Here is a 1,153,433-nt window from a genome sequence, read left to right on the forward strand (position 1 = left end):
ATAGAGTATTCTCAGGAGGGGGCACAGGGTACAGAGCTCTGTGTTAGGGCTGATGTTCAGGAACTACCAAATCTTGATTCTAGCTCTGTATCTTCTGCGAGAGCAACAAGAATGGCTGGGGTGAGGGACATACAGAGCAAGGACTGTACCTTCCTGCCACCTGCTGCCTGAACCTCCTCATTTCCTCTTTTGTGAAGGTTCAGGAGCAATGGGACAAAGATTATTCAGGTTGTCAGTGGGAGGATGTGACCCTGGTGGGTCTCTCCCAGCCTTCACAGTGTGGGGAGATCCCAAATTCCCCCCTTGTCCTGCAGGAAGAAACACCACAGCTGTGAAAACCTCTATCAGAAACCCCAGATTGGAAGTGTGTGTTTCCCAAATACTTGGCCCTAAGTGTGAGAATGAGTGATTGGATGCCTAGTGGTGACAGCTACACATGGGGCAGTTTTAAAGAGTTGCTCCTCCTGGAAGTGGACAAATTCCTAATTCCACATTTTTGTGGCACCACTGCCAGAATGACAGTCAAGAGAGCTGGACCAGGCAGCATTTAAAGGATAAAACCCCAGTTCACATACAGGTCCCTGTGCTCGGGTATCAGGATGCCTGGAATAGGAAGTCATCCCAGTCTTGTGCGTGACTAGAAGGCTATGGGTTGCTTTTGTCATCTCTAGTCGCTCAACACAAGAGGTGAATATGGTGTGTAGGTTGGAAGTCCCAGGAAGAGAACATCCAAGGATGAGCAAGTATTAAAGTGGTTTTCTCATCACGTAGTTGCATCACACGGTATCTATTGAATATAGACACATCGAGAGGGGAAAATTTTTTTGTAGTCTCTACTTCTCAGTACAAGTTGCCCGTTCAATCAATAAATAATATATTTTTGTCGCTCAAGAATGACAAAACCATATGCTGTTTCTTTCCATCAATTTTTGCCCATTATTTACCCTGAACCAAATTGAGAAAAGCGTAATCACAGCACTCAAATCGCCAATACAGTTAGATATATACACTTGGTAAGACTGATGTGTGAGTCTGCTGTACTGCTCCTCCAAGGATGGGGCTCTGTGCAGCATGACTTTACATGAAACCCAAGAAAACTGTCTAAATAAGGAGCAGCTATGAGGAAAGCAGAGCAGATTTTCAGGTATACTAGGAAACTAGTCTCTTCCTCTGGAGAATATTGCTACTTGATGGAAGAGGCAATCTCATCACAGAGGAAGGCTCTCCTTGCAGTTGGAGCAGAGAAGCCCTTGGGCTCACAGTCTCTGGACTGTAGGCTGATGGCATAACACCCCTTTTGTGCCAGAGCCCTGGTTTTGTAGCAAAAGCAGCTTAGGTCGGGAAACATCAGGGCCCACCGTGAATCTTTTTTTAAAGATATATTTATTTATTTGAAAGTCAGAGTTTCACAGAGAAAGAAAGAGAGGCAGAGGGAGAGAGAGAAGGAGGGGATTGACCGCAATGGCTGGAGCTGCTCCGGCCCAAAGCCAGGAGCCAGGAGCTTCTTCTGGGTCTCCCACATGGGTGCAGGGGCCCAAGGTCTTGGGCCATCTTCTACTGCTTTCCTGGGTCATAGCAGAGAGGTGGATCAGAAATGGAATGTCTAGGACTCGATTTGGCGCCCACATGGGATGCCGGCACTGCAGGTGGTGGCTTTACCCCACCATGCCACAGTGCCAGCCCCCCCCCCTGCCATGAATCTTAAATGTTCAATTAAAGCTCTTGAAATGGCCATGCGCCTGGCTTTTATCATTGGTTTCCCAGTGAAACAATAATCTCCCTTGTCAAGCAGGGTGCTTATTATTCATGCAAGCAAAGAAAAGGGACTCCTCTAACCTGATAAAGGATCTGAAGCTGGCTATCAATTTATTGTATCTCAGCTCCAAATTCACCTATTTGCATATGTTCTGATATTGGAGGTATTCTTTGAGCCTCTCTCCTGCAAAGTAATGTCAAAGAGCAGGATGTTACATTTTCTTAGTAGAGGGTAGTAGAGCTACACTGATCCACAATGTGGCCCTTTGTGATTTCTGGCGCTGAGGTGTAGGCGTGAGGATACCTGCACACTCTGTCCCAGGCATGGGCCCAGAGCAACTGTCTCTGAGCAAACGTGTAGTCATAGTGTAGCCGTGTGTTCTGCTTCTTGTAGCCCTTTTGATAGGGACATCCCGTGCTCTAAATCCCTTGTGCACTGCTTCTCTCTCTCTCTCACACATACACAAACACACACACACACACGCAGGGCCTGCCTGATGTTTACATAGTCCTTCCAAACCTGTAGCCTGCCAAATCCCATGGTTGACTCCAGGTCTCCAACTGAACCAGGACACCCCCACCTCATCATACACACTCACACACCTACTATAGACACTACCCACATACTGGCTACCAGCTATGACTTGTCCATATTGCCATGTTGACGACAGTTGATTCCCACTTGCCCTGTGACTGGAGACAAGCTCTGTTACTGACAAACCATTGGAAATTCTCTACCGTCCACTGAGTTTTTCTACAATTACGTGTGAATTCCAGCCTTGGGGAGTGTATTAGACAGGGTTCTCCTGGCATACAGAATTGATGGGATATTCATAAGGATATGGGAAAGAGAATTTATTAGGGGGTTCGTATCATGTGATGGTGGCAGCTGAGAAATCCCACAACAGGTCTTCTGCAGGCTGTAAAGCCTGGGATGCTAATAGCATGGCCCAGTCCAACTCCAAGGGCCTCAGTATCAGAGAAGCTGAGGGTGTGAGCCTCCATTTGAGGCCAAAAAGCCTGAGTGAAAATAAGGGGGGAGAGGCAGGTGTAGTCCTGAAATCCCAAGGCCAACAACTGACATCAGAGACAGGAGTCCAGTGGGTCCCATGTCTCTCTCCCTTAGAGGCCAAAATCACCTTCCCATTTAATCCGTGTAGATCCCCAGACCGTTGAAGACGTCCACCCATATCCACCTCACAGGGTAGTCTTATTTGGAAGCAACCTCACAGGCACACCCAAAGTAATGCTTTTCCAGGCTTCTAGGTTTTTCTTACTCCAATTGAGCTGACAACATAGTGTTAACCATCAGAGGGAGGAACCTCCATTCTAAGTTTGTCTTTCATCTAGGATTTTACCTCTGCCCCAGAAGACCCCATCCAGTGTTCCTTTAGTTCTTAAATAAGAGTTACTATCAGAGTTTAATAATTCTTTATATGTGATTTCCCCTGCCTAGATTACTGTGTACTGCCCATCTCCTGATTGAATCAGATCCCTACATGTATGGAAAACACCCTTCTTACAGAGAATCACTGGAAGCTTTCTCTTTGACCATCACACCAAGTAAGGCGGGCCACTATCACCACTTCTGTTCAATAGTACCCTGGCCTTCTGAGGTGGGACTGGGAACTATTGAGAGAGACCAGTGAGGCAGAGAGAAAAAATTTGAAAGGAAGAAGAATGATTGGGATTATTTGCAGATGGTATGATTGTGTACATAAAATTATAAAAGTGTTTACACACAAATTATTGGAATCACTGTGAGAGCTTAGAGGCATGTAAGTTAAAATTAACATAAAAACTCAATTACATTCTATTTGCCAGCAACAAATATAGAAAATTTCAAATATAGCATCTACAAACTATGAAGTACCTAGTGTAAGAAGTCACCTTATGGAAAATGTATACAATATTATTGAGGCATATTAAAGAAGTTCTTATCTAAAGGAGACACAGGCCATGGGCATATTCAATGTCGAAATGACATCAAATCTAAAACATAAGCACAATTCTAATTAGGACCCCAAACAAGCTTTTGGTTGAACATTTTATGATGAATGATGAATTGATTATCTAAAAAGAATTAAAATGGGCCCAAAATAGCCAAGACACTTTTGAAGGCAAAGTAGAACAGATTCGCCTTATCCAAATATCAGGATGGACTATATAACTGTAGTAATTAAGACAGTGTGGTACTTTAAACAGACACATAGGGCCACGACACTTACTAAAGAGTATAGAAACTACCCCACACGCATGTAGATACTTGATTGAAGGCAAACGTGGCACTTCAAATCAGCTGGAAATGAGCAGACTTTTCAGGAAGTGGTTCACTGTGGACACTGCATTCACACACACACACACACACACAGAGAGAGAGAGAGAGAGAGAGAGAGAGAGAGAGAGAGAGAGAAATGGAAACTTACTCAACACTATACACAAATATAACTTGCAGGTGGGTTAGGACATGACTGTGAAAGACAAAACTATACGTATGTTAAAAGGTAATGTAGAGGAGCCGGTGCTGTGCCTCACTTGGTTAATCCTCTGCCTGCAACGCTGGCATCCCATATGGGCGCCGGGTTCTAGTCCCAGTTGTTCTTCTCCCAGTCCAGCTCTCTGCTGTGGCCCGGGAGGGTAGTGGAGGATGGCTAAAGTCCTTGGGTCCTAGCACCCGCATGGGAGACCAGGAATAAGCACCTGGCTCCTGGCTTCGGATCGGTGCAGCGCCAACCATAGCGGCCATTTGGGGAGTAAACCAACGGAAGGAAGACCTTTCTCTCTGTCTCTCTCTCTCTCTCACTGTCTACAATTCTACCTGTCAAATGAAAAAAAAAAAAAAGTAATGTAGAGAATATGTTCATGGCCCATGTTACTTAAAACATAAGAAAAAATATTTCTGAAAACAGAAAAGCACTACCCGTAAGGCAAAGAATGCTACGTTTGACTATAACTAAGATCGTCTGTTCACAAAACACAACACAAGTCAAGTGAAAAATACAAACAACAGAGCAAGGGAATATTTTGGCCACTTGTATGGAGTGGTATTTAACAAACCCATTAAATCAGTAAGCCACACAAGGTGTAAAGTAGAATAGAAAAATGAGTTAAAATGGTTGAATTAGAACAGTGCTTTCACAACAGAGAACATTCCAAAAGGTTCATCAACACGAAATTATGCTAAGGCTTAATGGTAACTTGGGTGTTGCTCACCCACAGTTCAGCAGAAACTATATTCTGGCAATATGTGATGTAGTGAGTACGTGGAAGAGCTGGAACTTCCCGTGCTGCTAGTGGGATTGAAAATTGACACAATCACTACAGAAAATAATTTGGCATCTGCTACCAGAGCTGAAGATGCGCATACCCCCATGGCCCAGTGGCCTTGTGTTCCTGTTGCCAGGAACTTCTGCACATGTGTTCCATGAGAAATGTGGAAGAATGTTCACAGTAACAGTCAAACAGTAGAAATAACTCCAGTGTCCATCCACTGTAGCATGGAATGACATAATCACACCATGATCACTTTGCTATAAGCATACACTGGGGTGGATGCTGCTACTCCACAATGACGATAGATGTACCTGCAGTTACTAGGAAAACCATGGATGCATCTCTCAAATATATTATACAGTGAAGTAGCCACCATAAAAGAAACCATGCAGTGAGATAAAAATTTCTATAACTTCAAATAAGCTGCATTGTTTAGGGACATGTACCAAAGCTGGAAAGCTACACAAAAAAGCACAGAAATGATTATTGCGAAGTGCAGATAATGATGATATCCATATGGGAAGGTGTGCTTTGTGACTGGAAGGAAGACAGTGGCTGTTTTCTGGAAGGGTGCAGGTGATCTATTTCTCCACCTGGGCCCTGGTTATGTGGGCACTTGCTTTTGTAAATTATCTTAATCATACAGATATATTTTATGCACTCTTCAGTATCTCAAATTTGAAAAATGCTTTCCCTCTAAAAAAAAATGTAATAGAAAGAAAAGTATGTAAAGTAGAAATTTTATCGAGGTTTGGAATGTTGTATATGAACGCTGTGTGGTTTTCCAAGAGACAAGCGCGTTTCCATTATAATTAAAAAAAAATGAGGCAGGGTGGGGCGAGCAGGGACTAGTCAAGTGATCGGTGCCTCATAATCTAGTCATCACCCTGAATTTGTGTCTTACTAGACATTTTGACCTATATTTGTGTCAACTCCCAATTTATCGATGACAGACATATTGGAGGATTGCCACCATCAGTAGGCACCACAGGTCGAGTTCATTACAGGAAGATTGGGCCTCCACGCTTAAATGCTGCAGCTACACTGGGGCTTTTGAATAAGGTCATCTGTGCATTTTACTAGGAATAGTCCATGGCAGTGACTTGGGGCTTCACCTTACCACATTTAACTGGAACTTCTGTCCAGAGACCACAAAAGTGATAGAGAATATGCAGTAAGCTGAAGATTATCGTCATCATGTTGTGAGATTAGAATTGAAATTTATCATGGCATAACCAACCAGTGGCAGAAGGGCAAAGATTGAGTACTGTATTGGGAGAACCCAGGAGCCGGTTGAGTTTTCCAGCTTTCAGTATAAATCATCTCATCCTCTAGACTTTGCAGTTCTAGGCTGAACAGAACCAATCCCATCTCTCACTCATTCTAAATCTCTGTACCAGAAGGACAAAAATGTAATTGTGCTGTACATTTGCCTCAGGATCTTGGTCAAGAAGATTCTGAGTGTGATGTTGGCCAGGGCGGGGGAGGGGGGAGAGCAGAAGGTGGTGGCAGGGACTGGTGCGGGGGGGGGTGTTTTCACCGGTTTGGCAGTTTAATGTTGACACAGTTTACTTTCTCAGGAGTTTTCTCTCTGCTATCAATCCAGACCGCCAGCCAGCCAGCAAACAAACTTTTTAGCACGTGAAAAGTACCGGAGAAGCTGGAGTGTGTTTCGTTTGGTATATATAGTGAGGTACGGATTTAAAGTGCTTTTAGAGGAGAGATACCAAGGTATTGCAGCACCATTACCGAATGAGCTGTCGTTTCCCCATTACCTCATAAGACCTCCTTGATTGCTTACTAATATTAACTGTGGGACTTATTTATGTACACCAGGTATGGCCCTTGGGCTTTCTATTCTGTCCCAGAGACCCAGTACCAAAATATTTAAATCACTGTGGCGTTAAATACGTTTTAATATCTGATAGGGCCAGTTTCTGCGCATTGCACATTTTTTTTCCCTTTCAGGAACGTATTCGGGCCCGCGGCAGGGGGCGTGGTCGCGCCGCCTCCGCCGCTCCGGTTCCAGCCCAGCCTCACGGACTCAGAGATGGAAATCCCGAGGCCGCTCCCAGCTCACGGGACACCACAGGGCGGCAGCGGCTGTGGCGGTAGCTCCGCGGGCGGCGTCCGGGTCCACCGAAGTCCTGACCTGTCGGCTGGTCAGACCCCGGCGCGCCGCCTCCTGCTGCTCCGGGGCCCCCAAGATGGCGGGCCCGGGCGGCGGCGCGAAGAGGCCCGCACTGCCTCACGGGGCCTGGGCCCGAGCTTGTTGGCGCCGAGGCCGGATTCTGCCGGCGGCGGCGGCGGCGGCGGCGACGACGACTTCTTCCTGGTGCTGCTCGACCCGGTGGGTGGCGACGTGGAGACCGTGGGCGCGGGTAAGGCCGCAGGGCCCGTGTGGAGGGAGGAGGCCGAGGCGGGGCCGGAGCCCCAACGGGGCGAGAGCGGCGCGAGCCCTGCGGCCCGGCCTGCGCTGGGCCCCCGCTGCCTGTCCGCGGCCCCCGTCCGGTCCCCGGCCCCGGCTCTAGGCTCGGGCCCCGCGGCGGCCTTCGCGGGTACCATCACTATCCACAACCAGGACCTGCTATTGCGCTTTGAGAACGGCGTCCTCACTCTGGCCACGCCCCCGCTGCCGGCTTGGGAGCCTGGGGTCGGGCCTGCCCCGCAACCTAGGGATCTGATCGTCCCTCAAGCTGGGCTGCCGCACGCCACGCAACCTGGCGACTGCCCAGAGCTGCCGCCTGACCTCCTCCTGGCGGAGCCGGCAGAACCCGCGCCAGCCCCTGCGCCCGAGGAGGAGGCAGAGGGCCAAGCTGCCGCTCCGAGCCCCCGCGGGTCACTGGGCCCAAGCCCAGGCGTGGTGCTATACCTGTGCCCCGAGGCACAGTGTGGGCAAACCTTCGCCAAGAAGCACCAGCTGAAGGTGCACCTGCTGACACACAGCAGCAGCCAGGGCCAACGGCCCTTCAAGTGCCCTTTGGGCGGCTGTGGCTGGACCTTCACCACCTCGTACAAGCTCAAAAGACATCTGCAGTCTCACGACAAACTGCGGCCCTTTGGCTGCCCTGCGGAAGGCTGTGGCAAGAGCTTCACCACCGTATACAACCTCAAGGCACACATGAAGGGCCATGAGCAGGAGAACTCTTTCAAATGCGAAGTGTGTGAGGAGAGCTTCCCCACACAGGCCAAGCTCAGCGCCCATCAGCGTAGCCACTTCGAGCCCGAGAGGCCCTACCAGTGTGCGTTTTCCGGCTGCAAGAAGACATTCATTACAGTGAGTGCCCTGTTTTCCCATAACCGTGCCCATTTCAGGGAACAGGAACTCTTTTCCTGCTCTTTTCCTGGCTGCAGCAAACAGTATGACAAGGCTTGTAGGCTGAAAATTCACCTGCGGAGCCACACGGGTGAGAGACCTTTCCTTTGTGACTTTGATGGCTGTGGCTGGAACTTCACCAGCATGTCTAAACTCTTAAGGCACAAAAGGAAGCACGACGATGACCGGAGGTTCACGTGCCCCGTGGAAGGCTGTGGGAAATCTTTCACGAGAGCCGAGCATCTGAAAGGCCACAGCATAACCCACTTGGGCACAAAACCTTTCGTGTGTCCTGTAGAAGGCTGTTGTGCCAGGTTCTCCGCTCGAAGTAGTCTCTACATTCACTCCAAGAAACACCTGCAAGATGTGGACACTTGGAAAAGCCGTTGTCCGGTCTCCACCTGTAATAAGCTCTTCACCTCCAAGCACAGCATGAAGACCCACATGGCCAAAAGGCACAACCTTGGCCAGGATCTCTTAGCTCAGCTAGAAGCCACAGATTCTCTTACACCCAGCAATGAACTTACCAGCCAGGGACAGAATGATCTCAGTGATGCCGAGATAGTGTCTCTCTTCTCTGATGTGCCTGGCAATAGTTCTGCTGCAGTGTTGGACACAGCATTAGTGAACTCTGGGATCTTGACCATCGATGTGGCTTCTGTAAGCTCATCTCTGGCAGGGACCCTCCCTGCTAGTAATAATAATTCCTTAGGGCAGGCTGTGGACCCCCGGGCCTTGATGGCCACCAGTGACCTTCCTCAAAGTCTGGATACCTCTCTCTTTTTTGGAACAACGGCAGCCAGTTTTCAGCAGAACACCTTAGATACGGATGATGTCTCAGGTGCAGCTGCCGGGCCCTTGGGATCTCTGGGTTCTGTGGCTATGAAAAGCTCCAGTCCTGAGCCCCAAGCTTTGACACCCAGCAGTAAGTTAACAGTGGACACAGAAGCTCTGACTCCTTCCAGCACCCTTTGTGAAAACAGTGTCTCAGAACTACTGACACCAACCAAAGCAGATTGGAATGTACATCCTGACTCTGACTTCTTCAGACGGGAGGGACAAACCCAGTTTGGATTCTCCAATCCAACAGGAAACCATGGTTCTCAGAAAGAAAGAGATCTTACCACAGTGACTGGCAGCTCATTTCTGGTATGAAACAACTGTATTCATTCCTCGCTGTGTGGCTTAATTTTAGTACATACACTCAGTTCTGAGGGTGTTCTGGATTAAATGTTTAAATACTGTCATGTTCTTTTGGATTTGCAATAGAACACAGCCCTGGACTACTAGTTTGGGGATTTAAATTCTGATCTTTAGTCTGGAACTGACAAGCTCTGTGGTCCTGAGCAAACCACTTAACCTATCTGATCTGAATTTACTTATTTATAAAATTAATTCTTTTCGATTGGTTTTTGTAGGGTTGATTCAACTCTGTGATTCATTGATAACATCCTTTCCTTCTAAATTATTTGAATGTTTTGCAGTTATGAGGTTGCATGTTGATTTTTTTTCAAACATGTATAAAAATCGCTGTGTACTAATTAACACCCATGTGCTATTCACCCATTCTCTTAAGTGTCTGTTTCTTTTGTATGTATCCCCTTGAGATCTTGTTTTTTTCTTGGTGTTTTACTGTTTGAATAAACAGGTTGTTTCCCATGATTTTGCCTAGCTTTTTAGCTGTTTGTAACTGTTTTCCTATGGTGGTATTTAATTTTTTTCATCAATTTTGTAGTTGGATGTGGAAATTTGATCAGTATGTGCTGAGTTTTTACATGAATATTAGAGTGATTGTGTTTTGTTCTTTTACCATGTGTCCCATCCTTGACTGATTTTCTCTTTTTGTGATATTAGCAGCTGCCTCTGATTAATGCATAAATTCATGTTTATATTTCTTTTTGATCAGATGAATTTTCTTGGTAGAGTTACTTAAAGAGTGTCATAGGAAACATTTCTTTTTAAGGCATTTATAAAAGTTTACAGAAATTTTTTTAATGCCAAATTATTTATTAAACAGTGATAGGATGAGAAAATATTTTAAAAAAAGTTAGCTGTTTTCACTGTATATTTTCCTGACCTCTTTTTATGATGGGAGGCTATGTTGTATAATTGCCACATAAGACTTTGTTATGAAACAGATCCTTGATCTAATTTGGGTCCTATGATGCTGGATAAGTAATCTGGAATAATTTAGTCCCACTAACCTCCGTGTTCTGGCTGTTTAGTGGTCATAATAATGCACATATGTGCATACAATTTGTTAGACATTTTTCTTTTCCAGTTTTTCACCAGTAAGAAAAGTGTTAGATGTTTTGGTGTATCTTGATTAATTTAGTCATCTTTTTACCCTCTCAGTCTTTTCTGATGTAAGGTGGAAATTGGGATAATTTATCTTATGCATGTGAAGATAGCAATGGTTTTTGACATTTTGGGTGAAGCATTAAAGAGAATCTCTTTATTTCCCACAATGAATAATTTCCCCTTAAAATATTACTGTGGAAAATGCCAGGAGTGGAGACATTGCTCATATATGTATCTGCATACCTCTCCATTCAATTTATTTCTCACCATTTTTGCTCTGTTTTTGATGTTAGGCTTCTCTGTGACTGTGTAGCCTGCTATTCTATTTAAATATGAAAAAAGATGCAGAGAACATTATTCCTCTATGTGATTTGTCTGGAGAGTTTATTGTTTACAGTTTCCCATAATTGTAAAGAAGTGTTTATTCTGAATATTGTGTAAAATGTATTAAATGAGTGTAGCATTTTTCAGTTTGTAGAACATCTTCACAAATGGTTTTGTATTTCAATAACTCTGAAATAATTTTGGCAAAGTCAATGTTGTGTTTCGTGTCATAATATAGCCAAAACACATTCCAACAGGTCTTTGGCAATGACTGACAATTCTATAGATAGCTAAAATGAGGAACAGAAATTCTTTTAACATCTTCTTTCTTACCCATCTTATTACCCATCCAGCATTCATGATTAATTTCAGTGTTGTAACTTGTTTTTTTCCACTTCTGCATACTCTCTTCCCACTCTACTGCCTTGCGTTGTGCATTCCTATCCTTATAATGCCTTTCTTTTTTATTTTTTCGTGGTTAGATCTCTTTTCTGCCACTATGCCTCAAACACTGTCATGGCACAATGCTTATAGTTGCTGAGTATACAATGCAGTTCTATATATATAATAAGATGTTATTTTCTCGGCTTAGATAATAATGTGTCTATATATAATTCAGATAATAAAGATTATTTTCAATACTGTACAGATAAGAAGTAGATTTCTGTTTCATTATTTCCATTAAAAATTTTTTTGAGAGGGAGTTCTGATACTTTCATATTTGCTCTATTGTACTAGTACAGTAGTGTTTGCATGTGGATGTCTGTGAATGATAGTTTCTGTAGCACTTTGGAAGTGCACTAAATTTTTTATGTATAAAGTATTTCTGTATTGCGTGTGTGTCTATACTCACACACCTACATATACTTTAAAAGTCGTTGTATTCATTTAGTGTAAAAGAAAAAGTAGACATACTTTTGTAAATCAAAGAAATGTTTGAAATTTTATTGTGTCTACATATCAACAGTTTTCCTTCTTTGCCTTGGAAATATTTGTATCTATACATTTCATAAATTTTATTCATTATGGTCTCATAAATTCACTGCTATTTTTTGTGTCTGGCAGATAAGTATGTTGAGGATTGAGATGAACACTCAAGTCATGAAAATCTAATAAATTGATAAACAAGAGAATTTAATGCTGTGATGTCTTTATTTCCTTAAAGCAATTTCCTCCTAATAAAAATGCATGCAGTATTATTTTGGTACAAATTTTTGTAATTTTCAAAGGACAGGTGCTAATTTTTTCAAAGAATACAGTTTTTATTTGTCCATGGACTCACAAAGTTTCACCAAACAAATTTGTTCAATTGATTTCTTTAAACACTCTATAAAAATGGTTAACAGCTTTATACTTTGAAGTAATAAGTTTAATTTGTATGGGTGGTAGCATAAAGTTACCATCACTTTTAGTATTACTTGTTTTAATTTCATCCTACCTCCATTCTGCTTCTCTTCAATCATTCATTCATTCATCCTCATCGTGTGAAAACACAATGACATGATGGCTTAAAATGAAGTCTGTTTATAGGGGCTGTGTTGATCATGTAGATAAGTAATTAAAATGCATTGGCTTTTGTGGGTTTTGCTAATTAGTATAACAAAAATCTTGAATAGTAGGCATGAATCATGGATAGGTATTTTTCTCTGTGATCTAAACTTATGTGCTACGCAGAAACATATATCAAGAAGGCAGATAACTGCTGTGGCCCGGGAGTGCTGTGGGCCCTGCACCTGCATGGGATACCAGGAGAAGCACCTGGCTCCTGGCTTCGGATCAGCGCGGTGCACTGGCTGCAGTGGCCATTGGGGGAATGAACCAACGGAAAAGGAAGACCTTTCTCTCTGTCTCTCTCTCAATGTCCACTCTGCCTGTCAAAAAAATAATTTAAAAAAATTTTTAAAAATAAACAAAATACAGCATAGCATGCTGAGAATTCTATGAGAACAATATCACATACTTCAAAGATTAAAATATAAGTTTATTTGTGTACAAAAAATTGAAATCCATGCATAAGAGCCTGAACTTTAAGGAGATCACAGTTGATGTGAAGAGATGGAAAACTAAATAAACAATTGAAGAACAAAAACAGGAAAAAAAGTAGTTTGGTACCAAAATGACTGAAAGTTTTTCTTAGAAACCTGTAAGAATAATGAGCTTATTCTGGACACGGAGGAGAGTCAGTGAATATGTTATAAGAATAATAACAGATTCTGAAAATGCTATAGAAATGTTAATGTAATAGAGGTGTGCAATGTGGATTAGACGGACAAAAATGAAATACAAAAATTAGTTAAAAACCTTTTATAGCAATCAATGTATGATAATGATGAAACATGTAGCCAAGGGTAGTGAGAATGTGATAGAGAAAACAGATATTGGAGATATTCAAAAGTATCTCAAAATATTGGAATGGATGAAATCTTATTTGATGCCTTAGTAGGGGACAGATGGATATATAGAGCTAAATGACATCATAGAAAGAGATTGCTAAAGTTTTATTGGGGATTATAAATAATCATAGGAAGATAAGGAGAGTATTTTTTATAAATGAATATACAAAGATGATGTCTTTACTTAAATTATACTTTTATTTATTTTTTAATATTTTTTTATTTGAAAGACAGAGTTAGAGAGAGGTAGAGCCAGAGAGCGCGAGTGAGAGAGAGAGATGGGGGGGGGGGGTCTTCCATCTGTTGGTTCATTCCCGAGATGACTGCAACAGTCAGAGCTGAGCTGTTCTGAAGCCAGGAGCCAGGAGTTTCTTCCGGGTCTTCCACATGGGTGCAGGGGCCTAAGGACTTGGGCCATTTTCTACTGCTTTCCCAGGCCATAGCAGAGAGCTGAATTGGAAGTGGAGCAGCCAGGACTGGAACTAGTGCCCATATGGGATGCCGGTGCTGCAGGCCAGGGCTTTAACCCACTGTGCCACAGTGCCGGCCCCAAATTATACATAGTTGTCTTGTATAAGCTATCCATATTGAGGTTTATTTGCTTTCCAGAAGACAACAGGAAGTCACTTCCTCTTTTTTGGTTCACTTAATCCTTCTCAGAACTTCCTACATGGTTTTGATCCTTTTATTTCCTTTTGAATTACCAGAAGCCTCTTCATCTTGTCTTGAATGATCTAGATCTGATTCACTAGCATGGTAGCTACTAGCCATATGGACTGTGTAGTACTTGAAATGTGGCAAGTGCAACTGAGAGAATGAATTCTTAATTGAGTTTAATTCAGTGCATTTTTAATTTTGAAATTGAAGAAGTTGAAATTCTTTTCTGTTAAACACAACTCTGTTTTGATAGGATTAAATTTCACTTTATCCACTGAAGATAAAGCATCCAAACCAGAATGTAAAATACAAACCAGATTTTTGAATGCACAGTACAAAATATAAATGTCATTAGTATTTTAATATTTATTTTTAAATAACATATTAATGTATTTGGATAAAATATGCTATTTTTAGTTTACCAGTTTTGTTTTATTTTTAATGTGTGTACTAGACAATTTAAAATCATACATGCAGCTCTTGTTACAAGTGAAATTCAGAAAAGTAATATTATGTATGTGCTTCTGTTTATAGAACACTGATCTGGATGTTACATTACCTCATTCTACTCACTACAAAAGTGAGTTATGTTAGGGTGAGCATTTGATGCAGCAATTAAGTCCCTGCTTATGATGCCCACATCCCATATTGAAGTGTCTAATTGAGTCTTGGCTATACTTCACTTTGATCCAGCTTCCTATTAATGCCTACCTGGGAAGTCAGCAGTCAAGTACTTAGGTCTCTACCATCCAAGTAGTAGTCCTGGATTGGATTCTGGGCTCCTGGCTTCAACCTGCTCTAGCCCTGGCTGTTGTAGGCATTTGAGGAGTGAACCAGTGGATGGAAGCATGCTCTTTGTTTCCCTGTCTCTCAAATAAAATTAAAATGAATAATTTTTAAGTGAACTGTGCTATTTCTTCATTGAATATCTTTTCTACTGCTTTTATGATTCAGAAGTTATTTTAAGTTTATGGTAAAATGTATGATAAAAGACTGCACCATATTTTGGGGAACAGCATGTTGTCTTGAATTCCAGCAGTTCTTCATAAAATATTTATTGGAATGTGTAGGATAAAAAAAGTAGTATCTCTTGGTCTGGATAAGCCCCAGTCGGCTTCTGGCTGCCATTTAACACAGGGAATGTGCATACCCAGGATGATCCCATTGGCAGGCTCTAGGACCTGGCACAGTGCGAATCGCAGGCACACAATGCCTGACTAATGGCAGTAACCAGCCTGAGGCCCTGCTGGCGTGACCTATCCCCGGAAGCTCTGTATGAGGAAATGCATCACACATGTGCAAGTTTCTGGCTTGTGCATGCACGGTATTTTCTTCCTTCTGGGCCCCAGAGAATCTCCCACGGGTTGGTCAGGTGATCCCCTCCTCACTGGAAGTATGGAATGGTATGTGGTCCCCTCCAGACCAGAAGTATGGGCTACTCACCTGATTCCCTCATGACCCAAAGTATACAGCAGCCCATGTATCCTGCGGGAACTACCTTGCCTGAATGCCTCCAAGCAGCCTTCTGGGATACCCGGACAGCCTGTGCCCTCACTCCATTCTGTCTGCATAGCTAGAGTTGCAGGGATGTCAGGTTTCCATTCAGACAGATGGATCATGGCACGCATTCCCAGAAATCTTGGCTTGCTGGGAGCAATTGGACTAGACATGGGGTTGATCATAATCTCTCCTGTCACTAGAGAGAATTGTAAGCCTTTTGACAGCATGGGAACATAGTCATGAGAACCCCTACCATAGCCTTTCCTTTTTATAACTCCTCAGTTGGTTAAAAGACACAACGAAGGAAAGGCCACAATCTGCTTGGAAATTGGCCAGAACAGAGAGCCCTGTGAGAAACTGCAGTGGATGAAGCAGCAGCAGTTCATCTTTAACTAGTTCCAACTTTTATGCTGCCACAGTGAATCCTTTGCAGCCGAAAGTGTCAGCACTGCTTAGTTAACACCAACTAAAATTTGAGTCTCTACTATTTCTAAGATGACTTATCATTTTTCCTTAAATTTACACATGATTGTGTGCTTCTTGGTGCTAATTATTGTTATTATCTTAACTGTAATTTCATCAGTTATCATACCTTATAGATTATCTTCCATTAAAATTTGTTTGACTAAATTGAAAAATATGTGGGGGCACATTTTCTTACACTATTTGAGTACTGATCTGCTTCAGAAAATTCTTGGAGGGGTGGGCATTGTGGCCCAACTGGTTAAGCGGCTACATGGAAAGTCCATATCCTTCCAATCCAATTTCCTACTAATGCATCCTTGGAGGCAACAGCAGATGATGTCTCAAGTTTTGGGGCTCCTGACACCCATGTTGGGACTTGATGGAGTTTTAAACTCCTGGATTCTACATTGGCCCAATCCTGATTGTTGTGGGTGTTTGGGTAGTAAACCAGCAGATGGTAGATCTCTTTATCTGTTGCTCTGCTTTTCAAGTAGATGAAAATAAATAAATAAATAAATAAATAAATAAATAAATATTTTTTTAAATTATGGAAATGGAATTAAAAGATAAGTTTGGTATGGGTGTTTGGCACAGTGGTTAAGACACTTGTTTAGGAAACTTGCATCCCATATCAGAGTGTCTGGGTTTGAGTTCTTTTTCTGTTTCTGAATGTAGCTTCCTGCTCATGAGCACATAGCAGACAGCAGTTTATGGGTCCATGAACTCCACGTAGGAGACCTAGATGGAGTTCCTGGTTCCTGGCTTAGCCTGGCCCAGCCCTGGCTGTTTGTGGGCATATGAGGAGTGAGCCAGCAAATGAATATATCTGTTTGTTTCTGCCTCTGTCTCCCTACCTTTCAAATAAAAATTAATTAATTAATTAGAAATTCGAAATTAATTAGAAATGGTGAAATCCATTCACTTGATAGATCCTCGAAAAGTTTGTGGAAAATGCATATGGATGAAAAAAAAATCTATGGAGGGATTTCAAAAGATGTTTGCACCAAAATAAACTTATCTTTTAATTCTACTTTCCACAAATTTTTGAAGTACTCTTATATATCTCAATCACCTCTGAGTGTTAGAAGTAATAAAATTTGGAGCTAAGTTAACATTTTTAGGTAAACATTTAGAGTTATAAATTTAAAATATTGGCTGTTTTGAAAAAGGAGAAAGTTAGGCAGCTTTCCTCATATTCATAGATCAGTGATAGAGCTTCTAGAAAGAACTGATGGAGACATGAAGTAATACCACTTTTTCCCCTCTGGCAAGTTGCCATTCTACTATCTGCTTCTACGAGATTTCCTATTTTGAATTCCTCATATAAATGGTATTATGTAATATTTTTCCTTCTATATTTGACTTATTTCGCTCATTATAATGTACTCCAAGGCCACTCATGTTGTCAAAAATACCAGGATTGTCTTCTTTCTACAGTGGAATAATACTCCATTGTATGGATATATCAAATTTTCTTTATACACTCATCCATCTGTGTATATATAGGTTACTTCCATGTCTTGGCTGTTGTAAACAATGTTGTAGTGAACACAGGAGTGTAGATCTCTTTTCAAGATCCTGATTTCAATTCCTTTGGACATATACTCAGAAGTGGGATTGCTGGAGCATATGTTAGTTCTGTTTTAAAATTTTTAAAGAATCTCCAGAGTACTTTCTATAGTGACTGAATCAATTTCCATTCTCACCAATAATAACACAAGATTCCCATTCTGCATATCTTTTTTTTTTTTTTTTTTGGACAGGCAGAGTGGACAGCGAGAGAGAGAGAGAGAGAGAGAGAAAGGTCTTCCTTTACCGCTGGTTCACCCCTTAATGGCCGCTGCGGCTGGCACACCGTGCTGATCCGAAGCCAGGAGCCAGGTGCTTCCTCCTGGTCTCCATGCGGGTACAGGACCCAAGGACTTGGGCCATCCTCCACTGCACTCCCGGGCCACAGCAGAGAGCTGGACTGGAAGAGGAGCGACCAGGACAGAATCCGGCGCCCCGACCAGGACTAGAACCCGGTGTACCAGCGCCGCAGGCGAAGGATTAGCCAAGTGAGCCGTGGCGCCGGCCTCTGCATATCTTTGTTAACACTTCTTATCTTTATTTATGTGGTTTCATGAGTCATCCTAACAATTGAAAGATGATAGCTCAATGTATTTTTTTAATTTATATTTTACTGACAGTTATGTTGAATGTCTTTTCATGTATCTGTCAACCATTTTTATTTCTTCTTTGGATAAAATTATTTCATTTCTTTGCCAATTTTAAGTAGAATTATTACATATATTCGCTTGTTATATTTTCTTATTGAGTTGTAGGAGTTTCTCATATATTTTCGTTATTAACCCTTTATCATGTATGTGATTTGCAAATATTTTCTCCCATTATGTAGATTGCCTTTTCATTTTCTTGCTCATTTCCTTTGTATGAAGAGCTAATTCACTGTTTCAAAGAATTATTTATTTATTTGAAAGACAGAGTTACAGACAGGTAAATGAAACACACACACACACACACAGAGAGAGAGAGAGAGAGAGAGAGAGAGAGAGAGAGATTTCATCTGCTAGTTCACTTCCCAAATGGCCACAGTAGTCGAGACTGGGCCAGGTCAAAGCCAGGAGCCAGGAACTTCTTCCAGGTCTCCCACGTGGGTTCAGGGGCCCAAGCACTTGAGCCATTTTCTGCTGCTTTTCCAGGTGCATCAGCGGGGAGCTGGATGGGAAGTGGAACAGCCAGGACTCGAACTGGTGTACATATGGGATGACAGCACTGCAATCTGTGGTTTTAACTCACTGTGCCCCAGTGCCAGACCCCACTAATTCACTTTTCAAAAGATTTATGTATTTGAAAGTCAGAGCTACATGGAGAGAAGTAGAGAAAGAGAGAGGGAGGGAGGGAGATAGAGTATCTTCCATATACTGGTTCACTCCCCAGATTACTAGCTCTGTGCCAGGCCAAAACCAGGACTCAGGAGTTTCATCTGGCACATCCCAAACACTTGGGTCATCTGATTTTCTCAGGCCATTTAGAGGAAGTTTTATCAGAAGTGAAGCAACTGGGACATGAACTGGTGACCATATGGTATGCTGGCATCACAGGAAGTGGCTTTATTTGCTACACCACAGTGCCAGTTCCACTAATCCATTTCGAATTTTTACTTATTTTAATTTATTGATTGTTTTTTTTTCAGTATGTAATTTAATGGCTGCCTATGTGTTAACATTTTTGAAGCTATATTTTTAATAACTTTGAAATTTTGTTTTAAAGATCTATGGAACATTTTTACATATTGTCCATTTATACAACTTTAAAAATATTTTTCAAGGTTTTTGTTCAAGAAATATGTTTATTGGGGCCAGCACATGGTGCACCGGGTTAAAGCCCTGGCCTGAAACGCTGGCATCCCATATGAGCACCGGTTCTAGTCCCGGCTGCTCCTCTTCCCATCCAGCTCTCTGCTATGGCCTGGGAAAGCAGAGGAAGATGGCCCAAGTGCTTGGGCCCCTGCACCTAAATGGGAAACCTGAAAGAAGCTCCTGGCCCCTGGTTTTGGATCTGCTCAGCTCTGGCCTTTGAGGCCATCTGGGTGTGAACCAGCGGATGGAAGACCTCTCTCTCTGTCTCTACCTCTCTCTGTAACTCTATCAAATCAATTAAAATAAATCTTTAAAAAAAGAGATATATTTATTGACATATAATATTTGTAAATATTTATGGGGTGTAGTGTGATGCTTTGATATAAGTTTCTCAAAATAGTCTGTAAATATATTGTATAAGAGTTTAAAATGCTTGATGTCTTTGTCAACTATTACTGTTTTCATCTTCTTAATTTTACCTATTATGGTAATATTTCATTGTGCTTTAAATTTGCATTTCTATGATGACTGATAGGCTTGAGAATCTTTCGATGTTTATTGTAGACTTGGATATCTTCTTTTGGAAATTCCTGTTCCAATATTGTGCTAATTTGGTAAAGATTTTAGGAGATTTTTAATTTGTTTAACAATATGGAGAGCCCTTGAAAATAAATCTGATTTCTATCATGGTGTTTTTAGTTTGCAAAAATGCTAATTATGATTACTTAGATGCAATCTAACGGGTATTGTGTACAAACATGTTCTAAGCAATAGATCCCATCAGAACTCTTATATAAAAATAATTAAAGTATATTCAATTAAAAACATTTTTACCATACTTTAGCCTTCATATCTGTGGGAGGACAACTGGCATTTTAATAATTTACCTATACTTTAATCTTAGTGAATATTTCAAGATGCTTGTTTAGCCACATAAATATCATTGTTTTCCTATTATAAGAACTCAGATAAATGCTTATCACTTCCTTTGTGTAAGTAAATTTTAGTATTACAGGGTTAATCAGGTCCCAGAACCTACGTAAAGATGAATAATATAGACATGTTTAGTGTTTAAGGTTTTAGTCATGAATAAATGCTTCCTGAATTAATCAGATTCCTTTTAAAATAGAAGTTCTGTATCTATTAAATTTCCGTTTATTTATTATGTACTGAAGTCCAATGAGTTCTTTTCCATGTTTTATCTATAATGTCTATTGAATTTTATATTATTTTTTTCTTTTCAAACACTACTATTGTAACATACATTCATTCTTTAGAATAGCCTCTGCTTTTTCAATCATATTATAAAAATTTCAGTTAATTATTTTTAAAAAAAGTCTGAATTTTGTGTTCTGCAACTTACACCAACAAATATGATGATATGTGCAAAGAGTAAAAGAAAAATTAAAGATATAATGCATTTATTTATTTAAAGATTTATTTATTTTACTTGAAAGGGTTACACAGAGGCAGATACAGAGAGAGAGAGAGAAAGAGAGAGAGAGAAAGAGAAAGAGAGAGAGAGAGATGGAGGGAGAGAGGTCTTCCATCTGCTGGTTTACTCCTCAAATGGCCACAACAGCCAGAGCTAGGTTGATCTGAAGCCCGGAGCCTGGCAGGGGCCCAAGGACTTGTGCCATCTTCTACTGCTTTCCCAAGCCATAGCAGAGAGCCTGATTGGAAGTGAAGCAGCCGGGTCTCGAACTGGTGCCCACAGGCGGCGGCTTTACCCACTATGCCACAGTGCCGGCCCCAAGATATAATGCATTTAACTCCACTTTGCAAGAATAACTGAAAAATAAAATGAGCTTCAGCAAATAACAATACTGACAAAGATTTTATGATATGTTGAGAATATCTGTATATAATTTTTTCATTTTTTTCTATATTTCTAATTTTTTGCCAACTTGATTTTGCTGAAATAATTATTGAATTCACCTATTTTTTGTCTTTCCAGTGTCATTTATATAAGCTTAGATTTTATAAAGTCACTTTAAACTCAGTCTATGAAAATCTAATATTTTAAAATATCTCATTGTGTCAGGATCTCCCCCTCAGGGAACTGGCCAGGTTGCCACAAAGGAAGATCAAGGAGCCTGAGGAAGGTCAAGCTAAACACACTTTATTGATACTCTAGGCGACTAGGAGGAGAAATCGCTCATGCCTACTCCTGTGGGCACTAGGCACTACAGACCAGGAGCTTCTCCCCGTGGGCACTAGGGACCAGGGAGAGAGGCTGAGCAACCTCTGGTTTACAGCATCTGAGGGTCCCCTTATATACAGTTTCTAGAGGCTAGCCCCGCCCACATTCCGACCTCCCAGGGTCCCGTAGTCATGGCAACGACAGTTTGTGGTTAGGCCATCTAGTTAGGCCATCCCTTTTCAAATCTTACCAGATAGCTTGGTTACCTTTCTACTTTTCTTTCAAGCTGTGCTACTGCGCAGTTACTTTCTTTCAAACGGTGCTACAATTACTTTCTCCATGAGTGGTTCCCTAACACATTGAATGATAAGTATGTCTCTCAACTGAACAAGCTAATAATCTGGATGTCGTTATTACCTGATTTTTCCCATCCAACATTCATCACCATGTTCTGTGACTTAAATGTCATAACCATCCTTTCAAAGCATCTACACTTCTGCGTGATAAGTGCCACATTCTTGGGTCAGTGTACTGTTTTCATTAGGTTGGAACTCAATATATTGAAAACTCATGTTTCTGACTTTAAACTCCTGCCAATGCAACTTTTCTACAAAGTCGTTAGAGTGACCTTTCTGAAACATAAGTCTGAGGTTTTTTTAACTGCTTTTAACAAATACCCTTCAATTTCTTACTGTTAATCCTGGAATAAAGTATAAATTTCTTATGACTCCAGTTATCTCCCCCTTATTCTATGACTGTAATACCGCTATGCAAGATTTCTTTCATTGTATGGAAAGTACTTTAGACACATTGCTTCTTCTGCCATCAACTGCTCAGTGTTTACATCTCAGCTTAGAATTATATTTTTTTCCCAGAAAAATATTTTGCTGGCCAGTGCTCAGCAAATATGCATTTGATGTATCCTTCTGTGATGGTTAACTTATTTCTCAACTTGGAAGATGTGTTTGGATGAGATCAACACTTAGATTAGTCAAATTTGAATAAACAATTTCCCTTCATAATGAATATGACCCTCATCTAATAAGTTGAAAGTCTGAATAGAGCAAAAAACCAGCCTCCTCAAAGAAGAGGAAATTCTCCAGTAGATTACATTTGGACTGCATCTGTACTATTAGCCCTCATGAGTCTGGAACTTGCTGCCCCACACTGTTTAGATTTCTTAATCACAATAACTGCATGAGCCAACTCCTTACCACAAATTCTCTTTCTCTCTCTCTCTCACTCTCCACAAACACACACACACACACACACACACTCACAAACTATTGGATCTATTTCTTTGGATAACCATACCACCATACCATATATTATTTTTCTCACTAAAACACAAGATTCTTCAGAAGACTTATGTGACTCTATTTCATAACTACAAGAGTATTTCTGAGGGATCATGAAAAATGTGGAATTAAAAGATAATTTTGTTTTGATGTAAAATTGTTTTGAAATCTATGCATCATTTTTCATAATTCATAATTTTCCATCAATTTTTGAAGTACATTCATATTATTTCTCCACCAACTCACTTCACAAGCAGACTAATTATTCCAAATTATAATTGATAATTGAATTATCCAACTTATTATTTTAATGCAAAAGAGTGACATTTCCTCCATAAAAATGATCTGTGGACAATGAATTTCATGTAATATTTAATAAAATGTTGTCAAATAGAAATATGAAGATTTTCACAAACTGAAGTTAAATCTGAAGTCTAGACTTGAGGTCTGTTGGAGAATGTTGTAAAACAAAATGTAGATATAGATCAAATTTATAGTAAGCTTTTTCACCTATGCTACATAACTCTTTAAAATCCTAGCATATCAATTTTATAAAAGAATTAAGAAGGTACAAAATACAAATGGGGAACTACTGTATGTGTTTGTGAGTGACTTATTCAGTAATTAGAATAAAATGGCACATTTTATAGGATATTTCATAGCAAATATTTAGAAAAAAAACCCTCAATATTGTGAATGACTCAATTTCATTCATTTCAAAGTGGAATACATTCATTTATATAGAGTATTTAATGTTCATTTGCCACGCTTCACAAGTCAGAAGTTAGTAAACCCACAAAACTTATAAAAATATTAGACTTAAGTTTTTATCTCCTGTATGAAAAGAGCATAGAAGCTTTTACCCCACCCTATAGAAGAAAATACATGAACAAACTAAATATCAATTACTTTTCTTGGGCCCATCCCAGCAATAAGTTTACATTTCTGGGGATTGCAGTCTTAGTAGGGCCCTACCATATTTGTAGGTTTTAACTCTAGGAATCTCACAAGTTCTCACAGTGAAGAATCAAGGAAATTCCTCTCATAGCTAGGACAGAAAAAGGGAAAAGAAAAGGAAAGCGAGACAAATGGGATTACATCACACTCAGAATATCCTGCACAGGGCCAGCCCTGTGGTGTAGTGGGTAAAGCTGCCATCTGAAGTGCCAGGACCCCATATGGGCACTGGTTTGAGTCCTAGCCCCTCCACTTCAGATCCAGCTCCCTGCTGATGCACCTAAGAAAGCAGCAGAAGATGATCCAAGTAATTGGGCCCCTGCACCCATGTCGGGTACCTGGAGGAGGCTCCTGGTGCCTGGCTTGGGATCAGCCCAGCTCTGGACATTGTGGCCATTTGGGGAGTGAACCAGTGAATGATTATCTTTCTCTGCCTCTGGCTCTGCCTCTGTAATTCTGCCTTTCAAGTAAACAAATAAATCTTTTTTTAAAAAGATACTGCACAACAAAGTAAGGAATCAACAGAGTGAAGAGATCTCTGAAAAAAGATGAGAAAATATCCATAACATACTGATCCAACAAAGGATTAATATCCAGGAACTCAAAAAAAAAATGAACAGTAAAAACACAACTAACCCAGTTAAGAAATGGGCAAAGGACCAGGGTCTACAGTTCTCAAAAGAAGAAATACAACGGAACAATAAATATGCGAAAAAAAAAGTTCAGTGTCTGAAGCCATAAGGGGAATGGAAATAACCACCATAAGAGATATCTCTCACTCCTGTCAGAATGGCTATTATCAAAAACACAAACAGTAACAAATGCAGGCGAGAGTGTGCATAAAGGGGAAGTATTATACATGATTGGTGGCAATGAAAATTTGTACAGCCATTAGGAAAAAGTATGAAAATCCTAGAAATAGAATTACTATATGGTCCTGCAATCCCATTTTTGTTATATATCCAAAAGACTCGAAACCATTGTACCAAAGAGATACCTATTTTGCTGTTTTTATTTCAGCACTATTTACAACAGCCAAGATAGGAAATCAATCAAGATGTCTATCATCATAAAAAAAATGTTGTGGGAGGACCCATGATGGCTCAACAGGGAGAAGTCAATCTGACTTCAGCCACAAAAAGATACCAGACAAACAGGAAGGACCACATTTCCAGGGGCTGACTGCTAGAAATTTTCAATGGATAATGAACAGAACTGAACAGATTCCATATAGCTGCAAGTAGACAATACAGACACTCTGACGGCAGCCACTCCTGGATTTACACAACCAAATCCCATCTGGCAAGTACTATCTTCTGAGGCAAGATGAGAGGAGGTTGCTGCAACCCACACCACTGGTGGCTTTGGCTGAGGGAGAATGCTACAGTTCTCACTGGCTTCTAGTCTATCCCAGGGGACTGGTGGTGATCTGGGTGACTACTGTGCTCTGTGAAGGGAAACCACATTGCCTCCTTCTCTGCCAAGCGAAGTGCCAGACTCAGTTCCTGAGGTGGAGCTGTAGCTGAACTCTTTTCTGACTCAGGGAACAGCAGGAAATTCTGTCACTGCCAGAGGCTGCCAGGGTCAGGACAGCTTGTAGGATGGAAAATAGATCACTTCCATCCTGTTACTGTGGAAGTTCTGGAATAGGCCATGAAGGCAGAGAAATTAATTGATTGCAATTGAGTTTCTGTACACCTGTCCAGTTTGATTGTAGACTCAGAGCTCCATGAATGCTGGGAATGGATCTCATGGAGGAGTTTGAGGTGAGTTGGTGCTCCCTGTGGTATGTGTACCTCAGTGGGTGTGGTGTGCACATATTTTAAGTTCATTCTAGGCTGTCAATCAATTGGTTCAACTTGGCAGATTAAAGGGCTGACTGTGAACATAGTAGCTGGCTCCAACACCCACTCTCTCACTGCCTATAGCCAGATGGGTTCAACCACACCCAATGTAATTGTCAATCTGGACTCTTACAACACACAAAAATTATGGCTAGAGCTCCCCAGCCTCACCCAGTACACAATCCTGGAAAACAAGAGTAAACCTTAGGCACAACAGTCATCCCCGTAGGGCACATTTCCAGGGAGTAAAGCCTTCAATAAAAAAAATGCTCCAAAGGAGATAGTAACAAGAGATCCCTTAAATCTGCAAAAATCAGTATAAAAACAAATTAAAAAGTCTGAACCAGAAAGGCAATATGCTTCCCCCCAAAATACACAATAATTCATTAATATTGTACTGTAAATAAGGGAAGATTGATGAAATTACTGATAAAATTTAAAAGAATGATTGTGACGAGGAAATCCACATGACCTAAGAGGGTATAACCACAAAACAGTAAAAATGTTTAAGAAAAGAAGACTATGTGGGACAAGAGGAGAGCAGATAGATACCATTGCAGTCAGCTGGTGATGCTGACATCTGCCAGCTGTGAGCTGTCATCTTGCCACATTAAGGTAGGAAAAAATTGCTGTGTGCCCCACTGCTTGCAGTTTTAGCTGAAGGGAATTCCATAGTAACAAACTGACTTTTGCTTGAGCCTGGAGAGCTGACTGGGATCTGAATAAGTGCCAGGCTTGGAACAGGGAAGCTGCGTTGATTTCTTTTCCTCCCCTTCCGCACCCACACAGAGCATAATATTTGGTAGCAAAAAGCTCTGCAGCACACCTCTATTCAGCTTCAACCAGCATTGTAGTCAGCGTCAGGGCAACATGTAGGACAAAGAACTGATCTCCTGCATTTTGCAACTGTGAGAACTTAGGGACATTAGCTCCAGAGCTACACTACATGAGCCAGGAGGATTTGCCTAAGCTGCTGAGAGCCAACACCAGAAGCAGCCCATAAAAAGTCTGCACTACAGATGCTCTGCACCCTGTGCATGTGAAAGTCTTGGATACTGTCACTGTAGGAACTCTGTACACAATAGGACGGTGGGTGTATCTGCGTCTCTTGCCATAGGCTCAGAGATCCCTGATTGCATAAGGCAGGTCATTGCAGAAAGAGCCATACTCATACTAAGGTCTGCAGAGATATTTTGTGTGGGTCATGTGGCAGTGTAGCACCCACTGCGGGCTAACCCCACATTCATCAGCGTGAGCATATTGCTTTCTGCAATGACCATTACCACCATGGATGAATATTGTACCCTCTAAGGGCTAAAAAACAAGCATTAATCACCTTGGAAGAAAGGAGGTGAGTGTGTGATTATGCCAACAGAGATGATCATATCCTCCCCCCTGGTGACAGGAGAACTATGACCCCCAACGTGGATGTCATCCTAGGTACACACTGCACCGTGGAGCACTGACTACAGCCCATGTCCACACCCAGAAAGGCCTCTGGGTATTCACTAAAAGAGCAGACACTCCACTAAGCCACAAAGGAAGAGGTGTAGCTCAAAGATAAAATCCATTAGAAAAGAAAACCAATAAATATTACCAAAAATACCTAAAATAAATGCAGAAATTCAAGAAATAGAACATGAAGACAAAAAGATTGATGAAATACCTGAAAAGAAATTTGAAACAATGATCATAGCAAAAGCATTGATAAGCAAATTCATGAAGTAAAGAAGTCTACACATGATCTGGAGGGAAAATTTTTCCTTGAGATTGAGATTTTGAGTGAAATCAAAAAGAAATATTAGAGATGAAGAATTCAATATTCAAATAAAAACTACGGTGGAGATCCTTAACCACAGACTTAGGCAGAAGAAATGACTTCTGAACTAAAACACAAATCTTTGGAAATATTTGTTAGACCGAAAAAGAAGAAAGTAGAAAAATTAAAAACAGAGTTGGAGATTTATGGAATACTATCAAATGACCCAAAATACATGTCTTACGAAATCCCAAATGTGTGGAAAGAGATATTGGATTAGAAGGCTTATTCAGTGAAATAATTATAGAAAACATCTCCAATTTGGAGAAAGAAAGGAAGTCCAAGTACACGGGACACATAAAACACCTAACAGACATGTTCAGAAAAGCCTTCACCATGACACGATGTAGTCAACTTTCAACAGTAAAACTCAAGAAAAGATTCTAAAATGTGCACAGAGAAATGCCAGATTAATTTATACAGAAGGAACATTCCTTAACAAAAAATCAAAGCAAATTATGACAAACCCACAGCCAGCATCTTATTGAATGGAGAAAGGTTGGAGGCATTTCCACTAAGATCTAGAAACAGCAAGGATGCCCATTTTTATCATTGCTATAAAATATAGTCCTGCAACTTTTAGCCAGAGCCATTAAGCAAGAAAAATACATCAAAGGGTGAAAATTGGAAAGGAGGAAGTGAAAGCATCCCTATTTGCAGTAGACATGATTATTCATTCTTCTTAAGATTTTATTTACTTATTTGAAAGGCAGAGTTACAGAGAGGGAGAGGGAGGGGGAGGGGGAGGGGGAGGGGGAAAGGGAGAGGGAGAGGGAGAGGGAGAGGGAGAGGGAGAGGGAGAGGGAGAGGGAGAGGGAGAGGGAGAGGGAGAGGGGTCTTCCATCTGCTGTTTCACTCCACAAATGGCCACAAAGTCCAGAGCTGGGCTGATCGGAAGCTAGGAGCCAGGAGCATCTTCCGGGTCACCCACTTGGATGCAGCGGCCCAAGGACTTGGGCCATCTTCTACTGTTTTCCCAGGCCACAGCAGAAAGCTGTCATATAAAAAGAGTGACAATTTGACTTGCTAATTTTTATGCCCTTTATCTCTTTCTTTTTCATAATTTCTCTGACTAGATCTTCTACTACAATATTGAATAAAAATACTAAAAGTTTACATCCTTGTTTTGTTGCAGTAATTATATAAAATGCTTTTAAATTTCCCCATTTACAATATTAGTGCCTTACATATGGCTTTCATTATTTTGAGATATGTTTCAACTAAACATAGTTTTTCAGAATTTTTTTCCATTAAGGAATGTTGCATTTTATCAGATACAATTTTGTAGCTATAGAGATCATGGGATTTTTGCTTTTGATTCTATTGATGTGACATATTGTTGCATGAATGGAAAAATATTTGCATTCACAGATGAAGCTGATTCAACATGATGATTAATCCTTTTTAAAAAGATTTTATTCATTTGAAAGATAGAGTTACAGGCAGAGAGAGAGACAGAAAGAAAGGTCTTCCATCCGCTGGTTCACTCCCTAGATGGCCCCAATGGCCAGAACTGAGCCTATCTAAAACCAGGATCCGGAAGCTTCATCAGGTTGTCCCACATGGGTGCAGGGACCCAAGCACTTGGGCCATTTTCCACTGCTTTTCCAGGCCATAAACAGATAATTGGATTGGAAGAGGAGCAGCCAGAACATGGCCAGCACCCATATGGGAGGCCGACACTGCAGGCAGAAGCTTAGCCTACTGTGCCATGACACCAGCCCCAATATCACATTTCTAATAGTCTGTGACTATTTAAATATTTGCTGTATATAAGTGAAGTTGGACATCTTTTAACTTGAATATTGCTTATATTTCTGCTTAAGTATGATGTTTTTATCTTTTATTTGTTTAATTCTACTTTGAGGATCATTAAGCATTTGACTATAATATAAATTAAAATGTTATCTTAAAAATAATAAATAAAATATTAAGAAAAAAAGGAGAAATTTTCCCCTGCTGTGGGTACTGCAATCAAAACAAAATGTAAAATCATAAATACACACATATCCATGCTTGCTAATATCTGTTCTATAAGCTCATTAATCCAATCATGAGTGTTCAACCCTAGTGGCCTCATCTAAGCCTTAATATTGTCTGTAAACATGCCTTAGTCTTTTCATGCTGCTATTACAAAATGTTTAATTTATAAACAAAAGAAATGTCTTGGTTACAGTCATGTATGCTAGAAAGCCCAAAGTTAAAGCACCAATATAGATATTTCGGCAAGATGGCAGAATAGGAAGGGAGCACACTGATAGTCCGGGGAGAGATAGTTTAATAAAAGTGGAGATACTGCAGGTTCAAGGAAGAGTAGGGGAAGAAACAGCAGAAGAAACTCTTCCAAAACGCCTGATTCACAGCGGACCTGCGTGGAGAGCGTGGGAGCCCACAGTTCGGGACACCAGCGGCAGACTCAACACACAAGCGCTGGAACGCAAGGTGAGCCAAACCTCAATAGCCCGAGACACCGGCAGGCAAGCGGAGAGAGGAGACTAGAGGGAACAACCCCCGGGGGGGGGGGAGTTCAGTAGGCTAACTGGAAGAGAGAGAGAGAGAGAGAGAAAAAAAAGGTGACTGGTACGGACACGGGTTTCTCTCTCTCCGCTCACCTCTCAAGGGCGAGCAAGACAAAGAGCAGACGCCATCTTGGACATACGTCATAAGCAGAGCGACCTCAGGTCTGCACCGGCCCTGAGCATAGCAGAAAAACCTGACTCTGGGCGGGGCAAATTAACAGGAGATTAGGACCTAGTAAATTTGTGGTGCTACTGAACTGAGACTGTGAAAAAAGAGACGATGGGGGAGAGAACTCACGGAATTCACGTGAGCACTCTCCAGAGATGCTACAATTCCATAACTTTGGCAACCCAGTGGGAGACTGAAGGAGAATTTGAGCCCACTCTGAGGGCCGAACAGATTCCCTGTGTGGTCCTTGGGAAAGAGCTTCCGATCTCTGGCTCCTGTGGGTATATCATTTGCCTGCTAACTACCTCCAACTTCGTTCAGCTGTGTGGAATTACTTCCCTTTTGAATCAAAAAAAGAAAGAGAGAGAGAGAGAGAGAGAGAGAGAGAGAGAGATTTACCACGCCTAACCTGGGAGTGTCACCTTTGGCACACCAAACAGAGCTCTCAGGCCACACCCATCTCAAGCCCTAAGGCTTCATCAAAAAGAGATAGTCCACTTAATCTAGAGTCATAGTATAACAAGAAAAAGCACCACAGTGAAGAAACCAAATATCTCCAATATGCCAAATAACAAACGCAAAAACCGAGGTAATAAAAACAAGGAAGTCACCATGAAGCCCTCAAATGAAAAAGACAGCCCAATTCAAGATTATGAAGATGATGAGATAGAAGAAATGCAAGAAGCAGATCACAAAAAATTGATAAGAACATTAAGAAGTTCTCAAAAACAAATTCTTGAACTACAGAAATCCTTAATGGACAAGATAGAAAATCTCTCTCGTGAAAATGAAATATTAAGGAGGAATCAAAATGAAACGAAACAACTAGTAGAACAGGAAACTGTGATAGTGACTAAAGTGAAGAATTCAATAGATCAAATGAAAAACACAATAGAGAGCCTTACAAACAGAATGGGTGAAGCAGAAGAGAGAATATCAGACTTAGAAGACAGAGAACAGGAAAAGATACAGTCAGACCAAAGAAAAGAAGAGGAAATTAGAAATCTAAAACATATTGTCAGGAATCTTCAGGATACTATTAAAAAACCCAACATTCGGGTTCTAGGAGTTCCTGAAGGCATGGAGAGGGAGAAAGGATTAGAAGGCCTTTTTAGTGAGATATTAGCAGAAAATTTCCCAGGTTTGGAGAAGGACAGAGAAATCCTAGTACAGGAAGCTCACAGAACCCCTAATAAACATGACCAAAAGAGATCCTCATCACGACACGTTGTAATTAAACTCTCCACAGTGAAACATAAAGAAAAGATCCTAAAATGTGCAAGAGAGAAATGTCAGATTACTCTCAGAGGATCTCCAATCAGACTCACAGCTGACTTCTCATCAGAAACTCTACAAGCTAGGAGGGAATGGCGAGATATAGCCCAGGTACTAAGAGAGAAAAACTGCCAGCCTAGAATATTCTATCCTGCAAAGCTCTCATCTGTGAATGAAGGTGAAATAAAGACTTTTCATAGCAAACAGAAATTGAAAGAATTTGTTGCCACTCGTCCAGCCCTGCAAAAGATGCTTAAAGATGTGTTACACACAGAAACACAGAAACACGGTCATCAATATGAAAGAAGGTAAAGGAAGGAAACTAAGGAAGGAAACCTCACAGCAAAAGATCACAGGGAATACAAAGCATATATTAGAACTTATCTTTGGCAAATGGCAGGGCAAAGTTACCACTTATCATTAGTCACATTGAACGTGAATGGCCTGAACTGTCCAGTTAAAAGACACTAATTGGCTGATTGGGTTAAGGAACATAACCCATCTATTTGCTGCTTACAAGAAATACATCTTTGCAACAAAGATCCATACAGACTGAAAGTGAAAGGCTGCAAAAAGATATACCATGCCAACAGAAATGAAAAAAGAGCGGGCGTAGCCATCTTAATATCGGACAACATAAACTTTACCACAAAAACTGTTAAGAGAGACAAAGAGGGGCACTATATAATGATTAAGGGATCAATACAACAAGAAGATATAACAATTATCAATGTATATGCACCTAACTACAGGGCACCGGTTTATCTAAAAGACTTGTTAAGGGACTTAAAGGGAGACTTAGACCCCAATACAATAGTACTGGGGGACTTCAATACTCCACTCTTAGAAATAGACAGATCAATAGGACAGAAGATCAACAAGGATACAGTAGATTTAAACGACACTATACCCCAAATGGATCTAACAGATATATACAGAACTTTCAATCCTACAGCTAAAGATTTTACATTCTTCTCAGCAGTACATGGAACCTTCTCTAGGATTGACCACATACTAGGCCATAAAGCAAGTCTCAGCAAATTCAAAAGAATTCGAATCATACCATGCAGCTTCTCAGACCACAGCAGAATGAAGCTGGAAATTAGCAACTCAGGAATCCCTAGAGCATATGCAAACACATGGAGATTGAACGACATGCTCCTGAATGAACAATGGGTCATACAAGAAATTAAAAGAGAAATCAAAAATTTTCTGGAAGTAAATGAGGATAACAGCACAACATACCAAAACTTATGGGATGCAGCAAAAGCAGTGTTAAGAGGAAAGTTTACATCAATAGGTGCCTACATCAAGAAATTGGAAAGGCACCAAATAGAGGAGCTTTCAATTCACCTCAAGGATCTAGAAAACCTACAGCAAACCAGACCCAAATCTAGTAGGAGAAGAGAAATAATTAAAATCAGAGAAGAAATCAACAGGATTGAATCAAGAAAAACATTACAAAAAATCAGCCAAACGAGGAGCTGGTTTTTTGAAAAAATAAACAAAATTGACACCCCATTGGCCCAACTAACTAAAAAAAAAGAAGAGAAAAGACCCAAATCAATAAAATCAGAGATGAAAAATGAAATGTAACAACAGACACCACAGAAATAAAAAGAATCATCAGAAATTACTACAAAAAGACTTGTATGCCAGCAAACAGGGAAACCTATCAGAAATGGATAGATTCCTGGACACATGCAACCTACATAAATTGAACCAGGAAGACATCGAAAACCTGAACAGATCCATAACTGAGACAGAAATGGAAACAGTAACAAAGGCCCTCCCAACAAAGAAAAGCCCAGGAACAGATGGATTCACTGCTGAATTCTACCAGACATTTAAAGAAGAACTAACTCTAATTCTTCTCAAACTATTCAGAACAATCGAAGAAGAGGGAATCCTCCCAAATTCTTTCTATGAAGCCAGCATCACCTTAATTCCTAAGCCAGAAAAAGATGCAGCACTGAAAGAGAATTACAGACCAATATCCCTGATGAACATAGATGCAAAAATCCTCAATAAAATTCTCACCAATAGAATGCAACAACACATCAGAAAGATCATCAACCCAGACCAAGTGGGATTCATCCCTGGTATGCAAGGATGGTTTAATGTGCGCAAAACAATCAATGTGATACACCACATTAACAGACTGCAGAAGAAAAATCATATGATTATCTCAATAGATGCCAAGAAAGCATTCGATAAAATTCAACACCCTATCATGATGAAAACTCTAAGCAAACTGAGACTTTCTTCTCAGATTTGGAAAAACTGGTGCTTAAATTTATATGGAGGCACAAGAGACCTCGAATAGCTAAAGCAATCTTATACAACAAAAACAAAGCCGGAGGCATCACAATACCAGATTTCTGGACATACTACAGGGCAGTTGTAATCAAAACAGCATGGTACTGGTACAGAAACAGATGGATAGACCAATGGAACAGAATTGAAACACCAGAAATCAACCCAAACATCTACAGCCAACTTATATTTGATCAAGGATCTAAAACTAATTCCTGGAGCAAGGACAGTCTATTCAATAAATGGTGCTGGGAAAATTGGATTTCCAGGTGCAGAATCATGAAGCAAGACCCCTACCTTACAAACCTTACACAAAAATCCACTCAACATGGATTAAAGACCTAAATCTATGACCTGACACCATCAAGGTACTAGAGAACATTGGAGAAACCCTTCAAGATATTGGCACAGGCAAAGAGTTTCCAGAAAAGACCCGGGAGGCACAGGCAGTCAAAGCCAAAATCAACTATTGGGATTGCATCAAATTGAGAAGTTTCTGTACTGCAAAAGAAACAGTCAGGAGAGTGAAGAGACAACTGACAGAATGGGAAAAAATATTTGCAAACTGTGCAACAGATAAAGGGTTAATAACCAGAATCTACAAAGAGATCAAGAAACTCCACAAAAACAAAACCAACAACCCACTTAAGAGATGGGCCAAGGACCTCAATAGACATTTTTCAAAAGAGGAAATCCAAATGGCCAACAGGCACATGGAAAAATGTTCAAGGTCATTAGCAATCAAGGAAATGCAAATCAAAACCACAATGAGGTTTCACCTCACCCCGGTTAGAATGGCTCACATGCAGAAATCTACCAACAACAGATGCTGGCAAGGATGTGGGGAAAAAGGGACACTAACCCACTCTTGGTGGAAATGCAAACTGGTCAAGCCACTATGGAAGTCAGTCTGGAGATTCCTCAGAAACCTGAAGATAAACCTACCGTTCGACCCAGCCATCCCACTCCTTAGGATTTACCCAAAGGAATTTAAATTGGCAAACAAAAAAGCGGCCTGCACCCTAATGTTTTTTGCAGCTCAATTCACAATAGCTAAGACCTGGAACCAACCTAAATGCCCATCAACGGTAGACTGGATAAAGAAATTATGGGATATGTACTCTTTAGAATACTATACCGCAGTAAGAAACAACGAAATCCTCTCATTTGCAACAAAATGGAGGAATCTGGAACACATCATGCTGAGTGAAATAAGCCAGTCCCAAAGGGACAAATACCATATGTTCTCCCTGATCGGCGACAACTGACTGAACACCAAAAAGGAAACCTGTTGAAGTGAAATGGACACTATGGGAAACGGTGACTTGATCAGCATAGCTCTGACTGTTAATGAACAACTCAGTACATTATCCCTCTTAGTAGTTTTTTTGTCTGTTCTACTTAATATGACTGCTTTAATTCTGCAATTAATACACAGTTATTCTTAAGTGTTAAAAATTAACTGAAATGTGATCCCTGTTAAACATAAGAGTGGGAATAAGAGAGGGAAGAGATGTATAATTTGGGACATGCTCAAGCTGACTTGCCCCAAATGGTAGAGTTAGAAACATACCAGGGGATTCCAATTCAATCCCATCAAGGTGGCATGTACCAATGCCATCTCACTATTCCAAGTGATCAATTTCAGTTCCATATTGATCATAATGAAAGGACTAAGAGTCAACGGGAGCTCATAAACATGTCTAGTACCTGCTAACACTAACCGATAGAATAAATAAAGGGGAGAGTGATCCAACATCGGAAGTGAGATACTCAGCAGACTCATAGAATGGCAGATGTCCTAAATAGCACTCTGGCCTCAGAATCAGCCCTAAAGGCATTCGGATCTGGCTGAAAAGCCCATGAGAGTATTTCAGGCATGGAAAGCCAAGACATTCTGGCAAAAAAATCTCTGTGAGTGAGATCCCAGTGGAAAGAACAGGTCTTCAAAGAAGGAGGTACCTTTCTCTGAAGGGAGGAGAGAACCTCCACTTTGACTATGACCTTGTCTAAACAAGATAAGAGTCGGAGAACTCAAGGGCCTTCCATAGCCTTGGAAACTCATGACTGGTGCATAGGGAGATTACTGATGCCATAGACAGGAGTGTCAATTGGTAAAGTCAACAACAGGAGTCACTGTGCACTTACTCCTCATGTAGGATCTCTGTCCTTAATGTGCTGTGCATTGAGATTTAATGCCATAACGAGTACTCAAACAGTATATTTCACTTTGTGATTCTATGGGGGTGCAAACGACTGAAATCTTTACTTAATGTACACTAAACTGATCTTCTGTAAAAAAAAATTATCAATTCCCAACTTGACTCTCACTGGGATTAAACATGATAATAGGTCTGATCTGATTTCATCATCATTTAAAAAATCATCTATTATTTTTCACTTTATGTTTTGTGTGGGAGCAAACTTTTTAAATTCTTACTTAATGTATACTAAGCTGATCTTCTGTATATTAAGATAATCGAAAATGAATCTTGATGTGAATGGAAGGGGAGAGGGAGTGGGAAAGGGGAGGGTTGTGGGTGGGAGGGACGGTATGGGGGGGAAGCCATTGTAATCCATAAGTCGTACTTTGGAAATTTATATTCATTAAATAAAAGTTAAAAAAAGCACGAATATATTAGTTGAAAGGCTATTTCTCAAAGATGGTAACTTGTTTCTGCATCCTCACATAGTGGTATGGGTAAAGAGGCCTGTTAACCCTCTTTTATAAGGACACTTATCACACTCACGATGTTGGAGTCTTCATTACCTAATCACCACCGAATGACCTCACCTCTTAATGCTATTATCTTGGACGTTGAGTGTCAATGTACAAATTGGAAAGGGCACAAAATATTCAGATAGCCATGTGCCACATCCCTCAAAATTCATGTTCTGAATATATTTTCTTCATTATATCTAAATAGCCTCCAAAGCCTTTACACATTCTGTAATCAATCTAAAATTCTGATGTCCAAAGACTCAGCTAAATATCATCTAAATCAGATGCAATTGAAACTCAAAGTATTATTCATCCTCATAAAAGTTCTCCAGCTGTGAATCTGTGAAATAAAACAAGTTATATGCTTCCAAAATATAATAGTGGTGCAGGCATATAGTAAAAACTGTCATCTCAAATGTAGAAATAGGAGAAATGAAAGGGGTAACTCCAAAGCAAGTCCACAAACAAAGAGGAAAAATAAATCTTTTTAAAAAGAATTATTTGAAAGGCAGAGTTACAGACACACACACACACAGAATCTGCCATCCACTGGTCCACTGGTTCACCCCCAAATGACCACAAGGGCAAGGGCTAGGCCAGGCTAAAGCCAGGAACCCTAAGTTTCCTTTAGGTCTCCAATGTGAGTTCAGGGCCGCAAGCACTTGGGCCTTCTTCCACTGCTTTCCCAGGCCATTATCAGGGAGTTAGATTTGACATGTAGGGGCAAACAGGCACCCATACGGGATGCTGGTGTAGAACGCTAACCCCAGGAAAAATAAATCTTTTTTTAAAGATTTATTTTATTTATTTATTTGAAAGTCAGAGTTACACACATAGAGGAGAGGCAGAGAGAGAGAGAGAGTTGTCTTCCATCCATTGGTTCACTCCCCAATTGGCCACATCGGCCGGAGCTACACCTATCTGAAGCCAGGATCCAGGAATTTCTTCCGGGTCTCCCATGTGGGTGCAGGGGCCGAAAAACTTGGGCCATCTTCTACAGCTTTCCCAGGCCATAGTAGAGAGCTGGATCGGAAGTGTAGCAGCCGGGTCTTGAATCAGCGCCCATAAGGGATGCCGGCACTTCAGGTTAGGGCATTAACCTGCTAAGCCAGAGTGCCGGCCCCAGAAAAATAAATCTTAAGACTTGAGAATTATTTTTGGCTTTATGTCCTCCCTTCTAGACAGACTGGAGTGCAGACTGGACTCCCAAAGCTCTTAGAAACAATCAGTTTGGAGTAAAGGACTTGTAATTTTCCCAATGTGAAGTCACATTCTGGTGGCTCTCCCAGTTTGGGGCTCTGGGATGATCTGTTCCCTTCATAGGCATGAAGCATTTTCCTAGTCTCTGACTGGGCTCTGTGGTTCTCTGAAGTATCCAATGAAATCTAGGTGCAGATAGCCATTCTTTCACAGCTCCTGCATTATGCACACCTGTGGAGATGGCACTGCATGGCGGCAGGTATAGTTTTACCACTTGTGTCTCTCAAATAGGTGACCTGAGACACACGTGGCCAACAACTGAACCGCAGCTGAGACAGGCCAGGAATGATTAATCAAAATTCAGAGAGTGTAGCCTTGAAACCACCGTGTGCACAAGGCTTTGGCATTCTGCATTTTTGCCTTGTTCTGAGAGAGGCAGATCCAGGGATATCAGATGTTTTGTGGATCTTTCTTCCACTATCTTAATCAATGACAACAATCTTCATACTAACCTTATCAAAGTGTTACTTGGCCCTATACTTGATATTCTCTCCCAAATATGCTTCTTTATTTTGTCTTTATAAAAATTACCTCAAATAATATAGGTGTGTATAAAGAAGTATTAAATGAGCACACATAGTTGAAACAATTTTTAATATTTTTCAATTTTTTTTAACTTTTATTTAATGAATATAAATTTCCAAAGTACGGCTTATGGATTACAATGGCTTACCCCCCATATCGTCTCTCCCACCCACATCCCTCCCCTTTCCCACTCCCTCTCCATTTCCATTCACATGAGGATTCATTTTCGATTCTCTTTATATACAGAAGATCAGTTTAGCATACATTAAGTAAAGATTTCAGCAGTTTGCTCCCACACAAACATAAAGTGAAAAATAATAGATGATTTTTTAAATGATGATGAAATCAGATCAGACCTATTGTCATGTTTAATCCCAGTGAGAGTCAAGTTGGGAATTGATAATTTCTTCTTTTTTTTTTTACAGAAGATCAGTTTAGTATACATTAAGTAAAGATTTCAACAGTTTGCACCCCCATAGAAACACAAAGTGAAATATACTGTTTGAGTACTCATTATAGCATTAAGTCTCAATGTACAGCACATTAAGGACAGAGATCCTACATGAGGAGTAAGTGCACAGTGACTCCTGTTGTTGACTTTACAAATTGACACTCCTGTTTATGGCATCAGTAATCTCCCTATGCACCAGTCATGAGTTTCCAAGGCTATGGAAGCCTTTTGAGTTCACCGACTCTTATCTTGTTTAGACAAGGTCATAGTCAAAGTGGAGGTTCTCTTCTCCCTTCAGAGAAAGGTACCTCCTTCTTTGAAGGCCTGTTCTTTCCACTGGGATTGGGATCTCACTCACAGAGATCTTTCATTTAGTTTTTTTTTTTTTTTTTTTTTTTTTTTTTTTTTTTTTTTTTTTTTTTTTTGCCAGAGTGTCTTGGTTTTCCATGCCTGAAATACTCTCATGGGCTTTTCAGCCAGATCCGAATGCCTTTAGGGCTGATTCTGAGGCCAGAGTGCTGTTTAGGACATCCACCATTCTGTGAGTCTGCTGAGTATCTCGCTTCCCATGTTGGATCACTCTCCCCTTTATTTATTCTATCGGTTAGTGTTAGCAGGTACTAGACTTGTTTATGTGCTTCCTTTGACTCTTAGTCCTTTCATTATGATCAATTGTGAACTGAAATTGATCACTTGGACTAGTGAGATGGCATTGGTACATGCCACCTTGATTTGAAGTACATGCTAGAGAAAGCCAATATTTCCATGAATAGACCATAAAGGTTATCTGATTAGAGTTCAGAAGACTAAGTCTTTATTTTTTTTGACAGGCAGAGTGGACAGTGAGAGAGAGAGACAGAGAGAAAGGTCTTCCTTTTGCCATTGGTTCACCCTCCAATGGCCGCCGTGGCCAGCACACTGCGGCCAGCACACCGCATTGATCTGATGGCAGGAGCCAGGTGCTTCTCCTGGTCTCCCATGGGGTGCAGGGCCCAAGCACTTGGGCCATCCTCCACTGCCTTCCCGGGCCACAGCAGAGAGCTGGACTGGAAGAGGGGCAACCGGGACAGAATCTGGCGCCCCGACCGGGACTAGAACCCGGTGTGCCGGTGCCGCAAGGCGGAGGATTAGCCTAGTGAGCCGCGGCACCGGCCGATTTTCAATGGCTTTTACAAACATTCAACCTTTACTGATTCCTCAAAGCAGGCTTTTAATACCCAGTTGTACACATGGAAAAACTGAGACTTAGGGGAAATGATTTGCACAAGCCCTCATTATGAACGAAAAGTTGAGGCAAATTTTGAATCCAATACACTGGTCTTCTACAGACTGGTTATAAGTGTCATTAATGGCTAGAGTGCTGTAGTCTCAAATAATAGTATGATCACAACCAAGCAAACTACTTGCCAAAAATGAACATAGTAATTTAATTGAGTTGAAAAATATATATGCTTTTAATAAAGTCAATTTCATAATCCATTTTACTATATCCTTTAATGACTGATATCAAATGGATGTCTTCCTTGTATTTATTTATGAATTAACCTCAAATTACAGAATTCTTTTGACTGATTTGAAATGGACAGTATTCTATGCAAATGTTTTCAAATTTGTCTCACAACTACTGATTCTACTTTATATTTTCAGGGGATTTTAGCTCTGGATATATGGTGTGGAGAGGGAGAACATTTTAGGCAAACCGTGTGCTATATACTAAAATGGAAACATTCCCATCACAGACAAAGATGCATGCTCTTCGCATTTCATTCGTATTTTATTAACTTCATTATTTTTCTCCTGCTTTCTGATAGAACCTTAAAAATATATGCTAAGTTCAACTTGTTTCCATATTCTCCAGTATGTTTTTATTTATTTATTTTTGCTGTTGAACTCCATAATTTTAATATCGCCATTGAATTCCAAATATTTCATAATTTTCATTGGAGAAATTAATTTTGCTTCCTTCCAAGGTGCATTTAAAAATTTTGTTTATATAAGGGGAATAAACTTCATGTATTTCATACACATAGTTTTAAGAACATAATTATGCTTCCCTTCCAATACAAATTAATGAATAACAGCAGAAATATGGAGAGGTACCATTAAAAATGACACTACTCCAATTAGTTAATAAATTGACCTTACAATCTCTGTTGTTGAGACCCTAGTGGAAAAAAGTGGTCATCAAACAGACTCATAGAATGGCAATCACTTTAAATAGCACTCTGACCTCAGAATCAGCCCTTAAGGAATTCTGGTCTGGCTGAAAAGCCCAAGAGAGCATTTCAGGAATGGAAAGCCAAGACATTGTGGCAAAAAATGTCCTACATGGAGGATCTTTGTGGGTGAGAGCCCAGTGGAAAGAAGTGAACATCGAAGAAGGAGGTACTTTTCTCTTAATTGAGGAGAGAACTTTGAACTTGCTTATGGCCTTGTCTAAATACTAAACAGAGTTTATGGATTCAAAAAGCTTCCACAGCCTATGTAGCTAATGTCAAGCACCTTGGGTGATCACTGATGTCACATATAAGAGTGTTAATTGTTGGGCCGGCACCGCGGCTCACTAGGTTAATCCTCCGCCTTGCGGCGCCCGCACACCGGGTTCTAAGTCCTGGTCAGGGCGCCGGATTCTATCCCAGTTGCTCCTCTTTCAGGCCAGCTCTCTGCTGTGGCCAGGAAGTGCAGTGGAGGATGGCCCAAGTACTTGGGCCCTGCACCCCATGGGAGACCAGGATAAGTACCTGGCTCCTGAAATCAGATCAGCGTGGTGTGCCGGCTGCAGCACGCTGGCCGTGGCGGCCATTGGAGGGTGAACCAACGGCAAAGGAAGACCTTTCTCTCTGTGTCTCTCTCTCTCACTGTCCACTCTGCCTGTCAAAAAATTAAAAAAGAGTGTTAATTGTTAACTTAACAATAGGAGTCACTGTGCACTAACTCTATCCTCAAAGAGTTGTGTTATGAGAGGTTTAGTAAAACTTGTTCTCAAAGATTTACTATGAAGTGAACGATAGAGTTATGTCTAGGTACTCTCAAAAGACGTATTATTCTTGGGTTTTTTAAAGTTAATTAAGTTTCTCAAGAAAAAGAATGCTTTAAAAAAATAAGTGAAATCAACTTTGAGATATAATGACTTTGAACAGTCCTCTTCTCAACTGTTGAGGAACAGTTTTTTTCACATAATTTGCTGAACTCTTTACTTAGTGTAGAGTTAATATTCTGTGTATAAGGTTAATTTAAAATAGATTTTAGTAAAAATAAGACTGGGAATAGGTGAGGGAGGAGGAAGAGGGTTGGGGGTGTGGATGGGAGGGTGGGTATGGTGGGAAGAATCACTATGTTCCTAAATTTCTGTTCATGAGATGCATGAAGTTTGTATTCCTTAAATAAAAGGCTTCGTTGGGAAAAATAAAGTGATCTTAGTAGATGAAATAAGCTAGGCACAAAAAGACAAATATTACATGGCATCACTCTGTGTAATATGAAATAGTTCAATTAATTGGAGCAGCATGAAGAAAATGGTGTCGGCCTATAGGCAGAAAGAAATAGGGAGATGCTGGCAAAAGGATACATTCAGCTGTAAATTCTGGAAAAACAATCTACAGTTTAGTGACTATAGTTAATAATACACTACTCTAAATTTTCTGAGTAGATCTTAAACGTTATCATCTTCCCAAAAAATTAATTATAAATTATAAAATTACATGGTCACAGATATGTTAATCAGCTTGCTCTTGTTAATGATGTGATAATGTAGATCAGAACATCACAATGTATACTTTAAATACATACAATTTTTACTTGTCAATTATACCCCAATAAAGCTGAAAAGGTACAATAAATGAATTTTTTGGCATTCTATTTCCCTCAAACAGAAATTTCAAGAAATCTCACTATTAAAAATTTTTCAAGTAAATTATTATTTTTTAAAAAATTACACACTTCAAGGTTACTTCTATAACAATATATGCATCAATTCCTGATTTTAGGTGAGAATTGTAAATTAAATCTACAGTTAAATTTCTGTAAATTTATCTCAGGCTATGTGAAATAAACAAATTATCAGTTCTTGATGAGGTTGTGAAGGAAACAGAATTTTCATAACTTATTGTTGGTGTATATATTAGTAAAATCACCTTCAAAAATTTCATGGCAGTATTTACTAAAACTAAACATATCAAGCTCCTCTCACGGGTATGTAAACCATAGAAATTCATACATTGTTCCACCAAAAGAAAGAGGTGTGTTTCAGTGTTTATAGAAGCATGATTAACACTTGCCAATAATTTGAATATACATACATTACCTATAAATAGAATCTAAAAGTTATAGTAAAGGCATACCCTATAACTCCGTAAATAATGAATGCACTTAAGTTTTTACATCCAAAAGTATGGCTGAAGCTTATAAACAAATTTTGAGTAAAAGAAGACAAACACACAAAAAATATGCATTTACCATAAAGTTTAAAATAAGGAAAACTAATGTGAAGTTTTAATGTATACAAATATTTTATAGCAGTATTATTCATAAAATAGTCAAAAGGTGGAGACAGGTGTCCAGTAATTGATGAAATAATAAATAAAATGTAGTCTATTTACATAACAGAATATAATTTAACTACAAAAGGAACAAAATACTGATATATGCTACTTTTATGAACCCTGAAAGCATTAGTACTAAGAGAAACCAGACATGAAATATTATACAAGTGTATTATTTAATATTATATTAATAAAATGTAAATAAGTGGTTCTAAGAGGAGAAGAAATGGAGAATAGCTACTTAAATGGCCATTATTTCTTCTTATAATGATGAAAATGTTCTGGAATCACATAGCTGTGGATTCCACAACACTCTGAATTTACTAAAAACTGCAGAATTGTATGCTTTGAAATAGAGAATTTTGTGTTATGAGAATTTTATCTCAATAAAACAACAAGCCAAACCTAAACAAAACAAATTTATGGTTTTACAGAACAAAATAGTATTTATTTTTGCTTTAGGAAATTAGTGATTAGAATAGGATATTAGGAAGTTTTGAGGTCCTAGTAGTGTTCTGTTACATCTGAGTAGTGATTTCATAAGTGTACTCACTTTGTGAAAATTCATGAAGGTATATCTTTATGATTTATTTACTTTTGTAATGCTATGTTCTGATAACAATTATAAAAATAACAAGTTAAGGATGTTGTATAAGGTCACTTATAATTCAATATATGGTAGCCTAAAATTAAATAAATGAATGATTAAAAATATACAATACAACTTCAAAACTAAGAACCTAGAGGTTATCAGAATGTTTACTGAATTGAATAATCCATCAGTTTACTTTTAAATATTTACTTATTTTATTTAAAAGTCAAAACTACGCAGAGAGAGAAGCAAAGGTAGACAGAGAGAGGTCTTCCATCTGCTGATTCACTCCGAAATTGGCCGCAATAGCCAGAGCTGCACCAATCCGAAGACAGAAGCCAGGAGCCTGGAGCCTCTTCCAGGTCTGCCACGCAGGCGCAGGGGCCTAAGGACTTGGTCATCCTCTACTGCTTTCCCAAGTCATAGCAGAGAGCCTGATTGGAAGTGGAGCCCAGGGCTCAAATCAGTGCCCATATGGGATGCTGGCACTGCAGGAGGTGGCCTCCCCCGCTATGCCACAGCACTGGCCCTGATCCATCAGTCTTTAAAATTTAAAATCAGTTAAGAATTTCAATGGCATGAATCAAGGGTTCATACCTGGGAAACATTCAGGGAGTATTTTAGGTGGAAACAGTTAAAAGTACAACCTACTAATATTATCACATAAAATTATCAACAACATTCAGTTTGATGATTTCATAGTCAGGGCATAAATTTGGTAATTTTTTCTTTTTACTACTTATTGTTTTCATGAATCTCCCAAAAGTCAGGTGGTATTATGGAGAAGATTAACAATATTACAATAATATTTACTTGATTTTTTTCTAACTGTAACTGGACTATGATTGCTCTGTTTCAAAATCACCACTTGCTTTTATCCAATTGTATTTGAGACACTTAGACAAGTCCTAAACATTTGTCTACAGAAAAAATAACTTTTCCTTTGTTTATATGTTATTTTTCAGTTCTATTCTAGAGAAGAATCTGTGATAAACTTTATAAATACAAGTAACATTTCACTTTAAGAACTCTTTGGCCTCAAAGCAATCTGTAACAGAGGATAGCGAGAATCACTTTCCAAGTAAGATTCTATGCAGGGTGTTTTTACAATATTTAGTAATAATTTGGCATACAGATTTAAAACTGAAAAGGAGTATCAATGCCTACTGTAAAAAATACAAGTCAATCAGATTTTTAAGATCATAACTAAAGACTCAATGCTCACAGAGTCTTCTAACATGGGCAATTATGTGCTGAATAATAGCAAAAATTGGATTAACCAGCAAAAGTAGTAAATACAAAATATGACTTAATAACAAACATAAAATCTGTTTCCAGTTAATTTTTCCTTTTTTTTAATTCTTTGGTATCTAGGAAAGTATTACAGCTAGCCTAGTTCTCTCCATTTTCACAGTGGGCAAATTTCTAGAGAAATTTGGGAAAGTGGGTGGGAAAGTGGGAAAGTGAGTGCTCACATAAAAAAGAAACAAACCTTATTTAATCAACATTTTGAAAAGTGACACAAAAATAATACTGACTCTTCTTTTTCATAATACCATGTCAAGACATCTCATGAAATTCCTATTGATATTATGATTACTGATAATTAATAAAATAATAATTCTATATGGAATAAGAATGTAAGATGACATTAAGGGGAAAATTCTTGCATCTCCTTGAAAATACCAAGTGCCAAGTTTAGCATTAACTAATGTCAACAAGAATTTGGAGGAAAAATTAGTACTTTATGCATATGGAAGCACACATTCTAAAATTGGACCTAGCCTGAGTCACTGTTTGTGGAATTCCCATTTCAGTTCTCTGGCTTATTGCCCCACAAACACAAGACCAAGCTTCCTTGTTCCACATTCAACATTATGTAGTTTCAATTTTAGTATATGTGCTGCCGAAGCGAGCACAACATTATGTAGTTTCACATTGCAGTTACATCCCTCCATTGTTTGTGTAAACAGGAAAAGGAAATGAATCCTGATAAAGGTTAGTCATTTCTTGCCTTCATTCCAAAGTGAGAATGCCTGAGAACTGGAATATTTAAAACTTTTGCTACCATTTGTGACTGTGCTAGATATTGTAAACAGTATTATTTATCATTTGTTTCAAGTGTTATAATGGACTTTGTCTTCCTTTCCAAATGTGTCATGCTACTTGATTTTATTTAAAATCTGAAAGGTTTACTTGGTGATTACAATGTCCCTTGCCCACCTGATTGGAGACATCTCAGAATTCTGTATGCTGAACTCCTATTCTCAGTCTTAAATATCATGTGAAGCTTATATATCCTTCTTTTCATACACACTTACAGGAAACAATTATAATCTAATTAAAGTGGTGGTCTTTTGTGTCAGGAAATTAAAATATGTCTTTGTGTCCTACATGAGGAAAGGCAATTTTATTTAGAAAAATATAGGCTTATTAATACTTATTTATGTGCTATGATTTTCTCATTTGAAAGTAACATATTTGTCTTATATGGTTTCCAAAATAAAAGTTTCAGGTATAACAATACAAGAGTACTTTAACAATTCATGGAAAATAAATTAAAAGATAAACCTCATCTATAAAAAGGTAATTTTATGTTGAGACAACTTTTTTTAAATTCATGCTTAATTATGAATAAGCATTTCCATGATTTTAATGTACTCTCTTATATCCAAAGATTTTGATCTAGAATAAATCAAAATAAAGCATAATTTATAGTTTCTTTCCCAAATATTTTGTTCTAATTAGTTAAATCTACCACTCAAAAATTTTGTTTAAATTTTCATTTAAGACAGTTTACATTAGTTGCCATATCCCAACTTTAACTTTTAAAACTTTGTGAAATAGCTTTCCATAATCTGTACACTGAATTTTTCATTACAATTTCCGTCCATACTGTGAGAATAATAATCTCTATTTAAAACTGTATAATTATAACCTATAGTATTTTATTTGATTGTATATATTTTTCATTTGCTGATTTTCACTTTTCTACATGATATATATGAGTAAAGGACAGAATTTGTCAAATATATGCTCAGATATCTGAATGAATTAATGACATATACTTCTATGTTATACTTTACAGTGCCTCATACAGCTAAGCAAACTCAATAACTATCAGCTGCTTAATCTGCTGGTGACATGATTCTTATGACTGAACTTTCAACAATACTTGACCTATCATGGTAGCTAGTAACAGAGAGGATTATGAGTAAGGAACCTAAGGTTCACATCAAAATTAATTTTTAAACAATCCTAGTCCTGATCATCCAATTTGAGATAAAAATAGGTAAAATTCAGTCTAACAAATTTTATCCTGAGGAGCTCCTAAAATTAATGACTAAGGAACATCAGTTACAGAAAGCTGATTTGATATATCCCTAAATACCACATAAAACATCTGCTGAATATCCATAGTAAGGAAGAGAATAAGAAAAAAAATGGCAGCCAGAGGTAACATAGCTCAGTTTGAGTGAATAATCTGAAAATGAGTTGTATAATGCTGAAAACGTCTATAACTACTTAAATGGACATAATGTGAATCTCAGAATATAGATGAAGCCAAGTAAGATGAAGTGGCACCACTGTCCAATACTGTGCAAAATTCACAATATACTGTTTACTCATGGAAAGCTACATCACCTTGCCATAAACATGTCCTTAACCAATCATTTTCAAAAATAATCTTGAAAAGATTTCACGGTGCAATTTTATTTATATTAATGAAATGAAATGTTTATTGTATCTAAGGAATCCTTAGCTATTTTGTATCTTCTGATGAATGTCCTATATATTCAGAAGTCTTATATGGTATTTGTTTCCTCAATGAGAAACACCTTCTGTATCTGCCCCTTTCTGCCACCATTCCAGTCCAAGCCTTTATCATATCACTCTGGAATTATTACAGTATTCCCCTAAAGTACTTTCCTAATTTAATCACATTTCCATTTAATACTCAGAAGTGCCTTCGAATAATCATTTTTTCCATCTCCAATACTCAATATCCTTAACCATGTCCAGATAGCCCTCCAGAATTTAGCTCCATGCTGGCAGTATAATCCTAACACCCAGCACTTAACCAAACATGAGCATTTTAGCGAGGCTCTCTTTCCCAGTGCAATATGAACAAATCCTTTGCAAATTCTTTCCATGTGCTTTTCTCCCTAGATGAAATTCATCTATGCGAATAAATCTAATCATACATTAAACCTTAGCTCCTGCCCCTTCTTTTCCTTTAAGTCATTCATTTTGCGTCTGGAAACATTTTCTTGTATTCTTTAGTTGTGAAAGGTTTAATATGCGAATTTCTATGTGGTCTGCAAAATTAAGATAGGATTCATCTTTTACTTATCTACATCTCTAGTACTCCACATTACTTTCTGCATATAGTAAGTAAATTAACTTGAAAGAATGGTGTCCCTAGGTTAAAAGTTGTTACTGAAAGTCACATCAATTTAGACTTGATAAATCTATAAAATTAATTTTTAAAGAATACTTGCTTTTTTCTTTTCTTTTCTTTTTTACATACATTCAATGTACTTTATAACCACAGGCATAATGGTCCACTTAATATTTTCAACGAGATGATTGCTTTTCTTCTTTTAAAGATTTATTTATTTTATTTATTTATTTTGAAGGTCAATGTTAGAGAGTGATAGTGAGAGAGAGAGTGAGAGAACGAGAGTGAGAGCAAGAGAGAGAACTCTGCTGTTTCAATTCCCAGATGGCCACAATGGCCAGCACTGGGCCAGGATGAAGCTAGGAGCCAGGAACTTCATCCATGTTTTCCACGTGGATGGCAGGGGCCCAAACACTTGGGGCATCTCCTGCTGCTTTTATCCAGGCCATTAGCAGGGAGCTGGATCTGAAGTGGAGCAGCCAGGACTAGAACCAGCAACTCATGGGATGCTGGTATCAAAAGTGGTGGTTTTACCAGCTAAGCTACAAACCTGGACCCAGATACTTGCTTTTTATATGTAAATTTGTGCTTAAGTAATCTGTTCAGGAAACTCCCCCAACTAATTTTATTTTTAAAATTTGCTAAGTAAACTTAGATCTCAAAAGCAATAAACACGTAACTCTTGGTTCAGCTTTATATTTCAATTATCATATATTTTGAGTGCTGCATCTAAATTAGTTTTATTAATTTCAAATCATTAAATGAAAATACTTGATACTATGGGGAGTATGAATACTCCCAAGCAGGGAGTTAATAACTATTTTATCTATTTTAATCAGTATTTAATTTTGGAATAGTCATAAATGTCCTGTTATGCTATGTATTTTTCCAGAATACAAATATGAAGTATTTATTCACCAGAGAAAGATGATTCTCATATTCTATCATGTTTCACTTCTACTACTCAAAGCTTTCATTTATTCAACACTATTATGAAGTAACTGATAGAAATGTCAACATTTTTATTTTATACATTTTACCTCACAATAAATATCTTCCACTGGGTCCCCTGGATTCAAGCCTTCCTGCCAGACATTTTTATTGTGTTTTCAATTGGCAAGATTTTAATAAATCAGAGGCTGAAGACCACAAAGAGCAAATGAGACAGAATTAAATAGTACCTCATTGTTTTACAAAAGGCAAATCCATACCAACTTCAACAGAAATGTAACCTTATATTCACAAACTTTTGACTGTAATTCCATATAATTTCTACCAATAAGCTATGAAAAAATATGGAACATATCTTTTGAAAACCATCAATTAAAAAACACTGTAAATCCAATCACAAGACTTTTATCTTCAATTAAAATAAAATTTATCCCTTGGGGCTGGCACTGTGGCTCAGTGTGGGTTAATGCCCTGACCTGAAGTGCTGGCATCCCATATGGGCGCCGGTTCGAGATCCAGCTGCTCCACTTCCAATACAGCTCTCTGCTATGGCCTGGGAAAGTAGTAGACGATGGCCCAAGTCCTTGGGCCCCTGCACCCACGTGGGAGACCCGGAAGAAGCTCCTGGCTCCTGGCTTCAGATCGGCGCTGCTCCGGCCGATGTGGCCAATTGAGGAGTGAACCATTGGATGGAAGACTCTCTCTCTCTCTCTCTGCTGCCCCACCCTCTGTGTAATTCTGACTTGCAACTAAATAAATCTTTTTTAAAAATTCCAGATATTATAACAAAAATATAGATTAAGATCATTTTAATGGGAGGAAATTGGTATGAGGCATTAAAAAAGTAATAAAGTTTTAAAATATGTATGTGGTTTTTTCTCTTAGTGAGACCAATGACTTGTTGGATAACTAGCGCTCCCTACATTCCTACCTAGAGTAATAGGGTAATCTTTTTAAGAACAGTTATGAATGGGACCTGTGCTATGGCGCAGTGAGTTAAAGCCCCGGCCTGCAGAACCGGCATCACTTTTGGGCGCTGGTTCGAGTCCTGGCTGCTCCACTTCCAATCAAGCTCTTTGCTATAGCCTGGGAAAGCAGTAGAAGATGGCCAAGTCTTTGGGCCCCTGCACCAGTATGCGAGATCCAGAAGCAACTCCTAGCTCCTGGATTCAGGTCAGCTCAGCTCTGGCCATTGTGGTCATTTAAGGAGTGAACCAGTGGATGGAAGACCTCTCTCTCTCTGGCTCTACCTTTCTATGTAACTCTGTCTTTCAAATAAATAAAATAAATCCTTTGAAAAAAAGAAAAGCTATCAAAGGACAACATATTTTTCTAAAATGGGTTTGACATCTTTCCAAATACTGAGAGGGAACTTTTGAATGGTTTAATATAATACAAATCTGATTATTTTATCACAAATTTATGCATATTTTTGCTTTTTCAATAAGTACAACCAATTTAAAAATTATGAAGAGACTATAAGTGCATTTCAAGATAAAAAATTACAAAATGTCTTACCAAACTGCTCTACTTGTCATCTTCAAGCATCCACATGTAAACAGAACTGGCTGAAAATGTTTCAAATCAACTAATAATGTTTGCTAGCAGAACCATATGGTGAAAATTTTCACAAAAGTAGTACTCTCACTAAAAACCCACCTAAAACACTCATTATCATCTGATTTATAACTAAACAAGCAGCCATTTGAATCCACTAAGTAACTTCTCAGTTCACATGCAATCTATCTGTTAGCTCGATCTCCAAATGGTCATAATTGCCAGAGCTGGGCCAGGCATAAGTCAGGAGCCAAGAACTTCTTCCAAGTCTCCCACATGGGTGCAGGTGCCCAATCAATTGAGCCACCCTCTGCTGCTTTCCCAAGCACATTAGCCAGGAACTGGATTGGAAGTAGAGCAGATGGGACTCAAATGGGTGCCCATATGGGATACTGTCGGTGCAGGCAGTGGCTTAAACCCCTAGGCCACAATAATGGCCACAAGTTAGATGAATATTTTAATATATGTTGTAGTTTATACATTACCACAACAACTCATTGGACTGTGTTGATCAAATAAAAAGTTTTAAAAGTGATACATAACTGTAAAATGTTATAATCATATAAGATAGATGGTATCTACAAAAATGCAGGCATGGGTCATCAATTATATTTCCAAATGATACAGGGGAGAAATATCATTTTGATCCATTCCCAGATTTCATTAGAACAGTAGACTCTAAATTCATTTCATAGGCTTGCTCTGAATAGACAACAAAGACACTAGCATCTAACGAACATGTAGACAATGTCACATAAGAAATGTGTGAAGAAAAATCCTTTTTTTATCCATGGAAGAAATAAATTCCCATCTCTGCATCTTGACCCTCATAAACCTTTAGTGCCTGCATAAAAGTGGTATTATATTATGATAATTTATTGCCCATTGAAGAGGGAACTAGAGTAGTGAAATAAAGCAGATTCGTCGAAAAATTCGAAAGTATATATTTTTACTTCATTACTAACTTTTGAAACAGAAAAAGGAGTATAAGATACACCAATATGTATACATTATCACAACTGTCTTACACCTATGAACCAATACCTAATAAGACTAAATAAATTAGTAAGGCCACATATTCAAACCACAAAGCCATTGTTTCAGACTGGGTCAGCATGGTGTAAAAGACATGAAATTTTCCACAACAAATTCTGTGAACCAGAAAAAAAAAGGTGTGTTTGTGGGTGTGAGGCAGGAAGGAATATAAAGGCTGCAATGGTAAAAAAAATGTAGTTTAGTTTTTTTTTTTTTTCTTTTGAGATCCAACACTAGGTTTTGGCAATGTGTACAAGTTCTATTACATTTTAAAAGTTAATTAAAAACAGTTTCTAAATCTATGAACATTTAATGCTCAAAGGGCTGAGAGGCCTTTTCATTACAACAGAAGCACATGAAGCAAATGATCATTGAAATACATCATTTTTTTTTTACAGAGAAAGCACAGAAACATGAAAAGACAGAATAGAAAATGCCTTACAGTTTATTCAAGCAACATGACAAATAAATAAGTAAATTAAGGCTCAGATAGGTTAAGTGGTTTGCTCAGGACCACAGAGCTTGTCAGTTCCAGACTAAAGATCAGAATTTAAATCCCCAAACTAGTAGTCCAGGGCTGTGTTCTATTGCAAATCCAAAAGAACATGACAGTATTTAAACATTTAATCCAGAACACCCTCAGAACTGAGTGTATGTACTAAAATTAAGCCACACAGCGAGGAATGAATACAGTTGTTTCATACCAGAAATGAGCTGCCAGTCACTGTGGTAAGATCTCTTTCTTTCTGAGAACCATGGTTTCCTGTTGGATTGGAGAATCCAAACTGGGTTTGTCCCTCCCGTCTGAAGAAGTCAGAGTCAGGATGTACATTCCAATCTGCTTTGGTTGGTGTCGGTAGTTCTGAGACACTGTTTTCACAAAGGGTGCTGGAAGGAGTCAGAGCTTCTGTGTCCACTGTTAACTTACTGCTGGGTGTCAAAGCTTGGGGCTCAGGACTGGAGCTTTTCATAGCCACAGAACCCAGAGATCCCAAGGGCCCGGCAGCTGCACCTGAGACATCATCCGTATCTAAGGTGTTCTGCTGAAAACTGGCTGCCGTTGTTCCAAAAAAGAGAGAGGTATCCAGACTTTGAGGAAGGTCACTGGTGGCCATCAAGGCCCGGGGGTCCACAGCCTGCCCTAAGGAATTATTATTACTAGCAGGGAGGGTCCCTGCCAGAGATGAGCTTACAGAAGCCACATCGATGGTCAAGATCCCAGAGTTCACTAATGCTGTGTCCAACACTGCAGCAGAACTATTGCCAGGCACATCAGAGAAGAGAGACACTATCTCGGCATCACTGAGATCATTCTGTCCCTGGCTGGTAAGTTCATTGCTGGGTGTAAGAGAATCTGTGGCTTCTAGCTGAGCTAAGAGATCCTGGCCAAGGTTGTGCCTTTTGGCCATGTGGGTCTTCATGCTGTGCTTGGAGGTGAAGAGCTTATTACAGGTGGAGACCGGACAACGGCTTTTCCAAGTGTCCACATCTTGCAGGTGTTTCTTGGAGTGAATGTAGAGACTACTTCGAGCGGAGAACCTGGCACAACAGCCTTCTACAGGACACACGAAAGGTTTTGTGCCCAAGTGGGTTATGCTGTGGCCTTTCAGATGCTCGGCTCTCGTGAAAGATTTCCCACAGCCTTCCACGGGGCACGTGAACCTCCGGTCATCGTCGTGCTTCCTTTTGTGCCTTAAGAGTTTAGACATGCTGGTGAAGTTCCAGCCACAGCCATCAAAGTCACAAAGGAAAGGTCTCTCACCCGTGTGGCTCCGCAGGTGAATTTTCAGCCTACAAGCCTTGTCATACTGTTTGCTGCAGCCAGGAAAAGAGCAGGAAAAGAGTTCCTGTTCCCTGAAATGGGCACGGTTATGGGAAAACAGGGCACTCACTGTAATGAATGTCTTCTTGCAGCCGGAAAACGCACACTGGTAGGGCCTCTCGGGCTCGAAGTGGCTACGCTGATGGGCACTGAGCTTGGCCTGTGTGGGGAAGCTCTCCTCACACACTTCGCATTTGAAAGAGTTCTCCTGCTCATGGCCCTTCATGTGTGCCTTGAGGTTGTATACGGTGGTGAAGCTCTTGCCACAGCCTTCCGCAGGGCAGCCAAAGGGCCGCAGTTTGTCGTGAGACTGCAGATGTCTTTTGAGCTTGTACGAGGTGGTGAAGGTCCAGCCACAGCCGCCCAAAGGGCACTTGAAGGGCCGTTGGCCCTGGCTGCTGCTGTGTGTCAGCAGGTGCACCTTCAGCTGGTGCTTCTTGGCGAAGGTTTGCCCACACTGTGCCTCGGGGCACAGGTATAGCACCACGCCTGGGCTTGGGCCCAGTGACCCGCGGGGGCTCGGAGCGGCAGCTTGGCCCTCTGCCTCCTCCTCGGGCGCAGGGGCTGGCGCGGGTTCTGCCGGCTCCGCCAGGAGGAGGTCAGGCGGCAGCTCTGGGCAGTCGCCAGGTTGCGTGGCGTGCGGCAGCCCAGCTTGAGGGACGATCAGATCCCTAGGTTGCGGGGCAGGCCCGACCCCAGGCTCCCAAGCCGGCAGCGGGGGCGTGGCCAGAGTGAGGACGCCGTTCTCAAAGCGCAATAGCAGGTCCTGGTTGTGGATAGTGATGGTACCCGCGAAGGCCGCCGCGGGGCCCGAGCCTAGAGCCGGGGCCGGGGACCGGACGGGGGCCGCGGACAGGCAGCGGGGGCCCAGCGCAGGCCGGGCCGCAGGGCTCGCGCCGCTCTCGCCCCGTTGGGGCTCCGGCCCCGCCTCGGCCTCCTCCCTCCACACGGGCCCTGCGGCCTTACCCGCGCCCACGGTCTCCACGTCGCCACCCACCGGGTCGAGCAGCACCAGGAAGAAGTCGTCGTCGCCGCCGCCGCCGCCGCCGCCGGCAGAATCCGGCCTCGGCGCCAACAAGCTCGGGCCCAGGCCCCGTGAGGCAGTGCGGGCCTCTTCGCGCCGCCGCCCGGGCCCGCCATCTTGGGGGCCCCGGAGCAGCAGGAGGCGGCGCGCCGGGGTCTGACCAGCCGACAGGTCAGGACTTCGGTGGACCCGGACGCCGCCCGCGGAGCTACCGCCACAGCCGCTGCCGCCCTGTGGTGTCCCGTGAGCTGGGAGCGGCCTCGGGATTTCCATCTCTGAGTCCGTGAGGCTGGGCTGGAACCGGAGCGGCGGAGGCGGCGCGACCACGCCCCCTGCCGCGGGCCCGAATACGTTCCTGAAAGGGAAAAAAAATGTGCAATGCGCAGAAACTGGCCCTATCAGATATTAAAACGTATTTAACGCCACAGTGATTTAAATATTTTGGTACTGGGTCTCTGGGACAGAATAGAAAGCCCAAGGGCCATACCTGGTGTACATAAATAAGTCCCACAGTTAATATTAGTAAGCAATCAAGGAGGTCTTATGAGGTAATGGGGAAACGACAGCTCATTCGGTAATGGTGCTGCAATACCTTGGTATCTCTCCTCTAAAAGCACTTTAAATCCGTACCTCACTATATATACCAAACGAAACACACTCCAGCTTCTCCGGTACTTTTCACGTGCTAAAAAGTTTGTTTGCTGGCTGGCTGGCGGTCTGGATTGATAGCAGAGAGAAAACTCCTGAGAAAGTAAACTGTGTCAACATTAAACTGCCAAACCGGTGAAAACACCCCCCCGCACCAGTCCCTGCCACCACCTTCTGCTCTCCCCCCTCCCCCGCCCTGGCCAACATCACACTCAGAATCTTCTTGACCAAGATCCTGAGGCAAATGTACAGCACAATTACATTTTTGTCCTTCTGGTACAGAGATTTAGAATGAGTGAGAGATGGGATTGGTTCTGTTCAGCCTAGAACTGCAAAGTCTAGAGGATGAGATGATTTATACTGAAAGCTGGAAAACTCAACCGGCTCCTGGGTTCTCCCAATACAGTACTCAATCTTTGCCCTTCTGCCACTGGTTGGTTATGCCATGATAAATTTCAATTCTAATCTCACAACATGATGACGATAATCTTCAGCTTACTGCATATTCTCTATCACTTTTGTGGTCTCTGGACAGAAGTTCCAGTTAAATGTGGTAAGGTGAAGCCCCAAGTCACTGCCATGGACTATTCCTAGTAAAATGCACAGATGACCTTATTCAAAAGCCCCAGTGTAGCTGCAGCATTTAAGCGTGGAGGCCCAATCTTCCTGTAATGAACTCGACCTGTGGTGCCTACTGATGGTGGCAATCCTCCAATATGTCTGTCATCGATAAATTGGGAGTTGACACAAATATAGGTCAAAATGTCTAGTAAGACACAAATTCAGGGTGATGACTAGATTATGAGGCACCGATCACTTGACTAGTCCCTGCTCGCCCCACCCTGCCTCATTTTTTTTTTAATTATAATGGAAACGCGCTTGTCTCTTGGAAAACCACACAGCGTTCATATACAACATTCCAAACCTCGATAAAATTTCTACTTTACATACTTTTCTTTCTATTACATTTTTTTTTAGAGGGAAAGCATTTTTCAAATTTGAGATACTGAAGAGTGCATAAAATATATCTGTATGATTAAGATAATTTACAAAAGCAAGTGCCCACATAACCAGGGCCCAGGTGGAGAAATAGATCACCTGCACCCTTCCAGAAAACAGCCACTGTCTTCCTTCCAGTCACAAAGCACACCTTCCCATATGGATATCATCATTATCTGCACTTCGCAATAATCATTTCTGTGCTTTTTTGTGTAGCTTTCCAGCTTTGGTACATGTCCCTAAACAATGCAGCTTATTTGAAGTTATAGAAATTTTTATCTCACTGCATGGTTTCTTTTATGGTGGCTACTTCACTGTATAATATATTTGAGAGATGCATCCATGGTTTTCCTAGTAACTGCAGGTACATCTATCGTCATTGTGGAGTAGCAGCATCCACCCCAGTGTATGCTTATAGCAAAGTGATCATGGTGTGATTATGTCATTCCATGCTACAGTGGATGGACACTGGAGTTATTTCTACTGTTTGACTGTTACTGTGAACATTCTTCCACATTTCTCATGGAACACATGTGCAGAAGTTCCTGGCAACAGGAACACAAGGCCACTGGGCCATGGGGGTATGCGCATCTTCAGCTCTGGTAGCAGATGCCAAATTATTTTCTGTAGTGATTGTGTCAATTTTCAATCCCACTAGCAGCACGGGAAGTTCCAGCTCTTCCACGTACTCACTACATCACATATTGCCAGAATATAGTTTCTGCTGAACTGTGGGTGAGCAACACCCAAGTTACCATTAAGCCTTAGCATAATTTCGTGTTGATGAACCTTTTGGAATGTTCTCTGTTGTGAAAGCACTGTTCTAATTCAACCATTTTAACTCATTTTTCTATTCTACTTTACACCTTGTGTGGCTTACTGATTTAATGGGTTTGTTAAATACCACTCCATACAAGTGGCCAAAATATTCCCTTGCTCTGTTGTTTGTATTTTTCACTTGACTTGTGTTGTGTTTTGTGAACAGACGATCTTAGTTATAGTCAAACGTAGCATTCTTTGCCTTACGGGTAGTGCTTTTCTGTTTTCAGAAATATTTTTTCTTATGTTTTAAGTAACATGGGCCATGAACATATTCTCTACATTACTTTTTTTTTTTTCATTTGACAGGTAGAATTGTAGACAGTGAGAGAGAGAGAGAGACAGAGAGAAAGGTCTTCCTTCCGTTGGTTTACTCCCCAAATGGCCGCTATGGTTGGCGCTGCACCGATCCGAAGCCAGGAGCCAGGTGCTTATTCCTGGTCTCCCATGCGGGTGCTAGGACCCAAGGACTTTAGCCATCCTCCACTACCCTCCCGGGCCACAGCAGAGAGCTGGACTGGGAGAAGAACAACTGGGACTAGAACCCGGCGCCCATATGGGATGCCAGCGTTGCAGGCAGAGGATTAACCAAGTGAGGCACAGCACCGGCTCCTCTACATTACCTTTTAACATACGTATAGTTTTGTCTTTCACAGTCATGTCCTAACCCACCTGCAAGTTATATTTGTGTATAGTGTTGAGTAAGTTTCCATTTCTCTCTCTCTCTCTCTCTCTCTCTCTCTCTCTCTCTCTCTCTCTGTGTGTGTGTGTGTGTGTGTGAATGCAGTGTCCACAGTGAACCACTTCCTGAAAAGTCTGCTCATTTCCAGCTGATTTGAAGTGCCACGTTTGCCTTCAATCAAGTATCTACATGCGTGTGGGGTAGTTTCTATACTCTTTAGTAAGTGTCGTGGCCCTATGTGTCTGTTTAAAGTACCACACTGTCTTAATTACTACAGTTATATAGTCCATCCTGATATTTGGATAAGGCGAATCTGTTCTACTTTGCCTTCAAAAGTGTCTTGGCTATTTTGGGCCCATTTTAATTCTTTTTAGATAATCAATTCATCATTCATCATAAAATGTTCAACCAAAAGCTTGTTTGGGGTCCTAATTAGAATTGTGCTTATGTTTTAGATTTGATGTCATTTCGACATTGAATATGCCCATGGCCTGTGTCTCCTTTAGATAAGAACTTCTTTAATATGCCTCAATAATATTGTATACATTTTCCATAAGGTGACTTCTTACACTAGGTACTTCATAGTTTGTAGATGCTATATTTGAAATTTTCTATATTTGTTGCTGGCAAATAGAATGTAATTGAGTTTTTATGTTAATTTTAACTTACATGCCTCTAAGCTCTCACAGTGATTCCAATAATTTGTGTGTAAACACTTTTATAATTTTATGTACACAATCATACCATCTGCAAATAATCCCAATCATTCTTCTTCCTTTCAAATTTTTTCTCTCTGCCTCACTGGTCTCTCTCAATAGTTCCCAGTCCCACCTCAGAAGGCCAGGGTACTATTGAACAGAAGTGGTGATAGTGGCCCGCCTTACTTGGTGTGATGGTCAAAGAGAAAGCTTCCAGTGATTCTCTGTAAGAAGGGTGTTTTCCATACATGTAGGGATCTGATTCAATCAGGAGATGGGCAGTACACAGTAATCTAGGCAGGGGAAATCACATATAAAGAATTATTAAACTCTGATAGTAACTCTTATTTAAGAACTAAAGGAACACTGGATGGGGTCTTCTGGGGCAGAGGTAAAATCCTAGATGAAAGACAAACTTAGAATGGAGGTTCCTCCCTCTGATGGTTAACACTATGTTGTCAGCTCAATTGGAGTAAGAAAAACCTAGAAGCCTGGAAAAGCATTACTTTGGGTGTGCCTGTGAGGTTGCTTCCAAATAAGACTACCCTGTGAGGTGGATATGGGTGGACGTCTTCAACGGTCTGGGGATCTACACGGATTAAATGGGAAGGTGATTTTGGCCTCTAAGGGAGAGAGACATGGGACCCACTGGACTCCTGTCTCTGATGTCAGTTGTTGGCCTTGGGATTTCAGGACTACACCTGCCTCTCCCCCCTTATTTTCACTCAGGCTTTTTGGCCTCAAATGGAGGCTCACACCCTCAGCTTCTCTGATACTGAGGCCCTTGGAGTTGGACTGGGCCATGCTATTAGCATCCCAGGCTTTACAGCCTGCAGAAGACCTGTTGTGGGATTTCTCAGCTGCCACCATCACATGATACGAACCCCCTAATAAATTCTCTTTCCCATATCCTTATGAATATCCCATCAATTCTGTATGCCAGGAGAACCCTGTCTAATACACTCCCCAAGGCTGGAATTCACACGTAATTGTAGAAAAACTCAGTGGACGGTAGAGAATTTCCAATGGTTTGTCAGTAACAGAGCTTGTCTCCAGTCACAGGGCAAGTGGGAATCAACTGTCGTCAACATGGCAATATGGACAAGTCATAGCTGGTAGCCAGTATGTGGGTAGTGTCTATAGTAGGTGTGTGAGTGTGTATGATGAGGTGGGGGTGTCCTGGTTCAGTTGGAGACCTGGAGTCAACCATGGGATTTGGCAGGCTACAGGTTTGGAAGGACTATGTAAACATCAGGCAGGCCCTGCGTGTGTGTGTGTGTGTTTGTGTATGTGTGAGAGAGAGAGAGAAGCAGTGCACAAGGGATTTAGAGCACGGGATGTCCCTATCAAAAGGGCTACAAGAAGCAGAACACACGGCTACACTATGACTACACGTTTGCTCAGAGACAGTTGCTCTGGGCCCATGCCTGGGACAGAGTGTGCAGGTATCCTCACGCCTACACCTCAGCGCCAGAAATCACAAAGGGCCACATTGTGGATCAGTGTAGCTCTACTACCCTCTACTAAGAAAATGTAACATCCTGCTCTTTGACATTACTTTGCAGGAGAGAGGCTCAAAGAATACCTCCAATATCAGAACATATGCAAATAGGTGAATTTGGAGCTGAGATACAATAAATTGATAGCCAGCTTCAGATCCTTTATCAGGTTAGAGGAGTCCCTTTTCTTTGCTTGCATGAATAATAAGCACCCTGCTTGACAAGGGAGATTATTGTTTCACTGGGAAACCAATGATAAAAGCCAGGCGCATGGCCATTTCAAGAGCTTTAATTGAACATTTAAGATTCATGGCAGGGGGGGGGGCTGGCACTGTGGCATGGTGGGGTAAAGCCACCACCTGCAGTGCCGGCATCCCATGTGGGCGCCAAATCGAGTCCTAGACATTCCATTTCTGATCCACCTCTCTGCTATGACCCAGGAAAGCAGTAGAAGATGGCCCAAGACCTTGGGCCCCTGCACCCATGTGGGAGACCCAGAAGAAGCTCCTGGCTCCTGGCTTTGGGCCGGAGCAGCTCCAGCCATTGCGGTCAATCCCCTCCTTCTCTCTCTCCCTCTGCCTCTCTTTCTTTCTCTGTGAAACTCTGACTTTCAAATAAATAAATATATCTTTAAAAAAAGATTCACGGTGGGCCCTGATGTTTCCCGACCTAAGCTGCTTTTGCTACAAAACCAGGGCTCTGGCACAAAAGGGGTGTTATGCCATCAGCCTACAGTCCAGAGACTGTGAGCCCAAGGGCTTCTCTGCTCCAACTGCAAGGAGAGCCTTCCTCTGTGATGAGATTGCCTCTTCCATCAAGTAGCAATATTCTCCAGAGGAAGAGACTAGTTTCCTAGTATACCTGAAAATCTGCTCTGCTTTCCTCATAGCTGCTCCTTATTTAGACAGTTTTCTTGGGTTTCATGTAAAGTCATGCTGCACAGAGCCCCATCCTTGGAGGAGCAGTACAGCAGACTCACACATCAGTCTTACCAAGTGTATATATCTAACTGTATTGGCGATTTGAGTGCTGTGATTACGCTTTTCTCAATTTGGTTCAGGGTAAATAATGGGCAAAAATTGATGGAAAGAAACAGCATATGGTTTTGTCATTCTTGAGCGACAAAAATATATTATTTATTGATTGAACGGGCAACTTGTACTGAGAAGTAGAGACTACAAAAAAATTTTCCCCTCTCGATGTGTCTATATTCAATAGATACCGTGTGATGCAACTACGTGATGAGAAAACCACTTTAATACTTGCTCATCCTTGGATGTTCTCTTCCTGGGACTTCCAACCTACACACCATATTCACCTCTTGTGTTGAGCGACTAGAGATGACAAAAGCAACCCATAGCCTTCTAGTCACGCACAAGACTGGGATGACTTCCTATTCCAGGCATCCTGATACCCGAGCACAGGGACCTGTATGTGAACTGGGGTTTTATCCTTTAAATGCTGCCTGGTCCAGCTCTCTTGACTGTCATTCTGGCAGTGGTGCCACAAAAATGTGGAATTAGGAATTTGTCCACTTCCAGGAGGAGCAACTCTTTAAAACTGCCCCATGTGTAGCTGTCACCACTAGGCATCCAATCACTCATTCTCACACTTAGGGCCAAGTATTTGGGAAACACACACTTCCAATCTGGGGTTTCTGATAGAGGTTTTCACAGCTGTGGTGTTTCTTCCTGCAGGACAAGGGGGGAATTTGGGATCTCCCCACACTGTGAAGGCTGGGAGAGACCCACCAGGGTCACATCCTCCCACTGACAACCTGAATAATCTTTGTCCCATTGCTCCTGAACCTTCACAAAAGAGGAAATGAGGAGGTTCAGGCAGCAGGTGGCAGGAAGGTACAGTCCTTGCTCTGTATGTCCCTCACCCCAGCCATTCTTGTTGCTCTCGCAGAAGATACAGAGCTAGAATCAAGATTTGGTAGTTCCTGAACATCAGCCCTAACACAGAGCTCTGTACCCTGTGCCCCCTCCTGAGAATACTCTATGTTATCGTATGTTTAGTTAGCATGTTTGAGTGGTTTGACTCACCAAGAGGTATTTGAATTTACGGCATCGTCACTTTTTCATTTTCTCAGCAATGAGATCCAGAGTTCTCCCTACACATCAGGCTTCTATCACATAACTCTGCCCATGAAAGGTTCATGTTGGAATTATACAGGCTCCTAGCTGTAACAGTGGATGGCAGGACCTGGATTGAGATACTCTTTTACTAACAGTGAAAAAAAAAAATGAACACATTGAGAGAAAATGAAGAAGTATTTTGAAATATGATCCAGAATGTGAAATGTCAATGGCAGAGTAAAATAAATAAAAGGCAATAAGCTTTGAAGATTTTGATTTATTATTGTTTTTTTAAATTAAAATGTAACTGGCAAATACACTGCCAAAGGCTTCAAGTATTGCAGGCCTTCAAGCATTGCTTTGCTCCAAAACATGTGTTGGCATTCCTTACATTAAAAACAGAAAGTCTATGTGCGTGCAATCATAGGTTCTTACCACAATCAAATGGAGACCTTTTCTATCACCTCCAAAAGTGTCCCCGTTTCCCTTTGTGTTGTTCTCTTCCTTACCCATCCCCATCTCTATGCCGAGCCAAGCACTGATGTGCCTTCTCTCACAAATAGATTGGTATGTGCTTACAGAATTTCAGAGAAACGGACTCATACACTACACAGATGTTTCAGTCTCTTACATCAGTACACTTATTATGACATTCATACATGCTGTTACTTCTCTCAACAATTAATTAAATTTTGCTACTGTGTAATACTTCATTGTCTGATTATTTTTGTTGTTTTCAGTTTTTCCTTGCTATAAACAAAGCTGCTATGAATAGTCACATAAGAGACTATGTGTGGACCTATGTATTCACTGCACTTAGATAAAAGTTCAAGAGCACTAGAGCATGGTTAAGTGTATGTTCAAGTTCAAGTTAACACTGCAGATTGATCTCACCTTGCTGCTTACAGTCTTCCTGATCATACAAATTGAATGGATTTACTCTTAGACCCTGTCAGATTGAGCAGCATGGTTAAGTGGCATATTGTCATAACAGTGGATTAAAATTGGCTTCTGTATATTGGCCCCGGTGTTGCTTACTTCTTCACAGCAGGATAGGCCAATTAACTCAAAGACTGCTAGCACCAACACTGATTTTTTTTTTACACATCCACATGCTCTAAACGTTGTCCAAGTAAGTATATTTGCAGGCAGTTAAGAGTTTACCTGCTTTGTATATCCCACAAATCTGCATCCAGCATCTGTTAGCCATACTTATGGCAAACCCAGAGACAAAAAAATTTTTAAAAAGTAATAAATAATAAAAAATAAAAATAATTTAATAATAATAAAATGCCACTATTTGCTTTCAGAGCTCACTGACCCGTAGATTTCCCCTCTTGCTGATGATCCATGTCACCCAGACACCTAAGTGTCTCTCCTATTTCCCTCCCCTCCAGGAATTGCCATCCCCTTCTGAGTGATGGACCTCTGCTGCCAGGTCTGGAAGTTTCCCTATTCTGAGAGATTTTCCCACTCCAGCAACCTAGGGAAGCACCAGCAAAAATAAAGCTTGCAGTGTGCTACTGCCCTCTTGTGGTCCCATCTTTCACCTTGATCGGCCCTAAAATTTTGGAACCCACTTCCCCAGCAAAGGGTGAGAAGGATTGGATCTTGGTGATAAAGAAGAAATTGACATAGTCTACCCAGTCAGTAGGACAATCAATTGGAAAATCAATCCTGGGCAGTCTCAAGAGTTGAAGCAGTCGTTCATTGATGCACTGCGCAGTATACTTTTTACAGTCTCCCTCTGCGTCTCACTGACCAGGACAAGCAGTAGCGCCAGTAATTAAGTGAAGCCAAACCATTACTACTGACCTTTGAGGGCAGAGGCGATGATCTTGCAGGAGAAGGAGATCAGTTGCTCACATGTGGCCCCCACTGGGTAGGTGTTGGTCTTTGTATGGCTGATGAGCCCAACTAGAAAAGCAGGAGGCATATAGGCCTCTGGAATAAGGATGAATCACTCTTAGCCCCACAACAGATTACAAGTGAGAGGAGCTTCCTATAGCTCGATTGAGAATCTGGAGTACTCTGGGGTGTGAGGAGACTGCTAAGCAGGTAAATGAGCCAATGAGACCGACACATCTCCCAAGGGGAGAGCCCTTTGCAAGCAGCCCACTGTCTGATGCTTCTCTGCAAGATGCCCCTGAATTGTGACCCTCAATTATGCTGTTGCAGATGCCATCATTCTATACCTTCCCTGGATACATATAAATATCACAGCCCTTGGGCTGAGCCAGCTAAATTGTTACTCAAAGAAATTATCACTTGGTTTTCAACTGGAAAGGAGATAGGAGCCCAAAGTCCTTGCAGAATCAGTAAGGAAGAGAGGACCCAGAAGAGGAGCATTGGTGCTCCCCAGAAGAAAAGGCAGCACCGAGCCACCATAATGGGGACTGGGATAGTCAACCTTCTACTTTGCCAGTAGCCATCCAGGAGGTAATCAAGACAGAAAATACAAAAGGAGAGACCAGAGCCAAGGAGGGACCACTTCTGGCATGGAGGAGAAGACTCATCTTCTCTCTTGCCTGAGGCACGATCACTCCTGAAGTACTTGGGCCAGGAAACAAACAAACAAGGAACTGCATGTATGCATCTGGCAGGGAGTGAACTCTGTCTAATGGGGAAAGAAATTAAACAATCGTCTGCCTTAATACAGGATGAGAAAATGGTGTCCCTACTAAAGATCATGTACAATTAGAGCAGAATTTGGGAGTGACTCACACAGTGGCTCTGGGGCCTGCTTCAAATATATAATGTTGGTGTCTGTTTTCCTGGCTTGGAAGGTTGCCCACCCTATGTTAGCCATCACAATGGCCTGGGAAGACAATGCAGTGGAAAATGCTAGCCAAAGACAAAGATTTCCTCCAGTTGGGGATGTTGCAGTGGGTTTCTCAGGCAACAGGTGAATGAGGTATGTCATGATAGCTTGACAGTTCTGGAGGGGGCTGAATTGAGTCCTGCATACACCCAAATGTTTCTCAAGGGTCTCCAAACGACTTGGAGTCTTCTTTATTGGGCATGATGGCTAGTGCTGAAATAATTCAAGAGGCCAGAGCTTCCCTGGATTTAACAGCAATGCATAAAAGGAAAACCCAGAGGCAGGTGTTGCCTGTCAACACTATAAACACTATCCTATCTGGTGTAAACCAAAAGTACTATCAAAGTGAGGCTGCCCTTTCTAGTCTAAACAGGTCACCTATAGCCAGTCCCCAGGAGTAAGCATCAACTCCACAATGAACAAGAGAGTTTACATTGGCCCCTAAGAGAAAAGGGGGTCCCAAATTGGATGGTGTCTAGTGATCGTTGATGCAGTCACTATACCTATTATGGTTAGATTTTGATGCTCAGCCGGATTTTCCTTTGAAGGCAGCCTTATCTTCCACGTTGTTTGCTCTATGATCAGTGTCAGTGGCTGGGGATGCTCACTCACACAGGGATCCTGCAGTCGTGGAAGGCCCCCTTGTGTCAGAAAATTGCACTTTCACCCTGTTAACTGCAAACAGTAAACAAAACTGGATGTCTCAGTCAGTCCAAGGTGCTCATATCTCCCTAACCCCAGGGACCACTCACACTTTATAAATAGGCTACCCCCTGCCGGCGCTGTGGCTCAGTAGGCTAATCCTCAGCCTTGCGGCGCCGGCACACCGGGTTCTAGTCCCGGTCAGGGCACTGGATTCTGTCCCGGTTGCCCCTCTTCCAGGCCAGCTCTCTGCTGTGGCCAGGGAGTGCAGTGGAGGATGGCCCAAGTGGTTGGGCCCCGCACCCCACGGGAGACCAGGAGAAGCACCTGGCTCCTGCCATCGGATCAGCACGGTGCGCCGGCCGCAGCGTGCCGGCCGCGGCGGCCATTGGAGGTGAACCAATGGCAAAGGAAGACCTTTCTCTCTGTCTCTCTCTCTCACTGTCCACTCTGCCTGTCAAAAAATAAATAAATAAATAGGCTACCCCACCCCAGGAGGTCATCTGCTTGAGAAGAGGGTCAATTAAAGGGGTAATTCCCCATGTAACCATTTTTTCAAATATTTTATTTATTTATTTGAGAGGTAGAGCTACAGACAGTGAGAGGGACAGACAGACAGAAAGGTCTCCCTTCCGTTGGTTCACTCCCCAAATGGCCGCAACGTCCAGAGCTGCGCTGATCCAAAGCCAGGAGCCAGGTGCGTCTTCCCGGTCTCCCATGGGGGTGCAGGGGCCCAAGCACTTGGGCCATCTTCTACTGCTTTTCCAGGCCACAGCAGAGAGCTGGATTGGAAGAAGAGCAGACGGGACTAGAACCGGAGTCCATATGGGATGCCGGCGCCACAGCGCCGGTCCCTCCCCCCCCCCCCCCGTAACCATTAACATTGGCTCAGTTTTGCTAAAATGATGCTTCTGCCCCAAGTCCCTCCTCCCAGCCCCCCAAAGACTATCCATTTTCCCTTTTAGTGAATGGATCTGCTCATCCATCAGGTAAACTTATGGAACAAGACTAAGGCTTTTATGCTGCCACCAGGCACTTCTTGGAGTGAGGAACTCTCAGACTCAGCCCGAAGTGCCTCATCACTAGAGAGGCAGCTGTGGATGTCAAACAGGACCCTTGTCGAAATTGAAACCTTTACTGGAGCACAGTTAATTATCCCATTGCCTGAGGTTCCAGTTATGCCCTGCATAGTGGAGAAAGCTCCCTGCAAATTTTGATTCACTACAGGAGATTGTTTATTATATTGAAAAGTATATCTACAGGGCTGAGCTAAACCTAGCTCTACCAGAGTTTCACTGCTGTAAGAAGAAAGAGCTGCAAGCTTTGTAACTGAGATGAACTTACCAGCCCCTCCCCCCCACACACTCTGCCAGCTGAGAAATGCCTCTGGATCTTGCTCACTAGGGACTGAGGGAGACTCAAGACAAGAACATTAACAATTTCTTAATCAGTGGAATGAGCATAGGGTAAAAGGGATTCGGACGATTATACAGCCACCGACCACCACCCTTATTCAAATAATTCAATTTCCACATAGAGGAAGGACCAAAACGTCCAGCAGGCCCAGCTGTATGCAACACTTCCAGAAATAGAAAACATCTTTGACAATTTTTATAAGGTTCATGTTTATACCAACTTCTGTTTAGTGACTAATGGACTGATTGCTTGGTCGGGGCTTGGACAAAATCAGGGTTATAAAACATAAGGGCCAGATACTTAGGATAAGGCAATTACCCCAAATTGGCTCCTACTCTGCCTGTATTTGTACACCATTCCTCAGCCCACACCAAAAAAGACAAGAAAGATGTGGAGAAAGTGCAATAAAACACTGAAGGTGGTGAATTCAAAACTACAAAAGTTGCTAGGCCTTTTGAAGAACGGGGCATCCATAGAGCTTTGGGAAGAACAACCTCACACCCTCTATTGGTAAACACCACACACATGAGAGGTCACGGCATTTGAACATCTTGGCAACATGAAAACCAGGTGTAAATGCGGAGTCAACCCCCCAGCAGAGACATCCACAAGAAATTAGGGAGTGTATTACAGGCCACGTCAGAACTGACAAATCAAATCGAGTTCATTGGGCCTCTCTCTTAATCAGGATGAGTCAATAAATATGAATGGTCTTCGGAAGGTCCATCAGAAATGGGTACTGTGCAAAAACTATGCATGGATTTCATAATTTTTGTGACAATGTGACTTTATTTTTAAAAATGCATGTATTTATGTATTTACTTGAGAGGCAGAAAGACAAAAGAAGAGGGAAAAAGAGGTGTGGGGTAGGGGTGGGGTGTTGTGGCACAGCAAATCAAGCCACTGCCCGTGATGCCAGCATCCCATCTGATCACTGGCTGCTCCGCTTCTCATCCAGCTCCCTGCTAATGTGCTTGGGAAGGCAGCAGAAGATGTCCTGAGAGCTTGGGTCCCTGCCGCCCACATGGGAGACGCAGATGGAGTTCCAGGTTCTTGGCTTTGGCAGGGCCCAGCCCCAGCCATTGGGGCCATCTGGGGAGTAAACCAGCAGTTGCAAGATTCATTCTCTCTCTCTCTCTCTCTCTCTCTCTCTCTCTTCAGCCCCTCTCTTTCTAACTCTTCCTTCCAGATAATAAATAAAGCTTTTCTAAAAGATAAAGAGACAGAGAGAATGAGAGAGCTTTCACGTCCTCTGATTCACTCCCTAAATGCCAGAAATGGGTGGGGTAGACCAAACCAAGTCCAGCAACCGGAACTCAGTCCAGGCCTCCCACATGGGTGGCAGGAATGCAATTGCTTGAGCCTTCACCATTGGCTCCCAGGGTATACATCAGTAGGAAGTAGAAATCCAGAATGGAGCAGGGAATCCAATGCAGGCACTCTGATATGGGATGCGGTATCCCAACCTGTGACTTAATCGCTAGGCCAAACAGCCATTATTACATTATCCACAAACCTTTTGTAGTATAGTCATAAGCCTTAACAGTGTGGTAGTTACTTTTTGCTTACCCATATAAGGCATCGATCTCTGCTAATGTCATTGAGGTGTTGATAAAAGAAAATGTAAAAATGGACATCGTAAAACAACATTGCTTGAATTTCTCACTTATTCCAGGGATCCAACCTTAGCAGGTATCATAGCATGACATCATGGGACTGTAAAACAAGGAGTATTGAGAGAACGTTCAGGACAACGTCATCTCAAGTGGCTAAAAATATTGCCCTTATCGAGATGACATTGGATCCATGCCCGTAGGCATGACTGCACCATATTTTAATTCACAGAAAACAAAGAGACTACTGTTAGGGTCTGAAAAAGCCCACCGCCCGAGGAACGACTCCAAGAGTCTTATTCTCTCATGCAACCAGCAAAGGGTTAAATTTATTGATCCAACATGTTGGGGCCCTCTGACAAGGACAGAGGAGCAGTGAGGAACTACAGCATAGGGTTTATAAAGGCAAAAACCACAAAATCGGGAGGGGGGAGAGAATACACGGTTGCTAAGTGGTTGCTAAAATCTTACAATCAGCAATTATGATCTTAAGACATAGACAAATCACATCTTCATTATTAGCCCAGGTAACCCAGGTGCAACCTTTTTACTTTTAGGCTTGAGCAATCATGCTAGGGGGGTTTTGTGCGTTGCCAAGGGTGATGTAGTGCACTGCTATTGTCCGACTATTTGAGATCATAGTTTCAGACCAGAGTCTCACAGTGCGGGGGTGCTTTCCCAGAATGGAGTCTCAAGTGCTCCAAAAAGGAGTCCCTACTGTCAAGATGCTACTTCACTCTGTCTTATTTTCACAGCTGCACCAGGAAGGTTTAAACCTATAAGCTTAAGCTTTACTTTTGACACCCGCACATATACAATTTTAACTCTTCACTACCAAGAGACACACTGCAATCTCTGCTGATAAATCACCTTGCACAGACACAATGTGATTACCAGTTTTCATGGACATGGAAGCCCTGAGATTATTACCCACAGCAAAAGAACCTTCACCTGATACTTTCTCCCTTTCCTTCTCTCTCATAGAACATCCTGGTAATAGCCATTTTTTCTTCAATCCTGACAAAGATCTTTGGTGGACCATTGAGCCCGAGTCCATTCTTCATCTGTTTCTGTTCATGAGCAGCATAAGCCAAAGAAACCCCCTCTCACTACTTTTCTGCCCATGTCCCTTGTTCCAATTTTGGACACTTTGGGCCAAACCTTGACCTGCTCGGGTAACCTAAGGGGTGGAACCAACCAACTCCTGATCCTGTAACATCATTCAGGTGATACCAAGGGGAGAATCTGATTCCCTGCTGCTGGCCACAAGTGGCTTCCAACTTTTAACTCTACAGTGTTGCTCTTCCCTCTCTTTTCCTGAGAATGGCCCACCCCTTACCAACGTCAATTACACCTCGATTGACAGATCACTCTAACCCTGGTGATGTATACCTGATGCTGCCAAGGTGTATACGGAAACAGTACTCCTAACACACACCACACAGAGACACAACGCAGGTCATATTGGCGACAATGGGAGCCACACTGTTGACTGCTTCCCTCATTCAACACTACTAATACATCACGGACATTAACACTGGGACCAGCACTCTTCCTCCTCCAGCTAAGTCGAATGACAGTATTGCTTCTTGTTCATTGATGTCTTCTAAGGTCTGTGAGTCACGATTTACAGAAAAGCAGAGGAAACCTACCATTATCAACTCATGCCATTAAACAAATAAGAGTTACAGCCCGCTATTTATCTAGCCTCATTTCAGGAATGTCTTGCCCAGAGACAGTATGCACGGAGTAGTTTAACCTATATGCTTGTTGATGAAACAAAGACATAAGCCTCTTCCATAGTGTAACCTATATGCTTGTTGATGAAACAAAGACATAAGCCTCTTCCATTCTAGCACATTGCCCAAAAGAGAGATAAAATCGGAATGTATTCCTTGTCTCTGAATTTCAGTTCAGTCTCACACCCCACTGTCTTCACACACCCCTCTCCATACATACATTCTTCCCAGGATTGGAAGTCCAAGGGCCAAACTTGAAAAGACATGTATGAAGGAATTCATCCCCCGCCTGCTGCCCCCTACCCCCACCCCTACTCCATCCTGCCTAAGAAAGAATATAGAAAAGCCCAGCTCCTGGGATCCTTGGGGTCAGGGCCCTCTGCCACGTGTTCTTTCAGTCTGTGTACACACTGGCAGTTGGTCACCCATCTCTGCAGATTTATTCTCTGAATAAACTCGGTCTGGCTGCAAGTTCGTACTCTGTCTCCTTTCTCTTTTCTGCACTCTTTTTTCTTACATGTGTGATTGCTGCACTCAAATTAAAAATGCTGTAATCTGGATCCAACTTCAACAAGCCCTATGAGATGGCATACAAAAAATTATAGCTCTTTCTGGGGCCAGTGTCATGGTACAGCAGATTGAGCTGCTGCTTGTGACACTGGCATCTCATATCTGAGCACTGGTTCGAGTCCCAGTCACTCTGCCTCCCATCCAGCTCCCCGCTAATGCACCTGGGAAAGCACAAGAGGATGGCTCAACTACTGGGGCCTGTGCCACTCATGGTGGCAGACCCATAAGGTGTTCCCGGCTCCTGGCTTTAGGTGTTGTGGCCAGCTCGGGGAGTGAACCAACGGATGGAGGATCTCTTTCCGTCTCTCTCTCCCTCTCTACTCTCTCTCTACTCTCTCTGTCAGTCTTTCTTCCAAACAAAGAAAAGAAAAATCTAAACAAAATCTAATTCTTTCTGTTCCTTTGATTTATGATAAATTCAAACACAGAAAGCAACGTACTCCCTTACGCAGGTCTTTTCTTCCTATTTATAATAATCTTTCTGTCCTCCCAGCAGAAGCCCCATTTACCGAGATGGAGTGAAACTATATTATCTGAGTGGCCAAGGGCACCCAGTCATGGACTTCAGTATGTACAACGAAAGCAATGTATACTACATGGTATTACCTTGGGCCAAGGGACGGCTGAAACAAACAAACGAACGAACCAACCAGCGAAAAACAGGGACTACAACTAGCTTGGGAATTGTTCCCTAACCCAACCTTCTTGATATACCAAATGCAAATTTTACATAATGTTCAGTGTAAGCAGTCTTTACAGCAATTACAATGCTGGCTTCCCACACTGGATAATCATAGCTCCTGGGTGTAGGAGCAAAGATGATTCTTACAAAAATCATCTGATCCTAGGGAGAAACCTAACTGCTCTCTTCATTAGAGTTTATCCACCTAAATTGGCAATCAATGCCTCACAGCTATTACAGAATTTGCCAGGCCTACCGAAACTATGATTATTAAGGACTTAGAAAATGTTTGAGGGAAATTATAGTACAATGCTAACTTTCTGGGAACTCCTTAAAAGAACATACACATCACAACTTACAGAAGCGCAAAACAGTAATGAGAAGCTCGGGATTGAGACTAACCTGGGAGGAACTTTATTCATGTTGTTGTTAATAAAATAGTGCCATCTTGTCTGTGGCGCCATATGCCCCGGACAACATCATAGGCTCCGGCCTTTGTAAGCCACGTTGCACAGTAGGCTTTGGTTCTAAGCCTCATGGTCCAACCACCAGTGTCAGCTCCACCCCCACGCTAGTGGGATTCGCTACTCCTACTTCCCCACCCACCCCTCCGGACAAAGGTATAAGAGGACCTGTTTCCGGAACACGTGCTCTCTCTTACCTTCTTCGCCCCTTCCCTCCGGTCTGTCAGGTTTCAACCCCCACCAATAAACCCTTTCCCTTGGTCCGATGTTTGGTGTGTTTATGGCGGTCTCACAGTTGTCACACTGGCACCTCCCAAAGGACCACACCTGAGGCTATTAAAGGTACATGAATAACTTCTCTATGAAAGTTTTCCCTAGAATGGAGTCAGTGCAGACTTTGGTGCCCCACTAAAACACAGCAATGTCACAATATGCAGGCACTGAAATGAGCCATGTGACATACTACAATTGATATCTACTCTTTCAAATAACTTGCTTCACCTGTGAGGATCTTATCTGTGAATACCTCATAACTCAGGATTCGATTTGCTGTATGACCAGACAATTTTTTTTCCCTTGGGTTGCTGAGAGTATCTGCAAAACTTATCCCATGCCCACAGGAACACACTGATACACCACTTAACTTAAGGGAACTCAGTAGGAAACTCAAGCACAGTGCACGCCAATCTGAACAGGGAGGAACACACAACTGTACTTCAAAGCAAACCTGCATGTAGCCTTAGCCACAGCAACAGACAAGGTGGTAAATCTAATCACATGTAGGGCTTGCTTCTGCCAATCCAGTTTTCGAATACATAGCATAATATCTCTTCCCTGGACAACCCCTCCCCCCGCCCCCACTCCCACCTCCCCAGTATAGCTGACTTGTCAAGATGAGCCTGTTCTCCTAATCCTTGACAACCCACAAGAGTACACAGAGGCTAATTTTGCACAAATGCATAGGCAATTTTTTTGCTGAGCCCCCAACAAATTTAGTTGACCTGGGTGCTGAACAAAAGGTGAAAAACATAAGCCTCTTGGGTTTTAACAGCTTCTGCTCCTAATAATAACACCTGGAATTTTACTAAGCCACACAAATATCCCCTTCTGAGCAACACAGAATTTAGGCAGCTGAGGGAGTCCCATGGTCCTCTAAGGGAACTGAATGATTTCCCCCATCATAATCTTCTCCTGATCCAAAGTTGAAGACTATTTCTTGTTCTTGGGTTTGGTTCAAAGTTTCATTAGAGTTTTACTAAGGAGTGGAATCTCTTCTCTTAATTCTTGACTCCTCCTCAACCACACCAGTTGTAACTCCTCAGTGACACAAATGAGCTTTTCAAATAACCTCTCAGGTAATAATAATTCTTGGCTGAATCTCACTGTGCATTACAGGCCATGTTAAAAAACAGCATAGCCCTAGAATATTCATTGGCTCTTAAAGGGAGTAGGGGTGGTGTAGGGGTGGGGCAGGGGCCACGTCTAGTCAATTTATCTTGCTGTACGTGTGTAGATAACACCAAGTTTTACAGATAGCCAGGGACATGTACAAGAAGGGCCACAAATGCCACTCTCTTGACTAAACAGATCGACCAAATCAACATCATCTCCATTTCTCATCTATTTTACAGACTTCCTCACATCTAATGAGCAGTCTGCCTGAGAATTGGCTTTGAAATTCTAGTCTGTACATTTATCGGGTTCTGGCTCCCAATTCAAACACTACGAAATCACATACAGTTTAGATTATGAAATAACAATGGGCCAGGGCATGAATTGTTACATAAATGGGATAAACGTGGCTCTTGTGTATTATCCTCTGTGTTCCTTACTTGTTTCCAAAAGTTTAAGGTCATTAGCTCAAATCTCACCTAAGCCAAAATCAAATTTTTTGCACACAATTAATAACTTCACATATAGCCCAAATAAGCATGTTTCTAGCCATTTAGAATCTGGACATCCCTGGTGGAACTGCAACCAACATCCTCTAGCCACAGAAAAGACCTATTATAGTGCCAAAATGGTCCCAAGCTTCTGCTATCCTTGAGAGCTTTCTGATTCAAACACCCCCCCACACACACACACACAGATCTCTGCTGAGTGACACCACAAAGACACACTAAACCTCCTCCCCAATCCTTCTGTCCTTCGGTAGTGCATTCCACTCTTCCTCTTCTGGGTATTACGCCCCCACTTCCCACCCCTCTGCCCCTAGCAGGTGTCCTTTCCCCTCTCTAGTAACCTTTCAAGCACTGTTCAAATTAAAGCTCCAGAGCCATTGTCGTGCACTACTGCCATCTTGTGGTCATGTCTTTTTCCCTTGGTAAACTCAGAAACCCAAGACATCACCACACACATTTATGGAAAAATTTTACCAGAAGACAAATAAGTGTGGGAAAAAAGAGTGAATATTATTGACTTAATTCCCCGTGGCCTTTCTATGTTTCTTGTTATAGATTTAGTTTCCCACTACATATCTAGAAAACATTTCCAGCTCAACATTCCAATGGCTGTCCCTCATTTTTCCTGTGGTATTTGAGGCAGGGAGGGGGCAACGGAAACTAATGCATGCATCAGCCACTACAAACTCTGAACAAAGAGTTACAAAGTTTCACATCTTTGCAAAATATCTATGAAACAATGGCATGCTAGTTTGTGAGATTGAAGCGATTATAAAATCTCAAATATTTCACAATCTGTTTCTGTCTGTTTCTCTCTTTGTCTTTCAAATAATTAAAGGAAAACCTATCCTATGTCAATTTTTGACATTATAGAATATTTATATTCTGCTAATGGTGTGCACTTGATTGTAAAATCCATTCAACAGTGGACTAATGATGCAGACATTTGATGGACTACCAATGAGTCTTTCTACCACAGACATCTAATATTGTTGAACGATAGCATGGTGATCTTCTTTAAAATTGACTCAAAATACTTCTCTCACTATCTTATCATTTCCTGATCCACACATCTTAGTAAGCTAACTTGGTTACTGAATTTTGCTATTTTGAGAAAAGCATCATCACCTCTTTAAGGTTTCCTGGGTATTGATTAGGAAGAAATGAATAGAGTGGCTATGTAGTCATATTTGGAAAATTTATGATGACTTCCTGATCGTTCCCAGGCCTGTTCTTTCTTTCTTTCCCCTGACAGCAATCTCAGCTTATGCGTGGCTTGTAAACCCCAAATTTCTTGCCAAATGGAGGCTTTGGGAATTCAGATTTGTTGACTAAGAGGCTGGTGGTTGACCCAGTAGTTAAGGTATAGCTTAGGATGCATTCATCCCATATCAGAGGGCCTGGGTTTGAGTACCAGATCTGCATCCAAATTCAGGCTCCTGCTGATGTGCGTTTTGGGAGGTAGCAGGTCATGGCTCAAGTAATGGGGTCGCTGCCATCCATGTCAGAGACCTGGATTGAGTTCCTGGCTCCTGGCTTCAATCATGACCAGTACTATCTGTTTTGAAAATTTGGGGCAGTAAGTGACCCTACTCTCTCTCTCTCTCTCTCTCTATATATATATATATATAATAAATACTATATACAATAAATATATATTTATTTATATATTCCTATCTTTCTAATAAATCAAATAAACAAATCAAAGTTTAATTAAAATTGAAAATAAAGATACTCTGTGTCTCATGATCTTGCCACACAGGATGAAAAGTCTGGGTGTCAGTAGAGAGAAACTGAAAGGTGTTGAAGTTATAGTTCCTGGAAAGTAATGTTCAAATTTTATTGAGGTGGAAGCAAAGCCACCATCCTGGTCCTGGGGAGGAAACACCTTAGGACACAGGAGACAAGGGTGAGAAAGAGAAGTATTGCTGATCTTTCATCTTTCTTAACTACCCTTGGAGTCTTTCTCACCATGAAAAACCATACGATGCTAAAAACAGTATGTAGTTAATTTGCATGTTGGCAAATGCAAGAATTTTTCTGACAGATTTACCATTCCTCTCCAGATGGGCTCTTACCAAATCTGATCATTATTCACCTTGATGTTATCAATGTTTCTCTGGGAACCTGGAGGGGAACATTGCAACTCATGAAACTTGAAACGTTATTATTAGTTGCATAAACGTTTAGGAATTGCATGACTTCTGGACAAATTCAGTACTTTGTTTTATGAACTGGTTCTGTTATTTCTGTAAAATATTTTGTTGTAAAATCTAATTTATTTCATACTAATATACATATTGTACCATGTTCTGATGAATGATACACGCCATACATATACATTCTATTTTTACACAGCTTTAAAGACATGTAATTCAAACATTTAAAGTTCATCTATTTAAAGTGTATAACTCAGTGGTTTTTAATACACTGTAATATAATGTTGAGGCTCACCTATATAGTCTGTGTTCCTCTCCTTTTACTTATGAAAAAGAGTAGTGGGTATAATAGGTCAGACTGTACATTTTAAAAGATTTATTTATTTTATTTGGAAGACAAATTGAGAAAGAGAGAGGGAGGGAGCTGAGAGAGAGAGAGAGAGAGAAAGAGAAAGAGAGAGATCTGTCTGCTGGTTCACTCCCCAAAATAGTGGCAAGGACCCAAGTGTTTGGACCATCTTCTGCTACTTTCCTAGGTGCCTTAGTCGGGAGCTGTAAGGACTCTAACTGCCCCTCCAACAGGGAGTACCAGTGTTGCAAGTGACAGCTTAAGTTGGTGCATCACAGTAACTGCTCCGGACTGTACATTTTTTTATTATATGTGCATCATTTTTGGCTTTAAAAATTAAAATTTACAATTGTTAAAGTTTTGCCACATTCACTTCAAATGTAGACATTATATACATACACATATAGACTATCTTTCTTAAACCAGGTATTAATATCACAAAGTCAGGGATTCATGATGATGCTCATAATGTGGTGTAAAGAAGGGTATGCTGTCCTGTACATAGTGTGATTGAGTGAAGCAATGTTTACAACTATATACCAAGTTATATGACATCCACATAATTTTTATGCTCTCTAAAGATTAAACTTCCAGAAATAGAAGAAAACATGTGATATTTTCTTTCTGGGTGTGGTTTATTTTACTTAGCATCGATAATCTCCAGTTCCATACGTTTGGTTGCGAATGTTAGGATTTCATTCATTCTTTCTTTTTTTTTTTGATGGCTGAGTAATATACTGTTGTCTCTCTCTCTCTCTCTCTCTCTATATATATATATATATATATAGTCTATATATTGAGATTCTATATACATGAGAGTGTAGTTATCCCTTTCACATGCTGATTTTTCACTTTCTTTGGCTATATTCCCAGGAGTTGGATAGCTTGGCAGTATGGTAGACCTATTTTCGGTTTTCTGAGGAAGCTCTGTACACTTACATAATCTCTGTACACTTACGTAATGGATGTACTGGTTTGCATCCCTACGAACAGTGTGTTAGGGTACCTTTTCTTCCACAGCTTCGCCGGCATTTGTTATTTTTTGATTTTTGGATAACAACCATCCTAACTGGAGTGAGGCAATACTTCGTTCTGGTTTTTATTTGTATTTTTCTGATGGCTAATGATCCAGAGCACTTTTTCATGTGTCTGTCAGTCATTTGCATTTCTTCCTTTGAAATATGCCTGTTCATGCTCTTTGCCCATTTCTTAACTGGATTGTTTGTTTGCTATTGTTGTTGTAGAGTTCCTTTTATACTCCCGATATTAATCCTTTCTTGGGTGCACCGTTTGTAAATATTTCTCCTGTTCTGTCAGTTGTCTCTGCACTTTGTTAGGTGCTTCTTTGGCTGTGCAGAAGCTTCTTAGCTTGATGTAATCTCAGTTGTCTAACTTTGCTTTAATTGCCTGTTTTTGGGATCTTTGCCTACACAAATAACTGGCAGTGTTTCCCCTACGTGCTCCTCTGGAAGTTTAACTACTTTGGGTCTTAAATTTAGATCCTTGATCCACCCTGAGTTGATTTTTGTATAGGATGTAAGGTACAGGTCTTGTTGTAGACTTGTGCATGTGGAAATACAGTTTTCCAAATACCTTTTGTTGAAGAGACTGTCCTTTCTCCAGGAAGTGATTTTATCACATTTGTCAAAGATCCTATTGGTCACAGATGTGTGAGGTAATTTCTGGGGTTTCTATTCTGTTCTGTTGGTCTACACGTCTATTTTTGTGCCAGCACTATGTTATTTTCCTGATAATATCCCCGTAGTTTGTCTTCAAATCTGATTTTGTGGTGTCTCCAGCTTTATTTTTATTGTTAAAGATTGCTCTGGCTATTTGGAGTCTTCTGTGTTTCCATATGAATTTTAGGATTTTTTTTTCTAGTTAGGCATAGAATATCCTTGGATGTTTCATTGGGATTGCACTGAACCTTTAAATCGCTTTGGTTAGAGTGGTTATTTCAGTGAAATTAACTGTTTCCAATCCAAGATCATGGAAGATTTTTCCATTCCATGAGTTGCCTTCTATTTCTTTCATTGATGTTTTCTAATTTTGAAGAGGTAGCTGAGAGAACAGGAAGCAATAGTTGCAAACTGTACATCTGCTAAAGTATTAATACCCAGAATATATAAGGAGCTCAATAAACTCAACAACCACAAAACAATCCAGTTAAGAAATGAGCAAAGGATATGAACAGACACTTTTTCAAGACAAGAAATGCAAATGAGCAACACACACATGAATAAAGGTTCAAGATCACTAGCTACTAGGGAAATGCAAATAAAAACCACAATGAGGTATCACCTCACTCCAGGTAGAATGACTGTTGTGCAAAAAAAAAAAAAATTAGCAAAAACTGGCAAGGTTTTGGAGGAAACGGTGCCCTGATCCACTGTTGTTGAAAATGCAAATTGGTATAACCATTGTGGAAAACAGCACATGGAGATTCCACAAAAAACAACATAGGTCTACCATATGACACAACTCTTCCAGTTCCAGGCATATATCCAAAGGAAATGATATCAGCATATGAAATAGATACCTGCACTCTCATGTTGATAGCAGCTCAATTCACAGTAGCAAAGATACGGAATTAACCTACATGTCCATCATTTCATCTGATGTTTGGAAGAAGAAAATGTGGTATATATACACTCTAGATTTTACTCAGTCACAAAAAATATTAAATCCTGACATTTGCAACAAAATAGATCGAACTGGAGATCATTATGTTAACTAAAATAAGCCAGACTCAGAAAGACAAATATCACAGTTTCTCTTATTTGTGTAAGTTAATATATTGAGAGAGCATAAAAATTGTTTGGATATCATGTCATTCAGTGCATAGTTATAAATATTTCTTCACTGAATCATACCATGTGCATGCAAACATAGCCTTCTTTCCCCACATCATAATCATTGCCATGAATCCCTGAATTTGTGATAGTAATATGTGTTTTTAAGAAAAAATAGTATATATGTGACTGTGTATAATGTTTACATTTGAAGTGAATGCAGTAAAACATTAAAAAAAATTTATATTGCATAACAACTTTATCATAGAAAAGAGAATAGTCCAAGTTAGAAGAGACAAGATCCAAAGAATACAGAAACTTAAAGGGATCACAGTTCACCTGGCATCAGACACCTCAAATGAAACCGTACAGGTCAAGAAGCACTGGGATTATATTTTTACTGTGGTGAAGAGGTGAAAAATACCAGCCAAGAACATGGTATCCAACAAAGCAATCATTCAGATGTGTGTGAGAGAGATATTCCCAAACAAAAGTTGAGAGAATTTATAGTTTACAGACCAGTGTTAAACGGAATGTTAGAGCATTCTTCAAACTGAAAGAGAGATGCTACCAGGTAAGAACAAAGTAGCAGAAGGTAGAAAACTCACTTGTAAGAGTATCTCTACCAACAAGCCCAGAATGCTTTAGTATCAGTATCATTTAATATAGTACATACATCATTTAATGTCATTATTGTGAAGCCATAAAATACAATTATTACACTAAAATCTTGAGACAGGGAATATGAAAAGAGGTAAAATGTAACATTAAAAGTCCAAAAGCCGAGGAGGAATGCAGCACACAAGTGGAGTATTTTATTAGGGTTAATTAACCACTGTTTTGTCCATTATTATATTTTGTTAAAGATTCATTTATTTGAAAATCAGAATTACAAAGAGAGGGAGAGGGAAAGGGAGAGAGAGAGACTTAATCTGCAAATACACTTAATCTGAGATGGGGAATTTGATCAAGATCATTGAATACAGAGGAACGTCAGTTGCCCCCGTCACAGAAAACCACCAGAGAAATAAAGCATGGGTTGCATTTCCGGGAGACTGACTGAAAGAAAACTTCAATGAAAAAATGGCCAGCAGAAGGAAAGCACTGCGACTCTCATCATCAACAAAGACCAGTAGTCCAGAGTACAGGAGATCCTCGCTGTGCTCAGTGACTTTCAATCCAGTCCACTAAGCTAAATGGTATCTGAGCAACTCCTCTGCTCCAAAAACAGAACTCACATTGCTGCACTTTTCCCACAATGTGCCAAACTTGAGCTGCTATGGTACTTACAGCTCCTGCTAAACTTAATTCAGAAGAAGGAGACAACAGACACCCTGGTTGCTGCCAGAAGTCCCCAGAACTGGAGACAAGGTGCTTTCCAGGATAGAGAGCAGACTCCCTGTTTCCTCTGAGCACAAGCCCTGGAAGTTTCTCTCTCCTTAAAGGCTGGCAAATTCCAGTTAACAACCCCCAGCATAACTGGCACTCCAACCGCAAGACTTGGTTAAGCACTTCACTGCATCCTGTAGCTCCAGAACTGTGGCTGTTAGTACTAGACTTCTCGGATTCACTGTATTCTCCCCTGTGGGACCTAAGTAAGAATCAACCTACATTCCAGCACTCCAGATTCACACTTGATGGTGCACAATCCCCAAAATAATCTGGATTCATCTGGTAGGACTGCAGCCAAGTCCCCTTTACATCCCTAGTGGTGGGGCTTGACTAGGGCCTTTGTCATTTTATGCCGCAGCATCAGTCATGACTATCAAACAGAACCCCAGCATTACTCTATTTTCCCTGACAGGACAAGGGGACAGCCACTTCTGTGTCCAACAGCACCAGAAATATCATTTCAAGCGTCACAAAACTTAATTTGATTGACATTCAACTGTCTGCGGACTGAAGGTGTACACCACAGGAAACTCACCTCCAGTTCAAAGTCATACTGCTACCCGCAAGAACTGCTGAATAGTAGACAACTGTGGCACTCTTAGACACTGATCACATTGGCTACAACTGAAAAAAAAAATCACTCTGAGGTTATACTTTTGGTGCACATAAAACAAAATTCAAAGCAACAGTCCAAATAATACCCTCTATTTTGTCTAAACTAAAAAGTATTTTCCAACCAAACCTTCTTTATAATGAAGGAACTATTACACCAGATGTGTGGATGCCAATCTAGGAACAGAGGGAAAAAAAGACACAAAGAAGAATGACACCTCCAAAACAACCCAACAGTTCTACATAAATAGATACTGATTTGATGAAAAGCTATGAAATGACTGAAAGCCAATTCAAAGTAATGATATAAGGAAACAACGAGGTGAAAGAGAATCCCCAAAGTTTAAAGAAATGAAGAAAACAGTACATGGTATGAATGAGATTTCAATGAAGATATAAATTTTTTGAAAAGACAAGAACACCTTTTAGTGCTGAAAACGTCAATCAATGAAATATGAAATAAAATTCACATCTTCAACCAAAGTATAGACTATACGGAAGAAAAAATTCTGAATGTGAGTAAAAGACCTCTGAAATAACACAAAAGGAAGATAAAGAGAAAATAATTAAAAAGAATAAAGAGAGCATATGAGGAAACATAAGATAATATTAAGTGAGTATGTATTTACACTATAGGGAATATCAGAAGAAGAGAAGGAAAAAACATTGGAAACACACCGAATGAGATATTTAAAAATGCTTCAAGCCATGAAAGCCATGTTGAAGTGTACCTACAGAATGCTCAAAATACCCTAAAGAGATTAAATCAAATAAGGCCTTCTCCAAAGCACACTGTATTCTTAGCATCAAATGTTAGGGAAAAGGAGAGAAATCTAAAGACAGTGGGAAGGAAACATTAGTTTGCATACAAAGAAAACCCATTACTCTAGTACAAGTCTTTTAGGAAGGGATCCTGTAGGTCAGAGGACAGTCTGATGATGTTATCATATCTTTGAAAGAAAAATGTGCCCATGAGTTTGGCTCTGTGTGCAGCAGATTAAGCCGTTGCTTGAAATGCAGGCTTTCCATATGGGCACAGGTTCAAGTCCCAGCTGCTCCACTTCTGACTCTGCTACCTGCTGGTGTGCCTTAGAACTTAGCAGAAGATGGTCCAAATATTTGGGTCGCTATACTCCCGCGGGAGACTCAGATGAAGCTCCTGGTTCATTGCTTCAGCGTGGCGCAGCCCTGGCTGTTGCATCCATTTGGATAGTTTATCAGCAGATGGAAGAGTTTCCCAAAAAAGCAAAACCTAAAAAAAGTCTATCCCAGAAGAGTCTTATAAGAAATCCAGATGAGAATAACTGTCATGAAAACACATGACAGAAAGAAATTCAGTTTATAGAGAAGATGAAATCAGTTTCTAATGGACAAAATGTTATAGTTCTTATCTATCAATAATAAGCCTGAATGTATGTCGATTAAATTTTGCGGTCAGAATATACAGGTTGACTGAATGGATGAAAACATAAAGACTCAAAGATATGCTACCTGCAAGAATGTCACTAAAACTATAACTGAAGGGTTGAGAGAAGATATACCATGCAAATGGAAACAACAAGGAGATGGAGTAGCTATACTCATATCAAATAAAACACATCCTAAAACAATAATTGTAAAAAAGAGACAATGAAAGATCTCAACTCAGCTAGAAGATATAACAGTCATAAATATATATGTACTCTTTTTTTTTTTAAAAAGAAATTATCAATTCCCAACTTGACTCTCACTGGGATTAAACATGACAATAGGTCTGATCTGATTTCATCATCATTTAAAAAAATCATCTATTATTTTTCACTTTGTGTTTCTGTGTGGGAGCAAACTGTTGAAATCCATACTTAATGTATACTGAGCTGATCTTCTGTATATTAAGATAATCGAAAATGAATCATGATGTGAATGGAAGGGGAGAGGGAGTGGGAAAGGGGAGGGTTGTGGGTGGGAGGGACGGTATGGGGGGGAAGCCATTGTAATCCATAAGTCGTACTTTGGAAAATTATATGCATTAAATAAAAGTTTAAAAAAAAAAAGAAAAAAAAAGAAGAAAAAAAAATATATATGTACTCAGCACAAGAACATGTACTAAAGTAAAGCTAATATTATTAGACTTAAAGGGGTAGACTCCAATACAGTAACAGTGGAGAAATTCAACACCAGACTGTCAATGAGGAACAGATCGTCCAGAAGAGAAAATCAACTGAAAATGCGTCAGAGTTGAACCATATTTTCATACAAGTGGAAATAACAGACAATTCTAGAACATTTCACCACATAGCTGTCGATTACAAATCATTATTATTAGAACATGTAACATTTTCTAAGATAGACTGCGTTGTAGGCCACAACTCAAATCTCAGGGAATTTTTGAATCAACTAAAATTTGAGACCAGGAGGAATAAAATTAAAAATCAACAACCAAAAATTTAAAAAACTGATGGGCATTGAACAATATGATATGGAAATACCAATGCATCATTGAAGAAAATAAATAGGAAGTGAAAACATATCTTGAAACAAATGAAAATGAAACCAGAGCATATCAAAATCTGTGGGATACAGAAAAATAGTATTAAGAAGTAATTTTATAGCAAAATGTGCTTACATTAAAAAATGAAGTTATCAAATAAACAACCTAATAGTGCATCATAAAGATTTAAAGGACAAAGAGAAACCAAACCCTGAATTAGCAGGGGGCGAGAAATGATGAGAATCAGAGAAGAAATAAGTGAAACTGAAGCTAAACAAAAGGACAAAAAGGACAAAAGAACAGCAAAATGAAAACCTGTTCTTTGAAAAGATAAAGAAAGACAAACATTTAGCCAGACTAACGAAGAAAATAAGAGATAAAAACACAAAAATAAATAAAATTAGCGATGAAAAAAGACATTACGACCTATTTCAAAGAAATAGGAAGGATCATGAGAAAGAAATATGAACCATGGTATGCTAAAACTTGGAAAACCTGGAAGAAATGGAAACATTCTTGGGTATATATAACCATCCAAGATCAAAGTAAGAAGATATGGGAAATCTAAACAGATCTGAGACAGGTAATGAGATTGAACCACCAATCAAAAGTCTCCTGTCTAGCCTGGACACCCATTTAGGACTGTGAGATGCCCCCATCCTCTCAACCTTTCACAGACCCTGGGGCTCAAAAAAGCTGAAATCATATCCTGCATCTTTTCAAATTACAATTCATGAAGCTAGAAGTTAACAACTCAAAAATCTCTAGAAAATATGCAAACAAATGGAGACTGCACAACATGCTCCTGAATGAACAGTGGGTCACAGAAGAAATCAAAAGGAAATCAAAAATTCATAGAAATGAATGAAGATAACATCAAAACATATCAAAACGTATAGGATTCAGCAAAATCGGTGTTGAGAGGCAAGTTTTCAGCAAATGGTGCCTACATCAAAAAATTGGAAAGACATCAAAGAAAAGAGCTATCAATGCATCACAAGGACCTAGACAAACAATAACAAACCAAACCCCAACCTAGTAGGAGGAAATACATAATTCAAATTAGAGGAAAAAGAAAACAAAATTGAAACAAAAGAAAGGAATCATCAGGAATTACTACAAAGAGCTATGTGCCAACATATTCAAAATTGGATAGAGGAAATGGATAGATTCCTGGACACATACAAATTACCAAAATTGAGTCATGAGGACATTAGAAAAACCTAAACAGACTAATAACTATGACGATGATCGAATCAGTAATAAAGACCCTACCAGCAAAGAAAAGCCCAGGGCAGGATGGCTTTGCTGCTGAATTCTACCATACTTTTCAAGAAGAACTAATTCCAATTCTTTTCAAGTTACTCAAAACAGTTAGAAGGGGAGGATGACTCCCAAATTCCTTCTATGAGTCCAGCATCACCTTAATTCCTAAACCAGAAAAAGACACAGCAGAGAGAGAGAGGGAGAATTATAGGTGGATATCGCTGATGAACATAGATACAGAGGTCCTGAACACAATACTAGATAATCAAATCTAACAACATAACAGAAAGATCAGTCAAATGGAACAAGTGGGATTTCACGCTGGTATGCAGGGATGGCTTAATATGTGCAAATCAATAATTGTGATACATCACATGAACACACTGAAGAATAAAAACACATATAATTATTTCAACAGATGCAGAGAAAGCATTCTTCCAGGATGAAAACATTTAGCAAACTGGATATAGAAGGAACATCCCTCAGCACAATCAGGGCAATTTATGACAAACCCACAGCCAGTATCCTTTTTTTTTTTAATAATTATTTATGCTATACAAGTTTCATGTATGTCACCCACACAGATGTAGGAAGATAATATTTCCTACCCTATGCTGTCTCCTGTCCAAGCTCCAACACTTTTTCCTTCTCCTTCTCCCTTCTCACTCTTAATTTTCACAAAGATCTACTCTTAGTTTACTTAATGATGATAAAATTAGACTTACACTAAATAAAAGAGTTCAAAAAATAGTATGAAGAAAAGACGCACTGTTCCTCAAAAGAAGAAACGAGCACTGTAAGCAACCATCGAATCTCAAATGTCCATTTCACTTCTATACATCACATTTTAGGTGCTCTATTAGTTGCCTCAGATCAGGGAAAAGATATGTTATCTGCCTTTTTGGGACAGACTTATGTCACTGAGTATAATGGTTCCCAGTTACATCTATTTTGCTGCAGAAAACAGGATTTCCTTATAAGCCAGTTCCAAAAAGGACGAATTTGTGTTTTCTCTGATCTGTGATAACAAATAGAGTACAAATATAATGTACAATGATTTGCTTGGCAATCTACATAAAATTCTTCCTGTACATATACTGTTGACATGAAATGGCTTAATGTCTAAACAAACTTAATTGTTATCTTATAGCCACATAGGAAATATTTAGATGTTACATTGGCCTCGGTGTATTTGATTGAAAGGAATTATGAATGACTGACAAAATACTCTATATGGGTGAAATGAGCATTTGTACAATCAATTATTGACTGTTGCCACTGTCTATATTCCCACTGAATTTGGAACTTTTTTCCTTTGTCATGTTAAACTTCTCATTCAGTGAGGAATCAACCCTTTTTATTTTAATGTAAATTTTAAATATGTTATCTCAAAAACTAAAACAAATGACAGAAAGAAAGGTAGAAGGAAGGATGGTTGGAGGGAGAGAGGGTGAAGTGGAATATCATTATATTCTTAAACTTGTATCTAAAATTCATGTTGAATCTATTCTAAGTAATTAAAATAACAATAACAATGAAAAAGAAATTAAAAAATATAAGTCTTGTGAAAAGTTAATTTGGGAACCTGCTGGCTTTTCATATGAATATTTCAAAAAAATTTATAGAAGAACTATGTCAAACACTCTTCAAACTATTCCAAAACATGGGAAAGGATTGAACTCTGCCAAACTATTTTTCTGAAGACAAAAACCAAACACAAAACATAAAAATAAAAATAAGTATTAATATTCTTGGTAAGCATGTAAGCAAAAATTCTCAACAAATTATTACCAAGTAAAATCCTAACATCATATCAAAATATACCTTATGATCAGGTGGGATTTATTCCTGGGGTGCAAGTCTTTACCAGTCAGAAATCAATGAACATCATAATTTGCATGAACAGAATGGAGAACACAAACCATACTATCATCTCAAGCTTTTGATAACCTTCAATATACCCAAATGTTAAGCATAACCTCCCACAAATTATGTAGAGAATGAACTTACTTTAGAATTACAGAGGCTATATACGACAAACCAAAGCTAATATCGTACTGATCTTCAGCATTTCCCCTCAGATCTGAAACAAGACAAGGATGTCCACTTTCACCACTCTTATTCAATATAATATGGAATTATTAGCAAGTGCAATTAGGCAAGAGTAAGAAATAAAGTGTATCCAAGTTGGAAAGGAGGGAATTAAAATATCAATTTGATGTTTGCTGATGACAAGATTTTGCACATGGAAAAAAAAAAACCCTAAACACTCAAAGATATATAAATCTCTTAGAACTGAAAAACCAGCTCAGGAAAATTTTTATAATACACCATCAACATTAAGCCCCCCTCCCCCTCATCATTATGTACACCAATAATGAACTTGCTGTAAGAAACCAGCAACAAGAAAAAAAATATTTAGGAATAAATTTTGATCAAAGAACTAAAAGATATGTACAGTTAACTTTAAAAAACACTGATGAAAGTTATCATCAAGGATATTCCCTGTTCATGGATTAAAAGAACTAATATTATTAAAGCGTCCATATTACATAAAACATTTCACAGATTCAATGTAATCCCTATTGAAGTATGAGAAGCATTCTCTATAGAATTAGAAAGAATGATCCTAAAATCCATATGCTCCATGGAAGACCCACAATATTTAATGTGTTCCTGAGCAAAGAAAATCAAGCTGGAGGCATCACAACATCAGATTTCAAACATACTATAAAGCTACAGTAATTAAAACAACATGGTACTGGTAAAAAAACTGACACACAAATTAATGGAACAGAATAGAGAGCCCAGAAATTCATCCATACACTCAACTGACTTTTGACAAAGGTGTCAACAACATACATTGAACAAAGGATAGTATTTTGCAAAAATGGAGCTGGTGAAACGGTACATAAATATGTAGAGGAATTAAACAATTAGATCTCTCTCTCTTACTATATGCAAAAATTATCTCAAGATATGTCAAAGACCTAAATGCAAGACCTGGAACTTTGAAGGTATTCAAAGAAAATGTAGGGGGAACACTTCAGTACCTTGCTATATGGAATGATTTTTCTGAAGAAGACCCTCAAAGCACAGGTAACAAAAGAAAAACTAGACAAATGAGATTTTATCAAACTCAGAAACTTCTGCATAGCATCGGAAACAATCAACAGAGTAAAAAGACATATAGCTGAATGAGAGAAAATAGTTACAGGCTACTTATCTAAAAATAGGATTAATATCCAGCATATATCAGGGACTAAAAAAAATACAACAAAATTAAAAAAAAAATGAAAACAAACAAAAAAAAACAAATGCAGTTAAGAAATTGGAAAGACAAATGAATAGAAATAGTCTCTTCCAAAAATAAGCAATACAAAATATGAAAGATGCTCAAGATCAGTAGCCATCAGGGAAAAGTAAATCAAAACCACTATGGGATGTCACCTCCCCCTTATTAGAAGAGTTATTATCAAAAAGACAGAAAGTTAAAAAAATGTTGGCAAGGATATGGAGGAAGGAGAACACTTATACACTATTTGGGGGAATGTAAATTGGTACAGCCACCATGGAGATTTCTTAAAAATGTAGAAATAAAACTGTCATATGATCCAGCAATCTCACTTCTGGGTATATATCCAAAATATATGAAATCATTGTATCAAAGCGATACCTGCTCCACCTTGTTTATTGCAGCACTGTTCATAATAGTGGAGATATGGAATCAACCAACACATATTTCATCATATGAATGGATAAAGAAAAATATATATACACACAATCAATACTGTTGATCCATAAAAACGAATGGAATCTTGCCAATCTTGTCATTTGCAGTGACATGAATGAAACTGGAGGACATCATGTTAAGCGAAATATGTTGGACACTGAAAAAGAGGTACCACCTATTCCCCTTATATGTGGAAGTTAAAAACTATTCAATCTTAGCAGAGCATGTGGATTATTAGAGGCTGGGAGTGATGGAGGATGCAAGAAATTTGTATAAAAGATAAAGAAGGTAGGTGTGGTTCACTCATTGTGGCAGATATGTTATACTAATATGATATGTTAATAATAGAGGAAGGCATATATGGTATATAGACAATGGCAAATATATCATAGTAAATGGAGAAGACGGTGTGTGATATATGGGAACTCTTTGCTGTACTTCACAATTTTTGTCTTATAAGTTTATTCTGAAATTAAAAGCTTAGAAACAGAAAAGGATATCAAAATAGAGACATTGCCACTGACACCACACGAGTACAAAGAATTGTTAGAGATGACTATAGACAAATTTATGACAACAAATTCGATAACCAAGGAGAAATGGACATATTTTTGGACACATACTCTATACATAGATTGAACCAAGAAGAAATATGATACCTAAAGAGATCAATAAATGTTAATGACATTGAACAAACAATAAAATTACTCTCAACAGCGGAAAGCTCAGGACCAGATGGCATTACTGATGAATTCTGCTGAACATGTAAAGAAAACTAAACTAATCCTTCTCAAATTAATTTTAAAAATTGAAGTAGAGGTAATCCTTCCAAATTCATTCTCTGATGCCAGCATTCCCTTTATACCAAAACCAAACAATGATGTGACATAAAAGCAAAATTACACACCAATATCCTCGAGGACGACAAATGCAAACATCCTCAAGAAAACACCAACAGCAAATTGAATAGGGTAGCATATTAAAAAAAAAAAAAAACCATTATCCGTGATCGGGTTGGAGTCATCCCAAGGCTTCAAGAATGCTTCAATATACAAAAATGAAATTCAATAAATGTGGTAATGCACCACGGGAGAATGAAGGACAACTATCATATGATCCCTTCATTATATGCAAAAAAGGCACTGGTATCTTTCAACATATCCTTCTAATAAAAACTTCGACCAATAAAAATGTAGAAGGAATATAAATCAGCACAAACATGCACATGTAAGAACAACAGGAGAATCCAAGCTGACTGAAGAGGGTGAAGTCGTACTGTTTAAGATGAATGAAAAATACCAGAAAAATAGTGGAGGAGGGGCATTCCTGTAGGACAGTTGGAGAGAAATCTGCAGTGGAAACTCTATAGAAAAAAGAGGAATGGCTTGGATCAGTGTGGAAGCTGCACAGAGTAACGGGTGCAGAAACAACACACAATCCCCACAGCTGAGAGACAGACTATGCCAGCTTTGGAGAGCAAGGGACCTCAGCAAAAGGCAAGGAGAACATATGATTTGGACACCACTAGCAGCTACAGTGACTCTTGTGCACATGCCCAGCAACCAGCTGGGAGACAGCACCATTTTGAGACCAGTAGTGTAGTGGCTGTGGTGGCTCTTGTGCACACATGTGATGAGGGGATTAAAACAGAGAGAAGAATCTGTGTTCCCCACTGACTCTGAGTCTGGCTGGGAGGATTGACAGGGAACTGGCACACATGGAACATTGTGAGATACTCCTAGCTCTCAACATATCACAAGCTCTGGGTTCAAACCACTAGGCAGGAGCACCCACGGGCAGTTGGCTCTGGGAATGTCTCTGCCTCTCCATGGACAGGACAGGTTAGCAGAACAGAGCAGATCTTCTGCAGCTTGAGACTGTGGGAGCCTTCTGTGTTGAGACTGAAGGATCCCTGTGACTGCACAAGAGGGCACAGGGAGCAGGGGGTCTACGGCAACCACTGTGTCCAGCGACAGAGGCTCAGAGATTCCAGATTGCCTGAGATGGGGCATTACAGCAGAATCTGCGCTCACACAGGAGATGCCACAGATCATTTGTGTGGTTCATGTCGCAGTGCAGGTGAGTGTTGCACCCACCGTGGGCTACCCCTGGCATTGATCAACCTGGAAGAGGGGAGGTGAGGGTGAGATTATGCCAACAGAGGTGATCATCCTCTAACCGCTTCTGACAATAAAAGAGTCTATCACGCTAACTTGGGTGTCAATCTGGATGCTTTACCCACACTTTAGAACTAACCAGATCTCCCTGGCCACATCCACATGTCTGAGTATTCACTGAAAGAGCAGACACTCCACTAAGCCACAGAGGAATAGAGGAATAGTCCAAAAATGGAATCCATCAGATGAGAAAAACAACAAGTGTTTCCACAAATGTTAAAAATAAATGTTGAAATTCAAGAAACAAGAATAAGGAAGACAATATGGCTCCCCCAAAAGAACACAACATTTCTGTACTAGAATGTGAAGATGAAGAGACTCATGAAAAGCCTGGAAAAGAATAAAAAGTTTGACATAAGATTCCCTCAGAAGCAATGAGGAACAAATTCACAAGTGGAAGAAATCCGTCAATGACACAGAGGAAATTTTTTCCCAGGAAACTGAGATTCTGAAGAGAAATAGAACTGAATTATTAGAAATAAAGAATTCAATATGTCAAAAATACAATGGAAAGTTTTAACAACAGACTTGTTGAAGGAGAAGAAGGAATATCCAAGCTAGAAGACAAATCTTTGGAAAGATCTAAGAAAGATGAAAAAGAAGAAGGAGAAGGAGAAGGAGAAGGAGAAGGAGAAGAAGAAATAAGAAAAGTTATAAACAGTATTGGAAATTTTATGGGAGACTATCAATCACCCAACATATGGGTCTTAGGAGTTCCTGAACATTTGAAAAGAGAATGGATGATAAGGCCAATTCAGCGTAATAATTCAACACACACAATGTACCAAAATTCAGTCATGAAGATATAGAAAACCTAAAGTGACCAATAACCCAAACAGAGATTGAATCTGTAATAAATGCCCTCCCAATAAAGAAAAATCCAGGACCGATGGCTTCCCTATTGAAGTCTACGAAATTTCTATTGAGGAATCAATTCCAATTTTTCATATGAATCATTAGAAAGTACTGAAAGGGAGGGAATCCTCCCACCTTTCTCCTATGAGTCCAGCATCACCTAAGTTGCAAAACCAGAAAAAGACACATCAATGAAAGAGAATCACAGAACAAATTTCCTGGTGAACATAGATGAAAAAGTCCTCGACAAAATACGAGCCAATCAAATGCAACAAGACATCAAAAATATCATTCACATAGACCAAATGGACTTTCTCCCTGGTAAGCAGGGATGCTTCAGCATATGCAAATCAATATATCTTATATATCACGTTAATTAATCATTTGAAGTGTAAAATCCATATTATTATCTCAATAAATGAAGTGAAAGCATTAGATGAAATATAACATCCTTTCATGATAAAAACCTGAAGCAAATTGTGTATAGAAGGAACATTCAACATAATCCAGGCAATTTATGACAAATCCACATACAGCATCATATTGAGTGGGAAAAAGTTGGAAGCATTTCCACTGAATTCAAGAACCAGACATGGATAACCTCTTTCACCACTGCTATTCAATGTATTCGTGGAAGTTTGAGCCAGAGCCATTAGGAAAGAAAAAGAAATCAAAGAGATACAAATAGGTTAGGAGGAAGTCAAATTGTCCATGCTTCCAAATGATGTGGTGCTATATATAGGGAAACCCAAAGACTCCCCTAAGAAACTGTTGTGACTCATAGGAGAGTTTGTAAAGTGGTAGGATATAAAATCAACACACAAAAATCAATAGTCTTTCTATACAGAGACAATGCCATGGGTGAGAAAGAACTCTTAGGTTGGTCCCATTCACAACAGCTAAAAAAATTTAAATACCTTGGGATAAATTTAATCAAGGAGGTAAACATCTCTTTGATGAAAGTTACAAAAAGATTAAAGAAAAAAATAGAAGAAGACACCGAAAAATTGAAAAACCTTCCATGTTCGTGGGTTGGAAGAATCAATATCAGCAAAATGTCCAAACCATCAGAAGCAATTTATAGATTCAATGTGATCCTAATCAAAATGCAAATAACATTCTTCTCTCATCTAGAAAAGTGACGCTGAAATTCAAATGAAAACAAAAGAGACCTTGAATAACTAAAGCACTCTTAAACTGCAGAACCAAAGCTTCCCACTGAAAGGTTTGGGCTACTGCCACCCATGTGGGAGTTCCAGAGGAAGCTGCTGGCGGCTGACTTCAGCTTGGCCCAGTCTTGGCCGTTGGGGCCTTCTAGTGAGTGATCCAGGGAAGGGAAGATAGCCCCCGCTCTGGCTCTCTCTGCCTCTCTCAATCTCCTTCGCTCTCCATAATTTAATTTTCAAATAAAAAGATAAATCTTTAAAAAATCAAATAAATAAATCTTTTAAAAATATTTACTGTTTTTTTGAGTAAAATTGGCATCTTTTCTTTTGGTTATTGCTTATAGTGTTTGTGAACATTCCTGCTGGACCATGGTCTTTTTAAATTTTCATTTTAATTAATTTTAAAAGACTCACTACGACATGTAGATGCGAGTCTCTGAACATAATGATATTCACTTCCTCCACCCTTCCAACTCGCCCTCCTTACCATCCTCTATCCTTCTACCTTTCTAGGTTTTTTCATTTTTAAAATAAAAAAAATTAATTTGTATTTTATTAAAAGACTTAATACTCCTCGAATAAGATTTTTAAAAAAGTAAAAAAAAGACACTAGTTTAGTGGGAATATAGACAATGGTTATACAAATTATTTAATGTTTAAGTGACCATTTCACTCATATACATTTTTTGGTTATTTATTCATTATTTCATTCAATGAAATACAATTGACGACAATGTAACATATAAATATTTCTTCTGTGGTTATAAAATAATAATTTACTTCATTTATAATTTCAGTCATTTCTTCTCAACAGTTTATGCACAGGAATAATTTTATGCAAATTGAAATGAAAACAATTGTATATCACATTTCTTATATTCTATTAGTTACCGTAGATCAAGGGAACTGTGTGGTATTTGTCTTTTTGAGACTGGCTAATTTCACTAAATAAAATAGTTGCAGTTTATTGTGAAAGAGAGGATTTCATTATTTATTATGACTCAATATTCCATATACATATGTATATATGGAATATACATACATATATATATATATATATATATACACACACACACATTCCACATGTTCTTAATCCAGTCATCAATAGATGGGCATATGGGTTGATTCTGTGTCTTAGCTATTATGAATTGAGCTTTAATAAATATTGTGGTACAGATATAACTCTTTCATACGCTGATACAAATTTCTTTGGGTAAATTCCTGGTAGTGGAATTTATGATTTTCTTTTCTTTATTTCTGGATGAAAGCCATTCTAATTGGGGTGAGGTAAAATATCATTGTGGTTTTGATTGGCATCTCTCTGACACCTGGAGATCCTGAGCATTTTTTCATGTGTCTGTTGGCCATTTGAATTTACGCTTTTGAAAAATGCCGGTGGGGCCACCACTGTGGCACAGTCAGTTAATCCTCTGCCTGTGGCGCTGGCATCCCATATGTTCCCTGATTCTATTCCTGGCTGCTACTCTTCTTATTTAGCTCTCTGCTATGGCCTAGGAAAGCAGTATAAGATGGCCCAAACACTTGGATCCTGTACCCATGTGGAAGAATGGAAGAAGCTCCTGGTTCCTGGTTTTGGATCGGCTCAGCTCCAGCCATTGTGGCCATTTAGGGAGTGAACCAGCTGATGGAAGTCCATTCTCTCTGTCTCTCCCTCTCACTGTCTGTAAATCTACCTCACAAATAAGTAAATATAATCTTTAATAAAATATAAAAAAATGCTTCTTCAATTCCTTTTCCGTTTTCTTAACTGGATTGTTTGTTTTGCTGTGCAGATTCTTATTACCTTGACATATTCCCATTTGTGTATTTTTGCTTTAATTACCTGTGCTATTGGGTTCTTTTTCAAGAAGTCTTTGATATGACAATGTCTTGTAGAGTTTTCCTAATGTTCACCTCTATTAATTTTATGGTATCAGAACAACGATTTATATCCTTCATCCCTTTGAGTTGATTTTGGTATAAGGTGTAAAGTAGGATTGATGTTTCATACTTTTGCATGTAGAGATCCAATATTCCCTGAACTATCTGTGGGAGAGACTGTCCTCTCTTCCAGGATTGATTTCTAATACTTGGTCAAATATTAGTTGGTTTTATACATATGGATTGATATGGGGGATTATATTATGTTCCACTGCTCTACATGTCTATTTCTATGCCAGTATCAGTCTTTTTTTATTACTTCCCCGTATTATGTCTTGAAATATGGTATTGTGATGGGTCCAGTTCGTTTTTCTTGTTTAGTCTTGCTTTAGCTCTTTGGGGTCTCTCGTACCATTGAATCTGTAAATTGCTATTAGTACTCTGGACATTTTGATATTAATTCTACCTATCCAAGAACATAGCAGATTTTTCTATTTTTTGTGTGTCTTCTTCTATTTCTTTGTTTAGGGTTTTGGAATTTTTATATAGAAATCCTTTCCTTCCTTGGTTAAATTTCTTCCAAGGTACTTATCTTTTTGTAGCTGCTGTGAAAGTGACTGATCTTACAAGTTTTTTTCTCTGCCATGGCATTGCTGTTGTAATACAAATGTTTACTGATTTTTTGTGATATTTTTATATCCAGCAACTTTACCAAGTTGCCAAATTGTCTTATGAGTCCCAATAATCTCTCATTGGACTCATTTATTCTCAAAAATACAGAATCATGTCATTTGCAAATAGGGATAATTTAACTTCCTCCTTTCCAATTTGCATGCAGGTTATTATTTTTTCTTATCTAATTGCTTTGACTAAAATTTCAAGGACTATACTGAACAGCAGTGGTGAAAGTTGACATCCTTGTCTGGTTCCAAATATTAGTGAAAATGTTTCCAGGGATAAATTGCAATTGAATCGGGTGAATGATCTTTCTTACGTGTTGTTGGATTTGATTAGCTAGTATTTTGTTGTGGATTTTTGCAACTATGTTCATCAAGGATATTGGTCTATTGTTCTCTTTCTTTGTTGTATCTTTTTCATCTTTAGGACTTATGGTGATGCTTGTCTCAAAAAAGGAGTTTGAGAGGCTTGCCTACCTTTCCATTGTTTTGAATAGTTTGCTCAGCATTAGAATTATATCTATTTGAAAATTTTGTTAATTCAGCACTTAGGCCATCTGGTGCTGGGCTTTTCTTCATTGGGAGAGTCTTCGTCACTGATTAAATTGCTGTTTCTGTCTTAGTTATTGTTCTGTTGGTGTTTTCCATGTCTTCATGACACAATTTGGTAGATTATATGTGTGCAGGAGTCTGCCCAATTTTCTAGATTTTCCAATATGTTGGCATATCCTCGTTTGTATTATTTCCTGATGATTGTGTTTTATTTCTGTGATATTCCTTGATACATTTCCTTTTTCATCTCTGATTTTACTGATATTTGTCTTCTCTGTCTTTTTTGGGTTGTTGGGCCAATTGTGTATCAATTTCTCTAATTTAAAAAAAAAAACAGCTCTTTATTTCACTGATATTTTGTAATTTTGTTTCAGTGTTGTTCATGTCGGCTTCCGGATCGTTAGCAACTGGCCAGGAAGCCAACGACGGGTTCAACCAAGGAGACTGAGAAGATTCAAGTACACACCTTAAAGCTCTTTATTACGGCACCTGGCGGGAGAGACTACTCAGCCAAACTCCTGCGGGCACAAGGTGCTATGGACCAGGAAAATCCCCGTGGGCACAAGGCGCTAAGGACTGGGAGAGAGGCTGAGCAACCTCTGCTTTACAGCGTCTGAGGGTCTACTTATATACAGTTTTTAAAGGTCAACCCCGCCCATGCCCCAACCTCCCAGGCTCCACAGTCATAGTAACACTGCCCTCCCAGGTCCCCTATTCATAGGAGCGTGGTTACATAGTTATAACAACAGTTTGCGGTGCAAGCTATAGCACAGTCTCTTTCTCCGATGATGCGTTTTGTTCCTTCATGAATGGAACCCTAACAGTTCATTTCTTCTCTGATTTAAATTATTGCCTTTCTCCTACTAATTTGAGGTTTGGTTACTTGTTGTTTTTCTGTATCCTCGAGATGCATTGACAACTCACTATTTGATGCCTTTTCAATTTGTTTATTTAGACACTAACTGCTAAATTCTTCCTTCTTAGCAGTGTTTTTGCTGAAATGCAGGTTTTGATGTGCTGTCATGTTCATTCGTTTCCAGGAATTTTTTTTTATCTCCCTTTTGATTTCTTCTATGACTCAATGTTCATTCAGGTGTGTGTTGTTCGGCTTACACATGTTTGCATATTTCCTAGCGATTCTTGAGCTGCTAATTTCCAGCATCATTCCATTGTCAGAAAAGATGTGTGATATGTTTTCAATATTTTTGATTGTGCTGAGAATTGTTTTATGGCCTAGCATGTGGTCTACCCTAGGGAAACTTCTATGTGCTGGTGAGTAGAATATGTATTCCGTAACCATGGGATGAAAAGTTCTGTTAGGTCCATCTGGTCAAAATTGTATATTAACTCTTATTTCTGTGTTGATTTTCTGTCCTTTTGTTGTGTTCATTTCTGAAGGTGGGTCCCACATTACTATTATACTGGAGTCTATATCTCCATTTAGATCCATTACATTTCTTTAATTTTTTAAAAGCTTTATTTATTTGTTTGAACGTCAGAATTACACAGAGAGAAGGAGAGATGGGGAGCGGTCTTCTATCTGCTGGTTCACTCCTCAGCTGGCCACAATGGCCAGAGCTGCCCCAATCTGAAGCCAGGAGCTGGGAGTCTCCTCTGGTTCATCCCACACTGGTGCAGGGGCCCAAGGACATGGGCCATCTTCTGCTGCTTTCTCAGGCCATAGCAGAGAGCTGGATCAGAGCGGAACATTCGGGCCTTGAAGTGGCGCCCATATAGGATGCCAGCCAGCGACTTTACTCACTATGCCACAGTGCTGGTCCCTACATTTCTTTTAAATATCCTGTGCCCTGTAACTGGGAGCATATACATTTATTGTATTCACCTCTTCCTTTAGAATTGATCTCTTATCATTACATAGTTCCTTTATTTGTCTCTTCTAAAAGTTTTTGTGTTAAAGTCTATTTTGTCTTATCCTAAGATGGATGAACCTGCTCTTTTTTGGTTTCATTTAGCATGGAACATCTTTTCCCATCCTTTCAATTCCAGTCTGAAAGTATCTTTGTCGGTGATTTGTGATTCTTATAGGCAGCAAATAGATGAGTCTTTCTTAAATCCATTCAGCGAGTCTGTATCTTTTAATTCTCCTCATCTTCCTCCACCTCCTTCTCTTCCTTCTCCTCCGGGTTCTCCTCCTTTTTTCCTGGTCTGAGATTTGCCTTCTAGCTTGGATATTCTTTCCTCTGCCTCACCAAGTAAGTTTCTAAGGCTGCCCATTGCATTTTTTATTTTTCATACTGAATCATTCATTTCTGGTGCTTCATTTTTTTTTCACTCCAAAATCTCAATCTCACAGGAACATTTTTCATCCATGTCATCTATGGATTTCTTTAACTCATAATTTGGTTCTCATTGCTTCGGAGTAATCCTATAGTCATCCTTTTGAATTCATTTTCAGACATTTGATCAATATATTCATCCTCACATTCTAATATTACAGTGTTATTATGTTCATCGGAAGGTCATATTGACTTCCTTGCTCATTTATTATATTTCTATGTCTATTTTTAAGCATTTTTAGAGACACGTGCTGGTTTTCTCCGATGATGAATTTTATCATTGAACTATGCCCCTGTCACATAGTGGAGTACCTGCTCCTTCAGTGGGTACCTAGAGACATGTTTTGTCTGTGGCTAGGAAACTCTGTCAATGCTCAAGTGTGGGGCAAGAATACAGGCAACACCCATTGTGTTCATGGTTGATCTCCTCTACTGTCAGCAGGAGGGTGGCTATGATCATATCTGTTGGCATAATCATGACCTTACCTCCTCACTTCCCATGTGAACAAATCCTGGGCTTGCCCCACAGTGGGCACAATGCTCACCCACACGGTTGCATGAACTGCACAAAGTATCTGTGCCATCATCAGATGCACAGATTGGGGGATTACCCACCCCAAGCAGTCAGGCATATCTGACCCTTTGACCACAGTCATGGTGATTGTGCAGAGACCCAGCTATTCCTCACTACCTATTGTGCAGTAACAGGGTTCCCACAGTCAGAGCATGCAAGGGTCCCAAAATCACAGGTTGCAGAAGATCCCCTCTCTGCCCTAACATGCCTGTCCCATCCACAGAGAGAGTAGAATCATTTTTAGAGCCAGCTGCCTGTGGATGCTCTCCCTTGGCAATTTGGGCCCCATAGTCTATGAGAGGTTGAGGGGATGGTGTCACTTCACAATTCTAAGTAGGTGCTCAGCCCCCGTCAACCCTTGCAGCCAGACACAAAGGTGTTGATTAATGCAGATTTTTCACTCTGTTAAAACCCCTGGGCTACATCTGTGAGAGCCACCACAGCCTTTTCTTGTGTCAAGATTGCTACTTCTCCTTTCTGATTGTTGGACATTCCTGTGGGAAATGGGCAGTATTAGGGGGTAGGGATACCATGCTCCTCCCCAACCCCGTGTTTCCATGCCAGACACAAACACAGTGTGGCCCAGAAGGCACTCCCTCTGGCAATATCACCAGTGGCTTGGCTGCCACAGTTTCCTCTCAGCTGACTCTCAAAACCTAGCATCTCCTACAGTCTCCAGCTGTAGGACTTGTGGATGTTGTTCTTACTTGCTGCACATCTGCACCTCCCAAGCTGCCTTCTTCTTCTTTTTGTAGAATGTCCAATGTGAACCTCTCTCCAACTCTTTCCTGGGAATAAACTAACTTCACTTTTTTCCCCTATCTTCTTCTGGTCAGAATCATCACCTCTTCTCCATTCAGCCATTTTGGAATCCCATCAATATTTTTGATGTATTAAATTGATACAATTTTCAAATCAAATATTAAAATTGTGATCATTCCAGAAATGGTAGAAAAGGGAAAATTCATAGAAAACCTTTTCACGGGGCTGGCACTTTGGCATGGCGGGTGGGGCTGCCGCCTGCAGTGTCGGCATCCCATTTGGGTACTGATACCATGGAATTGCAAAGGATCAAAAGGGCCTGGCAAGAAGTGCATCAACAGAAATGGGAATCAAGAAAAAATGGACATACTGCTGGACATATAAACAAGCAGAAATTGAAGCATGCAGAAATGTGAGACCAGAACAAACTAAGAACAAGACATGTGATTGAGTAATTAAATAAATCTTCCATGAGGAATAGCCCAAATAACATGACTTCATTCATACTAAACCTTTTTACTTGTTGAACTGTATATTTGGTGGAGCATTAAGCCCTTGACTGTAATGTAGATTAAAAACGTGCTGTCTCAAAAAACAGAGAGAGAGAGAGAGAGAGAGAGAAAGGAAAGGAGGGAGGGAGGGAGGGAGAGAAGGAAGGAGGGAAGGAAGGAAGGAAGGAACGGAGGAAGGAAGGAAGGAAGGAAGGAAGCAAGGGAGGATGAAGGAAGGAGGAAGGCAATATCATTATATTCTCAGAATAGTACCTATAAACTATGTTGAATTTATTTTTTTGGATTAATATCACCTTAACATGAAAAATGAAGTATCAATCTTTAATATTGATACTATCAAAGTAATTTAAAGATTCAATGAAATCTTCATCTAAATGGCAATAGTATTCATTCTTTATAGAAACAAAACGGAATAGTTTAAAAATGTATATGTATATTCCATTGATACCAGAGTCAAAACAATCTTGAGGAAAACAATTAAGTTGAGGCATCACAAAATCTGAAGCTAGACGTTCTTTATTTTAATAAACTTAAAAAGGGAAAAAAGACACATTATTTAATCAAATTGAATTTAGAAGGATTAAATCCCCCAATGAAAAGATATGCATTGTCCAAATGTATTTATTTATTTATTTATTTATTTTTATTTATTTATTTATTTTTTTGACAGGCAGAGTTAGACAGAGAGAGAGAGAGAGAGAGAGAGAGAAAGGTTTTCCTTTTCCGTTGGTGCACCCCCCAAATGGACGCTTTGGCCTGCATGCTGCGCCAATCCGAAGCCAGGAGCCGGGTGCGTCCTCCTGGTCTCCCATGCGGCTGCAGGGCCCAAGCACTTGGGCCATCCTCCACCGCCTTCCCGGGCCACAGCAGAGAGCTGGACTGGAAGAAGAGCGACTGGGACAGAATCCGGCACCCCAACCGAGACTAGAACCCGGGGTGCCTGTGCCGCAGCCAGAGGATTAGCCAAGTGAGCTGCTGCGCTGGCCACCAAATGCATTTAAAAAGACATGACCCAACTCTATGTGGCCTACAGGTAACTGACTTTACTGGTAATGCTACACATAGACTGAATTTGAAGTATTGACAAAAGATATACCATGAAAATTATAAACAAAAGCAAACAGGGGCAGCTATCTTTATATCAGATAATAGATGGAATAGACCCCAAGGAAACAACATCAGAATATGAAAGTTATCTTACCTCCATGTTTTATAGCTGCTCAATTCACAATAGCTAAGATATAGAATCAACCCAAAAGATCATCAGCTGATGACTGGATAAGGAAAATGTGGTATATATTCATGATGGAATACTACTTATCTGCAAAACTTAAATCCTGACCTTTGCAATACAGTGGATGCAACTGGAGACCATTGTGCTTAGTAAAATAAGCCAGAACCAAAGAGATACATATGATATGATTTGTCCGATTTTTGGTAGCTGATATAGAGAGTACAAAAACTGAATATGTGATTGTATAAGAGTATCTTATTATTTGATTAATATTTACAACTCTTGTCTATATTCCTGTGGAACAGTGGTCTCTCTATTTTATATTTGCTGAAAACTATATTTAGTTGTGCATTAAGTCTATGTTTATAAAGTAAACTGAAATATGTTATCACAAAAATTAAAAGAAAAAGAAAGGAGAAATTAGAGAGTGAGTGAAGGAAGGAAATATAATTATGCTCTTAGAATTGCATCTATGAGATACTTGAAATCTGTTCTCTTTATATTAAAAAATGTGACCACTTTGATAAAAATCTTTCATTATATATACATACTGATAATAAAAACTGGAGGTACATTTGTTAAAACATTTCCATAAACTTTAAGTGTCCATGTACAATGAGATCTTTCTAAGCAGATTTTCTGTATTTGACAAATGATCTATAAATTTCACCCAATACCAAACCCATGTTTATAGCAAAGTCAGTCTTTAAAAAGATATATTCTTTCATTAACGCAAAATTTTATTGTATTACTGAAGAAAATGAAAAGAAACAAAGAAGGACATTCTATATGGGAAAGAGGCTGATGCAACCAGAAAATGTAAAATCATAAATATTGATGCACCCAAGACAAGACCACCTAAATATCTAAGACAAATTTTTAGACCTAAGTGGAGAAATAGGAGAACACCCTGTTGTCACCAATGTACAGATAGCTACACAGGAAATAAACAAAGATACACCATACTAAAGAGAACATGGACTTAATAGACATTTGCAGAACATGTCTAATAGCTGGAGAATACAAAGTCTTCTCATCAGTACATGAAATATTTTTAAGACAGGTCTTATATAGGGTTGCATCTCAAGTTTCAGTAAATTTAAATTAATTAAAATCGTGTCATTTATCTCCTCAGACCACAATGGAATACAATAAAAAAATGAACACAAAGAGGAACAATAGAAAATCTAAAAATGTATAAAAATTAAACAATATGCTCCTGAATGAGCAATGGATCATTTAGAAATTAAAAATGATATCAAAATATTTATTTATTTATTTATTTGAGAGGCAGAGTTACAGACAGGGGGAGAGAGAGAGAGAGAGAGAGAGAGAGAGAGACCCAGAAAAAAAATTCCCATCTTTTTGAGTAACTCTCAAAATAGCTGTGAAGCCCTGATCTTGAGCCAAACCCAGGAGCAGTGATCTCAATCCAGACCTCCCATGGGGATACAGGTATCCAACTACTTGAACTGTCACTTCTCAGGGTGCACATTAGCAAGAATTTCTAATCAAGAGCAAATGAAGGGTTCAAATATAGGCAATCCAGGTGTCCCGGCCTGCACCCTGAGGCTAAGGCAAACACTCAGCTCTTAGCTTCTTAATATAACTTCTTCATAGTAAGTACCTTTAAGATTTCATTTATTGATTTATTTAGCAATTTGTTTACATTCAAAAAGGGTTTTGTACGCTTCTATAGTCAGAGCTTCAACTTTTCTAAGTTATTAATGATACTAATTTTTCTGATTAATAACCTGAATCTCAGAAAGGAAACTTAGGGGCCAGTGTTGTGGCACAGCAGGTTAAGCTGCTGCCTGTGATTCCAGCATCCCATATGAGCATGGGTTAGAGTCACAACTTCGCCACTTTGGACCTAGCTCCCTGCCATCCCATCTGGAAAAGCAGCAGAAGATGGCCCAAGTGCTTGGGCCCCTGCCAACAAACGTGGGCGACTTAGGTGGAATTCCAGGCTCCTGGCTTCTGCCTGGCCAAGCCCTGGCCAAATGGCCAGTAGACAGGATGACAGGTTTAATACTGCTATCCTTAGAAAGACTTGCTTGAAATATCAGATCTTTGTTGAAATACAAGAACCTGCATTTAGGGGGGGTTCCCAAATTTAACTGGTAAGAATAGATCAGGTTGTGCTTATGGTTAAAATTTACTTTAGCAAAAGATTACAAATTAATCAGCAAAGGTAAATGGTAAATCAAGTAAAGTTTTTAAGAAATCAGGCATGAACTTCCAAGAATCTTGTCTGACTGAAGTAAAACAGAACATTTTTAATTCCTCCAGGATTTAATTGCTACAATCTTATGAAACATTATCTCTCAGGAAAACTACTTAGACATTCACTCAAAATTTTTGATTAGGAACCAATCATGTATGTATTCACTGTTTAAGCATGTGCCCAAATTCCAGACTTCCAGATGTAAACCAGATTTTGAGTTTACACCACATTGTATGATTCAGATGCAATCAGCCATTCTTTGTCCCATGAGTTCTCCTTGCGAATCTCTGAAACTTGGGGTGGTATTTGAGATCCCCAACACAGCCAGTGTTTCACAGAGCCTACACTAGCTATTAATGTATATTTGGATGACGTAAGATATAAGAGTTACTTCACTATGTAATTTTGCCAGACCTACAGGATTTTCTCATTCCTGACAGTGTTTTCCAAGGATACCTACAGGGTCATCTGGTCATAAGCGACATAATTACTTATTTATGTGACAGATAGTTAGACAGTGAGGGAGAGAGAGACAGAGAGAAAGGTCTTCCTTCCGTTGGTGCACCCCTCAAATGGACGCTACGGCTGGCGTGCTGCGCCAATCCGAAGCCAGGAGCCAGGTGTTTCCTCCTGGTCTCCCATGCAGGTGCAGGGCCCAAACATTTGGGCCATTCTCCATTGCCTCCCGGGCCACAGCAGAGTACTGGACTGGAATAGGAGCAACCGGGACAGAATCCGGCGCCCCGACCGGGACTAGAACCCGGTGCCCATATGGGATGCGGGCGCCGCAGGTGGAGGATTAACCAAGTGAGCCACCCTGCCAGCCCCGACATAATTACTTATATCTTTCTCTCAATTCTGCTAGTGATATACTCTCATCTACTCAAAACACCTAGTGTCAATGTTAATATTGATGGTTTCTGCAATTATACAATTACGCATTCATGCTTAGTGACAAATATTTTGTTTTCTCTAATACGTGGCAGGTACGTAGAGTAACAATATATTGGAATGAATGGATCATTTGGGGATATGATTGTCATTTTGAGCCCTTGTTTATGCTCATGTGGAACTGTCGTCTGCCTTCTTTTTACTTGCTGACTATTATGATTAGTGGTTAATTAATTCTGTGACCAGGGGCTGGTGTTGTGGTGTAGTGGGTAAAGCTGCCGCCTGCAGTGCCATCATCCCATATGGGCGCCAGTTTGTGTCCTGGCTCCAGCTCTCTTTTATGGCCTTGGAAAGCAGTAGAAGATGGCCCAAGTCCTTGGGCCCCTGCACCCTTGTGGTAGATCTGAAGAAGCTCCTGGCTCCTGGCTTCGGAGCGGCTTAGCTTTGGCCATTGCTGCCATCCTGAAAATGAACCATCAGATGGAAGATCTTTCTATCTCTCTCTCTGCCTCTGCCTCTCTGTAACTGCCTTTCAAATAAATAAATAAATCTTTTTTTTAAAAAAATTGTGACTATAGAGTGGATTAAAATTATGGATTTGCAAAAAGTGATGAAGAGGGGAGAGGGAGGGAGGAGGACTGGGAGGCATCAGGGGATGAGGGAAGTGTGATTGTCTTCTTGGAAATTGGAACTGCACCTGTGGATTGCATGCAATCTGTTCTCTTTGTATTAATAATAATTTAAAAATTATGGTTTCTGGTATTCCTTTTTAAAAAGGACTTACTTGTTTTATTTTAAAGGCAGAGTGGAGTGATGAGGGTAATAGAGAGAAAGAGGGGGAGAGAGAGAGAGAGAAAGAGAAAGAGAGAGAGAGAAATATAGTCCATCCTCTAGTTCACTCCCCAAGTAGCCACAATAGCCAGGCTGGGAGCGGGCCAAGGCTAGGAGCCTATAATTCCTCCCAGGTCTTCCACATAAATGGCAGGGACACAAGTACTTGGGCCATTATTCAGAACCATACAGGTATATTACCAGGATGTTAGGTCAGAAGCAGAGTAGCTGGGACTCTCTTCAGAACTCCAGAATGGGATTCAAGTATCCAAAACAGCAGCTTAATCTCTTGTGCCACAAAGCTCACTCCTCTGGAACACTTTCTTCTGTTGCCAAGACTTTGATATATAACAATGGTAATGACTTAAGTCCATTTGTATTTGAATTCTCATCAGAAAAACCCTTATATTGTGGTATTAATTTAAGGCTAATAGTAGGCTCCTAAACTTATTGGGGGGTCATTGATCAATGGCCTTAAGAACATTCCATCCTCTTATCAGGCAGAGTCTTTACATGTTCTAGCATATTTTTTAATCCTCAAATCCTAAATTAACAATCTTAGAACTTTTACAAATTGAATATTCAAAATTTGAAAAAAGCCTGTGAATAAAAGCAAGATTGCACAGGGCAATTTAATAATCTTTGATATTCTACAAAAGGCTGCCTAATCATTCAACAGATATGACTGCCCCATCTTCCTGAAGTACCTTACTCAGTGTCACATAGAAGCAAATGGATGATGATAGCAATACAAAAATGATTGTCACATTCTATATCTTCCCCAAAATAACTGGACATCAATGCTCTACAAACCACATCTGGCAATCCCAACGTATGAATAAAAATATAAATAATTAGGTAATATTTACTCATTTGAGTATTTCTCTGGGCCTTCAAAATCAATAAACCAATTCAGTTCTTTATGGTTTACTCTAATTAATGTTTCATTTCTCACTATTTTTTTCTGGATGAACTAAGTTCTATTCTCAGTAAATGTTAACCATCATCATTAGGAGATTTCAAATGATCGATGCACTGATTTCCCTAGAAAGATTCAAGGAAATCTCAGAAACATATCTGTCTCTCTCTCTCTCTCTTTCCCTCTCCCCCTTTCTGTCTGTCTGTCTGTCTGTCTCTCTCTCCCACCCTCCCTCCATTCCAATTGAATAAAATAAACCCTAAACAAATGCAGCCAGCATTTTGGTACAATGGGTTAAGCCACTGCTTGCAATGCCAGCATCCCATATCAAAGCACCAGATTGAGTCCTAGTTGATCTGCTCCTGATCCAGGTCCCTGCTAGTGTGCCTAGGAAATATTGTTATTTATCTGGGAAAATATATGGATATACAAACACATACAGATAAATAACAATACAAATTCTGTAAGTCATAGAGAAAACAAGTCATATAGCAAACTGAAAGAAAATCACTAAATTATATACTATATAATGTAAAAGCTGGCATTGTTCGAATATTTAATACCATACATTATGGAGTACACAACAGAATAGTTAATTGCAGGTTTTACCTGATGACTGGATTCCCTCTTGTTACATTGTCCCAATTTAAGCCACATTTGCATCACAGTTTCTTCAAAGGAGAGAACCTTCTATTTTGTCTCAACATTAGTTAGTTATTATAGAATTGGTCTGACGAGTAAATTTTCTCTCAGTTCCTTAGAAGTATAGTGTCATTTCAATTTGGAACATGGCGGTTGATTGCAAATGAAAAATAAAAGATGCTAGCATCATTTACTGTTTGGTTTGACAGCTATTTCTTGGAATTATAGTTTCTCTTCACAGATAGAAATAAATGAAAATGAACGGTAAGCATTTGTGATGTTACCATATCCTTTATATTGTGTTCATTGGCCATCTTAATTGTGTTTAAATTAAATAAGCATTTCAAGTCTTCAAAATGCTAATATATTCATACTGATAAGATTATCAGCTTCCTGTATTTTCTGATAACATAAACAGGAAATTACAGGAAATATATAAAGTGAAGTTCAGAACAACACTACCCAAATTCATTACCACTTGTTCTTCATCCTTTTCAAAAGTCAGGATTTTATAACCAGTTGTTTTGCTGAAGCTTAGCTTTCCACTAGAATAAAAATATGCCAAGGTTAACCTGAAGGCAGATTGTGTACAGGCAGAACCCTCACATAGCTGCCTGAAAGTATTTTGCTTGAAAATTATATAATGGCTGGTAAAGATGGCGTCTAAAGGAAAGCCGAAGTTGTAACCTGACCATTTCCAAGAGTATCTTCCATCCTTGACAATCCTTTTACCACATCTCATGCTATATCCTTCAAGTTCTGCTTTATTGATGTGTTCAGGCGCAATTTCCCTGCACTGCTGTGCTCGTAGGAAGGAAAGCCATTTTTATTTGTAAACAGTTGATAACCACTCCGAAGGAATTAGAATATCTCATTCAAAAACTCTTGTGGAGGCCAGGTCACAGATGATATGCTGAAACCTCAATGTTTTAAATACTGGTCAAAATATTATGCCTTCATTTGTTTCAAGAAAAGTGATGTTATTGACTTGTTCCCTGTACCTGGAAAGCCAGTTGTTAGCAGTAACTAAAAGATGTTTCTGTGAGTGTTTCCATGCTGGGTTGAAGCGAAGGAACACCCACTCTTTAAGAGTCATGTATATATCCATTTCTTTTTGCATTACTAATAAATTGGGAGAAGAGATGAGAAGATTCATGAGCTCTATATCAATTTTTTTGCAAAGCTCAACACTTGGCTGTGTCATCAAATTGTGAAGAAGCCATTCAAAACAATTTTTCTTTACAGAATCTAACCCATACGTTTCTGCTGCTACATAATAACAACACACAGTTTTCCCATTGATTGTTTCTTCCATGGTCTCATCACATTGTTGAATTAAATCCTCTAATTGAAGCAAGTATGCAGCTGCCAGAACTCCTGAAGCCAGGAGCCAGGAGTTTCTTCCGGGTCTCCCACGTGGGTGCAGGGGCTCAAGCACTTGGGCCATATTCCACTGCTTTCCCAGGCCATAGCAGAGAGCTGAAAGTGAAGAGCAGCAACCGGAACTAGACCTGGCGCCCATGTGGGATGCATCGCTTCAAGCCAGGGCTTTAACCCACTGCGCCACTGCACCGGCCCCACGACGATCTATTTTCAGTTGACTTTATACTCATAAGATTAAACTTGCAGTAAGTAAAGGGTTCAACAAAAAGTAAGAAAAAAAAAAAAACTGTTTCTCAACAGTAGAGACAAGGGGCAGCTAAAATTTTCATATCTCAAAATGTCAATTTCAGTGTTATAGATTAACTTTTAGGTACTTAATTAGCTACCACAGATCATGGAATTTGTCTTTTGGAGACTAGCTTATTTCACTAAACATAATTGTTACCACTTGCATCCATTTTGTTTTGAAAGAAGATTTCATTATCTTTTACGGCTGAATAATATTCCATGGTATATATGTACCACATTTTCTTCATTGAGTCTTTGGTTGATGGGCATATAAGTTAAATCCATATCTTAGCTAGGGTGAATTGAGTTGCAATAAACATGGGGGTACAGATAACTCTTCCATTGATGATTTTATTTCTTTTGGGAAAATTCCCAGGAGTGGGATGGCTAGGTCATACAGTAGATGTATTTTTAATTTTCTGAGATATCTCCATACTGTCTTCCACACTGGTTGCACCATCTTACATTCCTACTAGCAGTGGATCAGGGTACCTTTTCCACCATATCCTCACCAGCATTTGTTCTTTGTTGATTAGGTATGTGAGGCATTCTAACTGGGGTGAGATAAAACCTCATTGTGGCTTTTTTTTTCACATTCCCCTGATAGCTAGTGATCGTGAGCATTTTTTTTATGAATCTGCTGGTCATTTGAATTTCCTCTTTTGTAAAGCATGTGTTGAAGTCCCTCTTCAGGTTCTCTTTTGTTTCCATGTAAATTTTAGCATTTTTTTTCATAATTAGATAGCTGTGTCACTGGAAATTTGTTTGGAATCGCATTGAATCTTTAAATTGCTATTTGTAGTATGGACATTGGATGGTATTAATTCTTCCAATCCAAGAATGTGGCATATTTTCCCATTTTTTTGTGACTTCTTCTATTTCTTGTTGAGGGTTTTATACTTTTCATCAAAGAAATCCATCACATCCTTGATTACGTTTGCTCTAAAGTATTTAGATTTTTGTAGCTCTTGTGAAAAAACTGAACTTACAAGTTCCTTCTCAGCCATGGCATTGCGGTGTACATAAATGCTATTGATTTTCTTTAACATTTATTTAATGAACATAAATTTCCAACGTACAGCTTATGGATTACAATGGCTTCCCCCCCATAACTTCCCTCCCACCCACAACCCTCCGATCTCCCGCTCCCTCTCCCCTTCCATTCACATCAAGATTCATTTTCAATTCTCTTTATTTGCAGAAGATCAGTTTAGCATACATTAAGTAAAGATTTCAACAGTTTGCACCCACATAGAAACACAAAGTGAAAAATACTGTTTGAGTACTAGTTATAGCATTAAATCTCAATGTACAGCACGTTAAGGACAGAGATCCTAGATGAGGAGTAAGTGCACAGTGAGTCCTGTTGTTGACTTAACAAATTGACACTCTTGTTTATGGCATCATTAATCACCCTCGGATCTTGTCATGAGTTGCTTATTGTGAATTGAGCTGCAATAAACATTAAGGTGCAGACAGTTTTTTTGTTTGCCAATTTTATTTCCTTTGGGTAAATTCCAAGGAGTGGGATGGCTGGGTTGAATGTTAGGTTAAATTCAGGTTTCTGAGGAATCTCCAGACTGACTTCCATAGTGGCTTGACCAGTTTGCATTCCCACCAACAATGGGTTAGTGTCCCTTTATCCCCACATCCTCGCCAGCATCTGTTGTTGGTAGATTTCTGAATGTAAGCCATTCTCCCCGGGGTGAGGTGGAACCTCATTGTGGTTTTGATTTGCATTTCCCTGCTTGCTAGTGATCTTGAACATTTTTTCATGTGTCTGTTGGCCATGTGGATTTCCTCTTCTGAAAAATGTCTATTGAGATTTTTATTTTATTTTATTGAGGTCCTTGGCCCATCTCTGTGGGTTGTCTGTTTTGCTTTTGTGGAGTTTCTTCATCTCTTTGTAGATTCTGGTTCTTATTCATTCATCTGTAGCATAGTTTGCAAATGTTTTTTTCCCATTCTGTTGGTTGCCTCTTCACTTTCCTGACTGTTTCTTGTGCAGTACAGAAACTTCTCAATTTGATGCAATCCCAATAGTTAATTTTGGCCTTGATTGCCTGTACCTCCATGGTCTTTTCCAGGAAGTCTTTGCCCATGCCAATCTCTTGTAGGTTTTCTCCAATGTTCTCTAATAATTTAATGGTGTCGGGTCATAGCTTTAGGTCTTTAATCCACGCTGAGTGGATTTTTCTGTAATGTTTAAGGTTGGGGTCTTGCTTCATGCTTCTGCACGTGTAAATACAGTTTTCCCAGCACCATTTATTGAATAGACTGTCCTTGTTCCAGGAATTCGTTTTAGATCCTTGAGCAAATATGAGTTCATTGCAGATGTTTGGATTGATTTCTGGTGTTTCAATTCTGTTTCATTGGTCTATCCATCTGTTTCTGTACCAGTACCATGCTGTTTTGATTACAACTGCCCTGTAGTTATGTCCTAAAATTTGGTATTGTGATGACTCCGGCTTTGTTTTTGTTGTACAAGATTGCTTTAGCTATTCGAGGTCTCCTGTGTCTCCATATGAACTTCAGCATCATTTTTTCTACATCTTATAAATATCTTTGGTATCTTGATTGGTCTTGCATTGAATCTATAAATTGCTTTTAGGAGAATGGAAATTTTGATGATGCTGATTCTTCCAATCCATGAGCATGGAAGATTTTTCCATTTTTTGGTATCCTCTTCTATTTCTTTCTTTAAGATTTTGTAATTCTCATCGTAGAGATCTTTAACGTCCTTGGCTAAGTTTATTCCAAGGTATTTGATCGTTTTTGTAGCTATTGTGAATGGGATTGACCTTAGAAGTTCTTCCTCAGCCATGGAATTGACTGTGTATACAAAGGCTGTTGATTTTTGTGCATTGATTTCATACCCTGCTACTTTGCCAAAATCTTCTATGAGTTCCAATAGTCTCTTAGAAGAGTTCTTTGGATCCTCTAAATAAAGAATCATATCACCTACAAAGAGGGATAGTTTGAGTTCTTCCTTCCCAATTTGTATCCCTGTAATTTCTTTTTCTTGCCTGAGGCTAGGGTAAAACTTCCAGAGTTATTTTGAATAGCAGGGGTGAGTGGGCATCCCTGCCTGGTACCAGATCTCAGTGGAAATGCTTCCAACATTTCCCCATTCACTAGGATGCTGGCCGTGGGTTTTTCATAAATTGCTTTGATTGTATTGAGGAATGTTCCTTCTATACCCAATTTGTTTAGAGTTTTTATCATGAAAGGGTGTTGAATTTTATCAAATGCTTTCTCGGCGTCTATTGAGATAATCATATGGTTTTTCTTCTGTAGTTTGTTGATGTGGTGTATCACATTGATTGATTTGCGCACATTAAACCATCCCTGCATACCAGGGATAAATCCCACTTGGTCTGGGTGGATGAGTTTTCTGATGCGTTGTTGTATTCTATTGGCGAGAATTTTATTGAGGATATTTGTGTCTATGTTCATCAGGGATATTGGTCTCTAATTTTCTTTCAGTGCTGCATCTTTCTCTGGCTTAGGGATTAAGGTGATGCTGGCTTCATAGAAAGAATTTTGGAGGATTCCCTCTTTTTCGATTGTTCTGAATAGTTTGAGAAGAATTGGAATTAGTTCTTCTTTAAATAAGTGGTAGAATTCAGCAGTGAATCCTTCTGGTCCTGGACTTTTCCTGGTTGGGAAGGCCTTTATTACTGTTTCAATTTCTTACTCAGTTATGGGTCTATTTAGGTTTTCTATGTCTTCCTGGTTCAATTTAGGTAGGTTGCATGTGTCCAGGAATCGATCCATTTCTGATAGGTTTCCCTGTTTGCTGTCATACAAGTCCTTATAGTAATTTCTGATGATTCTTTTTATTTCTGTGGTGTCTGTTGTTATGTTTCCTTTTTTATCTCTGATTTTATTGATTTGGGTCTTTTCTTTTTTTAGTTAGTTGGGCCAATGGGGTGTCAACTTTATGCATTTTTTCAAAAAAAAAAGCTCCTCATTTGGCTGATTTATTGCAATGGTTTTTTGATTCAATCCTTTTGATTTCTTCTCTGATTTTAATTATTTCTCTTCTCCTGGTAGATTTGGGTCTGGTTTGTTGCTGTTTTTCTAGATCCTTGTGATGCGTTGAAAGCTCATTTATTTGCTGCTTTTCCAATTTCTTGGAATATTTCTTGCTATAAACTTTCCTCTCAACACTGCTTTTGCCGTATCTTATAAGTTTTGATATGTTGTGTTGTTATCCTCATTTACTTCCAGAAAGATTTTGATTTATCTTTTTATTTATTGAATGACCCGTTGTCCATTCAGGAGCATGTTGTTCAGTCTCCATGTGTTTGCATATGCTCTAGGGATTCCTGAGTTGCTAATTTCCAACTTCATTCCTTTATGGTCTGAGAAGCTGTATGGTATGATTCTAATTCTTTTTTTTTAAACTTTTATTTAATGAATATAAATTTCCAAAGTACAGCTTATGGATTTCAATGGCTTCCCCCCCATAACGTCCCTCTCACCGACAACCCTCCGATCTCCCGCCCCCTCTCCCGTTCCATTCATATCAAGATTCATTTTCAATTCTCTTTATATACAGAAGATCAGTTTAGCATACATTAAGTAAAGATTTCAATGGTTTGCTCCCACACAGAAACATAAAGTGAAAAATACTGTTTGAGTACTAGTTGTAGCATTAAATCGTAATGTACAGCACACTAAGGACAAAGATCCTACATGAGGAGTAAGTGCACAGTGACTCCTGTTGTTGACTTAACAAATTGACACTCTTGTTTATGGCATCAGTAATCACCCGAGGCTCTTGTCATGAGCTGCCAAGGCTATGGAAGCCCCCTGGGTTCACTGACTCTGATCATTTTTAGAAAAGGCCATGGTCAAAGTGGAAGTTCTCTCCTCCCTTCAGAGAAAGGTACCTCCTTCTTTGATGACCCATTCTTTCCACTGGGATCTCACTCGCAGAGATCTTTCATTTAGGTGTGTGTGGTTTTTTTTTTTCCCAGAGTGTCTTGGCTTTCCATGACTGAAATACTCTCATGGGCATTTCAGCCGGATCCGCATGCCTTAAGGGCTGATTCTGAGGCCAGAGTGCTTTTTAGGACATCTGCCATTCTATGGGTCTGCTGTGTATCTCACTTCCCATGTTGGATCATTCTCTCCCTTTTTGATTCTATCAGCTAGTATTTGCAGACACTATTCTTGTTTATGTGATCCCTTTGGTTCTTAGTCCTATCATTATGATCAATTGTGAAGAGAAATTGATCACTGGGACTAGTGAGATGGCATTGGTACATGCCACCTTGATGGGATTGAATTGGAATCCCCTGGTATGTTTCTAACTCTACCGTTTGAGGTAAGTCAGCTTGAGCATGTCCCAAATTGCACATCTCTTCCCTCTCTTATTCCCACTCTTATATTTAACAGTGGTCACTTTTCAGTTAAGTTTCAGCACTTAAGAATATTTGTGTATTGATTACAGTATTCAACCAAAAGTATTTAGTAGAACAAACAAAAAATACTAAGAGGGATAACATATCAAGTTGCTCATCAACAGTCAGGGAGAGGGCTGATCAAGTCACAGTTTCTCCTAGTGTTCATTTCACTTTAACAGGTTTCCTTTTTGGTGCTCAGTTGTCACCTATCAAGGAGAACAAGTGGTATTTGTCCCTTTGGGATTGGCTTTCTACACTCAGCATAATGTTTTCCAAATTACTAACAGGGATTACTTTTCAGTTAAAATTTAAACACCTAAGAATAATTGTGTGTTAATTACAGAGTTCATCCAATGCTACTAGAACAAAAAAAATATTAAAATGGATAAAGTATTACATTGTACATCAACCGTCAGGATAAGAGCTGTTCAAGTCACTGTTTCTCATAGTGTCCATTTCATTTCAACAAGTTTCCCCCTTGGTGCTCAGTTAGTAGTCGCCAATCAGGGAGAACATATGATATTTGTTCCTTTGGGACTGGCTTAATTCACTCAGCATGATGTTTTCCAAATTCCTCCATCTTGTTGCAAATGACCGGGTTTCATTGTTTTTGACTGCTGTATAGTATTCTATAGAGTACTTGTCCCATAATTTCTTTATCCAGTCTACTGTTGATGGGCATTTGGGTTGGTTCCAGGTCTTAAGTATTATGAATTGAGCTGCAATAAACATTAATGTGCAGACTGCTTTTTTGTTTGCCAATTTAATTTCCTTTGGGTACATTCCAAGGAGTGGGATGGCTGAGTTGTATGCTAGGGTTATATTCAGGTTTCTGAGAAATCTCCAGCCTGACTTGCATAGTGGCTTAACCAATTTGCATTCCCACCAACAGTGGGTTAGTGTCCCTTTTCCCCACATCGTCGCCAGCATCTATTGTTGGTAGATTTCTAAATGTGAGCCATTCTAGCTGGGGTGAGGTGAAACCTCATTGTGGTTTTGATTTGCATTCCCCTGATTGCTAGTGATCTTGAACATTTTTTCATGTGTCTGTTGGCCATTTGGATTTCCTCTTTTGAAAAATGTCTATTGAGGTCCTTGGCCCATCTCTTAAGTGGGTTGTTTGTATTGATGTTGTGGAGTTTCTTGATTTCTTTATAGATTCTGGTTATCAACCATTTATCAGTTGCATAGTTTGCAAATATATTTTCCCATTCTGTCGGTTGCCGCTTCACTTTCCTGACTGTTTCTTTTGAAGTACAGAAACTTCTCAATTTGATCCAATCCCAAATGTTAATTTTGGCTTTGACTACCTGTGCTTCTGGGGTGTTCTCCAAGAAATTACTACAAGGAATTGTATGCCAGCAAACAGGGAAACCTATCAGAAATAGATAGATTCCTGAACACATGCAACGTACCTAAATTGAACCAGGAAGACATCGAAAACCTAAATAGACCCATACCTGAGACAGAAATTGAAACGGTAATAAAGGCCCTCCCAACAAAGAAAAGCCCAGTTCTAGATGGATTCACTGCTGAATTCTACCAGACATTTAAAGAAGAACTGACTCCAATTCTTCTCAAACTACTCAGAACAATCGAAAAAGAGGGAGTCCTCCCAAATTCTTTCTATGAAGCTAGCATCACCTTAATTCCTAAGCCGGAAAAGATGCAGCATTGAAAGAGAATTACAGCCCAATATCCCTGATGAACATAGATGCAAATATCCTCAATAAAATTCTCACCAATAGAATGCAACAATTCATCAGAAAGATCATCCACCTAGACCAAGTGGGATTTATCCCATGTATGCAGGGATGGTTTAATGTGCGGAAAACAATCAATGTGATACACCACATTAACAGACTGCAGAAGAAAAACCATATGATTATCTCAATAGATGCCGAGAAAGCATTCGATAAAATACAACACTCTTTCATGATGAAAACTCTAAGCAAACTGGGTTTGGAAGGAACATTCCTCAATACAATCAAAGCAATCTATGAAAAAACCACAGCCAACATCCTACTGAATGGGGAAAAGCTGGAAGCATTTCCACTGAGATCTGGTACCAGACAGGGATGCCCACTCTCACCACTGCTATTTAACATAGTTATGGAAGTTCTAGCCAGAGCCATCAGGCAAGAAAAAGAAATTAAAGGGATACAAATTGGGAAGGAAGAACTCAAACTATCCCCCTTTGCAGATGATATGATTCTTTATTTAGGGGATCCAAAGAACTCTTCTAAGAGACTATTGGAACTCATAGATGATTTTGCGAAATTAGCAGGATATGAAATCAATGCACAAAAATCAACAGCCTTTGTATACACAGTCAATTCCATGGCTGAGGAAGAACTTCTAAGATCAATCCCATTCACAATAGCTACAAAATCAATCAAATACCTTGGAATAAACTTAACCAAGAATGTTAAAGATCTTTACAATGAAAATTAAAAAACCTTAAAGAAAGAAATAGGAGAGGATACCAAGAAGTGGAAAAATCTTCCATGCTCATGGATTGGAAGAATCAATATCATCAAAATGTCCATTCTCCCAAAAGCAATTTATAGATTCAATGCAATACCAATCTAGATACCAAAGACCTTCTTCTCAGATCTGGAAACAATGATGCTGAAATTTATATGGAGACACAGGATACCTCAAATAGCTAAAGCAATCTTGTGCAACATAAACAAAGCTGGAGGCATCACAATACCAGATTTCAGGACATACTACAGGGCAGTTGTAATCAAAACAGCATGGTACTGGTACAGAAACAGATGGATAGACCAATGGAACAGAATTGAAACACCAGAAATCAATCCAAACATCTACAGCCGATTCTAATTCTTTGAATTTGCTGAGGCTTGCTTTATGGCCTAGTATGTTGTCAATCCTAAGGAAGATTCAAAGCACTGCTTAGAAGAATGTAAAATCTTTAAATGTAGGGTGAAAATTTCTATAGATATCTGTTAGATCCATTTGGGCTATAGTGTCGATTAAATCTGCTGTTTCCTTGTGGATTTTCTGTCCTGTTGATCTATCTATTTCTGAGAGTGGAGTATTGAAGTCCCCCAGTACTATTGTATTGGAATCTAAGTCTCCCTTTAAGTTCCTTAACATACCTTTTAAATAGACCAGTGCTCTGTAATTAGGTGCACATACATTTGTAATAGTACATCTTCCCGTTGAATGGAACCCTTAATCATTATATAGTGCTCCTCTTTGTGTTAAATTTTATTTTGTCTGATATTAAGATGTTTATATAAGCTATTTTTTGTTTCTGTTGGCATGAAATAACTTTTTCTAACCTTTCACTTTCTGTCTGTATTCATCTTTGTTAGAAAATATGTGCCTTGTAAGCAGCAAATAAATGGGTTTTGTTTTTTAATCCTTTCAGCCAATCTGTGTCTTTTAACTGGAGAGTTGAGGTCATTTACATTCAATATGACTATTGATAAATAATGACTTTGCCCTGACATTTTTCCAAAGAGATTCCTAATTTATACTTTTAGCTTTGTGAACTTTTACTGGGAAGTTTTCTTCCTTTACCTTCTTTCTTTTTGTAACACATCGTTAAGCATGTTTTGAAGGCTGGATGTTCTGGGATGGCAGTTTTTTTCTCTTAGTACTTGGGCTATATCTCTCCATTCCCTCCTATCCTGTAGGGTTTCTGATGAGAAGTCTGCTGTGAGTCTAATTGTACATGCTCTGAGAATAATCTGGCATTTCTCTCTTGCACATTTTAGAATATTTTCTTTATGTTTCACTGTGGTGAGTTTGATTACAACGTGTCATGATGAGGATCTCTTTCAGTCATTTTTATTGGGGGTTCTGTCTGCTTTCTGTACTTGGATGTCTCTTTCCTTCTCCAAACCCGGGAAGTATTCTGCTAGTATCTCACCTTCTAATCCTTTCTCTCTCTCCCTGCCTTCAGGAACTTCTAGAACCCAAATGGTTTTTTTCAATAGTATCCTGTAGATTCACAATATTTTTTAGATTTCTAATTTCCTCTTCTTTTGTTTGGTTTGACTGTATACTTTCCTGTGCTCTGTCTTCTAAGTCTGATATTCTCTCTTCTGCCTCACTGATTTTGTTTTTAAGGCTCTCAACTGTGTTTTTTATTTGTTCTATTGAATTCTTCATTTCATTTTGTTTTTTCTTCAATATCTCAATTTCATGTTCTTCTAAATTCCTCTTTTCATTTTGATTCCTTCTTAAGATTTCATTTTGATAAGAGACATTTTCTTTCCTCTCCTGTGTGGATTTCTGTAGTTCATGCATTTGTTTTTGATAACGTCTGATTATTCTTATCATAATTTTTTAATTCCATATCTTGCATTTCTTTTCTCTAATCATCTTCATAATCTTGTATTTATGTGTCATGTTTTTTTGGGAGTGTCATGTTGTTCTTCCATATTCTTGCTTTTTGGGTTGTGCATTTTTTGTTTGGCATTTGTGGATATATTTGTTGGTTTTTTCTTCTTTTTCTCCTGTGGTGTCTTCTCTCATTGTACTATGACTCTGTAGATAAGTGCACTGTCTGCTTTCAGTGCATCTCTAAAGACTTGTAGTGGGTGTGACCAGAGAGATTTGTTCAATTCTCCAGGGTTAAGGGTGTGCCTAAGGTGACACACCCAGGTTTGTTGTGGTAAATCTCTCTCTCTTTTTTGTTAATCAGAAGGGATGTAATTCTGCTCAACTGATCTCTTCTCAATGATGACCAGTGCCTGAGCGCTAGCCCCAATGTGTACAGTATTTGTCTGCTCTGTCCCAAGGACCACACAAAGGATCCATGCAGTCCTCAGTGTAAGTTCAGATTCCCCAGAAATGTCTCTCACCGGGTAACCAGGACTGCTTGAGCTTGCAACATCTCCCACCTAGACTGTTGAAAGTCTCAGCCACACCGTGAGTTCTTTCACACACCCTCAGTTTTTTTTTCACAGTCCCAGTTCAGAAGCTTCTCACAGTTACAAGGTCCTAGCCCGCTATTATTTCTACCCACCAGAGTCATCTTTCTCCACTCAGCTGATTTCTGGTGTGCACACTTCAACTTCTGTATTGGTTGTTGATCTGTTTAGGTTTTTTTTTTTTATTTCTTCATGACTCAATTTTAGTAGGTGGTATGTGTCCAGGAATGTATCCATTTCTTCTAGGTTTCCCAATTTGTTAACATACAGATCTTTGTAGTAATTCATCTCTGATTGTATTGATTTGGGTCTACTGCATTCATTTTTAGTAAGTTGGACCAATCAATTTTCTTTATTTTGTTTCAAGAAAACACAGATTTTCATTTCAGAGATCTTTTGTTGTAATTTTTTGTTTCAATTTTGTTTAGTTCACTATAGCCTTATTTTTTTCCTCCTAATAATTTGGGGTTTGGTTTGTTATTGTTTTTCTGGATCCATGAGATGCATTGATAGCTCATTTATTTGGTAGCTTTCCAATTTGTTTATTTAGGCACCGATTGCTATGAACTTCCCTCTTCACACTGCTTTTTCTGTATTCCATAAGTTTTGTTATGTTGTATTGTCATCTATGTTTATTTCCAGTAATATTTTATCTGTTCTATGGCATACCATTCATTCAGGAACATGTGGTTCAGTCTACATATGGTTGTATAGGATCTAGAGATTCTTGATTTATTGATTTTCAGCTTCATCTCATTGTCATCAGAGAAGATGTATGGTGTGAATTCCATTTTTTGAGTTTGCTGAAATTTGCTTTATTGCCTAGTATATGGTCTATCCTAGAGAAAGTTTCATGCACTGATAAGAAGAATGCATATTCTTCAACTGTGTGATGGAAAGTTTTATAGCTATCAGTTAGGTCCATTTGGTCCATAGTTTAAATTAGCTCTGTTGTTTCTTTGTTGATTTTCTGTCTAGTTGATTTGTCCATTGATGAAAGTGGAGAGTTGAAGTCCCCTGTTACTGTTGTATTGGAGACTATGTTTCCCTTTAGGTCCATTAAAATTTCTTTTAAATAGCAAGGTGCCCAGTTACTTGGTACATATACATTATCACATCTTCCCATTAATCATCACATTGATCCCTTAATCATTACCATGTTCTCTTCTCTGTATCTTTGAATAGTTTTTGTATTAAAGTCTATATTTTTTCTGATATTTGGATGTCCACTCCTGCATTTTGTTTTCTTTCTGTCAGTATAGGATACCTTTATCCATCCTTCCACTTTCAGTCAGCATGCATCATTCTTGGACAGATGTGTTTCTTGTAGGTAGCTAAGAGATGGATCTTTTTTAATACATTATGTCAGTCTGTATGTTTTAACCGGAGAGTTGAGGTCATTTACATTCAAGGTGACTATTGATAGATAATGAGTTGACCCTGCCATTTTTCATAAATATTCCTGTTGTTTACTTTGAATTTCTTTTGTACTTATACTGGAGGATTTTCTGTCTTCATATTCTTTCATTATGGTGGCTAAATTTCTGTGTTTCAGTGAGTAGCATATCATTGAGAATGTTTTTTTAATGCTGGATGAGTGGTGAAAAATTCTTTCAATTTATGCTTCTTATGGAAGTTCTTTATTTCACCTTCATTCATAAATGAGAGCTTTGCAAGGTACTGTAATCTGGGTTGACAATTTTGTTCTTAAGATTTGGACCTTATCTTGCCATTCTCTTCTAGGCTGTATGGTTTCTGATGAGAAGTCAGCTGTGAGTTTAATTGGAGATCCTCTGAAAGAAATCTGGAATTTCTCTCATGCACATTTTAGAATCTTCTATTTATGCTTTACTGTGGTAAGTTTGACTACACTGTGTAGTGGTGAAGATCTTTTCTGGTCATATCTGTTAGGAGTTCTGTATGCTTCCTATACTTGGACCTTCCTTTATTTTTCCAAGTTAGGAAAATTTTCTGTAATTATTTCACTAAGTAGTCCTTCTAATCCCCTCTTTTTTCCACTTCTTCAGGAACTCCAAGAACCCATATGTTGGGTCATTTGATAATTTCCCATATATCTCAAACACTGTTTTTAAGTTTTCTAATTTCTTCTTCTTGTTTTTGGTATGACTGTAAAATTTCCAGAGATTTGTCTTCTAGCTTGTATATTCTTTCTTTTGCCTCATCAAATCTTTTGTGAAGGCTTTACACTGCACTTTTTGATCTATTGAATTCTTTATTTCTAGTATTTCATTTTTTAAATTCAATTTCATGGGAAAATTTCCATTTATATCACATATGGTTTTCTTTAGCTTGTGGATTTACTTCTGATTACTTTTAGGTACTCCTGTGATTAGTATTTTGAATTCTAATTCTAGCATTTCATCAATCCCCTCATCTTCACATTCCAATATTGAATTGTTGTTGTACATCTTTGCATCATAGTGTCTTCCTTATTCTTGTTTCTTGAGTTTGTTTCTTTTTCATCTGATGGTTTTTTATCTTTGAGGTATGGCTCCATGGTTTAGTAGAATGTCTATGTTTTCAGTCAATACCAAGAGGTGTGTGGTGCGTGTGGCCAGAGATTTCTAGTCAGTGCTTCAGGTTGGAGTAAGTATCCAGGGTAACACCGAATTGGTAGCTTTCCTCTGGTTAACTGGATGGAGAGGAATGTTCACCTCTGTTCATACGACCACTCCTTCTCCAAGCTGAAGAAAGTCCAAGTGTTAGTCCCCAGAGTGTCCAACACCCATCTGCACCTCTGTATGAACCATACTTATGATCTGTGCAACTCCTTATGTGAGCACTGTTCCCTTTGCTATGAGCTGCTCTAGGCAACAAAGGAGCTCTGAGAGTACGTCACTGCACTCTGTGGTTTCCCAGAACTAACCTACACCTTTCTCCTTTGACTCAATCACTGTGTTTTCTCAGTTTAAAACCCAGGACTCTCAGGATCAATGGGGTGCATGTAGAGCCTTTCCAGCCTGCTAGCCCGTCCTGACTACAGGGGGACTGAGGCTTTCCAAGGACCACTGTCCACATGTGTTCCAGCCTGCTGGATGGAGTCCTGTCTTCCCACCCACATTTGATGCCAGTTGGGAATGCCAGTTTTTCTCTCTGGTAAACTCTCTGGATCACAGGTGAGCACAATACCTACCAGCTGTAGCCCTGCTCACTTCACAATTGTGCTTGGATCATAAGAGTTCCACAGGCAGCACTTCCCTTTCATAGAGATGGATCCCTCTCCTTTCCCATTGCTGAGTGGGGAAATAGGTTGCTCTTGCACTGCTGTGGGTTCCCTCACCAACTGGGTGGAAGGCAACCCCAAAACTTTCTGAGGTAGCCACTGTGCCTATGTCCAAAAATGACACCAGCCCTCCTATTGCTGGCTGCAGGTCCCTGTGTAGGAGGGAGGATGGGAGACAGAGAGACAAGCTGCTTTTTTTCCCCATCTGGGTGAGCAGTTGTCCTGCTGTCCTGAGGGATCCAGGCTGGCTCAAAAGTGCAGTTAACTAACCTCTCCTCCTGCTGTATCAACAATGGAATGGGCCCATGGAATCCAACTTCACCTGGTTTGCCAGGGAGGGTGCCTTCTTTCACAGATCCAAGCCACTGAGTCTTCTGTTGTCTTGCTGTACCTTGTTGTGTCTCTTTACTTTCTCCACAGGTTTGGGCTGTTTCTCTGCTCTCACAGAATCTCACACTGCAGTTTCCCCTGTAGCTTCACCCTGAGAGTGTACTTTCTCCACCTTTTTACATTAATTTTGCCCTACATAAATGAGATAAACTTGTCACTATTCTGCCTTCCTGGAAATTATCAGATGCTACTCTTTAAATGTGAAGGAGAAATAAAATGTTTTCTAGATATGAAAAACTGATAATTCATGACCACCAGACCAGCATTACAAGATATTCTGCAGCGTGTCCTGCATTAGGAGTAAATCATAGGGGGAGATCCCAAGAAGTTGGATTAGGAGATGATGTACTGTTCTAGGCTAGAGATAAATAGTAAAAAATAAAAAATTAGGAAGTGTACTTTCATGGGAGAATTACAAAAGGAAGAGAAATGTCAAGGATCTGTGCGAAATGTGCAGATGTGTGGCACAATCACAGACACAACATACGACTGCAGCAGCCAAGCAAGTGGCAGCTTGGAGATGGAGGTGAGACAAGACTGCAGCTACCCATGATGGTATAGCCAGAGGGAGAGTGAGGCATGAGTCTAGACTGGAACCCTAAGTGATAGCAGTTATTAGCAGACCCAAGGGAAGTAAAAGGGGAATGTTTATCTCATCCAATCTTCCCAAAAGCAATGTCTGCTGCCTAGCTGAAAAATGGTGGGCTCCACTTTGGGCTCTGGCAACAGCTGCAGAAGCATTTTGTGTGCAAACAGCAACTGGCTGAGACATGATGCCAGCTTCTTGGCAATAATGGTGGCAGTGGTAGGCAGAAGGCAACATTAAGCCAATGCTCTTGTATATGTGTGTGATCCAGAGATTCTAGCAGAGAGAAAAACCTGCAGTCTCCACTGATTTGAGCATGGCTGGGAGAAGTGACAGGTGACTGGGCATCAACTTAGGACCATTATACAAACTGAAAGTAGATCCTTATAAAAATTAGAGTGGGAATGGGAGACTGAGGAGGAAGAAAAGTGGAGCATGGAATGCAAGGAGGGTAGAGTGGGATGAAATACATAAAACTTTTGTTTTAAATAAAATTTTAAAAAAGAATGAAACATGAAACACATATTACCACCAAATTCACTAACAGAACAAGTTAGAATCATTATCCAATCAAGAAAAAGGCAGGTCTTAGTTATTATCTTTCAATAATAACCTTGAATGAAAATGGATTAAATTCACCAAACAAAAGACTTAGGTTAGCTGAATATATAAATCCAGGGCCCCACTATATGCTAATGACAAGAAGCTCACTTCACAAAGATACACACAGACTGAAAGTGAAACAGATATACAGGTAAACGGAATTCAAAAGACAGCAGATGAAGCAATCCTGATATCAGCTAAAACATACTTTAAATTTAAAAAGCCATTGTAATCCATAAGTCGTACTTTGGAAATTTATATGCATTAAATAAAAGTTTAAAAAAAAGATGAAAAAAAAATTATTATCTGGTCTTAATGTGCTGTTATTGTAGAGATCATTCTCTGGGTTTGTGATATAATCTCTCAGTTAAATTAGAATGTCAAATGTATAATAGAGTACCTGAAAATGTTATTGAATTGATGATAAGGAGACAGAGTAGCAAATGTACTACGTCTATTTTAAAATTGCAACTTTTCATTTTATATCTGTATATTTATACTATAAAAATTGAACTCATTATAATAGTTGCAAATTGCTTTTAATTTTTAGTTTGAAAAATTCCAAACAGGTACAAAGGTTTGCAGAATGGTATAATGAACCATCATACATCCATCATCAGCAATTTCAATGCATGGCCATTCTGTTGTTCCATATGCTCATTCCTTATAGTCTAGTTTTTTGCTGCTTATGATTTCAGTAACTTAAAAGTCAGTTAAAGCATTTGCTTTGAAAGCTTTAATGTGTTAATATTGCTTTCAGAGAAGTTAACATGAATGTAAATATTCATATTATATGATATATTGTGATGCAAATTGTAATATCATTTCATGCATAAATATTTCTGTGTTAATGTCTAAAAGAGACATTTTATATAAATAAATATGTAAATATAAAAAAAATTAAAAAATGGAAAGACACCAAGAAGAACATCATATTTTGATAAAAGTTTCAATTCAGGAAGCTTATGCAACAGTCTTAAATATATATGAACCTGGGGCTGCTGCTGTGGCATGGCAGGTAAAGCCTCTGCCTGCAGTGCTTGCATCCTGTATGGGTGCCGGTTCGAGTCCCAGCTGCTCCACTTACAATCATGCTTTCTGCTATGGCCTGGGGAAACAGTAGAGGATGGCCCAAGTCCTTGGTCCTCTGCACCCATGTGGGAGACCTGAAAGAAGTTCCTGGCTCCCGGCTTTGGATCAGCGCAACTCAAGCCATCGCAGCCATCTGGGAAGTGAACCAGTGGATGTGACCAACTTTCTCTCTCTTTCTCTCTCTCTGTCTCTCCTTCTCTCTCTGTGTAATTGTGAATTTCAAGTAAAATAAATAAATAAATAAATAAATCTTAAATAGATATTCTATATATAGGATAACCAAAAGATTCCATAAGAGGCTATTGGTACTCATAAAATAATTTGATAAAGTGGCAGGATACAGAATTAACACACAAAATCAATAGCCTTTGTATACACAGACTATGCTATGGCCGAGAAAGAACTTTAAAGTCAATGCTATTCACTGTAACTAGAAAAATTATAATACCTTGGAATAAATTTAACTAAGGAAGTCATTACCTAGGATGAAAATTACAAACATTAAAGAAAGAGAAGACATCAAAAAATGGAAAAATCCTCCATGGTCATGGATTAGAAGAATTAATATGATCAAAATATCCATAAATGGAAGCAATTTAGATTCAATGTAATCCCAATCAAAATACCAATGACACTCTCAGATCTAAAAAAAATGCTAAAATTCATATTGGAACAGATATCCCCTATAGCTAAATCAATATATATAACAAAATAAAGCTGAAGTAATCACAGTACCAGACTTCAAAACAGAAGACAGGGCCATTATAATCAAAACAGCCTCCTCCTGGCACAAAAATTGATGTATAGATCAATGGAACAGAATAGAAACTCCAGAGATCAATCCACACATCTACAACCAACTTATATTTGACAAAAAGATTCAAAATCTATCCCTTGAGCAAAGATATTCTCTTCAACAAATGGTGTTGGGAAAAAGCAATCTCCTCATATAGAAGTCTGAAACAAGATCCTTACTTTACAACTTACTCAAAATGGATCAAAGACCTAAATCTATAACCCAATATAATCAAATTACAAGAGAACATTGAAGAAACTCTGGAAGACATTAGCATAGGCAAAAACTTCTTAGAAAGGACCCCAGGGGCAGGTGCCATGGCTCACTTGGTTAATCCTCCGCCTGCAGTGCCGGCATCCCATATGGGCGCTTGTTTCTAGTTCCAGTTGCTCCTCTTCCAGTCCAGCTCTCTGCTGTGGCCTGGGAGTGCAGTGGAGGATGGCCCAAGTGCTTGGTCCCCTGCACCCATGTGGGAGAACTGAAAGAAGCTCCTGGCTCCTGGCTTTGGATCAGCGCTGTGCCAGCAGTAGCGGCCATTTGGGGAGTGAGCCAATGGAAGGAAGACCTTTATTTCTGTCTCTCTCTCTCTCTCTGTCTATAACTCTACCTGTCAAATAAAAAGATAAAGTAAACCACTGTTTCTTTCAAAAAAAAAGGACCCCAGAAGCACAAGCAATAAAATTGACAAATGAGACTACATCAAGCTGAGAAGCTTTTGTGCTGCAAAAGAAAAACTCAGAAAAGTGAAGAGGCAACTGACAGAATATAAGAAAATATATGTAAACTATGTAACTGATAAAAGATTAATATCCAGAATCTCTGAAGTGCTTAAGAAGCTCAAAAATAATAAAGCAAACAACTAGTTAAAAAATAGGCAAAGGATTTGAACAGTAATTTTTTTTAAAAGCGGAAATTCAAATGGCCAGCAGACACTTGAGAAGATGTTCAGAATCACTAGCAATCAGGGAAATGTCAATTAAAACCACATTGAGATTTCATCTCATCCCTGTTAGAAGGGCTCTCATACATAAATCAATCAATAAATGCTGGCGAAGATGTGGACGGAAAGGTACTTTAATCCACTGTTAGTGGGAATGTAAACTGGTGTAGCTATTGGAGAAAACAGTATGGAGATACCTCAGAAATCTCAGTATAGAACTACCATATGACTGAGCAATCCCATTCCTGGGAATTTACCCAAGGGAAATGAAATTAGCAGATGAAAAGCTTATATGTACTCCCATGTTTACTGCAGCTCAACTCAAAGTACCTAAGCTATGGAATCAATTCAGATGTCCATCAACTGATGACTGGATAAAGAAATTATATGTCTATGTGTACAATATGGTATACTACTCATCAGTAAAAAAAATGAAGTCCTAGCTTTTCTTTTGCAACAAAATGTATGTAACTGGAAAAGGTTATATTCAATGAAATAAGCCTGTCCCATAAATGCAAACACCATATGTTTTCCCTAATAAAGTACCTATAATGTAAAGTATAATAGTGAAATTAACATTGTGTAATCTGATGATCATTTACAGCCCTTTATCTACTGTTTACAAATAGTTTTTATTTTTCATTTTTCCTTCATAATTTTTTGTTATAAACACTTTTATTTAGTAAATATAATTTTCCAAAGTACAGTTTATGGATTACAATGGCTTCCCCCCCCCCATAACTTCCCTCTCACCCGCACTCCTCCCATCTCCCGCTCCCTCTCCCATTCCATTCTCCTTCATAATATATGTTGAGTGGCCGGCGCCGTGGCTCACTAGGCTAATCCTCTGCCTTGCGGTGCCAGCACACCGGGTTCTAGTCCCGGTCAGGGCACTGGATTCTGTCCCGGTTGCACCTCTTCCAGGCCAGCTCTCTGCTGTGGCCAGGGAGTGCAGTGGAGGATGGCCCAAGTACTTGGGCCCTGCACCCCATGGGAGACAAGGATAAGCACCTGGCTCCTGCCATCGGATCAGCACGGTGCGCCGGCCGCAGCGTGCCGGCCGCGGCGGCCATTGGAGGTGGACCAATGGCAAAGGAAGACCTTTCTCTCTGTCTCTCTCTCTCACTGTCCACTCTGCCTGTCAAAAAAAAAGAGAGAAAACAAAACAAAACAAAAAATAACCAAAAAAACATAATATTTGTTGAGCTCTTAAAGCACTGTTCACCTTATGATTATAAACTAAACTGAAAATAGATATTTGCAAAAATTAAGAATGATAATAAGACAGGTAGCAGGAGGAGGATGAGAGCATGAGTGGGAGATAGGGTAGAGTGGGAGGTATCACTATGTTCCTGAATCTATATTTCCAAAATACATAAAATTTGTATACTTTAAGAAAAAAAGATGGAATCTTTTTACTTCCAGTTGGTGGACATACACATATGAGCTGCCACACCTGCTACTTATGTCAAAAATGGCACCTGCCCTCACAACCAGTTTCTGGGCTCTGTTGTGGGGGGCAAAGGAGAGAGAAAAGTGCTATCTCTTTTAGCTGGTATAGTGGTACCTTGTTCCCCTTAAGGATCCAGACAGCCCTCAAAGACAGTGTTGTCTTCCAGGCTCTCCTTCCAGCTATCTCATCAGTGGCATGGGCTGCTGAGTCTTATCTCACTCTGCTCTGCAAAGGTGGCCTTTTCTCTGGCTCTCAGTTATCTGGATTGTGTGTTATGTCCGTGCTCATTGCTGAGTGTACATACCTTCCACAGAGACCTATGATGTCCCTCTTCCTTCTGTAGAATTTCCAATGTAGTTTTCTCTCTAAATATCCCCTAAGAATAAAAAAAGAAACTTTAAAAGCTCATATGTAATCACAAAAGATCCAGAAGTGTTCCTGAGAAAAAAAATCAACTGGATAAATCCCAATACTTGATTTCAAAGTATACTATAATATGATTAGTTAAATCTGCATGATTCTTATATAAAAACTGGCACATAAATCCATAGATCAAAATGTCTAACCCAGAAAAATTAATTCATGTACATGCAGCCAATTGATTTTTGACAAAAGTCTTCAGAATATACATTGGAAAAAGATAGTGTTTTCAGTAATGATGGAAAAACTGAATGCATCTATATAGAATGAAATTAGATCCAAATCTCTTAGTATGTAGAGAAATAAACTCAAGATTTATGGAAGACCTCACTTTATGACCTGATACTATAAAACTGCTAGTGGAAAATATATGTGCAACAATTCACGACTTTGGTATTGGTGGAGGAATCTTAGATAAGTACCCCAAAGCACAGTCAACAAAAACAAAATTAGCCAAAGTGGCAGAATAGATACTTGATGTGACAGAGAGAAAAGAGGACAGATATGTCACCATGGCTGACCATACCACCAAACATCCACTGGCTTCCGACTGAGAAATTTCATCTTCACAATAAAATGTAGAAAGAATATGCTGCAGTGCCATGCCACTGGTGGCTTTAACTGCATAATTCCACAATCCCACACAGATTTCTAATCCAGCTTGAAGAGCTAACTGGAATCTAAGCAACAATGTCAAATCCCATCCCTTCAAAGCACCAAACTCAATTGGATGTGGTAAAATCACAATTGGAATATTTTCTGACTCATCAGACAATGATCTGTCATGCTATAGCCAGAAGCAACAAGAACCAGAGTTCTTGTTAGTGGAGAATAGACCAATGCAGTCTGCAACAGTAGGAATTCAGGGCTTAAGCCTCAGAGCTATGCTCACACATTCTACATGATCAAGGGAATTTTCCTAGGCTTTTTGAGGACTACAACTAACAACAGCAAAAAAAATCCAGATTCAACCTGAGGAAGTTTCCTCTGTACCTCATACATAATCATGTTAGTGGGAGTCCCAGGCGCAAATGTCAGCATGCTGTGTGAGAACTAGGGACAGCCCCATCTGTTACTTGCAAAGCTGGGGCTATTGATGTTGGTATTGCCATCTTTGGAGTAATTCGCACTCACTCACTTGTAGTATCTACATTGGATTATCTACATTGCTCTTCTTAAGACAGTGGCTACCACCATCCACAATGCCTGGTGCCTGACCTGGGAGACCAGAGTAATGGTCCTACTGTATCCTCAACACCAAGACTATAACAATCAGGATTGATTTCCTCAAATGTACTGGAATTTACAAATGGTGCCTAGGAAAATCCTTCCTTCATTCCAACTCTATTTCCAAACCCACTACTGAAAAATCTCCTGTATGTCTTGTAATCACCTTTCAGGACTGCAGCAGCATTCAGTTCACAGTCCTCAGTACTGAGAATAGGGTTATTGGTGCTATAAGATCCAGCTCCAGTTTTCTCTCTCAGCAGGACCTTCTGAACGTCTGATCCACATCATGCAGTCTTAGAGGCATAGCTATGGGTGTCACAAAAGCCTGCATGGGGGGGGTGGAGCCAAGATGGCGGAATAGTGAGGGCGCGCACTGATAGTCTGGGAAAATTTAGTTTAATAAAAGTGGAGTTACTGTAGCCTCAGAAAAAGGATCAGAAAAAAACTGCAGAGGAAACTCTTCCGGATCTAGTGACTGTGACTCAGAGGACCTACGGGGAGAGCAAGGTCGCCCAACGCGCGGAAGCCGAGCCGCAGGAGCCACAGGATCTGCGCGTCAGTGCGGGAAGGGGAGTGGATGTGACACAGATGACCAGCAGGGAGAGCAGGGACGCTCAGGGCTCCAAGTCCAAACATCGGCGCTGGAAGGTGAGGTGAGCTCACTAACCCGAGACATTGGTGGGGAAATGGTGGTTAGAATCTAGAGGGAAGTGCGCTTGAGGCGGGAAAGTTCACCAGACTGAATACCGGAGAGAAGAAAAAAAAAGGTGGGGGGTACCGGTACAGATGAGTTTCTTTCTCCGCCAACCTTGCAAAGGCGAGCAAGAGACAAAGAGCAGGCACCAATCTGGATATACATAACAAAAGGGGAGAGCTAAGGAACTGAGGTGCTACAGTTCAGTAGCCTAGGCAACCCAGTGGGAGTCCGAAGGAGAAACTGAGCCCACAGAGACTCTTTGGGTAGAAGCCAGAGATCAGAAGCTAAATACCATCAATTCTGCTCAGCAGTGTGGTATTACTTACCTCCTGAATAGAAAAATAAAATAAAATAAATAAATAAATAAATAAATAAAAAGAGAGATTTACCATGCATAACCTGAGGGTGTCACCTTTGCACACCCATAACCCAGAAGAACGAAGCAGAGCTCTCAGACCACACCCACCTCAAGCCTCCAAGGCTCCTCCAAAAGCAGACAGTCCACTTAACACAGACATAGTATTAAAAAAAAAGAAAAAGAAAAAGAAAAAAAACTCACAGTGAGGGAAGAAGAATTAACAATGCCAAGCAACAAACACAAAAATCGAGGGAACAACATCAACGATGACACTATGACGCCTCCAAATAAACAAAGTACCCCAAGCCAAGATTATGAAGATGATGAGATAGAAGAAATGAAAGATAGGGATTTCAAAAAATTTATGATAAAAACATTTAGAAGTTTTCAAAAGCAAATCCTTGAACTACAGAAATCCTTATTGGACAGGATTGAAAATCTCTCCCGTGAAAAAGAAATTTTAGGGAAGAATCAAAAAGAAACACAGACACTAGTAGAACAGCAAAGTGTGATAGTGAAGAGAAATCAAAATGAAATGAAGAGCTCAATAGATCAAATGACAAAGACATTAGAAAGTCTAAAAAACAGAGTCAGTGAAACAGAAGAGAGAATATTGGACTTAGAAGACAGAGCACAGGAAAACATACAGTCAAACCAAAGAAAAGAAGAGGAAATTCCAAATCTAAAAAAGATTGTTGTGAATCTACAGGATACTATTAAAAAAACCAACATTCAGGTTCTAGGAGTTCCTGAAGGCATGGAGAGAGAGAAAGGATCAGAAGGCTTTTTAGTGAGATACTAGCAGAGAACTTTGTGGGTTTGGAGAAGGACAGAGACATCCAAGTACAGGAAGCTCATAGAACCCCTAGTAAACATGACCAAAAGAGATCACACATTGTGATTAAACTCACCACAGTTAAACATAAAGAAAAGATCCTAAAATGTGCAAGAGAGAAATGTCAGATTACTCTCAGAGTGTCCCTCCCTTGCCCACAAAGGAATGACAGTGTTCGCAGCTTATCGGTTTTCAGTAGACTTTTAATAGGAAAATAACAGTGACAGAGAAAGAATGAAGGGAGGAGAGTGGACAGAAAAGCCCCCTCCTTCCTCAGCACACAGCTTATATACAAAATCTGGCCAATTGCAAGTGGGCTCAAGTCCATGCACGGAACACTCCAATCCACTGTCTGTTCACGAAGTGTGCACGCGTCCTCAGGCCAATCAGATGAGGTGTCACGCAGCAGGCAGGCTCACCGCGCGGTCCTCAGCGCCATCTTGTTGTTTACAACATTCTCAACTCCTCTGGAAAGTCCCGACCATGGGAAATCTTTGCCCTAACCGAAACTAGCAACATCCGCCTTGTGATAAAGACACAGCAACAGCTATCAGACCGAACTTGATGTGGGAGCTCCATGGCTGCGCATCCCGTGGAGCCCCACACAGAGGATCTCCAATTAGACTCACAGCAGACTTCTCATTAGAAACACTACAGGCTAGGAGGGAATGGCGAGACATAGCACAGGTGCTAAGAAAGAAAAATTGCCAGCCCAAAATATTATATCCTGCTAAGCTCTCATTTGTGAATGAAGGTGAAATAAAGACCTTTCATATCAAACAGAAATTGAAAGACTTTGCCACCACTCGTCCGGCCCTGCAAAAGATACTTAAAGATGTTCTACACTCAGAAACACAGAAACACGGCCATCAATATGAAAGAAGGTAAAGGAAGGAAACCTAGCAGTAAAAGAGCATAGGAAGCTCAAAGCATATACTAGAAAATATCTCCGGGAAAATGGCAGGGCAAAGTCACTATGTATCAATAGTCACATTAAACGTTAATGGACTTAACTCTTCAGTTAAATGACACCGATTGGCTAATTGGGTTAAGGAACAAAACCCAACTATTTGCTGCCTACAAGAAACACATCTCTCTAACAAAGATGCATGCAGACTGAAAGGGAAAGGTTGGAAAAAGATATTCCATGCCAACAGAAACCAAAAAAAAGCAGGTGTAGCCATATTAATATCAAAACTTTAATACAAAAACTGTTAAGAGAGACAAAGGGGGGCACTATATACTGATTAAGGGTTCAATGCAACAGGAAGTTGTAACTATTATAAATGTATATGCACCTAATTACAGGGCACCAGTCTATTTAAAATATATGCTGAGGGACTTAAAGGGAGACTTAGATTCCAATACAATATTACTGGGGGACTTCAATACCCCACTATCAGAAATAGACAGATCAACTGGAGAGAAGACCAACAAGGAAACAGCAGATTTAATCGACACTATTGCCCAAATGGATCTAACAGATATCTACAGAACTTTGAATCCTATATCTAAAGACTTTACATTCTTCTCAGCAGTGCATGGAACCTTCTCTAGGATTGATCACATACTAGGCCATAAAGCAAGTCTCAGCAAATTTAAAAGAATTAGAATCATACCATGCAGCTTCTCAGACCACAGCAGAATGAAGCTGGAAATTAGCAACTCAGGAAACCCTAGAAAGTATGCAAACACATGGAGACTGAACAACATGCTCCTGAATGAACAATGCGTCATTCAAGAAATAAAAAGAGAAATCAAAAACTTTCTGGAAGTAAATGAGGATAACAACACAACATATCAAAACCTATGGGATACAGGAAAATCAGTATTGAGAGGCAACTTTATAGCAATAGGTGTCTATATCAACAAATTGGAAAGGTACCAATAAATGAGCTTTCAGCGCATCTGAAGGACCTAGAAAAACTGCAGCAAACCAGACCCAAATCTAGTAGGAGAAGAGAAATAATTAAAATCAGAGAAGAAATTAACAGGATTGAATCCAAAAAAAATTACAAAAAAAATCAGCCAAGCGAAGAGCTGGTTTTTTGAACAAACAAACAAAATTGACACCCCATTTGCCCAACTAACTAAAAAAAGAAGAGAATAACCCAAATCAATAAAATCAGAGATGAAAAAGGAAACGTAACAACAGACACCACAGAAATAAAAAGAATCATCAGAAATTACTACAAAGACCTGTATGCCAGCAAAAAGAGAAACCTATCAGAAATGGATAGATTCTTGGACACATAAAACCTGCCGAAATTGAACCAGGAAGAAATAGAAAACCTAAATAGCCCCATAACAGAGACAGAAATTGAAACAGTAATAAAGGTCCTCCCAACAAAGAAAAGCCCAGGACCAGATGGATTCACTGCTGAATTCTACCAGACATTTAAAGAAGAACTAACTCCATTCCTTCTCAAACTATTCAGAACAATCGAAGAAGAGGGAATCCTCCAAAATTCCTTCTATGAAGCCAGCATCACCTTAATCCCTAAGCCAGAGAAAGATGCAGCACTGAAAGAAAATTACAGACCAATATCCCTGATGAACATAGACGCAAAAATCCTCAATAAAATTCTCACCAATAGAATGCAACAACACATCAGAAAACTCATCCACCCAGACCAAGTGGGATTTAACCCTGGTATGCAGGTATGGTTCAACATTCATTAATCAATCAATGTGATTCACCACATTAACAGACTGTAGAAGAAAAAACATATAATTATCTCAATTGATGCAGAGAAAGCATTCGATAAAATTCAACACACTTTCATGATGAAAACTCTAAGTAAATTGGGTATAGAAGGATCATTCCTCGATATAATCAAAGCAATTTATGAAAAACCCACGGCCAGCATCTTATTGAATAGGGAAAAGTTGGAAGCATTGCCACTGATATCTGGCACCAGACAGGGATGCCAACTCTCACCAATGCTATTTAACATAGTTCTGGAAGTTTTAGCCAGAGCCATCATTCATGAAAAAGAAATTAAAGGAATACAAATTGAGAAGGAAGAAGTGAAACTATCCCTCTTTGTAGACGATATGATTCTACTTAGAGGATCCAAAGAACTCTACTAAGAGACTGTTGGAACTCATAGAGGAGTTTGGCAAAGTGGCAGGATATAAATCAATGCACAAAAATCAACAGCCTTTGTATACACAGGCAATGCCACAGTTGAGAAAGTACTTCTAAGATCAATCCCATTCACAATAGCTACAAAAACAATCAAATACCTTGGAATAAACTTAACCAAGGACGTTAAAGATCTCTACGATGAAAATTACAAAACCTTAAAGAAAGAAATAGAAGAGGATACCAAAAAATGGAAAAATCTTCCATGCTCATGGATTGGAAGAATCAACATCATCAAAATGTCCATTCTCCTAAAAGCAATTTATAGACTCAATGCAATACCAATCAAGATACCAAAGACCTTCTTCTCAGATGTAGAAAAAATGATGCTGAAATTCATATGGAGGCGCAAGAGACCTCGAATAGCTAAAGCAATCTTGTACAACAAAAACAAAGCCGGAGGCATCACAATACCAGATTTCAGGACATACTACAGGGCAGTTGTAATCAAAACAGGATGGTACTGGTACAGAAACAGATGGATAGACCAATGGAACAGAATTGAAACACCAGAAATCAACCCAAACATCTACAGCCAACTTCTCTTTGCTCAAAGATCTAAAACCAATTCCTGGAGCAAGGACAGTCTATTCAATAAATGGTGCTGGGAAAACTGGATTTCCACGTGCAGAAGCATGAAGCAAGACCCCTACCTTTCACCTTACACAAAAATCCACTCAACATGGATTAAAGACCTAAATCTACGACCTGACACCATCAAGTTATTAGAGAACATTGGAGAAACCCTTCAAGATATTGGCACAGGCAAAGGGTTTCTGCAAAAGACCCGGGAGGCACAGGCAGTCAAAGCCAAAATCAACTATTGGGATTGCATCAAACTGAGAAGTTTCTGTACTGCAAAAGAAACAGTCAGGAGAGTGAAGAGACAACCGACAGAATGGGAAAAAATATTTGCAAACTATGCAACAGATAAAGGGTTAATAACCAGAATCTACAAAGAATCAAGAAACTCCACAAAAGCAAAACAAATAACACACTTAAGAGATGGGCCAAGGACCTCAATAGACATTTTTCAAAAGAGGAAATCCAAATGGCCAACAGGCACATGAAAATATGCTCAGGATCACTAGCAATCAGGGAAATGCAAATCAAAACCACAATTAGGTTTTACCTCACCCCAGGTAGAATGGCTCTTATTTAGAAATCTGCCAACAACAGATGCTGGCGAGGATGTGGGGAAAAAGGGACACTAACGCACTGTTGGTGGGAACGCAAACTGGTCATGCCACTATGGAAGTCAGTTTGGAGATTCCTCAGAAACCTGAATATAACCCTACCATACAACCCAGCCATCCCACTCCTTGGAATTTACCCAAAGGAATTTAAATTGGCAAACAAAAAAGCATTCTGCACCCTAATGTTTATTGCAGCTCAATTCATAATACTTAAGACCTGGAACCAACCCAAATGCCCATCAACGGTAGACTGGATAAAGAAATTATTGGATATGTACTCTTTAGATAACTATACCGTAGTAAAAAAAATGAAATTCAGTCATTTGCATCAAAATGGAGGAATCTGGAACACATCATGCTGAGTGAAATAAGCCAGTCCCAAAAGGACAAATATCATATATTCTCCCTGATCGGTGACAACTGAATGAACACCAAAAAGGAAACCTGTTGAAGTGAAATGGACACTATGAGAAACGGTGACTTGATCAGCATAGCCCTGACTGTTAATGAACAACTTAATATGTTATCCCTCTTAGTATTTTTTGTCTGTTCTACTTAATATGACTGGTTTAATTCTGTAATTAATACACAGTTATTCTTAAGTGTTGAAATTTAACTGAAATGTGATCCCTGTTAAATATAAGAGTGGGAATAAGAGAGGGAAGATATCTACAATTTGGGACATGCTCAGATGACTTGCCCTAAATGGTAGAGTTAGAAACATACCAGGGGATTCCAATTCAATCCCATCAAGGTGGCATGTACCAATGCCATCTCACTATTCCAAGTGATCAATTTCTGTTCACAATTGATCATAATGAAAGGACTAAGAGTCAAAGGGAGCACAGAAACAAGTCTAGTACCTGCTAACACTAACCGATAGAATAAATAAAGGGGAGAGTGATCCAACATGGGAAGCAAGATACAGAGCACACTCATAGAATGGGGATGTCCTAAACAGCACTCTGGCCTCAGAATCAGCCCTAAAGTCATTTGGATCAAGCTGAAAAGCCCATGAGAGTATTTCAGGCATGGGAAGCCAAGACACTCTGGCAAAAAAAGGAGACCTAAATGAAAGATCTCTGTGAGTGAGATCCCAGTGGAAAGAATAGGTCTTCAAAGTAGGAGGTACCTTTCTCTGAAGGGAGGAGAGAACTTCCTGTTTGACTATGACCTTCTCTAAATAAGATAAGAGTCGGTGAACTAAAAAGGCTTTCATAGCCTTGGAAACTCATGACTGGAGCATAGGGAGATTACTGATGCCATAAACAGGAGTGACAATTTGTAAAGTCAACAACAGGAGTCACTGTGCACTTACTCCCCATGTAGGATCTCTGTCCTTAATGTGCTGTACATTGAGATTTAATGTTATAACGAGTACTCAAACAGTATTTTTCACTTGTGTTTCTGTGTGGGAGCAAACTTTTGAAATCTTTACTTTATGTATACTAAACTGATCTTCTGTATATATAGAAAATTGAAAATGAATCTTGATATGAATGGAAGGGGAGAGAAAGCGTTAAAGGGGAGGATTGTGTGTGGGAGGGAAGTCATTGGGGGGGAAGCCAATGCAATCCATATTCATTAAATAAAAGTTAAAAAAAAAAAAAACCAAAAGCCGGCATTACTTAGGCTTCCCATGGCAAAAAAAAAAAAGAAAGAAATAAAAAACAAACTTTATGTCCCAAGCACCAATAATGAGAACAAGGCTACTACAATTCCTATTGGACTTGAGATCCAAAGCTCTGTGGCACAGTATACACAACTAAGGAATCTTACATTCACTTAAAAGTCACACTTATAGCCCTATGAACCATTACAGACTTTAGGTGACTACATCAAATTTAGGCAAAATTGACACTGATTCAAACAAAAGAAATCACGAAGTGGTTATACATCTGTGTTCAACAAGAACCAAAGCCAAAGAAAAATTCAAATGATACCCTGCATTTCATCTAAACAATAAACAATAAAAGAAATACAGGTAAAGAATGAGGAAATCAATATGCAACCTGAATGAGAAAAAACACTAGGGAGATAGATATAAATCATTAAGAAGAACCAAACATAAACATAGGAGATGAAAATTAAAATCAAGAAAAGAAGAATGGACCTGATGGAGGAAAAAAATCTTATGTGGAGGTCATAGAATTTGAAATAACTGAATCAGATAAAAATAAAGAGAAACAAATTAAAAAGAATAAAGAAAGTCTACACAAAATATGAGATATCATTTAGTGGCTAAATATTTGCATTGCATGGATTCTCAAAGGTGAAGAGAATGAAAAAAAACATTGAGAACATACTAAATTAATTACTAATTGAAAACTTCTCAAATATTGATAGAGACATGCAGATTTAGATATAGGGAGCTAAAGGCACCCAAACAGACTAAATGAAAAACATCATCTCCAAGGCAGGTTGTAGCCAAATTGTCAAAAGTTAGGGACAAGGAGAGAGTCCTAAAGATAGTAAGAAAAAAAGTATCAAGTTACATATAAAGGAAAACCAGCAGGCTTCTTAGCAGAAACCATAGAGGCAAGAAAAGAGTGGGATGGTATATTCAAGATCTTTAAAGAAAAAACAAGTCAACCTTGTGGTTAAACTGCCACCTGTGATACCAGCATCCCATATGGGTGCTGGTTGATGACCTGCTTGCTCCACTTCCAATCTGGCTCCATGACAATACCCTGGAAAAAGCAATGGATGATGGCCCAAGTACTTGGACCCCTGCCACCAATGTGGGAGATCTGGAAGAAGTTCCTGACTGCTGGCTTTGGCCTAGTCCTGAAATGGGCATTGTGGTCATCTGGGGAGTGAACCAGTGGAAGGGAGATTCATTCTCTCTCTCTCTCTCTCTCTCTCTTCAACTCTGTCAAAAACAAATAAATCTTTTTTAAAAAAGTCTCCACCATAGAATATTATATCCGCAAAAGCTATCCTTTGAAAGTGAAAGAAAACTAACTTATTATTTAGATAAGGAAAAACTCAGAGAAATCATCCCTGAAAACCAACCTTCAAGAAATTCTGATGGGATTTGTATACGGCAAGCTACATTAACTCAAAGTCAGGTACAATCAGTAACCAAACAACAAAATGACAGGTGTTAGTTCTTACATATCAATACTGAACTTGAATGTAAATAGATTAAATAAAAAAGAAAATTTTAGGCTTTCTGAAATGATTAAAAACCAAGAATCAGCAATATGCTGACTATAAGAAACACGTTTCACAAATAAAAATATGCATAGACTGAAACTGAAATGCTGGAAAAATATAAGCAAGGTAAATAGAAACCAAAAATAAGCAGTGAGATACACTCATATCAGATAAAACATGCTTTAAAAATTTAAAAACCTGTGAAAAGATAAAAAGATGGACATGATACATTGATAAAAGTATTGAGCCAGTATGAAAGTCTAAAAATCATAATTATACACTGGCCCCCAAAAAACCAGCCAGAAATATACTTTAGACATAAAGGAAGAGATAGACTCCAACACAACAACAGTGGGGTATTCAACCCTATACTGTCATCAATGGAAAGATCATTCCAACAAAAAATCAACAAAGTTACATCAGAACCTAACAGACATTTACAAAACAATTTGTCCAACCACTATAGAAGGACTATTCTCATCAAAACCTAGAAAAATTTCTAGGATAGACCACATATGAGGACACAAGTCAAGTTTCAGCAAATTTAAAAATATTGAAGTTATACCATGTAACTTCTCAGAAAACAAAAGAATAAATCTAGAAGTCAACAACAAGAAGGACATCAAAGATTTACAAATATATGGAACCTGAAAAGGTGGTCATTGTAAAAATTATGAAAATAAATTTTCTTGAAATAAATGAAAATGAAAGTACAATATAACAAAACCTGTGGGATATAGCAAAAGTGGTATTAAGAAGTAAGTTTGTACTATTAAGTGCTTTCAAAAAGAGCAATTTCCCAATAAATAATATATTTTGTAAATATTAATAATAATAATAATAATAATAGAAATGTCCCAAATAAATATACTAGTTATGCACCTGGAAGACATACAAAAACTGGTACAAAGCAGTGCCAAATTTAGCAGGATGAAAGAAATCTGAGCAGAAATAAATGGAAATGAAACAAATAACAATACAGAATATCAATATAACAAAGATATTTTTGAGAAGGTAAAAAAGACAAAACTTCAGCCACACTAACAAAGAAAAAAAAGAAAAAAAACTCAAATATAGAGGTGAAAAATGAGATATCACAACTGACATCACTGAAACACAAAGGATCATAAGAAACTACTATGAACGGCAATACACTAAAAAGTCAGAAAACCTCAAAAATGGATAATTTCCTGGGTACATATCACCTACAAAAATTAAATCTAGAAGATATAGAAAATATAAGTAATTAAAATGTTCCTATCTTGGAAAAGCCCAATAGTTGATGAATTTGCTACAGAATTATTTTTGAAGATTTAATTATTTATTTGAATGGCAGAGAGGTAGAGAGAGATCTTCCATCCACTTGTTCACTTCCAAAATGGCCACAACAGTTGGAGCTGAGTGGATCCGAAGCCAGAAATCTAGAGCTCCTTGTGGGTCTTCCATGCGAGTGTGGGGATGCAAGGACTTGGGTCATATCAGCACATAGCAGAGAGCTGTATCAGGAGCAGCTGGAACTTTAACCAGCACACATATGGGATGCCAGCAGTGCAGGTGGCAGCTTTACCTGCTATGCCACACACCAGCCCCTTTACTATCGAATTTTATAAAACATTTAAGAGGCCGGCGCCGCGGCTCACTAGGCTAATCCTCCACCTAGCGGCGCCGGCACACCGGGTTCTAGTCCCGGTCGGGGTGCCGGATTCTGTCCCGGTTGCCCCTCTTCCAGGCCAGCCCTCTGCTGTGGCCAGGGAGTGCAGTGGAGGATGGCCCAGGTGCTTGGGCCCTGCACCCCATGGGAGACCAGGAAAAGCACCTGGCTCCTGGCTCCTGCCATCGGATCAGCGCGGTGCGCCGGCTGCAGCGCGCCGGCCACGGCAGCCATTGGAGGGTGAACCAACGGCAAAAGGAAGACCTTTCTCTCTGTCTCTCTCTCACTGTCCACTCTGCCTGTCAAAAAAAAAAAAAACATTTAAGGAAGAGATAACTCTAATAATTTTCAAACAATTTCAAAATATTTAATAGGATGGAAGTCTGTCAAAATGCTTTTATGAGGGCTGCATCACTGTAGCACCAAAACCAAAGGCACATAATTACAACTACAGTCCTTTATTCTTGAATATAGATGCAAAAATTATCAACAATATGCCAAAAAACCTTATCAAAAGCACACCAAAAATCATACATAATCATTAATTGGGATTTATTGAAAAGATGCCAAGGTGATTAGACACTTGCAAATCAATAAATGTCATAAATCACATCAACAGAATGGTAAATGAATCCATATTATCATCTAAAGGATGCAGATAAGGCATTAGATAAGTTTCCACATCCCTTCAGGGTAAAAAACCCTCCACAAATTAGGTATAGAAGGAAAATCCCTGAGAATTATAATAAGTATGTATGACAAACCACAGAAAATATGATACTATTGAAAATTTGAAAGCATTTCCCCTCAGATCTGGAATAAGACAAGGAGGACCACTTCCATATACTTATACAACACAATATTGGATGTACTTGAAAGGCTAATTATGTAATACAAAGAAATAAAGGCCATCAAAATATCCATGCTTTAAGAAGACATGATATTTTACATGAAAAAATGTAAAAACTCCACCAAAAACCTATTGGAACTTATAAGCCAATTCAACAATGTCTCAGGTTACAAAATAAACATACAAAAATAGTAGTTTTCATATGCTAATGATGAACTCATCAAAAGAGAAATCGAGAAGAAAATTCCATTGAAAATATCCACAAAATAAGCTATCTTTAGGAATATATTGAATTGAAGAAGCAGAAGTTCTTTAATGTAAAAATTACAACTATTGAAGAAAGTAATCAGGGACATAAAAATTTTTAAAGATATTCCTTTCTCATATATTGGAATAATTAACATAATTAAAAGGTATTTCCTGCCTAAGGCAATCTACATATTATATCCAATCTCTGGGGAGATTCCAAGATGAAGGAATAGGGAATGACGTATTATGTTAGGTTAGGGAATAATAGTAAGAAAAAAAGTCTACGAAGTTCACTTTCAGGGGAGAATAAGAGAGAAAACCAAGGTGGAAATTCTATGGAAGGAAGAGAAACATCATGGACTTGTTTGAAAGGTACAGACACGCAGCACAAACATAGACCTAACACACTAAGCATCTGAGAGCTGGTGTGGGTGGCATTTTGGAGATTGAGAAGAGACAAACCTCAGCAGCCTTTGGGGATATAACCAGAGAGAGAAAGCATGGCATGGTTCTGGCCTGGAGTCCTAGGGGCTAACAGAGACCCACAGACACAAAAAGTAAAAGGGTCACATATCCTTCACCCAATCTTCCCCACAAAAGTGCCTGGCACCTGGTTGAGAGAGGATGGTTGCCATTTTGGGCTTGGGCAGCAGTTTCAGAAGCCCTTGTGCATGTGCACAGCAACTGGATGACAATCTTCTCGGCAGTAATGGTTACAGTCATGGGGAGATGACAACATTTTTCCAATGACTCTTGTGAGCACATATGATCCAGATTATACCGGAGGGAAAAGTCTATGTTCCCCACTGATTTTGAGCCTGGCTCAGAGGATACTTAGGGGGTTAGGCACCAATGTAGAATTGTGAGGTGCTTTTAACTTCCCAACATACCACAGCAGCTGGAATACCCTCAGAGAGCTGGCTTGGAGAACATCTGCCTCTATGTGTACTGGACAGGCTAGCAGAACAGAATGAAGCCACTGTCCACAGAGATTGTGGGATCCTTCTCTGCTGATACTGTGGGAACTCAGTGGCTGGACTAAAGGGTGCAGGGTGTAGCTTGATCTCTGAATAATCACTCTATGTGGCTCTACAGGCTACAAACTCATTGGCTGTCTGGAGAGAGTCATTGAAGCAGGCTCTGTGCAGAGTGAGGACTGAGTTGATCATTTGAATGTTTCAAATGGTACACAGGATGAGTGTTGCACCCACTGTGGGGGACGATGGCTAAAACCTGAGCATTGATCACTTTGGAGGAGAGGAGGTGAGGGTGTAATCACAACAACAGAGGTTCTGTTAACAAAAGGATATCCACCTCACACAACTCGGATGTTACACTGGAGACTTACCCAACCCTGGAGCACTAATCAGAGATCCCTGGTCACACAAAGGCACACAGCTCTTGGTATCCACTGACGTGCAAACATTCCACTAAGCCACAGAGGAATAGCTTAAGATAAAATCCATCAGAGGAAAAAACCAACAAGTATCGCCACAAATGTCTAAAAATAAGTAAGCAATTAAAAAAACAAGAGTAAGGAAGACCATGACCACCCTAAAGGACATGAAACATTTCAATATTAGAATTTGAAGATGAAGAGGTTGATGAAATACTGGAAATGGAATTCAGAAGATTAATCATAGGATTACTCAAAGTCAATCAGAAGCAAATTCACAAACTAAAGAAATTCATACATGACACGAGTGAAAATTGTAAAGTTAAATGGAGATTTTACAGAGAAATTAAAATGAAATATGAGAATGAATAATGCAATAGAGCAAATAAAATGCAGTAGAATGTCTTAATGACGGTCTTAGTGAGGCAGGAGATTGAGTATCCAAGCTAGAAGACAAATGTTTGGAAATTTTTCAGTCAGCAAAGAGGAGATTAGAAAAATTAAAAACAGTGTTGGAGATTTATGGGATACTATAAAATGACTGAAACACATAGGAATGAGAGTTCCTGAAACTGAGGAAAGAAATAATGGACTATATAGCCTATTAGTGAAATATTTACAGAAAACTTCCCAAATTTGGTGAAAGAAAGGGAACTCCAAAGACAGGAAGCACATAGAGAACTCCTAATAGACATGACCAGAAAATATATTCACCATGAAACATTGTAGTCAAACTTTCAACAGTAAAATGTAAGAAAAATTTTCTAAACTGTGCATGTGAGAAATGCCTGATTAATTTCAGAGGATCTCCAATTAGACTCACAGCTGATTTCTCATCTGAAATGCTTCAGGCCAGCAGAGAATGGAGAGATACATTCCAAGTCATGAAAAATATAAAACTGGCAACCCAGAGTACTATATTATGCGAAGCTCTCATTTATGATTGTATGTAAACTAAAGACCTTCAATAACAAATAGAAATTGAAAGAAGTTGTCACACTCATCCAGTGTTACAAAAGATGCTTAAGGATGTGCTATACACAGAAACACAGAAAGATAGCCATCATTATGAATGAATGTAAAGCAGGAAATCTCTCAATAAAAGTATAAAAGAAATTCAATGTAAATAATAGGAATATTTATGGAAAAATGGGAGGGCCAAGTAGCTACTTATCAATAGTAACTTTGAATGTAAGTGGCCTCAACTCTCCATTTAAAAGATGTACACTGGTTGAACGGATTTAAAAAAAAAAAAAACAAGACCCATCTATTTGCTGCATATAAGAAACACATCTCACTAACCAAATGCAAGAAGACTGAAAGTGAACAGATGGAAAAATATATTGCATATTAACAGAATGCAAAAAGGGCTGTTGTATCTATCACAATATCAGATGAAATAAACTTCAACACAAAAACTGTTAAAAGAGACAAAGAATGGCACTATGTAATGATTAATGGATCAATTTAACAGGAAGATGTGAGGATGATAAATGTGTATGCAAACAATTACAAGGTGAATGGCTAATTAAAAAATGTTAATAGATCTAAAGGGATATATAAACTCTAATAGTAACGTGGAAATTCAACAATCCACTTCCATCATCAATTTGACAGAAAATCAATCAATAAAGAAACAAAACATGTAATTCAAACTACAGACCAAATGGACCTAAACGATATTTGTAAAAAATAAAATTCTGGAAATGAATGAAGATGACAATTCATCATATCAAAACTTATGGGATATATCAAAAGCAGTGTTAACAGGAAAGTTCACAATAATTGATACCCACATGAATAAATTGAAGTTACCAATAAATGAGATATCAATACATCTCAAGGACTAAACAAACACAGAAAAGAACTACAGACCAATTTCCATGATGAACATAGCTATAAAATTCTTCAAAAATGTTACTAATTAATCCAGCAACACATCAGAGATATCATTCACCTGGAGAAAGTGGAATTTATCTCTGATATTCAGGGATGATTCAACATTTGCAAATTAATAAATGTGAAACATGACATAGAAAACCTGAAGAACCAAAAACATATGGTTATTGCAATAGATGCAAAGCAAGCATTTGATAAAATACAACATCCTGAAGAGTGGCAAGATGGTGGAATAGGAAGGGAGCACACTGGGGAGAGACAGTTTAATAAAAGTGGAGATACTGCAGGTTCAAGAAAGAGTAGGAGAAGAAACAGCAGAGGAAACTCTTCCGGAAGTAGTGATTCACAGTGGACCTGCATGGAGAGCGTGGGAACCCACAGTTCGGGACACCAGTGGCAGACTCAACACACCAGTGGTGGAACGCGAGGTGAGCCAAACCTCAATAGCCCGAGACATCAGCAGGCAAGCGGAAAGAGGATACTAGAGGGAATGACCCCGTGGGGAAAAAGCTCATCAGGCTAACTAGAAGAGAGAGAGAGGAAAAAAAAGTGACTGATACAGAAACGAGTTTCTCTCTCAGCTCACCTCTCAAAGGCGAGCAAGACAAAGAGCAGGCGCCATCTTGGACATACGTCATAACCAGAGCAACCTCAGGTCTGCACCGGCCCTGAGCCTAGCAGAAAAACCTGACTCTGGGCAGAGTGAATTAACAGGAGATTAGGACCTCGTGAATTTGTGGTGCTACTGAACTGAGACTGTAAAAAAAGAGATAGTGGGGGAGAGAGCTCACGGAATTCACATGAGTACTCTCCAGCGATGCTACAATTCTGTAACCTTGGCAACCCAGTGGGAGATTGCAGGAGAATCTGAGCCCACACTGGGGGCAGGACAGATTCCCTGTGTGGTGCTTGGGAAAGAGCTTCCGATCTCTGGTTCCTGTGGGTATATCATTTGCCTGCTAACTACCTCCAATTCCGTTCAGCTGTGCGGAATTACTTCCCTTTTGAATCAAAAAAGAAAGAGAGAGAGTGAGAGAGAGAGAGAGAGAGATTGATTTGCCACACCTAACCTGGAAGTGTCACCTTTGGCACACCCTTAACCCTGAGGAACCAAACAGAGCTCTCAGGCCACACCCAATTCAAGCCTCAAAGATTCCATCAAAAACAGAGTCCACTTAATCTAAAGTCATAATATAACAGGAAAAAACACCACAGTGAAGAAACCAAAGAATATCTCAAATATGCCAAACAACATATGCAAAAAACCAGGGTAATAAGAACAAGGAAGTCACTATGACGCCCCCAAAAGAAAAAGACACCCCAATTCAAGATTATGAAGATGATGAGATAGAATGCAAGAAGCGGATCTCAAAAAATTGATAAGAACACTAAGAACTTCTCAAAAACAAATTCTTGAACTACAGAAATCCTTAATGGACAAGATAGAAAATCTCTCTCACGAAAATGAAATATTAAGGAGGAATCAAAATGAAATGAAACAACTAGTAGAACATGAAACTGTGATAGTGATGAGAAATCATAATGAAATGAATAATTCAATTGATCAAATGAAAAATGCAATAGAAAGCCTTAAAAACAGAATGGGTGAAGCAGAAGAGAGAATATCGGACTTAGAAGACAGAACAGGAAAGGATACAGTCAGACCAAAGAAAAGAAGAGGAAATTAGAAACCTAAAAAATATTGTGGGGAATCTACAGGATACTATTAAAAAATGCAACATTCGAGTTCTAGGAGTTCCTGAAGGCATGGAGAGGGAGAAAGGATTAGAAGGCCTTTTTAGTGAGATACTAGCAGAAAATTTACCAGGTCTGGAGAAGGACAGAGACATCCTAGTACAGGAAGCTCATAGAACCCCTAGTAAACATGACCAAAAGAGATCCTCACCACGACACGTTGTAATTAAACTTGCTGCAGTGAAACATAAAGAAAAGATCCTAAAATGTGCAAGAGAGAAACATCAGATTACTCTCAGAGGATCTCCAATATGACTCACAGCAGACTTCTCATCAGAGACCCTACAAGCCAGAAGAGAATGGCGAGACATAGCCCAGGTACTAAGAGAGAAAAACTTCCAGCCCAGAATATTATACCCTGCAAAGCTCTCATTTGTGAATGAAGGTGAAATAAAGACCTTTCACAGCAAACAGAAGTTGAAAGAATTAGTTGCCACTCGTCCAGCCCTGCAAAAGATGCTTAAAGATGTGTTGCACACAGAAACACAGAAACACGGTCATCAATATGAAAGAAGGTAAAGGAAGGAAACCTCACACCAAAAGATCACAGGGAATTCTAAGCATATATTAGAAAATACTTTGACAAATGGCAGGGCAAACTTACCACTCATCAATAGTCACATTGAACATTAATGGCCTGAACTGTCCAGTTAAATACACTGATTGGTTGATTGGATTAAGGAACAAAACCCATCTATTTGCTGCTTATAAGAAACACATCTTTCCAACAAAGATGCATACAGACTGAAAGTGAAAGGCTGGAAAAAGATATACCATGCCAACAGAAATGAAAAAAGAGCTGGTGTAGCCATCTTAATATCCGACAATATAAACCTTACCACAAAAACTGTTAGGAGAGACAAAGAGGGGTACTATATAATGATTAGGGGATCAATTCAACAGGAAGATATAATGATTAATAATGTATATGCACCTAATTACAGGGCACCGGTTTATTTAAGAGATTTGTTAAGGGACTTAAAGGGAGACTTAGACCCCAATACAATAGTACTGGGGCACTTCAATACTCCACTCTCAGAAGTAGACAGATCAACAGGACAGAAGATCAACAAGGAGACAGTAGATTTAAACGACACTATAGCCCAAATGGGTCTAACAGATATCTACAGAACTTTTCAGCCTACACAGAAAGCACTTACATTCTTCTCAGCAGAACCTTCTCCAGGATTGACCACATACTAGGCCATAAAGCAAGTCTCAGCAAATTCAAAACAATTAGAATCATACCATGCAGCTTCTCAGACCACAGTGGAATGAAGCTGGAAATCAGCAACTCAGGAATCCCTAGAGCATATGCAAACACATGAAGAGTGAACAACATGTTCCTGAATGAACAATGGGTCATAGAAGAAATTAAAAGAGAAATCAAAAATTTTCTGGAAGTAAATGTGGATAACAGCACAACATACCAAACCTTATGGGATACAGCAGAAACAGAGTTAAGAGGAAAATTTATAACACGAGGTGCCTGCATTAAGAAATTGGAAAGGCACCAAATAGATGAGCTTTCAATTCATCTCAAGGATCTAGAAAATCTGTAGCAAACCAGACCCAAATCTAGTAGGAGAAGAGAAATAATTAAAATCAGAGAAGAAATCAACAGGATTGAATCCAAAAAAAAAAAAGACATTAAAAAAATCAGGCAAACGAGGTGGTGGTTTTTTGAAAAAACAAACAAAATTGACACAGCATTGGCCCAACTAACTAAAAAAAGGAGAAGAAAAAAGACCCAAATCAATAAAATCAGAGATGAAAAAGAAACGTAACAACAGACACCACAGAAATAAAAAGAATCATAAGAAATTACTACAAGGACTTGTATGCCAGCAAACAGGGAAACCTATCAGAAATAGATAGATTCCTGGACACATGCAACCTACCGAAATTGAACCATGAAGACATCGAAAACCTAAACAGACCCATAACTGAGACAGAAATTGAAACAGTAATAAAGGTCCTCCCAACAAAGAAAAGCCCAGGACCAGATGGATTCACTGCTGAATGCTACCAGACATTTAAAGAAGAACTGACTCCAATTCTTCTCAAAATATTCAGAACAATCAAAAAAGAGGGAGTCCTCCCAATTTCTTTCTATGAAGCCAACATCACCTTAATTCCTAAGCCAGAGAAAGATGCAGCACTGAAAGAGAATTACAGACCAATATCCCTGATGAACATAGATGCAAAAATCCTCAATAAAATTCTGGCCAATAGAATGCAACAACACATCAGAAAGATCATCCACCCAGACCAAGTGGGATTTATCCCTGGTATGCAGGGATGATTTAATGTGTGCAAGACAATCAATGTAATACACCACATTAACAGACTGCAGAAGAAAAACCATATGATTATTTCAATAGATGCCGAGAAAGCATTTGATAAAATACAACACCCTTTCATGATGAAAACTCTAAGCAAACTGGGTTTGGAAGGAACATTCCTCAATACAATCAAAGCAATCTATGAAAAACCCACGGCCAGCATCCTATTGAATGGGGAGAAGTTGGAAGCATTTCCACTGACATCTGGTACCAAGCAGGATGCCCACTCTCACCAATGCTATTCAGCATACCTCTGGAGGTTCTAGCCAGAGCCATCAGGCAAGAAAAAGAAATTACAAGGATACAAATTGGGAAGGAAGAACTCAAACTATCCCTCTTTGCAGATGATATGATTCTTTACTTAGGGGACCCAAAGAACTCTACTAAGAGACTATTGGAACTCATAGAAGAGTTTGGCAAAGTAGCAGGGTATAAAATCAATGTACAAAAATCAACAGCCTTTGTATACACAGGCAATTCCATGGCTGAGGAAGAACTTCTAAGATCAATCCCATTCACAATACCTACAAAAACAATCAAATACCTTGGAATAAACTTAACCAAGGACGTTAAAGATCTCTACAATGAGAATTACAAAACCTTAAAGAAAGAAATAGGAGAGGATACCAAGAAGTGGAAAAATCTTCCATGCTCATGGATTGGAAGAATCAATATCATCAAAATGTCCATTCTCCCAAAAGCAATTTATAGATTCAATGCAATACCAATCTAGATACCGAAGAACTTCTTCTCAGATCTGGAAAAAATTATGCTGAAATTCATATGGAGACACAGGATACCTCGAATAGCTAAAGCAATCTTGTACAAAAAAAACAAAGCCAAAGGCATCACAATACCAGATTTCAGGACATACTACAGGGTAGTTGTAATCAAAACAGCATGGTACTGGTACAGAAACAGATGGATAGACCAATGGAAAAGAATCGAAACACCAGAAATCAACCCAAACATCTATAGCCAACTCATATTTGATCAAGGATCTAAAACTAATTCCTTGAGCAAGGACAGTCTATTCAATAAATGGTGCTGGGAAAATTGGATTTCCACATGCAGAATCATGAAGCAAGACCCCTACCTTTCACCTTACACCAAAATTCACTCAACATAGATTAAAGACTTAAATCTACGACCCAACACCATCAAATTATTAGAGAGCATTGGAGAAACCCTGCAAGATATAAGTAGCGGCAATGACTTCTTGGAAAACACCCTAGAAGCACAGGCAGTCAAAGCCAAAATAAACATTTGGGATTGCATCAAATTGAGAAGTTTCTGTACTGCAAAATAAACAGGACAGTGAAGAGACAACCGACAGAATGGGAAAAATATTCGCAAACTATGCAACAGATAAAGGGTTAATAACCAGAATCTACAAAGAAATCAAGAAGCTCCACAACATCAAAACAACCCACTTAAGAGATGGGCCAAGGATCTCAATAGACATTTTTCAAAAGAAGAAATCCAAATGGCCAACAGACACATGAAAAAATGTTCAAGGTCACTAGCAATCAGGGAAATGCAAATCAAAACCACAATGAGGTTTCACCTCACCCCAGCTAGAATGGCTCACATTTAGAAATCTACCAACAATAGATGCTGGCGACGATGTGGGGAAAAGGGACACTAACCCACTGTTGGTGGGAATGCAAATTGGTTAAGCCACTATGCAAGTCAGGCTGGAGATTTCTCAGAAACCTGAATATAACCCTAGCATACAACTCAGCCATCCCACTCCTTGGAATTTACCCAAAGGAAATTAAATTGGCAAACAAAAAAGCTGTCTGCACATTAATGTTTATTGCAGCTCAATTCACAATAGCTAAGACATGGAATCAACCCAAATGTCCATCAACAGTAGACTGGATAAAGAAATTATGGGACATGTACTCTATAGGATACTATACAGCAGTCAAAAACAATGAAATCCTGTCATTTGCAACAAGATGGAGAAATTTGGAAAACATCATGCTGAGTGAATTGAGCCAGTCCCAAAGGGACAAATATCATATGTTCTCCCTGATCAGCGACTACTAACTGAGCACCAAGGGGGAAACTTGTTGAACTGAAATGGACACTATGAGAAACAGTGTCTTGATCAGCTCTTGTCCTGACGGTTGATGTACAATGTAATACTTTATCCATTTTAGTATTTTTTTGTTCTAGTAGCATTGGTTGAACTCTGTAATTAACACACAATTATTCTTAGGTGTTTAAATTTTAACTGAAAAGTGATCCCTGTTAGGAATTTGGAAAACATTATGCTGAGTGTAATAACCCAATCCAAAAGGTACAAATACCACTTGTTCCCTGGATAGGTGACAACTAACTGAGCACCAAAAAGGAAACCTGTTAAAGTGAAATGAACACTATGAGAAACAGTGACTTGATCAGCCCTCACACTGACTGTTGATGAGCAACTTGATATGTTATCCCTCTTAGTATTTTTGTTTGTTTGTTCTACTTAATACTTTTGGTTGAATACTGTAATCAATACACAATTCTTCTTAAGTGCTGAATCTTAACTGAAAAGTGATCGCTGTTAAATGTAAGAGTGGGAATAAGAAAGGGAAGAGATGTGCAATTCGAGACATGCTCAAGCTGACTTACCTCAAACGGTAGAGTTAGAAACATACCAGGGGATTCCAATTCAATCCCATCAAGGTGGCATGTTCCAATGCCATCTCACTAGTCCCAGTGATCAATTTCTGTTCACAATTGATTGTAATGGTAGGACTAAGAACCAAAGGGATCACATAAACAATAATAGTGTCTGCAAATACTAGCTGATAGAATCAAAAAGGGAGAGAATGATCCAACATGGGAAGTGAGATACACAGCAGACCCATAGAATGGCAGATATCCTAAACAGCACTCTGCCTTCAGGCATGCGGATTTGGCTGAAAAGCCCATGAGACTATTTCAGGCGTGGAAAGCCAAGACACTCTGGGGGAAAAAAAAACCTAAATGAAAGATCTCCGCAAGTGAGATCCCAGTGGAAAGAACAGGTCATCAAAGAAGGAGGTACCTTTCTCTGAAGGGAGGAGAGAACTTCCACTTTCAGCATGGCCTTGTCTAAATATGATCAGAGTCAGTGAACTCAAAAGGCTTCCATAGCCTTGGCAGCTCATGACAAGAGCCTAGGGTGATTACTGAGGCAATTAACAAGAGTGTCCATTTGTTAAGTCAACAACAGGAGTCACTGTGCACTTACTCCTCATGTAGGACCTTTGTTCTTAGTGTGCTGTACATTGAGATTTAATGCTATAACTAGTACTCAAACAGTATTTTTTACTTTATGTTTCTGTGTGGGAGCAAACTGTTGAAATCTTTACTTAATATATGCTAAACTGATCTTCTGTATATAAAGAGAATTGAAAATGAATCTTCATGTGAATGGAAGGGGAGAGGGAGTGGGAAAGGGGAGGGTTGCCGGTGTGAGGGACGTTATGGGTGGTGAAGCCATTGTAATCCACAAGCTGTACTTTGGGAATTTATATTCATTAAATAAAAGTTTGAAAGCAGAGAAAAAAAAAGTGAAAAAAAGGAAGTGAAGGCAGAAAACCACTTATTTAAAGAACAAAAGTGATTAAAAACAAACAATGGAAAGATTTTCAAAAAACATCAGGACCAAATCACTACTTATCAACAGTAGCCTAGAATGTAAATAGAATAAAATCCACAACTAAGAAAAAGAGGGTCCAGCACTGTGGCATAGCAAGTAAAGCATGGCCTGCAGTGCCGGCATCCCATGTGGGTGCTGGTTCATGTCCTGGCTGCTCCACCTTCTATCCAGCTATTGCTATCACCTGGGAAAGCAGCATAAGATGGCCCAAGTCCTTGGACCCCTGCACCCATGTTGGAGACCTCGAGGAATCACCTGGCTTTTGATGGGAACAACTCTGGCAATTGTGGCCATCTGGGGAGTGAACTAGTGTATATGCCTCTCTCTCTGCTTCTCCTTCTTTCTCTGTGTAACTCTGATTTTCAATTAAATAAATAAATCTTAAAAAAAACATAGAACGGGGGCAAGTGCAGTGGCTCACTTGATTAATCCTCTACCTGCAGTGCTGGCATCCCATATGGGTGCCGGGTTCTAGTCCTGGTTGCACCTCTTCCAGTACAGCTGTTTGCTGTGGCCCGGGAAGGCAGTGGAGGATGGCCCAAGTGCTTGGGCCCCTTAACCTGCATGGGTTAAGGAGGAGTTGCCTGGCCCCTGGCTTCAGATAGGCAGTATCAGCCTTGACAGCCATTTGGGGGGTGAACCAATGGAAGGATGACCTTTCTCTCTGTCTCTCTCTCTCACTGTATATAACTCTACCTGTCAAATAAATTTTAAAAAATTTAAGAAGTAGAATGGATAAGTGGATAAAAAACAAGACATATGTATATACTGCCTGAAAAAAACCATTTTTTCCAATGAAGACACACAGGGACTGAAAGAGAAATAATGGAAAAGATATTCAATGTAAATATAAGTAAAAATTTCTCAGGAATGGCTATACTCAGACAAAATAAGCTTAATGACAAAAGCTCTGGCAAGATACAAAGATAGCACTGTGTAATGATTAAGGGATCAATTCAACAATAAATGTGACTAAAACAAATGCATATGCATTGAATGCTATTGTACCTAGTCTTATAAAATAAATGTCTATGCATTAAAGGAGGACATAAGCTCCTATTTTGTAGTAATGGGGGACTTCAACACCCCACATCAATCAATGGACAGATCAACCAGGCCAACAAAATCAACAAAGAAACAATAGAGCTATGCAACATGGTAGACCAAATGGACCTAAACAGATATCAACAGAAAGTTCCTTCCTAAAGATGCAGAAAACATTCTATTCATCAATCCATGGACCTTTCTATAGAATACACTCTAGAAGGCCATAAAGAAACTACTCATAAATTTAAAAGAAATGAAAACATATTATGTGCCTTTTGACCACAATGGAATGAAAAATGAATATTAACATCCAAAGAAACCTAGAAAGTACACAAAGTCATGGAGTCCGAGCAAATTGTTTATGAATGAATAATGAGTCATATAAGAAATCAAAATGGATATAGAAAAAATTCTTGAAATAGCATACCCAAATGAATTGTATACAGCAAAATTATTGTTAAGAGTAAAGATTATAGCAAAAACTGCCTACATGAAAAAATTCGAAAAGTATCAAATAAATTATGTGACCTTGCATCTTAAGGACCTAGAAAAGTAAGAACAAACCAAAACCAAAATTAGAAGAAAACAATAATAAAAATTAGAGAAGAAATAAACAAAATCGAAAGAAAAGCTATATAAAATATCAGAGAAATGAAGAGATGTTTTTGAAAAAATATACAGAGAAGATAAACCATTGTCCCAATGAATTTAAAAAGGGAGAAAACAAATTACAAAATCAGATATGAAAAATTTAATGTTGCAATTAACAATACAGAAACACAAAGAATCATTAGGAATTGTTACAAATAAAAATATGCCCCAAAATTTGAAAACCAGAAGAATTGCATAGATGATTGTATACATATAATTGTCAAAATTGAGACATGAATACATAGAAAGCATGAGTAGGCCAATAACCAAGAAAAAGTGTAAATCACTAATATGGAGCCTTCCCAAAATGAAAAGCTCAGGACTAGATGGCTTCACTGCTGAATTTTACCAAATATTCCAGGAAGAATTAATATCCATCACTCTTAAACTATTCAAAACAATAGATGGATGAGGAACCCTTTCAAACTCATTCTATGAGGCCAGCATTACCTTTATACCCAAACCAGAGAAAGATATAGCAAAAAGAGAACTATGGACCAACATCCATGATGAACACAGATAAAAAAATCCTCAATAAAATATTGCTAACTCTAATCCAACAGCATGTAAAAAATATCATCTACATCCACCAAATTTTACCCCAGAGATGCAGAAGTGGTTCACCATGCATAGATCATTAAACATGATATATTACATCAACAAAATAAGGGATGAAAACCATACATTTAACTCAATAGATGCAGAGAAGAGATATGATAAAATATTACATCATGGGGCTAGCATCTTGGTGCAGCAGGTACAATTGACACCTGCAACACCATGCATTAAAGGTGCCAGTTCATTTCCTGGCTGCTACACTTCAGATCCAGCTCTGTACTAATGGACTGGGAAAAGCTGCATAAGATGTCCAGAGTGCTTGAGTCCCTGCACCCATGAGGGAGACCCAGCTGAAGATCTTGAATCCTGGTTTCAGCCTCACTCATGCCTGGCTGTTGTAACCACATGGGGATCTAAGACTATCTCTCTCTTTCAAATAAATAAGTGAATTTTTAAAAAGTACAACATTTTTGATGATAAAAACTCAACAACAATGTGTATAGAAGGACTATACCTCAACACAATAAAGGCGATATTTGACAAAGCAATAGCCAGCATCATATTGAATGCAAGAATGTTGGAGAAATTTCTACTGACATCTGGAATGAGAATGAGAGTGCCTACTCTCAACACTACTACTCAATATAGTAATGGAAGTTTTTAGCCAGATCCAGTCAGTGAGAAAGACAAAGGAATTAATGGGATAAAATTGGAAAGGGGGAATTTAAATTATATATGCTTACAGATAACATGATTCTTTACATAAGGGAACCAAAGACTCCACTATAACTCTATTAGAACCAAAAACAGAACTCATCAAAGTTTCAGGATACAAAATCAACACACAAAAGACTTATATACTAGCAATATTTTAGCTTATAGAGAACTTGTAAGAGCAGTATAGCACATAACACAAAAAACTTGGATTTCTTGGAATGCATTTAACTAAGGATGTGAAATACCTCTACAGTGAAAATTAAAAACCATTAAAATACAAAAATGGAAAAAAACTTCTCATGCTAATGGATTGGAATTATTAATATCATCAAAACGCATATATCACCCAACACAATGTACTGAATTCAATCAAATCGCAATGAAAATCCCCAGGACATTCATCAGACAAATAGAAAAATAATCCTAAAATTCTTTTAGAAACACAGAAGACACCAAATAGCAAACTTAATCTTAAAAAATAAAAACAATCCTGGAGGTATCACAATACAATGTTCTCAGACTTATTATAAGCCTGTGATAATCATAACAATCTGGTACTGGCATAAACATAGCCATGTAGACCAATGGAATGGTATAGAAACCATATAATTTAATCCAAATATCTACAATACTAATAATTCGCAAATGAGCTGAAATTATTCTCTGGAGAAATGATAGTATTTTCAACAAATATTATTGGAAAAATTGTATTTCTTTTTTTTAAATTTTTATTTAATGGATATAAATTTCAATAGTACAGCTTATGGATTACAATGGCTTCACCACCCATAACTTCCCTCCCACCCGCAACCTTCCCCTTTCCTGCTCCCTCTCCCCTTTCATTCACATGAAGATTCATTTTCAATTCTCTTTATATACAGAAGATCAGTTTAGCATATATTAAGTAAAGATTTCAACAGTGTGCACCCACATAGAAACACAAAGTGAAAAATACTGTTTGAGCACTAGTTATAGCATTAAATCTCAATGTACAGCACATTAAGGACAGAGAACCTACATGAGGAGTAAGTGCACAGTGACTCCTGTTGTTGACTTAACAAATTGACACTCTTGTTAATTGCCTCATTAATCACCCTAGGCTCTTGTCATGAGCTGCCAAGGCTATGGAAGCCTTTTGAGTTCACTGACTCTGATCATATTTAGACAAGGCCATGCTGAAAGTGGAAGTTCTCTCCTCCCTTCAGAGAAAGGTACCTCCTTCTTTGATGACCTGTTCTTTCCACTGGGATCTCACTTGCGGAGATCTTTCATTTAGGTCATTTTTTTTTTTGCCAGAGTGCCTTGGCTTTCCATGCCTGAAATACTCTCATGGGCTTTTCAGCCAGAGCTGCATGCCTTATGGGCAGATTCTGAGGGCAGAGTGATGTTTAGGACATCTGTCATTCTATGAGTCTGCTGTGTATCTCACTTCCCATGTTGGATTGTTCTCTCCCTTTTTTATTCTATCGGTTAGTATTTGCAGACACTGGTCTTGTTTACGTGATCCCTTTGGCTCTTAGTCCTATCATTATGATCAATTGTGAACTAGTGAGATGGCATTGGTACATGCCACCTTGATGGGATTGTATTGGAATCCCCTGATATGTTTCTAACTCTACTGTTTGGGGCAAGTCAGCTTGAGCAGGTCCCGAATTGCACATCTCTTCCCGCTCTTATTCCCACTCTTACATTTAACAGCGATCACTTTTCAGTTAAGATTCAACACTTAAGAATAACTGTGTATTGATTACAGTATTCAACCAAAAGTATTATGTAGAACAAACAAAAAAATACTAAGAGGGATAACGTATTAAGTTGTTCATCAACAGTCAGGACAAGGGCTGATCAAGTCACCATTTCTCATAGTGTTCATTTCACTTTAACAGGTTTCCTTTTTGGTGCTCGGTTAGTTGTCACCGATCAGGGAGAATGTATGAAATTTGTCCGTTTGGGACTGGCTAATTTCACTCAGCATAATGTTTTCCAGATTCCTAATAGGGATCAATTTTCAGTTAAAATTTAAACACCTAAGAATAATTGTGTGTTAATTACAGAGTTCAACCAATAGTGCTAGAACAAAAAAATACTAATATAGATAAAGTATTACATTTCACATCAACAGTCAGAACAAGAGCTGATGAAGTCATTGTTTCTCATAGTGTCCATTTAACTTCAACAGGCTTCCCCTTTGGTGCTCAGTTAGTTGTCGCTGATCAGGGAGAACATATGATATTTGTCCCTTTGGGACTGGCTTAATTCACTCAGCATAATGTTTTCCAGATTCCTCCATCTTGTTGCAAATGACAGGATTTCATTGTTTTTGACTGCTGTATAGTATTCAATAGAGTACATGTCGCATAATTTCTTTATCCAGTCTACTGTTGATGGACATTTGGGTTGATTCCATGTCTTAGCTATTGTGAATTGAGCTGCAATAAACATTAATGTGCAGACAGCTTGTTTGTTTGCCAATTTAATTTCCTTTGGGTAAATTCCAAGGAGTGGGATGGCTGAGTTGTATGCTAGGGTTATATTCAGGTTTCTGAGAAATCTCCAGCCTGACTTGCATAGTGGCTTAACCAATTTGCATTCCCACCAACAGTGGGTTAGTGTCCCTTTTCCCCACATCGTCGCCAGCATCTATTGTTGGTAGATTTCTAAATGTGAGCCATTCTAGCTGGGGTGAGGTGAAACCTCATTGTGGTTTTGATTTGCATTTCCCTGATTGCTAGTGACCTTGAACATTTTTTCATGTGTCTGTTGGCCATTTGGATTTCTTCTTTTGAAAAATGTCTATTGAGATCCTTGGCCCATCTCTTAAGTGGGTTGTTTTGATGTTGTGGAGCTTCTTGATTTCTTTGTAGATTCTGGTTATTAACCCTTTATCTGTTGCATAGTTTGCGAATATTTTTTCCCATTCTGTCGGTTGCCTCTTCACTTTCCTGACTGTTTCTTTTGAAGTACAGAAACTTCTCAATTTGATGGAATCCCAGATATTAATGTTGGCTTTGACTGCCTCTGCTTCTGGTTTATTTTCCAAGAAGTCTTTGCCAGTACATATTTTTTTTTTGACAGGCAGAGTGGACAGTGAGAGAGAGAGACAGAGAGAAAGTTCTTCCTTTGCCGTTGGTTCACCCTCCTATGGCCGACGCAGCCGACGCGCTGTGGCCGGCCCACCACGCTGATCCGATGGCAGGAGCCAGGTACTTATCCTTGTCTCCCATGGGGTGCAGGACCCAAGCACTTGGGCCATCCTCCACTGCACTCCCTGGCCACAGCAGAGAGCTGGCATGGAAGAGTGGCAAGCGGGACAGAATCCAGCGCCCTGACCGAGACTAGAACCTGGTGTGCTGGCGCCACAAGGTGGACGATTAGCCTAGTGAGACACGGCGCCGCCCCAGTACATATATCTTGCAGTTTCTCCAGTGCTCTCTAATAATTTGATGGTGTTGGGTCATTGATTTAAGTCTTTAATCGATGTTGAGTGGATTTTTGTGTAAGGTGAAAGGTAGGGGTCTTGCTTCATGCTTCTGAACGTGGAAATCCAATTTTCCCAGCACCATTTATTGAATAGACTGTTCTTACTCCAGGGATTGGTTTTGGATCCTTGATCAAATATAAGTTGGCTGTAGATGTTTGGGTTGATTTCTGGTATTTCAATTCTGTTCCATTGGTCTATCCATCTGTTTCTGTACCAGTACCATGGCGTTTTCTTTATAACTTCCCTGTAGTATGTCCTGAAATCTGGTATTGTGATGCCTCCAGCTTTGTTTGTGTTGTACAAGATTGCTTTAGCTATTCAAGGTCTCCTGTGACTCCATATGAATTTCAGCATCATTTTTTCCAGATCTGAGAAGAAGGTCTTCGGTATCTTGATTGGTATTGCATTGAATCTATAAATTGCTTTTGGGAGAATGGACATTTTGATGATATTGATTCTTCCAATCCATGAGCATGGAAGATTTTTCCACTTCTTGGTATCCTCTCCTATTTCTTTCTTTAAGGTTTTTTAATTTTCATTGTAAAGATCTTTAACGTTCTTGGTTTAGTTTATTCCATGGTATTTAATTGTTTTTGTAGTTATTGTGAATGGGATTGATCTTACAAGTTCTTCCTCAGCCGTGGCATTGCCTGTATATACAAAGGCTGTTGATTTGTGTGCATTGATTTCATATCCTGCTACATTTCCAAACTCTTCTATGAGATCCAATAGTTTCTTTATAGAGTTATTTGGGTCCCCTAAATAAAGAATCATATCATCTGCAAAGAGGGATAGTTTGAGTTCTTCCTTCCCAATTTGTATCCTTGTAATTTCTTTTTCTTGCCTGATGGCTCTGGCTAGAACCTCCAGAGGTATGCTGAATAGCATTGGTGAGAGTGGGCATCCTGCTTGGTACCAGATGTCAGTGGAAATGCTTCCAACATTTCCCCATTCAATAGGATGTTGGCCCTGGGTTTTTCATAAACTGCTTTGATTGTATTGAGGAATGTTCCTTCCAAACCCAGTTTGCTTAGAGTTTTCATCATGAAAGGGTGTTGTATTTTATCAAATGCTTTCTCTGCATCTATTTGAGATAATCATATGGTTTTTCTTCTGCAGTCTGTTAATGTGGTGTATCACATTGATTGATTTGCGCACATTGAACCATCCATGCATGCCAGGGATAAATCCCACTTGGTCTGGGTGGATGATCTTTCTGATGTGTTGTTGCATTCTATTGGCCAGAATTTTATTGAGGATTTTTGCATCTATGTTCATCAGGGATATTGGTCTGTAATTCTCTTTCAATGCTGCATCTTTTTCTTGCTTAGGAATTAAGGTGATGCTGGCTTCATAGAAAGAATTTGGGAGGATTCCCTCTTTTTTCGATCGTTCGGAATAGTTTGAGAAGAATTGGAGTTAGTTCTTCTTTAAATGTCTGGTGGAATTCAGCAGTGAATCCTTCTGGTCCTGGGCTTTTCTTTGTTGGGAGGGCCTTTATTACTGTTTCAATTTCTGTCTCAGTTATGGGTTTGTTTAGGTTTTCTATGTCTTTCCTGTTTCAATTTAGGTAGATTGCATGTGTCCAGGAATCTATCCATTTCTGATTGATTTCCCTTTTTGCTGGCATACAAGTACTTGTAGTAGTTTCTGATGATTCTTTTAATTTCTGTGGGGTCTGTTACGTTTCTATTTTCTTCTGTGATTTTATGGATTTGAGTTTTTTCTCTTCTTTTTTTTTAGTTACTTGGGCAAATGGGGTGTCAATTTTGTTTGTTTTTTCAAGAAACCACTACCTCGTTTGCCTGATTTTTTTAATGTCTTTTTTTTTTGATTCAATCCTGTTGATTTCTTCTCTGATTTTAATTATTTCTCTTCTCCTACTAGATTTGGGTCTGGTTTGCTGCAGATTTTCTAGATCCTTGAGATGAATTGAAAGCTCATTTATTTGATGCCTTTCCAATTTCTTGATGTAGGCACCTATTGATATGAACTTTCCTCTTAACACTGCTTTTGCTGTATCCCATAAGGTTTGGTATGTTGTGCTGTTATCCTCATTTACTTCCAGAAAATTTTTGATTTCTCTTTTAATTTCTTCTATGAACCATTGTTCATTCAGGAGCATTTTGTTCAATCTCCATGTGTTTTCATATGCTCTAGGGATTCCGGAGTTGCTAATTTCCAATTTCACTCCTTTATGGTCTGAGAAGCTGCATGGTATGATTCTAATTCTTTTGAATTTGCTGAGACTTGCTTTATGGCCTAGTATGTGGTCAATCCTAGAGAAGGTTCCATGTACTGCTGAGAAGAATGTAAGTGCTTTCTGTGTAGGCTGAAAAGTTCTGTAGATATCTGTTAGACCCATTTGGGCTACAGTGTCATTTAAATCTACTGTCTCCTTGTTGATCTTCTGTCCTGTTGATCTGTCTATTTCTGATAGTGGGGTATTGAAGTCCCCCAGTACTATTGTACTGGGGTCTAAGTCTCCCTTTAAGTCCCTTAACAAATCTTTTAAATAAACCGGTGCCCTGTAATTAGGTGCATATACATTGATAATCATTATATCTTCCTGTTGAATTGATCCCCTAATCATTATATAGTGCCCCTCTTTGTCTCTCTTAACAGTTTTTGTGGTAAAGTTTATGTTGTCCGATATTAAGATGGCTACACCAGCTCTTTTTTCATTTCTGTTGGCATGGTATATCTTTTTCCAGCCTTTCACTTTCAGTCTGTATGCATCTTTGTTGGAAAGATGTGTTTCTTGTAAGCAGCAAACAGATGGGTTTTGTTCCTTAACCCAGTCAGCCAGCGGTGTATTTTAACTGGACAGTTCAGGCCATTAACGTTCAATGTGACTTTTGATAAGTAGTAACTTTGCCCTGCCATTTGCCAAAGATAAGTTCTAATATATGTTTTGAACTTCATGTGATCTTTTGCTGTGAGGTTTTATTCCTTTACCTTCTTCCATGTTGATGACTGTGTTTCTGTGTGTAACCATCTTTAAGCATCTTTTGCTTGGCTGGACAAGTGGCAACTAATTCTTTCAACTTTTGTTTGCTGTGAAAGGTCTTTATTTCACCTTCATTCACAAATGAGAGCTTTGCAGGATATAATATTCTGGGCTGGCATTTTTTGTCTCTTAGTACCTGGGCTATATCTCGCCATTCCCTCCTAGCTTGTAGGGTTACTGATGAGAAGTCTGCTGTGAGTCTAATTGGAGATCCTCTGAGAGTAATCTGACGCTTCTCTCTTGCACATTTTAGGATCTTTTCTTTATGTTTCACTGTGGAGAGTTTAATTACAACATGTCGTGGTGAGGATCTCTTTTGGTCATGTTTACTAGGGGTTCTATGAGCTTCCTGTACTAGGATGTCTCTGTCCTTCTCCAGACCTGGTAAATTTTCTGCTAGTATCTCACTAAAAAGGCCTTCTAATCCTTTCTCCCTCTCCATGCCTTCAGGAACTCGTAGAATCTGAATGTTGGGTTTTTTAATAGTATCCTGTAGATTCCCGACAATATTTTTTAGATTTCTAATTTCCTCTTCTTTTCTTAGGTTTGACTGTATCTTTTCCTGTTCTCTGTCTTCTAAGTCTGATATTCTCTCTTCTGCTTCATCCATTCTGTTTTTAAGGCTCTCTAATGTGTTTGCCATTTGATCAATTGAATTCTTCATTTCATTATGATTTCTCTTCACTATCACAGTTTCATGTTCTACTAGTTGTTTCATTTCATTTTGATTCCTCCTTAATATTTCATTTTCATGAGAGAGATTTTCTATCTTGCCCATTAAGGATTTCTGTAGTTCAAGAATTTGTTTTTGAGAAGTTCTTAATGTTCTTATCAATTTTTTGAGATCTGCTTCTTGCATTTCTTCTATCTCATCATCTTCATAATCTTGAATTGGGGTGTCTTTTTCTTTTGTGGGTGTCATACTGTCTTCCTTGTTCTTGTTACGTCGGTTTCTGTGTTTGTTATTTGGCATATTGGAGATATTCTTTGGTTTCTTCACTGTGGTGTTTTTTCTCGTGATACTATGACTCTAGATTAAGTGGACTCTCTGCTTTTGATGGAGCCTTAGAGGCGTGATGGGTGTGGCCAGAGAGCTCTGTTTGGTTCTTCAAGGTGACTCACCCAGATTGTTCTCTCACTTGCTCACTCTCTCTCTCTCTTTTTTTTGACTCAGTTGGGAAGTAATTCCACACAGCTGAGTGGAATTGAGGGTAGTTGATGTATGAAATCTGGCCACTGTGGGTGTTCGTCTGCTTACCCCTGGGACCACACAAAGAGTTTATGTAGCCCTTAGTGTGGTCTCAAGTTTTTCCACAGTCTCTCACCAGGTTACTAAGGTTACCAAATTTGTGTACTCAGTGAGTTCTCTCGTCCCCCCTCAGATTTTCACTGTCTCAGTTCGTTAGCTGCACACTTTCACAAGGTCTTCACCTCCTGTTATTTCTCCCCACCAGAGTCAGGTTTTTCTGCTTGGCTAATGGTGGGCACTGCTTTACATACGTAAAATGGTGCCTTCTCTTTGTCTTGCTCGGCTTTATAAGGTGAGTGGAGAGAGAGGCTAATGTCCATGCCAGTTCACCTTATTTATTCGTTTTTTTCTCTCCTCCAGTCAGCCTGGTGAACTTCCCCAGTGGGGCTTCAGGCCTCATTCCCTGTAGGCTCTTTCTGCCTTTCCCCACCAATGTCTCAGGTTACCGAGGTTTTTGTCTCACCTCCCCTTCCAGCACTGGCGCACAGATTCTGCAGCTCGGCTTCCACACAGTGGGTGACCTTGCTCTCCCCATAGGTCCTCCGTGTCACATCCACTAGACCCAGACGAGTTTCCTCTGCAATTTTTTCCTGAGCCTTTTCCTGAGGCTACAGTAACTCCACTTTTATTAAACTATCTTTTCCTGGACTATTGGTGCGCCCCCTCACTATTCCGCCATGTTGGCTCCGCCCTGGAAAAATTGTATTTCCACATGCAGAAGTTTGAGAAAAGGCCTCTACCCTACACAGTATACAAAAATCAACTCACTATGGATCAAGGATAAATTTACAATATTAAATCATCAAATTACTAGAGGAAGACATATGGTAAAAGTTGCAAGACATTGGCGTGGGCAAAGATTACTGAGATAAGACCCTAGAATCTCAGACAATAAAAGCCAAAAAAAGTAGAAAAATGGGATTACATCAAAGCAATAAGCTTCTGCAAAGCAAAAGAAGCAATTGAAGAGAAGAGACAACTGCAAGAATGGGAGAAAGTATTTGCATTCTCTGCATCCAATAATGGATTAATATACAGGATTTATAAACAGCTCAAGAGAATTAAAAAAAAAACCCAAATCATCTAATTAAGAAATGTGCAAATGCTATGAAAAAAATTTTTCGAAGGCTAAAATTATAAGTGGAAAACATGCACACACACACACACACACAAGTATACAAATGTTGGGGATTATCAACCATCACAGAATATCAAATAAAAAACAAAATAATCTATCAGCCCACTTCAAAGAATTACTCCGAAGTTTTAAAATACAAAATGTTGGTGAGGTTGTACAATAAAAGGTCCTCAAATATATGTTTGTTAGGAATACCAACCATTATGGAATACAATATGAAGATTTTTCAGAACATTAAAACCAGATCTACCCAATGATCCTGGTATCAAGATCCTGGAAATATATTCAAATGACATGAAATCAGCATATAAAAAATATACCTGCAATCTCATTATTATGGCAGCTTAACTAAAAGAGCAGACATATGGAATCCACATGGGTGCCCATTAACTGATTATTTAGAAAAGAAAATATGGCAGATTCCAAGATAGGTGAATATGGAAATTACATGTTGTCTTTGACCAAGGGAAAATAGCAGAAGAAAAACGGAGGAAGAGCATCCACATTGAGATTTGGAGTGATATTTTCAATGGAAATTTATAGAAGGAAGAGGGAATCTGTGGAGGAACATGGAAGTTGTAGACACATAGCAGCACACAGGGGTATCATACATGACTCTCGTAGCCAGGAGCTAAAGAAGATGTATGTGTGACCAAGGTGAGTGTAAACTGCAGCAACACATGCCACTGGTGATTTTGACTGTATATCTTATGGAACACACTGACTTTGCGTCCAATCTGGAGCCCTAGAGGGGTGCAAGGTACTCAGCTAATTCAGCAGAAGAAAAGCATATTTCTTTCTCCCCATTCCCTTCAAGGATTTCCAGCAACCAGAGGGGAGAAGGCACTATTTTGACACCAGACAAGACTGTGGCGGTTCGTGTGTGTGTGTGTGTGTATGATGAGGGGATTTTATAAGAGGGAAAAGTCTACATTTCTCAATGACTTTGAGTCTGGTTGGGAGGGTTGACAGGTCACTTGACACTCACATAGGACTATGAGGTGCCCCCATCGTCTCAACATATCACAGGCTCCAGGGCTCAAATTGTCAAAACAGAGCACACACAGGCAGCTGGCTCTGGGAATTTCCCTGCTATCTCTGTGAATGTCACGAGCTTATGAGGCTGAGTGGATCCATTATATCCTGTGGCTGTGGGAACCTTGAGCTCTGTGACTGTGGGAATTCTGTGACTGCACAATAGAGTACAGGCTGCAGCTAGATCTCTGGGAAATCATGTGTCTGGTGCCCAAATTAAGATCTCCCTGTCTGTGCTGAGTCATTTTAGATGGTTCATTGCTCATACAGAAGACACCACAGATCTTTTGTGAAGTTCATGTGCCAGCATGGATATGAGTTTTAGCAACTGTGGGCTAACCACAAGCATTGATAACCTTGGAAGAGATGAGATAAGGTTGCAATTACACCAACAAAAATTATCACACTCTCTTCTCTACTGGCAACAGAGATCTACCATATCTAACTTGAGTATCAAGTGCTCCATTCTTGAATACTGCTCAGAGTTCCCTGGTACCATGCAGTGCATGCCTCTGGGTATTCACTCCATAAAGTAACAGACACTCCATAAAGCCCCTGTGTACTAACTCACAGAGATTAATCCCATCAGAGGAGAAAAACAACATGAATGTCCACAAATACCTAAAAAATGCAAAAATACAAAAAAGTAACAAAGAAGACAATATGACTTCCCCCAAAGGAACAAAGCACTTCAGTATTAGCATAAGAAGATGAAGAGGTTGATGAAATGCCAGCAAAGGAATTCAAAATAAAGATCATAGTATTACTCAGAAAGCAATGAGAAGCAAATTCATGATAAAGAATTTCATATATGACATGGATGAAAAATTTCCAATTAAATTGAGATTTTGAAAAAAGACTGAAATATTAAAAGTGAAAAATAAATATGTCAAATAAAAATGGAGTGGAAAAATTTAACATCCGTGATGAGGAAGAAGAAAATATCAGAGCTAGAACACAAATGTTTGAAAATGTCTCAGACCCCCAGAAAGGAGAAATTAGAAAAATTAAAAGCAGTGTTTGAGATTTGTAGAAGTCTATCAAATGAATAAACATGAGTCTTAAGAGTTCCTGAAGTGATAGAAAGAGAAAATTCATTAGAAAGCTTTTGCAATGAAATAAAAACAGAAAACTTCCTGAATCTGCAGAAAGGCAGGGGAATCCAAGTATAAGGAACATATAGAACTCCTAAGATACAACCAGAAAATATCTTCACCATGACACACTATAATCAAGCTTTCAACAGTAAAACAAAAAGAAAATACTTTAAAATATGCATGAGAGAAATGCCAGACTTACTTCAGGGAATATCCAGTTAGACTCACAGCTAATTCCCCATCAGAAGCCTACCTAGCTAGTAGAGAATGGAGAGACATAGTTCAAGACTTTAAAAAAAAAAACTGTCCATGAAGAATACTGTACCCTGCAAAGCTCTGATACATGAGTGAAGGTGAAATGAAGACTGCCAATAACAAACAGAAATTGAATGAATTTTCAATGCTTGTTCAGCCTTATATATGAAGCTTAAAGATTTTCTACACAGAGAAACACAGATAGTCATCATTGTGAGAGAATGTGAAGCCCCAAAATTAACTGGAAAGTGATCCCTTTTAAATATAAGAGTGGGAATAAGAGAGGGAGATGTACAGTTCAGCACATGCTCACTTGGACATACTCCTAATGGCAGAGCTAGAAACGTGCCAGGGGATTCCAATTCAATCCCATCAAGGTGGCATGTACCAATGCCATCTCACTAGTTAAGGTGATCTGTTTCAGTTCATAATTGATCAAAAAGATAGGATTAAATAAGACCAGTGTCTACAAATAACAATTGATAGAATTAAAAAGAGAGAATTATCCTACATGGGAAGCAGTATACACAGCAGACTCATATAATGGCAAATGCCCTAAACAGTACTAGGGTGAGGGGTAGCACTAGGGAGAGGGTTTAGGGTTAGGGTTAGGGCTAGTGTCCAGGTTAGGATTAGGACTAGGTCTAGGGTTTGCTGAGGACTAGGGTTATGACAAGGTCTAGGGTAAAGGTTTGGGTTAGGGTTCGGGTTAGGTTTAGGGTTAGGGCTAGGGCAGAATAGGTCTGTGGATAGGGTTAGCATTAGGGTTATGGTTAGGGTTATGGTTAGGGTTGTGGTTGGGTTTGGAGTTGGGGTTGGGGTTGGGGTTTTGGTTAGAGTTAGTGTTAGGGTTGGGGTTAGGGTTAGGGTTAAGGTTAGGGTTAGGGTTAGGATTGGGGTTGGGTTTAGGGTTATGGCTAGGATTAGGGTTGGGGTTGGGATTGGGGTTGGGGTTTTGGTTAGAGTTAGGGTTAGGGTTGGGGTTTTCGTTAGAGTTAGGGTTAGGTTTGGGGTTAGGGTTAGGGTTAGGATTAGGGTTAGAATTGTGACTCAGCAGGTTAGGGTTATGGTTAGGGCTTAGGGTTAGGGATACGGTTAGGATTAGGGTTTAGAAGCATGATTCAGCAGGTTTGGGTTAGGGTTTGGATTAGGGTTGGGTTTAGGGTTGGGTTGGGTTTAGGTTTAGGGTTAGTGTTTAGTTGGAATTTGGCCTAGGGCTGAGGTTAGGTTTAGGGTTAAGGTTAGGGGTTAGGTTTAGGGTTAGGTATAGGGTTAGGGTTAGGATTATGGTTAGGATGAGGGTGAGGGTTGGGATTAGTATTAGGGTTGTGCTTAGGGTTAGTGTTGCGGTTAGAGTTAGGGGTTGGGTTAGGGTCAGGTTTAGGTTTAATGTTAGGTTCAGGGTTGGGGTTAGGGTTAGGTTTGTTGTTGGGGTTGGGGTTGGGGTTGGAGTTGGGGTTAGTGATAGGGTTAGGATTAGGGTTCAGGTTAGGTTTAGGGTTGGGGTTAGGGTTATTGTGAAGGTTAGGATTAGTGTTAGGGTTAGGATTTGGATTAGTGTTAGGATTAGGGTTAGGATTAGGTTTAGGGTGAAGGTAAGGTTTGCGGCTAGGGTTAGTGTTAAGGTTGTGGTTGATATTAGTGTTAGGGTTGTGGTTGTAGTTGGGGTTAGGGTTAAGGTTAGGGTTGTTTAGGGATCAGGTTGGGGTTAGGGTTAGGGGTTAGAGTTAATGTTAGGGTTTGTGTTGGAGTTAGGGTTAGTGTTAGGTTTAGGGTTAGTGTTGGAATTGGGGTTATGGTTAGGGTTAGGGATAAGGTTGGGGTGGGTTGGGGTTAGGGTTAGGGTTAGGGTTAGATGCATGAGTCAAGAGGTCTAGAAGCATTACTCAAAAATATATCAGCAGGGTTAGGGTTAGATTTAGTGTTAGATTTAGGGTTAGGGTTGGGTTTGGGGTTAAGTTTAGGGTTAGGGTTAGTGTTGGGGTTGGGATGGGGTAAGTGTTGGGGTTGGTGTTGGGGTTAAAGTTGGGATTATGGTTAGGGTTAGGATTAGATTTAGGTTTATTTTTAGGGTTAGGTTTAGGGTTAAGTTTTGGGTTAAGGTTAGGTTTATGGTTAGGATTAGGTTAGAGCTAGGGCTATGGCTAGGCTTAGGGTTAGATTTAGTGTTAGGGGTAGTGTTATAGATGTGATTAGGGATAAGTTTGGGTTAGGGCTAGGGCTAGGGAGGATTTATGGTTAGGGTTGGGGCTAGGGTTAGGACTAAAGCTAGTGCCAGGGCTAAAGTTAGGCATAGCATTTTGGTTAGGCTTAGAGCTTGAGCTAGGGCTAGGTCTAGGTCTAAGGCTATGTTTAGAGTTAGGGTTAGGGTTAGGGTTATGGTTAGCATTAGATTTAGGTATAGGGCTATGACTAGGGCTAGGGCTAGAGCTAGGATTAAGTTTAAGGTTAGGTTTATTTTAGCAATACTGTTAAAGTTTGGGTTAAGAATAGGGTTAGGGCTATGGCTAGGGCTATGGCTAGGGTTATTGTTATGTTTAGGTTTGTTTAAGTTTAAGGTTTTGGTTAGGGGTAGTGCTAGGATTAGGTGTAGCACTAGAGAGAGGGTTAGGGTTAGGGCTAGGGTTAGGGCTAGACTCAGGTTAGGGTTAGGGCTAGCATTCAGGTTAGGATTAGGGCAAAGGCTAGGGCTTGGGCTAGGACTCGGGTTAGGACAAGGGCTAGGTCTAGGGTAAATGTTTGGGTTAGGATTTGGGTTAGGTTTAGTGTAAGGGCTAGGGCAAGGTTAGGGCTGGGATTAGGGTTAGGGTTAGGGTTGGGGTAGATTTAGGGTTAGGGTTAGGGATAATTTAGGATTAGGTTTAGAGCAGGTTAGAGTTAGGGTTGGTTAGGTTTAGGGGTTTTGGTTAGGGTTAGGGTTCGGGATAGTGATAGGGTTAAGATTTGGGTTAGAAGCGTCTCTCAGCAGGTTAGGGTTAGGGTTATGGTAGGGGTTAGGGTTGAGGTGGGTTTTGGTTTAGTTTTAGGGTGAGGGTTGTGGTTGTGTTTGGGTTGGTGTTAGCATTAGGGTTAAGGTTAGGGTTAGAGTTGGGGTTATAGTGAGGGTTTTGGTTGGGGATGAGGCTGACCCTGGGGTTAGGTTTAGGGTTAGGACTAGCTTTAGCGTGAGGGTGAGGGTTGGGGTTAGGGTTAGTTTTAGGGTTGGGGTTATGGTTAGGGTTAGGGTTAGCTTTCGTTTTAGGGTTAGGGCTAGGACTAGGGCTAGGGCTAGAGCTAGGGTTAGGTTATGGTTAGGTTTTGTTTTAGCATTAATGTTAGAGTTAGGGTTAAGGATAGGGTTAGGGCTATGGCTAGAGCTAGGGCTAGGCTTCAGATTAGGTTTAGGGTTAGGGTTAGGTGTAAGTTTATGGTTAGGGACAGGTTTAATGTTAGGATTAGGGGTAGGGCCTGGGAGAGGGCTAGGGTTAGGGCTAGGATTAGGTTTAGGGTTAGGTTTAGGGTTAGGGCTAGTGCTCAGGTTAGGATTAGGACTATGTCTAGGGCTTGCCTACAAGTAGGGTTAAGACAAGGGCTACGTCTAGGGTAAGGGTTTGGGTTAGGTTTAGGTTTAGGGCTAGGGCAGTGTGGGGAGCAACCCGGACTAGACTAAGTTACTGGAATTAAGACTTATTCTATGCATCTGCTCTCCCACAATATGGCGCTGGGAGAGGAGAAAACAGCTTCTACGCAGCTGCCTCTTGCCAACTTGAGTGATGACCTCCAGGAGCTGATCCTGCTCCTGATTGGAGGAGAGCAGCATACTCGGCGTGTGGGCAGCGAGTTGGGATTGGCGGAAGAGGACTATAAAGGGGGAGAGAGACAACATGCACCAGGGACATCTATCTGAAGGAACACCTGTGCAGCCCCCGAGAGAGCCGGCCGGTGGTGTGCCACTCCCCTGCGGAAGTGGGGAAAGTGGCCAGGGGGAACCGCCCTTCCACGGAGGTGGAAGGGACAGTAGCCAACCCAGGAAGGACCAGCAGCAAACCCGGGAAGGACCAGCAGCCAACCCGGGAAGAACCAGCAGCAAACCCGGGGAGGGCCGAGCAGACGAAAGAACAACGCGGGTCCTGTGTCGTTCCTCCACGAAGACGGAGAGCGACAGGGCAGGGTTAGGGTTAGGATTAGGGTTACAGTTAGGGTTAGGATAGTATTTGGGGTTATGGTTATGGTTAGGATTTGGGTTGGGTTTAGGGTTAGGGTTAGGGTTAGGGTTGGGGTTGGGTTTGAAGTTGGGGTTGGGTTTGGTGTTGTGGTTGGGGTTAGGGTTAGGGTTAGAAATGTGAGTCAGCAGGTCTAGAAAGCATGACTCAGCAAGTAAAGAAGCATGATTCAGCAGGGTTAGGGTTAGGGTTAGATTTAGGGTTCGGGTTAGGGTTAGGGTTGGTATTAGGGTTAGAGTTGTGGTTAGGGTTATTGTTGGGGTTGGGATTGGGGTTGGGTTTAGGGTTATGGTTAGGTTTAGGTTTAGGATTAGTTTTAGGATGAGGGTGAGGCTGGGATTTAGAGTTAGGGTTAGAGTTAGCTTTGGGTTCGGAGTTGGGGTTAGGGTTAGTGTAGGGGTTATGGTTAGGGTTGGGGTTGGGGTGGGCTTTGGGGTTAGGGTTAGGGTTGAGGTTATGTTTAGGTTAAGGATTAGGTTTAGGGTGAAGGTGAGGGTGGGGGTCAGAGTTACAGTTAGGGTTAGGTTTGGGTTTAGGGTTAGGGTTAGTGTAGGGGTTAGGGTTAGGGTTGGGGTTATCTTTGGGGTTAGAGTTAGGGTTTGTGTTAGTGTTAAGAATCAGGTTAGGGTTATGGTTAGGATTAGGGTTAGGGTTAGTGTTCGAGTAAGGGTTAGTGTTCAAGTTAAGGTTAGGTTTAGGCTTAAGTTAAATTTAGGGTTATTTTTAGGGTTAGGTTTAGGGTTAAGTTTTGCATTAATTTTAAGTTTATGGTTAAGGTTATGTTAGAGGTAGGGTATGGCTAGGTTTAGGGTTAGGTTTTGTATTGGGGTAGGGTTATGATTATGGTTAGGGATAAGTTTGGGATAGGGATAGGGCTAGGGATAGGCTTTTGTTTAGGGTTAGGTTTAGGGTTAGGACTAAAACTGGTGCTAGGGCTAGAGTTAGGCTTAATATTTTGGTTAGGCTTAGGGCTTGAACTAGGGCTAGGGTTAGGTCTAAGGTTAGGGTTAGTGTTACAGTTAGGATTAGGGTTAGGTTTGGGGTTGTGGTTGGGTTGGTGTTAGGGTTAGGGTTTAGGTTTAGGATTGGGGTAAGTTTTAGTGTTAGGGTTAATTTAGGATTAGGATTTTGTTAGGGTTAGGGTTAGGTTTAGGGATAGTAGCATGAGTCAGCAAGTCTAGAAGTTTGACTCAGCAAGTATAGAAGCATGATTCAATAGGGTTAGTGTTAGGATTAGATTTAGGGTTATGGTTAGGGTTACAATTAGGTTTAGGGTTGGGGTTACAGTTTGATTGGTGTTAGGGTTAGAGTTGGGTTTAGTGTTAGGGTTGGGATAGGGTTGGGGTTAGGGTTAGGGATAGGGTTAGGGTTAGGGTTAGGTATAGGGTTAGGATTAGGTTTAGAAGCATGACTCAGCAGGTTCTGGTTAGGGTTATTGTTAGGGTAAATGCTGTGGTCATGGTTGGGTTGGTGTTAGGGTTAGGGTTAAGGTTAGGGTTAGGGTTAGGTTTAAGGATAGGATTAGGATTAGGATTATGGATAGAGACGTGACTATGCAGGTTATGGTTAGGGTTATTGTTAGGGTTAGGGTTGGGTTTAGGTTTGGTTTGGGGTTAGGGTTAGGTTCATGTTTGAGGTTGTGTTTGGGTTGGTCTAAGGGTTAGGGTTAGGGTTAGTGTTAGGATGAGGGCTGAGGTTATGGTTAGGGTTGGGGTTGGGGTTGGGGTTGGGGTTAGGCTTGGGGCTGCGGTTGTGGTTGGTGTTTGGGTTAGGGTTAGGGGTTAGGGGTTAGGGTTAGTGTTAGGCTTAGGGTGAGGGATAGGGCTAGGTTTGGGTTGGGGCTAGGGATAGGGTAGGGGTTGTGGTTGGTGTTTTGGTTAGATTTAGGGTTAGTTTTGGGGTTGGGGTTGGTAATGGGTTTGGGGTTGGAGTTGGGGTTGGAGCTGGGGTTGGGGTTACAGTTAGGGTTAGGATTAACATTGGGGTTGCAGTTAAGGTTGGGGTTAATGTTAGGGTTAAGGATATTGTTAGGTTTATCGGTAAGGGTTAGGATTAGGTTATGGTTACTGATAGGGTTAGGATTAGGGTTAGAAGAATGACTCTGCAGGTTAAGATTATGGCTAGGGCTTAGGGTTAGGGTTAAGGTTATGGATAGGGTTAGGATTAGGCTTAGAAGAGTGACTCAGCAGGGTTAGGGTTAGAGTTAGGGTTTGGGTTAGGGGTAGGGTTAGGGGTAGGTTTCGTGTTAATGTTAGGATTATGGTTAGGGTGTGGGTGAGGGTTGAGATTAGGGTTCATATTATGTTAGGGCTGGTGTTTGGATCAGTGTTCAGGGTTGCATTAGGGTCAGGGTTAGTGTTAGTGTTAGGGTTAGGTTTGGGGTTGGGATTAGGGTTAAGATTTTTGGGTCGGGGTTGGTGTTCAGTGTACAGTTAGGGTTAGGATTAGGGTTAGGGTTAATGTTAGGGTTAAGGTTAGCGTTAGGTTTAGGTTTAGGACTATGACTAGGGCAGGCATGGAAAGCCATGACACAGTGGCAAAAAAAATGACCTATATGATATAGCTCCGTGAGATCGCAATAGAAAGAATGGGGCATCAAAGAAGGAGGTACCCATATGTTCGTTCTCCCTGATCGGTGACAACTGACTGAACACCAAAAAGGAAATCTGTTGAAGTGAAATGGACACTATGGGAAACGGTGACTTGATCAGCATAGCCCTGACTGTTAATGAACAACTTAATACATTATCCCTCTTAGTAGTTTTTTTGTCTGTTCTACTTAATATGACTGGTTCAATTCTGTAATTAATACACAGTTATTCTTAAGTGTTGAAAATTAACTGAAATGTGATCCCTGTTAAACATAAGAGTGGGAATAAGAGAGGGAAGAGATGTATAATTTGGGACATGCTCAAGCTGACTTACCCCAAGTGGTAGAGTTAGAAACATACCAGGGGATTCCAATTCAATCCCATCAAGGTGGCATGTACCAATGCCATCTCACTACTCCAAGTGATCAATTTCAGTTCACAATTGATCATAATGAAAGGACTAAGAGTCAAAGGGAGCACATAAACAAGTCTAGTACCTGCTAACACTAACCGATAGAATAAATAAAGGGGAGAGTGATCCAACATGGGAAGTGAGATACTCAGCAGACTCATAGAATGGCAGATGTCCTAAATAGCACTCTGGCCTCAGAATCAGCCCTAAAGGCACTCGGATCTGGCTGAAAAGCCCATGAGAGTATTTCAGGCATGGAAAGCCAAGACACTCTGGCAAAGAAAAAAAAAAACCTAAGTGAAAGATCTCTGTGAGTGAGATCCCAGTGGAAAGAACAGGTCTTCAAAGAAGGACGTACCTTTCTCTGAAGGGAGGAGAGAACCTCCACTTTGACTATGACCTTGTCTAAACAAGATAAGAGTCGGAGAACTCAGAGGGCTTCCATAGCCTTGGAAACTCATGACTGGAGCATAGGGAGATTACTGATGCCATAGACAGGAGTGTCAATTGGTAAAGTCAACAACAGGAGTCACTGTGCACTTACTCCTCATGTAGAATCTCTGTCCTTAATGTGCTGTGCATTGAGATTTAATGCTATAATGAGTACTCAAACAATATATTTCACTTTGTGTTTCTATGGGGGTGCAAACTGTTGAAATCTTTACTTAATGCATACTAAACTGATCCTCTGTAAAAAAAAAAGAAATTATCAATTCCCAACTTGACTCTCACTGGGATTAAACATGACAATAGGCCTGATCTGATTTCATCATCATTTAAAAAATATCATCTATTATTTTTCACTTTATGTTTCTGTGTGGGAGCAAACTGTTGAAATCCTTACTTAATGTATACTAAGCTGATCTTCTGTATATTAAGATAATGGAAAATTAATCTTGATGTGAATGGAAGGGGAGAGGGAGTGGGAAAGGGGAGGGTTGTGGGTGGGAGAGACGATATGGGGGGGAAGCCATTGTAATCCATAAGTCGTACTTTGGAAATTTATATTCATTAAATAAAAGTTAAAAAAAAGAAGGAGGTACCTTTCTCTGAAAGGAGGAGAGAATTTCCACTTTTACTATGGCCTTTTCTAAATAAGATTGGAGTTGGTGAACTCAAGAGGCTTCCATAGCCTTGGCAGCTCATGACAAGAGCCTTGGATGATTACTGACATCATAAATAAGAGTGTCAATTGTTAAATCAACGGGAGTCACTGTGCCCCTACTCCTCATGTAGGATCTCTGTCCTTAATGTGTTGTACTATGCTGATTAAGGGTAAAGCTAGTATTCAAATAGTACTTTATACTTCGTGTATCTGTGTGGGTGCAAACTAAGATCAAACTAAGTTGATCTTCTGTATATAAAGATAATTGAAAATGAATCTTGATGAAGAATGGGATGGGAGTGGGAGATGTGATGGTTGTGGGTGGGAGGGAGGTTACAGGGGGAAAAGCTGCTATAATTCAAAAGTTTTACTTTGGAAATTTATATTTATTAAATACAACTAGAAAAAAAACTAAAAAAAATCCCAGTAAATGTATAAAGGAATTCCAAAGTAATTAATAGGAATATTCATGGATAAATGACAGAGCCAAACTGATACTTATCAGTAGCACCCTTGAATGTAAATTATCTAAATTCTAAATTAAATGATGCAGACTTGCCGAAAGGATCAAGAAACAGGACCCAATCATTTGCTGTTTCCAAGAAACAGACATCACCAAAAAGATACATGCAGACTGGATGTAAAAGGATGGAAAAAGGTATTTCATGCTAATGGAAAGTAAAAGAGAGCAATAGCTATCCTAATATAAGACAAATGGACTTTAAGGGAAAAAATACTTAATGAGATAAAGAAGGGTATTGTGTAATGATTAGAGGATAATTTCAACATGAAAACATGACTGTAATAAATATAAATGCACCCAGTGACAGAGTTCCTGGCTATTTATGAGAGATTTAAATGTATCTAAAGAGAGACATAGATTCCAATACAATAGTAATGGGAGACACTCAACTTTTTTTTTTTCAGGCAGAGTGGAGAGTGAGAGAGAGAGAGACAGAGAGAAAGGTCTTCCTTTGCCATTGGTTCACCCTCCAACGGCCACTGCAGCTGGCGCGCTGCAGCCGGCACACCACGCTGATCCAACGGCAGGAGCCAGGTACTTCTCCTGGTCTCCCATGGGGTGCAGGGCCCAAGCACTTGGGCCATCCTCCACTGCACTCCCTGGCCACAGCAGAGAGCTGGCCTGGAAGAGTGGCAACCGGGACAGAATCCAGCGACCCGACCGGACTAGAACCCGATGTGCTGGCGCTGCAAGGCAGAGGATTAGCCTAGTGAGCCGTGGCACCGGCCAACACTCAACTTTTTTCAATGGACAGATCAACTAGACAGAACTCAACAAACATAGCTGATCTATACTATAGTCCAAATGATCCAGATATCTGCAGAACATTTCATCCTGCAGTGCATAATTCACATTTTTTCACAAGTGAATGGAACATTTATTTGGTTAGGCCATATGCCAGGCTATCAAGCAAGACTCAGCAAATTAAAAAAATAACAAAATCATAATATGCTTCTTCTCTGATCACAATGGAATGATGATGGAAATCAATAACTCAAGAATCTCAGGATAATATGCAACACATGGGGACCAGTGCTGTGGTGTAGTGGGCTAAGACTCGGCCTGTGGTGCTGACATCCCATATGTGGGGTGGCTCATGTCCTGACTGTTCCTCTTCTGATACAGCTCTCTGATTTGTCCTGGAAAAGCAGAAGAAGAGAGCTCCTGGCTCCTTGCTTCTATTCGACCCAGCTCCAGTCATTGTGGTCATTTGTGGAGTGAAGCAGTAGATGGAAGACCTTTCTCTCTGCCTCACCCTATCTCTGTGTGTAACTCTACTCTCAAATAAACAAACAAACAAACAAATAAATCTTGTAAAGTGATAAGTTCATTTAAGAAATATGCAATGTATGGAAACTGAACAACATACTCCTGATGAACCATGTGTCAGAAGAAATCAAAAGAGAAGTAAAAAAATTACTGGAAACAAATAAAGATGACAACACAACATGTTAAAACTTAGTGATACAGCAAAAGCTGGATTAAGAGGGAAGCTTATAGAAATCAGTCAGTAAGACATTGGAAAGGAATTGAATAAGTGAGCTATCAACACATCTCAAAGACCTAAAAAAAAAGCTAAACTCAAAACTAGTAGCCAGAAAGAAATATTTAACATTAGGGAAGAAATAAACAAAATTGACACTCCCCCCCCCAAAAAAAAAGATGCATAGGTCAGTGAGATGAAGGGCTGCTTTTTGAAAAAATAAACAATATTGATACACCAAGGCCCAATTAACCAAAAAAGAGGAAGAAAATGCAAATTTATAAAATCAGAGTTGGAAAAGAATTGCAACAACAGATAATTCAAAAATAAAAAGAATTATCAGATTTTAATGAAGAGCAATTTGCTATCAAGTTGGAAAAACCAGAATAAATTACTAGAAACCTGGACATATACAATCTATTAAAATTCAGTCGGGAAGACTAAGAAAATCTTAACAGACCAATGATCAAGATGCAGACTGAATGAATAATAAATACCCTCCCTAACTAAGTAAACCATGAACTGGATTTATTCACTGCTGATCCTACCACAATTTTTTTTTTGAATATTTCGGATTTTATTTTTCTAATCAAACAGTTTTCGAAAGAAAATCTGGGGGAAAATTTAGACAATGCAGTAATGTTTAGTGATTTACTTCTTTTTTTTAATCTTTTATTTAATGAATATAAATTTCCAAAGTACGACTCATGTGTTACAATGGCTTCCCCCCCCCATACCGTCCCTCCCACCCACAACCCTCGCCTTTCCCACTCCCTCTCCCCTTCCATTCACATCAAGATTCATTTTCGATTATCTTAATATACAGAAGATCAGCTTAGTATACCTTAAGTAAGTATTTCAACAGTTTGCTCCCACACAGAAACATAAAGTGAAAAATAATAGATGATTTTTTTTAAATGATGATGAAATCAGATCAGACCTATTGTCATGTTTAATCCCAGTGAGAGTCAAGTTGGGAATTGATAATTTCTTTCTTTCTTTTTTTTTTTTTTACAGAAGATCAGTTTAGTGTACATTAAGTAAAGATTTCAGTCGTTTGCACCCCCATAGAAACACAAAGTGAAATATACTGTTTGAGTACTCGTTATAGCATTAAGCCTCAGTGTACAGCACGTTAAGGACAGAGATCCTACATGAGGAGTAAGTGCACAGTGACTCCTGTTGTTGACTTTACCAATTGACACTCCTGTTTATGGCATCAGTAATCTCCCTATGCACCAGTTATGAGTTTCCAAGGCTATGGAAGCCCCTTGAGTTCTCCGACTCTTATCTTGTTTAGACACGGTCATAGTCAAAGTGGAGGTTCTCTCCTCCCTTCAGAGAAAGGCACCTCCTTCTTTGAAGACCTGTTCTTTCCACTGGGATCTCACTCACAGAGATCTTTTTGCCAGAGTGTCTTGGCTTTCCATGCCTGAAATACTCTCATGGGCTTTTCAGCCAGATCCGAGTGCCTTTAGGGCTGATTCTGAGGCCAGAGTGCTATTTAGGACATCCGCCATTCTATGAGTCTGCTGAGTATCTTACTTCCCATGTTGGATCACTCTCCCCTTTATTTATTCTATCGGTTGGTGTTAGCAGATACTAGACTTGTTTATGTGCTCCCTTTGACTCTTAGTCCTTTCATTATGATCAATTGTGAACTGAAATTGATCACTTGGAGTAGTGAGATGGCATTGGCACATGCCACCTTGATGGGATTGAATTGGAATCCCCTGGTATGTTTCCAACTCTACCAATTGGGGCAAGTCAGCCCGAGCATGCCCCAAATTATACATCTCTTCCCTCTCTTATTCCCACTCTTATGTTTAACAGGGATCACATTTCAGTTAATTTTCAACACTTAAGAATAATTGTGTGATAATTACAGAATTAAACCAGTCATATTAAGTAGAACAGAGAAAAAAAAAATACTATGAGGGATAACGTATTAAGTTGTCCATTAGCAGTCAGGGCTATGCTGATCAAGTCAACATTTCTCATAGTGTCCATTTCACTTCAGGAGGTTTCCTTTTTGGTGTTCAGTCAGTTTTCAACGATCAGGGAGAACATATGGTATTTGTCCCTTTGGGACTGGCTTACTTCACTCAGCATGATGTGTTCCAGATTCCTCCATTTTGTTGCAAATGACTGGATTTCGTTGTTTCTTATTGCGGTATAGTACTCTAAAGAATACATATCCCATAATTTCTTTATCCAGTCTACCGTTGATAGGCATTTAGGTTGGTTCCAGGTCTTGGCTATTGTGAATTGTGCTGCAATAAACATTAGGGTGCAGACCGCTTTTTTGTTTATCAATTTAAACTCCTTTGGGTAAATTCCAAGGAGTGGGATGGCTGGGTTGAACGGTAGGGTTATATTCAGGTTTCTGAGGAATCTCCAGACTGACTTCCATAGTGGCTTGACCAGTTTGCATTCCCACCAACAGTGGGTTAGTGTCCCTTTTTCCCCACATCCTCGCCAGCATCTGTTGTTGGTAGATTTCTGTATGTGAGCCATTCTAACCGGGGTGAGGTGAAACCTCATTGTGGTTTTGATTTGCATTTCCCTGATTGCTAGTGACCTTGAACATTTTTTCATGTGCCTGTTGGCCATTTGGATTTCCTCTTTTGAAAAATGTCTATTGAAGTCCTTGGCCCATCTCTTAAGTGGGTTGTTGGTTTTCTTTTTGTGGAGTTTCTTGATCTCTTTGTAGATTCTGGTTATTAACCCTTTATCTGTTGCATAGTTTGCAAATATTTTTTCCCATTCTGTCAGTTGTCTCTTCACTCTCCTGACTGTTTCTTTTGCAGTACAGAAACTTCTCAATTTGATGCAATCCCAATAGTTGATTTTGGCTTTGATTGTCTGTGCCTCCCGGGTCTTTTCCAGAAATTCTTTGCCTGTGCCAATATCTTGAAGGGTTTCTCCAATGTTCTCTAATAACTTAATGGTGTCAGGTCGTAGATTTAGGTCTTTAATCCACGTTGAGTGGATTTTTGTGTAAGGTGTAAGGTAGGGGTCTTGCTTCATGCTTCTGCACGTGGAAATCCAGTTTTCCCAGCACCATTTATTGAATAGACTGTCCTTGCTCCAGGAATTAGTTTTAGATCCTTGATCAAATATAAGTTGGCTGTAGATGTTTGGGTTGATTTCTGGTGTTTCAATTCTGTTCCATTGGTCTATCCATCTGTTTCTGTACCAGTACCATGCTGTTTTGATTACAACTGCCCTGTAGTATGTCCTGAAGTCTGGTATTGTGATGCCTCCGGCTTTGTTTTTGTTGTACAAGATTGCTTTAGCTATTCGAGGTCTCTTGTGCCTACATATAAATTTCAGCACCATTTTTTCTAGATCTGCGAAGAAAGTCTTTGGTATCTTGATTGGGATTACATTGAATCTATAAATTGCTTTTGGGAGAATGGACATTTTGATGATGTTGATTCTTCCAATCCATGAGCATGGAAGATTTTTCCATTTTTTGGTATCCTCTTCTATTTCTTTCTTTAAGGTTTTGTAATTTTCATCGTAGAGATCTTTAACGTCCTTGGTTAAGTTTATGCCAAGGTATTTGATTGTTTTTGTAGCTATTGTGAATGGGATTGATCTTAGCAGCTCTTTCTCAGTCATGGCATTGCTTGTGTATACAAAGGCTGTTGATTTTTGTGCATTGATTTATATCCTGCCACTTTGCCAAACTCCTCTATGAGTTCCAATAGTCTCTTAGTAGAGTTATTTGGATCCTCTAAGTACAGAATCATATCGTCTGCAAAGAGGGATAGTTTGACTTCTTCCTTCTTGATTTGTATTCCTTTGATTTCTTTTTCTTGTCTGATGGCTCTGGCTAAAACTTCCAGAACTATGTTAAATAGCAGTGGTGAGAGTGGGCATCCCTGCCTGGTGCGAGATTTCAGTGGAAATGCTTCCAACTTTTCCCCATTCAATAGGATGCTGGCTGTGGGTTTTTTATAAATTGCTTTGATTATATTGAGGAATGTTCCTTCTATACCCAATTTGCTTAGAGTTTTCATCATGAAAGGGTGTTGAATTTTATCAAATGCTTTCTCTGCATCAATTGAGATAATCATATGGTTTTTCTTCTGCAGTCTGTTAATGTGGTGAATCACATTGATTGATTTGCGAATGTTGAACCATCCCTGCATACCAGGGATGAATCCCACTTGGTCTGGGTGGATGATTTTCCTGATGTGTTGTTGTATTCTATTGGCCAGAATTTTATTGAGGATTTTTGCGTCTATGTTCATCAGGGATATTGGTCTCTAATTTTCTTTCAGTGCTGCATCTTTCTCTGGCTTAGGGATTAAGGTGATGCTGGCTTCATAGAAAGAATTTGGGAGGATTCCCTCTTTTTCGATTGTTCTGAATAGTTTGAGAAGAAATGGGATTAGTTCTTCTTTAAATGTCTGGTAGAATTCAGCAGTGAATCCATCTGGTCCTGGGCTTTTCTTTGTTGGGAGGGCCTTTATTACTGTTTCAATTTCTGTTTCAGTTATGGGTCTATTTAGGTTTTCGATGTCTTCATGGTTCAATTTTGGTATATTGCATGTGTCCAGGAATCTATCCATTTCTGATAGGTTTTCCTGTTTGCTGGCATACAGGTCCTTGTAGTAATTTCTGATGATTCTTTTTATTTCTGTGGTGTCTGTTGTTACATTTCCTTTTTCATCTCTGATTTTATTGATTTGGGTCATTTCTCTTCTTTTTTTAGTTAGTTGGGCCAATGGGGTGTCAATTTTGTTTATTTTTTCAAAAAACCAGCTTCTCGCTTGGCTGATTTTTTGTAATGTTTTTTTGGATTCAATCCTGTTAATTTCTTCTCTGGTTTTAATTATTTCTCTTCTCCTACTAGATTTGGGTTTGGTTTGCTGCAGTTTTTTAGGTCCTTGAGGTGCGCTGAAAGCTCATTTATTTGGTGCCTTTCCAATTTCTTGGTATAGGCACCTATTGCTATAAATTTGCCTCTCAATACTGCTTTTGCTGTATCCCATAAGTTTTGATATGTTGTGTTGTTGTCTTCATTTACTTCCAGAAAGTTTTTGATTTCTCTTTTGATTTCTTGAATGACCCAGTGTTCATTCAGGAGCATGTTGTTCAGTCTCCATGTGTTTGCATACTTTCTGGGGTTTCCTGAGTTGCTAATTTCCAGCTTCATCCCGCTGTGGTCTGAGAAGCTGCATGGTATGATTCTAATTCTTTTAAATTTGCTGAGACTTGCTTTATGGCCTAGTATGTGGTCAATCCTAGAGAAGGTTCCATGCGCTGCTGAGAAGAATGTGAAGTCTGTAGATGTAGGGTTGAAAGTTCTGTAGATATCTGTTAGATCCATTTGGGCAATAGTGTCAATTAAATCTGCTGTTTCCTTGTTGATCTTCTGTCCGGATGATCTGTCTATTTCTGAGAGTGGAGTATTGAAGTCCCCCAGTACTATTGTATTGGAATCTAAATCTCCCTTTAAGTCCCTTAACATATCTTTTAAATAGACCGGTGCCCTGTAATTAGGTGCATATACATTTATAATAGTTACATCTTCCTGTTGAATTGAACCCTTAATCATTATATAGTGTCCCTCTTTGTCTCTCTTAACAGTTTTTGTATTAAAGTTTATTTTGTCTGATATTAATATGGCTACACCTGCTTTTTTTGGTTTCTGTTGGCATGGAATATCTTTTTCCAACCTTTTACTTTCAGTCTGCATGCAGCTTTGTTAGAGAGATGTGTTTCTTGTAGGCAACAAATAGTTGGGTTGTGTTCCTTGAGCCAATCAGCCAATCGGTGTCTTTTAAGTGAAGAATTCAGACCATTAATGTTCAATGTGACTATTGATACGTAGTGACTTTGCCCTGCCATTTTCCCGGAAATATTTTCTAGTATATGCTTTGAGCTTCCCATGCTCTTTTACTGGTAGGTGTTCTTCCTTTCCCTTCTTTCATATTGATGGCCGTGTTTCTGTGTTTCTGTGTGTAGCACATCTTTAAGTATCTTTTGCAGGGCCGGACGAGTGGTCACAAAGTCTTTCAATTTCTGTTTGCTATGAAAGGTCTTTATTTCACCTTCATTCACATATGAGAGCTTGGCAGGATATAATATTCTGGGCTGGCAATTTTTCTCTCTTAGCACCTGTGCTATGTCTCGCCATTCCCTCCTAGCTTGTAGGGTTTCTGATGAGAAGTCAGCTGTGAGTCTGATTGGAGATCCTCTGAGAGTAATCTGACGCTTCTCTCTTGCACATTTTAGGATCTTTTCTTTATGTTTCACTGTGGTAAGTTTAATTACCACGTGTCGTGGTGAATATCTCTTTTGGTCATGTTTATTGGGGGTTCTATGAGCTTCCTGTACTAGGATATCTCTGTCCTTCTCCAAACCTGGAAAGTTCTCTGCTAGTATCTCACTAAAAAGGCCTTCCAATCCTTTCTCTCTCTCCATGCCTTCAGGAACTCCTAGAACTCGAATGTTGGTTTTTTTAATAGTATCCTGTAGATTCCCAACAATATTTTTTAGATTTCTAATTTCCTCTTCTTTTCTTTGGTTTGACTGTATGTTTTCCTGTGCTCTATCTTCTAAGTCCGATATTCTCTCTTCTGCTTCACGCATTCTGTTTTTAAGGCTTTCTAATGTGTTTGTCATTTGATCTATTGAGCTCTTCATTTCATTTTGATTTCTCTTCACTATAACACTTTCCTGTTCTACTATTTTCTGAGTTTCATTTTGACTCTTCCTTAAAATTTCGTTTTCACGAGAGAGATTTTCAATCTTGTCCATTAAGGATTTCTGTAGTTCAAGGATTTGCTTTTGAAAACTTCTAAATGTTCTTATCATAAATTTTTTGAAATCCGTATCTTGCATTTCTTCTATCTCATCATCTTCATACTCTTGGCTTGGGGTGTTTTGCTTATTTGGAGGCATCATAGTGTCATCGTTGATCTTGCTCCCTCTATTTCTGTGTTTGTTACTCGGCATAGTTAATTCTTCTTGCGTCACTGTGCGTTTTTTTTTTTTTTATACTGTGTCCGTGTTAAGTGGACTGCCTGCTGTTGGAGGAGCCTTGGAGGCTTGAGATTGGTGCGGCCTGAGAGCTCTGCCTGGTTCTTCCAGGTTAAGGGTGTGCAAAGGTGACACCCTCAGGTTATGCGTGGTAAATCTCTCTCTTTTTATTTATTTATTTATTTTATTTATTCAGGGGGTAAGTAACACCACAGGGCATGGCTGTGCAGAGTTGATGGTATTTAGCTTCCAGTCTTTGGCTCCTCTGGACTCCCACTGGGTTGCCTAGGCTACTGAATTGTAGTGACTCAGTTCCTTAGCTCTCCCCCATTGATATGTAAATCCAGAGAGCAGGCCTGCTCTTTGTCTCTTGGGAATTCTTCTAGCCTTGCAGCCTTGTAACCTTTGCAAGGTTAGGGGGAAGAGAAACCCCGAAGCTTTTTTTTCCTTCTTTCCGGTAGTGAGGGTAGTGAGTTTGCTGCACTTTCTGGCCCCTCTCTAGATTCTGACCCCCGTTTCCCCACCAATGTCTCGGGTTATTGAGCTCACCTCCCCTTCAAGCGCCGATGTGTGGACTCGGAGCCCTGAGCGTCCCAAGTCTCCCCGCTGTTGTCTGTGTGGCATGCACTCCCCTTGGAGCACTGGGGCTTCTGCGGCTCGGTCCCGCGACTTGGGACCTTGTTCTCCGATTCACGATTCCCGTGCAATTTTTTCCTGGTTCTTTTTTCTGCGGCTACCATAACTCCCCTTTTATTAAACTAAATTTTCCCGGACTATCGGTGCGCGCCCTCACTATTCCGCCATCTTGGCTCCGCCCCCGATCCTACCAGAATTCTAATAAGAAATAATTGCAGTTTTCCTCAAACTATTCAAACAACCAAAAATAAGGGAATCCTCCTAAACTCCTTCTATGAAGACAGCGTCATCATAAAGCCAAAATCAGAAAAATATATCACAAGGAGAATTATAGTCTAATATCACTGATGAACAGAAAAGCAAGGATCCTCAACAAAATCCTAGCTAATTGAATCCAACAGAACATCAGAAAGATCTTTCATTCAGAAGTAGGGTTTATCCATAGTATGGAGAGATGGTTCAGTACACACAAATCAATAAATGTGATATATCAGTTCATAATTCAAAGAATAAAAAACACATAATTATCTCAATAGAAGCAGAGAAAACATTTGATAAAATACAACATCCTTTCATGAAAAAAATAAGCAAACTGGGTATAGAAAGAATGTTCCTCACACAATCCAGGCCATTTATGACACATCTACAGCCATAATCATATTGAATGGGAAAGGTTGTAAGTATTTCCACTAAGATCCTGAACAATTCAAATATATACATCTTTACCATTGCTACACAATATAGGTCTGGGGTATTTATCAAGAGCCTTTAGAGAATAAAAAGAAATCAAAGCGATACAAATTGGAAGGTGGGGCATCAAATTTTCCATTTGCAGATGACATGATTCTGCATAGAGTTCTGTATGCACTCCACTAAGTGATTATTTGAATTCATCATAGAGTTTGGTAAAGTTGCAAGTTATAAAATTAAGAAATGAAAATCAGTAGTCTGTGTATACACAGAAAATTTCATGACTGATAAAATGCTATGGCTGATAAAGAACTTGTAAGATCAGTTGTAAGTTCACAACAGCTACCAAACAATATAAATACCAAGGAATAAATTTAACCAAGAAGGTATAAGTTCTCTATAATGAAAATTAAAAAACATGAAGGAATAGAAGAAGACACAAAAAACGGAAAACTCCTATATATTCATGAATTAGAAGGCTTAAGATAATCAAAATGTGCATACTACCAAAAACATTTATAGATTCATTGCTATTCCATCCAAAATACCAATGGCATTATCCTCTGATCTAGAAAAAAAATGATGATATAATTCATATGGAAATATAAATACCTGTAGCTTGCCCCACATCTCACTTGGCTAATCATCCACCTGCAGCACTGGCACCCCAGGTTCTAGTCCCGGTTGGGGCGTCGGATTCTGTCCCAGTTGCTCCTCTTCCAGTCCAGCTCTCTGCTGTGGCCTTGGAAGGCAGTGGAGGATGGCCCAAGTCCTTGGGCCCCTGAACCCGCATGGGAGACCAGGAGGAAGCACCTGGCTCCTGGCTTCGGATTGGTGTAGTGCACCGACTGCAGCATGCTGGCCGTAGCGTCCATTCGGGGCATGAACCAACCAACGGAAAAAGGAAGACCTTTCTCTCTGTCTCTTTCTCTCTCTCACTGTCTAACTCTACCTGTAGAAAAAAAAGACCCAGAGTAGTTAAAGCAATCTTAAACAACAAAATCAAAGTAATAGGCACCACAAAATCAGATTTCAAGACATACTACAGGACATAAGTCATCAAAACAGCTTGGTACTAGCACAAAAATAGACATGTAGACTAATGGAGCAGAATAGAAATTTCAGAAGTCAATCCACATATGTACAACCAAATAGACCTTGGCAAAGGAATTAAAAACAATTCCTGGAAAAGGGCAGTCTTTTCAACAAATGGTTCTTAGAAAATTGGATGTTTGCATGCAGAAGTATGAAGCAAGTACCCTATTTCTATATGCACCCAAAATTATTGATTAATCCCAAAGGATACCACATTAAAATGCAGGGGCAAAAACTGATGTAATATACCAAGTTGACACATTAAGGAACATTTTCAACAAAAAGCTATTAAATATGAAATACACTATAAAATGGGAGAGATAACTAATCCACCTGCCATACAAATTCAACATAGGAATACAAGAAGTAGAAGAAACAAGGTTATATGACAAATATTCAATATTCAATGATTTTTTTACCATGAAAAAATCCCAAAATAGTTTCAGAAAATACCTGGTAAAGAATTGAAAATAATGATCATACAACAACTCAATGAAATGTTAGAAAATATATACAGAATAAGAAAATTAGTAAAACAAGGCATGGTATGAATGAGAAATTTAACTAAGGGAGAGTTGAAAATCTAAGCAGAAATTTTGAAAATAAATAACCCAATAAGCCAAATATAAATATATTTGAAAGCCTTAAAAACAGGCTAGAGTCAGCAGAAGAAAACAATATGTGAATGTGAAGCCAACAAGGACAAAAGGAAAACAATGAAGATCGCTTGCAAGACTTTGGGGACAATATGAAACAAGCAAATGTTCAAATGTGGGAATTTTTAAAGGGAAGAAGGGTAGACAGAAAACATGCTAAGATCAATGATAGCATAAAACTTTCTCAAAGTTGGAAAAGATATATTGACCTAGAATTGGGATATACACAAAACAAGAACTAGCAACAGAAAGGTTTCTCTCACCATGATGCATCACTATTAAACTCTCAAAAGTACAAAAGAGAGAATTCTAAAAACCTTAGAGAAAAGTTCTTGTCAAAATTAATGGATTCTAGTACTATTGGGTGAACTCTGTAATTAACACACAATTATTCTTAGGTGTTTAAGTTTTAACTGAAAAGTGATCCCTGTTAAATATAAGAGTGGGAATAAGAGAGGGAGGAGATGCACAATTTGGGACATGCTCAATCGGACTTGCCCCAAATGGTGGAGTTAGAAACGTGCCAGGGGATTCCAATTCAATCCCATCAAGGTGGCATGGACCAATGCCATCTCACTAGTCCAAGTGATCAACTTCAGTTCACAATTGATCACACTGATAGGTCTAAGAGTCAAAGGGACCACACAAACAAGACTAGTGTCTGCTAATACTAACTGATAGAATCAAAAAGGGAGAGAATGATCCAACATGGGAAGCGGGATACACAGCAGACTCATAGAATGGCAGATGTTCTAAATAGCACTCTGGCCTCAGAATCAGCCCTTAAAGCATTCAGATCTGGCTGAAGAGCCCATGAGAGTATTTTAGGCATGGAAAGCCAAGACACTCTGAAAAAAAAAAAGACCTAAATGAGATCTCTGCGAGTGAGATCCCAGTGGAAAGAACAGGTCATCAAAGAAGGAGGTACCTGTCTCTGAAGGGAGGAGAGAACTTCCACTTTGACTATGACCCTGTCAGAATAAGATCAAAGTAGGCAAACCCAAAAGGCTCCCATAGCCTTGGAAACTCATGACAAGAGCCTAGGGAGATTGCTGACACCATAAACAAGAGTGTCACATTGTTACATCAACAACAGGAGTCACTGTGTACTTACTTCTCATGTGGGATCTGTCCTTAATGTGTTGTCCAATGTGAATTAATGCTATAACTAGTACTGAAACAGTATTTTTACACTTTCTGTTTCTGTGTGGGTGTAAACTGATGAAATCTTTACTTAATATATACTGAATCGATCTTCTGTATATAAAGATAATTGTAAATGAATCTTGATGTGAATGGAATGGGAGAGGGAGTGGGAGATGTGAGGGGTGTGAGTGGGAGGGAAATTATGGGGGGGGGAAGCCAAAGTAATCCATAAACTGTTCTTTGGAAATTTATATTTACTAAATAAAAAAAAAGAAAAAAAATAATGGAACCTCCATTAGACCAGCAACTGATTCCACAGTTAAAATATTACAGGTAAGGAAGGGAATGGTTTCATGTATTTAAAGTTCTGAATGAAAAAGAAATGCTTACTAAGTATACTATACCAAGAAATTATTCTTAAATTAAGTAAAAATTAAGTCTTTCCAGAACTGGTCTTCAACCTGGTGGTTAAGCCACTTGCATCCGATATCAGAATGCCTCTGGTAAATCCCCAGCTCTAAACCTGAGTACAGGTTCCAGACAATGCAAACTCTTGTGAGGCATAAGGAATGTCTCTAATGGGGTTTCTGCAATACATGTGAAGAACTTGAATTAGGTTGCTGGCTAGTACCTCAAGCCCCAAACCGACACCAGCATAGTACCAACGAAATCTCAGTCATTGAGGTCATTTGGAGAGTGACAAGCAGATGGTACATTTCTCTCTTTCTCTCTTTCTGCCCCCCTACCTGTATGTCTCAATGACTCTATATGATTTTCAAAGACAACCCAAAACTAAATATACACATCACCACTTGAATCATCTACAATATAATGAGAAAGAAGGTCACCATATGATAATTAAGGTAGTCCTACAACAAAGTAAACTACCATGAAATACAAGAAAAATATACATGATGAAATATATGAAATTATAACTCCCATGAAATACAATAAATTATAACAGAAAAAATACAAAAAAAAGAAGGAACTTCTAAAAATACAAGAACTGGGGAAGGCCCTGTGGCACGGAGGATTAAGCCACGATCCACGATCTGCATCCCCAGATCCATATGGGCATCAGTTTGAGTCCTAGTTGCTCCATTTCCTATCCAGCTCCCTGTGACAGTGCTGGGAGACCCAGATGAGGTTCCTGGCTTCTGACTTCAACCTGGCCCAGCCTTGGTCATTCCAGCCATTTGTAGAGTGAGCCAGTGTATGGAAGATATATATATACATATACATATATATACATATATATATGTGTGTGTGTGTGTGTGTGTGTGTCTCCCTCTCTCTCTGTAACTCTTTCAAATAAGTTAAAATAAAATTAAATATAACAGGACCAAGTTTCTACTTATCAGTCACAATTAAAATTAAAATGAAATAGATTCCTATATAAATGAAAAGGTATTCAGAGATTCAAGCTGGCTGAATATGAGAGGGCATACAGAAACCAGCTATAGAAAAATATCCCGGGGTGGGGGAGGGCATGAAGTTGAACTAGGGAACAACATACCACTCTAAGGTTTTGATAAATAGTAAAAAAAAACTGTAGAAAGTGCACTCTCAGAGAATTGGAGAGAAAAACCACACAGGAAACTCCAGAAGAGCAAGAGGAATGCTGTAGACCTGTGTGGAAGGTGTGCACATGCAATAAGAACATGGGCATAGGATACAACTGCAGCAGCCAAGATCCAGAGTTGGGGTGTAGGTGATACGATACTGCAACAACCCATGGTGATATAGCCAGAGGAAGATTGTGGTATGAGTCCGGACTAGACCCCTAAGGCCTAGCGGTTACTAGCTTTACCCATGGACCCAGTGGAAGTAAAGGGCATGTTTATCTCACTCAATCCTCCCCAGAAGTGGTGTCAACTGCCTGGCTGAGAAAGGGCAGGCATGATATTGGATCAGGGAGTAGCTATGGAAGCCTTTGTGCATGTGTGCAGCAACAGACTTAGGCAGGACACCATTTTTTCAGAAGTACTGGTGGTAGTGGAGGGAAGAGAGAAACATTCGGCCAGTGGTTCCTGTGTACCTGTGTGAAACAGAGATTTGAAAGGAAAGCTTCACAGTCTGCACTGACTTTGAGCCTGGTTGTGATGAATGAAAGGTGGCTGGGCACCCATATAGCACTGTGATGCCTCCCCAGCCTCCCAACACACCACAGGCTCCCAGGATCAAGATGCCTGGGCAGAGTTGACTTGGGGAACATCTACCTCTCTCTTGACTGGACAGGCTAGCAGGGTAGAGGGAAACATCTGTACCCAGAGACTGTGGCAGTCTTTTGTGATGAGACCATGGGGACTCAGTGGTTACATGTTGCTGTGGGTTCATTCTGAGCTGAGGAGCATGGTGGGGGCAACAGGTGTGGAGTCACCACACAGACACCAGGGGTCAGGTGAAAGCAGGCCAGAGGCAAGCAGCCCGCAGGCTAATTTATTTCAGTTGGTATGCAGTTTATATAGCCAAGGCAGCCAATCTGATCAAGGGGAGGTTTATGCCCTAACCAATCACAGCCTGTTGCCAAGCAGGCTCCATTGCCAGGTGGGTTCTGAAGCCATTCCTGAGTAACTTATGCAAAATTGCCAGTGGCCATTTTGGCACAGTCTTCTCATTCCACCACAGTTAGATAGAGGGTTCATGGTGTAGCTGAATTTTTGAGTAATACTGGGTTTGGCTCCAAACACTCAGAGTTTCTTGGTTGCCCGAGGAGGGTCACTGAAGCAGGAATAATGCTCATAGTGAGGACTGAAAGGATCATTTGTGCAATTCATATGTTGCCACAGATGAGTGTTTTACCCACTGGGGGCTAACACCTAGGCATTGCTTAGTTTGGAGGAGAGGAGGTGATGAGGTATTCACACCAAAAGAGATGACCATTCCCCCCTTCTGTTAACAAGAAGAGATTAACCACGCACAACTTAGATGTTATCTTAGATACTTGCCTGACCCTGGAGCACTGACCACAGCTTCTGGGCCACACCCAACACACATTTCTTCGTAGTCAATAAAAGTGCAGACATTCCACTAAGCAACATAGGCATAGCTCAAAGACAAAAGACATCAGAGGAAAAATTCCACAATGCCTAACAATAAACACAGAAATTTAAGGAAAAGAGCATAAAGAAGACACCGTGACCCACTCCCCCTCAGGAACAAAAGAACATTTCAATTGTAGAATGCAAAGATGAACAGATTAATGAAATGCCAGAAGCAAAATTCAAAAAATTGATCATAGGATTACACAAAAACAATCAGAAGCAAATCAATGAATTAAAGAAAGCCGGGGGGGAGCCAAGATGGCGGAATAGTGAGGGCGCGCACCGATAGTCCGGGAAAATTTAGTTTAATAAAAGGGGAGTTACGGTAGCCTCAGAAAAAAGAACCAGGAAAATATTGCAGACAAAACTCTTCTGGATCCAGTGGGCGTGAATCGGAGGACCTACTGGGAGAACAAGGTCGCCCACCGCGCGCGAAAGCCGAACCACAGGACCGAGCCGCGGGACTGAGCCGCGGAAGCCGAGCCGAGGGACGGAGCTGCGCGCAAGTGCTCGAAGGGGAGTGCAACAGCGGGGAGACTTGGGAAGTCCAGGGCTCCGAGTCCACACATCGGCGCTGGAAGGGGAGCAGACCTGCGTGGAGAGCGTGGGAGCCCACAGTTCGGGACGTCAGCGGCAGACTCAACACACCAGCGCTGGAACGCGAGGTGAGCCGAACCTCAATAACCCGAGACACCGGCAGGCAAGCGGAGAGAGGAGACTAGAGGGAACGACCCCCGGGGCGGGGGGGACTTCACCAAGCTAACTGGAAGAGAGAGAGAGGGAAAAAAAAAAAAAAAGGTGACTGGTATGGACACGGGTTTCTCTCTCTCCGCTCACCTCTCAAGGGCGAGCAAGACAAAGAGCAGGCGCCATCTTGGACATACGTCATAAGCAGAGCGACCTCAGGTCTGCACCGGCCCTGAGCCTAGCAGTAAAACCTGACTCTGGGTGGGGCGAATTAACAGGAGATTAGGACTTAGTAAATTTATGGTGCTACTGAACTGAGACTGTGAAAAAAGAGACGGTGGGGGAGAGAACTCACGGAATTCACGTGAGCACTCTCCAGAGACGCTACAATTCCGTAACTTTGGCAACCCAGTGGGAGACTGAAGGAGAATTTGAGCGCACTCTAAGGGCCGAACAGATTCCCTGTGTGGTCCTTGGGAAAGAGCTTCTGATCTCTGGCTCCTGTGGGTATATCATTTGCCTGCTAACTACCTCCAACTTTGTTCAGCTGTGCAGAATAACTTCCCTGTTGAATCAAAAAAAAAAGAGAGAGAGAGAGAGAGAGAGAGGTTTACCACGCCTAACCTGGGAGTGTCACCTTTGGCACACCAAACAGAGCTCTCAGGCCACACCCATCTCAAGCCCTAAGGCTCCATCAAAAACAGATAGTCCACTTAATCTAGAGTCATAGTATAACAAGAAAAAGCACCACAGTGAAGAAACCAAATATCTCCAATATGACAAATAACAAACGCAAAAACCAAGGTAATAAAAACAAGGAAGTCACCATGAAGCCCTCAAATGAAAAAGACACCCCAATTCAAGATTATGAGGATGATGACATAGAAGAAATGCAAGAAGCAGATCTCAAAAAATTGATAAGAACATTAAGAAGTTCTCAAAAACAAATTCTTGAACTACAGAAATACTTAATGGACAAGATAGAAAATCTCTCTCGTGAAAATGAAATATTAAGGAGGAATCAAAATGAAACGAAACAACTAGTACAACAGGAAACTGGGATAGTGACTGAAGTGAAGAATTCAATAGATCAAATGAAAAACACAATAGAGAGCCTTACAAACAGAATGGGAGAAGCAGAAGAGAGAATATCGGACTTAGAAGACAGAGAACAGGAAAGGATACAGTCAGACCAAAGAAAGGAAGAGGAAATTAGAAATCTAAAAAATATTGTCGGGAATCTACAGGATACTATTAAAAAACCCAACATTCGGGTTCTAGGAGTTCCTGAAGGCATGGAGAGGGAGAAAGGATTAGAAGGCCTTTTTAGTGAGATATTAGCAGAAAATTTCCCAGGTTGGGAGAAGGACAGAGAAATCCTAGTACAGGAAGCTCACAGAACCCCTAATAAACACGACCAAAAGAGACCCTCACCACGGCACGTTGTAATTAAACTCTCCACAGTGAAACATAAAGAAAAGATCCTAAAATGTGCAAGAGAGAAACGTCAGATTACTCTCAGAGGATCTCCAATCAGACTCACAGCTGACTTCTCATCAGAAACTCTACAAGCTAGGAGGGAATGGCAAGATATAGCCCAGGTACTAAGAGAGAACAACTGCCAGCCCAGAATATTATATCCTGCAAAGCTATCATTTGTGAATGAAGGTGAAATAAAGACTTTTCATAACAAACAGAAATTGAAAGAATTTGTTGCCACTCGTCCAGCCCTGCAAAAGATGCTTAAAGATGTGTTACACACAGAAACAAAGAAACACGGTCATCAATATGAAAGAAGGTAAATGAAGGAAACCAAGGAAGGAAAGCTCACAGCAAAAGATCACAGGGAATTCAAAGCATATATTAGAACTTACCTTTGGCAAATGGCAGGGCAAAGTTACCACTTATCATTAGTCACATTGAACGTGAATGGCCTGAACTGTCCAGTTAAAAGACACCGTTTGGCTGATTGGGTTAAAAAACAAAACCCATCTATTTGCTGCCTACAAGAAACACATCTTTCCAACAAAGATCCATACAGACTGAAAGTGAAAGGCTGGAAAAAGATATACCATGCCAACAGAAATGAAAAAAGAGCAGGCGTAGCCATCTTAATATCAGACACCATAAACTTTACCACAAAAACCATTAAGAGAGACAAAGAGGGACACTACATAATGATTAAGGGATCAATTCAACAGGAAGATATAACAATTATCAATGTATATGCACCTAACTACAGGGCACCGGTTTATCTAAAAGATTTGTTAACGGACTTAAAGGGAGACTTAGACCCCAAAACAATAGTACTGGGGGACTTCAATACTCCACTCTCAGAAATAGACAGATCAATAGGACAGAAGATCAACAAGGATACAGTAGATTTAAACGACACTATAGCCCAAATGGATCTAACAGATATATACAGAACTTTCAATCCTACAGCTAAAGATTATACATTCTTCTCAGCAGTACATGGAACCTTCTCTAGGATTGACCACATACTAGGCCATAAAGCAAGTCTCAGCAAATTCAAAAGAATTAGAATCATACCATGCAGCTTCTCAGACCATAAAGGAATGAAGTTGGAAATGAACAACTCAGGAATCCCTAGAGCATACGCAAACACATGGAGATTGAACAACATGCTCCTGAATGAACAATGGGTCATAGAAGAAATCAAAAGAGAAATCAAAAACTTTCTGGAAGTAAATGAGGATAACAGCACAACATACCAAAACTTATGGGACGCAGCAAAAGCAGTGTTAAGAGGAAAGTTTATATCAATAGGTGCCTACATCAAGAAATTGGAAAGGCACCAAATAGATGAGCTTTCTATTCACCTCAAGGATCTAGAAAACCTACAGCAAACCAGACCCAAATCTAGTAGGAGAAGAGAAATAATTAAAATCAGAGAAGAAATCAACAGGATTGAATCAAGAAAAACATTACAAAAAATCAGCCAAACGAGGAGCTGGTTTTTTGAAAAAATAAACAAAATTGACACCCCATTGGCCCAACTAACTAAAAAAAGAAGAGAAAAGACCCAAATCAATAAAATCAGAGATGAAAAAGGAAATGTAACAACAGACACCACAGAAATAAAAAGAATCATCAGAAATTACTACAAGGACTTGTATGCCAGCAAACAGGGAAACCTATCAGAAATGGATAGATTCGTGGACACATGCAACCTACCTAAATTGAACCAGGAAGACATCGAAAACCTAAACAGACCCATAACTGAGACAGAAATTGAAACAGTAATAAAGGCCCTCCCAACAAAGAAAAGCCCAGGACCAGATGGATTCACTGCTGAATTCTACCAGACATTTAAAGAAGAACTAACTCCAATTCTTCTCAAACTATTCAGAACAATTGAAGAAGAGGGAATCCTCCCAAATTCTTTCTATGAAGCCAGCATCACCTTAATTCCTAAGCCGGGAAAAGATGCAGCACTGAAAGAGAATTACAGACCAATATCCCTGATGAACATAGATGCAAAAATCCTCAATAAAATTCTTGCCAATAGAATGCAACAACACATCAGAAAGATCATCCACCCAGACCAAGTGGGATTTATCCCTGGTATGCAGGGATGGTTTAATGTGCGCAAGACAATCAATGTGATACACCACATTAACAGACTGCAGAAGAAAAACCATATGATTCTCTCAATAGATGCCGAGAAAGCATTTGATAAAATACAACACCCGTTCATGATGAAAACTCTAAGCAAACTGGGTTTGGAAGGAACATTCCTCAATACAATCAAAGCAATCTATGAAAAACCCACAGCCAACATCCTATTGAACGGGGAAAAGTTGGAAGCATTTCCACTGAGATCTGGGACCAGACAGGGATGTCCACTCTCACCACTGCTATTCAATATAGTTCTGGAGGTTCTAGCCAGAGCTATTAGGCAAGAAAAAGAAATTAAAGGGATACAAATTGGGAAGGAAGAACTCAAACTATCCCTCTTTGCAGATGACATGATTCTTTATTTAGGGGACCCAAAGAACTCTACCAAGAGACTATTGGAACTCATAGAAGAGTTTGGCAAAGTAGCAGGGTATAAAATCAATGCACAAAAATCAACAGCCTTTGTATACACAGACAATGCCATGGCTGAGGAAGAAATTCTAAGATCAATCCCATTCACAATACCGACAAAAACAATCAAATACCTTGGAATAAACTTAACCAAGGACGTTAAAGATCTCTACGATGAAAATTACAAAACCTTAAAGAAAGAAATAGAAGAGGATACCAAGAAATGGAAAAATCTTCCATGCTCATGGATTGGAAGAATCAATATCATCAAAATGTCCATTCTCCCAAAAGCAATTTATAGATTCAATGCAATACCAATCAAGATACCGAAGACCTTCTTCTCAGATCTGGAAAAATTGGTGCTGAAATTTATATGGAGGCACAAGAGACCTCGAATAGCTAAAGCAATCTTGTACAACAAAAACAAAGCCGGAGGCATCACAATACCAGATTTCAGGACATACTACAGGGCAGTTGTACTCAAAACAGCATGGTACTGGTACAGAAACAGAAGGATAGACCAATGGAACAGAATTGAAATACCAGAAATCAACCCAAACATCTACAGCCAACTTATATTTGATCAAGGATCTAAAACTAATTCCTTGAGCAAGGACAGTCTATTCAATAAATGGTGCTGGGAAAATTGGATTTCCACGTGCAGAATCATGAAGCAAGACCCCTACCTTACACCTTACACAAAAATCCACTCAACATGGATTAAAGACCTAAATCTACGACCTGACACCATCAAGTTACTAGAGAACATTGGAGAAACCCTTCAAGATATTGGCACAGGCAAAGAGTTTCTGGAAAAGACCCGGGAGGCACAGGCAGTCAAAGCCAAAATTAACTATTGGGATTGCATCAAATTGAGAAGTTTCTGTACTGCAAAAGAAACAGTCAGGAGAGTGAAGAGACAACCGTCAGAATGGGAAAAAATATTTGCAAACTATGCAACAGATAAAGGGTTAATAACCAGAATCTACAAAGAGATCAAGAAACTCCACAAAAACAAAACCAACAACCCAATTAAGAGATGGGCCAAGGACCTCAATAGACATTTTTCAAAAGAGGAAATCCAAATGGCCAACAGACACATGAAAAAATGTTCAAGGTCATTAGCAATCAGGGAAATGCAAATCAAAACCACAATGAGGTTCCACCTCACCCCGGTTAGAAGGGCTCACATTCAGAAATCTACCAACAACAGATGCTGGCGAGGATGTGGGGAAAAAGGGACACTAACCCACTGTTGGTGGGAATGCAAACTGGTCAAGCCACTATGGAAATCAGTCTGGAGATTCCTCAGAAACCTGAAGATAACCCTACCGTTCGACCCAGCCATCCCACTCCTTGGAATTTACCCAAAGGAATTTAAATTGGCAAACAAAAAAGCGGTCTGCAGCCTAATGTTTATTGCAGCACAATTCACAATAGCTAAGACCTGGAACCAACCTAAATGCCCATCAACGGTAGACTGGATAAAGAAATTATGGGATATGTACTCTTTAGAATACTATACTGCAGTAAGAAACAACGAAATCCAGTCATTTGCAACAAAATGGAGGAATCTGGAACACATCATGCTGAGTGAAATAAGCCAGTCCCAAAGGGACAAATACCATATGTTCTCCCTGATCGGTGACAACTGACTGAACACCAAAAAGGAAACTTGTTGAAGTGAAAGGGACACTATGGGAAACGGTGACTTGATCAGCATAGCCCTGACTGTTAATGAACAACTTAATACATTATCCCTCTTAGTAGTTTTTTTGTCTGTTCTACTTAATATGACTGATTTAATTCTGTAATTAATACACAGTTATTCTTAAGTGTTGAAATTTAACTGAATTGTGATCCCTGTTAAACATAAGAGTAGGAATAAGAGAGGGAAGAGATATATAATTTGGGACATGCTCAAGCTGACTTGCCCCAAATGGTAGAGTTAGAAACATACCAGGGGATTCCAATTTAATCCCATCAAGGTGGCATGTACCAATGCCATCTCACTAGTCCAAGTGATCAATTTCAGTTCGCAATTGATCATAATGAAAGGACTAAGAGTCAAAGGGAGCACATAAGCAAGTCTAGTACCTGCTAACACTAACCGATAGAATAAATAAAGGGGAGAGTGATCCAACATGGGAAGTGAGATACTCAGCAGACTCATAGAATGGCAGATGCCCTAAATAGCACTCTGGCCTCAGAATCAGCCCTAAAGGCACTCGGATCTGGCTGAAAAGCCCATGAGAGTATTTCAGGCATGGAAAGCCAAGACACTCTGGCAAAAGATCTCTGTGAGTGAGATCTCAGTGGAAAGAACAGGTCTTCAAAGAAGGAGGTACCTTTCTCTGAAGGGAGGAGAGAACCTCCACTTTGACTATGACCTTGTCTAAACAAGATAAGAGTCGGAGAACTCAAGGGGCTTCCATAGCCTTGGAAACTCATGACTGGAGCATAGGGAGATTACTGATGCCATAGACAGGAGTGTCAATTGGTAAAGTCAACAACAGGAGTCACTGTGCACTTACTCCTCATGTAGGATCTCTGTCCTTAATGTGCTGTGCATTGAGATTTAATGCTATAATGAGTACTCAAATAATATATTTCACTTTGTGTTTCTATGGGGGTGCAAACTGTTGAAATCTTTACTTAATGCATACTAAACTGATCCTCTGTAAAAAAAAAAAAAAAAAAAAAAAAAAAAAAAAAAAAAGAAAAGAAACTATCAACTCCCAACTTGACTCTCACTGGGATTAAACATGACAATAGGTCTGATCTGATTTCATCATCATTAAAAAAAAATCATCTATTATTTTTCACTTTATGTTTCTGTGTGGGAGCAAACTGTTGAAAGCCTTACTTAATGTATACTAAGCTGATCTTCTGTATATTAAGATAATCGAAAATGAATCTTGATGTGAATGGAAGGGGAGAGGGAGTGGGAAAGGGGAGGGTTGTGGGTGGGAGGGACGGTATGGGGGGGAAGCCATTGTAATCCATAAATCGTACTTTGGAAATTTATATTCATTATATAAAAGTTAAAAAAAAATAAAAAATAAATAAAAAATTAAAAAAAAAATTAAATAAATATTTGGTAATAATAGAATTAAAAGGCTCAAACATGGGAAGCAATCCAAAACAGCAGACTCATAGAATGACAATTGCTTTAAGTAGCACTCTGACCTTAGAATCAGCCTTTAAGGCATTCTGGTCTGCCTGAAAAGCCCATAAGAGCATTTCAGGGATTGAAAGCCAAGACACTGTGGCGAAAAAATGTTCTATGTAAGGGCCTCTTTGGGTGAGACCCCAGTAAAAAGAAGTGGTCATCAAAGACAGACATACTTTTTTCTGGAAGAGAACTTCTACTTTACTTATGGCCTTGTCTAAATATTAAAGGAGTCTGTGGATTCAAAAGGCTTCCATAGTCTAGGCAGCTCACGTCAAGAGCCTTGGGTGATCACTGACATCATAAGAGTATTGCTAAATTAATAACAGGAGTCACTGTGCACTAACTTCCCATGCAGGACTTCTGTCCTCCAAGAGTTGGATTATGAGAGTTAATAGTAAAACTTGTTCACAAAAATTTTCTTTATTTTAGTGCATTAAGTGGAAGATATTGTATGTCTTGTTTTAGATAAGCCTAAGTACCCAATTCCATTGCTTGTTTCCTTAGGTGCTTCTTCAATTAATGATAAAACTTGTTCTCAAAGGAAAAAAAAAAAAAGTATACTATTGCAAAAATCAAAAGAAAAATAAGGAAGGGAGCAGGAGGAATGATGGGAAGGAAGGAGAATAGGGTGGCAAGTATCATTATATACTTAAAACTGTATGATACATTTGTTCCATTTATATAAATAAATATTTCAAATAAAAAGCCAGCCCCAAAAAGACAAATTAAAAAAAAAAAAAAAAAAAAAAAAGAAAGCCATACATGATATGATTCAAAAATTTTCCTGAAATTGTCACTTTAAAGAGAAATAAAAATGAAATATTAGAAATGAAGAATTAAATGGATCAGATAAAATGTGAAAAGCCTTAACATCAGACTTGGTGAGGCAGAAGAAAGAATATTCAAGCTAGAAGGAAAATTTTAGGAAAGCTTCAGTCAGACCAAAAAAAAAATAATAAAAACAAGAAGAAATTAAAAACTTAAAAACACTGTTGGAGATTTATGGTATACTATCATATGACCCAACATAGAGGACTTAGTATTTCCTGAAATTCTAGAAAGAGAGAATGGACTAGAAGACTTATTTAGTGAAATAATTAGAGAAAACTTCCTCAATTTAGAGAAGGGAAGAGACATCCAAGTACAGGAAGCACATAGAACGTATAATGGACATGATCTGAAAAGGTCTTCACCATGACACAGTGTAGTCAAACTTTCAAATGTAAAAAATAAAGAAAAGATTCTAAAATGTGCACGAAAGAAACGCCAGATTACTTTCAGAGGTTCTCCAATTAGACACACAGCTGGCTTCTCATCAGACACCCCACAGGGTAAAAGAAGATGATGATACATAGTCCAAGTTTTAAGAGAAACAAATTGTCAACCCAGGATACTGGACCCTACAAAGCTTTCATTTATGAATGATGGTGAAATAAAGACAAACCAAAATTGAAAGAATTTGTCACCACTCATCCAGCCTTATAAAAGAAGCTTAAGCATGTGCTTCACACACAGACACTGAACAATAGCCACCATTATGAAAGAATGTGAAGACAGAAACCCCCCTATAAAAATACAAAAGAAATCCGGGGGGGGGGGAGGAGGCAAGATGGCGGCATAGGAAGAGAGCACACTGATAGTCCGGGGAGAGATAGTTTAATAAAAGTGGAGATACTGCAGTTTCAAGGAAGAGTAGGGAAGGAAACAGCAGAAGAAACTCTTCCGGAACACGTGATTCACAATGGACCTGTGTGGAGAGCATGGGAGCCCACAGTTCAGGACACCAGCAGCAGACTCAACACACCAGCGCTGGAACGTGAGGTGAGCCGAACCTCAATAGCCCAAGACACCGGCAGGCAAGCGGAGAGAGGAGACTAGAGGGAACGACCCCCGGGGGGGAAAAGTTCACCAGGCTAACTGGAAGAGAGAGAGAGAGAGAAAAAAAAGGTGACTGATACGGACACGGCTTTCTCTCTCTCCACTCACCTCTCAAGGGCAAGCTAGACAAAGAGCAGGCGCCAACTTGGACATACGTCATAAGCAGAGCGACCTCAGGTCTGCACCGGCCCTGAGCCTAGCAGAAAAACCTGACTCTGGGTGGGGCGATTTAACAGGAGATTAGGACCTAGTAAATTTGTGGTGCTACTGAACTGAGACTGTGAAAAAAGAGACGGTGGGGGAGAGAACTCACGGAATTCACGTGAGTACTCTCCAGAGACGCTACAATTCCATAACTTTGGCAACCCAGTGGGAGACTGAAGGAGAATTTGAGCCCACTCTGAGGGCAGGACAGATTCCCTGTGTGGTCCTTGGGAAAGAGCTTCTGATCTCTGGCTCCTGTAGGTATATCATTTGCCTGCTAACTACCTCCAACTTCGTTCAGCTGTGCGGAATTACTTCCCTTTTGAATCAAAAAAAGAAAGAGAGAGAGAGAGATTTAACACGCCTAACCTGGGAGTGTCACCTTTGGCACACCAAACAGAGCTCTCAGGCCACACCCATCTCAAGCCCTAAGGCTCCATTAAAAACAGATAGTCCACTTAATCTAGAGTCATAGTATAACAAGAAAAAGCACCACAGTGAAGAAACCAAATATCTCCAATATGCCAAATAACAAACGCAAAAACCGAGGTAATAAAAACAAGTAAGTCACCATGACGCCCTCAAATGAAAAAGACACCCCAATTCAAGATTATGAAGATGATGAGATAGAAGAAATGCAAGAAGCAGATCTCAAAAAATTGATAAGAATATTAAGAAGTTCTCAAAAACAAATTCTGGAACTACAGAAATCCTTAATGGACAAGATAGAAAATCTCTCTCGTGAAAATGAAATATTAAGGAGGAATCAAAATGAAACGAAACAACTAGTACAACAGGAAACTGTGATAGTGATGAGAAATCATAATGAAGTGAAGAATTCAATAGATCAAATGAAAAACACACTAGAGAGCCTTAAAAACAGAATGGGTGAAGCAGAAGAGAGAATATCGTACTTAGAAGACAGAGAACAGGAAAGGATACAGTCAGACCAAAGAAAAGAAGAGGAAATTAGAAATCTAAAACATATTGTCAGGAATCTTCAGGACACTATTAAAAAACCCAACATTCGGGTTCTAGGAGTTCCTGAAGGCATGGAGAGGGAGAAAGGATTAGAAGGCCTTTTTAGTGAGATACTAGCAGAAAATTTCCCAGGTTTGGAGAAGGACAGAGAAATCCTAGTACAGGAAGCTCACAGAACCCCTAATAAACACGACCAAAAGAGATCCTCACCACGACACGTTGTAATTAAACTCTCCACAGTGAAACATAAAGAAAAGATCCTAAAATGTGCAAGAGAGAAACATCAGATTACTCTCAGAGGATCTCCAATCAGACCCACAGCAGACTTCTCATCAGAAACCCTACAAGCTAGAAGAGAATGGCGAGATATAGCCCAGGTACTAAGAGAGAAAAACTGCCAGCCCAGAATATTATATCCTGCAAAGCTATCATTTGTGAATGAAGGTGAAATAAAGACTTTTCATAGCAAACAGAAATTGAAAGAATTTGTCGCCACTCGTCCAGCTCTGCAACAGATGCATAAAGATGTGTTGCACACAGAAACACAGAAACACGTTCATCAATATGAAAGAAGATAAAGGAAGGAAACCTCACAGCAAAAGATCACAAGGAATTCAAAGCATATATTAGAACTTATCTTTGGCAAATGGCAGGGCAAAGTTACCACTTATCATTAGTCACATTGAACGTGAATGGCCTGAACTGTCCAGTTGAAAGACACCGATTGGCTGATTGGGTTAAGGAACAAAACCCATCTATTTGCTGCTTACAAGAAACACATCTTTCCAATAAAGATACATACAGACTGAAAGTGAAAGGCTGCAAAAAGATATACCATGCCAACAGAAATGAAAAAAGAGCTGGTGTAGCCATCTTAATATCGGACAACATAAACTTTACCACAAAAACTGTTAGGAGAGACAAAGAGGGGCACTATATAATGATTAAGGGATCAATACAACAAGAAGATATCACAATTATCAATGTATATGCACCTAACTACAGGGCACCGGTTTATCTAAAAGATTTGTTAAGGGACTTAAAGGGAGACTTAGACCCCAATACAATAGTACTGGGGGACTTCAATACTCCACTCTCAGAAATTGACAGATCAATAGGACAGAAGATCAACAAGGATACAGTAGATTTAAACGACACTATACCCCAAATGGATCTAACAGATATATACAGAACTTTCAATCCTACAGCTAAAGATTTTACATTCTTCTCAGCAGTACATGGAACCTTCTCTAGGATTGACCACATACTAGGCCATAAAGCAAGTCTCAGCAAATTCAAAAGAATTAGAATCATACCATGCAGCTTCTCAGACCATAAAGGAATGAAGTTGGAGATTAGCAACTCAGGAATCCCTAGAGCATACAGAAACACATGGAGATTGAACAACATACTCCTGTATGAACAATGTTTCATAGAAGAAATTAAAAGAGAAATCAAAAATTTTCTGGAAGTAAATGAGGATAACAGCACAACATACCAAAACTTATGGAACGCAGCTAAAGCAGTGTTAAGAGGAAAGTTTATATCAATAGGTGCCTACATCAAGAAATTGGAAAGGCACCAAATAGATGAGCTTTCAATTCCCCTCAAGGATCTAGAAAACCTACAGCAAACCAGACCCAAATCTAGCAGGAGAAGAGAAATAATTAAAATCAGAGAAGAAATCAACAGGATTGAATCCAAAAAAAACATTACAAAAAATCAGCCAAATGAAGAGCTCGTTTTTTGAAAAAATAAACAAAATTGACACCCCATTGGCCCCACTAGCTAAAAAAAAGAAGAGAAAAGACCCAAATCATTAAAATCAGAGATGAAAAAGGAAATGTAACAACAGACATCACAGAAATAAAAAGAATCATCAGAAATTACTACAAGGACTTGTATGCCAGCAAACAGGGAAACCTATCAGAAATGGATAGATTCCTGGACACATGCAACCTGCCTAAATTGAACCAGGAAGACATCGAAAACCTAAACAGACCCATAACTGAGACAGAAATTGAAACAGTAATAAAGGCCCTCCCAACAAAGAAAAGCCTAGGTCTAGATGGATTCACTGCTGAATTCTACCAGACATTTAAAGAAGAACTAACTCCAATTCTTCTCAAACTATTCAGAACAATCGAAGAAGAGGAAATCCTCCCAAATTCTTTCTATGAAGCCAGCATCACGTTAATTCATAAGCCGGAAAAAGATGCAGCACTGTGTCGCTCCCCGTCTTCGTGGAGGAACGACACAGGACCCTGCGTTGTTCTTTCATCTTCTCGGCCCTCCCCGGGTTTGCTGTTGGTTCTTCCCGGGTTGGCTACTGTCCCTTCCACCTCCGTGGAAGGGCGGTTCCCCCTGGCCACTTTCCCCACTTCCGCAGGGGAGTGGCACACTGCCGGCCGGCTCTCTCGGGGGCTGCACAGGTGTTCCTTCAGATAGATGTTCCCCTTAGATGTTCCTGGTGCATGTTGTCTCTCTCCTTCTTTATAGTCCTCTTCCACCAATCCCAACTCTGCTACCCACATGCCGAGTACGCTGCTCTCCTCCAATCAGGAGCAGGTCCTGCTGTTTATTGGTTGAACTGGAGGCAGCTGTGTAGAAGCTGCTTCTCCCTTCTCAGCGCCATATTGTGGGAGAGCAGATGCATAGAATAAGTCTTAATTCCAGTAACTTAGTATAGTCCGAGTTGCTCCCAGTTGCTCCCCACAGCACTGAATAGAATTACAGACCAAAAACGCTGATGAACATAGATGCAAAAATCCTCAATAAAATTCTGGCCAATAGAATGCAACAACACATCAGAAAGATCATCCACCCAGACCAAGTGGGATTTATCCCTGGTATGCAGGGATGGTTTAATGTGCGCAAGACAATCAATGTGATACACCACATTAACAGACTGCAGAAGAAAAACCATATGATTATCTCAATAGATGCCGACAAAGCATTTGATAAAACACAACACCCTTTCATGATGAAAACTCTAAGCAAACTGGGTTTGGAAGGAACATTCCTCAATACAATCAAAGCAATCTATGAAAAGCCCACAGCCAACATCCTATTGAATGGGGAAAAGTTGGAAGCATTTCCACTGAGATCTGGCACCAGGCAGGGATGCCCACTCTCACCACTGCTATTCAATATAGTACTGGAGGTTCTAGCCAGAGCCATCAGGCAAGAAAAAGAAATTAAAGGGATACAAATTGGGAAGGAAGAACTCAAACTATCCCTCTTTGCAGGTGATATGATTCTTTATTTAGGCGACCCAAAGAACTCTACTAAGAGACTATTGGAACTCATAGAAGAGTTTGGCAAAGTGGCAGGATATAAAATCAATGCACAAAAATCAACAGCCTTTGTATACACAGACAATGCCATGGCTGAGGAAGAACTTCTAAGATCAATCCCATTCACAATACCGACAAAAACAATCAAATACCTTGGAATAAACTTAACCAAGGACGTTAAAGATCTCTAGGATGAAAATTACAAAACCTTAAAGAAAGAAATAGAAGAGGATACCAAAAAATGGAAAAATCTTCCATGCTCATGGATTGGAAGAATCAATATCATCAAAATGTCCATTCTCCCAAAAGCAATTTATAGATTCAATGCAATACCAATCAAGATACCGAAGACCTTCTTCTCAGATCTGGAAAAAATGATGCTGAAATTTATATGGAGGCACAAGAGACCTCGAGTAGCTAAAGCAATCTTGTACAACAAAAACAAAGCCGGAGGCATCACAATACCAGATTTCAGGACATACTACAGGGTAGTTGTAATCAAAACAGCATGGTACTGGTACAGAAACAGATGGATAGACCAATGGAACAGAATTGAAACACCAGAAATCAACCCAAACATCTACAGCCAACTTCTATTTGCTCAAAGGTCTAAAACCAATTCCTGGAGCAAGGACAGTCTATTCAGTAAATGGTGCTGGGAAAACTGGATTTCCACGTGCAGAAGCATGAAGCAAGTCCCCTACCTTACACCTTACACAAAAATCCACTCAACATGGATTAAAGACCTAAATCTACGACCTGACACCATCAAGTTATTAGAGAACATTGGAGAAACTCTTCAAGATATTGGCACAGGCAAAGAATTTCTGGAAAAGACCCGGGAGGCACAGGCAGTCAAAGCCAAAATCAACTATTGGGATTGCATCAAATTGAGAAGTTTCTGTACTGCAAAAGAAACAGTCAGGAGAGTGAAGAGACAACCGACAGAATGGGAAAAAATATTTGCAAACTATGCAACAGATAAACGGTTAATAACCAGAATCTACAAAGAGATCAAGAAATGCCACAAAAACAAAACCAACAACCCACTTAAGAGATGGGCCAAGTTCCTCAATAGACATTTTTCAAAAGAAGAAATCCAAATGGCCAACAGGCACATGAAAAAATGTTCAAGATCATTAGCAATCAGGGAAATGCAAATCAAAACCACAATGAGGTTTCACCTCACCCCGGTTAGACTGTCTCACATGCAGAAATCTACCAACAACAGATGCTGGCGAGGATGTGGGGAAAAAGGGACACTAACCCATTGTTGGTGGGAATGCAAACTGGTCAAGCCACTTTGGAAGTCAGTTTGGAAATTCCTCAGAAACCTGAAGATAAACCTACCGTTCGATTCAGCCATCCCACTCCTTGGAATTTACCCAAAGGAATTTAAATTGGCAAACAAAAAAGCGGTCTGCCCCCTAATGTTTATTGCAGCACAATTCACAATAGCCAAGACCTGGAACCAACTTAAATGCCCATCAACGGTAGACTGGATAAAGAATTTATGGGATTGTACTCTTTAGAATACTATACCGCAGTAAGAAACAACGAAATCCAGTCATTTGCAACAAAATGGAGGAATCTGGAACACATCATGCTGAGTGAAATAAGCCAGTCCCAAAGGGACAAATACCATATGTTCTCCCTGATCGGTGACAACTGACTGAACACCAAAAAGGAAACCTCCTGAAGTGAAATGGACACTATGGGAAATGGTGACTTGATCAGAATAGCCCTGACTGTTAAGGAACAACTTAATACATTATCCCTCTTAGTAGTTTTTTTATCTGTTCTAGTTAATATGACTGGTTTAATTCTGGAATTAATACACAGTTATTCTTAAGTGTTGAAAATTAACTGAAATGTGATCCCTGTTAAACATAAGAGTGGGAATAAGAGAGGGAAGAGATGTATAATTTGGGACATGCTCAAGCTGACTTACTCCAAATGGTAGAGTCAAAAACATACCAGGGAATTCCAATTCAATCCCATCAAGGTGGCATGTACCAATGCCATCTCACTATTCCAAATGTTCAATTTCAGTTCACAATTGATCATAATGAAAGGACTAAGAGTCAACGGGAGCTCATAAACATGTCTAGTACCTGCTAACACTAACCGATAGAATAAATAAAGGGGAGAGTGATCCAACATGGGAAGTGAGATACTCAGCAGACTCATAGAATGGCAGATGTCCTAAATAGCACTCTGGCCTCAGAATCAGCCCTAAAGGCACTCGGATCTGGCTGAAAAGCCCATGAGAGTATTTCAGGCATGGAAAGCCAAGACACTCTGGCAAAAGATCTCGTGAGTGAGATCCCAGTGGAAAGAATGGGTCATCAAAGAAGGAGGTACCTTTCTCTGAAGGGAGGAGAGAACCTCCACTTTGACTATGACCTTGTCTAAACAAGATAAGAGTCGGAGAACTCAGAGGGCTTCCATAGCCTTGGAAACTCATGACTGGAGCATAGGGAGATTACTGATGCCATAGACAGGAGTGTCAATTGGTAAAGTCAACAACAGGAGTCACTGTGCACTTATTCCTCATGTAGGATCTCTGTCCTTAATGTGCTGTACATTGAGATTTAATGCTATAACGAGTACTCAAACAATATATTTCACTTTGTGTTTTTATGGGGGTGCAAACTGTTGAAATCTTTACTTAATGCATACTAAACTGATCCTCTGTAAAAAAAAAAAAAAGAAATTATCAACTCCCAACTTGACCCTCACTGGGATTAAACATGACAATAGGTCTGATATGATTTCATCATCATTTAAAAAATCATTTATTATTTTTCACTTTATGTGTCTGTGTGGGAGCAAACTGTTGAAATCCTTACTTAATGTATACTAAGTTGATCTTCTGTATATTAAGATAATCGAAAATGAATCTTGATGTGAATGGAAGGGGAGAGGGAGTGGGAAAGGGGAGGGTTGTGGGTGGGAGAGACGATATGGGGGGGAAGCCATTGTAATCCATGAGTCGTACTTTGGAAATTTATATTCATTAAATAAAAGTTAAAAAAAGGAAAAAGCCAAAGAAATGGAAGAGTCCTTTGTGATATTGTTCTTGATTTAGTCAAAAGGAAACCGGCTGTTTCCAGATTCATCCCCCCTCTCAGCTTACTGGCTTAGGAAAACTAATTGAATTCACCTGAAAATCGCCGTCAAACTTGAAATGGGGGAATTAATTATCAGTCCCCTCTACAAAAGGGTTCCATTTCTTTTTCCAAAACACAAAAACTCATCTTGGTCGTGCTGCCTGGAGATTTCTAAGCATGACACGCCAATTGGTTGTGTCTTTTATTTCATAATGGATCCGCTGTCTAAACTCTTGTTTGTATTGCGTCAGAATACAAAATTTCGGAAGGAAGATGGAAAACCAACTCATACCCTGAAATCATTTAGGAAATTCCCGCTCAAGAAACCAAAAATCGGCTGAGGCACCGAAAACAATGACAGAAAGCCAGAATTGGAGCATGCCAACAGCTGTGCCCTGATTGAAAAAGACCATTCCTTCCGTGTCTTGAACTCCATATTCCAGCCTCAAAACCAAAGCTCACATCAGAAAATTCATTACAAACCATGATAAATTAGACAAATGTGAAAAAAGACAAAAAAATGCAAGAGTTCTTTTTGATATTGGGCTTGATTTAGTCACAAGGAAACCAGCTGTTTCCGGATTCATCCACAACTCCCAGCTGACTGGCTTTGGAAAACTAATTGAATTCACCTGAAAATCGCCGTCAAACTTGAAATGGGGGAATTAATTATCAGTCCCCTCTACAAAAGGGTTCCATTTCTTTTTCCAAAACACAAAAACTCATCTTGGTCATGCTGCCTGTAGATTTCTAAGTGTGACACGCCAATTGGTTGTGTTTTTTATTTCATAATTGATCCGCTGTCTTAACTCTTTTGTATTGTGTCAGAATACAAAATTTGGGAAGAAAGAAGGCAAAACCAATCAGACCCAGAAATCATTTAGGAAATTGCCGCTCAAGAAACCAAAAGTCGCTGAGGCACCGAAAACAATGACAGAAAGCCAGAATTGGAGCATGCCAACAGCTGTGCCCTGATTGAAAAAGACCATTCCTTCCGTGTCTTGAACTCCATATTCCAGCCTCAAAACCAAAGGTCACATCAGAAAATTCATTACAAACCATGATAAATAAGAAAAATGTGAAAAAAGCCAAACAATGCAAGAGTGCTTTGTGATATTGGGCTTGATTTAGTCACAAGGAAACCGGCTGTTTCCGAATTCATCCATCCCCCCAGCTGACTGGCTTTGGAAAACTAATTGTAACACCTGAAAATCGACGTCAAACTTCATTTGTGGGGAATGAATTATCGGTCACCTCCGCAAAAGTGTTCCATTTCTTTTTACAAAACACAAAAACTCATCTTGGTCGTGCTGCCTGTAGATTTCTAAGCATGACATGCCAATTGGTTGTGTTTCTTATTTCATAAGGGATCCTCTGTCTAGACTCTTGTATGTATTGCATCGGAATACAAATTTTGGGAAGGAAGATGGAAAACCAATTCATACCCCGAAGTCATTTAGGAAATTGCCACTCAAGAAACCAAAAGTCGACTGAGGCACTGAAAACAATGACAGAAAGCCAGAATTGGAGCAAGCCCACAGCTGTGCCCTGATTGAAAAAGACCATTCCTTCTGTGTCTTGAACTCCATATTACAGCCTCAAAATCAAAGCTCACATCAGAAAATTCATTACAAACCATGATAAATAAGAAAAATGTGAAAAGAGCCAAAGAAATGCAAGAGTCCTTTGTGATATTGCGCTTGATTTAGTCAACAGGAAATCAGCTGTTTCTGGATTCATCCACAACTCCCAGCTGACCGGCTTTGTAAAACTAATTGTATTCACCTGAAAATCGTAGTGATACTTGATTTGGGTTGAATTAAGTATCGGTCCCCTCAGCAAAAGGGTTCCATTTCTTTTTCCAAAACACAAAAACTCATCTTGGTCATGCTGCCTATAGATTTCTAAGCATGACCCGCCAATTGGTTGTGTTTTTTTATTTCATAATGGATCCGCTGTCTAAACTCCTGTTTGCATTGCGTCAGAATACAAAATTTGGAAAGGAAGAAGGCAAAACGAACTCAGACCCTGAAATCATTTAGGAAATTGCCACTCAATAAACCAAAAGTTGGCTGAGGCACCCCAAACAATGACAGAACGCCAGAATTGGAGCAAGCCCACTGCTGTGCCCTGATTGAAAAAGACCATTCCTTCCGTGTCTTGAACTCCATATTCCAGCCTCAAAACCAAAGCTCACATCAGAAAATTCATTACAAACCATGATAAATAACAAAAATTTGAAAAAAGCCAAAAAATGCAAGAGTCCTTTGTGATATTGGGCTTGATTTAGTCACAAGGAAACCGGCTGTTTCCGAATTCATCCACCATTCCAAGCTGACTGGCTTTGGAAAACTAATTGTAACACCTGAAAATCGCCATCAAACATCATTTGTGGGGAATGAATTATCGGTCCCCTCTGCAAAAGGGTTCCATTTCTTTTTCCAAAACACAAAAACTCATCTTGGTCATGCTGCCTGTAGATTTCTAAGCATGACATGCCAATTGGTTGTGTTTTCTATTTCATGATGGATCCTCTGTCTAAACTCTTGTTTGTATTGCATCAGAGTACAAAATTTGGGGAGGAAGAAGGCAAAACCAACTCAGACCCAGAAAACATTTAGGAAATTGCCACTCAAGAAACCAAATGTCGGCTGAGACACCCAAAACAATGACAGAAATCCAGAATTAGAGCAAGCCCACAGCTGTGCCCTGATTGAAAAAGACCATTCCTTCCGTGTCTTGAACTCCATATTCCAGCCTCAAAACCAAAGCTCACATCAGAAAATTCATTACAAACCATGATAAATAAGAAAAATGTGAAAAAAGCCAAACAATGCAAGAGTCCTTTGTGATATTGGGCTTGATTTAGTCAAAAGGAAACTGGCTGTTTCCGAATTCATCCACCATTCCCAGCTGACTGGCTTTGGAAAACTAATTGAATTCACCTCAAAATCGCCATCAAACATCATTTGTGGGGAATGAATTATCGGTCCCCTCTGCAAAATGGTTCCATTTCTTTTTCCAAAACACAAAAACTCATCTTGGTCATGCTGCCTGTAGATTTCTAAGCATGACACGCCAATTGGTTGTGCTTTTTATTCCATAATGGATCCGCTGTCTTAACTATTTTTTCCATTGCGTCCGAATACAAAATTTGGGAAGGAAGATGGAAAACCAACTCAGACCCTGAAATCATTTAGGAAATTGCCGCTCAAGAAACCAAAAGTCGGCTGAGGCACTCAAAACAATGACAGAAAGCCAGAATTGGAGCAAGCCAACAGCTGTGCCCTGATTGAAAAAGACCATTCATTCCGTGTCTTGAACTCCATATTCCAGCCTCAATACCAAAGCTCACATCAGAAGATTCATTACAAACCATGATAAATAAGACAAATGTGAAAAAAGCCAAACAATGCAAGAGTCCTTAGTGATATTTGGCTTGATTTAGTCACAAGGAAACCGGCTGTTTCTGGATTCATGCACCCCTCCCAGCTGACTGGCTTTGGAAAACTAATTGAATTCACCTCAAAATCGCCATCAAACTTGATTTGGGGGGAATGAATTATCGGTCCCCTCTGCAAAAGGGTTCCATTTCTTTTTCCAAAACACAAAAACTCATCTTGGTCATGCTGCCTGTAGATTTCTAAGCATGACACGCCAATTGGTTGTGTTTTTTATTTCATAATGGATCCTCTGTCTAAACTCTTGTTTGTATTGCATCAGAATACAAAATTTGGGAAGGAAGAAGGCAAAACCAAGTCAGACCCAGAAACCATTTAGGAAATTGCCGCTGAAGAAACCAAAAGTCGGCTGAGACACCCAAAACAATGACAGAAAACCACAATTGGAGCAAGCCAACAGCTGTGCCCTGATTGAAAAGGAGCATTGCTTCCGTGTCTTGAACTCCATATTCCAGCCTCAAAGTCAAAGCTCACATCAGAAAATTCATTACCAAGCATGATAAATAAGAAAAATGTGAAAAAAGCCCAAAAATGCAAGAGTCCCTTGTGATATTGGGCTTGATTTAGTCACAAGGAAACTGGCTGTTTCCGGATTCATCCATCCCCCCAGTTGACTGGCTTTGGAAAACTAATTGTTACACGTGAAAATAGCCGTCAAACTTCATTTGTGGGGAATTAATTATCGGTCACCTCTGCAAAAGTGTTCCATTTCTTTTTGCAAAACACAAAAACTCATCTTGGTCATGCTGCCTGTAGATTTCTAAGCATGACGCGCCAATTGGTTGTGTTTTTTATTTCATAATCTGTCCGCTGCCTTAACTCTTGTTTGTATTGCGTCAGTATACAAAATTTGGGAAGGAAGAAGGCAAAACCAACTCAGACCCAGAAAATATTTAGGAAATTTCCACTCAAGAAACCAAAATTGGCTGAGACACCCAAAACAATGACAGAAAGCCAGAATTGGAGCAAGCCCACCGCTGTGCCCTGATTGAAAAAGACCATTCCTTCCGTGTCTTGAACTCCATATTCCAGCCTCAAAACCAAAGCTCACATCAGAAAATTCATTACAAACCATGATAAATAAGAAAATTGTGAAAAAAGCCAAACAATGCAAGAGTCCTTTGTGATATTGGGCTTGATTTAGACACAAGGAAACTGGCTGTTTCCGGATTCATCCACCATTCCCAGCTGACTGGCTTTGGAAAACTAATTGTAACACCTGAAAATCGACATCAAACTTCATTTGTGGGGAATTAATTATCGGTCACCTCCGCAAAAGTGTTCCATTTCTTTTTCCAAAACACAAAAACTCATCTTGGTCATGCTGCCTGTAGATTTCTAAGCATGACACGCCAATTGGTTGTGTTTTTTATTTCATAATGGATCCTCTGTCTAAACTCTTGTTTGTATTGCGTCAGAATACAAAATTTGGGAAGGAAGAAGGCAAAACGAAGTCAGACCCAGAAACCATTTAGGAAATTGCCGCTCAAGAATTCAACAGTCGGCTGAGGCACCCAAAACAATGACAGAAAGCCAGAATTAGAGCAAGCCAACAGCTGTGCCCTGATTGAAAAAGACCATTCCTTCCGTTCTTGAACTCCATATTCCAGCCTCAAAATCAAAGCTCACACCAGAAAATTCATTACAAACCATGATACATAAGACAAATTTGAAAAAAGCTAAAAAATGCAATAGTCCTTTGTGATAATTGGTTTGATTTAGTCATAAGGAAACCGGCTGTTTCCGGATTCATCCACCCCTCCCAGCTGACTGGCTTTGGAAAACTAATTGAATTCACCTGAAAATTGCCTTCAATCTTGATTTGTAGGGAATTAATTATGGGTCATCTCTGCAAAAGTGTTCCATTTCTTTTTCCAAAACACAAAAACTCATCTTCGTCGTGCTGCCTGTAGATTTCTAAGCATGACACGCCAATTGGTTATGTTTTTCATTTCATAATGGATCCTCTGTCTAAACTCTTGTTTGTATTGTGTCAGAATACAAAATTTGGGAAGGAAGATGGCAAAACCAAGTCAGACCCAGAAACCATTTAGGAAATGGCCGCTCAAGAAACCCAAAGTCGGCTGAGGCACCCAAAACAATGACAGAAAGCGAGAATTGCAGCAAGCCAACAGCTGTGCCCTGATTGAAAAAGACCATTCCTTCCGCGTCTTGAACTCCATATTCCATCCTCAAAACCAAAGCTCACAACAGAAATTTCATTACAAATCATGATAAATAATTTAAATGTGAAAAAAGCCAAAGAAGTTCAAGAGTCCTTTGTGATATTTGGCTTGAACTAGAACTAGAAGCGTCTCAGCCCAAACTTCCACACCAGCCTTGGCACGAGCAGCTGTGGCTTAGCTGGCCCTGAGACAGAACCTGCGGAGATGGGGCTCTGCCGGGGACCCTCAGTGGGGACTCTGCACCCTGGAAGGAGAGACCCATGACTTCTCCCGCCAGCCCGGAAGCCAGTCTCAGAGCACGTGACCCGCCGTGCCGTCCACATCCCACTCTTTAAGGCTGCCCAGGAGCTGAGGACTGGGCCCCTGACCAGCGGGTGTCCGGGTGAGCCCGCAGAACCATGCAGTCTGGTGCGCGGGTATCTTCACGTTTCCAGAAACGCACACGGGGACGTTGGGTGCGTACAGTGATCCCGACTGGCCCAGGCCCGTGTTGCGCTGTCCCCCAAGTCCCCTCCACCCCGAGACCTTAGTGTTTTCCAGAAGGCCAATAAAGTTGATTCAGACACTGGAGCCACTAGGGCGTACCTGGAACAGCTGGCGCCATGTTTGCAAGGATGGATAATTGCACGTGGCTGTCAGTGACATCTGGAATGTTCCATGGCTTCAGGCTCGGCGAGGTCGTGAAACACCTTACAGTCAAAACCAAAATGTCATCGTAGTTGTCAGTGTCGCCGCTGTGAGCTTTGGTGAGGCTTTGCCCCCTGTGCTTCACCCAGTTTGCAGGGTGGTCGAGAAGGGATGAATCGTAATGAATTGATGGACGCTGACACTGAACAAAATAGACATAGACTTGGCTTCCTTTCCTCCTTGTCCTCACGGGCACTGGGCAAGCAGGCGCACAGAAACAGCATCTGTGCCAAGGAAATCGTGCTTCCCGTCAAGAGCCCTGGGATTCTCCATGTTTAAGAACACCGAGTACTAATCGGGCAGGCACAGGGACCCATTCCTGGGGAGGCCTTGGCGCCCGCGTTGACCCCGCGGGGCAGCCAGGGTCCCTGTCAGAGGGGGTCCCGCCTTCTGCTGTGGACTGGGGAGGCACCGCCAGGGCTCGGAGGTCGAAGTTTGGCTGAACCTGAGCCCCCGGAGCTGTGGGGAGCGGTGGGGAGTGAATGTCAGCTGGAGCTCCCCACCTTCTGCCTCTCAGATCTGCCCCGCCAGGAGAGCACCGCTATCCTGCCTGCAGTTTCCCCCACCACTGGGTCCCGAGCGCTCGCGGGCCTCGCTGAGCTGCTCTGCAGAAGGCACAGGGGTTGCTGGGCCTTGCGTTGCCGGTTGGAATACGCGGACAGCATATTCATTCATTTTCTCTCTCTCTCCTCCCAACCCTCCCTCTCCCAGTCCATAACTCTACCTTTCAAATAAATATTTTTAAAAATTAAAAGAAATATTGAGCTGGTTATGTAGAGTGCATGAATGCTGTCCTCACACAGAATGCAAATTAGGCGAACTACAGAGAAAGGTGAAGCAGTCCACGAGCCACCTGGACTCACACGTGGGAGACAGGGGTGGCTCATCACCAGCCAGCTTCCTGGGTGCATTAGCAGGGAGCTGGAGTGGAAACAGAGGAACTGGGGCTTGAACTGGAACCGTGCTATGGGCCGCTGCCATTAGACACTACAGCCTAGCCCACGGGGCCATGACACCCACCCCAGGATTTTTTCAGCTGTTGTCTTCCGGAAACTTGTTACAGCCAGCTGCCCTTGTGAAGTAATAATTAACTGCTTGTCTCTTAAACCTTCTCAGAAAGCACCAGAAACTGGTGTTCCCCCAAACTGCTCTCTGTCTTCTCAGGGTCTCTGCACCTTGTGGTTTCGGTTAGAAAATAGGATGGTGCGGGTGATTTACCTTTAATGATTCATCAATAGATTTTCACAATTACTGTGATGCTGTTCTCGCCATTTTCTGTAAGTGTGTGTGTGTGTGTGTGTGTGAGTGATTGGATCTCTTTGAATTGTCCCAAAGTAGTATGAGCTGGATACTCTGGGATTCAACCACAGATATTATTTTCATTGGTTTATTTATTTATTTTGAAAGAGTTACAGAGAGAGAGAGAGAGAGAGAGAGAGAGAGATAAAGAGAGAGAGACAGAGAGGTCTTCCATCCACTGGTTCACTCCCCAGATGGCAGCAATGGCCAGAGCTGCACCAATCCAAAGTCAGGAGCCAGGAGCTTCCTCCAGGCCTCCCACACAGGTGCAGTAGCCCAGGGACTTTGGCCATCTTCTACTGCTTTCCCAGGCCACAACGGAGAGCTGGATCAGAAGTGGAACAGCTGGGACTTGAATCGGCACCCATATGGGATGCCAGCACTGTAGGCGGCAGCTTTACCCACTGCGCCACAGCACCAGCTCCTGATGTTTTTCTATAAAAATATTTTGTTCAGAAATCTGAATGACAGTGGAGGGGGGGTCTTAAATGTGCAGTTATTTTTGCCCAGTGGGACACTGATTTTGCAAGAGGGAAGCAGCCCAAGGCATGCCATCTGGGCAGGCTGAGGCCCTCCTTAATCTTATTTTTCAGAATCTTTCCTGTAAGCTTTTCCCTTTTCTTGGGGGAAATTTCCCTGTGCTCTTTCCAAACTTCTGTGAATGATTTAAGGGCTGAACCTTGAGCCTACTGCTGAGCCTATGCTCAGCATTGGATCCAGATGCTGAGATAGCCCGGCATGGTCCAGCCTCTGTACCTCCCACACAAAAACAGGAGAGGGCTACACTTGGGATGGGAAGGTGATGAACAAACCGCGGGGAACCATGTGCCTCAGGTGATGCCTCTGAAAGCAAACATTAAGCTATTTGCACTGGATTGTGAACTCCAGGGCAGGAGGCACCAAGGCAGGAAGCCATACTGGGAGTCAATAGCCTGAACTGCCTAATGTCCTACCTGGGGTGAGCTGACAGCTGATCAGTGTAAATCCTGAGCTCCCAGCAGTCCCGCATGGGTGCTCTGGGATTGCATTCATGCAGTGTGTGCACCCTGTGTGTGCTGGGTAAGGCATTCAGATCAGCTTCAAGCTCCTGGCCACAGCGGTGCTAAACCAGGCATAAATTGGGCCAGGTAAGAAAGGGCTGATACCAGGTGCCAGCACTGTGACATAGTGGGTAAAACTACCACATGCCATATGGGATACAGGTTTGAGTCCTGGCTACTCCACTTCTGTTCCAGCTCCCTGATATGGCCTGGGCCCCTACACCCACGTGGGATGGCTCCTGGCTTCAGCTTGGTCCAGCCCCCGCTGTTCTGGCCATCTGGGGAGTGACCCAGCAGATAGGAGATCTCTTTCTCTGTAACACTGCCTTTCAAATGAATCTGTTTTTGAAATCATAGGAAATAATCAAAGCCGCATTCATGGCAAAGAGAAAAAAAAAAGATAAGAATCTGGTTTTAGACCCCAAATTCCTGCAATGTAACTTCCGAATATCAGGATACATTCATTCTTGTAATATTTAAAGCTTAATAATTTCATGATTTATCCAATTTTATCTTTTTTTTAACTTTTATTTAATGAATATAAATTTTCAAAGTACAGCTTATGGATTACAATGGCTTCCCACCCATAACGTCACTCCCACCCACAACGCTCCCCTTTCCCATTCCTTCTCCCCTTCCATTCACATCAAGATTCATTTTCGATTCTCTTTATATACAGAAGATCAGTTAAGCATACATTAAGTAAAGATTTCAATAGTTTGCTCCCACACAGAAACATAAAGTGAAAAATACTGTTTGAGTACTAGTTACAGCATTAAATATCAATGTACAGCACACTAAGGACAAAGATCCTACATGAGGAGTAAGTGCACAGTGACTCCTGTTGTTGACTTAACAAATTGACACTCTTGTTTATGGCATCAGTAATCACCCTAGGCTCTTGTCATGAGCTGCCAAGGCTATGGAAGCCCCTTGAGTTCACCGACTCTGATCATATTTGGACAAGGCCATGGTCAAAGTGGAAGTTCTCTCCTCCCTTCAGAGAAATGTACCTCCTTCTTTGATGACCCATTCTTTCCACTGGGATCTCACTCGCGGAGATCTTTCATTTACGTTTTTTTTCCCCAGAGTGTCTTGGCTTCCCATGCCTGAAATACTCTCATGGGATTTTCAGCCGGATCCGCATGCCTTAAGGGCTGATTCTGAGGCCAGAGTGCTGTTTAGGACATCTGCCATTCTATGGGTCTGCTGTGTATCTCACTTCCCATGTTGGATCGTTCTCTCCCTTTTTTATTCTATCAGCTAGTATTTGCAGACACTATTCTTGTTTCTGTGATCCCTTTGGTTCTTAGTCCTATCATTACGATCAATTGTGAACAGAAATTGATCACTAGGACTAGTGAGATGGCATTGGTACATGCCACCTTGATGGGATTGAACTGGAATCCCCTGGTATGTTTCTAAATCTACCATTTGAGGTAAGTCAGCTTGAGCATGTCCTGAATTGCACATCTCTTCCCTCTCTTATTCCCACTCTTATATTAACAGCGATCACATTTCAGTTAAGTTTCAGCACTTAAGAAGAATTGTGTATTGATTACAGTATTCAACCAAAAGTATTAAGTAGAACAAACCAACAAAAATACTAAGAGGGATAACATATTAACTTGCTCATCAACAGTCAGGGTGAGGGCTGATCAAGTCACCATTTCTCACAGTGTTCATTTCACTTTAACAGGTTTCCTTTTTGGTGCTCAGTTGGTGCTCCTGTTTCTTTTGCAGTACAGAAACTTCTCAATTTTGTGCAATCCCAATAGTTGATTTTGGCTTTGACTGCCTGTGCCTCCCGGGTCTTTTCCAGAAATTCTTTGCCTGTGCCAATATCTTGAAGGGTTTTTCCAATGCTCTCTAATAATTTGATGGTGTCAGGTCGTAGATTTAAGTCTTTAATCCATGTTGAGTGAATTTTTGTGTAAGGTGAAAGGTAGGGGTCTTGCTTCATTATTCTGCATGTGGAAATCCAATTTTCCCAGCACCATTTATTGAATAGACTGTCCTTACTCCAGGGATTGGTTTTGGAACCTTGATCAAATATGAGTTGGCTGTAGATGTTTGGATTGATTTCTGGTGTTTCAATTCTGTTCCATCGGTCTATCCATCTGTTTCTTTACCAGTACCATGCTGTTTTGATTACAACTGCCCTGTAGTATGTCCTGAAATCTGGTATTGTGGTGCCTCCAGCTTCATTTTTGTTGTACAAGATTGCTTTCGCTATGCGAGGTCTCCTGTGTCTCCATATGAATTTCAGCATCATTTATTCCAGATCTGAGAAGAAGGTCTTCGGTATCTTGATTGGTATCGCATTAAATCTATAAATTGCTTTTGGGAGAATGCACATTTTGATGATGTTGATTCTTCCAATCCATGAGCATGGAAGATTTTTCCATTTTTTGGTATCCTCTTCTATTTGTTTCTTTAAGGTTTTGTAATTTTCATTATAGAGATCTTTGACATCCTTGGTTAAGTTTATTCCAAGGTATTTGATTGTTTTTGTAGCTATTGTGAATGGGATTGATCTTAGAAGTTCTTCCTCAGCCATGGCATTGCCTGTGTATACAAAGGCTGTTAATTTCTGTGCATTGATTTTATACCCTGCTACTTTACAAAATCTTTTATGAGTTCCAATAGTCTCTTAGTAGAGTTCTTTGGGTCCCCTAAATAATGAATCATATCATCTGCAAAGAGGGATAGTTTGAGTTCTTCCTTCCCAATTTGTATCCCTTTAATTTCTTTTTCTTGCCTAATAGCTCTGGCTAGAACTTCCAGAACTATATTGAATAGCAGTGGTGAGAGTGGGCATCCCTGTCTGGTGCCAGATCTCAGTGGAAATGCTTCCAACATTTCCCCATTCAATAGGATGTTGGCTGTGGGTTTTTCATAGATTGCTTTGATTGTATTGAGGAATGTTCCTTCCAAACCCAGTTTGCTTAGAGTTTTCATCATGAAAGGGTGTTGTATTTTATTAAATGCTTTCTCGGCATCTATTGAGATAATCATATGGTTTTTCTTCTGCAATCTGTTAATGTGGTGTATCACATTGATTGTTTTGCACACATTAAATCATCCCTGCATACCAGGGATAAATCCCACTTGGTGGATGATCTTTCTGATGTGTTGTTGCATTCTATTGGCAAGAATTTTATTGAGGATTTTTGCATGTATGTTCATCAGGGATATTGGTCTGTAATTCTCTTTCAATGCTGCATCTTTTTCCGGCTTAGCAATTAAGGTGATGCTGGCTTCATAGAAAGAAATTGGGAGGACTCCCTCTTTTTTGATTGTTCTGAATATTTTGAGAATAATTGGAGTCAGTTCTTCTTTAAATATCTGGTAGCATTCAGCAGTGAATCCATCTGGTCCTAGGCTTTTCTTTGTTGGGAGGGCCTTTATTACTGTTTCAATTTCTGTCTCAGTTATGGGTCTGTTTAGGTTTTCGATGTCTTCCTGGTTCAATTTATGTAGGTTGCATGTGTCCAGGAATCTATCCCTTTCTGATAGGTTTCCCTGTTTGCTGGCATACAAGTCCTTGTAGTAATTTCTGATGATTCTTTTTATTTCTGTGATGTCTGTTGTTACATTTCCTTTTTCATCTCTGATTTTAATGATTTGGGTCTTTTCTCTTCTTTTTTTTAGCTAGTGGGGCCAATGGGGTGTCAATTTTGTTTATTTTTTCAAAAAACGAGCTCTTCATTTGGCTGATTTTTTGTAATGTTTTTTTTGGATTCAATCCTGTTGATTTCTTCTCTGATTTTAATTATTTCTCTTCTCCTACTAGATTTGGGTCTGGTTTGCTGTAGGTTTTCTAGATCCTTGAGGGGAATTGAAAGCTCATCTATTTGGTGCCTTTCCAATTTCTTGATGTAGGCACCTATTGATATAAACTTTCCTCTTAACACTGCTTTAGCTGCATTCCATAAGTTTTGGTATGTTGTGCTGTTATCCTCATTTACTTCCAGAAAATTTTTGATTTCTCTTTTAATTTCTTCTATGAAACATTGTTCATACAGGAGTATGTTGTTCAATCTCCATGTGTTTCTGTATGCTCTAGGGATTCCTGAGTTGCTAATCTCCAACTTCATTCCTTTATGGTCTGAGAAGCTGCATGGTATGATTCTAATTCTTTTGAATTTGCTGAGACTTGCTTTATGGCCTAGTATGTGGTCAATCCTAGAGAAGGTTCCATGTACTGCTGAGAAGAATGTAAAATCTTTAGCTGTAGGATTGAAAGTTCTGTATATATCTGTTAGATCCATTTGGGGTATAGTGTCGTTTAAATCTACTGTATCCTTGTTGATCTTCTGTCAAAAATATGGAACGCTTCACGACTTTGGGTATGCCTACTCCCAAGATACAGAACTCCCATAAACTGTGACTATTACACTCAGCCTCTAGAACTCCTGTAAACTGCCTCTCTGTACACCCAGCTTAAAGAACTCCAGTAAGCTGCGTCTCCTACACTCAGGCAACAGAAAAGCAGCAAACTGCGTATGTCTACTTCCAAAATACAGAACTCCTATAAACTGTATCTACTACACTCAGGCTGCAGAACTCTTGTAAACTGACTCTCTCTACATCCAGCTTACAGAACTCCAGTAAGCTGCATCGCCTACACTCAGACTAGAGAAATCCTGCATAATGCGTATGCCTACTCACCAGCTACAGAACTGCGGTAAACTCAGTCTGTTACACTCAGGCTGCAGAACTCTTGTAAACTGACTCTCTCTACATCCAGCTTACAGAACTCCAGTAAGCTGCATCGCCTACACTCAGGCTAGAGAAATCCTGCATAATGCGTATGCCTACTCACCAGCTACAGAACTGCGGTAAACTCAGTCTGTTACACTCAGGTTGCAGGACTCTGGTAAACAGCCTCCCTCTACATTCAGCTTACTGTAATCCTGTAAGCTGCATCTCCTACAGTCAGGCTATAGAAATCCCGCATACCGGGTAGACCTACTCCCAAGATACTGAACTCCCATAAAGTGTATCTACTACACTCAGGCTGTGGAACTCCTGTGAACTCCCTCTCTCTCTTCACCCAGTTTTCAGAATTCCAGTAAGCTGCGTCTACTACACTCAGGCTACAGAAAACCTGCATACTGCGTACACGTACTCCCCAGCTACAGAACTGTGGTAAACTGAGTCTCCTACACTCAGGCTGCAGGACTCCTCTAAACAACCTCTCTCTACATTCAGCTTACAGAAATCCTATAAGCTGCATCTCCTACAATCAAACTACAGAAAACATGCATACTGCGTATACCTATTCCCCAGCTACAGAATTGTGGTACAGAGAGTCTCCTACACTCAGGCTGCTGAACTCTTATAAACTGCATGTCTTTACATCCGGCTTACAGAAATTCTGTAAGCTACATCTCCTACACTCAGGCTACAGAAAACCCACATGCTTTGTATGCCTACGCCCCAGCTACAAAACTCCCATAAACTGTGTCTTGTACACTCAGGCTGCAGAACTCCTGTAAACTGCCTCTCTGTACTCCCAGCTTATGGAACTCCAGTAAGCTGTGTCTCCTACAATCAGGCTACAGAAATCCCACACACTGAGTATGCCTACTCCCAAGATACAGAACTCCTATAAATTGTGTCTACTACACTCAGGCTGCAGAACTCCTGTAAACTCACTCTCTCTACACCCAGCTTACAGAACTCCAATAAGCTTCGTCTCCTTCGATCAGTGTACAGAAAACTGGCATACTGTGTATGGCTAATCCCCAACTAAAGAACTGTGGTAAACTTAGTGTTACACTCAAGGTACAGGACTCCTGTAAACAGCCTCTCTCTACATTCATCTTACAGAAATCCTGTAAGCTGCCTCTCCTACAATCAGGCCACAGAAAACCCGCATAGTGCGTATGCCAACTCCAAAGACACAGAACTCCCATAAACTGTGACTTCTACACTCAGGATGCAGAACTCCTGTACATTGCCTCTCTGTACACCCTGCTTAAAGAACTCAAGTAAGCTGCATCTCCTACACTCAGGTAACACAAAACCCGCATACTGTGTATGCCTACTCCCAAGCTACAGAACTCCTATAAATTGTGTCTACTACACTCAGGCTGCAGAAATCCTGTAAAATGCCATCTTTACACCCAGCGTACAGAACTCCAGTAAGCTGCAATTCCTACACTCAGGCTACAGCATTCCAGGATACTGTGTATGCCTACTCACGAGCAACAGAACCGCCGTAAACTTAGTCTCCTACACTCGAGCTGCAGGACTCCTGTAACAGCCTCTCTCTACATTCAGCTTACTGAAATCCTGTAAGCTGCATCTCCTACACTCAGGCTACAGAAAACTCGCATACTGTTTATGCCTACTCCCAAGATACAGAACTCCCATAAACTGTGACTTCTACACTCAGGATGCAGAACTCCTGTAAATTACCTCTCTGTACACCCAGCTTAAAGAACTCCACTAAGCAGTGTTTCCTACACTAAGGCAACAGAAAACCTGCATACTGAGTATGCCTACTCCCAAGCTACAGAACTGCTATAAACTGTGTCTACTACATTCGGGCTGCAGAACTCCTGTAAACTGCCTCTATCTACACCCAGCATGCAGAACTCAAGTAAGCTGCGTCTCCTACACTCAGGCTACAGAAATCCCTCATACTGCGTATGCCTACTCACCAGCTACAGAACCACGGTAAACTGTGTCTTCTACACTCAGACTGCAGAAATCCTGTAAACACCCTCTCTATACTCACAGCTTACTGCACTCAAGCAAGCTGCATCTCCTACAATCAGGCAACAGAAATCCAGGATACTGCGTATGCCTACTCCCAAGCTACAGAACTCCTATAAACTGTGTCTACTACACACAGGCTGCAGAACTCATGTAAACTTCCTCTATCTACAACCAGCTCACAGAACCCTATTAAGCTCGTCTCCTACACTCAAGCTATAGAAATCCCGCATACTGTGTATGCCTACTCACCAGCTAAGGATCTGCGGTAAACAGTCTGTTACACTCAGGCTGCAGGACTCCTGTAAACAGCCTCTCTCTCCATTCAGCTTACTGAAAACCTGTAAGCTGTGTCTCCTACTCTCAGGCAACAAAAAACCCACATACTGCGTATGCCTACTCCCAAGCTGCAGAACGCCAATAAACTGTGTCTACTACACTCAGGCTGCAGAACTCCTTTATACTGCCTCTCTCTGCATCTAGCTTACAGAAATCCTGTAAGCTGCATCTCCTACATTCAGGTACAGAAAACCCGTATATTGTCAATGCCTACTTCCCAGCTACAGAACTCCCATAAACTATGACTACTAAGCTCAGGCTGCAGAACTCCTGTAAATTACTTCTCTGTACACCGAACTTAAAGAACTCCAGTAAACAGTGTCTCCTACTCTCGGGTTACAGAAAACCCGAATAATGCATATACGTACTCCCCAGCTACAGAAATGCAGTACAGTGAGTCTCCTATACTCAGGCTGCAGAACTCCTGTAAACTGCCTCTCTGTATTCCCAGCTTACAGAAATCTGGTAAGCTACAATTCCTACACTCAGACTACGGAAAACCCATATACTGTGTATCCCTACTGCACAGATATAGAACTCCCATAAAGTGGATCAACTACAATTAGGCTGCCGAACTCCTGTAAACAGTCTCTCTGTACTCCCAGCTTACAGAACTCCAGTAAACTGTGTCTGGCACACTCCGGCTGCAGGACTCTGGTAAACAGCCTCTCTCTACATTTAGCGTAAGCTAAATCCTGTAAGCTGCATCTCCTACACTCAGGCTAATGAAAACACACATACTGCATATGTCTACTTCCAAGACACAGAACTCCCATAAACTGTGGCTTCGACACTCAGGCTGCAGACCTCCTGTAAACTGCTTCTCTCTACACCCAGCTTAAAAAATTCTAGTAACCTGCATCTCCTACACTCAGGGTACAGAAATCCCACATACTGTTTTGCCCATTCAGTAGCTACAGAACTGTGGTAATCTCAGTCTGTTACACTCAGGCACAGGACTCTTCTAAACAGCCACTCTCTACATCCAGCTTACTGAAATCCTGTAAGCGGCATATCCTACACTCAGGTACAGAAAACCCGTATACTGTGAATGCCTACTCCCCAGCTACAGAACTCCCATAAACTGGGTCTTTGACACTCAGGCTGCAAAACTCCTGTAAACTGCCTCTCTGTACTCCCAGCTTACAGAACTCCAGTAAACTGTGTCTTGCACACTCAGGCTACAGAAAACCCACAATTGCCTATACGTAATTGCCAGCTACAGAACTGCCTTACATTGAGTCTTCTACACCCAGGCGACAGAACTCCTGTAAACTGCCTCACTCTGCATCCAGCTTACAGAAATCCGGTAAGCTACAACTCCTACACTCAGACTATGGAAAACCCGCATACTGCGTATCTCTACTGCACAGATACAGAACTCCCATAAAGTGGTTCAACTACAATTAGGCTGCCGAACTCCTGTAAACAGTCTCTCTGTACTCCCAGCTTACAGAACTCCAGTAAACTGTGTCTGGCACACTCCGGCTGCAGGACTCTGGTAAACAGCCTCTCTCTACATTTAGCTTACTGAAATCCTGTAAGCTACATCTCCTACACTCAGGCTAATGAAAACACACACACTGCGTATGCCTACTTCCAAGACACAGAACTCCCATAAACTGTGGCTTCTACACTCAGGCTGCAGACCTCCTGTAAACTGCTTCTCTCTACACCCAGCTTAAAAAATTCTAGTAACCTGCATCTCCTACACTCAGGCTACAAAATCCTGCATACTGTGTATTCCCATTCAGTAGCTACAGAACTGTGGTAATCTCAGTCTGTTACACTCAGCCGCAGGACTCCTGTAAACAGCCACTCACTACATTCAGCTTACTGAAATCCTGTAAGCTGCATCTCCTACACTCAGGCTAATTAAAACCTACATAGTACGTATTCCTAATCCCCAGCTACAGAACTCCCACAAACTGTGATATCTACACTCAGGCAGCAGAATTATTGTACATTGCCTCTATGTACACCCGACTTAAAGAACTCCAGTAAGCTGCGTTCTTACACTCAGGCAACAGAAAACCCGCATACTGAGTATGCCTACTCCCCAGCTACAGAACTGCGGTAAACTGTATCTTGTACACTCAGGCTGCAGAACTCCAGTAAATAGCCTCTCTCTACATTCAGCTTGCTGATATCTTGTAAGCTGCATCTAATACACTCAGAAGACAGAAAACCCCCATACTGCGTATATGTACTTGCCAGCTACAGAACTGCGGTAGAGGGATTCTCCTACACTCAGGCTGCAGAACTCTTATAAACTGCCTCTCTCAACACTCAGCTTACTGAATTCCTATAAGCGGCTTCTCCTACACTCAGGATACAGCAATCTGGCATACTGTGTATGGCTACTCCCCAGCTACAAAACTGTTGTAAACTGTCTCCTACACTCAGGCTGAAGAACTCTTGTAAACAGCATCTCTCTACATTCAGCTTGCTAAAACCCTGTAAGCTTCATCTCCTACATTCAGGCTAAAGAAAACCCGCATACTGCGTATGCCTACTCCCCAGCTACAGAACAGCGGTACACTGATTCCCCTACACTCAAGCTGCAAACCACCTGTAAACTGCTTCTCTCTACACCCAGCTTAAAAAATTCTAATAAGCTACATCTCCTACACTCAGGCTACTGAAATCCCGCATACTGCATATTCCTACTCAGCAGCTACAGCACTGTGGTAAACTCAGTCTGTAACACTCACACTGTAGGACTCCTATAAACAACCACTCTCTACATTCAGCTTACTGAATTCCTTTAAGATGCGTATCCTACACTCTGGCTACAGAAAACCAACAGGGTATTCCTACTCCCAAGATACAGAACTCCCATAAACTTTGACTACTAAGCTCAGGCTGCAGAACTCCTGTAAATTGCCTCTCTGTACACCCAGCTTAAAGAACTCCAGTAAGCTGCTTCCCCTACACTCAGGCAACAGAAAACCCGCATACTGCGTACACATACTCCCAAGCTACAGAACTCCTATAAACTGTGTCTACTACACTCATGCTGCAGTACTCCTGTAAACAGCCTCTCTCTACATTCAGCTTGATATAATCCTGTAAGCTGCTTCTCCTACCGTCAGGCTACGGAAAATCCACATAGTGTGTATGCCTACCCCCCCACTACAGAACTACAGTACACTGAGTCTCCTACACTCAGGCTGCAGAACTCATGTAAACTGCCTCTCTCTACATTCAGGTTGCTAAAATCTTGTAAGCTGCTTCTCTTTCACTCAAAAGACAGAAAACCCTCATAACTGCGTATACGTACTTGCCAGCTACAGAACAGCGGTACAGTGAATTTCCTACACTCAGGCAGCAGAACTCCTGTAAACTGCCTCTCTCTACATCCAGCTTACTGAAATCCTGTAAGCTGTATCTCCTACACTCAGGTACAGAAAACCCATATACGGGGAATGCCTCTTCCCCAGCTACAGAACTCCCATAAACTGGGTCTTCTACACTCAGGCTAGTAAACTCCTGTAAACTGCCTCTCTGTACTCCCAGCTTACAGAACTCCAGTAAACTGTGTCTCCTACAGTCAGGCTAAAGAAATCCCGCTTACTGTGTATGCCTACTCACTAGATACAGAACTCCTATAAAGTGTGTCTTATAACCTCAGGCCGCAGAACTCCGCTAAATGGCCTCTCTCTGCATCCAGGTTACAGAAATCGTGTAAGCTGCATCTCCTACATTCAGGCTATAGAAAAACCGTATAGTGCCTTTGCCTAATTCCAAGCTACAGAACCTCCATAAACTGTGACTACTATACTCAGGCTGCAGAACTCCTGTACATAGCCACTCTGTACACCCAGTTTACAGAACTCCGATAAGCTGCATCTCTTACACTCAGGGAACAGAAAACCCACATATTGTGTATGCTTACTCTGTACACCCAGCTTAAAAAAATCCAGTAAACAGCATCTCTTACACTCGGGCTACAGAAAACCTGAATAATGCATATACGTACTCCCTAGCTACAGAACTGCCGTACAGTGAGTCTCCTACACTCAGGCTGCAGAATTCCTGTAAAGTGCCTTTCTCTGCATTAAGCTTACAGAAATCCTGTAAGCTAAAACACCTACACTCAGATTACAGAAAACCCGTATACTGCAAATGCCTACTCCACAGATACAGAAATCCCATGAATTGTGTCTTCTGCACTCAGGCTGCAGAACTCCAGTAAACTGCCTCTGTGTACTCCAAGCTTACAGAAATCCAGAAAACTGTGTCCCTACAATCAGGCTACAGAAATCCCGCATACAGCGTATGCCTAGTAGCAAGATGCAGAACTCCTATAAACTGTGTCTACTACACTCAGGCTGCAGAATTCTTGTAAATTGCCTCTCTCTGAAGCCAGTTTACAGAAATCCTGTAAGCTGCATCTCCTACAGTCAGGCTCAGAAAACCCGTATACTGCGAATGCCTATTCCCCAGCTACAGGATTCCCATAAACTGTACTACTAAACTCAGGCTGAAGAACTCCTGTAATTGGCTTCTCTGTACACCCAGTTTAAAGAACTCCAGGAAACAGCGTCTCCTACACTCAGGCAACAGAAAACCCGATTTAGTGCGTATTCCTACTCCCAAACTACAAAACTCCCATAAACTGTGACTATTACACTCAAGCTGCAGAACTCCTGTAATATGCTTCTCTGTACACCCAGCTTAAAGAACTCCAGTAAACAGCGTCTCCTACACTTGGGCTGCAAAAAGCGAATAATGCAAATACCTAGTCCCCAGCTATCAAACTGTGATACAATGAGTCTCCTACACTCAGGTTGCAGAACTCTTATAAACTGCCTCTCTCTGCATCCAGCTAACAGAAATCCAGTAAGCTACATCTCCTACACTCAGGCTACAGAAAACTCGCATACTGTTTATGCCTACTCCCAAGATACAGAACTCCCATAAACTGTGACTTCTACACTCAGGATGCAGAACTCCTGTAAATTACCTCTCTGTACACCCAGCTTAAAGAACTCCACTAAGCAGTGTTTCCTACACTAAGGCAACAGAAAACCTGCACACTGAGTATGCCTACTCCCAAGCTACAGAACTGCTATAAACTGTGTCTACTACATTCGGGCTGCAGAACTCCTGTAAACTGCCTCTATCTACACCCAGCATGCAGAACTCCAGTAAGCTGCATCTCCTACACTCAGGCTACAGAAATCCCTCATACTGCGTATGCCTACTCACCAGCTACAGAACCATGATAAACTGTGTCTTCTACACTCAGACTGCAGAAATCCTGTAAACGGCCTCTCTATACTCAGAGATTACCACACTCCTGCAAGCTGCATCTCCTACAATCAGGCAACAGAAATCCTGGATACTGCGTATGCCTACTTCCAAGCTACAGAACTCCTATAAACTATGACTACTACACTCTGGCTGCAGAACTCCTGTAATTTCCTTCACTGTACACCCAGCAGAAAGAACTCCAGTAAACAGCGTCTCCAACTCTCGGGTTGAAGAAAACCCGAATAATGCATATACGTACTCCCCAGCTACAGAAATGCAGTACAGTGAGTCTCCTACACTCAGGCTGCAGAACTCCTGTAAACTGCCTCTGTCTGCATCCAGCTTACAGAAATCCGGTAAGCGACAGGAGTTCTGCAATTTGAGTGTAGGAGAATCAATGTACCACAGTTCTGTAGTTGGGGAGTAGGCATACGCACTATGCAGATTTTCTATAGCCTGATTGTAGGAGATGCAGCTTACAGGATTTCAGCAAGCTGAATGTAGAGAGGGGCTGTTTACAAGAGTTCTGCAGCCTGAGTGTAGTAGACACAGTTTATGGGAATCCTGCATCTTGTTAATAGGCATAGGTAGTATGCGGGATTTCTGTAGCCTGATTGTAGGGACACAGTTTACTGGATTTCTGTAAGCTGGGAATACAGAGAGGCAGTTTACAGGAGTTCTGCAGCCTGAGTGTAGGAGACTCACTGTACCGCAGTTCTGTACCTGGTGAGTAGCCATACGCAGTATGTGGGATTTTTGCAGCCCCAGTGTAGGAGACGCTGCTTACTGGAGTTCTTTAAGCTGGGTGTCCAGAGAGTCAATTTGCAGGAGTACTGCAACCTGAGTGTAGAAGTCACAGTTTATGGGAGTTCTGCATCTTGTTAATAGGCATACGCACTATGCGGGGTTTCTGTAGCCTGACTGTAGGAGATGTAGCTTACAGGATTTCTGCAAGGTGAGTGTATAGAGAGGCTGTTTACAGAACTTCTGCAACCTGAGTGTAGGAAAATCAGTGTACCGCAGTTCTGTATTTGGGGAGTAGGCATACGAACTATGCGGGTTTTCTGTAGCCTGACTCTAGGAGATGCAGCTTACAGGATTTCAGCAAGCTGAATGTAGAGAGGGGCTCTTTACAAGAGTCCTGCAGCCTGAGTGTAGTAGACACAGTTTATAGGAGTCCTGCATCTTGTTAATAGGCATGCGCAGTATGCAGGATTTCTGTAGCCTGATTGCAGGAGACACAGTTTACTGGATTTCTGTATGCTGGGAATACAGAAAGGCAGTTTACAGGAGTTCTGCAGCCTGAGTGTAGAAAACTCACTGTACTGCAGTTCTATAGCTGGAGAGTAGGTATATGCATTATTCGCGTTTTTTGTAGCGCCAGTGTAGGAGACGATGTTTCCTGGAGTTCTTAAGCTGGGTGTACATAGAAGCGAATAACAGGAGTTCTGCAGCCTGAGTGCAATAGTCACAGTTTTTGGGAGTTCTGTAGCTTGGGAGTAGGCATACGCACTAATGCTGGTTTTCTGTTGCATGAGTGTAGGGGACGCTGTTTCCTGGAGCTCTTAAGCTGGGTGTACAGAGAAGTAAATAACGGGAGATCAGCCGGAGTTTGATAGTCACAGTTTTTGGGAGTTCTGTAAGCTTGGGAGTATTCATACGCACTAATGCTGGTTTTCTGTTGCCTGAGTGTAGGAGACACTGTTTCCTGGATTTCTGTAAGCTGAGAATACAGAGAGGCAGTTTACAGGAGTTCTGCAATCTGAGTGTAGGAAACTCACTGTACCACATATCTGTAGCTGGCAAGGACGTATACGCAGTATGCTGGTTTTCTGTCTTCTGAGTGTAGAAGATGCAGCTTACAGGATTTCAGCAAGGTGAGTGTAGAGAGAGGCTGTTTACAGGAGTTCGCAGCCTGAGTGTAGGAGACTCAGTGTACCGCAGTTCTGCAGCTGGTGAGTATCCATACGCAGTATGTGGGATTTCTGCTGCCCGAGCGTAGGAGACGCTGCTTACTGGTGTTCTTTAAGATGTGTGTCCAGAGAGTCAATTTGCAGGAGTACAGCAACCTGAGTGTACAAGTCACAGTTTTTGGGAGTTCTGCATCTTTTTAATAGGCATACGCATTATGCGTTATTTCTGTAGCCTGATTGTAGGGACACAGTTTACTCTGGATTTCTGTAAGCTTCGAGTACAGAGAGGTTTATAGGAGTTCTGCAGCCTGAGTGTAGAAAACTCACTGTACTGCAGTTCGATAGCTGGGGAGTAGGTAGGTATATGCATTATTCGCGTTTTTTGTAGCTTAAGTGTAGGAGACGCTGTTTCCTGGAGTTCTTTAAGCTGGGTGTACAGAGAAGCGAATAACAGGAGTTTTGCAGCCTGAGTGTGATATCACAGTTTTGGGGAGTTCTGTAGCTTGGGAGTAGGCATACGTGCTAATGCTGGTTTTCTGTTGCCTGAGTGTAGAAGACGCTGTTTCCTGGAGTTCTTTAAGCTGGGTGTACAGAGAAGACAACTACAGGAGCTCTGCAGCCTGAGTTTAGGAGTCACAGTTTATGAGAGTTCTTTAGCGGGGACTAGGCATTCGCAGGATATGGGTTTTCTGTACCTGAGTGTAGGAGATGCAGCTTACAGGATTTCTGTAAGCTTGGTGCAGACAGAGGCAGGTTACAAGAATCCTGCAGCCTGAGTGTAGTATACACAGTTTATAGGAGTTCTGACTCTTGTTACTAGGCATACACAGTATGTGGGATTTCTGTAGCCTGATTGTAGCAGACACAGTTTACTGGATTTCTGTAAGCTGGGAGTACAAAGAGGCAGTTTACAGGTGTTCTGCAACGTGAGTGTAGGAGACTCACTGTACCACAGATCTGTAGCTGGCAAGGACGTATACGCAGTATGCTGGTTTTCTATCTTCTGAGTGTAGAAGATGCTGCTTGCAGGATTTCAGCAAGGGGAGTGTAGACAGAGGCTGTTTACAGGAGTTCTGCAGCCTGAGTGTAGGAGACGCTGTTTACTAGAGTTCTTTAAGCTGGGTGTCCAGAGAGTCAATTTGCAGGAGTTCTGCAACCTGAGTGTAGAAGTCACAGTTTATGGGAGTTCTGCATCTTGTTAATAGGCATATGCAGTATGCGGGATTTCTGTAGCCTGATTGTAGGGAATCAGTTTACTGGATTTCTGCAAGGTGAGTGTTGAGAGAGGCTGTTTACAGGAGTTCTGCAGCCTGAGTGTAGGAGACTCACTGTACCGCAGTTCTGTAGCTGGTGAGTAGCCATACACCGTATGATGGATTTCTGTATCCTCATTGTAGGAGATGCTGCTTACTTGAATTCAGTAAGCTGGGTGTATAGAGAGGCAGTTTACAGGAGTTGTGCAACGTGAGTGTAGGAGACTCACTGTACCACAGATCTGTAGCTAGCAAGGACGTATAAGCAGTATGCTGGCTTTCTGTCTTCTGAGTGTAGAAGATGCAGCTTGCAGGATTTCAGCAAGGTGAGTGTAGAGAGAGGCTGTTTAAAGGAGTTCTGCAGCCTGAGTGTAGGAGACTCAGTGTACTGCAGTTCTGTAGCTGGTGTGTAGGCATATGCAGTAAGAGGGATTTCTGTAGCCCGAGTGTAGGAGACACTGTTTACTGGAGTTCTTTAAGCTGGGTGTCCAGAGATTCAATTTACAGGAGTTCTGCAACCTGAGTGTAGTAGTCACAGTTTATGGGAGTTCTGCATCTTGTTAATAGGCATACGCAGTATGACGGGTAGCTGTAGCCTGACTGTAGGAGATGCAGCTTACAGGACTTCTGTAAGCTAGATGCAGAGAGAGGCAGTTTACAAGAGTCTTGCGGCCTGAGTGTAGTAGATACAGTTTATAGGTGTTCTGCATCTTGTTACTAGGCATACACAGTATGTGGGATTTCTGTAGCCTGATTTTAGGAGACACCGTTTACTGGAGTTCTGTAGCTGGCAATACAGAGAGGCAGTTCACAGGCGTTCTGCAGCTTGATTGTGGGAGACTCAGTGTCACACAGCTCTGTAGCTGTCAAGTACGTGTACGCCGTATGCAGGCTCTCTATCTTCTGAGTGTAAGAGATGCAGCTTACAGGATTTTAGCAAGCTGAATGTAGAGAGAAGGTATTTACAGAAGTTTTTCAGCCAGAGTGTAGGAGACAGTTTACCCCAGTTCTGTAGCTAGGGAGTAGTCATACGCAGTATGCCGGATTTCTGTATCCTGAGAGTAGGAGATGCCACTTACTGGAATTAGTAAGATGGGTGTGCAGAAAGTCAGTTTACAGGAGTTCTGCAACCTGAGTGCAGTAGTCACAGTTTATGGGAGATCTGCATCTTGTTAATAGGCATACGCAGTATGCGAGGTTTCTGTAGCCTGACTGTAGGAGATGCAGCTTACAGGGTTTCAGCAAGGTGCATGTAGAGAGAGGCTGTTTATAGGAGTTCTGCAGCCTGAGTGTAGGAGACTCAAATTAGTGCAGTTCTGTAGCTGGTGAGTAGGCATACGCAGTATGCCGGATTTCTGTAGCCCGAGTGTAGGAGACACTGTTTACTGGAGTTCTTTAAGCTGGGTGTCCAGAGAGTCAATTTGCAGTAGTTCTGCAGCCTGAGTGTAGTAGTCACAGTTTATGGGAGTTCTGCATCTTGTTAATAGGCATACGCAGTATGCCGGGTTTCTGTAGCCTGACTGTAGGAGATGCAGCTTACAGGATTTCAGCAAGCTGAGTGTAGAGAGAGGCTGTTTACAGAAGTTCTGCTACCTGAGTGTAGGAGAATCAGTGTACCGCAGTTCTGTATTTGGGGGGTAGGCATACGCACTATGCGGGTTTTCTGTAGCCTGACTGTAGGAGATGCAGCTTACAGGATTTTAGCAAGCTGAATGTAGAGAGGGGCTGTTTACAAGAGTTCTGCAGCCTGAGTGTAGTAGACACAGTTTATAGGCGTCCTGCATCTTGTTACTAGGCATATGCAGTGTGCGGGATTTCTGTAGCCTGATTGTAGGGACAGAGTTTACTGGATTTCTGCAAGCGTGGGTAACAAAGAAGTAGTTTACATGAGTTCTGCAGCCTGAGTGTAGAAGACTCACTGTACTGCAGTTTGATGGCTTGGGAGTACCTATATGCATTCTTCGCGTTTTTTGTAGCCGGAGTGTAGGAGACGCTGTTTACTGGAGTTCTTTAAGCTGGGTGTACAGAGAAGCGAATAACAGGAGTTCTGCAGCCTGAGTGTAATAGTCACAGCTTTTGGGAGTTCTGTAGCTTGGGAGTAGGCATACGCACTAATGCTGGTTTTCTGTTGCCTGAGTGAAGGAGACGTAGCTTACAGGATTTCTGTAAGCTAGATGCAAACAGAGGCAGTTTCCAAGAGTCCTGCAGCCTGAGTGTAGTAGACACAGTTTATAGGAGTTCTGCATCTTGTTACTAGGCATACGCAGTATGTGGGATTTCTATAGCCTGATTGCAGGAGACACAGTTTCCTGGAGTTCTGTAAGCTGGGAATACAGAGAGGCAGTTTACAGGAGTTCTGCAACCTGAGTGTAGGAGCCTCACTGTACCACAGATCTGTAGCTGGCAAGGACATATACGCACTATGCGGGTTATCTGTCTTCTGAGTTTAGAAGATGCAGCTTACAGGATTTCAGCAAGGTGAGTGTAGAGAGAGGCTGTTTAAAGGAGTTCTGCAGCCTGAGTGTAGGAGACTCAGTGTACCGCAGTTCTGTAGCTGGTGAGTAGGCATATGCAGTATGAGGGATTTCTGTAGCCCGAGTGTAGGAGACACTGTTTACTGGAGTTCTTTAAGCTGCATGTCCAGAGAGTCAATTTGCAGGAGTTCTGCAACCTGAGTGTAGTAGTCACAGTTTATGGGAGTTCTGCAGCTTGTTAATAGGCATACGCACTATGCAGGGTTTCTGTAGCCTGACTGTAGGAGATGCAGCTTACAGGATTTTCGCAAGCTGAATGTAGGGAGGGGCTGTTTACAAGAGTTTTGCAGCCTGAGTGTAGTAGACACAGTTGAAAGGAGTTCTGCATCTTGTTAATAGGCATAGGCAGTATGCGGGATTTCTGTAGCCTGATTGTAGGGACACAGTTTTCTGGATTTCTGTAAGCTTGGAATACAGAGAGGTAGTTTACAGGAGTTCTGCAGCCTGAGTTTGGTAGTCACAGTTTAAGGGAGTTCTGTATCTGAGGAGTAGGCATTCGCAGTATACGGGATTTCTGTACCTGAGTGTAGGAGATGCAGATTACAGGATTTCTGTAAGGTAGATGCAGAGAGTCAGTTTACAAGAGTCCTGCAGCCTGAGTCTAGTAGACACAGTTTATGGGAGTTCTGTAGCTGGGGAATAGAAATTCTCAGTATACGGGTTTTCTGTACCTGAGTGTAGGAGATGCAGCTTACAGGACTTCTGTAAGCTAGATGCAGAGAGAGGCAGTTTACAAGAGTCTTGCGGCCTGAGTGTAGTAGACACAGTTTATAGGTGTTCTGCATCTTGTTACTAGGCATACGCAGTATGTGGGATTTCTATAGCCTGATTTTAGGAGACACCATTTACTGGAGTTCTGTAAGCTGTTAGTACAGAGAGGCAGTTTACAGACGTTCTGCAACCTGAGTGTAGGAGACTCACTGTAGCACAGTTCTGTAGCTGGCAAGTACTTATACGCAGAATGAGGGGTTTCTGTCTTCTGAGTGTAGAAGATGCAGCTTACAGGATTTCAGCAAGGTGCATGTAGAGAGAGGCTGTTTACAGGAGTTCTGCAGCCTGAGTGTAGGAGACTCAGATTAGTGCAGTTCTGTAGCTGGAGAGTAGCCGTACGCAGTATGCCGGATTTCTGTAGCCCGAGTGTAGGAGACACTGTTTACTGGAGTTCTTTAAGCTGGGTGTCCAGAGAGTCAATTTGCAGTAGTTCTGCAGCCTGAGTGTAGTAGTCACAGTTTATCGGAGTTCTGCATCTTGTTAATGGGCATACGCAGTATGCCGGGTTTCTGTAGCCTGACTGTAGGAGATGCAGCTTACAGGATTTCAGCAAGCTGAGTGTAGAGAGAGGCTGTTTACAGAAGTTCTGCAACCTGAGTGTAGGAGAATCAGTGTACCGCAGTTCTGTATTTGGGGGGTAGGCATACGCACTATGCGGGTTTTCTGTAGCCTGACTGTAGGAGATGCAGCTTACAGGATTTTAGCAAGCTGAATGTAGAGAGAAGGTATTTACAGAAGTTTTTCAGCCAGAGTGTAGGAGACAGTTTACCCCAGTTCTGTAGCTGGGGAGTAGTCATACGCAGTATGCCGGATTTCTGTATCCTGAGTGTAGGAGACGCCACTTACTGGAATTAGCAAGATGGGTGTGCAGAGAGTCAGTTTACAGAAGTTCTGCAACCTGAGTGCAGTAGTCACAGTTTATGGGAGATCTGCATCTTGTTACTAGGCATACACAGTATGCGGGGTTTCTGTAGCCTGACTGTAGGAGATGCAGCTTACAGGGTTTCAGCAACGTGAAGTGTACAGAGAGGCTGTTTATAGGAGTTCTGCAGCCTGAGTGTAGGAGACTCAGTGTACCGCAGTTCTGTAGCTGGTGAGTAGGCATACGCAGTATGCCGGATTTCTGTAGCCCGAGTGTAGGAGACACTGTTTACTGGAGTTCTTTAAGCTGGGTGTCCAGAGAGTCAATTTGCAGTAGTTCTGCAGCCTGAGTGTAGTAGTCACAGTTTATGGGAGTTCTGCATCTTGTTAATAGGCATACGCAGTATGCCGGGTTTCTGTAGCCTGACTGTAGGAGATGCAGCTTACAGGATTTCAGCAAGCTGAGTGTAGAGAGAGGCTGTTTACAGAAGTTCTGCTACCTGAGTGTAGGAGAATCAGTGTACCGCAGTTCTGTATTTGGGGGGTAGGCATACGCACTATGCGGGTTTTCTGTAGCCTGACTGTAGGAGATGCAGCTTACAGGATTTTAGCAAGCTGAATGTAGAGAGGGGCTGTTTACAAGAGTTCTGCAGCCTGAGTGTAGTAGACACAGTTTATAGGCGTCCTGCATCTTGTTACTAGGCATATGCAGTGTGCGGGATTTCTGTAGCCTGATTGTAGGGACAGAGTTTACTGGATTTCTGCAAGCGTGGGTAACAAAGAAGTAGTTTACATGAGTTCTGCAGCCTGAGTGTAGAAGACTCACTGTACTGCAGTTTGATGGCTTGGGAGTACCTATATGCATTCTTCGCGTTTTTTGTAGCCGGAGTGTAGGAGACGCTGTTTACTGGAGTTCTTTAAGCTGGGTGTACAGAGAAGCGAATAACAGGAGTTCTGCAGCCTGAGTGTAATAGTCACAGCTTTTGGGAGTTCTGTAGCTTGGGAGTAGGCATACGCACTAATGCTGGTTTTCTGTTGCCTGAGTGAAGGAGACGTAGCTTACAGGATTTCTGTAAGCTAGATGCAAACAGAGGCAGTTTCCAAGAGTCCTGCAGCCTGAGTGTAGTAGACACAGTTTATAGGAGTTCTGCATCTTGTTACTAGGCATACGCAGTATGTGGGATTTCTATAGCCTGATTGCAGGAGACACAGTTTCCTGGAGTTCTGTAAGCTGGGAATACAGAGAGGCAGTTTACAGGAGTTCTGCAACCTGAGTGTAGGAGCCTCACTGTACCACAGATCTGTAGCTGGCAAGGACATATACGCACTATGCGGGTTATCTGTCTTCTGAGTTTAGAAGATGCAGCTTACAGGATTTCAGCAAGGTGAGTGTAGAGAGAGGCTGTTTAAAGGAGTTCTGCAGCCTGAGTGTAGGAGACTCAGTGTACCGCAGTTCTGTAGCTGGTGAGTAGGCATATGCAGTATGAGGGATTTCTGTAGCCCGAGTGTAGGAGACACTGTTTACTGGAGTTCTTTAAGCTGCATGTCCAGAGAGTCAATTTGCAGGAGTTCTGCAACCTGAGTGTAGTAGTCACAGTTTATGGGAGTTCTGCAGCTTGTTAATAGGCATACGCACTATGCAGGGTTTCTGTAGCCTGACTGTAGGAGATGCAGCTTACAGGATTTTCGCAAGCTGAATGTAGGGAGGGGCTGTTTACAAGAGTTTTGCAGCCTGAGTGTAGTAGACACAGTTGAAAGGAGTTCTGCATCTTGTTAATAGGCATAGGCAGTATGCGGGATTTCTGTAGCCTGATTGTAGGGACACAGTTTTCTGGATTTCTGTAAGCTTGGAATACAGAGAGGTAGTTTACAGGAGTTCTGCAGCCTGAGTTTGGTAGTCACAGTTTAAGGGAGTTCTGTATCTGAGGAGTAGGCATTCGCAGTATACGGGATTTCTGTACCTGAGTGTAGGAGATGCAGATTACAGGATTTCTGTAAGGTAGATGCAGAGAGTCAGTTTACAAGAGTCCTGCAGCCTGAGTCTAGTAGACACAGTTTATGGGAGTTCTGTAGCTGGGGAATAGAAATTCTCAGTATACGGGTTTTCTGTACCTGAGTGTAGGAGATGCAGCTTACAGGACTTCTGTAAGCTAGATGCAGAGAGAGGCAGTTTACAAGAGTCTTGCGGCCTGAGTGTAGTAGACACAGTTTATAGGTGTTCTGCATCTTGTTACTAGGCATACGCAGTATGTGGGATTTCTATAGCCTGATTTTAGGAGACACCATTTACTGGAGTTCTGTAAGCTGTTAGTACAGAGAGGCAGTTTACAGACGTTCTGCAACCTGAGTGTAGGAGACTCACTGTAGCACAGTTCTGTAGCTGGCAAGTACTTATACGCAGAATGAGGGGTTTCTGTCTTCTGAGTGTAGAAGATGCAGCTTACAGGATTTCAGCAAGGTGCATGTAGAGAGAGGCTGTTTACAGGAGTTCTGCAGCCTGAGTGTAGGAGACTCAGATTAGTGCAGTTCTGTAGCTGGAGAGTAGCCGTACGCAGTATGCCGGATTTCTGTAGCCCGAGTGTAGGAGACACTGTTTACTGGAGTTCTTTAAGCTGGGTGTCCAGAGAGTCAATTTGCAGTAGTTCTGCAGCCTGAGTGTAGTAGTCACAGTTTATCGGAGTTCTGCATCTTGTTAATGGGCATACGCAGTATGCCGGGTTTCTGTAGCCTGACTGTAGGAGATGCAGCTTACAGGATTTCAGCAAGCTGAATGTAGAGAGAAGGTATTTACAGAAGTTTTTCAGCCAGAGTGTAGGAGACAGTTTACCCCAGTTCTGTAGCTGGGGAGTAGTCATACGCAGTATGCCGGATTTCTGTATCCTGAGTGTAGGAGACGCCACTTACTGGAATTAGCAAGATGGGTGTGCAGAGAGTCAGTTTACAGAAGTTCTGCAACCTGAGTGCAGTAGTCACAGTTTATGGGAGATCTGCATCTTGTTACTAGGCATACACAGTATGCGGGGTTTCTGTAGCCTGACTGTAGGAGATGCAGCTTACAGGGTTTCAGCAACGTGAAGTGTACAGAGAGGCTGTTTATAGGAGTTCTGCAGCCTGAGTGTAGGAGACTCAGTGTACCGCAGTTCTGTAGCTGGTGAGTAGGCATACGCAGTATGCCGGATTTCTGTAGCCCGAGTGTAGGAGACACTGTTTACTGGAGTTCTTTAAGCTGGGTGTCCAGAGAGTCAATTTGCAGTAGTTCTGCAGCCTGAGTGTAGTAGTCACAGTTTATGGGAGTTCTGCATCTTGTTAATAGGCATACGCAGTATGCCGGGTTTCTGTAGCCTGACTGTAGGAGATGCAGCTTACAGGATTTCAGCAAGCTGAGTGTAGAGAGAGGCTGTTTACAGAAGTTCTGCTACCTGAGTGTAGGAGAATCAGTGTACCGCAGTTCTGTATTTGGGGGGTAGGCATACGCACTATGCGGGTTTTCTGTAGCCTGACTGTAGGAGATGCAGCTTACAGGATTTTAGCAAGCTGAATGTAGAGAGGGGCTGTTTACAAGAGTTCTGCAGCCTGAGTGTAGTAGACACAGTTTATAGGCGTCCTGCATCTTGTTACTAGGCATATGCAGTGTGCGGGATTTCTGTAGCCTGATTGTAAGGACACAGTTTACTGGATTTCTGCAAGCTTGGGGTACAAAGAAGTAGTTTACATGAGTTCTGCAGCCTGAGTTTAGGAGACTCAGTGTACAGCAGTTCTGTAGCTGGTGAGTAGCATATGCAGTATGTGGGATTTCTGTAGCGCGAGTGTATGAGACACTGTTTACTGGAGTTCTTTAAGCTGGGTGTACAGAGAGTCAATTTTCAGGAGTTCTGCAACCTGAGTGTAGAAGTGACAGTTTATGGGAGTTCTGCATCTTGTTATAGGCATACGCAGTATGCGGGGTTTCTGTAGCCTGACTGTAGGAAAAGCAGTTTACTGGAGTTCTGTAAGCTGGGAGTACAGAGAGTCAGTTTACAGGAGTTCTGCAGCCTGAGTGTAGGAGATTCAGTGTACCACAGTTCTGTAGCTGGTGAGTAGGCATATGCAGTATGCGGGATTTCTGTAGCCTGAGTGTAGGAGACACAGCTTACTGGAATTCTTTAAGCTGGGTGTATAGAGAGGTAGTTTATAGGAGTTCTACAGGCTGAGTGTAGTAGTCACAGTTTATGGTAGTTCTGTGTCTTGGGCGTAGGCATACCCAAAGTCGTGAAGCGTTCCATATTTTTGACAGAAGATCAACAGGGATACAGTAGATTTAAACGACACTGTAGCCCAAAAAGGATCTAACAGATATCTGCAGTACTTTCAATCCTACAGCTAAAGATTTTACAGTGTTTTCAGCAGTACATGGAACCTTCTCTAGGATTGATCACATACTAGGCCATAAAGCAAGTCTCAGCAAATTCAAAAGAATTGGAATCATACCAGGCAGCTTCTCAGACCATAAAGGAATGAAGTTGGAAATTAGCAACTCAGGAATCCCTAGGGCATACACAAACACACGGAAATTGAACAATACGCTCCTGAATGAACAATGGGTCATAGAAGAAATTAAAAGAGAAATCAAAAACTTTCTGGAAGTAAATGAGGATAACAGCACAACATACCAAAACTTATGGGACGCAGCTAAAGCAGTGTTAAGAGGAAAGTTTATATCAATAGGTGCCTACATCAAGAAATTGGAAAGGCATCAAATAGATGAGCTTTCAATTCACCTCAAGGATCTAGAAAATCTGCAGCAAACCAGACCCAAATCTAGTAGGAGAAGAGAAATAATTAAATTCAGAGAAGAAATCAACATGATTGAATCAAGAAAAACATTACAAAAAATCAGCCAAATGAAGAGCTGGTTTTTTGAAAAAATAAACAAAATTGACACCCCATTGGCCCAACTAACTAAAAAAAGAAGAGAAAAGACCCAAATCAATAAAATCAGAGATGAAAAAGTAAACGTAACAACAGACACCACAGAAATAAAAAGAATCATCAGAAATTACTACAAGGACTTGTATGCCAGCAAACAGGGAAACCTATCAGAAATGGATAGATTCCTGGACACATGCAACCTACCTAAATTGAACCATGAAGACATCGAAAACCTAAACAGACCCATAACTGAGACAGAAATTGAAACAGTAATAAAGGCCCTCTCAACAAAGAAAAGCCCAGGACCAGATGGATTCACTGCTGAATGCTACCAGATATTTAAAGAAGAACTGACTCCAATTATTCTCAAAATATTCAGAACAATCAAAAAAGAGGGAGTCCTCCCAATTTCTTTCTATGAAGCCAGCATCACCTTAATTGCTAAGCCGGAAAAAGATGCAGCATTGAAAGAGAATTACAGACCAATATCCCTGATGAACATACATGCAAAAATCCTCAATAAAATTCTTGCCAATAGAATGCAACAACACATCAGAAAGATCATCCACCAAGTGGGATTTATCCCTGGTATGCAGGGATGATTTAATGTGTGCAAAACAATCAATGTGATACACCACATTAACAGATTGCAGAAGAAAAACCATATGATGATCGCAATAGACACCGAGAAAGCATTTAATAAAATACAACACCCTTTCATGATGAAAACTCTAAGCAAACAGGGTTTGGAAGGAACATTCCTCAATACAATCAAAGCAATCTATGAAAAACCCACAGCCAACATCCTACTGAATGGGGAAAAGTTGGAAGCATTTCCCCTGAGATCTGGCACCAGACAGGGATGCCCACTCTCACCACTGCTATTCAATATAGTTCTGGAAGTTCTAGCCAGAGCTATTAGGCAAGAAAAAGAAATTAAAGGGATACAAATTGGGAAGGAAGAACTCAAACTATCCCTGTTTGCAGATGATATGATTCTTTATTTAGGGGACCCAAAGAACTCTACTAAGAGACTATTGGAACTCATAGAAGATTTTGGCAAAGTAGCAGGGTATAAAATCAATGCACAGAAATCAACAGCCTTTGTATACACAGGCAATGCCATGGCTGAGGAAGAACTTCTAAGATCAATCCCATTCACAATAGCTACAAAAACAATCAAATACCTTGGAATAAACTTAACCAAGGATGTCAAAGATCTCTATAATGAAAATTACAAAACCTTAAAGAAACAAATAGAAGAGGATACCAAAAAATGGAAAAATCTTCCATGCTCATGGATTGGAAGAATCAACATCATCAAAATGTGCATTCTCCCAAAAGCAATTTATAGATTTAATGCGATACCAATCAAGATACCGAAGACCTTCTTCTCAGATCTGGAATAAATGATGCTGAAATTCATATGGAGACACAGGAGACCTCGCATAGCGAAAGCAATCTTGTACAACAAAAATGAAGCTGGAGGCACCACAATACCAGATTTCAGGACATACTACAGGGCAGTTGTAATCAAAACAGCATGGTACTGGTAAAGAAACAGATGGATAGACCGATGGAACAGAATTGAAACACCAGAAATCAATCCAAACATCTACAGCCAACTCATATTTGATCAAGGTTCCAAAACCAATCCCTGGAGTAAGGACAGTCTATTCAATAAATGGTGCTGGGAAAATTGGATTTCCACATGCAGAATAATGAAGCAAGACCCCTACCTTTCACCTTACACAAAAATTCACTCAACATGGATTAAAGACTTAAATCTACAACCTGAAACCATCAAATTATTAGAGAGCATTGGAAAAACCCTTCAAGATATTGGCACAGGCAAAGAGTTTCTGGAAAAGACCTGGGAGGCACAGGCAGTCAAAGCCAAAATCAACTATTGGGATTGCACCAAATTGAGAAGTTTCTGTACTGCAAAAGAAACAGGAGAGTGAAAGACAACCGACAAAATGGGAAAATATATTTGCAAACTATGCAACTGATAAAGGGTTGATAACCAGAATATACAAAGAAATCAAGAAGCTCCACAACATCAAAACAACCCACTTAAGAGATGGGCCAAGGACCTCAATAGACATTTTTCAAAAGAGGTTATCCAAATGGCCAACAGACACATGAAAAAATGTTCAAGATCACTAGCAATCAGGGAAATGCAAATCAAAACCACAATGAGGTTTTACCTCACCCCAGCTAGAATGGCTCACATTTAGAAATCTACCAACAATAGATGCTGGCGACGATGTGGGGAAAAGGGACACTAACCCACTGTTGGTGGGAATGCAAATTGGTTAAGCCACTATGGAAGTCAGTCTGGAGATTCCTCAGAAACCTGTATATAACCCTACCATTCAACCCAGCCATACCACTCCTTGGAACTTACCCAAAGGAAATTAAATTGGCAAACAAACAAGCTGTCTGCACATTAATGTTTATTGCAGCTCAATTCACAATAGCTAAGACCTGGAACTAACCCAAATGCCCATCAACAGTAGACTGGATAAAGAAATTATGGGACATGTACTCTATAGAATACTATACATCAGTCAAAAACAACGAAAGCCAGTCATTTGCAACAAGATGGAGGAATTTTAAAACATCTGCTGAGTGAATTAAGCCAGTCCCAAAGGGACAAATACCATATGTTCTCCCTGATCGGCGACAACTAACTGAGCACCAAAGGGGAAACTTGTTGAAGTGAAATGGACACTATGAGAAACAGTGACTTGATCAGCTCTTGTCCTGATGGTTGATGTACAATGCAATACTTTATCCTTTTTTTTTTGTTCTAGTACCATTGGTTGAACTCGGTAATTAACACACAATTATTCTTAAGTAATTAAATTTTAACTGAAAAGTGATCCCTGTTAGGAATTTGGAAAGCATTATGCTGAGTGAAATAAGCCAATCCCAAAGGGACAAATACCATATGTTCTCCTTGATAGGTGACAACTAACTGAGCACCAAAAAGGAAACCTGTTAAAGTGAAATGAACACTGTGAGAAATGGTGACTTGATCAGCCCTCACCCTGACTGTTGATGAGCAAGTTAATATGTTATGCCTCTTAGTATTTTTTTGTTTGTTCTACTTAATACTTTTGGTTGAATACTGTAATCAATACACAATTCTCCTTAAGTGCTGAAACTTAACTGAAAAGTGATCACTGTTAAATATAAGAGTGGGAATAAGAAAGGGAAGAGATGTGCAATTCGGGACATGCTCAAGCCGACTTACCTCAAATGGTAGATTTAGAAACATACCAGGGGATTCCAGTTCAATCCCATCAAGGTGGCATGTACCAATGCCATCTCACTAGTCCTAGTGATCAATTTCTGTTCACAATTGATCATAATGAAAGGACTTAGAGTCAAAGGGAGCACATAAACAAGTCTAGTACCTGCTAACACTGATAGAATAAAAAAGGGAGAGAACGATCCAACATGGGAAGTGAGATACACAGCAGACCCATAGAATGGCAGATGTCCTAAACAGCACTCTGGCCTCAGAATCAGCCCTTAAGGCATGCGGATCCAGCTGAAAATCCCATGAGAGTATTTCAGGCATGGAAAGCCAAGACACTCTGGGGAAAAAAAAAACCTAAATGAAAGATCTCCGCGAGTGAGATCCCAGTGGAAAGAATGGGTCATCAAAGAAGGAGGTACATTTCTCTGAAGGGAGGAGAGAACTTCCACTTTGACCATGGCCTTGTCCAAATATGATCAGAGTTGGTGAACTCAAGGGGCTTCCATAGCCTTGGCAGCTCATGACAAGAGCCTAGGGTGATTACTGATGCCATAGACAGGAGTGTCAATTTGTTAAGTCAACAACAGGAGTCACTGTGCACTTACTCCTCATGTAGGATCTTTGTCCTTAGTGTGCTGTACATTGATATTTAATGCTGTAACTAGTACTCAAACAGTATTTTTCACTTTATGTTTCTGTGTGGGAGCAAACTATTGAAATCTTTATTTAATGTATGCTAAACTGATCTTCTGTATATAAAGAGAATCAAAAATGAATCTTGATGTGAATGGAAGGGGAGAGGGAGTGGATAAGGGGAGGGTTGCGGTTGGGAGGAACGTTATGGGGGGGTAGCCATTGTAATCCATAAGCTGTACTTTGGAAATTTATATTCATTAAATAAAAGTTTAAAAAAAGATAAAATTGGATAAATCATGAAATTTGTAAGCTTTAAATATTACAAGAATTAATGTATCCTGATATTCAGAAGTTACATTGTAGGAATTTGGGGTCTAAAACCAGATTCTGATCTGTTTTTTCCTCTTTGCCATGAAAGCGGATTTGATTATTTCCTATGATTTCAAAAACAGATTCATTTGAAAGGCAGAGTTACAGAGAGAGAGATCTATCTGCTGGGTCACTCCCCAGATGGCCACAGCAGCGGGGGCTGGACCAAGCTGAAGCCAGGAGCCATCCCACGTGGGTGTAGGGGCCCAGGCCATATCAGGGAGCTGGAACAGAAGTGGAGTAGCCAGGACTCAAACCTGTATCCCATATGGCATGTGGTAGTTTTACCCACTATGTCACAGTGCTGGCACCTGGTATCAGCCCTTTCTTACCTGGCCCAATTTATGCCTGGTTTAGCACCGCTGTGGCCAGGAGCTTGAAGCTGATCTGAATGCCTTACCCAGCACACACAGGGTGCACACACTGCATGAATGCAATCCCAGAGCACCCATGCGGGACTGCTGGGAGCTCAGGATTTACACTGATCAGCTGTCAGCGCACCCCAGGTAGGACATTAGGCAGTTCAGGCTATTGACTCCCAGTATGGCTTCCTGCCTTGGTGCCTCCTGCCCTGGAGTTCACAATCCAGTGCAAATAGCTTAATGTTTGCTTTCAGAGGCATCACCTGAGGCACATGGTTCCCCGCGGTTTGTTCATCACCTTCCCATCCCAAGTGTAGCCCTCTCCTGTTTTTGTGTGGGAGGTACAGAGGCTGGACCATGCCGGGCTATCTCAGCATCTGGATCCAATGCTGAGCATAGGCTCAGCAGTAGGCTCAAGGTTCAGCCCTTAAATCATTCACAGAAGTTTGGAAAGAGCACAGGGAAATTTCCCCCAAGAAAAGGGAAAAGCTTACAGGAAAGATTCTGAAAAATAAGATTAAGGAGGGCCTCAGCCTGCCCAGATGGCATGCCTTGGGCTGCTTCCCTCTTGCAAAATCAGTGTCCCACTGGGCAATAACTGGACATTTAAGACCCCCCCTCTGCTGTCATTCAGACTTTTGAACAACATATATTTTTTAATTTTTTTAACTTTTATTTAATGAATATAAATTTCCAAAGTACGACTTATGGATTACAATGGCTTCCCCCCCATACCGTCCCTCCCACCCACAACCCTTTCCACTCCCTCTCCCCTTCCATTCACATCAAGATTCATTTTCGATTATCTTAATATACAGAAGATCAGCTTAGTATACATTAAGTAAGGATTTCAACAGTTTGCTTCCACACAGAAACATAAAGTGAAAAATAATAGATAATTTTTTTTAAATGATGATGAAATCAGATCAGACCTATTGTCATGTTTAATCCCAGTGAGAGTCAAGTTGGGAATTGATAATTTCTTTTTTTTTTTTACAGAAGATCAGTTTAGTATGCATTAAGTAAAGATTTCAACAGTTTGCACCCCCATAGAAACACAAAGTGAAATATATTGTTTGAGTACTCGTTATAGCATTAAATCTCAATGCACAGCACATTAAGGACAGAGATCCTACATGAGGAGTAAGTGCACAGTGACTCCTGTTGTTGACTTTACCAATTGACACTCCAGTTTATGGCATCAGTAATCTCCCTATGCTCCAATCATGAGTTTCCAAGGCTATGGAAGCCCTCTGAGTTCTCCGACTCTTATCTTGTTTAGACAAGGTCATATTCAAAGTGGAGGTTCTCTCCTCCCTTCAGAGAAAGGTACCTCCTTCTTTGATGACCTGTTCTTTCCACTGGGATCTCACTCACAGAGATCTTTTGCCAGAGTGTCTTGGCTTTCCATGCCTGAAATAATCTCATGGGCTTTTCAGCCAGATCCGAATGCCTTTAGGGCTGAATCTGAGGCCAGAGTGCTATTTAGGACATCTGCCATTCTATGAATCTGCTGAGTATCTCACTTCCCATGTTGGATCACTCTCCCCTTTATTTATTCTATTGGTTAGTGTTAGCAGGTACTAGAATTGTTTATGTGCCCCCTTTGACTCTTAGTCCTTTCATTATGATCAATTGTGAACTGAAATTGATCACTTGGAATAGTGAGATGGCATTGGTACATGCCACCTTGATGGGATTGAATTGGAATCCCCTGGTATGTTTCTAACTCTACCACTTGGGGCAAGTCAGCTTGAGCATGTCCCAAATTATACATCTCTTCCCTCTCTTATTCCCACTCTTAAGTTTAACAGGGATCACATTTCAGTTAATTTTCAACACTTAAGAATAACTGTGTATTAATTCCAGAATTAAACCAGTCATATTAAGTAGAACAGATAAAAAAACTACTAAGAGGGATAATGTATTAAGTTGTTCATTAACAGTCAGGGCTATGCTGATCAAGTCACCATTTCTCATAGTGTCCATTTCACTTCAGGAGGTTTCCTTTTTGGTGTTCAGTCAGTTGTCACCGATCAGGGAGAACATATGGTATTTGTCCCTTTGGGACTGACTTATTTCACTCAGCATGATGTGTTCCAGATTCCTCCATTTGAACAAAATATTTTTATAGAAAAACATCAGGAGCTGGTGCTGTGGCGCAGTGGGTAAAGCTGCCGCCTACAGTGCTGGCATCCCATATGGGTGCTGATTCAAGTCCCAGCTGTTCCACTTCTGATCCAGCTCTCCGTTGTGGCCTGGGAAAGCAGTAGAAGATGGCCAAAGTCCCTGGGCTACTGCACCTGTGTGGGAGGCCTGGAGGAAGCTCCTGGCTCCTGACTTTGGATTGGTGCAGCTCTGGCCATTGCTGCCATCTGGGGAGTGAACCAGTGGATGGAAGACCTCTCTCTCTCTCTCTCTCTCTGTAACTCTTTCAAAATAAATAAATAAACCAATGAAAATAATATCTGTGGTTGAATCCCAGAGTATCCAGCTTATACTACTTTGGGACAATTCAAAGAGACCCAATCACTCACACACACACACACACACACTTACAGAAAATGGCGAGAACGGCATCACAGTAATTGTGAAAATCTATTGATGAATCATTAAAGGTAAATCACCCGCACCATCCTATTTTCTAACCGAAACCACAAGGTGCAGAGACCCTGAGAAGACAGAGAGCAGTCAGTTTGGGGGAACACCAGTTTCTGGTGCTTTCTGAGAAGGTTTAAGAGACAAGCAGTTAATTATTACTTCACAAGGGCAGCTGGCTGTAACAAGTTTCCGGAAGACAACAGCTGAAAAAATCCTGGGGTGGGTGTCATGGCCCCATGGGCTAGGCTGTAGTGTCTAATGGCAGCAGCCCATAGCAGGGTTCTGGTTCAATCCCCAGTTCCTCTGTTTCCACTCCAGCTCCCTGCTAATGCACCCAGGAAGCTGGCTGGTGATGAGCCACCCCTGTCTCCCACGTGTGAGTCCAGGTGGCTCGTGCACTGCTTCACCTTTCTCTGTAGTTCGCCTAATTTGCATTCTGTGTGAGGACAGCATTCGTGCACTCTACATAACCAGCTCAATATTTCTTTTAATTTTTAAAAATATTTATTTGAAAGGTAGAGTTATGGACTGGGAGAGGGAGGGTTGGGAGGAGAGAGAGAGAGAAAATGAATGAATATGAATGAGAGAGAGAGGTCTTCCATCCACTGGTTCACTCCCCAAGTGGCTTCAGCAGCCAGGGTTTTGTCAGGCTGGAGCCAGGAGACTGGACTCCATCCGTGCCTCCCACAGGGGCAGCAGGGGCCCAGGCACTGGGCCACCCTCTGCTGCCTTCCCCAGGCTTAGCAGCAGAGAGCAGAATTGGAAGCGGAGCAGCCAGGACCCTGAATGGTGTCCATGTGGATGTGGGTCGCAGGCAGCGACTGAACCACTGCCCCCCTCTCTGACTGACTGTATCTGGAATTGTTTTAACTGTTTCCCATAAATTAATTCAGTTAGCATGTACACATAGGCGTTATTAAAAATATCTCCTTTTGTCAATTAACTCACACCCACAGGTTAGGAAGGCAGCAACTTCAGAGACAGGATCAAGGTTGGCAACAAGCCCAGCCTTTGGATCTCTCTTGTGTACCAGGCACTGTATGCTCAACGTCCAAAATCCGGATCCAGGTTCCTCAGGGCAAGGGAGGCTGCTGGTTTGGAAACCGTACACGTGCCCTTGCAGTTTTGCTGAGTGTGTTGTGTGTTTGCGAGAAAATGAAGAGATTTTAATGTAAAAAGTGGATTCCGTCTGAAAGAAAAGGGCCTTACAGGAAAAGAACCCCTGCCCTAGGCTGTGAGGAAGGCAAGGGGGCTGGCGGAAGGTGAGGGGGGCGTGAGGAAGGGGGGCATGGGGAAGGGGAGGGGGTGTGGAGAAGGGAGGGGGCTGTGGGGAAGGAGCGGGGGCGTGGGGAAGGCACTGGGCTGTGGGGAAGGGGAGGGAGACATAGGGAAAAGGAGGAGGATGTGAGGAAGGGGAGGGGGCGTGGGGAAGGGGAGGGGTGTGGGGAAGGCACAGGGCTGTGGGGAAGGGGAGGGAGACACAGGGAAAGGGAGGGGGCTGTAGGGAAGGGGAGGGGGCGTGGGCTGTGTTTTCTGTGGAGTGGGGACAGCAGAGATGGAGGCCGCAGTGGCCACCCTACATGGCCATCTCCTGACAGGTCAGGTGAGCACAATCATGGATGGCCCGAGGATCTTCCTAGGAGTGCCTAGGGTCAACTGAGCAGGGATTCCGAGTAGAAGGAAAATCCTCAGGGCTCCTTTTACTTTGCATCACGTGATGTCTGTGTGATGTTTCTGTCACCAGAGTCCCGCCGCCTGCCTGGGCCGCAGTGTGCCCAGTGACAGGCATCAGAGTGGACCTAGTCAGTCTGCTGTCTGCGTATTCCAACCGGCAACGCAAGGCCCGGCAACCCCTGTGCATTCTGCAGAGCAGCTCAGCGAGGCCCGCGACCGCTCGGGACCCAGTGGTGGGGGAAACTGCAGGCAGGATAGCGGTGCTCTCCTGGCGGGGCAGATCTGAGAGGCAGAAGGTCGGGAGCTCCAGCTGACATTCACTCCCCACCGCTCCCCACAGCTGGCGGGGCAGGTCTGAGAGGCAGAAGGCGGGGAGCTCCAGCTGAACTTCATTTCCCACCGCTCCCCACAGCTGCGGGGGCTCAGGGTCAGCCAAGTGTCGACCTCCGAGCCCCGGCGGTGCCTCCCCAGTCCACAGCAGCAGAAGGCGGGACCCCGTCTGACAGGGACCCCAGCTTCCCCGCGGGGTCAACGCGGGCACCAAGGCCTCCCCAGGAATGGGTCCTTGTGGCTGCCCGATTAGTACTCGGTGTTCTTAAACATGGAGAATCCCAGGGCTCTTGACGGGAAGCACGATTTCCTTGGCACAGATGCTGTTTCTGTGCGCCTGCTTGCCCAGTGCCCGTGAGGTCAAGGAGGAAAGGAAGCCAAGTCTGTGTCTATTTTGCTCAGTGTCAGCGTCTTCATCAATTCATTATGATTCATTCCTTCTCGACCACCCTGCAAACTGGGCGAAGCACAGGGGGCAAAGCCTCACCGAAACTCACAGCGGCGACAGTGACAACTACGATGACATTTCGGTTTTGACTGTAAGGTGCTTCACGACCTCGCTGAGCCTGAAGCCATGGAATATTCCAGATGTCACTGACAGCCACGTACAATTATCCATCCTTTCCTAAATGATTTATGGGTCTGAGTTGGTTTTGCCTTCTTCCTTCCCAAATTTTGTATTCTGATGCAATAAAAAAAGAGTTTAGAAAGCAGACTTAATATGATATAAAAAAAAAAAAAAACATTGGCGTGTCATGCATAGAAATGTACAGGCAGCACGACCAAGATGAGTTTTTGTGTTTTGGAAAAAGAAATGGAACCCTTTTGCAGAAGGGACCGATAATTAATTCCCCTCAATTCAAGTTTGACGGAGATTTTTCAGGTGAATTCAATTAGTTTTCCAAGGCACTCAGCTGGGAGGGGTGGATGAATCCGGAAACAGGCGGTTTCCCCCAAATTGAAGTTTGACAGCGATTTTCAGGTGAATTCAATTAGTTTTCCAAAGGCAGTCAGCTGGGAGGGGTGGATGAATCCGGAAACAGCCGGTTTCCTTGTGACTAAATCAAGCCCAACATCACAAAGGACTCTTGCATTTCTTAGGATTTTTCCCATTTTTCTTATTTATCATGGTTTGTAATGAATTTTCTGCTGTGACTATTGATTATTGAGGCTGGAATATGGAGTTCAAGACACGGAAGGAATGGTCTTTTTCAATCAGGGCACAGCTGTTGGCTTGCTCCAATTCTGGCTTTCTGTCATTGTTTTGGGTGCCTCAGCCAACTTTTGGTTTCTTGAACGGCAGTTTCCAAAATGGTTTCTTTGTCTGAGTTGGTTTTGCCTTTTTCCTTCCCAAATTTTGTATTCTGACGCAATACAAACAAGAGTTTAGACAGAGGATCCATTATGAAATAAAAAACACAACCATTTGGCATGTCATGCTTTGAAATCTACAGGCAACACGACCAAGATGAGTTTTTGCATTTTGGAAAAAGAAATGGAACCCTTTTGCAGAAGGGACCGATAAGTATTTCCCCCCAAATGAAGTTTGACGGCGATTTTCAGGTGAATTCAATTAGTTTTCCAAAGCCAGTCAGGTGGGAGGGGTGGATGAATCTGGAATCAGCCAGTTTCCTTGTGACTAAATCAATACCAATATCACAAAGGACTCTTGCATTTCTTTGGCTTTTTCACATTTCTCTTATTTATCATGGTTTGTAATGAATTTTCTGATGTGAGCTTTTATTTTGAGGCTGGAATATGGAGTTCAAGACACAGAAGGAATGGTCTTTTTCAATCAGGGCACAGCTGTTGTCTTGCTCCAATTCTGGCTTTCTGTCATTGTTTTGGGTGTCTCAGCCGACTTTTGGTTTCTTGAGTGGCAATTTCCTAAATGGTTTCTGGGTCTGAGTTGGTTTTGCCTTCTTCCTTCCCAAATTTTGTATTCTGACGCAAAACAAACAAGCGTTTAGAAAGCAGATTTAATATGATATAAAAAAAAAAAAAAAACATTGGCGAGACATGCTTAGAAATCTCCAGGCAGCATGACCATGATGAGTTTTTCTGTTTTGGAAAAAGAAATGGAACCCTTGTGCAGAGGGGACCGATAATTAATTCCCCCCAAATCAAGTTTTACTTGGATTTTCAGGTGAATTCAATTAGTTTTCCAAAGGCAGTCAGCTGGGAGGGGTGGATGAATCCAGAAACAGCCGGTTTCCCCCCAAATGAAGTTTGATTGCGATTTTCAGGTGAATTCAATTAGATTTCCAAAGCCAGTCATTTCTGGGTCTGAGTTGGTTCTGCCTTCTGATTTCCAAATTTTGTATACTGATGCAATACAAACAAGAGTTCAGAAACAGGATCCATTCCCTGTTACTCATTTGGAAAACATTATGTTGAGTAAATAAGCCAATCCCAAATGGACAAATACCACTTGTTCTCCTTGATAGATGACAACTAACTGAGCACCAAAAAGGAAACCTGTTAAAGTGAAATGAACACTATGAGAAACGGTGACTTGATCAGCCCTCACCCTGACTGTTGATGAGCAGCTTAGTATGTTATCCCTCTTAGTATTTTTGTTGGTTTGTTCTACTTAATACTTTTGGTTGAATACTGTAATCAATACACAATTCTCCTTAAGTGCTGAAACTTAACTGAAAAGTGATCACTGTTAATATAAGAGTGGGAATAAGAGAAGGAAGAGATGTGCAATTCGGGACATGCTCAAGCTGACTTACCTCAAACAGTAGAGTTAGAAACATACCAGGCGATTCGAATTCAATCCCATCGAGGTGGCATGTACCAATGCCATCTCACTAGTCCTAGTGATCAATTTCTGTTCACAATTGATCGTAATGATAGGACTAAGAACCAAAGGGATTACATAAACAAGAATAGTGTCTGCAAATACTAGCTGATAGAATCAAAAAGGGAGAGAATGATCCAACATGGGAAGTGAGATACACAGCAGACCCATAGAATGGCAGATGTCCTAAACAGCACTCTGGCCTCAGAATCAGCCCTTAAGGCATGCGGATCCGGCTGAAATGCCCATGAGAGTATTTCAGGCATGGAAAGCCAAGACACTCTGGGGGAAAAAAACCTAAATGAAAGATCTCCACCAGTGAGATCCCAGTGGAAAGAATGGGTCATCAAAGAAGGAGGTACCTTTCTCTTAAGGGAGGAGAGAACTTCCACTTTGACCATGGCCTTGTCCAAATATGATCAGAGTCGGTGAACTCAAGGGGCTTCCATAGCCTTGGCAGCTCATGACAAGAGCCTAGGGTGATTACTAACGCCATAACCAAGAGTGTCAATTTGTTAAGTCAACAACAGGAGTCACTGTGCACTTACTCCTCATGTAGGACCTTTGTTCTTAGTGTGCTGTACATTGAGATTTAATGCTGTAACTAGTACTCAAACAGTATTTTTCACTTTATGTTTCTGTGTGGGAGCAAACTGTTGAAATCTTTATTTAGTGTATGCTAAACTGATCTTCTGTATATAAAGAGAATCGAAAATGAATCTTGATGTGAATGGAAGGGGAGAGGGAGTGGATAAGGGGAGGGTTGCGGGATGGAGGGATGTTATGGTGGGAAGCCATTGTAATCAATATTCTGTACTTTGGAAATTTATATTCATTAAATAAAAGGAAAAAAAAGAAAGAGGATCCATTATGAAATTAAAAAAAATGAGGTTTCATGTTTAGAAACCTAGAGGCTACACATCCAAGATGAGTTTTTGTGTTTTGGAAAAAGAAATGGAACCCTTTTGCAGAAGGGACCGATAATGAATTCCACCCAAAGCAAGTTTTACTTCGATTATCAGGTTAATTCAATTAGTTTTCCAAAGCCAGTCAGCTGAGAGTGGTGGATGAATCCGGAAACAGATAGTTTCCTTGTGACTAAATCAAGCCCAATATCACAAAGGACTCTTGCATTTCTTTGGATTTTTTTCACATTTTTCTTATTTATCATGGTTTGTAATGAATTTTCTGATGTGAGCTTTGATTTTTGAGGCTGGAATATGGAGTTCAAGACACAGAAGGAATGGTCTTTTTCAATCAGGGCACAGCTGTTGGCTTTCTCCAATTCTGGCTTTCTGTCATTGTTTTGGGTGCCTCAGCCGACTTTTGGTTTCTTGAGCGGCAATTTCCTAAATGACTTCTTAGTGTGTGTTGGTTTTGCCTTCTTCCTTCCCAAATTTTGTATTCTGACGCAATACAAACAAGAGTTTAGTCAGAGGATCCATTATGAAATAAAAAACACAACCATTTGGCATGTCATGCTTAGAAATCTACAGGCAACACGACCAAGATGAGTTTTTGCATTTTGGAAAAAGAAATGGAACACTTTTGCAGAAGGGACTGTTAAGTATATCCCCCAAAATGAAGTTTGACGGCGATTTTCAGGTGAATTCAATTAGTTTTCCAAAGCCAGTCAGGTGGGAGGGGTGGATGAATCTGGAATCAGCTGGTTTCCTTGTGACTAAATCAATACGAATATCACAAAGGACTCTTGCATTTCTTTGGCGTTTTTCACATTTCTCTTATTTATCATGGTTTGTAATGAATTTTCTGAATTGAGCATTGATTTTGAGGCTGGAATATGGAGTTCAAGATACGGAAGGAATGGTGTTTGTCAATCAGGGCACAGCTGTTGGCTTGCTCCAATTCTGGTTTTCTGTCATTGTTTTGGGTGTCTCAGCCGACTTTTGGTTTCTTGAGCGGCAATTTCCTAAATGGTTTCTGGGTCTCATGTTTTGCCTTCTTCCTTCCCAAATTTTGTATTCTGATGCAAAACAAAGAAGAGTTTAGAGAGTAGCCATTTTGAAAGAAAAAACATAACCAATTGGCGTGTCATGCTTAGAAATCTACAGGCAGCACGACCAAGATGAGTTTTTGTGTTTTGGAAAAAGAAATGGAATCCTTTTGCAGAGGGGACCGATAATTAATTCTGCCCAAATCAAGTTTTACTTTGATTTTCAGGTGAATTCAATTAGTTTTCCAAAGGCAGTCAGCTGTTGGGGTGGATGAATCCGGAAACAGCCGGTTTCCTTGTGACTAAATCAAGCCCAATATCACAAAGGACTCTTGCATTTCTTAGGATTTTTCCCATTTTTCTTATTTATCATGGTTTGTAATGAATTTTCTGATGTGAGCTTTGGTTTTGAGGCTGGAATATGGAGTTCAAGACACGGAAGGAATGGTCTTTTTCAATCAGGGCACAGCTGTTGGCTTGCTCCAATTCTGGCTTTCTGTCATTGTTTTGGGTGCCTCAGCCAACTTTTGGTTTCTTGAGCGGCAATTTCCTAAATGATTTCTGGGTCTGAGTTGGTTTTGCCTTCACCTTCCCATATTTTGTATTCTAATGCAATACAAACACGAGTTTAGAAAGCATATTTAATATGATATAAAGAAAAAATTGGCGTGTCATGCTTAGAAATGTACAGGCAGCACGAACAAGATGAGTTTTTCTGTTTTGGAAAAAGAAATGGAACCCTTTTGCAGAGGGGACCGATAATTAATTCCCCCAAAATCAAGTTTGACGGCGATTTTGAGGTGAATTCAATTAGTTTTCCAAAGGCAGTCAGCTGGGAGGGGTGGATGAATCCGGAAACAGCCTGTTTCCTTGTGACTAAATCAAGCCAAATATCACAAAGGACTCCTGCATTTCTTTGGCTTTTTCACATTTTTCGTATTTCTCATGGTTTGTAATGAATTTTCGGATGTGAGCTTTGGTTTTGAGGCTGGAATATGGAGTTCAAGACACGGAAGGAATGGTCTTTTTCAATCAGGGCACAGCTGTTGGCTTGCTCCAATTCTGGCTTTCTGTCATTGTTTTGGGTGCCTCAGACGACTTTTGGTTTCTTGAGTGGCAATTTCCTAAATGATTTCTGGGTCTGAGTTGGTTTTGCCTTCTTCCTTCCCAAATTTTGTATTCGGATGCAATACAAACAAGAGTTTAGACAGCAGATCCATTATGAAATAAAAAACACAAGAAATTGGCGTGTCATGCTTAGAAATCTACAGGTGCACGACCAAGATGAGTTTTTGTGTTTTGGAAAAAGATTTGGAACACTTTTGCAGAGGGGACCGATAATTAATTCCTCCGAAATCAAGTTCAATGGCCATTTTCAGGTGAATTCAATTAGTTTTCCAAAGCCAGTTAGCTGGGTGTGGTGGATGAATCCGGAAACAGCCGGTTTCCTTGTGACTAAATCAAGCCCAACATCACAAAGGACTCTTGCATTTCTTTGGCTTTTTTCACATTTGTCTTATTTATCAGGGTTTGTAATGAATTTTATGATATGTGTATTGATTTTGAGGCTGGAATATGGAGTTCAAGACACAGAAGGAATGGTCTTTTTCAATCAGGGCACAGCTGTTGGCTTGCTCCAATTCTGGTTTTCTGTCATTGTTTTGGGTGCCTCAGCCGACTTTTGGTTTCTTGGGTGGCAATTTCCTAAATGGTTTCTGGTCTGAGTTGGTTTTGCCTTCTGCCTTCCCAAATTTTGTATACTGATGCAATACAAACAAGAGTTCAGAAACAGGATCCATTCCCTGTTACTCATTTGGAAAACATTATGTTGAGTAAATAAGCCAATCCTAAAGGGACAAATACCACTTGTTCTCCTTGATAGATGACAACTAACTGAGCACCAAAAAGGAAACCTGTTAAAGTGAAATGAACACTATGAGAAACGGTGACTTGATCAGCCCTCACCCTGACTGTTGATGAGCAGCTTAGTATGTTATCCCTCTTAGTATTTTTGTTGGTTTGTTCTACTTAATACTTTTGGTTGAATACTGTAATCAATACACAATTCTCCTTAAGTGCTGAAACTTAACTGAAAAGTGATCGCTGTTAGTATAAGAGTGGGAATAAGAGAGGGAAGAGATGTGCAATTCGGGACATGCTCAAGCTGACTTACCTCAAACAGTAGAGTTAGAAACATACCAGGCGATTCGAATTCAATCCCATCGAGGTGGCATGTACCAATGCCATCTCACTAGTCCCAGTGATCAATTTCTGTTCACAGTTGATCGTAATGATAGGACTAAGAACCAAAGAGATCACAGAAACAAGAATAGTGTCTGCAAATACTAGCTGATAGAATCAAAAAAGGAGAGAATGATCCAACATGGGAAGTGAGATACACAGCAGACCCATAGAATGGCAAATGTCCTAACAGCACTCTGGCCTCAGAATCAGCCCTTAAGGCATGCGGATCCGGCTGAAATGCCCATGAGAGTATTTCAGGCATGGAAAGCCAAGACACTCTGGGGGAAAAAAACCTAAATGAAAGATCTCCACCAGTGAGATCCCAGTGGAAAGAATGGGTCATCAAAGAAGGAGGTACCTTTCTCTGAAGGGAGGAGAGAACTTCCACTTTGACCATGGCCTTGTCCAAATATGATCAGAGTCGGTGAACTCAAGGGGCTTCCATAGCCTTGGCAGCTCATGACAAGAGCCTAGGGTGATTACTAACGCCATAACCAAGAGTGTCAATTTGTTAAGTCAACAACAGGAGTCACTGTGCACTTACTCCTCATGTAGGACCTTTGTTCTTAGTGTGCTGTACATTGAGATTTAATGCTGTAACTAGTACTCAAACAGTATTTTTCACTTTATGTTTCTGTGTGGGAGCAAACTGTTGAAATCTTTATTTAGTGTATGCTAAACTGATCTTCTGTATATAAAGAGAATCGAAAATGAATCTTGATGTGAATGGAAGGGGAGAGGGAGTGGATAAGGGGAGGGTTGCGGGATGGAGGGATGTTATGGTGGGAAGCCATTGTAATCAATATTCTGTACTTTGGAAATTTATATTCATTAAATAAAAGGAAAAAAAAGAAAGAGGATCCATTATGAAATTAAAAAAAATGCGGTTTCATGTTTAGAAACCTAGAGGCTACACATCCAAGATGAGTTTTTGTGGTTTGGAAAAAGAACTGGAAAACCTTTTGCAGAGGGCACTGATAATTAATTCCTCCCAAATCAAGTTATACTTTGATTTTAAGGTGAATTCAATTAATTTTTCAAAGCCAGTCAGCTTGGGGGGTGGATGAATCTGGAAACAGCCTGTTTCCTTGTGACTAAATCAAGCCAAATATCACAAAGGACTCTTGCATTTCTTTGGCTTTTTCACATTTCTGTTATTTATCATGGTTTGTAATGAATTTTCTGATGTGAGCTTTGATTTTGAGGCTGGAATATGGAGTTCAAGACACGGAAGGAATGGTATTTTTCAATCAGGGCACAGCTGTTGGCTTGCTAAAATTCTGGCTTTCTGTCAGTGGGTTGGGTGGCTCAGCCGACTATTGGTTTCTTGAGTGGCAATTTCCTAAATGATTTCTGGGTCTGAGTTGGTTTTGCCTTCTTCATTCAAAATTTGGTACTATGACGCAATACAAACCGTAATTTAGAAAGAGGATCCATTATAAAATGGAAAACACAACCACTTGGCGTGTCATCCTTAGAAATCTACAGGCAGCACGACCAAGATTATTTTTTGTGTTTTGGAAAAAGAAATGGAACACTTTTGCAGAGGGGACCGATAAGTATTACCTCCCAAATCAATTTTCTCGGCAGGACAATTCAGAATCCCGAGAAAACATGCTATTTCTGTTTGTAAACATGACATTGGATCCACTTCCCAAACAGAAAGATTGAGCTTTTTTCCAAAACCACTTTGACGGTGATTTTTGGTTTAGTTTCACCTGAATTGCACAACACTTTGTCCTGATATGCCTGGAGGAAAGCAGAAATATCCCGTGTGTTGTGGCTATCTCAATCCCAAATCTGGTTACAGCTTCTGTGTTTGTTTGTGTTTTCTGGGCTGTATCTATCGACTGGACTGTTTTGAATGCATTTTAGCATGTAACCTTTAGTTTTCTGCCGGCAAACGCTAATGGGATCCACATGGAGTCAATTCCTCCACATTCGCGTATTATCCGAAGAACAATTCAGAATCCCGAGAAAACATGCTATTTCTGTTTGTAAACATGACATTGGATCCACTTGCCGAGCAGAAAGATTGTGCTTTTCTCCAAAACCACTTTGACGGTGAGTTTTTGGTTAAATTTCACCGGAATTCCACAACACTTTGTCCGGATATGCCTGGAGGAAAGCAGAAATATCCGGTGTGTTGTGGCTACCTCAATCGCAGATCTTAGCACAGCCTCTGTGTTTCTTTGTGTTTTCTGGTCTTTATCTATGGACTTGACGGTTTTGAATGCATTTTAGCATGTAACTTTTTGTTTTCTACCGGCAAACGCTAATGGGTTCCACATGGTGTCAATTCCTCCACACATTCGAGTTTTCTCAGAAGAACAATTCAGACACCCGATAAAACATGCTATTTCTGTTTGTAAACATGACATTGGATCCACTTGCCGAACAGAGAGCTTGTGCTTTTCTCCAAAACCACTTTGACGGTGAGTTATCCGTTAAATTTCACCCGAATTCCACAACACTTTGTCCGGATATGCCTGGAGGAAAGCAGAACTATCTGGTGTGTTTTGGCTATCTCAATCCCAGATCTTGCTACAGCCTCTGTGTTTGTTTGTGTTTTCTGGGCTTCATCTACGAACTTGACGGTTTTGAATGCATTTTATCATGTAACTTTTTGTTATCTCCCGGTAAACGCTAATGGGTTCCACATGGAGTCAATTCTTCCACACATTTGAGTATTCTATGCAAAAAGCTTCAGAATTCCGAGAAAACGTGCTATTTCTGTTTGTAAACATGACATTGGATCCACTTGCCGAACAGAAACATTGTGCTTCTCTCCAAAACCACTTTGACGGTGATGTTTTGGTTAATTTTCACCCAAATTCCACAACACTTGGTCTGGATATGCCTGGAGGAAAGCAGAAATATCCGGTGTGTTGTGGCTATCTCAATCCCAGATCTTGCTACAGCCTCTCTGTTTCTTTGTGTTTTCTGTGCTTTATCTCCGCACTTGATGGTTTTGAATGCATTTTATCATGTAACTTTTTGTTTTCTCCCGGCAAACGCTAATAGGTTCCACATGGAGTCAATTCCTCCACACATTAGAGTTTTCTAGGCAGAAAGCTTCTGAATCCCAAGAAAACATGCTATTTCTGTTTGCAAATATGACATTGGATCCAGTTGCTGAACAGAAAGATTGTGCTTTTCTCCAAAACCACTTTGACGGTGATTTTTTGGTTAAATTTCACCGGAATTCCACAACACTTTGTCCGGATATGCCTGGAGGAAAGCAGAAATATCCCGTGTGTTGTGGCTATCTCAATCCCAGATCTTGCTACAGCCTCTGGGTTTGTTTCTGTTTTCTGGGCTTTATCTACGGACTTGACAGTTTTGAATGCATTTTATCATGTAACTTTTTGTTTTCTCCCGGCAAACGCTAATGGGTTCCACATGGAGTCAATTCCTCCACACATTCGAGTTTTCTAGGCAGAGAGCCTCGGAATCCCTAGAAAACATGCTATTTCTGTTTGTAAACATGACATTTTATCCACTTGCCAAACAGAGAGACTCTGCTTTTCTCCAAAACCACTTTGATGGTATTTTTTGGTTAAATTTCACCTGAATTCCACAACACTTTGTCTGGATATGACTGGAGGAAAGCAGAAATATCCGGTGTGTTGTGGCTATCTCAATCCCACATCTTGCTACAGCCTCTGTGTTTCTTTGTGTTTTCTGGGCTTTATCTATCGACTTGACGGTTTTAAATGCATTTTAGCATGTAACTTTTTGTTTTCTGCCGGCAAACGCTAATGGGTTCCACATGGAGTCCATTCCTCCACACATTTGAGTTTTCTCAGAACAATTCAGAAACCCGAGAAAACATGCTATTTCTGTTTGTAAATATGGCATAGGATCCACTTGCCGAACAGAAAGATTGTGCTTTTCTCCAAAACCACTTTGACGGTGATTTTTTGGTTAAATTTCACCGGAATTCCACAACACTTTGTCCGGATATGCCTGGAGGAAAGCAGAAATATCCCATGTGTTGTGGCTATCTCAATCCCAGATCTTGCTACAGCCTCTGGGTTTGTTTCTGTTTTCTGGGCTTTATCTACGGACTTGACAGTTTTGAATGCATTTTATCATGTAACTTTTTGTTTTCTGCTGGGAAACAGCCTCTGTGTTTTTTTTGGTTTTCTGGACATTATCTACGGACTTTACTTTTTGAATGCATACTAGCATGTAACCTTGTGTTTTCTGCCGGCAAACAATAATGGGTTCTACATGGAGTCAAATCCTCCACACATTCGAGTTTTTCAGGTAGAAATCTTCATAAACCCAAGAAAACATGATGTTTGTGTATGCAAACATGACATTGGATGTACTTGCTGAACAGAAAGATTCCACTTTTCTCCAAAACCACTTTGACAGTGATTTTTTGGTTAAATTTCACCCGAATTCCTCAACACTTTGTCCGGATATGCCTGGATGAAAGCAGATCTTGCTACAGCCTCTGTGTTTGTTTGTGTTATCTGGACATTATCTACAGACTTGCTGGTTTTGAATGCATTTTAGCATGTAACTTTTTATTTTCTGCTGGCAAACGCTAATTGTTTCCCCATGGAGTCAAATCCTCCACACATTTGAGTTTTCTATCCCGAAAGCTTCAGAAACTCGAGAAAATATGATATTTGTGTTTCTAAACATGACATTGGATGCATTTGCTGAACAGAAAGATTGTGATTTTCTCCAAAATCACTTTGACAGTGATTTTATGGTTAAATTTCATGCGAATTCCACAGAAATTTTTCCAGACACACTTGAATGTAAGCACAAATATCCGGTGTTGTGGCTATCTCAATCCCATATCTTGCTACAGCCTCTGTGTTTGTTTGTGTTTTCTGGGCTTTATCTACGGACTTGCTGGTTTTGAATGCATTTTAGCATGTAACTTTTTGTTTTGTGATTGCAAACGTTAATGGTTTCCACATAGAATCATATCCTCCACACATTCGAGTTTTAAAGGCAAAACCTTCAAAAACCCGAGAAAACATTATATTTGTCTTTGTAAACATGACATTGGATGCATTTGCCAAACAGAAAGATTGTGCTTTTCTCCAAAACCACTTTGACGGTGATTTTTTTTTGTCAAATTTCACCCGCAAACCACAGCAATTTTCCAGATTTGCCTGGATGAAAGCAGAAATATCTGGTGTGTTGTGGCTATCTCAATCCCAGATCTTGCTACATCCTCTGTATTTGTTTGTGTTTTCTGGGCATTATCTATGAACTTTACGGTTTTGAATGCTTTTTAGCATGTAACTTTTTGTTTTCTGCGGACAAACTTTAATGGTTCCACATGGAATCAAATGCTCCAAAGATTCGAGTTTTCCAGGCAGAAAGCTTCAGAAGTCCGAGAAAACATGATATTTGTGTTTCTAAAAATGACATTGGATGCATTTGCTGAACAGAAATATTGTGCATTTTTCCAAAGCCACTTTGACAGTGATTTTTTGGTTAAATTTCAGCCGAATTCCACAGAAATTTGTCCAGATATGCCTGGATGAAAGCCGAAATATCTGGTGTGTTGTGGCTATCTCAATCCCAGATCGTGCTACAGCCTATGTGTTTATATGTGTTTTCTGGACATTATCTACAGACTTGACACTTTTGAATGCATTTTAGCTTATAACTTTTTGTTTTCTACCAGCAACCGTAATGGGTTCCAAATGGAGTAAATTCATCCACACATTCGAGTTTACCAGGCAGAATGCTTGAGAAAGCAGAGAAAACATGATATTTGTCTTTGTAAACATGACGTTGGATCCACTGGCCAAACAGAAAGATTCTGCTTTTCTCCAAAACCACTTTGATGGTGATTTTTTGGTTAAATTTCACCCCAATTCCTCAACAGTTTGTTCGGATATGCCTCGATGAAAGCAGAACTATCTGGTGCGTTGTTGCTATCTCAATTCCAGATCTTTTTACATCCTCTGTGTTTGAATGTGTTTTCTGGACATTATCTACGGACTTGAAATTTTGAACGCATTTTAACATGTAACTTTTTATTTTCTGCCAGGAAACACAGCCTCTGTGTTTGTTTGGGTTTTCTGGACATTATCTACGGACTTTACGGTTTTGAATTCATTTTAGCACATAACTTTTTGTTTTCTGCTGGCAATCACTAATTGGTTCCACATTGAGTCAAAGCCTCCACACATTCGAGTTTTCCAGGCAGAAAGCTTCAGAAACCCGATAAAGAATGATATTTGTGTTTGTAAACATGACATTGGATACATTTGCCGAACAGAAAGATTGTGCTTTTCTTGAAAACCAGTTTGACACTGATTTTTTGGTTAAATTTCACCCGAATTTCACAACAATTTGGATATCCCTGGATGAAAGCAGAAATATCCGGTGTGTTGTGGCTATCTCAATCCCATATCTTGCTACAGCCTCTGTGTTTGTTTGTGTTTTCTGGACATGATCTACGGACTTTACTTTTTTGAATGCATTCTAGCATGTAACCTTGTGTTTTCTGCCGGCAACAATAATGGGTTCTACATGGAGTCAATTCCTCCACACATTCAAGTTTTCTAGGCAGAAAGCTTCAGAAACTCGAGAAAACATGATGTTTGTCTATGTAAACATGACATTGGATGCACTTGCCAAACAGAAAGATAGTGCTTTTCTCCAAAACCACTTTGACAGTGTTTTTTTGGTTAAATTTCCCCCGCATTCCACAGCAATTTTCCAGATACTCCTGGATGAAAGCAGATCTTGCTACAGCCTCTGTGTTTGTTTGTGTTCTCTGGACATTATCTACGGACTTGCTGGTTTTGAATGCATTTTAGCATGTAACTTTTTGTTTTCTGCCGGATTTCTGGGACTGAGATACCCACAACACACCAGATATTTCAGCTTTCATCCAGGCATATCTGGCAAATTGCTGTGGGATTCGGGTGAAACTGAACCAAAAAATAACCATCAAAGTGGTTTTGGAGAAAAGCACAATCTTTCTGTTCAGCAAATGCATCCAATGTCATTTTTAGAAACACAAATATCATGTTTTTTCGGGTTTCTGAAGCTTTCTGCCTGGAAAACTCGAATGTTTGGAGGGTTTTGTATTCTGATGCAATACAAACAAGAGTTAAGACAGAGTTGCCATTATGAAATAGAAACACATCACATGGGTGATTCATGCTTAGAAATGTACAGGCAACATGAACAAGAGGAGTTTTTGTGTTTTGGAAAAAGAAATGGAACCCTTTTACTGAGGGGACAGATATTAATTACCTCCAAATAGATTTAGAGTGCAATTTTTAGTTTAATTTAATCAGAATTCCACAGCCAGTCAGCTGGGAGGTGTGGATGAATCTGGAAACAGTAGTTTTCTTGTGATTAACCAAGCCCAATATCGCTAAGGACTCTTGGATTTCATTCGTTTTTTTTTTTATATATTGTTCTTATTTATCATGGTTTGTAATGAATTTTCTGATGTGAGCTTTGGATTTGAGGCTGGAATGTGGAGTTCAGGGCACGGGAGGAATGGTCTTTTCAAGCAGGGCATTTCTGTCATGGTTTTGGGTGCCTCATTCGATTTTTGGTTTCTTGAATGGCAATTTCCTAAAGTGTTTCTGGGTCTGAGTTTGTTTTGCCTTCTGCCTTCCCAAAGTTTGTATTCTGATGCAATACAAACAAGATTTTAGATTGAGTATCCTTTATGAAATAAGAAACACAACAAATTTGTGTCTCATGTTTAGAAATCTACAGGTAACATGACCAAGAGGAGTACTTGTTTTTTGGAAAATTAAATGGAACCCTTTTGCTGAGGGGACAGATATTAATTCCCTCCAAATCGAGAGTGAGTGCAGTTTTCAGGTTAATTACATCAGAATTCCTCAGCCAGTCAGCTGGGAGGGGTGGATAAATCTGGGAACAGCCGGTTTCCTTGTGCCTAATCAAGCCCAATATCACTAAGGACTCTTGGATTTCTTTGGCTTTTTTCACATTTTTCTTATTTATCATGGTTTGTAATGAATTTTCTAATGTGAGCTTTGGTTTTGAGGCTGGAATATGGAGTTCAGGGCATGGGAGGAATGGTCTTTTCAAGCAGGGCATTTCTGTCATGGTTTTGTGTGCCTCATTCGATTTTTGGTTTCTTGAGTGGCCATTTCCTAAAGTGTTTCTGGGTCTGAGTTTGTTTTGCCTTCTGCCTTCCCAAAGTTTGTATTCTGATGCAATACAAACAAGATTTTAGACCGAGTATCCTTTATGAAATAAGAAACACAACAAATTTGTGTCTCATGTTTAGAAATCTAGAGGTAACATGACCAAGAGGAGTACTTGTGTTTTGGAAAATTAAATGGAACCCTTTTGCTGAGGGGACAGATATTAATTCCCTCCAAATCGAGAGTGAGTGCGGTTTTCAGGTTAATTACATCAGAATTCCTCAGCCAGTCAGCTGGGAGGGGTGGATAAATCTGGGAACAGCCGGTTTCCTTGTGCCTAATCAAGGCCAATATCACTAAGGACTCTTGGATTTCTTTGGCTTTTTTCACATTTTTCTTATTTATCATGGTTTGTAATGAATTTTCTAATGTGAGCTTTGGTTTTGAGGCTGGAATATGGAGTTCAGGGCACGGGAGGAATGGTCTTTTCAAGCAGGGCATTTCTGTCATGGTTTTGTGTGCCTCAATCGATTTTTGGTTTCTTGAGTGGCCATTTCCTAAAGTGTTTCTGGGTCTGAGTTTGTTTTGCCTTCTGCCTTCCCAAAGTTTGTATTCTGATGCAATACAAACAAGATTTTAGACCGAGTATCCTTTATGAAATAAGAAACACAACAAATTTGTGTCTCATGTTTAGAAATCTAGAGGTAACATGACCAAGAGGAGTACTTGTGTTTTGGAAAATTAAATGGAACCCTTTTGCTGAGGGGACAGATATTAATTCCCTCCAAATCGAGAGTGAGTGCGGTTTTCAGGTTAATTACATCAGAATTCCTCAGCCAGTCAGCTGGGAGGGGTGGATAAATCTGGGAACAGCCGGTTTCCTTGTGCCTAATCAAGGCCAATATCACTAAGGACTCTTGGATTTCTTTGGCTTTTTTCACATTTTTCTTATTTATCATGGTTTGTAATGAATTTTCTAATGTGAGCTTTGGTTTTGAGGCTGGAATATGGAGTTCAGGGCACGGGAGGAATGGTCTTTTCAAGCAGGGCATTTCTGTCATGGTTTTGTGTGCCTCAATCGATTTTTGGTTTCTTGAGTGGCCATTTCCTAAAGTGTTTCTGGGTCTGAGTTTGTTTTGCCTTCTGCCTTCCCAAAGTTTGTATTCTGATGCAATACAAACAAGATTTTAGACCGAGTATCCTTTATGAAATAAGAAACACAACAAATTTGTGTCTCATGTTTAGAAATCTAGAGGTAACATGACCAAGAGGAGTACTTGTGTTTTGGAAAATTAAATGGAACCCTTTTGCTGAGGGGACAGATATTAATTCCCTCCAAATCGAGAGTGAGTGTGGTTTTCAGGTTAATTACATCAGAATTCCACAGCCAGTCAGCTGGGAGGGGTGGATGAATCTGGGAACAGTTGGTTTCCTTGTGCCTAATCAAGCCCAATATCACTAAGGACTCTTGGATTTCTTTGGCTTTTTCACATTTTTCTTATTTATCATGGTTTGTAATGAATTTTCTAATGTGAGCTTTGGTTTTGAGGCTGGAAGAATTAGTTCAGGGCATGGGAGATTTGGTCTTTTTCAATCAGGGCACAACTGTTAGCTTGCTCCAATTCTGCCTTTCTGTCATGGTTTTGGGTGCCTTAGCCGATTTTTGGTTTCTTGAGTGGCAATTTCCTAAAGTGTTTCTGGGTCTGAGTTTGTTTTGCCTTCTTACTTCCCAAAATTTGTATTCTGATGCAATACAAACAAGAGTTTAGACAGAGTTACCATTATGAAAAAAAAAAACACAATAAATTGGCGTTTCATGCTTAGAAATCTACAGGCAACATGAGGAAGAGGAGTTTTTGTGTTTTGGAAAATAAAATGGAAACATTTTGCTGAATGGACAGATATTAATCCCCTCCAAATCGAGTGTGAGTGTGGTTTTCAGGTTAATTCAATCAGAACTCCACAGCCAGTCAGCTGGGAGGGGTGGATGAATCTGGGAACAGCCAGCTTCCTTGTGCCGAAACAAGCCCAATATCACTAAGGACTCTTGGATTTCTTTGGCCTTTTTCACGTTTTTCTTATTTATCATGGTTTGTAATGAATTTTTTAATGTTAGCCTTGGTTTTGAGGCCGGAAGAATTAGTTCAGGGCACGGGAGGAATGGTCTTTTCATTCAGTGCATTTCTGTCATGGATTTGGGTGCCTCAGCCGATCTTTGGTTTATTGAGCGGCAATTTCATAAATTGTTTCTGGGTCTGAGATTGTTTTGCATTCTTCCTTCCCAATTTTTGTCTTCCAACTAAATACAAACAAGAGTTTAGAGAGAGTATCCATTAGCATAAAAAAACACAAAAATTGGCATTTCATGCTTAGAAATCTAAATGCAACATGACCAAGAGGAGTTTTGGAAAATTAAATGGAACCCTTTTGGTGAGGGGACAGATATTAATGCCTTCAAATTGAGTGTAAATGCGATATTCAGGTTAATTTAATCAGAATTCCACAGCCAGTCAGCTGTGAGGGGTGGATGAATCTGCGAACAGCCGGTTTCCTTGTGCCTATTCATGTGTAGTATCACTAAGGGCTCTTGCATTTCTTTGGCTTTTTTCATATTTTTCTTATTTATCATGGTTTGTAATGAAATTCCTAATGTGAACTTTCGTTTTGAGGCTGGAAGAATTAGTTCATGGCATGGGAGGTTTGTTATTTTTCAATCAGGGCACAACTGTTGGCTTGTTCCATTTCTGGCTTTCTGTCATGGTTTTGGGTGCCTCAGCCAATTTTTGGTTTATTGAGTGTCAATTTCCTAAAGTGCTTCTGTGTCTGAGTTTGTTTTGCCTTCTTCCTTCCCAATTTTTGTATTCTGACACAATAGAAACAGGATTAGACAGAGTTGCCATTATGAAATAAAAACACAATGAATTGGCGTTTCATGCTTAGAAATCTAAAGGCAACACGACCAACAGGAGTTTTTCTGTTTTGGAAAATGAAATGGAACCCTTTTGTTGAGGGGACAGATATTAATTCCCTCCAAATCAAGTGTGAGTGCGGGAACATACAGTTTCATTGTGACTAAATCAAGCCCAGTATCACTAAGGACTCTTGGATTTCTTTGGCTTTTTTCATATTTTTCTTATTTTTCATGGTTTGTAATGAATTTTCTAATGTGAGCTTTGGTTTTGAGGCTGGAATATGGCGTTCAGAGCATGAGAGTATTGTTCATTTTTGATCAGGACACAACTGTTGGCTTCCTCCAGTTCTGGCTTTCTGTCATGGTTTTGGTTGCCTCAGCCCATTTTTGCTTTCTTGAGTGGCAATTTCCTAAGTTGTTTCTGGGTCTGAGGTTTTTTTTTTTTTTTTTTTTTTTTTTTTTTGCCTTCTTCCTTCCCAAATTTTGAATGCTGACGCAATAAAAACAAGAGTTTAGACAGAGTATCCATTAGGAAATAAAAAACACAATAAATTGCCATTTCATGCTTAGAAATTTACAGTCAAGACGACCAAGAGGAGTTTTTGTGTTTTGGAAAATGCAATGGAACCCTTCTATTGAGGTTACAGATATTACTTCTCTCCAAATCAAGTGTGAGTGTGGTTTTCATGTTAATTCAATCAGAATTCCACAGCCAGTCAGCTTGTAGGGGTGGATGAATCCAGAAACAGCCGGTTAGCCTGTGACTAAATCAAGCCCAATATCACTAAGGACTCTTGGATTTCTTTGGCTTTTTCACATTTTTTATTTATCATGGTTTGTAATGGATTTTCCCATGTGAGCTTTGGTATTGGGGCTGCGATATGGAGTTAGGGCACGGTAGGAATGGTCTTTTTCAATCAGGGCACAGTTGTTGGCTTGCTCTAATTCTGGTTTCTGTCACTCTTTTTGGGCCTCAGCCAACTTTTGGTTTATTGAGCGGCCGCAATTTCAGAATTTTTTATGGGTCTTTTTTTTTTTGCCTTCTTTCTTCTAAAATTTTGTATGTTACGCAATACAAACAAGAGTTTAGACAGAGTTGACATTATGAACTAAAAAACAGAATAAATTGGCATTTCATGCTTAGAAATTTACAGGCAACATGACCAAGAGTAGTTTTTGTGTTTTGGAAAATGAAATGGAACCCTTTTGTTTAGGTGACAGATAATCATTCCCTCCAAATTGAGTGTGAGTGTGATTATCAGGTTAATTCAATCAGAAAAACTTGATGGTATAACATTTAGCAGTACTTGAAAACATGACAAGCTATTTTATCAGGAGATGTTAGAAATATACAATTTTGTATTATATCAAATATCAGAAAGAATCATATATACACATGTGTGTATGCAAAATGTACAAGGCATATCTGAATGTGTATCCTTATTCATTTACTTTTATTTCAAACACACACATGCACAGAGAGAGATAGAGAGAGAGAGGGTGAGAGAGACATAGAAAGAAGGAAGGAGAGATAAAGAAAGAGAAAGAGAGAAGGAGAGAGAGAGAGAAATAGACACAGAAGCATAGAAATCCCATAATATTCTTTACTCCATAAACACCTAAACAATGAAGGCTGTGCCAGGCTGGGTATCTTCGGGTGATGACAGAGACTCACCTGCAGTCTCCTAACATATGTATTCGCAGGAAGCTGGAATTAGGAGCAGATTCAGGGCATAAACACACACAATCTATATGGAATTCAGGTGATGACAGAGGTATATTTTCTAAAATTTTATTGATTTGTTTTCATTTTGATTCAAATGGAGAGAGAGATGAGGGAGAGTGGGAATATTTCATTTTCCAATTAATTCCCCAAAAAAATCACTTCATGAAAAACTATACCAGGATACTGAAATTTAATTTGGACACCCAGTTGGGAGGTAGGGATTCAAATATTTTAGCCATCAACTACTGCCTCCCAGGACACATAATCAGAGGAAATGGAGAAAAAGGAGAGGAGTGAGACTCAAACTCAAGCAGTCTGATAGGGTATGTGGGTATTCAAAATGGCAACTTAAGCTAGTGACAAACACTCACCATCTTAGTAACCAAGAAATTGTTCATGTTCTATGTCTCCTTTATTTATGTACATGATTTTGAGTCCGGTTCACTTGCATGTCCTAACTACTGACTGCATTCCCCTACTGACGCCTAAGCCTTTCATCCCATCTGAGGAGAGATAAAAGCTCAGCTCTGAGCTAACACATTCTTCAAGATGTTTGCCAAATTAATAATTCTCAATTTTTAAACTGAAAGCAGTAGTTATTATTTATATTCTATTTTACAAATATCAAGAGAATAGATTTACTGTAATTCAAAAACAATTTTAAGAATACAAGGATATATATATATATATATATGATTACTTCCATTTTTAGAGAGTATATTCAGATATAAAATAAATATTTCAAAACAAAAAAGCAAAAGTACTAGGATTTTAAACCAGATGACTTTAAAAATGAGAAAGTGGGAGGGGGTTAGAAAAAAAAAAACATTTTGATGTTTTGGCCAAGGCTAACTCATAGTAATACCTTATACAAGTAAATGGAGAAATGAATAACGAGGCTTTCATTTTAGACATGTTCAGCATAAATTCACATTGGATAGCTACTAATTAAAAAAAGAAAAGACCCAAATCAATAAAATCAGAGATGATAATGGAAATTTAAAACAGACACCACAGAAATAAAAAGAATCATCAGAAATTACTACAAGGACTTGTATGCCAGCAAACAGCGAAACCTATCAAAATTGGATAGATTCCTGGACACATGCAACCTACCTAAATTGAACCAGGAAGACATCGAAAACCTAAACAGACCCATAACTGAGAGAGAAATTGAAACTAGGCCCCCCAACAAAGAAAAGCCCAGGACCAGATGGATTCACTTCTGAATTCTACCAGACATTTAAAGAAGAACTGACTCCAATTCTTCTCAAACTATTCAGAGCAATGGAAAAAGAGGGAATCCTCCCAAATTCTTTCTATGAAGCCAGCATCACCTTAATTCCTAAGCCGGAAAAAGATGCAGCATTGAAAGAGAATTTCAGAACAATATCCCTGATGAACATAGATGCAAAAATCCTCAATAAAATTCTGACCAATAGAATGCAACAGCACATCAGAAAGATCATCCACCCAGACCAAGTGGGGTATATCCCTGGTATGCAAGGATGGTTCAATGTGTGCAAAACAATCCATATGATACACCACATTAACAGACTGCAGAAGAAAAACCATATTATTATTTCAATAGACGCTGAGAGGGCATTTGATAAAATACAACACCGTTTCATGATGAAAACTCTAAGCAAACTGGGTTTGGAAGGAACATTCCTCAATACAAAGCAATTTATGAAAAACCCAGGGCCAACATCCTATTGAATGGGGAAAAGTTGGAAAAATTTCCACTGAGATCTGGTACCAGACAGGGATGCCCACTCTCACCATTGCTGTTCAATATAGTTCTGGAAGTTTTACCCAGAGCTATTAGGCAAGAAAATGAAATTAAAGGGTTACAAATTGGGAAAGAAGAACTCAAACTGTCCCTCTATGCAGACGATATGATTCTTTATTTAGGGGACCCAAAGAACTCTACTAAGAGACTATTGGAACTCATAGAAGAGTTTGGCAAAGTAGCAGGATATAAAATCAATGCACAAAAATCAACAGCCTTTGTATACACAGGCAATGCCATGGCTGAGGAAGAAATTCTAAGATCAATCCCATTCACAATAGCTACAAAAACAATCAAATACCTTGGAATAAACTTAACCAAGGATGTTAAAGATCTCTACGATGAAAATTACAAAACCTTAAAGAAAGAAATAGAAGAGGATACCAAAAAATGGAAAAATCTTCCATGCTATGCATTAGAAGCATCAATTTCATCAAAATGTCCTTTCTACCAAAAGCAATTTACAGATTCAATGCAATCCCAATCAAGATACTGAAGACCTTCTTCTCAGATCTGGAATAAATGATGCTGAAATTTATATGGAGACACAGGAGACCTCGAATATCCTAAGCAATCTTGTACAACAAAAACAAAGCTGGAGGCATCACAATACCAGATTTCAGGACATACTACAGGGCAGTTGTTATCAAAAGAGCATGGTACTGGTACAGAAACAGATGGATAGACCAATGGAACAGGATAGAAACACCAGAAATTAATCCAAATATCTACAGCCAAGTTACATTTGATGAAGGATCCAAAACCAATCTCTGGAGTAAGGACAGTCTATTCAATAAATGGTGCTGGGAAAATTGGATTTCCACGTGCAGAATCATGAAGCAAGACCCCTACCTTTCACCTTACACAAAAATGCACTCAACATGGATTAAAGACTAAAATCTATGACCTGACACCATCAAAGTTTTAGAGAGCATTGGAGAAACCCTGCAAGATATAGGTACTGGCAAAGACTTTTTGGAATATACCCCAGAAACACAGTCAGTCAAAGCCAAAATTAACATTTGGGATTGCATCAAATTGAGAAGTGTCTGTACTTAAAAAGAAACAGTCAGGAAAGTGAAGAGGCAACCGAAAGAATGGGAAAAATATTTGAAAACTATGCAACAGATAAAGGGTTGATAACAAGAATCTACAAAGAAATCAAGAAACTCCACAACATCAAAACAAACAACCCACTTAAGAGATGGGCCAAGGACCTCAATAGACATTTTCCAAAGAGGAAATCCAAATGGCAAACTGACATATGAAAAAATGTTCAAAATCACTAGCAATTAGGGAAATGCAAATCAAAACCGCAATGAGGTTTCACCTTACCTCGATTAGAATGGTTCACATTCAGAAATCTACCAACAATAGATGCTGGAGAGGATATGGGTAAAAGGGACACTAACCCACTGTTGGTGGGAATGCAAACTGGGAAGCCACTATGGAAGCCAGTCTGGAGATTCCTCAGAATCCTGAAGATAACCCTACCATTCAACCCAGCCCTCCCACTCCTTGGAATTTACCCAAAGGAAATGAAATTGGCAAACAAAAAATCTGTCTGCACATTAATGTTTATTGCAGCTCAATTCACAATAGCTAGGACCTAGAACAAACCCAAATGCCCATCAACAGTAGACTGGATAAAGAAATTATGGGACATGTACTCTATGGAATACTATACAGCAGTCAAAAACAACGAAATCCAGTCATTTGCAACAAGATGGAGGAGTCTAGAAAACATTATGCTGAGTGAACTAAGCCAGGCCCAAAGGGACAAATATTGTATGGTCCCCCTGATCGGCAACAACTTACTGAACACCTAAGAGGAAAAATGCTGTAGTTAAATGGAAACTATGGGAAACAGTGACTTGATCAGCTCTTGTCCTGACTGTTGATGTACAATGTAATACTTTATCCATGTTAGTATTTTTTTTGTCCTAGTAAAATTGATTGAAATCTGTAAATAACAGAGAATTATTCTTAGGTGATTTAATTTTAACTGAAAAGTGATCCCTGTTAGGAATTTGGAAAACATTATGCTGAGTGAAATAAGCCAGTCCCAAAGGGACAAATATCATATGTTCTCCCAGATCAGTGACAACTAACCCAGCACAAAAAAGGAAATGTTTTGAAGTGAAATAACACTTTGAGAAGTGGTGTTTTGTTCAGCCCTTACCCTGATTGTTGATGAACAACTGACTATGTTATTCCTCTTATTAATTTTTTGTTTGTTCTACTTAATACTTTAGGTTGAATACTGTAATCCATACACAGTTATTCTTAAGTGTTGAAACTTAACTGAAAAGCGATCGCTGTTAAATATAAGAGTGGGAATAAGAGAGGGAAGAGATGTGCAATTCGAGACATACTCAAGCTGAATTGCCCCAAACAGTAGAGATAGAAACATACCAGGGGATTCCAATTCAATCCCATCAAGGTGGCGTGTATAAATGCCATTCACTAGTCCAAGTGATCAATTTCTTATCACAATTGATCATAATGATAGGACTAAGAGTCAAAGGAATCACATAAACAAGACTAGTGTCTGCAAATACTAGCTGACAGAATAAAAAAGGGAGAGAATGATCCAATATGGGAAGCGAGATACACAGCAGACCCATAGAATGACAGATGTCCTAACCAACACTCTGTCCTCAGAATCAGCCCATAAGGAATTTGGATCTGGCTGAATAGCCCATGAGAGTATTTTAGGCATGGAAAGCCAAGACACTTACCAACAAAAAGGACCTAAATGAGAGATCTCTGCAAGTGAGATCCCAGTAGAAAGAACAGGGCATCAAAGAAGAGGTGCCTTTCTCTTAAGGGAGGAGAGAACTTCCACTTTCACTATGACCTTGTCTAAATAAGATTGGAGTTGATGAACTCAAAAGGCTTCCATAGCCTTGGAAACTCATGACAAGAGCCTAGGGAGATTACTGATGCCATAAACAAGTGTGTCAATTTGTTAAGTCAACAACAGGAATGACTGTGCACTTACTCCCCATGTAGGATCTCTGTCCTTAATGTGCTGAACATTGTGATTTAATGCTATAACTAGTATTAAAACAGTATTTTTCACTTTGTGTTTCTATGTGGGTGGAAACTGTTGAAATCTTTACTTAATATATACTAAATTGATCTCCTGTTTATAAGGAGAATGGAAAATGAATTTTGATGTGACTGGAATGGGAGAGGGAGTGGGAGATGGGAGGGTTGCGGGTGGGAGGGAAATTATGGGGGGAAAGCCATTGTAATGCATAAGCTGTACTTTTTTACTAAATAAAAGTTTAAAAAAAAAACAAACAAATGAGCAAAAAAACAAAGAGTGTAACAGCAGGTCTCAAACCAGCAACCATTTGAGATGCCAGCACTTCAGGCCAGGCTATTAACCCACTGTGCCACGGTGCTGGCCCCAACTTTTTACTAGTTCAGTGTATATTACTATGTTTGTTAAACCACCTCTGCTATATCATCGATAAGACCAATAAATACAACTTCAGGCTTTATATTTTACAATAATTTAGAGATTCTATGTTCCAATTTGAATAGCATGATAAACATGTTACTGTTATAGCATCACAGACACTAGAAATAAATTTGATATCTGGTTTGATACTTCTAATGCTTTATAATCCCGACAATTTTATGTTGTCAAATATTTATTTCATGATTTTAATAAAATATACTCATAAATCTGCTATATCACAATATAACGCAAACAAAAATAAACAACTTAGTGGTGGTGTGTTCATTTTCTTTGGCCTTGGAAACACGTAGTGGGAATTAGGACTGTACCTGGATGAAAAGAAAAAGGGAAACGTGAGAGAACTGGTGTGATTTGCTCCTATACTCACAGCAATATCATGATAGAAGTGAATACAAAATACCAAATTCATTAGCTGTAGAAAAAAAGACCAATCAGCTTCCCTCAGTAGGAACAGTGCTGTACACATGACAAGGGCCAAGGAAGACTTCGTTGAAAGAGCACCAACAGTGACTTGATCAGCTCTTGTCCTGACTGTTGATGTACAATGTAATACTTTATCCATTTTAGCATTTTTTGTTCTAGTACTATTGGTTGAACTCTGTAATTAACACACAATTATTCTTAGGTGATTAAATTTTAACTGAAGAGTGATCCCTGTTAGGAATTTGGAAAACAGTATGCTGAGTGTAATTAGCCAGTCCCAAAGGGACAAATATCATATGTTCTCCCTGATCGGCGACAACTAACTGAGCACCATAAAGGAAACCTGTTAAAGAGAAATGAATACTATGAGAAACAGTGACTTGATCAGCGCTTACCCTGACTGTTGATGAACAACTTAATACGTTCTCCCTCTTAGAATTTTTTGTTTGTTCTACTTAATACTTTTGGTTGAATACTGTAATCAATGCGCAGTTATTATTAAGTGTTGAAACTTAACTGAAAAGTGATCACTGTTAAATATAAGAGTGGGAATAAGAGAGGGAAGAGATGTGCAATTCGTGATGTGCTCAAGCTGAATTGCCCGAAACAGTACAGTTAGATGCATACCATGGGATTCCAATTCAATCCCATCAAGGAGGCAAGTATCAATGCCATCTGCTAGTCCCAGTGATCAATTTCTGATCACAATTGATCATAATGATAGGACTAAGAACCAAAGGGATCACATAAACAAGAATAGGGTCTGCAAATACTAGCTGATAGAATAAAAAAGGGAGAGAATGATCCAACATGGGAAGTGAGAGACACAACAGACCCATAGAATGGCAGATGTCCTAAACAGCACTCTGGCCTCAGAATCAGCCCTTAAGGCATGCGGATCTGGCTGAAAAGCCCATGAGAGTATTTCAGGCATGGAAAGCCAAGACATTCTGGCAAAAAAAAAAAAAAGACCTAAATGAAAGATCTCCGTGAGTGAGATCCCAGTGGAAAGAACAGGTCATCAAAGAAGGAGGTACCTTTCTCTGAAGGGAGGAGAGAACTTCCACTTTGAATATGACCTTGTATAAATATGATCAGAGACGGTGAACTCAAAGGACTTCCATAGCCTTGGCAGCTCATGACAAGAGCCTAGGGTGATTACTGACGCCATAACTAAGAGTGTCAATTTGTTAAGTCAACAACAGGAGTCACGGTGCACTTACTCCTCATGTAGGATACCTGTCCCTAATGTGCTGAATATTGTAATTTAATGCTATAACTAGTACTCAAACAGTGATAAAGCACAAGTAATCCTTATGTTAAAAGAAACATGTACTTGCTACTTAATTTGTTTAAAATGTTACTGCCAACAAGCAATTTGTTATTTTAAGAATGCTTGTGAGTCAAGTTGCAAAATACCACAGAAGATACAAATGCTGTCACTAAAATCTACCCTATGGAAAAATACTTGGGTGATGTTAACTATTGTTCTGTTCCTACAAATATACTTCATGGTACTTCATATTGTTAGTTTCACTAGAACATATTTTGATGTTATACACTGAAAATTCTATAGAATATATTCTTCTTGTAACCAGGGTATTTTTGTCCACAGTTCTGTAGAAAAATGAATATAACACATATTTATTATACTATATCTTTATAGTAATTATTGCAAAAGACACCTTGCAGTTTCCAAATATTCATGTAGTTCTTCCGTAAAAGTTCTAGGAATTTCTGAAGTTTTGGAAAGATGGGATGGATTAGAGGACCTTTTCGGTGAAATAATAACAGAAAATTTCCCTAATTTGGAGAATTAAAGGGACATTTAAGTATGAGGAGCTCATAGAACTCCTAAAAGATATGCCCAGAAAATATATTCACCATGATAAATTATAATCAAACTTTCCACATTAAAACATAAAGAAAAGATTCTAAAATCTTCACAAGAGAAACACTAGATTTATTTCAGGGATCTCCAGTCAGACTCAGAGCGGACTTCTCATCAGAAATCCTACACGCTAGGAGGGTATATCACTATTATAAATGCATATACACCTAACTACAGGGCACCTGGCTATTTAAAACAAATGTTAAAGGAACAAAAGGGAGACATAGATTCAAACATAACAGTAATGGGGGACTTCAATACCCCACATTCAGGGATGGACAGATCTACCAGACAGAAATTCAGCAAGGAAACAGCAGAGGTAATCAACACTATAGACCAAATGGATCTAATAGATATCTACAGAAATTTTCATCTTACAGTTCCAGAATACATATTATTCTCAGGAGTGTATGGAACTTTTTCTAGGATTGACCACATACTAGGCCATAAAGCAAACATCAGCAAATTCAAAAAAAAAAAAAATCGAAATCATACTACGCTTCTTCTCACACCACAATGGAATGATGCTGGAAATCAGCAACTTAACAATCTCTGAAACATATGCAAACATATGGGGACTGAACAATATGCTCCAGAATAAACAGTGTGTCATAGAAGAAATTAAAATTGAAAAAAAAATTTATGGAAAAAATGAAGCAACAATAAAATATCAAAACTTATGGTATACAGCAAAAGCAATGTTAAGAGGAAAGTTTGTAACAATGGATGCCTATATCAAGAAACTGGAAATACACCAAATAAATTAGTTATCAACACATGTCAAGGATCTAGAAAATGAGCAAACAAAACCCCAAACTAATAGGAGAAAAGAAATATCAAAATTAGAGAGGAAATTTAAAAAATGAATCCAAAAAACAATATAAAAGATCAGCAAAATAAAGAGCTCTGGCCAGCGCCGCGGCTCACTAGGCTACTCCTCCACCTAGCGGAACCAGCACACCGGGTTCTAGTCCTGGTCGGGGTGCCGGATTCTGTTCTGGTTACCCCTCTTCCAGACCAGCTCTCCACTGTGGCCAGGGAGTGCAGTGGAGGATGGCCCAAGTGCTTGGGTCCTGCACCACATGGGAGACCAGGATAAGCTGGCTCCTGGCTTCGGATTAGCATGTTGCGCCGGCTGCAGTGCGCTGGCTGTGGCAGCCATTGGAGGGTGAACCAACAGCAACGGAAGACCTTTCTCTCTGTCTCTCTTTCTCACTGTCCACTCTGTCTGTAAAAAAAAAAAGAGCTGTTTTTTTAAAAAAAATTAAATTGACACATAATTGGGCAACTAACCAAAAAAAATGATGCAAATTAATAAAACTAGAGATGAAAAAGGAAATGTAGCAACAGACACCATAAAGTGAATAACAAATAATTAATACAAAGAGCTGCATGTCAACAAGCTAGAAACATAAATGAAATGGACAGGTTCCTGGAAACAACCAACCTAGCTACATTGAGCAATGAATACATAGAAAACCTAAACAGCCAAATTTCCAAGATGAAAATTGAATCAGTAATAAAGACCCTCTCAATAAAGAAAAGCCGAGGTCCTGATGGTTTCACTGCTGAATTTTAACAGACATTTTAATTAGAACTAATATCAATTCTTCTCAAGTGACAACTGACTGAACACCAAAAAGGAAACCTGTTGAAGTGAAATGGACACTATGGGAAACAGTGACTTGATCAGCATAGCCCTGACTGTTAATGAACAACTTAATACATTATCCCTCTTAGTAGTTTTTTTGTCTGTTCTACTTAATATGACTGGTTTAATTCTGTAATTAATACACAGTTATTCTTAAGTGTTGAAATTTAACTGAAATGTGATCCCTGTTAAACATAAGAGTGGGGATAAGAGAGGGAAGAGATGTACAATTTGGGACATGCTCAAGCTGACTTGCCCCAAATGGTAGAGTTAGAAACATACCAGGGGACTCCAATTTAATCCCATCAAGGTGGCATGTACCAATGCCATCTCACCAGTCCAAGTGATCAATTTGACTATGACCTTGTCTAAATAAGATAAGAGTCGGTGAACTCAAAAGGCTTCCATAGCCTTGGAAACTCATGACTGGTGCATAGGGCGATTACTGATGCCATAAACAGGAGTGTCAATTTGTAAAGTCAACAACAGGAGTCACTGTGCACTTACTCCTCATGTAGGATCTCTGTCCTTAATGTGCTGTACATAGAGACTTAATGCTATAATGAGTACTCAAACAGTATATTTCGCTTTGTGTTTCTATGGGGGTGCAAACTCTTGAAATCTTTACTTAATGTATAGTAAACTGATTTTCTGTTAAAAAAAAAAAGAAGAAATTATCAATTCCCAACTAGACTCTCACTGGGATTAAACATGACAATAGGTCTGATCTGATTTCATCATCATTTAAAAAATCATCTATTATTTTTCACTTTATGTTTGTGTGGGATCAAACTGTTGAAATCTTTACTTAATGTATGCTAAACTGATCTTCTGTATATAAAGAGAATCGAAAATGAATCTTGATGTGAATGGAAGGGGAGAGGGAGTGGGAAAGGGGAGGGATGCGGGTGGGAGAGACGATATGGGGGGGAAGCCATTGTAATCCATAAGCCGTACTTTGGAAATTTATATTCATTAAATAAAAGTTAAAAAAAAAAAAACAAAATCTTTCTATAAAGCCAGCATCACCTTCAATTCTAAAATGGAAAAAAGACACAATAGAGAAAGGAACTACACACCAATTTCCCTAAATCAAATAGATGCAAAAATCTTTAATAAAATTCTAGTCCATGTAATCTTACAACACATCTAAAGATCATTCATCCAGACCAAGTGGAATTTATCCTTGGTATGCATGGATGGTTCAATATTTGCAAATCAATCAATGTGATACATCACATTAACAAATTTAAGAACAAAAACCAAATCTCTATATGCAGAGAAAGCATTTGATAAAATAAAACACCCTTTCATGATGAAAACTGAGCAAATTGAGTACAGAGGAATATCTCTTGACACAATCAAGGAAATTTATGACAAAAATATAGTCAGCATCCCTTTGAATGAGGAAAAGTTAGAAGCATTCTCACTGAGATCTGGAACTGGACAAGGATGCCCACGCTCAACATTGCTATTCAGTATAATCCTGGAAGATTTAACCAGAGCCATTAGCCAGAAAAAGAAATCAAGGGACTCAAATTGGTAAAGAGAAAGTCAAACTATCTCTATTTGCTGATGACATCTCTATTTGCAGATGGATCCAAAAGACTCCTCCAAGAGATTATGTGAACTCATGGAAGAGTTTGGTAATGTAGGAGGATATACAACCAATACACAGGCATTAAAACAGCCTTTGTATACACGGATTGTATACACAATGGCATGTTTTAGAAAGAACTTCTCAGATCATTCCCATTCACAATAGCATGGAGTAAATTTAACCAACAATGCCAAAGATCTTTATGATGTGAATTATAAAACATTAAAAAAGAAATAGAAGACACAAAATGGAAAAAAATCCATGTTCATGAATTATAAGAAGCAATATCATCAAACTGTCCATTATTATAAAAGCAATTTACAAATTCAATGTGATACCAATCAAAATAGCAAAGACATTCTTCTAAGATCTAGAATGATGATTAAGAAACACAGGAGGCCTTGCATAGCTAAAGCAATATTATAGAGCAAAAACAAAGCCAGAGGCATCACAATACAAGGTCTCAAGACATGCTTCAAGGCAGTTACAATAAAAGTAGCCTAGTAATGGTGAAAAAAGATGGATGGCAGTTCTAGTCCTAGCTGTTCTTCTTCCTATACAGCTCTCTGCTATGACCTGGGAAAAAATAGAATATAGCCTAAGTCCTTGGTTAACCTGCACCCATGTGGGAGACCCTGAAGAAGTTCCTGGCTTCAGATCAGCACAGCTCTAGGCATTGCAGCCATCTGGGGAGTGAACCATCAGGTGCAAGACCTCTATCTCTGTCTCTACCTCTCTCTGTAACTCTGTCTTTCAAATAAATTCAATAAATCTTTAAAAAGAACACAGTGAGGTTTCACCTCATTCCAGTTAGAATTGCTTTCATACAGAAATCAACAAGCAGCAAATGCTGATGAGAATATGAGGCGAAAGGTACCCCAACCATTGCTGGTGGGAATGTAAACTTGTAAAGCCACTATGAAAGACCGTTTGGAGATACCTCAGAAATCTGAATATAGACCTACCACAGGCCCCAGCCATTTCACTCCTGGGAATTGACCCAATGGAAATGGAATCAGCAAATGAAAAATGTTATCTGTACCTCGATGTTTATTAAAGCTGCATTCACAATAGCTAAGACATGGAATTGACCTAAATGCCCTTCAACTAAAGACTGGATAAGGAAATTATGGGATATATACTCTATTGTATACTACACAATGGATAAAAACAATGAAATTCATTCATTTGCAACAAAATGAATGAATCTGAAAAACATGCTGAGTGAAATAAGACACTCCCAATACATGAATACCACATGTTTTCCTTGATCTGTGACAACTAACAGAGCACCTAAAAGAAAATCTGTAAAATTGAGATTGACACTTTGAGAAGCAATGATTGAACAGCTTTGGTCTTGACTGTTGAGAAAGAGTTTTTTTTTCTATCTGTCTTAACATTGAGTTAATCATGTGTTTATTTTTTTATTTAATAAATGTGAATTTACAAAGTGCAACTTTTGTATTGTTGTGGCTTCCCCCCAACCTCCTTCCCTCCTGTGACCCTTCCCTCTCCCACTCCCTCTCCCATCCTGCTCTTCATTGAGTTTCATTTTCAGTTACCTCCATATACAGAAATCAACTTAGTATATACTAAGCAAGGATTTCAACAGGCTGCCTTCACACAACTGCACAAGGTATAGGGTATTGTTCAACTAGTAATGTTGTCTTTAAGTTTCATAGTAAAGCACATTAAGGACAGAGATCCTACATGGGGAGCATGTACCCAGTGACTCCCATTGTTGATTTAACAATTGACACTCTTATTTATGATGTCAGCAATCATCTGAGGCTCTTGCCATGAGCTGTCTAGGCTATGGGTGCCCATTGAGTTCACCAACTCTGAACTTGTTTAGTCAAGGCCATATCACAGTCAAGGTTTATAAAGTCAATTGAGAATGAATATCATTAAGCATAATGTTTGGAATAACACAGGAAGGAGGAATTTTGTAACTGTGAAGCTCTATTGTCCTGCATACTTTTCTACAGATTACTTCTAAAGGTACAGTTTAAAATCGTGGTATGGGACCTCAATCCCATCAAACTGGATAGTAAAAAATGTCATCTTAATTGTTAAAGTGAACATATTAAGTGTTAAATTGATAATATAGATAAGATTACATGTTAAAACTTTATCACTTTAAGTACTTTTTTGATCTGCTTCAAACTATTGGTTGAACTCTTTAATTAACACACAATTATTCTTAGGTATTTAAATTCGACTGAAAAGTGATCTCTGTTAAATGTAATAGTGGGAATAAGAGAGGGAGGAGATGTACAATTTGGGACATGCTCAATCAGACTTGCCCCAAATGGTGGATTCCAATTCAATCCCACCACGGTGACATGTACCAATGCCATCTCACTAGTCCAAGTGATCAACTTCAGTTCACAATTCATCATACTGATAGGCCTACGAGTCAAAGGGATCACATAAACAAGAATAGTGTCTGCTAATACTAACAGATAGAATATAAAAGGGAGAGAACGATCCAACATGAGAAGCGGGATACACAGCAGACTCATAGAAAGGCAGATGTCCTAAACAGCACCCTGGCCTCAGAATCAGCCCTTAAGGCATTCGGACCTGGCTGAAGAGCCCATGAGAGTATTTTAGGCATGGAGAGCCAAGACACTCTGGCAAAAAAAAAAAAAAACCCTAAATGAAAGATCTCTGTGAGTGAGATCCCAGTGGAAAAACGGGGCCATCAAAGAAGGAGGTACCATTCTCTGAAGGGAGGAGAGAACTTCCACTTTGACTATGACCTTGTTGACATAAGATCAAAGTTAGTGAACTCAAAAGTCTTCCATAGCCTTGGCAAGTCATGACTAGAGCCTAGGGAGATTACTGATGCCTTTAACAGGAGTGTCAATTTTTTAAGTTAACAACAGGAGTCACTGTGTACTTACTCCTCATGTAGATCTCTGTCTTTTAGGTGTTGTTCAATGTGAATTAATGCTATAATTAGTACTCAAATGGTATTTTACACTTAATTGTTCTGTGTTGGTGCAAACTTTTGAAATCTTTACTTAATATAGACTAAATTGATCTGTACATAAAGATAATTGAAAATGAATCTTGATATGAATGGAATGGGAGAGGGAGCGGGAGATGGGAGGGCTGTGGGGGGGGAACTTATGGGGGGGAAGCCATTGTAATCCATAAACTGTATTTAGAAATTTATATTTATTAATAAACATTAAAAATGGATAAATTCAAATGTGGGAACAGGTTATATGATGATTATTATTTGCTTTCCCTTTGTTTTCAATTCTGATAATTATACTGTATTTCTAAACACACATCTGCTTGTTACAGATACATGTATAAAATATGGAAAACATGATGCTATTCTACTTTAAGATACTTAAACACGAAGCTAATATTCCTATGGCAACTTATATCTAATCCATCCAAAGATAGTTCCTGTGACCTAATCAAATAATTAGTGTGTATTCATGGGTAATATTCCAGAAGTCAGAAAACTACTATAGTATATTTACTAGAATAAAATAATGAGTTTTACTGTGTGTGCATTTAAATTCATTGCACAAAACATAAGTTCCAGTCTCTGGGAATTAATCCAAAACTCTTGAAATCCATTTCTCTATACATTCATCTGATGATCTATCAAATCTTTATTTATTGCTCTGAGAGTCAGATCTTCACTTTCTCTGTTCGCTAGTTTCTTCTACAAATCATGCAAGATATCAACACAAGAATTACATAGAGCCTCTACTGCCACTGTTGTTCTTCTCTAACAGGGAATGGCCATGGCTAATGTGAACTTCAGTGGGAGTAAGACAGTGTACTGGTTTTAGGCCCACAACCTCTCCCTGGTTTCCTTTATTGCACAGATATGACTTTCCCTGTTCAAATTCCTGTGTTTTCTCTATACTGCCATTGTCCTAAGTGATATTCTAAAAATGTGGGAACCTTAAACTTGAGCTTCCAAGCCTAGGTTCCCTCATCTCAGAGCTCAGAAACTAGTACATGATGAAAAAAGGTCTCAATTCCATATTGCTTGAGATAAAAATGAAATTTCAGGGAATAATGAGCTAGCTCAGCACCATGGATTTTGTGAGTTTATATGTTGTTTCTGGGAATTTGTTCTCTTTGTTCATCACACACCTCTGCCAACAGGAGTTGTTCCTTCTGGGAATGGAGATACAGTTTCCAAGGGAAACTCCAATATGAGAAAAATTGTGAACATCACACTCACCAAAAATTGGCTGATCATAAGCCACTCCTTTGTCTGACTCTTCTGAGTCAATAAGCAAGCTGTAGTGATTAATTTGTCCTGAATACAGAAGATTATATAGTCCAAGTGGTATAAATAAAGGGAGTGATGAACAAAGAGTGAGTCTAGCTAATAAAAATAACCTCAAGGATTATTAACTGAATTTAGCCTTTTCTTTTTAAATATCTAATTATTTGAAAGGCACAGAAATGAAAGACAAAAACAGACACAGACACATGAAGCATCTTTTTCTTGGCTCACTTCCCAAGATGCTAAAATAAACAGGTTTTGGCGAGGACAGAGCCAGGAGCAAGTAATTTTATTTACATCTGCTATATGGGCACATTCCAAAGCATTTGGGCCATGTTCCATTGCCTTCCCAGGTTCATTAATAGAATATACACAAAGTAACACTACAATAGAGAGGGCCAGCATTGCAAGCAGTGGCCAATCCCATTGCAAACTAATGTGTGCCACAAATACTAGTCATTTCAGATCCATCATTAAAAATATTTACTCCTATACCTCTGTTGCCTCATCATGCATGTTTCTATTAATTCAGTTCATAATTTTATTGTTTAAAAAGACAAACAATATACACCTTGAAGTTTTAGACATAACCATTAGATAAGAGAGGAAATCAAAGGGATACAAATTAAAAAGTGGGAATTCAGATTATTCCTATTTGAAAATGACATGGTTCTCAATATAGGGAAGCCAAAAGAGTCCACTAGTAGATTATTACAATTCAGAAAAAACTTTGTTAAAGTAGCAGAATATAATATTAACACACAAAAGTCAATAGCCTTTCTATACACAGACATTGCCATGGCCAAACATCTAAACAGAAAGATTTCCAATCAACAACCTAAGTATCCATCTCAAGAGTCCTAGAAAACAAGAATAAGCCAAATACAAGATGAAATTAATAGCATAGGTCATAAATGGAATGTTAACATTAAAGATAAGCAAAATAAAGATTTTATTTTTAATAGAAGAAACAATCCTTTTGCTAGGTTATGAAAACTAGGTTCAAGTAAATAAAATCAAAGAAGGGGAAACTACAATGCATATCACAGATATAATAGGCATCACTAATTTATATTAACAAGGATAAATGAAAAAAATTTAAAAATTGTTTATTTGTGGATACATATAACCTACCAAAACTGAACCAAGTAGATATAACATATGTGAGAATCCAGGTCTTCCATGGGGTTATGGCTTTGGGTGATGATCATTGTGAATGTTGTTCTTTAGCTGCTGCCAACATGCTCTCCATGCAGGATGTTGGTCACAAAGGAAGCCACCTGCTAGCAGGAGGTAGGAAGTACACAGTGACCTTACTTTCTGCTTGCTGTCCCTGTCAATCTACAAATGCCCTTTAGAAGAAGCCTATTGGCAAGCCAGTGGTGGTTACAAGATAGCAGAATAGGGAGGGAGCTTATTTCTCTAGCCCAGGGGAAAATAGTTTGAAAAAAGTGGTAGTCTTGGGGAAGAGTTGTGAAAAAAAGGCAGAGGAAACTCAACTACATGGAGGGCATGGGCACCCATGGCTCAGGACTCCAATATCCAAGAGCCTATGCACCATCGCTGCAAAGTGAGGTGAGACAAGACGGCAGTAGCCTGAGACTCTGGTGAAAAAGCAGAAGGAAGAACCTAGAGGAAGTGAGGTTTGAAGCTATGTGAGGGGAAGTGCACCTGCCTCACTAGAGGAGAGAAAAAAAAGGAGAGTATAAACACATTTCTCTCTGATCACCTTACAAAGCCATACAAGCCAATAGAGCAGGCGCCAATTTGGACATACATAACAGCTGCACCAGCTCATTTCTGTGCCCGGCAATCAGCCAAATGGAGATTCCTGACTCCAGTGGGGAGAAATAACAGAAGGTTAGGAGCTTGTGAATGTGTGAAGCCTCAGAACCGGGACTGTGGAAAAAAATGAGTGTGTGGGGGAGAACTCATGGTGTGGATGAGACTTTGAGCAGTCTCAGTGGGATACCACAAGCTCCAGAAGTCCTGGACACCTGGTGAGAGTCATTGCTGGAAAATCTTAACTTATACTGAGGATTTCACAGATCCTTTGTGCGGTCCTTGGGACAGAGCAGAGGAATATTATATCCACTTTGGCTAGTGCTCAGGCACTGGACTCCATCAAGGAGAAGAGCTCAGTTGAGCAGAAATAATTCCTTTCTGATTAAAAAAAGAGAGTGAAGATTTACCATGTCAAACCAGAGAGTATCAACTTAGGCATGCCCTTAACTCTAGAGAACTGAACAGAGATCTCTGGCTACATCCACTACAAGCCTCTAGACATTCACTGAAAGCAGACATTCCACTTATCTAGAGAGTCATAGTACAGTGACAAAAGCTTCCAATGTGGGGGAAGAAAAAGAAGAAACCAAGGAGTACCTCCACAAATGCTGAACAACAAATGCAACAACCCAAGAGACAAGAATAAGGAAGACAACATGCTCCCAAAAGAACAGAACACTTCACTACAAGATTATGAAGATGATGAGATAGAAGAAATACAAAAAATAGAATTCCAAAAATTGATGATAAGATTATACAGAAGTAATCAAAAGCAAAAGCATGGACTACTAAAATCCATGGAGAACATGAAAGAAAATCTCTCATGAAATTAAAATCCTTTTGTTATTGTTTTATTTAGTAAATATAAATTACCAAAGTACAGATTATGGATTACATAGGCTGTCCCCCATAATTTCCCTCCCACTCGCACCCCTCCCATCTCCCGCTCCCTCTCCCATTCCATTCACATCAAGATACATTTTCAATTATCTTTATACACAGAAGATCGATTCAGTATATATTAAGTAAAGATTTCATCAGTTTACACCCACACAGAAACACAAAGTGTAAAAATACAGTTTCAGTACTAGTTATAGCATTACTTCACATTGGACAGCACACTAAGGACAGATCCCACATGAGAAGTAAGTACACAGTGACTCCTGTTTTTGACTTAACAAATTGACACTCTTCTTTATGGTGTCAGTAATCTCCCTAGGCTCTAGTCATGAGTTGCCAAGGCTATGAAAGCATTTTGAGTTCACCAACTTCGATCTTATTCTGACAGGGTCATAGTCAAAGTGGAAGTTCTCTCCTCCCTTCAGAGAAAGGTATCTCCTTCTTTGATGGCCCCAATCTTTCCACTGGGATCTCACTCGAGCAGATCTTTCATTTAGGTCTTCTTTTTTTGCCAGAGTGTCTTGGCTTTCCATGCCTAAAATACTCTCATGGGCTCTTCAGCCAGGTTCAAATGCCTTTAGGGGCTGATTCTGAGCCAGAGTGCTATTTAGGGCGTCTGCCATTCTATGAGTCTGCTGTGTATCCCGCTTCTCATGTTGGATCGTTCTCTCCCTTTTTGATTCTGTCAGCTAGTATTAGCAGACACTACTCTTGTTTATGTGATCGCTTTGACTCTTAGACCTAGCAGTGTGATCAGTTGTGAACTGAAGTTGATCACTTAGACTAGTGAGATGGCATTGGTACATGCCACCTTGATGGGATTGTATTGGAATCCCATGGCACATTTCTAACTCCACCATTTAGGGCAAGTCTGATTGAGCATATCCCAAATTGTACATCTCCTCCCTCTCTTATTCCCACTCTTATATTTAACAAGGATCAGTCTTCAGTTAAAATTTAAATACCTAAGAGTAATTGTGAGTTAATTACAGAGTTCAACCAGTAGTACTAGAACAAAAAAATACTAAAATGGATAAAGTATTACATTGCGCATCAACAGTCAGGACAAGAGCTGATAAAGTCACTGTTTCTCATACTGTCCATTTCACTTCAACAGGTTTCCCCTTTGGTACTCAGTTAGTTGTCACAGATCAGGGAGAACATATGATATTTGTCCCTTTGGGTGTGGCTTAATTCACTCAGCATAATGTTTTCCAGATTCCTCCATCTTGTTCAAATGACTGGATTTCGTTTTTATTGACTGCTGTATAGTATTCTATAGAGTACATGTCCCATAATTTCTTTATCCAGTCTACTGTTGATGGGCATTTGGGTTGGTTCCAAGACTTAGCTACTGTGAATTGAGCTGCAATAAACATTAATGTGCAGACAGCTTTTTTGTTTGCCTATTTAATTTATAAAGAAGGAGTAAAAATGAAATTAAAAAACTCAATAGAACATGAAATCAAGATATTGAAGAGAAAACAAAATGAAAATGAAAAATTCAACAGAACAAATAAAAAATGCATTTGAGAACCTTAAAATCCAAATCAGGCAGAAGAGAAAGTATCAGACTTAGAAGACAAAGCACAGAAAAGTATACAGTCTAGCTAAAGTCGGCAAGAGAAAATTAGAAATCTAAAAAAAATATTGTTGAGAATCTATAGGATACAATATATAAAAAACAAGATTTTGGGTTCTAGTAGTTTCTGAAGTTATGGAGAGAGAGGAAGTGTTAAAAGGCCTTTTATAAGCAAAATACTAGTGAACTTCCAACAGACATGACCAGAAAAGATCATCAACACAACACATTGTAATCAAACTCACCACAGTGAAGCCTAGGAAAAAGATTCTAAAATGTGCAAAAGAGAAATGCCTGATTACTTTCAAGGATCTCCAATTAGATTCACATCAGACTTCTAATCAGAAACCCTGCAAGCTGGGAGAGAATGGTGAGATATAGCCCAAGACTTAGAGAAAATACAGTCATCCTATTATATTATACCCTGCAAAGGTCTCATTTGGGAATAAAGATGAAATAAAAGCCTTTCATAACAAACAGAATGAATTTGTCACCACTCATCCATCCCTGCAAAGGATGCTGAAGATGTTTTACAAACAGAAACATAGAAAAACAGTCATCAACAGAAAGAGGGTAAAGGAAGGAAACCTTGCAGTAAGGGATCACAGGAAGTTCAAACTATATATTAGAAATATCTTTGGGAACATGGCAGGGCAAAGTCACTACTTATCAGAGCTGCACTCTCTAGAGATCCCAGTGGAAAGAACAGGTCATCAAAGAAGGAGGTACCTTTCTCTGAAGGGAGGAGAGAACTTCCACTTTGACTATGACCTTGTCTAAATATGATCAGAGTCGGAAAACTGAAAAAGCCTCCATAGCCTTGCCAACTCATGACAAGAGCCGAGGGTGATTACTAATGCCATGAACAACGATTTCAATTTGTTAAGTCAACAACAGAAGTCACTGTGCACTTGCTCGTCATGTAGGATCTCTGTCCTAAATGTGCTGTACATTTTGATTTAATGCTATAACTAGTGCTCAAACAGTATTTTACACATTGTATTACTGTGTGGGTGTAAACTTTTGATATCTTTGCTTGATATATGCTAAATTGATCTTATGCATATAAAGATAATTGAAAATGCAGCTTGATGTGAATGGAAGGGGAGAGGGAGTGGGAGAGAGGAGGGTTGCAGGTGGGAGGAAAGTTATGGGGGGGAACCATTGTAATCCATAAGCTGTACTTCAGAAATTTATATTCATTAAATAAAAGTTTAAAATAAAAGACACAGACTGGCTGAATGGATTAAAACACAAAACCCATCTATTTGCTACTTACAAGAAACACATCTTTCCAACAAAGATGCATGCAGACTGAAAGTGAAAGGTAGGAAAAAGATATCCCATGCCGAAGAAACCAAAAAAAGAGCTGAGGTAGCCACCTTAATATCAGAAAAAAATAGACTTTAACACAAAAAATGTTAAGAGAGACAAAGAGAGGCACTATACAATGATTAAAGTATCAATTCAACAGGAAGATGTAACTATTATAAATGTATATGCACCTAATTACAGGGCACCGGTTTATTTAAAATATATGTTAAGGAACTTAAAGGGAGACTTAGACTCCAATACAATAATATTGGGGGCTTCAATGCTCCACTTTTAGCAATGGACAGATCAACCAGACAGAAATCAACAGGGATACAGCAGATTTAATTGACACTAGAGAACAAAGAGGTCTAAGAGATATGTACAGAAATATTCATCCTAATGTTACAGAATACACATTCTTCTCACTAGTGCATGGGACTTTCCCTAGGATAGACCACATATTAGGCCAAAAAGCAAGTCTCAGCAAATTTAAAACAAATCAAAATCATACCATACATCTCAGACCACAATGGAATGAAGCTGGAAATCAACAACTCTGGATTCTCTAGAGCATAAGTAAACACATGGAGAACATCAGCATGCTCCTGCATGAACACTGGGTCATAGAACAAATCAAAAGAGAAATCAAAAACTCTCAGGAAGCAAATGAAGATAACAACACAACATATCAAAACGTATGGGATACAGCAAAAGCAGTGTTAAAAGGAAAGTTTATAGCAATAGGTGCCTACATCAAGAAATTGGAAAGGCACCACATAAATGAGCTATCAATGCATCTCAAATATCTAGAAAAACTACAGCAAACCAAACCCAAAACTAGTAGGACAAAAGAAATAATTAAGATTAGAGAGAAAATCAACAAAATTGAATCCAAAAAAATTACAAAAGACAAGCAAAATGTTGAAAGGATTTTTTGAAAAAAAAAAAAAAAACAAAATTGACTCACCAATGGCCCAACTAACCAAATAAAGGAGAGAGAAGACACAAATCAATAAAATTAGACATGAAAAGGAAATGTAACAACAGACACCACAGAAATAACAAGAGTCATTATAAATTTCTACAAAGAGTTGTATGCCAGCAATCAGGGAAATCTGTCAGAAATGGATAGATTCCTGGACATATACGACCTACAAAAATTGAAGCAAGAAACATAGAAAACCAAAAATGACCCATAACAAAGTCAGAAATTGAATCAGTAATAAAGACCCTCCCAACAGAGAAAAGCCCAGGACAAGAGAGATTCACTGCTGAATTCTACCAGACATTTACAGAAGAAATAACTCAAATTCTTCTCAAGCTATTCAAAACAATTGAAAGAGAGGGAACCCTCCCAAATTCTTTCTACAAAGCCAGCATCACTTAATTCCTAAACCTGAAAAAGATGTAGCAGAGAAAGAGAATTACACACCAATTTCTCTAAAGAACATACAAAAAATACTCAACAAAATTCAAGCCAAAAAAATCCAACAACAAATTAGAAAGATCATCCAACCCGACCAAGTGGGATTTATCCTTGTATGCAGGGATGGTTCAACATTCACGAATCAATCAATGTGATACACCACATTAACAAACTGCAGAAGAAAAATCATATAGTATCTCAATAGATGCAGAGAATGCATTTGATAAATTACAAAACCATTTCATGATGAAAACTCTAACCAAATTGTGTATAGAAGGAACATTCCTCAACACAATTAAGGCAATTTATGAAAAACCCGCGGCCAGCAACCTATTAAATGGGGAATAGTTGGAAGCATTTCCACTGAGATCCAGTTCCAGACAGGGATGCCAAATCTCACCATTGCTATTCAATGTAGCACTAGAAGTTCTAGCCAAGCCATTAGTCAAGAAAAAGAAATTGAAAGGGGTACAAAAAGGGAAGGAAAATGTCAAACTATACATCTTTGCAGACAACGTGACTCTTTATTTAAGGTATCCAAAGAACTCCACTAAGAGACTATTGGAACCCATAGACAAATATGAAAAAGTAGCAGGATATAAAATCAATACATAAAAATCAACAGCCTTTGTATACAGACACTGCCAGAACTGAGAAATAACTTCTAAGGTCAATCCCATTCACAACAGCTACCAGAAAAAGCCAAATACCTTGGAAAACACTTAACCAAGGATGTCAAACATTTCTATAATGAGAATTACAAAATCCTAAAGAACTAGAAGAGGATACCAAAAAAATGGAAAAATATTCCATGCTCACTGATTGGAAGAATCAATATCATCAAAATGTCCATTCTTCCAAAAGCAATATAGTGATACCAATGAAAATGTTAAACACATTCTTATCAGACCTAGAAAAATGATGCTGATATTCATGTAGAAACATATATTGAGGCGCAGGAAACCTCAAATAGATAAACGAGTCTTATACAACAAAAACAGAGCTGGAGTCATCAGAATACCAGATTTCATGACATACTACAGAGCAATTATATCAACACAGCATGCTACTGTACAGAAACAGATGGATAGGCAATAGAACAGAATAGGAGCACCAGAAATCAATCCAAACATCTACAACCGATTTATATTTGATCAAGGAGCTAAAACCAATTCCTGGAGCAAGGAGAGTCTTTTAAACAAATATTGTTGGGAAAACAGGATTTCCACATGCAGAAGTATGAAGCAAGATACCTATGTGACACCTTACACAAAAATCCACTCAACATGGATTAAAGATCTAAATCTATGACTCAACACCATAAAAATATTACAGAACATTGGAGAAAGTCTGCAAGATATAGGCACAGGCAAGACTTCTTGGAAAAATCTCCAGTGGCATAGGCAGTCAAAGCCAAAATTAACAACAGGGATTCCATCAAATTGAAAAGTTTCGGTACTGCAAACAAAAAAAAAAATAGTCAGCAAAGTGAAGAGGCAACTGAAATAATGGGAGAAAATCTTTGCAAATTATGCAACTGATAAAGGAGCAATAACCAAAATCTGGCAGGTGCCACAGCTCACTTGGCTACTTTTCTGCCTGTGGAGATGGCACCCTGGGTTATAGTCCCAGTTGGGGTGCCAGGTACTGTCCCAGTTGCTCCTCTTCCAGTCCAGCTCCCTGCTGTGGCCTGGGAAGGCAGTGAAGGATGTCCCAAGTGGTTGGGCAATGCACCCACATGGGGGACCAGGAGGAAGCATCTGGCTCCTTGCTTTGGATCGGCACAGTGCACCAGTGTAGCAGCCATTTGGGGGGTGAACCGACGGAAAAGGAAGACTTTTCTCTCTGTCTCTCTCTCTCTCTCTCACTGTCTAACTCTGCCTGTAAAAAAAAAAACCCAGAATCTACAAAGAGATCAAGAAACTTCACAACAGCAAACAAACAACCCACTTAAGAGATGGGCCAGAGCCTAAATAGACATTTTTCAAGAGGAAATCCAAATGGCCAACAGACACATGGAAAAATGTTCAGGATCACTAGCCATCAGGGAAATGCAAATCAAAACCACAATGAGGTTTCACCTCACTCCAGTTAGAATGGCTTTCATACAGAAATCAACTAACAACAGATGATGGTGAGGATGTGGGGGCAAAGGCACAATGACCCACTGTTGGTGGAAATGCAGACTGGTAAAGCCACTATGGATACAGTTTGGAGATACCTCAGAAATCTGAATGTATCCCTACCACATGACCCAGCAATTCCATTCTTTGGAGTTTACCCAAGGAGTATTAAATTGGCAAATAAAAGAGCTGTCTACACCTCAATGTTTATTGCAGCACAATTCAGAATGGCTAAGACATGGAATCAACCTAAATGCCCATCCACAGAAGACTGGATAAAGAAATTAAGTGATATGTATTCTACAGAATACTACACAGTGGTAAAAGAAATGAAATCTGGTCATTTGCAACAAAATGGAGGAATCTGGAAAACATCATACTGAGTGAAATAAGCCAGTTCCAAAGGGACAAATATCATATGTTCTCCCTGATATGTGACAACTGAGCATCTAAAAGCAAAACTGTAGAAGTGAAACTGACACTATGAGAAGCGATGACTTGATCAGCCTTTGTGATGACTGTCAAGGAACAGCTTACTATTTTATTCATTTTAGTATTTTCTTTTTCTACTTAATACCATTGGTTGAGCTTTTTACTTAACACAGAATTATTCTTAGGTGTTTAAATCAAATTGAAATAAAAAATAAGAGTTGGGATAAGAGATGGAGGGGATATACAGTTTGGCACATGCTCCCAGGTATTTACCCCTAAGGGTAAAGCTTAAAACTTGCCATGGGACTCGAAATACTAAAAATTGGCATGTACCAATGCCACCTTACTAATTAATTAAAGTGATCAGTTTAAGTCCATAACTGATCATAAAGAGGATTAAGTGTCAAGGGAGCACACAAATAAGACCAGTGTCTGCTAATAATTGCAGAATTAAAAAGGAGAGTACAATCCAGAATGGGAAGCAGGTCACAGAGCAGACTCTTAGAATGACAAATGCCGTAAACAGAACTCTGGCCTCAGAATCACACCTTAAGGCATTTAGATCTGGCTACAAAGCACATGAGAGTAGTTCAGGCATGGAAACACAGGACATTGTGGCAAAAATGACCTTAAAGAAAGACCTCTGTGAGTGAGATTCCAGCAGAAAGAAGCAGACATTAAAGAATGAGGTACCTTTCTCTGAAGGGAGGAGAGAACTTCCAGTTTGATTATGACCTTGTATAAACAATGTTGGACTTTGTGAACTCAAGAGGCTTCCATAGCCTTGGCAGCTCATGAAAAGAGCCTCAGATGATTACTGACATCATAAATAAAAGTCTGAACTGTTAAATCGTCAACAGGAGTCACTGTGCACTTGCTCCCTATATTGGGACCTGTGTACTTAATGGTGTTTACTATGAGAATTAACACTATAACTAGTTCTCAAACCATGCTTTATACTTTGTCTTTCTGTGTGGCTGCAACCTGTTGAAATCTGTACTTAGTATAGAGTTGATCTTCTGTATATAAAGATATTTAAAATGAATCTTAAAGAAGAATGGGATAGGAGAATTAGTAGGAGATGGGATGGTTTGTGGGTGGAAGGGTGGTTATAGAGCAAAGAGTCACTATAATCCAAAAGTTGTACTTTTGAAATTTATATTTATTAAATAAAAATTTTCTATAATTATAATATATCTGAATAGAGCAATACTGACTAAGAACATTAAATCAGGAATAATGTGTTCAAATGAAAGATCAGCAACAAATATCTTCATTCATAAAATCTACAAAATTAAAAAAAATAACACCAATCTTTTGAAAAGTTAGAGAGGTAACTTTTCCAAACTCATCATATGAGGCCAGCTGGTAAAGCCATTATGGAAGTCTGTTTGGAGATTCCTCAGAAACCTGAATATAACCCTACCATACAACCCAGCCATCCCATTCCTTGGAATGTACCCAAAGGAAATTAAGTTGGCAAATAAAAGAGCTGTCTATATCTTAATGTGTATTGCAGCTCAATTCACAATAGCTAAGACCTGGAATCAACCTAAATGCCAATCAACAAAAGACTGGATAAAGAAATTATGGGATATGCACTCTATAGAATACTATACAGCAGTAAAAAATGAAATCTGTCCATTTGCAACAAAATGGAGGAATCTGGAATACTAGTTCTCGGTTTGTGTGTGTGTTTTTCTGTGTGTGTTTGTTCGTATGTGCAAAATTGTTGAAATCTACTTTGTAAAATTTGATCTTCTATGTATAAAGTTAAACAAAAATGTATCTTAAAGAATAATGGAACTTGGATTGAGCAAGGGAGGAGGAGTGGGCTGAGAGTGGAGGAGGGAGGGCAGCATAGTGAGAAGAATCACTATATTCCTAAAGTTGTACTGATGAGATTGGTACTCATTAAATAAAATGTTTTTTTGAGATATAACAAGAAACAAGAAGAATGATTTGTATGTTTCCTGAGTAATTTTTTCACTCTCAAGATAAAATGCATGATGCAAAAGAATTCATCCTCAACCACACACTAACGAAGTGGAACTCTAGTGGTTAAATTTTAGGGTTTCAACCTCATATTTGAAAGGCATGTGTTAAAAATAGATGAATTCTTATTTCAGCTCAATTCACAATAGCTAGAACCTGGAATCAACCCAAATGCCCATCAACAGTAGACTGGATAAAGAAATTATGGGGCATGTACTCCATAGAATACTATACGGCAGTAAAAAAAAAACTAAATCTTGTCATTTGCAACAAAATGGAGGAATCTGGAAAACATCATGCTCAATGAATTAAGCAAGTCCCAAAGGGACAAATATCATAGGTTCTCCCTGATTGATGACAACTAACCGAGCACCAAAATGGAAACATGGTGAAGTGAAATGGATACTACAAGAAACAGTGACTTGATCAGCCCTTGTCCTTACTGTTGATCTACAAGTTAAAACTTTATCACTTTAAGAACTTTTCTGATCTACTTAAAATTATTGGTTGAACTCTTTAAGTGACACACAATTATTCTTAGGTATTTAAATTCAACTGAAAAGTGATCTCTGTTAAATGTAATAGTGGGAATAAGAGAGGGAGGAGATGTACAATTTGGGACATGCTCAATCAGACTTGCCCCAAATGGTGGAGTTAGAAACATGCCACGGGATTCCAATTCAATCCCATCATGGAGACATGTACCAATGCCATCTCACTAGTCCAAGTGATCAACTTCAGTTTACAATTGATCATACTGATAGGCCTACGAGTCAAAGGGATCACATAAACAAGAGTAGTGTCTGCTATTACTAGAGAACGATCCAACATGGGAAGCGGGATACACAGCAGACTCATAGAAAGGCAGATGTCCTAAACAGCACCCTGGCCTCAGAATCAGCCCTTAAGGCATTCGGACCTGGCTGAAGAGCCCATGAGAGTATTTTAGGCATGGAAAGAAAAGACACTCTGGCAAAAAAAAAAACCCTAAATGAAAGATCTCTGTGAGTGAGATCCCAGTGAAAAGAACGGGCCATCAAAGAAGGAGATACCTTTCTCTGAAGGGAGGAGAGAACTTCCACTTTCACTATGGCCTTGTCTAAATAAGAGCAGAGGTGGTGAACTCAAGAGGCTTCCATAGCCTTGACAGCTCATGACAGGAGCCTCGGGTGATTACTGATGTCATAAATTAGATTGTCAATTGTTAAGTCAACAACAGGAGTCACTGTGCACTTACTCCACATGTAGGATCTCTGTCCTTAATGTGTTGTACTATGTGAATTAATGGTAAAACTACTACTAAAACAGTACTCTATTCTTTGTGTTTCTGTGTATGTGCAAACTGTTGAAATCTTTCCTCAGCATATACTAAATTGATCTTCTGTATATAAAATCATTGAAAATGACTCTTTTTTTGTTATTTTTTTAACTTTTATTTAATGAATATAAATCTGCAAAGTACAGCTTATGGATTACAATGGCTTCCCCCCATAACGTCCCTTCCACCCACAACCCTCCACTTTCCCACTATGAATCTTGATGTGAATGGGATGGGAGAGGGAGTGGGAGATTGGATGGTTGTGGGTGGGAGGGAGGTTATGGGGGGGATAGCCGCTATAATCCAAAATTGTACTTTGGACATTTATATTTATGAAATAAAAGTTAAAAAATAAATAAATAAACTTAAGTTTAATTAAAGGAATTATAAAAAGTTTTCTATAATAATATAACATCTCTGAATAGAGCAATCCTGAGAAAGAACATTAAATGAGGAATAATGTGTTCAACCAAAAGATCAAAACAAACATCTTCATTGCTAAAATCTACAAAATTAAAAAAAAACACAAATTTTTTGAAAAGTATTTTACAAATTCTTAGGGAGGTAACTTTTCCAAACTCATTATATGAGGCCAGTTTTTTCCTAAAGTGACCTGATAGATGCAAGATCTCAGTTTATCTCTGATTCTCTTTTTTCAAATAAAAACTTACAAAGCAGAGTCCCTGCTGAATATAATGCAACACTGTCATCCTAATAGAATTTATATTAGAATATAGGTGCAAAATTTGATAGTAATTGAATCCAGTTTGGAATCCAAAAAAAAAGAAGGTCAGATATCATAATCAAGTCAGATGTAATTTATGAATAGGGAAAATGTGAATGTAATTCATAATTACAATAATTCACATCAATCAAAAACAAACATCAGTATAATAAACTAGATGCAGAAAATATTTTGTATAAAATTATACATTCACTTTTGAGAAGTGAATTGAGCAGAACACTTATAGATTGCATATACTTCAATTACAAAACCCTTGCATTTGAGGAACCTGAGCCAGATTCTATTGAATGCCAACAAAATGAAAGCATTTACCCTATAATTGGAACCATAAAATGATGCACATTTTTTTACTTTTATATTCAATACTGCAATGTAAGGTCTAGGCAAAACAAAAAGAAAAGGGAAGGAAATAAAAGACACAGATATAGAAAAGAAGAAATTGAAATTATTTATTTTTCCAGATGATTTTATTCTATTTATATGGAAATGCAACGAGTTCAACAACAGGCCACCTGAACTGGTAAATGACTGGTAGATTTGTAGGATACAAAGTAAGCACAAAAAATCAGAATAAGTTTTATATACCTATACTATTGTGAACCCACTGAGAAAATAAATTAACGAAGAAATTAAATTCACAATAAGAAATAAAATACCCTGGATAAATTTGACTTGTGATGTAAAATGCCTCTACAGCAACAATCCTAAAGCCATGATAAAGAATCTGAGATCAAAAAGACTGCTCATATTCACAGATTGAAATACTTTCTAATATTTCCATATTATCCAAGTTAATTTACAGATACAATATGCTTTCCATCAAAATCAATGGAATTCATCATGGATCTAGAAAAATAAACCTAAACCTCCTATCTTCACATATATTAAAAAATGTTCCACATAGAAAAGTAACTCTTGAGAAACAGAACACGTCTGGGGTCACAACAAATGAGTTCAATACATACCATAGATGTATGGTAAACCCTGGCATAAAAACTGATGAATAGACCAGTGTAAGAGGATAGAGGCTCCCCAAAAGAAATACAGATACATACAGACAATGGATCTTTTACAAAGCTAACCAAAATACAATGGGAATGGTATAGTCTATTCAGTAAATTGTCCAGAGGCAACAGGATATCCATATGGACATGACGAAACCCAGATGACCACCCCTCTTTTCCTATACAAAGTCAACTGAAAGTGAGTCGTGGATGCAAATGTAAGAACTGAAACTTACAAAATATAGAGAAACTATAGATGTTGACATAAGCAATGGCTTCTTGATAAGATACCCTAAGAACAGGCAATAAAAAACTAATAGAGAAACCTTATATCAAACTAAGAAGATAATTCACAACAAAGAAGACAACCATCAGAGTGAAGATAAAACCCCTCTGAACTCCTATAAAACCAGCACCACTTTAATTCTAAAACCAGGTATATGTACAAAGCAAACTAAGACCAATGTATTTGATAAATACAGATGCAAAAAAATCCTCAAAATACTTGCTAATCAAACATAACAACACATTAGAAATATAATTCACCCAGACCAAGTGGGAATGCACTAGATAAAATATGTCCTTGATATAAACCTTAAACTGGGAATAGAAGGAATATTCATGAACACATTCAAGGTAGTTTAGGACAAACACAGAGCCACCATCAAATTGTGTGGGTAAATTGGAAGCATTTCCACTAAGATCTACAAGGATGCTCACCCCCATAATTGCTATTCAATATAGTTCTAGAAGGCTTACTGAGAGCCACCAGCAAGCAAAATCCAAGCAAAGGGATACAAACTGGAAAGCTTGAAGTCAAATTATTACTGTTGATAGAAGATATGATTTTATATATCGGGAAGCCAAAAGACTCCACCAGGAGACTATTGGAACTCAAGAGAGTTTGGTAAATTTGCAAGATAAAATCAAGGGGGCAGAGCCAAGATGGCAGAATAGTGAGGGTCGCATCGATAGTCCGGGAAAATTTAGTTTAATAAAAGGGGAGTTACGGTAGCCTCAGAAAAAAGAACCAGGAAAATATTGCAGAGGAAACTCTTCTGGATCGAGTGGCTGTGAATCGGAGGACCTACTGGGAGAACAAGGTCGCCCACTGCGCGGAAGCCGAGCTGCGGGACCGAGCCGCAGGAGCCGCGGGTGCCGCGGGTGCCGCGGAAGCCACAGGGTCTGCACGCCAGTGCGGGAAGGGGAGTGCATGTCACACAGACAACAGCGGGGAGAGTTGCGACGTCCAGGTCTCCGAGTCCACACATCGGCGCTGGAACGGGAGGTGAGCTCAATAACCCGAGACATTGGCGGGGAAACGGGGGTCAGAATCTAGAGGGGGGCCGGAAAGTGCAGCAAACTCACTACCGGAAAGAAGGAAAAAAAAAAAAAAAAAGCTTGGGTGTTTCTCTTTCCCCTAACCTTGCAAAGGTTGCAAGGCTGCAAGGCTTGAAGAATTCACAAGAGACAAAGAGCAGGCCCCCTCTCTGGATTTACATATCAACAGGGGAGAGCTAAGGAACTGAGTCATTACAATTCAGTAGCCTAGGCAACCCAGTAGGAGTCCATAGGAGCCTAAACAGACTCTTTGGGTAGAAGCCAGAGACTGGAAGCTAAATACCATCAATTCTGCACAGCTGTGCCGTGCAGTGTTACTTACCCCCTGAATAAATAAAATAAATAAATAAATAAATAGAGAGAGATTTACCATGCATAATCTGAGGGTGTCACCTTTGCACACCCTTAACCAGGAAGAACCAAGCAAAGCTCTCAGGCCACACCCATCTCAAGCCTCCAAGGCTCCTCCAACAGCAGGCAGTCCACTTAATACGGACGTAGTATAAAATAAAATAAAAAAAATTAAAAAAAAAAACGCACAGTGACGAAAGAAGAATTAACTATGCGAAGTAACACACACAGAAATCGAGGGAACAAGATCAACGATGACACTATGATGCCTCCAAATAAACAAAACACCCCAAACCAAGATTATGAAGATGATGAGATAAAAGAAATGCAAGATACGGATTTCAAAAAATTTATGATAAGAACATTTAGAAGTTTTCAAAAGCAAATCCTTGAACTACAGAAATCCTTATTGGACAAGATTGAAAATCTCTCTCGTGAAAATGAAATTTTAAGGAAGAATCAAAATGAAACGCAGAAACTAGTAGAACAGGAAAGTGTGATAGTGAAGAGAAATCAAAATGAAATGAAGAACTCAATAGATCAAATGACAAACACATTAGAAAGCCTTAAAAACAGAATGGGTGAAGCAGAAGAGAGAATATCGGACTTAGAAGTTAGAGCACAGGAAAACATACAGTCAAACCAAAGAAAAGAAGAGGAAATTAGAAATCTAAAAAATATTGTTGGGAATCTTCAGGATACTATTAAAAAAACCAACATTCGAGTTCTAGGAGTTCCTGAAGGCATGGAGAGAGAGAAAGGATTAGAAGGCCTTTTTAGTAGATACTAACAGAGAACTTTCCAGGTTTGGAGAAGGACAGAGACATCCTAGTACAGGAAGCTCATAGAACCCCCAATAAACATGACCAAAAGAGATCCTCACCACGACACGTGGTAATTAAACTTACCACAGTGAAACATAAAGAAAAGATCCTAAAATGTGCAAGAGAGAAACGTCAGATTACTCTCAGAGGATCTCCAATCAGACTCACAGCAGACTTCTCATCAGAAACACTGCAGGCTAGGAGGGAATGGCGAGACATAGCACAGGTGCTAAGAGAGAAAAATTGCCAGCCCAGAATATTATATCCTGCCAAGCTCTCATTTGTGAATGAAGGTGAAATAAAGACCTTTCATAGCAAACAGAAATTGAAAGACTTTGTGGCCACTCGTCTGGCCCTGCAAAAGATACTTAAAGATGTGCTATACTCAGAAACACAGAAACATGGCCATCAGTATGAAAGAAGGGAAAGGAAGAACACCTACCAGTAAAAGAGCATGGGAAGCTCAAAGCATATACTAGAAAATATTTCCGGGAAATGGCAGGGCAAAGTCACTACATATCAATAGTCACATTGAACATTAATGGTCTGAATTCTTCAGTTAAAAGACACCGTTTGGCTGACTGGCTCAAAGAACACAACCCAACTATTTGTTGCATACAAGAAACACATCTCTCTGACAAAGAGATATGCAGACTGAAAGTGAAAGGTTGGAAAAAGATATTCCATGCCAACAGAAACAAAAAAAGCAGGTGTAGCCATATTAATATCAGACAAAATAAACTTTAATACAAAAACTGTTAAGAGAGACAAAGAGGGACACTATATAATGATTAAGGGTTCAATTCAACAGGAAGATGTAACTGTTATAAATGTATATGCACCTAATTACAGGGCACCGGTCTATTTAAAAGATATGTTAAGGGACTTAAAGGGAGATTTAGATTCCAATACAATAGTACTGGGGGACTTCAATACTCCACTCTCAGAAATAGACAGATCATCCGGACAGAAGATCAACAAGGAAACAGCAGATTTAATTGACACTATTGCCCAAATGGATCTAACAGATATCTACAGAACTTTCAACCCTACATCTACAGACTTCACATTCTTCTCAGCAGTGCATGGAACCTTCTCTAGGATTGATAACATACTAGGCCACAAAGCAAGTCTCAGCAAATTTAAAAGAATTAGAATCATACCATGCAGCTTCTCAGACCACAGCGGAATGAAGCTGGAAATTAGCAACTCAGGAAACCCCAGAAAGTATGCAAACACATGAGACTGAACAACATGCTCCTGAGTGAACACTGGGTCATTCAAGAAATCAAAAGAGAAATCAAAACTTTCTGGAAGTAAATGAAGACAACAACACAACATATCAAAACTTATGGGATACAGCAAAAGCAGTATTGAGAGGCAAATTTATAGCAATAGGTGCCTATACCAAGAAATTGGAAAGGTACCAAATAAATGAGCTTTCAGCACATCTCAAGGACCTAGAAAAACTGCAGCAAACCAAACCCAAATCTAGTAGGAGAAGAGAAATAATTAAAACCAGAGAAGAAATTAACAGGATTGAATCCAAAATAAACACTACAAAAAATCAGCCAAGCGAGAAGCTGGTTTTTTGAAAAAATAAACAAAATTGACACCCCATTGGCCCAACTAACTAAAAAAAGAAGAGAAAAGACCCAAATCAATAAAATCAGAGCTGAAAAAGGAAACGTAACAACAGACACCATAGAAATAAAAAGAATCATCAGAAATTACTACAAGGACCTGTATACCAGCAAACAGGAAAATCTATCAGAAATGGATAGATTCCTGGACACATGCAATCTACCAAAATTGAACCATGAAGACATAGAAAACATAAATAGACCCATAACTGAAACAGAAATTGAAACAGTAATAAAGGCCCTCCCAACAAACTAAAGCACAGGACCAGATGGATTCACTGCTGAATTCTACCAGACATTTAAAGAAGAACTAATCCCATTTCTTCTCAAACTATTCAGAACAATCGAAAAAGAGGGAATCCTCCCAAATTCTTTCTATGAAGCCAGCATCGCCTTAATCCCTAAGCCAGAGAAAGATGCAACACTGAAAGAAAATTACAGACCAATATCCCTGATGAACATAGAAGCAAAAATCCTCAATAAAATTCTGGCCAATAGAGTACAACAACACATCAGGAAAATCATCCACCCAGACCAAGTGGGATTCATCCCTGGTATGCAGGGATGGTTCAACATTCGCAAATCAATCAATGTGATTCACCACATTAATAGACTGCAAAAGAAAAACCATATGATTATCTCAATAGACGCCGAGAAAGCATTTGATAAAATACAACACCCGTTCATGATGAAAACTCTAAGCAAACTGGGTTTGGAAGGAACATTCCTCAATACAATCAAAGCAATCTATGAAAAACCCACAGCCAACATCCTATTGAATGGGGAAAAGTTGGAAGCATTTCCACTGAAATCTGGCACCAGGCAGGGATGCCCACTCTCACCACTGCTATTTAACATAGTTCTGGAAGTTTTAGCCAGAGCCATCAGACAAGAAAAAGAAATCAAAGGAATACAAATCAAGAAGGAAGAAGTCAAACTATCCCTCTTTGCAGACGATATGATTCTGTACTTAGAGGATCCAAATAACTCTACTAAGAGACTATTGGAACTCATAGAGGAGTTTGGCAAAGTGGCAGGATATAAAATCAATGCACAAAAATCAACAGCCTTTGTATACACAAGCAATGTCATGACTGAGAAAGAACTGCTAAGATCAATCCCATTCACAATAGCTACAAAAACAATCAAATACCTTGGAATAAACTTAACCAAGGACGTTAAAGATCTCTACGATGAGAATTACAAAATCTTAAAGAAAGAAATAGAAGAGGATACCAAAAGATGGAAAAATTTTCCATGCTCATGGACTGGAAGAATCAACATCATCAAAATGTCCATTCTCCCAAAAGCAATTTATAGATTCAATGCAATCCCAATCAAGATACCAAAGACCTTCTTTTCAGATGTAGAAAAAATGATGCTGAAATTCATATGGAGGCACAAGAGACCTCGAATAGCTAAAGCAATCTTGTACAACAAAAACAAAGCCGGAGGCATCACAATACCAGTTTTCAGGACATACTACAGGGCAGTTGTAATCAAAACAGCATGGTACTGGTACAGAAACAGATGGATAGACCAATGGAACAGAATAGAAACACCAGAAATCAACCCAAACATCTACAGCCAACTTATATTTGACCAAGGATCTAAAACTAATTCCTGGAGTAAGGACAGTCTATTTAATAAATGGTGCTGGGAAAACTGGATTTCCACATGCAGAAGCATGAAGCAAGACCCCTACCTTACACCTTACACAAAAATCCACTCAACGTGGATTAAAGACATAAATCTACGACCTGACACCATCAAGTTACTAGAAAACATTGGAGAAACCCTTCAAGATATTGGCACAGGCAAAGAGTTTCTGGAAAAGATCCGGGAGGCACAGGCAGTCAAAGCCTAAATCAACTTTTGGGATTGCATCAAATTGAGAAGTTTCTGTACTGCAAAAGAAACAGTCAGGAGAGTGAAGAGACAACCGACAGAATGGGAAAAAATATTTGCAAACTATGCAACAGATAAAGGGTTAATAACCAGAATCTACAAAGAGATCAAGATACTCCACAAAAACAAAACCAACAACCCACTTAAGAGATGGGCCAAGGACCTCAATAGACATTTTTCAAAAGAGGAAATCCAAATGGCCAACAGGCACATGAATAAAATGCTCAAGGTCACTAGCAATCAGGGAAATGCAAATCAAAACCACAATGAGGTTTTACCTCACCCCGGTTAGAATGGCTCACATACAGAAATCTACCAACAACAGATGCTGGCGAGGATGTGGGGAAAAAGGGACACTAACCCACTGTTGGTGGGAATGCAAACTGGTCAAGCCACTATGGAAGTCAGTCTGGAGATTCCTCAGAAACATGAAGATAACCCTACCGTTCGACCCAGCCATCCCACTCCTTGGAATTTACCCAAAGAGTTTAAATTGGCAAACAAAAAAGCGGTCTGCACCCTAATGTTTATTGCAGCACAATTCACAATAGCCAAGACCTGGAACCAAACTAAATGCCCATCAACGGTAGACTGGATAAAGAAATTATGGGATATGTATTCTTTGGAATACTATACCGCAGTAAGAAACAACGAAATCCAGTCATTTGCAACAAAATGGAGGAATCTGGAACACATCATGCTGAGTGATGTAAGCCAGTCCCAAAGGGACAAATACCATATGTTCTCCCTGATCGGTGACAACTGACTGAACACCAAAAAGGAAACCTCCTGAAGTGAAATGGACACTATGAGAAATGGTGACTTGATCAGCATAGCCCTGACTGTTAATGAAGAACTTAATACATTATCCCCCTTAGTATTTTTTTGTCTGTTCTACTGAATATGACTGGTTTAATTCTGTAATTAATACACAGTTATTCTGAAGTGTTTAAAATTAACTGAAATGTGATCCCTGTTAAACATAAGAGTGGGGAAAAGAGAGAGAAGAGATGTACAATTTGGGACATGCTCAAGCTGACTTGCCCCAAATGGTAGAGTTAGAAACATACCAGGGGATTCCAATTCAATCCCATCAAGGTGGCATGTACCAATGCCATCTCACTATTCCAAGTGATCAATTTCAGTTCCATATTGATCATAATGAAAGGACTAAGAGTCAAAGGGAGCACATAAACAAGTCTAGTACCTGCTAACACTAACCGATGGAATAAATAAAGGGGAGAGTGATCCAACATGGGAAGTGAGATACTCAGCAGACTCATAGAATGGCAGATGTCCTAAATAGCACTCTGGCCTCAGAATCAGCCCTAAAGGCATTCGGATCTGGCTGAAAAGCCCATGAAAGTATTTCAGGCTTGGAAATCCAAGACACTCTGGCAAACAGATCTCTGGGAGTGAGATCCCAGTGGAAAGAACAGGTCTTCAAAGAAGGAGGTACCTTTCTCTGAAGGAAGGAGAGAACCTCCACTTTGAATATGACCTTGTCTAAACAAGATAAGAGTCGGAGAACTCAGAGGGCTTCCATAGCCTTGGAAACTCATGACTGGAGCATAGGGAGATTACTGATGCCATAGACAGGAGTGTCAATTGGTAAAGTCAACAACAGGAGTCACTGTGCACTTACTCCTCATATAGGATCTCTGTCCTTAATGTGCTGTACATTGAGATTTAATGCTATAACGAGTACTCAAACAGTATATTTCACTTTGTGTTTCTATGGGGGTACAAACTGTTGAAATCTTTACTCAATGCATACTAAACTGATCTTCTGTAAAAAAAAAAAAAAAGAAAAAGAAAAAAAAAGAAAAAAAAGAAATTATCAATTCCCAACTATTCTCTCACTGGGATTAAACATGACAATAGGTCTGATCTGATTTCATCATCATTTAAAAAAATCATCTATTATTTTTCACTTTATGTTTCTGTGTGGGAGCAAACTGTTGAAATCCTTACCTAATGTATACTAAGCTGATCTTCTGTATATTAAGATAATCGAAAATGATTCTTGATGTGAATGGTAGGGGAGAGGGAGTGGGAAAGGGGAGGGTTGAGGGTGGGAGGGAAGGTATGGGGTGGAAGCCATTGTAATCCATAAGTCGTACTTTGGAAATTTATATTCATTAAATAAAAGTTAAAAAAAGAAATAGAATTACAATCTACTCCATATGTAACAGAATTATTTTATTATGTGATCAAATAAAATCTTAAGCACCAGGAGTGATATTTAACCTATGATTTACCTATTTAATATAAAATAAATAATTGTCTTGAATTAAAAAAAGATAAAATCAATACACAAAATTCAATAGCATTTGTATAAAAAGACAATGCTATGGCTGAGAAAGGACATGCAAGATCAGTTCAATTCACAATAGCCAAACAATTTGGACTAAATTTAAATAAAGAGGTCAAATATCTCTACAATGATAAATACAAAACATTTTTAAAATAAATAGGAGAACATAAAAATGAAATATCTGTCATGTTCAAGGATTAGAAGAATTAGTAGACTCAAAATGTCCATACTACTGAAAGCAATTGACATGTTCAATATGATCCCAAGCAAAATAGTAATGGCATTCTTCTGAAAAAATGATAGAAAAAATGATGCTAAAATTCATATGGAAGCCCAAGAGATCCTGAATAGCTAGAGCAAACTTAAAGAATAAAACAAAGCCAGAGGCATCGCAATATCAGATTTCATGACAACTACAGGTCAGTTATTATGAAAAAAGCCTAATACTGGCACAAAAATAGACATGTAGGCCAATGGACTGGAGTAGAAATTCCAGAAGTTAATACACTCATGTACCACCAACCGATCTTTGACAAAGGAGCCAAAATCAATGCCTGAAAAAAAGGTAGTCTTCAACAAATGTTACAGGAAAACTTGGATTCTGCATGTAGAAATATGAAACAAGACCATCACCTTACAATTTATACAGAAATGAACTATAGATGGATCAATGATATAAAACAATAACCTGATAACATCAAATTACTAGATGAAAATATTGGGAAACTCAGCAAGACATTGGCATACACATGGAATTCTAGATAAATACCACAGAATGATAGGCAATCAAAGCAAAAATAAACAAATAGGATTGCATTAAGCTAAGATGCTTATGCACTGCAAAGGAATTGCTCAACATATTGTAGAGGCATCCAAGAGAACAGGAGAAAACATTTGCAAATCTTGCAATGGTTAAAGGTCTGATATCCAGAATCTACAAAGAGTTCAAGTAATCCAGAACAACAAAAACAACAAAAATCCTGTCAAGCAATGGGCAAAGGACAAAACAGACATTTTTGAAGGATGACATTCAAATGGTCAACAGAAACGTTTAAAAATGCTCAGGATCATTAGCCATCAGGAAATGCAAACCAAAAGGATGATGAGGGTGAAACCTCACCCCAATTAGAATGGCTATCTTTCAAAAATTATAAAACAATAAATGTTAGCAAATATATGGGTGATAAAATACTATAATCCACTGCTGGTTAAATTGTAAAAGACTACAACCATTATGGAACACAGTCTGGTAATTTTTCAGTAATCTGAAAATTGTTCTACCGTATACACAGCCATCCCACTCCTAAAAATTTACCCAAATGGAATGAAATCAGCATAAGGAAGACTTGTCTGCACCTGATGTTTATTGCAGATCAATAGATAAGATCTGACATCAACCTAGAGATTCATCAACTGAATAATAGTTAAAGAAAATGTGGTATATATACACTATGCAAAACTACTCAGCTATATAAATTAATAAGATCTTGTCTTTTACAACAAAATATATGCATATGGAAGCCATTATTCTCAGTCAAATAAACCAGCACAAAATCAACAAATAAAGCACAAATAAGCAAAGCACAAAAATGCAATGTTGAGTTTTGGTTATTGCTTACAATCCTTGTCTATACTCTTGATAAACAGTGACTTTTCTACTTGTTCCATTCAATTCTTTATTTGGTGCAGAGTTCAGCTTGTGATTAAAAAGTAAATTGAAATTATGCAATTATAGTTATAAAAAGAAAAAATAAGAGAGGAGGGAGGACAGAGGGTCCGAGCATGGGCAAGAGGGAGGTTAGGGTGGGAAATATTATGCTCTTCAGTCTGTGTATATGAAATACATGAAATCTGTTGACCTTCTATGAATAAAATTATTTAATACCCCAGTAGACTGGGATAAAGTATTTGCCAATTCTGCATTTCATGAAGAACTGAAATTCAGAGTACGTATGAAACTGCTGAAATTATGCACAAATATATCTAAGAATTGGGAAAGGATCTGAACAGGCATTTCTGTAGAGAAGAAATACCCATGGTCAACAAAAATGGGAAAACATGCAATATAATTATTATATAGGAAAATGCAAATCAAAATACACTAGGTGTCACCTCACTTACAAATGCTAGTGGGGTATGAAGAAAAGAAAACTTTAATAAGTTATTGGAGCCTGCACTGTTGTGTAGCAATTAAAGCCACCACCTGCAGTACCAAAAATCCCATATGGGGATTTGAGTCCCAGTTGCTCCACTTCTGATCTAGCTCTCTTCTGTGGCCGGGGAAATCAGTGGAAGGTGGCCCAAGTCTTTAGGCCTCTGCTCCCACATGGTAGACCCAGGAGGAAGCTTCTGGTTCCTGGCTTTGTTTTGGCCCAGCTCTAGCCATGGCAGCCATTTGAGGAGTGAACCCGTGGATGGAAGATCTCTCTCTCTCTCTCTCTCTCTCTCTCTCTCTTTGTATCTGTAACTATGACTTTCAAATAAATAAATATTTTAAAATATAAGACAGTGATGAGAATGCAAGTTAGCCTGAGCATTATGAAGACTTAGTATGGCCATCCCTCAAAAAATGAGAAGGGATAAACCTCTCCAACCATTGTGTATGTATCAGAAGGAAATTCAATCTGCATGCAAAAGAGATTTCTGCTATTCATAGTAGTAAGTATTTGGAACTAACCTAGGAATCTATCAATGTGTTACAGGTTTTCCAATCCTAATTCAGTGATTAAAAAGGATTGAAATATTATTTGCTTCAAAATGGGTGGAACTGGAGATCCTTAAGTGAAGTAAGACTGGCATAGGAAGAAATAAATCTCACATGTTCTCTGATATATGGGTTTCTAAAAAATGGTGGATATAAATATAAATGGTTTTAATTAGGATGGGAAGATTCATTACTGAAGATACTGGGTGGTAGGATAACAGATATAGAAACAGAGTTAGAAAGAACGAACCAGTTGCAGTGTTCCATAATATGGTGTTGTGACGTTAGTTCATGATAAGATACACTGTATAAGAAATTGGAATGGAGGGACTTGTAGGCCTTAAACACAAAATAAGCAAGGGAAATCCTCATTCTCTAGATTGATTAAATTATGTTGGGTGAGTACTCGAGTGTTGCACTGTATCCTGTAATAATATACAAGTAGTGTTAATCAAAGACTGAGCAAAATTTTAAAAATCAGAAATGTCTCTATATTCTATCAATGAACTATCTGCATTATGTGATTAACCAAACTACATCATTTACAAATCATAAGAAAGTAATAAGGCAATGATCTCCAGTCCTGCTAAGGATTATTTCAATAATCTTAAAATTTAAAAATCAAGGTTGCCTTTCCCATTGAACTTTCTTCTGATCCCTTGCATGACTTTCTGATATTCTATGAATGCCATTGTTGCAAAGCTAAACTTGAACCTAAATGGAAGAATAGTTGTAAGGTTTTAATATGTATTTATTTACTTGAAAGGAGGAGGGGCAGTAGTGGGTAGATCTTCCATCCACTAGTTCACTTGTCAATGTTTGCAAAACCTGGGACTGGTTCCAGTTTAATCTAGGAGCCAGGAACACCTTTTGTATCTCCAATGTAGGCAGAAGGTACATGAGTACTTAAGACATCATCAAATGCCCCTCAGATACATTGTAGCAAGAATCTAGATTGGAAGTGGGGAATGGCCAGGACCTGAATGAGGAAGATAAATATGAGATGAGGGCATCCCATGTCATGGCTTACCTCACTGCTCATGACCCCATCCCTTTATACTATTTCATTCATTCTTAATACTGTTGTCAAATTACAGGCATGATGTTCAAACTTGGATCCATGTATTTCAGTTTAAGAAAAAGGCTTAGGGTAACTGTTAAGATTAATAAAACTGTATTCCACAATTGAGGACCCGGGTGCATTTTCTGATTCTGATCCTAACTCCAGCTTCCAATTAAAGCAGACCCTGGGAAGTCATGATGATGTCTCAGGACATGTGGTTTTTGCTACCCACATGGAAAACCTGAAGTGAGTTACCTGCTCTCAGGTTTAGATCTGATCCCTCCCTGGAAGATGTGAGCATTTGCAAAGTGAACTTGTGAATAGGAGCTCTTTCTCTCATTCATTGCCTCTTGTTTTCTATCAAGTAAATTAGAAAATAATTCATCAGACATAAAGAGCAACATAGTCTTGGAAGTCATCCAAGTAAAGAAAAGACTGAAAGCAAATGGAGGTATAGCAAAATATTTATATTCTTTATTCCAACGTAACCTAACAGATAATATTATCATTTTAATAAAAACTTAACAGTGAACAGTGTTGTTACAGTTTCTGATCATTAAAAATAATGACAGAAATTATATAAACGATAGGAGTAAAGAGTTGAGAACATTCAGGTGACAACTAACTGAGCACCCAAAAGGAAACCTGTTAAAGTGAAATGAACACTATGAGAAATGGTGACTTGATCAGCCCTCACCCTGACTGTTGATGAGCAGCTTAGTATGTTATCCCTCTTAGTATTTTTTTGTTTGTTCAATTTAATACTTTTGGTTGAATACTGTAATCAATACACAATTCCTCTTAAGTGCTGAAACTTAACTGAAAAGTGATCGCTGTTAAATATAAGAGTGGGAATAAGAGAGGGAAGAGGTGTGCAATTCGGGACATGCTCAAGCTGACTTACCTCAAACGGTAGAGTTAGAAACATACCAGGCGATTCGAATTCAATCCCATCGAGGTGGCATGTACCAATGCCATCTCACTAGTCCCAGTGATCAATTTCTGTTCACAATTGATCATAATGAAAGGACTAAGAACCAAAGGGATTACATAAACAAGAATAGTGTCTGCAAATACTAGCTGATAGAATCAAAAAGGGAGAGAACGATCCAACATGGGAAGTGAGATACACAGCAGACCCATAGAATGGCAAATGTCCTAACAGCACTCTGGCCTCAGAATCAGCCCTTAAGGCATGCGGATCTGGCTGAAATGCCCATGAGAGTATTTCAGGCATGGAAAGCCAAGACACTCTGGGGAAAAAAAAAACCTAAATGAAAGATCTCCGCGAGTGAGATCCCAGTGCAAAGAATGGGTCATCAAAGAGGGAGGTACCTTTCTCTGAAGGGAGGAGAGAACTTCCACTTTGACCATGGCCTTGTCTAAAAATGATCAGAGTCAGTGAACTCAGGGGGCTTCCATAGCCTTGGCAGCTCATGACAAGAGCCTAGGGTGATTAATGATGCCATAACCAAGAGTGTCAATTTGTTAAGTCAACAACAGGAGTCACTGTGCACTTACTTACTCCTCATGTAGGATCTTTGTCCTTAGGGTGCTGTACATTGAGATTTAATGCTATAACTAGTACTCAAACAGTATTTTTCACTTTATGTTTCTGTGTGGGAGCAAACTGTTGAAATCTTTACTTAATGTATGCTAAACTGATCTGCTGTATATAAAGAGAATCGAAAATGAATCTTGATATGAATGGAAGGGGAGAGGGAGTGGATAAGGGGAGGGTTGCGGGTTGGAGGGATGCTGTGGGGGGGAAGCCATTGTACTACATAAGCTGTACTTTGGAAATTTATATTCATTAAATAAAAGTTAAAAAATAAAAAAAAAAGAGTTGAGAACATTCTTTTATAAGATATCAGAGCTTCCATAGAAATAGTGTTCCAAACCAATTTTATGTGCTAAATACATTACATTTTTGTCAACTTAAGATACATATTTACAGATTTCAAAAGTAAAATAGAATGAAGATATAAAATGATTAAATAGAAAATATGCAGAAACATGGTCCATTATAACACCATTACATTGAAGCCTGGAAAAGCAATATGCACTTCAGGTTAATCAGGATTTGTGTCAGAAAACTTAAAAGGGTTGCACAGTGAGATGAGCAGATCATTTTCTATGAGGATAGTACAGTGTTTCATATCAGTGTTCATAGATAGAGCATCAGAATATTTAAGAAAAATGCTTACAAAACTTCAAGGATTGCCCAGTGTTTATCAGAACAAATAAACACAATGGTATAAATACCCAACCAGGGGTAATTAATAGTTATCCATATGTCATTGTGCAGATACATCAGCTAACACTAGATGGAGAAAATAAATAATTAAGGTCACTTCAAGTGTTGAAAAGGCCCAAAAATCAGTATATATGGAAGAAAAGATAGACAATCCATTTTAACTATCAATATTTCCTACAGAAGCACAGTCTATACACAATCTATAACATGACAGCATTTTGCCATAATGTAACAAAAAAAGGCCAAGAATTAGCAGATGAGGAACAAGAATCAAGAAAGATATTGTCACAAATACCAAACAAAGCTAGCAAAACTCATGGTTTAGAGAAACAGAAAGTAAGCAAACAAAAGCATCAAAGAACCAGGACTTTCCTCTCAGGGGCAGAAGTAGAAGAGATTGGGAAAATACCTGAACTGACCAAGGCCCCTATATTTTCCTGAATATTAGTTCTATGGATGTTAACATTCTTATTCAAATTTAGCAGAAAACAAAGATGTCAACAATTGTCTTCCTTTCAGGTTTTATTACTGTATATTAGGGATCTATGCAAGAGTATGTATGTCTCACATGAAATCATGGCACATAATTTCTAAACTGGTGTACTAAGTGCAATTAAAAGGAAACAACCTCTTTATCCCACAGTATCAAGGGACACCAAACTCAGGTTCCCAGACTTTGGGGATCACTCTCAGGAGATGCAGACTAAGGGGATTCACTCTCAGGAACTAAGACAAACCTCGGCAGCCAGAACATTTAATTCTGAGAGTTCCACACTTTTTACTTTTCCCTCCCAACTGTTTGCATTGGCTCCCTCCTCCAAGGTCTTAATTCTCACCAGAAATCAAACACTTAAAATCAGTTTAAGTCTGTGACCTGTGCAGTCCTTTTCGTGGTCACTAACACCAAATGTGTGTTGTTTGCTTAAAATCAAACAACACATCTATAACACCTATGACTTATCAACAGTTCATTGCTGACATTATATAGAGTTAGTAGACATAACGGATTAAGATTTTAGCATAAACACATCCCGGGCATATACCAATGAAAAGCATGTATTTGATTTTCTGGCTCCAGTCAAAATTATGAAGTTATCCAGAGACCCCCTCTAAAGCTATCTTACTTGCATGAGCTTAGCTATGGCCTGAAATTTGAGTATTAGACAGGATCATAGCCACTCATATTGCCCATGAAATATCTGAGTCTTAAAATCAAAGGTACAGGCATTGAGGAGAAAAGAATTTTTTTCTTTTACCAGTCACAAATGAACTCTCAAATTTATAAACCATTTTATAGCCAGCAGAATCTGATATTCTGAGATATTCTCAAATGCTGCAAGCTATCATTTGACTAAACCAAATTTGGATGCATAATGAAACTACTGTGTGTTCAACAGTGTATTTGATTCTCAGTTCTCACACCAGTTAGCTTGGGGTTAGGGAGTGAAGAATGATTAGCCTTTACAAACATATTACTTTCCACACAAGGGTGTGAAGGCATTTAATCCCAATTAGGAGAGATTAATCATTGGGAACAGGCGGGACCCTAATGAAGTGATTAGGCTAAATCAATTCATGTGATTATTGAGTGACTGCTTATTCCCAGGTGTGTGCTATAGAAACTACTTCATATTTGAACCTCCTGCAATTTCATTATTCGGTCATATGGTCTCTGTGCCACCCAAACCTCTGCCAACAAGATGACCATCAACAGATACTGCCCTCCGACCTTGGACCCAAACCATGGGACAAATACCATTTCTTTCTACATTACTGAGTCTGTACTATTCTGTTATTAGCATCAAACAAAACCTGACTCAGAACCTAGGAAGAGCTGTGCTGACAGGACTGAATTGTAAACTAGTGACCTCGTTTCTCAACCAAAGGATATCAGATCACATGTGGAAGTTCATTTCTCCATGTGGATTCGGTAACCACCATCAATTTGGAAAGCTGTGAGGCCCCAGGGTTCACACAAACCCTTTTCCTTTAGACACAGGACAGGACACCAGGGTCCTGGCTACTGGCCCAGCTCACCTCCTGCGACCATAGAATACTGGTCTCTGACACTCACCACTTTCCAGCTTCCAATGAGTCCCAGCATCCTCCTGAGGGCCCCTGAGTGTGGTGAGGGAACTTCACAGAGCAGCAATGGGTGAAACACCTGAGACCTCTCTCAGGAACAAACCCAGAAAGCCTAACATTGGGATGCCAGAAAAGAAGATGCTGTGTGGTTCAGCAGTGTTGCCTTTGAGCACCTGATTTTAAAGTCTGCCCTCACAATGAGCATGCATAACATCAGAGAACACACAGCCAATCCAAATGCTCCTAGCATGATGGCCATAGCGTGGGGTTGTGGCAGGTGGGGGCAGAGAGGAACTCTGCTTGGTCTCAGGTCTGAAACTGCCTCATCTTTGCAGCTTGATCCTCCCAACAGCAGGGGCCGCTCTCACCTCCCTGATGATCATGACATCAGAGCACTGTCCCTCCCTCCTTTTTCCAGGACCCTATTAAATTCTTGTGACCCTTGGACTTTCAATAATGGTCTCACATGTAACAGAATGCTGAATCTTTCCGGTATTCTTGTCTTTATATGATTTATATTCTTGGCTCTTTTTTAAGGTCATTTGACTTTTTAAAAAAAAAAATGACTCCAGGACTATTTTAAGATACTAAAAAATACATTACATAGATTGACCTCTCTTTCTCTTGTTTCTATTAGAGATATTCACTTGTAGTTCTGTATTCTGTAATTTAATATTGTTGTCTGTTTCGTTCTTACTGGCATGTCCTAACACATTGCGTTTATATATTGATCTTATACACAGTAATCCTGCTGCATAATTCTCTGGTCAGTTTTTATTTGTTTTGAATTTTATGGCATTATCTCCGTATATAATAGTTTAATTAACATGTATTGATGGTTTTGCTGCTTAAAAGCATAACCATCTACATAAAAATTTCTGGTTTTTAAATTTCCTAACTGCACATCTAGGACATTGTTGAAGACAGAAAATACAAGCAGAGCGGGTTGCACAGCTGTGTTCCGAGGGAAATAGCTTTCAGTGTTCTATGACAATTATGGTTTATATTATAGGTGCATTGCAGCCCATCTTAGTTATAATAAGTAATAACTATTTTTACTGCTTTTCTCACAGTTTATTTTTGTGATTAGATGCTTAATTTTATTCAAAACTTTTCATCTTTTAATTGCAGTTGCCATGTGATTTTTTTGTGTTTCTCTTCCACATGAATTATTTACATGATTTATTTAGAAATGTTAAACACCTTGGAATCTTTGACTCTATCTTGTTTTTTTATTGATCTCTTGTGATTTCATATTTTGCTCTATATTAACATTTTGCTTAAAATATTTGTACCTCTTTTTATAAAGATATGTTCTTTAAGTTCCTTTTTAGTTCATGTCTTGATCTGACTGTGGCATCAATGTAATACTGCATTCAGAAAATAAATTAAATCGTATTCCATATTTATTACCACTTTTTATGAATCTGGGAAATTGAGGAGTGTTTTACTGCCTTGAATATGAGGGAAATTCTACAAATCTAGACCAGAAATTTTGCTTTTCGAATTTGTTCATTGGTTATTTTGATTTTTCAAACACTGAGTCAACTTACTTAGTTTACATAGCAGATTCCTATGTTATTGAAGATGTTTGATAAATTTATTTCATAACGTGGTGGCTCTGGGTTTAAGTTTTAAAAAAAAACTTATTTCTATGCACTTCAGGATATTCTTTAACTGTGTTGCTAAACTTTATTAATTTGGTCAAGAACAATGCTGTTTGGATTTCTGTCACTGGTTATCTGTGTTGCATATTTTTACTTTTTCTTAAGATTATACTAGTCTTTATTAATTCTACTCATTTTATAAAAATATTAATGTATTTGAAAGGAAGCATTACAGAGAAGCAGATGCAGAGAGAGATGCATTCCATGCAAGATTCACTCCCCAAATGGCTGAAATGACCAGAGCTGCACAAAGCTGAAACCAGGAGTTAGGGGACTCTACTGGCACTCACATGTGGGTGCAGGGCCCCAAGGATGTGGGCCATCTTCTACTGCTTTTCCAGGCCATAGAAGAGAGCTGTATTGGAAGTGGAGTAGTTGGGACTTGAACTGGCACACATATTGGATGCCAACACTGCAGACGGCAGTTTTACCTGATGCACCACAGTGCCAACCATCTGCTCATATGTTTTAAAAACACTTTTCCTTTATTATTTGTTTCTGTTGTACAGTCTTACTAAAGGCATTATATTGATGATGTCCTCCATTTTCACTATGCTATATTGCTGTATAGTTCATCTTAGATCTTAAGAAGGATATCATGATGATTAGGTCTCTGTCTTCTCACATAATATTTTGAGCCTATAAATTTATCTGTGCACTGATTTATATGACATCTCCTCTATTTCTTTCTGTGTTTGCCAGTCCTCCATCACTCTGCCAAATATTTGCCTCGTGATGTCTCAAGCCCTATGTGCCTTCCAGGTATGCCGGACTTTATGTATCTCTGATCTTGCTCCTGAAACCATATCTTATCAGCAATTTTACCATTTTATGTGGCTGGGTCTGATGTTCATCCTTGTAATCTTGCATTTAAAAATCGTTGACATCCAAGCCTACTCTTAGTAGCCTATCCTTGTGCCTGCAGCAAGGGCTGGCTTCAGGGTCTCCATCGCTTTTGTTTACACCACGTCTTTCCTCAAGTGGCTCCTACTGTGCTTGTATCTTATGCCAATCCTCATGAGTCTCCAGCTCCTCTACATGTAGCCATTATCTTCCCCTCACATTCTGACCTCTCTGATTCATACAGCCCATGTCAGGACACCTGTGTCTCCATTCCTTTATACACATTGACTTCACTCCTAATTCCTGGTTATTTCTGCATTCCTCTAAAGAAGGCTAAAATTCTCAATTGGTTTGCAATATTTGTCTCACTGTTGCAAATATATTGAGAATTACTGCCTGGCCTGAAAGTCGGTTGGTGGACAATCAGTTGAGAAATCACACAGATATTCACTATCAGTACAGCTGCAGTGTCCTTTCCAATTTTTCAAAGCAAAATGCTAAGGTTACACACAAATGGCATAACCATGAACAATGCCTGCCCTACAACAAGGAAACATAAACCACTTATTATTGAATGAGACAACTGTGCAGAATAGATATTCAAAATTTAATCTTTTTAAATACTGGATTTTGAATATAAGTATATATTTGACCCTCAGGTCAAACCAAATCTCCTGGCTCTGATGTCTAATAGCCCCTGAAATTAGGCTCTCACTATCAAACTGCCCTGGAAAATCCCCAAGCACAAGCATCCAAGAAGCGTTCACAGCAGCAGCTTCCTGCCACACTACTGAGTGTACCACCATGTGATGTTCTCCCTGACTTCCCTTTATCCATTATCCACTGGCTGGTACCCAATCTGGCCATCCACAACAAAAGCAGAATACTCTCTACTTGATGCTGTGCTGAGGGGGCTCTTAAATTGATGGATTTCAGGGAAATCTCATGGGTTCCTCTGGACCTTCCTTGACACTGATGAGGCTCATCCAGCCATATAGTCACCAGTGATAGGCCCACTGGCATACCGGGTCTGAAACCCCACAGGCACTCCTCTGGATGACAGTCACCTTTTACTGGCTCATGACATAGATAACTGTGGCCCGATTGGAGACTGAATTATAGGGCATGCTCTCTTCAATTCATTATCGCAGTGCATCAGCCCTGCTGGGTCACTGACAGACTTAGGATAATTTTATGGTCAACATTATTAATGCAGGACCCATGTTTCCTCATGAAATCTGGCATTGTTCCTCCACACCTCTCATTTACCATTTCTGATCCTTGGCATGCATTGAATTTGTGATAGTCTAATATCAATCTCCTGTATCTGTCTGATTTTAACTGTCTAAACTGTTGAATTAAATCTGGATATGTTGGAGTTCACAATCTATGATTCTTGCCTCATTTATTTTTAAGGAAAGAACTTAAACAGATAATACTCTTTAAAACATAAATTCAGTATCAGTATACCAACTTTCAAAATTGATAATTTAATATTATCTAATACCCATTGTTTCTGAAATGTAACATAGATTCTGACTTAGGTATAGTTGGAAGGATGGTTAGAGGGTTTCATTTGTATCTGCTCTTACATTGTAGGTCACGGAACCAATGTTGTGTCCTTCCCATTACCAAATATTTTCCCTCCATTTTACAATTTGAGAGCAGAGAGGTTAACCATGTTGGGCTAGGGAAACCAATAGACTCTTTGAAAACTTACCTTGGACTAGAGCACTGTTTTCTACCATAGTCGCTATTATTTTGGAATCTTAACATTCAAGTTGCTATCTGAGTTCCCAGTGTATATGACATTCCCTACCATGAGGAATGATCCACAGAAAAGATCCACCTCTGTGATTCTCAGCAATAACAGTGCCCTTCGCACCAACACCAATTTTATTGCTTTTGTAAATGGAATGTCTTTGGGCCTCTTGTAGAACATAGTCATTTTATAACTTTTTCAGCTGTATCAGTTTAGTAACTGTAGCATAATTCCTGTGAGATTTTGATTGTTTCTTTCTCTATCACAGAAATTCAGCTATTTCTACCTCACTTAGCATGGACTGTTTTTGGTTTAAGTTTTCAAATGTCATCCTAGTTTTACCATCATCCTTTGGGATCTTTGTCAATGGGTTAAACCTTTGTTGTTGATGAGTGCTCTCACATTGAGCAACCCTCCCTTTTCTAAATTTTTCCTCCACCCTCAGGACTCAGTCTCATGCACACTCTGCCACTCCTGATAATACATATTGGCTAGGCCTTGCAACTGTTTCTTTTTAGACACAGCATTTTTTTCTCACTTAATTGATTATACTTCTGTAGCTAGGGTCATTAGCATGAAAAGGTTATTTAGCCTTGAAAGCTACTGTTAGGAAGAGTAGATGCAGTGAAATCCCAAAGTGAAATCTATTTCTGGGTGGCAAACTCCTTTCTTTCTCTAAGGCATATGTGATATGATAAGATTATATTGACATAAGTTGATGAAGTCAGAGTGGCCACAATTTGAGTGATTTTAGAAAGTCCATTGTCTGGGGACTAGTTTGGCAAGGGAGTATAGTTAAATCTACTAGCCAAAGATCATTTTCCTCAAGAGAAAGGGACATAGCAGGTTATACTATCATCAAGATTATGTAAGTATATTATAAGGCTTCATAGGAGTACTATCATAATTTAGACTTTTTTATAGCCTTTCTTGTTTTACCCCCATAACCACCTGTTCGGATAATATTATCAGCATTAAAATGATAGTTATGTTAAAATGCTTTATAGCCACAGTTATTAATTTTAGATTAATCAGAGATGGAAACTAATTTTCATGGCTGTAAATTATCATAATTGTAGCTAGTTGAATCATTTGGAAGCTTTCTGCACTTTTAGAACATATTTTTAAAACCAAAAATTAAAGTTTAATATACAGTTTTGTCTTTATTGCATATAGCAATGTGTATCAAGTGTTTTATGTCCTAGAATCAAGATGATCATTTATATGTATATATATATATAGCACATTTATATGTATATATAGCACATTTTTATGATCTATATAATATATATATATAATAAATGAAAGTGCTTAACATATACCTTAAACTATAAGTCAGTATTCATTGGTGTAGATGTCTATCTGAATTTCAGGATTCTGGGTTATGCTATATAATTCTATTAATTCATCTCATTCAGAAGAGAACAAGTCCTAGGCTGCTTACATACTCTGCTGGACTTGTGCTAACAGTGTTAAACTTCCTAAGAAACCTCCACTGTAAACTTATTACTTTTTCCCCCAAATACTCTATTTTTAATTGATAGCTGGTGGCAAAGTGCTTCTGCTTAAAACAGAAATAATCTTAAGATGATAAAACAAGCTGTAATTAACATGTTCCAATCATAAACATCACTGGAATGGAGAACTCAATGCTCTGTTAAAGAGTAATGAAGCATCAAGCTATGGATGTATCTCAGTGGATCCCTGGTGGTGGAACATGTTGTGGACAATAGGAGCCTTGACAGATTTGCAAGTCTTCAATTAATGACATAAAGTGTATAATAATTCAACTCAATAGACAATATAGTCAGTTCGAAAACTTCTAATCAAAGTGGAAAAAATTCCGCTTACATTAGTAAGCACCAAATCACAAGGGTACTTATATCATGCAGGATGCATTTATGAGTAGTAAGCCACTTTTATCATTTAAATCTACTTTACTAGAAATTATGAACAACACTGCTGAACCACACAGCATCTTCTTTTCTGGCATCCCAATGTTAGGCTTTCTGGGTTTGTTCCTGAGAGAGGTCTCAGGTGTTTCACCCATTGCTGCTCTGTGAAGTTCCCTCACCACACTCAGGGGCCCTCAGGAGGATGCTGGGACTCATTGGAAGCTGGAAAGTGGTGAGTGTCAGAGACCAGTATTCTATGGTCGCAGGAGGTGAGCTGGGCCAGTAGCCAGGACCCTGGTGTCCTGTCCTGTGTCTAAAGGAAAAGGGTTTGTGTGAACCCTGGGGCCTCACAGCTTTCCAAATTGATGGTGGTTACCGAATCCACATGGAGAAATGAACTTCCACATGTGATCTGATATCCTTTGGTTGAGAAACGAGGTCACTAGTTTACAATTCAGTCCTGTCAGCACAGCTCTTCCTAGGTTCTGAGTCAGGTTTTGTTTGATGCTAATAACAGAATAGTACAGACTCAGTAATGTAGAAAGAAATGGTATTTGTCCCATGGTTTGGGTCCAAGGTCGGAGGGCAGTATCTGTTGATGGTCATCTTGTTGGCAGAGGTTTGGGTGGCACAGAGACCATATGACCGAATAATGAAATTGCAGGAGGTTCAAATATGAAGTAGTTTCTATAGCACACACCTGGGAATAAGCAGTCACTCAATAATCACATGAATTGATTTAGCCTAATCACTTCATTAGGGTCCCGCCTGTTCCCAATGATTAATCTCTCCTAATTGGGATTAAATGCCTTCACACCCTTGTGTGGAAAGTAATATGTTTGTAAAGGCTAATCATTCTTCACTCCCTAACCCCAAGCTAACTGGTGTGAGAACTGAGAATCAAATACACTGTTGAACACACAGTAGTTTCATTATGCATCCAAATTTGGTTTAGTCAAATGATAGCTTGCAGCATTTGAGAATATCTCAGAATATCAGATTCTGCTGGCTATAAAATGGTTTATAAATTTGAGAGTTCATTTGTGACTGGTAAAAGAAAAAAATTCTTTTCTCCTCAATGCCTGTACCTTTGATTTTAAGACTCAGATATTTCATGGGCAATATGAGTGGCTATGATCCTGTCTAATACTCAAATTTCAGGCCATAGCTAAGCTCATGCAAGTAAGATAGCTTTAGAGGGGGTCTCTGGATAACTTCATAATTTTGACTGGAGCCAGAAAATCAAATACATGCTTTTCATTGGTATATGCCCGGGATGTGTTTATGCTAAAATCTTAATCCGTTATGTCTACTAACTCTATATAATGTCAGCAATGAACTGTTGATAAGTCATAGGTGTTATAGATGTGTTGTTTGATTTTAAGCAAACAACACACATTTGGTGTTAGTGACCACGAAAAGGACTGCACAGGTCACAGACTTAAACTGATTTTAAGTGTTTGATTTCTGGTGAGAATTAAGACCTTGGAGGAGGGAGCCAATGCAAACAGTTGGGAGGGAAAAGTAAAAAGTGTGGAACTCTCAGAATTAAATGTTCTGGCTGCCGAGGTTTGTCTTAGTTCCTGAGAGTGAATCCCCTTAGTCTGCATCTCCTGAGAGTGATCCCCAAAGTCTGGGAACCTGAGTTTGGTGTCCCTTGATACTGTGGGATAAAGAGGTTGTTTCCTTTTAATTGCACTTAGTACACCAGTTTAGAAATTATGTGCCATGATTTCATGTGAGACATACATACTCTTGCATAGATCCCTAATATACAGTAATAAAACCTGAAAGGAAGACAATTGTTGACATCTTTGTTTTCTGCTAAATTTGAATAAGAATGTTAACATCCATAGAACTAATATTCAGGAAAATATAGGGGCCTTGGTCAGTTCAGGTATTTTCCCAATCTCTTCTACTTCTGCCCCTGAGAGGAAAGTCCTGGTTCTTTGATGCTTTTGTTTGCTTACTTTCTGTTTCTCTAAACCATGAGTTTTGCTAGCTTTGTTTGGTATTTGTGACAATATCTTTCTTGATTCTTGTTCCTCATCTGCTAATTCTTGGCCTTTTTTTGTTACATTATGGCAAAATGCTGTCATGTTATAGATTGTGTATAGACTGTGCTTCTGTAGGAAATATTGATAGTTAAAATGGATTGTCTATCTTTTCTTCCATATATACTGATTTTTGGGCCTTTTCAACACTTGAAGTGACCTTAATTATTTATTTTCTCCATCTAGTGTTAGCTGATGTATCTGCACAATGACATATGGATAACTATTAATTACCCCTGGTTGGGTATTTATACCATTGTGTTTATTTGTTCTGATAAACACTGGGCAATCCTTGAAGTTTTGTAAGCATTTTTCTTAAATATTCTGATGCTCTATCTATGAACACTGATATGAAACACTGTACTATCCTCATAGAAAATGATCTGCTCATCTCACTGTGCAACCCTTTTAAGTTTTCTGACACAAATCCTGATTAACCTGAAGTGCATATTGCTTTTCCAGGCTTCAATGTAATGGTGTTATAATGGACCATGTTTCTGCATATTTTCTATTTAATCATTTTATATCTTCATTCTATTTTACTTTTGAAATCTGTAAATATGTATCTTAAGTTGACAAAAATGTAATGTATTTAGCACATAAAATTGGTTTGGAACACTATTTCTATGGAAGCTCTGATATCTTATAAAAGAATGTTCTCAACTCTTTTTTTTTTATTTTTTAACTTTTATTTAATGAATATAAATTTCCAAAGTACAGCTTATGTAGTACAATGGCTTCCCCCCCACAGCATCCCTCCAACCCGCAACCCTCCCCTTATCCACTCCCTCTCCCCTTCCATTCATATCAAGATTCATTTTCGATTCTCTTTATATACAGCAGATCAGTTTAGCATACATTAAGTAAAGATTTCAACAGTTTGCTCCCACACAGAAACATAAAGTGAAAAATACTGTTTGAGTACTAGTTATAGCATTAAATCTCAATGTACAGCACCCTAAGGACAAAGATCCTACATGAGGAGTAAGTAAGTGCACAGTGACTCCTGTTGTTGACTTAACAAATTGACACTCTTGGTTATGGCATCATTAATCACCCTAGGCTCTTGTCATGAGCTGCCAAGGCTATGGAAGCCCCCTGAGTTCACTGACTCTGATCATTTTTAGACAAGGCCATGGTCAAAGTGGAAGTTCTCTCCTCCCTTCAGAGAAAGGTACCTCCCTCTTTGATGACCCATTCTTTGCACTGGGATCTCACTCGCGGAGATCTTTCATTTAGGTTTTTTTTTTCCCCAGAGTGTCTTGGCTTTCCATGCCTGAAATACTCTCATGGGCATTTCAGCCAGATCCGCATGCCTTAAGGGCTGATTCTGAGGCCAGAGTGCTGTTAGGACATTTGCCATTCTATGGGTCTGCTGTGTATCTCACTTCCCATGTTGGATCGTTCTCTCCCTTTTTGATTCTATCAGCTAGTATTTGCAGACACTATTCTTGTTTATGTAATCCCTTTGGTTCTTAGTCCATTCATTATGATCAATTGTGAACAGAAATTGATCACTGGGACTAGTGAGATGGCATTGGTACATGCCACCTCGATGGGATTGAATTCGAATCGCCTGGTATGTTTCTAACTCTACCGTTTGAGGTAAGTCAGCTTGAGCATGTCCCGAATTGCACACCTCTTCCCTCTCTTATTCCCACTCTTATATTTAACAGCGATCACTTTTCAGTTAAGTTTCAGCACTTAAGAGGAATTGTGTATTGATTACAGTATTCAACCAAAAGTATTAAATTGAACAAACAAAAAAATACTAAGAGGGATAACATACTAAGCTGCTCATCAACAGTCAGGGTGAGGGCTGATCAAGTCACCATTTCTCATAGTGTTCATTTCACTTTAACAGGTTTCCTTTTGGGTGCTCAGTTAGTTGTCACCTGAATGTTCTCAACTCTTTACTCCTATCGTTTATATAATTTCTGTCATTATTTTTAATGATCAGAAACTGTAACAACACTGTTCACTGTTAAGTTTTTATTAAAATGATAATATTATCTGTTAGGTTACGTTGGAATAAAGAATATAAATATTTTGCTATACCTCCATTTGCTTTCAGTCTTTTCTTTACTTGGATGACTTCCAAGACTATGTTGCTCTTTATGTCTGATGAATTATTTTCTAATTTACTTGATAGAAAACAAGAGGCAATGAATGAGAGAAAGAGCTCCTATTCACAAGTTCACTTTGCAAATGCTCACATCTTCCAGGGAGGGATCAGATCTAAACCTGAGAGCAGGTAACTCACTTCAGGTTTTCCATGTGGGTAGCAAAAACCACATGTCCTGAGACATCATCATGACTTCCCAGGGTCTGCTTTAATTGGAAGCTGGAGTTAGGATCAGAATCAGAAAATGCACCCGGGTCCTCAATTGTGGAATACAGTTTTATTAATCTTAACAGTTACCCTAAGCCTTTTTCTTAAACTGAAATACATGGATCCAAGTTTGAACATCATGCCTGTAATTTGACAACAGTATTAAGAATGAATGAAATAGTATAAAGGGATGGGGTCATGAGCAGTGAGGTAAGCCATGACATGGGATGCCCTCATCTCATATTTATCTTCCTCATTCAGGTCCTGGCCATTCCCCACTTCCAATCTAGATTCTTGCTACAATGTATCTGAGGGGCATTTGATGATGTCTTAAGTACTCATGTACCTTCTGCCTACATTGGAGATACAAAAGGTGTTCCTGGCTCCTAGATTAAACTGGAACCAGTCCCAGGTTTTGCAAACATTGACAAGTCATTGACAAGTGGATGGAAGATCTACCCACTACTGTCCCTCCTCCTTTCAAGTAAATAAATACATATTAAAACCTTACAACTATTCTTCCATTTAGGTTCAAGTTTAGCTTTGCAACAATGGCATTCATAGAATATCAGAAAGTCATGCAAGGGATCAGAAGAAAGTTCAATGGGAAAGGCAACCTTGATTTTTAAATTTTAAGATTATTGAAATAATCCTTAGCAGGACTGGAGATCATTGCCTTATTACTTTCTTATGATTTGTAAATGATGTAGTTTGGTTAATCACATAATGCAGATAGTTCATTGATAGAATATAGAGACATTTCTGATTTTTAAAATTTTGCTCAGTCTTTGATTAACACTACTTGTATATTATTACAGGATACAGTGCAACACTCGAGTACTCACCCAACATAATTTAATCAATCTAGAGAATGAGGATTTCCCTTGCTTATTTTGTGTTTAAGGCCTACAAGTCCCTCCATTCCAATTTCTTATACAGTGTATCTTATCATGAACTAACGTCACAACACCATATTATGGAACACTGCAACTGGTTCGTTCTTTCTAACTCTGTTTCTATATCTGTTATCCTACCACCCAGTATCTTCAGTAATGAATCTTCCCATCCTAATTAAAACCATTTATATTTATATCCACCATTTTTTAGAAACCCATATATCAGAGAACATGTGAGATTTATTTCTTCCTATGCCAGTCTTACTTCACTTAAGGATCTCCAGTTCCACCCATTTTGAAGCAAATAATATTTCAATCCTTTTTAATCACTGAATTAGGATTGGAAAACCTGTAACACATTGATAGATTCCTAGGTTGGTTCCAAATATTTACTACTACGAATACTGCTGTAGTCAAAACAGAAAGCAGAAATCTCTTTTGCATGCAGATTGAATTTCCTTCTGATACATACACAATGGTTGGAGAGGTTTATCCCTTCTCATTTTTTGAGGGATGGCCATACTAAGTCTTCATAATGCTCAGGCTAACTTGCATTCTCATCACTGTCTTATATTTTAAAATATTTATTTATTTGAAAGTCATAGTTACAGATAGAAAGAGAGAGAGAGAGAGAGAGAGAGAGATCTTCCATCCACGGGTTCACTCCCCAAATGTCTGCCATGGCTAGTGCTGGGCCAAAACAAAGCCAGGAACCAGAAGCTTCCTCCTGGGTCTACCGTGTGGGAGCAGAGGCCTAAAGACTTGGGCCACCTTCCACTGATTTCCCCGGCCACAGAAGAGAGCTAGATCAGAAGTGGAGCAACTGGGACTCAAGTCCCCATATGGGATTTTTAGTACTGCAGGTGGCGGCTTTAATTGCTACACAACAGTGCAGGCTCCAATAACTTATTAAAGTTTTCTTTTCTTCATACCCCACTAGCATTTGTTAGTGAGGTGACACCTAGTGTATTTTGATTTGCATTTTCCTATATAATAATTATATTGCATGTTTTCCCATTTTTGTTGACCATGGGTATTTCTTCTCTACAGAAATGCCTGTTCAGATCCTTTCCCAATTCTTAGATATATTTGTGCATAATTTCAGCAGTTTCATACGTACTCTGAATTTCAGTTCTTCATGAAATGCAGAATTGGCAAATACGTTATCCCAGTCTACTGGGGTATTAAAATAATTTTATTCATAGAAGGTGAACAAATTTCATGTATTTCATATACACAGACTGAAGAGCATAATATTTCCCACCCTAACCTCCCTCTTGCCCATGCTCGGACCCTCTGTCCTCCTTCCTCTCTTATTTTTTCTTTTTATATCTATAATTGCATAATTTCAATTTATTTTATAATCACAAGCTGAACTCTGCACCAAATAAACAATTGAATGGAACAAGTAGAAAAGTCACTGTTTATCAAGAGTATAGACAAGGATTGTAAGCAATAACCAAAACTCAACATTGCATTTTTGTGCTTTGCTTATTTGTGCTTTGTTTATTTGTTGATTTTGTGCTGGTTTATTTGACTGAGAATAATGGCTTCCATATGCATATATTTTGTTGTAAAAGACAAGATCTTATTAATTTATATAGCTGAGCAGTTTTGCATAGTGTATATATACCACATTTTCTTTAACCATTATTCAGTTGATGAATCTCTTGGTTGATGTCAGATCTTAGCTATTGATCTGCAATAAACATCAGGTGCAGACAAGTCTTCCTTATGCTGATTTCATTCCATTTGGGTAAATTTTTAGGAGTGGGATGGCTGTGTATACGGTAGAACAATTTTCAGATTACTGAAAAATTACCAGACTGTGTTCCATAATGGTTGTAGTCTTTTACAATTTAACCAGCAGTGGATTATAGTTTTTTATCACCCATATATTTGCTAACATTTATTGTTTTATAATTTTTGAAAGATAGCCATTCTAATTGGGGTGAGGTTTCACCCTCATCATCCTTTTGGTTTGCATTTCCTGATGGCTAATGATCCTGAGCATTTTTAAACGTTTCTGTTGACCATTTGAATGTCATCCTTCAAAAATGTCTGTTTTGTCCTTTGCCCATTGCTTGACAGGATTTTTGTTGTTTTTGTTGTTCTGGATTACTTGAACTCTTTGTAGATTCTGGATATCAGACCTTTAACCATTGCAAGATTTGCAAATGTTTTCTCCTGTTCTCTTGGATGCCTCTACAATATGTTGAGCAATTCCTTTGCAGTGCATAAGCATCTTAGCTTAATGCAATCCTATTTGTTTATTTTTGCTTTGATTGCCTATCATTCTGTGGTATTTATCTAGAATTCCATGTGTATGCCAATGTCTTGCTGAGTTTCCCAATATTTTCATCTAGTAATTTGATGTTATCAGGTTATTGTTTTATATCATTGATCCATCTATAGTTCATTTCTGTATAAATTGTAAGGTGATGGTCTTGTTTCATATTTCTACATGCAGAATCCAAGTTTTCCAGTAACATTTGTTGAAGACTACCTTTTTTCAGGCATTGATTTTGGCTCCTTTGTCAAAGATCGGTTGGTTGTACATGAGTGTATTAACTTCTGGAATTTCTACTCCAGTCCATTGGCCTACATGTCTATTTTTGTGCCAGTATTAGGCTTTTTTCATAATAACTGACCTGTAGTTGTCATGAAATCTGATATTGCGATGCCTCTGGCTTTGTTTTATTCTTTAAGTTTGCTCTAGCTATTCAGGATCTCTTGGGCTTCCATATGAATTTTAGCATCATTTTTTCTATCATTTTTTCAGAAGAATGCCATTACTATTTTGCTTGGGATCATATTGAACATGTCAATTGCTTTCAGTAGTATGGACATTTTGAGTCTACTAATTCTTCTAATCCTTGAACATGACAGATATTTCATTTTTATGTTCTCCTATTTATTTTAAAAATGTTTTGTATTTATCATTGTAGAGATATTTGACCTCTTTATTTAAATTTAGTCCAATTTCTTTGGCTATTGTGAATTGAACTGATCTTGCATGTCCTTTCTCAGCCATAGCATTGTCCTTTTATACAAATGCTATTGAATTTTGTGTATTGATTTTATCTTTTTTTTAATTCAAGACAATTATTTATTTTATATTAAATAGGTAAATCATAGGTTAAATATCACTCCTGGTGCTTAAGATTTTATTAAGATCATATAATAAAATAATTCTGTTAAATATGGAGTAGATTTTAATTCTATTGCTTTTTTTTAACTTTTATTTAATGAATATAAATTTCCAAAGTACGACTTATGGATTACAATGGCTTCCCCCCATACTGTCCCTCCCACCCACAACCGTCCCCTTTCCCACTCCCTCTCCCCTACCATTCACATCAAGATTCATTTTCGATTATCTTAATATACAGAAGATCAGCTTAGTATAACTTAAGTAAGGATTTCAACAGTTTGCTCCCACACAGAAACATAAAGTGAAAAATAATAGATGATTTTTTTAAATGATGATGAAATCAGATCAGACCTATTGTCATGTTTAATCCCAGTGAGAGTCAAGTTGGGAATTGATAATTTCTTTTTTTTTTTCCTTTTTTTTCTTTTTCTTTTTTTTTTTTTACAGAGGATCAGTTTAGTATGCATTAAGTAAGGATTTCAACAGTTTGCACCCCCATAGAAACACAAAGTGAAATATACTGTTTGAGTACTCGTTATAGCATTAAATCTCAATGTACAGCACATTAAGGACAGAGATCCTACATGAGGAGTAAGTGCACAGTGACTCCTGTTGTTGACTTTACCAATTGACACTCCTGTCTATGGCATCAGTAATCTCCCTATGATCCAGTCATGAGTTTCCAAGGCTATGGAAGCTCTCTGAGTTCTCCGACTCTTATCTTGTTTAGACAAGGTCATATTCAAAGTGGAGGTTCTCTCCTCCCTTCAGAGAAAGGTACCTCCTTCTTTGAAGAGCTGTTCTTTCCACTGGGATCTCACTCACAGAGATCTTTTTGCCAGAGTGTCTTGGCTTTCCATGCCTGAAATACTCTCATGGGCTTTTCAGCCAGATCCGAATGCCTTTAGGGCTGATTCTGAGGCCAGAGTGCTGTTTAGGACATCTGCCATTCTATGAGTCTGCTGAGTATCTCACTTCCCATGTTGGATCACTCTCCCCTTTATTTATTCTATTGGTTAGTGTTGGCAGGTACTAGAATTGTTTATGTGCCCCCTTTGACTCTTAGTCCTTTCATTATGATCAATTGTGAACTGAAATTGATCACTTGGAATAGTGAGATGGCATTGGTACATGCCACCTTGATGGGATTGAATTGGAATCCCGTGGCACATTTCTAACTCCACCATTTAGGGCAAGTCTGATTGAGCATGTCCCAAATTATACATCTCTTCCCTCTCTTATTCCCAGTCTTATGTTTAACAGGGATCACATTTCAGTTAATTTTTAACACTTAAGAATAACTGTGTATTAATTACAGAATAAAACCAGTCATATTAAGTAGAACAGACAAAAAATACTAAGAGGGATAATGTATTAAGTTGTTCATTAACAGTCAGGGCTATGCTGATCAAGTCACCGTTTCTCATAGTGTCCATTTCACTTCAGGAGGTTTCCTTTTTGGTGTTCAGTCAGTTGTCGCCGATCAGGGAGAACATATGGTATTTGTCCCTTTGGGACTGGCTTACTTCACTCAGCATGATGTGTTCCAGATTCCTCCATTTTGTTGCAAATGACTGGATTTCGTTGTTTCTTACTGCGGTATAGTATTCCAAAGAATACATATCCCATAATTTCTTTATCCAGTCTACCGTTGATGGGCATTTAGGTTGGTTCCAGGTCTTGGCTATTGTGAATTGTGCTGCGATAAACATTAGGGTGCAGACCGCATTTTTGTTTGCCAATTTAAATTCCTTTGGGTAAATTCCAAGGAGTGGGATGGCTGGGTTGAACGGTAGGGTTATATTCGGGTTTCTGAGGAATCTCCAGACTAACTTCCATAGTGGCTTGACCAGTTTGCATTCCCACCAACAGTGGGTTAGTGTCCCTTTTTCCCCACATCCTCGCCAGCATCTGTTGTTGGTAGATTTCTGAATGTGAGCCATTCTAACCCGGGTGAGGTGAAACCTCATTGTGGTTTTGATTTGCATTTCCCTGATTGCTAGTGACCTTGAACATTTTTTCATGTGCCTGTTGGCCATTTGGATTTCCTCTTTTGAAAAATGTCTACTGAGGTCCTTGGCCCATCTCTTAAGTGGGTTGTTGGTTTTGTTTTTGTGGAGTTTCTTGATCTCTTTGTAGATTCGGGTTATTAACCCTTTATCTGTTGCATAGTTTGCAAATATTTTTCCCATTCTGTCGGTTGTCTCTTCACTCTCCTGACTGTTTCTTTTGCAGTACAGAAACTTCTCAATTTGATGCAATCCCAATAGTTGATTTAGGCTTTGACTGCCTGTGCCTCCTGGGTCTTTTCCAGAAATCCTTTGCCTGTGCCAATATCTTGAAGGGTTTCTCCAATGTTCTCTAATAACTTGATGGTGTCAGGTCGTAGATTTAGGTCTTTAATCCATGTTGAGTGGATTTTTGTGTAAGGTGTAAGGTAGGGGTCTTGCTTCATGCTTCTGCATGTGGAAATCCAGTTTTCCCAGCACCATTTATTGAATAGACTGTCCTTGCTCCAGGAATTAGTTTTAGATCCTTGGTCAAATATAAGTTGGCTGTGGATGTTTGGGTTGATTTCTGGTGTTTCTATTCTGTTCCATTGGTCTATCCATCTGTTTCTGTACCAGTACCATGCTGTTTTGATTACAACTGCTCTGTAGTATGTCCTGAAATCTGGTATTGTGATGCCTCCGGCTTTGTTTTTGTTGTACAAGATTGCTTTAGCTATTCGAGGTCTCTTGTGCCTCCATATGAATTTCAGCATCATTTTTTCTAGATCTGAGAAGAAAGTCTTTGGTATCTTGATTGGGATTGCATTGAATCTATAAATTGCTTTTGGGAGAATGGACATTTTGATGATGTTGATTCTTCCAATCCATGAGCATGGAAGATTTTTCCATTTTTTGGTATCCTCTTCTATTTCTTTCTTTAAGATTTTGTAATTCTCATCGTAGAGATCTTCAATGTCCTTGTTTAAGTTTATTCCAAGGTATTTGATTGTTTTTGTAGCTATTGTGAATGGGATTGATCTTAGCAGTTCTTTCTCAGTCATGGCATTGCTTGTGTATACAAAGGATGTTGATTTTTGTGCATTGATTTTATATCCTGCCACTTTGCCAAACTCCTCTATGAGTTCCAATAGTCTCTTAGTAGAGTTCTTTGGATCCTCTAAGTAAAGAATCATATCGTCTGCAAAGAGGGATAGTTTGACTTCTTCCTTCTCAGTTTGTATTCCTTTGATTTCTTTTTCTTGTCTGATGGCTCTGGCTAAAACTTCCAGAACTATGTTAAATAGCAGTGGTGAGAGTGGGCACCCCTGCCTGGTGCCAGATTTCAGTGGAAATGCTTCCAACTTTTCCCCATTCAATAGGATGTTGGCTGTGGGTTTTTTATAAATTGCTTTGATTATATTGAGGAATGTTCCTTCTATACCCATTTTGCTTAGAGTTTTCATCATGAAAGGGTGTTGAATTTTATCAAATGCTTTCTCTGCATCAATTGAGATAATCATATGGTTTTTCTTTTGCAGTCTATTAATGTGGTGAATCACATTGATTGATTTGCGAATGTTGAACCATCCCTGCATACCAGAGATGATTCCCACTTGGTCTGGGTGGATGATTTTCCTGATGTGTTGTTGTACTCTATTGGCCAGAATTTTATTGAGGATTTTTGCTTCTATGTTCATCAGGGATATTGGTCTGTAATTTTCTTTCAGTGTTGCATCTTTCTCTGGCTTAGGGATTAAGGCGATGCTGGCTTCATAGAAAGAATTTGGGAGGACTCCCTCTTTTTCGATTGTCCTGAATAGTTTGAGAAGAAATGGGATTAGTTCTTCTTTAAATGTCTGGTAGAATTCAGCAGTGAATCCATCTGGTCCTGTGCTTTAGTTTGTTGGGAGGGCCTTTATTACTGTTTCAATTTCTGTTTCAGTTATGGGTCTATTTATGTTTTCTATGTCTTCATGGTTCAATTTTGGTAGATTGCATGTGTCCAGGAATCTATCCATTTCTGATAGATTTTCCTGTTTGCTGGCATACAGGTCCTTGTAGTAATTTCTGATGATTCTTTTTATTTCTATGGTGTCTATTGTTACGTTTCCTTTTTCATCTCTGATTTTATTGATTTGGGTCTTTTCTTTTTTTAGTTAGTTGGGCCAATGGGGTGTCAATTTTGTTTATTTTTTCAAAAAACCAGCTTCTCGCTTGGCTGATTTTTTGTAGTGTTTATTTTGGATTCAATCCTGTTAATTTCTTCTCTGGTTTTAATTATTTCTCTTCTCCTACTAGATTTGGGTTTGGTTTGCTGCAGTTTTTCTAGGTCCTTGAGGTGCGCTGAAAGCTCATTTATTTGGTACCTTTCCAATTTCTTGATATAGGCACCTATTGCTATAAATTTGCCTCTCAATACTGCTTTTGCTGTATCCCATAAGTTTTGATATGTTGTGTTGTTGTCTTCATTTACTCCCAGAAAGTTTTTGATTTCTCTTTTGATTTCTTGAATGACCCAGTGTTCACTCAGGAGCATGTTGTTCCATCTCCATGTGTTTGCATACTTTCTGGGGTTTCCTGAGTTGCTAATTTCCAGCTTCATTCCGCTGTGGTCTGAGAAGCTGCATGGTATGATTCTAATTCTTTTAAATTTGCTGAGACTTGCTTTGTGGCCTAGTATGTTATCAATCCTAGAGAAGGTTCCATGCACTGCTGAGAAGAATGTGAAGTCTGTAGATGTAGGGTTGAAAGTTCTGTAGATATCTGTTAGATCCATTTGGGCAATAGTGTCAATTAAATCTGCTGTTTCCTTGTTGATCTTCTGTCCGGATGATCTGTCTATTTCTGAGAGTGGAGTATTGAAGTCCCCCAGTACTATTGTATTGGAATCTAAATCTCCCTTTAAGTCCCTTAACATATCTTTTAAATAGACCGGTGCCCTGTAATTAGGTGCATATACATTTATAACAGTTACATCTTCCTGTTGAATTGAACCCTTAATCATTATATAGTGTCCCTCTTTGTCTCTCTTAACAGTTTTTGTATTAAAGTTTATTTTGTCTGATATTAATATGGCTACACCTGCTTTTTTTTTTTTGGTTTCTGTTGGCATGGAATATCTTTTTCCAACCTTTCACTTTCAGTCTGCATGCCTCTTTGTTAGAGAGATGTGTTTCTTTTTTTTTTTATTTTATTTTTATTTTTGACAGGCAGAGTGGACAGTGAGAGAGAGAGACAGAGAGAGAAAGGTCTTCCTTTGCCGTTGGTTCACCCTCCAATGGCTGCCGCTGCAGCCGGCGCACCGCGCTGATCCGATGGCAGGAGCCAGGATCCAGGTGCTTTTCCTGGTCTCCCATGGGGTGCAGGGCCCAAGCACCTGGGCCATCCTCCACTGCACTCCCTGGCCATAGCAGAGAGCTGGCCTGGAAGAGGGGCAACCGGGACAGAATCCGGCGCCCCGACCGGGACTAGAACCCGGTGTGCCGGCGCCGCAAGGTGGAGGATTAGCCTATTGAGCCACGGCGCCGGCCCAGAGAGATGTGTTTCTTGTAGGCAACAAATAGTTGGGTTGTGTTCTTTGAGCCAGTCAGCCAAACGGTGTCTTTTAACTGAAGAATTCAGACCATTAATGTTCAATGTGACTATTGATATGTAGTGACTTTGCCCTGCCATTTTCCCGGAAATATTTTCTAGTATATGCTTTGAGCTTCTCATGCTCTTTTACTGGTAGGTGTTCTTCCTTTCCCTTCTTTCATACTGATGGCCGTGTTTCTGTGTTTCTGAGTGTAGCACATCTTTAATATTTTTTGCAGGGCCGGACGAGTGGCCACAAAGTCTTTCAATTTCTGTTTGCTATGAAAGGTCTTTATTTCACCTTCATTCACAAATGAGAGCTTGGCAGGATATAATATTCTGGGCTGGCAATTTTTCTCTCTTAGCACCTGTGCTATGTCTTGCCATTCCCTCCTAGCCTGTAGTGTTTCTGATGAGAAGTCTGCTGTGAGTCTGATTGGAGATCCTCTGAGAGTAATCTGACGTTTCTCTCTTGCACATTTTAGGATCTTTTCTTTATGTTTCACTGTGGTAAGTTTAATTACCACGTGTCGTGGTGAGGATCTCTTTTGGTCATGTTTATTGGGGGTTCTATGAGCTTCCTGTACTAGGATGTCTCTGTCCTTCTCCAAACCTGGAAAGTTCTCTGTTAGTATCTACTAAAAAGGCCTTCTAATCCTTTCTCTCTCTCCATGCCTTCAGGAACTCCTAGAACTCGAATGTTGGTTTTTTTAATAGTATCCTGTAGATTCCCAACAATATTTTTTAGATTTCTAATTTCCTCTTCTTTTCTTTGGTTTGACTGTATGTTTTCCTGTGCTCTAACTTCTAAGTCCGATATTCTCTCTTCTGCTTCACCCATTCTGTTTTTAAGGCTTTCTAATGTGTTTGTCATTTGATCTATTGAGCTCTTCATTTCATTTTGATTTCTCTTCACTATCACACTTTCCTGTTCTACTAGTTTCTGCGTTTCATTTTGATTCTTCCTTAAAATTTCATTTTCACGAGAGAGATTTTCAATCTTGTCCAATAAGGATTTCTGTAGTTCAAGGATTTGCTTTTGAAAACTTCTAAATGTTCTTATCATAAATTTTTTGAAATCCGTATCTTGCATTTCTTCTATCTCATCATCTTCATAATCTTGGTTTGGGGTGTTTTGTTTATTTGGAGGCATCATAGTGTCATCGTTGATCTTGTTCCCTCGATTTCTGTGTTACTTGGCATAGTTAATTCTTCTTTCGTCACTGTGCATTTTTTTTAAACTTTTTTTTAATTTATTTTATACTATGTCCGTGTTAAGTGGACTGCTTGCTGTTGGAGGAGCCTTGGAGGCTTGAGATGGGTGCGGCCTGAGCGCTCTGCTTGGTTCTTCCTGGTTAAGGGTGTGCAAAGGTGACACCCTCAGGTTATGCATGGTAAATCTCTCTCTATTTATTTATTTATTTATTTTATTTATTCAGGGGGTAAGTAACACTGCACGGCACAGCTGTGCAGAATTGATGGTATTTAGCTTCCAGTCTCTGGCTTCTACCCAAAGAGTCTGTTTAGGCTCCTATGGACTCCCACTGGGTTGCCTAGGCTACTGAATTGTAATGACTCAGTTCCTTAGCTCTCCCCTGTTGATATGTAAATCCATAGAGGGGGCCTGCTCTTTACCTCTTGCGAATTCTTCAAGCCTTGCAGCCTTGCAACCTTTGCAAGGTTAGGGGAAAGAGAAACACCCAAGCTTTTTTTTTTTTTCCTTCTTTCTGGTAGTGAGTTTGCTGCACTTTCCGGCCCCCCTCTAGATTCTGACCCCCGTTTCCCCGCCAATGTCTTGGGTTATTGAGCTCACCACCCCTTCCAGTGCCGATGTGTGGACTTGGAGCCCTGAACGTCGCAACTCTCCCCGCTGTTGTCTGTGTGACATGCACTCCCCTTCCCACACTGGCGTGCAGACCCTGCGGCTTCCGCGGCACCCGCGGCACCCGCGGCTCCTGCGGCTCGGTCCCGTGGCTCGGCTTCCGCGCGGTGGGCAACCTTGTTCTCCCAGTAGGTCCTCCGATTCACAGCCACTCGATCCAGAAGAGTTTCCTCTGCAATATTTTCCTGGTTCTTTTTTCTGAGGCTACCATAACTCCCCTTTTATTAAACTAAATTTTCCCGGACTATCGATGCGACCCTCACTATTCCGCCATCTTGGCTCTGCCCCCTTGATTTTATCTTGCAAATTTACCAAACTCTCTTGAGTTCCAATAGTCTCCTGGTGGAGTCTTTTGGCTTCCCGATATATAAAATCATATCTTCTATCAACAGTAATAATTTGACTTCAAGCTTTCCAGTTTGTATCCCTTTGCTTGGATTTTGCTTGCTGGTGGCTCTCAGTAAGCCTTCTAGAACTATATTGAATAGCAATTATGGGGGTGAGCATCCTTGTAGATCTTAGTGGAAATGCTTCCAATTTACCCACACAATTTGATGGTGGCTCTGTGTTTGTCCTAAACTACCTTGAATGTGTTCATGAATATTCCTTCTATTCCCAGTTTAAGGTTTATATCAAGGACATATTTTATCTAGTGCATTCCCACTTGGTCTGGGTGAATTATATTTCTAATGTGTTGTTATGTTTGATTAGCAAGTATTTTGAGGATTTTTTTGCATCTGTATTTATCAAATACATTGGTCTTAGTTTGCTTTGTACATATACCTGGTTTTAGAATTAAAGTGGTGCTGGTTTTATAGGAGTTAAGAGGGGTTTTATCTTCACTCTGATGGTTGTCTTCTTTGTTGTGAATTATCTTCTTAGTTTGATATAAGGTTTCTCTATTAGTTTTTTATTGCCTGTTCCTAGGGTATCTTATCAAGAAGCCATTGCTTATGTCAACGTCTATAGTTTCTCTATATTTTGTAAGTTTCAGTTCTTACATTTGCATCCACGACTCACTTTCAGTTGACTTTGTATAGGAAAAGAGGGGTGGTCATCTGGGTTTTGTCATGTCCATATGGATATCCTGTTGCCTCTGGACAATTTACTGAACAGACTATACCTTTCCCAGTGTATTTTGGTTAGCTTTGTAAAGGATCCATTGTCTGTATGTATCTGTATTTCTTTTGGGGAGCCTCTATCCTCTTACACTGGTCTATTCATCAGTTTTTATGCCAGGGTTTACCATACATCTATGGTATGTATTGAACTCATTTGTTGTGACCCCAGACGTGTTCTGTTTCTCAAGAGTTACTTTTCTATGTGGAACATTTTTTAATATATGTGAAGATAGGAGGTTTAGGTTTATTTTTCTAGATCCATGATGAATTCCATTGATTTTGATGGAAAGCATATTGTATCTGTAAATTAACTTGGATAATATGGAAATACTAGAAAGTATTTCAATCTGTGAATATGAGTGGTCTTTTTGATCTCAGATTCTTTATCATGGCTTTAGGATTATTGCTGTAGAGGCATTTTACATCACAAGTCAAATTTATCCAGGGTATTTATTTCTTTTTGTGAATTTAATTTCTTCTTTAATTTATTTTCTCAGTGGGTTCACAATAGTATAGGTATATAAAACTTATTCTGATTTTTGTGCTTACTTTGTATCCTACAAATCTACCAGTCATTTACCAGTTCAGGTGGCCTGTTGTTGAACTCGTTGCATTTCCATATAAATAGAATAAAATCATCTGGAAAAATAAATAATTTCAATTTCTTCTTTTCTATATCTGTGTCTTTTATTTCCTTCCCTTTTCTTTTTGTTTTGCCTAGACCTTACATTGCAGTATTGAATATAAAAGTAAAAAAAATGTGCATCATTTTATGGTTCCAATTATAGGGTAAATGCTTTCATTTTGTTGGCATTCAATAGAATCTGGCTCAGGTTCCTCAAATGCAAATGTTTTGTAATTGAAGTATATGCAATCTATAAGTGTTCTGCTCAATTTACTTCTCAAAAGTGAATGTATAATTTTATACAAAATGTTTTCTGCATCTAGTTTATTATACTGATGTTTGTTTTTGATTGATGTGAATTATTATAATTATGAATTACATTCACATTTTCCCTATTCATAAATTACATCTGACTTGATTATGATATCTGACCTTCTTTTTTTTTGTATTCCAAACTGGATTCAATTACTATCAAATTTTGCACCTATATTCTAATATAAATTCTATTAGGATGACAGTGTTGCATTATATTCAGCAGGGACTCTGCTTTGTAAGTTTTTATTTGAAAAAAGAGAATCAGAGATAAACTGAGATCTTGCATCTATCAGGTCACTTTAGGAAAAAACTGGCCTCATATAATGAGTTTGGAAAAATTACCTCCCTAAGAATTTGTAAAATACTTTTCAAAAAATTTGTGTTTTTTTTTAATTTTGTAGATTTTAGCAATGAAGATGTTTGTTTTGATCTTTTGGTTGAACACATTATTCCTCATTTAATGTTCTTTCTCAGGATTGCTCTATTCAGAGATGTTATATTATTATAGAAAACTTTTTATAATTCCTTTAATTAAACTTAAGTTTATTTATTTATTTTTTAACTTTTATTTCATAAATATAAATGTCCAAAGTACAATTTTGGATTATAGCGGCTATCCCCCCCATAACCTCCCTCCCACCCACAACCATCCAATCTCCCACTCCCTCTCCCATCCCATTCACATCAAGATTCATAGTGGGAAAGTGGAGGGTTGTGGGTGGAAGGGACGTTATGGGGGGAAGCCATTGTAATCCATAAGCTGTACTTTGCAGATTTATATTCATTAAATAAAAGTTAAAAAAATAACAAAAAAAGAGTCATTTTCAATGATTTTATATACAGAAGATCAATTTAGTATATGCTGAGGAAAGATTTCAACAGTTTGCACATACACAGAAACACAAAGAATAGAGTACTGTTTTAGTAGTAGTTTTACCATTAATTCACATAGTACAACACATTAAGGACAGAGATCCTACATGTGGAGTAAGTGCACAGTGACTCCTGTTGTTGACTTAACAATTGACAATCTAATTTATGACATCAGTAATCACCCGAGGCTCCTGTCATGAGCTGTCAAGGCTATGGAAGCCTCTTGAGTTCACCACCTCTGATCTTATTTAGACAAGGCGATAGTGAAAGTGGAAGTTCTCTCCTCCCTTCAGAGAAAGGTACCTCCTTCTTTGATGGCCCGTTCTTTTCACTGGGATCTCACTCACAGAGATCTTTCATTTAGGTCTTTTTTTTGCCAGAGTGTAGCCTTTCCATGCCTAAAATACTCTCATGGGCTCTTCAGCCAGGTCCGAATGCCTTAAGGGCTGATTCTGAGGCCAGGGTACTGTTTAGGACATCTGCCTTTCTATGAGTCTGCTGTGTATCCCGCTTCCCATGTTGGATCGTTCTCTCCCTTTGTAATTCTATCAGTTAGTCATAGCAGACACTACTCTTGTTTATGTGATCCCTTTGACTCGTAGGCCTATCAGTATGATCAATTGTAAACTGAAGTTGATCACTTGGACTAGTGAGATGGCATTAGTACATGTCACCATGATGGGATTGAATTGGAATCCCGTGGCATGTTTCTAACTCCACCATTTGGGGCAAGTCCGATTGAGCATGTCCCAAATTGTACATCTCCTCCCTCTCTTATTCCCACTCTTACATTTAACAGAGATCACTTTTCAGTTGAATTTAAATACCTAAGAATAATTGTGTGTCACTTAAAGAGTTCAACCAATAATTTTAAGCAGAGCAGAAAAGTTCTTAAAGTGATAAAGTTTTAACTTGTAGATCAACAGTAAGGACAAGTACTGATCAAGTCACTGTTTCTTATAGTATCCATTTCACTTCACCATGTTTCCTTTTTGGTGCTCGGTTAGTTGTCACCAATCAGGGAGAACCTATGATATTTGTCCCTTTGGGACTTGCTTAATTCACTGAGCATGATGTTTTCCAGATTCCTCCATTTTGTTGCAAATGACAAGATTTCGTTGTTTTTTACTGCTGTATAGTATTCTATGGAGTACATGCCCCATAATTTCTTTATCCAGTCTACTGTTGATGGGCATTTGGGTTGATTCCAGGTTCTAGCTATTGTGAATTGAGCTGAAATAAGAATTCATGTATTTTTAACACATGCCTTTCAAATATGAGTTTGAAACCCTAAAATTTAACCACTAGAGTTCCACTTCGTTAGTGTGTGGTTGAGGATGAATTCTTTTGCATCATGCATTTTATCTTGAGAGTGAAAAAATTACTCAGGAAACATACAAATCATTCTTCTTGTTTCTTTTTATATCACAAAAAAACTTTTTCTTTAATGAGTACCAATCTCATCAGTACAACTTTAGGAATATAGTGATTCTTCTCACTATGCTGCCCTCCCTCCTCCACTCTCAGCCCACTCCTCCTCCCTTGCTCAATCCAAGTTCCATTATCCTTTAAGATACATTTTTGTTTAACTTTATACATAGAAGACCAAATTTTACAAAATAGATTTCAACAATTTACACATACGAACAAACACACACAGAAAAACACACACACAAACCGAGAACTAGTATTCCAGATTCCTCCATTTTGTTGCAAATGAACAGATTTCATTTTTTACTGCTGTATAGTATTCTATAGAGTGCATATCCCATAATTTCTTTATCCAGTCTTTTGTTGATTGGCATTTAGGTTGATTCCAGGTCTTAGCTATTGTGAATTGAGCTGCAATACACATTAAGATATAGACAGCTCTTTTATTTGCCAACTTAATTTCCTTTGGGTACATTCCAAGGAATGGGATGGCTGGGTTGTATGGTAGGGTTATATTCAGGTTTCTGAGGAATCTCCAAACAGACTTCCATAATGGCTTTACCAGCTGGCCTCATATGATGAGTTTGGAAAAGTTACCTCTCTAACTTTTCAAAAGATTGGTGTTATTTTTTTTAATTTTGTAGATTTTATGAATGAAGATATTTGTTGCTGATCTTTCATTTGAACACATTATTCCTGATTTAATGTTCTTAGTCAGTATTGCTCTATTCAGATATATTATAATTATAGAAAATTTTTATTTAATAAATATAAATTTCAAAAGTACAACTTTTGGATTATAGTGACTCTTTGCTCTATAACCACCCTTCCACCCACAAACCATCCCATCTCCTACTAATTCTCCTATCCCATTCTTCTTTAAGATTCATTTTAAATATCTTTATATACAGAAGATCAACTCTATACTAAGTACAGATTTCAACAGGTTGCAGCCACACAGAAAGACAAAGTATAAAGCATGGTTTGAGAACTAGTTATAGTGTTAATTCTCATAGTAAACACCATTAAGTACACAGGTCCCAATATAGGGAGCAAGTGCACAGTGACTCCTGTTGACGATTTAACAGTTCAGACTTTTATTTATGATGTCAGTAATCATCTGAGGCTCTTTTCATGAGCTGCCAAGGCTATGGAAGCCTCTTGAGTTCACAAAGTCCAACATTGTTTATACAAGGTCATAATCAAACTGGAAGTTCTCTCCTCCCTTCAGAGAAAGGTACCTCATTCTTTAATGTCTGCTTCTTTCTGCTGGAATCTCACTCACAGAGGTCTTTCTTTAAGGTCATTTTTGCCACAATGTCCTGTGTTTCCATGCCTGAACTACTCTCATGTGCTTTGTAGCCAGATCCAAATGCCTTAAGGTGTGATTCTGAGGCCAGAGTTCTGTTTACGGCATTTGTCATTCTAAGAGTCTGCTCTGTGACCTGCTTCCCATTCTGGATTGTTCTCTCCTTTTTAATTCTGCAATTATTAGCAGACACTGGTCTTATTTGTGTGCTCCCTTGACACTTAATCCTCTTTATGATCAGTTATGGACTTAAACTGATCACTTTAATTAATTAGTAAGGTGGCATTGGTACATGCCAATTTTTAGTATTTCGAGTCCCATGGCAAGTTTTAAGCTTTACCCTTAGGGGTAAATACCTGGGAGCATGTGCCAAACTGTATATCCCCTCCATCTCTTATCCCAACTCTTATTTTTTATTTCAATTTGATTTAAACACCTAAGAATAATTCTGTGTTAAGTAAAAAGCTCAACCAATGGTATTAAGTAGAAAAAGAAAATACTAAAATGAATAAAATAGTAAGCTGTTCCTTGACAGTCATCACAAAGGCTGATCAAGTCATCGCTTCTCATAGTGTCAGTTTCACTTCTACAGTTTTGCTTTTAGATGCTCAGTTGTCACATATCAGGGAGAACATATGATATTTGTCCCTTTGGAACTGGCTTATTTCACTCAGTATGATGTTTTCCAGATTCCTCCATTTTGTTGCAAATGACCAGATTTCATTTCTTTTACCACTGTGTAGTATTCTGTAGAATACATATCACTTAATTTCTTTATCCAGTCTTCTGTGGATGGGCATTTAGGTTGATTCCATGTCTTAGCCATTCTGAATTGCACTGCAGTAAACATTGAGGTGTAGACAGCTCTTTTATTTGCCAATTTAATTCTCCTTGGGTAAACTCCAAAGAATGGAATTGCTGGGTCATGTGGTAGGGATACATTCAGATTTCTGAGGTATTTCCAAACTGTATCCATAGTGGCTTTACCAGTCTGCATTCCCACCAACAGTGGGTCATTGTGCCTTTGCCCCCACATCCTCACCATCATCTGTTGTTAGTTGATTTCTGTATGAAAGCCATTCTAACTGGAGTGAGGTGAAACCTCATTGTGGTTTTGATTTGCATTTCCCTGATGGCTAGTGATCCTGAACATTTTTCCATGTGTCTGTTGGCCATTTGGATTTCCTCTTGAAAAATGTCTATTTAGGCTCTGGCCCATCTCTTAAGTGGGTTGTTTGTTTGCTGTTGTGAAGTTTCTTGATCTCTTTGTAGATTCTGGGTTTTTTTTTTTACAGGCAGAGTTAGACAGTGAGAGAGAGAGAGAGAGACAGAGAGAAAAGTCTTCCTTTTCCGTCGGTTCACCCCCCAAATGGCTGCTACACTGGTGCACTGTGCCGATCCAAAGCAAGGAGCCAGATGCTTCCTCCTGGTCCCCCATGTGGGTGCATTGCCCAACCACTTGGGACATCCTTCACTGCCTTCCCAGTCCACAGCAGGGAGCTGGACTGGAAGAGGAGCAACTGGGACAGTACCTGGCACCCCAACTGGGACTATAACCCAGGGTGCCATCTCCACAGGCAGAAAAGTAGCCAAGTGAGCTGTGGCACCTGCCAGATTTTGGTTATTGCTCCTTTATCAGTTGCATAATTTGCAAAGATTTTCTCCCATTATTTCAGTTGCCTCTTCACTTTGCTGACTATTTTTTTTTTGTTTGCAGTACCGAAACTTTTCAATTTGATGGAATCCCTGTTGTTAATTTTGGCTTTGACTGCCTATGCCACTGGAGATTTTTCCAAGAAGTCTTGCCTGTGCTTATATCTTGCAGACTTTCTCCAATGTTCTGTAATAATTTTATGGTGTTGAGTCATAGATTTAGATCTTTAATCCATGTTGAGTGGATTTTTGTGTAAGGTGTCACATAGGTATCTTGCTTCATACTTCTGCATGTGGAAATCCTGTTTTCCCAACAATATTTGTTTAAAAGACTCTCCTTGCTCCAGGAATTGGTTTTAGCTCCTTGATCAAACATAAATCGCTTGTAGATGTTTGGATTGATTTCTGGTGCTCCTATTCTGTTCTATTGCCTATCCATCTGTTTCTGTACAGTAGCATGCTGTGTTGATTATAATTGCTCTGTATTATGTCATGAAATCTGGTATTCTGATGCCTCCAGCTCTGTTTTTGTTGTATAAGACTCGTTTATCTATTTGAGGTTTCCTGCGCCTCAATATATGTTTCTACATGAATATCAGCATCATTTTTCTAGGTCAGATACGAATGTGTTTAACATTTTCATTGGTATCACTATATTGCTTTTGGAAGAATGGACATTTTGATGATATTGATTCTTCCAATCAGTGAGCATGGAATATTTTTCCATTTTTTTGGTATCCTCTTCTAGTTCTTTAAGATTTTGTATTCTCATTATAGAAATGTTTGACATCCTTGGATAAGTGTTTTCCAAGGTATTTGGCTTTTTCTGGTAGCTGTTGTGAATGGGATTGACCTTAGAAGTTATTTCTCAGTTCTGGCAGTGTCTGTATACAAAGGCTATTGATTTTTATGTATTGATTTTATATCCTGCTACTTTTTCATATTTGTCTATGAGTTCCAATAGTCTCTTAGTGGAGTTCTTTGGATCCCTTAAATAAAGAGTCACGTTGTCTGCAAAGATGTATAGTTTGATATTTTCCTTCCCTTTTTGTACCCCTTTCAATTTCTTTTTCTTGACTAATGGCTTGGCTAGAACTTCTAGTGCTACATTGAATAGCAATGGTGAGATTTGGCATCCCTGTCTGGAACTGGATCTCAGTGGAAATGCTTCCAACTATTCCCCATTCAATAGGTTGCTAGCCACGGGTTTTTCATAAATTGCCTTAATTGTGTTGAGGAATGTTCCTTCTATACACAATTTGGTTAGAGTTTTCATCATGAAATGGTTTTGTAATTTATCAAATGCATTCTCTGCATCTATTGAGATACTATATGATTTTTTCTTCTGCAGTTTGTTAATGTGGTGTATCACATTGATTGATTCGTGAATGTTGAACCATCCCTGCATACAAGGATAAATCCCACTTGGTCGGGTTGGATGATCTTTCTAATTTGTTGTTGGATTTTTTTGGCTTGAAATTTGTTGAGTATTTTTTGTATGTTCTTTAGAGAAATTGGTGTGTAATTCTCTTTCTCTGCTACATCTTTTTCAGGTTTAGGAATTAAGTGATGCTGGCTTTTTAGAAAGAATTTGGGAGGGTTCCCTCTTTCAATTGTTTTGAATAGCTTGAGAAGAATTGGAGTTATTTCTTCTGTAAATGTCTGATAGAATTCAGCAGTGAATCTCTCTTGTCCTGGGCTTTTCTCTGTTGGGAGGGCCTTTATTACTGATTCAATTTCTTTTTTTTAACTTTTATTTAATGAATATAAATTTCCAAAGTACAGAATATTGATTACAATGGCTTCCCCCCATAACTTCCCTCCAACCCGCAACCCTCCCCTTATCCACTCCCTCTCCCCTTCCATTCATATCAAGATTCATTTTTGATTCTCTTTATATACAGAAGATCAGATGAGCATACATTAAGTAAAGATTTCAACAGTTTGCTCCCACACAGAAACATAAAGTGAAAAATACTGTTTGAGTACTAGTTATAGCATTAGATCTCTGTGGGGAGCAACTGGGAGCAACTCGGACTAGACTAAGTTACTGGAATTAAGACTTATTCTATGCATCTGCTCTCCCTCAATATGGTGCTGGGAGAGGAGGAAACAGCTTCTACACAGCTGCCTCCAGTTCAACCAATAAACTGTAGGACCTGCTCCTGATTGGAGCAGAGCAGCGTACTCGGCGTGTGGGTAGCAAAGTTGGGATTGGTGGAAGAGGACTATAAAGGAGGAGAGAGACAACATGCACAAGGAACATCAATCTGAAGGAACACCTGAGCAGCTCCCAAGAGAGCCGGCCGGCGGTGTGCCACTCCCCCATGGAAGTGGGGAAAGTGGCAGGGGGTACTGCCCTTCCACAGAGGTGGAAGGGTCAGTAGCCAACCTGGGAAGAACCAGCAGCAAACCCGGGGAGGGCCGAGCAGACAAAAGAACAACGCAGGGTCCTGTGTCGTTCCTCCACGAAGACAGGGAGCGACAATCTCAATGTACAGCACACTAAGGACAAAGATCCTACATGAGGACTAAGTGCACAGTGACTCCTGTTGTTGAGTTAACAAATTGACACTCTTGTTTATGGCATCAGTAATCACCCTAGGCTCTTGTCATGAGTTGCCAAGGCTATGGAAGCCCCCTGAGTTCACCTACTCTGATCATTTATAGACAAGGCCATGGTCAAAGTGGAAGTTCTCTCCTCCCTTCAAAGAAAGGTACCTCCTTCTTTGATGACCCATTCTTTCCACTGGGATCTCACTCACAGAGATCTTTCATTTAGTTTTTTTTTTTTTCCAGAGTGTCTTGGCTTTCGATGCCTGAAATACTCTCATGGGCTTCTCAACTGGATCCGTATGCCTTAAGGGCTGATTCTGAGGGCAGAGTGCTGTCAGGACATTTGCCATTCTATGGGTCTGCTGTGTATCTCACTTCCCATGTTGGATCATTCTCTCCCTTTTTGATTCTATCAGCTAGTATTTGCAGATACTATTCTTATTTATGTGATCCCTTTGGTTCTTAGTCCTATCATTACGATCAATTGTGAACAGAAATTGATCACTGAGACTAGTGAGATGGCATTGGTACATGCCACCTTATTGGGATTGAATTGGAATGCCCTGGTATGTTTCTAACTCTACCGTTTGAGGTAAATCAGCTTGAGCATGTCCCGAATTGCACACCTCTTCCCTCTCTTATTCCCACTCTTATATTTAACAGCGATCACTTTTCAGTTAAGTTTCAGCACTTAAGAAGAATTGTGTATTGATTACAGTATTCAACCAAAAGTAATAAGTAGAACAAACAAAAAAAATACTAAGAGGGATAACATATTAAGCTGCTCATCAACAGTCAGGGTGAGGGCTGATCAAGTCACCATTTCACATAGTGTTCATTTCTCTTTAACAGGTTTCCTTTTTGGTGCTCAGTTAGTTGTCACCTATCAAGGAGAACAAGTGGTATTTGTCCCTTTAGGATTGGCTTATTTCACTCAACATAATGTTTCCAAATTTCTAACAGGGATCACTTTTCAGTTAAAATTTAAACGCCTAAGAATAATTGTGTGTTAATTACAGATTTCAAGCAATGGTACTAGAACAAAAAAAAAATACTAAAATGGATAAAGTATTACATTGTACATCAACCACCAGGACAAGAGCTGATCAAGTCACTGTTTCTCATAGTGTCCATTTCACTTCAACAAGTTTCACCTTTGGTGCTCAGTTAGTTGTCGCCAATCAGGGAGAACATATGATATTTGTCTCTTTGAGACTGGCTTAATTCACTCAGCATGATGTTTTCAAAATTCCTCCATCTTGTTGCAAATGACTGGGTTTCGTTGTTTTTGACTGCTGTATAGTATTTTATAGAGTACATGTCCCATAATTTTTTCATCCAGTCTACTGTTGATGGGCATTTGGGTTGGTTCCAGGTCTTAGCTATTGTGAATTGAGCTGCAATAAACATTAATGTGCAAACTGCTTTTTTGTTTGCCAATTTAATTTCCTTTTGGTAAATTCCAAGGAGTGGGATGGCTGGGTTGAATGGTAGGGTTATATTCAGGTTTCTGAGGAATCTCCAGACTGTCTTCCATAGTGGCTTAACCAGTTTGCATTCCCACCTACAGTGGGTTAGTGTCCCTTTATCCGCACATCCTCTCCAGCATCTATTATTGGTAGATTTCTGAATGTGAGCCATTCTAACTGGGGTGAGGTGGAACCTCATTGTGGTTTTGATTTGCATTTCCCTGATTGCTAGTGACCTTGAACATGTTTTCATGTGTCTGTTGGCCATTTGGATTTCCTCTTTGGAAAATTGTCTATTGAGGTCCTTGGACCATCTGTTAAGTGGGTTGTTTGTTTTGATGTTGTGGAGTTTCTTGATTTCTTTGTAGATTCTGGTTATGAACCCCTTATCAGTTGCATAGTTTGCAAATATATTTTCCCATTCTGTCAGCTGTCTTTTCACTTTCCTGACTGTTTCTTTTGCAGTACAGAAACTTCTTAATTTGATGCAATCCCAAATGTTTATTTTGGCTTTGACTGCCTGTGCTTCTGGGGTGTTTTCCAAGAAGTCATTGCCGGTACCTGTATCTTTCAGGGTTTTTCCAATGCTCTCTAATAGTTTGATGGTGTCAGGTCGTAGATTTAAGTCTTTAATCCATGTTGAGCGGACTTTTGTGTAAGGTGAAAGGTAGGGGTCTTGCTTCATGCTTCTGCACATGGAAATCCAATTTTCCCAGTACCATTTATTGAATAGACTGTCCTTACTCCAGGGATTGGTTTTGGACCCTTGATCAAATATGAGTGTGCTGTAGATGTTTGGATTGATTTCTGGTGTTTCAATTCTGTTCCATTGGTCTATCCATCTGTTTCTGTACCAGTACCATGCTGTTTTGATTACAACTGCCCTGTAGTATGTCCTGAAATCTGGTATTGTGATGCCTCCAGCTTCGTTGTTGTTGTACAAGATTGCTTTAGCTATTCGAGGTCTCCTGTGTCTCCATATAAATTTCAGCATCATTTTTTCTAGATCTATGAAGAAGGTCTTCAGTATCTTGATTGGTATTGCATTGAATGTATAAATTGCTTTTGGAAGAATGGACATTTTGGTTGATTTTTTGTAATGTTTTTTTTTATTCAATCCTATTGATTTCTTCTCTGATTTTAATTATTTCTCTTCTCCTACTAGATTTGGGTCTGGTTTGCTGTAGGTTTTCTAGATCCTTGAGGTGAATTGAAAGCTCATCTATTTGGTGCCATTCCAATTTCTTGATGTAGGCACCTATTGATATAAACTTTCCTCTTAACACTGCTTTTGCTGCGTCCCATATGTTTTGGTATGTTGTGCTGTTATCCTCATTTACTTCCCGAAAGTTTTTTATTTCTCTTTTGATTTTTTCTATGACCCATTGTTCTTTCAGGAGCATGTTCTTCAGTCTTCATGTGTTTGCGTATGCCCTAGGGATTCCTGAGTTGCTAATTTCCAACTTCATTCCTTTATGGTCTGTGAAGCTGCATGGTATGATTCGAATTCTTTTGAATTTGCTGAGACTTGCTTTATGGCCTAGTATATGGTCAATCCTAGAGAAGGTTCCATGTACTGCTGAGAAGAATGTAAAATCTTTAGCTGTAGGATTGAAAGTTCTGTATATATCTGTTAGATCCATTTGGGCTATAGTGTCATTTAAATCTACTGTATTCTTGTTGATCTTCTGTCCTGTTGATCTGTCTATTTCTGAGAGTGGAGTATTGAAGTCCCCCAGTACTATTGTATTGGGGTCTAATTCTCCCTTTAAGTCCGTTAACAAATCTTTTAGATAAACTGGTGCCCTGTAGTTAGGTGCATATACATTGATAATTGTTATATCTTCTTGTTGTATTGATCCCTTAATCATTATATAGTGTCCCTCTTTGTCTCTCTTGACAGTTTTTGTGGTCAAGTTTATGTTGTCCGATATTAAGATGGCTACACCTACTCTTTTTTTTTCATTTCTGTTGGCATGGTATATCTTTTTGCAGCCTTTCACTTTCAGTCTGTATGGATCTTTGTTGGAAAGATGTGTTTCTTGTAAGCAGCAAATAGATGGGTTTTGTTCCTTAACCCAGTCAGCCAATCGGTTTCCTTTAACTGGACAGTTCAGGCCATTAACGTTCAATGTGACTAATGATAAGTGGTAACTTTGCCCTGCCATTTGCCAAAGATAAGTTATAATCTATGCTTTGAATTCCCTGTGATCTTTTGCTGTGAGGTTTCCTTCCTTTACCTTCTTTCATATTGATGAACATGTTTCTGTGTTTCTCTGTGTAACACATCTTTAAGCATCTTTTGCAGGGCTGGATGAGTGGCGACAAATTCTTTCAATTTCTGTTTGCTATGAAAAGTCTTTATTTCACCTTCATTCACAAATGAGAGCTTAGCAGGATATAATATTCTGGGCTGGCAGTTTTTCTCTCTTAGTACCTGGGCTATATCTCGCCATTCCCTCCTAGCTTGTAGAGTTTCTGATGAGAAGTCAGCTGTGAGTCTGATTGGAGATCCTCTGAGAGTAATCTGATGTTTCTCTCTTGCACATTTTAGGATCTTTTCTTTATGTTTCACTGTGGAGAGTTTAATTACAACGTGTCGTGGTGAGGATCTCTTTTGGTCGTGTTTATTAGGGGTTCTGTGAGCTTCCTGTACTAGCATGTCTCTGTCCTTCTCCAAACCTGGGAAATTTTCTGCTAGTATCTCACTAAAAAGGCCTTCTAATCCTTTCTCCCTCTCCATGCCTTCAGGAACTCCTAGAACCTGAATGTTGGGTTTTTTAATAGTATCCTGCAGATTCCTGACAATATGTTTTAGATTTCTAATTTCCTCTTCTTTTCTTTGGTCTGACTGTATCCTTTCCTGTTCTCTGTCTTCTAAGTCCGATATTCTCTCTTCTGCTTCACCCATTCTGTTTGTAAGGCTCTCTATTGTGTTTTTCATTTGATCTATTGAATTCTTCACTTCATTATGATTTCTCGTCACTATCATAGTTTCCTGTTGTACTAGTTGTTTCATTTCATTTTGATTCCTCCTTAATATTTCATTTTCACGAGAGAGATTTTCTATCTTGTTCATTAAGGATTTCTGTACTTCAGGAATTTGTCTTTGAGAACTTCTTAATGTTCTTATCAATTTTTTGAGATCTGCTTCTTGCATTTCTTCTAACTCATCATCTTCATAATCTTGAATTGGGGTGTCTTTTTCATTTGGGGGCGTCATGGTGACTTCCTTGTTTTTATTGCCTTGGTTTTTGTGTTTGTTATTTGACATATTAGAGATATTTGGTTTTTTCACTGTGGTGCTTTTTCATGTTATACTATGACTCTAGATTAAGTGGACTGTCTGTTTTTGATGGAGCCTTAAAGGCTTGAGATGGGTGTGGCCTGAGAGCTCTGTTTGGTGTGCCAAAGGTGACACTCCCAGATTAGGCATGGTAGATCTCTCTCTCTCTCTTTCTTTCTTTTTTTGATTCAAAGGTGAAGTAATTCCGCACAGCTGAACGAAGTTGGAGGTAGTTAGCAGGCAAATGATATACCCACAGGAGCCAGAGATCAGAAGCCCTTTCCCAAGGACCACACAGGGAATCTGTTCTGCCCTCAGGGTGGGCTCCAATTCTCCTTCAGTCTCCCACTTGTTTGCCAAAGTTACGGAATTGTAGCGTCTCTGGAGAGTGCTCACGTGAATTCCATGTGTTCTCTCCCCCACCGTCTGTTTTTTCACAGTCTCAGTTCAGTAGCACCACAAATTTACTAGGTCCTAATCTCCTGTTAATTCGCCCCACCCAGAGTCAGGTTTTTCTGCTAGGCTCAGGGCCGGTACAGACCTGAGGTCGCTCTGCTTATGACGTATGTCCAAGATGGTGCCTGCTCTTTGTCTTGCTCGCCCTTGAGAGGTGAGCGGAGAGAGAGAAACCCGTGTCCGTACCAGTCACCTTTTTTCTCTCTCTCTCTCTCTCTCTTCCAGTTAGCCTGGTGAACTTTTCCCCCCCGGGGTCGTTCCCTCTAGTCTCCTCTCTCTGCTTGCCTGTCGGTGTCTCAGGCTATTGAGGTTCCGCTCACCTAGCGTATCAGCTCTGGTGTGTTGAATCTGCCGCTGGTGTCCCGAACTGTGGGCTCCCACGCTCTCCACGCAGGTCCACTGTGAATCACGCATTCCGGAAGAGTTTCTTCTGCTGTTTCCTCCCCTACTCTTCCTTGATCCTGCAGTATCTCCACTTTTATTAAACTGTCTCTCCCCGGACTATCAGTGTGCTCCCTTCCTATTCTGCCATCTTGCCTCCTCACATATTTTCCCAAACCCTGACTCAATTTCTGACTTTGTTATTGGTCACTTTTGGTTTTCTATGTTTCTTGCTTCAATTTTTGTATGTTGTATATTTCCAGGAATCTATCCATTTCTGACAGATTTCCCTGATTGCAGGCATACAACTCTTTGTAGAAATTTATAATGACTCTTGTTATTTCTGTGGTGTCTGTTACATTTCCTTTTCATGTCTAATTTTATTGATTTGTGTCTTCTCTCACCTTTATTTGGTTAGTTGTGCCAATGGTGCGTCAATTTTGTTTTTTGTTTGTTTTTTTTTTTTTTCAAAAAAATCCTTTCAACATTTTTCTTCTCTTTTTTAATTTTTTGGATTCAATTTTGTTGATTTTCTCTCTAATCTTAATTATTTCTTTTGTCCTCAAGTTTTGGGTTTGGTTTGCTGTAGTTTTTCTAGATTTTGAGATGCATTGATAGCTCATTTATGTGGTGCCTTTCCAATTTCTTGATGTAGGCACCTATTGCTATAAACTACCTCTTAACACTGCTTTTGCTGTATCCCATACGTTTGATATGTTGTGTTGTTATCTTCTTTTGCTTCCTGAGAGTTTTTGATTTCTCTTTTGATTTCTTCTATGACCCAGTGTTCATTCAGGAGCATGCTGACATTCTCCATGTGTTTACTTATGCTCTAGAGAATCCAGAGTTGCTGATTTCCAGCTTCATTCTATTGTGGTCTGAGATGTATGGTATGATTTTGATTTGTTTTAAATATGCTGAGACTTGCTTTTTGGCCTAATATGTGGTCTATCCTAGAGAAAGTCCCATGCACTAGTGAGAAGAATGTGTATTCTGTAACATTAGGATGAATATTTCTGTACATATCTCTTAGACCTCTTTGTTCTCTAGTGTCAATTAAATCTGCTGTATCCTTGTTGATTTCTGTCTGGTTGATCTGTCCATTGCTAAAAGTGGAGCATTGAAGCCCCAAATATTATTGTATTGGAGTCTAAGTCTCCCTTTAAGTTCCTTAACATATCTTTTAAATAAACCAGTGCCCTGTAATTAGGTGCATATACACTTATAATAGTTACATCTTCCTGTTGAATTGATACCTTAATCATTATATAGTGCCTCTCTTTGTCTCTCTTAACATTTTTTGTGTTAAAGTCTATTTTTTCTGCTATTAAGGTGACCTCAGCACTTTTTTGGTTTCTTTTGGCATGGGATATCTTTTTCCAACCTTTCACTTTCAGTCTGCATGCATCTTTGTTGGGAAGATGTGTTTCTTGTAAGTAGCAAATAGATGGGTGTTGTGTTTTAATCCATTCATCCAGTCTGTGTCTTTTATTTTAAACTTTTATTTAATGAATATAAATTTCTGAAGTACAGCTTATGCATTACAATGGTTTCCCCCCATAACTTTCCTCCCACCTGCAACCCTACTCTCCTCTCTCCCACTCCCTCTCCCCTTCCATTCACATCAAGCTGCATTTTCAATTATCTTTATATGCAGAAGATCAATTTAGCATATATTAAGCAAAGATTTCAAAAGTTTACACCCACACAGAAATAGAATGTGTAAAATACTGTTTGAGCACTAGTTATAGCATTAAATCAAAATGTACAGCATATTTAGGACAGAGATCCTACATGACGAGTAAGTGCACAGTGACTTCTGTTGTTGACTTAACAAATTGAAATCGTTGTTCATGGCATTAGTAATCACCCTAGGCTCTTGTCATGAGTTGGCAAGGCTATGGAGGCTTTTTCAGTTTTCCGACTCTGATCATATTTAGACAAGGTAATAGTCAAAGTGGAAGTCCTCTCCTCCCTTCAGAGAAAGGTACCTCCTTCTTTGATGACCTGTTCTTTCCACTGGGATCTCTAGAGAGTGCAGCTCTGATAAGTAGTGACTTTGCCCTGCCATGTTCCCAAAGATATTTCTAATATATAGTTTGAACTTCCTGTGATCCCTTACTGCAAGGTTTCCTTCCTTTACCCTCTTTCTGTTGATGACTGTTTTTCTATGTTTCTGTTTGTAAAACATCTTCAGCATCCTTTGCAGGGATGGATGAGTGGTGACAAATTCATTCTGTTTGTTATGAAAGGCTTTTATTTCATCTTTATTCCCAAATGAGACCTTTGCAGGGTATAATATAATAGGATGACTGTATTTTCTCTAAGTCTTGGGCTATATCTCACCATTCTCTCCCAGCTTGCAGGGTTTCTGATTAGAAGTCTGATGTGAATCTAATTGGAGATCCTTGAAAGTAATCAGGCATTTCTCTTTTGCACATTTTAGAATCTTTTTCCTAGGCTTCACTGTGGTGAGTTTGATTACAATGTGTTGTGTTGATGATCTTTTCTGGTCATGTCTCTTGGAAGTTCACTAGTATTTTGCTTATAAAAGGCCTTCTAACACTTCCTCTCTCTCCATAACTTCAGAAACTACTAGAACACAAAATCTTGTTTTTTATATATTGTATCCTATAGATTCTCAGCAATATGTTTTAGATTTCTAATTTTCTCTTGCCAACTTTAGCTAGACTGTATTCTTTTCTGGGCTCTGTCTTCTAAGTCTGATATTCTCTCTTTTGCCTGATTTGGATGTAAGGTTCTCAAATGCATTTTTATTTGTTCTGTTGAATTCTTCATTTTCATATTGTTTTCTCTTCAATATCTTGATTTCATGTTCCATTGAGTTTTTTAATTTCATTTTTATTCCTCCGTATAAATTAAATAGGCAAACAAAAAAAGCTGTCTGCACATTAATGTTTATTGCAGCTCAATTCACAATAGCTAAGACCTGGAATCAACCCAGATGCCCATCAACAGTAGACTGGATAAAGAAATTATGGGACATATACTCTATAGAATACTATCCACCAGTCAAAACAACGAAATCCAGTCATTTGCAACAAGATGGAGGAATCTGGAAAACATTATGCTGAGTGAATTAAGCCAGACCCAAAGGGACAAATATCATATGTTCTCCCTGATCAGCGACAACTAACTGAGCACCAAAGGGGAAACCTGTTGAAGTAAAATGGACCCTATGAGAAACAGTGACTTTATCAGCTCTTGTCCTGACTGTTGATGTACAATGTAATACTTTATCCATTTTAGTAATTTTTTGTTCTGGTACTACTGGTTGAACTCTGTAATTAACACACAATTATTCTTAGGTATTTAAATTTTAACTGAAGAGTGGGCCTTGTTAAATATAATAGTGGGAATAAGAGAGAGAGGAGATGTACAATTTGGGACATGCTCAATCAGACTTGCCCTAAATGGTGGAGTTAGAAATGTGCCACGGGATTCCAATTCAATCCCATCATGGTGACATGTACCAATGCCATCTCACTAGTCCAAGTGATCAACTTCAGTTCACAATTGATCATACTTATAGGCCTACGAGTCAAAGGGATCACATAAACAAGAATAGTGTCTGCTAATACTAACAGATAGAATATAAAAGGGAGAGAACGATCCAACATGGGAAGCGGGATACACAGCAGACTCATAGAAAGGCAGATGTCCTAAACAGCACCCTGGCCTCAGAAACAGCCCTTAAGGCATTCGGACCTGGCTGAAGAGCCCATGAGAGTATTTTAGGCATGGAAAGCCAAGACACTCTGGGAAAATAAAGAAGACCTAAATGAAAGATCTGCTCGAGTGAGATCCCAGTGGAAAGATTGGGGCCATCAAAGAAGGAGATACCTTTCTCTGAAGGGAGGAGAGAACTTCCACTTTGACTATGACCCTGTCTGAATAAGATCAAAGTCAGTGAACCCAAAATGCTTCCATAGCCTTGGCAACTCATGACTAGAACCTAGGGAGATTACTGACACCATAAAGAAGAGTGTCAAATTGTTAAGTCAACAACAGGAGTCACTGTGTATTTTCTTCTCATGTGGGATCTGTCCTTAGTGTGCTGTCCAATGTGAAGTAATGCTATAACTAGTACTGAAACTGTATTTTTACACTTTGTGTTTCTGTGTGGGTGTAAACTGATGAAACCTTTACTTAATATATACTGAATCAATCTTCTGTGTATAAGGATAATTGAAAATGAATCTTGATGTGAATGGAATGGGAGAGGGAGCGGGAGATGGGAGGGGTGCGAGTGGGAGGGAAATTATGGGGGAGCAGCCTATGTAATCCATAATCTGTACTTTGGTAATTTATATTTACTAAATAAAACAATAACAAAAGGATTTTAATTTCTTGAGAGATTTTCTTTCATGTTCTCCATGGATTTTAGTAGTCCATGCTTTTTCATTTGATTACTTCTGTATAATCTTATCATCAATTTTTGGAATTCTATTTTTTTGCATTTCTTCTATCTCTTCATCTTCATAATCTTGTATTGAAGTGTTCTGTTCTTCTGGAAGCATGATGTTGTCTTCCTTATTCTTGTCTCTTGGGTTGTTGCATTTGTTGTTCAACATTTGTGGAGGTACTCCTTGGTTTCTTCTTTTTTTCCCCACTTTGGAAGCTTTTGTCACTGTACTATGACTCTCTAGATAAGTGGAATGTCTGCTTTCAGTGAATGTCTAGAGGCTTGTAGTGGATGTAGCCAGAGATCTCTGTTCAGTTCTCTAGAGTTAAGGGCATGCCTAAGTTGATACTCTCAGGTTTGACATGGTAAATCTTCACTCTCTTTTTTTAATCAGAAGGGAATTATTTCTGCTCAGCTGAGCTCTTCTCCTTGATGGAGTCCAGTGCCTGAGCACTAGCCAAAGTGGATATAATATTCCTCTGCTCTGTCCCAAGGACCGCACAAAGGATCTGTGAAATCCTCAGTATAAGTTATGATTTTCCAGCAATGACACTCACCAGGTGTCCAGGACTTCTGGAGCTTGTGGTGTCCCACTGAGACTGCTCAAAGTCTCATCCACACCATGAGTTCTCCCCCACACACTCATTTTTTCCAAAGTCCCGGTTCTGAGGCTTCACACATTCACAAGCTCCTAACCTTCTGTTATTTCTCCCCACTGGAGTCAGGAATCTCCATTTGGCTGTTTGCCTGGCACAGAAATGAGCTGGTGCAGCTGTTCTGTATGTCCAAATTGGCGCCTGCTCTATTGGCTTGTATGGCTTTGTAAGGTGATCAGAGAGAAATGTGTTCATACTCTCCTTTTTTTTTTTCTCTCCTCTAGTTAGGCAGGTGCACTTTCCCTCACATAGCTTCAAACCTCACTTCCTCTAGGGTCTTTCTTCTGCTTTTTCACCAGAGTCTCAGGCTACTGCCGTCTTGTCTCACCTCACTTTGCAGCGATGGTGCATAGGCTCTTGGATATTGCAGTCCTGAGCCATGGGTGCCCATGCCCTCCATGTAGTTGAGTTTCCTCTGCCTTTTTTGCACAACTCTTCCCCAAGACTACCACTTTTTTCAAACTATTTTCCCCTGGGCTAGAGAAATAAGCTCCCTCCCTATTCTGCTATCTTGTAACCACCACTGGCTTGCCAATAGGCTTCTTCTAAAGGGCATTTGTAGATTGGCAGGGACAGCAAGCAGAAAGTAAGGTCACTGTGTACTTCCTACCTCCTGCTAGCAGGTGGCTTCCTCTGTGACCAACATCCTGCATGGAGAGCATGTTGGCTGCAGCTAAAGAACAACATTCACAATGATCATCACCCAAAGCCGCAACCCCGTTGGAGACCTGGATTCTCATATATGTTATATCTACTTGGCTCAGTTTTGGTAGGTTATATGTATCCACAAATAAAGAATTTTTAGAATTTTTTCATTTATCCTTGTTAGTATAAATCAGTGATGCCTATTATATCTGTGATATGCATTGTAGTTTCCCCTTCTTTGATTTTATTTACTTGAACCTAGTTTTTATAACCTAGTGAAAGGATTGTTTCTTCTATTAAAAATAAAATCTTTATTTTGCTTATCTTTAATGTTAACATTCCATTTATGACCTATGCTATTAATTTCATCTTGTATTTGGCTTATTCTTGTTTTCTAGGACTCTTGAGATGGATACTTAGGTTGTTGATTGGAAATCTTTCTGTTTAGATGTTTGGCCATGCCAATGTCTGTGTATAGAAAGGCTATTGACTTTTGTGTGTTAATATTATATTCTGCTACTTTAACAAAGTTTTTTGTGAATTCTAATCATCTACTAGTGGACTCTTTTGACTTCCCTATATTGAGAACCATGTCATTTTCAAATAGGAATATCTGAATTCCCACTTTTTAATTTGTATCCCTTTGATTTCCTCTCTTATCTAATGGTTATGTCTAAAACTTCAAGGTGTATATTGTTTGTCTTTTTAAACAATAAAATTATGAACTGAATTAATAGAAACATACATGATGAGGCAACAGAGGTATAGGAGTAAATATTTTTAATGATGGATCTGAAATGACTAGTGTTTGTGGCACACATTAGTTTGCAATGGGATTGGCCACTTCTTGCAATGCTGGCCCTCTCTATTGTAGTGTTACTTTGTGTATATTCTATTAATGAACCTGGGAAGGCAATAGAACATGGCCCAAATGCTTTGGAATGTGCCCATATAGCAGATGTAAATAAAATTACTTGCTCCTGGCTCTGTCCTCGCCAAAACCTGTTTATTTTAGCATCTTGGGAAGTGAGCCAAGAAAAAGATGCTTCATGTGTCTGTGCCTGTTTTTGTCTTTCATTTCTGTGCCTTTCAAATAATTAGATATTTAAAAAGAAAAGGCTAAATTCAGTTAATAATCCTTGAGGTTATTTTTATTAGCTAGACTCACTCTTTGTTCATCACTCCCTTTATTTATACCACTTGGACTATATAATCTTCTGTATTCAGGACAAATTAATCACTACAGCTTGCTTATTGACTCAGAAGAGTCAGACAAAGGAGTGGCTTATGATCAGCCAATTTTTGGTGAGTGTGATGTTCACAATTTTTCTCATATTGGAGTTTCCCTTGGAAACTATATCTCCATTCCCAGAAGGAACATCTCCTGTTGGCAGAGGTGTGTGATGAACAAAGAGAGCAAATTCCCGGAAACGACATATAAACTCACAAAGTCCATGGTGCTGAGCTAGCTCATTAATCCCTGAAATTTCATTTTTATCTCAAGCAATATTAAATTGACACCTATTTTTCATCATCTACTAGTTTCTGAGTTCTGATGAGGGAACCTAGGCTTGGAAGCTCAAGTTTAAGGTTCCCACATTTTTAGAATATCACTTAGGACAATGGCAGTATAGAGAAAACACAGGAATTTGAACAGGGAAAATCATATTTGTGCAATAAAGGAAAATAGGGAGAGGTTGTGGGCCTAAAACCAGTACACTGTCTTACTCCCACTGAAGTTCACATTAGCCATGGCCATTCCCTGTTAGAGAAGAACAACAGTGGCAGTAGAGGCTCTATGTAATTCTTGTGTTGATATCTTGCATGATTTATAGAAGAAACTAGCGAACAGAGAAAGTGAAGATCTGACTCTCAGAGCAATAAATAAAGATTTGATAGATCATCAGATGAATGTATCGAGAAATGGATTTCAAGACTTTTGGAACTTTTGTTTTGTGCAATGAATTTAAATGCACCCACAGTAAGACTCATTATTTTGTTCTAGTAATTGTACTATAGTAGTTTTCTGAATTCTGGAATATTACCCATGAATACACACTAATTATTTGATTAGGTCACAGGAACTATCTTTGGATGGATTAGATATAAGTTGCCATAGGAATATTAGCATCTTGTTTAAGTATCTTAAAGTAGAATAGTATCCTGTTTTCCATATTTTATACATGTATCTGTAACAAGCAGATATGTGTTTAGAAATACAGTATAATTATCAGAATTGAAAACAAAGGGAAAGCAAATAATAATCATCATATAACCTGTTCCCACATTTGAATTTATCCATTTTTTACCTTTTATTTAGTAAATATAAATTTCTAAATACAGTTAATGGATTACAATGGCTTCCCCCATAGCTTCCCTCCCACCTACAGCCCTCCCATCTCCTGCTGCCTCTCCCATTCCATTCACATCAAGATTCATTTTCAATTATCTTTATGTACAGATCAATTTAGTTTATATTAAGTAAAGATTTCAACAGTTTGCACCCACACAGAACAATTAAGTGTAAAATACTGTTTGAGTACTAATTATAGCATTAATTCACATTGAACAACACATAAAGGACAGAGATCTACATGAGGAGCAAGTACACAGTGACTCCTGTTGTTAACTTAAAAAATTGACACTCTTGTTAAAGGCATCAGTAATCTCCCTAGGCTCTAGTCATGAGTTGCCAAGGTTATGGAAGCCTTTTGAGTTCACTGCCTTCAATCTTATGTCAACAAGGTCATAGTCAAAGTGGAATTTCTCTCCTCCCTTCAGAGAATGGTACCTCCTTCTTTGATGGCCCTGTTCTTTCCACTGGGACACTCACAGAGATCTTTCCTTTAGGGTATTTTTTTTCCAGAGTGTCTTGGCTTTCCATGCCTAAAATACTCTCATGGGCTCTTCAGCCAGGTCCGAATGCCTTAAGGGCTGATTCTGAGGCCAGGGAGCTGTTTAGGACATCTGCCTTTCTATGAGTCTGCTGTGTATCCCACTTCCCATGTTGGATCGTTCTCTCCCTTTGTAATTCTATCAGTTAGTCATAGAAGACACTACTCTTGTTTATGTGATCCCTTTGACTCGTAGGCCTATAAGTATGATCAATTGTGAACTGAAGTTGATCACTTGGACTAGTGAGATGGCATTGGTACATGTCACCATGATGGGATTGAATTGGAATCCCGTGGCACATTTCTAACTCCACCATTTAGGGCAAGTCCGATTGAGCATGTCCCAAATTGTACATCTCCTCCCTCTCTTATTCCCACTATTACATTTAACAGAGATCACTTTTCAGTTGAATTTAAATACCTAAGAATAATTGTGTGTTAATTAAAGAGTTCAACCAATAGTTTTAAGTAGATCAGAAAAGTTCTTAAAGTGATAAAGTTTTAACTTGTAGATCAACAGTAAGGACAAGTGCTGATCAAGTCACTGTTTCTTATAGTATCCATTTCACTTCACCATGTTTCCATTTTGGTGCTCAGTTAGTTGTCACCAATCAGGGAGAACCTATGATATTTGTCCCTTTGGGACTTGCTTAATTCACTGAGCATGATGTTTTCTAGATTCCTCCATTTTGTTGCAAATGATCGGATTTCGTTGTTTTTTACTGCTGTATAGTATTCTATGGAGTACATGCCCCATAATTTCTTTATCCAGTCTACTGTTGATGGACATTTCGGTTGAATCCTGTTTCTAGCTATTGTGAATTGAGCTGAAATAAGAATTCATCTATTTTTAACACATGCCTTTCAAATATGAGTTTGAAACCCTAAGTTTTAACCACTAGAGTTCCACTTCGTTAGTGTGTGGTTGAGGATGAATTCTTTTGCATCATGCATTTTATCTTGAGAGTGAAGCAGTTACTGTGGAAACATACAAATCATTCTTCTTCCTTCTTTTTATATCTCAAGGAAACCTTTTATTTAATGAATACAAATCTCATCAGTACAGCTTTAGGAATATAGTGATTCTTCTCACTATGCTGCCCTCCCTCCTCCACTCTCACTTCACTCCTCCTCCCTTGCTCATTCCACGTTCCATTATCCTTTAAGATACATTTTTGTTTAACTTTATACATAGAAGACCAACTTTTACAAAGTAGATTTCAACAATTTACACATACGAAAAAACACACACAGAAAAACACACACACACAAACCGAGAACTAGTTTTACAGTTAATTCTCACAATACAGTTCATTGCGGACAAAAGTCCTTTATGGAGAGTATGTGCACAGTGACTCCTGTTGTTAATTTAACAAATAACACTCTTATGTATGATATCAGTGATCACCCAAAACTCTTGTCATGAGCTGCCTAGGTTATAGAAGCTACAAAGGCTATAGTATCCTCTGTATCCAAAATCTGTATCAGTATATAGACAAGTCCACAAGCAAAGTTGAAGTACTCTCCACCTGTCAGACAAAAGTACATCCTTCTTTTATGGCCACTTCTTTCCACTGGGGTCTCTCTCACAGAGATCCTTTATGTAGAACATTTTTTTTACCACATTGTCTTGGCTTTTGATGCTTGAATTGCTCTCATGTGACTTTAACCTGACCAGAATGCCTTATGGGCTGATTCTGAGGACAGAGTGTTATTTAATGTGATTCGCATTCTATGTGTCTGCTCTTGAACTGCTTCCCATGTTGGAATATTCTCTCCTTTATAATTCCGTTTATTATTACCAGACATTTCATATTATTTATATTATCCATTTAACATGTAATCCTATCTATATTATCAATTTAACACTTAATATGTTCACTTTAACAATTAAGATGACATTTTTTACTATCCAGTTTGATGGGATTTGAGGTCTCATACCACAATTTTAAACTGTACCTTTAGAAGTAATCTGTAGGAAAGTATGCAGGACAATAGAGCTTCACAGTTACAAAATTCCTCCTTCCTGTGTTATTCCAAACATTATGCTTAATGATATTCATTCTCAATTGACTTTATAAACCTCCACTATGATACGGCCTTGACTAAGCAAGTTCGGAGTTGGTGAACTCAAGGGGCTCCCATAGCCTAGACAGCTCATGGCAAGAGCCTCAGATGATTGCTGACATCATAAATAAGAGTGCCAATTGTTAAATCAACAATGGGAGTCACTGGGTGCATGCTCCCCATGTAGGATCTCTGTCCTTAATGTGCTTTACTATGAAACTTAAAGACAACATTACTAGTTGAACAATACCCTATACCTTGTGCGGTTGTGTGAAGGCAGCCTGTTGAAATCCTTGCTTAGTATATACTAAGTTGATTTCTGTATATGAAGGTAACTGAAAATGAAACTCAATGAAGAGCAGGATGGGAGAGGGAGTGGGAGAGGGAAGGGTCACTGGAGGGAGGGAGGTTGGGGGGAAGCCACAACAATACAAAAGTTGCACTTTGTAAATTCACATTTATTAAATAAAAAAATAAACACATGATTAACTCAATGTTAAGAAAGAGTTCAACAAATTTTATGACAGATAGAAAAAAAGAAAACTCATTCTCAACAGTCAAGACCAAAGCTGTTCAATCATTGCTTCTCAAAGTTTCAATCTCAATTTTACAGATTTTCTTTTAGGTGCTCTGTTAGTTGTCACAGATCAAGGAAAACATGTGGTATTAGTATATTGGGAGTGTCTTATTTCACTCAGTATGTTTTTCAGATTCATTCATTTTGTTGCAAATGAATGGATTTCATTTTTTTATCCATTGTGTAGTATACAATAGAGTATATATCCCATAATTTCCTTATCCAGTCTTTAGTTGAAGGGCATTTAGGTCAATTCCATGTCTTAGCTATTGTGAATGCAGCTTTAATAAACATCGAGGTACAGATAACATTTTTCATTTGCTGATTCCATTTCCATTGGGTCAATTCCCAGGAGTGAAATGGCTGGGGCCTGTGGTAGGTCTATATTCAGATTTCTGAGGTATCTCCAAACGGTCTTTCATAGTGGCTTTACAAGTTTACATTCCCACCAGCAATGGGTTGGGGTACCTTTCGCCTCATATTCTCATTAGCATTTGCTGCTTGTTGATTTCTGTATGAAAGCAATTCTAACTGGAATGAGGTGAAACCTCACTGTGTTCTTTTTAAAGATTTATTGAATTTATTTGAAAGACAGAGTTACAGAGAGAGGTAGAGACAGAGATAGAGGTCTTGCACCTGATGGTTCACTCCCCAGATGGCTGCAATGCCTAGAGCTGTGCTGATCCGAAGCCAGGAACTTCTTCAGGGTCTCCCACATGGGTGCAGGTTAACCAAGGACTTAGGCCATATTCTGTTTTTTCGCAGGCCATAGCAGAGAGCTGTATAGGAAGAGGAGCAGCTGGGACTAAAACCGGCGCCCATATGGGATGCCTGCACTTCAGGCCAGGGATTTAACCCACTGCACCACAGTGCCAGCCACATCACTGTGGTTTTAATTTGCATTTCCTTGATGTCTAGTGATTCTAGACATTTTTTATTTGTCTCTTTGCCATCTGGATTTCCTATTTTGAAAAATATCTATTTAAATGCTTGGCCCATTACTTCATTGGGTTGTTTGTTTCATTGTTGTGGAGTTTCTTGAACTCTTTATATATCCTGGTTATAAATCTTTCATCAGCTGCATAGTTTACAAATAATTTCTCCCATTCTATCAGTTGCCTCTTCACTTTCTGAGTGTAATCCCATTTGTTAATTATGGCTTTGATTACCATTGCCTCTGGTTTCTTTTCTAAGAACTCTTTGCCTAAGCCAATTATCTTGCTGGCTTTCCCCAATGTTCTTTAATAGTATGGTGTTATCAGTTCATAGATTTATGTCGTTGTTCATTTTGAATGGATTTTTGTGTATGGTGTAAAGTAGGGGTTTTGCTTCATATTTTTGCATGTGGAAATCCAGTTTTCCCAGCACCACTTGCTGAAGAGACTGTCCTTACTCCAGGGATGTGTTTATGCTCTTTGGTTGAATATAAGTTGGTTGAAGTTGCTTGGATTGACTTCTGGTGTTTTTTGTTTATTTGTTTGTTTGTTTGTTTTGTCTATCCATCATTTTTTTTCACCATCACTAGGCTGCTTTTATTATAACTGCCTTGAAGCATGTCTTGAGACCTTGTGTTGTGATGCCTCTGGCTTTGTTTTTGTTCTACAGTATTGCTTTAGCTATGCAAGGCCTCCTGTGTTTCTTGATCATTATTCTAGATCTTAGAAGAATGTCTTTGCTATTTTGATTGGTATCACATTGAATTTGTAAATTGCTTTTAGAATAATGGACAGTTTGATGATATTGCTTCTTATAATTCATGAACATGGATTTTTTTCCATTTTGTGTCTTCTATTTCTTTTTTAATGTTTTATAATTCACATCATAAAGATCTTTGGCATTGTTGGTTAAATTTACTCCATGCTATTGTGAATGGGAATGATCTGAGAAGTTCTTTCTAAAACATGCCATTGTGTATACAATCCGTGTATACAAAGGCTGTTTTAATGCCTGTGTATTGGTTGTATATCCTCCTACATTACCAAACTCTTCCATGAGTTCACATAATCTCTTGGAGGAGTCTTTTGGATCCATCTGCAAATAGAGATGTCATCTGCAAATAGAGATAGTTTGACTTTCTCTTTACCAATTTGAGTCCCTTGATTTCTTTTTCTGGCTAATGGCTCTGGTTAAATCTTCCAGGATTATACTGAATAGCAATGTTGAGCGTGGGCATACTTGTCCAGTTCCAGATCTCAGTGAGAATGCTTCTAACTTTTCCTCATTCAAAGGGATGCTGACTATATTTTTGTCATAAATTGTCTTGATTGTGTCAAGAGATTTTCCTCTGAACTCAATTTGCTCAGTTTTCATCAGGAAAGTGTGTTGTATTTTATCAAATGTTTTCTTTGCATATAGAGATTTGGTTTTTGTTCTTAAATTTGTTAATGTGATGTATCACATTGATTGATTTGCAAATATTGAACCATCCATGCATACCAAGGATAAATTCCACTTGGTCTGGATGAATGATCTTTAGATGTGTTGTTGGATTCCATGGACTAGAATTTTATTAAGGATTTTTGCATCTATTTGATTTAGGGAAAATTGTGTGTAGTTCTCTTTCTCTATTGTGTCTTTTTCCTTGTTTAGAAAGTAAGGTGATGCTGGCTTCATAGAAAGATTTTGTGAAAATTCCTTCTCTTTCAATTGTTTTGAATAACTTGAGAAGAATTGATATTAGTTCTAATTAAAATGTCTGTTAAAATTCAGCAGTGAAGCCATCAGGACCTTGGCTTTTCTTTATTGAGAGGGTCTTTATTACTGATTCAATTTTCATCTTGGAAATTTGGCTGTTTAAGTTTTCTATGTATTCATTGCTCAATGTAGCTAGGTTTTTTGTTTCCAGGAACCGAAGGCAGGAGCCAGGTGCTTATCCTGGTCTCCATGGGGTGCAGGACCCAAGCACTTGGGCCATCCTCCACTGCACTCCCTGGCCACAGTGGAGAGCTGGTCTGGAAGAGGGGTAACCAGAACAGAATCCGGCACCCCGACCAGGACTAGAACCTGGTGTGCTGGTTCTGCTAGGTGGAGGAGTAGCCTATTGAGCCGCGACGCTGGCCAGAGCTCTTTATTTTGCTGATCTTTTATATTGTTTTTTTGGATTCATTTTTTAAATTTCCTCTCTAATTTTGATATTTCTTTTCTCCTATTAGTTTTGGGTTTTGTTTGCTCATTTTCTAGATCTATGTGTTGATAGCTCATTTATTTGGTGTATTTCCAGTTTCTTGATATAGGCATCCATTGTTACAAACTTTCCTCTTAACATTGCTTTTGCTGTATACCATAAGTTTTGATATTTTATTGTTGCTTCATTTTTTTCCATAAATATTTTTTCAATTTTAATTACTTCTATGACCCACTGTTTATTCTGGAGCATATTGTTCAGTCCCCATATGTTTGCATATGTTTCAGAGATTGTTAAGTTGCTGATTTCCAGCATCATTCCATTGTGGTGTGAGAAGAAGCGTAGTATGATTTCGATTTTTTTTTTTTTTGAATTTGCTGATGTTTGCTTTATGGCCTAGTATGTGGTCAATCCTAGAAAAAGTTCCATACACTCCTGAGAATAATATGTATTCTGGAACTGTAAGATGAAAATTTCTGTAGATATCTATTAGATCCATTTGGTCTATAGTGTTGATTACCTCTGCTGTTTCCTTGCTGAATTTCTGTCTGGTGGATCTGTCCATCCCTGAATGTGGGGTATTGAAGTCCCCCATTACTATTATGTTTGAATCTATGTCTCCCTTTTGTTCCTTTAACATTTGTTTTAAATAGCCAGGTGCCCTGTAGTTAGGTGCATATGCATTTATAATAGTGATATACCCTCCTAGCATGTAGGATTTCTGATGAGAAGTCCGCTCTGAGTCTGACTGGAGATGCCTGAAATAAATCTAGTGTTTCTCTTATGAAGATTTTAGAATCTTTTCTTTATGTTTTACTGTGGAAAGTTTGATTATAATCTATCATGGTGAATATATTTTCTGGGCATATCTTTTAGGAGTTCTATGTGCTCCTCATACTTAAATGTCCCTTTAATTCTCCAAATTAGGGAAGTTTTCTGTTATTATTTCACTAAAAAGGCTTTCTAATCCATCCCATCTTTCTAAAGCTTCAGAAATTCCTAGAACTTTTATGTTGGGTCATTTGATAGTATCTATAATTTACCCACAGTGTGTTTTAACTTTCTATTTTCTTCTTATGTTTGATCTCTCTGAATGATTTCCTTTTTTTGTCTTCTAAGTCTGATATTCTTTCTTTTGATTCACAGGTTCTTTTGTTAAGGCTTTCCACTGCATTTTCTAATTTGCTTTATTGACTTCTTCATTTCCAAGCTTTCATTTTGATTTCTCCTTAAGTTCTCAATTTCATGGGAGAAAATTTCTTTCATGTCATGTATAGATTTTATTAGTTCATGCATTTTCTTCTGATTTCTTTTAAGCAATCCTGTGATCAATATTTTGAATTCTATTTCTGGATATTTTTTAATCTCATCATCTTCACAATCTATTATTGTAGTGTTGTGTTATTTGGGAGCCATCATTTTGTCTTCCGTATTCTTGTTTGGTGCATTTGTTATTTAGTATTTGTGGAGATACTCATTTTTTTTTTGCTGTGTTAGCATTTATCTGTGGACTGTGTCTCTGTTCATTATCAGATTGTCTGCTTTCAGGAAATACCTAAAGGCTTGTGGTGATTGTAGCCAGGGAGCTCTGTTCATTGCTTCAGAGTGAAGGGTGTGTCTGAAGTGACACACCAATTTTGGCGTCTTAAATCTTTTTTTTATTTGAGGGGAGGTTTCTTCTTGTCTGTTGGTGTGGATTCATCTGAGCTCCTCTCCTCAAATGAGACCAGTGCCTGGCTGCTAGCCCCAGAGGGTATATTATTTGTTGTCACTGCCACAAGGACCACACAAAGGATCTGTGCAGTTTTCAGTATAAGTTTGGATTCTCCAGCAATGACCCTTGCCTGGTAACCAGGGAATGCTGATTGTGTGGAGCCTCCCACAGTGACTGCTCAAAGTCCCAGGGACACCCTGAGTGCTCCCACACAACCTCAATATTTACACCGTCCTAGCACAGAAGCCTCACACAGTCTCAAGCAGCATACCCCCCTGCCAGATCTCTCCACCAGATCAGGATTCTCTGCTTGGCTGCTTTCAAGATGCTGACACAAGCTAGCACAGCTGTCATATGTGTCAAAATGGCACTTGTTCTATATCACTTTCTTACATGTTGCAGTTGCAGGGTGCTATGGACAGAGAAAATGTGCCCCTTCTTTTTTTTCTCCTCTAGTTTGGCAGGTACATCACCCCCCAATTGGCTCCAAGTCAGATTCTCTAGGCTCTTCCTGAAGCTTTTTCACCCATGGATTTGGCTTATGCAGTCTGGTCTCACCACACTCTCCTCTCTGATGTGGAGGCACTTGGCTGCTGGAGTTCTGAGTTGTGAATCCCTCCATGTAGGTCCACTTTGTCCCTCCAATGTGTAGAGCTTCCTCTGCTTTTTTACCCAAAACTCTTGCCTGAATCTGCACTCTTTCCATTTTTTAAAAACTATCTTCCCCAAGAATAGAGCAGCAAGCTCCCTCCCTACTCTTCAATCTTGCCCCTGATCCCTTTTATTGTTTTCTAATAGAGGAGAGCTTACACGTATCTGTGGATTTGTTCAACAATCAAATATTAATAACCTTGATGAGAAGGGAAGAATTTAATTCCATACAAAGTTAAATCAGAAGAAATTAACATATATGTTCAGGTACAGGACTCCATCCTTTATTAATGTGTGGGTGGTAGGAATCCAAGTGCTTATGTGCCAACTACTACCTCATAAACATCTTAGCAGGATGATGCCTTGAATATGCAGAATATCAATCATGCAACTGGGCATGTTTGTATTACATATGGTATTTCCCAAGCAGCAGACTAACTTGCATCACAACATTTAATATTCCCAAGTCTGATGGTTTGGTATGAAATTTTGCCTGGGTCCTATATCTCCAACAGGAAGTTCTGAGACTTCTTCATAATATAACTTTTCAAATCATGTTGGTGTTATGTTCACTGAATGCCAAGAAGCAGTTTAGGGAAGAACTGCATGAATATTTGGAAACTGGGAGGTGTCTTTTGCAATAATTACTATAAAGATATAGTATAATAGATGTGTATTCTATTCATTTTTCTACACAGCTGTGGACAAAAATACCCTGGTTACAAGAAGAATATATTCTATAGAATTTTCAGTGTATAACATCAAAATATGTTCTAGTGAAACCAACAATATGAAGTACCATGAAGTATATTTGTAGCAACAGAACAATAGTTAACATCACCCAAGTAGTTTTCTATAGGGTAGATTTTAGTGACAGCATTTGTATCTTTCTGTGGTATTTGCAACTTGACTCACAAGCATTCTTAAAATAACAAATTGCTTCTTGCTAGTAACATTTTAAACAAATTAAGTAGCAAGTACCTGTTTCTTTTAACATAAGGATTAATTGTGCCTTATCTCTGCCAATCAGTATAATTGTTGGTGCTCTTCCTTTTTTTAACTTTTATTTATTGAATATAAATTTCCAAAGTACAGTTTATGGATTACAATGGCTTCCCCCCAATACTTCACTCCCACCCACAACCCTCCCCTTTCCCGCTCCCTCTCCCATTCCATTCACATCAAGATTCATTTTCAATTCTCTTTATATACCGAAGGTTAGTTTAGCATATATTAAGTAAAGTTTTGAACAATTTGCACCCAAATAGAAACACAAAGTGAAAAATACCTTAGGCTCTTGTCATGAGTTGCCAAGGCTATGGAAGCCTTTTGAGTTCACTGACTCTGATCATATTTAGGCAAGGTTGTAGTCAGAAAGAAAGTTCTCTCCTCCCTTCAGAGAAAGGTACCTCCTTCTTTGATGACCTGTTCTTTCCGCTGGGATCTCCCTCTCAGAGATCTTTCATTTAGGTCATTTTTTTTGCCAGAGTGCCTTGGCTTTCCATGCCTGAAATACTCTAATGGGCTTCTCAACTGGATCCGTGTGCTTTAAGGGCTGATTCTGAGGCGAGAGTGTTGTTTAGGACATCTGCCATTCTATGAGTCTGCTGTGTATCTCGCTTCCCATGTTGGATCATTCTCTCCATTTTTTATTCTATCAGCTAGTGTTTGCAGACACTCGTCTTGTTTATGTGATCCCTTTGGCTCTTAGTCCTATCATTATGATCATTTGTGAACAGAAATTGATCACTAGGACTAGTGAGATGGCATTGGTACATGCCACCTTATTGGGATTGAATTGGAATGCCCTGGTATGTTTCTAACTCTACCGTTTGGGGCAATTCAGCTTGAGTATGTCTCAAATTGCACATCTCTTCCCTCTCTTATCCCACTCTTATATTTAACAGTGATCACTTTTCAGTTAAGTTTCAACACCTAAAATAACTGTGTATTGATTACAGTATTCAACCAAAAGTATTAAGTAGAACAAACAAAAAAATTGCTAAGAGGGATAACATATTAAGTTGTTCATCAACAGTCAGGGTAAGGGCTGATCAAGTCACCGTTTCGCATTTCTCTTTAACAGGTTTCCTTTTTGGTGCTCACTTAGTTGTCGCCGATTAGGGAGAACATATGATATTTGTCCCTTTGGCCCGGCCTAATTCACTCAGCATAATGTTTTCCAGATTCCTCCATCTTGTTGCAAATGACTGTATTTTGTTGTTTTTGACTGCTGAATAGTATTCTATAGAGTACATGTCCCATAAATTTCTTTATCCAGTCTACCGTTGATGGGCATTTGGGTTGGTTCCAGGTCTTAGCTATTGTGAATTCAGCTGCAATAAACATTAAGGTGCAGACTGCTTTTTTGTTTGCCAATTTCATTTCCTTTGGGTAAATTGCAAGGAGTGGGATGGCTGGGTTGAATGAGAGGGTTATATTCAGGTTTCTGAGGAATCTCCAGATTGACTTTCATAGCGGCTTAACCAATTTGCAATCCCACCAGCAGTGACTTAGTATCCCTTTTTCCCCACACCCTCTCCAGCATCTATTGTTGGTAGATTTCTGAATGTGAGCCATTCTAACCGGGGTGAGGTGAAACCTCATCGTGGTATTGATTTGCATTTCCCTGATTGCTAGTGATCTTGAACATTTTTTCATGTGCCTGTTGGCGATTTGGATTTCCTCTTTTGAAAAATATCTATTGATGTCCTTGGCCCATCTCTTAAGTGGGTTGTTTGTTTTGATGTTGTGGAGTTTCTTGATTTCTTTGTAGATTCTGGTTATCAACCCTTTATCTGTTGCATAGTTTGCAAATATTTTTCCCATTCTGTCGGTTGCCTCTTCACTTTCCTGACTGTTTATTATCAAGTACAAAAACTTCTCAATTTGATGCAATCCCAAATGTTAATTTTGGCTTTGACTGCCTGTGCTTCTGGGGTATTTTACTAGAAGTCTTTGCCGTACCTATATCTTGCAGTGTTTCTCCAATGCTCTCTAATATTTTGATGGTGCTGGGTCATCGATTGAAGTCTTTAATCCATGTTGAGTGAATTTTTGTGTAAGGTGAACGGTAGGCATCTTGCTTCATGTTTCTGCATGTGGAAATCCAATTTTCCCAGCACCATTTATTGAATAGACTGTCCTTACTCCAGGGATTGGTTTTGGATCCTTCATCAAATATAAGTTGGCTGTAGAAGTTTGGATTGATTTGTGCTGTTTCTATTCTGTTCCATTGGTCTATCCATCTGTTTCTGTACCTGTACCATGCTGTTTTCATAACAACTGCCCTGTAGTATGTCCTGAAATCTGGTATTGTGATGCCTCCGGCTTCGTTTTTGTTGTACAAGATTGCTTTACCTATTCAAGGTCTCCTGTGTCTTCATATGCATTTCAGCATCAGTTTTTCCAGATCTGAGAAGAAGGTCTTCAGTATCTTGATTGGTATTGCATTGAATGTATAAATTGCTTTTGGAAGAATGGACATTTTGATGATATTGATTCTTCCAATGCATGAGCATGGAAGATTTTTCCATTTTTTGGTATCCTCTTCTATTTCTTTCTTTAAGGTTTTGTAATTTTCATCATAGAGATTTTAATGTCCTTGGTTAAGTTTATTCCAAGGTATTTGATTGTTTTTGTAGCTATTGTGAATGGGATTGATCTTAGAAATTCTTTCTCAGCCGTGACATTGCCTGTGTATAGAACGTCTGTTGATTTTTGTGCATTGATTTTATATCCTGCTACTTTGCCAAACTCTTCTATGAGTTCCAATAGTCTCTTAGTAGAGTTCTTTGGGTCCCCTAAATAAAGAATCATATCATCTGCAAAGAGGGATAGTTTGAGTTCTTCCTTCCCAATTTGTATCCCTTTAATTTCTTTTTCTTGCCTAATAGCTCTGGCTAAAACTTCCAGAACTATATTGAATAGTAGTGGTGAGAGTGGGCATCCCTGTCTGGTACCAGATCTCAGTGGAAATGCTTCCAACTTTTCCCCATTCAATAGGATGTTGGCCGTTTTTTTTTCATAAATTGCTTTGATTGTATTGAGGAATGTTTCTTCCTTACCCAGTTGGCTTAGAGTTTTCACCATGAAAGGATGTTGTACTTTATCAAATGCTTTCTATGCATCTATTGAAATAATCATATGGTTTTTCTTCTGCAGTCAGTTAATGTGGTGAATCACGTTGATTGTTTTGCACACATTGAACCATCCCTACATGCCAGGGATAAATCCCACTTGGTCTGGGTGGATGATCTTTCTGATGTGTTGTTGCATTCTATTGGTGAGAATTTTATTGAGGATTTTGCATCTATGTTCATCAGGGATATTGGTCTGTAATTCTCTTTCTTCTTTTTCTTTTTTTTTCAGGAGAGTGGACAGTGAGAGAGAGAGAGAGACAGAGAGAAAGGTCTTCCTGTCGCCATTGGTTCACCCTCCAATGGCCAATACAGCCGGTGCACTGTGGCTGGTGCACTGCGCTGATCCGAAGCAGGAGCCAGGTCTTTTCCTGGTCTCCCAAGGGGTGCAGGACCCAAGCACTTGGGCCATCCTCCACTGCACTCCCTGGCCACAGCAGAGAGCTGGCCTGAAAGAGGGTCAACTGGGACAAAATGCAGTGCCCCAACTGGGACTAGAATCCTGTGCGCTGGTGCCGCAAGGTAGAGGATTAGCCTAGTGAGCCATGGCGCTGGCCTGTAATTCTCTTTCAATGCTGCATCTTTTTCTGGCTTAGTAATTAAGGTGATGCTAGCTTCATAGAAAGAATTTGGGAGGATTCCCTCTTTTTCGATTGTTCTGAATAGTTTGAGTAGAATTGGAGTTAGTTCTTGTTTAAATGTCTGGCAGAACTCAGCAGTGAATCCATCTGGTCCTGGGCTTTTCTCTGTTGGGAGGGCCTTTATTACTGTTTCAATTTCTGTCTAAGTTATGAGTCTGTTTAGGTTTTCTTTGTCTTCCTGGTTCAATTTAGGTAGGTTGCATGTGTCCAGGAATCTCTCCATTTCTGATAGGTCTCCCTGTTTAATGGCATAAAAGTCCTTATAGTAATTTCTGACGATTCTTTTGAATTCTGTGGTGTCTGTTTTATGTTTCTGTTATCATCTCTGATTTTATTGATTTGGGTATTTTCTTTTTTTAGTTAGTTGGGCCAATGGGGTGTCAATTTTTTTTTTATTTTTTCAAAAAACCAGCTCCTCGTTTCAAAGATTTTTTGCAATGCTTTTTTGCATTCAATCCTGTTGATTACTCTTCTCCTACTAGATTTTGTTCTGGTTTGCTGCAGATTTTCTAGACTGTTGAGATGAACTGAAACCTCATCTATTTGGTACCTTTCCAATTTCTTGATGTAGGCACCAATTGATATAAACTTTCCTCTTAAAACTGCTTTTGCTGTATTCCATAAGTTTTTCTTAGTGATATTGTGCTATATTTGGCACAAGGATACTGGCTGTTCCCGATTCATCCACCCCTCCCAGGTGACTGGTTGTGGAATGGCAGACAGCCAGAATTGGAGTAAGCCCAGAGCTGTACCCTGATTGAAAAAGACCATTCCTCCTGTGCCCTGAACACCATATTCCAGCCTCCAATCCAAAGCCCACATCAGAAAATTCACTACAAACCATGATAAATAATATGAAAAAAGCCAAACAAATCCAAGAGTCCTTAGTGATACTGAGCTTGATTGAGTCACATGGAAACCAGCTCCCAGCTTACTGTCTGCGGAATTCTGATTGAATTAACCTGAAAAACACACTCACACACGATTTGCAGGGAATTAATATCTGTCTCCTCAGCAAAAGGGTTCCATTTCATTTTCCAAAACACAAAAACACCACTTTGTCATGTTGCCCGTAGATTTCTAAGAATGAAACACCATTTGTTGTGTTTTTATTTCCTAAGGGCAACTCTGTCTAAACTATTGTTTGTATTGTGTCAGAATACAAAATTTGGGAAAGAAGAAAACAAAACAAACTCAGACCCAGAAAACATGTATGAAATTGCTGCTCAAGAAATCAAAAATCGGCTGAGGCACCCAAGACCATGACAGAAAGCAAGAATTGGAGCAAGCCAACAGCTCTGCCATGATTGAAAATACCATTCCTCCCATGCCCTGAACTCCATATTCCAGCCTCAAATCCAAAACTCACATCAGAAAATTCACGACAAACCATGACAAATAAGAAAAACATGAAAAAAGCCAAAGAAATCCAAGAGTCCTTAGTGATATTGGACTTGATTTAGTCACAAGGAAATTGTTTGTTTCTGGATTCATCCACCCCTCCCAGGTGACTGGCCCTGGAATTCTGATTAAATTAACCTGAACATCACACTCACACTCGATTTAGAAGGCATTAACATCTGCCCCTCAGCAACAGGGGTCCATTTCATTTTCCAAAACACAAAAACTCCTCTTGGTGGTGTTGCCTGTAAATTTGTAAGCATGAAATCCCAATTTGTTGTGTTTTTTATTTCCTAATGTATATTCTGTCTAAACTCTTGTTTGTATTGTGTCAGAATACAAAATTTGGGAAAGAAGAAGGGAAAAGAAACTCAGCCCAAGAAACAATGTAGGAAATTGCCGCTCAAGAACCCCAGAATTGGCACAAGCCGTCAGCTGTGCCCTGATTGAAAAAGACCATACCCCCATGCCATGAATTAATTCTTCCAGCCTGAAAAGCAAAGTTCACCTTAGAAAATTCATTACAAACCATGATAAATGAGAAAAATATGAAGAAAAACAAAGAAATCCAAGGGTCCTTAGTGATATTGGGCTTGATTAGGCACAAGGAAACCGGCTGTTTCCAGATTCATATATCCCTCCCAGCTGACTGGATGGGGAAATCACGTTGAATTAACCTGAACATCACACTCACACTCGATTTGGAGGGAATTAATATCTGTCCCCTCAGCAAAAGCATTCCACTTCATTTTCCAAAACACAAAAACACCTCTTGGTTGTGTTGCCTTTAGATTTCTAAGCATGAAACGCCCATTTGTTGTGTTTTTACTTCATAACAGCAACTCTGTCTAAACTCTTGTTTGTATTGCGTCAGAATACAAAATTTGGGAAGGAAGAAGGCAAAACCAACTCAGACCCAGAAAACATTTAGGAAATTGTCGTCCAAGAAACCAAAAATCAGCTGAGGCACCCAAAAATATGACAGAAAGCCAGAATTGGAGCGAGCAACAGTTGTGCCCTGTTTGAAAAAGAACATACCTCCCTGTCACTCCCCCTCTTCATGGAGGAATGACACTAAACTCTGCCTAGATTTCCTATCCGAGTCACGGTACCATTATGTCGCTCCCCCTCTTCGCGGAGGAATGACACAGGACCCTGCGCTGTTCTTTTGTCTGCTCGACCCTCCCCGGGTTTGCTGCTGGTTCTTCCCGGGTTGGCTACCGACCCTTCCACCTCCATGGAAGGGCGGTTCCCCCTGCCACTTTCCCCACTTCCACGGGGGAGCGGCACACCGCCGGCCGGCTCTCTTGGGGGCTACTCAGATGTTCCTCAGGTGTTCCTGGTGCATGTTGTCTCTCTCCTCCTTTATAGTCCTCTTCCACCAATCCCAACTCTGCTACCCACACGCCGAGTATGCTGCTCTCCTCCAATCAGGAGCAAGATCAGCTCCTGAAGCTCAGTCAATCAAATTGGTGAGAGGCAGCTGTGTAGAAGCTGTTTACTCCCTTCTCAGCGCCATATTGTGGGAGAGCAGATGCATAGAATAAGTCTTAATTCAAGTAACTTAGTCTAGTCCGAGATGCTCCCCACACCTCTTGTGCCCTGAGCTAATTATTCCAGCCTCGAAAGGAAAGCTCACATTAGAGAATTCATTACAACCATGAGAAATAAGAAAAATGTGAAAAATCCAAAGAAATCAAGAGTCCTTGTTGATATTGGGCTTGACTAGGCACAAGGAAACCAGCTGTTTCCTGATTCATATATGCCTTCCAGCTGATTGGCTGTGGAATTTTAATTGAATTAACCTGAACATCGCACTTACACTCGATTAGGAAGGCATTAATATCTGCCCTTCAGCAACAGGGTTCCATTTCATTTTCCAAAACACAAAAACTCCTCTTGGTCGTGTTGCCTGTAGATTTCTAAGCATGAAATGCCAATTTATTGTGTTTTGTATTTCCTGATGGATACTCTGTCTGAACTCTTGTTTGTATTGCATCAGAATACAAAATTTGGGAAGCAGGAAGTCAAAACAAACTCAGTCCCAGAAGCAATTTAGGAAATTGCCACTCATGAAACCAAAAAATTGGATGAGGCACCCAAAACCATGACAGAAAGCAAAAATTGGAGCAAGAAAATAGCTCTGCCATGATTGAAAATACCATTCTTCCCATGCCCTGAACTCCATATTCTAGCCTCCAATCCAAAGCTCACACCACAGAATTCATTACAAACCATGATAAATAAGAAAAATATGAAAAAAGCCAAAGAAATCCAAGAGTCTTTAGTGATGCTGGGCTTGATTGAGTCACAAGGAAACTGGCTGTTTCCGGATTCATCCACACCTCCCAGCTGACTGGATATGGAATTCTGATTAAATTACCCTGAAAAACGCACTCACACTCAATTTGGAGGGAATTAATATCTGTCCCCTCAGCAAAAGGTTTCCATTTCACTTTCCAAAACACAAAAACTCCTCTTGGTCATGCTACCTGTAGATTTCTAAGCATGAAACGCCCATTTGTTTTGTTTTTATTTCATAATGGCAACTCTGTCTAAACTATTGTTTGTATTGTGTCAGAATACAAAACTTGGGAAGGAAGATTGCAAAAAAAACTCAGACCCAGAAAACATTTAGGAAATTGCTGTTCAAGAAACCAAAAATCGGCTGAGGCACCCAAAATCATGGGAGAAAACCAGAATTGGAGAATCCAACACTTGTGCCATGATTGAAAATGACCATACCTCCCATGCCCTGAACTTCTTCCTCCAATCTCAAAACCAAAGCTCACATTAAAAAATTCATTACAACCATGATCAATAAGATCAATGTGAAAATAAAACAAGGATCCTAGAGTACTTAGTGATATTGGGCTTGACTTAGTCACATGGAAACCGGCTGTTCCCTGATTCATCCACACCTCCCAAGTGACTGGCTGTGGAATTCTGATTGAATTAACCTGAAAACTGCACTCACACTCAATTTGGAGGGAATTAATATCTGTCCCTTCAGCAAAAGGGTTCCATTTCTTTTTCCAAAACACAAAAACTCCTCTTGGTCGTGCTGCCTGTAGATTTCTAAGCATGAAATGCCAATTTATTGTGTTTTTTTTAATTTCCAAATGGATACTCTGTCTAAACTCTTGTTTCTATTGTGTCAGAATACAAAATTTGGGAAGGAAGAAGGCAAAAGAAACTCAGGCCCATAAACAATTTTGGGAATTGCCACTCAAGAAACCAAAAATGGGCTGAGGTACCAAAAACCATGACAGAAAGGCAGAATTGCCACAAGCCATCAGCTGTGCCCTGATTGAAAAAGACCATCCTCCCATGCCCTGATCTCCATATTCCAGATTGCATTCCAAAGCTCACATCGGAAAATTCATTACAAACCATGATAAATAAGAAAAATGTGGAAAAAAAAACAAGGATCCAAGAGTACTTAGTAATATTGGGCTTGATTAGGCACAAGGAAATCTGCTGTTCCCCGATTCATGCACAACTCCCAGCTGGTTGGATGTGGAATTCTGATTGAATTAACCTGAAAACCGCTCAGCAAAAGGTTACCATTTCATTTTCCAAAACACAAAATCTCCTCTTGTTCATGTTGCCTGTAGATTTCTAAGCATGAAACACCCATTTGTTTTGTTTTTATTTCCTAAGGGCAACTCTGTCTAAACTCTTTTGTGTATGGCGTCAGAATACAAAATTTGTGAAGGAAGAAGACAAAAAAAACTCAGACCCAGAAAACATTTAGGAATTTGCCGCTCAAGAAATCAAAAATTGGCTGAGGAACCCAAAACCATGACAGAAAGCCAGAATTGGAGAAAGCCAACAGCTGTGCACTTATTGAAAAAGACCATACCCCCTGTGTCTTGAACTAATTTTCCCAGCCTCAAAACCAAAGCTCACATTACAAAATTCATGACAACCATGAGAAATAAGAACAATGTGAAATAAAAAAACAACAAAATCAAGAGTCCTTAGTGATGTTGGGCTTGATTAGGCACAAGGAAACTGGCTGTTCTTGGATTCATGCACCCCTCCCAGCTGATTGGCTGTGGAATTCTGATTGATTAACATGAAAACTGCACTCACACTCGATTTGGAAGGAATTAATTTCTATCCACTCAGCAAAAGGGTTCCATTTCATTTTCCAAAACACAAAATCTCCTCTTGGTCGTGTTGCCTGTAGATTTCTATGCATGAATCCCAATTTGTTGTGGTTTTTTTATTTCCTAATGGATACTCTGTCTAAACTCTTGTTTGTATTGTGTCAGAATTAAAATTTGGGAAGGAAGAAGGCAAAACAAACTCAGGCCCAAAAACAATTTTGGGAATTGCCACTCAAGAAACCAAAAATTGGCTGAGGCACCAAAAACCATAACAAAAACCAGAATTGGAGCAAGGAACAGTTGTGCACTGATTGAAAAAGACCATTCCTCCCATGCCCTGAACTCCATATTCCAGCCTCCAATCCAAGGCTCACATCAGAAAATTCATTAGAAACCATGATAAATAAGAAAAATGTGAAAAAAACAAGGATCCAAGGGTATTTACTGATATTGTGTTTGGCTTAGTCACATGGAAGCGGGCTGTTCCCGGATTCATCCACCCCTCCCAGCTGACTGGCTGTGGAATTCTGATTGAATTAACCTGAAAACCGCACTCACACTCAATTTAGAGGGAATTAATATCTGTCCCTTCAGCAAAAGGGTTCCATTTCATTTTCCAAAACACAAAAACTCCTCTTGGTCGTGTTGCCTGTAGATTTCTAAGCATGAAATGTCAATTTGTTGTGTTTTTTTTTAATTTCCAATGGATACTCTGTCTAAACTCTTGTTTCTATTGCGTCAGAATACAAAACCATGATAAATAAGGAAAATGTGAAAAAAGCCAAAGAAATCCAAGAGACCTTAGTGATACTGGGGTTGATTAGGCACAAGGAAACCGGCTGATCCTGGATTCATCCACCCATCCCAGCTGACTGGCTGTGGAATTCGAATTAAATTAACCTGAATATCGCATTTGCGCTCGATTTGGAAGGCATTAATATCTGTTCCCTCAGAAAAAGGGTTCCATTTCATTTTCCAAAACACAAAAACTTCTCTTGGTCATGTTGCCTGTAAATTTCTAAGCATGAAACACCAATTTGTTGGTTTTTTTATATCCTAATGGATACTCTGTCTAAACTCTTGTTTGTATTGCGTCAGAATACAAAATTTGGGAAGGAAGAAGGCAAAACCAAATCAGACCCAGAAACCATTTAGGAAATTGCCGCTCAAGAAACCAAAAATTGGCTGAGGCACCCAAAACCATGACAGAAAACCAGAATTGGAGCAAGCAACAGTTGTTCACAGATTGAAAAAGACCATACCTCCCGTGTCTTGAACTAATTCTCCCATCCTCAAAACCAAAGCTCACATTACAGAATTCATTACAAACCATGATACATATGAACAATGTGGAAAAAGCCAAAAAATCAAGAGTCCTTAGTGTTACTGGGCTTGATTAGGCACAAGAAAAACGTCCGTTCCCAGATTCATCTACGCCTCCCAGCTGACTGGCTGTGGAATTCGGAGTGAATAAACCTGCAAACTGCACTCACACTCGATTTGGAGGGAATTAATATCTGTCCCCTCAGCAAAAGGTTTTCGTGTCGTTTTCCAAAACACAAAAACTCTTGTTGGTCGTGTTGCCTGTAGATTTCTAAACATGAAACCCCAATTTCTTGGATTTTTTAGTTCATAATGGCAACTCTGTCTAAACTCTTGTTTGTGTTGTGTCAGAATACAAAATTTGGGAAGGAAGATGACAAAACAAACTCAGATAGCTACAATTTAGGAAACTGCCACTCAAGAACCCAAAAATTGGCTGAGGCACCCAAAACCATGACAGAAAGCCAGAATTTAAGCAAGCCATCAGCTGTGCCTGATTCAAAAAGACCATTCCTCTCATGCCCTGAACTCTATATTAAAGCCTCAAATCCAAAGCTAATATCAGAAAATTCATTACAAACCATGATAAAAAAGAAAAATGTGAAAAAAAAAAAAACAAAGAAATCCAAGAGTCCTTAGTGATACTGGGGTTGATTAGGCACAAGGAAACCGGGTGTTCCCAGATTCATCAAAACCTGCCAGCTGACTGGCTGTGGAATTCTAATTGAAGTAAATTGAAAATCGCACTCACACTAGATTTTGAGGAAATGAATATATACCCCACAGCAAAAGTATTCCATTTCATTTTGCAAAGCAGAAAACTCCTCTTAGTCATATTGCCTGTAGATTTCTAAGCATGAAACGCCCATTTAGCATTCAAAACCATAACGTCTGTAAATAATGTCCAGAAAACAAAACAAAAAAAACAGAGAGGATGTAGCAAGATCTGGGAATGAGAGAGCCACAACAGACCGGATATTTCTACATTCATCCAGGCATATCCGGAAAATGTGGTGTGGAATTCGGGTGAAGATTCACCAAAAAATCACCGTCAAAGTGGTTTTGGAGAAAAGCACAATCTTTCTGTTCAGCAAGTGGATCCAAAGTCATGCTTAGAAACAGAAATAGCATGTTTTCTCGGGTTTCTGAAGCTTTATGCCTAGAAAACAAGAAGGTGTGGAGGATTTGAATCAATGTAGGTCCAAATACCGTTTGCAGGCAGTATACGAAACATTACATGCTAAAATGAATTCAAAAGCATGAAGTCCGTAGATAAAGCCCATAAAACACAAACAACCACTGAGGCTGTAGCAAGATCTGGGATTGAGATAGCCACAACACACCGGATACTTCAGCTTTCATCCAAGCATATCCGGAAAATGTGTTGCAGAATTCGGGTGAAATTGAACCGAAAAATCACCGTCAAAGTGGTTTTGGAGAAAAGCACAATCTTTCTCTCTTGCAAGTGGATCAAATGTCATATTTCCAAACGGAAATACCATGATTTATTGGGTTTCTGAAGCTTTCTGCCTAGAAAACTCGAATGTGTGGAGGAATTGACTCCATGTGGTACCAATTAGTGTTTGCAGGCAGAAAAAAAAATGTTGCATGCTAAAATGCATTCAAAAGGAGAAAGTCGGTAGATAAAGCCCAGAAAACCCAAACAAACCCAGAGGCTGTAGCAAGATCTGGGATTGAGATACCCACAACACCCCGGATAATTCTGTTTCCTCCAGGCATATCCGGACAAAGTGTTGTGGAATTCAGGTGAAAGTGAACCAAAAAATCACCCTCAAAGTGGTTTTGGAGAAAAGCACAATCTTTCTGTTCTGCAAGTGGATCCAATGTCATGTTTATAAACAAAAATAGCATGTTTTCTCAGGTTTCTGAAGCTGTCTGCCTAGAAAACTTGAATGTGTGGAAGGATTGACTCAAAGTCTAACCAATTAGCGTTTGCCAGCAGAAACCATAAAGTTACATTCTAAAAGGCATTCAAAACTGTCTAGTCCGTAGATAAAGCCCAAAAAACACAAACAAACACAGAGGCTGTAGCAAGATCTGAGATTGAGATAGCCGCAACACACCGCATATTTCTGCTTTCATCCAGGCATATCCGGACAAATTGTTGTGGAATTCGGGTGAAATTTATCCAAAAAATCACCGTCAAAGTGGTTTTGGAGAAAAGCACAATCTTTCTGTTCGGCAAGTGGATCCTATGTCATGTTTACAAACACAAATAGCATGATTTCTCGGGTTTCTGAAGCTGTCTTCCTATAAAACTCGAATGTGAGTAGGAATTGACTCCATGTGGAACCAATTAACGTTTGCAGGCAGAAAATAAAAAGTTAGATTCTAAAATGCATTCAAAAGCCTAAAATTCGTAGATAAATTCCAGAAAACACAAACAAATACAGAGGTTGTGACAAGATATGGGATTGTGATAGCCAGAACACACCGGATATTTCTTCTTTCATCCAGACATATCCGGACAAAGTGGTGTGGAATTCGGATGAAATTTAACCAAAAAATCACTGTCAAAGTGGTTTTGGAGAGAAGCACAATCTTTCTATCCTGCAAGTGGATCCATTGTCATGTTTCCAAAGAGAAATATCGTGATTTATCGGGTTTCTTTAGCTTTCTGCCTAGAAAACTCGAATGTGTGGAGGAATTGACTCCATGTGGAACCAACTAGCGTTTGCAGGCAGAAAAAAAAAGTTCCATGCTAAAATGCATTCAAACGGATAAAGCCGGTAGATAAAGCCCAGAAAACCCAAACAAACCCAGAGGCTGTAGCAAGATCTGGGATTGAGATAGCCACAACATGCCGGATACTTCAGTTTTCATCTAGGCATATCCGAACAAAGTGTTGTGGTATTCGGGTGAAATTTAATCAGAAAATCACCTACAAATTGGTTTTGGAGAAAAGCACAATCTTTCTGTTCTGCAAGTGGATCTAATGTCAGGTTTTCAAACAGAAATAGCATGATTTATTGGGTTTCTGAAGCTTTCTGCCTGGAAATCTCGAATGTGTGGAAGAGTTTACTCCATGTGGAACCAATTAGCGTTTGCAGGCAGAAAAGAAAATGTTACATGCTAAAATGCATTCAAAATGATAAAATTCGTATAAAGCCCAGAAAACCCAAACAAACCCAGAGGCTGTAGCAAGATCTGGGATTGAGATAACCACAATACACCGGATATTTCAGCTTTCATCCAGGCGTACCCGGACAAAGTGTTGTGCAATTTGGGTGAAATTGAACCAAAAAATCACCGTCAAAGTGGTTTTGGAGAAAAGCACAAACACTCTGTTCTGCAAGGGGTTCCAATGTCATGTTTACAAATAGAAATACCATGATTTATTGGGTTTCTGAAGCTTTCTGCCTGGAAATCTTGAATGTGTGGAAGAATTGACTCCATGTGTTTCCTATTAGCATTTGCTGGCAGTAAACAAAAAGTTACATGCAAAAATGCATTCAAAAGCAGAAAGTCCATAGATAAAGCCCAGAAAAAAACACAGAGGCTGCAGCAAGATCTGGGATGGAGATAACCACAACACACCGGATATTTCTGTTTTCATCCAGGCATACCCGGACAAAGTGTTGTGGAATTCGGGTGAAATTGAACCAAAAAATCACCGTCAAAGTGGTTTTGGAGAAAAGCAAAAACTTTCTGTTCTGCAAGTGTATCCAATGTCATGTTTACAAACAAAAATAGCATGTTTTCTTGGGTTTCTGAATCTGTCTGCCTAGAAAACTCGAATGTGTGGAAGAATTGACTCCATGTGTTACCTGTTAGCATTTGCCGGCAGAAAACAAAAAGTTACATGCAAAAATGCATTCAAAAGGATAAAGTCCGTAGATAAAGCCCAGAAAAAAAAAACACAGAGGCTGTAGCAAGAAGTGGGATTGAGATAGCCACAACACACTGGATATTTCTGCTTTCATCCTGGCATGTCCGGACAAAGTGTTGTGGAAATCGGGTGAAATTAAACCAAAAAGTCACAGTCAAAGTGGTTGGAGAAAAGCACAATCTTTCTGTTCTGCAAATGTATCCTAAGTCATGTTTACAAACACAAATAGCATGGTTTCTTGGGTTTCTGAAGCTGTCTGCCTAGAAAACTCGAATGTGTGTAGGAATTGACTCCATGTGGAACCAATTAGCTTTTCCTGGCAGATAACAAAATGTTACATGCTAAAATACATTCAAAACCGTAAAGAATGTAGATAAGGCCAGAAAACACAAACAAACACAGAGGATGTGGAAGATCTGGGATTGTGAAAGCCAGAACACACCCGACATTTCTGCTTTCATCCAGGCATATCCGGACAAAGTGGTGTGGAATTTGGGTGAAATTCAACCAAAAAATCATCATCAACGTGGTTTTGGAGAAAAGCACAATCTTTCTGTTCGGTAAGTGGATCCAATGTCATGTTTCCAAAGAGAAATACCGTGATTTATCGGGTTTCTGTAGCTTTCTGCCTAGAAAACTCGAATGTGTGGAGGAATTGACTCCATGTGGAACCAATTAGTGTTTGCAGGCAGAAAAAAAAATGTTGCATGCTAAAATGCATTCAAAAGGAGAAAGTCGGTAGATAAAGCCCAGAAAACCCAAACAAACCCAGAGGCTGTAGCAAGAAGTGGGATTGAGATAGCCACAACACACCGGATATTTCTGCTTTCATCCAGGCATATCCGGACAAAGTGTTGTGGAATTCGGGTGAAATTGAACCAAAAAATCACCGTCAAAGTGGCTTTGGAGAAAAGCAGAATCTTTCTGTTCTGCAAAGTGGATCCTATGTCATGTTTACAAACAGAAATAGCATGTTTTCTGGGGTTTCTGAAGCTGTCTGCCTAGAAAACTCTAATGTGTGGAAGAATTGACTCCATGTGTTACGTACTAGCGTTTGCAGGCAGTAAACAAAAAGTTACATGCTAAAATGCATTCAAAAGGATAAAGTTCATAGATAAAGCCCAGAAAACCCAAACAAACCCAGAGGCTGTAACAAGATCTGGGATTGAGATACCAACAACAGCCGGGATATTTCTGATTTCATTCAGGCATATCCGGACAAAGTGTTAGGAAATTCCAGTGAAATTGAACCAAAAAGTCAACGTCAAAGTGGTTTTGGAGAAAAGCACAAACTTTCTGTTCTCCAAGTGGATCCAATGTCATCTTTATAAACAAAAATAGCATGTATTCTCGGGTTTCTGAAGCTTTCTGAATAGAAAACTCGAATGTGTGTAGGAATTGACTCCATGTGGAACCAATTATCGTTTGGCAGCAGAGAGCACAAAGTTACATGCTAAAATGCATTCAAAAGGATAAAGTCGGTAGATAAATCCAGAAAACCCAAACAAGCACAGAGGCTATGGCAAGATCTGGGACTGAGAGAGCCACAACACACCGGATATTTCTGCTTTCATCCAGGCATATCCGGAAAAAGTGTTGTGGAATTCGGCTGAAATTGAACCAGAAAATCACTGTCAAAGAGGTTTTGGAGAAAAGCAGAATCTTTCTGTTCTGCAAGTGGATCCAATGTCATGTTTCCAAACAGAAATACCATGATTTATCTGGTTTATGAAGCTTTCTTCCTAGAAAACTCAAATGTGTGGAGGATTTGACTCCATGTGGAACCAATTAGCGTTTGCAGGCATAAAACAAAATGTTGCATGCTAAAATGCATTCAAAAGGATAAAGTTCATAGAGAAAGCCCAGAAAACCCAAAGTAACGCAGAGGCTTTAGCAAGAAGTGGGATTGAGATAGCCACAACACACCTCATATTTCTGCTTTTATCCAGGTATATCCGGACAGAGTGTTGTGGAATTCGGGTGAAATTGAACCAAAAAGTCACCATCAAAGTGGTTTTTGGAGAGAAGCACAATCTTTCTGTTCGGCCACTGGATCCAATGTCATGTTTCCAAAGAGAAATACCGTGATTTATCGGGTTTCTGTAGCTTTCTGCCTAGAAAACTCGAATGTGTGGAGGAATTGACTCCATGTGGAACCAATTAGTGTTTGCAGGCAGAAAAAAAAATGTTGCATGCTAAAATGCATTCAAAAGGAGAAAGTCGGTAGATAAAGCCCAGAAAACCCAAACAAACCCAGAGGCTGTAGCAAGATCAGGGATTGAGATAGCCACAACACGCCAGATATTTCACCTTTCATCTAGGAATTTCCAGAAAATCTGTTGTGGTATTCGGGTGAAATTTAATCAGAAAATCACCGTCCAAGTGGTTTTGGAGAAAGGCAACAATCTTTCTGTTCTGCAAGTGGATCCAATGTCAGGTTTTCAAACAGAAATAGCATGTTTTCTCGGGTTTCTGAAGCTTTCTGAATAGAAAACTCGAATGTGTGGAGGAATTGACTCCATGTGTTATCTACTAGCGTTTGCCGGCAGAAAACAAAATGTTCCATGATAAAATGCATTCAAAAGGAGAAAGTCGGTAGATAAAGCCCAGAAAACCCAAACAAACCCAGAGGCTGTAGCAAGAAGTGGGATTGAGATAGCCACAACACACCGGATATTTCTGCTTTCATCCAGGCATATCCGGACAAAGTGTTGTGGAATTTGGGTGAAATTGAACCAAAAAATCACCGACAAAGTGGTTTGGGAGAAAAGAACAATCTTTCTGTTTGGCAAGTGGATCCTATGTCATGTTTACAAACACAAATAGCATGATTTCTCGGGTTTCTGAAGCTGTCTGCCTAGAAAAATCGAATGTGTGGAGGAATTGACTCCATGTGGAACCAATTAGTGTTTGCAGGCCCAAAATAAAAAGTTACATTCTAAAATGCCTTCAAAAGCGTAAAGTCCGTAGATAAAGTCCGGAAAACACAAACAAACACAGAGGGTGAGGCAAGATCTGGGATTGTGATAGCCAGAACACACCAGATATTTCTGCTTTCATCCAGGCATATCCGGACAAGGTGGTATGGAATTCAGATGAAATTTAACCAAACAATCACCGTCAAAGTGGTTTTGGAGAAAAGCACATCTTTCTGTTCAGCAAGTGGATCCAATGTCATGTTTAAACAAAAATAGCATGTTTTCTGGGGTTTCTGAAACTGTCTGCCTAGAAAACTCGAATGTGTGGAAGAATTGACTCCATGTGTTACCTACTAGTGTTTGCCAACAGAAAACAAAAAGTTACATGCTAAAATGCATTCAAAAGGATAAAGTTCATAGATAAAGCCCAGAAAACCCAAACAAACCCAGAGGCTATAGCAAGATCTGGGATTGATATAGCCACAACATACCAGATATTTCTGCATTCCTCCAGGCATATCCAGACAAAGTGTTGTGGAATTCGTGTGAAATTTAACCAAAAAATCACCGTCCAAGTGGTTTTGGAGAAAAGAACAATCTTTCTATTCGTAAGTGGATCCAATGTCATGTTTATAAACAAAAATAGCATGTTTTCTCGGGTTTCTGAAGCTGTCTGCCTAGAAAACTTGAATGTGTGGAAGAATTGACTCAAAGTCTAACCAATTAGGGTTTGCCGGTAGAAACCATTAAGTTACATTCTGAAAGGCATTCAAAACTGTCAAGTCCGTAGTAAAGCCCAAAAAACACAAACACAGAGGCTGTAGCAAGATCTAGGATTGAGATAGCTGCAACACACCAGATATTTCTGCTTTCATCCAGGCATATCCAGACAAAGTGTTGTGGAATTCGGCTGAAATTTATCCAAAAAATCACCGTCAAAGTGGTTTTGGAGAAAAGCACAATCTTTCTGTTCGGCAAGTGGATCCTATGTCATGTTTACAAACACAAATAGCATGATTTCTCGGGTTTCTGAAGCTGTCTTCCTATAAAACTCGAATGTGTGTAGGAATTGACTCCATGTGGAACCAATTACCATTTGCAGGCAGAAAACAAAAAGTTAGATTCTAAAATGCATTCAAAAGCGTAAAATCCGTAGATAAAGTCCAGAAAACACAAACAAACACAGAGGATGTGGAAGATCTGAGATTGTGAAAGCCAGAACACACCCGATATTTCTGCTTGCATCCAGTCATATCCGGACAAAGTGGTGTGGAATTTGGGTGAAATTTAACCATAAATCACCATCAACGTGGTTTTGGAGAAAAGCACAATCTTTCTGTTCGGTAAGTGGATCCAATGTCATGTTTACAAACAAAAATAGCATGTTTTCTCAGGTTTCTGAAGCTGTCTGCCTAGAAAACACGATTGTGTGGGAGAATTGACTCCATGTGTTACCTATTAGCATTTGCCGGTAGAAAACAAAAAGTTACATGCTAAAATGCATTCAAATGGATAAAGTTCGTAGATAAAGCCCAGAAAACACAAACAAACCCAGAGGCTGCAGCAAGATCTGGGATTGAGATAGCTGCAACACACCGGATATTTCTGGTTTCATCCAGGCATATCCGGACAAACTGTTGTGGAATTCGGGTGAAACTGAACCAAAAAGGTACCGTCAAAGTGGTTTTTGAGAAAAGCACAATCTTTCTGTCCTGCAAGTGGATCCAATGTCATCTTTAGAAACAGAAATAGCATGTACTCTCAGGTTTCTGAAGCTTTCTGCCTAGAAAACTCAAATGCGTTGAGGAATTAACTCCATATGGATCCAATTATCGTTTGCTGTCAGAAAACATAAAGTTACATGCTAAAATGCATTCAAAACCTTCAGGAATGTAGATAAAGCCAGAAAAATCAAACAAGACAGAGGCTGTAGCAATATCTGGGATTAAGATAGCCACAACACACCGGATATTTCTTCTTTCATCCAGGCATATCCGGACAAAGTGTTGTGGAATTTGGGTGAAATTGAACCAAAAAATCACCGTCAAAGTGGTTTTGGAGAAAAGCACAATCTTTCTGTTCGGCAAGTGGATCCAATGTCATGTTTACAAACAGAAATACAAGGATTTCTCGTGTTTCTAAAGCTTTCTGCCTGGAAAACTCGAATGTGAGTAGGAATTGACTCCATGTGGAACCAATTAGTGTTTACCGGTAGAAAACAAAATGTTACATGCTAAAATGCATTCAAAACTGTCGGGAATGTAGATAAGGCGAGAAAACACAAATAAACCCGGATGCTGCAGCAAGATCTGGGATTGAGATAGCCACAGCCACAACACACCGGATATTTCTGCTTTCATCCAGGCATATCCGGACAAAGTGTTGTGGAATTCAGGTGAAATTGAACCAAAAAATCACCGTCAAAGTGGTTTTGGAGAAAAGAAGAATCTTTCTGTTCGGCAAGTGGATCCAATGTCATGTTTCCAAACAGAAATACCATGATTTATTGGGTTTCTGAAGCTTTCTGCCTAGAAAACTTGAATGTGTGGAGGATTTGACTCCATGTGGAACCAATTAGCGTTTCGGCAGAAAACAAAATGTTACATGCTAAAATGCATTCAAAAGGTAAAGTTCATAGAAAAAGCCCAGAAAATCCAAACTAACCCAGAGGCTTTAGCAAGAACTGGGATTGAGATAGCCACACACCCCGGATATTTCTTCTTTCATCCCGGCATATCAGAACAAAATGTTGTGGAATTCGGTTGAAATTGAACCAAAAATTTAACGTCAAAGTGGTTTTGGAGAAAAGCACAATCTTTCTGTTCTGCAAGTGGATCCAATGTCATGTTTATAAACAAAAATAGCATGTTTTCTCGGGTTTCTGAAGCTGTCTGCCTAGAAAACTTGAATGTCTGGAGGAAATGACTCAAAGCCTAACCAATTAGCGTTAGCCGGCAGAAACCATAAAGTTACATTCTAAAAGGCATTCAAAACTCTCAAGTCCGTAGATAAAGCCCAAAAATACAAACAAAAACAGAGGCTGTAGCAAGATCTGGGATTGATATAGCTGCAACACACCGGATATCTCTGCTTTCACCCAGGCATATCTGGACAAAGTGTTGTGGAATTCGGCTGAAATTGAACCAAATAATCACCGTCAAAGTGGTTTTGGAGAAAAGCACATTCTTTCTGTTTGGCAAGTGGATCCAATGTCATGTTTCCAAACAGAAATACCATGATTTATCGGGTTTCTGAAGCTTTCTGCCGAGAAAACTCGAATGTGTGTAGGATTTGACTCCATGTGGAAACAATTAGCGTTTCGGCAGAAAACAAAATGTTACATACTAAAATGCATTCAAAAGGTAAAGTTCATAGATAAATCCCAGAAAATCCAAACTAACCCAGAGGCTTTAGCAGGAACTGGGATTGAGATAGCCACACACCCCGGATATTTCTTCTTTCATCCCGGCATATCAGGACAAAATGTTGTGGAATTCGGTTGAAATTGAACCAAAAATTTAACGTCAAAGTGGTTTTGGAGAAAAGCACAATCTTTCTGTTCTGCAAGTGGATCCAATGTCATGTTTATAAACAAAAATAGCATGTTTTCTCGGGTTTCTGAAGCTGTCTGCCTAGAAAACTTGAATGTCTGGAGGAAATGACTCAAAGCCTAACCAATTAGCGTTAGCCGGCAGAAACCATAAAGTTACATTCTAAAAGGCATTCAAAACTCTCAAGTCCGTAGATAAAGCCCAAAAATACAAACAAAAACAGAGGCTGTAGCAAGATCTGGGATTGATATAGCTGCAACACACCGGATATCTCTGCTTTCACCCAGGCATATCTGGACAAAGTGTTGTGGAATTCGGCTGAAATTGAACCAAATAATCACCGTCAAAGTGGTTTTGGAGAAAAGCACATTCTTTCTGTTTGGCAAGTGGATCCAATGTCATGTTTCCAAACAGAAATACCATGATTTATCGGGTTTCTGAAGCTTTCTGCCGAGAAAACTCGAATGTGTGTAGGATTTGACTCCATGTGGAAACAATTAGCGTTTCGGCAGAAAACAAAATGTTACATACTAAAATGCATTCAAAAGGTAAAGTTCATAGATAAATCCCAGAAAATCCAAACTAACCCAGAGGCTTTAGCAGGAACTGGGATTGAGATAGCCACACACCCCGGATATTTCTTCTTTCATCCCGGCATATCAGGACAAAATGTTGTGGAATTCGGTTGAAATTGAACCAAAAATTTAACGTCAAAGTGGTTTTGGAGAAAAGCACAATCTTTCTGTTCTGCAAGTGGATCCAATGTCATGTTTATAAACAAAAATAGCATGTTTTCTCGGGTTTCTGAAGCTGTCTGCCTAGAAAACTTGAATGTCTGGAGGAAATGACTCAAAGCCTAACCAATTAGCGTTAGCCGGCAGAAACCATAAAGTTACATTCTAAAAGGCATTCAAAACTCTCAAGTCCGTAGATAAAGCCCAAAAATACAAACAAAAACAGAGGCTGTAGCAAGATCTGGGATTGATATAGCTGCAACACACCGGATATCTCTGCTTTCACCCAGGCATATCTGGACAAAGTTTGTGTAATTCGGGTGAAATTGAACCAAATAATCACCGTCAAAGTGGTTTTGTAGAAAAGCACATTCTTTCTGTTTGGCAAGTGGATCCAATGTCATGTTTACAAACAGAAATAGCATGTATTCTTGGCTTTCTGAAGCAGTCTGCCTAGAAAACACGAAAGCATTGAGCAATTAACCCCATGTGGAACCAATTAGCATTTGCTGGCAGAAACAAAATGTTGCATGCTAAAATGCATTCAAAAGGATAAAGTTCATAGAAAAAGCCCAGAAAACCCAAACAAACCCAGAGGCTGTAGCAAGAAGTGGGATTCAAATAGGCACAACACACCGGATATTTCTGCTTTCATCCAGGCATATCCGGACAAAATGTTGTGGAATTCAGGTGAAATTTAACTAAGAAATCACCGTCAAAGTGGTTTTGGAGAAAAGCACAATCTTTCTGTTCTGCAAGTGTATCCAATGTCATGCTTACAAACAGAAATAGCATGTTTTCTCAGGTTTTTGAAGCTTTCTGCCTAGGAAACTCGAATGTGTGGAGGAATTTACTCAAAGTTTAACCAATTAGCGTTTCCTGGAAGAAAACGAGTTACATGGTAAAATGCATTGAAAGCGTAAAGTCCGTAGATCAAGTCTAGTAAACCTAAACAAAGACAGAGTCTGTAGCAAGATCTGGGATTGAGATAGCCACAACACACCGGATATTTCTGCTTTCATCCAGGGATATCCCGAAAAATGTTGTGGAATTCGGGTGAAATTGAACCAAAAAATCACCGTCAAAGTGGTTTTGGAGAAAAGCACAATCCTTCTGTTCGGCCAATGGATGCGATGTCATGTTTAGGAACACAATGATCACGCTTTCTCGGGTTTCTGAAGCTTTCTGCCTAGAAAACTCGAATGTTTGGAGGATTTGACTCCATGTGGAACCAATTAGCATTTTTAGACAGAAAAAAAATAGTAACACGCTAAAGTGTATTAAAAAGGATAAAGAACATAGATAAAGCCCAGAAAACACAAACCAACACAGAGGCTTTAGCAAGATTTGGGATAGAGATAGCCAGAACACACCAGATATTTCTGCTTTCATCGAGGCATATCCGGACAAAGTGTTGTGGAATTCGGGTGAAATTTAACCAAAAAGTCACCGTCAAAGTGGTTTTGGAGAAAAGCACAATCTTTCTGTTCGGACAGTGGATGCAATTTCATGTTTACAAACAGAAATAGCATGTTTTCTCTGGTTTCTGAAGCTTTCTGCCTGGAAAATACGAATGTGTGGAGGAATTGACTCCATGTGAACCAATTAGTGTTTGCAGGCAGAAAACAAAAAGTAACATGCTAAAATGCATTCAAAACCGTGAAGTCTGTATTTACAGCCCAGAAAACACAAACACAAAAGCTGTAGCAAGATCTGGAATTGAGATAGCCACAACACACTGGATATTTCTGCTTTCATCCAGGCATATGCGGACAAAGTATTATGGAATTCGGGTGAAATTTAACCACAATATCACCGTCAAAGTGGTTTTGGAGAAAAGCACAATCCTTCTGTTTTGGCAGTGGATACAATGTTATGTTTAGGAACACAAATATCATGTTTTCTCGGTTGTCTGAAGCTTTCTGCCTAGAAAACTCGAATGTGTGGAGGATTTGACTTCATGTAGAACCAATTAGTGTTTGCAGGCTGAAAACCAAAAGTTAGATGCTAAAATGCATTCAAAACCATAAAGTCAATAGATACTGTACGGAAAACACAAATAAACACGGAGGCTGTAGCAAGATCAGGTTTGAGATAGCCACAACTCATCGGATATTTCTGCTTTCATCCAGGCATATCTGGACAAAGTGTTGTGGAATTCAGGTGAAATTTAACCAAAAATTCACCATCAAAGTGGTTTTGGAGAAAAGCACAATCTTTCAGTTTGGCAAGTGGATCCAATGTCATGTTTACAAAGAGAAATAGCATGTTTTCTAAGGTTTCTGGAGCTTTCTGTCTAATAAACTTGAATGTGTTGAGGATTTGACTCCATGCGGAACCAAATAGTGTTTACAGGCAGAAAAAAAAAGGAATACGCTAAAATGCATTCAAAACCGTCAAGTCCATACATAAAGCCCAGAAAACATAAACAAACACAGAGGCTGTAGCAAGATCTGAGATTGAGATGGCCACAACACAGCAGATGTTTCTGCTTTCATGCAGGCATATCCGGAAAAAGTGTTGTGGAAATCGGATGAAATTTAACCAAAAAACTAAAGTCAAAGTGGTTTTGGATAAAAGCACAATCCTTCTGTTCGGCCAGTGGTTGCAATGTCATGTTTAGGAACACAACTATCATGTTTTCTCGGGTTTCTGAAGATTTCTGCTAGGAAACCCTAATGTGTGGAAGATTTGACACCGTGTGGAACCAATTAGTGTTTGCAGGCAGAAAACAAAAAGTAACACGCTAAAATGCATTCAAAATCATGAAAACCGTATACCCACATGAGCCAGAGATCGGAAGCTCTTTCCCAAGGACCACACAGGGAATCTGTTCGGCCCTCAGAGTGGGCTCAAATTCTCCTTCAGTCTCCCACTGGGTTGCCAAAAGTTATGGATTTGTAGCGTCTCTGGAGAGTGCTCACGTGAATTCCGTGAGTTCTCTCCCCCACCGTCTCTTTTTTCACAGTCTCAGTTCAGTAGCACCACAAATTTACTAGGTCCTAATCTCCTGTTAATTCGCCCCACCCAGAGTCAGGTTTTTCTGCTAGGCTCAGGGCCGGTGCAGACCTGAGGTCGCTCTGCTTATGACGTATGTCCAAGATGGTGCCTGCTCTTTGTCTTGCTCGCCCTTGAGAGGTGAGCAGAGAGAGAGAAACCCGTGTCCATACCAGTCACCTTTTTTTTTTCTCTCTCTCTCTCTCTTCCAGTTAGCCTGGTGAACTTCCCCCCCACCCGGGGGTCATTCCCTCTAGTCTCCTCTCTCCGCTTGCCTGCCGGTGTCTCGGGCTATTGAGGTTCGGCTCACCTCGCGTTCCAGCGCTGGTGTGTTGAGTCTGCTGCTGGTGTCCTGAACTCTGGGCTCCCATGCTCTCCACGCAGGTCTGCTGTGAATCACGCGTTCCGGAAGAGTTTCTTCTGCTGTTTCCTCCCCTACTCTTCCTTGAACCTGCAGTATCTCCAATTTTATTAAACTATCTCTCCCCGGACTATCAGTGTGCTCCCTTCCTATTCCGCCATCTTGCCTCCTCCCTCAATATTTCTGTTTTTTTTTTTACTTTTATTTTTATTTATTTATTTATTTATTTTTTATTTTTTGACAGGCATAGTGGACAGTGAGAGAGAGAGACAGAGAGAAAGGTCTTCCTTTGCCGTTGGTTCACCCTCCAATGGCTGCCGCGCTGATCCGATGGCAGTATCTCCTGGCAGGAGCCAGGTGCTTTTCCTGGTCTCCCCATGGGGTGCAGGGCCCAAGCACTTTGGCCATCCTCCACTGTACTCCTGGGCCACAGCAGAGAGCTGGCCTGGAAGAGGGGCAACTGGGACAGAATCTGGCACCCTGACCGGGACTAGAACCTGGTGTGCCGGTGCCGCTAGGTGGAAGATTAGCCTAGTGAGCCGCGGCACCGGCCGATATTTCTGTTTTTAAACATAACATTGGATGCATTTGCTGAACAGAAAGATTATGGTTTTCTCCAAAAGCAATTTAATGGTGATTTTTGGTTAAATTTCACCGGAATTCCACAGAAATTAGTCCAGATATGCCTAGATGAAAGCAGAACTACCTGGTGTGTTGTGGCTATCTCAATCCAGATCTTGCTACAGCCTCTGTGTTTCCTTGTGTTTTCTGGACATGATCTACGGAGTTGACGGTTTTGAATGCATTTTAGCAGGTAACATTTTGTTTTCTGCCACCAAAGGCTAATGAGTTACACAGAGTCAAATCCTCCACACATTCGAGTTTTTCAGGCAAAAAGCTTCAGAATCCCGAGAAAACATGATATTTGTGTTTCTAGACATGACACTGGATGCATTTGCTGAACAGAAAGATTGTGCTTTTCTCCAAAACCACTGTAACAGTGTTGTTTTTGTTAAATTTCACCCGAATTCCACAGCAATTTGTCTAGATATGCCTGGATGAATGCAGAAATATCTGGTGTGTTGTGGCTATCTCAATCCCAGATCTTGCTACAGCCTCTGTGTTTGTGTTTTCTGGACATTATCTATGTACTAAATGGTTTTGAATGGGTTTTAGCATATAACTTTTTGTTTGCTGCCGGCAAACATTGATGGGTTCAACATGGAGTCAAATGCTCCAAACATTCGAGTTTTCTAGGCAGAAAGCTTCAGAAGCCAGATCAAACATGATAGTTGTGTTTCTGAATATGACATTGGATGCATTTGCTGAACAGAAAGATTGTGCTTTTCTCCAAAACCACTTTGACGGTGATTTTTTGGTTAAATTTCACCTGAATTCCACAGAAATTTGTCCAGATATGCCTGGATATAAGCAGAAATATCTGGTGTGTTGTGGTTATCTCAATCCCAGATCTTACTACAGCCTCTGTGTTTGTATGTGTTTTCTGGACATGATCTACATTCTGAACGGTTTTGAATGCATTTTAGCATATAACTTTTTATTTTCTGCTGGGAAGCAGCCTCTGTGTTTGTTTTGGTTTTCTGGACATTGTCTGTGGGCCTTACAGTTTTGAATTCATTTTGGCACGCAACTTTTTGTTTTCTGCCAGCAAAGGCTAATTGGTTCCACATGGAGTCAAATCCTCCACATATTCGAGTTTTCCAGGCTGAAATCTTCAGAAACCCGATAAAAATGAAATTAGTTTGTAAACATGACATTGTATGCATTTGCCGAATAGAAAGATTACGGTTTTCTCCAAAAGCGCTTTAATGGTGATTTTTGGTTAAATTTCACCCGAATTCCACAAAAATTAGTCCAGATATGCCTGGATGAAAGCAGAACTACCTGGTGTGTTGTGGCAATCTCAATCCCAGATCTTGCTACAGTCTCTGTGTTTCTGTTTTCTGGACATGATCTATGGAGTTGACGGTTTTGAATGCATTTTAGCATGTACCTTTTTGTTTTCTGCCGGCAAAGGCTAATGGGTTACACAGAGTCAAATCCTCCACACATTCGAGTTTTCCAGGCAAAAAGCTTCAGAAACCCAAGAAAACATGATATTTGTCTTTGTAAACATGACATTGGATGAATTTGCTGAAAAGAAAGATTATGCTTTTCTCCAAAACAACTTTGATGGTGATCTTTTGGTTAAATTTCACCCAAATGCCTCAACAGTTTGTCCGGATATGCCTGGATGAAAGCAGAACTATCTGGTGTGTTGTGGCTATCTCAATTCCAGATCTTGCTACCGCCTCTGTGTTTGTATTTGTTTTCTGGACATTATCTACGGTCTTGACGGTTTTGCATGCATTTTAGCATATAACTTTTTTATTTTATGCCGGGAAACACAGCCTCTGTGTTTGTTTAGGATTTTTGGACATTATCTACGGACTTGCTGGTTTTGAATGCATTTTAGCATGCAACTTTTTGTTTGCTGATGGCAAACACTAACTGGTTCCGCATGGAGTCAAATTCTGCACAAATTTGAGTTTTCTAGGCCCGAAAGCTTCAGAAACTCAAGAAAACATGATATTTGTGTTTGTGAATATGACGTTAGATGCATTTGCTGAACAGAAAGATTGTGCGTTTCTCCAAAACCACTTTGACGTTGATTTTTTGTATAAATTTCACCTGAATTCCACAGCAATTTGTCCAGATATTCCTGGATGAATGCAGAACTATCTGGTGTGTTGTGGCTATCTCAATCCCAGATCTTGCTACAGCCTCTGTGTTTGTTTGTGTTTTCTGGACATTATCTATGTACTAGATGGTTTTGAATGGATTTTAGCATATAACATTTTGTTTTCTGCTGGCAAACGTTGATGGGTTCAACATGGAGTCAAATGCTCCAAACATTCGAGTTTTCTAGGCAGAAAGCTTCAGAAGCCAGATCAAACATGATATTTGTGTTCATGAATATAACATTGGATGCCTTTGCTGAACAGAAAGATTGTGCTTTTCTCCAAAACAATTTTAACGGTGATTTTTTAGTTAAATTTCACCTAAATTCCGCAGAAATTTGTCCAGATATGCCTGGATATAAGCAGAAATATCTGGTGTGTTGTGGTTATCTCAATTCCAGATCTTGCTACAGCCTCTGTGTTTCTTTGTGTTTTCTGGACATTATCTACATTCTTGATGGTTTTGAATGGATTTTAGCAGGTAACTTTTTGTTTTCTGCCGGCAAAGGCTAATGGGTTACACAGAGTCAAATCCTCCACACATTCAAGTTTTCCAGGCAAAAAGCTTCAGAAACCCGAGAAAACATGATATTTCTGTTTCTAAACATGACACTGGATGCATTTGCTGAACAGAAAGATTGTGCTTTTCTCCAAAACCACTTTGATGGTGATGTTTTGTTTAAATTTCACCCGAATTCCACAGCAATTTGTCTAGATATGCCTGGATATAAGCAGAACTATCTGGTGTGTTGTGGCTATCTCAATCCCAGTTCTTGCTACAGCCTCTGTGTTTGTATGTGTTTTCTGGACATTATCTACAGTCTTGATGGTTTTAAACGCATTTTAGCATATAGCTTTCTATTTTCTGCTGGGAAGCAGCCTCTGTGTTTGTTTTGGTTTTCTGGACATTGTCTATGGACCTTATGGTTTTGAATTCATTTTGGCATGTAACTATTTGTTTTCTGCAAGCAAAGGCTAATTGGTTCCGCATGGAGTCAAATCCTCCACACATTCGAGTTTTCCAGGCTGAAATCTTCAGAAACCCAATCAAAAATGATATTTCTGTTTGTAAACATGACATTGGATGCATTTGCCGAAGAGAAAGATTACGGTTTTCCTCAAAACAGCTTTAATGGTGATTTTTTGGTTAAATTTCATTGGAATTCCACAGCAATTTGTTCAGATATGCCTGGATGAAAGCAGAACTACCTGGTGTGTTGTGGCTATCTCAGTCCTGGATGTTGCTACAGCCTCTGTGTGTGTTTGTGTTTTCTGGACATGATCTACGGACTTGAGGGTTTTGAATGCATTGTAGCATGTAACTTTTTGTTTTCTGCGGCAAAGGCTAATTGGTTCCACATGGAGTCAAATCCTCCACACATTCGAGTTTCCCAGGCAGAGATATTCAGATATCCAATAAAAGATATTTCTGTTTTTTTTTTAACTTTTATTTAATGAATATAAATTTCCAAAGTACGGCTTATGGATTACAATGGCTTCCCCCCCATATCCTCTCTCCCACCCGCATCCCTCCACTTTCCCACTCCCTCTCCCCTTCCATTCACATGAGGATTCATTTTCGATTCTCTTTATATACAGAAGATCAGTTTAGCATACATTGAGTAAAGATTTCAACTGTTTGCTCCCACACAAACATAAAGTGAAAAATAATAGATGATTTTTTAAATGATGATGAAATCAGATCAGACCTATTTTCATGTTTAATCCCAGTGGAGTCAAGTTGGGAATTGATAATTTCTTCTTATTTTTTTTTTTTTACAGAACATCAGTTTAGTATACCTTAAGTAGATTTCAACAGTTTGCACCCTCATAGAAACACAAAGTGAAATATATTGTTTGAGTACTCGTTATAGCATTAAATCTCAATGTACAGCACATTAAGGACAGAGATCCTACATGAGGAGTAAGTGCACCGTGACTCCTGTTGTTGACTTTACCAATTGACACTCGTGTTTATGGCATCAGTAATCTCCCTATGCACCACTCATGAGTTTCCAAGGCTATGGAAGCCTTTTGAGTTCACCGACTCTTATCTTGTTTAGACAAGGTCATGTTCAAAGTGGAGGTTCTCTCCTCCCATCAGAGAAAGGTACCTCCTTCTTTGAAGACCTGTTCTTTCCACGGAGATCTCACTCACAGAGATCTGTCATTTAGGGATTTTTGTTGTTGTTGCTGTTGTTGTTGTTGTTGTTGTTTTTGCCAGAGAGTCTTGGATTTCCATGCCTGAAATACTCTCATGGGCTTTTCAGCCAGATTGGAATGCCTTTAGGGCTGATTCTGAGGCCAGAGTGCTGTTTAGGAAATCCACCTTTCTATGAGTCTGCTGAGTATCTCGCTTCCCAAGTTGGATCACTCTCCCCTTTATTTATTCTATCAGTTAGTATTAGCAGGTACTAGACTTGTTTATGTGCTTCCTTTGACTCTTAGTCCTTTCATTATGATCAATTGTGAATTGAAATTGATCACTTGGATTGGTGAGACAGCATTGGTACATGCCACCTTGATGGGATTAAATTGGAGTCCCCTGGTATGTTTCTAACTCTACCATTTGGGGCAACTCAGCTTGAGCATGTCCCAAATTGTACATCTCTTCCCTCTCTTATTCCTACACTTATGTTTAACAGGGATCACATTTCACTTAAATTTCAACACTTAAGGATAACTGTGTATTAAATACAGAATTAAACCAGTCATATTAAGTAGAACAGACAAAAAAACTACTAAGAGGGATAATGTATTAAGTTGTTCCTTAACAGTCAGGGCTATGCTGATCAAGTCACCATTTCCCATAGTGTCCATTTCACTCCAACAGGTTTGCTTTTTGGTGTTCAGTCAGTTGTCACTGATCAGGGAGAACATACGGTATTTGTCCCTTTGGGACTGGCTTATTTCACTCAGCATGATGTGTTCCAGGTTCCTCCATTTTGTTGCAAATGACTGGATTTCATTGTTTCTTACTGCGGTATAGTATTCTAAAGAGTACATATCCCATAATTTCTTTATCCAGTCTACTGTTTGTGGGCATTTAGGTTGGTTCCAGGTCTTAGCTATTGTGAATTGAGCTGCAATAAACATTAGGCTGCAGACCGCTTTTTTGTTTGCCAATTTAAATTCCTTTGAGTAAATTCCAAGGAGTGGGATGGCTGGGTCGAACGGTAGGGTTATCTTCATGTTTCTGAGGAATCTCCAGATTGACTTCCATAGTGGCTTGACCAATTTGCATTCCAACCAACAGTGGGTTAGTGTCCCTTTTTCCCCACATCCTCGCCAGCATCTGTTGTTAGCAGATTTCTGTATGTGAGCCATTCTAACCGGGATGAGATGAAACCTCATTGTGGTTTTGATTTGCATTTCCCTGATTGCTAGTGACCTTGAACATTTTTTCATGTGCCTGTTGGCCATTTGGATGTCCTCTTTTGAAAAATGTCTATTGAAGTCCTTGGCCAATCTCTTAAGTGGGTTGTTGGTTTTGTTTTTGTGGAGTTTCTTGATCTCTTTGTAGATTCGGGTTATTAACCCTTTATCTGTTGCATAGTTTGCAAATATTTTTTCCCATTCTGTCGGTTGTCTCTTCACTCTCCTGACTGTTTCTTTTGCAGTACAGAAACTTCTCAATTTGATGCAATCCCAATAGTTGATTTTGGCTTTGACTGCCTGTACCTCCCGGGTCTTTTCAAGAAATTCTTTGCCGGGGCCAATATCTTGAAGGGTTTCTCCAATGTTCTCTAGTAACTTGATGGTGTCAGGTCGTAGATTCAGGTCTTTAACCCATGTTGAGTGGATTTTTGTGTAAGGTGTAAGGTAGGGGTCTTGCTTCATGCTTCTGCACGTGGAAATCCAATTTTCCCAGCACCATTTATTGAATAGACTGTCCTTGCTCCAGGAATTAGTTTTAGATCCTTGATCAAATATAAGTTGGCTGTAGATGTTTGGGTTGATTTCTGGTGTTTCAATTCTGTTCCGTTGGTCTATCCTTCTGTTTCTGTACCAGTACCATCCTTTTTTGATTACAACTGCCCTGTAGTATGTCCTGAAATCTGGTATTGTGATGCCTCCGGCTTTGTTTTTGTTGTACAAGATTGCTTTAGCTATTCGAGTTCTCTTGTGCCTCCATATAAATTTCAGCACCATTTTTTCCAGATCTGAGAAGAATGTCTTTGGTATCTTGATTTGTATCGCATTAAATCTATAAATTGCTTTTGGGAGAATGGACATTTTGATGATATTGATTCTTCCAATCCATGAGCATGGAAGATTTTTCCATTTCTTGGTATCCTCTTCTATTTCTTTCTTTAAGGTTTTGTAATTTTCATCGTAGAGTTCTTTAACGTCCTTGGTGAACTTTATTCCAAGGTATTTGATTGTTTTTGTAGCTATTGTGAATGGGATTGATCTTAGTTTTTCCCCAGCCATGGCATTGCCTGTGTATACAAAGGCTGTTGATTTTTTGCATTGATTTTATACCCTGCTACTTTGCCAAACTCTTCTATGAGTTCCAATAGTCTCTTAGTAGAGTTCTTTGGGTCCCCTAAATAATCATGTCATCTGCAAAGAGGGATAGTTTGAGTTCTTCCTTCCCAATTTGTATCCCTTTAATTTCTTTTTCTTGCCTAATAGCTCTGGCTAGAACTTCCAGAACTATATTGAATAGCAGTGGTGAGAGTGGGCATCCCTGTCTGGTACCAGATCTCAGTGGAAATGCTTCCAACTTTTCCCCATTCAATAGGATGTTGGCTGTGGGTTTTTCATAGATTGCTTTGATTGTATTGAGGAATGTTCCTTCCAAACCCAGTTTGCTTAGAGTTTTCATCATGAACGGGTGTTGTATTTTATCAAATGCTTTCTCGGCATCTATTGAGGTAATCATATGGTTTTTCTTCTGCAGTCTGTTAATGTGGTGTATCACATTGATTGTCTTGCGCACATTAAACCATCCCTGCATAGCAGGGATAAATCCCACTTGGTCTGGGTGGATGATCTTTCTGATGTGCTGTTGCATTCTATTGGTCAGAATTTTATTGAGGATTTTTGCATCTATGTTCATCAGGGATATTGGTCTGTAATTCTCTTTCAGTGCTGCATCTTTTTCCGGCTTAGGAATTAAGGTGATGCTGGCTTCATAGAAAGAATTTGGGAGGATTCCCTCTTCTTCAATTGTTCTGAATAGTTTGAGAAGAATTGGAGTCAGTTCTTCTTTAAACCTCTGGTAGAATTCAGCAGTGAATCCATCTGGTACTGGGCTTTTCTTTGTTGGGAGGGCCTTTATTACTGTTTCAATTTCTGTCTCAGTTATGGGTCTGTTTAGGTTTTCGATGTCTTCCTGGTTCAATTTAGGTAGGTTGCATGTGTCCAGGAATCTATCCATTTCTGATAGCTTTCCCTGTTTGCTGGCATACAAATCCTTGTAGTAATTTCTGATTATTCTTTTTATTTCTGTGGTGTCTGTTGTTACATTTCCTTTTTCATCTCTGATTTTATTGATTTGGGCCTTTTCTTTTTTTAGTTAGTTGGGCCAATGGGGTGTCAATTTTGTTTATTTTTTCAAAAAACCAGCTCCTCGTTTGGTTGATTTTTTGGAGTGTTTTTCTTGATTCAATCCTGTTGATTTCTTCTCTGATTTTAGTTATTTTTCTTCTCCTACTAGATTTGGGTCTGGTTTGCTGTAGGTTTTCTAGATCCTTGAGGTGAATTGAAAGCTCCTCTATTTGGTGCCTTTCCAATTTCTTGATGTAGGCACCTATTGATATAAACTTTCCTCTTAACACTGCTTTTGCTGTGTCCCATAAGTTTTGGTATGTTGTGCTGTTATCCTCATTTATTTCCATAAAATTTTTGATTTCTCTTTTAATTTCTTCTATGACTCATTGTTCATTCAGGAGCATCTTGCTCAAACTCCATGTGTTTGCGTATGCTCTAGGGATTCCTGAGTTGCTAATTTCCAATTTCATTCCTTTATGGTCTGAGAAGCTGCATGGTATGATTCTAATTCTTTTGAATTTGCTGAGACTTGCTTTATGGCCTAGTATGTGGTCAAGCCTAGAGAAGGTTCCATGTACTGCTGAGAAGAATATAAAATCTTTAGCTGTAGGATTGAAAGTTCTGTATATATCTGTTAGATCCATTTGGGCTATAGTGTCGTTTAAATCTACTGTATCCTTGTTGATCTTCTGTCCTGTTATTCTGTCTATTTTTGAGAGTGGAGTATTGAAGTCCCCCAGTACTATTGTATTGGGGTCTAAGTCTCCCTTTAAGATCCTTAAGAAATCTTTTAGATAAACTGGTGCCCTGTAGTTAGGTGCATATACATTGATAATTGTTATATCTTCTTGTTGTATTGATCCCTTAATCCTTATATAGTGTCCCTCTTTGTCTCTCTTGACAGTTTTTGTGTTCAAGTTTATGTTGTCTGATATTAAGATGGCTACGCCTACTCTTTTTTTCATTTCTGTTGGCATGGTATATCTTTTTCCAGCCTTTCACTTTCAGTCTGTATGGATCTTTGTTGGAAAGATGTGTTTCTTGTAAGGAGCAAATAGATGGGTTTTGTTCCTTAACCCAATCAGCGAATCGGTGTCTTTTAACTGGACAGTTCAGGCCATTAACGTTCAATGTGACTAATGAAAAGTGGTATCTTTGCCCTGCCATTTGCCAAAGATAAGTTCTAATATATGCTTTGAATTCCCTGTGATCTTTTGCTGTGAGGTTTCCTTCCTTTACCTTCTTTCATATTGATGAACATGTTTCTGTGTTTCTCTGTGTAACACACCTTTAAGCATCTTTTGCAGGGCTGGATGAGTGGCGACAAATTCTTTCAATTTCTGTTTGCTATGAAAAGTCTTTATTTCACCTTCATTCACAAATGAGAGCTTTGCAGGATATAATATTCTGGGCTGGCAGTTTTTCTCTCTTAGTACCTGGGCTATATCTCGCCATTCCCTCCTAGCTTGTAGAGTTTCTGATGAGAAGTCAGCTGTGAGTCTGATTGGAGATCCTCTGAGAGTAATCTGACGTTTCTCTCTTGCACATTTTAGGATCTTTTCTTTATGTTTCACTGTGGAGAGTTTAATTACAACATGTCGTGGTGAGGATCTCTTTTGGTCGTGTTTATTAGGGGTTCTGTGAGCTTCCTGTACTAGGATTTCTCTGTCCTTCTCCAAACCTGGGAAATTTTCTGCTAATATCTCACTAAAAAGGCCTTCTAATCCTTTCTCCCTCTCCATGCCTTCAGGAACTCCTAGAACCCGAATGTTGGGTTTTTTAATAGTATCCTGAAGATTCCCAACAATATGTTTTAGATTCCTAATTTCCTCTTCTTTTCTTTGGTCTGACTGTATCCTTTCCTGTTCTCTGTCTTCTAAGTCCGATATTCTCTCTTCTGCTTCACCCATTCTGTTTGTAAGGCTCTCTATTGTGTTTTTCATTTGATCTATTGAATTCTTCACTTCAGTCACTATCACAGTTTCCTGTTGTACTAGTTGTTTCGTTTCATTTTGATTCCTCCTTAATATTTCATTTTCACAAGAGAGATTTTCTATCTTGTCCATTTAGGATTTCTGTAGTTCAAGAATTTGTTTTTGAGAACTTCATAATGTTCTTATCAATTTTTTGAGATCTGCTTCTTGCATTTCTTCTATGTCATCATCTTCATAATCTTGAATTGGGGTGTCTTTTTCATTTGAGGGCATCATGGTGACTTACTTGTTTTTATTACCTCGGTTTTTGCATTTGTTATTTGGCATATTGGAGATATTTGGTCTCTTCACTGTTGTGCTTTTTCTTCTTATACTATGACTCTAGATTAAGTGGACTATCTCTTTTTGATGGAGCCTTAGGGTTTGAGATGGGTGTGGCCTGAGAGCTCTGTTTGGTGTGCCAAAGGTGACACTACCAGGCAGGCGTGTTAAATCTCTCTCTCTCTCTTTCATTTTTGATTCAAAAGGGAAGTAATTCCGCACAGCTGAACGAAGTTGGAGGTAGTTAGCAGGCAAATGATATACCCACAGGAGCCAGAGATCAGAAGCTCTTTCCCAAGGACCACACAGGGAATCTGTCCTGCCCTCAGAGTGGGCTCAAATTCTCCTTCAGTCTCCCACTGGGTTGCCAAAGTTATGGAATTGTAGCGTCTCTGGAGAGTACTCACGTGAATTCCGTGAGTTCTCTCCCCCACCGTCTCTTTTTTCACAGTCTCAGTTCAGTAGCACCACAAATTTACTAGGTCCTAATCTTCTGTTAAATCGCCCCACCCAGAGTCAGGTTTTTCTGCTAGGCTCAGGGCCGGTGCAGACCTGAGGTCGCTCTGCTTATGACGTATGTCCAAGATGGTGCCTGCTCTTTGTCTAGCTTGCCCTTGAGAGGTGAGTGGAGAGAGAGAAACCCGTGTCCATACCAGTCACCTTTTCTCTCTCTCTCTCTCTCTTCCAGTTAGCCTGGTGAACTTCCCCCCCTGGGGGTCGTTCCCTCTAGTCTCCCCTCTCCGCTTGCCTGCCGGTGTTTCGGGCTACTGAGGTTCAGCTCACCTCGCGTTCCAGCGCTGGTGTGTTGAGTCTGCCGCTGGTGTCCCAAACTGTGGGCTCCCATGCTCTCCACGCAGGTCCACTGTGAATCACGCGTTCCAGAAGAGTTTCTTCTGCTGTTTCCTCCTCTACTCTTCCTTGAACCTGCAGTATCTCCACTTTTATTAAACTATCTCTCCCCAGACTATCAGTGTGTTCCCTTCCTATTCTGCCATCTTGCCTCCTCCCTCGATATTTCTGTTTTTAAACATGACATTGGATGCATTTGCCGAACAGAAAGATTATGGTTTTCTCCAAAAGCGCTTTAATGGTGATTTTTTGGTTAAATTTCACCCGAATTCCACAGAAATTAGTCCAGATATGCCTGGATGAAAGCAGAACTACCTGGTGGGTTGTGGCTATCTCAATCCCGGATCTTGCTACAGCCTCTGTGTTTGTTTGTGTTTTCTGGACATGATCTATGGAGTTGACAGTTTTGAATGCATTTTAGCATGTAACTTTTTGTTTTCTGCCGGCAAACGCTGATGGGTTCCACAGAGTCAAATCCTCCACACATTTGAATTTCCAGGCAAACGCTTAAGAAACCCAAGAAAACATGATATTTGTGTTTCTGGACATGACACTGGATGCATTTGCTGAACAGAAAGATTGTGCTTTTCTCCAAAACCACTTTGACAGTGATTTTTTGGTTAAATTTCATCGGAATACCACAGAGATTTTTCTGGATACACTTGGATGAAAGCAGAAATATCTGGTGTGTTGTGGCTATCTCAATCACGGATCTTGCTACAGCCTCTGTGTTTATTTCTGTTTTCTGACATTATCTACGGACTTGACGGTTTTGAATGCATTTTAGCATGTAAATTTTGTTTTCTACCGGCAAAGGCTAATGGGTTCCACACAGAGTCAAATCCTCCACACATTTGAGTTTTCCAGGCAAAAAGCTTCAGAAACCCGAGGAAACATGATATTTGTGTTTCTAAACATGACATTGGATGAATTTGCTGAACAGAAAGATTAGGCTTTTCTCCAAAACAACTTTGACGGTGATTTTTTGGTTAAACTTCACCTGAATTCCTCAACACTTTTTCCGGATATGCCTGGATGAAAGCAGAACTATCTGGTGTGTTGTGGCTATCTCAATTCCAGATTTTGCTACTGCGTCTGTGTTTGTATTTGTTTTCTGGACATTATCTATGGTCTTGATGGTTTTGAATGCATTTTAGCATATAACTTTTTATTTTCTGCCGGGAAAAACAGCCTCTGTGTTTTTTTAGGTTTTCTGGACATTATCTATGGACTTTATGGTTTTGAATTCCTTTTAGCACGTAACTTTTTGTTTTCAGCCGTCCAATGCTAATTGGTTCCACATGCAGTCAAATCCTCCACACATTCGAGTTTTCCAGGCAGAAAGCTTCAGAAACCCAATCAAAAATGATATTTCTGTTTGTAAACATGACATTGGATGCATTTGCTGAACAGAAAGATTATGGTTTTCTCCAAAAGCACTGTAATGGTGAATTTTTGGTTAAATTTCACCCAAATTCCACAGAAATTTGAGCAGATATGCCTGGATGAAAGCAGAACTACCTTGTGTATAGTGGCTGCTGAATCCCAGATATTGCTACAGCCTCTGTGTTTGTCTTTTCTGGACATGATCTACGGACTTGACAGTTTTGAATGCATTTTAGTATGTAAATTTTCTTTTCTGCCGGCAAAGGCTAATGGGTTCCACATAGAGTCAAATCCTCCACACATTCGTGTTTTCCAGGGAAAAAGCTTCATTAACCCGAGAAAACATGATATTTGTTTTTGTAAACCTGACATTGGATGAATTTGCCAAACAGAAAGATTGTGCTTTTCTCCAAAAACACTTTGATTGTGATTTTTGGTTAAATTTCACCCGAATTCCACAGCGATTTTTCTGGATACACTTGGATGAAAGCAGAAATATCTGGTGTGTTGTGGCTATCTCAATCTCAGATCTTGCTACAGCCTCTGTGTTTGTTTGTGTTTTCTGGACATGATCTACGGACTTTACTTTTTTGAATGCATTCTAGTATGTAACCTTGTGTTTTCTGGGGGCAAACAATAATGGGTCCTGTATGGAATGAAATCCTCCTGGACATTATCTACGGACTTGCTGGTTTTGAATGCATTTTAGCATGTAACATTTTGCTTTCTGCCGGATTACTGGTAGTGAGATACCCACAACACACCATATATTTCAGATTTCATCCAGGCTTATCTGGCAAATTGCTGTGGGATTTGGTGAAACTGAAGGACAAAATAACCATCAAAGTGGTTTTGGAGAAAAGCACAATCTTTCTGTTCAGCAAGTGCATCCAATGTCATGTTAAAAACACAAATATCATGTTTTCTCGGGTTTCTGAAGCTTTCTGCCTGGAAAACTCGAATGTGTGGAGGGTTTTGTATTCTGATGCAATACAAACAAGAGTTTAGATAGAGTTGCCATTATGAAATAGAAACACATCAAATGGGCGTTTCATGCTTAGAAATGTACAGGACATGAACAAGAGGAGTTTTTGTGTTTTGGAAAATTAAATGGAACCCTTTTACTGAGGGGACAGGTATTATTTCCCTCCAAATCGAGTGTGAGTGTGGTTTTCAGTTTAATTCAGTCAGAATTCAACAGCCAGTCTGCTGGGAGGGGTGGATGAATCTGGGAACAGCCGGTTACCTTGTGCCTAATCAAGGCCAATATCACTAAGGTCTCTTGGATTTCCTTGGCTTTTTTTTTCACATTTTTCTTATTTATCATGGTTTGTAATAAATTTTCTAATGTGAGTTTTGGTTTTGTTGCTGGAAGAATTAGTTCAGAGCATGGGAGGTTTGGTCTTTTTCATTCAGAGCACAACTTTTGGCTTGCTCCAATTCTGGTTTCTGTCATGGTTTTGGGTGCCTCAGCCGATTTTTGGTTTCTTGAGCGGAAATTTCATAAATTGCTTCTGGGTCTGAGTTTGTTTTGCCATCTTCCTTCCCAAAATTTGTATTCTGATGCAATACAAACAAGAGTTTAGACAGAGTTCCCATTATTAAATAAAAACACAATGAATTGGCGATTCATGCTTCGAAATCTACAGGCAACACGACCAAGAGAAGTTTTTGTGTTTTGGAAAATGAATTGGAAACCTTTTGCTGAGGGCACATATATTAATTCCCTCCAAATCAAGTGTGAGTGCAATTTTCCTGTTAATTAAAACAGAATTCCACCGCCAGTCAGCTGGGAGGGGTGAATCAATCCAGAAACAGTAGTTTCCTTGTGACTAACTAAGCCCAATATCACTAAGGACTCTTGGATTTCTTTGGATTTTTTTTCATATTGTTCTTATTTATCATAGTTTGTAATGAATTTTCTGATGTGAGCCTTGGATTTGAGGCTGGAATATGGAGTTCAGGGCATGGGAGGAAGGGTATTTTCAATCAGGGCATTTCTGTCATGGTTTTGGGTGCCTCAGCCAATTTTTGATTTCTTGAGCGGCAATATCCTAAATTGCTTCTGGGTCTGAGTTTGTTTTGCCTTCTTCCTTCCCAAGTTTGTATTCCACACAATATAAAAAAGATTTTAGACAGAGTATCCTTTCGGATATAAAAAATACAACAAATTGGCATTTCATCCTTAGAAATCTACAGGAAACATCTGCAAGAGGAGTTTTTGTGTATTGGAAAATGAAATGAAACGCTTTTACTGAGCGGACAGATATTAATTCCCTCCAAATTGAGTGTGAGTGCAATTTTCAGGTTAATTAAAACAGAATTCCACAGCCACTCACCTGGGAGAGGTGGATGAATCCAGAAATAGTAGTTTCCTTGTGACTAACCAAGCACAATAAATCCAAGGACTCTTGGATTTCTTTGATTTTAACATATTTTTGTAATTTTCATTTTTGATAAATAACATTCGTAATGAATTTTCTGATGTAAGCATTGGATTTGAGGCTGGAATGTGGAGCTCATGGCAGGGGAGGAATGGTCTTTTCAATAAGGGCATTTCTGACATGGTTTTGAGTGCCTCAGTCGATTTTTTGTTTCTTGAGTGGCAATTTCCTAAAGTGCTTCTGGGTCTGAGTTTGTTTTGCCTTCTTCCTTCCCAAAATTTGTATTCCGACGCAATACAAACAAGAGTTTAGACAGAGTATCCATTAGGATATAAAAAACACAACAAATTGGCGTGTCATGCTTAGAAATCTACAGGCAACATGACCAAGAGGAGTTTATGTGTTTTGGAAAATGAAATGGAACCCTTTTGGCTATCGGACAGATATTAATTCCCACCAAATCAAGTGTGAGTGCGGTTTTCAGGTTAATTCAATCACAATTCCACAGGCAGTCTGCTGGGAGTGGTGGATGAATCCAGGAACATCCAGGATCCTTGTGCCTAATCAAGTCCAATATCACTAAGGACTCTTGGATTTCTCTGGCTTTTTTCAAATTTTTCTTATTTATCATGGTTTGTAATGAATTTTCTAATGTGAGCTTTGGTTTTGAGGCTGGAATATGGAGTTCAGGCCACGTGAGGTATGGTCTTTTTCAATCAGGGCACAACTTTTGGCTTGCTCCAATTCTGGCTTTCTGTCATGGTTTTGGGTGCCTCAGCCGATTTTTGCTTTCTTCAGGGGCAAGTTCCTTAATTGCTTCTGGGTCTGAGTTTGTTTTGCCTTCTTCCTTCCCAAAATTGGTATTCTGATGCAATACAAACAAGAGTTTAGACAGAGTTGCCATTATGAAATAAAAACACAACGAATTGGCATTCATGCTTAGAAATCTACAGGCAACACGACCAAGAGGAGTTCTTGTGTGTTGGAAAATGAAATGGAAACCTTTTGCTCAGCGGACAGATATTAATTCCCTGCAAATCGAGTGTGAGTGCAAATTTCAGGTCAATTAAATCAGAATTCCATAGCCAGTCAGATGGGAGGCGTGCATGAATCCGGAAACAGCCAGTTTCCTTATGCCTAATCAAGCCCAATATCACTAAGGACTCCTGGATTTGTTTGTTTTTTTCATATTTTTCTTATTTATCATGGTTTGTAATGATTTTTCTGATGTGAGCATTGGATTTGAGGCTGGAATATGGAGATCAGGCACGGGAGGAATAGTCTTTTCAATCAGGGCATTTCTGTCATGGTTTTGGGTACCTCAGTCGATTTTTTGTTTATTGAGCGGCAATTTCCTAAAGTGCTTCTGGGTCTGAGTTTGTTTTGCCTTCGCCTTCCCAAATTATGTATTCTGATGAAATACAAACAAGATTTTGGAAAGAGTATCCTTTATGAAATAAAAAACACAACAAATTGTTGTTTGATATTTAGAAACTACAGGCAACCTGACCAAGAGGAATATTTGTGTTTTGGAAAATTAAATGGAACGCTTTTGCTGAGGGGACAGATATTAATTCCCTCCAAATTGAGTGTGAGTTACTTTTCAGGTTAATTTAATCAGAATTCCACTGCCAGTCAGCAGGGAGGGGTGGATGAATCAGAAACAGCAGTTTCCTTGTGACTAAATCAAGCCCACTATCACTAAGGACTTTTGGATTTTTTAGAATTTTCATATTTTTTATTTATCATAATTTGTAATGAATTTTCTGATGTGAGCTTTGGATTTGAGCTGGAATATGCAGTTCAGGGCACGGGAGGAATGTTCTTTTCAATCAGGGCATTTCTGTCATGGTTTTGGGTGCCTCAGTCGATTTTTGAATTCTTGAGCGGCAATTTCCTATATTGCCTCTGGGTCTGAGTTTGTTTTGCCTTCTTCCTTCCCAATTTTTGTATTCCAACCAAATAAAAAACACAAAAATTGGCTTTTCATGCTTAGAAATCTACAGGCAACATGACCAAGAGGAGTTTTTCTGTTTTGGAAAATGAAACGGAACCCTTTTGCTGAGGGGACAGATATTAATTCCCTCCAAATCGAGTGTGAGTGCGGGTTTTAGTTTAATTTAATCAGAATTCCACAGCCAGTCAGCTTGGAGTGGTGGATGAATCTAGAAACAGCCGGTTTCCTTGTGACTAAATCAAGGCCAATATCACTAACGACTCTTGGATTTCTTTGGTTTTTCATATTGCTCTTATTTATCATAGTTTGTAATGAATTTTCTGATGTGAGCTTTTGATTTGAGGCTCCAAGAATTAGTTCTGGGCATGGGAGGTTTGGTCTTTTTCAATCAGGGCACAACGGTTAGCTTCCTTCAATTCTGGCTTTGCGTCAGGGATTTGGGTGCCTCAGCCGATTTTTGGTTTCTTGCGCTGTAATTTCCTAAAGTGCTTCTGGGTCTGAGTTTGTTTTGCCTTCTCCCTTCCCAAATTTTGTATTCTGATGCAATACAAACAAGATTTTAGACAGAATATCCTTTATGAAATAAAAAAACGCAACAAATTGGTGTTTCATTGGTGTTCATCTACAGGCATCATGACCAAGAGGAGTATTTGTGTTTTGGAAAATTAAATGGAACGCTTTGCTGAGGGGACAGATATTAATTCCCTCCAAATCGAGTGTGAGTGCAATTTTCAGGTTAATTTAATCAGAATTCCACAGCCAGGTAGCTGGGAGGGGTGGATGAATCCGGAAACAGCCAGTTTCCTTGTGACTAAATCAAGCCCAATATCACTAAGGTCTCTTGGATTTCTTTGGAATTTTCATGTTTTTCTTATTTATCATAGGTAGTAATGAATTTCCTAATGTGAACTTTGGATTTGAGGCTGGAATATCGAGTTCAGGGAAGGGGAGGAATGTTCTTTTCAATCAGGGCATTTCTGTCATGGTTCTGGGTGCCTTAGCCGATTTTTTTGTTTCTTGAGCGGGTATTTCTTAAATTGCTTCTGGGTCTCAGTTTGTTTTGCCTTCTTCCTTCCCAATTTTTGTATTCCAATGAAATACAAACAAGAGTTTAGACAGAGTATCCATTAGGATTTGCAAAAACAACAAATTTGCATTTCATGCTTAGAAATCTGCAGGCAACATGAGCAAGAGGTGTTTTTGTGTTTTGGAAAAAGAAATGGAACCCTGTTACTGAGGGCACAGATATTAACTCTCTCCAAATCAAGTGTGAGTGCGGTTTTCAGGTTATTAAATCAGAATTCCACAGCCAGTCAGCTGGGAGGGGTGGATGAATCGGGAACAGCCAGTTTCCTTGAGCCTAATCAAGCCCAGTATCACTAAGGACTCTTGGATTTCTTTGGCTTTTTTCACATTTTTCTTATTTATCATGGTTTGTAATGAATTTTTTAATGTGAGCTTCAGTTTTGAGGCTGGAAGAATTAGTTAAGGGCACGGGAGGTATGCACTTTTTCAATCAGGGCACAATAGTTGGCTTTCTCCTATTCTGGCATTATGTCATGGTTTTGGGTGCCTCAGCCAATTTTTGGTTTATTGAGCGGCAAGTTCATAAATTGCTTTTGGGTCTGAGTTTGTTTTGCCCTCTTCCTTCCCAAAATTTGTATTCTGACACAATACAAACAAGAGTTTAGACAGAGTTGCCATTATGAATAAAAACACAATGAATTTGCATTTGATGCTTAGAAATCTACAGAAAACATGACCTAGAGGAGTTTTTCTGTTTTGGAAAATGAAATTGAACCCTTTTGTTGAGGGGAAAGATGTTAATTCCCTCCAAATCGAGTGTGAGTGCAATTTTCAGGTTAATTAAAACAGAATTCCACAGCCAGTCAGCTGGGAGGGGTGGATGAATCAGAAACAGCAGTTTCCTTGTGACTAAATCAAGCCCAATATCAATAAGGACTCTTGGATTTCTTTGGTTTTTTTTTCATTGTTTCTCATTTATCATAGTTTGTTATGAATTTTCTGATGTGAGCTTTGGATTTGAGGCTGAAATATGGAGTTCAGGGCAGGGGAGGAATGGTCTTTTCAAGCAGGGCATTTCTGTCATGGTTTTCGGCAACTCAGCCAATTTTTGGTTTCTTGTGTGGCAATTTCCTAAATTGTTTCTGGGTCTGAGTTTGTTTTGCCTTCTTCCTTCCCAATTTTTGTATTCCAATGAAATACAAACAAGAGTTTAGACAGAGTATCCTTTATGAATTAAAAAACACAAATATTGGCATTTCATGCTTAGAATTTTAAAGGCAACATGACCAAGAGTTGTTTTGGAAAATGAAATGGAAGCTTTTTGCTGAGGGGTCGGATATTAATTCCCTCCAAATCGAGTGAGAGTGCGGTTCTCAGGTTAATTAAATCAGAATTCCACAGCAAGTCAGCTGGGAGGGTGGATGAATTGGGAACAGCCAGTTTCCTTGTTCCTAATCAAGCCCAGTATCACTAAGGACTCTTGGATTTCTTTGGCTTTTTTCATATTTTTCTTATTTATCATGGTTTGTAATGAATTTTCTAATGCGAGCTTTGCTTTTGAGGCTGGAAGAATTCGTTCAGGTCATGGGAGGTTTGGTCTTTTTCAATCAGGGCACAACTGTTGGCTTGCTCCATTTCTGGCTTTCTGTCATGGGTTTGGGTGCCTCAGCTGATTTTTGGTTTATTGAGTGGCAATTTCCTAAAGTGCTTCTGGGTCTGAGTTTGTTTTGTCTTCTTCCTTCCCAATTTTTGTATTCTGACACAATAGAAACAGGATTAGACAGAGTTGCCATTTTGAAATAAAAACACAATGAATTGGCGTTTCATGCTTAGAAATCTACAGGGAACATGACCAACAGGAGTTATTGTGTTTTCAAAATGAAATGGAAAGCTTTGATGAGGGGACGATACTAATTCCCTCTTAATCGAGTGTGAGTGCGATTTTCAGGTTAATTCAATCAGAATTTCACAGCCTGTCTGCTGAGATGGGTGTATGAATCTGGGAACAGCCTGTTTCCTTGTGCTTAATGAAGGCAAATATCACTAAGGACTCTTGGATTTCTTTGACATTATTCACATTCTTCTTATTTATCACAGTTTGTAATGAATTTTCTGATGTGGGCTTTTGATTTGAGGTTGGAATATGGAGTTCAGGGCACGGGAGGTGTCGCTCCCCCTCTTCGTGGAGGAGCAACACAGGACCCTGCGCTGTTCTTTCGTCTGCTCGGCCCTCCCCGGGTTTGCTGCTGGTTCTTCCCGGGTTGGCTACTATCCCTTCCACCTCCGTGGAAGGGCAGTTCCCCCTGGCCACATTCCCCACTTCCGCAGGGGAGCGGCACACCGCCGGCCGGCTCGTCTCGGGGGCTGCACAGGCGTTCCTTCAGCTAGATGTTCCCCATAGATGTTCCTGGTGCATGCCGTCTCTCTCCTCCTTTATAGTCCTCCTCCGCCAATCCTAACTCGGCTGCCCACACGCCGAGTACGCTGCTCTCCAATCAGGAGCAAGTCCTACAGTTTATTGGTTGAACTGGAGGCAGCTGTGTAGAAGCCTCTTTCTTCTCTCCCAGCGCCATATTGTGGGAGAGCAGATGCATAGAATAAGTCTTAATTCCAGTAACTCAGTCTAGTCCGGTTTGCTCCCCACAGATCCCCCTTTCTTTTTATTTTTTGGCATTGATACGCGCCTGTCTTCGGTGTCCCGCGGCACACACTCTGCTCTACTTGCTAGAGTTGCCACAGGCTCTTACAAGTCCTATCAATCAGGCAAACCGAATCCGGGTCCTCTCTTCGCCATGTTGTGAGGAGGTTTTTAGGCGCTGATGCGTGCCTGTGTTCGGTGACCTGCGGCTCACACTCTGGTCGAGCCGCCTGCTGGCGCTTACCGCCTTAATTAGGCAGACCGAATCCAAGCTTTCTCATTGCCATGTTGAGGGGAGGCCTTTCTATTTCTCTATTTCTCTATCTCCGGGCATTCCTATTTCTCCCATTTTACTTCTATCTTCCAGCATTCCTATTTCTCTCATTTTACTTCTAAACTTCTGTTTCTCTTATCCCTGCGGCTTTCCGGCGCCCGCCCCGAGACTGCTTCTCGGCGGCTTCCCGGCTCTGAGCCGCTTCAGCCCGCGCTTCTCCGATCTGCGCGGCTTCCCGGCTTTGCGCGGCTTCCCGGCGCCTCGCCCCGTGGCAGCTTCACGGCTCTGCGCGGCTTCCCGGCGCCTCGCCCCGCCGGCGGGTTCCCGGCTCTGCGCGCACGCTCCGCGGTCTCCACGCACTTCGCGCCCGCACCACGGCCTCGCGCCAGCCCCGGCGTTCCCCATCTATTCACGCCCCGTGCTCTCTCTGCACGCGGCGGCTTCCGCGAATGTTTCCGCCACCACCGGCATTCAGTCCAAGTTCCCCGGACTAACCTGGCGAATTCCAACCTGGCGGCCCACGTCTCTGGTTCCAGATCTTCGCCTCTTGCTCCCCGGGGTGACTTGAAGAATTCCAAGGTGGCTTATATCTCCGCCTCGGCCTGCACTCGCGGCTTCATCCTCCCTAACATTTTTCTCTACCCGGTATGTTTCCTTAAGTTTTCTTCCAACAATATTCCTCTCATTTCTCCTGGCTTCTCCCCACAGTCCGTATCCGAGTCCAAGCCTCCTCCAGGTTTCACTTTCGCTTTCAATCTTAGAGATTTCTCCCAGCTTCCCCCCGTAGTCCGTATCCGAGTCTATGCCTAGGCTTTCAATAGCTCCTTCCGGCACCTTTATCGTCCGGCTTTTCCCTAGGCTGTTTGCTAGTCTCTCTCTCCGGTAATTTCCCACTTCTTCCTGTTTCTTCCCTCCTGAGTTTCATATCCGTCCTAGGTTTCCTATCCGAGCTAGGTTTCCTATCCGAGTCAGGTTTCCTATCCGAGTCACGGCACCATTATGTCGCTCCCCCTCTTCGTGGAGGAGCAACACAGGACCCTGCGCTGTTCTTTCGTCTGCTCGGCCCTCCCCGGGTTTGCTGCTGGTTCTTCCCGGGTTGGCTACTATCCCTTCCACCTCCGTGGAAGGGCAGTTCCCCCTGGCCACATTCCCCACTTCCGCAGGGGAGCGGCACACCGCCGGCCGGCTCGTCTCGGGGGCTGCACAGGCGTTCCTTCAGCTAGATGTTCCTGGTGCATGCCGTCTCTCTCCTCCTTTATAGTCCTCCTCCGCCAATCCTAACTCGGCTGCCCACACGCCGAGTACGCTGCTCTCCAATCAGGAGCAAGTCCTACAGTTTATTGGTTGAACTGGAGGCAGCTGTGTAGAAGCCTCTTTCTTCTCTCCCAGCGCCATATTGTGGGAGAGCAGATGCATAGAATAAGTCTTAATTCCAGTAACTCAGTCTAGTCCGGTTTTCTCCCCACAGGAGGAATGGTCTTTTCAAGCAGGGCATTTCTGTCATAATTTTGGGTGCCTCAGATGATTTTTGGTTTCTTGAGCGGCAATTTCCTAAATTGTTTCTGGGTTTGAGTTTGTTTTGCCTTCCCCCTTCCCAAATTTTGTTTTCTAGTGCAATACAAACAAGACTTTAGACAGAGTATCCATTATTAAATAAAAAAAAAAAACAAATTGCCATTTCATGCTTAGAAATCTACAGGCAACATGAGCAAGAGGAGTTTTTGTATTTTGGAAGATGAAATGGAACCCTTTGGCTGAGGGGACAGATATTAATTCCCTCCAAATCGAGTGTGAGTGCAGTTTTCCGGTTAATTCAATCAGAATTCCACAGCTAGTCTGCTGAGATGGGTGTAGGAATCTGGGAATAGCCTGTTTCCTTGTGCCTAATCAAGGCCAATATCACTAAGGACTCTTGGATTTCTTTGGCTTTTTTCACATTTTTCTTATTTTTCATGGTTTCTAATGAAATTTCTAATGTGAACTTTGGTTTTGAGGCTGGAAGAATTTTTTCAGGGCATGTGAGGTTTGGTCTTTTTCAATCAATGCAGAACTTTTGGCTTGCTCCAATTCTGGTTTCTGTCATGGTTTTGGGTGCCTCAGTCGATTTTTGGTTTCTTGAGCGGCAATTTCCTAAATTGCTTCTGGGTCTTAGTTTGTTTTGCCTTCTCCATTCCCAAATTTTGTTTTCTGGTGCAATACAAACAAGATTTCAGACAGAGTATCCTTTATGAAATAAAAAACACAGCAAGCTGGTGTTTCATGTTTAGTAATACACAGGAAACAAGACAAAGAAGAGTTTTTATGTTTTTGAAAATGGAATGCAAGCTTTTTGCTGAGGGCACAGATATTAATTCCCTGCAAATCGAATGTGAGTGTAAATTTCACATTAATTAAATCAGAATTCCACCGCCAGTCAGCTGGGAGGGGTGGATGAATCTGGGAACAGCCGGTTTCCTTGTGACTATTCAGCCCAATATCACTAAGACTCTTGGATTTCTTTGGCTTTTTTCACGTTTTTCTTATTTATAATGTCTTGTAATGAATTTTCTAATATGAGCCTTGGTTTTGAGGTTGGAAGAATGAGTTCAGGCCATGGGAGGAATCATATCTTTCTTCAGGGCAAAGCTGTTGGCTTGCTCGAATTCTGGCTTTCTGTCATGGTTTTGGGTGCCTCAGCCGATTTTTGCTTTCTTCAGGGGCAAGTTCCTTAATTGCTTCTGGGTCTGAGTTTGTTTTGCCTTCTTCCTTCCCAAAATTGGTATTCTGATGCAATACAAACAAGAGTTTAGACAGAGTTGCCAGTAGAATATTAAAAAATACAACAAGTAGGCATTTCATGCTTAGAAATCTACAGGCAACACGACCAAGAGGAGTTTTTGTGTTTTGGAAAATAAAATGGAACCCTTTTGCTGAGGGGACAGATATTACTTCCCTCCAAATCTAGTGTGTGTGCGGTTTTCATGTTAATTTATTCAGAATTCCAGAGCCAGTCAGCTGGGAGGGGTGGATGAATCAGGAACAGCCAGTTTCCTGGTGAATAAATCAAGCCCAGTATCACTAAGGACTCTTGGATGTCTTTGGCTTTTTTCATATTTTCCTCATTTATCATGGTTTGTAATGAATTTGCTGTTTCGAGCTTTGGATTTGAGGCTGGAATATGGAGTTCAGGGCTTGAGAGGATTGGTCATTTTTGATCAGGACACAACTGTTGGCTCCCTCCAGTTCTGGCTTTCTGTCATTGTTTTGGGTGCCTCAGCCCATTTTTGCTTTCTTGAGTGGCAATTTCCTAAATTGTTTCTGGGTTTGAGTTTTTTTGCCTTCTTCCTTCCCAAATTTTGAATGCTGACACAGTACAAACAAGAGTTTAGACAGAGTATACATTAGGAAGTAAAAAACACAATAAATTGCCATTTCATGCTTAGAAATTTACAGTCAAGACGACCAAGAGGAGTTTTTGTGTTTTGGAAAATGAAATGGAACCCTTCTACTGAGGTTACAGATATTACTTCCCTCCAAATCAAGTGTGAGTGTGGCTTTCATGTTAATTCAATCAGAATTCAACAGCCAGTCAGCTTGTAGGGGTGCATGAATCCGGAAATAGCTGGTTAACTTGTGACTAAATCAAGCCCAATATCACCAAGGACTGTTGGATTTCTTTGGCTTTTTCACATTTTTCTTATTTATCATGGTTTCTAATGGATTTTCCGATTGAACTTTGTTATTGGGGCTTCAATATGGAGTTAGGGCACGGTAGGAATGGTCTTTTTCAATCAGGGCTCAGTTGTTGGCTTGCTCCAATTCTGGTTTCTGTCACTGTTTTTGGTGCCTCAGCCGACTTTTGGTTTATTGAGCGGCCGCAATTTCCTAAATTTTTTATGGTTCTGTGTTTTTTTTTTTTTGCCCTCTTCCTTCCCAAATTTTGTATCTGACACAATACAAACAAGAGTTTAGACAGAGTTGCCATGATAAACTAAAAAACAGAACAAATTGGCATTTCATGCTTAGAAAGCTACAGGCAATATGACCAAGAAGAGTTTTTTGTTTTGGAAAATGAAATGAACCCTTTTGCTGAAGGGACATATATTAATTCCCTCCAAATTGAGTGTGAGTGTGATTATCAGGTTAATTCAATCAGAAAAACTTGATGGTATAACATTTAACAGTACTTGAAAACATGACAATCTATTTTATCAGGAGATGTTAGAAATATACAATTTTGTATTATATCAAATATCAGAAAGAATCATATATACACATGTGTGTATGCAAAATGTATAAGGCATATCTGAAAGTGTATCCTTATTCATTTACTTTTATTTCAAACACACACATGCACAGAGAGAGATAGAGAGAGAGAGAGAGGGCGAGAGAGACATAGAAAGAGGGAAGGAGAGATAAAGAAAGAGAAAGAGAGAAGGAGAGAGAGAGAGAAATAGACACAGAAGCATAGAAATCCCATAATATTCTTTACTCCACAAACACCTAAACAGTGAAGGCTGTGTCAGGCTGGGTATCTTTGGGTGATGACAGAGACTCACCTGCAGTCTCCTAACATATGTATTAGCAGGAATCTGGAATTAGGAGCAGATTCAGGGCATAAACACACACAATCTATATGGAATTCAGGTGATGACAGAGGTATATTTTCTAAAATTTTATTGATTTGTTTTCATTTTGATTCAAATGGAGAGAGAGATGAGGGAGAGTGGGAATATTTCATTTTCCAATTAATTCCCCCCAAAAAATCACTTCATGAAAAACTATACCAGGATACTGAAATTTAATCTGGACACCCAGTTGGGAGGTAGGGATTCAAATATTTTAGCCATCAACTACTGCCTCCCAGGACACATAATCAGAGGAAATGGAGAAAAAGGAGAGTAGTGGGACTCAAACTCAAGCAGTCTGATAGGGTATGTGGGTATTCAAAATGGCAACTTAAGCTAGTGACAAACACTCACCATCTTAGTAACCAGGAAATTGTTCATGTTCTATGTCTCCTTTATTTATGTACATGATTTTGAGTCCGGTTCACTTGCATGTCCTAACTACTGACTGCATTCCCCTACTGACGCCTAAGCCTTTCATCCCATCTGAGGAGAGATAAAAGCTCAGCACTGAGCTAACACATTCTTCAAGATGTTTGCCAAATTATTAATTCTCAATTTTTAAACTGAAAGCAGTAGTTATTATTTATATTCTATTTTACAAATATCAAGAGAATAGATTTACTGTAATTCAAAAACAATTCTAAGAATACAAGGATATATATATATATATATATATATATAATTACTTCCATTTTTAGAGAGTATATTCAGATATAAAATAAATATTTCAAAACAAAAAAGCAAAAGTACTAGGATTTTAAACTAGATGACTTTATAAATGATAAAGTGGGAGGGGGTTAGAAAAAAAAAACATTTTGATGTTTTGGCCAAGGCTAGCTCATAGTAATACCTTATACAAGTAAATGGAGAAATGAATAACGAGGCTTTCATTTTAGACATGTTCAGCATAAATTCACATTGGACAGCTACAAATAAGTATTCAATGGGGAATAGCAACTATGTTCTGAAACCTGTAGGAGAGGCTACCCTGGGAAGGAAGCAGGAATGTCATATCCAAGAGGGTCAAATCTGTAAAGAACTACAAGATGTTGTGAATGGGAGAGTGTATGTAATACTTGGATGTGTAATACTGAGAAGAAAGTAGAATTATGTTAGCTAGGAACTGGTTTAGAAGCAAAGCAGAAAGAACTTGAACCAGCCTAAATATGAGTGTCCACATTGTAGGCAGTGGTATAACCCATTATACCACAGTTCTGTCCCCACTATTGTCTTTCTTAGCTTACTTCACTCACTTTGTGTCTTTCTACCTGCCGAATACATAATTTACTTTATTGCATAAAAAATTCAAGTACAGGGGCCAGCACTGAGGCTCACTTGGTTAATCCTCCACCTGCAGCACTGGCATCCCATATGGGCACTGGGTTCTAATCCCAGTTGCTCCTCTTCCAGTCCAGCCTCTGCTCCTGCCCAGAAGGGCAGTGGAGGGTTGCCCAAGTGCTTTGGCCCCTGCACATGCATGGGAGACCAGGAGGAAGTACCTGGTCCCTGGCTTCAGATGGGTACAGCGTCAGCCATGGCAGCCATTTGGGGAGTGAACCAAGGGAAGGAAGACCTTTCTCTCTCTCTCTCTCTCTCACTGTCTAACCCTATCTGTCAAATAAATAATAAAACAAAACAAAACAAATTCAACTACAGAAAACACTTTCAATAGCATAAGGTAATAATGAAGAAAGGAATGATTTACCTTAAGATATTATTTTGGAAAGGCAGCAATGCAACATGAATCTATAGACAGGCTGGGAGAATTGCATGGAGAGCTCTTTAAGGACTTGCCATGGGAGCTGGCATTGAGAAATAACAGGTTTAGCTACCATCCGCAAGGCTGGCATCTCATATGGATGGAGCTTTCAGTCCTAGCAACTCAACTTACAATCCAAGCCTTTGAAAATGTGCCAGGAAAAGCATTGGGAGATGGGCCATTGCATTGGGTGTGAGACCCAGATGAATCTCTTGCCTCCTGGCTTTAATATTGCTTAACCTTGGCCATTGTGACTCTTAGGGGAGTGAACCACCAGATGTAAGATTCTCAGATTCATTCTCCCCTTCTTTTATTTTTGTAACTCTGACCCCTTGAAAATAAAGCAATAAATCCTAAAAAAAAAACTAACTGCTACAGATTCTGTTCCCTACACATTCCTATTCCTACCCATGAATTCCATTCAGCCTCCAAGAAACTATTAGGAACCACACTATTCAAGAAATTCACCCACAAAAATAATATTCAGTAATTTGTTTTCTTAACACTAGGTAACTTTTTCCTAGTTTTTTTTTATTTGTAAAAATATTTATTTATTTAAAAGTCAGAGTTATACAGAGTGATGAGAGGTAGAGAGAGAGAGAGAAAGGTCTTCCATCTGATGGTTCACTTCTCAATTGGCCACAATGGCTGGAGCTGTGCCAATCCCAAGCCAAGAGCCAGGAGATTTTTCTGGGTCTCCCACACAAGTGCACGGGCCCCAGAACTTGGGCCATACTCTACTGATTTCCCAGCACAAAGTAGAGAACTGTATCAGAAGTGGAACAGCCAAGGCTGGCGCCATGACTCAATAGGCTAATCCTCTGCCTGTGGCACTGGCACCCTGGGTTCTAGTCCCGGTCAGGGTGCTGGATTTTGTCCAGCTCTCTGCTGTGGCTCGGGAATGCAGTGGAGGATGGCCTATGTCCTTGGTCCCTGCACCCGCATAGGAGACCAGGAGATGCACTTGGACCTTGGCTTTGGATCAGCCATTCTCACTGTCTAACTCTGCCTGTCAAAAAAACAAACAGGTGGAGCCAAGATGGCGGAATAGTGAGGGTGCGCACTGATAGTCCGGGAAAAGATAGTTTAATAAAAGTGGAGTTACTGTAGCCACAGGAAAAGGCTCAGGAAAAAATTGCAGAGGAAAGTCTCCTGGATCTAGTGGAGGTGACACTGAGGACCTACGGAGAGAGCAAGGTCACCCACTGTGTGAAGCCAAGCAGCGGGAGCCGCACCACTGCAGAGGCAGAAGCTGAGCCCCAGAAGTCGTGCCACCACAGAAGCCACACCGCAGAGTCTGCGCGCCAGCACTGGAAAGGGTGGTGAGATAAAATCCTCGGTAACCCAAGACATTGGCAGGGAAAAGCAGAAAGATCCTACAGGGAATGAAAGCCCCACTGGGGAAAGCTCACCAGGTGGACTGGAGGAGAGATAAAATGAACAAATAAGGGGAACCGGCATGGACATTAACCTCTCTCTCCACTCACCTTACAAAGCTGAGCAAGACAAAGAGCTGGCGCCATTTTACACATGTCAAGAGGTGCTGGCCATTAGCCAAGCAGAAAAACCTGACTCTGGTGGGGAGAAATAACAGGAGGTTAAGACCTAGTTAGTGAAAGTGAGGAGCTAACAAACTGAGACTGTGAAAATCTGAGGGAAGGGCAAGAGAACTCACTGAGTACACAAACTCGGTAAATTAGTCAAACTGGGGAGAGACTATTGAGAAATTTGAGACCACACTGAGGGCTGCATAAACTCTTTGTGTGGTCCCAGGGGTAACCAGACAAATACCCACAGGGGCCAGATTTCATACATCAACTACCCTCAATTCCACTCAGCTGTGTGGAATTACTTCCCAACTGAGTCAGCAAAAAAGGAGAGTGAGAGAGCGAGCAAGCGAGAGAATAATCTAGGTGAGTCACCTTTGGCACAGCCTTATCCCCGAAGAACCAAACAGAGCTCTCTGGCCACACCCATCACAGCCTCTAAGGATCCATCAAAAGCAGACAGTCCACTTAATCTAGAGTCACAGTATAATGAGAAGAAACCAAATATCTCCAATATGCCAAACAACAAATGCAGAAACCAAGGTAACAAGAACAAGGAAGACACTATGACACCCCCAAATGAAATGGACACCCCAATTCAAGATTATGAAGATGATAAGATAGAAGAAATGCAACAAGTGGATCTCAAAAACTTGATAAGAACATTAAGAAGTTCTCAGAAACAAATTCTTGAACTACAGAAATCCTTAATCGACAAGATAGAAAATCTCACGTGCAAAAATGAAATATTAAGGAGGAATCAAAATGAAATGAAACAACTAGTAGAACATGAAACTGTGATAGTGATGAGAAATCATAATGAAATGAAGAATTGAATTGATCAAGTGACAAACACACTAGAGAGCCTTAAAAGCAGAATGGGGGAAGCAGAAGAGAGAATATTGGACTTAGAAGACAGAGCACAGGAAAATATACAGTCAAACCAAAGAAAAGAAGAGGAAATTAGAAATCTTAAAAATATTGTCGGGAATCTTCAAGATACTATTAAAAAAAACCAGCATTCGAGTTCTAGGAGTTCCTGAAGGCATGGAGAGGGAGAAAGGATTAGAAGGCCTTTTTAGTGAGATATTAGCAGAAAATTTCCCAGGTTTGGAGAAGGACAGAGACATCCTAGTACAGGAAGCTCATAGAACCCCTAATAAACATGACCAAAAGAGATCCTCACCACGTCACGTTGTTATTAAACTCACCGCAGTGAAACATAAAGAAAAGATCCTAAAATGTGCATGAGGAAAATGTCAGATTACTCTCAGACAATTTCCAGTGAGACTTACAGCTGACTTCTCATCAGAAACCCTACAAGCTAGGAGGGAATGGTGAGATATAGCCCAGGTACTAAGAGAGAAAAATTGCCAGCCCAGAATATTATATCCTGCAAAGATCTCATTTGTGAATGAAGGTTAATTAAAGACCTTTCACAGCAAACAGAAGTTGAAAGAATTTGTTGCCACTCCTCCAGCCCTGCAAAAGATGCTTAAATATGTGTTACACACCAAAACACAGAAACACGGTCATCAATATGAAAGAAGGTAAATGAAGGAAACCTCACAGCAAAAGATCACAGGAAGTTCAAAACATATATTAGAAAATATCTTTGGCAAATGGCAGGGCAAAGTTACTACTTAGCAATAGTCACATTGAACATTAATGGCCTGAACTGTCCAGTTAAAAGACACCGATTGGCTGACTGAGTAAAGGAACAAAATCCATCTATTTGCTGCTTACAAGAAACACATCTTTCCAGCAAAGATGCATACAGACTGAAAGTGAAAGGCTGCAAAAAGATATACCATGCCAGCAGAATTGAAAAAAGAGCCATCTCAATATCAGACAACATAAACTTTACCACAAAAACTGTTAAGAGAGACAAAGAGGGGCACTATATAATGATCAAGGTATCAATTCAACAGGAAGATATAACGATAATCAATGTATATGCACCTAATTACAGGGCACTGGTTTATTTAAAAGATTTGTTAAAGGACTTAAAGGGAAACTTAGACCCAATACAATAGTACTGGGGGACTTCAATACTCCACTCTCAGAAATAGACAAATCAACAGGACAGAAGATCAACAAGAATACAATAGATTTAAACGACACTATAGCCTAAATGGTTCTAACAGATATCTACAGAACATTCCATCCTACACAGAAAGCATTTACATTCTTCTCAGCAGTACATGGAACCTTCTCTAGGATTGACCACATACTAGGCCATAAAGCAAGTCTCAGCAAATTCAAAAGAATTAGAATCATACCATGCAGCTTCTCAGATCATAAAGGAATGAAGTTGGAAATTAGCAACTCAGGAATCCCCAGAATGTATACAAATATATGGAGATTGAACAACATGCTCCTGAATAAACAATGGGTCATAGAAGAAATTAAACGAGAAATCAAAAATTTTATGGAAATAAATGAGGATAACAGCACAACATACCAAAACTTATGGGATACAGCAAAAGCAGTGTTAGGAGGAAAGTTTATATCAATAGGTGCCTACATCAAGAAATTGGAAAGGCACCAAATAGATGAGCTTTCAATTCACCTCAAGGATCTAGAAAACCTACAGCAAACCAGACCCAAATCTAGTAGGAGAAGAGAAATACTTAAAATCAGAGAAGAAATCAACAGGATTAAATCCAAAAAAATTTACAAAAAATCAACCAAACGAGGAGCTGGATTTTTGAAAAAATAAACAAAATTGACACACCATTGGCCCAAGTAACTAAAAAAGGAAAAGGGCCAAATAAATAAAATCAGAGTTGATAATGGAAATTTACATTTACATTATCACATCACAGAAATAAAAGGAATCATCCGAAATTACTACAAGGACTTGTATGCCAGCAAACAGGGAAAGCTATCAAAAATGGATAGATTCCTGGACACATGCAGCCTACCTAAATTGAACCAGGAAGACATCGAAAACCTAAACAGACCCATAACTGAGACAGAAATTGAAACAGTAATAAAGGCCCTCCCAACAAAGAAAAGCCCAGGACCAGATGGATTCGCTGCTGAATTCTACCAGACATTTAAAGAAGAACTGACTCCAATTCTTCTCAAACTATTCAGAGCAATGGAAAAAGGGGGAATCCTCCCAATTTTTTTCTATGAAGCCAGCATCACCTTAATTCCTAAGCTGGGAAAAGATGCAGTGTTGAAAGAGAATTTCAGACCAATATCCCTGATGAACATAGATGCAAAAATCCTCAATAAAATTCTGACCAATAGAATGCAACAGCACATCAGAAAGATCATCCACCCAGACCAAGTGGGATTTATCCCTGCTATGCAGGGATGGTTTAATGTGCGCAAGACAATCAATGTGATACACCACATTAACAGACTGCAGAAGAAAAACCATATGATTACCTCAATAGATGCCGAGAAAGCATTTGATAAAATACAACACCCGTTCATGATGAAAACTCTAAGCAAACTGGGTTTGGAAGGAACATTCCTCAATACAATCAAAGCAATCTATGAAAAACCCACAGCCAACATCCTATTGAATGGGGAAAAGTTGGAAGCATTTCCACTGAGATCTGGTACCAGACAGGGATGCCCACTCTCACCATTGCTGTTCAATATAGTTCTGGAAGTTTTAGCCAGAGCTATTAGGCAAGAAAATGAAATTAAAGGGTTACAAATTGGGAAAGAAAAACTCAAATTATCCCTCTATGCAGATGATATGATTCTTTATCTAGGGGACCCAAAGAACTTTACTAAGAGACTATTGGAACTCATAGAGGAGTTTGGCAAAGTAGCAGGGTATAAAATCAATGCACAAAAATCAACAGCCTTTGTATACACAGGCAATGCCATGGCTGGGGAAAAACTAAGATCAATCCCATTCACAATAGCTACAAAAACAATCAAATACCTTGGAATAAACTTAACAAAGGATGATAAGGATCTCTACAATGAAAATTACAAAACCTTAAAGAAAGAAATAGAAGGGGATACCAATAAATGGAAAAATCTTCCATGCTCATGCATTAGAAGAATCAATTTCATCAAAATGTCCATTCTACCAAAAGCAATTTATACACTGAATGCAATACCAATCAAGGTACCGAAGACCTTCTCAGATCTGCAAAAAATGATGCTGAAATTCATATGGAGACACAGGTGACCTCGAATATCCTAAGCAATCTTGTACAACAAAACAAAGCTGGAGGCACCACAATACCAGATTTCAGGACATAGTACAGGGCAGCTGTTTTCAAAGAGCATGGTACTGGTACAGAAACAAATGGATAGACCAATGGAACAGAATTGAAACAACAGAAATCAATCCAAACATCTACAGCCAACTTACATTTGATGAAGGATCCAAAACCAATCCCTGGATTAAGGACAGTCTATTCAATAAATGGTGCTGGGAAAACTGGATTTCCACATGCAGAATCATGAAGCAAGACCCCTACCATTCACCTTACACAAAAATTCACTCAACATGGATTAAAGACTAAAATCTATGACCCGACACCATCAAAGTTTTAGAGAGCATTGGAGAAACCCTGCAAGATATAGGTACTGGAAAAGACTTTTTGGAAAATACTCCAGAAGCACAGGTAATCAAAGCCAAAATTAACATTTGGGTTTGCATCAAATTTAGAAGTGTCTGTACTTAAAAAGAAACAGTCAGGAAAGTGAAGAGACAACCGACAGAATGGGAAAAAAATATTTGCAAAGTATGCAACAGATAAAGGGTTGATAACAAGAATCTACAAAGAAATCAAGAAACTCCACAAGGTCAAAGCAAACAACCCACTTAAGAGATGGGCCAAGGACCTCAATAGACATTTTCCAAAGAGGAAATCCAAATGGCAAACTGACATATGAAAAAATGTTCAAAATCACTAGCACTCAGGGAAATGCAAATCAAAACCACAATGAGGTTTCACCTCACCCCGATTAGAATGGTTCACATTCAGAAATCTACCAAGAATAGATGCTGGCGAGGATGTGGGTAAAAAGGACACTAACCCACTGTTGGTGGGAATGCAAACTGGGAAGCTACTATGGAAGTCAGTCTGGAGATTCCTCAGAAACCTGAAGATAACCCTACCGTTCGACCCAGCCCTCCCACTCCTTGCAATTTACCCAAAGGAAATGAAATTGGCAAACAAAAAAGCTGTCTGCACATTAATGTTTATTGCAGCTCAATTCACAATAGCTAGGACCTGGAACAAACCCAAATGCCCATCAACAGTAGACTGGATAAAGAAATTATGGGACATGTACTCTATAGAATACTATCCAGCAGTCAAAAACAATGAAACCCAGTCTTTTGCACAAGATGGAGGAGTCTAGAAAACATTATGCTGAGTGAACTAAGCCAGGCTCAAAGGGACAAATATTATATGGTCCCCCTGATCGGCGACAACTTACTGAACACCTAAGAGGAAAAATGGTGTAGTAGAATGGACACTATGGGAAACAGTGACTTGATCAGCTCTTGTCCTTACTGTTGATGTACAATGTAATACTTTATCCATGTTAGTATTTTTTTTGTTCTAGTAAAATTGGTTGAAATCTGTAATTAACACAGAATTATTCTTAGGTGATTAAATTTTAACTGAAAAGTGATCCCTGTTAGGAATTTGGAAAACATTATGCTGAGTGAAATAAGCCAGTCCCAAAGGGACAAATATCATATGTTCTCCCGGATCGGGGACAACTAACCCAGCACAAAAAAGGAAACCTTTTGAAGTGATATAACACTATTAGAAGTGGTGTCTTGTTCAGCCCTTACCCTGATTGTTGATGAACAACTTAATATGTTATCCCTCATTAATTTTTTTGTTTGTTCTACTTAATACTTTAGGTTGAATACTGTAATCCATACACAGTTATTCTTTTTTTTTCTGCAGAGAGTTTACTCTAAGATACATTAAAAACCCATATCAAATATACATCAAAACACATATCATCAAAAGTACTCACAGGTATAGTTCAAACGACCACACACAAGAGCATCAATTTGCTTAAAATGTGTTTCATGGAAGATGCACCTGCCACACACAGCTCACCATCTGTGGTTTTCCATTAACACTCAGTTGGCAAGGTCCCTTTGGAAACTGTACCTCCACAGGCCTGCTCTCAGCTTTCTCAGCATGACCAGGAAGGTCATGGCTGTGAACAAATGCTCCCTGTCCTCCTCTATTCTGTAATGCATGATGACTTAGAGCATCTTTGGTGGCTTACAGGCTGATTATGTCATTTTCAGAAAGATATTGATGAGAAATAGATATGTGTGAGAGCAAGGTAAAACAAGAAGAGCATTGCCAAAATGCTAGTGTTAAGGAATAAAGTAACACTTGCCTGACAATCTTGGACATGTTGATCCCTTATGCCCTTTATACATCCAGATCTTGAAACTCCTCTTACCTTTTTTTTATCTTTTATTTAATGAATATAAATTTCCAAAGTACGACTCATGGGTTACAATGGCTTCCCCCCCATACCGTCCCTCCCACCCACAACCCTCCCCTTTCCCACTCCCTCTCCCCGTCCATTCACATCAAGATTCATTTTCGATTATCTTAATATACAGAAGATCAGCTTAGTATACCTTAAGTAAGGATTTCAACAGTTTGCTCCCACACAGAAACATAAAGTGAAAAATAATAGATGATTTTTTTAAATGATGATGAAATCAGATCAGACCTATTGTCATGTTTAATCCCAGTGAGAGTCAAGTTGGGAATTGATAATTTCTTTTTTTTTTTTTTTTACAGAAGATCAGTTTAGTGTACATTAAGTAAAGATTTCAATCATACACAGTTATTCTTAAGTGTTGAAACTGAACTGAAAAGCGATCACTGTTAAATATAAGAGTGGGAAAAAGGGAGGGAAGAGATGTGCAATTCACAACATGCTCAAGCTGAATTGCCCCAAACGGTAGAGATAGAAACATACTAGGGGATTCCAATTCAATCCCATCAAGGTGGTATGTACCAATTCCATCTCACTAATCCCAGTGATTAATTTCTGTTCACAATTGATCATAATGATAGGACTAAGAGCCAAAGGGATCACATAAACAAGACTAGTGTCTGCAAATACTAACTGAGAAAATAAAAAAGGGAGAGAATGATCCAATATGGGAAGCGAGATACACAGCAGACCCATAGAATGGCAGATGTCCTAAATAGCACTCTGGCCTCAGAATCAGCCCTTAAAGCATGTGGATCTGGCTGAAAAGCCCATGAGAGTATTTCAGAAATGGAAAGCCAAGACACTCTAGCAAAAAAAAATGACCGAAATGAAAGATCTCCGTGAGTGAGATCCCAGTGGAAAGAACAGGTCATCAAAGAAGGAGGTACCTTTCTCTGAAGGGAGGAGAGAACTTCCTTTCTGACTACAACATTGCCTAAATATGATCAGAGTCAATGAACTCAAAAGGCTTCCATAGCCTTGGCAACTCATGACAAGAGCCTAGGGAGATTACTGACGCCATAAACAAGTGTGTCAATTTGTTAAGTCAACAACAGGAATCACGGTGCACTTACTCCCCATGTTGGATCTCTGTCCTTATTGGGCTGTACGTTGTGATTTACTGCTATAACTAGTACTCAAACAGTATTTTTCACTTTGTGTTTCTATGTGGGTGCAAACTGTTGAAATCTTTACTTAATATATGCTAAACTGACCTTCTATATATAAAGAGAATTGACAATGAATCTTGATGTGAATGGAAGGGGAGAGGGATTGGGAAAGGGGAGGGTTGCGGGTGGGAGGGAAGTTATGGGGGGAAGCCATTGTACTACATAAGCTGTACTTTGGAAATTTATATTCATTAAATAAAAGTTAAAAAAAAAGACTAATGTCTGCTAATACTAACAGATAGAACATAAAAGGGAGAGAACGATCCAATATGGGGTGTGGGATACACAGCAGACTCAAAGAATGGCAGATGTCCTAACCAACACTCTGGCCTCAGAATCAGCCCATAAGGAATTTGGATTGGGTTGAAGAGCCCATGAGAGTATTTTAGGCATGGAAAGCCAAGACACTTACCAAAAAAAAGGACCTAAATGAGAGATCTCTGCGAGTGAGATCCCAGTAGAAAGAACAGGGCATCAAAGAAGAGGTGCCTTTCTCTTAAGGGAGGAGAGAACTTCCACTTTGACTATGACCTTGTCTAAATAAGATTGGATTTGATGAACTCAAAAGGCTTCCATAGCCTTGGCAACTCATGACAAGAGCCTAGGGAGATTACTGATGCCATAAACAAGTGTGTCAATTTGTTAAGTCAACAACAGGAATCACTGTGCACTTACTCCCCATGTAGGATCTCTGTCCTTAATGTGCTGAACGTTGTGATTTAATGCTATAACTAGTATTAAAACAGTATTTTTCACTTTGTGTTTCTATGTGGGTGGAAACTGTTGAAATCTGTACTTAATATATACTAAATTGATCTCCTGTATATAAAGAGAACTTAAATGAATCTTGATGTGACTGGAATGGGAGAGGGAGTGGGAGATGGGAGGGTTGCGGGTGGGAGGGAAATTATGGGGGGGAAGCCATTGTAATCCATAAGCTGTACTTTTTTACTAAATAAAATTAAAAAACAAACAAACAAACAAACGAACAAAAAAAAGAAGTGGAACAGCCAGGTCTCAAACTGGCAACCATTTGAGATGCCAGCACTTCAGGCCAGGGCATTAACCCACTGTGCCACAGTGCTGGCCACAACTTTTTACTAGTTCAGTGTATATTACTATGTTTGTTAAACCACCTCTGATATATCATCAATAAGACCAATAAATACAAATTCAGACTTTATATTTTACAATAATTTAGGAGATTCTATGTTCCAATTTGAATAGCATGATAAACATGTTACTGTTATAGCATCACAGAGACTGGAAATAAATTTGATATCAGGTTTGATACTTCTAATGCTTTATAATCCTGACAATTTTATGTTGTCAAATATTGATTTCATGATTTTAATAAAATATTAATACACAGTTATTCTTAAGTGTTAAAAATTAACTGAAATGTGATCCCTGTTAAACATAGGAGTGGGAATAAGAGAGGGAAGAGATGTATAATTTGGGACATGCTCAAGCTGACTTGCCCCAAATGGTAGAGTTAAAAACATACCAGGGGATTCCAATTCAATCCCATCAAGGTGGCATGTACCAATGCCATCTTACTATTCCAAGTGATCAATTTCTGTTCACAATTGATCATAATGAAAGGACTAAGAGTCAAAGGGAGCACATAAACAAGTCTAGTACTTGCTAACACTAACCGATGGAATAAATAAAGGGGAGAGTGATCCAACATGGGAAGTGAGATACTCAGCAGACTCATAGAATGGCAGATGTCCTAAATAGCACTCTGGCCTCAGAATCAGCCCTAAAGGCATTCGGATCTGGCTGAAAAGCCCATGAGAGTATTTCAGGCATGGAAATCCAAGACACTCTGGCAAAAGATCTCTGCGAGTGAGATCCCAGTGGAAAGAACAGGTCTTCAAAGAAGGAGGTACCTTTCTCTGAAGGGAGGAGAGAACCTCCACTTTGACTATGACCTTGTCTAAACAAGATAAGAATCGGAGAACTCAGAGGGCTTCCATAGCCTTGGAAACTCATGACCGGAGCATAGGGAGACTACTGATGCCATAGACAGGAGTGTCAATTGGTAAAGTTAACAACAGGAGTCACTGTGCACTTACTCCTCATGTAGGATCTCTGTCCTTAATGTGCTGTGTATTGAGATTTAATGCTATAACGAGTACTCAAACAATATATTTCACTTTGTGTTTTCATGGGGGTGCAAACTGTTGAAATCTTTACTTAATGTATACTAAACTGATCCTCTGTAAAAAAAAAAAAAGAAAGAAAGAAACTATCAACTCCCAACTTGACTCTCACTGGGATTAGACATGACAATAGGTCTGATCTGATTTCATCATCACTTAAAAAAAATCATCTATTATTTTTCACTTTATGTTTCTGTGTGAGAGCAAACTGTTGAAATCCTTACTTAATGTATACTAAGCTGATCTTCTGTATATTAAGATAATCGAAAATGAATCTTGATGTGAATGGAAGGGGAGAGGGATTGGGAAAGGGGAGGGTAGTGGGTGGGAGAGACGGTATGTGGGGGAAGCCATTGTAATCCATAAATCGTACTTTGGAAATTTATATTCATTAAATAAAAGTTAAAAAAAAAGAAAATGAAAAGAAAGAAAAAAAATAAAATATACTCATAAAGCTGCTATATCACAATATAACGCAAACAAAAATAAACAACTTACTGGTGGTGTGTTCATTTTCTTTGGCCTTGGAAACATGTAGTGGGAATTAGGACTGTACCTGGATGAGAAGAAAAATGGAAAAGTGAGAGAACTGGTGTGATTTGCTCCTAGACTCACAGCAATATCATGATAGAAGTGAATACAAAATACCAAATTCATTAGCTGTAGAAAAAAAGACCAATCAGCTTCCCTCAGTAGGAACAGTGTTTACACATGACAAGGGCCAAGGAAGACATCCTTGAAAGAGCACCAACAGTGACTTGATCAGCTCTTGTCTGATGGACAGATCAACCAGACAGAAATCAACAAGGAAACAGTAGATTTAATTGACACTAGAGAACAAACAGATCTAAGAGATATATACAGAAATATTCATCCTAATGTTACAGAATACACATTTTTCTCACTAGTGCATGGGACTTTCTCTAGAATAGACCACATATGAGGCCATAAAGCAAGTCTCAGCAAATTTAAAACAAATCAAAATCATACCATACATCTCAGACCACAATGGAATGAAGCTGGAAATCAGCAACTCAGGATTCTCTAGAGCATAAGTAAACACATGGAGAATGTCAGCATGCTCCTGAATGAACACTGGGTCATAGAACAAATCAAAAGAGAAATCAAAAACTCTAAGGAAGCAAATGAAGATAACAACACAACATATCAAAATGTTCAAAGGATCTTTGAAAAACAAAAAACAAAAAACAAAAAACAAAACTGACTCACCATTGGCCCAACTAACCAAATAAAGGAGAGAGAAGACACAAATCAATAAAATTAGACGTGAAAAGGAAATGTAACAACAGACACCACAGAAATAACAAGAGTCATTATAAATTTCTACAAAGAGTTGTATGCCTGCAATCAGGGAAATCTGTCAGAAATGGATAGATTCCTGGACATATATGACCAATAAAAATTGAAGCAAGAAACATAGAAAACCAAAAATGACCCATAACAAAGTCAGAAATAGAATCCGTAATAAAGGCCCTCCCAACAGAGAAAAGCCCAGGACAAGAGAGATTCACTGCTGAATTCTATCAGACATTTACAGAAGAAATAACTCCAATTTTTCTCAAGCTATTCAAAACAATTGAAAGAGAGGGAACCCTCCCAAATTCTATCTACAAAGCCAGCATCACTTAATTCCTAAACCTGAAAAAGATGTAGCAGAGAAAGAGAATTACACGCCAATTTCTCTAAAGAACATGCAAAAAATACTCAACAAAATTCAAGCCAAAATAATCCAACAACAAATTAGAAAGTCATCCAACCCGACCAAGTGGGATTTATCCTTTTATGCAGGGATGGTTCAACATTCACAAATCAATGTGATACACCACATTAACAAACTGCAGAAGAAAAAATCATATATTATCTCAATAGATGCAGAGAATGCATTTGATAAATTACAAAACCATTTCATGATGAAAACTCTAACCAAATTGTGTATAGAAGGAACATTCCTCAACACAATTAAGGCAATTTATGAAAAATCCATGGCCAGCAACCTATTAAATGGGGAATAGTTGGAAGCATTTGCACTGAGATCCAGTTCCAGACAGGGATGCCAAATCTCACCATTGCTATTCAATGTAGCACTAGAAGTTCTAGCCAAGCCATTAGTCAAGAAAAAGAAATTGAAAGGGGTACAAAAAGGGAAGAAAAATGTCAAACTATCCATCTTTGCAGATAACGTGACTCTTTATTTAAGGGATCCAAAGAACTCCACTAAGAGACTATTGGAACCCATAGACAAATATGAAAAAGTAGCAGGATATAAAATCAATACATAAAAATCAACAGCCTTTGTATACAGACACTGCCAGAACTGAGAAATAACTTCTAAGGTCAATGCCATTCACAACAGCTACCAGAAAAAGCCAAATACCTTGGAAAAAACTTAACCAAGGTTGTCAAGCATTTCTATAATGAGAATTACAAAATCTTAAAGAACTAGAATAGGATACCAAAAAAAAATGGAAAAATATTCCATGCTCACTGATTGGAAGAATCAATATCATCAAAATGTCCATTCTTCCAAAAGCAATTTGCAGATTCAATGTGATACCAATGAAAATATCAAACACATTCTTATCAGACCTAGAAAAATGATGCTGATATTCATGTAGAAACATATATTGAGGCGCAGGAAACCTCAAATAGATAAACGAGTCTTATACAACAAAAACAGAGCTGGAGGCACCAGAATACCAGATTTCAAGACATACTACAGGGCAATTATAATCAAAACAGCATGCTACTGTACAGAAACAGATGGATAGGCAATAGAACAGAATAGGAACACCAGAAAACAATCCAAATATTTACAACCGATTTATATTTGATCAAGGAGCTAAAATCAATTCCTGGAGCAAGGAGAGTCTTTTAAACAAATATTGTTGGGAAAACAGGATTTCCACATGCAGAAGTATGAAGCAAGATACCTATGTGACACCTTACACAAAAATCCACTCAACATGGATTAAAGATCTAAATCTATGACCCAACACCATAAAATTATTACAGAACATTGGAGAAAGTCTGCAAGATATAGGCACAGGCAAGACTTCTTGGAAAAATCTCCAGTGGCATAGGCAGTCAAAGCCAAAATTAACAACAGGGATTCCATCAAATTGAAAAGTTTCGGTACTGCAAACAAAAAAAAAATAGTCAGCAAAGTGAAGAGGCAACTGAAATAATGGGAGAAAATCTTTGCAAATTATGCAACTGATAAAGGAGCAATAACCAAAATCTGGCAGGTGCCACAGCTCACTTGGCTACTTTTCTGCCTGTGGAGATGGCACCCTGGGTTATAGTCCCAGTTGGGGTGCCAGGTACTGTCCCAGTTGCTCCTCTTCCAGTCCAGCTCCCTGCTGTGGCCTGGGAAGGCAGTGAAGGATGTCCAAGTGGTTGGGCCATGCACCCACATGGGGGACCAGGAGGAAGCATCTGGCTCCTTGCTTTGGATCAGCACAGTGCACCAGTGTAGCAGCCATTTGGGGGGTGAACCGACGGAAAAGGAAGACTTTTCTCTCTGTCTCTCTCTCTCTCTCACTGTCTAACTCTGCCTGTAAAAAAAAATAACCAGAATCTACAAAGAGATCAAGAAACTTCATAACAGCAAACAAACAACCCACTTAAGAGATGGGCCAGAGCCTTAATAGACATTTTTCAAGAGGAAATCCAAATGGCCAACAGACACATGAAAAAATGTTCAGGATCACTAGCCATCAGGGAAATGCAAATCAAAACCACAATGAGGTTTCACCTCACTCCAGTTAGAATGGCTTTCATACAGAAATCAACTAACAACAGATGATGGTGAGGATGTGGGGGCAAAGGCACAATGACCCACTGTTGGTGGAAATGCAGACTGGTAAAGCCACTATGGATACAGTTTGGAGATACCTCAGAAATCTGAATGTATCCCTACCACATGACCCAGCAATTCCATTCTTTGGAGTTTACCCAAGGAGTATTAAATTGGCAAATAAAAGAGCTGTCTACACCTCAATGTTTATTGCAGCACAATTCAGAATGGCTAAGACATGGAATCAACCTAAATGCCCATCCACAGAAGACTGGATAAAGAAATTAAGTGATATGTATTCTACAGAATACTACACAGTGGTAAAAGAAATGAAATCTGGTCATTTGCAACAAAATGGAGGAATCTGGAAAACATCATACTGAGTGAAATAAGCCAGTTCCAAAGGGACAAATATCATATGTTCTCCCTGATATGTGACAACTGAGCATCTAAAAGCAAAACTGTAGAAGTGAAACTGACACTATGAGAAGCGATGACTTGATCAGCCTTTGTGATGACTGTCAAGGAACAGCTTACTATTTTATTCATTTTAGTATTTTCTTTTTCTACTTAATACCATTGGTTGAGCTTTTTACTTAACACAGAATTATTCTTAGGTGTTTAAATCAAATTGAAATAAAAAATAAGAGTTGGGATAAGAGATGGAGGGGATATACAGTTTGGCACATGCTCCCAGGTATTTACCCCTAAGGGTAAAGCTTAAAACTTGCCATGGGACTCGAAATACTAAAAATTGGCATGTACCAATGCCACCTTACTAATTAATTAAAGTGATCAGTTTAAGTCCATAACTGATCATAAAGAGGATTAAGTGTCAAGGGAGCACACAAATAAGACCAGTGTCTGCTAATAATTGCAGAATTAAAAAGGAGAGTACAATCCAGGATGGGAAGCAGGTCACAGAACAGACTCTTAGAATGACAAATGCCGTAAACAGAACTCTGGCCTCAGAATCACACCTTAAGGCATTTAGATCTGGCTACAAAGCACATGAGAGTAGTTCAGGCATGGAAACACAGGACATTGTGGCAAAAATGACCTTAAAGAAAGACCTCTGTGAGTGAGATTCCAGCAGAAAGAAGCGGACATTAAAGAATGAGGTACCTTTCTCTGAAGGGAGGAGAGAACTTCCAGTTTGATTATGACCTTGTATAAACAATGTTGGACTTTGTGAACTCAAGAGGCTTCCATAGCCTTGGCAGCTCATGAAAAGAGCCTCAGATGATTACTGACATCATAAATAAAGTCTGAACTGTTAAATCATCAACAGGAGTCACTGTGCACTTGCTCCCTATATTGGGACCTGTGTACTTAATGGTGTTTACTATGAGAATTAACACTAGAACTAGTTCTCAAACCATGCTTTATACTTTGTCTTTCTGTGTGGCTGCAACCTGTTGAAATCTTTACTTAGTATAGAGTTGATCTTCTGTATATAAAGATATTTAAAATGAATCTTAAAGAAGAATGGGATAGGAGAAGGAGTAGGAGATGGGATGGTTTTTGGGTGGAAGGGTGGTTATAGAGCAAAGAGTCACTATAATCCAAAAGTTGTACTTTTGAAATTTATATTTATTAAATAAAAATTTTCTATAATTATAATATATCTGAATAGAGCAATACTGACTAAGAACACTAAATCAGGAATAATGTGTTCAAATGAAAGTTCAGCAACAAATATCTTCATTCATAAAATGTACAAAATTAAAAAAAATAACACCAATCTTTTGAAAAGTTAGAGAGGTAACATTTCCAAACTCATCATATGATGCCAGCTGGTAAAGCTGTTATGAAAGTCTGTTTGGAGATTCCTCAGAAAACTGAATTTAACCCTACCATAAAACCCAGCCATTCCATTCCTTGGAATGTACCCAAAGGAAATTAAGTTGGCAAATAAAAGAGCTGTCTATATCTTAATGTGTATTGCAGCTCAATTCACAATAGCTAAGACCTGGAATTAACCTAAATGCCCATCAACAAAAGACTGGATAAAGAAATTATGGGATATGCACTCTATAGAATACTATACAGCAGTAAAAAATGAAATCTGTCCATTTGCAACAAAATGGAGGAATCTGGAATACATCATGCTGAGTGAAATAAGCCAGTCCCAAAGGGACAAATATCATATGTTCTTGATCGGTGACAACTGACTGAGCACCTAAGAGGAAATTAAATATACACTATGAGAAAAAATGACTTGATCACCCTGTGTCCTGACTGTTGAATAACAACTTACTATTTTGTTCCCTTTAGTATTTTTTGTTCTACTTAATGCCATTGGTTGAACTCGTTAATTAACATGCAAATATTCTTAGGTGTTTAAATTTAACTGCAAAGTGATCTCTGTTAAATATAAGAGTGGAAAGAAGAGAGGGGGGAGATGTACAGTATGGCCCATGCTCATCAGACATACCCCTAGTGGTAGAGTTAGAAACATGCCAGGGGATTCCAATTCAATCCCATTAAGGTGGCATGTACCAATGCCAGCTCACTAGTCAAAGTGATCAGATTCAATTCATAATTGAGCATAATGATAGGATTGAGAGTCAAAGGGATCACCTAAACAAGACTAGTATCTGCTAATATTAACTGATAGAATTAAAAAGGAGAGAAGAACCCAAGATGGGGAAGTGACTCATAGAATGGCAGATGTCCTAAACAGCACCCTGGCCTCAGAATCAGCCCTTAAGGTTTTAGATATGGCTAAAAAGCCCATGAGAGTATTTCAGGCATGGAAAGCCAAGACATTCTGGTGAAAAGAAGACCTAAATGAAAGATCTCTGTGAGTGAGGTCCCAGTGAAAAGAACGGGCCATCAAAGAAGGAGGTACCTTTCTCTGAAGGGAGGAGAGAACTTCCACTTTCACTATGGCCTTGTTTAAATAAGATCAGAGGTGGTGAACTCAAGAGGCTTCCATAGCCTTGACAGCTCATGACAAGAGCCTCGGGTGATTACTGACGTCATAAATTAGATTGTCAATTGTTAAGTCAACAACAGGAGTCACTGTGCACTTACTCCACATGTAGGATCTCTGTCCTTAATGTGTTGTACTATGTGAATTAATGGTAAAACTACTACTAAAACAGTACTCTATTCTTTGTGTTTCTGTGTATGTGCAAACTGTTGAAATCTTTCCTCAGTATATACTAAGTTGATCTTCTGGATATAAAATCATTGAAAACAACTCTTTTTTTGTTTTTTTTTTTAACTTTTATTTAATGAATATAAATCTCCAAAGTACAGCTTATGGATTGCAATGGCTTCCCCCCATAGCGTCCCTCCCACCCGCAACCCTCCCTTTTCCCACTATGAATCTTGATGTGAATGGGATGGGAGACGGAGTGGGAGATTGCATGGCTGTGGGTGGGAGGGAGGTTATGGGGGGGATAGCCACTATAATCCAAATGTTGTACTTTGGACATTTATATTTATGATATAAAAGTTAAAAAATAAATAAATAAACTTAAGTTTAATTAAGGGAATTATAAAAAGTTTTCTATAATAATAATAACATCTCTGAATAGAGCAATCCTGAGAAAGAACATTAAATGAGGAATAATGTGTTCAACCGAAAGATCAGCACAAAGGTCTTCATTGCTAAAATCTAAAAATTAAAAAAAACACCAATTTTTTGTAAAGTATTATACAAATTGTTAGGGAGGTAACTTTTCCAAACTCATTATATGAGGCCAGTTTTTCCTAAAGTGACCTGATAGATGCAAGATCTCAGTGTATCTCTGATTCTCTTTTTTCAAATAAAAACTTACAAAGCAGAGTCCCTGCTGAATATAATGCAACACTGTCATCCTAATAGAATTTATATTAGAATATAGGTGCAAAATTTGATAGTAATTCAATCCAGTTTGGAATCCCCCCCAAAAAAATGGTCAGATATCATAATCAAGTCAGATGTAATATAGGGACAGGGAAAATGTGAATGTAATTCATAATTACAATAATTCACATCAATCAAAAACAAACATCAGTATAATAAACTAGAAGCAGAAAACATTTTATACAAAATTATACACTCACTTATGAGAAGTAAATTGAGCAGAACACTTATAGATTGCATATACTTCAATTACAAAACCCTTGCACTTGAGAAACCTGAGCCAGATTCTATTGAATGCCAACAAAATGAAAGCATTTACCCTATAATTGGAACCATAAAATGATGCACATTTTTTTACTTTTATATTCAATACTGCAATGTAAGGTCTAGGCAAAACAAAAAGAAAAGGGAAGGAAATAAAAGACACAGATATAGAAAAGAAGAAATTGAAATTATTTATTTTTCCAGATGATTTTATTCTATTTATATGGAAATGCAACGAGTTCAACAACAGGCCACCTGAACTGGTAAATGACTGGTAGATTTGTAGGATACAAAGTAAGCACAAAAATCAGAATAAGTTTTATATACCTATACTATTGTGAACCCACTGAGAAAATAAATTAAAGAAGAAATTAAATTCACAAAAAGAAATAAATACCCTGGATAAATTTGACTTGTGATGTAAAATGCCTCTACAGCAATAATCCTAAAGCCATGATAAAGAATCTGAGATCAAAAAGACCACTCATATTCACAGATTGAAATACTTTCTAGTATTTCCATATTATCCAAGTTAATTTACAGATACAATATGCTTTCCATCAAAATCAATGGAATTCATCATGTATCTAGAAAAATAAACCTAAACCTCATATCTTCACATATATTAAAAAAAGTTCCACATAGAAAAGTAACTCTTGAGAAACAGAACACGTCTGGGGTCACAACAAATGAGTTCAATACATACCATAGATGTATGGTAAACCCTGGCATAAAAACTGATGAATAGACCAGTGTAAGAGGATAGAGGCTCCCAAAAAGAAATACAGATACATACAGACAATGGATCTTTTACAAAGCTAACCAAAATACACTGGGAATGGTATAGTCTATTCAGTAAATTGTCCAGAGGCAACAGGATATCCATATGGACATGACTAAACCCAGATGACCACCCCTCTTTTCCTATACAAAGTCAACTGAAAGTGAGTCGTGGATGCAAATGTAAGAACTGAAACTTACAAAATATAGAGAAACTATAGACGTTGACATAAGCAATGGCTTCTTGATAAGATACCCTAAGAACAGGCAATAAAAAACTAATAGAGAAACCTTATATCAAACTAAGAAGATAATTCACAACAAAGAAGACAACCATCAGAGTGAGGATAAAACCCCTCTTAACTCCTATAAAACCAGCACCACTTTAATTCTAAAACCAGGTATATGTACAAAGCAAACTAAGACCAATGTATTTGATAAATACAGATGCAAAAAATCCTCAAAATACTTGCTAACCAAACATAACAACACATTAGAAATATAATTCACCCAGACCAAGTGGGAATGCGCTAGATAAAATATGTCCTTGATATAAACCTTAAACTGGGAATAGAAGGAATATTCATGAACACATTCAAGGTAGTTTAGGACAAACACAGAGCCACCATCAAATTGTGTGGGTAAATTGGAAGCATTTCCACTAAGATCTACAAGGATGCTCACCCCCATAATTGCTATTCAATAATTCAATATAGTTCTAGAAGGCTTACTGAGAGCCACCAGCAAGCAAAATCCAAGCAAAGGGATACAAACTGGAAAGCTTGAAGTCAAATTATTACTGTTGATAGAAGATATGATTTTATATATCGGGAAGCCAAAAGACTCCACTAGGAGACTATTGGAACTCAAGAGAGTTTGGTAAATTTGCAAGATAAAATCAATACACAAAATTCAATAGCATTTGTATAAAAAGACAATGCTATGGCTGAGAAAGGACATGCAAGATCAGTTCAATTCACAATAGCCAAACAAATTGGACTAAATTTAAATAAAGAGGTCAAATATCTCTACAATGATAATTACAAAACATTTTTAAAATAAATAGGGGAACATAAAAATGAAATATCTGTCATGTTCATGGATTAGAAGAATTAATAGAATCAAAATGTCCATACTACTGAAAGCAATTGACATGTTCAATATGATCCCAAACAAAATAGTAATGGCCTTCTTCTGAAAAAATGATAGAAAAAAATGATGCTAAAATTCATATGGAAGCCCTAGAGTTCCTGAATAGCTAGAGCAAACTTAAAGAATAAAACAAAGCCAGAGGCATCGCAATATCAGATTTCATGACAACTACAGGTCAGTTATTATCAAAAAAAAACCTAATACTGGCACAAAAATAGACATGTAGACCAATGGACTGGAGTAGAAATTCCAGAAGTTAATACACTCATGTACAACCTACCGATCTTTGACAAAGGAGCCAAAATCAATGCCTGAAAAAAAGGTAGTCTTCAACAAATGTTACTGGAAAACTTGGATTCTGCATGTAGAAATATGAAACAAGACCACCACCTTAACAATTTATACAGAAATGAACTATAGATGGATCAATGATATAAAACCTGATAACATCAAATTACTAGATGAAAATATTGGGAAACTCAGCAAGACATTGGCATACACATGGAATTCTAGTTAAATACCCCAGAATGATAGGCAATCAAAGCAAAAAACAAACAAACAAACAAACAAACAGGATTGCATTAAGCTAAGATGCTTATGCACTGCAAAGGAATTGCTCAACATATTGTAGAGGCATCCAAGAGAACAGGAGAAAGCATTTGCAAATCTTGCAATGGTTAAAGTTCTAATACCCAGAATCTACAAAGAGTTCAAGTAATCCAGAACAACAAAAACAACAAAAATCCTGTAAAGCAATGGGCAAAGGACAAAACAGACATTTTTGAAGGATGACATTCAAATGGTCAACAGAAACGTTTAAAAATGCTCAGGATCATTAGCCATCAGGAAATGCAAATCACATGCAGAAATCTACCAACAACAGATGCTGGCGAGGATGTGGGGAAAAAGGGACACTAACCCACTGTTGGTTGGAATGCAAATTGGTCAAGCCACTATGGAAGTCAGTCTGGAGATTCCTCAGAAACCTGAAGATAACCCTACCGTTCGACCCAGCCATCCCACTCCTTGGAATTTACCCAAAGGAATTTAAATTGGCAAACAAAAAAGCGGTCTGCACCCTAATGTTTATTGCAGCTCAATTCACAATAGCTAAGACCTGGAACCAACCTAAATGCCCATCAACGATAGACTGGATAAAGAAATTATGGGATATGTACTCTTTAGAATACTATACTGCAGTAAGAAACAACGAAATCCAGTCATTTGCAACAAAATGGAGGAATCTGGAACACATCATGCTGAGTGAAATAAGCCAGTCCCAAAGGGACAAATACCATATGTTCTCCCTGATCGGTGACGACTGACTGAACACCAAGAGGGAAACCTGTTGGAGTGAGGTGGACACTATGGGAAATGGTGGCTTGATCAGCATAGCCCTGACTGTTAATGAACAACTTAATACATTATCGCTCTTAGTAGTTTTTTTATCTGTTCTACTTAATATGACTGGTTTAGATCTGTAATTGATGCACAGTTATTCTTAAGTGTTGAAAATTAACTGAAATGTGATCCCTGTTGAACATGGTGGTGGGAATGGGAGAGGGAAGAGATGTATAATTTGGGACATGCTCAGGCTGACTTGCCCCAAGTGGTGGAGTTGGAAGCATACCAGGGGATTCCAATTCAATCCCATCGAGGTGGCATGTACCAATGCCATCTCACTGTTCCAGGTGATCAGTTCAGTTCACAGTTGGTCATGGTGGAGGGACTGGGAGTCAAAGGGAGCACATAGACAAGTCTAGTACCTGCTAACACTAACCGATGGAGTAAACAAAGGGGAGAGTGATCCAACATGGGAAGTGAGATACTCAGCAGACTCATAGAATGGCAGATGTCCTAAATAGCACTCTGGCCTCAGAATCAGCCCTAAAGGCATTCGGAGCTGGCTGAAAAGCTCATGAGAGTATTTCAGGCATGGAAAGCCAAGACACTCTGGCAAAAGATCTCTGCGAGTGAGATCCCAGTGGAAAGAACAGGTCATCAAAGAAGGAGGTACCTTTCTCTGAAGGGAGGAGAGAACCTCCACTTTGACTATGACCTTGTCTAAACAAGATAAGAGTCGGAGAACTCAGAGGGCATCCATAGCCTTGGAAACTCATGACTGGAGCATACGGAGATTACTGATGCCATAGACAGGAGTGTCAATTGGTAAAGTCAACAACAGGAGTCACTGTGCACTTACTCCTCATGTAGGATCTCTATCCTTAATGTGCTGTACATTGAGATTTAATGCTATAACGAGTACTCAAACAATATATTTCACTTTGTGTTTCTATGGGGGTGCAAACTGTTGAAATCCTTACTTAATGCATACTAAACTGATCCTCTGTAAAAAAAAAAAAAAAAAAAAAAAAAAAAAAAAGAAATTATCAATTCCCAACTTGACTCTCACTGGGATTAAACATGACAATAGGTCTGATCTGATTTCATCATCATTTAAAAAAAATCATCTATTATTTTTCACTTTATGTTTCTGTGTGGGAGCAAACTGTTGAAATCCATACTTGATGTATACTAAGCTGATCTTCTGTATATTAAGATAATCAAAAATGAATCTTGATGTGAATGGAAGGGGAGAGGGAGTGGGAAAGGGGAGGGTTGTGGGTGGGAGGGACGGTATTGGGGGGAAGCCATTGTAATCCATAAGTCGTACTTTGGAAATTTATATGCATTAAATAAAAGTTAAAAAAAAGGAAATGCAAATCAAAAGGATGATGAGGGTGAAACCTCACCCCAATTAGAATGGCTATCTTTCAAAAATTATAAAACAATAAATGTTAGCAAATATATGGGTGATAAAATACTATAATCCACTGCTGGTTAAATTGTAAAAGAGTACAACCATTATGGAACACAGTCTGGTAATTTTTCAGTAATCTGAAAATTGTTCTACCGTATACACAGCCATCCCACTCCTAAAAATTTACCCAGATGGAATGAAATCAGCATAAGGAAGACTTGTCTGCACCTGATGTTTATTGCAGATCAATAGCTAAGATCTGACATCAACCTAGAGATTCATCAACTGAATAATGGTTAAAGAAAATGTGGTATATATACACTATGCAAAACTACTCAGCTATATGAATTAATAAGATCTTGTCTTTTACAACAAAGTATATGCATATGGAAGCCATTATTCTCAGTCAAATAAACCAGCACAAAATCAACAAATAAACAAAGCACAAATAAGCAAAGCACAAAAATGCAATGTTGAGTTTTGGTTATTGCTTACAATCCTTGTCTATACTCTTGATAAACAGTGATTTTCCTACTTGTTCCATTCAATTCTTTATTTGGTGCAGAGTTCAGCTTGTGATTATAAAATAAATTGAAATTATGCAATTATAGATATAAAAAGAAAAAAATAAGAGAGGAAGGAGGACAGAGGGTCGGAGCATGGGCAAGAGGGAGGTTAGGGTGGGAAATATTATGCTCTTAAGTCTGTGTATATGAAATACATGAAATTTGTTCACCTTCTATGAATAAAATTATTTTAATACCCCAGTAGACTGGGATAAAGTATTTGCCAATTCTGCATTTCATGAAGAACTGAAATTCAGAGTACGTATGAAACTGCTGAAATTATGCACAAATATATCTAAGAATTGGGAAAGGATCTGAACAGGCATTTCTGTAAAGAAGAAATACCCATGGTCAACAAAAATGGGAAAACATGCAATATAATTATTATATAGGAAAATGCAAATCAAAATACACTAGGTGTCACCTCACTAACAAATGCTAGTGGGGTATGAAGAAAACTTTAATAAGTTATTGGAGCCTGCACTGTTGTGTAGCAATTAAAGCCGCCACCTGCAGTACCAAAAATCCCATATGGGGACTTGAGTCCCAGTTGCTCCACTTCTGATCTAGCTCTCTTCTGTGGCCTGGGAAATCAGTGGAAGGTGGCCCAAGTCTTTAGGCCTCTGCTCCCACATGGTAGACCCAGGAGGAAGCTTCTGGTTCCTGGCTTTGTTTTGGCCCAGCTCTAGCCATTGCAGCCATTTGGGGAATGAACCAGTGGATGGAAGATCTCTCTCTCTCTCTCTCTTTCTATCTGTAACTATGACTTTCAAATAAATAAATATTTTAAAATATAAGACAGTGATGAGAATGCAAGTTAGCCTGAGCATTATGAAGACTTAGTATGGCCATCCCTCAAAAAATGAGAAGGGATAAACCTCTCCAACCATTGTGTATGTATCAGAAGGAAATTCAATCTGCATGCAAAAGAGATTTCTGCTTTCTGTTTTGACTACAGCACTATTCATAGTAGTAAATATTTGGAACCAACCTAGGAATCTATCAATGTGTTACAGGTTTTCCAATCCTAATTCAGTGATTAAAAAGGATTGAAATATTATTTGCTTCAAAATGGGTGGAACTGGAGATCCTTAAGTGAAGTAAGACTGGCATAGGAAGAAATAAATCTCACATGTTCTCTGATATATGGGTTTCTAAAAAATGGTGGATACAAATATAAATGTTTTTAATTAGGATGGGAAGATTCATTACTGAAGATACTGGGTGGTAGGATAACAGATATAGAAACAGAGTTAGAAAGAACGAACCAGTTGCAGTGTTCCATAATATGGTGTTGTGACGTTAGTTCATGATAAGATACACTGTATAAGAAATTGGAATGGAGGGACTTGTAGGCCTTAAACTCAAAATAAGCAAGGAAAATCCTCATTCTCTAGATTGATTAAATTATGTTGCGTGAGTACTCGAGTGTTGCACTGTATCCTGTAATAATATACAAGTAGTGTTAATCAAAGACTGAGCAAAATTTTAAAAATCAGAAATGTCTCTATATTCTATCAATGAACTATCTGCATTATGTGATTAACCAAACTGCATCATTTACAAAGCATAAGAAAGCAATAAAGCAATAATCTCCAGTCCTGCTAAGGATTATTTCAATAATCTTAAAATTTAAAAATCAAGGTTGCCTTTCCCATTGAACTTTCTTCTGATCCCTTGCATGACTTTCTGATATTCTATGAATGCCATTGTTGCAAAGCTAAACTTGAACCTAAATGGAAGAATAGTTGTAAGGTTTTAATATGTATTTATTTACTTGAAAGGAGGAGGGACAGTAGTGGGTAGATCTTCCATCCACTTGTCAATGACTTGTCAATGTTTGCAAAACCTGGGACTGGTTCCAGTTTAATCTAGGAGCCAGGAACACCTTTTGTATCTCCAATGTAGGCAGAAGGTACATGAGTACTTAAGACATCATCAAATGCCCCTCAGATACATTGTAGCAAGAATCTAGATTGGAAGTGGGGAATGGCCAGGACCTGAATGAGGAAGATAAATATGAGATGAGGGCATCCCAAGTCGTGGCTTACCTCACTGCTCATGACCCCATCCCTTTATACTATTTCATTCTTTCTTAATACTGTTGTCAAATTACAGGCATGATGTTCAAACTTGGATCCATGTATTTCAGTTTAAGAAAAAGGCTTAGGGTAACTGTTATGATTAATAAAACTGTATTCCACAATTGAGGACCCGGGTGCATTTCCTGATTCTGATCCTAACTTCAGCTTCCAATTAAAGCAGACCCTGGGAAGTCATTATGATGTCTCAGGACATGTGGTTTGTGCCACCCACATGGAAAACCTGAAGTGAGTTACCTGCTCTCAGGTTTAGATCTGACCCCTCCCTGGAAGATGGGAGCATTTGCGAAGTGAACTTGTGAATAGGAGCTCTTTCTTTCATTCATTGCCCCTTGTTTTCTATCAAGTAAATTAGAAAATAATTCATCAGACATAAAGAGCAACATAGTCCTGGAAGTCATCCAAGTAAAGAAAAGACTGAAAGCAAATGGAGGTATAGCAAAATATTTATATTCTTTATTCCAACGTAACCTAACAGATAATATTATCATTTTAATAAAAACTTAACAGTGAACAGTGTTGTTACAGTTTCTGATCATTAAAAATAATGACAGAAATTATATAAACGATAGGAGTATAGAGTTGAGAACATTCTTTTATAAGATATCGGAGCTTCCAAAGAAATAGTGTTCCAAACCAATTTTATGTGCTAAATACATTACATTTTTGTCAACTTAAGATACATATGTACAGATTTCAAAAGTAAAATAGAATGAAGATATAAAATGATTAAATAGAAAATATGCAGAACCATGGTCCATTATAACACCATTACATTGAAGCCTGGAAAAGCAATATGCACTTCAGGTTAATCAGGATTTGTGTCAGAACATTTAAAAGGGTTACACAGTGAGATGAGCAGATCATTTTCTATGAGGATAGTACAGTGTTTCATATCAGTGTTCATAGATAGAGCATCAGAATATTTAAGAAAAATGCTTACAAAACTGCAAGGATTGCCCAGTGTTTATCAGAACAAATAAACACAATGGTATAAATACCCAACCAGGGGTAATTAATAGTTATCCATATGTCATTGTGCAGATACATCAGCTAACACTAGATGGAGAAAATAAAAAATAAGGTCACTTCAAGTGTTGAAAAGGAACAAAAATCAGTATATATGGAAGAAAAGATAGACAATCCATTTTAACTATCAATATTTCCTACAGAAGCACAGTCTATACACAATCTATAACATGACAGCATTTTGCCATAATGTAACAAAAAAAGGCCAAGAATTAGCAGATGAGGAACAAAAATCAAGAAAGATATTGTCACAAATACCAAACAAAGCTAGCAAAACTCATGGTTTAGAGAAACAGAAAGTAAGCAAACAAAAACATCAAAGAACCAGGACTTTCCTCTCAGGGGCAGAAGTAGAAGAGATTAGGAAAATACCTGAACTGACCAAGGCCCCTATATTTTCCTGAATATTAGTTCTATGGATGTTAACATTCTTATTCAAATTTAGCAGAAAACAAAGATGTCAACAATTGTCTTCCTTTCAGGTTTTATTACTGTATATTAGGGATCTATGCAAGAGTATGTATGTCTCACATGAAATCATGGCACATAATTTCTAAACTGGTGTACTAAGTGCAATTAAAAGGAAACAACCTCTTTATCCCACAGTATCAAGGGACACCAAACTCAGGTTCCCAGACTTTGGGGATCACTCTCAGGAGATGCAGACTAAGGGGATTCACTCTCAGGAACTAAGACAAACCTCAGCAGCCAGAACATTTAATTCTGAGAGTTCCACACTTTTTACTTTTCCCTCCCAACTGTTTGCATTGGCTCCCTCCTCCAAGGTCTTAATTCTCACCAGAAATCAAACACTTAAAATCAGTTTAAGTCTGTGACCTGTGCAGTCATTTTCGTGGTCACTAACACCAAATGTGTGTTGTTTGCTTAATATCAAACAACACATCTATAACACCTATGACTTACCAACAGTTCATTGCTGACATTATATAGAGTTAGTGGACATAACGGATTAAGACTTTAGCATAAACACATCCCAGGCATATACCAATGAAAAGCATGTATTTGATTTTCTGGCTCCAGTCAAAATTATGAAGTTATCCAGAGATCCCCTCTAAAGCTATCTTACTTGCATGAGCTTAGCTATGGCCTGAAATTTGAGTATTAGACAGGATCATAGCCACTCATATTGCCCATGAAATATCTGAGTCTTAAAATCAAAGGTACAGGCATTGAGGAGAAAAGATTTTTTTTCTTTTACCAGTCACAAATGAACTCTCAAATTTATAAACCATTTTACACCCAGCAGAATCTGATATTCTGAGATATTCTCAAATGCTGCAAGCTATCATTTGACTAAACCAAATTTGGATGCATAATGAAACTACTGTGTGTTCAACAGTGTATTTGATTCTCAGTTCTCACACCAGTTAGCTTGAGGTTAGGGAGTGAAGAATGATTGGCCTTTACAAAGATATTACTCTCCACACAAGGGTGTGAAGGCAGTTAATCCCAATTAGGAGAGATTAATCATTGGGAACAGGCGGGACCCTAATGAAGTGATTAGGTTAAATCAATTCATGTGATTATTGAGTGACTGCTTATTCCCAGGTGTGTGCTATAGAAACTACTTCATATTTGAACCTCCTGCAATTTCATTATTCGGTCATATGGTCTCTGTGCCACCCAAACCTCTGCCAACAAGATGACCATCAACAGATACTGCCCTCCGACCTTGGACCCAAACCATGGGACAAATACAATTTCTTTCTACATTACTGAGTCTGTACTATTCTGTTATTAGCATCAAACAAAACCTGACTCAGAACCTAGGAAGAGCTGTGCTGACAGGACTGAATTGTAAGCTAGTGACCTCGTTTCTCAACCAAAGGATATCAGATCACATGTGGAAGTTCATTTCTCCATGTGGATTCGGTAACCACCATCAATTTGGAAAGCTGTGCAGCCCCAGGGTTCACACAAACCCTTTTCCTTTAGACACAGGACAGGACACCAGGGTCCTGGCTACTGGCCCAGCTCACCTCCTGTGACCATAGAATGCTGGTTTCTGACACTCACCACTTTCCAGCTTCCAATGAGTCCCAGAATCCTTCTGAGGGCTCCTGAGTGTGGTGAGGGAAGTTCACAGAGCAGCAATGGGTGAAACACCTGAGACCTCTCTCAGGAACAAACCCAGAAAGCCTAACATTGGAATGCCAGAAAAGAAGATGCTGTGTGGTTCAGCAGTGTTGCCTTTGAACACCTGATTTTAAAGTCTGTCCTCACAATGAGCATGCATAACATCAGAGAACACACAGCCAATCCAAACGCTCCTAGCATGAGGGCCATAGCTTGGGGTTGTGGCAGGTGGGGGCAGAGAGGAACTCTGCTTGGTCTCAGGTCTGAAACTGCCTCATCTTTGCAGCTTGATCCTCCCAACAGCAGGGGCTGCTCTCACCTCCCTGATGATCATGACATCAGAGCACTGTCCCTCCCTCCTTTTTCCAGGACCCTATCAAAATCTTGTGACCCTTGGACTTTCAATAATGGTCTCATGTGTAACAGAATGCTGAATCTTTCCGATATTCTGGGTCTTTATTAGGGTCTTTATATTATTTATATTCTTGGCTCTTTTTTAAAGTCATTTGACTTTAAAAAAAATTGCCTCCAGGAATATTTTAAGATACTAAAAAATACATTACATAGATTGACCTCTCTTTCTCGTGTTTCTATTACAGATGTTCACTTGTAGTTCTGTATTCTGTAATTTAATATTGTTGTCTGTTTCGTTCCTACTGGCATGTCCTAACACATTGGGTTTATATATTGATCTTATACACAGTAATCCTGCATAATTCTCTGGTCAGTTTTTATTTGTTTTGAATTTTATGGGATTATCTCCGTATATAATAGTTTAATTAACCTTTATTGATGGTTTTGCTGCTTAAAAGCATATCCTTATACATAAAGTTTTCTGTTTTTTAAATTTCCTAACTGCACATCTAGGACATTGTTGAAGACAGAAAATAAAAGGAGAGCGGCTTGTACAGCTGTGTTCCGAGGGAAATAGCTTTCAGGTTCTATGACAATTATGCTCTATATTATAGGTGCATTGCAGCCCATCTTAGTTATAATAAGTAATAACTATTTTTACTGCTTTACTCACAGTTTATTTTTGTGATTAGATGCTTAATTTTATTCAAAACTTTTCATCTTTTAATTGCAGTTACTATGTGATGTTTTTGTGTTTCTCTTCCACATGAATTATTTACATGATTTATTTTGAACTGTTAAACACCTTGGCATCTTTGACTCTATCTTGCTTTTTTATTGATCTCTTGTGATTTCATATTTTGCTCTATATTAACATTTTGCTTAAAATATTTGTACCTCTTTTTATAAAGATATGTTCTTTAAGTTCCTTTTTAGTTCATGTCTTGATCTGACTGTGGCATCAATGTAATACGGTGTTCAGAAAAGACATTAAATCATATTCCATATTTATTACCACTTTTTATGAATCTGGGAAATTGAGGAGTGTTTTACTGCCTTGAATATGAGGGAAATTCTACAAATCTAGGCCAGAAATTTTGCTTTTGAATTTGTTCATTGGTTATTTTGATTTTTCAAATACTGAGTCAATTATTTTGTTTATATAGCAGATTCCTATGTTTTTGAAGATTTTTGATAAATTTATTTCATAACGTGGTGGCTCTGGGTTTAAGTTTTTTAAAAAAACTTATTTCTATGCATTTCAGAATATTCTTTATCTGTGTTGCTAAACTTTATTAATTTGGTCAAGAACAATGCTGTTTGGATTTCTGTCACTGGTTATCTGTGTCGCATATTTTTACTTTTTCTTAAGATTATACTAGTCTTTATTAATTCTACTCATTTTATAAAAAAATATTAATTTATTTGAAAGGAAGAGTTACAGAGAAGCAGAGGCAGAGAGAGAGATGTATTCCATCCAAGATTTACTCTCCAAATGGCTGAAATGACCAGAGCTGGGCAAACCTGAAACCAGGAGTCAGGAGACTCTTCTGGCACTCACATGTGGGTGCAGGGGCCCAAGGATGTGGGCCATCTTCTACTGCTTTTCCAGACCATAGAAGAGAGCTGTATTGGAAGTGGAGCAGTTGGGACTTGAACTGGCACGTATATTGGATGGCAACGCTGCAGACGGCAGTTTTACCTGATGCACCACAGTGCCAACCATCTGCTCATATGTTTTAAAAACACTTTTCCTTTATTATTTGTTTCTGTGGTACAGTCTTACTAAAGGCATTATATTGATGGTATTCTCCATTTTCACTCTCCTATATTGCTGTATAGTTCATCTTAGATCTTAAGAAGGATGTCATGATGATTAGGTTTCTGTCTTCTCACATAATATCTTGAGCCTATAAATTTATCTGTGCACTGATTTATATGACATCTCCTCTATTTATTTCTGTGTTTGCCAATCCTCCATCACTCTGCCAACTATTTGCCTCGTGATGTCTCAAGCCCTATGTGCCTTCCAGCTATGCCAGACTTTATGTATCTCTGATCTTGCTCCTGAAACCATATATTATCAGCAATTTTACCATTTTATGTGGCTGGGTCTGATGTTCATCCTTGTAATCTTGCATTTAAAAATCTTTGACATCCAAGCCTGCTCCTAGTAGCCTATCCTTGTGCCTGCAGCAAGGGCTGGCTTCAGGGTCTGCATCCCTTTTGTTTACACCACGTCTTTCCTCAAGCGGCTACTACTGTGCTTGTATCTTATGCCAATCCTCATGAGTCTCCAGCTCCTCTACATGTAGCCATTATCTTCCCCTCACATGCTGACCTCCCTGATTCATACAGCCCATGTCAGGACACCTGGGTCTCCATTCCTTTATACACATTGACTTCACTCCTAATTCCTGGTTATTGCTGCATTCCTCTAAAGAAGGCTAAAATTCCCAATTGGTTTGCAATATTTGTCTCACTGTTGCAAATATATTGAGAATTACTGCCTGGCCTGAAAGTCGGTCCTAGAATCAGGATGATCATAAAAATGTGCTATATATATATATATAGATAGATAGATAGATAGATATAGATTATAGCTGAAAGTGCTTAACATATACCTTAAACTATAAGCCAGTATTCATTGGTGTAGATGTCTGTCTGAATTTCAAGATTCTGGGTAATGCTATATAATTCTAGCAATTCATCTCATTCAGAAGAGAACAAGTCCTAGGCTGCTTACATACTCTGCTGGATTTGTGCTAACAGTGTTAAACCTCCACTCTAAACTTATTACTTTTTCCCCCAAAATACTCTATTTTTAATTGATAGCTGGTGGCAAGTGCTTCTGCTTAAAACTGAAATAATCTTAAGATGATAAAACAAGCTGTAATTAACATGTTCCAATCATAAACATCACTAGAATGGAGAACTCAATGCTCTGATAAAGAGTAATGAAGCATCAAGCTATGGATGTATCTCAGTGGATCCCTGGTGGTGGAACATGTTGTGGACAATAAGACCATTGACAGATTTGAAAGTCTTCAATTAATGACATAAAGTGTATAATAATTCAACTCAATAGACAAGATAGCCAGTTCAAAAACTTCTAATCAAAGTGGAGAAAAATTCCTCTTACATTAGTAAGCACCAAATCACAAGGGTACTTATATCATGCAGGATGCATTTATGAGTAGTAAGCCACTTTTATCATTTAAATCTTACTTTACTAGAAACTATGGACTTTGCATTTGGTTAAACTTAGTTTTTTTTAAAAAAAGATTTATTCATTTATATGGAAGTCAGAGTTACACAGAGAGAGAAGCAGAGGCAGAGGCGGGGGGTCTTCCATCTGCTGGTTCACTTCCCAATTGGCTGCAACAGCTGGAGCTGTGCTTATCCAAGGCCAGGAGCCAGGAGCTTCTTCCAGGTCTCTCACATAGATACAGGGGCCCAAGAATTTGGGCTATCCTCTACTGATTTTCCAGGCTATATCCATGAACAGGATTGTAAGTGGAGCAGCTAGGACTCGAACTGGTGCCCATATGGGATGCCAGCACTGCAGGCAGCAGCTTTACCTGCTACACCACAGTGCCACCCCATGCTTAAACTTATAATGAACAATTTAGAGATTAAATATAAAACATATAAAGAGTGGGGGCTGACAATTTGGTGTAGCGGGTAAAGACATCTCCTGTATTGCTGACATTTCATATAGGTGCCCCATTTGAGTCCCAGTTATTCCATTTCTGATCTGTCCCCCTGCTAAGGTGCCTGGGAAAGTTGCAGAGCATTGTCCAAGTGCTTGGGTTGCTGCACCCACATGGGATACCTGGAAGCATCTCTTGGCTTTTGACCAGAAACAGCATCATTTTACCTAGCAGTAGTGCTCAAATAGAATGAAGTACAAGCTATGCATGGATTTCAAAATTTTTGCACCAAAATAAGTCCATCTATTTTTTTCTATGAACTTTTTGAAGCCTCAGTGTATTATAGGACCATATGGACCAAAAATGGCTTTTCCTTTGCTTACATTCATTATTTTAAAGTAAGTTCTAGGGATGGTGCAGTGGTGTAGTGGTTAATGCCAATGCCTGAAGTGCTGGTATACATTATGAGTGCCCATTTGAGACCCAGGTGCTCTACTTCTGACCCAGCTCTTTCTATGGCCTGGGAAAGCAGTAGAAGATCACAAGAGATCAATAAAAAAGCAAGATAGAGTCAAAGATGCCAAGGTGTTTAACAGTTCAAAATAAATCATGTAAATAATTCATGTGGAAGAGAAACACAAAAACATCACATAGTAACTGCAATTAAAAGATGAAAAGTTTTGAATAAAATTAAGCATCTAATCACAAAAATAAACTGTGAGTAAAGCAGTAAAAATAGTTATTACTTATTATAACTAAGATGGGCTGCAATGCACCTATAATATAGAGCATAATTGTCATAGAACCTGAAAGCTATTTCCCTCGGAACACAGCTGTACAAGCCGCTCTCCTTTTATTTTCTGTCTTCAACAATGTCCTAGATGTGCAGTTAGGAAATTTAAAAAACAGAAAACTTTATGTATAAGGATATGCTTTTAAGCAGCAAAACCATCAATAAAGGTTAATTAAACTATTATATACGGAGATAATCCCATAAAATTCAAAACAAATAAAAACTGACCAGAGAATTATGCAGGATTACTGTGTATAAGATCAATATATAAACCCAATGTGTTAGGACATGCCAGTAGGAACGAAACAGACAACAATATTAAATTACAGAATACAGAACTACAAGTGAACATCTGTAATAGAAACACGAGAAAGAGAGGTCAATCTATGTAATGTATTTTTTAGTATCTTAAAATATTCCTGGAGGCAATTTTTTTTAAAGTCAAATGACTTTAAAAAAGAGCCAAGAATATAAATAATATAAAGACCCTAATAAAGACCCAGAATATCGGAAAGATTCAGCATTCTGTTACACATGAGACCATTATTGAAAGTCCAAGGGTCACAAGATTTTGATAGGGTCCTGGAAAAAGGAGGGAGGGACAGTGCTCTGATGTCATGATCATCAGGGAGGTGAGAGCAGCCCCTGCTGTTGGGAGGATCAAGCTGCAAAGATGAGGCAGTTTCAGACCTGAGACCAAGCAGAGTTCCTCTCTGCCCCCACCTGCCACAACCCCAAGCTACGGCCCTCATGCTAGGAGCGTTTGGATTGGCTGTGTGTTCTCTGATGTTATGCATGCTCATTGTGAGGACAGACTTTAAAATCAGGTGTTCAAAGGCAACACTGCTGAACCACACAGCATCTTCTTTTCTGGCATTCCAATGTTAGGCTTTCTGGGTTTGTTCCTGAGAGAGGTCTCAGGTGTTTCACCCATTGCTGCTCTGTGAACTTCCCTCACCACACTCAGGAGCCCTCAGAAGGATTCTGGGACTCATTGGAAGCTGGAAAGTGGTGAGTGTCAGAAACCAGCATTCTATGGTCACAGGAGGTGAGCTGGGCCAGTAGCCAGGACCCTGGTGTCCTGTCCTGTGTCTAAAGGAAAAGGGTTTGTGTGAACCCTGGGGCTGCACAGCTTTCCAAATTGATGGTGATTACAGAATCCACATGGAGAAATGAACTTCCGCATGTGATCTGATATCCTTTGGTTGAGAAATGAGGTCACTAGTTTACAATTCAGTCCTGCCAGCACAGCCCTTCCTAGGTTCTGAGTCAGGTTTTGTTTGATGCTAATAACAGAATAGTACAGACTCAGTAATTTAGAAAGAAATGGTATTTGTCTCATGGTTTGGGTCCAAGGTCGGAGGGCAGTATCTGTTGATGGTCATCTTGTTGGCAGTGGTTTGGGTGGCACAGAGACCATATGACCAAATAATGAAATTGCAGGAGGTTCAAATATGAAGTAGTTTCTATAGCACACACCTGGGAATAAGCAGTCACTCAATAATCACATGAATTGATTTAACCTAATCGCTTCATTAGGGTCCCACCTGTTCCCAATGATTAATCTCTCCTAATAGGTATTAACTGCCTTCACACCCTTGTGTGGAGAGTAAAATCTTTGTAAAGGCCAATCATTCTTCACTCCCCAACCCCAAGCTAACTGGTGTGAGAACTGAAAATCAAATAAACTGTTGAACACACAGTAGTTTCATTATGCATCCAAATTTGGTTTAGTCAAATGATAGCTTGTAGCATTTGAGAATATCTCAGAATATCAGATTCTGCTGGCTATAAAATGGTTTATAAATTTGAGAGTTCATTTGTGACTGGTAAAAGAAAAAAATTTCTTTTCTCCTCAATTCCTGTACCTTTGATTTTAAGACTCAGATATTTCATGGGCAATATGAGTGGCTATGATTCTGTCTAATACACAAATTTCAGGCCATAGCTAAGCTCATGCAAATAAGATAGCTTTAGAGGGGATCTTTGGATAACTTCATAATTTTGACTGGTGCCAGAAAATCAAATACATGCTTTTCATTGGTATATGCCTGGGATGTGTTGATGCTAAAATCTTAATCCATTATGTCTACTAACTCTATATAATGGCAGAATTGAACTGTTGGTGAGTCATAGGTGTTATAGATGTGTTGTTTGATATTAAGCAAACAACACACATTTGGTGTTACTGATCATGAATATGACTGCACAGGTCACAGACTTAAACTGATTTTAAGTGTTTGATTTCTGGTGAGAATTAAGACCTTGGAGGAGGGAGCCAATGCAAACTGTTGGGAGGGAAAAGTAAAAAGTGTGGAACTCTCAGAATTAAATGTTCTGGCTGCCGAGGTTTGTCTTAGTTCCTGAGAGTGAATCCCCTTAGTCTGCATGTCCTGAGAGTGATCCCCAAAGTCTGGGAACCTGAGTTTGGTGTCCCTTGATACTGTGGGATAAATAGGTTGCTTCCTTTCAATTGCACTTAGTACACCAGTTTAGAAATTATGTGCCATGATTTCATGTTAGACATATATACTCTTGCATAGATCCCTAATATACAGTAATAAAACCTGAAAAGAAGACAATTGTTGACACCTTTGTTTTCTGCTAAATTTGAATAAGAATGTTAACATCCATAGAACTAAAATTCAGGAAAATATAGGGGCCTTGGTCAGTTCAGGTATTTTCCCAATCTCTTCTACTTCTGCCCCCAAGAGGAAAGTCCTGGTTCTTTGATGTTTTTGTTTGCTTACTTTCTGTTTCTCTAAACCATGAGTTTTGCTAGCTTTGTTGGGTATTTGTGACAATATCCTTCTTGATTTTTGTTGCTCATCTGCTAATTCTTGGCCTTTTTTATTACATCATGGCAAAATGCTGTCATGTTATAGATTGTGTATAGACTGTGCTTCTGTAGGAAATATTGATAGTTAAAATGGATTGTCTATCTTTTCTTCCATATATACTGATTTTTGTGCCTTTTCAACACTTGAAGTGACCTTATTTATTTATTTATTTATTTTCTCCATCTAGTGTTAGCTGATGTATCTGCACAATGACATATGGATAACTATTAATTACCCCTGGTTGGGTATTTATACCATTGTATTTATTTGTTCTGATAAACACTGGGCAATCCTTGCAGTTTTGTAAGCATTTTTCTTAAATATTCTGATGCTCTATCTATAAACACTGATATGAAACACTGTACTATCCTCATAGAAAATGATCTGCTCATCTCACTGTGTAACCCTTTTAAATGTTCTGACACAAATCCTGATTAACCTGGAGTGCATATTGCTTTTCCAGGCTTCAATGTAATGGTGTTATAATGGACCATGTTTCTGCATATTTTCTATTTAATCATTTTTATATCTTCATTCTATTTTACTTTTGAAATCTGTACATATGTATCTTAAGTTGACAAAAATGTAATGTATTTAGCACCTAAAATTGGTTTGGAACACTATTTCTTTGGAAGCTCAGATATCTTAATAAAGTATGTTCTCAACTCTTTACTCCTATTGTTTATATAATTTCTGTCATTATTTTTAATGATCAGAAACTGTAACAACACTGTTCATTGTTAAGCTTTTATTAAAATGATAATATTATCTGTTAGGTTACATTGGAATAAAGAATACAAATATTTTGCTATACCTCCATTTGCTTTCAGCCTTTTCTTTACTTGGATGACTTCCAGGACTATGTTGCTCTTTATGTCTGATGAATTATTTTCTAATTTACTTGATAGAAAATAAGAGACAATGAATGAGAGAAAGAGCTCCTATTCACAAGTTCACTTTGCAAATGCTCACATCTTCCAGGGAGGGGTCAGATCTAAACCTGAGAGCAGGTAACTCACTTCAGGTTTTCCATGTGGGTGGCACAAACCACATGTCTTGAGAGATCATCATGACTTCCCAGGGTCTGCTTTAATTGGAAGCTGGAGTTAGGATCAGAATCAGGAAATGCACTCGGGTCCTCAATTGTGGAATACAGTTTTATTAAACTTAACAGTTACCCTAAGCCTTTTTTTTTTTAAACTGAAATACATGGATCCAAGTTTGAACATCATGCCTGTAATTTGACAACAGTATTAAGAATGAATGAAACAGTATAAAGGGATGGGGTCATGAGCAGTGAGGTAAGCCACGACTTGGGATGCCCTCATCTCATATTTATCTTCCTCATTCAGGTCCTGGCCATTCCCCACTTCCAATCTAGATTCTTGCTACAATGTATCTGAGGGGCATTTGATGATGTCTTAAGTACTCATGTACCTTCTGCCTACACTGGAGATACAAAAAGTGTTCCTGGCTCCTAGATTAAACTGGAACCAGTCCCAGGTTTTGCAAACATTGACAAGTGAACTAGTGGATGGAAGATCTATCCACTACTGTCCCTCCTCCTTTCAAGTAAATAAATACATATTAAAACCTTACAACTATTCTTCCATTTAGGTTCAAGTTTAGCTTTGCAACAATGGCATTCATAGAATATCAGAAAGGCATGCAAGGGATGAGCAGAAAGTTCAATGGGAAAGGCAACCTTGATTTTTAGATTTTAAGATTATTGAAATAATCCTTAGCAGGACTGGAGATTATTGCCTTATTACTTTCTTATGCTTTGTAAATGATGCAGTTTGGTTAATCACATATTGCAGACAGTTCATTGATAGAATATAGAGACATTTCTGATTTTTAAAAGTTTGCTCAGTCTTTGATTAACACTACTTTTATGTTATCACAGGATACAGTGCAACATTTGAGTACGCACACAACATAATTTAATCAATCTAGAAAATGAGGATTTCCCTTGCTTATTTTGTGTTTAAGGCCTACAAGCTCCTCCATTCCAATTTCTTATACAGTGTATCTTATCATGAACTAAAGTCACAACACTGTATTATGGAACACTGCCAGTGGTTCGTTCTTTCTAACTCTGTTTCTATATCTGTTATCGTACCACCCAGTATCTTCAGTAATGAATCTTCCCATCCTAATTAAAAACATTTATATTTATATCCACCATTTTTTAGAAACCCATATATCAGAGAACATGTGAAATTTACTTCTTCCTATGCCAGTCTTACTTCACTTAAGGATCTCCAGTTCCACCCATTTTGAAGCAAATAATATTTCAATCCTTTTTAATCACTGAATTAGGACTGGAAAACCTGTAACACATTGATAGATTCCTAGGTTGGTTCCAAATATTTACTACTACGAATACTGCTGTAGTCAAAACAGAAAGCAGAAATCTCTTTTGCATGCAGATTGAATTTCCTTCTGATACATACACAATGGTTGGAGAGGTTTATCCCTTCTCATTTTTTGAGGGATGGCCATACTAAGTCTTCATAATGCTCAGGCTAACTTGCATTCTCATCACTGTCTTATATTTTAAAATATTTATTTATTTGAAAGTCATAGTTACAGATAGAAAGAGAGAGATCTTCCCTCCACTGGTTCACTCCCCAAATGGCTGCCATGGCTAGAGCTGGGCCAAAACAAAGCCAGGAACCAGAAGCTTCCTCCTGGGTCTCCCATGTGGGAGCAGAGGCCTAAAGACTTGGGCCACCTTCCACTGATTTCCCAGGCCACAGAAGAGAGCTGGATCAGAAGTGGAGCAGCTGGGACTCAAGTCCCCATATGGGATTTTGGCACTGCAGGTGGTGGCTTTAATTGCTACACAACAGTGCCGGCTCCAATAACATATTAAAGTTTTCTTTTCTTCATACCCCGCTAGCATTTGTTAGTGAGGTGACACGTAGTGTGTTTTGATTTGCATTTTCCTATATAATAATTATATTGCATTTTTCCCATTTTTGTTGACCATGGGTATTTCTTCTCTACAGAAATGCCTGTTCAGATCCTTTCCCAATTCTTAGATATATTTGTGCATAATTTCAGCAGTTTCATATGTATTCTGAATTTCAGTTCTTCATGAAATGCAGAATTGGCAAATACGTTATCCCAGTCTACTGGGGTATTAAATAATTTTATTCATAGAAGGTCAACAAATTTCATGTATTTCATATACACAGACTGAAGAGCATAATATTTCCCACCCTAACCTCCCTCTTGCCCATGCTCCGACCCTCTGTCCTCCTTCCTCTCTTATTTTTTCTTTTTATATCTATAATTGCATAATTTCAATTTATTTTATAATCACAAGCTGAACTCTGCACCAAATAAAGAATTGAATGGAACAAGTAGAAAAGTCGCTGTTTATCAAGAGTATAGACAAGGATTGTAAGCAATAACCAAAACTCAACATTGCATTTTTGTGCTTTGCTTATTTGTGCTTTGTTTATTTGTTGATTTTGTGCTGGTTTATTTGACTGAGAATAATGGCTTCCATATGCATATACTTTGTTGTAAAAGACAAGATCTTATTAATTCATATAGCTGAGTAGTTTTGCATAGTGTATATATACCACATTTTCTTTAACCATTATTCAGTTGATGAATCTCTTGGTTGATGTCAGATCTTAGCTATTGATCTGCAATAAACATAAGGTTCAGACAAGTCTTCCTTATGCTGATTTCATTCCATTTGGGTAAATTTTTAGGAGTGGGATGGCTGTGTATACGGTAGAACAATTTTCAGATTACTGAAAAATTACCAGACTGTGTTCCATAATGGTTGTACTCTTTTACAATTTAACCAGCAGTGGATTATAGTATTTTATCACCCATATATTTGCTAACATTTATTGTTTTATAATTTTTGAAAGATAGCCACTCTAATTCGGGTGAGGTTTCACCCTCATCATCCTTTTGGTTTGCATTTCCTGATGGCTAATGATCCTGAGCATTTTTAAATGTTTCTGTTGACCATTTGAATGTCATCCTTCAAAAATGTCTGTTTTGTCCTTTGCCCATTGCTTGACAGGATTTTTGTTGTTTTTGCTGTTCTGGATTACTTGAACTCTTTGTAGATTCTGGATATCAGACCTTTAACCATTGCAAGATTTGCAAATGTTTTCTCCTGTTCTCTTGGATGCCTCTACAATAGGTTGAGCAATTCCTTTGCAGTGCATAAGCATCTTAGCTTAATGCAATCCTATTTGTTTATTTTTGCTTTGATTGCCTATCATTCTGGGGTATTTAACAAGAATTCCGTGTGTATGCCAATGTCTTGCTGAGTTTACCAATATTTTCATCTAGTAATTTGATGTTATCAGGTTATTGTTTTATATCATTGATCCATCTATAGTTCATTTCTGTATACATTGTAAGGTGGTGGTCTTGATTCATACTTCTACATGCAGAATCCAAGTTTTCCAGTAACATTTGTCGAAGAGTACCTTTTTTTCAGGCATTGATTTTGGCTCTTTTGTCAAAGATCGGTTGGTTGTACACGAGTGTATTAAGTTCTGGAATTTCTACTCCAGTCCATTGGTCTACATGTCTATTTTGTGCCAGTATTAGGCTTTTTTTGATTCTAACTGACCTATAGTTGTCATGAAATCTGATATTGTGATGACTCTGGCTTTGTTTTGTTCTTTAAGTTTGCTCTAGCTATTCAGCATCTCTTGGGCTTCCATATGAATTTTAGCATCAATTTTTCTATCTTTCTTTTTCAGAAGAATGTCGTTACTATTTTGATTGGGATCATATTGAACATGTCAATTGCTTTCAGTAGTATGGACATTTTGATTCTATTAATTCTTCTAATCCATGAACATGACAGATATTTCCATTTTTATGTTCTCCTATTTATTTTAAAAATGTTTTGTAATTATCATTGTAGAGATATTTGACCTCTTTATTTAAATTTATTCCAATTTGTTTGGCTATTGTGAATTGAACTGATCTTGCATGTCCTTCTCAGCCATAGCATTGTCTTTTTATGCAAATGCTATTGAATTTTGTGTATTGATTTTATCTTGCAAATTTACCAACCTCTCTTGAGTTCCAATAGTCTCTTGGTGGAGTCTTTTGGCTTCCCTATATATAAAATCATATCTTCTATCAACAGTAATAATTTGACTTCAACCTTTCCAATTTGTATCCCTTTGCTTGGATTTTGCTTGCTGGTGGCTATCAGTAAGCCTTCTAGAACTATATTGAATAGCAATTATGGGGGTGAGCATCCTTGTAGATCTTAGTGGAAATGCTTCCAATTTACCCACACAATTTGATGGTGGCTCTGTGTTTGTCCTAAACTACCTTGAATGTGTTCATGAATATTCCTTCTATTCCCAGTTCAAGGTTTTTATCAAGGACATATTTTATCTAGTGCATTCCCACTTGGTCTGGGTGAATTATATTTCTAATGTGTTGTTATGTTTGATTAGCAAGTATTTTGAGGATTGTTTGCATCTGTACTTATCAAATACATTGGTCTTAGTTTGCTTTGTACATATACCTGGTTTTAGAATTAAAGTGATGCTGGTTTTATAGGAGTTAAGGGGGGTTTTATCTTCACTCTGATGATTGTCTTCTTTGTTGTGAATTATCTTGTTAGTTTGATATAAGGTTTCTCTATTAGTTTTTTATTGCCTGTTCTTAGGGTGTCTTATCAAGAAGCTATTGCTTATGTCAACATCTATAGTTTCTCTATATTTTGTAAGTTTCAGTTCTTACATTTACATCCATGACTCACTTTCAGTTGATTTCGTATAGGAAAAGAGGGGTGGTCATCTGGGTTTAGTCTTGTCCATATGGATATCCCATTGCCTCTGGACAATTTACTGAATAGACTATACCTTTTCCAGTGTATTTTTGTTTGCTTTATAAAAGATCCATTGTCTGTATGTATCTGTATTTCTTTTTGGGAGCCTCTATCCTCTTACACTGGTCTATTCATCAGTTTTTATGCCAGGGTTTACCATACATCTATGGTATGTATTGAACTCATTTGTTGTGACCCCAGACGTGTTCTGTTTCTCAAGAGTTACTTTTCTATGTGGAACTTTTTTTAATATATGTGAAGATATGAGGTTTAGGTTTATTTTTCTAGATACATGATGAATTCCATTGATTTTGATGGAAAGCATATTGTATCTGTAAATTAACTTGGATAATATGGAAATACTAGAAAGTATTTCAATCTGTGAATATGAGCGGTCTTTTTGATCTCAGATTCTTTATCATGGCTTTAGAATTGTTGCTGTAGAGGCATTTTACATCACAAGTCAAATTTATCCAGGGTATTTTATTTCTTTTTGTGAATTTAATTTCTTCTTTAATTTATTTTCTCAGTGGGTTCACAATAGTATAGGTATATAAAACTTATTCTGATTTTTTGTGCTTACTTTGTATCCTACAAATCTACCAGTCATTTACCAGTTCAGGTGGCCTGTTGTTGAACTCGTTGCATTTCCATATAAATAGAATAAAATCATCTGGAAAAATAAATAATTTCAATTTCTTCTTTTCTATATCTATGTCTTTTATTTCCTTCCCTTTTCTTTTTGTTTTGCCTAGACCTTACATTGCAGTATTGAATATAAAAGTAAAAAATGTGCATCATTTTATGGTTCCAATTATAGGGTAAATGCTTTCATTTTGTTAGCATTCAATAGAATCTGGCTCAGGTTCCTCAAATGCAAGGGTTTTGTAATTGAATTATATGCAATCTGTAAGTGTTCTGCTCAATTTACTTCTCATAAGTGAATGTATAATTTTATACAAAATGTTTTCTGCATCTAGTTTATTATACAGATGTTTATTTTTGATTGATGTGAATTATTGGAATTATGAATTACATTCACATTTTCCCTGTTCCTATATTACATCTGACTTGATTATGATATCTGACCATTTTATTTTATTTTATTTTATTTATTTTATTTTGGATTCCAAACTGGATTCAATTACTATCAAATTTTCCACCTATATTCTAATATAAATTCTATTAGGATGACAGTGTTGCATTATATTCAGCAGGGACCCTGCTGTGTAAGTTTTTATTTGAAAAAAGAGAGTCAGAGATAAACAGAGATCTTGCATCTATCAGGTCTCTTTAGGAAAAACTGGCCTTATATAATGAGTTTGGAAAAGTTACCTCCCTAACAATTTGTATAATACTTTTCGAAAAATTGGTGTTTTTTTTTTAATTTTGTAGATTTTAGCAATGATGACATTTGTTGTTGATCTTTCGTTTGAACACATTATTCCTCATTTAATGTTCTCAGTATTGCTCTATTCAGAGATGTTATTATTATTATAGAAAACTTTTTATAATTCCCTTAATTAAACTTAGGTTTATTTATTTATTTTTTAACTTTTATTTCATAAATATAAATGTCCAAAGTACAACTTTTGGATTATACTGGCTTCCCCCCCCATAACCTCCCTCCCACACGCAACCATCCCATCTCCCACTCCGTCTCCCATACCATTCACACCAAGATTCATTTTTCAATTATTTTTATATACAGGAGATCAATTTAGTATATGCTAAGGAAAGATTTCAACAGTTTGCACATACACAGAAACACAAAGTATAGAGTACTGTTTTAGTAGTAGTTTTACCATTAATTCACATAGTACAACACATTAAGGACAGAGAGCCTACATGGGGAGTAAGTGCACAGTGACTCCTGTTGTTGACTTCACAATTGACAATCTAATTTATGACGTCAGTAATCACCAGAGGCTCTTGTCATGAGCTGTCAAGGCTGTGGAAGCCTCTTGAGTTCACCACCTCTGCTCTTATTTAGACAAGGCCATAGTGAAAGTGGAAGTTCTCTCCTCCCTTCAGAGAAAGGTACCTCCTTCTTTGATGGCCCCATTCTTTCCACTGGGATCTCACTCACAGAGATCTTTCATTTAGGTCTTTTTTTTTCCAGAGTGTCTTGGCTTTCCATGCCTAAAATACTCTCATGGGCTCTTCAGCCAGATCCAAGTGCCTTAAGGGCTAATTCTGAGGCCAGAGTGCTGTTTAGGACAGCTGCCATTCTATGAGTCACTTCCCATCTTAGGTTGTTCTCTCCTTTTTAATTCTATCAGTCAGTATTATCAGATACTAGTCTTGTTTAGGTGATCCCTTTGACTCTCAATCCTGTCATTATGATCAATTATGAATTGAAACTGATCACTTTGACTAGTGAGCTGGCATTGGTACATGCCACCTTAATGGGATTGAATTGGAATCCCCTGGCATGTTTCTAACTCTACCACTAGGGGTATGTCTGATAAGCATGGGCCATACTGTACATCTCCCCCCTCTCTTATTTCCACTCTTATATTTAACGGAGATCACTTTTCAGTTAAATTTAAACACCTAAGAATAATTGCATGTTAATTAACGAGTTCAACCAATGGCATTAAGTAGAACAAAAAATATTAAAAGGAACAAAATAGTAAGTTGTTCTTCAACAGTCAGGACAAGGGCTGATCAAGTCATTTTTTCTCATAGTGTACATTTCACTTCAACAGGTTTCCTCTTAGGTGCTCAGTCAGTTGTCACTGCTCAAGAACATATGATATTTGTCCCTTTGGGACTGGCTTATTTCACTCAGCATGATGTATTCCAGATTCCTCCATTTTGTTGCAAATGAACAGATTTCATTTCTTACCGCTGTATAGTATTCCATAGAGTGCATATCCCATAATTTCTTTATCCAGTCTTTTGTTGATGGGCATTTAGGTTGATTCCAGGTCTTAGCTATTGTGAATTGAGCTGCAATACACATTAAGATATAGACAGCTCTTTTATTTGCCAACTTAATTTCCTTTGGGTAAATTCCAAGGAATGGGATGGCTGGGTTGTATGGTAGGGTTATATTCAGGTTTCTGAGGAATCTCCAGACAGACTTCCATAATGGCTTTACCAGCTGGCCTCATATGATGAGTTTGGAAAAGTTACCTCTCTAACTTTTCAAAAGATTGGTGTTATTTTTTTAATTTTGTAGATTTTATTAATGAAGATATTTGTTGCTGATCTTTCATTTGAACACATTTTTCCTGATTTAATGTTCTTACTCAGTATTGCTCTATTCAGATATGTAATAATTATAGAAAACTTTTATTTAATAAATATAAATTTCAAAAGTACAACCTTTGGATTATAGTGATTCTTTGCTCTATAACCACCCTTCCACCCAAAAACCATCCCATCTCCTACTCCCTCTCCTATCCCATTCTTCATTAAGGTTCATTTTAAATATCTTTATATACAGAAGATCAACTCTATACTAAGTAAAGATTTCAACAGGTTGCACCCACACAGAAAGACAAAGTATAAAGCATGGTTTGAGAACTAGGTATAGTGTTAATTCTCATAGTAAAAAACATTAAGTGCACAGGTCCCAATATAGGGAGCAAGTGCACAGTGACTCCTGTTGATGATTTAACAATTAAGACTTTCATTTATGATGTCAGTAATCATCTGAGGCTCTTTTCATGAGCTGCCAAGGCTATGGAAGCCTCTTGAGTTCACAAAGTCCAACATTATTTATACAAGGTCATAATCAAACTGGAAGTTCTCTCCTCCCTTCAGAGAAAGGTACCTCATTCCTTAATGTCTGCTTCTTTCTGCTGGAATCTCACTCACAGAGGTCTTTCTTTAAGGTCATTTTTGCCACATTTTGTCCTGTGTTTCCATGCCTGAACTACTCTCATGTGCTTTGTAGCCAGATCCAAATGCCTTAAGGTGTGATTCTGAGGCCAGAGTTCTGTTTACGGCATTTGTCATTCTAAGAGTCTGCTCTGTGACCTGCTTCCCTTCCTGGGTTCTTCTCTCCTTTTTAATTCTGCAATTATTAGCAGACACTGGTCTTATTTGTGTGCTCCCTTGACACTTAATCCTCTTTATGATCAGTTATGGACTTAAACTGATCACTTTAATTAGTAAGGTGGCATTGGCACATGCCAATTTTTAGTATTTTGAGTCCCATGGCAAGTTTTAAGCTTTACCCTTAGGGGTAAATACCTGGGAGCATGTGCCAAACTGTATATCCCCTCCATCTCTTATTCCAACTCTTATTTTTTATTTCAATTTGATTTAAACACCTAAGAATAATTCTGTGTTAAGTAAAAAGCTCAACCAATGGTATTAAGTAGAAAAAGAAAATACTAAAATGAATAAAATAGTAAGCTGTTCCTTGACAGTCATCACAAGGGCTGATCAAGTCACTGCTTCTCATAGTGTCAGTTTCACTGGCTTATTTCACTCAGTATGATGTTTTCCAGATTCCTCCATTTTGTTGCAAATGACCAGATTTCATTTCTTTTACCACTGTGTAGTATTCTGTAGAATACATAACATATCACTTAACTTCTTTATCCAGTCTTCTGTTGATGGGCATTTAGGTTGACTCCATGTCTTAGCCATTCTGAATTGCACTGCAATAAACATTGAGGTGTAGACAGCTCTTTTATTTGCCAATTTAATACTCCTTGGGTAAATTCCAAAGAATGGAATTGCTGAGTCATGTGGTAGGGATACATTCAGATTTATGAGGTATCTCCAAACTGTATCCATAGTGGCTTTACCAGTCTGCATTCCCACCAACAGTGGGTTATTGTGCCTTTGCCCCCACCACCTCACCATCATCTGTTGTTAGTTGATTTCTGTATGAAAGCCATACTAACTGGAGTGAGGTGAAACCTCATTGTGGTTTTGCTTTGCATTTCCCTGATGGCTAGTGATCCTGAACATTTTTTCATGTGTCTGCTGGCCATTTGGATTTCCTCTTGAAAAATGTTTATTTAGGCTCTTGGCCCATCTCTTAAGTGGGTTGTTTGTTTTGCTGTTGTGAAGTTTCTTGATCTCTTTGTAGATTCTGGTTATTTTTTTTACAGGCAGAGTTAGACAGTGAGAGAGAGAGAGACAGAGAGAAAAGTTTTCATTTTCCGTGGGTTCACCCCCCAAATGGCTGCTACACTGGCACACTGCACCGATCCAAAGCAAGCAGCCAGATGCTCCCTCTGGTCCCCCATGTGGGTGCAGGGCCTAACCACTTGGGACATCCTTCACTGCCTTCCCAGGCCACAGCAGGGAGCTGGACTGGAAGAGGAGCAACTGGAACAATACCTGGCACCCCAACCAGGACTATAACCCAGGGTGCCAGCTCCACAGGCTGAAGATTAGCCAAGTGAGCTGTGGTGCCTGCCAGATTTTGGTTATTAATCCTTTATCAGTTGCATAATTTGCAAAGATTTTCTCCCATTTTTTTTCAGTTACCTCTTCACTTTGATGGCTTTTTTTTTTTTTTTTTGCAGACAAGAAACTTTTCAATTTGATGTAATCCCTGTTGTTAATTTTGGCTTTGACTGCCTATGCCACTGGAGATTTTTCCAAGAAGTCTTCCCTGTGCCTATATCTTGCAGACTTTCTCCAATGTTCTGTAATAATTTTATGGTGTTGGGTCATAGATTTAGATCTTTAATCCATGTTGAGTGGATTTTTGTGTAAGGTGTAACATAGGTATCTTGCTTCATACTTCTGCATGTGGAAATCCTGTTTTCCCAACAATATTTGTTTAAAAGACTCTCCTTGCTCCAGAAATTGGTTTTAGCTCCTTGATCAAATATAAATTGGTTGTAGATGTTTGGATTGATTTCTGGTGTTCCTATTCTGTTCTATTGCCTATCCATCTGTTTCTGTACAGTACCATGCTGTTTTGATTATAATGGCCCTGTAGTATGTCTTGAAATCTGGTATTCTGATGCCTCCAGCTCTGTTTTTGTTGTATAAGACTCGTTTATCTATTTGAGGTCTCCTGTGCCTCAATATATGTTTCTATATGAATATCAGCATCATTTTTTCTAGATCTGATAAGAATATGTTTGATATTTTCATTGGTATCACATTGAATCTGTAAATTGCTTTTGGAGGAATGGACATTTTGATGATATTAATTCTTCCAATCAGTGAGCATGGAATATTTTTCCATTTTTTGGTATCCTCTTCTAGTTCTTTAAGATTTTGTAATTCTCACTATAGAAATATTTGACATCCTTGGTTAAGTTTTTTCCAAGTTATTTGTTTTTTTTTCTGGTAGCTGTTGTGAATGGGATTGACCTTAGAAGTTATTTCTCAGTTCTTGCAGTGTCTGTATACAAAGGCTGTTGATTTTTATGTATTGATTTTATATCCTGCAACTTTGCCAAATTCATCTATGAGTTCCAATAGTCTCTTAGTGGAGTTCTTTGGATGCCTTAAATAGAGTCACGTTGTCTGCAAAGATGTATAGTTTGACATTTTCCTTCCCTTTTTGTACCCCTTGTAATTTCTTTTTCTTGACTAATGGCTTGGCTAGAACTTCTAGTGCTATATTGAATAGCAATGGTGAGATTTGGCATCCCTGTCTGGAACTGGGTCTCAGTGGAAACGCTTCCAACTATTCCGCATTCAATAGGTTGCTGGCTGCGGGTTTTTTCATAAATTGCCTTAATTATGTTGAGGAATGTTCCTTCTATACACAATTTGGTTAGAGTTTTCATCACGAAATGGTTTTGTAATTTATCAAATGCTTTCACTGCATCTATTGAGATAATATATGATTTTTCTTCTGCAGTTTGTTAATGTGGTGTATCACATTGATTGATTTGTGAATGTTGAACCATCCCTGCATACAAGGATAAATCCCACTTGGTCAGGTTGGATGATCCTTCTAATTTGTTGTTGGATTATTTTGGCTTGAATTTTGTTGTGTACTTGTTGTATGTTCTTTAGAGAATTTGGTGTGTAATTCTCTTTCTCTGCTACATCTTTTTCAGGTTTAGGAATTAAGTGATACTGGCTTTGTAGAAAGAATTTGTGAGGATTCCCTCTCTTTCAATTGTTTTGAATAGCTTGAGAATAATCAGAGTTATTTCTTCAGTAAATGATAGAATTCAGACCCAGACCAAGTGGGATTTATCCCTGGTATGCAGGGATGGTTTAATGTGCACAAGACAATCAATGTGATACACCACATTAACAGACTGCAGAAGAAAAACCATATGATTATCTCAATAGATGCCGAGAAAGCATTTGGTAAAATACAACACCCGTTCATGATGAAAACTCTAAGCAAACTGGGTTTGGAAGGAACATTCCTCAATACAATCAAAGCAATCTATGAAAAACCCACAGCCAACATCCTATTGAATGTGGAAAAGTTGGAAGCATTTCCACTGAGATCTGGTACCAGACAGGGATGCCCACTCTCACCACTGCTATTCAATATAGTTCTGGAGGTTCTAGCCAGAGCTATTAGGCAAGAAAAAGAAATTAAAGGGATACAAATTGGGAAGGAAGAACTCAAAATATCCCTGTTTGCAGATGATATGATTCTTTATTTAGGGGACCCAAGGAACTCTACTAAGAGAATATTGGAACTCATAGAAGAGTTTGGCAAAGTAGCAGGATATAAAATCAATGCACAAAAATCAACAGCCTTTGTATACACAGACAATGCCATGGCTGAGGAAGAACTTCTAAGATCAATCCCATTCACAATAGCTACAAAAACAATCAAATACCTTGGAATAAACTTAACCAAGGACGTTAAAGATCTCTACGATGAAAATTACAAAACCTTAAAGAAAGAAATAGAAGAGGATACCAAAAAATGGAAAAATCTTCCATGCTCATGGATTGGAAGAATCAATATCATCAAAATGTCCATTCTCCCAAAAGCAATTTATAGATTCAATGCAATACCAATCAAGATACCGAAGACCTTCTTCTCAGATCTGGAAAAAATAGTGCTGAAATTTCTATGGAGACACAAGAGACCTCGAATAGCTAAAGCTATCTTGTACAACAAAAACAAAGCCGGAGGCATCACAGTACCAGATGTCAGGACATACTACAGGGCAGTTGTAATCAAAACAGCATGGTACTGGTACAGAAACAGATGGATAGACCAATGGAACAGAATTGAAACACCAGAAACATCTACAGCCAACTTATATTTGATCAAGGATCTAAAACTAATTCCTGGAGCAAGGACAGTCTATTCAATAAATGGTGCTGGGAAAATTGGATTTCCACATGCAGAATCATGAAGCAAGGCCCCTACCTTACACCTTACACAAAAATCCACTCAACATGGATTAGAGACCTAAATCTACGACCTGACACCATCAAGTTATTAGAGAACATTGGAGAAACCTTTCAAGATATTGGCAAAGGCAAAGAATTTCTGGAAAAGACCTGAAAGTCATAGGCAGTCAAAGCCAAAATCAACTATTGGGATTGCATCAAATTGAGAAGTTTCTGTACTGCAAAAGAAACAGTCAGGAGAGTGAAGAGACAACCGACAGAATGGGAAAAAATATTTGCAAACTATGCAACACATAAAGGGTTGATAACCAGAATCTACAAAGAGATCAAGAAACTCCACAGAAACAAAACCAACAACCCACTTCAGAGATGGGCCAAGGACCTCAATAGACATTTTTCAAAAGAGGAAATCCAAATGGCCAACAGGCACATGAAAAAAATGTTCAAGGTCATTAGCAATCAGGGAAATGCAAATCAAAACCACAATGAGGTTTCACCTCACCCCGTTTAGAATGGCTCACATGCAGAAATCTACCAACAACAGATGCTGGCGAGGATGTGGGGAAAAAGGGACACTAACCCACTGTTGGTGGGAATGCAAACTGGTCAAGCCACTATGGAAGTCAGTCTGGAGATTCCTCAGAAACCTGAAGATAACCCTACCGTTCGACCCAGCCATCCCACTCCTTGGAATTTACCCAAAGGAATTTAAATTGGCAAACAAAAAAGCGGTCTGCACCCTAATGTTTATTGCAGCTCAATTCACAATAGCCAAGACCTGGAACCAACATAAATGCCCATCAACGGTAGACTGGATAAAGAAATTATGGGATATGTACTCTTTAGAATACTATACCGCAGTAAGAAACAATGAAATCCAGTCATTTGCAACAACATGGAGGAATCTGGAACACATCATGCTGAGTGAAATAAGCCAGTCCCAAAGGGACAAATACCATATGTTCTCCCTGATCGGTGACAACTGACTGAACACCAAAAAGGAAACCTGTTGAAGTGAAATGGACACTATGAGAAACGGTGACTTGATCAGCATAGTCCTGACTGTTAATGAACAACTTAATACATTATCCCTCTTAGTAGTTTTTTTGTCTGTTCTACTTAATATGACTGGTTTAATTCTGTAATTAATACACAGTTATTCTTAAGTGTTGAAATTTAACTGAAATGTGATCCCTGTTAAACATAAGAGTAGGAATAAGAGAGGGAAGAGATGTACAATTTGGGACATGCTCAAGCTGAGTTGCCCCAAATGGTAGAGTTAGAAACATACCAGGGGACTCCAATTTAATCCCATCAAGGTGGCATGTACCAATGCCATCTCACCAATCCAAGTGATCAATTTCAGTTCACAATAGATCATAATGAAAGGACTAAGAGTCAAAGGAAGCACATAAACAAGTCTAGTACCTGCTAATTCTAACTGATAGAATAAATAAAGGGGAGAATGATCCAACATGGGAAGCAAGATACTCAGCAGACTCATAGAATGGTGGATGTTCTAAACAGCACTCTGGCCTCAGAATCAGCCCTAAAGGCATTCGGATCTGGCTGAAAAGCCCAAGAGAGCATTTCAGGCATGGAAAGCCAAGACACTCTGGCAAAATAAAAAAGGAAAAAAAAGCCTCAATGAAAGATCTCTGTGAGTGAGATCCCAGTGGAAAGAACAGGTCTTCAAAGAAGGAGGTACCTTTCTCTGAAGGGAGGAGAGAACCTCCACTTTGACTATGACCTTGTCTAAACAAGATATGAGTCGGTGAACTCAAAAGGCTTCCATAGCCTTGGAAACTCATGACTGGTGCATAGGGAGATTACTGATGCCATAAACAGGAGTGTCAATTTGTAAAGTCAACAACAGGAGTCACTGTGAACTTACTCCTCATGTAGGATCTTTGTCCTTAATGTGCTGTACATTGAGACTTAATGCTATGATGAGTACTCAAACAGTATATTTCACTTTGTGTTTCTACGGGGGTGCAAACTGTTGAAATCTTTACTTAATACATACTAAGCCGTACTTTGGAAATTTATATTCATTAAATAAAAGTTAAAAAAAAGAATTCAGAAGCGAATCTCTCTTGTCCTGGACTTTTCTCTGTTGGGAGGGCCTTTATTACTGATTCAGTTTCTGACTTTCTTATGGGTCTTTTTTTGGTTTTCTATGTTTCTTGCTTGCTTCAATTTTTGTAGGTTGCCTATGCCCAGGAATCTATCCATTCCTGACAGATTTCCCTGAGTGCTGGCATACAACTCTTGTAGTAATTCATAATGACTCTTGTTATTTCTGTGGTGTCTGTTGTTACATTTCCTTTTCATGTCTAATTTTATTGATTTGTGTCTTCTCTCTCCTTTATTTGGTTAGTTGTGCCAATGGTGAGTCAATTTTTTTTTTTTTTTTCAAAAAATCCATTCACCATTTTGCTTCTCTTTTGTAATTTTTTTGGATTCAATTTTGTTGATTTTCTTCTCTGATATCAATTATTTCTCTTCTCCTACTAGATTTGGGTCTGGTTTGCTGTAGTTTTTCTAGATCTTTGAGATGCATTGATAGTTCATTTATTTGGTGCCTTTCCAATTTCTTGATGTAGGCACCTATTGCTATAAACTTTCCTCTTAACACTGCTTTTGCTTTATCCCATACATTTTGATATGTTGTGTTGTTATCTTCATTTGTTTCCTGATAGTTTTTGATTTCTCTTTTGATTTCTTCTATGACCCAGTGTTCATTCAGGAGCATGCTGACATTCTCCATGTGTTTACTTATGCTCTAGAGAATCCTGAGTTGCTGATTTCCAGCTTCATTCCATTGTGGTCTGAGATGTATGGTATGATTTTGATTTGTTTTAAATTTGCTGAGACTTGCTTTATGGCCTAATATGTGGTCTATCCTAGAGAAAGTCCCATGCACTAGTGAGAAGAATGTGTATTCTTTAACATTAGGATGAATATTTCTGTACATATCTCTTAGATCTGTTTGTTCTCTAGTGTCAAGTAAATCTACTGTTTCCTTGTTTATTTCTGTCTGGTTGATCTGTCCATTGCTAAAAGTGGAGCATTGAAGCCCCCCAATATTATTGTATTGGAGTCTAAGTCTCCCTTTAAGTTCCTTAACATATCTTTTAAATAAACTGGTGCCCTATAATTAGGTGCATATACATTTATAATAGTTACATCTTCCTGTTGAATTGATACCTTAATCATTATATAGTGCCTTTCTTTGTCTCTCTTAACTTTTTTTGTTAAAGTCAATTTTTTTCTGATATTAAGGTGGCTACATCAGCTCTTTTTTTGGTTTCTTTTGGCATGGAATATCTTTTTCCAACCTTTCACTTTCAGTCTGCATGCATCTTTGTTGGAAAGATGTGTTTCTTGAAGCAGCAAATAAATGGGTTTTGTTTTTTAATCCATTCAGCCAGTCTGTGTCTTTTATTTTAAACTTTTATTTAATGAATATAAATTTCTGAAGTACAGCGTATGGATTACAATGGTTCCCCCCATAACTTTCCTCCCACCTGCAACCCTCCTCTCTCCCACTCCCTCTCCCCTTCCATTCACATCATGATTCATTTTCAATTATCTTTATATGCAGATCAATTTAGCGTATATTAAGTAAAGATTTCAAGAGTTTAAACCCACACAGAAATACAATGTGTAAAATACTGTTTGAGTACTAGTTATAGCATTAAGTCAAAATGTACAGCACATTTAGGACAGAGATCCTACATGACGAGTAAGTGCACAGTGACTTCTGTTGTTGACTTAACAAATTGCAATTGTTGTTCATGGCATTAGTAATCACCCTAGGCTCTTGTCTTGAGTTGGCAAGGCTATGGAGGCCTTTTCAGTTTTCCGACTCTGATCATATTTAGACAAGGCCATGGTCAAAGTGGAAGTTCTCTCCTCCCTTCAGAGAAAGGTACCTGATGACCTGTTCTTTCCACTGGGATCTCTAGAGAGTTGAGGCCATTTACTTTCAGTGCAGCTCCTGATAAGAAGTGACTTTGCCCTGCCGTGTTCCCAAAGATATTTCTAATATATAGTTTGAACTTCCTGTGATCCCTTACTGCAAGGTTTTCTTCCTTTACCATCTTTCTGTTGATGACTGTGTTTCTGTGTTTCTGTTTGTAAAACATCTTCAGCATCCTTTGCAGGGATGGATGAGTGGTGACAAATTCATTCTGTTTGTTATGCAAGGCTTTTATTTCATCTTTATTCCCAAATGAGACCTTTGCAGGGTATAATATAATAGGATGACTGTATTTTCTCTAAGTCTTGGGCTATATCTCACCATTCTCTCCCAGCTTGCAGGGTTTCTGATTAGAAGTATGATGTGAATCTAATTGGAGATCCTTGAAAGTAATCAGGCATTTCTCTTTTGCACATTTTAGAATCTTTTTCCTATGCTTTGCTGTGGTGAGTTTGATTACAATGTGTTGTGTTGATGATCTTTTCTGGTCATGTCTGTTGGAAGTTCGCTAGTATTTTGCTTAAAAAAGGCATTCTAACACTTTCTCTTTCTCCATAACTTCAGAACCTACAAGAACCCAAAATCTTGTTTTTTATATATTGTATCCTATAGATTCTCAGCAATATGTTTTAGATTTCTAATTTTCTCTTGCAGACTTTAGCTAGACTGTATACTTTTCTGTGCTCTGTCTTCTAAGTCTGATATTCTCTCTTCTGCCTGATTTGGATTTTAAGGTTCTCAGATGCATTTTTTATTTGTTCTGTTGAATTCTTCATTTTCATTTTGTTTTCTCTTCAATATCTCGATTTCATGTTCTATTGAGTTTTTTAATTTCATTTTTATTCCTCCTTATAAAGTAAATAGGCAAACAAAAAAGCTGTCTGCACATTAATGTTTATTGCAGCTCAATCAATTCACAATAGCTAAGACCTGGAACCAACCCAAATGCCCATCAACAGTAGACTGGATAAAGAAATTATGGGACATGTACTCTATAGAATACTATCCAGCAGTCAAACACAATGAAATCCGGTCATTTGCAACAAAATGGAGGAATCTGGAAAATAGTATGCTGAGTGAATTAAGCCAGGCCCAAAGGGACAAGTATCATATATTCTCCCTGATAGGCGACAACTAACTGAGCACCAAAGGGGAAACCTGTTGAAGTGAAGTGGACACTATGAGAAACAGTGACTTGATCAGCTCTTGACCTGACTGTTGATGTACAATGTAATACTTTATCCATTTTAGTATTTTTTTGTTCTAGTACTACTGGTTGAACTCTTAAATTAACACACAATTGTTCTTAGGTGTTTAAATTTTAACTGAAAAGTGATCTCTCTTAAATATAAGAGTGGGAATAAGAGAGGGAGGAGATGTACAATTTGGGACATGCTCAATCGGACTTGCCCCAAATGGTGGAGTTAGAAATGTGTCACGGGATTCCAATTCAATTCCATCAAGGTGGCAAGTACCAATGCCATCTCACTAGTCCAAGTGATGAACTTCAGTTCACAATTGATCACACTGATAGGTCTAAGAGTCAAAGGGATCACAAAACAAGAATAGTGTCTGCAAATACTAGCTGACAGAATCAAAAAGGGAGAGAACGATCCAACGTGGGAAGCAGGATACACAGCAGACTCATAGAATGGCAGATGTGCTAAACAGCACCCTGGCCTCACAATCAGCCCTTAAGGCATTCAGACCTGGCTGAATAGCCCATGAGAGTATTTTAGGCATGGAAAGCCAAGACACTTTGGGAAAAAAAGAAAACCTAAATGAAAGATCTGCTCGAGTGAGATCCCAGTGGAAAGACTGGGGCCATCAAAGAAGGAGGTACCTTTTTCTGAAGGGAGGAGAGAACTTCCACTTTGACTATGACCCTGTCAGAATAAGATCGAAGTCGGGGAACCCAAAATGCTTCTATAGCCTTGGCAACTCATGACTAGAGCCTAGGGAGATTACTGACGCCATAAACAAGAGTGTCAAATTGGTAAGTCAACAACAGGAATCACTGTGTACTTACTTCTCATGTGGGCTCTGTGCTTAGTGTGTTGTCCAATGTGAAGTAATGCTATAACTAGTACTGAAACTGTATTTTTACACTTTGTGTTTCTGTGTGGGTGTAAACTGATGAAATCTTTACTTAATATATACTGAATCGATCTTCTCTATATAAAGAGAATTGAAAATGAATTTTCATGTGAATGGAATAGGAGAGGGAGCAGGAGATGGGAGGAGTGCGAGTGGGAGGGAAGTTATGGGGGAGAGCCTATGTAATCCATAATCTGTACTTTGGTAATTTATATTTACTAAATAAAAAAAATTTAAAAAAGGATTTTAATTTCATGAGAGATTTTCTTTCATGTTCTCCATGGATTTTAGTAGTCCATGCTTTTGCTTTTGATTACTTCTGTATAATCTTATCATCAATTTTTGGAATTCTATTTCTTGCGTTTCTTCTATCTCATCATCTTCATAATCTTGTACTGAAGTGTTCTGTTCTTTTGGGAGCATGATGTTGTCTTCCTTATTCTTGTCTCTTGGGTTGTTGCATTTGTTGTTCAGCATTTGTGGAGGTACTCGTTGGTTTCTTCTTTTTTTTCCCCCACTTTGGCAGCTTTTATCATTGTACTATGACTCTATAGATGAGTGGAATGTCTGCTTTCAGTGAATGTCTAGAGGCTTGTAGTGGATGTAGCCAGAGAGCTCTGTTCAGTTCTCTAGAGTTAAGGGCATGCCTAAGTTGATACTCTCCGGTTTGACATGGTAAATCTTCACTCTCTTTTTTTAATCAGAAGGGAATTATTTCTGCTCAGCTGAGCTCTTCTCCTTGATGGAGTCCAGTGCCTGAGCACTAGCCAAAGTGGATATAATATTCCTCTGCTCTGTCCCAAGGACCGCACAAAGGATCTGTGCAATTCTCAGTATAAGTTAAGATTTTCCAGCAATGTCTCTCACCAGGTGTCCAGGACTTCTGGAGCTTGTGGTATCCCACTGAGACTGCTCAAAGTCTCATCCACACCATGAGTTCTTCCACACACACTCATTTTTTTTCCCACAGTCCTGGTCCTGAAGCTTCACACATTCACAAGCTCCTAACCTTCTGTTATTTCTCCCCACTGGAGTCAGGAATCTCCATTCAGCTGATTGCCGGGCACAGAAATGAGCTGGTGCAGCTGTTCTGTATGTCCAAATTGGCGCCTGCTCTATTGGCTTGTATGGCTTTGTAAGGTGATCAGAGAGAAATGTGTTCATACCCTCTTTTATTTCTCTCCTCTAGTTAGGCTGGTGCACTTTCCCTCACATAGCTTCAAACCTCACTTCCTGTAGGGTCTTCTGCTTTTTCACCAGAGTCTCAGGCTCCTGCCATCTTCTCTCACCTCACTTTGCAGCAATGGTGCATAGGCTCTTGGATATTGCAGTCCTGAGCCATGGGTGCCCATGCCCTCCATGTAGTAGAGTTTCCTTTGCCTTTTTTTCATAACTCTTCCCCAAGACTACCACTTATTTAAAACTATTTTCCCCTGGGCTAGAGAAATAAGCTCCCTCCCTATTCTGCTATCTTGTAACCACCACTGGCTTGCCAATAGGCTTCTTCTAAAGGGCATTTGTAGATTGGCAGTGACAGCAAGTAGAAAGTAAGGTCACTGTGAACTTCCTACCTCCTGCTAGCAGGTGGCTTCCTCTATGACCAACCAACATCCTGCATGGAGAGCATGTTGGCTGCAGCTAAAGAACAACATTCACAATGATCATCACCCAAAGCCGCAACCCCGTGGGAGACCTGGATTCTCAGATATGTTATATCTACTTGGCTCAGTTTTGGTAGGTTATATGTATCCACAAATAAACATTTTTTTACATTTTTTTATTTATCCTTGTTAATATAAATTAGTAATGCCTATTATATCTGTGATATGCATTGTAGTTTCCCCTTCTTTGATTTTATTTACTTGAACCTAGTTTTTATAACCTAGTGAAAGGATTGTTTCTTCTATTAAAAATAAAATCTTTATTTTGCTTATCTTTAATGTTAACATTCCATTTATGACCTATGCTATTAATTTCATCTTGTATTTGGCTTATTCTTGTTTTCTAGGACTCTTGAGATGGATACTTAGGTTGTTGGTTGGAAATCTTTCTGTTTAGATGTTTGGCCATGGCAATGTCTGTGTATAGAAAGGCTATTAACTTTAGTGTGTTAATATTGTATTCTGCTACTTTAACAAAGTTTTTTTATGAATTCTAATCATCTACTAGTGGACTCTTTTGGCTTCCCTATATTGAGAACCATGTCCTTTTCAAATAGGAATAATCTGAATTCCCACTTTTTAATTTGTATCCCTTTGATTTCCTCTTCTTATCAAATGGTTATGTCTAAAACTTCAAGGTGTATATTGTTTGTCTTTTTAAACAATAAAATTATGAACTGAATTAATAGAAAAATACATGATGAGGCAACAGAGGTATAGGACTAAATATTTTTAATGATGGATCTGAAATGACTAGTGTTTGTGGCACACATTAGTTTGCAATGGGATTGGCCACTGCTTGCAATGCTGGCCTCCTATATTGTAGTGTTACTTTGTGTATATTCTATTAATGAACCTGGGAAGGCAATGGAACATGACCCAAATGCTTTGGAATGTGCCCATATAGCAGATGTAAATAAAATTACTTGCTCCTGGCTCTGTCCTCGCCAAAACCTGTTTATTTTAGCATCTTGGGAAGTGAGCCAAGAAAAAGATGCTTCATGTGTCTGTGTCTCTGTTTTTGTCTTTCATTTCTCTGCCTTTCAAATAATTAAATATTTAAAAAGAAAAGGCTAAATTCAGATAATAATCCTTGAGGTTATTTTTATTAGCTAGACTCACTCTTTGCTCATCACTCCCTTTATTTATGCCACTTGGACTATATAATCTTCTGTATTCAGGACAAATTAATCACTATAGCTTCCTTATTAACTCAGAAGAGTCAAAGGAGTGGCTTATGATTAGCCAATTTTTGGTGAGTATGATGTTCACAATTTTTCTCATATTGGAGTTTCCCTTGGAAGCTATATCTCCATTCCCAGAAGGAACAACTCCTGTTGGCAGAGGTGTGTGATGAACAAAGAGAGCAAATTCCCGGAAACGACATATAAACTCACAAAGTCCATGGTGCTGAGCTAGCTCATTAATCCCTGAAATTTCATTTTTATCTCAAGCAATATGAAATTGAGACCTATTTTTTCATCATGTACTAGTTTCTGAGCTCTGAGATGAGGGAACCTAGGCTTGGAAGCTCAAGTTTAAGGTTCCCACATTTGTAGAATATCACTTAGGACAATGGCAGTATAGAGAAAACACAGGAATTTGAACAGGGAAAATCATATCTGTGCAATAAAGGAAACCAGGGAGATGTTGTGGGACTAAAACCAGTACACTGTCTTACTCCCACTGAAGTTCACATTAGCCATGGCCATTCCCTGTTAGAGAAGAACAACGGTGGCAGTAGAGGCTCTATGTAGTTCTTGTGTTGATATCTTGCATGATTTGTAGAAGAAACTAGCGAACAGAGAAAGTGAAGATCTGACTCTCAGAGCTATAAATAAAGATTTGATAGATCATCAGATGAATGTATAGAGAAATGGATTTCAAGAGTTTTGAATTAATTCCCAGAGACTGGAACTTTTGCTTTGTGCAATGAATTTAAATGCACCCACAGTAAGACTCATTATTTTATTCTAGTAAATGTACTGTAGTAGTTTTCTGAATTCTGGAATATTACCCATGAATAACACACTAATTATTTGATTAGGTCACAGCAAATAACCTTTGATGGATTAGATATAAGTTGCCATAAGAATATTAGCTTCATGTTTAAGTATCTTAAAGTAGAATAGCATGATGTTTTCCATATTTTATACAGGTATCTGTGACAAGCAGATGTGTGTTTAGAAATACAGTATGATTATCAGAATTGAAAACAAAGGGAAAGCAAATAATAATCATCAGAAAACCAGTTCCCACATTTGAATTTATCCATTTTTAACTTTTATTTACTAAATATAAATTTCTAAAGTACAGTTTATGGATTACAATGGCTCCCCCCCATAAATTCCCTCCCACCCACAACCCTCCCATCTCCTGCTGCCTCTCCCATTCCATTCACATCAAGATTCATTTTCAATTATCTTTATGTACAGATCAATTTAGTCTATGTTAAGTAAAATTTCAACAGTTTGCACCCACACAAACCAATTAAGTGTAAAATACTGTTTGAGTACTAATTATAGCATTAATTCACATTGAGCAACACATAAAGGACAGAGATCTACATGAGGAGTAAGTACACAGTGACTCCTGTTGTTAACTTAACAAATTGACACTCTTGTTTAAGGCATCAGTAATCACCCTAGGCTCTAGTCATGAGTTGCCAAGGCTATGGAAGCATTTTGAGTTCACTGATTTCGATCTTATGTCAACAATACATAGTCAAAGTGGAAGTTCTCTCCTCCCTTCAGAGAAAGGTACCTCCTTCTTCGATGGCCCCTGTTCTTTCCACTATGTTCTCACTCACAGAGATCTTTCCTTTAGGGTTTTTTTTTTCCAGAGTGTCTTGGCTTTCCATGCCTTAAATCCTCTCATGAGCTCTTAAGCCAGGTCCGAATGCTTTAAGGGCTGATTGTGAGGCCAGGGTGCTGTTTAGGACATCTGCCTTTCTATGAGTCTGCTGTGTATCCTGCTTCCCACGTTGGATCGTTCTCTCCCTTTTTAATTCTATCAGTTAGTATTAGCAGACACTAGTCTTGTTTCTGTGATCCCTTTGACTCGTAGGCCTATCAGCATGATCAATTGTAAACTGAAGTTGATCACTTGGACTAGTGAGATGGCATTGGTACTTGCCACCTTGATGGAATTGAATTGGAATCCCGTGGCACGTTTCTAATTCCACCATTTGGGGCAAGTCCGATTGAGCATGTCCCAAATTGTACATCTCCTCCCTCTCTTATTCCCACTCTTCCATTTAACAGAAATCACTTTTCAGTTGAATTTAAATACCTAAGAATAATTGTGTGTTAATTAAAGAGTTCAACCAATAGTTCTAAGTAGAATGAAAAAATACTAAAATGGATAAAGTATTACATTGTACATCAACAGTAAGACAAGGGCTGATCAAGTCACTGTTTCTTATAGTATCCATTTCACTTCACCATGTTTCCTTTTTGGTGCTTGGTTAGTTGTCACCAATCAGGGAGAACCTATGATATTTGTCCCTTTGGGACTTGCTTAATTCACTGAGCATGATGTTTTCCAGATTCCTCCATTTTGTTGCAAATGACAAGATTTAGTTTTTTTTTTACTGCCGTATAGTATTCTATGGAGTACATGCCCCATAATTTCTTTATCCAGTCTACTGTTGATGGTCATTTCGGTTGAATCCTGTTTCTAGCTATTGTGAATTGAGCTGAAATAAGAATTCATCTATTTTTAACACATGCCTTTCAAATATGAGTTTGAAACCCTAAAATTTAACCACTAGAGTTTCACTTCGTTAGTGTGTGTTTGAAGATGAATTCTTTTGCATCATGCATTTTGTCTTGAGAGTGAAGCAATTACTCAGGAAACATACAAATCATTCCTCTTGTTTCTTGTTATATCTCAAAGAAACATTTTATTTAATGAGTACCAATCTCATCAGTACAACTTTAGGAATATAGTGATTCTTCTCACTATGCTGCCCTCCCTCCTCCACTCTCACCCCACTCCTCTTCCCTTGCTCATTCCAAGTTCCGTTATCCTTTAAGATACATTTTTATTTAACTTTATACATAGAAGACCAACTTTTACAAAGTAGATTTCAACAATTTACACACACGAACAAACACACACTGACAAACACACACACAAACCGAGAACCAGTTTTACAGTTAATTCTCATAATACAATTCATTGCGGACAGAAGTCCTTTATGAAGAGTATGTGCACAGTGACTCCTGTTGTTAATTTAACAAATAACACTCTTATGTATGATATCAGTGATCACCCAAAACTCTTGTCATGAGCTGCCTAGGTTATAGAAGCTACAAAGGCTATAGTAGCCTTTGTATCCAAAATCTGTGTCAGTATCTAGACAAGTCCACAAGCAAAGTTTAAGTACTCTCCACCTCTCAGACAAAAGTACATCCTTCTTTTATGGCCACTTATTTCCACTGGGGTCTCTCTCACAAGATCCTTTATGTAGAACATTTTTTACCACATTGTCTTGGCTTTTGATGCTTGAATTGCTCTCATGCAACTTTAACCTGACCAGAATCCCTTATGGGCTGATTATGAGGACAGAGTGTTTTTTAATGTGATTCTCATTCTATGTTTCTTCTCTATGTACTGCTTCCCATGTTGGAATATTCTCTCCTTTTTAATTCTGTTTATTTTGACCAGACATTTCATATTATTTATATGATCCATTTAACATGTAATCCTATCTATATTATCAATTTACCACTTAATATGTTCACTTTAAAAATTTTTACTATCCAGTTTGATGGGATTTGAGGTCCCATACCAAGATTTTAAACTGTACCTTTAGATGTAATCTGTAGGAAAGTATGCAGGTCAATAGAGCTTCACAGTTACAAAATTCCTCCTTCCTGTGTTATTCCAAACATTATGCTTAATGAGATTTATTTTCAATTGACTTTATAACCCTCCACTGTGATACGGCATTGACTAAACAAGTTCAGAGTTGGTGAACTCAAGGGGCTCCCATAGCCTAGACAGCTCATGACAAGAGCCTCGGGTGATTGCTGACATCATAAATAAGAGTGCCAATTGTTAAATCAACAACGGGAGTCACTGGGTACATACTCCCCATGTAGGATCTCTGTCCTTAATGTGCTTTACTATGAAACTTAAAGGCAACATTACTAGTTGAACAATACCCTATACCTTGTGCGGTTGTGTAAAGGCAGCCTGTTGAAATCCTTGCTTAGTATATACTAAGTTGATTTCTCTATATGAAGGTAATTGAAAATGAAACTCGATGAAGAGCAGGATGGGAGAGCAAGTGGGAGAGGGAAGGGTCACAGGAGGGAGGGAGGATGGGGGGGAAGCTACAACAATACAAAAGTTGCACTTCGTAAATTCACATTTATTAAATAAAAAAAACACATGATTACTGAATGTTGTTTTTTTTCTTTTTTTTAACTTTTATTTAATGAATATAAATTTCCAAAGTACAGCTTATGGATTACAATGGCTTCCCCCCATAACGTCCCTCCCACCCGCAACCCTCCCCTTATCCACTCCCTCTCCCTTCCATTCACATCAAGATTCATTTTCGATTCTCTTTATATACAGACGATCAGTTTAGCATACATTAAGTAAAGATTTCAACAGTTTGCTCCCACACAGAAACATAAAGTGAAAAATACAGTTTGAGTACTAGTTATAGCATTAAATCTCAATGTACAGCACACTAAGGACAAAGATCCTACATGAGGAGTAAGTGCACAGTGACTCCTGTTATTGACTTAACAATTTGACACTCTTGTTTATGGCATCAGTAATCACCCTAGGCTCTTGTCATGAGCTGCCAAGGCTATGGAAGCCCCCTGAGTTCACTGACTCTGTTCCTATTTAGACAAGGCCACGGTCAAAGTGGAAGTTCTCTCCTCCCTTCAGAGAAAGGTACCTCCTTCTTTGATGACCCATTCTTTCCACTGGGATCTCACTCGCAGAGATCTTTCATTTAGTTTTTTTTTTTTTTTGCCCCAGATTGTCTTGGCTTTCCATGCCTGAAATAGTCTCATGGGCATTTCAGCCAGATCCGCATGCCTTAAGGGCTGATTCTGAGGCCAGAGTGCTGTTTAGGACATCTGCCATTCTATGGGTCTGCTGTGTATCTCACTTCCCATGTTGGATCATTCTCTCCCTTTTTGATTCTATCAGCTAGTATTTGCAGACACTAGTCTTGTTTCTGTGATCCCTTTGGTTCTTAGTCCTATCATTACAATCAATTGTGAACAGAAATTGATCACTTGGACTAGTGAGATGGCATTGGTGCATGCCACCTCATTGGGATTGAATTCGAATCCCCTGGTATGTTTCTAACTCTACCGTTTGAGGTAAGTCAGCTTGAGCATGTCCCGAATTGCACATCTCTTCCCTCTCTTATTCCCACTCTTATATTTAACAGCGATCACTTTTCAGTTAAGTTTCAGCACTTAAGAATAACTGTGTATTGATTACAGTATTCAACCAAAAGTATTAAGTAGAATAAACAATAAAAATACTAAGAGGGATAACATATTAAGCTGCTCATTAACAGTCAGGGTGAGGGCTGATCAAGTCACCATTTCTCCTAGTGTTCATTTCACTTTAACAGGTTTCCTTTTTGTTGCTCAGTTAGTTGTCACCTATCAAGGAGAACAAGTGGTATTTGTCCATTTGGGATTGGCTTATTTCACTCAACATAATGTTTTCCAAATTCCTAACAGGGATCACTTTTCAGTTAAAATTTAAACACCTAAGAATAGGTGGTCTTCCCAGGCCAAAGAAAATGAACACACCAGCTGTAAGTTGTTTATTTTTGTTTGCATTATATTGTGATATAGCAGATTTATGAGTGTATTTTATTAAAATTGTGAAATAAATATTTGACAACATAAAATTATGATTATAAAGCATTAGAAATATCAAGCCTGATATCAAATTTGTTTCTAGTCTCTGTGCTGCTATAACAGTAACATGTTTATCATGTTACTCAAATTGGAACATAGAATCTCCTAAATTTTTGTAAAACATAAAGTCTGAATTTGTATTTATTGGTCTTATCGATGATATAGTAGATGTGGTTTAGTACCAACATAGTTATATACACTGAACTAGTAAAAAGTTGGGGCCAGCACTGTGGCACAGTGGGTTAATGCCCTGGCCTGAAGTGCTGGCATCTCAAATGGGTGCCGGTTTGAGACCTGGCTGTTCCACTTCTTTTTGGTTTTTTTTTGTTTGTTTGTTTAAACTTTTATTTAGTAAAAAAGTACAGCTTATGGATTACAATGGCTTCCCCCCCCATAACTTCCCTCCCACATGCAACTCTCCCATCTCCCGCTCCCTCCATTCCATTCACATCAAGATTCATTTTCAATTCTCTTTATATAGGATATCAATTTAGCATATATTAAGTAAAGATTTCAACAGTTTGCACCCACATAGAAACACAAAGTGAAAAATACTGTTTGAGTACTAGTTATAGCATTAAATCACACTGTACAGCACATTAAGGACAGAGATCCTACATGGGGAGTAAGTGCACAGTGATTCCTGTTGTTGACTTAACAAATTGACACCCTTGTTTATGGTGTCAGTAATCTCCTTAGGCTCTTTTCATGAGCTGCCAAGGCTATGGAAGCGTTTTGAGTTCTTCAACTCCGATCTTATTTAGACAAGGTCATAGTCGAAGTGGAAGTTCACTCCTACCTTAAGAGAAAGGTACCTCTTCTTTGATGGCCTGTTCTTTCTACTGGGATCTCACTAGAGGAGATCTTTCATCTTTCATTTAGGTCCTTTTTTTTTTTACTAGAGTGTCTTGGCTTTCCATGCCTAAAATACTCTCATGGGCTCTTCAGCCAGATCCAAATGCCTTATGGGCTGATTGTGAGGCCAGAGTGCTGTTTAGGACATCTGCCATTCTATGAGTCTGTTGTGTATCCCACTTCCCATATTGCATCATTCTCTCCCTTTTTTATTCTATCAGTTAGTATTAGCAGACATTACTCTTTTTTAAACTTTTATGAAATATATATAAAATCCAAAGTTCAGCTTATGGAGTACAATGACTTCCCCCTCAATGACTTCCCTCCCACGCACAATCCTCCCCTTTCCTGCTCCCTCTCCCCTTCCATTCACATTAAGATTCATTTTCAATTCTATTTATATACAGAAGGTCAGTTTAGCATATATTAAGTAAAGGTTTCAACAGTTTGCACCCACACAGAAACACAAAGTGAAAAATACTGTTTGAGTACTAGTTATAGCATTAAATCACACTGTACATCACTGTACACACTGTGTGTCTCGCTCCCATGTTGGATTGTTCTCTCCCTTTTTCATTCTATCAGCTAGTATTTGCAGACATTAGTCTTGTTTCTGTGATCCCTTGGGCTCTTAGTCCTATCATTATGGTCAATTGTGAACTGAAGTTGATCACTTGGACTAGTGAGATGGCATTGGTACTTGCCACCTTGATGGGATTGAATTGGAATAACCTGGTATGTTTCTAACTCTACTGTTTGAGGTAAGTCAGCTTGAGCATGTCCCAAATTGCACATCTCTTCCCTCTCTTATTCCCACTCTTATATTTAACAGCAATCACTTTTCAGTTAAGTTTCAACACTTAAGAATAACTGTGTATTGATTACAGTATTCAACCAAAAGTATTAAGTAGAACAAACAAAAAATTACTAAGAAGGATAACGTATTAAGTTGTTCATCAACAGTCAGGGTAAGTGCTGATCAAGTCACCGTTTCTCATAGTGTTCATTTCACTTTAACAGGTTTCCTTTTTGGTGCTCTGTTAGTTGTCACCGATCAGGGAGAACATATGATATTTGTCCCTTTGGGACTGGCTTATTTCACTCCGCATAATGTTTTCCAAATTCCTAACAGGGATCACTATTCAGTTGAAATTCAAACACCTAAGAATAATTGTGTGTTAATTACAGAGTTCAACCAATTGTACTAGAACAGAAAAATACTAACATGGATAAAGTATTACATTGTACATCAAAAGACAGGACAACAGCTGATCAAGTCACTGTTTCTCATCGTGTCCATTTTACTTCAACAGGTTTCCCCTTTGGTGTTCAGTTAGTTGTCACCAATCAGGGAGACCATATAATATTTGTCCCTTTGGTCCTGGCTTAGTTCATTCAGCATAATGTTTTCCAGACTCCTCCATCTTGTTGCAAATCACTGGGTTTCATTGTTTTTGACTGCTTGATAGTATTCTATAGAGTATATGTCCCATAATTTCTTTATCCATTCTACTGTTGATGGGCATTTGGGTTGGTTCCAGGTCTTAGCTATTGTGAATTGATTGAGCTGCAATAAACATTAATGTGCAGACAGCTTGTTTGTTTGCCAATCTCATTTCCTTTGGGTAAATTCCAAGGAGTGGGATGGCTGGGTTGAATGGTAGGGTTATCTTCAGGTTTCTGAGGAATCTCCAGACTGACTTCCATAGTGGCTTGACCAGTTTGCATTGCCACCAACAGTGGGTTAGTGTCCCTTTTTACTCACATCATCTCCAGAATCTTTTGTTGGTAGATTTCTGAATGTGAACCATGCTAACCGGGGTAAGGTGAAACCTCATTGTGGTTTTGATTTGCATTTCCCTGATTGCTAGTGATCTTCAACATTTTTTCATGTGCCTGTTGGCCATTTGGATTTCTCTTTGAAAAATATCTATTGAGGTCCTGGGCCCATCTCTTAAGTTGGTTGTTTGTTTTGATGTTGTGGCGTTTCTTGATCTCATTGTTGATTCTGGTTATCAACCCTTTATGTGTTGCATAGTTTGCAAATATTTTTTCCCATTCTGTCGGTTGCCTCTTCACTCTCCTGAATGTTTCTTTTGAAGTACAAAAACTTCTCAATTTGATGCAATCCCAACTGTTAATTTTGGCTTTGACTACCTGTGCTTCTGGGGTATTTTCCAAGAAGTCTTTGCCAGTACCTATATCTTGCAGGGTTTCTCCAATGCTTTCTAATAATTTGATGGTGTCAGGTCATAGATTTAAGTCTTTAATCCGTGTTGAGTGGATTTTTGTGTAAGGTGAAAGGTAGGTGTCTTGCTTCATGCTTCTACCTGTGGAAATCCAATTTTCACAGCACCATTTATTGAATAGACTCTCCTTACTCCAGGGATTGGTTTTGGATCCTTGATCAAATATAAGTTGGCTGTGGATGTTGATTGATTTCTGGTGTTTCTATTCTGTTCCATTGGTCTATCCATCTGTTTCTGTATCAGTACCATGCTCTTTTGATAACAACTGCCCTGTGGTATGTCCTGACATCTGGTATTGTGATGCCTCCTGCTTTGTTTTTGTTGTACAAGATTGCTTTGGCTATTCGAGGTCTCCTGTGTCTCCATATGCATTTCAGCATCATTTTTTCCAGATCTGAGAAGAATGTCTTTGGTATCTTGATTGGTATTGCATTGAATGTATAAATTGCTTTTGGGAGAATGGACATTTTGAAGATGTTGATTCTTCTAATCCATGAGCATGGAAGATTTTTCCATTTTTTGGTATCCTCTTCTATTTCTTTCTTTAAGGTTTTGTAATTTTCATCGTAGAGATCTTTAACATCCTTGGTTAAGTTTATTCCAAGGTATTTGATTGTTTTTGTAGCTATTGTGAATGGGATTGATCTTAGAAGTTCTTTCTCAGCCGTGTCATTGCCTGTGTATATATAGGCTGTTGATTTTTGTGCATTGATTTTATATCCTGCTACTTTGCCAAACTCTTCTATGAGTTCCAATAGTCTCTTAGTAGAGTTCCTTGGGTCCCCTAATTAAAGAATCATATCATCTGCAAAGAGGGATAGTTCGAGTTCTTCCTTCCCAATTTGTATCCCTTTAATTTCTTTTTCTTGCCTAATAGCTCTGGCTGGACCTTCCAGAACTGTATTGAATAGCAGTGGTGAGAGTGGGCATCCCTGTCTGGTACCAGATCTCAGTGAAAATGCTTCCAACTTTTCCGCATTTAATAGGATGTTGGCCGTGGGGTTTTCATAAATTGCTTTGATTGTGTTGAGGAATGTTCCTTCCAAACCCAGTTTGCTTAGAGTTTTCATCATGAAATGGTGTTGTATTTTATCATATGCCTTCTTGGCATCTATTGAAATAATCACATTGTTTTTCTTCTGTAGTCTGTTAATGTGGTGTATCACATTGATTGTTTTACGCACATTGAGCCATCCCTGCATGCCAGGGATAAATCCCACATGGTCTGGGTGGATATTCTTTCTGATGTGTTGTTGCATTCTATTGACCAGAATTTTATTGAGGATTTTTGCATCTATGTTCATCAGGGATATTGGTCTGTAATTCTCTTTCAATGCTGCATCTTTTCCCAGCTTAGGAATTAAGGTGATGCTGGCTTCATAGAAAGAATTTGGGAGGACTCCCTTTTTTTTGATTGTTCTGAATAGTTTGAGAAGAATTAGAGTCAGTTCTTCTTTAAATCTCTGGTAGAATTCAGCAGTGAATCCATCTGGTCCTGGGCTTTTCTTTGTTGGGAGGGCCTTTGTTACTGTTTCAATTTCTGTCTCAGTTATGGGTCTGTTTAGGTTTTCAATGTCTTCCTGGTTCAATTTCGGTAGGTTGCATGTGTCCAGGAATGTATCCATTTCTGATAGGTTTCCTTGTTTCTGGCATACAGGTCCTTGTAGTAATTTCTGATGATTCTTTTTATTTCTGTGGGGTCTGTTGCTACATTTCCTTTTTCATCTCTGATTTCATTGATTTGGGTCTTTTCTCTTCTTTTTTTTAGTTAGTTGGACCAATCGGGTGTCAATTTTGTTTATTTTTTCAAAAAACCAGCTCCTCGTTTGGCTGATTTTTTGTAATTTTTTTTTTTTGGATTCAATACTGTTAATTTCTTCTCTGAATTTAATAATTTCTCTTCTGCTACTAGATTTGGGTCTGGTTTGCTGCAGATTTTCTAGATCCATGAGATGCATTGAATGCTCATCTATTTGGTGCCTTTCCAATTTCTTGATGTAGGCACCTATTGATATAAACTTTCCTCTTAACCCTGCTTTTGCTGCATCCCATAAGTTTTGGTATGTTGTGCTGTTATCCTCATTTACTTCCAGAAAATTTTTGATTTCTCTTTTAATTTCTTCTATGACCCATTGTTCATTCAGGAGCGTGTTGTTCAATCTCCCTGTGTTTGCATACACTCTAGGGATTCCTGAGTTGCTAATTTCCAAACTTCATTCCTTTATGGTCTGAGAAACTGCATGGTATGATTCTAATTCCTTTGAATTTGCTGATACTTGCTTTATGGCCTAGTATGTGGTCAATCCTAGAGAAGGTTCCATGTACTGCTGAGAAGAATGTAAATTCTTTCTGTGTAGGATGAAAAGCTTGGTATATATCTGTTAGATCCTTTTTGGCTACAGTGTCATTTAAACCTACTGTCTCCTTGTTGAGCTTCTGTCCTGTTGATCTATTTCTGAGAGTGGAGTATTGAAGTCCCCCGGTACTATTGTAATGGGGTCTAAATCTCCCTTTAAGTCCCTTAACAAATCTTTTAAATAAACCTGTGCCCAGTAATTAGGTGCATATATGTTGATAATCATTGTATCTTCCTGTTGAATTGATCCCTTGATCATTATATAGTGCCCCTCTTTGTCTCTCTTAACAGTTTTTGTGGTAAAGTTTACGTTCTCTGATATTAAGATGGCTACATCCACTCTTTTTTCATTTCTGTTGGCATGGTATATCTTTTTCCAGCCTTTCACTTTCAGTCTGTATGCATCTTTGCTGGAAAGATGTGTTTCTTGTAAGCAGCAAATAGATGGGTTTTGTTCCTTTACCCAGTCAGCCAATCGGTGTCTTTTAACTGGACAGTTCAGGCCATTAGCGTTCAATGTGACTATTGCTAAGTAGTAACTTTGCCCTGCCATTTGCCAAAGATATTTTCTAATATATGTTTTGAACTTCCTGTGATCTTTTGCTGTGAGGTTTCCTTCCTTTACCTTCTTTCATATTGATGACCGTGTTTGTGTGTTTCTGTGTGTAACACATCTTTAAGCATCTTTTGCAGGGCTGGACGAGTGGCAACAAATTCTTTCTATTTCCGCTTGCTATGAAAGGTCTTTATTTCACCTTCATTCACAAATGATAGCTTAGCAGGATATAATATTCTGGGCTGGCAGTTTTTCTCTCTTAGTACCTGGGCTATATCTCGCCATTCCCTCACAGCTTGTAGGGTTTCTGATGAGAAGTCAGCTGTGAGTCTGATTGGAGATCCTCGGAGAGTAATCTGACATTTCTTTCTTGCACATTTTAGGATCTTTTCTTTATGTTTCACTGTGGTGAGTTCTATTAGCTTCCTGTACTAGGATGTCTCTGTCCTTCTCCAAACCTGGGAAATTTTCTGCTAGTATCTCACTAAAAAGGCCTTCTAATCCTTTCTCCCTCTCCATGTCTTTAGAAACTCCTAGAACTCGAATTTTTTGTTTTTTTTTTAATAGTATCTTGAAGATTCCAGACAATATGTTTTAGATTTCTAATTTCCTCTTTTCTTTGGTCTGACTGTATATTTTCCTGTGCTCTGTCTTCTAAGTCCAATATTCTCTCTTCGCTTCACCCATTCTGTTTTTAAGGCTCTCTAATGTGTTTATCATTTGATCAATTAAATTCTTCATTTCATTATGATTTCTCATCACTTTTGCAGTTTCATGTTCTACTAGTTGTTTCATTTCATTTTGATTCCTCCTTAATATTTCATTTTCGCAAGAGAGATTTTCTATCTTGTCCATTAAGGATTTCTGTAGTTCAAGAATTTGTTTCTGAGAACTTCTTAATGTTGTTATCAATTTTTTGAGATTCGCTTCTTGCATTTCTTCTATCTCATCATCTTCATAATCTTGAATTGGGGTGTCTATTTCATTTGTGGGTGTCATAGTGTCTTCCTTGTTCTTGTTACCTCAGTTTCTGCGTTTGTTGTTTGGCATAACGGAGATATTTGGTTTCTTCTCGTTGTACTGTGACTCTAGATTAAGTGGACTGTCTGCTTTTGATGGATCCTTAGAGGCTGTGATGGGTGTGGCCAGAGAGCTCTGTTTGGTTCTTTGGGGTTAAGGGTGTGCCAAAGGTGACTCACCCAGATTGTTCTCTCACTTGCTCACTCTCTCTCACTCTCTCTCTCTCTCTTTTTTTTTCTGACTCAGTTGGGAAGTAATTCCACACAGCTGAGTGGAATTGGGGGTAGTTGATGTATAAAATCTGGCCCCTGTGGGTATTTGTCTGGTTACCCCTGGGACCACACAAAGAGTTTATGCAGCCCTCAGTGTGGTCTCAAATTTCTCAATAGTCTCTCCCCAGTTTGCCCAAGTTACCGAGTTTGTGTACTTGGTGAGTTCTCTCGCCCTCCCCTCAGATTTTCAGTCTCAGTTCGTTAGCTCCTCACTTTCACTAACTAGGTCTTAACCTCCTGTTATTTCTCCCCACCAGAGTCAGGTTTTTCTGCTTGGCTAATGGCCAGCGCCTCTTTCCATATGTAAAATGGTGCCAGCTCTTTGTCTTGCTCAGCTTTGTAAGGTGAGTGGAGAGAGAAGTTAATGTCCGTGCCAGTTCCCCTTATTTGCTTGTTTTTTCTCTCCTCCAGCCTGCCTGGTGAGCTTTCCCCAGTGGGGCTTTCGTTCCCTGTAGGCTTTTTCTGCCTTTCCCCGAAATGTCTTGGGTTACTGAGGTTTTTATCTCACCTCCCCTTCCAGCGCTAGCGCGCAGACTCTGTGGTGTGGCTTCTGCAGAGGCGCAGCTTCTTGGTCTCGGTTTCAGCTTCTGCTTCTGTGGTGGCACAGCTCCCGTGGCTCAGCTTCCATGTGGTGGGCGACCTTGCTCTCCTCATAGGTCCTCCGTGTCACCTCCACTAGATCCGGGAGAGTTTCCTCTGCAATTTTTCCCTGAGCCTTTTCCTGTGGCTACAGTAACTCCACATTTATTAAACTGTCTTTTCCCGGACTATCAGTGCGTGCCCTCACTATTCCGCCATCTTGGCTCTGCCTGTTTGTTTTTTTGATAGGCAGAGTTAGACAGTGAGAATGGCTGATCCAAAGCCAGGAGCCAAGTGCCCATATGGGATGCTGGCACTGCAAGCTGGAACTTTAACCCACTGTGCCACAGTGCTGGTCCTGGATCTTTTTAAAATATTTATTTTTCAACATGTTTTCTCCTTACTTGCTAGTATAGCATTCTCCCTTGGTGCTGCTGCTCTCTGTGGACTTGTCCTCCTCAGCCTCTGCCTAGAGCACAGCCACCTCTCCAATGCTGACATCCTCTGACACATGTTTCACTCTTCTGTTCTCTCTAAACTGCAGACTCTTGGGCAACCTAACTCTCATGCATAAACTTGCATAGACAAACACACCTGAGGACTCCAGAGTCTTGGATTTCAGGTTGTAATTAACTTTCATTTTCAGAGGACTGGTGAAAAAAACAAGTCTGGAAGCCAGGGTGTAGCCTTGTGGTTCAGACGCCTGTGTCCCACATTGGAGTTTCTGGGTTTGATTCCCGGTTCCAGCACCTGCCTCCAACTTCCTGATCATGCAGACCCTGGGAGCTAGCAAGTGATGGCTCAGATGATTGGGTTCCCTGCTCCTGGGCAAGCCCTGGCCACTGTGGACATTTCAGCAGTGAACTAGAGAGTGAATACCACTTCTCTGTCTACTTGTCCATTTCTTTGCATCTCAAATTAAAAAAACAAAAAAAGTATGTTTGTATCATCCATTAAAATAACTTCCTCATTGGAAAAAAGTAGTTTCATTGTTAAATTTGGGGAAAAATAATGCTTCTTGGTTGTAAATGATATTTGAATAATGCATAACTGTAAATCAGACTTCCATAGTGGATAAGGAAGAAAAAGATGGAAGCAATAATTTTTACTTCTGGCTTTGGTACTTGTCATGTAACCTTGAAAAATTCCTTTAAACTCATGGAGCCTGAGTGTCCTTAAAATTACAGGCTCATCGAGTTGAGGCAGGTGGTGTAAGGGGAGGTGTCAGGAAGCTGAGAGCTTTCCTTGTTTCTGTGCCGACAGAGCTAAGTGACATTAGCAAGTCATTTGACCCCTCTGGATCTTCCTCCCTTGTGAGATAAGATTGTCTTTATAGTTAAAGGATTTATTCTACACAGTCCTATCTTATGGTAAGGTTCACATGACTGTGAAGTGTTTTATAAACTGGCAGTGTAATAATCGAGTTGACACTGAAGATGAAATGTTAAACAGCATAGAACTTCTAAGGCTTCTAGTTCTATTAGGAGCTACACAGAAACATTTAAGTTCATGGGCATTTTTAAATTTAAAAACAGAATCATTGAATCATTGTTCAGAATCAGTATAGTTACTAAATTCTTATTTATAATCACTGAGATTGGTAGTGTAATTACTGATAGCATACTCCTAGTGTTGTATATTTTAGTTTGTACAATACTTAGACTATATAAAATATAGGTAGCATGGGAAGTGGGATACACAGCAGTCTCGTAGAATGGCAGATGTCCTAAACAGCACTCTGGACTCAGAATCAGCCCTTAAGGCACTTGGATCTGGCTGAAGAGCCCATGAGAGTATTTTAGGCATGGAAAGCCACTCTGGCAAAAAAAGAAAAAAAAAGACCTAAATAAAAGATCTCTGTGAGTGAGATCCCAGTAGAAAGAATGGGCCATCAAAGAAGGAGGTACCTTTTTCTGAAGGGAGGAGAGAACTTCCACTTTGACTATGACCTTGTCTAAATAAGATCGAAGTCAGTGAACTCAAGAGGCTTCCATAGCCTTGGGAACTCATGACTAGAGCCTAAGGAGATTACTGATGCCATAAACAAGAGTGTCAAATTGGTAAGTCAACAACAGGAATCACTGTGTGCTTGCTTCTTATGTGGGATCTCTGTCCTTAATGTGTTGTCCAATGGGAAGTAATGCTATAACTAGTACTCAAACAGTATTTTACACTTTATGTTCTGTGTGGTGCAAACTGATGAAATCTTTACTTAATATATACTATATCGATCTTCTGTGTATAAAGATAATTGAAAATGAATCTTGATGTGAATGGAATGGGAGAGGGAGTGGGAGATGGGAGGGGTGTGGGTGGGAGGAAAGTTATGGGGGGGAAGCCTTTGTAATCCATAAACTGTACTTTGGAAAATTATATTTACTAAATAAAGTTTTAAAAATTAAAAATAAAAAATATAGGTAGCAATATTTAATGCTTCTCTTACTTTTACTGGATTGGATTATAGCATACGTTAATAAACCTTTTTTAAAGATTTATTTATTTATTTGAAAGACAGAATTATAGAGAGAGACACATAAATAGACAGAGATGTTCTGTCTGCTGTTTTACTCCCCAAGTGGCTGCAAGCAGCGGGAGCTGGCCTAATCCAAAGCCAGGTGCTTCTTCCAGGTCTCCCACATGGATTCAGGGGACCAAGTATTTGGGCCATCTCCTGCTGCTTTCCCAGGCACATTAGCAGGTAACTAGATTAGAAGCAGAGCAGCTGGGACATGAACCAGTGCCCATAAGGTATGCCAGCACTGCAGGTGGTGGCTTTACCTTATATGCCACAGCACCAGCTACAGCCTATTCATTTTAAATTAACTAAAGATTATCCACTGTTCAGCCTCCAGGATTTGGATTGGCCCAGCCTCTGCTGTTGTGGACATTTGGGGAGTGAACCAGAGGTTGAAAGATCTCTCTTCTTATGTCTCTCCCTATCTAACCTTGCCTTTCAAATAAATAAATGAGCCTTTGAAATAAAAATACATACATACATACATACACACACACACACACACACACACACACACACATACTGTACCAACACAGTGGGTAAAGCCATGGCCTGCTGTGCCAGCATCCCATATGGGTGCTGATTCAAGTCCCAGCTGCTCCACGTCCAATCTATCTCCCTGCTAATGTGCCAGGGAAAGTGTCAGAAGGTGGCCCAAGTGCTTGAACCACTACATTCATATGGGAGGCCTGGAAGAAGTGCCTGGCTTTAGCTTGGCTCAGCTGAGGCCAATTTGGGAAGTGAACCAGCAGGTGGAAGATCTGTCCCTACCCCTTCTCTGTAACTCTGCCTTTCAAATAAATAACAGATTTTAAAATTGGGGAAAAGGGCAGTTCTGTTGCCTTCCCTTTACCTAGAGTAACATAATCAAAATCTGTTAGGCAAATGAATAAGGGAAATTCTGAGATCATGTATTGACCACAGAAGAGAATGGATTCCCTGTACATTTTCTGGAAGCCCATGCTAGTTGGAACCAAGGGAAGGATAACAAAAAAGGGGAGGCCTATATCCCTCTTATTTGTCTTCTTTGTTCATTGGAGCAGTGGAGAGTTGAGTACTGTAACATTGGTGTTTGTCTCCATACAGTTCACTTCTATTTAGCTGGTTCTTTTTTGTTTTTTGCATTTCTTTTTTATTTATTTTAAGAGATTTATTTGAAAGGCATAGAGACAGGGGTCTTCCATCTGCTGGTTTGATCCCCCAATGTTTGGGCGAGGCTGAAGACCCACGCGCCCCCGCCCAGGTCTCCTGCATGGTGTGGGGTCCAAGCGCCTGTCCATCACCACTGCACTCATTGGCTGGAGTGGGACAGGAAGTGGGGTGGCAGGGACTCGAACTGGCACCCATGATGTGGGCCCTGCAGGCTGTGGTTGTACCCCCATGCCACGGCACCGACCTTGATAAACCTTTCTTTAAAGTGGAATTAGGGGTAAAAATGGTCTGAGGTACACATGCGGTTCCATTGTGAGAGGGGCTGAGGCCCCGTGGGTGCCCGGGGGCCAACAGGAACACCTGCAGCCTTGGCCCGCAGGTCCTGTGCATCTCCCCTCTGCTTCTGCCCCACCCACGGGCCAGGCCCAGGACCCAGTGGTGCCTCAGGGATTTCTGCCCTGAACTGGTCACTTTAGGTCACTTTGTGATCCCTGACCTCTGCCCAAGGAAGGAAGCAGGAAGTGGCCCAGCAGGCTTCCCCTGACCTCTGGAGCCCCATGCTGCAGTGCCGGCCCATGACCCGGGGAGCCTGCAACCATTCTGGGCAGCCATTGGGACCTGCGACCCCCGACCCTGGGCCCCAACCCCTTCGACGTCACCACCGCAGCCTGCTATTTAGCTGGTTCTTAATCCTCAAGAAGGGATTTAGGTCAATGTTCTATTCTCATCAAAGACCTTGATGTTTAATAAAAGATTCTGTTAGTAATTTTAACCCTGGGTCGTTCTAACGATGTGCTGTGCCTTAGGTTTAGAAAAGAGCATCTTCCTTGCCACCCTCATCTCAGCTCTGGGGGCTGTCAGTTCTCCCTGCACAGATTCAGTAATGCATGCTTCTTCTCTACTACAAAGATCTTATGTTGGTCATATTTCCAGTTACCAAAATCAAATCAACTCACACCTGGACTCTGAGTATTCAATGACATTATTTATCAAAATAAATGTATTCAAATATTCAAAGACCACTTCAAAGCTTAGCTGCCTTCAAGAGTTTTTGGCACTTGGAACAGCCACTGTGGTTTTCTACACACGGGCACTCACTATTTTAAATACCATTTAACAATTCAAACATCACTTCCGGTTCAGCAATACACAACAATAGAATGGATGATTCTACATAATAAACAAGTTACATTAGTTTGGACTTAAAACCTAGAACTAAAACCATGTGGTGACATGGATGGATTTAAGGAAAGATGTAGAGCTAGGTAGCTAAGGCCACAGAATCCCAGACCTATTGATTTTAAGTGAGTCTAGATCAACAGCATTCCATTGCATTATCTTCCATCTCAGAGTCCTGCTTTTCCAGTGAGACCCACCCCACTCAGACCACGTATGTCTTCACGGTGGTGGAAGCTGTTCTGATACAGGTATCTCCTGGACAGTCACCAGCTTCCTAATTTACTACCTGAACTGGAATCAACAGTTGTGAGGGATGTTTTTCAAACACCCAGGCTGAATTGAATGTCAGTCTCTGGCAGTCAAAATCTTCTGCCTTAGGAAACAGAACATGTACTCTACTCTGGGGCTCCTTTTTCTTCTCATGGGGTTCTGTGGTGATCTGTGGTTTTCAACACAAGTCCTGGTAGCATTCTGTCTCAAAAGAAAGACCAGGGATAAGAGTTCTTTCTGGGGACTGGTGCTGTGGCATAGCAAGTTCCACTGCTACCTGCAGCACTAACATCCCACATGGATGCCAGTTTGACTCCCAGCTGCTCTACTTCTTCCCCAGCTCTTTGCTGGGTAAAGCAGCAGAGAATGGCCCAAGCACTTGGTCCTCTGCCCCCACATGGGAGACCTGGAGGAAGGGAGTGAACCTCTGTCTTTCCCTCATTTTTTTTTCTCTGTAACTCTGCCTTGCAAATAAATACAACTTCAAAAAGTTATTCTCCATCAAGCAATACACCCTTTTCCAGGCAGCTGTAAAGCTGGGAGTTGTAGCTTCTTGTATATTTTGGATAATAAGAGTTTTGGTTTGAAAGCATGTTCATCTGAAACAAAGATCACTCATTATCCTTTGTTAGAGAAGGGGGCTCTGCTCTTTGAAAGTGAAAATCAGAAGCTGTAATGTGTGATGAGCTTCACCTACCAGGTAGGGGGATACTTATTTGAAAGCCAGGACACCAGGAGAGGAAGCTTTTCAGATTCCCTGGCCCTTGCTTTAGTCTTATGTCTTTACTTCTTCTGCTGCTTCTTGATGTCAAGAGTGTACACTTTATGCTGAAATGAGGAATTGTGTCTTACCTATTTTGGGCCTTTTTCTAAGAAGAGTGCATATATTTATCTTGGATATAAGGATAGCTTCTGGGGTGGGTGGATATTTTTGGAAGTTTTCACAAGCCAGCCAGTAGCCTATATTTTCTTCACAGAATTCAGTTTTTAGAAAAGCCTCCAATACAGCCTGACCATCTGTAGGTAGGGACGAGAAGGTAGAAAAAGAAAAAGAAACTTGAGGAATATGAGGAAGCTAATGATCAAATAATCCCTGTGCTTTTCTAGTACTAGGATTAGCTATTCTCTAGTTTTTACTCAATCCTGTAATCCTGCGGATTTAGCTCTTTAAAGACAAAGGTGCCAGTAGGCAAAATACTTAAGTTGGTTCCATACTACTAAAATATAAATACTTCAGTTTGTTTTAATGCCAAAAATGTATTTACAGGAGAGGCATAAATCCTCAGGGAACTAAGTCTCTTGCAAACACTGCATGCAATGAAAAGCATCCTCAGCCTCAACCAAGAGCACTGCCATTGCAGAGCTGAAGGGTGATTTATCTTCCCCACCTGGTGTGAATATGCTGAGAAATAAATGGAGATAAACAGAACTTCTAGGTTAAGTCGAATTCTCCTTGGTGAGCTGCTCATTTGAGGACACAGCCTTTCTGCACTCTTGTGATACTTGCAATGGATTAAATTCAAGTCTAATTCACATTTGCTGGCCAGCAGCTCCTGGAATGCTTCTGACCACAACAGTGCTTCCTTCAGGGAAGGTCTGCAAGAGCAGTTCTCTAATGAGTTGTGCTCAGAGCAGTTGCCCTCCCAGCTCAGCAGAGAGCTGTTCAGATTGCAAACACAGGAATCTCAACTTACTTGATGAAAGCTTGCTACCTGCTTTTCTTGCCAATTGTGGCCTTCCCAGGAATGGTGGAGTTTTGCCATAGGTAGCTCAACCCAGTCTTCAATACTCTTAATCTTAAAAAGACAATTCACTAAGTGGTCATCCTTGAATACACTACTGAGCCTGAATGCATTTTTACCAAATAAAGTCACCTAATAGCTATAAACCAAAAGCCAACAACAGGCTTACCCACCTAATATTACACTCAGTCCCGAAGTACTGAGCAGTTTCATCAGTTCCTCAGAATGTAACTACGCTGTGAGGACTAAAGATAGGACTGCCCAAATTTTAATTATCAATACACTGCACAGCTAATAAAGCAGATGCTGTCTCTGGCCCACAAAAGGAGACAGCTTCCCTGCAAGGTTTACCACAATCGGGAGACATTTTGCTCCTGATGGAACCCACAGCGGGACTGCCTTGAGCCAGCTCCTCTGCTTCCCTTTCCACCTTCGGTCCTGGATGGGCCAGAGACCACGCACAGGAGGTGCCATCAGTCACCCGTGTCCCCCTGTCCACCTGCAACACTCCTGGGAGGCAGATGTCGCAGATCAGTGATTTGTTCCATGATTGTCACTGTGTGAGATCAGCCCATCATGAGAAAATGACCATGGACTCGAATGAGATATCAACGGCAGAAGCACTGCCCCCAGCAGCAGTGCAGGAGGGTGGATGATGGAAGCACAGCACAGCCAGGAACTCTAGGGACCCCGCAGGACTCTGCTGCCCTGGATGCCTACAGCAGGCAGCTGCAAAAGGGCCCAGTGCGCCTCCAGAGCCCTCCTACCAAGCCCTTCCCCCTGTTTGCCCATGCAGACCACACAGATGCTGCGTCAGTGAGCAAATCAGCACCGCACACTTGGTTTTCCTGCTAAGACTCGGCCTTCATTGCTTCCCCAAGTGCAGCATGTTCTGCAAGCCTCAGCCAGCAGGGCTGGCGGGAGAGGTGGGTGGTCACACTCACCAGGTCTGTCTCTTCTTCTCCTGCCCCTCCTGACTCTCGGGTCACCACCTGCATTCTAGCCCCAAGGTACAAAATGGACAAGAACCTAACACCACCCACGTCACCCGCACACACTGCAACTACCAGCTGCCCACCAATGACCACCACCTTTATAGCCAGCCCGGCATGGGGCGCATCTGGCAGCCCTGGTCCTGCCCCAGGGCAGCAAATATTGGCCCAAGGCCCCCCGCCAGGTCGAGCCTGAGCTGCCCTGCAGCAGATTCTGGAAGCAAGGGAGCTGCTGATGGCTGAGGCCCTGACTCAGAGCACACTTAGGGAGACCCCATGCCCGGCAAGGGCACTGGGGCCCTGGACTTTCCCAGGCTGCAGTCCTGGGGTGGAGGCTGGCCTGGCCTTCTTCCCCCAGCCCTGCCCGCAGGTGGAGTGGGGTTCCCATGGGGGCATCTTCCTTTGTGGGAGAGTGGGTGAACCCCAAATGCCACGACTCCCGGTGCCGGGTGCTGGCCTGCAGCCTTCCAGGAGGGAGTAGGAGACAGTGACGTTGTGGGGAGGTGACACTTGAGCTGGGCCTGTATTTTGGTTTAGCTCTGGATGCACATCCCAGTGCGCCTGGACCTGCAGGGCTGCTGCAGGCCTCCTGGAGGCTCTGGGAGCCGGGCGTCCTGGTGGCAAGGGCAGGAGGGCAGGAGGTCGAGGCGCTGAGCTCCTGTTGGTTGCACCAGGCACTTTGGAGCTGTTCAGAGTAAGGAGTCGAGGTCACCTCCTGAACCACTCCTGGTCCCAAACTCCTGGTTTGGGGTTTGCCAGAACCCTGAATTAGGAGTGTGGTGGGGGTGGTAGTGGTTGGTTTCAATGCACTTTATTTGTGAATTCTTCAAACACAGCTTCTCCCTACTCCTGCAGGCTTTCAGGTGATTGACAGGACAGAGTCCCTCAGCTGCAAAGTGACTGAATTTTGGAAACTACGTCCAGAACTTCACAGTGTGTATTCAGTTGGTCATCCTTCAGGCCTGCGGGTGGACAGCAAGAGCAACAGTAAGATATTAATCATTGTAGACACTCTCCTTTCTTTCCGGTAGACCCAGCAAAAGAGAATGGGAGATGAGTACTTGAACATTGGAACCAGTCACCATGCTAAGGTGAGCTGCCAGTACTTGGAGCTTAGGAGTGGACATGGAGAGCAAAACATGCATTGCTACTAAAGAGGACAGTTAGGTATTTTACTGTGAAAAGGGAAATCATTTAGATGTGAGCAAGACACCTTAAGAAAAGGTCTGTATATTTATTTTTGTTTATTTGCAAGCAGAGAGAGCCCTTCCATTTACTGCTCATTCCTCAAATGTCTGCACCACACAGAGCTGGGTCAGGCTGAAGCCAGGAACTCAGTGTGGGTCTCCCACATAGGTGGCAGGGACTCAAGTACTTGAGCCATCAGCTGCTGCCTCCCAGGGTTCTGTTAGCAGGAAGCCAGAAGCAGAAGCAGATCTAGGGCTTGAGCCCCGGGCATTCTGACTGGGATGTGGAAGGCTTTCCCACTATGCCAAACACATGCTCCAGTAAGGTGTTTCAACATGTTTGCAAAATGTAAGAATGTGGTTTTAAATATATGCTCTTCATCTTAAAAATTTGCATAATCTTATATTCAGTTTCATATGATTCAATACTTATTATTAAATACAAGTAACATTTAGACACATGCTTTACTCACCAATACAAACCTCAGCAATTTTTTCACTTAGAACCTTGAATATTAGCATTCATTCAGACTGAAGTTCACTCATAGGCTGGGAATTCTGACAAAGAGACAGTAGGGAAAAAAATCTAGATGTGTATCTGATACCTAATAAGAGTCTGAACCTGACTGATAGAATCTGAGTAACTGTTCAGAGAGTCACTTCATACCTCTCCCCTCAGTAATGAGAAGACTGTGTCCTTTGGCCACTTTCACATGATGTTATGTAAATCTTACCTGAAAAGCCTTTTATAAATTCTGAAGTACCATACAGAAGCATATTATGCATTTCCATATGTGTGAAAAAAGGCAATGTCAATGGCATATCTATTCCAGAGAGAAGTTAGGAGGATTAGCTCAGTTTGTAAGTGTGTAAGTACCATTAAATACCAACATATTTGAAACAGATTTATAGAGTGTGAAGTTCATGATAGATATTTAATGAATGCACTCTGGATAATAAGCAAATATCAGAAATAATGCCACACCCATCAGTGTTTAAACTCTTCAGACAGCTCCATGCCAGGGAAGTGCAGTGATCCCTGTAAATTAACAAAAAATCAATCTGTGTATACCCATGGAAGCAACTGGTTTATATGCAGCCTATACTAGAGGTTTTTGTGTTTAGTAAAATTACTTGATTTTTTTAATGAATGCTTTCAGACTGATACCTGATACTGAATGGCAGACAATTTTTCTGAAAAGTATGTGGTTGCAAAATATAAATATAAATCAGTTTATAATTTTTGTGTCTGAATATTTTTATGCATTGAGACAATACCTGCAATAATCAGAAGACTTTTCCTCAAAAAGTTGCTATATGGATGCATTTTCATTTATTTATGTAATGTATGTTTAGGTAAAAGGAAGAGAGAGAGAGAGAGAGAGATCTCTGTCTTTCATCTGCTGGCTCACTTCCAGATGGCCACAATAGCTGGGGCTGAGCCAGGCCGAAACCAGGACCCTGGAACTCTGTCCGAGTCCCCCATGTGGGTGCAGGAACCCAAACTCTTGGGCAATCTTTGCTGCTTTCCCAAGCAAAGAGCTGGATGAGAAGTGAAGGAGGTGAGTCTCAAAGCAGTGCCATAAGGCATGCTGCTGTTGCAGTTGGCAACTTACCCCTTTGTGCCACAATGCTGGCCCTGGATTGATGATATATTTAAGTGCTGCCACTGGCTTTTGGCTAAATAGGATGACTTAACATGTTTTCTACTCTGTGGAAGAGGAACAAATAAGACAGTTGGTTGTAAAAGTTGCCCATGGAAACCACAGCCTGAGAAGGATGAATCAACTCACCTTGAATTTTCCACATTGCATCCACACCACCCTTTTCTGGACAAACATCTGATTGTATGCCCTTGTGATGGAGGTTCTCAGGGTGCTGGAACTTTTTGTAATTTTTTAAAAATATAGATTAAGAAGAAGGCAAATAAACAAAAAAATTATAAACTGCTGCCGATACCAAGAAGAGATTATTGAGAGTAAAAGGTCACCTGTTGGAGCCAGCACTGTGGCACATCAGGTTAAAGCCCTGGCCTGAAATACAGGCATCCCATATGAGTGCTGGTAGAATCCCAGATGCTCCACTTCCAGTCCAGTCTCCTGCTAATGCACCTGGGAAAGCAGTAGAGGATGGCCCAAGTCCTTGGGCCTTTTTGCCCAAGCTCCTGGCTCCTGGATTCAGATCAGCTCAGCTCTGTCCATTGTAGCCATTTGGGGAGTGAACCAGCAGACAGAAGATTCTCTCTCTCTCTCTCTCTCTCTTTCTCTCTCTCTCTCTCTTTCTCTCTACCTCACTCTCTACCTCTCTATATAACTTTTTCAAATACATAAAATAATTTTTTTTAAAAAAAGGTATCCTGCCATACTTCTTTCTTCCCTGTTAATTACTAGGAATTAAAAATTGTTACAGGGCCAGCACTGTGGCAAAATGGGTTATACCAGCACCTGCAGCACTAGCATCCTCTATGGGCACCAATTGCATGTTCTACTACTGATCCAGCTCCCTGCTAACATACCTGGGAAAGCAGCAGAATATGGTACAAATCCTTGGGTCCTGCACCCAAGTGAGAGACCTGGATGAAATTTCCCTGACTCCTGGAATTTTTTTTAAAGATTTGTTTATTTGAGTTACACACACACACACACACAAACACAGAGAGAGAGAGAGAGAGAGAGAGAGAGAGAGAGAGGGAGGGAGGGAGGGAGGTCTTCCATCTGATGGTTTACTCCCCAAATGGTTGCAATGGCTGGAGCTGCACTGATCTGAAGCCAGGAACCAGGAGCTTCTTCCATGTCTCCCACTTAGTTACAGGGGCTCAAGGACTTGGGCCATCTCCTACTGCTTTCCCAGGCCATAAGCTGAAAGCTCAATCAGAAGTGGAGCAGCCGGGTCTTGAACCAGTGCCCTTATGGGATGCCAGTGCTTCAGGCCAGGGTGTTAATCTGCTGTGCCATAGCACTGGCCCCTACTCCTGGCTTTGCCCTGGCCCAGCCCCAGGTTTTCAGTAATTTGGGGAATAAACCAGCAGATGGAATACCTTTCTCAAGTAAATAAAACAAATCTTAAAAATATATAAATATATTTATGTAATAATCATGTTCATGGTTTAGAAATTTAGGGACCAAAATATATGCTTTTCTGTATATTGCTCTTTGCTTTGCTTTTTTCAATCATTAAGATGTTTTAGGTCCTGAATTTATCAGTGCTGTAAGCTTCTTTCTTGTATACCTTTGAAACCTTAAGTGGTTTTTATTTTTATTTTTTAAAGGAAGACTCATGCATGTATTTGAAAATGTAGCAGAGTGGAAGAGAGATTATCTATCTGCTGGTTTACTCCTCAGGTGGCTGCAGTGGCCTGGGCTGGGCCAGACTGAAGACAGGAACTTCATCTGGGTGTCCCATGTGGGTGGCAGGGCCCCAGTTATCTTCTGTTGCTTTTCTGGGACCATTAGCAGGAAGCCAGATTGGAAGGGGAGCTGCAGGGACTCAGCTAGCACCCATATGGAATACCGGCATTGCAGGCAGCGTCTTACCTCATGCTACAGCATTGGCACCAAGTGGTCACATTTTACCTAGGGAAAAGAAAAATTAAAACCTAGGAAATTAAATGTCATGGGAAAAGGATGTGGTGAGTGGAAAAAATGAAAACTTTTAGTACCTAGTGGTTGGTCATATGAAAGAAGTGGGACACTTACCTATATTATTACCTTTAGTCCAGTTTGAGTTTCTTTAATTTTTTTTTTACTTAATTGGGAGGCAGAGGGAGAGAGAATGAAAATGCACTCTGATTCTCTGCTTTACTCCCCAAAATGCCTGCAACAGCCAGAACTGGGTCAGGCTGAAGCCAGGAGTGTGAACTCAATTTTTTTTTATTTATTTGACAGGTAGAGATAAAGATAGTGAGAGAAACAGAAAGAAAGGTCTCCATCTGCTGGCTCATTCCCCAAATGGCCACTACAGCTGGCACTATGCCAATTCAAAGCCAGGAGCCAGGTGCTTCTTCCTGGTCTCCCATGAAGGTGCAGGAGCCCAAGCACTTGTGCCATCCTCCACTGCCCTCCCGGGCCACAGCAGAGAGCTGGACTGGAAGAAGAATAACCAGGACTAGAATCCGGCACCCAAATGGGATGCCAGTGCTACAGGCAGAGGATTAACCAAGTGAGCCATGGCGCCAGCCCATGAACTCAATCTTAATCTCCCATGTGTGGGCAGAAACCTGAATACTTGAGCCATCAGTGCTGCCTTATAGGATCGGTATTTGCAGGAAGCTGGAGTTAGGAACCAGAGCTAGGCACTGAACCCCAGTACTCTGATGTAAGACTTGGACATCTTTTTTTTTTTTTTCAAAGATTTATTTATTTATTTGAAAGTCAGAGTTACATAGAGAGAGAGAAGTCTTCCATCTGCTGGTTCACTTTCCAGTTGGCTGCAACGGCTGGAGCTGGGCTCATCCAAAGCTAGGAGCCAGGAGCTTCAAGGTCACCCATGCACGTGCATGGGCCCAAACACTTGGGCCATTTTCTACTGCTTTCCCAGACCATAGCAAGGAGCTGGATCAGAAGTGGAGCATCCAGGTCTCGAACCAGTGCCCATATGGGATGCCCATAAAGTTTTCTTTAATTGGAGAAATGTTCCTTTGATAGAATGAGCGTATGACCCAACAATATTCTCTACTTACTCATAATAGGGTCTGAGATGTAAAAGTCATGATTAATTTCTTAGAATAAAATTTACATACCCAGAAGCAAAGAGAGAAAATTAACCTGTTATTTTTCTCATGAATGAATCAAAGTTTAAAAACTAACACTTAACTTGTATTTTAGAGGAGTTAATGACTTAACCAACTCTTCTATTAGAAATACTACGTTGTGGCCAGTGCTGTGGCACAGCGGGTTAAAGCACTGGCCTGAAGTGCCAGCATCCCATATGGGCTCCGGTCCTAGTCCCGGCTGCTCCTCTTCTCATCCAGCTCTCTGCTATGGCCTGGGAAAGCAGTAGAAAATGGCCCAAGTCTTTGGGCTGTTCTGAGGCACTTAGCGTAGTGAAGATATCTTAGATTCTCATTAGTGAAATCTTTAGAAATGTCAAAAAGCATGTAACTTTCTTTAACGATCTGAAACAGAGATGAGATCCATAAGGGCAGAACTGCTCAGCAGCCACACTTCAGGAATATGTATCTTTCTGATGATATCTTCATCTGCTTCTTGCAGTTGCAGCCAGTCTATGAACTCTTGGTCTGTTTCCTGCCCTTGGGAGGGCCTAGGGTGCTCTATATTATCTGTAAGGATTCAAAATTTGTCATATATTAGTGTCTAATCATAAAATTTCCAAAGTGACAAGCTGGATGTAATAAACTATGCCAGAATGCAAAAAAAAAGAAAAGAAAATACAAACATGGTGTACTGTCTATAAAGTACAGCAGTAAATCTGTATTATAGAGATACACATCTCTACACAATTCTCTGTTTCTTTCACTCTGAAAGTCTACATTCAGCTCTCGATGTTATGATTACTTAGGAATAGATTTCATATACTTTCATAATCAGTGAACTCAGAATTAATATTGTAGTATTGAGGATTGTACTGACTAAAACACTATGTTTATTCCACGTTAAATAACATCATTGTATCTTTGGATTCCATTTTTCCTGCTACTGATGTATTCACAGGAGAGGGGAGGTGGGAGGAAAACCCAAAATCCATCAGGGTGGAGAAGGAATGTCAGAGGCTGTGGTTCTATTGTACTGCAGCTTTGGTTCTGGAAGAACACATTAATGGACCCAGATGGCTTGAAGCTAACTGAGGGCCTATGTACTGTACGCTTGTCTGTGGTACTGCATTTTCATTTATGTAAAATTTATTTTCTTCAAGTAATCTATTAATTTGGATGGAAATGAAGATGTTAGGAATTTTCATAATGGGTCTGTTTAACCCTCATTGGCTTAGTTTTTAGTCACTTAAATCAGAAAAGATAAAAAAAATACATTTTGGGTTCTCTTCATCTCTACCATGGCACTCTTTGGTTAAGATTTGTCATTTTGTCATATTTGATTCTCTAGACTCCCTGAAAAATCCCCTACTTCATTAGATGGAGTCCGTGTCTCACCATGGCAGTGAAAAGTTTAAAATGTTCCAGCTTTGCATTTAGCTAGGTCATGGACACATGCCATGGCACTTGCCAGCCAATTGTGTCAGGGACATCATCTGAATCAGAATTACTTGCATGAAAAAAAGGAGTTGCAGATTCTTCCAGTGAAAGTGGAGAGGAGCAGGAGCTGCAGAACACTGCCAGGGGTGAGTGTGCCATGGAATGGCATGTGGTGGCTGGTGTCTGGGGTGCTGGTTCTACAGAAGATAGGGCTTATGGGGGCTGGTGCTCTGGCGTAGCAGGTAAGGCTGCCGCCTGCAGTGCCAGCATCCCATATGGTCACCGGTTCGAGTCCCGGCTGCTCCACTTCCGATCCAGCTGTGCTATGGCCTGAGAAAGCAGTAGAAGATGGCCCACGTCCTTGGATCCCTGAACCCACATGGGAGACCTGGAAGAAGCTCCTAGCTCCTGGCTTTGGATCAGCTCAGCTCTGGCCATTGCATCCAATTGGGAGTAAACCAGCAGATGGAAGATTCTCTCTCTCTCTCTCTCTCTCTCTCTCTCTGCCTCTCCTCTCTCTGTGTAACTCTGACTTTCAAATAAATAAATCTTTTCTTTAAAAGAGCTTATGCTTACGGGTAGTGGTCATGGAAAATGTATGGGACATTTTGCAGCAAGATTTTGGATGAATTTTCCAACTCCTGAACCTCCTAGAGATTAGAATAGACTTCTAATGCATAACTTCCTCTTATGCTTAATTAGGTTTTTGTTTTGAATTGTTTTGATGAAAGAGCAAGGAATTCTGAGTTATAGACTTCCTATTTCAGAGACAGGAAAACACTGATGCCTGCATTATAATTAAATAATGCCTATCACCCTTTCTTAAGCAACAAATGATCACAGATTCTCTCTTTGCTGCTAATTAATGAGCATGGTGATTCTTCCCACCGTAACCACCTTCCCACCTACACTCCCTCCCCTCTTCCTCCTCCCTCTCCTATTGACATGGAATGCCTTACATAGCTAGGGTGAAAATTTAACCCGCTTGGCCCTAGGTGTTCATACACTTCAACTCTGTGTAATTATTAATATGCCCTTTTCATGACCAAGCTTATGTCAGAACAACAAATTATATATTCACCTAATACTGAGAGTCATCAAATTGATTTCTATTTCCTTCTCTATTAGGCAGTTATTGAGAGGCAGAAATATTTATTTTGTATATCATTTATTTATTCAACTAAATGACTGTCAAGATGCTGAGTTTTAGTGTCAAAGCAAATATGTTTCTAGACCTCATGAAGTTTACAGTCTGGCAAGAAAGAGCAATCTACCCAAAGAATATTGTTTAACATAGTGAATGCTGGTGTGAAGTCAGTGGATAAAGATTTAAGCATTCTTAATCTAGCACCAACTCTAATCCCATGATCTCTAATTGAGAGAAGTAATCAGAAACACAGAACTCCATGTTACCCAGTTATCTCTTTGAATTTCTGCTTAAAAAATAAAACATAACAAACAACACAAATACCTAGGAGTGTGTAATATTTATATACTACCTTGATATTAAAAATAAGAAAAAATAACCATGAAATAATAGCAACTTTGAATCTCCTTTGTTTTCTAGACAAGTTATAATCCTATGTGGTTCTTTATGGTAAATTATTACAGTAAACTATAGTAAATCATTACAGTAAATTATTACAGTAAATAATTACAGTAAATTATTTTTTAGGTACTCTTCATCTCTCTCACATTTTTCCCTTTGAGAAATCAGATTTTAAAAACTGAGACCCAAGACAAAAGAAAGATTTTTAAGCTAGTATTATATGTTGAGTAGCTCTCTAAAAAAGATTTATTTATTTATTTGAAAGTCAGAGTTACACAGAGTAGAAGGGGAGAGAGAGAGAGAGAGAGAGAGAGAGTGATCTTCCATCTTTTGGTTCACTCACCAATTGGTCACAATGGCTGGAACTGTACTGATCCGATGCCAGCAGCCAGGAGCTTCTTCTGGGTCTCCCACACAGGTGCAGCTGCCCAAGGACTTGGGCCATCTTCCACCGCTTTCCCTGGCCATAACAGAGAGTTGGATTGAAAGCAGAGTAGCCGGGACTCAACCTCCACCCATATGGAATGTCAATGCTGGCGGTAGCTTTACCTGCTATGCCACAGTGCTGGCCCCTTGATTGGCCTTTAACTTAGACTTTTTAATGATATTAAAAAACACCATGTTTTTCTAAGCTCTTTCCATTCAGTTTCTACTTTGTAAACTCCAGATAATACTGTCCCCAGAATTAATCTAAGGTATAAATGATATGATATAAGGCATTTAACCCCTTAACCTGTCTCCTTGAATACTCAGCTATGTAAGCTCTGTGTCCATTCTTCTGTCTCTGTACTAGATGAATAAAAAGACAGTGTAAAATGATTTGAAAAGAACTATTAGGGGTCGGCACTGTGGCGCAGCTGCCAATTGGGGAGTGAACCAGCGGATGGAAAACCTCTCTCTCTCTCTGCATCTCCTTCTCTGTAACTCTGACTTCCAAATAAATAAATAAATCTTAAAAGAACTATAAACATCAATAAAGCACAAATGAAAATTGTATTCTCAAAACTGGATATTAAACCGTGCCTTCTACACCTCTGTTAAAAGTTACATTCTATCATAGCCATTTATGATTTCTAGGGCCAAAGTAGTAAATAAGATTTTTCTGGAAGAGACAGAGGTTATGAGGGAGCCAGGATTGGGGGTCAGTTAGCAGCAGTGTCACTCTTTAAGATTTGATTCAGGAAAGGAAGAACAGCAACTGATCCTTGAGATTTTGGGGTGGGAAGGAAAGGAAGGAGGGACTTAACAAAAGCAAATGCCCTTGGCCGGCGCCGCGGCTCACTAGGCTAATCCTCCACCTAGCGGCGCCGGCACACCGGGTTCTAGTCCCGGTTGGGGCGCCGGATTCTGTCCCGGTTGCCCCTCTTCCAGGCCAGCTCTCTGCTGTGGCCCGGGAGTGCAGTGGAGGATGGCCCAAGTGCTTGGGCCCTGCACCCCATGGGAGACCAGGAAAAGTACCTGGCTCCTGGCTCCTGCCATTGGATCAGCGTAGTGCGCCGGCCGCGGCGGCCATTGGAGGGTGAACCAACGGCAAAGGAAGACCTTTCTCTCTGTCTTTCTCTCTCACTGTCCACTCTGCCTGTCAAAAAAATAAAAAAAAAAAGCAAATGCCCTCTGGTTGTGGGCACCCACCCCAGACTGCAGCCCTTGGGGAGGGCCAGCTGGTGTCTCTAGGGATGCTGCGGCCTGGACTCCATTCCCCAGAGTTCCCAGGAGCTCCGATGTATTCTGCCTTCTGAATGCCTGTGCGCATGCACGTGCTAGTGCCAGTCCATGGGGCTCTGAGTTGGACCAGAGGGAGTTCATTCCCTGCTCAGGGTCAGCCCTGGGGGCTGTGCTGCTCCTTCTCTGGCATTTACTGCATCTCCTGCTCTGCACATGCGATCCCAGGCAGTTTCTGAGTGCTCACCCCAAGCCTGCCTCCTGCTGCTTCTTCCCTCTTCATCCTCCACCTGTGGGTCCCATGTGCCAGGGACTCTCTTCCCTGCACTCCCAGCTTCACTCCCCGTGTGTCCTCAAGAAAGGGTACCTGCTCCCAGGACTTTCTGCTGCAGGTTTGGCATGCAGGAAGGGGCGGAGACGTGTGTGGGAGAAGGGTGGGTGCCTGGGCACCAGAGATCATGGCAGTTTCCCCGAGGTCAGGGCTGGGACCCGGGCTGTTCTGTCTCCCACCTCTGCTTCCCAGGCTCCCAGCGCCCAGACTCTCCCCTGCAGAACCTCACCCAAACTGTCCCTAATGTACTTTATTTAGTGGGTACAGGAGAGAGAGGGCACCGTTCTGGGAACCTGCACATGCAGGGAAGGAAGGCGGAAAGACTCCCGCTCTCCACAGTTAAATAAGCAGGGTTCCCACTGTGGGTGGTCTCAGAATGCAGTCTGGCCAGGTCTCTTGATGTTTCCTGGGCTGGTTCCTGCAGGGTGGGGCTGGATGACCTTCAGCAGGGAGCCTGGGGCAGCAGAGGGGTGGGAAGGAGGATCTGACTAGGATCTGCCCCACTGCTCTCATCCTGCACCTCATCTTCCTGGTGGGGTCCCCGTGGACACACCTGCCAGGTGTGGCCCTGAGTGTTCAGATTTTTCCCAGAGGGAGCAGTGTGAAGCATGAATAGCTGCTTTGTGCATTGATCCCTCTCAAGTATTAATTATCAGATTTTTCCAATCTGGAATTTGAAGCTGTTACAGAAACCTGGGGTGGGAAAACTCCCTTCTTTCAAACAGGCACAGAGACAGTGGAGAATCCAAGGAGTTTATATTAATGGCCCTAGGCTCAACTGGAATGATTTCCTGAGAATTGAGCATCAAATTCAAGTTTCTTAGCTGTTACAGCATTGGTGAGTTTAAATGGCAGCCTACATGACTTAGGACCACATTTCCAATGGTCAGTGGGTCCAGTATGTTTGTAAAAGAGATGCCAGGGACAGATTTATTAGGACAGATTTATGACTGGAGTTTACAGAACCAGAACTTCGGACATCTTCCCTCCCTAGAAAAGATTTCAGTGGGCAGCTGTTTCACTTGTTAATTGTGAGCATCCACTTTTAAAGGTTTGTGTTGGATGGGGTCCACTTCTCTTTCTTTGATGATTTATTTGGCTGCTTTTCATTTTCTGTCTTCAACTATTTCTTCTCCTGTTAGCAAGGCTGTCAACTGTTTTTAGCTGCCACTGATCCCTTTGCAAAGTGAGAAGGGAACTAAAATCAATGCAAGTCTACTGTGTTGTCAATAAGTGGAGCTACTTTTTTAAAGATTTATTTATTCATTTGAAAGAGTTACACAGGGAGGAGAGAGAGAGAGAGAGAGAGAGAGAGAGGTCTTCCATCCGATGGTTCACTCCCCAATTGGCAGCAACAGCTGGAGCTGTGGCAGTCTGAAGCCAGTAGCCAGGAGCTTCTTCTGGGATGAAGCTGTTTTTTAAAATAATTATTTATTTATTTGAAAGGCAGAGTTACAGAGTGGCAGAAGCAGAGATAGATGGCTGGAGCTGTTTGGATCCAAAACCAGGAGCCAGGAGCTTTTTCCAGGTCTCATAGGTGGATGCAGGAGATAGGGGATTTGGGCCATCTTCGACTGTTTTCCCAGGCCACAGCAGAGAGCTGGATGGGAAGTGCAGCATCCAGGATCCCAACCGGCACCCATATGGGATGCTGACACTGCAGGCAGTAGCTTTACCCACTATGCAACAGTGCTGCCCACTAACTGGAGCTCTTTTAATCTGAGTTTGCATAAAGTGGAGAATTACAGCATCATAAATACAGATAAGTAACAGTTTTCCTCTGCCCAGTACTTTACAGTTACCCAGTGATCCACTGAGAATCTTACATTCCACACTGTGTAATTAAGAAGGCCAGTTACTTGTCTTATTTTGGGTTCTGTGTTTAAACCCATGACATTTTTGACATGGGAGGATATTAGTTCTACAATTTCATAGAGACTGGTCTGTGGAAGCATCTATAGAAGTTATAACTGTGAGAGTGGTAAGAAAGAAGAAGGGAAGAAATAAGTGCCACTTTCCCCCCACAGAGATGTCCGCAAGTGGAGTAGATGTGCCCTTGAAAACTATGGCTGACTTTCTGGGACAAACTGTGTTTGAATGCTTCACATGTTCTGATAGAAAGGTATTGCCACCAGGTTATTACTATATTTATTTAGCTAGTTTTTAAAGATTTATTTATTTATTTGAAAATCAGAGTTACATAGAGAGAGAAGGAGAGGCAGAGAGAGAGAGAGAGAGAGAGAGAGAGAGAGGTCTTCCTTCAGGTTCATTTCCCCAATGGCTTCATCATTGTGAACTTTGCTCAGTTCCTGACCTATACCTTTCCTTTAACCTAGTACTTTGCCATGTAGTAGCCCATGAAAACTGCAGACTGCATAAATGAATGAATACTTTGAGGGTTGTGATTTCTTAGAGGAACATCATGAGACAGAAGGAATAAAACAAAACAAAAGTATCCTCAGTATATAGAAGGTATACTGGTTTTGCAAGCCACAGAGAAGAGGAAGAAGAAGGAAAGTAGTGAGACTGGAAAGTACGTGGCAAAGGTAATAGGCACTGGTCAAGAATTTAACAAGCCCATTAGGAAAACATTAAGGTTTCCTTACTTCCATGTAGACTCTGCCCTCTAATGGTGAACAGGGTCCTCTAAACCCACTTGTTGCACAAATGAAAACCCAAGCATTGTCTTCTCCCACAGATGGAGTCTGCTATTGGTTTTGGTTTACATTTCCCTAATGGCTAGTGATATTGGGCATGTTCATATATGTCTTGACCATTTAGATTTCTTCTTCTGAGAAACATCTATTCTGATCATTGCCCATTTCTTAACTGTACATTTTGCTTCTTGCTTGGTGTTTTTCCAGTTCTATATATGTATGTTCTGGCTATCAATCGTTTGTCATATTCAGAGTTTTCAATGTTTTCTGCCATTCTGCCCATTGTATCTTCACTCTGTTGATTACTTTGTTGTGAAGATGTATCTTAATTTGATATGCTCAAATTTGTATATTTTATTTTTGTTACTTGTGCTTTTGGAATCTTACCCAAAACTGTTGTCTATGCTAATGTTTTACAGTTTCTCATATGTTTACTTAGTTTTTGGTTTTATATTTAGACTTTTAATTCACCTTGAGTTGCTTTTACATAGTGTATGAGGTGTTGGGGCATATTTTCAGGCTTCTACATATGGATAATCACTTTCCTTTAAACCATTTGCTAAAGGGATTCTTCTTTCTCCTGTTTGTTTTATTTCCTTTGTTAAATAGGAGTTGCCTGTAGAAAAGTCAGTTTATTTCAGCTGCCTATTCTTTTCCATTGAACTATGTGTCTGTTTTTCCAACAGTGCTAACACTGCTTCTATTTTTTTAAGATTTATTTATTTATTTGAAAGGCCAGATGCTTCTTCCAAGTCTCTCATGTGGGTGCCAGCACCCAAGAACATGGGCCATCTTCCACCGATTTCCCAGGTGCATTAGTAGGGAGCTGGATTGGAAGTGGAGCACCTGGTCTCCTAGCAGCAATATATGGGATGCATGCACAGCAGGTCAAGGCTTTCACCCACTACACCACAGCACCAAACCCTTCCTTATTTATTTCTGCTGTGATCTTTCATTATTCACTTTTTTCTACTGCCCTGCAACTTGACTCATTCCTGTTTTTTTCTGGGTCCTGGAGGATGGTAGTAGGTTGCTTCTGGGATATCTTTTTTGTGTTAGTAGATACTTGGTAATCTAAAATCATAGTTTTTAGTTTCTATGTGTGTCTGCTAATCACGAGGACCTTCTAGATGACAGCAGAAAATGCTGGCAGAAATGAGGATATATTAATTTGCTAAGAAAATACCACAGAGAATATGATTTAAATCATGGAATTTTACTTCTCAGAGTTGTGAGGTTGAAAATATCAGATCAAGGTCCTAATAGGCTCAATTTTTCCAGAAGACTTTCTCCGATGAGGAAGACACATCTATCATTTGATCTGCTTAAAAGCACTTTCTTCAGGTAGAGTCATGTTGCTGGTCAGCACTTCAGTGTTTGAGTTTTAGGGAAGCACATTTCAGTCCATAACAGCAAAAGGGGGCCCTGTGGTCTACTTCAATGACAGCCATCTCTGCGGAGGACAGAAAGTATGAAATCAGCGTTAGGATTTCTCACAGTATTACTGTCAGTGCTATCTCCATCAAATGTGCATTCATGTACACACAAACAAAACTGCCTGTACACATAAACACATTCAACAGTGGAAATGCCTGACGGTTGTGTACAGGTAACATCAATATAATAATCCATAAGATGGCCTATTAGCAGACATTAAAAAGAGAATTAGAAAGAATGACAACAAAATCTGCAGTTACCTATATTTATGTATATATGTATGATATTCAGTATTTATAGTTGCTAAAAGATGAATACTGATGTGTGGGAATAAAAGCTAAACCTTACCTTGCAATATTGCAGCCTAGTCTACATGAAAGATGTCTTCCTAAAACCTTTCACTGGGCCCACTCTGTGGCATAGTAGAGTAAGCATCCACCTGCAGCACCAGCATCCCACATGGGCACCAGTTTGAGTCCCTGCTTCTGCACTTCCAATCCAGCTCTTTGCTAATGGTCTAGGAAAGCAGTGGAATATGCCCTGAGTGCTTGGGCCCCGGCACCCATGTGAAAAACCTGGAGGAAGCTGCCGACTCCTGGCTTCTGGCACCTGGCTTCAGATCGGCCCAGCTCCAGCCATTCTGGCCATTTAGGGGTGAACCAGTGGATAGAAGACCTCTCTTTCTCTTCCTCTCTATATCTGTAACTCTGCCTCACAATAAATAAATACATTTTTTAAAAATCTTTCACATTTTAAATTTCTTAATTTTTTAAAGATTTATTTATTTATTTACAAGTCGAGTTACAAACAGAGAGGAGAGCCAGAGAGAAAGAGAGAGGTCTTCCATCTAATGTTCACTCCCTAATTGATTGCAACTGCCAGAGCTGTGCTGATCCAAAGGCAGGAGCCAGGAGCTAGTTCCAGGTCTCCCAGATGGGTACAGGGGCCCAAGGACTTGGGCCATTTTCTACTACTTTCCCAGGCCATAGCAGAGAGCAGGATCAGAAGTGGAGCATCTGAGTATTGAACCGGCCCCCATATGGGATGCTGGCGCTTCAGGCCAGGATGTTAACCTGCTCCACCACAGCAACAGTCCAACATTTTAAATTTCTGATACTCTAAAGTAGCACAGTACTGCATTACATATAGCAAAGATGCATTTAAAAATTATAAATATAGTGCATTTTAGCAGAAGTTTTAACAAATACTTCTGATTTTCTCAGCATTATGTACTAAATAAATGACATAATGAGTCACTGTCAGATTTTTAGCTCTTTGACAGCCACTTATAATATTTAACAGCATTTTGAAATTTATTGCTAGTGTGTTTTTCTCAACACATGCACTGGATTTTACCAGTTTAGTGAACATGGAGTTGCCTATTATAGGATTTGCATTTTAATGGGTTTTCATGGCAGATGTAATCAACATCTGCAAAGCCTCTAAAACACATAAATAATAACATGAATCAGGTTTTTTTTTTCTTAAAGATTTATTTATTTATTTGAAAGAGTTGCACAAATAGAGGAGAGGTAGAGAGAGAGAGAGAGAGACAGACAGACAGACAGACAGAGACAGTGAGGTCTTCCATCTGCTGGTTTACTCCCAGTTGGCCGCAATGGCTGGTCTGTGTCGATCCGAAGCCAGGAGCTTCTTCCGAGTCTCTCACATGTGTGCAAGGCCCCAAGGACTTGGGCCACCTTCTACTGCTTTCCCAGGCCATAGCAGAGAACTGGTTCAGAAGTGGAGCAGCCACGACTTGAACTGGCACCCATATGCCTTGCCAGCACTGCAGGCAGCAACTTTATCTGCTATGCCACAGCGCCAGCCCCGCATTGCATCTTTTTAAGATGATATGGATTTAAGTTCATGAAAAATTATTAGCAGAGTGGGAACTGATAGATATGGATGAAGCAGGATGGACTTGTTAGGAATGGTGATGTTAATTTTCTTATAAAATAAATAAATAAGAAATTAAATATGGTCAGACATAAATGAAGACTAAATTTTATTAGTGGTGATCCAGAAAACATTGATCTCAGGTCTTTTTCTTCTAGTGTTAAGTTTATATTTTTAAATGCATATTAAGTGAACAAATTTCATGTAATTTATATATACAGATTTAAGAGCAAACTGATAACATCCTACCCTATCTTCCCTTGGTCTCATATTTCCAACTCCCTCCTTCTTGTTTTATTTTCTTTTAATTTTTACAGCTGCATGCTTTGATTTTATTTTAGAATCACAAGCTTTAACCCTCTACAAAATAAAGAATTCAGCAAGTAGTAGCATAAATATCAATGAGTATATGTTGTATACTCTATCAAAGAGTACAGAAAAGTGCTATGAACAATACTCAAATCTCAAAATGTCAATTTAACTCCTCTGCTACTTTTTGTTGTCTACATATTAATTACCACCAGCCAGAGAAAACATATGGTATTTGTCTTTTGGGGACTGGCTTCTTTCATGAAGCATAATTGTTTCCAGTTCATCCATTTAGTTACAAAAGATAGGATTTCATTCTCAATTGTGGCTGAATAGTATTTTACACTGTATATATAGCTCATATTCTTTTTCCCATCACCAGTTGATGGACATCTGGGTTGATTCCATGTTAGCTATTGTGAATTGAGCTGTTTTAAACAAGAGGGTACAGATAACTCATGCCTATGCATATTCTATTTCATTTCATGTGGATAAATTCCCAGGAGTCAGATGGCAGGATCATATGGTATGTTTGTTTTCAGATTTCTGAGGAACTTTTATACTACCTTCCATAATGGCTGTACTAGCTTCATTCCCACCAACAGCAGGTTAGGGTACCATTTTCTCTACCTCTCCACCAGCCTTTATTGTTTGTTGACTTTTTCAAAAGAATTATTTATTTGAACGGTGGAGCTACAGAGAGGGAGAGGCAGAGGCAGAGGCAGAGAGACGTAAGTATTTTCTCTCCTTGTTTATTCTCCATATAGCCCAACAGGTGGTGCTGGTCCAATCAGAAGCCAGAGTTAGGAGCATCTCCCTGGTCACCCAAGTGGGTGCAGGGACCCAGGCACTTGGGCCATCCTCCACTGCCCTCCCAGTCCAGAGCAGAAAGCTGGACTGGAAGAGAAGCAACCGGGACCAGAACTGGCACCCATATGGGATGCTGGCTCCACAGGTGGAGGATCAACCCAGTGTGCCACAGCACTGGCCCCCATCAGGGATATTTTTCTATAGTTCTCTTTCTCCACTGTATCTTTTTCTAGTTTAAGAATTAAGGTGATGCAGGGTTAATAGAAGGAGTTTGAGAGGATTGTCTCTCTTTCCATTGTTTTGAATAGTTTGAGAAGAATTGGAATTAGTTCTTTAAAAGTCCTGTAGAATTCAATAGTGAGGCTGTCTGATCCTGGACTTTTCCTTGTTGGGAAGGTCTTTATTACTCATCCAATCTCTGTCTTGGTTTTTGATTTGTTTAGCTTTTCTATGTGTCTTCATGACTCAATTTTGGTATATTGTGTATGTCCAGGAATCTGTTGATTTTTCCTCTAGGTTTTCCAATTTGTTAGCCGTCACAACAGATGCCCACATCCGATATTGCAGTGCTAATCTGAGTTTTGGGTACTCCACTTCCAAATCAGTTTCATGTTAATATCCCTGGGAAGCAATGAATGATAGCTCAAATTCTTTCATTCCTGTCATCTAATTTGGAGAACTGTAACCTAAATGGGGACTTGAGAACCTGGTCTTGCACAGTTGTAGCCATATAGAAAGTGAACCAGCAGATGGGAGATCTCTCTGCTTCTCTTTCCTTCTTGCTTTGTCTCTGTGTCTCTCTGCCTTTTTTATCATATTAAAATATTTAATTACTTATTTGAAAGAGTTACAGAGAGAGGGAGAGGCAGGAATCTTCTACCACCTAATTCATTTTTGAGATGACTTCAATAGCCAGAGTGTGGCCAGGTTGAAGCCAGGAGCTTTCCTCCGATGTGCATGGCAGCATCCCAGGCACTTGGACCATCTTTCACTGCTTTTTCAGTCCATTGGTAAGGAGCTGGATCAGAAATGGAATAGTTGGTACTTGAACTGGTGCACATACAGGATGCCAATGTAATAGATAGCAGCTTTGTCCACTTCACCACAACCACCAGCTCCTCTTTCTGCCTTTCCAATAAATAAATCTTTTGAAAAAGAACTTAAGGTAGTAAAAGTCATCATGACTGAGCAATGGCAAATTTATTGAAGTGATCTACTTTCTAAAAGATCTATTTAAGAACTTGAAAGGCAGCACTAGAAAAAGAGAGTGGGAGAGATTGATCTTCCTCCTGGTTTTTTCACTCCTCAAATGGCTGCAATGATTGTGGCTAGGTCAGACTGATATCAGGAGCCAGGGGCTTCTTCCAGGTCTCTCACATGGGTGCAGGAGCCCCAATATTTGAGTCATCCTGTGCCGCTTTTCCAGACACATTAGCAGGGAACTGGATCAGTTTGGAGCATTAATGTCTATGATACTCTCCTTGCAGTTAAAGGATTTAGAATCCATTTCGTTTATGGGTGGGCCAAGTACAACAGCTTCCAATTGTCCAAGGTTTGGATTAGGTGGGTTCTGAGAAATTTTATTAAAATAGTTATTAATCATAACTCTCAGTTTAAGCTTTTCTTACCAAATTTTCATGTTTGATGATGTTTATATCTATGGGAAAATTGGGTCCTGGATTGCAACCAATGAAAGCATCCAGACTAACAGTAATAAGGTCAACAGTCAGCAGAATGATGTCCAGCTGAACTGAAATAGCTTTTCTTATTTGGTAGAGGGGTTACCTCCTGCATTATACTGACATACAGACATAGACAGTAGATATTGGAGCCTGTCCCTTCTGCCAAATGGAGAATGCCACATTTTGGTCCATCATATATATATTCATATATAAATATGTATATTATAATATATTATATTATATAGTTCTTTATATAATATATTATATTGTATTATAATATATTATATATTATAATATATCAATTATATTATGTGTTTCAATTCTGTTCCATTGGTCTATCCATCTGTTTCTGTAATGTTTTTTTTGATTCAGTCCTGTTAATTTCTTCTCTGATTTTAATTATTTCTCTTTTCCTACTAGATTTGGGTCTGGTTTGCTGCAGTTTTTCTAGGTCCTTGAGATGCGCTGAAGGCTCATTTATTTGGTGCCTTTCCAAATTCTTGATATAGGCCCCTATTGCTATAAACTTGCCTCTCAATACTGCTTTTACCATATCACATAAGTTTTTATATGTTGTGTTGTTATCCTCACTTACTTCCAGAAAGTTTTTGATTTCTCTTTTGATTTCTTGAATGACCCAGTGTTCATTCAGGAGCATATTGCTCAGTCTCCATTTGTTTGCATACTTTCTGGGGTTTCCTGAGTTGCTAATTTCCAGCTTCATTCCGCTGTGGTCTGAGAAGCTGCATGGTATGATTCTAATTCTTTTAAATTTGCTGAGACTTCCTTTATGACCTAGTATGTGATCAGTCCTAGAGAAGGTTCCATGCACTGCTGAGAAGAATGTAAAATCTTTAGATATAGGATTGAAAGTTCTGTAGATATCTGTTAGATCCATTTGGGCAATAGTGTCGATTAAATCTGCTGTTTCCTTGTTGATCTTCTGTCCGGATCATCTATCTATTTCTGAGAGTGGAGTATTGAAGTCCCCCAGTACTATTGTATTGGAATCTAAATCTCCATTTAAGTCCCTTAACATATCTTTTAAATAGACCGGTGCCCTGTAATTAGGTGCATATACATTTATAATAGTTATATGTTCCTGTTGAATTGAACCCTTAATCATTATATAGTGCCCTTCTTTGTCTCTCTTAACAGTTTTTGTATTAAAGTTTATTTTGTCTGATATTAATATGGCTACACCTGCTTTTTTTGGTTTCTGTTGGCATGGAATATCTTTTTCCAACCTTTCACTTTCAGTCTGCATGCCTCTTTGTTAGAGAGATGTGTTTCTTGTAGGCAACAAAGAGTTGGGTGTTGTTCCTTAAGCCAATCAGCCAGTTGGTGTCTTTTAACTGAAGAGTTAAGTCCATTAACGTTTTAATGTGACTATTGATACACAGTGACTTTTGCCCTGCCATTTTCCCAGAGATATTTTCTAGTATATGCTTTGAGCTTCCCATGCTCTTTTACTGGTAGGTGTTCTTCCTTTACCTTCTTTCATATTGATGGCTGTATTTCTGTGTTTCTGAAGTAGCACATCTTTAAGTATCTTTTGCAGGGCCAGACGACTGGCGGCAAAGTCTTTCAATTTCTGTTTGCTATGAAAGGTCTTTATTTCACCTTCATTCACAAATGAGAGCTTAGCAGGATATAATATTCTGGGCTGGCAGTTTTTCTCTGTTAGCACCTGTGCTATGTCTCGCCATTCCCTCCAAGCTTGTAGGGTTTCTGATAAGAAGTCTGCTGTGAGTCTGATTGGAGATCCTCTGAAAGTAATCTGATGTTTCTCTCTTGCACATTTTAGGATCTTTTCTTTATGTTTCACTGTGGTGAGTTTAATTACAACGTGTCATGGTGAGGATCTCTTTTGGTCATGTTTATTGGGGGTTCTATGAGCTTCCTGTACTAGGATGTCTCTGTCCTTCTCCATACCCAGAAAGTTCTCTGCTAGTATCTCACTAAAAAGGCCTTCTAATCCTTTCACTCTCTCCATGCCTTCAGGAACTCCTAGAACTCCAATGTTGGTTTTTTTAATAGTATCCTGTAGATTCCCAACAATATGTTTTAGATTTCTAATTTCCTCTTCTTTTCTTTGGTTTGACTGTATCCTTTCCTGTTCTCTGTCTTCTAAGTCCGATATTCTCTCTTCTGCTTCCCCCATTCTGTTTTTAAGGCTCTCTAATGTGTTTGTCATTTGATCTATTGAGCTCTTCATTTCATTTTGATTTCTCTTCACTATCACACTTTCCTGTTCTACTAGTTTCTGCGTTTCATTTTGATTCTTCCTTAAAATTTCATTTTCACGAGAGAGATTTTCAATCCTTTCCAATAAGTATTTCTGTAGTTCAAGGATTTGCTTTTGAAAACTTCTAAATGTTCTTATCATAAATTTTTTGAAATCCATATCTTGCATTTCTTCTATCTCATCATCTTCATAATCTCGGCTTGGGGTGTTTTGTTTATTTGGAGGCATCATAGTGTCATCATTGATCTTGTTCCCTCGATTTCTGTGTTTATTGCTTGGCATGGTTAATTCTTTTTCCCTCACTGTTAGGTTTTTTTTTTTTTTTTTATACTATGTCCGTGTTAAGTGGACTGCCTGCTGTTGGAGGAGCCTTGGAGGCTTGAGATGGGTGTGGCCTGAGAGCTCTGCTTGGTTCTTCAGGGTTACAGGTGTGCAAAGGTGACACCCTCAGGTTATGCATGGTAAAGATTTATTTATTTATTTATTCATTTATTTGTTTTATTTTATTTTATTTTTTATTCAGGACGTAAGTAATACTGCAAGGCTGAGCAGAATGGATGGTATTTAGCTTCCGATCTCTGGCTTCTACCCAAAGATTCTGTGCAGGCTCCATTTCTACTGCAGCTCCCACTGGGTTGCCTATGCTACTGAATTGTAGCCTTAACTCTCCTCTTTTATTATGTATATCCCAGCTCTTTGTCTCTTGCTTGCCTTTGCAAGGTTGGGGGAGAGAGGAACTTGTCTGTATGAGTACACCTCCACCTTTTTTTTTCCTTCTCTCCTGTAGTCAGTCTGTTGAACTTTCCCACTTCAAAGCCTGCTTCCCTCTAAAATTCTGTCTGCTGTTTCCCCGCCAATGTCTCCAGTTACTGAGCTCACCTCTGCTTCCAGCGCTGATGTGTGGACTTGGAGCCCTGTGCGTCCCTCCTCTCCCCGCTGGTGTCTGTGTCACATTGACCCCCCTTCCCGCTCAGATTCTGCGGCTCCCACATTTCGGCTTCTGCATGGTGGGTGACCCTGCTGTCCCAGTAGGTCCTCTGAGTCACAGCCACTAGCTCCGGAAGAGTTTCCTCTGCAATTTTTTTCCTGATCCTTTTTCTGAGGCTACTGTAACTCTGCTTTTATTAAACTAAATTTTCCTGGACTATCGGTGCACGCCTCACTATTCCACCATCTTGGATATTATCTGTTTATAATTATTATATATTAAATGGAAACCTGTTAAAGTGAAATGAACACTATGAGAAACGGTGACTTGATCAGCGCTTGCCCTGACTGTTGATGAACAACTTAACACGTTATCCCTCTCAGTATTTTTGTTGTTTATTTGTTCTACTTAATATTTTTGGTTGAATACTGTAATCAATACACAGTTATTCTCAAGTGTTGAAACTTAACTGAAAAGTGATCTCTGTTAAATATAAGAGTGGGAGTAAGAGAGGGAAGAGATGTGCAATTCGGGACATGCTCAAGCTGACTTACCTCAAACGATAGAATATATATGAATATATTTATATACATGCAAATATAAATAAATGTACACATATATATATAAAGATTTTATTTATTTATTTGACAGGTGTACTTACAGACAGTGAGAGCAAGAGACAGAGAGAAATGTCTTCCATATGCTCATTTACTCCCCTAATGACTGCAATGTCTGGAGCTGGGCCAATCTGAGCTAGGAGCTTCCAGGTCTCCCACATTTTGGCAGGGAGCAAGGCACTTGGAACAGCTTCTATGGCTTTCCCAGGCTATTGCAGAGAGCTGGATGGGAAAAGGAGAAATGGGGACTAGAACTGGTATACATATGGGGTACCAGCACTGCAGGTAAAGGATTACACCACTGCACCACAGTGCTGGCCCCGATCTATCCTTTATTAAGGAGATCTCAGTAATCATGTTCAGGTATTGCTGTCCTATATTCATGGCCAAAGTCCTAGCAGACAACATGATTTGTAGAATCAAAAGCACAAGGTGTGTAGGAGACTTCATTTCTCATACAGCACAGTTAATAACAAGGTTCCAAGAGGGGAAATTACTTGCATCTTTGAGAACAAATGGACATCACAGGTGATCTAAAGAATTCAGAAGGTTTGTGAGACCCTAGAGTGAAAAAGTCACTGGGAGCACAAGGACAGTGCCTAGAGTTTATTTTGATGGATTTTAGCCCCTTTCATTGGAGGGAGGCCCACCTGTGCCTCAGGCACACCGAGTTCTAGTCCTGGTGGGAGCACCAGATTCTGTCCCAGTTGCTCCTCTTCTAGTCCAGCTCTCTGCCATGGCCCAGGAGTGCAGTGGAGGATGGCCCAAGTGCTTGGGCCCTGCACCTGCATGGGAGACCAGGAGGAAGCACCTGGCTCCTGGCTTTGGATCAGCACAGTGTGCCGGCCACAGCACACTGGCCGCAGTGGCCACTGGCGGGTAAACCAACAGAAAAAGGAAGACCTTTCTTTCTGTCTCTCTCTCTCACTGTCTACTCTGCCTGTCAAAATAAAAAAAATAATTTTTATAAAAAGACTCATTGGAGCCACTCTAGTGATTATACCCATGAAACTTTGTTAATAAATGCAAATAGAACCTGGGAAAATTGATGTTTATCTTATGCTGTAGAGACTTAAGATTGAACATCTTTTTTATCTTTTTTAATTATATAATTTAAAAACAAATTTTAGATTTTTTTTTGACTTTACTAAGCTACAGCTCTGGCCCCATTAATATGTCTTAACAATGTTTTTTCCTTCAGACTTATCTCTATTGTTTCAGTTAACTGCATGCCTTTTCTTTACATTCAGATTCTCTCAGCTGTCAAAGCTTATTCATCTTAATTCTGTTGTTCCTATTTCCCTCCCTTTTATTCTGTCCCTAGGCTAATTGAGGTCATGATTCTCCATTCCTTCTGTGTGGTGTCACAGTAGCCTTGAAGTGTTGTTTTTGTCTTCTGATTTCTAAAGAAAGAAATTATGTATTCCCCCAGTTTAGATATTTTAATAATTCATTCTAAAACAAAGGTTAAATGTTCTTAATTTGACAAGAATTTTCAGGGCCAGCAGTGTGGTGTAGTGGGTAGAACCACCACTTGCAGTGCTGGCATCTCATATAGATCCAGATCTCTGCTATAGCCTGGGAAAGCAGTAGAAGGTGGCCCAAGTCCTGGGCCCCTGCACCCATGTGAGAGACCTGGAAGAAGCTCCTTGCTCCTGGCTTTGGATCGGTGCAACTCTGGCCATTGCAGCCAACTGGGGAGTGAACCAGTGGATGGAAGACCCCTCTCTCTTCTCTGCCTCTCTCTGTGTAACTCTGACTTTCAAATAAATAAATAAATCTTTAAAAAAGATTTTTTTTTCTAATTTTAGATTTGTTCTACTTCATTGCCACTTCAGGATGTGTGTAAGGAGTGCATATCCAGTTATTCTATTTTGGATTTTTGGGATTTTGTATTAGCTCTGCTGTCTATTCATTTTTCTCGAGCATTGGTGATATCTTCTCCTTAGTTGTATTAAGAGAGAGAGCAATAGCCCTCATGTCTTTTTAGGTAAGTAAGACATATTAAAAACAGAGCATTCAGTATACATTCATAGTATTTTGACTTGTTCAATTGGTTTTCCTGACCTCCCTTGGATATTCTTGGTCTCTGCTGTACAACATTCTATACTCATTAATTCTTTGATATTCCCAAATCCAGAAAATGAATGATTCAACAGCTGTGTTCCTGTATTTGCTGGGACTCAGGGTAAGAAGCAAAGTGGAGGTGTTCAGGAATCTAAAGTTACATGCTACATAGCAAAGCAAATCATTTCCTATACAAAGTGACTGGGAAATCCAGAATCTTTTGCACACTATATTGGATCCTGAACTATTACTGAACTATTCAGTAAGATTTTAAAGTATTTATTTTCTGTGTGTGTGTTTGTATTTCTAAATAAACTCTGCTGGGCTACTTAACATTAACGTGTTTTGCAGAATTCTTTCATCAGTTTTTACTTTTAAAAAGTTTCTCTTTCAGTTTTATGGGAGAGGGTAGAAGTTTTCTGCTATGTAACTGAAAATTCATTCGTTCATTAAAGTTAAAAATATTTGTTGTAAATTGGTGGAATACTATTAATTCTCATGTGATTTGCATGAAACTAAATACATTATTTTGTTTTGCTTAATATTTCTGCATGTGTGGACTTCTTTTTCCCTTATTGCCCCAAATCCCTTTGTGTATTGGGATGGCAAATAGGTTTTACACTGGGCAAAACATGTTATTTTGGCAAAGAAGTACTTAGCCTTCCTGCTTCAAGTATTCAAATATTACATTAGAAATCAGTATATTTGTATACTGTACAAATGTCCTTCATACAATTTTGTAATATGCTGGGATGGGAGATGGAACAGGAAATAGGAGGGTTATGGGTGGGAGGGAAGTTATGGGGGAGGGGAAGCCACTGTAATCCAAAAGCTGTACTTTGGAAATTTATATTTCTTAAATGAAAGTTAAACAATTTTGTAATCTTCACCTTCCTTTTTATTTAGTCCTTTTTTAAAAAAGATTTATTTATTTTACTTGAAAGTCAGAGTTACACACACAGAGATGGAGAGAGAGAGAGAGAGCAGTCTTCCAACCGCTGGTTCACTCCTGATTTGGCCACAATGGCTGGAGCTGTGCCGATCCAAAGCCAGGAGCCAGTAGCTTCTTTTGGGTCTCCTATGCAGGTGCAGGAGCCCAAGGGTCTGGGTCATCCTCTACTGCTGGATAGTAAGTCTTACTTGCCTAAAAAGCTGGATAGTAATTTGAGTAGCCAGGACTTGAACTGGCACCCATGTGGGATGTCGGCACTGAAGCCACAGCTTTACTTGCTATGCCACAGCATCGGCCCCTTTATTCTTATGACTATTGCTACGCTATTGGAATTTATAATTGCTAATGCTGAACAATTGAAACTGTCTTATTTACAATTATAGTACTGGATATGGCAGTTTTACTTGAAGTAAAGTAGTAGCCTGCTTATTGTATGATTTTTGGTAAAGCATGCATTTATATGTAAAGCAGATCTGTTAATCATTTAAAAGTGAATTATCATGATTACCCAGATATAAAGAATGCAATATGTGCTAATGAGTTAGCAGTCACAGACATTTAGAATTAGAGGGATTTTAGAACCTTTTCAATACTGCAGTTTTTATGAAAAACTAATAATTTTTTATTTGACAGGTAGATTTATAGACAGTGAGAAAGACAGAAAGGTCTTCCTTCCGTTGGTTCACTCCCCAAATGGCCACCACAGTTGGAGCTGTGCCTATCCAAAGCCAGGAGTCAGGTGCTTTCTCCTGGTCTCCCATGTGGGTGCAGGGCTCAAGCACTTGGGCCATCCTCCACTGCCTTCCCGGGCCATAGCAGAGAGCTGGACTGAAAGAGGAGCAACCAGGACTAGAACCCTTTGCCCAGATGGGATGCCAGCACCACAGGCAGAGAATTAACCAAGTGAGCCATGGCGCTGGCCCCCGATAAATTTACTCTTAACAAAATATCAAAATATCTTATTCAGTATAAAGTTAGTAGTGAAAAAGAGACTACCTTGTTGAACATAGAAATGTGAGATTATATTTCTTGGTATTAATTTGCATCTTAAGGCTTATTGCCTAGTTTACTTCAATATTTCAATCTAATATTACTAATAATATCTTGTACTTAGTGGTTCACTGTGTGCAAGACAATATTCTTTTGATTTTTTTTAAAAGATTTATTTATTTATTTGGAAGTCAGAGTTACACAGATAGTGAACAAGAGGAAGAGAGAGAGAGGTCTTCCATCTGCTGGTTCACTCCCAAGATGGCCTAAAAGGTCAGAGATATGCCAATCTGAAACCAGGAGCCAGGACCTCTTCAGGGTCTCCCATGCAGAGTCAGGGGCCCAAGGACTTGGGCCAACTTCCTACTGCTCTTCCAGGCTCTAGCAGAGAGCTGGATGGAAAGTGGAGCAGCCGGGACTTGAACCGGCCTCCATATGGGATGCCCACATTGCATGCAGTGGCTTTACTGGCTACACCACAGCGCTGGCCTCAAGACAATGCTCTAAAATGATGCATTAATTATTCCCAAATATTGAAATGTGGCATGGTACACATTTGAATGTGTTGTTTTGTACTAGTTGTAGAAACAGTTTAAAATATATTTTTATATTTAAAAATGTAAGCTTTGATCTAAAGTTTTACTTTCCCTTAAGGTGCCTGTTTGGAAACTGAGAGATCGTTGAAGTCTATCTTGAGTACAACTGATATTATCCAAGCCTCCTTTATCACATGAGGATGCTAAATGCCAAGGCCCAGAGAAGTAAAGTGAATTGTTTAAAGTCACATAGGTAAGTTGTAGCAGGGATAATTCTGTATTAGAATTAGGTATCCTGATACATAGGCCACTGTTCTGTCAATTTAGTACTCCTTCTGGAGTTAAAGATTCTAAGTTGTGGAAAATTAAGTTTGGAAATTTAGTGGTTGCTATGTTGTTATGGTGAGAAATTTCTGTGTATAGCTATGAGTTGCTTAAATTTTATTCAATATATTTTTCTAGTATGTTTGCTATTTATTTGAAATGTATAACAAATAGCTTCATCTATTTTCCAAAAGAAGTTTTTAAAGATTTAAAAGAGAGAAGGAGAGGCAGAGAGAGTGGTCTTCCATTCACTGGTTCACTCCACAGTTGGCCTGGAGCTGTGCCGACTAGAAGGCAGGAGCCAGGAGCCTCTTCCTGGTCTCCTATGCAGGTTCAGGGGCCCAAGGACTTGGACCATTTTATAGTGCTTTCCCAGGCCATAGCAGAGAGCTGGATAGGGAGTGGAGCAGCCAGGTCTTGAACTGATGCCCCTATGGAATACCAGCACTGCAGGTGGCAGCCTCACCCACTATGCCACAGTGCCAGCTCTTGCCAAAAGAATTTATAGAAGCTATTACATATATACACTTAACAATTATTTAGTTACTTGACACGAACTATCCCTGCATATTTGAAAATTTTGAATGGTATCACTTGGGTTTTAAGAATGTTATATTTTAGGTCTCTTAATATTTTTAGTGATGATGTTTTAAAGGCCCTTTCTGTTTTATGAAAAATGATAAGGATTTTGTTTTACAATGGCCATAGTATTACCACTTAAAGCAATAGATTAAATAACACTTTTAAACAAAGTCATTTAATACTGAATTCTAATACACTGGTATATTTTAAAGTGAGAAACCGGATTTCTTTCAGATAGTCTAAATAAGAATGATAATCAAAATTGAAGGCATCTACAGTTTTTAATCACTTGTTTTAAATATTGCACATAATGGTCCAATTTAGAGTTTTAATTTTAATTACCTTTTAAAAGATTCAATATGGTTTATAGAAAGAATTCAGAGAACATAATTATATACTCAACCTCCCTCCCTTCTTTTTCCTTCTTTGTCATTTTTTTAGCTTATGAAATGACATTTTCAGTTTACATTACATTAAAAAGGGTTGTTCAATCAAGGGCAAGTTTAACAGGCAAAAGGCAAAAAGATCCTAATTTAGAGGGAATACAGACAATGGCTCTAAACAATATTTGAATATCACATCTAAACAATATTTGCAGAAGTTGATAAAATAAATATTTTAGTTTCTCCTACTAAAATGCTCAAAGTCTTTCATTATTTATCAAATATTAGTGCAAACATATGGATTTAAATGATCCCAAAAAGTGATCAAGTTTTGTGTAATAAAGTCCAATTTTTGTCAAGGCTTTTTGACAGTCTCACAGAAAGCTTGTGTTTGTGAATAGGAAGAATAATATCAAAATGTCCATACTACCAAAAGCAATTTGCAAATTCAATGCAATCCCAATCAACATACCAACGATGTTCTTCTCAGAGCTAGAAAAAATGATGCTAAAATTCATATAGAAACATGAGAGATGCTTAACATCTAAAGCAATATTATAAAGCAAAAAAAAGCTGGAGACATCACACCATATTTTAAGACATATTACAAGGGTCAGCACTATGACAAAGCAGGTAAAGTCACCGTCTGCAGTGCCGGCATCTCATATGGGTGCCAGTATGTTTCCCAGCTGCTCCACTTCTTATACCCCTCTCTGTTATAGCCTGAGAAAAAAGTAGAAAATGGCCAACGTCTTTGGGCCCCTGCATCTGCATAGAGACCTGTTAGAGGCTCCTGACACTTGGATTCAGATCAACACAGCTCTGGCCATTGTGGCCATTTGGGGAGTAAACCAGTGGATGGAAGACCTCTCTCTCTCTGCCTCTACCTCTCTGTAACTCTGCCTTTCAAATAAATAAATAAACTGCAAAAAAAAGAAGAGGTGTTAGCACTGACATAATAACAGACACATAGTTCAATGGACAAGAATAGGTAGCATAGAAATAAACCCAAATTTCTACCAACAACTCATATTTAACAAAGGAACTAAAATGACCTGGAGAAAGAAGAATCTCTTTCACAAGTGGTGCAGAGGAACTTGATTATCCATATGTAGAAGCCTGAAAATAGACTCCAACATCTCTTACACTATGTGAAAGTGAACTCACAGTGAATTAAAAATCTAATCATAAGACCAAAACCCAAGTAAACATAGGGAAACTCTAAATATTGTCAACAGACAATAGCTTTTGGGTAAGATTCCAATAGCAATAGTAACAAAAATAAAAACAGAGACATTTGAGTATATCAAACTAAGATACTTCTTCACAACAAAGTAAACATCAGAGTGTAGATACAGCGAACAGAATGGCAGCAAAAATTAAAACTCTGAATGTTTACAGATTTCCAGAACATTTACATAAATTGGAAAAACTCCAAAAAATACAGTGAAGAAACAGGCAAGGATCTGAATAGACATTTCTCAGAAGAAATGTAAATGGTCAAAACATGTGAATATGCCCGATGTCACTAGCCATTATGTAAATATAAATCAGAACACAATATCAGTCTCCAACACCTGTGGGAGAATACAATGCTCAGGTTTTTGTGTGTGCAGCAAGTGGGTTTAGAGGACCCTGTTCACCTCTGGAGAGCAGAGTCTACAGGGGGGTAAAGAAACCTTACTGCTTTCCTAATGGGCTTATTAAGTTCTTGACCAGTGCCTGTTAGTCTTGCCACAAACTTTCTAGTCTCACTACTTTCCTTCTTCTTCCTCTTCTCTGTGACTTGTAAAATAGTATACATTCTATATACTGTGGATACTTTTGATTTATTTTATTCCTTCTGTCTCTTATGAAATTCCTCCATGAAAGCACAGACCTCAAAATATTCATTCATTTATGCAGTCTGCAGATTTCATGAGCTACTAAATTCCAAGTAGTATGTTAAAGGCAAGATCTAGGCCTAAGAGAAAAGTGGTCTGAATTCTGTGCCTAGAAGAGGATTTGGGACATAGTAGAACTTCAGAGAAGTGCTATGTGAATGACATGCACTCAGTAAATGAGTAATCTAAAGCATACACTGCATTTAAGCAACACAGCAGCCCTACTCACCTCAGGTAGAGCAATTGAGAGGAATAATGTGAACAAAAATAAGACATCAATAAGTTGAATAATAACAGAAAAAATGAGATGGATGCCAACACTACTGACCTATTTTTGAGGAATTAAATCGATAGAGGGGCTGGCACTGTGGCTAAGTGGGGTAAGCTGCAATCTGTGAGGCCAGCATATCATGTGAGTTCCACTTTGAGTTTAGGAATCTCCACTTCCAATTTAGCTCACTGCTAAATACCTGGGAAACCAGCAGAAGATGGACGAAGGACTTGGGTCCTTGCCACTCACGTGGGAGACTTGGATGAAGCTCCTGACTTCAGCATGCCCCAGGCTCAGCTGTTGAAACTCTGGGGTGTGAGCCAGCAGATGAAAGCTATCTCTGTCTTTCCCTCTCTCTCTAAATCCACCTTTCAAATAAACAAATATTTAATAAACAAATTATCTGATTTAAAAATACACAAAACCATGAACAATACTATATCATCTTTATGCCAAAATGATAAAAAATAACAAATGCTAGAGAGCATATGGGAAAAGAAAACCTTCATATATGGTGGGTGAAAACACAAATTAGTACAGATGTTATGGAGAACAGTATGGTCATTCCTTAAAAAGGATAAAAATTGGGGCCGGTGCTGTTGTGCAGTGGGTTAAAGCCCTGGCCTGAAGGGCCATGGACAGTGCATCTGAAGGGGCAAACCACCTTTCACAACCTCTCCACTTACAGCTAAAAGGGTTTTTTTCCTGTATGTGTTGTCCTGGGGACTATCGCATGAGAGTTTTTTAAAGATTTATTTATTTATTTGTTTGAAAGTCAGAATTACAGAAAGCAAGAGTGAGATAGAGATTTTCCATCCACTGGTTCATTTCCTAAATGGCCACAATGGTCAGGGCTGGGCCAGGCTGAAACCAGGAGCCAGGATCTTCATCTGGGTCTCCCATGTGAGTACAGGGGCCCAAGTACTGGGGCTATCTTCCACTGCTTTTCCAGGTATATTAGCAGGGAGCTGGATCCAAAACAGTGCAGCCAGGACTTGAACTGGCACTCATAGGTGATGCAGGCTATTGCAGACAACACAGCTGTGGTCCCACATGAGAAATTTTAAAGTAGGTCTTGTCACATCCTGGATAACTACAGATGGGACTTCTTATTCTGGAAGAGTCAATCTGAGAAAAGACTTTAGCTGCTAAATGGGAAAACCCAGGAATGGAGGCAATGGGAGAGCCTGGTATCATCTGAGCTCACCATTGGCATCTATGGGCTTTGTAAAAAGCACTGAGGTACAAGAGATATGACAGCTGCTTTGGGCACCTGAGAATCGATCATCAGCTTTTGTCCTGAGGACATGGGCCAGCTGATATCTATACATGACTGTCTCTGAGGTAGGCACAGAAAAGTCAAAGTGAGCACCCTCTTTTTCATCAACTTCTGCCACTGTTTCACTCACATCTCTGTTTGGTGACCCAGCTGCACAAGGTAGGTTTTCCCCTTGCAGTGTTACATTTAGGTGGAGTCTTTGAAAGGGGTTGTCCTTAACAGTTGGAGATGCTGGCTGCATTTACTGGCAGGATCGGTGGCTACAAAGGTGGGCATCAGCTGCAGGATGCAACACACTGACTGCATGAGCCTTGGGCAACTTGGAGGAGAGACATTGGGATGTTTTCTTCCTCTGAATGGTGCAGCAATGTGCAGCTTCACTGGATTGGAAAATGACTTGAGGTATTTTACTTGAAGTAGATGGTGCAATCAGATTGACAATAGGGTTCAAATTCTGAGTGGCTGTAAGGTAGAGTCAACAAAATGTGGAAATGAAAATAGGATGTCCTCAGAGTCAGATTCTCTCCCTCTGATGTGTCAGATACTTATGCAATGGGTCTGTTTTCAAGGAATTTTGTAAAATCAGACACCCAGTTGCAAGTCACTGACTTTGAGTGTCTTAAAAGTACTTTGAAGTTTTGCTCCAGAAATTCAAACTCTTCTGACCTTTGAGAAATTGTTTCCTCCATTACTTACGGCTATGCTGCGTGCCATCTGCCCTCTCCTCATTCAGGTAGTTGCTCCACCTGCTCTATGCTGTGGGCACAGGCAGAGCCTGCAGCCAGCCAACCAGTGGAATGTGTGTGTGAGGCACTGGCCACTGAGCTGCTGCTTCCCAACCATGAGAATCTTCATCAGTGGTATGTGCTCCCAATCACCAGCAGCAGTGTGATCCACCAGCCTTGCCCAGAGTAATTCCACAGTCACCTGACTTAGTGCTGCCCTGGTCCTCACCACCCCTCTCCACTCATGCCCCACCATGGGCTAGGGGACTGTGCTGCATGAGGGGGTCTACCCAAGAGGCCTGGGGTCAGTGGTGACCCAGAGTGTTCTAGACAACCAGCCCAGCCTGAGGGAGGGAGACAACTAGTTCCTATAGTTCGACTCACAGTCAAACTTACAAAAAGGATGCAGGTATACCTTTCTTTCTAATGAAGATAACATTGGGAAGGCATTGTGCTTAGCAGTTAAGATGCCATTTTGGGGGGATGGTGCTGCAGTTTAGTAGGTTAAGCCTTCACCTGCAGCCCTGACAACCCATATGGGTGTCAGTTTATGTCCTGATTGCTCCTCTTCTGATCCAGCTATCTGCTTAAGGCCTGGGAAAGTAGTTGCAGATGGCACAAGGATTTGGGCCCCTGCATCCACATGGGAGACCTGAAGGAAGCTCCTGGCTCCTGGCATTTGATTGGCCCAGTTCTGGCCATTGCAGCTATTTGGAGAAAAACCCTGAGGATGGAAGACCTCTCTCTCTCTCTCTCTCTCTCTCTCTCTCTCTGCCTCCTAAATAAAGGAATAAATCTTTTTTAAAAAGATGCCATTTGGGAACAGTGTCCCACGTTGGAGAACTTGGCTTCACATCTTGGCTCCGGATGCTTACTCCACTCTCCTGCCAGCACAGACCCTGAGAGGCAGTGCAGACTGGTCAGGTAGTAGGGTTCCCCACTCATGTGGGAGCCTTGCATTCAGTTCCAGCTCCTAGCTTTAGGCTGACTCAGATCTACGTTGTTGGTGTTTGAGAAGTGAACCAACAGATGAGAGCTCTGCTACAGTCTCTCCCTCTCAAGTAATTTTTTAAATGTTTTTCTCATTGTAAAACAAGGCAGCATGGAAAACAAGAATATTGAAAGTTTCAAGAAAATCTATAATTCTATCATACAATTAACATTATGGGCATTGATTTCTACACATTAAATGATTGTCAGTATAAATTATTGCCCTACACTTTTTATAGACACTATTCAAAGCATATCCTCAACTAATTCAATTAATTTAAAGGATTTATTAAATGATAGACTACATTAAATTTATGGATGAATTTTATCAAGCATCATCCAATGTAAATGATTACCATATGTTTGCACTTTTGGGAATCATTCTATTGTGAATATTTTGGCATCAATATAATTCTGTTTAAAATTTCTTTATGAAAAAATATCTGGACTAGAAATCAATTGAATAGTATTTCATGGTTTTGTTACCTAATGACAAATTGCCTTCATTGAGGTTTATAAGTATTTATTCTTTCAACACTAATGTTATGTGTTTATCAAATACAGTTATATTAAGATACATTTGGGGTTGGCACTGTGGCATAGCGGGTAAAGCTGCAGCCTGGCACTGCTAGCATCCCAAATGGATGCTGGTTCGAGTCCCGGCTGCTCCACTTCTGAGCCAGCTCTCTGCTAAGGCCTGGGAAAGCACTGGAAGATGGTCCAAGTCCATGGGCCCCAGAACTCACATGGAGGACCCAGAAGAAGCTCCTGGCTCCTGGCTTTGGGTCAGTGCAGCTCTAGTCATTGCAGCCAATTGGGGAGGGAACCAGCAGATGGGAGACCTCTCTCTCTCCTTTCTGCCTCTTCTTCTCTCTCTGTGTAAATCTGGCTTTCAAATAAATAAATAAATAATTTTTAAAAAGATACGTTTGTTTGCAAACAATATGTGACATCAATACAACTACTTAAATTTTCTCATACAAGTAGTTTAATTTGGGGGCCTGAATTATGGCTGATTGGTTCTATAGTCTAATGATATCTTTGAACCCAACTATTTTCCCCTTCTGTATGAATTTCGGTGTTGTATATTACTAGAATTCTGAAAAAAATTCACAGGAACTTTTTAGGCATCATCTAAACATCATAATCTCCAAAGAGCAAAAATTATTGCAAACCATGATTTTCTAGAATTATTTCTTTGTATAATGCTACAATTTTATTGTATCTTTAAATTGAGCACACACACACACACACACACACACACACCCATGTACCCTACATACATTCACAAATGCACATACACAATTAGCAAGTCTCCAATGCATTTACCAAAGTGCATCAATATGCTAGTTTAAGATTACTGCCAAAGAATAGTCCCTTTCTTTAAATACCAATTTACTCTATTGATTTATTTTTGACCTAAAATGATGCAGTTTAGTTACTGTTTTGAAAAAGAGGCAGGTATCATCACAAAGCACAAATGAGTGAATAAGTTATATTATCTAGGGAATTAGATAAGAAATGGCTCACTCATCAAATTAAAATGAATTGAATCCAATTTGAGTTACCATGTCAAGCAAAATATGAAGTTTTACAAAAATTGAATGTATATAATTTCAAATAAATTTTGAGTTGTATCTAAATGTGTACACTACAACATTAAGCATAAAGGCACAGACACTTAAATACCTTTATTTAGGAAAATGTGAATAGATAATAATAATAATTGCTAACATTTATTTTATACCAGGTGATGTTTCCAGAATTTTATGTTTCCAGAAAAATGGAGGTAGCTCCTGTTATCTTAACGTTAAAGAAAATGCAACTGAGGCATGAAGAGGTAAGTAACTGGTTTGCCCAAGGATATATAATCATGAAGTGGCAAAGCCTTAGACTTGGCATGATCTGAATGGCAGCATTTTTTTCACAAATTCAATGTTTGATCTATTTCATATATTCACTAAAAGGATTTACTATCAAATGCTTTCTGATAAAACCTATGAAAACTGAAGATGAGTATTGCTCCAAACCAAATACTTAAGCCTAGCATTAGGTGTAGCAGGTAAAGCCATTGTCTTTAAATTTAGCAAAGATATGCCTTGTTAGATGAGTGTACTTTGTGTAATTCTTCTTGTCAGTGTATACACTTTAGAAATTGAATTCAGGGGCCAGTGCTGTGGCACAGCATGTTAAAACCCTGGCCTATGGTCCCAGCATCCCATATGGCTCCTTGCTAATGCACCTGGGAAAGCATCAGAGGATGGCTCAAGTCCTTGGGCCCCTGCACCCATGTGGGAGACCTGAGAAAAGCACCCAGCTCTGGGCTTCAGATCAGCTCAGCTCTGGCTTTTGCAGCCAATTGGGAAGTGAACCAACAGATTGAAGACTTTTCTCTCTGTCTCTACCTGTCTATGTAACTCTGTCTTTCAAATAAATAAAAATAAATCTAGAAAAAAAATTGATTACATCAGGCAACACATATGAACTTTTTATAGAAAGATTGACCTTTAGAAAAATTTTAGACCTACAGAAAAAAAATTGGTACAAATGTGAACTTTTGAATAAAAATCTATTTTTTATGAATGCACGGTGTTATAAAACACAGCAATACATCACTGAGAACCAAAAATAAATTGGACTATCTCATTCTGTGATTTGAAATCTATTGACAAATAGCCTTTATTTTTCTTACAGAGAATGTAAATAGTGTTGTAATATCAAACTCATTCTAAGTTTAGGTACCCCATGGAAAGTTTGATCTAATGAAAACAAATCTGTTGGATCATTTACCTCATACATTCCACTACCATTAAAATAATATATCTGTCATAATACATCAAGAATAAAACATATTTATGCCTAAAAATACAAATTCAACTATTACAAACTGTTCAGCAAAATTTAAAATTGTATGTTTTTAATATTCTAAAATGAAACATTTTTCTTTGCTTCTCAATAAAAATGTGATACACTTTAACATCTTCAGAATAAGAACTGAGAGTGTACAAAGCATTATTTATTTATTTATTTATTTTTTGCCAAGCAGAGTTAGACAGTGAGAGAGAGAGACAGAGAGAAAGGTCTTCCTTCCATTGGTTCACCCCCCAAATGGCCACCATGGCCTCCCGATATCCCATGTGGGTACAGGGCCCAAGCACTTGGGCCATCCTCCACTGCTCTCATGGGCCACAGCAGAGAGATGGACTGGAAGAGGAACAACCAGGACAGAACCAGCACCCCAACTGGGACTAGAACCTGGGGTGCCAGCACTGCAGGCAGAGGATTAGCCTTGTGAGCCACGTCACTGGTGAAATATATTTTAAGGAGAGAATTTGTAATGTTCATTTTTAAAGTAACAAAAACATTTTTCACTTCTTGGTTTGCATTTTAAATTTGTATTTTAGCCATCCTTACTGGTTACTGCAAATTACCACATACTAGAATTAATTGCTTCTCAACATTTACAATTTGTTTCTTCACTTTAAAGGAAAATATTTGTGTCTCTTGAGTAAACAAGTAAATATTATGATTTGGCATCATTTTATAAAACTCAAATCTGTAAGAAATCAAAAACCACTGCTGAAATATTCTATAAGAATGTACTCATGCATATTGTTCTTACAATAGATTCACCCGTGTCATAGGAGAGCAACTCCTTGCTCAACATTCAAAATTTTCACGTTCTTCTAAATATTCCTTTTAACATAGTGACCACAGTTGGATACAAGAGAGTCTTTAAAATTAAAAGAAATAATTTGGGTATGCTGACTTTCCTAGTCTTCTTGTTTTCCTGGGACAGAGTATCTTTTTTGAATGTAGGCTGACAAGGATACAACCCCCTCCACAAAGTAAAATTCCTGATCATTAGAGCACTGCTCCTGACCCCTGCTCACTTGTTCCTCTATGTGGGATTTATGAATGACTTGCATGAATGGAGATATTGGAAAGAGGCAATGAGCTACCACCCACCCCTTTTCTTTATTTAGCACTTTTCTAGGATGCCTATGAGAGAACATGAGTTCTTGTCTGCCCTGTTTTATACTGTAAATTTAGCAAAAAACCTGTACTCCGTAAGTGACTAGGTAAGGATGCAATGTAATGTACTAGGGCAATGGAAGGGAATCTTTGTTGCTAAGCACCAAGACCAACAACTCTGTGGGCTAAACAGCTTACATTTTGACTTCTTTCCATGTCCAGCTTGAATCATTCAGAATTCAGAGAAAGTAGGAATGTAAGTTATGAACACACTTCACTGCCACAAATGTTATGATACTCATCAGTTTGCAATCAGGAATGATTTAAAATTTAACCAAAAATACCACAGTAAACTATGGCAGATTCATCAACACCTACACTTATAATTAACATCCACATTTATAATTGTATCTTTCTATGAATGATCTGACAGGAATTATTATCTGGGATGGATAATTAACAACTCCTTTTACAATTTTTATAATGTACCAAAAAAGTGAACTTTGAATCCTTTGGGAATTGGATAAGCTAAATATATTTGTATATGATGAGTCCAGGCTGAGAACTTGTAAGCACAATACCAACCATAATACCTACTAAAAAATTAAATACCTTGGAATAAATGTAACTAAGAATTTAAAAGATTTTAACAATGAAAATTACAAAACATTAAAGGAAGAAATAGAAGAACACACAAAAAATGGAAAAATATTTCATGTTTGTGCACTGGAAAAATTAATATCATCAAAATGTTTATACTACCCAAAGTGATTTATAGATTCAATGAGATCCCAATCAAAACTCCAAGAACATTCTTCTCAGATCTAGAAAAAAAGAATGCTAAAATTTGTGTAGAAACACAAGAGACCCCCAAATAACTAAAGCAACATTAAACAAGAAAAAATTGGAAGTATCAGAAGACCAGATTTCAAGACATACTACAGGGCAGTTACAAACAAAATAGCCTGGGACTGGAAGAAAAAAAGACATGTATACCAATGAAACAAAATATAAACCAAAAAAATTAATCCATGCAGCTACAACCAACTAGTCTTTGACAAACCAGCTAAAATCAATCCCTGGAGAAAGGACAGTCTCTTCAACAAATAGTGTTGGGAAAATTGGATCTCAACATGCAGACATATGAAACAAAACCTGTACTTACACCCATACAAAAATCAACTCACAACTGATCATGAATCTAAATCTATGACCTGATATCAACATATTACTAGAGGAAAACATTTGGAAAACTCTGCAAGATATTGGCATAGGAAAGACTTCTTGGAAAAGACCCCAGAAGCACAGGCAATGAAAGCAGAAAGAGACAAAAGGGATTACATCAGGCTTAGAAGATTTGTGCTGCAAAGGAAACACTAAGCAAAGTGAAGAGTGGTAGAAAATATTTGCAAACTATATAACTGATAAAGGGTTAATATCTTGAAGTAACACCTTAACAGTAGGGACTCCAGTTTGGAGCACTTGAGACTCCATTCTGGAAAGGTGCCCCCCCACACACCATGAGATTCTGCTCTGAAACTATGATCTAAAACAGTTGAATAATAGCAGTCCACTACATCACACTTGGCAGAGCTCAGAAACCCCCTAGCATGATCGATCAAGCTTGGAAGCAGATAGACTACACATAGATTAAGGATAAAAATGTAATTTGTCTATGTTCTATGTATGATTAAAATCAATACCTGGATTAATGTCAAGATTATAATTGGAATTGTTAAGATTGTAACTGGTATTGTCAATATTATAATTGATACTATTTTACTGATACTAGATTATTGATACTACCTTATAATTGATACCAGTTTCACATAGGTTTTAAGTCAGTAACCAGTAACCAGATCTTGGATTGAGATAGCCACAACACACCAGATATTTCTGCATTCCTCCAGGCATATCCAGACAAAGGGGTGTGGAATTTGGGTGAAATTTAACCAAAAAATCACTGCCACAGTTGTTTTGGAGAAAAGCACAATCTTTCTCTTAGGCAAGTGCAACCACTGACATGTTTACAAACACAAATATCATGTTTCCTCGGGTTTCTGAAGCTTTCTGCCAGGAGAACTTGAATGTGTGGAGGATTTGACTCCGTGTGGAATCAATTAGTGTTTGCAGGCAGAAAACAAAAAGTTACATGGTAAAATTCACTCAAAACCTAATGTCCCTATATAATGTCCAGAACACACATACAAATGCAACGGTTGTAGCAAGACCTAGGATTGACATAGCCACAACTCAACAGATATTTCTGCTTTCCTCCAGGCATATCCAGACAAACTGTTGTGGAATTCAGGTGAAATTTAACCCAAAAATCATCATCAAAGTGGTTTTGGGAAAAGCACAATCTTTCTCTTCGGCATGTGGATCCAATGTCATGTGTACAAACAAAATATCATGCTTACTCAGGTTTCTGAAGCTTTCTGCTAGGAAAACTTGAATGTACGGAAGATTTGAATCCATGTGGAACCAATTAGCCTTTCCTAGCAGAAAACCAAAGGTTACATGCTAATATTCTCTCAAAACCGTAAAGTCGGTAGATAATGTCCAGAAAACACAAACAAACACAGAGGCTGAGCAAGATATGGGATGTATCCACAACAGACCAGATATTTCTGCATTCATCCATGCACATCCGGACAAGGTGTGGAATTTGGGTGAAATTTCAGCAAAAAATCACCATCAACGTGGTTTTGGAGGAAATTACAACTTTTTCCTTTTTGTAAGTGGATGCAATGTAGTGTTTACAAAGACATATACCATGTTTTCTCGGATCTCTGAAGTTTTCTGCCTAGAAAACTCAAATGTGTGGAGCAGTTGACTCCATGTGGAACCAATTAGAGTTTGCCAGCAGAAAACCAAAACTTACATGCTAAAATTCTGTCAAACCTGTAAAGTCGGAAGATGATGTCCAGAAAAAAAAAAAAACAATCACAGAGGCTGTAGCAAGATCTGGGATTGAGATAGCCACAACACACCAGATATTTCTGCTTTCATCCAGGCATAGCCAGACAAGGTGGTGTAGAATTCAGGTGAAATTTAACGAAAAAAATCACCGTCAATGTGGTTTTGGAGAAAGCACAATCTTTCTCTTTCACAAGTGGAACCATTGTCATGTTTACAAACACAAATATCATATTTCCTCAGATTTTTGAAGCTTTCTGCCAGGAAAACTCGAATGTGTGGAGGATTTGACTCCATGTGAAACCAATCAGTGTTTGTCAGCAGAAAACAAAAAGGTTACATGCTAAACTGCATTCAAAACCATAAAGTCTGTAGATAAAGTCCAGAAAACACAAACAAACACAGAGGCTGTAGGAAGATCAGGACTGAGATAGCCACAACACACCAGATATTTCTGCTTGCATCCAGGAATGTCTGGACAAAGTGTTGTGGAACTCAGGTGAAATTTAACCAAAAAATCACCGTCTAAGTGGTGTGGAGAAAAGCCCAATCTTTCTATCCAGCAAGTGGATCCAATGTCATGTTTACACAGACAAATATTAGGCTTGTTCGGGATTCTGAAGCTTTCTGCCAGGAAAATTCGAATGTGTGGAGGATTTACCTCCATGTGGAACCAATTAGCATTTGCCAGCAGAAAACTAAAAGTTAGATGAAATAATTCATTCAAAACCGTAATGTCTGTTGATAATGTCCAGAAAACATAAACAAACACAGAGGCTGTAGCAAATCTGGGATTGAGAAAGCCACAACACACCGTATATTTCTGCTTTCCTCCAGCCATATCCGGCCAAAGTGTTGTGGAACTTGGGTGAAATTTAACCAAAAAATCGCCGTCTGTTCAGCGAGTGCATCCAAGGTCATGTTTACAACACAAATAGCATGTTTGCTCAGGTTTCTGGAGCTTTCTGCCAGGAAAACTCGAATGTGTGGAGTATTTGACTCCATGTGGAACAATTAGCGTTTGTCAGCAGAAAACTAAAAGATTATAAAATTCACTGAAAACCGTAAAGTCCATAGATAATATCCAGAAAACACAAACAAACTCAGAGGCTGTAGCAAGATCTGGGATTGAGATAGACAAAACACAGCAGATATTTCTGCTTTCATCAAGGCATATCCAGACAAACTGGTGTAGAATTCGGGTGAAATTTAATCAAAAAATCACCATCAAAATTGTTTTCCAGAAAAGCACAATCTTTCTCTTCAGCAAGTAGATCCAATGTCATGTTTGCAAAAAGAAATATTATGTTTTCTCGTGTTACTGAAGCTTTCTGCCTAGGAAACCAGAATGTGTGGACGATTTGACTCCATGTGGAAACAGTTAGCTTTTGTGGTAGAAAACAAAAAGTTACATGGTAAAATTCAATCAAAACCTAATGTCACTAGATAATGCCCAGAATACACAACGCAGAGGCTGTAGCAAGATCTGAGATTGACATAGCCACAACTCACCAAATATTTCTGCTTTCCTCCAGGAATATCCACACAAAATGTAGAATTTGGATGAAATTTAACCCAAAAATCATCATCAAAGTTGTTTTGGGAAAAGCACAAATTTTCTCTTTGGCTTGCGGATCCAATGTCATGTTTACAAACAAAATATCATGTTTGCTTGGGTTTCTGAAGCTTTCTGCCTAGAAAACTTTAATGTGTGGAGGATTTGAGTTCATGTGCAACCAATTAGTGTTTGCCCGCAGAAAACAAAAAGTTAGATTATAAAATTTGTTCAAAACCTAAACTTCATAGATAATTCAAGAAAACACAAACAAACACAGAGGCTATAACAAGATCTCAGATTGAGATAGCCACAACACACCAGATATTTCTGCTTTGTTCCAGGCATATCCAGTCAAAGTGGTGTGGAATTCAGGTAAAATTTAACCAAGAAATCACCATCAAAATTGTTTTGGAGGAAATTGGAATCTTTCGTTCGGCAACTGAGTCCAGTGTCATGTTTACAAAAGCAAATATCATGTTTGCACAGGTTTCTGAAGCTTTCTGCCTAGAAAACTTCAATGTGTGGAGGATTTGACTCCACGTGGAACCAATTAGGGTTTGCTGGCAGAAAAGCCAAAATTACATGCTAAAATTCACTCAAAACCGTAATGTCCTTAGATAATGTCCAGAAAACACAAACAAACACAGAGGCTGTACCAAGAACTAGGATTGACATAGCCACAACTCACCAGATATTTCTCCTTTCCTCCAGGCAGATCCGGGAAAAGTGTTATGGAATTCGGGTGAAATTTAATCAAAAAATCACCATCAAAGTGGTTTTGGAGAAAAACACACTCTTTCCAGAACAACACACAACACACCAGATATTTCTGCTTTGTTCCAGGCACATCCAGACAAAGTGTTGTGGAATTCGGGTGAAATTTAACCTAAAAATCACCGTCAAATGCTTTTGGAGAAAAGCACAATCTTTCTCTTCGGCCAGTGGATCTAATGTCATGTTTACACACAGAAATATCATCTTTGCTCAAGTGGATGCAACGTCATGTTTAGGAACATAACTATCATGTTTTTTTTTTGAGTTTCTGAAGCTTTCTGCCAGGAAAACTCCAATGTTTGGAGGATTTGACTCCATGTGCAACCAATTAACGTTTGGTAGCAGAAAACAAAATGTTAGATTATAAAATTCATTCAAAACCTAAAATTTGTAGATAAAGTCCAGAAAACACACACAAAAAAAACACAGAGGCTGTAGGAAGATGAGGATTGAGATAGCCACAACACACCAGATATTTCTGCTAGCATCCAGGCATATCTGGAAAATGTGGTGTGGAATATGGGTGAAATATAACCAAAAAATCACCGTCAAAGCATATTTAGAGAAAAGCACAATCTTTCTCTTCAGCAAGTGGATCTAATGTCATGTTTACAATGTTTTCTCATGTTACTTAAGCTTTCTGTCTTAGAAAACTCGAATGTGTGGAGGATTTGACTCCATGTGGAACCAATTAGTGTTTGCCAGCAGATAACTGAAGGTTACATGCTAAAATGCATTCAAAACCTTCATGTCGGTAGATAATGTCAAGAAACACAAACAAACACAGAGGCTGCAGCAAGATCTGGGATTGACATAGCCACAACACACAGATATTTCTGCTTTCATCCAGGCATATCTAGACAAAGTGTTGTGGAATTCGGGTGAAATTTAACCAAAAAATCACCTTCAAAGTGGTTTTGGAGAAAAGCACAATCTTTCTCTTCGGTAAGTGGATCCAATGTCATGTTTACAAACACAAATATCATATTTTCATGGGTTTCTAAAGCTTTCTGCCAGGAAAATTCAAATGTGTGGAGGATTTGATTCCATGTGGAACCAATTAGCATTTGCCAGCAGAAAACTAAAAGTTAGATTATAAAATTCACTCAAAACCTTAATGTCCGTAGATGATGACCAGAAAACACAAACAGATGTCGCTCCCCCTCTTCATGGAGGAACGACACTAAGCCCTGCCTAGGCTTCATATCCGAGTCACGGCACCATTATGTCGCTCCCCCTCTTCATGGAGGAACGACACAGGACCCTGCGCTGTTCTTTCGTCTGCTCGGCCCTCCCCGGGTTTGCTGCTGGTTCTTCCCGGGTTGGCTACTGTCCCTTCCACCTCCGTGGAAGGGCGGTTCCCCCTGCCACATTCCCCACTTCCGCGGGGGAGCGGCACACCGCCGGCCGGCTCTCTCGGGGGCTGCACAGGTGTTCCTTCAGATAGATGTTCCCCTTAGATGTTCCTGGTGCATGTTGTCTCTCTCCTCCTTTATAGTCCTCTTCCACCAATCCCAACTCTGCTACCCACATGCCGAGTACGCTGCTCTCCTCCAATCAGGAGCAGGTCCTACAGTTTATTGGTTGAACTGGAGGCAGCTGTGTAGAAGCTGTTACTCCCTTCTCAGCGCCATATTGTGGGAGAGCAGATGCATAGAATAAGTCTTAATTCCAGTAACTTAGTCTAGTCCGAGTTGCTCCCCACACACAGAGGCTGTAGCAAGATCTGGGATTGACATAGCCACAACACACCAGATATTTCTGCTTTCATCCAGGCATATCTAGACAAAGTGTTGTGGAATTCGGGTGAAATTTAACCAAAAAATCACCTTCAATGTGGTTTCGGAGAAAAGCAAATTCTTTCTATTTGGCAAGTGGATCCAATGTCATGTTTACACACACAAATATAATGTTTGCTTGGGTTTCTGAAGCTTTCTGCCTAGAAAACCCAAATGTGTGGAGGATTGAATCCATGTGGAACCTACTAGTGTTTGCCAGTAGAAAACAAAAAGTTACATTATAAAATTCGTTCAAAACCTAAAGTTCGTAGATAATGTCCAGAAAACACAAACAAACACAGAGGCTGTAGCAAGATCAGGATTAGATAGCCACAACACACAAGATATTACTGCTTTCATCCAGGCATATCCGGACAATGTGGTGTGGAATTTGGGTGAAATTTAACCAAAAAATAACCGTCAAAGTTTTGGAGAAACGCACAATTTTCTCTTCGGCAAGTGGATCTAATGTCATGTTTACAAACAGAAATAGCATGTTTTCTCAGGTTTCTTAAGCTTTCTGCCAAGAAAACTTGAATGTGTGAAGGACTTGACTGCATGTGGAACCAATTAATGTTTGCCAGCAGAAAACAAAAAGTTACATGCTAAAATGCATTCAAATGCCTAAAGTCCATAGATAATGTCCAGAAAATACAAACAAACACAGAGGCTGTAGCAAGATCTCGGATTGAGATAGCCACAACACACCAGATATTACTGCTTTCACCAGGCATATCGGAACAATGTGGTGTGGAATTCGGGTGAAATTTAACCAAAAAATCACTGTCAAAGTGGTTTTGGAGAAAAGCACTATCGTTCTGTTTGGCGAATGGATCCAATGTCATGTTTATAAACACAAATCACATGTTTGCTCAGGTTTCTGGAGCTTTCTGCCAGGAAAACTCGAATGTGTGGAGGATTTGACTCCATGTGGAACCAATTAGCATTTGCTAGCACAAAATTAAAAGATTATAAAATTCACTCAAAACCATAAAGTCCATAGATAATGTCCAGAATACACAAATAAACACAGAGGCTATAGCAAGATCTGGGAATGAGATAGACAAAACACACCAGATATTTCTGCTTTCATCAAGGCATATCCAAACTGGTGTAGAATTTGGGTGAAATTTGAGAGTAGGCAAGATTGCGGAATAGGAAGGGAGCACATTGACAGTCCGGGGAGAGACAGTTTAATAAAAGTGGAGATACTGCAGGTTCAAGGAAGAGTAGGGGAAGAAACAGCAGAGGTACTCTTCTAGAACGCATGATTCACAGTGGACCTGCGTGGAGAGCATGGGAGCCCACAGTTCGGGACACCAGCAGCAGACTCAACACACCAGCGCTGGAACACGAGGTGAGCCAAACCTCAATAGCCTGAGACACCGCCAGGCAAGTGGAAAGAGGAGACTAGAGGGAATGACCCCTGGTGGTGGGGAAGTTCACCAGGCTAACTAGAAGAGAGAGAGAGAGAGAAAAAAAGTGACTGTTACGGACATGGGTTTCTCTCTGCTCACCTCTCAAAGGCGAGCAAGACAAAGAGCAGGCACCATCTTGGACATACGTCATAAGCAGAGCGACCTCAGGTCTGCATGGGCCCTGAGCCTAGCAGAAAAACCTGACTCTGGGCGGGGCGAATTAACAGGAGATTAGGACCTAGTAAATTTGTGGTGCTACTGAATGAGACTGTGAAAAAACAGACGGTGGGGGAGAGAACTCATGGAATTCACGTGAGTACTCTCCAGAGACACTACAATTCCATAACTTTGGCAACCCAGTGGGAGACTGAAGGAGAATTTGAGCCCACTGTGAGGGCAGAACAGATTCCCTGTGTGGTCCTTGGGAAAGAGCTTCCGATCTCTGGCTCCTGTGGGTATATGATTTGCCTGCTAACTACCTCCAACTTCGTTCAGCAGTGTGGAATTACTTCCCTTTTGAGTCAAAAAAAGAAAGAAAGAGAGAGAGTGAGATCTACCACGCCTAATCTGGGAGTGTCACATTTGGCATACCAAACAGAGCTCTCAGGCCACACCCATCTCAAGCCTCTAAGGCTCCATCAAAAACAGACAGTCCACTTAATCTAGAGTATAACAAGAAAAAGCACCACAGTGAGGAAACCAAATATCTCCAATATGCCAAATAACAAACGCAAAAACCAAGGTAATAAAAACAAGGAAGTAACCATGACGCCCCCAAATGAAAAAGACACCCCAATTCAAGATTATGAAGATGGTGAGATAGAAGAAATGCAAGAAGCAGATCTCAAAAAATTGATAAGAACATTAAGAAGTTCTCCAAAACAAATTCTTGAACTACAGAAATCCTTAATGGACAAGATAGGAAATCTCTCTCGTGAAAATGAAATATTAAGGAGGAATCAAAATGAAATGAAACAACTAGTACAACAGGAAACTGTGATAGTGACGAGAAATCATAATGAAGTGAAGAATTCAATAGATCAAATGAAAAACACAATAGAGAGCTATACAAACAGAATGGGTGAAGCAGAAGAGAGAATATCGGACTGAGAAGACAGAGAACAGGAAAGGATACAGTCAGACCAAAGAAAAGAAGAGGAAATTAGAAATCTAAAACATATTGTCCGGAATCTTCAGGATACTATTAAAAAACCCAACATTCAGGTTCTAGGAGTGCCTGAAGGCATGGAGAGGGAGAAAGGATTAGAAGGCCTTATTAGTGAGATATTAGCAGAAAATTTCCCAGGTTTGGAGAAGGACAGAGAAATACTAGTACAGGAAGCTCACAGAACCCCTAATAAACATGACCAAAAGAGATCCTCACCACAACATGTTGTAATTAAACTCTCCACAGTGAAACATAAAGAAAAGATCCTAAAATGTGCAAGAGAGAAACGTCAGATTAGTTTCAGAGAATCTCCAATCAGACTCACAGCTGATTTCTCATCAGAAACCCTACAAGCTAGGAGGGAATGGCGAGATATAGCCAGGTACTAATTGAGAAAAACTGCCAGCCCAGAATATTATATCCTGCTAAGCTATCATTTTTGAATAAAGGTGAAATAAAGACTTTTCATAGCAAACAGAAATTGAAAGAATTTGTCGCCACTCATCCAGCCCTGCAAAAGATGCTTAAAGGTGTGTTACACACAGAAACACAGAAACACAGCCATCAATATGAAAGAAGGTAAAGGAAGGAAACCTCACAGAAAAAGATCACAGGGAATTCAAAGCATATATTAGAACTTATCTTTGGCAAATGGCAGGGCAAAGTGACCACTTATCATTAGTCACATTGAACGTGAATGGCCTGAACTCTCCAGTTAAAAGACACCGATTGGCTGATTGGCTTAAGGAACAAAACCCATCTATTTGCTGCTTACAAGAAACACATCTTTCCAACAAAGATGCATACAGACTGAAAGTGACAGGCTGGAAAAAGATATACCATGCCAACAGAAATGAAAAAAGAGCGGGCGTAGCCATCTTAATATCGGACAACATAAACTTTACCACAAAAACTGTTAAGAGAGACAAAGAGGCACACTATATAATGATTAAGGGATCAATACAACAGGAAGATATAACAATTATCAATGTATGTGCCCCTAACTACAGGGCACCAGTTTATCTAAAAGATTTGTTAAGGGACTTAAAGGGAGATTTAGACCCCAATACAATAGTACTGGGGGACTTCAATACTCCACTCTCAGAAATAGACAGATCAACAGGACAGAAGATCAACAAGGAGACAGTAGATTTAAATGACACTGTAGCCAAAATGGATCTAACAGATATATACAGAACTTTCAATCCTACAGCTAAAGATTTTACATTCTTCTCAGCAGTACATGGAACCTTCTCTAGGATTGACCACATACTAGGACATAAAGCAAGTATCAGCAAATTCAAAGGAATTAGAATCATACCATGCAGTTTCTCAGACCATAAAGGAATGAAGTTGGAAATTAGCAACTCAGGAATCCCTAGAGCATATGCAAACACAGGGAGATTGAACAACATGCTCCTGAATAAACAATGGGTCATAGAAGAAATTAAAAGAGAAATCAAAAATTTTCTGGAAGTAAATGAGGATAACAGCACAACATACCAAAACTTATGGGATGCAGCAAAAGCAGGGTTAAGAGGAAAGTTTATATCAATAGGTGCCTACATCAAGAAATTGGAAAGGCACCAAATAGATGAGCTTTCAATTCACCTCAAGGATCTAGAAAACCTACAGCAAACCAGACCCAAATCTAGTAGGAGAAGAGAAATAATTAAAATCAGAGAAGAAATCAACAGGATTGAATCAAAAAAAAAAAAACATTACAAAAAATCAGCCCAACGAGAAGCTGGTTTTTTGAAAAAAATAAACAAAATTGACACCCCTTTGGCCCAACTAACTAAAAAAAGAAAAGACCCAAATCAATAAAATCAGAGATGAAAAAGGAAACATAACAACAGACACCACAGAAATAAAAAAGAATCATCAGAAATTACTACAAGGACCTGTATGCCAGCAAACAGGAAAATCTATCAGAAATGGATAGATTCCTGGACACATGCAAGCTACGTAAATTGAACCAGGAAGACATCGAAAACCTAAACAGACCCATAACTGAGACAGAAATTGAAACAGTAATAAAGGCCCTCCCAACAAAGAAAAGCCCAGGACCAGATGGATTCACTGCTGAATTCTAATAGACATTTAAAGAACTGACTCCAATTCTTCTCAAATTATTCAGAATAATCAAAAAAGAGGGAGTCCTCCCAAATTCTTTCTATGAAGCCAGCATCACCTTAATTCCTAAGCCAGAAAAAGATGCAGCATTGAAAGAGAATTACAGACCAATATCCCTGATGAACATACATGCAAAAATCCTCAATATAATTCTCGCCAATAGAATGCAACAGCACATCAGAAAGATCTTCCACCCAGACCAAGTGGGATTTATCCCTGGTATGCAGGGATTGTTCAACCTTTGCAAATCAATCAATGTGATTCACCACATTAACAGACTGCAGAAGAAAAACCATATGATTATCTCAATAGATGCAGAGAAAGCATTTGATAAAATTCAACACCCATTCATGATGAAAACTCTAAGCAAACTGGGTTTGGAAGGAACATTCCTCAATACAATCAAAGAAATCTATGAAAAACCCACAGTCAACATCCTATTGAATGCAGAAAAGTTGGAAGCATTTCCACTGAGATCTGGTACCAGACAGGGATGCCCACTCTCACCACTGCTATTCAATAGAGTTCTGGAAGTTTTAGCCAGAGCTATTAGGCAAGAAAAAGAAATTAAAGGGATACAAATTGGGAAGGAAGAACTCGAACTATCCCTCTTTGCAGATGATATGATTCTTTATTTAGGGGACCCAAGGAACTCTACTAAGAGACTATTGGAACTCATAGAAGAGTTTGGCAAAGTAGCAAGATATAAAATCAATGCACAAAAATCAACAGTCTATATATACACAGGCAATGACACGGCTGAGAAAGAACTTCTAAGATATATCCCATTCACAATAGCTACAAAAACAATCAAATACCTTGGAATAAACTTAACCAAGGACGTTAAGGATCTCTATGTAGAAAATTACAAAACCTTAAAGAAAGAAATAGAAGAGGATACCAAGAAACGGAAAAATCCTCCATGCTCATGGATTGGAAGAATCAATATCATCAAAATGCCAATTCTCCCAAAAGCAATTTGGAATGGTCCATTTAAATCAGGGCCCAGCTGTTGGCTTGCTCCAATTCTGGCTTTCTGTCATGGTTTTGGGTGCTTCAGCCGACTTTTGGTTTCTTGAGCGGCAATTTCATAAATGGTTTCTAGGTCTGACTTGGTTTTGCCTTCTTCCCTCCCAAATTTTGTATTCTGATGCAGCAGAAACAAGAGTTTAGACAGAAGATCCATTTGGAAATAAAAAACACAACCAATTGGCGTGTCATGCTTAGAAATCTCCAGGCAGCATAACCAAGAAGAGTTTTTGTGTTTTGGAAAAAAAATTGGAAACTTTTTGCAGAGGGGACCGATAATTAATTCCCCTCAATCCAGTTTTATGGGGATTTTCAGGTGAATTCCATTAGTTTCCAAAGCCAGTCAGCTGGGAGGGGTGGATGAATCCAGAAACAGCTGTTTTCCTTGTGAATAAATCAAGCCCAATATCACAAAGGACTCTTGCATTTCCTTGGATTTTTTTCACATTTTCCTTATTGATCATGGTTTGTAATGAATTTTCGGATGTGAGCTTTCACTTGGAGGCTGGAATATGGAGTTCAAGACACGGAAGTAATGGGCTTTTCCAATCAGGGCACAGCTGTTGGCTTGCTCCAATTCTGGCTTTCTGTCATTGTTTCGGGTACTTCAGCCTACGTTTGGTTTCTTGAGCGGCAATTTCATAAATGGTTTCTGGGTCTGAGTTGGGTTTGCCTTCTTCCCTCCCAAATTTTTATTCTGATGCAATACAAACAAGAGTTTAGACAGAGGATCCATTAGGAAATAAGAAACAACCAATTGTCGTGTCATGATTTGACATCTACAGGCAGCATAACGAAGATGAGTTTTTGTGTTTTGGAAAAAGAAATGGAACCCTTTTGCAGAGGGGACCAATAATTAATTGCCCTCCAAGCAAGTTTGATGGAGATTTTCAGGTGAATTCCATTAGTTTCCAAAGCCAGCCAGCTTGGAGGGGTGGATGAATCCGGAAACAGCCGGTTTCCTTGTGACTAAATCAAGCCCAATATCACAAAGGACTCTTGCATTTCTTTGGCTTTTTCCCATTTTTCTTATTTATCATGGTTTGTAATGAATTTTCGGATGTGAGCTTTGACTTTGAGGCTGGAATATGCAGTTCAAGACATGGAAGGAATGGGCTTTTTCAATCAGGGCACAGCTGTTGGCTTGCTCCAATTCTGGCTTTCTGTCATTGTTTTGGGTGCTTCAGCCGAATTTTGGTTTCTTGAGCGGCAATTTTCTCAATGGTTTCTGGGTCTGAGTTGGTTTTGCCTTCTTCCCTCCCACATTTTTATTCTGACGCAGTACAAACCAGAGTTAGACAGAGGATCCATTAGGAAATAAAAAACACAACCAATTGGCGTGTCATGCTTAGAAATATCCAGGCAGCACGACAAGATGAGTTTTTGTTTTGGAAAAAAAATGGAACCCTTTTGCAGAGGGGACCGATAATTATTTTCACTCAAATCCAGTTTGATGGCGATTTCAGGTGAATTCCATTAGTTTCCAAAGCCAGTCAGCTGGTAGGGGTGGATGAATCCGGAAACAGCCTGTTTCCTTGTGACTAAATCAAGCCCAATATCACAAAGGACTCTTGCATTTCTTTGGCTTTTTTCCCATTTTTCTTAGTTACCATGGTTTGTAATGAGTTCTCGGATGTGAGCTTTGACTTTGAGGCTGGAATATGGAGTTCAACACACGGAAGGTATGGGCATTTCCAATCAGGGCACAGCAGTTTGCTTGCTCCAATTCTGGCTTTCTGTCATTGTTTTGGGTGCTTCAGCCGACTTTTGGTTTCTTGAGCGGCAATTTCCTAAATGGTTTCTGGGTCTCAGTTGGTTTTGCCTTCTTCCCTCCTAAATTTTGTATTCTGAGGCAATACAAACAAGGGTTTAGACAGAGGATCCATTTGGAAATAAAAAAACACAGCCAATTGGTGTGTCATGCTTAGAAATCTCCAGGCAGCACGACCAAGATGAGTTGTTGTGTTTTGGAAAAAGAAATGGAACCCATTTGCAGAGGGGACCGATAATTAATTCCGCTCCAATCAAGTTTGATGGAGATTTTCAGGTGAATTCAATTAGTTTCCAAAGCCAGCCAGCTGGGAGGGGTGGATGAATCCGGAAACAGCCGGTTTCTTTGTGACTAAATCAAGCCCAATATCACAAAGGACTCTTGCATTTCTTTGGCTTTTTTCACACTTTTCTTATTGATCATGGTTTGTAATGAATTTTCGGATGTGAGCTTTGACTTTGAGGCTGGAATATGCAGTTCAAGACACGGAAGGAATGGGCTTTTTCCATCAGGGCACAGCTGTTGGCTTGCTCCAATTCTGGCTTTCTGTCATTGTTTTGGGTGCTTCAGCCGACTTTTGGTTTCTTGAGCGGCAATTTCCTAAATGGTTTCTGCGTCTGTGTTGCTTTTGCCTTCTTCCTTCCCAAATTTTGTATTCTGAAGCAGTAGAAACAAGAGTTTAGACAGAGGATCCATTTGGAAATAAAAAACACAACCAATTGGCGTGTCAGCTTAGAAATCTCCAGGCAGCACGACCAAGATGAGTTGTTGTGTTTTGGAAAAAGAAATGGAACCCTTTTGCAGAGGGGACCGATAATTAATTCCCCTCCAATCAAGTTTGATGGAGATTTTCAGGTGAATTCCATTAGTTTCCAAAGCCAGCCAGCTTGGAGGGGTGGATGAATCCGGAAACAGCCGGTCTCCTTGTGACTAAATCAAGCACAATATCACGAAGGAGTCTTGCATTTCTTTGGCTTTTTTCACACTTTTCTTATTGATCATAGTTTGTAATGAATTTTCGGATGTGAGCTTTGACTTTGAGGCTGGAATATGCAGTTCAAGACACGGAAGGAATGGGCTTTTCCAATCAGGGCACAGCTGTTGGCTTGCTCCAATTCTGCCTTTTTGTCATTGTTTTCGGTGCTTCAGCCGACTTTTGGTTTCTTGAGCGGCAATTTCCTAAATGGTTTCTGGTTCTGAGTTGGTTGTGCCTTCTTCCTTCCCAAATTTTGTATTCTGAAGCAGTAGAAACAAGAGTTTAGACAGAGGATCCATTAGGAAATAGAAAACACAACCAATTGGCGTGTCGTGCTTAGAAACCTGCAGGCAGCATGACCAAGATGAGTTTTTGTGTTTTGGAAAAAGAAATGGAACCCTTTTGCAGAGGGGACCAATAATTAATTCCCCTCCAATCAAGTTTGATGGCGATTTGAGGTGAATTACATTAGTTTCCAAAGCCAGTCAGCTGGGAGGGGTGGATGAATCCGGAAACAGCCGGTTTCCTTGTGACTAAATCAAGCTCAATATCACAAAGGACTCTTGCATTTCTTTGTCCTTTTTCCCATTTTTCTTATTTATCATGGTTTCTAATGAATTTTCGGATGTGAGCTTTGACTTTGACGCTGGAATATGCAGTTCAAGACACGGAAGGAATGTGCTTTTTCAATCAGGGCACAGCTGTTGGCTTGCTCCAATTCTGGCTTTCTGTCATTGTTTTGGGTGTCAGCTGACTTTTGGTTTCTTGAGCGGCAATTTCCTAAATGGTTTCTGCGTCTGTGTTGGTTTTTCTTTCTTCCTTCCCAAATTTTGTATTCTGAAGCAGTAGAAACAAGAGTTTAGACAGAGGATCCATTAGGAAATAAAAAACACAACCAATTGGCGTGTCATGCTTAGAAATCTGCAGGCAGCACGACCAAGATGCGTTTTTGTGTTTTGGAAAAAGAAATGGAACCCTTTTGCAGAGGGGACCAATAATTAATTCCCCTCCAATCAAGTTTGATGGCGATTTTGAGGTGAATTCCATTAGTTTCCAAAGCCAGTCAGCTGGGAGGGGTGGATGAATCCGGAAACAGCCGGTCTCCTTGTGACTAAATCAAGCCCAATATCACAAAGGACTCTTGCATTTCTTTGGCTTTTTCCCATGTTTCTTATTGATCATGGTTTGTAATGAATTTTCGGATGTGAGCTTTGACTTTGAGGCTGGAATATGGAGTTCAAGACACGGAAGGGATGGGCTTTTTCAATCAGGGCACAGCTGCTGGCTTGCCCCAATTCTGGCTTTCTGTCATTGTTTTGCGTGCTTCAGCCGACTTTTGGTTTCTTGAGTGGCAATTTCCTAAATGGTTTCTGGGTCTGAGTTGGTTTTGCCTTCTTCCCTCCCAAATTTTGTATTCTGACGCAATACAAACAAGAGTTTAGATAGAGGCTCCATTAGGAAACAAAAAACACAACCAATTTGCGGTTCATGCTTAGAAAACTCCAGGCAGCACGACCAAGATGAGTTTTTGTGTTTTGGAAAAAGAAATGGAACCTTTTTGCAGAGGGGACCAATAATTAATTCCCCTCCAATCAAGGTTGACGGAGATTTCAGGTGAATTCAATTAGTTTCCAAAGCCAGTCAGCTGGGAGGGGTGGATGAATCCGGAAACAGCTGGTTTCCTTGTGACTAAATCAAGCCCAATATCACAAAGGACTCTCACATTTCTTTGGCTGTTTTTCCATATTTCTTATTTATCATGGTTTATAATGAATTTTAGGATGTGAACTTTGACTTTGAGGCTGGAATATGGAGTTCAAGACACGAAAGGAATGGTCCTTTTCAATCAGGGCACAGCTGTTGGCTTGCTCCAATTCTGGCTTTCTGTCATTGTTTTGGCTGCTCAGCCGACTTTGGATTATTGGAGCGGCAATTTCCTGAATGGTTTCTGCGTCTGTGTTGGTTTTGCCTTCTTCCCTTCCAAATTTTGTATTCTGACGCAATACAAACAAGAGTTTAGACAGAGGATCCATTATGAAATAAAAAACACAACCAATTGGCGTGTCATGCTTAGAAATCTCCAAGCAGCACGACCAAGATGAGTTGCTGTGTTTTGGAAAAAGAAATGGAACCCTTTTGCAGAGGGGACCGATAATTAATTCCCCTCCAATCAAGTTCTACTTCAATTTTCAGGTGAATTCCATTAGTTTCCTAAGCCATTCAGTGGGAGGGGTGGATGAATCCAGAAACAGCCGGTTTCCTTGTGACTAAATCAAGCCCAATATCACAAAGGACTCTTGCATTTCTTTGGCTTTTTTCCCATTTTTCTTATTTATCATGGTTTGTAATGAGTTTTCTGATTTTAGCTTTGACTTTGAGGCTGGAATATGCAGTTCAAGACTCGGAAGGAATGGGCTTTTCCAATCAGGGCACAGCTGTTGGCTTGCTCCAATTCTGGCTTTCTTTCATTGTTTTGGGTGCTTCAGCCGACTGGGTTTCTTGAGCGGCAATTTCCTCAATGGTATCTGGGTCTGAGTTGGTTTTGCTTCTTCCCAGTCAGCTGGGAGCTGTGGATGAATCCGGAAACAGCCGGTTTCCTTGTGACTAAATCAAGCCCAATATCACAAAGGACTCTTACATTTCTTTGCTTTTTTTCACATATTTCTTATTGATCATGTTTTGTAATGAATTTTCTGATGTGAGCTTTAACTTTGAATCTGGAATATGGAGTTGAAGACATGGAAGCTATGGTCCTTTCCAATCAGGACACAGCTGTTGGCTTGCCCCAATTCTGGCTTTCTGTCATTGTTTTGGGTGCTTCAGCCGACTCTTGGTTTTTTGAGTGGCAATTTCTAAATGGCTTCTGGGTCTGAGTTGGTTTTGCCTTCTTCCCGCCCATGTTTTGTATTCTGACGCAATACAAACAAGAGTTTAGACAGAGGATCCATTATGAAATAAAAAACAACCAATTGGCGGTTCATGCTTAGAAATCTCCAGGCAGCACGACCAAGATGAGTTTTTGTGTTTTGGAAAAAGAAATGGAACCCTTTTGCAGAGGGGACCGATAATTAATTCCCCTCCGATCAAGGTTGACGGAGATTTTGAGGTGAATTCCATTAGTTTCCAAAGCCAGTCAGCTGGGAGGGGTGGAAGAATCCGGAAACAGCCGGTTTCCTTGTGACTAAATCAAGCCCAATATCACAAAGGACTCTTGCATTTCTTTGGCTTTTTTCACATTTTTATCATTGATCATGGTTTGTAATGAAATTTCTGATGTGAGCTTTGACTTTGAGGCTGGAATATGGAGTTCAAGACACCGATGGATGGTCTTTTTCTTTTTTTTAACTTTTATTTAATGTATATAAATTTCGAACGTACAGAATATTGATTACAATGGCTTCCCCCCCATAACATCACTCCAACCCACAACCCTCCCCTTATCCACTCCCTCTCCCCTTCCATTCACATCAAGATTCATTTTCGACTCTCTTTATATAGAGAAGATCAGTTTACATACATTAAGTAGAGATTTCAACAGTTTTCTCCCACACAGAAACATAAAGTGAAAAATAATGTTTGAGTACTAGTTACAGCTTTAGATCTCAATGTGCAGCACACTAAGACAAAGATCCTACAAGATGAGTTTTTGTGTTTTGGAAAAAGAAATGGAACCCTTTTGCAGAGGGGACCGATAATTAATTCCCCTCCAATCAAGGTTGACGGAGATTTTCAGGTGAATTCAATTAGTTTCCAAAGCCAGTCAGCTGGGAAGTGTGGATGAATCTGGAAACAGCTGGTTTCCTTGTGACTAAATCAAGCCCAATATCACAAAAGACTCTTGCATTTCTTTGGCTCTTTTCACATATTTCTTATTTATCATGGTTTGTAATGAATTTTCTGATGTTAGCTTTGACTTTGAGGCTGGAATATGGAGTTCAAGACACGGAAGGAATGGGCTTTTCCAATCAGGGCACAGCTGTTGGCTTGCTCCAATTCTGGCTTTCTGTCATGGTTTTGGGTGCTTCAGCCGACTTTTGGTTTCTTGAGCGGTAATTTCCTAAATGGTTTCTGGGTCTGAGTGGGTTTTGCCTTCTTCCCTCCCAAATTTTATATTCAGATGCAGTACAAACAAGAGTTTAGACAGAGGATGCATTTAGGAGGCCTAAACAGCACCCCGGCCTCACAATTAGCCCTTAAGGCATTCGGGCCTGGCTGAAGAGCCCATGCGAGGATTAAAGCCCTGAAAGCCAAGACACTCTGGCAAAAAAAAAACCTAAAGGAAAGATCTCTGTGAGTAAGAATCCAGTGGAAATAACGGGGCCATCAATGAATCAAAGAAGGAGGTACATTTCTCTGAAGGGAGGAGAGAACTTCCACTTTGACTATGTATTGTTGACATAAGATCGAAGTCAGTGAACTGAAAATGCTTCCATAGCCTTGGCAACTCATGACTAGAGCCTAGGGTGATTACTGATGCCTTAAACAAGAGTGTCAATTTGTTAAGTTAACAACAGGAGTCACTGTGTACTTACTCCTCATGTAGATCTCTATCCTTTATGTGTTGTTCCATGTGAATTAATGCTATAATTAGTACTCAAGCAGTATTTTACACTTAATTGTTCTGTGTGGGTGCAAACTGTTGAAATTTTACTTAACATAGACTAAATTGATCTGTACATAAAGATAATTGAAAATGAATCTTGATGTGAATGGAATGGGAGAGGCAGCAGGAGATGGGAGGGTTGTGGTTGGAGGGAATTTATGGGGGGGAGCCATTGTAATCCATAAACTGTACTTTAGAAATTTATATTTAGTAAATAAAAGTTAAAAATGGATAAATTCAAATGTGGGAACAGGTTTTATGATGATTATTATTTGCTTTCCCTTTGTTTTCAATTCTGAAAATCATACTGTATTTCTAAACACACATCTGCTTGTCACAGATACATGTATAAAATATGGAAAACATCATGCTATTCCACTTTAAGATACTTAAACATGAAGCTAATATTCCTATGGCAACTTATATCTAATCCATCAAAAGTTATTTGCTGTGACCTAATCAAATAATTAGTGTGTTATTCATGGGTAATATTCCAGAATTCAGAAAACTACTACAGTACATTTACTAGAATAAAATAATGAGTCTTACTGTGGGTGCATTTAAATTCATTGCACAAAGCAAAAGTTCCAGTCTCTGGGAATTAATTCAAAACTCTTGAAATCCATTTCTCTATACATTCATCTGATGATCTATCAAATCTTTATTTATAGCTCTGAGAGTCAGATCTTTACTTTCTCTGTTCGCTAGTTTCTTCTATAACTCATGCAAGATATCAACACAAGAATTACATAGAACCTCTACTGCCACTGTTGTTCTTGTCTAACAGGGAATGGCCATGGCTAATGTGAACTTCAGTGGGAGTAAGACAGTGTACTTGTTTTAGTCCCACAACATCTCCCTGGTTTCCTTTATTGCACAGATATGATTTTCCCTGTTCAAATTCCTGTGTTTTCTCTATACTGCCATTGTCCTAAGTGATATTTTACAAATGTGGGAACTTTAAACTTGAGCTTCCAAGCCTAGGTTCCCTCATCTCAGAGCTCAGAAACTAGTACATGATGGAAAAATAGGTCTCAATTTCATATTGCTTGAGATAAAAATGAAATTTCAGGGATTAATGAGCTAGCTCAGCACCATGGACTTTGTGAGTTTCTATGTCCTTTCCTGGTATTTGCTCTCTTTGTTCATCACACACCTCTGCCAACAGGAGTTGTTCCTTCTGGGAATGGAGATATAGCTTCCAAGGGAAACTCCAATATGAGAAAAATTGTGAACATCATACTCACCAAAAATTGGCTAATCATAAGCCACTCCTTTGACTCTTCTGAGTTAATAAGGAAGCTATAGTGATTAATTTGTCCTGAATACAGAAGATTATGTAGTCCAAGTGGCATAAATAACGGGAGTGATGAACAAAGGGTGAGTCTAGCTAATTAAAATAACCTCAAGGATTATTAACTGAATTTAGCCTTTTCTTTTTAAATATTTAATTATTTGAAAGGCAGAGAAATGAAAGACAAAAACAGAGACACAGACACATGAAGCATCTTTTTCTTGGCTCATTTCCCAAGATGCTAAAATAAACAGGTTTTGGCGAGGACAGAGCCAGGAGCAAGTAATTTTATTTACATCTGCTATATGGGCACATTCCAAAGCATTTGGTTCATGTTCCATTGCCTTCCCAGGTTCATTAATAGAATATACACAAAGTAACACTACAATATAGGAGGCCAGCATTGCAAGCAGTGGCCAAACCCATTGCAAAATAATGTGTGCCACAAACACTAGTCATTTCAGATCCATCATTAAAAATATTTAGTCCTATACCTCTGTTGCCTCATCATGTATTTTTCTATTAATTCAGTTCATAATTTTATTGTTTAAAAAGACAAACAATATACACCTTGAAGTTTTAGACATAACCATTTGATAAGAAGAGGAAATCAAATGGATACAAATTAAAAAGTGGGAATTCAGATTATTCCTATTTGAAAATGACATGGTTCTCAATATAGGGAAGCCAAAAGAGTCCACTAGTAGATGATTAGAATTCATAAAAAAAACTTTGTTAAAGTAGCAGAATACAATATTAACACACGAAAGTTAATAGCCTTTCTATACACAGACATTGCCATGGCCAAACATCTAAACAGAAATATTTCCAATCAACAACCTAAGTATGCATCTCAAGAGTCCTAGAAAACAAGAATAAACCAAATACAAGATGAAATTAATAGCATAGGTCATAAATGGAATGTTAACATTAAAGATAAGCAAAATAAAGATTTTATTTTTAATAGAAGAAACAATCCTTTCACTAGGTTATAAAAACTAGGTTCAAGTAAATAAAATCAAAGAAGGGGAAACTACAATGCATATCACAGATATAATAGGCATCACTAATTTATATTAACAAGGATAAATAAAAAAATGTGAAAAAATGTTTATTTGTGGATACATATAACCTACCAAAACTGAGCCAAATAGATATAACATATCTGAGAATCCAGGTCTCCCACGGGGTTGCGGCATTGGGTGATGATCATTGTGAATGTTGTTCTTTAGCTGCAGCCAACATGCTCTCCATGCAGGATGTTGGTTGGTCATAGAGGAAGCCACCTGCTAGCAGGAGGTAGGAAGTACACAGTGACCTTACTTTCTGCTTGCTGTTGCTGCCAATCTACAAATGCCCTTTAGAAGAAGCCTATTGGCAAGCCAGTGGTGGTTACAAGATAGCAGAATAGGGACGGAGCTTATTTCTCTAGCCAAGGGGAAAATAGTTTTAAATAAGTGGTAGTCTTGGGGAAGAGTTATGAAAAAAAGGCAAAGGAAACTCTACTACATGGAGGGCATGGGCACCCATGGCTCAGGACTCCAATATCCAAGAGCCTATGCACCATTTCTGCAAAGTGAGGTGAGAGAAGATGGCAGGAGCCTGAGACTCTGGTGAAAAAGCAGAAGGAAGACCCTACAGGAAGTGAGGTTTGAAGCTATGTGAGGGAAAGTGCACCAGCCTAACTAGAGGAGAGAAAAAAAGAGGGTATGAACACATTTCTCTCTGATCACCTTACAAAGCCATACAAGCCAATAGAGCAGGCGCCAATTGGGACATACAGAACAGCTGCACCAGCTCATTTCTGTGCCCGGCAATCAGCTGAATGGAGATTCCTGACTCCCGTGGGGAGAAATAACAGAAGGTTAGGAGCTTGTGAATGTGTGAAGCTTCAGAACCAGGACTGTGGGAAAAAATGAGTGTGTGTGGAAGAACTCATGGTGTGGATGAGACTTTGAGCAGTCTCAGTGGGATACCACAAGCTCCAGAAGTCCTGGACACCTGGTGAGAGACATTGCTGGAAAATCTTAACTTATACTGAGAATTGCACAGATCCTTTGTGCGGTCCTTGGGACAGAGCAGAGGAATATTATATCCACTTTGGCTAGTGCTCAGGCACTGGACTCCATCAAGGAGAAGAGCTCAGCTGAGCAGAAATAATTCCCTTCTGATTAAAAAAAGAGAGTGAAGATTTACCATGTCAAACCGGAGAGTATCAACTTAGGCATGCCCTTAACTATAGAGAACTGAACAGAGCTCTCTGGCTACATCCACTACAAGCCTCTAGACATTCACTGAAAGCAGACATTCCACTCATCTATAGAGTCATAGTAAAATGATAAAAGCTGCCAAAATGGGGGAAAAAAAGAAGACACCAACGAGTACCTCCACAAATGCTGAACAACAAATGCAACAACCCAAGAGACAAGAATAAGGAAGACAACATCATGCTCCCAAAAGAACAGAACACTTCAATACAAGATTATGAAGATGATGAGATAGAAGAAATGCAAGAAATAGAATTCCAAAAATTGATGATAAGATTATACAGAAGTAATCAAATGAAAAAGCATGGACTACTAAAATCCATGGAGAACATGAAAGAAAATCTCTCATGAAATTAAAATCCTTTTTTTAATTTTTTTTATTTAGTAAATATAAATTACCAAAGTACAGATTATGGGTTACATAGGCTCCCCCCCATAACTTCCCTCCCACTCGCACTCCTCCCATCTCCTGCTCCCTCTCCTATTCCATTCACATGAAAATTCATTTTCAATTCTCTTTATATAGAGAAGATCGATTCAGTATATATTAAGTAAAGATTTCATCAGTTTACACCCACACAGAAACACAAAGTGTAAAAATACAGTTTCAGTACTAGTTATAGCATTACTTCACATTGGACAACACACTAAGCACAGAGCCCACATTAGAAGTAAGTACACAGTGATTCCTGTTGTTGACTTAACAATTTGACACTCTTGTTTATGGCATCAGTAATCTCCCTAGGTTCTAGTCATGAGTTGCCAAGGCTATGGAAGCATTTTGGGTTCACCAACTTCGATCTTATTCTGACAGGGTCATAGTCAAAGTGGAAGTTCTCTCCTCCCTTCAGAGAAAGGTACCTCCTTCTTTGATGGCCCCAGTCTTTCCACTGGGATCTCACTCGAGCAGATCTTTCATTTAGGTTTTCTTTTTTTCCCAAAGTGTCTTGGCTTTCCATGCCTAAAATACTCTCATGGGCTCTTCAGCCAGGTCCGAATGGCTTAAGGGCTGATTTTGAGACCAGAGTGCTGTTTAGGACATCTGCCATTCTATGAGTCTGCTGTGTATCCTGCTTCCCACGTTGGATCATTCTCTCCCTTTTTGATTCTGTCAGCTAGCATTTGCAGACACTACTCTTGTTTTGTGATCCCTTTGACTCTTAGACCTATCAGTGTGATCAATTGTGAACTGAAGTTCATCACTTGGACTAGTGAGATGGCATTGGTACTTGCCACCTTGATGGAATTGAATTGGAATCCTGTGGCATGTTTCTAACTCCACCATTTGGGGTAAGTCCGATTGAGCATGTCCCAAATTGCACATCTCTTCCCTCTCTTATTCCCACTCTTATATTTAAGAGAGATCACTTTTCAGTTAAAATTTAAACACCTAAGAATAGTTGTGTGTTAATTAAAGAGTTCATCCAGTAGTACTAGAACAAAAAAATACTAAAATGGATAAAGTATTACATTGTACATCAACAGTCAGGTCAAGAGCTGATCAAGTCACTGTTTCTCACAGTGTCCACTTCACTTCAACAGGTTTCCCCTTTGGTGCTCAGTTAGTTGTTGCCTATCAGGGAGAACATATGATATTTGTCCCTTTGGGCCTGGCTTAATTCACTGAGCATGATGTTTTCCAGATTCCTCCATTTTGTTGCAAATGACCGGATTTCATTGTTTTTGACTGCTGGATAGTATTCTATAGAGTACATGTCCCATAATTTCTTTATCCAGTCTACTGTTGATGGGCATTTGGGTTGGTTCCAGGTCTTAGCTATTGTGAATTGATTGAGCTGCAATAAACATTAATGTGCAGACAGCTTTTTTGTTTGCCTATTTACTTTATAAGGAGGAATAAAAATGAAATTAAAAAACTCAATAGAACATGAAATCGAGATATTGAAGAGAAAACAAAATGAAAATGAAGAATTCAACAGAACAAATAAAAAATGCATCTGAGAACCTTAAAATCCAAATCAGGCAGAAGAGAGAATATCAGACTTAGAAGACAGAGCCCAGAAAAGAATACAGTCTAGCTAAAGTCTGCAAGAGAAAATTAGAAATCTAAAACATATTGTTGAGAATCTATAGGATACAATATATAAAAAACAAGATTTTGGGTTCTTGTAGGTTCTGAAGTTAAGGAGAAAGAGAAAGTGTTAGAATGCCTTTTTTAAGCAAAATACTAGCGAACTTCCAACAGACATGACCAGAAAAGATCATCAACACAATACATTGTAATCAAACTCACCACAGCAAAGCATAGGAAAAAGATTCTAAAATGTGCAAAAGATAAATGCCTGACTACTTTGAAGGATCTCCAATTAGATTCACATCAGACTTCTAATCAGAAACCCTGCAAGCTGGGAGAGAATGGTGAGATATAGCCCAAGACTTAGAGAAAATACAGTCATCCTATTATATTATACCCTGCAAAGGTCTCATTTGGGAATAAAGATGAAATAAAGCCTTTCATAACAAACAGAATGAATTTGTCACCACTCATCCATCCCTGCAAAGGATGCTGAAGATGTTTTACAAACAGAAACACAGAAACACAGTCATCAACAGAAAGATGGTAAAGGAAGAAAACCTTGCAGTAAGGGATCACAGGAAGTTCAAACTATATATTAGAAATATCTTTGGGAACACGGCAGGGCAAAGTCACTTCTTATCAGGAGCTGCACTGAAAGTAAATGGCCTCAACTCTCTAGAGATCCCAGTGGAAAGAACAGGTCATCAAAGAAGGAGGTACCTTTCTCTGAAGGGAGGAGAGGACTTCCACTTTGACTATGACCTTGTCTAAATATGATCAGAGTCGGAAAACTGAAAAAGCCTCCATAGCCTTGCCAACTCATGACAAGAGCCTAGGGTGATTACTAATGCCATGAACAACAATTGCAATTTGTTAAGTCAACAACAGAAGTCACTGTGCACTTACTCGTCATGTAGGATCTCTGTCCTAAATGTGCTGTACATTTTGACTTAATGCTATAACTAGTGCTCAAACAGTATTTTACACATTGTATTTCTGTGTCGGTGTAAACTGTTGAAATCTTTACTTAATATACACTAAATTGATCTGCATATAAAGATAATTGAAAATGAATCATGATGTGAATGGAAGGGGAGAGGGAGTGGGAGAGAGGAGAGGAGGGTTGAAGGTGGGAGGAAAGTTATGGGGGGAACCATTGTAATCCATAAGCTGTACTTCAGAAATTTATATTCATTAAATAAAAGTATAAAATAAAAGACACAGACTGGCTGAATGGATTAAAAAACAAAACCCATCTATTTGCTGCTTTCAAGAAACACATCTTTCCAACAAAGATGCATGCAGACTGAAAGTGAAAGGTTGGAAAAAGATATTCCATGCCAAAAGAAACCAAAAAAAGAGCTGATGTAGCCACCTTAATATCAGAAAAAATTGACTTTAACAAAAAAAGTTAAGAGAGACAAAGAAAGGCACTATATAATGATTAAGGTATCAATTCAACAGGAAGATGTACCTATTATAAATGTATATGCACCTAATTATAGGGCACCAGTTTATTTAAAAGATATGTTAAGGAACTTAAAGGGAGACTTAGACTCCAATACAATAATATTGGGGGCTTCAATGCTCCACTTTTAGCAATGGACAGATCAACCAGACAGAAATCAACAAGGAAACAGCAGATTTAATTGACACTAGAGAACAAACAGATCTAAGAGATATGTACAGAAATATTAATCCTAATGTTACAGAATACACATTCTTCTCACTAGTGCATGGGACTTTCTCTAGGATAGACCACATATTAGGCCATGACACAAGTCTCAGCAAATTTAAGACAAATCAAAATCATACCATACATCTCAGACCACAATGGAATGAAGCTGGAAATCAGCAACTCAGGATTCTCTAGAGCATAAGCAAACACATGGAGAATGTTAGCATGCTCCTGAATGAACACTGGGTCATAGAACAAATCAAAATAGAAATCAAAAACTCTCAGGAAACAAATGAAGATAACAACACAACATATCAAAACGTATGGGATACAGCAAAAGCAGTGTTAAGAGGAAAGTTTATAGCAATAGGTGCCTACATCAAGAAATTGGAAATATACTGTTTGAGTACTCGTTATAGCATTAAGCCTCAGTGTACAGCACATTAAGGACAGAGATCCTACATGAGGAGTAAGTGCACAGTGACTCCTGTTGTTGACTTTACAAATTGACACTCCTGTTTATGGCATCAGTAATCTCCCTATGCACCAGTCATGAGTTTCCAAGGCTATGGAAGCCCCTTGAGTTCTCCGACTCTTATCTTGTTTAGACAAGGTCATAGTCAAAGTGGAGGTTCTCTCCTCCCTTCAGAGAAAGGCACCTCCCTCTTTGAAGACCTGTTCTTTCCACTGGGATCTCACTCACAGAGATCTTTTTGCCAGAGTGTCTTGGCTTTCCATGCCTGAAATACTCTCATGGGCTTTTCAGCCAGATCCGAGTGCCTTTAGGGCTGATTCTGAGGCCAGAGTGCTGTTTAGGACATCTGCCATTCTATGAGTCTGCTGAGTATCTCACTTCCCATGTTGGATCACTCTCCCCTTTATTTATTCTATCGGTTGGTGTTAGCAGATACTAGACTTGTTTATGTGCTCCCTTTGACTCTTAGTCCTTTCATTATGATCAATTGTGAACTGAAATTGATCACTTGGAATAGTGAGATGGCATTGGCACATGCCACCTTGATGGGATTGAATTGGAATCCCCTGGTATGTTTCCAACTCTACCAATTGGGGCAAGTCAGCCCGAGCATGCCCCAAATTATACATCTCTTCCCTCTCTTATTCCCACTCTTATGTTTAACAGGGATCACATTTAAGTTAATTTTCAACACTTAAGAATCACTGTGTGATAATTACAGAATTAAACCAGTCATATTAAGTAGAACAGACAAAAAAAAATACTATGAGGGATAATGTATTAAGTTGTCCATTAGCAGTCAGGGCTATGCTGATCAAGTCACCATTTCTCATAGTGTCCATTTCACTTCAGGAGGTTTCCTTTTTGGTGTTCAGTCAGTTGTCACCGATCAGGGAGAACATATGGTATTTGTCCCTTTGGGACTGGCTTACTTCACTCAGCATGATGTGTTCCAGATTCCTCCATTTTGTTGCAAATGACTGGATTTCGTTGTTTCTTACTGCGGTATAGTATTCTAAAGAATACATATCCCATAATTTCTTTATCCAGTCTACCATTGATGGGCATTTAGGTTGGTTCCAGGTCTTGGCTATTGTGAATTGTGCTGCAATAAACATTAGGGTGCAGACCGCTTTTTTCTTTATCAATTTAAACTCCTTTGGGTAAATTCCAAGGAGTGGGATGGCTGGGTCGAACGGTAGGGTTATATTCAGGTTTCTGAGGAATCTCCAGACTGATTTCCATAGTGGCTTGACCAGTTTGCATTCCCACCAACAGTGGGTTAGTGTCCCTTTTTCCCCACATCCTCGCCAGCATCTGTTGTTGGTAGATTTCTGTATGTGAGCCATTCTAACCGGGGTGAGGTGAAACCTCATTGTGCTTTTGATTTGCATTTCCCTGATTGCTAGTGACCTTGAACATTTTTTCATGTGCCTGTTGGCCATTTGGATTTCCTCTTTTGAAAAATGTCTATTGAAGTCATTGGCCCATCTCTTAAGTGGGTTGTTGGTTTTGTTTTTGTGGATTTTCTTGATCTCTTTGTAGATTCTGGTTATTAACCCTTTATCTGTTGCATAGTTTGCAAATATTTTTTCCCATTCTGTCGGTTGTCTCTTCACTCTCCTGACTGTTTCTTTTGCAGTAAAGAAACTTCTCAATTTGATGCAATCCCAATAGTTGATTTTGGCTTTGACTGTCTGTGCCTCCCGGGTATATTTCACTTTGTGTTTCTATGGGGGTGCAAACTGTTGAAATCTTTACTTAATGTACACTAAACTGATCTTCTGTTAAAAAAAAAAAAAAAAAAGAAAAGAAAAGAAACTATCAATTCCCAACTTGACTCTCACTGGGATTAAACATGACAATAGGTCTGATCTGATTTCATCATCATTTAAAAAAAAATCATCTATTATTTTTCACTTTATGTTTCTGTGTGGGAACAAACTGTTGAAATCCTTACTTAAGGTATACTAAGCTGATCTTCTGTATACTAAGATAATCGAAAATGAATCTTGATGTGAATGGAAGGGGAGAGGGAGTGGGAAAGGGGAGGGTGGTGGGTGGGAGGGACGGTATGGGGGGGAAAGCCATTGTAACCCATGAGACGTACTTTGGAAATTTATATTCATTAAATAAAAGATAAAAAAAAAAAAAAAAAAAAAAAAAGAAATTGGAAAGGCACCAAATAAATGAGCTATCAATGCATCTCAGAGATCTAGAAAAACTACAGCAAACCAGACCCAAATCTAGTAGGAGAAGAGAAATAATTGATATCAGAGAAGAAAATCAACAAAATTGAATCCAAAACAATTAAAAAAGAGAAGCAAAATGTTGAAAGGATTTTTTGAAAAAAAAATAAACAAAATTGACTCACCATTGGCACAACTAACCAAATAAAGGAGAGAGAAGACACAAATCAATAAAATTAGACATGAAAAGGAAATGTAACAACAGACACCACAGAAATAACAAGAGTCATTATGAATTACTACAAGAGTTGTATGCCAGCAATCAGGGAAATCTGTCAGGAATGGATAGATTCCTGGGCATAGGTGACCTACAAAAATTGAAGCAAGAAACATAGAAAACCAAAAAAAGACCCATAAGAAAGTCAGAAACTGAATCAGTAATAAAGGCCCTCCCAACAGAGAAAAGTCCAGGACAAGAGAGATTCGCTTCTGAATTCTTTTTTTTAACTTTTATTTAATGAATATAAATTTCCAAAGTACGGCTTAGTATGTATTAAGTAAAGATTTCAACAGTTTGCACCCCCATAGAAACACAAAGTGAAATATACTGTTTGAGTACTCATCATAGCATTAAGTCTCAATGTACAGCACATTAAGGACAGAGATCCTACATGAGGAGTAAGTGCACAGTGACTCCTGTTGTTGACTTTACAAATTGACACTCCTGTTTATGGCATCAGTAATCTCCCTATGCACCAGTCATGAGTTTCCAAGGCTATGGAAGCCTTTTGAGTTCACCAGCTCTTATCTTGTTTAGACAAGGTCATAGTCAAAGTGGAGGTTCTCTCCTCCCTTCAGAGAAAGGTACCTCTTTCTTTGAAGACCTGTTCTTTCCACTGGGATCTCACTCACAGAGATCTTTCATTTAGTTTTTTTTTTTTTTTTTGCCAGAATATCTTGGCTTTCCATGCCTGAAATGCTCTCCTGGGCTTTTCAGCCAGATCGGAATGCCTTTAGGGCTGATTCTGAGGCCAGAGTGCTGTTTAGGACATCCGCCATTCTATGAGTCTGCTGAGTATCTCGCTTCCCATGTTGGATCACTCTCCCCTTTATTTATTCTATCTGTTAGTATTAGCAGATACTAGACTTGTTTATGTGCTTACTTTGACTCTTAGTACTTTCATTATGATCAATTGTGAACTGAAATTGATCACTTGGATTGGTGAGATGGCATTGGTACATGCCACCTTGATGGGATTAAATTGGAGTCCCCTGGTATGTTTCTAACTCTACCATTTGGGGCAACTCATCTGAGCATGTCCCAAATTATACATCTCTTCCCTCTCTTATTCCTACTCTTATGTTTAACAGGGATCACATTTCAGTTAAATTTCAACACTTAAGAATAACTATGTATTAATTACAGAATTAAACCAGTCATATTAAGTAGAACAGACAAAAAAACTACTAAGAGGGATAATGTATTAAGTTGTTCATTAACAGTCAGGACTATGCTGATCAAGTCACCATTTCTCATAGTGTCCATTTCACTTCAGGAGGTTTCCATTTTGGTGTTCAGTCAGTTGTCACCGATCAGGGAGAACATATGGTATTTGTCCCTTTGGGACTGGCTTATTTCACTCACCATGATGTGTTCCAGATTCCTCCATGTTGTTGCAAATGACTGGATTTCATTGTTTCTTACTGTGGTATAGTATTCTAAAGAGTACATATCCCATAATTTCTTTATCCAGTCTACCGTTGATGGGCATTTAGGTTGGTTCCAGGTCTTGGCTATTCTGAATTGAGCTGCAATAAACATTAGGGTGCAGACCGCTTTTTTGTTTGCCAATTTAAATTCCTTTGGGTAAATTCCAAGGAGTGGGATGGCTGGGTCGAACGGTAGGGTTATCTTCAGGTTTCTGAGGAATCTCCAGACTGACTTCCATAGTGGCTTGACCAGTTTGCATTCCCACCAACAGTGGGTTAGTGTCCCTTTTTCCACACATCCTCGCCAGCATCTGTTGTTGGTAGATTTATGCATGTGAGCCATTCTAACCGGGGTGAGGTGAAACCTCATTGTGGTTTTGATTTGCATTTCCCTGATTGCTAATGACCTTGAACATTTTTTTCATGTGTCTGTTGGCCATTTGGATTTCCTCTTTTGAAAAATGTCTATTGAGGTCCTTGGCCCATCTCTTAAGTGGGTTGTTGGTTTTGTTTTTGTGGAGTTTCTTGATCTCTTTGTAGATTCTGGTTATCAAGCCTTTATGTGTTGCATAGTTTGCAAATATTTTTTCCCATTCTGTCGGTTGTCTCTTCACTCTCCTGACTGTTTCTTTTGCAGTACGGAGACTTCTCAATTTGATGCAATCCCAATAGTTGATTTTGGCTTTGACTGCCTGTGCCTTCGGGTCTTTTCCAGAAATTCTTTGCCTGTGCCAACATATTGAAGGCTTTCTCCAATGTTCTCTAATAACATGATGGTGTCAGGTCCTAGATTTAGATCTTTAATCTATGTTGAGTAGATTTTTGTGTAAGGTGTAAGGTAGGGGTCTTGCTTCATGCTTCTGCACGTGGAAATCCAATTTTCCCAGCACCATTTATTGAATAGACTGTCCTTGCTCCAGGAATTAGTTTTAGATCCTTGATCAAATATAAGTTGGCTGTAGATGTTTCTGGTGTTTCAATTCTGTTCCATTGGTCTATCCATCTGTTTCTGTACCGGTACCATGCTGTTTTGATTACAACTGCCCTGTAGTATGTCCTGACATCTGGTATTGTGATGCCTCCGGCTTTGTTTTTGTTGTACAAGATAGCTTTAGCTATTCGAGGTCTCCTGTGCCTCCATAGAAATTTCAGCACCATTTTTTCCAGATCTGAGAAGAAGGTCTTCGGTATCTTGATTGGTATTGCATTGAATCTATAAATTGCTTTTGGGAGAATGGACATTTTGATGATATTGATTCTTCCAATCTATGAGCATGGAAGATTTTTCCGTTTCTTGGTATCCTCTTCTATTTCTTTCTGTAAGGTTTTGTAATTTTCATCGTAGAGATCTTTAACGTCCTTGGTTAAGTTTATTCCAAGGTATTTGATTGTTTTTGTAGCTATTGTGAATGGGATTGATCTTAGAAGTTCTTCCTCAGCCATGGCATTGTCTGTGTATACAAAGGCTGTTTATTTTTGTGCATTGATTTTATACCCTGCTACTTTTCCAAACTCTTCTATGAGTTCCAATAGTCTCTTAGTAGAGTTCTTTGGGTCCCCTAAATAAAGAATCATGCCATTTGCAAAGAGGGATAGTTTGAGTTCTTCCTTCCCAATTTGTATCCCTTTAATTTCATTTTCTTGCCTAATAGCTCTGGCTAGAACCTTCAGAACTATATTGAATAGCAGTGGTGAGAGTGGACATCCCTGTCTGGTACCAGATCTCAGTGGAAATGCTTCCAACTTTTCCCCATTCAATAGGATGTTGGCTGTGGGTTTTTCATAGATTTCTTTGATTGTATTGAGGAATGTTCCTTCCAAACCCAGTTTGCTTAGAGTTTTCATCATGAACGGGTGTTGTATTTTATCAAATGCTTTCTCTGCATCTATTGAGATAATCATATGGTTTTTCTTCTGCAGTCTGTTAATGTGGTGTATCACATTGATTGTCTTGTGCACATTAAACCATCCCTGCATACCAGGGATAAATCCCACTTGGTCTGGGTCTGAATTCTATCATTTACTGAAGAAATAACTCCGATTATTCTCAAGCTATTCAAAACAATTGAAATAGAGGGAATCATCACAAATTCTTTCTACAAAGCCAGTATCACTTAATTCCTAAACCTGAAAAAGATGTAGCAGAGAAAGAGAATTACACACCAAATTCTCTAAAGAACATACAACAAATACACAACAAAATTCAAGCCAAAATAATCCAACAACAAATTAGAAGGATCATCCAACCTGACCAAGTGGGATTTATCCTTGTATGCAGGGATGGTTCAACATTCACGAATCAATCAATGTGATACACCACATTAACAAACTGCAGAAGAAAAATCATATATTATCTCAATAGATGCAGAGAAAGCATTTGATAAATTACAAAACCATTTCGTGATGAAAACTCTAACCAAATTGTGTATAGAAGGAACATTCCTCAACATAATTAAGGCAATTTATGAAAAAACCCACAGCCAGCAACCTATTGAATGTGGAATAGTTGGAAGCGTTTCCACTGAGACCCAGTTCCATACAGGGATGCCAAATCTCACCATTGCTATTCAATTTAGCACTAGAAGTTCTAGCCAAGCCATTAGTCAAGAAAAAGAAATTACAAGGGGTACAAAAAGGGAAGGAAAATGTCAAACTATACATCTTTTCAGACAACATGACTCTATTTAAGGTATCCAAACAACTCCACTAAGAGACTATTGGAACTCACAGACGAATTTTGCAAAGTTGCAGGATATAAAATCAATACATAAAAATCAACAGCCTTTGTGTACAGACACTGCCAGAACTGAGAAATAACTTCTAAGGTCAATCCCATTCACAACAGCTACCAGAAAAAAAACCAAATAACTTGGAAAAAACTTAACCAAGGATGTCAAATATTTCTATAATGAGAATTACAAAATCTTAAAGAACTAGAAGAGGATACCAAAAAATGGAAAAATATTCCATGCTCACTGATTGGAAGAATTAATATCATCAAAATGTCCATTCCTCCCAAAGCAATTTACAGATTCAATGTGATACCAATGAAAATATCAAACATATTCTTATCAGATCTAGAAAAAATGATGCTGATATTCATATAGAAACATATATTGAGGCACAGGAGACCTCAAATAGATAAACGAGTCTTATACAACAAAAACAGAGCTGGAGGCATCAGAATACCAGATTTCAAGACATACTACAGGGCCATTATAATCAAAACAGCATGGTACTGTACAGAAACAGATGGATAGGCAATAGAACAGAATAGGAACACCAGAAATCAATCCAAACATCTACAACCATTTTATATTTGATCAAGGAGCTAAAACCAATTTCTGGAGCAAGGAGAGTCTTTTAAACAAATATTGTTGGGAAAACAGGATTTCCACATGCAGAAGTATGAAGCAAGATACCTATGTTACACCTTACACAAAAATCCACTCAACATGGATTAAAGATCTAAATCTATGACCCAACACCATAAAATTATTACAGAACATTGGAGAAAGTCTGCAAGATATAGGCACAGGGAAGACTTCTTGGAAAAATCTCCAGTGGCATAGGCAGTCAAAGCCAAAATTAACAGCAGGGATTCCATCAAATTGAAAAGTTTCTTGTCTGCAAAAAAAAAAAAAGTCATCAAAGTGAAGAGGTAACTGAAAAAAATGGGAGAAAATCTTTGCAAATTATGCAACTGATAAAGGATTAATAACCAAAATCTGGCAGGCACCACAGCTCACTTGGCTAATCTTCAGCCTGTGGAGCTGGCACCCTGGGTTATAGTCCTGGTTGGGGTGCCAGGTACTGTCCCAGTTGCTCCTCTTCCAGTCCAGCTCCCTGCTGTGGCCTGGGAAGGCAGTGAAGGATGTCCCAACTGGTTAGGCCCTGTACCCACATGGGGGACCAGAGGGAGCATCTGGCTGCTTGCTTCGGATTGGTGCAGTGTGCCAGTGTAGCAGCCATTTGGGGGGTGAACCGACGGAAAATGAAGACTTTTCTCTCTGTCTCTCTCTCTCTCACTGTCTAACTCTGCCTGTAAAAAAAATAACCAGAATCTACAAAGAGATCAAGAAACTTCACAACAGCAAAACAAACAATCCACTTAAGAGATGGGCCAAGAGCCTAAATAGACATTTTTCAAGAGGAAATCCAAATGGCCAGCAGACACATGAAAAAATGTTCAGGATCACTAGCCATCAGGGAAATGCAAAGCAAAACCACAATGAGGTTTCACCTCACTCCAGTTAGTATGGCTTTCATACAGAAATCAACTAACAACAGATGATGGTGAGGTGGTGGGGGCAAAGGCACAATAACCCACTGTTGGTGGGAATGCAGACTGGTAAAGCCACTATGGATACAGTTTGGAGATACCTCATAAATCTGAATGTATCCCTACCACATGACTCAGCAATTCCATTCTTTGGAATTTACCCAAGGAGTATTAAATTGGCAAATAAAAGAGCTGTCTACACCTCAATGTTTATTGCAGCACAATTCAGAATGGCTAAGACATGGAATCAACCTAAATGCCCATCAAGAGAAGACTGGATAAAGAAGTTAAGTGATATGTTATGTATTCTACAGAATACTACACAGTGGTAAAAGAAATGAAATCTGGTCATTTGCAACAAATTGGAGGAATCTGGAAAACATCATACTGAGTGAAATAAGCCAGTGAAGCTGACACTATGAGAAGCAGTGACTTGATCAGCCCTTGTGATGACTGTCAAGGAACAGCTTACTATTTTATTCATTTTAGTATTTTCTTTTTCTACTTAATACCATTGGTTGAGCTTTTTACTTAACACAGAATTATTCTTAGGTGTTTAAATCAAATTGAAATAAAAAATAAGAGTTGGAATAAGAGATGGAGGGGATATACAGTTTGGCACATGCTCCCAGGTATTTACCCCTAAGGGTAAAGCTTAAAACTTGCCATGGGACTCAAAATACTAAAAATTGGCATGTGCCAATGCCACCTTACTAATTAAAGTGATCAGTTTAAGTCCATAACTGATCATAAAGAGGATTAAGTGTCAAGGGAGCACACAATAAGACCAGTGTCTGCTAATAATTGCAGAATTAAAAAGGAGAGAACAACCCAGGATGGGAAGCAGGTCACAGAGCAGACTCTTAGAATGACAAATGCCGTAAACTGAACTCTGGCCTCAGAATCACACCTTAAGGCATTTGGATCTGGCTACAAAGCACATGAGAGTAGTTCAGGCATGGAAACACAGGACAAAATGTGGCAAAAATGACCTTAAAGAAAGACCTCTGTGAGTGAGATTCCAGCAGAAAGAAGCAGATATTAAGGAATGAGGTACCTTTCTCTGAAGGGAGGAGAGAACTTCCAGTTTGATTATGACCTTGTATAAATAATGTTGGACTTTGTGAACTCAAGAGGCTTCCATAGCCTTGGCAGCTCATGAAAAGAGCCTCAGATGATTACTGACATCATAAATGAAAGTCTGAATTGTTAAATCATCAACAGGAGTCACTGTGCACTTGCTCCCTATATTGGGACCTGTGTACTTAATGTTTTTTACTATGAGAATTAACACTATAACTAGTTCTCAAATCATGCATTATACTTTGTCTTTCTGTGTGGGTGCAACCTGTTGAAATCTTTACTTAGTATAGAGTTGATCTTCTGTATATAAAGATATTTAAAATGAACCTTAATGAAGAATGGGATAGGAGAGGGAGTAGGAGATGGGATGGTTTGTGGGTGGAAGGGTGGTTATAGAGCAAAGAATCACTATAATCCAAAGGTTGTACTTTTGAAATTTGTATTTATTAAATAAAAGTTTTCTATAATTATTACATATCTGAATAGAGCAATACTGAGTAAGAACATTAAATCAGGAAAAATGTGTTCAAATGAAAGTTCAGCAACAAATATCTTCATTAATAAAATCTACAAAATTAAAAAAATAACACCAATCTTTTGAAAAGTTAGAGAGGTAACTTTTCCAAACTCATCATATGAGGCCAGCTGGTAAAGCCATTATGGAAGTCTGTCTGGAGATTCCTCAGAAACCTGAATATAACCCTACCATACAACCCAGCCATCCCATTCCTTGGAATTTACCCAAAGGAAATTAAGTTGGCAAATAAAAGAGCTGTCTATATCTTAATGTGTATTGCAGCTCAATTCACAATAGCTAAGACCTGGAATCAACCTAAATGCCCATCAACAAAAGACTGGATAAATAAATTATGGGATATGCACTCTATAGAATACTATACAGCAGTAAAGAAATGAAATCTGTTCATATGCAACAAAATGGAGGAATCTGGAATACATCATGCTGAGTGAAATAAGCCAGTCTCAAAGGGACAAATATCATATGTTCTTGAGCAGTGACAACTGACTGAGCACCTAAGAGGAAACCTGTTGAAGTGAAATGTACACTATGAGAAAAAATGACTTGATCAGCCCTTGTCCTGACTGTTGAAGAACAACTCACTATTTTGTTCCCTTTAGTATTTTTTTTCTACTTAATGCCATTGGTTGAACTCGTTAATTAACATGCAATTATTCTTAGGTGTTTAAATTTAACTGAAAAGTGATCTCTGTTAAATATAAGAGTGGAAAGAAAAGAGGGGGGAGATGTACAGTATGGCCCATGCTCATCAGACATACCCCTAGTGGTAGAGTTAGAAACATGCCAGGGGATTCCAATTCAATCCCATTAAGGTGGCATGTACCAATGCCAGCTCACTAGTCAAAGTGATCAGTTTCAATTCATAATTGATCATAACGACAGGATTGAGAGTCAAAGGGATCACCTAAACAAGACTAGTATCTGATACTACTGACTGATAGAATTAAAAAGGAGAGAACAACCTAAGATGGGAAGTGACTCATAGAATGGCAGCTGTCCTAAACAGCACTCTGGCCTCAGAATCAGCCCTTAAGGCACTTGGATCTGGCTGAAGAGCCCATGAGAGTATTTTAGGCATGGAAAGCCAAGACACTCTGGCAAAAAAAAAGACCTAAATGAAAGATCTCTGTGAGTGAGATCCCAGTGGAAAGAATGGGGCCATCAAAGAAGGAGGTACCTTTCTCTGAAGGGAGGAGAGAACTTCCACTTTCACTATGGCCTTGTCTAAATAAGAGCAGAGGTGGTGAACTCAAGAGGCTTCCACAGCCTTGACAGCTCATGACAAGAGCCTCTGGTGATTACTGATGTCATAAATTAGATTGTCAATTGTGAAGTCAACAACAGGAGTCACTGTGCACTTACTCCCCATGTAGTCTCTCTGTCCTTAATGTGTTGTACTATGTGAATTAATGGTAAAACTACTACTAAAACAGTACTCTATACTTTGTGTTTCTGTGTATGTGCAAACTGTTGAAATCTTTCCTTAGCATATACTAAATTGATCTCCTGTATATAAAAATAATTATATATCTTGGTGTGAATGGTATGGGAGAGGGAGTGGGAGATGGGGTGGTTGCGGGTGGGAGGGAAGTTATGGGGGGGAAGCCAGTATAATCCAAAAGTTGTACTTTGGACATTTATATTTATGAAATAAAAGTTAAAAAATAAAGAAACCTAAGTTTAATTAAGGGAATTATAAAAAGTTTTCTATAATAATAATAACATCTCTGAGTAGAGCAATACTGAGAACATTAAATGAGGAATAATGTGTTCAAACGAAAGATCAACAACAAATGTCATCATTGCTAAAATCTACAAAATTAAAAAAACACCAATTTTTTGAAATGTATTATACAAATTGTTAGGGAGGTAACTTTTCCAAACTCATTATATAAGGCCAGTTTTTCCTAAAGTGACCTGATAGATGCAAGATCTCTGTTTATCTCTGATTCTCTTTTTTCAAATAAAAACTTACATAGCAGAGTCCCTGCTGAATATAATGCAACACTGTCATCCTAATAGAATTTATATTAGAATATAGGTGGAAAATTTGATAGTAATTGAATCCAGTTTGGAATCCAAAAATAAAATAAAATAAAATAAAATGGTCAGATATCATAATCAAGTCAGATGTAATATAGGAACAGGGAAAATGTGAATGTAATTCATATTTCCAATAATTCACATCAATCAAAAAGAAACATCAGTATAATAAACTAGATGCAGAAAACATTTTGTATAAAATTATACATTCACTTATGAGAAGTAAATTGAACAGAACACTTATAGATTGCATATACTTCAATTACAAAACCCTTGCATTTGAGGAACCTGAGCCAGATTCTATTGAATGCTAACAAAATGAAAGCATTTACCCTATAATTGGAACCATAAAATGATGCACATTTTTTACTTTTATATTCAATACTGCAATGTAAGGTCTAGGCAAAACAAGAAGAAAAGGGAAGGAAATAAAAGACATAGATATAGAAAAGAAGAAATTGAAATTATTTATTTTTCCAGATGATTTTATTCTATTTATATGGAAATGCAACGAGTTCAACAACAGGCCACCTGAACTGATAAATGACTGGTAGATTTGTAGGATACAAAGTAAGCACAAAAAATCAGAATAAGTTTTATATACCTATACTATTGTGAACCCACTGAGAAAATAAATTAAAGAAGAAATTAAATTCACAATAAGAAATAAAATACCCTGGATAAATTTGACTTGTGATGTAAAATGCCTCTACAGCAACAATTCTAAAGCCATGATAAAGAATCTGAGATCAAAAAGACCGCTCATATTCACAGATTGAAATACTTTCTAGTATTTCCATATTATCCAAGTTAAATTACAGATACAATATGCTTTCCATCAAAATCAATGGAATTCATCATGTATCTAGAACAATAAAACTAAACCTCATATCTTCACATACATTAAAAAAAGTTCCACATAGAAAAGTAACTCTTGAGAAACAGAACACGTCTGGGGTCACAACAAATGAGTTCAATACATACCATAGATGTATGGTAAACCCTGGCATAAAAACTGATGAATAGACCAGTGTAAGAGGATAGAGGCTCCCAAAAAGAAATACAGATACATACAGACAATGGATCTTTTACAAAGCAAACAAAAATACACTGGAAAAGGTATAGTCTATTCAGTAAATTGTCCAGAGGCAATGGGATATCCATATGGACAAGACTAAACCCAGATGACCACCCCTCTTTTCCTATACAAAGTCAACTAAAAGTGAATCATGGATGTAAATGTAAGAACTGAAAACTTACAAAATATAGAGAAACTATAGACGTTGACATAAGCAATGGCTTCTTGATAAGATACCCTAAGAACAGGCAATAAAAAACTAATAGAGAAACCTTATATCAAACTAAGAAGATAATTCACAACAAAGAAGACAACCATCAGAGTGAAGATAAAAGCCCTCTTAACTCCTATAAAACCAGCACCACTTTAATTCTAAAACCAGGTATATGTACAAAGCAAACTAAGACCAATGTATTTGATAAATACAGATGCAAAAAATCCTCAAAATACTTGCTAACCAAACATAACAACACATTAGAAATATAATTCACCCAGACCAAGTGGGAATGCGCTAGATAAAATATGTCCTTGATATAAACCTTAAACTGGGAATAGAAGGAATATTCATGAACACATTCAAGGTAGTTTAGGACAAACACAGAGCCACCATCAAATTGTGTGGGTAAATTGGAAGCATTTCCACTAAGATCTACAAGGATGCTCACCCCCATAATTGCTATTCAATATAGTTCTAGAAGGCTTACTGAGAGCCACCAGCAAGCAAAATCCAAGCAAAGGGATACAAATTGGAAAGGTTGAAGTCAAATTATTACTGTTGATAGAAGATATGATTTTATATATAGGGAAGCCAAAAGACTCCACCAAGAGACTATTGGAACTCAAGAGAGGTTGGTAAATTTGCAAGATAAAATCAATACACAAAATGCAATAGCATTTGCATAAAAAGACAATGCTATGGCTGAGAAGGACATGCAAGATCAGTTCAATTCACAATAGCCAAACAAATTGGACTAAATTTAAATAAAGAGGTCAAATATCTCTACAATGATAATTACAAAACATTTTTAAAATAAATAGGAGAACATAAAAATGGAAATATCTGTCATGTTCATGGATTAGAAGAATTAATAGAATCAAAATGTCCATACTACTGAAAGCAATTGACATGTTCAATATGATCCCAATCAAAATAGTAACGACATTCTTCTGAAAAAGAAAGATAGAAAAATTGATGCTAAAATTCATATGGAAGCCCAAGAGATCCTGAATAGCTAGAGCAAACTTAAAGAACAAAACAAAGCCAGAGTCATCACAATATCAGATTTCATGACAACTACAGGTCAGTTAGAATCAAAAAAGCCTAATACTGGCACAAAAATAGACATGTAGACCAATGGACTGGAGTAGAAATTCCAGAAGTTAATACACTCGTGTACAACCAACTGATCTTTGACAAAGGAGCCAAAATCAATGCCTGAAAAAAAGGTAGTCTTCAACAAATGTTACTGGAAAACTTGGATTCTGCATGTAGAAATATGAAACAAGACCATCACCTTACAATGTATACAGAAATGAACTATAGATGGATCAATGATATAAAACAATAACCTGATAACATCAAATTACTAGATGAAAATATTGGGAAACTCAGCAAGACATTGGCATACACACGGAATTCTTGTTAAATACCCCAGAATGATAGGCAATCAAAGCAAAAATAAACAAATAGGATTGCATTAAGCTAAGATGCTTATGCACTGCAAAGGAATTGCTCAACCTATTGTAGAGGCATCCAAGAGAACAGGAGAAAATATTTGCAAATCTTGCAATGGTTAAAGGTCTGATATCCAGAATCTACAAAGAGTTCAAGTAATCCAGAACAGCAAAAACAACAAAAATCCTGTCAAGCAATGGGCAAAGGACAAAACAGACATTTTTGAAGGATGACATTCAAATGGTCAACAGAAACATTTAAAAATGCTCAGGATCATTAGCCATCAGGAAATGCAAACCAAAAGGATGATGAGGGTGAAACCTCACCCGAATTAGAGTGGCTATCTTTCAAAAATTATAAAACAATAAATGTTAGCAAATATATGGGTGATAAAATACTATAATCCACTGTTGGTTAAATTGTAAAAGAGTACAACCATTATGGAACACAGTCTGGTAATTTTTCAGTAATCTGAAAATTGTTCTACCGTATACACAGCCATCCCACTCCTAAAAATTTACCCAAATGGAATGAAATCAGCATAAGGAAGACTTGTCTGAACCTTATGTTTATTGCAGATCAATAGCTAAGATCTGACATCAACCAAGAGATTCATCAACTGAATAATGGTTAAAGAAAATGTGGTATATATACACTATGCAAAACTACTCAGCTATATGAATTAATAAGATCTTGTCTTTTACAACAAAGTATATGCATATGGAAGCCATTATTCTCAGTCAAATAAACCAGCACAAAATCAACAAATAAACAAAGCACAAATAAGCAAAGCACAAAAATGCAATGTTGAGTTTTGGTTATTGCTTACAATCCTTGTCTATACTCTTGATAAACAGCGACTTTTCTACTTGTTCCATTCAATTCTTTATTTGGTGCAGAGTTCAGCTTGTGATTATAAAATAAATTGAAATTATGCAATTATAGATATAAAAAGAAAAAATAAGAGAGGAAGGAGGACAGAGGGTCGGAGCATGGGCAAGAGGGAGGTTAGGGTGGGAAATATTATGCTCTTCAGTCTGTGTATATGAAATACATGAAATTTGTTGACCTTCTATGAATAAAATTATTTAATACCCCAGTAGACTGGGATAACGTATTTGCCAATTCTGCATTTCATGAAGAACTGAAATTCAGAATACATATGAAACTGCTGAAATTATGCACAAATATATCTAAGAATTGGGAAAGGATCTGAACAGGCATTTCTGTAGAGAAGAAATACCCATGGTCAACAAAAATGGGAAAAATGCAATATAATTATTATATAGGAAAATGCAAATCAAAACACACTACGTGTCACCTCACTAACAAATGCTAGCGGGGTATGAAGAAAAGAAAACTTTAATATGTTATTGGAGCCGGCACTGTTGTGTAGCAATTAAAGCCACCACCTGCAGTGCCAAAATCCCATATGGGGACTTGAGTCCCAGCTGCTCCACTTCTGATCCAGCTCTCTTCTGTGGCCTGGGAAATCAGTGGAAGGTGGCCCAAGTCTTTAGGCCTCTGCTCCCACATGGGAGACCCAGGAGGAAGCTTCTGGTTCCTGGCTTTGTTTTGGCCCAGCTCTAGCCATGGCAGCCATTTGGGGAGTGAACCAGTGGAGGGAAGATCTCTCTCTTTCTATCTGTAACTATGACTTTCAAATAAATAAATATTTTAAAATATAAGACAGTGATGAGAATGCAAGTTAGCCTGAGCATTATGAAGACTTAGTATGGCCATCCCTCAAAAAATGAGAAGGGATAAACCTCTCCAACCATTGTGTATGTATCAGAAGGAAATTCAATCTGCATGCAAAAGAGATTTCTGCTTTCTGTTTTGACTACAGCAGTATTCGTAGTAGTAAATATTTGGAACCAACCTAGGAATCTATCAATGTGTTACAGGTTTTCCAGTCCTAATTCAGTGATTAAAAAGGATTGAAATATTATTTGCTTCAAAATGGGTGGAACTGGAGATCCTTAAGTGAAGTAAGACTGGCATAGGAAGAAGTAAATTTCACATGTTCTCTGATATATGGGTTTCTAAAAAATGGTGGATATAAATATAAATGTTTTTAATTAGGATGGGAAGATTCATTACTGAAGATACTGGGTGGTACGATAACAGATATAGAAACAGAGTTAGAAAGAACGAACCACTGGCAGTGTTCCATAATACAGTGTTGTGACTTTAGTTCATGATAAGATACACTGTATAAGAAATTGGAATGGAGGAGCTTGTAGGCCTTAAACACAAAATAAGCAAGGGAAATCCTCATTTTCTAGATTGATTAAATTATGTTGTGTGCGTACTCAAATGTTGCACTGTATCCTGTGATAACATAAAAGTAGTGTTAATCAAAGACTGAGCAAACTTTTAAAAATCAGAAATGTCTCTATATTCTATCAATGAACTGTCTGCAATATGTGATTAACCAAACTGCATCATTTACAAAGCATAAGAAAGTAATAAGGCAATAATCTCCAGTCCTGCTAAGGATTATTTCAATAATCTTAAAATCTAAAAATCAAGGTTGCCTTTCCCATTGAACTTTCTGCTCATCCCTTGCATGCCTTTCTGATATTCTATGAATGCCATTGTTGCAAAGCTAAACTTGAACCTAAATGGAAGAATAGTTGTAAGGTTTTAATATGTATTTATTTACTTGAAAGGAGGAGGGACAGTAGTGGATAGATCTTCCATCCACTAGTTCACTTGTCAATGTTTGCAAAACCTGGGACTGGTTCCAGTTTAATCTAGGAGCCAGGAACACTTTTTGTATCTCCAATGTAGGCAGAAGGTACATGAGTACTTAAGACATCATCAAATGCCCCTCAGATACATTGTAGCAAGAATCTAGATTGGAAGTGGGGAATGGCCAGGACCTGAATGAGGAAGATAAATATGAGATGAGGGCATCCCAAGTCGTGGCTTAACTCACTGCTCATGACCCCATCCCTTTATACTGTTTCATTCATTCTTAATACTGTTGTCAAATTACAGGCATGATGTTCAAACTTGGATCCATGTATTTCAGTTTAAAAAAAAGGCTTAGGGTAACTGTTAAGATTAATAAAACTGTATTCCACAATTGAGGACCCGGGTGCATTTCCTGATTCTGATCCTAACTCCAGCTTCCAATTAAAGCAGACCCTGGGAAGTCATGATGATCTCTCAAGACATGTGGTTTGTGCCACCCACATGGAAAACCTGAAGTGAGTTACCTGCTCTCAGGTTTAGATCTGATCCCTCCCTGGAAGATGTGAGCATTTGCAAAGTGAACTTGTGAATAGGAGCTCTTTCTCTCATTCATTGCCTCTTGTTTTCTATCAAGTAAATTAGAAAATAATTCATCAGACATAAAGAGCAACATAGTCTTGGAAGTCATCCAAGTAAAGAAAAGGCTGAAAGCAAATGGAGGTATAGCAAAATATTTGTATTCTTTATTCCAATGTAACCTAACAGATATTATTATCATTTTAATAAAAGCTTAACAATGAACAGTGTTGTTACAGTTTCTGATCATTAAAAATAATGACAGAAATTATATAAACAATAGGAGTAAAGAGTTGAGAACATTCTTTTATAAGATATCTGAGCTTCCAAAGAAATAGTGTTCCAAACCAATTTTATGTGCTAAATACATTACATTTTTGTGAACTGAAGATACATATGTACAGATTTCAAAAGTAAAATAGAATGAAGATATAAAAATGATTAAATAGAAAATATGCAGAACCATGGTCCATTATAACACCATTACATTGAAGCCTGGAAAAGCAATATGCACTTCAGGTTAATCAGGATTTGTGCCAGAACATTTAAAAGGGTTACACAGTGAGATGAGCAGATCATTTTCTATGAGGATAGTACAGTGTTTCATATCAGTGTTCATAGATAGAGCATCAGAATATTTAAGAAAAATGCTTACAAAACTGCAAGGATTGCCCAGTGTTTATCAGAACAAATAAACACAATGGTATAAATACCCAACCAGGGGTAATTAATAGTTATCCATATGTCATTGTGCAGATACATCAGCTAACACTAGATGGAGAAAATAAATAAATAAATAAATAAGGTCACTTCAAGTGTTGAAAAAGCACAAAAATCAGTATATATGGAAGAAAAGATAGACAATCCATTTTAACTATCAATATTTCCTACAGAAGCACAGTCTATACACAATCTATAACATGACAGCATTTTGCCATGATGTAATAAAAAAGGCCAAGAATTAGCAGATGAGCAACAAAAATCAAGAAGGATATTGTCACAAATACCCAACAAAGCTAGCAAAACTCATGGTTTAGAGAAACAGAAAGTAAGCAAACAAAAACATCAAAGAACCAGGACTTTCCTCCAGGGGCAGAAGTAGAAGAGATTGGGAAAATACCTGAACTGACCAAGGCCCCTATATTTTCCTGAATATTAGTTCTATGGATGTTAACATTCTTATTCAAATTTAGCAGAAAACAAAGATGTCAACAATTGTCTTCCTTTCAGGTTTTATTACTGTATATTAGGGATCCATGCAAGAGTATATATGTCTAACATGAAATCATGGCACATAATTTCTAAACTGGTGTACTAACTGCAATTAAAAGGAAACAACCTCTTTATCCCACAGTATCAAGGGACACCAAACTCAGGTTCCCAGACTTTGGGGATCACTCTCAGGAGATGCATACTAAGGGGATTCACTCTCAGGAACTAAGACAAACCTCGGCAGCCAGAACATTTAATTCTGAGAGTTCCACACTTTTTACTTTTCCCTCCCAACAGTTTGCATTGGCTCCCTCCTCCAAGGTCTTAATTCTCACCAGAAATCAAACACTTAAAATCAGTTTAAGTCTGTGACCTGTGCAGTCATATTCATGATCACTAACACCAAATGTGTGTTGTTTGCTTAATATCAAACAACACATCTATAACACCTATGACTCACCAACAGTTCAATTCTGCCATTATATAGAGTTAGTAGACATAATGGATTAAGATTTTAGCATCAACACATCCCAGGCATATACCAATGAAAAGCATGTATTTGATTTTCTGGCTCCAGTCAAAATTATGAAGTTATCCAGAGATCCCCTCTAAAGCTATCTTATTTGCATGAGCTTAGCTATGGCCTGAAATTTGTGTATTAGACAGAATCATAGCCACTCATATTGCCCATGAAATATCTGAGTCTTAAAATCAAAGGTACAGGAATTGAGGAGAAAAGAATTTTTTTTCTTTTACCAGTCACAAATGAACTCTCAAATTTATAAACCATTTTATAGCCAGCAGAATCTGATATTCTGAGATATTCTCAAATGCTACAAGCTATCATTTGACTAAACCAAATTTGCATGCATATTGAAACTACTCTGTGTTCAACAGTTTATTTGATTTTCAGTTCTCACACCAGTTAGCTTGGGGTTGGGGAGTGAAGAATGATTGGCCTTTACAAAGATTGTACTCTCCACACAAGGGTGTGAAGGCAGTTAATACCTATTAGGAGAGATTAATCATTCGGAACAGGTGGGACCCTAATGAAGTGATTAGGCTAAATCAATTCATGTGATTATTGAGTGACTGCTTATTCCCAGGTGTGTGCTATAGAAACTACTTCATATTTGAACCTCCTGCAATTTCATTATTTGGTCATATGGTCTCTGTGCCACCCAAACCTCTGCCAACAAGATGACCACCAATAGATACTGCCCTCCGACCTTGGACCCAAACTATGAGACAAATACCATTTCTTTCTACATTACTGAGTCTGTACTATTCTGTTATTAGCATCAAACAAAACCTGACTCAGAACCTAGGAAGAGCTGTGCTGGCAGGACTGAATTGTAAACTAGTGACCTCGTTTCTCAACCAAAGGATATCAGATCACATGTGGAAGTTCATTTCTCCATGTGGATTCTGTAATCACCATCAATTTGGAAAGCTGTGCAGCCCCAGGGTTCACACAAACCCTTTTCCTTTAGACACAGGACAGGACACCAGGGTCCTGGCTACTGGCCCAGCTCACCTCCTGCGACCATAGAATACTGGTCTCTGACACTCACCACTTTCCAGCTTCCAATGAGTCCCAGAATCCTTCTGAGGGCTCCTGAGTGTGGTGAGGGAAGTTCACAGAGCAGCAATTGGTGAAACACCTGAGACCTCTCTCAGGAACAAACCCAGAAAGCCTAACATTGGAATGCCAGAAAAGAAGATGCTGTGTGGTTCAGCAGTGTTGCCTTTGAACACCTGATTTTAAAGTCTGCCCTCACAATGAGCATGCATAACATCAGAGAACACACAGCCAATCCAAACGCTCCTAGCATGAGGGCCATAGCGTGGGGTTGTGGCAGGTGGGGGCAGAGAGGAACTCTGCTTGGTCTCAGGTCTGAAACTGCCTCATCTTTGCAGCTTGATCCTCCCAACAGCAGGGGCTGCTCTCACCTCCCTGATGATCATGACATCAGAGCACTGTCCCTCCCTCCTTTTTCCAGGACCCTATCAAAATCTTGTGACCCTTGGACTTTCAATAATGGTCTCATGTGTAACAGAATGCTGAATCTTTCCAGTATTCTGGGTCTTTATCAGGGTCTTTATATTATTTATATTCTTGGCTCTTTTTTAAGGTCATTTGACTTTAAAAAAAATTGACTCCAGGACTATTTTAAGATACTAAAAAATACATTACATAGATTGACCTCTCTTTCTCGTGTTTCTATTACAGAAATTCACTTGTAGTTCTGTATTCTGTAATTTAATATTGTTGTCTGTTTCGTTCTTACTGGCATGCCCTAACACATTGGGTTTATATATTGATCTTATACACAGTAATCCTGCATAATTCTCTGGTCAGTTTTTATTTGTTTTGAATTTTATGGGATTATCTCCGTATATAATAGTTTAATTAACCTTTATTGATGGTTTTGCTGCTTAAAAGCATATCCTTATACATAAAGTTTTCTGTTTTTTAAATTTCCTAACTGCACATTGAGGACATTGTTGAAGACAGAAAATAAAAGGAGAGCGGCTTGTACAGCTGTGTTCCGAGGGAAATAGCTTTCAGGTTCTATGAAAATAGAAGTTGCAGCTTACAGGATATCAGCAAGCTGAAAGTAGAGAAGCTATTTACAGGAGTTCTTCAGCCTGAGTGTAGGAGACTCAGTGTACCGCAGTTCTGTAGCTGCGGAGTAGCCATACACACTATGCGGTTTTTCTGTAGCCTGACTGTAGGAGATGCCACTTGCAGGGTTTTAGTAAGCTGAATGTAGAGAGGGGCTGTTTACAAGAGTTCTGCAGCCTGAGTGTAGTAGACACAGTTAATAGGAGACCTGCATCTTGTTAATGGGCATACGCAGTATGTGGGATTTCTGTAGCCTAATTGTAGGGATACAGTTTACTGGATTTCTGTAAGCTTGGGGTACAGAGAGGTAGTTTACAGGAGTTCTGCAGTCAGAGTGTAGAGGACTAACTGTACTGCAGTTCGATAGCTGAGGAGTACTTATATGCATTATTCACGTTTTTTGTAGCCCGAGTGTAAGAGACGCTGTTTACTGGAGTTCTTTAAGCTGGGTGTACAGGGAAGCAAATAACAGGAGTTCTGCAGCCTGAGTGTAATAGTCACAGTTTTGGGAGTTCTGTAACTTGGGAGTAGGCATACGCACTAATGCTGGTTTTCTGTTGCCTGAGTGAAGGAGACGCAGCTTACAGGATTTCTGTAAGCTAGATGCAGACAGAGGCAGTTTACAAGAATCCTGCAGCCTGAGTATAGTAGGTACAGTTTATAGGAGTTTTGCATCTTGTTACTAGGCATACGCAGTATGTGGGATATCTGTAGCCCGAGTGTAGGAGACACAGTGTACCGCAGTTCTGTAGCTGGTGAGTAGGCATATGCAGTATGCGGGATTTCTGTAGCCCGAGTGTAGGAGACACTGTTTACTGGAGTTCTTTAAGCTGAGTGTACAGAGAGTCAATTTGCAGGAGTTCTGCAACCTGAGTGTAGTAGTCACAGTTTATGGGAGTTCTGCATCTTGTTAATAGGCATACGCAGTATGCTGGGTTTCTGTACCCTGACTGTGGGAGATGCAGCTTACAGGATTCCCACCAGGTGAGTGTAGAGAGAGGCTGTTTACAGAAGTTCTGCAACCTGAGTGTAGGAGACTCAGTGTACCGCAGTTCTGTATTTGGGGAGTAGCCATACGCACTATGCGGGTTTTCTGTAGCCTGACTGTAGGAGATGCAGCTTACAGGATTTTAGCAAGCTGAATGTAGAGAGGGGCTGTTTATAAGAGTTCTGCAGCCTGAGTGTAGTAGACACAGTTTATGGGAGTTCTGCATCTTGTTAATGGGCATACGCAGTATGCGGGATTTCTGTAGCCTGATTGTAGGGACACTGTTTACTGGATTTCTGTAAGCTTGGGGTACAGAGAGGTAGTTTACAGGAGTTCTGCAGCCAGAGTGTAGAGGACTAACTGTACTGCAGTTCGATAGCTGGGGAGTACTTGTATGCATTATTCGCGTTTTTTGTAGCCCGAGTGTAAGAGACACTGGTTTCCTGGAGTTCTTTAAGCTGGGTGTACAGGGAAGCAAATAACAGGAGTTCTGCAGCCTGAGTGTAGGAGACTCAGTGTACCGCAGTTCTGTTTCTGGCAAGTACGTATACGCAGTACGCGGGCTTTCTATCTTCTGAGTGTCAGAGATGCAGCTTACAGGATTTCAGCAAGCTCAATGTATAGAGAAGCTATTTATTTACAGGAGTTCTTCAGCCTGAGTGTAGGAGACAGTTTACCACAGTTGTATAGCTGGGGAGCAGCCATACACAGTATGTGGGATTTCTGTAGCCTGATTGTAGCAGACACAGTTTACTGGAGTTCTGTAAGCTGGGAATACAGAGAGGCAGTTTACAGGAGTTCTGCAACCTGAGTGTAGCAGAATCAGTGTACTGCAGTTCTGTAGTTGGGGAGTAGGCATATGGACTATGCGGGTTTTTTGTGGCCTGACTGTAGGAGATGCAGCTTACAGGATTTTAGCAAGCTGAATGTAGAGAGGGGCTGTTTACAGGAGTCCTGCAGCCTGAGTGTAGGAGACTCAGTGTAGCGCAGTTCTGTAGCTGGGGAGTAGCCATACGCAGTATGCCGGATTTCTGTATCCTGAGTGTAGGAGATGCTGCTTACTTGAATTCTGTAAGCTGGGTGTACAGAGAGTCAATTTACAGGAGTTCTGCAACCTGAGTTTAGTAGTCACAGTTATGGGAGTTCTGTAGCTGGGGAGTAGGCATTCGCAGTATACGGGTTTTCTGTACCCGAGTGTAGGAGATGCAGCTTACAGGATTTCTGTAAGCTAGATGCAGACAGAGGCAGTTTACAAGAATCCTGCAGCCTGAGTGTAGTAGACACAGTTTATAGGAGTTCTGCATCTTGTTACTAGGCATACGCAGTATGCGGGGTTTCTGTAGCATGACTGTAGGAGATGCAGCTTACAGGGTTTCAGCAATGTGAGTGTAGAGAGAGGCTGTTACAGTAGTTCTGCCGCCTGAGTGTAGGGGACTCAGTGTACCGCAGTTCTGTAGCTGGTGAGTAGGCATATGCAGTATGAGGGATTTCTGTAGCCCGAGTGTAGGAGACACTGTTTACTGGAGTTCTTTAAGCTGGGTGTACAGAGAGTCAGCTTACAGGAATTCTGCAACCTGAGTGTAGTAGTCACAGTTTATGGGAGTTCTGCATCTTGTTAATAGGCATACGCAGTATGCCGGGTTTCTGTACCCTGACTGTGGGAGATGCAGCTTACAGGATTTCCGCCAGGTGAGTGTAGAGAGAGGCTGTTTACAGAAGTTCTGCAACCTGAGTGTAGGAGACTCAGTGTAATGCAGTTCTGTATTTGGGGAGTAGGCATACGCACTATGCGGGTTTTCTGTAGCCTGACTGTAGGAGATGAAGCTTACAGGATTTTAGCAAGCTGAATGTAGAGAGGGGCTGTTTATAAGAGTTCTGTAGCCTGAGTGTAGTAAACACAGTATATAGGAGTCCTGCATCTTGTTAATAGGCATACGCAGTATGTGGGATTTCTGTAGCCTGATCGTAGGGATACAGTTTACTGGATTTCTGTAAGCTTGGGGTACAGAGAGGTAGTTTACAGGAGTTCTGCAGCCTGAGTGTAGAAGACTCACTGTACTGCAGTTCGATAGCTGGGGAGTACCTATAGGCATTAATCGCGTTTTTTGTAGACACTGTTTCCTGGAGTTCTTTAAGCTGGGTGTACAGAGAAGCAAATAACAGGAGTTCTGCAGCCTGAGTGTAATAGTCACAGTTTTTGTGAGTTCTGTGGCTTGGTAGTAGGCATATGCACTAATGCTGGTTTTCTGTTGCCTGAGTGAAGGAGACGCAGCTTACAGGATTTCTGTAAGCTAGATGCAGACAGAGGCAGTTTACAAGAGTCCTGCAGCCTCAGTGTAGTAGACACAGATTATAGCAGTTCTGTATCTTGTTACTAGGCATACGCAGTATGTGGGGTTTCTGTAGCCTACCTGTAGGAGATGCAGCTTACAGGATTTCAGCAAGGTGAGTGTAGACAGAGACTGTTTACAAGAGTTCTGTAGCCTTAGTGTAGTAAACACAGTTTATAGGAGTCCTGCATCTTGTTAATAGGCATATGCAGTATGCAGGTTTTGTAGACTGATTATAGGGACACAGTTTTCTGGATTTCTGTAAGCTTGGGGTACAGAGAGGTAGTTTACAGGAGTTCTGCAGCCTGAGTGAAGACAAACTGTACTGCAGTTCGATAGCTGCGGAGTAAGTATATGCATTATTCACGTTTTCTGTAGAACAAGTGTAGGTGATGCTGTTTCCTGGAGATCTTTAAGCTGGGTGTACAGAGACGCAAATAAAAGGAGTTCTGCAGCCTGAGTGTAATAGTCACAGTTTTTGGGAGTTCTGTAGCTTGGGAATGGCATATGCACTAATTCTGGTTTTCTTTTGCTGAGTGTAGGAGACGCTGTTTCCTGGAATTCTTTACGCTGGGTGTACAGAGAAGCCAATTACAGGAGTTCTGCAGCCTGAGTTTAGAAGTCACAGTTTATGGGAGTTCTGTAGTTGGGGAGTAGGCATTCGCAGTATACGGTTTTCGTTACCTGAGTGTAGGAGATGGAACTTACAGGATTTTTGTAAGCTAGATGCAGAAAGAGGCAGTTTACAAGAGTCTTGCAGCCTGAGGGTAGTAGACACACTATATAGGAGTTCTGCATCTTGTTACTAGGCATATGCAGTATGTGGGATTTCTGTAGCCTGATTGTAGGGACACAGTTTAGGGAGTTCTGTAAGCTGGGAGTACAGAGAGGCAGTTTATAGGAGTTCTGCAGCTTGAGTGTAGGAGACTCACTGTACCACAGATCTGTAGCTGGCAAGGACGTATACGCAGAATGCGGGTTTTCTGTCTTCTGAGTGTAGTAGATGCAGCTTACAGGATTTCAACAAGGTGAGTGTAGAGAGAGGCTGTTTAAAGGAGTTCTGCAGCCTGAGTGTAGGAGACTCAGTATGCCGCAGTCCTGTAGCTGATGAGTAGGCATACACAGTATGCAGGTTTTCTGTAGGCTGACTCTAGGAGATTCAGCTTACAGGATTTCTGTAAGCTAGATGCAGACAGAGGCAGTTTATAAGAGTCCTGCAGCCTGAGTGTGGTAGGCACAGTTTATGGGAGTTCTGCATCTTGTTAATAGGCATACGCAGAATGTGGGATTTCTGTAGCCTGATTGTAGGAGACACAGTTTACTGGAGTTCTGTAAGCTGGGAGTACAGAGAGGCAGTTTATCACTACTCTCCTTTTTCTCCATTTCCTCTGATTATGTGTCCTGGGAGGCAGTAGTTGATGGCTAAAATATTTGAATCCCTACCTCCCAAATGGGTGTCCAAATTAAATTTCAGTATCCTGGTATAGTTTTTGATGAAGTGATTTTTGGGGAATTAATTGGAAAATGAAATATTCCCACTCTCCCTCATCTCTCTCTCCATTTGAATCAAAATGAAAACAAATCAATAAAATTTTAGAAAATATACCTCTGTCATCACCTGAATTCCATATAGATTGTGTGTGTTTATGCCCTGAATCTGCTCCTAATTCCAGATTCCTGCTAATACATATGTTAGGAGACTGCAGGTGAGTCTCTGTCATCACCCGAAGATACCCAGCCTGCCACAGCCTTCATTGTTTAGGTGTTTATGGAGTAAAGAATATTATGGGATTTCTATGCTTCTGTGTCTATTTCTCTCTCTCTCTCCTTCTCTCTTTCTCTTTCTTTATCTCTCCTTCCCTCTTTCTATGTCTCTCTCACCCTCTCTCTCTCTCTCTCTCTCTGTGCACGTGTGTGTTTGAAATAAAAATAAATGAATAAGGATACACTTTCAGATATGCCTTGTACATTTTGCATGCACACATGTGTGTATATGATTCTTTCTGATATTTGATAAAATACAATATTGTATATTTCTAACGTCTCCTGATAAAACAGCTTGTCATGTTTTCAAGTACTGTTAAATGTTATACCATCAAGTTTTTCTGATTGAATTAATGTGAAAATCACACTCACACTCAATTTGGAGGGAATTAATATCTGTCCCCTCAGCAAAAGGGTTCCATTTCATTTTCCAAAACAAAAAACTACTCTTGGTCATGTTGCCTGTAGATTTCTAAGCATGAAATGCCAATTTGTTCTGTTTTTTAGTTCATCATGGCAACTCTGTCTAAACTCTTGTTTGTATTGCATAAGATACAAAATTTGGGAAGGAAGAAGGCAAAAAAAAAAAAAAAAAAACACAGACCCATAAAAAATTTAGGAAATTGCGGCCGCTCAATAAACCGTAAGTCGGCTGAGGCACCAAAAACAGTGACAGAAACCAGAATTGGAGCAAGCCAACAACTGTACCCTGATTGAAAAAGAACATTAGTACCGTGCCCTAACTCCTCCATATTGCAGCCCCAATAACAAAGCTCACATCGGAAAATCCATTACAAATGATGATAAATAAGAAAAATGTGAAAAACGTGAAAGAAATCCAAGAGTCCTTAGTGATATTGGGCTTGATTTAGTCACAAGTTAACCAGCTGTATCCAGATTCATCCACCCCTACAAGCTGACTGGCTGTGGAATTCTGATTGAATTAACATGAAAACCACACTCAACTTGATTTGGAGGGAAGTAATATCTGTAACCTCAGTAGAAGGGTTCCATTTCATTTTCCAAAACACAAAAACTCCTCTTGGTCGTCTTGACTGTAAATTTCTATGCATGAAATGGCAATTTATTGTGTTTTTTATTTCCTAATGTATACTCTGTCTAAAATCTTGTTTGTATTGCATCAGCATTCAAAATTTGGAAAGGAAGAAGCAAAAAAAAACTCAAACCCAGAAACAATTTAGGAAATTGCCGCTCAAGAAAGCAAAAATGGGCTGAGGCACCCAAAACCATGACAGAAAGCCAGAACTGGAGGAAGACAACAGTTTTGTCCTGATCAAAAATGACCAATACTCTCATGCCCTGAACTCAATATTCCAGCCTCAAAACCAAAGCTCACATCAGCAAATTCATTACAAGCCATGATAAATAAGAAAAATATGAAAAAAAAAAAAGAAATCCAAGAGTCCTTCGTGATACTGGGCTTGATTTAGTCAGAAGGAAACTGGCTGTTCCCGATTCATCCACCCCTCCCAGCTGACTGGCTGTGGAATTCCGAATAAATTAACCTGAAAACCACAAACACACACTAGATTTGGAGGGAATTAATATCTGTCCCCTCAGCAAAAGGGTTCCATTTTATTTTCCAAAACACAAAAACTCCTCTTGGTCGTGTTGCCTGTAGATTTCTAAGCATGAAAAGCCCATTTGTTGTGTTTTTTATATTCTACTGGCAACTCTGTCTAAACTCTTGTTTGTATTGCACTAGAAAACAAAATTTGGGAAGGAAGAATGCAAAACAAACTCAGACCCAGAAACAATTTAGGAAGTTGCCGCTCAAGAAACCAAAAATCAGATGAGGCATGCAAAACCATGACAGAAAGCCAGAATTGGAGCAAACCAACAGCTCTGCCCTGAAGAAAAAGACCATTGCTCCCGTGGCCTGAACTCATTCTTCCAACCTCAAAACCAAGGCTCACATTAGAAAATTCATTACAAGACATTATAAATAAGAAAAATGTGAAAAAAGCCAAAGAAATCCAAGAGTCCTTATGATATTGGGCTGAATAGGCACAAGGAAACCGGCTGTTCCCAGATTCATCCACCCCTCCCAGCTGACTGGCTGTGGAATTCTGATTTAATTAACCTGAAAATTGAATTCACACTCGATTTGCAGGAAATTAATATCTGTCCCCTCAGCAAAAAGGTTGCATTCCATTTTCAAAAACATAAAAACTCCTCTTTGTCTTTTTTCCTGTAGATTACTAAACATGAAACACCAGCTTGCTGTTTTTTTTATTTCATAAAGGATACTATGTCTAAAATCTTGTTTGTATTGCACTAGAAAACAAAGTTTGGGAAGGGAGAAGGCAAAACAAACTCAGACCCAGAGGCAATTTAGGAAATTGCCGCTCAAGAAACCAAAAATTGGCTGAGGCACCCAAAACCATGACAGAAACCAGAATTGGAGCAAGCCAAAAGTTCTGCATTGATTGAAAAAGACCAAACCTCACATGCCCTGAAAAAATTCTTCCAGCCTCAAAACCAAAGTTCACATTGGAAATATCATTCCAAACCATGAAAAATAAGAAAAATGTGAAAAAAGCCAAAGAAATCTAAGAGTCCTTAGTGATACTGGGCTTGATTTAGTCACAAGGAAACTGTCTGTTCCCAACTCATCCACCCCTCCCAGCTGACTGGCTGTGGAATTCTGATGTAATTAACCTGAAAACCACACACACACACTAGATTTGGAGGGAATTAATATCTGTCCCCTCAGCAAAAGGGTTCCATTTTATTTTCCAAAACACAAAAACTCCTCTTGGTCATGTTGCCTGTAGATTTCTAAGCATGAAACGCCATTTTTTGTGTTTTTTATTTTATAATGGATACTCTGTCTAAACTCTTGTTTGTATTTGGTTGGAATACAAAAATTGGGAAGGAGGAAGGCAAAACAAACTCAGACCCAGAGGCAATTTAGGAAGTTGATGCTCAAGAATTCAAAAATCAGCTGAGGCACCCAAATCCATGACAGAAATGCCCTGATTGAAAAGACCATTGCTCCCGTGCCCTGAACTGCATATTCCAGCCTCAAATTCAAAGCTCACATCAGAAAATTCATTACAAATTATGATAAATAAGAAAAATATGAAAATTCTAAAAAAATCCAAAAGTCCTCAGTGATATTGGGCTTGATTTAGTCACAAGAAAACTCGCTGTTTCCAGATTCATCCACCCCTCCCAGCTGACTGGCTGTGGAATTCTGTTTTAATTATCCGGAAAATTGCACTCACACTCAATTTGGAGGGAATTAATATCTGTCCCCTCAGCAAAAGCGTTCCATTTAATTTTCCAAAACACAAATATTCTTCTTGGTCATGTTGCCTGCAGATTTCTAAACATCAAACAACAATTTGTTGTGTTTTTTATTTCATAAAGGATACTCTTTCCAAAATCTTGTTTGTAATGCATCGGAATACATAATTTGGGAAGGAGAAGGCAAAACAAACTCATACCCAGAAGCAATTTAGGAAATTGCTGCTCAAGAAACAAAAAATCGAGTGAGGTACCCAAAAACATGACAGAAATGCCATGATTGAAAAGAGTATTCCTCCCGTGCCTGATCTCCATATTCCAGCCTCAAATCCAATGCTCACATCAGAAAATTCATTACAAACCATGATAAATAAGAAAAATATGAAAAAAAAAACAAAGAAATCCAATAATCCTTAGTGATATTGGGCTTGATTCAGCATAAGGAAACTGGCTGTTTCCAGATTCATGCACACCTCCCAGCTGACTGGCTGTGGAATTCTGATTTAATTAGCCTGAAATTTGCACTCACACTTGATTTGCAGGGAATTAATATCTGTCCGCTGAGCAAAAGGTTTCCATTTCATTTTCCAACACACAAAAACTCCTCTTGGTCGTGTTGCCTGTAGATTTCTAAGCATGAAACTACAATCATTGTGTTTTTATTTCATAATGGGAACTCTGTCTGAACTCTTGTTTGTATTGCATCAGAATACAAATTTTGGGAAGGAAGAAGGCAAAACAAACTCAGACCCAGAAGCAATTTAGGAAATTGTCGCTCAAGAAACCAAAAATCGGCTGAGGCACCCAAAACCCTGACAGAAAGCCAGAATTGGCGCAAGCCAAAAGTTGTGCCCTGATTGAAAAAGACCATACCTCACGTGGCCTGAACTCCATATTCCAGCCTCAAAACCAAAGCTCACATTAGAAAATTCATTACAAAGCATGATAAATAAGAAAAATTTGAAAAAAGCCAGAGATATCCACTAGTCCTTAGTGATATTTGACTTGATTAGGCACAAGGATCCTGGATGTTCCTGGATTCATCCACCCCTCCCAACAGACTGGCTGTGGAATTCTGATTGAATTAACCTGAAAACCGCACTCACACTTGATTTGGTGGGAATTAATATCTCTCCGATAGGCAAAAGGGTTCCATTTCATTTTCCAAAACACAAAAACTCATCTTGGTCATGTTGTCTGTAGATTTCTAAGCATGACACGCCAATTTGTTGTGTTTTTTATATCCTAATGGATACTCTGTCTAAACTCTTGTTTGTATTGCGTCGGAATACAAATTTTGGGAAGGAAGAAGGCAAAACAAACTCAGACCCAGAAGCACTTTAGGAAATTGCCACTCAAGAAAAAAAAATCGACTGAGGCACTCAAAACCATGTCAGAAATGCCCTTATTGAAAATACCATTCCTCCTGTGCCCTGAACTCCACATTCCAGCCTCAAATCCAATGCTATCAGAAAATTCATTACAAACATTATTTATCAAAAATGATAAATAACAAAAGTATAAAAAAAAAAAACAAAGAAATCCAGGAGTCCTTAGATTTATTGTGCTTGTTTAGTCACAAGGAAACTACCGTTTCTGGATTCATCCACCTCTCCCAGGTGAGTGGCTGTGGAATTCTGTTTTAATTAACCTGAAAATTGCACTCACACTCAATTTGGAGGGAATTAATATCTGTCCTCTCAGTAAAAGTGCTCCATTTCATTTTCTAAAACACAAAAACTCCTCTTGCTCATGTTTCCTGTAGATTTCTAAGGATGAAACACCAATTTGTTGTATTTTTTATATCCTAATGGATACTCTGTCTAAAATATTTTTTGTATGTTTTTGTATGTTTTTTGTATGTTTCTAAACTCTTGTTTGTATTGCATCAGAATACAAAATTGGGAAGGAAGAAGGCAAAACAAACTCAGACCCAGAAGCACTTTAGGAAATTGCCACTCAAGAAAAAAAAATCGACTGAGGCACTCAAAACCATGTCAGAAATGCCCTTATTGAAAATACCATTCCTCCTGTGCCCTGAACTCCACATTCCAGCCTCAAATCCAATGCTATCAGAAAATTCATTACAAACATTATTTATCAAAAATGATAAATAACAAAAGTATAAAAAAAAAAAACAAAGAAATCCAGGAGTCCTTAGATTTATTGTGCTTGTTTAGTCACAAGGAAACTACCGTTTCTGGATTCATCCACCTCTCCCAGGTGAGTGGCTGTGGAATTCTGTTTTAATTAACCTGAAAATTGCACTCACACTCAATTTGGAGGGAATTAATATCTGTCCTCTCAGTAAAAGTGCTCCATTTCATTTTCTAAAACACAAAAACTCCTCTTGCTCATGTTTCCTGTAGATTTCTAAGGATGAAACACCAATTTGTTGTATTTTTTATATCCTAATGGATACTCTGTCTAAAATATTTTTTGTATGTTTTTGTATGTTTTTTGTATGTTTCTAAACTCTTGTTTGTATTGCATCAGAATACAAAATTGGGAAGGAAGAAGGCAAAACAAACTCAGACCCAGAAGCAATTTAGGATATTGCTGCTCAAGAAATCAAAAATTGGCTGAGGCACCCAAAACCATGACAGAAATGCCCTGATTCAAAATACCCTTCCTCCCGTGCCCTGAACTCCATATTCCAGCCTCAAATCCAAAGCTCACATCAGAAAATTCATTACAAACTATGATAAATAAGAACAATATGAAAAAAAAAAAACAAAGAAATCCAAGAGTCCTTAGTGATATTTGGCTTGGTTAGTCACAAGGAAACTACTGTTTCCCGATTCATCCACCCCTCCCAGCTGACTGGCTGTGGAATTCTGTTTTAATTAACTGGAAAATTGCACTCACACTCGATTTGTAGGGAATTAATATATGTCCCCTCAACAAAAGGTTTCCATTTCATTTTCCAAAACACAAAAGCTTCTCTTGGTCATGTTGCCTGTAGATTTCTAAGCATGAAACTCCAATTCATTGTGTATTTATTTCATAATGGGAACTCTGTCTAAACTCTTGTTTGTGTTGCATCAGAATACAAATTTTGCGAAGGAAGAAGGCACTTACTCCTCATGTAGGATCTCTGTACTTAATGTGCTGTGCATTGAGTTTTAATGCTATAATGAGTACTCAAACAATATATTTCACTTTGTGTTTCTGTGGGGGCGCAAACTGTTGAAATCTTTACTTAATGCATACTAAACTGATCTTCTGTAAAAAAAAAAAGAAATTATCAATTCCCAACTTGACTCTCACTGGGATTAAACATGACAGTAGGTCTGGTCTGATTTCATCATCATTTAAAAAAATCATCTATTATTTTTCACTTTATGTTTCTGTGTGGGAACAAACTGTTGAAATCCTTACTTAATGTATACTAAGCTGATCTTCTGTATATTAAGATAATCGAAAATGAATCTTGATGTGAATGGAAGGGGAGAGGGAGTGGGAAAGGGCAGGGTCGTGGGTGGGAGGGACGGTATGGGGGGGAAGCCATTGTAATCCATAAGTCGTACTTTGGAAATTTATATTCATTAAATAAAAGTAAAAAAAAAAAGTCAAGTCCGTAGATTATGTCCAGAAAATACAAACAAACACAGAGGCTGTAGCAAGATCTGGGATTGAGATAGCCACAACACACCGGATATTTGTGCTCTCATTCAAGTGTATCCGGAAAAATTACTGTGGAATTTGCGTGAAATTTAACCATAAAATCAGTCTCAAAGTGGTTTTGGAGAAAAGCACAATCTTTCTCTTCGGCAAATGCATCCAATGTCATGTTTACAAACACAAATATAATTTTTTATTGGGTCTCTGAAGATTTCTGCCTGGAAAACTCAAATGTGTGGGGGATTTGATTCCATGGGGAACCAATTAGCGTTTGCCAGCAGAAAACAAAAAGTTACATGCTAAAATGCATTCAAAACCAGCAAGGCCGTAGATAATGTCCAGAGAACACTAACAAACAGAGAGGCTGTACCAAGATATGCTTTCATCCAGGAATATCTGGAAATTGCTGTGGAATGCAAGTGAAATTAAACCAAAAAATCACTGTCAAAGTGGTTTTGGAGAAAAGCACAATCTTTCTGTTCAGCAAGTCCATCCAATGTCATGTTTACATAGACAAACATCATGTTTACTCGGGTTTCTGAAGCTTTCTGCCTGAAAAACTCGAATGTTTGCAGGATTTCACTCCATATAGGACCCATTATTGTTTGCCCCAAGAAAACACAAGGTTACATGCTAAAATGCATTCAAAACCGTGAAGTCCTAGATCTTGTCCAGAAAACACAAACACAGAGGCTGTAGCAAGATCTGGGATTGAGATAGCCACAACACACGAGCTATTTCTGCATTCATCCAAGTGGAAGAAAATAAAAAGTTATATGCTAAAATGCATGCAAAACCGTCAACACCATAGATAATGTCCAGAAAACACATACAAAAACAGAGGCGGTAGCGAAATCTGGAATTGAGATAGCCACAACACACCAGATAGTTCTGCTTTCATCCAGGCATATCCGGACAAAGTGTTGAGGAAGTTGGGTGAAATTTAACCCAAAAATCACCGTCAAAGTTGTTTTGGAGAAAAGGACAATCTTTCTGTTCGGCAAATTCATCCAATGTCATGTTTACAAAGACAAATATCATGTTTTCTCGGGTTTCTGAAGTTTTTGCCTGGAAAACTCGAATGTGTGGAGGATTTGACTGTAAGTGGAACCCATTAGCCTTGGCCGGTAGAAAACAAAATTTATATGCTAAATGCATTCAAAACCGTCAAGACGGTAGATAATGTCCAGAAAGCACGTACAAACAGAGAGGTTGTAGCCAGATCAGGGATTGAGATAGCCACAACACACCAGATATTTTTGCTTTCATCCAAGTGTATCCGGAAAAATTGTTGTGTAATTCCGGTGAAATTTAACCAAAAAATCACTGAAAAGTGGTTTTGGAGAAAACCATAATCTTTCTGTTCGGCAAATCCATCCAATGTCAAGTTTACAAACACAAATATCATTTTTTTCGGGTTTCTGAAGCTTTCTGCCTGGAAAACTCGAATGTGCAGAGGATTTGACTCCATTTGGAACAAATCAGCGTTAGCCGGCAGAAAACAAAAAGTTACGTGTTAAAATGAATTCAAAACCGTAAAGTCCATAGATAATGTCCAGAAAACCTAAACAAACACAGAGGCTGTGTTTCCCAGCAGAAAATAAAAAGTTATATGCTGAAATGCATGCAAAACCATCTAGTATATAGAGAATGTCCAGAAAACACATACAAACACAGAGGCGGTAGCGAAATCTGGAATTGAGATAGCCACAACACACCAGATAGTTCTGCTTTCATCCAGGCATATCCGGACAGAGTGTTGAGGAATTCGGGTGAAATTTAACCAAAAAATCACCATCAAAGTTGTTTTGGAGAAAAGCACAATCTTTCTGTTCGGCAAATTCATCCAATGTCATGTTTACAAACAGAAATAGCATGATTTTTTGGGTTTCTGAAGTTTTTGCCTGGAAAACTCGAATGTGTGGAGGATTTGACTCTATGTGGAACCCCTTAACCTTTACCAGCGGAAAACAAAATTTGCATGCCAAAACACATTCAAAAGCCTCAAGTCCATAGAAAATGTCCAGAGAACACAAACACAGAGGCTGTAGCAAGATACGGCATTCAGATAGCCACAACAAACCATATATTTCTGCTTTCATTGCGGCATATCTGGACAAATTTGTGTGGAATTCGGGTGAAATGTAACCCAAAAATCACCATCAAAGGGGTTTGGAGAAATGCACAATCTTTCTGTTTAGCAAATGCATCCAATGTCGTATTCACAAACACAAATATCATGTTTTTTCGAGTTTCTGTAGCTTTCGGGCTAGAAAACTCGAATGTGTGGAGGATTGGACTCCATGTGGAACCCATTAGCATTTGCCGGCAGAAAAGAAAAAGTTACATGCTACAATGCATTCAAAACCGTCAAGTCCGTGGATCATGTCCAGAAAAGACAAACAAACACAGAGGGTGTAGCAAGATCTGGGATTGAGATAGCCACAACACACCAGGTAGTTCTGCTTTCATCCAGACAAATCTGAACAAATTGCTGTGGAATTCCAATGAAATTTAACCAAAAAATCACCATTAAAGCGCTTTTGGAGAAAACCGTAATCTTTCTGTTCGGCAAATACATCCAATGTCATGTTTACAAACACAAATATCATTTTTTATCAGGTTTCTGAAGCTTTCTGCCTGGAAAACTCAAACATGTGGAGGATTTGACTCCATGTGGAACCAGTTAGCCTTTTCCGGCAGAAAACAAAAAGTTACATGCCGAAATGAATTCAAAACCATAAGGCCCGCAGACAATGTCCAGAATACCAAAACAAACACAGATGCTGCTTCCCAGCAGAAAATAAAAAGTTATATGCTAAAATGCATTCAAAACCGTCAAGACTGTAGATAATGTCCAGAAAACACATACAAACACAGAGGCTGTAGCAAGATCTGGGATTGAGATAGCCACAACACACCGGATATTTCTGCTTTCCTCCAGGCATATCTGGATAAATTTCTGTGGAATTCGGGTGAAATGTAACCCAAAAATCACCGTCAAAGTGGTTTTGGAGAAAAGCACAATCCTTCTGTTCAGCAAATGCATCCAATGTCATATTCACAAACACAAATATCATGTTTGATCTGGCTTCTGAAGCTTTCAGCCTAGAAAACTCGAATGTTTGGAGCATTTGAATACATGGTGAACCCATCAACGTTTGCCAGCAGAAAACAAAAAGTTATATGCTAAAATCTATTCAAAACCATCTAGTACATAGATAATGTCCAGAAAACACAAACACACACAGAGGCTGTAGCAAGATCTGGGATTGAGATAGTCGCAACACACCGGATATTTCTGCATTCATCCAGGCATATCTGGACAAATTGCTGTGGAATTCAGGTGAAATTTAACCAAAAAATCACCGTCAAAGTTGTTTTGGAGAAAAGCACAATCTTTCTGTTCGGCAAATTCATCCAATGTCATGTTACAAAGAAAAAAATCATGTTTTCTCGGGTTTCTGAAGCTTTTTGCCTGGAAAACTCGAATGTGTGGAGGATTTGACTGTAAGTGGAACCCATTAGCCTTTGCCGGTAGAAAACAAAATTTACATGCTAAAATGCATTCAGAACCGTCACGTCCGTAGATAATGTCCAGAAAAAACAAAAAACACAGAGGGTGTAGTCAGATCAGGGATTGAGATAGCCAAAACACACCAGATATTTCTGCTTTCATCCAACTGTATCTGGAGAAATTGCTGTGGAATTCCAATGAAATTTAACCAAAGCATCACCGTCAAAGTGGTTTTGGAGAAAAGCACAATCTTTCTGTTCAGCAAATGCATCCAATGTCATATTCACAAACACAAATATCATGTTTTCTCGAGTTTCTGAAGCTTTCGCCCTAGAAAACTCAAATGTGTGTAGAATTTGACTCCATGGGAACCAATTAGCGTTTGCCAGCAGGAAACAAAAGGTTACAGGCTATATTGAATTCAAAACCGTAAAGTCCATTGATAATGTCCAGTAAATCTAAACAAACACAGAGGCTATGTTTCCCGGCAGAAAATAAAAAGTTATATGCTAAAATGCATTCAAAACCATTAAGACCATACATAATGTCCAGAAAACACATACAAACAAAGAGGCGGTAGCGAAATCTGGAATTGAGAGAGCCACGACACACGAGATAGTTCTGCTTTCATCCAGGCATGTACAAACAAAGTGTTGAGGAATTTGGGTGAAATTTAACCAAAAAATCACCATCAAAGTTGTTTTGGAGAAAAGCACAATCTTTCTGTTCGGCAAATTCATCCAATGTCATGTTTACAAACAGAAATAGCATGATTTTTTGGGTTTCTGAAGTTTTTGCCTGGAAAACTCGAATGTGTGGAGGATTTGACTCTATGTTGTACCCCTTAACCTTTACCGGCAGAAAAAAAAAATTTGCATGCTAAAATGCATTCAAAGCCATCAAGTCCATAGATAATGTCCAGAAAAACAAACAAACACAGAGGCTGTAGCAAGATATGGCATTCAGATGGCCACAACAAACCATATATTTCTGCTTTCATCGAGGCATATCTTGACAAATTTGTCTGGAATTCGGATGAAATGTAACCAAAAAATCACCATCAAAGTGGTTTTGGAGAAATGCACAATCTTTCTGTTCAGCAAATGCATCCAATGTCATATTCATAAACACAAATATCATGTTTTCTTGAGTTTCTGAAGCTTTCGGGCCTAGAAAACTCGAATGTGTGTAGAATTTGACTCGATGCGGAACCAGTTAACGTTTGCCAGCAGAAAACAAAAAGTTACATGTTAAAATGCATTCAAAACCAGCAAGTTCGTAGATAATGTCCAGAAAACACAAACACACACAGAGGCTGTGTTTCCCGGCAGCAAATAAAAAGTTATATGCTAAAATGCATGCAAAACCGTCAAGACCATAGATAATGTCCAGAAAACAAATACAAACACAGATGCTGTAGCAAGATCTGGAATTGAGATAGGCACAACACACCAGATAGTTCTGCTTTCATCCAGGCATATCCGGACAAAGTGTTGAGGAATTTGGGTGAAATTTAACCAAAAAACCACCATCAAAGTTGTTTTGGAGAAAAACACAATCATTCTGTTCGACAAATTCATCCACTGTCATGTTTACAAAGACAAATATCATGTTTTCTCGGGTTTCTGAAGCTTTTTGCCTGGAAACTCGAATGTGTGGAGGATTTGACTCTATGTGTAACCAAGTAGCGTGTGCCGGCAGAAAACAAAATTTACATGCTAAAATGCATTCAAAACCGTCAAGACCGTAGATAATGTCAGAAAACACAAACAAAAACAGAGGCTGTAGCAAGATCCGGGATTGAGATAGCCACAACACAGAGGATATTTCTGCTTTCATTCAAGTGTATCCAGAAAAATTGCTGTGGATTTCCAATGAAATTTAACCAAAAAAACCACTGTCAAAGTGGTTTTGGAGAAAATCACAATCTTTCTGTTCAGCAAATGCATCCAGCGTCATGTTTAGAAACACAAATATCATGTTTTCTCGGGTTTCTGAAGCTTTTTTCCTGGAAAATTCGAATGTGTGGAGGATTTGACTCTGTGTAACCCATTATCCTTTGCTGGCAGAAAACAAAAAGTTACATGCTAAAATGCATTCAAAAACGTCAACTCCGTAGATCATGTCCAGAAAACACAAACACAGAGGCTGTAGCAAGTTCTGGGATTGAAATAGCCACAACACACCAGATATTTCTGCTTTCATCCAACTGTATCTGGAAAAATTGCTGTGGAATTTCAATGAACCAGAGTAAACATGCTATTTCTATTTGTAAACATGACATTGCATCTACTGGCCCAACAGAGGGATTGTGTTTTTCTCCAAAACCACTTTGATGGTGACTACTTGGTTAAATTTCACCCGAATTCCACAACACTTTGTCTGGATATGCAAGCATGAAAGCAGAAACATCCGGTGTGTTGTGGCTATTTCAATCCCAAACCTTGCTACACCCTTTGTGTTTGTGTTTTCTGGGCAGTAAATACGGAATTCGTGCTTTTCAATGCATTTTAGCGTGTTACTTTTTGTTTTCCACCTGCAAACGCTAACTGGTTCCACATGGTGTCAAATCTTCCACACATTCGAGTTTCCTGGCAGAAAGCTTCAGAAACTCAAAAAAAAAACATGATAGTTATGTTCTTAAACATGACGTTGCATCCACTAGCTGAACATAAGTATTGTGCTTTTCTCCAAAACCACATTCGACGGTGAATTTTTGGTTAAATTTCACCCAAAATCCACATTTTTTCCGGATATGCCTGCATCAAAGCAGAAATAGCCGGTGTGCTGTGGCTATCTCAATCCGAGATCTTGCTACAACCTCTGTGTTTGTTTGTGTTTTCTGGGCTTTATCTATAGACTTTATCCTTTTTAATGCATTTTAGCGTGTTACTTTTTTTTCTGCCTGCAAATGCTAATTGGTTCCACATGGAGTCAAATCCTCCACACATTCGAGTTTTCTAGGCTGAAAGCCTCAGAAACCCGAAAAAACACGATATTTGTGTTCCTAAACACGACATTGCATCCACTGGCCGAACAGAAGGATTGTGTTTTTCTCCAAAACCAATTTGATGGTAATTTTTAGGTTAAATTTCTCCCGAATTCCACAACACTTTGTCCGGATATGCCTGGAGGAAAGCAGAAATATCCGGTGTGTTGTGGCTATCTCAATCCCACATCTTGCTACAGCCTCTTTGTTTGTTTGTGTTTTCTATGTTTTATCTACGGATTTGACAGTTTTGAATGCATTTTAGCAGGTAACTTTTTGGTTTTTCCCGGCAAAGCTAATGGGTTCCACATGGAGTCAATTCCACCACACATTAGCGTTTTGTCGGAAGAACAATTCAGAATCCCAAGAAAACATACTATTTCTGTTTGTAAACATGACATTGGAAAGATTGTGCTTTTCTGCAAAACCACTTTGACAGGGAGTTTTTGGTTAAATTTCACCCGAATTCCTCAACACTTCGTTTGGATATGCCTGGAGCAAAGCAGAAATATCCAGTGTGTTGTGGCTATCTCAGTCACAAATCTTGCCACAGCCTCTGTGTTTCTTTGTGTTTTCTGGGCTTTATCTACGGACTTGACGGTTTTGAATGCATTTTAGCATGTAACTTTTTGTTTTCTGCAGGCAAACGCTGATGGATTCCACATGGAGGCAATTCCTCCAGACATTCGAGTTTTCTAGGCCGAGAGCTTCAGAATCCCAAGAAAACATGCTATTTCTGTTTGTAAACATGACAGTGGATCCACTTGCGGAACAAAACCGTTTTGAAGGTGATTTTTTGGTTAAATTTCACCCAAATTCCACAACACTTTGTCCGGATATGCCTGGAGGAAAGCAGAAATATCCGGTGTGTTGTGGCTATCTCAATCCCAGATCTTGCTTCAGCCTCTCTGTTTGTGTTTTCTGGGCTTTATCTATGGACTTGATGGTTTAGAATGCATTTTGGCATGTAACTTTTTGTTTTCTGCCGGCAAATGCTAATGGGTTCCACATGGAGTCAATTCCTCCACACCTTCGAGTTTTCTAGGTATAGAGCTTCAGAATCCTGAGAAAACACGCTATTTCTCTTGGTAAACATGACTTTGGATCCACTTACTGATCAGAAAGGTTGTGCTTCTCTCCGAAACCACTTTGATGGTGATTTTTAGGGTGCATGTCACCCGAATTCCACAACACTTTGTCTGGATATGCCTGGGGGAAAGCAGAAATATCCGGTGTGTTGTGGCTATCTCAATCCCAGATGTTGCTACAGCCTCTGTGTTTGTTTGTGTTTTCTGGGCTTGATCTACGGACATGAACGGTTTTGAATGCATTTTAGCATGTAGCTTTTTGTTTTCTGCCGGCAAATGCTAATGGGTTCCACATGGAGTCTATTCCTCCACACATTCGAGTTCTCCCAGAAGAGCATTTCAGAATCCCGAGCAAACATGCTATTTCTGTTGGTAGACATGACATTGGATCCACTTGCCGAACAGAAAGGTTGTGCTTCTCTCCAAAACCACTTTGATGGTGATATTTAAGGTGCATTTCACCCAAATTCCACAACACTTTGTCCGGATATGCCTGCAGGAAAGCAGAAATATGCGGTGTGTCGTGGCTATCTCAATCCCAAATGTTGCTGCAGCATCTCTGTTTGTGTTTTCTGGGCTTTTTCTACGGACTTGACGATTTTGAATGCATTTTAGCTTGTAACTTTTTGCTTTCTGCCGGCAAACGCTAATGACTTCCACATGGAGTCCATTCCTCCACACCTTCGAGTTTTCTAAGTATAGAGCTTCATAATGCCGAGCAAACATGCAATTTCTGTTGGTAAACATGACATTGGATCCACTTGCTGAACAGAAAGGTTGTGCTTTTTCCAAAACCACTTTGAAGGGGAGTTTTTGGTTAAATTTCACCCGAATTCCACAACACTTTGTCCGGATATGCCTGGAAGAAAGCAGAAATATCCGGTGTGTTGTGTCTATCTCAATCCCAGATCTTGCTACAGCCTCTCTGTTTGTTTGTGTTTTCTGGGCTTGATCTATCGACTTGACAGTTTTGAATGCATTTTAGCATGTAACGTTTTGTTTTCTCCCGGCAAATGCTAATGGGTTCAACATGGAGTCAATTCCTCCACAGCTTCGAGTTTTCTCAGAAGAACAATTCAGAATCCCGAGAAAACATGCTATTTCTGTTTGTAAACATGACATTGGATCCACGTGCTGAACAGAAAGGTTGTGCTTCTTTCCGAAACAACTTTCATGGTGATTTTTAGGGTGCATTTCACCCGAATTCCACAACACTTTGTCCGGATATGCCTGGGGGAAAGCAGAAATATCCATTAATCTGTGGCTATCTCAATCCCACATCTTGCTACAGCCTCTCTGCTTGTGTTTTCTGGGCTTTATCTATGGACTTGATGGTTTTGAATGCATTTTAGCATGTAACTTTTGTTTTCTGCTGGCAAACACTAATGAGTTCCACATGGAGTCCATTCCTCCACAAGTTCGAGTTTTCTAGGTAAAGAGCTTCATAATAGTGAGAAAACATGTTATTTCTGTTGGTAAACATGACATTGGATCCACTTGCCGAACAGAAAGGCTGTGCTTTTTCCAAAACCACTTTGACGGGGAGATTTTGGTTAAATTTCAGCTGAATTCCACAACACTTTGTCCGGATATGCCTGGGGGAAAGCAGAAATATCCAGTGTGTTGTGGCTATCTCAATCCCAGATCTTTCTATACCCTCTCTGTTTGTGTTTTCTGGGCTTTATCTACGGACTTGAGGGTTTTGAATGCATTTTAGCATGTAACTTTTTGCTTTCTGCCAGCAAACGCTAATGAGTTCCGCATGGAGTCCATTCCTCCACACATTCGAGTGTTCTAAGTATAGAGCTTCATAATGCAGAGAAAACATGCTATTTCTGTTGGTAAACATGACATTGGATCCACTTGCCGAACAGAAAGGTTGTGCTTTTTCCAAAACCACTTTGACAGTGATTTTTTGGTTAAATTTCACCTGAATTCCACAACACTTACTCCAGATATGCCTGGAGGAAAGCAGAAATATCTGTTGTGTTGTGGCTATCTCAATCCCAGATGCTGCTACAACCTCTGTGTTTGTTTGTGTTTTCTGGGCTTGATCTACGGACATGAACGGTTTTGAATGCATTTTAGCATGTAGCTTTTGGTTTTCTGCCGGCAAACGCTGATGGGTTCCACATGGAGTCAATTCCTCCACACATTCGAGTTTTCTAGGCCGAGAGCTTCAGAATCCCGAGAAAACATTCTATTTCTGTTTGTAAACATGACTTTGGATCCACTTGCCGAACAGAGAGATTTTGCTTTTCTCCAAAACCACTTTGACGGTGGTGGAAAGCAGAAATATCCGTTGATCTGTGGCTATCATAATCCCAGATGCTGCTACAGCCTCTCTGCTTGTGTTTTCTGGGCTTTATCTATGGACTTGATGGTTTTGAATGCATTTTAGCATGTAACGTTTTGGTTTCTGCCGGCAAACACTAATGAGTTCCACAAGTTCGAGTTTTCTAGGCCGAGAGCTTCAGAATCCCGAGAAAACATGCTATTTCTGTTTGTAAACATGACATTGGATCCACTTGCCGAACAGAAAGGCTGTGCTTTTTCAAAAATCACTTTGACGGTTATTTTTTGGTTAAATTTCAGCTGAATTCCACAAGATTTTCTGCGGATATGCCTGGAGGAAAGCAGAAATATCCGGTGTGTTGTGTCTATCTCAATCCCAGATCTTGCTACAGCCTCTGTGTTTCTTTGTGTTTTCTGGGCTTTATCTACGGACTTGACGGTTTTGAATGCATTTTAGCATGTAACTTTTTGTTTTCTGCCGCCAAACACTAATGGGTTCCACATGGAGTCCATTCCTCCACATTAGATTTTTCTTGGAAGAACAATTCAGAATCCTGAGAAAACATGCTATTTCTGTTTGCAAACATGACGTTGGATCAACTTGCCAAACAGAATGATCTGCTTTTCTCCAAAACCACTTTGACGGGGAGTTCTTGGTTAAATTTCACCCAAAATCCACAACACTTTGTCCGGATATGCCTGGAGGAAAGCAGAAATATCCGGTGTGTTGTGGCTATCTCAATCCCAGATCTTTCTATATTCTCTCTGTTTGTGTTTTCTGGGCTTTATCTACGGACTTGACGGTTTTGAATGCATTTTAGCATGTAACTTTTTGCTTTCTGCCAGCAAACGCTAATGAGTTCCGCATGGAGTCCATTCCTCCACACCTTCGAGTTTTCTAAGTATAGAGCTTCATAATGCAGAGAAAACATGCTATTTCTGTTGGTAAACATAACATTGGATCCACTTGCCGAACAGAAAGGTTGTGCTTTTTCCAAAACCACTTTGACAGTGATTTTTTGGTTAAATTTCACCTGAATTCCACAACACTTACTAAAGATATGCCTGGAGGAAAGCAGAAATATCTGTTGTGTTGTGGCTATCTCAATCCCAGATGTTGCTACAACCTCTGTGTTTGTTTGTGTTTTCTGGGCTTGATCTACGGACATGAACGGTTTTGAATGCATTTTAGCATGTAGCTTTTTGTTTTCTGGCGGCAAACGCTAATAGGTTCCACATGGATTCTATTCCTCCACACATTCGAGTTCTCCCAGAAGAGGAATTCAGAATCCCGAGAAAACATGCTATTTCTGTTGGTAGACATGACATTGGATCCACTTGCTGAACAGAAAGGTTGTGTTTCTCTTCGAAACCACTTTCATGGTGATTTTTAGGGTGCATTTCACCCAAATTCCACAACACTTTGTCCGGATATGCCTGCAGGAAAGCAGAAATATCCGGTGTGTTGTGGCTATCTCAATCCCAGATCTTTCTATACCCTCTAAGTTTGTGTTTTCTGGGCTTTATCTACGGACTTGACGATTTTGAATGCATTTTAGTTTGCAACTTTTTGCTTTCTGCCGGCAAACGCTAATGAGTTCCACATGGAGTCCATTCCTCCACACATTCGAGTTTTCTAAGTATAGAGCTTCATAATGCAGAGAAAACATGCTATTTCTGTTGGTAAACATGACATTGGATCCACCTGCTGAACAGAAAGGTTGTGCTTCTTTCAGAAACAACTTTCATGGTGATTTTAGGGTGCATTTTACCCGAATTCTACAACACTTTGTCTGGATATGCCTGGGGGAAAGCAGAAATATCCGTTGATCTGTGGCTATCTCAATCCCACATCTTGCTACAGCCTCTCTGCTTGTGTTTTCTGGGCTTTATCTATGGACTTGATGGTTTTGAATGCATTTTAGCATGTAACGTTTTGTTTTCTCCCGGCAAATGCTAATGGGTTCAACATGGAGTCAATTCCTCCACAGCTTCGAGTTTTCTCAGAAGAACAATTCAGAATCCTGAGAAAACATGCTATTTCTGTTTGTAAACATGACATTGGATCCACTTGCCGAACAGAAAGATTCTGCTTTTCTCCCAAACCACTTTGACGGTGATGCTTTCGTTGCATTTCACCGAATTCCACAACACTTACTCCAGATATGCCTGGAGGAAAGCAGAAATATCTGTTGTGTTGTGGCTATCTCAATCCCAGATCTTTCTATACCCTCTCTGTTTGTGTTTTCTGGGCTTTATCTACGGACTTGACGGTTTTGAATGCATTTTAGCATGTAACTTTTTGGTTTCTGCCAGCAAACGCTAATGAGTTCCGCATGGAGTCCATTCCTCCACACCTTCGAGTTTTCTAAGTATAGAGCTTCATAATGCCGAGCAAACATGCTATTTCTGTTGGAAAACATAACATTGGATCCACTTGCCGAACAGAAAGGTTGTGCTTTTTCCAAAACCACTTTGACAGTGATTTTTTGGTTAAATTTCACCTGAATTCCACAACACTTACTCCAGATATGCCTGGAGGAAAGCAGAAATATCTGTTGTGTTGTGGCTATCTCAATCCCAGATGTTCCTACAACCTCTGTGTTTGTTTGTGTTTTCTGGGCTTGATCTACGGACATGAACGGTTTTGAATGCATTTTAGCATGTAGCTTTTGGTTTTCTGCCGGCAAACGCTGATGGGTTCCACATGGATTCTATTCCTCCACACCTTCGAGTTTTCGCAGAAGAACAATTCAGAATCCCGAGAAAACATGCTATTTCTGTTGGTAAACATGACATTGGATCCACTTGCCGAACAGAGAGATTTTGCGTTTCTCCAAAACCATTTTCACGGTGATTTTTTGGTTAAATTTCACCCGAATTCCACAACACTTTGTCCGGATATGCCTGGAGGAAAGCAGAAATATCCGGTGTGTTGTGGCTATCTCAATCCCAGATGCTGCTACAGCCTCTCTGCTTGTGTTTTCTGGGCTTTATCTATGGACATGATGGTTTTGAATGCATTTTAGCATGTAACTTTTTGTTTTCTGCCGGCAAACACTAATGGGTTCTACATGGAGTCAATTCCTCGACACCTTCGAGTTCTCCCAGAAGAGGAATTCAGAATCCCGAGAAAACATGCTATTTCTGTTGGTAGACATGACATTGGATCCACTTGCTGAACAGAAAGGTTGTGTTTCTCTCCGAAACCACTTTGATGGTGATTTTTAGGGTGCATTTCACCCAAATTCCACAACACTTTGTCCGGATATGCCTGCAGGAAAGCAGAAATATCCGGTGTGTTCTGGCTATCTCAATCCCACATCTTGCTACAGCATCTCTGTTTGTGTTTTCTGGGATTTATCTACGGACTTGACGATTTTGAATGCACTTTAGCTTGTAACTTTTTGCTTTCTGCCGGCAAACGCTAATGACTTCCACATGGAGTCCATTCCTCCACACCTTCGAGTTTTCTAAGTATAGAGCTTCATAATGCCGAGAAAACATGCTATTTCTGTTGGTAAACATGACATTGGATCCACTTGCTGAACAGAAAGGTTGTGCTTTTTCCAAAACCACTTTGAAGGGGAGTTTTTGATTAAATTTACCTGAAAACCACAACACTTTGTCCGGATATGCCTGGAGGAAAGCAGAAGTATCCGGTGTGTTGTGGCTATCTCAATCCCAGATCTTGCTACAGCCTCTCTGTTTGTTTGTGTTTTCTGGGCTTTATCTATCGACTTGACAGTTTTGAATGCATTTTAGCATGTAACTTTTTGCTTTCTGCCAGCAAACGCTAATGAGTTCCGCATGGAGTCCATTCCTCCACACCTTCGAGTTTTCTAAGTATAGAGCTTCATAATGCAGAGAAAACATGCTATTTCTGTTGGTAAACATAACATTGGATCCACTTGCCGAACAGAAAGGTTGTGCTTTTTCCAAAACCACTTTGACAGTGATTTTTTGGTTAAATTTCACCTGAATTCCACAACACTTACTAAAGATATGCCTGGAGGAAAGCAGAAATATCTGTTGTGTTGTGGCTATCTCAATCCCAGATGTTGCTACAACCTCTGTGTTTGTTTGTGTTTTCTGGGCTTGATCTACGGACATGAACGGTTTTGAATGCATTTTAGCATGTAGCTTTTTGTTTTCTGGCGGCAAACGCTAATAGGTTCCACATGGATTCTATTCCTCCACACATTCGAGTTCTCCCAGAAGAGGAATTCAGAATCCCGAGAAAACATGCTATTTCTGTTGGTAGACATGACATTGGATCCACTTGCTGAACAGAAAGGTTGTGTTTCTCTTCGAAACCACTTTGATGGTGATTTTTAGGGTGCATTTCACCCAAATTCCACAACACTTTGTCCGGATATGCCTGCAGGAAAGCAGAAATGTCCGGTGTGTTGTGGCTATCTCAATCCCAGATCTTTCTATACCCTCTAAGTTTGTGTTTTCTGGGCTTTATCTACGGACTTGACGATTTTGAATGCATTTTAGTTTGCAACTTTTTGCTTTCTGCCGGCAAACGCTAATGAGTTCCACATGGAGTCCATTCCTCCACACATTCGAGTTTTCTAAGTATAGAGCTTCATAATGCAGAGAAAACATGCTATTTCTGTTGGTAAACATGACATTGGATCCACCTGCTGAACAGAAAGGTTGTGCTTCTTTCAGAAACAACTTTCATGGTGATTTTAGGGTGCATTTTACCCGAATTCTACAACACTTTGTCTGGATATGCCTGGGGGAAAGCAGAAATATCCGTTGATCTGTGGCTATCTCAATCCCACATCTTGCTACAGCCTCTCTGCTTGTGTTTTCTGGGCTTTATCTATGGACTTGATGGTTTTGAATGCATTTTAGCATGTAACGTTTTGTTTTCTCCCGGCAAATGCTAATGGGTTCAACATGGAGTCAATTCCTCCACAGCTTCGAGTTTTCTCAGAAGAACAATTCAGAATCCTGAGAAAACATGCTATTTCTGTTTGTAAACATGACATTGGATCCACTTGCCGAACAGAAAGATTCTGCTTTTCTCCCAAACCACTTTGACGGTGATGCTTTCGTTGCATTTCAACGAATTCCACAACACTTACTCCAGATATGCCTGGAGGAAAGCAGAAATATCTGTTGTGTTGTGGCTATCTCAATCCCAGATCTTTCTATACCCTCTCTGTTTGTGTTTTCTGGGCTTTATCTACGGACTTGACGGTTTTGAATGCATTTTAGCATGTAACTTTTTGGTTTCTGCCAGCAAACGCTAATGAGTTCCGCATGGAGTCCATTCCTCCACACCTTCGAGTTTTCTAAGTATAGAGCTTCATAATGCCGAGCAAACATGCTATTTCTGTTGGAAAACATAACATTGGATCCACTTGCCGAACAGAAAGGTTGTGCTTTTTCCAAAACCACTTTGACAGTGATTTTTTGGTTAAATTTCACCTGAATTCCACAACACTTACTCCAGATATGCCTGGAGGAAAGCAGAAATATCTGTTGTGTTGTGGCTATCTCAATCCCAGATGTTCCTACAACCTCTGTGTTTGTTTGTGTTTTCTGGGCTTGATCTACGGACATGAACGGTTTTGAATGCATTTTAGCATGTAGCTTTTGGTTTTCTGCCGGCAAACGCTGATGGGTTCCACATGGATTCTATTCCTCCACACCTTCGAGTTTTCGCAGAAGAACAATTCAGAATCCCGAGAAAACATGCTATTTCTGTTGGTAAACATGACATTGGATCCACTTGCCGAACAGAGAGATTTTGCGTTTCTCCAAAACCATTTTCACGGTGATTTTTTGGTTAAATTTCACCCGAATTCCACAACACTTTGTCCGGATATGCCTGGAGGAAAGCAGAAATATCCGGTGTGTTGTGGCTATCTCAATCCCAGATGCTGCTACAGCCTCTCTGCTTGTGTTTTCTGGGCTTTATCTATGGACATGATGGTTTTGAATGCATTTTAGCATGTAACTTTTTGTTTTCTGCCGGCAAACACTAATGGGTTCTACATGGAGTCAATTCCTCGACACCTTCGAGTTCTCCCAGAAGAGGAATTCAGAATCCCGAGAAAACATGCTATTTCTGTTGGTAGACATGACATTGGATCCACTTGCTGAACAGAAAGGTTGTGTTTCTCTCCGAAACCACTTTGATGGTGATTTTTAGGGTGCATTTCACCCAAATTCCACAACACTTTGTCCGGATATGCCTGCAGGAAAGCAGAAATATCCGGTGTGTTCTGGCTATCTCAATCCCACATCTTGCTACAGCATCTCTGTTTGTGTTTTCTGGGATTTATCTACGGACTTGACGATTTTGAATGCACTTTAGCTTGTAACTTTTTGCTTTCTGCCGGCAAACGCTAATGACTTCCACATGGAGTCCATTCCTCCACACCTTCGAGTTTTCTAAGTATAGAGCTTCATAATGCCGAGAAAACATGCTATTTCTGTTGGTAAACATGACATTGGATCCACTTGCTGAACAGAAAGGTTGTGCTTTTTCCAAAACCACTTTGAAGGGGAGTTTTTGATTAAATTTACCTGAAAACCACAACACTTTGTCCGGATATGCCTGGAGGAAAGCAGAAGTATCCGGTGTGTTGTGGCTATCTCAATCCCAGATCTTGCTACAGCCTCTCTGTTTGTTTGTGTTTTCTGGGCTTTATCTATCGACTTGACAGTTTTGAATGCATTTTAGCATGTAACGTTTTGTTTTCTCCCGGCAAATGCTAATGGGTTCAACATGGAGTCAATTCCTCCACAGCTTCGAGTTTTCTCAGAAGAACAATTCAGAATCCCGAGAAAACATGCTATTTCTGTTTGTAAACTTGACATTGGATCCACTTGCCGAACAGAAAGATTCTGCTTTTCTCCCAAACCACTTTGACGGTGATGCTTTCGTTGCATTTCACCGAATTCCACAACACTTACTCAAGATATGCCTGGAGGAAAGCAGAAATATTCGTTGTGTTGTGGCTATCTCAATCCCAGATGTTGCTACAACCTCTGTGTTTGTTTGTGTTTTCTGGGCTTGATCTACGGACATGAACAGTTTTGAATGCATTTTAGCATGTAGCTTTTTGTTTTCTGGCGGCAAACGCTGATGGGTTCCACATGGAGTCAATTCCTCCACACCTTCGAGTTTTCTAGGCCGAGAGCTTCAGAATCCCAAGAAAACATTCTATTTCTGTTGGTAAACATGACTTTGGATCCACTTGCCGAACAGAGAGATTTTGCGTTTCTCCAAAACCACTTTGACGGTGATTTTTTGGTTAAATTTCACCCGAATTCCACAACACTTTGTCCGGATATGCCTGGAGGAAAGCAGAAATATCCGGTGTGTTGTGGCTATCTCAATCCCACATCTGCTTAACAGAAAGGTTGTGTTTCTCTCTGAAACCACTTCGATGGTGATTTTTAGGGTGCATTTCACCCGAATTCCACAACACTTTGTCCGGATATGCCTGGGGTAAAGCAGAAATATCCGTTGATCTGTGGCTATCTCAATCCCACATCTTGCTACAGCCTCTCTGCTTGTGTTTTCTGGGCTTTATCTATGGACTTGATGGTTTTGAATGCATTTTAGCATGTAACGTTTTGGTTTCTGCCGGCAAACACTAATGAGTTCCACATGGAGTCCATTCCTCCACAAGTTCGAGTTTTCTAGGTAAAGAGCTTCATAATAGTGAGAAAACATGTTATTTCTGTTGGTAAACATGACATTGGATCCACTTGACGAACAGAAAGGCTGTGCTTTTTCCAAAACCACTTTGACGGTTATTTTTTGGTTAAATTTCAGCTGAATTCCACAACATTTTGTGCGGATATGCCTGGAGGAAAGCAGAAATATCCGGTGTGTTGTGTCTATCTCAATCCCAGATCTTGCTACAGCCTTCTGTTTCTTTGTGTTTTCTGGTCTTTATCTACGGACTTGACAGTTTTGAATGCATTTTAGCATGTAACTTTTTGCTTTCTGCCAGCAAACGCTAATGAGTTCCGCATGGAGTCCATTCCTCCACACCTTCGAGTTTTCTAAGTATAGAGCTTCATAATGCAGAGAAAACATGCTATTTCTGTTGGTAAACATAACATTGGATCCACTTGCCGAACAGAAAGGTTGTGCTTTTTCCAAAACCACTTTGACAGTGATTTTTTGGTTAAATTTCACCTGAATTCCACAACACTTACTAAAGATATGCCTGGAGGAAAGCAGAAATATCTGTTGTGTTGTGGCTATCTCAATCCCAGATGTTGCTACAACCTCTGTGTTTGTTTGTGTTTTCTGGGCTTGATCTACGGACATGAACGGTTTTGAATGCATTTTAGCATGTAGCTTTTTGTTTTCTGGCGGCAAACGCTAATAGGTTCCACATGGATTCTATTCCTCCACACATTCGAGTTCTCCCAGAAGAGGAATTCAGAATCCCGAGAAAACATGCTATTTCTGTTGGTAGACATGACATTGGATCCACTTGCTGAACAGAAAGGTTGTGTTTCTCTTCGAAACCACTTTGATGGTGATTTTTAGGGTGCATTTCACCCAAATTCCACAACACTTTGTCCGGATATGCCTGCAGGAAAGCAGAAATGTCCGGTGTGTTGTGGCTATCTCAATCCCAGATCTTTCTATACCCTCTAAGTTTGTGTTTTCTGGGCTTTATCTACGGACTTGACGATTTTGAATGCATTTTAGTTTGCAACTTTTTGCTTTCTGCCGGCAAACGCTAATGAGTTCCACATGGAGTCCATTCCTCCACACATTCGAGTTTTCTAAGTATAGAGCTTCATAATGCAGAGAAAACATGCTATTTCTGTTGGTAAACATGACATTGGATCCACCTGCTGAACAGAAAGGTTGTGCTTCTTTCAGAAACAACTTTCATGGTGATTTTAGGGTGCATTTTACCCGAATTCTACAACACTTTGTCTGGATATGCCTGGGGGAAAGCAGAAATATCCGTTGATCTGTGGCTATCTCAATCCCACATCTTGCTACAGCCTCTCTGCTTGTGTTTTCTGGGCTTTATCTATGGACTTGATGGTTTTGAATGCATTTTAGCATGTAACGTTTTGTTTTCTCCCGGCAAATGCTAATGGGTTCAACATGGAGTCAATTCCTCCACAGCTTCGAGTTTTCTCAGAAGAACAATTCAGAATCCTGAGAAAACATGCTATTTCTGTTTGTAAACATGACATTGGATCCACTTGCCGAACAGAAAGATTCTGCTTTTCTCCCAAACCACTTTGACGGTGATGCTTTCGTTGCATTTCACCGAATTCCACAACACTTACTCCAGATATGCCTGGAGGAAAGCAGAAATATCTGTTGTGTTGTGGCTATCTCAATCCCAGATCTTTCTATACCCTCTCTGTTTGTGTTTTCTGGGCTTTATCTACGGACTTGACGGTTTTGAATGCATTTTAGCATGTAACTTTTTGGTTTCTGCCAGCAAACGCTAATGAGTTCCGCATGGAGTCCATTCCTCCACACCTTCGAGTTTTCTAAGTATAGAGCTTCATAATGCCGAGCAAACATGCTATTTCTGTTGGAAAACATAACATTGGATCCACTTGCCGAACAGAAAGGTTGTGCTTTTTCCAAAACCACTTTGACAGTGATTTTTTGGTTAAATTTCACCTGAATTCCACAACACTTACTCCAGATATGCCTGGAGGAAAGCAGAAATATCTGTTGTGTTGTGGCTATCTCAATCCCAGATGTTCCTACAACCTCTGTGTTTGTTTGTGTTTTCTGGGCTTGATCTACGGACATGAACGGTTTTGAATGCATTTTAGCATGTAGCTTTTGGTTTTCTGCCGGCAAACGCTGATGGGTTCCACATGGATTCTATTCCTCCACACCTTCGAGTTTTCGCAGAAGAACAATTCAGAATCCCGAGAAAACATGCTATTTCTGTTGGTAAACATGACATTGGATCCACTTGCCGAACAGAGAGATTTTGCGTTTCTCCAAAACCATTTTCACGGTGATTTTTTGGTTAAATTTCACCCGAATTCCACAACACTTTGTCCGGATATGCCTGGAGGAAAGCAGAAATATCCGGTGTGTTGTGGCTATCTCAATCCCAGATGCTGCTACAGCCTCTCTGCTTGTGTTTTCTGGGCTTTATCTATGGACATGATGGTTTTGAATGCATTTTAGCATGTAACTTTTTGTTTTCTGCCGGCAAACACTAATGGGTTCTACATGGAGTCAATTCCTCGACACCTTCGAGTTCTCCCAGAAGAGGAATTCAGAATCCCGAGAAAACATGCTATTTCTGTTGGTAGACATGACATTGGATCCACTTGCTGAACAGAAAGGTTGTGTTTCTCTCCGAAACCACTTTGATGGTGATTTTTAGGGTGCATTTCACCCAAATTCCACAACACTTTGTCCGGATATGCCTGCAGGAAAGCAGAAATATCCGGTGTGTTCTGGCTATCTCAATCCCACATCTTGCTACAGCATCTCTGTTTGTGTTTTCTGGGATTTATCTACGGACTTGACGATTTTGAATGCACTTTAGCTTGTAACTTTTTGCTTTCTGCCGGCAAACGCTAATGACTTCCACATGGAGTCCATTCCTCCACACCTTCGAGTTTTCTAAGTATAGAGCTTCATAATGCCGAGAAAACATGCTATTTCTGTTGGTAAACATGACATTGGATCCACTTGCTGAACAGAAAGGTTGTGCTTTTTCCAAAACCACTTTGAAGGGGAGTTTTTGATTAAATTTACCTGAAAACCACAACACTTTGTCCGGATATGCCTGGAGGAAAGCAGAAGTATCCGGTGTGTTGTGGCTATCTCAATCCCAGATCTTGCTACAGCCTCTCTGTTTGTTTGTGTTTTCTGGGCTTTATCTATCGACTTGACAGTTTTGAATGCATTTTAGCATGTAACGTTTTGTTTTCTCCCGGCAAATGCTAATGGGTTCAACATGGAGTCAATTCCTCCACAGCTTCGAGTTTTCTCAGAAGAACAATTCAGAATCCCGAGAAAACATGCTATTTCTGTTTGTAAACTTGACATTGGATCCACTTGCCGAACAGAAAGATTCTGCTTTTCTCCCAAACCACTTTGACGGTGATGCTTTCGTTGCATTTCACCGAATTCCACAACACTTACTCAAGATATGCCTGGAGGAAAGCAGAAATATTCGTTGTGTTGTGGCTATCTCAATCCCAGATGTTGCTACAACCTCTGTGTTTGTTTGTGTTTTCTGGGCTTGATCTACGGACATGAACAGTTTTGAATGCATTTTAGCATGTAGCTTTTTGTTTTCTGGCGGCAAACGCTGATGGGTTCCACATGGAGTCAATTCCTCCACACCTTCGAGTTTTCTAGGCCGAGAGCTTCAGAATCCCAAGAAAACATTCTATTTCTGTTGGTAAACATGACTTTGGATCCACTTGCCGAACAGAGAGATTTTGCGTTTCTCCAAAACCACTTTGACGGTGATTTTTTGGTTAAATTTCACCCGAATTCCACAACACTTTGTCCGGATATGCCTGCAGGAAAGCAGAAATATCCGGTGTGTTGTGGCTATCTCAATCCCAAATGTTGCTGCAGCATCTCTGTTTGTGTTTTCTGGGATTTATCTACGGACTTGACGATTTTGAATGCATTTTAGCTTGTAACTTTTTGCTTTCTGCCGGCAAACGCTAATGAGTTCCACATGGAGTCCATTCCTCCACACCTTCGAGTTTTCTAAGTATAGAGCTTCATAATGCCGAGAAAACATGCTATTTCTGTTGGTAAACATGACATTGGATCCACTTGCTGAACAGAAAGGTTGTGCTTTTTCCAAAACCACTTTGAAGGGGAGTTTTTGATTAAATTTCACCTGAAAACCACAACACTTTGTCCGGATATGCCTGGAGGAAAGCAGAAGTATCCGGTGTGTTGTGGCTATCTCAATCCCAGATCTTGCTACAGCCTCTCTGTTTGTTTGTGTTTTCTGGGCTTGATCTATCGACTAAACAGTTTTGAATGCATTTTAGCATGTAACGTTTTGTTTTCTCCCGGCAAATGCTAATGGGTTCAACATGGAGTCAATTCCTCCACAGCTTCGAGTTTTCTCAGAAGAACAATTCAGAATCCCGAGAAAACATGCTATTTCTGTTTGTAAACTTGACATTGGATCCACTTGCCGAACAGAAAGATTCTGCTTTTCTCCCAAACCACTTTGACGGTGATGCTTTCGTTGCATTTCACCGAATTCCACAAAACTTACTCAAGATATGCCTGGAGGAAAGCAGAAATATTCGTTGTGTTGTGGCTATCTCAATCCCAGATGTTGCTACAACCTCTGTGTTTGTTTGTGTTTTCTGGGCTTGATCTACGGACATGAACGGTTTTGAATGCATTTTAGCATGTAGCTTTTTGTTTTCTGGCGGCAAACGCTGATGGGTTCCACATGGAGTCAATTCCTCCACACCTTCGAGTTTTCTAGGCCGAGAGCTTCAGAATCCCAAGAAAACATTTTATTTCTGTTGGTAAACATGACTTTGGATCCACTTGCCGAACAGAGAGATTTTGCGTTTCTCCAAAACCACTTTGACGGTGATTTTTTGGTTAAATTTCACCCGAATTCCACAACACTTTGTCCGGATATGCCTGGGGTAAAGCAGAAATATCCGTTTATCTGTGGCTATCTCAATCCCACATCTTACTACTGCCTCTCTGCTTGTGTTTTCTGGGCTTTATCTATGGACTTGATGGTTTTGAATGCATTTTAGCATGTAACGTTTTGGTTTCTGCCGCCAAACACTAATGAGTTCCACATGGAGTCCATTCCTCCACACGTTCGAGTTTTCTAGGTAAAGAGCTTCATAATAGTGAGAAAACATGTTATTTCTGTTGGTAAACATGACATTGGATCCACTTGACGAACAGAAAGGCTGTGCTTTTTCCAAAACCACTTTGACGGTTATTTTTTGGTTAAATTTCAGCTGAATTCCACAACATTTTGTGCGGATATGCCTGGAGGAAAGCAGAAATATCCGGTGTGTTGTGTCTATCTCATTCCCAGATCTTGCTACAGCCTCTCTGTTTCTTTGTGTTTTCTGGTCTTTATCTACGGACTTGACAGTTTTGAATGCATTTTAGCATGTAACTTTTTGTTTTCTGCCGCCAAACACTAATCGGTTACACATGGAGTCCATTCCTCCACATTAGATTTTTCTTGGAAGAACAATTCAGAATCCTGAGAAAACATGCTATTTCTGTTTGCAAACATGACGTTGGATCAACTTGCCAAACAGAATGATCTGCTTTTCTCCAAAACCACTTTGACGGGGAGTTTTTGGTTAAATTTCACCTGAAATCCACAACACTTTGTCCGGATATGCCTGGAGGAAAGCAGAAATATCCGGTGTGTTGTGGTTATCTCAATCCCAGATCTTTCTATACCCTCTCTGTTTGTGTTTTCTGGGCTTTATCTATGGACTTGAAGGTTTTGAATGCATTTTAGCATGTAACTTTTTGCTTTCTGCCAGCAAACACTAATGAGTTCCGCATGGAGTCCATTCCTCCACACATTCGAGTTTTCTAAGTATAGAGCTTCATAATGCAGAGAAAACATGCTATTTCTGTTGGAAAACATAACATTGGATCCACTTGCCGAACAGAAAGGTTGTGCTTTTTCCAAAACCACTTTGACAGTGATATTTTTGGTTAAATTTCACCTGAATTCCACAACACTTACTCCAGATATGCCTGGAGGAAAGCAGAAATATCTGTTGTGTTGTGGCTATCTCAATCCCAGATGTTGCTACAACCTCTGTGTTTGTTTGTGTTTTCTGGGCTTGATCTACGGACATGAACGGTTTTGAATGCATTTTAGCATGTAGCTTTTTGTTTTCTGGCGGCAAACGCTAATGGGTTCCACATGGAATCTATTCCTCCACACATTCGAGTTCTCCCAGAAGAGGAATTCAGAATCCCGAGAAAACATGCTATTTCTGTTGGTAACCATGACATTGGATCCACTTGCCGAACAGAAAGGCTGTGCTTTTTCCAAAACCACTTTGACGGTTATTTTTTGGTTAAATTTCAGCTGAATTCCACAACATTTTGTGCGGATATGCCTGGAGGAAAGCAGAAATATCCGGTGTGTTGTGGCTATCTCAATCCCAGATCTTTCTATACCCTCTCTGTTTGTGTTTTCTGGGCTTTATCTACGGACTTGACAGTTTTGAATGCATTTTAGCATGTAGCTTTTTGTATTCTGGCGGCAAACGCTAATGGGTTCCACATGGAGTCAATTCCTCCACACCTTCGAGTTTTCTCAGAAGAACAATTCAGAATCCCGAGAAAACATGCTATTTCTGTTGGTAAACATGACATTGGATCCACTTGCCGAACAGAGAGATTTTGCGTTTCTCCAAAACCACTTTGACGGTGATTTTTTGGTTAAATTTCACCCGAATTCCACAACATTTTGTCCGGATATGCATGGAGGAAAGCAGAAATATCCGGTGTGTTGTCGCTATCTCAATCCCACATCTTGCTACCGCCTCTGTGTTTCTTTGTGTTTTCTGGGCTTTATCTATGGAGATGAACGGTTTTGAATGCATTTTAGCATGTAGCTTTTTGTTTTCTGGCGGCAAACGCTAATGGGTTCCACATGGAGTCTATTGCTCCACACATTCGAGTTCTCCCAGAAGAGGAATTCAGAATCCCGAGAAAACATGCTATTTCTGTTGGTAACCATGACATTGGATCCACCTGCTGAACAGAAAGGTTGTGCTTCTTTCCGAAACAACTTTCATGCTGATTTTTAGGGTGCATTTCACCCGAATTCCACAACACTTTGTCCGGATATGCCTGCAGGAAAGCAGAAATATCCATTGATCTGTGGCTATCTCAATCCCACATCTTGCTACAGCGTCTCTGCTTGTGTTTTCTGGGCTTTATCTATGGACTTGATGGTTTTGAATGCATTTTAGCATGTAACTTTTTGTTTTCTGCCGGCAAACACTAATGATTTCCACATGGAGTCCATTCCTCCACAAGTTCGAGTTTTCTAGGTAAAGAGCTTCATAATAGTGAGAAAACATGTTATTTCTGTTGGTAAACATGACATTGGATCCACTTGCCGAACAGAAAGGCTGTGCTTTTTCCAAAACCACTTTGACGGTTATTTTTTTGTTTAATTTCACCCGAATTCCACAACATTTTGTGCGGATATGCCTGGAGGAAAGCAGAAATATCCGGTGTGTTGTGGCTATCTCAATCCCACATCTTGCTACAGCCTCTGTGTTTCTTTTTGTTTTCTGTGCTTTATCTACGGACTTGACGGTTTTGAATGCATTTTAGCATGTAACTTTTTGTTTTCTGCCGCCAAAAGCTAATGAGTTCCACATGGAGTCCATTCCTCCACACGTTCGAGTTTCCTAGGTAGAGAGCTTCATAATACTGAGAAAACATGTTATTTCTGTTGGTAAACATGACAATGGATCCACTTGCCGAACAGAAAGGTTGTGCTTTTTCCAAAACCACTTTGACGGGGAGTTTTTGGTTAAATTTCAGCTGAATTCCACAACATTTTGTGCGCATATGCCTGGAGGAAAGCAGAAATATCCGGTGTGTTGTGGCTATCTCAATCCCACATCTTGCTACAGCCTCTGTGTTTCTTTTTGTTTTCTGGGCTTTATCTACGGACTTGACGGTTTTGAATGCATTTTAGCATGTAACTTTTTGTTTTCTGCCGGCAAACGCTAATGGGTTCCAAGTGGATTCAATTCCTCCACACCTTCGAGTTTTCTCAGAAGAACAATTCAGAATCCCGAGAAAACATGCTATTTCTGTTGGTAAACAGGACGTTGGATCAACTTGCCAAACAGAATGATCTGCTTTTCTCCAAAACCACTTTGACGGGGAGTTTTTGGTTAAATTTCACCCGAATTCCACAACACTTTGTCCGGATATGCCTGGAGGAAAGCAGAAATATCCGGTGTGTTGTGGCTATCTCAATCCCACATCTTTCTATACCCTCTCTGTTTGTGTTTTCTGGGCTTTATCTACGGACTTGACGGTTTTGAATGCATTTTAGCATGTAGCTTTTTGTATTCTGGCGGCAAACGCTAATGGGTTCCACATGGAGTCAATTCCTCCACACCTTCGAGTTTTCTCAGAAGAACAATTCAGAATCCCGAGAAAACATGCTATTTCTGTTGGTAACCATGACATTGGATCCACCTGCTGAACAGAAAGGTTGTGCTTCTTTCCGAAACAACTTTCATGGTGATTTTAGGGTGCATTTCACCCGAATTCCACAACACTTTGTCCGGATATGCCTGGGGGAAAGCAGAAATATCCAGTGTGTTGTGGCTATCTCAATCCCAGATCTTTTGATACCCTCTCTGTTTGTGTTTTCTGGGCTTTATCTACGGACTTGACGGTTTTGAATGCATTTTAGCATGTAACTTTTTGCTTTCTGCCAGCAAACGCTAATGAGTTCCGCATGGAGTCCATTCCTCCACACATTCGAGTTTTCTAAGTAGAGAGCTTCATAATGCAGAGAAAACATGCTATTTCTGTTGGTAAACATGACATTGGATCCACTTGCCGAACAGAAAGGTTGTGCTTTTTCCAAAACCACTTTGACGGGGAGTTTTTGGTTAAATTTCAGCTGAATTCCACAACATTTTGTGCGCATATGCCTGGAGGAAAGCAGAAATATCCGGTGTGTTGTGGCTATCTCAATCCCACATCTTGCTACAGCCTCTGTGTTTCTTTTTGTTTTCTGGGCTTTATCTACGGACATGACGGTTTTGAATGCATTTTAGCATGTAACTTTTTGTTTTCTGCCGGCAAACGCTAATGGGTTCCACGTGGATTCAATTCCTCCACACCTTCGAGTTTTCTCAGAAGAACAATTCAGAATCTCGAGAAAACATGCTATTTCTGTTGGTAAACATGACGTTGGATCAACTTGCCAAACAGAATGATCTGCTTTTCTCCAAAACCACTTTGACGGGGAGTTTTTGGTTAAATTTCACCCGAAATCCACAACACTTTGATCGGATATGCCTGGAGGAAAGCAGAAATATCCGGTGTGTTGTGGCTATCTCAATCCCAGATCTTTCCATACCCTCTCTGTTTGTGTTTTCTGGGCTTTATCTACGGACTTGACGGTTTTGAATGCATTTTAGCATGTAGCTTTTTGTATTCTGGCGGCAAACGCTAATGGGTTCCACATGGAGTCAATTCCTCCACACCTTCGAGTTTTCTCAGAAGAACAATTCAGAATCCCGAGAAAACATGCTATTTCTGTTGGTAAACATGACATTGGATCCACTTGCCGAACAGAGAGATTTTGCGTTTCTCCAAAACCACTTTGACGGTGATTTTTTGGTTAAATTTCACCCGAATTCCACAACATTTTGTCCGGATATGCCTGGAGGAAAGCAGAAATATCCGGTGTGTTGTGGCTATCTCAATCCCACATCTTGCTACCGCCTCTGTGTTTGTTTGTGTTTTCTGGGCTTGATCTACGGACATGAACGGTTTTGAATGCATTTTAGCATGTAGCTTTTTGTTTTCTGGCGGCAAACGCTAATGGGTTCCACATGGAATCTATTCCTCCACACATTCGAGTTCTCCCAGAAGAGGAATTCAGAATCCCGAGAAAACATGCTATTTCTGTTGGTAACCATGACATTGGATCCACCTGCTGAACAGAAAGGTTGTGCTTCTTTCCGAAACAACTTTCATGGTGATTTTTAGGGTGCATTTCACCCGAATTCCACAACACCTTGTCCGGATATGCCTTGGGGAAAGCAGAAATATCCATTGATCTGTGGCTATCTCAATCCCACATCTTGCTACAGCCTCTCTGCTTGTGTTTTCTGGGCTTTATCTATGGACTTGATGGTTTTGAATGCATTTTAGCATGTAACTTTTTGTTTTCTGCCGCCAAACACTAATGAGTTCCACATGGAGTCCATTCCTCCACACGTTCGAGTTTTCTAGGTAAAGAGCTTCATAATAGTGAGAAAACATGTTATTTCTGTTGGTAAACATGATATTGGATCCACTTGCCGAACAGAAAGGCTGTGCTTTTTCCAAAACCACTTTGACGGTTATTTTTTGGTTAAATTTCACCCGAATTCCACAACACTTTGTCCGGATATGCCTGGAGGAAAGCAGAAATATCCGGTGTGTTGTGGCTCTCTCAATCCCACATCTTTCTATACCCTCTCTGTTTGTGTTTTCTGGGCTTTATCTATGGAGATGAACGGTTTTGAATGCATTTTAGCATGTAGCTTTTTGTTTTCTGGCGGCAAACGCTAATGGGTTCCACATGGAATCTATTCCTCCACACATTCGAGTTCTCCCAGAAGAGGAATTCAGAATCCCGAGAAAACATGCTATTTCTGTTGGTAAACATGACATTGGATCCACCTGCTGAACAGAAAGGTTGTGCTTCTTTCCGAAACAACTTTCATGGTGATTTTTAGGGTGCATTTCACCCGAATTCCACAACACTTTGTCCGGATATGCCTGGGGGAAAGCAGAAATATCCGTTGATCTGTGGCTATCTCAATCCCACATCTTGCTACAGCCTCTCTGCTTGTGTTTTCTGGGCTTTATCTATGGACTTGATGGTTTTGAATGCATTTTAGCATGTAACTTTTTGTTTTCTGCCGGCAAACACTAATGAGTTCCACATGGAGTCCATTCCTCCACAAGTTCGAGTTTTCTAGGTAAAGAGCTTCATGATAGTGAGAAAACATGTTATTTCTGTTGGTAAACATGACATTGGATCCACTTGCCGAACAGAAAGGCTGTGCTTTTTCCAAAACCACTTTGACGGTTATTTTTTGGTTAAATTTCAGCTGAATTCCACAACATTTTGTGCGGATATGCCTGGAGGAAAGCAGAAATATCCGGTGTGTTGTGGCTCTCTCAATCCCACATCTTTCTATACCCTCTCTGTTTGTGTTTTCTGGGCTTTATCTATGGAGATGAACGGCTTTGAATGCATTTTAGCATGTAGCTTTTTGTTTTCTGGCGGCAAACGCTAATGGGTTCCACATGGAATCTATTCCTCCACACATTCGAGTTCTCCCGGAAGAGGAATTCAGAATCCCGAGAAAACATGCTATTTCTGTTGGTAACCATGACATTGGATCCACCTGCTGAACAGAAAGGTTGTGCTTCTTTCCGAAACAACTTTCATGGTGATTTTTAGGGTGCATTTCACCCGAATTCCACAACACTTTGTCCGGATATGCCTGCAGGAAAGCAGAAATATCCATTGATCTGTGGCTATCTCAATCCCACATCTTGCTACAGCCTCTCTGCTTGTGTTTTCTGGGCTTTATCTATGGACTTGACGGTTTTGAATGCATTTTAGCATGTAACTTTTTGTTTTCTGCCGCCAAACACTAATGAGTTCCACATGGAGTCCATTCCTCCACAAGTTCGAGTTTTCTAGGTAAAGAGCTTCATAATAGTGAGAAAACATGTTATTTCTGTTGGTAAACATGACATTGGATCCACTTGCCGAACAGAAAGGTTGTGCTTTTTCCAAAACCACTTTGACGGTTATTTTTTGGTTAAATTTCACCCGAATTCCACAACATTTTGTCCGGATATGCCTGCAGGAAAGCAGAAATATCCGGTGTGTTGTGGCTATCTCAATCCCACATCTTGCTACCGCCTCTGTGTTTCTTTGTGTTTTCTGGGCTTTATCTATGGAGATGAACGGTTTTGAATGCATTTTAACATGTAGCTTTTTGTTTTCTGGCGGCAAACGCTAATGGGTTCCACATGGAGTCTATTGCTCCAAACATTCGAGTTCTCCCAGAAGAGGAATTCAGAATCCCGAGAAAACATGCTATTTCTGTTGGTAAACATGACATTGGATCCACCTGCTGAACAGAAAGGTTGTGCTTCTTTCCGAAACAACTTTCATGGTGATTTTTAGGGTGCATTTCACCCGAATTCCACAACACTTTGTCCGGATATGCCTGGGGGAAAGCAGAAATATCCATTGATCTGTGGCTATCTCAATCCCACATCTTGCTACAGCCTCTCTGCTTGTGTTTTCTGGGCTTTATCTACGGACTTGACGATTTTGAATGCATTTTAGCATGTAACTTTTTGCTTTCTGCCAGCAAACGCTAATGAGTTCCGCATGGAGTCCATTCCTCCACACATTCGAGTTTTCTAAGTATAGAGCTTCATAATGCAGAGAAAACATGCTATTTCTGTTGGTAAACATAACATTGGATCCACTTGCCGAACAGAAAGGTTGTGCTTTTTCCAAAACCACTTTGACGGTTATTTTTTGGTTAAATTTCAGCTGAATTCCACAACATTTTGTGCGGATATGCCTGGAGGAAAGCAGAAATATCCGGTGTGTTGTGGCTATCTCAATCCCACATCTTGCTACAGCCTCTGTGTTTCTTTGTGTTTTCTGGGCTTTATCTACGGACTTGACGGTTTTGAATGCATTTTAGCATGTAACTTTTTGTTTTCTGCCGGCAAACGCTAATGGGTTCCACATGGAGTCCATTCCTCCACACGTTCGAGTTTTCTCAGAAGAACAATTCAGAATCCCGAGAAAACATGCTATTTCTGTTGGTAAACATGACGTTGGATCAACTTGCCAAACAGAATGATCTGCTTTTCTCCAAAACCACTTTGACGGGGAGTTTTTGGTTAAATTTCACCCGAATTCCACAACACTTTGTCCGGATATGCCTGGAGGAAAGCAGAAATATCCGGTGTGTTGTGGCTCTCTCAATCCCACATCTTTCTATACCCTCTCTGTTTGTGTTTTCTGGGCTTTATCTATGGAGATGAACGGCTTTGAATGCATTTTGGCATGTAGCTTTTTGTTTTCTGGAGGCAAACGCTAATGGGTTCCACATGGAATCTATTCCTCCACACATTCGAGTTCTCCCAGAAGAGGAATTCAGAATCCCGAGAAAACATGCTATTTCTGTTGGTAACCATGACATTGGATCCACCTGCTGAACAGAAAGGTTGTGCTTCTTTCCGAAACAACTTTCATGGTGATTTTTAGGGTGCATTTCACCCGAATTCCACAACACTTTGTCCGGATATGCCTGGGGGAAAGCAGAAATATCCGTTGATCTGTGGCTATCTCAATCCCACATCTTGCTACAGCCTCTCTGCTTGTGTTTTCTGGGCTTTATCTATGGACTTGATGGTTTTGAATGCATTTTAGCATGTAACTTTTTGTTTTCTGCCGGCAAACACTAATGAGTTCCACATGGAGTCCATTCCTCCACAAGTTCGAGTTTTCTAGGTAAAGAGCTTCATGATAGTGAGAAAACATGTTATTTCTGTTGGTAAACATGACATTGGATCCACTTGCCGAACAGAAAGGTTGTGCTTTTTCCAAAACCACTTTGACGGTTATTTTTTGGTTACATTTCAGCTGAATTCCACAACATTTTGTGCGGATATGCCTGGAGGAAAGCAGAAATATCCGGTGTGTTGTGGCTCTCTCAATCCCACATCTTTCTATACCCTCTCTGTTTGTGTTTTCTGGGCTTTATCTATGGAGATGAACGGCTTTGAATGCATTTTAGCATGTAGCTTTTTGTTTTCTGGCGGCAAACGCTAATGGGTTCCACATGGAATCTATTCCTCCACACATTCGAGTTCTCCCAGAAGAGGAATTCAGAATCCCGAGAAAACATGCTATTTCTGTTGGTAAACATGACATTGGATCCACCTGCTGAACAGAAAGGTTGTGCTTCTTTCCGAAACAACTTTCATGGTGATTTTTAGGGTGCATTTCACCCGAATTCCACAACACTTTGTCCGGATATGCCTGCAGGAAAGCAGAAATATCCATTGATCTGTGGCTATCTCAATCCCACATCTTGCTACAGCCTCTCTGCTTGTGTTTTCTGGGCTTTATCTATGGACTTGATGGTTTTGAATGCATTTTAGCATGTAACTTTTTGTTTTCTGCCGCCAAACACTAATGAGTTCCACATGGAGTCCATTCCTCCACAAGTTCGAGTTTTCTAGGTAAAGAGCTTCATAATAGTGAGAAAACATGTTATTTCTGTTGGTAAACATGACATTGGATCCACTTGCCGAACAGAAAGGTTGTGCTTTTTCCAAAACCACTTTGACGGTTATTTTTTGGTTAAATTTCACCCGAATTCCACAACATTTTGTCCGGATATGCCTGCAGGAAAGCAGAAATATCCGGTGTGTTGTGGCTATCTCAATCCCACATCTTGCTACAGCCTCTGTGTTTCTTTGTGTTTTCTGGGCTTTATCTATGGAGATGAACGGTTTTGAATGCATTTTAACATGTAGCTTTTTGTTTTCTGGCGGCAAACGCTAATGGGTTCCACATGGAGTCTATTGCTCCAAACATTCGAGTTCTCCCAGAAGAGGAATTCAGAATCCCGAGAAAACATGCTATTTCTGTTGGTAAACATGACATTGGATCCACCTGCTGAACAGAAAGGTTGTGCTTCTTTCCGAAACAACTTTCATGGTGATTTTTAGGGTGCATTTCACCCGAATTCCACAACACTTTGTCCGGATATGCCTGGGGGAAAGCAGAAATATCCATTGATCTGTGGCTATCTCAATCCCACATCTTGCTACAGCCTCTCTGCTTGTGTTTTCTGGGCTTTATCTACGGACTTGACGATTTTGAATGCATTTTAGCATGTAACTTTTTGCTTTCTGCCAGCAAACGCTAATGAGTTCCGCATGGAGTCCATTCCTCCACACATTCGAGTTTTCTAAGTATAGAGCTTCATAATGCAGAGAAAACATGCTATTTCTGTTGGTAAACATAACATTGGATCCACTTGCCGAACAGAAAGGTTGTGCTTTTTCCAAAACCACTTTGACGGTTATTTTTTGGTTAAATTTCAGCTGAATTCCACAACATTTTGTGCGCATATGCCTGGAGGAAAGCAGAAATATCCGGTGTGTTGTGGCTATCTCAATCCCACATGTTGCTACAGCCTCTGTGTTTCTTTGTGTTTTCTGGGCTTTATCTACGGACTTGACGGTTTTGAATGCATTTTAGCATGTAACTTTTTGTTTTCTGCCGGCAAACGCTAATGGGTTCCACATGGAGTCCATTCCTCCACACGTTCGAGTTTTCTCAGAAGAACAATTCAGAATCCCGAGAAAACATGCTATTTCTGTTGGTAAACATGACGTTGGATCAACTTGCCAAACAGAATGATCTGCTTTTCTCCAAAACCACTTTGACGGGGAGTTTTTGGTTAAATTTCACCCGAATTCCACAACACTTTGTCCGGATATGCCTGGAGGAAAGCAGAAATATCCGGTGTGTTGTGGCTCTCTCAATCCCACATCTTTCTATACCCTCTCTGTTTGTGTTTTCTGGGCTTTATCTATGGAGATGAACGGCTTTGAATGCATTTTGGCATGTAGCTTTTTGTTTTCTGGCGGCAAACGCTAATGGGTTCCACATGGAATCTATTCCTCCACACATTCGAGTTCTCCCAGAAGAGGAATTCAGAATCCCGAGAAAACATGCTATTGCTGTTGGTAACCATGACATTGGATCCACCTGCTGAACAGAAAGGTTGTGCTTCTTTCCGAAACAACTTTCATGGTGATTTTTAGGGTGCATTTCACCCGAATTCCACAACACTTTGTCCGGATATGCCTGGGGGAAAGCAGAAATATCCGTTGATCTGTGGCTATCTCAATCCCACATCTTGCTACAGCCTCTCTGCTTGTGTTTTCTGGGCTTTATCTATGGACTTGATGGTTTTGAATGCATTTTAGCATGTAACTTTTTGTTTTCTGCCGGCAAACACTAATGAGTTCCACATGGAGTCCATTCCTCCACAAGTTCGAGTTTTCTAGGTAAAGAGCTTCATAATAGTGAGAAAACATGTTATTTCTGTTGGTAAACATGACATTGGATCCACTTGCCGAACAGAAAGGCTGTGCTTTTTCCAAAACCACTTTGACGGTTATTTTTTGGTTAAATTTCAGCTGAATTCCACAACATTTTGTGCGGATATGCCTGGAGGAAAGCAGAAATATCCGGTGTGTTGTGGCTCTCTCAATCCCACATCTTTCTATACCCTCTCTGTTTGTGTTTTCTGGGCTTTATCTATGGAGATGAACGGCTTTGAATGCATTTTAGCATGTAGCTTTTTGTTTTCTGGCGGCAAACGCTAATGGGTTCCACATGGAATCTATTCCTCCACACATTCGAGTTCTCCCGGAAGAGGAATTCAGAATCCCGAGAAAACATGCTATTTCTGTTGGTAACCATGACATTGGATCCACCTGCTGAACAGAAAGGTTGTGCTTCTTTCCGAAACAACTTTCATGGTGATTTTTAGGGTGCATTTCACCCGAATTCCACAACACTTTGTCCGGATATGCCTGCAGGAAAGCAGAAATATCCATTGATCTGTGGCTATCTCAATCCCACATCTTGCTACAGCCTCTCTGCTTGTGTTTTCTGGGCTTTATCTATGGACTTGATGGTTTTGAATGCATTTTAGCATGTAACTTTTTGTTTTCTGCCGGCAAACACTAATGAGTTCCACATGGAGTCCATTCCTCCACACGTTCGAGTTTTCTAGGTAAAGAGCTTCATAATACTGAGAAAACATGTTATTTCTGTTGGTAAACATGACATTGGATCCACTTGCCGAACAGAAAGGTTGTGCTTTTTCCAAAACCACTTTGACGGTTATTTTTTGGTTAAATTTCACCCGAATTCCACAACATTTTGTCCGGATATGCCTGCAGGAAAGCAGAAATATCCGGTGTGTTGTGGCTATCTCAATCCCACATCTTGCTACCGCCTCTGTGTTTCTTTGTGTTTTCTGGGTTTTATCTATGGAGATGAACGGTTTTGAATGCATTTTAGCATGTAGCTTTTTGTTTTCTGGCGGCAAACGCTAATGGGTTCCTCATGGAGTCTATTGCTCCAAACATTCGAGTTCTCCCAGAAGAGGAATTCAGAATCCCGAGAAAACATGCTATTTCTGTTGGTAAACATGACATTGGATCCACCTGCTGAACAGAAAGGTTGTGCTTCTTTCCGAAACAACTTTCATGGTGATTTTTAGGGTGCATTTCACCCGAATTCCACAACACTTTGTCCGGATATGCCTGGGGGAAAGCAGAAATATCCAGTGTGTTGTGGCTATCTCAATCCCAGATCTTTCGATACCCTCTCTGTTTGTGTTTTCTGGGCTTTATCTACGGACTTGACGATTTTGAATGCATTTTAGCATGTAACTTTTTGCTTTCTGCCAGCAAACGCTAATGAGTTCCGCATGGAGTCCATTCCTCCACACATTCGAGTTTTCTAAGTATAGAGCTTCATAATGCAGAGAAAACATGCTATTTCTGTTGGTAAACATAACAATGGATCCACTTGCCGAACAGAAAGGTTGTGCTTTTTCCAAAACCACTTTGACGGGGAGTTTTTGGTTAAATTTCAGCTGAATTCCACAACATTTTGTGCGCATATGCCTGCAGGAAAGCAGAAATATCCGGTGTGTTGTGGCTATCTCAATCCCACATCTTGCTACAGCCTCTGTGTTTCTTTGTGTTTTCTGGGCTTTATCTACGGACTTGATGGTTTTGAATGCATTTTAGCATGTAACTTTTTGTTTTCTGCCGGCAAACGCTAATGGGTTCCACATGGAGTCCATTCCTCCACACGTTCGAGTTTTCTCAGAAGAACAATTCAGAATCCCGAGAAAACATGCTATTTCTGTTGGTAAACATGACGTTGGATCAACTTGCCAAACAGAATGATCTGCTTTTCTCCAAAACCACTTTGACGGGGAGTTTTTGGTTAAATTTCACCCGAATTCCACAACACTTTGTCCGGATATGCCTGCAGGAAAGCAGAAATATCCGGTGTGTTGTGGCTCTCTCAATCCCACATCTTTCTATACCCTCTCTGTTTGTGTTTTCTGGGCTTTATCTATGGAGATGAACGGTTTTGAATGCATTTTAGCATGTAGCTTTTTGTTTTCTGGCGGCAAACGCTAATGGGTTCCACATGGAATCTATTCCTCCACACATTCGAGTTCTCCCAGAAGAGGAATTCAGAATCCCGAGAAAACATGCTATTTCTGTTGGTAAACATGACATTGGATCCACCTGCTGAACAGAAAGGTTGTGCTTCTTTCCGAAACAACTTTCATGGTGATTTTTAGGGTGCATTTCACCCGAATTCCACAACACTTTGTCCGGATATGCCTGGGGGAAAGCAGAAATATCCGTTGATCTGTGGCTATCTCAATCCCACATCTTGCTACAGCCTCTCTGCTTGTGTTTTCTGGGCTTTATCTATGGACTTGATGGTTTTGAATGCATTTTAGCATGTAACTTTTTGTTTTCTGCCGGCAAACACTAATGAGTTCCACATGGAGTCCATTCCTCCACAAGTTCGAGTTTTCTAGGTAAAGAGCTTCATGATAGTGAGAAAACATGTTATTTCTGTTGGTAAACATGACATTGGATCCACTTGCCGAACAGAAAGGCTGTGCTTTTTCCAAAACCACTTTGACGGTTATTTTTTGGTTAAATTTCAGCTGAATTCCACAACATTTTGTGCGGATATGCCTGGAGGAAAGCAGAAATATCCGGTGTGTTGTGGCTCTCTCAATCCCACATCTTTCTATACCCTCTCTGTTTGTGTTTTCTGGGCTTTATCTATGGAGATGAACGGCTTTGAATGCATTTTAGCATGTAGCTTTTTGTTTTCTGGCGGCAAACGCTAATGGGTTCCACATGGAATCTATTCCTCCACACATTCGAGTTCTCCCGGAAGAGGAATTCAGAATCCCGAGAAAACATGCTATTTCTGTTGGTAACCATGACATTGGATCCACCTGCTGAACAGAAAGGTTGTGCTTCTTTCCGAAACAACTTTCATGGTGATTTTTAGGGTGCATTTCACCCGAATTCCACAACACTTTGTCCGGATATGCCTGCAGGAAAGCAGAAATATCCATTGATCTGTGGCTATCTCAATCCCACATCTTGCTACAGCCTCTCTGCTTGTGTTTTCTGGGCTTTATCTACGGACTTGACGATTTTGAATGCATTTTAGCATGTAACTTTTTGTTTTCTGCCGCCAAACACTAATGAGTTCCACATGGAGTCCATTCCTCCACAAGTTCGAGTTTTCTAGGTAAAGAGCTTCATAATAGTGAGAAAACATGTTATTTCTGTTGGTAAACATGACATTGGATCCACTTGCCGAACAGAAAGGTTGTGCTTTTTCCAAAACCACTTTGACGGTTATTTTTTGGTTAAATTTCACCCGAATTCCACAACATTTTGTCCGGATATGCCTGCAGGAAAGCAGAAATATCCGGTGTGTTGTGGCTATCTCAATCCCACATCTTGCTACCGCCTCTGTGTTTCTTTGTGTTTTCTGGGCTTTATCTATGGAGATGAACGGTTTTGAATGCATTTTAACATGTAGCTTTTTGTTTTCTGGCGGCAAACGCTAATGGGTTCCACATGGAGTCTATTGCTCCAAACATTCGAGTTCTCCCAGAAGAGGAATTCAGAATCCCGAGAAAACATGCTATTTCTGTTGGTAAACATGACATTGGATCCACCTGCTGAACAGAAAGGTTGTGCTTCTTTCCGAAACAACTTTCATGGTGATTTTTAGGGTGCATTTCACCCGAATTCCACAACACTTTGTCCGGATATGCCTGGGGGAAAGCAGAAATATCCATTGATCTGTGGCTATCTCAATCCCACATCTTGCTACAGCCTCTCTGCTTGTGTTTTCTGGGCTTTATCTACGGACTTGACGATTTTGAATGCATTTTAGCATGTAACTTTTTGCTTTCTGCCAGCAAACGCTAATGAGTTCCGCATGGAGTCCATTCCTCCACACATTCGAGTTTTCTAAGTATAGAGCTTCATAATGCAGAGAAAACATGCTATTTCTGTTGGTAAACATAACATTGGATCCACTTGCCGAACAGAAAGGTTGTGCTTTTTCCAAAACCACTTTGACGGTTATTTTTTGGTTAAATTTCAGCTGAATTCCACAACATTTTGTGCGGATATGCCTGGAGGAAAGCAGAAATATCCGGTGTGTTGTGGCTATCTCAATCCCACATCTTGCTACAGCCTCTGTGTTTCTTTGTGTTTTCTGGGCTTTATCTACGGACTTGACGGTTTTGAATGCATTTTAGCATGTAACTTTTTGTTTTCTGCCGGCAAACGCTAATGGGTTCCACATGGAGTCCATTCCTCCACACGTTCGAGTTTTCTCAGAAGAGCAATTCAGAATCCCGAGAAAACATGCTATTTCTGTTGGTAAACATGACGTTGGATCAACTTGCCAAACAGAATGATCTGCTTTTCTCCAAAACCACTTTGACGGGGAGTTTTTGGTTAAATTTCACCCGAATTCCACAACACTTTGTCCGGATATGCCTGGAGGAAAGCAGAAATATCCGGTGTGTTGTGGCTCTCTCAATCCCACATCTTTCTATACCCTCTCTGTTTGTGTTTTCTGGGCTTTATCTATGGAGATGAACGGCTTTGAATGCATTTTAGCATGTAGCTTTTTGTTTTCTGGAGGCAAACGCTAATGGGTTCCACATGGAATCTATTCCTCCACACATTCGAGTTCTCCCAGAAGAGGAATTCAGAATCCCGAGAAAACATGCTATTTCTGTTGGTAACCATGACATTGGATCCACCTGCTGAACAGAAAGGTTGTGCTTCTTTCCGAAACAACTTTCATGGTGATTTTTAGGGTGCATTTCACCCGAATTCCACAACACTTTGTCCGGATATGCCTGGGGGAAAGCAGAAATATCCGTTGATCTGTGGCTATCTCAATCCCACATCTTGCTACAGCCTCTCTGCTTGTGTTTTCTGGGCTTTATCTATGGACTTGATGGTTTTGAATGCATTTTAGCATGTAACTTTTTGTTTTCTGCCGGCAAACACTAATGAGTTCCACATGGAGTCCATTCCTCCACAAGTTCGAGTTTTCTAGGTAAAGAGCTTCATGATAGTGAGAAAACATGTTATTTCTGTTGGTAAACATGACATTGGATCCACTTGCCGAACAGAAAGGCTGTGCTTTTTCCAAAACCACTTTGACGGTTATTTTTTGGTTACATTTCAGCTGAATTCCACAACATTTTGTGCGGATATGCCTGGAGGAAAGCAGAAATATCCGGTGTGTTGTGGCTCTCTCAATCCCACATCTTTCTATACCCTCTCTGTTTGTGTTTTCTGGGCTTTATCTATGGAGATGAACGGCTTTGAATGCATTTTAGCATGTAGCTTTTTGTTTTCTGGCGGCAAACGCTAATGGGTTCCACATGGAATCTATTGCTCCAAACATTCGAGTTCTCCCAGAAGAGGAATTCAGAATCCCGAGAAAACATGCTATTTCTGTTGGTAAACATGACATTGGATCCACCTGCTGAACAGAAAGGTTGTGCTTCTTTCCGAAACAACTTTCATGGTGATTTTTAGGGTGCATTTCACCCGAATTCCACAACACTTTGTCCGGATATGCCTGGGGGAAAGCAGAACTATCCATTGATCTGTGGCTATCTCAATCCCACATCTTGCTACAGCCTCTCTGCTTGTGTTTTCTGGGCTTTATCTACGGACTTGACGATTTTGAATGCATTTTAGCATGTAACTTTTTGCTTTCTGCCAGCAAACGCTAATGAGTTCCGCATGGAGTCCATTCCTCCACACATTCGAGTTTTCTAAGTATAGAGCTTCATAATGCAGAGAAAACATGCTATTTCTGTTGGTAAACATAACATTGGATCCACTTGCCGAACAGAAAGGTTGTGCTTTTTCCAAAACCACTTTGACGGTTATTTTTTGGTTAAATTTCAGCTGAATTCCACAACATTTTGTGCGCATATGCCTGCAGGAAAGCAGAAATATCCGGTGTGTTGTGGCTATCTCAATCCCAGATCTTGCTACAGCCTCTGTGTTTCTTTTTGTTTTCTGGGCTTTATCTACGGACTTGACGGTTTTGAATGCATTTTAGCATGTAACTTTTTGTTTTCTGCCGGCAAACGCTAATGGGTTCCACATGGAGTCCATTCCTCCACACGTTCGAGTTTTCTCAGAAGAACAATTCAGAATCCCGAGAAAACATGCTATTTCTGTTGGTAAACATGACGTTGGATCAACTTGCCAAACAGAATGATCTGCTTTTCTCCAAAACCACTTTGACGGGGAGTTTTTGGTTAAATTTCACCCGAATTCCACAACACTTTGTCCGGATATGCCTGGAGGAAAGCAGAAATATCCGGTGTGTTGTGGCTCTCTCAATCCCACATCTTTCTATACCCTCTCTGTTTGTGTTTTCTGGGCTTTATCTATGGAGATGAACGGCTTTGAATGCATTTTGGCATGTAGCTTTTTGTTTTCTGGCGGCAAACGCTAATGGGTTCCACATGGAATCTATTCCTCCACACATTCGAGTTCTCCCAGAAGAGGAATTCAGAATCCCGAGAAAACATGCTATTGCTGTTGGTAACCATGACATTGGATCCACCTGCTGAACAGAAAGGTTGTGCTTCTTTCCGAAACAACTTTCATGGTGATTTTTAGGGTGCATTTCACCCGAATTCCACAACACTTTGTCCGGATATGCCTGGGGGAAAGCAGAAATATCCGTTGATCTGTGGCTATCTCAATCCCACATCTTGCTACAGCCTCTCTGCTTGTGTTTTCTGGGCTTTATCTATGGACTTGATGGTTTTGAATGCATTTTAGCATGTAACTTTTTGTTTTCTGCCGGCAAACACTAATGAGTTCCACATGGAGTCCATTCCTCCACAAGTTCGAGTTTTCTAGGTAAAGAGCTTCATAATAGTGAGAAAACATGTTATTTCTGTTGGTAAACATGACATTGGATCCACTTGCCGAACAGAAAGGCTGTGCTTTTTCCAAAACCACTTTGACGGTTATTTTTTGGTTAAATTTCAGCTGAATTCCACAACATTTTGTGCGGATATGCCTGGAGGAAAGCAGAAATATCCGGTGTGTTGTGGCTCTCTCAATCCCACATCTTTCTATACCCTCTCTGTTTGTGTTTTCTGGGCTTTATCTATGGAGATGAACGGCTTTGAATGCATTTTAGCATGTAGCTTTTTGTTTTCTGGCGGCAAACGCTAATGGGTTCCACATGGAATCTATTCCTCCACACATTCGAGTTCTCCCGGAAGAGGAATTCAGAATCCCGAGAAAACATGCTATTTCTGTTGGTAACCATGACATTGGATCCACCTGCTGAACAGAAAGGTTGTGCTTCTTTCCGAAACAACTTTCATGGTGATTTTTAGGGTGCATTTCACCCGAATTCCACAACACTTTGTCCGGATATGCCTGCAGGAAAGCAGAAATATCCATTGATCTGTGGCTATCTCAATCCCACATCTTGCTACAGCCTCTCTGCTTGTGTTTTCTGGGCTTTATCTATGGACTTGATGGTTTTGAATGCATTTTAGCATGTAACTTTTTGTTTTCTGCCGGCAAACACTAATGAGTTCCACATGGAGTCCATTCCTCCACACGTTCGAGTTTTCTAGGTAAAGAGCTTCATAATACTGAGAAAACATGTTATTTCTGTTGGTAAACATGACATTGGATCCACTTGCCGAACAGAAAGGTTGTGCTTTTTCCAAAACCACTTTGACGGTTATTTTTTGGTTAAATTTCACCCGAATTCCACAACATTTTGTCCGGATATGCCTGCAGGAAAGCAGAAATATCCGGTGTGTTGTGGCTATCTCAATCCCACATCTTGCTACCGCCTCTGTGTTTCTTTGTGTTTTCTGGGTTTTATCTATGGAGATGAACGGTTTTGAATGCATTTTAGCATGTAGCTTTTTGTTTTCTGGCGGCAAACGCTAATGGGTTCCTCATGGAGTCTATTGCTCCAAACATTCGAGTTCTCCCAGAAGAGGAATTCAGAATCCCGAGAAAACATGCTATTTCTGTTGGTAAACATGACATTGGATCCACCTGCTGAACAGAAAGGTTGTGCTTCTTTCCGAAACAACTTTCATGGTGATTTTTAGGGTGCATTTCACCCGAATTCCACAACACTTTGTCCGGATATGCCTGGGGGAAAGCAGAAATATCCAGTGTGTTGTGGCTATCTCAATCCCAGATCTTTCGATACCCTCTCTGTTTGTGTTTTCTGGGCTTTATCTACAGACTTGACGATTTTGAATGCATTTTAGCATGTAACTTTTTGCTTTCTGCCAGCAAACGCTAATGAGTTCCGCATGGAGTCCATTCCTCCACACATTCGAGTTTTCTAAGTATAGAGCTTCATAATGCAGAGAAAACATGCTATTTCTGTTGGTAAACATAACAATGGATCCACTTGCCGAACAGAAAGGTTGTGCTTTTTCCAAAACCACTTTGACGGGGAGTTTTTGGTTAAATTTCAGCTGAATTCCACAACATTTTGTGCGCATATGCCTGCAGGAAAGCAGAAATATCCGGTGTGTTGTGGCTATCTCAATCCCACATCTTGCTACAGCCTCTGTGTTTCTTTGTGTTTTCTGGGCTTTATCTACGGACTTGATGGTTTTGAATGCATTTTAGCATGTAACTTTTTGTTTTCTGCCGGCAAACGCTAATGGGTTCCACATGGAGTCCATTCCTCCACACGTTCGAGTTTTCTCAGAAGAACAATTCAGAATCCCGAGAAAACATGCTATTTCTGTTGGTAAACATGACGTTGGATCAACTTGCCAAACAGAATGATCTGCTTTTCTCCAAAACCACTTTGACGGGGAGTTTTTGCTTAAATTTCACCCGAATTCCACAACACTTTGTCCGGATATGCCTGCAGGAAAGCAGAAATATCCGGTGTGTTGTGGCTCTCTCAATCCCACATCTTTCTATACCCTCTCTGTTTGTGTTTTCTGGGCTTTATCTATGGAGATGAACGGCTTTGAATGCATTTTAGCATGTAGCTTTTTGTTTTCTGGCGGCAAACGCTAATGGGTTCCACATGGAATCTATTCCTCCACACATTCGAGTTCTCCCAGAAGAGGAATTCAGAATCCCGAGAAAACATGCTATTTCTGTTGGTAACCATGACATTGGATCCACCTGCTGAACAGAAAGGTTGTGCTTCTTTCCGAAACAACTTTCATGGTGATTTTTAGGGTGCATTTCACCCGAATTCCACAACACTTTGTCCGGATATGCCTGGGGGAAAGCAGAAATATCCGTTGATCTGTAGCTATCTCAATCCCACATCTTGCTACAGCCTCTCTGCTTGTGTTTTCTGGGCTTTATCTATGGACTTGATGGTTTTGAATGCATTTTAGCATGTAACTTTTTGTTTTCTGCCGGCAAACACTAATGAGTTCCACATGGAGTCCATTCCTCCACACGTTCGAGTTTTCTAGGTAAAGAGCTTCATAATAGTGAGAAAACATGTTATTTCTGTTGGTAAACATGATATTGGATCCACTTGCCGAACAGAAAGGCTGTGCTTTTTCCAAAACCACTTTGACGGTTATTTTTTGGTTAAATTTCACCCGAATTCCACAACATTTTGTGCGGATATGCCTGGAGGAAAGCAGAAATATCCGGTGTGTTGTGGCTATCTCAATCCCACATCTTGCTACCGCCTCTGTGTTTCTTTGTGTTTTCTGGGCTTTATCTACGGACTTGACGGTTTTGAATGCATTTTAGCATGTAACTTTTTGTTTTCTGCCGGCAAACGCTAATGGGTTCCACATGGAGTCCATTCCTCCACACCTTCGAGTTTTCTAGGTAGAGAGCTTCATAATACTGAGAAAACATGTGATTTCTGTTGGTAAACATGACAATGGATCCACTTGCCGAACAGAAAGGTTGTGCTTTTTCCAAAACCACTTTGACGGTTATTTTTTTGTTTAATTTCACCCGAATTCCACAACATTTTGTCCGGATATGCCTGCAGGAAAGCAGAAGTATCCGGTGTGTTGTGGCTATCTCAATCCCACATCTTGCTACCGCCTCTGTGTTTCTTTGTGTTTTCTGGGCTTTATCTATGGAGATGAACGGTTTTGAATGCATTTTAGCATGTAGCTTTTTGTTTTCTGGCGGCAAACGCTAATGGGTTCCACATGGATTCAATTCCTCCACACTTTCGAGTTTTCTCAGAAGAACAATTCAGAATCCCGAGAAAACATGCTATTTCTGTTGGTAAACATGACGTTGGATCAACTTGCCAAACAGAATGATCTGCTTTTCTCCAAAACCACTTTGACGGGGAGTTTTTGGTTAAATTTCACCCGAATTCCACAACACTTTGTCCGGATATGCCTGGAGGAAAGCAGAAATATCCGGTGTGTTGTGGCTCTCTCAATCCCAGATCTTTCTATACCCTCTCTGTTTGTGTTTTCTGGGCTTTATCTATGGAGATGAACGGCTTTGAATGCATTTTAGCATGTAGCTTTTTGTTTTCTGGCGGCAAACGCTAATGGGTTCCACATGGAATCTATTCCTCCACACATTCGAGTTCTCCCAGAAGAGGAATTCAGAATCCCGAGAAAACATGTTATTTCTGTTGGTAAACATAACATTGGATCCACTTGCCGAACAGAAAGGTTGTGCTTTTTCCAAAACCACTTTGACGGGGAGTTTTTGGTTAAATTTCAGCTGAATTCCACAACATTTTGTGCGCATATGCCTGCAGGAAAGCAGAAATATCCGGTGTGTTGTGGCTATCTCAATCCCACATCTTGCTACAGCCTCTGTGTTTCTTTGTGTTTTCTGGGCTTTATCTACGGACTTGACGGTTTTGAATGCATTTTAGCATGTAACTTTTTGTTTTCTGCCGGCAAACGCTAATGGGTTCCACATGGAGTCCATTCCTCCACACGTTCGAGTTTTCTCAGAAGAACAATTCAGAATCCCGAGAAAACATGCTATTTCTGTTGGTAAACATGACGTTGGATCAACTTGCCAAACAGAATGATCTGCTTTTCTCCAAAACCACTTTGACGGGGAGTTTTTGGTTAAATTTCACCCGAATTCCACAACACTTTGTCCGGATATGCCTGGAGGAAAGCAGAAATATCCGGTGTGTTGTGGCTATCTCAATCCCACATCTTTCTATACCCTCTCTGTTTGTGTTTTCTGGGCTTTATCTATGGAGATGAACGGTTTTGAATGCATTTTAGCATGTAGCTTTTTGTTTTCTGGCGGCAAACGCTAATGGGTTCCACATGGAGTCTATTGCTCCAAACATTCGAGTTCTCCCAGAAGAGGAATTCAGAATCCCGAGAAAACATGCTATTTCTGTTGGTAACCATGACATTGGATCCACCTGCTGAACAGAAAGGTTGTGCTTCTTTCCGAAACAACTTTCATGGTGATTTTTAGGGTGCATTTCACCCGAATTCCACAACACTTTGTCCGGATATGCCTGGGGGAAAGCAGAAATATCCATTGATCTGTGGCTATCTCAATCCCACATCTTGCTACAGCCTCTCTGCTTGTGTTTTCTGGGCTTTATCTACGGACTTGACGATTTTGAATGCATTTTAGCATGTAACTTTTTGCTTTCTGCCAGCAAACGCTAATGAGTTCCGCATGGAGTCCATTCCTCCACACATTCGAGTTTTCTAAGTATAGAGCTTCATAATGCAGAGAAAACATGCTATTTCTGTTGGTAAACATAACATTGGATCCACTTGCCGAACAGAAAGGTTGTGCTTTTTCCAAAACCACTTTGACGGGGAGTTTTTGGTTAAATTTCAGCTGAATTCCACAACATTTTGTGCAGATATGCCTGGAGGAAAGCAGAAATATCCGGTGTGTTGTGGCTATCTCAATCCCACATCTTGCTACAGCCTCTGTGTTTCTTTGTGTTTTCTGGGCTTTATCTACGGACTTGACGGTTTTGAATGCATTTTAGCATGTAACTTTTTGTTTTCTGCCGGCAAACGCTAATGGGTTCCACATGGAGTCCATTCCTCCACACCTTCGAGTTTTCTCAGAAGAACAATTCAGAATCCCGAGAAAACATGCTATTTCTGTTGGTAAACATGACGTTGGATCAACTTGCCAAACAGAATGATCTGCTTTTCTCCAAAACCACTTTGACGGGGAGTTTTTGGTTAAATTTCACCCGAATTCCACAACACTTTGTCCGGATATGCCTGGAGGAAAGCAGAAATATCCGGTGTGTTGTGGCTCTCTCAATCCCACATCTTTCTATACCCTCTCTGTTTGTGTTTTCTGGGCTTTATCTATGGAGATGAACGGCTTTGAATGCATTTTAGCATGTAGCTTTTTGTTTTCTGGCGGCAAACGCTAATGGGTTCCACATGGAATCTATTCCTCCACACATTCGAGTTCTCCCAGAAGAGGAATTCAGAATCCCGAGAAAACATGCTATTTCTGTTGGTAACCATGACATTGGATCCACCTGCTGAACAGAAAGGTTGTGCTTCTTTCCGAAACAACTTTCATGGTGATTTTTAGGGTGCATTTCACCCGAATTCCACAACACTTTGTCCGGATATGCCTGGGGGAAAGCAGAAATATCCGTTGATCTGTGGCTATCTCAATCCCACATCTTGCTACAGCCTCTCTGCTTGTGTTTTCTGGGCTTTATCTATGGACTTGATGGTTTTGAATGCATTTTAGCATGTAACTTTTTGTTTTCTGCCGGCAAACACTAATGAGTTCCACATGGAGTCCATTCCTCCACAAGTTCGAGTTTTCTAGGTAAAGAGCTTCATGATAGTGAGAAAACATGTTATTTCTGTTGGTAAACATGACATTGGATCCACTTGCCGAACAGAAAGGCTGTGCTTTTTCCAAAACCACTTTGACGGTTATTTTTTGGTTAAATTTCACCCGAATTCCACAACATTTTGTCCGGATATGCCTGCAGGAAAGCAGAAATATCCGGTGTGTTGTGGCTATCTCAATCCCACATCTTGCTACCGCCTCTGTGTTTCTTTGTGTTTTCTGGGCTTTATCTATGGAGATGAACGGTTTTGAATGCATTTTAGCATGTAGCTTTTTGTTTTCTGGCGGCAAACGCTAATAGTTTCCTCATGGAGTCTATTGCTCCAAACATTCGAGTTCTCCCAGAAGAGGAATTCAGAATCCCGAGAAAACATGCTATTTCTGTTGGTAAACATGACATTGGATCCACCTGCTGAATAGAAAGGTTGTGCTTCTTTCCGAAACAACTTTCATGGTGATTTTTAGGGTGCATTTCACCCGAATTCCACAACACTTTGTCCGGATATGCCTGGGGGAAAGCAGAAATATCCAGTGTGTTGTGGCTATCTCAATCCCAGATCTTTCGATACCCTCTCTGTTTGTGTTTTCTGGGCTTTATCTACGGACTTGACGATTTTGAATGCATTTTAGCATGTAACTTTTTGCTTTCTGCCAGCAAACGCTAATGAGTTCCGCATGGAGTCCATTCCTCCACACATTCGAGTTTTCTAAGTATAGAGCTTCATAATGCAGAGAAAACATGCTATTTCTGTTGGTAAACATAACATTGGATCCACTTGCCGAACAGAAAGGTTGTGCTTTTTCCAAAACCACTTTGACGGGGAGTTTTTGGTTAAATTTCAGCTGAATTCCACAACATTTTGTGCGCATATGCCTGGAGGAAAGCAGAAATATCCGGTGTGTTGTGGCTATCTCAATCCCACATCTTGCTACAGCCTCTGTGTTTCTTTGTGTTTTCTGGGCTTTATCTACGGACTTGACGGTTTTGAATGCATTTTAGCATGTAACTTTTTGTTTTCTGCCGGCAAACGCTAATGGGTTCCACATGGAGTCCATTCCTCCACACCTTCGAGTTTTCTCAGAACAATTCAGAATCCCGAGAAAACATGCTATTTCTGTTGGTAAACATGACGTTGGATCAACTTGCCAAACAGAATGATCTGCTTTTCTCCAAAACCACTTTGACGGGGAGTTTTTGGTTAAATTTCACCCGAATTCCACAACACTTTGTCCGGATATGCCTGGAGGAAAGCAGAAATATCCGGTGTGTTGTGGCTATCTCAATCCCACATCTTTCTATACCCTCTCTGTTTGTGTTTTCTGGGCTTTATCTATGGAGATGAACGGTTTTGAATGCATTTTAGCATGTAGCTTTTTGTTTTCTGGCGGCAAACGCTAATGGGTTCCACATGGAGTCTATTGCTCCAAACATTCGAGTTCTCCCAGAAGAGGAATTCAGAATCCCGAGAAAACATGCTATTTCTGTTGGTAAACATGACATTGGATCCACCTGCTGAACAGAAAGGTTGTGCTTCTTTCCGAAACAACTTTCATGGTGATTTTTAGGGTGCATTTCACCCAAATTCCACAACACTTTGTCCGGATATGCTTGGGGGAAAGCAGAAATATCCGTTGATCTGTGGCTATCTCAATCCCACATCTTGCTACAGCCTCTCTGCTTGTGTTTTCTGGGCTTTATCTATGGACTTGATGGTTTTGAATGCATTTTAGCTTGTAACTTTTTGCTTTCTGCCGGCAAACGCTAATGAGTTCCACATGGAGTCCATTCCTCCACACATTCGAGTTTTCTAAGTATAGAGCTTCATAATGCAGAGAAAACATGCTATTTCTGTTGGTAAACATAACATTGGATCCACTTGCCGGACAGAAAGATTGTGTTTCTCTCTGAAACCACTTCGATGGTGATTTTTAGGGTGCATTTCACCCAAATTCCACAACATTTTGTCCGGATATGCCTGCAGGAAAGCAGAAATATCCGGTGTGTTGCGGCTATCTCAATCCCAAATATTGCTGCTGCATCTCTGTTTGTGTTTTCTGGGCTTTATCTACGGACTTGACGATTTTGAATGCATTTTAGCTTGTAACTTTTTGCTTTCTGCCGGCAAACGCTAATGAGTTCCACATGGAGTCCATTCCTCCACACCTTCGAGTTTTCTAAGTATAGAGCTTCATAATGCAGAGAAAACATGCTATTTCTGTTGGTAACATGACATTGGATCCACTTGCTGAACAGAAAGGTTGTGCTTTTTCCAAAACCACTTTGAAGGGGAGTTTTTGGTTAAATTTCACCTGAAAACCACAACACTTTGTCCGGATATGCCTGGAGGAAAGCAGAAGTATCCGGTGTGTTGTGGCTATCTCAATCCCACATCTTGCTACAGCCTCTCTGTTTGTTTGTGTTTTCTGGTCTTGATCTCTCGACTTGACAGTTTTGAATGCATTTTAGCATGTAACGTTTTGTTTTCTCCCGGCAAATGCTAATGGGTTCAACATGGAGTCAATTCCTCCACAGCTTCGAGTTTTCTCAGAAGAACAATTCAGAATCCTGAGAAAACATGCTATTTCTGTTTGTAAACATGACATTGGATCCACTTGCCGAACAGAAAGATTCTGCTTTTCTCCCAAACCACTTTGACGGTGATGCTTTCGTTGCATTTCACCGAATTCCACAACACTTACTCCAGATATGCCTGGAGGAAAGCAGAAATATTCGTTGTGTTGTGGCTATCTCAATCCCAGATGTTGCTACAACCTCTGTGTTTGTTTGTGTTTTCTGGGCTTGATCTACGGACATGAACGGTTTTGAATGCATTTTAGCATGTAGCTTTTTGTTTTCTGCCGGCAAATGCTGATGGGTTCCACATGGAGTCAATTCCTCCACACATTCGAGTTTTCTAGGCCGAGAGCTTCAGAATCCCGAGAAAACATGCTATTTCTGTTTGTAAACATGACTTTGGATCCACTTGCCGAACAGAGAGATTTTGCTTTTCTCCAAAACCACTTTGACGGGGAGTTTTTGGTTAAATTTCAGCTGAATTCCACAACATTTTGTGCGCATATGCCTGCAGGAAAGCAGAAATATCCGGTGTGTTGTGGCTATCTCAATCCCACATCTTGCTACAGCCTCTATGTTTCTTTTTGTTTTCTGGGCTTTATCTACGGACTTGACGGTTTTGAATGCATTTTAGCATGTAACTTTTTGTTTTCTGCCGGCAAACGCTAATGGGTTCCACATGGATTCAATTCCTCCACACCTTCGAGTTTTCTCAGAAGAACAATTCAGAATCCCGAGAAAACATGCTATTTCTGTTGGTAAACATGACGTTGGATCAACTTGCCAAACAGAATGATCTGCTTTTCTCCAAAACCACTTTGACGGGGAGTTTTTGGTTAAATTTCACCCGAATTCCACAACACGTTGTCCGGATATGCCTGGAGGAAAGCAGAAATATCCGGTGTGTTGTGGCTATCTCAATCCCAGATCTTTCTATACCCTCTCTGTTTGTGTTTTCTGGGCTTTATCTACGGACTTGACGGTTTTGAATGCATTTTAGCATGTAGCTTTTTGTATTCTGGCGGCAAACGCTAATGGGTTCCACATGGATTCAATTCCTCCACACCTTCGAGTTTTCTAGGTAGAGAGCTTCATAATACTGAGAAAACATGTTATTTCTGTTGGTAAACATGACAATGGATCCACTTGCCGAACTGAAAGGTTGTGCTTTTTCCAAAACCACTTTGACGGTTATTTTTTGGTTAAATTTCAGCTGAATCCCACAACATTTTGTGCGGATATGCCTGGAGGAAAGCAGAAATATCCGGTGTGTTGTGGCTATCTCAATCCCACATCTTGCTACAGCCTCTCTGCTTGTGTTTTCTGGGCTTTATCTATGGACTTGACGGTTTTGAATGCATTTTAGCATGTAACTTTTTGTTTTCTGCCGGCAAACGCTAATGGGTTCCCCATGGATTCAATTCCTCCACACCTTCGAATTTTCTCAGAAGAACAATTCAGAATCCCGAGAAAACATGCTATTTCTGTTGGTAGACATGACGTTGGATCCACTTGCCGAACAGAAAGATTGTGTTTCTCTCTGAAACCACTTCGATGGTGATTTTTAGGGTGCATTTCACCCAAATTCCACAACACTTTGTCCGGATATGCCTGCAGGAAAGCAGAAATATCCGGTGTGTTGCGGCTATCTCAATCCCAAATATTGCTGCTGCATCTCTGTTTGTGTTTTCTGGGCTTTATCTACGGACTTGACGATTTTGAATGCATTTTAGCTTGTAACTTTTTGCTTTCTGCCGGCAAACGCTAATGAGTTCCACATGGAGTCCATTCCTCCACACCTTCGAGTTTTCTAAGTATAGAGCTTCATAATGCAGAGAAAACATGCTATTTCTGTTGGTAACATGACATTGGATCCACTTGCTGAACAGAAAGGTTGTGCTTTTTCCAAAACCACTTTGAAGGGGAGTTTTTGGTTAAATTTCACCTGAAAACCACAACACTTTGTCCGGATATGCCTGGAGGAAAGCAGAAGTATCCGGTGTGTTGTGGCTATCTCAATCCCACATCTTGCTACAGCCTCTCTGTTTGTTTGTGTTTTCTGGTCTTGATCTCTCGACTTGACAGTTTTGAATGCATTTTAGCATGTAACGTTTTGTTTTCTCCCGGCAAATGCTAATGGGTTCAACATGGAGTCAATTCCTCCACAGCTTCGAGTTTTCTCAGAAGAATAATTCAGAATCCTGAGAAAACATGCTATTTCTGTTTGTAAACATGACATTGGATCCACTTGCCGAACAGAAAGATTCTGCTTTTCTCCCAAACCACTTTGACGGTGATGCTTTCGTTGCATTTCACCGAATTCCACAACACTTACTCCAGATATGCCTGGAGGAAAGCAGAAATATTCGTTGTGTTGTGGCTATCTCAATCCCAGATGTTGCTACAACCTCTGTGTTTGTTTGTGTTTTCTGGGCTTGATCTACGGACATGAACGGTTTTGAATGCATTTTAGCATGTAGCTTTTTGTTTTCTGCCGGCAAATGCTGATGGGTTCCACATGGAGTCAATTCCTCCACACATTCGAGTTTTCTAGGCCGAGAGCTTCAGAATCCCGAGAAAACATGCTATTTCTGTTTGTAAACATGACTTTGGATCCACTTGCCGAACAGAGAGATTTTGCTTTTCTCCAAAACCACTTTGACGGGGAGTTTTGGGTTAAATTTCAGCTGAATTCCACAACATTTTGTGCGCATATGCCTGCAGGAAAGCAGAAATATCCGGTGTGTTGTGGCTATCTCAATCCCACATCTTGCTACAGCCTCTATGTTTCTTTTTGTTTTCTGGGCTTTATCTACGGACTTGACGGTTTTGAATGCATTTTAGCATGTAACTTTTTGTTTTCTGCCGGCAAACGCTAATGGGTTCCACATGGAGTCAATTCCTCCACACCTTCGAGTTTTCTCAGAAGAACAATTCAGAATCCCGAGAAAACATGCTATTTCTGTTGGTAAACATGACGTTGGATCAACTTGCCAAACAGAATGATCTGCTTTTCTCCAAAACCACTTTGACGGGGAGTTTTTGGTTAAATTTCACCCGAATTCCACAACACTTTGTCCGGATATGCCTGGAGGAAAGCAGAAATATCCGGTGTGTTGTGGCTATCTCAATCCCAGATCTTTCTATACCCTCTCTGTTTGTGTTTTCTGGGCTTTATCTACGGACTTGACGGTTTTGAATGCATTTTAGCATGTAGCTTTTTGTATTCTGGCGGCAAACGCTAATGGGTTCCACATGGATTCAATTCCTCCACACCTTCGAGTTTTCTAGGTAGAGAGCTTCATAATACTGAGAAAACATGTTATTTCTGTTGGTAAACATGACAATGGATCCACTTGCCGAACTGAAAGGTTGTGCTTTTTCCAAAACCACTTTGACGGTTATTTTTTGGTTAAATTTCAGCTGAATCCCACAACATTTTGTGCGGATATGCCTGGAGGAAAGCAGAAATATCCGGTGTGTTGTGGCTATCTCAATCCCACATCTTGCTACAGCCTTTCTGCTTGTGTTTTCTGGGCTTTATCTATGGACTTGACGGTTTTGAATGCATTTTAGCATGTAACTTTTTGTTTTCTGCCGGCAAACGCTAATGGGTTCCCCATGGATTCAATTCCTCCACACCTTCGAATTTTCTCAGAAGAACAATTCAGAATCCCGAGAAAACATGCTATTTCTGTTGGTAGACATGACGTTGGATCCACTTGCCGAACAGAAAGATTGTGTTTCTCTCTGAAACCACTTCGATGGTGATTTTTAGGGTGCATTTCACCCAAATTCCACAACACTTTGTCCGGATATGCCTGCAGGAAAGCAGAAATATCCGGTGTGTTGCGGCTATCTCAATCCCAAATATTGCTGCTGCATCTCTGTTTGTGTTTTCTGGGCTTTATCTACGGACTTGACGATTTTGAATGCATTTTAGCTTGTAACTTTTTGCTTTCTGCCGGCAAACGCTAATGAGTTCCACATGGAGTCCATTCCTCCACACCTTCGAGTTTTCTAAGTATAGAGCTTCATAATGCAGAGAAAACATGCTATTTCTGTTGGTAACATGACATTGGATCCACTTGCTGAACAGAAAGGTTGTGCTTTTTCCAAAACCACTTTGAAGGGGAGTTTTTGGTTAAATTTCACCTGAAAACCACAACACTTTGTCCGGATATGCCTGGAGGAAAGCAGAAGTATCCGGTGTGTTGTGGCTATCTCAATCCCACATCTTGCTACAGCCTCTCTGTTTGTTTGTGTTTTCTGGTCTTGATCTCTCGACTTGACAGTTTTGAATGCATTTTAGCATGTAACGTTTTGTTTTCTCCCGGCAAATGCTAATGGGTTCAACATGGAGTCAATTCCTCCACAGCTTCGAGTTTTCTCAGAAGAACAATTCAGAATCCTGAGAAAACATGCTATTTCTGTTTGTAAACATGACATTGGATCCACTTGCCGAACAGAAAGATTCTGCTTTTCTCCCAAACCACTTTGACGGTGATGCTTTCGTTGCATTTCACCGAATTCCACAACACTTACTCCAGATATGCCTGGAGGAAAGCAGAAATATTCGTTGTGTTGTGGCTATCTCAATCCCAGATGTTGCTACAACCTCTGTGTTTGTTTGTGTTTTCTGGGCTTGATCTACGGACATGAACGGTTTTGAATGCATTTTAGCATGTAGCTTTTTGTTTTCTGCCGGCAAATGCTGATGGGTTCCACATGGAGTCAATTCCTCCACACATTCGAGTTTTCTAGGCCGAGAGCTTCAGAATCCCGAGAAAACATGCTATTTCTGTTTGTAAACATGACTTTGGATCCACTTGCCGAACAGAGAGATTTTGCTTTTCTCCAAAACCACTTTGACGGGGAGTTTTTGGTTAAATTTCAGCTGAATTCCACAACATTTTGTGCGCATATGCCTGCAGGAAAGCAGAAATATCCGGTGTGTTGTGGCTATCTCAATCCCACATCTTGCTACAGCCTCTGTGTTTCTTTTTGTTTTCTGGGCTTTATCTACGGACTTGACGGTTTTGAATGCATTTTAGCATGTAGCTTTTTGTATTCTGGCGGCAAACGCTAATGGGTTCCACATGGAGTCAATTCCTCCACACCTTCGAGTTTTCTAGGTAAAGAGCTTCATAATACTGAGAAAACATGTTATTTCTGTTGGTAAACATGACAATGGATCCACTTGCCGAACTGAAAGGTTGTGCTTTTTCCAAAACCACTTTGACGGTTATTTTTTGGTTAAATTTCAGCTGAATCCCACAACATTTTGTGCGGATATGCCTGGAGGAAAGCAGAAATATCCGGTGTGTTGTGGCTATCTCAATCCCACATCTTGCTACAGCCTCTCTGCTTGTGTTTTCTGGGCTTTATCTATGGACTTGACGGTTTTGAATGCATTTTAGCATGTAACTTTTTGTTTTCTGCCGGCAAACGCTAATGGGTTCCCCATGGATTCAATTCCTCCACACCTTCGAATTTTCTCAGAAGAGCAATTCAGGATCCCGAGAAAACATGCTATTTCTGTTGGTAGACATGACGTTGGATCCACTTGCCGAACAGAAAGATTGTGTTTCTCTCTGAAACCACTTCGATGGTGATTTTTAGGGTGCATTTCACCCAAATTCCACAACACTTTGTCCGGATATGCCTGCAGGAAAGCAGAAATATCCGGTGTGTTGCGGCTATCTCAATCCCAAATATTGCTGCTGCATCTCTGTTTGTGTTTTCTGGGCTTTATCTACGGACTTGACGATTTTGAATGCATTTTAGCTTGTAACTTTTTGCTTTCTGCCGGCAAACGCTAATGAGTTCCACATGGAGTCCATTCCTCCACACCTTCGGGTTTTCTAAGTATAGAGCTTCATAATGCAGAGAAAACATGCTATTTCTGTTGGTAACATGACATTGGATCCACTTGCTGAACAGAAAGGTTGTGCTTTTTCCAAAACCACTTTGAAGGGGAGTTTTTGGTTAAATTTCACCTGAAAACCACAACACTTTGTCCGGATATGCCTGGAGGAAAGCAGAAGTATCCGGTGTGTTGTGGCTATCTCAATCCCACATCTTGCTACAGCCTCTCTGTTTGTTTGTGTTTTCTGGTCTTGATCTCTCGACTTGACAGTTTTGAATGCATTTTAGCATGTAACGTTTTGTTTTCTCCCGGCAAATGCTAATGGGTTCAACATGGAGTCAATTCCTCCACAGCTTCGAGTTTTCTCAGAAGAACAATTCAGAATCCTGAGAAAACATGCTATTTCTGTTTGTAAACATGACATTGGATCCACTTGCCGAACAGAAAGATTCTGCTTTTCTCCCAAACCACTTTGACGGTGATGCTTTCGTTGCATTTCACCGAATTCCACAACACTTACTCCAGATATGCCTGGAGGAAAGCAGAAATATTCGTTGTGTTGTGGCTATCTCAATCCCAGATGTTGCTACAACCTCTGTGTTTGTTTGTGTTTTCTGGGCTTGATCTACGGACATGAACGGTTTTGAATGCATTTTAGCATGTAGCTTTTTGTTTTCTGCCGGCAAATGCTGATGGGTTCCACATGGAGTCAATTCCTCCACACATTCGAGTTTTCTAGGCCGAGAGCTTCAGAATCCCGAGAAAACATGCTATTTCTGTTTGTAAACATGACTTTGGATCCACTTGCCGAACAGAGAGATTTTGCTTTTCTCCAAAACCACTTTGACGGGGAGTTTTTGGTTAAATTTCAGCTGAATTCCACAACATTTTGTGCGCATATGCCTGCAGGAAAGCAGAAATATCCGGTGTGTTGTGGCTATCTCAATCCCACATCTTGCTACAGCCTCTATGTTTCTTTTTGTTTTCTGTGCTTTATCTACGGACTTGACGGTTTTGAATGCATTTTAGCATGTAGCTTTTTGTATTCTGGCGGCAAACGCTAATGGGTTCCACATGGAGTCAATTCCTCCACACCTTCGAGTTTTCTAGGTAAAGAGCTTCATAATACTGAGAAAACATGTTATTTCTGTTGGTAAACATGACAATGGATCCACTTGCCGAACTGAAAGGTTGTGCTTTTTCCAAAACCACTTTGACGGTTATTTTTTGGTTAAATTTCAGCTGAATCCCACAACATTTTGTGCGGATATGCCTGGAGGAAAGCAGAAATATCCGGTGTGTTGTGGCTATCTCAATCCCACATCTTGCTACAGCCTCTCTGCTTGTGTTTTCTGGGCTTTATCTATGGACTTGACGGTTTTGAATGCATTTTAGCATGTAACTTTTTGTTTTCTGCCGGCAAACGCTAATGGGTTCCCCATGGATTCAATTCCTCCACACCTTCGAATTTTCTCAGAAGAGCAATTCAGGATCCCGAGAAAACATGCTATTTCTGTTGGTAGACATGACGTTGGATCCACTTGCCGAACAGAAAGATTGTGTTTCTCTCTGAAACCACTTCGATGGTGATTTTTAGGGTGCATTTCACCCAAATTCCACAACACTTTGTCCGGATATGCCTGCAGGAAAGCAGAAATATCCGGTGTGTTGCGGCTATCTCAATCCCAAATATTGCTGCTGCATCTCTGTTTGTGTTTTCTGGGCTTTATCTACGGACTTGACGATTTTGAATGCATTTTAGCTTGTAACTTTTTGCTTTCTGCCGGCAAACGCTAATGAGTTCCACATGGAGTCCATTCCTCCACACCTTCGAGTTTTCTAAGTATAGAGCTTCATAATGCAGAGAAAACATGCTATTTCTGTTGGTAACATGACATTGGATCCACTTGCTGAACAGAAAGGTTGTGCTTTTTCCAAAACCACTTTGAAGGGGAGTTTTTGGTTAAATTTCACCTGAAAACCACAACACTTTGTCCGGATATGCCTGGAGGAAAGCAGAAGTATCCGGTGTGTTGTGGCTATCTCAATCCCACATCTTGCTACAGCCTCTCTGTTTGTTTGTGTTTTCTGGTCTTGATCTCTCGACTTGACAGTTTTGAATGCATTTTAGCATGTAACGTTTTGTTTTCTCCCGGCAAATGCTAATGGGTTCAACATGGAGTCAATTCCTCCACAGCTTCGAGTTTTCTCAGAAGAACAATTCAGAATCCTGAGAAAACATGCTATTTCTGTTTGTAAACATGACATTGGATCCACTTGCCGAACAGAAAGATTCTGCTTTTCTCCCAAACCACTTTGACGGTGATGCTTTCGTTGCATTTCACCGAATTCCACAACACTTACTCCAGATATGCCTGGAGGAAAGCAGAAATATTCGTTGTGTTGTGGCTATCTCAATCCCAGATGTTGCTACAACCTCTGTGTTTGTTTGTGTTTTCTGGGCTTGATCTACGGACATGAACGGTTTTGAATGCATTTTAGCATGTAGCTTTTTGTTTTCTGCCGGCAAATGCTGATGGGTTCCACATGGAGTCAATTCCTCCACACATTCGAGTTTTCTAGGCCGAGAGCTTCAGAATCCCGAGAAAACATGCTATTTCTGTTTGTAAACATGACTTTGGATCCACTTGCCGAACAGAGAGATTTTGCTTTTCTCCAAAACCACTTTGACGGGGAGTTTTTGGTTAAATTTCAGCTGAATTCCACAACATTTTGTGCGCATATGCCTGCAGGAAAGCAGAAATATCCGGTGTGTTGTGGCTATCTCAATCCCAGATCTTGCTACAGCCTCTGTGTTTCTTTTTGTTTTCTGTGCTTTATCTACGGACTTGACGGTTTTGAATGCATTTTAGCATGTAGCTTTTTGTATTCTGGCGGCAAACGCTAATGGGTTCCACATGGAGTCAATTCCTCCACACCTTCGAGTTTTCTAGGTAAAGAGCTTCATAATACTGAGAAAACATGTTATTTCTGTTGGTAAACATGACAATGGATCCACTTGCCGAACTGAAAGGTTGTGCTTTTTCCAAAACCACTTTGACGGTTATTTTTTGGTTAAATTTCAGCTGAATCCCACAACATTTTGTGCGGATATGCCTGGAGGAAAGCAGAAATATCCGGTGTGTTGTGGCTATCTCAATCCCACATCTTGCTACAGCCTCTCTGCTTGTGTTTTCTGGGCTTTATCTATGGACTTGACGGTTTTGAATGCATTTTAGCATGTAACTTTTTGTTTTCTGCCGGCAAACGCTAATGGGTTCCCCATGGATTCAATTCCTCCACACCTTCGAATTTTCTCAGAAGAGCAATTCAGGATCCCGAGAAAACATGCTATTTCTGTTGGTAGACATGACGTTGGATCCACTTGCCGAACAGAAAGATTGTGTTTCTCTCTGAAACCACTTCGATGGTGATTTTTAGGGTGCATTTCACCCAAATTCCACAACACTTTGTCCGGATATGCCTGCAGGAAAGCAGAAATATCCGGTGTGTTGCGGCTATCTCAATCCCAAATATTGCTGCTGCATCTCTGTTTGTGTTTTCTGGGCTTTATCTACGGACTTGACGATTTTGAATGCATTTTAGCTTGTAACTTTTTGCTTTCTGCCGGCAAACGCTAATGAGTTCCACATGGAGTCCATTCCTCCACACCTTCGAGTTTTCTAAGTATAGAGCTTCATAATGCAGAGAAAACATGCTATTTCTGTTGGTAACATGACATTGGATCCACTTGCTGAACAGAAAGGTTGTGCTTTTTCCAAAACCACTTTGAAGGGGAGTTTTTGGTTAAATTTCACCTGAAAACCACAACACTTTGTCCGGATATGCCTGGAGGAAAGCAGAAGTATCCGGTGTGTTGTGGCTATCTCAATCCCACATCTTGCTACAGCCTCTCTGTTTGTTTGTGTTTTCTGGTCTTGATCTCTCGACTTGACAGTTTTGAATGCATTTTAGCATGTAACGTTTTGTTTTCTCCCGGCAAATGCTAATGGGTTCAACATGGAGTCAATTCCTCCACAGCTTCGAGTTTTCTCAGAAGAACAATTCAGAATCCTGAGAAAACATGCTATTTCTGTTTGTAAACATGACATTGGATCCACTTGCCGAACAGAAAGATTCTGCTTTTCTCCCAAACCACTTTGACGGTGATGCTTTCGTTGCATTTCACCGAATTCCACAACACTTACTCCAGATATGCCTGGAGGAAAGCAGAAATATTCGTTGTGTTGTGGCTATCTCAATCCCAGATGTTGCTACAACCTCTGTGTTTGTTTGTGTTTTCTGGGCTTGATCTACGGACATGAACGGTTTTGAATGCATTTTAGCATGTAGCTTTTTGTTTTCTGCCGGCAAATGCTGATGGGTTCCACATGGAGTCAATTCCTCCACACATTCGAGTTTTCTAGGCCGAGAGCTTCAGAATCCCGAGAAAACATGCTATTTCTGTTTGTAAACATGACTTTGGATCCACTTGCCGAACAGAGAGATTTTGCTTTTCTCCAAAACCACTTTGACGGGGAGTTTTTGGTTAAATTTCAGCTGAATTCCACAACATTTTGTGCGCATATGCCTGCAGGAAAGCAGAAATATCCGGTGTGTTGTGGCTATCTCAATCCCACATCTTGCTACAGCCTCTATGTTTCTTTTTGTTTTCTGGGCTTTATCTACGGACTTGACGGTTTTGAATGCATTTTAGCATGTAACTTTTTGTTTTCTGCCGGCAAACGCTAATGGGTTCCACATGGAGTCCATTCCTCCACACCTTCGAGTTTTCTCAGAAGAACAATTCAGAATCCCGAGAAAACATGCTATTTCTGTTGGTAAACATGACGTTGGATCAACTTACCAAACAGAATGATCTGCTTTTCTCCAAAACCACTTTGACGGGGAGTTTTTGGTTAAATTTCACCCGAATTCCACAACACTTTGTCCGGATATGCCTGGAGGAAAGCAGAAATATCCGGTGTGTTCTGGCTATCTCAATCCCAGATCTTTCTATACCCTCTCTGTTTGTGTTTTCTGGGCTTTATCTACGGACTTGACGGTTTTGAATGCATTTTAGCATGTAGCTTTTTGTATTCTGGCGGCAAACGCTAATGGGTTCCACATGGATTCAATTCCTCCACACCTTCGAGTTTTCTAGGTAGAGAGTTTCATAATACTGAGAAAACATGTTATTTCTGTTGGTAAACATGACAATGGATCCACTTGCCGAACTGAAAGGTTGTGCTTTTTCCAAAACCACTTTGACGGTTATTTTTTGGTTAAATTTCAGCTGAATCCCACAACATTTTGTGCGGATATGCCTGGAGGAAAGCAGAAATATCCGGTGTGTTGTGGCTATCTCAATCCCACATCTTGCTACAGCCTCTCTGCTTGTGTTTTCTGGGCTTTATCTATGGACTTGACGGTTTTGAATGCATTTTAGCATGTAACTTTTTGTTTTCTGCCGGCAAACGCTAATGGGTTCCCCATGGATTCAATTCCTCCACACCTTCGAATTTTCTCAGAAGAACAATTCAGAATCCCGAGAAAACATGCTATTTCTGTTGGTAGACATGACGTTGGATCCACTTGCCGAACAGAAAGATTGTGTTTCTCTCTGAAACCACTTCGATGGTGATTTTTAGGGTGCATTTCACCCAAATTCCACAACACTTTGTCCGGATATGCCTGCAGGAAAGCAGAAATATCCGGTGTGTTGCGGCTATCTCAATCCCAAATATTGCTGCTGCATCTCTGTTTGTGTTTTCTGGGCTTTATCTACGGACTTGACGATTTTGAATGCATTTTAGCTTGTAACTTTTTGCTTTCTGCCGGCAAACGCTAATGAGTTCCACATGGAGTCCATTCCTCCACACCTTCGAGTTTTCTAAGTATAGAGCTTCATAATGCAGAGAAAACATGCTATTTCTGTTGGTAACAAGACATTGGATCCACTTGCTGAACAGAAAGGTTGTGCTTTTTCCAAAACCACTTTGAAGGGGAGTTTTTGGTTAAATTTCACCTGAAAACCACAACACTTTGTCCGGATATGCCTGGAGGAAAGCAGAAGTATCCGGTGTGTTGTGGCTATCTCAATCCCACATCTTGCTACAGCCTCTCTGTTTGTTTGTGTTTTCTGGTCTTGATCTCTCGACTTGACAGTTTTGAATGCATTTTAGCATGTAACGTTTTGTTTTCTCCCGGCAAATGCTAATGGGTTCAACATGGAGTCAATTCCTCCACAGCTTCGAGTTTTCTCAGAAGAACAATTCAGAATCCTGAGAAAACATGCTATTTCTGTTTGTAAACATGACATTGGATCCACTTGCCCAACAGAAAGATTCTGCTTTTCTCCCAAACCACTTTGACGGTGATGCTTTCGTTGCATTTCACCGAATTCCACAACACTTACTCCAGATATGCCTGGAGGAAAGCAGAAATATTCGTTGTGTTGTGGCTATCTCAATCCCAGATGTTGCTACAACCTCTGTGTTTGTTTGTGTTTTCTGGGCTTGATCTACGGACATGAACGGTTTTGAATGCATTTTAGCATGTAGCTTTTTGTTTTCTGCCGGCAAATGCTGATGGGTTCCACATGGAGTCAATTCCTCCACACATTCGAGTTTTCTAGGCCGAGAGCTTCAGAATCCCGAGAAAACATGCTATTTCTGTTTGTAAACATGACTTTGGATCCACTTGCCGAACAGAGAGATTTTGCTTTTCTCCAAAACCACTTTGACGGGGAGTTTTTGGTTAAATTTCAGCTGAATTCCACAACATTTTGTGCGCATATGCCTGCAGGAAAGCAGAAATATCCGGTGTGTTGTGGCTATCTCAATCCCACATCTTGCTACAGCCTCTATGTTTCTTTTTGTTTTCTGTGCTTTATCTACGGACTTGACGGTTTTGAATGCATTTTAGCATGTAGCTTTTTGTATTCTGGCGGCAAACGCTAATGGGTTCCACATGGAGTCAATTCCTCCACACCTTCGAGTTTTCTAGGTAAAGAGCTTCATAATACTGAGAAAACATGTTATTTCTGTTGGTAAACATGACAATGGATCCACTTGCCGAACTGAAAGGTTGTGCTTTTTCCAAAACCACTTTGACGGTTATTTTTTGGTTAAATTTCAGCTGAATCCCACAACATTTTGTGCGGATATGCCTGGAGGAAAGCAGAAATATCCGGTGTGTTGTGGCTATCTCAATCCCACATCTTGCTACAGCCTCTCTGCTTGTGTTTTCTGGGCTTTATCTATGGACTTGACGGTTTTGAATGCATTTTAGCATGTAACTTTTTGTTTTCTGCCGGCAAACGCTAATGGGTTCCCCATGGATTCAATTCCTCCACACCTTCGAATTTTCTCAGAAGAGCAATTCAGGATCCCGAGAAAACATGCTATTTCTGTTGGTAGACATGACGTTGGATCCACTTGCCGAACAGAAAGATTGTGTTTCTCTCTGAAACCACTTCGATGGTGATTTTTAGGGTGCATTTCACCCAAATTCCACAACACTTTGTCCGGATATGCCTGCAGGAAAGCAGAAATATCCGGTGTGTTGCGGCTATCTCAATCCCAAATATTGCTGCTGCATCTCTGTTTGTGTTTTCTGGGCTTTATCTACGGACTTGACGATTTTGAATGCATTTTAGCTTGTAACTTTTTGCTTTCTGCCGGCAAACGCTAATGAGTTCCACATGGAGTCCATTCCTCCACACCTTCGAGTTTTCTAAGTATAGAGCTTCATAATGCAGAGAAAACATGCTATTTCTGTTGGTAACATGACATTGGATCCACTTGCTGAACAGAAAGGTTGTGCTTTTTCCAAAACCACTTTGAAGGGGAGTTTTTGGTTAAATTTCACCTGAAAACCACAACACTTTGTCCGGATATGCCTGGAGGAAAGCAGAAGTATCCGGTGTGTTGTGGCTATCTCAATCCCACATCTTGCTACAGCCTCTCTGTTTGTTTGTGTTTTCTGGTCTTGATCTCTCGACTTGACAGTTTTGAATGCATTTTAGCATGTAACGTTTTGTTTTCTCCCGGCAAATGCTAATGGGTTCAACATGGAGTCAATTCCTCCACAGCTTCGAGTTTTCTCAGAAGAACAATTCAGAATCCTGAGAAAACATGCTATTTCTGTTTGTAAACATGACATTGGATCCACTTGCCGAACAGAAAGATTCTGCTTTTCTCCCAAACCACTTTGACGGTGATGCTTTCGTTGCATTTCACCGAATTCCACAACACTTACTCCAGATATGCCTGGAGGAAAGCAGAAATATTCGTTGTGTTGTGGCTATCTCAATCCCAGATGTTGCTACAACCTCTGTGTTTGTTTGTGTTTTCTGGGCTTGATCTACGGACATGAACGGTTTTGAATGCATTTTAGCATGTAGCTTTTTGTTTTCTGCCGGCAAATGCTGATGGGTTCCACATGGAGTCAATTCCTCCACACATTCGAGTTTTCTAGGCCGAGAGCTTCAGAATCCCGAGAAAACATGCTATTTCTGTTTGTAAACATGACTTTGGATCCACTTGCCGAACAGAGAGATTTTGCTTTTCTCCAAAACCACTTTGACGGGGAGTTTTTGGTTAAATTTCAGCTGAATTCCACAACATTTTGTGCGCATATGCCTGCAGGAAAGCAGAAATATCCGGTGTGTTGTGGCTATCTCAATCCCAGATCTTGCTACAGCCTCTGTGTTTCTTTTTGTTTTCTGTGCTTTATCTACGGACTTGACGGTTTTGAATGCATTTTAGCATGTAGCTTTTTGTATTCTGGCGGCAAACGCTAATGGGTTCCACATGGAGTCAATTCCTCCACACCTTCGAGTTTTCTAGGTAAAGAGCTTCATAATACTGAGAAAACATGTTATTTCTGTTGGTAAACATGACAATGGATCCACTTGCCGAACTGAAAGGTTGTGCTTTTTCCAAAACCACTTTGACGGTTATTTTTTGGTTAAATTTCAGCTGAATCCCACAACATTTTGTGCGGATATGCCTGGAGGAAAGCAGAAATATCCGGTGTGTTGTGGCTATCTCAATCCCACATCTTGCTACAGCCTCTCTGCTTGTGTTTTCTGGGCTTTATCTATGGACTTGACGGTTTTGAATGCATTTTAGCATGTAACTTTTTGTTTTCTGCCGGCAAACGCTAATGGGTTCCCCATGGATTCAATTCCTCCACACCTTCGAATTTTCTCAGAAGAGCAATTCAGGATCCCGAGAAAACATGCTATTTCTGTTGGTAGACATGACGTTGGATCCACTTGCCGAACAGAAAGATTGTGTTTCTCTCTGAAACCACTTCGATGGTGATTTTTAGGGTGCATTTCACCCAAATTCCACAACACTTTGTCCGGATATGCCTGCAGGAAAGCAGAAATATCCGGTGTGTTGCGGCTATCTCAATCCCAAATATTGCTGCTGCATCTCTGTTTGTGTTTTCTGGGCTTTATCTACGGACTTGACGATTTTGAATGCATTTTAGCTTGTAACTTTTTGCTTTCTGCCGGCAAACGCTAATGAGTTCCACATGGAGTCCATTCCTCCACACCTTCGAGTTTTCTAAGTATAGAGCTTCATAATGCAGAGAAAACATGCTATTTCTGTTGGTAACATGACATTGGATCCACTTGCTGAACAGAAAGGTTGTGCTTTTTCCAAAACCACTTTGAAGGGGAGTTTTTGGTTAAATTTCACCTGAAAACCACAACACTTTGTCCGGATATGCCTGGAGGAAAGCAGAAGTATCCGGTGTGTTGTGGCTATCTCAATCCCACATCTTGCTACAGCCTCTCTGTTTGTTTGTGTTTTCTGGTCTTGATCTCTCGACTTGACAGTTTTGAATGCATTTTAGCATGTAACGTTTTGTTTTCTCCCGGCAAATGCTAATGGGTTCAACATGGAGTCAATTCCTCCACAGCTTCGAGTTTTCTCAGAAGAACAATTCAGAATCCTGAGAAAACATGCTATTTCTGTTTGTAAACATGACATTGGATCCACTTGCCGAACAGAAAGATTCTGCTTTTCTCCCAAACCACTTTGACGGTGATGCTTTCGTTGCATTTCACCGAATTCCACAACACTTACTCCAGATATGCCTGGAGGAAAGCAGAAATATTCGTTGTGTTGTGGCTATCTCAATCCCAGATGTTGCTACAACCTCTGTGTTTGTTTGTGTTTTCTGGGCTTGATCTACGGACATGAACGGTTTTGAATGCATTTTAGCATGTAGCTTTTTGTTTTCTGCCGGCAAATGCTGATGGGTTCCACATGGAGTCAATTCCTCCACACATTCGAGTTTTCTAGGCCGAGAGCTTCAGAATCCCGAGAAAACATGCTATTTCTGTTTGTAAACATGACTTTGGATCCACTTGCCGAACAGAGAGATTTTGCTTTTCTCCAAAACCACTTTGACGGGGAGTTTTTGGTTAAATTTCAGCTGAATTCCACAACATTTTGTGCGCATATGCCTGCAGGAAAGCAGAAATATCCGGTGTGTTGTGGCTATCTCAATCCCACATCTTGCTACAGCCTCTATGTTTCTTTTTGTTTTCTGGGCTTTATCTACGGACTTGACGGTTTTGAATGCATTTTAGCATGTAACTTTTTGTTTTCTGCCGGCAAACGCTAATGGGTTCCACATGGAGTCCATTCCTCCACACCTTCGAGTTTTCTCAGAAGAACAATTCAGAATCCCGAGAAAACATGCTATTTCTGTTGGTAAACATGACGTTGGATCAACTTACCAAACAGAATGATCTGCTTTTCTCCAAAACCACTTTGACGGGGAGTTTTTGGTTAAATTTCACCCGAATTCCACAACACTTTGTCCGGATATGCCTGGAGGAAAGCAGAAATATCCGGTGTGTTCTGGCTATCTCAATCCCAGATCTTTCTATACCCTCTCTGTTTGTGTTTTCTGGGCTTTATCTACGGACTTGACGGTTTTGAATGCATTTTAGCATGTAGCTTTTTGTATTCTGGCGGCAAACGCTAATGGGTTCCACATGGATTCAATTCCTCCACACCTTCGAGTTTTCTAGGTAGAGAGTTTCATAATACTGAGAAAACATGTTATTTCTGTTGGTAAACATGACAATGGATCCACTTGCCGAACTGAAAGGTTGTGCTTTTTCCAAAACCACTTTGACGGTTATTTTTTGGTTAAATTTCAGCTGAATCCCACAACATTTTGTGCGGATATGCCTGGAGGAAAGCAGAAATATCCGGTGTGTTGTGGCTATCTCAATCCCACATCTTGCTACAGCCTCTCTGCTTGTGTTTTCTGGGCTTTATCTATGGACTTGACGGTTTTGAATGCATTTTAGCATGTAACTTTTTGTTTTCTGCCGGCAAACGCTAATGGGTTCCCCATGGATTCAATTCCTCCACACCTTCGAATTTTCTCAGAAGAACAATTCAGAATCCCGAGAAAACATGCTATTTCTGTTGGTAGACATGACGTTGGATCCACTTGCCGAACAGAAAGATTGTGTTTCTCTCTGAAACCACTTCGATGGTGATTTTTAGGGTGCATTTCACCCAAATTCCACAACACTTTGTCCGGATATGCCTGCAGGAAAGCAGAAATATCCGGTGTGTTGCGGCTATCTCAATCCCAAATATTGCTGCTGCATCTCTGTTTGTGTTTTCTGGGCTTTATCTACGGACTTGACGATTTTGAATGCATTTTAGCTTGTAACTTTTTGCTTTCTGCCGGCAAACGCTAATGAGTTCCACATGGAGTCCATTCCTCCACACCTTCGAGTTTTCTAAGTATAGAGCTTCATAATGCAGAGAAAACATGCTATTTCTGTTGGTAACAAGACATTGGATCCACTTGCTGAACAGAAAGGTTGTGCTTTTTCCAAAACCACTTTGAAGGGGAGTTTTTGGTTAAATTTCACCTGAAAACCACAACACTTTGTCCGGATATGCCTGGAGGAAAGCAGAAGTATCCGGTGTGTTGTGGCTATCTCAATCCCACATCTTGCTACAGCCTCTCTGTTTGTTTGTGTTTTCTGGTCTTGATCTCTCGACTTGACAGTTTTGAATGCATTTTAGCATGTAACGTTTTGTTTTCTCCCGGCAAATGCTAATGGGTTCAACATGGAGTCAATTCCTCCACAGCTTCGAGTTTTCTCAGAAGAACAATTCAGAATCCTGAGAAAACATGCTATTTCTGTTTGTAAACATGACATTGGATCCACTTGCCCAACAGAAAGATTCTGCTTTTCTCCCAAACCACTTTGACGGTGATGCTTTCGTTGCATTTCACCGAATTCCACAACACTTACTCCAGATATGCCTGGAGGAAAGCAGAAATATTCGTTGTGTTGTGGCTATCTCAATCCCAGATGTTGCTACAACCTCTGTGTTTGTTTGTGTTTTCTGGGCTTGATCTACGGACATGAACGGTTTTGAATGCATTTTAGCATGTAGCTTTTTGTTTTCTGCCGGCAAATGCTGATGGGTTCCACATGGAGTCAATTCCTCCACACATTCGAGTTTTCTAGGCCGAGAGCTTCAGAATCCCGAGAAAACATGCTATTTCTGTTTGTAAACATGACTTTGGATCCACTTGCCGAACAGAGAGATTTTGCTTTTCTCCAAAACCACTTTGACGGGGAGTTTTTGGTTAAATTTCAGCTGAATTCCACAACATTTTGTGCGCATATGCCTGCAGGAAAGCAGAAATATCCGGTGTGTTGTGGCTATCTCAATCCCACATCTTGCTACCGCCTCTGTGTTTCTTTTTGTTTTCTGTGCTTTATCTACGGACTTGACGGTTTTGAATGCATTTTAGCATGTAACTTTTTGTTTTCTGCCGGCAAACGCTAATGGGTTCCACATGGAGTCCATTCCTCCACACCTTCGAGTTTTCTCAGAAGAACAATTCAGAATCCCGAGAAAACATGCTATTTCTGTTGGTAAACATGACGTTGGATCAACTTGCCAAACAGAATGATCTGCTTTTCTCCAAAACCACTTTGACGGGGAGTTTTTGGTTAAATTTCACCCGAATTCCACAACACTTTGTCCGGATATGCCTGGAGGAAAGCAGAAATATCCGGTGTGTTGTGGCTATCTCAATCCCAGATCTTTCTATACCCTCTCTGTTTGTGTTTTCTGGGCTTTATCTACGGACTTGACGGTTTTGAATGCATTTTAGCATGTAGCTTTTTGTATTCTGGCGGCAAACGCTAATGGGTTCCCCATGGATTCAATTCCTCCACACCTTCGAATTTTCTCAGAAGAACAATTCAGAATCCCGAGAAAACATGCTATTTCTGTTGGTAGACATGACGTTGGATCCACTTGCCGAACAGAAAGATTGTGTTTCTCTCTGAAACCACTTCGATGGTGATTTTTAGGGTGCATTTCACCCAAATTCCACAACACTTTGTCCGGATATGCCTGCAGGAAAGCAGAAATATCCGGTGTGTTGCGGCTATCTCAATCCCAAATATTGCTGCTGCATCTCTGTTTGTGTTTTCTGGGCTTTATCTACGGACTTGACGATTTTGAATGCATTTTAGCTTGTAACTTTTTGCTTTCTGCCGGCAAACGCTAATGAGTTCCACATGGAGTCCATTCCTCCACACCTTCGAGTTTTCTAAGTATAGAGCTTCATAATGCAGAGAAAACATGCTATTTCTGTTGGTAACAAGACATTGGATCCACTTGCTGAACAGAAAGGTTGTGCTTTTTCCAAAACCACTTTGAAGGGGAGTTTTTGGTTAAATTTCACCTGAAAACCACAACACTTTGTCCGGATATGCCTGGAGGAAAGCAGAAGTATCCGGTGTGTTGTGGCTATCTCAATCCCACATCTTGCTACAGCCTCTCTGTTTGTTTGTGTTTTCTGGTCTTGATCTCTCGACTTGACAGTTTTGAATGCATTTTAGCATGTAACGTTTTGTTTTCTCCCGGCAAATGCTAATGGGTTCAACATGGAGTCAATTCCTCCACAGCTTCGAGTTTTCTCAGAAGAACAATTCAGAATCCTGAGAAAACATGCTATTTCTGTTTGTAAACATGACATTGGATCCACTTGCCCAACAGAAAGATTCTGCTTTTCTCCCAAACCACTTTGACGGTGATGCTTTCGTTGCATTTCACCGAATTCCACAACACTTACTCCAGATATGCCTGGAGGAAAGCAGAAATATTCGTTGTGTTGTGGCTATCTCAATCCCAGATGTTGCTACAACCTCTGTGTTTGTTTGTGTTTTCTGGGCTTGATCTACGGACATGAACGGTTTTGAATGCATTTTAGCATGTAGCTTTTTGTTTTCTGCCGGCAAATGCTGATGGGTTCCACATGGAGTCAATTCCTCCACACATTCGAGTTTTCTAGGCCGAGAGCTTCAGAATCCCGAGAAAACATGCTATTTCTGTTTGTAAACATGACTTTGGATCCACTTGCCGAACAGAGAGATTTTGCTTTTCTCCAAAACCACTTTGACGGGGAGTTTTTGGTTAAATTTCAGCTGAATTCCACAACATTTTGTGCGCATATGCCTGCAGGAAAGCAGAAATATCCGGTGTGTTGTGGCTATCTCAATCCCACATCTTGCTACCGCCTCTGTGTTTCTTTTTGTTTTCTGTGCTTTATCTACGGACTTGACGGTTTTGAATGCATTTTAGCATGTAACTTTTTGTTTTCTGCCGGCAAACGCTAATGGGTTCCACATGGAGTCCATTCCTCCACACCTTCGAGTTTTCTCAGAAGAACAATTCAGAATCCCGAGAAAACATGCTATTTCTGTTGGTAAACATGACGTTGGATCAACTTGCCAAACAGAATGATCTGCTTTTCTCCAAAACCACTTTGACGGGGAGTTTTTGGTTAAATTTCACCCGAATTCCACAACACTTTGTCCGGATATGCCTGGAGGAAAGCAGAAATATCCGGTGTGTTGTGGCTATCTCAATCCCAGATCTTTCTATACCCTCTCTGTTTGTGTTTTCTGGGCTTTATCTACGGACTTGACGGTTTTGAATGCATTTTAGCATGTAGCTTTTTGTATTCTGGCGGCAAACGCTAATGGGTTCCACATGGATTCAATTCCTCCACACCTTCGAGTTTTCTAGGTAGAGAGCTTCATAATACTGAGAAAACATGTTATTTCTGTTGGTAAACATGACAATGGATCCACTTGCCGAACTGAAAGGTTGTGCTTTTTCCAAAACCACTTTGACGGTTATTTTTTGGTTAAATTTCAGCTGAATCCCACAACATTTTGTGCGGATATGCCTGGAGGAAAGCAGAAATATCCGGTGTGTTGTGGCTATCTCAATCCCACATCTTGCTACAGCCTCTCTGCTTGTGTTTTCTGGGCTTTATCTATGGACTTGACGGTTTTGAATGCATTTTAGCATGTAACTTTTTGTTTTCTGCCGGCAAACGCTAATGGGTTCCCCATGGATTCAATTCCTCCACACCTTCGAATTTTCTCAGAAGAACAATTCAGAATCCCGAGAAAACATGCTATTTCTGTTGGTAGACATGACGTTGGATCCACTTGCCGAACAGAAAGATTGTGTTTCTCTCTGAAACCACTTCGATGGTGATTTTTAGGGTGCATTTCACCCAAATTCCACAACACTTTGTCCGGATATGCCTGCAGGAAAGCAGAAATATCCGGTGTGTTGCGGCTATCTCAATCCCAAATATTGCTGCTGCATCTCTGTTTGTGTTTTCTGGGCTTTATCTACGGACTTGACGATTTTGAATGCATTTTAGCTTGTAACTTTTTGCTTTCTGCCGGCAAACGCTAATGAGTTCCACATGGAGTCCATTCCTCCACACCTTCGAGTTTTCTAAGTATAGAGCTTCATAATGCAGAGAAAACATGCTATTTCTGTTGGTAACAAGACATTGGATCCACTTGCTGAACAGAAAGGTTGTGCTTTTTCCAAAACCACTTTGAAGGGGAGTTTTTGGTTAAATTTCACCTGAAAACCACAACACTTTGTCCGGATATGCCTGGAGGAAAGCAGAAGTATCCGGTGTGTTGTGGCTATCTCAATCCCACATCTTGCTACAGCCTCTCTGTTTGTTTGTGTTTTCTGGTCTTGATCTCTCGACTTGACAGTTTTGAATGCATTTTAGCATGTAACGTTTTGTTTTCTCCCGGCAAATGCTAATGGGTTCAACATGGAGTCAATTCCTCCACAGCTTCGAGTTTTCTCAGAAGAACAATTCAGAATCCTGAGAAAACATGCTATTTCTGTTTGTAAACATGACATTGGATCCACTTGCCCAACAGAAAGATTCTGCTTTTCTCCCAAACCACTTTGACGGTGATGCTTTCGTTGCATTTCACCGAATTCCACAACACTTACTCCAGATATGCCTGGAGGAAAGCAGAAATATTCGTTGTGTTGTGGCTATCTCAATCCCAGATGTTGCTACAACCTCTGTGTTTGTTTGTGTTTTCTGGGCTTGATCTACGGACATGAACGGTTTTGAATGCATTTTAGCATGTAGCTTTTTGTTTTCTGCCGGCAAATGCTGATGGGTTCCACATGGAGTCAATTCCTCCACACATTCGAGTTTTCTAGGCCGAGAGCTTCAGAATCCCGAGAAAACATGCTATTTCTGTTTGTAAACATGACTTTGGATCCACTTGCCGAACAGAGAGATTTTGCTTTTCTCCAAAACCACTTTGACGGGGAGTTTTTGGTTAAATTTCAGCTGAATTCCACAACATTTTGTGCGCATATGCCTGCAGGAAAGCAGAAATATCCGGTGTGTTGTGGCTATCTCAATCCCAGATCTTGCTACCGCCTCTGTGTTTCTTTTTGTTTTCTGTGCTTTATCTACGGACTTGACGGTTTTGAATGCATTTTAGCATGTAACTTTTTGTTTTCTGCCGGCAAACGCTAATGGGTTCCACATGGAGTCCATTCCTCCACACCTTCGAGTTTTCTCAGAAGAACAATTCAGAATCCCGAGAAAACATGCTATTTCTGTTGGTAAACATGACGTTGGATCAACTTGCCAAACAGAATGATCTGCTTTTCTCCAAAACCACTTTGACGGGGAGTTTTTGGTTAAATTTCACCCGAATTCCACAACACTTTGTCCGGATATGCCTGGAGGAAAGCAGAAATATCCGGTGTGTTGTGGCTATCTCAATCCCACATCTTTCTATACCCTCTCTGTTTGTGTTTTCTGGGCTTTATCTACGGACTTGACGGTTTTGAATGCATTTTAGCATGTAGCTTTTTGTATTCTGGCGGCAAACGCTAATGGGTTCCACATGGATTCAATTCCTCCACACCTTCGAGTTTTCTAGGTAGAGAGCTTCATAATACTGAGAAAACATGTTATTTCTGTTGGTAAACATGACAATGGATCCACTTGCCGAACTGAAAGGTTGTGCTTTTTCCAAAACCACTTTGACGGTTATTTTTTGGTTAAATTTCAGCTGAATCCCACAACATTTTGTGCGGATATGCCTGGAGGAAAGCAGAAATATCCGGTGTGTTGTGGCTATCTCAATCCCACATCTTGCTACAGCCTCTCTGCTTGTGTTTTCTGGGCTTTATCTATGGACTTGACGGTTTTGAATGCATTTTAGCATGTAACTTTTTGTTTTCTGCCGGCAAACGCTAATGGGTTTCCCATGGATTCAATTCCTCCACACCTTCGAATTTTCTCAGAAGAACAATTCAGAATCCCGAGAAAACATGCTATTTCTGTTGGTAGACATGACGTTGGATCCACTTGCCGAACAGAAAGATTGTGTTTCTCTCTGAAACCACTTCGATGGTGATTTTTAGGGTGCATTTCACCCAAATTCCACAACACTTTGTCCGGATATGCCTGCAGGAAAGCAGAAATATCCGGTGTGTTGCGGCTATCTCAATCCCAAATATTGCTGCTGCATCTCTGTTTGTGTTTTCTGGGCTTTATCTACGGACTTGACGATTTTGAATGCATTTTAGCTTGTAACTTTTTGCTTTCTGCCGGCAAACGCTAATGAGTTCCACATGGAGTCCATTCCTCCACACCTTCGAGTTTTCTAAGTATAGAGCTTCATAATGCAGAGAAAACATGCTATTTCTGTTGGTAACATGACATTGGATCCACTTGCTGAACAGAAAGGTTGTGCTTTTTCCAAAACCACTTTGAAGGGGAGTTTTTGGTTAAATTTCACCTGAAAACCACAACACTTTGTCCGGATATGCCTGGAGGAAAGCAGAAGTATCCGGTGTGTTGTGGCTATCTCAATCCCACATCTTGCTACAGCCTCTCTGTTTGTTTGTGTTTTCTGGTCTTGATCTCTCGACTTGACAGTTTTGAATGCATTTTAGCATGTAACGTTTTGTTTTCTCCCGGCAAATGCTAATGGGTTCAACATGGAGTCAATTCCTCCACAGCTTCGAGTTTTCTCAGAAGAACAATTCAGAATCCTGAGAAAACATGCTATTTCTGTTTGTAAACATGACATTGGATCCACTTGCCCAACAGAAAGATTCTGCTTTTCTCCCAAACCACTTTGACGGTGATGCTTTCGTTGCATTTCACCGAATTCCACAACACTTACTCCAGATATGCCTGGAGGAAAGCAGAAATATTCGTTGTGTTGTGGCTATCTCAATCCCAGATGTTGCTACAACCTCTGTGTTTGTTTGTGTTTTCTGGGCTTGATCTACGGACATGAACGGTTTTGAATGCATTTTAGCATGTAGCTTTTTGTTTTCTGCCGGCAAATGCTGATGGGTTCCACATGGAGTCAATTCCTCCACACATTCGAGTTTTCTAGGCCGAGAGCTTCAGAATCCCGAGAAAACATGCTATTTCTGTTTGTAAACATGACTTTGGATCCACTTGCCGAACAGAGAGATTTTGCTTTTCTCCAAAACCACTTTGATTGGGAGTTTTTGGTTAAATTTCACCCGAATTCCACAACACTTTGTCCGGATATGCCTGGAGGAAAGCAGAAATATCCGGTGTGTTGTGGCTATCTCAATCCCACATCTTTCTATACCCTCTCTGTTTGTGTTTTCTGGGCTTTATCTACGGACTTGACGGTTTTGAATGCATTTTAGCATGTAGCTTTTTGTATTCTGGCGGCAAACGCTAATGGGTTCCACATGGATTCAATTCCTCCACACCTTCGAGTTTTCTAGGTAGAGAGCTTCATAATACTGAGAAAACATGTTATTTCTGTTGGTAAACATGACAATGGATCCACTTGCCGAACTGAAAGGTTGTGCTTTTTCCAAAACCACTTTGACGGTTATTTTTTGGTTAAATTTCAGCTGAATCCCACAACATTTTGTGCGGATATGCCTGCAGGAAAGCAGAAATATCCGGTGTGTTGTGGCTATCTCAATCCCACATCTTGCTACAGCCTCTCTGCTTGTGTTTTCTGGGCTTTATCTATGGACTTGACGGTTTTGAATGCATTTTAGCATGTAACTTTTTGCTTTCTGCCAGCAAACGCTAATGAGTTCCGCATGGAGTCCATTCCTCCACACATTCGAGTTTTCTAAGTATAGAGCTTCATAATGCAGAGAAAACATGCTATTTCTGTTGGTAAACATGACATTGGATCCACTTGCTGAACAGAAAGGTTGTGCTTGTTCCAAAACCACTTTGACGGGGAGTTTTTGGTTAAATTTCAACTGAATTCCACAACATTTTGTGCGCATATGCCTGCAGGAAAGCAGAAATATCCGGTGTGTTGTGGCTATCTCAATCCCACATCTTGCTACAGCCTCTGTGTTTCTTTGTGTTTTCTGGGCTTTATCTACGGACTTGACGGTTTTGAATGCATTTTAGCATGTAACTTCTTGTTTTCTGCCGGCAAACGCTAATGGGTTCCACATGGATTCAATTCCTCCACACCTTCGAGTTTTCTCAGAAGAACAATTCAGAATCCCGAGAAAACATGCTATTTCTGTTGGTAAACAGGACGTTGGATCAACTTGCCAAACAGAATGATCTGCTTTTCTCCAAAACCACTTTGACGGGGAGTTTTTGGTTAAATTTCACCCGAATTCCACAACACTTTGTCCGGATATGCCTGCAGGAAAGCAGAAATATCCGGTGTGTTGTGGCTATCTCAATCCCACATCTTTCTATACCCTCTCTGTTTGTGTTTTCTGGGCTTTATCTATGGAGATGAACGGTTTTGAATGCATTTTAGCATGTAGCTTTTTGTTTTCTGGCGGCAAACGCTAATGGGTTCCACATGGAGTCTATTGCTCCAAACATTCGAGTTCTCCCAGAAGAGGAATTCAGAATCCCGAGAAAACATGCTATTTCTGTTGGTAAACATGACATTGGATCCACCTGCTGAACAGAAAGGTTGTGCTTCTTTCCGAAACAACTTTCATGGTGATTTTTAGGGTGCATTTCACCCAAATTCCACAACACTTTGTCCGGATATGCTTGGGGGAAAGCAGAAATATCCGTTGATCTGTGGCTATCTCAATCCCACATCTTGCTACAGCCTCTCTGCTTGTGTTTTCTGGGCTTTATCTATGGACTTGATGGTTTTGAATGCATTTTAGCTTGTAACTTTTTGCTTTCTGCCGGCAAACGCTAATGAGTTCCACATGGAGTCCATTCCTCCACACATTCGAGTTTTCTAAGTATAGAGCTTCATAATGCAGAGAAAACATGCTATTTCTGTTGGTAAACATAACATTGGATCCACTTGCCGGACAGAAAGATTGTGTTTCTCTCTGAAACCACTTCGATGGTGATTTTTAGGGTGCATTTCACCCAAATTCCACAACATTTTGTCCGGATATGCCTGCAGGAAAGCAGAAATATCCGGTGTGTTGCGGCTATCTCAATCCCAAATATTGCTGCTGCATCTCTGTTTGTGTTTTCTGGGCTTTATCTACGGACTTGACGATTTTGAATGCATTTTAGCTTGTAACTTTTTGCTTTCTGCCGGCAAACGCTAATGAGTTCCACATGGAGTCCATTCCTCCACACCTTCGAGTTTTCTAAGTATAGAGCTTCATAATGCAGAGAAAACATGCTATTTCTGTTGGTAACATGACATTGGATCCACTTGCTGAACAGAAAGGTTGTGCTTTTTCCAAAACCACTTTGAAGGGGAGTTTTTGGTTAAATTTCACCTGAAAACCACAACACTTTGTCCGGATATGCCTGGAGGAAAGCAGAAGTATCCGGTGTGTTGTGGCTATCTCAATCCCACATCTTGCTACAGCCTCTCTGTTTGTTTGTGTTTTCTGGTCTTGATCTCTCGACTTGACAGTTTTGAATGCATTTTAGCATGTAACGTTTTGTTTTCTCCCGGCAAATGCTAATGGGTTCAACATGGAGTCAATTCCTCCACAGCTTCGAGTTTTCTCAGAAGAATAATTCAGAATCCTGAGAAAACATGCTATTTCTGTTTGTAAACATGACATTGGATCCACTTGCCGAACAGAAAGATTCTGCTTTTCTCCCAAACCACTTTGACGGTGATGCTTTCGTTGCATTTCACCGAATTCCACAACACTTACTCCAGATATGCCTGGAGGAAAGCAGAAATATTCGTTGTGTTGTGGCTATCTCAATCCCAGATGTTGCTACAACCTCTGTGTTTGTTTGTGTTTTCTGGGCTTGATCTACGGACATGAACGGTTTTGAATGCATTTTAGCATGTAGCTTTTTGTTTTCTGCCGGCAAATGCTGATGGGTTCCACATGGAGTCAATTCCTCCACACATTCGAGTTTTCTAGGCCGAGAGCTTCAGAATCCCGAGAAAACATGCTATTTCTGTTTGTAAACATGACTTTGGATCCACTTGCCGAACAGAGAGATTTTGCTTTTCTCCAAAACCACTTTGACGGGGAGTTTTTGGTTAAATTTCAGCTGAATTCCACAACATTTTGTGCGCATATGCCTGCAGGAAAGCAGAAATATCCGGTGTGTTGTGGCTATCTCAATCCCACATCTTGCTACAGCCTCTATGTTTCTTTTTGTTTTCTGGGCTTTATCTACGGACTTGACGGTTTTGAATGCATTTTAGCATGTAACTTTTTGTTTTCTGCCGGCAAACGCTAATGGGTTCCACATGGATTCAATTCCTCCACACCTTCGAGTTTTCTCAGAAGAACAATTCAGAATCCCGAGAAAACATGCTATTTCTGTTGGTAAACATGACGTTGGATCAACTTGCCAAACAGAATGATCTGCTTTTCTCCAAAACCACTTTGACGGGGAGTTTTTGGTTAAATTTCACCCGAATTCCACAACACGTTGTCCGGATATGCCTGGAGGAAAGCAGAAATATCCGGTGTGTTGTGGCTATCTCAATCCCAGATCTTTCTATACCCTCTCTGTTTGTGTTTTCTGGGCTTTATCTACGGACTTGACGGTTTTGAATGCATTTTAGCATGTAGCTTTTTGTATTCTGGCGGCAAACGCTAATGGGTTCCACATGGATTCAATTCCTCCACACCTTCGAGTTTTCTAGGTAGAGAGCTTCATAATACTGAGAAAACATGTTATTTCTGTTGGTAAACATGACAATGGATCCACTTGCCGAACTGAAAGGTTGTGCTTTTTCCAAAACCACTTTGACGGTTATTTTTTGGTTAAATTTCAGCTGAATCCCACAACATTTTGTGCGGATATGCCTGGAGGAAAGCAGAAATATCCGGTGTGTTGTGGCTATCTCAATCCCACATCTTGCTACAGCCTCTCTGCTTGTGTTTTCTGGGCTTTATCTATGGACTTGACGGTTTTGAATGCATTTTAGCATGTAACTTTTTGTTTTCTGCCGGCAAACGCTAATGGGTTCCCCATGGATTCAATTCCTCCACACCTTCGAATTTTCTCAGAAGAACAATTCAGAATCCCGAGAAAACATGCTATTTCTGTTGGTAGACATGACGTTGGATCCACTTGCCGAACAGAAAGATTGTGTTTCTCTCTGAAACCACTTCGATGGTGATTTTTAGGGTGCATTTCACCCAAATTCCACAACACTTTGTCCGGATATGCCTGCAGGAAAGCAGAAATATCCGGTGTGTTGCGGCTATCTCAATCCCAAATATTGCTGCTGCATCTCTGTTTGTGTTTTCTGGGCTTTATCTACGGACTTGACGATTTTGAATGCATTTTAGCTTGTAACTTTTTGCTTTCTGCCGGCAAACGCTAATGAGTTCCACATGGAGTCCATTCCTCCACACCTTCGAGTTTTCTAAGTATAGAGCTTCATAATGCAGAGAAAACATGCTATTTCTGTTGGTAACATGACATTGGATCCACTTGCTGAACAGAAAGGTTGTGCTTTTTCCAAAACCACTTTGAAGGGGAGTTTTTGGTTAAATTTCACCTGAAAACCACAACACTTTGTCCGGATATGCCTGGAGGAAAGCAGAAGTATCCGGTGTGTTGTGGCTATCTCAATCCCACATCTTGCTACAGCCTCTCTGTTTGTTTGTGTTTTCTGGTCTTGATCTCTCGACTTGACAGTTTTGAATGCATTTTAGCATGTAACGTTTTGTTTTCTCCCGGCAAATGCTAATGGGTTCAACATGGAGTCAATTCCTCCACAGCTTCGAGTTTTCTCAGAAGAATAATTCAGAATCCTGAGAAAACATGCTATTTCTGTTTGTAAACATGACATTGGATCCACTTGCCGAACAGAAAGATTCTGCTTTTCTCCCAAACCACTTTGACGGTGATGCTTTCGTTGCATTTCACCGAATTCCACAACACTTACTCCAGATATGCCTGGAGGAAAGCAGAAATATTCGTTGTGTTGTGGCTATCTCAATCCCAGATGTTGCTACAACCTCTGTGTTTGTTTGTGTTTTCTGGGCTTGATCTACGGACATGAACGGTTTTGAATGCATTTTAGCATGTAGCTTTTTGTTTTCTGCCGGCAAATGCTGATGGGTTCCACATGGAGTCAATTCCTCCACACATTCGAGTTTTCTAGGCCGAGAGCTTCAGAATCCCGAGAAAACATGCTATTTCTGTTTGTAAACATGACTTTGGATCCACTTGCCGAACAGAGAGATTTTGCTTTTCTCCAAAACCACTTTGACGGGGAGTTTTGGGTTAAATTTCAGCTGAATTCCACAACATTTTGTGCGCATATGCCTGCAGGAAAGCAGAAATATCCGGTGTGTTGTGGCTATCTCAATCCCACATCTTGCTACAGCCTCTATGTTTCTTTTTGTTTTCTGGGCTTTATCTACGGACTTGACGGTTTTGAATGCATTTTAGCATGTAACTTTTTGTTTTCTGCCGGCAAACGCTAATGGGTTCCACATGGAGTCAATTCCTCCACACCTTCGAGTTTTCTCAGAAGAACAATTCAGAATCCCGAGAAAACATGCTATTTCTGTTGGTAAACATGACGTTGGATCAACTTGCCAAACAGAATGATCTGCTTTTCTCCAAAACCACTTTGACGGGGAGTTTTTGGTTAAATTTCACCCGAATTCCACAACACTTTGTCCGGATATGCCTGGAGGAAAGCAGAAATATCCGGTGTGTTGTGGCTATCTCAATCCCAGATCTTTCTATACCCTCTCTGTTTGTGTTTTCTGGGCTTTATCTACGGACTTGACGGTTTTGAATGCATTTTAGCATGTAGCTTTTTGTATTCTGGCGGCAAACGCTAATGGGTTCCACATGGATTCAATTCCTCCACACCTTCGAGTTTTCTAGGTAGAGAGCTTCATAATACTGAGAAAACATGTTATTTCTGTTGGTAAACATGACAATGGATCCACTTGCCGAACTGAAAGGTTGTGCTTTTTCCAAAACCACTTTGACGGTTATTTTTTGGTTAAATTTCAGCTGAATCCCACAACATTTTGTGCGGATATGCCTGGAGGAAAGCAGAAATATCCGGTGTGTTGTGGCTATCTCAATCCCACATCTTGCTACAGCCTTTCTGCTTGTGTTTTCTGGGCTTTATCTATGGACTTGACGGTTTTGAATGCATTTTAGCATGTAACTTTTTGTTTTCTGCCGGCAAACGCTAATGGGTTCCCCATGGATTCAATTCCTCCACACCTTCGAATTTTCTCAGAAGAACAATTCAGAATCCCGAGAAAACATGCTATTTCTGTTGGTAGACATGACGTTGGATCCACTTGCCGAACAGAAAGATTGTGTTTCTCTCTGAAACCACTTCGATGGTGATTTTTAGGGTGCATTTCACCCAAATTCCACAACACTTTGTCCGGATATGCCTGCAGGAAAGCAGAAATATCCGGTGTGTTGCGGCTATCTCAATCCCAAATATTGCTGCTGCATCTCTGTTTGTGTTTTCTGGGCTTTATCTACGGACTTGACGATTTTGAATGCATTTTAGCTTGTAACTTTTTGCTTTCTGCCGGCAAACGCTAATGAGTTCCACATGGAGTCCATTCCTCCACACCTTCGAGTTTTCTAAGTATAGAGCTTCATAATGCAGAGAAAACATGCTATTTCTGTTGGTAACATGACATTGGATCCACTTGCTGAACAGAAAGGTTGTGCTTTTTCCAAAACCACTTTGAAGGGGAGTTTTTGGTTAAATTTCACCTGAAAACCACAACACTTTGTCCGGATATGCCTGGAGGAAAGCAGAAGTATCCGGTGTGTTGTGGCTATCTCAATCCCACATCTTGCTACAGCCTCTCTGTTTGTTTGTGTTTTCTGGTCTTGATCTCTCGACTTGACAGTTTTGAATGCATTTTAGCATGTAACGTTTTGTTTTCTCCCGGCAAATGCTAATGGGTTCAACATGGAGTCAATTCCTCCACAGCTTCGAGTTTTCTCAGAAGAACAATTCAGAATCCTGAGAAAACATGCTATTTCTGTTTGTAAACATGACATTGGATCCACTTGCCGAACAGAAAGATTCTGCTTTTCTCCCAAACCACTTTGACGGTGATGCTTTCGTTGCATTTCACCGAATTCCACAACACTTACTCCAGATATGCCTGGAGGAAAGCAGAAATATTCGTTGTGTTGTGGCTATCTCAATCCCAGATGTTGCTACAACCTCTGTGTTTGTTTGTGTTTTCTGGGCTTGATCTACGGACATGAACGGTTTTGAATGCATTTTAGCATGTAGCTTTTTGTTTTCTGCCGGCAAATGCTGATGGGTTCCACATGGAGTCAATTCCTCCACACATTCGAGTTTTCTAGGCCGAGAGCTTCAGAATCCCGAGAAAACATGCTATTTCTGTTTGTAAACATGACTTTGGATCCACTTGCCGAACAGAGAGATTTTGCTTTTCTCCAAAACCACTTTGACGGGGAGTTTTTGGTTAAATTTCAGCTGAATTCCACAACATTTTGTGCGCATATGCCTGCAGGAAAGCAGAAATATCCGGTGTGTTGTGGCTATCTCAATCCCACATCTTGCTACAGCCTCTGTGTTTCTTTTTGTTTTCTGGGCTTTATCTACGGACTTGACGGTTTTGAATGCATTTTAGCATGTAACTTTTTGTTTTCTGCCGGCAAACGCTAATGGGTTCCACATGGAGTCCATTCCTCCACACGTTCGAGTTTTCTCAGAAGAACAATTCAGAATCCCGAGAAAACATGCTATTTCTGTTGGTAAACATGACGTTGGATCAACTTGCCAAACAGAATGATCTGCTTTTCTCCAAAACCACTTTGACGGGGAGTTTTTGGTTAAATTTCACCCGAATTCCACAACACTTTGTCCGGATATGCCTGGAGGAAAGCAGAAATATCCGGTGTGTTGTGGCTATCTCAATCCCAGATCTTTCTATACCCTCTCTGTTTGTGTTTTCTGGGCTTTATCTACGGACTTGACGGTTTTGAATGCATTTTAGCATGTAGCTTTTTGTATTCTGGCGGCAAACGCTAATGGGTTCCACATGGATTCAATTCCTCCACACCTTCGAGTTTTCTAGGTAGAGAGCTTCATAATACTGAGAAAACATGTTATTTCTGTTGGTAAACATGACAATGGATCCACTTGCCGAACTGAAAGGTTGTGCTTTTTCCAAAACCACTTTGACGGTTATTTTTTGGTTAAATTTCAGCTGAATCCCACAACATTTTGTGCGGATATGCCTGGAGGAAAGCAGAAATATCCGGTGTGTTGTGGCTATCTCAATCCCACATCTTGCTACAGCCTCTCTGCTTGTGTTTTCTGGGCTTTATCTATGGACTTGACGGTTTTGAATGCATTTTAGCATGTAACTTTTTGTTTTCTGCCGGCAAACGCTAATGGGTTCCCCATGGATTCAATTCCTCCACACCTTCGAATTTTCTCAGAAGAACAATTCAGAATCCCGAGAAAACATGCTATTTCTGTTGGTAGACATGACGTTGGATCCACTTGCCGAACAGAAAGATTGTGTTTCTCTCTGAAACCACTTCGATGGTGATTTTTAGGGTGCATTTCACCCAAATTCCACAACACTTTGTCCGGATATGCCTGCAGGAAAGCAGAAATATCCGGTGTGTTGCGGCTATCTCAATCCCAAATATTGCTGCTGCATCTCTGTTTGTGTTTTCTGGGCTTTATCTACGGACTTGACGATTTTGAATGCATTTTAGCTTGTAACTTTTTGCTTTCTGCCGGCAAACGCTAATGAGTTCCACATGGAGTCCATTCCTCCACACCTTCGAGTTTTCTAAGTATAGAGCTTCATAATGCAGAGAAAACATGCTATTTCTGTTGGTAACATGACATTGGATCCACTTGCTGAACAGAAAGGTTGTGCTTTTTCCAAAACCACTTTGAAGGGGAGTTTTTGGTTAAATTTCACCTGAAAACCACAACACTTTGTCCGGATATGCCTGGAGGAAAGCAGAAGTATCCGGTGTGTTGTGGCTATCTCAATCCCACATCTTGCTACAGCCTCTCTGTTTGTTTGTGTTTTCTGGTCTTGATCTCTCGACTTGACAGTTTTGAATGCATTTTAGCATGTAACGTTTTGTTTTCTCCCGGCAAATGCTAATGGGTTCAACATGGAGTCAATTCCTCCACAGCTTCGAGTTTTCTCAGAAGAACAATTCAGAATCCTGAGAAAACATGCTATTTCTGTTTGTAAACATGACATTGGATCCACTTGCCGAACAGAAAGATTCTGCTTTTCTCCCAAACCACTTTGACGGTGATGCTTTCGTTGCATTTCACCGAATTCCACAACACTTACTCCAGATATGCCTGGAGGAAAGCAGAAATATTCGTTGTGTTGTGGCTATCTCAATCCCAGATGTTGCTACAACCTCTGTGTTTGTTTGTGTTTTCTGGGCTTGATCTACGGACATGAACGGTTTTGAATGCATTTTAGCATGTAGCTTTTTGTTTTCTGCCGGCAAATGCTGATGGGTTCCACATGGAGTCAATTCCTCCACACATTCGAGTTTTCTAGGCCGAGAGCTTCAGAATCCCGAGAAAACATGCTATTTCTGTTTGTAAACATGACTTTGGATCCACTTGCCGAACAGAGAGATTTTGCTTTTCTCCAAAACCACTTTGACGGGGAGTTTTTGGTTAAATTTCAGCTGAATTCCACAACATTTTGTGCGCATATGCCTGCAGGAAAGCAGAAATATCCGGTGTGTTGTGGCTATCTCAATCCCACATCTTGCTACAGCCTCTATGTTTCTTTTTGTTTTCTGTGCTTTATCTACGGACTTGACGGTTTTGAATGCATTTTAGCATGTAGCTTTTTGTATTCTGGCGGCAAACGCTAATGGGTTCCACATGGAGTCAATTCCTCCACACCTTCGAGTTTTCTAGGTAAAGAGCTTCATAATACTGAGAAAACATGTTATTTCTGTTGGTAAACATGACAATGGATCCACTTGCCGAACTGAAAGGTTGTGCTTTTTCCAAAACCACTTTGACGGTTATTTTTTGGTTAAATTTCAGCTGAATCCCACAACATTTTGTGCGGATATGCCTGGAGGAAAGCAGAAATATCCGGTGTGTTGTGGCTATCTCAATCCCACATCTTGCTACAGCCTCTCTGCTTGTGTTTTCTGGGCTTTATCTATGGACTTGACGGTTTTGAATGCATTTTAGCATGTAACTTTTTGTTTTCTGCCGGCAAACGCTAATGGGTTCCCCATGGATTCAATTCCTCCACACCTTCGAATTTTCTCAGAAGAGCAATTCAGGATCCCGAGAAAACATGCTATTTCTGTTGGTAGACATGACGTTGGATCCACTTGCAGAACAGAAAGATTGTGTTTCTCTCTGAAACCACTTCGATGGTGATTTTTAGGGTGCATTTCACCCAAATTCCACAACACTTTGTCCGGATATGCCTGCAGGAAAGCAGAAATATCCGGTGTGTTGCGGCTATCTCAATCCCAAATATTGCTGCTGCATCTCTGTTTGTGTTTTCTGGGCTTTATCTACGGACTTGACGATTTTGAATGCATTTTAGCTTGTAACTTTTTGCTTTCTGCCGGCAAACGCTAATGAGTTCCACATGGAGTCCATTCCTCCACACCTTCGGGTTTTCTAAGTATAGAGCTTCATAATGCAGAGAAAACATGCTATTTCTGTTGGTAACATGACATTGGATCCACTTGCTGAACAGAAAGGTTGTGCTTTTTCCAAAACCACTTTGAAGGGGAGTTTTTGGTTAAATTTCACCTGAAAACCACAACACTTTGTCCGGATATGCCTGGAGGAAAGCAGAAGTATCCGGTGTGTTGTGGCTATCTCAATCCCACATCTTGCTACAGCCTCTCTGTTTGTTTGTGTTTTCTGGTCTTGATCTCTCGACTTGACAGTTTTGAATGCATTTTAGCATGTAACGTTTTGTTTTCTCCCGGCAAATGCTAATGGGTTCAACATGGAGTCAATTCCTCCACAGCTTCGAGTTTTCTCAGAAGAACAATTCAGAATCCTGAGAAAACATGCTATTTCTGTTTGTAAACATGACATTGGATCCACTTGCCGAACAGAAAGATTCTGCTTTTCTCCCAAACCACTTTGACGGTGATGCTTTCGTTGCATTTCACCGAATTCCACAACACTTACTCCAGATATGCCTGGAGGAAAGCAGAAATATTCGTTGTGTTGTGGCTATCTCAATCCCAGATGTTGCTACAACCTCTGTGTTTGTTTGTGTTTTCTGGGCTTGATCTACGGACATGAACGGTTTTGAATGCATTTTAGCATGTAGCTTTTTGTTTTCTGCCGGCAAATGCTGATGGGTTCCACATGGAGTCAATTCCTCCACACATTCGAGTTTTCTAGGCCGAGAGCTTCAGAATCCCGAGAAAACATGCTATTTCTGTTTGTAAACATGACTTTGGATCCACTTGCCGAACAGAGAGATTTTGCTTTTCTCCAAAACCACTTTGACGGGGAGTTTTTGGTTAAATTTCAGCTGAATTCCACAACATTTTGTGCGCATATGCCTGCAGGAAAGCAGAAATATCCGGTGTGTTGTGGCTATCTCAATCCCAGATCTTGCTACAGCCTCTATGTTTCTTTTTGTTTTCTGTGCTTTATCTACGGACTTGACGGTTTTGAATGCATTTTAGCATGTAGCTTTTTGTATTCTGGCGGCAAACGCTAATGGGTTCCACATGGAGTCAATTCCTCCACACCTTCGAGTTTTCTAGGTAAAGAGCTTCATAATACTGAGAAAACATGTTATTTCTGTTGGTAAACATGACAATGGATCCACTTGCCGAACTGAAAGGTTGTGCTTTTTCCAAAACCACTTTGACGGTTATTTTTTGGTTAAATTTCAGCTGAATCCCACAACATTTTGTGCGGATATGCCTGGAGGAAAGCAGAAATATCCGGTGTGTTGTGGCTATCTCAATCCCACATCTTGCTACAGCCTCTCTGCTTGTGTTTTCTGGGCTTTATCTATGGACTTGACGGTTTTGAATGCATTTTAGCATGTAACTTTTTGTTTTCTGCCGGCAAACGCTAATGGGTTCCCCATGGATTCAATTCCTCCACACCTTCGAATTTTCTCAGAAGAGCAATTCAGGATCCCGAGAAAACATGCTATTTCTGTTGGTAGACATGACGTTGGATCCACTTGCCGAACAGAAAGATTGTGTTTCTCTCTGAAACCACTTCGATGGTGATTTTTAGGGTGCATTTCACCCAAATTCCACAACACTTTGTCCGGATATGCCTGCAGGAAAGCAGAAATATCCGGTGTGTTGCGGCTATCTCAATCCCAAATATTGCTGCTGCATCTCTGTTTGTGTTTTCTGGGCTTTATCTACGGACTTGACGATTTTGAATGCATTTTAGCTTGTAACTTTTTGCTTTCTGCCGGCAAACGCTAATGAGTTCCACATGGAGTCCATTCCTCCACACCTTCGAGTTTTCTAAGTATAGAGCTTCATAATGCAGAGAAAACATGCTATTTCTGTTGGTAACATGACATTGGATCCACTTGCTGAACAGAAAGGTTGTGCTTTTTCCAAAACCACTTTGAAGGGGAGTTTTTGGTTAAATTTCACCTGAAAACCACAACACTTTGTCCGGATATGCCTGGAGGAAAGCAGAAGTATCCGGTGTGTTGTGGCTATCTCAATCCCACATCTTGCTACAGCCTCTCTGTTTGTTTGTGTTTTCTGGTCTTGATCTCTCGACTTGACAGTTTTGAATGCATTTTAGCATGTAACGTTTTGTTTTCTCCCGGCAAATGCTAATGGGTTCAACATGGAGTCAATTCCTCCACAGCTTCGAGTTTTCTCAGAAGAACAATTCAGAATCCTGAGAAAACATGCTATTTCTGTTTGTAAACATGACATTGGATCCACTTGCCGAACAGAAAGATTCTGCTTTTCTCCCAAACCACTTTGACGGTGATGCTTTCGTTGCATTTCACCGAATTCCACAACACTTACTCCAGATATGCCTGGAGGAAAGCAGAAATATTCGTTGTGTTGTGGCTATCTCAATCCCAGATGTTGCTACAACCTCTGTGTTTGTTTGTGTTTTCTGGGCTTGATCTACGGACATGAACGGTTTTGAATGCATTTTAGCATGTAGCTTTTTGTTTTCTGCCGGCAAATGCTGATGGGTTCCACATGGAGTCAATTCCTCCACACATTCGAGTTTTCTAGGCCGAGAGCTTCAGAATCCCGAGAAAACATGCTATTTCTGTTTGTAAACATGACTTTGGATCCACTTGCCGAACAGAGAGATTTTGCTTTTCTCCAAAACCACTTTGACGGGGAGTTTTTGGTTAAATTTCAGCTGAATTCCACAACATTTTGTGCGCATATGCCTGCAGGAAAGCAGAAATATCCGGTGTGTTGTGGCTATCTCAATCCCAGATCTTGCTACAGCCTCTGTGTTTCTTTTTGTTTTCTGTGCTTTATCTACGGACTTGACGGTTTTGAATGCATTTTAGCATGTAGCTTTTTGTATTCTGGCGGCAAACGCTAATGGGTTCCACATGGAGTCAATTCCTCCACACCTTCGAGTTTTCTAGGTAAAGAGCTTCATAATACTGAGAAAACATGTTATTTCTGTTGGTAAACATGACAATGGATCCACTTGCCGAACTGAAAGGTTGTGCTTTTTCCAAAACCACTTTGACGGTTATTTTTTGGTTAAATTTCAGCTGAATCCCACAACATTTTGTGCGGATATGCCTGGAGGAAAGCAGAAATATCCGGTGTGTTGTGGCTATCTCAATCCCACATCTTGCTACAGCCTCTCTGCTTGTGTTTTCTGGGCTTTATCTATGGACTTGACGGTTTTGAATGCATTTTAGCATGTAACTTTTTGTTTTCTGCCGGCAAACGCTAATGGGTTCCCCATGGATTCAATTCCTCCACACCTTCGAATTTTCTCAGAAGAGCAATTCAGGATCCCGAGAAAACATGCTATTTCTGTTGGTAGACATGACGTTGGATCCACTTGCCGAACAGAAAGATTGTGTTTCTCTCTGAAACCACTTCGATGGTGATTTTTAGGGTGCATTTCACCCAAATTCCACAACACTTTGTCCGGATATGCCTGCAGGAAAGCAGAAATATCCGGTGTGTTGCGGCTATCTCAATCCCAAATATTGCTGCTGCATCTCTGTTTGTGTTTTCTGGGCTTTATCTACGGACTTGACGATTTTGAATGCATTTTAGCTTGTAACTTTTTGCTTTCTGCCGGCAAACGCTAATGAGTTCCACATGGAGTCCATTCCTCCACACCTTCGGGTTTTCTAAGTATAGAGCTTCATAATGCAGAGAAAACATGCTATTTCTGTTGGTAACATGACATTGGATCCACTTGCTGAACAGAAAGGTTGTGCTTTTTCCAAAACCACTTTGAAGGGGAGTTTTTGGTTAAATTTCACCTGAAAACCACAACACTTTGTCCGGATATGCCTGGAGGAAAGCAGAAGTATCCGGTGTGTTGTGGCTATCTCAATCCCACATCTTGCTACAGCCTCTCTGTTTGTTTGTGTTTTCTGGTCTTGATCTCTCGACTTGACAGTTTTGAATGCATTTTAGCATGTAACGTTTTGTTTTCTCCCGGCAAATGCTAATGGGTTCAACATGGAGTCAATTCCTCCACAGCTTCGAGTTTTCTCAGAAGAACAATTCAGAATCCTGAGAAAACATGCTATTTCTGTTTGTAAACATGACATTGGATCCACTTGCCGAACAGAAAGATTCTGCTTTTCTCCCAAACCACTTTGACGGTGATGCTTTCGTTGCATTTCACCGAATTCCACAACACTTACTCCAGATATGCCTGGAGGAAAGCAGAAATATTCGTTGTGTTGTGGCTATCTCAATCCCAGATGTTGCTACAACCTCTGTGTTTGTTTGTGTTTTCTGGGCTTGATCTACGGACATGAACGGTTTTGAATGCATTTTAGCATGTAGCTTTTTGTTTTCTGCCGGCAAATGCTGATGGGTTCCACATGGAGTCAATTCCTCCACACATTCGAGTTTTCTAGGCCGAGAGCTTCAGAATCCCGAGAAAACATGCTATTTCTGTTTGTAAACATGACTTTGGATCCACTTGCCGAACAGAGAGATTTTGCTTTTCTCCAAAACCACTTTGACGGGGAGTTTTTGGTTAAATTTCAGCTGAATTCCACAACATTTTGTGCGCATATGCCTGCAGGAAAGCAGAAATATCCGGTGTGTTCTGGCTATCTCAATCCCAGATCTTTCTATACCCTCTCTGTTTGTGTTTTCTGGGCTTTATCTACGGACTTGACGGTTTTGAATGCATTTTAGCATGTAGCTTTTTGTATTCTGGCGGCAAACGCTAATGGGTTCCACATGGATTCAATTCCTCCACACCTTCGAGTTTTCTAGGTAGAGAGTTTCATAATACTGAGAAAACATGTTATTTCTGTTGGTAAACATGACAATGGATCCACTTGCCGAACTGAAAGGTTGTGCTTTTTCCAAAACCACTTTGACGGTTATTTTTTGGTTAAATTTCAGCTGAATCCCACAACATTTTGTGCGGATATGCCTGGAGGAAAGCAGAAATATCCGGTGTGTTGTGGCTATCTCAATCCCACATCTTGCTACAGCCTCTCTGCTTGTGTTTTCTGGGCTTTATCTATGGACTTGACGGTTTTGAATGCATTTTAGCATGTAACTTTTTGTTTTCTGCCGGCAAACGCTAATGGGTTCCCCATGGATTCAATTCCTCCACACCTTCGAATTTTCTCAGAAGAACAATTCAGAATCCCGAGAAAACATGCTATTTCTGTTGGTAGACATGACGTTGGATCCACTTGCCGAACAGAAAGATTGTGTTTCTCTCTGAAACCACTTCGATGGTGATTTTTAGGGTGCATTTCACCCAAATTCCACAACACTTTGTCCGGATATGCCTGCAGGAAAGCAGAAATATCCGGTGTGTTGCGGCTATCTCAATCCCAAATATTGCTGCTGCATCTCTGTTTGTGTTTTCTGGGCTTTATCTACGGACTTGACGATTTTGAATGCATTTTAGCTTGTAACTTTTTGCTTTCTGCCGGCAAACGCTAATGAGTTCCACATGGAGTCCATTCCTCCACACCTTCGAGTTTTCTAAGTATAGAGCTTCATAATGCAGAGAAAACATGCTATTTCTGTTGGTAACAAGACATTGGATCCACTTGCTGAACAGAAAGGTTGTGCTTTTTCCAAAACCACTTTGAAGGGGAGTTTTTGGTTAAATTTCACCTGAAAACCACAACACTTTGTCCGGATATGCCTGGAGGAAAGCAGAAGTATCCGGTGTGTTGTGGCTATCTCAATCCCACATCTTGCTACAGCCTCTCTGTTTGTTTGTGTTTTCTGGTCTTGATCTCTCGACTTGACAGTTTTGAATGCATTTTAGCATGTAACGTTTTGTTTTCTCCCGGCAAATGCTAATGGGTTCAACATGGAGTCAATTCCTCCACAGCTTCGAGTTTTCTCAGAAGAACAATTCAGAATCCTGAGAAAACATGCTATTTCTGTTTGTAAACATGACATTGGATCCACTTGCCCAACAGAAAGATTCTGCTTTTCTCCCAAACCACTTTGACGGTGATGCTTTCGTTGCATTTCACCGAATTCCACAACACTTACTCCAGATATGCCTGGAGGAAAGCAGAAATATTCGTTGTGTTGTGGCTATCTCAATCCCAGATGTTGCTACAACCTCTGTGTTTGTTTGTGTTTTCTGGGCTTGATCTACGGACATGAACGGTTTTGAATGCATTTTAGCATGTAGCTTTTTGTTTTCTGCCGGCAAATGCTGATGGGTTCCACATGGAGTCAATTCCTCCACACATTCGAGTTTTCTAGGCCGAGAGCTTCAGAATCCCGAGAAAACATGCTATTTCTGTTTGTAAACATGACTTTGGATCCACTTGCCGAACAGAGAGATTTTGCTTTTCTCCAAAACCACTTTGACGGGGAGTTTTTGGTTAAATTTCAGCTGAATTCCACAACATTTTGTGCGCATATGCCTGCAGGAAAGCAGAAATATCCGGTGTGTTGTGGCTATCTCAATCCCAGATCTTGCTACCGCCTCTGTGTTTCTTTTTGTTTTCTGGGCTTTATCTATGGACTTGACGGTTTTGAATGCATTTTAGCATGTAACTTTTTGTTTTCTGCCGGCAAACGCTAATGGGTTTCCCATGGATTCAATTCCTCCACACCTTCGAATTTTCTCAGAAGAACAATTCAGAATCCCGAGAAAACATGCTATTTCTGTTGGTAGACATGACGTTGGATCCACTTGCCGAACAGAAAGATTGTGTTTCTCTCTGAAACCACTTCGATGGTGATTTTTAGGGTGCATTTCACCCAAATTCCACAACACTTTGTCCGGATATGCCTGCAGGAAAGCAGAAATATCCGGTGTGTTGCGGCTATCTCAATCCCAAATATTGCTGCTGCATCTCTGTTTGTGTTTTCTGGGCTTTATCTACGGACTTGACGATTTTGAATGCATTTTAGCTTGTAACTTTTTGCTTTCTGCCGGCAAACGCACATGGAGTCCATTCCTCCACACCTTCGAGTTTTCTAAGTATAGAGCTTCATAATGCAGAGAAAACATGCTATTTCTGTTGGTAACATGACATTGGATCCACTTGCTGAACAGAAAGGTTGTGCTTTTTCCAAAACCACTTTGAAGGGGAGTTTTTGGTTAAATTTCACCTGAAAACCACAACACTTTGTCCGGATATGCCTGGAGGAAAGCAGAAGTATCCGGTGTGTTGTGGCTATCTCAATCCCACATCTTGCTACAGCCTCTCTGTTTGTTTGTGTTTTCTGGTCTTGATCTCTCGACTTGACAGTTTTGAATGCATTTTAGCATGTAACGTTTTGTTTTCTCCCGGCAAATGCTAATGGGTTCAACATGGAGTCAATTCCTCCACAGCTTCGAGTTTTCTCAGAAGAACAATTCAGAATCCTGAGAAAACATGCTATTTCTGTTTGTAAACATGACATTGGATCCACTTGCCCAACAGAAAGATTCTGCTTTTCTCCCAAACCACTTTGACGGTGATGCTTTCGTTGCATTTCACCGAATTCCACAACACTTACTCCAGATATGCCTGGAGGAAAGCAGAAATATTCGTTGTGTTGTGGCTATCTCAATCCCAGATGTTGCTACAACCTCTGTGTTTGTTTGTGTTTTCTGGGCTTGATCTACGGACATGAACGGTTTTGAATGCATTTTAGCATGTAGCTTTTTGTTTTCTGCCGGCAAATGCTGATGGGTTCCACATGGAGTCAATTCCTCCACACATTCGAGTTTTCTAGGCCGAGAGCTTCAGAATCCCGAGAAAACATGCTATTTCTGTTTGTAAACATGACTTTGGATCCACTTGCCGAACAGAATGATCTGCTTTTCTCCAAAACCACTTTGACGGGGAGTTTTTGGTTAAATTTCACCCGAATTCCACAACACTTTGTCCGGATATGCCTGGAGGAAAGCAGAAATATCCGGTGTGTTGTGGCTATCTCAATCCCACATCTTTCTATACCCTCTCTGTTTGTGTTTTCTGGGCTTTATCTACGGACTTGACGGTTTTGAATGCATTTTAGCATGTAGCTTTTTGTATTCTGGCGGTAAACGCTAATGGGTTCCACATGGATTCAATTCCTCCACACCTTCGAGTTTTCTAGGTAGAGAGCTTCATAATACTGAGAAAACATGTTATTTCTGTTGGTAAACATGACAATGGATCCACTTGCCGAACTGAAAGGTTGTGCTTTTTCCAAAACCACTTTGACGGTTATTTTTTGGTTAAATTTCAGCTGAATCCCACAACATTTTGTGCGGATATGCCTGCAGGAAAGCAGAAATATCCGGTGTGTTGTGGCTATCTCAATCCCACATCTTGCTACAGCCTCTCTGCTTGTGTTTTCTGGGCTTTATCTATGGACTTGACGGTTTTGAATGCATTTTAGCATGTAACTTTTTGTTTTCTGCCGGCAAACGCTAATGGGTTTCCCATGGATTCAATTCCTCCACACATTCGAGTTTTCTAAGTATAGAGCTTCATAATGCAGAGAAAACATGCTATTTCTGTTGGTAAACATGACATTGGATCCACTTGCTGAACAGAAAGGTTGTGCTTGTTCCAAAACCACTTTGACGGGGAGTTTTTGGTTAAATTTCAACTGAATTCCACAACATTTTGTGCGCATATGCCTGCAGGAAAGCAGAAATATCCGGTGTGTTGTGGCTATCTCAATCCCACATCTTGCTACAGCCTCTGTGTTTCTTTGTGTTTTCTGGGCTTTATCTACGGACTTGACGGTTTTGAATGCATTTTAGCATGTAACTTCTTGTTTTCTGCCGGCAAACGCTAATGGGTTCCACATGGATTCAATTCCTCCACACCTTCGAGTTTTCTCAGAAGAACAATTCAGAATCCCGAGAAAACATGCTATTTCTGTTGGTAAACAGGACGTTGGATCAACTTGCCAAACAGAATGATCTGCTTTTCTCCAAAACCACTTTGACGGGGAGTTTTTGGTTAAATTTCACCCGAATTCCACAACACTTTGTCCGGATATGCCTGCAGGAAAGCAGAAATATCCGGTGTGTTGTGGCTATCTCAATCCCACATCTTTCTATACCCTCTCTGTTTGTGTTTTCTGGGCTTTATCTATGGAGATGAACGGCTTTGAATGCATTTTAGCATGTAGCTTTTTGTTTTCTGGCGGCAAACGCTAATGGGTTCCACATGGAATCTATTCCTCCACACATTCGAGTTCTCCCAGAAGAGGAATTCAGAATCCCGAGAAAACATGCTATTTCTGTTGGTAACCATGACATTGGATCCACCTGCTGAACAGAAAGGTTGTGCTTCTTTCCGAAACAACTTTCATGGTGATTTTTAGGGTGCATTTCACCCGAATTCCACAACACTTTGTCCGGATATGCCTGGGGGAAAGCAGAAGTATCCGGTGTGTTGTGGCTATCTCAATCCCAGATCTTTCGATACCCTCTCTGTTTGTGTTTTCTGGGCTTTATCTACGGACTTGACGGGTTTGAATGCATTTTAGCATGTAACTTTTTGCTTTCTGCCAGCAAACGCTAATGAGTTCCGCATGGAGTCCATTCCTCCACACATTCGAGTTTTCTAAGTATAGAGCTTCATAATGCAGAGAAAACATGCTATTTCTGTTGGTAAACATAACATTGGATCCACTTGCTGAACAGAAAGGTTGTGCTTGTTCCAAAACCACTTTGACGGGGAGTTTTTGGTTAAATTTCAGCTGAATTCCACAACATTTTGGGCGCATATGCCTGCAGGAAAGCAGAAATATCCGGTGTGTTGTGGCTATCTCAATCCCAGATCTTGCTACAGCCTCTGTGTTTCTTTTTGTTTTCTGGGCTTTATCTACGGACTTGACGGTTTTGAATGCATTTTAGCATGTAACTTTTTGTTTTCTGCCGGGAAACGCTAATGGGTTCCACATGGATTCAATTCCTCCACACCTTCGAGTTTTCTCAGAAGAACAATTCAGAATCCCGAGAAAACATGTTATTTCTGTTGGTAAACATGACAATGGATCCACTTGCCGAACAGAAAGGTTGTGCTTTTTCCAAAACCACTTTGACGGTTATTTTTTGGTTAAATTTCATCCGAATTCCACAACACTTTGTCCGGATATGCCTGGAGGAAAGCAGAAATATCCGGTGTGTTGTGGCTATCTCAATCCCACATCTTTCTATACCCTCTCTGTTTGTGTTTTCTGGGCTTTATCTATGGACTTGACGGTTTTGAATGCATTTTAGCATGTAACTTTTTGTTTTCTGCCGCCAAACGCTAATGGGTTCCACATGGAGTCCATTCCTCCACACCTTTGAGTTTTCTAGGTAGAGAGCTTCATAATACTGAGAAAACATGTTATTTCTGTTGGTAAACATGACAATGGATCCACTTGCCGAACAGAAAGGTTGTGCTTTTTCCAAAACCACTTTGACGGGGAGTTTTTGGTTAAATTTCACCCGAATTCCACAACATTTTGTCCGGATATGCCTGCAGGAAAGCAGAAATATCCGGTGTGTTGTGGCTATCTCAATCCCACATCTTGCTACCGCCTCTGTGTTTCTTTGTGTTTTCTGGGCTTTATCTATGGAGATGAACGGTTTTGAATGCATTTTAGCATGTAGCTTTTTGTTTTCTGGCGGCAAACGCTAATGGGTTCCACATGGAGTCTATTGCTCCAAACATTCGAGTTCTCCCAGAAGAGGAATTCAGAATCCCGAGAAAACATGCTATTTCTGTTGGTAAACATGACATTGGATCCACCTGCTGAACAGAAAGGTTGTGCTTCTTTCCGAAACAACTTTCATGGTGATTTTTAGGGTGCATTTCACCCGAATTCCACAACACTTTGTCCGGATATGCCTGGGGGAAAGCAGAAATATCCATTGATCTGTGGCTATCTCAATCCCACATCTTGGTACAGCCTCTCTGCCTGTGTTTTCTGGGCTTTATCTACGGACTTGACGATTTTGAATGCATTTTAGCATGTAACTTTTTGCTTTCTGCCAGCAAACGCTAATGAGTTCCGCATGGAGTCCATTCCTCCACACATTCGAGTTTTCTAAGTATAGAGCTTCATAATGCAGAGAAAACATGCTATTTCTGTTGGTAAACATAACATTGGATCCACTTGCCGAACAGAAAGGTTGTGCTTTTTCCAAAACCACTTTGACGGGGAGTTTTTGGTTAAATTTCAGCTGAATTCCACAACATTTTGTGCGCATATGCCTGCAGGAAAGCAGAAATATCCGGTGTGTTGTGGCTATCTCAATCCCACATCTTGCTACAGCCTCTGTGTTTCTTTGTGTTTTCTGGGCTTTATCTACGGACTTGACGGTTTTGAATGCATTTTAGCATGTAACTTTTTGTTTTCTGCCGGCAAACGCTAATGGGTTCCACATGGAGTCCATTCCTCCACACGTTCGAGTTTTCTCAGAAGAACAATTCAGAATCCCGAGAAAACATGCTATTTCTGTTGGTAAACATGACGTTGGATCAACTTGCCAAACAGAATGATCTGCTTTTCTCCAAAACCACTTTGACGGGGAGTTTTTGCTTAAATTTCACCCGAATTCCACAACACTTTGTCCGGATATGCCTGCAGGAAAGCAGAAATATCCGGTGTGTTGTGGCTATCTCAATCCCACATCTTTCTATACCCTCTCTGTTTGTGTTTTCTGGGCTTTATCTATGGAGATGAACGGCTTTGAATGCATTTTAGCATGTAGCTTTTTGTTTTCTGGCGGCAAACGCTAATGGGTTCCACATGGAATCTATTCCTCCACACATTCGAGTTCTCCCAGAAGAGGAATTCAGAATCCCGAGAAAACATGCTATTGCTGTTGGTAACCATGACATTGGATCCACCTGCTGAACAGAAAGGTTGTGCTTCTTTCCGAAACAACTTTCATGGTGATTTTTAGGGTGCATTTCACCCGAATTCCACAACACTTTGTCCGGATATGCCTGGGGGAAAGCAGAAATATCCATTGATCTGTGGCTATCTCAATCCCACATCTTGCTACAACCTCTCTGCTTGTGTTTTCTGGGCTTTATCTACGGACTTGACGGTTTTGAATGCATTTTAGCATGTAACTTTTTGTTTTCTGCCGCCAAACACTAATGAGTTCCACATGGAGTCCATTCCTCCACACCTTCGAGTTTTCTAGGTAGAGAGCTTCATAATAGTGAGAAAACATGTTATTTCTGTTGGTAAACATGACATTGGATCCACTTGCCGAACAGAAAGGCTGTGCTTTTTCCAAAACCACTTTGACGGGGAGTTTTTGGTTAAATTTCAGCTGAATTCCACAAAATTTTGTGCGGATATGCCTGGAGGAAAGCAGAAATATCCGGTGTGTTGTGGCTATCTCAATCCCACATCTTTCTATACCCTCTCTGTTTGTGTTTTCTGGGCTTTATCTATGGAGATGAACGGCTTTGAATGCATTTTAGCATGTAGCTTTTTGTTTTCTGGCGGCAAACGCTAATGGGTTCCACATGGAATCTATTCCTCCACACATTCGAGTTCTCCCAGAAGAGGAATTCAGAATCCCGAGAAAACATGCTATTTCTGTTGGTAACCATGACATTGGATCCACCTGCTGAACAGAAAGGTTGTGCTTCTTTCCGAAACAACTTTCATGGTGATTTTTAGGGTGCATTTCACCCGAATTCCACAACACTTTGTCCGGATATGCCTGGGGGAAAGCAGAAATATCCATTGATCTGTGGCTATCTCAATCCCACATCTTGCTACAGCCTCTCTGCTTGTGTTTTCTGGGCTTTATCTATGGACTTGATGGTTTTGAATGCATTTTAGCATGTAACTTTTTGTTTTCTGCCGCCAAACACTAATGAGTTCCACATGGAGTCCATTCCTCCACAAGTTCGAGTTTTCTAGGTAAAGAGCTTCATAATAGTGAGAAAACATGTTATTTCTGTTGGTAAACATGACATTGGATCCACTTGCCGAACAGAAAGGTTGTGCTTTTTCCAAAACCACTTTGACGGTTATTTTTTGGTTAAATTTCACCCGAATTCCACAACACTTTGTCCGGATATGCCTGGAGGAAAGCAGAAATATCCGGTGTGTTGTGGCTATCTCAATCCCACATCTTGCTACAGCCTCTGTGTTTCTTTGTGTTTTCTGGGCTTTATCTACGGACTTGACGGTTTTGAATGCATTTTAGCATGTAGCTTTTTGTTTTCTGGCGGCAAACGCTAATGGGTTCCACATGGAGTCCATTCCTCCACACCTTCGAGTTTTCTAGGTAGAGAGCTTCATAATGCTGAGAAAACATGTTATTTCTGTTGGTAAACATGACAATGGATCCACTTGCCGAACAGAAAGGTTGTGCTTTTTCCAAAACCACTTTGACGGTTATTTTTTTGCTTAATTTCACCCGAATTCCACAACATTTTGTCCGGATATGCCTGCAGGAAAGCAGAAGTATCCGGTGTGTTGTGGCTATCTCAATCCCACATCTTGCTACCGCCTCTGTGTTTCTTTGTGTTTTCTGGGCTTTATCTATGGAGATGAACGGTTTTGAATGCATTTTAGCATGTAGCTTTTTGTTTTCTGGCGGCAAACGCTAATGTGTTCCACATGGATTCAATTCCTCCACACTTTCGAGTTTTCTCAGAAGAACAATTCAGAATCCCGAGAAAACATGCTATTTCTGTTGGTAAACATGACATTGGATCCACCTGCTGAACAGAAAGGTTGTGCTTCTTTCCGAAACAACTTTCATGGTGATTTTTAGGGTGCATTTCACCCGAATTCCACAACACTTTGTCCGGATATGCCTGGGGGAAAGCAGAAATATCCATTGATCTGTGGCTATCTCAATCCCACATCTTGCTACAACCTCTCTGCTTGTGTTTTCTGGGCTTTATCTATGGACTTGATGGTTTTGAATGCATTTTAGCATGTAACTTTTTGTTTTCTGCCGGCAAACACTAATGAGTTCCACAGGGAGTCCATTCCTCCACACGTTCGAGTTTTCTAAGTAAAGAGCTTCATAATAGTGAGAAAACATGTTATTTCTGTTGGTAAACATGACATTGGATCCACTTGCCGAACAGAAAGGTTGTGCTTTTTCCAAAACCACTTTGACGGTTATTTTTTGGTTAAATTTCACCCGAATTCCACAACACTTTGTCCGGATATGCTTGGGGGAAAGCAGAAATATCCATTGATCTGTGGCTATCTCAATCCCACATCTTTCTATACCCTCTCTGTTTGTGTTTTCTGGGCTTTATCTATGGAGATGAACGGCTTTGAATGCATTTTAGCATGTAGCTTTTTGTTTTCTGGCGGCAAACGCTAATGGGTTCCACATGGAATCTATTCCTCCACACATTCGAGTTCTCCCAGAAGAGGAATTCAGAATCCCGAGAAAACATGCTATTTCTGTTGGTAAACATGACATTGGATCCACCTGCTGAACAGAAAGGTTGTGCTTCTTTCCGAAACAACTTTCATGGTGATTTTTAGGGTGCATTTCACCCGAATTCCACAACACTTTGTCCGGATATGCCTGGGGGAAAGCAGAAATATCCATTGATCTGTGGCTATCTCAATCCCACATCTTGCTACAACCTCTCTGCTTGTGTTTTCTGGGCTTTATCTATGGACTTGATGGTTTTGAATGCATTTTAGCATGTAACTTTTTGTTTTCTGCCGCCAAACACTAATGAGTTCCACATGGAGTCCATTCTTCCACACGTTCGAGTTTTCTAGGTAAAGAGCTTCATAATAGTGAGAAAACATGTTATTTCTGTTGGTAAACATGACATTGGATCCACTTGCCGAACAGAAAGGTTGTGCTTTTTCCAAAACCACTTTGACGGTTATTTTTTGGTTAAATTTCACCCGAATTCCACAACACTTTGTCCGGATATGCCTGCAGGAAAGCAGAAATATCCGGTGTGTTGTGGCTATCTCAATCCCACATCTTTCTATACCCTCTCTGTTTGTGTTTTCTGGGCTTTATCTATGGAGATGAACGGCTTTGAATGCATTTTAGCATGTAGCTTTTAGTTTTCTGGCGGCAAACGCTAATGGGTTCCACATGGAATCTATTCCTCCACACATTCGAGTTCTCCCAGAAGAGGAATTCAGAATCCCGAGAAAACATGCTATTTCTGTTGGTAAACATGACATTGGATCCACCTGCTGAACAGAAAGGTTGTGCTTCTTTCCGAAACAACTTTCATGGTGATTTTTAGGGTGCATTTCACCCGAATTCCACAACACTTTGTCCGGATATGCCTGGGGGAAAGCAGAAATATCCATTGATCTGTGGCTATCTCAATCCCACATCTTGCTACAGCCTCTCTGCTTGTGTTTTCTGGGCTTTATCTATGGACTTGATGGTTTTGAATGCATTTTAGCATGTAACTTTTTGTTTTCTGCCGCCAAACACTAATGAGTTCCACATGGAGTCCATTCCTCCACAAGTTCGAGTTTTCTAGGTAAAGAGCTTCATAATAGTGAGAAAACATGTTATTTCTGTTGGTAAACATGACATTGGATCCACTTGCCGAACAGAAAGGTTGTGCTTTTTCCAAAACCACTTTGACGGTTATTTTTTGGTTAAATTTCACCCGAATTCCACAACACTTTGTCCGGATATGCCTGGAGGAAAGCAGAAATATCCGGTGTGTTGTGGCTATCTCAATCCCACATCTTGCTACAGCCTCTGTGTTTCTTTGTGTTTTCTGGGCTTTATCTACGGACTTGACGGTTTTGAATGCATTTTAGCATGTAGCTTTTTGTTTTCTGGCGGCAAACGCTAATGGGTTCCACATGGAGTCCATTCCTCCACACCTTCGAGTTTTCTAGGTAGAGAGCTTCATAATGCTGAGAAAACATGTTATTTCTGTTGGTAAACATGACAATGGATCCACTTGCCGAACAGAAAGGTTGTGCTTTTTCCAAAACCACTTTGACGGTTATTTTTTTGTTTAATTTCACCCGAATTCCACAACATTTTGTCCGGATATGCCTGCAGGAAAGCAGAAGTATCCGGTGTGTTGTGGCTATCTCAATCCCACATCTTGCTACCGCCTCTGTGTTTCTTTGTGTTTTCTGGGCTTTATCTATGGAGATGAACGGTTTTGAATGCATTTTAGCATGTAGCTTTTTGTTTTCTGGCGGCAAACGCTAATGTGTTCCACATGGATTCAATTCCTCCACACTTTCGAGTTTTCTCAGAAGAACAATTCAGAATCCCGAGAAAACATGCTATTTCTGTTGGTAAACAGGACGTTGGATCAACTTGCCAAACAGAATGATCTGCTTTTCTCCAAAACCACTTTGACGGGGAGTTTTTGGTTAAATTTCACCCGAATTCCACAACACTTTGTCCGGATATGCCTGGAGGAAAGCAGAAATATCCGGTGTGTTGTGGCTATCTCAATCCCACATCTTTCTATACCCTCTCTGTTTGTGTTTTCTGGGCTTTATCTATGGAGATGAACGGTTTTGAATGCATTTTAGCATGTAGCTTTTTGTTTTCTGGCGGCAAACGCTAATGGGTTCCACATGGAATCTATTCCTCCACACATTCGAGTTCTCCCAGAAGAGGAATTCAGAATCCCGAGAAAACATGCTATTTCTGTTGGTAAACATGACATTGGATCCACCTGCTGAACAGAAAGGTTGTGCTTCTTTCCGAAACAACTTTCATGGTGATTTTTAGGGTGCATTTCACCCGAATTCCACAACACTTTGTCCGGATATGCCTGGGGGAAAGCAGAAATATCCATTGATCTGTGGCTATCTCAATCCCACATCTTGCTACAGCCTCTCTGCTTGTGTTTTCTGGGCTTTATCTATGGACTTGATGGTTTTGAATGCATTTTAGCATGTAACTTTTTGTTTTCTGCCGGCAAACACTAATGAGTTCCACATGGAGTCCATTCCTCCACACGTTCGAGTTTTCTAGGTAAAGAGCTTCATAATAGTGAGAAAACATGTTATTTCTGTTGGTAAACATGACATTGGATCCACTTGCCGAACAGAAAGGTTGTGCTTTTTCCAAAACCACTTTGACGGTTATTTTTTGGTTAAATTTCACCCGAATTCCACAACACTTTGTCCGGATATGCCTGGAGGAAAGCAGAAATATCCGGTGTGTTGTGGCTATCTCAATCCCACATCTTGCTACCGCCTCTGTGTTTCTTTGTGCTTTCTGGGCTTTATCTATGGAGATGAACGGTTTTGAATGCATTTTAGCATGTAGCTTTTTGTTTTCTGGCGGCAAACGCTAATGGGTTCCACATGGATTCAATTCCTCCACACTTTCGAGTTTTCTCAGAAGAACAATTCAGAATCCCGAGAAAACATTCTATTTCTGCTGGTAAACAGGACGTTGGATCAACTTGCCAAACAGAATGATCTGCTTTTCTCCAAAACCACTTTGACGGGGAGTTTTTGGTTAAATTTCACCCGAATTCCACAACACTTTGTCCGGATATGCCTGGAGGAAAGCAGAAATATCCGGTGTGTTGTGGCTATCTCAATCCCAGATCTTTCTATACCCTCTCTGTTTGTGTTTTCTGGGCTTTATCTATGGAGATGAACGGTTTTGAATGCATTTTAGCATGTAGCTTTTTGTTTTCTGGCGGCAAACGCTAATGGGTTCCACATGGAATCTATTCCTCCACACATTCGAGTTCTCCCAGAAGAGGAATTCAGAATCCCGAGAAAACATGCTATTTCTGTTGGTAAACATGACATTGGATCCACCTGCTGAACAGAAAGGTTGTGCTTCTTTCCGAAACAACTTTCATGGTGATTTTTAGGGTGCATTTCACCCGAATTCCACAACACTTTGTCCGGATATGCCTGGGGGAAAGCAGAAATATCCATTGATCTGTGGCTATCTCAATCCCACATCTTGCTACAACCTCTCTGCTTGTGTTTTCTGGGCTTTATCTATGGACTTGATGGTTTTGAATGCATTTTAGCATGTAACTTTTTGTTTTCTGCCGCCAAACACTAATGAGTTCCACATGGAGTCCATTCCTCCACACGTTCGAGTTTTCTAGGTAAAGAGCTTCATAATAGTGAGAAAACATGTTATTTCTGTTGGTAAACATGACATTGGATCCACTTGCCGAACAGAAAGGTTGTGCTTTTTCCAAAACCACTTTGACGGTTATTTTTTTGTTAAATTTCACCCGAATTCCACAACACTTTGTCCGGATATGCCTGGAGGAAAGCAGAAATATCCGGTGTGTTGTGGCTATCTCAATCCCACATCTTTCTATACCCTCTCTGTTTGTGTTTTCTGGGCTTTATCTACGGACTTGACGGTTTTGAATGCATTTTAGCATGTAGCTTTTTGTTTTCTGGCGGCAAACGCTAATGGGTTCCACATGGAGTCCATTCCTCCACACCTTCGAGTTTTCTAGGTAGAGAGCTTCATAATGCTGAGAAAACATGTTATTTCTGTTGGTAAACATGACAATGGATCCACTTGCCGAACAGAAAGGTTGTGCTTTTTCCAAAACCACTTTGACGGTTATTTTTTTGTTTAATTTCACCCGAATTCCACAACATTTTGTCCGGATATGCCTGCAGGAAAGCAGAAATATCCGGTGTGTTGTGGCTATCTCAATCCCACATCTTTCTATACCCTCTCTGTTTGTGTTTTCTGGGCTTTATCTATGGAGATGAACGGCTTTGAATGCATTTTAGCATGTAGCTTTTTGTTTTCTGGCGGCAAACGCTAATGGGTTCCACATGGAATCTATTCCTCCACACATTCGAGTTCTCCCAGAAGAGGAATTCAGAATCCCGAGAAAACATGCTATTTCTGTTGGTAAACATGACATTGGATCCACCTGCTGAACAGAAAGGTTGTGCTTCTTTCCGAAACAACTTTCATGGTGATTTTTAGGGTGCATTTCACCCGAATTCCACAACACTTTGTCCGGATATGCCTGGGGGAAAGCAGAAATATCCATTGATCTGTGGCTATCTCAATCCCACATCTTGCTACAACCTCTCTGCTTGTGTTTTCTGGGCTTTATCTACGGACTTGACGGTTTTGAATGCATTTTAGCATGTAGCTTTTTGTTTTCTGGCGGCAAACGCTAATGGGTTCCACATGGAGTCCATTCCTCCACACCTTCGAGTTTTCTAGGTAGAGAGCTTCATAATACTGAGAAAACATGTTATTTCTGTTGGTAAACATGACAATGGATCCACTTGCCGAACAGAAAGGTTGTGCTTTTTCCAAAACCACTTTGACGGTTATTTTTTGGTTAAATTTCACCCGAATTCCACAACACTTTGTCCGGATATGCCTGCAGGAAAGCAGAAGTATCCGGTGTGTTGTGGCTATCTCAATCCAACATCTTGCTACCGCCTCTGTGTTTCTTTGTGTTTTCTGGGCTTTATCTATGGAGATGAATGGTTTTGAATGCATTTTAGCATGTAGCTTTTTGTTTTCTGGCGGCAAACGCTAATGGGTTCCACATGGATTCAATTCCTCCACACTTTCGAGTTTTCTCAGAAGAACAATTCAGAATCCCGAGAAAACATGCTATTTCTGTTGGTAAACAGGACGTTGGATCAACTTGCCAAACAGAATGATCTGCTTTTCTCCAAAACCACTTTGACGGGGAGTTTTTGGTTAAATTTCACCCGAATTCCACAACACTTTGTCCGGATATGCCTGGAGGAAAGCAGAAATATCCGGTGTGTTGTGGCTATCTCAATCCCACATCTTTCTATACCCTCTCTGTTTGTGTTTTCTGGGCTTTATCTATGGAGATGAACGGCTTTGAATGCATTTTAGCATGTAGCTTTTAGTTTTCTGGCGGCAAACGCTAATGGGTTCCACATGGAATCTATTCCTCCACACATTCGAGTTCTCCCAGAAGAGGAATTCAGAATCCCGAGAAAACATGCTATTTCTGTTGGTAAACATGACATTGGATCCACCTGCTGAACAGAAAGGTTGTGCTTCTTTCCAAAACAACTTTCATGGTGATTTTTAGGGTGCATTTCACCCGAATTCCACAACACTTTGTCCGGATATGCCTGGGGGAAAGCAGAAATATCCATTGATCTGTGGCTATCTCAATCCCACATCTTGCTACAGCCTCTCTGCTTGTGTTTTCTGGGCTTTATCTATGGACTTGATGGTTTTGAATGCATTTTAGCATGTAACTTTTTGTTTTCTGCCGCCAAACACTAATGAGTTCCACATGGAGTCCATTCCTCCACAAGTTCGAGTTTTCTAGGTAAAGAGCTTCATAATAGTGAGAAAACATGTTATTTCTGTTGGTAAACATGACATTGGATCCACTTGCCGAACAGAAAGGTTGTGCTTTTTCCAAAACCACTTTGACGGTTATTTTTTGGTTAAATTTCACCCGAATTCCACAACACTTTGTCCGGATATGCCTGGAGGAAAGCAGAAATATCCGGTGTGTTGTGGCTATCTCAATCCCACATCTTGCTACAGCCTCTGTGTTTCTTTGTGTTTTCTGGGCTTTATCTACGGACTTGACGGTTTTGAATGCATTTTAGCATGTAGCTTTTTGTTTTCTGGCGGCAAACGCTAATGGGTTCCACATGGAGTCCATTCCTCCACACCTTCGAGTTTTCTAGGTAGAGAGCTTCATAATGCTGAGAAAACATGTTATTTCTGTTGGTAAACATGACAATGGATCCACTTGCCGAACAGAAAGGTTGTGCTTTTTCCAAAACCACTTTGACGGTTATTTTTTTGTTTAATTTCACCCGAATTCCACAACATTTTGTCCGGATATGCCTGCAGGAAAGCAGAAGTATCCGGTGTGTTGTGGCTATCTCAATCCCACATCTTGCTACCGCCTCTGTGTTTCTTTGTGTTTTCTGGGCTTTATCTATGGAGATGAACGGTTTTGAATGCATTTTAGCATGTAGCTTTTTGTTTTCTGGCGGCAAACGCTAATGGGTTCCACATGGATTCAATTCCTCCACACTTTCGAGTTTTCTCAGAAGAACAATTCAGAATCCCGAGAAAACATGCTATTTCTGTTGGTAAACAGGACGTTGGATCAACTTGCCAAACAGAATGATCTGCTTTTCTCCAAAACCACTTTGACGGGGAGTTTTTGGTTAAATTTCACCCGAATTCCACAACACTTTGTCCGGATATGCCTGGAGGAAAGCAGAAATATCCGGTGTGTTGTGGCTATCTCAATCCCAGATCTTTCTATACCCTCTCTGTTTGTGTTTTCTGGGCTTTATCTATGGAGATGAACGGTTTTGAATGCATTTTAGCATGTAGCTTTTTGTTTTCTGGCGGCAAACGCTAATGGGTTCCACATGGAATCTATTCCTCCACACATTCGAGTTCTCCCAGAAGAGGAATTCAGAATCCCGAGAAAACATGCTATTTCTGTTGGTAAACATGACATTGGATCCACCTGCTGAACAGAAAGGTTGTGCTTCTTTCCGAAACAACTTTCATGGTGATTTTTAGGGTGCATTTCACCCGAATTCCACAACACTTTGTCCGGATATGCCTGGGGGAAAGCAGAAATATCCATTGATCTGTGGCTATCTCAATCCCACATCTTGCTACAGCCTCTCTGCTTGTGTTTTCTGGGCTTTATCTATGGACTTGATGGTTTTGAATGCATTTTAGCATGTAACTTTTTGTTTTCTGCCGCCAAACACTAATGAGTTCCACATGGAGTCCATTCCTCCACAAGTTCGAGTTTTCTAGGTAAAGAGCTTCATAATAGTGAGAAAACATGTTATTTCTGTTGGTAAACATGACATTGGATCCACTTGCCGAACAGAAAGGTTGTGCTTTTTCCAAAACCACTTTGACGGTTATTTTTTGGTTAAATTTCACCCGAATTCCACAACACTTTGTCCGGATATGCCTGGAGGAAAGCAGAAATATCCGGTGTGTTGTGGCTATCTCAATCCCACATCTTGCTACAGCCTCTGTGTTTCTTTGTGTTTTCTGGGCTTTATCTACGGACTTGACGGTTTTGAATGCATTTTAGCATGTAGCTTTTTGTTTTCTGGCGGCAAACGCTAATGGGTTCCACATGGAGTCCATTCCTCCACACCTTCGAGTTTTCTAGGTAGAGAGCTTCATAATACTGAGAAAACATGTTATTTCTGTTGGTAAACATGACAATGGATCCACTTGCCGAACAGAAAGGTTGTGCTTTTTCCAAAACCACTTTGACGGTTATTTTTTTGTTTAATTTCACCCGAATTCCACAACATTTTGTCCGGATATGCCTGCAGGAAAGCAGAAGTATCCGGTGTGTTGTGGCTATCTCAATCCCACATCTTGCTACCGCCTCTGTGTTTCTTTGTGTTTTCTGGGCTTTATCTATGGAGATGAACGGTTTTGAATGCATTTTAGCATGTAGCTTTTTGTTTTCTGGCGGCAAACGCTAATGGGTTCCACATGGATTCAATTCCTCCACACTTTCGAGTTTTCTCAGAAGAACAATTCAGAATCCCGAGAAAACATGCTATTTCTGTTGGTAAACAGGACGTTGGATCAACTTGCCAAACAGAATGATCTGCTTTTCTCCAAAACCACTTTGACGGGGAGTTTTTGGTTAAATTTCACCCGAATTCCACAACACTTTGTCCGGATATGCCTGGAGGAAAGCAAAAATATCCGGTGTGTTGTGGCTATCTCAATCCCAGATCTTTCTATACCCTCTCTGTTTGTGTTTTCTGGGCTTTATCTACGGACTTGACGGTTTTGAATGCATTTTAGCATGTAGCTTTTTGTTTTCTGGCGGCAAACGCTAATGGGTTCCACATGGAATCTATTCCTCCACACATTCGAGTTCTCCCAGAAGAGGAATTCAGAATCCCGAGAAAACATGCTATTTCTGTTGGTAAACATGACATTGGATCCACCTGCTGAACAGAAAGGTTGTGCTTCTTTCCGAAACAACTTTCATGGTGATTTTTAGGGTGCATTTCACCCGAATTCCACAACACTTTGTCCGGATATGCCTGGGGGAAAGCAGAAATATCCATTGATCTGTGGCTATCTCAATCCCACATCTTGCTACAGCCTCTCTGCTTGTGTTTTCTGGGCTTTATCTATGGACTTGATGGTTTTGAATGCATTTTAGCATGTAACTTTTTGTTTTCTGCCGCCAAACACTAATGAGTTCCACATGGAGTCCATTCCTCCACACGTTCGAGTTTTCTAGGTAAAGAGCTTCATAATAGTGAGAAAACATGTTATTTCTGTTGGTAAACATGACATTGGATCCACTCGCCGAACAGAAAGGTTGTGCTTTTTCCAAAACCACTTTGACGGTTATTTTTTGGTTAAATTTCACCCGAATTCCACAACACTTTGTCCGGATATGCCTGGAGGAAAGCAGAAATATCCGGTGTGTTGTGGCTATCTCAATCCCACATCTTGCTACAGCCTCTGTGTTTCTTTGTGTTTTCTGGGCTTTATCTACGGACTTGACGGTTTTGAATGCATTTTAGCATGTAGCTTTTTGTTTTCTGGCGGCAAACGCTAATGGGTTCCACATGGAGTCCATTCCTCCACACCTTCGAGTTTTCTAGGTAGAGAGCTTCATAATACTGAGAAAACATGTTATTTCTGTTGGTAAACATGACAATGGATCCACTTGCCGAACAGAAAGGTTGTGCTTTTTCCAAAACCACTTTGACGGTTATTTTTTTGTTTAATTTCACCCGAATTCCACAACATTTTGTCCGGATATGCCTGCAGGAAAGCAGAAGTATCCGGTGTGTTGTGGCTATCTCAATCCCACATCTTGCTACCGCCTCTGTGTTTCTTTGTGTTTTCTGGGCTTTATCTATGGAGATGAACGGTTTTGAATGCATTTTAGCATGTAGCTTTTTGTTTTCTGGCGGCAAACGCTAATGGGTTCCACATGGATTCAATTCCTCCACACTTTCGAGTTTTCTCAGAAGAACAATTCAGAATCCCGAGAAAACATGCTATTTCTGTTGGTAAACAGGACGTTGGATCAACTTGCCAAACAGAATGATCTGCTTTTCTCCAAAACCACTTTGACGGGGAGTTTTTGGTTAAATTTCACCCGAATTCCACAACACTTTGTCCGGATATGCCTGGAGGAAAGCAAAAATATCCGGTGTGTTGTGGCTATCTCAATCCCAGATCTTTCTATACCCTCTCTGTTTGTGTTTTCTGGGCTTTATCTACGGACTTGACGGTTTTGAATGCATTTTAGCATGTAGCTTTTTGTTTTCTGGCGGCAAACGCTAATGGGTTCCACATGGAATCTATTCCTCCACACATTCGAGTTCTCCCAGAAGAGGAATTCAGAATCCCGAGAAAACATGCTATTTCTGTTGGTAAACATGACATTGGATCCACCTGCTGAACAGAAAGGTTGTGCTTCTTTCCGAAACAACTTTCATGGTGATTTTTAGGGTGCATTTCACCCGAATTCCACAACACTTTGTCCGGATATGCCTGGGGGAAAGCAGAAATATCCATTGATCTGTGGCTATCTCAATCCCACATCTTGCTACAGCCTCTCTGCTTGTGTTTTCTGGGCTTTATCTATGGACTTGATGGTTTTGAATGCATTTTAGCATGTAACTTTTTGTTTTCTGCCGCCAAACACTAATGAGTTCCACATGGAGTCCATTCCTCCACACGTTCGAGTTTTCTAGGTAAAGAGCTTCATAATAGTGAGAAAACATGTTATTTCTGTTGGTAAACATGACATTGGATCCACTTGCCGAACAGAAAGGTTGTGCTTTTTCCAAAACCACTTTGACGGTTATTTTTTGGTTAAATTTCACCCGAATTCCACAACACTTTGTCCGGATATGCCTGGAGGAAAGCAGAAATATCCGGTGTGTTGTGGCTATCTCAATCCCACATCTTGCTACAGCCTCTGTGTTTCTTTGTGTTTTCTGGGCTTTATCTACGGACTTGACGGTTTTGAATGCATTTTAGCATGTAGCTTTTTGTTTTCTGGCGGCAAACGCTAATGGGTTCCACATGGAGTCCATTCCTCCACACCTTCGAGTTTTCTAGGTAGAGAGCTTCATAATACTGAGAAAACATGTTATTTCTGTTGGTAAACATGACAATGGATCCACTTGCCGAACAGAAAGGTTGTGCTTTTTCCAAAACCACTTTGACGGGGAGTTTTTGGTTAAATTTCACCCGAATTCCACAACACTTTGTCCGGATATGCCTGGAGGAAAGCAGAAATATCCGGTGTGTTGTGGCTATCTCAATCCCACATCTTTCTATACCCTCTCTGTTTGTGTTTTCTGGGCTTTATCTATGGAGATGAACGGCTTTGAATGCATTTTAGCATGTAGCTTTTAGTTTTCTGGCGGCAAACGCTAATGGGTTCCACATGGAATCTATTCCTCCACACATTCGAGTTCTCCCAGAAGAGGAATTCAGAATCCCGAGAAAACATGCTATTTCTGTTGGTAAACATGACATTGGATCCACCTGCTGAACAGAAAGGTTGTGCTTCTTTCCGAAACAACTTTCATGGTGATTTTTAGGGTGCATTTCACCCGAATTCCACAACACTTTGTCCGGATATGCCTGGGGGAAAGCAGAAATATCCATTGATCTGTGGCTATCTCAATCCCACATCTTGCTACAGCCTCTCTGCTTGTGTTTTCTGGGCTTTATCTATGGACTTGATGGTTTTGAATGCATTTTAGCATGTAACTTTTTGTTTTCTGCCGCCAAACACTAATGAGTTCCACATGGAGTCCATTCCTCCACAAGTTCGAGTTTTCTAGGTAAAGAGCTTCATAATAGTGAGAAAACATGTTATTTCTGTTGGTAAACATGACATTGGATCCACTTGCCGAACAGAAAGGTTGTGCTTTTTCCAAAACCACTTTGACGGTTATTTTTTGGTTAAATTTGACCCGAATTCCACAACACTTTGTCCGGATATGCCTGGAGGAAAGCAGAAATATCCGGTGTGTTGTGGCTATCTCAATCCCACATCTTGCTACCGCCTCTGTGTTTCTTTGTGTTTTCTGGGCTTTATCTACGGACTTGACGGTTTTGAATGCATTTTAGCATGTAGCTTTTTGTATTCTGGCGGCAAACGCTAATGGGTTCCACATGGAGTCCATTCCTCCACACCTTCGAGTTTTCTAGGTAGAGAGCTTCATAATACTGAGAAAACATGTTATTTCTGTTGGTAAACATGACAATGGATCCACTTGCCGAACAGAAAGGTTGTGCTTTTTCCAAAACCACTTTGACGGTTATTTTTTTGTTTAATTTCACCCGAATTCCACAACACTTTGTCCGGATATGCCTGCAGGAAAGCAGAAGTATCCGGTGTGTTGTGGCTATCTCAATCCCACATCTTGCTACCGCCTCTGTGTTTCTTTGTGTTTTCTGGGCTTTATCTATGGAGATGAACGGTTTTGAATGCATTTTAGCATGTAGCTTTTTGTTTTCTGGCGGCAAACGCTAATGGGTTCCACATGGATTCAATTCCTCCACACTTTCGAGTTTTCTCAGAAGAACAATTCAGAATCCCGAGAAAACATGCTATTTCTGTTGGTAAACAGGACGTTGGATCAACTTGCCAAACAGAATGATCTGCTTTTCTCCAAAACCACTTTGACGGGGAGTTTTTGGTTAAATTTCACCCGAATTCCACAACACTTTGTCCGGATATGCCTGGAGGAAAGCAGAAATATCCGGTGTGTTGTGGCTATCTCAATCCCACATCTTTCTATACCCTCTCTGTTTGTGTTTTCTGGGCTTTATCTATGGAGATGAACGGCTTTGAATGCATTTTAGCATGTAGCTTTTAGTTTTCTGGCGGCAAACGCTAATGGGTTCCACATGGAATCTATTCCTCCACACATTCGAGTTCTCCCAGAAGAGGAATTCAGAATCCCGAGAAAACATGCTATTTCTGTTGGTAAACATGACATTGGATCCACCTGCTGAACAGAAAGGTTGTGCTTCTTTCCGAAACAACTTTCATGGTGATTTTTAGGGTGCATTTCACCCGAATTCCACAACACTTTGTCCGGATATGCCTGGGGGAAAGCAGAAATATCCATTGATCTGTGGCTATCTCAATCCCACATCTTGCTACAGCCTCTCTGCTTGTGTTTTCTGGGCTTTATCTATGGACTTGATGGTTTTGAATGCATTTTAGCATGTAACTTTTTGTTTTCTGCCGCCAAACACTAATGAGTTCCACATGGAGTCCATTCCTCCACACGTTCGAGTTTTCTAGGTAAAGAGCTTCATAATAGTGAGAAAACATGTTATTTCTGTTGGTAAACATGACATTGGATCCACTTGCCGAACAGAAAGGTTGTGCTTTTTCCAAAACCACTTTGACGGGGAGTTTTTGGTTAAATTTCACCCGAATTCCACAACACTTTGTCCGGATATGCCTGGAGGAAAGCAGAAATATCCGGTGTGTTGTGGCTATCTCAATCCCACATCTTTCTATACCCTCTCTGTTTGTGTTTTCTGGGCTTTATCTATGGAGATGAACGGCTTTGAATGCATTTTAGCATGTAGCTTTTAGTTTTCTGGCGGCAAACGCTAATGGGTTCCACATGGAATCTATTCCTCCACACATTCGAGTTCTCCCAGAAGAGGAATTCAGAATCCCGAGAAAACATGCTATTTCTGTTGGTAAACATGACATTGGATCCACCTGCTGAACAGAAAGGTTGTGCTTCTTTCCGAAACAACTTTCATGGTGATTTTTAGGGTGCATTTCACCCGAATTCCACAACACTTTGTCCGGATATGCCTGGGGGAAAGCAGAAATATCCATTGATCTGTGGCTATCTCAATCCCACATCTTGCTACAGCCTCTCTGCTTGTGTTTTCTGGGCTTTATCTATGGACTTGATGGTTTTGAATGCATTTTAGCATGTAACTTTTTGTTTTCTGCCGGCAAACACTAATGAGTTCCACATGGAGTCCATTCCTCCACACGTTCGAGTTTTCTAGGTAAAGAGCTTCATAATAGTGAGAAAACATGTTATTTCTGTTGGTAAACATGACATTGGATCCACTTGCCGAACAGAAAGGTTGTGCTTTTTCCAAAACCACTTTGACGGTTATTTTTTGGTTAAATTTGACCCGAATTCCACAACACTTTGTCCGGATATGCCTGGAGGAAAGCAGAAATATCCGGTGTGTTGTGGCTATCTCAATCCCACATCTTGCTACCGCCTCTGTGTTTCTTTGTGTTTTCTGGGCTTTATCTATGGAGATGAACGGTTTTGAATGCATTTTAGCATGTAGCTTTTTGTTTTCTGGCGGCAAACGCTAATGGGTTCCACATGGATTCAATTCCTCCACACTTTCGAGTTTTCTCAGAAGAACAATTCAGAATCCCGAGAAAACATGCTATTTCTGTTGGTAAACAGGACGTTGGATCAACTTGCCAAACAGAATGATCTGCTTTTCTCCAAAACCACTTTGACGGGGAGTTTTTGGTTAAATTTCACCCGAATTCCACAACACTTTGTCCGGATATGCCTGGAGGAAAGCAAAAATATCCGGTGTGTTGTGGCTATCTCAATCCCAGATCTTTCTATACCCTCTCTGTTTGTGTTTTCTGGGCTTTATCTACGGACTTGACGGTTTTGAATGCATTTTAGCATGTAGCTTTTTGTTTTCTGGCGGCAAACGCTAATGGGTTCCACATGGAATCTATTCCTCCACACATTCGAGTTCTCCCAGAAGAGGAATTCAGAATCCCGAGAAAACATGCTATTTCTGTTGGTAAACATGACATTGGATCCACCTGCTGAACAGAAAGGTTGTGCTTCTTTCCAAAACAACTTTCATGGTGATTTTTAGGGTGCATTTCACCCGAATTCCACAACACTTTGTCCGGATATGCCTGGGGGAAAGCAGAAATATCCATTGATCTGTGGCTATCTCAATCCCACATCTTGCTACAGCCTCTCTGCTTGTGTTTTCTGGGCTTTATCTATGGACTTGATGGTTTTGAATGCATTTTAGCATGTAACTTTTTGTTTTCTGACGCCAAACACTAATGAGTTCCACATGGAGTCCATTCCTCCACAAGTTCGAGTTTTCTAGGTAAAGAGCTTCATAATAGTGAGAAAACATGTTATTTCTGTTGGTAAACATGACATTGGATCCACTTGCCGAACAGAAAGGTTGTGCTTTTTCCAAAACCACTTTGACGGGGAGTTTTTGGTTAAATTTCACCCGAATTCCACAACACTTTGTCCGGATATGCCTGGAGGAAAGCAGAAATATCCGGTGTGTTGTGGCTATCTCAATCCCACATCTTTCTATACCCTCTCTGTTTGTGTTTTCTGGGCTTTATCTATGGAGATGAACGGCTTTGAATGCATTTTAGCATGTAGCTTTTAGTTTTCTGGCGGCAAACGCTAATGGGTTCCACATGGAATCTATTCCTCCACACATTCGAGTTCTCCCAGAAGAGGAATTCAGAATCCCGAGAAAACATGCTATTTCTGTTGGTAAACATGACATTGGATCCACCTGCTGAACAGAAAGGTTGTGCTTCTTTCCAAAACAACTTTCATGGTGATTTTTAGGGTGCATTTCACCCGAATTCCACAACACTTTGTCCGGATATGCCTGGGGGAAAGCAGAAATATCCATTGATCTGTGGCTATCTCAATCCCACATCTTGCTACAGCCTCTCTGCTTGTGTTTTCTGGGCTTTATCTATGGACTTGATGGTTTTGAATGCATTTTAGCATGTAACTTTTTGTTTTCTGCCGCCAAACACTAATGAGTTCCACATGGAGTCCATTCCTCCACAAGTTCGAGTTTTCTAGGTAAAGAGCTTCATAATAGTGAGAAAACATGTTATTTCTGTTGGTAAACATGACATTGGATCCACTTGCCGAACAGAAAGGTTGTGCTTTTTCCAAAACCACTTTGACGGTTATTTTTTGGTTAAATTTGACCCGAATTCCACAACACTTTGTCCGGATATGCCTGGAGGAAAGCAGAAATATCCGGTGTGTTGTGGCTATCTCAATCCCACATCTTGCTACAGCCTCTGTGTTTCTTTGTGTTTTCTGGGCTTTATCTACGGACTTGACGGTTTTGAATGCATTTTAGCATGTAGCTTTTTGTTTTCTGGCGGCAAACGCTAATGGGTTCCACATGGAGTCCATTCCTCCACACCTTCGAGTTTTCTAGGTAGAGAGCTTCATAATACTGAGAAAACATGTTATTTCTGTTGGTAAACATGACAATGGATCCACTTGCCGAACAGAAAGGTTGTGCTTTTTCCAAAACCACTTTGACGGTTATTTTTTTGTTTAATTTCACCCGAATTCCACAACATTTTGTCCGGATATGCCTGCAGGAAAGCAGAAGTATCCGGTGTGTTGTGGCTATCTCAATCCCACATCTTGCTACCGCCTCTGTGTTTCTTTGTGTTTTCTGGGCTTTATCTATGGAGATGAACGGTTTTGAATGCATTTTAGCATGTAGCTTTTTGTTTTCTGGCGGCAAACGCTAATGGGTTCCACATGGATTCAATTCCTCCACACTTTCGAGTTTTCTCAGAAGAACAATTCAGAATCCCGAGAAAACATGCTATTTCTGTTGGTAAACAGGACGTTGGATCAACTTGCCAAACAGAATGATCTGCTTTTCTCCAAAACCACTTTGACGGGGAGTTTTTGGTTAAATTTCACCCGAATTCCACAACACTTTGTCCGGATATGCCTGGAGGAAAGCAAAAATATCCGGTGTGTTGTGGCTATCTCAATCCCAGATCTTTCTATACCCTCTCTGTTTGTGTTTTCTGGGCTTTATCTACGGACTTGACGGTTTTGAATGCATTTTAGCATGTAGCTTTTTGTTTTCTGGCGGCAAACGCTAATGGGTTCCACATGGAATCTATTCCTCCACACATTCGAGTTCTCCCAGAAGAGGAATTCAGAATCCCGAGAAAACATGCTATTTCTGTTGGTAAACATGACATTGGATCCACCTGCTGAACAGAAAGGTTGTGCTTCTTTCCGAAACAACTTTCATGGTGATTTTTAGGGTGCATTTCACCCGAATTCCACAACACTTTGTCCGGATATGCCTGGGGGAAAGCAGAAATATCCATTGATCTGTGGCTATCTCAATCCCACATCTTGCTACAGCCTCTCTGCTTGTGTTTTCTGGGCTTTATCTATGGACTTGATGGTTTTGAATGCATTTTAGCATGTAACTTTTTGTTTTCTGCCGCCAAACACTAATGAGTTCCACATGGAGTCCATTCCTCCACACGTTCGAGTTTTCTAGGTAAAGAGCTTCATAATAGTGAGAAAACATGTTATTTCTGTTGGTAAACATGACATTGGATCCACTTGCCGAACAGAAAGGTTGTGCTTTTTCCAAAACCACTTTGACGGTTATTTTTTGGTTAAATTTCACCCGAATTCCACAACACTTTGTCCGGATATGCCTGGAGGAAAGCAGAAATATCCGGTGTGTTGTGGCTATCTCAATCCCACATCTTGCTACAGCCTCTGTGTTTCTTTGTGTTTTCTGGGCTTTATCTACGGACTTGACGGTTTTGAATGCATTTTAGCATGTAGCTTTTTGTTTTCTGGCGGCAAACGCTAATGGGTTCCACATGGAGTCCATTCCTCCACACCTTCGAGTTTTCTAGGTAGAGAGCTTCATAATACTGAGAAAACATGTTATTTCTGTTGGTAAACATGACAATGGATCCACTTGCCGAACAGAAAGGTTGTGCTTTTTCCAAAACCACTTTGACGGGGAGTTTTTGGTTAAATTTCACCCGAATTCCACAACACTTTGTCCGGATATGCCTGGAGGAAAGCAGAAATATCCGGTGTGTTGTGGCTATCTCAATCCCACATCTTTCTATACCCTCTCTGTTTGTGTTTTCTGGGCTTTATCTATGGAGATGAACGGCTTTGAATGCATTTTAGCATGTAGCTTTTAGTTTTCTGGCGGCAAACGCTAATGGGTTCCACATGGAATCTATTCCTCCACACATTCGAGTTCTCCCAGAAGAGGAATTCAGAATCCCGAGAAAACATGCTATTTCTGTTGGTAAACATGACATTGGATCCACCTGCTGAACAGAAAGGTTGTGCTTCTTTCCGAAACAACTTTCATGGTGATTTTTAGGGTGCATTTCACCCGAATTCCACAACACTTTGTCCGGATATGCCTGGGGGAAAGCAGAAATATCCATTGATCTGTGGCTATCTCAATCCCACATCTTGCTACAGCCTCTCTGCTTGTGTTTTCTGGGCTTTATCTATGGACTTGATGGTTTTGAATGCATTTTAGCATGTAACTTTTTGTTTTCTGCCGCCAAACACTAATGAGTTCCACATGGAGTCCATTCCTCCACAAGTTCGAGTTTTCTAGGTAAAGAGCTTCATAATAGTGAGAAAACATGTTATTTCTGTTGGTAAACATGACATTGGATCCACTTGCCGAACAGAAAGGTTGTGCTTTTTCCAAAACCACTTTGACGGTTATTTTTTGGTTAAATTTGACCCGAATTCCACAACACTTTGTCCGGATATGCCTGGAGGAAAGCAGAAATATCCGGTGTGTTGTGGCTATCTCAATCCCACATCTTGCTACCGCCTCTGTGTTTCTTTGTGTTTTCTGGGCTTTATCTACGGACTTGACGGTTTTGAATGCATTTTAGCATGTAGCTTTTTGTATTCTGGCGGCAAACGCTAATGGGTTCCACATGGAGTCCATTCCTCCACACCTTCGAGTTTTCTAGGTAGAGAGCTTCATAATACTGAGAAAACATGTTATTTCTGTTGGTAAACATGACAATGGATCCACTTGCCGAACAGAAAGGTTGTGCTTTTTCCAAAACCACTTTGACGGTTATTTTTTTGTTTAATTTCACCCGAATTCCACAACACTTTGTCCGGATATGCCTGCAGGAAAGCAGAAGTATCCGGTGTGTTGTGGCTATCTCAATCCCACATCTTGCTACCGCCTCTGTGTTTCTTTGTGTTTTCTGGGCTTTATCTATGGAGATGAACGGTTTTGAATGCATTTTAGCATGTAGCTTTTTGTTTTCTGGCGGCAAACGCTAATGGGTTCCACATGGATTCAATTCCTCCACACTTTCGAGTTTTCTCAGAAGAACAATTCAGAATCCCGAGAAAACATGCTATTTCTGTTGGTAAACAGGACGTTGGATCAACTTGCCAAACAGAATGATCTGCTTTTCTCCAAAACCACTTTGACGGGGAGTTTTTGGTTAAATTTCACCCGAATTCCACAACACTTTGTCCGGATATGCCTGGAGGAAAGCAGAAATATCCGGTGTGTTGTGGCTATCTCAATCCCACATCTTTCTATACCCTCTCTGTTTGTGTTTTCTGGGCTTTATCTATGGAGATGAACGGCTTTGAATGCATTTTAGCATGTAGCTTTTAGTTTTCTGGCGGCAAACGCTAATGGGTTCCACATGGAATCTATTCCTCCACACATTCGAGTTCTCCCAGAAGAGGAATTCAGAATCCCGAGAAAACATGCTATTTCTGTTGGTAAACATGACATTGGATCCACCTGCTGAACAGAAAGGTTGTGCTTCTTTCCGAAACAACTTTCATGGTGATTTTTAGGGTGCATTTCACCCGAATTCCACAACACTTTGTCCGGATATGCCTGGGGGAAAGCAGAAATATCCATTGATCTGTGGCTATCTCAATCCCACATCTTGCTACAGCCTCTCTGCTTGTGTTTTCTGGGCTTTATCTATGGACTTGATGGTTTTGAATGCATTTTAGCATGTAACTTTTTGTTTTCTGCCGCCAAACACTAATGAGTTCCACATGGAGTCCATTCCTCCACACGTTCGAGTTTTCTAGGTAAAGAGCTTCATAATAGTGAGAAAACATGTTATTTCTGTTGGTAAACATGACATTGGATCCACTTGCCGAACAGAAAGGTTGTGCTTTTTCCAAAACCACTTTGACGGGGAGTTTTTGGTTAAATTTCACCCGAATTCCACAACACTTTGTCCGGATATGCCTGGAGGAAAGCAGAAATATCCGGTGTGTTGTGGCTATCTCAATCCCACATCTTTCTATACCCTCTCTGTTTGTGTTTTCTGGGCTTTATCTATGGAGATGAACGGCTTTGAATGCATTTTAGCATGTAGCTTTTAGTTTTCTGGCGGCAAACGCTAATGGGTTCCACATGGAATCTATTCCTCCACACATTCGAGTTCTCCCAGAAGAGGAATTCAGAATCCCGAGAAAACATGCTATTTCTGTTGGTAAACATGACATTGGATCCACCTGCTGAACAGAAAGGTTGTGCTTCTTTCCGAAACAACTTTCATGGTGATTTTTAGGGTGCATTTCACCCGAATTCCACAACACTTTGTCCGGATATGCCTGGGGGAAAGCAGAAATATCCATTGATCTGTGGCTATCTCAATCCCACATCTTGCTACAGCCTCTCTGCTTGTGTTTTCTGGGCTTTATCTATGGACTTGATGGTTTTGAATGCATTTTAGCATGTAACTTTTTGTTTTCTGCCGGCAAACACTAATGAGTTCCACATGGAGTCCATTCCTCCACACGTTCGAGTTTTCTAGGTAAAGAGCTTCATAATAGTGAGAAAACATGTTATTTCTGTTGGTAAACATGACATTGGATCCACTTGCCGAACAGAAAGGTTGTGCTTTTTCCAAAACCACTTTGACGGTTATTTTTTGGTTAAATTTGACCCGAATTCCACAACACTTTGTCCGGATATGCCTGGAGGAAAGCAGAAATATCCGGTGTGTTGTGGCTATCTCAATCCCACATCTTGCTACCGCCTCTGTGTTTCTTTGTGTTTTCTGGGCTTTATCTATGGAGATGAACGGTTTTGAATGCATTTTAGCATGTAGCTTTTTGTTTTCTGGCGGCAAACGCTAATGGGTTCCACATGGATTCAATTCCTCCACACTTTCGAGTTTTCTCAGAAGAACAATTCAGAATCCCGAGAAAACATGCTATTTCTGTTGGTAAACAGGACGTTGGATCAACTTGCCAAACAGAATGATCTGCTTTTCTCCAAAACCACTTTGACGGGGAGTTTTTGGTTAAATTTCACCCGAATTCCACAACACTTTGTCCGGATATGCCTGGAGGAAAGCAAAAATATCCGGTGTGTTGTGGCTATCTCAATCCCAGATCTTTCTATACCCTCTCTGTTTGTGTTTTCTGGGCTTTATCTACGGACTTGACGGTTTTGAATGCATTTTAGCATGTAGCTTTTTGTTTTCTGGCGGCAAACGCTAATGGGTTCCACATGGAATCTATTCCTCCACACATTCGAGTTCTCCCAGAAGAGGAATTCAGAATCCCGAGAAAACATGCTATTTCTGTTGGTAAACATGACATTGGATCCACCTGCTGAACAGAAAGGTTGTGCTTCTTTCCAAAACAACTTTCATGGTGATTTTTAGGGTGCATTTCACCCGAATTCCACAACACTTTGTCCGGATATGCCTGGGGGAAAGCAGAAATATCCATTGATCTGTGGCTATCTCAATCCCACATCTTGCTACAGCCTCTCTGCTTGTGTTTTCTGGGCTTTATCTATGGACTTGATGGTTTTGAATGCATTTTAGCATGTAACTTTTTGTTTTCTGACGCCAAACACTAATGAGTTCCACATGGAGTCCATTCCTCCACAAGTTCGAGTTTTCTAGGTAAAGAGCTTCATAATAGTGAGAAAACATGTTATTTCTGTTGGTAAACATGACATTGGATCCACTTGCCGAACAGAAAGGTTGTGCTTTTTCCAAAACCACTTTGACGGGGAGTTTTTGGTTAAATTTCACCCGAATTCCACAACACTTTGTCCGGATATGCCTGGAGGAAAGCAGAAATATCCGGTGTGTTGTGGCTATCTCAATCCCACATCTTTCTATACCCTCTCTGTTTGTGTTTTCTGGGCTTTATCTATGGAGATGAACGGCTTTGAATGCATTTTAGCATGTAGCTTTTAGTTTTCTGGCGGCAAACGCTAATGGGTTCCACATGGAATCTATTCCTCCACACATTCGAGTTCTCCCAGAAGAGGAATTCAGAATCCCGAGAAAACATGCTATTTCTGTTGGTAAACATGACATTGGATCCACCTGCTGAACAGAAAGGTTGTGCTTCTTTCCAAAACAACTTTCATGGTGATTTTTAGGGTGCATTTCACCCGAATTCCACAACACTTTGTCCGGATATGCCTGGGGGAAAGCAGAAATATCCATTGATCTGTGGCTATCTCAATCCCACATCTTGCTACAGCCTCTCTGCTTGTGTTTTCTGGGCTTTATCTATGGACTTGATGGTTTTGAATGCATTTTAGCATGTAACTTTTTGTTTTCTGCCGCCAAACACTAATGAGTTCCACATGGAGTCCATTCCTCCACAAGTTCGAGTTTTCTAGGTAAAGAGCTTCATAATAGTGAGAAAACATGTTATTTCTGTTGGTAAACATGACATTGGATCCACTTGCCGAACAGAAAGGTTGTGCTTTTTCCAAAACCACTTTGACGGTTATTTTTTGGTTAAATTTGACCCGAATTCCACAACACTTTGTCCGGATATGCCTGGAGGAAAGCAGAAATATCCGGTGTGTTGTGGCTATCTCAATCCCACATCTTGCTACAGCCTCTGTGTTTCTTTGTGTTTTCTGGGCTTTATCTACGGACTTGACGGTTTTGAATGCATTTTAGCATGTAGCTTTTTGTTTTCTGGCGGCAAACGCTAATGGGTTCCACATGGAGTCCATTCCTCCACACCTTCGAGTTTTCTAGGTAGAGAGCTTCATAATACTGAGAAAACATGTTATTTCTGTTGGTAAACATGACAATGGATCCACTTGCCGAACAGAAAGGTTGTGCTTTTTCCAAAACCACTTTGACGGTTATTTTTTTGTTTAATTTCACCCGAATTCCACAACATTTTGTCCGGATATGCCTGCAGGAAAGCAGAAGTATCCGGTGTGTTGTGGCTATCTCAATCCCACATCTTGCTACCGCCTCTGTGTTTCTTTGTGTTTTCTGGGCTTTATCTATGGAGATGAACGGTTTTGAATGCATTTTAGCATGTAGCTTTTTGTTTTCTGGCGGCAAACGCTAATGGGTTCCACATGGATTCAATTCCTCCACACTTTCGAGTTTTCTCAGAAGAACAATTCAGAATCCCGAGAAAACATGCTATTTCTGTTGGTAAACAGGACGTTGGATCAACTTGCCAAACAGAATGATCTGCTTTTCTCCAAAACCACTTTGACGGGGAGTTTTTGGTTAAATTTCACCCGAATTCCACAACACTTTGTCCGGATATGCCTGGAGGAAAGCAGAAATATCCGGTGTGTTGTGGCTATCTCAATCCCAGATCTTTCTATACCCTCTCTGTTTGTGTTTTCTGGGCTTTATCTACGGACTTGACGGTTTTGAATGCATTTTAGCATGTAGCTTTTTGTTTTCTGGCGGCAAACGCTAATGGGTTCCACATGGAATCTATTCCTCCACACATTCGAGTTCTCCCAGAAGAGGAATTCAGAATCCCGAGAAAACATGCTATTTCTGTTGGTAACCATGACATTGGATCCACCTGCTGAACAGAAAGGTTGTGCTTCTTTCCGAAACAACTTTCATGGTGATTTTTAGGGTGCATTTCACCCGAATTCCACAACACTTTGTCCGGATATGCCTGGGGGAAAGCAGAAATATCCATTGATCTGTGGCTATCTCAATCCCACATCTTGCTACAACCTCTCTGCTTGTGTTTTCTGGGCTTTATCTATGGACTTGATGGTTTTGAATGCATTTTAGCATGTAACTTTTTGTTTTCTGACGCCAAACACTAATGAGTTCCACATGGAGTCCATTCCTCCACACGTTCGAGTTTTCTAGGTAAAGAGCTTCATAATAGTGAGAAAACATGTTATTTCTGTTGGTAAACATGACATTGGATCCACTCGCCGAACAGAAAGGTTGTGCTTTTTCCAAAACCACTTTGACGGTTATTTTTTGGTTAAATTTCACCCGAATTCCACAACACTTTGTCCGGATATGCCTGGAGGAAAGCAGAAATATCCGGTGTGTTGTGGCTATCTCAATCCCACATCTTGCTACAGCCTCTGTGTTTCTTTGTGTTTTCTGGGCTTTATCTACGGACTTGACGGTTTTGAATGCATTTTAGCATGTAGCTTTTTGTTTTCTGGCGGCAAACGCTAATGGGTTCCACATGGAGTCCATTCCTCCACACCTTCGAGTTTTCTAGGTAGAGAGCTTCATAATACTGAGAAAACATGTTATTTCTGTTGGTAAACATGACAATGGATCCACTTGCCGAACAGAAAGGTTGTGCTTTTTCCAAAACCACTTTGACGGTTATTTTTTTGTTTAATTTCACCCGAATTCCACAACATTTTGTCCGGATATGCCTGCAGGAAAGCAGAAGTATCCGGTGTGTTGTGGCTATCTCAATCCCACATCTTGCTACCGCCTCTGTGTTTCTTTGTGTTTTCTGGGCTTTATCTATGGAGATGAACGGTTTTGAATGCATTTTAGCATGTAGCTTTTTGTTTTCTGGCGGCAAACGCTAATGGGTTCCACATGGATTCAATTCCTCCACACTTTCGAGTTTTCTCAGAAGAACAATTCAGAATCCCGAGAAAACATGCTATTTCTGTTGGTAAACAGGACGTTGGATCAACTTGCCAAACAGAATGATCTGCTTTTCTCCAAAACCACTTTGACGGGGAGTTTTTGGTTAAATTTCACCCGAATTCCACAACACTTTGTCCGGATATGCCTGGAGGAAAGCAGAAATATCCGGTGTGTTGTGGCTATCTCAATCCCAGATCTTTCTATACCCTCTCTGTTTGTGTTTTCTGGGCTTTATCTATGGAGATGAACGGCTTTGAATGCATTTTAGCATGTAGCTTTTAGTTTTCTGGCGGCAAACGCTAATGGGTTCCACATGGAATCTATTCCTCCACACATTCGAGTTCTCCCAGAAGAGGAATTCAGAATCCCGAGAAAACATGCTATTTCTGTTGGTAAACATGACATTGGATCCACCTGCTGAACAGAAAGGTTGTGCTTCTTTCCGAAACAACTTTCATGGTGATTTTTAGGGTGCATTTCACCCGAATTCCACAACACTTTGTCCGGATATGCCTGGGGGAAAGCAGAAATATCCATTGATCTGTGGCTATCTCAATCCCACATCTTGCTACAACCTCTCTGCTTGTGTTTTCTGGGCTTTATCTATGGACTTGATGGTTTTGAATGCATTTTAGCATGTAACTTTTTGTTTTCTGCCGGCAAACACTAATGAGTTCCACATGGAGTCCATTCCTCCACACGTTCGAGTTTTCTAGGTAAAGAGCTTCATAATAGTGAGAAAACATGTTATTTCTGTTGGTAAACATGACATTGGATCCACTTGCCGAACAGAAAGGTTGTGCTTTTTCCAAAACCACTTTGACGGTTATTTTTTGGTTAAATTTCACCCGAATTCCACAACACTTTGTCCGGATATGCCTGGAGGAAAGCAGAAATATCCGGTGTGTTGTGGCTATCTCAATCCCACATCTTGCTACCGCCTCTGTGTTTCTTTGTGTTTTCTGGGCTTTATCTACGGACTTGACGGTTTTGAATGCATTTTAGCATGTAGCTTTTTGTATTCTGGCGGCAAACGCTAATGGGTTCCACATGGAGTCCATTCCTCCACACCTTCGAGTTTTCTAGGTAGAGAGCTTCATAATACTGAGAAAACATGTTATTTCTGTTGGTAAACATGACAATGGATCCACTTGCCGAACAGAAAGGTTGTGCTTTTTCCAAAACCACTTTGACGGTTATTTTTTTGTTTAATTTCACCCGAATTCCACAACATTTTGTCCGGATATGCCTGCAGGAAAGCAGAAGTATCCGGTGTGTTGTGGCTATCTCAATCCCACATCTTGCTACCGCCTCTGTGTTTCTTTGTGTTTTCTGGGCTTTATCTATGGAGATGAACGGTTTTGAATGCATTTTAGCATGTAGCTTTTTGTTTTCTGGCGGCAAACGCTAATGGGTTCCACATGGATTCAATTCCTCCACACTTTCGAGTTTTCTCAGAAGAACAATTCAGAATCCCGAGAAAACATGCTATTTCTGTTGGTAAACAGGACGTTGGATCAACTTGCCAAACAGAATGATCTGCTTTTCTCCAAAACCACTTTGACGGGGAGTTTTTGGTTAAATTTCACCCGAATTCCACAACACTTTGTCCGGATATGCCTGGAGGAAAGCAAAAATATCCGGTGTGTTGTGGCTATCTCAATCCCAGATCTTTCTATACCCTCTCTGTTTGTGTTTTCTGGGCTTTATCTACGGACTTGACGGTTTTGAATGCATTTTAGCATGTAGCTTTTTGTTTTCTGGCGGCAAACGCTAATGGGTTCCACATGGAATCTATTCCTCCACACATTCGAGTTCTCCCAGAAGAGGAATTCAGAATCCCGAGAAAACATGCTATTTCTGTTGGTAAACATGACATTGGATCCACCTGCTGAACAGAAAGGTTGTGCTTCTTTCCGAAACAACTTTCATGGTGATTTTTAGGGTGCATTTCACCCGAATTCCACAACACTTTGTCCGGATATGCCTGGGGGAAAGCAGAAATATCCATTGATCTGTGGCTATCTCAATCCCACATCTTGCTACAACCTCTCTGCTTGTGTTTTCTGGGCTTTATCTATGGACTTGATGGTTTTGAATGCATTTTAGCATGTAACTTTTTGTTTTCTGACGCCAAACACTAATGAGTTCCACATGGAGTCCATTCCTCCACAAGTTCGAGTTTTCTAGGTAAAGAGCTTCATAATAGTGAGAAAACATGTTATTTCTGTTGGTAAACATGACATTGGATCCACTTGCCGAACAGAAAGGTTGTGCTTTTTCCAAAACCACTTTGACGGGGAGTTTTTGGTTAAATTTCACCCGAATTCCACAACACTTTGTCCGGATATGCCTGGAGGAAAGCAGAAATATCCGGTGTGTTGTGGCTATCTCAATCCCACATCTTTCTATACCCTCTGTGTTTGTGTTTTCTGGGCTTTATCTATGGAGATGAACGGCTTTGAATGCATTTTAGCATGTAGCTTTTAGTTTTCTGGCGGCAAACGCTAATGGGTTCCACATGGAATCTATTCCTCCACACATTCGAGTTCTCCCAGAAGAGGAATTCAGAATCCCGAGAAAACATGCTATTTCTGTTGGTAAACATGACATTGGATCCACCTGCTGAACAGAAAGGTTGTGCTTCTTTCCGAAACAACTTTCATGCTGATTTTTAGGGTGCATTTCACCCGAATTCCACAACACTTTGTCCGGATATGCCTGGGGGAAAGCAGAAATATCCATTGATCTGTGGCTATCTCAATCCCACATCTTGCTACAACCTCTCTGCTTGTGTTTTCTGGGCTTTATCTATGGACTTGATGGTTTTGAATGCATTTTAGCATGTAACTTTTTGTTTTCTGCCGGCAAACACTAATGAGTTCCACATGGAGTCCATTCCTCCACACGTTCGAGTTTTCTAGGTAAAGAGCTTCATAATAGTGAGAAAACATGTTATTTCTGTTGGTAAACATGACATTGGATCCACTTGCCGAACAGAAAGGTTGTGCTTTTTCCAAAACCACTTTGACGGTTATTTTTTGGTTAAATTTGACCCGAATTCCACAACACTTTGTCCGGATATGCCTGGAGGAAAGCAGAAATATCCGGTGTGTTGTGGCTATCTCAATCCCACATCTTGCTACCGCCTCTGTGTTTCTTTGTGTTTTCTGGGCTTTATCTACGGACTTGACGGTTTTGAATGCATTTTAGCATGTAGCTTTTTGTTTTCTGGCGGCAAACGCTAATGGGTTCCACATGGAGTCCATTCCTCCACACCTTCGAGTTTTCTAGGTAGAGAGCTTCATAATACTGAGAAAACATGTTATTTCTGTTGGTAAACATGACAATGGATCCACTTGCCGAACAGAAAGGTTGTGCTTTTTCCAAAACCACTTTGACGGTTATTTTTTTGTTTAATTTCACCCGAATTCCACAACATTTTGTCCGGATATGCCTGCAGGAAAGCAGAAGTATCCGGTGTGTTGTGGCTATCTCAATCCCACATCTTGCTACCGCCTCTGTGTTTCTTTGTGTTTTCTGGGCTTTATCTATGGAGATGAACGGTTTTGAATGCATTTTAGCATGTAGCTTTTTGTTTTCTGGCGGCAAACGCTAATGGGTTCCACATGGATTCAATTCCTCCACACTTTCGAGTTTTCTCAGAAGAACAATTCAGAATCCCGAGAAAACATGCTATTTCTGTTGGTAAACAGGACGTTGGATCAACTTGCCAAACAGAATGATCTGCTTTTCTCCAAAACCACTTTGACGGGGAGTTTTTGGTTAAATTTCACCCGAATTCCACAACACTTTGTCCGGATATGCCTGGAGGAAAGCAAAAATATCCGGTGTGTTGTGGCTATCTCAATCCCAGATCTTTCTATACCCTCTCTGTTTGTGTTTTCTGGGCTTTATCTACGGACTTGACGGTTTTGAATGCATTTTAGCATGTAGCTTTTTGTTTTCTGGCGGCAAACGCTAATGGGTTCCACATGGAATCTATTCCTCCACACATTCGAGTTCTCCCAGAAGAGGAATTCAGAATCCCGAGAAAACATGCTATTTCTGTTGGTAAACATGACATTGGATCCACCTGCTGAACAGAAAGGTTGTGCTTCTTTCCGAAACAACTTTCATGGTGATTTTTAGGGTGCATTTCACCCGAATTCCACAACACTTTGTCCGGATATGCCTGGGGGAAAGCAGAAATATCCATTGATCTGTGGCTATCTCAATCCCACATCTTGCTACAGCCTCTCTGCTTGTGTTTTCTGGGCTTTATCTATGGACTTGATGGTTTTGAATGCATTTTAGCATGTAACTTTTTGTTTTCTGACGCCAAACACTAATGAGTTCCACATGGAGTCCATTCCTCCACAAGTTCGAGTTTTCTAGGTAAAGAGCTTCATAATAGTGAGAAAACATGTTATTTCTGTTGGTAAACATGACATTGGATCCACTTGCCGAACAGAAAGGTTGTGCTTTTTCCAAAACCACTTTGACGGGGAGTTTTTGGTTAAATTTCACCCGAATTCCACAACACTTTGTCCGGATATGCCTGGAGGAAAGCAGAAATATCCGGTGTGTTGTGGCTATCTCAATCCCACATCTTTCTATACCCTCTCTGTTTGTGTTTTCTGGGCTTTATCTATGGAGATGAACGGCTTTGAATGCATTTTAGCATGTAGCTTTTAGTTTTCTGGCGGCAAACGCTAATGGGTTCCACATGGAATCTATTCCTCCACACATTCGAGTTCTCCCAGAAGAGGAATTCAGAATCCCGAGAAAACATGCTATTTCTGTTGGTAAACATGACATTGGATCCACCTGCTGAACAGAAAGGTTGTGCTTCTTTCCGAAACAACTTTCATGGTGATTTTTAGGGTGCATTTCACCCGAATTCCACAACACTTTGTCCGGATATGCCTGGGGGAAAGCAGAAATATCCATTGATCTGTGGCTATCTCAATCCCACATCTTGCTACAGCCTCTCTGCTTGTGTTTTCTGGGCTTTATCTATGGACTTGATGGTTTTGAATGCATTTTAGCATGTAACTTTTTGTTTTCTGCCGCCAAACACTAATGAGTTCCACATGGAGTCCATTCCTCCACAAGTTCGAGTTTTCTAGGTAAAGAGCTTCATAATAGTGAGAAAACATGTTATTTCTGTTGGTAAACATGACATTGGATCCACTTGCCGAACAGAAAGGTTGTGCTTTTTCCAAAACCACTTTGACGGTTATTTTTTGGTTAAATTTGACCCGAATTCCACAACACTTTGTCCGGATATGCCTGGAGGAAAGCAGAAATATCCGGTGTGTTGTGGCTATCTCAATCCCACATCTTGCTACCGCCTCTGTGTTTCTTTGTGTTTTCTGGGCTTTATCTATGGAGATGAACGGTTTTGAATGCATTTTAGCATGTAGCTTTTTGTTTTCTGGCGGCAAACGCTAATGGGTTCCACATGGATTCAATTCCTCCACACTTTCGAGTTTTCTCAGAAGAACAATTCAGAATCCCGAGAAAACATGCTATTTCTGTTGGTAAACAGGACGTTGGATCAACTTGCCAAACAGAATGATCTGCTTTTCTCCAAAACCACTTTGACGGGGAGTTTTTGGTTAAATTTCACCCGAATTCCACAACACTTTGTCCGGATATGCCTGGAGGAAAGCAAAAATATCCGGTGTGTTGTGGCTATCTCAATCCCAGATCTTTCTATACCCTCTCTGTTTGTGTTTTCTGGGCTTTATCTACGGACTTGACGGTTTTGAATGCATTTTAGCATGTAGCTTTTTGTTTTCTGGCGGCAAACGCTAATGGGTTCCACATGGAATCTATTCCTCCACACATTCGAGTTCTCCCAGAAGAGGAATTCAGAATCCCGAGAAAACATGCTATTTCTGTTGGTAAACATGACATTGGATCCACCTGCTGAACAGAAAGGTTGTGCTTCTTTCCGAAACAACTTTCATGGTGATTTTTAGGGTGCATTTCACCCGAATTCCACAACACTTTGTCCGGATATGCCTGGGGGAAAGCAGAAATATCCATTGATCTGTGGCTATCTCAATCCCACATCTTGCTACAACCTCTCTGCTTGTGTTTTCTGGGCTTTATCTATGGACTTGATGGTTTTGAATGCATTTTAGCATGTAACTTTTTGTTTTCTGCCGCCAAACACTAATGAGTTCCACATGGAGTCCATTCCTCCACACGTTCGAGTTTTCTAGGTAAAGAGCTTCATAATAGTGAGAAAACATGTTATTTCTGTTGGTAAACATGACATTGGATCCACTTGCCGAACAGAAAGGTTGTGCTTTTTCCAAAACCACTTTGACGGTTATTTTTTGGTTAAATTTCACCCGAATTCCACAACACTTTGTCCGGATATGCCTGGAGGAAAGCAGAAATATCCGGTGTGTTGTGGCTATCTCAATCCCACATCTTGCTACCGCCTCTGTGTTTCTTTGTGTTTTCTGGGCTTTATCTACGGACTTGACGGTTTTGAATGCATTTTAGCATGTAGCTTTTTGTATTCTGGCGGCAAACGCTAATGGGTTCCACATGGAGTCCATTCCTCCACACCTTCGAGTTTTCTAGGTAGAGAGCTTCATAATACTGAGAAAACATGTTATTTCTGTTGGTAAACATGACAATGGATCCACTTGCCGAACAGAAAGGTTGTGCTTTTTCCAAAACCACTTTGACGGTTATTTTTTTGTTTAATTTCACCCGAATTCCACAACATTTTGTCCGGATATGCCTGCAGGAAAGCAGAAGTATCCGGTGTGTTGTGGCTATCTCAATCCCACATCTTGCTACCGCCTCTGTGTTTCTTTGTGTTTTCTGGGCTTTATCTATGGAGATGAACGGTTTTGAATGCATTTTAGCATGTAGCTTTTTGTTTTCTGGCGGCAAACGCTAATGGGTTCCACATGGATTCAATTCCTCCACACTTTCGAGTTTTCTCAGAAGAACAATTCAGAATCCCGAGAAAACATGCTATTTCTGTTGGTAAACAGGACGTTGGATCAACTTGCCAAACAGAATGATCTGCTTTTCTCCAAAACCACTTTGACGGGGAGTTTTTGGTTAAATTTCACCCGAATTCCACAACACTTTGTCCGGATATGCCTGGAGGAAAGCAAAAATATCCGGTGTGTTGTGGCTATCTCAATCCCAGATCTTTCTATACCCTCTCTGTTTGTGTTTTCTGGGCTTTATCTACGGACTTGACGGTTTTGAATGCATTTTAGCATGTAGCTTTTTGTTTTCTGGCGGCAAACGCTAATGGGTTCCACATGGAATCTATTCCTCCACACATTCGAGTTCTCCCAGAAGAGGAATTCAGAATCCCGAGAAAACATGCTATTTCTGTTGGTAAACATGACATTGGATCCACCTGCTGAACAGAAAGGTTGTGCTTCTTTCCGAAACAACTTTCATGGTGATTTTTAGGGTGCATTTCACCCGAATTCCACAACACTTTGTCCGGATATGCCTGGGGGAAAGCAGAAATATCCATTGATCTGTGGCTATCTCAATCCCACATCTTGCTACAGCCTCTCTGCTTGTGTTTTCTGGGCTTTATCTATGGACTTGATGGTTTTGAATGCATTTTAGCATGTAACTTTTTGTTTTCTGACGCCAAACACTAATGAGTTCCACATGGAGTCCATTCCTCCACAAGTTCGAGTTTTCTAGGTAAAGAGCTTCATAATAGTGAGAAAACATGTTATTTCTGTTGGTAAACATGACATTGGATCCACTTGCCGAACAGAAAGGTTGTGCTTTTTCCAAAACCACTTTGACGGGGAGTTTTTGGTTAAATTTCACCCGAATTCCACAACACTTTGTCCGGATATGCCTGGAGGAAAGCAGAAATATCCGGTGTGTTGTGGCTATCTCAATCCCACATCTTTCTATACCCTCTGTGTTTGTGTTTTCTGGGCTTTATCTATGGAGATGAACGGCTTTGAATGCATTTTAGCATGTAGCTTTTAGTTTTCTGGCGGCAAACGCTAATGGGTTCCACATGGAATCTATTCCTCCACACATTCGAGTTCTCCCAGAAGAGGAATTCAGAATCCCGAGAAAACATGCTATTTCTGTTGGTAAACATGACATTGGATCCACCTGCTGAACAGAAAGGTTGTGCTTCTTTCCGAAACAACTTTCATGCTGATTTTTAGGGTGCATTTCACCCGAATTCCACAACACTTTGTCCGGATATGCCTGGGGGAAAGCAGAAATATCCATTGATCTGTGGCTATCTCAATCCCACATCTTGCTACAACCTCTCTGCTTGTGTTTTCTGGGCTTTATCTATGGACTTGATGGTTTTGAATGCATTTTAGCATGTAACTTTTTGTTTTCTGCCGGCAAACACTAATGAGTTCCACATGGAGTCCATTCCTCCACACGTTCGAGTTTTCTAGGTAAAGAGCTTCATAATAGTGAGAAAACATGTTATTTCTGTTGGTAAACATGACATTGGATCCACTTGCCGAACAGAAAGGTTGTGCTTTTTCCAAAACCACTTTGACGGTTATTTTTTGGTTAAATTTGACCCGAATTCCACAACACTTTGTCCGGATATGCCTGGAGGAAAGCAGAAATATCCGGTGTGTTGTGGCTATCTCAATCCCACATCTTGCTACCGCCTCTGTGTTTCTTTGTGTTTTCTGGGCTTTATCTACGGACTTGACGGTTTTGAATGCATTTTAGCATGTAGCTTTTTGTTTTCTGGCGGCAAACGCTAATGGGTTCCACATGGAGTCCATTCCTCCACACCTTCGAGTTTTCTAGGTAGAGAGCTTCATAATACTGAGAAAACATGTTATTTCTGTTGGTAAACATGACAATGGATCCACTTGCCGAACAGAAAGGTTGTGCTTTTTCCAAAACCACTTTGACGGTTATTTTTTTGTTTAATTTCACCCGAATTCCACAACATTTTGTCCGGATATGCCTGCAGGAAAGCAGAAGTATCCGGTGTGTTGTGGCTATCTCAATCCCACATCTTGCTACCGCCTCTGTGTTTCTTTGTGTTTTCTGGGCTTTATCTATGGAGATGAACGGTTTTGAATGCATTTTAGCATGTAGCTTTTTGTTTTCTGGCGGCAAACGCTAATGGGTTCCACATGGATTCAATTCCTCCACACTTTCGAGTTTTCTCAGAAGAACAATTCAGAATCCCGAGAAAACATGCTATTTCTGTTGGTAAACAGGACGTTGGATCAACTTGCCAAACAGAATGATCTGCTTTTCTCCAAAACCACTTTGACGGGGAGTTTTTGGTTAAATTTCACCCGAATTCCACAACACTTTGTCCGGATATGCCTGGAGGAAAGCAAAAATATCCGGTGTGTTGTGGCTATCTCAATCCCAGATCTTTCTATACCCTCTCTGTTTGTGTTTTCTGGGCTTTATCTACGGACTTGACGGTTTTGAATGCATTTTAGCATGTAGCTTTTTGTTTTCTGGCGGCAAACGCTAATGGGTTCCACATGGAATCTATTCCTCCACACATTCGAGTTCTCCCAGAAGAGGAATTCAGAATCCCGAGAAAACATGCTATTTCTGTTGGTAAACATGACATTGGATCCACCTGCTGAACAGAAAGGTTGTGCTTCTTTCCGAAACAACTTTCATGGTGATTTTTAGGGTGCATTTCACCCGAATTCCACAACACTTTGTCCGGATATGCCTGGGGGAAAGCAGAAATATCCATTGATCTGTGGCTATCTCAATCCCACATCTTGCTACAGCCTCTCTGCTTGTGTTTTCTGGGCTTTATCTATGGACTTGATGGTTTTGAATGCATTTTAGCATGTAACTTTTTGTTTTCTGACGCCAAACACTAATGAGTTCCACATGGAGTCCATTCCTCCACAAGTTCGAGTTTTCTAGGTAAAGAGCTTCATAATAGTGAGAAAACATGTTATTTCTGTTGGTAAACATGACATTGGATCCACTTGCCGAACAGAAAGGTTGTGCTTTTTCCAAAACCACTTTGACGGGGAGTTTTTGGTTAAATTTCACCCGAATTCCACAACACTTTGTCCGGATATGCCTGGAGGAAAGCAGAAATATCCGGTGTGTTGTGGCTATCTCAATCCCACATCTTTCTATACCCTCTCTGTTTGTGTTTTCTGGGCTTTATCTATGGAGATGAACGGCTTTGAATGCATTTTAGCATGTAGCTTTTAGTTTTCTGGCGGCAAACGCTAATGGGTTCCACATGGAATCTATTCCTCCACACATTCGAGTTCTCCCAGAAGAGGAATTCAGAATCCCGAGAAAACATGCTATTTCTGTTGGTAAACATGACATTGGATCCACCTGCTGAACAGAAAGGTTGTGCTTCTTTCCGAAACAACTTTCATGGTGATTTTTAGGGTGCATTTCACCCGAATTCCACAACACTTTGTCCGGATATGCCTGGGGGAAAGCAGAAATATCCATTGATCTGTGGCTATCTCAATCCCACATCTTGCTACAGCCTCTCTGCTTGTGTTTTCTGGGCTTTATCTATGGACTTGATGGTTTTGAATGCATTTTAGCATGTAACTTTTTGTTTTCTGCCGCCAAACACTAATGAGTTCCACATGGAGTCCATTCCTCCACAAGTTCGAGTTTTCTAGGTAAAGAGCTTCATAATAGTGAGAAAACATGTTATTTCTGTTGGTAAACATGACATTGGATCCACTTGCCGAACAGAAAGGTTGTGCTTTTTCCAAAACCACTTTGACGGTTATTTTTTGGTTAAATTTGACCCGAATTCCACAACACTTTGTCCGGATATGCCTGGAGGAAAGCAGAAATATCCGGTGTGTTGTGGCTATCTCAATCCCACATCTTGCTACCGCCTCTGTGTTTCTTTGTGTTTTCTGGGCTTTATCTATGGAGATGAACGGTTTTGAATGCATTTTAGCATGTAGCTTTTTGTTTTCTGGCGGCAAACGCTAATGGGTTCCACATGGATTCAATTCCTCCACACTTTCGAGTTTTCTCAGAAGAACAATTCAGAATCCCGAGAAAACATGCTATTTCTGTTGGTAAACAGGACGTTGGATCAACTTGCCAAACAGAATGATCTGCTTTTCTCCAAAACCACTTTGACGGGGAGTTTTTGGTTAAATTTCACCCGAATTCCACAACACTTTGTCCGGATATGCCTGGAGGAAAGCAAAAATATCCGGTGTGTTGTGGCTATCTCAATCCCAGATCTTTCTATACCCTCTCTGTTTGTGTTTTCTGGGCTTTATCTACGGACTTGACGGTTTTGAATGCATTTTAGCATGTAGCTTTTTGTTTTCTGGCGGCAAACGCTAATGGGTTCCACATGGAATCTATTCCTCCACACATTCGAGTTCTCCCAGAAGAGGAATTCAGAATCCCGAGAAAACATGCTATTTCTGTTGGTAAACATGACATTGGATCCACCTGCTGAACAGAAAGGTTGTGCTTCTTTCCGAAACAACTTTCATGGTGATTTTTAGGGTGCATTTCACCCGAATTCCACAACACTTTGTCCGGATATGCCTGGGGGAAAGCAGAAATATCCATTGATCTGTGGCTATCTCAATCCCACATCTTGCTACAGCCTCTCTGCTTGTGTTTTCTGGGCTTTATCTATGGACTTGATGGTTTTGAATGCATTTTAGCATGTAACTTTTTGTTTTCTGACGCCAAACACTAATGAGTTCCACATGGAGTCCATTCCTCCACAAGTTCGAGTTTTCTAGGTAAAGAGCTTCATAATAGTGAGAAAACATGTTATTTCTGTTGGTAAACATGACATTGGATCCACTTGCCGAACAGAAAGGTTGTGCTTTTTCCAAAACCACTTTGACGGGGAGTTTTTGGTTAAATTTCACCCGAATTCCACAACACTTTGTCCGGATATGCCTGGAGGAAAGCAGAAATATCCGGTGTGTTGTGGCTATCTCAATCCCACATCTTTCTATACCCTCTCTGTTTGTGTTTTCTGGGCTTTATCTATGGAGATGAACGGCTTTGAATGCATTTTAGCATGTAGCTTTTAGTTTTCTGGCGGCAAACGCTAATGGGTTCCACATGGAATCTATTCCTCCACACATTCGAGTTCTCCCAGAAGAGGAATTCAGAATCCCGAGAAAACATGCTATTTCTGTTGGTAAACATGACATTGGATCCACCTGCTGAACAGAAAGGTTGTGCTTCTTTCCAAAACAACTTTCATGGTGATTTTTAGGGTGCATTTCACCCGAATTCCACAACACTTTGTCCGGATATGCCTGGGGGAAAGCAGAAATATCCATTGATCTGTGGCTATCTCAATCCCACATCTTGCTACAGCCTCTCTGCTTGTGTTTTCTGGGCTTTATCTATGGACTTGATGGTTTTGAATGCATTTTAGCATGTAACTTTTTGTTTTCTGCCGCCAAACACTAATGAGTTCCACATGGAGTCCATTCCTCCACAAGTTCGAGTTTTCTAGGTAAAGAGCTTCATAATAGTGAGAAAACATGTTATTTCTGTTGGTAAACATGACATTGGATCCACTTGCCGAACAGAAAGGTTGTGCTTTTTCCAAAACCACTTTGACGGTTATTTTTTGGTTAAATTTGACCCGAATTCCACAACACTTTGTCCGGATATGCCTGGAGGAAAGCAGAAATATCCGGTGTGTTGTGGCTATCTCAATCCCACATCTTGCTACAGCCTCTGTGTTTCTTTGTGTTTTCTGGGCTTTATCTACGGACTTGACGGTTTTGAATGCATTTTAGCATGTAGCTTTTTGTTTTCTGGCGGCAAACGCTAATGGGTTCCACATGGAGTCCATTCCTCCACACCTTCGAGTTTTCTAGGTAGAGAGCTTCATAATACTGAGAAAACATGTTATTTCTGTTGGTAAACATGACAATGGATCCACTTGCCGAACAGAAAGGTTGTGCTTTTTCCAAAACCACTTTGACGGTTATTTTTTTGTTTAATTTCACCCGAATTCCACAACATTTTGTCCGGATATGCCTGCAGGAAAGCAGAAGTATCCGGTGTGTTGTGGCTATCTCAATCCCACATCTTGCTACCGCCTCTGTGTTTCTTTGTGTTTTCTGGGCTTTATCTATGGAGATGAACGGTTTTGAATGCATTTTAGCATGTAGCTTTTTGTTTTCTGGCGGCAAACGCTAATGGGTTCCACATGGATTCAATTCCTCCACACTTTCGAGTTTTCTCAGAAGAACAATTCAGAATCCCGAGAAAACATGCTATTTCTGTTGGTAAACAGGACGTTGGATCAACTTGCCAAACAGAATGATCTGCTTTTCTCCAAAACCACTTTGACGGGGAGTTTTTGGTTAAATTTCACCCGAATTCCACAACACTTTGTCCGGATATGCCTGGAGGAAAGCAGAAATATCCGGTGTGTTGTGGCTATCTCAATCCCAGATCTTTCTATACCCTCTCTGTTTGTGTTTTCTGGGCTTTATCTACGGACTTGACGGTTTTGAATGCATTTTAGCATGTAGCTTTTAGTTTTCTGGCGGCAAACGCTAATGGGTTCCACATGGAATCTATTCCTCCACACATTCGAGTTCTCCCAGAAGAGGAATTCAGAATCCCGAGAAAACATGCTATTTCTGTTGGTAAACATGACATTGGATCCACCTGCTGAACAGAAAGGTTGTGCTTCTTTCCGAAACAACTTTCATGGTGATTTTTAGGGTGCATTTCACCCGAATTCCACAACACTTTGTCCGGATATGCCTGGGGGAAAGCAGAAATATCCATTGATCTGTGGCTATCTCAATCCCACATCTTGCTACAACCTCTCTGCTTGTGTTTTCTGGGCTTTATCTATGGACTTGATGGTTTTGAATGCATTTTAGCATGTAACTTTTTGTTTTCTGACGCCAAACACTAATGAGTTCCACATGGAGTCCATTCCTCCACACGTTCGAGTTTTCTAGGTAAAGAGCTTCATAATAGTGAGAAAACATGTTATTTCTGTTGGTAAACATGACATTGGATCCACTCGCCGAACAGAAAGGTTGTGCTTTTTCCAAAACCACTTTGACGGTTATTTTTTGGTTAAATTTCACCCGAATTCCACAACACTTTGTCCGGATATGCCTGGAGGAAAGCAGAAATATCCGGTGTGTTGTGGCTATCTCAATCCCACATCTTGCTACAGCCTCTGTGTTTCTTTGTGTTTTCTGGGCTTTATCTACGGACTTGACGGTTTTGAATGCATTTTAGCATGTAGCTTTTTGTTTTCTGGCGGCAAACGCTAATGGGTTCCACATGGAGTCCATTCCTCCACACCTTCGAGTTTTCTAGGTAGAGAGCTTCATAATACTGAGAAAACATGTTATTTCTGTTGGTAAACATGACAATGGATCCACTTGCCGAACAGAAAGGTTGTGCTTTTTCCAAAACCACTTTGACGGTTATTTTTTTGTTTAATTTCACCCGAATTCCACAACATTTTGTCCGGATATGCCTGCAGGAAAGCAGAAGTATCCGGTGTGTTGTGGCTATCTCAATCCCACATCTTGCTACCGCCTCTGTGTTTCTTTGTGTTTTCTGGGCTTTATCTATGGAGATGAACGGTTTTGAATGCATTTTAGCATGTAGCTTTTTGTTTTCTGGCGGCAAACGCTAATGGGTTCCACATGGATTCAATTCCTCCACACTTTCGAGTTTTCTCAGAAGAACAATTCAGAATCCCGAGAAAACATGCTATTTCTGTTGGTAAACAGGACGTTGGATCAACTTGCCAAACAGAATGATCTGCTTTTCTCCAAAACCACTTTGACGGGGAGTTTTTGGTTAAATTTCACCCGAATTCCACAACACTTTGTCCGGATATGCCTGGAGGAAAGCAGAAATATCCGGTGTGTTGTGGCTATCTCAATCCCACATCTTTCTATACCCTCTCTGTTTGTGTTTTCTGGGCTTTATCTATGGAGATGAACGGCTTTGAATGCATTTTAGCATGTAGCTTTTAGTTTTCTGGCGGCAAACGCTAATGGGTTCCACATGGAATCTATTCCTCCACACATTCGAGTTCTCCCAGAAGAGGAATTCAGAATCCCGAGAAAACATGCTATTTCTGTTGGTAAACATGACATTGGATCCACCTGCTGAACAGAAAGGTTGTGCTTCTTTCCGAAACAACTTTCATGGTGATTTTTAGGGTGCATTTCACCCGAATTCCACAACACTTTGTCCGGATATGCCTGGGGGAAAGCAGAAATATCCATTGATCTGTGGCTATCTCAATCCCACATCTTGCTACAACCTCTCTGCTTGTGTTTTCTGGGCTTTATCTATGGACTTGATGGTTTTGAATGCATTTTAGCATGTAACTTTTTGTTTTCTGACGCCAAACACTAATGAGTTCCACATGGAGTCCATTCCTCCACACGTTCGAGTTTTCTAGGTAAAGAGCTTCATAATAGTGAGAAAACATGTTATTTCTGTTGGTAAACATGACATTGGATCCACTTGCCGAACAGAAAGGTTGTGCTTTTTCCAAAACCACTTTGACGGTTATTTTTTGGTTAAATTTCACCCGAATTCCACAACACTTTGTCCGGATATGCCTGGAGGAAAGCAGAAATATCCGGTGTGTTGTGGCTATCTCAATCCCACATCTTGCTACCGCCTCTGTGTTTCTTTGTGTTTTCTGGGCTTTATCTACGGACTTGACGGTTTTGAATGCATTTTAGCATGTAGCTTTTTGTATTCTGGCGGCAAACGCTAATGGGTTCCACATGGAGTCCATTCCTCCACACCTTCGAGTTTTCTAGGTAGAGAGCTTCATAATACTGAGAAAACATGTTATTTCTGTTGGTAAACATGACAATGGATCCACTTGCCGAACAGAAAGGTTGTGCTTTTTCCAAAACCACTTTGACGGTTATTTTTTTGTTTAATTTCACCCGAATTCCACAACATTTTGTCCGGATATGCCTGCAGGAAAGCAGAAGTATCCGGTGTGTTGTGGCTATCTCAATCCCACATCTTGCTACCGCCTCTGTGTTTCTTTGTGTTTTCTGGGCTTTATCTATGGAGATGAACGGTTTTGAATGCATTTTAGCATGTAGCTTTTTGTTTTCTGGCGGCAAACGCTAATGGGTTCCACATGGATTCAATTCCTCCACACTTTCGAGTTTTCTCAGAAGAACAATTCAGAATCCCGAGAAAACATGCTATTTCTGTTGGTAAACAGGACGTTGGATCAACTTGCCAAACAGAATGATCTGCTTTTCTCCAAAACCACTTTGACGGGGAGTTTTTGGTTAAATTTCACCCGAATTCCACAACACTTTGTCCGGATATGCCTGGAGGAAAGCAGAAATATCCGGTGTGTTGTGGCTATCTCAATCCCAGATCTTTCTATACCCTCTCTGTTTGTGTTTTCTGGGCTTTATCTATGGAGATGAACGGTTTTGAATGCATTTTAGCATGTAGCTTTTTGTTTTCTGGCGGCAAACGCTAATGGGTTCCACATGGAATCTATTCCTCCACACATTCGAGTTCTCCCAGAAGAGGAATTCAGAATCCCGAGAAAACATGCTATTTCTGTTGGTAAACATGACATTGGATCCACCTGCTGAACAGAAAGGTTGTGCTTCTTTCCGAAACAACTTTCATGGTGATTTTTAGGGTGCATTTCACCCGAATTCCACAACACTTTGTCCGGATATGCCTGGGGGAAAGCAGAAATATCCATTGATCTGTGGCTATCTCAATCCCACATCTTGCTACAACCTCTCTGCTTGTGTTTTCTGGGCTTTATCTATGGACTTGATGGTTTTGAATGCATTTTAGCATGTAACTTTTTGTTTTCTGCCGCCAAACACTAATGAGTTCCACATGGAGTCCATTCCTCCACACGTTCGAGTTTTCTAGGTAAAGAGCTTCATAATAGTGAGAAAACATGTTATTTCTGTTGGTAAACATGACATTGGATCCACTTGCCGAACAGAAAGGTTGTGCTTTTTCCAAAACCACTTTGACGGTTATTTTTTGGTTAAATTTCACCCGAATTCCACAACACTTTGTCCGGATATGCCTGGAGGAAAGCAGAAATATCCGGTGTGTTGTGGCTATCTCAATCCCACATCTTGCTACAGCCTCTGTGTTTCTTTGTGTTTTCTGGGCTTTATCTACGGACTTGACGGTTTTGAATGCATTTTAGCATGTAGCTTTTTGTTTTCTGGCGGCAAACGCTAATGGGTTCCACATGGAGTCCATTCCTCCACACCTTCGAGTTTTCTAGGTAGAGAGCTTCATAATACTGAGAAAACATGTTATTTCTGTTGGTAAACATGACAATGGATCCACTTGCCGAACAGAAAGGTTGTGCTTTTTCCAAAACCACTTTGACGGTTATTTTTTTGTTTAATTTCACCCGAATTCCACAACATTTTGTCCGGATATGCCTGCAGGAAAGCAGAAGTATCCGGTGTGTTGTGGCTATCTCAATCCCACATCTTGCTACCGCCTCTGTGTTTCTTTGTGTTTTCTGGGCTTTATCTATGGAGATGAACGGTTTTGAATGCATTTTAGCATGTAGCTTTTTGTTTTCTGGCGGCAAACGCTAATGGGTTCCACATGGATTCAATTCCTCCACACTTTCGAGTTTTCTCAGAAGAACAATTCAGAATCCCGAGAAAACATGCTATTTCAGTTGGTAAACAGGACGTTGGATCAACTTGCCAAACAGAATGATCTGCTTTTCTCCAAAACCACTTTGACGGGGAGTTTTTGGTTAAATTTCACCCGAATTCCACAACACTTTGTCCGGATATGCCTGGAGGAAAGCAGAAATATCCGGTGTGTTGTGGCTATCTCAATCCCACATCTTTCTATACCCTCTCTGTTTGTGTTTTCTGGGCTTTATCTATGGAGATGAACGGCTTTGAATGCATTTTAGCATGTAGCTTTTAGTTTTCTGGCGGCAAACGCTAATGGGTTCCACATGGAATCTATTCCTCCACACATTCGAGTTCTCCCAGAAGAGGAATTCAGAATCCCGAGAAAACATGCTATTTCTGTTGGTAAACATGACATTGGATCCACCTGCTGAACAGAAAGGTTGTGCTTCTTTCCGAAACAACTTTCATGGTGATTTTTAGGGTGCATTTCACCCGAATTCCACAACACTTTGTCCGGATATGCCTGGGGGAAAGCAGAAATATCCATTGATCTGTGGCTATCTCAATCCCACATCTTGCTACAGCCTCTCTGCTTGTGTTTTCTGGGCTTTATCTATGGACTTGATGGTTTTGAATGCATTTTAGCATGTAACTTTTTGTTTTCTGCCGCCAAACACTAATGAGTTCCACATGGAGTCCATTCCTCCACAAGTTCGAGTTTTCTAGGTAAAGAGCTTCATAATAGTGAGAAAACATGTTATTTCTGTTGGTAAACATGACATTGGATCCACTTGCCGAACAGAAAGGTTGTGCTTTTTCCAAAACCACTTTGACGGTTATTTTTTGGTTAAATTTGACCCGAATTCCACAACACTTTGTCCGGATATGCCTGGAGGAAAGCAGAAATATCCGGTGTGTTGTGGCTATCTCAATCCCACATCTTGCTACCGCCTCTGTGTTTCTTTGTGTTTTCTGGGCTTTATCTATGGAGATGAACGGTTTTGAATGCATTTTAGCATGTAGCTTTTTGTTTTCTGGCGGCAAACGCTAATGGGTTCCACATGGATTCAATTCCTCCACACTTTCGAGTTTTCTCAGAAGAACAATTCAGAATCCCGAGAAAACATGCTATTTCTGTTGGTAAACAGGACGTTGGATCAACTTGCCAAACAGAATGATCTGCTTTTCTCCAAAACCACTTTGACGGGGAGTTTTTGGTTAAATTTCACCCGAATTCCACAACACTTTGTCCGGATATGCCTGGAGGAAAGCAAAAATATCCGGTGTGTTGTGGCTATCTCAATCCCAGATCTTTCTATACCCTCTCTGTTTGTGTTTTCTGGGCTTTATCTACGGACTTGACGGTTTTGAATGCATTTTAGCATGTAGCTTTTAGTTTTCTGGCGGCAAACGCTAATGGGTTCCACATGGAATCTATTCCTCCACACATTCGAGTTCTCCCAGAAGAGGAATTCAGAATCCCGAGAAAACATGCTATTTCTGTTGGTAAACATGACATTGGATCCACCTGCTGAACAGAAAGGTTGTGCTTCTTTCCAAAACAACTTTCATGGTGATTTTTAGGGTGCATTTCACCCGAATTCCACAACACTTTGTCCGGATATGCCTGGGGGAAAGCAGAAATATCCATTGATCTGTGGCTATCTCAATCCCACATCTTGCTACAGCCTCTCTGCTTGTGTTTTCTGGGCTTTATCTATGGACTTGATGGTTTTGAATGCATTTTAGCATGTAACTTTTTGTTTTCTGCCGCCAAACACTAATGAGTTCCACATGGAGTCCATTCCTCCACAAGTTCGAGTTTTCTAGGTAAAGAGCTTCATAATAGTGAGAAAACATGTTATTTCTGTTGGTAAACATGACATTGGATCCACTTGCCGAACAGAAAGGTTGTGCTTTTTCCAAAACCACTTTGACGGTTATTTTTTGGTTAAATTTGACCCGAATTCCACAACACTTTGTCCGGATATGCCTGGAGGAAAGCAGAAATATCCGGTGTGTTGTGGCTATCTCAATCCCACATCTTGCTACAGCCTCTGTGTTTCTTTGTGTTTTCTGGGCTTTATCTACGGACTTGACGGTTTTGAATGCATTTTAGCATGTAGCTTTTTGTTTTCTGGCGGCAAACGCTAATGGGTTCCACATGGAGTCCATTCCTCCACACCTTCGAGTTTTCTAGGTAGAGAGCTTCATAATACTGAGAAAACATGTTATTTCTGTTGGTAAACATGACAATGGATCCACTTGCCGAACAGAAAGGTTGTGCTTTTTCCAAAACCACTTTGACGGTTATTTTTTTGTTTAATTTCACCCGAATTCCACAACATTTTGTCCGGATATGCCTGCAGGAAAGCAGAAGTATCCGGTGTGTTGTGGCTATCTCAATCCCACATCTTGCTACCGCCTCTGTGTTTCTTTGTGTTTTCTGGGCTTTATCTATGGAGATGAACGGTTTTGAATGCATTTTAGCATGTAGCTTTTTGTTTTCTGGCGGCAAACGCTAATGGGTTCCACATGGATTCAATTCCTCCACACTTTCGAGTTTTCTCAGAAGAACAATTCAGAATCCCGAGAAAACATGCTATTTCTGTTGGTAAACAGGACGTTGGATCAACTTGCCAAACAGAATGATCTGCTTTTCTCCAAAACCACTTTGACGGGGAGTTTTTGGTTAAATTTCACCCGAATTCCACAACACTTTGTCCGGATATGCCTGGAGGAAAGCAGAAATATCCGGTGTGTTGTGGCTATCTCAATCCCACATCTTTCTATACCCTCTCTGTTTGTGTTTTCTGGGCTTTATCTATGGAGATGAACGGCTTTGAATGCATTTTAGCATGTAGCTTTTAGTTTTCTGGCGGCAAACGCTAATGGGTTCCACATGGAATCTATTCCTCCACACATTCGAGTTCTCCCAGAAGAGGAATTCAGAATCCCGAGAAAACATGCTATTTCTGTTGGTAAACATGACATTGGATCCACCTGCTGAACAGAAAGGTTGTGCTTCTTTCCGAAACAACTTTCATGGTGATTTTTAGGGTGCATTTCACCCGAATTCCACAACACTTTGTCCGGATATGCCTGGGGGAAAGCAGAAATATCCATTGATCTGTGGCTATCTCAATCCCACATCTTGCTACAACCTCTCTGCTTGTGTTTTCTGGGCTTTATCTATGGACTTGATGGTTTTGAATGCATTTTAGCATGTAACTTTTTGTTTTCTGACGCCAAACACTAATGAGTTCCACATGGAGTCCATTCCTCCACACGTTCGAGTTTTCTAGGTAAAGAGCTTCATAATAGTGAGAAAACATGTTATTTCTGTTGGTAAACATGACATTGGATCCACTCGCCGAACAGAAAGGTTGTGCTTTTTCCAAAACCACTTTGACGGTTATTTTTTGGTTAAATTTCACCCGAATTCCACAACACTTTGTCCGGATATGCCTGGAGGAAAGCAGAAATATCCGGTGTGTTGTGGCTATCTCAATCCCACATCTTGCTACAGCCTCTGTGTTTCTTTGTGTTTTCTGGGCTTTATCTACGGACTTGACGGTTTTGAATGCATTTTAGCATGTAGCTTTTTGTTTTCTGGCGGCAAACGCTAATGGGTTCCACATGGAGTCCATTCCTCCACACCTTCGAGTTTTCTAGGTAGAGAGCTTCATAATACTGAGAAAACATGTTATTTCTGTTGGTAAACATGACAATGGATCCACTTGCCGAACAGAAAGGTTGTGCTTTTTCCAAAACCACTTTGACGGTTATTTTTTTGTTTAATTTCACCCGAATTCCACAACATTTTGTCCGGATATGCCTGCAGGAAAGCAGAAGTATCCGGTGTGTTGTGGCTATCTCAATCCCACATCTTGCTACCGCCTCTGTGTTTCTTTGTGTTTTCTGGGCTTTATCTATGGAGATGAACGGTTTTGAATGCATTTTAGCATGTAGCTTTTTGTTTTCTGGCGGCAAACGCTAATGGGTTCCACATGGATTCAATTCCTCCACACTTTCGAGTTTTCTCAGAAGAACAATTCAGAATCCCGAGAAAACATGCTATTTCTGTTGGTAAACAGGACGTTGGATCAACTTGCCAAACAGAATGATCTGCTTTTCTCCAAAACCACTTTGACGGGGAGTTTTTGGTTAAATTTCACCCGAATTCCACAACACTTTGTCCGGATATGCCTGGAGGAAAGCAGAAATATCCGGTGTGTTGTGGCTATCTCAATCCCACATCTTTCTATACCCTCTCTGTTTGTGTTTTCTGGGCTTTATCTATGGAGATGAACGGCTTTGAATGCATTTTAGCATGTAGCTTTTAGTTTTCTGGCGGCAAACGCTAATGGGTTCCACATGGAATCTATTCCTCCACACATTCGAGTTCTCCCAGAAGAGGAATTCAGAATCCCGAGAAAACATGCTATTTCTGTTGGTAAACATGACATTGGATCCACCTGCTGAACAGAAAGGTTGTGCTTCTTTCCGAAACAACTTTCATGGTGATTTTTAGGGTGCATTTCACCCGAATTCCACAACACTTTGTCCGGATATGCCTGGGGGAAAGCAGAAATATCCATTGATCTGTGGCTATCTCAATCCCACATCTTGCTACAACCTCTCTGCTTGTGTTTTCTGGGCTTTATCTATGGACTTGATGGTTTTGAATGCATTTTAGCATGTAACTTTTTGTTTTCTGCCGGCAAACACTAATGAGTTCCACATGGAGTCCATTCCTCCACACGTTCGAGTTTTCTAGGTAAAGAGCTTCATAATAGTGAGAAAACATGTTATTTCTGTTGGTAAACATGACATTGGATCCACTTGCCGAACAGAAAGGTTGTGCTTTTTCCAAAACCACTTTGACGGTTATTTTTTGGTTAAATTTCACCCGAATTCCACAACACTTTGTCCGGATATGCCTGGAGGAAAGCAGAAATATCCAGTGTGTTGTGGCTATCTCAATCCCACATCTTGCTACCGCCTCTGTGTTTCTTTGTTTTTTCTGGGCTTTATCTACGGACTTGACGGTTTTGAATGCATTTTAGCATGTAGCTTTTTGTATTCTGGCGGCAAACGCTAATGGGTTCCACATGGAGTCCATTCCTCCACACCTTCGAGTTTTCTAGGTAGAGAGCTTCATAATACTGAGAAAACATGTTATTTCTGTTGGTAAACATGACAATGGATCCACTTGCCGAACAGAAAGGTTGTGCTTTTTCCAAAACCACTTTGACGGTTATTTTTTTGTTTAATTTCACCCGAATTCCACAACATTTTGTCCGGATATGCCTGCAGGAAAGCAGAAGTATCCGGTGTGTTGTGGCTATCTCAATCCCACATCTTGCTACCGCCTCTGTGTTTCTTTGTGTTTTCTGGGCTTTATCTATGGAGATGAACGGTTTTGAATGCATTTTAGCATGTAGCTTTTTGTTTTCTGGCGGCAAACGCTAATGGGTTCCACATGGATTCAATTCCTCCACACTTTCGAGTTTTCTCAGAAGAACAATTCAGAATCCCGAGAAAACATGCTATTTCTGTTGGTAAACAGGACGTTGGATCAACTTGCCAAACAGAATGATCTGCTTTTCTCCAAAACCACTTTGACGGGGAGTTTTTGGTTAAATTTCACCCGAATTCCACAACACTTTGTCCGGATATGCCTGGAGGAAAGCAGAAATATCCGGTGTGTTGTGGCTATCTCAATCCCAGATCTTTCTATACCCTCTCTGTTTGTGTTTTCTGGGCTTTATCTATGGAGATGAACGGTTTTGAATGCATTTTAGCATGTAGCTTTTTGTTTTCTGGCGGCAAACGCTAATGGGTTCCACATGGAATCTATTCCTCCACACATTCGAGTTCTCCCAGAAGAGGAATTCAGAATCCCGAGAAAACATGCTATTTCTGTTGGTAAACATGACATTGGATCCACCTGCTGAACAGAAAGGTTGTGCTTCTTTCCGAAACAACTTTCATGGTGATTTTTAGGGTGCATTTCACCCGAATTCCACAACACTTTGTCCGGATATGCCTGGGGGAAAGCAGAAATATCCATTGATCTGTGGCTATCTCAATCCCACATCTTGCTACAACCTCTCTGCTTGTGTTTTCTGGGCTTTATCTATGGACTTGATGGTTTTGAATGCATTTTAGCATGTAACTTTTTGTTTTCTGCCGCCAAACACTAATGAGTTCCACATGGAGTCCATTCCTCCACACGTTCGAGTTTTCTAGGTAAAGAGCTTCATAATAGTGAGAAAACATGTTATTTCTGTTGGTAAACATGACATTGGATCCACTCGCCGAACAGAAAGGTTGTGCTTTTTCCAAAACCACTTTGACGGTTATTTTTTGGTTAAATTTCACCCGAATTCCACAACACTTTGTCCGGATATGCCTGGAGGAAAGCAGAAATATCCGGTGTGTTGTGGCTATCTCAATCCCACATCTTGCTACAGCCTCTGTGTTTCTTTGTGTTTTCTGGGCTTTATCTACGGACTTGACGGTTTTGAATGCATTTTAGCATGTAGCTTTTTGTTTTCTGGCGGCAAACGCTAATGGGTTCCACATGGAGTCCATTCCTCCACACCTTCGAGTTTTCTAGGTAGAGAGCTTCATAATACTGAGAAAACATGTTATTTCTGTTGGTAAACATGACAATGGATCCACTTGCCGAACAGAAAGGTTGTGCTTTTTCCAAAACCACTTTGACGGTTATTTTTTTGTTTAATTTCACCCGAATTCCACAACATTTTGTCCGGATATGCCTGCAGGAAAGCAGAAGTATCCGGTGTGTTGTGGCTATCTCAATCCCACATCTTGCTACCGCCTCTGTGTTTCTTTGTGTTTTCTGGGCTTTATCTATGGAGATGAACGGTTTTGAATGCATTTTAGCATGTAGCTTTTTGTTTTCTGGCGGCAAACGCTAATGGGTTCCACATGGATTCAATTCCTCCACACTTTCGAGTTTTCTCAGAAGAACAATTCAGAATCCCGAGAAAACATGCTATTTCTGTTGGTAAACAGGACGTTGGATCAACTTGCCAAACAGAATGATCTGCTTTTCTCCAAAACCACTTTGACGGGGAGTTTTTGGTTAAATTTCACCCGAATTCCACAACACTTTGTCCGGATATGCCTGGAGGAAAGCAGAAATATCCGGTGTGTTGTGGCTATCTCAATCCCACATCTTTCTATACCCTCTCTGTTTGTGTTTTCTGGGCTTTATCTATGGAGATGAACGGTTTTGAATGCATTTTAGCATGTAGCTTTTTGTTTTCTGGCGGCAAACGCTAATGGGTTCCACATGGAATCTATTCCTCCACACATTCGAGTTCTCCCAGAAGAGGAATTCAGAATCCCGAGAAAACATGCTATTTCTGTTGGTAACCATGACATTGGATCCACCTGCTGAACAGAAAGGTTGTGCTTCTTTCCGAAACAACTTTCATGGTGATTTTTAGGGTGCATTTCACCCGAATTCCACAACACTTTGTCCGGATATGCCTGGGGGAAAGCAGAAATATCCATTGATCTGTGGCTATCTCAATCCCACATCTTTCTACAACCTCTCTGCTTGTGTTTTCTGGGCTTTATCTATGGACTTGATGGTTTTGAATGCATTTTAGCATGTAACTTTTTGTTTTCTGCCGCCAAACACTAATGAGTTCCACATGGAGTCCATTCCTCCACACGTTCGAGTTTTCTAGGTAAAGAGCTTCATAATAGTGAGAAAACATGTTATTTCTGTTGGTAAACATGACATTGGATCCACTTGCCGAACAGAAAGGTTGTGCTTTTTCCAAAACCACTTTGACGGTTATTTTTTGGTTAAATTTCACCCGAATTCCACAACACTTTGTCCGGATATGCCTGGAGGAAAGCAGAAATATCCGGTGTGTTGTGGCTATCTCAATCCCACATCTTGCTACAGCCTCTGTGTTTCTTTGTGTTTTCTGGGCTTTATCTACGGACTTGACGGTTTTGAATGCATTTTAGCATGTAGCTTTTTGTTTTCTGGCGGCAAACGCTAATGGGTTCCACATGGAGTCCATTCCTCCACACCTTCGAGTTTTCTAGGTAGAGAGCTTCATAATACTGAGAAAACATGTTATTTCTGTTGGTAAACATGACAATGGATCCACTTGCCGAACAGAAAGGTTGTGCTTTTTCCAAAACCACTTTGACGGTTATTTTTTTGTTTAATTTCACCCGAATTCCACAACATTTTGTCCGGATATGCCTGCAGGAAAGCAGAAGTATCCGGTGTGTTGTGGCTATCTCAATCCCACATCTTGCTACCGCCTCTGTGTTTCTTTGTGTTTTCTGGGCTTTATCTATGGAGATGAACGGCTTTGAATGCATTTTAGCATGTAGCTTTTTGTTTTCTGGCGGCAAACGCTAATGGGTTCCACATGGATTCAATTCCTCCACACTTTCGAGTTTTCTCAGAAGAACAATTCAGAATCCCGAGAAAACATGCTATTTCTGTTGGTAAACAGGACGTTGGATCAACTTGCCAAACAGAATGATCTGCTTTTCTCCAAAACCACTTTGACGGGGAGTTTTTGGTTAAATTTCACCCGAATTCCACAACACTTTGTCCGGATATGCCTGGAGGAAAGCAGAAATATCCGGTGTGTTGTGGCTATCTCAATCCCAGATCTTTCTATACCCTCTCTGTTTGTGTTTTCTGGGCTTTATCTATGGAGATGAACGGCTTTGAATGCATTTTAGCATGTAGCTTTTTGTTTTCTGGCGGCAAACGCTAATGGGTTCCACATGGAATCTATTCCTCCACACATTCGAGTTCTCCCAGAAGAGGAATTCAGAATCCCGAGAAAACATGCTATTTCTGTTGGTAAACATGACATTGGATCCACCTGCTGAACAGAAAGGTTGTGCTTCTTTCCGAAACAACTTTCATGGTGATTTTTAGGGTGCATTTCACCCGAATTCCACAACACTTTGTCCGGATATGCCTGGGGGAAAGCAGAAATATCCATTGATCTGTGGCTATCTCAATCCCACATCTTGCTACAACCTCTCTGCTTGTGTTTTCTGGGCTTTATCTATGGACTTGATGGTTTTGAATGCATTTTAGCATGTAACTTTTTGTTTTCTGCCGCCAAACACTAATGAGTTCCACATGGAGTCCATTCCTCCACAAGTTCGAGTTTTCTAGGTAAAGAGCTTCATAATAGTGAGAAAACATGTTATTTTTGTTGGTAAACATGACATTGGATCCACTTGCCGAACAGAAAGGTTGTGCTTTTTCCAAAACCACTTTGACGGTTATTTTTTGGTTAAATTTCACCCGAATTCCACAACACTTTGTCCGGATATGCCTGGAGGAAAGCAGAAATATCCGGTGTGTTGTGGCTATCTCAATCCCACATCTTGCTACAGCCTCTGTGTTTCTTTGTGTTTTCTGGGCTTTATCTACGGACTTGACGGTTTTGAATGCATTTTAGCATGTAGCTTTTTGTTTTCTGGCGGCAAACGCTAATGGGTTCCACATGGAGTCCATTCCTCCACACCTTCGAGTTTTCTAGGTAGAGAGCTTCATAATACTGAGAAAACATGTTATTTCTGTTGGTAAACATGACAATGGATCCACTTGCCGAACAGAAAGGTTGTGCTTTTTCCAAAACCACTTTGACGGTTATTTTTTTGTTTAATTTCACCCGAATTCCACAACATTTTGTCCGGATATGCCTGCAGGAAAGCAGAAGTATCCGGTGTGTTGTGGCTATCTCAATCCCACATCTTGCTACCGCCTCTGTGTTTCTTTGTGTTTTCTGGGCTTTATCTATGGAGATGAACGGTTTTGAATGCATTTTAGCATGTAGCTTTTTGTTTTCTGGCGGCAAACGCTAATGGGTTCCACATGGAATCTATTCCTCCACACATTCGAGTTCTCCCAGAAGAGGAATTCAGAATCCCGAGAAAACATGCTATTTCTGTTGGTAAACATGACATTGGATCCACCTGCTGAACAGAAAGGTTGTGCTTCTTTCCGAAACAACTTTCATGGTGATTTTTAGGGTGCATTTCACCCGAATTCCACAACACTTTGTCCGGATATGCCTGGGGGAAAGCAGAAATATCCATTGATCTGTGGCTATCTCAATCCCACATCTTGCTACAACCTCTCTGCTTGTGTTTTCTGGGCTTTATCTATGGACTTGATGGTTTTGAATGCATTTTAGCATGTAACTTTTTGTTTTCTGCCGCCAAACACTAATGAGTTCCACATGGAGTCCATTCCTCCACACGTTCGAGTTTTCTAGGTAAAGAGCTTCATAATAGTGAGAAAACATGTTATTTCTGTTGGTAAACATGACATTGGATCCACTTGCCGAACAGAAAGGTTGTGCTTTTTCCAAAACCACTTTGACGGTTATTTTTTGGTTAAATTTCACCCGAATTCCACAACACTTTGTCCGGATATGCCTGGAGGAAAGCAGAAATATCCGGTGTGTTGTGGCTATCTCAATCCCACATCTTGCTACAGCCTCTGTGTTTCTTTGTGTTTTCTGGGCTTTATCTACGGACTTGACGGTTTTGAATGCATTTTAGCATGTAGCTTTTTGTTTTCTGGCGGCAAACGCTAATGGGTTCCACATGGAGTCCATTCCTCCACACCTTCGAGTTTTCTAGGTAGAGAGCTTCATAATACTGAGAAAACATGTTATTTCTGTTGGTAAACATGACAATGGATCCACTTGCCGAACAGAAAGGTTGTGCTTTTTCCAAAACCACTTTGACGGTTATTTTTTTGTTTAATTTCACCCGAATTCCACAACATTTTGTCCGGATATGCCTGCAGGAAAGCAGAAGTATCCGGTGTGTTGTGGCTATCTCAATCCCACATCTTGCTACCGCCTCTGTGTTTCTTTGTGTTTTCTGGGCTTTATCTATGGAGATGAACGGTTTTGAATGCATTTTAGCATGTAGCTTTTTGTTTTCTGGCGGCAAACGCTAATGGGTTCCACATGGAATCTATTCCTCCACACATTCGAGTTCTCCCAGAAGAGGAATTCAGAATCCCGAGAAAACATGCTATTTCTGTTGGTAAACATGACATTGGATCCACCTGCTGAACAGAAAGGTTGTGCTTCTTTCCGAAACAACTTTCATGGTGATTTTTAGGGTGCATTTCACCCGAATTCCACAACACTTTGTCCGGATATGCCTGGGGGAAAGCAGAAATATCCATTGATCTGTGGCTATCTCAATCCCACATCTTGCTACAACCTCTCTGCTTGTGTTTTCTGGGCTTTATCTATGGACTTGATGGTTTTGAATGCATTTTAGCATGTAACTTTTTGTTTTCTGCCGCCAAACACTAATGAGTTCCACATGGAGTCCATTCCTCCACACGTTCGAGTTTTCTAGGTAAAGAGCTTCATAATAGTGAGAAAACATGTTATTTCTGTTGGTAAACATGACATTGGATCCACTTGCCGAACAGAAAGGTTGTGCTTTTTCCAAAACCACTTTGACGGTTATTTTTTGGTTAAATTTCACCCGAATTCCACAACACTTTGTCCGGATATGCCTGGAGGAAAGCAGAAATATCCGGTGTGTTGTGGCTATCTCAATCCCACATCTTGCTACAGCCTCTGTGTTTCTTTGTGTTTTCTGGGCTTTATCTACGGACTTGACGGTTTTGAATGCATTTTAGCATGTAGCTTTTTGTTTTCTGGCGGCAAACGCTAATGGGTTCCACATGGAGTCCATTCCTCCACACCTTCGAGTTTTCTAGGTAGAGAGCTTCATAATACTGAGAAAACATGTTATTTCTGTTGGTAAACATGACAATGGATCCACTTGCCGAACAGAAAGGTTGTGCTTTTTCCAAAACCACTTTGACGGTTATTTTTTTGTTTAATTTCACCCGAATTCCACAACATTTTGTCCGGATATGCCTGCAGGAAAGCAGAAGTATCCGGTGTGTTGTGGCTATCTCAATCCCACATCTTGCTACCGCCTCTGTGTTTCTTTGTGTTTTCTGGGCTTTATCTATGGAGATGAACGGTTTTGAATGCATTTTAGCATGTAGCTTTTTGTTTTCTGGCGGCAAACGCTAATGGGTTCCACATGGATTCAATTCCTCCACACTTTCGAGTTTTCTCAGAAGAACAATTCAGAATCCCGAGAAAACATGCTATTTCTGTTGGTAAACAGGACGTTGGATCAACTTGCCAAACAGAATGATCTGCTTTTCTCCAAAACCACTTTGACGGGGAGTTTTTGGTTAAATTTCACCCGAATTCCACAACACTTTGTCCGGATATGCCTGGAGGAAAGCAGAAATATCCGGTGTGTTGTGGCTATCTCAATCCCAGATCTTTCTATACCCTCTCTGTTTGTGTTTTCTGGGCTTTATCTATGGAGATGAACGGCTTTGAATGCATTTTAGCATGTAGCTTTTTGTTTTCTGGCGGCAAACGCTAATGGGTTCCACATGGAATCTATTCCTCCACACATTCGAGTTCTCCCAGAAGAGGAATTCAGAATCCCGAGAAAACATGCTATTTCTGTTGGTAAACATGACATTGGATCCACCTGCTGAACAGAAAGGTTGTGCTTCTTTCCGAAACAACTTTCATGGTGATTTTTAGGGTGCATTTCACCCGAATTCCACAACACTTTGTCCGGATATGCCTGGGGGAAAGCAGAAATATCCATTGATCTGTGGCTATCTCAATCCCACATCTTGCTACAACCTCTCTGCTTGTGTTTTCTGGGCTTTATCTATGGACTTGATGGTTTTGAATGCATTTTAGCATGTAACTTTTTGTTTTCTGCCGCCAAACACTAATGAGTTCCACATGGAGTCCATTCCTCCACAAGTTCGAGTTTTCTAGGTAAAGAGCTTCATAATAGTGAGAAAACATGTTATTTTTGTTGGTAAACATGACATTGGATCCACTTGCCGAACAGAAAGGTTGTGCTTTTTCCAAAACCACTTTGACGGTTATTTTTTGGTTAAATTTCACCCGAATTCCACAACACTTTGTCCGGATATGCCTGGAGGAAAGCAGAAATATCCGGTGTGTTGTGGCTATCTCAATCCCACATCTTGCTACAGCCTCTGTGTTTCTTTGTGTTTTCTGGGCTTTATCTACGGACTTGACGGTTTTGAATGCATTTTAGCATGTAGCTTTTTGTTTTCTGGCGGCAAACGCTAATGGGTTCCACATGGAGTCCATTCCTCCACACCTTCGAGTTTTCTAGGTAGAGAGCTTCATAATACTGAGAAAACATGTTATTTCTGTTGGTAAACATGACAATGGATCCACTTGCCGAACAGAAAGGTTGTGCTTTTTCCAAAACCACTTTGACGGTTATTTTTTTGTTTAATTTCACCCGAATTCCACAACATTTTGTCCGGATATGCCTGCAGGAAAGCAGAAGTATCCGGTGTGTTGTGGCTATCTCAATCCCACATCTTGCTACCGCCTCTGTGTTTCTTTGTGTTTTCTGGGCTTTATCTATGGAGATGAACGGTTTTGAATGCATTTTAGCATGTAGCTTTTTGTTTTCTGGCGGCAAACGCTAATGGGTTCCACATGGAATCTATTCCTCCACACATTCGAGTTCTCCCAGAAGAGGAATTCAGAATCCCGAGAAAACATGCTATTTCTGTTGGTAAACATGACATTGGATCCACCTGCTGAACAGAAAGGTTGTGCTTCTTTCCGAAACAACTTTCATGGTGATTTTTAGGGTGCATTTCACCCGAATTCCACAACACTTTGTCCGGATATGCCTGGGGGAAAGCAGAAATATCCATTGATCTGTGGCTATCTCAATCCCACATCTTGCTACAACCTCTCTGCTTGTGTTTTCTGGGCTTTATCTATGGACTTGATGGTTTTGAATGCATTTTAGCATGTAACTTTTTGTTTTCTGCCGCCAAACACTAATGAGTTCCACATGGAGTCCATTCCTCCACACGTTCGAGTTTTCTAGGTAAAGAGCTTCATAATAGTGAGAAAACATGTTATTTCTGTTGGTAAACATGACATTGGATCCACTCGCCGAACAGAAAGGTTGTGCTTTTTCCAAAACCACTTTGACGGTTATTTTTTGGTTAAATTTCACCCGAATTCCACAACACTTTGTCCGGATATGCCTGGAGGAAAGCAGAAATATCCGGTGTGTTGTGGCTATCTCAATCCCACATCTTGCTACAGCCTCTGTGTTTCTTTGTGTTTTCTGGGCTTTATCTACGGACTTGACGGTTTTGAATGCATTTTAGCATGTAGCTTTTTGTTTTCTGGCGGCAAACGCTAATGGGTTCCACATGGAGTCCATTCCTCCACACCTTCGAGTTTTCTAGGTAGAGAGCTTCATAATACTGAGAAAACATGTTATTTCTGTTGGTAAACATGACAATGGATCCACTTGCCGAACAGAAAGGTTGTGCTTTTTCCAAAACCACTTTGACGGTTATTTTTTTGTTTAATTTCACCCGAATTCCACAACATTTTGTCCGGATATGCCTGCAGGAAAGCAGAAGTATCCGGTGTGTTGTGGCTATCTCAATCCCACATCTTGCTACCGCCTCTGTGTTTCTTTGTGTTTTCTGGGCTTTATCTATGGAGATGAACGGTTTTGAATGCATTTTAGCATGTAGCTTTTTGTTTTCTGGCGGCAAACGCTAATGGGTTCCACATGGATTCAATTCCTCCACACTTTCGAGTTTTCTCAGAAGAACAATTCAGAATCCCGAGAAAACATGCTATTTCTGTTGGTAAACAGGACGTTGGATCAACTTGCCAAACAGAATGATCTGCTTTTCTCCAAAACCACTTTGACGGGGAGTTTTTGGTTAAATTTCACCCGAATTCCACAACACTTTGTCCGGATATGCCTGGAGGAAAGCAGAAATATCCGGTGTGTTGTGGCTATCTCAATCCCACATCTTTCTATACCCTCTCTGTTTGTGTTTTCTGGGCTTTATCTATGGAGATGAACGGTTTTGAATGCATTTTAGCATGTAGCTTTTTGTTTTCTGGCGGCAAACGCTAATGGGTTCCACATGGAATCTATTCCTCCACACATTCGAGTTCTCCCAGAAGAGGAATTCAGAATCCCGAGAAAACATGCTATTTCTGTTGGTAACCATGACATTGGATCCACCTGCTGAACAGAAAGGTTGTGCTTCTTTCCGAAACAACTTTCATGGTGATTTTTAGGGTGCATTTCACCCGAATTCCACAACACTTTGTCCGGATATGCCTGGGGGAAAGCAGAAATATCCATTGATCTGTGGCTATCTCAATCCCACATCTTTCTACAACCTCTCTGCTTGTGTTTTCTGGGCTTTATCTATGGACTTGATGGTTTTGAATGCATTTTAGCATGTAACTTTTTGTTTTCTGCCGCCAAACACTAATGAGTTCCACATGGAGTCCATTCCTCCACACGTTCGAGTTTTCTAGGTAAAGAGCTTCATAATAGTGAGAAAACATGTTATTTCTGTTGGTAAACATGACATTGGATCCACTTGCCGAACAGAAAGGTTGTGCTTTTTCCAAAACCACTTTGACGGTTATTTTTTGGTTAAATTTCACCCGAATTCCACAACACTTTGTCCGGATATGCCTGGAGGAAAGCAGAAATATCCGGTGTGTTGTGGCTATCTCAATCCCACATCTTGCTACAGCCTCTGTGTTTCTTTGTGTTTTCTGGGCTTTATCTACGGACTTGACGGTTTTGAATGCATTTTAGCATGTAGCTTTTTGTTTTCTGGCGGCAAACGCTAATGGGTTCCACATGGAGTCCATTCCTCCACACCTTCGAGTTTTCTAGGTAGAGAGCTTCATAATACTGAGAAAACATGTTATTTCTGTTGGTAAACATGACAATGGATCCACTTGCCGAACAGAAAGGTTGTGCTTTTTCCAAAACCACTTTGACGGTTATTTTTTTGTTTAATTTCACCCGAATTCCACAACATTTTGTCCGGATATGCCTGCAGGAAAGCAGAAGTATCCGGTGTGTTGTGGCTATCTCAATCCCACATCTTGCTACCGCCTCTGTGTTTCTTTGTGTTTTCTGGGCTTTATCTATGGAGATGAACGGCTTTGAATGCATTTTAGCATGTAGCTTTTTGTTTTCTGGCGGCAAACGCTAATGGGTTCCACATGGATTCAATTCCTCCACACTTTCGAGTTTTCTCAGAAGAACAATTCAGAATCCCGAGAAAACATGCTATTTCTGTTGGTAAACAGGACGTTGGATCAACTTGCCAAACAGAATGATCTGCTTTTCTCCAAAACCACTTTGACGGGGAGTTTTTGGTTAAATTTCACCCGAATTCCACAACACTTTGTCCGGATATGCCTGGAGGAAAGCAGAAATATCCGGTGTGTTGTGGCTATCTCAATCCCAGATCTTTCTATACCCTCTCTGTTTGTGTTTTCTGGGCTTTATCTATGGAGATGAACGGCTTTGAATGCATTTTAGCATGTAGCTTTTTGTTTTCTGGCGGCAAACGCTAATGGGTTCCACATGGAATCTATTCCTCCACACATTCGAGTTCTCCCAGAAGAGGAATTCAGAATCCCGAGAAAACATGCTATTTCTGTTGGTAAACATGACATTGGATCCACCTGCTGAACAGAAAGGTTGTGCTTCTTTCCGAAACAACTTTCATGGTGATTTTTAGGGTGCATTTCACCCGAATTCCACAACACTTTGTCCGGATATGCCTGGGGGAAAGCAGAAATATCCATTGATCTGTGGCTATCTCAATCCCACATCTTGCTACAACCTCTCTGCTTGTGTTTTCTGGGCTTTATCTATGGACTTGATGGTTTTGAATGCATTTTAGCATGTAACTTTTTGTTTTCTGCCGCCAAACACTAATGAGTTCCACATGGAGTCCATTCCTCCACAAGTTCGAGTTTTCTAGGTAAAGAGCTTCATAATAGTGAGAAAACATGTTATTTTTGTTGGTAAACATGACATTGGATCCACTTGCCGAACAGAAAGGTTGTGCTTTTTCCAAAACCACTTTGACGGTTATTTTTTGGTTAAATTTCACCCGAATTCCACAACACTTTGTCCGGATATGCCTGGAGGAAAGCAGAAATATCCGGTGTGTTGTGGCTATCTCAATCCCACATCTTGCTACAGCCTCTGTGTTTCTTTGTGTTTTCTGGGCTTTATCTACGGACTTGACGGTTTTGAATGCATTTTAGCATGTAGCTTTTTGTTTTCTGGCGGCAAACGCTAATGGGTTCCACATGGAGTCCATTCCTCCACACCTTCGAGTTTTCTAGGTAGAGAGCTTCATAATACTGAGAAAACATGTTATTTCTGTTGGTAAACATGACAATGGATCCACTTGCCGAACAGAAAGGTTGTGCTTTTTCCAAAACCACTTTGACGGTTATTTTTTTGTTTAATTTCACCCGAATTCCACAACATTTTGTCCGGATATGCCTGCAGGAAAGCAGAAGTATCCGGTGTGTTGTGGCTATCTCAATCCCACATCTTGCTACCGCCTCTGTGTTTCTTTGTGTTTTCTGGGCTTTATCTATGGAGATGAACGGTTTTGAATGCATTTTAGCATGTAGCTTTTTGTTTTCTGGCGGCAAACGCTAATGGGTTCCACATGGAATCTATTCCTCCACACATTCGAGTTCTCCCAGAAGAGGAATTCAGAATCCCGAGAAAACATGCTATTTCTGTTGGTAAACATGACATTGGATCCACCTGCTGAACAGAAAGGTTGTGCTTCTTTCCGAAACAACTTTCATGGTGATTTTTAGGGTGCATTTCACCCGAATTCCACAACACTTTGTCCGGATATGCCTGGGGGAAAGCAGAAATATCCATTGATCTGTGGCTATCTCAATCCCACATCTTGCTACAACCTCTCTGCTTGTGTTTTCTGGGCTTTATCTATGGACTTGATGGTTTTGAATGCATTTTAGCATGTAACTTTTTGTTTTCTGCCGCCAAACACTAATGAGTTCCACATGGAGTCCATTCCTCCACACGTTCGAGTTTTCTAGGTAAAGAGCTTCATAATAGTGAGAAAACATGTTATTTCTGTTGGTAAACATGACATTGGATCCACTTGCCGAACAGAAAGGTTGTGCTTTTTCCAAAACCACTTTGACGGTTATTTTTTGGTTAAATTTCACCCGAATTCCACAACACTTTGTCCGGATATGCCTGGAGGAAAGCAGAAATATCCGGTGTGTTGTGGCTATCTCAATCCCACATCTTGCTACAGCCTCTGTGTTTCTTTGTGTTTTCTGGGCTTTATCTACGGACTTGACGGTTTTGAATGCATTTTAGCATGTAGCTTTTTGTTTTCTGGCGGCAAACGCTAATGGGTTCCACATGGAGTCCATTCCTCCACACCTTCGAGTTTTCTAGGTAGAGAGCTTCATAATACTGAGAAAACATGTTATTTCTGTTGGTAAACATGACAATGGATCCACTTGCCGAACAGAAAGGTTGTGCTTTTTCCAAAACCACTTTGACGGTTATTTTTTTGTTTAATTTCACCCGAATTCCACAACATTTTGTCCGGATATGCCTGCAGGAAAGCAGAAGTATCCGGTGTGTTGTGGCTATCTCAATCCCACATCTTGCTACCGCCTCTGTGTTTCTTTGTGTTTTCTGGGCTTTATCTATGGAGATGAACGGTTTTGAATGCATTTTAGCATGTAGCTTTTTGTTTTCTGGCGGCAAACGCTAATGGGTTCCACATGGAATCTATTCCTCCACACATTCGAGTTCTCCCAGAAGAGGAATTCAGAATCCCGAGAAAACATGCTATTTCTGTTGGTAAACATGACATTGGATCCACCTGCTGAACAGAAAGGTTGTGCTTCTTTCCGAAACAACTTTCATGGTGATTTTTAGGGTGCATTTCACCCGAATTCCACAACACTTTGTCCGGATATGCCTGGGGGAAAGCAGAAATATCCATTGATCTGTGGCTATCTCAATCCCACATCTTGCTACAACCTCTCTGCTTGTGTTTTCTGGGCTTTATCTATGGACTTGATGGTTTTGAATGCATTTTAGCATGTAACTTTTTGTTTTCTGCCGCCAAACACTAATGAGTTCCACATGGAGTCCATTCCTCCACACGTTCGAGTTTTCTAGGTAAAGAGCTTCATAATAGTGAGAAAACATGTTATTTCTGTTGGTAAACATGACATTGGATCCACTTGCCGAACAGAAAGGTTGTGCTTTTTCCAAAACCACTTTGACGGTTATTTTTTGGTTAAATTTCACCCGAATTCCACAACACTTTGTCCGGATATGCCTGGAGGAAAGCAGAAATATCCGGTGTGTTGTGGCTATCTCAATCCCACATCTTGCTACAGCCTCTGTGTTTCTTTGTGTTTTCTGGGCTTTATCTACGGACTTGACGGTTTTGAATGCATTTTAGCATGTAGCTTTTTGTTTTCTGGCGGCAAACGCTAATGGGTTCCACATGGAGTCCATTCCTCCACACCTTCGAGTTTTCTAGGTAGAGAGCTTCATAATACTGAGAAAACATGTTATTTCTGTTGGTAAACATGACAATGGATCCACTTGCCGAACAGAAAGGTTGTGCTTTTTCCAAAACCACTTTGACGGTTATTTTTTTGTTTAATTTCACCCGAATTCCACAACATTTTGTCCGGATATGCCTGCAGGAAAGCAGAAGTATCCGGTGTGTTGTGGCTATCTCAATCCCACATCTTGCTACCGCCTCTGTGTTTCTTTGTGTTTTCTGGGCTTTATCTATGGAGATGAACGGTTTTGAATGCATTTTAGCATGTAGCTTTTTGTTTTCTGGCGGCAAACGCTAATGGGTTCCACATGGATTCAATTCCTCCACACTTTCGAGTTTTCTCAGAAGAACAATTCAGAATCCCGAGAAAACATGCTATTTCTGTTGGTAAACAGGACGTTGGATCAACTTGCCAAACAGAATGATCTGCTTTTCTCCAAAACCACTTTGACGGGGAGTTTTTGGTTAAATTTCACCCGAATTCCACAACACTTTGTCCGGATATGCCTGGAGGAAAGCAGAAATATCCGGTGTGTTGTGGCTATCTCAATCCCAGATCTTTCTATACCCTCTCTGTTTGTGTTTTCTGGGCTTTATCTATGGAGATGAACGGCTTTGAATGCATTTTAGCATGTAGCTTTTTGTTTTCTGGCGGCAAACGCTAATGGGTTCCACATGGAATCTATTCCTCCACACATTCGAGTTCTCCCAGAAGAGGAATTCAGAATCCCGAGAAAACATGCTATTTCTGTTGGTAAACATGACATTGGATCCACCTGCTGAACAGAAAGGTTGTGCTTCTTTCCGAAACAACTTTCATGGTGATTTTTAGGGTGCATTTCACCCGAATTCCACAACACTTTGTCCGGATATGCCTGGGGGAAAGCAGAAATATCCATTGATCTGTGGCTATCTCAATCCCACATCTTGCTACAACCTCTCTGCTTGTGTTTTCTGGGCTTTATCTATGGACTTGATGGTTTTGAATGCATTTTAGCATGTAACTTTTTGTTTTCTGCCGCCAAACACTAATGAGTTCCACATGGAGTCCATTCCTCCACAAGTTCGAGTTTTCTAGGTAAAGAGCTTCATAATAGTGAGAAAACATGTTATTTTTGTTGGTAAACATGACATTGGATCCACTTGCCGAACAGAAAGGTTGTGCTTTTTCCAAAACCACTTTGACGGTTATTTTTTGGTTAAATTTCACCCGAATTCCACAACACTTTGTCCGGATATGCCTGGAGGAAAGCAGAAATATCCGGTGTGTTGTGGCTATCTCAATCCCACATCTTGCTACAGCCTCTGTGTTTCTTTGTGTTTTCTGGGCTTTATCTACGGACTTGACGGTTTTGAATGCATTTTAGCATGTAGCTTTTTGTTTTCTGGCGGCAAACGCTAATGGGTTCCACATGGAGTCCATTCCTCCACACCTTCGAGTTTTCTAGGTAGAGAGCTTCATAATACTGAGAAAACATGTTATTTCTGTTGGTAAACATGACAATGGATCCACTTGCCGAACAGAAAGGTTGTGCTTTTTCCAAAACCACTTTGACGGTTATTTTTTTGTTTAATTTCACCCGAATTCCACAACATTTTGTCCGGATATGCCTGCAGGAAAGCAGAAGTATCCGGTGTGTTGTGGCTATCTCAATCCCACATCTTGCTACCGCCTCTGTGTTTCTTTGTGTTTTCTGGGCTTTATCTATGGAGATGAACGGTTTTGAATGCATTTTAGCATGTAGCTTTTTGTTTTCTGGCGGCAAACGCTAATGGGTTCCACATGGAATCTATTCCTCCACACATTCGAGTTCTCCCAGAAGAGGAATTCAGAATCCCGAGAAAACATGCTATTTCTGTTGGTAAACATGACATTGGATCCACCTGCTGAACAGAAAGGTTGTGCTTCTTTCCGAAACAACTTTCATGGTGATTTTTAGGGTGCATTTCACCCGAATTCCACAACACTTTGTCCGGATATGCCTGGGGGAAAGCAGAAATATCCATTGATCTGTGGCTATCTCAATCCCACATCTTGCTACAACCTCTCTGCTTGTGTTTTCTGGGCTTTATCTATGGACTTGATGGTTTTGAATGCATTTTAGCATGTAACTTTTTGTTTTCTGCCGCCAAACACTAATGAGTTCCACATGGAGTCCATTCCTCCACACGTTCGAGTTTTCTAGGTAAAGAGCTTCATAATAGTGAGAAAACATGTTATTTCTGTTGGTAAACATGACATTGGATCCACTTGCCGAACAGAAAGGTTGTGCTTTTTCCAAAACCACTTTGACGGTTATTTTTTGGTTAAATTTCACCCGAATTCCACAACACTTTGTCCGGATATGCCTGGAGGAAAGCAGAAATATCCGGTGTGTTGTGGCTATCTCAATCCCACATCTTGCTACAGCCTCTGTGTTTCTTTGTGTTTTCTGGGCTTTATCTACGGACTTGACGGTTTTGAATGCATTTTAGCATGTAGCTTTTTGTTTTCTGGCGGCAAACGCTAATGGGTTCCACATGGAGTCCATTCCTCCACACCTTCGAGTTTTCTAGGTAGAGAGCTTCATAATACTGAGAAAACATGTTATTTCTGTTGGTAAACATGACAATGGATCCACTTGCCGAACAGAAAGGTTGTGCTTTTTCAAAACCACTTTGACGGTTATTTTTTTGTTTAATTTCACCCGAATTCCACAACATTTTGTCCGGATATGCCTGCAGGAAAGCAGAAGTATCCGGTGTGTTGTGGCTATCTCAATCCCACATCTTGCTACCGCCTCTGTGTTTCTTTGTGTTTTCTGGGCTTTATCTATGGAGATGAACGGTTTTGAATGCATTTTAGCATGTAGCTTTTTGTTTTCTGGCGGCAAACGCTAATGGGTTCCACATGGATTCAATTCCTCCACACTTTCGAGTTTTCTCAGAAGAACAATTCAGAATCCCGAGAAAACATGCTATTTCTGTTGGTAAACAGGACGTTGGATCAACTTGCCAAACAGAATGATCTGCTTTTCTCCAAAACCACTTTGACGGGGAGTTTTTGGTTAAATTTCACCCGAATTCCACAACACTTTGTCCGGATATGCCTGGAGGAAAGCAGAAATATCCGGTGTGTTGTGGCTATCTCAATCCCACATCTTTCTATACCCTCTCTGTTTGTGTTTTCTGGGCTTTATCTATGGAGATGAACGGTTTTGAATGCATTTTAGCATGTAGCTTTTTGTTTTCTGGCGGCAAACGCTAATGGGTTCCACATGGAATCTATTCCTCCACACATTCGAGTTCTCCCAGAAGAGGAATTCAGAATCCCGAGAAAACATGCTATTTCTGTTGGTAAACATGACATTGGATCCACCTGCTGAACAGAAAGGTTGTGCTTCTTTCCGAAACAACTTTCATGGTGATTTTTAGGGTGCATTTCACCCGAATTCCACAACACTTTGTCCGGATATGCCTGGGGGAAAGCAGAAATATCCATTGATCTGTGGCTATCTCAATCCCACATCTTGCTACAACCTCTCTGCTTGTGTTTTCTGGGCTTTATCTATCGACTTGATGGTTTTGAATGCATTTTAGCATGTAACTTTTTGTTTTCTGCCGCCAAACACTAATGAGTTCCACATGGAGTCCATTCCTCCACAAGTTCGAGTTTTCTAGGTAAAGAGCTTCATAATAGTGAGAAAACATGTTATTTCTGTTGGTAAACATGACATTGGATCCACTTGCCGAACAGAAAGGTTGTGCTTTTTCCAAAACCACTTTGACGGTTATTTTTTTGTTTAATTTCACCCGAATTCCACAACATTTTGTCCGGATATGCCTGCAGGAAAGCAGAAGTATCCGGTGTGTTGTGGCTATCTCAATCCCACATCTTGCTACCGCCTCTGTGTTTCTTTGTGTTTTCTGGGCTTTATCTATGGAGATGAACGGTTTTGAATGCATTTTAGCATGTAGCTTTTTGTTTTCTGGCGGCAAACGCTAATGGGTTCCACATGGATTCAATTCCTCCACACTTTCGAGTTTTCTCAGAAGAACAATTCAGAATCCCGAGAAAACATGCTATTTCTGTTGGTAAACAGGACGTTGGATCAACTTGCCAAACAGAATGATCTGCTTTTCTCCAAAACCACTTTGACGGGGAGTTTTTGGTTAAATTTCACCCGAATTCCACAACACTTTGTCCGGATATGCCTGGAGGAAAGCAGAAATATCCGGTGTGTTGTGGCTATCTCAATCCCAGATCTTTCTATACCCTCTCTGTTTGTGTTTTCTGGGCTTTATCTATGGAGATGAACGGTTTTGAATGCATTTTAGCATGTAGCTTTTTGTTTTCTGGCGGCAAACGCTAATGGGTTCCACATGGAATCTATTCCTCCACACATTCGAGTTCTCCCAGAAGAGGAATTCAGAATCCCGAGAAAACATGCTATTTCTGTTGGTAAACATGACATTGGATCCACCTGCTGAACAGAAAGGTTGTGCTTCTTTCCGAAACAACTTTCATGGTGATTTTTAGGGTGCATTTCACCCGAATTCCACAACACTTTGTCCGGATATGCCTGGGGGAAAGCAGAAATATCCATTGATCTGTGGCTATCTCAATCCCACATCTTGCTACAACCTCTCTGCTTGTGTTTTCTGGGCTTTATCTATGGACTTGATGGTTTTGAATGCATTTTAGCATGTAACTTTTTGTTTTCTGCCGCCAAACACTAATGAGTTCCACATGGAGTCCATTCCTCCACACGTTCGAGTTTTCTAGGTAAAGAGCTTCATAATAGTGAGAAAACATGTTATTTCTGTTGGTAAACATGACATTGGATCCACTTGCCGAACAGAAAGGTTGTGCTTTTTCCAAAACCACTTTGACGGTTATTTTTTGGTTAAATTTCACCCGAATTCCACAACACTTTGTCCGGATATGCCTGGAGGAAAGCAGAAATATCCGGTGTGTTGTGGCTATCTCAATCCCACATCTTGCTACAGCCTCTGTGTTTCTTTGTGTTTTCTGGGCTTTATCTACGGACTTGACGGTTTTGAATGCATTTTAGCATGTAGCTTTTTGTTTTCTGGCGGCAAACGCTAATGGGTTCCACATGGAGTCCATTCCTCCACACCTTCGAGTTTTCTAGGTAGAGAGCTTCATAATACTGAGAAAACATGTTATTTCTGTTGGTAAACATGACAATGGATCCACTTGCCGAACAGAAAGGTTGTGCTTTTTCAAAACCACTTTGACGGTTATTTTTTTGTTTAATTTCACCCGAATTCCACAACATTTTGTCCGGATATGCCTGCAGGAAAGCAGAAGTATCCGGTGTGTTGTGGCTATCTCAATCCCACATCTTGCTACCGCCTCTGTGTTTCTTTGTGTTTTCTGGGCTTTATCTATGGAGATGAACGGTTTTGAATGCATTTTAGCATGTAGCTTTTTGTTTTCTGGCGGCAAACGCTAATGGGTTCCACATGGATTCAATTCCTCCACACTTTCGAGTTTTCTCAGAAGAACAATTCAGAATCCCGAGAAAACATGCTATTTCTGTTGGTAAACAGGACGTTGGATCAACTTGCCAAACAGAATGATCTGCTTTTCTCCAAAACCACTTTGACGGGGAGTTTTTGGTTAAATTTCACCCGAATTCCACAACACTTTGTCCGGATATGCCTGGAGGAAAGCAGAAATATCCGGTGTGTTGTGGCTATCTCAATCCCACATCTTTCTATACCCTCTCTGTTTGTGTTTTCTGGGCTTTATCTATGGAGATGAACGGTTTTGAATGCATTTTAGCATGTAGCTTTTTGTTTTCTGGCGGCAAACGCTAATGGGTTCCACATGGAATCTATTCCTCCACACATTCGAGTTCTCCCAGAAGAGGAATTCAGAATCCCGAGAAAACATGCTATTTCTGTTGGTAAACATGACATTGGATCCACCTGCTGAACAGAAAGGTTGTGCTTCTTTCCGAAACAACTTTCATGGTGATTTTTAGGGTGCATTTCACCCGAATTCCACAACACTTTGTCCGGATATGCCTGGGGGAAAGCAGAAATATCCATTGATCTGTGGCTATCTCAATCCCACATCTTGCTACAACCTCTCTGCTTGTGTTTTCTGGGCTTTATCTATGGACTTGATGGTTTTGAATGCATTTTAGCATGTAACTTTTTGTTTTCTGCCGCCAAACACTAATGAGTTCCACATGGAGTCCATTCCTCCACAAGTTCGAGTTTTCTAGGTAAAGAGCTTCATAATAGTGAGAAAACATGTTATTTCTGTTGGTAAACATGACATTGGATCCACTTGCCGAACAGAAAGGTTGTGCTTTTTCCAAAACCACTTTGACGGTTATTTTTTTGTTTAATTTCACCCGAATTCCACAACATTTTGTCCGGATATGCCTGCAGGAAAGCAGAAGTATCCGGTGTGTTGTGGCTATCTCAATCCCACATCTTGCTACCGCCTCTGTGTTTCTTTGTGTTTTCTGGGCTTTATCTATGGAGATGAACGGTTTTGAATGCATTTTAGCATGTAGCTTTTTGTTTTCTGGCGGCAAACGCTAATGGGTTCCACATGGATTCAATTCCTCCACACTTTCGAATTTTCTCAGAAGAACAATTCAGAATCCCGAGAAAACATGCTATTTCTGTTGGTAAACAGGACGTTGGATCAACTTGCCAAACAGAATGATCTGCTTTTCTCCAAAACCACTTTGACGGGGAGTTTTTGGTTAAATTTCACCCGAATTCCACAACACTTTGTCCGGATATGCCTGGAGGAAAGCAGAAATATCCGGTGTGTTGTGGCTATCTCAATCCCAGATCTTTCTATACCCTCTCTGTTTGTGTTTTCTGGGCTTTATCTATGGAGATGAACGGTTTTGAATGCATTTTAGCATGTAGCTTTTTGTTTTCTGGCGGCAAACGCTAATGGGTTCCACATGGAATCTATTCCTCCACACATTCGAGTTCTCCCAGAAGAGGAATTCAGAATCCCGAGAAAACATGCTATTTCTGTTGGTAAACATGACATTGGATCCACCTGCTGAACAGAAAGGTTGTGCTTCTTTCCGAAACAACTTTCATGGTGATTTTTAGGGTGCATTTCACCCGAATTCCACAACACTTTGTCCGGATATGCCTGGGGGAAAGCAGAAATATCCATTGATCTGTGGCTATCTCAATCCCACATCTTGCTACAACCTCTCTGCTTGTGTTTTCTGGGCTTTATCTATGGACTTGATGGTTTTGAATGCATTTTAGCATGTAACTTTTTGTTTTCTGCCGCCAAACACTAATGAGTTCCACATGGAGTCCATTCCTCCACACGTTCGAGTTTTCTAGGTAAAGAGCTTCATAATAGTGAGAAAACATGTTATTTCTGTTGGTAAACATGACATTGGATCCACTTGCCGAACAGAAAGGTTGTGCTTTTTCCAAAACCACTTTGACGGTTATTTTTTGGTTAAATTTCACCCGAATTCCACAACACTTTGTCCGGATATGCCTGGAGGAAAGCAGAAATATCCGGTGTGTTGTGGCTATCTCAATCCCACATCTTGCTACCGCCTCTGTGTTTCTTTGTGTTTTCTGGGCTTTATCTACGGACTTGACGGTTTTGAATGCATTTTAGCATGTAGCTTTTTGTATTCTGGCGGCAAACGCTAATGGGTTCCACATGGAGTCCATTCCTCCACACCTTCGAGTTTTCTAGGTAGAGAGCTTCATAATACTGAGAAAACATGTTATTTCTGTTGGTAAACATGACAATGGATCCACTTGCCGAACAGAAAGGTTGTGCTTTTTCCAAAACCACTTTGACGGTTATTTTTTTGTTTAATTTCACCCGAATTCCACAACATTTTGTCCGGATATGCCTGCAGGAAAGCAGAAGTATCCGGTGTGTTGTGGCTATCTCAATCCCACATCTTGCTACCGCCTCTGTGTTTCTTTGTGTTTTCTGGGCTTTATCTATGGAGATGAACGGTTTTGAATGCATTTTAGCATGTAGCTTTTTGTTTTCTGGCGGCAAACGCTAATGGGTTCCACATGGATTCAATTCCTCCACACTTTCGAGTTTTCTCAGAAGAACAATTCAGAATCCCGAGAAAACATGCTATTTCTGTTGGTAAACAGGACGTTGGATCAACTTGCCAAACAGAATGATCTGCTTTTCTCCAAAACCACTTTGACGGGGAGTTTTTGGTTAAATTTCACCCGAATTCCACAACACTTTGTCCGGATATGCCTGGAGGAAAGCAGAAATATCCGGTGTGTTGTGGCTATCTCAATCCCACATCTTTCTATACCCTCTCTGTTTGTGTTTTCTGGGCTTTATCTATGGAGATGAACGGTTTTGAATGCATTTTAGCATGTAGCTTTTTGTTTTCTGGCGGCAAACGCTAATGGGTTCCACATGGAATCTATTCCTCCACACATTCGAGTTCTCCCAGAAGAGGAATTCAGAATCCCGAGAAAACATGCTATTTCTGTTGGTAAACATGATATTGGATCCACCTGCTGAACAGAAAGGTTGTGCTTCTTTCCGAAACAAATTTCATGGTGATTTTTAGGGTGCATTTCACCCGAATTCCACAACACTTTGTCCGGATATGCCTGGGGGAAAGCAGAAATATCCATTGATCTGTGGCTATCTCAATCCCACATCTTGCTACAACCTCTCTGCTTGTGTTTTCTGGGCTTTATCTATGGACTTGATGGTTTTGAATGCATTTTAGCATGTAACTTTTTGTTTTCTGCCGCCAAACACTAATGAGTTCCACATGGAGTCCATTCCTCCACACGTTCGAGTTTTCTAGGTAAAGAGCTTCATAATAGTGAGAAAACATGTTATTTCTGTTGGTAAACATGACAATGGATCCACTTGCCGAACAGAAAGGTTGTGCTTTTTCCAAAACCACTTTGACGGTTATTTTTTGGTTAAATTTCACCCGAATTCCACAACACTTTGTCCGGATATGCCTGGAGGAAAGCAGAAATATCCGGTGTGTTGTGGCTATCTCAATCCCACATCTTGCTACAGCCTCTGTGTTTCTTTGTGTTTTCTGGGCTTTATCTACGGACTTGACGGTTTTGAATGCATTTTAGCATGTAGCTTTTTGTTTTCTGGCGGCAAACGCTAATGGGTTCCACATGGAGTCCATTCCTCCACACCTTCGAGTTTTCTAGGTAGAGAGCTTCATAATACTGAGAAAACATGTTATTTCTGTTGGTAAACATGACAATGGATCCACTTGCCGAACAGAAAGGTTGTGCTTTTTCCAAAACCACTTTGACGGTTATTTTTTTGTTTAATTTCACCCGAATTCCACAACATTTTGTCCGGATATGCCTGCAGGAAAGCAGAAGTATCCGGTGTGTTGTGGCTATCTCAATCCCACATCTTGCTACCGCCTCTGTGTTTCTTTGTGTTTTCTGGGCTTTATCTATGGAGATGAACGGTTTTGAATGCATTTTAGCATGTAGCTTTTTGTTTTCTGGCGGCAAACGCTAATGGGTTCCACATGGAATCTATTCCTCCACACATTCGAGTTCTCCCAGAAGAGGAATTCAGAATCCCGAGAAAACATGCTATTTCTGTTGGTAAACATGACATTGGATCCACCTGCTGAACAGAAAGGTTGTGCTTCTTTCCGAAACAACTTTCATGGTGATTTTTAGGGTGCATTTCACCCGAATTCCACAACACTTTGTCCGGATATGCCTGGGGGAAAGCAGAAATATCCATTGATCTGTGGCTATCTCAATCCCACATCTTGCTACAACCTCTCTGCTTGTGTTTTCTGGGCTTTATCTATGGACTTGATGGTTTTGAATGCATTTTAGCATGTAACTTTTTGTTTTCTGCCGGCAAACACTAATGAGTTCCACATGGAGTCCATTCCTCCACACGTTCGAGTTTTCTAGGTAAAGAGCTTCATAATAGTGAGAAAACATGTTATTTCTGTTGGTAAACATGACATTGGATCCACTTGCCGAACAGAAAGGCTGTGCTTTTTCCAAAACCACTTTGACGGTTATTTTTTGGTTAAATTTCACCCGAATTCCACAACACTTTGTCCGGATATGCCTGGAGGAAAGCAGAAATATCCGGTGTGTTGTGGCTATCTCAATCCCACATCTTGCTACAGCCTCTGTGTTTCTTTGTGTTTTCTGGGCTTTATCTACGGACTTGACGGTTTTGAATGCATTTTAGCATGTAGCTTTTTGTTTTCTGGCGGCAAACGCTAATGGGTTCCACATGGAGTCCATTCCTCCACACCTTCGAGTTTTCTAGGTAGAGAGCTTCATAATACTGAGAAAACATGTTATTTCTGTTGGTAAACATGACAATGGATCCACTTGCCGAACAGAAAGGTTGTGCTTTTTCCAAAACCACTTTGACGGTTATTTTTTTGTTTAATTTCACCCGAATTCCACAACATTTTGTCCGGATATGCCTGCAGGAAAGCAGAAGTATCCGGTGTGTTGTGGCTATCTCAATCCCACATCTTGCTACCGCCTCTGTGTTTCTTTGTGTTTTCTGGGCTTTATCTATGGAGATGAACGGTTTTGAATGCATTTTAGCATGTAGCTTTTTGTTTTCTGGCGGCAAACGCTAATGGGTTCCACATGGATTCAATTCCTCCACACTTTCGAGTTTTCTCAGAAGAACAATTCAGAATCCCGAGAAAACATGCTATTTCTGTTGGTAAACAGGACGTTGGATCAACTTGCCAAACAGAATGATCTGCTTTTCTCCAAAACCACTTTGACGGGGAGTTTTTGGTTAAATTTCACCCGAATTCCACAACACTTTGTCCGGATATGCCTGGAGGAAAGCAGAAATATCCGGTGTGTTGTGGCTATCTCAATCCCACATCTTGCTACCGCCTCTGTGTTTCTTTGTGTTTTCTGGGCTTTATCTATGGAGATGAACGGTTTTGAATGCATTTTAGCATGTAGCTTTTTGTTTTCTGGCGGCAAACGCTAATGGGTTCCACATGGAATCTATTCCTCCACACATTCGAGTTCTCCCAGAAGAGGAATTCAGAATCCCGAGAAAACATGCTATTTCTGTTGGTAAACATGACATTGGATCCACCTGCTGAACAGAAAGGTTGTGCTTCTTTCCGAAACAACTTTCATGGTGATTTTTAGGGTGCATTTCACCCGAATTCCACAACACTTTGTCCGGATATGCCTGGGGGAAAGCAGAAATATCCATTGATCTGTGGCTATCTCAATCCCACATCTTGCTACAACCTCTCTGCTTGTGTTTTCTGGGCTTTATCTATGGACTTGATGGTTTTGAATGCATTTTAGCATGTAACTTTTTGTTTTCTGCCGGCAAACACTAATGAGTTCCACATGGAGTCCATTCCTCCACACGTTCGAGTTTTCTAGGTAAAGAGCTTCATAATAGTGAGAAAACATGTTATTTCTGTTGGTAAACATGACATTGGATCCACTTGCCGAACAGAAAGGTTGTGCTTTTTCCAAAACCACTTTGACGGTTATTTTTTGGTTAAATTTCACCCGAATTCCACAACACTTTGTCCGGATATGCCTGGAGGAAAGCAGAAATATCCGGTGTGTTGTGGCTATCTCAATCCCACATCTTGCTACAGCCTCTGTGTTTCTTTGTGTTTTCTGGGCTTTATCTACGGACTTGACGGTTTTGAATGCATTTTAGCATGTAGCTTTTTGTTTTCTGGCGGCAAACGCTAATGGGTTCCACATGGAGTCCATTCCTCCACACCTTCGAGTTTTCTAGGTAGAGAGCTTCATAATACTGAGAAAACATGTTATTTCTGTTGGTAAACATGACAATGGATCCACTTGCCGAACAGAAAGGTTGTGCTTTTTCCAAAACCACTTTGACGGTTATTTTTTTGTTTAATTTCACCCGAATTCCACAACATTTTGTCCGGATATGCCTGCAGGAAAGCAGAAGTATCCGGTGTGTTGTGGCTATCTCAATCCCACATCTTGCTACCGCCTCTGTGTTTCTTTGTGTTTTCTGGGCTTTATCTATGGAGATGAACGGTTTTGAATGCATTTTAGCATGTAGCTTTTTGTTTTCTGGCGGCAAACGCTAATGGGTTCCACATGGATTCAATTCCTCCACACTTTCGAGTTTTCTCAGAAGAACAATTCAGAATCCCGAGAAAACATGCTATTTCTGTTGGTAAACAGGACGTTGGATCAACTTGCCAAACAGAATGATCTGCTTTTCTCCAAAACCACTTTGACGGGGAGTTTTTGGTTAAATTTCACCCGAATTCCACAACACTTTGTCCGGATATGCCTGGAGGAAAGCAGAAATATCCGGTGTGTTGTGGCTATCTCAATCCCACATCTTTCTATACCCTCTCTGTTTGTGTTTTCTGGGCTTTATCTATGGAGATGAACGGTTTTGAATGCATTTTAGCATGTAGCTTTTTGTTTTCTGGCGGCAAACGCTAATGGGTTCCACATGGAATCTATTCCTCCACACATTCGAGTTCTCCCAGAAGAGGAATTCAGAATCCCGAGAAAACATGCTATTTCTGTTGGTAAACATGACATTGGATCCACCTGCTGAACAGAAAGGTTGTGCTTCTTTCCGAAACAACTTTCATGGTGATTTTTAGGGTGCATTTCACCCGAATTCCACAACACTTTGTCCGGATATGCCTGGGGGAAAGCAGAAATATCCATTGATCTGTGGCTATCTCAATCCCACATCTTGCTACAACCTCTCTGCTTGTGTTTTCTGGGCTTTATCTATGGACTTGATGGTTTTGAATGCATTTTAGCATGTAACTTTTTGTTTTCTGCCGCCAAACACTAATGAGTTCCACATGGAGTCCATTCCTCCACAAGTTCGAGTTTTCTAGGTAAAGAGCTTCATAATAGTGAGAAAACATGTTATTTCTGTTGGTAAACATGACATTGGATCCACTTGCCGAACAGAAAGGTTGTGCTTTTTCCAAAACCACTTTGACGGTTATTTTTTGGTTAAATTTCACCCGAATTCCACAACACTTTGTCCGGATATGCCTGGAGGAAAGCAGAAATATCCGGTGTGTTGTGGCTATCTCAATCCCACATCTTTCTATACCCTCTCTGTTTGTGTTTTCTGGGCTTTATCTATGGAGATGAACGGCTTTGAATGCATTTTAGCATGTAGCTTTTTGTTTTCTGGCGGCAAACGCTAATGGGTTCCACATGGAATCTATTCCTCCACACATTCGAGTTCTCCCAGAAGAGGAATTCAGAATCCCGAGAAAACATGCTATTTCTGTTGGTAAACATGACATTGGATCCACCTGCTGAACAGAAAGGTTGTGCTTCTTTCCGAAACAACTTTCATGGTGATTTTTAGGGTGCATTTCACCCGAATTCCACAACACTTTGTCCGGATATGCCTGGGGGAAAGCAGAAATATCCATTGATCTGTGGCTATCTCAATCCCACATCTTGCTACAACCTCTCTGCTTGTGTTTTCTGGGCTTTATCTATGGACTTGATGGTTTTGAATGCATTTTAGCATGTAACTTTTTGTTTTCTGCCGCCAAACACTAATGAGTTCCACATGGAGTCCATTCCTCCACACGTTCGAGTTTTCTAGGTAAAGAGCTTCATAATAGTGAGAAAACATGTTATTTCTGTTGGTAAACATGACATTGGATCCACTTGCCGAACAGAAAGGTTGTGCTTTTTCCAAAACCACTTTGACGGTTATTTTTTGGTTAAATTTCACCCGAATTCCACAACACTTTGTCCGGATATGCCTGGAGGAAAGCAGAAATATCCGGTGTGTTGTGGCTATCTCAATCCCACATCTTGCTACAGCCTCTGTGTTTCTTTGTGTTTTCTGGGCTTTATCTACGGACTTGACGGTTTTGAATGCATTTTAGCATGTAGCTTTTTGTTTTCTGGCGGCAAACGCTAATGGGTTCCACATGGAGTCCATTCCTCCACACCTTCGAGTTTTCTAGGTAGAGAGCTTCATAATACTGAGAAAACATGTTATTTCTGTTGGTAAACATGACAATGGATCCACTTGCCGAACAGAAAGGTTGTGCTTTTTCCAAAACCACTTTGACGGTTATTTTTTTGTTTAATTTCACCCGAATTCCACAACATTTTGTCCGGATATGCCTGCAGGAAAGCAGAAGTATCCGGTGTGTTGTGGCTATCTCAATCCCACATCTTGCTACCGCCTCTGTGTTTCTTTGTGTTTTCTGGGCTTTATCTATGGAGATGAACGGTTTTGAATGCATTTTAGCATGTAGCTTTTTGTTTTCTGGCAGCAAACGCTAATGGGTTCCACATGGATTCAATTCCTCCACACTTTCGAGTTTTCTCAGAAGAACAATTCAGAATCCCGAGAAAACATGCTATTTCTGTTGGTAAACAGGACGTTGGATCAACTTGCCAAACAGAATGATCTGCTTTTCTCCAAAACCACTTTGACGGGGAGTTTTTGGTTAAATTTCACCCGAATTCCACAACACTTTGTCCGGATATGCCTGGAGGAAAGCAGAAATATCCGGTGTGTTGTGGCTATCTCAATCCCAGATCTTTCTATACCCTCTCTGTTTGTGTTTTCTGGGCTTTATCTATGGAGATGAACGGTTTTGAATGCATTTTAGCATGTAGCTTTTTGTTTTCTGGCGGCAAACGCTAATGGGTTCCACATGGAATCTATTCCTCCACACATTCGAGTTCTCCCAGAAGAGGAATTCAGAATCCCGAGAAAACATGCTATTTCTGTTGGTAACCATGACATTGGATCCACCTGCTGAACAGAAAGGTTGTGCTTCTTTCCGAAACAACTTTCATGGTGATTTTTAGGGTGCATTTCACCCGAATTCCACAACACTTTGTCCGGATATGCCTGGGGGAAAGCAGAAATATCCATTGATCTGTGGCTATCTCAATCCCACATCTTGCTACAACCTCTCTGCTTGTGTTTTCTGGGCTTTATCTATCGACTTGATGGTTTTGAATGCATTTTAGCATGTAACTTTTTGTTTTCTGCCGCCAAACACTAATGAGTTCCACATGGAGTCCATTCCTCCACACGTTCGAGTTTTCTAGGTAAAGAGCTTCATAATAGTGAGAAAACATGTTATTTCTGTTGGTAAACATGACATTGGATCCACTTGCCGAACAGAAAGGTTGTGCTTTTTCCAAAACCACTTTGACGGTTATTTTTTGGTTAAATTTCACCCGAATTCCACAACACTTTGTCCGGATATGCCTGGAGGAAAGCAGAAATATCCGGTGTGTTGTGGCTATCTCAATCCCACATCTTTCTATACCCTCTCTGTTTGTGTTTTCTGGGCTTTATCTATGGAGATGAACGGCTTTGAATGCATTTTAGCATGTAGCTTTTTGTTTTCTGGCGGCAAACGCTAATGGGTTCCACATGGAATCTATTCCTCCACACATTCGAGTTCTCCCAGAAGAGGAATTCAGAATCCCGAGAAAACATGCTATTGCTGTTGGTAAACATGACATTGGATCCACCTGCTGAACAGAAAGGTTGTGCTTCTTTCCGAAACAACTTTCATGGTGATTTTTAGGGTGCATTTCACCCGAATTCCACAACACTTTGTCCGGATATGCCTGGGGGAAAGCAGAAATATCCATTGATCTGTGGCTATCTCAATCCCACATCTTGCTACAACCTCTCTGCTTGTGTTTTCTGGGCTTTATCTATGGACTTGATGGTTTTGAATGCATTTTAGCATGTAACTTTTTGTTTTCTGCCGCCAAACACTAATGAGTTCCACATGGAGTCCATTCCTCCACACGTTCGAGTTTTCTAGGTAAAGAGCTTCATAATAGTGAGAAAACATGTTATTTCTGTTGGTAAACATGACATTGGATCCACTTGCCGAACAGAAAGGTTGTGCTTTTTCCAAAACCACTTTGACGGTTATTTTTTGGTTAAATTTCACCCGAATTCCACAACACTTTGTCCGGATATGCCTGGAGGAAAGCAGAAATATCCGGTGTGTTGTGGCTATCTCAATCCCACATCTTTCTATACCCTCTCTGTTTGTGTTTTCTGGGCTTTATCTATGGAGATGAACGGCTTTGAATGCATTTTAGCATGTAGCTTTTTGTTTTCTGGCGGCAAACGCTAATGGGTTCCACATGGAATCTATTCCTCCACACATTCGAGTTCTCCCAGAAGAGGAATTCAGAATCCCGAGAAAACATGCTATTTCTGTTGGTAAACATGACATTGGATCCACCTGCTGAACAGAAAGGTTGTGCTTCTTTCCGAAACAACTTTCATGGTGATTTTTAGGGTGCATTTCACCCGAATTCCACAACACTTTGTCCGGATATGCCTGGGGGAAAGCAGAAATATCCATTGATCTGTGGCTATCTCAATCCCACATCTTGCTACAACCTCTCTGCTTGTGTTTTCTGGGCTTTATCTATGGACTTGATGGTTTTGAATGCATTTTAGCATGTAACTTTTTGTTTTCTGCCGCCAAACACTAATGAGTTCCACATGGAGTCCATTCCTCCACACGTTCGAGTTTTCTAGGTAAAGAGCTTCATAATAGTGAGAAAACATGTTATTTCTGTTGGTAAACATGACATTGGATCCACTTGCCGAACAGAAAGGTTGTGCTTTTTCCAAAACCACTTTGACGGTTATTTTTTGGTTAAATTTCACCCGAATTCCACAACACTTTGTCCGGATATGCCTGGAGGAAAGCAGAAATATCCGGTGTGTTGTGGCTATCTCAATCCCACATCTTGCTACAGCCTCTGTGTTTCTTTGTGTTTTCTGGGCTTTATCTACGGACTTGACGGTTTTGAATGCATTTTAGCATGTAGCTTTTTGTTTTCTGGCGGCAAACGCTAATGGGTTCCACATGGAGTCCATTCCTCCACACCTTCGAGTTTTCTAGGTAGAGAGCTTCATAATACTGAGAAAACATGTTATTTCTGTTGGTAAACATGACAATGGATCCACTTGCCGAACAGAAAGGTTGTGCTTTTTCCAAAACCACTTTGACGGTTATTTTTTTGTTTAATTTCACCCGAATTCCACAACATTTTGTCCGGATATGCCTGCAGGAAAGCAGAAGTATCCGGTGTGTTGTGGCTATCTCAATCCCACATCTTGCTACCGCCTCTGTGTTTCTTTGTGTTTTCTGGGCTTTATCTATGGAGATGAACGGTTTTGAATGCATTTTAGCATGTAGCTTTTTGTTTTCTGGCAGCAAACGCTAATGGGTTCCACATGGATTCAATTCCTCCACACTTTCGAGTTTTCTCAGAAGAACAATTCAGAATCCCGAGAAAACATGCTATTTCTGTTGGTAAACAGGACGTTGGATCAACTTGCCAAACAGAATGATCTGCTTTTCTCCAAAACCACTTTGACGGGGAGTTTTTGGTTAAATTTCACCCGAATTCCACAACACTTTGTCCGGATATGCCTGGAGGAAAGCAGAAATATCCGGTGTGTTGTGGCTATCTCAATCCCAGATCTTTCTATACCCTCTCTGTTTGTGTTTTCTGGGCTTTATCTATGGAGATGAACGGTTTTGAATGCATTTTAGCATGTAGCTTTTTGTTTTCTGGCGGCAAACGCTAATGGGTTCCACATGGAATCTATTCCTCCACACATTCGAGTTCTCCCAGAAGAGGAATTCAGAATCCCGAGAAAACATGCTATTTCTGTTGGTAAACATGACATTGGATCCACCTGCTGAACAGAAAGGTTGTGCTTCTTTCCGAAACAACTTTCATGGTGATTTTTAGGGTGCATTTCACCCGAATTCCACAACACTTTGTCCGGATATGCCTGGGGGAAAGCAGAAATATCCATTGATCTGTGGCTATCTCAATCCCACATCTTGCTACAACCTCTCTGCTTGTGTTTTCTGGGCTTTATCTATCGACTTGATGGTTTTGAATGCATTTTAGCATGTAACTTTTTGTTTTCTGCCGCCAAACACTAATGAGTTCCACATGGAGTCCATTCCTCCACACGTTCGAGTTTTCTAGGTAAAGAGCTTCATAATAGTGAGAAAACATGTTATTTCTGTTGGTAAACATGACATTGGATCCACTTGCCGAACAGAAAGGTTGTGCTTTTTCCAAAACCACTTTGACGGTTATTTTTTGGTTAAATTTCACCCGAATTCCACAACACTTTGTCCGGATATGCCTGGAGGAAAGCAGAAATATCCGGTGTGTTGTGGCTATCTCAATCCCACATCTTTCTATACCCTCTCTGTTTGTGTTTTCTGGGCTTTATCTATGGAGATGAACGGCTTTGAATGCATTTTAGCATGTAGCTTTTTGTTTTCTGGCGGCAAACGCTAATGGGTTCCACATGGAATCTATTCCTCCACACATTCGAGTTCTCCCAGAAGAGGAATTCAGAATCCCGAGAAAACATGCTATTGCTGTTGGTAAACATGACATTGGATCCACCTGCTGAACAGAAAGGTTGTGCTTCTTTCCGAAACAACTTTCATGGTGATTTTTAGGGTGCATTTCACCCGAATTCCACAACACTTTGTCCGGATATGCCTGGGGGAAAGCAGAAATATCCGGTGTGTTGTGGCTATCTCAATCCCACATCTTTCTATACCCTCTCTGTTTGTGTTTTCTGGGCTTTATCTATGGAGATGAACGGCTTTGAATGCATTTTAGCATGTAGCTTTTTGTTTTCTGGCGGCAAACGCTAATGGGTTCCACATGGAATCTATTCCTCCACACATTCGAGTTCTCCCAGAAGAGGAATTCAGAATCCCGAGAAAACATGCTATTTCTGTTGGTAAACATGACATTGGATCCACCTGCTGAACAGAAAGGTTGTGCTTCTTTCCGAAACAACTTTCATGGTGATTTTTAGGGTGCATTTCACCCGAATTCCACAACACTTTGTCCGGATATGCCTGGGGGAAAGCAGAAATATCCATTGATCTGTGGCTATCTCAATCCCACATCTTGCTACAACCTCTCTGCTTGTGTTTTCTGGGCTTTATCTATGGACTTGATGGTTTTGAATGCATTTTAGCATGTAACTTTTTGTTTTCTGCCGCCAAACACTAATGAGTTCCACATGGAGTCCATTCCTCCACACGTTCGAGTTTTCTAGGTAAAGAGCTTCATAATAGTGAGAAAACATGTTATTTCTGTTGGTAAACATGACATTGGATCCACTTGCCGAACAGAAAGGTTGTGCTTTTTCCAAAACCACTTTGACGGTTATTTTTTGGTTAAATTTCACCCGAATTCCACAACACTTTGTCCGGATATGCCTGGAGGAAAGCAGAAATATCCGGTGTGTTGTGGCTATCTCAATCCCACATCTTTCTATACCCTCTCTGTTTGTGTTTTCTGGGCTTTATCTATGGAGATGAACGGCTTTGAATGCATTTTAGCATGTAGCTTTTTGTTTTCTGGCGGCAAACGCTAATGGGTTCCACATGGATTCAATTCCTCCACACTTTCGAGTTTTCTCAGAAGAACAATTCAGAATCCCGAGAAAACATGCTATTTCTGTTGGTAAACAGGACGTTGGATCAACTTGCCAAACAGAATGATCTGCTTTTCTCCAAAACCACTTTGACGGGGAGTTTTTGGTTAAATTTCACCCGAATTCCACAACACTTTGTCCGGATATGCCTGGAGGAAAGCAGAAATATCCGGTGTGTTGTGGCTATCTCAATCCCACATCTTGCTACCGCCTCTGTGTTTCTTTGTGTTTTCTGGGCTTTATCTATGGAGATGAACGGTTTTGAATGCATTTTAGCATGTAGCTTTTTGTTTTCTGGCGGCAAACGCTAATGGGTTCCACATGGAATCTATTCCTCCACACATTCGAGTTCTCCCAGAAGAGGAATTCAGAATCCCGAGAAAACATGCTATTTCTGTTGGTAAACATGACATTGGATCCACCTGCTGAACAGAAAGGTTGTGCTTCTTTCCGAAACAACTTTCATGGTGATTTTTAGGGTGCATTTCACCCGAATTCCACAACACTTTGTCCGGATATGCCTGGGGGAAAGCAGAAATATCCATTGATCTGTGGCTATCTCAATCCCACATCTTGCTACAACCTCTCTGCTTGTGTTTTCTGGGCTTTATCTATGGACTTGATGGTTTTGAATGCATTTTAGCATGTAACTTTTTGTTTTCTGCCGGCAAACACTAATGAGTTCCACATGGAGTCCATTCCTCCACACGTTCGAGTTTTCTAGGTAAAGAGCTTCATAATAGTGAGAAAACATGTTATTTCTGTTGGTAAACATGACATTGGATCCACTTGCCGAACAGAAAGGTTGTGCTTTTTCCAAAACCACTTTGACGGTTATTTTTTGGTTAAATTTCACCCGAATTCCACAACACTTTGTCCGGATATGCCTGGAGGAAAGCAGAAATATCCGGTGTGTTGTGGCTATCTCAATCCCACATCTTGCTACAGCCTCTGTGTTTCTTTGTGTTTTCTGGGCTTTATCTACGGACTTGACGGTTTTGAATGCATTTTAGCATGTAGCTTTTTGTTTTCTGGCGGCAAACGCTAATGGGTTCCACATGGAGTCCATTCCTCCACACCTTCGAGTTTTCTAGGTAGAGAGCTTCATAATACTGAGAAAACATGTTATTTCTGTTGGTAAACATGACAATGGATCCACTTGCCGAACAGAAAGGTTGTGCTTTTTCCAAAACCACTTTGACGGTTATTTTTTTGTTTAATTTCACCCGAATTCCACAACATTTTGTCCGGATATGCCTGCAGGAAAGCAGAAGTATCCGGTGTGTTGTGGCTATCTCAATCCCACATCTTGCTACCGCCTCTGTGTTTCTTTGTGTTTTCTGGGCTTTATCTATGGAGATGAACGGTTTTGAATGCATTTTAGCATGTAGCTTTTTGTTTTCTGGCAGCAAACGCTAATGGGTTCCACATGGATTCAATTCCTCCACACTTTCGAGTTTTCTCAGAAGAACAATTCAGAATCCCGAGAAAACATGCTATTTCTGTTGGTAAACAGGACGTTGGATCAACTTGCCAAACAGAATGATCTGCTTTTCTCCAAAACCACTTTGACGGGGAGTTTTTGGTTAAATTTCACCCGAATTCCACAACACTTTGTCCGGATATGCCTGGAGGAAAGCAGAAATATCCGGTGTGTTGTGGCTATCTCAATCCCAGATCTTTCTATACCCTCTCTGTTTGTGTTTTCTGGGCTTTATCTATGGAGATGAACGGTTTTGAATGCATTTTAGCATGTAGCTTTTTGTTTTCTGGCGGCAAACGCTAATGGGTTCCACATGGAATCTATTCCTCCACACATTCGAGTTCTCCCAGAAGAGGAATTCAGAATCCCGAGAAAACATGCTATTTCTGTTGGTAACCATGACATTGGATCCACCTGCTGAACAGAAAGGTTGTGCTTCTTTCCGAAACAACTTTCATGGTGATTTTTAGGGTGCATTTCACCCGAATTCCACAACACTTTGTCCGGATATGCCTGGGGGAAAGCAGAAATATCCATTGATCTGTGGCTATCTCAATCCCACATCTTGCTACAACCTCTCTGCTTGTGTTTTCTGGGCTTTATCTATCGACTTGATGGTTTTGAATGCATTTTAGCATGTAACTTTTTGTTTTCTGCCGCCAAACACTAATGAGTTCCACATGGAGTCCATTCCTCCACACGTTCGAGTTTTCTAGGTAAAGAGCTTCATAATAGTGAGAAAACATGTTATTTCTGTTGGTAAACATGACATTGGATCCACTTGCCGAACAGAAAGGTTGTGCTTTTTCCAAAACCACTTTGACGGTTATTTTTTGGTTAAATTTCACCCGAATTCCACAACACTTTGTCCGGATATGCCTGGAGGAAAGCAGAAATATCCGGTGTGTTGTGGCTATCTCAATCCCACATCTTTCTATACCCTCTCTGTTTGTGTTTTCTGGGCTTTATCTATGGAGATGAACGGCTTTGAATGCATTTTAGCATGTAGCTTTTTGTTTTCTGGCGGCAAACGCTAATGGGTTCCACATGGAATCTATTCCTCCACACATTCGAGTTCTCCCAGAAGAGGAATTCAGAATCCCGAGAAAACATGCTATTGCTGTTGGTAAACATGACATTGGATCCACCTGCTGAACAGAAAGGTTGTGCTTCTTTCCGAAACAACTTTCATGGTGATTTTTAGGGTGCATTTCACCCGAATTCCACAACACTTTGTCCGGATATGCCTGGGGGAAAGCAGAAATATCCATTGATCTGTGGCTATCTCAATCCCACATCTTGCTACAACCTCTCTGCTTGTGTTTTCTGGGCTTTATCTATGGACTTGATGGTTTTGAATGCATTTTAGCATGTAACTTTTTGTTTTCTGCCGCCAAACACTAATGAGTTCCACATGGAGTCCATTCCTCCACACGTTCGAGTTTTCTAGGTAAAGAGCTTCATAATAGTGAGAAAACATGTTATTTCTGTTGGTAAACATGACATTGGATCCACTTGCCGAACAGAAAGGTTGTGCTTTTTCCAAAACCACTTTGACGGTTATTTTTTGGTTAAATTTCACCCGAATTCCACAACACTTTGTCCGGATATGCCTGGAGGAAAGCAGAAATATCCGGTGTGTTGTGGCTATCTCAATCCCACATCTTTCTATACCCTCTCTGTTTGTGTTTTCTGGGCTTTATCTATGGAGATGAACGGCTTTGAATGCATTTTAGCATGTAGCTTTTTGTTTTCTGGCGGCAAACGCTAATGGGTTCCACATGGAATCTATTCCTCCACACATTCGAGTTCTCCCAGAAGAGGAATTCAGAATCCCGAGAAAACATGCTATTGCTGTTGGTAAACATGACATTGGATCCACCTGCTGAACAGAAAGGTTGTGCTTCTTTCCGAAACAACTTTCATGGTGATTTTTAGGGTGCATTTCACCCGAATTCCACAACACTTTGTCCGGATATGCCTGGGGGAAAGCAGAAATATCCATTGATCTGTGGCTATCTCAATCCCACATCTTGCTACAACCTCTCTGCTTGTGTTTTCTGGGCTTTATCTATGGACTTGATGGTTTTGAATGCATTTTAGCATGTAACTTTTTGTTTTCTGCCGCCAAACACTAATGAGTTCCACATGGAGTCCATTCCTCCACACGTTCGAGTTTTCTAGGTAAAGAGCTTCATAATAGTGAGAAAACATGTTATTTCTGTTGGTAAACATGACATTGGATCCACTTGCCGAACAGAAAGGTTGTGCTTTTTCCAAAACCACTTTGACGGTTATTTTTTGGTTAAATTTCACCCGAATTCCACAACACTTTGTCCGGATATGCCTGGAGGAAAGCAGAAATATCCGGTGTGTTGTGGCTATCTCAATCCCACATCTTGCTACAGCCTCTGTGTTTCTTTGTGTTTTCTGGGCTTTATCTACGGACTTGACGGTTTTGAATGCATTTTAGCATGTAGCTTTTTGTTTTCTGGCGGCAAACGCTAATGGGTTCCACATGGAGTCCATTCCTCCACACCTTCGAGTTTTCTAGGTAGAGAGCTTCATAATACTGAGAAAACATGTTATTTCTGTTGGTAAACATGACAATGGATCCACTTGCCGAACAGAAAGGTTGTGCTTTTTCCAAAACCACTTTGACGGTTATTTTTTTGTTTAATTTCACCCGAATTCCACAACATTTTGTCCGGATATGCCTGCAGGAAAGCAGAAGTATCCGGTGTGTTGTGGCTATCTCAATCCCACATCTTGCTACCGCCTCTGTGTTTCTTTGTGTTTTCTGGGCTTTATCTATGGAGATGAACGGTTTTGAATGCATTTTAGCATGTAGCTTTTTGTTTTCTGGCAGCAAACGCTAATGGGTTCCACATGGATTCAATTCCTCCACACTTTCGAGTTTTCTCAGAAGAACAATTCAGAATCCCGAGAAAACATGCTATTTCTGTTGGTAAACAGGACGTTGGATCAACTTGCCAAACAGAATGATCTGCTTTTCTCCAAAACCACTTTGACGGGGAGTTTTTGGTTAAATTTCACCCGAATTCCACAACACTTTGTCCGGATATGCCTGGAGGAAAGCAGAAATATCCGGTGTGTTGTGGCTATCTCAATCCCAGATCTTTCTATACCCTCTCTGTTTGTGTTTTCTGGGCTTTATCTATGGAGATGAACGGTTTTGAATGCATTTTAGCATGTAGCTTTTTGTTTTCTGGCGGCAAACGCTAATGGGTTCCACATGGAATCTATTCCTCCACACATTCGAGTTCTCCCAGAAGAGGAATTCAGAATCCCGAGAAAACATGCTATTTCTGTTGGTAAACATGACATTGGATCCACCTGCTGAACAGAAAGGTTGTGCTTCTTTCCGAAACAACTTTCATGGTGATTTTTAGGGTGCATTTCACCCGAATTCCACAACACTTTGTCCGGATATGCCTGGGGGAAAGCAGAAATATCCATTGATCTGTGGCTATCTCAATCCCACATCTTGCTACAACCTCTCTGCTTGTGTTTTCTGGGCTTTATCTATCGACTTGATGGTTTTGAATGCATTTTAGCATGTAACTTTTTGTTTTCTGCCGCCAAACACTAATGAGTTCCACATGGAGTCCATTCCTCCACACGTTCGAGTTTTCTAGGTAAAGAGCTTCATAATAGTGAGAAAACATGTTATTTCTGTTGGTAAACATGACATTGGATCCACTTGCCGAACAGAAAGGTTGTGCTTTTTCCAAAACCACTTTGACGGTTATTTTTTGGTTAAATTTCACCCGAATTCCACAACACTTTGTCCGGATATGCCTGGAGGAAAGCAGAAATATCCGGTGTGTTGTGGCTATCTCAATCCCACATCTTTCTATACCCTCTCTGTTTGTGTTTTCTGGGCTTTATCTATGGAGATGAACGGCTTTGAATGCATTTTAGCATGTAGCTTTTTGTTTTCTGGCGGCAAACGCTAATGGGTTCCACATGGAATCTATTCCTCCACACATTCGAGTTCTCCCAGAAGAGGAATTCAGAATCCCGAGAAAACATGCTATTGCTGTTGGTAAACATGACATTGGATCCACCTGCTGAACAGAAAGGTTGTGCTTCTTTCCGAAACAACTTTCATGGTGATTTTTAGGGTGCATTTCACCCGAATTCCACAACACTTTGTCCGGATATGCCTGGGGGAAAGCAGAAATATCCGGTGTGTTGTGGCTATCTCAATCCCACATCTTTCTATACCCTCTCTGTTTGTGTTTTCTGGGCTTTATCTATGGAGATGAACGGCTTTGAATGCATTTTAGCATGTAGCTTTTTGTTTTCTGGCGGCAAACGCTAATGGGTTCCACATGGAATCTATTCCTCCACACATTCGAGTTCTCCCAGAAGAGGAATTCAGAATCCCGAGAAAACATGCTATTTCTGTTGGTAAACATGACATTGGATCCACCTGCTGAACAGAAAGGTTGTGCTTCTTTCCGAAACAACTTTCATGGTGATTTTTAGGGTGCATTTCACCCGAATTCCACAACACTTTGTCCGGATATGCCTGGGGGAAAGCAGAAATATCCATTGATCTGTGGCTATCTCAATCCCACATCTTGCTACAACCTCTCTGCTTGTGTTTTCTGGGCTTTATCTATGGACTTGATGGTTTTGAATGCATTTTAGCATGTAACTTTTTGTTTTCTGCCGCCAAACACTAATGAGTTCCACATGGAGTCCATTCCTCCACACGTTCGAGTTTTCTAGGTAAAGAGCTTCATAATAGTGAGAAAACATGTTATTTCTGTTGGTAAACATGACATTGGATCCACTTGCCGAACAGAAAGGTTGTGCTTTTTCCAAAACCACTTTGACGGTTATTTTTTGGTTAAATTTCACCCGAATTCCACAACACTTTGTCCGGATATGCCTGGAGGAAAGCAGAAATATCCGGTGTGTTGTGGCTATCTCAATCCCACATCTTTCTATACCCTCTCTGTTTGTGTTTTCTGGGCTTTATCTATGGAGATGAACGGCTTTGAATGCATTTTAGCATGTAGCTTTTTGTTTTCTGGCGGCAAACGCTAATGGGTTCCACATGGATTCAATTCCTCCACACTTTCGAGTTTTCTCAGAAGAACAATTCAGAATCCCGAGAAAACATGCTATTTCTGTTGGTAAACAGGACGTTGGATCAACTTGCCAAACAGAATGATCTGCTTTTCTCCAAAACCACTTTGACGGGGAGTTTTTGGTTAAATTTCACCCGAATTCCACAACACTTTGTCCGGATATGCCTGGAGGAAAGCAGAAATATCCGGTGTGTTGTGGCTATCTCAATCCCACATCTTGCTACCGCCTCTGTGTTTCTTTGTGTTTTCTGGGCTTTATCTATGGAGATGAACGGTTTTGAATGCATTTTAGCATGTAGCTTTTTGTTTTCTGGCGGCAAACGCTAATGGGTTCCACATGGAATCTATTCCTCCACACATTCGAGTTCTCCCAGAAGAGGAATTCAGAATCCCGAGAAAACATGCTATTTCTGTTGGTAAACATGACATTGGATCCACCTGCTGAACAGAAAGGTTGTGCTTCTTTCCGAAACAACTTTCATGGTGATTTTTAGGGTGCATTTCACCCGAATTCCACAACACTTTGTCCGGATATGCCTGGGGGAAAGCAGAAATATCCATTGATCTGTGGCTATCTCAATCCCACATCTTGCTACAACCTCTCTGCTTGTGTTTTCTGGGCTTTATCTATGGACTTGATGGTTTTGAATGCATTTTAGCATGTAACTTTTTGTTTTCTGCCGGCAAACACTAATGAGTTCCACATGGAGTCCATTCCTCCACACGTTCGAGTTTTCTAGGTAAAGAGCTTCATAATAGTGAGAAAACATGTTATTTCTGTTGGTAAACATGACATTGGATCCACTTGCCGAACAGAAAGGTTGTGCTTTTTCCAAAACCACTTTGACGGTTATTTTTTGGTTAAATTTCACCCGAATTCCACAACACTTTGTCCGGATATGCCTGGAGGAAAGCAGAAATATCCGGTGTGTTGTGGCTATCTCAATCCCACATCTTGCTACAGCCTCTGTGTTTCTTTGTGTTTTCTGGGCTTTATCTACGGACTTGACGGTTTTGAATGCATTTTAGCATGTAGCTTTTTGTTTTCTGGCGGCAAACGCTAATGGGTTCCACATGGAGTCCATTCCTCCACACCTTCGAGTTTTCTAGGTAGAGAGCTTCATAATACTGAGAAAACATGTTATTTCTGTTGGTAAACATGACAATGGATCCACTTGCCGAACAGAAAGGTTGTGCTTTTTCCAAAACCACTTTGACGGTTATTTTTTTGTTTAATTTCACCCGAATTCCACAACATTTTGTCCGGATATGCCTGCAGGAAAGCAGAAGTATCCGGTGTGTTGTGGCTATCTCAATCCCACATCTTGCTACCGCCTCTGTGTTTCTTTGTGTTTTCTGGGCTTTATCTATGGAGATGAACGGTTTTGAATGCATTTTAGCATGTAGCTTTTTGTTTTCTGGCGGCAAACGCTAATGGGTTCCACATGGATTCAATTCCTCCACACTTTCGAGTTTTCTCAGAAGAACAATTCAGAATCCCGAGAAAACATGCTATTTCTGTTGGTAAACAGGACGTTGGATCAACTTGCCAAACAGAATGATCTGCTTTTCTCCAAAACCACTTTGACGGGGAGTTTTTGGTTAAATTTCACCCGAATTCCACAACACTTTGTCCGGATATGCCTGGAGGAAAGCAGAAATATCCGGTGTGTTGTGGCTATCTCAATCCCACATCTTTCTATACCCTCTCTGTTTGTGTTTTCTGGGCTTTATCTATGGAGATGAACGGCTTTGAATGCATTTTAGCATGTAGCTTTTTGTTTTCTGGCGGCAAACGCTAATGGGTTCCACATGGAATCTATTCCTCCACACATTCGAGTTCTCCCAGAAGAGGAATTCAGAATCCCGAGAAAACATGCTATTTCTGTTGGTAAACATGACATTGGATCCACCTGCTGAACAGAAAGGTTGTGCTTCTTTCCGAAACAACTTTCATGGTGATTTTTAGGGTGCATTTCACCCGAATTCCACAACACTTTGTCCGGATATGCCTGGGGGAAAGCAGAAATATCCATTGATCTGTGGCTATCTCAATCCCACATCTTGCTACAACCTCTCTGCTTGTGTTTTCTGGGCTTTATCTATGGACTTGATGGTTTTGAATGCATTTTAGCATGTAACTTTTTGTTTTCTGCCGCCAAACACTAATGAGTTCCACATGGAGTCCATTCCTCCACACGTTCGAGTTTTCTAGGTAAAGAGCTTCATAATAGTGAGAAAACATGTTATTTCTGTTGGTAAACATGACATTGGATCCACTTGCCGAACAGAAAGGTTGTGCTTTTTCCAAAACCACTTTGACGGTTATTTTTTGGTTAAATTTCACCCGAATTCCACAACACTTTGTCCGGATATGCCTGGAGGAAAGCAGAAATATCCGGTGTGTTGTGGCTATCTCAATCCCACATCTTTCTATACCCTCTCTGTTTGTGTTTTCTGGGCTTTATCTATGGAGATGAACGGCTTTGAATGCATTTTAGCATGTAGCTTTTTGTTTTCTGGCGGCAAACGCTAATGGGTTCCACATGGAATCTATTCCTCCACACATTCGAGTTCTCCCAGAAGAGGAATTCAGAATCCCGAGAAAACATGCTATTTCTGTTGGTAAACATGACATTGGATCCACCTGCTGAACAGAAAGGTTGTGCTTCTTTCCGAAACAACTTTCATGGTGATTTTTAGGGTGCATTTCACCCGAATTCCACAACACTTTGTCCGGATATGCCTGGGGGAAAGCAGAAATATCCATTGATCTGTGGCTATCTCAATCCCACATCTTGCTACAACCTCTCTGCTTGTGTTTTCTGGGCTTTATCTATGGACTTGATGGTTTTGAATGCATTTTAGCATGTAACTTTTTGTTTTCTGCCGCCAAACACTAATGAGTTCCACATGGAGTCCATTCCTCCACACGTTCGAGTTTTCTAGGTAAAGAGCTTCATAATAGTGAGAAAACATGTTATTTCTGTTGGTAAACATGACATTGGATCCACTTGCCGAACAGAAAGGTTGTGCTTTTTCCAAAACCACTTTGACGGTTATTTTTTGGTTAAATTTCACCCGAATTCCACAACACTTTGTCCGGATATGCCTGGAGGAAAGCAGAAATATCCGGTGTGTTGTGGCTATCTCAATCCCACATCTTTCTATACCCTCTCTGTTTGTGTTTTCTGGGCTTTATCTATGGAGATGAACGGCTTTGAATGCATTTTAGCATGTAGCTTTTTGTTTTCTGGCGGCAAACGCTAATGGGTTCCACATGGATTCAATTCCTCCACACTTTCGAGTTTTCTCAGAAGAACAATTCAGAATCCCGAGAAAACATGCTATTTCTGTTGGTAAACAGGACGTTGGATCAACTTGCCAAACAGAATGATCTGCTTTTCTCCAAAACCACTTTGACGGGGAGTTTTTGGTTAAATTTCACCCGAATTCCACAACACTTTGTCCGGATATGCCTGGAGGAAAGCAGAAATATCCGGTGTGTTGTGGCTATCTCAATCCCACATCTTGCTACCGCCTCTGTGTTTCTTTGTGTTTTCTGGGCTTTATCTATGGAGATGAACGGTTTTGAATGCATTTTAGCATGTAGCTTTTTGTTTTCTGGCGGCAAACGCTAATGGGTTCCACATGGAATCTATTCCTCCACACATTCGAGTTCTCCCAGAAGAGGAATTCAGAATCCCGAGAAAACATGCTATTTCTGTTGGTAAACATGACATTGGATCCACCTGCTGAACAGAAAGGTTGTGCTTCTTTCCGAAACAACTTTCATGGTGATTTTTAGGGTGCATTTCACCCGAATTCCACAACACTTTGTCCGGATATGCCTGGGGGAAAGCAGAAATATCCATTGATCTGTGGCTATCTCAATCCCACATCTTGCTACAACCTCTCTGCTTGTGTTTTCTGGGCTTTATCTATGGACTTGATGGTTTTGAATGCATTTTAGCATGTAACTTTTTGTTTTCTGCCGGCAAACACTAATGAGTTCCACATGGAGTCCATTCCTCCACACGTTCGAGTTTTCTAGGTAAAGAGCTTCATAATAGTGAGAAAACATGTTATTTCTGTTGGTAAACATGACATTGGATCCACTTGCCGAACAGAAAGGTTGTGCTTTTTCCAAAACCACTTTGACGGTTATTTTTTGGTTAAATTTCACCCGAATTCCACAACACTTTGTCCGGATATGCCTGGAGGAAAGCAGAAATATCCGGTGTGTTGTGGCTATCTCAATCCCACATCTTGCTACAGCCTCTGTGTTTCTTTGTGTTTTCTGGGCTTTATCTACGGACTTGACGGTTTTGAATGCATTTTAGCATGTAGCTTTTTGTTTTCTGGCGGCAAACGCTAATGGGTTCCACATGGAGTCCATTCCTCCACACCTTCGAGTTTTCTAGGTAGAGAGCTTCATAATACTGAGAAAACATGTTATTTCTGTTGGTAAACATGACAATGGATCCACTTGCCGAACAGAAAGGTTGTGCTTTTTCCAAAACCACTTTGACGGTTATTTTTTTGTTTAATTTCACCCGAATTCCACAACATTTTGTCCGGATATGCCTGCAGGAAAGCAGAAGTATCCGGTGTGTTGTGGCTATCTCAATCCCACATCTTGCTACCGCCTCTGTGTTTCTTTGTGTTTTCTGGGCTTTATCTATGGAGATGAACGGTTTTGAATGCATTTTAGCATGTAGCTTTTTGTTTTCTGGCGGCAAACGCTAATGGGTTCCACATGGATTCAATTCCTCCACACTTTCGAGTTTTCTCAGAAGAACAATTCAGAATCCCGAGAAAACATGCTATTTCTGTTGGTAAACAGGACGTTGGATCAACTTGCCAAACAGAATGATCTGCTTTTCTCCAAAACCACTTTGACGGGGAGTTTTTGGTTAAATTTCACCCGAATTCCACAACACTTTGTCCGGATATGCCTGGAGGAAAGCAGAAATATCCGGTGTGTTGTGGCTATCTCAATCCCACATCTTTCTATACCCTCTCTGTTTGTGTTTTCTGGGCTTTATCTATGGAGATGAACGGTTTTGAATGCATTTTAGCATGTAGCTTTTTGTTTTCTGGCGGCAAACGCTAATGGGTTCCACATGGAATCTATTCCTCCACACATTCGAGTTCTCCCAGAAGAGGAATTCAGAATCCCGAGAAAACATGCTATTTCTGTTGGTAAACATGACATTGGATCCACCTGCTGAACAGAAAGGTTGTGCTTCTTTCCGAAACAACTTTCATGGTGATTTTTAGGGTGCATTTCACCCGAATTCCACAACACTTTGTCCGGATATGCCTGGGGGAAAGCAGAAATATCCATTGATCTGTGGCTATCTCAATCCCACATCTTGCTACAACCTCTCTGCTTGTGTTTTCTGGGCTTTATCTATGGACTTGATGGTTTTGAATGCATTTTAGCATGTAACTTTTTGTTTTCTGCCGCCAAACACTAATGAGTTCCACATGGAGTCCATTCCTCCACAAGTTCGAGTTTTCTAGGTAAAGAGCTTCATAATAGTGAGAAAACATGTTATTTCTGTTGGTAAACATGACATTGGATCCACTTGCCGAACAGAAAGGTTGTGCTTTTTCCAAAACCACTTTGACGGTTATTTTTTGGTTAAATTTCACCCGAATTCCACAACACTTTGTCCGGATATGCCTGGAGGAAAGCAGAAATATCCGGTGTGTTGTGGCTATCTCAATCCCACATCTTTCTATACCCTCTCTGTTTGTGTTTTCTGGGCTTTATCTATGGAGATGAACGGCTTTGAATGCATTTTAGCATGTAGCTTTTTGTTTTCTGGCGGCAAACGCTAATGGGTTCCACATGGAATCTATTCCTCCACACATTCGAGTTCTCCCAGAAGAGGAATTCAGAATCCCGAGAAAACATGCTATTTCTGTTGGTAAACATGACATTGGATCCACCTGCTGAACAGAAAGGTTGTGCTTCTTTCCGAAACAACTTTCATGGTGATTTTTAGGGTGCATTTCACCCGAATTCCACAACACTTTGTCCGGATATGCCTGGGGGAAAGCAGAAATATCCATTGATCTGTGGCTATCTCAATCCCACATCTTGCTACAACCTCTCTGCTTGTGTTTTCTGGGCTTTATCTATGGACTTGATGGTTTTGAATGCATTTTAGCATGTAACTTTTTGTTTTCTGCCGCCAAACACTAATGAGTTCCACATGGAGTCCATTCCTCCACACGTTCGAGTTTTCTAGGTGAAGAGCTTCATAATAGTGAGAAAACATGTTATTTCTGTTGGTAAACATGACATTGGATCCACTTGCCGAACAGAAAGGTTGTGCTTTTTCCAAAACCACTTTGACGGTTATTTTTTGGTTAAATTTCACCCGAATTCCACAACACTTTGTCCGGATATGCCTGGAGGAAAGCAGAAATATCCGGTGTGTTGTGGCTATCTCAATCCCACATCTTGCTACAGCCTCTGTGTTTCTTTGTGTTTTCTGGGCTTTATCTACGGACCTGACGGTTTTGAATGCATTTTAGCATGTAGCTTTTTGTTTTCTGGCGGCAAACGCTAATGGGTTCCACATGGAGTCCATTCCTCCACACCTTCGAGTTTTCTAGGTAGAGAGCTTCATAATACTGAGAAAACATGTTATTTCTGTTGGTAAACATGACAATGGATCCACTTGCCGAACAGAAAGGTTGTGCTTTTTCCAAAACCACTTTGACGGTTATTTTTTTGTTTAATTTCACCCGAATTCCACAACATTTTGTCCGGATATGCCTGCAGGAAAGCAGAAGTATCCGGTGTGTTGTGGCTATCTCAATCCCACATCTTGCTACCGCCTCTGTGTTTCTTTGTGTTTTCTGGGCTTTATCTATGGAGATGAACGGTTTTGAATGCATTTTAGCATGTAGCTTTTTGTTTTCTGGCAGCAAACGCTAATGGGTTCCACATGGATTCAATTCCTCCACACTTTCGAGTTTTCTCAGAAGAACAATTCAGAATCCCGAGAAAACATGCTATTTCTGTTGGTAAACAGGACGTTGGATCAACTTGCCAAACAGAATGATCTGCTTTTCTCCAAAACCACTTTGACGGGGAGTTTTTGGTTAAATTTCACCCGAATTCCACAACACTTTGTCCGGATATGCCTGGAGGAAAGCAGAAATATCCGGTGTGTTGTGGCTATCTCAATCCCAGATCTTTCTATACCCTCTCTGTTTGTGTTTTCTGGGCTTTATCTATGGAGATGAACGGTTTTGAATGCATTTTAGCATGTAGCTTTTTGTTTTCTGGCGGCAAACGCTAATGGGTTCCACATGGAATCTATTCCTCCACACATTCGAGTTCTCCCAGAAGAGGAATTCAGAATCCCGAGAAAACATGCTATTTCTGTTGGTAAACATGACATTGGATCCACCTGCTGAACAGAAAGGTTGTGCTTCTTTCCGAAACAACTTTCATGGTGATTTTTAGGGTGCATTTCACCCGAATTCCACAACACTTTGTCCGGATATGCCTGGGGGAAAGCAGAAATATCCATTGATCTGTGGCTATCTCAATCCCACATCTTGCTACAACCTCTCTGCTTGTGTTTTCTGGGCTTTATCTATCGACTTGATGGTTTTGAATGCATTTTAGCATGTAACTTTTTGTTTTCTGCCGCCAAACACTAATGAGTTCCACATGGAGTCCATTCCTCCACACGTTCGAGTTTTCTAGGTAAAGAGCTTCATAATAGTGAGAAAACATGTTATTTCTGTTGGTAAACATGACATTGGATCCACTTGCCGAACAGAAAGGTTGTGCTTTTTCCAAAACCACTTTGACGGTTATTTTTTGGTTAAATTTCACCCGAATTCCACAACACTTTGTCCGGATATGCCTGGAGGAAAGCAGAAATATCCGGTGTGTTGTGGCTATCTCAATCCCACATCTTTCTATACCCTCTCTGTTTGTGTTTTCTGGGCTTTATCTATGGAGATGAACGGCTTTGAATGCATTTTAGCATGTAGCTTTTTGTTTTCTGGCGGCAAACGCTAATGGGTTCCACATGGAATCTATTCCTCCACACATTCGAGTTCTCCCAGAAGAGGAATTCAGAATCCCGAGAAAACATGCTATTGCTGTTGGTAAACATGACATTGGATCCACCTGCTGAACAGAAAGGTTGTGCTTCTTTCCGAAACAACTTTCATGGTGATTTTTAGGGTGCATTTCACCCGAATTCCACAACACTTTGTCCGGATATGCCTGGGGGAAAGCAGAAATATCCATTGATCTGTGGCTATCTCAATCCCACATCTTGCTACAACCTCTCTGCTTGTGTTTTCTGGGCTTTATCTATGGACTTGATGGTTTTGAATGCATTTTAGCATGTAACTTTTTGTTTTCTGCCGCCAAACACTAATGAGTTCCACATGGAGTCCATTCCTCCACACGTTCGAGTTTTCTAGGTAAAGAGCTTCATAATAGTGAGAAAACATGTTATTTCTGTTGGTAAACATGACATTGGATCCACTTGCCGAACAGAAAGGTTGTGCTTTTTCCAAAACCACTTTGACGGTTATTTTTTGGTTAAATTTCACCCGAATTCCACAACACTTTGTCCGGATATGCCTGGAGGAAAGCAGAAATATCCGGTGTGTTGTGGCTATCTCAATCCCACATCTTTCTATACCCTCTCTGTTTGTGTTTTCTGGGCTTTATCTATGGAGATGAACGGCTTTGAATGCATTTTAGCATGTAGCTTTTTGTTTTCTGGCGGCAAACGCTAATGGGTTCCACATGGAATCTATTCCTCCACACATTCGAGTTCTCCCAGAAGAGGAATTCAGAATCCCGAGAAAACATGCTATTGCTGTTGGTAAACATGACATTGGATCCACCTGCTGAACAGAAAGGTTGTGCTTCTTTCCGAAACAACTTTCATGGTGATTTTTAGGGTGCATTTCACCCGAATTCCACAACACTTTGTCCGGATATGCCTGGGGGAAAGCAGAAATATCCATTGATCTGTGGCTATCTCAATCCCACATCTTGCTACAACCTCTCTGCTTGTGTTTTCTGGGCTTTATCTATGGACTTGATGGTTTTGAATGCATTTTAGCATGTAACTTTTTGTTTTCTGCCGCCAAACACTAATGAGTTCCACATGGAGTCCATTCCTCCACACGTTCGAGTTTTCTAGGTAAAGAGCTTCATAATAGTGAGAAAACATGTTATTTCTGTTGGTAAACATGACATTGGATCCACTTGCCGAACAGAAAGGTTGTGCTTTTTCCAAAACCACTTTGACGGTTATTTTTTGGTTAAATTTCACCCGAATTCCACAACACTTTGTCCGGATATGCCTGGAGGAAAGCAGAAATATCCGGTGTGTTGTGGCTATCTCAATCCCACATCTTGCTACAGCCTCTGTGTTTCTTTGTGTTTTCTGGGCTTTATCTACGGACTTGACGGTTTTGAATGCATTTTAGCATGTAGCTTTTTGTTTTCTGGCGGCAAACGCTAATGGGTTCCACATGGAGTCCATTCCTCCACACCTTCGAGTTTTCTAGGTAGAGAGCTTCATAATACTGAGAAAACATGTTATTTCTGTTGGTAAACATGACAATGGATCCACTTGCCGAACAGAAAGGTTGTGCTTTTTCCAAAACCACTTTGACGGTTATTTTTTTGTTTAATTTCACCCGAATTCCACAACATTTTGTCCGGATATGCCTGCAGGAAAGCAGAAGTATCCGGTGTGTTGTGGCTATCTCAATCCCACATCTTGCTACCGCCTCTGTGTTTCTTTGTGTTTTCTGGGCTTTATCTATGGAGATGAACGGTTTTGAATGCATTTTAGCATGTAGCTTTTTGTTTTCTGGCAGCAAACGCTAATGGGTTCCACATGGATTCAATTCCTCCACACTTTCGAGTTTTCTCAGAAGAACAATTCAGAATCCCGAGAAAACATGCTATTTCTGTTGGTAAACAGGACGTTGGATCAACTTGCCAAACAGAATGATCTGCTTTTCTCCAAAACCACTTTGACGGGGAGTTTTTGGTTAAATTTCACCCGAATTCCACAACACTTTGTCCGGATATGCCTGGAGGAAAGCAGAAATATCCGGTGTGTTGTGGCTATCTCAATCCCAGATCTTTCTATACCCTCTCTGTTTGTGTTTTCTGGGCTTTATCTATGGAGATGAACGGTTTTGAATGCATTTTAGCATGTAGCTTTTTGTTTTCTGGCGGCAAACGCTAATGGGTTCCACATGGAATCTATTCCTCCACACATTCGAGTTCTCCCAGAAGAGGAATTCAGAATCCCGAGAAAACATGCTATTTCTGTTGGTAAACATGACATTGGATCCACCTGCTGAACAGAAAGGTTGTGCTTCTTTCCGAAACAACTTTCATGGTGATTTTTAGGGTGCATTTCACCCGAATTCCACAACACTTTGTCCGGATATGCCTGGGGGAAAGCAGAAATATCCATTGATCTGTGGCTATCTCAATCCCACATCTTGCTACAACCTCTCTGCTTGTGTTTTCTGGGCTTTATCTATCGACTTGATGGTTTTGAATGCATTTTAGCATGTAACTTTTTGTTTTCTGCCGCCAAACACTAATGAGTTCCACATGGAGTCCATTCCTCCACACGTTCGAGTTTTCTAGGTAAAGAGCTTCATAATAGTGAGAAAACATGTTATTTCTGTTGGTAAACATGACATTGGATCCACTTGCCGAACAGAAAGGTTGTGCTTTTTCCAAAACCACTTTGACGGTTATTTTTTGGTTAAATTTCACCCGAATTCCACAACACTTTGTCCGGATATGCCTGGAGGAAAGCAGAAATATCCGGTGTGTTGTGGCTATCTCAATCCCAGATCTTTCTATACCCTCTCTGTTTGTGTTTTCTGGGCTTTATCTATGGAGATGAACGGCTTTGAATGCATTTTAGCATGTAGCTTTTTGTTTTCTGGCGGCAAACGCTAATGGGTTCCACATGGAATCTATTCCTCCACACATTCGAGTTCTCCCAGAAGAGGAATTCAGAATCCCGAGAAAACATGCTATTTCTGTTGGTAAACATGACATTGGATCCACCTGCTGAACAGAAAGGTTGTGCTTCTTTCCGAAACAACTTTCATGGTGATTTTTAGGGTGCATTTCACCCGAATTCCACAACACTTTGTCCGGATATGCCTGGGGGAAAGCAGAAATATCCATTGATCTGTGGCTATCTCAATCCCACATCTTGCTACAACCTCTCTGCTTGTGTTTTCTGGGCTTTATCTATGGACTTGATGGTTTTGAATGCATTTTAGCATGTAACTTTTTGTTTTCTGCCGCCAAACACTAATGAGTTCCACATGGAGTCCATTCCTCCACACGTTCGAGTTTTCTAGGTAAAGAGCTTCATAATAGTGAGAAAACATGTTATTTCTGTTGGTAAACATGACATTGGATCCACTTGCCGAACAGAAAGGTTGTGCTTTTTCCAAAACCACTTTGACGGTTATTTTTTGGTTAAATTTCACCCGAATTCCACAACACTTTGTCCGGATATGCCTGGAGGAAAGCAGAAATATCCGGTGTGTTGTGGCTATCTCAATCCCACATCTTGCTACAGCCTCTGTGTTTCTTTGTGTTTTCTGGGCTTTATCTACGGACTTGACGGTTTTGAATGCATTTTAGCATGTAGCTTTTTGTTTTCTGGCGGCAAACGCTAATGGGTTCCACATGGAATCCATTCCTCCACACCTTCGAGTTTTCTAGGTAGAGAGCTTCATAATACTGAGAAAACATGTTATTTCTGTTGGTAAACATGACAATGGATCCACTTGCCGAACAGAAAGGTTGTGCTTTTTCCAAAACCACTTTGACGGTTATTTTTTTGTTTAATTTCACCCGAATTCCACAACATTTTGTCCGGATATGCCTGCAGGAAAGCAGAAGTATCCGGTGTGTTGTGGCTATCTCAATCCCACATCTTGCTACCGCCTCTGTGTTTCTTTGTGTTTTCTGGGCTTTATCTATGGAGATGAACGGTTTTGAATGCATTTTAGCATGTAGCTTTTTGTTTTCTGGCAGCAAACGCTAATGGGTTCCACATGGATTCAATTCCTCCACACTTTCGAGTTTTCTCAGAAGAACAATTCAGAATCCCGAGAAAACATGCTATTTCTGTTGGTAAACAGGACGTTGGATCAACTTGCCAAACAGAATGATCTGCTTTTCTCCAAAACCACTTTGACGGGGAGTTTTTGGTTAAATTTCACCCGAATTCCACAACACTTTGTCCGGATATGCCTGGAGGAAAGCAGAAATATCCGGTGTGTTGTGGCTATCTCAATCCCAGATCTTTCTATACCCTCTCTGTTTGTGTTTTCTGGGCTTTATCTATGGAGATGAACGGTTTTGAATGCATTTTAGCATGTAGCTTTTTGTTTTCTGGCGGCAAACGCTAATGGGTTCCACATGGAATCTATTCCTCCACACATTCGAGTTCTCCCAGAAGAGGAATTCAGAATCCCGAGAAAACATGCTATTTCTGTTGGTAACCATGACATTGGATCCACCTGCTGAACAGAAAGGTTGTGCTTCTTTCCGAAACAACTTTCATGGTGATTTTTAGGGTGCATTTCACCCGAATTCCACAACACTTTGTCCGGATATGCCTGGGGGAAAGCAGAAATATCCATTGATCTGTGGCTATCTCAATCCCACATCTTGCTACAACCTCTCTGCTTGTGTTTTCTGGGCTTTATCTATGGACTTGATGGTTTTGAATGCATTTTAGCATGTAACTTTTTGTTTTCTGCCGCCAAACACTAATGAGTTCCACATGGAGTCCATTCCTCCACACCTTCGAGTTTTCTAGGTAAAGAGCTTCATAATAGTGAGAAAACATGTTATTTCTGTTGGTAAACATGACATTGGATCCACTTGCCGAACAGAAAGGTTGTGCTTTTTCCAAAACCACTTTGACGGTTATTTTTTGGTTAAATTTCACCCGAATTCCACAACACTTTGTCCGGATATGCCTGGAGGAAAGCAGAAATATCCGGTGTGTTGTGGCTATCTCAATCCCAGATCTTTCTATACCCTCTCTGTTTGTGTTTTCTGGGCTTTATCTATGGAGATGAACGGCTTTGAATGCATTTTAGCATGTAGCTTTTTGTTTTCTGGCGGCAAACGCTAATGGGTTCCACATGGAATCTATTCCTCCACACATTCGAGTTCTCCCAGAAGAGGAATTCAGAATCCCGAGAAAACATGCTATTTCTGTTGGTAAACATGACATTGGATCCACCTGCTGAACAGAAAGGTTGTGCTTCTTTCCGAAACAACTTTCATGGTGATTTTTAGGGTGCATTTCACCCGAATTCCACAACACTTTGTCCGGATATGCCTGGGGGAAAGCAGAAATATCCATTGATCTGTGGCTATCTCAATCCCACATCTTGCTACAGCCTCTCTGCTTGTGTTTTCTGGGCTTTATCTATGGACTTGATGGTTTTGAATGCATTTTAGCATGTAACTTTTTGTTTTCTGCCGCCAAACACTAATGAGTTCCACATGGAGTCCATTCCTCCACAAGTTCGAGTTTTCTAGGTAAAGAGCTTCATAATAGTGAGAAAACATGTTATTTCTGTTGGTAAACATGACATTGGATCCACTTGCCGAACAGAAAGGTTGTGCTTTTTCCAAAACCACTTTGACGGTTATTTTTTGGTTAAATTTCACCCGAAATCCACAACACTTTGTCCGGATATGCCTGGAGGAAAGCAGAAATATCCGGTGTGTTGTGGCTATCTCAATCCCACATCTTGCTACAGCCTCTGTGTTTCTTTGTGTTTTCTGGGCTTTATCTACGGACTTGACGGTTTTGAATGCATTTTAGCATGTAGCTTTTTGTTTTCTGGCGGCAAACGCTAATGGGTTCCACATGGAGTCCATTCCTCCACACCTTCGAGTTTTCTAGGTAGAGAGCTTCATAATACTGAGAAAACATGTTATTTCTGTTGGTAAACATGACAATGGATCCACTTGCCGAACAGAAAGGTTGTGCTTTTTCCAAAACCACTTTGACGGTTATTTTTTTGTTTAATTTCACCCGAATTCCACAACATTTTGTCCGGATATGCCTGCAGGAAAGCAGAAGTATCCGGTGTGTTGTGGCTATCTCAATCCCACATCTTGCTACCGCCTCTGTGTTTCTTTGTGTTTTCTGGGCTTTATCTATGGAGATGAACGGTTTTGAATGCATTTTAGCATGTAGCTTTTTGTTTTCTGGCAGCAAACGCTAATGGGTTCCACATGGATTCAATTCCTCCACACTTTCGAGTTTTCTCAGAAGAACAATTCAGAATCCCGAGAAAACATGCTATTTCTGTTGGTAAACAGGACGTTGGATCAACTTGCCAAACAGAATGATCTGCTTTTCTCCAAAACCACTTTGACGGGGAGTTTTTGGTTAAATTTCACCCGAATTCCACAACACTTTGTCCGGATATGCCTGGAGGAAAGCAGAAATATCCGGTGTGTTGTGGCTATCTCAATCCCAGATCTTTCTATACCCTCTCTGTTTGTGTTTTCTGGGCTTTATCTATGGAGATGAACGGTTTTGAATGCATTTTAGCATGTAGCTTTTTGTTTTCTGGCGGCAAACGCTAATGGGTTCCACATGGAATCTATTCCTCCACACATTCGAGTTCTCCCAGAAGAGGAATTCAGAATCCCGAGAAAACATGCTATTTCTGTTGGTAACCATGACATTGGATCCACCTGCTGAACAGAAAGGTTGTGCTTCTTTCCGAAACAACTTTCATGGTGATTTTTAGGGTGCATTTCACCCAAATTCCACAACACTTTGTCCGGATATGCCTGGGGGAAAGCAGAAATATCCATTGATCTGTGGCTATCTCAATCCCACATCTTGCTACAACCTCTCTGCTTGTGTTTTCTGGGCTTTATCTATGGACTTGATGGTTTTGAATGCATTTTAGCATGTAACTTTTTGTTTTCTGCCGCCAAACACTAATGAGTTCCACATGGAGTCCATTCCTCCACACCTTCGAGTTTTCTAGGTAGAGAGCTTCATAATACTGAGAAAACATGTTATTTCTGTTGGTAAACATGACAATGGATCCACTTGCCGAACAGAAAGGTTGTGCTTTTTCCAAAACCACTTTGACGGTTATTTTTTTGTTTAATTTCACCCGAATTCCACAACATTTTGTCCGGATATGCCTGCAGGAAAGCAGAAGTATCCGGTGTGTTGTGGCTATCTCAATCCCACATCTTGCTACCGCCTCTGTGTTTCTTTGTGTTTTCTGGGCTTTATCTATGGAGATGAACGGTTTTGAATGCATTTTAGCATGTAGCTTTTTGTTTTCTGGCAGCAAACGCTAATGGGTTCCACATGGATTCAATTCCTCCACACTTTCGAGTTTTCTCAGAAGAACAATTCAGAATCCCGAGAAAACATGCTATTTCTGTTGGTAAACAGGACGTTGGATCAACTTGCCAAACAGAATGATCTGCTTTTCTCCAAAACCACTTTGACGGGGAGTTTTTGGTTAAATTTCACCCGAATTCCACAACACTTTGTCCGGATATGCCTGGAGGAAAGCAGAAATATCCGGTGTGTTGTGGCTATCTCAATCCCAGATCTTTCTATACCCTCTCTGTTTGTGTTTTCTGGGCTTTATCTATGGAGATGAACGGTTTTGAATGCATTTTAGCATGTAGCTTTTTGTTTTCTGGCGGCAAACGCTAATGGGTTCCACATGGAATCTATTCCTCCACACATTCGAGTTCTCCCAGAAGAGGAATTCAGAATCCCGAGAAAACATGCTATTTCTGTTGGTAACCATGACATTGGATCCACCTGCTGAACAGAAAGGTTGTGCTTCTTTCCGAAACAACTTTCATGGTGATTTTTAGGGTGCATTTCACCCGAATTCCACAACACTTTGTCCGGATATGCCTGGGGGAAAGCAGAAATATCCATTGATCTGTGGCTATCTCAATCCCACATCTTGCTACAACCTCTCTGCTTGTGTTTTCTGGGCTTTATCTATGGACTTGATGGTTTTGAATGCATTTTAGCATGTAACTTTTTGTTTTCTGCCGCCAAACACTAATGAGTTCCACATGGAGTCCATTCCTCCACACGTTCGAGTTTTCTAGGTAAAGAGCTTCATAATAGTGAGAAAACATGTTATTTCTGTTGGTAAACATGACATTGGATCCACTTGCCGAACAGAAAGGTTGTGCTTTTTCCAAAACCACTTTGACGGTTATTTTTTGGTTAAATTTCACCCGAATTCCACAACACTTTGTCCGGATATGCCTGGAGGAAAGCAGAAATATCCGGTGTGTTGTGGCTATCTCAATCCCACATCTTTCTATACCCTCTCTGTTTGTGTTTTCTGGGCTTTATCTATGGAGATGAACGGCTTTGAATGCATTTTAGCATGTAGCTTTTTGTTTTCTGGCGGCAAACGCTAATGGGTTCCACATGGAATCTATTCCTCCACACATTCGAGTTCTCCCAGAAGAGGAATTCAGAATCCCGAGAAAACATGCTATTTCTGTTGGTAAACATGACATTGGATCCACCTGCTGAACAGAAAGGTTGTGCTTCTTTCCGAAACAACTTTCATGGTGATTTTTAGGGTGCATTTCACCCGAATTCCACAACACTTTGTCCGGATATGCCTGGGGGAAAGCAGAAATATCCATTGATCTGTGGCTATCTCAATCCCACATCTTGCTACAGCCTCTCTGCTTGTGTTTTCTGGGCTTTATCTATGGACTTGATGGTTTTGAATGCATTTTAGCATGTAACTTTTTGTTTTCTGCCGCCAAACACTAATGAGTTCCACATGGAGTCCATTCCTCCACAAGTTCGAGTTTTCTAGGTAAAGAGCTTCATAATAGTGAGAAAACATGTTATTTCTGTTGGTAAACATGACATTGGATCCACTTGCCGAACAGAAAGGTTGTGCTTTTTCCAAAACCACTTTGACGGTTATTTTTTGGTTAAATTTCACCCGAAATCCACAACACTTTGTCCGGATATGCCTGGAGGAAAGCAGAAATATCCGGTGTGTTGTGGCTATCTCAATCCCACATCTTGCTACAGCCTCTGTGTTTCTTTGTGTTTTCTGGGCTTTATCTACGGACTTGACGGTTTTGAATGCATTTTAGCATGTAGCTTTTTGTTTTCTGGCGGCAAACGCTAATGGGTTCCACATGGAGTCCATTCCTCCACACCTTCGAGTTTTCTAGGTAGAGAGCTTCATAATACTGAGAAAACATGTTATTTCTGTTGGTAAACATGACAATGGATCCACTTGCCGAACAGAAAGGTTGTGCTTTTTCCAAAACCACTTTGACGGTTATTTTTTTGTTTAATTTCACCCGAATTCCACAACATTTTGTCCGGATATGCCTGCAGGAAAGCAGAAGTATCCGGTGTGTTGTGGCTATCTCAATCCCACATCTTGCTACCGCCTCTGTGTTTCTTTGTGTTTTCTGGGCTTTATCTATGGAGATGAACGGTTTTGAATGCATTTTAGCATGTAGCTTTTTGTTTTCTGGCAGCAAACGCTAATGGGTTCCACATGGATTCAATTCCTCCACACTTTCGAGTTTTCTCAGAAGAACAATTCAGAATCCCGAGAAAACATGCTATTTCTGTTGGTAAACAGGACGTTGGATCAACTTGCCAAACAGAATGATCTGCTTTTCTCCAAAACCACTTTGACGGGGAGTTTTTGGTTAAATTTCACCCGAATTCCACAACACTTTGTCCGGATATGCCTGGAGGAAAGCAGAAATATCCGGTGTGTTGTGGCTATCTCAATCCCAGATCTTTCTATACCCTCTCTGTTTGTGTTTTCTGGGCTTTATCTATGGAGATGAACGGTTTTGAATGCATTTTAGCATGTAGCTTTTTGTTTTCTGGCGGCAAACGCTAATGGGTTCCACATGGAATCTATTCCTCCACACATTCGAGTTCTCCCAGAAGAGGAATTCAGAATCCCGAGAAAACATGCTATTTCTGTTGGTAACCATGACATTGGATCCACTTGCCGAACAGAAAGGTTGTGCTTTTTCCAAAACCACTTTGACGGTTATTTTTTGGTTAAATTTCACCCGAAATCCACAACACTTTGTCCGGATATGCCTGGAGGAAAGCAGAAATATCCGGTGTGTTGTGGCTATCTCAATCCCACATCTTGCTACAGCCTCTGTGTTTCTTTGTGTTTTCTGGGCTTTATCTACGGACTTGACGGTTTTGAATGCATTTTAGCATGTAGCTTTTTGTTTTCTGGCGGCAAACGCTAATGGGTTCCACATGGAGTCCATTCCTCCACACCTTCGAGTTTTCTAGGTAGAGAGCTTCATAATACTGAGAAAACATGTTATTTCTGTTGGTAAACATGACAATGGATCCACTTGCCGAACAGAAAGGTTGTGCTTTTTCCAAAACCACTTTGACGGTTATTTTTTTGTTTAATTTCACCCGAATTCCACAACATTTTGTCCGGATATGCCTGCAGGAAAGCAGAAGTATCCGGTGTGTTGTGGCTATCTCAATCCCACATCTTGCTACCGCCTCTGTGTTTCTTTGTGTTTTCTGGGCTTTATCTATGGAGATGAACGGTTTTGAATGCATTTTAGCATGTAGCTTTTTGTTTTCTGGCGGCAAACGCTAATGGGTTCCACATGGAATCTATTCCTCCACACATTCGAGTTCTCCCAGAAGAGGAATTCAGAATCCCGAGAAAACATGCTATTTCTGTTGGTAACCATGACATTGGATCCACCTGCTGAACAGAAAGGTTGTGCTTCTTTCCGAAACAACTTTCATGGTGATTTTTAGGGTGCATTTCACCCGAATTCCACAACACTTTGTCCGGATATGCCTGGGGGAAAGCAGAAATATCCATTGATCTGTGGCTATCTCAATCCCACATCTTGCTACAACCTCTCTGCTTGTGTTTTCTGGGCTTTATCTATGGACTTGATGGTTTTGAATGCATTTTAGCATGTAACTTTTTGTTTTCTGCCGCCAAACACTAATGAGTTCCACATGGAGTCCATTCCTCCACAAGTTCGAGTTTTCTAGGTAAAGAGCTTCATAATAGTGAGAAAACATGTTATTTCTGTTGGTAAACATGACATTGGATCCACTTGCCGAACAGAAAGGTTGTGCTTTTTCCAAAACCACTTTGACGGTTATTTTTTGGTTAAATTTCACCCGAATTCCACAACACTTTGTCCGGATATGCCTGGAGGAAAGCAGAAATATCCGGTGTGTTGTGGCTATCTCAATCCCACATCTTTCTATACCCTCTCTGTTTGTGTTTTCTGGGCTTTATCTATGGAGATGAACGGCTTTGAATGCATTTTAGCATGTAGCTTTTTGTTTTCTGGCGGCAAACGCTAATGGGTTCCACATGGAATCTATTCCTCCACACATTCGAGTTCTCCCAGAAGAGGAATTCAGAATCCCGAGAAAACATGCTATTTCTGTTGGTAAACATGACATTGGATCCACCTGCTGAACAGAAAGGTTGTGCTTCTTTCCGAAACAACTTTCATGGTGATTTTTAGGGTGCATTTCACCCGAATTCCACAACACTTTGTCCGGATATGCCTGGGGGAAAGCAGAAATATCCATTGATCTGTGGCTATCTCAATCCCACATCTTGCTACAGCCTCTCTGCTTGTGTTTTCTGGGCTTTATCTATGGACTTGATGGTTTTGAATGCATTTTAGCATGTAACTTTTTGTTTTCTGCCGCCAAACACTAATGAGTTCCACATGGAGTCCATTCCTCCACAAGTTCGAGTTTTCTAGGTAAAGAGCTTCATAATAGTGAGAAAACATGTTATTTCTGTTGGTAAACATGACATTGGATCCACTTGCCGAACAGAAAGGTTGTGCTTTTTCCAAAACCACTTTGACGGTTATTTTTTGGTTAAATTTCACCCGAATTCCACAACACTTTGTCCGGATATGCCTGGAGGAAAGCAGAAATATCCGGTGTGTTGTGGCTATCTCAATCCCACATCTTGCTACAGCCTCTGTGTTTCTTTGTGTTTTCTGGGCTTTATCTACGGACTTGACGGTTTTGAATGCATTTTAGCATGTAGCTTTTTGTTTTCTGGCGGCAAACGCTAATGGGTTCCACATGGAGTCCATTCCTCCACACCTTCGAGTTTTCTAGGTAGAGAGCTTCATAATACTGAGAAAACATGTTATTTCTGTTGGTAAACATGACAATGGATCCACTTGCCGAACAGAAAGGTTGTGCTTTTTCCAAAACCACTTTGACGGGGAGTTTTTGGTTAAATTTCACCCGAATTCCACAACACTTTGTCCGGATATGCCTGGAGGAAAGCAGAAATATCCGGTGTGTTGTGGCTATCTCAATCCCAGATCTTTCTATACCCTCTCTGTTTGTGTTTTCTGGGCTTTATCTATGGAGATGAACGGTTTTGAATGCATTTTAGCATGTAGCTTTTTGTTTTCTGGCGGCAAACGCTAATGGGTTCCACATGGAATCTATTCCTCCACACATTCGAGTTCTCCCAGAAGAGGAATTCAGAATCCCGAGAAAACATGCTATTTCTGTTGGTAACCATGACATTGGATCCACCTGCTGAACAGAAAGGTTGTGCTTCTTTCCGAAACAACTTTCATGGTGATTTTTAGGGTGCATTTCACCCGAATTCCACAACACTTTGTCCGGATATGCCTGGGGGAAAGCAGAAATATCCATTGATCTGTGGCTATCTCAATCCCACATCTTGCTACAACCTCTCTGCTTGTGTTTTCTGGGCTTTATCTATGGACTTGATGGTTTTGAATGCATTTTAGCATGTAACTTTTTGTTTTCTGCCGCCAAACACTAATGAGTTCCACATGGAGTCCATTCCTCCACACGTTCGAGTTTTCTAGGTAAAGAGCTTCATAATAGTGAGAAAACATGTTATTTCTGTTGGTAAACATGACATTGGATCCACTTGCCGAACAGAAAGGTTGTGCTTTTTCCAAAACCACTTTGACGGTTATTTTTTGGTTAAATTTCACCCGAATTCCACAACACTTTGTCCGGATATGCCTGGAGGAAAGCAGAAATATCCGGTGTGTTGTGGCTATCTCAATCCCAGATCTTTCTATACCCTCTCTGTTTGTGTTTTCTGGGCTTTATCTATGGAGATGAACGGCTTTGAATGCATTTTAGCATGTAGCTTTTTGTTTTCTGGCGGCAAACGCTAATGGGTTCCACATGGAATCTATTCCTCCACACATTCGAGTTCTCCCAGAAGAGGAATTCAGAATCCCGAGAAAACATGCTATTTCTGTTGGTAAACATGACATTGGATCCACCTGCTGAACAGAAAGGTTGTGCTTCTTTCCGAAACAACTTTCATGGTGATTTTTAGGGTGCATTTCACCCGAATTCCACAACACTTTGTCCGGATATGCCTGGGGGAAAGCAGAAATATCCATTGATCTGTGGCTATCTCAATCCCACATCTTGCTACAACCTCTCTGCTTGTGTTTTCTGGGCTTTATCTATGGACTTGATGGTTTTGAATGCATTTTAGCATGTAACTTTTTGTTTTCTGCCGCCAAACACTAATGAGTTCCACATGGAGTCCATTCCTCCACACGTTCGAGTTTTCTAGGTAAAGAGCTTCATAATAGTGAGAAAACATGTTATTTCTGTTGGTAAACATGACATTGGATCCACTTGCCGAACAGAAAGGTTGTGCTTTTTCCAAAACCACTTTGACGGTTATTTTTTGGTTAAATTTCACCCGAATTCCACAACACTTTGTCCGGATATGCCTGGAGGAAAGCAGAAATATCCGGTGTGTTGTGGCTATCTCAATCCCACATCTTGCTACAGCCTCTGTGTTTCTTTGTGTTTTCTGGGCTTTATCTACGGACTTGACGGTTTTGAATGCATTTTAGCATGTAGCTTTTTGTTTTCTGGCGGCAAACGCTAATGGGTTCCACATGGAGTCCATTCCTCCACACCTTCGAGTTTTCTAGGTAGAGAGCTTCATAATACTGAGAAAACATGTTATTTCTGTTGGTAAACATGACAATGGATCCACTTGCCGAACAGAAAGGTTGTGCTTTTTCCAAAACCACTTTGACGGTTATTTTTTTGTTTAATTTCACCCGAATTCCACAACATTTTGTCCGGATATGCCTGCAGGAAAGCAGAAGTATCCGGTGTGTTGTGGCTATCTCAATCCCACATCTTGCTACCGCCTCTGTGTTTCTTTGTGTTTTCTGGGCTTTATCTATGGAGATGAACGGTTTTGAATGCATTTTAGCATGTAGCTTTTTGTTTTCTGGCAGCAAACGCTAATGGGTTCCACATGGATTCAATTCCTCCACACTTTCGAGTTTTCTCAGAAGAACAATTCAGAATCCCGAGAAAACATGCTATTTCTGTTGGTAAACAGGACGTTGGATCAACTTGCCAAACAGAATGATCTGCTTTTCTCCAAAACCACTTTGACGGGGAGTTTTTGGTTAAATTTCACCCGAATTCCACAACACTTTGTCCGGATATGCCTGGAGGAAAGCAGAAATATCCGGTGTGTTGTGGCTATCTCAATCCCAGATCTTTCTATACCCTCTCTGTTTGTGTTTTCTGGGCTTTATCTATGGAGATGAACGGCTTTGAATGCATTTTAGCATGTAGCTTTTTGTTTTCTGGCGGCAAACGCTAATGGGTTCCACATGGAATCTATTCCTCCACACATTCGAGTTCTCCCAGAAGAGGAATTCAGAATCCCGAGAAAACATGCTATTTCTGTTGGTAAACATGACATTGGATCCACCTGCTGAACAGAAAGGTTGTGCTTCTTTCCGAAACAACTTTCATGGTGATTTTTAGGGTGCATTTCACCCGAATTCCACAACACTTTGTCCGGATATGCCTGGGGGAAAGCAGAAATATCCATTGATCTGTGGCTATCTCAATCCCACATCTTGCTACAGCCTCTCTGCTTGTGTTTTCTGGGCTTTATCTATGGACTTGATGGTTTTGAATGCATTTTAGCATGTAACTTTTTGTTTTCTGCCGCCAAACACTAATGAGTTCCACATGGAGTCCATTCCTCCACACGTTCGAGTTTTCTAGGTAAAGAGCTTCATAATAGTGAGAAAACATGTTATTTCTGTTGGTAAACATGACATTGGATCCACTTGCCGAACAGAAAGGTTGTGCTTTTTCCAAAACCACTTTGACGGTTATTTTTTGGTTAAATTTCACCCGAAATCCACAACACTTTGTCCGGATATGCCTGGAGGAAAGCAGAAATATCCGGTGTGTTGTGGCTATCTCAATCCCACATCTTGCTACAGCCTCTGTGTTTCTTTGTGTTTTCTGGGCTTTATCTACGGACTTGACGGTTTTGAATGCATTTTAGCATGTAGCTTTTTGTTTTCTGGCGGCAAACGCTAATGGGTTCCACATGGAGTCCATTCCTCCACACCTTCGAGTTTTCTAGGTAGAGAGCTTCATAATACTGAGAAAACATGTTATTTCTGTTGGTAAACATGACAATGGATCCACTTGCCGAACAGAAAGGTTGTGCTTTTTCCAAAACCACTTTGACGGTTATTTTTTTGTTTAATTTCACCCGAATTCCACAACATTTTGTCCGGATATGCCTGCAGGAAAGCAGAAGTATCCGGTGTGTTGTGGCTATCTCAATCCCACATCTTGCTACCGCCTCTGTGTTTCTTTGTGTTTTCTGGGCTTTATCTATGGAGATGAACGGTTTTGAATGCATTTTAGCATGTAGCTTTTTGTTTTCTGGCAGCAAACGCTAATGGGTTCCACATGGATTCAATTCCTCCACACTTTCGAGTTTTCTCAGAAGAACAATTCAGAATCCCGAGAAAACATGCTATTTCTGTTGGTAAACAGGACGTTGGATCAACTTGCCAAACAGAATGATCTGCTTTTCTCCAAAACCACTTTGACGGGGAGTTTTTGGTTAAATTTCACCCGAATTCCACAACACTTTGTCCGGATATGCCTGGAGGAAAGCAGAAATATCCGGTGTGTTGTGGCTATCTCAATCCCAGATCTTTCTATACCCTCTCTGTTTGTGTTTTCTGGGCTTTATCTATGGAGATGAACGGTTTTGAATGCATTTTAGCATGTAGCTTTTTGTTTTCTGGCGGCAAACGCTAATGGGTTCCACATGGAATCTATTCCTCCACACATTCGAGTTCTCCCAGAAGAGGAATTCAGAATCCCGAGAAAACATGCTATTTCTGTTGGTAAACATGACATTGGATCCACCTGCTGAACAGAAAGGTTGTGCTTCTTTCCAAAACAACTTTCATGGTGATTTTTAGGGTGCATTTCACCCGAATTCCACAACACTTTGTCCGGATATGCCTGGGGGAAAGCAGAAATATCCATTGATCTGTGGCTATCTCAATCCCACATCTTGCTACAACCTCTCTGCTTGTGTTTTCTGGGCTTTATCTATGGACTTGATGGTTTTGAATGCATTTTAGCATGTAACTTTTTGTTTTCTGCCGCCAAACACTAATGAGTTCCACATGGAGTCCATTCCTCCACACCTTCGAGTTTTCTAGGTAGAGAGCTTCATAATACTGAGAAAACATGTTATTTCTGTTGGTAAACATGACAATGGATCCACTTGCCGAACAGAAAGGTTGTGCTTTTTCCAAAACCACTTTGACGGTTATTTTTTTGTTTAATTTCACCCGAATTCCACAACATTTTGTCCGGATATGCCTGCAGGAAAGCAGAAGTATCCGGTGTGTTGTGGCTATCTCAATCCCACATCTTGCTACCGCCTCTGTGTTTCTTTGTGTTTTCTGGGCTTTATCTATGGAGATGAACGGTTTTGAATGCATTTTAGCATGTAGCTTTTTGTTTTCTGGCGGCAAACGCTAATGGGTTCCACATGGAATCTATTCCTCCACACATTCGAGTTCTCCCAGAAGAGGAATTCAGAATCCCGAGAAAACATGCTATTTCTGTTGGTAAACATGACATTGGATCCACCTGCTGAACAGAAAGGTTGTGCTTCTTTCCGAAACAACTTTCATGGTGATTTTTAGGGTGCATTTCACCCGAATTCCACAACACTTTGTCCGGATATGCCTGGGGGAAAGCAGAAATATCCATTGATCTGTGGCTATCTCAATCCCACATCTTGCTACAACCTCTCTGCTTGTGTTTTCTGGGCTTTATCTATGGACTTGATGGTTTTGAATGCATTTTAGCATGTAACTTTTTGTTTTCTGCCGCCAAACACTAATGAGTTCCACATGGAGTCCATTCCTCCACACGTTCGAGTTTTCTAGGTAAAGAGCTTCATAATAGTGAGAAAACATGTTATTTCTGTTGGTAAACATGACATTGGATCCACTTGCCGAACAGAAAGGTTGTGCTTTTTCCAAAACCACTTTGACGGTTATTTTTTGGTTAAATTTCACCCGAAATCCACAACACTTTGTCCGGATATGCCTGGAGGAAAGCAGAAATATCCGGTGTGTTGTGGCTATCTCAATCCCACATCTTGCTACAGCCTCTGTGTTTCTTTGTGTTTTCTGGGCTTTATCTACGGACTTGACGGTTTTGAATGCATTTTAGCATGTAGCTTTTTGTTTTCTGGCGGCAAACGCTAATGGGTTCCACATGGAGTCCATTCCTCCACACCTTCGAGTTTTCTAGGTAGAGAGCTTCATAATACTGAGAAAACATGTTATTTCTGTTGGTAAACATGACAATGGATCCACTTGCCGAACAGAAAGGTTGTGCTTTTTCCAAAACCACTTTGACGGTTATTTTTTTGTTTAATTTCACCCGAATTCCACAACATTTTGTCCGGATATGCCTGCAGGAAAGCAGAAGTATCCGGTGTGTTGTGGCTATCTCAATCCCACATCTTGCTACCGCCTCTGTGTTTCTTTGTGTTTTCTGGGCTTTATCTATGGAGATGAACGGCTTTGAATGCATTTTAGCATGTAGCTTTTTGTTTTCTGGCAGCAAACGCTAATGGGTTCCACATGGATTCAATTCCTCCACACTTTCGAGTTTTCTCAGAAGAACAATTCAGAATCCCGAGAAAACATGCTATTTCTGTTGGTAAACAGGACGTTGGATCAACTTGCCAAACAGAATGATCTGCTTTTCTCCAAAACCACTTTGACGGGGAGTTTTTGGTTAAATTTCACCCGAATTCCACAACATTTTGTCCGGATATGCCTGCAGGAAAGCAGAAATATCCGGTGTGTTGTGGCTATCTCAATCCCAGATCTTTCTATACCCTCTCTGTTTGTGTTTTCTGGGCTTTATCTATGGAGATGAACGGTTTTGAATGCATTTTAGCATGTAGCTTTTTGTTTTCTGGCGGCAAACGCTAATGGGTTCCACATGGAATCTATTCCTCCACACATTCGAGTTCTCCCAGAAGAGGAATTCAGAATCCCGAGAAAACATGCTATTTCTGTTGGTAAACATGACATTGGATCCACCTGCTGAACAGAAAGGTTGTGCTTCTTTCCAAAACAACTTTCATGGTGATTTTTAGGGTGCATTTCACCCGAATTCCACAACACTTTGTCCGGATATGCCTGGGGGAAAGCAGAAATATCCATTGATCTGTGGCTATCTCAATCCCACATCTTGCTACAACCTCTCTGCTTGTGTTTTCTGGGCTTTATCTATGGACTTGATGGTTTTGAATGCATTTTAGCATGTAACTTTTTGTTTTCTGCCGCCAAACGCTAATGGGTTCCACATGGAGTCCATTCCTCCACACCTTCGAGTTTTCTAGGTAGAGAGCTTCATAATACTGAGAAAACATGTTATTTCTGTTGGTAAACATGACAATGGATCCACTTGCCGAACAGAAAGGTTGTGCTTTTTCCAAAACCACTTTGACGGTTATTTTTTTGTTTAATTTCACCCGAATTCCACAACATTTTGTCCGGATATGCCTGCAGGAAAGCAGAAGTATCCGGTGTGTTGTGGCTATCTCAATCCCACATCTTGCTACAGCCTCTGTGTTTCTTTGTGTTTTCTGGGCTTTATCTACGGACTTGACGGTTTTGAATGCATTTTAGCATGTAGCTTTTTGTTTTCTGGCGGCAAACGCTAATGGGTTCCACATGGAGTCCATTCCTCCACACCTTCGAGTTTTCTAGGTAGAGAGCTTCATAATACTGAGAAAACATGTTATTTCTGTTGGTAAACATGACATTGGATCCACTTGCCGAACAGAAAGGTTGTGCTTTTTCCAAAACCACTTTGACGGTTATTTTTTGGTTAAATTTCACCCGAATTCCACAACACTTTGTCCGGATATGCCTGGAGGAAAGCAGAAATATCCGGTGTGTTGTGGCTATCTCAATCCCAGATCTTTCTATACCCTCTCTGTTTGTGTTTTCTGGGCTTTATCTATGGAGATGAACGGCTTTGAATGCATTTTAGCATGTAGCTTTTTGTTTTCTGGCGGCAAACGCTAATGGGTTCCACATGGAATCTATTCCTCCACACATTCGAGTTCTCCCAGAAGAGGAATTCAGAATCCCGAGAAAACATGCTATTTCTGTTGGTAAACATGACATTGGATCCACCTGCTGAACAGAAAGGTTGTGCTTCTTTCCGAAACAACTTTCATGGTGATTTTTAGGGTGCATTTCACCCGAATTCCACAACACTTTGTCCGGATATGCCTGGGGGAAAGCAGAAATATCCATTGATCTGTGGCTATCTCAATCCCACATCTTGCTACAACCTCTCTGCTTGTGTTTTCTGGGCTTTATCTATGGACTTGATGGTTTTGAATGCATTTTAGCATGTAACTTTTTGTTTTCTGCCGCCAAACACTAATGAGTTCCACATGGAGTCCATTCCTCCACACGTTCGAGTTTTCTAGGTAAAGAGCTTCATAATAGTGAGAAAACATGTTATTTCTGTTGGTAAACATGACATTGGATCCACTTGCCGAACAGAAAGGTTGTGCTTTTTCCAAAACCACTTTGACGGTTATTTTTTGGTTAAATTTCACCCGAATTCCACAACACTTTGTCCGGATATGCCTGGAGGAAAGCAGAAATATCCGGTGTGTTGTGGCTATCTCAATCCCACATCTTGCTACAGCCTCTGTGTTTCTTTGTGTTTTCTGGGCTTTATCTACGGACTTGACGGTTTTGAATGCATTTTAGCATGTAGCTTTTTGTTTTCTGGCGGCAAACGCTAATGGGTTCCACATGGAGTCCATTCCTCCACACCTTCGAGTTTTCTAGGTAGAGAGCTTCATAATACTGAGAAAACATGTTATTTCTGTTGGTAAACATGACAATGGATCCACTTGCCGAACAGAAAGGTTGTGCTTTTTCCAAAACCACTTTGACGGTTATTTTTTTGTTTAATTTCACCCGAATTCCACAACATTTTGTCCGGATATGCCTGCAGGAAAGCAGAAGTATCCGGTGTGTTGTGGCTATCTCAATCCCACATCTTGCTACCGCCTCTGTGTTTCTTTGTGTTTTCTGGGCTTTATCTATGGAGATGAACGGTTTTGAATGCATTTTAGCATGTAGCTTTTTGTTTTCTGGCAGCAAACGCTAATGGGTTCCACATGGATTCAATTCCTCCACACTTTCGAGTTTTCTCAGAAGAACAATTCAGAATCCCGAGAAAACATGCTATTTCTGTTGGTAAACAGGACGTTGGATCAACTTGCCAAACAGAATGATCTGCTTTTCTCCAAAACCACTTTGACGGGGAGTTTTTGGTTAAATTTCACCCGAATTCCACAACACTTTGTCCGGATATGCCTGGAGGAAAGCAGAAATATCCGGTGTGTTGTGGCTATCTCAATCCCAGATCTTTCTATACCCTCTCTGTTTGTGTTTTCTGGGCTTTATCTATGGAGATGAACGGCTTTGAATGCATTTTAGCATGTAGCTTTTTGTTTTCTGGCGGCAAACGCTAATGGGTTCCACATGGAATCTATTCCTCCACACATTCGAGTTCTCCCAGAAGAGGAATTCAGAATCCCGAGAAAACATGCTATTTCTGTTGGTAAACATGACATTGGATCCACCTGCTGAACAGAAAGGTTGTGCTTCTTTCCGAAACAACTTTCATGGTGATTTTTAGGGTGCATTTCACCCGAATTCCACAACACTTTGTCCGGATATGCCTGGGGGAAAGCAGAAATATCCATTGATCTGTGGCTATCTCAATCCCACATCTTGCTACAGCCTCTCTGCTTGTGTTTTCTGGGCTTTATCTATGGACTTGATGGTTTTGAATGCATTTTAGCATGTAACTTTTTGTTTTCTGCCGCCAAACACTAATGAGTTCCACATGGAGTCCATTCCTCCACACGTTCGAGTTTTCTAGGTAAAGAGCTTCATAATAGTGAGAAAACATGTTATTTCTGTTGGTAAACATGACATTGGATCCACTTGCCGAACAGAAAGGTTGTGCTTTTTCCAAAACCACTTTGACGGTTATTTTTTGGTTAAATTTCACCCGAAATCCACAACACTTTGTCCGGATATGCCTGGAGGAAAGCAGAAATATCCGGTGTGTTGTGGCTATCTCAATCCCACATCTTGCTACAGCCTCTGTGTTTCTTTGTGTTTTCTGGGCTTTATCTACGGACTTGACGGTTTTGAATGCATTTTAGCATGTAGCTTTTTGTTTTCTGGCGGCAAACGCTAATGGGTTCCACATGGAGTCCATTCCTCCACACCTTCGAGTTTTCTAGGTAGAGAGCTTCATAATACTGAGAAAACATGTTATTTCTGTTGGTAAACATGACAATGGATCCACTTGCCGAACAGAAAGGTTGTGCTTTTTCCAAAACCACTTTGACGGTTATTTTTTTGTTTAATTTCACCCGAATTCCACAACATTTTGTCCGGATATGCCTGCAGGAAAGCAGAAGTATCCGGTGTGTTGTGGCTATCTCAATCCCACATCTTGCTACCGCCTCTGTGTTTCTTTGTGTTTTCTGGGCTTTATCTATGGAGATGAACGGTTTTGAATGCATTTTAGCATGTAGCTTTTTGTTTTCTGGCAGCAAACGCTAATGGGTTCCACATGGATTCAATTCCTCCACACTTTCGAGTTTTCTCAGAAGAACAATTCAGAATCCCGAGAAAACATGCTATTTCTGTTGGTAAACAGGACGTTGGATCAACTTGCCAAACAGAATGATCTGCTTTTCTCCAAAACCACTTTGACGGGGAGTTTTTGGTTAAATTTCACCCGAATTCCACAACACTTTGTCCGGATATGCCTGGAGGAAAGCAGAAATATCCGGTGTGTTGTGGCTATCTCAATCCCAGATCTTTCTATACCCTCTCTGTTTGTGTTTTCTGGGCTTTATCTATGGAGATGAACGGTTTTGAATGCATTTTAGCATGTAGCTTTTTGTTTTCTGGCGGCAAACGCTAATGGGTTCCACATGGAATCTATTCCTCCACACATTCGAGTTCTCCCAGAAGAGGAATTCAGAATCCCGAGAAAACATGCTATTTCTGTTGGTAAACATGACATTGGATCCACCTGCTGAACAGAAAGGTTGTGCTTCTTTCCAAAACAACTTTCATGGTGATTTTTAGGGTGCATTTCACCCGAATTCCACAACACTTTGTCCGGATATGCCTGGGGGAAAGCAGAAATATCCATTGATCTGTGGCTATCTCAATCCCACATCTTGCTACAACCTCTCTGCTTGTGTTTTCTGGGCTTTATCTATGGACTTGATGGTTTTGAATGCATTTTAGCATGTAACTTTTTGTTTTCTGCCGCCAAACACTAATGAGTTCCACATGGAGTCCATTCCTCCACACCTTCGAGTTTTCTAGGTAGAGAGCTTCATAATACTGAGAAAACATGTTATTTCTGTTGGTAAACATGACAATGGATCCACTTGCCGAACAGAAAGGTTGTGCTTTTTCCAAAACCACTTTGACGGTTATTTTTTTGTTTAATTTCACCCGAATTCCACAACATTTTGTCCGGATATGCCTGCAGGAAAGCAGAAGTATCCGGTGTGTTGTGGCTATCTCAATCCCACATCTTGCTACCGCCTCTGTGTTTCTTTGTGTTTTCTGGGCTTTATCTATGGAGATGAACGGTTTTGAATGCATTTTAGCATGTAGCTTTTTGTTTTCTGGCGGCAAACGCTAATGGGTTCCACATGGAATCTATTCCTCCACACATTCGAGTTCTCCCAGAAGAGGAATTCAGAATCCCGAGAAAACATGCTATTTCTGTTGGTAAACATGACATTGGATCCACCTGCTGAACAGAAAGGTTGTGCTTCTTTCCGAAACAACTTTCATGGTGATTTTTAGGGTGCATTTCACCCGAATTCCACAACACTTTGTCCGGATATGCCTGGGGGAAAGCAGAAATATCCATTGATCTGTGGCTATCTCAATCCCACATCTTGCTACAACCTCTCTGCTTGTGTTTTCTGGGCTTTATCTATGGACTTGATGGTTTTGAATGCATTTTAGCATGTAACTTTTTGTTTTCTGCCGCCAAACACTAATGAGTTCCACATGGAGTCCATTCCTCCACACGTTCGAGTTTTCTAGGTAAAGAGCTTCATAATAGTGAGAAAACATGTTATTTCTGTTGGTAAACATGACATTGGATCCACTTGCCGAACAGAAAGGTTGTGCTTTTTCCAAAACCACTTTGACGGTTATTTTTTGGTTAAATTTCACCCGAAATCCACAACACTTTGTCCGGATATGCCTGGAGGAAAGCAGAAATATCCGGTGTGTTGTGGCTATCTCAATCCCACATCTTGCTACAGCCTCTGTGTTTCTTTGTGTTTTCTGGGCTTTATCTACGGACTTGACGGTTTTGAATGCATTTTAGCATGTAGCTTTTTGTTTTCTGGCGGCAAACGCTAATGGGTTCCACATGGAGTCCATTCCTCCACACCTTCGAGTTTTCTAGGTAGAGAGCTTCATAATACTGAGAAAACATGTTATTTCTGTTGGTAAACATGACAATGGATCCACTTGCCGAACAGAAAGGTTGTGCTTTTTCCAAAACCACTTTGACGGTTATTTTTTTGTTTAATTTCACCCGAATTCCACAACATTTTGTCCGGATATGCCTGCAGGAAAGCAGAAGTATCCGGTGTGTTGTGGCTATCTCAATCCCACATCTTGCTACCGCCTCTGTGTTTCTTTGTGTTTTCTGGGCTTTATCTATGGAGATGAACGGCTTTGAATGCATTTTAGCATGTAGCTTTTTGTTTTCTGGCAGCAAACGCTAATGGGTTCCACATGGATTCAATTCCTCCACACTTTCGAGTTTTCTCAGAAGAACAATTCAGAATCCCGAGAAAACATGCTATTTCTGTTGGTAAACAGGACGTTGGATCAACTTGCCAAACAGAATGATCTGCTTTTCTCCAAAACCACTTTGACGGGGAGTTTTTGGTTAAATTTCACCCGAATTCCACAACATTTTGTCCGGATATGCCTGCAGGAAAGCAGAAATATCCGGTGTGTTGTGGCTATCTCAATCCCAGATCTTTCTATACCCTCTCTGTTTGTGTTTTCTGGGCTTTATCTATGGAGATGAACGGTTTTGAATGCATTTTAGCATGTAGCTTTTTGTTTTCTGGCGGCAAACGCTAATGGGTTCCACATGGAATCTATTCCTCCACACATTCGAGTTCTCCCAGAAGAGGAATTCAGAATCCCGAGAAAACATGCTATTTCTGTTGGTAAACATGACATTGGATCCACCTGCTGAACAGAAAGGTTGTGCTTCTTTCCAAAACAACTTTCATGGTGATTTTTAGGGTGCATTTCACCCGAATTCCACAACACTTTGTCCGGATATGCCTGGGGGAAAGCAGAAATATCCATTGATCTGTGGCTATCTCAATCCCACATCTTGCTACAACCTCTCTGCTTGTGTTTTCTGGGCTTTATCTATGGACTTGATGGTTTTGAATGCATTTTAGCATGTAACTTTTTGTTTTCTGCCGCCAAACGCTAATGGGTTCCACATGGAGTCCATTCCTCCACACCTTCGAGTTTTCTAGGTAGAGAGCTTCATAATACTGAGAAAACATGTTATTTCTGTTGGTAAACATGACAATGGATCCACTTGCCGAACAGAAAGGTTGTGCTTTTTCCAAAACCACTTTGACGGTTATTTTTTTGTTTAATTTCACCCGAATTCCACAACATTTTGTCCGGATATGCCTGCAGGAAAGCAGAAGTATCCGGTGTGTTGTGGCTATCTCAATCCCACATCTTGCTACAGCCTCTGTGTTTCTTTGTGTTTTCTGGGCTTTATCTACGGACTTGACGGTTTTGAATGCATTTTAGCATGTAGCTTTTTGTTTTCTGGCGGCAAACGCTAATGGGTTCCACATGGAGTCCATTCCTCCACACCTTCGAGTTTTCTAGGTAGAGAGCTTCATAATACTGAGAAAACATGTTATTTCTGTTGGTAAACATGACATTGGATCCACTTGCCGAACAGAAAGGTTGTGCTTTTTCCAAAACCACTTTGACGGTTATTTTTTGGTTAAATTTCACCCGAATTCCACAACACTTTGTCCGGATATGCCTGGAGGAAAGCAGAAATATCCGGTGTGTTGTGGCTATCTCAATCCCACATCTTTCTATACCCTCTCTGTTTGTGTTTTCTGGGCTTTATCTATGGAGATGAACGGCTTTGAATGCATTTTAGCATGTAGCTTTTTGTTTTCTGGCGGCAAACGCTAATGGGTTCCACATGGAATCTATTCCTCCACACATTCGAGTTCTCCCAGAAGAGGAATTCAGAATCCCGAGAAAACATGCTATTGCTGTTGGTAAACATGACATTGGATCCACCTGCTGAACAGAAAGGTTGTGCTTCTTTCCGAAACAACTTTCATGGTGATTTTTAGGGTGCATTTCACCCGAATTCCACAACACTTTGTCCGGATATGCCTGGGGGAAAGCAGAAATATCCATTGATCTGTGGCTATCTCAATCCCACATCTTGCTACCGCCTCTCTGCTTGTGTTTTCTGGGCTTTATCTACGGACTTGACGGTTTTGAATGCATTTTAGCATGTAGCTTTTTGTTTTCTGGCGGCAAACGCTAATGGGTTCCACATGGAATCTATTCCTCCACACATTCCAGTTCTCCCAGAAGAGGAATTCAGAATCCCGAGAAAACATGCTATTTCTGTTGGTAAACATGACATTGGATCCACCTGCTGAACAGAAAGGTTGTGCTTCTTTCCGAAACAACTTTCATGGTGATTTTTAGGGTGCATTTCACCCGAATTCCACAACACTTTGTCCGGATATGCCTGGGGGAAAGCAGAAATATCCATTGATCTGTGGCTATCTCAATCCCACATCTTGCTACAACCTCTCTGCTTGTGTTTTCTGGGCTTTATCTATGGACTTGATGGTTTTGAATGCATTTTAGCATGTAACTTTTTGTTTTCTGCCGCCAAACACTAATGAGTTCCACATGGAGTCCATTCCTCCACAAGTTCGAGTTTTCTAGGTAAAGAGCTTCATAATAGTGAGAAAACATGTTATTTCTGTTGGTAAACATGACATTGGATCCACTTGCCGAACAGAAAGGTTGTGCTTTTTCCAAAACCACTTTGACGGTTATTTTTTGGTTAAATTTCACCCGAATTCCACAACACTTTGTCCGGATATGCCTGGAGGAAAGCAGAAATATCCGGTGTGTTGTGGCTATCTCAATCCCACATCTTTCTATACCCTCTCTGTTTGTGTTTCCTGGGCTTTATCTATGGAGATGAACGGCTTTGAATGCATTTTAGCATGTAGCTTTTTGTTTTCTGGCGGCAAACGCTAATGGGTTCCACATGGAATCTATTCCTCCACACATTCGAGTTCTCCCAGAAGAGGAATTCAGAATCCCGAGAAAACATGCTATTGCTGTTGGTAAACATGACATTGGATCCACCTGCTGAACAGAAAGGTTGTGCTTCTTTCCGAAACAACTTTCATGGTGATTTTTAGGGTGCATTTCACCCGAATTCCACAACACTTTGTCCGGATATGCCTGGGGGAAAGCAGAAATATCCATTGATCTGTGGCTATCTCAATCCCACATCTTGCTACAGCCTCTCTGCTTGTGTTTTCTGGGCTTTATCTACGGACTTGACGGTTTTGAATGCATTTTAGCATGTAACTTTTTGTTTTCTGCCGCCAAACGCTAATGGGTTCCACATGGAGTCCATTCCTCCACACCTTCGAGTTTTCTAGGTAGAGAGCTTCATAATACTGAGAAAACATGTTATTTCTGTTGGTAAACATGACAATGGATCCACTTGCCGAACAGAAAGGTTGTGCTTTTTCCAAAACCACTTTGACGGTTATTTTTTTGTTTAATTTCACCCGAATTCCACAACATTTTGTCCGGATATGCCTGCAGGAAAGCAGAAGTATCCGGTGTGTTGTGGCTATCTCAATCCCACATCTTGCTACCGCCTCTGTGTTTCTTTGTGTTTTCTGGGCTTTATCTATGGAGATGAACGGTTTTGAATGCATTTTAGCATGTAGCTTTTTGTTTTCTGGCGGCAAACGCTAATGGGTTCCACATGGATTCAATTCCTCCACACTTTCGAGTTTTCTCAGAAGAACAATTCAGAATCCCGAGAAAACATGCTATTTCTGTTGGTAAACAGGACGTTGGATCAACTTGCCAAACAGAATGATCTGCTTTTCTCCAAAACCACTTTGACGGGGAGTTTTTGGTTAAATTTCACCCGAATTCCACAACACTTTGTCCGGATATGCCTGGAGGAAAGCAGAAATATCCGGTGTGTTGTGGCTATCTCAATCCCAGATCTTTCTATACCCTCTCTGTTTGTGTTTTCTGGGCTTTATCTATGGAGATGAACGGTTTTGAATGCATTTTAGCATGTAGCTTTTTGTTTTCTGGCGGCAAACGCTAATGGGTTCCACATGGAATCTATTCCTCCACACATTCGAGTTCTCCCAGAAGAGGAATTCAGAATCCCGAGAAAACATGCTATTTCTGTTGGTAACCATGACATTGGATCCACCTGCTGAACAGAAAGGTTGTGCTTCTTTCCGAAACAACTTTCATGGTGATTTTTAGGGTGCATTTCACCCGAATTCCACAACACTTTGTCCGGATATGCCTGGGGGAAAGCAGAAATATCCATTGATCTGTGGCTATCTCAATCCCACATCTTGCTACAGCCTCTCTGCTTGTGTTTTCTGGGCTTTATCTATGGACTTGATGGTTTTGAATGCATTTTAGCATGTAACTTTTTGTTTTCTGCCGCCAAACTCTAATGAGTTCCACATGGAATCCATTCCTCCACACGTTCGAGTTTTCTAGGTAAAGAGCTTCATAATAGTGAGAAAACATGTTATTTCTGTTGGTAAACATGACATTGGATCCACTTGCCGAACAGAAAGGTTGTGCTTTTTCCAAAACCACTTTGACGGTTATTTTTTGGTTAAATTTCACCCGAATTCCACAACACTTTGTCCGGATATGCCTGGAGGAAAGCAGAAATATCCGGTGTGTTGTGGCTATCTCAATCCCACATCTTGCTACAGCCTCTGTGTTTCTTTGTGTTTTCTGGGCTTTATCTACGGACTTGACGGTTTTGAATGCATTTTAGCATGTAGCTTTTTGTTTTCTGGCGGCAAACGCTAATGGGTTCCACATGGAGTCCATTCCTCCACACCTTCGAGTTTTCTAGGTAGAGAGCTTCATAATACTGAGAAAACATGTTATTTCTGTTGGTAAACATGACAATGGATCCACTTGCCGAACAGAAAGGTTGTGCTTTTTCCAAAACCACTTTGACGGTTATTTTTTTGTTTAATTTCACCCGAATTCCACAACATTTTGTCCGGATATGCCTGCAGGAAAGCAGAAGTATCCGGTGTGTTGTGGCTATCTCAATCCCACATCTTGCTACCGCCTCTGTGTTTCTTTGTGTTTTCTGGGCTTTATCTATGGAGATGAACGGTTTTGAATGCATTTTAGCATGTAGCTTTTTGTTTTCTGGCAGCAAACGCTAATGGGTTCCACATGGATTCAATTCCTCCACACTTTCGAGTTTTCTCAGAAGAACAATTCAGAATCCCGAGAAAACATGCTATTTCTGTTGGTAAACAGGACGTTGGATCAACTTGCCAAACAGAATGATCTGCTTTTCTCCAAAACCACTTTGACGGGGAGTTTTTGGTTAAATTTCACCCGAATTCCACAACACTTTGTCCGGATATGCCTGGAGGAAAGCAGAAATATCCGGTGTGTTGTGGCTATCTCAATCCCAGATCTTTCTATACCCTCTCTGTTTGTGTTTTCTGGGCTTTATCTATGGAGATGAACGGTTTTGAATGCATTTTAGCATGTAGCTTTTTGTTTTCTGGCGGCAAACGCTAATGGGTTCCACATGGAATCTATTCCTCCACACATTCGAGTTCTCCCAGAAGAGGAATTCAGAATCCCGAGAAAACATGCTATTTCTGTTGGTAAACATGACATTGGATCCACCTGCTGAACAGAAAGGTTGTGCTTCTTTCCGAAACAACTTTCATGGTGATTTTTAGGGTGCATTTCACCCGAATTCCACAACACTTTGTCCGGATATGCCTGGGGGAAAGCAGAAATATCCATTGATCTGTGGCTATCTCAATCCCACATCTTGCTACAACCTCTCTGCTTGTGTTTTCTGGGCTTTATCTATCGACTTGATGGTTTTGAATGCATTTTAGCATGTAACTTTTTGTTTTCTGCCGCCAAACACTAATGAGTTCCACATGGAGTCCATTCCTCCACACGTTCGAGTTTTCTAGGTAAAGAGCTTCATAATAGTGAGAAAACATGTTATTTCTGTTGGTAAACATGACATTGGATCCACTTGCCGAACAGAAAGGTTGTGCTTTTTCCAAAACCACTTTGACGGTTATTTTTTGGTTAAATTTCACCCGAATTCCACAACACTTTGTCCGGATATGCCTGGAGGAAAGCAGAAATATCCGGTGTGTTGTGGCTATCTCAATCCCACATCTTTCTATACCCTCTCTGTTTGTGTTTTCTGGGCTTTATCTATGGAGATGAACGGCTTTGAATGCATTTTAGCATGTAGCTTTTTGTTTTCTGGCGGCAAACGCTAATGGGTTCCACATGGAATCTATTCCTCCACACATTCGAGTTCTCCCAGAAGAGGAATTCAGAATCCCGAGAAAACATACTATTGCTGTTGGTAAACATGACATTGGATCCACCTGCTGAACAGAAAGGTTGTGCTTCTTTCCGAAACAACTTTCATGGTGATTTTTAGGGTGCATTTCACCCGAATTCCACAACACTTTGTCCGGATATGCCTGGGGGAAAGCAGAAATATCCATTGATCTGTGGCTATCTCAATCCCACATCTTGCTACCGCCTCTCTGCTTGTGTTTTCTGGGCTTTATCTACGGACTTGACGGTTTTGAATGCATTTTAGCATGTAGCTTTTTGTTTTCTGGCGGCAAACGCTAATGGGTTCCACATGGAATCTATTCCTCCACACATTCGAGTTCTCCCAGAAGAGGAATTCAGAATCCCGAGAAAACATGCTATTTCTGTTGGTAAACATGACATTGGATCCACCTGCTGAACAGAAAGGTTGTGCTTCTTTCCGAAACAACTTTCATGGTGATTTTTAGGGTGCATTTCACCCGAATTCCACAACACTTTGTCCGGATATGCCTGGGGGAAAGCAGAAATATCCATTGATCTGTGGCTATCTCAATCCCACATCTTGCTACAACCTCTCTGCTTGTGTTTTCTGGGCTTTATCTATGGACTTGATGGTTTTGAATGCATTTTAGCATGTAACTTTTTGTTTTCTGCCGCCAAACACTAATGAGTTCCACATGGAGTCCATTCCTCCACAAGTTCGAGTTTTCTAGGTAAAGAGCTTCATAATAGTGAGAAAACATGTTATTTCTGTTGGTAAACATGACATTGGATCCACTTGCCGAACAGAAAGGTTGTGCTTTTTCCAAAACCACTTTGACGGTTATTTTTTGGTTAAATTTCACCCGAATTCCACAACACTTTGTCCGGATATGCCTGGAGGAAAGCAGAAATATCCGGTGTGTTGTGGCTATCTCAATCCCACATCTTTCTATACCCTCTCTGTTTGTGTTTCCTGGGCTTTATCTATGGAGATGAACGGCTTTGAATGCATTTTAGCATGTAGCTTTTTGTTTTCTGGCGGCAAACGCTAATGGGTTCCACATGGAATCTATTCCTCCACACATTCGAGTTCTCCCAGAAGAGGAATTCAGAATCCCGAGAAAACATGCTATTGCTGTTGGTAAACATGACATTGGATCCACCTGCTGAACAGAAAGGTTGTGCTTCTTTCCGAAACAACTTTCATGGTGATTTTTAGGGTGCATTTCACCCGAATTCCACAACACTTTGTCCGGATATGCCTGGGGGAAAGCAGAAATATCCATTGATCTGTGGCTATCTCAATCCCACATCTTGCTACAGCCTCTCTGCTTGTGTTTTCTGGGCTTTATCTACGGACTTGACGGTTTTGAATGCATTTTAGCATGTAACTTTTTGTTTTCTGCCGCCAAACGCTAATGGGTTCCACATGGAGTCCATTCCTCCACACCTTCGAGTTTTCTAGGTAGAGAGCTTCATAATACTGAGAAAACATGTTATTTCTGTTGGTAAACATGACAATGGATCCACTTGCCGAACAGAAAGGTTGTGCTTTTTCCAAAACCACTTTGACGGTTATTTTTTTGTTTAATTTCACCCGAATTCCACAACATTTTGTCCGGATATGCCTGCAGGAAAGCAGAAGTATCCGGTGTGTTGTGGCTATCTCAATCCCACATCTTGCTACCGCCTCTGTGTTTCTTTGTGTTTTCTGGGCTTTATCTATGGAGATGAACGGTTTTGAATGCATTTTAGCATGTAGCTTTTTGTTTTCTGGCGGCAAACGCTAATGGGTTCCACATGGATTCAATTCCTCCACACTTTCGAGTTTTCTCAGAAGAACAATTCAGAATCCCGAGAAAACATGCTATTTCTGTTGGTAAACAGGACGTTGGATCAACTTGCCAAACAGAATGATCTGCTTTTCTCCAAAACCACTTTGACGGGGAGTTTTTGGTTAAATTTCACCCGAATTCCACAACACTTTGTCCGGATATGCCTGGAGGAAAGCAGAAATATCCGGTGTGTTGTGGCTATCTCAATCCCACATCTTTCTATACCCTCTCTGTTTGTGTTTTCTGGGCTTTATCTATGGAGATGAACGGTTTTGAATGCATTTTAGCATGTAGCTTTTTGTTTTCTGGCGGCAAACGCTAATGGGTTCCACATGGAATCTATTCCTCCACACATTCGAGTTCTCCCAGAAGAGGAATTCAGAATCCCGAGAAAACATGCTATTTCTGTTGGTAACCATGACATTGGATCCACCTGCTGAACAGAAAGGTTGTGCTTCTTTCCGAAACAACTTTCATGGTGATTTTTAGGGTGCATTTCACCCGAATTCCACAACACTTTGTCCGGATATGCCTGGGGGAAAGCAGAAATATCCATTGATCTGTGGCTATCTCAATCCCACATCTTGCTACAGCCTCTCTGCTTGTGTTTTCTGGGCTTTATCTATGGACTTGATGGTTTTGAATGCATTTTAGCATGTAACTTTTTGTTTTCTGCCGCCAAACTCTAATGAGTTCCACATGGAATCCATTCCTCCACACGTTCGAGTTTTCTAGGTAAAGAGCTTCATAATAGTGAGAAAACATGTTATTTCTGTTGGTAAACATGACATTGGATCCACTTGCCGAACAGAAAGGTTGTGCTTTTTCCAAAACCACTTTGACGGTTATTTTTTGGTTAAATTTCACCCGAATTCCACAACACTTTGTCCGGATATGCCTGGAGGAAAGCAGAAATATCCGGTGTGTTGTGGCTATCTCAATCCCACATCTTGCTACAGCCTCTGTGTTTCTTTGTGTTTTCTGGGCTTTATCTACGGACTTGACGGTTTTGAATGCATTTTAGCATGTAGCTTTTTGTTTTCTGGCGGCAAACGCTAATGGGTTCCACATGGAGTCCATTCCTCCACACCTTCGAGTTTTCTAGGTAGAGAGCTTCATAATACTGAGAAAACATGTTATTTCTGTTGGTAAACATGACAATGGATCCACTTGCCGAACAGAAAGGTTGTGCTTTTTCCAAAACCACTTTGACGGTTATTTTTTTGTTTAATTTCACCCGAATTCCACAACATTTTGTCCGGATATGCCTGCAGGAAAGCAGAAGTATCCGGTGTGTTGTGGCTATCTCAATCCCACATCTTGCTACCGCCTCTGTGTTTCTTTGTGTTTTCTGGGCTTTATCTATGGAGATGAACGGTTTTGAATGCATTTTAGCATGTAGCTTTTTGTTTTCTGGCAGCAAACGCTAATGGGTTCCACATGGATTCAATTCCTCCACACTTTCGAGTTTTCTCAGAAGAACAATTCAGAATCCCGAGAAAACATGCTATTTCTGTTGGTAAACAGGACGTTGGATCAACTTGCCAAACAGAATGATCTGCTTTTCTCCAAAACCACTTTGACGGGGAGTTTTTGGTTAAATTTCACCCGAATTCCACAACACTTTGTCCGGATATGCCTGGAGGAAAGCAGAAATATCCGGTGTGTTGTGGCTATCTCAATCCCAGATCTTTCTATACCCTCTCTGTTTGTGTTTTCTGGGCTTTATCTATGGAGATGAACGGTTTTGAATGCATTTTAGCATGTAGCTTTTTGTTTTCTGGCGGCAAACGCTAATGGGTTCCACATGGAATCTATTCCTCCACACATTCGAGTTCTCCCAGAAGAGGAATTCAGAATCCCGAGAAAACATGCTATTTCTGTTGGTAACCATGACATTGGATCCACCTGCTGAACAGAAAGGTTGTGCTTCTTTCCGAAACAACTTTCATGGTGATTTTTAGGGTGCATTTCACCCGAATTCCACAACACTTTGTCCGGATATGCCTGGGGGAAAGCAGAAATATCCATTGATCTGTGGCTATCTCAATCCCACATCTTGCTACAACCTCTCTGCTTGTGTTTTCTGGGCTTTATCTATGGACTTGATGGTTTTGAATGCATTTTAGCATGTAACTTTTTGTTTTCTGCCGCCAAACACTAATGAGTTCCACATGGAGTCCATTCCTCCACACGTTCGAGTTTTCTAGGTAAAGAGCTTCATAATAGTGAGAAAACATGTTATTTCTGTTGGTAAACATGACATTGGATCCACTTGCCGAACAGAAAGGTTGTGCTTTTTCCAAAACCACTTTGACGGTTATTTTTTGGTTAAATTTCACCCGAATTCCACAACACTTTGTCCGGATATGCCTGGAGGAAAGCAGAAATATCCGGTGTGTTGTGGCTATCTCAATCCCACATCTTGCTACAGCCTCTGTGTTTCTTTGTGTTTTCTGGGCTTTATCTACGGACTTGACGGTTTTGAATGCATTTTAGCATGTAGCTTTTTGTTTTCTGGCGGCAAACGCTAATGGGTTCCACATGGAGTCCATTCCTCCACACCTTCGAGTTTTCTAGGTAGAGAGCTTCATAATACTGAGAAAACATGTTATTTCTGTTGGTAAACATGACAATGGATCCACTTGCCGAACAGAAAGGTTGTGCTTTTTCCAAAACCACTTTGACGGTTATTTTTTTGTTTAATTTCACCCGAATTCCACAACATTTTGTCCGGATATGCCTGCAGGAAAGCAGAAGTATCCGGTGTGTTGTGGCTATCTCAATCCCACATCTTGCTACCGCCTCTGTGTTTCTTTGTGTTTTCTGGGCTTTATCTATGGAGATGAACGGTTTTGAATGCATTTTAGCATGTAGCTTTTTGTTTTCTGGCAGCAAACGCTAATGGGTTCCACATGGATTCAATTCCTCCACACTTTCGAGTTTTCTCAGAAGAACAATTCAGAATCCCGAGAAAACATGCTATTTCTGTTGGTAAACAGGACGTTGGATCAACTTGCCAAACAGAATGATCTGCTTTTCTCCAAAACCACTTTGACGGGGAGTTTTTGGTTAAATTTCACCCGAATTCCACAACACTTTGTCCGGATATGCCTGGAGGAAAGCAGAAATATCCGGTGTGTTGTGGCTATCTCAATCCCAGATCTTTCTATACCCTCTCTGTTTGTGTTTTCTGGGCTTTATCTATGGAGATGAACGGTTTTGAATGCATTTTAGCATGTAGCTTTTTGTTTTCTGGCGGCAAACGCTAATGGGTTCCACATGGAATCTATTCCTCCACACATTCGAGTTCTCCCAGAAGAGGAATTCAGAATCCCGAGAAAACATGCTATTTCTGTTGGTAACCATGACATTGGATCCACCTGCTGAACAGAAAGGTTGTGCTTCTTTCCGAAACAACTTTCATGGTGATTTTTAGGGTGCATTTCACCCGAATTCCACAACACTTTGTCCGGATATGCCTGGGGGAAAGCAGAAATATCCATTGATCTGTGGCTATCTCAATCCCACATCTTGCTACAGCCTCTCTGCTTGTGTTTTCTGGGCTTTATCTACGGACTTGACGGTTTTGAATGCATTTTAGCATGTAACTTTTTGTTTTCTGCCGCCAAACGCTAATGGGTTCCACATGGAGTCCATTCCTCCACACCTTCGAGTTTTCTAGGTAGAGAGCTTCATAATACTGAGAAAACATGTTATTTCTGTTGGTAAACATGACAATGGATCCACTTGCCGAACAGAAAGGTTGTGCTTTTTCCAAAACCACTTTGACGGTTATTTTTTTGTTTAATTTCACCCGAATTCCACAACATTTTGTCCGGATATGCCTGCAGGAAAGCAGAAGTATCCGGTGTGTTGTGGCTATCTCAATCCCACATCTTGCTACCGCCTCTGTGTTTCTTTGTGTTTTCTGGGCTTTATCTATGGAGATGAACGGTTTTGAATGCATTTTAGCATGTAGCTTTTTGTTTTCTGGCGGCAAACGCTAATGGGTTCCACATGGATTCAATTCCTCCACACTTTCGAGTTTTCTCAGAAGAACAATTCAGAATCCCGAGAAAACATGCTATTTCTGTTGGTAAACAGGACGTTGGATCAACTTGCCAAACAGAATGATCTGCTTTTCTCCAAAACCACTTTGACGGGGAGTTTTTGGTTAAATTTCACCCGAATTCCACAACACTTTGTCCGGATATGCCTGCAGGAAAGCAGAAATATCCGGTGTGTTGTGGCTATCTCAATCCCAGATCTTTCTATACCCTCTCTGTTTGTGTTTTCTGGGCTTTATCTATGGAGATGAACGGTTTTGAATGCATTTTAGCATGTAGCTTTTTGTTTTCTGGCGGCAAACGCTAATGGGTTCCACATGGAATCTATTCCTCCACACATTCGAGTTCTCCCAGAAGAGGAATTCAGAATCCCGAGAAAACATGCTATTTCTGTTGGTAAACATGACATTGGATCCACCTGCTGAACAGAAAGGTTGTGCTTCTTTCCAAAACAACTTTCATGGTGATTTTTAGGGTGCATTTCACCCGAATTCCACAACACTTTGTCCGGATATGCCTGGGGGAAAGCAGAAATATCCATTGATCTGTGGCTATCTCAATCCCACATCTTGCTACAACCTCTCTGCTTGTGTTTTCTGGGCTTTATCTATGGACTTGATGGTTTTGAATGCATTTTAGCATGTAACTTTTTGTTTTCTGCCGCCAAACACTAATGAGTTCCACATGGAGTCCATTCCTCCACAAGTTCGAGTTTTCTAGGTAAAGAGCTTCATAATAGTGAGAAAACATGTTATTTCTGTTGGTAAACATGACATTGGATCCACTTGCCGAACAGAAAGGTTGTGCTTTTTCCAAAACCACTTTGACGGTTATTTTTTGGTTAAATTTCACCCGAATTCCACAACACTTTGTCCGGATATGCCTGGAGGAAAGCAGAAATATCCGGTGTGTTGTGGCTATCTCAATCCCACATCTTGCTACAGCCTCTGTGTTTCTTTGTGTTTTCTGGGCTTTATCTACGGACTTGACGGTTTTGAATGCATTTTAGCATGTAGCTTTTTGTTTTCTGGCGGCAAACGCTAATGGGTTCCACATGGAGTCCATTCCTCCACACCTTCGAGTTTTCTAGGTAGAGAGCTTCATAATACTGAGAAAACATGTTATTTCTGTTGGTAAACATGACAATGGATCCACTTGCCGAACAGAAAGGTTGTGCTTTTTCCAAAACCACTTTGACGGTTATTTTTTTGTTTAATTTCACCCGAATTCCACAACATTTTGTCCGGATATGCCTGCAGGAAAGCAGAAGTATCCGGTGTGTTGTGGCTATCTCAATCCCACATCTTGCTACCGCCTCTGTGTTTCTTTGTGTTTTCTGGGCTTTATCTATGGAGATGAACGGTTTTGAATGCATTTTAGCATGTAGCTTTTTGTTTTCTGGCGGCAAACGCTAATGGGTTCCACATGGATTCAATTCCTCCACACTTTCGAGTTTTCTCAGAAGAACAATTCAGAATCCCGAGAAAACATGCTATTTCTGTTGGTAAACAGGACGTTGGATCAACTTGCCAAACAGAATGATCTGCTTTTCTCCAAAACCACTTTGACGGGGAGTTTTTGGTTAAATTTCACCCGAATTCCACAACACTTTGTCCGGATATGCCTGGAGGAAAGCAGAAATATCCGGTGTGTTGTGGCTATCTCAATCCCAGATCTTTCTATACCCTCTCTGTTTGTGTTTTCTGGGCTTTATCTATGGAGATGAACGGTTTTGAATGCATTTTAGCATGTAGCTTTTTGTTTTCTGGCGGCAAACGCTAATGGGTTCCACATGGAATCTATTCCTCCACACATTCGAGTTCTCCCAGAAGAGGAATTCAGAATCCCGAGAAAACATGCTATTTCTGTTGGTAACCATGACATTGGATCCACCTGCTGAACAGAAAGGTTGTGCTTCTTTCCGAAACAACTTTCATGCTGATTTTTAGGGTGCATTTCACCCGAATTCCACAACACTTTGTCCGGATATGCCTGGGGGAAAGCAGAAATATCCATTGATCTGTGGCTATCTCAATCCCACATCTTGCTACAGCCTCTCTGCTTGTGTTTTCTGGGCTTTATCTACGGACTTGACGGTTTTGAATGCATTTTAGCATGTAACTTTTTGTTTTCTGCCGCCAAACGCTAATGGGTTCCACATGGAGTCCATTCCTCCACACCTTCGAGTTTTCTAGGTAGAGAGCTTCATAATACTGAGAAAACATGTTATTTCTGTTGGTAAACATGACAATGGATCCACTTGCCGAACAGAAAGGTTGTGCTTTTTCCAAAACCACTTTGACGGTTATTTTTTTGTTTAATTTCACCCGAATTCCACAACATTTTGTCCGGATATGCCTGCAGGAAAGCAGAAGTATCCGGTGTGTTGTGGCTATCTCAATCCCACATCTTGCTACCGCCTCTGTGTTTCTTTGTGTTTTCTGGGCTTTATCTATGGAGATGAACGGTTTTGAATGCATTTTAGCATGTAGCTTTTTGTTTTCTGGCGGCAAACGCTAATGGGTTCCACATGGATTCAATTCCTCCACACTTTCGAGTTTTCTCAGAAGAACAATTCAGAATCCCGAGAAAACATGCTATTTCTGTTGGTAAACAGGACGTTGGATCAACTTGCCAAACAGAATGATCTGCTTTTCTCCAAAACCACTTTGACGGGGAGTTTTTGGTTAAATTTCACCCGAATTCCACAACACTTTGTCCGGATATGCCTGGAGGAAAGCAGAAATATCCGGTGTGTTGTGGCTATCTCAATCCCACATCTTTCTATACCCTCTCTGTTTGTGTTTTCTGGGCTTTATCTATGGAGATGAACGGTTTTGAATGCATTTTAGCATGTAGCTTTTTGTTTTCTGGCGGCAAACGCTAATGGGTTCCACATGGAATCTATTCCTCCACACATTCGAGTTCTCCCAGAAGAGGAATTCAGAATCCCGAGAAAACATGCTATTTCTGTTGGTAACCATGACATTGGATCCACCTGCTGAACAGAAAGGTTGTGCTTCTTTCCGAAACAACTTTCATGGTGATTTTTAGGGTGCATTTCACCCGAATTCCACAACACTTTGTCCGGATATGCCTGGGGGAAAGCAGAAATATCCATTGATCTGTGGCTATCTCAATCCCACATCTTGCTACAGCCTCTCTGCTTGTGTTTTCTGGGCTTTATCTATGGACTTGATGGTTTTGAATGCATTTTAGCATGTAACTTTTTGTTTTCTGCCGCCAAACTCTAATGAGTTCCACATGGAATCCATTCCTCCACACGTTCGAGTTTTCTAGGTAAAGAGCTTCATAATAGTGAGAAAACATGTTATTTCTGTTGGTAAACATGACATTGGATCCACTTGCCGAACAGAAAGGTTGTGCTTTTTCCAAAACCACTTTGACGGTTATTTTTTGGTTAAATTTCACCCGAATTCCACAACACTTTGTCCGGATATGCCTGGAGGAAAGCAGAAATATCCGGTGTGTTGTGGCTATCTCAATCCCACATCTTGCTACAGCCTCTGTGTTTCTTTGTGTTTTCTGGGCTTTATCTACGGACTTGACGGTTTTGAATGCATTTTAGCATGTAGCTTTTTGTTTTCTGGCGGCAAACGCTAATGGGTTCCACATGGAGTCCATTCCTCCACACCTTCGAGTTTTCTAGGTAGAGAGCTTCATAATACTGAGAAAACATGTTATTTCTGTTGGTAAACATGACAATGGATCCACTTGCCGAACAGAAAGGTTGTGCTTTTTCCAAAACCACTTTGACGGTTATTTTTTTGTTTAATTTCACCCGAATTCCACAACATTTTGTCCGGATATGCCTGCAGGAAAGCAGAAGTATCCGGTGTGTTGTGGCTATCTCAATCCCACATCTTGCTACCGCCTCTGTGTTTCTTTGTGTTTTCTGGGCTTTATCTATGGAGATGAACGGTTTTGAATGCATTTTAGCATGTAGCTTTTTGTTTTCTGGCAGCAAACGCTAATGGGTTCCACATGGATTCAATTCCTCCACACTTTCGAGTTTTCTCAGAAGAACAATTCAGAATCCCGAGAAAACATGCTATTTCTGTTGGTAAACAGGACGTTGGATCAACTTGCCAAACAGAATGATCTGCTTTTCTCCAAAACCACTTTGACGGGGAGTTTTTGGTTAAATTTCACCCGAATTCCACAACACTTTGTCCGGATATGCCTGGAGGAAAGCAGAAATATCCGGTGTGTTGTGGCTATCTCAATCCCAGATCTTTCTATACCCTCTCTGTTTGTGTTTTCTGGGCTTTATCTATGGAGATGAACGGTTTTGAATGCATTTTAGCATGTAGCTTTTTGTTTTCTGGCGGCAAACGCTAATGGGTTCCACATGGAATCTATTCCTCCACACATTCGAGTTCTCCCAGAAGAGGAATTCAGAATCCCGAGAAAACATGCTATTTCTGTTGGTAACCATGACATTGGATCCACCTGCTGAACAGAAAGGTTGTGCTTCTTTCCGAAACAACTTTCATGGTGATTTTTAGGGTGCATTTCACCCGAATTCCACAACACTTTGTCCGGATATGCCTGGGGGAAAGCAGAAATATCCATTGATCTGTGGCTATCTCAATCCCACATCTTGCTACAACCTCTCTGCTTGTGTTTTCTGGGCTTTATCTATGGACTTGATGGTTTTGAATGCATTTTAGCATGTAACTTTTTGTTTTCTGCCGCCAAACACTAATGAGTTCCACATGGAGTCCATTCCTCCACACGTTCGAGTTTTCTAGGTAAAGAGCTTCATAATAGTGAGAAAACATGTTATTTCTGTTGGTAAACATGACATTGGATCCACTTGCCGAACAGAAAGGTTGTGCTTTTTCCAAAACCACTTTGACGGTTATTTTTTGGTTAAATTTCACCCGAATTCCACAACACTTTGTCCGGATATGCCTGGAGGAAAGCAGAAATATCCGGTGTGTTGTGGCTATCTCAATCCCACATCTTGCTACAGCCTCTGTGTTTCTTTGTGTTTTCTGGGCTTTATCTACGGACTTGACGGTTTTGAATGCATTTTAGCATGTAGCTTTTTGTTTTCTGGCGGCAAACGCTAATGGGTTCCACATGGAGTCCATTCCTCCACACCTTCGAGTTTTCTAGGTAGAGAGCTTCATAATACTGAGAAAACATGTTATTTCTGTTGGTAAACATGACAATGGATCCACTTGCCGAACAGAAAGGTTGTGCTTTTTCCAAAACCACTTTGACGGTTATTTTTTTGTTTAATTTCACCCGAATTCCACAACATTTTGTCCGGATATGCCTGCAGGAAAGCAGAAGTATCCGGTGTGTTGTGGCTATCTCAATCCCACATCTTGCTACCGCCTCTGTGTTTCTTTGTGTTTTCTGGGCTTTATCTATGGAGATGAACGGTTTTGAATGCATTTTAGCATGTAGCTTTTTGTTTTCTGGCAGCAAACGCTAATGGGTTCCACATGGATTCAATTCCTCCACACTTTCGAGTTTTCTCAGAAGAACAATTCAGAATCCCGAGAAAACATGCTATTTCTGTTGGTAAACAGGACGTTGGATCAACTTGCCAAACAGAATGATCTGCTTTTCTCCAAAACCACTTTGACGGGGAGTTTTTGGTTAAATTTCACCCGAATTCCACAACACTTTGTCCGGATATGCCTGGAGGAAAGCAGAAATATCCGGTGTGTTGTGGCTATCTCAATCCCAGATCTTTCTATACCCTCTCTGTTTGTGTTTTCTGGGCTTTATCTATGGAGATGAACGGTTTTGAATGCATTTTAGCATGTAGCTTTTTGTTTTCTGGCGGCAAACGCTAATGGGTTCCACATGGAATCTATTCCTCCACACATTCGAGTTCTCCCAGAAGAGGAATTCAGAATCCCGAGAAAACATGCTATTTCTGTTGGTAACCATGACATTGGATCCACCTGCTGAACAGAAAGGTTGTGCTTCTTTCCGAAACAACTTTCATGGTGATTTTTAGGGTGCATTTCACCCGAATTCCACAACACTTTGTCCGGATATGCCTGGGGGAAAGCAGAAATATCCATTGATCTGTGGCTATCTCAATCCCACATCTTGCTACAGCCTCTCTGCTTGTGTTTTCTGGGCTTTATCTACGGACTTGACGGTTTTGAATGCATTTTAGCATGTAACTTTTTGTTTTCTGCCGCCAAACGCTAATGGGTTCCACATGGAGTCCATTCCTCCACACCTTCGAGTTTTCTAGGTAGAGAGCTTCATAATACTGAGAAAACATGTTATTTCTGTTGGTAAACATGACAATGGATCCACTTGCCGAACAGAAAGGTTGTGCTTTTTCCAAAACCACTTTGACGGTTATTTTTTTGTTTAATTTCACCCGAATTCCACAACATTTTGTCCGGATATGCCTGCAGGAAAGCAGAAGTATCCGGTGTGTTGTGGCTATCTCAATCCCACATCTTGCTACCGCCTCTGTGTTTCTTTGTGTTTTCTGGGCTTTATCTATGGAGATGAACGGTTTTGAATGCATTTTAGCATGTAGCTTTTTGTTTTCTGGCGGCAAACGCTAATGGGTTCCACATGGATTCAATTCCTCCACACTTTCGAGTTTTCTCAGAAGAACAATTCAGAATCCCGAGAAAACATGCTATTTCTGTTGGTAAACAGGACGTTGGATCAACTTGCCAAACAGAATGATCTGCTTTTCTCCAAAACCACTTTGACGGGGAGTTTTTGGTTAAATTTCACCCGAATTCCACAACACTTTGTCCGGATATGCCTGCAGGAAAGCAGAAATATCCGGTGTGTTGTGGCTATCTCAATCCCAGATCTTTCTATACCCTCTCTGTTTGTGTTTTCTGGGCTTTATCTATGGAGATGAACGGTTTTGAATGCATTTTAGCATGTAGCTTTTTGTTTTCTGGCGGCAAACGCTAATGGGTTCCACATGGAATCTATTCCTCCACACATTCGAGTTCTCCCAGAAGAGGAATTCAGAATCCCGAGAAAACATGCTATTTCTGTTGGTAAACATGACATTGGATCCACCTGCTGAACAGAAAGGTTGTGCTTCTTTCCAAAACAACTTTCATGGTGATTTTTAGGGTGCATTTCACCCGAATTCCACAACACTTTGTCCGGATATGCCTGGGGGAAAGCAGAAATATCCATTGATCTGTGGCTATCTCAATCCCACATCTTGCTACAACCTCTCTGCTTGTGTTTTCTGGGCTTTATCTATGGACTTGATGGTTTTGAATGCATTTTAGCATGTAACTTTTTGTTTTCTGCCGCCAAACACTAATGAGTTCCACATGGAGTCCATTCCTCCACAAGTTCGAGTTTTCTAGGTAAAGAGCTTCATAATAGTGAGAAAACATGTTATTTCTGTTGGTAAACATGACATTGGATCCACTTGCCGAACAGAAAGGTTGTGCTTTTTCCAAAACCACTTTGACGGTTATTTTTTGGTTAAATTTCACCCGAATTCCACAACACTTTGTCCGGATATGCCTGGAGGAAAGCAGAAATATCCGGTGTGTTGTGGCTATCTCAATCCCACATCTTGCTACAGCCTCTGTGTTTCTTTGTGTTTTCTGGGCTTTATCTACGGACTTGACGGTTTTGAATGCATTTTAGCATGTAGCTTTTTGTTTTCTGGCGGCAAACGCTAATGGGTTCCACATGGAGTCCATTCCTCCACACCTTCGAGTTTTCTAGGTAGAGAGCTTCATAATACTGAGAAAACATGTTATTTCTGTTGGTAAACATGACAATGGATCCACTTGCCGAACAGAAAGGTTGTGCTTTTTCCAAAACCACTTTGACGGTTATTTTTTTGTTTAATTTCACCCGAATTCCACAACATTTTGTCCGGATATGCCTGCAGGAAAGCAGAAGTATCCGGTGTGTTGTGGCTATCTCAATCCCACATCTTGCTACCGCCTCTGTGTTTCTTTGTGTTTTCTGGGCTTTATCTATGGAGATGAACGGTTTTGAATGCATTTTAGCATGTAGCTTTTTGTTTTCTGGCGGCAAACGCTAATGGGTTCCACATGGATTCAATTCCTCCACACTTTCGAGTTTTCTCAGAAGAACAATTCAGAATCCCGAGAAAACATGCTATTTCTGTTGGTAAACAGGACGTTGGATCAACTTGCCAAACAGAATGATCTGCTTTTCTCCAAAACCACTTTGACGGGGAGTTTTTGGTTAAATTTCACCCGAATTCCACAACACTTTGTCCGGATATGCCTGGAGGAAAGCAGAAATATCCGGTGTGTTGTGGCTATCTCAATCCCAGATCTTTCTATACCCTCTCTGTTTGTGTTTTCTGGGCTTTATCTATGGAGATGAACGGTTTTGAATGCATTTTAGCATGTAGCTTTTTGTTTTCTGGCGGCAAACGCTAATGGGTTCCACATGGAATCTATTCCTCCACACATTCGAGTTCTCCCAGAAGAGGAATTCAGAATCCCGAGAAAACATGCTATTTCTGTTGGTAACCATGACATTGGATCCACCTGCTGAACAGAAAGGTTGTGCTTCTTTCCGAAACAACTTTCATGCTGATTTTTAGGGTGCATTTCACCCGAATTCCACAACACTTTGTCCGGATATGCCTGGGGGAAAGCAGAAATATCCATTGATCTGTGGCTATCTCAATCCCACATCTTGCTACAGCCTCTCTGCTTGTGTTTTCTGGGCTTTATCTACGGACTTGACGGTTTTGAATGCATTTTAGCATGTAACTTTTTGTTTTCTGCCGCCAAACGCTAATGGGTTCCACATGGAGTCCATTCCTCCACACCTTCGAGTTTTCTAGGTAGAGAGCTTCATAATACTGAGAAAACATGTTATTTCTGTTGGTAAACATGACAATGGATCCACTTGCCGAACAGAAAGGTTGTGCTTTTTCCAAAACCACTTTGACGGTTATTTTTTTGTTTAATTTCACCCGAATTCCACAACATTTTGTCCGGATATGCCTGCAGGAAAGCAGAAGTATCCGGTGTGTTGTGGCTATCTCAATCCCACATCTTGCTACCGCCTCTGTGTTTCTTTGTGTTTTCTGGGCTTTATCTATGGAGATGAACGGTTTTGAATGCATTTTAGCATGTAGCTTTTTGTTTTCTGGCGGCAAACGCTAATGGGTTCCACATGGATTCAATTCCTCCACACTTTCGAGTTTTCTCAGAAGAACAATTCAGAATCCCGAGAAAACATGCTATTTCTGTTGGTAAACAGGACGTTGGATCAACTTGCCAAACAGAATGATCTGCTTTTCTCCAAAACCACTTTGACGGGGAGTTTTTGGTTAAATTTCACCCGAATTCCACAACATTTTGTCCGGATATGCCTGCAGGAAAGCAGAAATATCCGGTGTGTTGTGGCTATCTCAATCCCAGATCTTTCTATACCCTCTCTGTTTGTGTTTTCTGGGCTTTATCTATGGAGATGAACGGTTTTGAATGCATTTTAGCATGTAGCTTTTTGTTTTCTGGCGGCAAACGCTAATGGGTTCCACATGGAATCTATTCCTCCACACATTCGAGTTCTCCCAGAAGAGGAATTCAGAATCCCGAGAAAACATGCTATTTCTGTTGGTAAACATGACATTGGATCCACCTGCTGAACAGAAAGGTTGTGCTTCTTTCCGAAACAACTTTCATGGTGATTTTTAGGGTGCATTTCACCCGAATTCCACAACACTTTGTCCGGATATGCCTGGGGGAAAGCAGAAATATCCATTGATCTGTGGCTATCTCAATCCCACATCTTGCTACAGCCTCTCTGCTTGTGTTTTCTGGGCTTTATCTATGGACTTGATGGTTTTGAATGCATTTTAGCATGTAACTTTTTGTTTTCTGCCGCCAAACACTAATGAGTTCCACATGGAGTCCATTCCTCCACAAGTTCGAGTTTTCTAGGTAAAGAGCTTCATAATAGTGAGAAAACATGTTATTTCTGTTGGTAAACATGACATTGGATCCACTTGCCGAACAGAAAGGTTGTGCTTTTTCCAAAACCACTTTGACGGTTATTTTTTGGTTAAATTTCACCCAAATTCGACAACACTTTGTCCGGATATGCCTGGAGGAAAGCAGAAATATCCGGTGTGTTGTGGCTATCTCAATCCCACATCTTGCTACAGCCTCTGTGTTTCTTTGTGTTTTCTGGGCTTTATCTACGGACTTGACGGTTTTGAATGCATTTTAGCATGTAGCTTTTTGTTTTCTGGCGGCAAACGCTAATGGGTTCCACATGGAGTCCATTCCTCCACACCTTCGAGTTTTCTAGGTAGAGAGCTTCATAATACTGAGAAAACATGTTATTTCTGTTGGTAAACATGACAATGGATCCACTTGCCGAACAGAAAGGTTGTGCTTTTTCCAAAACCACTTTGACGGTTATTTTTTTGTTTAATTTCACCCGAATTCCACAACATTTTGTCCGGATATGCCTGCAGGAAAGCAGAAGTATCCGGTGTGTTGTGGCTATCTCAATCCCACATCTTGCTACCGCCTCTGTGTTTCTTTGTGTTTTCTGGGCTTTATCTATGGAGATGAACGGTTTTGAATGCATTTTAGCATGTAGCTTTTTGTTTTCTGGCGGCAAACGCTAATGGGTTCCACATGGATTCAATTCCTCCACACTTTCGAGTTTTCTCAGAAGAACAATTCAGAATCCCGAGAAAACATGCTATTTCTGTTGGTAAACAGGACGTTGGATCAACTTGCCAAACAGAATGATCTGCTTTTCTCCAAAACCACTTTGACGGGGAGTTTTTGGTTAAATTTCACCCGAATTCCACAACACTTTGTCCGGATATGCCTGGAGGAAAGCAGAAATATCCGGTGTGTTGTGGCTATCTCAATCCCAGATCTTTCTATACCCTCTCTGTTTGTGTTTTCTGGGCTTTATCTATGGAGATGAACGGTTTTGAATGCATTTTAGCATGTAGCTTTTTGTTTTCTGGCGGCAAACGCTAATGGGTTCCACATGGAATCTATTCCTCCACACATTCGAGTTCTCCCAGAAGAGGAATTCAGAATCCCGAGAAAACATGCTATTTCTGTTGGTAACCATGACATTGGATCCACCTGCTGAACAGAAAGGTTGTGCTTCTTTCCGAAACAACTTTCATGCTGATTTTTAGGGTGCATTTCACCCGAATTCCACAACACTTTGTCCGGATATGCCTGGGGGAAAGCAGAAATATCCATTGATCTGTGGCTATCTCAATCCCACATCTTGCTACAGCCTCTCTGCTTGTGTTTTCTGGGCTTTATCTACGGACTTGACGGTTTTGAATGCATTTTAGCATGTAGCTTTTTGTTTTCTGGCGGCAAACGCTAATGGGTTCCACATGGAGTCCATTCCTCCACACCTTCGAGTTTTCTAGGTAGAGAGCTTCATAATACTGAGAAAACATGTTATTTCTGTTGGTAAACATGACAATGGATCCACTTGCCGAACAGAAAGGTTGTGCTTTTTCCAAAACCACTTTGACGGTTATTTTTTTGTTTAATTTCACCCGAATTCCACAACATTTTGTCCGGATATGCCTGCAGGAAAGCAGAAGTATCCGGTGTGTTGTGGCTATCTCAATCCCACATCTTGCTACCGCCTCTGTGTTTCTTTGTGTTTTCTGGGCTTTATCTATGGAGATGAACGGTTTTGAATGCATTTTAGCATGTAGCTTTTTGTTTTCTGGCGGCAAACGCTAATGGGTTCCACATGGATTCAATTCCTCCACACTTTCGAGTTTTCTCAGAAGAACAATTCAGAATCCCGAGAAAACATGCTATTTCTGTTGGTAAACAGGACGTTGGATCAACTTGCCAAACAGAATGATCTGCTTTTCTCCAAAACCACTTTGACGGGGAGTTTTTGGTTAAATTTCACCCGAATTCCACAACATTTTGTCCGGATATGCCTGCAGGAAAGCAGAAATATCCGGTGTGTTGTGGCTATCTCAATCCCAGATCTTTCTATACCCTCTCTGTTTGTGTTTTCTGGGCTTTATCTATGGAGATGAACGGTTTTGAATGCATTTTAGCATGTAGCTTTTTGTTTTCTGGCGGCAAACGCTAATGGGTTCCACATGGAATCTATTCCTCCACACATTCGAGTTCTCCCAGAAGAGGAATTCAGAATCCCGAGAAAACATGCTATTTCTGTTGGTAAACATGACATTGGATCCACCTGCTGAACAGAAAGGTTGTGCTTCTTTCCAAAACAACTTTCATGGTGATTTTTAGGGTGCATTTCACCCGAATTCCACAACACTTTGTCCGGATATGCCTGGGGGAAAGCAGAAATATCCATTGATCTGTGGCTATCTCAATCCCACATCTTGCTACAGCCTCTCTGCTTGTGTTTTCTGGGCTTTATCTATGGACTTGATGGTTTTGAATGCATTTTAGCATGTAACTTTTTGTTTTCTGACGCCAAACACTAATGAGTTCCACATGGAGTCCATTCCTCCACAAGTTCGAGTTTTCTAGGTAAAGAGCTTCATAATAGTGAGAAAACATGTTATTTCTGTTGGTAAACATGACATTGGATCCACTTGCCGAACAGAAAGGTTGTGCTTTTTCCAAAACCACTTTGACGGGGAGTTTTTGGTTAAATTTCACCCGAATTCCACAACATTTTGTCCGGATATGCCTGCAGGAAAGCAGAAGTATCCGGTGTGTTGTGGCTATCTCAATCCCACATCTTGCTACCGCCTCTGTGTTTCTTTGTGTTTTCTGGGCTTTATCTATGGAGATGAACGGTTTTGAATGCATTTTAGCATGTAGCTTTTTGTTTTCTGGCGGCAAACGCTAATGGGTTCCACATGGATTCAATTCCTCCACACTTTCGAGTTTTCTCAGAAGAACAATTCAGAATCCCGAGAAAACATGCTATTTCTGTTGGTAAACAGGACGTTGGATCAACTTGCCAAACAGAATGATCTGCTTTTCTCCAAAACCACTTTGACGGTTATTTTTTGGTTAAATTTCACCCAAATTCCACAACACTTTGTCCGGATATGCCTGGAGGAAAGCAGAAATATCCGGTGTGTTGTGGCTATCTCAATCCCACATCTTGCTACAGCCTCTGTGTTTCTTTGTGTTTTCTGGGCTTTATCTACGGACTTGACGGTTTTGAATGCATTTTAGCATGTAGCTTTTTGTTTTCTGGCGGCAAACGCTAATGGGTTCCACATGGAGTCCATTCCTCCACACCTTCGAGTTTTCTAGGTAGAGAGCTTCATAATACTGAGAAAACATGTTATTTCTGTTGGTAAACATGACAATGGATCCACTTGCCGAAGAGAAAGGTTGTGCTTTTTCCAAAACCACTTTGACGGTTATTTTTTTGTTTAATTTCACCCGAATTCCACAACATTTTGTCCGGATATGCCTGCAGGAAAGCAGAAGTATCCGGTGTGTTGTGGCTATCTCAATCCCACATCTTGCTACTGCCTCTGTGTTTCTTTGTGTTTTCTGGGCTTTATCTATGGAGATGAACGGTTTTGAATGCATTTTAGCATGTAGCTTTTTGTTTTCTGGCGGCAAACGCTAATGGGTTCCACATGGATTCAATTCCTCCACACTTTCGAGTTCTCTCAGAAGAACAATTCAGAATCCCGAGAAAACATGCTATTTCTGTTGGTAAATATGACGTTGGATCAACTTGCCAAACAGAATGATCTGCTTTTCTCCAAAACCACTTTGACGGGGAGTTTTTGGTTAAATTTCACCCGAATTCCACAACACTTTGTCCGGATATGCCTGGAGGAAAGCAGAAATATCCGGTGTGTTGTGGCTATCTCAATCCCAGATCTTTCTATACCCTCTCTGTTTGTGTTTTCTGGGCTTTATCTATGGAGATGAACGGTTTTGAATGCATTTTAGCATGTAGCTTTTTGTTTTCTGGCGGCAAACGCTAATGGGTTCCACATGGAATCTATTCCTCCACACATTCGAGTTCTCCCAGAAGAGGAATTCAGAATCCCGAGAAAACATGCTATTTCTGTTGGTAAACATGACATTGGATCCACCTGCTGAACAGAAAGGTTGTGCTTCTTTCCGAAACAACTTTCATGCTGATTTTTAGGGTGCATTTCACCCGAATTCCACAACACTTTGTCCGGATATGCCTGGGGGAAAGCAGAAATATCCATTGATCTGTGGCTATCTCAATCCCACATCTTGCTACAGCCTCTCTGCTTGTGTTTTCTGGGCTTTATCTACGGACTTGACGGTTTTGAATGCATTTTAGCATGTAACTTTTTGTTTTCTGCCGCCAAACGCTAATGGGTTCCACATGGAGTCCATTCCTCCACACCTTCGAGTTTTCTAGGTAGAGAGCTTCATAATACTGAGAAAACATGTTATTTCTGTTGGTAAACATGACAATGGATCCACTTGCCGAACAGAAAGGTTGTGCTTTTTCCAAAACCACTTTGACGGTTATTTTTTGGTTAAATTTCACCCGAATTCCACAACATTTTGTCCGGATATGCCTGCAGGAAAGCAGAAGTATCCGGTGTGTTGTGGCTATCTCAATCCCACATCTTGCTACCGCCTCTGTGTTTCTTTGTGTTTTCTGGGCTTTATCTATGGAGATGAACGGTTTTGAATGCATTTTAGCATGTAGCTTTTTGTTTTCTGGCGGCAAACGCTAATGGGTTCCACATGGATTCAATTCCTCCACACTTTCGAGTTTTCTCAGAAGAACAATTCAGAATCCCGAGAAAACATGCTATTTCTGTTGGTAAACAGGACGTTGGATCAACTTGCCAAACAGAATGATCTGCTTTTCTCCAAAACCACTTTGACGGGGAGTTTTTGGTTAAATTTCACCCGAATTCCACAACATTTTGTCCGGATATGCCTGCAGGAAAGCAGAAATATCCGGTGTGTTGTGGCTATCTCAATCCCAGATCTTTCTATACCCTCTCTGTTTGTGTTTTCTGGGCTTTATCTATGGAGATGAACGGTTTTGAATGCATTTTAGCATGTAGCTTTTTGTTTTCTGGCGGCAAACGCTAATGGGTTCCACATGGAATCTATTCCTCCACACATTCGAGTTCTCCCAGAAGAGGAATTCAGAATCCCGAGAAAACATGCTATTTCTGTTGGTAAACATGACATTGGATCCACCTGCTGAACAGAAAGGTTGTGCTTCTTTCCGAAACAACTTTCATGCTGATTTTTAGGGTGCATTTCACCCGAATTCCACAACACTTTGTCCGGATATGCCTGGGGGAAAGCAGAAATATCCATTGATCTGTGGCTATCTCAATCCCACATCTTGCTACAGCCTCTCTGCTTGTGTTTTCTGGGCTTTATCTACGGACTTGACGGTTTTGAATGCATTTTAGCATGTAACTTTTTGTTTTCTGACGCCAAACGCTAATGGGTTCCACATGGAGTCCATTCCTCCACACCTTCGAGTTTTCTAGGTAGAGAGCTTCATAATACTGAGAAAACATGTTATTTCTGTTGGTAAACATGACAATGGATCCACTTGCCGAACAGAAAGGTTGTGCTTTTTCCAAAACCACTTTGACGGTTATTTTTTTGTTTAATTTCACCCGAATTCCACAACATTTTGTCCGGATATGCCTGCAGGAAAGCAGAAGTATCCGGTGTGTTGTGGCTATCTCAATCCCACATCTTGCTACCGCCTCTGTGTTTCTTTGTGTTTTCTGGGCTTTATCTATGGAGATGAACGGTTTTGAATGCATTTTAGCATGTAGCTTTTTGTTTTCTGGCGGCAAACGCTAATGGGTTCCACATGGATTCAATTCCTCCACACTTTCGAGTTTTCTCAGAAGAACAATTCAGAATCCCGAGAAAACATGCTATTTCTGTTGGTAAACAGGACGTTGGATCAACTTGCCAAACAGAATGATCTGCTTTTCTCCAAAACCACTTTGACGGGGAGTTTTTGGTTAAATTTCACCCGAATTCCACAACATTTTGTCCGGATATGCCTGCAGGAAAGCAGAAATATCCGGTGTGTTGTGGCTATCTCAATCCCAGATCTTTCTATACCCTCTCTGTTTGTGTTTTCTGGGCTTTATCTATGGAGATGAACGGTTTTGAATGCATTTTAGCATGTAGCTTTTTGTTTTCTGGCGGCAAACGCTAATGGGTTCCACATGGAATCTATTCCTCCACACATTCGAGTTCTCCCAGAAGAGGAATTCAGAATCCCGAGAAAACATGCTATTTCTGTTGGTAAACATGACATTGGATCCACCTGCTGAACAGAAAGGTTGTGCTTCTTTCCAAAACAACTTTCATGGTGATTTTTAGGGTGCATTTCACCCGAATTCCACAACACTTTGTCCGGATATGCCTGGGGGAAAGCAGAAATATCCATTGATCTGTGGCTATCTCAATCCCACATCTTGCTACAGCCTCTGTGTTTCTTTGTGTTTTCTGGGCTTTATCTACGGACGTGACGGTTTTGAATGCATTTTAGCATGTAACTTTTTGTTTTCTGCCTGCAAACGCTAATGGGTTCTCCATGGATTCAATTCCTCCACACCTTCGAGTTTTCTCAGAAGAACAATTCAGAATCCCGAGAAAACATGCTATTTCTGTTGGTAAACATGACGTTGGATCAACTTGCCAAACAGAATGATCTGCTTTTCTCCAAAACCACTTTGACGGGGAGTTTTTGGTTAAATTTCACTCGAAATCCACAACACTTTGTCCGGATATGCCTGGAGGAAAGCAGAAATATCCGGTGTGTTGTGGTTATCTCAATCCCAGATCTTTCTATACCCTCTCTGTTTGTGTTTTCTGGGCTTTATCTACGGACTTGACGGTTTTGAATGCATTTTAGCATGTAGCTTTTTGTATTCTGGCGGCAAACGCTAATGGGTTCCACATGGATTCAATTCCTCCACACCTTCGAGTTTTCTAGGTAGAGAGCTTCATAATACTGAGAAAACATGTTATTTCTGTTGGTAAACATGACAATGGATCCACTTGCCGAACAGAAAGGTTGTGCTTTTTCCAAAACCACTTTGATGGTTATTTTTTGGTTAAATTTCACCCGAATTCCACAACATTTTGTCCGGATATGCCTGCAGGAAAGCAGAAATATCCGGTGTGTTGTGGCTATCTCAATCCCATATCTTGCTACAGCCTCTGTGTTTCTTTGTGTTTTCTGGGCTTTATCTATGTAGATGAATGGTTTTGAATGCGTTTTAGCATGTAGCTTTTTGTTTTCTGGCGGCAAACGCTAATGGGTTCCACATGGATTCAATTCCTCCACACTTTCGAGTTTTCTCAGAAGAACAATTCAGAATCCCGAGAAAACATGCTATTTCTGTTGGTAAACAGGACGTTGGATCAACTTGCCAAACAGAATGATCTGCTTTTCTCCAAAACCACTTTGACGGGGAGTTTTTGGTTAAATTTCACCCGAATTCCACAACACTTTGTCCGGATATGCCTGGAGGAAAGCAGAAATATCCGGTGTGTTGTGGCTATCTCAATCCCAGATCTTTCTATACCCTCTCTGTTTGTGTTTTCTGGGCTTTATCTATGGAGATGAACGGTTTTGAATGCATTTTAGCATGTAGCTTTTTGTTTTCTGGCGGCAAACGCTAATGGGTTCCACATGGAATCTATTCCTCCACACATTCGAGTTCTCCCAGAAGAGGAATTCAGAATCCCGAGAAAACATGCTATTTCTGTTGGTAAACATGACATTGGATCCACCTGCTGAACAGAAAGGTTGTGCTTCTTTCCGAAACAACTTTCATGGTGATTTTTAGGGTGCATTTCACCCGAATTCCACAACACTTTGTCCGGATATGCCTGGGGGAAAGCAGAAATATCCATTGATCTGTGGCTATCTCAATCCCACATCTTGCTACAACCTCTCTGCTTGTGTTTTCTGGGCTTTATCTATCGACTTGATGGTTTTGAATGCATTTTAGCATGTAACTTTTTGTTTTCTGCCGCCAAACACTAATGAGTTCCACATGGAGTCCATTCCTCCACACGTTCGAGTTTTCTAGGTAAAGAGCTTCATAATAGTGAGAAAACATGTTATTTCTGTTGGTAAACATGACATTGGATCCACTTGCCGAACAGAAAGGTTGTGCTTTTTCCAAAACCACTTTGACGGTTATTTTTTGGTTAAATTTCACCCGAATTCCACAACACTTTGTCCGGATATGCCTGGAGGAAAGCAGAAATATCCGGTGTGTTGTGGCTATCTCAATCCCACATCTTTCTATACCCTCTCTGTTTGTGTTTTCTGGGCTTTATCTATGGAGATGAACGGCTTTGAATGCATTTTAGCATGTAGCTTTTTGTTTTCTGGCGGCAAACGCTAATGGGTTCCACATGGAATCTATTCCTCCACACATTCGAGTTCTCCCAGAAGAGGAATTCAGAATCCCGAGAAAACATGCTATTGCTGTTGGTAAACATGACATTGGATCCACCTGCTGAACAGAAAGGTTGTGCTTCTTTCCGAAACAACTTTCATGGTGATTTTTAGGGTGCATTTCACCCGAATTCCACAACACTTTGTCCGGATATGCCTGGGGGAAAGCAGAAATATCCATTGATCTGTGGCTATCTCAATCCCACATCTTGCTACCGCCTCTCTGCTTGTGTTTTCTGGGCTTTATCTACGGACTTGACGGTTTTGAATGCATTTTAGCATGTAGCTTTTTGTTTTCTGGCGGCAAACGCTAATGGGTTCCACATGGAATCTATTCCTCCACACATTCGAGTTCTCCCAGAAGAGGAATTCAGAATCCCGAGAAAACATGCTATTTCTGTTGGTAAACATGACATTGGATCCACCTGCTGAACAGAAAGGTTGTGCTTCTTTCCGAAACAACTTTCATGGTGATTTTTAGGGTGCATTTCACCCGAATTCCACAACACTTTGTCCGGATATGCCTGGGGGAAAGCAGAAATATCCATTGATCTGTGGCTATCTCAATCCCACATCTTGCTACAACCTCTCTGCTTGTGTTTTCTGGGCTTTATCTATGGACTTGATGGTTTTGAATGCATTTTAGCATGTAACTTTTTGTTTTCTGCCGCCAAACACTAATGAGTTCCACATGGAGTCCATTCCTCCACAAGTTCGAGTTTTCTAGGTAAAGAGCTTCATAATAGTGAGAAAACATGTTATTTCTGTTGGTAAACATGACATTGGATCCACTTGCCGAACAGAAAGGTTGTGCTTTTTCCAAAACCACTTTGACGGTTATTTTTTGGTTAAATTTCACCCGAATTCCACAACACTTTGTCCGGATATGCCTGGAGGAAAGCAGAAATATCCGGTGTGTTGTGGCTATCTCAATCCCACATCTTTCTATACCCTCTCTGTTTGTGTTTCCTGGGCTTTATCTATGGAGATGAACGGCTTTGAATGCATTTTAGCATGTAGCTTTTTGTTTTCTGGCGGCAAACGCTAATGGGTTCCACATGGAATCTATTCCTCCACACATTCGAGTTCTCCCAGAAGAGGAATTCAGAATCCCGAGAAAACATGCTATTGCTGTTGGTAAACATGACATTGGATCCACCTGCTGAACAGAAAGGTTGTGCTTCTTTCCGAAACAACTTTCATGGTGATTTTTAGGGTGCATTTCACCCGAATTCCACAACACTTTGTCCGGATATGCCTGGGGGAAAGCAGAAATATCCATTGATCTGTGGCTATCTCAATCCCACATCTTGCTACAGCCTCTCTGCTTGTGTTTTCTGGGCTTTATCTACGGACTTGACGGTTTTGAATGCATTTTAGCATGTAACTTTTTGTTTTCTGCCGCCAAACGCTAATGGGTTCCACATGGAGTCCATTCCTCCACACCTTCGAGTTTTCTAGGTAGAGAGCTTCATAATACTGAGAAAACATGTTATTTCTGTTGGTAAACATGACAATGGATCCACTTGCCGAACAGAAAGGTTGTGCTTTTTCCAAAACCACTTTGACGGTTATTTTTTTGTTTAATTTCACCCGAATTCCACAACATTTTGTCCGGATATGCCTGCAGGAAAGCAGAAGTATCCGGTGTGTTGTGGCTATCTCAATCCCACATCTTGCTACCGCCTCTGTGTTTCTTTGTGTTTTCTGGGCTTTATCTATGGAGATGAACGGTTTTGAATGCATTTTAGCATGTAGCTTTTTGTTTTCTGGCGGCAAACGCTAATGGGTTCCACATGGATTCAATTCCTCCACACTTTCGAGTTTTCTCAGAAGAACAATTCAGAATCCCGAGAAAACATGCTATTTCTGTTGGTAAACAGGACGTTGGATCAACTTGCCAAACAGAATGATCTGCTTTTCTCCAAAACCACTTTGACGGGGAGTTTTTGGTTAAATTTCACCCGAATTCCACAACACTTTGTCCGGATATGCCTGGAGGAAAGCAGAAATATCCGGTGTGTTGTGGCTATCTCAATCCCAGATCTTTCTATACCCTCTCTGTTTGTGTTTTCTGGGCTTTATCTATGGAGATGAACGGTTTTGAATGCATTTTAGCATGTAGCTTTTTGTTTTCTGGCGGCAAACGCTAATGGGTTCCACATGGAATCTATTCCTCCACACATTCGAGTTCTCCCAGAAGAGGAATTCAGAATCCCGAGAAAACATGCTATTTCTGTTGGTAACCATGACATTGGATCCACCTGCTGAACAGAAAGGTTGTGCTTCTTTCCGAAACAACTTTCATGGTGATTTTTAGGGTGCATTTCACCCGAATTCCACAACACTTTGTCCGGATATGCCTGGGGGAAAGCAGAAATATCCATTGATCTGTGGCTATCTCAATCCCACATCTTGCTACAGCCTCTCTGCTTGTGTTTTCTGGGCTTTATCTATGGACTTGATGGTTTTGAATGCATTTTAGCATGTAACTTTTTGTTTTCTGCCGCCAAACTCTAATGAGTTCCACATGGAATCCATTCCTCCACACGTTCGAGTTTTCTAGGTAAAGAGCTTCATAATAGTGAGAAAACATGTTATTTCTGTTGGTAAACATGACATTGGATCCACTTGCCGAACAGAAAGGTTGTGCTTTTTCCAAAACCACTTTGACGGTTATTTTTTGGTTAAATTTCACCCGAATTCCACAACACTTTGTCCGGATATGCCTGGAGGAAAGCAGAAATATCCGGTGTGTTGTGGCTATCTCAATCCCACATCTTGCTACAGCCTCTGTGTTTCTTTGTGTTTTCTGGGCTTTATCTACGGACTTGACGGTTTTGAATGCATTTTAGCATGTAGCTTTTTGTTTTCTGGCGGCAAACGCTAATGGGTTCCACATGGAGTCCATTCCTCCACACCTTCGAGTTTTCTAGGTAGAGAGCTTCATAATACTGAGAAAACATGTTATTTCTGTTGGTAAACATGACAATGGATCCACTTGCCGAACAGAAAGGTTGTGCTTTTTCCAAAACCACTTTGACGGTTATTTTTTTGTTTAATTTCACCCGAATTCCACAACATTTTGTCCGGATATGCCTGCAGGAAAGCAGAAGTATCCGGTGTGTTGTGGCTATCTCAATCCCACATCTTGCTACCGCCTCTGTGTTTCTTTGTGTTTTCTGGGCTTTATCTATGGAGATGAACGGTTTTGAATGCATTTTAGCATGTAGCTTTTTGTTTTCTGGCAGCAAACGCTAATGGGTTCCACATGGATTCAATTCCTCCACACTTTCGAGTTTTCTCAGAAGAACAATTCAGAATCCCGAGAAAACATGCTATTTCTGTTGGTAAACAGGACGTTGGATCAACTTGCCAAACAGAATGATCTGCTTTTCTCCAAAACCACTTTGACGGGGAGTTTTTGGTTAAATTTCACCCGAATTCCACAACACTTTGTCCGGATATGCCTGGAGGAAAGCAGAAATATCCGGTGTGTTGTGGCTATCTCAATCCCAGATCTTTCTATACCCTCTCTGTTTGTGTTTTCTGGGCTTTATCTATGGAGATGAACGGTTTTGAATGCATTTTAGCATGTAGCTTTTTGTTTTCTGGCGGCAAACGCTAATGGGTTCCACATGGAATCTATTCCTCCACACATTCGAGTTCTCCCAGAAGAGGAATTCAGAATCCCGAGAAAACATGCTATTTCTGTTGGTAACCATGACATTGGATCCACCTGCTGAACAGAAAGGTTGTGCTTCTTTCCGAAACAACTTTCATGGTGATTTTTAGGGTGCATTTCACCCGAATTCCACAACACTTTGTCCGGATATGCCTGGGGGAAAGCAGAAATATCCATTGATCTGTGGCTATCTCAATCCCACATCTTGCTACAACCTCTCTGCTTGTGTTTTCTGGGCTTTATCTATGGACTTGATGGTTTTGAATGCATTTTAGCATGTAACTTTTTGTTTTCTGCCGCCAAACACTAATGAGTTCCACATGGAGTCCATTCCTCCACACGTTCGAGTTTTCTAGGTAAAGAGCTTCATAATAGTGAGAAAACATGTTATTTCTGTTGGTAAACATGACATTGGATCCACTTGCCGAACAGAAAGGTTGTGCTTTTTCCAAAACCACTTTGACGGTTATTTTTTGGTTAAATTTCACCCGAATTCCACAACACTTTGTCCGGATATGCCTGGAGGAAAGCAGAAATATCCGGTGTGTTGTGGCTATCTCAATCCCACATCTTGCTACAGCCTCTGTGTTTCTTTGTGTTTTCTGGGCTTTATCTATGGAGATGAACGGTTTTGAATGCATTTTAGCATGTAGCTTTTTGTTTTCTGGCGGCAAACGCTAATGGGTTCCACATGGAGTCCATTCCTCCACACCTTCGAGTTTTCTAGGTAGAGAGCTTCATAATACTGAGAAAACATGTTATTTCTGTTGGTAAACATGACAATGGATCCACTTGCCGAACAGAAAGGTTGTGCTTTTTCCAAAACCACTTTGACGGTTATTTTTTTGTTTAATTTCACCCGAATTCCACAACATTTTGTCCGGATATGCCTGCAGGAAAGCAGAAGTATCCGGTGTGTTGTGGCTATCTCAATCCCACATCTTGCTACCGCCTCTGTGTTTCTTTGTGTTTTCTGGGCTTTATCTATGGAGATGAACGGTTTTGAATGCATTTTAGCATGTAGCTTTTTGTTTTCTGGCAGCAAACGCTAATGGGTTCCACATGGATTCAATTCCTCCACACTTTCGAGTTTTCTCAGAAGAACAATTCAGAATCCCGAGAAAACATGCTATTTCTGTTGGTAAACAGGACGTTGGATCAACTTGCCAAACAGAATGATCTGCTTTTCTCCAAAACCACTTTGACGGGGAGTTTTTGGTTAAATTTCACCCGAATTCCACAACACTTTGTCCGGATATGCCTGGAGGAAAGCAGAAATATCCGGTGTGTTGTGGCTATCTCAATCCCAGATCTTTCTATACCCTCTCTGTTTGTGTTTTCTGGGCTTTATCTATGGAGATGAACGGTTTTGAATGCATTTTAGCATGTAGCTTTTTGTTTTCTGGCGGCAAACGCTAATGGGTTCCACATGGAATCTATTCCTCCACACATTCGAGTTCTCCCAGAAGAGGAATTCAGAATCCCGAGAAAACATGCTATTTCTGTTGGTAACCATGACATTGGATCCACCTGCTGAACAGAAAGGTTGTGCTTCTTTCCGAAACAACTTTCATGGTGATTTTTAGGGTGCATTTCACCCGAATTCCACAACACTTTGTCCGGATATGCCTGGGGGAAAGCAGAAATATCCATTGATCTGTGGCTATCTCAATCCCACATCTTGCTACAGCCTCTCTGCTTGTGTTTTCTGGGCTTTATCTACGGACTTGACGGTTTTGAATGCATTTTAGCATGTAACTTTTTGTTTTCTGCCGCCAAACGCTAATGGGTTCCACATGGAGTCCATTCCTCCACACCTTCGAGTTTTCTAGGTAGAGAGCTTCATAATACTGAGAAAACATGTTATTTCTGTTGGTAAACATGACAATGGATCCACTTGCCGAACAGAAAGGTTGTGCTTTTTCCAAAACCACTTTGACGGTTATTTTTTTGTTTAATTTCACCCGAATTCCACAACATTTTGTCCGGATATGCCTGCAGGAAAGCAGAAGTATCCGGTGTGTTGTGGCTATCTCAATCCCACATCTTGCTACCGCCTCTGTGTTTCTTTGTGTTTTCTGGGCTTTATCTATGGAGATGAACGGTTTTGAATGCATTTTAGCATGTAGCTTTTTGTTTTCTGGCGGCAAACGCTAATGGGTTCCACATGGATTCAATTCCTCCACACTTTCGAGTTTTCTCAGAAGAACAATTCAGAATCCCGAGAAAACATGCTATTTCTGTTGGTAAACAGGACGTTGGATCAACTTGCCAAACAGAATGATCTGCTTTTCTCCAAAACCACTTTGACGGGGAGTTTTTGGTTAAATTTCACCCGAATTCCACAACACTTTGTCCGGATATGCCTGGAGGAAAGCAGAAATATCCGGTGTGTTGTGGCTATCTCAATCCCAGATCTTTCTATACCCTCTCTGTTTGTGTTTTCTGGGCTTTATCTATGGAGATGAACGGTTTTGAATGCATTTTAGCATGTAGCTTTTTGTTTTCTGGCGGCAAACGCTAATGGGTTCCACATGGAATCTATTCCTCCACACATTCGAGTTCTCCCAGAAGAGGAATTCAGAATCCCGAGAAAACATGCTATTTCTGTTGGTAAACATGACATTGGATCCACCTGCTGAACAGAAAGGTTGTGCTTCTTTCCAAAACAACTTTCATGGTGATTTTTAGGGTGCATTTCACCCGAATTCCACAACACTTTGTCCGGATATGCCTGGGGGAAAGCAGAAATATCCATTGATCTGTGGCTATCTCAATCCCACATCTTGCTACAACCTCTCTGCTTGTGTTTTCTGGGCTTTATCTATGGACTTGATGGTTTTGAATGCATTTTAGCATGTAACTTTTTGTTTTCTGCCGCCAAACACTAATGAGTTCCACATGGAGTCCATTCCTCCACACGTTCGAGTTTTCTAGGTAAAGAGCTTCATAATAGTGAGAAAACATGTTATTTCTGTTGGTAAACATGACATTGGATCCACTTGCCGAACAGAAAGGTTGTGCTTTTTCCAAAACCACTTTGACGGTTATTTTTTGGTTAAATTTCACCCGAATTCCACAACACTTTGTCCGGATATGCCTGGAGGAAAGCAGAAATATCCGGTGTGTTGTGGCTATCTCAATCCCACATCTTGCTACAGCCTCTGTGTTTCTTTGTGTTTTCTGGGCTTTATCTACGGACTTGACGGTTTTGAATGCATTTTAGCATGTAGCTTTTTGTTTTCTGGCGGCAAACGCTAATGGGTTCCACATGGAGTCCATTCCTCCACACCTTCGAGTTTTCTAGGTAGAGAGCTTCATAATGCTGAGAAAACATGTTATTTCTGTTGGTAAACATGACAATGGATCCACTTGCCGAACAGAAAGGTTGTGCTTTTTCCAAAACCACTTTGACGGTTATTTTTTTGTTTAATTTCACCCGAATTCCACAACATTTTGTCCGGATATGCCTGCAGGAAAGCAGAAGTATCCGGTGTGTTGTGGCTATCTCAATCCCACATCTTGCTACCGCCTCTGTGTTTCTTTGTGTTTTCTGGGCTTTATCTATGGAGATGAACGGTTTTGAATGCATTTTAGCATGTAGCTTTTTGTTTTCTGGCGGCAAACGCTAATGGGTTCCACATGGATTCAATTCCTCCACACTTTCGAGTTTTCTCAGAAGAACAATTCAGAATCCCGAGAAAACATGCTATTTCTGTTGGTAAACAGGACGTTGGATCAACTTGCCAAACAGAATGATCTGCTTTTCTCCAAAACCACTTTGACGGGGAGTTTTTGGTTAAATTTCACCCGAATTCCACAACACTTTGTCCGGATATGCCTGGAGGAAAGCAGAAATATCCGGTGTGTTGTGGCTATCTCAATCCCACATCTTTCTATACCCTCTCTGTTTGTGTTTTCTGGGCTTTATCTATGGAGATGAACGGTTTTGAATGCATTTTAGCATGTAGCTTTTTGTTTTCTGGCGGCAAACGCTAATGGGTTCCACATGGAATCTATTCCTCCACACATTCGAGTTCTCCCAGAAGAGGAATTCAGAATCCCGAGAAAACATGCTATTTCTGTTGGTAACCATGACATTGGATCCACCTGCTGAACAGAAAGGTTGTGCTTCTTTCCGAAACAACTTTCATGCTGATTTTTAGGGTGCATTTCACCCGAATTCCACAACACTTTGTCCGGATATGCCTGGGGGAAAGCAGAAATATCCATTGATCTGTGGCTATCTCAATCCCACATCTTGCTACAGCCTCTCTGCTTGTGTTTTCTGGGCTTTATCTACGGACTTGACGGTTTTGAATGCATTTTAGCATGTAACTTTTTGTTTTCTGCCGCCAAACGCTAATGGGTTCCACATGGAGTCCATTCCTCCACACCTTCGAGTTTTCTAGGTAGAGAGCTTCATAATACTGAGAAAACATGTTATTTCTGTTGGTAAACATGACAATGGATCCACTTGCCGAACAGAAAGGTTGTGCTTTTTCCAAAACCACTTTGACGGTTATTTTTTTGTTTAATTTCACCCGAATTCCACAACATTTTGTCCGGATATGCCTGCAGGAAAGCAGAAGTATCCGGTGTGTTGTGGCTATCTCAATCCCACATCTTGCTACCGCCTCTGTGTTTCTTTGTGTTTTCTGGGCTTTATCTATGGAGATGAACGGTTTTGAATGCATTTTAGCATGTAGCTTTTTGTTTTCTGGCGGCAAACGCTAATGGGTTCCACATGGATTCAATTCCTCCACACTTTCGAGTTTTCTCAGAAGAACAATTCAGAATCCCGAGAAAACATGCTATTTCTGTTGGTAAACAGGACGTTGGATCAACTTGCCAAACAGAATGATCTGCTTTTCTCCAAAACCACTTTGACGGGGAGTTTTTGGTTAAATTTCACCCGAATTCCACAACATTTTGTCCGGATATGCCTGCAGGAAAGCAGAAATATCCGGTGTGTTGTGGCTATCTCAATCCCAGATCTTTCTATACCCTCTCTGTTTGTGTTTCCTGGGCTTTATCTATGGAGATGAACGGTTTTGAATGCATTTTAGCATGTAGCTTTTTGTTTTCTGGCGGCAAACGCTAATGGGTTCCACATGGAATCTATTCCTCCACACATTCGAGTTCTCCCAGAAGAGGAATTCAGAATCCCGAGAAAACATGCTATTTCTGTTGGTAAACATGACATTGGATCCACCTGCTGAACAGAAAGGTTGTGCTTCTTTCCGAAACAACTTTCATGGTGATTTTTAGGGTGCATTTCACCCGAATTCCACAACACTTTGTCCGGATATGCCTGGGGGAAAGCAGAAATATCCATTGATCTGTGGCTATCTCAATCCCACATCTTGCTACAGCCTCTCTGCTTGTGTTTTCTGGGCTTTATCTATGGACTTGATGGTTTTGAATGCATTTTAGCATGTAACTTTTTGTTTTCTGCCGCCAAACGCTAATGGGTTCCACATGGAGTCCATTCCTCCACACCTTCGAGTTTTCTAGGTAGAGAGCTTCATAATACTGAGAAAACATGTTATTTCTGTTAGTAAACATGACATTGGATCCACTTGCCGAACAGAAAGGTTGTGCTTTTTCCAAAACCACTTTGACGGTTATTTTTTGGTTAAATTTCACCCAAATTCGACAACACTTTGTCAGGATATGCCTGGAGGAAAGCAGAAATATCCGGTGTGTTGTGGCTATCTCAATCCCACATCTTGCTACAGCCTCTGTGTTTCTTTGTGTTTTCTGGGCTTTATCTACGGACTTGACGGTTTTGAATGCATTTTAGCATGTAGCTTTTTGTTTTCTGGCGGCAAACGCTAATGGGTTCCACATGGAGTCCATTCCTCCACACCTTCGAGTTTTCTAGGTAGAGAGCTTCATAATACTGAGAAAACATGTTATTTCTGTTGGTAAACATGACAATGGATCCACTTGCCGAACAGAAAGGTTGTGCTTTTTCCAAAACCACTTTGACGGTTATTTTTTTGTTTAATTTCACCCGAATTCCACAACATTTTGTCCGGATATGCCTGCAGGAAAGCAGAAGTATCCGGTGTGTTGTGGCTATCTCAATCCCACATCTTGCTACCGCCTCTGTGTTTCTTTGTGTTTTCTGGGCTTTATCTATGGAGATGAACGGTTTTGAATGCATTTTAGCATGTAGCTTTTTGTTTTCTGGCGGCAAACGCTAATGGGTTCCACATGGATTCAATTCCTCCACACTTTCGAGTTTTCTCAGAAGAACAATTCAGAATCCCGAGAAAACATGCTATTTCTGTTGGTAAACAGGACGTTGGATCAACTTGCCAAACAGAATGATCTGCTTTTCTCCAAAACCACTTTGACGGGGAGTTTTTGGTTAAATTTCACCCGAATTCCACAACACTTTGTCCGGATATGCCTGGAGGAAAGCAGAAATATCCGGTGTGTTGTGGCTATCTCAATCCCAGATCTTTCTATACCCTCTCTGTTTGTGTTTTCTGGGCTTTATCTATGGAGATGAACGGTTTTGAATGCATTTTAGCATGTAGCTTTTTGTTTTCTGGCGGCAAACGCTAATGGGTTCCACATGGAATCTATTCCTCCACACATTCGAGTTCTCCCAGAAGAGGAATTCAGAATCCCGAGAAAACATGCTATTTCTGTTGGTAACCATGACATTGGATCCACCTGCTGAACAGAAAGGTTGTGCTTCTTTCCGAAACAACTTTCATGCTGATTTTTAGGGTGCATTTCACCCGAATTCCACAACACTTTGTCCGGATATGCCTGGGGGAAAGCAGAAATATCCATTGATCTGTGGCTATCTCAATCCCACATCTTGCTACAACCTCTCTGCTTGTGTTTTCTGGGCTTTATCTATGGACTTGATGGTTTTGAATGCATTTTAGCATGTAGCTTTTTGTTTTCTGCCGCCAAACGCTAATGAGTTCCACATGGAGTCCATTCCTCCACAAGTTCGAGTTTTCTAGGTAAAGAGCTTCATAATAGTGAGAAAACATGTTATTTCTGTTGGTAAACATGACATTGGATCCACTTGCCGAACAGAAAGGTTGTGCTTTTTCCAAAACCACTTTGACGGTTATTTTTTGGTTAAATTTCACCCAAATTCCACAACACTTTGTCCGGATATGCCTGCAGGAAAGCAGAAGTATCCGGTGTGTTGTGGCTATCTCAATCCCACATCTTGCTACCGCCTCTGTGTTTCTTTGTGTTTTCTGGGCTTTATCTATGGAGATGAACGGTTTTGAATGCATTTTAGCATGTAGCTTTTTGTTTTCTGGCGGCAAACGCTAATGGGTTCCACATGGATTCCATTCCTCCACACTTTCGAGTTTTCTCAGAAGAACAATTCAGAATCCCGAGAAAACATGCTATTTCTGTTGGTAAACAGGACGTTGGATCAACTTGCCAAACAGAATGATCTGCTTTTCTCCAAAACCACTTTGACGGGGAGTTTTTGGTTAAATTTCACCCGAATTCCACAACATTTTGTCCGGATATGCCTGCAGGAAAGCAGAAATATCCGGTGTGTTGTGGCTATCTCAATCCCAGATCTTTCTATACCCTCTCTGTTTGTGTTTTCTGGGCTTTATCTATGGAGATGAACGGTTTTGAATGCATTTTAGCATGTAGCTTTTTGTTTTCTGGCGGCAAACGCTAATGGGTTCCACATGGAATCTATTCCTCCACACATTCGAGTTCTCCCAGAAGAGGAATTCAGAATCCCGAGAAAACATGCTATTTCTGTTGGTAAACATGACATTGGATCCACCTGCTGAACAGAAAGGTTGTGCTTCTTTCCAAAACAACTTTCATGGTGATTTTTAGGGTGCATTTCACCCGAATTCCACAACACTTTGTCCGGATATGCCTGGGGGAAAGCAGAAATATCCATTGATCTGTGGCTATCTCAATCCCACATCTTGCTACAACCTCTCTGCTTGTGTTTTCTGGGCTTTATCTATGGACTTGATGGTTTTGAATGCATTTTAGCATGTAACTTTTTGTTTTCTGCCGCCAAACACTAATGAGTTCCACATGGAGTCCATTCCTCCACAAGTTCGAGTTTTCTAGGTAAAGAGCTTCATAATAGTGAGAAAACATGTTATTTCTGTTGGTAAACATGACATTGGATCCACTTGCCGAACAGAAAGGTTGTGCTTTTTCCAAAACCACTTTGACGGTTATTTTTTGGTTAAATTTCACCCAAATTCCACAACACTTTGTCCGGATATGCCTGGAGGAAAGCAGAAATATCCGGTGTGTTGTGGCTATCTCAATCCCACATCTTGCTACAGCCTCTGTGTTTCTTTGTGTTTTCTGGGCTTTATCTACGGACTTGACGGTTTTGAATGCATTTTAGCATGTAGCTTTTTGTTTTCTGGCGGCAAACGCTAATGGGTTCCACATGGAGTCCATTCCTCCACACCTTCGAGTTTTCTAGGTAGAGAGCTTCATAATACTGAGAAAACATGTTATTTCTGTTGGTAAACATGACAATGGATCCACTTGCTGAACAGAAAGGTTGTGCTTTTTCCAAAACCACTTTGACGGTTATTTTTTTGTTTAATTTCACCCGAATTCCACAACATTTTGTCCGGATATGCCTGCAGGAAAGCAGAAGTATCCGGTGTGTTGTGGCTATCTCAATCCCACATCTTGCTACCGCCTCTGTGTTTCTTTGTGTTTTCTGGGCTTTATCTATGGAGATGAACGGTTTTGAATGCATTTTAGCATGTAGCTTTTTGTTTTCTGGCGGCAAACGCTAATGGGTTCCACATGGATTCAATTCCTCCACACTTTCGAGTTTTCTCAGAAGAACAATTCAGAATCCCGAGAAAACATGCTATTTCTGTTGGTAAACAGGACGTTGGATCAACTTGCCAAACAGAATGATCTGCTTTTCTCCAAAACCACTTTGACGGTTATTTTTTGGTTAAATTTCACCCAAATTCCACAACACTTTGTCCGGATATGCCTGGAGGAAAGCAGAAATATCCGGTGTGTTGTGGCTATCTCAATCCCACATCTTGCTACAGCCTCTGTGTTTCTTTGTGTTTTCTGGGCTTTATCTATGGAGATGAACGGTTTTGAATGCATTTTAGCATGTAGCTTTTTGTTTTCTGGCGGCAAACGCTAATGGGTTCCACATGGAGTCCATTCCTCCACACCTTCGAGTTTTCTAGGTAGAGAGCTTCATAATACTGAGAAAACATGTTATTTCTGTTGGTAAACATGACAATGGATCCACTTGCCGAAGAGAAAGGTTGTGCTTTTTCCAAAACCACTTTGACGGTTATTTTTTTGTTTAATTTCACCCGAATTCCACAACATTTTGTCCGGATATGCCTGCAGGAAAGCAGAAGTATCCGGTGTGTTGTGGCTATCTCAATCCCACATCTTGCTACTGCCTCTGTGTTTCTTTGTGTTTTCTGGGCTTTATCTATGGAGATGAACGGTTTTGAATGCATTTTAGCATGTAGCTTTTTGTTTTCTGGCGGCAAACGCTAATGGGTTCCACATGGATTCAATTCCTCCACACTTTCGAGTTCTCTCAGAAGAACAATTCAGAATCCCGAGAAAACATGCTATTTCTGTTGGTAAATATGACGTTGGATCAACTTGCCAAACAGAATGATCTGCTTTTCTCCAAAACCACTTTGACGGGGAGTTTTTGGTTAAATTTCACCCGAATTCCACAACACTTTGTCCGGATATGCCTGGAGGAAAGCAGAAATATCCGGTGTGTTGTGGCTATCTCAATCCCAGATCTTTCTATACCCTCTCTGTTTGTGTTTTCTGGGCTTTATCTATGGAGATGAACGGTTTTGAATGCATTTTAGCATGTAGCTTTTTGTTTTCTGGCGGCAAACGCTAATGGGTTCCACATGGAATCTATTCCTCCACACATTCGAGTTCTCCCAGAAGAGGAATTCAGAATCCCGAGAAAACATGCTATTTCTGTTGGTAAACATGACATTGGATCCACCTGCTGAACAGAAAGGTTGTGCTTCTTTCCGAAACAACTTTCATGCTGATTTTTAGGGTGCATTTCACCCGAATTCCACAACACTTTGTCAGGATATGCCTGGGGGAAAGCAGAAATATCCATTGATCTGTGGCTATCTCAATCCCACATCTTGCTACAGCCTCTCTGCTTGTGTTTTCTGGGCTTTATCTACGGACTTGACGGTTTTGAATGCATTTTAGCATGTAACTTTTTGTTTTCTGCCGCCAAACGCTAATGGGTTCCACATGGAGTCCATTCCTCCACACCTTCGAGTTTTCTAGGTAGAGAGCTTCATAATACTGAGAAAACATGTTATTTCTGTTGGTAAACATGACAATGGATCCACTTGCCGAACAGAAAGGTTGTGCTTTTTCCAAAACCACTTTGACGGTTATTTTTTGGTTAAATTTCACCCGAATTCCACAACATTTTGTCCGGATATGCCTGCAGGAAAGCAGAAGTATCCGGTGTGTTGTGGCTATCTCAATCCCACATCTTGCTACCGCCTCTGTGTTTCTTTGTGTTTTCTGGGCTTTATCTATGGAGATGAACGGTTTTGAATGCATTTTAGCATGTAGCTTTTTGTTTTCTGGCGGCAAACGCTAATGGGTTCCACATGGATTCAATTCCTCCACACTTTCGAGTTTTCTCAGAAGAACAATTCAGAATCCCGAGAAAACATGCTATTTCTGTTGGTAAACAGGACGTTGGATCAACTTGCCAAACAGAATGATCTGCTTTTCTCCAAAACCACTTTGACGGGGAGTTTTTGGTTAAATTTCACCCGAATTCCACAACATTTTGTCCGGATATGCCTGCAGGAAAGCAGAAATATCCGGTGTGTTGTGGCTATCTCAATCCCAGATCTTTCTATACCCTCTCTGTTTGTGTTTTCTGGGCTTTATCTATGGAGATGAACGGTTTTGAATGCATTTTAGCATGTAGCTTTTTGTTTTCTGGCGGCAAACGCTAATGGGTTCCACATGGAATCTATTCCTCCACACATTCGAGTTCTCCCAGAAGAGGAATTCAGAATCCCGAGAAAACATGCTATTTCTGTTGGTAAACATGACATTGGATCCACCTGCTGAACAGAAAGGTTGTGCTTCTTTCCAAAACAACTTTCATGGTGATTTTTAGGGTGCATTTCACCCGAATTCCACAACACTTTGTCCGGATATGCCTGGGGGAAAGCAGAAATATCCATTGATCTGTGGCTATCTCAATCCCACATCTTGCTACAACCTCTCTGCTTGTGTTTTCTGGGCTTTATCTATGGACTTGATGGTTTTGAATGCATTTTAGCATGTAACTTTTTGTTTTCTGCCGCCAAACGCTAATGGGTTCCACATGGAGTCCATTCCTCCACACCTTCGAGTTTTCTAGGTAGAGAGCTTCATAATACTGAGAAAACATGTTATTTCTGTTGGTAAACATGACAATGGATCCACTTGCCGAACAGAAAGGTTGTGCTTTTTCCAAAACCACTTTGACGGTTATTTTTTTGTTTAATTTCACCCGAATTCCACAACATTTTGTCCGGATATGCCTGCAGGAAAGCAGAAGTATCCGGTGTGTTGTGGCTATCTCAATCCCACATCTTGCTACAGCCTCTGTGTTTCTTTGTGTTTTCTGGGCTTTATCTACGGACTTGACGGTTTTGAATGCATTTTAGCATGTAGCTTTTTGTTTTCTGGCGGCAAACGCTAATGGGTTCCACATGGAGTCCATTCCTCCACACCTTCGAGTTTTCTAGGTAGAGAGCTTCATAATACTGAGAAAACATGTTATTTCTGTTGGTAAACATGACAATGGATCCACTTGCCGAAGAGAAAGGTTGTGCTTTTTCCAAAACCACTTTGACGGTTATTTTTTGGTTAAATTTCACCCAAATTCCACAACACTTTGTCCGGATATGCCTGGAGGAAAGCAGAAATATCCGGTGTGTTGTGGCTATCTCAATCCCACATCTTGCTACAGCCTCTGTGTTTCTTTGTGTTTTCTGGGCTTTATCTACGGACTTGACGGTTTTGAATGCATTTTAGCATGTAGCTTTTTGTTTTCTGGCGGCAAACGCTAATGGGTTCCACATGGAGTCCATTCCTCCACACCTTCGAGTTTTCTAGGTAGAGAGCTTCATAATACTGAGAAAACATGTTATTTCTGTTGGTAAACATGACAATGGATCCACTTGCCGAAGAGAAAGGTTGTGCTTTTTCCAAAACCACTTTGACGGTTATTTTTTTGTTTAATTTCACCCGAATTCCACAACATTTTGTCCGGATATGCCTGCAGGAAAGCAGAAGTATCCGGTGTGTTGTGGCTATCTCAATCCCACATCTTGCTACTGCCTCTGTGTTTCTTTGTGTTTTCTGGGCTTTATCTATGGAGATGAACGGTTTTGAATGCATTTTAGCATGTAGCTTTTTGTTTTCTGGCGGCAAACGCTAATGGGTTCCACATGGATTCAATTCCTCCACACTTTCGAGTTCTCTCAGAAGAACAATTCAGAATCCCGAGAAAACATGCTATTTCTGTTGGTAAACAGGACGTTGGATCAACTTGCCAAACAGAATGATCTGCTTTTCTCCAAAACCACTTTGACGGGGAGTTTTTGGTTAAATTTCACCCGAATTCCACAACACTTTGTCCGGATATGCCTGGAGGAAAGCAGAAATATCCGGTGTGTTGTGGCTATCTCAATCCCAGATCTTTCTATACCCTCTCTGTTTGTGTTTTCTGGGCTTTATCTATGGAGATGAACGGTTTTGAATGCATTTTAGCATGTAGCTTTTTGTTTTCTGGCGGCAAACGCTAATGGGTTCCACATGGAATCTATTCCTCCACACATTCGAGTTCTCCCAGAAGAGGAATTCAGAATCCCGAGAAAACATGCTATTTCTGTTGGTAAACATGACATTGGATCCACCTGCTGAACAGAAAGGTTGTGCTTCTTTCCGAAACAACTTTCATGCTGATTTTTAGGGTGCATTTCACCCGAATTCCACAACACTTTGTCCGGATATGCCTGGGGGAAAGCAGAAATATCCATTGATCTGTGGCTATCTCAATCCCACATCTTGCTACAGCCTCTCTGCTTGTGTTTTCTGGGCTTTATCTACGGACTTGACGGTTTTGAATGCATTTTAGCATGTAACTTTTTGTTTTCTGCCGCCAAACGCTAATGGGTTCCACATGGAGTCCATTCCTCCACACCTTCGAGTTTTCTAGGTAGAGAGCTTCATAATACTGAGAAAACATGTTATTTCTGTTGGTAAACATGACAATGGATCCACTTGCCGAACAGAAAGGTTGTGCTTTTTCCAAAACCACTTTGACGGTTATTTTTTTGTTTAATTTCACCCGAATTCCACAACATTTTGTCCGGATATGCCTGCAGGAAAGCAGAAGTATCCGGTGTGTTGTGGCTATCTCAATCCCACATCTTGCTACCGCCTCTGTGTTTCTTTGTGTTTTCTGGGCTTTATCTATGGAGATGAACGGTTTTGAATGCATTTTAGCATGTAGCTTTTTGTTTTCTGGCGGCAAACGCTAATGGGTTCCACATGGATTCAATTCCTCCACACTTTCGAGTTTTCTCAGAAGAACAATTCAGAATCCCGAGAAAACATGCTATTTCTGTTGGTAAACAGGACGTTGGATCAACTTGCCAAACAGAATGATCTGCTTTTCTCCAAAACCACTTTGACGGGGAGTTTTTGGTTAAATTTCACCCGAATTCCACAACATTTTGTCCGGATATGCCTGCAGGAAAGCAGAAATATCCGGTGTGTTGTGGCTATCTCAATCCCAGATCTTTCTATACCCTCTCTGTTTGTGTTTTCTGGGCTTTATCTATGGAGATGAACGGTTTTGAATGCATTTTAGCATGTAGCTTTTTGTTTTCTGGCGGCAAACGCTAATGGGTTCCACATGGAATCTATTCCTCCACACATTCGAGTTCTCCCAGAAGAGGAATTCAGAATCCCGAGAAAACATGCTATTTCTGTTGGTAAACATGACATTGGATCCACCTGCTGAACAGAAAGGTTGTGCTTCTTTCCAAAACAACTTTCATGGTGATTTTTAGGGTGCATTTCACCCGAATTCCACAACACTTTGTCCGGATATGCCTGGGTGAAAGCAGAAATATCCATTGATCTGTGGCTATCTCAATCCCACATCTTGCTACAACCTCTCTGCTTGTGTTTTCTGGGCTTTATCTATGGACTTGATGGTTTTGAATGCATTTTAGCATGTAACTTTTTGTTTTCTGCCGCCAAACGCTAATGGGTTCCACATGGAGTCCATTCCTCCACACCTTCGAGTTTTCTAGGTAGAGAGCTTCATAATACTGAGAAAACATGTTATTTCTGTTGGTAAACATGACAATGGATCCACTTGCCGAACAGAAAGGTTGTGCTTTTTCCAAAACCACTTTGACGGTTATTTTTTTGTTTAATTTCACCCGAATTCCACAACATTTTGTCCGGATATGCCTGCAGGAAAGCAGAAGTATCCGGTGTGTTGTGGCTATCTCAATCCCACATCTTGCTACCGCCTCTGTGTTTCTTTGTGTTTTCTGGGCTTTATCTATGGAGATGAACGGTTTTGAATGCATTTTAGCATGTAGCTTTTTGTTTTCTGGCGGCAAACGCTAATGGGTTCCACATGGATTCAATTCCTCCACACTTTCGAGTTTTCTCAGAAGAACAATTCAGAATCCTGAGAAAACATGCTATTTCTGTTGGTAAACAGGACGTTGGATCAACTTGCCAAACAGAATGATCTGCTTTTCTCCAAAACCACTTTGACGGGGAGTTTTTGGTTAAATTTCACCCGAATTCCACAACATTTTGTCCGGATATGCCTGCAGGAAAGCAGAAATATCCGGTGTGTTGTGGCTATCTCAATCCCAGATCTTTCTATACCCTCTCTGTTTGTGTTTTCTGGGCTTTATCTATGGAGATGAACGGTTTTGAATGCATTTTAGCATGTAGCTTTTTGTTTTCTGGCGGCAAACGCTAATGGGTTCCACATGGAATCTATTCCTCCACACATTCGAGTTCTCCCAGAAGAGGAATTCAGAATCCCGAGAAAACATGCTATTTCTGTTGGTAAACATGACATTGGATCCACCTGCTGAACAGAAAGGTTGTGCTTCTTTCCGAAACAACTTTCATGCTGATTTTTAGGGTGCATTTCACCCGAATTCCACAACACTTTGTCCGGATATGCCTGGGGGAAAGCAGAAATATCCATTGATCTGTGGCTATCTCAATCCCACATCTTGCTACAGCCTCTCTGCTTGTGTTTTCTGGGCTTTATCTACGGACTTGACGGTTTTGAATGCATTTTAGCATGTAACTTTTTGTTTTCTGCCGCCAAACGCTAATGGGTTCCACATGGAGTCCATTCCTCCACACCTTCGAGTTTTCTAGGTAGAGAGCTTCATAATACTGAGAAAACATGTTATTTCTGTTGGTAAACATGACAATGGATCCACTTGCCGAACAGAAAGGTTGTGCTTTTTCCAAAACCACTTTGACGGTTATTTTTTTGTTTAATTTCACCCGAATTCCACAACATTTTGTCCGGATATGCCTGCAGGAAAGCAGAAGTATCCGGTGTGTTGTGGCTATCTCAATCCCACATCTTGCTACCGCCTCTGTGTTTCTTTGTGTTTTCTGGGCTTTATCTATGGAGATGAACGGTTTTGAATGCATTTTAGCATGTAGCTTTTTGTTTTCTGGCGGCAAACGCTAATGGGTTCCACATGGATTCAATTCCTCCACACTTTCGAGTTTTCTCAGAAGAACAATTCAGAATCCCGAGAAAACATGCTATTTCTGTTGGTAAACAGGACGTTGGATCAACTTGCCAAACAGAATGATCTGCTTTTCTCCAAAACCACTTTGACGGGGAGTTTTTGGTTAAATTTCACCCGAATTCCACAACATTTTGTCCGGATATGCCTGCAGGAAAGCAGAAATATCCGGTGTGTTGTGGCTATCTCAATCCCAGATCTTTCTATACCCTCTCTGTTTGTGTTTTCTGGGCTTTATCTATGGAGATGAACGGTTTTGAATGCATTTTAGCATGTAGCTTTTTGTATTCTGGCGGCAAACGCTAATGGGTTCCACATGGAATCTATTCCTCCACACATTCGAGTTCTCCCAGAAGAGGAATTCAGAATCCCGAGAAAACATGCTATTTCTGTTGGTAAACATGACATTGGATCCACCTGCTGAACAGAAAGGTTGTGCTTCTTTCCAAAACAACTTTCATGGTGATTTTTAGGGTGCATTTCACCCGAATTCCACAACACTTTGTCCGGATATGCCTGGGGGAAAGCAGAAATATCCATTGATCTGTGGCTATCTCAATCCCACATCTTGCTACAACCTCTCTGCTTGTGTTTTCTGGGCTTTATCTATGGACTTGATGGTTTTGAATGCATTTTAGCATGTAACTTTTTGTTTTCTGCCGCCAAACGCTAATGGGTTCCACATGGAGTCCATTCCTCCACACCTTCGAGTTTTCTAGGTAGAGAGCTTCATAATACTGAGAAAACATGTTATTTCTGTTGGTAAACATGACAATGGATCCACTTGCCGAACAGAAAGGTTGTGCTTTTTCCAAAACCACTTTGACGGTTATTTTTTTGTTTAATTTCACCCGAATTCCACAACATTTTGTCCGGATATGCCTGCAGGAAAGCAGAAGTATCCGGTGTGTTGTGGCTATCTCAATCCCACATCTTGCTACCGCCTCTGTGTTTCTTTGTGTTTTCTGGGCTTTATCTATGGAGATGAACGGTTTTGAATGCATTTTAGCATGTAGCTTTTTGTTTTCTGGCGGCAAACGCTAATGGGTTCCACATGGATTCAATTCCTCCACACTTTCGAGTTTTCTCAGAAGAACAATTCAGAATCCTGAGAAAACATGCTATTTCTGTTGGTAAACAGGACGTTGGATCAACTTGCCAAACAGAATGATCTGCTTTTCTCCAAAACCACTTTGACGGGGAGTTTTTGGTTAAATTTCACCCGAATTCCACAACATTTTGTCCGGATATGCCTGCAGGAAAGCAGAAATATCCGGTGTGTTGTGGCTATCTCAATCCCAGATCTTTCTATACCCTCTCTGTTTGTGTTTTCTGGGCTTTATCTATGGAGATGAACGGTTTTGAATGCATTTTAGCATGTAGCTTTTTGTTTTCTGGCGGCAAACGCTAATGGGTTCCACATGGAATCTATTCCTCCACACATTCGAGTTCTCCCAGAAGAGGAATTCAGAATCCCGAGAAAACATGCTATTTCTGTTGGTAAACATGACATTGGATCCACCTGCTGAACAGAAAGGTTGTGCTTCTTTCCAAAACAACTTTCATGGTGATTTTTAGGGTGCATTTCACCCGAATTCCACAACACTTTGTCCGGATATGCCTGGGGGAAAGCAGAAATATCCATTGATCTGTGGCTATCTCAATCCCACATCTTGCTACAACCTCTCTGCTTGTGTTTTCTGGGCTTTATCTATGGACTTGATGGTTTTGAATGCATTTTAGCATGTAACTTTTTGTTTTCTGCCGCCAAACACTAATGAGTTCCACATGGAGTCCATTCCTCCACAAGTTCGAGTTTTCTAGGTAAAGAGCTTCATAATAGTGAGAAAACATGTTATTTCTGTTGGTAAACATGACATTGGATCCACTTGCCGAACAGAAAGGTTGTGCTTTTTCCAAAACCACTTTGACGGTTATTTTTTGGTTAAATTTCACCCAAATTCCACAACACTTTGTCCGGATATGCCTGGAGGAAAGCAGAAATATCCGGTGTGTTGTGGCTATCTCAATCCCACATCTTGCTACAGCCTCTGTGTTTCTTTGTGTTTTCTGGGCTTTATCTACGGACTTGACGGTTTTGAATGCATTTTAGCATGTAGCTTTTTGTTTTCTGGCGGCAAACGCTAATGGGTTCCACATGGAGTCCATTCCTCCACACCTTCGAGTTTTCTAGGTAGAGAGCTTCATAATACTGAGAAAACATGTTATTTCTGTTGGTAAACATGACAATGGATCCACTTGCCGAACAGAAAGGTTGTGCTTTTTCCAAAACCACTTTGACGGTTATTTTTTTGTTTAATTTCACCCGAATTCCACAACATTTTGTCCGGATATGCCTGCAGGAAAGCAGAAGTATCCGGTGTGTTGTGGCTATCTCAATCCCACATCTTGCTACTGCCTCTGTGTTTCTTTGTGTTTTCTGGGCTTTATCTATGGAGATGAACGGTTTTGAATGCATTTTAGCATGTAGCTTTTTGTTTTCTGGCGGCAAACGCTAATGGGTTCCACATGGATTCAATTCCTCCACACTTTCGAGTTTTCTCAGAAGAACAATTCAGAATCCCGAGAAAACATGCTATTTCTGTTGGTAAACATGACGTTGGATCAACTTGCCAAACAGAATGATCTGCTTTTCTCCAAAACCACTTTGACGGGGAGTTTTTGGTTAAATTTCACCCGAATTCCACAACACTTTGTCCGGATATGCCTGGAGGAAAGCAGAAATATCCGGTGTGTTGTGGCTATCTCAATCCCAGATCTTTCTATACCCTCTCTGTTTGTGTTTTCTGGGCTTTATCTATGGAGATGAACGGTTTTGAATGCATTTTAGCATGTAGCTTTTTGTTTTCTGGCGGCAAACGCTAATGGGTTCCACATGGAATCTATTCCTCCACACATTCGAGTTCTCCCAGAAGAGGAATTCAGAATCCCGAGAAAACATGCTATTTCTGTTGGTAAACATGACATTGGATCCACCTGCTGAACAGAAAGGTTGTGCTTCTTTCCGAAACAACTTTCATGCTGATTTTTAGGGTGCATTTCACCCGAATTCCACAACACTTTGTCCGGATATGCCTGGGGGAAAGCAGAAATATCCATTGATCTGTGGCTATCTCAATCCCACATCTTGCTACAGCCTCTGTGTTTCTTTGTGTTTTCTGGGCTTTATCTACGGACTTGACGGTTTTGAATGCATTTTAGCATGTAGCTTTTTGTTTTCTGGCGGCAAACGCTAATGGGTTCCACATGGAGTCCATTCCTCCACACCTTCGAGTTTTCTAGGTAGAGAGCTTCATAATACTGAGAAAACATGTTATTTCTGTTGGTAAACATGACAATGGATCCACTTGCCGAACAGAAAGGTTGTGCTTTTTCCAAAACCACTTTGATGGTTATTTTTTTGTTTAATTTCACCCGAATTCCACAACATTTTGTCCGGATATGCCTGCAGGAAAGCAGAAGTATCCGGTGTGTTGTGGCTATCTCAATCCCACATCTTGCTACCGCCTCTGTGTTTCTTTGTGTTTTCTGGGCTTTATCTATGGAGATGAACGGCTTTGAATGCATTTTAGCATGTAGCTTTTTGTTTTCTGGCGGCAAACGCTAATGGGTTCCACATGGAATCTATTCCTCCACACATTCGAGTTCTCCCAGAAGAGGAATTCAGAATCCCGAGAAAACATGCTATTTCTGTTGGTAACCATGACATTGGATCCACCTGCTGAACAGAAAGGTTGTGCTTCTTTCCGAAACAACTTTCATGGTGATTTTTAGGGTGCATTTCACCCGAATTCCACAACATTTTGTCCGGATATGCCTGGGGGAAAGCAGAAATATCCATTGATCTGTGGCTATCTCAATCCCACATCTTGCTACAGCCTCTCTGCTTGTGTTTTCTGGGCTTTATCTATGGACTTGATGGTTTTGAATGCATTTTAGCATGTAACTTTTTGTTTTCTGGCGGCAAACGCTAATGGGTTCCACATGGAGTCCATTCCTCCACACCTTCGAGTTTTCTAGGTAGAGAGCTTCATAATACTGAGAAAACATGTTATTTCTGTTGGTAAACATGACAATGGATCCACTTGCCGAACAGAAAGGTTGTGCTTTTTCCAAAACCACTTTGACGGTAATTTTTTTGTTTAATTTCACCCGAATTCCACAACATTTTGTCCGGATATGCCTGCAGGAAAGCAGAAGTATCCGGTGTGTTGTGGCTATCTCAATCCCACATCTTGCTACCGCCTCTGTGTTTCTTTGTGTTTTCTGGGCTTTATCTATGGAGATGAACGGTTTTGAATGCATTTTAGCATGTAGCTTTTTGTTTTCTGGCGGCAAACGCTAATGGGTTCCACATGGAATCTATTCCTCCACACATTCGAGTTCTCCCAGAAGAGGAATTCAGAATCCCGAGAAAACATGCTATTTCTGTTGGTAAACATGACATTGGATCCACCTGCTGAACAGAAAGGTTGTGCTTCTTTCCAAAACAACTTTCATGGTGATTTTTAGGGTGCATTTCACCCGAATTCCACAACACTTTGTCCGGATATGCCTGGGGGAAAGCAGAAATATCCATTGATCTGTGGCTATCTCAATCCCACATCTTGCTACAACCTCTCTGCTTGTGTTTTCTGGGCTTTATCTATGGACTTGATGGTTTTGAATGCATTTTAGCATGTAACTTTTTGTTTTCTGCCGCCAAACACTAATGAGTTCCACATGGAGTCCATTCCTCCACAAGTTCGAGTTTTCTAGGTAAAGAGCTTCATAATAGTGAGAAAACATGTTATTTCTGTTGGTAAACATGACATTGGATCCACTTGCCGAACAGAAAGGTTGTGCTTTTTCCAAAACCACTTTGACGGTTATTTTTTGGTTAAATTTCACCCAAATTCCACAACACTTTGTCCGGATATGCCTGGAGGAAAGCAGAAATATCCGGTGTGTTGTGGCTATCTCAATCCCACATCTTGCTACAGCCTCTGTGTTTCTTTGTGTTTTCTGGGCTTTATCTACGGACTTGACGGTTTTGAATGCATTTTAGCATGTAGCTTTTTGTTTTCTGGCGGCAAACGCTAATGGGTTCCACATGGAGTCCATTCCTCCACACCTTCGAGTTTTCTAGGTAGAGAGCTTCATAATACTGAGAAAACATGTTATTTCTGTTGGTAAACATGACAATGGATCCACTTGCCGAACAGAAAGGTTGTGCTTTTTCCAAAACCACTTTGACGGTTATTTTTTTGTTTAATTTCACCCGAATTCCACAACATTTTGTCCGGATATGCCTGCAGGAAAGCAGAAGTATCCGGTGTGTTGTGGCTATCTCAATCCCACATCTTGCTACTGCCTCTGTGTTTCTTTGTGTTTTCTGGGCTTTATCTATGGAGATGAACGGTTTTGAATGCATTTTAGCATGTAGCTTTTTGTTTTCTGGCGGCAAACGCTAATGGGTTCCACATGGATTCAATTCCTCCACACTTTCGAGTTTTCTCAGAAGAACAATTCAGAATCCCGAGAAAACATGCTATTTCTGTTGGTAAACAGGACGTTGGATCAACTTGCCAACAGAATGATCTGCTTTTCTCCAAAACCACTTTGACGGGGAGTTTTTGGTTAAATTTCACCCGAATTCCACAACACTTTGTCCGGATATGCCTGGAGGAAAGCAGAAATATCCGGTGTGTTGTGGCTATCTCAATCCCAGATCTTTCTATACCCTCTCTGTTTGTGTTTTCTGGGCTTTATCTATGGAGATGAACGGTTTTGAATGCATTTTAGCATGTAGCTTTTTGTTTTCTGGCGGCAAACGCTAATGGGTTCCACATGGAATCTATTCCTCCACACATTCGAGTTCTCCCAGAAGAGGAATTCAGAATCCCGAGAAAACATGCTATTTCTGTTGGTAAACATGACATTGGATCCACCTGCTGAACAGAAAGGTTGTGCTTCTTTCCGAAACAACTTTCATGCTGATTTTTAGGGTGCATTTCACCCGAATTCCACAACACTTTGTCCGGATATGCCTGGGGGAAAGCAGAAATATCCATTGATCTGTGGCTATCTCAATCCCACATCTTGCTACAGCCTCTGTGTTTCTTTGTGTTTTCTGAGCTTTATCTACGGACTTGACGGTTTTGAATGCATTTTAGCATGTAGCTTTTTGTTTTCTGGCGGCAAACGCTAATGGGTTCCACATGGAGTCCATTCCTCCACACCTTCGAGTTTTCTAGGTAGAGAGCTTCATAATACTGAGAAAACATGTTATTTCTGTTGGTAAACATGACAATGGATCCACTTGCCGAACAGAAAGGTTGTGCTTTTTCCAAAACCACTTTGACGGTAATTTTTTTGTTTAATTTCACCCGAATTCCACAACATTTTGTCCGGATATGCCTGCAGGAAAGCAGAAGTATCCGGTGTGTTGTGGCTATCTCAATCCCACATCTTGCTACCGCCTCTGTGTTTCTTTGTGTTTTCTGGGCTTTATCTATGGAGATGAACGGCTTTGAATGCATTTTAGCATGTAGCTTTTTGTTTTCTGGCGGCAAACGCTAATGGGTTCCACATGGAATCTATTCCTCCACACATTCGAGTTCTCCCAGAAGAGGAATTCAGAATCCCGAGAAAACATGCTATTTCTGTTGGTAAACATGACATTGGATCCACCTGCTGAACAGAAAGGTTGTGCTTCTTTCCAAAACAACTTTCATGGTGATTTTTAGGGTGCATTTCACCCGAATTCCACAACACTTTGTCCGGATATGCCTGGGGGAAAGCAGAAATATCCATTGATCTGTGGCTATCTCAATCCCACATCTTGCTACAACCTCTCTGCTTGTGTTTTCTGGGCTTTATCTATGGACTTGATGGTTTTGAATGCATTTTAGCATGTAACTTTTTGTTTTCTGCCGCCAAACACTAATGAGTTCCACATGGAGTCCATTCCTCCACAAGTTCGAGTTTTCTAGGTAAAGAGCTTCATAATAGTGAGAAAACATGTTATTTCTGTTGGTAAACATGACATTGGATCCACTTGCCGAACAGAAAGGTTGTGCTTTTTCCAAAACCACTTTGACGGTTATTTTTTGGTTAAATTTCACCCGAATTCCACAACACTTTGTCCGGATATGCCTGGAGGAAAGCAGAAATATCCGGTGTGTTGTGGCTATCTCAATCCCACATCTTGCTACAGCCTCTGTGTTTCTTTGTGTTTTCTGGGCTTTATCTACGGACTTGACGGTTTTGAATGCATTTTAGCATGTAGCTTTTTGTTTTCTGGCGGCAAACGCTAATGGGTTCCACATGGAGTCCATTCCTCCACACCTTCGAGTTTTCTAGGTAGAGAGCTTCATAATACTGAGAAAACATGTTATTTCTGTTGGTAAACATGACAATGGATCCACTTGCCGAACAGAAAGGTTGTGCTTTTTCCAAAACCACTTTGACGGTAATTTTTTTGTTTAATTTCACCCGAATTCCACAACATTTTGTCCGGATATGCCTGCAGGAAAGCAGAAGTATCCGGTGTGTTGTGGCTATCTCAATCCCACATCTTGCTACCGCCTCTGTGTTTCTTTGTGTTTTCTGGGCTTTATCTATGGAGATGAACGGTTTTGAATGCATTTTAGCATGTAGCTTTTTGTTTTCTGGCGGCAAACGCTAATGGGTTCCACATGGATTCAATTCCTCCACACTTTCGAGTTTTCTCAGAAGAACAATTCAGAATCCCGAGAAAACATGCTATTTCTGTTGGTAAACAGGACGTTGGATCAACTTGCCAAACAGAATGATCTGCTTTTCTCCAAAACCACTTTGACGGGGAGTTTTTGGTTAAATTTCACCCGAATTCCACAACACTTTGTCCGGATATGCCTGGAGGAAAGCAGAAATATCCGGTGTGTTGTGGCTATCTCAATCCCAGATCTTTCTATACCCTCTCTGTTTGTGTTTTCTGGGCTTTATCTATGGAGATGAACGGTTTTGAATGCATTTTAGCATGTAGCTTTTTGTTTTCTGGCGGCAAACGCTAATGGGTTCCACATGGAATCTATTCCTCCACACATTCGAGTTCTCCCAGAAGAGGAATTCAGAATCCCGAGAAAACATGCTATTTCTGTTGGTAAACATGACATTGGATCCACCTGCTGAACAGAAAGTTTGTGCTTCTTTCCGAAACAACTTTCATGGTGATTTTTAGGGTGCATTTCACCCGAATTCCACAACACTTTGTCCGGATATGCCTGGGGGAAAGCAGAAATATCCATTGATCTGTGGCTATCTCAATCCCACATCTTGCTACAGCCTCTGTGTTTCTTTGTGTTTTCTGGGCTTTATCTACGGACGTGACGGTTTTGAATGCATTTTAGCATGTAACTTTTTGTTTTCTGCCTGCAAACGCTAATGGGTTCTCCATGGATTCAATTCCTCCACACCTTCGAGTTTTCTCAGAAGAACAATTCAGAATCCCGAGAAAACATGCTATTTCTGTTGGTAAACATGACGTTGGATCAACTTGCCAAACAGAATGATCTGCTTTTCTCCAAAACCACTTTGACGGGGAGTTTTTGGTTAAATTTCACTCGAAATCCACAACACTTTGTCCGGATATGCCTGGAGGAAAGCAGAAATATCCGGTGTGTTGTGGCTATCTCAATCCCAGATCTTTCTATACCCTCTCTGTTTGTGTTTTCTGGGCTTTATCTATGGAGATGAACGGTTTTGAATGCATTTTAGCATGTAGCTTTTTGTTTTCTGGCGGCAAACGCTAATGGGTTCCACATGGATTCAATTCCTCCACACTTTCGAGTTTTCTCAGAAGAACAATTCAGAATCCCGAGAAAACATGCTATTTCTGTTGGTAAACAGGACGTTGGATCAACTTGCCAAACAGAATGATCTGCTTTTCTCCAAAACCACTTTGACGGGGAGTTTTTGGTTAAATTTCACCCGAATTCCACAACACTTTGTCCGGATATGCCTGGAGGAAAGCAGAAATATCCGGTGTGTTGTGGCTATCTCAATCCCAGATCTTTCTATACCCTCTCTGTTTGTGTTTTCTGGGCTTTATCTATGGAGATGAACGGTTTTGAATGCATTTTAGCATGTAGCTTTTTGTTTTCTGGCGGCAAACGCTAATGGGTTCCACATGGAATCTATTCCTCCACACATTCGAGTTCTCCCAGAAGAGGAATTCAGAATCCCGAGAAAACATGCTATTTCTGTTGGTAACATGACATTGGATCCACCTGCTGAACAGAAAGGTTGTGCTTCTTTCCGAAACAACTTTCATGGTGATTTTTAGGGTGCATTTCACCCGAATTCCACAACACTTTGTCCGGATATGCCTGGGGGAAAGCAGAAATATCCATTGATCTGTGGCTATCTCAATCCCACATCTTGCTACAACCTCTCTGCTTGTGTTTTCTGGGCTTTATCTATGGACTTGATGGTTTTGAATGCATTTTAGCATGTAACTTTTTGTTTTCTGCCGCCAAACACTAATGAGTTCCACATGGAGTCCATTCCTCCACACGTTCGAGTTTTCTAGGTAAAGAGCTTCATAATAGTGAGAAAACATGTTATTTCTGTTGGTAAACATGACATTGGATCCACTTGCCGAACAGAAAGGTTGTGCTTTTTCCAAAACCACTTTGACGGTTATTTTTTGGTTAAATTTCACCCGAATTCCACAACACTTTGTCCGGATATGCCTGGAGGAAAGCAGAAATATCCGGTGTGTTGTGGCTATCTCAATCCCACATCTTTCTATACCCTCTCTGTTTGTGTTTTCTGGGCTTTATCTATTGAGATGAACGGCTTTGAATGCATTTTAGCATGTAGCTTTTTGTTTTCTGGCGGCAAACGCTAATGGGTTCCACATGGAGTCCATTCCTCCACACCTTCGAGTTTTCTAGGTAGAGAGCTTCATAATACTGAGAAAACATGTTATTTCTGTTGGTAAACATGACAATGGATCCACTTGCCGAACAGAAAGGTTGTGCTTTTTCCAAAACCACTTTGACGGTTATTTTTTTGTTTAATTTCACCCGAATTCCACAACATTTTGTCCGGATATGCCTGCAGGAAAGCAGAAGTATCCGGTGTGTTGTGGCTATCTCAATCCCACATCTTGCTACCGCCTCTGTGTTTCTTTGTGTTTTCTGGGCTTTATCTATGGAGATGAACGGTTTTGAATGCATTTTAGCATGTAGCTTTTTGTTTTCTGGCGGCAAACGCTAATGGGTTCCACATGGATTCAATTCCTCCACACTTTCGAGTTTTCTCAGAAGAACAATTCAGAATCCCGAGAAAACATGCTATTTCTGTTGGTAAACAGGACGTTGGATCAACTTGCCAACAGAATGATCTGCTTTTCTCCAAAACCACTTTGACGGGGAGTTTTTGGTTAAATTTCACCCGAATTCCACAACATTTTGTCCGGATATGCCTGCAGGAAAGCAGAAATATCCGGTGTGTTGTGGCTATCTCAATCCCAGATCTTTCTATACCCTCTCTGTTTGTGTTTTCTGGGCTTTATCTATGGAGATGAACGGTTTTGAATGCATTTTAGCATGTAGCTTTTTGTTTTCTGGCGGCAAACGCTAATGGGTTCCACATGGAATCTATTCCTCCACACATTCGAGTTCTCCCAGAAGAGGAATTCAGAATCCCGAGAAAACATGCTATTTCTGTTGGTAACCATGACATTGGATCCACCTGCTGAACAGAAAGGTTGTGCTTCTTTCCGAAACAACTTTCATGGTGATTTTTAGGGTGCATTTCACCCGAATTCCACAACACTTTGTCCGGATATGCCTGGGGGAAAGCAGAAATATCCATTGATCTGTGGCTATCTCAATCCCACATCTTGCTACAGCCTCTGTGTTTCTTTGTGTTTTCTGGGCTTTATCTACGGACTTGACGGTTTTGAATGCATTTTAGCATGTAACTTTTTGTTTTCTGATTGCAAACGCTAATGGGTTCTCCATGGATTCAATTCCTCCACACCTTCGAGTTTTCTCAGAAGAACAATTCAGAATCCCGAGAAAACATGCTATTTCTGTTGGTAAACATGACGTTGGATCAACTTGCCAAACAGAATGATCTGCTTTTCTCCAAAACCACTTTGACGGGGAGTTTTTGGTTAAATTTCACTCGAAATCCACAACACTTTGTCCGGATATGCCTGGAGGAAAGCAGAAATATCCGGTGTGTTGTGGCTATCTCAATCCCAGATCTTTCTATACCCTCTCTGTTTGTGTTTTCTGGGCTTTATCTACGGACTTGACGGTTTTGAATGCATTTTAGCATGTAGCTTTTTGTATTCTGGCGGCAAACGCTAATGGGTTCCACATGGATTCAATTCCTCCACACCTTCGAGTTTTCTAGGTAGAGAGCTTCATAATACTGAGAAAACATGTTATTTCTGTTGGTAAACATGACAATGGATCCACCTGCCGAACAGAAAGGTTGTGCTTTTTCCAAAACCACTTTGATGGTTATTTTTTGGTTAAATTTCACCCGAATTCCACAACATTTTGTCCGGATATGCCTGCAGGAAAGCAGAAATATCCGGTGTGTTGTGGCTATCTCAATCCCACATCTTGCTACAGCCTCTGTGTTTCTTTGTGTTTTCTGGGCTTTATCTATGTAGATGAATGGTTTTGAATGCGTTTTAGCATGTAGCTTTTTGTTTTCTGGCGGCAAACGCTAATGGGTTCCACATGGAGTCCATTGCTCCAAACATTCGAGTTCTCCCAGAAGAGGAATTCAGAATCCCGAGAAAACATGCTATTGCTGTTGGTAAACATGACATTGGATCCACCTGCTGAACAGAAAGGTTGTGCTTCTTTCTGAAACAACTTTCATGGTGATTTTTAGGGTGCATTTCACCCGAATTCCACAACACTTTGTCCGGATATGCCTGGGGGAAAGCAGAAATATCCAGTGTGTTGTGGCTATCTCAATCCCAGATCTTTCGATACCCTCTCTGTTTGTGTTTTCTGGGCTTTATCTACGGACTTGACGGGTTTGAATGCATTTTAGCATGTAACTTTTTGCTTTCTGCCAGCAAACGCTAATGAGTTCCGCATGGAGTCCATTCCTCCACACATTCGAGTTTTCTAAGTATAGAGCTTCATAATGCAGAGAAAACATGCTATTTCTGTTGGTAAACATGACATTGGATCCACTTGCTGAACAGAAAGGTTGTGCTTGTTCCAAAACCACTTTGACGGGGAGTTTTTGGTTAAATTTCAGCTGAATTCCACAACATTTTGTGCGCATATGCCTGGAGGAAAGCAGAAATATCCGGTGTGTTGTGGCTATCTCAATCCCAGATCTTTCTATACCCTCTCTGTTTGTGTTTTCTGGGCTTTATCTATGGAGATGAACGGTTTTGAATGCATTTTAGCATGTAGCTTTTTGTTTTCTGGCGGCAAACGCTAATGGGTTCCACATGGATTCAATTCCTCCACACCTTCGAGTTTTCTCAGAAGAACAATTCAGAATCCCGAGAAAACATGCTATTTCTGTTGGTAAACATGACGTTGGATCAACTTGCCAAACAGATTGATCTGCTTTTCTCCAAAACCACTTTGACGGGGAGTTTTTGGTTAAATTTCACCCGAATTCCACAACACATTGTCCGGATATGCCTGGAGGAAAGCAGAAATATCCGGTGTGTTGTGGCTATCTCAATCCCACATCTTTCTATACCCTCTCTGTTTGTGTTTTCTGGGCTTTATCTATGGAGATGAACGGTTTTGAATGCATTTTAGCATGTAGCTTTTTGTTTTCTGGCGGCAAACGCTAATGGGTTCCACATGGAATCTATTCCTCCACACATTCGAGTTCTCCCAGAAGAGGAATTCAGAATCCCGAGAAAACATGCTATTTCTGTTGGTAAACATGACATTGGATCCACCTGCTGAACAGAAAGGTTGTGCTTCTTTCCGAAACAACTTTCATGGTGATTTTTAGGGTGCATTTCACCCGAATTCCACAACACTTTGTCCGGATATGCCTGGGGGAAAGCAGAAATATCCATTGATCTGTGGCTATCTCAATCCCACATCTTGCTACAACCTCTCTGCTTGTGTTTTCTGGGCTTTATCTATGGACTTGATGGTTTTGAATGCATTTTAGCATGTAACTTTTTGTTTTCTGCCGCCAAACACTAATGAGTTCCACATGGAGTCCATTCCTCCACACGTTCGAGTTTTCTAGGTAAAGAGCTTCATAATAGTGAGAAAACATGTTATTTTTGTTGGTAAACATGATATTGGATCCACTTGCCGAACAGAAAGGCTGTGCTTTTTCCAAAACCACTTTGACGGTTATTTTTTGGTTAAATTTCAGCTGAATTCCACAACATTTCATGCGGATATGCCTGGAGGAAAGCAGAAATATCCGGTGTGTTGTGGCTATCTCAATCCCACATCTTGCTACAGCCTCTGTGTTTCTTTGTGTTTTCTGGGCTTTATCTACGGACTTGATGGTTTTGAATGCATTTTAGCATGTAACTTTTTGTTTTCTGCCGGCAAACGCTAATGGGTTCCACATGGAGTCCATTCCTCCACACCTTCGAGTTTTCTAGGTAGAGAGCTTCATAATACTGAGAAAACATGTTATTTCTGTTGGTAAACATGACAATGGATCCACTTGCCGAACAGAAAGGTTGTGCTTTTTCCAAAACCACTTTGACGGTTATTTTTTTGTTTAATTTCACCCGAATTCCACAACATTTTGTCCGGATATGCCTGCAGGAAAGCAGAAGTATCCGGTGTGTTGTGGCTATCTCAATCCCACATCTTGCTACCGCCTGTTTCTTTGTGTTTTCTTGGCTTTATCTATGGAGATGAACGCTTTTGAATGGGTTTTAGCATGTAGCTTTTTGTTTTCTGGCGGCAAACGCTAATGGGTTCCACATGGATTCAATTCCTCCACACCTTCGAGTTTTCTCAGAAGAACAATTCAGAATCCCGAGAAAACATGCTATTTCTGTTGGTAACCATGACATTGGATCCACCTGCTGAACAGAAAGGTTGTGCTTCTTTCCGAAACAACTTTCGTGGTGATTTTTAGGGTGCTTTCACCCGAATTCCACAACACTTTGTCCGGATATGCCTGGGGGAAAGCAGAAATATCCATTGATCTGTGGCTATCTCAATCCCACATCTTGCTACAACCTCTCTGCTTGTGTTTTCTGGGCTTTATCTATGGACTTGATGGTTTTGAATGCATTTTAGCATGTAACTTTTTGTTTTCTGCCGCCAAACACTAATGAGTTCCACATGGAGTCCATTCCTCCACACCTTCGAGTTTTCTAGGTAGAGAGCTTCATAATACTGAGAAAACATGTTATTTCTGTTGGTAAACATGACAATGGATCCACTTGCCGAACAGAAAGGTTGTGCTTTTTCCAAAACCACTTTGACGGTTATTTTTTTGTTTAATTTCACCCGAATTCCACAACATTTTGTCCGGATATGCCTGCAGGAAAGCAGAAGTATCCGGTGTGTTGTGGCTATCTCAATCCCACATCTTGCTACCGCCTCTGTGTTTCTTTGTGTTTTCTGGGCTTTATCTATGGAGATGAACGGTTTTGAATGCATTTTAGCATGTAGCTTTTTGTTTTCTGGCGGCAAACGCTAATGGGTTCCACATGGATTCAATTCCTCCACACTTTCGAGTTTTCTCAGAAGAACAATTCAGAATCCCGAGAAAACATGCTATTTCTGTTGGTAAACAGGACGTTGGATCAACTTGCCAAACAGAATGATCTGCTTTTCTCCAAAACCACTTTGACGGGGAGTTTTTGGTTAAATTTCACCCGAATTCCACAACACTTTGTCCGGATATGCCTGGAGGAAAGCAGAAATATCCGGTGTGTTGTGGCTATCTCAATCCCAGATCTTTCTATACCCTCTCTGTTTGTGTTTTCTGGGCTTTATCTATGGAGATGAACGGTTTTGAATGCATTTTAGCATGTAGCTTTTTGTTTTCTGGCGGCAAACGCTAATGGGTTCCACATGGAATCTATTCCTCCACACATTCGAGTTCTCCCAGAAGAGGAATTCAGAATCCCGAGAAAACATGCTATTTCTGTTGGTAATCATGACATTGGATCCACCTGCTGAACAGAAAGTTTGTGCTTCTTTCCGAAACAACTTTCATGGTGATTTTTAGGGTGCATTTCACCCGAATTCCACAACACTTTGTCCGGATATGCCTGGGGGAAAGCAGAAATATCCATTGATCTGTGGCTATCTCAATCCCACATCTTGCTACAGCCTCTGTGTTTCTTTGTGTTTTCTGGGCTTTATCTACGGACGTGACGGTTTTGAATGCATTTTAGCATGTAACTTTTTGTTTTCTGCCTGCAAACGCTAATGGGTTCTCCATGGATTCAATTCCTCCACACCTTCGAGTTTTCTCAGAAGAACAATTCAGAATCCCGAGAAAACATGCTATTTCTGTTGGTAAACATGACGTTGGATCAACTTGCCAAACAGAATGATCTGCTTTTCTCCAAAACCACTTTGACGGGGAGTTTTTGGTTAAATTTCACCCGAATTCCACAACACTTTGTCCGGATATGCCTGGAGGAAAGCAGAAATATCCGGTGTGTTGTGGCTATCTCAATCCCAGATCTTTCTATACCCTCTCTGTTTGTGTTTTCTGGGCTTTATCTATGGAGATGAACGGTTTTGAATGCATTTTAGCATGTAGCTTTTTGTTTTCTGGCGGCAAACGCTAATGGGTTCCACATGGATTCAATTCCTCCACACTTTCGAGTTTTCTCAGAAGAACAATTCAGAATCCCGAGAAAACATGCTATTTCTGTTGGTAAACAGGACGTTGGATCAACTTGCCAAACAGAATGATCTGCTTTTCTCCAAAACCACTTTGACGGGGAGTTTTTGGTTAAATTTCACCCGAATTCCACAACACTTTGTCCGGATATGCCTGGAGGAAAGCAGAAATATCCGGTGTGTTGTGGCTATCTCAATCCCAGATCTTTCTATACCCTCTCTGTTTGTGTTTTCTGGGCTTTATCTATGGAGATGAACGGTTTTGAATGCATTTTAGCATGTAGCTTTTTGTTTTCTGGCGGCAAACGCTAATGGGTTCCACATGGAATCTATTCCTCCACACATTCGAGTTCTCCCAGAACAGGAATTCAGAATCCCGAGAAAACATGCTATTTCTGTTGGTAACATGACATTGGATCCACCTGCTGAACAGAAAGGTTGTGCTTCTTTCCGAAACAACTTTCATGGTGATTTTTAGGGTGCATTTCACCCGAATTCCACAACACTTTGTCCGGATATGCCTGGGGGAAAGCAGAAATATCCATTGATCTGTGGCTATCTCAATCCCACATCTTGCTACAACCTCTCTGCTTGTGTTTTCTGGGCTTTATCTATGGACTTGATGGTTTTGAATGCATTTTAGCATGTAACTTTTTGTTTTCTGCCGCCAAACACTAATGAGTTCCACATGGAGTCCATTCCTCCACACGTTCGAGTTTTCTAGGTAAAGAGCTTCATAATAGTGAGAAAACATGTTATTTCTGTTGGTAAACATGACATTGGATCCACTTGCCGAACAGAAAGGTTGTGCTTTTTCCAAAACCACTTTGACGGTTATTTTTTGGTTAAATTTCACCCGAATTCCACAACACTTTGTCCGGATATGCCTGGAGGAAAGCAGAAATATCCGGTGTGTTGTGGCTATCTCAATCCCACATCTTTCTATACCCTCTCTGTTTGTGTTTTCTGGGCTTTATCTATGGAGATGAACGGCTTTGAATGCATTTTAGCATGTAGCTTTTTGTTTTCTGGCGGCAAACGCTAATGGGTTCCACATGGAGTCCATTCCTCCACACCTTCGAGTTTTCTAGGTAGAGAGCTTCATAATACTGAGAAAACATGTTATTTCTGTTGGTAAACATGACAATGGATCCACTTGCCGAACAGAAAGGTTGTGCTTTTTCCAAAACCACTTTGACGGTTATTTTTTTGTTTAATTTCACCCGAATTCCACAACATTTTGTCCGGATATGCCTGCAGGAAAGCAGAAGTATCCGGTGTGTTGTGGCTATCTCAATCCCACATCTTGCTACTGCCTCTGTGTTTCTTTGTGTTTTCTGGGCTTTATCTATGGAGATGAACGGTTTTGAATGCATTTTAGCATGTAGCTTTTTGTTTTCTGGCGGCAAACGCTAATGGGTTCCACATGGATTCAATTCCTCCACACTTTCGAGTTTTCTCAGAAGAACAATTCAGAATCCCGAGAAAACATGCTATTTCTGTTGGTAAACAGGACGTTGGATCAACTTGCCAACAGAATGATCTGCTTTTCTCCAAAACCACTTTGACGGGGAGTTTTTGGTTAAATTTCACCCGAATTCCACAACACTTTGTCCGGATATGCCTGGAGGAAAGCAGAAATATCCGGTGTGTTGTGGCTATCTCAATCCCAGATCTTTCTATACCCTCTCTGTTTGTGTTTTCTGGGCTTTATCTATGGAGATGAACGGTTTTGAATGCATTTTAGCATGTAGCTTTTTGTTTTCTGGCGGCAAACGCTAATGGGTTCCACATGGAATCTATTCCTCCACACATTCGAGTTCTCCCAGAAGAGGAATTCAGAATCCCGAGAAAACATGCTATTTCTGTTGGTAACCATGACATTGGATCCACCTGCTGAACAGAAAGGTTGTGCTTCTTTCCGAAACAACTTTCATGGTGATTTTTAGGGTGCATTTCACCCGAATTCCACAACACTTTGTCCGGATATGCCTGGGGGAAAGCAGAAATATCCATTGATCTGTGGCTATCTCAATCCCACATCTTGCTACAGCCTCTGTGTTTCTTTGTGTTTTCTGGGCTTTATCTACGGACTTGACGGTTTTGAATGCATTTTAGCATGTAACTTTTTGTTTTCTGCCTGCAAACGCTAATGGGTTCTCCATGGATTCAATTCCTCCACACCTTCGAGTTTTCTCAGAAGAACAATTCAGAATCCCGAGAAAACATGCTATTTCTGTTGGTAAACATGACGTTGGATCAACTTGCCAAACAGAATGATCTGCTTTTCTCCAAAACCACTTTGACGGGGAGTTTTTGGTTAAATTTCACTCGAAATCCACAACACTTTGTCCGGATATGCCTGGAGGAAAGCAGAAATATCCGGTGTGTTGTGGCTATCTCAATCCCAGATCTTTCTATACCCTCTCTGTTTGTGTTTTCTGGGCTTTATCTACGGACTTGACGGTTTTGAATGCATTTTAGCATGTAGCTTTTTGTATTCTGGCGGCAAACGCTAATGGGTTCCACATGGATTCAATTCCTCCACACCTTCGAGTTTTCTAGGTAGAGAGCTTCATAATACTGAGAAAACATGTTATTTCTGTTGGTAAACATGACAATGGATCCACTTGCCGAACAGAAAGGTTGTGCTTTTTCCAAAACCACTTTGATGGTTATTTTTTGGTTAAATTTCACCCGAATTCCACAACATTTTGTCCGGATATGCCTGCAGGAAAGCAGAAATATCCGGTGTGTTGTGGCTATCTCAATCCCATATCTTGCTACAGCCTCTGTGTTTCTTTGTGTTTTCTGGGCTTTATCTATGTAGATGAATGGTTTTGAATGCGTTTTAGCATGTAGCTTTTTGTTTTCTGGCGGCAAACGCTAATGGGTTCCACATGGAGTCCATTGCTCCAAACATTCGAGTTCTCCCAGAAGAGGAATTCAGAATCCCGAGAAAACATGCTATTGCTGTTGGTAAACATGACATTGGATCCACCTGCTGAACAGAAAGGTTGTGCTTCTTTCTGAAACAACTTTCATGGTGATTTTTAGGGTGCATTTCACCCGAATTCCACAACACTTTGTCCGGATATGCCTGGGGGAAAGCAGAAATATCCAGTGTGTTGTGGCTATCTCAATCCCAGATCTTTCGATACCCTCTCTGTTTGTGTTTTCTGGGCTTTATCTACGGACTTGACGGGTTTGAATGCATTTTAGCATGTAACTTTTTGCTTTCTGCCAGCAAACGCTAATGAGTTCCGCATGGAGTCCATTCCTCCACAAGTTCGAGTTTTCTAGGTAAAGAGCTTCATAATAGTGAGAAAACATGTTATTTCTGTTGGTAAACATGACATTGGATCCACTTGCCGAACAGAAAGGTTGTGCTTTTTCCAAAACCACTTTGACGGTTATTTTTTGGTTAAATTTCACCCGAATTCCACAACACTTTGTCCGGATATGCCTGGAGGAAAGCAGAAATATCCGGTGTGTTGTGGCTATCTCAATCCCACATCTTGCTACAGCCTCTGTGTTTCTTTGTGTTTTCTGCGCTTTATCTACGGACTTGACGGTTTTGAATGCATTTTAGCATGTAGCTTTTTGTTTTCTGGCGGCAAACGCTAATGGGTTCCACATGGAGTCCATTCCTCCACACCTTCGAGTTTTCTAGGTAGAGAGCTTCATAATACTGAGAAAACATGTTATTTCTGTTGGTAAACATGACAATGGATCCACTTGCCGAACAGAAAGGTTGTGCTTTTTCCAAAACCACTTTGACGGTTATTTTTTTGTTTAATTTCACCCGAATTCCACAACATTTTGTCCGGATATGCCTGCAGGAAAGCAGAAGTATCCGGTGTGTTGTGGCTATCTCAATCCCACATCTTGCTACCGCCTCTGTGTTTCTTTGTGTTTTCTGGGCTTTATCTATGGAGATGAACGGCTTTGAATGCATTTTAGCATGTAGCTTTTTGTTTTCTGGCGGCAAACGCTAATGGGTTCCACATGGATTCAATTCCTCCACACTTTCGAGTTTTCTCAGAAGAACAATTCAGAATCCCGAGAAAACATGCTATTTCTGTTGGTAAACAGGACGTTGGATCAACTTGCCAAACAGAATGATCTGCTTTTCTCCAAAACCACTTTGACGGGGAGTTTTTGGTTAAATTTCACCCGAATTCCACAACACTTTGTCCGGATATGCCTGGAGGAAAGCAGAAATATCCGGTGTGTTGTGGCTATCTCAATCCCACATCTTGCTACAGCCTCTGTGTTTCTTTGTGTTTTCTGGGCTTTATCTACGGACTTGACGGTTTTGAATGCATTTTAGCATGTAGCTTTTTGTTTTCTGGCGGCAAACGCTAATGGGTTCCACATGGAATCTATTCCTCCACACATTCGAGTTCTCCCAGAAGAGGAATTCAGAATCCCGAGAAAACATGCTATTTCTGTTGGTAAACATGACATTGGATCCACCTGCTGAACAGAAAGGTTGTGCTTCTTTCCGAAACAACTTTCATGGTGATTTTTAGGGTGCATTTCACCCGAATTCCACAACACTTTGTCCGGATATGCCTGCAGGAAAGCAGAAATATCCGGTGTGTTGTGGCTATCTCAATCCCACATCTTGCTACAGCCTCTCTGCTTGTGTTTTCTGGGCTTTATCTATGGACTTGATGGTTTTGAATGCATTTTAGCATGTAACTTTTTGTTTTCTGCCGCCAAACACTAATGAGTTCCACATGGAGTCCATTCCTCCACACGTTCGAGTTTTCTAGGTAAAGAGCTTCATAATAGTGAGAAAACATGTTATTTCTGTTGGTAAACATGACATTGGATCCACTTGCCGAACAGAAAGGTTGTGCTTTTTCCAAAACCACTTTGACGGTTATTTTTTGGTTAAATTTCACCCGAATTCCACAACACTTTGTCCGGATATGCCTGGAGGAAAGCAGAAATATCCGGTGTGTTGTGGCTATCTCAATCCCGCATCTTGCTACAGCCTCTGTGTTTCTTTGTGTTTTCTGGGCTTTATCTACGGACTTGACGGTTTTGAATGCATTTTAGCATGTAGCTTTTTGTTTTCTGGCGGCAAACGCTAATGGGTTCCACATGGAGTCCATTCCTCCACACCTTCGAGTTTTCTAGGTAGAGAGCTTCATAATACTGAGAAAACATGTTATTTCTGTTGGTAAACATGACAATGGATCCACTTGCCGAACAGAAAGGTTGTGCTTTTTCCAAAACCACTTTGACGGTTATTTTTTTGTTTAATTTCACCCGAATTCCACAACATTTTGTCCGGATATGCCTGCAGGAAAGCAGAAGTATCCGGTGTGTTGTGGCTATCTCAATCCCACATCTTGCTACCGCCTCTGTGTTTCTTTGTGTTTTCTGGGCTTTATCTATGGAGATGAACGGTTTTGAATGCATTTTAGCATGTAGCTTTTTGTTTTCTGGCGGCAAACGCTAATGGGTTCCACATGGATTCAATTCCTCCACACTTTCGAGTTTTCTCAGAAGAACAATTCAGAATCCCGAGAAAACATGCTATTTCTGTTGGTAAACAGGACGTTGGATCAACTTGCCAAACAGAATGATCTGCTTTTCTCCAAAACCACTTTGACGGGGAGTTTTTGGTTAAATTTCACCCGAATTCCACAACACTTTGTCCGGATATGCCTGGAGGAAAGCAGAAATATCCGGTGTGTTGTGGCTATCTCAATCCCAGATCTTTCTATACCCTCTCTGTTTGTGTTTTCTGGGCTTTATCTATGGAGATGAACGGTTTTGAATGCATTTTAGCATGTAGCTTTTTGTTTTCTGGCGGCAAACGCTAATGGGTTCCACATGGAATCTATTCCTCCACACATTCGAGTTCTCCCAGAAGAGGAATTCAGAATCCCGAGAAAACATGCTATTTCTGTTGGTAAACATGACATTGGATCCACCTGCTGAACAGAAAGGTTGTGCTTCTTTCCGAAACAACTTTCATGGTGATTTTTAGGGTGCATTTCACCCGAATTCCACAACACTTTGTCCGGATATGCCTGGGGGAAAGCAGAAATATCCATTGATCTGTGGCTATCTCAATCCCACATCTTGCTACAGCCTCTCTGCTTGTGTTTTCTGGGCTTTATCTATGGACTTGATGGTTTTGAATGCATTTTAGCATGTAACTTTTTGTTTTCTGCCGCCAAACACTAATGAGTTCCACATGGAGTCCATTCCTCCACACGTTCGAGTTTTCTAGGTAAAGAGCTTCATAATAGTGAGAAAACATGTTATTTCTGTTGGTAAACATGACATTGGATCCACTTGCCGAACAGAAAGGTTGTGCTTTTTCCAAAACCACTTTGACGGTTATTTTTTGGTTAAATTTCACCCGAATTCCACAACACTTTGTCCGGATATGCCTGGAGGAAAGCAGAAATATCCGGTGTGTTGTGGCTATCTCAATCCCACATCTTGCTACAGCCTCTGTGTTTCTTTGTGTTTTCTGGGCTTTATCTACGGACTTGACGGTTTTGAATGCATTTTAGCATGTAGCTTTTTGTTTTCTGGCGGCAAACGCTAATGGGTTCCACATGGAATCTATTCCTCCACACATTCGAGTTCTCCCAGAAGAGGAATTCAGAATCCCGAGAAAACATGCTATTTCTGTTGGTAAACATGACATTGGATCCACCTGCTGAACAGAAAGGTTGTGCTTCTTTCCGAAACAACTTTCATGGTGATTTTTAGGGTGCATTTCACCCGAATTCCACAACACTTTGTCCGGATATGCCTGGGGGAAAGCAGAAATATCCATTGATCTGTGGCTATCTCAATCCCACATCTTGCTACAACCTCTCTGCTTGTGTTTTCTGGGCTTTATCTATGGACTTGATGGTTTTGAATGCATTTTAGCATGTAACTTTTTGTTTTCTGCCGCCAAACACTAATGAGTTCCACATGGAGTCCATTCCTCCACACGTTCGAGTTTTCTAGGTAAAGAGCTTCATAATAGTGAGAAAACATGTTATTTCTGTTGGTAAACATGACATTGGATCCACTTGCCGAACAGAAAGGTTGTGCTTTTTCCAAAACCACTTTGACGGTTATTTTTTGGTTAAATTTCACCCGAATTCCACAACACTTTGTCCGGATATGCCTGGAGGAAAGCAGAAATATCCGGTGTGTTGTGGCTATCTCAATCCCGCATCTTGCTACAGCCTCTGTGTTTCTTTGTGTTTTCTGGGCTTTATCTACGGACTTGACGGTTTTGAATGCATTTTAGCATGTAGCTTTTTGTTTTCTGGCGGCAAACGCTAATGGGTTCCACATGGAGTCCATTCCTCCACACCTTCGAGTTTTCTAGGTAGAGAGCTTCATAATACTGAGAAAACATGTTATTTCTGTTGGTAAACATGACAATGGATCCACTTGCCGAACAGAAAGGTTGTGCTTTTTCCAAAACCACTTTGACGGTTATTTTTTTGTTTAATTTCACCCGAATTCCACAACATTTTGTCCGGATATGCCTGCAGGAAAGCAGAAGTATCCGGTGTGTTGTGGCTATCTCAATCCCACATCTTGCTACCGCCTCTGTGTTTCTTTGTGTTTTCTGGGCTTTATCTATGGAGATGAACGGTTTTGAATGCATTTTAGCATGTAGCTTTTTGTTTTCTGGCGGCAAACGCTAATGGGTTCCACATGGATTCAATTCCTCCACACTTTCGAGTTTTCTCAGAAGAACAATTCAGAATCCCGAGAAAACATGCTATTTCTGTTGGTAAACAGGACGTTGGATCAACTTGCCAAACAGAATGATCTGCTTTTCTCCAAAACCACTTTGACGGGGAGTTTTTGGTTAAATTTCACCCGAATTCCACAACACTTTGTCCGGATATGCCTGGAGGAAAGCAGAAATATCCGGTGTGTTGTGGCTATCTCAATCCCAGATCTTTCTATACCCTCTCTGTTTGTGTTTTCTGGGCTTTATCTATGGAGATGAACGGTTTTGAATGCATTTTAGCATGTAGCTTTTTGTTTTCTGGCGGCAAACGCTAATGGGTTCCACATGGAATCTATTCCTCCACACATTCGAGTTCTCCCAGAAGAGGAATTCAGAATCCCGAGAAAACATGCTATTTCTGTTGGTAAACATGACATTGGATCCACCTGCTGAACAGAAAGGTTGTGCTTCTTTCCGAAACAACTTTCATGGTGATTTTTAGGGTGCATTTCACCCGAATTCCACAACACTTTGTCCGGATATGCCTGGGGGAAAGCAGAAATATCCATTGATCTGTGGCTATCTCAATCCCACATCTTGCTACAGCCTCTCTGCTTGTGTTTTCTGGGCTTTATCTATGGACTTGATGGTTTTGAATGCATTTTAGCATGTAACTTTTTGTTTTCTGCCGCCAAACACTAATGAGTTCCACATGGAGTCCATTCCTCCACACGTTCGAGTTTTCTAGGTAAAGAGCTTCATAATAGTGAGAAAACATGTTATTTCTGTTGGTAAACATGACATTGGATCCACTTGCCGAACAGAAAGGTTGTGCTTTTTCCAAAACCACTTTGACGGTTATTTTTTGGTTAAATTTCACCCGAATTCCACAACACTTTGTCCGGATATGCCTGGAGGAAAGCAGAAATATCCGGTGTGTTGTGGCTATCTCAATCCCGCATCTTGCTACAGCCTCTGTGTTTCTTTGTGTTTTCTGGGCTTTATCTACGGACTTGACGGTTTTGAATGCATTTTAGCATGTAGCTTTTTGTTTTCTGGCGGCAAACGCTAATGGGTTCCACATGGAGTCCATTCCTCCACACCTTCGAGTTTTCTAGGTAGAGAGCTTCATAATACTGAGAAAACATGTTATTTCTGTTGGTAAACATGACAATGGATCCACTTGCCGAACAGAAAGGTTGTGCTTTTTCCAAAACCACTTTGACGGTTATTTTTTTGTTTAATTTCACCCGAATTCCACAACATTTTGTCCGGATATGCCTGCAGGAAAGCAGAAGTATCCGGTGTGTTGTGGCTATCTCAATCCCACATCTTGCTACCGCCTCTGTGTTTCTTTGTGTTTTCTGGGCTTTATCTATGGAGATGAACGGTTTTGAATGCATTTTAGCATGTAGCTTTTTGTTTTCTGGCGGCAAACGCTAATGGGTTCCACATGGATTCAATTCCTCCACACTTTCGAGTTTTCTCAGAAGAACAATTCAGAATCCCGAGAAAACATGCTATTTCTGTTGGTAAACAGGACGTTGGATCAACTTGCCAAACAGAATGATCTGCTTTTCTCCAAAACCACTTTGACGGGGAGTTTTTGGTTAAATTTCACCCGAATTCCACAACACTTTGTCCGGATATGCCTGGAGGAAAGCAGAAATATCCGGTGTGTTGTGGCTATCTCAATCCCACATCTTTCTATACCCTCTCTGTTTGTGTTTTCTGGGCTTTATCTATGGAGATGAACGGCTTTGAATGCATTTTAGCATGTAGCTTTTTGTTTTCTGGCGGCAAACGCTAATGGGTTCCACATGGAATCTATTCCTCCACACATTCGAGTTCTCCCAGAAGAGGAATTCAGAATCCCGAGAAAACATGCTATTTCTGTTGGTAAACATGACATTGGATCCACCTGCTGAACAGAAAGGTTGTGCTTCTTTCCGAAACAACTTTCATGGTGATTTTTAGGGTGCATTTCACCCGAATTCCACAACACTTTGTCCGGATATGCCTGGGGGAAAGCAGAAATATCCATTGATCTGTGGCTATCTCAATCCCACATCTTGCTACAGCCTCTCTGCTTGTGTTTTCTGGGCTTTATCTATGGACTTGATGGTTTTGAATGCATTTTAGCATGTAACTTTTTGTTTTCTGCCGCCAAACACTAATGAGTTCCACATGGAGTCCATTCCTCCACACGTTCGAGTTTTCTAGGTAAAGAGCTTCATAATAGTGAGAAAACATGTTATTTCTGTTGGTAAACATGACATTGGATCCACTTGCCGAACAGAAAGGTTGTGCTTTTTCCAAAACCACTTTGACGGTTATTTTTTGGTTAAATTTCACCCGAATTCCACAACACTTTGTCCGGATATGCCTGGAGGAAAGCAGAAATATCCGGTGTGTTGTGGCTATCTCAATCCCACATCTTGCTACAGCCTCTGTGTTTCTTTGTGTTTTCTGGGCTTTATCTACGGACTTGACGGTTTTGAATGCATTTTAGCATGTAGCTTTTTGTTTTCTGGCGGCAAACGCTAATGGGTTCCACATGGAGTCCATTCCTCCACACCTTCGAGTTTTCTAGGTAGAGAGCTTCATAATACTGAGAAAACATGTTATTTCTGTTGGTAAACATGACAATGGATCCACTTGCCGAACAGAAAGGTTGTGCTTTTTCCAAAACCACTTTGACGGTTATTTTTTTGTTTAATTTCACCCGAATTCCACAACATTTTGTCCGGATATGCCTGCAGGAAAGCAGAAGTATCCGGTGTGTTGTGGCTATCTCAATCCCACATCTTGCTACCGCCTCTGTGTTTCTTTGTGTTTTCTGGGCTTTATCTATGGAGATGAACGGTTTTGAATGCATTTTAGCATGTAGCTTTTTGTTTTCTGGCAGCAAACGCTAATGGGTTCCACATGGATTCAATTCCTCCACACTTTCGAGTTTTCTCAGAAGAACAATTCAGAATCCCGAGAAAACATGCTATTTCTGTTGGTAAACAGGACGTTGGATCAACTTGCCAAACAGAATGATCTGCTTTTCTCCAAAACCACTTTGACGGGGAGTTTTTGGTTAAATTTCACCCGAATTCCACAACACTTTGTCCGGATATGCCTGGAGGAAAGCAGAAATATCCGGTGTGTTGTGGCTATCTCAATCCCAGATCTTTCTATACCCTCTCTGTTTGTGTTTTCTGGGCTTTATCTATGGAGATGAACGGTTTTGAATGCATTTTAGCATGTAGCTTTTTGTTTTCTGGCGGCAAACGCTAATGGGTTCCACATGGAATCTATTCCTCCACACATTCGAGTTCTCCCAGAAGAGGAATTCAGAATCCCGAGAAAACATGCTATTTCTGTTGGTAACCATGACATTGGATCCACCTGCTGAACAGAAAGGTTGTGCTTCTTTCCGAAACAACTTTCATGGTGATTTTTAGGGTGCATTTCACCCGAATTCCACAACACTTTGTCCGGATATGCCTGGGGGAAAGCAGAAATATCCATTGATCTGTGGCTATCTCAATCCCACATCTTGCTACAACCTCTCTGCTTGTGTTTTCTGGGCTTTATCTATGGACTTGATGGTTTTGAATGCATTTTAGCATGTAACTTTTTGTTTTCTGCCGGCAAACACTAATGAGTTCCACATGGAGTCCATTCCTCCACACGTTCGAGTTTTCTAGGTAAAGAGCTTCATAATAGTGAGAAAACATGTTATTTCTGTTGGTAAACATGACATTGGATCCACTTGCCGAACAGAAAGGTTGTGCTTTTTCCAAAACCACTTTGACGGTTATTTTTTGGTTAAATTTCACCCGAATTCCACAACACTTTGTCCGGATATGCCTGGAGGAAAGCAGAAATATCCGGTGTGTTGTGGCTATCTCAATCCCAGATCTTTCTATACCCTCTCTGTTTGTGTTTTCTGGGCTTTATCTATGGAGATGAACGGCTTTGAATGCATTTTAGCATGTAGCTTTTTGTTTTCTGGCGGCAAACGCTAATGGGTTCCACATGGAATCTATTCCTCCACACATTCGAGTTCTCCCAGAAGAGGAATTCAGAATCCCGAGAAAACATGCTATTTCTGTTGGTAAACATGACATTGGATCCACCTGCTGAACAGAAAGGTTGTGCTTCTTTCCGAAACAACTTTCATGGTGATTTTTAGGGTGCATTTCACCCGAATTCCACAACACTTTGTCCGGATATGCCTGGGGGAAAGCAGAAATATCCATTGATCTGTGGCTATCTCAATCCCACATCTTGCTACAACCTCTCTGCTTGTGTTTTCTGGGCTTTATCTATGGACTTGATGGTTTTGAATGCATTTTAGCATGTAACTTTTTGTTTTCTGCCGCCAAACACTAATGAGTTCCACATGGAGTCCATTCCTCCACACGTTCGAGTTTTCTAGGTAAAGAGCTTCATAATAGTGAGAAAACATGTTATTTCTGTTGGTAAACATGACATTGGATCCACTTGCCGAACAGAAAGGTTGTGCTTTTTCCAAAACCACTTTGACGGTTATTTTTTGGTTAAATTTCACCCGAATTCCACAACACTTTGTCCGGATATGCCTGGAGGAAAGCAGAAATATCCGGTGTGTTGTGGCTATCTCAATCCCACATCTTGCTACAGCCTCTGTGTTTCTTTGTGTTTTCTGGGCTTTATCTACGGACTTGACGGTTTTGAATGCATTTTAGCATGTAGCTTTTTGTTTTCTGGCGGCAAACGCTAATGGGTTCCACATGGAGTCCATTCCTCCACACCTTCGAGTTTTCTAGGTAGAGAGCTTCATAATACTGAGAAAACATGTTATTTCTGTTGGTAAACATGACAATGGATCCACTTGCCGAACAGAAAGGTTGTGCTTTTTCCAAAACCACTTTGACGGTTATTTTTTTGTTTAATTTCACCCGAATTCCACAACATTTTGTCCGGATATGCCTGCAGGAAAGCAGAAGTATCCGGTGTGTTGTGGCTATCTCAATCCCACATCTTGCTACCGCCTCTGTGTTTCTTTGTGTTTTCTGGGCTTTATCTATGGAGATGAACGGTTTTGAATGCATTTTAGCATGTAGCTTTTTGTTTTCTGGCGGCAAACGCTAATGGGTTCCACATGGATTCAATTCCTCCACACTTTCGAGTTTTCTCAGAAGAACAATTCAGAATCCCGAGAAAACATGCTATTTCTGTTGGTAAACAGGACGTTGGATCAACTTGCCAAACAGAATGATCTGCTTTTCTCCAAAACCACTTTGACGGGGAGTTTTTGGTTAAATTTCACCCGAATTCCACAACACTTTGTCCGGATATGCCTGGAGGAAAGCAGAAATATCCGGTGTGTTGTGGCTATCTCAATCCCAGATCTTTCTATACCCTCTCTGTTTGTGTTTTCTGGGCTTTATCTATGGAGATGAACGGTTTTGAATGCATTTTAGCATGTAGCTTTTTGTTTTCTGGCGGCAAACGCTAATGGGTTCCACATGGAATCTATTCCTCCACACATTCGAGTTCTCCCAGAAGAGGAATTCAGAATCCCGAGAAAACATGCTATTTCTGTTGGTAACCATGACATTGGATCCACCTGCTGAACAGAAAGGTTGTGCTTCTTTCCGAAACAACTTTCATGGTGATTTTTAGGGTGCATTTCACCCGAATTCCACAACACTTTGTCCGGATATGCCTGGGGGAAAGCAGAAATATCCATTGATCTGTGGCTATCTCAATCCCACATCTTGCTACAACCTCTCTGCTTGTGTTTTCTGGGCTTTATCTATGGACTTGATGGTTTTGAATGCATTTTAGCATGTAACTTTTTGTTTTCTGCCGCCAAACACTAATGAGTTCCACATGGAGTCCATTCCTCCACACGTTCGAGTTTTCTAGGTAAAGAGCTTCATAATAGTGAGAAAACATGTTATTTCTGTTGGTAAACATGACATTGGATCCACTTGCCGAACAGAAAGGTTGTGCTTTTTCCAAAACCACTTTGACGGTTATTTTTTGGTTAAATTTCACCCGAATTCCACAACACTTTGTCCGGATATGCCTGGAGGAAAGCAGAAATATCCGGTGTGTTGTGGCTATCTCAATCCCAGATCTTTCTATACCCTCTCTGTTTGTGTTTTCTGGGCTTTATCTATGGAGATGAACGGCTTTGAATGCATTTTAGCATGTAGCTTTTTGTTTTCTGGCGGCAAACGCTAATGGGTTCCACATGGAATCTATTCCTCCACACATTCGAGTTCTCCCAGAAGAGGAATTCAGAATCCCGAGAAAACATGCTATTTCTGTTGGTAAACATGACATTGGATCCACCTGCTGAACAGAAAGGTTGTGCTTCTTTCCGAAACAACTTTCATGGTGATTTTTAGGGTGCATTTCACCCGAATTCCACAACACTTTGTCCGGATATGCCTGGGGGAAAGCAGAAATATCCATTGATCTGTGGCTATCTCAATCCCACATCTTGCTACAACCTCTCTGCTTGTGTTTTCTGGGCTTTATCTATGGACTTGATGGTTTTGAATGCATTTTAGCATGTAACTTTTTGTTTTCTGCCGCCAAACACTAATGAGTTCCACATGGAGTCCATTCCTCCACACGTTCGAGTTTTCTAGGTAAAGAGCTTCATAATAGTGAGAAAACATGTTATTTCTGTTGGTAAACATGACATTGGATCCACTTGCCGAACAGAAAGGTTGTGCTTTTTCCAAAACCACTTTGACGGTTATTTTTTGGTTAAATTTCACCCGAATTCCACAACACTTTGTCCGGATATGCCTGGAGGAAAGCAGAAATATCCGGTGTGTTGTGGCTATCTCAATCCCACATCTTGCTACAGCCTCTGTGTTTCTTTGTGTTTTCTGGGCTTTATCTACGGACTTGACGGTTTTGAATGCATTTTAGCATGTAGCTTTTTGTTTTCTGGCGGCAAACGCTAATGGGTTCCACATGGAGTCCATTCCTCCACACCTTCGAGTTTTCTAGGTAGAGAGCTTCATAATACTGAGAAAACATGTTATTTCTGTTGGTAAACATGACAATGGATCCACTTGCCGAACAGAAAGGTTGTGCTTTTTCCAAAACCACTTTGACGGTTATTTTTTTGTTTAATTTCACCCGAATTCCACAACATTTTGTCCGGATATGCCTGCAGGAAAGCAGAAGTATCCGGTGTGTTGTGGCTATCTCAATCCCACATCTTGCTACCGCCTCTGTGTTTCTTTGTGTTTTCTGGGCTTTATCTATGGAGATGAACGGTTTTGAATGCATTTTAGCATGTAGCTTTTTGTTTTCTGGCAGCAAACGCTAATGGGTTCCACATGGATTCAATTCCTCCACACTTTCGAGTTTTCTCAGAAGAACAATTCAGAATCCCGAGAAAACATGCTATTTCTGTTGGTAAACAGGACGTTGGATCAACTTGCCAAACAGAATGATCTGCTTTTCTCCAAAACCACTTTGACGGGGAGTTTTTGGTTAAATTTCACCCGAATTCCACAACACTTTGTCCGGATATGCCTGGAGGAAAGCAGAAATATCCGGTGTGTTGTGGCTATCTCAATCCCAGATCTTTCTATACCCTCTCTGTTTGTGTTTTCTGGGCTTTATCTATGGAGATGAACGGTTTTGAATGCATTTTAGCATGTAGCTTTTTGTTTTCTGGCGGCAAACGCTAATGGGTTCCACATGGAATCTATTCCTCCACACATTCGAGTTCTCCCAGAAGAGGAATTCAGAATCCCGAGAAAACATGCTATTTCTGTTGGTAACCATGACATTGGATCCACCTGCTGAACAGAAAGGTTGTGCTTCTTTCCGAAACAACTTTCATGGTGATTTTTAGGGTGCATTTCACCCGAATTCCACAACACTTTGTCCGGATATGCCTGGGGGAAAGCAGAAATATCCATTGATCTGTGGCTATCTCAATCCCACATCTTGCTACAACCTCTCTGCTTGTGTTTTCTGGGCTTTATCTATGGACTTGATGGTTTTGAATGCATTTTAGCATGTAACTTTTTGTTTTCTGCCGCCAAACACTAATGAGTTCCACATGGAGTCCATTCCTCCACACGTTCGAGTTTTCTAGGTAAAGAGCTTCATAATAGTGAGAAAACATGTTATTTCTGTTGGTAAACATGACATTGGATCCACTTGCCGAACAGAAAGGTTGTGCTTTTTCCAAAACCACTTTGACGGTTATTTTTTGGTTAAATTTCACCCGAATTCCACAACACTTTGTCCGGATATGCCTGGAGGAAAGCAGAAATATCCGGTGTGTTGTGGCTATCTCAATCCCACATCTTGCTACCGCCTCTGTGTTTCTTTGTGTTTTCTGGGCTTTATCTATGGAGATGAACGGTTTTGAATGCATTTTAGCATGTAGCTTTTTGTTTTCTGGCAGCAAACGCTAATGGGTTCCACATGGATTCAATTCCTCCACACTTTCGAGTTTTCTCAGAAGAACAATTCAGAATCCCGAGAAAACATGCTATTTCTGTTGGTAAACAGGACGTTGGATCAACTTGCCAAACAGAATGATCTGCTTTTCTCCAAAACCACTTTGACGGGGAGTTTTTGGTTAAATTTCACCCGAATTCCACAACACTTTGTCCGGATATGCCTGGAGGAAAGCAGAAATATCCGGTGTGTTGTGGCTATCTCAATCCCAGATCTTTCTATACCCTCTCTGTTTGTGTTTTCTGGGCTTTATCTATGGAGATGAACGGTTTTGAATGCATTTTAGCATGTAGCTTTTTGTTTTCTGGCGGCAAACGCTAATGGGTTCCACATGGAATCTATTCCTCCACACATTCGAGTTCTCCCAGAAGAGGAATTCAGAATCCCGAGAAAACATGCTATTTCTGTTGGTAACCATGACATTGGATCCACCTGCTGAACAGAAAGGTTGTGCTTCTTTCCGAAACAACTTTCATGGTGATTTTTAGGGTGCATTTCACCCGAATTCCACAACACTTTGTCCGGATATGCCTGGGGGAAAGCAGAAATATCCATTGATCTGTGGCTATCTCAATCCCACATCTTGCTACAACCTCTCTGCTTGTGTTTTCTGGGCTTTATCTATGGACTTGATGGTTTTGAATGCATTTTAGCATGTAACTTTTTGTTTTCTGCCGCCAAACACTAATGAGTTCCACATGGAGTCCATTCCTCCACACGTTCGAGTTTTCTAGGTAAAGAGCTTCATAATAGTGAGAAAACATGTTATTTCTGTTGGTAAACATGACATTGGATCCACTTGCCGAACAGAAAGGTTGTGCTTTTTCCAAAACCACTTTGACGGTTATTTTTTGGTTAAATTTCACCCGAATTCCACAACACTTTGTCCGGATATGCCTGGAGGAAAGCAGAAATATCCGGTGTGTTGTGGCTATCTCAATCCCAGATCTTTCTATACCCTCTCTGTTTGTGTTTTCTGGGCTTTATCTATGGAGATGAACGGCTTTGAATGCATTTTAGCATGTAGCTTTTTGTTTTCTGGCGGCAAACGCTAATGGGTTCCACATGGAATCTATTCCTCCACACATTCGAGTTCTCCCAGAAGAGGAATTCAGAATCCCGAGAAAACATGCTATTTCTGTTGGTAAACATGACATTGGATCCACCTGCTGAACAGAAAGGTTGTGCTTCTTTCCGAAACAACTTTCATGGTGATTTTTAGGGTGCATTTCACCCGAATTCCACAACACTTTGTCCGGATATGCCTGGGGGAAAGCAGAAATATCCATTGATCTGTGGCTATCTCAATCCCACATCTTGCTACAGCCTCTCTGCTTGTGTTTTCTGGGCTTTATCTATGGACTTGATGGTTTTGAATGCATTTTAGCATGTAACTTTTTGTTTTCTGCCGCCAAACACTAATGAGTTCCACATGGAGTCCATTCCTCCACAAGTTCGAGTTTTCTAGGTAAAGAGCTTCATAATAGTGAGAAAACATGTTATTTCTGTTGGTAAACATGACATTGGATCCACTTGCCGAACAGAAAGGTTGTGCTTTTTCCAAAACCACTTTGACGGTTATTTTTTTGTTTAATTTCACCCGAATTCCACAACATTTTGTCCGGATATGCCTGCAGGAAAGCAGAAGTATCCGGTGTGTTGTGGCTATCTCAATCCCACATCTTGCTACCGCCTCTGTGTTTCTTTGTGTTTTCTGGGCTTTATCTATGGAGATGAACGGTTTTGAATGCATTTTAGCATGTAGCTTTTTGTTTTCTGGCAGCAAACGCTAATGGGTTCCACATGGATTCAATTCCTCCACACTTTCGAGTTTTCTCAGAAGAACAATTCAGAATCCCGAGAAAACATGCTATTTCTGTTGGTAAACAGGACGTTGGATCAACTTGCCAAACAGAATGATCTGCTTTTCTCCAAAACCACTTTGACGGGGAGTTTTTGGTTAAATTTCACCCGAATTCCACAACACTTTGTCCGGATATGCCTGGAGGAAAGCAGAAATATCCGGTGTGTTGTGGCTATCTCAATCCCAGATCTTTCTATACCCTCTCTGTTTGTGTTTTCTGGGCTTTATCTATGGAGATGAACGGTTTTGAATGCATTTTAGCATGTAGCTTTTTGTTTTCTGGCGGCAAACGCTAATGGGTTCCACATGGAATCTATTCCTCCACACATTCGAGTTCTCCCAGAAGAGGAATTCAGAATCCCGAGAAAACATGCTATTTCTGTTGGTAACCATGACATTGGATCCACCTGCTGAACAGAAAGGTTGTGCTTCTTTCCGAAACAACTTTCATGGTGATTTTTAGGGTGCATTTCACCCGAATTCCACAACACTTTGTCCGGATATGCCTGGGGGAAAGCAGAAATATCCATTGATCTGTGGCTATCTCAATCCCACATCTTGCTACAACCTCTCTGCTTGTGTTTTCTGGGCTTTATCTATGGACTTGATGGTTTTGAATGCATTTTAGCATGTAACTTTTTGTTTTCTGCCGGCAAACACTAATGAGTTCCACATGGAGTCCATTCCTCCACACGTTCGAGTTTTCTAGGTAAAGAGCTTCATAATAGTGAGAAAACATGTTATTTCTGTTGGTAAACATGACATTGGATCCACTTGCCGAACAGAAAGGTTGTGCTTTTTCCAAAACCACTTTGACGGTTATTTTTTGGTTAAATTTCACCCGAATTCCACAACACTTTGTCCGGATATGCCTGGAGGAAAGCAGAAATATCCGGTGTGTTGTGGCTATCTCAATCCCAGATCTTTCTATACCCTCTCTGTTTGTGTTTTCTGGGCTTTATCTATGGAGATGAACGGCTTTGAATGCATTTTAGCATGTAGCTTTTTGTTTTCTGGCGGCAAACGCTAATGGGTTCCACATGGAATCTATTCCTCCACACATTCGAGTTCTCCCAGAAGAGGAATTCAGAATCCCGAGAAAACATGCTATTTCTGTTGGTAAACATGACATTGGATCCACCTGCTGAACAGAAAGGTTGTGCTTCTTTCCGAAACAACTTTCATGGTGATTTTTAGGGTGCATTTCACCCGAATTCCACAACACTTTGTCCGGATATGCCTGGGGGAAAGCAGAAATATCCATTGATCTGTGGCTATCTCAATCCCACATCTTGCTACAACCTCTCTGCTTGTGTTTTCTGGGCTTTATCTATGGACTTGATGGTTTTGAATGCATTTTAGCATGTAACTTTTTGTTTTCTGCCGCCAAACACTAATGAGTTCCACATGGAGTCCATTCCTCCACACGTTCGAGTTTTCTAGGTAAAGAGCTTCATAATAGTGAGAAAACATGTTATTTCTGTTGGTAAACATGACATTGGATCCACTTGCCGAACAGAAAGGTTGTGCTTTTTCCAAAACCACTTTGACGGTTATTTTTTGGTTAAATTTCACCCGAATTCCACAACACTTTGTCCGGATATGCCTGGAGGAAAGCAGAAATATCCGGTGTGTTGTGGCTATCTCAATCCCACATCTTGCTACAGCCTCTGTGTTTCTTTGTGTTTTCTGGGCTTTATCTACGGACTTGACGGTTTTGAATGCATTTTAGCATGTAGCTTTTTGTTTTCTGGCGGCAAACGCTAATGGGTTCCACATGGAGTCCATTCCTCCACACCTTCGAGTTTTCTAGGTAGAGAGCTTCATAATACTGAGAAAACATGTTATTTCTGTTGGTAAACATGACAATGGATCCACTTGCCGAACAGAAAGGTTGTGCTTTTTCCAAAACCACTTTGACGGTTATTTTTTTGTTTAATTTCACCCGAATTCCACAACATTTTGTCCGGATATGCCTGCAGGAAAGCAGAAGTATCCGGTGTGTTGTGGCTATCTCAATCCCACATCTTGCTACCGCCTCTGTGTTTCTTTGTGTTTTCTGGGCTTTATCTATGGAGATGAACGGTTTTGAATGCATTTTAGCATGTAGCTTTTTGTTTTCTGGCAGCAAACGCTAATGGGTTCCACATGGATTCAATTCCTCCACACTTTCGAGTTTTCTCAGAAGAACAATTCAGAATCCCGAGAAAACATGCTATTTCTGTTGGTAAACAGGACGTTGGATCAACTTGCCAAACAGAATGATCTGCTTTTCTCCAAAACCACTTTGACGGGGAGTTTTTGGTTAAATTTCACCCGAATTCCACAACACTTTGTCCGGATATGCCTGGAGGAAAGCAGAAATATCCGGTGTGTTGTGGCTATCTCAATCCCAGATCTTTCTATACCCTCTCTGTTTGTGTTTTCTGGGCTTTATCTATGGAGATGAACGGTTTTGAATGCATTTTAGCATGTAGCTTTTTGTTTTCTGGCGGCAAACGCTAATGGGTTCCACATGGAATCTATTCCTCCACACATTCGAGTTCTCCCAGAAGAGGAATTCAGAATCCCGAGAAAACATGCTATTTCTGTTGGTAACCATGACATTGGATCCACCTGCTGAACAGAAAGGTTGTGCTTCTTTCCGAAACAACTTTCATGGTGATTTTTAGGGTGCATTTCACCCGAATTCCACAACACTTTGTCCGGATATGCCTGGGGGAAAGCAGAAATATCCATTGATCTGTGGCTATCTCAATCCCACATCTTGCTACAACCTCTCTGCTTGTGTTTTCTGGGCTTTATCTATGGACTTGATGGTTTTGAATGCATTTTAGCATGTAACTTTTTGTTTTCTGCCGCCAAACACTAATGAGTTCCACATGGAGTCCATTCCTCCACACGTTCGAGTTTTCTAGGTAAAGAGCTTCATAATAGTGAGAAAACATGTTATTTCTGTTGGTAAACATGACATTGGATCCACTTGCCGAACAGAAAGGTTGTGCTTTTTCCAAAACCACTTTGACGGTTATTTTTTGGTTAAATTTCACCCGAATTCCACAACACTTTGTCCGGATATGCCTGGAGGAAAGCAGAAATATCCGGTGTGTTGTGGCTATCTCAATCCCAGATCTTTCTATACCCTCTCTGTTTGTGTTTTCTGGGCTTTATCTATGGAGATGAACGGCTTTGAATGCATTTTAGCATGTAGCTTTTTGTTTTCTGGCGGCAAACGCTAATGGGTTCCACATGGAATCTATTCCTCCACACATTCGAGTTCTCCCAGAAGAGGAATTCAGAATCCCGAGAAAACATGCTATTTCTGTTGGTAAACATGACATTGGATCCACCTGCTGAACAGAAAGGTTGTGCTTCTTTCCGAAACAACTTTCATGGTGATTTTTAGGGTGCATTTCACCCGAATTCCACAACACTTTGTCCGGATATGCCTGGGGGAAAGCAGAAATATCCATTGATCTGTGGCTATCTCAATCCCACATCTTGCTACAACCTCTCTGCTTGTGTTTTCTGGGCTTTATCTATGGACTTGATGGTTTTGAATGCATTTTAGCATGTAACTTTTTGTTTTCTGCCGCCAAACACTAATGAGTTCCACATGGAGTCCATTCCTCCACACGTTCGAGTTTTCTAGGTAAAGAGCTTCATAATAGTGAGAAAACATGTTATTTCTGTTGGTAAACATGACATTGGATCCACTTGCCGAACAGAAAGGTTGTGCTTTTTCCAAAACCACTTTGACGGTTATTTTTTGGTTAAATTTCACCCGAATTCCACAACACTTTGTCCGGATATGCCTGGAGGAAAGCAGAAATATCCGGTGTGTTGTGGCTATCTCAATCCCACATCTTGCTACAGCCTCTGTGTTTCTTTGTGTTTTCTGGGCTTTATCTACGGACTTGACGGTTTTGAATGCATTTTAGCATGTAGCTTTTTGTTTTCTGGCGGCAAACGCTAATGGGTTCCACATGGAGTCCATTCCTCCACACCTTCGAGTTTTCTAGGTAGAGAGCTTCATAATACTGAGAAAACATGTTATTTCTGTTGGTAAACATGACAATGGATCCACTTGCCGAACAGAAAGGTTGTGCTTTTTCCAAAACCACTTTGACGGTTATTTTTTTGTTTAATTTCACCCGAATTCCACAACATTTTGTCCGGATATGCCTGCAGGAAAGCAGAAGTATCCGGTGTGTTGTGGCTATCTCAATCCCACATCTTGCTACCGCCTCTGTGTTTCTTTGTGTTTTCTGGGCTTTATCTATGGAGATGAACGGTTTTGAATGCATTTTAGCATGTAGCTTTTTGTTTTCTGGCAGCAAACGCTAATGGGTTCCACATGGATTCAATTCCTCCACACTTTCGAGTTTTCTCAGAAGAACAATTCAGAATCCCGAGAAAACATGCTATTTCTGTTGGTAAACAGGACGTTGGATCAACTTGCCAAACAGAATGATCTGCTTTTCTCCAAAACCACTTTGACGGGGAGTTTTTGGTTAAATTTCACCCGAATTCCACAACACTTTGTCCGGATATGCCTGGAGGAAAGCAGAAATATCCGGTGTGTTGTGGCTATCTCAATCCCAGATCTTTCTATACCCTCTCTGTTTGTGTTTTCTGGGCTTTATCTATGGAGATGAACGGTTTTGAATGCATTTTAGCATGTAGCTTTTTGTTTTCTGGCGGCAAACGCTAATGGGTTCCACATGGAATCTATTCCTCCACACATTCGAGTTCTCCCAGAAGAGGAATTCAGAATCCCGAGAAAACATGCTATTTCTGTTGGTAACCATGACATTGGATCCACCTGCTGAACAGAAAGGTTGTGCTTCTTTCCGAAACAACTTTCATGGTGATTTTTAGGGTGCATTTCACCCGAATTCCACAACACTTTGTCCGGATATGCCTGGGGGAAAGCAGAAATATCCATTGATCTGTGGCTATCTCAATCCCACATCTTGCTACAACCTCTCTGCTTGTGTTTTCTGGGCTTTATCTATGGACTTGATGGTTTTGAATGCATTTTAGCATGTAACTTTTTGTTTTCTGCCGCCAAACACTAATGAGTTCCACATGGAGTCCATTCCTCCACACGTTCGAGTTTTCTAGGTAAAGAGCTTCATAATAGTGAGAAAACATGTTATTTCTGTTGGTAAACATGACATTGGATCCACTTGCCGAACAGAAAGGTTGTGCTTTTTCCAAAACCACTTTGACGGTTATTTTTTGGTTAAATTTCACCCGAATTCCACAACACTTTGTCCGGATATGCCTGGAGGAAAGCAGAAATATCCGGTGTGTTGTGGCTATCTCAATCCCACATCTTGCTACCGCCTCTGTGTTTCTTTGTGTTTTCTGGGCTTTATCTATGGAGATGAACGGTTTTGAATGCATTTTAGCATGTAGCTTTTTGTTTTCTGGCAGCAAACGCTAATGGGTTCCACATGGATTCAATTCCTCCACACTTTCGAGTTTTCTCAGAAGAACAATTCAGAATCCCGAGAAAACATGCTATTTCTGTTGGTAAACAGGACGTTGGATCAACTTGCCAAACAGAATGATCTGCTTTTCTCCAAAACCACTTTGACGGGGAGTTTTTGGTTAAATTTCACCCGAATTCCACAACACTTTGTCCGGATATGCCTGGAGGAAAGCAGAAATATCCGGTGTGTTGTGGCTATCTCAATCCCAGATCTTTCTATACCCTCTCTGTTTGTGTTTTCTGGGCTTTATCTATGGAGATGAACGGTTTTGAATGCATTTTAGCATGTAGCTTTTTGTTTTCTGGCGGCAAACGCTAATGGGTTCCACATGGAATCTATTCCTCCACACATTCGAGTTCTCCCAGAAGAGGAATTCAGAATCCCGAGAAAACATGCTATTTCTGTTGGTAACCATGACATTGGATCCACCTGCTGAACAGAAAGGTTGTGCTTCTTTCCGAAACAACTTTCATGGTGATTTTTAGGGTGCATTTCACCCGAATTCCACAACACTTTGTCCGGATATGCCTGGGGGAAAGCAGAAATATCCATTGATCTGTGGCTATCTCAATCCCACATCTTGCTACAACCTCTCTGCTTGTGTTTTCTGGGCTTTATCTATGGACTTGATGGTTTTGAATGCATTTTAGCATGTAACTTTTTGTTTTCTGCCGCCAAACACTAATGAGTTCCACATGGAGTCCATTCCTCCACACGTTCGAGTTTTCTAGGTAAAGAGCTTCATAATAGTGAGAAAACATGTTATTTCTGTTGGTAAACATGACATTGGATCCACTTGCCGAACAGAAAGGTTGTGCTTTTTCCAAAACCACTTTGACGGTTATTTTTTGGTTAAATTTCACCCGAATTCCACAACACTTTGTCCGGATATGCCTGGAGGAAAGCAGAAATATCCGGTGTGTTGTGGCTATCTCAATCCCAGATCTTTCTATACCCTCTCTGTTTGTGTTTTCTGGGCTTTATCTATGGAGATGAACGGCTTTGAATGCATTTTAGCATGTAGCTTTTTGTTTTCTGGCGGCAAACGCTAATGGGTTCCACATGGAATCTATTCCTCCACACATTCGAGTTCTCCCAGAAGAGGAATTCAGAATCCCGAGAAAACATGCTATTTCTGTTGGTAAACATGACATTGGATCCACCTGCTGAACAGAAAGGTTGTGCTTCTTTCCGAAACAACTTTCATGGTGATTTTTAGGGTGCATTTCACCCGAATTCCACAACACTTTGTCCGGATATGCCTGGGGGAAAGCAGAAATATCCATTGATCTGTGGCTATCTCAATCCCACATCTTGCTACAGCCTCTCTGCTTGTGTTTTCTGGGCTTTATCTATGGACTTGATGGTTTTGAATGCATTTTAGCATGTAACTTTTTGTTTTCTGCCGCCAAACACTAATGAGTTCCACATGGAGTCCATTCCTCCACAAGTTCGAGTTTTCTAGGTAAAGAGCTTCATAATAGTGAGAAAACATGTTATTTCTGTTGGTAAACATGACATTGGATCCACTTGCCGAACAGAAAGGTTGTGCTTTTTCCAAAACCACTTTGACGGTTATTTTTTGGTTAAATTTCACCCGAAATCCACAACACTTTGTCCGGATATGCCTGGAGGAAAGCAGAAATATCCGGTGTGTTGTGGCTATCTCAATCCCACATCTTGCTACAGCCTCTGTGTTTCTTTGTGTTTTCTGGGCTTTATCTACGGACTTGACGGTTTTGAATGCATTTTAGCATGTAGCTTTTTGTTTTCTGGCGGCAAACGCTAATGGGTTCCACATGGAGTCCATTCCTCCACACCTTCGAGTTTTCTAGGTAGAGAGCTTCATAATACTGAGAAAACATGTTATTTCTGTTGGTAAACATGACAATGGATCCACTTGCCGAACAGAAAGGTTGTGCTTTTTCAAAAACCACTTTGACGGTTATTTTTTTGTTTAATTTCACCCGAATTCCACAACATTTTGTCCGGATATGCCTGCAGGAAAGCAGAAGTATCCGGTGTGTTGTGGCTATCTCAATCCCACATCTTGCTACCGCCTCTGTGTTTCTTTGTGTTTTCTGGGCTTTATCTATGGAGATGAACGGTTTTGAATGCATTTTAGCATGTAGCTTTTTGTTTTCTGGCAGCAAACGCTAATGGGTTCCACATGGATTCAATTCCTCCACACTTTCGAGTTTTCTCAGAAGAACAATTCAGAATCCCGAGAAAACATGCTATTTCTGTTGGTAAACAGGACGTTGGATCAACTTGCCAAACAGAATGATCTGCTTTTCTCCAAAACCACTTTGACGGGGAGTTTTTGGTTAAATTTCACCCGAATTCCACAACACTTTGTCCGGATATGCCTGGAGGAAAGCAGAAATATCCGGTGTGTTGTGGCTATCTCAATCCCAGATCTTTCTATACCCTCTCTGTTTGTGTTTTCTGGGCTTTATCTATGGAGATGAACGGTTTTGAATGCATTTTAGCATGTAGCTTTTTGTTTTCTGGCGGCAAACGCTAATGGGTTCCACATGGAATCTATTCCTCCACACATTCGAGTTCTCCCAGAAGAGGAATTCAGAATCCCGAGAAAACATGCTATTTCTGTTGGTAACCATGACATTGGATCCACCTGCTGAACAGAAAGGTTGTGCTTCTTTCCGAAACAACTTTCATGGTGATTTTTAGGGTGCATTTCACCCGAATTCCACAACACTTTGTCCGGATATGCCTGGGGGAAAGCAGAAATATCCATTGATCTGTGGCTATCTCAATCCCACATCTTGCTACAACCTCTCTGCTTGTGTTTTCTGGGCTTTATCTATGGACTTGATGGTTTTGAATGCATTTTAGCATGTAACTTTTTGTTTTCTGCCGCCAAACACTAATGAGTTCCACATGGAGTCCATTCCTCCACACGTTCGAGTTTTCTAGGTAAAGAGCTTCATAATAGTGAGAAAACATGTTATTTCTGTTGGTAAACATGACATTGGATCCACTTGCCGAACAGAAAGGTTGTGCTTTTTCCAAAACCACTTTGACGGTTATTTTTTGGTTAAATTTCACCCGAATTCCACAACACTTTGTCCGGATATGCCTGGAGGAAAGCAGAAATATCCGGTGTGTTGTGGCTATCTCAATCCCACATCTTGCTACAGCCTCTGTGTTTCTTTGTGTTTTCTGGGCTTTATCTATGGAGATGAACGGTTTTGAATGCATTTTAGCATGTAGCTTTTTGTTTTCTGGCAGCAAACGCTAATGGGTTCCACATGGATTCAATTCCTCCACACTTTCGAGTTTTCTCAGAAGAACAATTCAGAATCCCGAGAAAACATGCTATTTCTGTTGGTAAACAGGACGTTGGATCAACTTGCCAAACAGAATGATCTGCTTTTCTCCAAAACCACTTTGACGGGGAGTTTTTGGTTAAATTTCACCCGAATTCCACAACACTTTGTCCGGATATGCCTGGAGGAAAGCAGAAATATCCGGTGTGTTGTGGCTATCTCAATCCCAGATCTTTCTATACCCTCTCTGTTTGTGTTTTCTGGGCTTTATCTATGGAGATGAACGGTTTTGAATGCATTTTAGCATGTAGCTTTTTGTTTTCTGGCGGCAAACGCTAATGGGTTCCACATGGAATCTATTCCTCCACACATTCGAGTTCTCCCAGAAGAGGAATTCAGAATCCCGAGAAAACATGCTATTTCTGTTGGTAACCATGACATTGGATCCACCTGCTGAACAGAAAGGTTGTGCTTCTTTCCGAAACAACTTTCATGGTGATTTTTAGGGTGCATTTCACCCGAATTCCACAACACTTTGTCCGGATATGCCTGGGGGAAAGCAGAAATATCCATTGATCTGTGGCTATCTCAATCCCACATCTTGCTACAACCTCTCTGCTTGTGTTTTCTGGGCTTTATCTATGGACTTGATGGTTTTGAATGCATTTTAGCATGTAACTTTTTGTTTTCTGCCGCCAAACACTAATGAGTTCCACATGGAGTCCATTCCTCCACACGTTCGAGTTTTCTAGGTAAAGAGCTTCATAATAGTGAGAAAACATGTTATTTCTGTTGGTAAACATGACATTGGATCCACTTGCCGAACAGAAAGGTTGTGCTTTTTCCAAAACCACTTTGACGGTTATTTTTTGGTTAAATTTCACCCGAATTCCACAACACTTTGTCCGGATATGCCTGGAGGAAAGCAGAAATATCCGGTGTGTTGTGGCTATCTCAATCCCACATCTTGCTACAGCCTCTGTGTTTCTTTGTGTTTTCTGGGCTTTATCTACGGACTTGACGGTTTTGAATGCATTTTAGCATGTAGCTTTTTGTTTTCTGGCGGCAAACGCTAATGGGTTCCACATGGAGTCCATTCCTCCACACCTTCGAGTTTTCTAGGTAGAGAGCTTCATAATACTGAGAAAACATGTTATTTCTGTTGGTAAACATGACAATGGATCCACTTGCCGAACAGAAAGGTTGTGCTTTTTCCAAAACCACTTTGACGGTTATTTTTTTGTTTAATTTCACCCGAATTCCACAACATTTTGTCCGGATATGCCTGCAGGAAAGCAGAAGTATCCGGTGTGTTGTGGCTATCTCAATCCCACATCTTGCTACCGCCTCTGTGTTTCTTTGTGTTTTCTGGGCTTTATCTATGGAGATGAACGGTTTTGAATGCATTTTAGCATGTAGCTTTTTGTTTTCTGGCAGCAAACGCTAATGGGTTCCACATGGATTCAATTCCTCCACACTTTCGAGTTTTCTCAGAAGAACAATTCAGAATCCCGAGAAAACATGCTATTTCTGTTGGTAAACAGGACGTTGGATCAACTTGCCAAACAGAATGATCTGCTTTTCTCCAAAACCACTTTGACGGGGAGTTTTTGGTTAAATTTCACCCGAATTCCACAACACTTTGTCCGGATATGCCTGGAGGAAAGCAGAAATATCCGGTGTGTTGTGGCTATCTCAATCCCAGATCTTTCTATACCCTCTCTGTTTGTGTTTTCTGGGCTTTATCTATGGAGATGAACGGTTTTGAATGCATTTTAGCATGTAGCTTTTTGTTTTCTGGCGGCAAACGCTAATGGGTTCCACATGGAATCTATTCCTCCACACATTCGAGTTCTCCCAGAAGAGGAATTCAGAATCCCGAGAAAACATGCTATTTCTGTTGGTAACCATGACATTGGATCCACCTGCTGAACAGAAAGGTTGTGCTTCTTTCCGAAACAACTTTCATGGTGATTTTTAGGGTGCATTTCACCCGAATTCCACAACACTTTGTCCGGATATGCCTGGGGGAAAGCAGAAATATCCATTGATCTGTGGCTATCTCAATCCCACATCTTGCTACAACCTCTCTGCTTGTGTTTTCTGGGCTTTATCTATGGACTTGATGGTTTTGAATGCATTTTAGCATGTAACTTTTTGTTTTCTGCCGCCAAACACTAATGAGTTCCACATGGAGTCCATTCCTCCACACGTTCGAGTTTTCTAGGTAAAGAGCTTCATAATAGTGAGAAAACATGTTATTTCTGTTGGTAAACATGACATTGGATCCACTTGCCGAACAGAAAGGTTGTGCTTTTTCCAAAACCACTTTGACGGTTATTTTTTGGTTAAATTTCACCCGAATTCCACAACACTTTGTCCGGATATGCCTGGAGGAAAGCAGAAATATCCGGTGTGTTGTGGCTATCTCAATCCCACATCTTGCTACCGCCTCTGTGTTTCTTTGTGTTTTCTGGGCTTTATCTATGGAGATGAACGGTTTTGAATGCATTTTAGCATGTAGCTTTTTGTTTTCTGGCAGCAAACGCTAATGGGTTCCACATGGATTCAATTCCTCCACACTTTCGAGTTTTCTCAGAAGAACAATTCAGAATCCCGAGAAAACATGCTATTTCTGTTGGTAAACAGGACGTTGGATCAACTTGCCAAACAGAATGATCTGCTTTTCTCCAAAACCACTTTGACGGGGAGTTTTTGGTTAAATTTCACCCGAATTCCACAACACTTTGTCCGGATATGCCTGGAGGAAAGCAGAAATATCCGGTGTGTTGTGGCTATCTCAATCCCAGATCTTTCTATACCCTCTCTGTTTGTGTTTTCTGGGCTTTATCTATGGAGATGAACGGTTTTGAATGCATTTTAGCATGTAGCTTTTTGTTTTCTGGCGGCAAACGCTAATGGGTTCCACATGGAATCTATTCCTCCACACATTCGAGTTCTCCCAGAAGAGGAATTCAGAATCCCGAGAAAACATGCTATTTCTGTTGGTAACCATGACATTGGATCCACCTGCTGAACAGAAAGGTTGTGCTTCTTTCCGAAACAACTTTCATGGTGATTTTTAGGGTGCATTTCACCCGAATTCCACAACACTTTGTCCGGATATGCCTGGGGGAAAGCAGAAATATCCATTGATCTGTGGCTATCTCAATCCCACATCTTGCTACAACCTCTCTGCTTGTGTTTTCTGGGCTTTATCTATGGACTTGATGGTTTTGAATGCATTTTAGCATGTAACTTTTTGTTTTCTGCCGCCAAACACTAATGAGTTCCACATGGAGTCCATTCCTCCACACGTTCGAGTTTTCTAGGTAAAGAGCTTCATAATAGTGAGAAAACATGTTATTTCTGTTGGTAAACATGACATTGGATCCACTTGCCGAACAGAAAGGTTGTGCTTTTTCCAAAACCACTTTGACGGTTATTTTTTGGTTAAATTTCACCCGAATTCCACAACACTTTGTCCGGATATGCCTGGAGGAAAGCAGAAATATCCGGTGTGTTGTGGCTATCTCAATCCCAGATCTTTCTATACCCTCTCTGTTTGTGTTTTCTGGGCTTTATCTATGGAGATGAACGGCTTTGAATGCATTTTAGCATGTAGCTTTTTGTTTTCTGGCGGCAAACGCTAATGGGTTCCACATGGAATCTATTCCTCCACACATTCGAGTTCTCCCAGAAGAGGAATTCAGAATCCCGAGAAAACATGCTATTTCTGTTGGTAAACATGACATTGGATCCACCTGCTGAACAGAAAGGTTGTGCTTCTTTCCGAAACAACTTTCATGGTGATTTTTAGGGTGCATTTCACCCGAATTCCACAACACTTTGTCCGGATATGCCTGGGGGAAAGCAGAAATATCCATTGATCTGTGGCTATCTCAATCCCACATCTTGCTACAGCCTCTCTGCTTGTGTTTTCTGGGCTTTATCTATGGACTTGATGGTTTTGAATGCATTTTAGCATGTAACTTTTTGTTTTCTGCCGCCAAACACTAATGAGTTCCACATGGAGTCCATTCCTCCACAAGTTCGAGTTTTCTAGGTAAAGAGCTTCATAATAGTGAGAAAACATGTTATTTCTGTTGGTAAACATGACATTGGATCCACTTGCCGAACAGAAAGGTTGTGCTTTTTCCAAAACCACTTTGACGGTTATTTTTTGGTTAAATTTCACCCGAAATCCACAACACTTTGTCCGGATATGCCTGGAGGAAAGCAGAAATATCCGGTGTGTTGTGGCTATCTCAATCCCACATCTTGCTACAGCCTCTGTGTTTCTTTGTGTTTTCTGGGCTTTATCTACGGACTTGACGGTTTTGAATGCATTTTAGCATGTAGCTTTTTGTTTTCTGGCGGCAAACGCTAATGGGTTCCACATGGAGTCCATTCCTCCACACCTTCGAGTTTTCTAGGTAGAGAGCTTCATAATACTGAGAAAACATGTTATTTCTGTTGGTAAACATGACAATGGATCCACTTGCCGAACAGAAAGGTTGTGCTTTTTCAAAAACCACTTTGACGGTTATTTTTTTGTTTAATTTCACCCGAATTCCACAACATTTTGTCCGGATATGCCTGCAGGAAAGCAGAAGTATCCGGTGTGTTGTGGCTATCTCAATCCCACATCTTGCTACCGCCTCTGTGTTTCTTTGTGTTTTCTGGGCTTTATCTATGGAGATGAACGGTTTTGAATGCATTTTAGCATGTAGCTTTTTGTTTTCTGGCAGCAAACGCTAATGGGTTCCACATGGATTCAATTCCTCCACACTTTCGAGTTTTCTCAGAAGAACAATTCAGAATCCCGAGAAAACATGCTATTTCTGTTGGTAAACAGGACGTTGGATCAACTTGCCAAACAGAATGATCTGCTTTTCTCCAAAACCACTTTGACGGGGAGTTTTTGGTTAAATTTCACCCGAATTCCACAACACTTTGTCCGGATATGCCTGGAGGAAAGCAGAAATATCCGGTGTGTTGTGGCTATCTCAATCCCAGATCTTTCTATACCCTCTCTGTTTGTGTTTTCTGGGCTTTATCTATGGAGATGAACGGTTTTGAATGCATTTTAGCATGTAGCTTTTTGTTTTCTGGCGGCAAACGCTAATGGGTTCCACATGGAATCTATTCCTCCACACATTCGAGTTCTCCCAGAAGAGGAATTCAGAATCCCGAGAAAACATGCTATTTCTGTTGGTAACCATGACATTGGATCCACCTGCTGAACAGAAAGGTTGTGCTTCTTTCCGAAACAACTTTCATGGTGATTTTTAGGGTGCATTTCACCCGAATTCCACAACACTTTGTCCGGATATGCCTGGGGGAAAGCAGAAATATCCATTGATCTGTGGCTATCTCAATCCCACATCTTGCTACAACCTCTCTGCTTGTGTTTTCTGGGCTTTATCTATGGACTTGATGGTTTTGAATGCATTTTAGCATGTAACTTTTTGTTTTCTGCCGCCAAACACTAATGAGTTCCACATGGAGTCCATTCCTCCACACCTTCGAGTTTTCTAGGTAAAGAGCTTCATAATAGTGAGAAAACATGTTATTTCTGTTGGTAAACATGACATTGGATCCACTTGCCGAACAGAAAGGTTGTGCTTTTTCCAAAACCACTTTGACGGTTATTTTTTGGTTAAATTTCACCCGAATTCCACAACACTTTGTCCGGATATGCCTGGAGGAAAGCAGAAATATCCGGTGTGTTGTGGCTATCTCAATCCCAGATCTTTCTATACCCTCTCTGTTTGTGTTTTCTGGGCTTTATCTATGGAGATGAACGGCTTTGAATGCATTTTAGCATGTAGCTTTTTGTTTTCTGGCGGCAAACGCTAATGGGTTCCACATGGAATCTATTCCTCCACACATTCGAGTTCTCCCAGAAGAGGAATTCAGAATCCCGAGAAAACATGCTATTTCTGTTGGTAAACATGACATTGGATCCACCTGCTGAACAGAAAGGTTGTGCTTCTTTCCGAAACAACTTTCATGGTGATTTTTAGGGTGCATTTCACCCGAATTCCACAACACTTTGTCCGGATATGCCTGGGGGAAAGCAGAAATATCCATTGATCTGTGGCTATCTCAATCCCACATCTTGCTACAGCCTCTCTGCTTGTGTTTTCTGGGCTTTATCTATGGACTTGATGGTTTTGAATGCATTTTAGCATGTAACTTTTTGTTTTCTGCCGCCAAACACTAATGAGTTCCACATGGAGTCCATTCCTCCACAAGTTCGAGTTTTCTAGGTAAAGAGCTTCATAATAGTGAGTAAACATGTTATTTCTGTTGGTAAACATGACATTGGATCCACTTGCCGAACAGAAAGGTTGTGCTTTTTCCAAAACCACTTTGACGGTTATTTTTTGGTTAAATTTCACCCGAAATCCACAACACTTTGTCCGGATATGCCTGGAGGAAAGCAGAAATATCCGGTGTGTTGTGGCTATCTCAATCCCACATCTTGCTACAGCCTCTGTGTTTCTTTGTGTTTTCTGGGCTTTATCTACGGACTTGACGGTTTTGAATGCATTTTAGCATGTAGCTTTTTGTTTTCTGGCGGCAAACGCTAATGGGTTCCACATGGAGTCCATTCCTCCACACCTTCGAGTTTTCTAGGTAGAGAGCTTCATAATACTGAGAAAACATGTTATTTCTGTTGGTAAACATGACAATGGATCCACTTGCCGAACAGAAAGGTTGTGCTTTTTCCAAAACCACTTTGACGGTTATTTTTTTGTTTAATTTCACCCGAATTCCACAACATTTTGTCCGGATATGCCTGCAGGAAAGCAGAAGTATCCGGTGTGTTGTGGCTATCTCAATCCCACATCTTGCTACCGCCTCTGTGTTTCTTTGTGTTTTCTGGGCTTTATCTATGGAGATGAACGGTTTTGAATGCATTTTAGCATGTAGCTTTTTGTTTTCTGGCAGCAAACGCTAATGGGTTCCACATGGATTCAATTCCTCCACACTTTCGAGTTTTCTCAGAAGAACAATTCAGAATCCCGAGAAAACATGCTATTTCTGTTGGTAAACAGGACGTTGGATCAACTTGCCAAACAGAATGATCTGCTTTTCTCCAAAACCACTTTGACGGGGAGTTTTTGGTTAAATTTCACCCGAATTCCACAACACTTTGTCCGGATATGCCTGGAGGAAAGCAGAAATATCCGGTGTGTTGTGGCTATCTCAATCCCAGATCTTTCTATACCCTCTCTGTTTGTGTTTTCTGGGCTTTATCTATGGAGATGAACGGTTTTGAATGCATTTTAGCATGTAGCTTTTTGTTTTCTGGCGGCAAACGCTAATGGGTTCCACATGGAATCTATTCCTCCACACATTCGAGTTCTCCCAGAAGAGGAATTCAGAATCCCGAGAAAACATGCTATTTCTGTTGGTAACCATGACATTGGATCCACCTGCTGAACAGAAAGGTTGTGCTTCTTTCCGAAACAACTTTCATGGTGATTTTTAGGGTGCATTTCACCCGAATTCCACAACACTTTGTCCGGATATGCCTGGGGGAAAGCAGAAATATCCATTGATCTGTGGCTATCTCAATCCCACATCTTGCTACAACCTCTCTGCTTGTGTTTTCTGGGCTTTATCTATGGACTTGATGGTTTTGAATGCATTTTAGCATGTAACTTTTTGTTTTCTGCCGCCAAACACTAATGAGTTCCACATGGAGTCCATTCCTCCACACGTTCGAGTTTTCTAGGTAAAGAGCTTCATAATAGTGAGAAAACATGTTATTTCTGTTGGTAAACATGACATTGGATCCACTTGCCGAACAGAAAGGTTGTGCTTTTTCCAAAACCACTTTGACGGTTATTTTTTGGTTAAATTTCACCCGAATTCCACAACACTTTGTCCGGATATGCCTGGAGGAAAGCAGAAATATCCGGTGTGTTGTGGCTATCTCAATCCCAGATCTTTCTATACCCTCTCTGTTTGTGTTTTCTGGGCTTTATCTATGGAGATGAACGGCTTTGAATGCATTTTAGCATGTAGCTTTTTGTTTTCTGGCGGCAAACGCTAATGGGTTCCACATGGAATCTATTCCTCCACACATTCGAGTTCTCCCAGAAGAGGAATTCAGAATCCCGAGAAAACATGCTATTTCTGTTGGTAAACATGACATTGGATCCACCTGCTGAACAGAAAGGTTGTGCTTCTTTCCGAAACAACTTTCATGGTGATTTTTAGGGTGCATTTCACCCGAATTCCACAACACTTTGTCCGGATATGCCTGGGGGAAAGCAGAAATATCCATTGATCTGTGGCTATCTCAATCCCACATCTTGCTACAGCCTCTCTGCTTGTGTTTTCTGGGCTTTATCTATGGACTTGATGGTTTTGAATGCATTTTAGCATGTAACTTTTTGTTTTCTGCCGCCAAACACTAATGAGTTCCACATGGAGTCCATTCCTCCACAAGTTCGAGTTTTCTAGGTAAAGAGCTTCATAATAGTGAGAAAACATGTTATTTCTGTTGGTAAACATGACATTGGATCCACTTGCCGAACAGAAAGGTTGTGCTTTTTCCAAAACCACTTTGACGGTTATTTTTTGGTTAAATTTCACCCGAAATCCACAACACTTTGTCCGGATATGCCTGGAGGAAAGCAGAAATATCCGGTGTGTTGTGGCTATCTCAATCCCACATCTTGCTACAGCCTCTGTGTTTCTTTGTGTTTTCTGGGCTTTATCTACGGACTTGACGGTTTTGAATGCATTTTAGCATGTAGCTTTTTGTTTTCTGGCGGCAAACGCTAATGGGTTCCACATGGAGTCCATTCCTCCACACCTTCGAGTTTTCTAGGTAGAGAGCTTCATAATACTGAGAAAACATGTTATTTCTGTTGGTAAACATGACAATGGATCCACTTGCCGAACAGAAAGGTTGTGCTTTTTCAAAAACCACTTTGACGGTTATTTTTTTGTTTAATTTCACCCGAATTCCACAACATTTTGTCCGGATATGCCTGCAGGAAAGCAGAAGTATCCGGTGTGTTGTGGCTATCTCAATCCCACATCTTGCTACCGCCTCTGTGTTTCTTTGTGTTTTCTGGGCTTTATCTATGGAGATGAACGGTTTTGAATGCATTTTAGCATGTAGCTTTTTGTTTTCTGGCAGCAAACGCTAATGGGTTCCACATGGATTCAATTCCTCCACACTTTCGAGTTTTCTCAGAAGAACAATTCAGAATCCCGAGAAAACATGCTATTTCTGTTGGTAAACAGGACGTTGGATCAACTTGCCAAACAGAATGATCTGCTTTTCTCCAAAACCACTTTGACGGGGAGTTTTTGGTTAAATTTCACCCGAATTCCACAACACTTTGTCCGGATATGCCTGGAGGAAAGCAGAAATATCCGGTGTGTTGTGGCTATCTCAATCCCAGATCTTTCTATACCCTCTCTGTTTGTGTTTTCTGGGCTTTATCTATGGAGATGAACGGTTTTGAATGCATTTTAGCATGTAGCTTTTTGTTTTCTGGCGGCAAACGCTAATGGGTTCCACATGGAATCTATTCCTCCACACATTCGAGTTCTCCCAGAAGAGGAATTCAGAATCCCGAGAAAACATGCTATTTCTGTTGGTAACCATGACATTGGATCCACCTGCTGAACAGAAAGGTTGTGCTTCTTTCCGAAACAACTTTCATGGTGATTTTTAGGGTGCATTTCACCCGAATTCCACAACACTTTGTCCGGATATGCCTGGGGGAAAGCAGAAATATCCATTGATCTGTGGCTATCTCAATCCCACATCTTGCTACAACCTCTCTGCTTGTGTTTTCTGGGCTTTATCTATGGACTTGATGGTTTTGAATGCATTTTAGCATGTAACTTTTTGTTTTCTGCCGCCAAACACTAATGAGTTCCACATGGAGTCCATTCCTCCACACCTTCGAGTTTTCTAGGTAAAGAGCTTCATAATAGTGAGAAAACATGTTATTTCTGTTGGTAAACATGACATTGGATCCACTTGCCGAACAGAAAGGTTGTGCTTTTTCCAAAACCACTTTGACGGTTATTTTTTGGTTAAATTTCACCCGAATTCCACAACACTTTGTCCGGATATGCCTGGAGGAAAGCAGAAATATCCGGTGTGTTGTGGCTATCTCAATCCCAGATCTTTCTATACCCTCTCTGTTTGTGTTTTCTGGGCTTTATCTATGGAGATGAACGGCTTTGAATGCATTTTAGCATGTAGCTTTTTGTTTTCTGGCGGCAAACGCTAATGGGTTCCACATGGAATCTATTCCTCCACACATTCGAGTTCTCCCAGAAGAGGAATTCAGAATCCCGAGAAAACATGCTATTTCTGTTGGTAAACATGACATTGGATCCACCTGCTGAACAGAAAGGTTGTGCTTCTTTCCGAAACAACTTTCATGGTGATTTTTAGGGTGCATTTCACCCGAATTCCACAACACTTTGTCCGGATATGCCTGGGGGAAAGCAGAAATATCCATTGATCTGTGGCTATCTCAATCCCACATCTTGCTACAACCTCTCTGCTTGTGTTTTCTGGGCTTTATCTATGGACTTGATGGTTTTGAATGCATTTTAGCATGTAACTTTTTGTTTTCTGCCGCCAAACACTAATGAGTTCCACATGGAGTCCATTCCTCCACACGTTCGAGTTTTCTAGGTAAAGAGCTTCATAATAGTGAGAAAACATGTTATTTCTGTTGGTAAACATGACATTGGATCCACTTGCCGAACAGAAAGGTTGTGCTTTTTCCAAAACCACTTTGACGGTTATTTTTTGGTTAAATTTCACCCGAATTCCACAACACTTTGTCCGGATATGCCTGGAGGAAAGCAGAAATATCCGGTGTGTTGTGGCTATCTCAATCCCACATCTTGCTACAGCCTCTGTGTTTCTTTGTGTTTTCTGGGCTTTATCTACGGACTTGACGGTTTTGAATGCATTTTAGCATGTAGCTTTTTGTTTTCTGGCGGCAAACGCTAATGGGTTCCACATGGAGTCCATTCCTCCACACCTTCGAGTTTTCTAGGTAGAGAGCTTCATAATACTGAGAAAACATGTTATTTCTGTTGGTAAACATGACAATGGATCCACTTGCCGAACAGAAAGGTTGTGCTTTTTCCAAAACCACTTTGACGGTTATTTTTTTGTTTAATTTCACCCGAATTCCACAACATTTTGTCCGGATATGCCTGCAGGAAAGCAGAAGTATCCGGTGTGTTGTGGCTATCTCAATCCCACATCTTGCTACCGCCTCTGTGTTTCTTTGTGTTTTCTGGGCTTTATCTATGGAGATGAACGGTTTTGAATGCATTTTAGCATGTAGCTTTTTGTTTTCTGGCAGCAAACGCTAATGGGTTCCACATGGATTCAATTCCTCCACACTTTCGAGTTTTCTCAGAAGAACAATTCAGAATCCCGAGAAAACATGCTATTTCTGTTGGTAAACAGGACGTTGGATCAACTTGCCAAACAGAATGATCTGCTTTTCTCCAAAACCACTTTGACGGGGAGTTTTTGGTTAAATTTCACCCGAATTCCACAACACTTTGTCCGGATATGCCTGGAGGAAAGCAGAAATATCCGGTGTGTTGTGGCTATCTCAATCCCAGATCTTTCTATACCCTCTCTGTTTGTGTTTTCTGGGCTTTATCTATGGAGATGAACGGTTTTGAATGCATTTTAGCATGTAGCTTTTTGTTTTCTGGCGGCAAACGCTAATGGGTTCCACATGGAATCTATTCCTCCACACATTCGAGTTCTCCCAGAAGAGGAATTCAGAATCCCGAGAAAACATGCTATTTCTGTTGGTAACCATGACATTGGATCCACCTGCTGAACAGAAAGGTTGTGCTTCTTTCCGAAACAACTTTCATGGTGATTTTTAGGGTGCATTTCACCCGAATTCCACAACACTTTGTCCGGATATGCCTGGGGGAAAGCAGAAATATCCATTGATCTGTGGCTATCTCAATCCCACATCTTGCTACAACCTCTCTGCTTGTGTTTTCTGGGCTTTATCTATGGACTTGATGGTTTTGAATGCATTTTAGCATGTAACTTTTTGTTTTCTGCCGCCAAACACTAATGAGTTCCACATGGAGTCCATTCCTCCACACGTTCGAGTTTTCTAGGTAAAGAGCTTCATAATAGTGAGAAAACATGTTATTTCTGTTGGTAAACATGACATTGGATCCACTTGCCGAACAGAAAGGTTGTGCTTTTTCCAAAACCACTTTGACGGTTATTTTTTGGTTAAATTTCACCCGAATTCCACAACACTTTGTCCGGATATGCCTGGAGGAAAGCAGAAATATCCGGTGTGTTGTGGCTATCTCAATCCCAGATCTTTCTATACCCTCTCTGTTTGTGTTTTCTGGGCTTTATCTATGGAGATGAACGGCTTTGAATGCATTTTAGCATGTAGCTTTTTGTTTTCTGGCGGCAAACGCTAATGGGTTCCACATGGAATCTATTCCTCCACACATTCGAGTTCTCCCAGAAGAGGAATTCAGAATCCCGAGAAAACATGCTATTTCTGTTGGTAAACATGACATTGGATCCACCTGCTGAACAGAAAGGTTGTGCTTCTTTCCGAAACAACTTTCATGGTGATTTTTAGGGTGCATTTCACCCGAATTCCACAACACTTTGTCCGGATATGCCTGGGGGAAAGCAGAAATATCCATTGATCTGTGGCTATCTCAATCCCACATCTTGCTACAGCCTCTCTGCTTGTGTTTTCTGGGCTTTATCTATGGACTTGATGGTTTTGAATGCATTTTAGCATGTAACTTTTTGTTTTCTGCCGCCAAACACTAATGAGTTCCACATGGAGTCCATTCCTCCACAAGTTCGAGTTTTCTAGGTAAAGAGCTTCATAATAGTGAGAAAACATGTTATTTCTGTTGGTAAACATGACATTGGATCCACTTGCCGAACAGAAAGGTTGTGCTTTTTCCAAAACCACTTTGACGGTTATTTTTTGGTTAAATTTCACCCGAAATCCACAACACTTTGTCCGGATATGCCTGGAGGAAAGCAGAAATATCCGGTGTGTTGTGGCTATCTCAATCCCACATCTTGCTACAGCCTCTGTGTTTCTTTGTGTTTTCTGGGCTTTATCTACGGACTTGACGGTTTTGAATGCATTTTAGCATGTAGCTTTTTGTTTTCTGGCGGCAAACGCTAATGGGTTCCACATGGAGTCCATTCCTCCACACCTTCGAGTTTTCTAGGTAGAGAGCTTCATAATACTGAGAAAACATGTTATTTCTGTTGGTAAACATGACAATGGATCCACTTGCCGAACAGAAAGGTTGTGCTTTTTCCAAAACCACTTTGACGGTTATTTTTTTGTTTAATTTCACCCGAATTCCACAACATTTTGTCCGGATATGCCTGCAGGAAAGCAGAAGTATCCGGTGTGTTGTGGCTATCTCAATCCCACATCTTGCTACCGCCTCTGTGTTTCTTTGTGTTTTCTGGGCTTTATCTATGGAGATGAACGGTTTTGAATGCATTTTAGCATGTAGCTTTTTGTTTTCTGGCAGCAAACGCTAATGGGTTCCACATGGATTCAATTCCTCCACACTTTCGAGTTTTCTCAGAAGAACAATTCAGAATCCCGAGAAAACATGCTATTTCTGTTGGTAAACAGGACGTTGGATCAACTTGCCAAACAGAATGATCTGCTTTTCTCCAAAACCACTTTGACGGGGAGTTTTTGGTTAAATTTCACCCGAATTCCACAACACTTTGTCCGGATATGCCTGGAGGAAAGCAGAAATATCCGGTGTGTTGTGGCTATCTCAATCCCAGATCTTTCTATACCCTCTCTGTTTGTGTTTTCTGGGCTTTATCTATGGAGATGAACGGTTTTGAATGCATTTTAGCATGTAGCTTTTTGTTTTCTGGCGGCAAACGCTAATGGGTTCCACATGGAATCTATTCCTCCACACATTCGAGTTCTCCCAGAAGAGGAATTCAGAATCCCAAGAAAACATGCTATTTCTGTTGGTAACCATGACATTGGATCCACCTGCTGAACAGAAAGGTTGTGCTTCTTTCCGAAACAACTTTCATGGTGATTTTTAGGGTGCATTTCACCCGAATTCCACAACACTTTGTCCGGATATGCCTGGGGGAAAGCAGAAATATCCATTGATCTGTGGCTATCTCAATCCCACATCTTGCTACAACCTCTCTGCTTGTGTTTTCTGGGCTTTATCTATGGACTTGATGGTTTTGAATGCATTTTAGCATGTAACTTTTTGTTTTCTGCCGCCAAACACTAATGAGTTCCACATGGAGTCCATTCCTCCACACGTTCGAGTTTTCTAGGTAAAGAGCTTCATAATAGTGAGAAAACATGTTATTTCTGTTGGTAAACATGACATTGGATCCACTTGCCGAACAGAAAGGTTGTGCTTTTTCCAAAACCACTTTGACGGTTATTTTTTGGTTAAATTTCACCCGAATTCCACAACACTTTGTCCGGATATGCCTGGAGGAAAGCAGAAATATCCGGTGTGTTGTGGCTATCTCAATCCCAGATCTTTCTATACCCTCTCTGTTTGTGTTTTCTGGGCTTTATCTATGGAGATGAACGGCTTTGAATGCATTTTAGCATGTAGCTTTTTGTTTTCTGGCGGCAAACGCTAATGGGTTCCACATGGAATCTATTCCTCCACACATTCGAGTTCTCCCAGAAGAGGAATTCAGAATCCCGAGAAAACATGCTATTTCTGTTGGTAAACATGACATTGGATCCACCTGCTGAACAGAAAGGTTGTGCTTCTTTCCGAAACAACTTTCATGGTGATTTTTAGGGTGCATTTCACCCGAATTCCACAACACTTTGTCCGGATATGCCTGGGGGAAAGCAGAAATATCCATTGATCTGTGGCTATCTCAATCCCACATCTTGCTACAGCCTCTCTGCTTGTGTTTTCTGGGCTTTATCTATGGACTTGATGGTTTTGAATGCATTTTAGCATGTAACTTTTTGTTTTCTGCCGCCAAACACTAATGAGTTCCACATGGAGTCCATTCCTCCACAAGTTCGAGTTTTCTAGGTAAAGAGCTTCATAATAGTGAGAAAACATGTTATTTCTGTTGGTAAACATGACATTGGATCCACTTGCCGAACAGAAAGGTTGTGCTTTTTCCAAAACCACTTTGACGGTTATTTTTTGGTTAAATTTCACCCGAAATCCACAACACTTTGTCCGGATATGCCTGGAGGAAAGCAGAAATATCCGGTGTGTTGTGGCTATCTCAATCCCACATCTTGCTACAGCCTCTGTGTTTCTTTGTGTTTTCTGGGCTTTATCTACGGACTTGACGGTTTTGAATGCATTTTAGCATGTAGCTTTTTGTTTTCTGGCGGCAAACGCTAATGGGTTCCACATGGAGTCCATTCCTCCACACCTTCGAGTTTTCTAGGTAGAGAGCTTCATAATACTGAGAAAACATGTTATTTCTGTTGGTAAACATGACAATGGATCCACTTGCCGAACAGAAAGGTTGTGCTTTTTCCAAAACCACTTTGACGGTTATTTTTTTGTTTAATTTCACCCGAATTCCACAACATTTTGTCCGGATATGCCTGCAGGAAAGCAGAAGTATCCGGTGTGTTGTGGCTATCTCAATCCCACATCTTGCTACCGCCTCTGTGTTTCTTTGTGTTTTCTGGGCTTTATCTATGGAGATGAACGGTTTTGAATGCATTTTAGCATGTAGCTTTTTGTTTTCTGGCAGCAAACGCTAATGGGTTCCACATGGATTCAATTCCTCCACACTTTCGAGTTTTCTCAGAAGAACAATTCAGAATCCCGAGAAAACATGCTATTTCTGTTGGTAAACAGGACGTTGGATCAACTTGCCAAACAGAATGATCTGCTTTTCTCCAAAACCACTTTGACGGGGAGTTTTTGGTTAAATTTCACCCGAATTCCACAACACTTTGTCCGGATATGCCTGGAGGAAAGCAGAAATATCCGGTGTGTTGTGGCTATCTCAATCCCAGATCTTTCTATACCCTCTCTGTTTGTGTTTTCTGGGCTTTATCTATGGAGATGAACGGTTTTGAATGCATTTTAGCATGTAGCTTTTTGTTTTCTGGCGGCAAACGCTAATGGGTTCCACATGGAATCTATTCCTCCACACATTCGAGTTCTCCCAGAAGAGGAATTCAGAATCCCGAGAAAACATGCTATTTCTGTTGGTAACCATGACATTGGATCCACCTGCTGAACAGAAAGGTTGTGCTTCTTTCCGAAACAACTTTCATGGTGATTTTTAGGGTGCATTTCACCCGAATTCCACAACACTTTGTCCGGATATGCCTGGGGGAAAGCAGAAATATCCATTGATCTGTGGCTATCTCAATCCCACATCTTGCTACAACCTCTCTGCTTGTGTTTTCTGGGCTTTATCTATGGACTTGATGGTTTTGAATGCATTTTAGCATGTAACTTTTTGTTTTCTGCCGCCAAACACTAATGAGTTCCACATGGAGTCCATTCCTCCACACCTTCGAGTTTTCTAGGTAAAGAGCTTCATAATAGTGAGAAAACATGTTATTTCTGTTGGTAAACATGACATTGGATCCACTTGCCGAACAGAAAGGTTGTGCTTTTTCCAAAACCACTTTGACGGTTATTTTTTGGTTAAATTTCACCCGAATTCCACAACACTTTGTCCGGATATGCCTGGAGGAAAGCAGAAATATCCGGTGTGTTGTGGCTATCTCAATCCCAGATCTTTCTATACCCTCTCTGTTTGTGTTTTCTGGGCTTTATCTATGGAGATGAACGGCTTTGAATGCATTTTAGCATGTAGCTTTTTGTTTTCTGGCGGCAAACGCTAATGGGTTCCACATGGAATCTATTCCTCCACACATTCGAGTTCTCCCAGAAGAGGAATTCAGAATCCCGAGAAAACATGCTATTTCTGTTGGTAAACATGACATTGGATCCACCTGCTGAACAGAAAGGTTGTGCTTCTTTCCGAAACAACTTTCATGGTGATTTTTAGGGTGCATTTCACCCGAATTCCACAACACTTTGTCCGGATATGCCTGGGGGAAAGCAGAAATATCCATTGATCTGTGGCTATCTCAATCCCACATCTTGCTACAACCTCTCTGCTTGTGTTTTCTGGGCTTTATCTATGGACTTGATGGTTTTGAATGCATTTTAGCATGTAACTTTTTGTTTTCTGCCGCCAAACACTAATGAGTTCCACATGGAGTCCATTCCTCCACACGTTCGAGTTTTCTAGGTAAAGAGCTTCATAATAGTGAGAAAACATGTTATTTCTGTTGGTAAACATGACATTGGATCCACTTGCCGAACAGAAAGGTTGTGCTTTTTCCAAAACCACTTTGACGGTTATTTTTTGGTTAAATTTCACCCGAATTCCACAACACTTTGTCCGGATATGCCTGGAGGAAAGCAGAAATATCCGGTGTGTTGTGGCTATCTCAATCCCACATCTTGCTACAGCCTCTGTGTTTCTTTGTGTTTTCTGGGCTTTATCTACGGACTTGACGGTTTTGAATGCATTTTAGCATGTAGCTTTTTGTTTTCTGGCGGCAAACGCTAATGGGTTCCACATGGAGTCCATTCCTCCACACCTTCGAGTTTTCTAGGTAGAGAGCTTCATAATACTGAGAAAACATGTTATTTCTGTTGGTAAACATGACAATGGATCCACTTGCCGAACAGAAAGGTTGTGCTTTTTCCAAAACCACTTTGACGGTTATTTTTTTGTTTAATTTCACCCGAATTCCACAACATTTTGTCCGGATATGCCTGCAGGAAAGCAGAAGTATCCGGTGTGTTGTGGCTATCTCAATCCCACATCTTGCTACCGCCTCTGTGTTTCTTTGTGTTTTCTGGGCTTTATCTATGGAGATGAACGGTTTTGAATGCATTTTAGCATGTAGCTTTTTGTTTTCTGGCAGCAAACGCTAATGGGTTCCACATGGATTCAATTCCTCCACACTTTCGAGTTTTCTCAGAAGAACAATTCAGAATCCCGAGAAAACATGCTATTTCTGTTGGTAAACAGGACGTTGGATCAACTTGCCAAACAGAATGATCTGCTTTTCTCCAAAACCACTTTGACGGGGAGTTTTTGGTTAAATTTCACCCGAATTCCACAACACTTTGTCCGGATATGCCTGGAGGAAAGCAGAAATATCCGGTGTGTTGTGGCTATCTCAATCCCAGATCTTTCTATACCCTCTCTGTTTGTGTTTTCTGGGCTTTATCTATGGAGATGAACGGTTTTGAATGCATTTTAGCATGTAGCTTTTTGTTTTCTGGCGGCAAACGCTAATGGGTTCCACATGGAATCTATTCCTCCACACATTCGAGTTCTCCCAGAAGAGGAATTCAGAATCCCGAGAAAACATGCTATTTCTGTTGGTAACCATGACATTGGATCCACCTGCTGAACAGAAAGGTTGTGCTTCTTTCCGAAACAACTTTCATGGTGATTTTTAGGGTGCATTTCACCCGAATTCCACAACACTTTGTCCGGATATGCCTGGGGGAAAGCAGAAATATCCATTGATCTGTGGCTATCTCAATCCCACATCTTGCTACAACCTCTCTGCTTGTGTTTTCTGGGCTTTATCTATGGACTTGATGGTTTTGAATGCATTTTAGCATGTAACTTTTTGTTTTCTGCCGCCAAACACTAATGAGTTCCACATGGAGTCCATTCCTCCACACGTTCGAGTTTTCTAGGTAAAGAGCTTCATAATAGTGAGAAAACATGTTATTTCTGTTGGTAAACATGACATTGGATCCACTTGCCGAACAGAAAGGTTGTGCTTTTTCCAAAACCACTTTGACGGTTATTTTTTGGTTAAATTTCACCCGAATTCCACAACACTTTGTCCGGATATGCCTGGAGGAAAGCAGAAATATCCGGTGTGTTGTGGCTATCTCAATCCCAGATCTTTCTATACCCTCTCTGTTTGTGTTTTCTGGGCTTTATCTATGGAGATGAACGGCTTTGAATGCATTTTAGCATGTAGCTTTTTGTTTTCTGGCGGCAAACGCTAATGGGTTCCACATGGAATCTATTCCTCCACACATTCGAGTTCTCCCAGAAGAGGAATTCAGAATCCCGAGAAAACATGCTATTTCTGTTGGTAAACATGACATTGGATCCACCTGCTGAACAGAAAGGTTGTGCTTCTTTCCGAAACAACTTTCATGGTGATTTTTAGGGTGCATTTCACCCGAATTCCACAACACTTTGTCCGGATATGCCTGGGGGAAAGCAGAAATATCCATTGATCTGTGGCTATCTCAATCCCACATCTTGCTACAGCCTCTCTGCTTGTGTTTTCTGGGCTTTATCTATGGACTTGATGGTTTTGAATGCATTTTAGCATGTAACTTTTTGTTTTCTGCCGCCAAACACTAATGAGTTCCACATGGAGTCCATTCCTCCACAAGTTCGAGTTTTCTAGGTAAAGAGCTTCATAATAGTGAGAAAACATGTTATTTCTGTTGGTAAACATGACATTGGATCCACTTGCCGAACAGAAAGGTTGTGCTTTTTCCAAAACCACTTTGACGGTTATTTTTTGGTTAAATTTCACCCGAAATCCACAACACTTTGTCCGGATATGCCTGGAGGAAAGCAGAAATATCCGGTGTGTTGTGGCTATCTCAATCCCACATCTTGCTACAGCCTCTGTGTTTCTTTGTGTTTTCTGGGCTTTATCTACGGACTTGACGGTTTTGAATGCATTTTAGCATGTAGCTTTTTGTTTTCTGGCGGCAAACGCTAATGGGTTCCACATGGAGTCCATTCCTCCACACCTTCGAGTTTTCTAGGTAGAGAGCTTCATAATACTGAGAAAACATGTTATTTCTGTTGGTAAACATGACAATGGATCCACTTGCCGAACAGAAAGGTTGTGCTTTTTCCAAAACCACTTTGACGGTTATTTTTTTGTTTAATTTCACCCGAATTCCACAACATTTTGTCCGGATATGCCTGCAGGAAAGCAGAAGTATCCGGTGTGTTGTGGCTATCTCAATCCCACATCTTGCTACCGCCTCTGTGTTTCTTTGTGTTTTCTGGGCTTTATCTATGGAGATGAACGGTTTTGAATGCATTTTAGCATGTAGCTTTTTGTTTTCTGGCAGCAAACGCTAATGGGTTCCACATGGATTCAATTCCTCCACACTTTCGAGTTTTCTCAGAAGAACAATTCAGAATCCCGAGAAAACATGCTATTTCTGTTGGTAAACAGGACGTTGGATCAACTTGCCAAACAGAATGATCTGCTTTTCTCCAAAACCACTTTGACGGGGAGTTTTTGGTTAAATTTCACCCGAATTCCACAACACTTTGTCCGGATATGCCTGGAGGAAAGCAGAAATATCCGGTGTGTTGTGGCTATCTCAATCCCAGATCTTTCTATACCCTCTCTGTTTGTGTTTTCTGGGCTTTATCTATGGAGATGAACGGTTTTGAATGCATTTTAGCATGTAGCTTTTTGTTTTCTGGCGGCAAACGCTAATGGGTTCCACATGGAATCTATTCCTCCACACATTCGAGTTCTCCCAGAAGAGGAATTCAGAATCCCGAGAAAACATGCTATTTCTGTTGGTAACCATGACATTGGATCCACCTGCTGAACAGAAAGGTTGTGCTTCTTTCCGAAACAACTTTCATGGTGATTTTTAGGGTGCATTTCACCCGAATTCCACAACACTTTGTCCGGATATGCCTGGGGGAAAGCAGAAATATCCATTGATCTGTGGCTATCTCAATCCCACATCTTGCTACAACCTCTCTGCTTGTGTTTTCTGGGCTTTATCTATGGACTTGATGGTTTTGAATGCATTTTAGCATGTAACTTTTTGTTTTCTGCCGCCAAACACTAATGAGTTCCACATGGAGTCCATTCCTCCACACGTTCGAGTTTTCTAGGTAAAGAGCTTCATAATAGTGAGAAAACATGTTATTTCTGTTGGTAAACATGACATTGGATCCACTTGCCGAACAGAAAGGTTGTGCTTTTTCCAAAACCACTTTGACGGTTATTTTTTGGTTAAATTTCACCCGAATTCCACAACACTTTGTCCGGATATGCCTGGAGGAAAGCAGAAATATCCGGTGTGTTGTGGCTATCTCAATCCCAGATCTTTCTATACCCTCTCTGTTTGTGTTTTCTGGGCTTTATCTATGGAGATGAACGGCTTTGAATGCATTTTAGCATGTAGCTTTTTGTTTTCTGGCGGCAAACGCTAATGGGTTCCACATGGAATCTATTCCTCCACACATTCGAGTTCTCCCAGAAGAGGAATTCAGAATCCCGAGAAAACATGCTATTTCTGTTGGTAAACATGACATTGGATCCACCTGCTGAACAGAAAGGTTGTGCTTCTTTCCGAAACAACTTTCATGGTGATTTTTAGGGTGCATTTCACCCGAATTCCACAACACTTTGTCCGGATATGCCTGGGGGAAAGCAGAAATATCCATTGATCTGTGGCTATCTCAATCCCACATCTTGCTACAGCCTCTCTGCTTGTGTTTTCTGGGCTTTATCTATGGACTTGATGGTTTTGAATGCATTTTAGCATGTAACTTTTTGTTTTCTGCCGCCAAACACTAATGAGTTCCACATGGAGTCCATTCCTCCACAAGTTCGAGTTTTCTAGGTAAAGAGCTTCATAATAGTGAGAAAACATGTTATTTCTGTTGGTAAACATGACATTGGATCCACTTGCCGAACAGAAAGGTTGTGCTTTTTCCAAAACCACTTTGACGGTTATTTTTTGGTTAAATTTCACCCGAAATCCACAACACTTTGTCCGGATATGCCTGGAGGAAAGCAGAAATATCCGGTGTGTTGTGGCTATCTCAATCCCACATCTTGCTACAGCCTCTGTGTTTCTTTGTGTTTTCTGGGCTTTATCTACGGACTTGACGGTTTTGAATGCATTTTAGCATGTAGCTTTTTGTTTTCTGGCGGCAAACGCTAATGGGTTCCACATGGAGTCCATTCCTCCACACCTTCGAGTTTTCTAGGTAGAGAGCTTCATAATACTGAGAAAACATGTTATTTCTGTTGGTAAACATGACAATGGATCCACTTGCCGAACAGAAAGGTTGTGCTTTTTCCAAAACCACTTTGACGGTTATTTTTTTGTTTAATTTCACCCGAATTCCACAACATTTTGTCCGGATATGCCTGCAGGAAAGCAGAAGTATCCGGTGTGTTGTGGCTATCTCAATCCCACATCTTGCTACCGCCTCTGTGTTTCTTTGTGTTTTCTGGGCTTTATCTATGGAGATGAACGGTTTTGAATGCATTTTAGCATGTAGCTTTTTGTTTTCTGGCAGCAAACGCTAATGGGTTCCACATGGATTCAATTCCTCCACACTTTCGAGTTTTCTCAGAAGAACAATTCAGAATCCCGAGAAAACATGCTATTTCTGTTGGTAAACAGGACGTTGGATCAACTTGCCAAACAGAATGATCTGCTTTTCTCCAAAACCACTTTGACGGGGAGTTTTTGGTTAAATTTCACCCGAATTCCACAACACTTTGTCCGGATATGCCTGGAGGAAAGCAGAAATATCCGGTGTGTTGTGGCTATCTCAATCCCAGATCTTTCTATACCCTCTCTGTTTGTGTTTTCTGGGCTTTATCTATGGAGATGAACGGTTTTGAATGCATTTTAGCATGTAGCTTTTTGTTTTCTGGCGGCAAACGCTAATGGGTTCCACATGGAATCTATTCCTCCACACATTCGAGTTCTCCCAGAAGAGGAATTCAGAATCCCGAGAAAACATGCTATTTCTGTTGGTAACCATGACATTGGATCCACCTGCTGAACAGAAAGGTTGTGCTTCTTTCCGAAACAACTTTCATGGTGATTTTTAGGGTGCATTTCACCCGAATTCCACAACACTTTGTCCGGATATGCCTGGGGGAAAGCAGAAATATCCATTGATCTGTGGCTATCTCAATCCCACATCTTGCTACAACCTCTCTGCTTGTGTTTTCTGGGCTTTATCTATGGACTTGATGGTTTTGAATGCATTTTAGCATGTAACTTTTTGTTTTCTGCCGCCAAACACTAATGAGTTCCACATGGAGTCCATTCCTCCACACCTTCGAGTTTTCTAGGTAGAGAGCTTCATAATACTGAGAAAACATGTTATTTCTGTTGGTAAACATGACAATGGATCCACTTGCCGAACAGAAAGGTTGTGCTTTTTCCAAAACCACTTTGACGGTTATTTTTTTGTTTAATTTCACCCGAATTCCACAACATTTTGTCCGGATATGCCTGCAGGAAAGCAGAAGTATCCGGTGTGTTGTGGCTATCTCAATCCCACATCTTGCTACCGCCTCTGTGTTTCTTTGTGTTTTCTGGGCTTTATCTATGGAGATGAACGGTTTTGAATGCATTTTAGCATGTAGCTTTTTGTTTTCTGGCAGCAAACGCTAATGGGTTCCACATGGATTCAATTCCTCCACACTTTCGAGTTTTCTCAGAAGAACAATTCAGAATCCCGAGAAAACATGCTATTTCTGTTGGTAAACAGGACGTTGGATCAACTTGCCAAACAGAATGATCTGCTTTTCTCCAAAACCACTTTGACGGGGAGTTTTTGGTTAAATTTCACCCGAATTCCACAACACTTTGTCCGGATATGCCTGGAGGAAAGCAGAAATATCCGGTGTGTTGTGGCTATCTCAATCCCAGATCTTTCTATACCCTCTCTGTTTGTGTTTTCTGGGCTTTATCTATGGAGATGAACGGTTTTGAATGCATTTTAGCATGTAGCTTTTTGTTTTCTGGCGGCAAACGCTAATGGGTTCCACATGGAATCTATTCCTCCACACATTCGAGTTCTCCCAGAAGAGGAATTCAGAATCCCGAGAAAACATGCTATTTCTGTTGGTAACCATGACATTGGATCCACCTGCTGAACAGAAAGGTTGTGCTTCTTTCCGAAACAACTTTCATGGTGATTTTTAGGGTGCATTTCACCCGAATTCCACAACACTTTGTCCGGATATGCCTGGGGGAAAGCAGAAATATCCATTGATCTGTGGCTATCTCAATCCCACATCTTGCTACAACCTCTCTGCTTGTGTTTTCTGGGCTTTATCTATGGACTTGATGGTTTTGAATGCATTTTAGCATGTAACTTTTTGTTTTCTGCCGCCAAACACTAATGAGTTCCACATGGAGTCCATTCCTCCACACCTTCGAGTTTTCTAGGTAGAGAGCTTCATAATACTGAGAAAACATGTTATTTCTGTTGGTAAACATGACAATGGATCCACTTGCCGAACAGAAAGGTTGTGCTTTTTCCAAAACCACTTTGACGGTTATTTTTTTGTTTAATTTCACCCGAATTCCACAACATTTTGTCCGGATATGCCTGCAGGAAAGCAGAAGTATCCGGTGTGTTGTGGCTATCTCAATCCCACATCTTGCTACCGCCTCTGTGTTTCTTTGTGTTTTCTGGGCTTTATCTATGGAGATGAACGGTTTTGAATGCATTTTAGCATGTAGCTTTTTGTTTTCTGGCAGCAAACGCTAATGGGTTCCACATGGATTCAATTCCTCCACACTTTCGAGTTTTCTCAGAAGAACAATTCAGAATCCCGAGAAAACATGCTATTTCTGTTGGTAAACAGGACGTTGGATCAACTTGCCAAACAGAATGATCTGCTTTTCTCCAAAACCACTTTGACGGGGAGTTTTTGGTTAAATTTCACCCGAATTCCACAACACTTTGTCCGGATATGCCTGGAGGAAAGCAGAAATATCCGGTGTGTTGTGGCTATCTCAATCCCAGATCTTTCTATACCCTCTCTGTTTGTGTTTTCTGGGCTTTATCTATGGAGATGAACGGTTTTGAATGCATTTTAGCATGTAGCTTTTTGTTTTCTGGCGGCAAACGCTAATGGGTTCCACATGGAATCTATTCCTCCACACATTCGAGTTCTCCCAGAAGAGGAATTCAGAATCCCGAGAAAACATGCTATTTCTGTTGGTAACCATGACATTGGATCCACCTGCTGAACAGAAAGGTTGTGCTTCTTTCCGAAACAACTTTCATGGTGATTTTTAGGGTGCATTTCACCCGAATTCCACAACACTTTGTCCGGATATGCCTGGGGGAAAGCAGAAATATCCATTGATCTGTGGCTATCTCAATCCCACATCTTGCTACAACCTCTCTGCTTGTGTTTTCTGGGCTTTATCTATGGACTTGATGGTTTTGAATGCATTTTAGCATGTAACTTTTTGTTTTCTGCCGCCAAACACTAATGAGTTCCACATGGAGTCCATTCCTCCACACGTTCGAGTTTTCTAGGTAAAGAGCTTCATAATAGTGAGAAAACATGTTATTTCTGTTGGTAAACATGACATTGGATCCACTTGCCGAACAGAAAGGTTGTGCTTTTTCCAAAACCACTTTGACGGTTATTTTTTGGTTAAATTTCACCCGAATTCCACAACACTTTGTCCGGATATGCCTGGAGGAAAGCAGAAATATCCGGTGTGTTGTGGCTATCTCAATCCCAGATCTTTCTATACCCTCTCTGTTTGTGTTTTCTGGGCTTTATCTATGGAGATGAACGGCTTTGAATGCATTTTAGCATGTAGCTTTTTGTTTTCTGGCGGCAAACGCTAATGGGTTCCACATGGAATCTATTCCTCCACACATTCGAGTTCTCCCAGAAGAGGAATTCAGAATCCCGAGAAAACATGCTATTTCTGTTGGTAAACATGACATTGGATCCACCTGCTGAACAGAAAGGTTGTGCTTCTTTCCGAAACAACTTTCATGGTGATTTTTAGGGTGCATTTCACCCGAATTCCACAACACTTTGTCCGGATATGCCTGGGGGAAAGCAGAAATATCCATTGATCTGTGGCTATCTCAATCCCACATCTTGCTACAGCCTCTCTGCTTGTGTTTTCTGGGCTTTATCTATGGACTTGATGGTTTTGAATGCATTTTAGCATGTAACTTTTTGTTTTCTGCCGCCAAACACTAATGAGTTCCACATGGAGTCCATTCCTCCACAAGTTCGAGTTTTCTAGGTAAAGAGCTTCATAATAGTGAGAAAACATGTTATTTCTGTTGGTAAACATGACATTGGATCCACTTGCCGAACAGAAAGGTTGTGCTTTTTCCAAAACCACTTTGACGGTTATTTTTTGGTTAAATTTCACCCGAATTCCACAACACTTTGTCCGGATATGCCTGGAGGAAAGCAGAAATATCCGGTGTGTTGTGGCTATCTCAATCCCACATCTTGCTACAGCCTCTGTGTTTCTTTGTGTTTTCTGGGCTTTATCTACGGACTTGACGGTTTTGAATGCATTTTAGCATGTAGCTTTTTGTTTTCTGGCGGCAAACGCTAATGGGTTCCACATGGAGTCCATTCCTCCACACCTTCGAGTTTTCTAGGTAGAGAGCTTCATAATACTGAGAAAACATGTTATTTCTGTTGGTAAACATGACAATGGATCCACTTGCCGAACAGAAAGGTTGTGCTTTTTCCAAAACCACTTTGACGGTTATTTTTTTGTTTAATTTCACCCGAATTCCACAACATTTTGTCCGGATATGCCTGCAGGAAAGCAGAAGTATCCGGTGTGTTGTGGCTATCTCAATCCCACATCTTGCTACCGCCTCTGTGTTTCTTTGTGTTTTCTGGGCTTTATCTATGGAGATGAACGGTTTTGAATGCATTTTAGCATGTAGCTTTTTGTTTTCTGGCAGCAAACGCTAATGGGTTCCACATGGATTCAATTCCTCCACACTTTCGAGTTTTCTCAGAAGAACAATTCAGAATCCCGAGAAAACATGCTATTTCTGTTGGTAAACAGGACGTTGGATCAACTTGCCAAACAGAATGATCTGCTTTTCTCCAAAACCACTTTGACGGGGAGTTTTTGGTTAAATTTCACCCGAATTCCACAACACTTTGTCCGGATATGCCTGGAGGAAAGCAGAAATATCCGGTGTGTTGTGGCTATCTCAATCCCAGATCTTTCTATACCCTCTCTGTTTGTGTTTTCTGGGCTTTATCTATGGAGATGAACGGTTTTGAATGCATTTTAGCATGTAGCTTTTTGTTTTCTGGCGGCAAACGCTAATGGGTTCCACATGGAATCTATTCCTCCACACATTCGAGTTCTCCCAGAAGAGGAATTCAGAATCCCGAGAAAACATGCTATTTCTGTTGGTAACCATGACATTGGATCCACCTGCTGAACAGAAAGGTTGTGCTTCTTTCCGAAACAACTTTCATGGTGATTTTTAGGGTGCATTTCACCCGAATTCCACAACACTTTGTCCGGATATGCCTGGGGGAAAGCAGAAATATCCATTGATCTGTGGCTATCTCAATCCCACATCTTGCTACAACCTCTCTGCTTGTGTTTTCTGGGCTTTATCTATGGACTTGATGGTTTTGAATGCATTTTAGCATGTAACTTTTTGTTTTCTGCCGCCAAACACTAATGAGTTCCACATGGAGTCCATTCCTCCACACCTTCGAGTTTTCTAGGTAGAGAGCTTCATAATACTGAGAAAACATGTTATTTCTGTTGGTAAACATGACAATGGATCCACTTGCCGAACAGAAAGGTTGTGCTTTTTCCAAAACCACTTTGACGGTTATTTTTTTGTTTAATTTCACCCGAATTCCACAACATTTTGTCCGGATATGCCTGCAGGAAAGCAGAAGTATCCGGTGTGTTGTGGCTATCTCAATCCCACATCTTGCTACCGCCTCTGTGTTTCTTTGTGTTTTCTGGGCTTTATCTATGGAGATGAACGGTTTTGAATGCATTTTAGCATGTAGCTTTTTGTTTTCTGGCGGCAAACGCTAATGGGTTCCACATGGAATCTATTCCTCCACACATTCGAGTTCTCCCAGAAGAGGAATTCAGAATCCCGAGAAAACATGCTATTTCTGTTGGTAAACATGACATTGGATCCACCTGCTGAACAGAAAGGTTGTGCTTCTTTCCGAAACAACTTTCATGGTGATTTTTAGGGTGCATTTCACCCGAATTCCACAACACTTTGTCCGGATATGCCTGGGGGAAAGCAGAAATATCCATTGATCTGTGGCTATCTCAATCCCACATCTTGCTACAACCTCTCTGCTTGTGTTTTCTGGGCTTTATCTATGGACTTGATGGTTTTGAATGCATTTTAGCATGTAACTTTTTGTTTTCTGCCGCCAAACACTAATGAGTTCCACATGGAGTCCATTCCTCCACACGTTCGAGTTTTCTAGGTAAAGAGCTTCATAATAGTGAGAAAACATGTTATTTCTGTTGGTAAACATGACATTGGATCCACTTGCCGAACAGAAAGGTTGTGCTTTTTCCAAAACCACTTTGACGGTTATTTTTTGGTTAAATTTCACCCGAATTCCACAACACTTTGTCCGGATATGCCTGGAGGAAAGCAGAAATATCCGGTGTGTTGTGGCTATCTCAATCCCACATCTTGCTACAGCCTCTGTGTTTCTTTGTGTTTTCTGGGCTTTATCTACGGACTTGACGGTTTTGAATGCATTTTAGCATGTAGCTTTTTGTTTTCTGGCGGCAAACGCTAATGGGTTCCACATGGAGTCCATTCCTCCACACCTTCGAGTTTTCTAGGTAGAGAGCTTCATAATACTGAGAAAACATGTTATTTCTGTTGGTAAACATGACAATGGATCCACTTGCCGAACAGAAAGGTTGTGCTTTTTCCAAAACCACTTTGACGGTTATTTTTTTGTTTAATTTCACCCGAATTCCACAACATTTTGTCCGGATATGCCTGCAGGAAAGCAGAAGTATCCGGTGTGTTGTGGCTATCTCAATCCCACATCTTGCTACCGCCTCTGTGTTTCTTTGTGTTTTCTGGGCTTTATCTATGGAGATGAACGGTTTTGAATGCATTTTAGCATGTAGCTTTTTGTTTTCTGGCAGCAAACGCTAATGGGTTCCACATGGATTCAATTCCTCCACACTTTCGAGTTTTCTCAGAAGAACAATTCAGAATCCCGAGAAAACATGCTATTTCTGTTGGTAAACAGGACGTTGGATCAACTTGCCAAACAGAATGATCTGCTTTTCTCCAAAACCACTTTGACGGGGAGTTTTTGGTTAAATTTCACCCGAATTCCACAACACTTTGTCCGGATATGCCTGGAGGAAAGCAGAAATATCCGGTGTGTTGTGGCTATCTCAATCCCAGATCTTTCTATACCCTCTCTGTTTGTGTTTTCTGGGCTTTATCTATGGAGATGAACGGTTTTGAATGCATTTTAGCATGTAGCTTTTTGTTTTCTGGCGGCAAACGCTAATGGGTTCCACATGGAATCTATTCCTCCACACATTCGAGTTCTCCCAGAAGAGGAATTCAGAATCCCGAGAAAACATGCTATTTCTGTTGGTAACCATGACATTGGATCCACCTGCTGAACAGAAAGGTTGTGCTTCTTTCCGAAACAACTTTCATGGTGATTTTTAGGGTGCATTTCACCCGAATTCCACAACACTTTGTCCGGATATGCCTGGGGGAAAGCAGAAATATCCATTGATCTGTGGCTATCTCAATCCCACATCTTGCTACAACCTCTCTGCTTGTGTTTTCTGGGCTTTATCTATGGACTTGATGGTTTTGAATGCATTTTAGCATGTAACTTTTTGTTTTCTGCCGCCAAACACTAATGAGTTCCACATGGAGTCCATTCCTCCACACCTTCGAGTTTTCTAGGTAAAGAGCTTCATAATAGTGAGAAAACATGTTATTTCTGTTGGTAAACATGACATTGGATCCACTTGCCGAACAGAAAGGTTGTGCTTTTTCCAAAACCACTTTGACGGTTATTTTTTGGTTAAATTTCACCCGAATTCCACAACACTTTGTCCGGATATGCCTGGAGGAAAGCAGAAATATCCGGTGTGTTGTGGCTATCTCAATCCCACATCTTTCTATACCCTCTCTGTTTGTGTTTCCTGGGCTTTATCTATGGAGATGAACGGCTTTGAATGCATTTTAGCATGTAGCTTTTTGTTTTCTGGCGGCAAACGCTAATGGGTTCCACATGGAATCTATTCCTCCACACATTCGAGTTCTCCCAGAAGAGGAATTCAGAATCCCGAGAAAACATGCTATTGCTGTTGGTAAACATGACATTGGATCCACCTGCTGAACAGAAAGGTTGTGCTTCTTTCCGAAACAACTTTCATGGTGATTTTTAGGGTGCATTTCACCCGAATTCCACAACACTTTGTCCGGATATGCCTGGGGGAAAGCAGAAATATCCATTGATCTGTGGCTATCTCAATCCCACATCTTGCTACAGCCTCTCTGCTTGTGTTTTCTGGGCTTTATCTACGGACTTGACGGTTTTGAATGCATTTTAGCATGTAACTTTTTGTTTTCTGCCGCCAAACGCTAATGGGTTCCACATGGAGTCCATTCCTCCACACCTTCGAGTTTTCTAGGTAGAGAGCTTCATAATACTGAGAAAACATGTTATTTCTGTTGGTAAACATGACAATGGATCCACTTGCCGAACAGAAAGGTTGTGCTTTTTCCAAAACCACTTTGACGGTTATTTTTTTGTTTAATTTCACCCGAATTCCACAACATTTTGTCCGGATATGCCTGCAGGAAAGCAGAAGTATCCGGTGTGTTGTGGCTATCTCAATCCCACATCTTGCTACCGCCTCTGTGTTTCTTTGTGTTTTCTGGGCTTTATCTATGGAGATGAACGGTTTTGAATGCATTTTAGCATGTAGCTTTTTGTTTTCTGGCGGCAAACGCTAATGGGTTCCACATGGATTCAATTCCTCCACACTTTCGAGTTTTCTCAGAAGAACAATTCAGAATCCCGAGAAAACATGCTATTTCTGTTGGTAAACAGGACGTTGGATCAACTTGCCAAACAGAATGATCTGCTTTTCTCCAAAACCACTTTGACGGGGAGTTTTTGGTTAAATTTCACCCGAATTCCACAACACTTTGTCCGGATATGCCTGGAGGAAAGCAGAAATATCCGGTGTGTTGTGGCTATCTCAATCCCAGATCTTTCTATACCCTCTCTGTTTGTGTTTTCTGGGCTTTATCTATGGAGATGAACGGTTTTGAATGCATTTTAGCATGTAGCTTTTTGTTTTCTGGCGGCAAACGCTAATGGGTTCCACATGGAATCTATTCCTCCACACATTCGAGTTCTCCCAGAAGAGGAATTCAGAATCCCGAGAAAACATGCTATTTCTGTTGGTAACCATGACATTGGATCCACCTGCTGAACAGAAAGGTTGTGCTTCTTTCCGAAACAACTTTCATGGTGATTTTTAGGGTGCATTTCACCCGAATTCCACAACACTTTGTCCGGATATGCCTGGGGGAAAGCAGAAATATCCATTGATCTGTGGCTATCTCAATCCCACATCTTGCTACAGCCTCTCTGCTTGTGTTTTCTGGGCTTTATCTATGGACTTGATGGTTTTGAATGCATTTTAGCATGTAACTTTTTGTTTTCTGCCGCCAAACTCTAATGAGTTCCACATGGAATCCATTCCTCCACACGTTCGAGTTTTCTAGGTAAAGAGCTTCATAATAGTGAGAAAACATGTTATTTCTGTTGGTAAACATGACATTGGATCCACTTGCCGAACAGAAAGGTTGTGCTTTTTCCAAAACCACTTTGACGGTTATTTTTTGGTTAAATTTCACCCGAATTCCACAACACTTTGTCCGGATATGCCTGGAGGAAAGCAGAAATATCCGGTGTGTTGTGGCTATCTCAATCCCACATCTTGCTACAGCCTCTGTGTTTCTTTGTGTTTTCTGGGCTTTATCTACGGACTTGACGGTTTTGAATGCATTTTAGCATGTAGCTTTTTGTTTTCTGGCGGCAAACGCTAATGGGTTCCACATGGAGTCCATTCCTCCACACCTTCGAGTTTTCTAGGTAGAGAGCTTCATAATACTGAGAAAACATGTTATTTCTGTTGGTAAACATGACAATGGATCCACTTGCCGAACAGAAAGGTTGTGCTTTTTCCAAAACCACTTTGACGGTTATTTTTTTGTTTAATTTCACCCGAATTCCACAACATTTTGTCCGGATATGCCTGCAGGAAAGCAGAAGTATCCGGTGTGTTGTGGCTATCTCAATCCCACATCTTGCTACCGCCTCTGTGTTTCTTTGTGTTTTCTGGGCTTTATCTATGGAGATGAACGGTTTTGAATGCATTTTAGCATGTAGCTTTTTGTTTTCTGGCAGCAAACGCTAATGGGTTCCACATGGATTCAATTCCTCCACACTTTCGAGTTTTCTCAGAAGAACAATTCAGAATCCCGAGAAAACATGCTATTTCTGTTGGTAAACAGGACGTTGGATCAACTTGCCAAACAGAATGATCTGCTTTTCTCCAAAACCACTTTGACGGGGAGTTTTTGGTTAAATTTCACCCGAATTCCACAACACTTTGTCCGGATATGCCTGGAGGAAAGCAGAAATATCCGGTGTGTTGTGGCTATCTCAATCCCAGATCTTTCTATACCCTCTCTGTTTGTGTTTTCTGGGCTTTATCTATGGAGATGAACGGTTTTGAATGCATTTTAGCATGTAGCTTTTTGTTTTCTGGCGGCAAACGCTAATGGGTTCCACATGGAATCTATTCCTCCACACATTCGAGTTCTCCCAGAAGAGGAATTCAGAATCCCGAGAAAACATGCTATTTCTGTTGGTAACCATGACATTGGATCCACCTGCTGAACAGAAAGGTTGTGCTTCTTTCCGAAACAACTTTCATGGTGATTTTTAGGGTGCATTTCACCCGAATTCCACAACACTTTGTCCGGATATGCCTGGGGGAAAGCAGAAATATCCATTGATCTGTGGCTATCTCAATCCCACATCTTGCTACAACCTCTCTGCTTGTGTTTTCTGGGCTTTATCTATGGACTTGATGGTTTTGAATGCATTTTAGCATGTAACTTTTTGTTTTCTGCCGCCAAACACTAATGAGTTCCACATGGAGTCCATTCCTCCACACGTTCGAGTTTTCTAGGTAAAGAGCTTCATAATAGTGAGAAAACATGTTATTTCTGTTGGTAAACATGACATTGGATCCACTTGCCGAACAGAAAGGTTGTGCTTTTTCCAAAACCACTTTGACGGTTATTTTTTGGTTAAATTTCACCCGAATTCCACAACACTTTGTCCGGATATGCCTGGAGGAAAGCAGAAATATCCGGTGTGTTGTGGCTATCTCAATCCCACATCTTGCTACAGCCTCTGTGTTTCTTTGTGTTTTCTGGGCTTTATCTATGGAGATGAACGGTTTTGAATGCATTTTAGCATGTAGCTTTTTGTTTTCTGGCGGCAAACGCTAATGGGTTCCACATGGAGTCCATTCCTCCACACCTTCGAGTTTTCTAGGTAGAGAGCTTCATAATACTGAGAAAACATGTTATTTCTGTTGGTAAACATGACAATGGATCCACTTGCCGAACAGAAAGGTTGTGCTTTTTCCAAAACCACTTTGACGGTTATTTTTTTGTTTAATTTCACCCGAATTCCACAACATTTTGTCCGGATATGCCTGCAGGAAAGCAGAAGTATCCGGTGTGTTGTGGCTATCTCAATCCCACATCTTGCTACCGCCTCTGTGTTTCTTTGTGTTTTCTGGGCTTTATCTATGGAGATGAACGGTTTTGAATGCATTTTAGCATGTAGCTTTTTGTTTTCTGGCAGCAAACGCTAATGGGTTCCACATGGATTCAATTCCTCCACACTTTCGAGTTTTCTCAGAAGAACAATTCAGAATCCCGAGAAAACATGCTATTTCTGTTGGTAAACAGGACGTTGGATCAACTTGCCAAACAGAATGATCTGCTTTTCTCCAAAACCACTTTGACGGGGAGTTTTTGGTTAAATTTCACCCGAATTCCACAACACTTTGTCCGGATATGCCTGGAGGAAAGCAGAAATATCCGGTGTGTTGTGGCTATCTCAATCCCAGATCTTTCTATACCCTCTCTGTTTGTGTTTTCTGGGCTTTATCTATGGAGATGAACGGTTTTGAATGCATTTTAGCATGTAGCTTTTTGTTTTCTGGCGGCAAACGCTAATGGGTTCCACATGGAATCTATTCCTCCACACATTCGAGTTCTCCCAGAAGAGGAATTCAGAATCCCGAGAAAACATGCTATTTCTGTTGGTAACCATGACATTGGATCCACCTGCTGAACAGAAAGGTTGTGCTTCTTTCCGAAACAACTTTCATGGTGATTTTTAGGGTGCATTTCACCCGAATTCCACAACACTTTGTCCGGATATGCCTGGGGGAAAGCAGAAATATCCATTGATCTGTGGCTATCTCAATCCCACATCTTGCTACAGCCTCTCTGCTTGTGTTTTCTGGGCTTTATCTACGGACTTGACGGTTTTGAATGCATTTTAGCATGTAACTTTTTGTTTTCTGCCGCCAAACGCTAATGGGTTCCACATGGAGTCCATTCCTCCACACCTTCGAGTTTTCTAGGTAGAGAGCTTCATAATACTGAGAAAACATGTTATTTCTGTTGGTAAACATGACAATGGATCCACTTGCCGAACAGAAAGGTTGTGCTTTTTCCAAAACCACTTTGACGGTTATTTTTTTGTTTAATTTCACCCGAATTCCACAACATTTTGTCCGGATATGCCTGCAGGAAAGCAGAAGTATCCGGTGTGTTGTGGCTATCTCAATCCCACATCTTGCTACCGCCTCTGTGTTTCTTTGTGTTTTCTGGGCTTTATCTATGGAGATGAACGGTTTTGAATGCATTTTAGCATGTAGCTTTTTGTTTTCTGGCGGCAAACGCTAATGGGTTCCACATGGATTCAATTCCTCCACACTTTCGAGTTTTCTCAGAAGAACAATTCAGAATCCCGAGAAAACATGCTATTTCTGTTGGTAAACAGGACGTTGGATCAACTTGCCAAACAGAATGATCTGCTTTTCTCCAAAACCACTTTGACGGGGAGTTTTTGGTTAAATTTCACCCGAATTCCACAACACTTTGTCCGGATATGCCTGCAGGAAAGCAGAAATATCCGGTGTGTTGTGGCTATCTCAATCCCAGATCTTTCTATACCCTCTCTGTTTGTGTTTTCTGGGCTTTATCTATGGAGATGAACGGTTTTGAATGCATTTTAGCATGTAGCTTTTTGTTTTCTGGCGGCAAACGCTAATGGGTTCCACATGGAATCTATTCCTCCACACATTCGAGTTCTCCCAGAAGAGGAATTCAGAATCCCGAGAAAACATGCTATTTCTGTTGGTAAACATGACATTGGATCCACCTGCTGAACAGAAAGGTTGTGCTTCTTTCCAAAACAACTTTCATGGTGATTTTTAGGGTGCATTTCACCCGAATTCCACAACACTTTGTCCGGATATGCCTGGGGGAAAGCAGAAATATCCATTGATCTGTGGCTATCTCAATCCCACATCTTGCTACAACCTCTCTGCTTGTGTTTTCTGGGCTTTATCTATGGACTTGATGGTTTTGAATGCATTTTAGCATGTAACTTTTTGTTTTCTGCCGCCAAACACTAATGAGTTCCACATGGAGTCCATTCCTCCACAAGTTCGAGTTTTCTAGGTAAAGAGCTTCATAATAGTGAGAAAACATGTTATTTCTGTTGGTAAACATGACATTGGATCCACTTGCCGAACAGAAAGGTTGTGCTTTTTCCAAAACCACTTTGACGGTTATTTTTTGGTTAAATTTCACCCGAATTCCACAACACTTTGTCCGGATATGCCTGGAGGAAAGCAGAAATATCCGGTGTGTTGTGGCTATCTCAATCCCACATCTTGCTACAGCCTCTGTGTTTCTTTGTGTTTTCTGGGCTTTATCTACGGACTTGACGGTTTTGAATGCATTTTAGCATGTAGCTTTTTGTTTTCTGGCGGCAAACGCTAATGGGTTCCACATGGAGTCCATTCCTCCACACCTTCGAGTTTTCTAGGTAGAGAGCTTCATAATGCTGAGAAAACATGTTATTTCTGTTGGTAAACATGACAATGGATCCACTTGCCGAACAGAAAGGTTGTGCTTTTTCCAAAACCACTTTGACGGTTATTTTTTTGTTTAATTTCACCCGAATTCCACAACATTTTGTCCGGATATGCCTGCAGGAAAGCAGAAGTATCCGGTGTGTTGTGGCTATCTCAATCCCACATCTTGCTACCGCCTCTGTGTTTCTTTGTGTTTTCTGGGCTTTATCTATGGAGATGAACGGTTTTGAATGCATTTTAGCATGTAGCTTTTTGTTTTCTGGCGGCAAACGCTAATGGGTTCCACATGGATTCAATTCCTCCACACTTTCGAGTTTTCTCAGAAGAACAATTCAGAATCCCGAGAAAACATGCTATTTCTGTTGGTAAACAGGACGTTGGATCAACTTGCCAAACAGAATGATCTGCTTTTCTCCAAAACCACTTTGACGGGGAGTTTTTGGTTAAATTTCACCCGAATTCCACAACACTTTGTCCGGATATGCCTGGAGGAAAGCAGAAATATCCGGTGTGTTGTGGCTATCTCAATCCCACATCTTTCTATACCCTCTCTGTTTGTGTTTTCTGGGCTTTATCTATGGAGATGAACGGTTTTGAATGCATTTTAGCATGTAGCTTTTTGTTTTCTGGCGGCAAACGCTAATGGGTTCCACATGGAATCTATTCCTCCACACATTCGAGTTCTCCCAGAAGAGGAATTCAGAATCCCGAGAAAACATGCTATTTCTGTTGGTAACCATGACATTGGATCCACCTGCTGAACAGAAAGGTTGTGCTTCTTTCCGAAACAACTTTCATGCTGATTTTTAGGGTGCATTTCACCCGAATTCCACAACACTTTGTCCGGATATGCCTGGGGGAAAGCAGAAATATCCATTGATCTGTGGCTATCTCAATCCCACATCTTGCTACAGCCTCTCTGCTTGTGTTTTCTGGGCTTTATCTACGGACTTGACGGTTTTGAATGCATTTTAGCATGTAACTTTTTGTTTTCTGCCGCCAAACGCTAATGGGTTCCACATGGAGTCCATTCCTCCACACCTTCGAGTTTTCTAGGTAGAGAGCTTCATAATACTGAGAAAACATGTTATTTCTGTTGGTAAACATGACAATGGATCCACTTGCCGAACAGAAAGGTTGTGCTTTTTCCAAAACCACTTTGACGGTTATTTTTTTGTTTAATTTCACCCGAATTCCACAACATTTTGTCCGGATATGCCTGCAGGAAAGCAGAAGTATCCGGTGTGTTGTGGCTATCTCAATCCCACATCTTGCTACCGCCTCTGTGTTTCTTTGTGTTTTCTGGGCTTTATCTATGGAGATGAACGGTTTTGAATGCATTTTAGCATGTAGCTTTTTGTTTTCTGGCGGCAAACGCTAATGGGTTCCACATGGATTCAATTCCTCCACACTTTCGAGTTTTCTCAGAAGAACAATTCAGAATCCCGAGAAAACATGCTATTTCTGTTGGTAAACAGGACGTTGGATCAACTTGCCAAACAGAATGATCTGCTTTTCTCCAAAACCACTTTGACGGGGAGTTTTTGGTTAAATTTCACCCGAATTCCACAACATTTTGTCCGGATATGCCTGCAGGAAAGCAGAAATATCCGGTGTGTTGTGGCTATCTCAATCCCAGATCTTTCTATACCCTCTCTGTTTGTGTTTTCTGGGCTTTATCTATGGAGATGAACGGTTTTGAATGCATTTTAGCATGTAGCTTTTTGTTTTCTGGCGGCAAACGCTAATGGGTTCCACATGGAATCTATTCCTCCACACATTCGAGTTCTCCCAGAAGAGGAATTCAGAATCCCGAGAAAACATGCTATTTCTGTTGGTAAACATGACATTGGATCCACCTGCTGAACAGAAAGGTTGTGCTTCTTTCCGAAACAACTTTCATGGTGATTTTTAGGGTGCATTTCACCCGAATTCCACAACACTTTGTCCGGATATGCCTGGGGGAAAGCAGAAATATCCATTGATCTGTGGCTATCTCAATCCCACATCTTGCTACAGCCTCTCTGCTTGTGTTTTCTGGGCTTTATCTATGGACTTGATGGTTTTGAATGCATTTTAGCATGTAACTTTTTGTTTTCTGCCGCCAAACACTAATGAGTTCCACATGGAGTCCATTCCTCCACAAGTTCGAGTTTTCTAGGTAAAGAGCTTCATAATAGTGAGAAAACATGTTATTTCTGTTGGTAAACATGACATTGGATCCACTTGCCGAACAGAAAGGTTGTGCTTTTTCCAAAACCACTTTGACGGTTATTTTTTGGTTAAATTTCACCCAAATTCGACAACACTTTGTCAGGATATGCCTGGAGGAAAGCAGAAATATCCGGTGTGTTGTGGCTATCTCAATCCCACATCTTGCTACAGCCTCTGTGTTTCTTTGTGTTTTCTGGGCTTTATCTACGGACTTGACGGTTTTGAATGCATTTTAGCATGTAGCTTTTTGTTTTCTGGCGGCAAACGCTAATGGGTTCCACATGGAGTCCATTCCTCCACACCTTCGAGTTTTCTAGGTAGAGAGCTTCATAATACTGAGAAAACATGTTATTTCTGTTGGTAAACATGACAATGGATCCACTTGCCGAACAGAAAGGTTGTGCTTTTTCCAAAACCACTTTGACGGTTATTTTTTTGTTTAATTTCACCCGAATTCCACAACATTTTGTCCGGATATGCCTGCAGGAAAGCAGAAGTATCCGGTGTGTTGTGGCTATCTCAATCCCACATCTTGCTACCGCCTCTGTGTTTCTTTGTGTTTTCTGGGCTTTATCTATGGAGATGAACGGTTTTGAATGCATTTTAGCATGTAGCTTTTTGTTTTCTGGCGGCAAACGCTAATGGGTTCCACATGGATTCAATTCCTCCACACTTTCGAGTTTTCTCAGAAGAACAATTCAGAATCCCGAGAAAACATGCTATTTCTGTTGGTAAACAGGACGTTGGATCAACTTGCCAAACAGAATGATCTGCTTTTCTCCAAAACCACTTTGACGGGGAGTTTTTGGTTAAATTTCACCCGAATTCCACAACACTTTGTCCGGATATGCCTGGAGGAAAGCAGAAATATCCGGTGTGTTGTGGCTATCTCAATCCCAGATCTTTCTATACCCTCTCTGTTTGTGTTTTCTGGGCTTTATCTATGGAGATGAACGGTTTTGAATGCATTTTAGCATGTAGCTTTTTGTTTTCTGGCGGCAAACGCTAATGGGTTCCACATGGAATCTATTCCTCCACACATTCGAGTTCTCCCAGAAGAGGAATTCAGAATCCCGAGAAAACATGCTATTTCTGTTGGTAACCATGACATTGGATCCACCTGCTGAACAGAAAGGTTGTGCTTCTTTCCGAAACAACTTTCATGCTGATTTTTAGGGTGCATTTCACCCGAATTCCACAACACTTTGTCCGGATATGCCTGGGGGAAAGCAGAAATATCCATTGATCTGTGGCTATCTCAATCCCACATCTTGCTACAACCTCTCTGCTTGTGTTTTCTGGGCTTTATCTATGGACTTGATGGTTTTGAATGCATTTTAGCATGTAGCTTTTTGTTTTCTGCCGCCAAACGCTAATGAGTTCCACATGGAGTCCATTCCTCCACAAGTTCGAGTTTTCTAGGTAAAGAGCTTCATAATAGTGAGAAAACATGTTATTTCTGTTGGTAAACATGACATTGGATCCACTTGCCGAACAGAAAGGTTGTGCTTTTTCCAAAACCACTTTGACGGTTATTTTTTGGTTAAATTTCACCCAAATTCCACAACACTTTGTCCGGATATGCCTGCAGGAAAGCAGAAGTATCCGGTGTGTTGTGGCTATCTCAATCCCACATCTTGCTACCGCCTCTGTGTTTCTTTGTGTTTTCTGGGCTTTATCTATGGAGATGAACGGTTTTGAATGCATTTTAGCATGTAGCTTTTTGTTTTCTGGCGGCAAACGCTAATGGGTTCCACATGGATTCCATTCCTCCACACTTTCGAGTTTTCTCAGAAGAACAATTCAGAATCCCGAGAAAACATGCTATTTCTGTTGGTAAACAGGACGTTGGATCAACTTGCCAAACAGAATGATCTGCTTTTCTCCAAAACCACTTTGACGGGGAGTTTTTGGTTAAATTTCACCCGAATTCCACAACATTTTGTCCGGATATGCCTGCAGGAAAGCAGAAATATCCGGTGTGTTGTGGCTATCTCAATCCCAGATCTTTCTATACCCTCTCTGTTTGTGTTTTCTGGGCTTTATCTATGGAGATGAACGGTTTTGAATGCATTTTAGCATGTAGCTTTTTGTTTTCTGGCGGCAAACGCTAATGGGTTCCACATGGAATCTATTCCTCCACACATTCGAGTTCTCCCAGAAGAGGAATTCAGAATCCCGAGAAAACATGCTATTTCTGTTGGTAAACATGACATTGGATCCACCTGCTGAACAGAAAGGTTGTGCTTCTTTCCAAAACAACTTTCATGGTGATTTTTAGGGTGCATTTCACCCGAATTCCACAACACTTTGTCCGGATATGCCTGGGGGAAAGCAGAAATATCCATTGATCTGTGGCTATCTCAATCCCACATCTTGCTACAACCTCTCTGCTTGTGTTTTCTGGGCTTTATCTATGGACTTGATGGTTTTGAATGCATTTTAGCATGTAACTTTTTGTTTTCTGCCGCCAAACACTAATGAGTTCCACATGGAGTCCATTCCTCCACAAGTTCGAGTTTTCTAGGTAAAGAGCTTCATAATAGTGAGAAAACATGTTATTTCTGTTGGTAAACATGACATTGGATCCACTTGCCGAACAGAAAGGTTGTGCTTTTTCCAAAACCACTTTGACGGTTATTTTTTGGTTAAATTTCACCCAAATTCCACAACACTTTGTCCGGATATGCCTGGAGGAAAGCAGAAATATCCGGTGTGTTGTGGCTATCTCAATCCCACATCTTGCTACAGCCTCTGTGTTTCTTTGTGTTTTCTGGGCTTTATCTACGGACTTGACGGTTTTGAATGCATTTTAGCATGTAGCTTTTTGTTTTCTGGCGGCAAACGCTAATGGGTTCCACATGGAGTCCATTCCTCCACACCTTCGAGTTTTCTAGGTAGAGAGCTTCATAATACTGAGAAAACATGTTATTTCTGTTGGTAAACATGACAATGGATCCACTTGCTGAACAGAAAGGTTGTGCTTTTTCCAAAACCACTTTGACGGTTATTTTTTTGTTTAATTTCACCCGAATTCCACAACATTTTGTCCGGATATGCCTGCAGGAAAGCAGAAGTATCCGGTGTGTTGTGGCTATCTCAATCCCACATCTTGCTACCGCCTCTGTGTTTCTTTGTGTTTTCTGGGCTTTATCTATGGAGATGAACGGTTTTGAATGCATTTTAGCATGTAGCTTTTTGTTTTCTGGCGGCAAACGCTAATGGGTTCCACATGGATTCAATTCCTCCACACTTTCGAGTTTTCTCAGAAGAACAATTCAGAATCCCGAGAAAACATGCTATTTCTGTTGGTAAACAGGACGTTGGATCAACTTGCCAAACAGAATGATCTGCTTTTCTCCAAAACCACTTTGACGGTTATTTTTTGGTTAAATTTCACCCAAATTCCACAACACTTTGTCCGGATATGCCTGGAGGAAAGCAGAAATATCCGGTGTGTTGTGGCTATCTCAATCCCACATCTTGCTACAGCCTCTGTGTTTCTTTGTGTTTTCTGGGCTTTATCTACGGACTTGACGGTTTTGAATGCATTTTAGCATGTAGCTTTTTGTTTTCTGGCGGCAAACGCTAATGGGTTCCACATGGAGTCCATTCCTCCACACCTTCGAGTTTTCTAGGTAGAGAGCTTCATAATACTGAGAAAACATGTTATTTCTGTTGGTAAACATGACAATGGATCCACTTGCCGAAGAGAAAGGTTGTGCTTTTTCCAAAACCACTTTGACGGTTATTTTTTTGTTTAATTTCACCCGAATTCCACAACATTTTGTCCGGATATGCCTGCAGGAAAGCAGAAGTATCCGGTGTGTTGTGGCTATCTCAATCCCACATCTTGCTACTGCCTCTGTGTTTCTTTGTGTTTTCTGGGCTTTATCTATGGAGATGAACGGTTTTGAATGCATTTTAGCATGTAGCTTTTTGTTTTCTGGCGGCAAACGCTAATGGGTTCCACATGGATTCAATTCCTCCACACTTTCGAGTTCTCTCAGAAGAACAATTCAGAATCCCGAGAAAACATGCTATTTCTGTTGGTAAATATGACGTTGGATCAACTTGCCAAACAGAATGATCTGCTTTTCTCCAAAACCACTTTGACGGGGAGTTTTTGGTTAAATTTCACCCGAATTCCACAACACTTTGTCCGGATATGCCTGGAGGAAAGCAGAAATATCCGGTGTGTTGTGGCTATCTCAATCCCAGATCTTTCTATACCCTCTCTGTTTGTGTTTTCTGGGCTTTATCTATGGAGATGAACGGTTTTGAATGCATTTTAGCATGTAGCTTTTTGTTTTCTGGCGGCAAACGCTAATGGGTTCCACATGGAATCTATTCCTCCACACATTCGAGTTCTCCCAGAAGAGGAATTCAGAATCCCGAGAAAACATGCTATTTCTGTTGGTAAACATGACATTGGATCCACCTGCTGAACAGAAAGGTTGTGCTTCTTTCCGAAACAACTTTCATGCTGATTTTTAGGGTGCATTTCACCCGAATTCCACAACACTTTGTCCGGATATGCCTGGGGGAAAGCAGAAATATCCATTGATCTGTGGCTATCTCAATCCCACATCTTGCTACAGCCTCTCTGCTTGTGTTTTCTGGGCTTTATCTACGGACTTGACGGTTTTGAATGCATTTTAGCATGTAACTTTTTGTTTTCTGCCGCCAAACGCTAATGGGTTCCACATGGAGTCCATTCCTCCACACCTTCGAGTTTTCTAGGTAGAGAGCTTCATAATACTGAGAAAACATGTTATTTCTGTTGGTAAACATGACAATGGATCCACTTGCCGAACAGAAAGGTTGTGCTTTTTCCAAAACCACTTTGACGGTTATTTTTTGGTTAAATTTCACCCGAATTCCACAACATTTTGTCCGGATATGCCTGCAGGAAAGCAGAAGTATCCGGTGTGTTGTGGCTATCTCAATCCCACATCTTGCTACCGCCTCTGTGTTTCTTTGTGTTTTCTGGGCTTTATCTATGGAGATGAACGGTTTTGAATGCATTTTAGCATGTAGCTTTTTGTTTTCTGGCGGCAAACGCTAATGGGTTCCACATGGATTCAATTCCTCCACACTTTCGAGTTTTCTCAGAAGAACAATTCAGAATCCCGAGAAAACATGCTATTTCTGTTGGTAAACAGGACGTTGGATCAACTTGCCAAACAGAATGATCTGCTTTTCTCCAAAACCACTTTGACGGGGAGTTTTTGGTTAAATTTCACCCGAATTCCACAACATTTTGTCCGGATATGCCTGCAGGAAAGCAGAAATATCCGGTGTGTTGTGGCTATCTCAATCCCAGATCTTTCTATACCCTCTCTGTTTGTGTTTTCTGGGCTTTATCTATGGAGATGAACGGTTTTGAATGCATTTTAGCATGTAGCTTTTTGTTTTCTGGCGGCAAACGCTAATGGGTTCCACATGGAATCTATTCCTCCACACATTCGAGTTCTCCCAGAAGAGGAATTCAGAATCCCGAGAAAACATGCTATTTCTGTTGGTAACCATGACATTGGATCCACCTGCTGAACAGAAAGGTTGTGCTTCTTTCCGAAACAACTTTCATGGTGATTTTTAGGGTGCATTTCACCCGAATTCCACAACACTTTGTCCGGATATGCCTGGGGGAAAGCAGAAATATCCATTGATCTGTGGCTATCTCAATCCCACATCTTGCTACAACCTCTCTGCTTGTGTTTTCTGGGCTTTATCTATGGACTTGATGGTTTTGAATGCATTTTAGCATGTAACTTTTTGTTTTCTGCCGCCAAACACTAATGAGTTCCACATGGAGTCCATTCCTCCACACGTTCGAGTTTTCTAGGTAAAGAGCTTCATAATAGTGAGAAAACATGTTATTTCTGTTGGTAAACATGACATTGGATCCACTTGCCGAACAGAAAGGTTGTGCTTTTTCCAAAACCACTTTGACGGTTATTTTTTGGTTAAATTTCACCCGAATTCCACAACACTTTGTCCGGATATGCCTGGAGGAAAGCAGAAATATCCGGTGTGTTGTGGCTATCTCAATCCCAGATCTTTCTATACCCTCTCTGTTTGTGTTTTCTGGGCTTTATCTATGGAGATGAACGGCTTTGAATGCATTTTAGCATGTAGCTTTTTGTTTTCTGGCGGCAAACGCTAATGGGTTCCACATGGAATCTATTCCTCCACACATTCGAGTTCTCCCAGAAGAGGAATTCAGAATCCCGAGAAAACATGCTATTTCTGTTGGTAAACATGACATTGGATCCACCTGCTGAACAGAAAGGTTGTGCTTCTTTCCGAAACAACTTTCATGGTGATTTTTAGGGTGCATTTCACCCGAATTCCACAACACTTTGTCCGGATATGCCTGGGGGAAAGCAGAAATATCCATTGATCTGTGGCTATCTCAATCCCACATCTTGCTACAACCTCTCTGCTTGTGTTTTCTGGGCTTTATCTATGGACTTGATGGTTTTGAATGCATTTTAGCATGTAACTTTTTGTTTTCTGCCGCCAAACACTAATGAGTTCCACATGGAGTCCATTCCTCCACACGTTCGAGTTTTCTAGGTAAAGAGCTTCATAATAGTGAGAAAACATGTTATTTCTGTTGGTAAACATGACATTGGATCCACTTGCCGAACAGAAAGGTTGTGCTTTTTCCAAAACCACTTTGACGGTTATTTTTTGGTTAAATTTCACCCGAATTCCACAACACTTTGTCCGGATATGCCTGGAGGAAAGCAGAAATATCCGGTGTGTTGTGGCTATCTCAATCCCACATCTTGCTACAGCCTCTGTGTTTCTTTGTGTTTTCTGGGCTTTATCTACGGACTTGACGGTTTTGAATGCATTTTAGCATGTAGCTTTTTGTTTTCTGGCGGCAAACGCTAATGGGTTCCACATGGAGTCCATTCCTCCACACCTTCGAGTTTTCTAGGTAGAGAGCTTCATAATACTGAGAAAACATGTTATTTCTGTTGGTAAACATGACAATGGATCCACTTGCCGAACAGAAAGGTTGTGCTTTTTCCAAAACCACTTTGACGGTTATTTTTTTGTTTAATTTCACCCGAATTCCACAACATTTTGTCCGGATATGCCTGCAGGAAAGCAGAAGTATCCGGTGTGTTGTGGCTATCTCAATCCCACATCTTGCTACCGCCTCTGTGTTTCTTTGTGTTTTCTGGGCTTTATCTATGGAGATGAACGGTTTTGAATGCATTTTAGCATGTAGCTTTTTGTTTTCTGGCAGCAAACGCTAATGGGTTCCACATGGATTCAATTCCTCCACACTTTCGAGTTTTCTCAGAAGAACAATTCAGAATCCCGAGAAAACATGCTATTTCTGTTGGTAAACAGGACGTTGGATCAACTTGCCAAACAGAATGATCTGCTTTTCTCCAAAACCACTTTGACGGGGAGTTTTTGGTTAAATTTCACCCGAATTCCACAACACTTTGTCCGGATATGCCTGGAGGAAAGCAGAAATATCCGGTGTGTTGTGGCTATCTCAATCCCAGATCTTTCTATACCCTCTCTGTTTGTGTTTTCTGGGCTTTATCTATGGAGATGAACGGTTTTGAATGCATTTTAGCATGTAGCTTTTTGTTTTCTGGCGGCAAACGCTAATGGGTTCCACATGGAATCTATTCCTCCACACATTCGAGTTCTCCCAGAAGAGGAATTCAGAATCCCGAGAAAACATGCTATTTCTGTTGGTAACCATGACATTGGATCCACCTGCTGAACAGAAAGGTTGTGCTTCTTTCCGAAACAACTTTCATGGTGATTTTTAGGGTGCATTTCACCCGAATTCCACAACACTTTGTCCGGATATGCCTGGGGGAAAGCAGAAATATCCATTGATCTGTGGCTATCTCAATCCCACATCTTGCTACAACCTCTCTGCTTGTGTTTTCTGGGCTTTATCTATGGACTTGATGGTTTTGAATGCATTTTAGCATGTAACTTTTTGTTTTCTGCCGCCAAACACTAATGAGTTCCACATGGAGTCCATTCCTCCACACGTTCGAGTTTTCTAGGTAAAGAGCTTCATAATAGTGAGAAAACATGTTATTTCTGTTGGTAAACATGACATTGGATCCACTTGCCGAACAGAAAGGTTGTGCTTTTTCCAAAACCACTTTGACGGTTATTTTTTGGTTAAATTTCACCCGAATTCCACAACACTTTGTCCGGATATGCCTGGAGGAAAGCAGAAATATCCGGTGTGTTGTGGCTATCTCAATCCCACATCTTGCTACCGCCTCTGTGTTTCTTTGTGTTTTCTGGGCTTTATCTATGGAGATGAACGGTTTTGAATGCATTTTAGCATGTAGCTTTTTGTTTTCTGGCAGCAAACGCTAATGGGTTCCACATGGATTCAATTCCTCCACACTTTCGAGTTTTCTCAGAAGAACAATTCAGAATCCCGAGAAAACATGCTATTTCTGTTGGTAAACAGGACGTTGGATCAACTTGCCAAACAGAATGATCTGCTTTTCTCCAAAACCACTTTGACGGGGAGTTTTTGGTTAAATTTCACCCGAATTCCACAACACTTTGTCCGGATATGCCTGGAGGAAAGCAGAAATATCCGGTGTGTTGTGGCTATCTCAATCCCAGATCTTTCTATACCCTCTCTGTTTGTGTTTTCTGGGCTTTATCTATGGAGATGAACGGTTTTGAATGCATTTTAGCATGTAGCTTTTTGTTTTCTGGCGGCAAACGCTAATGGGTTCCACATGGAATCTATTCCTCCACACATTCGAGTTCTCCCAGAAGAGGAATTCAGAATCCCGAGAAAACATGCTATTTCTGTTGGTAACCATGACATTGGATCCACCTGCTGAACAGAAAGGTTGTGCTTCTTTCCGAAACAACTTTCATGGTGATTTTTAGGGTGCATTTCACCCGAATTCCACAACACTTTGTCCGGATATGCCTGGGGGAAAGCAGAAATATCCATTGATCTGTGGCTATCTCAATCCCACATCTTGCTACAACCTCTCTGCTTGTGTTTTCTGGGCTTTATCTATGGACTTGATGGTTTTGAATGCATTTTAGCATGTAACTTTTTGTTTTCTGCCGCCAAACACTAATGAGTTCCACATGGAGTCCATTCCTCCACACGTTCGAGTTTTCTAGGTAAAGAGCTTCATAATAGTGAGAAAACATGTTATTTCTGTTGGTAAACATGACATTGGATCCACTTGCCGAACAGAAAGGTTGTGCTTTTTCCAAAACCACTTTGACGGTTATTTTTTGGTTAAATTTCACCCGAATTCCACAACACTTTGTCCGGATATGCCTGGAGGAAAGCAGAAATATCCGGTGTGTTGTGGCTATCTCAATCCCAGATCTTTCTATACCCTCTCTGTTTGTGTTTTCTGGGCTTTATCTATGGAGATGAACGGCTTTGAATGCATTTTAGCATGTAGCTTTTTGTTTTCTGGCGGCAAACGCTAATGGGTTCCACATGGAATCTATTCCTCCACACATTCGAGTTCTCCCAGAAGAGGAATTCAGAATCCCGAGAAAACATGCTATTTCTGTTGGTAAACATGACATTGGATCCACCTGCTGAACAGAAAGGTTGTGCTTCTTTCCGAAACAACTTTCATGGTGATTTTTAGGGTGCATTTCACCCGAATTCCACAACACTTTGTCCGGATATGCCTGGGGGAAAGCAGAAATATCCATTGATCTGTGGCTATCTCAATCCCACATCTTGCTACAGCCTCTCTGCTTGTGTTTTCTGGGCTTTATCTATGGACTTGATGGTTTTGAATGCATTTTAGCATGTAACTTTTTGTTTTCTGCCGCCAAACACTAATGAGTTCCACATGGAGTCCATTCCTCCACAAGTTCGAGTTTTCTAGGTAAAGAGCTTCATAATAGTGAGAAAACATGTTATTTCTGTTGGTAAACATGACATTGGATCCACTTGCCGAACAGAAAGGTTGTGCTTTTTCCAAAACCACTTTGACGGTTATTTTTTGGTTAAATTTCACCCGAAATCCACAACACTTTGTCCGGATATGCCTGGAGGAAAGCAGAAATATCCGGTGTGTTGTGGCTATCTCAATCCCACATCTTGCTACAGCCTCTGTGTTTCTTTGTGTTTTCTGGGCTTTATCTACGGACTTGACGGTTTTGAATGCATTTTAGCATGTAGCTTTTTGTTTTCTGGCGGCAAACGCTAATGGGTTCCACATGGAGTCCATTCCTCCACACCTTCGAGTTTTCTAGGTAGAGAGCTTCATAATACTGAGAAAACATGTTATTTCTGTTGGTAAACATGACAATGGATCCACTTGCCGAACAGAAAGGTTGTGCTTTTTCAAAAACCACTTTGACGGTTATTTTTTTGTTTAATTTCACCCGAATTCCACAACATTTTGTCCGGATATGCCTGCAGGAAAGCAGAAGTATCCGGTGTGTTGTGGCTATCTCAATCCCACATCTTGCTACCGCCTCTGTGTTTCTTTGTGTTTTCTGGGCTTTATCTATGGAGATGAACGGTTTTGAATGCATTTTAGCATGTAGCTTTTTGTTTTCTGGCAGCAAACGCTAATGGGTTCCACATGGATTCAATTCCTCCACACTTTCGAGTTTTCTCAGAAGAACAATTCAGAATCCCGAGAAAACATGCTATTTCTGTTGGTAAACAGGACGTTGGATCAACTTGCCAAACAGAATGATCTGCTTTTCTCCAAAACCACTTTGACGGGGAGTTTTTGGTTAAATTTCACCCGAATTCCACAACACTTTGTCCGGATATGCCTGGAGGAAAGCAGAAATATCCGGTGTGTTGTGGCTATCTCAATCCCAGATCTTTCTATACCCTCTCTGTTTGTGTTTTCTGGGCTTTATCTATGGAGATGAACGGTTTTGAATGCATTTTAGCATGTAGCTTTTTGTTTTCTGGCGGCAAACGCTAATGGGTTCCACATGGAATCTATTCCTCCACACATTCGAGTTCTCCCAGAAGAGGAATTCAGAATCCCGAGAAAACATGCTATTTCTGTTGGTAACCATGACATTGGATCCACCTGCTGAACAGAAAGGTTGTGCTTCTTTCCGAAACAACTTTCATGGTGATTTTTAGGGTGCATTTCACCCGAATTCCACAACACTTTGTCCGGATATGCCTGGGGGAAAGCAGAAATATCCATTGATCTGTGGCTATCTCAATCCCACATCTTGCTACAACCTCTCTGCTTGTGTTTTCTGGGCTTTATCTATGGACTTGATGGTTTTGAATGCATTTTAGCATGTAACTTTTTGTTTTCTGCCGCCAAACACTAATGAGTTCCACATGGAGTCCATTCCTCCACACGTTCGAGTTTTCTAGGTAAAGAGCTTCATAATAGTGAGAAAACATGTTATTTCTGTTGGTAAACATGACATTGGATCCACTTGCCGAACAGAAAGGTTGTGCTTTTTCCAAAACCACTTTGACGGTTATTTTTTGGTTAAATTTCACCCGAATTCCACAACACTTTGTCCGGATATGCCTGGAGGAAAGCAGAAATATCCGGTGTGTTGTGGCTATCTCAATCCCACATCTTGCTACCGCCTCTGTGTTTCTTTGTGTTTTCTGGGCTTTATCTATGGAGATGAACGGTTTTGAATGCATTTTAGCATGTAGCTTTTTGTTTTCTGGCAGCAAACGCTAATGGGTTCCACATGGATTCAATTCCTCCACACTTTCGAGTTTTCTCAGAAGAACAATTCAGAATCCCGAGAAAACATGCTATTTCTGTTGGTAAACAGGACGTTGGATCAACTTGCCAAACAGAATGATCTGCTTTTCTCCAAAACCACTTTGACGGGGAGTTTTTGGTTAAATTTCACCCGAATTCCACAACACTTTGTCCGGATATGCCTGGAGGAAAGCAGAAATATCCGGTGTGTTGTGGCTATCTCAATCCCAGATCTTTCTATACCCTCTCTGTTTGTGTTTTCTGGGCTTTATCTATGGAGATGAACGGTTTTGAATGCATTTTAGCATGTAGCTTTTTGTTTTCTGGCGGCAAACGCTAATGGGTTCCACATGGAATCTATTCCTCCACACATTCGAGTTCTCCCAGAAGAGGAATTCAGAATCCCGAGAAAACATGCTATTTCTGTTGGTAACCATGACATTGGATCCACCTGCTGAACAGAAAGGTTGTGCTTCTTTCCGAAACAACTTTCATGGTGATTTTTAGGGTGCATTTCACCCGAATTCCACAACACTTTGTCCGGATATGCCTGGGGGAAAGCAGAAATATCCATTGATCTGTGGCTATCTCAATCCCACATCTTGCTACAACCTCTCTGCTTGTGTTTTCTGGGCTTTATCTATGGACTTGATGGTTTTGAATGCATTTTAGCATGTAACTTTTTGTTTTCTGCCGCCAAACACTAATGAGTTCCACATGGAGTCCATTCCTCCACACGTTCGAGTTTTCTAGGTAAAGAGCTTCATAATAGTGAGAAAACATGTTATTTCTGTTGGTAAACATGACATTGGATCCACTTGCCGAACAGAAAGGTTGTGCTTTTTCCAAAACCACTTTGACGGTTATTTTTTGGTTAAATTTCACCCGAATTCCACAACACTTTGTCCGGATATGCCTGGAGGAAAGCAGAAATATCCGGTGTGTTGTGGCTATCTCAATCCCACATCTTGCTACAGCCTCTGTGTTTCTTTGTGTTTTCTGGGCTTTATCTACGGACTTGACGGTTTTGAATGCATTTTAGCATGTAGCTTTTTGTTTTCTGGCGGCAAACGCTAATGGGTTCCACATGGAGTCCATTCCTCCACACCTTCGAGTTTTCTAGGTAGAGAGCTTCATAATACTGAGAAAACATGTTATTTCTGTTGGTAAACATGACAATGGATCCACTTGCCGAACAGAAAGGTTGTGCTTTTTCCAAAACCACTTTGACGGTTATTTTTTTGTTTAATTTCACCCGAATTCCACAACATTTTGTCCGGATATGCCTGCAGGAAAGCAGAAGTATCCGGTGTGTTGTGGCTATCTCAATCCCACATCTTGCTACCGCCTCTGTGTTTCTTTGTGTTTTCTGGGCTTTATCTATGGAGATGAACGGTTTTGAATGCATTTTAGCATGTAGCTTTTTGTTTTCTGGCAGCAAACGCTAATGGGTTCCACATGGATTCAATTCCTCCACACTTTCGAGTTTTCTCAGAAGAACAATTCAGAATCCCGAGAAAACATGCTATTTCTGTTGGTAAACAGGACGTTGGATCAACTTGCCAAACAGAATGATCTGCTTTTCTCCAAAACCACTTTGACGGGGAGTTTTTGGTTAAATTTCACCCGAATTCCACAACACTTTGTCCGGATATGCCTGGAGGAAAGCAGAAATATCCGGTGTGTTGTGGCTATCTCAATCCCAGATCTTTCTATACCCTCTCTGTTTGTGTTTTCTGGGCTTTATCTATGGAGATGAACGGTTTTGAATGCATTTTAGCATGTAGCTTTTTGTTTTCTGGCGGCAAACGCTAATGGGTTCCACATGGAATCTATTCCTCCACACATTCGAGTTCTCCCAGAAGAGGAATTCAGAATCCCGAGAAAACATGCTATTTCTGTTGGTAACCATGACATTGGATCCACCTGCTGAACAGAAAGGTTGTGCTTCTTTCCGAAACAACTTTCATGGTGATTTTTAGGGTGCATTTCACCCGAATTCCACAACACTTTGTCCGGATATGCCTGGGGGAAAGCAGAAATATCCATTGATCTGTGGCTATCTCAATCCCACATCTTGCTACAACCTCTCTGCTTGTGTTTTCTGGGCTTTATCTATGGACTTGATGGTTTTGAATGCATTTTAGCATGTAACTTTTTGTTTTCTGCCGCCAAACACTAATGAGTTCCACATGGAGTCCATTCCTCCACACGTTCGAGTTTTCTAGGTAAAGAGCTTCATAATAGTGAGAAAACATGTTATTTCTGTTGGTAAACATGACATTGGATCCACTTGCCGAACAGAAAGGTTGTGCTTTTTCCAAAACCACTTTGACGGTTATTTTTTGGTTAAATTTCACCCGAATTCCACAACACTTTGTCCGGATATGCCTGGAGGAAAGCAGAAATATCCGGTGTGTTGTGGCTATCTCAATCCCACATCTTGCTACCGCCTCTGTGTTTCTTTGTGTTTTCTGGGCTTTATCTATGGAGATGAACGGTTTTGAATGCATTTTAGCATGTAGCTTTTTGTTTTCTGGCAGCAAACGCTAATGGGTTCCACATGGATTCAATTCCTCCACACTTTCGAGTTTTCTCAGAAGAACAATTCAGAATCCCGAGAAAACATGCTATTTCTGTTGGTAAACAGGACGTTGGATCAACTTGCCAAACAGAATGATCTGCTTTTCTCCAAAACCACTTTGACGGGGAGTTTTTGGTTAAATTTCACCCGAATTCCACAACACTTTGTCCGGATATGCCTGGAGGAAAGCAGAAATATCCGGTGTGTTGTGGCTATCTCAATCCCAGATCTTTCTATACCCTCTCTGTTTGTGTTTTCTGGGCTTTATCTATGGAGATGAACGGTTTTGAATGCATTTTAGCATGTAGCTTTTTGTTTTCTGGCGGCAAACGCTAATGGGTTCCACATGGAATCTATTCCTCCACACATTCGAGTTCTCCCAGAAGAGGAATTCAGAATCCCGAGAAAACATGCTATTTCTGTTGGTAACCATGACATTGGATCCACCTGCTGAACAGAAAGGTTGTGCTTCTTTCCGAAACAACTTTCATGGTGATTTTTAGGGTGCATTTCACCCGAATTCCACAACACTTTGTCCGGATATGCCTGGGGGAAAGCAGAAATATCCATTGATCTGTGGCTATCTCAATCCCACATCTTGCTACAACCTCTCTGCTTGTGTTTTCTGGGCTTTATCTATGGACTTGATGGTTTTGAATGCATTTTAGCATGTAACTTTTTGTTTTCTGCCGCCAAACACTAATGAGTTCCACATGGAGTCCATTCCTCCACACGTTCGAGTTTTCTAGGTAAAGAGCTTCATAATAGTGAGAAAACATGTTATTTCTGTTGGTAAACATGACATTGGATCCACTTGCCGAACAGAAAGGTTGTGCTTTTTCCAAAACCACTTTGACGGTTATTTTTTGGTTAAATTTCACCCGAATTCCACAACACTTTGTCCGGATATGCCTGGAGGAAAGCAGAAATATCCGGTGTGTTGTGGCTATCTCAATCCCAGATCTTTCTATACCCTCTCTGTTTGTGTTTTCTGGGCTTTATCTATGGAGATGAACGGCTTTGAATGCATTTTAGCATGTAGCTTTTTGTTTTCTGGCGGCAAACGCTAATGGGTTCCACATGGAATCTATTCCTCCACACATTCGAGTTCTCCCAGAAGAGGAATTCAGAATCCCGAGAAAACATGCTATTTCTGTTGGTAAACATGACATTGGATCCACCTGCTGAACAGAAAGGTTGTGCTTCTTTCCGAAACAACTTTCATGGTGATTTTTAGGGTGCATTTCACCCGAATTCCACAACACTTTGTCCGGATATGCCTGGGGGAAAGCAGAAATATCCATTGATCTGTGGCTATCTCAATCCCACATCTTGCTACAGCCTCTCTGCTTGTGTTTTCTGGGCTTTATCTATGGACTTGATGGTTTTGAATGCATTTTAGCATGTAACTTTTTGTTTTCTGCCGCCAAACACTAATGAGTTCCACATGGAGTCCATTCCTCCACAAGTTCGAGTTTTCTAGGTAAAGAGCTTCATAATAGTGAGAAAACATGTTATTTCTGTTGGTAAACATGACATTGGATCCACTTGCCGAACAGAAAGGTTGTGCTTTTTCCAAAACCACTTTGACGGGGAGTTTTTGGTTAAATTTCACCCGAATTCCACAACACTTTGTCCGGATATGCCTGGAGGAAAGCAGAAATATCCGGTGTGTTGTGGCTATCTCAATCCCACATCTTGCTACAGCCTCTGTGTTTCTTTGTGTTTTCTGGGCTTTATCTACGGACTTGACGGTTTTGAATGCATTTTAGCATGTAGCTTTTTGTTTTCTGGCGGCAAACGCTAATGGGTTCCACATGGAGTCCATTCCTCCACACCTTCGAGTTTTCTAGGTAGAGAGCTTCATAATACTGAGAAAACATGTTATTTCTGTTGGTAAACATGACAATGGATCCACTTGCCGAACAGAAAGGTTGTGCTTTTTCAAAAACCACTTTGACGGTTATTTTTTTGTTTAATTTCACCCGAATTCCACAACATTTTGTCCGGATATGCCTGCAGGAAAGCAGAAGTATCCGGTGTGTTGTGGCTATCTCAATCCCACATCTTGCTACCGCCTCTGTGTTTCTTTGTGTTTTCTGGGCTTTATCTATGGAGATGAACGGTTTTGAATGCATTTTAGCATGTAGCTTTTTGTTTTCTGGCAGCAAACGCTAATGGGTTCCACATGGATTCAATTCCTCCACACTTTCGAGTTTTCTCAGAAGAACAATTCAGAATCCCGAGAAAACATGCTATTTCTGTTGGTAAACAGGACGTTGGATCAACTTGCCAAACAGAATGATCTGCTTTTCTCCAAAACCACTTTGACGGGGAGTTTTTGGTTAAATTTCACCCGAATTCCACAACACTTTGTCCGGATATGCCTGGAGGAAAGCAGAAATATCCGGTGTGTTGTGGCTATCTCAATCCCAGATCTTTCTATACCCTCTCTGTTTGTGTTTTCTGGGCTTTATCTATGGAGATGAACGGTTTTGAATGCATTTTAGCATGTAGCTTTTTGTTTTCTGGCGGCAAACGCTAATGGGTTCCACATGGAATCTATTCCTCCACACATTCGAGTTCTCCCAGAAGAGGAATTCAGAATCCCGAGAAAACATGCTATTTCTGTTGGTAACCATGACATTGGATCCACCTGCTGAACAGAAAGGTTGTGCTTCTTTCCGAAACAACTTTCATGGTGATTTTTAGGGTGCATTTCACCCGAATTCCACAACACTTTGTCCGGATATGCCTGGGGGAAAGCAGAAATATCCATTGATCTGTGGCTATCTCAATCCCACATCTTGCTACAACCTCTCTGCTTGTGTTTTCTGGGCTTTATCTATGGACTTGATGGTTTTGAATGCATTTTAGCATGTAACTTTTTGTTTTCTGCCGCCAAACACTAATGAGTTCCACATGGAGTCCATTCCTCCACACCTTCGAGTTTTCTAGGTAAAGAGCTTCATAATAGTGAGAAAACATGTTATTTCTGTTGGTAAACATGACATTGGATCCACTTGCCGAACAGAAAGGTTGTGCTTTTTCCAAAACCACTTTGACGGTTATTTTTTGGTTAAATTTCACCCGAATTCCACAACACTTTGTCCGGATATGCCTGGAGGAAAGCAGAAATATCCGGTGTGTTGTGGCTATCTCAATCCCAGATCTTTCTATACCCTCTCTGTTTGTGTTTTCTGGGCTTTATCTATGGAGATGAACGGCTTTGAATGCATTTTAGCATGTAGCTTTTTGTTTTCTGGCGGCAAACGCTAATGGGTTCCACATGGAATCTATTCCTCCACACATTCGAGTTCTCCCAGAAGAGGAATTCAGAATCCCGAGAAAACATGCTATTTCTGTTGGTAAACATGACATTGGATCCACCTGCTGAACAGAAAGGTTGTGCTTCTTTCCGAAACAACTTTCATGGTGATTTTTAGGGTGCATTTCACCCGAATTCCACAACACTTTGTCCGGATATGCCTGGGGGAAAGCAGAAATATCCATTGATCTGTGGCTATCTCAATCCCACATCTTGCTACAGCCTCTCTGCTTGTGTTTTCTGGGCTTTATCTATGGACTTGATGGTTTTGAATGCATTTTAGCATGTAACTTTTTGTTTTCTGCCGCCAAACACTAATGAGTTCCACATGGAGTCCATTCCTCCACAAGTTCGAGTTTTCTAGGTAAAGAGCTTCATAATAGTGAGTAAACATGTTATTTCTGTTGGTAAACATGACATTGGATCCACTTGCCGAACAGAAAGGTTGTGCTTTTTCCAAAACCACTTTGACGGTTATTTTTTGGTTAAATTTCACCCGAAATCCACAACACTTTGTCCGGATATGCCTGGAGGAAAGCAGAAATATCCGGTGTGTTGTGGCTATCTCAATCCCACATCTTGCTACAGCCTCTGTGTTTCTTTGTGTTTTCTGGGCTTTATCTACGGACTTGACGGTTTTGAATGCATTTTAGCATGTAGCTTTTTGTTTTCTGGCGGCAAACGCTAATGGGTTCCACATGGAGTCCATTCCTCCACACCTTCGAGTTTTCTAGGTAGAGAGCTTCATAATACTGAGAAAACATGTTATTTCTGTTGGTAAACATGACAATGGATCCACTTGCCGAACAGAAAGGTTGTGCTTTTTCCAAAACCACTTTGACGGTTATTTTTTTGTTTAATTTCACCCGAATTCCACAACATTTTGTCCGGATATGCCTGCAGGAAAGCAGAAGTATCCGGTGTGTTGTGGCTATCTCAATCCCACATCTTGCTACCGCCTCTGTGTTTCTTTGTGTTTTCTGGGCTTTATCTATGGAGATGAACGGTTTTGAATGCATTTTAGCATGTAGCTTTTTGTTTTCTGGCAGCAAACGCTAATGGGTTCCACATGGATTCAATTCCTCCACACTTTCGAGTTTTCTCAGAAGAACAATTCAGAATCCCGAGAAAACATGCTATTTCTGTTGGTAAACAGGACGTTGGATCAACTTGCCAAACAGAATGATCTGCTTTTCTCCAAAACCACTTTGACGGGGAGTTTTTGGTTAAATTTCACCCGAATTCCACAACACTTTGTCCGGATATGCCTGGAGGAAAGCAGAAATATCCGGTGTGTTGTGGCTATCTCAATCCCAGATCTTTCTATACCCTCTCTGTTTGTGTTTTCTGGGCTTTATCTATGGAGATGAACGGTTTTGAATGCATTTTAGCATGTAGCTTTTTGTTTTCTGGCGGCAAACGCTAATGGGTTCCACATGGAATCTATTCCTCCACACATTCGAGTTCTCCCAGAAGAGGAATTCAGAATCCCGAGAAAACATGCTATTTCTGTTGGTAACCATGACATTGGATCCACCTGCTGAACAGAAAGGTTGTGCTTCTTTCCGAAACAACTTTCATGGTGATTTTTAGGGTGCATTTCACCCGAATTCCACAACACTTTGTCCGGATATGCCTGGGGGAAAGCAGAAATATCCATTGATCTGTGGCTATCTCAATCCCACATCTTGCTACAACCTCTCTGCTTGTGTTTTCTGGGCTTTATCTATGGACTTGATGGTTTTGAATGCATTTTAGCATGTAACTTTTTGTTTTCTGCCGCCAAACACTAATGAGTTCCACATGGAGTCCATTCCTCCACACGTTCGAGTTTTCTAGGTAAAGAGCTTCATAATAGTGAGAAAACATGTTATTTCTGTTGGTAAACATGACATTGGATCCACTTGCCGAACAGAAAGGTTGTGCTTTTTCCAAAACCACTTTGACGGTTATTTTTTGGTTAAATTTCACCCGAATTCCACAACACTTTGTCCGGATATGCCTGGAGGAAAGCAGAAATATCCGGTGTGTTGTGGCTATCTCAATCCCAGATCTTTCTATACCCTCTCTGTTTGTGTTTTCTGGGCTTTATCTATGGAGATGAACGGCTTTGAATGCATTTTAGCATGTAGCTTTTTGTTTTCTGGCGGCAAACGCTAATGGGTTCCACATGGAATCTATTCCTCCACACATTCGAGTTCTCCCAGAAGAGGAATTCAGAATCCCGAGAAAACATGCTATTTCTGTTGGTAAACATGACATTGGATCCACCTGCTGAACAGAAAGGTTGTGCTTCTTTCCGAAACAACTTTCATGGTGATTTTTAGGGTGCATTTCACCCGAATTCCACAACACTTTGTCCGGATATGCCTGGGGGAAAGCAGAAATATCCATTGATCTGTGGCTATCTCAATCCCACATCTTGCTACAGCCTCTCTGCTTGTGTTTTCTGGGCTTTATCTATGGACTTGATGGTTTTGAATGCATTTTAGCATGTAACTTTTTGTTTTCTGCCGCCAAACACTAATGAGTTCCACATGGAGTCCATTCCTCCACAAGTTCGAGTTTTCTAGGTAAAGAGCTTCATAATAGTGAGAAAACATGTTATTTCTGTTGGTAAACATGACATTGGATCCACTTGCCGAACAGAAAGGTTGTGCTTTTTCCAAAACCACTTTGACGGTTATTTTTTGGTTAAATTTCACCCGAAATCCACAACACTTTGTCCGGATATGCCTGGAGGAAAGCAGAAATATCCGGTGTGTTGTGGCTATCTCAATCCCACATCTTGCTACAGCCTCTGTGTTTCTTTGTGTTTTCTGGGCTTTATCTACGGACTTGACGGTTTTGAATGCATTTTAGCATGTAGCTTTTTGTTTTCTGGCGGCAAACGCTAATGGGTTCCACATGGAGTCCATTCCTCCACACCTTCGAGTTTTCTAGGTAGAGAGCTTCATAATACTGAGAAAACATGTTATTTCTGTTGGTAAACATGACAATGGATCCACTTGCCGAACAGAAAGGTTGTGCTTTTTCAAAAACCACTTTGACGGTTATTTTTTTGTTTAATTTCACCCGAATTCCACAACATTTTGTCCGGATATGCCTGCAGGAAAGCAGAAGTATCCGGTGTGTTGTGGCTATCTCAATCCCACATCTTGCTACCGCCTCTGTGTTTCTTTGTGTTTTCTGGGCTTTATCTATGGAGATGAACGGTTTTGAATGCATTTTAGCATGTAGCTTTTTGTTTTCTGGCAGCAAACGCTAATGGGTTCCACATGGATTCAATTCCTCCACACTTTCGAGTTTTCTCAGAAGAACAATTCAGAATCCCGAGAAAACATGCTATTTCTGTTGGTAAACAGGACGTTGGATCAACTTGCCAAACAGAATGATCTGCTTTTCTCCAAAACCACTTTGACGGGGAGTTTTTGGTTAAATTTCACCCGAATTCCACAACACTTTGTCCGGATATGCCTGGAGGAAAGCAGAAATATCCGGTGTGTTGTGGCTATCTCAATCCCAGATCTTTCTATACCCTCTCTGTTTGTGTTTTCTGGGCTTTATCTATGGAGATGAACGGTTTTGAATGCATTTTAGCATGTAGCTTTTTGTTTTCTGGCGGCAAACGCTAATGGGTTCCACATGGAATCTATTCCTCCACACATTCGAGTTCTCCCAGAAGAGGAATTCAGAATCCCGAGAAAACATGCTATTTCTGTTGGTAACCATGACATTGGATCCACCTGCTGAACAGAAAGGTTGTGCTTCTTTCCGAAACAACTTTCATGGTGATTTTTAGGGTGCATTTCACCCGAATTCCACAACACTTTGTCCGGATATGCCTGGGGGAAAGCAGAAATATCCATTGATCTGTGGCTATCTCAATCCCACATCTTGCTACAACCTCTCTGCTTGTGTTTTCTGGGCTTTATCTATGGACTTGATGGTTTTGAATGCATTTTAGCATGTAACTTTTTGTTTTCTGCCGCCAAACACTAATGAGTTCCACATGGAGTCCATTCCTCCACACCTTCGAGTTTTCTAGGTAAAGAGCTTCATAATAGTGAGAAAACATGTTATTTCTGTTGGTAAACATGACATTGGATCCACTTGCCGAACAGAAAGGTTGTGCTTTTTCCAAAACCACTTTGACGGTTATTTTTTGGTTAAATTTCACCCGAATTCCACAACACTTTGTCCGGATATGCCTGGAGGAAAGCAGAAATATCCGGTGTGTTGTGGCTATCTCAATCCCAGATCTTTCTATACCCTCTCTGTTTGTGTTTTCTGGGCTTTATCTATGGAGATGAACGGCTTTGAATGCATTTTAGCATGTAGCTTTTTGTTTTCTGGCGGCAAACGCTAATGGGTTCCACATGGAATCTATTCCTCCACACATTCGAGTTCTCCCAGAAGAGGAATTCAGAATCCCGAGAAAACATGCTATTTCTGTTGGTAAACATGACATTGGATCCACCTGCTGAACAGAAAGGTTGTGCTTCTTTCCGAAACAACTTTCATGGTGATTTTTAGGGTGCATTTCACCCGAATTCCACAACACTTTGTCCGGATATGCCTGGGGGAAAGCAGAAATATCCATTGATCTGTGGCTATCTCAATCCCACATCTTGCTACAACCTCTCTGCTTGTGTTTTCTGGGCTTTATCTATGGACTTGATGGTTTTGAATGCATTTTAGCATGTAACTTTTTGTTTTCTGCCGCCAAACACTAATGAGTTCCACATGGAGTCCATTCCTCCACACGTTCGAGTTTTCTAGGTAAAGAGCTTCATAATAGTGAGAAAACATGTTATTTCTGTTGGTAAACATGACATTGGATCCACTTGCCGAACAGAAAGGTTGTGCTTTTTCCAAAACCACTTTGACGGTTATTTTTTGGTTAAATTTCACCCGAATTCCACAACACTTTGTCCGGATATGCCTGGAGGAAAGCAGAAATATCCGGTGTGTTGTGGCTATCTCAATCCCACATCTTGCTACAGCCTCTGTGTTTCTTTGTGTTTTCTGGGCTTTATCTACGGACTTGACGGTTTTGAATGCATTTTAGCATGTAGCTTTTTGTTTTCTGGCGGCAAACGCTAATGGGTTCCACATGGAGTCCATTCCTCCACACCTTCGAGTTTTCTAGGTAGAGAGCTTCATAATACTGAGAAAACATGTTATTTCTGTTGGTAAACATGACAATGGATCCACTTGCCGAACAGAAAGGTTGTGCTTTTTCCAAAACCACTTTGACGGTTATTTTTTTGTTTAATTTCACCCGAATTCCACAACATTTTGTCCGGATATGCCTGCAGGAAAGCAGAAGTATCCGGTGTGTTGTGGCTATCTCAATCCCACATCTTGCTACCGCCTCTGTGTTTCTTTGTGTTTTCTGGGCTTTATCTATGGAGATGAACGGTTTTGAATGCATTTTAGCATGTAGCTTTTTGTTTTCTGGCAGCAAACGCTAATGGGTTCCACATGGATTCAATTCCTCCACACTTTCGAGTTTTCTCAGAAGAACAATTCAGAATCCCGAGAAAACATGCTATTTCTGTTGGTAAACAGGACGTTGGATCAACTTGCCAAACAGAATGATCTGCTTTTCTCCAAAACCACTTTGACGGGGAGTTTTTGGTTAAATTTCACCCGAATTCCACAACACTTTGTCCGGATATGCCTGGAGGAAAGCAGAAATATCCGGTGTGTTGTGGCTATCTCAATCCCAGATCTTTCTATACCCTCTCTGTTTGTGTTTTCTGGGCTTTATCTATGGAGATGAACGGTTTTGAATGCATTTTAGCATGTAGCTTTTTGTTTTCTGGCGGCAAACGCTAATGGGTTCCACATGGAATCTATTCCTCCACACATTCGAGTTCTCCCAGAAGAGGAATTCAGAATCCCGAGAAAACATGCTATTTCTGTTGGTAACCATGACATTGGATCCACCTGCTGAACAGAAAGGTTGTGCTTCTTTCCGAAACAACTTTCATGGTGATTTTTAGGGTGCATTTCACCCGAATTCCACAACACTTTGTCCGGATATGCCTGGGGGAAAGCAGAAATATCCATTGATCTGTGGCTATCTCAATCCCACATCTTGCTACAACCTCTCTGCTTGTGTTTTCTGGGCTTTATCTATGGACTTGATGGTTTTGAATGCATTTTAGCATGTAACTTTTTGTTTTCTGCCGCCAAACACTAATGAGTTCCACATGGAGTCCATTCCTCCACACGTTCGAGTTTTCTAGGTAAAGAGCTTCATAATAGTGAGAAAACATGTTATTTCTGTTGGTAAACATGACATTGGATCCACTTGCCGAACAGAAAGGTTGTGCTTTTTCCAAAACCACTTTGACGGTTATTTTTTGGTTAAATTTCACCCGAATTCCACAACACTTTGTCCGGATATGCCTGGAGGAAAGCAGAAATATCCGGTGTGTTGTGGCTATCTCAATCCCAGATCTTTCTATACCCTCTCTGTTTGTGTTTTCTGGGCTTTATCTATGGAGATGAACGGCTTTGAATGCATTTTAGCATGTAGCTTTTTGTTTTCTGGCGGCAAACGCTAATGGGTTCCACATGGAATCTATTCCTCCACACATTCGAGTTCTCCCAGAAGAGGAATTCAGAATCCCGAGAAAACATGCTATTTCTGTTGGTAAACATGACATTGGATCCACCTGCTGAACAGAAAGGTTGTGCTTCTTTCCGAAACAACTTTCATGGTGATTTTTAGGGTGCATTTCACCCGAATTCCACAACACTTTGTCCGGATATGCCTGGGGGAAAGCAGAAATATCCATTGATCTGTGGCTATCTCAATCCCACATCTTGCTACAGCCTCTCTGCTTGTGTTTTCTGGGCTTTATCTATGGACTTGATGGTTTTGAATGCATTTTAGCATGTAACTTTTTGTTTTCTGCCGCCAAACACTAATGAGTTCCACATGGAGTCCATTCCTCCACAAGTTCGAGTTTTCTAGGTAAAGAGCTTCATAATAGTGAGAAAACATGTTATTTCTGTTGGTAAACATGACATTGGATCCACTTGCCGAACAGAAAGGTTGTGCTTTTTCCAAAACCACTTTGACGGTTATTTTTTGGTTAAATTTCACCCGAATTCCACAACATTTTGTCCGGATATGCCTGGAGGAAAGCAGAAATATCCGGTGTGTTGTGGCTATCTCAATCCCACATCTTGCTACAGCCTCTGTGTTTCTTTGTGTTTTCTGGGCTTTATCTACGGACTTGACGGTTTTGAATGCATTTTAGCATGTAGCTTTTTGTTTTCTGGCGGCAAACGCTAATGGGTTCCACATGGAGTCCATTCCTCCACACCTTCGAGTTTTCTAGGTAGAGAGCTTCATAATACTGAGAAAACATGTTATTTCTGTTGGTAAACATGACAATGGATCCACTTGCCGAACAGAAAGGTTGTGCTTTTTCCAAAACCACTTTGACGGTTATTTTTTTGTTTAATTTCACCCGAATTCCACAACATTTTGTCCGGATATGCCTGCAGGAAAGCAGAAGTATCCGGTGTGTTGTGGCTATCTCAATCCCACATCTTGCTACCGCCTCTGTGTTTCTTTGTGTTTTCTGGGCTTTATCTATGGAGATGAACGGTTTTGAATGCATTTTAGCATGTAGCTTTTTGTTTTCTGGCAGCAAACGCTAATGGGTTCCACATGGATTCAATTCCTCCACACTTTCGAGTTTTCTCAGAAGAACAATTCAGAATCCCGAGAAAACATGCTATTTCTGTTGGTAAACAGGACGTTGGATCAACTTGCCAAACAGAATGATCTGCTTTTCTCCAAAACCACTTTGACGGGGAGTTTTTGGTTAAATTTCACCCGAATTCCACAACACTTTGTCCGGATATGCCTGGAGGAAAGCAGAAATATCCGGTGTGTTGTGGCTATCTCAATCCCAGATCTTTCTATACCCTCTCTGTTTGTGTTTTCTGGGCTTTATCTATGGAGATGAACGGTTTTGAATGCATTTTAGCATGTAGCTTTTTGTTTTCTGGCGGCAAACGCTAATGGGTTCCACATGGAATCTATTCCTCCACACATTCGAGTTCTCCCAGAAGAGGAATTCAGAATCCCGAGAAAACATGCTATTTCTGTTGGTAACCATGACATTGGATCCACCTGCTGAACAGAAAGGTTGTGCTTCTTTCCGAAACAACTTTCATGGTGATTTTTAGGGTGCATTTCACCCGAATTCCACAACACTTTGTCCGGATATGCCTGGGGGAAAGCAGAAATATCCATTGATCTGTGGCTATCTCAATCCCACATCTTGCTACAACCTCTCTGCTTGTGTTTTCTGGGCTTTATCTATGGACTTGATGGTTTTGAATGCATTTTAGCATGTAACTTTTTGTTTTCTGCCGCCAAACACTAATGAGTTCCACATGGAGTCCATTCCTCCACACGTTCGAGTTTTCTAGGTAAAGAGCTTCATAATAGTGAGAAAACATGTTATTTCTGTTGGTAAACATGACATTGGATCCACTTGCCGAACAGAAAGGTTGTGCTTTTTCCAAAACCACTTTGACGGTTATTTTTTGGTTAAATTTCACCCGAATTCCACAACACTTTGTCCGGATATGCCTGGAGGAAAGCAGAAATATCCGGTGTGTTGTGGCTATCTCAATCCCAGATCTTTCTATACCCTCTCTGTTTGTGTTTTCTGGGCTTTATCTATGGAGATGAACGGCTTTGAATGCATTTTAGCATGTAGCTTTTTGTTTTCTGGCGGCAAACGCTAATGGGTTCCACATGGAATCTATTCCTCCACACATTCGAGTTCTCCCAGAAGAGGAATTCAGAATCCCGAGAAAACATGCTATTTCTGTTGGTAAACATGACATTGGATCCACCTGCTGAACAGAAAGGTTGTGCTTCTTTCCGAAACAACTTTCATGGTGATTTTTAGGGTGCATTTCACCCGAATTCCACAACACTTTGTCCGGATATGCCTGGGGGAAAGCAGAAATATCCATTGATCTGTGGCTATCTCAATCCCACATCTTGCTACAGCCTCTCTGCTTGTGTTTTCTGGGCTTTATCTATGGACTTGATGGTTTTGAATGCATTTTAGCATGTAACTTTTTGTTTTCTGCCGCCAAACACTAATGAGTTCCACATGGAGTCCATTCCTCCACAAGTTCGAGTTTTCTAGGTAAAGAGCTTCATAATAGTGAGAAAACATGTTATTTCTGTTGGTAAACATGACATTGGATCCACTTGCCGAACAGAAAGGTTGTGCTTTTTCCAAAACCACTTTGACGGTTATTTTTTGGTTAAATTTCACCCGAAATCCACAACACTTTGTCCGGATATGCCTGGAGGAAAGCAGAAATATCCGGTGTGTTGTGGCTATCTCAATCCCACATCTTGCTACAGCCTCTGTGTTTCTTTGTGTTTTCTGGGCTTTATCTACGGACTTGACGGTTTTGAATGCATTTTAGCATGTAGCTTTTTGTTTTCTGGCGGCAAACGCTAATGGGTTCCACATGGAGTCCATTCCTCCACACCTTCGAGTTTTCTAGGTAGAGAGCTTCATAATACTGAGAAAACATGTTATTTCTGTTGGTAAACATGACAATGGATCCACTTGCCGAACAGAAAGGTTGTGCTTTTTCAAAAACCACTTTGACGGTTATTTTTTTGTTTAATTTCACCCGAATTCCACAACATTTTGTCCGGATATGCCTGCAGGAAAGCAGAAGTATCCGGTGTGTTGTGGCTATCTCAATCCCACATCTTGCTACCGCCTCTGTGTTTCTTTGTGTTTTCTGGGCTTTATCTATGGAGATGAACGGTTTTGAATGCATTTTAGCATGTAGCTTTTTGTTTTCTGGCAGCAAACGCTAATGGGTTCCACATGGATTCAATTCCTCCACACTTTCGAGTTTTCTCAGAAGAACAATTCAGAATCCCGAGAAAACATGCTATTTCTGTTGGTAAACAGGACGTTGGATCAACTTGCCAAACAGAATGATCTGCTTTTCTCCAAAACCACTTTGACGGGGAGTTTTTGGTTAAATTTCACCCGAATTCCACAACACTTTGTCCGGATATGCCTGGAGGAAAGCAGAAATATCCGGTGTGTTGTGGCTATCTCAATCCCAGATCTTTCTATACCCTCTCTGTTTGTGTTTTCTGGGCTTTATCTATGGAGATGAACGGTTTTGAATGCATTTTAGCATGTAGCTTTTTGTTTTCTGGCGGCAAACGCTAATGGGTTCCACATGGAATCTATTCCTCCACACATTCGAGTTCTCCCAGAAGAGGAATTCAGAATCCCGAGAAAACATGCTATTTCTGTTGGTAACCATGACATTGGATCCACCTGCTGAACAGAAAGGTTGTGCTTCTTTCCGAAACAACTTTCATGGTGATTTTTAGGGTGCATTTCACCCGAATTCCACAACACTTTGTCCGGATATGCCTGGGGGAAAGCAGAAATATCCATTGATCTGTGGCTATCTCAATCCCACATCTTGCTACAACCTCTCTGCTTGTGTTTTCTGGGCTTTATCTATGGACTTGATGGTTTTGAATGCATTTTAGCATGTAACTTTTTGTTTTCTGCCGCCAAACACTAATGAGTTCCACATGGAGTCCATTCCTCCACACGTTCGAGTTTTCTAGGTAAAGAGCTTCATAATAGTGAGAAAACATGTTATTTCTGTTGGTAAACATGACATTGGATCCACTTGCCGAACAGAAAGGTTGTGCTTTTTCCAAAACCACTTTGACGGTTATTTTTTGGTTAAATTTCACCCGAATTCCACAACACTTTGTCCGGATATGCCTGGAGGAAAGCAGAAATATCCGGTGTGTTGTGGCTATCTCAATCCCAGATCTTTCTATACCCTCTCTGTTTGTGTTTTCTGGGTTTTATCTATGGAGATGAACGGCTTTGAATGCATTTTAGCATGTAGCTTTTTGTTTTCTGGCGGCAAACGCTAATGGGTTCCACATGGAATCTATTCCTCCACACATTCGAGTTCTCCCAGAAGAGGAATTCAGAATCCCGAGAAAACATGCTATTTCTGTTGGTAAACATGACATTGGATCCACCTGCTGAACAGAAAGGTTGTGCTTCTTTCCGAAACAACTTTCATGGTGATTTTTAGGGTGCATTTCACCCGAATTCCACAACACTTTGTCCGGATATGCCTGGGGGAAAGCAGAAATATCCATTGATCTGTGGCTATCTCAATCCCACATCTTGCTACAACCTCTCTGCTTGTGTTTTCTGGGCTTTATCTATGGACTTGATGGTTTTGAATGCATTTTAGCATGTAACTTTTTGTTTTCTGCCGGCAAACACTAATGAGTTCCACATGGAGTCCATTCCTCCACACGTTCGAGTTTTCTAGGTAAAGAGCTTCATAATAGTGAGAAAACATGTTATTTCTGTTGGTAAACATGACATTGGATCCACTTGCCGAACAGAAAGGCTGTGCTTTTTCCAAAACCACTTTGACGGTTATTTTTTGGTTAAATTTCACCCGAATTCCACAACATTTTGTCCGGATATGCCTGGAGGAAAGCAGAAATATCCGGTGTGTTGTGGCTATCTCAATCCCACATCTTGCTACAGCCTCTGTGTTTCTTTGTGTTTTCTGGGCTTTATCTACGGACTTGACGGTTTTGAATGCATTTTAGCATGTAGCTTTTTGTTTTCTGGCGGCAAACGCTAATGGGTTCCACATGGAGTCCATTCCTCCACACCTTCGAGTTTTCTAGGTAGAGAGCTTCATAATACTGAGAAAACATGTTATTTCTGTTGGTAAACATGACAATGGATCCACTTGCCGAACAGAAAGGTTGTGCTTTTTCCAAAACCACTTTGACGGTTATTTTTTTGTTTAATTTCACCCGAATTCCACAACATTTTGTCCGGATATGCCTGCAGGAAAGCAGAAGTATCCGGTGTGTTGTGGCTATCTCAATCCCACATCTTGCTACCGCCTCTGTGTTTCTTTGTGTTTTCTGGGCTTTATCTATGGAGATGAACGGTTTTGAATGCATTTTAGCATGTAGCTTTTTGTTTTCTGGCAGCAAACGCTAATGGGTTCCACATGGATTCAATTCCTCCACACTTTCGAGTTTTCTCAGAAGAACAATTCAGAATCCCGAGAAAACATGCTATTTCTGTTGGTAAACAGGACGTTGGATCAACTTGCCAAACAGAATGATCTGCTTTTCTCCAAAACCACTTTGACGGGGAGTTTTTGGTTAAATTTCACCCGAATTCCACAACACTTTGTCCGGATATGCCTGGAGGAAAGCAGAAATATCCGGTGTGTTGTGGCTATCTCAATCCCAGATCTTTCTATACCCTCTCTGTTTGTGTTTTCTGGGCTTTATCTATGGAGATGAACGGTTTTGAATGCATTTTAGCATGTAGCTTTTTGTTTTCTGGCGGCAAACGCTAATGGGTTCCACATGGAATCTATTCCTCCACACATTCGAGTTCTCCCAGAAGAGGAATTCAGAATCCCGAGAAAACATGCTATTTCTGTTGGTAACCATGACATTGGATCCACCTGCTGAACAGAAAGGTTGTGCTTCTTTCCGAAACAACTTTCATGGTGATTTTTAGGGTGCATTTCACCCGAATTCCACAACACTTTGTCCGGATATGCCTGGGGGAAAGCAGAAATATCCATTGATCTGTGGCTATCTCAATCCCACATCTTGCTACAACCTCTCTGCTTGTGTTTTCTGGGCTTTATCTATGGACTTGATGGTTTTGAATGCATTTTAGCATGTAACTTTTTGTTTTCTGCCGCCAAACACTAATGAGTTCCACATGGAGTCCATTCCTCCACACGTTCGAGTTTTCTAGGTAAAGAGCTTCATAATAGTGAGAAAACATGTTATTTCTGTTGGTAAACATGACATTGGATCCACTTGCCGAACAGAAAGGTTGTGCTTTTTCCAAAACCACTTTGACGGTTATTTTTTGGTTAAATTTCACCCGAATTCCACAACACTTTGTCCGGATATGCCTGGAGGAAAGCAGAAATATCCGGTGTGTTGTGGCTATCTCAATCCCAGATCTTTCTATACCCTCTCTGTTTGTGTTTTCTGGGCTTTATCTATGGAGATGAACGGCTTTGAATGCATTTTAGCATGTAGCTTTTTGTTTTCTGGCGGCAAACGCTAATGGGTTCCACATGGAATCTATTCCTCCACACATTCGAGTTCTCCCAGAAGAGGAATTCAGAATCCCGAGAAAACATGCTATTTCTGTTGGTAAACATGACATTGGATCCACCTGCTGAACAGAAAGGTTGTGCTTCTTTCCGAAACAACTTTCATGGTGATTTTTAGGGTGCATTTCACCCGAATTCCACAACACTTTGTCCGGATATGCCTGGGGGAAAGCAGAAATATCCATTGATCTGTGGCTATCTCAATCCCACATCTTGCTACAGCCTCTCTGCTTGTGTTTTCTGGGCTTTATCTATGGACTTGATGGTTTTGAATGCATTTTAGCATGTAACTTTTTGTTTTCTGCCGCCAAACACTAATGAGTTCCACATGGAGTCCATTCCTCCACAAGTTCGAGTTTTCTAGGTAAAGAGCTTCATAATAGTGAGAAAACATGTTATTTCTGTTGGTAAACATGACATTGGATCCACTTGCCGAACAGAAAGGTTGTGCTTTTTCCAAAACCACTTTGACGGTTATTTTTTGGTTAAATTTCACCCGAAATCCACAACACTTTGTCCGGATATGCCTGGAGGAAAGCAGAAATATCCGGTGTGTTGTGGCTATCTCAATCCCACATCTTGCTACAGCCTCTGTGTTTCTTTGTGTTTTCTGGGCTTTATCTACGGACTTGACGGTTTTGAATGCATTTTAGCATGTAGCTTTTTGTTTTCTGGCGGCAAACGCTAATGGGTTCCACATGGAGTCCATTCCTCCACACCTTCGAGTTTTCTAGGTAGAGAGCTTCATAATACTGAGAAAACATGTTATTTCTGTTGGTAAACATGACAATGGATCCACTTGCCGAACAGAAAGGTTGTGCTTTTTCCAAAACCACTTTGACGGTTATTTTTTTGTTTAATTTCACCCGAATTCCACAACATTTTGTCCGGATATGCCTGCAGGAAAGCAGAAGTATCCGGTGTGTTGTGGCTATCTCAATCCCACATCTTGCTACCGCCTCTGTGTTTCTTTGTGTTTTCTGGGCTTTATCTATGGAGATGAACGGTTTTGAATGCATTTTAGCATGTAGCTTTTTGTTTTCTGGCAGCAAACGCTAATGGGTTCCACATGGATTCAATTCCTCCACACTTTCGAGTTTTCTCAGAAGAACAATTCAGAATCCCGAGAAAACATGCTATTTCTGTTGGTAAACAGGACGTTGGATCAACTTGCCAAACAGAATGATCTGCTTTTCTCCAAAACCACTTTGACGGGGAGTTTTTGGTTAAATTTCACCCGAATTCCACAACACTTTGTCCGGATATGCCTGGAGGAAAGCAGAAATATCCGGTGTGTTGTGGCTATCTCAATCCCAGATCTTTCTATACCCTCTCTGTTTGTGTTTTCTGGGCTTTATCTATGGAGATGAACGGTTTTGAATGCATTTTAGCATGTAGCTTTTTGTTTTCTGGCGGCAAACGCTAATGGGTTCCACATGGAATCTATTCCTCCACACATTCGAGTTCTCCCAGAAGAGGAATTCAGAATCCCGAGAAAACATGCTATTTCTGTTGGTAACCATGACATTGGATCCACCTGCTGAACAGAAAGGTTGTGCTTCTTTCCGAAACAACTTTCATGGTGATTTTTAGGGTGCATTTCACCCGAATTCCACAACACTTTGTCCGGATATGCCTGGGGGAAAGCAGAAATATCCATTGATCTGTGGCTATCTCAATCCCACATCTTGCTACAACCTCTCTGCTTGTGTTTTCTGGGCTTTATCTATGGACTTGATGGTTTTGAATGCATTTTAGCATGTAACTTTTTGTTTTCTGCCGCCAAACACTAATGAGTTCCACATGGAGTCCATTCCTCCACACGTTCGAGTTTTCTAGGTAAAGAGCTTCATAATAGTGAGAAAACATGTTATTTCTGTTGGTAAACATGACATTGGATCCACTTGCCGAACAGAAAGGTTGTGCTTTTTCCAAAACCACTTTGACGGTTATTTTTTGGTTAAATTTCACCCGAATTCCACAACACTTTGTCCGGATATGCCTGGAGGAAAGCAGAAATATCCGGTGTGTTGTGGCTATCTCAATCCCAGATCTTTCTATACCCTCTCTGTTTGTGTTTTCTGGGCTTTATCTATGGAGATGAACGGCTTTGAATGCATTTTAGCATGTAGCTTTTTGTTTTCTGGCGGCAAACGCTAATGGGTTCCACATGGAATCTATTCCTCCACACATTCGAGTTCTCCCAGAAGAGGAATTCAGAATCCCGAGAAAACATGCTATTTCTGTTGGTAAACATGACATTGGATCCACCTGCTGAACAGAAAGGTTGTGCTTCTTTCCGAAACAACTTTCATGGTGATTTTTAGGGTGCATTTCACCCGAATTCCACAACACTTTGTCCGGATATGCCTGGGGGAAAGCAGAAATATCCATTGATCTGTGGCTATCTCAATCCCACATCTTGCTACAGCCTCTCTGCTTGTGTTTTCTGGGCTTTATCTATGGACTTGATGGTTTTGAATGCATTTTAGCATGTAACTTTTTGTTTTCTGCCGCCAAACACTAATGAGTTCCACATGGAGTCCATTCCTCCACAAGTTCGAGTTTTCTAGGTAAAGAGCTTCATAATAGTGAGAAAACATGTTATTTCTGTTGGTAAACATGACATTGGATCCACTTGCCGAACAGAAAGGTTGTGCTTTTTCCAAAACCACTTTGACGGTTATTTTTTGGTTAAATTTCACCCGAAATCCACAACACTTTGTCCGGATATGCCTGGAGGAAAGCAGAAATATCCGGTGTGTTGTGGCTATCTCAATCCCACATCTTGCTACAGCCTCTGTGTTTCTTTGTGTTTTCTGGGCTTTATCTACGGACTTGACGGTTTTGAATGCATTTTAGCATGTAGCTTTTTGTTTTCTGGCGGCAAACGCTAATGGGTTCCACATGGAGTCCATTCCTCCACACCTTCGAGTTTTCTAGGTAGAGAGCTTCATAATACTGAGAAAACATGTTATTTCTGTTGGTAAACATGACAATGGATCCACTTGCCGAACAGAAAGGTTGTGCTTTTTCCAAAACCACTTTGACGGTTATTTTTTTGTTTAATTTCACCCGAATTCCACAACATTTTGTCCGGATATGCCTGCAGGAAAGCAGAAGTATCCGGTGTGTTGTGGCTATCTCAATCCCACATCTTGCTACCGCCTCTGTGTTTCTTTGTGTTTTCTGGGCTTTATCTATGGAGATGAACGGTTTTGAATGCATTTTAGCATGTAGCTTTTTGTTTTCTGGCAGCAAACGCTAATGGGTTCCACATGGATTCAATTCCTCCACACTTTCGAGTTTTCTCAGAAGAACAATTCAGAATCCCGAGAAAACATGCTATTTCTGTTGGTAAACAGGACGTTGGATCAACTTGCCAAACAGAATGATCTGCTTTTCTCCAAAACCACTTTGACGGGGAGTTTTTGGTTAAATTTCACCCGAATTCCACAACACTTTGTCCGGATATGCCTGGAGGAAAGCAGAAATATCCGGTGTGTTGTGGCTATCTCAATCCCAGATCTTTCTATACCCTCTCTGTTTGTGTTTTCTGGGCTTTATCTATGGAGATGAACGGTTTTGAATGCATTTTAGCATGTAGCTTTTTGTTTTCTGGCGGCAAACGCTAATGGGTTCCACATGGAATCTATTCCTCCACACATTCGAGTTCTCCCAGAAGAGGAATTCAGAATCCCGAGAAAACATGCTATTTCTGTTGGTAACCATGACATTGGATCCACCTGCTGAACAGAAAGGTTGTGCTTCTTTCCGAAACAACTTTCATGGTGATTTTTAGGGTGCATTTCACCCGAATTCCACAACACTTTGTCCGGATATGCCTGGGGGAAAGCAGAAATATCCATTGATCTGTGGCTATCTCAATCCCACATCTTGCTACAACCTCTCTGCTTGTGTTTTCTGGGCTTTATCTATGGACTTGATGGTTTTGAATGCATTTTAGCATGTAACTTTTTGTTTTCTGCCGCCAAACACTAATGAGTTCCACATGGAGTCCATTCCTCCACACCTTCGAGTTTTCTAGGTAGAGAGCTTCATAATACTGAGAAAACATGTTATTTCTGTTGGTAAACATGACAATGGATCCACTTGCCGAACAGAAAGGTTGTGCTTTTTCCAAAACCACTTTGACGGTTATTTTTTTGTTTAATTTCACCCGAATTCCACAACATTTTGTCCGGATATGCCTGCAGGAAAGCAGAAGTATCCGGTGTGTTGTGGCTATCTCAATCCCACATCTTGCTACCGCCTCTGTGTTTCTTTGTGTTTTCTGGGCTTTATCTATGGAGATGAACGGTTTTGAATGCATTTTAGCATGTAGCTTTTTGTTTTCTGGCAGCAAACGCTAATGGGTTCCACATGGATTCAATTCCTCCACACTTTCGAGTTTTCTCAGAAGAACAATTCAGAATCCCGAGAAAACATGCTATTTCTGTTGGTAAACAGGACGTTGGATCAACTTGCCAAACAGAATGATCTGCTTTTCTCCAAAACCACTTTGACGGGGAGTTTTTGGTTAAATTTCACCCGAATTCCACAACACTTTGTCCGGATATGCCTGGAGGAAAGCAGAAATATCCGGTGTGTTGTGGCTATCTCAATCCCAGATCTTTCTATACCCTCTCTGTTTGTGTTTTCTGGGCTTTATCTATGGAGATGAACGGTTTTGAATGCATTTTAGCATGTAGCTTTTTGTTTTCTGGCGGCAAACGCTAATGGGTTCCACATGGAATCTATTCCTCCACACATTCGAGTTCTCCCAGAAGAGGAATTCAGAATCCCGAGAAAACATGCTATTTCTGTTGGTAACCATGACATTGGATCCACCTGCTGAACAGAAAGGTTGTGCTTCTTTCCGAAACAACTTTCATGGTGATTTTTAGGGTGCATTTCACCCGAATTCCACAACACTTTGTCCGGATATGCCTGGGGGAAAGCAGAAATATCCATTGATCTGTGGCTATCTCAATCCCACATCTTGCTACAACCTCTCTGCTTGTGTTTTCTGGGCTTTATCTATGGACTTGATGGTTTTGAATGCATTTTAGCATGTAACTTTTTGTTTTCTGCCGCCAAACACTAATGAGTTCCACATGGAGTCCATTCCTCCACACCTTCGAGTTTTCTAGGTAGAGAGCTTCATAATACTGAGAAAACATGTTATTTCTGTTGGTAAACATGACAATGGATCCACTTGCCGAACAGAAAGGTTGTGCTTTTTCCAAAACCACTTTGACGGTTATTTTTTTGTTTAATTTCACCCGAATTCCACAACATTTTGTCCGGATATGCCTGCAGGAAAGCAGAAGTATCCGGTGTGTTGTGGCTATCTCAATCCCACATCTTGCTACCGCCTCTGTGTTTCTTTGTGTTTTCTGGGCTTTATCTATGGAGATGAACGGTTTTGAATGCATTTTAGCATGTAGCTTTTTGTTTTCTGGCAGCAAACGCTAATGGGTTCCACATGGATTCAATTCCTCCACACTTTCGAGTTTTCTCAGAAGAACAATTCAGAATCCCGAGAAAACATGCTATTTCTGTTGGTAAACAGGACGTTGGATCAACTTGCCAAACAGAATGATCTGCTTTTCTCCAAAACCACTTTGACGGGGAGTTTTTGGTTAAATTTCACCCGAATTCCACAACACTTTGTCCGGATATGCCTGGAGGAAAGCAGAAATATCCGGTGTGTTGTGGCTATCTCAATCCCAGATCTTTCTATACCCTCTCTGTTTGTGTTTTCTGGGCTTTATCTATGGAGATGAACGGTTTTGAATGCATTTTAGCATGTAGCTTTTTGTTTTCTGGCGGCAAACGCTAATGGGTTCCACATGGAATCTATTCCTCCACACATTCGAGTTCTCCCAGAAGAGGAATTCAGAATCCCGAGAAAACATGCTATTTCTGTTGGTAACCATGACATTGGATCCACCTGCTGAACAGAAAGGTTGTGCTTCTTTCCGAAACAACTTTCATGGTGATTTTTAGGGTGCATTTCACCCGAATTCCACAACACTTTGTCCGGATATGCCTGGGGGAAAGCAGAAATATCCATTGATCTGTGGCTATCTCAATCCCACATCTTGCTACAACCTCTCTGCTTGTGTTTTCTGGGCTTTATCTATGGACTTGATGGTTTTGAATGCATTTTAGCATGTAACTTTTTGTTTTCTGCCGCCAAACACTAATGAGTTCCACATGGAGTCCATTCCTCCACACGTTCGAGTTTTCTAGGTAAAGAGCTTCATAATAGTGAGAAAACATGTTATTTCTGTTGGTAAACATGACATTGGATCCACTTGCCGAACAGAAAGGTTGTGCTTTTTCCAAAACCACTTTGACGGTTATTTTTTGGTTAAATTTCACCCGAATTCCACAACACTTTGTCCGGATATGCCTGGAGGAAAGCAGAAATATCCGGTGTGTTGTGGCTATCTCAATCCCAGATCTTTCTATACCCTCTCTGTTTGTGTTTTCTGGGCTTTATCTATGGAGATGAACGGCTTTGAATGCATTTTAGCATGTAGCTTTTTGTTTTCTGGCGGCAAACGCTAATGGGTTCCACATGGAATCTATTCCTCCACACATTCGAGTTCTCCCAGAAGAGGAATTCAGAATCCCGAGAAAACATGCTATTTCTGTTGGTAAACATGACATTGGATCCACCTGCTGAACAGAAAGGTTGTGCTTCTTTCCGAAACAACTTTCATGGTGATTTTTAGGGTGCATTTCACCCGAATTCCACAACACTTTGTCCGGATATGCCTGGGGGAAAGCAGAAATATCCATTGATCTGTGGCTATCTCAATCCCACATCTTGCTACAGCCTCTCTGCTTGTGTTTTCTGGGCTTTATCTATGGACTTGATGGTTTTGAATGCATTTTAGCATGTAACTTTTTGTTTTCTGCCGCCAAACACTAATGAGTTCCACATGGAGTCCATTCCTCCACAAGTTCGAGTTTTCTAGGTAAAGAGCTTCATAATAGTGAGAAAACATGTTATTTCTGTTGGTAAACATGACATTGGATCCACTTGCCGAACAGAAAGGTTGTGCTTTTTCCAAAACCACTTTGACGGTTATTTTTTGGTTAAATTTCACCCGAATTCCACAACACTTTGTCCGGATATGCCTGGAGGAAAGCAGAAATATCCGGTGTGTTGTGGCTATCTCAATCCCACATCTTGCTACAGCCTCTGTGTTTCTTTGTGTTTTCTGGGCTTTATCTACGGACTTGACGGTTTTGAATGCATTTTAGCATGTAGCTTTTTGTTTTCTGGCGGCAAACGCTAATGGGTTCCACATGGAGTCCATTCCTCCACACCTTCGAGTTTTCTAGGTAGAGAGCTTCATAATACTGAGAAAACATGTTATTTCTGTTGGTAAACATGACAATGGATCCACTTGCCGAACAGAAAGGTTGTGCTTTTTCCAAAACCACTTTGACGGTTATTTTTTTGTTTAATTTCACCCGAATTCCACAACATTTTGTCCGGATATGCCTGCAGGAAAGCAGAAGTATCCGGTGTGTTGTGGCTATCTCAATCCCACATCTTGCTACCGCCTCTGTGTTTCTTTGTGTTTTCTGGGCTTTATCTATGGAGATGAACGGTTTTGAATGCATTTTAGCATGTAGCTTTTTGTTTTCTGGCAGCAAACGCTAATGGGTTCCACATGGATTCAATTCCTCCACACTTTCGAGTTTTCTCAGAAGAACAATTCAGAATCCCGAGAAAACATGCTATTTCTGTTGGTAAACAGGACGTTGGATCAACTTGCCAAACAGAATGATCTGCTTTTCTCCAAAACCACTTTGACGGGGAGTTTTTGGTTAAATTTCACCCGAATTCCACAACACTTTGTCCGGATATGCCTGGAGGAAAGCAGAAATATCCGGTGTGTTGTGGCTATCTCAATCCCAGATCTTTCTATACCCTCTCTGTTTGTGTTTTCTGGGCTTTATCTATGGAGATGAACGGTTTTGAATGCATTTTAGCATGTAGCTTTTTGTTTTCTGGCGGCAAACGCTAATGGGTTCCACATGGAATCTATTCCTCCACACATTCGAGTTCTCCCAGAAGAGGAATTCAGAATCCCGAGAAAACATGCTATTTCTGTTGGTAACCATGACATTGGATCCACCTGCTGAACAGAAAGGTTGTGCTTCTTTCCGAAACAACTTTCATGGTGATTTTTAGGGTGCATTTCACCCGAATTCCACAACACTTTGTCCGGATATGCCTGGGGGAAAGCAGAAATATCCATTGATCTGTGGCTATCTCAATCCCACATCTTGCTACAACCTCTCTGCTTGTGTTTTCTGGGCTTTATCTATGGACTTGATGGTTTTGAATGCATTTTAGCATGTAACTTTTTGTTTTCTGCCGCCAAACACTAATGAGTTCCACATGGAGTCCATTCCTCCACACCTTCGAGTTTTCTAGGTAGAGAGCTTCATAATACTGAGAAAACATGTTATTTCTGTTGGTAAACATGACAATGGATCCACTTGCCGAACAGAAAGGTTGTGCTTTTTCCAAAACCACTTTGACGGTTATTTTTTTGTTTAATTTCACCCGAATTCCACAACATTTTGTCCGGATATGCCTGCAGGAAAGCAGAAGTATCCGGTGTGTTGTGGCTATCTCAATCCCACATCTTGCTACCGCCTCTGTGTTTCTTTGTGTTTTCTGGGCTTTATCTATGGAGATGAACGGTTTTGAATGCATTTTAGCATGTAGCTTTTTGTTTTCTGGCGGCAAACGCTAATGGGTTCCACATGGAATCTATTCCTCCACACATTCGAGTTCTCCCAGAAGAGGAATTCAGAATCCCGAGAAAACATGCTATTTCTGTTGGTAAACATGACATTGGATCCACCTGCTGAACAGAAAGGTTGTGCTTCTTTCCGAAACAACTTTCATGGTGATTTTTAGGGTGCATTTCACCCGAATTCCACAACACTTTGTCCGGATATGCCTGGGGGAAAGCAGAAATATCCATTGATCTGTGGCTATCTCAATCCCACATCTTGCTACAACCTCTCTGCTTGTGTTTTCTGGGCTTTATCTATGGACTTGATGGTTTTGAATGCATTTTAGCATGTAACTTTTTGTTTTCTGCCGCCAAACACTAATGAGTTCCACATGGAGTCCATTCCTCCACACGTTCGAGTTTTCTAGGTAAAGAGCTTCATAATAGTGAGAAAACATGTTATTTCTGTTGGTAAACATGACATTGGATCCACTTGCCGAACAGAAAGGTTGTGCTTTTTCCAAAACCACTTTGACGGTTATTTTTTGGTTAAATTTCACCCGAATTCCACAACACTTTGTCCGGATATGCCTGGAGGAAAGCAGAAATATCCGGTGTGTTGTGGCTATCTCAATCCCAGATCTTTCTATACCCTCTCTGTTTGTGTTTTCTGGGCTTTATCTATGGAGATGAACGGCTTTGAATGCATTTTAGCATGTAGCTTTTTGTTTTCTGGCGGCAAACGCTAATGGGTTCCACATGGAATCTATTCCTCCACACATTCGAGTTCTCCCAGAAGAGGAATTCAGAATCCCGAGAAAACATGCTATTTCTGTTGGTAAACATGACATTGGATCCACCTGCTGAACAGAAAGGTTGTGCTTCTTTCCGAAACAACTTTCATGGTGATTTTTAGGGTGCATTTCACCCGAATTCCACAACACTTTGTCCGGATATGCCTGGGGGAAAGCAGAAATATCCATTGATCTGTGGCTATCTCAATCCCACATCTTGCTACAGCCTCTCTGCTTGTGTTTTCTGGGCTTTATCTATGGACTTGATGGTTTTGAATGCATTTTAGCATGTAACTTTTTGTTTTCTGCCGCCAAACACTAATGAGTTCCACATGGAGTCCATTCCTCCACAAGTTCGAGTTTTCTAGGTAAAGAGCTTCATAATAGTGAGAAAACATGTTATTTCTGTTGGTAAACATGACATTGGATCCACTTGCCGAACAGAAAGGTTGTGCTTTTTCCAAAACCACTTTGACGGTTATTTTTTGGTTAAATTTCACCCGAATTCCACAACACTTTGTCCGGATATGCCTGGAGGAAAGCAGAAATATCCGGTGTGTTGTGGCTATCTCAATCCCACATCTTGCTACAGCCTCTGTGTTTCTTTGTGTTTTCTGGGCTTTATCTACGGACTTGACGGTTTTGAATGCATTTTAGCATGTAGCTTTTTGTTTTCTGGCGGCAAACGCTAATGGGTTCCACATGGAGTCCATTCCTCCACACCTTCGAGTTTTCTAGGTAGAGAGCTTCATAATACTGAGAAAACATGTTATTTCTGTTGGTAAACATGACAATGGATCCACTTGCCGAACAGAAAGGTTGTGCTTTTTCCAAAACCACTTTGACGGTTATTTTTTTGTTTAATTTCACCCGAATTCCACAACATTTTGTCCGGATATGCCTGCAGGAAAGCAGAAGTATCCGGTGTGTTGTGGCTATCTCAATCCCACATCTTGCTACCGCCTCTGTGTTTCTTTGTGTTTTCTGGGCTTTATCTATGGAGATGAACGGTTTTGAATGCATTTTAGCATGTAGCTTTTTGTTTTCTGGCAGCAAACGCTAATGGGTTCCACATGGATTCAATTCCTCCACACTTTCGAGTTTTCTCAGAAGAACAATTCAGAATCCCGAGAAAACATGCTATTTCTGTTGGTAAACAGGACGTTGGATCAACTTGCCAAACAGAATGATCTGCTTTTCTCCAAAACCACTTTGACGGGGAGTTTTTGGTTAAATTTCACCCGAATTCCACAACACTTTGTCCGGATATGCCTGGAGGAAAGCAGAAATATCCGGTGTGTTGTGGCTATCTCAATCCCAGATCTTTCTATACCCTCTCTGTTTGTGTTTTCTGGGCTTTATCTATGGAGATGAACGGTTTTGAATGCATTTTAGCATGTAGCTTTTTGTTTTCTGGCGGCAAACGCTAATGGGTTCCACATGGAATCTATTCCTCCACACATTCGAGTTCTCCCAGAAGAGGAATTCAGAATCCCGAGAAAACATGCTATTTCTGTTGGTAACCATGACATTGGATCCACCTGCTGAACAGAAAGGTTGTGCTTCTTTCCGAAACAACTTTCATGGTGATTTTTAGGGTGCATTTCACCCGAATTCCACAACACTTTGTCCGGATATGCCTGGGGGAAAGCAGAAATATCCATTGATCTGTGGCTATCTCAATCCCACATCTTGCTACAACCTCTCTGCTTGTGTTTTCTGGGCTTTATCTATGGACTTGATGGTTTTGAATGCATTTTAGCATGTAACTTTTTGTTTTCTGCCGCCAAACACTAATGAGTTCCACATGGAGTCCATTCCTCCACACCTTCGAGTTTTCTAGGTAAAGAGCTTCATAATAGTGAGAAAACATGTTATTTCTGTTGGTAAACATGACATTGGATCCACTTGCCGAACAGAAAGGTTGTGCTTTTTCCAAAACCACTTTGACGGTTATTTTTTGGTTAAATTTCACCCGAATTCCACAACACTTTGTCCGGATATGCCTGGAGGAAAGCAGAAATATCCGGTGTGTTGTGGCTATCTCAATCCCACATCTTTCTATACCCTCTCTGTTTGTGTTTTCTGGGCTTTATCTATGGAGATGAACGGCTTTGAATGCATTTTAGCATGTAGCTTTTTGTTTTCTGGCGGCAAACGCTAATGGGTTCCACATGGAATCTATTCCTCCACACATTCGAGTTCTCCCAGAAGAGGAATTCAGAATCCCGAGAAAACATGCTATTTCTGTTGGTAACCATGACATTGGATCCACCTGCTGAACAGAAAGGTTGTGCTTCTTTCCGAAACAACTTTCATGGTGATTTTTAGGGTGCATTTCACCCGAATTCCACAACACTTTGTCCGGATATGCCTGGGGGAAAGCAGAAATATCCATTGATCTGTGGCTATCTCAATCCCACATCTTGCTACAACCTCTCTGCTTGTGTTTTCTGGGCTTTATCTATGGACTTGATGGTTTTGAATGCATTTTAGCATGTAACTTTTTGTTTTCTGCCGCCAAACACTAATGAGTTCCACATGGAGTCCATTCCTCCACACGTTCGAGTTTTCTAGGTAAAGAGCTTCATAATAGTGAGAAAACATGTTATTTCTGTTGGTAAACATGACATTGGATCCACTTGCCGAACAGAAAGGTTGTGCTTTTTCCAAAACCACTTTGACGGTTATTTTTTGGTTAAATTTCACCCGAATTCCACAACACTTTGTCCGGATATGCCTGGAGGAAAGCAGAAATATCCGGTGTGTTGTGGCTATCTCAATCCCACATCTTGCTACAGCCTCTGTGTTTCTTTGTGTTTTCTGGGCTTTATCTACGGACTTGACGGTTTTGAATGCATTTTAGCATGTAGCTTTTTGTTTTCTGGCGGCAAACGCTAATGGGTTCCACATGGAGTCCATTCCTCCACACCTTCGAGTTTTCTAGGTAGAGAGCTTCATAATACTGAGAAAACATGTTATTTCTGTTGGTAAACATGACAATGGATCCACTTGCCGAACAGAAAGGTTGTGCTTTTTCCAAAACCACTTTGACGGTTATTTTTTTGTTTAATTTCACCCGAATTCCACAACATTTTGTCCGGATATGCCTGCAGGAAAGCAGAAGTATCCGGTGTGTTGTGGCTATCTCAATCCCACATCTTGCTACCGCCTCTGTGTTTCTTTGTGTTTTCTGGGCTTTATCTATGGAGATGAACGGTTTTGAATGCATTTTAGCATGTAGCTTTTTGTTTTCTGGCAGCAAACGCTAATGGGTTCCACATGGATTCAATTCCTCCACACTTTCGAGTTTTCTCAGAAGAACAATTCAGAATCCCGAGAAAACATGCTATTTCTGTTGGTAAACAGGACGTTGGATCAACTTGCCAAACAGAATGATCTGCTTTTCTCCAAAACCACTTTGACGGGGAGTTTTTGGTTAAATTTCACCCGAATTCCACAACACTTTGTCCGGATATGCCTGGAGGAAAGCAGAAATATCCGGTGTGTTGTGGCTATCTCAATCCCAGATCTTTCTATACCCTCTCTGTTTGTGTTTTCTGGGCTTTATCTATGGAGATGAACGGTTTTGAATGCATTTTAGCATGTAGCTTTTTGTTTTCTGGCGGCAAACGCTAATGGGTTCCACATGGAATCTATTCCTCCACACATTCGAGTTCTCCCAGAAGAGGAATTCAGAATCCCGAGAAAACATGCTATTTCTGTTGGTAACCATGACATTGGATCCACCTGCTGAACAGAAAGGTTGTGCTTCTTTCCGAAACAACTTTCATGGTGATTTTTAGGGTGCATTTCACCCGAATTCCACAACACTTTGTCCGGATATGCCTGGGGGAAAGCAGAAATATCCATTGATCTGTGGCTATCTCAATCCCACATCTTGCTACAACCTCTCTGCTTGTGTTTTCTGGGCTTTATCTATGGACTTGATGGTTTTGAATGCATTTTAGCATGTAACTTTTTGTTTTCTGCCGCCAAACACTAATGAGTTCCACATGGAGTCCATTCCTCCACACGTTCGAGTTTTCTAGGTAAAGAGCTTCATAATAGTGAGAAAACATGTTATTTCTGTTGGTAAACATGACATTGGATCCACTTGCCGAACAGAAAGGTTGTGCTTTTTCCAAAACCACTTTGACGGTTATTTTTTGGTTAAATTTCACCCGAATTCCACAACACTTTGTCCGGATATGCCTGGAGGAAAGCAGAAATATCCGGTGTGTTGTGGCTATCTCAATCCCAGATCTTTCTATACCCTCTCTGTTTGTGTTTTCTGGGCTTTATCTATGGAGATGAACGGCTTTGAATGCATTTTAGCATGTAGCTTTTTGTTTTCTGGCGGCAAACGCTAATGGGTTCCACATGGAATCTATTCCTCCACACATTCGAGTTCTCCCAGAAGAGGAATTCAGAATCCCGAGAAAACATGCTATTTCTGTTGGTAAACATGACATTGGATCCACCTGCTGAACAGAAAGGTTGTGCTTCTTTCCGAAACAACTTTCATGGTGATTTTTAGGGTGCATTTCACCCGAATTCCACAACACTTTGTCCGGATATGCCTGGGGGAAAGCAGAAATATCCATTGATCTGTGGCTATCTCAATCCCACATCTTGCTACAACCTCTCTGCTTGTGTTTTCTGGGCTTTATCTATGGACTTGATGGTTTTGAATGCATTTTAGCATGTAACTTTTTGTTTTCTGCCGCCAAACACTAATGAGTTCCACATGGAGTCCATTCCTCCACACGTTCGAGTTTTCTAGGTAAAGAGCTTCATAATAGTGAGAAAACATGTTATTTCTGTTGGTAAACATGACATTGGATCCACTTGCCGAACAGAAAGGTTGTGCTTTTTCCAAAACCACTTTGACGGTTATTTTTTGGTTAAATTTCACCCGAATTCCACAACACTTTGTCCGGATATGCCTGGAGGAAAGCAGAAATATCCGGTGTGTTGTGGCTATCTCAATCCCACATCTTGCTACAGCCTCTGTGTTTCTTTGTGTTTTCTGGGCTTTATCTACGGACTTGACGGTTTTGAATGCATTTTAGCATGTAGCTTTTTGTTTTCTGGCGGCAAACGCTAATGGGTTCCACATGGAGTCCATTCCTCCACACCTTCGAGTTTTCTAGGTAGAGAGCTTCATAATACTGAGAAAACATGTTATTTCTGTTGGTAAACATGACAATGGATCCACTTGCCGAACAGAAAGGTTGTGCTTTTTCCAAAACCACTTTGACGGTTATTTTTTTGTTTAATTTCACCCGAATTCCACAACATTTTGTCCGGATATGCCTGCAGGAAAGCAGAAGTATCCGGTGTGTTGTGGCTATCTCAATCCCACATCTTGCTACCGCCTCTGTGTTTCTTTGTGTTTTCTGGGCTTTATCTATGGAGATGAACGGTTTTGAATGCATTTTAGCATGTAGCTTTTTGTTTTCTGGCAGCAAACGCTAATGGGTTCCACATGGATTCAATTCCTCCACACTTTCGAGTTTTCTCAGAAGAACAATTCAGAATCCCGAGAAAACATGCTATTTCTGTTGGTAAACAGGACGTTGGATCAACTTGCCAAACAGAATGATCTGCTTTTCTCCAAAACCACTTTGACGGGGAGTTTTTGGTTAAATTTCACCCGAATTCCACAACACTTTGTCCGGATATGCCTGGAGGAAAGCAGAAATATCCGGTGTGTTGTGGCTATCTCAATCCCAGATCTTTCTATACCCTCTCTGTTTGTGTTTTCTGGGCTTTATCTATGGAGATGAACGGTTTTGAATGCATTTTAGCATGTAGCTTTTTGTTTTCTGGCGGCAAACGCTAATGGGTTCCACATGGAATCTATTCCTCCACACATTCGAGTTCTCCCAGAAGAGGAATTCAGAATCCCGAGAAAACATGCTATTTCTGTTGGTAACCATGACATTGGATCCACCTGCTGAACAGAAAGGTTGTGCTTCTTTCCAAAACAACTTTCATGGTGATTTTTAGGGTGCATTTCACCCGAATTCCACAACACTTTGTCCGGATATGCCTGGGGGAAAGCAGAAATATCCATTGATCTGTGGCTATCTCAATCCCACATCTTGCTACAACCTCTCTGCTTGTGTTTTCTGGGCTTTATCTATGGACTTGATGGTTTTGAATGCATTTTAGCATGTAACTTTTTGTTTTCTGCCGCCAAACACTAATGAGTTCCACATGGAGTCCATTCCTCCACACCTTCGAGTTTTCTAGGTAAAGAGCTTCATAATAGTGAGAAAACATGTTATTTCTGTTGGTAAACATGACATTGGATCCACTTGCCGAACAGAAAGGTTGTGCTTTTTCCAAAACCACTTTGACGGTTATTTTTTGGTTAAATTTCACCCGAATTCCACAACACTTTGTCCGGATATGCCTGGAGGAAAGCAGAAATATCCGGTGTGTTGTGGCTATCTCAATCCCAGATCTTTCTATACCCTCTCTGTTTGTGTTTTCTGGGTTTTATCTATGGAGATGAACGGCTTTGAATGCATTTTAGCATGTAGCTTTTTGTTTTCTGGCGGCAAACGCTAATGGGTTCCACATGGAATCTATTCCTCCACACATTCGAGTTCTCCCAGAAGAGGAATTCAGAATCCCGAGAAAACATGCTATTTCTGTTGGTAAACATGACATTGGATCCACCTGCTGAACAGAAAGGTTGTGCTTCTTTCCGAAACAACTTTCATGGTGATTTTTAGGGTGCATTTCACCCGAATTCCACAACACTTTGTCCGGATATGCCTGGGGGAAAGCAGAAATATCCATTGATCTGTGGCTATCTCAATCCCACATCTTGCTACAACCTCTCTGCTTGTGTTTTCTGGGCTTTATCTATGGACTTGATGGTTTTGAATGCATTTTAGCATGTAACTTTTTGTTTTCTGCCGCCAAACACTAATGAGTTCCACATGGAGTCCATTCCTCCACACGTTCGAGTTTTCTAGGTAAAGAGCTTCATAATAGTGAGAAAACATGTTATTTCTGTTGGTAAACATGACATTGGATCCACTTGCCGAACAGAAAGGTTGTGCTTTTTCCAAAACCACTTTGACGGTTATTTTTTGGTTAAATTTCACCCGAATTCCACAACACTTTGTCCGGATATGCCTGGAGGAAAGCAGAAATATCCGGTGTGTTGTGGCTATCTCAATCCCACATCTTGCTACAGCCTCTGTGTTTCTTTGTGTTTTCTGGGCTTTATCTACGGACTTGACGGTTTTGAATGCATTTTAGCATGTAGCTTTTTGTTTTCTGGCGGCAAACGCTAATGGGTTCCACATGGAGTCCATTCCTCCACACCTTCGAGTTTTCTAGGTAGAGAGCTTCATAATACTGAGAAAACATGTTATTTCTGTTGGTAAACATGACAATGGATCCACTTGCCGAACAGAAAGGTTGTGCTTTTTCCAAAACCACTTTGACGGTTATTTTTTTGTTTAATTTCACCCGAATTCCACAACATTTTGTCCGGATATGCCTGCAGGAAAGCAGAAGTATCCGGTGTGTTGTGGCTATCTCAATCCCACATCTTGCTACCGCCTCTGTGTTTCTTTGTGTTTTCTGGGCTTTATCTATGGAGATGAACGGTTTTGAATGCATTTTAGCATGTAGCTTTTTGTTTTCTGGCAGCAAACGCTAATGGGTTCCACATGGATTCAATTCCTCCACACTTTCGAGTTTTCTCAGAAGAACAATTCAGAATCCCGAGAAAACATGCTATTTCTGTTGGTAAACAGGACGTTGGATCAACTTGCCAAACAGAATGATCTGCTTTTCTCCAAAACCACTTTGACGGGGAGTTTTTGGTTAAATTTCACCCGAATTCCACAACACTTTGTCCGGATATGCCTGGAGGAAAGCAGAAATATCCGGTGTGTTGTGGCTATCTCAATCCCAGATCTTTCTATACCCTCTCTGTTTGTGTTTTCTGGGCTTTATCTATGGAGATGAACGGCTTTGAATGCATTTTAGCATGTAGCTTTTTGTTTTCTGGCGGCAAACGCTAATGGGTTCCACATGGAATCTATTCCTCCACACATTCGAGTTCTCCCAGAAGAGGAATTCAGAATCCCGAGAAAACATGCTATTTCTGTTGGTAAACATGACATTGGATCCACCTGCTGAACAGAAAGGTTGTGCTTCTTTCCGAAACAACTTTCATGGTGATTTTTAGGGTGCATTTCACCCGAATTCCACAACACTTTGTCCGGATATGCCTGGGGGAAAGCAGAAATATCCATTGATCTGTGGCTATCTCAATCCCACATCTTGCTACAGCCTCTCTGCTTGTGTTTTCTGGGCTTTATCTATGGACTTGATGGTTTTGAATGCATTTTAGCATGTAACTTTTTGTTTTCTGCCGCCAAACACTAATGAGTTCCACATGGAGTCCATTCCTCCACAAGTTCGAGTTTTCTAGGTAAAGAGCTTCATAATAGTGAGAAAACATGTTATTTCTGTTGGTAAACATGACATTGGATCCACTTGCCGAACAGAAAGGTTGTGCTTTTTCCAAAACCACTTTGACGGTTATTTTTTGGTTAAATTTCACCCGAATTCCACAACACTTTGTCCGGATATGCCTGGAGGAAAGCAGAAATATCCGGTGTGTTGTGGCTATCTCAATCCCACATCTTGCTACAGCCTCTGTGTTTCTTTGTGTTTTCTGGGCTTTATCTACGGACTTGACGGTTTTGAATGCATTTTAGCATGTAGCTTTTTGTTTTCTGGCGGCAAACGCTAATGGGTTCCACATGGAGTCCATTCCTCCACACCTTCGAGTTTTCTAGGTAGAGAGCTTCATAATACTGAGAAAACATGTTATTTCTGTTGGTAAACATGACAATGGATCCACTTGCCGAACAGAAAGGTTGTGCTTTTTCCAAAACCACTTTGACGGTTATTTTTTTGTTTAATTTCACCCGAATTCCACAACATTTTGTCCGGATATGCCTGCAGGAAAGCAGAAGTATCCGGTGTGTTGTGGCTATCTCAATCCCACATCTTGCTACCGCCTCTGTGTTTCTTTGTGTTTTCTGGGCTTTATCTATGGAGATGAACGGTTTTGAATGCATTTTAGCATGTAGCTTTTTGTTTTCTGGCAGCAAACGCTAATGGGTTCCACATGGATTCAATTCCTCCACACTTTCGAGTTTTCTCAGAAGAACAATTCAGAATCCCGAGAAAACATGCTATTTCTGTTGGTAAACAGGACGTTGGATCAACTTGCCAAACAGAATGATCTGCTTTTCTCCAAAACCACTTTGACGGGGAGTTTTTGGTTAAATTTCACCCGAATTCCACAACACTTTGTCCGGATATGCCTGGAGGAAAGCAGAAATATCCGGTGTGTTGTGGCTATCTCAATCCCAGATCTTTCTATACCCTCTCTGTTTGTGTTTTCTGGGCTTTATCTATGGAGATGAACGGTTTTGAATGCATTTTAGCATGTAGCTTTTTGTTTTCTGGCGGCAAACGCTAATGGGTTCCACATGGAATCTATTCCTCCACACATTCGAGTTCTCCCAGAAGAGGAATTCAGAATCCCGAGAAAACATGCTATTTCTGTTGGTAACCATGACATTGGATCCACCTGCTGAACAGAAAGGTTGTGCTTCTTTCCGAAACAACTTTCATGGTGATTTTTAGGGTGCATTTCACCCGAATTCCACAACACTTTGTCCGGATATGCCTGGGGGAAAGCAGAAATATCCATTGATCTGTGGCTATCTCAATCCCACATCTTGCTACAACCTCTCTGCTTGTGTTTTCTGGGCTTTATCTATGGACTTGATGGTTTTGAATGCATTTTAGCATGTAACTTTTTGTTTTCTGCCGCCAAACACTAATGAGTTCCACATGGAGTCCATTCCTCCACACGTTCGAGTTTTCTAGGTAAAGAGCTTCATAATAGTGAGAAAACATGTTATTTCTGTTGGTAAACATGACATTGGATCCACTTGCCGAACAGAAAGGTTGTGCTTTTTCCAAAACCACTTTGACGGTTATTTTTTGGTTAAATTTCACCCGAATTCCACAACACTTTGTCCGGATATGCCTGGAGGAAAGCAGAAATATCCGGTGTGTTGTGGCTATCTCAATCCCAGATCTTTCTATACCCTCTCTGTTTGTGTTTTCTGGGTTTTATCTATGGAGATGAACGGCTTTGAATGCATTTTAGCATGTAGCTTTTTGTTTTCTGGCGGCAAACGCTAATGGGTTCCACATGGAATCTATTCCTCCACACATTCGAGTTCTCCCAGAAGAGGAATTCAGAATCCCGAGAAAACATGCTATTTCTGTTGGTAAACATGACATTGGATCCACCTGCTGAACAGAAAGGTTGTGCTTCTTTCCGAAACAACTTTCATGGTGATTTTTAGGGTGCATTTCACCCGAATTCCACAACACTTTGTCCGGATATGCCTGGGGGAAAGCAGAAATATCCATTGATCTGTGGCTATCTCAATCCCACATCTTGCTACAACCTCTCTGCTTGTGTTTTCTGGGCTTTATCTATGGACTTGATGGTTTTGAATGCATTTTAGCATGTAACTTTTTGTTTTCTGCCGCCAAACACTAATGAGTTCCACATGGAGTCCATTCCTCCACACGTTCGAGTTTTCTAGGTAAAGAGCTTCATAATAGTGAGAAAACATGTTATTTCTGTTGGTAAACATGACATTGGATCCACTTGCCGAACAGAAAGGTTGTGCTTTTTCCAAAACCACTTTGACGGTTATTTTTTGGTTAAATTTCACCCGAATTCCACAACACTTTGTCCGGATATGCCTGGAGGAAAGCAGAAATATCCGGTGTGTTGTGGCTATCTCAATCCCACATCTTGCTACAGCCTCTGTGTTTCTTTGTGTTTTCTGGGCTTTATCTACGGACTTGACGGTTTTGAATGCATTTTAGCATGTAGCTTTTTGTTTTCTGGCGGCAAACGCTAATGGGTTCCACATGGAGTCCATTCCTCCACACCTTCGAGTTTTCTAGGTAGAGAGCTTCATAATACTGAGAAAACATGTTATTTCTGTTGGTAAACATGACAATGGATCCACTTGCCGAACAGAAAGGTTGTGCTTTTTCCAAAACCACTTTGACGGTTATTTTTTTGTTTAATTTCACCCGAATTCCACAACATTTTGTCCGGATATGCCTGCAGGAAAGCAGAAGTATCCGGTGTGTTGTGGCTATCTCAATCCCACATCTTGCTACCGCCTCTGTGTTTCTTTGTGTTTTCTGGGCTTTATCTATGGAGATGAACGGTTTTGAATGCATTTTAGCATGTAGCTTTTTGTTTTCTGGCAGCAAACGCTAATGGGTTCCACATGGATTCAATTCCTCCACACTTTCGAGTTTTCTCAGAAGAACAATTCAGAATCCCGAGAAAACATGCTATTTCTGTTGGTAAACAGGACGTTGGATCAACTTGCCAAACAGAATGATCTGCTTTTCTCCAAAACCACTTTGACGGGGAGTTTTTGGTTAAATTTCACCCGAATTCCACAACACTTTGTCCGGATATGCCTGGAGGAAAGCAGAAATATCCGGTGTGTTGTGGCTATCTCAATCCCAGATCTTTCTATACCCTCTCTGTTTGTGTTTTCTGGGCTTTATCTATGGAGATGAACGGTTTTGAATGCATTTTAGCATGTAGCTTTTTGTTTTCTGGCGGCAAACGCTAATGGGTTCCACATGGAATCTATTCCTCCACACATTCGAGTTCTCCCAGAAGAGGAATTCAGAATCCCGAGAAAACATGCTATTTCTGTTGGTAAACATGACATTGGATCCACCTGCTGAACAGAAAGGTTGTGCTTCTTTCCAAAACAACTTTCATGGTGATTTTTAGGGTGCATTTCACCCGAATTCCACAACACTTTGTCCGGATATGCCTGGGGGAAAGCAGAAATATCCATTGATCTGTGGCTATCTCAATCCCACATCTTGCTACAACCTCTCTGCTTGTGTTTTCTGGGCTTTATCTATGGACTTGATGGTTTTGAATGCATTTTAGCATGTAACTTTTTGTTTTCTGCCGCCAAACACTAATGAGTTCCACATGGAGTCCATTCCTCCACACCTTCGAGTTTTCTAGGTAGAGAGCTTCATAATACTGAGAAAACATGTTATTTCTGTTGGTAAACATGACAATGGATCCACTTGCCGAACAGAAAGGTTGTGCTTTTTCCAAAACCACTTTGACGGTTATTTTTTTGTTTAATTTCACCCGAATTCCACAACATTTTGTCCGGATATGCCTGCAGGAAAGCAGAAGTATCCGGTGTGTTGTGGCTATCTCAATCCCACATCTTGCTACCGCCTCTGTGTTTCTTTGTGTTTTCTGGGCTTTATCTATGGAGATGAACGGTTTTGAATGCATTTTAGCATGTAGCTTTTTGTTTTCTGGCGGCAAACGCTAATGGGTTCCACATGGATTCAATTCCTCCACACTTTCGAGTTTTCTCAGAAGAACAATTCAGAATCCCGAGAAAACATGCTATTTCTGTTGGTAAACATGACGTTGGATCAACTTGCCAAACAGAATGATCTGCTTTTCTCCAAAACCACTTTGACGGGGAGTTTTTGGTTAAATTTCACCCGAATTCCACAACACTTTGTCCGGATATGCCTGGAGGAAAGCAGAAATATCCGGTGTGTTGTGGCTATCTCAATCCCAGATCTTTCTATACCCTCTCTGTTTGTGTTTTCTGGGCTTTATCTATGGAGATGAACGGTTTTGAATGCATTTTAGCATGTAGCTTTTTGTTTTCTGGCGGCAAACGCTAATGGGTTCCACATGGAATCTATTCCTCCACACATTCGAGTTCTCCCAGAAGAGGAATTCAGAATCCCGAGAAAACATGCTATTTCTGTTGGTAAACATGACATTGGATCCACCTGCTGAACAGAAAGGTTGTGCTTCTTTCCGAAACAACTTTCATGGTGATTTTTAGGGTGCATTTCACCCGAATTCCACAACACTTTGTCCGGATATGCCTGGGGGAAAGCAGAAATATCCATTGATCTGTGGCTATCTCAATCCCACATCTTGCTACAACCTCTCTGCTTGTGTTTTCTGGGCTTTATCTATGGACTTGATGGTTTTGAATGCATTTTAGCATGTAACTTTTTGTTTTCTGCCGCCAAACACTAATGAGTTCCACATGGAGTCCATTCCTCCACACGTTCGAGTTTTCTAGGTAAAGAGCTTCATAATAGTGAGAAAACATGTTATTTCTGTTGGTAAACATGACATTGGATCCACTTGCCGAACAGAAAGGTTGTGCTTTTTCCAAAACCACTTTGACGGTTATTTTTTGGTTAAATTTCACCCGAATTCCACAACACTTTGTCCGGATATGCCTGGAGGAAAGCAGAAATATCCGGTGTGTTGTGGCTATCTCAATCCCACATCTTGCTACAGCCTCTGTGTTTCTTTGTGTTTTCTGGGCTTTATCTACGGACTTGACGGTTTTGAATGCATTTTAGCATGTAGCTTTTTGTTTTCTGGCGGCAAACGCTAATGGGTTCCACATGGAGTCCATTCCTCCACACCTTCGAGTTTTCTAGGTAGAGAGCTTCATAATACTGAGAAAACATGTTATTTCTGTTGGTAAACATGACAATGGATCCACTTGCCGAACAGAAAGGTTGTGCTTTTTCCAAAACCACTTTGACGGTTATTTTTTTGTTTAATTTCACCCGAATTCCACAACATTTTGTCCGGATATGCCTGCAGGAAAGCAGAAGTATCCGGTGTGTTGTGGCTATCTCAATCCCACATCTTGCTACCGCCTCTGTGTTTCTTTGTGTTTTCTGGGCTTTATCTATGGAGATGAACGGTTTTGAATGCATTTTAGCATGTAGCTTTTTGTTTTCTGGCAGCAAACGCTAATGGGTTCCACATGGATTCAATTCCTCCACACTTTCGAGTTTTCTCAGAAGAACAATTCAGAATCCCGAGAAAACATGCTATTTCTGTTGGTAAACAGGACGTTGGATCAACTTGCCAAACAGAATGATCTGCTTTTCTCCAAAACCACTTTGACGGGGAGTTTTTGGTTAAATTTCACCCGAATTCCACAACATTTTGTCCGGATATGCCTGCAGGAAAGCAGAAATATCCGGTGTGTTGTGGCTATCTCAATCCCAGATCTTTCTATACCCTCTCTGTTTGTGTTTTCTGGGCTTTATCTATGGAGATGAACGGTTTTGAATGCATTTTAGCATGTAGCTTTTTGTTTTCTGGCGGCAAACGCTAATGGGTTCCACATGGAATCTATTCCTCCACACATTCGAGTTCTCCCAGAAGAGGAATTCAGAATCCCGAGAAAACATGCTATTTCTGTTGGTAAACATGACATTGGATCCACCTGCTGAACAGAAAGGTTGTGCTTCTTTCCAAAACAACTTTCATGGTGATTTTTAGGGTGCATTTCACCCGAATTCCACAACACTTTGTCCGGATATGCCTGGGGGAAAGCAGAAATATCCATTGATCTGTGGCTATCTCAATCCCACATCTTGCTACAACCTCTCTGCTTGTGTTTTCTGGGCTTTATCTATGGACTTGATGGTTTTGAATGCATTTTAGCATGTAACTTTTTGTTTTCTGCCGCCAAACGCTAATGGGTTCCACATGGAGTCCATTCCTCCACACCTTCGAGTTTTCTAGGTAGAGAGCTTCATAATACTGAGAAAACATGTTATTTCTGTTGGTAAACATGACAATGGATCCACTTGCCGAACAGAAAGGTTGTGCTTTTTCCAAAACCACTTTGACGGTTATTTTTTTGTTTAATTTCACCCGAATTCCACAACATTTTGTCCGGATATGCCTGCAGGAAAGCAGAAGTATCCGGTGTGTTGTGGCTATCTCAATCCCACATCTTGCTACAGCCTCTGTGTTTCTTTGTGTTTTCTGGGCTTTATCTACGGACTTGACGGTTTTGAATGCATTTTAGCATGTAGCTTTTTGTTTTCTGGCGGCAAACGCTAATGGGTTCCACATGGAGTCCATTCCTCCACACCTTCGAGTTTTCTAGGTAGAGAGCTTCATAATACTGAGAAAACATGTTATTTCTGTTGGTAAACATGACAATGGATCCACTTGCCGAAGAGAAAGGTTGTGCTTTTTCCAAAACCACTTTGACGGTTATTTTTTGGTTAAATTTCACCCAAATTCCACAACACTTTGTCCGGATATGCCTGGAGGAAAGCAGAAATATCCGGTGTGTTGTGGCTATCTCAATCCCACATCTTGCTACAGCCTCTGTGTTTCTTTGTGTTTTCTGGGCTTTATCTACGGACTTGACGGTTTTGAATGCATTTTAGCATGTAGCTTTTTGTTTTCTGGCGGCAAACGCTAATGGGTTCCACATGGAGTCCATTCCTCCACACCTTCGAGTTTTCTAGGTAGAGAGCTTCATAATACTGAGAAAACATGTTATTTCTGTTGGTAAACATGACAATGGATCCACTTGCCGAAGAGAAAGGTTGTGCTTTTTCCAAAACCACTTTGACGGTTATTTTTTTGTTTAATTTCACCCGAATTCCACAACATTTTGTCCGGATATGCCTGCAGGAAAGCAGAAGTATCCGGTGTGTTGTGGCTATCTCAATCCCACATCTTGCTACTGCCTCTGTGTTTCTTTGTGTTTTCTGGGCTTTATCTATGGAGATGAACGGTTTTGAATGCATTTTAGCATGTAGCTTTTTGTTTTCTGGCGGCAAACGCTAATGGGTTCCACATGGATTCAATTCCTCCACACTTTCGAGTTCTCTCAGAAGAACAATTCAGAATCCCGAGAAAACATGCTATTTCTGTTGGTAAATATGACGTTGGATCAACTTGCCAAACAGAATGATCTGCTTTTCTCCAAAACCACTTTGACGGGGAGTTTTTGGTTAAATTTCACCCGAATTCCACAACACTTTGTCCGGATATGCCTGCAGGAAAGCAGAAATATCCGGTGTGTTGTGGCTATCTCAATCCCAGATCTTTCTATACCCTCTCTGTTTGTGTTTTCTGGGCTTTATCTATGGAGATGAACGGTTTTGAATGCATTTTAGCATGTAGCTTTTTGTTTTCTGGCGGCAAACGCTAATGGGTTCCACATGGAATCTATTCCTCCACACATTCGAGTTCTCCCAGAAGAGGAATTCAGAATCCCGAGAAAACATGCTATTTCTGTTGGTAAACATGACATTGGATCCACCTGCTGAACAGAAAGGTTGTGCTTCTTTCCGAAACAACTTTCATGCTGATTTTTAGGGTGCATTTCACCCGAATTCCACAACACTTTGTCCGGATATGCCTGGGGGAAAGCAGAAATATCCATTGATCTGTGGCTATCTCAATCCCACATCTTGCTACAGCCTCTCTGCTTGTGTTTTCTGGGCTTTATCTACGGACTTGACGGTTTTGAATGCATTTTAGCATGTAACTTTTTGTTTTCTGCCGCCAAACGCTAATGGGTTCCACATGGAGTCCATTCCTCCACACCTTCGAGTTTTCTAGGTAGAGAGCTTCATAATACTGAGAAAACATGTTATTTCTGTTGGTAAACATGACAATGGATCCACTTGCCGAACAGAAAGGTTGTGCTTTTTCCAAAACCACTTTGACGGTTATTTTTTTGTTTAATTTCACCCGAATTCCACAACATTTTGTCCGGATATGCCTGCAGGAAAGCAGAAGTATCCGGTGTGTTGTGGCTATCTCAATCCCACATCTTGCTACCGCCTCTGTGTTTCTTTGTGTTTTCTGGGCTTTATCTATGGAGATGAACGGTTTTGAATGCATTTTAGCATGTAGCTTTTTGTTTTCTGGCGGCAAACGCTAATGGGTTCCACATGGATTCAATTCCTCCACACTTTCGAGTTTTCTCAGAAGAACAATTCAGAATCCCGAGAAAACATGCTATTTCTGTTGGTAAACAGGACGTTGGATCAACTTGCCAAACAGAATGATCTGCTTTTCTCCAAAACCACTTTGACGGGGAGTTTTTGGTTAAATTTCACCCGAATTCCACAACATTTTGTCCGGATATGCCTGCAGGAAAGCAGAAATATCCGGTGTGTTGTGGCTATCTCAATCCCAGATCTTTCTATACCCTCTCTGTTTGTGTTTTCTGGGCTTTATCTATGGAGATGAACGGTTTTGAATGCATTTTAGCATGTAGCTTTTTGTTTTCTGGCGGCAAACGCTAATGGGTTCCACATGGAATCTATTCCTCCACACATTCGAGTTCTCCCAGAAGAGGAATTCAGAATCCCGAGAAAACATGCTATTTCTGTTGGTAAACATGACATTGGATCCACCTGCTGAACAGAAAGGTTGTGCTTCTTTCCAAAACAACTTTCATGGTGATTTTTAGGGTGCATTTCACCCGAATTCCACAACACTTTGTCCGGATATGCCTGGGGGAAAGCAGAAATATCCATTGATCTGTGGCTATCTCAATCCCACATCTTGCTACAACCTCTCTGCTTGTGTTTTCTGGGCTTTATCTATGGACTTGATGGTTTTGAATGCATTTTAGCATGTAACTTTTTGTTTTCTGCCGCCAAACGCTAATGGGTTCCACATGGAGTCCATTCCTCCACACCTTCGAGTTTTCTAGGTAGAGAGCTTCATAATACTGAGAAAACATGTTATTTCTGTTGGTAAACATGACAATGGATCCACTTGCCGAACAGAAAGGTTGTGCTTTTTCCAAAACCACTTTGACGGTTATTTTTTTGTTTAATTTCACCCGAATTCCACAACATTTTGTCCGGATATGCCTGCAGGAAAGCAGAAGTATCCGGTGTGTTGTGGCTATCTCAATCCCACATCTTGCTACCGCCTCTGTGTTTCTTTGTGTTTTCTGGGCTTTATCTATGGAGATGAACGGTTTTGAATGCATTTTAGCATGTAGCTTTTTGTTTTCTGGCGGCAAACGCTAATGGGTTCCACATGGATTCAATTCCTCCACACTTTCGAGTTTTCTCAGAAGAACAATTCAGAATCCTGAGAAAACATGCTATTTCTGTTGGTAAACAGGACGTTGGATCAACTTGCCAAACAGAATGATCTGCTTTTCTCCAAAACCACTTTGACGGGGAGTTTTTGGTTAAATTTCACCCGAATTCCACAACATTTTGTCCGGATATGCCTGCAGGAAAGCAGAAATATCCGGTGTGTTGTGGCTATCTCAATCCCAGATCTTTCTATACCCTCTCTGTTTGTGTTTTCTGGGCTTTATCTATGGAGATGAACGGTTTTGAATGCATTTTAGCATGTAGCTTTTTGTTTTCTGGCGGCAAACGCTAATGGGTTCCACATGGAATCTATTCCTCCACACATTCGAGTTCTCCCAGAAGAGGAATTCAGAATCCCGAGAAAACATGCTATTTCTGTTGGTAAACATGACATTGGATCCACCTGCTGAACAGAAAGGTTGTGCTTCTTTCCGAAACAACTTTCATGCTGATTTTTAGGGTGCATTTCACCCGAATTCCACAACACTTTGTCCGGATATGCCTGGGGGAAAGCAGAAATATCCATTGATCTGTGGCTATCTCAATCCCACATCTTGCTACAGCCTCTCTGCTTGTGTTTTCTGGGCTTTATCTACGGACTTGACGGTTTTGAATGCATTTTAGCATGTAACTTTTTGTTTTCTGCCGCCAAACGCTAATGGGTTCCACATGGAGTCCATTCCTCCACACCTTCGAGTTTTCTAGGTAGAGAGCTTCATAATACTGAGAAAACATGTTATTTCTGTTGGTAAACATGACAATGGATCCACTTGCCGAACAGAAAGGTTGTGCTTTTTCCAAAACCACTTTGACGGTTATTTTTTTGTTTAATTTCACCCGAATTCCACAACATTTTGTCCGGATATGCCTGCAGGAAAGCAGAAGTATCCGGTGTGTTGTGGCTATCTCAATCCCACATCTTGCTACCGCCTCTGTGTTTCTTTGTGTTTTCTGGGCTTTATCTATGGAGATGAACGGTTTTGAATGCATTTTAGCATGTAGCTTTTTGTTTTCTGGCGGCAAACGCTAATGGGTTCCACATGGATTCAATTCCTCCACACTTTCGAGTTTTCTCAGAAGAACAATTCAGAATCCCGAGAAAACATGCTATTTCTGTTGGTAAACAGGACGTTGGATCAACTTGCCAAACAGAATGATCTGCTTTTCTCCAAAACCACTTTGACGGGGAGTTTTTGGTTAAATTTCACCCGAATTCCACAACATTTTGTCCGGATATGCCTGCAGGAAAGCAGAAATATCCGGTGTGTTGTGGCTATCTCAATCCCAGATCTTTCTATACCCTCTCTGTTTGTGTTTTCTGGGCTTTATCTATGGAGATGAACGGTTTTGAATGCATTTTAGCATGTAGCTTTTTGTTTTCTGGCGGCAAACGCTAATGGGTTCCACATGGAATCTATTCCTCCACACATTCGAGTTCTCCCAGAAGAGGAATTCAGAATCCCGAGAAAACATGCTATTTCTGTTGGTAAACATGACATTGGATCCACCTGCTGAACAGAAAGGTTGTGCTTCTTTCCAAAACAACTTTCATGGTGATTTTTAGGGTGCATTTCACCCGAATTCCACAACACTTTGTCCGGATATGCCTGGGGGAAAGCAGAAATATCCATTGATCTGTGGCTATCTCAATCCCACATCTTGCTACAACCTCTCTGCTTGTGTTTTCTGGGCTTTATCTATGGACTTGATGGTTTTGAATGCATTTTAGCATGTAACTTTTTGTTTTCTGCCGCCAAACGCTAATGGGTTCCACATGGAGTCCATTCCTCCACACCTTCGAGTTTTCTAGGTAGAGAGCTTCATAATACTGAGAAAACATGTTATTTCTGTTGGTAAACATGACAATGGATCCACTTGCCGAACAGAAAGGTTGTGCTTTTTCCAAAACCACTTTGACGGTTATTTTTTTGTTTAATTTCACCCGAATTCCACAACATTTTGTCCGGATATGCCTGCAGGAAAGCAGAAGTATCCGGTGTGTTGTGGCTATCTCAATCCCACATCTTGCTACCGCCTCTGTGTTTCTTTGTGTTTTCTGGGCTTTATCTATGGAGATGAACGGTTTTGAATGCATTTTAGCATGTAGCTTTTTGTTTTCTGGCGGCAAACGCTAATGGGTTCCACATGGATTCAATTCCTCCACACTTTCGAGTTTTCTCAGAAGAACAATTCAGAATCCTGAGAAAACATGCTATTTCTGTTGGTAAACAGGACGTTGGATCAACTTGCCAAACAGAATGATCTGCTTTTCTCCAAAACCACTTTGACGGGGAGTTTTTGGTTAAATTTCACCCGAATTCCACAACATTTTGTCCGGATATGCCTGCAGGAAAGCAGAAATATCCGGTGTGTTGTGGCTATCTCAATCCCAGATCTTTCTATACCCTCTCTGTTTGTGTTTTCTGGGCTTTATCTATGGAGATGAACGGTTTTGAATGCATTTTAGCATGTAGCTTTTTGTTTTCTGGCGGCAAACGCTAATGGGTTCCACATGGAATCTATTCCTCCACACATTCGAGTTCTCCCAGAAGAGGAATTCAGAATCCCGAGAAAACATGCTATTTCTGTTGGTAAACATGACATTGGATCCACCTGCTGAACAGAAAGGTTGTGCTTCTTTCCAAAACAACTTTCATGGTGATTTTTAGGGTGCATTTCACCCGAATTCCACAACACTTTGTCCGGATATGCCTGGGGGAAAGCAGAAATATCCATTGATCTGTGGCTATCTCAATCCCACATCTTGCTACAACCTCTCTGCTTGTGTTTTCTGGGCTTTATCTATGGACTTGATGGTTTTGAATGCATTTTAGCATGTAACTTTTTGTTTTCTGCCGCCAAACACTAATGAGTTCCACATGGAGTCCATTCCTCCACACGTTCGAGTTTTCTAGGTAAAGAGCTTCATAATAGTGAGAAAACATGTTATTTCTGTTGGTAAACATGACATTGGATCCACTTGCCGAACAGAAAGGTTGTGCTTTTTCCAAAACCACTTTGACGGTTATTTTTTGGTTAAATTTCACCCGAATTCCACAACACTTTGTCCGGATATGCCTGGAGGAAAGCAGAAATATCCGGTGTGTTGTGGCTATCTCAATCCCACATCTTGCTACAGCCTCTGTGTTTCTTTGTGTTTTCTGGGCTTTATCTACGGACTTGACGGTTTTGAATGCATTTTAGCATGTAGCTTTTTGTTTTCTGGCGGCAAACGCTAATGGGTTCCACATGGAGTCCATTCCTCCACACCTTCGAGTTTTCTAGGTAGAGAGCTTCATAATACTGAGAAAACATGTTATTTCTGTTGGTAAACATGACAATGGATCCACTTGCCGAACAGAAAGGTTGTGCTTTTTCCAAAACCACTTTGACGGTTATTTTTTTGTTTAATTTCACCCGAATTCCACAACATTTTGTCCGGATATGCCTGCAGGAAAGCAGAAGTATCCGGTGTGTTGTGGCTATCTCAATCCCACATCTTGCTACCGCCTCTGTGTTTCTTTGTGTTTTCTGGGCTTTATCTATGGAGATGAACGGTTTTGAATGCATTTTAGCATGTAGCTTTTTGTTTTCTGGCAGCAAACGCTAATGGGTTCCACATGGATTCAATTCCTCCACACTTTCGAGTTTTCTCAGAAGAACAATTCAGAATCCCGAGAAAACATGCTATTTCTGTTGGTAAACAGGACGTTGGATCAACTTGCCAAACAGAATGATCTGCTTTTCTCCAAAACCACTTTGACGGGGAGTTTTTGGTTAAATTTCACCCGAATTCCACAACACTTTGTCCGGATATGCCTGGAGGAAAGCAGAAATATCCGGTGTGTTGTGGCTATCTCAATCCCAGATCTTTCTATACCCTCTCTGTTTGTGTTTTCTGGGCTTTATCTATGGAGATGAACGGTTTTGAATGCATTTTAGCATGTAGCTTTTTGTTTTCTGGCGGCAAACGCTAATGGGTTCCACATGGAATCTATTCCTCCACACATTCGAGTTCTCCCAGAAGAGGAATTCAGAATCCCGAGAAAACATGCTATTTCTGTTGGTAAACATGACATTGGATCCACCTGCTGAACAGAAAGGTTGTGCTTCTTTCCAAAACAACTTTCATGGTGATTTTTAGGGTGCATTTCACCCGAATTCCACAACACTTTGTCCGGATATGCCTGGGGGAAAGCAGAAATATCCATTGATCTGTGGCTATCTCAATCCCACATCTTGCTACAACCTCTCTGCTTGTGTTTTCTGGGCTTTATCTATGGACTTGATGGTTTTGAATGCATTTTAGCATGTAACTTTTTGTTTTCTGCCGCCAAACACTAATGAGTTCCACATGGAGTCCATTCCTCCACACCTTCGAGTTTTCTAGGTAGAGAGCTTCATAATACTGAGAAAACATGTTATTTCTGTTGGTAAACATGACAATGGATCCACTTGCCGAACAGAAAGGTTGTGCTTTTTCCAAAACCACTTTGACGGTTATTTTTTTGTTTAATTTCACCCGAATTCCACAACATTTTGTCCGGATATGCCTGCAGGAAAGCAGAAGTATCCGGTGTGTTGTGGCTATCTCAATCCCACATCTTGCTACCGCCTCTGTGTTTCTTTGTGTTTTCTGGGCTTTATCTATGGAGATGAACGGTTTTGAATGCATTTTAGCATGTAGCTTTTTGTTTTCTGGCGGCAAACGCTAATGGGTTCCACATGGATTCAATTCCTCCACACTTTCGAGTTTTCTCAGAAGAACAATTCAGAATCCCGAGAAAACATGCTATTTCTGTTGGTAAACATGACGTTGGATCAACTTGCCAAACAGAATGATCTGCTTTTCTCCAAAACCACTTTGACGGGGAGTTTTTGGTTAAATTTCACCCGAATTCCACAACACTTTGTCCGGATATGCCTGGAGGAAAGCAGAAATATCCGGTGTGTTGTGGCTATCTCAATCCCAGATCTTTCTATACCCTCTCTGTTTGTGTTTTCTGGGCTTTATCTATGGAGATGAACGGTTTTGAATGCATTTTAGCATGTAGCTTTTTGTTTTCTGGCGGCAAACGCTAATGGGTTCCACATGGAATCTATTCCTCCACACATTCGAGTTCTCCCAGAAGAGGAATTCAGAATCCCGAGAAAACATGCTATTTCTGTTGGTAAACATGACATTGGATCCACCTGCTGAACAGAAAGGTTGTGCTTCTTTCCGAAACAACTTTCATGGTGATTTTTAGGGTGCATTTCACCCGAATTCCACAACACTTTGTCCGGATATGCCTGGGGGAAAGCAGAAATATCCATTGATCTGTGGCTATCTCAATCCCACATCTTGCTACAACCTCTCTGCTTGTGTTTTCTGGGCTTTATCTATGGACTTGATGGTTTTGAATGCATTTTAGCATGTAACTTTTTGTTTTCTGCCGCCAAACACTAATGAGTTCCACATGGAGTCCATTCCTCCACACGTTCGAGTTTTCTAGGTAAAGAGCTTCATAATAGTGAGAAAACATGTTATTTCTGTTGGTAAACATGACATTGGATCCACTTGCCGAACAGAAAGGTTGTGCTTTTTCCAAAACCACTTTGACGGTTATTTTTTGGTTAAATTTCACCCGAATTCCACAACACTTTGTCCGGATATGCCTGGAGGAAAGCAGAAATATCCGGTGTGTTGTGGCTATCTCAATCCCACATCTTGCTACAGCCTCTGTGTTTCTTTGTGTTTTCTGGGCTTTATCTACGGACTTGACGGTTTTGAATGCATTTTAGCATGTAGCTTTTTGTTTTCTGGCGGCAAACGCTAATGGGTTCCACATGGAGTCCATTCCTCCACACCTTCGAGTTTTCTAGGTAGAGAGCTTCATAATACTGAGAAAACATGTTATTTCTGTTGGTAAACATGACAATGGATCCACTTGCCGAACAGAAAGGTTGTGCTTTTTCCAAAACCACTTTGACGGTTATTTTTTTGTTTAATTTCACCCGAATTCCACAACATTTTGTCCGGATATGCCTGCAGGAAAGCAGAAGTATCCGGTGTGTTGTGGCTATCTCAATCCCACATCTTGCTACCGCCTCTGTGTTTCTTTGTGTTTTCTGGGCTTTATCTATGGAGATGAACGGTTTTGAATGCATTTTAGCATGTAGCTTTTTGTTTTCTGGCAGCAAACGCTAATGGGTTCCACATGGATTCAATTCCTCCACACTTTCGAGTTTTCTCAGAAGAACAATTCAGAATCCCGAGAAAACATGCTATTTCTGTTGGTAAACAGGACGTTGGATCAACTTGCCAAACAGAATGATCTGCTTTTCTCCAAAACCACTTTGACGGGGAGTTTTTGGTTAAATTTCACCCGAATTCCACAACATTTTGTCCGGATATGCCTGCAGGAAAGCAGAAATATCCGGTGTGTTGTGGCTATCTCAATCCCAGATCTTTCTATACCCTCTCTGTTTGTGTTTTCTGGGCTTTATCTATGGAGATGAACGGTTTTGAATGCATTTTAGCATGTAGCTTTTTGTTTTCTGGCGGCAAACGCTAATGGGTTCCACATGGAATCTATTCCTCCACACATTCGAGTTCTCCCAGAAGAGGAATTCAGAATCCCGAGAAAACATGCTATTTCTGTTGGTAAACATGACATTGGATCCACCTGCTGAACAGAAAGGTTGTGCTTCTTTCCAAAACAACTTTCATGGTGATTTTTAGGGTGCATTTCACCCGAATTCCACAACACTTTGTCCGGATATGCCTGGGGGAAAGCAGAAATATCCATTGATCTGTGGCTATCTCAATCCCACATCTTGCTACAACCTCTCTGCTTGTGTTTTCTGGGCTTTATCTATGGACTTGATGGTTTTGAATGCATTTTAGCATGTAACTTTTTGTTTTCTGCCGCCAAACGCTAATGGGTTCCACATGGAGTCCATTCCTCCACACCTTCGAGTTTTCTAGGTAGAGAGCTTCATAATACTGAGAAAACATGTTATTTCTGTTGGTAAACATGACAATGGATCCACTTGCCGAACAGAAAGGTTGTGCTTTTTCCAAAACCACTTTGACGGTTATTTTTTTGTTTAATTTCACCCGAATTCCACAACATTTTGTCCGGATATGCCTGCAGGAAAGCAGAAGTATCCGGTGTGTTGTGGCTATCTCAATCCCACATCTTGCTACAGCCTCTGTGTTTCTTTGTGTTTTCTGGGCTTTATCTACGGACTTGACGGTTTTGAATGCATTTTAGCATGTAGCTTTTTGTTTTCTGGCGGCAAACGCTAATGGGTTCCACATGGAGTCCATTCCTCCACACCTTCGAGTTTTCTAGGTAGAGAGCTTCATAATACTGAGAAAACATGTTATTTCTGTTGGTAAACATGACAATGGATCCACTTGCCGAAGAGAAAGGTTGTGCTTTTTCCAAAACCACTTTGACGGTTATTTTTTGGTTAAATTTCACCCAAATTCCACAACACTTTGTCCGGATATGCCTGGAGGAAAGCAGAAATATCCGGTGTGTTGTGGCTATCTCAATCCCACATCTTGCTACAGCCTCTGTGTTTCTTTGTGTTTTCTGGGCTTTATCTACGGACTTGACGGTTTTGAATGCATTTTAGCATGTAGCTTTTTGTTTTCTGGCGGCAAACGCTAATGGGTTCCACATGGAGTCCATTCCTCCACACCTTCGAGTTTTCTAGGTAGAGAGCTTCATAATACTGAGAAAACATGTTATTTCTGTTGGTAAACATGACAATGGATCCACTTGCCGAAGAGAAAGGTTGTGCTTTTTCCAAAACCACTTTGACGGTTATTTTTTTGTTTAATTTCACCCGAATTCCACAACATTTTGTCCGGATATGCCTGCAGGAAAGCAGAAGTATCCGGTGTGTTGTGGCTATCTCAATCCCACATCTTGCTACTGCCTCTGTGTTTCTTTGTGTTTTCTGGGCTTTATCTATGGAGATGAACGGTTTTGAATGCATTTTAGCATGTAGCTTTTTGTTTTCTGGCGGCAAACGCTAATGGGTTCCACATGGATTCAATTCCTCCACACTTTCGAGTTCTCTCAGAAGAACAATTCAGAATCCCGAGAAAACATGCTATTTCTGTTGGTAAATATGACGTTGGATCAACTTGCCAAACAGAATGATCTGCTTTTCTCCAAAACCACTTTGACGGGGAGTTTTTGGTTAAATTTCACCCGAATTCCACAACACTTTGTCCGGATATGCCTGCAGGAAAGCAGAAATATCCGGTGTGTTGTGGCTATCTCAATCCCAGATCTTTCTATACCCTCTCTGTTTGTGTTTTCTGGGCTTTATCTATGGAGATGAACGGTTTTGAATGCATTTTAGCATGTAGCTTTTTGTTTTCTGGCGGCAAACGCTAATGGGTTCCACATGGAATCTATTCCTCCACACATTCGAGTTCTCCCAGAAGAGGAATTCAGAATCCCGAGAAAACATGCTATTTCTGTTGGTAAACATGACATTGGATCCACCTGCTGAACAGAAAGGTTGTGCTTCTTTCCGAAACAACTTTCATGCTGATTTTTAGGGTGCATTTCACCCGAATTCCACAACACTTTGTCCGGATATGCCTGGGGGAAAGCAGAAATATCCATTGATCTGTGGCTATCTCAATCCCACATCTTGCTACAGCCTCTCTGCTTGTGTTTTCTGGGCTTTATCTACGGACTTGACGGTTTTGAATGCATTTTAGCATGTAACTTTTTGTTTTCTGCCGCCAAACGCTAATGGGTTCCACATGGAGTCCATTCCTCCACACCTTCGAGTTTTCTAGGTAGAGAGCTTCATAATACTGAGAAAACATGTTATTTCTGTTGGTAAACATGACAATGGATCCACTTGCCGAACAGAAAGGTTGTGCTTTTTCCAAAACCACTTTGACGGTTATTTTTTTGTTTAATTTCACCCGAATTCCACAACATTTTGTCCGGATATGCCTGCAGGAAAGCAGAAGTATCCGGTGTGTTGTGGCTATCTCAATCCCACATCTTGCTACCGCCTCTGTGTTTCTTTGTGTTTTCTGGGCTTTATCTATGGAGATGAACGGTTTTGAATGCATTTTAGCATGTAGCTTTTTGTTTTCTGGCGGCAAACGCTAATGGGTTCCACATGGATTCAATTCCTCCACACTTTCGAGTTTTCTCAGAAGAACAATTCAGAATCCCGAGAAAACATGCTATTTCTGTTGGTAAACAGGACGTTGGATCAACTTGCCAAACAGAATGATCTGCTTTTCTCCAAAACCACTTTGACGGGGAGTTTTTGGTTAAATTTCACCCGAATTCCACAACATTTTGTCCGGATATGCCTGCAGGAAAGCAGAAATATCCGGTGTGTTGTGGCTATCTCAATCCCAGATCTTTCTATACCCTCTCTGTTTGTGTTTTCTGGGCTTTATCTATGGAGATGAACGGTTTTGAATGCATTTTAGCATGTAGCTTTTTGTTTTCTGGCGGCAAACGCTAATGGGTTCCACATGGAATCTATTCCTCCACACATTCGAGTTCTCCCAGAAGAGGAATTCAGAATCCCGAGAAAACATGCTATTTCTGTTGGTAAACATGACATTGGATCCACCTGCTGAACAGAAAGGTTGTGCTTCTTTCCAAAACAACTTTCATGGTGATTTTTAGGGTGCATTTCACCCGAATTCCACAACACTTTGTCCGGATATGCCTGGGGGAAAGCAGAAATATCCATTGATCTGTGGCTATCTCAATCCCACATCTTGCTACAACCTCTCTGCTTGTGTTTTCTGGGCTTTATCTATGGACTTGATGGTTTTGAATGCATTTTAGCATGTAACTTTTTGTTTTCTGCCGCCAAACGCTAATGGGTTCCACATGGAGTCCATTCCTCCACACCTTCGAGTTTTCTAGGTAGAGAGCTTCATAATACTGAGAAAACATGTTATTTCTGTTGGTAAACATGACAATGGATCCACTTGCCGAACAGAAAGGTTGTGCTTTTTCCAAAACCACTTTGACGGTTATTTTTTTGTTTAATTTCACCCGAATTCCACAACATTTTGTCCGGATATGCCTGCAGGAAAGCAGAAGTATCCGGTGTGTTGTGGCTATCTCAATCCCACATCTTGCTACCGCCTCTGTGTTTCTTTGTGTTTTCTGGGCTTTATCTATGGAGATGAACGGTTTTGAATGCATTTTAGCATGTAGCTTTTTGTTTTCTGGCGGCAAACGCTAATGGGTTCCACATGGATTCAATTCCTCCACACTTTCGAGTTTTCTCAGAAGAACAATTCAGAATCCTGAGAAAACATGCTATTTCTGTTGGTAAACAGGACGTTGGATCAACTTGCCAAACAGAATGATCTGCTTTTCTCCAAAACCACTTTGACGGGGAGTTTTTGGTTAAATTTCACCCGAATTCCACAACATTTTGTCCGGATATGCCTGCAGGAAAGCAGAAATATCCGGTGTGTTGTGGCTATCTCAATCCCAGATCTTTCTATACCCTCTCTGTTTGTGTTTTCTGGGCTTTATCTATGGAGATGAACGGTTTTGAATGCATTTTAGCATGTAGCTTTTTGTTTTCTGGCGGCAAACGCTAATGGGTTCCACATGGAATCTATTCCTCCACACATTCGAGTTCTCCCAGAAGAGGAATTCAGAATCCCGAGAAAACATGCTATTTCTGTTGGTAAACATGACATTGGATCCACCTGCTGAACAGAAAGGTTGTGCTTCTTTCCGAAACAACTTTCATGCTGATTTTTAGGGTGCATTTCACCCGAATTCCACAACACTTTGTCCGGATATGCCTGGGGGAAAGCAGAAATATCCATTGATCTGTGGCTATCTCAATCCCACATCTTGCTACAGCCTCTCTGCTTGTGTTTTCTGGGCTTTATCTACGGACTTGACGGTTTTGAATGCATTTTAGCATGTAACTTTTTGTTTTCTGCCGCCAAACGCTAATGGGTTCCACATGGAGTCCATTCCTCCACACCTTCGAGTTTTCTAGGTAGAGAGCTTCATAATACTGAGAAAACATGTTATTTCTGTTGGTAAACATGACAATGGATCCACTTGCCGAACAGAAAGGTTGTGCTTTTTCCAAAACCACTTTGACGGTTATTTTTTTGTTTAATTTCACCCGAATTCCACAACATTTTGTCCGGATATGCCTGCAGGAAAGCAGAAGTATCCGGTGTGTTGTGGCTATCTCAATCCCACATCTTGCTACCGCCTCTGTGTTTCTTTGTGTTTTCTGGGCTTTATCTATGGAGATGAACGGTTTTGAATGCATTTTAGCATGTAGCTTTTTGTTTTCTGGCGGCAAACGCTAATGGGTTCCACATGGATTCAATTCCTCCACACTTTCGAGTTTTCTCAGAAGAACAATTCAGAATCCCGAGAAAACATGCTATTTCTGTTGGTAAACAGGACGTTGGATCAACTTGCCAAACAGAATGATCTGCTTTTCTCCAAAACCACTTTGACGGGGAGTTTTTGGTTAAATTTCACCCGAATTCCACAACATTTTGTCCGGATATGCCTGCAGGAAAGCAGAAATATCCGGTGTGTTGTGGCTATCTCAATCCCAGATCTTTCTATACCCTCTCTGTTTGTGTTTTCTGGGCTTTATCTATGGAGATGAACGGTTTTGAATGCATTTTAGCATGTAGCTTTTTGTTTTCTGGCGGCAAACGCTAATGGGTTCCACATGGAATCTATTCCTCCACACATTCGAGTTCTCCCAGAAGAGGAATTCAGAATCCCGAGAAAACATGCTATTTCTGTTGGTAAACATGACATTGGATCCACCTGCTGAACAGAAAGGTTGTGCTTCTTTCCAAAACAACTTTCATGGTGATTTTTAGGGTGCATTTCACCCGAATTCCACAACACTTTGTCCGGATATGCCTGGGGGAAAGCAGAAATATCCATTGATCTGTGGCTATCTCAATCCCACATCTTGCTACAACCTCTCTGCTTGTGTTTTCTGGGCTTTATCTATGGACTTGATGGTTTTGAATGCATTTTAGCATGTAACTTTTTGTTTTCTGCCGCCAAACGCTAATGGGTTCCACATGGAGTCCATTCCTCCACACCTTCGAGTTTTCTAGGTAGAGAGCTTCATAATACTGAGAAAACATGTTATTTCTGTTGGTAAACATGACAATGGATCCACTTGCCGAACAGAAAGGTTGTGCTTTTTCCAAAACCACTTTGACGGTTATTTTTTTGTTTAATTTCACCCGAATTCCACAACATTTTGTCCGGATATGCCTGCAGGAAAGCAGAAGTATCCGGTGTGTTGTGGCTATCTCAATCCCACATCTTGCTACCGCCTCTGTGTTTCTTTGTGTTTTCTGGGCTTTATCTATGGAGATGAACGGTTTTGAATGCATTTTAGCATGTAGCTTTTTGTTTTCTGGCGGCAAACGCTAATGGGTTCCACATGGATTCAATTCCTCCACACTTTCGAGTTTTCTCAGAAGAACAATTCAGAATCCTGAGAAAACATGCTATTTCTGTTGGTAAACAGGACGTTGGATCAACTTGCCAAACAGAATGATCTGCTTTTCTCCAAAACCACTTTGACGGGGAGTTTTTGGTTAAATTTCACCCGAATTCCACAACATTTTGTCCGGATATGCCTGCAGGAAAGCAGAAATATCCGGTGTGTTGTGGCTATCTCAATCCCAGATCTTTCTATACCCTCTCTGTTTGTGTTTTCTGGGCTTTATCTATGGAGATGAACGGTTTTGAATGCATTTTAGCATGTAGCTTTTTGTTTTCTGGCGGCAAACGCTAATGGGTTCCACATGGAATCTATTCCTCCACACATTCGAGTTCTCCCAGAAGAGGAATTCAGAATCCCGAGAAAACATGCTATTTCTGTTGGTAAACATGACATTGGATCCACCTGCTGAACAGAAAGGTTGTGCTTCTTTCCAAAACAACTTTCATGGTGATTTTTAGGGTGCATTTCACCCGAATTCCACAACACTTTGTCCGGATATGCCTGGGGGAAAGCAGAAATATCCATTGATCTGTGGCTATCTCAATCCCACATCTTGCTACAACCTCTCTGCTTGTGTTTTCTGGGCTTTATCTATGGACTTGATGGTTTTGAATGCATTTTAGCATGTAACTTTTTGTTTTCTGCCGCCAAACACTAATGAGTTCCACATGGAGTCCATTCCTCCACACGTTCGAGTTTTCTAGGTAAAGAGCTTCATAATAGTGAGAAAACATGTTATTTCTGTTGGTAAACATGACATTGGATCCACTTGCCGAACAGAAAGGTTGTGCTTTTTCCAAAACCACTTTGACGGTTATTTTTTGGTTAAATTTCACCCGAATTCCACAACACTTTGTCCGGATATGCCTGGAGGAAAGCAGAAATATCCGGTGTGTTGTGGCTATCTCAATCCCACATCTTGCTACAGCCTCTGTGTTTCTTTGTGTTTTCTGGGCTTTATCTACGGACTTGACGGTTTTGAATGCATTTTAGCATGTAGCTTTTTGTTTTCTGGCGGCAAACGCTAATGGGTTCCACATGGAGTCCATTCCTCCACACCTTCGAGTTTTCTAGGTAGAGAGCTTCATAATACTGAGAAAACATGTTATTTCTGTTGGTAAACATGACAATGGATCCACTTGCCGAACAGAAAGGTTGTGCTTTTTCCAAAACCACTTTGACGGTTATTTTTTTGTTTAATTTCACCCGAATTCCACAACATTTTGTCCGGATATGCCTGCAGGAAAGCAGAAGTATCCGGTGTGTTGTGGCTATCTCAATCCCACATCTTGCTACCGCCTCTGTGTTTCTTTGTGTTTTCTGGGCTTTATCTATGGAGATGAACGGTTTTGAATGCATTTTAGCATGTAGCTTTTTGTTTTCTGGCAGCAAACGCTAATGGGTTCCACATGGATTCAATTCCTCCACACTTTCGAGTTTTCTCAGAAGAACAATTCAGAATCCCGAGAAAACATGCTATTTCTGTTGGTAAACAGGACGTTGGATCAACTTGCCAAACAGAATGATCTGCTTTTCTCCAAAACCACTTTGACGGGGAGTTTTTGGTTAAATTTCACCCGAATTCCACAACACTTTGTCCGGATATGCCTGGAGGAAAGCAGAAATATCCGGTGTGTTGTGGCTATCTCAATCCCAGATCTTTCTATACCCTCTCTGTTTGTGTTTTCTGGGCTTTATCTATGGAGATGAACGGCTTTGAATGCATTTTAGCATGTAGCTTTTTGTTTTCTGGCGGCAAACGCTAATGGGTTCCACATGGAATCTATTCCTCCACACATTCGAGTTCTCCCAGAAGAGGAATTCAGAATCCCGAGAAAACATGCTATTTCTGTTGGTAAACATGACATTGGATCCACCTGCTGAACAGAAAGGTTGTGCTTCTTTCCGAAACAACTTTCATGGTGATTTTTAGGGTGCATTTCACCCGAATTCCACAACACTTTGTCCGGATATGCCTGGGGGAAAGCAGAAATATCCATTGATCTGTGGCTATCTCAATCCCACATCTTGCTACAGCCTCTCTGCTTGTGTTTTCTGGGCTTTATCTATGGACTTGATGGTTTTGAATGCATTTTAGCATGTAACTTTTTGTTTTCTGCCGCCAAACACTAATGAGTTCCACATGGAGTCCATTCCTCCACAAGTTCGAGTTTTCTAGGTAAAGAGCTTCATAATAGTGAGAAAACATGTTATTTCTGTTGGTAAACATGACATTGGATCCACTTGCCGAACAGAAAGGTTGTGCTTTTTCCAAAACCACTTTGACGGTTATTTTTTGGTTAAATTTCACCCGAATTCCACAACACTTTGTCCGGATATGCCTGGAGGAAAGCAGAAATATCCGGTGTGTTGTGGCTATCTCAATCCCACATCTTGCTACAGCCTCTGTGTTTCTTTGTGTTTTCTGGGCTTTATCTACGGACTTGACGGTTTTGAATGCATTTTAGCATGTAGCTTTTTGTTTTCTGGCGGCAAACGCTAATGGGTTCCACATGGAGTCCATTCCTCCACACCTTCGAGTTTTCTAGGTAGAGAGCTTCATAATACTGAGAAAACATGTTATTTCTGTTGGTAAACATGACAATGGATCCACTTGCCGAACAGAAAGGTTGTGCTTTTTCCAAAACCACTTTGACGGTTATTTTTTTGTTTAATTTCACCCGAATTCCACAACATTTTGTCCGGATATGCCTGCAGGAAAGCAGAAGTATCCGGTGTGTTGTGGCTATCTCAATCCCACATCTTGCTACCGCCTCTGTGTTTCTTTGTGTTTTCTGGGCTTTATCTATGGAGATGAACGGTTTTGAATGCATTTTAGCATGTAGCTTTTTGTTTTCTGGCAGCAAACGCTAATGGGTTCCACATGGATTCAATTCCTCCACACTTTCGAGTTTTCTCAGAAGAACAATTCAGAATCCCGAGAAAACATGCTATTTCTGTTGGTAAACAGGACGTTGGATCAACTTGCCAAACAGAATGATCTGCTTTTCTCCAAAACCACTTTGACGGGGAGTTTTTGGTTAAATTTCACCCGAATTCCACAACACTTTGTCCGGATATGCCTGGAGGAAAGCAGAAATATCCGGTGTGTTGTGGCTATCTCAATCCCAGATCTTTCTATACCCTCTCTGTTTGTGTTTTCTGGGCTTTATCTATGGAGATGAACGGTTTTGAATGCATTTTAGCATGTAGCTTTTTGTTTTCTGGCGGCAAACGCTAATGGGTTCCACATGGAATCTATTCCTCCACACATTCGAGTTCTCCCAGAAGAGGAATTCAGAATCCCGAGAAAACATGCTATTTCTGTTGGTAACCATGACATTGGATCCACCTGCTGAACAGAAAGGTTGTGCTTCTTTCCGAAACAACTTTCATGGTGATTTTTAGGGTGCATTTCACCCGAATTCCACAACACTTTGTCCGGATATGCCTGGGGGAAAGCAGAAATATCCATTGATCTGTGGCTATCTCAATCCCACATCTTGCTACAACCTCTCTGCTTGTGTTTTCTGGGCTTTATCTATGGACTTGATGGTTTTGAATGCATTTTAGCATGTAACTTTTTGTTTTCTGCCGCCAAACACTAATGAGTTCCACATGGAGTCCATTCCTCCACACGTTCGAGTTTTCTAGGTAAAGAGCTTCATAATAGTGAGAAAACATGTTATTTCTGTTGGTAAACATGACATTGGATCCACTTGCCGAACAGAAAGGTTGTGCTTTTTCCAAAACCACTTTGACGGTTATTTTTTGGTTAAATTTCACCCGAATTCCACAACACTTTGTCCGGATATGCCTGGAGGAAAGCAGAAATATCCGGTGTGTTGTGGCTATCTCAATCCCAGATCTTTCTATACCCTCTCTGTTTGTGTTTTCTGGGCTTTATCTATGGAGATGAACGGCTTTGAATGCATTTTAGCATGTAGCTTTTTGTTTTCTGGCGGCAAACGCTAATGGGTTCCACATGGAATCTATTCCTCCACACATTCGAGTTCTCCCAGAAGAGGAATTCAGAATCCCGAGAAAACATGCTATTTCTGTTGGTAAACATGACATTGGATCCACCTGCTGAACAGAAAGGTTGTGCTTCTTTCCGAAACAACTTTCATGGTGATTTTTAGGGTGCATTTCACCCGAATTCCACAACACTTTGTCCGGATATGCCTGGGGGAAAGCAGAAATATCCATTGATCTGTGGCTATCTCAATCCCACATCTTGCTACAACCTCTCTGCTTGTGTTTTCTGGGCTTTATCTATGGACTTGATGGTTTTGAATGCATTTTAGCATGTAACTTTTTGTTTTCTGCCGCCAAACACTAATGAGTTCCACATGGAGTCCATTCCTCCACACGTTCGAGTTTTCTAGGTAAAGAGCTTCATAATAGTGAGAAAACATGTTATTTCTGTTGGTAAACATGACATTGGATCCACTTGCCGAACAGAAAGGTTGTGCTTTTTCCAAAACCACTTTGACGGTTATTTTTTGGTTAAATTTCACCCGAATTCCACAACACTTTGTCCGGATATGCCTGGAGGAAAGCAGAAATATCCGGTGTGTTGTGGCTATCTCAATCCCACATCTTGCTACAGCCTCTGTGTTTCTTTGTGTTTTCTGGGCTTTATCTACGGACTTGACGGTTTTGAATGCATTTTAGCATGTAGCTTTTTGTTTTCTGGCGGCAAACGCTAATGGGTTCCACATGGAGTCCATTCCTCCACACCTTCGAGTTTTCTAGGTAGAGAGCTTCATAATACTGAGAAAACATGTTATTTCTGTTGGTAAACATGACAATGGATCCACTTGCCGAACAGAAAGGTTGTGCTTTTTCCAAAACCACTTTGACGGTTATTTTTTTGTTTAATTTCACCCGAATTCCACAACATTTTGTCCGGATATGCCTGCAGGAAAGCAGAAGTATCCGGTGTGTTGTGGCTATCTCAATCCCACATCTTGCTACCGCCTCTGTGTTTCTTTGTGTTTTCTGGGCTTTATCTATGGAGATGAACGGTTTTGAATGCATTTTAGCATGTAGCTTTTTGTTTTCTGGCAGCAAACGCTAATGGGTTCCACATGGATTCAATTCCTCCACACTTTCGAGTTTTCTCAGAAGAACAATTCAGAATCCCGAGAAAACATGCTATTTCTGTTGGTAAACAGGACGTTGGATCAACTTGCCAAACAGAATGATCTGCTTTTCTCCAAAACCACTTTGACGGGGAGTTTTTGGTTAAATTTCACCCGAATTCCACAACACTTTGTCCGGATATGCCTGGAGGAAAGCAGAAATATCCGGTGTGTTGTGGCTATCTCAATCCCAGATCTTTCTATACCCTCTCTGTTTGTGTTTTCTGGGCTTTATCTATGGAGATGAACGGTTTTGAATGCATTTTAGCATGTAGCTTTTTGTTTTCTGGCGGCAAACGCTAATGGGTTCCACATGGAATCTATTCCTCCACACATTCGAGTTCTCCCAGAAGAGGAATTCAGAATCCCGAGAAAACATGCTATTTCTGTTGGTAAACATGACATTGGATCCACCTGCTGAACAGAAAGGTTGTGCTTCTTTCCAAAACAACTTTCATGGTGATTTTTAGGGTGCATTTCACCCGAATTCCACAACACTTTGTCCGGATATGCCTGGGGGAAAGCAGAAATATCCATTGATCTGTGGCTATCTCAATCCCACATCTTGCTACAACCTCTCTGCTTGTGTTTTCTGGGCTTTATCTATGGACTTGATGGTTTTGAATGCATTTTAGCATGTAACTTTTTGTTTTCTGCCGCCAAACACTAATGAGTTCCACATGGAGTCCATTCCTCCACACCTTCGAGTTTTCTAGGTAGAGAGCTTCATAATACTGAGAAAACATGTTATTTCTGTTGGTAAACATGACAATGGATCCACTTGCCGAACAGAAAGGTTGTGCTTTTTCCAAAACCACTTTGACGGTTATTTTTTTGTTTAATTTCACCCGAATTCCACAACATTTTGTCCGGATATGCCTGCAGGAAAGCAGAAGTATCCGGTGTGTTGTGGCTATCTCAATCCCACATCTTGCTACCGCCTCTGTGTTTCTTTGTGTTTTCTGGGCTTTATCTATGGAGATGAACGGTTTTGAATGCATTTTAGCATGTAGCTTTTTGTTTTCTGGCGGCAAACGCTAATGGGTTCCACATGGATTCAATTCCTCCACACTTTCGAGTTTTCTCAGAAGAACAATTCAGAATCCCGAGAAAACATGCTATTTCTGTTGGTAAACATGACGTTGGATCAACTTGCCAAACAGAATGATCTGCTTTTCTCCAAAACCACTTTGACGGGGAGTTTTTGGTTAAATTTCACCCGAATTCCACAACACTTTGTCCGGATATGCCTGGAGGAAAGCAGAAATATCCGGTGTGTTGTGGCTATCTCAATCCCAGATCTTTCTATACCCTCTCTGTTTGTGTTTTCTGGGCTTTATCTATGGAGATGAACGGTTTTGAATGCATTTTAGCATGTAGCTTTTTGTTTTCTGGCGGCAAACGCTAATGGGTTCCACATGGAATCTATTCCTCCACACATTCGAGTTCTCCCAGAAGAGGAATTCAGAATCCCGAGAAAACATGCTATTTCTGTTGGTAAACATGACATTGGATCCACCTGCTGAACAGAAAGGTTGTGCTTCTTTCCGAAACAACTTTCATGGTGATTTTTAGGGTGCATTTCACCCGAATTCCACAACACTTTGTCCGGATATGCCTGGGGGAAAGCAGAAATATCCATTGATCTGTGGCTATCTCAATCCCACATCTTGCTACAACCTCTCTGCTTGTGTTTTCTGGGCTTTATCTATGGACTTGATGGTTTTGAATGCATTTTAGCATGTAACTTTTTGTTTTCTGCCGCCAAACACTAATGAGTTCCACATGGAGTCCATTCCTCCACACGTTCGAGTTTTCTAGGTAAAGAGCTTCATAATAGTGAGAAAACATGTTATTTCTGTTGGTAAACATGACATTGGATCCACTTGCCGAACAGAAAGGTTGTGCTTTTTCCAAAACCACTTTGACGGTTATTTTTTGGTTAAATTTCACCCGAATTCCACAACACTTTGTCCGGATATGCCTGGAGGAAAGCAGAAATATCCGGTGTGTTGTGGCTATCTCAATCCCACATCTTGCTACAGCCTCTGTGTTTCTTTGTGTTTTCTGGGCTTTATCTACGGACTTGACGGTTTTGAATGCATTTTAGCATGTAGCTTTTTGTTTTCTGGCGGCAAACGCTAATGGGTTCCACATGGAGTCCATTCCTCCACACCTTCGAGTTTTCTAGGTAGAGAGCTTCATAATACTGAGAAAACATGTTATTTCTGTTGGTAAACATGACAATGGATCCACTTGCCGAACAGAAAGGTTGTGCTTTTTCCAAAACCACTTTGACGGTTATTTTTTTGTTTAATTTCACCCGAATTCCACAACATTTTGTCCGGATATGCCTGCAGGAAAGCAGAAGTATCCGGTGTGTTGTGGCTATCTCAATCCCACATCTTGCTACCGCCTCTGTGTTTCTTTGTGTTTTCTGGGCTTTATCTATGGAGATGAACGGTTTTGAATGCATTTTAGCATGTAGCTTTTTCTTTTCTGGCAGCAAACGCTAATGGGTTCCACATGGATTCAATTCCTCCACACTTTCGAGTTTTCTCAGAAGAACAATTCAGAATCCCGAGAAAACATGCTATTTCTGTTGGTAAACAGGACGTTGGATCAACTTGCCAAACAGAATGATCTGCTTTTCTCCAAAACCACTTTGACGGGGAGTTTTTGGTTAAATTTCACCCGAATTCCACAACATTTTGTCCGGATATGCCTGCAGGAAAGCAGAAATATCCGGTGTGTTGTGGCTATCTCAATCCCAGATCTTTCTATACCCTCTCTGTTTGTGTTTTCTGGGCTTTATCTATGGAGATGAACGGTTTTGAATGCATTTTAGCATGTAGCTTTTTGTTTTCTGGCGGCAAACGCTAATGGGTTCCACATGGAATCTATTCCTCCACACATTCGAGTTCTCCCAGAAGAGGAATTCAGAATCCCGAGAAAACATGCTATTTCTGTTGGTAACATGACATTGGATCCACCTGCTGAACAGAAAGGTTGTGCTTCTTTCCGAAACAACTTTCATGGTGATTTTTAGGGTGCATTTCACCCGAATTCCACAACACTTTGTCCGGATATGCCTGGGGGAAAGCAGAAATATCCATTGATCTGTGGCTATCTCAATCCCACATCTTGCTACAACCTCTCTGCTTGTGTTTTCTGGGCTTTATCTATGGACTTGATGGTTTTGAATGCATTTTAGCATGTAACTTTTTGTTTTCTGCCGCCAAACGCTAATGGGTTCCACATGGAGTCCATTCCTCCACACCTTCGAGTTTTCTAGGTAGAGAGCTTCATAATACTGAGAAAACATGTTATTTCTGTTGGTAAACATGACAATGGATCCACTTGCCGAACAGAAAGGTTGTGCTTTTTCCAAAACCACTTTGACGGTTATTTTTTTGTTTAATTTCACCCGAATTCCACAACATTTTGTCCGGATATGCCTGCAGGAAAGCAGAAGTATCCGGTGTGTTGTGGCTATCTCAATCCCACATCTTGCTACAGCCTCTGTGTTTCTTTGTGTTTTCTGGGCTTTATCTACGGACTTGACGGTTTTGAATGCATTTTAGCATGTAGCTTTTTGTTTTCTGGCGGCAAACGCTAATGGGTTCCACATGGAGTCCATTCCTCCACACCTTCGAGTTTTCTAGGTAGAGAGCTTCATAATACTGAGAAAACATGTTATTTCTGTTGGTAAACATGACAATGGATCCACTTGCCGAAGAGAAAGGTTGTGCTTTTTCCAAAACCACTTTGACGGTTATTTTTTGGTTAAATTTCACCCAAATTCCACAACACTTTGTCCGGATATGCCTGGAGGAAAGCAGAAATATCCGGTGTGTTGTGGCTATCTCAATCCCACATCTTGCTACAGCCTCTGTGTTTCTTTGTGTTTTCTGGGCTTTATCTACGGACTTGACGGTTTTGAATGCATTTTAGCATGTAGCTTTTTGTTTTCTGGCGGCAAACGCTAATGGGTTCCACATGGAGTCCATTCCTCCACACCTTCGAGTTTTCTAGGTAGAGAGCTTCATAATACTGAGAAAACATGTTATTTCTGTTGGTAAACATGACAATGGATCCACTTGCCGAAGAGAAAGGTTGTGCTTTTTCCAAAACCACTTTGACGGTTATTTTTTTGTTTAATTTCACCCGAATTCCACAACATTTTGTCCGGATATGCCTGCAGGAAAGCAGAAGTATCCGGTGTGTTGTGGCTATCTCAATCCCACATCTTGCTACTGCCTCTGTGTTTCTTTGTGTTTTCTGGGCTTTATCTATGGAGATGAACGGTTTTGAATGCATTTTAGCATGTAGCTTTTTGTTTTCTGGCGGCAAACGCTAATGGGTTCCACATGGATTCAATTCCTCCACACTTTCGAGTTCTCTCAGAAGAACAATTCAGAATCCCGAGAAAACATGCTATTTCTGTTGGTAAATATGACGTTGGATCAACTTGCCAAACAGAATGATCTGCTTTTCTCCAAAACCACTTTGACGGGGAGTTTTTGGTTAAATTTCACCCGAATTCCACAACACTTTGTCCGGATATGCCTGGAGGAAAGCAGAAATATCCGGTGTGTTGTGGCTATCTCAATCCCAGATCTTTCTATACCCTCTCTGTTTGTGTTTTCTGGGCTTTATCTATGGAGATGAACGGTTTTGAATGCATTTTAGCATGTAGCTTTTTGTTTTCTGGCGGCAAACGCTAATGGGTTCCACATGGAATCTATTCCTCCACACATTCGAGTTCTCCCAGAAGAGGAATTCAGAATCCCGAGAAAACATGCTATTTCTGTTGGTAAACATGACATTGGATCCACCTGCTGAACAGAAAGGTTGTGCTTCTTTCCGAAACAACTTTCATGCTGATTTTTAGGGTGCATTTCACCCGAATTCCACAACACTTTGTCCGGATATGCCTGGGGGAAAGCAGAAATATCCATTGATCTGTGGCTATCTCAATCCCACATCTTGCTACAGCCTCTCTGCTTGTGTTTTCTGGGCGTTATCTACGGACTTGACGGTTTTGAATGCATTTTAGCATGTAACTTTTTGTTTTCTGCCGCCAAACGCTAATGGGTTCCACATGGAGTCCATTCCTCCACACCTTCGAGTTTTCTAGGTAGAGAGCTTCATAATACTGAGAAAACATGTTATTTCTGTTGGTAAACATGACAATGGATCCACTTGCCGAACAGAAAGGTTGTGCTTTTTCCAAAACCACTTTGACGGTTATTTTTTTGTTTAATTTCACCCGAATTCCACAACATTTTGTCCGGATATGCCTGCAGGAAAGCAGAAGTATCCGGTGTGTTGTGGCTATCTCAATCCCACATCTTGCTACCGCCTCTGTGTTTCTTTGTGTTTTCTGGGCTTTATCTATGGAGATGAACGGTTTTGAATGCATTTTAGCATGTAGCTTTTTGTTTTCTGGCGGCAAACGCTAATGGGTTCCACATGGATTCAATTCCTCCACACTTTCGAGTTTTCTCAGAAGAACAATTCAGAATCCCGAGAAAACATGCTATTTCTGTTGGTAAACAGGACGTTGGATCAACTTGCCAAACAGAATGATCTGCTTTTCTCCAAAACCACTTTGACGGGGAGTTTTTGGTTAAATTTCACCCGAATTCCACAACATTTTGTCCGGATATGCCTGCAGGAAAGCAGAAATATCCGGTGTGTTGTGGCTATCTCAATCCCAGATCTTTCTATACCCTCTCTGTTTGTGTTTTCTGGGCTTTATCTATGGAGATGAACGGTTTTGAATGCATTTTAGCATGTAGCTTTTTGTTTTCTGGCGGCAAACGCTAATGGGTTCCACATGGAATCTATTCCTCCACACATTCGAGTTCTCCCAGAAGAGGAATTCAGAATCCCGAGAAAACATGCTATTTCTGTTGGTAAACATGACATTGGATCCACCTGCTGAACAGAAAGGTTGTGCTTCTTTCCAAAACAACTTTCATGGTGATTTTTAGGGTGCATTTCACCCGAATTCCACAACACTTTGTCCGGATATGCCTGGGGGAAAGCAGAAATATCCATTGATCTGTGGCTATCTCAATCCCACATCTTGCTACAACCTCTCTGCTTGTGTTTTCTGGGCTTTATCTATGGACTTGATGGTTTTGAATGCATTTTAGCATGTAACTTTTTGTTTTCTGCCGCCAAACGCTAATGGGTTCCACATGGAGTCCATTCCTCCACACCTTCGAGTTTTCTAGGTAGAGAGCTTCATAATACTGAGAAAACATGTTATTTCTGTTGGTAAACATGACAATGGATCCACTTGCCGAACAGAAAGGTTGTGCTTTTTCCAAAACCACTTTGACGGTTATTTTTTTGTTTAATTTCACCCGAATTCCACAACATTTTGTCCGGATATGCCTGCAGGAAAGCAGAAGTATCCGGTGTGTTGTGGCTATCTCAATCCCACATCTTGCTACCGCCTCTGTGTTTCTTTGTGTTTTCTGGGCTTTATCTATGGAGATGAACGGTTTTGAATGCATTTTAGCATGTAGCTTTTTGTTTTCTGGCGGCAAACGCTAATGGGTTCCACATGGATTCAATTCCTCCACACTTTCGAGTTTTCTCAGAAGAACAATTCAGAATCCTGAGAAAACATGCTATTTCTGTTGGTAAACAGGACGTTGGATCAACTTGCCAAACAGAATGATCTGCTTTTCTCCAAAACCACTTTGACGGGGAGTTTTTGGTTAAATTTCACCCGAATTCCACAACATTTTGTCCGGATATGCCTGCAGGAAAGCAGAAATATCCGGTGTGTTGTGGCTATCTCAATCCCAGATCTTTCTATACCCTCTCTGTTTGTGTTTTCTGGGCTTTATCTATGGAGATGAACGGTTTTGAATGCATTTTAGCATGTAGCTTTTTGTTTTCTGGCGGCAAACGCTAATGGGTTCCACATGGAATCTATTCCTCCACACATTCGAGTTCTCCCAGAAGAGGAATTCAGAATCCCGAGAAAACATGCTATTTCTGTTGGTAAACATGACATTGGATCCACCTGCTGAACAGAAAGGTTGTGCTTCTTTCCGAAACAACTTTCATGCTGATTTTTAGGGTGCATTTCACCCGAATTCCACAACACTTTGTCCGGATATGCCTGGGGGAAAGCAGAAATATCCATTGATCTGTGGCTATCTCAATCCCACATCTTGCTACAGCCTCTCTGCTTGTGTTTTCTGGGCTTTATCTACGGACTTGACGGTTTTGAATGCATTTTAGCATGTAACTTTTTGTTTTCTGCCGCCAAACGCTAATGGGTTCCACATGGAGTCCATTCCTCCACACCTTCGAGTTTTCTAGGTAGAGAGCTTCATAATACTGAGAAAACATGTTATTTCTGTTGGTAAACATGACAATGGATCCACTTGCCGAACAGAAAGGTTGTGCTTTTTCCAAAACCACTTTGACGGTTATTTTTTTGTTTAATTTCACCCGAATTCCACAACATTTTGTCCGGATATGCCTGCAGGAAAGCAGAAGTATCCGGTGTGTTGTGGCTATCTCAATCCCACATCTTGCTACCGCCTCTGTGTTTCTTTGTGTTTTCTGGGCTTTATCTATGGAGATGAACGGTTTTGAATGCATTTTAGCATGTAGCTTTTTGTTTTCTGGCGGCAAACGCTAATGGGTTCCACATGGATTCAATTCCTCCACACTTTCGAGTTTTCTCAGAAGAACAATTCAGAATCCCGAGAAAACATGCTATTTCTGTTGGTAAACAGGACGTTGGATCAACTTGCCAAACAGAATGATCTGCTTTTCTCCAAAACCACTTTGACGGGGAGTTTTTGGTTAAATTTCACCCGAATTCCACAACATTTTGTCCGGATATGCCTGCAGGAAAGCAGAAATATCCGGTGTGTTGTGGCTATCTCAATCCCAGATCTTTCTATACCCTCTCTGTTTGTGTTTTCTGGGCTTTATCTATGGAGATGAACGGTTTTGAATGCATTTTAGCATGTAGCTTTTTGTTTTCTGGCGGCAAACGCTAATGGGTTCCACATGGAATCTATTCCTCCACACATTCGAGTTCTCCCAGAAGAGGAATTCAGAATCCCGAGAAAACATGCTATTTCTGTTGGTAAACATGACATTGGATCCACCTGCTGAACAGAAAGGTTGTGCTTCTTTCCAAAACAACTTTCATGGTGATTTTTAGGGTGCATTTCACCCGAATTCCACAACACTTTGTCCGGATATGCCTGGGGGAAAGCAGAAATATCCATTGATCTGTGGCTATCTCAATCCCACATCTTGCTACAACCTCTCTGCTTGTGTTTTCTGGGCTTTATCTATGGACTTGATGGTTTTGAATGCATTTTAGCATGTAACTTTTTGTTTTCTGCCGCCAAACGCTAATGGGTTCCACATGGAGTCCATTCCTCCACACCTTCGAGTTTTCTAGGTAGAGAGCTTCATAATACTGAGAAAACATGTTATTTCTGTTGGTAAACATGACAATGGATCCACTTGCCGAACAGAAAGGTTGTGCTTTTTCCAAAACCACTTTGACGGTTATTTTTTTGTTTAATTTCACCCGAATTCCACAACATTTTGTCCGGATATGCCTGCAGGAAAGCAGAAGTATCCGGTGTGTTGTGGCTATCTCAATCCCACATCTTGCTACCGCCTCTGTGTTTCTTTGTGTTTTCTGGGCTTTATCTATGGAGATGAACGGTTTTGAATGCATTTTAGCATGTAGCTTTTTGTTTTCTGGCGGCAAACGCTAATGGGTTCCACATGGATTCAATTCCTCCACACTTTCGAGTTTTCTCAGAAGAACAATTCAGAATCCTGAGAAAACATGCTATTTCTGTTGGTAAACAGGACGTTGGATCAACTTGCCAAACAGAATGATCTGCTTTTCTCCAAAACCACTTTGACGGGGAGTTTTTGGTTAAATTTCACCCGAATTCCACAACATTTTGTCCGGATATGCCTGCAGGAAAGCAGAAATATCCGGTGTGTTGTGGCTATCTCAATCCCAGATCTTTCTATACCCTCTCTGTTTGTGTTTTCTGGGCTTTATCTATGGAGATGAACGGTTTTGAATGCATTTTAGCATGTAGCTTTTTGTTTTCTGGCGGCAAACGCTAATGGGTTCCACATGGAATCTATTCCTCCACACATTCGAGTTCTCCCAGAAGAGGAATTCAGAATCCCGAGAAAACATGCTATTTCTGTTGGTAAACATGACATTGGATCCACCTGCTGAACAGAAAGGTTGTGCTTCTTTCCAAAACAACTTTCATGGTGATTTTTAGGGTGCATTTCACCCGAATTCCACAACACTTTGTCCGGATATGCCTGGGGGAAAGCAGAAATATCCATTGATCTGTGGCTATCTCAATCCCACATCTTGCTACAACCTCTCTGCTTGTGTTTTCTGGGCTTTATCTATGGACTTGATGGTTTTGAATGCATTTTAGCATGTAACTTTTTGTTTTCTGCCGCCAAACACTAATGAGTTCCACATGGAGTCCATTCCTCCACAAGTTCGAGTTTTCTAGGTAAAGAGCTTCATAATAGTGAGAAAACATGTTATTTCTGTTGGTAAACATGACATTGGATCCACTTGCCGAACAGAAAGGTTGTGCTTTTTCCAAAACCACTTTGACGGTTATTTTTTGGTTAAATTTCACCCAAATTCCACAACACTTTGTCCGGATATGCCTGGAGGAAAGCAGAAATATCCGGTGTGTTGTGGCTATCTCAATCCCACATCTTGCTACAGCCTCTGTGTTTCTTTGTGTTTTCTGGGCTTTATCTACGGACTTGACGGTTTTGAATGCATTTTAGCATGTAGCTTTTTGTTTTCTGGCGGCAAACGCTAATGGGTTCCACATGGAGTCCATTCCTCCACACCTTCGAGTTTTCTAGGTAGAGAGCTTCATAATACTGAGAAAACATGTTATTTCTGTTGGTAAACATGACAATGGATCCACTTGCCGAACAGAAAGGTTGTGCTTTTTCCAAAACCACTTTGACGGTTATTTTTTTGTTTAATTTCACCCGAATTCCACAACATTTTGTCCGGATATGCCTGCAGGAAAGCAGAAGTATCCGGTGTGTTGTGGCTATCTCAATCCCACATCTTGCTACCGCCTCTGTGTTTCTTTGTGTTTTCTGGGCTTTATCTATGGAGATGAACGGTTTTGAATGCATTTTAGCATGTAGCTTTTTGTTTTCTGGCGGCAAACGCTAATGGGTTCCACATGGATTCAATTCCTCCACACTTTCGAGTTTTCTCAGAAGAACAATTCAGAATCCCGAGAAAACATGCTATTTCTGTTGGTAAACAGGACGTTGGATCAACTTGCCAAACAGAATGATCTGCTTTTCTCCAAAACCACTTTGACGGGGAGTTTTTGGTTAAATTTCACCCGAATTCCACAACACTTTGTCCGGATATGCCTGGAGGAAAGCAGAAATATCCGGTGTGTTGTGGCTATCTCAATCCCAGATCTTTCTATACCCTCTCTGTTTGTGTTTTCTGGGCTTTATCTATGGAGATGAACGGTTTTGAATGCATTTTAGCATGTAGCTTTTTGTTTTCTGGCGGCAAACGCTAATGGGTTCCACATGGAATCTATTCCTCCACACATTCGAGTTCTCCCAGAAGAGGAATTCAGAATCCCGAGAAAACATGCTATTTCTGTTGGTAAACATGACATTGGATCCACCTGCTGAACAGAAAGGTTGTGCTTCTTTCCAAAACAACTTTCATGGTGATTTTTAGGGTGCATTTCACCCGAATTCCACAACACTTTGTCCGGATATGCCTGGGGGAAAGCAGAAATATCCATTGATCTGTGGCTATCTCAATCCCACATCTTGCTACAACCTCTCTGCTTGTGTTTTCTGGGCTTTATCTATGGACTTGATGGTTTTGAATGCATTTTAGCATGTAACTTTTTGTTTTCTGCCGCCAAACGCTAATGGGTTCCACATGGAGTCCATTCCTCCACACCTTCGAGTTTTCTAGGTAGAGAGCTTCATAATACTGAGAAAACATGTTATTTCTGTTGGTAAACATGACAATGGATCCACTTGCCGAACAGAAAGGTTGTGCTTTTTCCAAAACCACTTTGACGGTTATTTTTTTGTTTAATTTCACCCGAATTCCACAACATTTTGTCCGGATATGCCTGCAGGAAAGCAGAAGTATCCGGTGTGTTGTGGCTATCTCAATCCCACATCTTGCTACCGCCTCTGTGTTTCTTTGTGTTTTCTGGGCTTTATCTATGGAGATGAACGGTTTTGAATGCATTTTAGCATGTAGCTTTTTGTTTTCTGGCGGCAAACGCTAATGGGTTCCACATGGATTCAATTCCTCCACACTTTCGAGTTTTCTCAGAAGAACAATTCAGAATCCTGAGAAAACATGCTATTTCTGTTGGTAAACAGGACGTTGGATCAACTTGCCAAACAGAATGATCTGCTTTTCTCCAAAACCACTTTGACGGGGAGTTTTTGGTTAAATTTCACCCGAATTCCACAACATTTTGTCCGGATATGCCTGCAGGAAAGCAGAAATATCCGGTGTGTTGTGGCTATCTCAATCCCAGATCTTTCTATACCCTCTCTGTTTGTGTTTTCTGGGCTTTATCTATGGAGATGAACGGTTTTGAATGCATTTTAGCATGTAGCTTTTTGTTTTCTGGCGGCAAACGCTAATGGGTTCCACATGGAATCTATTCCTCCACACATTCGAGTTCTCCCAGAAGAGGAATTCAGAATCCCGAGAAAACATGCTATTTCTGTTGGTAAACATGACATTGGATCCACCTGCTGAACAGAAAGGTTGTGCTTCTTTCCAAAACAACTTTCATGGTGATTTTTAGGGTGCATTTCACCCGAATTCCACAACACTTTGTCCGGATATGCCTGGGGGAAAGCAGAAATATCCATTGATCTGTGGCTATCTCAATCCCACATCTTGCTACAACCTCTCTGCTTGTGTTTTCTGGGCTTTATCTATGGACTTGATGGTTTTGAATGCATTTTAGCATGTAACTTTTTGTTTTCTGCCGCCAAACACTAATGAGTTCCACATGGAGTCCATTCCTCCACAAGTTCGAGTTTTCTAGGTAAAGAGCTTCATAATAGTGAGAAAACATGTTATTTCTGTTGGTAAACATGACATTGGATCCACTTGCCGAACAGAAAGGTTGTGCTTTTTCCAAAACCACTTTGACGGTTATTTTTTGGTTAAATTTCACCCAAATTCCACAACACTTTGTCCGGATATGCCTGGAGGAAAGCAGAAATATCCGGTGTGTTGTGGCTATCTCAATCCCACATCTTGCTACAGCCTCTGTGTTTCTTTGTGTTTTCTGGGCTTTATCTACGGACTTGACGGTTTTGAATGCATTTTAGCATGTAGCTTTTTGTTTTCTGGCGGCAAACGCTAATGGGTTCCACATGGAGTCCATTCCTCCACACCTTCGAGTTTTCTAGGTAGAGAGCTTCATAATACTGAGAAAACATGTTATTTCTGTTGGTAAACATGACAATGGATCCACTTGCCGAACAGAAAGGTTGTGCTTTTTCCAAAACCACTTTGACGGTTATTTTTTTGTTTAATTTCACCCGAATTCCACAACATTTTGTCCGGATATGCCTGCAGGAAAGCAGAAGTATCCGGTGTGTTGTGGCTATCTCAATCCCACATCTTGCTACTGCCTCTGTGTTTCTTTGTGTTTTCTGGGCTTTATCTATGGAGATGAACGGTTTTGAATGCATTTTAGCATGTAGCTTTTTGTTTTCTGGCGGCAAACGCTAATGGGTTCCACATGGATTCAATTCCTCCACACTTTCGAGTTTTCTCAGAAGAACAATTCAGAATCCCGAGAAAACATGCTATTTCTGTTGGTAAACATGACGTTGGATCAACTTGCCAAACAGAATGATCTGCTTTTCTCCAAAACCACTTTGACGGGTAGTTTTTGGTTAAATTTCACCCGAATTCCACAACACTTTGTCCGGATATGCCTGGAGGAAAGCAGAAATATCCGGTGTGTTGTGGCTATCTCAATCCCAGATCTTTCTATACCCTCTCTGTTTGTGTTTTCTGGGCTTTATCTATGGAGATGAACGGTTTTGAATGCATTTTAGCATGTAGCTTTTTGTTTTCTGGCGGCAAACGCTAATGGGTTCCACATGGAATCTATTCCTCCACACATTCGAGTTCTCCCAGAAGAGGAATTCAGAATCCCGAGAAAACATGCTATTTCTGTTGGTAAACATGACATTGGATCCACCTGCTGAACAGAAAGGTTGTGCTTCTTTCCGAAACAACTTTCATGCTGATTTTTAGGGTGCATTTCACCCGAATTCCACAACACTTTGTCCGGATATGCCTGGGGGAAAGCAGAAATATCCATTGATCTGTGGCTATCTCAATCCCACATCTTGCTACAGCCTCTGTGTTTCTTTGTGTTTTCTGGGCTTTATCTACGGACTTGACGGTTTTGAATGCATTTTAGCATGTAGCTTTTTGTTTTCTGGCGGCAAACGCTAATGGGTTCCACATGGAGTCCATTCCTCCACACCTTCGAGTTTTCTAGGTAGAGAGCTTCATAATACTGAGAAAACATGTTATTTCTGTTGGTAAACATGACAATGGATCCACTTGCCGAACAGAAAGGTTGTGCTTTTTCCAAAACCACTTTGATGGTTATTTTTTTGTTTAATTTCACCCGAATTCCACAACATTTTGTCCGGATATGCCTGCAGGAAAGCAGAAGTATCCGGTGTGTTGTGGCTATCTCAATCCCACATCTTGCTACCGCCTCTGTGTTTCTTTGTGTTTTCTGGGCTTTATCTATGGAGATGAACGGCTTTGAATGCATTTTAGCATGTAGCTTTTTGTTTTCTGGCGGCAAACGCTAATGGGTTCCACATGGAATCTATTCCTCCACACATTCGAGTTCTCCCAGAAGAGGAATTCAGAATCCCGAGAAAACATGCTATTTCTGTTGGTAACCATGACATTGGATCCACCTGCTGAACAGAAAGGTTGTGCTTCTTTCCGAAACAACTTTCATGGTGATTTTTAGGGTGCATTTCACCCGAATTCCACAACATTTTGTCCGGATATGCCTGGGGGAAAGCAGAAATATCCATTGATCTGTGGCTATCTCAATCCCACATCTTGCTACAGCCTCTCTGCTTGTGTTTTCTGGGCTTTATCTATGGACTTGATGGTTTTGAATGCATTTTAGCATGTAACTTTTTGTTTTCTGGCGGCAAACGCTAATGGGTTCCACATGGAGTCCATTCCTCCACACCTTCGAGTTTTCTAGGTAGAGAGCTTCATAATACTGAGAAAACATGTTATTTCTGTTGGTAAACATGACAATGGATCCACTTGCCGAACAGAAAGGTTGTGCTTTTTCCAAAACCACTTTGACGGTAATTTTTTTGTTTAATTTCACCCGAATTCCACAACATTTTGTCCGGATATGCCTGCAGGAAAGCAGAAGTATCCGGTGTGTTGTGGCTATCTCAATCCCACATCTTGCTACCGCCTCTGTGTTTCTTTGTGTTTTCTGGGCTTTATCTATGGAGATGAACGGTTTTGAATGCATTTTAGCATGTAGCTTTTTGTTTTCTGGCGGCAAACGCTAATGGGTTCCACATGGAATCTATTCCTCCACACATTCGAGTTCTCCCAGAAGAGGAATTCAGAATCCCGAGAAAACATGCTATTTCTGTTGGTAAACATGACATTGGATCCACCTGCTGAACAGAAAGGTTGTGCTTCTTTCCAAAACAACTTTCATGGTGATTTTTAGGGTGCATTTCACCCGAATTCCACAACACTTTGTCCGGATATGCCTGGGGGAAAGCAGAAATATCCATTGATCTGTGGCTATCTCAATCCCACATCTTGCTACAACCTCTCTGCTTGTGTTTTCTGGGCTTTATCTATGGACTTGATGGTTTTGAATGCATTTTAGCATGTAACTTTTTGTTTTCTGCCGCCAAACACTAATGAGTTCCACATGGAGTCCATTCCTCCACAAGTTCGAGTTTTCTAGGTAAAGAGCTTCATAATAGTGAGAAAACATGTTATTTCTGTTGGTAAACATGACATTGGATCCACTTGCCGAACAGAAAGGTTGTGCTTTTTCCAAAACCACTTTGACGGTTATTTTTTGGTTAAATTTCACCCAAATTCCACAACACTTTGTCCGGATATGCCTGGAGGAAAGCAGAAATATCCGGTGTGTTGTGGCTATCTCAATCCCACATCTTGCTACAGCCTCTGTGTTTCTTTGTGTTTTCTGGGCTTTATCTACGGACTTGACGGTTTTGAATGCATTTTAGCATGTAGCTTTTTGTTTTCTGGCGGCAAACGCTAATGGGTTCCACATGGAGTCCATTCCTCCACACCTTCGAGTTTTCTAGGTAGAGAGCTTCATAATACTGAGAAAACATGTTATTTCTGTTGGTAAACATGACAATGGATCCACTTGCCGAACAGAAAGGTTGTGCTTTTTCCAAAACCACTTTGACGGTTATTTTTTTGTTTAATTTCACCCGAATTCCACAACATTTTGTCCGGATATGCCTGCAGGAAAGCAGAAGTATCCGGTGTGTTGTGGCTATCTCAATCCCACATCTTGCTACTGCCTCTGTGTTTCTTTGTGTTTTCTGGGCTTTATCTATGGAGATGAACGGTTTTGAATGCATTTTAGCATGTAGCTTTTTGTTTTCTGGCGGCAAACGCTAATGGGTTCCACATGGATTCAATTCCTCCACACTTTCGAGTTTTCTCAGAAGAACAATTCAGAATCCCGAGAAAACATGCTATTTCTGTTGGTAAACAGGACGTTGGATCAACTTGCCAACAGAATGATCTGCTTTTCTCCAAAACCACTTTGACGGGGAGTTTTTGGTTAAATTTCACCCGAATTCCACAACACTTTGTCCGGATATGCCTGGAGGAAAGCAGAAATATCCGGTGTGTTGTGGCTATCTCAATCCCAGATCTTTCTATACCCTCTCTGTTTGTGTTTTCTGGGCTTTATCTATGGAGATGAACGGTTTTGAATGCATTTTAGCATGTAGCTTTTTGTTTTCTGGCGGCAAACGCTAATGGGTTCCACATGGAATCTATTCCTCCACACATTCGAGTTCTCCCAGAAGAGGAATTCAGAATCCCGAGAAAACATGCTATTTCTGTTGGTAAACATGACATTGGATCCACCTGCTGAACAGAAAGGTTGTGCTTCTTTCCGAAACAACTTTCATGCTGATTTTTAGGGTGCATTTCACCCGAATTCCACAACACTTTGTCCGGATATGCCTGGGGGAAAGCAGAAATATCCATTGATCTGTGGCTATCTCAATCCCACATCTTGCTACAGCCTCTGTGTTTCTTTGTGTTTTCTGAGCTTTATCTACGGACTTGACGGTTTTGAATGCATTTTAGCATGTAGCTTTTTGTTTTCTGGCGGCAAACGCTAATGGGTTCCACATGGAGTCCATTCCTCCACACCTTCGAGTTTTCTAGGTAGAGAGCTTCATAATACTGAGAAAACATGTTATTTCTGTTGGTAAACATGACAATGGATCCACTTGCCGAACAGAAAGGTTGTGCTTTTTCCAAAACCACTTTGACGGTTATTTTTTTGTTTAATTTCACCCGAATTCCACAACATTTTGTCCGGATATGCCTGCAGGAAAGCAGAAGTATCCGGTGTGTTGTGGCTATCTCAATCCCACATCTTGCTACCGCCTCTGTGTTTCTTTGTGTTTTCTGGGCTTTATCTATGGAGATGAACGGCTTTGAATGCATTTTAGCATGTAGCTTTTTGTTTTCTGGCGGCAAACGCTAATGGGTTCCACATGGAATCTATTCCTCCACACATTCGAGTTCTCCCAGAAGAGGAATTCAGAATCCCGAGAAAACATGCTATTTCTGTTGGTAACCATGACATTGGATCCACCTGCTGAACAGAAAGGTTGTGCTTCTTTCCGAAACAACTTTCATGGTGATTTTTAGGGTGCATTTCACCCGAATTCCACAACATTTTGTCCGGATATGCCTGGGGGAAAGCAGAAATATCCATTGATCTGTGGCTATCTCAATCCCACATCTTGCTACAGCCTCTCTGCTTGTGTTTTCTGGGCTTTATCTATGGACTTGATGGTTTTGAATGCATTTTAGCATGTAACTTTTTGTTTTCTGGCGGCAAACGCTAATGGGTTCCACATGGAGTCCATTCCTCCACACCTTCGAGTTTTCTAGGTAGAGAGCTTCATAATACTGAGAAAACATGTTATTTCTGTTGGTAAACATGACAATGGATCCACTTGCCGAACAGAAAGGTTGTGCTTTTTCCAAAACCACTTTGACGGTAATTTTTTTGTTTAATTTCACCCGAATTCCACAACATTTTGTCCGGATATGCCTGCAGGAAAGCAGAAGTATCCGGTGTGTTGTGGCTATCTCAATCCCACATCTTGCTACCGCCTCTGTGTTTCTTTGTGTTTTCTGGGCTTTATCTATGGAGATGAACGGTTTTGAATGCATTTTAGCATGTAGCTTTTTGTTTTCTGGCGGCAAACGCTAATGGGTTCCACATGGAATCTATTCCTCCACACATTCGAGTTCTCCCAGAAGAGGAATTCAGAATCCCGAGAAAACATGCTATTTCTGTTGGTAAACATGACATTGGATCCACCTGCTGAACAGAAAGGTTGTGCTTCTTTCCAAAACAACTTTCATGGTGATTTTTAGGGTGCATTTCACCCGAATTCCACAACACTTTGTCCGGATATGCCTGGGGGAAAGCAGAAATATCCATTGATCTGTGGCTATCTCAATCCCACATCTTGCTACAACCTCTCTGCTTGTGTTTTCTGGGCTTTATCTATGGACTTGATGGTTTTGAATGCATTTTAGCATGTAACTTTTTGTTTTCTGCCGCCAAACACTAATGAGTTCCACATGGAGTCCATTCCTCCACAAGTTCGAGTTTTCTAGGTAAAGAGCTTCATAATAGTGAGAAAACATGTTATTTCTGTTGGTAAACATGACATTGGATCCACTTGCCGAACAGAAAGGTTGTGCTTTTTCCAAAACCACTTTGACGGTTATTTTTTGGTTAAATTTCACCCGAATTCCACAACACTTTGTCCGGATATGCCTGGAGGAAAGCAGAAATATCCGGTGTGTTGTGGCTATCTCAATCCCACATCTTGCTACAGCCTCTGTGTTTCTTTGTGTTTTCTGGGCTTTATCTACGGACTTGACGGTTTTGAATGCATTTTAGCATGTAGCTTTTTGTTTTCTGGCGGCAAACGCTAATGGGTTCCACATGGAGTCCATTCCTCCACACCTTCGAGTTTTCTAGGTAGAGAGCTTCATAATACTGAGAAAACATGTTATTTCTGTTGGTAAACATGACAATGGATCCACTTGCCGAACAGAAAGGTTGTGCTTTTTCCAAAACCACTTTGACGGTTATTTTTTTGTTTAATTTCACCCGAATTCCACAACATTTTGTCCGGATATGCCTGCAGGAAAGCAGAAGTATCCGGTGTGTTGTGGCTATCTCAATCCCACATCTTGCTACCGCCTCTGTGTTTCTTTGTGTTTTCTGGGCTTTATCTATGGAGATGAACGGTTTTGAATGCATTTTAGCATGTAGCTTTTTGTTTTCTGGCGGCAAACGCTAATGGGTTCCACATGGATTCAATTCCTCCACACTTTCGAGTTTTCTCAGAAGAACAATTCAGAATCCCGAGAAAACATGCTATTTCTGTTGGTAAACAGGACGTTGGATCAACTTGCCAAACAGAATGATCTGCTTTTCTCCAAAACCACTTTGACGGGGAGTTTTTGGTTAAATTTCACCCGAATTCCACAACACTTTGTCCGGATATGCCTGGAGGAAAGCAGAAATATCCGGTGTGTTGTGGCTATCTCAATCCCAGATCTTTCTATACCCTCTCTGTTTGTGTTTTCTGGGCTTTATCTATGGAGATGAACGGTTTTGAATGCATTTTAGCATGTAGCTTTTTGTTTTCTGGCGGCAAACGCTAATGGGTTCCACATGGAATCTATTCCTCCACACATTCGAGTTCTCCCAGAAGAGGAATTCAGAATCCCGAGAAAACATGCTATTTCTGTTGGTAAACATGACATTGGATCCACCTGCTGAACAGAAAGGTTGTGCTTCTTTCCGAAACAACTTTCATGGTGATTTTTAGGGTGCATTTCACCCGAATTCCACAACACTTTGTCCGGATATGCCTGGGGGAAAGCAGAAATATCCATTGATCTGTGGCTATCTCAATCCCACATCTTGCTACAGCCTCTGTGTTTCTTTGTGTTTTCTGGGCTTTATCTACGGACGTGACGGTTTTGAATGCATTTTAGCATGTAACTTTTTGTTTTCTGCCTGCAAACGCTAATGGGTTCTCCATGGATTCAATTCCTCCACACCTTCGAGTTTTCTCAGAAGAACAATTCTGAATCCCGAGAAAACATGCTATTTCTGTTGGTAAACATGACGTTGGATCAACTTGCCAAACAGAATGATCTGCTTTTCTCCAAAACCACTTTGACGGGGAGTTTTTGGTTAAATTTCACTCGAAATTCACAACACTTTGTCCGGATATGCCTGGAGGAAAGCAGAAATATCCGGTGTGTTGTGGCTATCTCAATCCCAGATCTTTCTATACCCTCTCTGTTTGTGTTTTCTGGGCTTTATCTATGGAGATGAACGGTTTTGAATGCATTTTAGCATGTAGCTTTTTGTTTTCTGGCGGCAAACGCTAATGGGTTCCACATGGATTCAATTCCTCCACACTTTCGAGTTTTCTCAGAAGAACAATTCAGAATCCCGAGAAAACATGCTATTTCTGTTGGTAAACAGGACGTTGGATCAACTTGCCAAACAGAATGATCTGCTTTTCTCCAAAACCACTTTGACGGGGAGTTTTTGGTTAAATTTCACCCGAATTCCACAACACTTTGTCCGGATATGCCTGGAGGAAAGCAGAAATATCCGGTGTGTTGTGGCTATCTCAATCCCAGATCTTTCTATACCCTCTCTGTTTGTGTTTTCTGGGCTTTATCTATGGAGATGAACGGTTTTGAATGCATTTTAGCATGTAGCTTTTTGTTTTCTGGCGGCAAACGCTAATGGGTTCCACATGGAATCTATTCCTCCACACATTCGAGTTCTCCCAGAAGAGGAATTCAGAATCCCGAGAAAACATGCTATTTCTGTTGGTAACATGACATTGGATCCACCTGCTGAACAGAAAGGTTGTGCTTCTTTCCGAAACAACTTTCATGGTGATTTTTAGGGTGCATTTCACCCGAATTCCACAACACTTTGTCCGGATATGCCTGGGGGAAAGCAGAAATATCCATTGATCTGTGGCTATCTCAATCCCACATCTTGCTACAACCTCTCTGCTTGTGTTTTCTGGGCTTTATCTATGGACTTGATGGTTTTGAATGCATTTTAGCATGTAACTTTTTGTTTTCTGCCGCCAAACACTAATGAGTTCCACATGGAGTCCATTCCTCCACACGTTCGAGTTTTCTAGGTAAAGAGCTTCATAATAGTGAGAAAACATGTTATTTCTGTTGGTAAACATGACATTGGATCCACTTGCCGAACAGAAAGGTTGTGCTTTTTCCAAAACCACTTTGACGGTTATTTTTTGGTTAAATTTCACCCGAATTCCACAACACTTTGTCCGGATATGCCTGGAGGAAAGCAGAAATATCCGGTGTGTTGTGGCTATCTCAATCCCACATCTTTCTATACCCTCTCTGTTTGTGTTTTCTGGGCTTTATCTATGGAGATGAACGGCTTTGAATGCATTTTAGCATGTAGCTTTTTGTTTTCTGGCGGCAAACGCTAATGGGTTCCACATGGAGTCCATTCCTCCACACCTTCGAGTTTTCTAGGTAGAGAGCTTCATAATACTGAGAAAACATGTTATTTCTGTTGGTAAACATGACAATGGATCCACTTGCCGAACAGAAAGGTTGTGCTTTTTCCAAAACCACTTTGACGGTTATTTTTTTGTTTAATTTCACCCGAATTCCACAACATTTTGTCCGGATATGCCTGCAGGAAAGCAGAAGTATCCGGTGTGTTGTGGCTATCTCAATCCCACATCTTGCTACCGCCTCTGTGTTTCTTTGTGTTTTCTGGGCTTTATCTATGGAGATGAACGGTTTTGAATGCATTTTAGCATGTAGCTTTTTGTTTTCTGGCGGCAAACGCTAATGGGTTCCACATGGATTCAATTCCTCCACACTTTCGAGTTTTCTCAGAAGAACAATTCAGAATCCCGAGAAAACATGCTATTTCTGTTGGTAAACAGGACGTTGGATCAACTTGCCAACAGAATGATCTGCTTTTCTCCAAAACCACTTTGACGGGGAGTTTTTGGTTAAATTTCACCCGAATTCCACAACACTTTGTCCGGATATGCCTGGAGGAAAGCAGAAATATCCGGTGTGTTGTGGCTATCTCAATCCCAGATCTTTCTATACCCTCTCTGTTTGTGTTTTCTGGGCTTTATCTATGGAGATGAACGGTTTTGAATGCATTTTAGCATGTAGCTTTTTGTTTTCTGGCGGCAAACGCTAATGGGTTCCACATGGAATCTATTCCTCCACACATTCGAGTTCTCCCAGAAGAGGAATTCAGAATCCCGAGAAAACATGCTATTTCTGTTGGTAACCATGACATTGGATCCACCTGCTGAACAGAAAGGTTGTGCTTCTTTCCGAAACAACTTTCATGGTGATTTTTAGGGTGCATTTCACCCGAATTCCACAACACTTTGTCCGGATATGCCTGGGGGAAAGCAGAAATATCCATTGATCTGTGGCTATCTCAATCCCACATCTTGCTACAGCCTCTGTGTTTCTTTGTGTTTTCTGGGCTTTATCTACGGACTTGACGGTTTTGAATGCATTTTAGCATGTAACTTTTTGTTTTCTGATTGCAAACGCTAATGGGTTCTCCATGGATTCAATTCCTCCACACCTTCGAGTTTTCTCAGAAGAACAATTCAGAATCCCGAGAAAACATGCTATTTCTGTTGGTAAACATGACGTTGGATCAACTTGCCAAACAGAATGATCTGCTTTTCTCCAAAACCACTTTGACGGGGAGTTTTTGGTTAAATTTCACTCGAAATCCACAACACTTTGTCCGGATATGCCTGGAGGAAAGCAGAAATATCCGGTGTGTTGTGGCTATCTCAATCCCAGATCTTTCTATACCCTCTCTGTTTGTGTTTTCTGGGCTTTATCTACGGACTTGACGGTTTTGAATGCATTTTAGCATGTAGCTTTTTGTATTCTGGCGGCAAACGCTAATGGGTTCCACATGGATTCAATTCCTCCACACCTTCGAGTTTTCTAGGTAGAGAGCTTCATAATACTGAGAAAACATGTTATTTCTGTTGGTAAACATGACAATGGATCCACTTGCCGAACAGAAAGGTTGTGCTTTTTCCAAAACCACTTTGATGGTTATTTTTTGGTTAAATTTCACCCGAATTCCACAACATTTTGTCCGGATATGCCTGCAGGAAAGCAGAAATATCCGGTGTGTTGTGGCTATCTCAATCCCACATCTTGCTACAGCCTCTGTGTTTCTTTGTGTTTTCTGGGCTTTATCTATGGAGATGAATGGTTTTGAATGCGTTTTAGCATGTAGCTTTTTGTTTTCTGGCGGCAAACGCTAATGGGTTCCACATGGAGTCCATTGCTCCAAACATTCGAGTTCTCCCAGAAGAGGAATTCAGAATCCCGAGAAAACATGCTATTGCTGTTGGTAAACATGACATTGGATCCACCTGCTGAACAGAAAGGTTGTGCTTCTTTCTGAAACAACTTTCATGGTGATTTTTAGGGTGCATTTCACCCGAATTCCACAACACTTTGTCCGGATATGCCTGGGGGAAAGCAGAAATATCCAGTGTGTTGTGGCTATCTCAATCCCAGATCTTTCGATACCCTCTCTGTTTGTGTTTTCTGGGCTTTATCTACGGACTTGACGGGTTTGAATGCATTTTAGCATGTAACTTTTTGCTTTCTGCCAGCAAACGCTAATGAGTTCCGCATGGAGTCCATTCCTCCACACATTCGAGTTTTCTAAGTATAGAGCTTCATAATGCAGAGAAAACATGCTATTTCTGTTGGTAAACATGACATTGGATCCACTTGCTGAACAGAAAGGTTGTGCTTGTTCCAAAACCACTTTGACGGGGAGTTTTTGGTTAAATTTCAGCTGAATTCCACAACATTTTGTGCGCATATGCCTGGAGGAAAGCAGAAATATCCGGTGTGTTGTGGCTATCTCAATCCCAGATCTTTCTATACCCTCTCTGTTTGTGTTTTCTGGGCTTTATCTATGGAGATGAACGGTTTTGAATGCATTTTAGCATGTAGCTTTTTGTTTTCTGGCGGCAAACGCTAATGGGTTCCACATGGATTCAATTCCTCCACACCTTCGAGTTTTCTCAGAAGAACAATTCAGAATCCCGAGAAAACATGCTATTTCTGTTGGTAAACATGACGTTGGATCAACTTGCCAAACAGATTGATCTGCTTTTCTCCAAAACCACTTTGACGGGGAGTTTTTGGTTAAATTTCACCCGAATTCCACAACACATTGTCCGGATATGCCTGGAGGAAAGCAGAAATATCCGGTGTGTTGTGGCTATCTCAATCCCACATCTTTCTATACCCTCTCTGTTTGTGTTTTCTGGGCTTTATCTATGGAGATGAACGGTTTTGAATGCATTTTAGCATGTAGCTTTTTGTTTTCTGGCGGCAAACGCTAATGGGTTCCACATGGAATCTATTCCTCCACACATTCGAGTTCTCCCAGAAGAGGAATTCAGAATCCCGAGAAAACATGCTATTTCTGTTGGTAACCATGACATTGGATCCACCTGCTGAACAGAAAGGTTGTGCTTCTTTCCGAAACAACTTTCATGGTGATTTTTAGGGTGCATTTCACCCGAATTCCACAACACTTTGTCCGGATATGCCTGGGGGAAAGCAGAAATATCCATTGATCTGTGGCTATCTCAATCCCACATCTTGCTACAGCCTCTCTGCTTGTGTTTTCTGGGCTTTATCTATGGACTTGATGGTTTTGAATGCATTTTAGCATGTAACTTTTTGTTTTCTGCCGCCAAACACTAATGAGTTCCACATGGAGTCCATTCCTCCACACGTTCGAGTTTTCTAGGTAAAGAGCTTCATAATAGTGAGAAAACATGTTATTTTTGTTGGTAAACATGATATTGGATCCACTTGCTGAACAGAAAGGCTGTGCTTTTTCCAAAACCACTTTGACGGTTATTTTTTGGTTAAATTTCAGCTGAATTCCACAACATTTCATGCGGATATGCCTGGAGGAAAGCAGAAATATCCGGTGTGTTGTGGCTATCTCAATCCCACATCTTGCTACAGCCTCTGTGTTTCTTTGTGTTTTCTGGGCTTTATCTACGGACTTGACGGTTTTGAATGCATTTTAGCATGTAACTTTTTGTTTTCTGCCGGCAAACGCTAATGGGTTCCACATGGAGTCCATTCCTCCACACCTTCGAGTTTTCTAGGTAGAGAGCTTCATAATACTGAGAAAACATGTTATTTCTGTTGGTAAACATGACAATGGATCCACTTGCCGAACAGAAAGGTTGTGCTTTTTCCAAAACCACTTTGACGGTTATTTTTTTGTTTAATTTCACCCGAATTCCACAACATTTTGTCCGGATATGCCTGCAGGAAAGCAGAAGTATCCGGTGTGTTGTGGCTATCTCAATCCCACATCTTGCTACCGCCTGTTTCTTTGTGTTTTCTTGGCTTTATCTATGGAGATGAACGCTTTTGAATGGGTTTTAGCATGTAGCTTTTTGTTTTCTGGCGGCAAACGCTAATGGGTTCCACATGGATTCAATTCCTCCACACCTTCGAGTTTTCTCAGAAGAACAATTCAGAATCCCGAGAAAACATGCTATTTCTGTTGGTAACCATGACATTGGATCCACCTGCTGAACAGAAAGGTTGTGCTTCTTTCCGAAACAACTTTCGTGGTGATTTTTAGGGTGCTTTCACCCGAATTCCACAACACTTTGTCCGGATATGCCTGGGGGAAAGCAGAAATATCCATTGATCTGTGGCTATCTCAATCCCACATCTTGCTACAACCTCTCTGCTTGTGTTTTCTGGGCTTTATCTATGGACTTGATGGTTTTGAATGCATTTTAGCATGTAACTTTTTGTTTTCTGCCGCCAAACACTAATGAGTTCCACATGGAGTCCATTCCTCCACACCTTCGAGTTTTCTAGGTAGAGAGCTTCATAATACTGAGAAAACATGTTATTTCTGTTGGTAAACATGACAATGGATCCACTTGCCGAACAGAAAGGTTGTGCTTTTTCCAAAACCACTTTGACGGTAATTTTTTTGTTTAATTTCACCCGAATTCCACAACATTTTGTCCGGATATGCCTGCAGGAAAGCAGAAGTATCCGGTGTGTTGTGGCTATCTCAATCCCACATCTTGCTACCGCCTCTGTGTTTCTTTGTGTTTTCTGGGCTTTATCTATGGAGATGAACGGTTTTGAATGCATTTTAGCATGTAGCTTTTTGTTTTCTGGCGGCAAACGCTAATGGGTTCCACATGGATTCAATTCCTCCACACTTTCGAGTTTTCTCAGAAGAACAATTCAGAATCCCGAGAAAACATGCTATTTCTGTTGGTAAACAGGACGTTGGATCAACTTGCCAACAGAATGATCTGCTTTTCTCCAAAACCACTTTGACGGGGAGTTTTTGGTTAAATTTCACCCGAATTCCACAACACTTTGTCCGGATATGCCTGGAGGAAAGCAGAAATATCCGGTGTGTTGTGGCTATCTCAATCCCAGATCTTTCTATACCCTCTCTGTTTGTGTTTTCTGGGCTTTATCTATGGAGATGAACGGTTTTGAATGCATTTTAGCATGTAGCTTTTTGTTTTCTGGCGGCAAACGCTAATGGGTTCCACATGGAATCTATTCCTCCACACATTCGAGTTCTCCCAGAAGAGGAATTCAGAATCCCGAGAAAACATGCTATTTCTGTTGGTAACCATGACATTGGATCCACCTGCTGAACAGAAAGGTTGTGCTTCTTTCCGAAACAACTTTCATGGTGATTTTTAGGGTGCATTTCACCCGAATTCCACAACACTTTGTCCGGATATGCCTGGGGGAAAGCAGAAATATCCATTGATCTGTGGCTATCTCAATCCCACATCTTGCTACAGCCTCTGTGTTTCTTTGTGTTTTCTGGGCTTTGTCTACGGACTTGACGGTTTCGAATGCATTTTAGCATGTAACTTTTTGTTTTCTGCCTGCAAACGCTAATGGGTTCTCCATGGATTCAATTCCTCCACACCTTCGAGTTTTCTCAGAAGAACAATTCAGAATCCCGAGAAAACATGCTATTTCTGTTGGTAAACATGACGTTGGATCAACTTGCCAAACAGAATGATCTGCTTTTCTCCAAAACCACTTTGACGGGGAGTTTTTGGTTAAATTTCACTCGAAATCCACAACACTTTGTCCGGATATGCCTGGAGGAAAGCAGAAATATCCGGTGTGTTGTGGCTATCTCAATCCCAGATCTTTCTATACCCTCTCTGTTTGTGTTTTCTGGGCTTTATCTACGGACTTGACGGTTTTGAATGCATTTTAGCATGTAGCTTTTTGTATTCTGGCGGCAAACGCTAATGGGTTCCACATGGATTCAATTCCTCCACACCTTCGAGTTTTCTAGGTAGAGAGCTTCATAATACTGAGAAAACATGTTATTTCTGTTGGTAAACATGACAATGGATCCACTTGCCGAACAGAAAGGTTGTGCTTTTTCCAAAACCACTTTGATGGTTATTTTTTGGTTAAATTTCACCCGAATTCCACAACATTTTGTCCGGATATGCCTGCAGGAAAGCAGAAATATCCGGTGTGTTGTGGCTATCTCAATCCCACATCTTGCTACAGCCTCTGTGTTTCTTTGTGTTTTCTGGGCTTTATCTATGGAGATGAATGGTTTTGAATGCGTTTTAGCATGTAGCTTTTTGTTTTCTGGCGGCAAACGCTAATGGGTTCCACATGGAGTCCATTGCTCCAAACATTCGAGTTCTCCCAGAAGAGGAATTCAGAATCCCGAGAAAACATGCTATTGCTGTTGGTAAACATGACATTGGATCCACCTGCTGAACAGAAAGGTTGTGCTTCTTTCTGAAACAACTTTCATGGTGATTTTTAGGGTGCATTTCACCCGAATTCCACAACACTTTGTCCGGATATGCCTGGGGGAAAGCAGAAATATCCAGTGTGTTGTGGCTATCTCAATCCCAGATCTTTCGATACCCTCTCTGTTTGTGTTTTCTGGGCTTTATCTACGGACTTGACGGGTTTGAATGCATTTTAGCATGTAACTTTTTGCTTTCTGCCAGCAAACGCTAATGAGTTCCGCATGGAGTCCATTCCTCCACACATTCGAGTTTTCTAAGTATAGAGCTTCATAATGCAGAGAAAACATGCTATTTCTGTTGGTAAACATGACATTGGATCCACTTGCTGAACAGAAAGGTTGTGCTTGTTCCAAAACCACTTTGACGGGGAGTTTTTGGTTAAATTTCAGCTGAATTCCACAACATTTTGTGCGCATATGCCTGGAGGAAAGCAGAAATATCCGGTGTGTTGTGGCTATCTCAATCCCAGATCTTTCTATACCCTCTCTGTTTGTGTTTTCTGGGCTTTATCTATGGAGATGAACGGTTTTGAATGCATTTTAGCATGTAGCTTTTTGTATTCTGGCGGCAAACGCTAATGGGTTCCACATGGATTCAATTCCTCCACACCTTCGAGTTTTCTCAGAAGAACAATTCAGAATCCCGAGAAAACATGCTATTTCTGTTGGTAAACATGACGTTGGATCAACTTGCCAAACAGATTGATCTGCTTTTCTCCAAAACCACTTTGACGGGGAGTTTTTGGTTAAATTTCACCCGAATTCCACAACATTTTGTCCGGATATGCCTGGAGGAAAGCAGAAATATCCGGTGTGTTGTGGCTATCTCAATCCCAGATCTTTCTATACCCTCTCTGTTTGTGTTTTCTGGGCTTTATCTATGGAGATGAACGGTTTTGAATGCATTTTAGCATGTAGCTTTTTGTTTTCTGGCGGCAAACGCTAATGGGTTCCACATGGAATCTATTCCTCCACACATTCGAGTTCTCCCAGAAGAGGAATTCAGAATCCCGAGAAAACATGCTATTTCTGTTGGTAACCATGACATTGGATCCACCTGCTGAACAGAAAGGTTGTGCTTCTTTCCGAAACAACTTTCATGGTGATTTTTAGGGTGCATTTCACCCGAATTCCACAACACTTTGTCCGGATATGCCTGGGGGAAAGCAGAAATATCCATTGATCTGTGGCTATCTCAATCCCACATCTTGCTACAACCTCTCTGCTTGTGTTTTCTGGGCTTTATCTATGGACTTGATGGTTTTGAATGCATTTTAGCATGTAACTTTTTGTTTTCTGCCGCCAAACACTAATGAGTTCCACATGGAGTCCATTCCTCCACACGTTCGAGTTTTCTAGGTAAAGAGCTTCATAATAGTGAGAAAACATGTTATTTTTGTTGGTAAACATGATATTGGATCCACTTGCCGAACAGAAAGGCTGTGCTTTTTCCAAAACCACTTTGACGGTTATTTTTTGGTTAAATTTCAGCTGAATTCCACAACATTTCATGCGGATATGCCTGGAGGAAAGCAGAAATATCCGGTGTGTTGTGGCTATCTCAATCCCACATCTTGCTACAGCCTCTGTGTTTCTTTGTGTTTTCTGGGCTTTATCTACGGACTTGATGGTTTTGAATGCATTTTAGCATGTAACTTTTTGTTTTCTGCCGGCAAACGCTAATGGGTTCCACATGGAGTCCATTCCTCCACACCTTCGAGTTTTCTAGGTAGAGAGCTTCATAATACTGAGAAAACATGTTATTTCTGTTGGTAAACATGACAATGGATCCACTTGCCGAACAGAAAGGTTGTGCTTTTTCCAAAACCACTTTGACGGTTATTTTTTTGTTTAATTTCACCCGAATTCCACAACATTTTGTCCGGATATGCCTGCAGGAAAGCAGAAGTATCCGGTGTGTTGTGGCTATCTCAATCCCACATCTTGCTACCGCCTGTTTCTTTGTGTTTTCTTGGCTTTATCTATGGAGATGAACGCTTTTGAATGGGTTTTAGCATGTAGCTTTTTGTTTTCTGGCGGCAAACGCTAATGGGTTCCACATGGATTCAATTCCTCCACACTTTCGAGTTTTCTCAGAAGAACAATTCAGAATCCCGAGAAAACATGCTATTTCTGTTGGTAACCATGACATTGGATCCACCTGCTGAACAGAAAGGTTGTGCTTCTTTCCGAAACAACTTTCGTGGTGATTTTTAGGGTGCTTTCACCCGAATTCCACAACACTTTGTCCGGATATGCCTGGGGGAAAGCAGAAATATCCATTGATCTGTGGCTATCTCAATCCCACATCTTGCTACAACCTCTCTGCTTGTGTTTTCTGGGCTTTATCTATGGACTTGATGGTTTTGAATGCATTTTAGCATGTAACTTTTTGTTTTCTGCCGCCAAACACTAATGAGTTCCACATGGAGTCCATTCCTCCACAAGTTCGAGTTTTCTAGGTAAAGAGCTTCATAATAGTGAGAAAACATGTTATTTCTGTTGGTAAACATGACATTGGATCCACTTGCCGAACAGAAAGGTTGTGCTTTTTCCAAAACCACTTTGACGGTTATTTTTTGGTTAAATTTCACCCGAATTCCACAACACTTTGTCCGGATATGCCTGCAGGAAAGCAGAAGTATCCGGTGTGTTGTGGCTATCTCAATCCCACATCTTTCTATACCCTCTCTGTTTGTGTTTTCTGGGCTTTATCTATGGAGATGAACGGCTTTGAATGCATTTTAGCATGTAGCTTTTTGTTTTCTGGCGGCAAACGCTAATGGGTTCCACATGGAGTCCATTCCTCCACACCTTCGAGTTTTCTAGGTAGAGAGCTTCATAATACTGAGAAAACATGTTATTTCTGTTGGTAAACATGACAATGGATCCACTTGCCGAACAGAAAGGTTGTGCTTTTTCCAAAACCACTTTGACGGTTATTTTTTTGTTTAATTTCACCCGAATTCCACAACATTTTGTCCGGATATGCCTGCAGGAAAGCAGAAGTATCCGGTGTGTTGTGGCTATCTCAATCCCACATCTTGCTACCGCCTCTGTGTTTCTTTGTGTTTTCTGGGCTTTATCTATGGAGATGAACGGTTTTGAATGCATTTTAGCATGTAGCTTTTTGTTTTCTGGCGGCAAACGCTAATGGGTTCCACATGGATTCAATTCCTCCACACTTTCGAGTTTTCTCAGAAGAACAATTCAGAATCCCGAGAAAACATGCTATTTCTGTTGGTAAACAGGACGTTGGATCAACTTGCCAACAGAATGATCTGCTTTTCTCCAAAACCACTTTGACGGGGAGTTTTTGGTTAAATTTCACCCGAATTCCACAACACTTTGTCCGGATATGCCTGGAGGAAAGCAGAAATATCCGGTGTGTTGTGGCTATCTCAATCCCAGATCTTTCTATACCCTCTCTGTTTGTGTTTTCTGGGCTTTATCTATGGAGATGAACGGTTTTGAATGCATTTTAGCATGTAGCTTTTTGTATTCTGGCGGCAAACGCTAATGGGTTCCACATGGATTCAATTCCTCCACACCTTCGAGTTTTCTCAGAAGAACAATTCAGAATCCCGAGAAAACATGCTATTTCTGTTGGTAAACATGACGTTGGATCAACTTGCCAAACAGATTGATCTGCTTTTCTCCAAAACCACTTTGACGGGGAGTTTTTGGTTAAATTTCACCCGAATTCCACAACACTTTGTCCGGATATGCCTGGAGGAAAGCAGAAATATCCGGTGTGTTGTGGCTATCTCAATCCCAGATCTTTCTATACCCTCTCTGTTTGTGTTTTCTGGGCTTTATCTATGGAGATGAACGGTTTTGAATGCATTTTAGCATGTAGCTTTTTGTTTTCTGGCGGCAAACGCTAATGGGTTCCACATGGAATCTATTCCTCCACACATTCGAGTTCTCCCAGAAGAGGAATTCAGAATCCCGAGAAAACATGCTATTTCTGTTGGTAAACATGACATTGGATCCACCTGCTGAACAGAAAGGTTGTGCTTCTTTCCGAAACAACTTTCATGGTGATTTTTAGGGTGCATTTCACCCGAATTCCACAACACTTTGTCCGGATATGCCTGGGGGAAAGCAGAAATATCCATTGATCTGTGGCTATCTCAATCCCACATCTTGCTACAACCTCTCTGCTTGTGTTTTCTGGGCTTTATCTATGGACTTGATGGTTTTGAATGCATTTTAGCATGTAACTTTTTGTTTTCTGCCGCCAAACACTAATGAGTTCCACATGGAGTCCATTCCTCCACACGTTCGAGTTTTCTAGGTAAAGAGCTTCATAATAGTGAGAAAACATGTTATTTTTGTTGGTACATGATATTGGATCCACTTGCCGAACAGAAAGGCTGTGCTTTTTCCAAAACCACTTTGACGGTTATTTTTTGGTTAAATTTCAGCTGAATTCCACAACATTTCATGCGGATATGCCTGGAGGAAAGCAGAAATATCCGGTGTGTTGTGGCTATCTCAATCCCACATCTTGCTACAGCCTCTGTGTTTCTTTGTGTTTTCTGGGCTTTATCTACGGACTTGATGGTTTTGAATGCATTTTAGCATGTAACTTTTTGTTTTCTGCCGGCAAACGCTAATGGGTTCCACATGGAGTCCATTCCTCCACACCTTCGAGTTTTCTAGGTAGAGAGCTTCATAATACTGAGAAAACATGTTATTTCTGTTGGTAAACATGACAATGGATCCACTTGCCGAACAGAAAGGTTGTGCTTTTTCCAAAACCACTTTGACGGTTATTTTTTTGTTTAATTTCACCCGAATTCCACAACATTTTGTCCGGATATGCCTGCAGGAAAGCAGAAGTATCCGGTGTGTTGTGGCTATCTCAATCCCACATCTTGCTACCGCCTGTTTCTTTGTGTTTTCTTGGCTTTATCTATGGAGATGAACGCTTTTGAATGGGTTTTAGCATGTAGCTTTTTGTTTTCTGGCGGCAAACGCTAATGGGTTCCACATGGATTCAATTCCTCCACACTTTCGAGTTTTCTCAGAAGAACAATTCAGAATCCCGAGAAAACATGCTATTTCTGTTGGTAACCATGACATTGGATCCACCTGCTGAACAGAAAGGTTGTGCTTCTTTCCGAAACAACTTTCGTGGTGATTTTTAGGGTGCTTTCACCCGAATTCCACAACACTTTGTCCGGATATGCCTGGGGGAAAGCAGAAATATCCATTGATCTGTGGCTATCTCAATCCCACATCTTGCTACAACCTCTCTGTTTGTGTTTTCTGGGCTTTATCTATGGAGATGAACGGCTTTGAATGCATTTTAGCATGTAGCTTTTTGTTTTCTGGCGGCAAACGCTAATGGGTTCCACATGGAGTCCATTCCTCCACACCTTCGAGTTTTCTAGGTAGAGAGCTTCATAATACTGAGAAAACATGTTATTTCTGTTGGTAAACATGACAATGGATCCACTTGCCGAAGAGAAAGGTTGTGCTTTTTCCAAAACCACTTTGACGGTTATTTTTTTGTTTAATTTCACCCGAATTCCACAACATTTTGTCCGGATATGCCTGCAGGAAAGCAGAAGTATCCGGTGTGTTGTGGCTATCTCAATCCCACATCTTGCTACCGCCTCTGTGTTTCTTTGTGTTTTCTGGGCTTTATCTATGGAGATGAACGGTTTTGAATGCATTTTAGCATGTAGCTTTTTGTTTTCTGGCGGCAAACGCTAATGGGTTCCACATGGATTCAATTCCTCCACACTTTCGAGTTTTCTCAGAAGAACAATTCAGAATCCCGAGAAAACATGCTATTTCTGTTGGTAAACAGGACGTTGGATCAACTTGCCAACAGAATGATCTGCTTTTCTCCAAAACCACTTTGACGGGGAGTTTTTGGTTAAATTTCACCCGAATTCCACAACACTTTGTCCGGATATGCCTGGAGGAAAGCAGAAATATCCGGTGTGTTGTGGCTATCTCAATCCCAGATCTTTCTATACCCTCTCTGTTTGTGTTTTCTGGGCTTTATCTATGGAGATGAACGGTTTTGAATGCATTTTAGCATGTAGCTTTTTGTATTCTGGCGGCAAACGCTAATGGGTTCCACATGGATTCAATTCCTCCACACCTTCGAGTTTTCTCAGAAGAACAATTCAGAATCCCGAGAAAACATGCTATTTCTGTTGGTAAACATGACGTTGGATCAACTTGCCAAACAGATTGATCTGCTTTTCTCCAAAACCACTTTGACGGGGAGTTTTTGGTTAAATTTCACCCGAATTCCACAACACTTTGTCCGGATATGCCTGGAGGAAAGCAGAAATATCCGGTGTGTTGTGGCTATCTCAATCCCAGATCTTTCTATACCCTCTCTGTTTGTGTTTTCTGGGCTTTATCTATGGAGATGAACGGTTTTGAATGCATTTTAGCATGTAGCTTTTTGTTTTCTGGCGGCAAACGCTAATGGGTTCCACATGGAATCTATTCCTCCACACATTCGAGTTCTCCCAGAAGAGGAATTCAGAATCCCGAGAAAACATGCTATTTCTGTTGGTAACCATGACATTGGATCCACCTGCTGAACAGAAAGGTTGTGCTTCTTTCCGAAACAACTTTCATGGTGATTTTTAGGGTGCATTTCACCCGAATTCCACAACACTTTGTCCGGATATGCCTGGGGGAAAGCAGAAATATCCATTGATCTGTGGCTATCTCAATCCCACATCTTGCTACAACCTCTCTGCTTGTGTTTTCTGGGCTTTATCTATGGACTTGATGGTTTTGAATGCATTTTAGCATGTAACTTTTTGTTTTCTGCCGCCAAACACTAATGAGTTCCACATGGAGTCCATTCCTCCACACGTTCGAGTTTTCTAGGTAAAGAGCTTCATAATAGTGAGAAAACATGTTATTTTTGTTGGTAAACATGATATTGGATCCACTTGCCGAACAGAAAGGCTGTGCTTTTTCCAAAACCACTTTGACGGTTATTTTTTGGTTAAATTTCAGCTGAATTCCACAACATTTCATGCGGATATGCCTGGAGGAAAGCAGAAATATCCGGTGTGTTGTGGCTATCTCAATCCCACATCTTGCTACAGCCTCTGTGTTTCTTTGTGTTTTCTGGGCTTTATCTACGGACTTGATGGTTTTGAATGCATTTTAGCATGTAACTTTTTGTTTTCTGCCGGCAAACGCTAATGGGTTCCACATGGAGTCCATTCCTCCACACCTTCGAGTTTTCTAGGTAGAGAGCTTCATAATACTGAGAAAACATGTTATTTCTGTTGGTAAACATGACAATGGATCCACTTGCCGAACAGAAAGGTTGTGCTTTTTCCAAAACCACTTTGACGGTTATTTTTTTGTTTAATTTCACCCGAATTCCACAACATTTTGTCCGGATATGCCTGCAGGAAAGCAGAAGTATCCGGTGTGTTGTGGCTATCTCAATCCCACATCTTGCTACCGCCTGTTTCTTTGTGTTTTCTTGGCTTTATCTATGGAGATGAACGCTTTTGAATGGGTTTTAGCATGTAGCTTTTTGTTTTCTGGCGGCAAACGCTAATGGGTTCCACATGGATTCAATTCCTCCACACTTTCGAGTTTTCTCAGAAGAACAATTCAGAATCCCGAGAAAACATGCTATTTCTGTTGGTAACCATGACATTGGATCCACCTGCTGAACAGAAAGGTTGTGCTTCTTTCCGAAACAACTTTCGTGGTGATTTTTAGGGTGCTTTCACCCGAATTCCACAACACTTTGTCCGGATATGCCTGGGGGAAAGCAGAAATATCCATTGATCTGTGGCTATCTCAATCCCACATCTTGCTACAACCTCTCTGCTTGTGTTTTCTGGGCTTTATCTATGGACTTGATGGTTTTGAATGCATTTTAGCATGTAACTTTTTGTTTTCTGCCGCCAAACACTAATGAGTTCCACATGGAGTCCATTCCTCCACAAGTTCGAGTTTTCTAGGTAAAGAGCTTCATAATAGTGAGAAAACATGTTATTTCTGTTGGTAAACATGACATTGGATCCACTTGCCGAACAGAAAGGTTGTGCTTTTTCCAAAACCACTTTGACGGTTATTTTTTGGTTAAATTTCACCCGAATTCCACAACACTTTGTCCGGATATGCCTGCAGGAAAGCAGAAGTATCCGGTGTGTTGTGGCTATCTCAATCCCACATCTTTCTATACCCTCTCTGTTTGTGTTTTCTGGGCTTTATCTATGGAGATGAACGGCTTTGAATGCATTTTAGCATGTAGCTTTTTGTTTTCTGGCGGCAAACGCTAATGGGTTCCACATGGAGTCCATTCCTCCACACCTTCGAGTTTTCTAGGTAGAGAGCTTCATAATACTGAGAAAACATGTTATTTCTGTTGGTAAACATGACAATGGATCCACTTGCCGAACAGAAAGGTTGTGCTTTTTCCAAAACCACTTTGACGGTTATTTTTTTGTTTAATTTCACCCGAATTCCACAACATTTTGTCCGGATATGCCTGCAGGAAAGCAGAAGTATCCGGTGTGTTGTGGCTATCTCAATCCCACATCTTGCTACCGCCTCTGTGTTTCTTTGTGTTTTCTGGGCTTTATCTATGGAGATGAACGGTTTTGAATGCATTTTAGCATGTAGCTTTTTGTTTTCTGGCGGCAAACGCTAATGGGTTCCACATGGATTCAATTCCTCCACACTTTCGAGTTTTCTCAGAAGAACAATTCAGAATCCCGAGAAAACATGCTATTTCTGTTGGTAAACAGGACGTTGGATCAACTTGCCAACAGAATGATCTGCTGTTCTCCAAAACCACTTTGACGGGGAGTTTTTGGTTAAATTTCACCCGAATTCCACAACACTTTGTCCGGATATGCCTGGAGGAAAGCAGAAATATCCGGTGTGTTGTGGCTATCTCAATCCCAGATCTTTCTATACCCTCTCTGTTTGTGTTTTCTGGGCTTTATCTATGGAGATGAACGGTTTTGAATGCATTTTAGCATGTAGCTTTTTGTTTTCTGGCGGCAAACGCTAATGGGTTCCACATGGAATCTATTCCTCCACACATTCGAGTTCTCCCAGAAGAGGAATTCAGAATCCCGAGAAAACATGCTATTTCTGTTGGTAAACATGACATTGGATCCACCTGCTGAACAGAAAGGTTGTGCTTCTTTCCGAAACAACTTTCATGCTGATTTTTAGGGTGCATTTCACCCGAATTCCACAACACTTTGTCCGGATATGCCTGGGGGAAAGCAGAAATATCCATTGATCTGTGGCTATCTCAATCCCACATCTTGCTACAGCCTCTGTGTTTCTTTGTGTTTTCTGAGCTTTATCTACGGACTTGACGGTTTTGAATGCATTTTAGCATGTAGCTTTTTGTTTTCTGGCGGCAAACGCTAATGGGTTCCACATGGAGTCCATTCCTCCACACCTTCGAGTTTTCTAGGTAGAGAGCTTCATAATACTGAGAAAACATGTTATTTCTGTTGGTAAACATGACAATGGATCCACTTGCCGAACAGAAAGGTTGTGCTTTTTCCAAAACCACTTTGACGGTAATTTTTTTGTTTAATTTCACCCGAATTCCACAACATTTTGTCCGGATATGCCTGCAGGAAAGCAGAAGTATCCGGTGTGTTGTGGCTATCTCAATCCCACATCTTGCTACCGCCTCTGTGTTTCTTTGTGTTTTCTGGGCTTTATCTATGGAGATGAACGGCTTTGAATGCATTTTAGCATGTAGCTTTTTGTTTTCTGGCGGAAAACGCTAATGGGTTCCACATGGAATCTATTCCTCCACACATTCGAGTTCTCCCAGAAGAGGAATTCAGAATCCCGAGAAAACATGCTATTTCTGTTGGTAAACATGACATTGGATCCACCTGCTGAACAGAAAGGTTGTGCTTCTTTCCAAAACAACTTTCATGGTGATTTTTAGGGTGCATTTCACCCGAATTCCACAACACTTTGTCCGGATATGCCTGGGGGAAAGCAGAAATATCCATTGATCTGTGGCTATCTCAATCCCACATCTTGCTACAACCTCTCTGCTTGTGTTTTCTGGGCTTTATCTATGGACTTGATGGTTTTGAATGCATTTTAGCATGTAACTTTTTGTTTTCTGCCGCCAAACACTAATGAGTTCCACATGGAGTCCATTCCTCCACAAGTTCGAGTTTTCTAGGTAAAGAGCTTCATAATAGTGAGAAAACATGTTATTTCTGTTGGTAAACATGACATTGGATCCACTTGCCGAACAGAAAGGTTGTGCTTTTTCCAAAACCACTTTGACGGTTATTTTTTGGTTAAATTTCACCCGAATTCCACAACACTTTGTCCGGATATGCCTGGAGGAAAGCAGAAATATCCGGTGTGTTGTGGCTATCTCAATCCCACATCTTGCTACAGCCTCTGTGTTTCTTTGTGTTTTCTGGGCTTTATCTACGGACTTGACGGTTTTGAATGCATTTTAGCATGTAGCTTTTTGTTTTCTGGCGGCAAACGCTAATGGGTTCCACATGGAGTCCATTCCTCCACACCTTCGAGTTTTCTAGGTAGAGAGCTTCATAATACTGAGAAAACATGTTATTTCTGTTGGTAAACATGACAATGGATCCACTTGCCGAACAGAAAGGTTGTGCTTTTTCCAAAACCACTTTGACGGTAATTTTTTTGTTTAATTTCACCCGAATTCCACAACATTTTGTCCGGATATGCCTGCAGGAAAGCAGAAGTATCCGGTGTGTTGTGGCTATCTCAATCCCACATCTTGCTACCGCCTCTGTGTTTCTTTGTGTTTTCTGGGCTTTATCTATGGAGATGAACGGTTTTGAATGCATTTTAGCATGTAGCTTTTTGTTTTCTGGCGGCAAACGCTAATGGGTTCCACATGGATTCAATTCCTCCACACTTTCGAGTTTTCTCAGAAGAACAATTCAGAATCCCGAGAAAACATGCTATTTCTGTTGGTAAACAGGACGTTGGATCAACTTGCCAAACAGAATGATCTGCTTTTCTCCAAAACCACTTTGACGGGGAGTTTTTGGTTAAATTTCACCCGAATTCCACAACACTTTGTCCGGATATGCCTGGAGGAAAGCAGAAATATCCGGTGTGTTGTGGCTATCTCAATCCCAGATCTTTCTATACCCTCTCTGTTTGTGTTTTCTGGGCTTTATCTATGGAGATGAACGGTTTTGAATGCATTTTAGCATGTAGCTTTTTGTTTTCTGGCGGCAAACGCTAATGGGTTCCACATGGAATCTATTCCTCCACACATTCGAGTTCTCCCAGAAGAGGAATTCAGAATCCCGAGAAAACATGCTATTTCTGTTGGTAAACATGACATTGGATCCACCTGCTGAACAGAAAGTTTGTGCTTCTTTCCGAAACAACTTTCATGGTGATTTTTAGGGTGCATTTCACCCGAATTCCACAACACTTTGTCCGGATATGCCTGGGGGAAAGCAGAAATATCCATTGATCTGTGGCTATCTCAATCCCACATCTTGCTACAGCCTCTGTGTTTCTTTGTGTTTTCTGGGCTTTATCTACGGACGTGACGGTTTTGAATGCATTTTAGCATGTAACTTTTTGTTTTCTGCCTGCAAACGCTAATGGGTTCTCCATGGATTCAATTCCTCCACACCTTCGAGTTTTCTCAGAAGAACAATTCAGAATCCCGAGAAAACATGCTATTTCTGTTGGTAAACATGACGTTGGATCAACTTGCCAAACAGAATGATCTGCTTTTCTCCAAAACCACTTTGACGGGGAGTTTTTGGTTAAATTTCACTCGAAATCCACAACACTTTGTCCGGATATGCCTGGAGGAAAGCAGAAATATCCGGTGTGTTGTGGCTATCTCAATCCCAGATCTTTCTATACCCTCTCTGTTTGTGTTTTCTGGGCTTTATCTATGGAGATGAACGGTTTTGAATGCATTTTAGCATGTAGCTTTTTGTTTTCTGGCGGCAAACGCTAATGGGTTCCACATGGATTCAATTCCTCCACACTTTCGAGTTTTCTCAGAAGAACAATTCAGAATCCCGAGAAAACATGCTATTTCTGTTGGTAAACAGGACGTTGGATCAACTTGCCAAACAGAATGATCTGCTTTTCTCCAAAACCACTTTGACGGGGAGTTTTTGGTTAAATTTCACCCGAATTCCACAACACTTTGTCCGGATATGCCTGGAGGAAAGCAGAAATATCCGGTGTGTTGTGGCTATCTCAATCCCAGATCTTTCTATACCCTCTCTGTTTGTGTTTTCTGGGCTTTATCTATGGAGATGAACGGTTTTGAATGCATTTTAGCATGTAGCTTTTTGTTTTCTGGCGGCAAACGCTAATGGGTTCCACATGGAATCTATTCCTCCACACATTCGAGTTCTCCCAGAAGAGGAATTCAGAATCCCGAGAAAACATGCTATTTCTGTTGGTAACATGACATTGGATCCACCTGCTGAACAGAAAGGTTGTGCTTCTTTCCGAAACAACTTTCATGGTGATTTTTAGGGTGCATTTCACCCGAATTCCACAACACTTTGTCCGGATATGCCTGGGGGAAAGCAGAAATATCCATTGATCTGTGGCTATCTCAATCCCACATCTTGCTACAACCTCTCTGCTTGTGTTTTCTGGGCTTTATCTATGGACTTGATGGTTTTGAATGCATTTTAGCATGTAACTTTTTGTTTTCTGCCGCCAAACACTAATGAGTTCCACATGGAGTCCATTCCTCCACACGTTCGAGTTTTCTAGGTAAAGAGCTTCATAATAGTGAGAAAACATGTTATTTCTGTTGGTAAACATGACATTGGATCCACTTGCCGAACAGAAAGGTTGTGCTTTTTCCAAAACCACTTTGACGGTTATTTTTTGGTTAAATTTCACCCGAATTCCACAACACTTTGTCCGGATATGCCTGGAGGAAAGCAGAAATATCCGGTGTGTTGTGGCTATCTCAATCCCACATCTTTCTATACCCTCTCTGTTTGTGTTTTCTGGGCTTTATCTATTGAGATGAACGGCTTTGAATGCATTTTAGCATGTAGCTTTTTGTTTTCTGGCGGCAAACGCTAATGGGTTCCACATGGAGTCCATTCCTCCACACCTTCGAGTTTTCTAGGTAGAGAGCTTCATAATACTGAGAAAACATGTTATTTCTGTTGGTAAACATGACAATGGATCCACTTGCCGAACAGAAAGGTTGTGCTTTTTCCAAAACCACTTTGACGGTTATTTTTTTGTTTAATTTCACCCGAATTCCACAACATTTTGTCCGGATATGCCTGCAGGAAAGCAGAAGTATCCGGTGTGTTGTGGCTATCTCAATCCCACATCTTGCTACCGCCTCTGTGTTTCTTTGTGTTTTCTGGGCTTTATCTATGGAGATGAACGGTTTTGAATGCATTTTAGCATGTAGCTTTTTGTTTTCTGGCGGCAAACGCTAATGGGTTCCACATGGATTCAATTCCTCCACACTTTCGAGTTTTCTCAGAAGAACAATTCAGAATCCCGAGAAAACATGCTATTTCTGTTGGTAAACAGGACGTTGGATCAACTTGCCAACAGAATGATCTGCTTTTCTCCAAAACCACTTTGACGGGGAGTTTTTGGTTAAATTTCACCCGAATTCCACAACATTTTGTCCGGATATGCCTGCAGGAAAGCAGAAATATCCGGTGTGTTGTGGCTATCTCAATCCCAGATCTTTCTATACCCTCTCTGTTTGTGTTTTCTGGGCTTTATCTATGGAGATGAACGGTTTTGAATGCATTTTAGCATGTAGCTTTTTGTTTTCTGGCGGCAAACGCTAATGGGTTCCACATGGAATCTATTCCTCCACACATTCGAGTTCTCCCAGAAGAGGAATTCAGAATCCCGAGAAAACATGCTATTTCTGTTGGTAACCATGACATTGGATCCACCTGCTGAACAGAAAGGTTGTGCTTCTTTCCGAAACAACTTTCATGGTGATTTTTAGGGTGCATTTCACCCGAATTCCACAACACTTTGTCCGGATATGCCTGGGGGAAAGCAGAAATATCCATTGATCTGTGGCTATCTCAATCCCACATCTTGCTACAGCCTCTGTGTTTCTTTGTGTTTTCTGGGCTTTATCTACGGACTTGACGGTTTTGAATGCATTTTAGCATGTAACTTTTTGTTTTCTGATTGCAAACGCTAATGGGTTCTCCATGGATTCAATTCCTCCACACCTTCGAGTTTTCTCAGAAGAACAATTCAGAATCCCGAGAAAACATGCTATTTCTGTTGGTAAACATGACGTTGGATCAACTTGCCAAACAGAATGATCTGCTTTTCTCCAAAACCACTTTGACGGGGAGTTTTTGGTTAAATTTCACTCGAAATCCACAACACTTTGTCCGGATATGCCTGGAGGAAAGCAGAAATATCCGGTGTGTTGTGGCTATCTCAATCCCAGATCTTTCTATACCCTCTCTGTTTGTGTTTTCTGGGCTTTATCTACGGACTTGACGGTTTTGAATGCATTTTAGCATGTAGCTTTTTGTATTCTGGCGGCAAACGCTAATGGGTTCCACATGGATTCAATTCCTCCACACCTTCGAGTTTTCTAGGTAGAGAGCTTCATAATACTGAGAAAACATGTTATTTCTGTTGGTAAACATGACAATGGATCCACCTGCCGAACAGAAAGGTTGTGCTTTTTCCAAAACCACTTTGATGGTTATTTTTTGGTTAAATTTCACCCGAATTCCACAACATTTTGTCCGGATATGCCTGCAGGAAAGCAGAAATATCCGGTGTGTTGTGGCTATCTCAATCCCACATCTTGCTACAGCCTCTGTGTTTCTTTGTGTTTTCTGGGCTTTATCTATGTAGATGAATGGTTTTGAATGCGTTTTAGCATGTAGCTTTTTGTTTTCTGGCGGCAAACGCTAATGGGTTCCACATGGAGTCCATTGCTCCAAACATTCGAGTTCTCCCAGAAGAGGAATTCAGAATCCCGAGAAAACATGCTATTGCTGTTGGTAAACATGACATTGGATCCACCTGCTGAACAGAAAGGTTGTGCTTCTTTCTGAAACAACTTTCATGGTGATTTTTAGGGTGCATTTCACCCGAATTCCACAACACTTTGTCCGGATATGCCTGGGGGAAAGCAGAAATATCCAGTGTGTTGTGGCTATCTCAATCCCAGATCTTTCGATACCCTCTCTGTTTGTGTTTTCTGGGCTTTATCTACGGACTTGACGGGTTTGAATGCATTTTAGCATGTAACTTTTTGCTTTCTGCCAGCAAACGCTAATGAGTTCCGCATGGAGTCCATTCCTCCACACATTCGAGTTTTCTAAGTATAGAGCTTCATAATGCAGAGAAAACATGCTATTTCTGTTGGTAAACATGACATTGGATCCACTTGCTGAACAGAAAGGTTGTGCTTGTTCCAAAACCACTTTGACGGGGAGTTTTTGGTTAAATTTCAGCTGAATTCCACAACATTTTGTGCGCATATGCCTGGAGGAAAGCAGAAATATCCGGTGTGTTGTGGCTATCTCAATCCCAGATCTTTCTATACCCTCTCTGTTTGTGTTTTCTGGGCTTTATCTATGGAGATGAACGGTTTTGAATGCATTTTAGCATGTAGCTTTTTGTTTTCTGGCGGCAAACGCTAATGGGTTCCACATGGATTCAATTCCTCCACACCTTCGAGTTTTCTCAGAAGAACAATTCAGAATCCCGAGAAAACATGCTATTTCTGTTGGTAAACATGACGTTGGATCAACTTGCCAAACAGATTGATCTGCTTTTCTCCAAAACCACTTTGACGGGGAGTTTTTGGTTAAATTTCACCCGAATTCCACAACACATTGTCCGGATATGCCTGGAGGAAAGCAGAAATATCCGGTGTGTTGTGGCTATCTCAATCCCACATCTTTCTATACCCTCTCTGTTTGTGTTTTCTGGGCTTTATCTATGGAGATGAACGGTTTTGAATGCATTTTAGCATGTAGCTTTTTGTTTTCTGGCGGCAAACGCTAATGGGTTCCACATGGAATCTATTCCTCCACACATTCGAGTTCTCCCAGAAGAGGAATTCAGAATCCCGAGAAAACATGCTATTTCTGTTGGTAAACATGACATTGGATCCACCTGCTGAACAGAAAGGTTGTGCTTCTTTCCGAAACAACTTTCATGGTGATTTTTAGGGTGCATTTCACCCGAATTCCACAACACTTTGTCCGGATATGCCTGGGGGAAAGCAGAAATATCCATTGATCTGTGGCTATCTCAATCCCACATCTTGCTACAACCTCTCTGCTTGTGTTTTCTGGGCTTTATCTATGGACTTGATGGTTTTGAATGCATTTTAGCATGTAACTTTTTGTTTTCTGCCGCCAAACACTAATGAGTTCCACATGGAGTCCATTCCTCCACACGTTCGAGTTTTCTAGGTAAAGAGCTTCATAATAGTGAGAAAACATGTTATTTTTGTTGGTAAACATGATATTGGATCCACTTGCCGAACAGAAAGGCTGTGCTTTTTCCAAAACCACTTTGACGGTTATTTTTTGGTTAAATTTCAGCTGAATTCCACAACATTTCATGCGGATATGCCTGGAGGAAAGCAGAAATATCCGGTGTGTTGTGGCTATCTCAATCCCACATCTTGCTACAGCCTCTGTGTTTCTTTGTGTTTTCTGGGCTTTATCTACGGACTTGATGGTTTTGAATGCATTTTAGCATGTAACTTTTTGTTTTCTGCCGGCAAACGCTAATGGGTTCCACATGGAGTCCATTCCTCCACACCTTCGAGTTTTCTAGGTAGAGAGCTTCATAATACTGAGAAAACATGTTATTTCTGTTGGTAAACATGACAATGGATCCACTTGCCGAACAGAAAGGTTGTGCTTTTTCCAAAACCACTTTGACGGTTATTTTTTTGTTTAATTTCACCCGAATTCCACAACATTTTGTCCGGATATGCCTGCAGGAAAGCAGAAGTATCCGGTGTGTTGTGGCTATCTCAATCCCACATCTTGCTACCGCCTGTTTCTTTGTGTTTTCTTGGCTTTATCTATGGAGATGAACGCTTTTGAATGGGTTTTAGCATGTAGCTTTTTGTTTTCTGGCGGCAAACGCTAATGGGTTCCACATGGATTCAATTCCTCCACACCTTCGAGTTTTCTCAGAAGAACAATTCAGAATCCCGAGAAAACATGCTATTTCTGTTGGTAACCATGACATTGGATCCACCTGCTGAACAGAAAGGTTGTGCTTCTTTCCGAAACAACTTTCGTGGTGATTTTTAGGGTGCTTTCACCCGAATTCCACAACACTTTGTCCGGATATGCCTGGGGGAAAGCAGAAATATCCATTGATCTGTGGCTATCTCAATCCCACATCTTGCTACAACCTCTCTGCTTGTGTTTTCTGGGCTTTATCTATGGACTTGATGGTTTTGAATGCATTTTAGCATGTAACTTTTTGTTTTCTGCCGCCAAACACTAATGAGTTCCACATGGAGTCCATTCCTCCACACCTTCGAGTTTTCTAGGTAGAGAGCTTCATAATACTGAGAAAACATGTTATTTCTGTTGGTAAACATGACAATGGATCCACTTGCCGAACAGAAAGGTTGTGCTTTTTCCAAAACCACTTTGACGGTTATTTTTTTGTTTAATTTCACCCGAATTCCACAACATTTTGTCCGGATATGCCTGCAGGAAAGCAGAAGTATCCGGTGTGTTGTGGCTATCTCAATCCCACATCTTGCTACCGCCTCTGTGTTTCTTTGTGTTTTCTGGGCTTTATCTATGGAGATGAACGGTTTTGAATGCATTTTAGCATGTAGCTTTTTGTTTTCTGGCGGCAAACGCTAATGGGTTCCACATGGATTCAATTCCTCCACACTTTCGAGTTTTCTCAGAAGAACAATTCAGAATCCCGAGAAAACATGCTATTTCTGTTGGTAAACAGGACGTTGGATCAACTTGCCAAACAGAATGATCTGCTTTTCTCCAAAACCACTTTGACGGGGAGTTTTTGGTTAAATTTCACCCGAATTCCACAACACTTTGTCCGGATATGCCTGGAGGAAAGCAGAAATATCCGGTGTGTTGTGGCTATCTCAATCCCAGATCTTTCTATACCCTCTCTGTTTGTGTTTTCTGGGCTTTATCTATGGAGATGAACGGTTTTGAATGCATTTTAGCATGTAGCTTTTTGTTTTCTGGCGGCAAACGCTAATGGGTTCCACATGGAATCTATTCCTCCACACATTCGAGTTCTCCCAGAAGAGGAATTCAGAATCCCGAGAAAACATGCTATTTCTGTTGGTAATCATGACATTGGATCCACCTGCTGAACAGAAAGTTTGTGCTTCTTTCCGAAACAACTTTCATGGTGATTTTTAGGGTGCATTTCACCCGAATTCCACAACACTTTGTCCGGATATGCCTGGGGGAAAGCAGAAATATCCATTGATCTGTGGCTATCTCAATCCCACATCTTGCTACAGCCTCTGTGTTTCTTTGTGTTTTCTGGGCTTTATCTACGGACGTGACGGTTTTGAATGCATTTTAGCATGTAACTTTTTGTTTTCTGCCTGCAAACGCTAATGGGTTCTCCATGGATTCAATTCCTCCACACCTTCGAGTTTTCTCAGAAGAACAATTCAGAATCCCGAGAAAACATGCTATTTCTGTTGGTAAACATGACGTTGGATCAACTTGCCAAACAGAATGATCTGCTTTTCTCCAAAACCACTTTGACGGGGAGTTTTTGGTTAAATTTCACCCGAATTCCACAACACTTTGTCCGGATATGCCTGGAGGAAAGCAGAAATATCCGGTGTGTTGTGGCTATCTCAATCCCAGATCTTTCTATACCCTCTCTGTTTGTGTTTTCTGGGCTTTATCTATGGAGATGAACGGTTTTGAATGCATTTTAGCATGTAGCTTTTTGTTTTCTGGCGGCAAACGCTAATGGGTTCCACATGGATTCAATTCCTCCACACTTTCGAGTTTTCTCAGAAGAACAATTCAGAATCCCGAGAAAACATGCTATTTCTGTTGGTAAACAGGACGTTGGATCAACTTGCCAAACAGAATGATCTGCTTTTCTCCAAAACCACTTTGACGGGGAGTTTTTGGTTAAATTTCACCCGAATTCCACAACACTTTGTCCGGATATGCCTGGAGGAAAGCAGAAATATCCGGTGTGTTGTGGCTATCTCAATCCCAGATCTTTCTATACCCTCTCTGTTTGTGTTTTCTGGGCTTTATCTATGGAGATGAACGGTTTTGAATGCATTTTAGCATGTAGCTTTTTGTTTTCTGGCGGCAAACGCTAATGGGTTCCACATGGAATCTATTCCTCCACACATTCGAGTTCTCCCAGAACAGGAATTCAGAATCCCGAGAAAACATGCTATTTCTGTTGGTAACATGACATTGGATCCACCTGCTGAACAGAAAGGTTGTGCTTCTTTCCGAAACAACTTTCATGGTGATTTTTAGGGTGCATTTCACCCGAATTCCACAACACTTTGTCCGGATATGCCTGGGGGAAAGCAGAAATATCCATTGATCTGTGGCTATCTCAATCCCACATCTTGCTACAACCTCTCTGCTTGTGTTTTCTGGGCTTTATCTATGGACTTGATGGTTTTGAATGCATTTTAGCATGTAACTTTTTGTTTTCTGCCGCCAAACACTAATGAGTTCCACATGGAGTCCATTCCTCCACACGTTCGAGTTTTCTAGGTAAAGAGCTTCATAATAGTGAGAAAACATGTTATTTCTGTTGGTAAACATGACATTGGATCCACTTGCCGAACAGAAAGGTTGTGCTTTTTCCAAAACCACTTTGACGGTTATTTTTTGGTTAAATTTCACCCGAATTCCACAACACTTTGTCCGGATATGCCTGGAGGAAAGCAGAAATATCCGGTGTGTTGTGGCTATCTCAATCCCACATCTTTCTATACCCTCTCTGTTTGTGTTTTCTGGGCTTTATCTATGGAGATGAACGGCTTTGAATGCATTTTAGCATGTAGCTTTTTGTTTTCTGGCGGCAAACGCTAATGGGTTCCACATGGAGTCCATTCCTCCACACCTTCGAGTTTTCTAGGTAGAGAGCTTCATAATACTGAGAAAACATGTTATTTCTGTTGGTAAACATGACAATGGATCCACTTGCCGAACAGAAAGGTTGTGCTTTTTCCAAAACCACTTTGACGGTTATTTTTTTGTTTAATTTCACCCGAATTCCACAACATTTTGTCCGGATATGCCTGCAGGAAAGCAGAAGTATCCGGTGTGTTGTGGCTATCTCAATCCCACATCTTGCTACTGCCTCTGTGTTTCTTTGTGTTTTCTGGGCTTTATCTATGGAGATGAACGGTTTTGAATGCATTTTAGCATGTAGCTTTTTGTTTTCTGGCGGCAAACGCTAATGGGTTCCACATGGATTCAATTCCTCCACACTTTCGAGTTTTCTCAGAAGAACAATTCAGAATCCCGAGAAAACATGCTATTTCTGTTGGTAAACAGGACGTTGGATCAACTTGCCAACAGAATGATCTGCTTTTCTCCAAAACCACTTTGACGGGGAGTTTTTGGTTAAATTTCACCCGAATTCCACAACACTTTGTCCGGATATGCCTGGAGGAAAGCAGAAATATCCGGTGTGTTGTGGCTATCTCAATCCCAGATCTTTCTATACCCTCTCTGTTTGTGTTTTCTGGGCTTTATCTATGGAGATGAACGGTTTTGAATGCATTTTAGCATGTAGCTTTTTGTTTTCTGGCGGCAAACGCTAATGGGTTCCACATGGAATCTATTCCTCCACACATTCGAGTTCTCCCAGAAGAGGAATTCAGAATCCCGAGAAAACATGCTATTTCTGTTGGTAACCATGACATTGGATCCACCTGCTGAACAGAAAGGTTGTGCTTCTTTCCGAAACAACTTTCATGGTGATTTTTAGGGTGCATTTCACCCGAATTCCACAACACTTTGTCCGGATATGCCTGGGGGAAAGCAGAAATATCCATTGATCTGTGGCTATCTCAATCCCACATCTTGCTACAGCCTCTGTGTTTCTTTGTGTTTTCTGGGCTTTATCTACGGACTTGACGGTTTTGAATGCATTTTAGCATGTAACTTTTTGTTTTCTGCCTGCAAACGCTAATGGGTTCTCCATGGATTCAATTCCTCCACACCTTCGAGTTTTCTCAGAAGAACAATTCAGAATCCCGAGAAAACATGCTATTTCTGTTGGTAAACATGACGTTGGATCAACTTGCCAAACAGAATGATCTGCTTTTCTCCAAAACCACTTTGACGGGGAGTTTTTGGTTAAATTTCACTCGAAATCCACAACACTTTGTCCGGATATGCCTGGAGGAAAGCAGAAATATCCGGTGTGTTGTGGCTATCTCAATCCCAGATCTTTCTATACCCTCTCTGTTTGTGTTTTCTGGGCTTTATCTACGGACTTGACGGTTTTGAATGCATTTTAGCATGTAGCTTTTTGTATTCTGGCGGCAAACGCTAATGGGTTCCACATGGATTCAATTCCTCCACACCTTCGAGTTTTCTAGGTAGAGAGCTTCATAATACTGAGAAAACATGTTATTTCTGTTGGTAAACATGACAATGGATCCACTTGCCGAACAGAAAGGTTGTGCTTTTTCCAAAACCACTTTGATGGTTATTTTTTGGTTAAATTTCACCCGAATTCCACAACATTTTGTCCGGATATGCCTGCAGGAAAGCAGAAATATCCGGTGTGTTGTGGCTATCTCAATCCCATATCTTGCTACAGCCTCTGTGTTTCTTTGTGTTTTCTGGGCTTTATCTATGTAGATGAATGGTTTTGAATGCGTTTTAGCATGTAGCTTTTTGTTTTCTGGCGGCAAACGCTAATGGGTTCCACATGGAGTCCATTGCTCCAAACATTCGAGTTCTCCCAGAAGAGGAATTCAGAATCCCGAGAAAACATGCTATTGCTGTTGGTAAACATGACATTGGATCCACCTGCTGAACAGAAAGGTTGTGCTTCTTTCTGAAACAACTTTCATGGTGATTTTTAGGGTGCATTTCACCCGAATTCCACAACACTTTGTCCGGATATGCCTGGGGGAAAGCAGAAATATCCAGTGTGTTGTGGCTATCTCAATCCCAGATCTTTCGATACCCTCTCTGTTTGTGTTTTCTGGGCTTTATCTACGGACTTGACGGGTTTGAATGCATTTTAGCATGTAACTTTTTGCTTTCTGCCAGCAAACGCTAATGAGTTCCGCATGGAGTCCATTCCTCCACAAGTTCGAGTTTTCTAGGTAAAGAGCTTCATAATAGTGAGAAAACATGTTATTTCTGTTGGTAAACATGACATTGGATCCACTTGCCGAACAGAAAGGTTGTGCTTTTTCCAAAACCACTTTGACGGTTATTTTTTGGTTAAATTTCACCCGAATTCCACAACACTTTGTCCGGATATGCCTGGAGGAAAGCAGAAATATCCGGTGTGTTGTGGCTATCTCAATCCCACATCTTGCTACAGCCTCTGTGTTTCTTTGTGTTTTCTGCGCTTTATCTACGGACTTGACGGTTTTGAATGCATTTTAGCATGTAGCTTTTTGTTTTCTGGCGGCAAACGCTAATGGGTTCCACATGGAGTCCATTCCTCCACACCTTCGAGTTTTCTAGGTAGAGAGCTTCATAATACTGAGAAAACATGTTATTTCTGTTGGTAAACATGACAATGGATCCACTTGCCGAACAGAAAGGTTGTGCTTTTTCCAAAACCACTTTGACGGTTATTTTTTTGTTTAATTTCACCCGAATTCCACAACATTTTGTCCGGATATGCCTGCAGGAAAGCAGAAGTATCCGGTGTGTTGTGGCTATCTCAATCCCACATCTTGCTACCGCCTCTGTGTTTCTTTGTGTTTTCTGGGCTTTATCTATGGAGATGAACGGCTTTGAATGCATTTTAGCATGTAGCTTTTTGTTTTCTGGCGGCAAACGCTAATGGGTTCCACATGGATTCAATTCCTCCACACTTTCGAGTTTTCTCAGAAGAACAATTCAGAATCCCGAGAAAACATGCTATTTCTGTTGGTAAACAGGACGTTGGATCAACTTGCCAAACAGAATGATCTGCTTTTCTCCAAAACCACTTTGACGGGGAGTTTTTGGTTAAATTTCACCCGAATTCCACAACACTTTGTCCGGATATGCCTGGAGGAAAGCAGAAATATCCGGTGTGTTGTGGCTATCTCAATCCCACATCTTGCTACAGCCTCTGTGTTTCTTTGTGTTTTCTGGGCTTTATCTACGGACTTGACGGTTTTGAATGCATTTTAGCATGTAGCTTTTTGTTTTCTGGCGGCAAACGCTAATGGGTTCCACATGGAATCTATTCCTCCACACATTCGAGTTCTCCCAGAAGAGGAATTCAGAATCCCGAGAAAACATGCTATTTCTGTTGGTAAACATGACATTGGATCCACCTGCTGAACAGAAAGGTTGTGCTTCTTTCCGAAACAACTTTCATGGTGATTTTTAGGGTGCATTTCACCCGAATTCCACAACACTTTGTCCGGATATGCCTGCAGGAAAGCAGAAATATCCGGTGTGTTGTGGCTATCTCAATCCCACATCTTGCTACAGCCTCTCTGCTTGTGTTTTCTGGGCTTTATCTATGGACTTGATGGTTTTGAATGCATTTTAGCATGTAACTTTTTGTTTTCTGCCGCCAAACACTAATGAGTTCCACATGGAGTCCATTCCTCCACACGTTCGAGTTTTCTAGGTAAAGAGCTTCATAATAGTGAGAAAACATGTTATTTCTGTTGGTAAACATGACATTGGATCCACTTGCCGAACAGAAAGGTTGTGCTTTTTCCAAAACCACTTTGACGGTTATTTTTTGGTTAAATTTCACCCGAATTCCACAACACTTTGTCCGGATATGCCTGGAGGAAAGCAGAAATATCCGGTGTGTTGTGGCTATCTCAATCCCGCATCTTGCTACAGCCTCTGTGTTTCTTTGTGTTTTCTGGGCTTTATCTACGGACTTGACGGTTTTGAATGCATTTTAGCATGTAGCTTTTTGTTTTCTGGCGGCAAACGCTAATGGGTTCCACATGGAGTCCATTCCTCCACACCTTCGAGTTTTCTAGGTAGAGAGCTTCATAATACTGAGAAAACATGTTATTTCTGTTGGTAAACATGACAATGGATCCACTTGCCGAACAGAAAGGTTGTGCTTTTTCCAAAACCACTTTGACGGTTATTTTTTTGTTTAATTTCACCCGAATTCCACAACATTTTGTCCGGATATGCCTGCAGGAAAGCAGAAGTATCCGGTGTGTTGTGGCTATCTCAATCCCACATCTTGCTACCGCCTCTGTGTTTCTTTGTGTTTTCTGGGCTTTATCTATGGAGATGAACGGTTTTGAATGCATTTTAGCATGTAGCTTTTTGTTTTCTGGCGGCAAACGCTAATGGGTTCCACATGGATTCAATTCCTCCACACTTTCGAGTTTTCTCAGAAGAACAATTCAGAATCCCGAGAAAACATGCTATTTCTGTTGGTAAACAGGACGTTGGATCAACTTGCCAACAGAATGATCTGCTTTTCTCCAAAACCACTTTGACGGGGAGTTTTTGGTTAAATTTCACCCGAATTCCACAACACTTTGTCCGGATATGCCTGGAGGAAAGCAGAAATATCCGGTGTGTTGTGGCTATCTCAATCCCAGATCTTTCTATACCCTCTCTGTTTGTGTTTTCTGGGCTTTATCTATGGAGATGAACGGTTTTGAATGCATTTTAGCATGTAGCTTTTTGTTTTCTGGCGGCAAACGCTAATGGGTTCCACATGGAATCTATTCCTCCACACATTCGAGTTCTCCCAGAAGAGGAATTCAGAATCCCGAGAAAACATGCTATTTCTGTTGGTAACCATGACATTGGATCCACCTGCTGAACAGAAAGGTTGTGCTTCTTTCCGAAACAACTTTCATGGTGATTTTTAGGGTGCATTTCACCCGAATTCCACAACACTTTGTCCGGATATGCCTGGGGGAAAGCAGAAATATCCATTGATCTGTGGCTATCTCAATCCCACATCTTGCTACAGCCTCTGTGTTTCTTTGTGTTTTCTGGGCTTTATCTACGGACTTGACGGTTTTGAATGCATTTTAGCATGTAACTTTTTGTTTTCTGCCTGCAAACGCTAATGGGTTCTCCATGGATTCAATTCCTCCACACCTTCGAGTTTTCTCAGAAGAACAATTCAGAATCCCGAGAAAACATGCTATTTCTGTTGGTAAACATGACGTTGGATCAACTTGCCAAACAGAATGATCTGCTTTTCTCCAAAACCACTTTGACGGGGAGTTTTTGGTTAAATTTCACTCGAAATCCACAACACTTTGTCCGGATATGCCTGGAGGAAAGCAGAAATATCCGGTGTGTTGTGGCTATCTCAATCCCAGATCTTTCTATACCCTCTCTGTTTGTGTTTTCTGGGCTTTATCTATGGAGATGAACGGTTTTGAATGCATTTTAGCATGTAGCTTTTTGTATTCTGGCGGCAAACGCTAATGGGTTCCACATGGATTCAATTCCTCCACACCTTCGAGTTTTCTAGGTAGAGAGCTTCATAATACTGAGAAAACATGTTATTTCTGTTGGTAAACATGACAATGGATCCACTTGCCGAACAGAAAGGTTGTGCTTTTTCCAAAACCACTTTGATGGTTATTTTTTGGTTAAATTTCACCCGAATTCCACAACATTTTGTCCGGATATGCCTGCAGGAAAGCAGAAATATCCGGTGTGTTGTGGCTATCTCAATCCCATATCTTGCTACAGCCTCTGTGTTTCTTTGTGTTTTCTGGGCTTTATCTATGTAGATGAATGGTTTTGAATGCGTTTTAGCATGTAGCTTTTTGTTTTCTGGCGGCAAACGCTAATGGGTTCCACATGGAGTCCATTGCTCCAAACATTCGAGTTCTCCCAGAAGAGGAATTCAGAATCCCGAGAAAACATGCTATTGCTGTTGGTAAACATGACATTGGATCCACCTGCTGAACAGAAAGGTTGTGCTTCTTTCTGAAACAACTTTCATGGTGATTTTTAGGGTGCATTTCACCCGAATTCCACAACACTTTGTCCGGATATGCCTGGGGGAAAGCAGAAATATCCAGTGTGTTGTGGCTATCTCAATCCCAGATCTTTCGATACCCTCTCTGTTTGTGTTTTCTGGGCTTTATCTACGGACTTGACGGGTTTGAATGCATTTTAGCATGTAACTTTTTGCTTTCTGCCAGCAAACGCTAATGAGTTCCGCATGGAGTCCATTCCTCCACAAGTTCGAGTTTTCTAGGTAAAGAGCTTCATAATAGTGAGAAAACATGTTATTTCTGTTGGTAAACATGACATTGGATCCACTTGCCGAACAGAAAGGTTGTGCTTTTTCCAAAACCACTTTGACGGTTATTTTTTGGTTAAATTTCACCCGAATTCCACAACACTTTGTCCGGATATGCCTGGAGGAAAGCAGAAATATCCGGTGTGTTGTGGCTATCTCAATCCCACATCTTGCTACAGCCTCTGTGTTTCTTTGTGTTTTCTGCGCTTTATCTACGGACTTGACGGTTTTGAATGCATTTTAGCATGTAGCTTTTTGTTTTCTGGCGGCAAACGCTAATGGGTTCCACATGGAGTCCATTCCTCCACACCTTCGAGTTTTCTAGGTAGAGAGCTTCATAATACTGAGAAAACATGTTATTTCTGTTGGTAAACATGACAATGGATCCACTTGCCGAACAGAAAGGTTGTGCTTTTTCCAAAACCACTTTGACGGTTATTTTTTTGTTTAATTTCACCCGAATTCCACAACATTTTGTCCGGATATGCCTGCAGGAAAGCAGAAGTATCCGGTGTGTTGTGGCTATCTCAATCCCACATCTTGCTACCGCCTCTGTGTTTCTTTGTGTTTTCTGGGCTTTATCTATGGAGATGAACGGCTTTGAATGCATTTTAGCATGTAGCTTTTTGTTTTCTGGCGGCAAACGCTAATGGGTTCCACATGGATTCAATTCCTCCACACTTTCGAGTTTTCTCAGAAGAACAATTCAGAATCCCGAGAAAACATGCTATTTCTGTTGGTAAACAGGACGTTGGATCAACTTGCCAAACAGAATGATCTGCTTTTCTCCAAAACCACTTTGACGGGGAGTTTTTGGTTAAATTTCACCCGAATTCCACAACACTTTGTCCGGATATGCCTGGAGGAAAGCAGAAATATCCGGTGTGTTGTGGCTATCTCAATCCCACATCTTGCTACAGCCTCTGTGTTTCTTTGTGTTTTCTGGGCTTTATCTACGGACTTGACGGTTTTGAATGCATTTTAGCATGTAGCTTTTTGTTTTCTGGCGGCAAACGCTAATGGGTTCCACATGGAATCTATTCCTCCACACATTCGAGTTCTCCCAGAAGAGGAATTCAGAATCCCGAGAAAACATGCTATTTCTGTTGGTAAACATGACATTGGATCCACCTGCTGAACAGAAAGGTTGTGCTTCTTTCCGAAACAACTTTCATGGTGATTTTTAGGGTGCATTTCACCCGAATTCCACAACACTTTGTCCGGATATGCCTGCAGGAAAGCAGAAATATCCGGTGTGTTGTGGCTATCTCAATCCCACATCTTGCTACAGCCTCTCTGCTTGTGTTTTCTGGGCTTTATCTATGGACTTGATGGTTTTGAATGCATTTTAGCATGTAACTTTTTGTTTTCTGCCGCCAAACACTAATGAGTTCCACATGGAGTCCATTCCTCCACACGTTCGAGTTTTCTAGGTAAAGAGCTTCATAATAGTGAGAAAACATGTTATTTCTGTTGGTAAACATGACATTGGATCCACTTGCCGAACAGAAAGGTTGTGCTTTTTCCAAAACCACTTTGACGGTTATTTTTTGGTTAAATTTCACCCGAATTCCACAACACTTTGTCCGGATATGCCTGGAGGAAAGCAGAAATATCCGGTGTGTTGTGGCTATCTCAATCCCGCATCTTGCTACAGCCTCTGTGTTTCTTTGTGTTTTCTGGGCTTTATCTACGGACTTGACGGTTTTGAATGCATTTTAGCATGTAGCTTTTTGTTTTCTGGCGGCAAACGCTAATGGGTTCCACATGGAGTCCATTCCTCCACACCTTCGAGTTTTCTAGGTAGAGAGCTTCATAATACTGAGAAAACATGTTATTTCTGTTGGTAAACATGACAATGGATCCACTTGCCGAACAGAAAGGTTGTGCTTTTTCCAAAACCACTTTGACGGTTATTTTTTTGTTTAATTTCACCCGAATTCCACAACATTTTGTCCGGATATGCCTGCAGGAAAGCAGAAGTATCCGGTGTGTTGTGGCTATCTCAATCCCACATCTTGCTACCGCCTCTGTGTTTCTTTGTGTTTTCTGGGCTTTATCTATGGAGATGAACGGTTTTGAATGCATTTTAGCATGTAGCTTTTTGTTTTCTGGCGGCAAACGCTAATGGGTTCCACATGGATTCAATTCCTCCACACTTTCGAGTTTTCTCAGAAGAACAATTCAGAATCCCGAGAAAACATGCTATTTCTGTTGGTAAACAGGACGTTGGATCAACTTGCCAAACAGAATGATCTGCTTTTCTCCAAAACCACTTTGACGGGGAGTTTTTGGTTAAATTTCACCCGAATTCCACAACACTTTGTCCGGATATGCCTGGAGGAAAGCAGAAATATCCGGTGTGTTGTGGCTATCTCAATCCCAGATCTTTCTATACCCTCTCTGTTTGTGTTTTCTGGGCTTTATCTATGGAGATGAACGGTTTTGAATGCATTTTAGCATGTAGCTTTTTGTTTTCTGGCGGCAAACGCTAATGGGTTCCACATGGAATCTATTCCTCCACACATTCGAGTTCTCCCAGAAGAGGAATTCAGAATCCCGAGAAAACATGCTATTTCTGTTGGTAAACATGACATTGGATCCACCTGCTGAACAGAAAGGTTGTGCTTCTTTCCGAAACAACTTTCATGGTGATTTTTAGGGTGCATTTCACCCGAATTCCACAACACTTTGTCCGGATATGCCTGGGGGAAAGCAGAAATATCCATTGATCTGTGGCTATCTCAATCCCACATCTTGCTACAGCCTCTCTGCTTGTGTTTTCTGGGCTTTATCTATGGACTTGATGGTTTTGAATGCATTTTAGCATGTAACTTTTTGTTTTCTGCCGCCAAACACTAATGAGTTCCACATGGAGTCCATTCCTCCACACGTTCGAGTTTTCTAGGTAAAGAGCTTCATAATAGTGAGAAAACATGTTATTTCTGTTGGTAAACATGACATTGGATCCACTTGCCGAACAGAAAGGTTGTGCTTTTTCCAAAACCACTTTGACGGTTATTTTTTGGTTAAATTTCACCCGAATTCCACAACACTTTGTCCGGATATGCCTGGAGGAAAGCAGAAATATCCGGTGTGTTGTGGCTATCTCAATCCCACATCTTGCTACAGCCTCTGTGTTTCTTTGTGTTTTCTGGGCTTTATCTACGGACTTGACGGTTTTGAATGCATTTTAGCATGTAGCTTTTTGTTTTCTGGCGGCAAACGCTAATGGGTTCCACATGGAATCTATTCCTCCACACATTCGAGTTCTCCCAGAAGAGGAATTCAGAATCCCGAGAAAACATGCTATTTCTGTTGGTAAACATGACATTGGATCCACCTGCTGAACAGAAAGGTTGTGCTTCTTTCCGAAACAACTTTCATGGTGATTTTTAGGGTGCATTTCACCCGAATTCCACAACACTTTGTCCGGATATGCCTGGGGGAAAGCAGAAATATCCATTGATCTGTGGCTATCTCAATCCCACATCTTGCTACAACCTCTCTGCTTGTGTTTTCTGGGCTTTATCTATGGACTTGATGGTTTTGAATGCATTTTAGCATGTAACTTTTTGTTTTCTGCCGCCAAACACTAATGAGTTCCACATGGAGTCCATTCCTCCACACGTTCGAGTTTTCTAGGTAAAGAGCTTCATAATAGTGAGAAAACATGTTATTTCTGTTGGTAAACATGACATTGGATCCACTTGCCGAACAGAAAGGTTGTGCTTTTTCCAAAACCACTTTGACGGTTATTTTTTGGTTAAATTTCACCCGAATTCCACAACACTTTGTCCGGATATGCCTGGAGGAAAGCAGAAATATCCGGTGTGTTGTGGCTATCTCAATCCCACATCTTGCTACAGCCTCTGTGTTTCTTTGTGTTTTCTGGGCTTTATCTACGGACTTGACGGTTTTGAATGCATTTTAGCATGTAGCTTTTTGTTTTCTGGCGGCAAACGCTAATGGGTTCCACATGGAGTCCATTCCTCCACACCTTCGAGTTTTCTAGGTAGAGAGCTTCATAATACTGAGAAAACATGTTATTTCTGTTGGTAAACATGACAATGGATCCACTTGCCGAACAGAAAGGTTGTGCTTTTTCCAAAACCACTTTGACGGTTATTTTTTTGTTTAATTTCACCCGAATTCCACAACATTTTGTCCGGATATGCCTGCAGGAAAGCAGAAGTATCCGGTGTGTTGTGGCTATCTCAATCCCACATCTTGCTACCGCCTCTGTGTTTCTTTGTGTTTTCTGGGCTTTATCTATGGAGATGAACGGTTTTGAATGCATTTTAGCATGTAGCTTTTTATTTTCTGGCGGCAAACGCTAATGGGTTCCACATGGATTCAATTCCTCCACACTTTCGAGTTTTCTCAGAAGAACAATTCAGAATCCCGAGAAAACATGCTATTTCTGTTGGTAAACAGGACGTTGGATCAACTTGCCAAACAGAATGATCTGCTTTTCTCCAAAACCACTTTGACGGGGAGTTTTTGGTTAAATTTCACCCGAATTCCACAACACTTTGTCCGGATATGCCTGGAGGAAAGCAGAAATATCCGGTGTGTTGTGGCTATCTCAATCCCAGATCTTTCTATACCCTCTCTGTTTGTGTTTTCTGGGCTTTATCTATGGAGATGAACGGTTTTGAATGCATTTTAGCATGTAGCTTTTTGTTTTCTGGCGGCAAACGCTAATGGGTTCCACATGGAATCTATTCCTCCACACATTCGAGTTCTCCCAGAAGAGGAATTCAGAATCCCGAGAAAACATGCTATTTCTGTTGGTAAACATGACATTGGATCCACCTGCTGAACAGAAAGGTTGTGCTTCTTTCCGAAACAACTTTCATGGTGATTTTTAGGGTGCATTTCACCCGAATTCCACAACACTTTGTCCGGATATGCCTGGGGGAAAGCAGAAATATCCATTGATCTGTGGCTATCTCAATCCCACATCTTGCTACAGCCTCTCTGCTTGTGTTTTCTGGGCTTTATCTATGGACTTGATGGTTTTGAATGCATTTTAGCATGTAACTTTTTGTTTTCTGCCGCCAAACACTAATGAGTTCCACATGGAGTCCATTCCTCCACACGTTCGAGTTTTCTAGGTAAAGAGCTTCATAATAGTGAGAAAACATGTTATTTCTGTTGGTAAACATGACATTGGATCCACTTGCCGAACAGAAAGGTTGTGCTTTTTCCAAAACCACTTTGACGGTTATTTTTTGGTTAAATTTCACCCGAATTCCACAACACTTTGTCCGGATATGCCTGGAGGAAAGCAGAAATATCCGGTGTGTTGTGGCTATCTCAATCCCGCATCTTGCTACAGCCTCTGTGTTTCTTTGTGTTTTCTGGGCTTTATCTACGGACTTGACGGTTTTGAATGCATTTTAGCATGTAGCTTTTTGTTTTCTGGCGGCAAACGCTAATGGGTTCCACATGGAGTCCATTCCTCCACACCTTCGAGTTTTCTAGGTAGAGAGCTTCATAATACTGAGAAAACATGTTATTTCTGTTGGTAAACATGACAATGGATCCACTTGCCGAACAGAAAGGTTGTGCTTTTTCCAAAACCACTTTGACGGTTATTTTTTTGTTTAATTTCACCCGAATTCCACAACATTTTGTCCGGATATGCCTGCAGGAAAGCAGAAGTATCCGGTGTGTTGTGGCTATCTCAATCCCACATCTTGCTACCGCCTCTGTGTTTCTTTGTGTTTTCTGGGCTTTATCTATGGAGATGAACGGTTTTGAATGCATTTTAGCATGTAGCTTTTTGTTTTCTGGCGGCAAACGCTAATGGGTTCCACATGGATTCAATTCCTCCACACTTTCGAGTTTTCTCAGAAGAACAATTCAGAATCCCGAGAAAACATGCTATTTCTGTTGGTAAACAGGACGTTGGATCAACTTGCCAAACAGAATGATCTGCTTTTCTCCAAAACCACTTTGACGGGGAGTTTTTGGTTAAATTTCACCCGAATTCCACAACACTTTGTCCGGATATGCCTGGAGGAAAGCAGAAATATCCGGTGTGTTGTGGCTATCTCAATCCCACATCTTTCTATACCCTCTCTGTTTGTGTTTTCTGGGCTTTATCTATGGAGATGAACGGCTTTGAATGCATTTTAGCATGTAGCTTTTTGTTTTCTGGCGGCAAACGCTAATGGGTTCCACATGGAATCTATTCCTCCACACATTCGAGTTCTCCCAGAAGAGGAATTCAGAATCCCGAGAAAACATGCTATTTCTGTTGGTAAACATGACATTGGATCCACCTGCTGAACAGAAAGGTTGTGCTTCTTTCCGAAACAACTTTCATGGTGATTTTTAGGGTGCATTTCACCCGAATTCCACAACACTTTGTCCGGATATGCCTGGGGGAAAGCAGAAATATCCATTGATCTGTGGCTATCTCAATCCCACATCTTGCTACAGCCTCTCTGCTTGTGTTTTCTGGGCTTTATCTATGGACTTGATGGTTTTGAATGCATTTTAGCATGTAACTTTTTGTTTTCTGCCGCCAAACACTAATGAGTTCCACATGGAGTCCATTCCTCCACAAGTTCGAGTTTTCTAGGTAAAGAGCTTCATAATAGTGAGAAAACATGTTATTTCTGTTGGTAAACATGACATTGGATCCACTTGCCGAACAGAAAGGTTGTGCTTTTTCCAAAACCACTTTGACGGTTATTTTTTGGTTAAATTTCACCCGAATTCCACAACACTTTGTCCGGATATGCCTGGAGGAAAGCAGAAATATCCGGTGTGTTGTGGCTATCTCAATCCCACATCTTGCTACAGCCTCTGTGTTTCTTTGTGTTTTCTGGGCTTTATCTACGGACTTGACGGTTTTGAATGCATTTTAGCATGTAGCTTTTTGTTTTCTGGCGGCAAACGCTAATGGGTTCCACATGGAGTCCATTCCTCCACACCTTCGAGTTTTCTAGGTAGAGAGCTTCATAATACTGAGAAAACATGTTATTTCTGTTGGTAAACATGACAATGGATCCACTTGCCGAACAGAAAGGTTGTGCTTTTTCCAAAACCACTTTGACGGTTATTTTTTTGTTTAATTTCACCCGAATTCCACAACATTTTGTCCGGATATGCCTGCAGGAAAGCAGAAGTATCCGGTGTGTTGTGGCTATCTCAATCCCACATCTTGCTACCGCCTCTGTGTTTCTTTGTGTTTTCTGGGCTTTATCTATGGAGATGAACGGTTTTGAATGCATTTTAGCATGTAGCTTTTTGTTTTCTGGCAGCAAACGCTAATGGGTTCCACATGGATTCAATTCCTCCACACTTTCGAGTTTTCTCAGAAGAACAATTCAGAATCCCGAGAAAACATGCTATTTCTGTTGGTAAACAGGACGTTGGATCAACTTGCCAAACAGAATGATCTGCTTTTCTCCAAAACCACTTTGACGGGGAGTTTTTGGTTAAATTTCACCCGAATTCCACAACACTTTGTCCGGATATGCCTGGAGGAAAGCAGAAATATCCGGTGTGTTGTGGCTATCTCAATCCCAGATCTTTCTATACCCTCTCTGTTTGTGTTTTCTGGGCTTTATCTATGGAGATGAACGGTTTTGAATGCATTTTAGCATGTAGCTTTTTGTTTTCTGGCGGCAAACGCTAATGGGTTCCACATGGAATCTATTCCTCCACACATTCGAGTTCTCCCAGAAGAGGAATTCAGAATCCCGAGAAAACATGCTATTTCTGTTGGTAACCATGACATTGGATCCACCTGCTGAACAGAAAGGTTGTGCTTCTTTCCGAAACAACTTTCATGGTGATTTTTAGGGTGCATTTCACCCGAATTCCACAACACTTTGTCCGGATATGCCTGGGGGAAAGCAGAAATATCCATTGATCTGTGGCTATCTCAATCCCACATCTTGCTACAACCTCTCTGCTTGTGTTTTCTGGGCTTTATCTATGGACTTGATGGTTTTGAATGCATTTTAGCATGTAACTTTTTGTTTTCTGCCGGCAAACACTAATGAGTTCCACATGGAGTCCATTCCTCCACACGTTCGAGTTTTCTAGGTAAAGAGCTTCATAATAGTGAGAAAACATGTTATTTCTGTTGGTAAACATGACATTGGATCCACTTGCCGAACAGAAAGGTTGTGCTTTTTCCAAAACCACTTTGACGGTTATTTTTTGGTTAAATTTCACCCGAATTCCACAACACTTTGTCCGGATATGCCTGGAGGAAAGCAGAAATATCCGGTGTGTTGTGGCTATCTCAATCCCAGATCTTTCTATACCCTCTCTGTTTGTGTTTTCTGGGCTTTATCTATGGAGATGAACGGCTTTGAATGCATTTTAGCATGTAGCTTTTTGTTTTCTGGCGGCAAACGCTAATGGGTTCCACATGGAATCTATTCCTCCACACATTCGAGTTCTCCCAGAAGAGGAATTCAGAATCCCGAGAAAACATGCTATTTCTGTTGGTAAACATGACATTGGATCCACCTGCTGAACAGAAAGGTTGTGCTTCTTTCCGAAACAACTTTCATGGTGATTTTTAGGGTGCATTTCACCCGAATTCCACAACACTTTGTCCGGATATGCCTGGGGGAAAGCAGAAATATCCATTGATCTGTGGCTATCTCAATCCCACATCTTGCTACAACCTCTCTGCTTGTGTTTTCTGGGCTTTATCTATGGACTTGATGGTTTTGAATGCATTTTAGCATGTAACTTTTTGTTTTCTGCCGCCAAACACTAATGAGTTCCACATGGAGTCCATTCCTCCACACGTTCGAGTTTTCTAGGTAAAGAGCTTCATAATAGTGAGAAAACATGTTATTTCTGTTGGTAAACATGACATTGGATCCACTTGCCGAACAGAAAGGTTGTGCTTTTTCCAAAACCACTTTGACGGTTATTTTTTGGTTAAATTTCACCCGAATTCCACAACACTTTGTCCGGATATGCCTGGAGGAAAGCAGAAATATCCGGTGTGTTGTGGCTATCTCAATCCCACATCTTGCTACAGCCTCTGTGTTTCTTTGTGTTTTCTGGGCTTTATCTACGGACTTGACGGTTTTGAATGCATTTTAGCATGTAGCTTTTTGTTTTCTGGCGGCAAACGCTAATGGGTTCCACATGGAGTCCATTCCTCCACACCTTCGAGTTTTCTAGGTAGAGAGCTTCATAATACTGAGAAAACATGTTATTTCTGTTGGTAAACATGACAATGGATCCACTTGCCGAACAGAAAGGTTGTGCTTTTTCCAAAACCACTTTGACGGTTATTTTTTTGTTTAATTTCACCCGAATTCCACAACATTTTGTCCGGATATGCCTGCAGGAAAGCAGAAGTATCCGGTGTGTTGTGGCTATCTCAATCCCACATCTTGCTACCGCCTCTGTGTTTCTTTGTGTTTTCTGGGCTTTATCTATGGAGATGAACGGTTTTGAATGCATTTTAGCATGTAGCTTTTTGTTTTCTGGCAGCAAACGCTAATGGGTTCCACATGGATTCAATTCCTCCACACTTTCGAGTTTTCTCAGAAGAACAATTCAGAATCCCGAGAAAACATGCTATTTCTGTTGGTAAACAGGACGTTGGATCAACTTGCCAAACAGAATGATCTGCTTTTCTCCAAAACCACTTTGACGGGGAGTTTTTGGTTAAATTTCACCCGAATTCCACAACACTTTGTCCGGATATGCCTGGAGGAAAGCAGAAATATCCGGTGTGTTGTGGCTATCTCAATCCCAGATCTTTCTATACCCTCTCTGTTTGTGTTTTCTGGGCTTTATCTATGGAGATGAACGGTTTTGAATGCATTTTAGCATGTAGCTTTTTGTTTTCTGGCGGCAAACGCTAATGGGTTCCACATGGAATCTATTCCTCCACACATTCGAGTTCTCCCAGAAGAGGAATTCAGAATCCCGAGAAAACATGCTATTTCTGTTGGTAACCATGACATTGGATCCACCTGCTGAACAGAAAGGTTGTGCTTCTTTCCGAAACAACTTTCATGGTGATTTTTAGGGTGCATTTCACCCGAATTCCACAACACTTTGTCCGGATATGCCTGGGGGAAAGCAGAAATATCCATTGATCTGTGGCTATCTCAATCCCACATCTTGCTACAACCTCTCTGCTTGTGTTTTCTGGGCTTTATCTATGGACTTGATGGTTTTGAATGCATTTTAGCATGTAACTTTTTGTTTTCTGCCGCCAAACACTAATGAGTTCCACATGGAGTCCATTCCTCCACACGTTCGAGTTTTCTAGGTAAAGAGCTTCATAATAGTGAGAAAACATGTTATTTCTGTTGGTAAACATGACATTGGATCCACTTGCCGAACAGAAAGGTTGTGCTTTTTCCAAAACCACTTTGACGGTTATTTTTTGGTTAAATTTCACCCGAATTCCACAACACTTTGTCCGGATATGCCTGGAGGAAAGCAGAAATATCCGGTGTGTTGTGGCTATCTCAATCCCAGATCTTTCTATACCCTCTCTGTTTGTGTTTTCTGGGCTTTATCTATGGAGATGAACGGCTTTGAATGCATTTTAGCATGTAGCTTTTTGTTTTCTGGCGGCAAACGCTAATGGGTTCCACATGGAATCTATTCCTCCACACATTCGAGTTCTCCCAGAAGAGGAATTCAGAATCCCGAGAAAACATGCTATTTCTGTTGGTAAACATGACATTGGATCCACCTGCTGAACAGAAAGGTTGTGCTTCTTTCCGAAACAACTTTCATGGTGATTTTTAGGGTGCATTTCACCCGAATTCCACAACACTTTGTCCGGATATGCCTGGGGGAAAGCAGAAATATCCATTGATCTGTGGCTATCTCAATCCCACATCTTGCTACAACCTCTCTGCTTGTGTTTTCTGGGCTTTATCTATGGACTTGATGGTTTTGAATGCATTTTAGCATGTAACTTTTTGTTTTCTGCCGCCAAACACTAATGAGTTCCACATGGAGTCCATTCCTCCACACGTTCGAGTTTTCTAGGTAAAGAGCTTCATAATAGTGAGAAAACATGTTATTTCTGTTGGTAAACATGACATTGGATCCACTTGCCGAACAGAAAGGTTGTGCTTTTTCCAAAACCACTTTGACGGTTATTTTTTGGTTAAATTTCACCCGAATTCCACAACACTTTGTCCGGATATGCCTGGAGGAAAGCAGAAATATCCGGTGTGTTGTGGCTATCTCAATCCCACATCTTGCTACAGCCTCTGTGTTTCTTTGTGTTTTCTGGGCTTTATCTACGGACTTGACGGTTTTGAATGCATTTTAGCATGTAGCTTTTTGTTTTCTGGCGGCAAACGCTAATGGGTTCCACATGGAGTCCATTCCTCCACACCTTCGAGTTTTCTAGGTAGAGAGCTTCATAATACTGAGAAAACATGTTATTTCTGTTGGTAAACATGACAATGGATCCACTTGCCGAACAGAAAGGTTGTGCTTTTTCCAAAACCACTTTGACGGTTATTTTTTTGTTTAATTTCACCCGAATTCCACAACATTTTGTCCGGATATGCCTGCAGGAAAGCAGAAGTATCCGGTGTGTTGTGGCTATCTCAATCCCACATCTTGCTACCGCCTCTGTGTTTCTTTGTGTTTTCTGGGCTTTATCTATGGAGATGAACGGTTTTGAATGCATTTTAGCATGTAGCTTTTTGTTTTCTGGCAGCAAACGCTAATGGGTTCCACATGGATTCAATTCCTCCACACTTTCGAGTTTTCTCAGAAGAACAATTCAGAATCCCGAGAAAACATGCTATTTCTGTTGGTAAACAGGACGTTGGATCAACTTGCCAAACAGAATGATCTGCTTTTCTCCAAAACCACTTTGACGGGGAGTTTTTGGTTAAATTTCACCCGAATTCCACAACACTTTGTCCGGATATGCCTGGAGGAAAGCAGAAATATCCGGTGTGTTGTGGCTATCTCAATCCCAGATCTTTCTATACCCTCTCTGTTTGTGTTTTCTGGGCTTTATCTATGGAGATGAACGGTTTTGAATGCATTTTAGCATGTAGCTTTTTGTTTTCTGGCGGCAAACGCTAATGGGTTCCACATGGAATCTATTCCTCCACACATTCGAGTTCTCCCAGAAGAGGAATTCAGAATCCCGAGAAAACATGCTATTTCTGTTGGTAACCATGACATTGGATCCACCTGCTGAACAGAAAGGTTGTGCTTCTTTCCGAAACAACTTTCATGGTGATTTTTAGGGTGCATTTCACCCGAATTCCACAACACTTTGTCCGGATATGCCTGGGGGAAAGCAGAAATATCCATTGATCTGTGGCTATCTCAATCCCACATCTTGCTACAACCTCTCTGCTTGTGTTTTCTGGGCTTTATCTATGGACTTGATGGTTTTGAATGCATTTTAGCATGTAACTTTTTGTTTTCTGCCGCCAAACACTAATGAGTTCCACATGGAGTCCATTCCTCCACACGTTCGAGTTTTCTAGGTAAAGAGCTTCATAATAGTGAGAAAACATGTTATTTCTGTTGGTAAACATGACATTGGATCCACTTGCCGAACAGAAAGGTTGTGCTTTTTCCAAAACCACTTTGACGGTTATTTTTTGGTTAAATTTCACCCGAATTCCACAACACTTTGTCCGGATATGCCTGGAGGAAAGCAGAAATATCCGGTGTGTTGTGGCTATCTCAATCCCACATCTTGCTACCGCCTCTGTGTTTCTTTGTGTTTTCTGGGCTTTATCTATGGAGATGAACGGTTTTGAATGCATTTTAGCATGTAGCTTTTTGTTTTCTGGCAGCAAACGCTAATGGGTTCCACATGGATTCAATTCCTCCACACTTTCGAGTTTTCTCAGAAGAACAATTCAGAATCCCGAGAAAACATGCTATTTCTGTTGGTAAACAGGACGTTGGATCAACTTGCCAAACAGAATGATCTGCTTTTCTCCAAAACCACTTTGACGGGGAGTTTTTGGTTAAATTTCACCCGAATTCCACAACACTTTGTCCGGATATGCCTGGAGGAAAGCAGAAATATCCGGTGTGTTGTGGCTATCTCAATCCCAGATCTTTCTATACCCTCTCTGTTTGTGTTTTCTGGGCTTTATCTATGGAGATGAACGGTTTTGAATGCATTTTAGCATGTAGCTTTTTGTTTTCTGGCGGCAAACGCTAATGGGTTCCACATGGAATCTATTCCTCCACACATTCGAGTTCTCCCAGAAGAGGAATTCAGAATCCCGAGAAAACATGCTATTTCTGTTGGTAACCATGACATTGGATCCACCTGCTGAACAGAAAGGTTGTGCTTCTTTCCGAAACAACTTTCATGGTGATTTTTAGGGTGCATTTCACCCGAATTCCACAACACTTTGTCCGGATATGCCTGGGGGAAAGCAGAAATATCCATTGATCTGTGGCTATCTCAATCCCACATCTTGCTACAACCTCTCTGCTTGTGTTTTCTGGGCTTTATCTATGGACTTGATGGTTTTGAATGCATTTTAGCATGTAACTTTTTGTTTTCTGCCGCCAAACACTAATGAGTTCCACATGGAGTCCATTCCTCCACACGTTCGAGTTTTCTAGGTAAAGAGCTTCATAATAGTGAGAAAACATGTTATTTCTGTTGGTAAACATGACATTGGATCCACTTGCCGAACAGAAAGGTTGTGCTTTTTCCAAAACCACTTTGACGGTTATTTTTTGGTTAAATTTCACCCGAATTCCACAACACTTTGTCCGGATATGCCTGGAGGAAAGCAGAAATATCCGGTGTGTTGTGGCTATCTCAATCCCAGATCTTTCTATACCCTCTCTGTTTGTGTTTTCTGGGCTTTATCTATGGAGATGAACGGCTTTGAATGCATTTTAGCATGTAGCTTTTTGTTTTCTGGCGGCAAACGCTAATGGGTTCCACATGGAATCTATTCCTCCACACATTCGAGTTCTCCCAGAAGAGGAATTCAGAATCCCGAGAAAACATGCTATTTCTGTTGGTAAACATGACATTGGATCCACCTGCTGAACAGAAAGGTTGTGCTTCTTTCCGAAACAACTTTCATGGTGATTTTTAGGGTGCATTTCACCCGAATTCCACAACACTTTGTCCGGATATGCCTGGGGGAAAGCAGAAATATCCATTGATCTGTGGCTATCTCAATCCCACATCTTGCTACAGCCTCTCTGCTTGTGTTTTCTGGGCTTTATCTATGGACTTGATGGTTTTGAATGCATTTTAGCATGTAACTTTTTGTTTTCTGCCGCCAAACACTAATGAGTTCCACATGGAGTCCATTCCTCCACAAGTTCGAGTTTTCTAGGTAAAGAGCTTCATAATAGTGAGAAAACATGTTATTTCTGTTGGTAAACATGACATTGGATCCACTTGCCGAACAGAAAGGTTGTGCTTTTTCCAAAACCACTTTGACGGTTATTTTTTTGTTTAATTTCACCCGAATTCCACAACATTTTGTCCGGATATGCCTGCAGGAAAGCAGAAGTATCCGGTGTGTTGTGGCTATCTCAATCCCACATCTTGCTACCGCCTCTGTGTTTCTTTGTGTTTTCTGGGCTTTATCTATGGAGATGAACGGTTTTGAATGCATTTTAGCATGTAGCTTTTTGTTTTCTGGCAGCAAACGCTAATGGGTTCCACATGGATTCAATTCCTCCACACTTTCGAGTTTTCTCAGAAGAACAATTCAGAATCCCGAGAAAACATGCTATTTCTGTTGGTAAACAGGACGTTGGATCAACTTGCCAAACAGAATGATCTGCTTTTCTCCAAAACCACTTTGACGGGGAGTTTTTGGTTAAATTTCACCCGAATTCCACAACACTTTGTCCGGATATGCCTGGAGGAAAGCAGAAATATCCGGTGTGTTGTGGCTATCTCAATCCCAGATCTTTCTATACCCTCTCTGTTTGTGTTTTCTGGGCTTTATCTATGGAGATGAACGGTTTTGAATGCATTTTAGCATGTAGCTTTTTGTTTTCTGGCGGCAAACGCTAATGGGTTCCACATGGAATCTATTCCTCCACACATTCGAGTTCTCCCAGAAGAGGAATTCAGAATCCCGAGAAAACATGCTATTTCTGTTGGTAACCATGACATTGGATCCACCTGCTGAACAGAAAGGTTGTGCTTCTTTCCGAAACAACTTTCATGGTGATTTTTAGGGTGCATTTCACCCGAATTCCACAACACTTTGTCCGGATATGCCTGGGGGAAAGCAGAAATATCCATTGATCTGTGGCTATCTCAATCCCACATCTTGCTACAACCTCTCTGCTTGTGTTTTCTGGGCTTTATCTATGGACTTGATGGTTTTGAATGCATTTTAGCATGTAACTTTTTGTTTTCTGCCGGCAAACACTAATGAGTTCCACATGGAGTCCATTCCTCCACACGTTCGAGTTTTCTAGGTAAAGAGCTTCATAATAGTGAGAAAACATGTTATTTCTGTTGGTAAACATGACATTGGATCCACTTGCCGAACAGAAAGGTTGTGCTTTTTCCAAAACCACTTTGACGGTTATTTTTTGGTTAAATTTCACCCGAATTCCACAACACTTTGTCCGGATATGCCTGGAGGAAAGCAGAAATATCCGGTGTGTTGTGGCTATCTCAATCCCAGATCTTTCTATACCCTCTCTGTTTGTGTTTTCTGGGCTTTATCTATGGAGATGAACGGCTTTGAATGCATTTTAGCATGTAGCTTTTTGTTTTCTGGCGGCAAACGCTAATGGGTTCCACATGGAATCTATTCCTCCACACATTCGAGTTCTCCCAGAAGAGGAATTCAGAATCCCGAGAAAACATGCTATTTCTGTTGGTAAACATGACATTGGATCCACCTGCTGAACAGAAAGGTTGTGCTTCTTTCCGAAACAACTTTCATGGTGATTTTTAGGGTGCATTTCACCCGAATTCCACAACACTTTGTCCGGATATGCCTGGGGGAAAGCAGAAATATCCATTGATCTGTGGCTATCTCAATCCCACATCTTGCTACAACCTCTCTGCTTGTGTTTTCTGGGCTTTATCTATGGACTTGATGGTTTTGAATGCATTTTAGCATGTAACTTTTTGTTTTCTGCCGCCAAACACTAATGAGTTCCACATGGAGTCCATTCCTCCACACGTTCGAGTTTTCTAGGTAAAGAGCTTCATAATAGTGAGAAAACATGTTATTTCTGTTGGTAAACATGACATTGGATCCACTTGCCGAACAGAAAGGTTGTGCTTTTTCCAAAACCACTTTGACGGTTATTTTTTGGTTAAATTTCACCCGAATTCCACAACACTTTGTCCGGATATGCCTGGAGGAAAGCAGAAATATCCGGTGTGTTGTGGCTATCTCAATCCCACATCTTGCTACAGCCTCTGTGTTTCTTTGTGTTTTCTGGGCTTTATCTACGGACTTGACGGTTTTGAATGCATTTTAGCATGTAGCTTTTTGTTTTCTGGCGGCAAACGCTAATGGGTTCCACATGGAGTCCATTCCTCCACACCTTCGAGTTTTCTAGGTAGAGAGCTTCATAATACTGAGAAAACATGTTATTTCTGTTGGTAAACATGACAATGGATCCACTTGCCGAACAGAAAGGTTGTGCTTTTTCCAAAACCACTTTGACGGTTATTTTTTTGTTTAATTTCACCCGAATTCCACAACATTTTGTCCGGATATGCCTGCAGGAAAGCAGAAGTATCCGGTGTGTTGTGGCTATCTCAATCCCACATCTTGCTACCGCCTCTGTGTTTCTTTGTGTTTTCTGGGCTTTATCTATGGAGATGAACGGTTTTGAATGCATTTTAGCATGTAGCTTTTTGTTTTCTGGCAGCAAACGCTAATGGGTTCCACATGGATTCAATTCCTCCACACTTTCGAGTTTTCTCAGAAGAACAATTCAGAATCCCGAGAAAACATGCTATTTCTGTTGGTAAACAGGACGTTGGATCAACTTGCCAAACAGAATGATCTGCTTTTCTCCAAAACCACTTTGACGGGGAGTTTTTGGTTAAATTTCACCCGAATTCCACAACACTTTGTCCGGATATGCCTGGAGGAAAGCAGAAATATCCGGTGTGTTGTGGCTATCTCAATCCCAGATCTTTCTATACCCTCTCTGTTTGTGTTTTCTGGGCTTTATCTATGGAGATGAACGGTTTTGAATGCATTTTAGCATGTAGCTTTTTGTTTTCTGGCGGCAAACGCTAATGGGTTCCACATGGAATCTATTCCTCCACACATTCGAGTTCTCCCAGAAGAGGAATTCAGAATCCCGAGAAAACATGCTATTTCTGTTGGTAACCATGACATTGGATCCACCTGCTGAACAGAAAGGTTGTGCTTCTTTCCGAAACAACTTTCATGGTGATTTTTAGGGTGCATTTCACCCGAATTCCACAACACTTTGTCCGGATATGCCTGGGGGAAAGCAGAAATATCCATTGATCTGTGGCTATCTCAATCCCACATCTTGCTACAACCTCTCTGCTTGTGTTTTCTGGGCTTTATCTATGGACTTGATGGTTTTGAATGCATTTTAGCATGTAACTTTTTGTTTTCTGCCGCCAAACACTAATGAGTTCCACATGGAGTCCATTCCTCCACACGTTCGAGTTTTCTAGGTAAAGAGCTTCATAATAGTGAGAAAACATGTTATTTCTGTTGGTAAACATGACATTGGATCCACTTGCCGAACAGAAAGGTTGTGCTTTTTCCAAAACCACTTTGACGGTTATTTTTTGGTTAAATTTCACCCGAATTCCACAACACTTTGTCCGGATATGCCTGGAGGAAAGCAGAAATATCCGGTGTGTTGTGGCTATCTCAATCCCAGATCTTTCTATACCCTCTCTGTTTGTGTTTTCTGGGCTTTATCTATGGAGATGAACGGCTTTGAATGCATTTTAGCATGTAGCTTTTTGTTTTCTGGCGGCAAACGCTAATGGGTTCCACATGGAATCTATTCCTCCACACATTCGAGTTCTCCCAGAAGAGGAATTCAGAATCCCGAGAAAACATGCTATTTCTGTTGGTAAACATGACATTGGATCCACCTGCTGAACAGAAAGGTTGTGCTTCTTTCCGAAACAACTTTCATGGTGATTTTTAGGGTGCATTTCACCCGAATTCCACAACACTTTGTCCGGATATGCCTGGGGGAAAGCAGAAATATCCATTGATCTGTGGCTATCTCAATCCCACATCTTGCTACAACCTCTCTGCTTGTGTTTTCTGGGCTTTATCTATGGACTTGATGGTTTTGAATGCATTTTAGCATGTAACTTTTTGTTTTCTGCCGCCAAACACTAATGAGTTCCACATGGAGTCCATTCCTCCACACGTTCGAGTTTTCTAGGTAAAGAGCTTCATAATAGTGAGAAAACATGTTATTTCTGTTGGTAAACATGACATTGGATCCACTTGCCGAACAGAAAGGTTGTGCTTTTTCCAAAACCACTTTGACGGTTATTTTTTGGTTAAATTTCACCCGAATTCCACAACACTTTGTCCGGATATGCCTGGAGGAAAGCAGAAATATCCGGTGTGTTGTGGCTATCTCAATCCCACATCTTGCTACAGCCTCTGTGTTTCTTTGTGTTTTCTGGGCTTTATCTACGGACTTGACGGTTTTGAATGCATTTTAGCATGTAGCTTTTTGTTTTCTGGCGGCAAACGCTAATGGGTTCCACATGGAGTCCATTCCTCCACACCTTCGAGTTTTCTAGGTAGAGAGCTTCATAATACTGAGAAAACATGTTATTTCTGTTGGTAAACATGACAATGGATCCACTTGCCGAACAGAAAGGTTGTGCTTTTTCCAAAACCACTTTGACGGTTATTTTTTTGTTTAATTTCACCCGAATTCCACAACATTTTGTCCGGATATGCCTGCAGGAAAGCAGAAGTATCCGGTGTGTTGTGGCTATCTCAATCCCACATCTTGCTACCGCCTCTGTGTTTCTTTGTGTTTTCTGGGCTTTATCTATGGAGATGAACGGTTTTGAATGCATTTTAGCATGTAGCTTTTTGTTTTCTGGCAGCAAACGCTAATGGGTTCCACATGGATTCAATTCCTCCACACTTTCGAGTTTTCTCAGAAGAACAATTCAGAATCCCGAGAAAACATGCTATTTCTGTTGGTAAACAGGACGTTGGATCAACTTGCCAAACAGAATGATCTGCTTTTCTCCAAAACCACTTTGACGGGGAGTTTTTGGTTAAATTTCACCCGAATTCCACAACACTTTGTCCGGATATGCCTGGAGGAAAGCAGAAATATCCGGTGTGTTGTGGCTATCTCAATCCCAGATCTTTCTATACCCTCTCTGTTTGTGTTTTCTGGGCTTTATCTATGGAGATGAACGGTTTTGAATGCATTTTAGCATGTAGCTTTTTGTTTTCTGGCGGCAAACGCTAATGGGTTCCACATGGAATCTATTCCTCCACACATTCGAGTTCTCCCAGAAGAGGAATTCAGAATCCCGAGAAAACATGCTATTTCTGTTGGTAACCATGACATTGGATCCACCTGCTGAACAGAAAGGTTGTGCTTCTTTCCGAAACAACTTTCATGGTGATTTTTAGGGTGCATTTCACCCGAATTCCACAACACTTTGTCCGGATATGCCTGGGGGAAAGCAGAAATATCCATTGATCTGTGGCTATCTCAATCCCACATCTTGCTACAACCTCTCTGCTTGTGTTTTCTGGGCTTTATCTATGGACTTGATGGTTTTGAATGCATTTTAGCATGTAACTTTTTGTTTTCTGCCGCCAAACACTAATGAGTTCCACATGGAGTCCATTCCTCCACACGTTCGAGTTTTCTAGGTAAAGAGCTTCATAATAGTGAGAAAACATGTTATTTCTGTTGGTAAACATGACATTGGATCCACTTGCCGAACAGAAAGGTTGTGCTTTTTCCAAAACCACTTTGACGGTTATTTTTTGGTTAAATTTCACCCGAATTCCACAACACTTTGTCCGGATATGCCTGGAGGAAAGCAGAAATATCCGGTGTGTTGTGGCTATCTCAATCCCACATCTTGCTACCGCCTCTGTGTTTCTTTGTGTTTTCTGGGCTTTATCTATGGAGATGAACGGTTTTGAATGCATTTTAGCATGTAGCTTTTTGTTTTCTGGCAGCAAACGCTAATGGGTTCCACATGGATTCAATTCCTCCACACTTTCGAGTTTTCTCAGAAGAACAATTCAGAATCCCGAGAAAACATGCTATTTCTGTTGGTAAACAGGACGTTGGATCAACTTGCCAAACAGAATGATCTGCTTTTCTCCAAAACCACTTTGACGGGGAGTTTTTGGTTAAATTTCACCCGAATTCCACAACACTTTGTCCGGATATGCCTGGAGGAAAGCAGAAATATCCGGTGTGTTGTGGCTATCTCAATCCCAGATCTTTCTATACCCTCTCTGTTTGTGTTTTCTGGGCTTTATCTATGGAGATGAACGGTTTTGAATGCATTTTAGCATGTAGCTTTTTGTTTTCTGGCGGCAAACGCTAATGGGTTCCACATGGAATCTATTCCTCCACACATTCGAGTTCTCCCAGAAGAGGAATTCAGAATCCCGAGAAAACATGCTATTTCTGTTGGTAACCATGACATTGGATCCACCTGCTGAACAGAAAGGTTGTGCTTCTTTCCGAAACAACTTTCATGGTGATTTTTAGGGTGCATTTCACCCGAATTCCACAACACTTTGTCCGGATATGCCTGGGGGAAAGCAGAAATATCCATTGATCTGTGGCTATCTCAATCCCACATCTTGCTACAACCTCTCTGCTTGTGTTTTCTGGGCTTTATCTATGGACTTGATGGTTTTGAATGCATTTTAGCATGTAACTTTTTGTTTTCTGCCGCCAAACACTAATGAGTTCCACATGGAGTCCATTCCTCCACACGTTCGAGTTTTCTAGGTAAAGAGCTTCATAATAGTGAGAAAACATGTTATTTCTGTTGGTAAACATGACATTGGATCCACTTGCCGAACAGAAAGGTTGTGCTTTTTCCAAAACCACTTTGACGGTTATTTTTTGGTTAAATTTCACCCGAATTCCACAACACTTTGTCCGGATATGCCTGGAGGAAAGCAGAAATATCCGGTGTGTTGTGGCTATCTCAATCCCAGATCTTTCTATACCCTCTCTGTTTGTGTTTTCTGGGCTTTATCTATGGAGATGAACGGCTTTGAATGCATTTTAGCATGTAGCTTTTTGTTTTCTGGCGGCAAACGCTAATGGGTTCCACATGGAATCTATTCCTCCACACATTCGAGTTCTCCCAGAAGAGGAATTCAGAATCCCGAGAAAACATGCTATTTCTGTTGGTAAACATGACATTGGATCCACCTGCTGAACAGAAAGGTTGTGCTTCTTTCCGAAACAACTTTCATGGTGATTTTTAGGGTGCATTTCACCCGAATTCCACAACACTTTGTCCGGATATGCCTGGGGGAAAGCAGAAATATCCATTGATCTGTGGCTATCTCAATCCCACATCTTGCTACAGCCTCTCTGCTTGTGTTTTCTGGGCTTTATCTATGGACTTGATGGTTTTGAATGCATTTTAGCATGTAACTTTTTGTTTTCTGCCGCCAAACACTAATGAGTTCCACATGGAGTCCATTCCTCCACAAGTTCGAGTTTTCTAGGTAAAGAGCTTCATAATAGTGAGAAAACATGTTATTTCTGTTGGTAAACATGACATTGGATCCACTTGCCGAACAGAAAGGTTGTGCTTTTTCCAAAACCACTTTGACGGTTATTTTTTGGTTAAATTTCACCCGAAATCCACAACACTTTGTCCGGATATGCCTGGAGGAAAGCAGAAATATCCGGTGTGTTGTGGCTATCTCAATCCCACATCTTGCTACAGCCTCTGTGTTTCTTTGTGTTTTCTGGGCTTTATCTACGGACTTGACGGTTTTGAATGCATTTTAGCATGTAGCTTTTTGTTTTCTGGCGGCAAACGCTAATGGGTTCCACATGGAGTCCATTCCTCCACACCTTCGAGTTTTCTAGGTAGAGAGCTTCATAATACTGAGAAAACATGTTATTTCTGTTGGTAAACATGACAATGGATCCACTTGCCGAACAGAAAGGTTGTGCTTTTTCAAAAACCACTTTGACGGTTATTTTTTTGTTTAATTTCACCCGAATTCCACAACATTTTGTCCGGATATGCCTGCAGGAAAGCAGAAGTATCCGGTGTGTTGTGGCTATCTCAATCCCACATCTTGCTACCGCCTCTGTGTTTCTTTGTGTTTTCTGGGCTTTATCTATGGAGATGAACGGTTTTGAATGCATTTTAGCATGTAGCTTTTTGTTTTCTGGCAGCAAACGCTAATGGGTTCCACATGGATTCAATTCCTCCACACTTTCGAGTTTTCTCAGAAGAACAATTCAGAATCCCGAGAAAACATGCTATTTCTGTTGGTAAACAGGACGTTGGATCAACTTGCCAAACAGAATGATCTGCTTTTCTCCAAAACCACTTTGACGGGGAGTTTTTGGTTAAATTTCACCCGAATTCCACAACACTTTGTCCGGATATGCCTGGAGGAAAGCAGAAATATCCGGTGTGTTGTGGCTATCTCAATCCCAGATCTTTCTATACCCTCTCTGTTTGTGTTTTCTGGGCTTTATCTATGGAGATGAACGGTTTTGAATGCATTTTAGCATGTAGCTTTTTGTTTTCTGGCGGCAAACGCTAATGGGTTCCACATGGAATCTATTCCTCCACACATTCGAGTTCTCCCAGAAGAGGAATTCAGAATCCCGAGAAAACATGCTATTTCTGTTGGTAACCATGACATTGGATCCACCTGCTGAACAGAAAGGTTGTGCTTCTTTCCGAAACAACTTTCATGGTGATTTTTAGGGTGCATTTCACCCGAATTCCACAACACTTTGTCCGGATATGCCTGGGGGAAAGCAGAAATATCCATTGATCTGTGGCTATCTCAATCCCACATCTTGCTACAACCTCTCTGCTTGTGTTTTCTGGGCTTTATCTATGGACTTGATGGTTTTGAATGCATTTTAGCATGTAACTTTTTGTTTTCTGCCGCCAAACACTAATGAGTTCCACATGGAGTCCATTCCTCCACACGTTCGAGTTTTCTAGGTAAAGAGCTTCATAATAGTGAGAAAACATGTTATTTCTGTTGGTAAACATGACATTGGATCCACTTGCCGAACAGAAAGGTTGTGCTTTTTCCAAAACCACTTTGACGGTTATTTTTTGGTTAAATTTCACCCGAATTCCACAACACTTTGTCCGGATATGCCTGGAGGAAAGCAGAAATATCCGGTGTGTTGTGGCTATCTCAATCCCACATCTTGCTACAGCCTCTGTGTTTCTTTGTGTTTTCTGGGCTTTATCTATGGAGATGAACGGTTTTGAATGCATTTTAGCATGTAGCTTTTTGTTTTCTGGCAGCAAACGCTAATGGGTTCCACATGGATTCAATTCCTCCACACTTTCGAGTTTTCTCAGAAGAACAATTCAGAATCCCGAGAAAACATGCTATTTCTGTTGGTAAACAGGACGTTGGATCAACTTGCCAAACAGAATGATCTGCTTTTCTCCAAAACCACTTTGACGGGGAGTTTTTGGTTAAATTTCACCCGAATTCCACAACACTTTGTCCGGATATGCCTGGAGGAAAGCAGAAATATCCGGTGTGTTGTGGCTATCTCAATCCCAGATCTTTCTATACCCTCTCTGTTTGTGTTTTCTGGGCTTTATCTATGGAGATGAACGGTTTTGAATGCATTTTAGCATGTAGCTTTTTGTTTTCTGGCGGCAAACGCTAATGGGTTCCACATGGAATCTATTCCTCCACACATTCGAGTTCTCCCAGAAGAGGAATTCAGAATCCCGAGAAAACATGCTATTTCTGTTGGTAACCATGACATTGGATCCACCTGCTGAACAGAAAGGTTGTGCTTCTTTCCGAAACAACTTTCATGGTGATTTTTAGGGTGCATTTCACCCGAATTCCACAACACTTTGTCCGGATATGCCTGGGGGAAAGCAGAAATATCCATTGATCTGTGGCTATCTCAATCCCACATCTTGCTACAACCTCTCTGCTTGTGTTTTCTGGGCTTTATCTATGGACTTGATGGTTTTGAATGCATTTTAGCATGTAACTTTTTGTTTTCTGCCGCCAAACACTAATGAGTTCCACATGGAGTCCATTCCTCCACACGTTCGAGTTTTCTAGGTAAAGAGCTTCATAATAGTGAGAAAACATGTTATTTCTGTTGGTAAACATGACATTGGATCCACTTGCCGAACAGAAAGGTTGTGCTTTTTCCAAAACCACTTTGACGGTTATTTTTTGGTTAAATTTCACCCGAATTCCACAACACTTTGTCCGGATATGCCTGGAGGAAAGCAGAAATATCCGGTGTGTTGTGGCTATCTCAATCCCACATCTTGCTACAGCCTCTGTGTTTCTTTGTGTTTTCTGGGCTTTATCTACGGACTTGACGGTTTTGAATGCATTTTAGCATGTAGCTTTTTGTTTTCTGGCGGCAAACGCTAATGGGTTCCACATGGAGTCCATTCCTCCACACCTTCGAGTTTTCTAGGTAGAGAGCTTCATAATACTGAGAAAACATGTTATTTCTGTTGGTAAACATGACAATGGATCCACTTGCCGAACAGAAAGGTTGTGCTTTTTCCAAAACCACTTTGACGGTTATTTTTTTGTTTAATTTCACCCGAATTCCACAACATTTTGTCCGGATATGCCTGCAGGAAAGCAGAAGTATCCGGTGTGTTGTGGCTATCTCAATCCCACATCTTGCTACCGCCTCTGTGTTTCTTTGTGTTTTCTGGGCTTTATCTATGGAGATGAACGGTTTTGAATGCATTTTAGCATGTAGCTTTTTGTTTTCTGGCAGCAAACGCTAATGGGTTCCACATGGATTCAATTCCTCCACACTTTCGAGTTTTCTCAGAAGAACAATTCAGAATCCCGAGAAAACATGCTATTTCTGTTGGTAAACAGGACGTTGGATCAACTTGCCAAACAGAATGATCTGCTTTTCTCCAAAACCACTTTGACGGGGAGTTTTTGGTTAAATTTCACCCGAATTCCACAACACTTTGTCCGGATATGCCTGGAGGAAAGCAGAAATATCCGGTGTGTTGTGGCTATCTCAATCCCAGATCTTTCTATACCCTCTCTGTTTGTGTTTTCTGGGCTTTATCTATGGAGATGAACGGTTTTGAATGCATTTTAGCATGTAGCTTTTTGTTTTCTGGCGGCAAACGCTAATGGGTTCCACATGGAATCTATTCCTCCACACATTCGAGTTCTCCCAGAAGAGGAATTCAGAATCCCGAGAAAACATGCTATTTCTGTTGGTAACCATGACATTGGATCCACCTGCTGAACAGAAAGGTTGTGCTTCTTTCCGAAACAACTTTCATGGTGATTTTTAGGGTGCATTTCACCCGAATTCCACAACACTTTGTCCGGATATGCCTGGGGGAAAGCAGAAATATCCATTGATCTGTGGCTATCTCAATCCCACATCTTGCTACAACCTCTCTGCTTGTGTTTTCTGGGCTTTATCTATGGACTTGATGGTTTTGAATGCATTTTAGCATGTAACTTTTTGTTTTCTGCCGCCAAACACTAATGAGTTCCACATGGAGTCCATTCCTCCACACGTTCGAGTTTTCTAGGTAAAGAGCTTCATAATAGTGAGAAAACATGTTATTTCTGTTGGTAAACATGACATTGGATCCACTTGCCGAACAGAAAGGTTGTGCTTTTTCCAAAACCACTTTGACGGTTATTTTTTGGTTAAATTTCACCCGAATTCCACAACACTTTGTCCGGATATGCCTGGAGGAAAGCAGAAATATCCGGTGTGTTGTGGCTATCTCAATCCCACATCTTGCTACCGCCTCTGTGTTTCTTTGTGTTTTCTGGGCTTTATCTATGGAGATGAACGGTTTTGAATGCATTTTAGCATGTAGCTTTTTGTTTTCTGGCAGCAAACGCTAATGGGTTCCACATGGATTCAATTCCTCCACACTTTCGAGTTTTCTCAGAAGAACAATTCAGAATCCCGAGAAAACATGCTATTTCTGTTGGTAAACAGGACGTTGGATCAACTTGCCAAACAGAATGATCTGCTTTTCTCCAAAACCACTTTGACGGGGAGTTTTTGGTTAAATTTCACCCGAATTCCACAACACTTTGTCCGGATATGCCTGGAGGAAAGCAGAAATATCCGGTGTGTTGTGGCTATCTCAATCCCAGATCTTTCTATACCCTCTCTGTTTGTGTTTTCTGGGCTTTATCTATGGAGATGAACGGTTTTGAATGCATTTTAGCATGTAGCTTTTTGTTTTCTGGCGGCAAACGCTAATGGGTTCCACATGGAATCTATTCCTCCACACATTCGAGTTCTCCCAGAAGAGGAATTCAGAATCCCGAGAAAACATGCTATTTCTGTTGGTAACCATGACATTGGATCCACCTGCTGAACAGAAAGGTTGTGCTTCTTTCCGAAACAACTTTCATGGTGATTTTTAGGGTGCATTTCACCCGAATTCCACAACACTTTGTCCGGATATGCCTGGGGGAAAGCAGAAATATCCATTGATCTGTGGCTATCTCAATCCCACATCTTGCTACAACCTCTCTGCTTGTGTTTTCTGGGCTTTATCTATGGACTTGATGGTTTTGAATGCATTTTAGCATGTAACTTTTTGTTTTCTGCCGCCAAACACTAATGAGTTCCACATGGAGTCCATTCCTCCACACGTTCGAGTTTTCTAGGTAAAGAGCTTCATAATAGTGAGAAAACATGTTATTTCTGTTGGTAAACATGACATTGGATCCACTTGCCGAACAGAAAGGTTGTGCTTTTTCCAAAACCACTTTGACGGTTATTTTTTGGTTAAATTTCACCCGAATTCCACAACACTTTGTCCGGATATGCCTGGAGGAAAGCAGAAATATCCGGTGTGTTGTGGCTATCTCAATCCCAGATCTTTCTATACCCTCTCTGTTTGTGTTTTCTGGGCTTTATCTATGGAGATGAACGGCTTTGAATGCATTTTAGCATGTAGCTTTTTGTTTTCTGGCGGCAAACGCTAATGGGTTCCACATGGAATCTATTCCTCCACACATTCGAGTTCTCCCAGAAGAGGAATTCAGAATCCCGAGAAAACATGCTATTTCTGTTGGTAAACATGACATTGGATCCACCTGCTGAACAGAAAGGTTGTGCTTCTTTCCGAAACAACTTTCATGGTGATTTTTAGGGTGCATTTCACCCGAATTCCACAACACTTTGTCCGGATATGCCTGGGGGAAAGCAGAAATATCCATTGATCTGTGGCTATCTCAATCCCACATCTTGCTACAGCCTCTCTGCTTGTGTTTTCTGGGCTTTATCTATGGACTTGATGGTTTTGAATGCATTTTAGCATGTAACTTTTTGTTTTCTGCCGCCAAACACTAATGAGTTCCACATGGAGTCCATTCCTCCACAAGTTCGAGTTTTCTAGGTAAAGAGCTTCATAATAGTGAGAAAACATGTTATTTCTGTTGGTAAACATGACATTGGATCCACTTGCCGAACAGAAAGGTTGTGCTTTTTCCAAAACCACTTTGACGGTTATTTTTTGGTTAAATTTCACCCGAAATCCACAACACTTTGTCCGGATATGCCTGGAGGAAAGCAGAAATATCCGGTGTGTTGTGGCTATCTCAATCCCACATCTTGCTACAGCCTCTGTGTTTCTTTGTGTTTTCTGGGCTTTATCTACGGACTTGACGGTTTTGAATGCATTTTAGCATGTAGCTTTTTGTTTTCTGGCGGCAAACGCTAATGGGTTCCACATGGAGTCCATTCCTCCACACCTTCGAGTTTTCTAGGTAGAGAGCTTCATAATACTGAGAAAACATGTTATTTCTGTTGGTAAACATGACAATGGATCCACTTGCCGAACAGAAAGGTTGTGCTTTTTCAAAAACCACTTTGACGGTTATTTTTTTGTTTAATTTCACCCGAATTCCACAACATTTTGTCCGGATATGCCTGCAGGAAAGCAGAAGTATCCGGTGTGTTGTGGCTATCTCAATCCCACATCTTGCTACCGCCTCTGTGTTTCTTTGTGTTTTCTGGGCTTTATCTATGGAGATGAACGGTTTTGAATGCATTTTAGCATGTAGCTTTTTGTTTTCTGGCAGCAAACGCTAATGGGTTCCACATGGATTCAATTCCTCCACACTTTCGAGTTTTCTCAGAAGAACAATTCAGAATCCCGAGAAAACATGCTATTTCTGTTGGTAAACAGGACGTTGGATCAACTTGCCAAACAGAATGATCTGCTTTTCTCCAAAACCACTTTGACGGGGAGTTTTTGGTTAAATTTCACCCGAATTCCACAACACTTTGTCCGGATATGCCTGGAGGAAAGCAGAAATATCCGGTGTGTTGTGGCTATCTCAATCCCAGATCTTTCTATACCCTCTCTGTTTGTGTTTTCTGGGCTTTATCTATGGAGATGAACGGTTTTGAATGCATTTTAGCATGTAGCTTTTTGTTTTCTGGCGGCAAACGCTAATGGGTTCCACATGGAATCTATTCCTCCACACATTCGAGTTCTCCCAGAAGAGGAATTCAGAATCCCGAGAAAACATGCTATTTCTGTTGGTAACCATGACATTGGATCCACCTGCTGAACAGAAAGGTTGTGCTTCTTTCCGAAACAACTTTCATGGTGATTTTTAGGGTGCATTTCACCCGAATTCCACAACACTTTGTCCGGATATGCCTGGGGGAAAGCAGAAATATCCATTGATCTGTGGCTATCTCAATCCCACATCTTGCTACAACCTCTCTGCTTGTGTTTTCTGGGCTTTATCTATGGACTTGATGGTTTTGAATGCATTTTAGCATGTAACTTTTTGTTTTCTGCCGCCAAACACTAATGAGTTCCACATGGAGTCCATTCCTCCACACCTTCGAGTTTTCTAGGTAAAGAGCTTCATAATAGTGAGAAAACATGTTATTTCTGTTGGTAAACATGACATTGGATCCACTTGCCGAACAGAAAGGTTGTGCTTTTTCCAAAACCACTTTGACGGTTATTTTTTGGTTAAATTTCACCCGAATTCCACAACACTTTGTCCGGATATGCCTGGAGGAAAGCAGAAATATCCGGTGTGTTGTGGCTATCTCAATCCCAGATCTTTCTATACCCTCTCTGTTTGTGTTTTCTGGGCTTTATCTATGGAGATGAACGGCTTTGAATGCATTTTAGCATGTAGCTTTTTGTTTTCTGGCGGCAAACGCTAATGGGTTCCACATGGAATCTATTCCTCCACACATTCGAGTTCTCCCAGAAGAGGAATTCAGAATCCCGAGAAAACATGCTATTTCTGTTGGTAAACATGACATTGGATCCACCTGCTGAACAGAAAGGTTGTGCTTCTTTCCGAAACAACTTTCATGGTGATTTTTAGGGTGCATTTCACCCGAATTCCACAACACTTTGTCCGGATATGCCTGGGGGAAAGCAGAAATATCCATTGATCTGTGGCTATCTCAATCCCACATCTTGCTACAGCCTCTCTGCTTGTGTTTTCTGGGCTTTATCTATGGACTTGATGGTTTTGAATGCATTTTAGCATGTAACTTTTTGTTTTCTGCCGCCAAACACTAATGAGTTCCACATGGAGTCCATTCCTCCACAAGTTCGAGTTTTCTAGGTAAAGAGCTTCATAATAGTGAGTAAACATGTTATTTCTGTTGGTAAACATGACATTGGATCCACTTGCCGAACAGAAAGGTTGTGCTTTTTCCAAAACCACTTTGACGGTTATTTTTTGGTTAAATTTCACCCGAAATCCACAACACTTTGTCCGGATATGCCTGGAGGAAAGCAGAAATATCCGGTGTGTTGTGGCTATCTCAATCCCACATCTTGCTACAGCCTCTGTGTTTCTTTGTGTTTTCTGGGCTTTATCTACGGACTTGACGGTTTTGAATGCATTTTAGCATGTAGCTTTTTGTTTTCTGGCGGCAAACGCTAATGGGTTCCACATGGAGTCCATTCCTCCACACCTTCGAGTTTTCTAGGTAGAGAGCTTCATAATACTGAGAAAACATGTTATTTCTGTTGGTAAACATGACAATGGATCCACTTGCCGAACAGAAAGGTTGTGCTTTTTCCAAAACCACTTTGACGGTTATTTTTTTGTTTAATTTCACCCGAATTCCACAACATTTTGTCCGGATATGCCTGCAGGAAAGCAGAAGTATCCGGTGTGTTGTGGCTATCTCAATCCCACATCTTGCTACCGCCTCTGTGTTTCTTTGTGTTTTCTGGGCTTTATCTATGGAGATGAACGGTTTTGAATGCATTTTAGCATGTAGCTTTTTGTTTTCTGGCAGCAAACGCTAATGGGTTCCACATGGATTCAATTCCTCCACACTTTCGAGTTTTCTCAGAAGAACAATTCAGAATCCCGAGAAAACATGCTATTTCTGTTGGTAAACAGGACGTTGGATCAACTTGCCAAACAGAATGATCTGCTTTTCTCCAAAACCACTTTGACGGGGAGTTTTTGGTTAAATTTCACCCGAATTCCACAACACTTTGTCCGGATATGCCTGGAGGAAAGCAGAAATATCCGGTGTGTTGTGGCTATCTCAATCCCAGATCTTTCTATACCCTCTCTGTTTGTGTTTTCTGGGCTTTATCTATGGAGATGAACGGTTTTGAATGCATTTTAGCATGTAGCTTTTTGTTTTCTGGCGGCAAACGCTAATGGGTTCCACATGGAATCTATTCCTCCACACATTCGAGTTCTCCCAGAAGAGGAATTCAGAATCCCGAGAAAACATGCTATTTCTGTTGGTAACCATGACATTGGATCCACCTGCTGAACAGAAAGGTTGTGCTTCTTTCCGAAACAACTTTCATGGTGATTTTTAGGGTGCATTTCACCCGAATTCCACAACACTTTGTCCGGATATGCCTGGGGGAAAGCAGAAATATCCATTGATCTGTGGCTATCTCAATCCCACATCTTGCTACAACCTCTCTGCTTGTGTTTTCTGGGCTTTATCTATGGACTTGATGGTTTTGAATGCATTTTAGCATGTAACTTTTTGTTTTCTGCCGCCAAACACTAATGAGTTCCACATGGAGTCCATTCCTCCACACGTTCGAGTTTTCTAGGTAAAGAGCTTCATAATAGTGAGAAAACATGTTATTTCTGTTGGTAAACATGACATTGGATCCACTTGCCGAACAGAAAGGTTGTGCTTTTTCCAAAACCACTTTGACGGTTATTTTTTGGTTAAATTTCACCCGAATTCCACAACACTTTGTCCGGATATGCCTGGAGGAAAGCAGAAATATCCGGTGTGTTGTGGCTATCTCAATCCCAGATCTTTCTATACCCTCTCTGTTTGTGTTTTCTGGGCTTTATCTATGGAGATGAACGGCTTTGAATGCATTTTAGCATGTAGCTTTTTGTTTTCTGGCGGCAAACGCTAATGGGTTCCACATGGAATCTATTCCTCCACACATTCGAGTTCTCCCAGAAGAGGAATTCAGAATCCCGAGAAAACATGCTATTTCTGTTGGTAAACATGACATTGGATCCACCTGCTGAACAGAAAGGTTGTGCTTCTTTCCGAAACAACTTTCATGGTGATTTTTAGGGTGCATTTCACCCGAATTCCACAACACTTTGTCCGGATATGCCTGGGGGAAAGCAGAAATATCCATTGATCTGTGGCTATCTCAATCCCACATCTTGCTACAGCCTCTCTGCTTGTGTTTTCTGGGCTTTATCTATGGACTTGATGGTTTTGAATGCATTTTAGCATGTAACTTTTTGTTTTCTGCCGCCAAACACTAATGAGTTCCACATGGAGTCCATTCCTCCACAAGTTCGAGTTTTCTAGGTAAAGAGCTTCATAATAGTGAGAAAACATGTTATTTCTGTTGGTAAACATGACATTGGATCCACTTGCCGAACAGAAAGGTTGTGCTTTTTCCAAAACCACTTTGACGGTTATTTTTTGGTTAAATTTCACCCGAAATCCACAACACTTTGTCCGGATATGCCTGGAGGAAAGCAGAAATATCCGGTGTGTTGTGGCTATCTCAATCCCACATCTTGCTACAGCCTCTGTGTTTCTTTGTGTTTTCTGGGCTTTATCTACGGACTTGACGGTTTTGAATGCATTTTAGCATGTAGCTTTTTGTTTTCTGGCGGCAAACGCTAATGGGTTCCACATGGAGTCCATTCCTCCACACCTTCGAGTTTTCTAGGTAGAGAGCTTCATAATACTGAGAAAACATGTTATTTCTGTTGGTAAACATGACAATGGATCCACTTGCCGAACAGAAAGGTTGTGCTTTTTCAAAAACCACTTTGACGGTTATTTTTTTGTTTAATTTCACCCGAATTCCACAACATTTTGTCCGGATATGCCTGCAGGAAAGCAGAAGTATCCGGTGTGTTGTGGCTATCTCAATCCCACATCTTGCTACCGCCTCTGTGTTTCTTTGTGTTTTCTGGGCTTTATCTATGGAGATGAACGGTTTTGAATGCATTTTAGCATGTAGCTTTTTGTTTTCTGGCAGCAAACGCTAATGGGTTCCACATGGATTCAATTCCTCCACACTTTCGAGTTTTCTCAGAAGAACAATTCAGAATCCCGAGAAAACATGCTATTTCTGTTGGTAAACAGGACGTTGGATCAACTTGCCAAACAGAATGATCTGCTTTTCTCCAAAACCACTTTGACGGGGAGTTTTTGGTTAAATTTCACCCGAATTCCACAACACTTTGTCCGGATATGCCTGGAGGAAAGCAGAAATATCCGGTGTGTTGTGGCTATCTCAATCCCAGATCTTTCTATACCCTCTCTGTTTGTGTTTTCTGGGCTTTATCTATGGAGATGAACGGTTTTGAATGCATTTTAGCATGTAGCTTTTTGTTTTCTGGCGGCAAACGCTAATGGGTTCCACATGGAATCTATTCCTCCACACATTCGAGTTCTCCCAGAAGAGGAATTCAGAATCCCGAGAAAACATGCTATTTCTGTTGGTAACCATGACATTGGATCCACCTGCTGAACAGAAAGGTTGTGCTTCTTTCCGAAACAACTTTCATGGTGATTTTTAGGGTGCATTTCACCCGAATTCCACAACACTTTGTCCGGATATGCCTGGGGGAAAGCAGAAATATCCATTGATCTGTGGCTATCTCAATCCCACATCTTGCTACAACCTCTCTGCTTGTGTTTTCTGGGCTTTATCTATGGACTTGATGGTTTTGAATGCATTTTAGCATGTAACTTTTTGTTTTCTGCCGCCAAACACTAATGAGTTCCACATGGAGTCCATTCCTCCACACCTTCGAGTTTTCTAGGTAAAGAGCTTCATAATAGTGAGAAAACATGTTATTTCTGTTGGTAAACATGACATTGGATCCACTTGCCGAACAGAAAGGTTGTGCTTTTTCCAAAACCACTTTGACGGTTATTTTTTGGTTAAATTTCACCCGAATTCCACAACACTTTGTCCGGATATGCCTGGAGGAAAGCAGAAATATCCGGTGTGTTGTGGCTATCTCAATCCCAGATCTTTCTATACCCTCTCTGTTTGTGTTTTCTGGGCTTTATCTATGGAGATGAACGGCTTTGAATGCATTTTAGCATGTAGCTTTTTGTTTTCTGGCGGCAAACGCTAATGGGTTCCACATGGAATCTATTCCTCCACACATTCGAGTTCTCCCAGAAGAGGAATTCAGAATCCCGAGAAAACATGCTATTTCTGTTGGTAAACATGACATTGGATCCACCTGCTGAACAGAAAGGTTGTGCTTCTTTCCGAAACAACTTTCATGGTGATTTTTAGGGTGCATTTCACCCGAATTCCACAACACTTTGTCCGGATATGCCTGGGGGAAAGCAGAAATATCCATTGATCTGTGGCTATCTCAATCCCACATCTTGCTACAACCTCTCTGCTTGTGTTTTCTGGGCTTTATCTATGGACTTGATGGTTTTGAATGCATTTTAGCATGTAACTTTTTGTTTTCTGCCGCCAAACACTAATGAGTTCCACATGGAGTCCATTCCTCCACACGTTCGAGTTTTCTAGGTAAAGAGCTTCATAATAGTGAGAAAACATGTTATTTCTGTTGGTAAACATGACATTGGATCCACTTGCCGAACAGAAAGGTTGTGCTTTTTCCAAAACCACTTTGACGGTTATTTTTTGGTTAAATTTCACCCGAATTCCACAACACTTTGTCCGGATATGCCTGGAGGAAAGCAGAAATATCCGGTGTGTTGTGGCTATCTCAATCCCACATCTTGCTACAGCCTCTGTGTTTCTTTGTGTTTTCTGGGCTTTATCTACGGACTTGACGGTTTTGAATGCATTTTAGCATGTAGCTTTTTGTTTTCTGGCGGCAAACGCTAATGGGTTCCACATGGAGTCCATTCCTCCACACCTTCGAGTTTTCTAGGTAGAGAGCTTCATAATACTGAGAAAACATGTTATTTCTGTTGGTAAACATGACAATGGATCCACTTGCCGAACAGAAAGGTTGTGCTTTTTCCAAAACCACTTTGACGGTTATTTTTTTGTTTAATTTCACCCGAATTCCACAACATTTTGTCCGGATATGCCTGCAGGAAAGCAGAAGTATCCGGTGTGTTGTGGCTATCTCAATCCCACATCTTGCTACCGCCTCTGTGTTTCTTTGTGTTTTCTGGGCTTTATCTATGGAGATGAACGGTTTTGAATGCATTTTAGCATGTAGCTTTTTGTTTTCTGGCAGCAAACGCTAATGGGTTCCACATGGATTCAATTCCTCCACACTTTCGAGTTTTCTCAGAAGAACAATTCAGAATCCCGAGAAAACATGCTATTTCTGTTGGTAAACAGGACGTTGGATCAACTTGCCAAACAGAATGATCTGCTTTTCTCCAAAACCACTTTGACGGGGAGTTTTTGGTTAAATTTCACCCGAATTCCACAACACTTTGTCCGGATATGCCTGGAGGAAAGCAGAAATATCCGGTGTGTTGTGGCTATCTCAATCCCAGATCTTTCTATACCCTCTCTGTTTGTGTTTTCTGGGCTTTATCTATGGAGATGAACGGTTTTGAATGCATTTTAGCATGTAGCTTTTTGTTTTCTGGCGGCAAACGCTAATGGGTTCCACATGGAATCTATTCCTCCACACATTCGAGTTCTCCCAGAAGAGGAATTCAGAATCCCGAGAAAACATGCTATTTCTGTTGGTAACCATGACATTGGATCCACCTGCTGAACAGAAAGGTTGTGCTTCTTTCCGAAACAACTTTCATGGTGATTTTTAGGGTGCATTTCACCCGAATTCCACAACACTTTGTCCGGATATGCCTGGGGGAAAGCAGAAATATCCATTGATCTGTGGCTATCTCAATCCCACATCTTGCTACAACCTCTCTGCTTGTGTTTTCTGGGCTTTATCTATGGACTTGATGGTTTTGAATGCATTTTAGCATGTAACTTTTTGTTTTCTGCCGCCAAACACTAATGAGTTCCACATGGAGTCCATTCCTCCACACGTTCGAGTTTTCTAGGTAAAGAGCTTCATAATAGTGAGAAAACATGTTATTTCTGTTGGTAAACATGACATTGGATCCACTTGCCGAACAGAAAGGTTGTGCTTTTTCCAAAACCACTTTGACGGTTATTTTTTGGTTAAATTTCACCCGAATTCCACAACACTTTGTCCGGATATGCCTGGAGGAAAGCAGAAATATCCGGTGTGTTGTGGCTATCTCAATCCCAGATCTTTCTATACCCTCTCTGTTTGTGTTTTCTGGGCTTTATCTATGGAGATGAACGGCTTTGAATGCATTTTAGCATGTAGCTTTTTGTTTTCTGGCGGCAAACGCTAATGGGTTCCACATGGAATCTATTCCTCCACACATTCGAGTTCTCCCAGAAGAGGAATTCAGAATCCCGAGAAAACATGCTATTTCTGTTGGTAAACATGACATTGGATCCACCTGCTGAACAGAAAGGTTGTGCTTCTTTCCGAAACAACTTTCATGGTGATTTTTAGGGTGCATTTCACCCGAATTCCACAACACTTTGTCCGGATATGCCTGGGGGAAAGCAGAAATATCCATTGATCTGTGGCTATCTCAATCCCACATCTTGCTACAGCCTCTCTGCTTGTGTTTTCTGGGCTTTATCTATGGACTTGATGGTTTTGAATGCATTTTAGCATGTAACTTTTTGTTTTCTGCCGCCAAACACTAATGAGTTCCACATGGAGTCCATTCCTCCACAAGTTCGAGTTTTCTAGGTAAAGAGCTTCATAATAGTGAGAAAACATGTTATTTCTGTTGGTAAACATGACATTGGATCCACTTGCCGAACAGAAAGGTTGTGCTTTTTCCAAAACCACTTTGACGGTTATTTTTTGGTTAAATTTCACCCGAAATCCACAACACTTTGTCCGGATATGCCTGGAGGAAAGCAGAAATATCCGGTGTGTTGTGGCTATCTCAATCCCACATCTTGCTACAGCCTCTGTGTTTCTTTGTGTTTTCTGGGCTTTATCTACGGACTTGACGGTTTTGAATGCATTTTAGCATGTAGCTTTTTGTTTTCTGGCGGCAAACGCTAATGGGTTCCACATGGAGTCCATTCCTCCACACCTTCGAGTTTTCTAGGTAGAGAGCTTCATAATACTGAGAAAACATGTTATTTCTGTTGGTAAACATGACAATGGATCCACTTGCCGAACAGAAAGGTTGTGCTTTTTCCAAAACCACTTTGACGGTTATTTTTTTGTTTAATTTCACCCGAATTCCACAACATTTTGTCCGGATATGCCTGCAGGAAAGCAGAAGTATCCGGTGTGTTGTGGCTATCTCAATCCCACATCTTGCTACCGCCTCTGTGTTTCTTTGTGTTTTCTGGGCTTTATCTATGGAGATGAACGGTTTTGAATGCATTTTAGCATGTAGCTTTTTGTTTTCTGGCAGCAAACGCTAATGGGTTCCACATGGATTCAATTCCTCCACACTTTCGAGTTTTCTCAGAAGAACAATTCAGAATCCCGAGAAAACATGCTATTTCTGTTGGTAAACAGGACGTTGGATCAACTTGCCAAACAGAATGATCTGCTTTTCTCCAAAACCACTTTGACGGGGAGTTTTTGGTTAAATTTCACCCGAATTCCACAACACTTTGTCCGGATATGCCTGGAGGAAAGCAGAAATATCCGGTGTGTTGTGGCTATCTCAATCCCAGATCTTTCTATACCCTCTCTGTTTGTGTTTTCTGGGCTTTATCTATGGAGATGAACGGTTTTGAATGCATTTTAGCATGTAGCTTTTTGTTTTCTGGCGGCAAACGCTAATGGGTTCCACATGGAATCTATTCCTCCACACATTCGAGTTCTCCCAGAAGAGGAATTCAGAATCCCGAGAAAACATGCTATTTCTGTTGGTAACCATGACATTGGATCCACCTGCTGAACAGAAAGGTTGTGCTTCTTTCCGAAACAACTTTCATGGTGATTTTTAGGGTGCATTTCACCCGAATTCCACAACACTTTGTCCGGATATGCCTGGGGGAAAGCAGAAATATCCATTGATCTGTGGCTATCTCAATCCCACATCTTGCTACAACCTCTCTGCTTGTGTTTTCTGGGCTTTATCTATGGACTTGATGGTTTTGAATGCATTTTAGCATGTAACTTTTTGTTTTCTGCCGCCAAACACTAATGAGTTCCACATGGAGTCCATTCCTCCACACGTTCGAGTTTTCTAGGTAAAGAGCTTCATAATAGTGAGAAAACATGTTATTTCTGTTGGTAAACATGACATTGGATCCACTTGCCGAACAGAAAGGTTGTGCTTTTTCCAAAACCACTTTGACGGTTATTTTTTGGTTAAATTTCACCCGAATTCCACAACACTTTGTCCGGATATGCCTGGAGGAAAGCAGAAATATCCGGTGTGTTGTGGCTATCTCAATCCCAGATCTTTCTATACCCTCTCTGTTTGTGTTTTCTGGGCTTTATCTATGGAGATGAACGGCTTTGAATGCATTTTAGCATGTAGCTTTTTGTTTTCTGGCGGCAAACGCTAATGGGTTCCACATGGAATCTATTCCTCCACACATTCGAGTTCTCCCAGAAGAGGAATTCAGAATCCCGAGAAAACATGCTATTTCTGTTGGTAAACATGACATTGGATCCACCTGCTGAACAGAAAGGTTGTGCTTCTTTCCGAAACAACTTTCATGGTGATTTTTAGGGTGCATTTCACCCGAATTCCACAACACTTTGTCCGGATATGCCTGGGGGAAAGCAGAAATATCCATTGATCTGTGGCTATCTCAATCCCACATCTTGCTACAGCCTCTCTGCTTGTGTTTTCTGGGCTTTATCTATGGACTTGATGGTTTTGAATGCATTTTAGCATGTAACTTTTTGTTTTCTGCCGCCAAACACTAATGAGTTCCACATGGAGTCCATTCCTCCACAAGTTCGAGTTTTCTAGGTAAAGAGCTTCATAATAGTGAGAAAACATGTTATTTCTGTTGGTAAACATGACATTGGATCCACTTGCCGAACAGAAAGGTTGTGCTTTTTCCAAAACCACTTTGACGGTTATTTTTTGGTTAAATTTCACCCGAAATCCACAACACTTTGTCCGGATATGCCTGGAGGAAAGCAGAAATATCCGGTGTGTTGTGGCTATCTCAATCCCACATCTTGCTACAGCCTCTGTGTTTCTTTGTGTTTTCTGGGCTTTATCTACGGACTTGACGGTTTTGAATGCATTTTAGCATGTAGCTTTTTGTTTTCTGGCGGCAAACGCTAATGGGTTCCACATGGAGTCCATTCCTCCACACCTTCGAGTTTTCTAGGTAGAGAGCTTCATAATACTGAGAAAACATGTTATTTCTGTTGGTAAACATGACAATGGATCCACTTGCCGAACAGAAAGGTTGTGCTTTTTCAAAAACCACTTTGACGGTTATTTTTTTGTTTAATTTCACCCGAATTCCACAACATTTTGTCCGGATATGCCTGCAGGAAAGCAGAAGTATCCGGTGTGTTGTGGCTATCTCAATCCCACATCTTGCTACCGCCTCTGTGTTTCTTTGTGTTTTCTGGGCTTTATCTATGGAGATGAACGGTTTTGAATGCATTTTAGCATGTAGCTTTTTGTTTTCTGGCAGCAAACGCTAATGGGTTCCACATGGATTCAATTCCTCCACACTTTCGAGTTTTCTCAGAAGAACAATTCAGAATCCCGAGAAAACATGCTATTTCTGTTGGTAAACAGGACGTTGGATCAACTTGCCAAACAGAATGATCTGCTTTTCTCCAAAACCACTTTGACGGGGAGTTTTTGGTTAAATTTCACCCGAATTCCACAACACTTTGTCCGGATATGCCTGGAGGAAAGCAGAAATATCCGGTGTGTTGTGGCTATCTCAATCCCAGATCTTTCTATACCCTCTCTGTTTGTGTTTTCTGGGCTTTATCTATGGAGATGAACGGTTTTGAATGCATTTTAGCATGTAGCTTTTTGTTTTCTGGCGGCAAACGCTAATGGGTTCCACATGGAATCTATTCCTCCACACATTCGAGTTCTCCCAGAAGAGGAATTCAGAATCCCGAGAAAACATGCTATTTCTGTTGGTAACCATGACATTGGATCCACCTGCTGAACAGAAAGGTTGTGCTTCTTTCCGAAACAACTTTCATGGTGATTTTTAGGGTGCATTTCACCCGAATTCCACAACACTTTGTCCGGATATGCCTGGGGGAAAGCAGAAATATCCATTGATCTGTGGCTATCTCAATCCCACATCTTGCTACAACCTCTCTGCTTGTGTTTTCTGGGCTTTATCTATGGACTTGATGGTTTTGAATGCATTTTAGCATGTAACTTTTTGTTTTCTGCCGCCAAACACTAATGAGTTCCACATGGAGTCCATTCCTCCACACCTTCGAGTTTTCTAGGTAAAGAGCTTCATAATAGTGAGAAAACATGTTATTTCTGTTGGTAAACATGACATTGGATCCACTTGCCGAACAGAAAGGTTGTGCTTTTTCCAAAACCACTTTGACGGTTATTTTTTGGTTAAATTTCACCCGAATTCCACAACACTTTGTCCGGATATGCCTGGAGGAAAGCAGAAATATCCGGTGTGTTGTGGCTATCTCAATCCCAGATCTTTCTATACCCTCTCTGTTTGTGTTTTCTGGGCTTTATCTATGGAGATGAACGGCTTTGAATGCATTTTAGCATGTAGCTTTTTGTTTTCTGGCGGCAAACGCTAATGGGTTCCACATGGAATCTATTCCTCCACACATTCGAGTTCTCCCAGAAGAGGAATTCAGAATCCCGAGAAAACATGCTATTTCTGTTGGTAAACATGACATTGGATCCACCTGCTGAACAGAAAGGTTGTGCTTCTTTCCGAAACAACTTTCATGGTGATTTTTAGGGTGCATTTCACCCGAATTCCACAACACTTTGTCCGGATATGCCTGGGGGAAAGCAGAAATATCCATTGATCTGTGGCTATCTCAATCCCACATCTTGCTACAACCTCTCTGCTTGTGTTTTCTGGGCTTTATCTATGGACTTGATGGTTTTGAATGCATTTTAGCATGTAACTTTTTGTTTTCTGCCGCCAAACACTAATGAGTTCCACATGGAGTCCATTCCTCCACACGTTCGAGTTTTCTAGGTAAAGAGCTTCATAATAGTGAGAAAACATGTTATTTCTGTTGGTAAACATGACATTGGATCCACTTGCCGAACAGAAAGGTTGTGCTTTTTCCAAAACCACTTTGACGGTTATTTTTTGGTTAAATTTCACCCGAATTCCACAACACTTTGTCCGGATATGCCTGGAGGAAAGCAGAAATATCCGGTGTGTTGTGGCTATCTCAATCCCACATCTTGCTACAGCCTCTGTGTTTCTTTGTGTTTTCTGGGCTTTATCTACGGACTTGACGGTTTTGAATGCATTTTAGCATGTAGCTTTTTGTTTTCTGGCGGCAAACGCTAATGGGTTCCACATGGAGTCCATTCCTCCACACCTTCGAGTTTTCTAGGTAGAGAGCTTCATAATACTGAGAAAACATGTTATTTCTGTTGGTAAACATGACAATGGATCCACTTGCCGAACAGAAAGGTTGTGCTTTTTCCAAAACCACTTTGACGGTTATTTTTTTGTTTAATTTCACCCGAATTCCACAACATTTTGTCCGGATATGCCTGCAGGAAAGCAGAAGTATCCGGTGTGTTGTGGCTATCTCAATCCCACATCTTGCTACCGCCTCTGTGTTTCTTTGTGTTTTCTGGGCTTTATCTATGGAGATGAACGGTTTTGAATGCATTTTAGCATGTAGCTTTTTGTTTTCTGGCAGCAAACGCTAATGGGTTCCACATGGATTCAATTCCTCCACACTTTCGAGTTTTCTCAGAAGAACAATTCAGAATCCCGAGAAAACATGCTATTTCTGTTGGTAAACAGGACGTTGGATCAACTTGCCAAACAGAATGATCTGCTTTTCTCCAAAACCACTTTGACGGGGAGTTTTTGGTTAAATTTCACCCGAATTCCACAACACTTTGTCCGGATATGCCTGGAGGAAAGCAGAAATATCCGGTGTGTTGTGGCTATCTCAATCCCAGATCTTTCTATACCCTCTCTGTTTGTGTTTTCTGGGCTTTATCTATGGAGATGAACGGTTTTGAATGCATTTTAGCATGTAGCTTTTTGTTTTCTGGCGGCAAACGCTAATGGGTTCCACATGGAATCTATTCCTCCACACATTCGAGTTCTCCCAGAAGAGGAATTCAGAATCCCGAGAAAACATGCTATTTCTGTTGGTAACCATGACATTGGATCCACCTGCTGAACAGAAAGGTTGTGCTTCTTTCCGAAACAACTTTCATGGTGATTTTTAGGGTGCATTTCACCCGAATTCCACAACACTTTGTCCGGATATGCCTGGGGGAAAGCAGAAATATCCATTGATCTGTGGCTATCTCAATCCCACATCTTGCTACAACCTCTCTGCTTGTGTTTTCTGGGCTTTATCTATGGACTTGATGGTTTTGAATGCATTTTAGCATGTAACTTTTTGTTTTCTGCCGCCAAACACTAATGAGTTCCACATGGAGTCCATTCCTCCACACGTTCGAGTTTTCTAGGTAAAGAGCTTCATAATAGTGAGAAAACATGTTATTTCTGTTGGTAAACATGACATTGGATCCACTTGCCGAACAGAAAGGTTGTGCTTTTTCCAAAACCACTTTGACGGTTATTTTTTGGTTAAATTTCACCCGAATTCCACAACACTTTGTCCGGATATGCCTGGAGGAAAGCAGAAATATCCGGTGTGTTGTGGCTATCTCAATCCCAGATCTTTCTATACCCTCTCTGTTTGTGTTTTCTGGGCTTTATCTATGGAGATGAACGGCTTTGAATGCATTTTAGCATGTAGCTTTTTGTTTTCTGGCGGCAAACGCTAATGGGTTCCACATGGAATCTATTCCTCCACACATTCGAGTTCTCCCAGAAGAGGAATTCAGAATCCCGAGAAAACATGCTATTTCTGTTGGTAAACATGACATTGGATCCACCTGCTGAACAGAAAGGTTGTGCTTCTTTCCGAAACAACTTTCATGGTGATTTTTAGGGTGCATTTCACCCGAATTCCACAACACTTTGTCCGGATATGCCTGGGGGAAAGCAGAAATATCCATTGATCTGTGGCTATCTCAATCCCACATCTTGCTACAGCCTCTCTGCTTGTGTTTTCTGGGCTTTATCTATGGACTTGATGGTTTTGAATGCATTTTAGCATGTAACTTTTTGTTTTCTGCCGCCAAACACTAATGAGTTCCACATGGAGTCCATTCCTCCACAAGTTCGAGTTTTCTAGGTAAAGAGCTTCATAATAGTGAGAAAACATGTTATTTCTGTTGGTAAACATGACATTGGATCCACTTGCCGAACAGAAAGGTTGTGCTTTTTCCAAAACCACTTTGACGGTTATTTTTTGGTTAAATTTCACCCGAAATCCACAACACTTTGTCCGGATATGCCTGGAGGAAAGCAGAAATATCCGGTGTGTTGTGGCTATCTCAATCCCACATCTTGCTACAGCCTCTGTGTTTCTTTGTGTTTTCTGGGCTTTATCTACGGACTTGACGGTTTTGAATGCATTTTAGCATGTAGCTTTTTGTTTTCTGGCGGCAAACGCTAATGGGTTCCACATGGAGTCCATTCCTCCACACCTTCGAGTTTTCTAGGTAGAGAGCTTCATAATACTGAGAAAACATGTTATTTCTGTTGGTAAACATGACAATGGATCCACTTGCCGAACAGAAAGGTTGTGCTTTTTCCAAAACCACTTTGACGGTTATTTTTTTGTTTAATTTCACCCGAATTCCACAACATTTTGTCCGGATATGCCTGCAGGAAAGCAGAAGTATCCGGTGTGTTGTGGCTATCTCAATCCCACATCTTGCTACCGCCTCTGTGTTTCTTTGTGTTTTCTGGGCTTTATCTATGGAGATGAACGGTTTTGAATGCATTTTAGCATGTAGCTTTTTGTTTTCTGGCAGCAAACGCTAATGGGTTCCACATGGATTCAATTCCTCCACACTTTCGAGTTTTCTCAGAAGAACAATTCAGAATCCCGAGAAAACATGCTATTTCTGTTGGTAAACAGGACGTTGGATCAACTTGCCAAACAGAATGATCTGCTTTTCTCCAAAACCACTTTGACGGGGAGTTTTTGGTTAAATTTCACCCGAATTCCACAACACTTTGTCCGGATATGCCTGGAGGAAAGCAGAAATATCCGGTGTGTTGTGGCTATCTCAATCCCAGATCTTTCTATACCCTCTCTGTTTGTGTTTTCTGGGCTTTATCTATGGAGATGAACGGTTTTGAATGCATTTTAGCATGTAGCTTTTTGTTTTCTGGCGGCAAACGCTAATGGGTTCCACATGGAATCTATTCCTCCACACATTCGAGTTCTCCCAGAAGAGGAATTCAGAATCCCGAGAAAACATGCTATTTCTGTTGGTAACCATGACATTGGATCCACCTGCTGAACAGAAAGGTTGTGCTTCTTTCCGAAACAACTTTCATGGTGATTTTTAGGGTGCATTTCACCCGAATTCCACAACACTTTGTCCGGATATGCCTGGGGGAAAGCAGAAATATCCATTGATCTGTGGCTATCTCAATCCCACATCTTGCTACAACCTCTCTGCTTGTGTTTTCTGGGCTTTATCTATGGACTTGATGGTTTTGAATGCATTTTAGCATGTAACTTTTTGTTTTCTGCCGCCAAACACTAATGAGTTCCACATGGAGTCCATTCCTCCACACGTTCGAGTTTTCTAGGTAAAGAGCTTCATAATAGTGAGAAAACATGTTATTTCTGTTGGTAAACATGACATTGGATCCACTTGCCGAACAGAAAGGTTGTGCTTTTTCCAAAACCACTTTGACGGTTATTTTTTGGTTAAATTTCACCCGAATTCCACAACACTTTGTCCGGATATGCCTGGAGGAAAGCAGAAATATCCGGTGTGTTGTGGCTATCTCAATCCCAGATCTTTCTATACCCTCTCTGTTTGTGTTTTCTGGGCTTTATCTATGGAGATGAACGGCTTTGAATGCATTTTAGCATGTAGCTTTTTGTTTTCTGGCGGCAAACGCTAATGGGTTCCACATGGAATCTATTCCTCCACACATTCGAGTTCTCCCAGAAGAGGAATTCAGAATCCCGAGAAAACATGCTATTTCTGTTGGTAAACATGACATTGGATCCACCTGCTGAACAGAAAGGTTGTGCTTCTTTCCGAAACAACTTTCATGGTGATTTTTAGGGTGCATTTCACCCGAATTCCACAACACTTTGTCCGGATATGCCTGGGGGAAAGCAGAAATATCCATTGATCTGTGGCTATCTCAATCCCACATCTTGCTACAGCCTCTCTGCTTGTGTTTTCTGGGCTTTATCTATGGACTTGATGGTTTTGAATGCATTTTAGCATGTAACTTTTTGTTTTCTGCCGCCAAACACTAATGAGTTCCACATGGAGTCCATTCCTCCACAAGTTCGAGTTTTCTAGGTAAAGAGCTTCATAATAGTGAGAAAACATGTTATTTCTGTTGGTAAACATGACATTGGATCCACTTGCCGAACAGAAAGGTTGTGCTTTTTCCAAAACCACTTTGACGGTTATTTTTTGGTTAAATTTCACCCGAAATCCACAACACTTTGTCCGGATATGCCTGGAGGAAAGCAGAAATATCCGGTGTGTTGTGGCTATCTCAATCCCACATCTTGCTACAGCCTCTGTGTTTCTTTGTGTTTTCTGGGCTTTATCTACGGACTTGACGGTTTTGAATGCATTTTAGCATGTAGCTTTTTGTTTTCTGGCGGCAAACGCTAATGGGTTCCACATGGAGTCCATTCCTCCACACCTTCGAGTTTTCTAGGTAGAGAGCTTCATAATACTGAGAAAACATGTTATTTCTGTTGGTAAACATGACAATGGATCCACTTGCCGAACAGAAAGGTTGTGCTTTTTCCAAAACCACTTTGACGGTTATTTTTTTGTTTAATTTCACCCGAATTCCACAACATTTTGTCCGGATATGCCTGCAGGAAAGCAGAAGTATCCGGTGTGTTGTGGCTATCTCAATCCCACATCTTGCTACCGCCTCTGTGTTTCTTTGTGTTTTCTGGGCTTTATCTATGGAGATGAACGGTTTTGAATGCATTTTAGCATGTAGCTTTTTGTTTTCTGGCAGCAAACGCTAATGGGTTCCACATGGATTCAATTCCTCCACACTTTCGAGTTTTCTCAGAAGAACAATTCAGAATCCCGAGAAAACATGCTATTTCTGTTGGTAAACAGGACGTTGGATCAACTTGCCAAACAGAATGATCTGCTTTTCTCCAAAACCACTTTGACGGGGAGTTTTTGGTTAAATTTCACCCGAATTCCACAACACTTTGTCCGGATATGCCTGGAGGAAAGCAGAAATATCCGGTGTGTTGTGGCTATCTCAATCCCAGATCTTTCTATACCCTCTCTGTTTGTGTTTTCTGGGCTTTATCTATGGAGATGAACGGTTTTGAATGCATTTTAGCATGTAGCTTTTTGTTTTCTGGCGGCAAACGCTAATGGGTTCCACATGGAATCTATTCCTCCACACATTCGAGTTCTCCCAGAAGAGGAATTCAGAATCCCGAGAAAACATGCTATTTCTGTTGGTAACCATGACATTGGATCCACCTGCTGAACAGAAAGGTTGTGCTTCTTTCCGAAACAACTTTCATGGTGATTTTTAGGGTGCATTTCACCCGAATTCCACAACACTTTGTCCGGATATGCCTGGGGGAAAGCAGAAATATCCATTGATCTGTGGCTATCTCAATCCCACATCTTGCTACAACCTCTCTGCTTGTGTTTTCTGGGCTTTATCTATGGACTTGATGGTTTTGAATGCATTTTAGCATGTAACTTTTTGTTTTCTGCCGCCAAACACTAATGAGTTCCACATGGAGTCCATTCCTCCACACCTTCGAGTTTTCTAGGTAGAGAGCTTCATAATACTGAGAAAACATGTTATTTCTGTTGGTAAACATGACAATGGATCCACTTGCCGAACAGAAAGGTTGTGCTTTTTCCAAAACCACTTTGACGGTTATTTTTTTGTTTAATTTCACCCGAATTCCACAACATTTTGTCCGGATATGCCTGCAGGAAAGCAGAAGTATCCGGTGTGTTGTGGCTATCTCAATCCCACATCTTGCTACCGCCTCTGTGTTTCTTTGTGTTTTCTGGGCTTTATCTATGGAGATGAACGGTTTTGAATGCATTTTAGCATGTAGCTTTTTGTTTTCTGGCAGCAAACGCTAATGGGTTCCACATGGATTCAATTCCTCCACACTTTCGAGTTTTCTCAGAAGAACAATTCAGAATCCCGAGAAAACATGCTATTTCTGTTGGTAAACAGGACGTTGGATCAACTTGCCAAACAGAATGATCTGCTTTTCTCCAAAACCACTTTGACGGGGAGTTTTTGGTTAAATTTCACCCGAATTCCACAACACTTTGTCCGGATATGCCTGGAGGAAAGCAGAAATATCCGGTGTGTTGTGGCTATCTCAATCCCAGATCTTTCTATACCCTCTCTGTTTGTGTTTTCTGGGCTTTATCTATGGAGATGAACGGTTTTGAATGCATTTTAGCATGTAGCTTTTTGTTTTCTGGCGGCAAACGCTAATGGGTTCCACATGGAATCTATTCCTCCACACATTCGAGTTCTCCCAGAAGAGGAATTCAGAATCCCGAGAAAACATGCTATTTCTGTTGGTAACCATGACATTGGATCCACCTGCTGAACAGAAAGGTTGTGCTTCTTTCCGAAACAACTTTCATGGTGATTTTTAGGGTGCATTTCACCCGAATTCCACAACACTTTGTCCGGATATGCCTGGGGGAAAGCAGAAATATCCATTGATCTGTGGCTATCTCAATCCCACATCTTGCTACAACCTCTCTGCTTGTGTTTTCTGGGCTTTATCTATGGACTTGATGGTTTTGAATGCATTTTAGCATGTAACTTTTTGTTTTCTGCCGCCAAACACTAATGAGTTCCACATGGAGTCCATTCCTCCACACCTTCGAGTTTTCTAGGTAGAGAGCTTCATAATACTGAGAAAACATGTTATTTCTGTTGGTAAACATGACAATGGATCCACTTGCCGAACAGAAAGGTTGTGCTTTTTCCAAAACCACTTTGACGGTTATTTTTTTGTTTAATTTCACCCGAATTCCACAACATTTTGTCCGGATATGCCTGCAGGAAAGCAGAAGTATCCGGTGTGTTGTGGCTATCTCAATCCCACATCTTGCTACCGCCTCTGTGTTTCTTTGTGTTTTCTGGGCTTTATCTATGGAGATGAACGGTTTTGAATGCATTTTAGCATGTAGCTTTTTGTTTTCTGGCAGCAAACGCTAATGGGTTCCACATGGATTCAATTCCTCCACACTTTCGAGTTTTCTCAGAAGAACAATTCAGAATCCCGAGAAAACATGCTATTTCTGTTGGTAAACAGGACGTTGGATCAACTTGCCAAACAGAATGATCTGCTTTTCTCCAAAACCACTTTGACGGGGAGTTTTTGGTTAAATTTCACCCGAATTCCACAACACTTTGTCCGGATATGCCTGGAGGAAAGCAGAAATATCCGGTGTGTTGTGGCTATCTCAATCCCAGATCTTTCTATACCCTCTCTGTTTGTGTTTTCTGGGCTTTATCTATGGAGATGAACGGTTTTGAATGCATTTTAGCATGTAGCTTTTTGTTTTCTGGCGGCAAACGCTAATGGGTTCCACATGGAATCTATTCCTCCACACATTCGAGTTCTCCCAGAAGAGGAATTCAGAATCCCGAGAAAACATGCTATTTCTGTTGGTAACCATGACATTGGATCCACCTGCTGAACAGAAAGGTTGTGCTTCTTTCCGAAACAACTTTCATGGTGATTTTTAGGGTGCATTTCACCCGAATTCCACAACACTTTGTCCGGATATGCCTGGGGGAAAGCAGAAATATCCATTGATCTGTGGCTATCTCAATCCCACATCTTGCTACAACCTCTCTGCTTGTGTTTTCTGGGCTTTATCTATGGACTTGATGGTTTTGAATGCATTTTAGCATGTAACTTTTTGTTTTCTGCCGCCAAACACTAATGAGTTCCACATGGAGTCCATTCCTCCACACGTTCGAGTTTTCTAGGTAAAGAGCTTCATAATAGTGAGAAAACATGTTATTTCTGTTGGTAAACATGACATTGGATCCACTTGCCGAACAGAAAGGTTGTGCTTTTTCCAAAACCACTTTGACGGTTATTTTTTGGTTAAATTTCACCCGAATTCCACAACACTTTGTCCGGATATGCCTGGAGGAAAGCAGAAATATCCGGTGTGTTGTGGCTATCTCAATCCCAGATCTTTCTATACCCTCTCTGTTTGTGTTTTCTGGGCTTTATCTATGGAGATGAACGGCTTTGAATGCATTTTAGCATGTAGCTTTTTGTTTTCTGGCGGCAAACGCTAATGGGTTCCACATGGAATCTATTCCTCCACACATTCGAGTTCTCCCAGAAGAGGAATTCAGAATCCCGAGAAAACATGCTATTTCTGTTGGTAAACATGACATTGGATCCACCTGCTGAACAGAAAGGTTGTGCTTCTTTCCGAAACAACTTTCATGGTGATTTTTAGGGTGCATTTCACCCGAATTCCACAACACTTTGTCCGGATATGCCTGGGGGAAAGCAGAAATATCCATTGATCTGTGGCTATCTCAATCCCACATCTTGCTACAGCCTCTCTGCTTGTGTTTTCTGGGCTTTATCTATGGACTTGATGGTTTTGAATGCATTTTAGCATGTAACTTTTTGTTTTCTGCCGCCAAACACTAATGAGTTCCACATGGAGTCCATTCCTCCACAAGTTCGAGTTTTCTAGGTAAAGAGCTTCATAATAGTGAGAAAACATGTTATTTCTGTTGGTAAACATGACATTGGATCCACTTGCCGAACAGAAAGGTTGTGCTTTTTCCAAAACCACTTTGACGGTTATTTTTTGGTTAAATTTCACCCGAATTCCACAACACTTTGTCCGGATATGCCTGGAGGAAAGCAGAAATATCCGGTGTGTTGTGGCTATCTCAATCCCACATCTTGCTACAGCCTCTGTGTTTCTTTGTGTTTTCTGGGCTTTATCTACGGACTTGACGGTTTTGAATGCATTTTAGCATGTAGCTTTTTGTTTTCTGGCGGCAAACGCTAATGGGTTCCACATGGAGTCCATTCCTCCACACCTTCGAGTTTTCTAGGTAGAGAGCTTCATAATACTGAGAAAACATGTTATTTCTGTTGGTAAACATGACAATGGATCCACTTGCCGAACAGAAAGGTTGTGCTTTTTCCAAAACCACTTTGACGGTTATTTTTTTGTTTAATTTCACCCGAATTCCACAACATTTTGTCCGGATATGCCTGCAGGAAAGCAGAAGTATCCGGTGTGTTGTGGCTATCTCAATCCCACATCTTGCTACCGCCTCTGTGTTTCTTTGTGTTTTCTGGGCTTTATCTATGGAGATGAACGGTTTTGAATGCATTTTAGCATGTAGCTTTTTGTTTTCTGGCAGCAAACGCTAATGGGTTCCACATGGATTCAATTCCTCCACACTTTCGAGTTTTCTCAGAAGAACAATTCAGAATCCCGAGAAAACATGCTATTTCTGTTGGTAAACAGGACGTTGGATCAACTTGCCAAACAGAATGATCTGCTTTTCTCCAAAACCACTTTGACGGGGAGTTTTTGGTTAAATTTCACCCGAATTCCACAACACTTTGTCCGGATATGCCTGGAGGAAAGCAGAAATATCCGGTGTGTTGTGGCTATCTCAATCCCAGATCTTTCTATACCCTCTCTGTTTGTGTTTTCTGGGCTTTATCTATGGAGATGAACGGTTTTGAATGCATTTTAGCATGTAGCTTTTTGTTTTCTGGCGGCAAACGCTAATGGGTTCCACATGGAATCTATTCCTCCACACATTCGAGTTCTCCCAGAAGAGGAATTCAGAATCCCGAGAAAACATGCTATTTCTGTTGGTAACCATGACATTGGATCCACCTGCTGAACAGAAAGGTTGTGCTTCTTTCCGAAACAACTTTCATGGTGATTTTTAGGGTGCATTTCACCCGAATTCCACAACACTTTGTCCGGATATGCCTGGGGGAAAGCAGAAATATCCATTGATCTGTGGCTATCTCAATCCCACATCTTGCTACAACCTCTCTGCTTGTGTTTTCTGGGCTTTATCTATGGACTTGATGGTTTTGAATGCATTTTAGCATGTAACTTTTTGTTTTCTGCCGCCAAACACTAATGAGTTCCACATGGAGTCCATTCCTCCACACCTTCGAGTTTTCTAGGTAGAGAGCTTCATAATACTGAGAAAACATGTTATTTCTGTTGGTAAACATGACAATGGATCCACTTGCCGAACAGAAAGGTTGTGCTTTTTCCAAAACCACTTTGACGGTTATTTTTTTGTTTAATTTCACCCGAATTCCACAACATTTTGTCCGGATATGCCTGCAGGAAAGCAGAAGTATCCGGTGTGTTGTGGCTATCTCAATCCCACATCTTGCTACCGCCTCTGTGTTTCTTTGTGTTTTCTGGGCTTTATCTATGGAGATGAACGGTTTTGAATGCATTTTAGCATGTAGCTTTTTGTTTTCTGGCGGCAAACGCTAATGGGTTCCACATGGAATCTATTCCTCCACACATTCGAGTTCTCCCAGAAGAGGAATTCAGAATCCCGAGAAAACATGCTATTTCTGTTGGTAAACATGACATTGGATCCACCTGCTGAACAGAAAGGTTGTGCTTCTTTCCGAAACAACTTTCATGGTGATTTTTAGGGTGCATTTCACCCGAATTCCACAACACTTTGTCCGGATATGCCTGGGGGAAAGCAGAAATATCCATTGATCTGTGGCTATCTCAATCCCACATCTTGCTACAACCTCTCTGCTTGTGTTTTCTGGGCTTTATCTATGGACTTGATGGTTTTGAATGCATTTTAGCATGTAACTTTTTGTTTTCTGCCGCCAAACACTAATGAGTTCCACATGGAGTCCATTCCTCCACACGTTCGAGTTTTCTAGGTAAAGAGCTTCATAATAGTGAGAAAACATGTTATTTCTGTTGGTAAACATGACATTGGATCCACTTGCCGAACAGAAAGGTTGTGCTTTTTCCAAAACCACTTTGACGGTTATTTTTTGGTTAAATTTCACCCGAATTCCACAACACTTTGTCCGGATATGCCTGGAGGAAAGCAGAAATATCCGGTGTGTTGTGGCTATCTCAATCCCAGATCTTTCTATACCCTCTCTGTTTGTGTTTTCTGGGCTTTATCTATGGAGATGAACGGCTTTGAATGCATTTTAGCATGTAGCTTTTTGTTTTCTGGCGGCAAACGCTAATGGGTTCCACATGGAATCTATTCCTCCACACATTCGAGTTCTCCCAGAAGAGGAATTCAGAATCCCGAGAAAACATGCTATTTCTGTTGGTAAACATGACATTGGATCCACCTGCTGAACAGAAAGGTTGTGCTTCTTTCCGAAACAACTTTCATGGTGATTTTTAGGGTGCATTTCACCCGAATTCCACAACACTTTGTCCGGATATGCCTGGGGGAAAGCAGAAATATCCATTGATCTGTGGCTATCTCAATCCCACATCTTGCTACAGCCTCTCTGCTTGTGTTTTCTGGGCTTTATCTATGGACTTGATGGTTTTGAATGCATTTTAGCATGTAACTTTTTGTTTTCTGCCGCCAAACACTAATGAGTTCCACATGGAGTCCATTCCTCCACAAGTTCGAGTTTTCTAGGTAAAGAGCTTCATAATAGTGAGAAAACATGTTATTTCTGTTGGTAAACATGACATTGGATCCACTTGCCGAACAGAAAGGTTGTGCTTTTTCCAAAACCACTTTGACGGTTATTTTTTGGTTAAATTTCACCCGAATTCCACAACACTTTGTCCGGATATGCCTGGAGGAAAGCAGAAATATCCGGTGTGTTGTGGCTATCTCAATCCCACATCTTGCTACAGCCTCTGTGTTTCTTTGTGTTTTCTGGGCTTTATCTACGGACTTGACGGTTTTGAATGCATTTTAGCATGTAGCTTTTTGTTTTCTGGCGGCAAACGCTAATGGGTTCCACATGGAGTCCATTCCTCCACACCTTCGAGTTTTCTAGGTAGAGAGCTTCATAATACTGAGAAAACATGTTATTTCTGTTGGTAAACATGACAATGGATCCACTTGCCGAACAGAAAGGTTGTGCTTTTTCCAAAACCACTTTGACGGTTATTTTTTTGTTTAATTTCACCCGAATTCCACAACATTTTGTCCGGATATGCCTGCAGGAAAGCAGAAGTATCCGGTGTGTTGTGGCTATCTCAATCCCACATCTTGCTACCGCCTCTGTGTTTCTTTGTGTTTTCTGGGCTTTATCTATGGAGATGAACGGTTTTGAATGCATTTTAGCATGTAGCTTTTTGTTTTCTGGCAGCAAACGCTAATGGGTTCCACATGGATTCAATTCCTCCACACTTTCGAGTTTTCTCAGAAGAACAATTCAGAATCCCGAGAAAACATGCTATTTCTGTTGGTAAACAGGACGTTGGATCAACTTGCCAAACAGAATGATCTGCTTTTCTCCAAAACCACTTTGACGGGGAGTTTTTGGTTAAATTTCACCCGAATTCCACAACACTTTGTCCGGATATGCCTGGAGGAAAGCAGAAATATCCGGTGTGTTGTGGCTATCTCAATCCCAGATCTTTCTATACCCTCTCTGTTTGTGTTTTCTGGGCTTTATCTATGGAGATGAACGGTTTTGAATGCATTTTAGCATGTAGCTTTTTGTTTTCTGGCGGCAAACGCTAATGGGTTCCACATGGAATCTATTCCTCCACACATTCGAGTTCTCCCAGAAGAGGAATTCAGAATCCCGAGAAAACATGCTATTTCTGTTGGTAACCATGACATTGGATCCACCTGCTGAACAGAAAGGTTGTGCTTCTTTCCGAAACAACTTTCATGGTGATTTTTAGGGTGCATTTCACCCGAATTCCACAACACTTTGTCCGGATATGCCTGGGGGAAAGCAGAAATATCCATTGATCTGTGGCTATCTCAATCCCACATCTTGCTACAACCTCTCTGCTTGTGTTTTCTGGGCTTTATCTATGGACTTGATGGTTTTGAATGCATTTTAGCATGTAACTTTTTGTTTTCTGCCGCCAAACACTAATGAGGTCCACATGGAGTCCATTCCTCCACACCTTCGAGTTTTCTAGGTAAAGAGCTTCATAATAGTGAGAAAACATGTTATTTCTGTTGGTAAACATGACATTGGATCCACTTGCCGAACAGAAAGGTTGTGCTTTTTCCAAAACCACTTTGACGGTTATTTTTTGGTTAAATTTCACCCGAATTCCACAACACTTTGTCCGGATATGCCTGGAGGAAAGCAGAAATATCCGGTGTGTTGTGGCTATCTCAATCCCACATCTTTCTATACCCTCTCTGTTTGTGTTTCCTGGGCTTTATCTATGGAGATGAACGGCTTTGAATGCATTTTAGCATGTAGCTTTTTGTTTTCTGGCGGCAAACGCTAATGGGTTCCACATGGAATCTATTCCTCCACACATTCGAGTTCTCCCAGAAGAGGAATTCAGAATCCCGAGAAAACATGCTATTGCTGTTGGTAAACATGACATTGGATCCACCTGCTGAACAGAAAGGTTGTGCTTCTTTCCGAAACAACTTTCATGGTGATTTTTAGGGTGCATTTCACCCGAATTCCACAACACTTTGTCCGGATATGCCTGGGGGAAAGCAGAAATATCCATTGATCTGTGGCTATCTCAATCCCACATCTTGCTACAGCCTCTCTGCTTGTGTTTTCTGGGCTTTATCTACGGACTTGACGGTTTTGAATGCATTTTAGCATGTAACTTTTTGTTTTCTGCCGCCAAACGCTAATGGGTTCCACATGGAGTCCATTCCTCCACACCTTCGAGTTTTCTAGGTAGAGAGCTTCATAATACTGAGAAAACATGTTATTTCTGTTGGTAAACATGACAATGGATCCACTTGCCGAACAGAAAGGTTGTGCTTTTTCCAAAACCACTTTGACGGTTATTTTTTTGTTTAATTTCACCCGAATTCCACAACATTTTGTCCGGATATGCCTGCAGGAAAGCAGAAGTATCCGGTGTGTTGTGGCTATCTCAATCCCACATCTTGCTACCGCCTCTGTGTTTCTTTGTGTTTTCTGGGCTTTATCTATGGAGATGAACGGTTTTGAATGCATTTTAGCATGTAGCTTTTTGTTTTCTGGCGGCAAACGCTAATGGGTTCCACATGGATTCAATTCCTCCACACTTTCGAGTTTTCTCAGAAGAACAATTCAGAATCCCGAGAAAACATGCTATTTCTGTTGGTAAACAGGACGTTGGATCAACTTGCCAAACAGAATGATCTGCTTTTCTCCAAAACCACTTTGACGGGGAGTTTTTGGTTAAATTTCACCCGAATTCCACAACACTTTGTCCGGATATGCCTGGAGGAAAGCAGAAATATCCGGTGTGTTGTGGCTATCTCAATCCCAGATCTTTCTATACCCTCTCTGTTTGTGTTTTCTGGGCTTTATCTATGGAGATGAACGGTTTTGAATGCATTTTAGCATGTAGCTTTTTGTTTTCTGGCGGCAAACGCTAATGGGTTCCACATGGAATCTATTCCTCCACACATTCGAGTTCTCCCAGAAGAGGAATTCAGAATCCCGAGAAAACATGCTATTTCTGTTGGTAACCATGACATTGGATCCACCTGCTGAACAGAAAGGTTGTGCTTCTTTCCGAAACAACTTTCATGGTGATTTTTAGGGTGCATTTCACCCGAATTCCACAACACTTTGTCCGGATATGCCTGGGGGAAAGCAGAAATATCCATTGATCTGTGGCTATCTCAATCCCACATCTTGCTACAGCCTCTCTGCTTGTGTTTTCTGGGCTTTATCTATGGACTTGATGGTTTTGAATGCATTTTAGCATGTAACTTTTTGTTTTCTGCCGCCAAACTCTAATGAGTTCCACATGGAATCCATTCCTCCACACGTTCGAGTTTTCTAGGTAAAGAGCTTCATAATAGTGAGAAAACATGTTATTTCTGTTGGTAAACATGACATTGGATCCACTTGCCGAACAGAAAGGTTGTGCTTTTTCCAAAACCACTTTGACGGTTATTTTTTGGTTAAATTTCACCCGAATTCCACAACACTTTGTCCGGATATGCCTGGAGGAAAGCAGAAATATCCGGTGTGTTGTGGCTATCTCAATCCCACATCTTGCTACAGCCTCTGTGTTTCTTTGTGTTTTCTGGGCTTTATCTACGGACTTGACGGTTTTGAATGCATTTTAGCATGTAGCTTTTTGTTTTCTGGCGGCAAACGCTAATGGGTTCCACATGGAGTCCATTCCTCCACACCTTCGAGTTTTCTAGGTAGAGAGCTTCATAATACTGAGAAAACATGTTATTTCTGTTGGTAAACATGACAATGGATCCACTTGCCGAACAGAAAGGTTGTGCTTTTTCCAAAACCACTTTGACGGTTATTTTTTTGTTTAATTTCACCCGAATTCCACAACATTTTGTCCGGATATGCCTGCAGGAAAGCAGAAGTATCCGGTGTGTTGTGGCTATCTCAATCCCACATCTTGCTACCGCCTCTGTGTTTCTTTGTGTTTTCTGGGCTTTATCTATGGAGATGAACGGTTTTGAATGCATTTTAGCATGTAGCTTTTTGTTTTCTGGCAGCAAACGCTAATGGGTTCCACATGGATTCAATTCCTCCACACTTTCGAGTTTTCTCAGAAGAACAATTCAGAATCCCGAGAAAACATGCTATTTCTGTTGGTAAACAGGACGTTGGATCAACTTGCCAAACAGAATGATCTGCTTTTCTCCAAAACCACTTTGACGGGGAGTTTTTGGTTAAATTTCACCCGAATTCCACAACACTTTGTCCGGATATGCCTGGAGGAAAGCAGAAATATCCGGTGTGTTGTGGCTATCTCAATCCCAGATCTTTCTATACCCTCTCTGTTTGTGTTTTCTGGGCTTTATCTATGGAGATGAACGGTTTTGAATGCATTTTAGCATGTAGCTTTTTGTTTTCTGGCGGCAAACGCTAATGGGTTCCACATGGAATCTATTCCTCCACACATTCGAGTTCTCCCAGAAGAGGAATTCAGAATCCCGAGAAAACATGCTATTTCTGTTGGTAACCATGACATTGGATCCACCTGCTGAACAGAAAGGTTGTGCTTCTTTCCGAAACAACTTTCATGGTGATTTTTAGGGTGCATTTCACCCGAATTCCACAACACTTTGTCCGGATATGCCTGGGGGAAAGCAGAAATATCCATTGATCTGTGGCTATCTCAATCCCACATCTTGCTACAACCTCTCTGCTTGTGTTTTCTGGGCTTTATCTATGGACTTGATGGTTTTGAATGCATTTTAGCATGTAACTTTTTGTTTTCTGCCGCCAAACACTAATGAGTTCCACATGGAGTCCATTCCTCCACACGTTCGAGTTTTCTAGGTAAAGAGCTTCATAATAGTGAGAAAACATGTTATTTCTGTTGGTAAACATGACATTGGATCCACTTGCCGAACAGAAAGGTTGTGCTTTTTCCAAAACCACTTTGACGGTTATTTTTTGGTTAAATTTCACCCGAATTCCACAACACTTTGTCCGGATATGCCTGGAGGAAAGCAGAAATATCCGGTGTGTTGTGGCTATCTCAATCCCACATCTTGCTACAGCCTCTGTGTTTCTTTGTGTTTTCTGGGCTTTATCTATGGAGATGAACGGTTTTGAATGCATTTTAGCATGTAGCTTTTTGTTTTCTGGCGGCAAACGCTAATGGGTTCCACATGGAGTCCATTCCTCCACACCTTCGAGTTTTCTAGGTAGAGAGCTTCATAATACTGAGAAAACATGTTATTTCTGTTGGTAAACATGACAATGGATCCACTTGCCGAACAGAAAGGTTGTGCTTTTTCCAAAACCACTTTGACGGTTATTTTTTTGTTTAATTTCACCCGAATTCCACAACATTTTGTCCGGATATGCCTGCAGGAAAGCAGAAGTATCCGGTGTGTTGTGGCTATCTCAATCCCACATCTTGCTACCGCCTCTGTGTTTCTTTGTGTTTTCTGGGCTTTATCTATGGAGATGAACGGTTTTGAATGCATTTTAGCATGTAGCTTTTTGTTTTCTGGCAGCAAACGCTAATGGGTTCCACATGGATTCAATTCCTCCACACTTTCGAGTTTTCTCAGAAGAACAATTCAGAATCCCGAGAAAACATGCTATTTCTGTTGGTAAACAGGACGTTGGATCAACTTGCCAAACAGAATGATCTGCTTTTCTCCAAAACCACTTTGACGGGGAGTTTTTGGTTAAATTTCACCCGAATTCCACAACACTTTGTCCGGATATGCCTGGAGGAAAGCAGAAATATCCGGTGTGTTGTGGCTATCTCAATCCCAGATCTTTCTATACCCTCTCTGTTTGTGTTTTCTGGGCTTTATCTATGGAGATGAACGGTTTTGAATGCATTTTAGCATGTAGCTTTTTGTTTTCTGGCGGCAAACGCTAATGGGTTCCACATGGAATCTATTCCTCCACACATTCGAGTTCTCCCAGAAGAGGAATTCAGAATCCCGAGAAAACATGCTATTTCTGTTGGTAACCATGACATTGGATCCACCTGCTGAACAGAAAGGTTGTGCTTCTTTCCGAAACAACTTTCATGGTGATTTTTAGGGTGCATTTCACCCGAATTCCACAACACTTTGTCCGGATATGCCTGGGGGAAAGCAGAAATATCCATTGATCTGTGGCTATCTCAATCCCACATCTTGCTACAGCCTCTCTGCTTGTGTTTTCTGGGCTTTATCTACGGACTTGACGGTTTTGAATGCATTTTAGCATGTAACTTTTTGTTTTCTGCCGCCAAACGCTAATGGGTTCCACATGGAGTCCATTCCTCCACACCTTCGAGTTTTCTAGGTAGAGAGCTTCATAATACTGAGAAAACATGTTATTTCTGTTGGTAAACATGACAATGGATCCACTTGCCGAACAGAAAGGTTGTGCTTTTTCCAAAACCACTTTGACGGTTATTTTTTTGTTTAATTTCACCCGAATTCCACAACATTTTGTCCGGATATGCCTGCAGGAAAGCAGAAGTATCCGGTGTGTTGTGGCTATCTCAATCCCACATCTTGCTACCGCCTCTGTGTTTCTTTGTGTTTTCTGGGCTTTATCTATGGAGATGAACGGTTTTGAATGCATTTTAGCATGTAGCTTTTTGTTTTCTGGCGGCAAACGCTAATGGGTTCCACATGGATTCAATTCCTCCACACTTTCGAGTTTTCTCAGAAGAACAATTCAGAATCCCGAGAAAACATGCTATTTCTGTTGGTAAACAGGACGTTGGATCAACTTGCCAAACAGAATGATCTGCTTTTCTCCAAAACCACTTTGACGGGGAGTTTTTGGTTAAATTTCACCCGAATTCCACAACACTTTGTCCGGATATGCCTGCAGGAAAGCAGAAATATCCGGTGTGTTGTGGCTATCTCAATCCCAGATCTTTCTATACCCTCTCTGTTTGTGTTTTCTGGGCTTTATCTATGGAGATGAACGGTTTTGAATGCATTTTAGCATGTAGCTTTTTGTTTTCTGGCGGCAAACGCTAATGGGTTCCACATGGAATCTATTCCTCCACACATTCGAGTTCTCCCAGAAGAGGAATTCAGAATCCCGAGAAAACATGCTATTTCTGTTGGTAAACATGACATTGGATCCACCTGCTGAACAGAAAGGTTGTGCTTCTTTCCAAAACAACTTTCATGGTGATTTTTAGGGTGCATTTCACCCGAATTCCACAACACTTTGTCCGGATATGCCTGGGGGAAAGCAGAAATATCCATTGATCTGTGGCTATCTCAATCCCACATCTTGCTACAACCTCTCTGCTTGTGTTTTCTGGGCTTTATCTATGGACTTGATGGTTTTGAATGCATTTTAGCATGTAACTTTTTGTTTTCTGCCGCCAAACACTAATGAGTTCCACATGGAGTCCATTCCTCCACAAGTTCGAGTTTTCTAGGTAAAGAGCTTCATAATAGTGAGAAAACATGTTATTTCTGTTGGTAAACATGACATTGGATCCACTTGCCGAACAGAAAGGTTGTGCTTTTTCCAAAACCACTTTGACGGTTATTTTTTGGTTAAATTTCACCCGAATTCCACAACACTTTGTCCGGATATGCCTGGAGGAAAGCAGAAATATCCGGTGTGTTGTGGCTATCTCAATCCCACATCTTGCTACAGCCTCTGTGTTTCTTTGTGTTTTCTGGGCTTTATCTACGGACTTGACGGTTTTGAATGCATTTTAGCATGTAGCTTTTTGTTTTCTGGCGGCAAACGCTAATGGGTTCCACATGGAGTCCATTCCTCCACACCTTCGAGTTTTCTAGGTAGAGAGCTTCATAATGCTGAGAAAACATGTTATTTCTGTTGGTAAACATGACAATGGATCCACTTGCCGAACAGAAAGGTTGTGCTTTTTCCAAAACCACTTTGACGGTTATTTTTTTGTTTAATTTCACCCGAATTCCACAACATTTTGTCCGGATATGCCTGCAGGAAAGCAGAAGTATCCGGTGTGTTGTGGCTATCTCAATCCCACATCTTGCTACCGCCTCTGTGTTTCTTTGTGTTTTCTGGGCTTTATCTATGGAGATGAACGGTTTTGAATGCATTTTAGCATGTAGCTTTTTGTTTTCTGGCGGCAAACGCTAATGGGTTCCACATGGATTCAATTCCTCCACACTTTCGAGTTTTCTCAGAAGAACAATTCAGAATCCCGAGAAAACATGCTATTTCTGTTGGTAAACAGGACGTTGGATCAACTTGCCAAACAGAATGATCTGCTTTTCTCCAAAACCACTTTGACGGGGAGTTTTTGGTTAAATTTCACCCGAATTCCACAACACTTTGTCCGGATATGCCTGGAGGAAAGCAGAAATATCCGGTGTGTTGTGGCTATCTCAATCCCACATCTTTCTATACCCTCTCTGTTTGTGTTTTCTGGGCTTTATCTATGGAGATGAACGGTTTTGAATGCATTTTAGCATGTAGCTTTTTGTTTTCTGGCGGCAAACGCTAATGGGTTCCACATGGAATCTATTCCTCCACACATTCGAGTTCTCCCAGAAGAGGAATTCAGAATCCCGAGAAAACATGCTATTTCTGTTGGTAACCATGACATTGGATCCACCTGCTGAACAGAAAGGTTGTGCTTCTTTCCGAAACAACTTTCATGCTGATTTTTAGGGTGCATTTCACCCGAATTCCACAACACTTTGTCCGGATATGCCTGGGGGAAAGCAGAAATATCCATTGATCTGTGGCTATCTCAATCCCACATCTTGCTACAGCCTCTCTGCTTGTGTTTTCTGGGCTTTATCTACGGACTTGACGGTTTTGAATGCATTTTAGCATGTAACTTTTTGTTTTCTGCCGCCAAACGCTAATGGGTTCCACATGGAGTCCATTCCTCCACACCTTCGAGTTTTCTAGGTAGAGAGCTTCATAATACTGAGAAAACATGTTATTTCTGTTGGTAAACATGACAATGGATCCACTTGCCGAACAGAAAGGTTGTGCTTTTTCCAAAACCACTTTGACGGTTATTTTTTTGTTTAATTTCACCCGAATTCCACAACATTTTGTCCGGATATGCCTGCAGGAAAGCAGAAGTATCCGGTGTGTTGTGGCTATCTCAATCCCACATCTTGCTACCGCCTCTGTGTTTCTTTGTGTTTTCTGGGCTTTATCTATGGAGATGAACGGTTTTGAATGCATTTTAGCATGTAGCTTTTTGTTTTCTGGCGGCAAACGCTAATGGGTTCCACATGGATTCAATTCCTCCACACTTTCGAGTTTTCTCAGAAGAACAATTCAGAATCCCGAGAAAACATGCTATTTCTGTTGGTAAACAGGACGTTGGATCAACTTGCCAAACAGAATGATCTGCTTTTCTCCAAAACCACTTTGACGGGGAGTTTTTGGTTAAATTTCACCCGAATTCCACAACATTTTGTCCGGATATGCCTGCAGGAAAGCAGAAATATCCGGTGTGTTGTGGCTATCTCAATCCCAGATCTTTCTATACCCTCTCTGTTTGTGTTTTCTGGGCTTTATCTATGGAGATGAACGGTTTTGAATGCATTTTAGCATGTAGCTTTTTGTTTTCTGGCGGCAAACGCTAATGGGTTCCACATGGAATCTATTCCTCCACACATTCGAGTTCTCCCAGAAGAGGAATTCAGAATCCCGAGAAAACATGCTATTTCTGTTGGTAAACATGACATTGGATCCACCTGCTGAACAGAAAGGTTGTGCTTCTTTCCGAAACAACTTTCATGGTGATTTTTAGGGTGCATTTCACCCGAATTCCACAACACTTTGTCCGGATATGCCTGGGGGAAAGCAGAAATATCCATTGATCTGTGGCTATCTCAATCCCACATCTTGCTACAGCCTCTCTGCTTGTGTTTTCTGGGCTTTATCTATGGACTTGATGGTTTTGAATGCATTTTAGCATGTAACTTTTTGTTTTCTGCCGCCAAACACTAATGAGTTCCACATGGAGTCCATTCCTCCACAAGTTCGAGTTTTCTAGGTAAAGAGCTTCATAATAGTGAGAAAACATGTTATTTCTGTTGGTAAACATGACATTGGATCCACTTGCCGAACAGAAAGGTTGTGCTTTTTCCAAAACCACTTTGACGGTTATTTTTTGGTTAAATTTCACCCAAATTCGACAACACTTTGTCCGGATATGCCTGGAGGAAAGCAGAAATATCCGGTGTGTTGTGGCTATCTCAATCCCACATCTTGCTACAGCCTCTGTGTTTCTTTGTGTTTTCTGGGCTTTATCTACGGACTTGACGGTTTTGAATGCATTTTAGCATGTAGCTTTTTGTTTTCTGGCGGCAAACGCTAATGGGTTCCACATGGAGTCCATTCCTCCACACCTTCGAGTTTTCTAGGTAGAGAGCTTCATAATACTGAGAAAACATGTTATTTCTGTTGGTAAACATGACAATGGATCCACTTGCCGAACAGAAAGGTTGTGCTTTTTCCAAAACCACTTTGACGGTTATTTTTTTGTTTAATTTCACCCGAATTCCACAACATTTTGTCCGGATATGCCTGCAGGAAAGCAGAAGTATCCGGTGTGTTGTGGCTATCTCAATCCCACATCTTGCTACCGCCTCTGTGTTTCTTTGTGTTTTCTGGGCTTTATCTATGGAGATGAACGGTTTTGAATGCATTTTAGCATGTAGCTTTTTGTTTTCTGGCGGCAAACGCTAATGGGTTCCACATGGATTCAATTCCTCCACACTTTCGAGTTTTCTCAGAAGAACAATTCAGAATCCCGAGAAAACATGCTATTTCTGTTGGTAAACAGGACGTTGGATCAACTTGCCAAACAGAATGATCTGCTTTTCTCCAAAACCACTTTGACGGGGAGTTTTTGGTTAAATTTCACCCGAATTCCACAACACTTTGTCCGGATATGCCTGGAGGAAAGCAGAAATATCCGGTGTGTTGTGGCTATCTCAATCCCAGATCTTTCTATACCCTCTCTGTTTGTGTTTTCTGGGCTTTATCTATGGAGATGAACGGTTTTGAATGCATTTTAGCATGTAGCTTTTTGTTTTCTGGCGGCAAACGCTAATGGGTTCCACATGGAATCTATTCCTCCACACATTCGAGTTCTCCCAGAAGAGGAATTCAGAATCCCGAGAAAACATGCTATTTCTGTTGGTAACCATGACATTGGATCCACCTGCTGAACAGAAAGGTTGTGCTTCTTTCCGAAACAACTTTCATGCTGATTTTTAGGGTGCATTTCACCCGAATTCCACAACACTTTGTCCGGATATGCCTGGGGGAAAGCAGAAATATCCATTGATCTGTGGCTATCTCAATCCCACATCTTGCTACAACCTCTCTGCTTGTGTTTTCTGGGCTTTATCTATGGACTTGATGGTTTTGAATGCATTTTAGCATGTAGCTTTTTGTTTTCTGCCGCCAAACGCTAATGAGTTCCACATGGAGTCCATTCCTCCACAAGTTCGAGTTTTCTAGGTAAAGAGCTTCATAATAGTGAGAAAACATGTTATTTCTGTTGGTAAACATGACATTGGATCCACTTGCCGAACAGAAAGGTTGTGCTTTTTCCAAAACCACTTTGACGGTTATTTTTTGGTTAAATTTCACCCAAATTCCACAACACTTTGTCCGGATATGCCTGCAGGAAAGCAGAAGTATCCGGTGTGTTGTGGCTATCTCAATCCCACATCTTGCTACCGCCTCTGTGTTTCTTTGTGTTTTCTGGGCTTTATCTATGGAGATGAACGGTTTTGAATGCATTTTAGCATGTAGCTTTTTGTTTTCTGGCGGCAAACGCTAATGGGTTCCACATGGATTCCATTCCTCCACACTTTCGAGTTTTCTCAGAAGAACAATTCAGAATCCCGAGAAAACATGCTATTTCTGTTGGTAAACAGGACGTTGGATCAACTTGCCAAACAGAATGATCTGCTTTTCTCCAAAACCACTTTGACGGGGAGTTTTTGGTTAAATTTCACCCGAATTCCACAACATTTTGTCCGGATATGCCTGCAGGAAAGCAGAAATATCCGGTGTGTTGTGGCTATCTCAATCCCAGATCTTTCTATACCCTCTCTGTTTGTGTTTTCTGGGCTTTATCTATGGAGATGAACGGTTTTGAATGCATTTTAGCATGTAGCTTTTTGTTTTCTGGCGGCAAACGCTAATGGGTTCCACATGGAATCTATTCCTCCACACATTCGAGTTCTCCCAGAAGAGGAATTCAGAATCCCGAGAAAACATGCTATTTCTGTTGGTAAACATGACATTGGATCCACCTGCTGAACAGAAAGGTTGTGCTTCTTTCCAAAACAACTTTCATGGTGATTTTTAGGGTGCATTTCACCCGAATTCCACAACACTTTGTCCGGATATGCCTGGGGGAAAGCAGAAATATCCATTGATCTGTGGCTATCTCAATCCCACATCTTGCTACAACCTCTCTGCTTGTGTTTTCTGGGCTTTATCTATGGACTTGATGGTTTTGAATGCATTTTAGCATGTAACTTTTTGTTTTCTGCCGCCAAACACTAATGAGTTCCACATGGAGTCCATTCCTCCACAAGTTCGAGTTTTCTAGGTAAAGAGCTTCATAATAGTGAGAAAACATGTTATTTCTGTTGGTAAACATGACATTGGATCCACTTGCCGAACAGAAAGGTTGTGCTTTTTCCAAAACCACTTTGACGGTTATTTTTTGGTTAAATTTCACCCAAATTCCACAACACTTTGTCCGGATATGCCTGGAGGAAAGCAGAAATATCCGGTGTGTTGTGGCTATCTCAATCCCACATCTTGCTACAGCCTCTGTGTTTCTTTGTGTTTTCTGGGCTTTATCTACGGACTTGACGGTTTTGAATGCATTTTAGCATGTAGCTTTTTGTTTTCTGGCGGCAAACGCTAATGGGTTCCACATGGAGTCCATTCCTCCACACCTTCGAGTTTTCTAGGTAGAGAGCTTCATAATACTGAGAAAACATGTTATTTCTGTTGGTAAACATGACAATGGATCCACTTGCTGAACAGAAAGGTTGTGCTTTTTCCAAAACCACTTTGACGGTTATTTTTTTGTTTAATTTCACCCGAATTCCACAACATTTTGTCCGGATATGCCTGCAGGAAAGCAGAAGTATCCGGTGTGTTGTGGCTATCTCAATCCCACATCTTGCTACCGCCTCTGTGTTTCTTTGTGTTTTCTGGGCTTTATCTATGGAGATGAACGGTTTTGAATGCATTTTAGCATGTAGCTTTTTGTTTTCTGGCGGCAAACGCTAATGGGTTCCACATGGATTCAATTCCTCCACACTTTCGAGTTTTCTCAGAAGAACAATTCAGAATCCCGAGAAAACATGCTATTTCTGTTGGTAAACAGGACGTTGGATCAACTTGCCAAACAGAATGATCTGCTTTTCTCCAAAACCACTTTGACGGTTATTTTTTGGTTAAATTTCACCCAAATTCCACAACACTTTGTCCGGATATGCCTGGAGGAAAGCAGAAATATCCGGTGTGTTGTGGCTATCTCAATCCCACATCTTGCTACAGCCTCTGTGTTTCTTTGTGTTTTCTGGGCTTTATCTACGGACTTGACGGTTTTGAATGCATTTTAGCATGTAGCTTTTTGTTTTCTGGCGGCAAACGCTAATGGGTTCCACATGGAGTCCATTCCTCCACACCTTCGAGTTTTCTAGGTAGAGAGCTTCATAATACTGAGAAAACATGTTATTTCTGTTGGTAAACATGACAATGGATCCACTTGCCGAAGAGAAAGGTTGTGCTTTTTCCAAAACCACTTTGACGGTTATTTTTTTGTTTAATTTCACCCGAATTCCACAACATTTTGTCCGGATATGCCTGCAGGAAAGCAGAAGTATCCGGTGTGTTGTGGCT

At 40.5% G+C, this 1,153,433-nt stretch overlaps 2 protein-coding genes and 1 long non-coding RNA gene across 4 annotated transcripts; 2 read left to right on the forward strand and 1 right to left on the reverse strand.

Annotated features, from left to right (window-relative positions):
- The first annotated feature begins 7,000 nt into the window (after window positions 1–7,000).
- Window positions 7,001–12,102, forward strand: ZXDB (zinc finger X-linked duplicated B). The gene has a single exon (XM_002720042.6). It carries the CDS (start codon window positions 7,079–7,081, stop codon window positions 9,497–9,499), a length of 2,421 nt encoding a protein of 806 aa, XP_002720088.1. The 5' UTR covers window positions 7,001–7,078; the 3' UTR covers window positions 9,500–12,102.
- A 16,580-nt stretch (window positions 12,103–28,682) lies between these two features.
- LOC149119618 (uncharacterized) lies at window positions 28,683–535,311 on the forward strand. 2 transcript variants are annotated; one of them, XR_016227639.1, is made up of 3 exons: window positions 28,683–29,849; window positions 507,904–508,035; window positions 535,176–535,311. It is a non-coding gene; the product is annotated as an uncharacterized LOC149119618 (long non-coding RNA). The 2 variants fall into 2 exon arrangements; XR_016227640.1 differs by lacking the exon at window positions 28,683–29,849 and adding an exon at window positions 460,333–460,718.
- On the reverse strand, window positions 51,620–54,916 carry LOC103351846 (zinc finger X-linked protein ZXDB). Its single transcript, XM_070066764.2, has one exon. The coding sequence runs from the start codon at window positions 54,839–54,841 to the stop codon at window positions 52,421–52,423; it is 2,421 nt and encodes an 806-aa protein (XP_069922865.2). The 5' UTR covers window positions 54,842–54,916; the 3' UTR covers window positions 51,620–52,420.
- Window positions 535,312–1,153,433: the final 618,122 nt, after the last annotated feature.

This window comes from Oryctolagus cuniculus, chromosome X (assembly GCF_051225735.1).
Source record: "Oryctolagus cuniculus isolate XC-2025 breed Fujian yellow rabbit chromosome X, ASM5122573v1, whole genome shotgun sequence".
Classification (NCBI taxonomy): Eukaryota; Metazoa; Chordata; class Mammalia; order Lagomorpha; family Leporidae; genus Oryctolagus; species Oryctolagus cuniculus.

Bases quoted from the DNA above. Each gene is read 5' to 3' on its own strand.
- LOC103351846 (XM_070066764.2), bottom strand. From the start codon at position 54,841: ATGGAAATCCCGAGGCCGCTCCCAGCTCACGGGACACCACAGGGCGGC.
- ZXDB (XM_002720042.6), top strand. From the start codon at position 7,079: ATGGAAATCCCGAGGCCGCTCCCAGCTCACGGGACACCACAGGGCGGC.